Source organism: Callospermophilus lateralis, chromosome 8, assembly GCF_048772815.1.
Source record: "Callospermophilus lateralis isolate mCalLat2 chromosome 8, mCalLat2.hap1, whole genome shotgun sequence".
In the NCBI taxonomy this organism is placed as follows: domain Eukaryota; kingdom Metazoa; phylum Chordata; class Mammalia; order Rodentia; family Sciuridae; genus Callospermophilus; species Callospermophilus lateralis.
Window position 1 is genome coordinate 59,160,547 of NC_135312.1, and position 1,005,410 is coordinate 60,165,956.

A 1,005,410-nucleotide genomic window follows, 5' to 3' on the forward strand; every position below is an offset into this window, starting at 1 on the left:
GAAATTTCATTCCTCTCCCATATGACCCTTCTCAAATATTTGAAGGGCTGTTGTATTTCTAAGTTTTCTTTAATGAATTCAATTAATAAACATTTATTGAGAACATCATACAAAGAAGAAAGAAAAAAAAAATGTTCCACCCTCCAAAAATGAGGAGTTGCAAAAAGCATCAGGACTTTGGTATCCATTCACCCTCCTAACTCATCCTGTACATTTCCTAATGGCTTTATGCATGCCCCCCACTTTTTTATTATAAAAAAATGCCAGGGACTAGCCTGCATCAGGAAAACAATGTTCATGTTTTGTCTTCTTCATATTGAATCTAGCATTCAACATTACATGGTTTAAAGCGGTAAGTTTGTAAAGGCAGATGTTTATGGAGATTAACCAAAGCTATTCTCCCTGGTTTCTGATGGAAGGAATTACCATGTAAGATGGAAAAACTGATCATGTGGATAACATCCAATATGCTTTGGAAACAACTGCTCAGCCAGTTGTGTTGGGGAGAAACCCAATCTGGAGGGCTGAGAAGCAGCACATTCTTATGCTGTCAGTCCCTCCAGCAAATCTTTCTTCCTTCCACTGGGGAAAAAAGTACAGGACATTCCATGGATCATTAGATTAATGCCTGAATCTAATGTCCTGATCACAGGGTACAGAATTCACATATTCAGAACACAAAGTCCTTTCTTTAAAAAAAAAAAAAAGTTCAAGAAAGTATCTAAACCCAAAGTTTCTGAATTTATCTTTTCATAAATCATTATTTTACAAATGATTAAGGGCATAAGCAAAAAAAATGGCAAGACTATTTTTGGCTTAAAAAAGACTCTTAGAAAGAGGGTCCCTTTATCCCACACACAGAATATTTATAGATGTGAAAATGCTAAAAAATAAAGATTAAGGTTTTAACAAAGATAAACTTGAAGCAGGATTCACGATGCTGCTTCCTCCCTGCATTTAGAACCTGATTTTCACACATTTTTTTTTGTGTGTGTGTGTGTGTGTGTGTGTGTGTTCTACTAAATGTAGAGAAGACATCTTAGCTATGTAGTTGCAAATTAGTAAGTTTATAGTAGGAGAAATGTTCACTATCCTTTGGGTTTCAGAATAAGGAAGGTATTCAGATAGAATTTCACTTAAAAACTTATGGTTATAAGTAATTTCATGCCTCTTATAAAATAATATGTATAATGATTTCTTCCATGTATAAAATATGTATATGGGTAGGCTTATCAGAAATAATACTAAGATTAGGGGCTGGAGTTGTAACTCCACGGTAGAACATTTGCCTAGCATGTGTGAGATACTGGGTTAGATCCTCAGCACCATATTAAAAAAAATTATAGGTTAAAAAATAATAAAAATACTAGGATTACACAAGATCTAGCGTTCATGCTGTTATTACCAACATACATACATTTAATAAATATATATAATATTGCAACATATTTGCAAGCTTCTCTGAAGCAAGACTGTACCACATCCTGTACCACTAAAATATCTTTGGTCTGCAATCCTCAGATTTTTGTTTTTATCAATTGCACCTTCCTGCTACAGCTCTTGGTTACACTCAACATGAAACTCTAAGATTGTGTTGTTAGCTCTAAATGCGTTCATGACCTTCTTATAGTCAAGAAATAGGACAATAAAAATGCAATGCTATCATAAGTATTTAAACTATAAACTGTGGTTTATTGAGACAGTCCAAGTCAAAAACAAGGCTTTGGCCATGTAACTGCTACATTTGACTATTATGATAGTAATTTTGATTATAAAGATAAATGATTACACAGGATGGATACTTTTGCCTGCTGTGAAGAATATACACAAAGAGAAAGATGAGGCTAACACCTTGAATTTTTAATGCCAAATCAGGCCATGTAACCACCCACATTCCATAGCTCTGCAGCCAAGTCAGACAAGGTTAACAAGCAGGCTCAAGAATTGATAAGAGATTGCAAAATTGCAACTTCAGTTAAGTAAATAGTCCTATTGAGTATTTTATGCTGAGGTAAGCACTCTGGTTAGAAAGGAAAGTTATAAGAATTTTAATAGTAACATTAGGCAGACAGAGATGGGACTCTGAACTCCCAGCTCCCCAAACCTTCCTCACTAGCAAAGGCAGCTCTCCTTTTGTCAATTAACACACCACCTATAACAACTATCCTTCACTTGCATAAAAGCTTTTGCATGATTTCACCTGTAGCAGTTGCCTTAGAAGTTGTTTCTATCATTGATTCCAATGTAACCCAGATGGAAAGTGTATGACCTAATCCAGTATGAGATAGCAAACACCAAAGGAGTTGCTGAATTTTGTTCATTTGTATTGAAAGAAACTTTGGAAAGACATATGGGAATATATTCTAAGACTATTTGGAAGAATGACATGAATTGCATCAGGTTGAATTTATGGACATGGGTACACCTACCTGGAGTTTAATTTGTTGACTCAAACACCAGGAGTGGTATTAGTTACCTGATAAATTAGTAACATAAAGCTAGAAGGGTCTGAAGTAGAGTTGGCAGAATTTGCTTGGCACACTGTTCTGTCAAAAATATAACATGAGTTACATATGTAATTTCAGACTTCCTAGTACCAACATTTTTCCTTGATAAGGTATGTGAGGGTAATTTGATACATATATATAATGTGTAATAATCAAGTCAGAGTAATAAATATTTCCATCTCTTCAAGCAGCAATCATTTTGGATTGGGAATTTCATATTCATCTAATCATTTTGAAATATGTCAGATTGTTTTAACCAATAGTTGCCCTACTATGCTATGGAAAAAATTATAATAACTAATTCCTTCCTCTTCTATTTTAAACTTATTGAACTTTTTTCCTTTCCATCCTGTCCACCATTCTTCCCAGGCTCTAGTGACCACTATTCCATTTCATTCTTCTATGAGATTCACATATTAGCTTCTACAATAAATGAGAACACATTGTATTTTTCTTCTGTGTCTGGCTTATTTCATTTAACATAATGACCTCCAGTTACAGCTATGTTGCTACACATGACAAGATTTCATTCTTCTTTGTGGCTGAATAATATTCCATTATGTGTGTGCGTCACATTTTCTTTATCCATTCATCCACTGATGACATCTAAGTTAAATACATATTTCAACTATGTGAATAATGCTGCAATAAACATGGAAATGTATCTATCTTTTGAGTATAAATAGTTCATCTCCTTTGGATCTATACCCAGTAGTGGGATTTCTGGATCACATACATATATGGGAGTTCTACTTGCAGTTTTTTTTTAAAGAATCCTCATACTGGTTTTCATAATGCCTGTACTAATTTATGCTTCCCATCAATAGTGTATAGGAGTTCCACACCCTCATGAGCATCTATCTTTCGCTTTTAATGAGCCCTTCTATCTAGGGTAAGACGATAGATACCTTGTGGTTTTAATATGCATTTCCCTAATGATTACTTAGATTGTGCATTTGTTCATATATTTGGTCATTTGTATGTCTTTTAAGGAGTGCCAGTTCTTTAGCCCAGTATTCATTTTTTCTTTTTTTGGCTTCTTTAGGTTCTTATATATTCTGGATTTTAATCCCTTGTTGGATATACAGTCTGCTAATATCTTCTCCCAATCTATAGGTTGTATCTTAATTCTGTTATTTCCTTAGCTGTGCAGAAATTTCTTAATTTGATGTAATTCCATCATCTATTTTTACTTTTGTTGTCTGTACCTTTGGAGTCCTAACTAAAAAATCAATGCCTACACTAATGTCTTGGAACATTTCCCCTGTTAGAAATCATGCTGAGTAGCCATTTCCCATTTAAGTTAAAATTGATAGAAGTACGAGAACAGATGCTGAGTAATCGGGTTTATTATTCAGCACTCAATATGTTCTTATGAAACACACACACACACATGAACTAGAGATTGCTGTACTGAATTGCACAGCACAGGCAAAGGAGTCTAGAGACTCTTAGAAATGGGAATTTGGAATGGACTTATAACTGCTTAGCCACTCCCAGTCATACACTTCCCTCTAAGGAATGAAGAACATACGTTTCACCAAAGTTCAGTCACGCACCACATAATTATGTTTCATTCAACAATAGATTATATTGCCTAATAATCTCATAGCTGTTTTAGTTTGAGTAGATTCTATGATGTTCACACAACAAATTCGCCTAATGACACATTTCTCAGAACATGTCTCCATTGTTAAGCAACACATGACTGTATGAAGGAATGCATGAGAGGAGCATATTCATATAAAGGACAGTTGCATTCTGTTACATAGCAGAATTAAATTGTGGTTGTATTGAAGTTAAAATTGATAGAAGTATGAGAATGGATGCTGAGTAATTAAAAGTGTGTGCTAGTCATGTGCTTGCATGCTCTCACATGCATTGCCCATTGTTTCTCTATTCTGAATGGATCAAGAAAGCAACATTTCCCAGGCTTCTTTATCAACCACTTATGGTTAGGTTCAGTCATTGAGACACATAGTAGAACACTGGAGGAAGAGGAAAAGGTAAGGAGTTTCTCTTCTTATTGCTTTGGGTAACCATTCCCATCAGAGTCTGAATCTTTGTGATCCCAGCACCTATGGGCAGCCCCCGCCATGGTTCTGTCTCCTGATAGAGTTACCAGATCCAAGGAACTGAGTTTACCTATCTTCCCAACATCCATGGATTGTCTTAAAGTTGTAGTGGATTTTGGATGTTGCTAACCTCTGGTCTTATCATTTACTGTTTGGCTTCATCATTTCCTTACTCACTTAACTGATTCCTTGTGTTGTGTTTATGTTGATTGAAATAGAGTAGCTTCTGTTTTTCCAAAGAAGCGATTAATACAATCCCTTATAATAGCCACTTTTAAACCTAATACACATAGACCACAAATCCTCATAAATTGTTCTACATTTACCTTTTGAATAAGGTCAACATGTTTTTTCCTATGTTTTGCACAGTTTTAAGTTAAAATTGATAGAAGTACGAAAACAGATGCTGAGTAATTGGGTTTATTATTCAGCACTCAATATGTTCTTATGAAACACACACACACACACACACACACACACACACACACACACACATAATGTATCTTCCAAGTATTAGAGTTTTCTAGAGAGAGATTTTTCTATAATCCAGGAGCACTAGTATAATTACCTGCCATATGAAACCTTTTTCTCCTTGCCACAGGATAGTGTCCCAAAAAACAGATTTTGAGATGAAGAATGGTATTTGAGAAGTTTTTATTAGAGTGCTCAAGATCAAATCAGTGAAGGAAGTCATAATCAAGACCTTGGCCATTCATATAAGGAGCTTTGGAACTAGCATTCCCTTCAGAACTTCCTACATGTTGATAAAAAGGAGTTAAGCCTTAATACCACCCACCTTCACCAGTCTTTGGCTGCAAGTCACCCTCAACCCCCACCGAAAAGAGGCCATGACCTGAGGCAAGGAAACCCTCCTACTTCAGGGAGGGTTTTAGCAAAAAGCCCTCAGCTTCCTACACTCTTCAGAGATGAGAAAACGAATGAGTCTTGAAGAAGATAATCAAGGCAGTACACCCCAGGTCATCTCAGTCTATTCAGAGTCAATTGATTTATATGATATATTCTGGAAGTATTTCCTTCCCTCTTCCCTCCCCGTCCCAAGAACATGTACAAAGAAAAGGCCTACAGTCTCTTCTGTTGGGCCATTCTTAGGCTAAAATTGATACTCACCTTCTCTTTCCTCCAATACCCACAACTTGTTCTCTTCCTCAGCTAGGACCTCTGCTGGTCTTGGTAGCTGACATGGTGAGGTGACCCAGAACTTGGTTACTCTACCCTTTATGAGCCTATTATTACATTTGTCAATTTAACATCAGCACAGGGCCAGGGAATACCAAGTTGCCCCTGGACCTTCAAGTGCCAAATAACTGCCTGCATAGTATTAAAGCACTGTATAATAAGCAGCTGAACCGCTTAACAACAAGGTCTGCAAGGGTTCCATTGCCCAATGGGAAGGGTCACTTGCACTACAGTCTGGACATGCTGCACAGACCTTCCTGTTTCCTATACCAACCTAGGCCCAAGATCACACAACTGTTGAGTTACCAAAATATCTGGGCTTCAGTTATTTCTGGAAAAATATAGCATGTTTTTTACTGGTTTGTGAGGGTTAAATAAATTAAGGTATACAAGCATACATTGTTTAGTACTCAGCATGTAAAAAACCAACAATAAATTTTTATATAAATTTACATATCTGTCATGACCAACTTGTCATGATACAAGTTTATATAAAATGCTCATAAAAAACAGGACTGTTATTTAGAATTTTATCTTTGGCACCAGACATGGTGGTGCACCTCGGTACACCCAGCAACATGGGAAGCTGAAGCAGAAGGATCCCAACTTTGAGGCCAGCCTGGGCAACTTAATGAGACCCACAACAACTAAGTGAGACCCTGTCTCAAAATAAAATATAAAAAGGGTTGGGGATGAAGCTCAGTGGTAAAGCATCCCCTGGATCCAATACCCAGTACTAAAAAAAAGAACTACTGAGGACTTTTATCATTTGCTATTGTAATTAAGTAGATTTTCTTGATTTGCTGTAACAAAAATGTAAAATCCTTCACCATGCCATATTTAAAAAAAAAAAAAAAAAAGCTCGATCTGAGAGGAAGTTAAAACCCAGGTAAATGAACTTTATCCAATGGGATACAGGGGCCATTGAATCAATATTCTCTTCTACTCCTCAGGTGGACATTCTGGGGTGCATTTTACATGGTCCCTCAGAAAATTCCTGGTAGGATCAAGCCTCAGTTACCTGCAGAAGTGATTAGCTCATTAACCCACCATTGAACTGGCTTTTCATCCTTCCCTATATGATTCTTCCTAGTTCTCACCTTTTTTTTTAATTTTAAAAAAATATATTTTTAATTGTAGATGGACACAATACCTTTATTTTATTCATTCATCTTCATGTGGTGCCGAGAATCGAACCCAGTACCCTATGCATGCCAGGTGAGTGTTCTACCACTGAGCCCCAAGCCCAGCCCCCACTCTGTTTCTTAAGATCACAACCCAAAATATACTATCTGCAAGGAAGATCTCAGGCTGTATTATTTGTGGGAACTCAAGTTAACACAGTACCAGAAATGGCCCAAGAAAACAAAGGCTCAAGATGGACTTCTGGACTTTGATCACTCTTCAGTTACCCCATAACTGGATGATGACCCCTGGTATGCTTTCATTAGTGACAGATCTGAAGCAGAAGTGGAAGGGAAGCATTGGCTTATGTGTAAAGGAACAGCACTTAAACAGTATGGGGAATGGTAAATGTAAGGATTGTGAGGACATCTGCTTTCCGAAACCGACTTCAGGCACCTTAAAATAATAAAATGTTGGGCTCAAATTAGCCAACAATAATTGAAGGTATACTATGAAAGTCAGAATATATCCAAGACTATTTAAAGACCATTATTCCAGTGGCTATATTCCAGGGCAAAAAAGTATTAAAGACCAGGCTTAGGATTTTCACATCAGGAACAGAGCCCCTAAAAATATAGGCATGGTTTTCAACCCTGTGTATTCAAAGCAAAAGCCCAAGATCTAAGATGGGAAATTTTGGAAATGGAAATAGGAGAAGCTTGACTCCCCAGATATCCTTAACCCTCAGGGCCCTCGCCCTTGCTAAAAGAAACCTCTCCTCACCTAGATACGAGGCAAAGTTCTCACCTGGAGCAGATGCCCCACAAAATGCTTGTCTTCCTTTAGCTTCACCCCAACCCTCTTCCATTGACTTGAGACCCACTACAGTCACATCACAGCATAGCCTGAGCAAAGGACTACAATACCTACACCAAAAGAAAATAGTTTACTCACCCAAAGAATTCTAAGATCTGGGCCAACACTAACTAAAAATTGAAGAAACAAGTGAAAACGGATATTCAAAGTGTGGGCTAAGGGACTCAAATAAGATTGCGCTGATATGGTGGCACTCTATAGAGTCAAGATATAAAGTCTTAGCAAACAGGTGGCAGAGTACCCCTGAGCCCAATCCCCAGTACTGCAAAACAAAACATAAAACTTGGTTCCCTGGGAAGCAACCTCTAAGATGATTGGTGGGAAGGAAATGCTCAATGAATACTCTTGGAATCAAAACCTGTGAAAGAGAAGGAAAGGAATGGGGATTGGACTGAGAGAATTTGGGCAGGACAAGCAGTCTCAACAAAAGTAGCCTAGAAAATGTGAAAATGAGATGGCTTATCAGAGTTGCGAAGATGGGCTAAGCCTAGAACTTTCTAACCACACATGCCCAGGCATTGGACATAGGCTGCTCCAAGGAAGGGGTCATTCTGGCCTTATGATGCTATTGTACAAGCAAAGACTTACAATATTGGCATAGAAAGGCAGAATTGCTACTACCTGATGGAAGGGAGGAAGAAGCATGTCTGGAACCCAGGGGATTCACTGGGCATCTGTTGGTTCTTTCATGTTTGTGAAAGAAACCATAATCTAACAAGTGAAAAATATCTTGTGGGATGAAGGTATGGCATCCAATCTCAGGGAAGTAACAGAAAGCTATTGACAAGCTGGTACATAGCTGAGTAGATTCTGGAATGCATGATGTTAAAAGGAAGATGACACATTAAGCACAGCCAGAGAACTAGCAGTAGCAGTGGATTACTTTGGTTCCACCACTACTAGTCTATTTTTTGTTCAGATACAGCACATTGCAACCTAGAAGGCTGATAAAACAGGCCCAAACAGATCTCAAAGGTACAAAAGGTAGTGTATCAGACTCATGCTCTTCTACTCCCTCTCAGCTCATTCCCTGTTCTCACCATTGCCAACCAGATGTACACAGGTATAACTTACAGCACTTTGCCTTAGCCACATCAAATGTTTTTCACTTTCTATACCCCCAATACCATTTCTCCACTATCACTCTCTGGGACAACTGCAGACTCTAAATGAATTTGGTATATGCACAAATATGGGTGAGGGAAAGGAATTATCGCTTTAGAAAGTAACCCTTGTCTCATGGGAAAAGTCCACAAACCCATCCCTGATGACAACAATGTAAAGGAACATTCTATTCAGCTCCTGAGAGGGTCCTTGACAAGCTTATGTTCTTGTTAAATGCAGATCTGATTAGCTCAATATACACACTATTGGTTTTGCTTTCTCTCCTTCCTGATTTCATTCGTCCTAGTCTTCATTCTTTCTTGGATCACTTACCCAAATAAATTACCTCCGTGTAAGCCCTTGTCTTGGCCTCTGCTTTTTGAGAAGCATATCATAAGATTTAGGTTCTAATCTCCATTTTACTAATGAGCACGTTTTGCCCAGGTTCACAGTGAATGCAAGGACACTTGATGTCAATGCCCTCTCTCAGAAGTACCAAAATATGGAAGTTATCTTGAAACCTTGACTTTATAGTTCACTTTGCAGGTGTCTCTGCTTTGGAAACTTCTTGAAGGTTGGCAGCATAATGACTTCCATGAAGACAAAGTTTTAAGATCAGTGATAGGCTCTTATTGCATCCTTAGCTAAAAGGCCAAGTCAGTAAGCATGAAAGTTTCAGTCTCCAGATTTCTGATATGCCAAAATAATCCAAGCATTTACTAAGATGGTTAGCTCAGTTGTTTATAAGATTAATGTTCTGAATCACACTACTTATTTTTCACTTGAATATTCCCATAGCTGGATTTTAATTATTTCACTGTGACCTCACTCCTCACCACCCACTTTCCAAAATCCTAAGATTTAAAGATTATCTTTACTCTAAAACATCTCAGCATCTTGTGTGATATGAGTATTTAGAAAGTAATTTGTGGAGGTCAGAGAGCCTGTCTTTACATCACCTATAGCATTTTTTTTTCATAGAATATAACCTAAATGTTTGTTCAATGAATTTATTCTAGGTCTTGGAGAGCCTAAGCTGCTGAGTTTGGGCAATACTGGTAACTCAGATGATTTAATGGTTGTCTATCATTCAGGATAGGCCAAATTTATGCCCTCACATCACACTGAGACTGTTGTTTCTTACTCATACTACATGTCCAAAAGTCAGCAGGGAGTTCTGTTCAGTCACTGAAGGATCTAGAATGAGAAGTTCAATCTCAACATATGTTCTCATGATCAATAAGACACAAGAAAATGCATTACAACAAATTACACACTGCGTCTCCAAGTTCCACCCAAATGACACATCCCTTTGATTGGATTTTCTATGGCAAAGCAAGTCACACAACTTCAAAATCTATTCTAAACAAGTATGTATGTAATTTTCACCAGAAAAAAAAGTACCATGAATTTGTCATCATTTTGTCTAAATTCCTTTGGCTCCCTAATTTATAAGAGAAGAACCAAACTAAAAATAGAAACTTACACTGCACAAATAATCAAAAACCAAGACAAAAGTATGCAGTTGCAAAATGGCCATTTATTGCCTACAGGGGAAGGAAAGGGAGGGAGAGAAGGGGAAGTACACAGGTGCAAGGAAACAAGCATATATTTAGCCCTATACATCATGTGTGAGCAGTACCCAATCTCCAAAATGGAAAAAAGTATTTTGTCATCTGACATAGTAGTTAAGATTCTTAAGCACCTCCCTTCTGAGCTGCCACAAGATTTAAAAGGCAGGACTGCTTTGTTTAGTCAATGTTCACATTAATGAAAAAATACTACCACCAAACTGTGTTCTTTTGCACGCACATTTTGTACAGCATCTATTGTGAAAAAACATCTCAGCTGAGCAGTTAGGTCAGGATTCAGACCTCATCAACTGTTTAATAAATAGAAAAATAAAGCAGCTGGTGATTTGTCAGAGAGAATGTGTTCAATAAGAGTAGAACCACTTTCTCCAGGGATGACAGAGTGTAAAATGTTTAGAACACCACAGAACCAGTCTATTAAACATTAAACACTAGCAAGCTACAATTACATGGCACTTCATTAAATCCTCAAAAAAAAAAAAAAAAAAAAAAACCCTTAGGATTTTAAACTGATTATTGGAACACAATAACAAGTTGATTTAGTGCTTGGCTTTTTCTTAGGACAAAGCAAATACATAAGCTGAAACAATTTGTTTTAGAATATTATTAATAGAAACTAACAAGTATTCAGGGGAAAAAAATTACCCAAACACCTTGCTCAGTTTTAAAATCATGTGCTTTGCTTTCCGATCATTAGAGTCAGTTACAAAAACACTATAAGCCACAGAATGACTCAAATGTATGCAAAACAATGAATTATTTAGTTCCAGGTTATGAAAATAAATGAACCCCTCCCTACTCCAATGGTAAATAAAGTAGAAGAATATATAATCCCATGGACAATTAGTTGGCACTTACTATATAGCTGAAATAAATCACAATAGAAGATATAAATTAAGAAAAATACATGATATAAATTAATTCATGGTGGAATGGACCAAACACCCTGGCCCTTCCAAAGAGAAAAGGTACACATTCGCTTTAAAAAAAATAACAAAGAAAAAAACCCCATCCACCTCTATACTACCCTACTTCAGAGACAACAAAGTTGAAAAATTCATCTTCCTTGAAACATTCCAAGTACTCCTACTTAACTCTAGACCTCAGCTTCTCCTAGGTAAAAGCAGTGTTTGCTTTTGGACAACTGTACAAATGCCCATGGTGCACTTCTCAGTGCTGCTGGTGTTTAAGAAATTTGCCACTCACAACACTGATTCCAGATCCAGTGTGCAGTAACACAGCCATCCAAACCCCTCCCCTCAAAAGCTGGCAGAGCACCGCTCAGGAATTTCACAGGTAAGGGAATACATCTTTTAGTAAGTTGAGCACAGAGAAAGGACAGTACAGTTTCTAAATAAATAGAAACCCAGATACTGCATCACTTACTGCATCAAAATTGACACAAGTAGCAGGAGATACTATGTCTGTTCAGTACGAAGCAAAGCCATGGTTGGACACATCAACACGGAGCCAATTTTGTAAGTTCAGATAACTATAGGCAAATTAAATATGATTATATAAATATGATGGCTTAAAGAAAATGTATTGGTACTTTGAAATTAACAAAACTGAAATAAGCAAGGACCATTTCTGAGAGGGCTACCATGATTCTTATGCTTTCAAGTTAAAACTGACAAACAGTGAAATTATCTAAATTCAAGGAGACTGCTATAACCAAAATAGTGATAAGCGGCAAATTATGCCTTCTGAAAGATTCTGAAAGCTAAATGTACCATGCCAAAAGAGTCATATCACTTGGCATTTATTTGCATACCCTGTCATATTGTGATTTATTTCTGATGACACTTCTAATTTCAGTTTAATGTTATTGTTTGTACAATGTGCCATTAAAAAATTAATATTTAATAGACATGTCCTTAATTCATATGTTTTAACACTAAAAGTTATTTAACTTAGAAATGCTGTATTACTTCCATGTCATGTTTATTGAATGAAAACCTCAACATACTTGTTTTCCTTTGGTTCCAAGAATAATCCAAGTCTAACCAAACTTATGCCAAAAGAAATTACTTACTAAGTTAATAAAGCTTGCTTTTCCTTCTTTCTACAGGCCTTTTGATTTAAGATAAATTTTCATAAAGAAGCGATTTGGTAAAAATAAGAAACATGCATGCTTCTTAATACCTTCCTCAAAACTGCCAACCGTCTTTCAAGAGGTTCTTGTTCAGAACATCCTGCAGTACAGATATAAGGGCTTTTCTACCCTTAGCTGTTGGTGACAATTCTGAAAGATGCTCTGGGCATCCTATTGAACAGATTATAAACTTTGGTAAATGCACCAGGTTAAAGATGCACTAGTTAACTATATCTGAAATTCAATTTGATGATCATGATACTATTATAAAATTAAAATCCCAAAGTAATCATAAGCATAAAAGTTCCCATCTGTCTACAAATTCAAAACTTTAGTTGAAGTTCCTGGCTTAGAAAAATAATTCTAACTTCTTTAGTTAATTTGCTACCTATGATTCAGAGTTCTATAAACATGATACAATTCAAAAGGAAAGGGGGGGGGGGTAAACAAATCTTCAACACATTAGAAAGGTGTTTTCTTTTTTTAAAGGTGAGGGGAGGTGTGAGAAAATCTTACAAATGTGAGAATTCACATTTATGTCAAACATGAGTTATTTGAAAATGTGCCATAAAGCTTCTGCTAGCCATAAAATCATTCTGTAACAAAAACTGATCATGATTTCTGTGACTGAAGCTACTATCAGTCAACATATTTTGCAAAGCTATTAAAATATCTCAAATTCAGAATATAAAAGCTAAGAATCAAATAAGTATTGGGACACAGGCAGTTTTTAACAATAGAAAATCTAGCCTTGTATTAGGAATGACAAATTATATGCCTCCAGTTCCTTCAAAGAACATATACCTCCATGTGCTTTCTGTACTCGTTGCTATTTGATATTGAAAGAAAAGATCGCATCAGTGATTTTTAGAAATTCTTGGAAATGCAGACTTAAATTTTCAACCATTTAACAATATATACTTAGGAGACAGAATTTTTAAATAGATGTTTGCCCATGTTCTGGTTTTAATGTGTCACACCCTCAATTCTAATGTAATCTGCTATAGAATCAAGTGATATGAGTCTTAGATTTCTTTCAACCTTCTCCCTTGCTTCTGTGATTTAATATATAACTCTAAGACACAAAAATAGGAGCAAATAAGGAACAGAGTTTTTTATATTTCTGCAAACTACAACACTAAAACACAGTGGCTTTTTTAATACATTCACACAGGATGCTTATTAGTAAAATTAAATATCTGCCTATGAATATCAGAAAAGTAATTTGAAAAGAAAGAGCTTGGAACAAGGCAAATGGGAGGGGGAAAAAGCTGGTCTCAGAACCCATTGTGCCATACCTGACTTTAACATGTGATATTCAAACGAACGTTCACACGCCTCACATCAAAGAAATAAAACAAAAATATTCAGCTATGTTGTACAAAATTTTTTTTACATAAAACATCATAAATCTTGAACAGATTTACTATATCTGAATTCTAAAAAGTTGCCTATAGAATGGTGCTGGGATTCTGTTCTCTGCTTGCTTTTAGGCAGTGCTGTTGCTTAAAAGTTGACACCAGGCACAATATTTTAAAACAAAGTCAACAAGCAAGGAGCAGTAAGTGGATTTGAGCCTTTTCCAGATGTCAGTCCTGAGGATGCTGCAATATTCCCCATCAAAATATGTAAAGCTATGAGGCGGATATTGATGCCTGAGAGAGTGGGTGACTTGACATGCACTTGTATGACTGTTATAATGGCAAACAGTGCAGTTTTCCCTTCCTCAAACACTGTTTTAATAAATTTAAAGAACACTCCAGTTCCCAGATAAATATCAGGAATCATATTCAACAATTTAAAAGAAACATATCACAATTGAAAAATGACCAAAATTCCTCTTATCTTCAGATAAAATATGCAGCAGCTCAATGGTATAAAGCTTAACTTATTCTGAAAACTAGAAAGTATATGAGCATATATATTTTGTTTCATTGAACATAAACTACTGTATGTCATTCACCTCTTCCTTTTGGCTTCTCACTGCCAAAGTTCCAAATGGCATGCGTTTTAACAAGACAATGCTGAGGATAGCAGCATTTCTGATCACCTGAATTGGCAGCTCAAAACAGATACCACTCCTTTTACAAAGGGAACAAAGGGTGAAGGGTGTGTGAAATTTGGGCAATGGGCTTAAGAAAACCGTGCACATGAAATTTGGGTCACCATGCCCCAGGTGTGTGTGCCACCCAAAACAAAACACAATTACCTACTTCAACAGAGCTACTACCAACATTTACTCAAACCACATTAAAAATACACAGGATAATGAATGGTTTGAAAGAGTGCATTTGGAAGCAGAGAGAACCCAATTACACACCTTCCTGCAACAGAGTGCCTCAATCATACACAAAATAAACTTAAGCTGTTTACAATGTTTCCCAATTTTTTATTTTTCCCTCTACATTTAACTATTAAAAAAGGGGTTTTTTTATTAATAAATGGGCTCCTCTGTGGTTCATATACAATCATAAGTGAACTTTAAATTCCATTTTATACAAACATCTCAAAAAATATTGGGAGTGAAGTATGGTAGGAAATATTGCTCACATTGCTAATTAACATGCGTATAATGAAAGGAGGAAAATATTTTGTTAGTGCATATACCTCCAGAGCAGAAAATCCACCCAAAAAAAAAAGATCTAAAATAAAACATACAGTAGCCGATTACAAAAAAAGGTAATGTCCACAAAATTAAGTTTTTCATGCTATTCTACTTTCCAGTACTATGCTTCAGGTAATCAATTTGCATGGCTAGATGTTGGATGCTTGAGGTATATAAGAAGGGATACCTGTACATTGAGGAAAATCTGTCATCTTAAGAGTTGTTTCTTTTTGTTTATTCTGGTACTTTAACATTTTTAAAAGAATATTTTATTTACATCAAACTTCACTGAACTACAATGACATTCCAATTATAGCAGATGACAAACAACGCCTCTATCACTAGGCACTTTTAAAAGGGAGTTTAGGCTTTACAGAACCCTTCTGATGCAATCCCATATATGATATTACATCATCCCACCACCCTTGTCCCACTAAAATTACCCTTCGGGGGATATATTATCTTATATAGCCTGATTAATTTACTATGGAAGAAATTAGTATAAAATGACCAAAGGAAATGCATCATTTAATAATAAAACAGCCTAAGATGCCAGGTTTGAAAGAGGAGACAAATTGTATATATTTAAAACTAATTAAATAATTTAAATTTGACTTGTACTTTATATATTAGTGAGACACAAATATAGGCTATTTTCTTTTAAAATTTCATTCACATAATGGAAAATTTCTCATTTATTAAAAATATCACATTTTGAGACTAGAAACAGTAAAGTGCATGAAAAGTCTTAAAATATAAATTTCAGAAAACTCTTATAGCAGCAAAAAAGCAGAATAAAGAAAAACTTAAAAACACAGACACAACCTTTTCCTGTTACTGTGCCATAATTAACATCAAGTAGCCAACCAATTTTTCCCCCCAGAAAACGAGATATTACGTTCACTGCCTCTTGAGTCACAGATTTTCAACTGGCTCCTCCTGGGTATTTAAAAAAAAAAAAAAAAGGATTCCAACATATCTGAAGGCATCAACAGTTGGGAATAAACCAGTAGCTTTTTAATTCAACCCTGACAGACAATGGAAACAAAGATTAAAAGCATATGATGGCCATTTGGCAGCTAGAGTCAGGAAAAAAAATGATCCAAGGTTTTCAACTACTGCCCCAAATCTGTTCTTTCTCCCCCTCAAATCCTTTCTATTAGTAACCTCAATCAAAACCAACAACCATTTAACCTACATTGGGAAACACATGAAATATCTGTATGGCTTTCCCTTTCTGAAACTTTGATCAGGGTCTTTTTTCTCAGCAGTTTGTTTTGTAAATATTTGATTATAAAGGCAAAATGATGTTATCTCTTTTTCCAGTATAACCAGATAGAAAACAAGGATAAGTAGGTAATGAAAAATACTGGACACTAATTTTGTGGGCATCCTAAACACACCAAATTCTATTTTCAAGATATATGGCAGTATAAATTACCTGCTGTTGCCCTATAAATAAACTAGAGAGACAGGCTTAGAATACTTTTAAACAGGTTATAACTAATATTAGGGACAAAAATAACAGAATGATTTCTCAAAACAAACCAAAACAAAACAACCAGTGTTTAGCCAACAAACTGTCATGTGCTGTTAAATGCTTGATTCTGAAAGCATATTGTGCAATCATCTTTTAATTTCTCAATTTTCTTATTACAGCTAGAGGTTATATCATAGTTTATGTACAGATCAAGCAAATTTAAGTGCTTTGTTAATGTGCAAATGACTTGGGGAGCCAAAAATTGGTCTGACATAAAGGAAAACAGAAATTCAAAAAAGTTTTCCCTGGAAGGCATGCCATCATTCAATTTAAAATCTTATATTTATAGTTTAAAAAAATTGCCTTTTACAAAATCAACTGGCTCATTTGAAACCATTCAAAAGAATGTATTTGTTTTTTCAAAACAAATACATTGTTGCTTGGCCTCAAATAGGTGATTAATCAATTATGAATGCTGACTCCTAATATAATATGAAGAAAATCCAATTTAAAAACACGTTAAATTAAAATTTTGGAAAGACAATAATACTTTGGTTCCAGCCCTAGTGCCAAATGATATCAATATGCACAAAAATGTACAAAGTCTTATAGCAAACACATAATGAAAGGAACCTGAAGAAGCAGCTTAAGGATGGCCATACTTCACTCCTACATACTTTGATTTACAACTATACAGGTCCATAGCAACAGATCCCCGTCTTTGCGGGGCAGTACTCCACTACCTCCGATTAGGCAAGTGAACACCATTGACAAGAGGCAGGAGTGGAGGGTGGAGTTCAAGTTGTGTTAACAGTGAGAAGTGGTCTGAAGGGATGTGAGGGTGTGGACACCCAGTGATGTTGTTCTCAACCAGCCATTGAGGATCTAAAGGCCCCAGGACACCAAGCACGTTCATATGAGTCTTGGAATAGAAAATGTAGTCAATCACGCCCTAGAAAGAGATTGGGGGTTGAGAGTAGGGGGGAGAAAAAAGAAAAATATTTAGATAATAGAAAAACTCCATGTAAAGAAAACTTCATAATTTATAAAAGCAAAACAAATAATCTTTACTTCTGAGATCTATTTTACTGCAGGATCAAATAAGGTTCAAATCTTCAATGGGTATTACATGAAACAGAGCATCCTAGTGAATCATAAAAACTCCCATGTGTGAATAAGTGATAAACTAAGGAGCTACAATACACACCAAATTATGTCTAGGTATTTTTAGAATTGTCCTGCTTGGTTTTTTAGTGAAATCTAATACTTATCAGTATAAATGTGGAAACTGTACTGTTATAGTAAGTGGAAAAATAAGAACATGTATAACAACATATAGCTAGCACACAGTTAACTATTCTAATTTCCACAAACCCTGATACACAATCATTTCTAGATTTCCTTATTATATAAGGATATCTAAATAAAAAATATTTGGCAGGGACCCAAATATATTAGTTGTATCTCTCAGAGCTAGATGATTTGTCTGATCAGTAAATCTCAAAGAGTAGTGTGCTTGATTGTCCCAGGCTGTGAATGCAAGATAACAAATTCACATTTTTCCTATATGGTTCCTGTCTAAACCAAGAGAACATAAACCCAAATAGAAAAAAAATATATTTCTACAGTTGAAAGTACCTATTTACAAATACTATACATAATAATGGTATCTACTAAGAGATTCTAGAAACCATGACTTTAATTTGCCAATTTTCATATAACCAAGACCAAAATAATTCTTTTGAGAGAAAAGACCTTATCTAACCTTACTTTACCATAAATTAAGGAACCTAGGAGGACTTCTGTCATTAATGCTTCAAGTCCAAATCGTCTAGAAATTATATGATGACAAGGTATTATTCCCTCATTTTGCTTAATGTCTGGTTTTATAGATATATTTCAGAAAAAGAGTTAACAAGGGTCAGGGTGGCTATACTTCCCCTTTGAGACCACCCTTTGCTTCAAACAAGAAAATAAAATACTAAAATAAACTTTTTCTCCTCTAAGTTGCTCTTGTCAGGTATTCTGGTCACAATGATAAAAAAGCTGACTAAAAATGCTTTCAGATTGGGGGTATGAGGGACCAGTGAGGAACAGCAATAGGTTTGAATTAAACTGTTTATTAAACTTATTTGGTCTGTAAATAATGCTAAGAAAGAAGTAATTCTCCTAACAGCTATATTTCAATTAACTCCAAACCATTTCTAGATAAAGGGACTGGATTCTAAATACTTATTCAGTAACAAGAAAGTAAACAAATGCTCAGCCAAGTAAACAAAATTAAATAACATCTTAGTGAGGCAATGGCAGGACACTATTGTAGGATATGTATTTAAAGTTGATCACAGAAGACTTTATATTTGGTGTTAATCTTTTTTATTGACTTTCTTCAATATTGGGATAGAATGACATAAAATCCTTCATATAAATCTGCAATGTTTATTGTTCATTCTTTCTAGTCAGAAATGCCCTTATTTCATTCTCTAAGCATCCTTCCTTCTATCCCATTCTACACTCTCATCCCATCTATCTATTCAGCCAGTCTACTTATCTACCCATATATATGCCTCTTTTCCACTCATTTCTAACTCTGTTCTTCTATTTCATTACTCTCCAAGCCAAGCATTTCTGGTACTTTAATTGTACTCATTTAGCCAGTCTGAATGTTGATGTGATTATTAACATCCATAATAGATTCTGAAGAAATTTTAGCAAAGAATTTTAGACCAATTCAGATGATTGAGGAAGACAACTTAGATTAATAGCCAAATTTTGTTTCTCTGATTTTTGCTTTTGAACAAGAAAAAAGTAACTTTTAAAAAAACAAGGAAGAAATAATATCTGTTTTCTTTTATTTATATTCATACCAAAACATTAACAGTTGTAGAATTATTGAACACTTCTTTTGGAGAAATTTTATTACAGGATTTCTGGGTTATACTAGCAGATTTATCATTATAGTTAGAAGGATAGGATTTAACCTATAGTAAACTATCATTAAATATACAGGTATTTCTTTAAGCTTACACTGGTGTGCCTGAAGCCAGCTAGTACTGACTTTATTAGTACACCTTCACAACACTGCATTCAAAGGTAGCATTCTGGGAGCTTGGAATATGCTTTAGCAGAAGCATTTAAACCACAGAAATCAGCAAACTCTACAGATCAGGGCTTCTTTTTCCAAGAAATATTTACGAGCACATCATTGCATATGAGTGATTAAAACAAAATGAACTATCACTGGATAGAATTATCTAATAGCAAAAATATCAAATTAGACTCAACTTCTAAGCAGCTTTCCCCCCAACTTCCTGATTACAAAAGCTGATAAATAATTTGTTTTCAGGAGCAAACACTAAAAATGAAAAAAAGGCTACTGGAGTTGTGAAAAAGCCCACAAATTTCCTTTGGTATTGTATTAATCCTCTCATGGCTGCTTATACCAAACCACTTTCTAAAATCTTTATTTTTTCAGGATAGTATATTAGTATTCTGAAATGCCAGAAAATAAAATAGGAACAAAATAGGAGCTAAAGGGAGACAAAGTGATTAGAAAATAGGCAATAAAAAAGGGATTAACTATAGAAAGCCACCATGATCAATCTCTAAAGAACAGCTGGCCCTGTACAATAGTCCTTTAATTTCTTTTTTCTTATTTTGCAAAAACTGTCTTTTTCCTTTTTAAAGATGGAGTGTTCCAATGTATGGGAATATATTGGTATGACTAAATGGATGTAAGATGTTATGTGTAACCTATAACCCCTTCTTTAAAAGAAACCCAGAAATTTTAAAGATAAATATAAATGGAAAGTACTAAGAAATTTTGTTATTGAACATCATATAAATCCATTCAAAATAAGTTTAGGGGCTGGGATTGTGGCTCAGCAGTAGAGCACTCGCCTAGCACATGCAAGGCCCCAGGTTTGATCCTCAGCATCACATAAAAATAAATAAATAAAGATATTGTGTCCAATTGAAACTAAAAAATAAATATTAAAAAAAATAAGTTTATAGTCCAGTATGTTAAACATGTCTGGAACATTGTAAACATTTCAGAAGTGTTTGTTATCATCAGTATTATTTGAAATTTGAAAAAATAAAGATTAAAAAACAAATTGTTAAGACAATAACTACCACAAACCTATCAAAATTCCTCATATTTAGATGTACACTTAGACTTGACATTTTGAGAATCTAAAAAAGTGAAGATTATAAAATCAATTTTAAGTACATAAATTATACTTTTCTTGTCACAAGTTTATATTTGAAATACTTTCAACACCAGCACATAGGCGGCTACTCACTTTGAAATCAAAGGTGTAATTGGTATAAGGCATCAAGTTATTTTCATAGGCGCTCTTAAGTTGGAAGCCATGTGTAATTCTCCCTTCTGAGCTTCCATTTTTTCCATTGCAGCTGAAGTTCATAAGACACTCATTGTACCTTAGTTCCTTGAAATCTTTATGGTTGTCAGCTACTCCTCCATTGCTTAAATATTCCACAACACCTAGCAGAGTAAAGAAAGGAACAGTACCACTTAGCATTTAGTCCTTACACAAGTCTTTAACAGTTAAGACCTATAGCCAGGTAGCTATACCAGGTTCAGAGTCGTTTTAATGGTTTTGAGTCATATGAAACCATCTTCTTTATTATTAAAAATTTTTTAAGGATATTTGCTTATTTCAGAACAAAGTATCCAGATTACCTAGAACAGTGTTTCTTAATAGTTCATTCAGCTTTATATGATTTCAAGGATCTAAGCAACATTTACCAGAATGATCTTGACCTTAAGTGTTTTGGGAATATTATTCTAAACCTATCTATCTCTTGAATATTTTCCTATTCCACACAATCAACAACTTTGGAAACATAAAATATAGCATATGTAATAAAAAATAATTTAACAAAAACATTTTACATCTTCAACATTTCAATGTCTAGTGTCAGCTAGACAACATCATTATTTTGAGCTAGCATGAGTTTTCTCGGCCTGACACTACAAAGATTATTTATATGCCACAGACATATTATTTGACCAAATTATTAGGTGTATCTAAAAAGATGAAGAGAATTCAGAAAGTACAGTTTCCAGTACATTAGGAAACATGAAAAAATTATCACAACTCTTATGATGATAATTAGTAGACACTAATATTAGAGTCCTCTCTTCCTATTTGTGATCAGGATGATAGCAAGATACAATGAAGAAGTAATTAATGTAATATCAGTATCAAAAAATTACCATTTACCTACTATTTATTATATGCCTATCTTAAGTGCTTTACAAACTTAAACCTCACAAACAACAACTCTATATGGTATATGTAAAATGATTATTATCTTATTTAAATCTGAGAAACTTGATCACAGACCACACTGTTGGTTAGTGGCAGAAGTAGGATTCCAACCTGAAAGTCTCCATAGTCAGCTCACTATGCTTGGCTGACAAATGACAGTAACTGGCTTAATGAAATCAAATTAAATAGGAGAAAAACTTGTATATCAGAGCAATTCAACTCAGAGGATTAAAAAAAGGAGAGTGTGGTTAAGGTGCCAATTGGCCTATTGGTCATAAAACGTGTAAATAAAGATTTCAGCATTTATTTTCTAAAAGAGAAAGATATTTAGTGCCTTTTTTTAAACATTCCAATTATAGGCATTTGGGTTGTTTTAGGTTTATTGTTGGCTGCTTTTTAATAGCCTAATAATAATGATAATATACAAAATTTAGAATATGCTTTGGTAATAATAAAAAAGTAATACCTTAATGTTTTATGTTTGACATTTAGCATCTAAAATAGAAAACTGAAGCCTGGAACCATGGTGCGTGCCTGTAATCTCGGTAACTCAAGAGCTGAGGTAGGAGGAGCACAAGTTTAAGGTCAACCTCGCAACTTGGCAAGTTTGCGCCTCAAAATAAAAAAATAAAAAGGGGGCTGGGGCTGTAGCTCAGTGGTAAGGCACTTGCCTAATATATGTGAGGCACTGGATTCGATCCTCAGTACCACATAAAAATAAATAAAAAGATATTGGGTGTTCATCTACAACTAAAAATTAAAAACAGTCTAGGGATGTAGCTCAATGCTAAAGTGCCCATGAGTTCAATTCCCAGTACCAAAATAAAAACAGAAAACTGAGTTTTGCAGAGATCCAAAACGACAGAAGTCAAGACATAAATAGTTAATGGAGGTCAAGAAATAATATGAAATTCTAGGTGTTTTGATCATTCTTCTATACCTAGTATCAGTTATTCACTGAAAATCTTCCAACTATTAACCAATGAATATTTTCTGGTTGCCCATTTAGATCACCATTCTCTGTTATACTCCTTAGGAAGCTATCTTTATTGCATTAACTATAAAACCCTTCTCCCACTCTAGCTTTTAGTTGGATTTAGTCAATGGGCAAGCACTGGCAAGAGATCAGAGAGAGAGAAGCAAAGTCCCTTCTTACTGGTTTTTGCAGCATCATTCAGTTCAAAGTCATTGTTCCTATTATGTGGTTCTCTTCTATTATCTACTTTTTTTTTTTTACAAGTTCTGCTGACAGCTCCCAGACCAAAAGCCCCTGTGATTGAGTACTGCAACATTCATTCTTTTTTTTTCCCTTAAACCTCACCACACCTTTGGAAATAGTTTCTTTATTAAACTTTCCTCAATTACTTACTGCCCTATCCCTGCAATTCTCACTGAATTCTTCTTAATTTAAAAGAGAAATTTCAACTCCAAAAATTACAAGTTACAAGGAGTTACAAGGCTTTCATCTCAGAGTAAAAGCAAAACTGAAAACAAGAAGGAAATGATGTTATAAATACCTGAATCTGGCAATGAGTTAAGATCTGCACATAGCACCAGCGGGATGGAATTAGGATCTGCAGTTGGGCTGCCAGGCCTACTTGAGGCTTTCTCCAAAATGTTTTTAACCTCTGAGACAAACATCATGGTCTGGATAAGTTTCACATCAGAATACTCTGGGTCCCAATGCATGTGGGCATTTGCCACTATAAGCAGCTGTTTGTCTGCAGCATGAATAGGCTTCATACCTAAATTTAAATATTATAAAAAAAAGATAAAGTTATGCTTTATGTCTCAGGACAAGTGGTATCTTAAAGTTTTCACAAAAAGATTCATAGCAAGGCTGGGGTTGTAGCTCAGTCGTAGAGTGCTTGCCTAACATGTGTGAGGCACTGGGTTCGATTCCCGGCACCACATAAAAATAAAGTAAAGGTCTGTCAACAACTAGTATATTTTTTAAAAAAAAATTTTTTTAAATCCATAGCAATTTCTTTATTCTTTTCCAGGAATTTATACCTTCCCTTTTATTTCAATCTGGTTCTCAGAAGTCAAGAGCTAAGATTCTGGTAATCCTAATATGGAAATTCCTCTTCCAGATCGAGTTGACAAAGTAGCCCATAAGCTAAACATGGCCCCTCATATGTTTCTATGTAGCCCATGCGAGCTAAGGATGCTTATATGTTTTTAAAAGGAAGGAAAGAAGGGTGAGAGTTGGAGAATCTGTGATTAAGACTTAGGTAGCCTATAGAGCCTACAATATTTACTATCTATTCCTTTACAGTAAAACTTTGCTGATCCTAGGATTTATCTAAATACCCAAGTTAGGAATTATATCATGATATAATCAACATTTGATTACAATGCCTTGCATTTGCTGAGTTCTTAGTATAAATAAGCACTTTAAACTATCTGTTGATTAAATACAACAATAACAGTGAGGCAGGATTTCAGTTATTAAGTTACCTAGACTTTAATTGATCTTGCATTTCCTGATCAGTAATAAAAGACCACATGAAATTAAGCTCTACAAAATAAGTCAATTTTCTACCTAAACAAATTTACTAACATACACCAGGATAAATGAGAATTGTGTTTCAGACCAGGCTTTATTACTAATTATTTTGTGTGGTCTTGGACCGGTTAGTTACCATTTTGGTATTCAGGTTCATTTGGAAAGTGAGAATTCAACTAAGGTTCTTTTTCCCCCATATAAATCCTATTTTTTAATTCTGTCAAAATAAACACTAACATAGTTACTTTCCAAATGGTAGACAGGTTAATATATTAAAAATTGTAAAAGTTGCCAAGCGTGGTGGCACACATCTGTAATCCCAGCGATTGGGAGGCTGAGGCAGGAGGATCAAGAGTTCAAAACCAGCCTCAGCAAAAGCAAAGCGCTAAGCAACTCAGTGAGATCTTATCTCTACTGTTCACTACATAAAATATTAAAAATGTGCCCTTTGCTTTGGCAAAGGAGCTGTAAGCACTTTCTATATTATTAAATTCTTTTTCTAGGAATACAAAAGATACATATTTCAGGTACTTCAGTGAAAGTACCCACTGTATAGTCTGGAATTATTCTTCTCCAAGTTAAAAGAGGAGTAAAACTCCAAAATAAACTTGATTACTATCATATCAGAACAAAAGTACCAAAGGAGAAAAGTGATGGGAATGACATAAAAATAGATAAAATTTATAAAAATATATAACAATGAAGAGGCTCAAAAGAAAGAAAAGTCAAATCTCACAGTTTATCCTTCTCAATGAAGGGTACACTGAAGGATGATGGGAAAAGGAGGTTACAACACATACTCAGGGTCTGAATATTTCAAATCAAACTCAAACGTGAAAAAATCTTTTCTTCTGCAAAAAGTATAGGGAAAAAGAAAAGTACTGAGGTAGCCTCACTTCCTTCTTGTTCTTCCTTAAAACAAAGGAGTAAATAATATAACACTTGGAGGCAGGCAATAGAAAAGGCTAAAAAGAGGTCTAGATAACACAAAGTACATAATGAATTTTCTGATTCTGAAACCATCTATAAATAAGCTTAAAAGCTGAAGAACAGTTCTGCATAGATAAAAATCTGCTCTTACCCTAACAATGACTTGAGATAACAAAAAAAACAAAAGAAAGAAAGAAAGAAAGAAAGAAAGAAAGAAAGGAAGGAAGAAAGAAAGAAAGAATGAATATGTGCCAAGTATTTAACCTTAAAGAACAAAGGGCTCACAAACAAGAAACTAAAAATATGGCTCAAAAGAGGGCCAAATCATTATAATTTCTAAATTCAGGCTAACCAAAACATTCTCTATTTCAAGGAACCTTTTGGAATTAATGGTATATTAAGGACCTTACACAAATTACCTTATAGGTTAAAAAATAATAGTAATAGTAATAATAATAGTAACAACAACAACAACAGAGACCACAGAATCTCTCAAAAAAAATCCCAAGAAACAATGTTTCATAAATAAGTGGTGTTTTCCTGCCCATCTTCCTCAGCTTTCCTCAAAAGACAAGCAAATAACTTTGCAGTAAGTAACAATAAGATCTCTTCACCTGCTTTAAGAAGAGTTGGAAAGGTATTTATTAATAAGAATATTTTAAATCGCACTCACCTGCTCCAAATAGTTCTTTGTGGACCTCTAATACCACAGCAACACCAATGTTATCTTTTGTCATCACTCTGTTCAGCATAGCTTCGGATCCATCTGAATTAGCCATTGCCACTTGGTTAAATTCCACTGTATGCTTCTGCACCAATGTGAATCTAAAAGGCACAATGCAAATTTGTGATTTAGTTATTTAGACCATCCCACAAAAAGAAACTAAGTAAAGTTACCATTCGTCATCTCTGTCATTTACTAGTTTCAAGTCATCCTGTGATACAATTCTGACCAATGAGACATAAGAAGTCTGATTTCTATAGAAATTTTCTTAGAGGCCCCACCTAGCAAAGATGGCATATATTCCTTCACCCTTTTACATCTCTGCATTTTCCAGCTGGTGCCATGAACAATCAGCTGAACCAGTTCTGGTCTGCCTATTTCTAGACTATTTCTTATATGAAAAAATTATTCTTCCCTCATTTGCTTAACTTACTATTTAGATTTTCTCGTATTAAAAGGTACACATAATCTTAACTGTGTCAGTTAAGAATAAAATCTACCTATCTATTTGCAGTTTTATTTCCATCACATCAAGAGATTAGCCAAGAAATTCAAGGATACAACCTTTATCTCAGTTAACAATAACAGATTTTTCAATCCTGCTTTTACTAAAAAGTTGTAATTGGGTTTAAGTGTTCAGAGAAACAGATTCATTCATAATATGAAAAAATGGCTCTCCCTACAATCATAGCTTCTACACTTAGAGTATTTTCTTTCCTTAGTTATTAAGTATGATGGAGTTGTAGGATTTGACAGAATTAGTCTTGTACTTATATTTAATAGCAGTAAACTTGGTCAAGCCATTTAACCTTGTTTAGCCCTTTTTTTTTTTTGATGTGAAATACTTATAATGTCTCAAACTACTAAACATGCTACTTTTTCACTAGGTGCTAAGACATCTTTGCTCTCCTAACTAAGCTTACTCCCTAACTTCTTCTTCTTAGCTTGAAAACAGAGCCACACATATACCCCTTCAAAAATAGGGACTAAAACTTACTATGCCACAGGATGCTGTATTAGAGGAAACAATATTCCCCCTTCCTGCTCCAATACTGAGCTTCAAATGTGCTTAGAAGTGTAAAGGATACAGTCATGTGCCTTTTCTAACCCTGAGTTGAACTGAATTGTTAAAGGGAATACATTTTTCACCCTTCTAAAGAAGTGATCTATAAGCTCAAATATGAAGAATGAAGAGTTATCAAGGTGAAGAATGGAATTAAGAGCATTCTGAATAGAAGGAAGGAGTAAAAGGTTCTCAGATAGCATACAGCTTTGTAATTTAATGGGTTAGAAAAGAATAAAAGGGTAAGAAATGATGTTGAAGATGAGAAGAACAGAAACAACTAAAAACTCCAAGCAAAGACATTTTCAGATCGCAATGCTGCTTTGTGGAGAATAGATTATAGGAACCAAAATGGAAATTAGGAATTAGGAAACCAGCTACAAAAGTTTTGAGTTTATTTGGATGAAATATGATGCCTCAGACCAAGGCAAGAGAAATGAAGAACAGCGAGCAGATTCAAAAAACATTCGAGCAGAGTATGGAGGGGCACACCTGTAATCCCAGTGGCTCAGGAGGCTGAGGCAGGAGGATCACGAATTCAAATATAGCCTCAGCAACTTGGTAAGCCCCTGAGCAACTCAGCAAGACAATGTCTCTAGATAAAATCTAAAAAAGGCCTGGCACTGTGGTTCAGTGGCAAAGTGTCCCTGGATTCAATCCAAAGTTTAAAAAAAAAAAAAAAAAAAACAACCACAAAAACAACCCTTTGATAGACAGAATTAACCATTCTCCAAATCAGAGTGATTTACTTTTAAACAATTTATAGTGTGATTCCAAACAGACTAAAGCAATATTATGTTAGAGTAAATCAATCACTGAACACAATCAACCTGTTTTGAGGACTAGAAAAACTTGAAATTAAAGGTTATAGATGATAATCACAGTCTTATATGTCTCAGTATCCAACTGCTTTCTCCATTTTGTTTTGGTTACAAAGTAGTAATAAAAAACCTAATTGACATACACAGATACACAGAGTAAATAACTTGTCTTTCACATAGAAAAGCCAAGCCAAGAGGAAGGCAGAAACATGATCAACTTTTAAGACTGCATTACTGCTTGTACCAAAGCAACTCAATTAAGCAGCACATCAGGAACATGGCAGTGATTTCCAAAGTGTTAATATATAGTACCTGAAATATCTGAGTGAACATTTTAAAATTCAAGTGCAATTATTTAAATTTTGAAATATTTTCTAAATAGTCACAGAACTTGTAAGGCTTATTTTAAGAACCTAGAGTTTGACAAGATTGTCTTAAAATCCTGCTTAATAGTAATATTTTTATTATTAAAATAATTTTGCTTCTATTAAAGTCAGGTCAGTCTTTCAGGGGAAGAAAGAGGGTATCAGAAGTCTTGTTTTTAGAAAGGTCGTCATTAAAGTTTATTTCCCTGTATTTTCCTTTTTCTCCTTTAAACCTAGATTTAGATCTTCTCTTTAAAGAACTATAGAATATTTCATGTGACAGCACTTTAAATATATGACAAACATGTCAATGCTCACCTACCCTCAAATTCTTTCCAAAAAAGATTGGTTCTTTACATAATAAATGGTGTTTTTATTTAAACAAAAGTTTAAAGGCACATGCTATAATTTGGATGCAGTTTAAACCCCAAGGTTTCACATGTTGAAGGCTTATCTCCAGTGTAGTGACAGTGAGCTGTTGGAACCTTTAATAGATAGAACCTAGTAGGAGGTCAAAGGGACACAGCTCTCAAAAAGAGATTTAAGGTAGTTGTTCTGAAACCTTGGTTAGTTCTCTTGAAGAGCAATCCTAGCCACTCCCATCTCTAGATTTCAATCTCACCAGGTGATTTCTTCTTTCAGGCACTTTTGCCTTGAGGCTATCCTGCCAGAAGTCAGAACCAAGCTGATGGCAGTGCTATGCCCTTAAGCCTCCAAAACTGCAAGCTAAATAAGTATCTTGTGAGTACCCAGTCTTAGGAAGTAACAGAAAACAGACAAATACAGTGCAGTACCTAGAACAATGCACAAATGAGTCTTCTTCATTTTTTATTGTATTTTTATTAAAAACTAAAATTGCCTTTGGAGACAGCCATATACTCCCAAATCAATTTTTTAAAAAAATAATGTTACTGTATTTTTCTACCTTTATTGTATTTATACATTTATATGTGGTGCTGAGGATCAAACCCAGTGCCTCACACATGCTAGGAAAGCGCTCTACCACTGAGCTACAATCCCAGCCCTCCAAATCAATTTTTATGACTACATTAGAGTTCCCTACACAGATTTACCATAAACCAGACTGGGTGCAGTGGTGCACACCTGCTGTCCCAGCTACATAGGAGGCTGATTTGGGTCTAGGATTTCAAGGCCAGTCTAGGCAACATAGCAAGACGCTGTCTCTTAAACTAAATAAACAGATTCATTATAGATTATTTACCTACTCTATGTTGAACATTTAAGTTACTTTTGATATGAGCCAATGATGTAAGCTTTGCACATATTCTTCTGTATTCCCAGGTGATTTTTCAATCCCTCCTTTTCTTCTGTTGATAATGTAAGAGCAGCAAACTATCTCTATTAAGTATCATTTCATGAGTATCCACTGATTATAGATTACCCACATTCAGATTATATCAAGAGCACATTGAAACTTCATTCTTTTTTTCTAACAGATTAAATATACTCACCAGCTTTTGGGCATTTTTAAATGTGATGTATATGCATTCTATTTTTCTTCAAATAATTAAAGTTCTCAACAGAAAAAAATAACAATAAATAAAAGCTACCCATTATTGAAGGTCTACTCTATCAAAATCTGTGTTAAGTACTTTATGATGTTAAGTTAGTCCTAAAATTTTCACATGGAGATATACTGCTCAGATTCTTCATCTACCCTTCAGGGAATTTGTCAGTTGTGTGCCCTCAAAATCATGTACTCAGTGAAGGCAGGCATGGTGGTGCACCACCTATAATCTCAGCAGCTGGCTCAGAAGGCTGAGGCTGGAGAATTGCAAGTTCAAAGGCAGCCTCAGCAAAAGCGAGGCACTAAGCAACTCATTGAGACCGTGTCTATAAATAAAATATTAAATAGGGCTGGGGATATGGCAAAGTAGTTGAGTGCCTGAGTTCAATCCCTGGTACTCACCCACCTCCCCCCCAAAAAAAGCAAAAATATAGGTCAATTTTAGCCCATGTCCATGGTTTAATTCTCGTAGGACATATTAGCTTCAAAGCTCCTAGGGGATCATTTCCACTTCTCTAGATATGAAATTCTGCTTCCTCCCTTTCTTTTCCACAAATGTTGATTCCTAATATACTCCAGAATGACAAATTATCTCAGAGTCTTCTTTCTGGAAACCCAAATTGTAATATGAGAAATTACTATTACCATTACAAAGATGAAGAAAATTGAGGCTAGGCAAATCTTTTTGCAAAATAAGATGGTTTATCTATCTCTAAAATCTCAGAACTTTTCCTATATTCCAATATTCATAACAGATCACCCATGCCAGTTTTCTAGACACACTTTTACACGACCTTTAACATCATGGATATAATTATTTTCATTTAGAAACCTAACTAGTTAAAATAGTTTAATGACTCTCGGTTTACCAATCTTACCTTTTAGATTTTCCATTCTCCTCTTCACTGGTCTTAATCCTACTTTGAAGATAATGTTACTTCAATAAGATCATGAAAGCAAAATAGAAACTGTATAGCTCTGGTTTTTCTCCTTTTTTTTCCATCTTTTTTTCTTTTTTAAAAGGGGAGTAGCTTTGTATCTTTGACAATAGACAGCTAGTTCTCATACATATTAACTGACTGAAATTTTTTTAAATGGTGACAGGGACATGGGTTACCAAAGCACAGAGTGTGTTTGGTGAATCTTTATTCTCATTATGTTTTCTGGACAACCACACATGGATATGATCTATTCCTTTGGCTCAGACTTTATTGAGCCTGTTATCAACGTGTATATCTTAAACTCCCATCTCCTTCACGGCAAACTTCCTGATCTGAGTGTCCAAGTATCATGCTGCTTGAAGCCCACTCCATGGGTGTGCTTATGAATGCTGATGTTATATTCTTGAATCAAAACCTCAAGCGGCAGAAGGGCCGTTATTCTTCTTGCCACCATTTTTCTTTGCAGGTTCCACTCTGCTGGGCCCAGGTGGGAAAGGAAGAGCAGCTATTTTTCCTTATTCAATTAGTATTTACACAATCACAGTGGGTCTATCCCTTGTTATTTATACAGCATACTGAAACTTAAAATACCCTCCTTGTTGAGTGTTTTCCTCAGCACTTCTATCAAGTCTTTGGTTTTTCTTAATTTTCCTGGCAATGACTACAGTTTCTTAAAACTGTTTTTAAAAACATGCTTTTCTTCATTTAGAAAACAATTCTTTTAAAATGAATCCTGAATATAATTATTTGTTTTATTAGATATTTCCAACTTTCTTTGTTGGTATAATTTATGACAGTATTGCCATACTTCTAAAAGCTCCTAGTCTTCTTGAAGTATCTTCTTTTTATTGACTTTGGTTTCAAGAAGTTCAGAAAAATAAAACTAGCTTTCCCAAACACGTGATTATAATTAACACTCTCTTCTTTGACACTGAAAAACACTAAAGCAAAGTGTCTCTCAAATCTTTTCACTAGCTTCAGCATCTGTTCTCAGGTAGTTGAGAACTAAGGAACCAAAGACACTTCCCTTTTTCTACTGAAAGTTAAATAAGAATTGAAAATGCTACTTGAACCTTAAGAATTTTTAGCTACTCTGCATTTCAGAAGAATGATTTCCAGTATTAATGGTGATAGCTATGATCTTGCACCATTTACCTTTTTTCTGTTTATTTTATGAAGAAATCATTTTGAAATACATAGGTCTTCTTTCATTGCTTCTATTAGATGCTTCTTTTTAAATATACATATTAATTTATAGTTTTTTTTCTAATCACTAATCTAAATTCACCAAGCATTGGTAATATGAAAAATCTTAAACTTTTCTTTTAGTATTTAAATTCATTTATTATTTGTATTCTATGACTGGTATACAGATACTATAAGCATCATTACTGACACTTTTTTCCCTAAGAATTCTTCCACCTTTTAGAAAAATTTAAACAAAACTCACATGGGTATAAGAAAGGACACAAAAACCTTCTCCCATGAAAAAGATTATTCAGTTGTGTATTCATATGCAGGAAGAATGTCCAAAACAAGCCTTCAGATAAAGAAATAACTCAATTTCTTACCAACTTGTGGTTTAAAAGTAATTTGGCTATCATGTGACTAAAGGGCTGGAGATGTGGCTCAGTGTTTAAGAAACCCTGGGTTCAATTCTCAGTACAAAAAAAAAAAAAAAAAAAAAGACTTAAGTAATATTCCTTACCTATAAAAAGGAACGATGTTAAGAAGACAGTATAATTGCCCATGAGTTGCCTCATACCCTCCTTTTCTGGATCACATCTATGTACTCTTAAACTAAACATAGTATAAAATACTATGAAAAATATAACAAACGATAAATTTAAAGCAATTTTCCCAAATGAGGCAATCTTGAAAGAGATAAATAATAATAGATGCGCAAACAAAATGTCAAAAGAATTCTTTAGTATAGTGGTTAAAAGCATGGACTATAAAGTTAGACTGCGGTGTAACCATGGACAAGTTACTGAACCAGGGCATGCCCTGGTATCCTCATCTATAAAAAAAAAAAAAAAAAAAAAAACAGGGGGTTGGGGTTGGGGTTCAGTGGTAGAGTACCTACCTAGCATGGGCGAGGCCCTGGGTTCCACTGATCCTCAGTACCACATAAAAATAAATAAATAAAATATTGTGTCCAACTAAAAAATAAATATTAAAAAAAAAACAGGAAATAGTTCTTTGCCTACCTCTGAGGAGTGCTTGCTTTAAAAGTTAAATAAGACAATCTATATAGATAATTAGAAAAGACCTGGCCTATCGTAAACACTGTAGAAAAAACAGTAACTCTTACTCTTAAAATTCATAAAAAATTTGGAATTCAGTATACTCTAACCTCAGACATAGGGCCCAGTACTAAATATAAACCAAAATGAGATTATCTCCACTAAAAATTCATGGGAAAGAAGGAAATTGTGTACATATAAATGAAAAGGGGAAAAAATGAATAACAAGTGTACCAAATATATTTCAAATTCACTGAATTTATTTACCTAAAATAGTATGTCATACTGGTAAGATATTATGTCAACAAAAGTATTGACTGGCTTTGTTATAATAGGGACCAAAAAGGGAAATAATGGAAATAATCACAAGCATATATATGTTTATTCTATAAGTAGATAATTCCCCATCTAATGTATCAACTCCCAATCAACCATCAGATTCAACATTTATCAGACTTCATGCAATTTCCACTGCCCTGTCTCAATTTATTCTTTTTAACTCCCTACTTCTATAAGCTCTGTCCAGCCTTACTGATCTATTCTTATCTCTCTTATGCATATTATAATTGTCCACTGTGCCTATCTCTTCTTACTAGAGTTGAGCTTTCAATGTAATCAGAAACTATGACTTGTCTTTTTTGTCTATCATGCCTAGTATGGGACCTGGCACAAACAAATGCTCAGCAAACATTTAGTGAATAAATGAGTAAATAAACAATGATAATTCAAATGAGGAAAAGGTTGAAAAAAAAGAATCAATGATTCTGAAAAAGCCTACTATCAGAAAAGAAAAGAAACCCAGATGACTTATTGGTAATCTTAAAAGGCAACAATTTTCACTTATCACAAAAACTTTTACTTTATAAAAATATATCTTCAAAAAATTATGAAACCATATTCATTCAAGTCTACTTCTAAAATTTTTTATGCAATTTGACAATAAAAGCATAAAGAATAATACAATATACATCCCTGTTTCCAATATACAGTCTTTAAAAAAAAAAAAAAAAACACTACCAACAGTTTTTAACTTCTGTAACATTTGTTTTTAGCTTTGTTTTTTAGGGTCAAACCAAAGTCAATTTTAAATGTGTAACAATTAAATAAATTTACACTGTTTTGCTGTTTCCTTAACTTACTTTTCTGTTTTGAAGAATATTGCACAACCGTCCACATGCTTTCTCTCCTGCTCAGACATGATTTTGGCACGTGACTTTGGAGAAAAAAATCCATCATATCCACGCTCCTTCAATGCTGGCAGAAAGAGAGTGAAGTATTGCTCTGTTTCCACTTCCTGAGATGAAAGAAAACTTGTTATCTAAATGACACCGGGAAACACTGATTGGGACATAGGAATATTCAACATTATGAGTAAGGTCTGATTAAGTTCAAACAGTTCACATAATGAATATTATCTATCTTACCTTATTGTTAATAGCTGCCAAGCTGTCATTTAGCAAGGGTAAAACATGAAAAAATCAGAAAGGTGGCATGATTTTCATATGTTCACACAGCTAGTTAGTAACAGGAGTAGGATACATCCCAAGTCTCTAGACTTCCAATTTAGAGTTTATTCGAATATAATTGACTTTCTCAAGACCAAGTAAGCTGGACATATGATATAGATTAAGGTGGTAGGTAATAGAACATTTTATATAGGGAGGTAATTTTTAAAATTATTTATTTTAAAAATAAATAATGAACTATGGTGGGAAAGAATGATACCCAAGATTGAGAAACATAAAATCAAGAAAAAAAATCTACTTTTTATAAATGTTTAGGTACCTGAATATCAGTTATCCAGTCAATGGTCTCTCAAATAATTTCGATCACTCTTTCATCATATTTTTAACAAATCTTTCCAAATAATCAAATATGATGAGAATTTATGTTTGAAGATGCTCATAACAGCATGATTTTTATAATAGCAAAAACTTACAAACTAGTAAATGCCCAACAGAAGGAAAAAAGTTAAATCAATATATGTTCGTATAATTAACTGGTTTTGAAGAATGTTAGTTAACATGGAAAATGCATTAAATACAATTATCAAGAAACAAAATATGCCAATAACCAATTTTATTTTGAAAATATACAGGTAAATATAAGTTGGTAAGGGAATGTGTAGAAGAAAAATAGAAGTTTTAGCATAGCCACTATCTTTGGGGATATGGGAATAGGATCTTCTTGCAACATGTTTTATATTTTTTCAAAATTTTCAACTTTTCTAGAACAAACACTATCAGACAGTTATTATTTCTATAACAGAAAAAAAAGTCATCTTAAATTATGATGAATCATTCTTCAAACTATACATTATTTAGAAGGATGTGAGGCTGTTATTACTATAAATACTAAACCAAAAGGTAAACAGTTCAATAACTAAAATAGCCTAATTTTATTTGTTTCCTCCTGCCGCCCAATTCTGTGTCCCTCTCAGTGTTCATAAGGAAATTTAATTTTTATAGATTTTTAAACTTTATTTCTCAAGCAACATTAAAAAATCATTAACATACTCTATTACAAAAATATATATATATGTAAAAGTACCAGGGCATGGTGGTACAGGCCTGTAATCGCAGCTACACAGGAGATTCAAACATGAGGATCACAAATTCAAGATCAGCCTAGGCAACTCAACAACACCCTGCTCCAAATAAAATTTAAAAGGGGACAGCTCAGTACTTGAGTGCTTGCCTAGCATGCACAGGTCCTGGGTTCAATCCCCAATTTACCCTCTGCCCAACACATACATAGAAAAAAAAAAAAAAAAACATATATACACACATGCATATATTTATTTATAAGTAATCAATTTTTCTTAATTAGGATATGCCAAAACAGAATGTATTTTTTTGAAACACCTTTAAGAAATGGTATTTGAGGTAACAGACAAGTTACTTTGCCTGATTTGATCATTCCACAGTAGAAATACATGTATCAGGAGCTGGGATTGTGGCTCAGTGGTAGAGCGCTTGCCTAGCATGTGTGAGGCAATGGTTCAATTCTCAGCACCGCATATAAATAAATGAACAAAATAAAGGCCCATTAAAAAAATACATGTATCAAAATATCCCACTATATCCCATTAAAATACACAATTATTATCAATAAAAAATATTAAATACATTTTCAAGCACTTAAAGTGCTTTGGAAGTTATTAAGAAAAAAAATGAACGAAATCTACTCAAATGTTTTTGGCTAATCATTAGCTAAGTGTTGAGAAGAAGAACACAGAACATATTTCATTAAAAACACATTTCTTGGGGCTGGGGTTGTGGCTCGCCTAGAGCGCTCGCCTAGCACATGTAAGACACTGGGTTCGATCCTCAGCACCACATAAAAATAAATAAAATAAAGGTATTATGTCCAACTACAACTAAAAAAATTTTTTTAAAAACCACATTTCTTCTTCATTTAAATTCATTAATAATGAAGTGTTACTGAATAGAAGACTCTTAAGGTCTCCCTCTCCGATTCAAGGGTATGCAACTTCAACTACTGGGCCTTTTATGAGTCAGTCCTTTCATCAGTATTTTACTCCCTTGGAGACCTAAGGCCTTAAGAGGAAACAAGAAGAATTTTTAAAATTATGTTCAGTGTTTCAAAAAGTCCAGCAGACATTATACATTTCCTAAAATAAAACTGCATGAATTAAGGGGTGGGGGGAAGAATATCAATTTCAGTGGTGGTTTATAAAGTAAGGTAAAAAGTAGGATTTATAGTATAATATCTTTAAATGGTTATCTTTAAAGAAAAACTGTGGGCAAGCATTTTTTTTCTAGACTCTATTATACATTAAATTTATAGTTTTGAAAAACTGATAATCTTCTGTAGATTTTTCTTTCAGCAATACCAATGATTTCTTCATAAGGTGAATTGTTAAAATGGATAATGGGTAAGACTTCAGAAAATAGTAAATGAATACAAGTGCATAGCTGTACTGAACAAAATAGTTTCCCTGTGGAGATCTCTTAAATGCTTATTAAAATTAACCTTTTTGTTTTTTAAAGACAAGGAGATAAAATAATTCCTTTAGAGTTTTGCTTTGAACACAGAATCCCAGAAGAGGATCTTCTTTTGTTTTTAAGTTCACCTTTAAGTTAAAGACAACTTAATTTCTAGTGTTACCTGAAGACTAATGATATCTGCGTCACAGTTAACAATTTCTTCCATAATTCCCTTTTTCCTGTATTCCCAGTTTAATGCCCAGGAAGGGCAATAGCCATATAGCTGCCGGGTAGCGTATTTATCACATAACACATTGTAACACATAACTGTGAAAGATGCTAAGAAGTGGGAGAAAAAAACAGACAAAAGGGAGATGATTAAGCAACTTCTTCTAAAGCAATATTACATACACACCTGAACAATTACGTACACATATCCCAAATATCATCATTGTAAAATGCCCAGGGGAGGAGTAAGATTTTGTTAAACTATATCTCCTAAAACTTCATTGGAATTCATCACACCATAGTTCGTTTATTCATCTAGAATTAGATCATTGATGTTAACAATTGAGATTGAGAAACTTTAAATTAAAATATCAAATTTTAAGTCACTATTAATTTTTTGCATGTAATTTGCTTAGAAACTTTTTGTAAAACAAAGTTAAATTTTGGTTTCATTCTAATTAACAGTCTCTAATTTCATTACTTCATATTACCAAAATATCCATTCTTTTTCCTGGGCCTTTTAATGTTCTCTGAACCAGAAAAGTGTGGACCAATAAAATTTAGTAATCAGTAACCTTTTTACCCAATGTTCATTTTTGAAATAAAATTCTCATTTTTGAAAATGTCCTTAAACTATAAAAAGACTATAAGCAGCCAGACATATGGTGTATACCTAAAATCCCAGAGGTTCAGGAGGCTGAAGCAGGAGGACAGTGAATTCAAAGCTAGACTCCACAACTTAGTGAGACCCTAAGCAACTTAGTGAGATCCTATCTCTAAACAAAATATAAAAATGGTCAGAGAGGTGGCTCAGTGGTTAAGTGCCCCTGCGTTCAATCCCTGGTACAAAAAATTAAACAAAGAAAAGGACTGTAAAGAAACTAACAGCCTGTAGAAGATGGTTTGTATCCTTATTACTTAAATTGTTCTCTAAGGTCCAGCAGTATCAGGGATTACCTAGTACCTCAGAAATGCAAAATCTCTGACCCCACAAATAACCTGCTGAACAATCCAAGAGATCCATAAGCACACATATGTTAAAGTCTTAGCAGTCCTAAGTTTTATAATTTTCTATCCTAGATGCCCATTAGAATTACTTTGTAGAGCTTAAAAGAGGGGGTAAATGCTGATATCTAGAGTGTGACTCCAGACTAAGTCAGAATATTAGGTTCCTAGTATTTATATTTTTAAAAGTCATACCAGGTTTTTTAATGAGCAGACATGGTGGAGAATCCAAGATAAAGTAATACTTAATTGAGACTAGTTCCATTTCAGAGGATAGAAAAGGTATGAAGAAAAATTCAGATAAATGATCCCCCAGGTATCTAATAGTCATTTTGTATACTGAGAGCTAAATTTCAATTTGACTTATTTGTATTCTCTTATCATCTACCTTTGAAATGGCCTAGAACCATTTCCAAATCACTATATATTGTAAAGTGAGCACCCTGAGTTTACCTTACTCTGCTTCTCTGGGTTTGAAATGTCTTTTGGAAATAAGAAGAAGCAAGATAGAAACAAAATGAGTGAATAAAAGTCTAAGACTTTTGTGAAGTGAGATTTTTTATAGAAAAAGTCATAAATTTTAATACTATAAAATATCCAAAATTCTTTATATTAGTAGTATGCCTGTAGTTTTTAAACACAACTAAAAATTATTTAAGGTGCCCTTATCACTGCTCGTTCACACTTAATTACTGTCTGGTACCTTTCTACAATGTTAGCTTAGTTTATCATAATAAATCACTATTATTTGTCATCACTTATTATATACATCCCCTTATGCATCAGTAATTTTTTAAAAAAGGCTAGAATTGTTAGTATCTTTTGTAAGCACTTAAGAGTCTCAGGGAAACACCATGAACCTGAAACACCCCCCACACACACACACACACACAAAAAAAAAAAATCCATGCTAATTTTTCAAAAGAGAAAATCCCAAGACTACATTACTTTGAGAATTCAGCAACTATGAAAACTTATTTCTGCTGTTCTTTTTCTTCAAAGAAATATAGCTATGTGATATTAGGAAAGCATTTCTTCAAAATTACATCCACTCATATTCAAAGGGAAATTACTCTGAAGAACTAGAAAATGGTGTTTTTAGTATTAGAAAGCTTATGATTAATTACACACTAGGGAAGACCAAGTATAAAATAAAAGGCTTTGTAGAAAGCCTTGGTGTTCTTTTTACTTAGACCACCAATGTGCGTCATGATAAGGAGTAACTGTTATTCATGATAACAATGACACAGTGCCCTTTCTGACAGGTTGAAACTATGGTTCTAGTGTGTGGTGATTTTAGAAGTATTACCCCAGGCATACACAAAACTATATTGTATATTATATTTCTCAGAGTTATTAAAATGCAAATAGAAACATGAAGGTTACACTTCCCACATTTCCCAATACTAAATAAAATAAATACTAAATCAAATGTTTTGTTCTGAATCTTTAAAAAAAAGTCAAAAATTCATAAGCAGAAGAGCTTTTATATTGTTCAACATGTCAATAATACATTCTAACTGTGATTTACTCTTTAAAAATTATTAAAGTAGCAGTAGCAGTATTCAATGACTGGTTTATTTTTATATCGAAACAGTGGAAATCTTCATTTAATTTTAAGTTGAAATTAATATGAGAATTATTACTTGTGATGAAACAAGTCATTGGAAGAAACCATAATTTATAATTTTATTTCAAGTAGAACTCCCAATCCCAAAAATGTCTCATCTGTCATATAAGCATTTTATAAATGAAATTCTATAAATGAAGTTCTATAAACTGCTACTGGTCCCTACAGAGAAACAAAGGTTTATATTTTCTATATTATTACTATTCTAGACATGCTAAATTATACCCTTAAATTTCACAAATACTTACCCTGTACTATTTCTACAACCCTAGACCAGTATATTTTATTACCAGTTCCATTAAGTTAATTTATCATTAAGATATAGGTCTACCTTCCAGGAGTTGCATCTCTGTGAAAATACAAAATAACTTGTGCATAAGCCTATCTTAATATGGATTTTAAATATTCTTACATTCATCTAACCATGGAAGGTAAAATGAGGCCTGTTAACTAGAGACTGTGAAGCCTAAATGGAATTTCAAGTATCTCTGAAAAGAGTCAAATAAGAATGAGAAACTACCTGATGGCAGAATTTGGTCTCGTTCTTTTAATGTAATCCATGGCCTCGGAGGAAGCTGCTCTGGATGAACTAGGGGAAAAAAAAAATTGTAAGCATAAGTTAATGTCGTGTGTTTCTAAAATCAGTGTCACTTAATTTATAAGGAAAAATCAACCTGGTTTCTATTCAGCTGTAATGGTTCACAAACTGACTTAAAAATCCAATGCTGAAATTTAATGAGGATTTAGAAACCAAAGGAAATATAAGAAGAGCTATGAAGAGAACATAAAACATCAGAAAAGGACATTAGGAAACTCATTAATGGTATTTTCACTTGCACTTATGAAAGGTACCTATTTAAAACCTTAAGTAAAATCTTACTGTCTTAATTACATATGTAAATTGTGTTGAGTCAGCCTTGTTTCCTGCCAGGAAATCAAAGCCATATAAAATTGTAACAGGCTGACAAATTAAAATGTTCAAACATCTTTAAAACAGGGGAAGGTGGGGGGGAGGCTGCACTTGAATGTATAATAAAGTTGAATTTTCTAGTTCTTTTTTTTCTTCTTTTTTTTTACTTCCTGGTCTTACTTTATCTCTTTTATAATGTCAGTACAAAGCAAAAGGTTAGAACTGCAATGGTCAAAAAAAAAAAGGAAGGCAGTAGTTAAACATTAAATTGCTCAGATATGGTTATCAATACCATGAACTAAAACTAGGGAATTACTATGTGAAAGAAAATAACTAAGATTTAACGACCTCCTTCTCTTCTTCTTTTTGAAAATCTTTGCAATTACATAACAAATCATTCAAGTCTGCAGATTTGTCCAAGGTATTAGTAGCTGAGAAATGTACTCCTTTAAAACAAAATCACTCCATTTTCATTCAGCTCTGGAAATTCTGACAAAAGTATCCCAGACCTTTAAGAGTGTCACTTTACTCATCATTCTGGTACTCCAAATATCTATTTAAAGAATACTACTCTGTTTTAGCAACCACACTTTTTAGAATAGAATGAACATTATTTCACATATTCCACATCTTGGCAGAAAGAAAGAAAAGTTATCAGAACAAATCATCCAGCTAGTTCAATATATTCAATCCTAGAAAATAATCATGCCTACTGGAAGTACCATTCCAGAATCACAGCAACTTGTTTCAAAAAAGCATTCTACAAATAGAATAAGAGTAAACAAAGAACATTCTAGCACTTGAGATCCTTAATAGCAAAATCTACCTAAGCTGTTGTGGGTAAAAATCTAGAAATCAAGCTTCTCAAAATAAAACAAGTAATTAATGTCAACATTTTGGTGCTTTCCAAATCTTAACTAAAACTATATATCAGTCTAAGTAGTTCAGCAACAACATTGAAAGAGCCAACATTCAATCTCACTAGTAACCAGGAAAATTTAAAAGATAAGGCAGTATATGTCTACCCAATTGACAAAAAAATTTCAAATTTAATAATATCCAGGGTTTGTGATAATGTAATAGCTACTTGAATATTTAGCTGGTAAGAATATAAACTAGAACAATTATCTACGGAACAAATTGGTATCATCTTATTAAACTTAAAGCATTCAATTTTATTTCCTGGATTCAGTCCTATCTGCTTAAAGCAGCATTCAAAAAAATATGAATTACCCTATTGTTTTATAATAACAAAAGCAAAGGTAAACAGCTAACTAATATCCATTTTTAAGAAAGACTTTACCAGTTAGAAGAAAAACTGAGACACTTATATGTTAAAGTGTAAAGACATCCAAGGAATCCTACTAAGAAAAAAAGTAGCAAAATGTATAAGGATTGAATATGATAGTTTATTAGAAAATATAAAACCATACTCTAAAAAAAGTTACAGTACAAAATTTCTCCTGATATAATTTTTGCATGTAAATGGCTGCCCAAAAAGTACAAGGAAACAGACCCAACTTTTAAATGTGATAACCTACACAGAGGAACTGGAATTAAAGGTAGAAACCAAAGGAAATTTTATCTTTAACAGGAATTTTAACATATTTTACAAGAAGAATCGGATATTGGTGTCAGATGAAGTTAATTGTTTAAAGGTAAAACTGCATGGTCAATGATATGACAAAAGAAAGGAACAGAGAGAAGTGTGAGATAATATCACATAAAATAAATAAACAAACTGGTGACCATCCAGTCTGCCAAAGGCAACATCCCCAGCAAAACCTGACAACCACTTCATCCCACCCACACCTCACAGTGGCTGGCAGCAGTGAGCCTAAGTCTGTCTGTAGTGATGACGTTAACTGAGCCTGAAAAAGGACAAGAGAATTACATGCAAAACCTCAATAGGAAATTTGTCTGTTAAAACGGAAGATTCAGAAAGAATCAAGGGCCTCTCAACAATTTTTATAAGTAAAAACAAATTCCCTTGAAACAAATGAAAAAAACAGAAAAACCCAGGCAAAGAAGTTATTGGGGGTGGGGGGGAGGCGTTAAAATATAATTTATCAAACTGAAAAATAACCAAAATTTTAAAGATATTAGAAGAGCATAGTTACAGAGGTAACAAAAGATAAAACCAGTGACTGCAAATAAATTAATGGAACTCAATCAGAACAAAAAAGAAAAAAACTTTTAACAGAACCTGAAGGACTTATGAAACTGTATAACCAAAGATCTACATTCATATCATCAGAGTTCTAGAAGAAAAAGGATGTGGGGATGAAGAAAGTATTCTAACAGATAAAGGATAAAAGTTTCCAGATTTGTGTTAGAAACAAACCTACAAATCCAAAAAGGTGAATAACCTCAAAGAAATCCATACCAAAACAGACTAAACTTCTGTAAACCAAAGAAAATAACTGTCAACTGCAAATTCTGTATCCAGCAAAACTATCACTTAAAAGTCAAGGGAAATAAAGATTTTAACAGACAAAGGAAAATTAAGAGAGGGATCACTTACAGAACTACTCATAAATAATAACTAAAGAAAGCTCTCTAAACAGGAAGAAAAATACAATAGAAGAAACAAAACATCAAAAAGGAAAAAAAAGGAATGGGTAAAATTAAGGATAAATACTATAGACTTTCCCTATCAGCTTCTTATATCATATATAATAGCTAAAGCAAAAAATTATAACAATAACTATTCTGGTGCTCAGTGCAAGTATCTAGCATTTAATAAAAATGAAAATTAAAAGAGCAAATCTTAGTTGATTAAAAAACATGACAACTATATGCTGATTACAAAAAAAATCTCTCAAATACAACAAAGAAAAGGTGGAAATAAAAGAATAAAAAATTATATGCTATAATAACATTAATTGTTAAAAACCAGAAATGGCTACATGTTTCAAAGCAAATGCAAGAAACACAAAAAGTAATTCATTACATATTGAGAAAATAACCAATCCGCTAAGATATAGCAATCCTAAATATGTATATACTAATCAACAGAGCTTCAAAATACCTAAAACAAAAACTGACAAAGAAAAAAAATCCAGCTTTTTTTTAGTTGTGGTTAGACATACGTACATACATTTGTTATTTATTTGTTTATTTATGGTGCTGAGGCTCAAAATCACAGTGCCTCACACATGCTAGGTAAATGCTCTACCACTGAGTCACAATTGCAACCCCTATAATGGGCAACTTTAACATCCCCAAATTACCATTTGAAAGGACTACTAGATAGTAAAATTAAAAATGAGAAGAATTGACCACCATCACCAAGATAATCTAACTTTTATTTATAGACAATTCCACTCAACCATTGCAGAATATTTATATTTATACAGAGCCTGTGGAATATTCACCAAGATGGACAGTATCCTGGATCATAACACAAATTTCAACATATCAGAGAAATTTTTCAACTGGAATTAAAACAATAATCAACTGAAAGACAACAGGAATATTTTTTAAAACAAGTGTGATTTAAATAACACATTTCTAAACAATTCATCAAAGAGGCAGTCTCAAAGGAAATTGAATGAAAATGAAACTATATATATAGCATACCAAAATTTTGTGGGGTACAGATAAAGTAGTTTTTGATAGGGTAATTCACAGTGCTACATGCTTACATTAAAAAAGAGGGATGATTTCAAACCAATAGAAATTTCTACCTCAAACTAGAAAAATAGTAAAAAAAAAAAAAACCAAAGCAAAGATGAAAAAAAAGGTTAAGATACATAAGAGTCAAATAAACAAAAATATACAATGCCAATCTGAAGCAAAGGAGAACACATGTAGAAAGTTTTTCATGTAGTTATGTTAGTGTCAAAATAAATTTAAAAGAAAAGTACAGCACAATGACAAAAGATTTAAATAACTATGAATATGAAATACATTTTAAAAAACCCTTATTACATGTCATTTAAAAGTTAAAAGAATAGGAATAGCAAACAGTGGAATGAATCTGACAACTTTCATATGTGCATAATAAATACAGTCATTCTCACTATCATGTACAACCACAAGACTGTGATCCCAATTAGAATAAAATATACTCCATGTTTTTATAAATATGTCAAAATACACTGTAATGTATATATAAAAAGAATAAAAAAATTAAATGAATGATCTCTACAATGAAAAAGGAAGATTTTAACATAACATTAAAAGAGCAAGTCTTACTTGATTAAAAAAACATGACAATTTATATGCCAGTAATGAATAAGACCAAAGAAATCATTAAATATATGTAAAACATGTTCAAACCATACAATTAATGAATTTAAACCAGTATATATAAAATTTTGTAATAAACGACCACAAAAAAGTATGCTTTTCAAGTATAAATTTAATATTTATCTTTTTTTTTTGATACTGGGGATTAAACCAGGGATGCTTTACCACTAAATTACATACATCCCCAGCAATTTCTATTTTGAGATAGGTTTTCATGAACTTCCTGAGGCTGACTTCAAATTTGCAATCTTCCAGCCTCAGCTCCCAATTTAAAACAGAGTACATGTACCACAATGCCTGGCTTGACATTTAACATTTAGAAAAATTAAGAATGTGCTGGGTAATAAATTATACATTCTTTTAACTGTAAATCACTTGGAGTAAGTTCTCTGACCACAAAAGAACAAAGAAAACTAAAACTCCCTTGAAAACTCAGAAATAAGTTTCTAAATGACTCATAGGTCAAAGCAGATATGATTGAGGGATATTAGAAAATACACTGAACTGGATGAAAATAATGCATATTAAAACTTGTGGGATGCAGCTTCAAAAGCCATGTTCAGAGAGAGATTTATAAGTAGATATGCTGCAAGGCAGAGTACAAAAGTTATGACTTAGATTTTATGTTAAATAAGAAAAAGAACAGCAAATGAATCCCAAAGAAAGCAAAAGGAAGACAGTAATGACACTAAAACAAACATAATAAAGAGAACCAATATGGTCAGAAGTTGGATCTTTAAAAGAAAATATTCTATGAAGTAAACAAAGGCAACACAAACTAGCATCTCATTGGAAAAGATATCATATATCTTTTGGACCTTAAAACACTGTAAAACTATATTTTGAACCACTCTATGCCAATAAATTTAAAGATTTAGATAAAATGTGCAAATTTACAGAAAACATGACTTTTACAAACTGAAAGAAAAAAACAGAAACCCAAACAAGTCCACAGTTATTAAAATAAATCAATGATTTCAAACTTCCTACAAAGGAACCTCAGTCCCAGATATGCTTTGCTGAATATCTAGGATAGAATAAATACCAATCTCAAACTCAATAATATGAATTCCCCACAAAGTTTATAAAGTCAGTATATAAAAATCTGACAAAAACAATGAAGAAAGAAAATTAATGGTCATTCAGACTCAAACACAGACATAAACAATTCTAAGCAGAATAGTAACAAACTGAAAATCTGGGGATAATATATAAAAAGAATTATAATATAGCACAACCTATATGGATTTATTCCAGGAATACAAAGGTAGTATAACATATAAAAATAATCAATATAATTATTATACTAAGAGAATAAAAGCTAAAAAATATCTAATCCTCTCAAGAGAAAACTCCCTTGGCTGGTTACATTGGTACTTGCCTATATTCCCAGCAATTCCATTAGACAGAAAGATGGTAAATTCAAGGCCAGCCTGGGCAACATGACAAGGCCTCATCTCAAAAAAACCAAATGAACAAACAAACAAAAAAATCTCTGCTGGCAAACTAAGATTAGAAAAACTTCCTTAATCTGGTAAAGCTTATCTATATAAAAACTACTATGAATATCACATTTAATTGTAAAACTACTAGAAGTTAATAAATTGTGAAATTTGACAAGGATATTCACTATCACCACTTTTAATTAGCAGTTTTACTGATGGTCTTAGAAAGTGCAATAGGCAAGAAAATAAATAAATAAGGACTGTGGATGTAATTCTGTAATATAGCACTTGCCCAACATGAACAGGCCTTGGATTCAAACCCCAGTACCACAAAAGAAACAAAGAGAGAAAAAGAGAAAAAGAAAAAGGAAGGAAAAGAAAGAAAAAATATATGTATATGAGAAAGAAAATAATAAAACCATCATTATTTGCAGATGTTACAAAGGTACAAATTAAAATGAAAAAAATGTATCAGGATTAAGAAAAGTTTAGCAAAGTGGTTGAAAACATTTTAGCAAAGGCATTTAGCAAATGTTTAGCATGGTATCATAAATATACAAAATTCAAGGATATTCCATAAATTGTTACCTGTCCTTGTGTTCAAAATACTATAAGAGCATCAAAACAGTCTATACTTAGAATTTATATAAAATGGCAATACAGAAATGTATAACTCAATACCAAAATTATAGAAGCCATGAAAAATGAAATAAGATCCACTGATATAAATATATTAATTATTCCAAAGCAATCTATAGATTCAATATAATCCCAAATAATATCCTTATACCTTTTGAGAAGGGAGAGATGAAAAGCCTACTTCCAAAAATTTTCATAAAAATATAAAGTAAAAAAATCACATGGTCAAAGCTAGTCAAGATTCATCACAATCAGATAAAGAGGGAAGACTTACCCTACTAGATCTCAAGATTTTTTATAAAAGCTATCATAATCAAAGACACTGTTACACTGCCATAAAGACTAATGGAACACAAACTAAAATCAAAATCCATGCACATATGAGTTTGTCGGGATAAACTCAACTACAATGTATAATTATAAAGCTCTGAAAGAAAGACCGACCAATGGAAGAAAACAAAAAAATCCCAAAACACACACACACATACACTGACACTTGATTTATTACAAAGACAGCACATATACACATACAAAAAAAACCACAATAATGAAAAGTCAGTCTCATCAATAAATGGTTCAGGGTCAATACAATACACATACGGAAAAAATCATGAATTCCTACCTTATACAAACATCAATTTCAGGAAGGTTACATTTCTTAAGTATAGCAAATAAAAATATGAGTGTCTATATAACACAGAATATGCTCAAGATCAAGGTGGTAGGTAAAAATTGTTAAAGAGGAAACAGAAACATTACTATATCAGAAAATTCAGTAAGTTGGAGTATGTTAAAGTAGTTCTGTTCAACAAAAGATAAATTAAGCATAGGAAAAGGTATTTACAACATATATAACATCAAGCAGCTTTTATCTAAAACAGATGAAGAATACCTTAAAAATTATATACACACATCAATAACTGAATTAACTGGCTACATCTATACAGACAAGAAAGATATTTAACTGTAATGTAAGTTGGAAATAGTACATATGATATGTACAGCTTAATTTTCACATATTTCTAGTACTTAATGAAAAAATCTCTAATGCACATGCTAATTTATCTTCCATCAATCAACTTTAAGTCTTTTTAACCAAAATATTTTAAATGATACTAACTGGTTTTCCCCTATTATAAACCCTACTTTTTCTATATTGGAGGGAAGGTGTCTTTTTTGATAGAATTAAAAAAGAGTAAAGCCAAAATATTGTAATAAGGGCTACTATAATATAAATTTATGATTTATGAAACTGTTTCAGAATTCTGTATTTTAAGCAGATATTATTCCAAGGAAACTATCTGAATTCAGTAGTATCTCCAACTTTTACCTACACTTTGAGAACTTAAGCAAAGGAAAAAAAATTTTTAAATAAAACACTTAATAGCTGTCTAATGTAAGAAAACATTGTATATGGAATACAACCATTTTAGTCCCGTGACTCTAATGTTCTGAATTTAAAAACCTGCTTGTGTCAGGCACAGTGGTGATGGCTGAAATTCCAGTAACTCAGAAAACTGAGACAGGAGGATCACAAGTTGGAGACCAGCCTCAGCAATTTAGCAAAACCCTCAACAAGTTAGTGAGAGTCTGTTCCAAAACAAAAAATAAAAAAGGGCTGAGGATGGAACATAGTGGTAAAGTACTCCCAGGTTCAATCCCCAGTACAAAAGGAAAAAAAAAAAAGGCTGCCTGCAAAATTTCCACAAATGTACAGTAAATCAAACTACAAAAGCTCCTTGATTTACAATGGAGTTAAACCCCAATTAGTTTATTATGTTAAGTCAAAAATGCATTTAATAGAATTAACTTACCAAACATTATCACTTAGCCTAACCTATATTAAACATGCTCAGAACACTTAGACTACAGCTGAGCAAAATCATTCTAACATAAAGCTTACTTTATAATAAAGTGTTGAAAACTTCACATAATTTACTAAAAACAGAAAATTTAAAACAGAGTACATGCATGGGTATGCATTCACACACAAAGTTAAAATCTTAAATCGAACTATCATTTTATTCATTAAAAAAAATGTGGGGGCTGGGGATGTGGATCAAATGTTAGTGCACTCGCCTAGCACGCATGAGGCACTGGGCTCGATTCTCGGCACCACATAAAAATAAAATAAAGATATTTTGTCCACCTAAAACTAAAAAATAATTTTTTTAAAAAAATGTGTAACATGTATGGGTTCCAGGTAATGTATACCAAATTAAAACAACTAAGAATTATATATTATTGTTACAAAAAGCAAAGCACAATCTTGGGTTGATAGCTCAGGCATTAATCAGCTGTATGCAGATGATTAGTATCTGATTCAGTGAATATGTAACTGTAAAATGTGAATTAGAAAAATTCCTTCCACTTAGGTTCTTAGAAAAATTAAAATTATGTAAATAAATTTCCTAGAACATTGCTTAATAAACAGAAAGCACTCCATTTATGAAAAGAATAATGTTCTACCGTGATTTTATCTGGAGAGTATACTCCTTTTGTCATTAATAGTTACCTGCAAGATTGTCAAGCATGAAGTTCAGTAGCTTTCGTGTTCCATCTGGGTCCTGGTATAAGTTGAGAATATCCTGTGATAAAGGATTGCCTAAAGCAGAAAATAAAAATAAAACTTGTAAGACTCAGAATTGCAATACAAGACAAAAAATGTACATTATGAAACAAAACACTTTCTAAATTGAATTCTACTGTATTTAATGTCTGACACTTAAAGAAATTTAAAAAATATTCTTTTAAGATAATGAAACTTCAAAAGAATTCTTTCTTTTCAGATTTCACTGTTTATATTATGAACCTAAAATTTGGGCTTGTCAAAAACATATGTATGGACACATACATAAACACATCACTTCACCTTGGTCAATTCCTTTTTGGGGAGGGAGGGCGTTACCAGGCATTGAAGTCAGGGGCACTTGACCACTTATCCACATCCCCAGCCCTATTTTTGTATTTTATTTAGAGCAGGGTCTCACTGAGTTCCTAAGCACCTCGCCATTGCTGAGGCTGGCTTTGAACCCCCAATTCTCCTGCCTCAGTCTCCGTAGCCACTGGGATTAGAGGCGTGTGCCACTGCGCAAGGCTCATCTTCAATTCTTTAGTAACCCTATAGGTTCTATATTTATTTTTGGTGACAGATTTCAAACTGAAAGACAAACAGCCCCACATGAGACAGAATAAATGTTGTCATAAAAAAGACTTCATCTTATTTATATTACATTATAGAGAAAAGAAAAATATTTCAAAAGTGAAAAGAACTGTATGTTCATAAATCCAACATCATAGAACAGAAGGACAAATTTCTTGAAAGACAGAACAAAGCTCACTCAAAAAGAAACAGATTTCTTAAAAAATCAACCAAAGTTAGAACATGACCTCCAAAAATTTGCCACTCTATAAAATCAAACCAAAAAACAAAAAACAAAAAAAAAAAGTAAAAACTATCAAAATCATCCTATGATCGTTAAGCATGATACTGCATTAACAACAAATGCATATGTGATGATGGTTTCATAAGGGTATAATAGAATTGCAAAATTCCTATCACATACTGACATCAATGCCTTCATAATATCACAGTACACCACATGATTCAGGTGTTTGTGGTGATGCTGATGTAAACAAACTGTGCTGCCAGCTATATAAAAGTATAGCATATGCAATCATGTGCAGTACATAAAATTTCATAATAACAAATAACTGTTGCTGGTTTATGTATTTACTATCTAATATTTTTTGTTTCTGCCCTGTAAAGCCTTTTTTGAACTTTCATTCTACACCTTGGATTCTTGGTGACTGGAGGGATTTCTTGAGGCACCTGAAAGTCTCTGGCCAGAACAACCCTCCAGTAGGACCAAAAGGCCACAACTGAAATCCAGTCTTTCAGGATGAGAGGCTGGAAGTGTTTTTTTAGTCTTTTTGGAAGGTAGGTCTTACCAATTGACAAACTGGAAGGCTCCTGGCCAGGGCAACACCTTGGCAAAGACTGAAAATTGAAAGTCAGTTACAACAGGATTTCTGAAAGTCAGAGCCCATTATATTTAAAAAAAAAAAAAAAAAAAAAAAAAAAACGCCTCTTAACCTTCTTTCATCTCCATCTATATCAATAGAACCTCATGGGACCTCACTGAAGGCTCAAATTGGTGGGAGTTCTAATACATGTCTAAGCATGATCCCTACCATATGTATATCTAGTCCAAATGCTCAGCAACTGCCACTATGAAAACTTATATCAGGATCTCTTCTTCCTGACATTTACCATGGACTTTGATGCTGAATACCTTTAAACGTCCATACCCCACATGACAGAATGCAAGGACAGTGATCAGCTTCACACACAGCATTGACGTCTCTAAGCAGGGGCAGCCAGAATAGGTTGATGCCCAATTACCCTAAAATAAGTTAGGGGCCCAAGTCCTTGAGAGGGTAATATTAGGCAAAAAGGCAGCCATGAACATGTGAGTGAGGAAAGGACTACGAAGGGCAATTACTTAGACAGGACAGTGAACATATATCAAAAAAGAATCCATGGGTCACAGAACCAGGAAGCACAGGGAATGTTACTTACCAAAGCAGACAAGCTTCTGAAAATGGGAACTGATATGTCAAACCTCCCCCAGCCATAGATAATTATAGCCTGTTAATGGAATTATTATTCCAAGATCATGTAATACCCACCCCTTGTGACGAGATCTTTACAACCCTCAGGAAAAAAAAATTTTCTGAGCACTAAACAAAGGAGTAACAAACCACTTAAAGAGGTATAACAGAATGTGACAATAACAAAGAAAGCCAAGAACCTCAGTTTTTAGGAAACCCGTCTGTCCAGAGGCATCCTGTTACAGTGCCTACTATACATTCTTATCTCACATTCTAATAAACTCTTGCCAACTCTGAGGGAAAAAGAAAAAGCAATACATTACTGAAAAACCCCCAGGAAGTATTCACTTAAGAAAAAAAAATGTTGTAATCTGATTAAGAATAATGATTTATATAGTTTTTATTTATTCTGATTCCACAATGACAGGGCAACTTTGAAGCCACTAGAGCAACAAAAACAAATCAAAGCTGGAACTCTTTCAAAGCCTCATTTTCAAATAGTCATTATCAGACCTGTATAGTAATTATCTGATTCTTATCCAATGTTGAGAGACTTCTCCCTGGAGAAGAGGACTAGAACTGAGCAAGTGTTTAAAAAAAAAAAAAATTACAGGAAAGTATAAGTGATGGTAATAACTGGGAAAAATAACAGACTAACCAAAAAGCTTAATATGAAAAGCTTGGGAAAGAGATGTCCATAATGGCTTTGAAAAGTTCTTACGTACTCCTGGAAATTTAAGACCATGAACACGCAAAGGACAACGCACATGCCCAGAAAAGACCAAAAATACCTAAATCTCTCACCTCCGTATTTTTTTTAAACGATTATTTTTTAGAAGTAGTTGGACACAATACCTTTATTTTATTTATTTTTATGAGGTGCTGAGGATCAAAACCAGGGCCTCACGCGTGCTAGACAAGTGCTCTACCACTAAGACACAATCCCAGCCCCCAGGTTTTTTTTTTTTTTAATTTATTCTTTTTACATACAGGACAGTAGAGTATATTTTGACATAAATATATGGAGTATAACTTCCCGTTCTTGTGGTTATTACAAGATGTGAAGTTACACTGGTTGTGTATTCATATATGAACATAGGAAAATTATGTCTGATACATCTACTGTCTTTCCTGTTCCTATCCACCCTTCTTTCCCTTCATTCCCTTGTCGAATCAAATGATCTTCCATTATCCTAGAGATTGATGTTCTATCTGAGGTGCAGATAACAGAGATTTTCTCCCATTCTGTAAGCTATATCTTTGTGTTATTGATTGTTTTCTTTCTTGTGAAGAAGTTTTTAGTTTGATACAATCCCATTTATTGATTCTTGCTTTTACTTCTTGCAATTTAGGAGTCTTGACAAAGAATTCTGATCCTAAGCAAGTTGACAAAATGAAGATTTGGGCCTACTTTTTCTTCTATTAGGCGCAGGGTTTCTATTCTTTTTTTTTTTTTTAAGAGAGAGAATTTTTTAATATTTATTTATATATTTATTTATTTTTAGTTTTCGGTGGACACAACATCTTTATTTTACTTTTATGTGGTGCTGAGGATCGAATCCAGCGCCCCGCACATGCCAGGCGCGTACGCTATCGCTTAAGCCACATCCCCAGCCCGACAGGGTCTCTATTCTAATGCCTAAGTCTTTGATCCACTTTTTGAGTTTTCTGCATGGTGAGAGACAGAATAATCTCATTTTGTTAGATACAGATTTCCAATTTTCCCAGCACCATTTGTTGAAGAGGCTATATTTTCCACAATGTTATATTTATGACAACTTTGTTTAGTATGAGATAACTGTTATTTATGTGGGTTTGTCTTGTGTCCTATTCTATACCATTGGTCTTTGTGTCTGTTTTGATTTTTTTTACTTTATTTTTATTTATATATGACAGCAGAATGCATTACAATTCTTATTACACATATAGAGCACAATTTTTCTTATCTCTGTATACGCAGTACATTCACACCAATTCATGCCTTCATACCTGTACTTTGGATAATAATGATCACTACATTCCACCCTCATTAATAACCCCATGCCCCCCCTCCCCCTGCTACCCCTGTCCCCTATCTAGAGTTCATCTATTCTTCCCATGCCTCCCATCTCCCTATCTCACTATGAAACAGCCTCCTTTTATCAAAGAAAACATTTTTGGGATTGGCTAACTTCACTTAGCATTATCTTCTCTAACTCCATCCATTTACCTGCAAATTCCATGATTTTATTCTCTCTTATTGCTGAGTAGTATTCCATTGTGTATATATGCCACATTTTTTTTTATCAATTCATCTATTGAAGGGCATCTAGGTAGGTTCCACAGTTTAGCTATTGTGAATTGTGCTGCTATAAAGATGTGATGTGTCCCTGTAGTATGCCATTTTTAAGTCCTTTGGGTATAGACCAAGGAGAGGGATAGCTAGGTCAAATGGTGGTTCCATTCCCAGTTTTCCAAGAAATCTCCATACTGCTTTTCCATATTGGCTGCACCAATTTGCAGTTCCACCAGCAGTGGATGAGTATACCTTTTTCCCCACATCTTCACAAGACTTTTTGTTATTTGTATATATAATAGTTGCCATTCTAACTGGAGTGAGATGAAATCTTAAGAGTGGTTTTGATTTACATTTCTCTAATTGCTAACGATGAACATTTTTTCATGTATTTGTTGATTGATTGTACATCATCTTCTGAGAAGTCTCTCTTCAGGTCCTTGGCCCATTTATTGACTGGGTTATTTGTTTTTTTGGGTGCTTAGGTTTTTGAATTCTTTATATACCCTAGAGATTAGTGCTCTATCTGATGTGTGAGGGGTAAAGATCTGCTCCTAATATGCAGGTTCTCTATTCACCTCACAGATTGTTTCTTTTGATAAGAAGACACTTTTTAGTTTGAGTCCATCCCATTTATTGATTCTTGATTTTAATTCTTGCGCCACAGGAGTCTTATTAAGGAAGTTGGGGCCTAATCCCACATGATGGAGATTAGGGCCTACTTTCTCTTCTATTAGACACAGGATCTCTGGTTGTATTCCTAAGTCCTAGATTCATTTTGAGTTGAATTTTGTGCATGGTGAGAGACAGGGGTTTAATTTCATATTGTTGCATATGGATTTCAAGTTTTCCCAGCACCAACTATTGAAGATGCTATCTTTTCTCCAATGAATGTTCTTGGTAACTTTGTCTAATATAAGATAATTGTAGTTTTGTGGGTTAGTCTCTGTGTCCTCTATTCTGTGCCATTGGTCTATCAGTCTGTTTTGATGCCATTACCATGCTGTTTTTGTTACTATTGCTCTGTAGTATAGTTTAAGGTCTGTTATTGTGATGCTACGTGGTTCACTCTTCCTGCTAAGAATTGCAGGATGAATTTCCTGATTGCCTTTTCTATTTCTATGAGGAATGTCATCGGAATTTTTATCAGAATTGCATTAAATCTGTATAGAGCTTTTGCAAGTATGGTCATTTTGATAATATTAATTCTGCCTATCCAAGAGCAAGTTAGATCGTTCCATCTTCTAAGGTCTTCTTTGACTTCTTTCTTTAGGATTCTGTGATTTTCATTATATAAATCTTTCACCTCTTTTGCTAAGTTGATTCCATTTTTTTTTTTTTAAGCTATTTGAAAATGGGGTAGTTTTCCTCATTTCCCTTTCGGAGGATTTGTCACTAATATACAGAAATGCCTTTGATTTATGGGTGTTGATTTTATATCCTGCTACTTTGCTGAATTCATTTATTAGTTCTAGAAGTTTTCTGGTGGAACTTTTAGGGTCTTCCATGTATAGAATCATATCATCAGCAAATAGTGACAATTTGAGTTCTTTTCCTATGTGTATCCCTTTAATTTCTTTCATCTATTTGCTCTGGCCAGTGTTTCAAGACTATCTTAAAGTGGTGAAAGAGGGCATCCCTGTCTTGTTCCAGTTTTTAGAGGGAATGCCTTCAATTTTTCTCCATTCAGAATGATGTTGGCCTGGGGCTTAGCATAGAAAACCTTTATGATGTTCAGATATGCTCCTGTTATCCCTAGTTTTTCTAGTGTTTTGAACATAAAGGGGTGCTGTATTTTTTCAAATGCTTTCCCTGCCTCTATTTAGATGATCATATGACTCTTACTTTAAGTCTACTGATGTGATAAATTACATTTATTGATTTCCATATGTTGAACCAAGCTTGCATCCCTGGAATGAATCCCACTTGATCTTGGTGCATGATCTTTTTGATATGTTTTTGTATTTGATTTGCCAGAATTTTATTGAGAATTTTTGCATCTATGTTCATTAGAGATATTGGTCTGAAGTTGTTTTTTTGTTTTTTTGTTTTAACGTGTCTTTGCCTGGTTTTGAAGTCAGAATGATGTTGGCCTCATAGAATGAGTTTGGAAGTGCTGCCTCTTTTACTATTTCCTGAAATAAATTGCAGAGTATTGGTATTAGTTCTTCTTTAAAGGTCTTCTAGAACTCAGCTGTTTATCTGTCCGGTCCTGGGCTTTTCTTGGTTGGTAGATTTTGACGGCATCTGCTATTTCATCACTTGAAATTGATCTGTTTAAATTGTGTATATCATCCTGATTCAATTTGGGCAAATTATATGACTTTAGAAATCAGTCGATGTCTTCGATATCTTCTATTTTATTGGAGAATAAGTTTTCAAAAATAATTTCTAATTATCCTCCGTATTTCTCTAGTGTCTATCGTAATATTACCTTTTTCACTACATATGCTGGTAATGTGAGTTCTCTCTCTCCTTCTCTTTGTTAGCATAGCTAAGGGTCTATCAATTTTATTTTTCAAAGAAACAACTTTTTGTTCTATCATTTTTTTCAATTGTATCTTTTGTTTCAATTTCATTGATTTCAGCTCTGATTTTAATTATTTCCTGTCTTGTGCTGCTTTTGGTGTTGATCTGTTCTTCTTTTTCTAGGGCTTTGAGATATAATGTTAAGTCATTTATTTGTTGACTTTTTCTTCTTTTAAGGAATGAACTCCTTACAATGAACTTTCCTCTTAGAACTGTTTTCATAGTGTTCCAGAGATTTCAATATCTGTGTTCTCCTTCACCTCCAAAATTTTTTTAATCTCCTCCTTGATGTCTTCTGTAACCCACTGTCCATTCAGTAGCATATTATTTAGTCTCCACATGTTGGAATGGATTTTATTTCTTATTTTATCAATGATTTCTAATATCATTCCATTATGATCTGATAGAACGCAGGGTAGTAGTATCTCTCCTTTTTTATATTTGCTAAGAGTTGCTTTGTGGCATAGTATATGGTCTATTTTAGAGAAAGATCCATGTACTGCTGAGAAGAAAGTATATTCTCTCATTAAAAGATGGAATATTCTATATATGTCAATTAAGTCTAAGTAATTGATCGTATTATTGAGTTCTATAGTTTCTTTGCTCAGCTTTTGTTTGGAAGATCTATCTAGAGATGAAAGAGATGTGTTAAAGTCACCCAACATTATTGTGTTGTGGTCTACTTGACTCTTGAACTTGAGAAGAGTTTGTTTGATGAACATAGCTGTTCCATCGTTTATGGCATATATACTTATAATTGTTAAGTCTTGTTGGTGTATGGTTCCCCTGAGCATATGTAGTGTCCTTCTTTATCCTTTTTGATTGACTTTCATTTGAAGTCTACTTTATTTGATATGAGGATAGAAACCCCTGCTTGCTTCCGCAGTCCATGTAAGTGATATGATTTTTCCCAAACCTTCACCTTCAACCTGTGAATGTCTTTTTCTGTGAAATGAGTCTCTTGGAGGCAGTATATTATTGGGTCTTTTTCTTCTTCTTCTTTTTTTTTTTTTTTTCTTTTGAATCCAATCTGCTATTCTGTCTTTTGATTGGTGAGTTTAAGCCATTAACACTCAGGATTATTACTGAGACATGATTTGTATTCTCAGCCATTCTTGTTTATTTTTTGGTATTTAATGTGACTTGGTTTCTCCTCTGATTAGATTTCCCTTTAGTGTAATTCCTCCCTCTGCTAATTTTCATCATTTTTTTTTAAATTCCTCTTCTTGGAATATTTTGCTGAGGATGTTCTAGTGCAGACTTTCTCATTGTAAATTCTTTTATTATCATGGAAGGTTTTTATTTCATCATCAAATCTAAAGCTTAGTTTTGCTGTATGTAAGATTCTTGGTTGGCATCCATTTTCTTTCAGAGCTTGGTATATGTTGTTCCACGATCTCCTGGCTTTGAGGATCTAGATTGAAAAATCTGCTGAAATACGAAATGGTCTCCCCCTATATGTGATCTGATTCTTCCCTCTTGCAGCTTTTAAGATTCTATCCTTATTCTGTATGCTAGGCATTTTCATTATAATGTGCTTTGGTGCAGATCTGTTGTAATTTTGTACACATGGTGTCCTGTAAGCCTCTTGTATTTGATTTTCCAATTCATTCTTCACGCTTGGGAAATTTTCTGATATTATCTCATTGAAGAGATTGTGCATTCCTTTGCTTTGAAACTGTGCCACCCTCTATCCCAATAACTCTTATATTTGGTCTTTTGATGCTGTCCCATAATTATTGGATGTTCTGTTCATGGTTTTTAACTTTCTTCACTGTGTGATCAACTTTATTTTCCAGATTGTAAACTTTGTATTCATTATCTGAAGTTCTTTCTTCCAAGTGATCTAGTCTGTTGATTATGTTTCTATTGAGTTTTTTATTTGATTTATTGTATCCTTCATTTCAAGAATTTCTGACTGGTTTTTTTCAGTCTCTCGTGAAGTAATCTTTTGCTATTTGTATTTGCTCTCTTTTCTCATTGTTGGAGTAATCAGTTTTTGCTTGTATTTGATCATTTAGGTCATTCTTTAATTCACAGATCATTTTAATTATGAACCTTCTGAACTCCTTCTCTGATATTTCATCAACTTCACTGTCCATGCCTTCTGTTATTATAGTGACCTGATTTGTTTGGGACATTTTCTTCCCTTGTTTTTTCATGCTGTCTATGTGTCTTCCTTTCTTATAGTGTGGATCTGTTAGGGTCTGTAAACAAGTCAAGATGGCACCTGGCATTTTGCCAGAGGGAGTGGTTTGTAAACTAATGCCAGCGAGCCATTAAGTGTGGAGATTCCTTATTGGTTGACTGCTTTATCTAGTTGTTAATTAAGATAAGCTGTGTGTAATTATGTATATATGCCCCTCCTGTACTACAATAAACGGCTCCCACTCCTGCTGTATCAATATATACAAGTTGCTCGTCACCCCCCGGTTATTTTGCTGCAGCCAGACTGCAGCATGGATCTAAGATATTAACTTCTTCCCTATATTCTTGTAGTACCTGGTGTCTGTACTTCACCTTGATGTTGGGATTCCAGACCTTGTTGGTGTCCCTCAATGAATGCTACTTCATCCCGGATCTGGGTCCTGCTTAAGTTGGAGTGGGTGGATCTGGGGCACGAAAGGCTAGGCTCTGGTAGTGTCTGCCCCACTTGAGGAGGGGCGAACCAGGCTTACTGAGAGTCTGGATCCTGTGTGGGCTGGTGTGGGCAGTCTGGGCTGGATCTCAGCTCCTGCAGTAGTCCACTGATCAGAAGGGGTAATCCTGCACCAGAGGCTAGGCTCTGGGAGTGTCCGCCCTGACAGCAAAGGGGTGGACCAGGCCAGCTGTGCACCCGGGCCCCATAGAGGCATGTGTGGATGGATATGAGCAGCTGTGCTTGATCTCCCAGGGTAGTCTGCTGGTTAGAAGGGCCTGTTTTGATCTTAAGGACATATCAATCAGCAAATGGATGCTAAAGGGAAAGTTGTAACCTTCCTGGCTTAATACTGATGTTGTGCCCCAAAACATAGAGCCACTTCGGAAGAGTGGGAGATTTAATTTTTAATTTAATTTTCAGACATTTAAGGAAATCTTTGTCTCAACACTAGCTAACCACTAAACATAGTAGAGATTTTAATGACCACTTATGACAAAGAATACAGAATTAATTCAAAAGTCACTAAAGCAATGAACAAAAACTACAAGTAACAACAAGCAATTACTGGGGGTGAGATTCAAAATTGTCATGTTTACTTAAAATGTCCAATTCTCAACAAAATTATAAAACACACTAAAAAATAGGCAAGTTATATGCCATATAATAGGACATGGCGGTGGATGGCAATCAATAAAAACTGACCCTGAGAACAGATGCTGGACTTACCACGAAGACCTTAAATCAGCTATGGAAAACAGAAATAGTCCCTGACTTCAGATGATTTGACTTATAATTTTTCAATTCTATGATGGTTTAAAAGTAACGTATATTCAGTAAAACCATATGTCAAATGTTCATCTTTTACCAAGCTGACAATATGTTGAATGATACTTTTTTGTGTTACTAGACAGTGCAAGTTCCAAAAAGAAAATAAGACCATAAATGTGAACAACTGATACTCTACATGTACTGTACTGCTAAGCTCAAATGTGCAAAAGGTTAGGTGTCAAATACACTTTTAAATTAAAACAAATTTATCAGAATGTAACACCACTGTAAGTAGAGAAGCATGGTATGCTCAAAGAGCTTTATAAAAATTTAAAAATCATTGCCAGTTGTGGTCATGCATGTCTATAATCCCAGTAACTTGGGAGGCTTAGGCAAGAGAACCACAAGTTCAAAGCCTGCCTAAGCAACTTAGTGAGAGTCTGTCTCCCAAAAAAAAAAGTCTGGATACGTAGCTCAGTAGAAAGGTACTCCTGGGTTCAATCAGTACCCCTCACCACCGCCCCAAAAAAGTTACCTAAAGAATTAAAGTATGAAAATGACTCCTCACCAAAGGGAGAATATCAAAAAAAGAAAGTATAAAATGGAACTAAATAGAAACTGTGAAGTAGAAAACTACAATAAACAACAATATCTCTGGAAGACCTCAAAAGCAGTCTTAAGTAGGAAAGAAGAAGGGACTACTGACCTTGAAAATACTTCAGTTGAGCTTATACAGTCTGAAGAACAGAGAGAAAAAAATGAAAAAAGATGGATAGAGCCTCAATGATTACTGTCTACCACCAATGATACCAACATATGCATAATAGGAGTCTCAAAAGGAAGGACAAAAAAGAATAGGAAAAAATTTAAAAAATAATGGACAAAGATTCTGTGATTTGATGAAAATCATTTGTATACACATTCATGAAGCTTAACAAACTCTAAGTAAGTTTGAGATAAAAGAGATGCATACCTCAACAAATTCTAGTAAGACTGCAAGCAGTCAAGGACAAAGAATTTTAAATATGGCAGGAGAGGTAATGAATCATGTATAGATTTTCAGGTTAACACAGCTGAGATGTCTAAAAGAAACTCACCAGTAAAGACATGCATTGACTGAAAGTAAAGCAATTTTTAAAAAGATAGTTCATTGCAAATGTAAACCAAAAGTAAGCAGGAGTAGCTGTACTCATATAAAACCCACTTTTACATCAAAAACTGTAAAAGATAACATACAATATAAAGATTAAAGGATCAATTTAACAAGTGGGTAACAATTATAAATGTATACACACCCAGCACTGGACCCTGCAAATATTGTATATTCCTTTATAAGGAAATATTAGAACCAAAGGAAGAGACAAACTCCAAAAATAATAATAGTAGTGAACTTCAATACCACATATTCATTAATGGACAGATCATCCAGAAAAAAAAAATCAACAAAGAAACATCAAATTTAATCTATACCACTGGCCAATGGACATAATAGACATTTACAAAACACTTTATCCAATAGCTGCAAAATATATACTCCTTAGTACATGAAACATTCTCTAGCATAGATCATATGTTAGGTCACAAAACAAGTCTCAACAAATTCAAAAACTCAAAATTATGTGTTTTCTCTGACCACAATGGAGAGGGACTACAGAAATTGCACAAATGCATAGAAATTAAACATCACCCTCTGAACAACCTTTTAACAAATTAAGAAAACTAAACCTTTTTTTCAAACAAATGAAAATGAAAACAAAACATACCAAAACTTAGCAATACAGCAAAAGCAGTACTAAAAAGGAAGTATGTAGCAGTAAGAACCTATTTCTTTTTTTTTTTTAAGAGAGAGTGAGAGAGATAGAGAGAGAGAGAATTTTTTTTTTTTAATATTTATTTTTTAGTTCTCGGTGGACACAACATCTTTGTTTGTATGTGGTGCTGAGGATCGAACCCGGACTGCACGCATGCCAGGCGAGCATGCTACCACTTGAGCCACATCCCCAGCCCAGTAAGAACCTATTTCAAAAAATTAGAAAAACTTTAAATATTCTTTTGATGCAACTAAATAAACTAGGAAAGAAACCAAACCCCAAAAGAGCTACACAGAAAAAAATAATAAAGATCAGAGCAGAAATAAATGAAGACAGAAAGCAATACAAAAGATCAACAAAACCAAATGTTTTTAAAATAAAAACCAATAAATTTAGATAAGATTAAGAAAAGAAAAGCCCTAAATAACTAAAAACAAAACTTAAGGTGATACTGTAACTGTTACCACAAAAATATGAAAGATAATTAGGGCCTATTACAAACAAATTTATGGCAAAAGAAATTGAAAAACCTGAAAGAAATTAATAATTTCCTACATACACACAACATACCAATAACAGATTAACAGTGAGCAGTGAACTTGAAGTAGTAGTAAAATTAAGTCAACAACGAAAAGCCAGATCTGGAGGACTTTTCTGCTAAATTCTACTAAACTTAAGAACCAGTACCAATTCCTCTCAAACTATTCCAAAAAGTTTAAAGGGAGAAAATCCTTCCAAACTCATTTTATAAGACAAGCATTACCCTGATACCAAAATCAGACAAAGACACAACAAAAAACATAGGCTACAGACCAATATTTCTGTAAAGAAAAGACACAAAAATTCTCAACAATGACTGGCAAACTGAATTCAACAACACATTAAAAAGTTTTTCACTATATTCAAGTGGGTTTTATCCCAGGAATGTAAGGATGGCTCAATATATGCAAATCAACAAACATGGTATATCACATCAACAGAATGTAAGAAACCATATTATTATCTCATTGGAAGCAGAAAAAGCATTTAATAAAATTCAACATACTTTCATGGTAAAAACTCCCAATGACCTGGGTATGTGGCTCAAGCGGTAATGTGCTCACCTGGCATGTGTGGGGCGCTGGGTTTGATCCTCAGCACCACATAAAAATAAAGATGTTGTGCCCACCAAAAACTGAAAAATAAATATTAAAAAATTCTCTATCTTTAAAAAAAAGATGAACTGATAAAGAAAATGTAGGACATATACACATTAGTATATTACTTGGCAACAAAGAAAAATGAAATTATGGCATTTGCAGGTAAATGGATAGAACTAGAGAATGTCATGCTAAGTGAAATAAGCCAATCCCCCAAAAAAACATCTGATAAGCAGATGCTGATCTATAGTGTTGGGGAGCTGGTGGGGGTGGATGAAGGAACTTTGGACTGTGCTGAGGGGAGTTAAGGGAGGGGTGGGACTGTGGAGATGGGAAGGACAGTAAAATGAGACAGACATTATTACCCTATATATGATTACACTAGTGGTTTGACTCTGCACTGTGTACAGCCAGAGGAGGGAGAAGTTGTGCTCCAATTGTGAATGTGTCAAAATGCATTCTATTGTCATATGTAACTAATTGAAAAAAATAGAAGGCAGACCAGTAGAATAGAAGAAGGGATTGGGTGGAGGAAGGGGAGGAAAAGAGGAGGTACTGAGGAATTAAATTTATCAAATTTTACTGTATTGTTGTGTGCATGTATGAATATATTATAACAAATCCTACTGTTATATATAATTATAATGCACCAATAAAAAGGAGGAAAAAAAGAATGGCCATTATCAAAAAGACAAATGCTGACAAGGATGTAGAAAAAGGGGGAACTCATATAATATGGGTGGAAATGTAAATTAGTACAACATTATGGAAAACAATATGGAAGTTTCTAAAAAAAACAAAAACTACAAAAATAACTACCCATGTGATCAGCAACCTACTCTGGGTGTATTTCTAAAGGAAATGGTATTAGTATGCTAAGAGTCATCTGCATTTCCATGTTTATTGCAGCACTATTCACAACAGCCAAGATATAAAATCAACCTACATTTCCATCTACTGATGAATGTAAACAGATATTATTCTGCCATAAAAATGAATGAAATTCTGTCATTTGCAGCAAAATGGATAGAACTAGAAGATATTATATTAAGTGAAATAAGTCTCTCAGAAAGACAAGTATCACATGATCTCATTCATTCATGGAAACAAAAAAATTGATCTCAAAAGTAGAGTAGTGGTTACCAAAGGATAGGAAGTATAGGGGGAAAGATGGAGAGAGAAGAGGATGGTTGACAAGTACCAGAATACAGCGGAAAAGGAAGAACAACTCCTAATATTTTACAACACAGAAGGGTAGCTATACTTTACAACAATTATGTATTTCAGAAGAATCAGGTAAGAGAAGTTTTAATGTTTTTAACATACAGAAATAATAAATGTTTGAGGTGACAGACCAATTACCCTGATCTGATCATTATATATTATATACATGGACTAAAATATCACAATGTACTCACAATATGTAGAATTATATGTTAATTAAAATTTTTTAAAAAACAACATTTTTAAAATAAGTGACTTCTCACCACACACCATGGAATGACATATTCAAAATACTGAAAGGAAAAAACTGTCAACAAAGACTTTATATAGAAAATACACCTTTAAAAATGAGGAGAAATTAAAACACTGCTAGATAAACAAAAATTGAATGAGCCTATCACTAGCAGACCAATCCTACAAGAAACACTAAAGAAACTCCCATTCAGGCTAAAATGAAAGGACACTGGATAATTACTCAAATCCACATAAAAAAAATTAAAACTATCAGTAAAAGTAACTACATAGGTAAATATAAAAGTAAGTACAAATGTATTTTTAAACTTTTTCTCATACCAGGTATGAAATACAATTAGGTAAATCAATAACCATAAATCTCAGTTGATGGGCATACAATGTATAAAGATGATATTTGTTAATATGATTAAAATTAAGTTGATATTAAGCCAAATTAGATCACAATAAATTGAGTGTTAATTAGAATCCCACAATAACCACTCAGAGAATAACTCAAAACCACACAGCAAAAGAAATGAAAAAAATAATTAAATGGTACAATAAAAAATACACATTTAACATAAAAGACATTAACTGAAAAATAAAGACATAGAAAATCGACAGCAAAAGGGCAAACATAAATCATACTTCATCAACAGTTACATCAAATGTAATGGATTAAACTGCCTAATTAAAAAGCTAAGAGCTTTTGTTTGAATATGGTTTGTTCCCCAAAGGTCCATGTGCTACATATTGGTCCCCAATGTGGCAGTGTTGAGGTGGTAAAACCTATAAAAGGTAGAACCTAGAAGAAAGTAATTAGGTCCTAAGAAAACCACCCCTAGAAGAGATTAATGCAGCTCACACAGGACCAAGTTATAAAACAAGGCCACCTAACATGCTTGGTCCCTTCTGCACATGGCCAATTCCCCTTGCCAATTCTCTACCATGTTCATCCTGGCCCTTGCCAGGATAGCAGTACCTTGCTGTTTCAACTCTCCAGCCACCAGAACCATAAGCCAAATAAACCTCTTTACTTTTTAAGTTACTTGGCCTCAGATTTTTTTTCTACAGTAACACAAAATGGAATAAAACACAGGCAAGAAAAGAGAAAAATCTCAAGAGTGGAATCAAAAGATAGGATAGCAATAACAAAAATATTATCAATAATTCATCTAGGTATAAAGCAAGTGGTCTGAACACATATTAAAAACCATAAGGCAGACTGGATTAAAAGCAAAGTCCAGCTATATATTACTCCTAAGAGACAAACCTAACCATAAGTACATAAAAGTCTTAAAGTACGAAACAAACATTAAGCTGAAGAGAACTGAAATAGCTATGATATTAGACAAAACAGACTATAAGATAAAACCCTAAGAAGAAAGAAAAACACTCACTACCTAGTATCAAGGTCAACTCACCAGATACAGCAATATTAAGATGGTACCACCTTGTAAAATAATCTCTTATAAGAAAGAGTAAAAACCAAAGTACATGGGAAATGAACAAAACCATGATTTTAAAATAAATATCTTAAACAGAATATGACAACACAATTTACAAATCTGATATAACTGACAAATATATAGCCCTAGACCTGACAATAAGAGAAACAATATTTTTTTCAGATACAAGTAAAACCTAAGAACTGATCACATACTAGGCCAACAAAAAAATCAAAGAAACAGTTCATACTGGCTACCTCATCTGTCTATAACACAATTACATTTAAAGCTAACAATAAAAAACTATATTTTAAAGTCACACATTCATTGAAATTTTAAATATTTTAAATAACTGATGATACAAAGAAGATATGACAACCCACATTTTTTAAAACAGACCAAAACTGTGGGAAGCGGTCACACTGAATGACTAGCATTTTCGTTCCCATGATTCATAGAGGCTCTGTTGGTCACTTTCGTAGTGACCCTAGACACTGTCCCAATCCTTGAAGTAGGAGAATATGTCTTCATGCTTAGGCTTGCCTTCCTGCAGCCCCATGGATCAAGCTACGCTCACCCGTTCCTTTGTGATATTACCCCTTTACCCTGATTAGGATAGAATGTTCCATGGAAATGCCCTTTGTGTGTCCCCTTCTCTTGCTCTGCCTTTGGGTGTGGGCTTCCTAGATGTCAGTCAACCTACTGACAGCAGACATCACAAAGCCTGACCCCTTGCCTCATGGAAATGGCTTCTCCTCAATAAAAAGGTCAGCATGCACTTGCTCTCTCTTTTTCTGGGGACCCTTAAGGTCAGAGGAGCCATCAAAGGACCCGCGAAGAAAAAGGTATCTCTGTCTCGTGTGTGGTTATTTCGTGCAGACCAGTTTCCCTGGAGTGACCCTGAGTATTTCTGTCACGAGGAACACAACACAAAACCATGATGAAATACTTCCTAGCAGAACACAGTGGTACCTATCCTAGTTACTTCAAGGCTGAGGTAGGAAGAACACTTAAACTCATGAGTTGGAGGACAGCCTGGACAACACAGCCAGACCAGTTTCAAAATACTAAAAAATAAATAAATAAAAACATTTCATCTCAAATTGAGGATGCAGCAAATTGTAGTCAAACATGACCATCTATAGCTTTAAATGCTTATATTTGAAGATAACTAATTCTAAATACGAATAATCATATCCAATTTAAAATTAGATAAAAATTAAAGAAAAAAGGAACAAATAATCTTAAAAATGAAGAAATGTGGGCTGGGGATGTGGCTCAAGCGGTAGCGCGCTCGCCTGGCATGCATGCGGCCTGGGTTCAATCCTCAGCACCACATACAAACAAAGATGTTGTGTCCGCCGAAAGCTAAAAAATAAATATTAAAAAATTCTCTCTCTCTCTCTCCCCCCTCCTCTCTCTCTGTCTCTTTAAAAAAAAAAATGAAGAAATGTAAAGCTGAGGATGTAGCTCAGTAGTACAACACTTGCTTATTATGTATGAGGCTCTAGATTTAATTTCCAGTACCAAACCAAAAAAAAAAAAAAAAGTGGGGAGTAAAACAGAATAGAAAAAACATACCAGGAAAGTACTACAGAAACTTTCATGCAAGCAAATTAAAGTTTTTTAAAGCTGATAAATACCAATGGTACAGACACAATTCCTTCAAAATTGACTCATTAACCAGTCAAAATCCTCTTTAGTTCTCGTAACTACAAATATATTTAAAAAAATATTTTCCAAAAAGGATATTTTCAATAGAGAACAAACAATGTAATGATGGGGGTTTTTTAAATATTTTGTTTAGTTGTTGATGGACCTTTATTTATTTATATGTGGTGCTAAGAATCTAACCCAGTGCCTCACACGTACGCTCTACCACTTTACAGACAATATAAATTTTATACACAACTGAATAAAAATAATAAAAAAAATAGATCTATTTTATTCCTAAACATATACCTGAAAATCTTTAATGTCAGGAAAAGGAGTCCACCACAGGCCTTGTGTTTCCTTCTGCATTCTTGATGTATGACTGATTCAAAGGCTTATTTGTCTCCTGATACTGAGAAGGTTCTGTAGTTACTTATATAGACAACTAAATAGGTCAAAGCAAGCACAGCATACTACCATGTTAACTGTTCCCCTGGAGAAGCAGGGCTAGCTTTTTGCTGCTTTTTTCACTATTTGCTTCAAAAGTGCTGAACCCTTAAATCAAGATTCCTCGATTACAATGAAAACTCACTGTGTACATGGCATGCAGAGGGGCCACTTTGGTGAATTTAAAATGTTCTTTGTCTCTAACCCAGCCCCAGAGTCTCATGTTATTCCTGCCATTATTGATGAAATAGTAATTGGCTAATTAGCTTATTAGTAGAGTAAAATCCCACTGCCTTCACAATCCTTGATAGCTACATCAAATTAAATCCAGCAATATATAAAAACATATAATAACACAAACATTTTGGGTTTATCAAAAGAAATGTTTAAATTGAGGGGAAATGTATAATTTATCACATTAACCTCTGAAATGACAAAAACAATATAATCATCAACAGATGATGAAAAGCATTTGATAAACTATCTGAACAATGAATTGCAAAGTAGGAATAAAAAGAAAATTTTTGGAATCTAAACTTCTTATATTAACCAAAATTATAGGCAAATATCACTCTTAATGTGAAACTACTAGAAGTATCCCCTTTAATATTGGAATTAATAGAAGCATGCCTGGTATTAATGATTCTAGTCAACACTATATGATATATCATATATCCAAGGTTGTACTTTAAAACAACAATAAAAAATTAAATACAAAAAAATTTGAAAAAGGGGCTGGGGTTGTAGCTCAGTGTGAGGAACTGGGTTCCATCCTCAGCACCACATAAAAATAAATAAAATAAATAAAGATATCATGTTTACCTGCAATTAAAAATACTTTTAAAAAAAAGAATTTGAAAAGAAGAGCTATCACAGAAGTGATTATATACATATAAAATCCAAAATAATTTGCAAACAAATTTTTAGAAAAAATGAGAATTTGATCAAGAAGGCTCACAATAAAACCAAAGATCTAGGGGATAGGATTGTGGCTCAGTGGTAGAGCACTTGTCTTGCATGTATGAGGCACTGGGTTGGATCCACATAAAAATAAATAAATAAAGATGTTGTGTTCATCACTAAAAAAATATTTAAAAAAAAAAACAAAAAACAAAAAACCAAGGACCTGGTTCAATCCCAGGGAGGAGGGGAGAGGGCTTTATATCCATATCCAAACAGCAAATAACATTGAAAACAACTTTTTAAAACATAGAAAGTTATAGTTTACAAAGTTACAAAAAATATTTTAGAGTACCTAGATACAAATCTAATAAAAGATGCACTAGGAATTAATTTTTTTAATCATGTTATATGCACATATAAGCATACCACAGGAATTCTCACCTTATGCATAAAAAAAACATCAAAAACAAATAGATGAGCAAAATTGCAGTAGAAAAAGAAGAATAGGGGAGGGGAAACAGAGGGATCATGAATGAAGTCATATTCCACATGACTTTGCTGGCCTGAACCCAGCTACTATGAATAACTATAAAGCTCTAATTTTTTTAAAAAAAAGTGCTAGATCAGTATAGATACTAGATCAGTATACAGAAAGTGTGTAACATTTTATTTAAAGGCATTAAATACAATCTAATCTAAATAAATGGAAAAGGAGATGCCAATTTGTCCTTAAGTAATTCGGAGTGTCAATGCAATTCCAAAGTTGCATTAATGACTGGTATTAATGATTTTAGTCAACACTATATGAAATATCCTAGGCAATGCTCTAAAACAAGAAAAAAATTAAATACATAAAAATATGAAAAGAAAAACTATCAAAAAGGTAAAGTCATTGTCTATATATAAAACCCAAATTAATTCAGATTTTGCTGGCAAAACTTAACAAGTTCTTTTTTATGCCTAAGAGAGAGCTAAAACACCCAAACAATCAAGATGCTGCTACAGAAAAATGTGAGAGGGCTTCAAAAATGAGATATCAAGTCTTAATATAAAGCCATAATAATAATAATAATAATAATAGCAACAACAACAACCTAGTAACTGGTATAAGGTTAGACAAACTGACCACTGGACTAGAACACAGATAATAAAAGTAGGCTAAACATAGCAAATGTCTAGAAAAATAACTTTGCTGACTAGTGGGAAAAGGAAAAATTATTCAGTAAATAACATTGAGACAACTGGTTACTCATAGAACATAAACATGATTAGATCTTCCCCAAATAGACCCTCATACCATATTCAAAAATCAATTCCATATGAACTAAAGAAGAGCAAAATTTCACAACTTTTAGAATGTAAACAAGTATTTCTAACAGAGTGGAGGGAGGATTTCTTTTAACAAGATACAAAATATACTAATTGATTTTTAAAAAATTCAACTACTGTAATCATCTACTCATTAAATGATATCAGAAAGAAAAAAGAAAAGACCAAATAGTGGGAAAAGACGCACACAAAATAGACAAAGGTTAAGAACTCCTACAAACCAGTAAGAAACAATTCAATTGAAAATAGCTAATAGACATCAATAGTATATTTAAGGAAAAAATATTAATAGCCAATATAGGTGTTCAATCTTATTAGCAATTAGAAAGATCACAAGTATAATTAGAAACTATTTCATATTCAATAACTGCAAAACTTTTTTAAAACTTGACAATACAAAGAGAGAAGACTGAAAAATGGAAACTATATTATTTTAGAAGTGCAGTTTTATATAACTATTTTGTAAAACATTAGCATTACCTTATAGAGCTAAGGATGCACAGACTTCTAAAACCCAACAATACCATTCCATTTCTATGAACTGTATCAGGAGACTCATACTACCTAGAATATTCATAGCTGCATTGCTTATAGAAGCCAAAAAAAAAAAGAATCTAAATATGTACAGTATAACGAATAAATTACAGCATATTCACTATCAGAATACAACAAAGCAGTGAAACAAATGATGTATAATTACATGTATGCATCTACATGGCTGAATCATTAAAACAATGTTGATTCAGCAAGACACAGGAAATTATGTTCAGGATTTCATTTATATAACATTTAAGACAAAAATAACCTCTAGAAGACAGCAGGAAGATATAAACATGAAAGAACACACAGGAAACTTAAAATGTACAGGGGAGGCCAGGTGCGATAGTGGTGCATGCCTATAATCCCAACAACGTGGGAAGCTCAAGTAGGAGGATTATAAATTATAAGCTAGCCTCAGTAAATTTACGGAGACAATCTAAAAAAAAAAACAAAAAGGACAGGGATTATAGTTCAGTGCTAAAGTGTCCCTGGCTTCAATTCCCAGTGCCAAAAAAAAAAAAAAAAGTCTTTGGGATCTATGATTATGCCTATAAATCTATATATTTCCCTATAAATCTCACCAATAAAACTATTCTATCATCTTTTTAATTATCCCAATCAGAAAGGTAAAAAATGGAACTGAGTATAATTAGAATTTGCATTATACCCTCTCATATGAACTACAGGATATAATATCATACAACAATAAAACTTTTCTTTTTTAACTTCCAGAAGTTCACTTATAACACAGTAATAACACTTTACCTCCTAAATTAGTAATAATTACATTTTTCAAGTGTTTTATTGTTGTGCTTTCTTTTTTGGTACTGAGGATTAAGCCTAGGGGTACTTAACCACTAAACCACATCGTTAGCCCTTTAAATTTTATTTAGAGATAGGGGTCTGAATTATCTGAATTCCTCAAACAACCTACCCTCAAATACACACTCCCCAGATCTCAAAATAGAATTTTTAAAAATAAAAATAAAAATAATTTCTAAAAATTAGTTTGTTGAGCCAAGATGATCCAAATCATTATTAAAAGCTCAGTATCTGTGTTTCTAAGGAAGAAAAGAAAATAGAGAAAAGACATCCCTCTTTCAGTTTCAATACAAAAATAAAATCATTGACTTCCATTGTTTCTTTTAAGGATATCACAGCGCTATTTTAAATGATACATTCACTTTTCTTTTTCTTTCTTTCTTGACAAGAAGAACCATGATATGGCTACTAAGATTGATTTAGAAATTACTTCAAGTTTTACCTTCCTAAGTATATAAAGTTGTGATTTGTTACAAACATTTCTTCAATCACTTCATTAGGGCATTCTTGATTTTGTCAATTTCTTTTTTTTTTTTCTTTTTCTTTTTTTTGGTACTAAGGATTGAACCCAGGAGTGCTTTACTACTGAGCCACATTCCCAGCCCTATTTTTTGAGACAGGGTTTCCCTAAATCACTTAGGGTCTCACTAAGTTGCTACAGTTGGTCTCAAACTTGTAATCCTCCTGCCTCAGCCTCTCAGTTCACTTGGACGCATCACTGTACCTGGCTATTATCTTACAGTTTTTTAAAAGGCAGGAAGATTTTGTTTTTTCTTTTCTGAACATATATTTCTCTTTCATAGTGGATCATCTAAATACAAAGTGGCACTGACTGAAAATTACACAAATTCTCAAAGAAGAGAAAAGGGCTGAATATATTCAGGTTGAGCATTCCTAAAGGTCAGATTGAGCATTCCTAATATGAAAATCACAAAATGGAAATGCTCCAAAGTCAAAAACATTTTAACACTGACATGATGCCACAGGTGGAAAGTTCCATGCCTGACCTCATGTGATAGATCACAGTAAAAATGAAGGTGCACTAAAAATACCATATAAAGCCAGGCACAATGGCACAGGTCAATAATCCCAACCAGTCAAGAAACTGAGGCAGGAGGGTCACAAATTCCAGGCCAGCCATGGCAACTTAGCAAGAGCCTTCTCAAAAATAAAATTAAATAGGCTAGGATATGGCTCAGCAGTAGAGTACCCCTGGGTTCAATTCCCACTACTTCCACAAAAAGAAACACACACACACTATATAAAACTATCTTGGTCGTGCTATGTGTATAAAATGTACATGAAACATAATTGACTTATGGTAGACTTGGGTCTTATCTCCATGGTATCTCATTATATCCATTTACTTCAAACCCTGCCCTAAATCCAAAACCTAAAACACTACTCAACCTATGTATACCACAGAACAAATTGAAGTTTAATGAAAAGGCATGAACAAAGTTCAGTTACAGTTGGTGAAGCAGAGATGGTACATGACATATAAAGCAGACTTCTAAGAGACCTTAATGAATATGTATTAATAGAGTTTAAAAGGCCACTACAATGGAAGGCCAACCAAAGACAATCGTTTTAGGACTAACATCATGCTAGTAAAATCGAATGAAAAAGCTGGGCATGGTGGCACACACCTATAATGTCAGCAGCTCAGAAGGCTGAGATAGGAGGACTGTGAGTTCAAACCAGCCTCAGCAAAAGCAAGGCACTAAGCAACTCAGTGAGACCCTGTCTCTAAATATAATACAAAACAGGGCTGGGGATGTAGCTTTGTGATTGAGTGCCCCTGAGTTCAAGCCCCAGTACCTGCATCCCTCCACCACCAAAAATTGAATGAAAAATATTCAGACTATCCATTCAGTTGATACTTAGTGTAAATTTCCTAAGAACACAAGAACACATCTGTGTTAGTCAAGCTTCCATAACTGTGACCAAAAAAAAAAACTGACAAAAACAATGTAGAGGATGAAACATTTATTTTGGTCAGGGTTCCAGAGGTCTAGTCTATGGTTGGCTGAGTCCATTGCTCTGGGACCAAAGCATGGCAGCACATCATGGCGGAAGGACATGGTGGAAGAAGTTGTCCCCTCTTGGCAACCAAGAAATAGAGTCAGGGAGAGGAGTGAAGGGGCTGTACAGGCACAGAAGATGCCTTCAGGGACCCACCTCCTCCAGCCATGCCCAACCTGCCTAGTTACCATCTAGTCAGTCCACTCAAAGTAGGACAGACTGCTTAGGTTACTACTTTCATAATCTAATCATTTGAACTCCAAACATTCCTGCATTAACATAGAAGCTTTGGGGAACACTTCTTATCCAAATCATAATACATTTCTATGTAAGATAATATGGAATTGATTCATGAAAAATAAAAATCGGCCAGGCAAGGTGCTGCAGGCCAGCAATCCTAACAGCCCAGGAGGCTTGAGTAGGAGAATCACTACTCAGCAATTTAGTAAAGCCATAAGCAACATAGCAAGACCCTATCTCAAAATAAGAAATAAAAATAAAAGGGCTGGGGACATGTCTCAGTGATTAAGTGCCCCTTGGTTCAATTCCTGGTACCAGACAAGAAAAAGAAAAAATGTTAACATTACTTTTTAGGAAAACTGCCTGGTACAAAAGGTAAGTTTGCTAGGTTCAATTATAAATTATTTATTTATCACTGATGTACTATCAATATCAAAAGAAAAAATAGCTGTTCTGATTAATGTGTAAAGAAATAAGGGTTCTGGGCCTGGAGTTGTGGCTCAGTGGTAGAGCACCTGCCTAGCATGTGCAAGGCCCTGGGTTCAATCCTCAGCACCACATAAAAATAAATAAATAAAGGTATAAAAAAATAATAATGGTTCTAAAGACAAAGAACTATAATTATTATAATCAGTAGGAATCTGTGAATTTCATATTTTATGAATCCAACATTATTTAAAAAAAACCCATTTCATAATTTCTTTACAAAGAGGAATAGACTTGTTCCTACTCTACCTCTTGCTGCACCATACTCTTTTAACTATATAATAAGATTTAACATATAGGAAATAACAGAAAAATGTCTTAACCATTAAATCTCAAATGTCCTGAACTATTACCATTAAATCTCAAATGTCCTGTACTAATCCTCAGAAAATATTTTCAATAAAGTATTTTCCCTCTCCAACATTACAAAAAAATCCCAGTAAAATCCTATGGATCAACTATAAGCATGATATTCAGGCCATCCATTTAACTATCTAATTTATGAAAATACAACAGTAAGCCTAATATTTCTGCATTTTAGCCAATAATATCAGTATTCTTTCCATTCTCACTTAAACATCATTTGCAATGCTACATTATAGAATATAAAAAATACAAATAGATCATTTTCCTGGAGACTCATAATCTTTGAGAAAGGAAAACAAATCTAAAAGTATATACTTTATAAAACTTTGATGTTTATTCCTCACAAGCACAGAATAAAATGTTTAGTACAGTGCATTTTGTATTTAGTCCTCTGTTAAAAAATAAACTCTTCTTCATATGCAAATTTCATTATATATATATGATATGAGGATTACTTTTATCCCAAACTAAGCAAAATTCAAAGTCTCAGGAGCATAAATTTATCTGGGTTTGTTTTTTTTTAGTTGTTGACAGACTTTCATTTTATTTATTTGTATGTCGTGCTGAGTATCGAACCCAGTGCCTCACACATGCTAGGCAAGTGTGCTACCACTGAGCCACAGCCCCAGCCCAGGAGCATAAATTTTTGATTAATGTATTTACTTAAAATAATTACACTAATCAGATACAGCTAATTCTTACTATTATAATGTTTTCCCTCTTGTAATCATATAATGTGTCATTATTTTATCTAGTGCATTAAAAACTAAACACGGGGCATTTGGACTATGGTTTACGATAAAGTCATCCTAAAAGAGCAGGTGTGGGGAACTGCAGCATTAATTTAAAGTATCTCCACACAGTGAAACTCAATTTCTACAATTAATGTGCTATAGTTACCGTAATAATAAAAAGAAAAAATATCTTCTCTAAATAATTTTAGAGTTTTATACAAAATTAAAGTACATAAACAAAACAAAAAACGTTTCCCAACAAGTTTAAGATGATGACATGCTGAAATCTGGAAGCTAAATTCGATACCCAAAAAACTACTTTTCTTAAAATGACACTAAAATTTTTCGGTTATACGATAACCAAAATGGCCTTTAAGGGCTCAGAACACCTTAACACTCAGTGTTAAAACTCTCTTTAAAAAAAAAAAACTCACCTTTCAAACCTAGAGTTTGTAGCTGGAAGAGCCGACCAAGTTCATAAGGCAAAACCCGTAACAGATTGTTATTTAAAAGCAATTCCCTGTTTAAAGAAAAAAAACATTGTTTCAGTTTAATATACCAGGCTTTATTAATTTCCACATTTGCCATTTTTTTTAATGAAAACATTTTATTTTTATGTGGTGCCAAGGATTGAACCCATTGCCTCATGCATGCCAGGTGAGCGCACTACCACTTGAGCCACATCCCCAGCCCCACATTTGCCATTCTTAACTTTCTAACAGACCATGAGTGATATTTACATTCAAAGCATCTGTCTATACTAATCCAAAACTGCTGTGCAACATTAAAAGTACTACAAAATGTGCAACTGCCACAATTAACAGTGTTTCTATGATTTCCTCATTTCCCAGCACAAATTAAAGTCAGAAGTATAGGAACTGCACATCAGTCTCATGCTAAATCCATGCTCTCTTCTCTCACCCAAAATGCCTGTCATATGCAAATCAGAGTGACAAATACCATTAGTTTCCAACTGAAACCTAGTTTAATTTAGAGAAAAAAAAGTTTTTTACACAAACTTTAGGAATAAACCACAATAAATGGCCAATAACCTGCGTGATTTTTATAATTGATTACAATCTATGTCAAAGTACTATGAAAACAAAAAAAGAAAAAAGAAAGAACAAGTTAGTGTATCACAGAAGTAAAAGGTAACTAAATAGAAAACATGAAAAGACAAGTACTCTGATAAACAATCACTGACACAGAACATAAACATTAAAGCACAGGATGGAATATATAACAATAAGATATAATAGATAAGATCTAGGTTCATGATTATGAAATTTCGAGAGAACTATAGAAAAAATAAAGAGCACCTTCATTAGTAGATGACCAGAAAAACTAAGACAAAACCAATAAATCAGTAAGGGATGATAAACAACAAAAGTCTGTTTAATTTTTAACATATCACAGTAATTTTTTAAAATTATTACTCAACAGATAAGATACAAAAGCAATGTTTATTTTCACTGGCAACATTTATATAAGGTCTTAAGATTCCTGAAAATTTTTCTCCTATGAAGAAATTCTTACAGGATCCTGAAAGAACTAGAAATAAACCTATTTTGTCAGGCTTTCCAGTTCCCTTAAAGAGCTATAATATAAAATATAAATATGCTATCTTATATAATAGTTATGTCCCTAAAAATTTTATTTATAAGCAAACCAATTTTTCCAATTATTTCTGATTAGTTATATCAGACTTGATCCTAAGTGAGACTTACTAAATATTTTAATCTCACCCCACTTCAAGTCTGTATTTCATTGAAGTGATTTTGACAAAGGAAGAAAATTTCTTTTGACAAAGGAAGAAAAAGAAATGCACTGTACTTAAAATTCAATCTTCACAAAGATGTAGAAATCCCACTATAAAATGAGTAACATCCAGGGCTGGGGTTGTGGCTCAGCAGTAGAGCGCTCGCCTAGCACATGCATGGGCCTGGGTTGGATCCTCAGCACCACATTAAAAAATAAATAAATAAAGGTATTGTGTCCAACTACAAATAAAAAATATTTCAAAAAATGAGTAATATCCCATATTTTTATTTGGCAAATTTAGAATTTTATATAGTAAGTCACATCTGTAAGCATTTCCTCACCTGAGAGACACCATGTTTCCTAGTTCTGCTGGTAAACTTCTGAGTTTATTGGATGACAGATCCAGGTAAACCAGATTATGAAGCTTGGCAATATCAGGTGGAATGCGACTAAGGAAATTGTCATTTAGGTGCAATGCCGTCAAGTGTGTCAATGACCAAAGTGATGTACTTAAGCTCCGCACTCTACCTGAAAGGCAAAATATTGATGCATAAAACTCAAGGCCCAAGAAAAAGGTTAAGTCACAAGGACTAAAATATGACAGCAGGGGCTGGGGCTGTGGCTCTGTGGCAGAGCACTTGCTTAGCATGCGTGAGGCACTGGACTGATCCCTAGCACCACATCAAAATAAACAAATAAAATAAGCTAGGCACAGTGACACACACTGTAATACCAGCAGCTCCGGAGGATGAGGCAGGAGGATTGTGAGTTCAAAGCCAGCCACAGCAAGAGAGAGGCACTAAGCAACTCAGTGAGACCCTATCTCTAAGTAAGTTACAAAATAGGACTGGGGATGTGGATTAGTGGTTAAGTGCCCCTGAGCTCAATCCCTGGTACCAAAAATAAATAAATAAATGAAGGCATGCTGTCCATCTACAACTACAAAAAAAAAATTTTAATTTAAAAAAAAAGTGATAGCAGCAGCTGCACACAAATATTTTATCTTTGACATTCTAATTTTGTGTTTAAGGTTAAATAATTGCTTCTAAACACACCCAACCATACTTTAATTTCTCGTCACTTTCACCCAATAATCCCTCCTTCCTATAGACCTTCCATGTATTCAGTGAGTTATGGCAAGATGTAGAGACCCTTGGAGTAAGATCTCATGGATAAAACGAAGCTAACTGAGCAAGTGGTAGAAGAATCTTGACTTTTTTTTTTTTTTTAAGTCTGACTCCGTACTAAAGTTTTTCTCACATACTACATGATAATTTTTACTGCAAGGTTTGTCCATTTCAAAAATCTGGATTAGTCTACAAACTTTAAAACAAGAATAAACTACTATATAATTTAGAATGAACCTTAGATCAGCCATCAGAAAAACCACTGTATTCCCAAAGGAATCTTCTTCTGATCTTGCAATTAGAGATTAAGAACTCTGGTTTAAGATTTTTTGCATTAAGTGCAACATCCTCAAGAAAATAGTTGCACATCTAGCTTTATCAATCAGCAACTGATACCTAGAATAGAACATACACTAGATCATAAGACCTGGCTCAGAGTTCTGCTTTTTATCATTTATTAGCTACGTAAGTCCAGACAAATCATTTGGCCTCAGTTCATACAAGATGAGATGCTGTCTTACCTATCATGCCTACAGTAAGTATTATTTGTACAAAATAATTTATTTGAAGGCTCCTTTACAAAAGTAAAGTGATATTTTAATTATATATCATTTTTCATTATCATTCTCAAAGGGGAAATATTATTTCATATAGCTACTGAGGAGTAGATTCACTTTTAACTTCTGTCCAGGTTCTTTCTACCACAGGTTCTTTCCTGCTATCTATAATCAAACTTATAATGTCAACTAAAAATTTTGCATTTTAATTATTAAACAAAGTTTTCAAGTGAAGAGACTCTAGGTAAGAAAGAAACATATTACAATTCTACCCAGGGTTTAACCAAGTGTTTCTCCATACAGAAATTCTGCTCCTCGGGGGACTTTGACAATATCTAGAAACATTTGCGGTTTTCATAACTAAAAGAGTACTACTGGTTTCTACTAGGTAGACATCAGAGATGCTACTAAGCATCTTACAACGCATACAACGACCCTCTACCACAAGAAATTATCAGGTCCAAAAGGTCAATATGACAAGATTGACAAACCCTGGATTAACCTAATAGGATCTGAAGGATTTGCTCATGTATATTCTTTTGACTGCCAAACTGTCATCCACCCAGTTACCTTTTAGCTACATGTATGAGTTATTCTTGCCATGCTTGCCATTGATATTACGATGTGAGTTTAACTCTTCCAAACAAAAGCCTACTGGGAAAAATCACATCCCATATAATCTGCACTATAGCAGTTCAGAAAAGAAAAACATTTCTTACAATCTATTTTTTACTTTGTAATAATTTTAGAATTACACAAAAGTTACCAAAATAATACAGGGAGTCATATCTCTTACTCCTCATTTTAGAATCTTACATTACTATGGTGAACTTGGCAAAACCAGGAAACCAACATTGGTATATTACTGTTAACTAAAATCTAGACTTTATTTGGATTTCAACAGTTTTTACACCTTTTTGTTCCAGGATTCAACTCCAGCTACTATTTTGTATTTAGTCATTATATCTCCTTAATTTCCTCTGGTCTATGGCAGTTTTTCATTCTTTTCTCGTTTTTCACAACCTTGATAATTTTGAGGCTTAGTAGTGGGTATTTTGTAGAATGTACTTCAGTTTGAGTTAGTCTGATGTTATATTCTATTTTAACAAATCCCAAACATTTATTGAGGTCTTGTAACACAGTAATCATGTATTTGTTAGGATAGCTTCAATTCAAACCTTCAAAGAAGGTTTCCTTCTTTGCCAACATTTAAGTGACAGGAGGATGGCAAAGATTTTAATTTGCCAAAATTACTCTGAAAGAATGAAACAAAATCTATTATATCACAAAACCTGGTTTTACTTAGAATCTGAACGTCCAATAATCCTCAATTCCAAATGGTAACTCTTACTCAAGGTAATTAATCTCAAAGAAAGGGTGGGAACAAAGATACTTAGTAACAGATTTAAAAAAAAAAACAAAAACAAAAACTAGTACCTTGGCATTCTTGTATACTTTCTATTAGTCCACCTAATTAAAATCAAAATAGCAATACCCTTATTCATTTGTACTAGTATATCTCAAATAAAATGCTTCAGGTTCCACTCACCCGAGATTTCTAATTCTGCCCAGTGAGATTTTTTCCCATTGGCTACCTCCTCCGCTGACATGATGGTATAAATTCTGCGAGGATCTGGAGGATCATATTTTTCCTTTGGCATCCCTATTAGTCTGTGGGGAAAAAAAAGGTCATCAATAATTATTATAGTCTTCTAGAGAAAATGAGATGGAAAGTTTTCTTTTTCTCTCCCATTGCCAGGCTAAGTCTTTTTATACTAAAAGTTCTCATTTGAGGAAAACTTATCATCTAAGCATGCTAGACTCTTGTAGGAAAACATTAAAAGACACTTAAAGTAAAATGCAAATAAGCAATGACTCTAGACTTCAAAGAGGACATTATAGTTGGTTCTTAATTCCTTCACCTTCATTTAGATGCACTGCTTTCCTAGATAGCCTGACCTTACAAACAGTGTCCTAAATATATTACTCTAAAAGAATCAGGCAATTCTCTTATTTCTTTCAGTGATATTTCAGATATCAAATCAGTACATGACACCCCCCTTGACCAGAGAATAGTTCAAACGCATTCTATGCTTATGAGAAAAGCAGACTTTTCTGTCCTTCTGATCATAAATAAAAAAGAATATATAGTCCAGACTGCTGAGGGCAATCCTTCAACAAAGAGAAGGAACACCAGCTGGAGAAAACGGTTTTAGAAAACAGAGAAAGCTGCACACTTCAGTGAATCACACCTATGGTAATCCCAAAAAAGCCAGTATCTATTTCCCTTCTAAGGTAATTTGAGTTATGGTTTCTGATACTTTCTCTCAAAAGCACTGTAATTTGGATGATTACATTTCTTGGTTTGACAGTCTTAATTTTTATCTGTTCTTCTAAGGTAATTATTAATATCACTCTTTCTTTACTTTCAAAGGTTTCCAATTGGATAAGTTACACGGCCACCTTGATCAAAATTAATATTATGCAGTCTTTTTCATAATCACAACACAATCATCAATGATGACCAACTACTCCACTATTCAAATGTGACACATACAAAGTAAATGACAAACGGCCCTAAAGTAACCTATTCAAGAAGTCCAATATAAAAATTACTGCTTTGGCAAAAGGAAGAAAATAAATTCACTTCAGATCTAACAAAGTATAGCAAATGATACAAAGTTCTGTGCCTAATTAAACTTTTGCATATCATCTGCAATTACCATGTATTTGTAGTTGGTTCCTCTTTTATATTTTCACACACACAACACTAAACCAAGTGTTCAAACTGGGACTATTTCTAAGTAAAATTTAAATTTAATATTCTGAATGGAAGACTTTGTTGTCTAAAATTTGTTACATGTAGAGAATACAGAAAATACTATTCCATTATGAATTTTAGCAGTTTTTTTCCTAGTTTTCTGAAGAATGACAATGATATTTTGATGAGGATTTTTAGTGAATAAGTGTATCACTTTTGGTTATGATCATTTTAACAATATTAATTCTGCCTACCCATGAACGTGTGAAGTCATTTCATTTTCTAGAGTTGTTCTCAATGTCCTTCAGTGTTCTATGATTTTCACTGTAGAGGTCTTGTTACATTTATTCCTAGGTATTTTATTTTTGAGGTTCTTGTGAATCGGATTGTTTTCCTGATTTCTTTTTCAGTGAATCCGTTATTGGTATGTTGGAAAATTATTGGTTTTTGTATGTTGAGTTTGTATTTTGCTACTTTTCTGAATTTATTAGTTCTGGCAGTCTTAAGGTGGAGTTTTCTAGATTCCAAATGTAGGATCAAATCATCTGCCAAAAGTAATAATTTGACTTTTTCCTTTCCTGTTTATATCCCTTCCTTTTTGTATTTCCTTCCCTTGCCTAATTACCCTGGCTAGAATTTCTAGTACTATACTGAATAGGCACCATGAAAGGAGACATCCTCATCTTGCTTCTGATTTTAGAGGAAATGCTTTCGATTTTTCTCCATTCACCATGTTGGCTTTCAATTTGACATATATAGACTTTCTGATGTTGAGGCAAGTTCCTTCTATTCCTAGTTTCCTCCATAGTTTTATCATGCAGACTATTGTTGAAGGCTTTCTCTGCATCTATTGAAGTGGCAATGTGATGATTTTGTCCTTAATTCTATTCATATAGAGATTACATTTATTTATTATTTATTTTAATAACATTTATTGATGTGTATGTTGAACCATCCCTGCATTCCTGGAATGAAACTAATTTGGTCATGATATACAATCTTCTTAATATGTTCTTAAATATGTCTGACTAATGTTTTATTAATGGTTTTTACATGTAATGCTTCCAGGGATATTGGTGTGTAGTTTTACTCATTAATGTGTCCTTATCTGGTTTGGTATCAGGGTGAGACTGCCTTCACAAAACAAATTTGTAAGTGTTCCACCTCTTTCATGGAATAATCTGAAGAGCACTAACATTAGTTCTTCCTTACAGACCTGGGTAGAATTTAGCTGAGTATCCATCTGGTCCCAGGTTTTAGAAGGCTTTTTATTGCTGCTTCAATCTCATTGCTTATTATTGATCACTTTAGGTTTTCTAAATTCCTCTTGGTTCAACTTTGATAGGTTATGTGTCTAGGAATATATGCATTTCTTCTAGATTTTCCAATTTATTGGAGTATAAATTCTCAGAGTAATCCCTAATGATCCTCTAGATTTCTGTGATATCTGTGGTAATATCTCCTTTTTCATCTCTAATTTTATCAATTTGGGTCTGTTCTCTGTTTCTTTTGATTAGTTTGGCTAAGGATTTATTAAATTGTTTATTTTACCAAAGAACTAACTCTGTTTCACTGATCTTTTGTATTTTTTTTAATTCTCTATTTCATTTCAGATTGGTCTTAATTATTCCCCTCCTTCTACTGGTTTTGAAATTGGTTGTCTCTTGTTTGTCTAGGGCTTTAAGATCAATCAATAGATTGATTTGGGGTCCATCAGATTTTCTCATGTAGGCACTCAGAGCTATAAACTTTCCTCTTAGAACTGCTTTCATAGTGTCCCAAAGTTTCTGGTATGTTGTGTCACTATTCTGGTTTGATTCCAAAATCTTTTAAATGTCTCCCCTGACTACTTCTATGACTCATTCATCAATCAAAATGATATTGTTCAATCCCCATGTGTTTATATAGTTTCTGTAGTTTTTCTTGATGTTGACTGATAACTTCATTCCATTTTAATATGGTAAGATGCAAGGAATTATATCAGTTTTTTTAATATTTGCTAAGAGTTGCTTTGTAGCCTAATATGGTCTGTTTAGATAAGAAAAATATGATCTACTTTGAACAAGGTTTCATGAGCAGCTGAGACGAAAGTGAATTCAGTTATTGTTGGAGGAAATATTCAAAAGATGTCTATTAAATCCATTTAATTAATAATTTGGGGTTTTGAAGATTATTTACAGAGTTTAGAGTAGATGACCTATCTACTAGAGAGAAAGGTATACTGAAATACTCTATTATTATACTGGAGTCAAGTCTGCAAGTCAAGTAGGGTCTAAAAACCAAAATAATATTAATAAGGACATATTCAGAGTCAGAAATCTCTCTTGGATTTGATTAAAATGCCAATAGAAACACAAGCCTTAATCCTTTAAAACGAATTTATGTAAGTTAAAACATTTTTCATTTGGGTTAATTCAGTAATTTAGTAGCGACTATAGTTCTGATAATCACTATTGCCTCAAACATCAGGTTTTCAACTGTAGTATTAAAAATTAGAGGACTCAAATGCAGGGAATTAACATTATTTTTCCATCAGGTTCTCAGAATCAACATTTTACCTTGTAAGCATATTATAAAACCCTATTTTAAAATAACAAAATGTATCATTTAAATGATAAACAATCATTTCAAATGCACCTAGCAAATCACACTGCCTACTGTAGATTCATACTGACAAAATTAAAGATTTAGCTGGAATCACAGTAACTTGGGAGGCTGAGGGAGGAGGACTGCAAGTTTGAGGCCAACCTCAGCAACTTAGTGAGGCCCTAAGCAACTTAGCAAGACCGTGTCTCAAAATAAAAAATAAAAAGGGTTGGGGATGTAGCTCTTGGGTAAAACACCACTGAGTTCTATCACCAATACCCACAATTAAAAAGATTAAAAATTGATAGACTTCAAAAACTAGTTTACACTCCAAGATAAAGAAAAATTTAATTATCAATTTCATTCCACTTCCCTTCAATGGGCTCTGAATGAGACTGCTCTTTCATTACTTATTTAAAGTCTACAGATGATAAATAAGTACAAACATACAAAAAAGAACTTCATTCCTAGTTTTCCCAACATCTGCAGCTTCTGTGACTACTCTTAACAAAATAAAACCTATATTTTATGATAGTAAAGTCACTCAGTCATTAGGAGGAAAACAGCTCTTGGACTTTTGGAGTCTCATATTTCTGACCAGTTTAACATTTATTCAAGAAATATTTATTGCACAACTACCACCATCATATACTATATTGAGGAGTAGGGCTTCAAAGTGAACAAAATGGACAATTGTATAATCCTCAGGAAGCATATACCACTTTTGGTGAACAAGATGGACAATCGTGTAGTCCTCAGGAAACATATACCACGTTCACGGTATTACTTGAAAAAGAAAGTTATATAATATTTTACATTTAAATAATTGTATTCTTATAAAGAAGGGTAAGAGTGATGAAAAACAGATAACATGTAGAATACTCAATGACAGGTGGAAAGAGTAGAGTTCCCAGGACAATAACAAATTTTAAATGGTCTATATTGGGGAATGGGACTAAGATAACTAAATTAAACACATAACAGTATATTTAACTTAGATTAAGATGTTACTGGTTATTATATAACTTTACAAAAGTAATCCAGAAGTAATTTTATGTGAATGAGAGATAATTGCAGAAATCTTCAGGATCTGAAAAGGGGTGAAGGAGTGGTCTATTTGTCATGGAGGGGGAAAGGAGAAAGGTAATGGCTCAGTGGTTGAGTGCCCCTGAGTTCAATGCCTAGTAGCCAAAATAAAAGTTCTACAAGAAAACATAAGAAAAAAATGACCTTGCATTAGGCAAAGATTTCTTAAAAGTAAAACAAAAAGCATGATCTAAAAAACTAGATTTCATAAACATCTAAAACTTCTACTTGAACAATTAATGAGAGGTCATAATATTGAGAACACATCTGAGAAACACATAAGAATATATAAAGAACTTGCAAAAAAAAAAAAAATACCAAGGAGCTATAACTCAATATTAAGAGCGCTCAGCTAGTACGTGGAAGGCCCTGCATTTGATCCCCAGCATCCAGGTATAAAAATTCACACAAGATTTGAAAAGACTCTTCACCAAAGAAGATACATGGGCAGCAAATAAGCACATGGAATAACATTCAAACATTAGGCATCAGGGAAATGCATCTCAAAACCACAGTGAAATACCATCACACACCTATTAAAACTGACAAACCAGGGACAGTATTACATGCCTATAATCCCCAACATCCAATGCTGACAAAGATTTGGCACGTGCACATGTGTGCATGCACACACATACACACACACACAGCTGAGTCCTAAAGAATGAAAAGGAATCAGAATTTCCCTCATGGTTGGCGAATGAGGTAGACATAGACAAGGCAAAAACAAAAAAAGGCACCAAGATAATATACAACATGAAAAGAGGAACAAGTGTAGTATTTCAGGATTGCTTAAAGTATCACTGGAGCCAGCAGAGGGTATTGTATTGGTAAGCAAAGTACAGATAGAGAAAGCTTTAAAAATCTGTTTATTCCTGACTCTTTGCTATTGATCATTTTATTAATATGAAAAACTTTCACCCATAAAAGTTTAATAATAAACATGAAACTACCATTCCTAGATCACCTTCCTTCATTCCCTTTTACTTCTGCTCAACAGTGTTTCTTCTAGTAGAACATCAAAATGGGTCTATATCCTTTACTGCTTCAGTTGTCACATTCTTAAAGAAATTAAGCTGGACATTGTAGCACATACCTATAATTCCCAGGACTCCACAGGCTAAGACAGGAGGATCTCAAGTTCAAGGCCAGCCTGGGCAATTTAACAAGACTGTCTTAAAAACTTTTAATTAAAAAAAAAAAAAGTTGCAACATATTAAATTTTGATTTAATTTTTTATGATTTCCTCCCCTCTTTTTTTTTTTGGTGGGGGGGGGATTACTGTGGATTAAACCAAAGGCACTTTACCACTGAGCTACATCCCCAGCCCTCTTTATTTTGAGACAAGGTTTCACTAAGTTGCTTAGAGCCTCATTAAATTGCTAAGGCTGGTCTCAAACTTGCAATTCTCTTGCCTCAGCCTTCCTAACTGCTGGGATTACAAGCAACCACACCATGCCATGCCCAGCTTCTCTTATTACTTTTAAGTCTAGAAAACCAACATACTAAATATGTTTAAAGCATTCATCTATTTTTTTAGTTGTAAATGGACACAATACTTTACTTCATTTATTAATCTTTATATGGTGCTGAGACTCAAACCCAATGCCTCACACATGCTAGGCAAGCACTCTACCACTGAGCCATATCCCCAGTCCCACATTCATCTGTTTTTGTGGTGCAAATACTCCCACCTGCATTTGTGACTTGTGGACAAGGATAGACCAAGTTGTAGAATGCTTGTCTAAAATATTCAAGGCCTTAAATTTGATCCCCATTACAGAGGAGAAAGAAAGAATGAATGAGAGAAAAAACGGAGGGAGGGAGGAAAGGAGGGAGGGAAGGAAGACTGTCCCACACAATGGCATTTTCAGATTTGTATCTTTTTATGGCTTGATAGCTCATGGAAGATTTCAAGCTACCAAGGAAATATCCATGAATAAGGAGCTACAAGAAAACAGCGAGCAGCCTGACATTACATTGTATTTTAAATGTAAATAATCTGAAGAACACAGATAATAAATAATTAAGCAGTGAAACTTTGTTTCTAATATTTAATTTTGTTTATATCATTTTACTACTTTTAATTTTCAATAGATTGCTTAATAACTAGCTTGTAAAGTTCCTGAAAATGAACCAGTACAACTCAAGTATATGAGTTGTCCTATAAATCCTAAATCTCATGAAGTCAATTCTGCTTCACTGGAAAAAAAAAGAAAAACGCTGATTTTTTCTGTGCTATTGCTAAGTTTATTTACTCATTTACTATACTTCCAAGAATGTTCATTTATTAACAAGACCTAGAAGTTGTTTTATAAAAATGTATACATCTATCATAGGAGGACAGAATTAAAATTTTACAAATAGAAGGAAAGAGAAGATCATATGGTCCAATAGTTCCCAAACTCTTGATTACAGTCTTTACAGAAAAAAAAATACTAGCAATTCTACATAAACTCTTCCATGAAGCCGAAGTATTACCCTAATACGAAAAACAGATCAATGCTGTATAAGAAAATTACATACCTCACAGAAGCAGATGCAAAATTATTTTTAGAATTCTGGCAAATAAAATTTAGCAATACATTTTTTTAAAAAATGACAGATCCTACCAAATGATAATTATCCCAGGGATGCAAGATTGGTTTACCATTTTTTAAAAATCAATATAATTCACCTATCAGAGTTGTTTTATTTTTAAATATGATCTCAGTATATCATGAAAAGCACTTGGCAAATCTAACAATCAATTCCTATTTTAAAAGAAAAACTTTCTGAGAATCGTGGCACATACCTATAAGTCCAGCTACTCAGGAGGTTGAGGAAGGAGGATTCTGAGTTCAAAGCCAGAATGGGCAACTTGGTACGAGCTCCATTTCAAAAATGGAGGGGTGAGGGTGGTGATAATGGTACAGTGGTTATGATAATAGCTCAGTGGTTGAGCACTTGCCTAGCATGCTACAGGCCCTGGGTTTAATTCCAGGCATGGCAAAAAGAAAGAAAAATTGTCATTTAAAAAAATAAAGGGAATGTACTTATTCTCATAAATGGCACTAATGAAAAAACTTCACGATAGAATTTTGAATGTTTTCCTCCTAAAATAAAAAAAAAAAAAGCAAGCATGCCTCCTTTAAATTTTATTCGACCTTGTACCAGAAGTTCCAAATTATGAACAAAAAATTTATCAGGTATTTCATCAAAGAAGATATATGGATGGCAAAGAAGCACATGATAAAATATTCAATGTCACAGGACAAATAAAATTCAACTACAATAAAATACTACCACATTCCTATCTTAAAAAATTGACAATATGGAGCAAGTAGAACTCTCATATACTATCGAGTGCAAAATAGTACAACCTTGGAAAACCATTTAGCAGTTTATTAAAAACTTAAGCATATATCTACCATTTGACCCAGGTACCATCCCCACCCCAACAAAAGAAAAAAACATGAGCTTGGCACAGTGGTGCACTTGAATCACACAGCTAGGAAAGCTGAGGCAGGAGGATCACAAGTTCGAAACCAACCTCAGCAACTAAGAGACCTTAAGCAACTGAGAAAGACCCTATTCCAAAAAAAAAAAAAATTTAAAGGGGGAGTATGAGCAGGGGATGTGGCTCAATAGTTAAGCACCCATGGGTTCAATCACGGGTACCAAAAAAAAAAAAGTAAAAAAGAAAAAGAAAACATGTTCACCCCAATGATTTAATTAAACATACATGTTCTTAGCAATTTTATTCTAAAAGCCAAAAAAAACCAGAAACAACCCAAATATATAACAAGAGGCTAATACATAAATAGTGACAAGTCCATATAATGAATTCAGCAATAAAAAAAATGAACTATTGACACACAGGGCCACATGGATAAATTTCAAAATAATTGTGCTGAATGAAAGAAAACAGACATTTTTGGAAATTTCAGCAAACTGGTTTTTTAAAAACTGATGTAGAAGCCAGAAAGCCAAGGAGTAGAAGACCTACATATTAAATTGGCAATTCAATTGTTTTTATTTGTAAGTACAGCTCAGAAAACCCAAAGACACAGGAGGGAAATTAGCAGGATAGATGACAATATGTCTAGAGACCCAAATCCTATTATTATCACACCCTAAATCCATAACCTGGAGCATACAGTAATCAAAGAGTTCATTTTTCTGACATATGAACAACAAACATTATACACCAATTACAGTGAAGCTTACTATTCAACAGATTTAGTAATAACACAAAGGAAACCATGTTGCCATTACCCTATGAATTCTAACACTAACAGTTTTCTTCATTTCCTCCTTCAGTAACTAATATAGACACTGAAAAATATAAATCAGAAAAATAGTTTGATGTTTTTATTTTTTATTTGTACCTCGTCCTCCAAATTCTGTCAGCCAAACTCCAAAATAGCTCAAATTCCTCTCAGAAGAGCAGTTGTTACATAGGTAGTACAGAAAATTAAGGAGAACAGTCTCCACCCTACTATGTACTCAAGATGTTACTGTAGTCAAAACAGATATATTCAATACGTACTTGCATATGTTCAAGGATCAACATGCAAAGTTATATGTCTGTTCTCCAGCATTCTCCTTAATATATTGATAATCAAAGGTCACTTTAAACAACTACTGCAATTTCTCCTTTGAATCCCTCTTTTCCAACTAAAGTTAAAGGGCAGTGAAAACACAGAAGAGTAGTCTATTTACAAGGTTGTCCAGACTTTAAAAATAGAAAAGTTTACTACAAGTTCTCCCTTGAAACTGTTAATTAATAACAAGTATTGCTGGATGAGGTGGCGCACTCCAGTAATCCTAGCAGCTCAGAAGGCCAAAGCAGGATGATCACAAGTTCAAAGTGAGCCTCGCAACTTAGCGAAAATCTGCCCCTAAATAAAATACAAAAAAAGGCTGGGGATGTGGCTCAATGGCTAAGCAGCCCTGGGGTCAATCCCCAGTACACTCCCTCACAAAAAAAAAAAAAAAAAAAAAAAAAAAAAAAAAAAAAACCTACCACCCAAAGAAAAGTATTCTAAATCAACTGGCAATCCAATGAGTAACTCTCCTTCCCCTTTTTCAGTGCTAAAGATCAAACCCAGAGTCTCACTCAAATAGGTAAGTACTCTATCACTGAGCTACATCCCCTGCCCTGGCTGTATAAACTGAAAGATGAATAAACAACAATCCCATAGAACAGACTGTTTCTTCAAACCCATCAGAAATGAAAACATCTTTGCTGCTATAAACAAAGTCAAAAATAAATTATGTTCAGACATAAACTGAGACAAGCTGCAAAGACACCTATAAAAGTATCACACATCATCTAAAGAAGTCACATTATTTTTAAAAAAAAAAGCAAGAATATCATGAATATGAGAGTTCTTTCCTCAAAGCAACAATCCACTAGACAAATTAAATTCAGTCCACCATATTTAAATGGGGGGAAAAAAAACTTGAAGTAACCCTACAGCCAATATGTCATCTTTTTTCCTTTTCCCAGCTTCCAATCTCAGGCTTTGCTCTATAGTGGTATATAAAAATCAATGACTTAATATTCCACAAATATAATATTTGTTTATATAAGCAATCACCTGTATGACTGAACTATATCCAAAAAATAAACAATAATTTAAGATATTGTTTGGCTTTAATTACTAGAAACTAAACCTAGGGCTGGGGTTGTGGCTCAGTGGTAGAGCACTTGCCTAGGATGTGTGAGGCAATGGGTTCGATCCTCAACACCACATATAAATAAATGAATAAAAATAAAGACATTTTTAAAAGAAAACTAAAGCTGACAGTATCAAAAATACAGGTTTAATGAACTCTTTTCAAAACAAATAACTTTTTGAATTACTTTAGCTTCTCTTTGAAAAAAAATATATTTTAGGTTAAAATGTGAACACAAAATTTTGAAAATATGAATGTCTGAAAGTAACAATTATAACCATCCTATATTTTTGACCTGAACCAAATAATAAATGCTCCAGTGTCACATGAACACAATAAAATATACATATAAAGTGACGTTAAAAGTAATATTACTATTCTGAGAACCAAGGTTTAAGGATAAAAGCCCTATCTAAATCTACAAATCTCAGCTAGGCGTGGTGGCATACACCTGTAATTCCAGCAACTCAAGAGGCTGAGATAAGAAGATCACAAGTTCAGGCCACCCTCAGCAACTTTATAAGACCCTAGAAAACCTAGGAGACACTCTGTCTCAAAATAAAAAATAAAAAGAGTTGGGGTGGCTCCGAGGTTAAGTACCTCTGAGTTCAATCCCTAGTACCAAAACCAATTAATTAATCTACCAGCCTCCATTAAAAATGGTAAGAATAGGGCTGGGGTTGTGACTCAGTGACAGAGGGCTTGCCTGGCACATATGAGGCCTGGGTTCAGGCCTCAGCACCACATAAAAATAAATAAACATAATTTAAAATAAATATTTTTTAAAATGGTAAGAATAAAACAGGAAAAGCTTGTAGTAACCAACTGTCCAGGGTAAAATATAAGCACAAAGAAAAGCTCCATCAAGGAAAGGCTTCCAAAGAATGCCAACAATTTCTTCTTTTTTTTTAAGTTGTTGATGGACCTTTATTTTAATTTATTTATGTGTGGTGCTGAGAATTGAACCTAGTGCCTCACACATGCTAGGCAAGCACTTTACCACTAAGCTAACACCTTAGCCCTGTCAAATCTTAATTATGAAAAAATTCAAAAGAAAGGAAGTTCCAATGCTGACTCACATTGATCCCAAACAGACAGCATTAAACAAAGCACTAACCATTAATTTTTTGGCATGAACAAATGTCTACTGCAAAGTATCCACTCTATTCATATAAATAACTGCCAAGAAGGTAACGCTTTGTAACTAGCGGAAAAGGTTTGAAGGAAGGGGTGTCAACTTTAAAATAGTTCCTAAAATAGTTCTTTTAAAAAAGGATAAAGAACATGAGAAGTTACAAAGACTTTGAGTCAAGCTTGGTTCCAGGAAAAGGATACTTTGGCCCTTATGTGAAAGCAAAATCCTGCCACTGAAAAATACAGATACTCAGACTTTGTCAAAGAAGAGCATCACTTCCCAAAAAGGTAACAGTCCTTCACTTGGATTTTTTTTTTTTTTAATGGCAGGTAGATACTATGCAAAAGCAGCAAAGCATACTAAATACGTTTGTCTTTCAAATTTCAGTCCTACAGCTGAAATGACAAATTCATCAAAGATCAATGAGGACCAAAATTTCCTGTTTTGTTCCTCACTAACACAGAATTTCCTTCTTCGTGTTTTGAAGCTAACAAAATAATGATGGTGTATATACAACATACTAGGAGTAAAAAGCAGTTTCAGAGAGTCAAAGAATAGAATTTGATATCTGGTTTTGAAACCTCATTACGTATGGTCTATGTCCATTATTACTACAATTGGAAAAAAGTCTTAATTATTTTTAATTTAAAAAAATTTTATTTTGAAATTACTTTGTCAAAAGACAAAAGAGGGAAACATAATATTTTAAAGATCTTTATCCAAAACCTATGACAGAACTATTGTCCCTGCCCTAAAACTGTAGGAGAAAAATGTAAACAGTGATTTTCATAGATTTTCATAAATATTTATCTATTTCCCACCTCTTTCCAAAACGTATTTAAAATTACTTTCCACAAAGAAAATATAACACTGTTTACAAATCACTGTAATTTAATAAAGAATATATGTAAATTTCATAAAAGAACCACTAAAATTTGAATGAAGCAATTCTTAACCAAGTTGACAATTAACTGTGAAGTGTTACAAATACTATAATTTGTAACTTATAGTAAAAATAATCCAAATTTGTGTACAATTTTTATATACAATATAAATACATGTGTTAGTATTATTATTCTTATCCTCTAACATTCTAACAATGAGGAAAAGGTTACAGCTATTTCTGAAATATAATAAATAATGGTAGATACATGTAACATATGCACACATCCTTTATGTATGTTGTATGCATTTATTTAGTGTTCATCCGAGTAAAATATGACTCATGCTATTGAAAAATATTATTAAACATAAATGGCTTCATAATTACTAAGTGAAGTTTCAATCTCCTTTTCAGTCATAATTCATCCTATGGGTTTATCCAATTTTGAAAACTGAGGACCATACTCCCATTTCTTGAAACTTTCCACTCTCCTATCTTCTGGACCAGATTTTAAGTAAGGAAGACAGAGAGAGAGAGAAGAAAACATTCAGCATGTGCCCAGATAGTATGTTACACAATTTGCATATTTAATTTCACAAAAATGATGAAATAAATAAATATTAGCCGTCATTTTTCAAATGAGGAAGTTGCGATATGCAGAAATTTATGAAACATCCAACACCTGACAGGTAATAAGTGACTAGGCTGGAATTTGAACACAGGTCAATTCCAACTACAAAATGTACACTTTCACTAAGCCATGCCAAGTCTAATTTTAGACATTCCTAAAAGAAATGGCAGAATATAATTTTACAGTCTTGGGAGTACAGAAAACTCTTTTAAGCAAGGCAAAGACCACAAAAAGACAGGTTAAATATTAAAAAATTTAATATCTATAAGGCAAAAAGCAAAGTCAAAATGAAGTCAAAAGATAAACAGGAAATGGAAAAAATATCTGCAATATTCATAATATACAATAAGGTTAGGTCTTTAAAATTTAAATAGCTTCTTTTTATTGATTTGTAAGAACTATCAACACTCCTAATAGACAAATTTGGAGTAAAGGTAATGATCAGATAGATAATTCACAAAAGAATAAATCTGTGGGGGGAAAAAAATCCCACTATTAGCAAAACATACTACAAATTTTAAAATATATGATTTTTATTATCAGAATGGCAAAGATTAATCTGTGGTTTTGGAGAAACAGGCATCTATTACACAACTGGTGCCAATATAATTTTATATAACATTTCTAAAGGGCAGTCTGACAAGATGTATCAGAATTTTAAATGTGTACTTATTTTAATCTAACAAGTCCACTTCTAGAAATGTATTTTTTAAATGTGTGCAAAATGCCCATCACAATTGCACATATCTGTAATTTAGGAAGACCCCCATCTTGAAATTAAATTAAATTAAGTTGAACACAGAATTACTATACGATCAACAATTCCATACACACACACACACACACACACACACACACATACACACGAAAAATGGGAAACATGTCCACATAAAAACATGTATATAAATGTTCACAGCAAAATTATTTACAATAACCAAAAATAACCATATACATATGTATATACTGTATTTTATTCAGCCATAAAAGGGAATTAAGTAATATTACATGTTACAACATGGATTAATCTTGAAAATATTGTGCTAATTTAAAGAAGTCAGACATAAAATCACATATTGTATAATTCTTTTTTGGGTACTAGAGATTAAACCCAAGGGTACTTTACCACTGAGCTATATCCCAAACCCTCTTTATTTTGAGAGAAGGTCTTGCTAAGTTGCTGAGGGCCTCAGTAAACTGCTGAGGCTAGCCTGGAACTTGCATTCCTCCTGCCTCAGCCTCCTGAGTGACTGCAATTACAGACATGCACCACCATAATGGGTTTGTATAATTCTACTTATAATAAATGCCTCAAATAGGCGAACTCATAGAAACAAAAAACTCATAGTTGGTAGATGCCAGCAGACAGGGGAATTGGAACTGATATTAGATATGAGGTTTCTTTTGGGAACGGTGGAAATATTATGGAATTTGCTACTAGTGGTGTTCACAATAATGATCATGCTAAAATCACTGAAGTATATACTTTAAAATGGTTAATTTTAAGTTTTGTAATGTGTATCATAATTATTTTTCAGTGCTGGCAACTAAACCCAGGGCCTCATGCATAATACACAAGTACTCTACCAATGAGCCATATCCACACCCCTTTTCTATTTTATTTACCTTGGTAGGCCTCAAACTTGGGAACTTCCTGCCTCTGCCTGCATTTACCTAGGATTACATGTGTGTACCACCATTTTCAGTTTCAATTTTTTTTTAATTCTATACATCTTTTTTAAAATATGAAGTACATTAATTAATGGAAAAAATGATTGTGATAAGTTTTAATGAAAAAAGCAAGTAAAAAACATTACACATAGTATGATTCTATCTATACAATGCTTATGTGGCTATTTAAGTACAGCTCAGGAACAAGTCATATCACATTTCTAATAGTCTTGATCACCATGAGGTAAAATAACCAGGAAAGTATGCTCTTCAGTATCATTTTGGGGTTTTTTTGTTTTGTTTTGTTTTTTTAACTAAGAGCACATATTACTTCCAAAGCCAGACATGAAGCAATAAAAACACAAAATAGAGTAAAACAAGGAGACGACACAAGCAAAAATTATGATGCTAGTATGCATAAATATCTCAGAAAACCTGTGAATTTGTATAGAAAGAAAATTACATCACTGTTTTCACTAACTTCTACCTAAAATGTAGTACCTCTTTCACACAGATATGGACAACCTACCATAGTAGATTTAGCCATACCTGTGACACATTTTCATTTCACATTATAATTGTAACCGAAATTTCAAAATAGCATCTAAATGCATCATTCCTTCAAAATTAGGGTAAGTCATTAGACTCACTGCTAGATCTTGTTATTTAAATACTTTAATTTAAATAAAAAAGCACATATCACTGTATCAAAATTCATTTTTATGTATTTCAATATCTATTACAGGTTCCTTTTCAATCCCATTTATGTTTTCATTCATTTAAGATTATTATTCTAGAAAGGATCCACAGCCTTCTCCCAGACTGCCCATGGAATTCACAATAACAAAGATTTAGAACCCACGAATGAGAGGCAGGAAGGAAAGCCAATCATGAAGATATTCAAATTATCAAGCATAAAGTAAGAAGGACCTAAATTCAGGTAATAATAAAAATCACTCAAACAGAAATCACACCAATTTGTCTAACACAAACTTCATAATATTTTTTTAGCTAAACTATCTCTTCCTTGTTATCCCCATTATCATGTCTTCTTCATACAGAATCAATGTCACTTAAAAGTTTTCTTTCCATTCTAGCCAACATAAACGTATTTCTTATCACTTTTAACTTTTTAAAAATGTCTTTCCTCCTTGTATTCCCATCTCCAACTGATTCTGTTACCTCAACCAGATAAATCTTCTTTAAAAATTAAAAAAAAAAATCAATTACAGGCACTGGAGATACAACCCAGTGATAGCGTGACTGTCTAGAATGTGCAAAGCTCTGTTCAATCCTTACCACCACAATAAATAAATAAACACATTTCAAACAGCCACCAACTGGATCAAAATCATTCACTGGTTCCCAATGTCTTTAATAATACTGATAATTATGAGATTTCAGAGCCACAATACAAATAAAAATACTAATGAATAGGTTAATGAATAGCTTATAAATATATAAAGCAAAATATTTATGTTCTTTTAGTTGTAGATGGGCACAAAATCTTTATTTTTATGTGGTGCTAAAGATTGAACCCAGTGCCTCTCACATGCTAGGCAAATGCTTTACCACTGAGCTACAACCCCAGTCCTAAAGCAAAATATTACAACATAAAACTTGAATATAAATAAGAGACCCCAGTTTATGAATTTCAAGAACATATAGAAGATTTCATAGAGTTGTAATCTTTCAACCAATGATGGAAGGACAAAATTAAAATTCCTTATGTAAGAATTCAAACTCCTCCATAATCACGCTTTGATTTGCCTTAGATTAGCCTCACAATTCCACTCAAGCACTGGAAGTTAGCCAGAAATTTACTTTCCCACTCACCTTGAATCTGAATTCATCTTTCTGTAACTATATTTCTTGACCTAATTTTCAGTTTACAATGCCATTTGATTGTTCACTTAATAAATACTTATTAAGTCCCTATTTTATGTCAAATGTTATATTAAGCCCCTATTATATGTGTCAAACATTTGAGTTATAAAGGTCAGGGATACACAATCTTGTACCCTTAAAAATCTCAGTCTGGTCAGGCATAGTGGTATACGCCTGTAATCCCAACTACTTAGGAGGCTGAGGCAGGTGGATCACAAGTTAGAGGCAGCTCTGGAAAACTTGGTGAGGCCCTGTCTCAAAATACAATTAAAAAAAAAAAAAAAAGTGGGTACAGTCATACAGTTCATCAGTAACATGTTTGCCTAGCAAGCACACAACCCAGGGTTCAATTCCCAGTATTGAAAATCTTTAAAAATCTCACAGTCTAACAGAAAAAACAAGATATAAACCAGGTAAATACAAGACAATGTGGTAAATTTCATAAAAGAGGAATGCATAGGATGCTAAAGAAGCACAGAGAAAAATCATAAAGCAAAGACTAGAAATGTCAGGTAAGGTTTCCTGGAATAGGGAGCACCTGAGGTGAATTACTGAAGTAAGTCAGTGAGGTCATTAAGTACAAGGAATCACCAGATGTGGTAGCACACACCTGTAATCCTAGCAGCTCAGTAGTCTCAGCCAGGAGAATCACAAGTTCAAAGCCAACCTTAGAAACTTAGCAAAACCCCAAGCAACTTAGCAAGACCCCATCTCAAATAAAAGGGCAGGGGATATGGCACAGTGATTAAGCATCCCTGGGTTCAATCCCCCCCATACCAAAATAAATAAATAAAGTACAAGATATTGTAGCCATATATAAAGCATAAACCAAACAAAAAAGTGATTTGTTATGGCTAAGCTAAAGAATATGTGAGGAAAGAGTTTTAAAATGAATAAAGATTACTATTGTTATTTACAAATAATTATAAAGTTATTTATAATAATAAAACTGAAGAGATGTCGGGCTCAGTGGCACACACCTGTAATCCCAGCGGCTCAGGAGGCTGAGGCAGAAGAATCCAGAGTTCAAAACCAGCCTCAGCAAAAGCGAGGTGCTAAGCAAACTCAATGAGACTCTGTCTCTAAGTAAAATACCAAATAGGGCTGGGGATGTGATTCAGGGGTCAAGTGCCCCTGAGTTCAATCCCTGGTATCTCCAAAAATAAAACTTAAAAAACTGAAGAGGTAAGCAAAAAACAAGATCATTACAGGCCTTATTTAAAATGTTATAAAATCCGCATCATATTCTAAAAAAGTAGTAGGAAACAACAGGATACACTGGAATGTACACAGGTTTAAGAATTGCAGTGACCTAATTCTGAATCTTTCACTTACTATTTGACGTTCATAAACTTTCCTAAGCATCCTCAACTGTAAAACAGGGATTATTAATATCAATTTTAACAGGACTGTAACAAGAAGAAACCACTTATTTCATGTAAATCTCCTAGCACAGGGATTAGCAAACTGTTTATAATCTCATTTAACAGCAGTTTATGACTTTCATGTTTTTAAATGATTGTTTAAAAAGAAAAAAAAATCACAACAAAGATCTTTTTGTAGTGGAGGTAAACTGGAGATTTAACCCCGGGGTGCTTAACCACTGAGATATACCCCTGGTCCTTTTTATTTTTTGAGACAGGGTTTCACTAAGTTGCTGAGGCTGGTTTTGAACTTGTGACCCTCCTACCTAAACCTCTCAAGTCACTGGGAGAACAGGCATGTGCTTCCACACCTGGCTCAACGAAGATATGACCCCAAAAGCTAAAATACTTACATCTGTTTCTTTACAGAAAGTTTACTGACTCCTACCCTAGCACATAATATATAACTGAAAATAACTATCATTACTACTGAAGTATGTTAAGTAGGGAATTTAAGTAATATGCAACAAATTTTACAAGTATTTTTCTGGTGATGTGTATGTACAAAGTAACAATAATGGAAAGTGGTAGACCAGGAAGATGTTATGGTAATCTATTAACTTCTTCCCTTCCTTTCATTTTATCATAAAGGCATTCGAAACTTCTACCCTCTCTCTATTATAGATTAAAACCCACATGTATGCTGTATGTTACAGTACTTAATATTACTTTGTCACTTAGTATATTTTGCCTTCACTTGTTTGCTGTAACCAGACTTAAATGCCCAAAGTAAGTGTTCTGGAGTAAAAAAAAGATTCTATTGTAATGTTGGGCATTTTAACTTGTATGTTTCCTAATAATAAGAAACAGTAATGGCTAACATATATTGAGTTTGGAATTTTCTAAATTATTGACATTGCTAGGTTCTGTTCTAAGTGCTTTATAATTATGACATTATTTAATTACACAACTCCACAAAATAGAGGACTACTACTATTCTCCCATTACAGATGAAGAAACTGAGGTATGGAGAATGAGTTTCCCAAGAGCTAGAAAGTGGAGGATTTAAGGCTCACCTTCTTAAACCACTACAAACTGAGAATCATACCGCCTATCTCACAGGATTTTCATGATGACTAATTAAGGTTACATATTTAAAGGGAGGGGAAGTGGCTTTTCAAGGTCCTTGCTATTAAGTAGTCCAGTATTATTCCATTCCCTAGTGAAGACTATATCCTAGAGCCAGGGATATAGCTCAATGGTAGAATGTGTGCCCAAGGCCCAATATTTCATCCCCAGTGAGAATGTGTGTTGCAAGGTGGGAGATAGGGAGATAGACACACACACACACACACACAGACACACACTCGCGCGCGCGTGCGCATGCGCGCGCACACACACACACACACACACACAGAAACAGACAGACACACACACACACCTAAAATTTCTTTATATGCCCCAGAACAATGAATACAATAGCTTATAGCCAGTAGAAGCTTAATGAATGTGTACAAATAGGTTAGATATTCCTTTACTGATTCAAATTCTTTGTTTCAAGATCATCATTCTGGATATAATTCATATTACATTTTTCATAAATTTATATGTAGATATTACAGAAGCTTGAGCTAAATATGAACCTATAGTAGATATATCCTATAAGCAATTTGGGGGTTTTGTTTAAGTATAATAATTATTATCAGAAAGCAGTAGGTATATACATTCAGATCCCAAATGTCTTAAACAGAGTGCCATCGAGGTTGGTATAACCTAAACTTAGTTCTATTATTTTAGCAGAATTTGTAACTTGCATTATATAATTCTGATCTATGTTATTCATTTAGGAAACCTATTTAAGTAATACATGAAAAGAAATAAAAACTATTTAAACTTTAAATTACAGGGAGATCCTCTCAGTAAAAGATGAATAAGGAAGATTAAGTATTTTAATTTTTTTCATGTCACCAATTTCACTGTTAATAAAACAATCTGAAAGCCCAAAATTAGGCATCTCTTCAGTATGAACAATGAGTCGCTCACTCAGCAAAGAGAACTACTTACTTCAATAAAAAACCTTTATCATTAACAAAATTTTAAAGTAGACTGAAAAAATTAATAAAAACTAATAATCTTACTATGAAAAAGAACACTACAAAACAAAAATTGTATTACCACTTTCCAATTTTGCCTTGAGAACAAAGATTCTTAGCCAAACTCAAAGTTGTTTTAACTTCTAAGACCTACAGAAAGTACAAAAATATGTTTCTCCCCTGAAGGGGCATTGGAGATGAAACTACAGGCACTTTACCACTGAGCTACAACCTCAGCAGCCCCTCCCTCCCCTCCATCCCCGACCCCCCCCCCCTTGTTTTTTTGAGACAAGGTCTCCCTAAGTTGCTTAGGGCCTCACTAAATTGCTGAGGATAGCCTCAAACTTGCAATCCTCCTTCCTCAACCTCCAGAGTTGCTGGGATTACAAGCATGCATCACCACACTAGGCCAAAAACAAAATTCTTGAAAAATATTCTTGACAGGGGCTAGGATTGTAGCTCAGGGAAAGCGCTTGCCTAGCACACATGAGGCACTGGGTTCGATCCTCAGTACCACATAAGTAATGAAAGGTATTGTGTCCATGTACAACTAAAAAAAAAAAAAAAAAATGTTTTTAAAATATTCTTGACAAATATAAAAGTTGGAGGTCTTAATTCTCATTAAAAACAGTGCTGGCCTAAGGATAAACATATGGGTCAGTGGACACAGAAAATCCAAAAATAGACCCTCACATTTACAGTTAATTGATTTTTGACAAGAGTGACAAGACAAAAGATAAAGATAGTCTTTTCAACAAATGGTACCAAAAACAAATGGATATACATGTGCAAAGGAATATTAGACCCCTACATTATTAGCCCATTTACAGAAATAAGTTCAAAATGGAACACGGACCTAAATATAAGGGTTAAAAACCATAAAATTTAAGACAAAACAGAGATAATAAGTTTTTGTGACCTTAGATTAGGCAATGGTTTCTTAACTGCAACACTAAATCCCAAGCAACAAAAAAAGAAATTGACTTCATAGAGTCTGTAAATGTACCTCAGTAGAACACATGCTTACTATGCTTGAAGCCCTGGATTCAATTCCCAGCACAAAAACACATAATATATTCACACACACACACACACACGTGTACACACACAAATATACACAATTTCATCAAGCTAAAGACTTTTGTGCTTTAAAGGACATCACTGGGAGGGTAAAGAAAGACTCAGAATGGGAGAAAATAGCTGTAAATTACATATATGAAAAGGGACACACTATAATATTCAAAGAACATTTACAATTCAACAATAAAAATTAAACTCAATATAAAAATGGGCAAAGAATTTGAATCTTTTCACAGACATCTATCCAATGAATAAATATGAAAGGCCATTCTTAAGAAACGGTTAAGAACATAAAAGGATCATCTTCCATCAGGAAAATGCAAATAAAAATCAACAGGTAATCACCTCACATCCAATAAAAAAGATAATATTTGAAAAATAAATTATAATTGTTAGCAAGAATGTAGAGCAACAAGCACCATTAAACACCGCCAGCAGAAATGTCAAATAGTGCTGCTGCTATGGAAAACTATCTACAAGTTCCTCAAAGTTTAAGGACATACCACCTGATATAGCAATTCCATTCCTAGGTATGTGGTCAAAATAACCAAAAACATATATCTCAAATACTGTATACATTCAATGAAGCGTGATTAACAACAGACAAAAAGTGCAAACAACTCAGATGTCCATCAGCCATCAAAGAATAAACAAACTGTTACAGTCATAAAATGGCAAACTATTAAGCCATTAAAGAAAGAATGAAGTACTATTACATGCCACAACACGGGTGAACCTCGAAAATATGAAATATCAGTGAAAGAAGCCCACCCTAAAAGACCATGTATTATATTAACATTCCATTCATATCAAATGTCCAGAATAGACAAATCTGTAGAAAGTCCTCTTAACAGTGGTTGCAAAGAACTAGAGGTACGAGAGAATGAAGGGTAACAGAGGATATAGAATTATATCTCAGGAAACAAAAATGTTCTAAAATTGATTGTGATGATGGTTATACAACAGTGAATACACTAAACAACAGTGAATACACTATAGAGATAAACATGTTAAATGGATTTCTTATAAATTATGTGAATTATATCTCAAAACTGTTTTAAAAAATAAGCAAGGCTGGAGGTGTAGCTCAGTGATAGAGCACTTTTCTAGCATGCAGAAGATCCTAGGTTTGATTCCAGGCAGCTTTTTCACTAAGAGTTCTCTTACCCAATTAAATTTTGTCACTCCCTCTCAGGACATCAATATACAGTTGATATGCTATGCTGGCTTATGCAAATTCTTTTGTTTTGAAATAACTAAATTACATACTTTATCACCTTAACTCAAACCAAAAGTTTTCCAAGAGTCTCTTCTACATCTTTCATACTCTCTTCAGAACAAGATATAATGAATATAGAGCAGGTTCTCAAAAAAATGAATTGTGCCAGGCATGACGGCACACAACTGTAATCCCAGCAACTCAGGATGCTGAGGAAGGAGGATTTCAAGTTCAAGGCCACTCTCAGCAAATTTTAGTGAGACCCTGTCTCATAATAAAAAATAAAAAGGATTAGGGATGTAGCTCAGTGGTAGGGCATCCCTGAGTTCAATCCTCAAGCCCCCCACAAAAAAAAACTGATTAAACTGAAGTTGTCCATAATTAAAATCCACATAGTATATTAAATGTTTAATGTAAATGCAGTTAGTAAAAGTTGTAGTATTTTCATCACAAAGTATGAGCACAAGTTAATAATTAAACATTTGTGGTCTATTTGATGATTTTGTTATTTTTTAATTAAGGCTCGAAATTAATTTTAATGACTTTAGAATTACAAAAAGAGCCAACGGCACACAGATGATAAGATTCACCTAAATGATATCCAAAGTACAAAATAATAATAATACTCCTCTATCTCCCCAACAGAGAAAAATGTTTTTAAAAAATGTTTCCATTTACATTCTACCCTGTTTTGTCACTGGGTTTCATGCACAGTTTTAAAAGGTGTGTGTACTTCGAAATTATAAATAAACAAATCCATATTTTTTAAAGAGTATTTCCTATGACAATATACCCCAAAAACTGAAATTCACGAGTTTTGGCCTACTGATCTCAACTAATTTCAAAGTTACCAAGACAAGTAACTCAAACAGTCAGAACCCATTAAAACTCAGACAATCAGTAACTGATAGCAAAGAAGTGGCCCATCAAATGTTATAGAATTCAAAGGTAATGTTCTCCAAAAAATTATGTCTTTATTTATGTATTTTTAAATAAGGGGCACCCAGCCACTGAGCTTAAAACTGTATGTTTTTAAGTAGCTGCTGAAGTTAACTTGTCATCCAAGTCCCTCACCTATAAGAGCTCTCATTCCTCCTCCTCCTCCAGTAGCTCATATCCTTTTCTCCTTTTCTATTTACTCTGTTCCCTACATGCACAGTTTTACTTTTAGAAAATGGAAAGCAATCCTTAAGAATTTTAATTCACTTTTTAGCATAACTTTATAAATATGTTACCATCTAAAATAACACCATGAGCAGGGCATGTGGCGCTTGCCTGTAATCTCAGCCACTCTGGGGGGGCTGAAGCAAGAGGGTTGAGAGTTCAAAGCCAGACTCGGCAAAAGTGAGAAGCAACTCCAGTGAGACTCTGTCTCTAAATAAAATACAAAATAGGGCTGGGGGTATGGTTCAGTGGTTTAGTGCCCGAGTTCAATCCCTTGTCCCCCAAAAAATAAATAAAATAAAATAACATCATTAAATGCCCCTTGTAAGCAGAAACTGCTAAGAAGTCCACTATCTAGGAACTACAATTCTCATCCTCCTTGCATTCAAATAAGGCTCTATGACAAACCCCGTCAATGAGATTTAGGGAGATGTTTATCACTTTCAGTCTAGGGGTTCTTAAGAAATGGTCTGTGGGCAACAGGAAGAAGGACTCCAAGACTTAGGAATGGTTGAGTCACAGGATCTCTAAATTACCACATGGGTGAGTGAAAAGTCACAAGCCTGATAACCAAGTGCACCTGCACTGGACTGCCATGTAGAAAAAAAATAAACTTGTATTATTTGCAGTATATTTATTACCCTCATTGACATTACCCAAAGTAATAAATACAGAAATTCCTAAATATTACAATTCACTCTAATTAAAGACATCTATACTCTAGAATATTTTGGGAAGACTGTTTTAAAGTCACTTTGAATAACATTAAATTTTAAAATCTAAACAATTGAATTGCCCATCTCTCAGTTCAAGATCATTGCTTTCATGATTAGAGAAATGTTTTCCCCAATTATTCCAAATTAAAATTTAAAAAACTGAGGAGTTTTTAAATACTGCAATGCATAATGTCTAGTGGAAATTAACAGACTAAGGCAAAATTCATTTCTATTTTTTAAAATATTAAAAATGGTTACAATTTTTAAAAAGAATTATTCCCTTAAATATAACCACATGGCAGACAATTCTATCCACTATAAATATACACACATCCACAACACAACACTTGCTACCAGGGATTAAACCCAGAGGCTCTTAACTACTAAGCCACATCCCCAGCCCTTTTTTTTTTTTTTTTTTGAGGCAGGATCTCACCAAGTTGCTTAGGGCCTTGCTATGTTGCTTATGCTGGCTTTGAACATTTGAGCCTCCTGCCTCAGCCTCCAGAGCTGCTGGGATTATGGGCACACACCACCCAGCCACAATACACATTTTAAGAGAATTTGTCTATTAAAATTGTCCCTACCATCTGTCTCAGAAGTTCTTATATGTAAAAATTTTTCTAGAAGTGTTGAAATTTTAGTGTCAGAAAAGTCTAGTAAGGTTTATATTTACTATTGCTGATATAAATTATAACAACATATAATAGCTAATTGGGAAAACTGTCATTTGTAAAGAAGGACATTACAAACTTAAACCAATGTAACTCCTCCCACATTCTTTGCCCTACTTCCGCCAAAACCAAAAAAAGTAAAAAAAAAAAAAAAAAAAAAAAAAAAACCCTTTAATTAACCTTTCTGTTGGCTTTACCTGATTGTTCAGACCATGTTTCCTAAATAATACAGTTAAAATTTAATAAACACATTTATTACTTCACACAAAACAATAAATATGGGAAATTACTGGAAGTTGATAGAAAACTTGCTTCCACTCAGAAAAATCTTCCAATAGGTCTTGTTTACCAAAATTAGTCAATGTGAACTGAAAACTATATAGCATTTTTTGTGGCACTATTCTTTACAGATCTATATAGACAGACTGGTTCCTTAATCATTTTTTAATGCTTGATTATATTGAAGCATGTATGTAATAAACAGATCTTTAAGTTATTTTCCCCCCCAGGGCGACATAGCAAAATCTAATAAAAAGTAATGAAATGGAAAGACAGACTATTCAGAAATATGAAACTACTACTCTATAAAATAATATAATAGGCTATGACAATTTTATTCCTAGAAAAAGAATTTCTTGTATGTATTAAAAGATGTTCACATAAATTTTATATATATCAAAGAACTCTGAAATATTCCATTGTTTTCTTTTTCTTTTTTTTTTTTTTTTTTTTTTGTGCTGGGGATAGAATACAAGGCCTCACATGCTAGGCAAGTGCTCTACTACTAAACTACATCTCCAGCTCAGTGTCTTGATTTTTAATTCAACACATAATATTGCTGTAGGTAATTAATATTTGTACTAATGAATTCTTTCAATACTCACAGGACTACAGGAGGCAGAACTAAAATTAACTTAGCATCTACTATGTTCCAAATGTTTTCACGACCTTACTAAAAAGGCATTATCTCCCTATTAAGATAAAAAAAAACAGGTTTATAAATACTAGATAATTTGCTTAAGGCAAAACAGGGAAAAAATGGCATAGCTGGGATTCCCATTGAGCTCTATAGAAAACAAGTCCTGTTTCCACTAAGTATATATGCTAAACTGTTTTTCAAAGTAATGGTTACAGAAAACTTTCTCCTTCGCCTGCCCCCATTTCCCAATTAACAGCATACATTATTTCTTTATGAAACCAGGTAATCTCTGGTCATTATGCATCATGGCCTAAAAGTATCAAATTTGTATTAAGACTTTATCTATAGTAGGGTTCTAGCTAGATGAGCTAACTAGATACAAATGTAAAGAGAGGAAAGTAAACCTGCAAATAATTACCCAAGTGCCATTTATATTTGGTTTGAAATTTATCGTATGCCTATTGGCAGCAGGTTTATTTTTATTACCACGTTTTGCTTATACTACTCTCAGAATAGCTTTCCAGGAGCATATACTGAGTAGAACATAGAGGCGGCTTGATCTAGGTTTTGGAGACTGTGAGGAAAACACGTTTGTTGAACATGACAATCTTGACAATTAAGATAACTAGAAACCGTAAGACAGTATTTCCTACAATGTGGTACTGTGCTTCCAACGTATACAAACAGTTCAGCTAAACTCCCTGAATAAAATCCTTCTGATTAGCTCAAGCTAAAGAGCTGGCCCAGTTAAGGAAGATGACAGCTCCAGTAACTTCCTCTTCCTCACCGACCTCCACAGCCCAGCGTGTACTCGCCTTTCCCCCTAGGAGGCAGGATAAAACCACATCAAATGCACAAAATCCATCCAATCCCACCAACACCATGGCCAAGGGAAGCCAATTTCCCTTTCTTCCCCCGCCTCTCCAAAGAAACCTCTTATCTTACAAAAAAAAAAAAAAAAAGAAAATCTTACCAACGAGAAAGTATTTGCAACAAAAATTGAAAATATTTACTCAGTCCCTCCACAGACAGCCTTAAGGGAATGGTGAAAAGAAGGGATCTGAGCAACGCGTATTCCGAGATTTACAGCTTTGATTCACTTTCCCTCGGGTCCCACCGCCGGCAGAGGCAGGCTTGCAGTTGGAACACCAAAATAAGCCTTCCTCGCTCCTCAGGAGACGCGGAGGCGGCCAAGGCGACGGCGATCGGCGTCCCGCCCCCGACCCTCACCTGCCCAGGCCCGAGGCAGCGCCCTGGGCCCGCGCGAGCTCGGCGTCCCGGGAACGTCCCGGGAGGCCGGCTGGAGGCAGGCGGGCGCCGAGGCGGTTAGGCCGCGCTGCAGGCCGGCGCGCTTCCTGCCGCTGCCGCGGTCCCCGGCACAAGAACGGCTGCCCCAGGAACCGCGGCAGGCGTCGACCCACGGCTCTCGCAGCCCGGCCGCCGAGTGTCTACCGCCCTCACCACTGCTCCGCCGGCCCCCTCTGAGCAGCTCCCACCTGCGAGGCTCCCGAGCCCAGCCACAAAGGGGGAGGGACACGCCACTCGGAGGTCCCGAACACACGCAAGCCGCCCCCAGAGTGCCGACCCCAGCGCGGACCCCCTCCCAACGCACACACACCCCGGAACCCTAGCCCCCTCCGAGGAGACGCTGGGCGGCCCCGCCACCCCCTCCAGTCACCCGCCACACACCCACTCTCCGTGGGTCCTCAGGCCTCTCCCGCCAGCCCAAGTCCCAACTCGCACACCCACACGAACATTTGTCCCTCTCCCACCTCATTTCCCCGGGGACGCTCTCCTCTTCCCAACACTCTCGATCCTAACCGAAGGCACAAAAACACTCTACCTCATTCTTCTCCCCTAGCCCAGAAGGATCAACAGCAGCCATTTCCCCGCGGCAGGGGAAACACACACACAAACACGCGCGCGCGCGCACCAGGCCCCCACAGATGCTTCCCCTCCAGAGCGGCGGCCGCAGACGCAAACACAAACACCCACGCCCGCCCGCCCCGAGGGGAAGCCGCGGCGGCAGACAGGGCCGGACTCAGTGCTCGCGGGCAGGCGGGCGCGCCAAGCCCAGGGTCGCCGAGGGCCTGCGCCCCCTCCTCACCTGCATTCAGCGCGCCAGGGTCCGGGCGGCGGCGACGGCGGCGGCGGCGGGGCGGCTGCTGCTGGGGCTGCGGCGGCGGGGGAGGCGGCGGCGGCGGTGGCGGCGGGGCTGAGGGCAGCAAAGACATGCAGGCAGCCCGCCGGGGGGAGAGGCACCGGCCGGAGGGGACGCGGGGCGGGCGGGCCGGGCCGCCTGAGGAACGGCAGGGGCGGCGGCGCGGAGGGCGGCTGAAGGAAGAGAGGAGACGGATCGGGGGGCGGGGAGGGGGACGAAGGCCGCGCCGCCGGACTTCGAGGACGGTGACCCTGGGCTCGCAGGAGAGGCGCCGCGGCCGCTGACGTGAAGGCCCCAGCCAGAAGAAGCTGCGCCCCCGCAGCCGCGGCTATTGCTCCGAGGGCCTCACAGAGCCTGGCCTTGGCCTTGGCCTCCTGGCGCTGGGGCTGCCGCCGCTGCGGGGGTTGCTGCTGCGCCGAATGCTGCTGGGTCCGAGGCCGAGCAAAGACGCCAGCTTTCGGTGCCTTCGCTCTCGCTCACACACGTTCACACCCCCGAAGGCTGGGGGAGAGGCGTCCGGGCGATATCGGTATTGAGATTAATAACAAGGTGCGGAGAGTGCGAGAAGGAGGAGGGTTGATTGACGTGGAGGGGCTGGCGGGAGTCAGTCACTCCCCGGCGCTGAGAGGTGGGGTGAGGGGAAGGAGGCGGAGCGGCGACGGGGCGGAGCTCCAGCGCCGCGCCCTGGCCCCGCCCCTCGCGTCCCGCGCTTTGTCGTGATGCGCGTGCGCCGGCGGCGGCCAGGGAGTTCTTACTCATTTTCTCCTTTACCTTTGCTACTTTCTTACTATTTCCTTGAGCAAAGAGCAGAGCTTGGAAGACTTATAGGATATCAAAAATCCTAAATCTAGGGGCTGGGGTTGTGGCTCAGTAGTACAGCGCTTGTCTAGCATGTGCGAGGCACTGGGTTTGATCTTCCTCACGACGTAAAAATGGATAAATAAAGGTATAAGAAATGTGGTATCTGCTTTTAAATTTTTTTTTAAATCTTAAGTCAGCCAAGCCGTTGGATAAGAGACTAGCGACCCCCCTCACTTGTGTTCTTGTGTAGACTCGGTGCGGTTTATTGCAAGCTTGCCGGAGGCGAACCGAGCGAACCCCACGGCAGGTCTAGATGGTTAATTAGATGCCAGGTGAGGTGAAGTGACCCAAGGAAATGTTTCCTGTCATCTTCGGTGGATTTTTAAAGGATAACATCTGTAAATTGTATGGTGAAAGGTAAATAAAAGAACCTGTGACGCTCTGCTATAGCCCCGTCCTATTTTCTAATTCTCCCTTCTCGCGATAAAATTACATGTGGCAGTTTGTGCCAGCTACAGAATGAAAACATTTAAAGGTAAACTAAAACTGTTGTTTATTGTGCGGATGTGTCCTTAATATCTTAAGTTTCTGGAGGTTAATTTTGCTTTTGTGGACAAGCTTCAGATTTTACCGCCAGCAATCCAAAAAGCAAATTACATGGACTGTAGGGGCAGGGTACTGCTGTTGCAATTTTGCGCCATTTCATTCTCTTTCACAGTATATGCCCCCGGCTGTGTATTTACCAGAATTGGTTAAGGATATATTAGCACTGTTCAGTGTGTTTTTCCCACAAGAGTGTGTATTGTTTAGCACACGGAGCACGTTGTATTGGTTTCAATTCATCTTGGGCCCTATTGTTGAATGTAAAATGCCTTTATCTCTGGGTTAAAAGGTACGGCGAAAATGCAAATCATCATTTAGCCAGAACTGAACAGCTATTAGAAGAGTCCACCATTGCAGAAGAAGCACTGCACCACTTTTGTGACCAGGAAGTGTGAATGAGTGAAGAGGCTGCTCAAAACCAAAATGACTGTGGGTTACTTTGTTTTTCACCTTGGTTAAGTTTCCATTTTCCTTCCTAGCAACACCACCCCCACACCACTTTCTGTAAAAGATGTTAAAATGGCCTTGATCCTAGAAGTATCATTCATTCCCAACTGTTTAGATCTAGGCTGACCTATAATGAATAGTTATCTTTGACTTTGTCAATAACAAAGCCAACCAAGTCATTTCAGTATCCTAGAACAGTGTGTCTACCTTCATGGCATCTTACCACAGCATTTCTCGTTGACACACAAACATTACTACCAAATGTTGACGAGAGAGAGATAAATACTTTAAAAGATGTAAGTCAGATGTAAAAGATGTAAGTCACAGACTTAAAATTCTGCAGATACCTGTAGGTAGATAGATTTCTAGCTTTTCATTCATATACAATAAGCAAACAAATATGAAGGGTGTATTAAATTCCATACACTATCTAGCACTGGAGATACACTGTCAACCTTGTGGTCTCTGTGCTTATGTAGTTCACAGTTGTTGCAGGGGAAGCTGACACATAAACAGGAAATTCTCACAGAACAAACCAGAAATGAAAGTATGAAAGGTGACACAAAATACTCATAACAATGTATAGGACGATAGACTGACAGCACTGACATTTTTACTAAAGCTATTTGACATATGCTCATTCTCACAAACTGCATAACAGCAGAACTGGAATGGGAAGAAGGGAGAAAGTCACTGTGGATGTTGAAGAAACACTAATAAATGGTGAGGTTCCCAGTGCTGAATATCAAATTTATTATGGTATGTTCATTTTTGACCTCTAAATTTCAAATAGTAAATGCATCTCAACCCATTGAGGGAAAAGGTGATTGTGACATTTAGAATTAAGAATAGTGAATGTTACTGAATTTCACTTATATTGGGTATGTCTGTCATAAATAAAAGATTTCTGAGACTCAAAAATATTGTGAGTGTTATTATTAAAAGGTCAATTGAATTCAGGTTAAGTTTAAATAATCTCCACTACCAGAAATGTTTTATTTGTACCATATCAAATAGACTGACTCACTAAAAACAAGAAAACAATACTTTCATACAGTATAATTTAATTGTATCATACAAAAAATGGAATGGAATATAATACACCCTTCATATTTGTTTGCTTATTGTATATGAATGAAAAGCTAGAAATCTACCTACCTATAGGGTATTTGCAAACAGATTGACATTAAAGAAATTATCATTTTCAAATAGTTGACACTGAACAAATGCAGAAAAATTAAACTTTCAATTATATTAAAAAAACTTCCTCATAATATTCCAATTCAAAAGACACTCTAAAAACAAGAAAATAATAAGACAGCTAATTTGTTGATTTTTTTTCTTTTTTCTTTCTTTTTTCTTTTTTTTTTCAATGTTAGAGTTCAAACCCAGGACCTGGCATGTTCCACCATGCACTCTTTGGCTGAGGTTCATCCTAGCCATAGTCATTTTTAAAAAGCAACTTTATAGTAAAATCAAAGTTTGTGACAGAATAATAAACTGCTTTGATATCTCATTTCTGGAAAGTTTTCATGTTTGTCAAATAATGCAATCTTTTTATTTATGAACTAGAATGCAACAGAAAATCTTTTGGTTACTGTGAATAATTCTGCAATAAACATGGGAGTGCAGCTCTTTCTTTGATATACTGATTTTTAAAAAATTTTTTTTACTTGTAGATGGACACAATATCTGTATTTATTTTTATGTGGTGCTGAGGATTGAACCCAGGGGCTCACACCTTCGACGCAAGCACTCTACAACCAAGCTTCAGCCCCAGCCCCTGATATACTGACTTTATTTCTTTTGGATATATAACCAGTATTTGGATTGCTAGATCATGTAGTAATTCTAATCTTTTTTTTTTTAGGAACCTCCTTACTGGTTTCTATAATGGATATACTAATTTACATTTCCATCAACAGTGTGTGAAGGCTCCCTGTCTCCTCATCCTTACCAATGCTTATTATCATTTCTTTTTGATAATGGCTGTTTTGACTGGGATGAGATGGAATCTCCTGTGGATTTTTGTTTTTTTTGTTGTTGTTGTTGTTTTGGGAGGGAGAGTGCTGGGGATGCAAACAGGGTTTCATCCTCTAGGCAAGCTTTCTACGAAAAAGTATATCCCCCCAGCCTGCATTGTAGTTTTAATTTGCATTTTCCCTGAATTAGTGATGTTTATGGTGATAAATATGCTAATTACCCAGAATTGATCATTATATAATATATACAGAATATCAAAATATATTGTATCCTATAAATATGTACAATTATGTGTTAAAATAAAATTTTAAGAATTTTATTTTTTAATAAAATAAAATTTAAAAAGAAAAATCTCTTTTTAAAGAAGTGATTTGAAGGGCTGGGGTTGTGACTCAGTAGTAGAGTGCTTACCTAGCATGTGTGAGGCACTGGGTTAAATTCTCAGCTCTGCATATAAATAAATAAAACAAAGGTCCATTAACAACTAATTAAAAATAAAAAAAGAAGTGATTTGAAGTTTCTGGCTTAAGAAAGGCCTTTTTGACCAAATTGGTTTAATAGCAGTGTGTAGGTACAATTTGTCCTAAAACATGTTTGCTTATCTGTATTATTGCAGAATTGGTTCATTCTTTCTCAATTAAAAAGTACTTGATGTCCTAGAGACTACCTGTGTCTTTTCTGAATTAGCAATTCATATTTGATCTGAATAAATCTTATCTCTCCATATTTTTATTGGTAGCACAGGTGGCTGGTCTTATAAGATCCCTTGTAACTATGTTCCTTTGTCTCTTTTCTCAAATTCTATTGAGCAGCTCATTCAAAAGGCAAAGAATTCAGTTTTTTACTTAAGAAAACTATTACCATTTAATAAAGAATTGATTAAATTTTATTTTACTGATTTCAATACATCTGTACTAATAGCTACATAACTTTTCAAGAAAATGTCATATTTAAAGGTTTTCAGTAGGTATAATTAGTAAAATGCCTAAATGTATTTTACTTGATAATCATGAGTATAAAATAACCCTAATTTTAAAATAAATATTAAGATAATCTTTAATTTTTACCTTCTAGACCTCCTGACAGGGCCTCCAAACTATATTACAGTGACATAGTTTACCTTTACTGAATTATTCTCTTCTCTATCTTCCCGTCCTTTGCTCCTCTATCTCCCTCTCTCTGTCTCCATCTCTCCTTCCCTCCTTCCCTCCCTCCTTCATTTCCTCTCCCCCTTCTTCCCTCCCTCCCTCTCTTTGTTTCTTATATTTCTTTGAGGTACCATCTACCATTGGTATGCTCGTCAAAGAGAAATGGCTTTACTCATTGCTTCTACCTCTCTCCAGGCCTATGGACTCTCTTTCAATCTCCTTCCCTTTGTCCCTTACTCCAGAATGCTGTATATGATACCAAGGATCATAATACTGTCTCATCAAAGATGAACGTGTTTCACCATTAATAATTTACCATATGATGTATCAGTTCTCCATAAAATGATAAGTAAGCAAAATTCATCTTAGTGTCCTTCTGCCTCCCACCTCTTTTTAGATTCCCCATCTCAAGTCCTGAAAATTGAGGTTCTCTACCCAACCCCATTAACACTAGCACCACTCTTCCTAGTATTTCCCTATATTCCAGAAATTTTCTACTAAGCAAGCACCATTACCACTAACAAATATCTAGCTTTCTAGTGCCTCAGTTTGTCAAGAATTTTGGCAACACTGGCATACTATGCACTCAATAACATAATTTTAATGCTGTATTCTTAAGAATCCTCATGGGGTTTGTTTTCTATTGGTTGGTTTTTGTTTTGTTTGTTGTTTTGGTACTGGGGATTGAACCCAGGTGTGCTTTACTATTGAGCTACATCCCCAACTCTTTTTAATGTCTTAAAGCAGAGTTCTGCTAAATTACTGAGGCTAGCCTCAAACTTGCTACCCTTCTGCCCCAGCCTCTTGAGTGGCTAAGATTACAGGAATGCACCACCATACCTAGCTTCATGGGTTTTTTCAAGGTATGCTTCAGAAGCCACCTAGAACACACACATAAATAAGATCTAAACTAAAAAGTCTCTTTTATCTGTCTTGTATATTGACCATCTATTTGCCTAGTAATCTTCCTTTCTCTTCAAGCAGTGCTTCTTTGGGGAAACTATTCCTTCCTTTAATATTAACAGATGATTATACTGGCAGCTGATGGTCAAGAGAATCCACCTAATTCTTGTCTACAAGGGTGGGCATATAACTCAAGCCAAAGCAAGAATTCTTCTCCAGGATATTTTCAGGTGGAACTAGGAGAAGTCGCCATTCACCACAGTGGAATAACCACAAAGAAAGTGTGACAATGGCCAGAGGCCCCATATTGTATTGTATAGAAAGAAACCACCACACAGATGAGAAGTGTAGAGAGCAAGTCCTGGTTCCAGTCATGTTTGGGGTCCCAGCTGCATGTTTCACATAGTATAGCTAAATGAATTAGTATATTCTCTTCTGTATCTACACTAGGCCTCTACAACCAAACAGCCTAATACACTGTTTCCGCATGAGAGTTTTTTTAAAGGCTTACTGCTGCTCCATAAGTTTGAAATTTACTGAACTAAGCTACAACAAATCATTATTATTTGTTGGATCATAGTTTACCAAAACATTGAAGATCACCTGGCCCTTTTTCTTAATTTTTCACATCAGGAACCTGAAGCAAAATGACTTGCTAAGCATTAACCAAGAAGTCAGTGGCAGGCAGTGTTAGAAACTGGTCTCTAGATACCTAGTTTAGTTGTTCTTTTCATTACATTACTCTGTTTAATTCCTCCCAAAGGTATTTTTAAGAGGCAATTATTTAGAAATACAACCGTAACCTAAAAGAATACATCTCAACAACAGCAATTTCATATACTGTCTGCTTAGTAGGGAGATATTTGGTGATGTGAAAGCCACAATGAAAACCTTTTCCTCTTCGAGTTCCTCAAAGTTTTTCAGTGTTGGTCCCAAACACACTCTGAGTCTTAGTCACATCAACAAGTTTTAACTACATCTCTACACTTATGACCGTCAAATCTACATCTACAGAACTTGCCACACATTCAGATTTATATTGTCAATTTCCTCCTGGATATTTCCACCCAGACTGTCTGAACATATTTCAAGATCACTATGTCCAAAACTGAGTTCATTGTCTTTCCTCCAAAATCTATTCCTGATCTTTCATGACTGTCTCCCATTAAAAAAATGGTACTATCATGCTAAAGATCATATAATCATCAAGAATTGTTATCCAATGCAGAATCCTAGGAGTCATCCTTAACATTTCTCTCAGCCTCACCAAGAGCTACCAATTATACCTACAGTATAAATATTTAAATTATTATAAACACTTATATATTTGCTTATGTATTTGCATATTTATGTAAATATAATTATTTAAATAGATAAATACAAATGTATTATAAATTTGTATTATAAATATTCTTTTTATTCACTTCATCCTATTGCACTGGCAATATCATAAAATAGCCTGTGAACTTTTACATGAGCTTTTGCATTTTGTCTATTAATGTCACAACCAGGTATAATCCCAACATACTTCTAAAACATATTCTGTTCATGTTAATCTGCTCTTTAAATGACCCCCCACAATTTATAAAATAAACCCTCATTTGAAAGCAAAAAGTCCCTTAATGATCTGCTTCTATTTTACCACTACCACCTGCAATCACTTAACCACCAACCTCTCTCTCACCCTTGCTTTTAATGAACTGTTTGTCATTTCTGAAACAGGAATACTCTCTTAGATATCTTTGTATATACTATTTCCTCAGCATAGAATGCTCTTTCACATTTTGTTCTCTCTCTCTCTCTCTCTCTATATATATATATATATATGTGTGTGTGTGTGTGTGTGTGTGTGTGTGTGTATACAAGTTGCCAATGGACCTTTATTTTATTTATTTTTTAATATGTGATGATGAGAATCGAACCCAGTGCCTCACACATGCCAGCCAAATGCTCTCCCACTAAGCACAACCCAGCCCCCTTTGTTCTCTTCTTGAAATTGTTCTTCAAGTTTTATCTCAAGGATCACTTTCTTTGTGAAGCTTTCTTTAAAAATCCTACTAAGATCTCCCTTAGGACTCTCTGCCCACCACAATTACAGTAAGTGTGATTAAATTAATAAGTATACTCTTTTCTGTAATATAACTCAAGTTTTGACCTCTGCAACTAAAACATTCAGAATAGTTCTTTATGGCTACATATTCTTTTAAAGAAGGCTAACTGCTATTAAAATAATGTGGAAATCACTGAAGTAAATGACAATACAGCATTATTATTGGTTGAATCAGTCTTTTTAAAAGAGGCACCCCCAAAATAAATCAAAATTAAAAGAGTCACCCTATTTGTGGAGATGGATTCAGAAAGGTTCCCCCATTGGGTGGATATGCTCTGTCAAAGCACAGCCCCCACTCGCCTCTTGGCCAGCTGTCTCTGTGCAATATGCACACTGAACAACGTGACAATATAACTATAATTACTTGTGTATGTATACATCTGTCTTTTACATTCTAGATTTCAATACATCTATCTTTTACATAGAATGTCTGATACATAATTCTCATGGAATATTTATTTTTATTAATGTTAGCACATCTTAAATCACATACTTAGTCTTAACATACTGGCAATTAGTTGATAGTAAAATAAATCAGAAATAGCAATTACTTGAAATAAATTTTACTCTTCTCTCAAAAAAGTAGTCAATTCAGGGCTGATATGGTACCTTCATTGTCCACAGGGACCCAGTTCCTTCTCTCTTTGAATATGACTTCCTTTCCTGCTTCATAGTCCAATAGGGCTAACAGGGCTACCCCAAAATGGTTGCATACTTTGTTTAATGCAAAGGCACCTGATCAAGAAGTGAATGGGGACTATATACTCTGAGGGATTGCATGTGTTCAGTGGAGAAACTTTTCTATTACATCTTCAAGGATGGGTGCTTCTTTTCATTCTGGGAACCTAAGACAGTAACAGAGATATAGCCACTGGAATTCTACTTATCCAATCCATTTTCCTCTCAGAGTAAAAATTATCCCCACCCCTAAGCACTTTCCTAGAAGGCCCATCTAAAAAAATATTTGCTTAGATTTCACTAGCCAAAAACTTCTTGAAAGATCATAACTGAAAAGGAAGCTAGAAAACAGTGTTTTGGTTAAACATACTGCCACCATAAACAAACTACTGGCAGCCGCCCTGTAAGTGCAGCATGGATACAAACCATGGCTTTAACCTTGAATGGTTAGTGAGTCAAAAAAAACAGTTAAGGCATTATATTGAGTTTCATAACCAAAAGTTTCAACTCTAGTAAAGCAAACGTGCAATTGTGTTGATCTAAATTAAAGCACTTTCAACAAAGCTTTCAAGGTCTGTTTTTAGAAGCCTGTGACTAATTTCTCTCTCTCCTCTCTCTGTCTCTCTGTCTCTCTCTGTCTCTCTCTCTCTCTCCACCCCCCACCTTTGTCTCTCTCCCTCACCCCTCCTCCCTCCCTGCCCACCCAAAGGTCAGTAAAATTTTGGGGGGTACTCCAAAGAACATCTATATTTAAAATATAAAACAAAAAATCATCTATATTTAAATTCTGAGTTGTCAAGCAGAAGGATTCCCTTACTATATATATTTAAAAAGGAAAAAAAAAAGTTTTTTCATGAGCAGAAGGTCCTTTCCTTCTCCCAGGTACTATTGCAAGTTTAGGGCTATGTGTTTTTATATTCATACCTGTTTCTAAGCCAGGAGTGAGTAGTGAAGACTCCCCACTGCCTTTCATTCAAGAATCTTAATCTTTATTTTTTTAAATATTTTTTAGTTGTATAATACCTTTTTATTTTATTTATGTAGTGCTGAGGATCAAACCAGGGCCTCACACATGAGAGACAAGCATTCTACTGCTGAGCCACAGCCCCAGCCCCTCAAGAATCTTTTATAACTGGTAGTCAAACATTCATGAACTTGGCACATTTCTCCTTTACTAAACAAAACTTGTTCCTTATACCTGCCCTGACTCCTACTCTGTTCTTTTGTTCACATTATTCTCAACTGCCACTTTTAAACCATACATTTCTAAGCACATTTTACAAGCACCTGCTCCAGTGCTCCTTCACACAGCCTTTCTTGATGCCCAACAATCAGGTATACATTCCCCCAATTTGAACACTCACAGCACTTTGAGGAAAGGGACTCTGAGATGCAAATTTGGTATGCCAGAAACCATATGGGGTTTTTAAAAAAATATTTTTAGTTAGACATTGACACAATACCTTTATTTATTTATTTTTACTTGGTGCTGAGAATCAAACCCAGTGCCTCAGACGTGCTAGGTGAGTGCTCTGCTACTGAGCCACAACCCCAGACCCCAAATTGGCTTTGAAGTAAAAAATATCTGGGGAACTGAGATTGTAGCTCAGTGGTAGAGCACTTGCCTAGCACATGTGAGGCACTGGGTTCGATTCTCAGCACCACATATAAATAAATAAAATAAAGGTTCATCAACAACTAAAAAAAATTAAAAAAGAAAAGAAATATCTGGATATAAATTCTGGCTCTGCCATTTATAATCCCAGAAAAATTGATTAACTTCATCTGACACATAAGTATAATTATCTAATTGCAGGGTTGGCATGAGAACAAATGAAATAGTAAATGTTAAGTCTGACAATAATGGGTACTCAATATATCTTGACTAAGTTAATAGATGTAGTACATGGACTTGTGCTGAACTATATTTAATATTGTGAATTTTTTAAAATGTCTTCATGGACCAAGGATAGTGGTGCATACCTGTAATTCCAGCTACTTGGGAGACTGAAGTAGAAGGACTACAATTTCTAGGCCAGCCTCAGCCATTTAGTAAGACCTTGTCTCAAAATAAAATTTTAACAAGGCAGGGGTACAGCTCAGTGATAAAATAACCCCTGCATTCAATCCCTAATACTAAAAAAAAAAAAAAGGCTTCAAAGAGTAACTACTGTGCTTGCTTTCATATTACTAGCAGTTAAAAAAATCATGAAAACAAAACATGTTGACATAATTAGAAAGCATAACCATAAGTAGAAAATACTTAAGGCACATGTTTAATTAAAAAAAAAATCTCTTTACAAATAATATCCAGGTAACCATAACCTGAAGAATTGCAGAAATATTCAGATCTATCTGTTCCACTCTAATTTTCTCATTAAAAAATTTTGCGGGCTGGGGTTGTGGCTCAGTGGTAGAGCACTGGCCTAGCACATGCGAGGCCCTGGGTTTGATCCTCAGCACCACATATAAATAAATAAAATAAAGGTATTGTGTCCAACTACAGCTAAAAAATAAATATTTTTTAAAAAAGGTTTTGCTACTTTTGGCTATTTACCATGATTTTCACTCCTCAGCTTTCTCATCTATCAAAAATATAGAAAAAAATACTGCATACCCTAAACAACTTGAAGGTAAATATAAACAAGTAAAAATATTATGAGGAAGCATAAGTTATGAAAAATGCTATATATTTTATAAGTCTATAATGTTGTTATTAAAATAAGACAGGCTAAAGATCTGGGGGTGTAGCTCACTGGTAGAGCAGTTGTTTAGTTCCCAGAACTGGAAAAAATAATTATGTCTCTTTTTGGCTGTCTTCCTGCATTGAATGTCTTCATTATCAGCTTTAGTAGCTTGTTCTATGACAGCACATCCTCGTCAGTTCTGAGCCAACCTACCCTTACCTTTCTTTTTTCTTCCTTTCTTTAATAGCACAGCATTTACAGTTGTCTGACAAATTAATATTTTCACCTAAGATTAGATGCTAATGAATGGGTTGACCCACATAACTGCTTAACAAAAAATCCCAAAGGTCACTGTGCTCTCATGCTAAAAGCATCAAGGAAGGATGTGCTCTTCTGTTTTTTTGTTTTTTTTCAGGGCATCTGCAATTCTGTATAGCAAGCCTGATCTAGACCTTGAAATCACAGAAAGATTATATGACATCATTCTAGGTCTCACACTGATATGTGAATCTGTTAATAAAATTATAGTCAGTTGCTATAGAGATGATTTTTCAGATAAGAACTTTCCATTAAATTCCAAATTTCCACAAAAAAGGAAGAAAAAACTTACATGTTTAACCTTCAGGTTTGTTTTCATTTTATTGTATGGTTTTTAATTAAAGTATCATCACATTAAGCAGATAAGTGGAAGGATTATTTCAAGAAACAAAGAGATGGAAAAACATTGGACATTTTATCAAATTTCATTACTTGGAATTATTATTCTGAAAATATCATATACTACATAATTCTCCTAAAATATTATGAGAAATGAATAATTTGTATGCCTTAAATTTTTTATTTGAAGAATTTTATTTTTTTTAAACCAAGTTCATTTTCCTGTGAATTTTTGTATCAACAAAGGATATTTAGCATAGTCTCTAAATAATAATGTGCTGAAAAAAATGATCAACTAAATACACCACTGGGCTGAGGCCAAAGTAGGGGATTCCCTCCCCAGAGTAATGAAGAGAACTGGGTTGTCTGGCTTATTGTGTGTGAGAAGCTGGAAAAGCAAGAAAGAGATTTGTGGACAGGCAGCTAAGTAGGGATAGAGAGAATGGCAGTCCTTGTCCTGATGGTGGGAGAAGCTGAGGTTTTGTCCAGATGTGCTAATATGGTGGAACTGGAAACTCAGTCCAGCTGATGTACAAAAGAAAGTGAAGAGTTGCACGTTAAGCCTCACAACCTTATCCACAAAAATATGCTCTAGTGAATGGCAAGGTCTAGCCCATGTGTTTTCTGCTCCCCCTTTTTTGGGGTATTAGTGAATAAGAAACCCAGCAGAAAAAGCATTCCAACTAATGTTTCTTAGAGTCAGGAGTGAAGTCCTTTTCTCTGTGTGTCTTTAGGAGACAAGAAGAAGAGTTTATGCTTAACAACTTGTGAAAAATTCCCAGAAATATTTGACTCATAGAGGAACAGTGGGATAGGAGCAGAAGGGAATGGAAGCATTTTATAAACATTCACTTGAAGAATCAAGATCCAGCAGAACTTGGCTTTTGTCAGATTCCCTTACAAATACACAGCCTGATAAGTCAGGGGAAACTGTTATTTCCTTGAGGGTCATAAATAATTTTTTTGTTGTTAATAGCCCTTTATTAATGAATTTCCGTTATAAAACATTAGAAAATACAGACAAGAAAAATGAAAACTAGCCAAGCACAGTAATATGCACCTAGGGTCCTTCACAGCTATTCACATGGCTGAAGTGGGAGGATCACTTGAGTCCAGGTGAATAAGGCCAGCCTGACCAACATAATAAGAACCCATCTCAAAAAAAATTTTTGCATTTTAATTACACTTAAGACTTCAGTGATATATGTCTTTTCAGTGGTCTATTAATTTAATTAACTCATACATGTTTACTGCTGTGTAGCCTTTTATCATCAAATGATGTCCACCCATACATACTTATGTGACACAAATGTGCTACAAAAATGTCCCTTAGAGCTACTTTGTCCAAGCCAGTCTCCATCCCAGGATCACACATTGTATCCAGTTAAGATGGCTCATAAGTCTCCCTTCTCCTAACACTGTCCCTTTTTACAACCTTGACTTTTGAGGGAACCACAACAATGTTCTATAGAATGTCATACTAAAAAAAAAAATAAATAAAAAAAAAAGAAAGAAAGTCACACTTCATGATTTATCTAAATTTTTTAAAGTAATGCTTTCTTTTTTAATATTTATTTTTTAGTTGTTGTTAGATACAGTATCTTTAATTAATTAATTTATTTTTTGTGTGGTGCTGAGGATTGAACCCAGGGCCTCACCCATGCTAGGGGGGGTGCTCTACTGCTGAGCCACAACCCCAGCCCCTGATTATCTAATTACTTAGAAAAATGTTACCATTTGACTTGTTTCACTATCCTCGATGTTTTCTACTAACCAAATGTTATAGCTAAAGGTATAATAGATTCAAATTAAACATTTCAAACTAGAATTTATCATAGTACATCCTGTACTTCATGTTGTAGCCCATTAGAACTTAAGTAATAACTGGTTAACCCACAATAAATGAATTGGAATCATGGAATAAGGTAATGATAGTTTTCCCCCCAGAAATCAACCTCAATGACTTGTTTATGTACAGACTTCATAGTTTGGTAAAGTATAGAATTCAATTTTGTTTTTGTTCTGAAGGACTTTATCTGTTAGTTTTGCAAAAGCTTGGATTGAAGGAGTAGCTCAATGATAGAGCACAAGTTTTCTGTACACAAGGCCCTGGGTTCAATCCCAAGACCAATTTTTTAATAAGAAAAATGGAAAGAAAGAAAAGAAGGGAAAGAAACCTTTATTTGGTTTTACAATCCATTATCTCACCATTTGGTTTGTTTGTATTTTGATAGTAGAGTTAACTTCATGATTAAGTTTTCCTTGATATGTTCTTAGAACTAGTTTTCATTTATGCTAGAAATTATAGCTCAGAAGTACATTATATGACAGAATAAACTAGATTTTAAAATTTTGCAACAGATATTCCACCCATTAAGTAATTTATATTTTGAAATTTGATATACATAATTTGAAATAACTCTTTAAATACCAAGAATCAAGTTGCTTTGGTTGTTGTTTTAAAATAATGCTAAATGCTGATACACAACCTACACAAAACAAATTCAGTGAACTTCCACTATCTGACCTAAATCATTACCTAAAGTAATTATGCTCTTTTCTGCAATAGGGATTGTGTGTGTGTGTCTGTGTGTGTGTGTGTGTGTGTGTGTGTGTGTGTTTTATTGGGTTTGAATCCTGGGCCTTGCATATGCTAGGCACTCCACCACTGAGCTATACATCCCCTGACCCATTTTATTTGTTTGTTTGTTTATTATTTTGAGACAGGGTTTGGCTAAATTTCCCAGGCTATCCTTGAATTTATAATCCTCCTGCCTCAGTCACTACAATTATAAGTTTCTACTACCATACCCAACAATAGCGCTAATCTTGTTCTTGTGTTCTTTCTGAATTATACTCTACTTCTTTATTTAGCTTGTCTATGTTGGTAGCCCAATCACCAAAAATAGCCTAGAAAAAACAATAATTATAATATTTTAAATCTTCTTTTTCCTGTTTATTTTCCATATGTAATAGTATATTCTTTCAATATCTACATTGTGCTATTTTCTACAACAACAACAAAAAAAAAAACCCCTTTCCAATTTAACTATTTTAACTGAATAGGTCAACCAAGCCTATTGTTTTCCCACAGAATTTATGAAATAGAGCAATTCTTTTGATGTGAACATGCAGTCTTTATTTCATTCTTTAGTTCTAAAATGACTCATGCTTATCGCACATTTTAATTTGTGTTCTTGGGTTAACTTTTTCAGTTCCTCCTTTTTGTCAACTTGCAAGTTAGGATTTCATCATATTATGTTATTTAAGAAAATTACTACACAAAATTATTTTCCTTGTTGCATATCATGATGCCCAAAAATTCATCACAGGGATTTAGTCTTTTTTTTTTTTTTTTTTTTTTTGGTACCAGAGATTGAACTCAGGGACACTTAACCACTGAGCCACATCCTCAGCCCTTTATTATATATATATATATATTTTTTAAAGAAAGAGTGAGAGAGAGTGAGAAAGAGGGAGAGAGAATTTTTTAATATTTATTCTTTAGTATTTGGCGGACACAACATCTTTGTCTGTATGTGGTGCTGAGGATCGAACCCGGGCCGCACGCGTGCCAGGCGAGCGCGCTACCGCTTGAGCCACATCCCCAGCCCCCTTTATTATATCTTATTTAGAGACAGGGTGTCTCTGAGTTGCTTAGAGTCTTGCTAAATTGCTGAGGCTAGTTTTGAACTCACAATCTTCCTGCCTCAGTCTCCTGAGCTGATAGGATTACAGGCGTGCACCACCATGCCTGCCACACATTGCATTTTTTTTTTTTCCTCTTGAAAACTCAATACTCTTAAATTGAACCAGAAATTAAGAAGTCTTACTAAAGCACCATGTTTAACCCAGTGTTTTCACAAATATATGGATTATAGAAACCTATTAACTTCACACCCATAAATGTCCTATCATACTAGTATTCTGTAGAGCACACTTTCTTTTTTGGTACTGGGGATTGAACTCAGGGTTACTCTACCACTAAGCCACATCTCCAGCCCTATTTTGTATTTTATTTAGAAAGATAGTTGCTTAGGGCCTCACCACTGCCTCCCGAACCACTGGGATGACAGGCAAATGCCACCACACCCAGCCTGTACAGCATACTTCAGAAAACACTACCTCAACCTGTAATCGTGGAACTATAAAGCAAGAAATCTTATGTCATTGATAATATAGCTTAAGTCTCAGGTTTTTCAGATTAAAAAAAAACTATAAAATTAAATGACTTGACTTAAATAATACAGCCAGGATTAGAACCTCCATTTTGTTCCCCATTTGATTTCTAGGAACCCAAACAATGCATTACCATACTTTTCCAATTAAAATGAAGTACATGAATTAGTTGATAAAAATGCTACAGAACTGTTATATGTATAAAAACAGACCTCTGGAGTTACTAGCTCTCTTGTTTTTGTGATCCTATCTTACAGGTGAAGGAGTTTGGGTTTTGGGTTTCATTTGTAAAAAATGAAACCAAACCCATAGAAAGTACTTTTAAAAGTACTTAAAAATTCACTTTTTAAAAACTCAGTCTTAACGTATTTCTTTGCCATTAAACATAATCCTAGAGCATAACTCTTAATCCCAGTGGACCCAATATTCCCTTTTAATAGCAAATATTTTATAATGCCTTCTTTATTATCCTGACCTGATAGGTATAAATAATATATTTTATGTATATTAACAATTTATTTAAAAAGTAATATAATGCTTTATCTATAATATATAAGATAATTAAGAGCAAAGTTAGATACCTACATATAACTTTAATATGAATCCCATGACCATAAAGCAACAGATTTGTTGATATATCACAGAAGTGACACCAAGGGCTAGAGATATATCTTACCAGGAGAGTTCTTCCCTAGCACACATGAGCCCCTGGGTTCGATCTGCAGCAAAATGATAAAACTCAAAATAAAACAAAGTACATCTTCTGTTCATTTACATTATAGCCACATTTTTTTAGATGTAGGTATGTATGTACGTATGTATTTTTGGTACTGGGGATTAAACCCAGCAGCATTTTACCACTGAGTTACATCACTCATTTTTATTTTGAGACAGGGCCTCACTAAATTGTCCAGTTTGGTCTTGAGATCCTCCTGCCTCAGCCTCTTGAGAAGCTGGGATCACAAGTGTGTACCACCATGCATGGCTATAGCTACATTTTTAGAAAATTTATGTTAAAACCATGAAGAAGAAAAAAACACCCTAACTCTCTTTATAAGTAAAGTGGAGTTGGTTCTAGCTAGGTTCAGATCATTAAAAAAAAAGCGGGGGGTTTAACATTTGTCCAGAAAAACATTTTATTTTTCTCAGTGCTAGGATTGGAACCCAAGTCCTCAAACATGCTGGCAGTGCTCTACCCCTGAGCTACATCCTCAAGCCCCAAAGGGATATTTGAAAAACATGTAGGATACATCCTGTACAGGACTTTCCAGAAAATTCTAGATCCTCACTATCTCAAATATCACTTCCCTGTTTGTCTCCTCCCCCATGATTGTAATGTCTAAAAATTTTTTCTATCACCTCTCAAAATGCCCCACCCATAAGTGAGAACAAACCAGTTAAGAACCGGTATTGTAGAATATACTATAAAGTTTGCCTAACATTCCTTTAAATTATATGACACCAGTAGATTAACCAATTAATTATTCATTAAATTCAATGACAGTTTCTTTAACTCACTGAATAATCACAGTTGGAAGCACTTATTTAAGAATGTATAATACCCCAGACATTTTATTCATATTTGCCTATTTAACCTTTACAACCACCACATAAGGTACTATCATTTTCCTCCATTATACAGATGAGAAGCCTGACCCTCAAAGATGCCAAACAGCTTTCTTCAGGGAAGCCAGGATTCAAATCTGGGTCTTTTTGAGGTTTAAATTTATGTGCTAAGCCACTGGAATATATTGCCAAATACAGTTTTCATCCCCTCTCAGATTGCTGGACTCTTTCTGTTCATATTTGTTACCTTCTAATGCAGCTTCTCTTTGTAAATGCCTTTACTTTTTGATCTTTGTGGAACAATTCTTTTCTGGACTCATGTAAGGCTGTTCCTCATTCCCTCCTTCCCCCTTCCTTTAAAGCAGAGATCTGTGCTAGATCTGGATCTGCTACAATTGGTTCTAATTAATGTCCCTACCCTAAGGCTGTCTCTGAATGAATGACTCAATGTAACTAAGCAAATTCAATTTTTAAAAGAACTTGGGAATTTTCAACCTGAGTCAACATGTCTAGGGAGTATACTATTTCAAATGTACTGCTTCTTTTCCCTCACACTATGTATTCATTTTTAAGCAACTGGATGGTTGCTTCTACCCTCTCTATTATCATATGAAAGTATTATTTCCATGGTTATGAATGACCTCCTCATTAGTGGAGTGGGTTTTTTAATCTCCATTACTAGAGTGGAAGTAATTTGAAGATGGAAAATGTATAACACTTTGTGTCTTCTGTGATACATTTATAATGCTTACACATAATAATTTCATAGTAAACTGTCTATTGAGTGATTTACATTAAGCTGAATCCAATCTAATCTAGCACAACAATTATAAGCTAATGAACAGACCTTGCTATACTTTGAATCTGGAATGTCCCTCAAAGGCCTGTGTTAAAGTCTTGATTCCCAGCATGGCAATATTGAGAAAGGGTGCAAACTCTCAGAGCTGGGACCTAGTGGGAGATCTGCAGGCCATTGGGGTATGCTCTTGAAGGGGATTATGGGGGAACTAGAGGTGTAGTTCAGTGGTAGAGTGTGTGCTTAGCATGCATGAGGGCCTTGGTTCAATCCCCTGCACACAAATACAAACAAAAACAAAACAAAACAGTAAAGGGAACCATGAAACTCCAGTCTCTTCCTCTTTCTCTCTTTCACTTCCCAGCCATGACATGAGTTTTTTGCTCCGCCACATATTCATGCCATGATGTGTTACCACAGGCCCAAAACAAAGCAAAGGGGCCAACTAATCATGGGTTGAAACCTCTAAAATCAGCCCAAACAAATTTTTTCTCTTTCTAAGTTGATTATCTCAGGTATTTGTTAGAGTGATAGAAAGCGGATTTCACACAGATTTCTTCACTTAAGAGTCTTTGTCTTTTGTTTTTCACACCTATAAAATGGGCATGATAGCTCCTAATTTATGGTGTTGTTTGTGAAAATTCGAGATTGCCCTTGTGAGCACTGCTAGAATTACATCAGCACATAGTGCACATTTTAAAAAGCAGCTTCTCAGGCTGGGGTTGAGGCTCAGTAGTAGAGCACTTACCTAGCATGTTTGAGACACTGGGTTCAATTCTCAGCACCACATAAAAATAAAGGTTCATCCACAACTAAAAAAATATATATATATTTTTTTTTAAAAAGCAGCTTCTTCCTCTATCCTTTCCACACAACCCTCTTCCCTTCATGAGTGTTGCTGTGGTTTGAATATGGTTTCCCTCCTCTACCTGTGAACTCACGGAGAAATTTAATGCCCCAAATTTTATGTTCATGATATTAAGAGAGTGGAAACTTGATCCAACTATGGTGTTTGGAGGTCAGGCCTTTGGGAAGTGATGAGATCAAGTTAGGGTGGGGGCCCCCATGTTTGAATATGGATGGCTCTATAAGGAGACGGAAAGAGACCACACAGAGACAGTTCCTGCCATAATGTGACACAGCCAAAGGACACAACTTGCCACAGTCCAAACAATGCTGTTTGAACATCTAGTCTCCAAAGCCATGTGTTAAATTTTCTTTATAAAGTTGGCCTACCTCAGGTATTTTTTTTTTTTAAAGAGAGAGTGGAGAGAGAGAGAGAGAGAGAGAGAGAGAGAGAGAGAGAGAGAGAACTTCTTAATATTTATTTTTTTTTAGTTTTTCGGCAGGCACAACATCTTTGTTTGTATGTGGTGCTGAGGATCGAACCGGAGCCGCACGCATGCCAGGTGAGCGCGCTACCACTTGAGCCACATCCCCAGCCCCCTCAGGTATTTTTTAATAGCAATGAAAACCTGGCCAATACATGTGCTTTGACAAGAAGGGTGGGAACTCAGTTTTGAGAACTCAGTTTTGAGAATTTGTACATATCTTTTTTTTTTTTTTTGTCTTTCTGGATTATTTGGTGGGATAATTGGACATAAAATCTCAAAAATTTTTAAGTCTTTATATACCTATATTTTTAAAATAAATAGTGTCCATTTCTCTAATTAGAAAGCAGAAACTGGAGAATAGTACCTTCATGGTGAGGAACTAACTTTCCCATTCATACTATTTTTACTGTATGTGTCATGACGTGTCATGACGTAATATCCTGAAGAGTTCGTGACATAAAGCCTCAGGCCTGCAAGTACAATTTTGTCTGAAAGACTATATCTTTCTTGTTGACAATTGCCAAAGAGGCTAGTCCTCAGGAAAGTTGTACTCAGTGAGTGAAGCCAAAAGCCAAAATTGATGAGACATAAGATTTGCTCTCCAAAGATCAAGAAATAGAATGTTTGGAAATGTATTCTTTCCTCCTCCTCCCCTCCCTCCTCCTCCTCATTATCACTAGGAATTGAGTCCAAGGGTTCGTTACCACTGAGCTACATCCCTAGTCCTTTTGAAACAGGTCTTGCTAAGTTGCTGAGACTGGCCTCAAACTTATGGTCCTCCTACCTTTGCTTCCTGAGTTGCTGGGATTACAGGCATAAGCAATCACACCTAGCTGGAAGGGTATTCTTAAGAAACTGCTATGATCCTAATTAAAATAAGTTCTACTCCGTGTATATATAATATGTCAAAATGCACTCCACTATCATGTATGTCTTAAAAGAACAAGTGAAAAATACACAAAAAGAAAGAAACTGCTGCTAAAGATGACTCCCCTGATCTACCACATGATAGCAAACAGGGAGCCAAGAAGAAAAAATAAGGTAATATCTGTTTTTTATTTGTCTTTCTCCCCCATTCCAGGGTAGTACATGAGCTGTGGAGAATTACAGGACTTCAACCCAGATTATGGAAATTCATGGTTTTATTTAAGTTTATTACTTTTTTTGTTTTAGTCAGGGTCTCACTGTTGTCCAGTCTGGTCTTGAACTCCTAGACTCAAGCAATCCTCCTGCCTCAGCCTCCTGAGTATTCCAAGTAGCTGAGATTATAGCAGCAGACCTCTGCACCTGGCTATTTTCCTTAATTTTTTTTCTTTTTCTTTTTCTTTTCTTTTTTTTTTTTTTTTGAGGATTGAACCCAGGGCCTTGTGTATGCTAGCCAAGTGCTCTACCACAGAGATGTATCCCCAGCTCCATCAATCTTTCAAAAACTATTTGAGTTATATATAATTGGTCTAAAATGCTAAATGAGAGATCTGCATGCCCCAGTATGTTTATCTCAATGGCAATCAGTTTAAAGATCCCGATGGCAAGGGAAAGCCAAGGGAAATATATAGGACCCTGAGGTCCACTGTCTTCTGATCATCTGCAAATTCTCCTTCTAATACTTAACTTAGAAGATCTGGGTTGTATTTTCGTAAAGAAAAATAGAATCCTAACCACGTATGATTCATTGCTCTATCCTCAGATCCTTCCTAGCACTTAATGCTCACTCAGAATATGTAGAATGGATAGATGAGCCAGGATATTTATTAACTTTTGCCTTTCTTTGTCCTATTCACTGTGTTTCATAGCCAGCATATAAATTTCAGTACAGGTAACTTTTATTCATGTTCAACTCAAGACCTATGGAGCACCTTCTATCAGATAGAACTGAGCTAACTGCTCTGGATGCAAAAATGAATACAGTACAGTATCTTGCTTTAAGGAGCTAAAAATCTAGTGGCAGAGAGACATGGACATAAATAACCCTCTCTTTAAAATGTCACCTCAGGGATGTCTGAAGTTTCTTAGCTTATTACCTTTCTCTCTTTGTAAGCAGTTTTCAATTTCTCTCTCCCTTAAGAACACTTGTGCTTTTGTGTCTCATCTTCCTTGCCTGATTCACTCCCTTGACACCATTCTTACATTCTTTCATATCAACTATTCTTATTACTCTAATAGCTCTTTTTGCTCTCTTTTAAATAAGCTTTGAGTACATCCTTCTTGACTGGAGAAAAGACTTCCCTGGAGGCTGTTCTTTGATTACCTTTCAAGTTTTTTTTTTTTTTCATTTTCTTTCAAGTTTCTCTGTACTTCAAGTTCAAGTTGCTGTTCTTAACTCTTAATAAAATAACCGTTTCTCGATTTTTCTCAGAAGATATTTATCCTGCACATTTTTTCTTTTCTTTCTTTCTTTCTTCTTTTTTTTTTTTTTTTGTTACTGCGGATTGAACTAAGAGTCTAATACATGATAAGCATCAGCTCTATCACTGAGCTACACCCCCAGCCTCACCCCAAATATATTTAGTAAATACTTCATAAGTAAGGTGGAAAGTTTGTGCCAGACTCCAACTAACAAAAAAATTGTTTCCAAAAATTTATTTTTATGATAGTTGTCTAACAGCCCATTTTTATTCTGGGTGTTTTCAAATTGGGTATTTGTCATTCAGAAGACAGTGTCAAAATTAGGTTTAAAAAATCAGAAAGGTCACTTGAGATATGGATCACAGCCTCCATGGAATCCTATTTCTATCATAATTTATTTCTAAGACTTTACATTTACAGACTAAGATGTGCCATAAAGCAAGGAGCATCCAAACAGAGACACTAGCACCCTTCAACAAAATGAGGCCTAATCCAAGATATTTAATAAATGCAACAGACTCTTATACTCCTAGAATGCTGTACTGGGTTTGTTCTGGCTGTTGGAAAGTCTTTTGATCTAAAACCTCTTATGAGAGGTATACATAAGGAATGCAGAGTGGTTTACTCAGGAGATGAAATTGTGAATCTTGCCTTTGAAGTTTCTTGTATGTTGCTCTATTTTTCTGCTCTCGGTAGTAATTTCTTGGAAGTCATAAAGAATTGCTAAATATCCAATCATTCTGTATTTTATATTTACCTCAAAATGTCTTCTGTTTTCCAATTTTGTTTAATTTTCTTGGGGCAATTACATTTTTTTTTTCCAGGAATTTTTTCTACCTGCTGTACAGCCCTAACCTGGACACAGACCCGGGTTGTAAACTAACTCTGCTTAAACAATCAGGAAAAGTCTCTTTTCCTATCAAACCTCAATTTTATTTTTTGGGAAAATTTAAAATTCAAAAGTTTGGTAAGATTTAAAATTTAAAAGTCTAGCTTTGATGATCTCTCCATTTGTTCTTAATATTAATTGACATAAAACAATTGTTCAAAAATACAACATTGAAGGAATAAATATTAGCCTGTTGATTATGTACATATTAGGACAGAATTATAAGTTTCTCTTTGACAACCAAATGAAAGAACTAGCTGGGAATGGGGACATGTTAAAGGTCTTTCTGTTGGAAATATCTAACATGTGGTGTCATAAAGTCTGAGTCTGGGAATCATTAACAGGATATAAAACCCTATGAAGGGTGGTGATCAAACTTTGATTCTGAGACTGTTTTGAAGTTTTCAACTCTTATGGACAGCAACAAGACTAGGAAAGGATTGAAGAGATGTATTTTCTGTCCCTGTTACTCACACACTTGTGTGACAAGGAAGCACAACAGACCACTTTTCCCTGTCTGGGAAAGTCAGACATGGTTGTCAATCTTTGGGTAATTTAAGATTCTCTCAGGCTTTCATCAATTATAAAAGAGGTTTGAGTCAAATTTGCCAGTGCTTTGGAAATTTCTACTTTCTTGGATCATCTATTACAATTTAATGCATAGAGGGAAAAAAATCTGGACAAATAAACATGGTAACAGTAGTTATTCCTGCAGTGGGGTTACTGGGGACAGACATCCATTTTTACTTAACACTCTTCGGAATCATTTGTATCATATTTGTTATAAAAAGAATAATTTAAGTGTACTATATTAAATGCATCCAGACAATTAAAGTAATGGCTGTGATTTTCAGACTAAACAAAAAGAAGATTCTTGGCAGAATGAGGAACATAACTCAGTAGCAGAGTGCATGTTAACATGTATGAGGCCCTGGGTATTCGCAGCATACCACACGGTACACACACACACACACACACACACACACACAGAATTATTCTCTATTTTCTAAAGTAGATTTTTATCAACATGGCTTAAGTTTATAGGCATCTGGGAGAAAATTATTTTCATTCATATCTCTGCTTTCATGAGTATTTAGTAATTGTATCCAGAGAGGTTTTTTGTTTTGTTTTGTTTTGGTAATTGGATTTGAATCTAGGGGTGCTTTATCACTGAGCTATATCCTAAGACCATTTTTTTGAGGGGGGAGTGGAATACAGGGGATTGAATCCAGAGGTATTTAACCACTGTTTATTGAGTGCTTTCATATCCCCCAGCCTTTTATTTTTTATTTAGAGACAGGGTCTTGCAAAGTTGCTTAGAGCCTCACTAAGTTGTTGGGGCTGGTCTCTAACCTGTGATCCTCTTGCCTCAGCCTCCAGAGCTGGCCATGGGGATTACAGGCATGCACCATTGCACCTGGCTTCCCAGACCATTTTTATTTTATTTTATTTTATTTTATTTTTTGAGACAGGTTCTCACTAAGTTGCTGAGGGTTTCTCTAAATTGCTGAGACTGGCCTCAAACTTTTGATCCTTCAGACTTCTAAGTCTCTGAGATTACAGGCATGTTCCACCATGCCTGGCTGATCAAGAGATTTTTGTGTTCCCACTTTTGTCAAGGAATAACATGTATTCGTGATACTTGGCAGATGATCTGTAAATATTTGTTGAGTGAAAGCACTGAATAAACAGAAGTCTTCTCTCTGGAAACCACAATAACTTTTAAGAGAGAAGAATACCAATTTGGGCTCTGAGACAGTCTTTCCTCCTAGTAACCTAAAAGGTTTTATAATATCTCTAAGAGTTATCTTAACAAAATTCTCTACTTATTTGCAGAGATTAGTTTATATAATAAAAATCTGAGTAAACAAGTAATTGTGTATATTTCAGTCTCTAAAGGAATTATTTAAAAAAGCATTTTATGTTGACAAAGCTCTATCATATTGTTTAGCTATTCCTCACATCTGCTTCTCTGGTGCTATTATCTGCATTCAAAGGGAATGATTAAACAAATGAATAGATGAAGGAATAAATGCTTTGCTGGTAATCCCAAAGGCAAGGAAAGGCAGAGACAAGTTTAGTATTCACTGACTTCATCTCTCTAGACTGCTGTTTATGCCACCCTACTACTAACCCTGTTTTCTACCCAGAACAAAGAGGTAGCACTACAATGATTTTGTTTTGTTTTCCTTCCCATGGCAGTAAATATGTGGGTCATTTATTCTAGTAAATGCTTGTCAGGAGAAGATGAAAGACTAAGTTAGATAAGAAATGTCTGTTTACTGCAGGTATGAGTTAGTATCTTAGTTTATAACCTGTCTATAATATGCCCTGAGGACTCTAAATAAGTCATTTCAGTTTTTAAATGTACAGATTAACATTTATCCTCCATTTCCAAAAGATGATTTCCCCTGGTTCTGTGCTTGGAAAGAGACAGAGAAAAAGGAGACATCTAAAGACAGAGAGAGAGGGAGAGAGAGAGAGAGAGAGAGAGAGAGAGAGAGAGAGAGAGAGAGAGAATAAACAAAGTTTAAATGAATCTGAAATACTTAGATTCCTTGACTTTATTTTACTGAATTTCACATTTAAAATTGATAGAACTGACATTTTTTCTTACTAAAAAAATGTTAGCTATACTTTGAGTAAAGAAAGGGAAAACTAATACTAAACATGTCTTCCTATTCTCATTACATTTTTGTTGAGCTTCACCCCCTAGATTTTTTTTAAAAATATTTTTTTAGTTGTTGATGGACCATTATTTTATTTATTTATTTTTATGTGGCACTGAGAATCAAACCCAGTGACTCACACATGCTAGGCAAGGGCTCTATCACTGAGCCACAACCCCAGCCCTCACCCCCTAGTTTTTGCTTATTTGCTTGTTTTGTTTTGTTTTTATTTTTAGAATTAGCTACTTGATTTAGGGGGAACTTGTTTGAATGCAGAAATGAGTCTTCCCCCCACCCTCTACTCCACATATTTCATTTGATATTTACTTGAATTTTTATCAAATTTCTTTGGCTTTGAATATTTACCTCTCTTGTGTTCTGAACAGCATTTTTCCTTCTACCAATTGTTCAAGTGAACCAGTTCACAGCTGAATCTACAAACTGTTCTGGAAGCTACAAGTTTCCTTTGTGGCTCAAGATTCTTAGAACACAATCTACACTTAGTGAGTGTCAGTTATAACTGCTACCTCTCCCAGTCTAAGCACCTAGTACAGGCGGTTGGCTGATATCAGTGATGAAGTAAAGCTTTTGTCTCCAAAACACAAAGTCCCTCTTGCTTTATAGTTGTATTTAGAACATGTATATTCTCTAAACTCTTTCTGGTTTTTGTTTTTTGAATTTGTATTCTAAACTTATTTTCTTAGTTTTATCTGCTTCTTCGTACTGAAGTATTTGCTAGCATTATGTCACTATACCATTACTGATAAATGCACATTAATATTTTGGCTTTAATTCTCTACTCAACTTAATTATACATGAGGTATTATTAATAGTGTTCTTTTTTTTTTTTAATAGTGTTCCTTTGATTCTTAATACGAAACACAATCTGCTGGATAACATATAAACCAGTGGCTTGATTTACTGAAAGTAAACCTAAGGAATGAAAATTGCTACCCGTTGGGCTTATGCAACATAATAGTATAATAATTGAGAGCACAGTCTGAAGTCAATCCTTGTGTTTAAATAAAATAATAAAATAATGCTATTTTATTTCAAAAATTAATTATTATTAATTATTAATGAATTATTTTGGTACTGGGGATTGACCCAGAGGAGCTCTATTAAGCCTGGCTTATACATTATTTTAAAAGTCAGAATCTGCCTAGAAAAACCAACCATATTTCCTCTTCAGATAGTTACAACCAGAAATGGAGGAAAAAATTGAAATGTTTTTATTGTGACAACATTAAGCTGAGTGCAGGGATGCACACCTGTAATCCCAGCACCTTAGGGGGCTGATACAAGAAAGATCCAAATTTCCAGGCCCAGACAAAAGGGGCTGGGGATGTAGCTCAGTGGTAGAGCACCATTGGGTTCCCTCCTCAGTATGGGGAGAGGAATTGTGACAGCATTAAATAACTTTGTGCTGTATTTCTAATATAAAATTTCCTACTAAAAGATGGAGCCCATTTCTGAGCTTTTGTCTGGGAAAAGATCATTTAGAAAGATCTAAAAGAACTAAAAGTTCTTTTAGTTCTGTTGCACTATTAAGTTGTAGTTTTCTCATTGTTTAAAGAATGTAGCAGATATAACTAACTTTTATGGGTGTCGAGGAGCATTCTGGTTAAATTATTACTGTTTCTACCTGTTTTGATTAAAATCCTTCAATTCCCAAAGACCGCGGTGATATGTCAAGGTCCTTACCCTCACAGGAAAGGGCTATTTTTCCTGTGGGGACTCCCATGAGTCTTTTGTTTCCAAACATCCTAAACCACGTGCTTTCCTAGGACTGTTCTGACAGTCCTGCTTGTATAAATGCTAAACTCCACCCAGAATCCCTTCCCCGCTAGGCTTTCACAACAAACTCTGTTGTGAAGGCCTCCCAAATTCTAACCTCCTTCCCAGTTAGCTAGTGATTCCTCCAGGGCATTGTTTCTCTAAGTGTGGTCCCCTGCAGGCAACGTCAGCATTTGCAAACTTAAGAGAACTAGAAATTCTCTTGTGACACCTCAGCCCTAATGAATAAGAAAGTTTGGGGTGGAGCCTATTGCATGTGTTTAACAAGGCCTTTGGGCTATTCTACCTTTCACTGGCAACCCTCTTACCCACTTTTTGTACTCTAGGACAGAGAAACATATCCATATCAATAGCCTTGACTCCCTTGTTTCTGTAGTAGTCACTCAATACTGTTTTTTATCTGAAGCTAAAGTTTTTATACAAACAAAGCCAAAAATATTTGCCTAAAATAAATTAGTCTTAGTTCAGTTTGCCCAAATCTTTACTTAATGATCATTGCTCTGATTGTCCAATTTACCTAAAATTCCTTTGAGTGTTTCTTACATTTTTTAAAATCATTTTCACACCTACACATTCCTCAAGCCACTTCTGAAATCTCAGCTCTCATTGAACACTCAAAATACTCTCTATCATTACCTCTTATTTTTTTTTTATATAATGAATTAGCTGTAGGTTTTTCTCCTAATATTATGAAGGGGTTTTAATTTTTTTTTTCTTTTTTGTGGTGCTGGGGATTGAACCCAGGACCTTGTGCATGCAAGGCAATCATTCTAACAAATGAGCTATATCTCAGCCCCATATTATGAACTTTCTGTGAGCACAACTCTCCTAATTTTTCTTACATGATGCCCTCTGAGTAGCATGTACTTTACAAATGCTTGTTGATTTCAGTGGCAACATAATACTATAATAATTGAGAGCACAGCCTGAAGTCAATCCTGTGTTTAAATGCCACCTTCTCTACTTAACTAGCTGTGTAACTTTGAGGAATTGTTTTAAGCTGTCAATCTCCTTATCTGTAAAGATAAGCATAATATTATAGTACTCTTCTTACAATATTACCATAAAATAAAATGCATACATGTGTGAAGCACCCTGAACCATTCCAGGCATGTACTAAATACCATACATATAATTGTTAGTTATTACTATTTTTATTTTCCTAATGACATTTCTGCCATCAACTGTATATGTATCTTTATTTCTTTAAAAAAAATATATATATATATTAGTTGTTGATAGACCTTTATTTTATTCGCTTATTCATATACAGTGCTGAGAATCAAAACCAGTGTCTTACACATGTGAGGCAAGCAATGTATCACTGAGCCACAACCCCAGCCCTTCATTTCTTTTTCAATGTTCTTTCTTACTTTACTCTCTCTGCCTAATTTGGATTTAATTTTGCTTATTTAATTTAATTAATTAACAGATTATTATTGTTGTTGTTATTATTATTATTATTATTATTATTTTATTTATTTATTTTGGTACTAGGGATTTTAATCCAGGGTACTTTACCACTGAGCTATATTGCCAGTCCTTTTTATACTCTTTGAGACAGGATCTTGCTAAGTTGCCCAAGATGGCCTGCAACTTGAGATCCTCTTGCCTCAGCCTCCTGAGTCATTGTGACTACAGGCAGGCATGTGCTGCTGCACCAGCCTTCATTTGGATTTAACAGATGATAATTATTTTATGATAATTAATTTTATCATAAAATTAAAATATTGCTGCTTTATAAAAGTTAATATCCTTTAAACAGTTTACATTCTCTGGCTTAGTAAATGTCCTTCTGGAACTACAATTTATTTTTATAATGGCCAAAAATTAACAAAAAAACTATGTATAAAAATGTCAATTTTAGCATTGTTGACAGTAATGGAGTTTTTTACATATTCTGGATATAAGCATTTTATCAGATAAGTGACTTACAAATATTACTCTCAGGAGGTAACATGTCTTTCATTCTTTTAACAGAATGTTTTTCCATTTTTCAAAAACCAAATTTTTAAAATTTAAAAATTTTAATAAAGTTCAATTGGTCAATTTTTTTCTTTCACAGATTGTGCCTTTGATGTTACATCTAATATCTCAATGCTACCCCTAAAGTTACCTAGATTTTTTCCTAGAAATTCTATAGTTTTGTATTACACATTTAGGTCTGTGATACTTGTTTTCTCCTGGGGTGCAAGTACTCTACCATTGAGCTATATTCCCCACTCTTTCTATAATCCATCTTGAATTATTTTGTGTAAAGTATGAGGTGTGTGATAAGATACATTTTCTGCATATAGATGTTCAATTAATTATCCCAGCATAATTTGTTGGAAAGACTATTGTGTTGTTTTAATGTTAAATTCTATCCTTTCTACTATTATAAAACACTCAGTTTTTGCAAGATGACTCAATGTTGTACATCTTTTTAGGGAATAAAACTCCTTATTTAACTCAACTAGAATCAGTGTGGTTAGTTAGCTAATCACACACACACAAAAAAATGAAAACTGCATATCTTCAACATTTTATTTTCACTTAAATATATAAGACCTCATTTATTTGCTAAGCCCTTGATTGAATATGGGCCCGCTGGCTGGTGTTCTGAATTGTCACTTTATATATATATATATATATATATATATATATATATATATATATATATATATATATATATATATATAACATACCCATAACACATTGCCTATGATATTCAGTGTTTTCATCTAGAACTCAGACTTCAGGTTTAAAACGGGCCCAACCAAGTAATTATTTAGAGAATCTTATCTAATCTCTATAATCTTTAATTTCCTCGTTTGAATAATGAGAGTAAAAATAATACCTACCTCTTAGGATAATAAAACGAACTAACTTATGTTAAGCACTTAGAACATTAGTCTGACACATAGTAAGTGCAATAAGTATTTGTATTATACTGCAATAAGTTCTTGTGAAGCAATTTAAAGGATGAATCGTAGAAACGTTATTCTTTTTCCTTTTTGTGGGAAGGATGAAACCCCAGACTTTGTACATATTAGGCAAGTGCTCTACCACTGAGTTACATCCATAACCCTGTTCCATATTTTTATAATTGCCTTGTTTGAATATGGCCCACTTCCCAAATTTGGTATTAATAGCTTTTAGCTGCTCTTCTAGCAGCTTGTCTTCATCATATCTTTCCAAAGCACTTAACTTAGTTTTCATATTTAAAAAATACAAACTTTTTTTCTTGTACACATATTTCTTGAGCAATCATAAACAGATTTGAGAAAACAATGAATTCATAAGTATAAAACTCTACTATTGGGGGAAATGTTGGTTAGGCTACAGAAAGATTACCAGTCAAGTTTTTTTAAAGTGCTGAAGGAATCAGCCAATATATTTATAGAGACACCAGAAAGGGTCAATGAATATGGTTAATTGATTACACGGAAATTGGTTAGCAGGGTGTGTGCTATACTACAAGACAATATTTTCTGTATTTTATTTTTATTTTTGGTACCAGGATTGAACCCAGGGACACCTAGCCACTGAACCACACCCCCAGCCCTTTTTATTTTTTATTTTGAGACAGGGTCTCACTAAGTAGTTTAGGGCCTCTCTAACTTGCTGAGGTTGGTCTCGAATTTGTGATCCTCCTGAGTAGCTGGATTACTGGAGTGCACCAGCACACCTGGCTCTCTTTATCATTATTTTTAAATCAGCAGTGACTAGAACATGGCTGTTTAAATGGGCACTGACTTAAAAGTTTTCAAAATAAAGGATTTTTTTCCAGCAATGGAGTTTCCATTTAAAAATTAGAACCTCAGTACAGTACCAATTTAATAAATTAAGTGAAGTGTTGCATTACATTTCTGTATGTTATTTAAGAGGTCAAGTTTAAATAATTCATAGGGATGGTAGTAGGTAGGCTTTAAACAAGAATTCTAGAAAATAGACAAAAGTCTCAGCTAGAGCTACATTACATTCTGTAGCATATAAAACTAACTATAACTGGATTGAACACTTCAGGAATATTTCAAATGAAGAAATATTAATAATTCATTCAATCGAAAAGTGTGAATTGAGGGAGCTCAGACTAACTTACTGAAAGCTAGTTTACCTAAAGCAGTTTGACTAAGAGTTTCTCATGTGTTCAAAGTATATAAAACAGAAAAGTCACTATCAGGATTCCAAACATTCCTCCCCTTACAAAAAGAAGATTATATAAATAATTATTAAATATACAAGACAAGGTTCTGATAGAAAACCTGGTTGCAGTTAGGATATGGGATGTCTCCCCAAGACTTTTGAGTTAATACAGGAATATTTAGAGGTAAAATGATAAGAGTGTGAGAGCTATAAAATAATCAGTCCATCCTAGTTTCAATGGATTAACTGGATGGTAACTATAGGCAGGTGGGGTATGGCTGGAGGAGGTTAGATCACTGGGAGTGTGCCCTGGAAGGGAGCATCTTCTCTGTGGCCCCTTCTTCTCCCTTTCCATCTGCTTCCTGACCGCCATGAGCTGAGCAGCCCTGGCCTCTGACCATGATGTTTTACCCCACTTTGGGCTGAGAGTAATGGCCTACCATGGACTAAATCTCTGAAACTATGAGTCCAAAATAAACTTTTCCTCCTCTAAGTTATTCTGGTCAGATATTTTCATCAGGACCACACAAAGCTGACTAAAAGAGAACCCTTAGATGAATTGCTTAAAATACAAAGGGCAAATGGACCTTATCTAAGAATTCAGTTAGACCCTTACAGGTGGTAATTTCAAAGCTTTGGCCTGGCATTTTTTGCCAATGAAACAGCTATCATTCTTCAGCAATCACCTATTACTTCTTTTGATAGACTCACGTAATTTCAAAAAGAGTGGAATTAGAGGCTACAAACTCCAGTGTCTGCAGGGTCTAGGCAGATATTGTGAATGAGTGAAGTGCATAGAGAGGCAATTCAGTGTAATGAAGAATGTAGTAAGTGAGGAATTGATGCCCTATCTAAAAAGTGCAAAGCTCCAGTGGATCATGACCATGTAGAAATATGGGTCCAGTATGGCTTGGTCTTCTGATTATTTTCAAAAGAACTCATAAATCTAGATTTTTCAGGTTAATTAGCTGTCAGTTCCATTTAAAAAAACATTTGTGGGACAATACCGTATTAACAAAGTATACTTCCTCTGAGAATGCATATTTCTCTTTAGGAGGGAAATCAGGTATTTAAAAAAAATTTTTTTTAGTTATACATGGACACAATATCTTTATTTTGTTTATTTATTTTTATGTGGTGCTGAGGATTGAACCCAGGGTCTCACACATGTGAGGCGAGTGCTTTACTGCTGAGCCACAACCCAGCCCAGAAATCAGGTATTTTGAAGGACTGGAACCCTGAGAAGATGGAAAGACTATCATCCCATTGCTCCCCTGGGGGGGAAAAAAAAAAGGCCATTTTAGGGAACTTAGTTATATGAAAGGAACTTTTATAGGGAGGCAGAGGAGGCACGGGGCGATGATCTGGGTGGAGTCTTCATCATTCAGGGCATGTGTCTTTTTCTTAGAATTTAGAATTCAGGCCAAAGGGAGGGGAAGCAAAAGTAACTTTGCCAAGGACAACTCCCAAAAGGGCAGTCATTGTCACTGTTACATTTGAAGAAAGCTAATAGACATAAAGAACTGTCTTGTCAGGAGTGGTGGCACACGACTGTAATCCCATCTACTCAGGATGTTGAGGCAGGAGAATTGTAAACTTGAGGCCAGTCTGGGCAACTTGGTGAGACTTTGTCTCCAAATAATAAATAATAAATGTAAATAAATGTGATTAGGTAAGACACTGTCTTGTTGAAAGCTCTTAAGGCATTATTTTTGATCAACCAACTCCAAATATTGGATATGTACTGTGTTGCAAGGGATATAAATCATAGGGTAAGGCCAAAGGGAAACATTGTGTTATTGGAACAAGGTGAGAGCTCAAGCTATGGGAGAGACGTCACCTGGCAAAAGCAGTGATCATTGAGGAATGCACCCATTTCCAGGACGGCAGCCAGATAGGAGGGAACTGGGCAACTACGTTGGTTTCTCTTTCTTCCAGCTTTATCTCTTGCTGGTGCTTCATATGGACAAACCCAGTGAGAGACAAGAGGGCACTGGAACCTGGGTGGTACAGTTTAAAAGGCTCAGTGTCAGTAGGTACAAAGCAGGGTGGGCAGGGGTAAAGAATAGATGTGATTGGAGCATAATCAGTAGAGTGTCTTGTCTTCTCCTTCTCCTCCTCCTCTTCCTCCTTTTCCTTCTTCTTTTCTTCTTTTCCTTCTCCTTCTCTTCTTTCAATACTTGGGACTGAACCCAGGGGGTGCTCTACTGCTAAGCTACATCCCATTCCTTTTTATTTTTTCAAATTTTGAGACACGATTTCACTAAGTTGCCCAAGCTGGCCTTGAGCTTATGATTCTTCTCCCTACCTCCTTAGTACCTGGGATTATAGGCAAGCACCATCATGCCTGACTTATAGTGATTTTTAAAATAAGAAATTATCAGTAATTTATTAGCATATAGAAAGGAGGAAAAAATCTGTTAGGAACAAGGGAATAAGTTCATGAAGCCAATGAATTTATGGCAAAATGGTAAGGACAGAATAGTCTTGTAAAAATAAATATTTGCCTTCTAATACATTAAATTATGTAAAAAAGGCAGAATGATTGACAAAGGAGTGTTATTCAGTGGATATAATTCATTTGGATTTTACAACGAATCCTGATAATGCTTTCTTGTTGGCTCTGAAAGAAACTAGATTTTTAGCCAGGTTCAATGCTACATACCTGTAACTCCAGCTACTCAAGAAGCAGAAGCAGGAAGGTTGCAAGTTGGAGGCCAGCCTAGGTAGCTTAGGGAGATCCTTGTTAAAAAAAAAAAAAGACTTTAATGTAGCTCAGAGTTAAAGTGCAAAGTGCTCCTAAGTTCAATTCCCAGTACCAAAACAAAAAACAAAAAAACCCCAAAAAAGTAAGATACTTCAAGATACTTAATTTTGAGAATAAAATCATGGCATTTGTATGTAAATGGATGGAGTTGCAGAATATAATGCTAAGTAAAGTAAGGCAATTCCAAAAAACCAAATGGAGGTAGGGAGCATGGGAGAAATAGATGAACTTTAGATTAGGCAAAGGGGAAGGAGAGGAAGAGAGGGGAGATGGAGGAAGGAAAGATGGTAGAATGAGATGCACATCATTACCCTAAGTATATGTATAAAAACATAAACGGTGTGACTCTACTTTGTGTTCAACCAGAGATATGAAAAAATGTGCTCTATTTGTGTAATATGAATTGAATTGCATTTGCTCTCACATATAACTAATTATAATAAATAAAATAAAATAATTTCAAAAAGATACATAATTTTCACATAATAAAGAATGAGATAAACAGTTATGGATAACTAGATATGATTTAGCAAAGTATATCATAGTAATTCAATTAATACATTAAGATATGGGAGTATATAGTGTGTCAGACTTTAATTCATAACTAGGAAATAAATATTTTTTAAAAAGTGCAAAGAAATGAAACCCCACTAATCCTGGTCAAAAAAATATAAGAAAATTAAACATTGAATAAGTCCTATCACACTTCACAATTCTTATAACAATCATATTTGCTTGTGTTACTCTCAGATGGTTTTCCCCATGCTGTTGGTGATTCCCAAATCAAGAGGAATCTAAGGCTCTATATTTCTCTGTCTTTGGGACCCCACCAATAATTATTGGCTTCATCTTCAAAGTCTCCCTAGCTCTGGATGAATGTACCAAGGGAGTGTGTCATTAAGTGTTCCCAAACACATTTGCTTCTGCACAACATCAGCCCTTTTGTCCTCTGCTGCTTTTGTTACTTTCTTTCTGTAGGAAAGGTGCCAAAATCACGGAAGCTGTCACTGTGCCAAGTATATCCCAGGCTGTCCCATTTACACTCAAGAAATTCTCTCAAGTTTTCCTTGTTACCTCGGTTCCCACAAACAAGAAGTTCTGTGTTCACAAACCCTTCAGAGTTTTCAGGGAAATGGCTCTTTTACATATTCTTCTATTGCCTCCCCTGCTCAGGTTCTAACACTCATCCTTGGAAGGCATGAAGCAGAAGTATCATATTCAGTATTGCTTTCCCTCTCTTACTGGACCTGTGCCCTTCAAAATCTCTTACTTTCTTTAGGATGAACTGCTCCTCAGAGTCCTGCAAAGGCCCCTTGAGGATGTCAGGACACACTCTGTATAACATATATCTGAATCTCAGGGTGCCCATGGCTTGAATTTTGGAGCCCTCCTATTACATAGCCATTACTTCCCGAATCCATTCTGGGTGCTGTATATATGATGAGCTGTGGTAACCCTGCAGAAATCCCCACCTCCCTGTCAGTCATAGACATCTGGCCTCTTCCTATAGCAGAGCCAGAGCATTTGTCTTACTCTCGCTAGCCTTCTTTCACCCTCCTTCTAGGGTGGGTTCAGGAGCTCAATGAATTCTTATGTTTTCTGTATAAATTATATTTTATATACCTTTTAAGATGTTACAATCTGAGAAAAGATAAGAAGTTAGCCATACATATAGGATTATTACAGTTTAAAAGCATTTTATTTAATGACTCTTCTACTTATATACCTATCCTGATCCTTATTTTCCTTTGACCTTTGGAGAAATCTTTTTTTCTCTCTAAATACAATCTATTTACCCTGATGATTCAGAATATTGGAGAAATCTTTTCTTTTTTCCTTTCTAAATACAATCGATTTTCCCTCATGATTCAGGATGCTAATTATTTCCCCTCTTTGGACCCTGTTGTACCCCTTTGGTCTGTTTTTCTGCTAGGGTATAGAGCTCTATCATCTTTCCCAGAGGATCCAGAAAAGCATTTTTATTTGTTAAATATTAATCCTTAAAAATATCTACAGTTATTTAAAATAAATTCTCAAGGTGTCACTGAAGCTGAGGAACCACTATGGAGAATCATATGCTACAAAAATATCATCATCCCTATTTTCAGGTGGAAAAATTGAAGCATTGAGTAAGGGCATACCCTGCTGGGATTGATCATGCCAGAAAAGCTTGATTTGAACCTATAGCTTCCTGATCATTAAAGGCCCAACCATTCAAAATCTCTTTTCTCCCCGTTCCTCAATTTCCTCTATTATAACTCTACCTCTACTACTTAATAACTAACTACAGAAGAAGAAAAATGCTAACCAAACAGCATCAACAGAAAAAAAAATGGGTAAATGGAATAAAATAATTTTTACTTTTTATTTTACATGTATTTATTTATTCTAATTTGTTATACATGATAGCAGGATGTATTTCAATTCATAGTGCACATATAGAGCACAATTTTTCATGTCTCTGGTTGTTCACAAAGCAGTCACACCATTTGTGTCTTCATACATGTACTTAAGCTAATGATGTCTCATTTCCCTGTCTTTCCTACTCCCAAACCCTTCTCCTTCCCCTCCTTCCCCTTTGCCCTGTCTAAAGTTCCTCAGTGGAATAAAATAATTTTGACAAAGATACAATGCTACTGTTCACAGATGAATAATAGAATACTTGAGCTCAATATTTTTCAGATAAAAATAATAAAGAAATAATCTCCAAGTTTCCCTAAACCCAGAGCTCATTTCCTGAAGCAGTAAAAAGGAGATGCCTAAAGATAGAGAAAGAACTTATTAACCCCTAAGGCTGGAACTTGGCAAAGAACTCAGCCTAAGATCGACCTAATCTAAAAGAAAGAGAGACCTGAAAGGAGTGTAACAACAAAATGTCAAGTTCACTTCTAAGTCTACAAAACAACAAAGTCCCATGGTATAAAAGGGAGGAAGAGTGTCATATCCTTCCAATTACTTACAGCCTCCTCTTGAGAGTTGTGTACACTCTGCTATAAAAATAAGATGTCCTTCCGAGAATTGCTTTGTTGATACTGTTACTTTTCTCAGGTGTGTGAATTTTTAAAAGATGGATTTCCATATTCTAGATAAATATTTCAAACTAGTTTTACCTTCTCATATATGAGATTAAAAAACTAACTCTAATTAGTGTTTTGTTGGTGCTTGTGATTTATATGCTTAGCTTTGAAGATCAAAAAGTAGTGTACATGTGCTTACATGTTGCTTATTTTCTCCCACACACTCTGATGTTATCTGGTCATTCTTTAAAACATCAGCATCAAAAATATTGAGTCATGGGTGGAAAAATGTCTAAACACCAGAGTTTAGGGGTAGCAGCAAAGTAGGAGGAGGTGCAAAGTTCAGATATACTGGCTCTGTTGTGAGATGTAATACTAGCTTCTGGTCTTGGGCAAGAAATATATTTCTTGGGACCTCAGTTTCTTTGTCTATAAAATGGGAACTAAGCACAATACAATATATGAAGTGCTTAGCACAGTATCCAGCATGACATATGTATGTGACATATATAAAAAGTGATTCAGGACATAGACTCTGGAGAAAAGCATCCCAGGTTCAAATCCTAACTTAACTAGCTGGGCAAGTTACTTAACTTCTCCGTGACTCTATTCCTTAATCTGTAAAATGAGAATAATTATAATGCTTATTTCATAGGATTGTTGTTAAGATTTAAAGAGTTAACAATATAAATGCCTTAGAAAAGTGCTTGGTATGCAGTTAGAGTTCAATAAGCACTAACTGTTATTATTATCAGAAAAGTGTGCTCTCCATTAAGATAGTCACACTTGGATACTGAACATTTGAAATGTAGTTAGTTTTAATTGTGTTGTGCTCCATGTCAAGTTTCAAATACTTAATATAGAAAAGAATGTAAAATATCTCAATAATGTTTGTATTAATTACACTTTGAACTGATAGCATGGATATACTGAACTCAATAAGTTATTTAAATTAATTTTACTTGTTTCTTTTTACTTTTTAAAATGTAGGCACTAGAAATTAAAAAGTACATATGAGACTTGTTTTACAAAATGTGTGTTGATGGTACTATTCTAGATTATAGAAATATTAAAGCAAAAAGTCGATCAAAGAAAACTTATCTTTTAGTTTACTTCAAAACTTGGGATATTCATGGTATTTTTTTGTCATAAGTAACAAAGTACTGAGGAAAAGTAAAGAAATTACAAAGTACTAAGAGAAGCCATTATAACAGTCAAATAAGGTAATGCCATTTTAGGTTACATTCATTTTTCCTATAGAATGTTTTGTTCAGTTTATGACTACATTTTATAAGATAGACAAACTAGAGTATATACTTGTTAAGGCTCTGAGGAAGATGAGAATTTCTCATCTCCATGCCACAGAAGGGAAGAAGTGTGGGTGGTTAAGGATAGGAACATATTTATCCAAGTGAGGGGAAGATTTGAAGGAAGGCATAATAGCTATTCTCAAATTCCAGAAAATTTGCCATGTGGAAATGGAATGACCCAAAGGGCAAAATGAGGTCCATGTTACAGAGATTTCAGCTTTAATATATACAACAACCTTTTAAAAATTATAGTTCACCAAAAGTGAAATGAACTACCTTATAAAAATATTTGAGACTGTGTTGCCAGAAATTAATCAGAGAACCATAGAGAGGTAGGTAGATGGAAGATATCCAAAAACTTTTCCAAATCTTGGATTTATGGATTAAGACTTTGCAACTAATTCTGAACTAGAACTGCCAATTCATGCATTATAACCAGAATAACTAGAGTCCTACGGGTTTTTTTTTTTTTTTTTTTGGTGCTGGGGATCGAACCCAGGGCCTTGTGCTTGCAGGGCAAGTACTTACCGATTGAGCTATATCCCCAGCCCTTTAATTATTTTTTTTAAGAAGATATAGAAATATACTGGTGCTACTTCAAGAAAACAGAAGTTACTGTAGAGATAGATACATATGGTAGATAGGGATCTCAGAAGAAGGCAAGGGGAGGGACTGTGATACAGCAGGCTCAAACTGTAACAGGAACTGAGGCAGCATTTGCTATCTTCCTCTCAAAGACCACTCTCTTCTTTTCTCATGTTATTTCTGCTTTTCTCAGCACTTCATTCCATTCTTGTAACTGACTTATTCATGCAACTCTACTCATTCTTTTTGTTCCCTGTACTTTTGGCTTGTCTTTCAAGGCTTCTTTAGCTTGAAACCTACTCTGTGACTTTAAAAGCTTGAATCATCTCACCTACATTTTTCAGACTGTCATTTTTCCAATTCCAGTTTCATGAGAGGAATGACTGGTTCAGCTTTTCTTTCTAAGCCACCATTACTGGCCATAGTATGGATGGACAAATCCTTCCTTGGACAAATGGTGTCTTAGTTTATTTTCTGTTGCTATAACAGAATACCCGAGACAGGGTGATTTAGAAAGAGAAATTTATTTGGCTCACATTTCTAGACACTGGCAAGTCCAAGAACATGCCCTTGTCATCTGCTTGGCTTCTGGCAGAAGGGCATGTTTGAGCCTAAAAAAGAGAGAAAAGGGAAGAGAAGGCATGTATGAGAGAAAAAAGGGGGCTGAATTCCTGTAATAACTAACCCACCCTGGAAAGGAAAAGCATTAATCCATTCATGAGGGCTCTGCCCCCATGATCCAAATACCTCCCACTAGGCCCTACCTCCCAATCCTGTAGCATTGATGAATTAAGCCTCATTATGATTTTGGTGGGGACTAATGATAGAACTGTAGATTTTGCTCTTTGATGTATTCTAGGAACTTGCTCCTTAAAGTATAGTTCATTGACCAGTAACATTAATGTCACCTAGAAGCTTGTCGGAAATGAGAATCTTAGGCTCCATTCAAGATTTATTAAATCAGAATCTGCATTTAAATAAGATTTCCAGGTCATTTGTATTCACATTAAATCTTAAGAAGTACAAATCTAGTTTGGTTTATGGAAGGTTTTTAGTAGGAAAGTTCCAGCAATATGTTATAGCCATATGAGAAAAAAGGAATAAATTGTCAGGAATTGTGTGAACTGGATGATTTTATGTTTGGTGGCTTGAAGTCAATTATTGTGAGTGTTTACAGCATAGAATGCTACAATTTCATTTATTTTATACTGGAATACCCATAGTTAAGCTTTTATCAGCATACCACTGGAGAGTTCTCATTACTTATTTCAATCTGGAATTAAACTAGTCTCTTGGGGAGATTGAGAAGCTCCTAGATGTGTGGGACAAGTTGAAAATGAGTTTCAATCTATTATAGAATGTTCAACCTTAAGACTAAGAAACTATTACTTTAGACATTTATTTATGAAAAAAGAATCTGAAATAAGTACAAGGGGTAGGGGAGGGATTCTAAGAGTTGGTAATAGTTTAAATCCTGATAGGTAGGCAGATAGGCATTGGAACTCCTCATTGACAGTGGACATTTTTTGAAGCTGAAACCTTGACAGGAATAGCAATTTCTGTGTAAAGTTGGAGAAGATAAGAATGAGTAGATTCTGGTCCTAGATGTGTAACACATGGGAACTTTTCCCTATATTATATTGAGCATGAAATTATTAAATGAAACAATTCATCCTCAAGTTAATGTTAGATATGGATGCAAATGTTTTATAATATTGAGTAATGAGCAGTTTTCCAAGAATAGTCACTCAGCCAGTATGTTAGCATCACCTGAGAACCTATTATGAATGCAAATCCACAAGTTATCACTCCAGAGCAACTAGATCAGAAACCTTGGGGTGGAACTCATCAACTGAGTTTAATAAATTCCTGAGTGAATCTAATGGATGGTACCAAAATAAAAATGCTTTAAGAGTTTCTTATTTTTGTCCAATAAGAGAATCTATTTTCAACCTGAGCCCCAAATAGGAAGTGATTCTTCTTGCAAAGAATTAACTGGAAGATGTTTGAAGAAGGCAAAGAACAGATCAACATGATTACAGGGCTAAGCACATATTTAGAAGCTTTCCCCAGGGAAGTTAGCCAAGCAGGCTGGCAGCTGGCATTTTTCCAAGACTCTGGAAAAGTCTAAACCTTCTTGGAGATCAACTGAGAAAAGTTGAATTTTAAAGTAAACTTTGAGGAAGTGAATAAACACAGCCTGGAGACTTTCTGAAATCACTAATAAAAGTTCTAATATGAAAATGACATCCTACATGTATGGGATCATATTCATAAATAAGCAGATAGTTTATTTTGTTTTTCTGGTTAAGAAAGCTCACCAGTTCTTTACTCTGTGCCAGATACTGAAGTAAGTAACTTGGTAGTTATCTCATTATTAGCTCCATATCACAAATAAAGAAACTGAGGTCCACATACAACTAGTAAGTGATGATACTGAGATTCAAGCCTAGGTTGTTTGGCTTCAGAGCACAACCACTTAGACAAAATGCTCCACTGACTCTCTTCAGTGAGGAAAATTTCATTATGTATCAAATATTTAGAGGCTTAGAGTTCTCATTTCAGAGTATGAATTTTTGTAGTTTTTAAAAATTAAGTCCTTCTGTGGTTTTTTATAAAGTTTTAAGCTAAAGAACTTCCTTGTGAATTGTTTTATATAAGCAGCTGGACTCCATACCTCACTTGACTAATGCTGCCAGGTTTTAGTGTCCAAAGAAGGCAGTTAAACTGTACTCATCCAGGACATTGCTTTAATGATCAGACTACATACTACTGTGAGTTCCAGAACCAAAGGTTTAAATTCTCCTGTTAGGAGACATAAAGAGGTCTATAGATGGGGGCCAACTTACCTAAGTTGTAGAAAGAGAAGACGTGTATAGTCAAAGAACCAGCATCCCTAATCTGGGTGTTTATTTTGTCTGAAATGGTCTAGGTGAACTTGCATACATCCTCAAATTTAATTAAATTTTAAGAATCACAAGACAGACAACTGTCCGCTTTTTTCACCACATCAATGCATAGCCACTTATGCTGTTTGAAACATGGCAGATGATCACATTTGTGTAAAAAAAGACAGAACAGGAGGAAAGGACAGCAAGAAGGAAGAAAATTATAAGGGTAGATTCAAATTCTTTGAATGTATGTGTGTGTGTGTGTGTTTGTGTGTGTGTGTGTGTGTAACTGGGGATTGAACCCAGGCGCTCTTTATGATTGAGCCACATCATGAGTACTCTTTATTTTTTAAATTTTTTATTCTGAAGACTCTGTAGTAAGAAGGCTTGGGTTGCAGCTTGTTTCTCTCATTTATTAGTGATGTGACCCTGGGAAAGTTTGTCATCTTCTCTGATTCTCAATTTCCTCCTTCATAAAACACAGATAACCAATAGGCCTTAAGTATCTTGTGTGAAATGTTTAGAACAGAAGTTAGAACTTGGGAAACATTCATCAATATGTGGAATATAGTATTAATAGTTAATTAATAGTTAAAAGGAGTGACTTATTTAAATCTAACAATCAATGAAAACTGAAGAAAAACTATATTAGCCTAATAACATTTTTCTATACTTTCTGATATATTCCTCTCTGAAGAAATTGCTCCAGAATGTTAATCTAAAAGAGTACATATGCCCTACCAAAGAGAACTGTAAGGCCTGTCTTTGATCTTAAGACCAGATCAAGAAATTGGAGAATTCCAAGACTTTAAGGGACAGGTCCTGAAAACAGTATGAAATATTTTATTCATTTCTCTCACTGCCAGCAACATGCCATCTCCCATTGTCATCAGATCACTTTTCTGAAAAGGGATCTCACTGTCATCACATCATTCTCTGGGGAGTCCTGGAGTGGCTGGCATTTGTCAGGGTTAGTGCCCAAGAAGATGTCCAATGTATGATGCCCAGATTAAGCAAACAAAAAGGTGGGACTCAGTTAATTTAAATTTCATCCAAACAACAACTAACTTTTTAGTATGTCTCATTTAATATTTGGGACATATACTACAAAATTATTTGTTGTTTATCTGAAATTCAAATTTTTGTTTTGTTTTTTCTCTTTCCACATTTTTTATTGGTGCATTATGGTTGTGCATACTGATAGGATTTGTTGTTACATATTTATACATGCACATAAAAATATAATTTGGCAAATATCACTCCATAGCACTTATCTCCTCCCTCTTTGCCTCCCATCTTCTAGTTCCTTTCCTCTACTGTTCTCCCTTTGATTTTCATGAGATCCCCATCTTGCCCCCATGTTTCTTTTCCATTTCCCTCTCTAGCTACAACATATGAGAGAAAACATACAACTCTTGACCTTCTGAGTTTGGCTTATTTCGCTTAACATAATGGTCTCTAGTTTCATCCATTTTCCTGCAAATGACATAATTTCATTTTTCTTTATGGCTGAATAAAATTTCATTGTGTATATATAACACATTTTATTCATCAGTTTATCTGCTGATGGACATGTCGGCTGGTTCCACAGTTTAGGTATTGTGAAGTGTGATGCTCCTTTTTGTTTTTTGATAAATTGCCCAGGCTGGCTTCAAACTTGTGATCCTTCTGTCTCAGTCTCCCGAGTTACTGGGATTACAGGCACAGGCCAACATTCCCAGTTAAATTCTTTGAAAAATAACAATCAGAAATAGTTGTGAAATCTTTGAAGTAACTGCTTAGCTGTTCACAAAAAAAGGCAATAAATTAGAAACCGTATTCTTCATATTGCTGAGTAATCTATATAAACATAAAATAAAACACTTGGAAATTCTTACTTTGATTATAGCCCATCTTCAGAAACAACTTCATGGAAGCAAGTTAATTTTTCAGGCTTGTCCTTCTAATGGAGTCACTAATTCATGCATACAAACATTTACTTATTCAACAATCATTTATTGAGGGCCTCCTGTGTCTGGTATTATATGAAAGGTGCTAAGGTTACAAAAATGAATGACAAGATTTCTGCCACTAAGTGCTCAGTGGTATACATTGGGATGGTTGTGCAATTCTCTAATTTACTAAAAAAAAAAAAAAAAAAAAAAAAAAAATTGAAGGGTACAATTTAGATTGGTAAATTTTATGGTATATGAATCATATTTTGAAATTGCTTGAAACAAACAAAACTAGATGTAACTACATAAAACCAGGAAGAGGTGGCCATAATTCCCCCTCCGAAGTCAGGAGGGAGCCTTCCTCAATGAGGAAAGTCTGACCTGAAATCTTAAAAAGAAAAACAAAAACAAAAAAAACTGATACTGTTACCTGATAATGTGGAACAATATATTTCAAGCGAAAAGGACAGAATGAAAAAAGTCATGGAGGTGAGAAACCCTGTGTGTGTGTGTGTGTGTGTGTGTGTGTGTGTGTGTGTGTGTGTCCTAGGTTGGGGGTGAACAGGGGATACGCAGAGGCCTTTAGATAGCCAGTCACTGGAGGGTTTTATTTAAAACTGGGAAGTGATATAATCAGTGATTAGATTTGTTTTTGATAAACCGCACGGACAGCTGTGACGTAATGGAAATGACATTTAGTTTTCTTTTTTTTTTTTTTTTGGTTAGAATTAACCTGAGCGTAGGTCTCAGATCTGCCATTTTAAAACTGCACGCGCGTTACATAAATGTCAAATGCTGTATTATTATCAATTGATCCTGATGGCACAGCTCGCAGGGCAGGGAAGGGAGGGATGTAAAACCGAATGTTAGATCAACATAAAACTATTACGGCTGATTTTGCGCTGAGCTAAAAAGGAAGTTTGTTAGTGAGTGGGATCTCCCTCCCCTTGGGTGTTGGCGAAAAGCCGGGCGGAATCTGTTTTTTTATTTCTGCTGCTGGGGCCGGACCCAGGGCCTCGCGCTACCTCCTCCGCCCAGCCGGGCAGGTTAAGGACATTCTTAACAAGGCTGGAAATGTGGCTGAGGAAACTGGTGGGATCTTCGGCTTTAAAATATTTTAGGCTGGGTCCTAGGTTTCCTCACGATCTATTAAAATTATTGTACATAGGTAGGATAAAAAATTTTAAAAAACCGAACAAAATAAAGTAATTACAGCATCTCTAACAAGATCGTATTTTCCTGAAGGTGGTTAAGCCTTCGTACCGGAACCTCTAAACGGAGGGTCCTAGGCAGCACCGAGGAGTGACAGCAACACCGCCACGCCGGCAGAAAAGCCTGTTTCGGTCTCCGCCCTGTTCCTCCTGTTCCTTCTAACCGCTTCCCTCCTCGCCAATTCCGGAACGGAACTCTTTTTTCATTCTCCCCAGTTTAATTGTAGGACCAATTTCAACAACACAATCCGGAGTGGTCAACATGGCGGCGGCCGTAAGGTGCCTCAGGAGAGGTAAGGCGTGGGGTGTCTTAGGGAGAAAATAGTTAACTGAGTCTAGGGTTACAGCGGAATGCAAGCCAGAGTCCCCGAAGCACGGATCAGGTATAGGAACTCGACACGCCTCTTGCACTTTCTGGGCTCTAGGTTCTTTGAAGGATCATCACTACTTAAAAGCAACCTTATTGGAGGTTTCATTCCTTTCTGAAGCCAGCCACCTTGAGGGCGGATTGGCGGGGGAATGTATCATTGAAGTCCCTACAACCACCAGCGGGGAAGGCAGGGTTCTATCTCCAGTGTGTGGACTGGGGAGTGGGTAGGTGGAGTTTGTTTGTTTGTTTTTTGCTTAGTGATATTTCCATTTATTTCACTTTTAGAATAAAAATTTTTCTATCTCATACATGATTGGACACATATTTTGCTTTAAAATTAACAGTCACAATGGAAGAAACAATGGTTTATTTTTCTAATCAAGGGACCAAGCTGCAGAATCTTAAGGCCTCAACAAATGTATCTTATTATTTTCTCTGAACCATAAGATCTTCTATTTTGATTATTCTTGGTGAACAACGATATTGTTTCTTCATTGGTTTCCATTGCCAAAAAGGCACGACAGGTGGTTTAACATGGTGCCTACTGCTTTCAGGGGATTCCATCACATGAATCCTCATTTCCAGTGCAACAGCTGTTGGCAATCTTTCATTGAAAGTCCATCCATCAGGATTTCTCTTTATCGTGGTTGACCAAGGAGTCCTGCTTTGGCTGCCAGGGCTTCATTCTGCTGAATATGATATTCTTGAAATCTCATGGATATTCTTTGTGTCATTTTTAAATATTTCTGTAAGCAATGTTCTGAACAGGTGATCTCTTCAGGTTTTACTTCTCTTGTTGTAAAGTCTTTTACACAGTCCAAAAAGCAGGTTTCTGTAAGTTTATTGTAGGTTCCAGGGAATTCCCTAAACTGTTTTATCTGATCAGATTCTGATATTTGTGCAGCCATATTCTTTTGGTATGTTTATTAGTCACCTCTTATGAATGATGATAGTAATGCTTAGTTTTGTGCCAAACGATATATATTATAGAACCAGCGAACTTAATAGTAAAGGGAGATCTTATCAGTCATCGAGCTCAAACCTTTTCTGATGCATGAGTTTCCTTTCTGTTCTGGAAAAGTGGTTGTCCAGCCTTTGCTTGAACGTCTGTCTCCAGTGAGGCCTGATTTCTTACTTAATCACAGGCTCTCGCATCCGTCTGGTAAGAGGCTGGGGGGCTGCAATGCAGGTGGAGTCTGGGGGCTGAGGGTCGGGGTCAGGGTGCCGCCGCCGCTGGATGGCACAGAACCGGTTAGGTGGAGTTTGATAAGTGAAGAAGTGAGTTCTCCTTAGGCTGGTGGTACACTTAAGTGACCTCCGTCCTTAAGCCTTAACAGTTTTCAGAGTGCTCGTTGTTGCTTTCTAGATACATCATTTCAAGTGATTACAGTTTTTAAACATTATCTAATTTGGACCAACGTATATCATTTGGAAGGTATTTCAGCAACTCTTTTCAGCAGTGAATAAAGTCCAATTTGTTAGCTGGAATTACGGCTATATATTCAATTAAGGTGGGTCTTTAGGGGGAGGCAACAGCGAGCATACCCTATCCCTTAATTTTATAGAAAGGGGGAGATGATTTTGTTGGGTTGTTGGTATGTGGCCAAATTTATATAACCAATAAGTGGTAGGGAAGGAACTGAAGCTTGCACTCCTAAACCAGTGATTTTCTGCAGTGCTGGCGATTGAACCCAGGACCTCACCAGCGCTAGATAAGGGCAGTACCACTGAGCCACACCTCCCAGCCCTGCTCTCTGCTTTTTGAAACACAGCATTACAGATTTCTCTTTGAGCTTCTTACAAGAAAGCTGTGTCATCATGAGCATCCTTTACTTGGAATAGTTATTCAAAAGTTAGGGATAGCGTGGGTAGCAAGAGATCACAGTAGACTCAGACCACTACTAAATAAGCAAACCAAAATGTATATTATTACTGAAAGGAGATTGGTGGTGTTATCTTCCCTATATGACAGCAATCATATTACATTAACAAAACCAAAGAAATCAAAAGGAGAACCGAAGGTTATTATTCTCTTCTTGCCACATTTTCTTCTCTTAGCTTCCTGGATACCTTTCTCTTAATTTTTTTTTTTTTTCTATTTCACCTGTCATTCCTTCTTATATTAGTTGACTGATTCCTCTTTCTCTCCACAGTCTCATTTCTTGGAATAAATTCAAGTATAGTACAAAAAAAAGGACCAATAAAATTGTTTTTTTCTCAGTCAAGAGGTTTGAATTCTAGAAGAGTACTTATCAATAATTTAATACATGAAATAAACTGTGTATCTTAATTTCCTTTTAACTCTGTGTCTTGATTTCTTGTTTACTTAAAACAAAAATATCACTGCCTGATGCTATTAATCTTTTTAAAAATTTATTTTAATTAGGTATATATGACAGCAGAATGCATTTTGATTCATTGTACACAATTGCAGCACAACTTTTCATTTCTCTGATTGTACACAATGTAATGTTGAACTGTATGTGCAGCCATACATGAACCTAGGGTAATAATGTCCATCACATTCTACCATCTTTCCTGTCCCCATACCCGTTCTTTGCCCCTCCCTCCCCTTTGCCCAATCAGAGTTCCTCCATTTTTCCCATGCCCTCCCCCATCATGGATCAGCATCTGCTTATCAGAGGAACATTTGGCCTTTGTTTTTTTGGGATTGGCTTACTTCGCTTAGCATGACTTCATCCATTTACCTGCAAATGCCATAATTTTATTCTTCGAGTAATGTTCCATTGTGTATATATAACACAGTTTCTTTATTCATTCATCTATTGAAGGGCATCTAGGTTGTTCTCAGTTTAGCTATTTTGAATTGAGCTGCTATAAACATTGATGTTTAGTATGTTGACTTTAAGTCCTTTGGGTATAGACCCAGGAGTGGGATAGCTGGTTCAAATGGTGGTTCCATTCCAAGTTTTCTAAGAAATCTCCAATCAGAGTGGTTGCACCTATGCTTGTTATTTTGAGGTATACAGTTAATTGTTGCCAACTATAATTGCCCTGTTGTGCTATAGAATATTTGAAATGATTCCTTCTGTCCAACTATATCCTTGATCATATTTATCAACTTCTTTCCATTTCCCTCTCCTTCCCAGCCTCTGTTAACCCCTATTCTTCTCTCTACTTGTGTGAGATCAACTTTTTCTAGTTTCTGAATATAAGTGAGAACATGCAGAAATATTCATTAGATTTTGGAGGCTTAGTACAAAAAGTGTAAGATATCTTAATTTTTAAATACTGATAATGAAATGATAATATTATGGGAGGTTAACTATAGCAAAATATATTTGTTAATATCACTATTTTTATTCTTTTTTTATTGTGGTTATTAGAAAAAATTAAAATTACACGTGGCTCAAATTCTGTTAAACAGCACTAGCCTATAGTTTTCCACGTCATCTAGTGCCTGCCTCTTCCCCTAATCCCCAGCTTAACTTCTCTGACTTCTTCTCTAATTAACCTCTCCACATTTAACTCTTATGGTCACAGTTTCCTCCTGGTTCCATAAACACACCAAGAATTTCTGCCTTGGGATGGTTGACCTGGAACATATTTCTAGGTATAAGTGCTGTTCACTTTCTTCTTTCAAATCTTTGCTCAATGTCACCTTTTAAAATAAGGCCAATCTTAAGCACTTAAAGTCGCAAACCACTTTCCCTCTGACTTGATATCTTATCCTGCAGTCCCTCCATCCCCCATATTATGTTTATTGGTATTCCCTCCCAGTAGAACATAAGCACTTTGAGAATAGGATTTTTGTGTTTTGTTTATGAATGTATCCTAAATGCTTAAGGCAGTCTTAGCACATATTTTGTTGGTACATTTATTGTTGAGTGAGTGAATGAATGAATCCTGGATCATCAAGAAAAAATGTCCCCCCTTCAAGTGAGACATTTTGCCCTGTGGTTCATGTAGCAAACTTGTTTTTTCTTCTAAAAATCTGCTTTCTCTGCCTGCAGTGCCTGTTTGTTCATAGCCTTTAAAATACAAACAGTTGTATTTTAAAACACCCTCACCCAAACTGCCTGATGAACTGGAAAGTACTTAAGCAAATGCACAGAAATGCAACTGAGTGGGGTACAAAGACATGACCAAAGAATTATGCAGTTTTTACAAATACACATCTTTAAGGCTGAAAAACTCATTCCTAATACAAGTTATTTACCATAATAATGCTGCAGTTAATAGAGTCTGGATTTTCACACAGATAGGTTTGACATTCAATCATATGACATTTTGAAAAGCACAATTATGAGGGAATTGGGGTATACTGTAATTTCTGGTTGCTCTTTGGTCTATGGACAATATTCTAAAGCACAGCATTCTTTTTTTATGCCTTTAATAGTACATTATAGTTACATATAATAGTTGGGCTAATTTTGACTTAATCATACATGTATGAGATTTAATTGGCTCCATTTCTGTCCTTGTGCCTCCTCTTTCCTTCTCTTCCTCCTGCCTATTCCCCTTCCTTTACAGGTTTTCCTTTTGTTTATATTTAATTGGTGCTTTGTAGATATACATAAAGGCAGAATTCACTGTGGTATATGTATACTTGCTCATAGCATAATTTTGTTAAATTCATTTTACATTTCCTCTTCTTTCCCATCCCTTTTCCCTCCCCTTCAGTTTCCTTCTTATCCACTGGTTTTCTCTCTATGCTTATGATATATGATCCCTCCCACTCCCCCACACTTTGTTCTAACTCTTGCATATGAGAGAAAACATTGAATGCTTGATTTTTCTGAATCTGACTCATTTCACTTAGCATGATGCTTTCCATTTCTATCCACTTACTGGCCATAATTTCATTCTTCTTTATGGCTGAATAAAACTCCATTTTGTATGTATATACATCATATTCATCTATTGAAGAACACCTGGACAAAATAAAATATTCTAGGCTGGATTTCTGGCTGGATTTCCTTACCTTACTGACAGGTGTCTTGCTTAATGCCCTTCCCAAGCATTGTCTCTACCTACTTCGGGTACTAGAGAGTATTTTTTTTTTTTTTAATAATAGGGACCAGAAAACATTTTCTGTAAAGAGATGAATAGTAAATGCTTTAGGTTTACAAGCCAACTGTCTCTTGCAGGTACCCATCTCTGTCATTGTAGCACGAAAGAAGCCTCAGATAATAATGTTAATAAATGAACTAGTTGTGTTACAATAAAACTTAATTTTTATTTATTATTTTTTTTTTGCGATACTATAGATTGAATCCTGGGCCTTGTGCATGCTAGGCAGCTGTTCTACCTCCTAGCTACATCCCCAATCTTTTTTTCTTTTTCTTTTTTTTTTTTTACTTTTTAATTTTCACACAGGGTCTTCCTAAATTGCCCATGCTGGCACTGAACTTTTGATTTTCCTGCCTCAGTCTCCTGAGGAACTGGGATTATAGGTGTTTGCTATTGTTCCTGGCAAAACTTTCTGAACACATATGTGTGTGTACATACACACAAGGTGCTCTCTTTGTGTGGTGTAACAGGTAATATTTAAAATAGTTTGAATCCAGGTTTTGCTTATTGAGTCTCCACTTGTCTAACACTGAGCTAGGTGGTTAGGGGTACAGTGGTGAACAAGCTATACACATTTGCTTCCTACTGATAGTATTTACCATCTATTAAGGAGCAACTATTAATTGAACAACTATTAATTGAACAATTATTTCTTTAATTACAAATATCCTATGTGTTGAGAAAGAAAAGTACAAAATGCTATAGAAATGTAGGGCAGGAGTTGTAGCTCAGTGATAGAGCATTTGCCTAGCATGTACGAGGCACTGGGTTTGATTCTCAGCTCTGCGTATACATAAATAAAATAAAGGTCCATTGACAACTAAAAAAACATTTTAAAAAAAGTGTATATGAGAGACCTAATCTATTCTGAGTCTTCAGGGAGACTGTTCTGAAGAAGTAATGTTTAAGTGGAATATCTGAAACATGACTAGATTACTGTGAAATTCATCATGTGAAGGGAAAGTGGTAGGAAAGAATGTCACAGTGGGAAGAAAGATTTTATATGAAAATCCTAAGGTGGTAAAGAACAGAGTAGCTGTTCAGATAACTGAAAGGAGGTGAGTGATTTGAAGCATGGTAAGCATGAAGGAATGGTGTTTTTTTGTTTGTTTGTTTGTTTTTGTTTTTGTAACTTGGTTTCTTTTAGTCTGTAGCAGTTTGGTGTTTGATAGGTTAGAAGTAACTCATAGAGTATGTTGGTAAGAATTTACTCTGTTCAAAGAGCCAGGTTGAGCTATACAAGTGATTTAAGGACATGGAGACAGATGTCCTTTAAAAAATGATCCTTTTTACTAACAACAGGTGGAAAAGAAACAGAGAAGGCCAAAGGTAGAATAATGGAAGAGTTCAGAGTTTGTAGAAATCCAGGTGGCCTGGTTGAAATGGGGTTGTAAAGGAAAGCAAAGACTAGAAGGATGGATAAGATCTCCTAGAGAGTCAAGATGAGAGTTGTGTGAGAAGGCAGTTTACCACTCATTTCTGGGCAATGTAACCATTTAGTATCAATTAAAAGAGTAAGGTAACAAAGGAGGCAGATTAGTTTCCATTTTGTTACCAACATGGGTAGGAGTGGGCAAGACTTTGGAGAATGAGTACAGAGGCAGGTTAAGTTCTTATGTAGTTGAGGAAGCTCTGAGGTCTATGAGGTTATCTGGTAAGGGTAAGTGGATAATACAGAAAGACTCTTAAAATAATACAGACATCATGGTATAGTAGTCCTACTTAAATAGTGTTTTTTTTTTTTTTTTGTAACTTGGTTTCTTTTAGACTGTAGCAGTTTGGTAGATCTGTAGCAGTTTCTGTTGGAAATTTTAATTTTTGTTTTTCATGACTGGGGATTAAATTGTGCCTACTGAATAGTGGTTTTGTCACTTGCTTTTTTTGGCTCAACATTATGTTTGTGAAACTCAACTATGTAGCACGGTTCGTTTATTTTTACAGTTCTATGGCTATTATAGAAATATACCACAATGTATTTATCCATCCTATTGTAGTTGCTTGAGTTCTTTTCTGTAGTTTTGCTATTACAAATAATGATATGATCATCCTTGTGCATGTCTCTTGGTACACAGGTGCAAGGGACATGCTTAGAAGTGGAATTGTTGCATCATTGGGATGTGCATGCTCAGTGTCATTGGGTCGTGCTATATTGTTTTCCAAAGTGGTATTCCAATTACACATCTTCAGTGTCTAAAATTTATTCCTGCTTGATATTGTCAGTGACTTTTTGTTAAAGCTTTGTCAATCTGAGTATGTAAAATGGTGCTACTTATATTATCTATTATCTGATCATAAACTGTTTACCTGTCTACAATGAGATCAAAGCACTTCCTCCTTTGAGAAAATTTTGTGGAAAAAATATTGTCAAATACACTAAATAATTGTTTTATAAATAAATAAATGTTTTATATGTTGGTGTAATCTTAATTTAGTTGCAAACTATAACAGGCTTCCTGATCACCACTAAGTAACACTGATATAAGATATTTATTAGGTTTTAAATTTTTATTTACTTTGTTACTAATGTGGTTGTGCATTTTTAATGTATTTATGCATTATTTGTGTTTCCTTTTCAATTAGAAGTCTTAGTTTTGTTCATTTCTCAATTCAGTTGATCATATATTATTAAATTATCTTTTATTGTTAAAATATTAATCTTTTGTTAATTATGCATTTGCCAATATATCTGACTTATCTTTTCACTTTTTTTAAAATATAGTTTTAGTTGTAGTTGGATATAATACCTTTATTTTGTTTATTTAGTTTTTTTTTTTTCTTTTTTTAATGTGGGGCTGGGGATAGAACCTAGTGCCTCATGCATGCTAAGCAAGTGCTTTACCATTGAGCCACAACCCCAGCCCATCTTTTCACTTTTTTAAAAAGAATATTTAATAAACAAGCTCTTCACACTAATGCAGCCATATTTTAATGCTTTTTTTTTTGTGAAATAATTTCTTCCCCAAAGTTCATGAAGTTATTTTTCTATATTTTGAAAGTCTTTTTAAGTTTTGGCATTTATGTAAGTCTTTTATCCATCTAGATTTGATTTGTGTGTATGTGTGTTGGTGGTAGCAACTAAATATACTTGTTTCCTTATGGGTAATCATTATCTCTGCACAACTTATTAGATTCAATTCAATGTGCAGAGATTTGCAATAACATTGCTTTTATTTCAAGTATCCATATATGCATGTATCTATGGCTGAACTATTTGTTGCTTTATTAATTTGCTATTCTATACTAGTGCCACTACTAAAGTGTTTTAATTTCTATAACTTTACAAATATTGATCTCTGCTAGGGCACGTCACCCACTTTGTTCTGATCGTCAGAAGGACAACTCTGAATCCACTATCTATTAAGAAATGAATGAATGTAAATTATTTAAAAATTCAGGGATACTTAATACTTACTTCCTAAAAATAGAGCCTGCATACTTTGTTGAGCCTGAACCAGATTAAGTTAAAAATAAATAACAAAATTGTTTGAATAAAAAATGTGGTTAGCCAGGCACGGTGGTGAATGCCTGTAATCCCAGCAGCTGGGAGGCTGAGACAGGAAGATCATGAGTTCAAAGCCACCCTCAGCAAAAGCAAGGGACTAAGCAACTCAGTGAGACCCTGTCTCTAAATAAAATACAAAATAGGGCCGGGGATGCAGCTCAGTGGGCAAGTGCCCCTCAGTTGTTCAATCCCCAGTACCACCCCCCAAAATGTGTTCATCTAGTTTCTAGAAATGTGGTTTCTATTGTTAGACTTTTGTAGAATGGTTAAAGATCACAAAATATTGAATGATTTGGAAAAGCTGATCTTTATAATGTAAAGAATTTTAATATAATGATTAATATTAATATTTTTGTTTTTTCTTTTCAAGTCTTGATATGTCATCAGAGATGTCATCTATCCAAGATGGTATATCAGATGTCTCTTTATCCTTGTTCTTTAAACATTCAAGTGCCCAACAGACATTTTGCTGCTGCTGCTACAAAGTAAGTATTTTTTGTAATTACTGTTTCATTTACTATTATTTAAAAGTTTGATTAAAAAGAAAAAAAATTTTGCTTAGTTCCATAAAGATTCACAGGAACATCCGGTTGTAAAAGTTTATCATTTCTGCTTCTTTGACCTTATAGTAATGAATGAAAGATAAAACTTATTACAGTAATACTTAGCATTTATTGAACACTGACATTCAGTAACTAATTTAATCCCCACAGCAATCCTATGAGAAAACTAGTGTTATTATACTTTTTTTATGGAGAAGAAAATCAAAGCACTGATAGATTATGTAACTAGCTCAAGGTCAGAGTTAACTATGTGTGCTAATGACTTGAACCCAAGAAATTTAGTTCCAGAAAGCCTTTTCCATATGCTTTCATGGCTGTTTTAGAACACAACCCACTGTCCAGTTAATGAATTTTAATTAAGATATACTCTGTGTGTATATGTTTTTATTTCTGCTCTTTAAATTATTTCTTCTTAGGAACTTTTTATTAGCAGGTGTTATAGGATTACTGGTATTATTTTATAGTGGGATTTCAGATTTCCATAATGTATGTATTAAAATATAAATATACCCTTTTTATGTGGAATTTAAACATGTAGAAACCCAAAGAATGAATTCCCTCCCCCCCAACTTGTGATTTCCAAAAGCAAGAACTGGTTTTATATTGGAATTAGAATTTAGTCCTTTGCTCCATTCATACTGCCATTGACTGGTTAAATTGAATGATGGTATGATAGCCTGATGGCATTATTGCTTTGTTCCCTACTGAAGTAAGGGAGGGAAAGGCAGGTCTGGGTTAAACTTCCAGGCTTTAGTCTTGTACCATCTGGTTGATGGGCATGGCACTAATTGTTTTTCTCTCCAAGTAGCACTGATATTAATGAAATGTAGAAACAGATAGTAACAGATAATTGTAGTTAGCTTTTTTCTGAATGTCTCCCTGTATAATGTCACAATTTTTGAAGCTGAAGAAGTGGCTTATAGATAATTATAAGAAGATGTAGACTATCAATAATTAAAATTTACAGAATGCTTACTATGTTAGAACACTATACAATGCACACTATACCTATTCATTTACTCTTCATAATAGCTCTATGAAATGCATTTTATATAAGCATTTTACAAATGAAGGAATGGAAACCCAACAAAGATCAAATAATATGCCCAGGGTTTTCCGACTTGAATGTGCTAGAGGAAGGTTTTCAGCCCAAATTGTTTGACTCCAGAGCTATTGTTCTTCATAGCTAGTATGGAATAATGAAATCAGTGGTTTTTGGAGAGTATCCTCTGAAAAGCAAATAGAGTTCAATCTACAAAATTTTTGACAAAAAAAAAGCTTTTTGACAAACTTTTTGACAAAATTTGCTAGAATACAATCCTTAGATTATGGGATACCCAAAATGAAAACTAAAATTTGGAAAGTTTTGGTGACTTTCCTCTAGCACAATCAAGCCAGATAGCCCTGGACACATTACTTGATCTTTGTTGGGCTTCCATTTCTTCATTTGCAAAATGCTTATATAAAATCTGCACTTCATAGAGCTATAATGAAGATTAAATGAATAGGTATAGTGTGCATTGTATAGTGTTCTAACACATAGTAAACATTCTGTAATTCCCAGTTGTTTAATATGTTTTTTGTTTCTTTAAAATTAATTGAGTATCTGGTTATCTTTGCCACAGTAGTTTCTTTCTCTCTCTGTTTTTCACTCTCCTTCTCCCTCTCTTTTTCCCTAACCCTTTCCCTCTCCCTCTTTTATCCCTCTCCCTTTATCCTTTTTGTGGTATCAGGAATTGAACTGAGGGGTGTTTTATTACTAAGCTACCTCCCTGGTTCTTTTTACTTTTTATTTCTGAGACAGGGTACCTCTAAGTTGTCAGATCTGGTTTTGAACATGTGATCCTTCTTCCTCAGTCTCCCAAGTAGTGGGGATTATAGGCATGTGCTATGGCTCTAGTCACTTTAGCATACTTTGATAAGCATTTCTCATTTCTATGTTAGGCACTGTGCAAGATATCATGTTGGTGATATGAAGATGATGAGGCACATGTTCAGTTCTTTGCCCTTAAAGATTTCATAATGAATTGAGAGCAACATAAATAATTGCTTTTTGTTGTTTAAATTATTTAAAACAAAATAGTTAATTCTGTGAGTAGATAATGTATTCATGGTAAGCAGTTAAAAAAGTATGAAGGTTATGTAGTGAAAAGTAGGTCAGTCTTCCTACCTCTGTCCTTTAGCCATTCAGTTGTGATGATCCCCTTTTTTAATAAGTATATGACTATATTATTTTTTGTGTGTGATTATATTGCTTTTTGTATAAGTGGTAGTGTACTATACATTTATACAAATATTTAGTACATCTTAGTTTTGCGTCTTCCATTTAAAAATATAGCTTGGAAATAGTTTCATTTGGAGCTATCTAGTCATTTTAACTGTAAAATTTTTAATTATCCAAATGTACCATAATTTGTATAACTGTTCCCATAGTGATACATGTTTATCTTTTTAATCTTTTGCCACTGCAAAGAATCCTGAAGTGAATAATCATGTACAATCATATATCTTAACAAATATAATGAAAGTATTTATAGTATTAGCTTTAAAATATACAAAATAGAATTATTGGGTAAAAGGTATGTGCATTTATAGTTTTGATAGGTAATTGTCTTCATAGATATTTTGCTAGTTTATGTCCTTAGCAGTAAGTTTTATTAGAATGCCTATTTTCCCATGTTTAGTATAGTAAAATATTTTTGCTCATTGTCAGTTTGATAGATAATAAATGTTGTTATGGTTTTAATTGATATTTATTTTATTATTAATGAAGTTGTGCATCTCTTCATATGTTTAAGAGCATTTAATTTTTCTTTACTTTGAATTTCCTGTTCATGTCCCATTATTTTTGTTGTTGATAAGTGGAACTCTTTAGCACAGAGTTATTATAAATTAGCACAGATCTATGATCTAACTTCAGTTTAATGTTTTTAACTCTTGTATTAGAGGAATCCCAAGTGCTGTGAGATTACACATAAAAGGTTGATTAATTTTACCTGGGGAAGAGTAGGCAAGAAATGTTTGAGCTGGGTTTTGAAAGAGAGAATTTTGCAGGGGAATTGGGAAACAGGTATTTCAGTGGTGCAGAGGCAAGACAGTGGATATAAATACAGCCCAAAATGACTTGAATATAGAAAGAATAGGGAGCTAGCAGACATAGGAGACTTTCTTTGAGTGTGAATAGTGCCTAAATTCTATTGTTTTTGAGGAGTTGAAGGAGTACTTTTTGTACCAGTTTACATTCCCACACAGCAGTGAGTGAAGAGTGCCCAGTTTTCAACATTCCTAACAACCTTAGATATCATCAATTTTTATTTGTATTTCTTGAGGGTATTTCTAGTTTATGTCTTTTGCCCATTTTGCTTTTGGGCTGTTTATCATTCTGTGAGCATTTGGTTTTTAGGGATATTAATTATTTTGAGAGTATTTTATCTTTAAGTATTTGTCTTATAGAAATTTTTCATTTTCAGCCTTTCCCAAATTTTACTCCAGTACAATTGTAAAAGCACTTTTCACCAAACTAATAAACATAACACAAGAAATACGCATATTTTAAAAAGCTTCAAAAATTTATAATCAGATTAATTTTTTCTTATTTGCTAATGAGTTACTCATTACTCAGTAGCTAGATGAGAATCAGAGTGTTCATAAATTTTAGTTATAGTCTTTTATGTTTTAATGTACAGGCTTTAATAATATGCTAAAAATAGTTTTTTAATGCTGTTTTTTTTTTTTTGTCAGGATCTGAGACAGGGTAGAAATGCACATGCTTGCTTATTTTCTTCTTCTGTCATTTTTGATCTTCCCAATCTATCATGTATGTACAGCATCTATTCCCTACTTATCAGTTGCAGATTGTGATTTAAAAAAAAAAGATCACTGGGTCATCTGAGTCTGGTTCTTTTTTATTGCTTTGTGTATCTCAAAAATATTTTATTGAATTTCAAATATCTTATATAGAATAATAGAGACTGAATAAATAGTTTTTATGCCAAAAAATGGTCATGCCTTTGATTTGCCAAGCCTGTTGAGTCAATCTAGGTAGGGATTGACAAGATTTTTGTCTTGTAGTTGCTCTGGTTACCACCAACTATTACTTTGGGCTTTGGATGGGGGCTGCGTTGCTGGAGAGTTTTTCTCAGTGTTCTGTTTCATGCTCAGTTTTCTGCTTTCCCTGGGGAGGTGCATCTCTTACTCTCTATACTCTTGCTCCTCTCCTAGCAGTAGACTGTTGTTGCCTATTTCTCAGTGCTTGCTAGGCTGATAGTAGGCCGGAGGCATTCTCTGTGGTCCAAACCTAGCCTTAGTGTCCAGTATGCCTGTTGAGGCTGTATCTTGGAGGTTTTTCAGCCTTATTGTTCCTCTTCCCAATGCTTTCTATCTGTTGCAGCTCCCGAGGGACTGTTTCCTGGTCATTCCTGGCTATATTGATATAGATACTGGGCTCCGGATTCTTCCCTGTCCTGCCTCCAAGGGTGAAAATTCTTGTGTTTTTTCTTTCTCTCTTTAGACAATGGATATTTACTTAAACCTTTTCCTCCTGCCTGTATGCCCTGGGGAGTCTGTCTGTCTGGGAGCACTGGTGGAAGTGTGGAAAAGGGCCTGCAAATTGAGTGTGAACTCCCTTATGTGTCTGTATCTCCTAGGGGGTTTATACTGTCATGTTGGCCCTAAATTTTTTTCTTCCTTGCTTGCCTTTCCTCTCATGCCCTGCCACAGCAGAGACCAGAGTGAGGGTGGGGATGAGGGTGGGTTTGACTCTGTTGGATTTTAAGTCTGCAGTCCTGCTCTGTGATGAGATCAAGGAAAGTTTTGATTTTATGCACTTTTTTCCTCATTATTAATGCTCTTTCCAGCTTTTACATTTTAAGCAGAAACAGAATTTATGTGCTTGGTTTCAAAGGTAATGAATAAACTAGCATCTGAGAGTTTAGTGAATTTATTTTATTAATATGCCCTAGTCATTTTCCATTTGGTTCAGTTTCGTTGCATAGAGGTTGTATAATTCAACACCAACCCACCTGCCCCTAGATTTCCTCAATGCAAAGTATTCTATAGCATTGGAAGGACGTGGATTAGTCTCTTGGAGTCACAGATGTTCAAAGGTCTTGAAGTGAACTGGGTCTTTTTTTTTTTTTTTAATTTCCCCTTTTCTATGGGGTCTGACCATAGAATTATTTTTCTTTTCATGTTTTTGAAGTTAGGGGACAGATAAGGCAGGGAGAAAGTTATTAGCTGAGTACAATTTCTTATTACTCATTTAATCCATGTGGTTTAGTTACCCAGGTAACTGCAGCTAAATTCTATTCTCTTAGATTTAGACTGCCAGGTATTTTTCCCTACCTTCTCCCAAACCTTTCTAGTATGATTTATTTTATTATGAAAATCACAGTATTTAAATGCTTCTGATAGTGCCTCACCTAATTGCTTGAACAACAAAGTTCTTCTGAATGTAATGCAAAAATGCATTATTCAAATATTTTAAAAACTTCAATTGAACAAACTCCTTCAATAATGCATTTTTCTCTCCCTGCTTTCTTCCTGTGTTAGGGATCGAACCTAGGGCCTCATATATACAAAGTACATGCTCTACCACTGAGCAAATGTGTTTTTCTGAGTTTTATTTGATCTTTTATATTGATGTTATGCTATTTTTGTTTGATTTATACAATAACAATGTTCCATTTGAAACTTACAACTTTTTACTGAACCACCTCAAATGTTTTGTGAAACATTGCTATAATTATAAAATAAATTGCTCTGTAACTGTTTAGTCTCATTGCATATCAGATTTTTTTTTGTTTTTGTAAATATCTATCTATTTATTTTTTTGTGGTACTGGGGATTTGACTCAGGGATGCTTCCCACTAAGTTGCATCTCCAGCTCTTTTTATTTTTAATTTTGAGATAAGGTCTTGCTATGTTGCCTAGTCTGGTCTTGAACTTGTGATCCTCTTGCATCACTGGGATTACAGGTGTGCACCACTGTGCTTGGCTGTAAGTGTTTATTAATTTAGAAAGTCATATTTTAGCCACTGGAGATTTCATTGCAGATTAAATGCACTGGTTCAACTATGACTGAAAATTTAGTAGTGAAGTCAGCATTTATATAAAGTAAGTTTGGAGACTGTAGGTAGGACATTTTATTTATTTTTAAATAGGAGACTTTATTCCTAAAACAGGCTTTCCAGTCTCCTATCTTGTATTTGCTTCACTTCTTCCTTATTGAATGTAAGGTAAAAATGTGGTTTCTCTAGTTTGGAAGATTTCAGGATTTTATGGAGCACTTCTAAGGTGGCTATTGAGGCATGTTAAATCCATCCAGTTGGGCACTTGCTTAGACTTGTCATCAGTCCAAAAGTACACCTGCACCCCATTAAAATGAGGATTGTCATTATCTGCTATTCTGTTGAATTGCTCATTAGCTGGGAGGATACTCTTATTAGGTGGTAATAAGGATTTATTAAGTGCTAAAAGTGAGAATAAATTATGCTAGATTGGTTTTGAGACCTTTTTTAAAAAATATTTACTATCCATATCTTTCACATAAATGTTATAGGACCCATACTCATTTTATTATTGCCATACAAATTACCATAAGCTTTGAGACTTAAAATACATTTTTTAAAAATTTCATTTTATGGTTCTTTAGGTCAGAATTCTGACCTAAAATACTATAGGTTGCACTGGGCAAAAATCAAGGTGTTGATGGTTTTTTACTCAAGGGTGTGGGGGCCAATCCATTTCTTTGCCATTCTCAGCTTCAGGAAGCTGCCCACATTCCTTGGTTTGTGCCCTCTTCATCTTCAAACCAGTTTCAGGTTGAATTCCACTTATGTTTGATTTCTGCAGTGTCGTCATCTTCCCACCTCTGTCTTACATAGCTGGATATGGGGAAAGGTTCACATTTCTAAGGACCTATGCGATTAGATTGGGCCCACATAGATAGTGATAAATCTCTCCATCTTGAGATTCTTAACCATAGTCACATCTACAAAGTTCCTTTCACCATGTAAGATAATGTATTTACAAGTTTTCAGAATTAGAATCTTGGAAGTACTCCACAAAATCCTAATATCTTCAAACTGGAGAAACCACATTTTTACCTGATTTTAGAAAGGGAGAAGTGAAGCCAAGAGAAGGAGGGAGACTGGAAAGCTTGTTTTAGGAATGATGTCTCCCATTTAAAATAAACAAAATGTTTTAAGATGGCAAAATGTCAAAAATGTTTGGATATCTTTGGGAGGGCATTATTGTGCCTACCATAGAATGCACATATCTTTCTAGAATACTGTTTTACTAATTTAAAAATTTATGATTTGAATTAATGCTCAGTTTTGTTCTTACCTTCAAACTCTTACCTGCCATTACTTGTTGAATGTTCTTTCTTAGGTATTTGGTAAGTACCTTGATAGCTTTGGCCATGTAACAAACCTCCCCACAATTATTTATCAGTGCCCACTTGTGTATGGGTCAGCTGACCCAGGTTAGAGTCAGATGAATGTGTCTGAAATCAGGGCTTGCTGTGCATCTGTGAGTTTGTAGGTTAGCTGAGAATTGTCTACCCTAGCCTGGGGCTCTGTGGGGCAGCTCTGTTCTACCTGTCTCTCATCCTCCTACCTTTGGGCTAGTCTAGGCATGTTCTTCTTATTAAATTGGCAGAAAAGCAAACCTAGTCAAAACATGAAACCTTTTCTGGCCTAGGTTGAGAAAAGCTGAGAACAGAGAAACTGTCACTTCTACTTTACTCTGTCTGGCAAAACTAGTCACAGGGCTAAGTCAAGGTGCTGGGAAATATGTTTCTATCCCTTTAGTGAGAGGTACTGCAAAGTCACTTAGCAAAGAGGCTAGAATGGAGAGGGAGGTTTAAAAAAAATAGGGCAAATGATAAATCTAGCCTTTTCTCAAACTCTGTATATCCTAACTGCACTCATCTCTCTAGCTGTTTGCTTTATTAGAAACCTGTTTTGTTTCTTTGTTTCTGGTCTTAGTTAATGATAGTATTCTATGTGTCATCACTTAACCTAAGAAGTATTTTAATCTTGTCTTTCTCCTTTTCCTGTCTTCAATATTTTTTTAAAAATATATTTATTAGTTGTAGGTAGACACAATATCTTTATTTTATTTTATGTGGTGCTGAGGATTGAACCCAGGGCTTCACCCATGCTTGGCAAGTGCTCTACCACTGAGCCACAGGCTCAGCCCCCTATCTTCAATATTTACCTTGCAAATATTTTTCTGTTCTGCACTCTTTTTCAGCTTCCTTACCATCACCATTCTTGTTCAGGTTCTCATGTCTCCTTGAGAAGTTAGGGAGAGAGTAGCTTTCTAGTTGTCTCCAATTCTACTTCTTTTGGATCCATTTCTCTTATTTCAACCTTGAAATTCAGCCTCTTGTTCACTGACTTCTCTTTGCCTTTAGAGGAGGCCCTTGTGATGTAGATTTTCCAACGTCATTTTATAGTGTTTTCTGCCTTCTCTTTTGCCCTTTTAATTCAAACATGAGCAAACCAGTGGGTCTGATCTGATCTACCCACTTATTTTTGTTCAGCTTACAAGCTAAGAATGATTTTTACAGTTTTTAGTGGTTAAAATACAAAACAATGATGTTTGTGATACATGAAAACTATGAAATTCAAATTCATTGCCTATAAATAAAGTTTTATTGGACCATAGCTTTCTTCATTTGTGTATTGCCTACGGCTGCTTTTGCACAAGAGCAGAGTTGAGTCATTGGAACAGAAGACCACATGACTCACAAAACTGAAACATTGACTACCTGTTTCTTTATAGAAAATGTTTGACAACCATTGCTCTTGTCATATAGAACTTATAATAGCTCCTCTTGTATATTATTTTATTTCATGGCCCAGTGCTTTTTATTATGTTGTTTCTTTGCGTGGCTCTTATTTTTAAAATAACAGTTATATTAAGATATAATGTATATGTCAGTAGTTTTAGTATATTCAAGGAGTTGTACAACCTTCATTAGAATCACTTAATCACTTTTTTTTTTAAACTGTATTAGGTGTTGAATCTAGTGGCAATGGACCTCTGAGCTACATCTCCAGCCTTTTAAAAATTATATTTTGAGATAAGATCTTGCTAAGTTGCCCAGGCTGGCCTTGAATTTGTAATTCTCCTGCCTCAGCCTCCCAAGTTGCTGGGATTACAAGTATGCACCATGCACCCTGCTGTGATCACTTTTATTTGGAACATTTTCATTATTCTTCACACATACTCCATCCCCATTAAGAGTTACTCTCCATTTCCTCAACCTCTTTCAGGCCTGGATAATCATTAAATCTACTTTTAGTCTCTATTGATATGCCCATTTTTGATAAATGCATAATGTTTTTAAGATTAAGTCACATTGTAGGGGGTATTAATACTTCATTCCTTTTTTTGATTCCTTTTTGTTGCTGATTAACATTGCATTATATAGTTATACAACATTTTATGTATCTGTTCATCAGTTGATGGATGTTTGGGTTGTTTATTTCTTTTGGCTATTAATGAATAACATTGCTAGGGACATTTATGTACAAGTTTTGGGGTGGACATGTTTTCTTTTTAGGGGGTGTATATCCAGGCTAACTTCCTTATTTCTCAATAATTGACTCTGGGATCATCTCTTCTAGCACTCTTTTATACTCTCCTACAATGGGTTGTTTGTTTTCCTAAGACCTTGATAACACTTTCATAGTACTTTTCACATTAAATTGAAATTATCAATTTGCATGCCTGTCTTCTCTATTCCTCCTTAAATTTCTGGAGAACAATATCAATGCTTTATTTAAGTTTTACTGACTGTAAACAGTAGAAAAGTTCACTTAATATTTGTTCAATTTGAAAAACTATAAAGCAATCTATGCTTTTGAATTAAATAAACTTTCTTTTGTTAGTGTTCTCTGTCCTATGTAGATTGGTCTTTAAAAAATCTCCTAGGGCCAGGCATTGTGAAGCTCACCTGTAAACCTTGTGGTTCTGGAGGCAGAGGCAAGGAGGATCATGTGTTCAAGGCCAGGCTTAGTAATTTAGCAAGGTCCTCAGTAACTAAAATAAAAAATATAAAGAGCTAAGGCTATAACTCAATGGTAAAGTACCCCTGTGTTCAATTCCCTATACTAACGAAACAAAAAACCCTCCTAGAATATTAATATAACTGATCTTGATAATTTTTTTTAAGGCCTGCAAAGAAAACAAAAAAAGATACCAAAAAAAAAGCGACAGATGAAAAAAAGGATGAGATAGAAAAAATAAAATCATATTCCTACATGGAAGGTGAACCTGAAGATGATGTCTATTTAAAACGCTTATACCCAAGGCAGATATATGAGGTGGAGAAAGCTATTCAGTTACTTAAGAAATTTCAAATTTTGGACTTTACTCATCCAAAGCAAGGGGTTTATCTTGATTTGACACTGGATATGGCATTGGGGAAAAAGGTATGTAGACCCAATTAAAATATGTTTATTTGTGAACAGTGACTATATGAATTGATATTTCTTAGTTTTTAAAATTCTTGTACCCACAATGATTTTTAGAAAATCTCATGCTCTTTCTATAGTGTGTCATAAAAAATGTTAATTTAAAAATTTTACAGGTATGAAATATGAAATATTGAAAATATAAAATTAAAGACACTGTGGAGAGTTGATAAATATATATATCTCCTGTTCTCCTAAAGGATGACCAGTATAAATTTCAACAAAAGTAGTGTTAAAATTGAGATATCATTGTAACTTTGGAAAATAACTTAAGCTATCTGGGTATCATGTTTCTTCTTTGTAAATGAGGGTTTTGGATTAGCTCAAATGTGTTCCTTACAGTCTTAGATGAGACTAAGTTTGCATGGCTTAGGTACCAAGCTCCTTACTCATGTTTTAATCAGAGCCTCTCTGCTTTTTATGTTCATACTCTGGATTTCTTCAGAAGACTTATGTTTATAAAACTCTAAAAGAGAGAAAAACTTGAGGTTAGTATTGAGGTTGATTACAGCCCTAAATTTTATAAACGTCTCTTTAAAAAATCTAACATTTTAGAAATGATATTTTATTTTATTTTCTAAAATGTCTTTTTTGGGCCAAATTAGAAGATTTAAATTTTGTAATACAAATTAACAACCTGCACAGCAAAAGAAAGCAAGCACCTAGGAGGAAGCAGCATAGCATTATGTTTAAGAGTATAGGCAATGGAGTCAAATTACAGTATAAACCAACCCATATTATGCCGTCACCATATATTTTTTTTAAATTTTTATAATTGTAGATGGATATCGTGCCTTTATTTATTTTTTTATGCGGTGCTGAGGATTGAACCCTGTACCTCACACATGCTAGGCAAGTGCTCTGTCATTGAGCTACAGCCCCAGCCTGCCGTCACCATATTTTGACCCTGGACAAGAATCTTTGCTTTTTGGCTTTGGATTTATTGTTTAACCTCTTTAAGTCTCAGTTTTTCCATCTCTTTATGAAGAGAGATAAAATATTTAGTTTGGTTCTACTGAGGATTAAATGAGATAATACATGTAAAGGACTTAGTACTTATTAATTACATTTACTGAAAACTTTCTGTGTATCAGTCACAGTACTAAATGTTTTGCACTTATTTTCTCATTTAATCCTATAATGATGTCAGAAGAGGAAACAGAGAAAGTAAAGTATCTTGTTCAAGGTTATAGAGCACGGGTAGAGTTAAGATTTGAATGAAGGTTTATCTCATTTCTTAGTTTTCATTAGAAACAGTTTATACCAGTCATGTTACAATTTTTATTTTGTATGTTATGTTACTCTTAGTTCTTTTTTGGAGGGGGGGGTACCAGGGATTGAATTCAGGGGCCCTTGACCACTGAGCCACATCCCTAGCTCTATTTTATATTTTATTAGAGACAAGGTCTCACTAAGTTGCTTAGCATCTCACCTTTGCTGAGGTTGGCTTTGAGCTGAGATCCTCCTGCCTCCGCCTCCCTTCCCCAGCCACTAAGATTAGAGCATGCACCACCACACCCAGCCTTACTCTTAGTTCTTTATCTTAAAGGTTTTGTAGTACAGATGATACTTTTCTTAGTCAACCATTAAAGAAGTTCATAACAATGTTCTGTAGGACACAAGCTTCATTTTGTATATGGAAGTCATTTGTAAATGAATGACATTAAAAAGGTACTGTCATTATCCTAAAGCTTTTCTTTTTCTTATAGAGTGCACAACAAGCCAGTATTCCCCGGGGGATGCTGTTATGATTGCTTTACTACTGAAACCAGTGATGACATGATAATGGCAAAGGAATGCAAATCAATAATAAGTTAAATGAATGATGTAATATGTGCTTAAGAATTTATGCCTTCTTAGTCAGGTGCAGTGGCGCATGTCTGTAATCCCACCTATCCTGGAGGTTGAAGCAGGAGGATCCCAAGTTCAATACCAGCCTGGGCAACTTAGTGACACTTTGTTGCAAAACTAAATAATTAAATAGGGCTGGGGATGTAGCTTAGTGATAGAGTACTTGCTTAGCATGTGGAAGCCCTGGGTCTAATCCCCAATACACACACACACACCCATACATATAAATAAATTTTTTAAAAAAGGAAATTTTAAAAATCCTTTTTGTCAGAAAAGAAATCCCCCCCCCCAAGATGTCTCTTTTCAAAAGAATGTTATCTTTCACTCAGTTTTATTAGCAGAATAATGTCTTTTCTCTCTCCTTTTCCCCTCCAAACCTTAAGGCTTGAACAGAACTGTGAAGGGCCTAGAACTTGTTTCCATTTGTCTCCCTAAGAGACCTGAGCCTTAGATCTACAAATGCCCTTGGCCAAAAGGATGGAGTGGATTAATTCTGAGGCCCTGTAGAATCTCTGCCTATATTAGAGTACCTCAAATGCATGCTATTGTTTATTTTTGATTTCTGGTTAATCCCCCCTACTCCCTTCCAAAAAAAAAAAAAAAAAAATATGATGGTCCAGGTTATTTCAAAACAGGATCTAGGGGTTGGGGTTGTGGCTCAGCAGTAGAGGGCTTACCTAGCACATGTGAGGCCCTGGGTTCAATCCTCAGCACCACATAAACATAAATAAAAAATTATGTCCAACTACAACTAAAAAATAAATATTAAAAAAAATAGTATCTATTTTACCTAATTGTTTAGAGCAAGTATGACAATTAGGGGTATCCTACTAAGCAGATGAATTAGATATTTTCTCTTGTTCATTTTGTATAGCTGTGTTCATATTTTTCTTGACTGTGTCAGAAAATTAGATATTTTTTAACAATTTTAAGTCAATTTAGGAAACATCTGTTTATATCAATGAAATGGTAAACATCATACTAGGTGCTGGGGGCTTATAGATATACAAATATACCTCTTAATATTTGAGAGACTGTGGTAAGTGATAAAGAGATAGAAGCAGATGCTAAGGGAGTATGGAGCTGGGAAGAGAGATTTAGATTTTTATTATGTTTTCATAAAAAGGACATAGTTTCTTGAGCTTTAATTTATAATCAAAAGAATGGTTCTGGATTAATGACATGTGGTAGAATCAAAGAATGAAAAACATTTCAGTTCTGGTTTTTATAGAAAGTGAGAGAAAATAGAAAAAAAATGAACTTTTTATAATTGTTTTTCCTGTTGTATGTTTAGAAAAAAGTGGAGCCATTTGCCAGTGTTATTAGTTTTCCATACCCATTTGCATCAGAAATCAATAAAGTTGCTGTATTTACTGGGGTGAGTTACTTGTAATCTATTTGTATCATTTCGTTTATTTTAGAAATCGCATTAGTCAGTGGTTTGAATAACTGAATAAATAGAGAAAATTTAAGTATTCATCAGCATCTTGTTTTCCCATTTAGAGTTCAAAGCAGATGACTTATTTGGATTTATGGTACTAATTTGAGATACAGCCAAATAGAAAATTTCACTCATCATTACTAATCCATCACATTATATTTTTCACAAGAAACTGAAGAGTACCGTACAATTTATCTGCGTAACTCCTTCTTACTACTTAAATTTCTTCCTTTACACAAGAGGATTATTTTAAAGCAAGAGTACCACTTAGTGCTAGGTATCCTCAGAAACCACATCTTCTAAAAATATCTAGAAAGTTTGGAAATCAAGTTTATAGCAAATGTTTATAACAAAAGTTTATAACAAATGTAGTAATCCATCTACATCTCTTTGCTAATAATGGATTTGTTAATTTTTTATACTGTGTTTATGTATGTTTTATATTTTGATTCTTCTCTATACAAAGTTCAAAATTGAGGCATTTTTCATTTGCTCTGCCTTACTCTCAAGGAAGATACTTTACTTCTTCCCAGAAAAGTGGGGAATATAGTTCTTGGAATGTCACAGAACTTTGATACCTAAGAGATTGAAACATTTTCACAATAAAACCATTTTTTATAAAAAAAAAATAACTAATACTATTTATTTTTCTTTTGAAATTTTCAGACACCTGGTAAGTTTTTTTTTTTTTTTTTTTTTAGTTCTTAAGTTGGAAAAAATTACCCTCTTAATATTGGTTTTATAAAATGTTTCTATTTAAGTTAGCAGAACTAAATATATTTTAACCTTTTACTTTTGAAAGGTAATATATTGATAAAACTGATACCTACCATTTAGTTGGTTTCTAATATGTCATTTTGGTGTATTTCATCATATGTCTGTCAAGAAACACTTTACCTACAAATTAAACATGTAATGAATGTCGTAAACTGATACATTTAATTGAAAATTGATGTCAAAATAAAACCATGATTTTTATTTTGAATGCTGATTATTTCTGACAGAATATTAAAAAATATATTAAAGTTGTTCAAAAAGATTGATGTTCACATTATTGTGTTTTGGTAGAATGCATCAGAGATTAAAATAGCAGAAGAAAATGGAGCTGCGTTTGCGGGAGGAACTAATCTGATTCAGAAGGTATAGTGTTGTTTTCATGTTCATTAGTTATAGAGATTGTTCTGTTATCTGTGCCATCCACTGATTTATTACATGTTGAACATAATCACCAGGCTCATATCTTTTGATAAATTGTTAGTAGGGATTTTTATAGAGCAGGGAAAAACTTTCCTTTTTCAATCTCAAAATCAAGGTAAGAAAAAACAAACTGATGTTGATTATATTTGATTGATTTTGTGGTTTCTTGTCATGTCCAGGATGCACCCCTCTTCCTTTTCGTCCATCAGGGTTTCTTTTTTGGTGTTAGGGATTTAACCCAGGGGTGCTTTACCACTGAGCTACATCCCTAGTACCCTTTTTATTTTTTATTTTGAGACAGGGTCTCTCTAAGTTGCTTAGAACCTCATTTCACTGAGGTTGGCCTGGAAGTTGTATTCCTCCTGCCTCAGCCTCTCGAATTGCTAGGATTACATGAGTGTGCCACCACTCTTGGCTCACTTTTTTATTTCAAAACGGGGTCTTGCTAAGTTGACCAGACTGACCTGGAATTTGTGATCCTCCTGCATCAGCTTCCTGAGTAGCTGGGATTATGGGTATGCCACTGTGCCTGGCTCTATTCATCTTCTGAAGATCAAATATCTGTTTTGCTTTCTTGGAGTGATTCACTTGATAGATCAAAAAGCATAGTATCTGACCTCTATAATATAGTGCTTTTGGTTCCTCTTAACTTTTACTCCCTACTCAGTTCTGAGTGGCAGAGGCTCAGCATGGTAGCTGACAAATGACTGTGTAGCTGCCTGTAGAAAATAACAGAGCCTGTGGAGTGTTTTTTTGAAAAGAACAGCATTTTTTTTTTTTAAGGTGGAAATAGGCACATAGCTATTTCTGAAATACTAATGATACTTTAATGTTTCCTAAAAGCTCCTCTTCTAAAGATAATCATTTAGATTATGGATTTTTTTAGGGGGGAGAGGCAGAATAGGAAAAAGTGATTTAAAAATTTATCCTTTGTTCAGTATCCAGATTTTCATCTGGGGAACTTTTATCTGGGCTCATCCTTTGGAATGTATGGCAGTGCTGGTAATTTATTTTTTTTCCCACTCCAATAATATTCTAAATTTGTGGGAGATTATAAATTTTTATATGGAATCTTAAAAATGAGTTTTGGGAGAAGAACTAAAAAAAAATTAGGAAGATAATATACTTTAACAAAGATTCTAGACCAAGTTGGAGGTTAGTACCCAATTCTTTTTAGCTTATCAATTTTAATTTGTCTGTTTATTTAAAAAAATATTGTGAAGGCTTGGGGTTTGAGAGTGGAGCTTGGTTTCTTAAGTCAGAGAACTATTCATATTACATTTGTATATTGTCTTTCATCTGTTTTCTCCTGCAAGCACAAGGTATCTAATAGAGCTATCATAACCACTCTTTCAATTCTCAAACTTTAAGTAAGAAGTTAAGTTACTTATCAAAGAAGAAATGGTAATGGAACAGAAAGTATTTTATATAGTGTTAAGTTCAGCTGAGGAAGCATATTTGAAAAAGTAACCTAAATAAGGAAACCAAATACACTTTGAAGTTATTTGATACATAAAACTTACAGGTACCAGCATTTTTTTTTTAGGGACCTCAGTGGTGGATCTGTTATGAAAGGGACTGTGCCATTTGTATAAGTAATCTTAATCACTGTATTCTTGCAAGTTACCCCATAGTAAAAGAGTGTCCATGTTATTTTTAGAAGGTATTCAGATTATGAAGTAAATTCTACATAGTTGTGTAAATAGTATCATAGCTACAATTTAAAAAATGCATTCCTGTATTTTTATTTTAATTAACTAATTTATTTTTTGTGGTTCTAGGGATTGAATTTAGGGCCTTGTGCATGCTAGGCAAGTGTTCTTCCATTGAGCTACATCCCCAGTCCCATTCCTATATTTCTGAATTAGTGTACTGTAATTACTTAGCTCTTATAAAATGTAAACTATGATAAAATTACTAATTTTTCAGTTGTTTCTTAGATAAGAACTTTATTAAATTTTATTTTGTAATATCACAAATATGCTTGGTTCTGAGAACTTTGAAAGTAATTTCATGTTTTTACTTATCTCTAAGAGCATGATTTCCATCCACAGATTTGTATTGTTTCAAGGTTAAGGTTAATTATAGCATAACTTTCAAACATAACTTTAATTTAATTTAAAGGAACATGACACAGAATTAATTTTGGAAAGTCTTTAAGTAGAAAACTTATATACAATTCTTTTGACATTTTCAAAATTGCCTCTGCTTTCCTATTTCGAAAGCTGAGAGCCCTGATTCTAAAATCACATTATCTGTGTTTGAATTCTGGCTCTCACTCTGAGGAGTGCAGAGACTAACTTGTCCTCCCTGAGCCCTCAGTTTCTTTATCTGGAATGCGTGGTCAATAGTAGTACCTGCCTAGTAGAGTCGTTGTAAAGATCGGATGAACTAAATCATGTAATATATTTAGCAGAATTCATGGCACTTGAGAAGTACTCATTTATTATTGTAAAGGAGAACATGGTATATTATTTTAGGAGTAAAGAATTTGTAAAATGAAATATTGGTAACAGAAAGATAAAATTCAAGAATCAGTGCTCTTTTTATTATAAAGTTCAAATTTTTTGGATTCTATATAACCCTAAAAAGGCTTTGAGTAGCATACTTTGGTAGGATTTTATGCAAAAACAGAAAACAAACAAAAATTGCTGAAATACTTGTTGCCCAGGCAGTATTGTTCTAAAGAGTTGTTTCATTTTATAATCAATTAAATTTTTAAGTAGTGTAGTAGTATAATAGTTACTTTAGGTGCTTGCCTGAATCAATGAAAAAAACTTTAAAAAATTGAATATTAATCCTCTGCTCTGAAAATGGAAATAGAATATGGATAATAAACTGTGCATGAACTTGTCTTTGACTGCCCCCCACATCTTTTATTTTTAGGTATTGGTGACAAGGAGAATTTTAGTTCAGTTCTTTGCGAAAATAATTATAGATTCAGCTCTCTCCATGCTCTAAATTTATAAAGCTAGTGGTTGCTAGTTAGTTTGGCACCTAGTGATTATTAATTTTACATGTGATCTATTGCAAAAATATAAGCTTATTTCTTCAATTCTAACAGACATGAATTCTACTTTGTGAAGTTATATGAGTTGTATACATGTTAGTGCTATATTCTAGCTTATAATGCCTTTTTACCTAACACAACTTCATGGAAAAATTAAAACCATTAAATATTTTGTTAAAAATGAATGTGTCTGTATTTAAAAGAAAATGTTTTGCTTCTGATTGTTTTCTTAATTGGTAAGTACATTCATAAGGTCCTTGCATTTGAAGAAAAAAATTGTGCTTAATGTCTCTTCTGTATCAAATTGAAAATTACTTGTTTTCCAAAAGATAATCTAAGATTATTTTTTTCCCCTGATTTTTCAGATTTTGGATGATGAAGTTCAAGTAGACTTTTATGTAGCTGTTCCAGAAATAATGCCTGAGCTTAATCCATTAAGGAAGAAACTGAAAAAAAAGTTTCCTAAGCTTACTAGAAGTAAGGAAGAATTTTTTGTTATTTCAAAATGCTGTCAACAAGTTTCTTCTCAATTTAGTTCAGTCAGAAAACAAAGTTGCTAATAATATATGTAGAGCAAATAGCATGTCCTGATGTTTGAGTTTTGTGTAGATTTGATCCCCCCCAACATTAATATTGATAATCTAATAGGAGAACGTAGTTACTTTGCAGTACTGGTTCTTAAAATTTAGATCAGAGTTTAGCTCCAAATTAGTGGAATATATTACACTAGGTATGTTGTCATCATATTATTTTATTGACTATTATACCTCTTTATTAATATAATGTATATGCTCATTAATTTATGCATTTAGCTTATGTATGTGTGTGTATATATGACTGCATGACTTTACAGGTATTTTACCTTAAGGAATTTTCCCCTCATGGTTTTTCTCTCCCGTAAGAAATCTAGTAAGAGAGGTTTCTTTGTAAAGAGCCATGTTATAAAGTGGTATTACTTGATGAATTTACAAGGTTCTGTAGGTGTTCATTGAAGGAGTTTACATATAGGTGGGGAATAGGGAAGGCATCATGAAGGAGGTAACATTTAAACTGTACCCTGTATCCTAAATAATTGGATAAGTTTGGGATTATTACTTTAAGTAGAAGGAGTTCATTAATCAGGGAAGTAGAAATTATAGGCCAGGTCCAAGAAATAACAATTAATTTTCTTTGTCCATAGGGAAGAGTACCTCTACATTAAAATAGAAGAGAAGTGATATTGGAAAGGTAGATTGATGCTATATTGAGCAGGACTTTGATTGATAAACTAATGAGCCTGGACTTTTATTCTTTATTAAAGCAGGAATCTCTTAGAAGTTTTGAGGTGTAGAATGACATGATCTGTCCTTTAGAGCTTTAATCTGGCAAGAGTTGGTAAAATGTATTGGTAAGATGAATTGAAGCTGGAGACAGGGAGACCAGTTTGGGTCTGATTGTAGGAGACTAATAAAGGCGGTATTTAAACTAATGTTTTCATAGTGAGACTGGAGCTAAGAGGACAAACCTCAGAAGTATTAGGACTTTGTGAATAGTTAACAATGAATAGATTGCTGGGGGAAAAGATGCTGAAATTTTAAGTCTAGGAACTTCTAATAAGTGGTATCATTAATTGAAACGGAGAGAGAGAAAAAACAAGTTCACTTTTTTTAGGTGGTGTTGGGTATCTGTGTAGATCGGAATTATTTTTAATAAAATTTTGTAGTGTAAATAGAAGTGCGTTAAAATTGCTTTCATAAATTTCTCTTCAAATTTCAGTTCTAGTTAAGCTAAAAAAAAAAAAAAATCCAGCTAGAATTGTTTATACATGTTAGTCATTAACACATGTTAGTCACTAATCATGATCTGTAACTTAAGCAAATTCCAGTGGACTCTCCAGTTCTTTTGTTGTACTGTCGTTGTGTTTATGTTTCATAACTTACATTAAATCTCATTTCCATATTAGATATTGGACTGGGGCTTGGCATTTTCATTACTGATGTTCATCACAGTACTATTTGTTGTCATGGAATCAAGTAAGACCTGAAATTGAACATTATTTAAAAATTAAAACAGAACTGAAGTTGAATTTGATGAAAATTTTACTCATATTTTTGTTTCTAATTAAATTCAAGCTCCAGTCAGAGCAAAACAAACAGTACTAAATATAGCCAGTTAAAACTGAAAATGAATACCGAATATATCTATTCATCTAGCTCCTTGCTTTGCTCGGTGAACTGGTTTTTCAAACAAACATTAATTTTGTCACCTTTGCTACTTTATCCATTCTTTTGTAACCTGTTTGGATTCTATTTAGCTTTGAGATTTTAAAAAATTGCTGATGGTAGCACAATGTTTAGGGCTATTTTTTAATTTTTTTTGTCTGAAAGGTTTCCAGGATAACTTATTTCCTTATTCCAAATAGCAAATTTCCTGTTAAAATGTTTATTTTTGATCAGTGGGCTTTACTTATTTCTCCTTTCATAATGAACCACATCTTCCGAATATCACGGTCAAGTACATAAGTATGTATCCCCACATTTGCTTAAGAATACATCTTCAAAAAACAGATCTTCTTCTACCCCAGCACTTCTTTTTACCCCCATGATCTATTTATCAGCCTAGCAAAACACTTGTGTTCTTTAAACATGAAGACAAATGATTAACCTGTCAAAAATATTAAGACAGAATATAGTAGATGTGCATTAGAACTATGAAGCTTGTATTATGCATTTTCACAGTTTATTCAGATTCTTATTTTGGAACATTTGATTCCCCTTATGTCCTACAAAAGACATTAGGGTAAAATAGAAATTATGTGTTGAGCAAGTAAATGAAATTAAAAAACAAACAAATAAATCCCTTGCAGCTGAGCTCATTAGTTTTCCATTTTGTCTCAATTTTCTAATAGGAGTGGGTGTAAACCATCTTGTCTGCATTGAAAGTGCACATTTTACAGCATGTTTAATGCTGAGATTTTATTCATTTTATTTTAATTGCTTTATAACTGTAGGCACATTCTCTATTTTTCAAATGTACATTTTCCATGTTTTCTTAATATTTCTATTTCATAAAAAGAAATTTAAAACTTGTTTTTTAAAATTTCTTGGAAGAAATTTGGCTTCTTTTGCTAATTACCTGGCTTTCCCCAAACCATGTCCTCTGAAAATCTTTTATCTGTAGTATAGAGATTTTTTTGATACTAAAATATTTTATTTCTATTATTGTTTTTACTTAGTATTACTAATCAAAAAATAGTAGTATGAAAAATATCTTGACTTAATGGAATCTGCGCCCATTATGTATACTAACCTGTGGTAGGTACTACGACATATATGGAAACAGCTGAATTGGTCATGCTAAGCATGTGCTCTGTCAATGAGTTACACATTCCACTTAGGTGAATTATTTTAAACCATACTAAGTTATTGACAGATAAGAAAGAAAGGGATACAATTAGAAAACTAGAATTACACTAATGTGTATTTTTCTTAACATGCAGCTCTTAGAATTAGTCACCTGTGCCTGCTTGGAGTCTTGTCCACTGGCTATTCCAGTAGAATTGTTCAGAGATAATATTTACATCTATTGAGTAGAACACTGCTTTCTATAAGGAAGTTGTATCTTAATTGAGATTCATGAATGTTAATAATATCAAAAATTCAAAGTACTTTTAACTTATTGAATAACGTGTTGTATTTCAGATTATTGCTTACAGTATTGAAATAAGTAGAATTTTTTGCTTATATAAGGAAAAATACAAAACAAATTTTGCAGGGTAATCAATTTGAAATTTTTCTAATTTTCCCCCTTGCATTAATTTAAAAATTATTCATGTGTGAAAGAATTCATAAATGATTAAGTGCTATTAAAATTATAGGTGAACTATGGATATCTTGCATTTGGTTCTGTTACTCTTTTCTTTTACTTCAATCTGAAGCTTTACCTTGTTCTTCCTCACTACCCTCTAAGTGCTTTTTTTCCTCAGATCTTTGGGTTTATTATCTTATCTGTCCACAGTGTTCTTTGATTATTTGCCTGACTTATTTTCTTATACAGATAATATCTAAACAGAGAGGTCTTCCATGACCATTCTATATGCAATATTATTCGCTCCTTCCTATTAACAGTAAATATTATGCTTTTGTATTGCTTATAGGGCCTATTACTCTTTGCATCTTCTACTTTTAAGTTTATAGTATGTGTTCAGTTCTTCCATTAGAGGAAGGGCATTTTAAGTTTGTTTGCTGCTATGTTCACATGGCCTAGAATAGTACCTGGCACATAGAGATCGAATACAAATATTTGTATAATGAATGAACATTTTAGTGCAGCATTCAATTGGTAGAAGATATAGGATTAAATACTGCAACCGAAACCTGGGTTTATTATAAAAAAAATTTGGAATTTTTTTTGAATAAGTGTATTTATAATTATCATCTACTATGTGCCAAACCTTGGACATGATATCTATAAACATGACACATGAAGTTCTTAATATCATAGAACAATTTGACTTTTGACAGTAGACAACTGGTTTTACTTTAGTATTTAATCATGCCCAGATTTGTCTAGTTAAACAAACAAAAACCAAAATATAACTGCCCTTCCAACCTTTATTTGATCTAGCTGTCCTTTTTAGCTGTGATCTTAGTTCTTTCTGTTGTTTAATGCCAGTTTTTAAAATAAGTGGTCTACAGTGATTGCTTGTCTTCATTTCCTTAACAAATATTATTCTATCTCACAACCTTCTCTTCAACGGTTTGTTTAAAATATTTCTCTCAATTATAATCACACATCTTTTTTTTTTTCTTCTAGATTCAAAGGTCAGTCCTTTGTTTTCTCTTGTTTCTTGGAACTCTTTTGTATGTACAATCCTAACTCATCTTCTTTCTAACTATTTCTTCTTTGTCTTCCCTAGTAAAATACCAGGTGATCTAGGTTAGATTATGTTCATTGTGAAAATTGAATAGAGAAAGTTAGAGGAAGAGAAAAGAAAAGAAAAAAGAAAAACAATAAAAAAGCACATACAAGATAAAGTGGAGAAGGAGAGCTGTGATTGTGGCTAAGTGGTAGAGTGCTTCTCTATCATGCGTGAGGCACTGGGTTCGATCCCTGTCACCACATAAAAATAAACAAATAAAATAAAGATATTGTCTCCATCTGCAACTAAAAAAATTAAAAAAATAAAAAGAAAGTGGAAAAGGAGGAGAGCAATTACATAGCAACAAGGGAAAACAAAGCCCTAGAGCAGTGACAGATTGACATTTGGTTGTATTGAAAAACAGAATAAATAATTGCTAACAGACCACCCTTAGTCTTGGCTGTATCACTTATTGTGACTTTGATCAAACTTAAAATATTTTTGTGCCTCCAGTTAATCATCTACAAAATGGGTTTCATGATAACATCTGTTCCATAGTATTTTTAAGATAATGTATGCAGAGTTTAACACAAATTAGGCATATAAAAAGTACGTACTATATGTGAGCCACTGTTATTATTAACTCCCTACTATTTCTAAAGTTGCTATTCATTCTCCGCAATTACTTCAGGAAAATTTAATCTTTCTCATGTCTTCATATAACAGTTCTGCCTTTACAACTCATTTGTTGAATAAGAGAATAATTATTGAGTGCCTATTATGTGCCAGGCACTATACTTAATATGGAGAATTGAAAAATAAAAAGACCTTTCCTATTTTTAAGAACATAAACATTGAGAAAGAGGAGAGATGAGAACAAACCACCACACTAAAGGGTAGTAAATGTATTAGTAGAAATGTACAAAGTACTTAACGGACTGAGGAACTACTTTATAGATTCAAATCATATAAACAAGATGACAGTTTAATTGAAAAGTTAAGTATGAGTAGGTATTTGCTTTCCTAACATGCATAGGGAATACATTCCAGGCAGAAGAAATGGCTTTTATTAATGCACAAAATTATGAGAGAGCCAGTTGTGTTCAGGAAATTATAAGTAGCTTTCTATCATTTAGTACATAAAATGTTATCAGATAGTGGTGTTTAATGGGGTTAGGCAGTGATAGGCAGTGAGCCAGGTCATGGAGGGCTTTGTGTGCCATTCCATAGAGACTAGATTTCATCTTCTGTATAGGTAGGAGCCATTGAAAACCAGTGCTCAAAAGAATAGGATAAAATTTTCTTAGAATGAATATTTCAGGGAATGTGTAAGTGGCTGAATGGGAATGGTGAGACTTGAACAGAGACCAGTGAAGAGAGTATTACAGTAGTCTAGATACAAGATGATAAAAGAATCTGGAAGTGGCAATGAAGATGGAAAACAAAGGTTTTTGTGGCTTATTGAGGAGCTAGACTTAATAGGTGTAATTGACTAGATATAAGGTATAAGGGAGTGCAAGAAATCTAGTATAATTTACTAATTTTGGTCATGAGTAGCCCAGTGAATATTATCTTAAAGAGATATACAGGGAAAAGAAGAACTTAAATTAGCACTATTTGCTGATGATATGATTCTATACCTACAAGACTATACCTATAGATTCTGTACCCAAAAAGCTCCACCAGAAAACTTTTAGAACTAGTAAATGCATTCAGCAAAGTAGCAGGATATAAAGTCAACACCCATAAATCAAAGCCATTTCTGTATATCAGTGACAAATCCTCTGAGAAGGAAAAGAGGAAAACTACCCCATTTACAATAACCTCAAAAAAAAAAAAAAAAGATACTTGGGAATCAACGAAAGAGGTGAAAGATCTATATAATGAAAATTACAGAACCCTAAAGAAAGAAATCAAAGAAGACCTTACAAGATGGAAAGATCTACCTTGTTCTTGGATAGGGAGGATTAATATTATCAAAATGACTGTACTACCAAAAGCACTATATATATTTTAATGCAATTCCGATCAAAATCCCAATGGCATTCCTCATAGAAATAGAAAAAGCAATCATGAAATTCATCTGGAAAAATGAAAGACCTAGAATAGCTAAAACAATCCTTAGCAGGAAGAGTGAACCAGGTGGCATCACTATACCAGACCTTAAACTATACTACAGATCAATGTAATAAAAACAGCATGGTATTGGCACCAAAACAGAATGGTAGACCAATGGTACAGAATAGAGGATACAGAGACTAACCCACAAAATTACAGTTATATTAGACAAAGGTGCCAAGAACATGCATTGGAGAAAAGATGGCATCTTCTACAAATGGTGCTGGGAAAACTGGAAATCCATATGCAACAAAATGAAATTAAACCCCTATTTCTTACCATGCACAAAACTCAACTCAAAGTGGATCAAGGACCTAGGAATTAAACCAGAGACTCTGCGTCTAATAGAAGAAAAAGTAGGCCCTAATCTCTATCATGTGGGATTAGGCCCCTACTGCCTTAATAAGACTCCTGTGGCACAAGAATTAAAACCAAGAATCAATAAATGAGATGAACTCAAACTAAAAAGTTTCTTCTCAGCAGAAGAAACAATCTGTGAGGTGAACAGATCGCCTACATCCTGGGAGCAAATTTTTACCCCTCACATATCAGAGCACTAATCTCTAGGGTATATAAAGAACTCAAAAAGCTAAGCACACAAAAAAACAAAAACAAACAAACAAACAAAAAAACCCACCAAATAACCCAGTCAACAAATGGGCCAAGGACCTAAACAGACATTTCTCAGAACCTCAGTCAACAAATATGTGAAAAAATGTTCATCAAAAATGCAAATCAAAACTACTCTAAGATATCTCACTCCAGTCAGAATGGCAGCTATTACGAAGACAAACAATTAGCATTGGCGAGGATGTGGGGAAAAAGTCACACTCATACATTGCTGGTGGGACTGCAAATTGGTGCAGTCATTATGGAAAGCAGTATGGAGATTCCTTCAAAATCTGGGAATGGAACCACCTTTTGATCCAGCTATCCCTCTCTTCGGTCTATACCCAAAAGACTTAAGAACAGCATACTACAGGGACACAGCCACATCAATGTTTATAGCAGCACAATTCATAATAGCTAAACTGTGGAGCCAACCTAGATACCCTTCAATAGATGAATAGATAAAAAAATGTGGCATATATACACAATGGAATTTTACTCAGCAAAAAAAGAGAATAAAATCATGGCATTTGCTGGTAAATGGATGGCGCTGGAGAAGATAATGCTAAGTGAAGTTAGCCAATTTCAAAAAAACAAATGCCAAATGTTTTCTCTGATATAAGGAGGCTGACTCATAGTGGTGTAGGGAGGGGGAGCATGGGAGGAATAGAAGAATTCTAGATAGGGCAGAGGGGTGAGAGAGAAAGGGACGGGGCAGGGGATTAGCAAGGATGGTGGAATGTGATAGACATCATTATTCAAAGTACATGTATGAAGACACGAATTAGTGTCAACATACTTTATATACAACTAGAGAGATGAAGAATTGTGCTGTGTATATGTAATAAGAATTGTAATGCATTCTGCTGTTGTTTATTTTTTAAAAAATCAATAAAAAATGAGATATACAGGAGGTATAGCAGGTTTGGGTATGACAATAATATTGCAAAGTGAAGTGGGTAGGGGAGGATTAATTGGCAAGCACAAATTTACTATTTACAAATTTACTATTTACTAAATTTACTGTCTATTAACAGAATAATTTATAATAAATACATGTGCACATTGTGATCACTAGAGCAAAGAAAAACATCTGAAAGAGAAATAAAGATGATATATTAATTTTTTCATTTAAAACAAAAGGTTGCTTACTATAAAGAAGGAACAGAGGAACAAACAGGATGAGACAAATTGAAAATAAATACCAAAATAAAAAATCCCGTCATAACAATAATTATTAGGTCATTTGGAAATGGACTTTACATTCCATTCAAAAGGCAGAGATTATAAGATGATATAAAAGCAATCCAACTACATGCTTTTATAGGAAATATATTTTTAATCACACGAATAAGGGAAAGTAAAATGATGGGTAAAGATATACCATGAAAACAATAAGTATTAGGGAATTGGATTGGTTATATTACAAGGTTTACCTTTTAGATGATGAATGTTAACTGGAGAAAAAGATGGATATTCCAAATTATTAATAGGACCTACTCATCTAAAAAGAGCCCTAGAAGATATGAAACACAACTGGACAATATTGAAAGGAGAAATATAGTAATCAAGTCCAGTTGGAGATTTTAATATTTTTCTTTTTATTATTATTTTAAAAATTTTTGAGCAATTGGGCATAGAGGGAGGGAATAAGGGAGGGGAGGAGGAGAGAGGGAGGGAGGGAAGGAGGGAGCAAGCTCAGGGAAGGACCCCAAGTGGGCAGTGGGGGGGAATGGGATTGGGACAGGCATGTGCCAATGTAACCAGCTTACAACCCCTTTTAGAAAATAATGAAAAAAGACCATTTACCAACTTATTTTATGTGCTGAGCTCTACCCCGATATCAAAGCCAGACAAGGACATCATAAGAAAACTACTGACCATTATTTCTCATGAGCATAGAAGCAACAACAAAAATCCTTAACAAAGGATTAGCAAATTGAATCCAGCAATATAAACATAAGGGTTCATATAGCTCAACCAAGGAGATTTATTTTAGGAATAAATTGATTTTATATCCAAACATCAGTATAATATACTGTGTTAATAGAATGAAAGAGGATTAGATGCAGAGAAGTACCAGTAAATAAATAAACGTATGTATGTTGGATTGAACTATGGGATTGAACGTATGGAATTGAACTATGTCCCAGACCTTTTATTTTTTGAGATAGGGTCTTGCTGAGTTGCTTAGAGCCTTGCTAAGGTGCTGAGGCTGACTTGAATTTGTGATCCTCCTGTCTCAGCTTCCTGAGTTGCTGGGATTACAGGCATGTGCCACCATACCCAGCTCCAACATCTGTTTATGGTAAGAATGCTGAAAATACTAGAAATAGAAATGGATTTCCTCAACTTGACAAAACATAACTATGCAAAAACAACATTCTTAATGGTGAGACTCTTAAGATGGAAGGCTTTCTACCTGAAATAACTATCAAGACACAGATCTTTGCTCTCACCACCTGCATTTAACATTGTACTAGAGGTTAGTGAAGTAAAGGGCATATACTAGGAAAGGAAGAAATCTGTATTTCCAGATGATATCTTAAGGTATTCTTGTGATTTCTAATAAGTAAATTTCGAGATAAATTATGCCAAGATCCAGCAACAATAATCGACCTCATTTCTATAGACTACTAACAGACAAGATGAGATTTATAAAACAGTTTCACATGAGGATAAACAAAATATGTAGGACTAAGTTGAGCAAAAGTTGTGCAAGAGCTAGTCACAGAAAACTGCTAAAAGTTGTTGAAAGTTTGAAGAATACCTGAGTAAATGGAGACATACACTGTAGCTATAGATTTAAAGACATAATATTGTTAACATGGAATTATACCCAACTTTTTCTAGACTTGATGTAACCTCAGCCAGAAAGCCAACTGACAATTAAAAAAAATTTTTAACAAAAGACTTCACTGCGTAGCACTATTGTAATCAGAACAGTGTTGTATGGCATTAACGATAGATGAATGTGGATCAAACATTGGTCAACTTCTTTTCATCAAAGGTGCCAAAATTATATGGAAAAATAATAAAAATTTCAAGGAATGGTGCTTAAATGCCAGATGTCCCTTTCCTCTTATCAAACACAAAAAATAATCTAAAATGGAAAATAAACCAAATTTAAGGGAAAAGCCAAGAAATTCTAGAACTTCGTCTTTTTAAAATATTATTTTATTGGTACATTAGAAATGAAGGTACACTGTGAGAAGCTGTAAAGATATGCACCTTCAGGAAGGTGAAGAAGCAGTGGAAAACACCTCTTCTAAGTTAAAATTGGCTTGCCCTGTAGGGGGCGCAGGTACCACACATACAAAGGTCATCAGTGGTGAGATTATATGACAGCATCTACCATCTGGAATTTATGTACAAATAGGACGTTTAAAATATAGATTTAAGTGAACATTGACTACTCTTGACCTCTTAGCCAGGGAGTACAGACGAGAAGCCAAAATTTATACAAACTTACAGGTTTATAAAAATAAGCCAAGGCTCTCAGGCAATGTTGAAATTTACTCTTGGGAAGAAATCCCAATGTTTGGGAACATTCTTTCTCCTGCTGGATAGTTTTCTTTGAGAGAAGCATATATTTGTTTTCCCTTCAGTATTAATTTTATTCAGTTTTGATTTGTCAAACTTATTCACTTTGGACATGTCTTGTTTATCAACGATTTTAACTAGAAGAAAGACTGAAGGCTTAAAGCCTAGTTTAAGGTTGTCTTTGGGTTGATGTTGCACTCACTTTGAACCAGGTTCAAGAAATTCTAGAACATTTTCTAGGAGAATACAGAACACAGGATACAGAATGCTTCACAAATTTGCCTGTTACCCTTGATCAAGGGCCATGCTAATCTTTTTCTGTATCGTTCCAGTTTTAATATATGTGCCATGAAAGTAAACATTCTTTATTTCTTAAACCCTGTTCTTTCCTACTTAATTACCATACATTATCACTATAATATTAAGCTCAAAATTATGAAGTCATTTATTCATTTCTCTGGCAAATGTTTGTCACATTTATACCTCACTAATTAACTATCTGCATCTACATGGGGATATCAAATAGGTGGTTGGAAAACATGAGTGATGTTATAGCTGGAGATGTAAATTTGCAATTAGGAATGACTAACTGGTTTTTAAAGCCAGATGTCTGGATGAGATCACGTAGGTAGGGTGCAAGGATAAAATAATAGGTCAGGTGACTGAGCCCAGAGATAGTAATGTTGGAAGAAGTCAGCTAAATGAGGGTGGCTAAGTTGATAAAAAGCAATGGGCCAGCTAGTGAATATGTGTGTTTGAGGAGAAATCAAGGTGTTATAGAAAGAGGAAAGATATTCTGTGACTTGCTGTTGATAGATCAAGTCATATGAACACTGAGAAATGGCTAATGGATTTGCCCATTTGCAAGTCATTGGTGACTTTCACAATATTATTCTTGGTGGAATGCTGGGAAGGATAACCTGATAGAATACGTATAAAAGGAAATGGAGCAAAGGTCATGAACAATTTTTATGAGACCTTAATGCACTTAAGAAGAGTATTAGATAGTAACTGGAAAGCAATATAAAGTCATAGGAGGCTAGTTTATTTTGTATTGAAATGGTAAATTTTCTTTTTTTTCATATTTTTTAATTGGTGCTTTATAGTTATATAGATTGATGGGATTTGTTGTAAAATATTTGTATGTGTACACAATACAATATAATTTAAAACGTGTAGAAAATGTGAAATATTTGAAGGGTAAGAAATACAGTGAGCAATGTGCCACTAAAGACACACTATTTCCTAATGCTGGACATGGTAACTTGGGAGGCTGAGGCAAGAGCACAGCAAGTTCAAGGCCAACCTTAGCAACTCAGTAATACACTGTCTTAAAATAACATTTGAAAAGGGATGGGGATGTAGCTCAGTGGTAGAGTGCCGCTGGGTTCAATCCCCAGTACTGCAATTTTAAAAAGAGAGAAGGAGAGGGACAAAACTTCCATGGTGCCTCAAGCCAAATGTTCCCTTCGTGAGTAAATGTGAGGATCTGATTACATGAAGAGCAAATATACCTTCACCATACATTACTCCCAAGTATTATCTCAGAAGTTGTTCAGTACGGTTCAAGAGCACTTCAGCATGAAGAAAAGCAACTACCCACAAGGAGCTTACAATCTAATTGAGAGATAAGGGACATAGAGATGGAACAAATACTGAAAAGGTATTCATTACATTCTGATGTAACTGAGTACTAAACAGTATGACATAGTTTAACAATAAACAGTAGGATGTTAATAATGGTATAGAAAAGAGAAACACCTGGTTAAACTATGTCTGTTTAAACGTCTTCATATTTAACATACACCTATGCTTTTAAAGTTATTTTTTCATAGCAACCAGGCTTGTACTTAGTACAAGAACTCAAGAATCATTCAGTGATACTTGAATATACCCACAACACTGTCTTCCTTCCTGTCACTTCAAATGAATTCTCTATGCTTCTACTAACTGCCACCTCTGGTCATTTGTGCAAGGTATTCCACTTTTACTCACCTATAAGAGGACACTGTTTCTCCTTCTACACTGTTCATTTTTCCTGCTTTCCTGTATAATCCCTCTTAGTTTACAAACTTACCATAAAATTTCCTGCTTCAGGAGAAAATCTTTGCTGGCACTTTTGTGACCAAAGATTAATATCTAGAATGTATAAAGAGCTCAAAAAACTTTAAACCAAGAAGTCAAATAACCCAATTCATAAATGGGTAAATGAATTAAACAAATCCTTCTCAAGAAAAAAATATAAATGGCCAATAAATACATGAAAAAATGTTCAGCAACATTAGCAATTAGGGAAATTCAAATCAAAGCTACACTGAGATTTCATTTCACAACCGTCAAAATAGCAGTCATCAAGAACACAAATAATAATAAAGGCTGGAAAAGATGCAGAGAAAAAGAAACACTTTTATGCATATATTAGTATTTCAGTATACTGAAATACAAATGCATTTTGTGTCTTAACTCTGAGTTAAAATGATAATGACTAAATCATAGTGGTTATATAGTTTATTTTTTGAATCTTCTGTATAATTTGAACATTCTTAGTTTTTACCTTGATTTTGTTCTTTTCTTTAGTAAGTGACATTATAACCTGAGAAGGAAGTTGCAGGCTTCATCCACACACAGTGGAGGAAATCACTCAAGAGCATGAGCACAGGAAATTGTGACCACAAGGGCCACTCTAAAGTCTGTCTGCCACAATTTATTTTACTGTATCTTCACATGGAATATATGGTTATCACATTCAGTAATTTTTGCTATGTTTTTAGATGTAGTGATAATTTGGGATTTTTTTTTATTTTTCTAATCAGATTCCATTGGCCGTGACATCCCTAAAATGCTTGAATTATTTAAAACTGGACATGAAATTCATGTAGATGAAGAAAGGGAGAACTTTCTCAGTACCAAAATAGCCACAGTAAGTTATGGTGGAAATTCATTAAATAATCCTTTTTTATTTAATTTATTAATAATTTATAATATTGTAATATACCAGTCATTTGCATTTGCTTTTGAAACTAATATTAAGCATATATGTTGTATATAACCAGAGATATGAAAAATTGTGCTCTATATGTGTAATATGAATTGTAATACATTCTGCTGTCATATATAACAAATTAGAATAAAAAATTTAAAAAAGAATGGCATTAAATATACACATGGAATTTTTTTATTTGAGGACTTCTTCCATCCAGAGTTACTGGGTATTCACTAGAATTTGCTTATATTTTGCCTTATCTATTTATTCTAAGTATGTATTTTTGTTCCCTAGTAATTTAAGCATATTGAGAGTTGGGTTTAGATCTTGTGTGTATTCTATAGAACATTATATAATGCTGAGCACATAGTGGGTATTTAATACTACATAATGGAATTGAAAAATTTACCTTGTCTTAATAATTTATGTCTGGTTATTTATTTTCTTTTCTTTTGTACCAGTGATTGAACTCAGATATATTCAACCACTGAGCCACACCCCTAGTCATATTTTGTAGTTTATTTAGAGACAGGGTCTCACTGAGTTGGTTTAGCTCCTAGCTATTGCTGAGGCTGGCTTTGAACTTGTGAATCCTCCTGCTTTAGCCTCTCAAGCTGCTGGGATTACAGGCATGAGCCACTGTGCCCAGCTCTTCTGGTCATTTCTGTTTGTTTTCAAAGTTGTTTGTCTACTTACAGAAGATACTAGAAATCAATTTCCAATGTCATTTTTAGGACACTAATATTGACCTGTCAGAATTATAGAATGATGTTTTCAATATACAGGCATTAGAAACAAGTTATTTGCAAATACAAACAATCTCTAAATAACATGTAATTTTTTTCTGTCCATAATTATAGGAATAATATAATACTGATAGAATAATTTTAAAAAGTGCTTATCAAGTGTCAGGTGCTATTCTAAACACATTTTGTGTATTCTCTCTTTTAATTCTTAAGTATGTGAGAGGTAAAATTATCATCCCTATTTTATAGATTAAAACTTGGAAGCCCATAGAGTCTGAAACTTTTCCAAGGTTTCACTGCTAAAATGAGGAAGAATAGGTAGGATCTGGACCTTGAATATTCTTAAGCATTCAGTTTTTTTTTTTTTTTTTTTTTTGCCCCTATTCTACCTTGTTTTGTGACTAGAATAATTTGAATTGCTTCTATTTTTTCTCTTTTTCCTCCCATTTGACTCTTAAGAGGAATTCTGCATCATACACAATAGCTAGTGATCCAAGTGAATTGAGCTATGTCCACCTTTAGATATTCAGAAATAAAGAAAAAGCACTCAGCTAGTTTCATGGTAGGAAAACTTCCCTTTACAAAGGAAATAAAGTTGGCTTACTGCAGTCAAAGGTTGAGAAGTGTCTACTTGCCACATTATCATCAAAGCTCAGATCCAATTTACTTGGCCTGAGCTCTGCTGGAATCTGATGATGAAATTTCTTTGTTTCCAAAGGCCCTTGGCAGTGCTTCTTTTTTTTCTTAGAGTTGAAAATATTGGAATCTGACAAACAAACAAACAGACACGGTATTTAAGGAGCTTTTCTTGAGCTGTAGAGACCTGAGTTTGAATATCTGCCATGCTATTTAAGGGATATTAAGCAAGTTTCTTAATGTTGCTTTTCAAATTTTCTCATCTGCAGAATATCTATGATAATTCATATTTCACAATGTGGTTAAAGATCAGATAAAACTGTAAGAGGGTAGTACCTATTGTAATAGTTTGGGTTGATCTTTTGGGATTATAGAATATCCTTATAAGATCCTTTCTTAAGTAATAGTTGAGTATATTCAGTAGTATAGTTTATATAGATCCTGACTTAAATTGTAAGAAACCATGGCATTTTATACTTTTTTTTTTTTTTTAATAAATACTATAGAGAGTAAGACATGAGCTCCAGATCAGAGTACTTGGATCTTTTGGAGACTAAATGTTTTTTTCTCAATAAAAAGAAATTAATCTACGTGTTTAAAGAGAATCTTCTTGAGTATAAGTTTAATATTATAGTATAGTAGGAGATTAAGAGAGTAGATTTTAGATTCATGCTGTCATGATTAAAATCCTAGTTCCAGTTTAGAAAGAACTATGCCTCCTTGCTGTCAGTCTTGATTATTTTCCTCTTTTCTGCCATATGTAATGTGATAGTAATGACAAATACTACCTAGGCTAGGAATGATTAGATGAAGTAATAACATAATAACTATGTAGCACACTTACTTCTTCTGGCTAAGATGTGTTACAGGGACCTGATTTACCTATGCGACAAAACCAATGAGCATTATCTTGATACCAAAACCAAGGAAAACTGCAGTGCAACATCATTCATGAATATACATGTAAACATTTAAAACTGAGTTTAATAAATAAAATCCAGTGATATATAAAAAGTATAATTTATCATGACTGCCTTAGAATGTTTTCTATTGCTGTAGTAGAATACCTGAGACTGAGCCAGGATTACAGTCACAGACCTGTAATCCCAGTGGCTCATGGGGCTGTGGCAGAAGGATAGCAAGTTTAAGGCCAGCCGGACAGTTTAATGAGATTCTGTGTCAAAGATTAAAAGGGCTGGGGATGTAACCCAGTGATAAATTGCCCCTGGGTTCAATTCCCAGCACCCGACACACACATAAAAAAATACCTGAGACTAGATGATTTATATAAAATAGAGGTTTACGTTGGCTCATGATTCTGGAGGCTGGAGAGTTCAAGAACATGGTGCCAGCATCTGGTGAGGGCCTCACGCTACACCACAGGATGGCAGAAAAGTGAAAGGACAAGAGACATATGTTGAAGAGGCAAGAACACTAGGAGTTGACTTGCTCTCTGGAGAATGAATCCATTTCAATGAGAAAGGTATTAATCCCTCTTAATGACTTCATTACCCCTTACAGGCCCCACCTCCCAGCCCTGTCACAATGACAGTCAAATTCCAACTTGAGTTTTGGAGAGGACATACCATATTCAAATCATAGCAGTAATCAAGTACTGCTCACTGTAGGAATACAAGGTTGGTTTATGATTCGATAATCATTTTAATTCATTTTTTTAACAAATTATAAAACCAAAGCCATATGATCATTTCAGTAGAAACAGAGCTAGCATTTGACAGAATCCAAATGCTGATTAAGTAATCTCAGCAAACCAAGGAAAACCAAGTTAGTGTCCTTTGGGTTAGATCTACTGCTCGGTGGTAGAACATGTGTTTAACCTGTATGAAACCCTGTGTTTAGTCCCTAGCACAACACCCACCCCCGCACCACCACCAAAAGTCAAGTGTCCTTAACCTTATAAAAGGTATCTAAGAAAAACCAATAGCTGGCATTATATTTATTGGTGAAAGACTAAATGCTGTTATCTTCCTAAGTTTAGAAACAAGATTAGGATATGTGTTCTTAATGCTTCTGTTCAACCTTATATTGGATTTTAGGCAGAGTAAGAAACAGGCAGAGAGGCATCTAGAATAGAGGAAGAGGTAAAACTGCCATTATTTATAGAGTATATGATTTAGCTAAAAGAACAAAGACATGAGTTAAGTATTGTTGAAGTAGATAAGCTCCATGTATAAAAATCATTTGCATTTCTGTACAGCAGTAACAATTAGAAACAAAAAACAGTGACTGTCATTTATAATACTATAAAAATATGAAAACTTGAGGATAAATATGACAAAAGATGTGAAAGATGAATGCACTATAAAATTCAAATATAGTAGAAAGAAATTAAAGATACCATTACCAGCAGAGTAGAACACTTGGAAGATAGAACTTCAGACAACGAAGACAAAGTTTTTCAACTTGAAAAGAACATAGACAGCTCAGCGAGAATGTTAAGAAATCATGAGCAGAACATCCAAGAATTATGGGATAACATCAAGAAACCAAACCTAAGAGTTATTGGGATACAAGAGGGTACAGAGGTCCAAACCAAGGGAATGAGCAATCTATTCAATGAAATAATACTAGGAAACTTCCCAGACTTAAAGAATGAAAAAGAAATCCAAATACTAAAAGCCTACAGGACACCAAATATACAAAATCATAGGAGATCCACACCAAGACACATAATAATGAAGATGCCCAACATACAGAATAAGGAGAGAATCTTAAAAGCCACAAGAGAGAGGAAGCAGATTACATTTAGGGGTAAACCAATCAGGATAACTGCTGGTCTTTCAACACAGACTCTGAAAGCTAGAAGATCCTGGAACACCATATTTCAAACCTGAAAGAAAAAGGGTTCCAACCAAGAATCATGTATCCAGCGAAACTAAGCTTCAGGATTGAAGATGAAATAAAAATCTTCCACGATAAACAAAAGTTAAAAGAATTTGCAGCTAGAAAACCAGCTCTTCAAAACATCCTTGGCAAAACATTACAGGAAGAGGAAATGAAAAATAACAATGAAAACCAACAGCGGGAGGTAGTACAGTAAAGGAAAAAACAAGCATAGAGGAAAAACAAATCATGTTAAGTATCATACATAACCAAATATGGCTGGAAATACAAACCATATCTCAATAGTAACCCTAAATGTTAATGGCTTAAATGCACCAATCAAAAGACATAGGCTAGTAGAATGGATTGAAAAAAAAGATCCAAAATATGCTGCCTACAGGAGACTCATCTGATAGGAAAAGACATACACAGACTGAAGGTGAAAGGTTGGGAAAAATCATATCACTCATACGGACCCCGGAAGCAAGCAGGGGTGTCCATATTTGTATCAAATAAAATAGACTTCAAGCCAAAGTTAATCAAAAGGGATAAACAAGGACACTACATACTGCTCAAGGGAACCATACACCAAAAAGACTTGACGATCATTAATATATATGCCCCAAACAATGGTGCAGCTACGTTCATCAAACAAACTCTTCTCAAGTTCAAGAGTCTAATAGACCACAACACAATAATCATGGGAGATTTTAACACACCTCTCTCACCAATGGACAGATCTTCCAAACAAAAGTTGAATAAAGAAACCATAGAGCTCAATAATACAATTAATAACTTAGACTTAATTGATATATACAGAATATACCACCCAACATCAAGCGGATACACTTTCTTCTCAGCAGCACATGGATCCTTCTCAAAAATAGACCATATATTATGTCACAGGGCAAATCTTAGCAATTACAAAGGAGTTGAGATACTACCATGCATTTTATCTGATCATAATGGAATGAAATTGGAAATCAATAATAAAATGAGAAAGGAAAAACCCTACATCACATGGAGATTAAACAATATGCTACTGAATGAACAAAGGGTTACAGAAGACATCAAAGAGGAAATTAAAAAATTCTTAGAGGTAAACGAAAACTCAGACACAACATATCGAAATCTTTGGGACACTATGAAAGCAGTACTAAGAGGAAAATTCATTTCATGGAGTTCATTCCTTAAAAGAAGGAAAAGCCAACAAATATATGACCTCATACTACACCTCGAAGCCTTAGAAAAAGAACAGATCAGCAGCAAATACAGTAGAAGGCAAGAAATAATTAAAATTAGAGCTGAAATCAATGAAATTGAAACAAAAGAAACAATCAAAAAAATTGACAAAACTAAAAGTTGGTTTTTTTAAATAAGATTGATAGACCACTAGCCACGCTAACAAAGAGAAGAAGAGAGAGAACCCAAATTACTAGCTTACTGGATGAAAAAGGCAACATCACAACAGACAAATCAGAAATACAGAAGATAATTAGAAATTATTTTGAAACCCTATACTCTAATAAAATAGAAGATAGTGAAGGCATCGATAAATTCCTTGAGACATATGAACTACCCAGATTAAATCAGGAAGATATAAACAACCTAAACAGACCAGTATCAAGTGAGGAAATAGAAGAAGCCATCAAAAGACTACCAACCAAGAAAAGCCCAGGACCGGATGGATATACAGCAGAGTTTTACAAGAACTTTAAAGAAGAACTAATACCAATACTCCATAATCTATTTCAGGAGATAGAAAAAGAGGGAGAACTTCCAAATTCATTCTATGAGGCCAATATCACCCTGATTCCCAAACCAGAGAAGGACACCTCAAAGAAAGAAAACTATAGACCAATATCCCTAATGAATTTAGATGCAAAAATCCTCAATATAATTCTGGCAAATCATATACAAAAACATATGAAAAAGATCGTGTACCATGATCAAGTATGATTCATCCCTGGGATGCAAGGCTGGTTCAATATACGGAAATCAATAAACGTTATTCACCACATCAATAGACTTAAAGATAAGAACCATATGATCATCTCGATGGACGCAGAAAAAGCATTTGACAAAGTACAGCATCCCTTTATGTTCAAAACATTAGAAAAACTAGGGATAACAGGAACTTACCTCAAAATTGTAAAAGCTATATATGCTAAGCCTCAGGCTAGCATCATTCTAAATGGAAAAAAACTGAAGGCATTCCCTCTAAAATCTGGAACAAGACAGGGATGCCCTCTCTCACCACTTCTATTCAATATAGTTCTCGAAATACTGGCCAGAGCAATTAGACAGACAAAAGAAATTAAAGGCATTAAGATAGGAAAAGAAGAACTTAAATTATCACTATTTGCGGATGATATGATCCTATACCTAGAAGACACAAAAGGGTCTACAAAGAAACTACTAGAGCTAATAAATGAATTCAGCAAAGTGGCAGGATATAAAATCAACACGCATAAATCAAAGGCATTCCTGTATATCAGCGACAAATCTTCTGAACTGGAAATGAGGAAAACCACCCCATTCACAATATCCTGAAAAAAAATAAAATACTTGGGAATCAACCTAACAAAAGAGGTGAAAGATTTATACAATGAAAACTACAGAACCCTAAAGAGAGAAATAGAAGAATATCTTAGAAGATGGAAAAATATACCATGTTCATGGATAGGCAGAACTAACATCATCAAAATGGCGATATTACCAAAAGTTCTCTACAGGTTTAATGCGATGCCAATCAAAATCCCAATGGCATTTCTTGTAGAAATAGATAAAGCAATCATGAAATTCATGTGGAAAAACAAAAGACCCAGAATAGCAAAAGCAATTCTAAGCAAGAAGTGTGAATCAGGAGGTGTAGCGATACCAGATATCAAACTGTACTACAAAGCAATAGTAACAAAAACAGCATGGTACTGGTACCAAAACAGGTGGGTGGACCAATGGTATAGAATAGAGGACACAGAAACCAATCCACAAAGTTACAACTATCTTATATTTGATAAAGGGGCTAAAAGCATGCAATGGAGGAAGGATAGCATCTTCAACAAATGGTGCTGGGAAAACTGGAAATCCATATGCAACAAAATGAAACTGAATCCCCTCCTCTCGCCATGCACAAAAGTTAACTCAAAATGAATCAAGGAGCTTGATATCAAATCAGAGACTATGCGTCTGATAGAAGAAAAGGTTGGCTCCGATCTACATATTGTGGGGTCGGGCTCCAAATTCCTCAATAGGACACCCATAGCACAAGAGTTAATAACAAGAATAAACAAATGGGACTTACTTAAACTAAAAAGTTTTTTTCTCAGCAAGAGAAACAATAAGAGAGGTAAACAGGGAGCCTACATCCTGGGAACAAATCTTTACTCCTCACACTTCAGATAGAGCCCTAATATCCAGAGTATACAAAGAACTCAAAAAATTAAACAATAAGAAAACAAATAACCCAATCAATAAATGGGCCAAAGACCTGAACAGACACTTCTCAGAGGAGGACATACAATCAATCAACAAGTACATGAAAAAATGCTCACCATCTCTAGCAGTCAGAGAAATGCAAATCAAAACCACCCTAAGATACCATCTCACTCCAGTAAGATTGGCAGCCGTTATGAAGTCAAACAACAACAAGGGCTGGCGAGGATGTGGGGAAAAGGGTACTCTTGTACATTGCTGGTGGGACTGCAAATTGGTGCGGCCAATATGGAAAGCAGTATGGAGATTCCTGGGAAAGCTGGGAATGGAACCACCATTTGACCCAGCTATTGCCCTCCTCGGACTATTCCCTTAAGACCTTAAAAGAGCATACTACAGGGATACTGCCACATCGATATTCATAGCAGCACAATTCACAATAGCTAGACTGTGGAACCAACCTCGATGCCCCTCAATAGATGAATGGATAAAAAAAATGTGGCATTTATACACAATGGAGTACTACGCAGCACTAAGAAATGACAAAATCATGGAATTTGCAGGGAAATGGATGGCATTAGAGCAGATTATGCTAAGTGAAGCTAGCCAATCCCTAAAAAACAAATGCCAAGTGTCTTTTTTGATATAATGAGAGCAACTAAGAACAGAGCAGGGAGGAAGAGCAGGAGGAAAAGATTAACATTAAACAGAGTCATGAGGTGGGAGGGAAAGAGAGAGAAAAGGGAAATTGCATGGAAATGGAAGGAGACCCTCATTGTTATACAAAATTACATATAAGAGGTTGTGAGGGAAATGGGAAAAAAATAAGGAGAGAAATGAATTACAGTAGATGGAGTAGAGAGAGAAGATGGGAGGGGAGGGGAGGGGAGGGGGGGATAGTAGAGGATAGGAAAGGTAGCAGAATACAACAGTTACTAATATTGTATTATGTAAAAATGTGAATCTGTAACCGATGTGATTCTGCTATCTTTGTAATGTTTTGAATATCCAATAAAAAAAATAGTTTAAAAAAAAAGAAATTAAAGATACCAATAAAAGGTGAGATGTACTTTGTTTATGAATTAGTAGACTGAATGTTAGTAAAATATTCGTTATCCCCAAGGGAATCAATAGACTCATTAAATTCTCAAATTCCCATTCAAAACTTATTTTCAAAAAAATAGAAATTGATTCTAAAGCTTATATGGAAATGTGAAAGATCTAAGATAGTCAAAGCAACTTTGAAAAATAATGAAGTTGGAGATATATATGATTTATGAAGGTACAGCAGTTAAGACAATGTGGTATTGATGTTTAGAGAAAAAACAGTCAATTGAGTAGAAGACCCCTCCCCCCAAAAAGACAAAAAAAATATCAACAAGGTATAAAGACATTTTTAGTGGAAAAAACCACATAAAGCAGTCTTCAACAAAATGTACCAGAACAGTTGAATATCTACATATAATAGAATGAACTTTGAATCACATTTCAAATCCTTTATAATAATTAACTCAAAATATATCAAAAATCTAAATATAAAGCCTCAAATAACAATACTTCTAAAAGAAAAAATTGGGTTTGGGAATTATTTCTTAGATGTGACACCAAAAATATCCATAGAAGAAATTGATAAGTTGCCCTTTCATAAAAATTAAAAATCTGTTCTTGTAAAGATAGCATTATGAAAATGAGGACAAATTAAAGACTGGCAGAATATATCTGATGAATCCAGAATATATTTAAAAAACTTATCAAACCCATTAAAGAGACCCAATTTTTAAAAATTTGGCAAAAGATGTGAACACATTTCACCAAGGAGCTACGACACAAACATATGAAAAGATACTCAACATCTTTTTTTTTATTATTATTATTATTATTTAGTTGTAGATGGACACAGTACCTTTATTTTATTCATTTATTTTTATGTAGTGCTGAGGATTGAACCCAGTGCCTACACATGCTAGGCAGGTGCTCTACCACTGAGCCACAACCCCAGCACTGATGCTCAACATCTTTAGTCACTAGGAAAACATAGGTTAACACCATAAATAACTGTCAGTACACATATATTAGAATGAATACAATTTAAAAAACTGACCATGTTGTTTAGGATGTGGAGGGACTAGATCACTCATATACTATGGGAATGTTAAATGATGCAATCTCTTTGGTGAATAATTTGTCCTTCTCTTAAAAAGTTGATCCTACTATATGATCTTGCCTTTCCACTTTTAGATATTTACAAGAATTGAAAACATGTCCAAAGACTTAGAAACAAAAGTCCATATCAGGTTTGTTTGTAAAAATTCCAAACTGGAAACATTCTAAATAGCTATCATAGATGAATACATCAACAAAAATATTCTTTAGGAATAATAATAAGATCAATATGTACAATAAAATGGATGAATTTTAAAATAATTATGCTGAATAAAGGAAGTCAGAAAAAATATATACTGTATGATTATATTTATACGAAATTATGGCAAATGCAAATTTCTATATAGTGACAGAAAGCAGACTCATGGTTGCCTTGGGGACAGAGGTGGATAGAGAATGGCAGGTAGCAGGATTATTAAGGGGCACAGTAAGTTGTGGAAATGAATGATTATTATGTGGGTGATATCATGATTGTATATGTGTCAAAACTTAGTAAATTGTATCTTTTAAGAAAGTGCAGCACATCTAATGGAATACTACTTCATAATAGAAAAACAAACTATGGATCCATTCTACAATATGAATGAACCTTAATAATATTATACTCAGGGAAAGAAGCCAGATACAGAAACCATTTACGTGACAATATTTATATGATATATCCAGAGGAAGAAAAACATAGGAAAGATTAGTAGTTCCTTGGGAAGGGAGTGGGAAGAAATAGGCATTAACAGTAAATGTGCATGAGAGATGATATTGGGGTGATGAAGATGCATTAAACTGATTAATGGTGATGGTTGTACAACTTGATAAACTTACTAAAAATTATTGAATTGTACATTAGAAATTGATGAGTAATATGCAAATTATGCCTTAGTAAAGTTATTAAAAATGTGCAGTATGCCAAGAATAACTCAATAAGTTATTTAAAAAGTATTACACTATTTACTGTGGTATCTGATACAAAACCAAGTGTTCAATGAATTTATTATTATAATTATCAGAGATGCAGTAAAATTTTTAAAAAGAGTTTTAAGCAGAATAATGTGGTTTTCATGTGATATTATTTTCATTGTACAATTGGGAATATTGAAAATGTGAGGTTTTTGTTTGTCTTGTTTTGCAGCCTGTGTTTATGAAAATTTGATTAAGAATGAGTGTACAATAAGGGCACTGACAATATCACATGCTTATTAAAGGTCCTCTTCATTTTGGATAAAAGAACTATATCAATGAACAACAGCCTGTGGGCCAGATTTAGTCATGGCTATGGCCTGCTTTTGTACAGCCTGTCAGAATGGTCTTTATCATTTTAAAATGTTATACAAAACAAAACAAGAGGGCTAGGATATATATAGCTCAGTTGGTAGAGTGCTAGCCTTGCATGCACAAGGCCCCGAGTTCAATCTCCAGCACCACACAAAAACAAAGCAAAACAAAACAAGAATATACTACAGAGAATAGATGTGGTCTGCAAAACCTAAAATATTTACCATCTGTCTCATTACAGAAAAGGTTGATGAACCCTAATATAGAAAGATTTTTTGAGTTAACAAGAGATTAGTTTTGTGTTTCTGTTTGCCTATGTACTGTATCTAGCTAAATCATCTTGATGTCTCTTGTTATGATTGTCTAAAGGATCTTACTGCCACATTGCTTCAAGATCTAGTTCTAGTGTCAGGGTATTATGAAATTGATCTTGAGTACTTTAAGCTACATTTTTTTTTTCTGTATCAAAGTGATAAATACAATCAGTTGAATGATCTTTCTTGATTAGTATCTAATGGGTGTCTAATACCTGAGATTAGAACTCAGCTACTAATGTCTGGGGATTGAATCCAGAACCTTGTGCATGCTAGGCAAGTGCTGTACCACTGAGGTACATCCCCAGCTGCAAGTGCTCACAGAGGTGAGGCAAAGAACCTCACCCCCCCACTGGTGCATAGACCTATCCACAAGTATGGCTGTATGCTGGACTGGTAGTCAGTGACGGGTATGATCGAGTTGCAGTGGTATCAACCTAAGACAGGAGGCTGACACCTAAAGGTCAGTTTTCCAATGACGGGTAAGAACCATATGTTGAATTGGACACGGTCCTTAAGCCACATTACTTGTTTAATTAATCAGAAGGGGGGAGATGCTGGGAGCCATTAGCCAAGTAGGTATGACAATTTCCTTGCCAGCGTACCCCCATGTTGCTTATTGGAAGGTGACCTTGCTCAAGGACCAGGGCGGATCCGTGTTTAGGGTGTTCCCGGTTTAGGATAATCCGAGTTTAGGGCGTTCCCGGTTTAGAATAGGGCGTATCCTGCTGCCTGAGTTCCCCTTGAGTTCTCACGCGATTCAGAATATATTTGGGAGACAGAAGCCCAGTGGAGGTGGATTTGGGCAGAGAACGTGGATTTCCCCAGAACGTGTTTGTAGACGGCCGGTGTGAGATCAGGAATAAAGAATTGCTGTTTGAATCTACAAGCTGTGAGTGGCTCGTGATTTGTGCCCAGCCAGACTGTGGCAGTTAGTATGTAACATTTGTCAGCAGTACTTGTTAGATAAATTTGTTTCATTTAGTTTTTTAAATTTTTCCTACAATTTGTACCTGAAATGTACATAGTTCATGAAATTGGTTATTTCTGTGTGCTCTCAAATCAAATACTCTTTATCAGTGAAAATCATTTAAACACTATGTTGAACATGATGAAGAAAGAACAAGTTATTATTGGAATATTTTGTTTTTTACCAGTTATATTGGTATCATGTCAACATTGACTTTCTCTCTTGGCCATGGATCATAATTGGCTGGAAATAAAAGTAAGTTGCTAAGTGATCATATTTAAAGAAAAGATTTTAAAGTATAAAACTAAAAGGGCTACAAAGAAGAAAAATGTATTTCTCCTACATTTTTCCCCAATGGCTCTTTGCATGAAATGGAAATTAAACTAATATGGGTTCTCAGAAAGTGAAGTTGAGACACAGCTATCTGGTCAATGTTTATAATCTAAATAGTATAATTTCAGATAGTAAATAATTTTAAAAGTATCAATATGTTTATACTATAGAAAACAATATAATTATCAATTCAGTTATTCATATAACTTTTTAAAATTATTAGTTGTCAATGGACCTTTCTTTCTTTCTTTATACATATGTGGTATTGAGGATTGAACCCAGTGCTTCACATATGCCAGGCAAGTGCTCTACTACTGAGCTACAACCCCAGCCCTCAAATAACTCTCTTGATATTTAAAAAAATTTCAGATTAATATGTGTACATGGTTAAATTTAGACAGTTCATGAAAGTATATAAGGAAACACTGAAGTCTCTCCCTGCAGTTGTTTTCCTGTGGAACATCTATTAATACTTGGTTAGTCCTTATAGAAATATTAAGGCGTAAAACATAAATACCCTTAAAAATTAATTTATGTGCAAATTTTTATGCCACATATATAGTTCCTTAACATTCTTTTTTTTTTTTTTTTGTGTGTGTGTGTGTGTGTGTGTGGTTGTAGATGGACAGCATGCCTTTATTTTATTTGCTTATTTTGTATGTGGTACTAAGGATGGAACCCAGTACCTCACACATGCCAGGCAAGCGCTCTGCCACTGAGCTCCAGCCCCAGCCTCCGTAACCTTCTTTTCAGTGGACGAAAATATAGATATAGCATGAATATCTTTGAAGATGTAAAGAGATCTGCCTGCCATGTCCTTTTTTTTTTTTTTCCTCTCACCCTTTTTGGCAGGGTTAACTGAAGGAGGAGTTCAGGGAATCAACCCATACCATGTTCTTCTTTTTTCTCCTCAGGCTTCCTGGACTTTAATGTGGGCTGCCATGCCCACCTCCCCCAGCCCATAGTTGCAGATGGACAGCATGCCTTTATTTTATTTTTATGTGGTACTGAGGATTGAACCCAGTGCCTCACACATACAAGACAAGTGCTCTGCCACTGAGCTATGTTCTTTTTAATACCTGCATATTTTAGATAGCTATGTAATCTATTTTATTCTTCTGAACATCCTGAGTCTCATCTGTCCACCTGGTTTTTTTTTTTTTTGGTTCTGGGGATTGAACCCAGGGATGCTTAACCACTGAGCCATATTCCCAGCCCTTTAATTTTTTTTTTTTTTTTTTTTTTTTTTTAGAGACAGGGTCTTGCTAAGTTGCTTAGAGCCTCACTAAGTTTCTGAGGCTGGTCTCGAACCAGTGATCCTCCTGCCTCAGCCTCCAAAGCTGCTGGGATTACAGGCATGTGCTACTCAAATGGCTTGTCTGCTATTCTCATTCCTTTTCTGTTCTCATTCTTAGCCCTGCTCACTCTGATCCTCCACCACTCTTTTTTTGGGGGGTGGTCTCCTGTTGGTTCCCTTTATAACCTTGTATAACTTACCTGTATCATATGCGCTGTTTACTAGTACCTGCTGAATGAAATTGACAAGAACTGTTGTCACCGAAGGATGATTACATTGAAGTGTTGTAAACATTAAAGTGTTTATAATGCAGATTCCTTGCTAACTACTGAAAATAAAACCTTTCCTATCCTATATTTGGGACTGATTTTGTCTGACCCATGAAATATTAGAGACTTAGTGTATCCTATGTATTTAAAAAATTATTCTCATATAATGACTTCTCATGAACTTTTGTTTCTGAACAAGAAAAATTATTATTAGCTCATTTATAATCTAATAAGAAACAAAGAACAACTTGATGTATAAGTTCTGTTTAACAAATATTTATTGAGTATTGATTGTAGTAGGCACACTGCCGGTGACATGCCGTTTTTCTTTTTAAGAAGGACACACCTAGTGGAGGAGATAGATGCAAAAGTAAATTACATGTAATAAGTATAGCAGTATATAAATGTATATGTAAGATATAGAAGTTACAGAAAAGCAATGATTAATGTAATCATGGCATGAAGTAGGCCAAGGATGGCTTCTTGGAGGACTTTAAAAAATATACTCCAGGTAAATTAAGGGTCATTATTCTTATTTCAAAATAATATAGAAGACGAAGAATGGGCTACCACACAACTATATTGATTCAGCTATTTTAAAGGAACCAAACAACAGCGACTTAACCATGATAGTTAACTTTCTCCAGAGTCTGAAATGGCCAGCTCAGGACTGCTTTGATCTGCAGGGTTATTTAAGGATCAAGGTTCCTTCCCTTTGTTCTTTTGTTATCTCCAAGCCTTTCTATTCTTTGTGGTTAAAGCATGCCGACCACTATGTCTGACTGATTCAGGGGGCAGGAGGAAGTAGAGTATGCAGCTGTTTTTCAAGCATGTGAGATGTTGCTTTTACCACCTTTGTTCCCATCCTTATCCAGACCTTAGTCACATGGCTTAGCTGATGACCTGTGTTATATACTATGCAGCTGAATGACCATGTGCTGAGCTAAAATTTTGCTTAAAAGAGGGAAAGTTAAGGTTTTATTACAACTGAGGAGGAACCAGGAACCCAAAAAGAATAAGAAAATAAAAGGCCAAAATATTTGTTCATTTTGTTTATTGCTGTGTACCCAACTCCTAGAAGAGTACCTGGCAGATATGTACTCAATCAGTAACTGTTGAATGAATGGATATACATATGTATGAATAAACAATATGCCAACTGATATGAGTTAGAAATTACTAAAAGATGTATCAATTTAAATAATCAAAATTTGACCAATTTACACTGAACTTTTCAAATAATCCTTGTGAGATAATACAAGTGAAATATTAATTGCTGTAGTTTAACAAAATGAAATAATTAAAAATCTTGTTCACTGTTTATTATGGAAGTGCTTAGCTAGATTTATATTTTGACATTATGTAAGAAAATTAAACTCTGCAAATATTGAAGCATAAACTTGTCAAAATAGAAACTTTGGAGTAATTTTCAAAAAGTATCTGTTAGTATTTTATAACATACTGCAAATTCATTTTATATCTGTTATCAGGCTCTTAGAATATTCTTTGTTTTTTCTCAGTGATAGATTCCTTGTGTGATTTAAGATATTTGCCCTTCAGCCTGATCTTCTGGTACACTCCAAAGTTTAATTAAAGGCCACTTGCAATGTTGATTGGTTTTCTTGACTTGTTTCAGATAGTTCTAATTTTCTATTAATATTGACTCTCTCATTTCACAGTGGCACATTTAATACTTTTATATTTGTGAGAAACTGAAGGTTTTTTTCCTTACTCTCTTCTTCTCTTTTTTATTAATGTTGATTACCTCACATATTTCAAAAGCAAACAAATGTGATAGCATTGTTGTTGCAGTTTCTTTTGATGAGAGTGGCAGAGTTCCAGGAATAGCACTTTCCAGTAGAAAAAAAATTACTAGAGTATAAAATATAGGATTTGTGGTAGGAGACATTTGTTAGTAGGAAAGGGCATGAACTATGATTTTCAATCCAGGGGAAATTTAGAATGTGTTTATTTGGTATATTTAACCTTTCATAGGATTTAATACCATAATAGGTTTGTTTTTCTTTAAAAAATTTATTGTTTAATATTACTATTAAATATATACTATTTGTACATAATTAAGGGGCACAGTATTGTAATTGAATATGTGTGTGTATATATATATAGCATAATGATACAATCAGGGTAATTAACATTTTCTTTTTTTAATACCATAATAAATTATATGACTCTTGCTGCCTATTTATATATATTCAGACCCATGTAACAAGTAACTTTTATGTCTGAAATCAATTGAGTAGAAACTCACATGTAGAAATACTTAATGTAGTTTTCAAGTGTTTTAGATTTTGATTTTTAAATCAATTCTAACTGAAAATTCTTTGGGTTTGAAAAAGTGAAAGTCAGGTGAAAGTCAAAGATAAAAACATGTACATATTAATGCACACTAGACCTATTTTTAAAATTTTTGTTGTTGTTGTTGGACCTTTGTTTATTTTTATGTGGTGCTAAGGACTGAACCCAGTGCCTCACACATGCTAGGCAAGTGCTCTACCACTGAGCTACAACCCAGCCCTAAACCTTTTTTGATAGGTGCACTATACTATGAAATCTACTTAGTTTCAGATCATTTTTAAAAACAATTATGGCCCCTTTATAAGTATTTGGCCATCAGCATAAGAACTTGGTGGAATTTTATACACTTGATAAATATGGCCTTTAAAACGTGTTTATAAAGGGGCTGCTTTATTTCTAATCCCTTTTTTGGTTTTAATCTTTCATTTCAAGGAAAATTCTTTTTCTAATATACATTTACACACAAGTGAAGCTTGTAAAATGACTTCTGTTTTCTAAAAGTTAAAATCAGAAATCTTGATGTTTTATCTTCATTTCATCTTAGAACATTGAGGACTTCTTGTCTTCATAGCACTTTTCAGACGAGATTGGGTACATTCAGGGTAGTGTGACCATAGACAACATTAGTTTTCTGTTTTTTTAGTATGAAAATTGAACCCAGGCACTTTACCACTGAACCATATCTCCAGTCCTTTTTATTTTTTGAGGCAGAGTATTGCTGTGTTACTAAGGCTGGCCTTGAACTTGTGATCCTCCTGATTCAGCCTCCTGAGTCACTGAGATTATAGGCATGTTCTACTGGGCCTGCTGACAATACCTTTCAAAATAAAATCTAAAGAAAAGCTAACCTGTATTCAAACATTTCAGGACAGAAAGTTAAATGAAACATCACACACTTTCTTGAAGTCTGTTGCTTCATAAAGCCTGGTTAGGCTCTTATCTCTAAAATGGGAAAATTGCTAAGCAGAGAGTGAAGCTCCTGGCTGTGGGACACCCTGAGGTTTAGATTTTTGAGTTAGAAGTTCAAATACATACACAGAAAGTCTGACTTCTGCTAAATAGCTTATGCTTTTGTTATGTCCAAAACAAACTTTCTTTTTCCCCATTTATTTTGCCTGTACTTCCTTCCTCTGTAGTACCCTTTTCCTTTCATTCATCCTATTATTTAGTAATTTAGCTTGGCATTACACTAAAGCTAGTAAAGGCAAAAGAATAGTTTCAGTGGTCCTACATGAACTGATTCTTCCTTGAATACTCTGTTCCTTTCTTACTTTTCTGCCACAGGATACACTCAAAACATATCCTAGTGCATACTGAGTGCCAAAACTGTTTTTAACTGTGATGATATACTGTCTTGGAGAAAACCCAGAGTCCTAGTCCTCAAACGGCTTACTTTTCTAGTTTGGGAATATAGATAATATGCAAATATGATTTTATATATTTAGGTAAAGGGAGAGAATGATGGAGATGTGTGTATGGGGAGGTGCTATTTCAGATAGGTTTGGTAAGGAAAAACATCTCTGAGAGGTGACATTTTGAATAGAAGCTGAATGATGTCAGAGAATAAACTGTGGAGCTGCCTGGGAGAAAAGTATTCTTGGGAGAGATGGCAACAGGTATGAAAGCCCTGAGGAAGAATATTTTTCTCTGTTTTGAAAGGTTAAAATATCCTCAAAGAAGTACATGCTGAAAACATTCTGAGAACAGTATTAAACACACAGAGGAGAAATATTTTCATATAGAACGTGAGTCATGTATTTTATTGGCAATACATTCCTTGATAGCATTACCTAATAATGTTGAACCCCGATGCAAAGAAAAGACCAAATTCAATTTTAAGTCAAATTAAAGCAAGCTTGTATTTGTGTACACAAAGAGAGCTATCAGCAGCCGTCTTTCCTAACATGGGCTAGAGATCAGCACCCCAGCTCTCCAGGAACGAGGTTTTATAGCACAAAAAGTTGCAAAGGGGTTTTCTTGAGAACTTACAGATAACAGGATTTTGACAGCCATAATACAAAGGCAGATAGTAGGTTAATGATCTACATGGCATGATTTTTAAAGGTAGGGCGTAAATTTAGATTCCAATGTCAGAATTTATGAGGCGCCAATGAGGTTTCAGAGAGGGTTGTTGTCTGGTCGGGGGAGCCAGGATTTATGCAGTACTACTAAGGTTTTAAAGAGGGTTGTTATCTGGTCAGGGAAAGCCAGGCGTAGGTGAGTTCAAGGCACAGGCAGGAATTGCAAGCAAGTTTAGAAATTGCAGTAATTTATAGTAAAACAGAAATTAACTTTTCATGACTTTGTGATGAGATGGCTTCCCATCTTAAAATGGAATTAGGCTGGGTTCATCAATAATAGTTTTGACTTGCTGTTATTTTAATAAAAAGTCAGTTGTGCAGAAGTTCTTAACCCCAGAAAACTCCAGTGGAGCTAACAATGGACTTCAAGATTTTGTGATTTTCCTCAAATTGTATGCAGTATTTGTGTGTATGCATTCATACATTTTTCTTTGGTGTGAGATTTTTCATTAGGAATTCATGACTTATGCACGCATTCAGTGACTATTTATTGAGAGCCTAATAAGAACAGTCAGATGCTATTCTTTTTAGTGGATAAATAAACATTACCAAGATATACTGCAGTCCTGTCTTCATGGGATAAATATGTGGATAGTGTGTTCATGACATCAGATTCTGGGAGATTAAAACAGGATTTCTAGACTGAGGGAGATAAGGAGTTGAGGAATTGAGAATAGAGAGATTATATGAATATATGTATTCTAAAATGCTGAGAAACTCCTCTCATCTCCCACCATTATCCCTGTTCCTTGACTTAGCTCTCAGGACTCTGGTAGCCAGGCTTCATCCTCTAAGCAGGAGATGAGAAGAGGTTTATTTAGTAGAGTAATAATATAAGGCATTTGTGCCAGCTTTACTCTATCTCTGGTTAAAGTGATAGTTGTTCATTTCTTAGACTCTGAAATTATGTGACATGATTAAAAATTTTGTTTCTTTTTGATACTTGTTTTTAGGTTTCCTTTATTTCCTTCCCTGACTTTCTCCTTTTAGTTCTCTTTTAATAACTTTTTCAAATTTTTCTTTTTTGTTTTCTTCTTCCCTCTCTCTTTTTTCTCATTAATACTCTTCTTTTCCTCCTTTGTTTATCACCTCCATTTCAGAAGGACATGAAAAATATTTACCTCTCTTATTGTTTCTCTTGCTGAGAAAAAAACTTTTTAGTTTAAGTAAGTCCCATTTGTTGATTCTTGTTATTAACTCTTGTGCTATGGGTGTCCTATTAAGAAATTTGGAGCCCGACCCCACATTCTATAGATCGGAGCCAACTTTTTCTTCTATCAGACGCAGAGTCTCTGAATTGATATCAAGCTCCTTGATTCATTTTGAGTTAACTTTTAGGCATGGCGAGAGAAGGGGATTCAGTTTCATTTGTTGCATATGGATTTCCAGTTTTCCCAGCACCATTTGTTTTGGTACCAGTACCATGCTGTTTTTGTTACTATTGCTCTGTAGTATAGTTTGAAATCTGGTATTGCTCTGCTGCCTGATTCACACTTCCTGCTTAGAGTTGCTTTTGCTATTCTGGGTCTTTTATTTTTCCACATGAATTTCATGATTGCTTTATCTATTTCTACAAGAAATGCCATTGGGATTTTGATTGGCATCGCATTGAACGTATAGAGAACTTTTGGTAATATCGCCATTTTGATGATGTTAGTTCTGCCTATCCATGAACATGGTATATTTTTCCATCTTCTAAGATCTTCTATTTCTCTCTTTAGGGTTCTGTAGATTTCATTGTATAAATATTTCACCTCTTTTGTTAGGTTGATTCCCAAGTATTTTATTTTTTTTTTGAGGATATTGTGAATGGGGTGTTTTTCCTTATTTCCATTTCAGAAGTTTTGTCGCTGATATACAGGAATGCCTTTGATTTATGCGTGTTGATTTTATATCCTGCCACTTTGCTGAATCCATTTATTAATTCTAGTAGTTTCTTTGTAGACCCTTTTGGGTCTTCTAGGTATAGAATCATATCAACCGCAAATAGTGGTAATTTAAGTTCTTCTTTTCCTATTTTTATGCCTTTAATTTCTTTCGTCTAATTGCTCTGGCCAAGTTTCGAGAACTATATTGAATAGAAGTGGTGATAGATGGCATCCCTGTCTTGTTCCCGATTTTAGAGGGAATGCCTTCAATTTTTCTCCATTCAGAATGATGCTAGTCTGAGGCTTAGCATAGATAGCTTTTACAATGTTGAGGTACGTTCCTGTTATACCTAGTTTTTCTAGAGTTTTGAACATAAAGGGATGCTGCACTTTGTTGAATGCTTTTTCTGCGTCTATCGAGATGATCATATGGTTCTTATCTTTGAGTCTATTGATGTGGTGAATAACATTTATTGATTTCCATATATTGAACCATCCTTGCATCCCAGGGATGAATCCTACTTGATCATGGTGCACAATTTTTTTGATGTGTTTTTGTATCCGATTCGCCAGAATTTTATTGAGGATTTTTGCATCATCTAGGTTCATTAGAGATATTGGTCTGTAGTTTTCTTTCTTTGAGATGTCTTTGTCTGGTTTCGGAATCAGGGTGATGTTGGCCTCATAGAATGAATTTGGAAGAGCTCCCTCTTTTCCTATTTCCTGAAATAACTTGAAAAGTATTGGTATTAATTCTTCTTTAAAGGTTTTGTAAAACTCTGCTGTATACCCATCCGGTCCTGGGCTTTTCTTGGTTGGTAGTCTTTTGATTGCTTCTTCTATTTCATCCATTGATATTGTTCTGTTCAAATTGTGTGTATCCTCCTGACTCAGTCTGGGCAAATCATATGACTTAAGAAATTTATCGATGTCTTCACTATCTTCTATTTTATTGGAATATAGGTTTTCAAAATAATTTCTAATTGTCTTCTGTATTTCTGTAGGATCTGTTGTGATATTGCCTTTTTCATCCCATATGTTAGTAATTTGAGTTCTCTCTCTTCTTCTCTTCGTTAGCATGGCTAAGGGTCTGTCAATCTTATTTATTTTTTTCAAAGAACCAACTTTTAGTTTTGTCAATTTTTTCAATTTCGTTGATTTCCACTCTGATTTTAATTATTTCTTGCCTTCTGCTACATTTGCTGTTGTTCTACTCATCCTTTTCTAGGGCTTTGAGATGAAGTGTGAGCTCCTTTATTTGTTGTTTTTTTCTTTTTTTGAGGAATGACCTCCAGGCGATGAATTTCCCTCTTAAAACTGCTCTCATTGTGTCCCATAGATTCTGATATGTTGTGTCTGTATTTTCATTTGTCTCTAAGAATTTTTGATTTCCTCCTTTATGTCTTCTGTAACCCATTGATCATTCAGTAACATATTGTTCCTTTTCCATGTGATGTATGATTTTTCCTTCCTTCTTTTATTGTAGATTTCCAGTTTCATTCCATTATGATCAGATAAAATGCATGGTATTATCTCTACCCCTTTATATTTACTGAGGTTTGCCCTATGGCATAATATATGGTCTATTTTTGAGAAGGATCCATGTGCTACTGAGAAAAAAGTATATCTACTTGATGATGGTTGATATATTCTATATATGTCAGTTAAGTCTAGGTTATTGATTGTGATATTAAGTTCTATTGTTTCTTTATTCAACTTTTGTTTGGAAGATTTGTCCAATGTTGAGAGAGGAGTGTTGAAGTCACCCATAATTATTGTGTTGTGGTCTATTTGATTCTTGAACTTGAGGAGAGTTTGTTTTATGAATGTCGCAGCACCATTATTTGGTGCATAAATATTGATAATTGTTATGTCTTGTTGGTGAATGGTTCTTTTTAACAGTATATAATGTCCTTACTTATCCCTTTTGATTAACTTAATCTTGAAGTCGATTTTATTCGATATGAGGATGGCCACCCCTGCTTGCTTATGTGGACCGTGTGCGTGGTATGTTGTTTCCCAACCTTTCACCTTCAGCCTGTGTATGTCTTTTCCAATCAAATGTGTCTCCTGTAGGCAGCATATTGTTTTTATTTGTTTTTTTAATCCATGTTACCAGCCTATGTTGCTTTATTGGTGAGTTTAAGCCATTTACGTTTAGAGTTACTATTGATATATGATTTGTACTTCCAGCCATGTTTGATTATTTATTTATTTATTTTTAAATTTGGTTTGTTTCTCCATCATTAGCTTTCCCCCTGTTCTCTGGCTTACTGAGGTACTTCCCACTGTTGGTTTTGGTTATTGTTTTTCATTTTTTCCTCATGTAGTGTTTTGCTTGAGATGCTTTTCAATGCTGGTTTTCTGGCTGCAAATTCTTTTAACTTTTGTTTATCATGAAAGATTTTTATTTTGTTGTCATACCTGAAGCTTAATTTTGCTGGGTACAAAATTCTTGGTTGGCATCCATTGTCTTTCAGAGTTTGAAATATGTTTTTCCAGGATCTTCTCGCTTTCAGCGTCTGTGATGAAAAATCCGTTGTTAACCTTATTGGTTTACCCCTGAATGTAATCTGCCTCCTTTCTTTTGAAGCTTTTAATATTTTCTCTTTGTTCTGTATATTGGATATCTTCATAACAATGTGTCTTGGCGTTGGTCTACTGTGATTTTGTATGCTCGGTGTCCTGTATGCATCTACAATTTGTACATCCATTTCCTTTTTTATGTCTGGAAAGTTTTCTATAATTATTTAATTCAACAGGTTGTCCATTCCCTTGGTTTGAACCTCTATGCCTTCCTCTATCCCGATGACTCTTAAGTTTGTTTTTTTTATGTTATCCGATATCTCTTGGATGTTTTTCCTCGTGATTTTTTACCATCCTTCCTGAGTTGGCTAGACTCTTTTCAAGATGATATATTTTGTCTTCATTATCTGACGTTCTGGCTTCTACTTGCTCCACTCTGTTAGTGATACTCTCATTTGAGTTTTTAATTTGGTTTATAGTTTCCTGCATTTCTAGAATTATTGTTTGATTTTTTTAATAATCTCTTTCTCCTGATAAAGATGCTTAGTAGCTTCTTTTATCTGTTTATGTAATTCATTTTCAATGTGTTCTTTCACTGTTTGAATTTGCTGTCTCATATCCTCTTTCAGATTCCATTCCATCTGTCTAAGGTATTCTTTGAGTTCTTTATTTGGCCATTTTTCTGATGCCTCTAGGTCCTCCTGAATATTTAGGCTGTCCTGCATTGTTTGTACTCCTTTTCTTCCTTGCTTTTTCATGCTGTTCCTGTTACTTCTTGTTCTGTTTGACTGCTGAGTTACTGTTTACTCCTATAAATTTATTTTATGCTTGGGAAGAAAGGCATTAGAAGGGAAGGAAAGAAGTCACTAAAGAGAATGAGAGTAAGCAGGTAGAATTCAAGGATGGGGGAATAAGGAAATTGAAAAGAAATGAAAAGACAAAAGAAAAAATTAGAAAATAAAAAAGATAGAACAAATTTAAAAAAATAATAAAAAAAAATTAAAATTAAAAAAATAATAAAAAAATATTTAAAAAAATTTAAAAAATAAAAAAAAGAAAATGAAAAAAAAATTCAAATAAAAAAAATTTTAATAAATGCAGTCTTAGAATTTGATTAACTTTTCTTCCAGTAGGTTGAGCTGTGCCCACCGGGCCAAGCTTCTCCTCTTAATACGCCGGAACCAATCACTGTGCAGCAGCTCCTCTTCCCAGACTGGGCGGGTCTCCAATCCTGAGTGCCAAGGGCCTTCTCTTGTGTCTAGTCACTTCCCCACTTTTCCTCAAGCCAGGCCCCGCTCAGTGGTGACGCTCACCACAATACTGGTTACACGCCAGGTCTGCTGCTCCCAGGAGCCCTATTATCTTGAACAACTGGGCACACTCTCCCTGTTTGCCATTCCCTCAGACCCTAATTTTGTGGAGGTTGGGGCTGAGAACCCTCAGCGAATTTTGCTTGCCCTCCGGTAGCCACGCTCCCGGTAGCTGGTACAAGAGACCTGAGTTGTCAGCAGTGGTGGGAGCAGTAGCCGTGGGTTTGGCGCTGCGGGTCCCGCACCACTCCTGATTCCCTCGGTCTGACTATCACGCTCATGGGAGCGCTGGGAGGGGCCCTTACGGGAGAGCTGGGAGGGGCCCTTAAGATTTCCCCGCTGTGTGGAGAGGAAGGGCTAGGGGGTTACACACCTGTCTCCGCCAGTTTCATTGAAGTTATCTCCTCCGCCGCATTCTGGTGACGTTAGTTCTCTGCCATGGTGGTATTCCATGCTTATGGTGACAGTTCGTTCCCTTTGCCCGTTGACCAATGCATTGGGTGGTTCCTGACTGGCTCTCCCAAGCTCCGTCTCCATCCTGTGGCCACTGCCTATGAAGGCTTGGTTGGCATTAACCTCTGCAGGTTCAGAAGGGCCGACCAGTTGTTTCAGCAGGATCCTTTAGTGCTGAGTCACAGCGGTTTGCCTACGAGACACAGGCGAACAGGAGCTTGAATTCAGCCGATCCGGGCTCAGTGTGTGTTCTGAGAGGCCCAGACTATTCGCCTCAGATCCACGTCAGCTCAGCATTGACTAGTGATCCTGAGCAAACAGCATTTAGACGGTTTACGACTCCCTATGCTCGCGCAGCTGAAGAGGTCAGAGACATGATCTCTCCGTGCCCGCCACCATGTTGGATCTTTAAACAAATTTTTAAAAGTTGATTTCTAATGATGTTTAAACATTTAACTGTAATTTATTTATTTAATTTTTTTTTTCTGTGCCATAAAACTTTTAAAACCTATTTAGCACAGACTTTCAATTATTACTAATTCCAGTTAACAACATCAGTAAGTTTATTATGAAACATTGATTTCTCTTGTGAGCAAGTAAAATCTTACTTTTCTCATTTTCATACATCACAGAACATGTTCCTACTAGTATACTATAAAATTGTTAAGTCAATAACAGAGAAAAAGTATTATGAAGAAAAAACATACTTTAAAATTTTTTCCATATTTTTATTGGTGCATTTTAGTTGTACTTAATGGTGAGATTCCTTGTTACACACTTGTTTATACACACAATATGAGAATACAATTTGGCAAATATCATTCCCCAGTATTTCCCTTTTTCCTCTCCTCCTCCCTCCCTCTGGTCCCTTTACACTACTCTACTAATCTTCCTTTCATTTTCACCATATTCCTCATCCCACACTTTCCTTTTTTTCTCTCTAGCTTTCACATATAAAAGGAAAACATAGGACCCTTGATTTTCTAAGTTTGGCTTACTTCACTTAACATAATGTTCTCAAGTTCCATTCATTTTCCTGTAAATGACATAATTTCATTTTTCTTTATGGGTGAATAAAACTCCTTTGTGTATATATATACCACATTTTCTTTATCCATGAATACATTGACAGATACCTAATCTGGTTCCATAGTTTGGCTATTGTGGATTGTGCTGCTGTAAACATAGTATGCATGTATCATATAGTATGATGACTTTAATTGTTTAAGGTATATTCTAAGAAGTGTTATAGCTGGGTAATATGGTGGTTTCATTACTCATCTTTTGAGGAACCTCCATACTGATTTTCATAGAGGTTATACTAATTTACTGTCCTGCCAACAGTGCAAATGTTTCTTTTTGTCCACATCCTCTCTAACACTTATTATTGCTTGCATTCCCGATGGCTGCCATTCTAACTGGAGTGGGATGAAATCTCAGTGTAGTTTTGGTTTAAAAACAATAGACTTAAAATAGGAATGTCACTTGTTCTACTTGTTCTGTTTTATTTTTTTAAATGCTACCATATTATTTTTATTTTTAAATTAAAAAAAAAATTTCCCAAGTTTGGGGTAATTTATTGCAGCTGTCCTAGAAAAGTCATACACTGTTTTTTATTTAGTAGGCATTCTAATATTTGTAGAAGGAATCCAATCAGTTCAATACAGTGGTTCACTAAGGAAAATATTTAACAATAAATGTGTAAAGAGGAGAGGGATGCTTATAAATGAGTGTAATATTATTTTTTATTTTTTGGTGTTAATTATTTTTTATTTATTATATACATGACAATAGTGAAGTGCATTACATTCATAATTATCCATTCACAACACAATTTTTCCTAACTCTGTATATAGAGTATGTTCACGCCAAATTATGCCATTATACATGAGCCTCACTCTTTTTTTTTGTATTACAATTCTTAAAACACCTTTATACCACAATTTATCATATCTCTGTATATGAGGTATGTTGACACCAAATTCACCTCTTCATACATGTATTTTATATAATGATGACCATCTCCTTCCACTATCCTTATTATTCCCCTTCCTTCCCTTTCCTTCCCACCCCTATTTCCTATCTAGAGGTAATTTCCACCCATGCTCTCCCTCCCTACCCCACTTTGAGTCACCCCCCTTATATCAGAGAAAACATTTGGCATTTGTTTTTTGGGGATTGGCTAACTTAACTTAGCTTAATCTTCTCTAATTGTTCTACTTGTACTATTTTATTTTTTAAAATGCTACCATATTATTTTTAATTTTTTTTTAAAGTATTTTTTTTTTAGTTGTAGTTGGACACAATACCTTTATTTATTTATTTTTTACATGGTGCTGAGGATCAAACCCAGGGCCTTACACATACTAAGTGAGCACTCTACCACTGAGCCACAACCCCAGCCCTATTTTTAATTTATTAATGTGTAATTAGAACATAAAATCTTGAATCAATTGGAATAGGAATTACAGAAACATCATCTAATATGATTAAAATTGTGAATGCATTTATGTAACAGCCTAACCTTGACCTTAAGTTATCATAACATTGGGGGAAAAAAGCTCTTTTACAGTCATACAGATATTCAGATATTGAGGACTTGTAAACAATAATTTATTGGAATGTGAAACCTAAACTTGTTTTTCTAAAAAGGAAAAAATATTGTGTAGCACAACACAAATGTATGTTTATACCAAATCATGCCAAGACCTGATTTAACCAGCATTTCTTGTCTGTGTTTCAAATGAATTTGGAACTTTGAACTCTTCAAAATTAAAGCAATGTCTTTGATGGGTTTTGGTTTTTGTTTTTCCCTTTCTTCTTTTAAAGTTGTAGACCTGGTCTATTCTTAGGTGAGTATCACTATGTTTTGCTTGCCTAATAGTTGTTTTCAAGCAAGAATACTATCATCCTGGCAGCTGATAAAAGCTGAAGTATATTGTAACAAAAATAAACAAGTTCAGGGCAAGAGAATATAAACATAGTATAATCTTGTGTTGAAATCAGGGCCTTCAGTTTTAGTGAACATGTTAGAACAGGAAAAGTGAATGTATTAGAGTTCTAACAACAAGATGTGGATAGTAGAGGTCATAGAATTTGAAGGCTTATTTTGAAGCAACTAAGTCCATGATTTGAAATAGTAGCTTGCAAGAAGTATAATTTAAATCAATTAGATATAAACAATAGCTAAAGAAAGGCAGCAGCCCATTAACTCATGTGACTTCCTCCTCTTTTCCTTTATTCCTTTCAGTTAATCATTAACTCTGTTGCCTTACATTTGGTGTGCTGTGTTATAAATAAGGGAATTAGAGAGAGGAAAACATACTGTAGAATGTAAGATAAAGGCAGTAGGTTGGTAATAGATCTTAGATCTCCAGGGATATGGGGCCAAGAGGAGAAATTAATATTTATCCTGAATCAGTATGTTTCAGCACCATCTTTGATGCTTTATCATGATAGAGACTTACTTGCAATGACTCATCTTTATAGTATTTTAGGTTATATCCTTTGGATAGATTTTTGCCAGTGTTCTTACCAGAAGGAATATTAGAATAAAAAATAGTTATTTTCTTTTCCACTTTTCTTACCCATAGTGTCACAAAATCAAATGGTAATTTCCCCAGAGTTTGAGGGATTAATAGTATGACTCTCCCCCTTTTCATATATGAAAAATAGCCTAAGGAAAATCATACCATTGGAGAGAAACAGCTTTTCTTATTATTCCATGAAATAACTCAACAATGTGATAATCATTGATCAAAAGAATGATGAAAAATACAAATATAGCATAACATGTAAAAGAAGTGTCACTAATTTGTTTTCCAGTGGTTGCCAACTCCTTTGTTGTCAATACATTTGTTGATAAGTAGTTGTTAACATACTGGAAACATAGCTTTCTTTCAATAGCTTTATTTTAAAAAGAAAAAAAAACTAGTGATAAATGTGATAGCTTTTACTGAATTCTTTTTTTTTAATCTAGATGAAATTTAATGGATCTGAAAGATAACTCAGAGTGTCATTAGTATTATATTTAAACAAATTATAACATTCATTAATATGTATAGTAGACACTACTATGTTTGTAAGGCCCTATTAAAAATTATTAAATATAGACAAAAAGTTGAACATTTTCCAAACGACATTATCATAAGCAGTTATCAAAACTGCTTCTAAGGTCTGGAGAAGTAGCTCAGTGGTATGGCCCTTTCCCGGTATTAGTGAGATCCTTGGTTCAATCTCCAGCAGCAAAAGCGAAAAGAAAAAAATATTCTACCTAAAAGGATCCTTCTTCCTCCATTATAGATTTTGTTAAATGTATTAATTTCTCAGTTACATAAGGGATAACTCACTCATACCACTAGTTGTCTGTGTCAATAAGTTTCCAAATACTTGTAAGGAAACATTGTATTCTAAAAACATATAAGCAAATAATGGCTCCATGGCTTGTTTTTTATAGCCTGTGAGCTGGTCTATTAAAGGGTCTTACTTAAAAAAAAAAAAAAAAAAAAGAAGAAGAAGAAGAAGAAGAAGAAAAGAATCGTATTGGGGACCTTTAAAGCTTAATATATTTATTGTCCAACCCATCACAGAAAGAGTTTGCCAATCCTAAAATATAAATTCATAACACATAAGTCTGGCAAGTTCCTATATCAGGTAAGATGGCATAATCATAGTATACCCCTTTGTTAAACTAAATGGAGGTATTATAAAACATGGACAGAATGTATACAACAATTCATTGAGGACTCTGAAAATTAAATAGTATTAAATTGGAGACAAAACCCAGACCTTGAAGTACGACCAAACTGATAGTGAGTTTATCATTTTGTAGTGGCACCCCCCTCCTCCACAGAAAATCTTAATTAAGCTTTTCTAGAAATCTTCACCATAATTGATTTTAGTACTATCAGCAACAGAGTCTCTGCAAAAGAGTTCAATGTAGTAACTTCCTATTTTCTTGTTGCTCTATTTTACTTGGTCTGGAAGAGATCAGCAATCCAGGTGCTGGATGCCCCTTTTCCTATAGAATAGTAGTTTGTAAAAGTGTGTTTGCAAATGCAAAATATGATTATTTAAAAAAAATCCTTTAACAAGGCCTCTGACCTTGAGCTGGAGCTTCACAGATATATCTACATTTCTAAGATAAAAGAAGTTACCAATTGGGCTCCATGGTAACAGCTGGCAGGGGGAGGAAAGAAAGGGGAGAAGAAACTTAAAAATCATTTGTTTATATTAAACACATTTTTAGTAGATTTTTAAAAGTTGATTTCTAATGATGTTTAAACATTTAACTGTAATCCTATTTATTCTTTTACTATGCCATAAAACTTTTTAAACCTATTTAGCACAGACTCAATTATTACTAATACTTCTCAGGAGTTGTCCTTGAAGGGTTAACTTGCCCAGAACAGTGAAAGAAAAGCTGCTTTTATGTAAACTTCTGCAGACTGAACTTCTGAGCCTGTCCCCTTACACACTGGGTATAAAGTTCTGAAACAATCTGAACTCAGGGTTCAGGGGATTAATTGATTACTGCAAAAGCTGTACCCTCTGAACCTGGCTGCAGCCAAATAAAACTGTTTCCTGCTATCTTTGGTGCCCTGCCTCGTCTGTTCCCTACAACATTTTGTCCCCTTCTATTGTCACCTGGCCTAGTCTCAACATAGCTTGAAAACTGGTAGTGGGCATGGTTCCAGTAGAAGCCCTCTAGTCACAGACTTATCTCCTTGTAGTCACATCAACTGTGGAGGAGGATATAGGTATATGTCTTTGAGGGAGGAGAACCTTCCTATCTGATTTGAGGAGATATAAATCACCCAGTTTACCTCAGAAGGGAAGGGTGACACAGAGAGAAAGAGAATCATAGTAAACAAATTTAGCATAGGAGAGTCTGTGGAACAGAGAAGTAGTCTGGATTTTTTTTTTTTTTTTGCTTTTGGATAATTTTTATTTTCCTTTACATTTGTTAGCATTTTAAATATATTTTTTTACGGACAATATAAAAACATTATGAAATAGTATACAAACAGGAATTATAAATAAAGCAGTTTATAGTATCAGCAGAATGGAAGTAGTTTGAAAAGTTTGAAAAATCAATCACAACATCTTGAAACATGAAACATTGAGAACTCTCTAGATGTTCTCAGGTTTGTCACCAAGTGTTAAGAATTCTGCTTTGTCTATTTACTTATTTATTTTAATTAGGTATATATGACAGAATGTATTTTGATTCATTGTACACAATTGCAGTACAACTTTTCATTTCTCTGTACATGATTAGCATTATACCATATGTGCAGTCATACATATATCTAATGTAATAATGTCTATCACATTCCACCATCTTTCCTACCCCCCATCCTCCCTCTTCTCCCCTCCCTCCTCCTTGCCCAATCAAAAATTTTTCATTTTTCTCATGACACTCCCCTTATGAATCAGTATCACTTATCAGAGAGAACATTTGGCCTTTGATTTTTTGGGGATTGGCTTACTCTGCTTAGCATGATATTCTCCAACTCCATCCATTTACCTGCAAATGCTATAATTTTATTCTCTTTTAATGCTAAGTAATGTTCCATTATTTATATATACACCACAGTTTCTTTATCCATTCATCTATTGAAGAGCATCTAGGTTGCTTCCACAGTTTAGCTATTGTGAATTGAGCTAAAACATTGATGTGGCTGAGTTACTATAGTATGCTGATTTTAAGTCTTTTGGGTATAGATGAAGGAGTGGGATAGCTGGGTCAAATGGTGGTTCCATTCCAAGTTTTCTAAGGAATCTCCATACTTCTTTTGAGATTGGTTGCACCAATTTGCAGTCTCACCAGTAATGTATGAGTGTACCTTTCTCCCCACAGCTTTGCCAACACTTATTGTTGTTTTTATTCTTTTTTAAAAAATTTGTTCTACTTATTTGTAGATGATAGCAGAATGCATTTCAATTCATCGTACACAAATGTAGTGTGCAACATTTCAATTCTCTGGTTGTACATGGTATAGAGACACACCAATCGTGCAATCATACTTGTACCTAGGATAATGTCTGTCTCTTTCCACCATCTTTCCTATCCTCAGTACCTGTCTGCACCCTCCCCTTTGCCCAATCCAAAGTTCCTCCATTCTTCCCATGCCTCCTCCTCCTGCCATGTTAGATTAGTATCCATTAATCAGAGAAAACACTCAGGCTTTAGTTTTTTGGGATTGGCTTACTTTGCTTATTTAGCATGGTATTCTCCAACTCTATCCATTTACCTGCAAATGACATAATTTCATTCTCTTTTAATGCTGAGTAATATTCCATTGTGTATATATACCACAGTTTCTTTATCCATTCATCTGTTGATGGGCATCTAGGTTACTTTCACAGTTTAGCTATTATAAATTCAGCTGCTATAAATATTGGTGTAGCTATGTAGCTGATTTTAAGTCCTTTGGGTATAGACCTAGGACTGGGATAGCTGGGTCAAATGGTGGTTCCACTCCAAATTTTCTGAGGAATCTCCACACTGCTCTCCAAAGTGGTTGCACCAATTTGCAGTCCCAGCAGTAATGTATGAATGTACCTTTGCCCTGAATCGTCTCCAACACTTACTATTGCTTGAATTCTTGGTAACTGCCATTCTGACTGGGGTGAGATGAAATCTTAGTTTGATTTGCATTTCTCTATTTACTAAAGATGTTGAACATTTTTTTAAATATATTTGTTGATCGCTTGTGTATCTTCTTCTGTGAAGTGTCTGTTCAGTTCCTCAGCCCATTTACTGATTGGGTTATTTGGTTTTTTGGTGTTAAGTTTTTTGAGTTCTTTATATATCCTGGAGATTATATCTTTAAATATCCTGACATGCGTGTGGCAAAATTTGCTCCCCAAATGGAGACTCTCTCTTCAACTCATTGATTGTTTCGTTTGCTGAGGAAAAGCTTTTTAGTTTGAATGTGATCATTAGCAATCTGATCTTAACTGAGTCAGTGGAGTGTAGTGAGCTTATGTTTGAAAAGGGCTCTGTGTTTCTTGGCTGTTGGGTGGAGAGCTAAAGTAGGTAGCCATCTTGAAGTGGCAGTGCTGGGGCTTTCTGTTGTGGGAACACAGGAGATCATAGAAAATACCAGCAGGCTGTGCCAGCAAGTGCCTGCCATGGGGTCCAGATTGCTACTAGTGTGGTGCAGTTAAGGGCAGCCACTGAGAAGATTGCACTCCCAGGGATTCCGTGTAGGGATATGAGAGAAATGTTTCTTGCTTTCCCTTTTGGTCTAGTGGTTTACAGGATCATCCAGGGAAGGGTCCAGAAGCTGGACAGGTGGGCACATTTGCACTCAGAGTCTGATCCTGGAAGACCAGATTCATCTGCAGTGGAGTGTGTAATAACTATTCAGGGTTAATTACCCAATCCCACAAGCAGAGTTGTTTTGAAGGCACTTAAGATCTGCATGCTCATCAGAGATCAGCATCTACCTAGCTAGAAGTTGTGTTAATTTAATCTCTCTGGAGCAGATACCACCTGACAGCATTTCAAAAGATGATGGGAACTAAATACCAGCCACTAGAGCTTCTCATTTAGAACTCCGTATCATCCCTGCCCTGGGAGAGCATTGACTTTGTCTGGACAAAATCCAATTGTTAGTATTTCCCATTCTGTCCTACTGTATACAGGTGAGAAGGAAAACTGAGAGATATTATAACTAGCCAATTTGGTGAGCAACACAAGGAGGACAGGTTTCACAACCCTCTAGCCCTTGCTGTCTCTATAGTGTCACATAATCCAAGAGGCAACAGAGGGCAGTATGGCATGGACAGCGAACATCTATCCTTGTCATCAGGTTTGACCACCCCAGTGGAAACAATTCCTTTATTTTTCATTAAGAATCTTTTTTCTTTTACGTATGTATGTGTGTTAGAACTCTTGGAAATGAAAGACACAGTAAATCAAATAAAAAATTCGCTTGAAAGCATCACTAATGGATTTGATTACATAGAAAACAGAACTTCAATCTTAGAAGACAGGGTATGTGAACTTGAACACTCAGTATGCAGTTAAGAAAAAAAAAAAAAGACCATGATGAGAATATACAAGAACTCTGTTGACAGTATTTCAAAACCAAACTTAGAGTCATTGAGGTAGAAGAAGACATGGAGATACAGACTGATCACATTAAGAACCTTTTCAGTGAAATAATAGCAGAAAAATTCACAAGCCTTGGGAATCAGACGGACATCCACATACAGGACACATATAGATTCCCCATATAGACAAAGACAAAAAAAAAAAAAACAACAAACCTGTATCCAAGACACATTATAATCAAAATACCTAACAGAATAAGGATAGAATATTAAAAGGCTGCAAGAGAAAAATATTGGGTCCCATTTAGAGGTAACCTATAAGATTTACTTCTGACTTCTTAGCTCAGTCTTTTAAAATCCAGGAAGGCTTGGAATGAGGTAATCCAAGCTCTGAAAGGAAACAATTACCAACCAAGATTGCTATTTCCAACAAAGTTATCATTCAGAATCAGAGAGGATACAAAAACTTTCCACAATAAGGTTAAACTAAAGGAATTCTTGATCACTAAGCCAGCACTACAAAAAGTATTTACACATTGAGGAACTCAAAAACAAACCCCAAGCTCTCAATTGGATGAATCTCTCATGATGAGCAGTTAAATAAATGAAAACTAAGACTGGATTAAACATATGAAACAAACCAAAATGGCAGGAAATAATAAACATTTCTCCATAATAATGTTGAATGCAGACGGGTTCAGCTCTCCAATTAAAAGACAAACTGGGGCTGGGGTTGTGGCTCAGCAGCGCCACACCTGCGAGACCCTGGGTTGGATCCTCAGCACCACATAAAAATAAATAAGTGAAATAAAGGTATTGTGTCCAACTACAACTAAAAAATAAATATTAAAAAAAAGACAAACTGCCAGAGTGGGTTAAAAAACAAGACTCAACTATATGCAGTTTGCAAGAGACTCATCTTATAAATGACATCCACAAACTGAAAGTAGAAATATGGAAAAAGTTTCAGTGCAAATGCTGTCCAAAAACAAGCAGGAGTAACTACTGTGATGTCTGATGAAGCAGATTTCAAGCAACAATTAATCACAAGAGATAAGAAAATCACTACATACTGGTAAAAGGGAACAACCAATAAAAAGATATGATAGAAAAACTTTATGTCCCAAATGTTGTTGCATGTAATTATATAAAACAAATTCTTACTGATATCAAGTTCCAGAAGTGCAATAATACTGGGTACTTTTAACACACCCCTTTGATCATTAGACAGGTCATCCAAACAGACATTTCAGACCTAAATAATGCTATAAATCAAATGTACTTAACAAGACATCTATAGAATATTTCATCCATCAACAACTAAAGTCACTTTCTTCTCAGTAACTCATGGAACCTTTTCCAAAATAATTCATATTTCAGGTCATAAAACAAGTCTTAGTAAACACACAAAAAATTGATAGAATCCTGTACATTTTATCATTTCATAATAGAGTTAAATTAGAAATCAACAGCAAGAAAAAAATAGAAACCATATAAACATATGGAAATTTAGCAGTATTCTTTTAAATGAACAATGAATCATAGAGTAAATGAGATAAAATTTTTTTTTTAATTCCTAGAATCAAACAATAGTGATACAATGTACCAGGGTTTCTGGCACATCATGAAGATGGCTCTAAGAAAAGTTTATAGCATTAAATATCTACATTTTTAAAAAGGAAGAAGATCCCAAATAAACAATTAAATGTTATATCTCAAGATCCTAGAAAAGAAGGGAAAAAATTATAAAACCAGTAGAAGATAGAAAATAATTAAGAGCCAAAATTAGTAAAATAGAGAATAAAAGCAATACAAAGTATTGATGCAACAAGAGTTGGTTCTTTGAAAAGGTCAACAAGATTGATAAACTCTTAGCCAAACTAACCAAAAGAGAGAAAAGACACAAATCATCAAAATTAGAGATGAAAAAGGAGATATCAAGACAGACATTGCTGAAAAATAGAGGTCCATTTTAAAAACTTGTAATCTAATGAATTGGAGAATATAGGAAATATTGATAAATTTTTTAACACATATGACCTACTCAAATTGAACCAAGAAGAGAAAAAGCCTGAAGAAACCAATAATAAGCAATGAGATTGAAATAGTAATAAAAAGCCTTTGAACAAAGAAAAGCTCAGGACCAGTAGATTATCAGCCAAATTCTACTAGACCTTTAAAGAACAAATGTCAGTTCTCTTCAAATTATTCTATGAAATAGAAAGGAAGAGAACACTCCCAAATTCATTCCATGAAGCCAGTGTTGCCCTGATACCAAAACCAGATAAAGACACATCAGAAGAAAACTACAACCAATATCTGTGACAAACATTAGATGCAAAAATGCTTAATAAAATATTAGCAATCTGCATCTGAAGACATATTAAAATTATACACAGTCAAGTTGTATTCATCCCAAGGATGCAAAGGCTAGTTTAATATACATTAACTAGTAAACTTAATTTGTTATGGTTTGAATACATGGTGTCCCTCAAAGCACACATGTGAGACAATGCAAGGATGTTCAGGGCTGGGGTTGTAGATAAGTGGTAGAGTGCTTGCCTAGCATAAGTGAGGCATTGAGTTTGATTCTCAGCACTGCATACAAACAAACAAATAAATGGTTTATCAACAACCAAAAAAAAATTAAAAAAAAATGTTCAAAGATGAAATGAATAGATTATGAGAGTTATGACCTAATTAGCAGATGAATCTACTGACATGGATTAACTGGGCAGCAACTGTAGGCAGGTAGTGTGTGGCTAGAAGAAGTAGGTAACTGTGACCATGACTTTGAGGCTTATATTTTGTCCCTGGTAAGTGGAGCTCTCTCTCTGCTTCCTGGTTGTCATGTCTTGAGCTGCTTTCTTCTGTCATGCTCTTCCACCATGATGTTCTGCCTCACCTTGGTCCCAGAGCTCTGGAGTTGGCCATGAGCTTCTGAAACCATGAGCCAAAGGAAGTAGAGAGTGTAGAGAGTGGAGGTAGGGAGGAAATAAAAAGATCTCACAAAAATTAAAGGAAGACCAATAGAGTAGAAGAAGGGGATCAAGAGGGAAGGTAGCAGAAATGGCATTGAGAAGTACTAAGGAATGAAATCTACCAAATAATGCTATGTCCATATATAAATACACCACAATGAATTGTGTGTGTGGGGGGGGGTGTGTGTGTGTATATATATAATTATTACACTAACTAAGATAATAGAAGTTAGATCAGTGGAGTAGAGCAAGCAGAACTGGGGAGGGAAGAGGGAAGGGTAAGGAATATATTGGGGAATGAGATTGATTATTTGTATGTATGAATATGGCAAAATGAGTCCTACTATTATATATAATTATAATGTTCCAATAAACAAAAGGGAAAAATTATAATTTGAAAAGTATAAAAACAGTTGGGTGTGGTAACACATGCCTTTAATCTCAGTGATTTGGGAGATGAGGCAGGAGGTTTGCAAGTTCAAAGCCAGCCTCAGCAATTTAGCAAGGCTCTAAACAAACTAAAAGGGCTGGGGATGTGGCTAAGTGGTTAAGTGCCCTGGGTTCAATCCTTGGTATCAAAAAAAAAAAAAAAAGAGTATCAAAACATGTAATAATATAAAGCTTGTTGTGAGTTGTGGTGGTCAGGTAGGGGTTTGAGTCTATTCCCCAGTACCAACAGGGAGAGTAAGTCCTATTTGTTTCTTTTTCTTTTTTAAAAATTTTTTTTTTTTAGTTGTAGATGGATATAATGTCTTTATTTATTTTTTATGTGCTACTGAGGATCAAAACCCAGTGCCCCACATGTGAGAGGCAAACGCTCTGCCACTGAGCTGCAGTCCCAACCCTGATTTGTTTCTTTATGAAGAAATAAAGCATGCCTTGTAGTTTATAGTATCTTGGTTTTATACTTTTCCTTTAAAAATTTCTTTTGACAGTGCTGAGAATTGAATCTAAGGCTTTGTGTATGCTAGATAAATATGTTCTACCACTGAGCCACACCCTCAGCCCTCGTTTTATAAATTTGAATGCTAAACTGAAAGTAATGTTTTAATTGAGTAATAAATGTACATAAAAATATTTGGAAAATTCTGAATAGTATAATTAAGAATATAAAAGTCATTGAGAATTTCTGAAATTATGGTGAAGCTGCAGTACTTTTCATTGATGCTCTTTTTCTGTACATGCAATTTTTGTTTATGTAATTGCTATTATATATTGTTTTATATATTCTTTTTCCTTTAACACTGTATCTTAAATGTTTTCTCATGTTATTAGAATTCTTGTAAAAGTATCATTTTAATAGCTGTTTTATACTGGGTTGTATGGATAAATCATAATTATTCAACCTTATACCTTTTGGGCATTCTAATATCTCATTACTGTAAACATCACTTCTATGACTATAAATCCACATCTCTCTCCTATCAGAAAAAGCATTCTGTCTCTGGGTATAAATGTTTATTGAAAAGTCTGAATTTAGTGAAGTAAACCATGAAATAGATTTTTCCATTTTCTGCTTCCAACTATGTCTTGTACAATTTCCCTTCTTTGTTAGGCACAGGCCTGTTAGTTCATATAGTTCCAGTGATTGTTGGTAATTGGAAGTGCAGCTGATCCAGTTCAAAAATACTAATCTCATAACTAAAGTCTTCCCTTGTCCTCTTTGGAGCCAGGCTTTTATGGCTCATGTTACCCAGAATGGGGAGGACTTACTTGTTTTTCAACCTTCTTCTATTCTTGAGACCTTGGAATGCTCAGTTCTAAGGTACCTTGACTAAGGTGCTTTTTTTGAGGCTAATTCCTCTGGAGTAAAGGGAAAGAGAACAAGAGGAACAACACAAATGCATCTGCTTATCCCTCTGTATTTGTGGTCACTGTTATGATTATTTTTACTTTTCTGCCCATCTCTTATGGGTTAAATGTTCTTCATTTAGCACGTGTTCCACCAACCAGTCTCCCTTTCTCACATGTGCTCTCCCCCTCCCCCAGTTTCTACATATGAGCCCTTTGGATTCTTGCCACCTCTGTTGTTTGCTGCTTCTAATTGGAAAGGGGGTTAATTATAGTAGGACCTTTTTAATGGCCTTAATGTTGATATCTTCTTTTAGAATATAGGACATTAAATGTACTTTTTTTTTTTTTTTTTTTTTTTTGCTTTTGATTTATAGCCTGTCACCAATCCTAAAGAAATGTGTTTCAAATGCACACATTAAATTTACAACAGATGTTGAAATTGTAGCTAAGCATTTTTTCTACTGTTATTTTAAATGGCAACACAATTTTTAGCCTGATAAACATTTTGCCTCATCTGCATAGTAGATGCATAGTAATAAACTAAAAGTCTATTAGTATCCATCAAAACTTTCCTTTAAATGAAACAATACAAACCAAAAGTCTTTTTTGCCCTAGTAAAAAGTTATGGTTTTGCTCATTCACTTCCTTCAGCATCCTTTAGTTTATTTACTACCCTATAGATGAGCAAACTGGATGGACTGTGGGCCAAATCCAGCTATCCACCTGTTTTTTTTTTTTTTGTTTGTTTGTTTTAATAAAGTTTTGTTGGAACACAGCTATACTCATTTATTTATGTATTGTCTATAGCTTCTTTTGTGCTATAACAGCAGAGTTGAATAATTGTAACAGAGCTCATTCGGCCTGCAAAGTCTAAAATATTTACTCTCTGACCTACAAAAAAAAAAAAAAAAATCCTCCTGTTTTACACCCTTTCTCTAGAATTGTTTCAATAACAGACTGAATGTACTATTTACATGCTAGGAAACATTTAATATCTTTTCACTGCTGATGAGAAGTTTATATCCTACGACTTTTCATTTAGAACCCTTTGCAATCTAGTCTTAAGTCACTTTCTGAGGTTCAAATTCAGTATTTTCTGCTATTTTCAGTGGTGCAACCTGAAGACCAGAGTTACATATTGATAGCTTGCAGGCTGTATTTGGCCCCCCAGACTTATTTTGTTGGACCCACATAGTGATTTTGTTTTGTTTTATTGAAACCTGAACATTTAAAAACTGAACATCACATAGAAATCCAAATTTTGACATGTTTTTTGAAAAATCAGGAGCCATAATGACACCAGCCCCATAGCTTTCATCACAATTGTCTATTAGCCCTGAGTAGTCACTGCTTGTCTCACATAGGGTGGTTGCTCTCCAATTCTGCATGACCTGTATTATGTAAGTGGCATTTGTGCATGCACTTAAGTCCATAAGTCTTCAATAATGCTGTCCCTAAATACAATGAGTTACCTCATGGTTACCTCATGTCACCTTATACTGGTTTTTCTGCTTAGAAATTTTTCTTTGTTCTTTAATATTCTTCCTCTTTTAGAATTCAGCTTAAATATTCTTTGTAAAGCCCTCCTGGTCAAAGCCAATTACTTTTTCCTCTGTGCCCCTGTAAGTGTTTATTCATTTGGAATAGCACCTGTTGTGTTATATTTTAGTGACTAGATAGTAAGCTCCTGAGGGTAGGGTTTGAATCTTCCCTTCTTTTTGTTACTATTTTACAGCATTGTTGCTTGACAAAGAGTGGGAACTAATTAATGTGCTGAATTATGTGATGTAAACATCTAAAAATTAGGAAAGTGGTAAAGGATTCATTAGGCAGAAAGAAAAATCGTAGTTTTCATCTGAATGTTCTTCTCCTTCCAGTGTCTAAGATAGTTTCTTTTCCTCCCCTTAGCTTCCAACAAACTCATTTGTGTTTTTCAGACAGTCAAATAGTCATTTTTTGTAAGGATCAGAATACATTGTAGCTGTGTTCAGGGTTACAAGCTAGCAAGTGATGGAAATGAAATTTATCAATGTTTGCTTGCCTGAAGAGTTCACGAACATAGCTGATAGGCCAACTTCTTACCATACATGTGCTTTTAGATAAGATGAAACATTTAAGTGCCGTATGATAATAGCTACATCATAGAGTTCTTGGAAGAAATGAAAGAATATCTATGTAGATATGAAATTGTAGCTAAGCAGTTTCTGTAGAACAGAGTTTGACCCAGAGTAAGTACCCCAATAAGTAGAGTTGTATAATCAATTATAATTATTTCATATGTAATTATAATGATTATTTATCAATACTCAATTATTATTATTACTACTTAATTAATGTTCTGTAGGAAACATGGATTTTCTTCTCTTTCTTGATTTAGATTGTTGGAAGTCACAGAGGTTCAGTATTGGCCTTTCTGCAGAAACCATCTGCTAGGCCACACTTAATATAACTTAGAATATTGCATTTGGAAGGGATTTTGGAGGTCAGGTAGTTAAACAGGTATTTATCGAAAGCAGTAGTCTCTTCATTTTCCAGTTAGAGGTGATCAGTCATCTAAAGACTATCAGGATATTATAGTGACAGAAACTGTTCTTTTTAGAAAGAACATGTATTGTTTAAAAATCATTTATATTGCTTTTTTTTTTTTAAGTTCTGTCCTATGTAGAATTTAAATATCATTTTTATTTTTTACACTGTAGTTTATAGTCTTCCAAAATAGTTGAACAAACTTACCTCTTTATTGGTGGTTCTCAAAGTCTGGCCCAGGGATCCCTTTTAACTAAGACACTTTCCTGGTAAGTCTTTTTCTCTCTACTTTTCTTTTAAATCAGAGAATTCATAAAGATCAAAAGCATAGGCTAAATTTTTTATGTGCATTCTTCTGGAGCAAGGTTTGATGACCTAAAAGAGTTTAAAAATTACTGCTTTGGACATGTTCATGACTAAATTTTGCCCTGAGATGAAATATAACATATGCATCTCAAAGGGACAAAGAATGACCAATTTTTTAGTTAGAATGATAAGAATTATTTTGAAAGTAAAGGTTATGAATTGCATGGAAAGAGAAGAATGAGTTTAAAAGCAATGAGATAGAGGCAGAGTTCACTTATATCCAGAATCTCAACCCTTGCATTTTTGGTAAAAAATCTTTTCTAAGGAATGTTAAGAAGAATGTAGGATTCACTAAAAAAACAGTCTTTTGAAAAATTTGTGCTACAGAATGAGAAATAACGATTATGCCCTGCAGTGGATGATCACTTTAGCTAAACATAAATAGTATTACGACTATTTATGGGGGTGGGGAGTGGGTACTGGGGATTGAGCTTAGGTGCACTCGACCACTGAGTCACATCCCCAGCCCTATTTTGTATTTAGAGACAGGATCTCACTGAGTTGCTTAGTACTCATCATTGCTGAGAATTTTGCAGATGTCGTTTTCCTGAGTTATGGTCAGTTCAAATAAATTTCCCATGTAAATTTAAAAAAAATTTTTGTAGTTGTAGATGGACAGAATGCCTTTATTTTATTTGTATATAGTGCTAAGAGATGAACCCAGTGTCTTGCAAATGCTAGGCAAGTGCTCTGCCACTGAGCCCTAGCCCCAGCCCTTTCCATGTAAATTTTGATGAAACCGATATAGGGATATATATTATTTTTGTATGTAAGTTATCATTACTGATTTCCATCAGTAGCTAATTAAATAATCAATAGTAATACCCATAAAATATGTAACTTTTCCATAATTTTGCACAATATTTAAAACAAAAAGTGAAGTATTATGTTTATAAATATATCTTAAAATTCAGTAGAGGGCACAGTACTAAAGATCAGAGGTGCTAATAAAATTTGGAGAAAAGTGTAAACTATATTTTAAAACATTTTTATATTTTTTAAAACTTAAAATAAGGATCCAGTGGTATAGTTCAGAATCAAAGCTTATGGAGGCCTGAGTTCAGTCCCCAGTACAGCCCCCCAGAACCCCCCCAAAACCCTTAAAGTCACTGAGGGAATCTTAATAATGAAAGTTGCAGGAGAATTAATAGTTTTGTATTTCTATAGCATATGTTATTTTGGCTTTCTATGGGAATGGCAATATAAGACTGTAAAAGATATACTTAAAATATTTGAGAAGTTTAGTATATATAGTATATTTAGTATATATAGTATAGACCATAACTGTTAAAAAAGATATGTTGGACATAATTGCTTTTTCTGTCTGTTTCCAAATTTAAGGTAGGTGCTAAGGTCTTTAACAAAAAATAAAGGAACTTATTAAGCTATGATGGTCTCTTTAGTTGGTAATAGGAAGAATGACACTTTGAGGTATAGTGGAGAATCGAGAACACTGAAAGGAGGTGAGGACTCCTTTAGCTTTTTCTTTTCTTTCATGTAGAGTGTGGAAGATGTCTTCTCTGCTAGTGAATGATTGCTTCATTATGTTTAAAGTCTGCAAGGTCTGTGGACTTATAGGATAAACTAAATAGTGATTTGAGGTTTTTCCTCTCAGAACTCTCACTTATGGATTAGGATGAAGTGAGAATTCCTCCAGAAATGTTTAAACTTTCATTTAGGGTTTGGTACTGTGTCATTCCAAGTGTGTGTTGAATAAATGTTGCTTAATGATGATAAGAGAATAATTTTTTCCAGGAGGGGTTCTCCTTATATTTACATGGCACGTTTCTCATAATGGTTTCACAATCATGGGAAAATAGAAATCTTGTTTAAACTTTAACTCTTTCACTGTATGATTTTTGTTTGTTATGCTATTATAAGTTTTTGATGAAATATTAGAAAATAATTCATTTCACACAACCCAAATCCTCTTAACATTTGAATGTACTATAATTGAGTTTAACTGGTATATTTAAAACAAATAACATTCATTGAATTTGATTAATAAACATGGACTTTTTTCCACATTTTTATTGGTGCATTATAGTTGTACATATTGATGGGATTTGTTATTACATATTCATACATGCACACAATATAATAATATAATTTGCCCAGTAATACTTCCTACCACTTCCCCCTTCCCTCTTGCCTCCTACCCCTTGGTCCCTTTCCTTTACTAATCTCCTTTTGAGATTTTTCTTTTTGAGATTTTCCTTTCTAGAGAAAACATATCACCTGACCTTCTGAGTTTGACTTATTTCACTTAGCATGATGGTCTCTAGTTCCATCCATTTTCCTACAAAGGGCATAAATTTCATTTTTCTTTATGGTTGAATAAAATTCTGTTGAAGCATGGGCTTTTCAAGGATATAAGTTGGGTTTAGGAGTTTTATGAATAGGACTTATATATTATTGTAGTTTTGCTAAATGGTAAGATAATTGGTATTGTCTGGTTAGAGTGTTTAAAAATTAGAATGTTAGCTCAGCATCCTAAAAATATCTCTATATGTATTTCCTTAATGCATGTGGTAAAGTAGCTATATTTTGAACTCATGAATGCATTAATTTCTAAACATTTTTTTTTTTTTGTAAATAAATCAGCAGATGACCTTAAGAAAATAACACTAATTCCTTGAGGTGTGTATGGGGAATGGTATATGTATTTGTAGAAATTACTTGAAAATCAAGGAACCTCAAATGGAAAAATTTTAAAACACTTTGCTATAATACATTCTATAAGGTAATTAAATCTTTATATATAACGTATAAAATGTAGCTTTTCAAAAGAAGTATGGAAGTTTTTGCTTTCAAAATAGGGTTTCTTGATAGTTAATTGCAGCTGGGCACCATGCACCCTATAATTCCAGTGACTGGGAGGCTGGGGCAACAGGATTGCAAATATGAGGCCAGCCTCAGCAATTAAGTGAGACCTTGTCTCAAAATAAAAAAATAAAAAGGACTGGGGATGTAGCTCAGTAATAGAGTGTTCCTGAGGTGTATCCCCAGCATCACTTCGGGGGAGGGGGGCAGGGGTGAGGATAATTGCATTAGGTGAATACTTGAAATAAATACTAATCATACTAATCCAGAATAAATACTAATACAGTTACTCAAATGGTGTCATCTTCTCACATTCATATCATTAATGTTATATACATATTTTTCTTTCAGTTGGATATGTCAAGTGACCAGATAGCTACCAATCTGCAAGCAGTTATTAATGAAGTGTGTAAACATAGACCTCTGAATTTGGGTAAGTGATGTGCTGAGGGTGGACTTCTGTATAGCACTGTGATACTTTAAAAAATAGAAAATATTAGGAAAACAAGTAGATTAATATGCAAATACATGTTCTAGGAATTAAATAATTAAAATTTACTTCTTCAAAGTATTCCTAACTACCTTATTAATGAGTCATAGTTTTTAGAGAGGGACTTCTTTATCACTTATACAAATACATTTACACATTTCCATGTTATTTCTATCATTAAATGTAATAAAGTTTGAAAGAAAACAGATTGCCTTAAACTTATAATGGTATTAAATAGGAACAAAAGTAATTTAAGAAATGTTATTTTGAAGCTAGATCATTGACTTTGTCTCTGACACTAGTACATGGCTTTCTTATTTATTTTAGAAAAGAAAGATAATTTTTGTCATGTTATGAAAGTCACTTCTTATAAATAGGTGATTCATAGAGAATCATTGACTTGGTCAAGATGTGGAAACTAGAACACAGCTAGCCTGGCACCTTTATCATTGCATTGCTTCATTCAGATTCCTTCCTCAGACAAACTTCATTCGTGGATAGCTGAAGCTAAGCCAGGATCCATTATAGTTAATTGGCTAGTTAATTGACTATTCACTAATAGGTTAATCATGACAGAAATTTGTCAGGGTTGGTGTTATAACTACATTAATAATTAAAGCACAATCATAAGCTGTTTTGTTTTCTTTTTCTTTTTAATGTTCTCTGGGAGTTAAACACTTCATTTGTTCTATGGCCATAGTACCTAGTCATTGTATGTTTATGGATTTTTATCTTCCACAGAAACTTTGATTTCAGTATAGCATCCTCTGAGACTATAGCAGAAGTGGAATGGTAGACAGTAAATCGAAGAAGTGCTGTTATTTTATTTTTTATTTTGTGTCATTTAAAATGAAATCTCTTAACATTGTTCTTGTAAAAAGCTTTTTAATTTTTAGAGAATTTTACCAACTGTTTGGTAACAGAAAGGTAGCATCTGTGCAGACTGTTTTAAATATTTAGAGTATTTTCATCAAATGTAAATATCACCACCTGCTCCCTTCACTGTTGACTTTGCAATAAAATAAATTCTAGGTGATCATCTTCTGGAAGAAAGAAATAAATTATTAGTGAGTGTATGGTTTTAAGGATAAATCTCTAGTACAGCTAGTTTTGTCTTCTACTCTAGAAATGAATCTATCTTTCCTTTCTTAGAATTTAAAATATTACTCACCAACTTAGTACTTTTCAAGTGAAAATATGATGTGAGTCCTATAAGGTTTCCTGTTGTTTATTTGTATTCGCACCTTAGGAATCTATGGGATAAAAATCAAAATTGATTCTTGTCTTTGTTTCTAGGTCCCTTTGTGGTACGTGCCTTCCTTCGTAGCTCAACAAGTGAAGGTTTGCTACTAAAGATTGATCCATTGCTTCCCAAAGAAGTAGAAACTAAGGAAAGTAACCAAGAAGCTGCCTAAAAGTGTTGAATTGTGAAATTCTTTTCAACAGATTAAGAAACAACAAAGAAAATTATAAAACTGCATAATTTCTACATTTGATGTCTTATGATTTCTTGAACATTGCACTTAGAAGTAAATTTTAACACTGAAAGTTTATACAGTTTCAAAATTAAGGAAATATTTTCTCTGAACCTACTTTTTAAACTCTTATCACATTTACATATTGGTAGATATAACAGTAGTTTCTAGCTTACAACAACTTTCCTTTGGAGCCATAACCACCTGAGGGAATGGTAACATCCTTGGTTCTCACAAGGCAGAGAATGGCCAAGTCATGACCTACATTACAAACATAACCATTTTGTATAATTTTAATTCATTTATTTGTTCTAATCAGTTATACATGACAGCAGAATGTTCTTCGATTCATTATACACAAATTGAGTTCTCTGGTTGTACCTAAAGTAGCATCACACCATTGTGCAATCATACATGTACCTAGGGTAATGATGTCTGTCTCATTTCACTATCTTTTCTACCCCCATGTCCCCTTCCCACCTTTGCCCCATTCAGAGTTTCTTCACTCATCCTGTCGCCACCCCACCATTATGGATTAGCATCCACTTATCAAAGAAAACATTTGGTTTTGGGAGATTGGCTTACTTCACATGATATTCTCTAACAAACTTAACTGTTTTTTAAAGAAAAAAATGTGGAAAGTGTTCATTCTAAGGCATTTTTTCTTCTTTTAGCACCCCCCTCTCTATTTTTTGTCAGTACTAGGCATCGAACCCAGGGCCTTGTGCATGCTAGGCAAGCACTCTACCACTGAACTACATCCCCAGCTCTGGTTACCATCTTCTGAAAGCTTTGATTAATCATTACTTAAAGATCCTAAATCATAAAGTAGGAGCTGTGTTATTTTATTTATTTAGGGCTTTGTACATGATACATATAGTCAAGGACTGTACCACTGAGTTTATACCCCCAACCCAAGAATTCTGCTATTTTTTTTTTGTAGATTTTCTTCTGATTAATGGAGGATATTCATTATTAAAAAATTTAAAACACTGGTAAATGTAAAAAAAAAATTATTTATAATACTACTACCCAGGGATAACCAACATTAATATTTCAGTACTCTTGTTTCCAATTGAGAGAGAGTGTGCGTGCATGGGGTGGGTGCAGGGAGTGTATGCTTTCAGTCTCATGAGCTATTACAGTCATTTCTCTATATTATTTAAAATATCATATGAAAAGTATCATTTTGGTGATTGAGCAACATTTCATCCTGTTGATATTCTGATTCATGGAATCATTCCCTCAGTTGGTAAGCATTTAGCTGGTTTCAGAGTCCCCCATCCATTATTTGCCATGCATTAGAATATAATTTATTTTCCTCTTCATTTCTAGAAGTGGCGTTCCAGGGTGAAAAGATCTGATGTGGATAAAGGTCTCATGTCTTTAGAAAGGTGCCTTGTGAATCAAAATAAACCATAAAAATAAGCTTTCTTTAGACAGGAACATTCCCTACTCTTCTATTAGAGCATTTGTTGAAATTGTCTTAACTAGAAACTTGTTGAAAGTTTATAGTGGCATGCTTCTGGAAAAATAGTTGAATTCTACTATATTACTCTTGGGGTTTTTTTTTGCGGGGTGGGGGGGAACCAAGAATTGAACTCAGGGGCACTCAATCACTGAGGTACATCCTCAGCCCTATTTTTTGTATTTTACTTAGAGACAGGGTCTCACCGAGTTGTTTAGTGCCTCGCAGTTGTTGAGGCTGGCTTTGAATCCCCGATCCTGTCTCAGCCTCCAGAGCTGGGATTACAGGCATGCAAGCAAGCACAGTATTACTCTTAGAGGACAATAAATTAAATCCATTTTAAATATTTTCTTCTTAGTGCACAATGAGTTAAATCCTATATTTAAAAAAAAAAGACAAAAGTTTTTTATAGGAAATACTTTTTAATTCGCATCCAAATCACCTGAAGGGTTTATAAAACATAAATTGCTAGGCTTCAGCAATATGGGGAGGACCTTGAAATTTTTATTTTCTAACTGGCTGTTTCTGCTGCTGGTGGTTCAGGGACCATACTTTGAGGCTGGTATAAACTGATATTTCTTTTAACCATGGATTAAATAAAAACATCTTTTACTTTGGGGCCAATATCAGTGTATTTAAAAGTTCTGCAAGTGCTTCTGAACTAACAGTATTAAGAATTACTATTATATGCTAACAGCCAAATTATAAAATAATAATAAATAAAGGTTTTTAAAAACTGAGCTGAAAAAAAAAAAAAAGGATGATGCACTGAGCTTAAGAACTAGAATTAGTTTCTAACTTTCTGGTATATTATTTATGTAAAAATAGTTTAAATTCTTGAATTCTAACCTTGTGAACAAACAACTCAAGTTCTGTGACCTGAAGTAAGACAAAGATGTCATATAGTGGCACCAATGTGCTTTCTAACCAAAATTTTATGATACATCTTTTAGCAGGTGGCATTTTACATTGTTTGAAGTGATGTAATAAGATATTATTAAGTAGCATTACTAATATATGCACATAGTAGAACATGAATTTGATGGTATTATTTAATACCTTGTTAAAAACTAGATACTTTGAGTAGGGTATATTTATTTCAGTGATTTTTTTTTTTTTCAAATCTTAACTTTTATAGCAAGTAGTGTCCAGTAGATGGCGATAATTGCCTTTCATACAACTTTTAAATATTTGGGTACTTACTTCTTGATTTTTCACTTAACTCTACAAATAAAATAGCAAAAGTAATTTTTAAAGACCACTTGGGAGCTTTGTTTTGGAGTGAACTTTTTTCTTCATGTTTTACTATTTGGGGCATGTTACAGAGGTTGTTTTAGGTTTCTAATAATGTAAATTTAGAAGTTTTAAAAAGTTGTTTTTATTAAATAATTTTTCAAATACACAGAATATAATTAAATAATGAATACCAGTTTACATATCATCCACATTCTGCAATTAACAACATTCTGTTTTTGTTCTATTTTCATCAGTTCCTTCCAGTTACCTACCACCCCTCATTTCTGCTATAGTAATTAAAGCAAATGTCACATATTTCTTATTTCTTATAACTTATTTCTTAAGTTCTAAAAGTAGTCAAGCTGTAATTACCCAAAAAATCTATTGTTTTTTCTATTCTGCTTGGGCTATTGAGGGTTATGTTTTTTTAAATATATATATTTTTTAGTTGTTCATGGATCTTTATTTTATTTATTTATATGCAGTGCTGAGAATTGAACCCAGTGCCTCACACATGCTAGGCAAGCACTCTGCCACTGAGCCACAACCCCAGCCCTATTTTTGTTTTTATTTTTGAGATCGGGTCTTGTTATACTGCACAGGCAGTTCTCAACCTTTGGCTCAAATGGACCTCCAGCCCCAGCCTCCTAACTAGCTGGGACTACAGGTATATACCATCATGCCAAGCTAAGTCCTTAGTTTCTTTGGATTATTTTTTTTCACGTAATGACAATATACCCACTTCTAGCACTTTTAAACTTGGAGTGTGTATTAACATAATTAGCAACAAAAGATATAATCGATAAAAAATGAGAAATTTAAAAATTTTAAGTCAATATAAAATTAGATACTTATTTTATAAGGAATAGAAGATATGTTTGGGTATCTTCATCTAACAGTATTAAAAGAACAAAGATTTTACTATATTGTTTATTTTTAAAAATGGAAGCACATTATATAAAAATTGGTGAATAGAGACGTGAACATAATGAAAGATTTAAAGAAAGAACTCAATGATCCATGACCCCCTAAAACAACAATTTAGCATTTTTGTTGCATGTCTCTTTTTCTTTCTCCCTATGTGGAGGTCTCCTTTCCCTGTAAAGTTACATGTTTATGATCAGGTTAGATGCAGAGTAGAAAGGGAAACATCTTGGCTGTGGAGAATTCCCACATTTCTAGCTCCTCAGTCACTTTTGGTTGACAGAAGAAAAGAAAGCTATTTGCTCAGTGAAAAGTCTAACACTTTGTGTCTCATTTTGTGCTACATAAAGCTTTGTATAATTGTTTCCTGAGTTGATTGTTGCTTTGATGAAAATTAATTTATATAAAATCATAGATTAAATGCAACAACCTAGTGTTTCCTCAAAGAGCAATATGTATACCATTCGTGGTATAAAAAATGAATTTAGGTAAGAAGTGCCTCACATTTAAAATTAATAGTAAAGGGACTGGGGGAGGGTTTCAATCCCTAGTACCAAAATAAGTAAATAAATAAATAGTTAAATATGTCTTCAATGTATTGGTAGAAAAATGTTATGGTTTAGATATTAGATATCCCCCCCAAAACTTGTGTGAGACAATGCAAGGAAGTTAAGAGGTGAAATGATTCAGTTATAAAAGTCTTAACTTAATCAGTACATTAAGCCTGAAAAGGATTAACTGGATGGTAATTGTAGGCAGGTAGGGTACATCTGGAGAGAGCAGGCTCCTGTGGGCATGCCTTTGGATATGAATTTTGGTTTTGGTCAAGGGAGCTCTCTCTCTGCTTCTCTTGGTGCAATGCCCTGAGTTGCTTTCTTCTTCCACATCCTTCACCATGATGTTCTGCCTCACCTTGGACCCAGAACAATGGAGTTGGCTGTCTGTGGATTGAGGCCTCTGAAATGTGAGCCTCAAACTTTTCCTCCTCTAAAATTGTTCTTGTCAGGTCTTTTGGTCACAGTGGCAACAACTGACTAAGACAAAAAATAAAACCTGCACATAAAGATCATGATTTCAATTGGCATCTAATATGAGTTAGATATGAGGTGTTGCCCAAAAACTCATATGTGAGACAATGCAAGAATGTTCAGAGGTGAAATGATTAGATTATGAGAGCTATAATCTAATTAGTGAGTTAATCCACTGATGTGGATGTACTGGCAGTAACTAAGCAGGTATAGTGTGGTTGGAGGAAGTAGGTCATTTTTGAGTTTATTTTGTCCCTGGTGAGCAGGGCACTCTGTTTCCTGTCATGAACTGAGCAGCTTTCCTCTGCCATGGCCTTCCACCATAATTTTCTGCCTCACCTGGGGCCAAGAGCTCTGGAGTCAGCTGACCTTGGACTGAAACTCTGAAACCATGAACCAAAATATTCTTGTCAGGTCTTTTGGTCATGGTGATGAAAGCTAAAATAGTATCATTGCCTGGGATGACATTATAGTAAGTAATTATATTTATTTTTATAATTTATGAAAAAATTGTTAAATAAATGTATCAATTATATAAACTGCCACAGTTCAAAGGGGCTATATCGTTTTACATTCCCTCCCACAATGTGTGAGTATTCCAGTTTCTCCACATCTCTGTCAACACTTAAAATTGGCTTTTAGCCTTTCTAGTTATTTTACTGTGTGAAGAATGATAGTAGGTTTAAAATATGTGCCATTTAGAGAATAAAGTACATTTATACCATGAAGACTCAGAAGCAGATGTAAGCAGTACTAATATAGAACTTATAGGGAAGCAAATTCTGGCACAAACTAAAGCAAAACTTAAATGCTGTGAACTCTTGCAAAGTAGTAAGTGAAGTTTTTATTGAGTATTCATATACAACATAATCGGTTATTATTCATTAGCTGCAATCAACAGAAATTGACTGATTTAACTAGAGAAGGAATGTATTATAAGGATATGAAGTAAGTCACAGACTCCAAGGAAAGCCAAACAACTAACTGGTCCTTAGAAAGTGCAGGAAGCGCAGCAGCCCAAGAGATTTAACTTGCAGAAACCAGTGGAATGGCCTCTCAAAGAGTAACCGTTTTGGTGAATTTTTTCAGACCTGTGTCACTCCATTCAAGATTTAAATCTGCCTGGTATAGTGACATGCCTATAATCCTAGCTATTTGGGAGCCTGAGGCAGGAGAATTGCAAATGCAGGTCCAGCCTGGGCAACATAACATGAGAAAGCCTGTCTCAAAACCCAAACAAGCCCTAAGATATTTAAATTCTAAAAGATTAACATTAAACAGAGAAATGAGGTGGGAGGGAAAGGGAGAGAAAAGGGAAATTGCATGGAAATGGAAGGAGACCCTCATTGTTATACAAAATTACATATAAGAGGTTGTGAGGGGAATGGGAAAAAAAACAAGGAGAGAAATGAATTACAGTAGATAGGGTAGAGAGAGAAGATGGGAGGGGAGGGGAGGGGGGATAGTAGAGGATAGGAAAGGTAGCAAAATACAACAGTCACTAATATGGCATTATGTAAAAATGTGGATGTGTAACCGATGTGATTCTGCAATCTGTTTTGGGGGTAAAAATTGGAGTTCATAACCCACTTGAATCTAATGTATGAAATATGATATGTCAAGAGCTTTGTAATGTTTTGAACAACCAAAAAAAATAAAGGAAATAAAAATTTCCAGTTGCAATGCCCAGTCGTTGGCAGGAAAAGGCAGAAGAGATAATCTCAAGAAAAATTCATGTAGTAGAGTAGAAGATATTTCCCAGAGGAATACTGAGATGATTTTACCAAATGAAGTGGCTGTTAGAAACAACAATAGGAGACAACTGGTGATGTGGCTCAGTGGTAGAGCACATGTCTTAGATGTGTGAGGGCCTGAATTCAATCCCCAGCATTGCCAAAAAAGAAAAAAGAAAAGAAAAATATAAGAAAGAAAAAAGAAACAATGATAGGAGAGTCAACAAAACTCTGACCCACATATTCCTTGAATATTTATTAAATGACTTCTATGAGTCTATGAAGTCAATAGTATGTTGTATTGAACTCAAAGTATTTTAATGCCATCCTGCTTTATCAGTCCTCTGTTGACAGACAGTTAGGGTTTTTCCAATATTCATTTTGCTTAATGTAATTGTTATGTGTTTGTTTATGAGCATGAGCAGGTAGTTTTCTAAGGTAGATTATTAGAAATAGTATAATATGATTAAGAGCACAGAGCACACACTTGAGAGCCCAACTGTTGTGTAACTGTACTTTGTTTTTGTTTGTGTGTTTGTTTGTTTTAATATTGTTTTAGTTATAGATGGACATAATATCTTTATTTATTTCTTTATTTTTATGTGGTGCTGAGGATTGAACCCAGTGCCTCACATATGTGAGGCAAGTGCTCTACCACTGAGCTAGAGCCCCAGCCCAGCTATACATAATGTTAATATTGCCCAGTAAAGAAGTATTTTATTAACATACAAAATTTAAAATATGAGCTAACAGTAAGTATACAGATTAATGAATTTATATTCTGTATCCTAATTCTATATTCTATATCCTTACCAATTATTGGCTTGTAATTTTTTTATTTTCATGATTTTGCTGAATGTGACATTGTCTAGTAATGTTTGGAGAATTTCTAAATCCCTTTAGTCGGGGAGATAGCATTTAGTATATCACACCCCATTGATTAAAGTCATAATATGGTTATTGTTTTAGTCAGTCTTCTTATTGCTGTGACCAAAAGACCTGACATAAAGAATATTAAAGGAGGAAAAGTTTACTTGGGTCTCACAGTTTTAGAGGTCTCAGTCCACAGATGACTGACTCCATTCTTTGGGGCCCAAGGTGAAGTAGAACATCATGGTGAAAGGGTGTGGAAAGTGTGGCTCAGGACATGGCACCAGGAAGCCATGAGAGATAGTTCTCCTCATTATGGATAAAATACAAACTCCAAAACTACGCCCTCAATGAATCACCTACTCCAACCACACCCCACCTGTCTACAGTTACCACTCAGCTAATCCCTATCAGGGATTAATGCTCTGACTAGGTTAAGTCTCATAAACCAATTGTTTTATCTCCTGTCTTGTTTGGAGAACAAGTTTTGTTTTGTTTGGATTATCCTGGGAATAAAGGGCTGTTTGTCAAGTTGGTCAGGATGCCCAGACTACAGGTCTGGTTTTGAAAATTACCCTTTCTTTATATCTAAACTCCAATGTTTGGTGATATGAGATCCATACGTTTTTAAAATTATATTTCTAGTACATTATGCAATTGAAGTATTACTGCTATTAATGTAGAGTGGAAACTGCAAATTCATGGCTGATGCTCTATCATCCCCCATCTTCAACCAGGCACTTGACAGATGGTATGAGTCACAAACTCCTTCCTACAGGTTTCTATGTGGTCTCAAGGTTTTTTAAAAAAAATGTTCTTTAAAAATATGACCTATAATTATACATATTTATGAACTTCAAGGTTATATTTCAATACATATAATACAATCTACAATGTCAGATTTCCGCCCCCCCTCATTTCAATACTCCACAGTCACACTGTTGGTTAGAAGTGTGATGAAAGATTAAAACACTTTTTCACCTGGGCCCTGTGGTACACACCTGTAATCCCAGGGACTCAGGAGACTGAGGTTAGAGGACGTCAAGTTTGAGGCTAGCCTGAGCAGCTTAGCAAGACCCTCTTTCAAAATTAAAAACAAAAAGGGTTGGGGATGTAGCTCAGTGATAGAGTGACCCTGGGCTCAATCCTGGTATTGACAAGTCTTTTTCTAGATCAATCAATCACTCAATCTTTTTCATTCTGTACTTTAAGGTAGAAGGTAATTTGCTGAGTCTTATAATTTTCTCAAGTATTACTATTGTTGGTTGGCCCTAAATTAGAGTGACCAAAATGTGACTCATTACTAGAAAGCTATAATTTAAGTCTATTTTATTACTTAATTATTCAGATTGAGGAGTTGGCTTTGGTTTTGTTTCACGTTTTTTCCTTTGTTTTCATTTTCTCATCCTTTAAAAATATTGGACTAGGCAAAATTCTGAGATGATTGCTATGGCTTTATAGGTTACAGTATTTAGGGGAAGTGACTTGATGGGAAGGAAAGATGATACAGATACCAGATTAAGCATGATCTTAACAGGTTCAGGGCTGGGGGTAGGATCGATCTCAAAGTCTATAAGGTTGTAGAATGTATTGGTCATGATATATTATAGAATGATAATAGCTTGTCACTTGAAGTTCTAATTAAAATTATTAGTGGTAGTGAATTAGGAATTGTTTTTTGAATTGGAAAACTAAAAGATGGGTTACTTTAAAACTTTTGGCCATGCCACAATGAAAAGCTGATAATTAACACCTAAAATAAAAGCTGAGGGGAAAGAGAGAAGAAAGGAAGACCAGTTCCAACTCCAGCCTCACTAGGAGTGCTACCCGAGCATACACTGGCCTTTCTAAGCCTCCATCTTCTTGGCCAAAAAAATGGTCATATTAAAAGTCACCTTTTTAAACTCCCAGTATCGTGAGGATCATCAAATCAGGTAATATAAATGAAGAAACCTTATAAACTAATGTAATCAATTGTGTTATCATAAATACTAGGGTAATTTTTTACATTTGAGGTGAACCTCAACATGTAAAAAACCAAATTAGATGAAAAAAATTCTAGCTTCTATTTCTGTCCATAATGCAGTAACCTGGACTGGACTTGACCTCTACCTGTAAACAATTAGAAGACCAGACAGAATATATGAACTATACATATATGCACTATTTTCTGATATTAGAAAACATGCAGTGCAGGTGTGTGCTTTCTTTATAAATGGAAACCAATGAGAGGAGACGTACACATGCCCTGAGTTCTGTCTAGAGTCAGTTTGCAGATCAGCCCAGGAAAGCAGAAGACCAGCGAGAGCATGGAAGTCCCTGTAGAGAAGAGACTGACAACAGATTTGGGGAAAGCTGGAGCAGCTCACTTTGCAAAGCCTAGCACTAGAAATGCAGGAGCTAGAAATGCAGTGAAGCTCCAGGAACCTGCATAGGGTTGCACTGACTATCTTGCTATGTGCTAAGGTGCACGTGTATAGAGTGAAGGGTCATAAGATTAGACCCAAAGCAACCTACTGGAAGATTCAATACGGCAGATTAAAGGGAGTTCTAATTTCCCGATGCTCTATAGCTCATGATTCAAGCAGCAGAAGTACTGCTTCTCAGGTAGGTGGGTGAAATACTGAATTCACTGAAATTCAATACCAGATAGTTGGAGTCTATCTTAGAGACTCAGAAATTTGGGTGCATTGAACAAAGAATGAAAGAGTACCTTGGAGCCAAGGTGATTGCAGCAGTGGTAGCAGTGCTGGTTCACCATACAGAGGAGGGAAAACACAAAGGGAAACACAAAGGACAAATTCAGCACTAAAAACTCTGTAGATCAGAAAAGCAACCTAAACTCAGCTGACTCAGGCTGCACAGTAAACTAGCGTTTGAAAAGTGCTCTGTTTCTCAATTGGCAAGTGGAGAACTGAGACAGAGCTCTCTTGAAGAGTCCACACTGCGGTTTTGTATTTTTACCATCTTTTAGAATTATTTGGTTTAGATAACTCCTGTCCCAGTCATTCATGTTGTTGCAGTTATTCTGTGAATGACCTAGTTGACACCTGCTGTCTTCTTTAATGCCCTATCTAGTTCATGGCTATTGATCTTACTGTGGGCAACTGCTGATCCCCATCTTTCCTGTTTTTGCAGTAATTAGCATTGTGGCTGTCATACTGGACATGGGTATTTATTTTAATGTTGTATATTATTTGCTTCAGTTGTTGCTATGTTTGTCCCCCCCTTTTCTGTGAAGAGCTGGGAATAGACAGGGGCACTACAAGTTCACAGGGTAGGCTCTGCTGCTGAACTAAATCCAACCAAAAGACAGTTCACTTTGCTCCACACACAAATCAACTACACTCAAACTTCAGCTGTACTTTAATACAAAGAACAGAAGAGACAAAAAATCCCAAACTAATGTCTAAGACCCCAGAAGGAATGGCTAGAAGGTGGTGCTGTCAGTTACCACTCATGAGTATCCACTACTACAGCAAAAACAGAGAAAATTAACACAAAAGTTATTGATACCACACATATGAGGGTTCTCAATTTAGATCATGTATAGGACACTTTGCAAGAAAAGGCTGTTACTTAAAAAGGCCCTCACATAAGAGTGGAAGAGAAATTATCCCAAGAGATGCATAAAACCCAACATAGGAATACAAAAAATGTGAAAAAAAATAAGATAACACAATGCCTCCTAAAGACCCTAATTTGCCAGCAGCTGACTCCAAGGATATTAAAGTGAATGAAATATCAGATAAAGAATTCAAAAGATGAATATAAAAGTAATCAATAAATTCCAAGAGAACAAACAAACAAAAAAACCAACCAAATGAATTAATAAAGTCAGTAAAGGATATGAATGAAAAAGTCAATAAGGAGATAGAGATATTGAAAAAGGACCAGTCATCTTATCCTTGATAAAGGTGCCAAAAACATACTGTTAACAAATGGTGCAGGGAAAACTGGTTATCCTATGTAGAAAAATGAGACTAGATCTTTTATTTCTCACTCTGCACAAAAGTCAACTCAAAAGGGATAAAAGATCTAAGTAGTTGACCAGAAACTAATATGCAACTACTAGAAGAAAACAGGATCAGCACATCAACATATAGGCATAGCCAATGACTTTTTCAGTGGGACACTGAAAGTTCCAGAAATAATGCCTAGAATTAATAAATGGGATGGCATCAAATTAAAAAGTGTCTGCACAACAAAGGAAACAATGTGAAGAGAAATCTACAGAATTGGAGAAAATCTTTGCTAGATATTCTTCTGACAGGATTAATATATAGGATATATAAATAACTCAAGCATTTAATTCTAGAAAAACAAATATCTCAATGAATAAATGGGCAAATGTACTAAACAGACATTTCTCAAAAGAAATACAAATGGCCAACCAATATATGAAAACATGTTCAACTTTGTTAGCAATTAGGGAAATACAAATCAACATAACACTGATATTTCATCTCACTTCAGTCAGAATGGCAGCCATCAAGAAAAAAAAAAAACAACAATAAAATGCTGGAGAGGATGTGGAGAAAAAGGAACACTTTGACACTGTTCATGGGATTGTAAATTACTACAACCACTTTGGAAAACAGCATGAAGTTTCCTCAAAAGACTAAGAATGGAACCACCATATGACCCATCTATCCTATTCTATTTATTTAAAAGATCTAAAATCAGTGAACTATAGTGATATATGCATACCCATGTTTACAGCAGTTCAATTCACAATAGCCAACTATGGAACCAGCCTATGTGTCCATCAATGGTTGAGTGAATAAAGAAAATGTGGTATGTATACACAAAGCAGTTTTATTTAGCCATAAAGGAAAATGAAATGATGTCATTTGCAGGAAGATGAATGAAACTTGAGAACATTTGTCAAATGAAGTAAGCCAAACTCACAGTCATATACTTTCTCTCACATGTGTAAGCTAGAGAGGAAAGAGGAAAAAGAAAGGTGGTGGGAGCGGATCTCATGAAAATCAAAGGGAGATCAGAAGAGTAGAGGAAAGAGACCAAGGGGAGAGAAGAGGGGAAGGGACAGTGGTAGTATTGGGGAAATATATTTGCCAAATTATGTTATTTTATCTTGTGCATGTACAAATATGCAACAATGAATTCCATCATTATGTACAACTATAATGCACAATGACAATGCAAAAAGAAAAAAAAGCAATTACCAGGTAACTGTAAAATTGAACAATTGCCAAGCTTAAAAACAGCTGAGTGACATTTGAGTTTCCATATCAGTGTAGCAAGACCTCAATAAAAATGCTGGGCATTCAGTAGATACCCCACAGTCATGCCTTAGAAAGGACTAAAAGAGCTTTATAATAAAATTTTCTCTAGACCACCACCAAAAAAGTTTAAAAGCTACTTCAAAAGGATCAAATTTATTGGCAGGAACCTTAACTGCCTGCAAAATTCAACACTGTAAATAAGAAAGCAAAATCATACTATGTCATTCTTTCTTTTGTTTAATATTTTTGAAATTCATCCATGTTGCTATGTGTATCAACAGGATATTTTTCTTTGTCATTAAGAAATATTCCATTGTGGGGCTGGGATTGTGGTTCAGCAGTAGAGCACTCACCTAACACGTGTTAGGCCCTGGGTTCGATTCTCAGCATCACATAAAAAAGATAAATAAATAAAATAAAGGTATTGTGTCTACCTACAACTAAAAAAAAATCTTTAAAAAAAAGAAATATTCCATTGTATAGAATAACAAATGTATTTACCCATTCACTTGTTCACAGGTAACTTGCATTATATTCAATTTTGGGGTATTGTAAGTAAGACTTCTGTGAATATTCATGTAGAAGCTTTTTTTTTGGTGTATCTTTGTTTTATTTAATTAGACATTAAATTGTGTAGTAAGTATATGTTTAATTTTTCAGGGAAACAACCAAAGAGATCCCCAAAATGGTTGTACCATTTTACACTCCCACCAATAACATATAAAAGTTGAAATGATTTCATATCCTCAGAAATAATTAGAATTTTTAGCTTGATTTTAGCAGTTCCAGTGGGTATACAGTGGTACCTCATTGTGATTTTAATTGGCAATTCTCTGGTGGCTAATGATGTTGAACTTTATTTTGTGGGTGGTTGCTAATTAGCTATTCTTTTCTTTCCTTTAGTAAAGTGTCTATTTAAATCTTTAGCCCTCATAAAATTTTTTTTGGATTGTTTTCTTTTTAAATTGCAAGAGTACTTTATATATAATCTGATTTGAAGTCAGTTGTCAAAGATGTATGTTACAAATATTCTCTTCTCATTGTTACTTTTCATTTTTTATCTTTCAATAAGCAGAATTTTATAATTTCCATAAAGTCTGCTTGAATATTTCTTGCATACTTAGTGCTTTGTGTTATCTAGGATATCTTTTCCCTCTCCAAAAGTTACTAAATTTTTCTTCTATGTTTTCATCTATTATATTTTTTATAACTTTTAATGTTTTCTTTAGGTTTATGATGCATTTCATATAAAATTTTTCAATGGTTTAATGATCAAACTATATACAAATGGTCCCAGCATCATTTGTTGTAAAGACCATCTACTCCTCCATTTTTGGATTTTGGTTAAAAAAAAATCAATTGAACATATTTATCTAGGTTGATTTCTGAATTCACTAATTTGTTCCACTGTCCTATTTGCCTAAGCTCATACTAACACCACACGATCCTCATTACATAATTTATAGTAAGTCTTGAAATCAGATAATGAACACACTTCAACTTTCCTTTCATGATTTGTTCTGGCTATTTTAGGTTATTTGTACTCTTTAATACCATTTAGAATCAGCTTGCCAATTTTTACAAAAAAATGGTTTTAATTTCGATTTCTTTGAACCTATGTTTGAATTTAAAGAGAACTGATACTTTAACAACATTGATTTTTCTAACCCATGATAGTATATCTCTCAATTTATTTGGGTCTTCTTTAATGACTCTCAGAGAGACAAATGTTGAGGAAATTCCTTTGTATCTTAATATGATGAGAATTTTTTTTCCTGAATAGGTGTTAAATTTTATAAAATGCTTTTTCTAAATCTATTTATAGGAACAGTTGGTTTGGGATTTTTTTTCTATAGTTTTTAAACATGGAGAACTATATTATTTATTTTTCAAAGGTTAAACCAACATTTTGTTTCTGGGATAAATTCCATTTGATCATGATGCATTATTCTTTTTATATGATGCTAATTCTGATTTGATAATATTATTGGAAACTTTTAAAGTTAGGTTCAAAAGAGATATTGATCTTTAATTTTCTTTTCTTGTAATAGCTTTACTTGATATCAGTATAATACTAGCCTCAAAATAAGTTGGGAAATTTTTAACAAAATCTATTTTGTTAAACTTTTGTAAGATAACCATTGTATCTGACTCACATGTTGGATAAAACTCACCAGTGATACCTCTGGAAGCAGAATGTATTTTGTGGGAATATTTTAAAGTACTTATTCAATTTATTTAATTGACACAGAATCATTCAGATTTTAAAAATGTTTCTTCTTTTACCAGTTTTTATTTTATAGTTTTTGACTATCAAGAAATTGATCTGTTTTGTATGTTGTCAAACTGATTGGAATTAATATGTCTAAAATATTCCTTTATTATCCTTTTAATATCAATAATAGCTATGGTGATGCTCCTATTTTATTTCTATTTTGGTAACTCATGTCTTCCTTTTCTTGGCCAGTCCAACTAGAAATTTATTACTTTATCAATAATTTTTAAAAGCAGCTTTGATTTACTGATTTTTATTTATTATTTATTTTCTGTTTAGCCAAAACTTTATGGTAGTTAAAGATATAATTCAGCTATACAAGACAGAGATGCCAAATCCATCTGCAGGTCTGAAATGAAAAAAGTCAGTGTTTTCAGCAAAAATGGCCTTTAGATTCCTGAAGAATAACCTAGGCAACCATTATCATTATAACCCACACATCGGAGGTATTATCTACAGCAAAGCTAATAGGAGACTAACAATATATTGTCCAGCCATGAGACCTCAAAATCAACAACTGATAAATCAACCAAGAGCAAGTGAAGCTAGAGGGGGTATTTAGATTTCTCCCTGTAACTATAGTTATTTTAAAATAGCATTGTCATTTTCTTTTTCACACTCTCTGATATGAGAACTTTTTACTCTTTCCTGGATGTGTATTAATATCTGGAAGTGAATTGATATGAGTAATAAATGCACAGTAAAAGGCCAAAAAAATTCAGCTATACATCATAACTGTACAATCTGCCCATTTGAAGTTTGTAGTCAATGTTTTTAGTATAGTCAGAATTGTACAACTATCATCATAATCAATTTGAGAATAATCTCGTAACCCATTAAAAAAAACCAAACCCTATCCAGTCACTTTTCTTTTTTCTCAATATACCCATCCCCAACCCCTAGATAACCACTAAACCACTTCTTATTTCTGTAAATTTGCCTCTTCTGGACATTTTACACAAAAGAAATCAGGTAATATGTAGACTATTTCATGGAGTATAATCCTTACAAAGTTCATTCATGTTGTAACATGTATCAGAACTTCATTTATTTTCTTTGTTGAATAATATTCCATTGTATGGATACATCATCTTTTGTACATTCATCAGCTGATGGACATTTGGGTTGTTTTTATTTGACTATGTTGAATAATGTTGCAATTTATTTAGGTCTTCTTTAATGACTCTCAGAGAGAGAGTCAGTCATTAAACATTGATTGCTTCTTTTGCTGGGCAGCTTTTTTTTTTTTTTTAAGTTTAATGCAATCCTGTTTTGGCTATTTTTACTTTTATTGCCTATGCTTTGGGTCTTATCCAAAAAAACTATTGCCCAGAGCAATGTCAGGATACTTTTCCCCATTTGTTTTTTCTTCTAGAAGTTTTACAGTTTCAGGACCTACATTTAAGTCTTTAATCTATTTTTAGTTGATTCTTATGTATGGTGTGAAATAAAGATCCACTTTCACTCTTCTACATGTGTATATTAAGTTTTCCCAGTACCATTTATTGAAGAGACTGTCCTTTTTGCATTGTGTGTTCTTGGCACTTTTGTCAAAGATCAAGTGTCCTTAAGTGCAAGGATTTATTTCTGGGCTCTCTATTTCATTGACTTACATGTTTGTTTGTTTTTTTACCATACCATGCTGTTTTAATGACTATGCTTTTTAATATATTTTTAAATTAGGTAGTATGATGTCTTTTTTTAAATTTTTTTTTATTTTTTTATTGGTTATTCAAAACATTACAAAGATTGCAGTATGATGTCTTTAGTTTTGTTCTTTTGGCTCATTTTATCGTGGCTATTTGGTGTGTGTGTGTGTGTGTGTGTGTGTGTGTGAGATTGCATATTAATTTGAGGACATTTTCCCTCTTGCCATCTTTACAAATGGCAACAGCTCTGTGCCTCTAGCCGCAGCATGCAAGCCTGTTTGTAAACCCAGCAAGAGGTGGAGGAAATGCTGAAGACTCAAGGCCACAACTCTGGATCCCAGGAAGTAAGCTATGTTTGCCTGTGCTGTGGCCTAAGGAGAAAGTGTGCGCTGCAGCTTTGCTCACGCCAGGATTCTCCCTAGCCACTGAGGGAAAAGCATTAACTATTTACCTTCAGGTGACTTATTTATTCTGTAAAGAATATGTGTAAATATTTTGTACAGAGAGCCCTGTATGAAATAAACAGCCATATGTGTTTACTAAAACAAAACAAAAAAAATTTTGAGGACATTTTTTTTCTGTGAAAAATGCTATTTGGATTTTCATAGGGATCACACTGAATATATAGATCACATTGGGTAATATAGATATTTTTAATAGGGAAGTTTATAGTAATAAATGCCTACATGAAGAAAAAAAAGATGTAAAATAAATACCTTAACTACATAGCTCTAGAAATTAGGGGGGAAAAGACTGAACCCAAAGTTAGCAGAAGGAAGAAAACATTAAAGTTCGGAGGAGAGCAAACTTAAGTAGAAACTAGAAAACTAGAATATCAATGAAACTTAGAATTGGTTTTGATAGACAAAAATTGACAAGCCATTAAGTAGCCTAAGGGGGAAAAACAGAAGATTCAAATGAACAAAATTATAAATGAAAGAAGAAACATTACAATTGATGCCACAGACATACAAAGAATTATAAGAGATTACTATGAACAATTATATGCCAACAAATTGAATAATAAGAAATGGTGAAATTCCTAGAGATATATAACCTATCAAGATTGAATGAAGAAATAGAAATCTGAATAAACCAATAAGGAATAAATAGATTGAATTAGGGGGAAAAATCTCAAAATAGAAAAGACAAGAACTGCTATCTTTATCACTGAATTCTACAAAACATTTCAGGAATGTCAGTCTTTCTCAAATCCTTCCAAAAATATCAAAGATGAAGGAACAATTCAAAATTCACTTTATGAAATTAGCATTACTCTAATACCAAAGCCAGCAAAGACAATGTAAGAAAATTGCAAGATAATATCCCCCAAAACACAAAATGCAAAAATCCTCAACAAAATACTAGTGAACTGAATTGAAGAGTATATTAAAAGTATCATATACCTCAATAAAATACCAGCAAATCAAATTCAATAGCATGTTGAAATGATTCTATACAATTTGTGTGGAGTGTGTGTATATGTGGAATGTGTTGCTGAGAACTGAATCTAGCACCTGCCACATGCTAGATAACACTCAAACACTGAGCTATCCCCCCAAACTCCATATATCATTTTTTATGATCAAATAGGACTTATCCCTAGGATTCAAGATAAACAAATTAATTAATGTGATACCAAACATTAACAGAATGAAGGATAAAAATCGTATGATCATCTCAAAGAATGAAGGCTGAGGCAGGAAGATTACAACTCTAAGGCCAGACTCATCAATGTAGGAAGGCCCTAAACAACTTGGTGAGACCCTGTTTAAAAATAAAAACCAAAAATGACTGGGTATGTAACTTAGTAATATTGCATCTCTGCGTTTAATTCCCAGTACCCCCACAAAGTAACATAGTCTTTATTTATAGATGACATGATCTTAAATACAGGAAATTATATTAAAGACATCAACAAGAAATTACTATAAGTAAATGTAGAAAAATCAACATATAAAAATGAGTAGCATTTTTATAACATTGAACTTACAATGAACTATCTGTAAAAGAAATCAAAAAACAATCCCATTTATAATAGCATAAAAACAATACTAAAGAATGAATTTAACCAAGAAGACACAAGTGGGAAAATATCCCATGTCTATGGGTTGGAATAATTTAATATGTTCACTTTTTAAAAAAATGCTTCTGGGAATTAAGCCCATGGCATCAGACATGCTAGGCAAGCACTCTGCCTTTGAGATACCACCCTATGCTTTTTCACTCTTGATGGTGTTTTGAAGCATAAAAATTTTTAGTTTTTTACTTTTTCTTTTTTTAAAATTAAATTGCACTGCTAAGAATTAAACATAGGGCCTTGCATATGCTAGGCAAGTACTCTGCCACTGAGTATATCCCCAGTACTATGTTTTTACATTTGGTGATATCTGATTTTTCTTTTTTTGTGTGTTTTATCTAAGAAAACCTTGCTTAATCTAAAGTAGTGAAAACTAACACCTGTGTTTTTTTTCTAAGCATGCTTTAGTTTTAAGCTCCTACATTTAGGTCTTTGATCCATTTTTAGTTAATTATTTGCATGTGTGAGCTACAGGTCCAACTTCATCCTTTTCTTCATGACTATCTGGTTCAGCGCCATTCTTTGAAAAGACTATTTTTATTGTAGTTAATAACTGATCATATAATTTCTATTTATTGTGACAACTAACATTGTAGACAAGAATTTTTTATTTAATGCTTATATTGTTTGCACTGGTTTTTTTTGTTTTGTTATTATTTGTCTCCCCCTAAATGGTCGGGTACTGGAAACTTTCAGAATGTACATAGTTAAACTGATCTGCAAAGTAAAGAATGATGTAAGGAGTGTAATCAGAGCAAAAATACAGGAAGTGAAATATCACTTTAATAAAGAGAGATTATGAAGACAAATCAAGCAAAAATTCTTGAAATGAAGGAATCAATAAACCCAATTAAAAATCCAAAGGAAGGGCTGAAGTTGTAGTTCAGAGGTAGAGCACTTGCCTAACATTTATGAGAAACTTGGTTTGATGCTCAAAACCACATAAATATAAATAAATAAAATGAAGATATAAAAAAAAGTACAATGGAAAGCATCACCAACAGACTAGACCACTTGGAATACAGCATTTCAAGCAATGAAGACAGACTATATAATCCTGAAAATAAAGTTCATTATGTAGAAAAGCTGTTAAGAGACCACAAACAGAACTTGCAAGAAATATGGGATAACATGAAAAGACCAAATTTAAGATTTATTGGGATAGATGAAGGCTCAGAGATACAAACCAAAGGAATGCACAATCTTTTCAATGAAATAATATCAGAAAATTCCCCAAACCTAAAGAATAGAATGGAAAATCAAATACAGGAGGCTTACAGGACCCCAAATATACAAAATCACAACAGAATGCATAAAGTACATTATTATGAAAATGCCTAACATACAGAATAAAGATAGAATTTTAAAGGCTGCCAGAGAAAAATGATGAGGTTACTTTCAGAGGGAAACCAATCCAGATCTCAGTTGATTTCTCAAGCCAGACCATCAAAGCTAAAAGCTCTGAAAGAAAATGGATGTCAGCCAAGAATACTTTACCCATCAAAATTAAGCTTCAGAATTGATAATGAACTAAAAACTTTACATGAAAATCAAGCTAGTAGAATTCACAATTAGAAATCCTGCACTGTCTAAAACCTACTCAATAAATATTTCATGAAAAAGAAAATGAAAAATAAAAGTGAAAACCAGCAAAGGGAAGAACTACACTAGAAGAATAGTCAATCAAAGGAGAAATTAATTCAAACTAATTCGAAATACAAACCAGAAATAAATCAAATTTACTGGTAATAGAAATTATTTCTCAACAATAACATAAAAATACATGGCCTAAATTCATTATTTGAAAGACAGACTAGTAGATTAGATTAAAAAATAAGACACAACCATATGCTGTCTCCAAGAGATGCACCTCATAGGCAAAGACATCCACAGGCTAAACTTATAAGAATGCGGGAAAAATATTCACATGGAGCTTGTAAACAAGCAGGGATTTCTATTCTCATATCAGATAAAGTGGGCTTTAAGCCAAGTTAATTTGAGGGGACAAAGAAGGACATTTCATACTGCATAAGAGAATTACACATCAATAAGATATAACAATCCTAAAAATTTATGCCCTGAACAAAGGAGCATCTGTGTACATCCAACAAACCCTTCTCAGTTTTAAGAATCAAATAGACCACAACACAATAATACTGGGTGGCATTAACACACTTCTCTCATGATTGCAAAGGAAATATCACAACAGAAACCACTGAAATATAGATGATAATCAGAACCTATTTTGAAATTTTTTATTCTAATAAAATAGAAAATCTTGAGGACATCAACAAATTTCTAGAGACATATGACTTATTCAAAATGAATCAGGAAAACATTGAAAATTTAGACAGATCAATTTCTTGTAATGAAATTGAAGACTCTATCAAAAGCCTACCAACAAGAAAAGCCCAGGACCAGACAGAATTTTAGTCAAGTTCTATCAGACCTTCAAAGAATAACTAACAACAATCTTCCTCAAATTATTCCATGAAATAGACAAGAAGAGAACACTCCAGAACTCTATGAATCTAGTATCACTCAGATACCAAAACTAGACAAAGACACATCAAGGAAAGAAAATTTCAGACCAATATCCCTGATGGAACATCGATGCAACAATTCCCAATAAAATACTGGCAAATGGCATACAAAAACATACTAAAAAGATAGTGCACCATGATTAAGTAGGGTTCATCCCAGGGATTCCAGTTTGGTTCAACATTCAGAAATTGATAAACATGATTCATCACATGACTTAAAGAATCACATGATATGTCAATAGATGCAGAAAAAGCATTTGACAAAATACAGCATCACTTCATGTTCAAAACACAAAACTAGGAATAGTAGGAATATTCCTCAATATTGTAAAAGCTATATATGCCAAACCAAGGCTAACATCCTTCTAAATGGAGAAAAAATTGAAAGCATTCCCTTTAAAACCTAAAATAAGACAAGGATGCCCTCTCTCACCACTTGTTTTCAACATAGTCCTTGAGACTCTAGCCAGAGCAACTAGCAGAAGAAAGAAAATAAAGCGATATGAATAGAAAAAGAAGAACTCAAACTATCCCTATTTGCTGATGACATGATTCTATATCTAGAAGATCCAAAAAATGACCTGAAAGCTTCTAGAACTCATAAATGAATTCAGCAAAGTAGCAGGATATAAAATTAACACCCATAAATCAATTGTGTTCTTCCACATCAGTGATGAATCAACTGAAAGAGAAATTGGGAAATCTATCCCACTCTCTTTTACCATTTATTCTTGAAGTATGTATTGCACACCAGAGTAGTAGTTGGAGGCTGTCAATTCCTTTCTCCTTTTGTGGAACTAGTCAGTTTTGTCCCTTCCCGGCAGTATGAAGTGGCGTGGATTGGAGGGTGTTGCCTCCTCCTCTCATAGAGGGGTGGCTACAGAGTTCTATGAAAGAGGTTCCCAGATGTGGAGATCCTAGAGGCAGGGTTTTGGTCTAGTTAGACTCCTGGTGTTTTTGTGGCATGATGTTTGGTGAAGCTTTTAAATCAGCACACCTCCAGAATCCAGCTTCTGATTCGCACTGGGCATATGTATCCTTGGAATCTCCCCTAGATTCTGCTCAGGCAAGGAGGAACCAGTCCTTTGTGACACCCATCCCCCCTTAGTCCCCAATTGGTCCTGTGAACAGCAAGAGATCCTGGGAGAGGTACCCAGGATCTCTCAGGTCTGGGTGTCTTTAATTCCCTGGGTGTAACACTTTCCATGCCTGAATTTCACCTGGTTTTCTAGTCACACTTTGGGTCACATGAAGGACTTCTGCCAGGTCAAGTTTTCCAACCCAGCTGGAATTACACAGGTCTGGTGCCTGGATTTCTACACACACTCAAGGGCTGCTCAACCAGAAAAGATGGCAGCTGTCTCAGCTCTCTGTAAGCCACTAGGTGATGTGCAGTGTCCCTCTAACGTGAAAACAAAGTGCAACTCACCTTCTAGATTCACTTAACAAAGTTCCTGATCACCATTCTCTCTGCTTCAAGACATGCCATGGTGCCATCTGGAATGCAGGCTTTCTTAGACCCCTCTCCGACCTGTCCACAGGCTGTTCTGAGAGTCCACTGTTAAATCTCAGTAGTATTTCTTTTTCTCATTGACCTCAAAGAGAAGCTGTTTGTCCGCTTTCCTGGTCTCGTGCCACAAAGCAGCTTGGAAAGTACCCTCTACTCTGCCATCTTGCCTTCCATCATATATATTTTTAAAGGCATATTTTGAAACTTAAGGCACAGGTCATAATATAAAGGTCAATAATAATTAATAAAAAATATTTATATGTATAAATAATATAATTTATTCATAATCTAATTTATTTTTATAAAATATTAATATTAATATAAAGGTCAATAATCATTGAGCTTCTAGTTGTGAGCACTGTAATGGCAAGGATGAGTGACTAGTGCTGTTATTGTTTTTCCAAATTTTAATTATAATAGATGTGTCTTTGATGATTAAGTCTAGATAACTTTGTTGTTTTCATAGTTTGATGATGGAAATAATGATATATATATATAAAAACAAGGAATGAATGTTCTCTAAAAATACACATCACATCAAAAGAGTGAACTGGCTTTTTAAAGATTAATTTTAACTTAAACCTTTAGTCCAGGTGTAAACTAGGATACCCTCACCTGTTGTTTTCTCATCAGATACTCTTCTAATTTTATAGCACTTACTACAGTTTATTTGTGTGTATTCACTCCTGTGTTCATTTATTTAATGTCTAAGTCTCATGTCCAACTCCCATGTATATATTTTTACCCCTATGTATCCAGCACCTAGCACTACACCTGAAATATAGTATTTAACCTCAAAAATTTGTTGAATGATCAAATAAAATATCAAGAGACCTGCTTCCAAATTCAGTTTTAATCTCTTTCTGATTTACTAAATTACTTGAGCAATTTCAGCCTTGGCTGTCTTCCTTGGCTTAGAGAATAATAATGATGCTTAAATATAATATATTACCTCTTTATAATATTCAAAACATTTTGATAGCATTTGTCAAGAGATTAGTATGTTCTAGGCAGTCCTTTAGGTATTAAGGATACATCAGTGATCCATAAAAGATAAAAATCTTGACTTTCATGTAACTAATATTCTAGTGAAACTTGTTTGTTTTGGTCTTCACGACAACACTGTGACGTAGGCGGGACTGATGTTTTTATTAATTTGCTAATTAATAAGACTATGTGAAGATAAGTATTTACTGAAGGTCACCCAGCTAGCAAGCCTAAGAACCAGATAGTTCATGTCCAGTGCTTTTCCCATTATGCTTTCCTCCCTCCCCTCAATCCTCATCTATCATGCCAGAAGTTTTTGAGAAAAAAATAAGATCCAGTTTCAACAAAAAAAGATTCAACATCTTTTGTAAAATAGATGGCATAAATACAAAATGATGGCATAACTCGGGTTTTAAAAGTCATGGCATTTCAAAGTATCTTAAATTTAAAGAAAATTTAAAACTAAGTCTGAACTCTTTTTGTTTAAATATGGCCTATTTATGTAACACCTGACGCTTATACCCAGGCCCTTGACTGTAGGAGTTGGGACTTCCTATTGCTAAATGTTCTAATACTGTACATTAGTATGGAAATCTTGACAGTGCCCATGGTGGATAACATATTAGTTGCTAAGTAAAGGAAATTATTATGCCATCTGCTGCCTTTTACAGGTTGTGTTATTACCCAACTTATTTTTTGAGTCAACTCACCAAAGGAACTCTAGTTTGCATATTTTTTCAACTGAACAAGCAATTTATAAGGGGAAAAAACCCACCTAATTTGTGCCTTTTCTCAATTTTAATAAATGCCTTGAAAAATTATGTCTTTTAAACTTTGTTTCCAAGAAATGATCTTTTATTAGACCCTCAGTTACCTTGTATTTAAACTTTAGAATTTTTCTTTGTTATGAACTTCCAGGAGCTCTTTTCCATCATTAGTAAATTATTTACAGAAAATTAGTCCTCTAATCACCTCAAATTCTAGAAAGAATTGAAGTGGCCAAAAATATGCTTAGGCTTGCATTAGGGCATGCTGGGTATGAAAAATACAACTACTTGACAGAAATGACTAAGTAATCTCTTTTAAATCTGCCCAAGTAACAATATACATTTGATGCAATTCTACTTGACTTTTGTCCTACCAAACTATTGGATTAATACCACAAAAAAACACTTCTCAAAGTGTATCTGCTCAAGAGTTTAATTCTTGGGAGCGATCCCCCCCCATCCCCTGCCCCCCCCCCCCAAAAAAAAAAATTGTGTGTGGAAACAAACGTAGATTGCATATCTTCCTCTCTGGTCAAGGAATAATCCTGGAAAAAAAGTGGAGTCGCTGAAAAGCATTCCAGTCAGTCAAACCCAATTATCTGTGGTAGTTAGGAAATTTCTCACAGGACTAAGGTCTAGGGAGAAGACTTCTGAAGGGCTTTAGTCAACATATTAAGGATTATTTTAATTAACTATTTATCACATAGAAGATCCAAAAATAATCTAGTAAAATTTCAGTCTTCACATCTCACTCATTTATTTATTCATTCAAACAACATCAGGACCTATCATGTCAGACACTGCTAAGCAAAAGGTTATTAAGGCAAATTAAACAGTCTTTGCCTTCGAAGAACTTGGTTTTGTGTGGAAATAGTTACGTGTGGACAATGGGGAGAAATTGTAGTAAGCTGCATAGAAGAAATATGGGGTAGGATGAATATGGATTCACCTAGTGGAAACGAGTACTTGATTCCAGATAAAGGGAATAGCAGATGCAGAGTCACTAAAACAGAAACTACATACATGTAATTCAAAATTGTGAGAATGTAGTATGTCCAGAAAGAGTGGTGAGAATGTCTAGACATGCAAACAAGAGCCAGACTGGGACTGTGAATTAGGGGATTAAATATTATTTCGTGTACAATGGGGATGCATAAAGCATTCTAAGCAGAGGACTGAGGTTATTCAATTTTCATATTACAACAAGAATTCTTTTCTTTGCAGGTCTGGGATGGAACTCAGGGCCTCACACATGCTTTGCAAACGCTCTACCACTGAGCTACATCTTCAGTCCACAACTAGCATTCTAATGGCATTGTAATCAACATATTCAATAGAAAAGAAATTAAAGTCCAAGAAACTCACTAATTGCCATATGGTAAAATTAAGCAGAAGGCCAATAAAGCTTGACACAGGGAGAGAAGGAAGCAGAAAAAAATATGAGGTACGATAGACAAGATATTATAATGGAAGATTTTTGTTTATTAATTTATTTGATTTCCATTAACAGAAAACTGAATTCAATAAAAAGGAGTTCATTGGTTCACATAACTAGAAGATTCAGCAGACAGGTGTTACGCTGAACTGTGTTATTTAAAATGTTTGTTTTCATCTCATAATTCTGCCTTCCATAGTGTTGTTTCACTGGTTTCCTTTTCAGACTTCACCTCACAATACCACAAGATCCAGAAAGGGAGAGGGTGTGTGGGTGGCCTTTTGGAGATTTTTTTAAAAGAATGAAAAACAAAAGTTAGCTTGGTCCAATTTCTGAACTGTGGCCAGGGAAATTTCAATTGCAACTAAACTGGGTTATCTGAACCCATTACTTTAGCAAGGAGGATGAGCCTGCATTTGGGAATACATAGGATTGACTCCCTGCAAGCATTGAAATGGGCTGAACCCCAAACTGGAAAGCTTAGACAGGAGCAGAGGAATGCTGGGAAAGTCTAGTCAGGGAGAATGTCTACCATGGGATGTATTTCCCAGGAAACTGACGTTGGGAGGAAGAAGATGCATGTGGTGAGAGGTGGGGTGAAGCAAAGTGCTTTTCTTTCATCTTATATTCTCTTATTAAGATAATTAAGCATATTTATAGTCTGTCTAGAAGATTCAACAAAGAAGAAGAGATGGAAGATAGAGAGCAGCTGTGCTAAGGAAAGGCTGGGAGCCAGAACACACGCATCTAGGTAGCTCTGTCTAGCAGGGTCTCCTCATATAATGAATTGAACAAGAGGGGACCTCCCTCTGGAAAACCTTTGTTTTCTCTGTAAAATGTAAAGAGATGACGGGAGCTTGAGAATAATGAGGATTTGAAAGAGTAGATATAGAAAGCAGGAAAAAAAATGATCAAGAATAACTAGCAGAACTGCTGAGCAGTATTAAAAGGGCAGCTAGTGAGTGAGTTAGGATACCTCACACAGACGCTCTACATATTCAGTGGCTCCACTACACAGCTGGGTTATTTTTATCAGCATTTCTCAATAGCCCAGATGGAGCAGGGTTGAAGATGGGAGATTAGCTTGTTTCACAAGAGTCGCAGGGTGGAAGCTGCTTATGTTGAGATGGGGGTCAGGGAGTTGAGAACACTCATACACCATGGTTGCCAGCACTCATGGAATCAAGGTAGATGCTATTAACACAGTGCAAATGAAAGACTAAGAGACTGGTGTATTAGAATGCTCACTGATAGGAAAACTAAAGCACCCAAATAAACATACTAAAATTATTATTATTGACTCTGTAAATTTTTAGTGCTGGAGATTCAACCCAGGGCCTCACAGATGCTAGGCAAGCACTCTGCCACTGAGATACATCCCTTAGCCCCCTACCAGAATTATTACTATTAGGATTAGCTATAAGACTTTAATATGGACTTGTCTGATTTATTAGCAAGCCATTAATTTCAGCACTGTAGCAATTAGGTATGCTTTTGGATGCAGGTTTTAAAAAAAAACTCATAGTGATTTAAGCAAACTGGTTTATTTTTCTCTTTATAAACCAAAGAGAATCCATGGCTGGTGCAGGGACTCAAAGATGTCATCAACAAATCAAGGTATTTTCCACGCAATCATTATTTAATGTCAGCTTATGTGTACTCACAAGATACTTCTGTAGCTATAGGCATCACACTCAAGTGCAAGGCAAGAAGAAAAGAAAACTATGCCAGCCATGTCTGTTCCTTTAATGAGGAAATTGAAAGCTTTCCCCAAATCCCCTCTAAGTCTCACTGGCCAGTACTGAGCCTCACCGTGCTGCAAGGGAGGCTGGAAAAGGTAAGGGGTGAACATGAAGGTCTGCTATAAGGAATTCTCTGGAAGTCTCTTTTCTTCCCCAACCCCCAAGATTTTTGCAGTGGTTTTTCTATGTGTGTTTGAGACATTTGGAATTATATGACAACATGGTATGTTTACTATAAAGTCAGAGTTCGACAGTTTAGGGGAAAGGGAAATGCATTACCTTCCTTTTTACTAAGATTGCAAAATGAGTGAAGGGGGAAGTGGGAGCCCACACTCCAGGTTTTACTTTACAAGGCAATGCTGAGGCAGGGATTTTGTTTTCTTGGATGGCCAGTCAGCCAGCATGAAGTGAATGGCTCCATGGGATATGTGAATGGAGTCATGGTACATTAAGTTCTGGCAATCAGTGTGTGGACATAGTAACTCACTCTTTGATCAAGCACTGTAAGAACCAATCTCTTGAAGGAGTCAAGCATCTGCTTACATATGAAACTCTCATACCACCCCAGTGACAGCCAATTCAGATGGCTAGGGAATCCCAAATTGCTGAGCCTTGTTTCTTCCACCAGAGATAGCATCAGAGATGAAGATGAATAAAAACTGATCTCTAATGTAAGATATATAATCCAGCCAGAGCAGACTGCTTCTCAATGGCAGGAGTGCTACTCTGGCCTTGGTTCTGCTGTGTAAGCCAGCCTCTCTGACAATAGACATCAAGTAAAAGTACAGTGCAAAAGCGCCTATTGATCCTGCAGGCATCTATTGAACTAACATGATTCGTTCTTCAACACTCATTCCTGATAAATAGAAACAAAGTCAGAATGACCGAGGGCTTTAAAGGAGTCAGTGTTTCTAGCTCTGGAAATACCATACCGCTTTGTTTCCCCATTTATTTCTCATCAGTGGATTTGCTTCAGCTGTTTTCCAGTAGGGAGAATATTATTACATAAAAATATTTTGTTACAGTGACACTCATTCAGTTTCCTTTAAGCATGGGCCCTGAACTGTCTGGATTCCTCACAAAAATATAATACAAGTAGCTTACATTTAAGTAGTGATTAGACATTTTAAAAATATGGAAAACAACTTATGCATATTTAATGATAGCAACAGCTAAATTTCTATTCTCCAGGTCAGAAGGCCTGGAGCTATCATGACCATTAAAATTCTCTGATATTTTTCTAAAATTATACAATTATATATTCTTTAATATTGTCTCCTAACAAACTCTTTCATCAGAACCATTATAGAGTTGCAAAACTGATGTTGGACTTCTGCCTTTCTGCCTCTTTATAGGCCCAGATGAAAGTAGTAAATAGCCGTTGGGGAAGCCCCAAGCAGCATGGGGAATTAAAAGGAGAGGAGGAAAATTGTCTAAATAATCCACAAACTCTTTAGTCTATCACTACATTACCTAGGGTTGATTATTTCCCTAAGGCATTTATAATTGTAAACAGATCTGCTCATTTGAATCTTTCTTGGACCAGTATCATGTATGATGTGGCATTCATTCTCCTATTATGCAAACAAAGGCACTGATTTTAATTACATGGAAATTGGTGTTTACTGTGAGCTTTTATGAAGAGTAATTATTGCTTTGGAAGAGGATCTAAAGAGTACTCAACTTTACAAGCTTTGATTTGGGTGTAAATGCATCTGATCGCTAGAGTTCAGTAATAAGAGTGGATTTGTGCATTCAATCCACATTCATATCATTTTTTCAGATATCAGATTCCTCCTAGACTATCTGGTGTTTTTGTTTACACAAATGCTGATTTCAAGGCTTTGTTAAGTTTACTTCCTTCTTAACATATTGCTGCTTTTATTACTCTCTAAACACGTTTGGACACATTAGCAGAACTTTGCTTCCGTGAAAAGATTTTGCCTTCCTTAAGGTCAAGAGATCCTGTTTTTATCACCTTTGCAAATCAAGAAAACACAATGTCTAGCTTATAGGAGGCAATCAAATAAAAGTTGAAGGAAATGAACCTTGCACACATAGTTGATTTGAGACAAATGAAAAGAATCTGTTTGTGTGCTTTGCTCTATCTGGAAAAGAGCAAGTATTTTTGATTTACATCACAGGTGTATTATGAAGATCAATATATGGTAGTAAGAGAATAATTGCTCATAAGGTGATTGTCATATAAACTTCCAGGAAAAAAAAATCACCCTCTGCTTCTCTGCTCTGATATGTCTGCATAAAATCCTGCTCCCCTTGTTTTGCTGATGTTGCAAATACCTGAGCAATCTGCTACTCCCACCCATCCCTGGATCTATATAATATAAATGCTTTACAGATTTCTCATTTCCATTGAATAGCTGTTCTTTGGTGTAGTATAATCTTAAAATGTGATTAGGAATCAGAGCAAAGGTCAATTGGTGTCTCACAGTATGGACTGAGAGAACAAGAAGGATGGAAGACAATTACATTTTTGCCTGAAGCCCATTGCTCATTCTAAAGGAGAACTTGAAGCCAGCAACAGTGTGAGGCCAGGTGTGTTTATCCATCTGCTGCCCCTAATAGCTGAAGCCACTTCATCAATGCTGATTAATGTGCTCTGGCAGGTGCAGGTCTTTAGAAATCAGTTGAAATGATTAAAGGCCTTATTTACCCAGGGTCTTCTAGAACCTATCTCAACTTCACTTCCTGCCCCTGATCAGGGGATCATGAGGGGAACTGACCAATCCTCTCCTGACTCTTTTCTCTCCTCCTGGGATTTGAACTTTTATTTAGAGTCTCAACATGTCTTAAATATATTTTTACCCTTTGATCCAGTAATTCCACTTATGGGAATTTAATAGAATGAAATTATCAGAAATTTATTCAGATATATGTGTTTACACTTTGTTTTATAGGATTTGTTGTAACATGGTTACAAGATCAAAAACCTGTGAGCAGTCAAAATACTTAAGTAGAAGATTGATTAAATAATGATATAACCACATAGTGGAATCCTATGTTGCCACTAAAAATCACTTATTTAACAAGATGGGGAAATGCTCATTTTATAAAGGAAGTGAAAAAAACAGAATACATACGTGTGTGTAGATAGATAGATAGTATTTTGGAAAATGTGTTTCCATTTCATTGGTGGGTATACATGTTTACAAGTATTTTTTCCATTTAAGCCTACCTGCATTTTCTAGAATTTTATTAAAAGAGTAATTTTTAATAATTCATTATTTCAACTATTTTTCCCTAAGTGAAAATCAAAAGGTGGTTTTTACATACAGAGAGTTGTGGGTGCATCCTTATCTGTCAAGAGAGAATATAAATTTGAGAAGCAAGTTTGACAAGCTCAGCAGAGGTAAAGGTATACCAGTGTGAGAGAAATACTCACAGATTGGGGTCACCCTGGCCAGAGAATCTCTGAGAAAATTTTGAAAATTCCCTACCAAGTCAAACAAATACAGAGTCCAACTTTCATTTCAGATAATAAGGTATTAATGTACTGTTGAGGTTGATTAGGAATCAGCCACATGTGGCTATGTTTACTGCAGCATACAGGCCAAGAAGGGAGAGATGCTTATGTCAGCCGGTATAGCTGCCTTCCTGCCTAAGGTGGGATATGGAGACAAAGATGGAGGAGCAGAGCTTGTTGTGGGAGGTGAGGAGAGGAAGTGGACCCAGCAGGCAGAGCAAAAATAAATTTACTGCCAGACACTGGGAAATATAAGGGTGAGAAATATAGGGGTGAATAATACTCAGAGACCCAAACCCAGCAGCTAGAATGACTTTGGAAGTTAAGTCTAATTTGTCATTCTTCTTCCAAAACCCTCCAGTAGCAACTCATTCACACAGAGTGAAAGCCATAGTTATAAAATCTAAATTTAAAAAATGTGCCCTTGGAAACTGGCTATAAGAACCATTTTGTTCTTGACTCCTGTGTGAATTTTGGATTGCACAAGTATAACAGAATTTCCTTGTTGCTGTCAGCCACACTGACCTTTTCATTTTTAAGTTCCCTAGGACCCAAATGAGTCCCAATAACAAACCTGGAAACCTATAGTAGATTTTATCCAGAAAGAGGCCCAGGAGAGGAAACTTTCATAAGCAGATGCAACCTGGAGGGACTGTAGGGAATGCAGTGAAACTGAGGATTTGGGTCTGGCACATAAAGTATCATTGTGCCCTTGGGGCATTTGCAGTTGTGCAGGGATCATATCCTCTCCTTCAAACAAAGAGTGTCACCAGTGTGTTCAGCTGCTTCAAGCAGGTTCATGAATGAGACTGTGTATTTCAGACTTCCATGACTGCAGTTATTTGCACTCTCAAGATCTGAAATGATACCACAGTTACCCTGGTATTAAATCTGTCTGGTTAAATCTGTACATGATAAGCAATCATTATGGAAAAGTATGGGGAAAGCAAGGGAGGATGGGAGAGAAGAGAAATGATGTATCTCTTGGGAAGTAATATCAGAAAGTGGTCCCTGGGAAGCCTCAGGAGCTGGTCAAGATGATATATGGCTATACTCCAACCTGCTTCATGAACGCCAAGTCAGAAGTGCTGATATGAGAATTTCGAGAAGGAAAGCAAAGTCGGTAGCATGCACACAGTCTGATTGTACACTCAGGTGCCCTTGATTCTAAATCTACACCAATTTTCCTGAAGTCAGAGTCTGAATCAGTGAGATAGCTCAGAATAGAACCTTTGAGCACCTGATGCCTGCCTGTGACCTATCTGCTAAACCACACAGAGCAAGGTGTGTGCACACAAAGCATTTTTTATTATTAGTGATGGGAAGCAGGGGTCACCAAGTTTAGAAACTCCTTTGAAACCAGAGCTTCAGTCTTTGCAACCTGAAGGCTGAAAACCGCACAAGATGCATATTCCTTTTTTCTTCTTAGTAAAAAGGATTTTTTCAAATAATAAAGGACTTAAAGATGTTTTCCTGGACATGAATGGTTATTTTAAAGCAGCATTTTTTTCTTATTTAAATGTAAATGAATCTGAAAGGGCTGGATTTAAACTGTCACATGCATTTCTAATCACATCCTCTGTCTAAGCCAAGCCTGAGAAATTCAGTAGTGAAGCCTGCTCAGAGCTCATCATAAACAGACACCAATATAATCACACAAGGAACAAATGCTTGGTTCCACCTGCCTGTTTTAGGTATTGTCTAGGTGTTGTCTCTGAGTCAAAAGAAAATCCTTGTATGGCACCAGCATGGGGCTGCTCTAGGCCAATATGTGTTTCCCAGGTAGGCTGATAATTTTGTGCACCTGCAAACCATTACTAAATAAACACTTTTTTAGCTTAATGTGGCAAGGAGCAAGAGAACTTTTGTGGAAGCATTTGCCATTTCTTATCCTGTGCTGTCCACTATAGTAATTATCAGACACATCTGGCTCTTTAAAGTACAAATTAACTAAAATAAAATTTAAAAATCTAGCTGTTTACTTATATCAGTCATATTTCAAGTATCTAAGAGCTACATGTGTGCAGTGGCTATTGTACTGGACAGAACTGATAGAGAACTTTTTCATCATTGTGGAAAGTTCTACTGGGTAACACTGTTATATCCCAAGTAATTCAAGTTCCAAATATATATGCTTCTTAGTGCATAGCAAGAACCCTGTTGTTCATGTACTGACAAGGCTGTCGAATGGCAATTATACTCTAACATTCACTCATGCAACAAATATTTATTGTCTACTAAATTTCCTGACTTTTTTTGCCTTTAGGCCAATTAGGTACCTGTAGCTTCATATTTCAAAGAGGAATCTGAGACAGAAAATGGGAAGACAGGCTGCACTGTTTGAAGTGAAAAATATCATAGTTTTTCCTCTTACCTCTCAATGCCTCACTTCTGACACCAGACACATGTAGGGGGTTTTTCCCACTCCAAGCAATTCTCCCATGCTTTGCAGACACCACCTGGGTATTCTATAATTCAAGTCAGTTCTAACTCTAAACAAAGGTAGCATTAGATCCCTTAGGTTGAGGACTCAATCCCACAAGACTTTCTCCACTTTACATGTCAATCACAAGTCCAGATTGTCACCTATGTATCCGACCAACTGGTTGTAAATCGGAAATTCCACAATCTCCTCCTAGATCCATCATTTGTTCAACTGGCCCACAGAATTCAGAAAAACAGAGTACTTACTGGATTACTGGTTTCCTAAGAATAAATTAGAAATTTTACTGTCTAGGGATGTTGGGTTTTTTTTATCTCCATTCAACAAAGAATTGAAAAACAGGATATAGAGATAGCAAGCAAGTGGCAGGTTTACTGCGACAGAGTGACAAAGCCAGACTTCTCTGAAGAGATAGGGCCCCAGAACTGAGAGTCCGGTGGGGTTTTGGCCTTTTTTTTTTTTTTTAATGGTCTTTGGAATTTCCTCCTTTCCTATCTGCTCCCCTGTCCAAGCTCTCTTCACTATTATTGATTGGTGTCCCCATCTGTCCAGGCATCAGTTCTAGTTTTTCTATTGATCTCCTGCTTAGGATCATGAGCGTAGAAGTGTCTGCCTGATTGGGTCCCCCACTTGAGTCTATGAGTGCTTTTGTTAGTCAGGAAGTTGACCTCATCAGAAGACCCTCTCCAGGCTCCTTTGTTCTGGCCCTGACCCCAACCTCCTCATTTACCATCTTGTCCTGGCTGCCTCAGCCTTTCTATATCTCCCTCAGAAACAGCCAGATAGTTTGAAGAGATGTATAAAGCAAGGTACTAGAAAGGGGCACAGAGTTTCAATGCCCTGTCTGGGTGCACCACCTCCCAGTGCCACCACATGTTCACCAACCCTGAAGCTCTCCGGGCCCTATAGTTTAGGATTTTTGCGGAGGTTTATCATATTGGCATGATCAGCTATTAACTCAATCTCCAGCCCTTCTCCCCTTCCTAGGGGATGAGAGGTGAGGCTCAAAGTTCCAAGATTCTAAGTATGTTCTGGTGACTGCCCCTATCCATCAGCCCACCAAGAATTATCTTGCTCGAATAAAAGACATACCTGTCACCCAGGAAATTCCAAGGGATTAGAGTTTAGTGTCAGTAATTATGGTCAAAGACCAAACAGTGGAACAAAATATATAACTAGCACTCCTATTGTTTGGAAAATTACAAGGGTTTTAGGATCTTTGTGCCAGGAACTAGCAGCAGAGATTTTATATATATATAAACACTGTGACTATCACTGCAGATCAGAAATGGGCTAAGGGGATGTGATCCAAGACACCAAATATGTTGGCTATGAGAAGACATTTTTTTTGATCCTTGGGATCGAACTCAGGGGCACTAGACCACTGGGCCATATCCCTAGCCTTATTGTGTATTTTATTTAGAGACATTGTCTCACTGAGTTGCTTAGTGCCTTGCTTTTGATGAGGCAGGCTTTGAACTCACAATCCTTCTGCCTCAGCCTCCCAAGCTGTTGGGATTATAGAAATGCCAGATGTTTGTTTTTAATTTAACATTCATTGTCATTGTGACTTAAAATGTTTTTAGTATTCAATAGTAATACCATCTAATCATTCATTTGGTCCACTGATTGAGACAAGAAAATGGACCTGAAAATTAGTATCTTTGGAATAGAAGTCAGACATGCTAACACCTGAACACATTGAGCTATGAGTTTTGGAGGAAACTGTATATGTATAGTATTTCATGCTATGAAATGCTAAAAATAAACTTGAGAAACTATAAAGCAAACATTAAAGTAAAAATAGGCAATAATTACAGGTGATGCATGTGCTATGAGAATTTATCTCTAGTTTCCATTTATTCTTGTGGGAAAATTAGTATGGAATTATGCAAGACTTAAGGAACATGATTCTCACAAGGGATAGCTCTCTAAATATTCTTCTTCTAGTCCAGGGAAAACTCCCTATAGTTTGGCACCCTGCGCAAACTGCCCAGCTAGCCTACCTTGTCGTTCAGCTTGGGTCTGGTATTTGGTAATAGAATATATTGTGATTGGTTCTACAATATCCATTTTATTATCTTACTTTAGATAGAAGCTATGTGGCTGAATGGGATCAATTTTTTCCCTATCTCTTTTTTTATTAGTTGTTCAAAACATTACAAAGTTCTTGACATATCATATTTCATACATTTGATTCAAGCAGATTATGAACTCCCATTTTTACCCTATATACATAATGCAGATTCACATCAGTTACACATCCACTTTTTTACCTACTGCCATACTAGTGTATGTTGTATTCTGCTTCCTTTCCTAACCTCTACTATCCCCCCTCCCCTCCCCTTTCCTCCCCTCCCCTCCCATCCCTTCCCGTCTTCTCTCCCTACCCCATCTACTGTAATTCATTTCTCTCTCCCCCCTTTTCCCCTCACTTCCTCGTATATGTAATTTTGTATAACAATAAGGGTCTCCTTCCTTTACCATGCAATTTCCCTTCTCTCTCTCTTTCCTCCCCGCTCTTATCCCTGTTAAGTGGTGATCTTCTCATGCTCTTCCTCTCTATTCTGTTCTTAGTTGCTCTCCTTATATCAAAGAAGACATTTGGCATTTATTTTTAAGGGATTGGCTAGCTTCACTTAGCATAATCTGTTCTAGTGCCATCCATTTCCCTGCAAATTCCATGATTTTGTCATTTTTTAGTGTAGAGTAATACTCCATTGTGTATAAATGCCACATGTTTTTTATCCATTCATCTATTGAAGGGCATCTAGGTTGGTTCCACAGTCTAGCTATTGTAAATTGTGCTGCTATGAACATTGTTGTAGCTGTGTCCCTATAGCATGCTCTTTTAAGGTCTTTAGGGAGTAGTCCAAGAAGGGGAATAGCTGGGTCAAATGGTGGTTCCATTCCCAGCTTTCCAAGGAATCTCCATACTGCTTTCCAAATTGGCCGCACCAATTTGCATTCCCACCAGCAATGTACAAGTGTACCCTTTTCCCCACATCCTCACCAGCACTTGTTGTTGTTTGACTTCATAATGGCTGCCAATCTCACTGGAGTGAGATGGTATCTTAGGGTGGTTTTGATTTGCATTTCTCTGACTGCTAGAGGTGGTGAGCATTTTTTCATGTACTTGTTGATTGATTGTATGTCCTCCTCTGAGAAGTGTCTGTTCAGGTCCTTGGCCCATTTGTTGATTGGGTTATTTGTTTTCTTATTGTTTAATTTTTTGAGTTCTTTGTATACTCTGGATATTAGGGCTCTATCTGAAGTGTGAGGAGTAAAGATTTGTTCCCATGATGTAGGCTCCCTATTTACCTCTCTTATTGTTTCTCTTGCTGAGAAAAAACTTTTTAGTTTCAGTAAGTCCCATTTGTTGATTCTTGTTATTAACTCTTGTGCTATGGGTGTCCTATTAAGAAATTTGGAGCCGGACCCCACAGTCTGTAGATTGGAGCCAACTTTTTCTTCTATCAGACGCAGAATCTCTGATTTGATATCAAGCTCCTTGATCCATTTTGAGTTAACTTTTGTGCATGGCGAGAGAAAGGGATTCAGTTTCATTTTGTTGCATATGGATTTCCAGTTTTCCCAGCACCATTTGTTGAAGATGCTATCCTTCCTCCATTGCATGCTTGTAGCCCCTTTATCAAATATAAGATAGTTGTAACTTTGTGGATTAGTCTCTGTGTCCTCTATTCTGTACCATTGGTCCACCCACCTGTTTTGGTACCAGTACCATGCTGTTTTTGTTACTATTGCTCTGTAGTATAGTTTGAAATCTGGTATCGCTATACCACCTGATTCACACTTCCTGCTTAGAGTTGCTTTTGCTATTCTGGGTTTTTTATTTTTCCATATAAATTTCATGATTGCTTTATCTATTTCTATAAGAAATGTCATTGGGATTTTGATTGGCATTGCATTGAACGTATAGAAAACTTTTGGTAATATCGCCATTTTGATGATGTTAGTTCTACCTATCCATGAACAGGGTATATTTTTCCATCTTCTAAGATCTTCTTCTATTTCTCTCTTTAGGGTTTTGTAGTTTTCATTGTATAAGTCTTTCACCTCTTTTGTTAGGTTGATTCCCAAGTATTTCATTTTTTTTTTGAGGATATTGTGAATGGAGTGGTTGTCCTCATTTCCATTTCAGAAGTTTTGTCGCTGATATACAGGAATGCCTTTGATTTATGCGTGTTGATTTTATATCCTGCCACTTTGCTGAATTCATTTATTAATTCTAGTAGTTTCTTTGTAGACCCTTTTGGGTCTTCTAGGTACAGGATCATATCATCCGCAAATAGTGATAATTTTAGTTCTTCTTTTCCTATTTTTATGCCTTTAATTTCTTTCGTCTAATTGCTCTGGCCAGTGTTTCAAGGACTATATTGAATAGAAGTAGTGATAGAGGGCATCCCTGTCTTGTTCCAGATTTTAGAGGGAATGCCTTCAATTTTTCTCCATTCAGAATGATGCTAGCCTGAGGCTTAGCATAGATAGCTTTTACAATGCTGAGGTAAGTTCCTGTTATCCCTAGTTTTTCTAGTGTTTTGAACATAAAGGGATGCTGTACTTTGTCGAATGCTTTTTCTGCGTCTATCAAGATGATCATATGGTTCTTATCTTTAAGTCTATTGATGTGGTTAATAACATTTATTGATTTCCGTATATTGAATCAGCCTTGCATCCCAGGGATGAATCCTACTTGATCATGGTGCACATTTTTTTGATGTGTTTTTGTATCTGATTCACCAGAATTTTATTGAGGATTTTTGCATCTAGGTTCATTAGAGATATTGGTCTGTAGTTTTCTTTCTTTGAGGTGTCTTTGTCTGGTTTTGGAATCAGGGTGATGTTGGCCTCATAGAATGAATTTGGAAGAGCTCCCTCTTTTTCTATTTCCTGAAATAACTTGAAAAGTATTGGTATTAATTCTTCTTTAAAGGTTTTGTAAAACTCTGCTGTATACCCATCCGGTCCTGGGCTTCTCTTGGTTGGTAGTCCTTTGATTGCTTCTTCTATTTCATCCATTGATATTGGTCTGATCAAATTGTGTGTATCCTCCTGACTCAGTCTGGGCAAATCATATGACTTAAGAAATTTATCCATGTCTTCACTATCTTCTATTTTATTGGAATATAGGGTTTCAAGATAATTTCTAATTGTCTTCTGTATTTCTGTAGCATCTGTTATGATATTTCCTTTTTCATCTCGTATGTTAGTAATTTGAGTTCTCTCTCTTCTTCTCTTCATTAGCATGGCTAAGGGTCTGTCAATCTTATTTATTTTTTCAAAGAACCAACTTTTAGTTTTGTCAATTTTTTCAATAGTTTCTTTTGTTTCAATTTCGTTGATTTCTGCTCTGATTTTAATTATTTTTTGCCTTCTGCTACATTTGCTGTTGTTTTGCTCTTCCTTTTCTAGGGCTTTGAGATGAAGTCTGAGCTCCTTTATTTGTTAGTTTTTTCTTTTTTTGAGGAATGACCTCCAGGCGATGAATTTCCCTCTTAAAACTGCTCTCATTGTGTCCCATAGATTCTGATATGTTGTGTCTGTATTTTCATTTGTCTCTAAGAATTTTTGATTTCCTCCTTTATGTCTTCTGTAACCCATTGATCATTCAGTAACATATTGTTCCTTTTCCATGTGATGTATGATTTTTCCTTCCTTCTTTTATTGTTGATTTCCAGTTCATTCCATTATGATCAGATAAAATGCATGGTATTATCTCCACCCCTTTATATTTACTGAGGTTTGCCCTATGGCATAATATATGGTCTATTTTTGAGAAGGATCCATGTGCTACTGAGAAGAAAGTATATCCACTTGATGATGGTTGATATATTCTATATATGTCAGTTAAGTCTAGGTTATTGATTGTGATATTGAGTTCTATTGTTTCTTTACTCAAGTTTTGTTTGGAGGATTTGTCCAATGTTGAGAGAGGAGTGTTGAAGTCACCCATAATTATTGTGTTGTGGTCTATTTGATTCTTGAACTTGAGGAGAGTTTGTTTTATGAATGTCTCAGCACCATTATTTGGTGCATAAATATTGATAATTTTTATGTCTTGTTGGTGAATGGTTCTTTTTAACAGTATATAATGTCCTTCCTTATCCCTTTTGATTAGCTTAATCTTGAAGTCGATTTTATTCGATATGAGGATGGCCACCCCTGCTTGCTTATGTGGACCGTGTGCGTGGTATGTTTTTTCCCAACCTTTCACCTTCAGCCTGTGTATGTCTTTTCCAATCAAATGTGTCTCCTGTAGGCAGCATATTGTTTTTATTTGTTTTTTTAATCCATGTTACCAGTCTATGTTGCTTTATTGGTGAGTTTAAGCCATTTACGTTTAGAGTTACTATTGATATATGATTTGTACTTCCAGCCATGTTTGATTATTTATTTATTTATTTTTAAAATTTGGTTTGTTTCTCCATCATTAGTTTTCCCCCTGCTCTCTGGCTTACTGAGGTACTTCCCACTGTTGGTTTTGGTTATTGTTTTTCATTTCTTCCTCATGTAGTGTTTTGCTCAAGATGCTTTGCAATGCTGGTTTTCTGGCTGCAAATTCTTTTATCTTTTGTTTATCATGAAAGATTTTTATTTTGTTGTCATACCTGAAGCTTAATTTTGCTGGGTACAAAATTCTTGGTTGGCATCCATTGTCTTTCAGTGTTTGAAATATGTTTTTCCAGGATCTTCTTGCTTTCAGCATCTGTGATGAAAAATCCGTTGTTAACCTTATTGGTTTACCCCTGAATGTAATCTGCCTCCTTTCTTTTGAAGCTTTTAATATTTTCTCTTTGTTCTGTATATTGGATATCTTCATAAAAATGTGTCTTGGCGTTGGTTTACTGTGATTTTTATGCTCAGTGTCCTGTATGCATCTACAATTTGTACATCCATTTCCTTTTTTATGTCTGGAATGTTTTCTATAATTATTTAATTCAACAGGTTGTCCATTCCCTTGGTTTGAACCTCTATGCCTTCCTCTATCCCGATGACTCTTAAGTTTGTTTTTTTTATGTTATCTGATATCTCTTGGATGTTTTTCCTCGTGATTTTTTACCATCCTTCCTGAGTTGGCTAGACTCTTTTCAAGATGATATATTTTGTCTTCATTATCTGATGTTCTGGCTTCTACTTGCTCCACTCTGTATGTGATACTCTCATTTGAGTTTTTAATTTGGGTTATAGTTTCCTTCATTTCTAAAATTATTGTTTGATTTTTTTATAATCTCTATCTCCTGATAAAGATGCTTATTTGCTTCTTTTATTTGCTTGTGTATTTCATTTTCAATGAGTTCTTTCAATGTTTGAATTTGCTGTCTCATATCCTCTCTAAGATTCCATTCCATCTGTCTAAGTTATTCTCTGAGTTCTTTATTTGGCCATTTTTCTGATGTCTCTAGGTCCTCCTGTATATTTAGGCTGTCCTGCATTATTTGTACTCCTTTTCTTCCTTGCTTTTTCATGCTGCTTATATTACTTCTTGCTCTGTTTGACTGCTAAGTTACTGTTTACTCCTATAAATTTATTTGGTTTTGTGTGTCTCTGGGGTCTCTGTTTTGTGATGGGAGACTATGACTAGAGATGATGAGTTTTGTTGCACTTTAGTGTAGATTCATTCGTTTCCTAAACTGTGTACGGATTCTGATGGGATATAGCAGTCTGCAGTTTGGTCTTGGGACTTATGTTTAGGTTGAATGATGTGATGGTATTGAGGTTGGTATCTCTTGGAAACCTTGGAAGGTTGCTCTACTGATGAGGGATATTAACAGGAGAGTGGTCTGGAGTATTTGGGGAAAGTTAAGTTCTTGGTAGGACTATATAATGTCCCGGAACATTGACCTATACATATTTAGTAAATTACACATAAACATCATGGTATTGCTTGGGAGGAAAAGTATTAGAAGGGAAGGGAAAAAGTCACTAAAGAGAATGAGAGTAAACAGATAGAATTCAAGGAAAGGGGAATAAGGAAATTGAAAAGGAATGAAAAGACAAAAAGAAAAAAAATAGAGAATAAAAAAAGAAAAAATTTAAAAATAATAATAAAAAAAGGTGATAATAAAAAATAAAAAGTAATACAAATTTAATTTTAAAAAATTAAAAAAGAAAAAAATTAAAGTTAAAAATTAAAAAAAAAATTTAAAAATGCAGTCTTAGAGTTCGATTAACTTCTCTTCCAGTAGGTGTTGCTGTGCCCACCGGGCCAAGCTTCTCCTCTCAGTGCGCGGGAACCAATCACTGTGCAGCAGCTCCTCCTCCCCGACTGGGCGGGTCTCCACTCCTGAGTGCCTCCGGCCGTTTCTTGTGTCTAGTCACCTCGCCACTGGCCCCGTTCACAGGTGACGCTCACCAGAATACTGGCTACACGCCAGGTCTGCTGCTCACGGGAGCCCTATCTTCTTGTACAACTGGTCACACTCTCCCTGCTTGTCAATCCCTCAGCCCCTAAGGTTGTGGAGCTTGGGGCTGAGAGCCCTCCGTGTATTTTGCTTGCCCTCTGGTAGGGACACCCCCAGGAGCTGTTGCAAGAGACCTCAGTTGTCTGCGCTGGTGGGAGTGGTAGCCGCGGGTCCCGCGCCACTCCTGAATCCCTCGGTCTGACTATCTCTCTCATGGGAGAGATGGGAGGGGCCCTTGAGGTTTCCCCGCTATGTGTGTGTGGGGGGCTAGGGGATTACACACCTGTTGCCGCTGGTATCAATTAAGTTATCTCCTCCACCGATTTCTGATGACGTCAGTTCTCTGCCATGTTGGGATCCCATGCGAATGGCAGCATTTCGTTCCCTTTGCCGGGTGACCAAAGCAACGGGTGGGTCCTGACCAGCCCTCCCAAGCCCCGTCTCAATCCTGTTGCCACTGCCTATGAAGGCTCGGTTGGTATTTACCTCCACAGTATTCGGTGGGACCCGGACCGAGAAGCAGTTTCTGCAGGTTCTTTAGCACTGAGCCTGAGCAGTTTGTCTGCGACACGCAGGCGAATGGGAGCCTAGATTCGGCCGCTCCGGGCTCGGTGTGTGGTCTGATTGGAGCAGGCTATTCGCCCCAGATCCACGTTAGCTCAGCAATGCCTAGTGATCTTGAGCAAACGGCATTTAGACGATTTAAGACTCCCTATGCCCACGCAGCTGGAGAGGTCAGAGACTTGATACCTCCGTGCCGGCCGCCATGTTGGATCCCCTTTTTCCCTATCTCTACAGGTGATTTCTCATTAGTGTAGCCTTCAGTTTGTTATTGAGTCAGCCATGGGCTTATTTCCCAGGCCTAAAATTACTGTGGTATGTGACCTCCAAGACCACAGTAATTTTTCTTCAGAGAGGGAAAGTCCAGTCAGGGCAAAGCTTAATAATTTGGTTTTATGGTTGCAAGGGAAGCACTTTTTTCCCCCAATGTAAATGAGAAAGAATTTAGTTCTGCCACCTTGCTAACATGAGCAAAGTCAGCCTAAGTTAAAACTGATACAAGAAGGAGGGCATGGCCAAGGGAATTAGGGGTAGAAGAGAAAGGAGCAAAGGCCATAATGATATTACAGGCCTTTGCCTCAAACTGACTCAAAAGTTTAGTTACATGAGTCAATAAATCCCCTTATTCTCTAAGCCAAATTGTCTTTGTGTTACAGAAAGCTTCCTAACTGATAAATTAACAGATATTTTGAAACATCCTTTCCTTTTTCTCCACCAGTGATGTCTTCAAAGTGATCAAGACTTAAAATAGGGGACTGGGGATTTAGGTCAGTGGTAAATTGCCTGCCTAGCATGCATCAGACCCTATGTTTTACCCTCAGCAGAACAAAAGCCCCAAACCCATTACCACCACAATAACAAACAAACAAACAAAAAAGTTAAGATAGGAAGCCCATACAGGAAGCTAATAGAAGACTCTGTTTGTTTGTTTTTTTTTAAGACCTAAATCAAATGCTCTGGTGTTTTTCCATTCTGATTTTTTGTAACCTTATTATTTCATTATTAGTCCCTAATCACTGGCATTTTTCACTCCTAAATGGATTTACATTGCTTATAAAGTGAAACATCATCTACAGCTCGGCTTAATTACTACATTCTGATTGCCTACATAAATAAACAACTCTCTGCCTGTGACAGTCTGGGCACTGCTGACCTCAGATTGATTGAATTCACTTGTGGTCCCACTGTTGGCCAAGCATGTGCATGTGAAGGGGTTCTGATAGTAAAATGCTCTGGTGCAACAAGGTGATGCGTCACAGTTCCATCTTTCACAAAGTGAATAATTGCTTCCATTTGCCTGGATTTATATATCTCACAATGACTAGTTCAAAAGATTCAGCAAGTTATCTCCCAACAGAAGGGGCTGAAAGTATGAATAATTTACAGTTTACACAAAGGCATTGGTGTAAATGAAGTGTATACCAATTTGGACTCTTTCTGTTGCCTGTGATGTACAGCCTAACTTAATTGTTTTTATCAGAGAGGGGGAATTCATTGGTCCACAAACTGAAAAATTCAGAGGCTTCATTTGGGGTAGAGTTTGAGGCTGAAACAATGCTATCAGAATTCAGTTCCTCTCCATCTTCAGTCCTCAGCTCCTTCTAACATATTAGCTCCATTCTTAGGCTTCATGGGATGTCCTCATTAGCAGCTTTGGTTTCTACTTAGGAGTCCAAAGAAAGGGGTAGTCCTCTTCCCCTAAAAACTCAAAGAGAAATGACAGATCTTGGGGTTGTTGGTATTGATTGGCCTGGCCAGTTATTGTGTCCCAGGGATAGAATGCTCAGATGGGCTTAGATTAGGTCACAGCCTCCACCCTTGCATTTAGTGAAAATGTAATTCTTTAGAAACACATCCATACCTACTGGAGGTAAGGAGGAATCCTACATATGTATATGTTCTACATTCTTACCTCAAAATAGGAGGTCTGGGTCATAGAAAGTGAAATGACATTAACCCATTAGAAAGTGAGGCAATATTCCATGGTTTTATTGTTTTGTTTTGTTTTGGTACTGGGGACTGAACCTAGGGACACTTAACCACTGAGCCACATCCCCATTCCTTTTTATTTTTAAGACAGGGTCTTGCTAAGTTGCTGAGGCTAGCCTTGAACTTGTGATCTTCCTGCCTCAGGCTTCCCAGTTGCTGAGATTACAGTTGTGTGCCACATACCCATCCTATATTCCATTCTTGTCTGTGAATTCCAGGAATCTGTGACAGTGGAGTCAAAGTCTTTTCCACTTCCTCTGCCTTTTCACATTCAAGATTTCCCCTCCATAGTCACCAAATTTGCCTTTGGTGGGCATCTTTGCCCTTTCTTCTGACCCTATTCAGATTCCATCTGAGTGCTGATTTCTCTGTGAGCTCAAATCCTGCCTTGTCTGCCAAAGTTCATGGTTGTTTAATGTTTTGATAAAACCACCAGCTGTTTCCTTTTTTTAAAAACTCATTCTCATTAGACTTACAATATAATTTATGAACACCAACAATGAACTGGAAGAGAAAGAATATGAGGCAGCCAGTTGACTAATATTGTTTAGAAATAACTAACCCCGGAGTTGACTAACTTTGACATACAGAAGGAAAGTAAACTAGGAGAACAGAAAGAGCATATCAGAGCAGCTAATATGAAGCATAGACTTTGTTTTATTGTTTGCTTTTTCAGAATATGTTTGAATTGGTAACAATATATTTAGTGGTCTTAGGATGCTTCCAGATGATCTGTCTTGGAACCAGTGTCCTGAACTGGGGTAGATTTTATTTCTAAAGAGTGTGGTGGATATGCAAGGACATTTTTGGAAAGTTAAACTTGCCCACTAAGAAATTCGCTGAGCTTCTAATTTGGCTGTTAATCAAACAATCTAAAAATAAGGGCTGTTTAAATAAAAGATTAAAATAAATCACTCAAGAAAAAAAAATCCCATATCAGTTTCTGCCCAGCAGCCCAATTACACCATCTGGTCACTTATTTATTCCCTAAAAGCTAATGTGGTTGCATTTGCTCTTTTAGCTTAACTAATATGGGCCACCCTTTTTTAGGTATGTGAAAAAATAAACAAGTTCCTTTTTGCCTATTAAGATATCACTTTGGGGGAAAAAAGATATCAATTTGTTCAATTTTATTTACTTTTTGTGAAGAAAGATGTTTCTGAGGGTGAATTCAAGGAGTCCCCTAGAAGGAAACAGAAAGGGAGATGAAATAATGTGAGGCAATTGGGAGGCGTCTAGAAAAATACTGAAGTTGAAATAAAATTTTTTTAAAACTTGGAGTTTAAATTTAGTCTAGTCATTGCCCTATTATCTTGATCAATGTACCTAATCACTCTGAGCATCATTTTCTGAAGAAAACAGAGAAAGGGATCCAAGAAACATAGTAATTAGACACTTTGTACAGCTGGATGAGTATTGGTCTTTAAATTTGTTCTCTAAATACTTAAACCACTGTGGCTTTTTGTTTTTTCAGAATATATTTGAATTGGTTCCGATATATTTAGTGGTCTTAGGATGCTTCCTGATGATCTGTCTTGGAACCAGTGTCCTGAACTGGGGTAGATTTTATTTCTAAAGAGCGTGGTGGATATGGATGTTTATTTAAATTTGTAACAATGATACCTTTGATTTTACAAAATTTTCTCTCAGTGAAATTTCATAAAACAGGAATAATTTGTTCTAAAATATTTAGTATGACTAGAACAAATGACACTTCTTTATACCTGCCAGTGTTTCATTATCATAATGTTTCAGTGATTTGCTGTACGTTCTGAGAACTGGATATAAGCTAAGCACAACTCAGATTATAAGTTCTCCTAGGTAAAAATCCAAGTCTAATTTGGGAAATGTCCAAGAATTGATGAACCTTTCACCCAGCCTTAACATGAAGATAGAGGAAGGAATGTGATGAGTTCGGGTGGAGAAAACATTCCATGTGCCAAGTTGAGATGTTTAGCATTCCAGATCCCAAACTCAGCATTGTAAAATTAGCCTCTCTATTTTCAAGAAAGGCAGAGTTTTTCTGGCTTCATTCTATGGTTATTTCCCACTTCTATTTCTTGAGATTTTACATATCACACATAACAATTTATAAAAGATACTGTTTGACAAATATTAATTTTTCTGAATATTTTAGATCTCGGCAAATTTCACCCAAGCCAATCTAAACTTCAAACCTGAATCAAAGAAAAAGGAGAGGAACAAAGAAAAAAACTTTTAAGGTATCTTTTTTTTAAAATTAATTTTTTAATTTATATGTGACAGTGGAATGCATTACAATTCTTATTACACATATAGAGCACCAATTTTCATATCTCTGGTTGTATACAAAGTGTATTCAATTTGTGTCTTCATACATGTACTTTGGATAATAATGACACAACCAATTTGTGTCTTCATACATGTACTTTGGATAATAATGTCCATCACATTCTACCATCATTTTTAACCCATGTCCCCTCCCTTTCGCTCCACCCCTCTGGCCTATCCAGAGTTCATCTATTCCTCCCATGCTCCCTCTCTTAAGGTATCTTTCCTTTTATTAAAAAAGTAAGTTCTGGGCTGGGGCTGTGTCTCAGTGATATGCACTTGCCTGGCATGTGTGAGGCACTGTGTTTGATTCTCAGCACCACATATAAAAAAATAAAGGACTATCAACAACTAAAATAATATTTTTTAAAAAGTAAGTTCTAATTTGTTGGAAACCTTTCCATGACACTTTTTCAGATATAGTCCTACCTTTTTTTTTATTTGTTGATTTTAGATATACATGACAGTAGAGTGTATTTTGACATATTATTCATACATGGAGTGCAATCCATTTCAATTAGGATCCCAATCTTGTGGTTGTACATGATGTAGAGATGCACTGGTCTTGTATTCAGATATGAGCACAGGCAAGTTAAGTCTGATTCATTCTATTGTCTTTCCTATCTCTATCTTCTTTCCCTTCCCTTCATTCCCCTTTGTCTAATCCAATGAATTTCTATACTTCTCCTTCCCACCCTCCCTTGTTACGGGTTAGCATCCACATATCAGAGAGAACATTTGGCCTTTGGTTTTGTGGGACTGGCTTACTTCTTATAGCATGATATTCTCCAGTTCCATTCATTTACTGGTAAATCCCATAATTTCATTCTTCTTTAAGGCTGAGTAGTATTCCATCAGGTATATATACATTAGATTTTCTTTATTCACTCATTTGTTGAAGGGCACCTGGGTTGGTTCCATAGCTTGGTTATTGTGAATTGAGTTAGTATAAACATTGATGTGGCTGCGTCATTGTAAAAAAGTCATTGGTGCTTTTAAGTCCTTTGAGTATAAGCCAAGGAGTGGGATTACTGGGTCAAATGGTGATTTCATTTCAAGTTTTTCTGAGGAATCTCCATACTGCTTTACAGAGTGGTTGCACCAATTTGCAGTCTCACCAGCACTGTGAGTGAACATTTTCCTACACATCCTCACCAACATTTATTATGACTTATATTCTTGATAATTGACATTCTTACTATAGTAAGATGGAATCTCAGCATAGTTTTAATTTGCATTTTTCTAATTGCTAGAGACATTGAACATTTTTTTATATATTTGTTGATTAATTGTATTTCTTCTTCTGAGAAGTGTCTGTTCAGTTCCTTAGCCCATTTGTTTATTGGGTTTTTTTGTATTTTTTTTTTTTTTTTTGATGTTAAGTGTTTTGAGTTCTTTGTATATCCTGGAGACTAATGCTCCATCTGAGGTGCAGGTGGTAAATATTTCTCCCATTCTGTAGGCTCTCTGTTCATGTGTTCATTTGTTTCCTTTGCTGTGAAGCTTTTTAGTTTGATGCCATCCCGTTTATTGATTCTTGATTTTATTTCTTTTGCTTTAAGAGTCTTATTGAGGAAGTCTGTTCCTGAGCCAACATGATGGAGAGTTGGTCCTACTTTTTTTCTTGTAGGGTCAGAATCTCTGGTCTAATCTAGGTCCTTGATCTGCTTTAAGTTGAGTTTTGTGCAGGATGGGAAAAAGGGGTCTAGTTTCATTTTGTTTCACATGGATTTCCAGTTTTCCCAGCACCATTTGCTGAAGAGGCCATCTTTTCTTCAATGTAAGTTTATGGCGCCTTTGTCTAGTATGAGATAATTGCATTTATGTGGGTTTGTCTCTGTGTCTTCTATTCTGTTCTATTGTCCTTCAAGTCCAGTTTTTGATGATTAGAATTAAAACAATACTTTCTAGGCCTTTTGAAGTTATAATTCCAATTGTTGTTACTTTTTCAATTAATTATCTCTTCCTGTTGTTTCCTTTCTTACTCTATTCCTGCTTTTCATCACACCCCATAAATGGTATTATAGAACTTATTTTAAAGTTAAATGCATTTTATAACAGCTTTAGTGAGATAAAATTCACACATCCTACTGTTCACCCTTTAAAGTGTACAATTTAGTGTTCTTTTTAAACACATCCAGAGAGTCATGAAATCATCACCAGTATCTAATTCCAGAACATTTTTATCACTCCCCTCTGTGCCCATTAGTAGTCACTCCTCACTGTCTCTCTCTCACCGACCTCTTTACAGCCACTAATCTGCCTTCATTCTATGGATTTACCTGTACTAAAAATTTCATATAAACGGCCTTTTGGGTTTGGCTCTTTCATTTATTAGAAAGTTTTCAGAATTCATCCATATATGCACCAGTACTTTGTTTCTTTTCATTTGCCTAATATTCCATTGTGTGGGTCTGCCATGTTTTATTTGTCCTTTCACCAGTTTATGGACATTTGGGTTTTTTCCATTACTAGGCTATTATGAATCATGTTGCTGTGAGTATTCCTGTACACATTTTTGTGTGCATATAGTTATTTTTTTTTAACATCTCTTAGGTGCATACCTAGGGGTGGAATCACTGGGTTACATGATTAGCATTTTGAGGAATGCTGGCCTGTCTTCCAAAGTGGCTGAGCATTTTACATTCTCACCAGCAGTGTCTGAGGGTTCTAACTAATTTCTGCAGATCCTTGCCTAAACTTATCTGAATGGCTGTTCTTTAAAATCAGAAAATCTTGCTCTATGGTATGAATACATCTAATACCTTGTAGAAAAAAAGCCAGAGATTTCGTAACAACAGCTGCCCTTAAGACACTGTTTCTACGACTTCCTCTCTTTTCCCTTATATTGATACACTCACCTTATAGACTATATTGCCTATGCCCTTAAAAAAGAGTCCAGTCTGTTTGTATTCATGATTAAGAGTAATATTCCCTTGTCTTGTGCATTCCACCTTCACACCTTTCTCTGAAGTCTTCATGGTGGGGAGCGTGTGGTGGCCAGGAAGCATGAGAGAGGTGAGGCCAGAGACAAAATACAAACATCAAGGACAGTTACCCAGTGACCCATTCCTTCCAAGTAGACCCCTCCCAAAGTTCTGACCACCTCCCAGTGTCCCATTGTTATGGATATCAATAGATCAACCCATTGATGAGGTGACAGCCCTCATGATCCAGTCACATCCCGCTCTGAACACTGCTATATTGAAGATCAAGTGGCCAATGCTTGAGCTTTTGGAGGACATTTAAGATCCAAACCATAACACTCGGCTTCCTTCAGTGTCTGATTTTGTCCCTACTGAAAGGCGAGTGACTCACACAAGATGGAAATTCAACCAAGAGATTTTTATTGGGGGGCTGCCCAAAGGGGAAGAAAGGAGAGCAAGAGAGCAGCAGCCTGAGCCTGCAAGCCTCAGCGGGTGCTGATTGGCAGGGTGACTCAGGAACGGGTGAGCAGACACCTTGTCCCACGGGGATTGGTCGAGAAAACTTTTGACTTTGGCGCCTATAGGCTTGGTGTCCTTCAGAGAGGAGGGGCAGGGGTAAGGGATTATGTGATGTTCTTCCCAAGAGACAGAAACTTAACTTCAGCGGAGAGAAACCTGATGGGGGAAATAGAACCAAAAGGCAAGGTTTCCCACACACCCAACACCTACATAATCTATTGTCTTGAGTTGGTTGCTCACTTTGCCGTTATTCTTCTTGGTACAGGTCAATTCCTAGATAAGTTATAAATCAGATCTGGGAGTCACTATATAGTGTTTAGGATTAATGAATGTTCCTACTATAAACTATAATCCTATTATAATAAGTGTATTATTTCCTTTATTTTCTCTCAGAATGTTGATAGTGGTGGGGTAGTTAGCTCTAAGTTTGGGATGGAGAATAGGAGAATGAGAAAGGGAAAAGAGAACCAAGTGATCATTTTTTTGGTCAAGAACAGTATCTAGATCACGAAAGAGAGTGTTAACTGATTTCCACCCTTAGTAATGAGAGCCAAGAATAAATAAGCTAAAGTTGTAACTTGAGAGGTTTTTGGAAAAACTAAAAAACATTTCTGAATAAGAAAGAATTCCTGTAAAAAACAAAACAAAACAAAACAGGTATTTTCCTTTCCTTTAGTATCTTTAAAAATAAGAGGGATTCATTTTGTTTTCTATAAGTGTTTAATGTGATCCAAATTAGAAGCAGATGGATAGACTAGAAAACCTCTCTAGCTCCTCTGGTCTTTGGCTGATGACCATAATATCTATCATTGATTAAATACTTACAAAGGGCCTGCTTCTGGGCTAAGTGCTTCACAGGCCTATCTCATTTAATTTCAAAATTAGCCTGTGAGGTAAGAAAATTAGCATTTCCACTTCGAAGCTGAAGAAACTCATTGTCCAGAGCCCTAAGGTAACAGATTCTGGGTCTGTGCAATCACAAGATCTGTGCTGTGAATTACTATGCTAATTTGCCTCTTCTAGAATGCATGCCTTATGTTTTCAAACACATCACCTTTACCTAGGACTAACATCCCTTCCTGTTCTAAGCAATATTTGTAATAATTGTTTTTAGGTAATTTTTCCTTTGGCTTGAATTTATCATCTAATCAGAAAGTGAGGTGGTGCCTCATTGTTTCTAGGAGTTGAACTAGTTTTCCTATGTTATAAAAATATGCCACCTTCACGCAATCTTTCAAAGTCTAATTACTTTTCACTAAGCACATACAAAAAAATTCTTTATCTGGGCTGGAGCTTAGCTGTTTCCTGGGCTGTTTTCAGAAAGTGGCTTTGTGGCCCAACCCTACAGCAGCCTGCCAATCTTGATAGTCTTGGGGGATACTAGAAGATCCTTAATCAGAGTAGAGAGTTTCTCTTTTTCATAAGGACTACATTCACATTTGAGTTTTAAAACTGTGGCTGTGGTAGGGAAAAAATTGTTGGTTAAAAGGAAAAACTTCATCCATAGTGTGATGGTTTTATGTGTTGATTTGACTAAGAGATAACCAGAGAGCCAGTAAAACATCTCTGATGAGTCTGTGATGGTATTACTGGAAGAGGTTAGCATTTGAATCAGTGGGTTGAGTAAAGAAGATCACCTTCCCCAACATGGGTGGGAACCATCCAATCCATTGAAGGCCAGAACTGACCACAAAGGAAGAGATAGGGCAAATTCAATCTCTCTTCTGAGCTGGGACATTCATCTCCTGACCTCAGACTTTGGAGCTTCTGCTTCTAAGGTGTTGGACTGAGACTGGGAGTTGCCCTATTAGCTTCTCCAGTACTGAGGTCTTCAAATTGTTGGATTACACCAACAGTTTTTCTGGTTCTCCAGTTTGCAGATAGCAGATGGTAGGACCTATTGGACTCGATAATTTTGTGAGACGATTGTCTCCCCTCTAATATATCTATGATATTCTATTGTTTCTGTTTCTCTGGAGAACCCTGATTGATACAGAGCCTTAGGTTGTATTCTGTTTCACTTTATGAGCCTCAGCTACATATTTATTTCTGCTTTTATTAAGTTAATTATCCAAAGAATTATTTGCCCTTTTCTTATTTATCCATATGAGTGAATTGAAAGTTGCACACTTTTTTAAAAAACTTCATTTTAAAAGCACAAAAGCAACAGAAACCAAAAAAAAAAAAAAAAAAAAAAAAAAAAAAAAAAAAAAAAAAAAAAAAGCAGGGGTCAGGGGAGAAAGAAAACCATATTAAAAAAAAAAGAAAACAATCTTTTATCTTTTGCTATAGAAGTACAGAAAAATTCAGTTAGATGTGATTCCAGTTATAATACAAAGCATTAATTGTATCCCAAATTAAATTGCAGATTTCATTTGAATGAAAATATATTTGCACAATTGCAGTTGGCTAAGGTGATTTTTGTTACAATGGAATTTCAAAGTCCTTTCAAGCTCCTCCACCTTTTATTTTTCATTGGTAGTATTTTTCCTGGGGGTAAACATTTAGGATCCATGCCAAGCTGCTGGTTGGCATTGATGAACCCAGCCTAATTCCATTTTAAGATTGGGAGCCATCTCGTCACAAAGTCATGAAAAGTTCATTTCTGTTTTACTGTAAAATTCTAAGATTTCTATTTGGCCTGACCATACCTTTGATGTTTCAAAAATTTGCTTGGGATTCTTGCCCTTGCTTTGAACTTACCCGTGCCCAGTTCTCCTTGACCAGATAACAACCCTCCCTGAAATCCCAGCTGCTCCTCATTAACTCTGATGTTGAATCTGAGTTTCTCCCTACCTTGAGATGTTAAGCCATGTAGATCATTAACCTGCTATCTGCCCTTGTATTTCGCTTGCTTGAACCCTGTCAGATATAAGTTCCCAAGACACTCACCTTTGTAACTTTTGTTATAACACCCCACCTTGCCCTTAGACCAGACGCTGTCCTCTGGCCCTGTTTTTTCGGGTGAAGCAGTCACTGATCAGCTCTCTTGTGTACACAATATAAGCTTGCTTTAATTTGGTTTAAAATTGGAGTTGGTGGTCTTTTCTTTGCATCATGATTCAATAGCATCCCCCTGCCTACTGTTCACCTTGTCATTTCCCCTTTCTTCCTCTTTCCTCCTGAGCTCAATCTGGCCAGGATTAATGAATAAATAGTGGTGGAGGCAACACAAGTTACCAAACAAATCTTGTCCATAATCCTTTTTCCACTTACTTTCCGCCCCATGAATATTGATGGCATTCTTTGTCCAGAACAGGTGATGTTGTTGGCTACAGAGTTCGCCAAGAAGCTTTGCTTCATGTTATCATAACATGGTCCTGGAATCTTATTATTTTATTCTGGGCCATAGACTCATGGATTGCTCTTCATTAGAAAATAAGATGAAGCAGGCAGGCTCCTATACATGCAAAAGAGGCCATTCTAATCACATTTGTATCGTGTTTTAAACAGCTCTGCTCCACAAATTAGTTTTTCCTCCTTTATGGAGAGGCTTTATGAGATTCTCTATATTATTATCATCACCACTAGCCTCAGCAATAACAAATCTTCCAATCTTGGGACAGTAAGAAAAAGATGAAGTGATTTTGTATAGACACAATCTAAAGTGCCATAACTGCACTTTGGAAAAAAGTACAGAAGCCTAGGAAGTTTATTGATTGAGACTCAATGTAGCAAATATTAAAACAGATAATAAAACTACAGTCATTTTTAGCAAATATAGTGTTAGCAAAAAGATAAACTCATGTAACAGGAAATGAACCCAGCATATATAAAATTTTAATAAATGGTATTAGAAGATATGCCAAATCAATCAGAGAGGGTAAGATCGTCCACTAAATGGTCTGGAGAGATTTGGTAAGATAGAAAAAAATCAATTTAGATTTTCGTTTCACTGTGTGTGAAAATTTATTCTAGATGCCCTACATATAAACTCTTCATAAATAAGGAGAGATTATAAGTGACTCTGATCTTTGGAAGAGAACGTGCTTTCTTGGCTTTAGATTAAAGATAAAAAGTATAATTTATCATTTGACTATATAACAATGTAAAATTTCTGTACATCAAAACCAGTTATAGCATAAAAGGGCTAACACCTTTTCTATATAAAGAGCTTATACAGACAAGGAAAAATACCAAGATCCCAATAGCAAAAATGGGTAAAGAACACAGTCAATTCAAAATGAGGAACAGTTCAGCCAGGTATGGTGGTAATCTGTAATCCCAGCTATCAGGGAGAACTCTGCAGGGGGATCACAAGTTCAAGGCTAGCCTGAGCAATTTAGGGAGACTAGCTCAAAATAAAATTTTAAAAGGGATTTGGGTTGTAGTTTAGTGTCTAGTACATGTAAGGCCCTGGGTTCAATCTCTAGTATTGAAGGAAAAACAAAAATAAAAGAAGACATTTCAGAACATAATAAGGATAAGAAGTAAATGTTCAACTGCATCTCTAATCAAAGAAGTGCAATTAAAATAATGAAATATCTTTTTTCTCATATCAAATTAGCAAAGTTTCTGTATTGTTTGGTTCCTCTGGGAAGGAGATGCAGACATGGAGTTAGGAATACAACAGTTTTATTTGGGAGTATTGCCTCTGAAAGATAAAGGGAGAAAGCAGGTTCTAACAAAGACCTAGATATGTTATGAATATTCTATCACACTCCATGACAGTCTACCAAGAAAAACAGAGATAATTAGTGTTAATAACGTTCAAATATGAAACCATTTAATCTTCCAAACAACCCTATAAGGCATACTTTATTGGTTCCTATATTAGAGAGAAGGAAACTAAGACACAGGGAGGATAAGTAAAAGGTCCAAGGCAGAGTTGGATTTTGAACACAGCAATCTGGCTCTAGAGTCTATGGTCTTAAGTCATTAATTACATTAATAACATTACATTGATTCTAAACTATAATGTAGATTATTAAACAGTTTTAAAAAAAGATGTTAAAGAAACATTTTAATCATATGGGAAAATGCTTATGATATAAAATTAATTGGAAAGGACTGAATTCAAAATTGTCTATGCAATGAAATTTTTATGCAAAAAATAGTGGTTGAAAAATAAAATAAATTATTAATGATAACTATTGAGTGAGAGGTGAGCTGTACAGGAAAAAATTTGACCTGGCTTTCCCTGGACTTTAATGGTTTTAGCACATAAAGTCCCATATCCTCAAATATCCTCAAATCTTGGGCAAATAATTGGTTAATCTCATGATTGTAGTTGTTTTTAAGTGAACTTATACCTGGTACCCAAGTGATGGTGGAGAAATCCTCAAAAAACCAAAATATTCTTGAAAGAAGAGGGATTTGGAACAAAGGAGAGACATTCAATGTAGTGATCCAGGTCAAAAAGACTGAATGGGTAGAAGAAAATTTAAGTTTATTTTCTTATTCATTCAACCCAATAACATTCAAATATGAGCCTGTTTAACCCTCACAGAAATGGTCCTGGAGATACAGAAATGGAGAAGGTGACAAGTCACTTGATCTCAGAGGTTTACACTCCAGTAGGTTAAGACATTCAATAAATATAATAGTTTTACACTATGATGAATGCTATATGGAAAGAACCAGGGTAATGTAATAGAAAGTAATGGGATGGGGAATGCTCCAGAGAGGAGAGTTATGGAAGGCCTCCGTGGACTGGTGTCATTTGATGTGGGACCGAAGGAGATGTGGCATTATAAACATTATTAATGCAAGTGTAAAACTGTACCCCAGGTAAAAGAAAAAATTCCTAGCACCTCATTACTTCCCAAACCTAGGATCATATGCCCATCTCTGGAGATTGAATTCCTTGGCACTGAGTTCCCTACTCAAATGAATTATAACTAAAAGATTATGTTCACTTTATTCGATTCTGTGAAAAATTGGGCAATTTTGCAAAAGTGAACCTTTTTAAGTGGAAATTTCATAAGACATCAATTATTAGAGTTCTTTTCTAAACATGCTCTAGAGAAGTAATAAATCACCTTCAATCTATAATCATTCACCAACAAAAGGATGTTAAAAACCAGACTATGCTTGTTTTTGAAGGATCTTGTTTTAGCATGTTATTGCTTAGAAGCACAACTCTTGAATGAATACAGAATAATGTAAGGGGAGCCATAATCTCCTTGTCTTCATGTCTCCTGAAAATGAAGACTGATCATAGAGTTTACCAGAGAGAGAAACACAACTCCCTGGCCTTGCCAAAGTCAATAGAATTTTATTGGCATCCCCAAAGTAGCTGAAGTAATGTCTTCACCAAAACTTTTCTTACGCATTGACAGGCTGCTTGGTAAATTATGCTTACAAGTGCTATATGTTCATAGAGCCTTGTCTTCTCATCAAAGTTGAATGACAAATAGCAGAAGGAATTATTCAATGAAGACAATGAAGGGTCACAATGGACCTAGGAAGTAGATGCGAGAGCAAGAAGATTGTTTTGTTTTATTTTCTTTTCAAGTTAGAAGAGCTCAATGCATTCCTATGATCTGGGGAAGTAAAAAACCAGGACTAAAGTGTCAGGATAGTATGTTTTAGATCATAATGCTTGTCCTAAGACTGTGCATTTCGCCAACTGTATCTGTGGGTTCCACATCCATGGATCCAATCAACTGTGGTAGCATAATTTTTAAAATTATGTCTATATTGAACATGCATAGACTTTTTTTCTTGTGGTTATTCCCTAAATGATATAGTATGACAACTATTTGAATAGCATTTTTCAATGTATTATAAATAATCTAGAGACAATTTCAAAGATAAGGCTGGGAAGGGTATTGGGGAGGGATAAATAGAAAAAGAATGGTTAAGAGCAACAGGGACACAGTTGGTTAGGAAGAATAATAATAATTATTTTTTTGGTATCAGGGATTGAACCCAGGGGCACGTTCCCAATGAGCCCCATCCCCAGCCCATTTTTTATTTTGAGACAGAGTCTTGCTAAGTTGCTTTGCTGAGACTGGCTTTGAACTTGTAATTCTCCTGCCTCAGCCTCCTGAGCTGCTAAGATTACAGGTGTGCACCACTGTATCCAGCTAGAAAGAATAACTTCTAATATTCCATAGAACAGTAGAATAACTGTTGTTGTTAAGCATAAATTTAACATTTCAAAATAGCTAAAAGAGAGCATTTTAAATATTCCCAACACACACAAAAAATAATAAATATCTGTGGTAATAGATAGATCAATTATCCTGATCTATTTATTACATGTTGTATACATATATATTGAAATGTCACAATATATTTTATAAATAAGTATAATTACTATGTGTCAATTAAAAATAAAAAAAATTTTTATTTCAAAGTATCTCTTGAGTTTTACTAAAAATAATTTACATACTATAAAGTCACCCATTTTAAGTATGCAATTCTGATATTTTTTCATAATGTTTACCAATTTTATTTTTTATAAAAATATATTTTTAAAAGCATGTGAGATGATATATATAAATTATATGCATTTTTATTATGCCATTTTTATATCAGAGACTTGAGCATCCATGGATTTTGGGACCTGTGGGGTTCCTGGAAGCAATCCTCCATGGACAGAGAAGGATAGCTTGTTATTCCACATTCCTTCCTTATTCCTATGTTTTCCCTTCTAAGTACTCTTTAGGGGGAAAAAATGTTAAAATGCTTATTAAGCAATTTTTATGCTTTAAGCTGATTATAAGTTTGGACTTAAGAAAGGAAATAAGTAGTAGAAGAGATTTTTTTTAAATCCTCAGAAAAATTTCTATGGAATAGATGAATTTTGTGGGTGGCCGTTCAGGTTGGATAGCAGTGTCTGCTGGTAGGCTTATCGTAACTGAGAACACTAAGCTTTTCTTTAAAAAAAAAAATTCCTTAGCTGAAATGAATAATTGGAAACGCTGAGCCATTAGAACTTCAAAGATTAATTTCTCCATTAATGGCACAAGGTGATAGAGAGAAACAATCAGGCTAAAGAAGAATAATCGAGCTGACCCAACCAGGGCAATTCATCTGATATTCAGAGTTGCTGGGCCAAAACTTTGATCTCCTTTAGTTTTGTTTGAGGGAGTTTTAGGTCATTTAAAACTTTAGAAACCTTCTGTTTCTGAAACTCAGAACTGTGCTCTGATATATAGTTTTCTTTTAATCCCTTCAGGTAATAAGATACAAAGTGCTATTTCTGGGCTCTGTGAGCTGCAGGATGGTTATTTAATGACCAGTGTCAGATATTGTCAAAAGCCTTGGGTATATTTTTAACGTGCTTACTTGATAGCCCCAAGTTCATTCAGTTATATTAAACTTGGAGGCAGACCATCTTGCTTTGCTAAAGAAAGAACAAAGATGCAACAGGAAGTCATAAGATACCTACATTCCAAGAAATCAAACAAGTCAGTCACTACAATTCTAATTTAAATAATGGGGAAGGAATACATTTAACTAAAAGAATTTCTTTTTGGTAACCAATTTTTGCCAGTTGCAGATACATTCTCCAAGTGTATAGCTAAGAATTCATAGATTACTTAGAGTGTATTCTCTTTGTCAGTGAAATTTTCATGCTATATATGCTTAATTTATAAAATATGTTCATCAAGATTATTCTATGATTGTGAGAACTTTCTGTTTCAGAGGATGCAAATCAGTTTGTTACAACTATTGCTCCAACCAGTGCTATAATATTAAGAGTTATATTTCTTATAGAGTTTCTGCCAACATTTATTTAGTTCCTGTTATTTCAGAGGCCCTGTTTTAGATCTATTTATATTTGTATTCGTTATAATAGCCACTGTAAAATAACTATTATTAGTCACAATTAATACTGGGTGGAACAGTTTAAGTAATTTAGCCAAGGGTTATAAATGTTTAAGTGGTAGATTCAAAATTCTAGTAGGAGCTTCTTTGACTCCAAAACCCCAATTCAATCATAATCACTATTTTTTTTCACATTTTATACTACTTTTCTTTCTGCATAAATGTGTGATTTTTCTTGCCATTGTCACTTACCCAGAAGTAATTTTTCCCTCTTTGCATTAAGATTGTATTTACTGAATATTCTTTATTGCCATGGTTTTTAACCGGTGGTAAGGTGTAAAAAAAGAAGGGACAAATCATAATGGAGGAACCCAATCATCTTCACTATACCTTTACCCTAGCCTTGAAACTCTAGAGGAATTAGTTACATGCACAAGTCCCGTCTCAGTTTTTCACACGTCAACATGCAGACACCTGTCCATGTGGAGCAACTATGTATATATAAGTCACAATGTTAGCCAACTCTGTCTAGGTGCTTTCCAGGTAGGAGGCACTTGACACTGAGTACATTCTTTAAGTCAACATATCAATCACTATTGTTATTACCATCTTCATATTACAAATAAGTGACTTGCTCAAGGCCATTCATTTTTTTATTGGTAGAACAGAGATGAGAACTTATGATTCTGGACATCATAATACTGTAATTATTTATATGATACTTGGTAATTCTTTACATTAATTTTTAAATTTTTTTGTTCTTTTTAGTTATACATGAGAGTAGAATGTATTTTGACATATCATATATACATGGAGTATAACTTTCCATTTTTGTGGTTGCTCATGATGAGGAGTTACACTGGTCTTGTATTCATATATGACCATAAGAAAGTTATATTCTATGTATTCTACTGTATTTCCCATTCCCATCCCTTCACCCTTTCCTCTACTCCATCCTGTCCAATTTGGTGAACCTCCCCCTCCCCATTGTGAGTCAGCATCCACATATCAGAGAGAACATGTGGCCTTTTCAAGTGGCTTGACACTGTAATGTGTTGTAATTTTCAGGTGTCCTAAGTAAGTTCTAATTGAAATAGATAAAATATATAGAGAATACTCAATGATTTCTTTTAAATACCATCATTCTCTGCAGCTTGCATTCCCATATATCTTCTTTTGTATCAGAAAAGTGTTTAATAGCAACAAATATGTGGGAAACTAAACATAACTTTGCCTGATATCCATTGAGCTGCTTCAACCATTTTCTATAGAGAGCATCTAGGTAAGAGCCTGTCCATGGTGTTCATAAGCTGTCTAGAGATTTCCTAGCACATAAAGGGTCCAGCCCAAGTTTGCCTTTAGGAATAGCATTGTAAGTTCTTTCTCACAGCTCAGTTATGAGAAACAGAGTGGTTAAAGGCATAGGCTGGCAGGATCAAAGCCAGGCCTCCACCAAGCACCAGTGCTATAGTATTGGGCAGGTTATTTACCCTCCCCAAACTCTGGTTTCTTCATGAAAGAGTAGGGGCAATAATAGTACCTAATGCGTAGGGTTGTTGACAAGATTAAATAAGATAAAGTAGAGGTGTTTAGTACAGTGCCTAGATTACAATAAGTGATCAGCAATATTATTTGATATTATTTGATATTCTAAGAGTGCTCTTTCCCTACCCTAAATCATAAAGTCTAGTTAGATGGTACCTATACAAAATAAGGAGCTATATCTTTGCCTCCAAGGAGAGCTAAGTAAATCTGGGACATAGTACTATAAATGAATATGTAACATTTGATTTATTTTATTAGCAATGCCATGTAGTTATAGGGAAGGGAGGGAAAAGATAGTCAATAAGTAATTCTGGTAGGCTTAATAAAATATTTACTCCTTTCCAAATAACCTTGTAAGCTAGTGAGAACCATTTTTTTAAGTCTTGTTAACAGCAACATTGCATTCAAGATGATGAAGAATTTGTATGTAGAAAGAACTTTTAATAGTTCCCTCATAGTTTTTATCTTTAAAAGCTAATTATTAACAGAAATTTGGAATTATTATGGAATTAATTTTTCTTCTTATGTGTGACTTGAAAATAGCTTAAGCTATTGCACCGAGAATTAGGAAAACAGCACACAGAGATGTAGACTTTCTCATGTTAACACCCAGTAAAAGGAACTAAGTGGACTGCAGGTGCACCATAGGAAGCATCAGGACAAAGGTCAAGTTCCTGGCTCGGAAGGTATTGTTATATATCACTGCTGTGAGGAAGAAGTTAGCATCACGTATATCATGCATTTTCTTGATAGATTGTTCTGTAACGTTATAAAACATTACCCATATAGCTAGGTAAGTTCTATCTTCAACAAGGGACATATGGGGTTCTTACATTTGATATTATACAAGTTTTTTCTTTTTATGTTTTTCTTTTGGTCCTGGGAATTGAACCCTGGGCCTCATGCGTGCTTAGCAAGTGCTCTATCACTGAGCTACACCTCCAACCCCACCCCTCATGTATATTTTTTGTCACAACATCATATACTTTGAACATGTCACAGGAGAACAAGATTAATGGCCTCAGAGATGAATAGAATTCTATATTATGCCCAAAATGTTTTCTACATGCAGTCTTGTCTCCCTAATTTCTTATATACCTACCTCTTTACCACTTGAGCATCTAGCACAATTTATTTGGTGGATGAATTTGAGGGTTATTTATTATCTGTAGTTATCTTTCTTTCCAGCAGGAGGAGTATGATGATTTAGCTGATACCAGGCTTCCTTTGTTTTACTAAACAGAAAATGACATTTTAGTAACAATAAAAAGATGTGAAAAGTTTAGAAATGATGAAATATTGGGGAAAACAGTTTTATTCTTATTGATATTAATCTTGTTAAGCAAATTTCATTTGTGATGAGGAAATCAGTGTGAAGTGAAACAAACATGCAAACAGCAAACACAAAACAAAAACTGAACTTAGGCAAAGAAATTTAGATCCTAAACTTGCCAACCACCAGCAAGTTTAATCTGGGATGAGTTATTGAAATTTTTCAGAATACAATTTCCTTGTGAGTAAAATTAGCAGATTGTGATAAATGTTCTGAAAGGCCTCTTCTGACTCTACCTTGATGCTCTAAGATTAACAAAGTCAACATCCTCAGCAGGCAATTTACTAAGAGATGCTCATGAACTGATCACCATGATTCAATGCTTTAGTACTAAAAATGGTCAAATTCTACCAAGAGAATTTTAAGATGAATAGAAGTGAAATAAGTGGAGGCATTTTAGAGCACAAAAAAGGTAATAGTAAGTTCTAAATGGGTATAAAAATCTAGAAGACAGCAAGAAATGCAGGCAACCAAATAAAAATAAAAAATTTGAAATCTGAAGAACCAGTGTAAAAAATCTGAATCCTTCCAGGAGATTTTATTATTCCTATTGCTTAGTGACATCATAGCCATTATATAGAATACAATAGCATGTTTGACAATGTTGGTATGCCAGTCATATAAAAATATAGCACATATAATTACATAGCATATAATAACTGATAATGATAATAAATGACTATATTACTGGTTTAGGAATTTACTTTACTACATTTTTTATTATTATTTTAGAGTGTACCTCCTCTACTTACAAAAAATGTTTTACTGTAAAACATGATGCTGTGTTACACTGATAGCAGCCCATACATTTGTAGGGTAAAATCCCCAAAAGGCAGAAAAGTTCTTTTCCATGGTGAATCACACCCAAGGATTTACTTATTTCAAAGAGCTTCCACATATGTAAACTTTCTCAGTGGAGCGGGGCAGGTGGGGAAGAACTGGATTGAAGTTAATTTTCTTGATTCCCATTCCTTATATTGCTACTGACAAAATGGCTTAGATCCGAGATAATTCTCCAAACTGTATGTCCTCTCATTGGTGAAAAGAAGTTTAACAGTACAAGACCAAGTACGCACTTTGCCAATTGTTTTCTGCAAGATCTAGATAAGCAGTCCATAAAAAATATTAGTACTAGCAAATTTGTTTTCTCTAGTGTGTATTTAAGAAAACAGCAAAGAAGACTAGAGACTACACTTAAAAATAATTCTTTTATTATAAGATAATGTGTCATTTAGAAATGATGTTCCTCACAAGAGACCACAGTTAAGCTCACTAGAAGCTTGAATGATACTGACTTTCACATTTATGCAAAAGTAGCACTTACCAAATAACCATTGTGTGGATGTATGCCATTTACTAGTGACTGCTTATCTGGTTTGTACATATTTGCTTCAATAATTGCACAAATTCTTTTGTTATTTTCTTCATTTTTTGTCTTTTCTAAAATAAAGTTATTTTAATTTCTTAATTTAGTATTTTTACGTTTTGTGTTAGAATTCCTGTTTGTCCACTTCTAGCAGCAATTATTCTGAGATTTTTTTTCTCCTTTAATTTGAGTGTGCACCATGCTGTACAAGTTCCATTAATAGCTTACACTTGTAAAGAATGATCTGTGATCAAAGAAATGTGGAAGTTCTAAAATAGATCCACACTGTAGTTGGTTCCAGTTCTAAAAAGTTATTGGAACCAAGAGGCCATATGGAAATGCTTCTTTTCAACATACTTCCAGTTAAGTTTTTCTGATACTTTTTGAAAGCTGAGTGATGCATGGAATGGGAGGTATAATTCCTTTTAAATTTGCTTACTTCTTTTTTTCTAATATCTTTGTATGTCCAAATGGGGTTCTCGTTGGTACTGCTCTGTCATAAAGATGTTAGCTCAGCATATGTGGGAGGGAAATGATGTTCAGAAAAACAATGGGAATTTCTGAGTTAAAAATAATGGGAGTCACTGGGGTTGTAGCTCAGTGGTAGAGCGCTTGCCTAGCATGTGTGAGGTGCTGGGTACCACATATAAATAAAGAAAAGATCCACTGATGACTAATTAAAAAGAAAAAAAGAAAAAACACTGGGAGAATGGAGGATGGGATAGGAAGCTTGATTCTCCTATATTCCATTTTATCCTCTCAATAATTTAGCCAATGTACAATGTACAATACTTAATTTTTTTGACTTTTTATATTTTCTGCATGCTTTTAAAAAGGAAAATACCAAATAGTAAAACTAGATGATCTTCACTGTTGTGATTTCCTGTATTCTGCTTTCTCTCCTCATCTCTGCACTAAGAATTGCAGAATCAGATCTCTTATTTCCATTCTGCTATAATTATAAAAGAGTTGGACAAGTTTTGTTTTGTGTTGTTTTGGTTTTTGTTATTGGGGATTGAACCCAGGGGTGTTCAGTCAGTGAGCTACATCCCCATCCTTTTTATTTTTTATTTTGAGACAGCATCTCGGTAAGTTGCTGAAGACCTCGCTAAGTTGCTGAAGCTGGCTTTTTGATCCTTCTGACTCAGCCTCCAGAGTTGCTGGGATTACAGGCATGCACCACAACACCCAGCACAAGTTGGACAAAGTTTAAGGTCTTGGGTAAAAATATATTACCATGACTGCTGTTGTCTCCTCCACTTTATGGCATATTCTAGTACATATGTTTCTTATTCTTATCAAGGTTTCTAGACTCTATTTCACTGTCATAATTAATTAACCTTGAATTTCTATAAGAGTATCAAGTGTCAATTCAAAACATATTTTTGAATGCAGGCTGCAGTCATTACTAGAGTTTCATCATTATGTACTTTCCTACTTGAGATATTGTCCAACTCCCTCCTCGCTTCCTTTCTATGTACTTTCATTGCTTCTCACAGAATCTTATTTTTACGTGTCCTCAGGTTATGCTAGTCAGGATGTCACAGGTTAAGCACTGTGTCAAACTCTGTATCTGTAAAATAAGAACAAAGCTTGGTATTATGTTTATATGATGACTTTTTGAAGATAAGTTTTTGTTTTTGTATCATTTAGCATTTTGCTGGTAAGCAGTGGGTGACTTCAAGTCTATTATCACATGGAAGGAGAAACCCGTTGGGGGTCTGTTAAATTAACTTGATTTGACAGTCGCAAAAAAGCACTGAAGCATAATTCAATTCATCCTAATTTGGTCTAGAAGTTTATATTGCTCATGATGTAAATATTACATATGTGCTTTATGTTTAAAAATAACTTCTAGTTATTTCACTATTAAGAAGATTCTATATCATCATTGTGAGCTATGCTTTACATTCTATGAATGGTATCTTTTCTGTGTGGTATACTTAAATGTATATCAAGTTTCTGTAGCTCTTATTTGCTGTGTATAAACTATACACGATATTGTGAATCTGAGAGGACAATATGAATATTGATGGCATTAAAACTTTCCATGGTGATAGCCTGACTGCTTTTCTGATCAATTTTCTTCTATCATATTTTTGGTATAGTAAACCTTATCTACAGGGAATATGCTCCAAGACCCCAGTGAATACCTGGAACTGCAAATGGTACCCAACCCTATGTATACTATGATTTCTTCCCCCTGTACTTACATATCTATGATACAGTGTATTATAAATTAGAGCCAGGTGTGGTGGTGCACACCTGTAATCCGAGTGGCTCAGGAGGCTGAGACAAGAGGATCACAAAAGTGAGGAACTAAGCAACTCAGTGACACCCTGTCTCTAAGTAAAATACAAAAGAAAAAAAATAGAGCTGGGGATTTGGCTCAGTGGTTGTGTGCCCCTGAGTTCAATCCCCAATACCAAAAAGTTATAATAAATAAATAAATAAACAAGGCACAATAAGATATTAACAGCAGTAATAATAAAATAATGCAGTTATAGCAATATACTGTAATAAAAATGATGTTAATCTCTTTTTCAAAATATCTTATTTTACTGCATTGACCAAGGTTGACATCATGTAACTGAAACTGGGGAAAGTGAAAATACAAATGAGGTGTTACAATTATATTTAGTTATTTGTGTCAACCAAAAACTAACTCCTTAAGGCTCAGAGAAATACATTGGCTCATATTTCTTTATTTAAAGCATTATTTTTCATCCAGAGATTCAGTATTTTAAAGTAAATTTTGAGATATTTTTACTCAAAATACTTTTGTAAAGTTTTTATATTGGTGGCACTGGCTGATAAACCCTTTTTGAGAAAGTCTTGAAGGAATAGATATATAAGAATAAAACAATTATTTTAGGATTGATTCTTAAAGCTCTGTATAATCTATCAATCCATCCATCCATAATTTATCTATCATCTATCCATTCCCACTCACAAGTACTTGTTACAGTATTAACTAAAATCTGTCTGAAGGAAGATCAAGGAAGCATGATTAAAACTTTATGAGTTCCTTTTCTGTTTACACACCTGTTTTCAAATGTAATTTTACATTAATACAACTCAGAAATAGTTATTTTAGTCAAGGTCCTTATTTTTAAATAACTACATGAATTTTTATGTTTTGAATTTCATATAAAGGTTCTGGATTAACACACATTTTAGGTGCCCACATCATTATTAATAAATATACCTCATAACATTTTTCCTTTTCTTGATATAGTCATTTATAAAAAGTATGTTGAAGTCACTCAGAATGTCAGTCTTTTGATTACCCACATTTTTTGCTTTATATATTTAAAATTATGATGTTTGATTCCCAAAGTTGAATATATATCTTGTGGTGGATTTTAACTTTTATCAACAGAAATAATCCTTTTGTTTGGTTAACACATAATCCCTTTTAATTCTATTTTACATATTATTTATTACCATATGTTTTTTCTTGGTAGAATTCTCTTGATACATCCCTTTCTTTATTTTCAATCTTTTGATGTCATTTTATGTCAGGCATATCTCTTATAAATAAAATATAGATAAGTCTCATTCCTTAAAAGGAACCCTTATCTATTCATATTTATTGTGATTTTTTTTTCTTTTTGTGTTGTTGGGGACCTAACTCAGGGCCTCATGCATGCCAGGCAAGCACTATACCATAGAGTAACACCCCAAGCTCTTTATTTTGATTATTAATATTGTAATTTTATTCTGAAACCTTTTTTGTGTGCTTTTGATTTATTGTGCTCTTTGGTTTCTTCTTATTACCTTTTCTAGCTTTCCCTATTTGACTTTTTTGGTTTATCTTATTTTGTCTTTAGTGACTTAGAAAGCGTTTTTGTAGTAGTCTGGGATACTTATACATTTCTGGTTCCTGGTCCGCCTTCTTTTGGACCTTTAGAAAGCTTCTTCCCTTACTCATGTGAAATTTTCATTGTGTCCACACCTCCACCACTGCAGAAATGAGAAGGTAAGTGGAGCTGGCTAGTCAGAGCACTTTTTTGTCTGGCCATAGACATTGAATAAGAAGGAGCTCACCACTCATGAGAATCTTCCCTGGAATCAAAATGACTATCATTTCCTCCAGAATATGACACACTTTCAGTATGTATCTATTTCCTTGCCCTTTCCCACAGAAAAATCATGTTTTGTTACAATCATTTTGAATTTTATTTATTTATTTTAATTAACAGATAATAATTATGCATCTTTATGGGGTACAGTGATATATTTTGATACACTAATACATTGTATAATGATTAATTCAGGATATTTAGGTTATTATCTCAAACACTCATGATTTCTTTAATTTTAATTACATTTTGAAATTTTAAAATATAATGCTCATTTCATTTTCATGATATTTAAACAATTTTATTAGCTTTATTCATATTAACACTTCTTTGTACTTATCAATAAGCTTAATGGGATTTTTTTGCTCAATGCTTGTATTTTTGGTAATTCATCATAGGTCTGCATCTTGGAGCTTTTCAGAAAGATTGAATAAAATGTAGAGTTTCTGAATGTCTTGTTGAATAAAAATTTCTCCCTGTTTTTTACATTTTGTTGATTATTTGCCTTTGTAGGAAACTTTTTAATGAAGTTTTAGATTCAAAATACCTTTTCTTTATGACTGATAAATTATTTCATTCTGTTTCTGAATTTCATAATGAAGATAGAAAATATAAACTCAACTGAGTCTTAATAACTTAAGACTTCATTAAACCACATACTTCACCCTTTTTATTTTTTTTTTTTTTATTTTCAGACAGGCTCTCCCTAAATTGCTGAGAATGACCTTGCAATCCTCCTACTGGGATAACAGATGTGCACCACCATGCCCAGCTTACCTGAATATTCTTAAATGCATTCTTTTTCATTATACCTGCTTACAACTACACGTAAAGCTTCTATTATTCCTTGGTTCAAAATTTTCTTTATATTTATTATTTTTCTTTTATAATTTTAAATAGCTCAAACTATAGATGAATACACATTTTAAAAGTTCAAATACATAAAATAGAATAAAACTCTCTTAAGTCATTTACAACCAGATGGGGATGCTATTGAGAAGAAATGGTTATACTGGGTATTCTGTTGTGAGGAAGCAAATATATACATGAGACCAGAAGACCCTCTGGAAGATGATATTCCTCAGATCCACCTGGATGACCTCTGCCCACAGGCCCTAGAGAACATACTGATGTATGCGATCATGTTTGGTGATGCCTGTGCTCTGCAAGCCAGGATTGAATGGCAGAAAGACTTATAGAATGAGGCTGATAGGAGCTCAAAACAATGGAGGGCAGGTGGCAGCACTTAACTGCTAGAAGCCAGGTGGATGCAATTATTGTAATGAGCCACATTCCCCATTCCATGTTGAAATGACAGCCAAGAGAACTTGACCTAAAGAGGGTTATGTAGATGGTTAATTGAACTGGTGACCCTAAGGGTAAATTAGATGAGAGCCAACATGGATACTACTCAGTTTGTACAATCATAACAAATTGAAGATGAATGACCAGAAGGCCAAGAGCAATTGCTAAAATAAAAAGCCATTATACTTCATTCAAATTCAGACCTGAATTACTTTTTAGACCTGGGGCACACTGACTGAAGAAGAGGCCAGGTCCACAGGAAAAAGGCCCATGTAACACCATAATAATTACCATAGTAGTAATTTTCTCAGTCCTCCTCCACAAGCATGCAGCCATTTACTCAAGTATCTGTACTCTTGGGAAGAAGAGTTATGGTAGGCAGAATAATAGTCCTCCCAAATTAGAGTGTCCAGACTTAATCTAATGTCTGGAGCCTGTTACTATGTTCTGTTCCATATCAAGGAGAATAAAGTTTATAAATGGAATTAAGGTTATGTCTTAGTCTACTCTTGCTGTTATAACAAAACTGCTTCTCTACCACAAACTGGGTAATTTATAAATAATAGAAAGAAGGTCAAGTCAGCAAACCTTAAAATGATGAGATTAACAAGATTTATCTTTGATTATCCAGGTGGGTCCAATGTCATAAGAGTCCTTTGAGTGTATATGAGAGAGAAAAGACAGAGTGTCAGATTGATGCAATGTGAGGAGATTTGACAGATATTGCTGATTGGGACAATGGAAAGCGACTATGGCCCATGGGAATATGGGCATCCTCTAGAAGCTGGAACAGGCAAGGAGATGGATTCTCCCTTAGGGCCTCCAGAAGGAATGCTAACCTAATTTTTAGAGTGCAACTTCCAGCACTGTAATATAATAAGTTTGTGTTGTTTAAGCCTTCAAGTTTATGGTAATTTGTTACAGAAGCAATAGGAAATGAACACATACAGTAATACTCATCCATCTAATTTACATGTCTGGCTACCAAAGAAACCAGATGGATCCTAGTGAATTCCAGTAGACTACAGCAAACTTAAGCAGATAATAGCCCCTTTTGTAGCTGCTGTGCCAAATGTAAAATTGCTAGTACATTAACATGACCGCAGTACGTGGGATGTGTCACTGAGTTGGTAAAGTTATTCTCTTCTATTCTAACAGTAAAAAAAATATAAGAATCAGTTGGCAGTCACATGGAATGGGGAACAATATATATTTACATTTTACCCAGGGATATTTAAAATCTAATGTGTTCTCTCATAGTATAGTCTATCATAATATGTTCAGAAGAGATTTGGACCATGTGGCTATGCTCCAGAATAACATTCTGATCCACTATATCAAATATAATATGCTAATCGGGTCTGATGAGCAAATGAAGTTAGCATACTGGAGACCTTGGCATGATACCTCCATGTCTGATGGTGGAAGATAAGCCCTACAAGGGTAAATTACATTGGAAAACCAATTCAGAAAGCTAGTAATAAGGAGGTATGCCAAAATATCCCTTCAAAGTAAGAAACAACTCATTGTATCTTATACCTTCCATTATGAAGAAGGAAATACAATGCCTGGAAGGCTTCTTTGGGTTCAGGGGGCAGCATATTCTACCCGCAGAAATACTGCTCCAACCCCTGTGTTAGGAACACAGAAGGCGGCCATCACTGAATGTTTTCAGAGCCGGAAGAGCTCTGCAGTAGGTCCTAACTAGAATGGAAGCAGCTCTGTTGTTTAGCCCAAATGATCCAGCAGACTCTACAGTATTAGAGGTAAAAGTGATGCAAAAAGAGGTTGTGCAGAGTTTATGGTAAACCACTGTGCTGAAATAAAAATGCTGGCCCTGAGGGTTCTGGAGCTAGACTATGTCCTTGTGGCAGAAAATTATATGCCTTTTGAAAGACAACCCCAGCTGTGCAGTTGGATTCTGGTAGATATGGAGCATCTGATCATGAGACGCTAAGTAACCATGTCTTTTGAATTGGATTCTGTCAGGTCTACTGAATTGGAAGTAGGGCAGGCTCAATAGCAATCCATGGTAAGAGGAAAGTGGTAAATGTGGTTGGGTAATGAGCAGGACTATGGATATAAGCAAGCTAGGTAAGTAGGTGGCCCAGGCCCATATACCACCCATTACTGTTGAACCAGTTTCTCTCCCTCAGCTGATCCCTAGGGCCATCTGGGAGATCCTTTACAACCAGCTAACAGAAATTTACAGATTGGGTGCTTGGTATACAAAGGCTGAAAATGACCAACAGCAGCACTGTACTTCACTCAGGAGAGAAAGGCAGTAAGGACGGGTTTCAGGCAAAGTACCTGGTCGTCCACCTTGTGTGGGAAGAGAAGTGGCTTGAGGTTAGAATATATATTCAAACTTGTGAGTAGTGGCAACAAAAAGCTATGGATGGACACCAGTGTTAAGACATGGCATTACATGCAAACACCCATCAAAGAATAGACATGGAATAGACATTGAACCACTGAGTAGACAAATTCCCTTGTCCACTTGCCATCAGCTTACCTTGGTATTAGCCACACCAGTGCTTGCACATGGGCATATGTCTGGAGTGGTCATGATGGGAGAGATGCAGGCTGCCCATGAGTTCAATAGTATGGATGCCTACCTCCTAAAATGAGTTGGCTACTGCTGCCGCTGAATGTCTTAACTGCCAGTCAGAGAAACCAACACTGATCCCCTGGTATGTCACTATTCTTCAAGGACACACTATTCTTCAAGTCAGCCATTTGGTGGTAAGTTGAATACATTTCTCTCTTTCTGTCCTGAAAGAGCCAGAGATTTGTTCTAATAGGAAAGGCCAACTATTCTGGGCATTGGTTTGTATTTCCTTCCCACAAACTTTAATCAGCATGACTATATGAGAGCTTATGAAGTTTTCAGGCCATCATGATGGGATCCCACTAGGATATTATTTCATCAGACCAGGAGATGCGCTTTCAGGAAAGAAGCAGTCAGCCCAGCACTATGAGATTTACTGAATGCATGAGAGATGACACAAACTAGTAAAGTCTAGATTAATAGAGTTTTGGTACAGCAAACTGAAGGTGAGTTTAAGCATCAGTTTGGAGATGGTACTCTATAAGGGTGAAGTTTCAAACTCTATAATGCCAGTAAAAAGAATATGGGGGTCTAGAAATAAAGGGATGGAAATAACAGAGGTCGCAATTATCATCATTCCTTCTGATTCACTGGGGGACCAAAAGGCCTGGCCATTGTAGTTCAGCATGAGACACTTCTGAATAGTCATGTGTTCCAGAGCTCTCCATGGGGCTGGTGAGACTCTATTGCAACCACATTGCAATACAACTTCTTCCTCTCCTTCTTCCTCCTCTCTTGTACAAGTATAGATCCTTAATAAATATTCTGCTTGCTAAATTCTGTATCAGAGCCTTCTTTCAGAAAGCTCAAACTTTGAAATTCCTAATCTAAATTTCTTTTCAAAGATAATTTGATATATATTTTGCCAGATCTTTCTATATATGTTTACAAGTGTAAATGTGCAGGTATTTAAATTTTTTTCACCATGTAAATGGGATAATAGTATACATGTGTTTTTGTGGGACTAATATTTTAAAGGCATTTTTAATAAGGTATCATTTCAATACAGTAAAATCCATACCTTTAAAATGCCTGTGTATCCTGGTATTGTATATAATTAAACAGAATAAACTGTAAAAAATTTAATTGGAAAAAATTATCCATCTCAATGAATTTTGACAAATAAGATAGCTTTTCATATCTCTAGTAAATTCTTTCATGTTCCTTCACAATAAGTTCCCTTCTCCCAGCCCTAATTTCTAATCTGACTTTGTTTTCCTGTAGATTTGCTTGTCCATAATGTTTTATCAATGGAACCATTCAGTACATGTGTAATCTTTTGTGTCTGGACTCTTTCTTCTTTGCATAGTACTTTTGAGATTTATTCATGTTGTTGGATGCATTGTTAGTCCATTCTTTTTTATCATTGAGTAATATTCCATTGTATGGATACATCCCAGTTTGTTTATTCACTTACCAATTAAAGAACATATGGGTTGTTTATAACTTGGGGCGATCATTTACAAAGCTGCTCTAATATCTGTGTAAGTCTTTGTGAGGATATATGTTTCTAATTCTCTTGGAAAACTACTGGAAGTGGGATTGGTAGGTCATAGTTAAGTGCACATTTAACTTAAAACAAAACTGTGAAACATTTCCAAAGCAGCAGAGACATTTTTTATTTTCACAAGCAGTGAAGGTTCCAGGGACTCCACATTCTTCTTGGCACTTGGTATTTTCAGGCTTTAGATTTAGCAGTTTTGGAAGGTACATAGAGGTATTTCGTCAGGTTAAAAAAAAAAAAAAAAACATTTATTTTTTAGGTGTAGATGGACACAACACAATGCCTTTATTTGTATGTGGTACCTGAGGATCATACCGGGGTCCCGCCCCTGCTAGGCAAGTGCTCTACCGCTGAGCCACAATCCCAGCCCTCACCAGGGTTTAATTGGGGGTTTCCCAATGACAAATGAAGTGAGGCATATTTTTGTGTGCTTATCTATATCTTATTAGATATAGTCTATCATAAGCACACGAAAATATGCCTAATGTATTTGCCTAATATATCTAAAATATGCCTAATACATCGAACCCACGGCCTTGCACTTGCTAGGCAAGTGCTCTACTGCTGAGCCACAACTCCAGGCCCTCTTATATCATTTTTGATGAAGTGTCTGTTCAAATATTTGCTCATTTTAAAATTATGATATTTATTTCTTATTGTTGTTATAAGATTTCTTTAGGGGCTGGGATTGTGGCTCAGCAGTAGAGGGCTTGCCTGGCACGTGCGGGACCCGGGTTCTATCCTCAGCACCACATACAAATAAAGGCATTGTGTTGTGTCCATCTACACCTAAAAAAATAAATGTTAAAAAAAGATTTCTTTATATTCTGGATGTAATTTCTTAATCAAGCATATCTTGTGCAATCATTTTCTTCCAGTCTTTCTTTCATTTTATTTTAAAACACATATTCTATCAAAGAACACATTTTAATTATATGCTGCTCAATTTTAAAAATGTTTTTGTGTTTCTTGTGACCTATTTAGCAACCCTTTGCCCAACTCAATATCATGAAAATTTTCTCTTATGGCATCTAGAAATTTTATAATATTAACACTTAAGTTTGTCTCTATGATTTATTTCAAGTTATTTTCTGCACACAGTGTGAAGATAGGGTCAAGATTCATTGGTTTTTCATCTGGATGTCTAATTTTTCCAGCATCAGCTATTTAAAAGACTATTTCTTTTTCCTTATTTTGTTAAAAAAAGGGAAACGCCAAATGATCATAAATGTATGAGGTCTATTTCTGAACTCTTAATGTCATTCCAGTGATTTATGCATCTATCCTTACATAAATACCATATTATCTTGATTTCTGTGGCTTCATTGTAAAGCTTGAAATCAGATGATAGTGTGGGTCTTCAAAATATGTTCTTTTTCAAAAAAAAAAATTTTTTTTTTTTGCTTTTCTAGCTTTTTTGTATTATTACATAAATTTTATAAACTTTTGCTTCTGGCGAAGAGGGAATAAAAGGGACCTGATTTACCCTCAGATCTGAAACAACTAGAAAATTGGATAAAATATATGAAACTATAGTTTTCAGACATTGATGTCAGGCAATGCAGGGCAGTGATCAATGAGAGATGAGAAACAAATGAGATGAGCCTGGTAATTGCACATTTTACTGCCTGGAGAGTTTCCAGGCCACAGAGTACAGAGGGGGCACCCAGCAGTGGCTAACAGTCTCCCTGTGGTGAGAGAAAAAGTTGAGAGTCTTGGCAGAACAATCAGCTATAGTTCCAAGGGCAGAGTACAAAAGAGGAGAGAGTTGTCAAGAGAGTTCCTGAGATTTGCAGAGTCCTCAGCTGGGTACTAATAATCTTATGTGTCTGAGTGAAGTACCCTAGACTAGAGATAGAATCCCATCTGAAAGTAGCAGAGGGGAAAATACCTGGCACTCATACAGGACCAGAAAAAAATCATGTTCTCACAGTCCAGAGTAAGAAACCTCAGGGCTCATATGGCATTGGGTAGAGAATTCAGAATGGTTTTGGAACAAAATTGGCCATGACTAAAGAGTATTCTAATTCCCACCTAAAGAAGTTTAAAAGCAAGCCTCAAAAGAATCAACCTATTTCCAAGTAACTAAACTGCAAGAAGGAATAAAGCTCAAAAATATTTTTCAAAAACATAAAAGTATCTATGCTGAACAAGGTAAGATTCAGAATGTCTAGCATTGTCCCCTTACCCCCCATCAAAAAGCACCATGTAACCTAAATACTGTAGATATCTTTAGGGATCACTATTGGTCCCAAATAAGTGTCCCCCAAAGATTCATGTATTAAAAGGCTTGGTGCCAGTGCAACAATGTTCAGGGATGGGGCCTTGGGAAGTGATTGGATCAGGAGGGTCCTGACTTCATCTGTGGATTAATCCACTGGGAGCTAAGTGGACTATCAGAAGGTAGTGGGAATTGTGGGCAAGTGTGGAATGGCTGGAAGAAGTAGATCACTAGGATTGTGCGCTTGGGGTCTATATCTTGTCCCCCACCCTGTCTACTTACCAACTGCCATGAGCTGAGAAGCTTTCCTCTGCCATGTCCTTGCATCATGATATTTTTGCTTTGGAGCCAGCTAGCCATGGATTGAAACCTCTGAAACCATGAGCCAAAATAAATCCCTCTTCCTCAAGTTGTTTGTTTCAGATATTTTGGTCATAGAAACAACAACAACAATAACAACCACAACAATAACTGATTAACACACTTGGGAAACTGTATTACCTTATATTTGAAAAGGCCTGTTGCAGATGTTATTAAGCTAAATACCTTGAGAATGGGAAGATTATACTTGATTATTTGAGTGGGGTCTAAGTGGAATCACAAGTTTCTTTAAATTTGTGGGAGATTTGATTACATAGACAGATGGCAAAGTGATACTGAAGCAAGATGTGACACCGCCGGCTTTGAAGATCATTGAAGGAACCAAGAGCCAAGGAATGCAGCTTTGGAAGCTGGAAAAGAGATGGAAACAGATTCTCATCTTGAGCTTCCATAATGAGCGTGGCTCTGCAGATTTTGTAGTTTTGGTTCAGTGAAGCTGTTTTAAGACTTTTTGCCTTCAGAACCACAGGAGAATGAATATATATTGTTTAAGCCACCAAGTAGAGGTAATTGCTAAAATACTGCGTGCACGTGGTGGCACATGCCTGTAATCCCAGCAGCTCAGGAGGCTGAGGCAGGAGGATTGTGATTTCAAAGCCAGCCTCAGCAGCTTAACAAGGCACTAAGCAACTCAGTGAGACCCTGTCTCTAAATAAAAAGGGCTGGAGATGTGGATCAGTGGTTGAGTGCCCCTGGGTTTAACCCTGGTACAAATTAAATAAAATTAAAAAAACACAAGAGATCAATAAACATTTTGGTATCAGAAGTGGGATATTGCTCAAAATACCTAAAAATGTGGAAGTTGCTTTGGAATTAGGTAAAGGGAACAGAATTTTAAGAAGCATGATAGAAAATCAAAGGTTGCTTTGAACAAACTATGATAGAAATATGGAAGTTAAAGACCACCAGTGAGAGCTCAAAACCAAATGAGGAACATATTTTTAAAAACTATAAGAAGTAAAGATACTTTTTATGTAACAGCAAAAACACTTATCTGAATTGTTATCTGACAGTTGTGTGAAAAATAGTGCTTCTAAGCAATGAACTTATATATTTAAGGACATTTTCAAGGCAAAAATGAAGGCACAGCCTGGTTTCTTCTTGCTGATTATAGTAAAATGAGAGAAGAAAAAAGATAAATTAGGAGAAGGACTTTTAAGAAAAAAAGTCATTATCTGATAATTCTGGAAATTCAGACATAGAGATATGTCTGAATATGAGTTTTCAAAAAATATCTGTTGAGGAAACTTGTTTTGTTCTATGGCATAAACTCCTGTGACATGCAAAGGAGACACAAAAGGTTTTTGAGATTGTTTTATCAGCAGAAACAGTGCCCTCTTAGATTGTAAGCAACAGAGAAAGGATGAAATGAAAGAGGGCTGTTAATCTTCCAAAATATTACTGGCTGATATAACTACTCAGCAGCAAATGTGCTCTGGCCTTCAAGAAAAAGGAAGATGTCTCAAAGAGCCTCTTGAATGAGAAGGACAGGGGTGAGTCCAAAGGGAAGCTATGAGCCACAGAGGGTCATTCTTAAGCCTTTAAATCCAATGGAGCTTGCCCAGTTACATTTCAAAATTGTTTGTATTGTTTGTGACCAGTGGTTCTTTTCCTTCTTTCCGTATTATCTTTTTGGATATGTGTAGGGCTGTAATTATATGGCTGCTCCACCATCATATTTTATGAACAGATATTTTATTTTCTAGTTTCACAGGTCCACAGATGGAGGGAAATTTTACAAGATGGATCATACCCAAAGTCTCACCCATACTTAGATGATGAGATTTGGAACTTGGAAATTGATTATATTTAGATAAGATTTGGACCTGTAATGGGTTGAGGTGTTGGAGGATATTGGGAGAGGGTGGAGCAAAATTTCTCCTGACTGAAAGAGTCTTCCCTTGCCCAAAAACCTGAATGTACATACAATTTTTTACTTACTTTGCTGACAATGCTGATCTTCTCAGGATCCATCCCCAGTATTTCTCATTGTTTCTAGACCTATAACCAGACTTGAGATACACAATTCACCAGAGAGTAAGATACAGTAACCCATGAGAAGACACCATATAAGATACAGTGACCCATGAGAAGATACCATATACATCAAAATAATTACAACATAATCCTCAGAAATACTTTTAAAATTTTGGGGTGCTAGCCCAAGATTCCAGAAACCTTCAAATTCTGATTTTACTTCCCTTATATATAATCTCCTTCCACTAGGTTTCTTTAGGAATCTAGAAGGAGGATTGATCATCTGTATTTTTGGCAGGACAACCCTTTCTCAAGAGAACACCAACCTTCCCTTCATTCAATGGAATCTGTGTCTGGGGATTGGGTGAGGGCCACAATCTTCTGTTGTAGTGATTCAAGTCAGTCTTCTTACATGAAACTTTGAGATTTTCCATTTAAACATCAAGTTTTGATTTTAATAACTTCTTTTAGCTTTTAAAAACTAATGTTTTCTTTTTACAAATTTTTAAAAATTTTTTCTTTTTTAGTCGTTGATAGACCTTTATTTTATTTATTTATATGTGATGCTGAGAACCGAACCCAGTACCTCACACATGCCAGGCAAGTGTGCTACTGCTGAGCCCCAGCCCCAGCCCACCAATGTTTTTGTACATACAAGTTTTTACTAACTTGCAATATTTGACCTGAATTACTTTTCTCTTTGCTTTTATGTTTTCTCAGAAAGGACACAGAGATAATATATTTTGTGATCATATGAGATTTATTCTTTTGCCCCTTCACAGGGATGGTGTCTAGAATTCTTGCATCTTACTCTTTGTCTTTGGAAAGCAAGTAAATACATTTTTCACTGTCTTCCAGAGTTCCAAGTGAGAAATCCATTGTGATTTTCTTTCCTTTGTAAGTTAACCTATGTGTGTATGCATATGTGTGTGAGTGTGTGCATGTGTGTGTATTAATGCCTGGAAGTATGAGATTTTATTCATATATATTTTTTTAATTAATTTTTATTGTAGGTTATTCAAAACATTACATAGTTCTTGATATATCATATTTCATACAAGAGGAAGTGAGGGGAAAGGAGGAAAAATTATTCATATATTTTTATCCAATTTTGTCAAAATGTGTGTCATTTAAAAATTAACTATGCCTGGCATATTTCAATATAAAAAAGCAGACTCTTCATTCTGTTGTCTTTTTAAGCTTCTCCTTTGTATGTTTCCTTTTTGGTTCTTCCAGTGCCCAGTGGCACCCCCCACCCCAACTCTTCTGGATCTTTCTTTCACATCTTTTCACTTATGGCTTTCTACCTTTATGTTTTGGGGCATCTTTGTCATGTATCATTCCTCTATGGGACCTTTTACATTAAAATTTTGTTTCTAGAAGTATTCACTCTATTTTGGTGTTTCTCTACTTAACTTTAGAATTCAAATTCTATGGTTTAAATTTTTTTCAGATAAATATTTTTGGTTTTCTGACCCTTCATTTCCAATATTTTCTTATCCGCCACTAATTTCCATATATTGGTTTCTTATATTGTCCTCTCTTCATATGTTAATTGCCTCAATGGGATATGGCTGTCCTGGTTTTGGGCTCTGGTCTTTCTCTGTCAGGCTACTAAACTCATTTTTAAAAGTAACTTGGGATCCTTCTCTGTTCTTCCATAACAATATCTGGGTAAGTCAGGAAGTCAGGTTTTTGGGTCCCTTCAGTTGGTGGGAGATGGGCAAGAAGCAGAGTTAAAAAACAAACTTTTCTGGTGAGCAAGCGCTGAACAGGAACTTCATATGCTGGTCTAATCATCAGAGAGAGGGAGCGCTGATCCTTCTTTTGCAGCATCAACCCAATGGAACAGTTCCCCCTGAGAATGACCTGCAATGGTGGAACCAGAGGATCTTTTTGTGTTGGGGGCATCTGTTAAGCTCAAATAGCCAGGTCTTGTTCCAGTAGATGAAAAATCAATATACTTCACCTTCGTTTCTGCTAGAGTGAGATCAGCCTTTTCCTTGGATGTCTGGCCTTTGATCCTTTCATCTTTGTAAAGGATGCTGTATACAAAGAACCCAGACCAGGCCAACAAACTGTCTCCATAGAATACTAAATCCTAAGGAGGCCATACTTTGTTCACTTCCTTCTCCCTCCCAAGGACCTTTCTACATTAGCTGTTTAGACTGCTAATCAACTGAAAGATAGAATGGTATGTTCTCAGGCCCCCATCCTCCCAGTATGAATTACTATTATGTCTTTGACTTCTTTCCCTGTGTTTTCTGTTTCCTCCATTGGGAACACTCTGTAGGCAGATACTGGGTCTCCTGGAGTGGTCTTGTTTTTCATTGCTCTAAGTTATAAAAACATACTCAGTTTTATCTTCCAAGTCTTCAGCCATTTGTATTCTATTATTCAGAACTTCTACTAAATTTTTCTTATTTGGGGGATTATATCTTTATTTTTCAAAGTCTCTTTTATGTTTCAGCTGTTCTTTTTTATTTAGTAGCCAGTACTTGCTTTATAGAAATGTGGCCCTTTTCAAAAAAACCCTGAGAACTTAAATTCAACCCTTTCAAGAAATTTCTTTTGTTTCTTGAATAATGTTTTTTTTACTCTGAGGTCAGTTATGTTGTTTGTTTATCTTCACATTCTATTTTAAGCTGTAGTTCTTTTCTCAAATGTGTTTTGATTATGGGACTTCATTCCTATTTATGAAAGGGCTAGGTTGACTGATGAAGTGGCTGATGTACATTTCTTCAGCAACAGTGAACAGTAGTTGCATCTTCCCTGAATGGGTCTGTGTATTTGGGGATTCCAGAGGTGGGTTAAGTAAAGAGTTCTGTGGGTGAATGCACACAGACAGGTTCTTTTCCAATCATGGGGCACTGAGCAGACAGGTTAGCCTGGGACCCCTGCAACTGCTCAAGTTACAGAGGCATTACTCTCGGTGGAGTGCTTTTTAAAAAATGATTTTTAATTGGTACATCATAATTGTACTTATCTATGGGGTACCTTGTGATATTTCCATACATATATACAATGTGTAATGATCAAGTCAGGAGAATTATCATATCCATCACTGCAAACATTTCTTTGTGTTGGGAACATTCAAAGTCCTCTTTTCTACATATTTCAACCAATAAATTACTGTTAACTATAGTCACTTGCTACACTCCTTTTAATTGTAATTTTGTACATGCTGACCAACCTCTGTCTATCCCCCTCTTCCCACTATTCTTCATAAACTCTGGTAACCACTATTTTACTTCTAACATTTTAAAGATTATGTAGATTTGGATGGAGAGTTTGATGCCATAAATAATGTTAATTAATGTGTATGAAATCCCTACTTACACATAGGAAATGAAAACAACTGAGGTTATTTTGGTGATTATGCAAAGTAGCACCATCTAAACAACGTTCCAGTTCAATTCAAAGCTTATTTTAAGTCTTTTAATATCTTCAGACTATAAGAGGATTTATAAGTGCTGCTGTGGATGAAAACAATTGCCTCCCTCTTTTAAAAAGAAATAGAAAATCAGAGTATACATTTATTTATATTCTTTTTCAATGGAAGGGAAAACAGAAAAATCAAGACATTCTAACTATGCTAGATCATTATACATAGTGTGTTAGCTTTGTTATGTCTTTAGATAACTATGGAATTAATTGTATTTTTACAGTTCTTTTCCTTTACTTATTTGCTCATCTTCACTGCAAATCTTACTCTATTTTACACCATATTTAAATTAAGATGCTATGTAAACAGCTTTGGTCTTACTTCATTGCAAGTTAAAGTTTCTATGCTGGTTCCATGCATCATTGATTCAGACTCATGCTGGTATGCTTTGGTGAGGAGAAGCGCACTGGCAGATGCTGAGGGAGGATGCCGAACTCAGCAAGAGGGAGCCAATTCAAGAGACATAAACATTCCTCCCATCTCATCTGAGGTGTGCAGTTTTCAAACTCTGTATACTTTTTGGTACTAACTGAGATGTGAAGGGACACAGGGTCATGGTTCTTCACTGTCTGCCTTCCCACCTTCTTTTTGTCTTGTACCCACAAGGGAAATATTTCTCAACTCTATAACCTCCTAAAAATGACAGCAGGTTTAGGGCTGCCTGTCTGCCAGGTAAGTCCCAGGAGAACCCATGGCCAGTCTTTCCCTGTCATTTCAAAGTCCACAGTCAGTTTAAGATTGAATCACTCCAGAGGCTCCAAAGTCAGATTTACTGCAACTCGGCTGTTACTAGATGTTCACAGAATAAGAAAAAAGAAAAGAAAAAGAAACAATAAAAACAGAAAAATTAAAAGCTAATGAATTAGTGTGAGCAAACATACCAGTCACACCCAATTATAAGGGCTGCGGCTCCAATTATGTCATCACTGAAATCTTTAAAAAAATAAAGCAGCTAAGGGGAACTTAGTGTTCTTGCATGGATGGGTATGAGATCATCTATCTTTACTTTCTGTTTTTCATTTATGGTTAGAGAAATATCATCATTATCATTATCATCATCATCATCATCATCATCATCACCATCCATTTTGATTTATCTGAATAGCTGGCTGAGATAGACCTCTGGGAACATTTACATATCCAATTACAATGGGGTGATTATTCATACCCTTAAAACTGCCTTGCACATAAAAATGCCTGACCTAGCTGAAATTTCTTAATAATAATGTTTCACCCTTGTAAAGTGCTCTTAATGTTTCAAAAGTCTTTCATATCCATTTCTTAAATTGAGCCGCAGCACAATGCAATTTGATATGTAGATCTCGAATATTTTACAAATGAGAATTTAGAAGATCTAATAATGACTTATCTGAAGTCAGTCAACCACCTAGATTGTATCCTAAGTGTTCTTCCAGAACATGGTGAGGCAACACAGTCTCTTTTTCCTAAGATTGTGAAGGCCTATATCTTTGAATTGCAGTGAAAATAACCTCAAAGTCCTGAGTTTACTTCTGAGAAGATAGAGTGTATTACCCTGCTTCATTTATGCTCTCAGATATTTAAAAGCCTCAGTGAAGGAGGATAGGAAAGCCCAGGACACTTCAGGAGGGTTAAATTCACTAATATTGATTCCTACTTGTGTTACCCTGGAAAGGATACCTGGGAAATAAGCTGGCTTCAGGAGCAAGCTTTGTACTCCACTGAATTTTCCTTCATAGACAATTTATTTGATAATTAGTGCCTCAAGAGCCCTTTATTTTCTTGTAGGTATGTGATTAAAAACACTTTTTAGAATGATCATCATGATTGTGTCTCCAATATCCACATTACCTACCACATTTTCTTACTGCCTTCCACATTTTCATTCAGGTGGCTATATCTTCCCAGGAAGCCACATACTTTGAGAAGTCCTGATTTCTGTTTTTATTATTCTGGAATAATTATTAATAGCATTCTCTGTTGCTGTCAAAAGCATCTTGGTTTGGATAGCAAATTTATTATCCCAGTGTGTGGGATGTTAACTCTACCCCTCACTGTAAGTAGTCAGGCATGTTATGTAATTTCAATTTTTTATTTAATTTATTTACTTAATCATTTATTTTTTAATTGTAGTTGGACACAATGCCTTTATTTCACTTATTTATTTTTATGTGGTGCTGAGGATTGAACCCAGGGTCCTACATGTGCCAGGCGAGCGCTCTACCGCTGAGCCACAATCCCAGCCCCTGTAATTTCAATTTTAATAGTTTAGTGAAATCTCAAACTCTGTCACACAATTGATTCTGTGATGAGAATGGGTGTGAATGTGGTCCAAGGAAACAGAAGGAACGGTTTGCTGGAGGTTCATAATACAGTAGATTCGTTTCTTGTCTTAGATAGCTTTAATTTACCCTCAATGGACAGGACAAAACCAAACCAAACCAAACAAAAATAAAAGTAGGTATTGGCCGGCAGCTATTTTGAACGTAAAAGCAGGATCCAAGTAGAAGATGAAGCTGACACAGTGGAAGGCAGTATTGTCAGCATAGATTAGGTTATGCTAAAGTAACAAACAACCTAAAATGTCCATTGTTTAGCAAAACAGTTTATTTCTACACCAGCTTGCCAGTGAGGGCTGGCAGAGACTTTTATTCCATGTAGCCATCCAGGGACTTGGTTTTGTTGAGGTTCTACCTTCTTATGATGTTGCCATCAGAGGTTTCAGATTGAATTGAGGCAAAGGAAGGGAGCTTTGCTCAAGTGCTTTGGCCCTGAAGTGACATAGCTCAGCATCTAAAACAGTGCTGTCTACCAGAAATATAATGTGAGCCAGAAGTGTATTTTTTTTACTAACGTTATTATTGTCATTATTTCTGAATTTGAAAGGGTATGGTTTGCTAAGATTTCTTTGTTGTTTTTTTTTTCTTTCTATATTTTAAATTAAGTTATAAGTCTGGGTTTGGTGGCGCACACCTGTAAACTCAGCAACTCAGGCAGCAGAGGCAGAATGATTGCAAATTTGAGGCCAGCCTCAACAAATTAGAGAGCCCTAAGCAACTTAGTGAGATTCTGTCTTAAAATAAAAAATGAAAAAGGACTGAAGATGTTGCTTAGTGGTAAAGCACCTCTGGGTTCAATGTTCAGTACCAAAAAAAAAAAATATATATATATATATATATATATATATATATATATATATATATATATATATATATGATTTTTAATGTTTTAGTGCATTTATTTATATATAATAGTGGAGTTCATTTTGACATAATCATAAATTCATATAACATAGTTTGTTCATTCTTAGTTTCTAGAAATTTCTCTTTTCCTCCTCTTCTCCCTCCTTCTGACTCACTTCATCTGCTCTCCTGGTCTTCCTTCTAGTTATTTATTTCTTAAAATTTGTGCATTGGGCTGGGGTTGTGGCTCAGCGGTAGAGGTGCTAGATTCAATCCTCAGCATCACATAAAATAAACAAAATAAAGGTATCGTGCCCAACTATAACTAAAAAAATTGTTTAAGAAAAAATACGTTTGTGCATTATAATTATACATAAAAGTGGAATTCATTGTGATGTATTCATACATGCATATACCATAATTTAGTCTGTTTCATTCCACAGTTCTTCTCTTGTCCATCTCTCCTTGCTACCCCTCAATCCTCTTCCTCTACTCCGCTATATTTTTTATATTCATGGTATCCTCTTCCCTTGTCCTGATGTTACTCTAACTTCCAGAAATGAGAGAAAATATTTGGCCCTTGACTTTCTGAGTCTGTTTATTTCCCTTAGCATGATGTTCTCAAGTTCCTTCTATTTTCCTGCAAATGACATAATTTTATTCTTCTTTATGGATGAATAAAAACTTAGTGTTGTGTGTGTGTGTGTATGTGTATAGCACATTTTCTTATCCTTTCATCTGTTGATGGACATGTAGGCTGATTCTGTAACTTGGCTATTGTGAATTGTGCTGCTGTGTGTTTGACTATAACAAACTGATTTTAGTTTTTTTGGTTAAATGTCAAGGAATGGAATAGCGATGTCATGTGGTGGTTCCACTTCTAGCCTTTTGAGGAATCTTTATACTACTTTCCAAAGTGGCTGTACTAATTTGCAATTCTACCAACAATGTAAAAATGTAGCATTTCTCCTGCATTCTCATTTGCAATTATTGTTATTTGTATTCTTGGTGGTTGCCATTCTGATTGGAGTGAAATGAAACCTCAATGTAGTTTTTTGTTTTGTTTTGATACCAGGGATTGAACCCAGGAACCCTTAACTGAGCCACATCCCCAGTCCTTTTTAATATTTTATTTAGAGACAGGGTCTTGCTAAGTTGCTGAGGCTGGCTTTGAACTCACAAGCCTCCTGTCTCAGTCTCCCAAGCCTCTGGGATTACAGGCATGTGCCACTGTGCCTGGCTCAGTGTTGTTTTGATTTGCATTTCCCTAAATGCTAAAGATGCTGAACATTTTTTTTTCCACATATTTGTTGGTCACTTGTTTTTCCACTTTTGGGAAATTCTATTTAGATCATTTTTCCATGTATTCATGCAGGGTTCTTTTTGGGGGGTGGGGAGGCAGGTGTTAAGTTTTTTTTTTTTATTCTTTACATATTCTGGTTATTAATTCCATGTCAGAAAAGTAACTGGGAAAGATTTTCTCCCTATCTTTAGGCTCTCTCTTCATGCTCTTAATTGTTTCCTTTGCTGTGTAGAAGCTTTTTAACTTGATGTTATCCCCACTTATTGATTGATGGTTTTATTTCTTGAGTTTTCTGTGCTAATATGTTGGTGTATTGAGCCTACATTTTCTTCTAGCAGTTGTAGTGTTTCTGGTCTAATTCCTAGGTCTTTGAGGCTCTTTGAACAGATTTTTGCACAGGCTGAGAAACAGGGATCCAGTTTTCCCTTGACATATGGATGTCCAGTTTTCCCAGCACCATGTGTTACAAATACTACATTTTCTTCAACATATGTTTCTGGCACTTTTGTTAAGGATCAGATCACTGTATCTATGTGGATTTGTCTGTGTCTTCTATTCTGTTACTTTGGTCTTCATGCAGTTTTTGTTACTATTGATCTGTCGTATAATTTGAGGTCAGGTATTAGGATGTCTCCAGTTTCACTCTTCTTACTCACTATTGCTTTGGCTCTTCTGGGTCTTTTATTTTCCAATAGAATGTTAGGACTTCTTTCTAGTTCTGTGAAGAATGTCATTGTTATTTTGATGGGGACTGCATGAATCTGTAGATTGCTTTTGGTAATGGGGCCATTTTGAGAATGGTAATTCTGCTTATCCAAGAACATGGTAGGTCTTTCTCTCTTCTGAGTTCTCCCTTTCATTTCTTTCCTCAGTGTTCTGTAATTTTCATTGTAGAGGTCTTTCATCTACTTGGTTAAATTTATTCACAAGTAGTTAATTTATCCTTTTGATGCTATTGTGAATGGAATTGTTTTCCTAATTTTTTCTCAGAAGATTCATCATTGGACTATAGGGAAACTATTTATTTTTATATGTTGATCTTGTAATCTGCTACTTTGCTGAATTTGTCAGCTCTAGGAGTTGTCTGTTGGATTTTTTTGGGAGGCGGTTTTCTAAGTATAAAATCATGTTATTGGCAAACAGAAATAATCTGACATCTTTTTTTCCTATTTTCATCCCTTTAATTTCCTTCTTTTGCCTGATGGCTCTGGCTAGAGGTTTAAGACTATATTGAATAGGAGTGGTGAGAGTGGACATACTTGTCTCATTCCTGATTTTAGAATAAATGCTTTCAGTTTTTTTTTCCATTTAGTGTGTATACACAGTAAAATTTGTTCTTTTTTTTACGGAGGTGGGGGGTGGTTGGTCCTGGGTATTGAACCTAGGGCATCACCCATGCTAGGCAAGTGCTCTAACGCTGAGCTAAACCACTAGTCCTTTTTATTTTTTATTTTGAGATAGGGTCTCTCCAAGTTGCCCATGCTGACTTCAACCTTGAAATCCTCCTTTCTCAGATGACCAGTAGCTGGGATAATAGGTGTATGCCATTGCACTTGGCACTTTTTATCTTTTGATAAACACATATAGTTGTGCAACCGCCATTATAATCAAAGCTTAGAACAGTTGTATAGCTGTCAGAATTCCTTCTGTAATTAACCCCTCTCTTCTTACTCTCAGTCCCGGGAAACCACTGATGTATTTGTTGACCCAGTGCTTTTGCTTTTCTGGGATGTCCCATAAGTGGAATTGTAATTTTTGATTCTGGCTTCTTTCACTTAGCATAATGCATTTGAGATTTATTCATGCCATGGTGTGTTTCAATAGTTTGTTCTTTTTATTGCTAAATAGCTTTCTGTTGTATGGATGTACCACAGTTTGTTTATGCATTTCCTAATTGAAGGACATTTGGGTAGTTTTCAGTTTTTGATGACTAATAAAGCCAATAAAAATAGTCATGTACAGGCTTCACATGAATACAAGCTTTTGTTTCTCTTCAGTAATTATTTAGGATTGGGTAGAGAAGTCATATAGTAAGTTTGTGTTTATAAGAAACTGCTAAACTATTTTCCAAACTATCTTTTTGCACTAAAGCCAAGAGTATCTGTGAGAGTTCTAGTTACTCTACAACCTTGCCAGTGTTTGATGTTATCATGCTTTTTAAATTTGGAAAAGAACCTAGTGTCTAAAAGGGGTTTATTTTTTCATAGAACTGGTCATTTGTTATGAATAATAGATGTATCCAGTAAGTGTTTAAGGCTTAGTTATAGAATTCTTTACTGTTTTAAATTTAATTAGTTGGCAGCTTATCAAGGAATAAGATTTGCAGATATGTGACATCTCCCTTCAAACTATAACTCCAAATGATATTGTAATGCCCCTATCTCAGAGAAGCTGACAGCACATACAGACTTAATTTGCTAATCCTCCAAATACATCCTTCAGGAAAAAGTTTAAAAATAAGTGAGCTAACTCTATTCCACATCTTCTAAAACTGAAAGTAAAAGGGATTGGGTTAGATGTTAGGGAATAAAAACAAAGTCTTGGAGCTCATTTATTTCTTTTGTACTCTAGTATCTGCTCATTCCTATCTTTAGTTCTCTATCTAAAAATTAATAATGGTAACTTATTATTGATTCTTTTTAGCTATACATAACATTAGGATTCATTTTGACATAATTATCAAAGCATGGAATATAATTTGTTCTAATGCATTCCCCACTACTTCCCATTTCTTACCCCTCCTCTCTCTCCTGTTCCCTTCCCTCTACTCTTCTATCTGCTATTTTGCCGCTGTCTGGCTGGGCACAAGATCACGAGCCACTCAAACAGGAACAAACTTTATTTGAAAGAACCGCCAATAACACGTCCGCCCGGGAAGCTTCCCGATCCACCCACGCGGCGTTCTGCTGCTCCTTTCCGGAACTCCAGCGCAAGCGCCTCCCCGGAATTCCCTCCTACTGTACTTTCCCAACCAATGGGAACTCTCCAGGAGTCCCGCAGCAGGAGTCCGGTATCCATATGAATGTAATTTTTAACATAATCATATCATCTCAATGGCTAGCTGGCATCACCTTTCAATCAAAAATGCCATGCATCATATTAATTGGCTGTGGCTCCCAGCATCTCCCCCCTTCTGTTTAATTAAGAAGCAAGTAATGTGGCTAGGGACCGTGCCTGTTAGGTTTGTCCAATTGAACATATGGTTCTTACCCGTCATTGGAAAACTGACCTTTAGGCGTCAGCCTCCTGTCTTAGGTTGATACCATTGCAATTGGATCATACCCGTCACTGACTACCGGTCCAGCAAATAGCCATAATTGTGGATAGGCCTATGCACCAGTGGGGGGGTGAGGTTCTTTGCCTCACCTCTGTTGGCCCCCAGATTTGGCCTTGGTGCCAGTGGGGGGGTGAGGTTCTTTGCCTCACCTCTGTTGGCCCCCAAAATTAGACCATCACTAGTAGAAGGGAGGAGGATACAGAAATGCCACAACACCACATCAATTGACGACTCCTAGGGAAAATTGCATCACTGGTGACACATCAGCAAAGATACGCCAGCATTACCATAATTTGTTGTATCAACGGATAGATCACAGTGCATACAAGTGATACATAGTCCAGGCAAGTTTTGTAAGCAGTTCAAAGTGGAGGAATCTATCAATATGTCCATTTCCTCCCAAGATCATTGATATATCAGTTTATACAGTTTGTTGTGATAATTATCGAAGAAGTTGTAGTTTGGTTTCATCTTTGTCTTCACCGGCACTGGGATGAAAAATAAGAATTTTGACAATGATGTTAAAGAGAAAAAGAAAAAAAATGTAACATTTTAACAGGTACTAAGAAAACATTTTTTTTTTTTTTTTTTTTTTTTTTTTTTTTTTTTTTTTTTTTTTTTTAGAACAATTTACATTATCTTGAACAGAATTATTAAATATAATGAAAAGGAAAGATGAAAATAAACAAACAGATTTGTTAACCTGGTTATTTGTACACATATTAAAATAATTTTTAACAGCTGTTTACCCAATTTAAATTAAACCATTAAAATGACGTGAATAATAAAAAGTACTTGGATCCATTTTTTTTTTTTTTTTTTTTTTTTTTTTTTTTTTAGAGCACTCCTCATATATGATCTATGGACATACGCACATATAGACACATAACACAAAACAGAAGTGTGCACATATAACATACAACACATAAGACAATAGTAAAGGCCTTGTAGTTTCACCTAGGTGAAATCTCCATTGCAATGTTAAAAACTCCACAGTTAAAAAATAAAACTGATCAGAAAAACATCAACCTAGGTCTGTATGAGCTCAAAAATAAAATAGAACCTATGATATGGAAAAATGCAATAATAAAATAGATATTGAAAAAAGCATCCTGGTTAATCAGTCGCAGATGTAAGAATGGCCAAGCTGGAGTTCTGGATATCAGCTGTTATGGATTTGAGTCAAATTATCTTCTTTTTGATCTGTAGAAATCGTTTTAGTTAGTCTTTCTGGAATCCAAATCGGCTGCTGTTCTCCCTGTGGAAACACGCAAACAGAGCCCCGACTCCAGACAATTACTGGGTCAGGACCTTTCCATTGTCCTGTTAGAATATCTTTCCAAAGAACTTTAGGCTTATGCACATTTTTTGGATACATATGCCTTTCCGCAGCACTAAGTCCTGATGAATCCAAATTTAAAAAGTTTAGAGTAAAGAGGGTTATTTTAAGTTTATCTTTGGGGGATATATACCCCTTTCCAATTCCCTCCTTTTGTTTTAATAAGTACATTTTAATAGTTTGATGAGCTCTTTCAACTATGCCTTGTCCCTGTGGATTGTATGGAATTCCTGTTATGTGAGTAATGCCAAATGATGAGCAGAATTGTTTAAAAGAGGTAGAAGCATAACCGGGACCGTTATCTGTTTTTAACTGTTTTGGAACGCCCACAGTGGCAAAATTTTGTAAGCAATGAGCTATAACATCTTTAGTTTTTTCTCCGGCATGAAGGGAGCCCATCAAAAATCCAGAAGAAGTATCAACTGTAACATGCAAATATTTTAATTTTCCAAATTCTGGCAAGTGTGTGACGTCCATCTGCCAAATATGGTTAGGTATCAGTCCTCTAGGATTGACTCCAAGATTAACTTGTGGTAAAAATGTCACACAATTTTGACATTGTTTTATTATATGTCTGGCTTGTTCTTTAGTTATTTTAAAACGTTTTTGTAAAGTATTAGCATTGACATGAAACCTTTTATGAAAATTTATAGCTTCTTCTATTGTGGAGAAAATATGTATGTCATGTGTAGATTTATCTGCTAATTTATTGCCTAAACTAAGGGCTCCAGGCAATCCTGTATGTGCCCTGATATGTCCTATAAAGAATGGATCTTTTCTGTCCCAGATTAGACTTTGTATAGTGGAAAACAAAGAGAAAACAGTAGAAGAAGGGGAAATCCTACCTGTATCTTCAAGGGATACTATAGCATTAACTACATATTGACTATCAGAAAATAAATTAAATACAGAATCTTTAAACATCATAAAAGCTTGTAATACTGCATTAAGCTCTACCTTTTGAGCTGATTGTTTGGGTACTAAAAATGTAAAAGTTTGATCAGGGGTAACTACTGCTGCTGTACCATTATTTGACCCATCAGTGAATATATTTGGAGCATTCATGATAGGGGTCTTTCTTGTCATTTTTGGAAAAACTACAGGATGCTTAGACCAAAAAGACAACAAAGGATTAGATGGCAAGTGATTATCAAATGAAACATTAGATTTACACATGATTATTGCCCAAGTATTTAACTCATTGGCTAACTCATCAATTTGATCCATAGTATATGGAGTAATAATTTTATTGGGAGAAATCCCAAACACTCCCTTTGCTGCTTTTATTCCTTTGAGTATTAATTGTCCTACAGCCTCAGGATATCTAGTAAGAATAGTATTAGGAGAATAAGATAAATGTATCCACAATAATGGACCTTCTTGCCAAAATACTCCTGTAGGAATATTTTTTGTTGGTAGTACAATAAATAATAAAGGCAAACTTATATCAATTTTATCCAAGTGCATATTTTCCATATATGTTTCAATGATTTTTAATGCCTTTCTTGCTTCAGGCGTTAGCATGCGGGGTGAATTTGGATCTGATGGACCTTTTAGGATATCAAATAAAGGTCCTAGCTCTCCTGTTGGTATGCCTAGATAAGGCCTTATCCAATTTATGTCTCCCAATAACTTTTGAAAGTCATTAAGTGATTTGAGTTGATCTACTCGTATTTGAATTTTTGGTGGACGGACCATGGTTGAGGATAACAGGACTCCTAGATAATTAATTGGAAGATTTAATTGTACTTTATCTATTGTTATCTCTAGATTATAATTTTTTAATAAGTTTGTAAGTGTGGCATAACATTCCAGCAATATGTTTTTATCTTTATGTGCCAATAATACATCATCCATATAGTGAAATATTTGTAGTTCAGGATTTTGATTTCTAAGTGGTTGGATTGCTTTGTTAACATAAATTTGACACATAGTTGGACTATTAGCCATCCCCTGAGGGAGTACTTTCCATTCATATCTCTGATCAGGACCTTCATGATTTAGTGCAGGGATAGTAAATGCAAAATGTGGACTATCCTCAGGATGAATAGGAATTGAAAAAAAACAATCTTTAATATCTATAGCTAAAACATACCAGGTTTTTGGTAAAGCAGACAATTGGGGAATCCCTGATTGAGCAGGTCCCATAATAACCATCTCATTATTAATGGCTCTTAAATCTTGTAATAATCTCCATTTACCAGATTTCTTTTTAATAACAAAAATGGGAGTATTATGGGGAGATATGGAAGGTTGTATATGTCCTTTCGCTAATTGTTGTTTAACCAGATCATGGGCTACTTGTATCTTTTCTTTAGTCAGGGGCCACTGAGGAACCCACACTGGTCTTTCTGATTTCCAAGTAATTTTTATTGTCTCAGTGGCCCTTTCTGAAAATCCAACCCATGTCTGTCTGTTCCTTGATCTATTTGAATTGGTGCTGCTATATTTTGTCCTTGTTTTCCTAATCTTTTTTCTTTTTTAAAACCTTGTTTAGCCCTAGTAGTGGGCGCATTAGGATTGATGTTATTTGTTAACGTTAAACCTAATTGATCTAGGACATCTCGTCCCCATAAATTTATAGGAAGATGATCCAATACATATGGCTGTATAGTTCCCTCACATCCTTCAGGATCCTTCCAATCTAATACCATTGCACTTCTATGGGGATTAGTAGCCACTCCTAGGCCTCGAAGCGTTTGAGTGGCTTGTTGTAATGGCCAATGTTTTGGCCATTCCTGACTAGATATGATGCTAAGGTCTGCACCTGTGTCCAGTAGCCCATTAAAGTCGTATCCTTGAATATTTAGTTTTAGCATGGGGCGAGAATCTAAATTTAAAGACAGCATAGCCCAATCTACACCTGTGGAGCCCAATCCCCTGGTACCTCTTTCTACAGTACGACTAGAAAATTTATCATGTAGGCTGGGTATTATTAGTAACTGTGCTATTCTATCCCCTGGTGAGATAACTGATATGCCTCTTGGAGAACTAGCTATAATTTTTATTTCACCTTTATAATCGGGATCAATTACCCCGGGACTTATCATAAGTCCTTTTAGTGTGGAAGAACTGCGTCCCAATAATAAGCCTACCGTTCCTTGGGGAAGAGGTCCTTTTACTCCTGTGGGAATAATTTGAATTCCCATCTCTGGAGTTAGTACTGCTCTTGCGGAGGCGCAGATGTCCAGCCCTGCGCTCCCTCTAGTTTGTCTGATGAGGGATTTAATGGATAATGTGTCCTGGGCACTACCTTGATGGTGCTGTTGGGTTCCTCCATTGCCCCGTATATTTGTGGTTTTGGGCCCCGGAGCATTGGGCCCTCCAGTCCGTTTTTTGGCAATGGAGCCTGATGCCTTTCTCCACGATATCGTGGGTAAACACTTGATCCTTGTCCGTTTTTTGATAACGGAGTGCCCTCTATGGTAGTTTGAGAACGGCATTCATTAGCCCAATGTCTCCCTCTACGGCATCGTGGGCAAATACCTGGTATTTTATTTCTTTGATACCTAGCTTTGTTAAACCCTCCTCCTATGGGACAATTCCTTTTAAAATGTCCTGTCTGATCACAATTGTAGCATGTTTTTGGCCTGGCATCTAAAGCCTGTTGTACTGCTGCTAAGACTTGTCCTTGTTCATTAATGTCTCTACATAATTTAATATATGTGTTTAAATCTTCATGTTTCCATGGTCTAATGACCTCTCTGCAGCAACGATTTGCTTGGTCATAAGCCAGTTGTTTTATAAATGGCATTGCTTGTTCTACATCTCCAAATATCCTAGAAGCTGTCTGAATAAGCCTATCTACAAATTCAGCGTAAGGTTCGTTAGTTCCTTGTATTACCTTAGATAACTGTCCTTGTAAATCTCCATGCCCCTGTAAAGTTTTCCATGCCCTAACTGCATCTGCAGCAATTTGTGCGTATACACCAGGATCATATTCAATTTGTTGCCGTTGACCCTCATAAGGTCCCTTTCCTAACAACATCTCCAGATTTCTTTGAGGGTAACCGGCTGCTGTATTTCGCCTAGCTGTCTCCATGCAGAATTCCTCATTGGCAACCTTCCATAACAAATATTGTCCTCCATTTAGCACAGATCGACACATGTTAGCCCAATCTGCTGGTGTCATGTCTAAGTTGGTAATAGATTCAACCATGCTTATGGTGAAGGGTGCTTGCGGGCCATAGGTTGTTACAGCCTCTTTTAATTGCTTTACTGTTTTGAAATCTAGAGCGCGATGAATTCGTTGCCCTCCTGCCTGCTCAAGTACAGGGCATGCTAGTCTTTGGGATCTTGCCTTAGGATTTTGTGCATTAACTACAGGAATTGAGGGCCGCTCAGCTCTTACGCCCTCTGGTGATAGAACGGAGTTAGTAGCAGCCTCCTGTTGTAACTCCCCAACTGATGGTCGTTTTTCCTCTAAGCTTTCTTTCTTCAAATTTTCCTCTGTCTGACTAGCTGGAGAGACCTTCTCTTTTGCTTGACCTGACATGTTTTCTACCACAGTTTGGACCTCTAACAATTTACTTAACAGTTTTTCGGTTTGTTTTTTACTAGTTTCTAATCTACTATAAAGGTAACGCAACCCAGTAAGGTAGCATAAAACAAAGCCGAAACAGAATGAAACAAAAATGGAGCAAAGAATAGTTGTATCAATTTTCTCTTTCTCCGGGCCAAACAACTTCAAGCCTTGAGCCAACCATTTTTCCCAGTTTGCCTGAGAAAATTCTAGGGATAGGCAGCTTGAAACAAAAACAAAATAAATCAAAAGAAGAACACATTGTTTTTTGAAATGGTCACCCATTATGTCGCCTTCCCTCAGGGGCGAGCAATTTTACTCACCTCCAAGCTTCAGGCGCTCCCCGTACAGGGCCACCAGTTGCCGCTGTCTGGCTGGGCACAAGATCACGAGCCACTCAAACAGGAACAAACTTTATTTGAAAGAACCGCCAATAACACGTCCGCCCGGGAAGCTTCCCGATCCACCCACGCGGCGTTCTGCTGCTCCTTTCCGGAACTCCAGCGCAAGCGCCTCCCCGGAATTCCCTCCTACTGTACTTTCCCAACCAATGGGAACTCTCCAGGAGTCCCGCAGCAGGAGTCCGGTATCCATATGAATGTAATTTTTAACATAATCATATCATCTCAATGGCTAGCTGGCATCACCTTTCAATCAAAAATGCCATGCATCATATTAATTGGCTGTGGCTCCCAGCACTATTTACTTATAGTTTTTTTTTTTTTTTAATTAGTGTCTTCGGATACACATGATGGTGACATTCACTGCAGTATATTCCTGTATATACACAGGATGGTTAGGTCAGATTCATTCCACTGTCTTTCCTTATCCTATCCCTCTTTTCTTCCATTCATTCCCCTTTGCCTACTAGGCTGATCTTTCTTCTTTTTTTTTTTCGACCATCCCCCCTTATTTTGGATTAGCTTTTACATATCAGAGAAAACAATCGGCCTTTGAATTTTGGGGTTGGCTTATTTCACATAACATGATATTTTCCAGTTCCATGCATTTACCAGCAAATGCCACAATTTCATTCTTCTTTATGGCTGAGTAATACTCCATTGTGTATATATACTACATTTTCCTTATCTATTTATCTGTTGAAGGGCACCTAGGTTTGTTCCATACCTTGGCTATTTTGAATTGTGCTACTATAAACCTTGATGTGGCTGTATCACTCACTGTAGTATGATGATTTTAAATCTTTTGGATATATACCAAGGAGTGGAATAACTGAGTCATATGGTGATTCTATTTCTAAATTTTTGAGGACTCTCCATACTGCTTTTTCAGAGTGGTTGTATGAATTTTCAGGCCCACCAACCATGTGTGGGTATACCTTTTACCTCATATCCTCTCCAACATTTATTGTTACTTGTATTCTTGATAATGTCCATTCTTATTGGAGTGAGATGAAATCTCAGTGTAGTTTTAATTTGCATTTTTGTAATTGCTAGAGATATGTAACATTTTTTCATGTATTTGTTGACCATTTGTATTTCTTCTTTTGAGAAGTGTCTGTTTAGTTCTTTGACCAATTTATTGATTAGATTATTTGGGATTTTTTTTGTTTTAAGTTTTTTGGGTTCTTTGTATGTTCTGGATACTAATACCTTATTTGTGGAGCAGGTGGCAAAGATTGTCTCCCATTCTGTAGACTCTCTATTCCCAATTGTTTTCTTTGCTGTGCAGAGCCTTTTAATTCGATGTCATCCCACTTATTGATTTTTGGTTTTACTTCTTGCATGTTAGGCGTCTTGTTAAGGAAGTCAGTTCTTGTGCTGACATTGCTAGTATTGGGCCTGCATTTTCTTCTAGCAGGTACAGGGATTCTGGTCTAATTCCTAGATCTTTGATCTACTTTGAGTTGGCTTTAGTGCAGGGTAAGGGATAGGGGTTAAATTTCATCCTACTACAATGGATTTCCAGTTTTCCCAGTATCATTTGTTAAAAAGGCTATCTTTTCTCCATTGTATGTTTTTGGCATCTTTATCTAATATTTGATAATTGAATTTATGTGGGTTTATTTCTGTGTCTTCTATTCTGTTTCATTGGTCTTCATGTCTGTTTTGGTGTCAGCTGTTTTTGTTACTATATCTCTGTAGTATATATTATAATTTTTTAAAAACCATTCTCATAGGTGTGTAGGGAATATATATTAACCTAATTTTCTAGTAGCCATGTTTCAATTTAAAAAATAAAAAGAAAAAATAAAATTAGTTTTAATAATGTGTTTTATTTAATACAACACAAAATATATTATTTCAACATGCAATTAATATAAAAAATTAATGAGGTATTTTAATGAGATATTCTTTTTTTGTATCAAGGCTTTGGAATCTGGTATATATTTTATACTTGCAGCACATCTTAATTTGGACTAACCATCTTTCAAACATTCAATAGCCACATGTGGATTGAGGTTGCTGTATTGGACAATGTGGGTCTGGATTTAGTCACATTGCTCTACCAATTTGTGGGTGGATTGGCAAAATATGATATCCTGTGTATCCAGAAAATGTTAACGAGCACTAGTGATGTCTGTTCACACAGGCAGGTTGAAGAGAAAGAAAGAATTTAGATTCTCTATGATTAATATTAAACTACTAAATTGAAGTACATCTGTAAATCTTCTATTGTAGCAGTTTCTAGTTGTAAAGGACAGAAGTGTCACATATAGTTAAGCCAGGTTGAAATGACTTATTCTGTTATTTGAAAAATCCCTTCAATATAATTTTTCATTGCATAAGTAAATATGTATTCAATGTAGAAGATGAGAAAATATAGATAAGCTAAAAAGAGAAATGAAATGTGAACTGGAATGTCAGAGGCAATATTTTTGTGTATGTTCTTCTTAGATAGATGTATTTGAATATGTGTGTGTGAGAGAGTTTAAATGTGCATGTGTGTAAGCAATACATAGGAACTGCTATGTACTGAATTGTACCCATCTGCCTCATAAATACTTAAGGTATCATTTTCAATTGCTGTATAATACAGGTTGAACAATCCTTAGCTGAAATGGTTGGGACCTGAAATGTTTTGGATTTCAGATTTTGTCAGATGTGGAATGTTTGCATATGCATAATGTGACATCCTAGGGATGGACCACTAGTCTAAAAAAATTTATTTACATTTTATTTATGCCTTGTATGAAGGTAATTTCATACAATATTTTTTAGTGTGTTCACATTTTGTAGCCCACCACATGAGGTCAGCTGTAGAATTCTCCATATGTGATATTGTGTTATTAATAAATACTTTCAGATTTTAGAGCATTAAGATTTTGGATTTTTGGATTAGGGATACTCAACTGGTACTCCACTTTATGAAGGTCTCATAATTTATGTAACACATTTTATATTATAGGCTGTTCAGAATATATCATTGTATAAATTAGGAACAGAGGAGGTGTCTATGTTGGATTTATATTATACCTTCTTATCTAAAACAAAAACAAAGAGTATTTGGAAATCTTGTTATGTTTGTTTTCTGTTGCTGTGACAAAATACCTTAGAAAATCAACTTAAAAAGAGACTCATAATTTCAGATGTTTCAGTTCATGGTCACTTGGCTCTATTGTTTTGGGGCCTTTGTTGAGGTTAAACATCCTGGTGAGGAGTATGTGATGGAAAAAAGATGCTCACCTCATGACAGCCAAGAACAAAGAGAAAGTGAGAGAGGAAGGGGCCAGGTCCCATATTTTCTTCAAGAACATGCCCCCAATAACCTAACTTCCTACAACTAGTCCCACCTCTTACAGATTCTACCACCTCCCAACAGTGCCATCCACTGAGAACCAAGCCTTCAACATATGGCTTTTGGGAGACATTTAAGATCTAAGCCATAACATTCTGCCTCTGGACTTTAAAGGTTCATGTCCATTGTACAAATGCAGAATTCATTCAGTTCCTCTCCAGAGGTCTCCAAAGCTTTAACAGTGTTAGCATTACTCAAAAGTCCAAGTCTAACATCTCCTCTAGGAATGGTGAACTTTTAGCTGTGAGCCCCCTGTAAAAATAAAAGAACAAGTTACATACTTCTAGGATGGAATGAGAGTAAACATTCCCATCCCAGAGGGGAATAATGGGGGCATAAAAAGAAAGGCTTGGGCCAAAGCAAGACTGAAACAACTCAGCAGGGCAAACATTACATCCTGTAGTTCCAAATCTGACCTCTGGGGCACATGATGGTGTGGTGTGATATGGACCCCCAAGGACTTGGGTGGCCCACCCCTTTGTCAGTGTTCTCCCCGCCCTTCGTGTTTTTTCTTTGTTTTCACCTTTTCTCTTTTCACCTGGCCTCCTCTCCGTTTGAACAGATACAAATGGGAATATACATCATCACACTGACTGGGTAATTAGTAAAGTAAGAAAAAAATCATTTCCTATAAAGTTGTTAGTACTTCTTATTTTTTTTCACATGGCTATCTTGTATTTGTTACCAATAATACTTACATACATTATTCAAGGTATTCTAGGTGTAACTCGAAGATAATCGGTAATATAGAGAATGGCAGATAGAGTTTAAAAAGATCAGTAAGCAAGGATGTCATGGTAAAGTGCAGGCTTATAGGAGTTTTATTTAAAAACAAAAAGCCAGTGCAAGATTAAAATCTGCACAGGAAAGAAATTGATTAAATGTGCTGAGAGGATCTGTTTTTCTTTATTGGCTGCTGTGACCGTTTGGCATTGGCACTGACCTCTGATGCTTGGCTTTCTGTTGTGTGGCTATGGTAGGCACAGGGGTGATATTAAAAATATTTAACAACTGGTAAGGCAGGGGCACCAACTAATGAGAAGAATCTCAGCCTGAACCAGTGTGTTAGGGTTGGATAGCTGCCCTGAGTGAGGAAATAAAACAAAGAAACATATTAAAAAGAAAAAAGAACTTGAAGTTTTTGCTTATTTTACTCTAGAAAAAAGATTCAGGTATTAAGTGTTTATTTTTGATTTTAATCTTGTATGTGTTTCCAATGACACTGTGAGGAAATTTATCTTCCACATAAATAAACAGTAAATCACTATTCTCTTTCTGGAAAATATTATCTAAATTCATAGAAAAGGATTAATGTGTTGAATATTTGAATGATTCTTACAATTCTACATAGAAACAACAACAACAACAAAAGGAAATATAAGCAGGCCTTTCAGATACACACACAAAACACAATAAATATAAGAAAAGGTGTTTCAGATCATTAATGGGCAAAAAATGCATATTTATGAGACAGCTGCATTTTACTTAGCTAATATGTTAAGTGAATAACTTGATTCTGGTACTTTTATTTAATGTAAACAAGAGTCTTTAAGGTGGGCACTATTATAAGGTCCATTGAGTAGGCAGGGAACCTGAGGCTGGGGGTTTACATGCCTGAGGACATGGCTGATAAGTTGTGTGGAGTAAAAAGCTCTTTTTACCTTTTGAGATTTGCACAGATTAAATGATACATAACAAAATGAATTGGGTAAACACACAAAGGGCTTTCATAAAGACGTTTAGTGTGGCATTATTTGTAATGCAAACAAACAAACAAGTAAAAACCCAAATTGAAGTGTTCTTCCAAAGGGGATTGGCAAAATATGTGAGGATATCGCCATAAAATGTAAGCTCAAGCAGCTCTTAAAAAGACTGAGGTCCTTAAAATGATTTCAGCTTATAAACTTGTAGTTTTGTTATATTATTCAGTAGGAGAAAAATTCAGGTCACAAAATAGCATATAAATTATAATCCTAATTTTGTGAAAGGAATTCCCCTTAGTTAAGCAGAGAAAAATGTCTGATTATATATGCTATGCTTATCCTGGTGGAGGAATTATAGATTATACATATTTAGAGTCTATTGGTTTATATTTCTATATTATTTGAGTGTTCTTTTTATTTTTTGGTACCAGGGATTGAACCCAGGGGCACTCAACCACTGAGTCACATCCCCAGCCCCTTTTTTGTGTTTTATTTAGAGACAGGGTCTCACCCAGTTGCTTAGGGTCTTGATAATTTGCTGAGGTTGGCTTTGAACTCATGATCCTCCTGCCTCAGCCTCCTGAGCCACTGAGGTTGCAGGTGTGCGTCACCATACCCAGCTGAATATTCACTTTTAATGTAATTATTTGAAGCAGAAACAAAAAGCAAGAAATATTGTCAAATGCTAAAATGACAGATCACAACAAATGCACTAAACCTGCAAAACACTCCTAGGGCAGATGAGGTGAGTCAGAAAAGGCAGGCACAAGAGATCCAGATGATAAAAGAACTCACAGGATGGGGCTGTATAGAAGGAAGGCAGGAAAGATAGATGGGAGGGGTAAAGAGAAAGAAAAGCAAAGTGGAAGAGAAGGAAAGCAGAGTAAAGCTAGATTGAAGACACAGTAGAACATTGTTCAAGGGTCAGCAAGGCCCTGGTGGTAGCAGGGAAGATCCAATTGGAGTTTGGCTGATAATGTAGCTAAGGATGGGTAAGATGGTTAAGAGCATGGGCTCTGGATTGAAGCAGTACGATAGAGCTAATAGCCACATGTTTCTCTATGGATCCTATCTTCGCTAATAGTAGCTTTCAACCATGTGACTCCTTCTTGTCACTGGACTGTGAGAGGAAGTGCTGAGGCCCTTAGAGGTTGTAGTGCCTCCTTTTCTACTCTTATGCAGAAGAACTAGTGATGGTTCATGTTCCATGATGGTTTAACTACAAAAAGGAGTCACCAATGCCCAAGGGCAGGATATAATTGAGAAATAAACTTTTTGTTGTGTTAAGACTCTCAGATTTGGGGGTCTGCTCATTTCAGTAGTGGGGTGTTTGCTCTAATGTGCTGTCATGTATTAGCTGTCTGACTCTGGACAGATTATTAACTCTCTGAACATCAGCTATTTCACTTGTCAATGGAAATAATAATGGTATCTATCTCATTGAGTAATTGGAGGATTACATGGGAAAGTGTACAGTGTATTTAACATATGTTAGCTGTTATCATTTACAGAAGGAGTCAATAAATAAATCACCCCAAATGGGCAGCAACAGGTCAAGTAAATGTGAACAGATGATAGCAGAGATCATATAAGAAAATATTGTGGGACATAGTAACAAAAGTCAGGGAATATGGACTGTGAAGAAAGAGGATTGAGGATATAGACCCAAATACACCTGGGTAGTAAACTGTTGCTCCCAGTTGGAAGAAGTGTTTATTATTTGAATGAAACACTCATTTGTAGAGGTTGACTTATGGAGATAAGGTAGTTAAGATTAGTTGCATATCCATAAAAATGCTTACTAAATTTTTATCATAAAGAAATTATAATTCCTTTTCTAACATATCAGTTTAAGTGGCCATAGTAGGTGTTAGATATGCCTAATTTTATTGACTCATTGTTGACACTTTTTTTTTGAGAGAGAGAGACAGAATTTTTAATATTTATTTTTTAGTTTTTTGGCGGACAAAACATCTTTGTTTGTATGTGGTGCTGAGGATCAAACCCGGGCAGCACGCATGCCAGGCGAGCACGCTACCGCTTGAGCCACATCCCCAGCCCTGGTTGACACTTTTAACCATTTGGTTATCTAAGTGATCTTGGGGCAGGGACTCCAGGACCACCTGTTCTACATTATGTAATTAGGGTAGAGGGAAGCCATGAGCTGACCAGTGTGTGCTCCTGTGGTGGGTTGGTGGTAGGGTGGAGAATGTTGTATATAAATCCAATAAATATAGCATATGTTTTATTCAGAATAATTTGATAGACCTATTCTTTCCATCTCCTCTTTCTTCATCTCTTTTCCTTTTAAAAAGTAATATATTTACATTTAGTAAGTATAACAGATATCTTATTGAAACCCCATTGAGCTCCATGATTTCATATTTTTTAAAAAAATTAAATTTTGTTTATTCTATTTAGTTATATATGACATAAGAATGAAGTTCAATCCATATTACACAAATAGAGCATAATTTTTCATGTCTCTGGTTGAACACAAAGTAGAGTCACACCATTCAGGTTTTCACATTTGTACTTAGGGTAATAATGTTCATCTCATTTCACTGTCTTTCCTATCCTCATGCCCCACTCCTTTGCCCTATCTAAAGTTCATCTATTCCTCCCATGCTCCTCTGCCATCCCCATTATGAATCAGCATCCTAATATCAGAGAAGACATTCGGCCTTTGGTTTTTTGGGACTGGCTAACTTCACTTAGCATTATATTTTCCAATTCCATCCATTTACCTGAAAATGCCATGATTTTATTCTTTTATTGCTGAGTAATATTCCATTGTGTGTATATGCCACATTTCCTTTATCCATTCATCTACTGAAGGGGTGTGCAACCAATATGGAAAGCAGTATGAAGAATCCTTGGAAAATTGGAAATGGAACCACCATTTGAGCCAGTTATCCCACACCTCGGTTTATACCCAAAGGACTTAAAAACAGCATACTACAGGAACACAGCCTCATCAATGTTTATAGCAGCACAATTCACAATATCCAACCTAGATACCCTTCAGTAGATGCATAAATTTTAAAAAATAAAATAAAATTGTTGATTCTGGCAGGAACAAATTGTTATTCTTAGTAGTGGCTACAAAAGTCCTTTGTAGGAGGGGTTTTGTGTGGTAATCTGGTTTGTCAGTGTGTGTGTTTGAATTTGCAAAATGCTCTTCTTGAGATTGAAAAAAATGTCCACTTTCTTAAAAAAAAGGGGGTAATCCTTTTTGTTGGGAGGGGGTTAGGACCCCCCCCAGTCCAGCTTGATATGGCTGCTGCTTTCAGGAACTTACTGTTTTTTTTAGTCCATTCTTTCAAGAAATGTTTACAGAGCCCTATTATCTGCTTCAGATACAGAGGTTAAAAAAAAAAAAAAATCTGTCTCTAGGAAGTACAGCCCAGTGGAGAGACTAAGGGTGAGATGCAGGATTTCTGGGTCCTCCAGATACTCAAGAATCACAGCCAGGTTGTCAGAGGTTCCCTCTTTGCTCTGGCTAAATATTACAGTCACGAGGACCTGCCAATTTCAATTTATTCAGTTATCCCCCCAAAAGTGAATGGTTCCAAAAGGCATCAGTGTGCTTTAGAACAGTGGGCTTGCCTTATGATGGCGGTGAAAACTGGAAACAGCTGGCACCTCTGCCTATCATAGCTACCAGTTCAATGCTACTTCAAACTCTCTTGGACAGTCTCTCCATTTCAGTTCAGCAGAGTGAACCAGGACATCTTTTCTCTGGGCCCATCTTTCTGATGCAACTATTCCTGTCTTATAAAATGATTAAACCCGGACCAGCTATTTTTATTTGATTCTACAAAAATAGCTGTTATCTGTCAGTCCCGGCTGGGAATCAAAGCTTCCACTCTTCAAGTATGCGCCCCAGTTGGCTTTGCCTTAAAATTTACTTCCCAGGCATTGGCATTTGGGGGCGCAGCTGGACCCATCACGCCAAGACAGCGTGTTGTTTTATTTGACAGCGGCTCCCAGGGAGAGGTAAAGGTGCTTTCGCAGTGGGATTATTCCCCCTCTGGCTGGCATGACTAGATTCTCCCAGGTTGCGGGTAAAACCGCAGGAGGGTCCCAGGACGCACTTGGTGGTAGAAGGTAGCTCTAGGGCTTTGATGTGGACACTTTCCTCCATGAATCGGCCCCTCCTAAATAAGGGGTGTGGATCCAGTTCGGAGCCCTCAGCTGTGCCAGAGTAAGAACCACGCCACCTTTTTCCACCCCGCCCCTCCATCCCCGGTGTGACCACTTTTGATCCCGCTCCAGACAAAGCCGATCTGAACTCCAGCCGAATGAATAAGGGGATCAGGTTGCTCTCTCGGCCTCCCCTCACTCCCCTCCCCGCGTCTCCCCTTGCCCACGTGACTTTCTGGAATCTTTGCCAAAGCTCCCAGTCCCTGGGTCCATTTTCACACCAAGCAGAGGAGGGAGGAAGGAGGGGAGGGAGGCGGAGACAGGCGGAGTATGTGTCCTTTAAATGCGGGGATCCAGACGGGGATCTATTTTGTGCATTTCCGGGCTCTCTATCCCGGATAGCATTGAGTTCAAGGGGGCTTTTCCAGCCTTTCTCCTTCCTCAGTGAATCTAAAATTCTGGCTCCTCCTCGACTCCCGTAATCGCACCTCCACCCTGCAGAGCAGCTCGGGTTGTTCTGTTAGGAGGTGGGTGTCGGTGTGGAGCAAGCCGCGCCCCCGTAGCCCTTCTCGTTCAGGCAAGAGGCGGGAGCGAGAAAGTAGCAGCAGCGCCCCCCGCGCCCCCAGCGCCTTCCTTGCAAGCCACGGAACAGTCTGCTGCAGGGAGCGCAGCCCGGGGCCGCGCGGTGCAGCTGCAGCTCCGGCGAGTTCCGGACGTGCACGCATCGCGACACAAAGTTTCCAGTCAGCGGCGCTGGGCCGCTGAGGTCCGCTGAGCTGGAGGTGGCCCCGCCAAGAAGTGGGTGTGAGTGGGTTTTTCGGGATTCCGGGAGACCCTTTCTGCCTACGCAGCGCGGACGCGGAATATCAAGCGAACTTTAAAAAAGCTAGTCGAGGCGTGCCAGCGCCAAAATCTTCACTATTGGAGACCCCAAAGAGGACGGGTCTAGCCCCAGGGAAATGCTGCGAGAGCAGATCAGTCCGTGACCGGCAACTTTCGGGTAGACTTTGCAGTGGAGAACTACGCTTTGCCCCTTCTGGTTCTCCCAAGCCCAGCCATCGTCGGTGTCCTGCGGTCCGGGAGAGCTCCGCCAGCTCCCCGCCCCAGCAGTGAGTGAATTGAATCGCCCGCCGGATCCGGCGCCTCGGGGCTGATGTGAGTGTCGCTCTTGGCCTGTCCATCTTCTTTTTTTCCCCGGAGGAAACAGCCCACTGTTCCCCACCCTCTGGGCGTCCCCCGCTCCGGGCGCCGAAAGCAGCAGTTTGGCGGAGAGCCGGCTCTTGGATGCTGAAGGCTGCACTCCTCCACTGTGGGTGCCAAGGCGGCGATGGGTTTCCTCAAAGTGTGGCTCGGGGTGGCCGTAGCGTTGGCGGAATTTGCAGTATTGCTTCATCATTCCGAAGGTAAAAAGAGCAGTGGCGCGCGTGTGTGAGTGTGTGTGTGTGTGCAGTTTAAAATGCTCAGCAAGTTTTATGGTGTCGTGGGCTAGGTGGAACTTTTTGTTTTTTACTTTGGGGGGTGGGTGGGAGTGGAACTGGAGTGGGCTTTTTCTTTTTCTTTTTTTCCTGAGATTGGTTAGCGTTCGGATCACAGCCCGCTCCACGGTCTCCCTTTCCACCGTAAGTCCTTTGGGTGGTGGCAGGTTGAGGTGGATCTTCTTTCCTTTCCTCTCCTGCCCACGAAGGAAAAGCAACTACTTAAAGTCTAGTTGCTCTTACGTTTGCAGGAAAAAAATAAATAAATAAACACCAAAAAAACAAAAAACCAAAAAACAAACCCAACTTCTGCTCTTATGAAACATAAAAGCTCCATCACTCTTGCTCCTTCCTACCCCTATAAGTCTCCCCCTAAAGTCCAGTTAAGATTTTATAACTAGCTGATGAGAGCATGTTCTGGACGTAGGCAATTTAATTGTACTGAAATAAATCTCCCCGGTACCGATAGCTTTCCTCCTTCCCCAAGGGGGCGGGGGAAAGTGGTTAATAGGAGTTTAGATTACTTCCCTTATCCCTCCGCCTCCTGGTTTTCCTCCCGGGCTTCAACCTACATGTGAAACCCTGGAGCTGAGAGAGGGAAGGGAGACAGCGAAGAGTTGTCGCCATGATATCAAACGCAATCTAGGCTCAGCCGAATAAATAAATCAATAAGTAAATTAAGAGTTTTGGGGTTAAGGGGTGCAGGGCCAGGGACGCGAGGCGCTTTGAGCTCCCACCTGCTCGGAGGAGCCCGGGAAGTGGCCCAGTTAGTGTTTAAGGAGGGGGAGGGGAGCCGGCGGCTGGGAAGAAGAGGACTTAATCCACAGCACGGGGAGCTCGGCTTTCCTTCCCGGCTCCATTCATTATTCATCCAGCTGCGGGAAGAAGAGTTCACCTGCCCAGCCGCAAATTGGCTTCGCAACCGCGGCGGCCAGCGCTGGGCGGGCCGCTTTCTCTGCGCTGGTGCTGGAGGGAGACAGTCCCCGACTGCTGATCCCTTGCCTAGGATTGGGGGCGTTGGAGGTCGGGGTAGGACAAAGCCCTTTCTTGGATTGACTTCCAGTCAAAGGAGCGGTGCCTCTTCTTTATTAGCTTCCCAAGAGAAAATGGTCTAGTTTTGGAAATTCACACACTGCAATGGAGACTTTCCCTACTGGTTAAGGTGATACCTTCCCTCACCCTCCTGGGGAGCAGGTGGAATGTATCCCATCCCCGAGAGAAATACGTCTAAGACCTGTGCAGACTTCTTCAAACAGTGCAAAACCTGTAGAGAGAGAGATACTATGTATGCGAATGTGCATTAAAAAAAAAAAAAAAGTCTAATTGCCCCAGACGGGAGAGACTGCCCAGGCCACCTAAATCTCAACTTCGGACTTAGAAAAACTACAGTTTCACTTGGTGGCAGTTTCTTATTTACAATCATATCCCAGCAACGAAGAAAACATGCTCCAGTATTGCTCAGCAGGGGGCAGCTGGAATGATGTATTTTCTCAGACCAAATCTAAGACAAAAGCTGTTAATATTAAGGGTCTACAGGGGGCGCTCATTGGAGGATTGGTCCATACAATGTGCAATGTTTAAGAACTGCCAAGGTCTTTTGATGGGTATTGGGAAAGAGGTGATATTCCTTTAAAGATATACTTCGGATACTGCATTTAGTTGTATCACCCTACCTTCAGAGCATTCTATAGTCATTTCACAAATTGGATTGCAAGATTGGTAAATGTCAGTTTTCACCCAAATCATAATGATGCTTATCTGATAATGAATGAATACATTTACTGAGCACATGCCATTTGCCTGGTACTATGCTAAGTACTTTAAATACTTTATCTCATGAATTTAATTAAATGATATCAGTCCCACAGACAAGTTGTCTTTCCATGAGACCTTCCCATTTGGTTCTGTCAAGGTTTTATTTTAACATTAAAAGCACTGAGGTCATAGATGGAAATATAAGGATTTCAGAGATCTTCTCAAATTTTTAATGTTAATCTAGGGAATAATTTTTAAAAGTTGAAAAGAAACTCTATATGACATATTCTCTGTGCTCAGAGAATATGTCATATATGCTTCCAGTACCCCAGTTAATACCTTTCACAATTGTAGTTGATATAAATGTTACCTTGGTCCTTTGGCTATGTGCTTACTGAGGAGTTAGGATGGCTCTTAGTTATTCTTATATATCCAGTTCAACTCCTAGCACATAGTAAGTTCTCAAAATTTTTGGCCAAATGAACAAGTATTGCCAAATCACATTCTTTTGAAGCCTTTATGATTAGCTGACTTACCTTGAATGAACCATCTAACTCTGTGAGCTGTAATTCTGTCATTTACTAAATGAAGAAGTCAACTAGGTGATAGTGCTAAAATACTTTTGTTAATCATCACGAATAGAAGGAAAAATGACTGACATTTGCCAGCTTATTTGTGATCAGTTGCAATTTCCAGGTTCTAAATTTTATTCTAATTATCAGAAGAAAAAATAAATTTTTATAAGGAAATTATTGGCAGTGTTATTTTATATTGCCAAGTAGATAAAATTCTATGATTTGAGGTCTTAATAAAATCAAGAAGGCACAGGGAAACCTCTAATATGGTTGTTTTCTGAATCAGGGGAATTTTGTGATGGTGTTTTCTGGAGATGCTCACTTTGAGTTGTGTTGATATGTGTAAGTTCTGTGAGCTTACACTACATAGACAGCTGACTTGGGGTAGGAAAGGTCACTGGCTCTGAGGCTAAGAGCACTGAGCTCTAGTTGATGTCTCATCACTCCTCGTGTGGTTTCAGTCAATTCCACAATCTCCCAGGCTTTTCATATAAGTGCCATTGACAGATTATATTGGAGATGATCATTTGATAAACAGTGTGTTTTATTTATAGATAGATCAGCATTTTTGATTCTGCTCTTGGCTGAGGACTCCCTTTGGTGAGACACTGAATGCTTGAACCTCAATATCAGAGAAGACATTGAAAAATAGCCAAGAAAAATAGCCTCTCCCTTCATCTTTCATTTGACAAGCCTTTTTTTTTTTTTTTTTTTTTGAGAGCAAATGTGTCATGCTGTGTCTGGTGGGGAAATATAGGGATCAAAACAAATAGTAAAAGCCTATAGTACTTGCCCTTAAGGAGTTTGCATACCCCAAAATTGTTATTATCAGAATTATGGTTCACTAGAGATAGGAGAACATTTGGTCTTTGTTGGCTTGCCCAATATTGAAATTTTACTGATTCCAGTTGATTGATACTAATTGCAATTTTGCAGCTTTATGGCTTTTATAACTACCTGCTAGTAGAAATAATGTGATGTATTAGCATAGATTTTTTTATTTCCCCCAGTGCTAGGGATCAAACCCAGGGGCTTATGCATGCTAGGCAGGTGCTCTACCACTGAGCCACATCCTTATCCCCATGTTGTTGGCTCTTGTTTCTAATACATTGCCTTCTGGGGATCGACTCTGAGTATTGCTCTCCCCATAGACATCCTTCAGTGAGGACATACCCATCCATATTCACTATTATGGACTGGGGTGGCAATATCACTTAATTTTACTTAGACACAAGTAGTCATAAAATACTCTCCACCACATGGCTCAAAAGAGGGGAGGGGACTACCACATGGTGAAGTGGGAGCTGCATGCCAACTTTTATAACAGTTCAAAAACAGTTGGCCCATTTTCATTTTAACTACTCTATTAATTGATCTGAATCCTACTTGACAGTAATCAGGACATGAGCTGCCCTGTCAGTCCAGAAGCGATTCTATTTTAACTATTCCACAGTGTACACAGCCATATGCTGAATTATAATACAACATAAAGCTTGAACATTTAAATGCCAACTTGTGGCTGCTTGGTCCTAATGAGTCGTGTGTTTGTGAGGCCCTGCTCTCCAAATCTCTTCATGTCTTAATGAACACTATTTCTTTCAACTAATGGGTCTGACATTTTGTGCTTCTTGGATTTAACTTCTCTAATTCACTCAGTTTACCAGTCAGTTTCTCTAGTGAATAGTTTAAGGATGTCAGTACTGGTACTAATCATATCTCAAAATTTCCCTGAAAATATTAATTTTTTACAGATATGTCATAAAAGAGTTTATTATAATCTTTGAGAAGCCATCAAATAATAAAGCCATTATTTTACTTGTTTAAATTTTATATGTAACATTTTGCCTCTGTGACCTGTAGGGCAATGAGCCATCCATACTGGAAGAAGAGCAGCCAATTCTCCAAACATAGCAGCCTTCCTTTTTTTGCTCTATATAATTACTGTACTCTGTAGACTATCTGCACTTTCTCACAGACCGTGTGCTGTTGGAATTAAATTGCTGACACTTTAGCCATATTTCATGCCCTGAAACTGACAATGTTCTTGGTTTGGGAACTCTGGTTCCCATTGTTTTTTTTTAAAAAAATTTTTCCTCTATTTTCCTTTGAAGAAGGCATATTTCTCTTTCTAGATCTCTACCATTTCTCAGAATTCGTCTTGAGGGGCTGAGGTTGTAGAATGCTTACCTAACATGCATAGGCCCTCAGTTCAGGCACTAAAAAGAAAGAAAGAAAGAAAAATCCACCTTGAGCTGAGCTGGATTTTCCTTTCAAGTTCAAATAAAGCCATAATTTGAAAGCTTAGATAGATCTGTAATCTTTCTGGAACTCCTTAGGGGGAAAAATGATGAGTAGAAGGAGTAACTTTGTTGTCCATATTATGCGAATTGATGGATTGGTGAAAAGGCCTCTCTGCTCCAGTTCTGAATCAGAAGCTGCACCCAGCACCTAATGCCAACAAACCTCCCAACTTCATCTGCTAGTGGGTGTGCAGCGTGCCACAGTGTGGGAGAAATATGTTTACTCTGGATGACCGCATCTGGCTTTGGGTGGTGATAAATGTTTGATAGGACTGGGCATCATACTGGAATGCTTTGTTCTCTCAGGAGAGTAGAAATGAGGGTTTGGAAACAGTGTTAATGGACATTCGTTCATGTAGCTGCCTTCTGGTTAGAACTGTATGGTTTTAGGAAAGCCCTCAGAGGGCAAAGCTTATTTCTTTTGGAATTGTGCATCATAGACTGACCCAAATTGAGTTATTTTCTTTTCCTAATGACAGAATTTATCAGCAGGTACATACCACTTGACTGGAGTCTATAGCAGATGTTTCGCTTAACCACATCTGGCTCTAGTGCCACTCTTAAATGTAGCCTTATGTTTTCCTCTTATAGAACTTCCCCAAGCAGGTTTTTATGTGGATATTTGGTTACTTCTTAAAGTACTTGATTTTGGGGGGAACTTTGAAAGAGGTGATACTGTGGGAGAGAGAAATAAAATTATAGTTATGTGCCACAGAATGATGTTTTGGTCAATGTTGAACTGAATATAGTATGTTGATCTCATATTGCCTAATGATGTCATAGCCATCTTACTTGGTGTGAATAAATGTTTGCATCACAGAAATGTTTCCTAATGATGCATTTCTCAGAAGGTATCCCTAGTAACACATGACTATATCTGAGGATAGTCTTATTTTAAAGAACAAATTTTGTGTTTTTTTTTTCTGAAAGTTAAATTTTCTTTGCTTATCATAAAGGTTGAATGTACTTGAAAACATCATGTTGTACATGAGATATATATATATATATATATATATATATATATATATATATATATATACACACACACACACACATGATTTTATCTGTCAATTAAAAAACTATTTAATATGTGAAAGGTTTTTCATAGTTTAGCCATTAAAAATTAATGGTCTGGAAAAAATATTAAATTTTGTTAAATTGTACCTTAGTGATGAACTTTATTGTAATTTTTAAAACATTGGATGTAATTAAATATCCATTTAATCCATTTAAGCAGTTTAGAAAATGAATTGTGTATTTGAATTATATACGATAATTTTATATCTAAATATACATGTACTTACATCCTTTATATGCTTTCTTATGACACACTGTAGACTGAAATACAATCTTTGGAACAAATTTCTTAAGGGAAAAATAAGTCAATTAAGAAAAGTCCCTCCCTCCCCAAGGGCTTTGTCTCAAATTATTCTATCTGAATGTCAAGAACATAAAAGTCATTTAGTAAATTTGCCCCAGAGTCTTTGATCCAACTAAAATGTAAATAGTCATCTCACTTTCTTTGAAGATTGTTCTCAGTTCCATTGTTGGTGGAGAACATAGACCAGTCCTTTCTGGAGAAGGTCATATTTTGAGACTTCATGAATGATCTGTTAGAGACAAGCACTGTAGTAAAATGTGTCCTTCCCTCTTTGGAAACCAAATGTGGCACAATGTCAAGATGACCTACTTTGGTTTGTGTATACAGTTTTATTCTGTTTGTGGCCTTAGTTTCTGAGAGTAGCCAGTAGCACATTTTATACTTGTTTCTAGGTTAAACCAACACCTGTCGTGCTGCTCAAAAATTGGTTGAGAAATGTGTATTTTTTTTAAAAAATCAGGATTACAATTTTATAAAGATTTGTTTTATGATATGCTAGTTATTCGGAATACATAAGCTATCCAAATTCAGCCTTCTTCTCCATGTAGAAACAAATCATCTCTTTTTTTTTCACTTGGTGCCTAATGACTGGAAAATATAAAGATGTATCAGTTCATAAGCAGCCCATCAGAAAAAAAAATGGAGAGAAAAGAATCTTAGAGGTCAGGAACTCAATAGAAGGGATCTTTTCAAATAACCACCATTTATATTGCTCTTCTATAAAATGATTTAATCTCTCCAAAGAGGAGCATATTGTGTTAAAAGCATGAAATAGGTATTTTATGTTAACCAGATATCTAAATTAAAGCCTAGTATATGAAGAGAAGGGGAATACCAAAAAAGAGAAATAATTCCCATTTTCTCAGAAATGTATTTTGTGCAGGATAGCAGCATTTCCACATCTGTAGCAAGGATGCCAGAGGAAGTACACAAGGGTGATTCACAAATAAATGATTCACTCACAAAGTGCTATGAGCTCACAGGAGATGAACATAATCCTGTGGGCTGGAAAAGTTTCATGAAGGAGATGAAATCAAATTCAAGGGCTTTGAATAGACCAAATGCATCTCCTGTAGGAAATAAAAACAAACAAAAGCCATTGAGACATGAAATTTTATCATGGGATCCTAAGTTGGCTTCTTGGGTTGGACTGGAGAATTTATGTAAGCAAAGAGTGGAAGAGATGCTTGAAAAAGTAAATTGGGACTAGATTATGGAAGCTTTCCTGATTTATCATAAAGGAAAATATGCACGGTATTTAGAATATGCCATTATAAATACATTTATTTTAAAATTCAGATAATGAGTTCTAATGAAGCCTTTCCTTACGTGTGCCCAGGAAATGTTATTTTGGTGAATGGGGTTATTTCCCAAGGGGAAGAATGCTCAAGCTTTTAAGATTTTGGAAAAAGCGGTTTGCTGATTATGAGGCGTGTAGATGCAGTTTGAGCAGAGAGCCTGCTGGGGCAGTGCTTATTGGCATATTATGCATCACTTTTAATTCTTGTTTGTTTTTCCCCACAGGTGCTTGTGTCTATCAGGGTTCCTTGTTGGCGGTAGGTCATTCTTAATATATTTGGTTTTTTTCTTTTGAGTGTGAAATGCTTGATGGAGGTTACTGAGTGAGTGAGGTGATTCCTATCATTGTCAAATATGTTTACTTTTGTTCACAGTTTGAAGGTTATCCCTCATCCTGCACAATCAGACTTTATTACTCAATGCCTTTTCTAGAGTGAATTAGTTCCATTCAGATACTCAGGTGCTGGAAGAGAAGTTCAGATATGCAACACACAGTTTGCATTCTGTGGCTGTCCTTTGTGTTCTCTTCACAGAGAAAAATTAGATCCCATCCTCTTGTCAGATATAAACTAGGGCACAATTTGTTTATATTCCTGTTGCATTTGCTTCCTCCTTTGATCCCCTCTCCAAGAAAGTACTATTATTAAATTCAGTAGAATAAGGAAGGTTCCTGATTAGAAATGAACATTTTGGTAAACGACAAACAAATTAACATTTTATCTCTGACCCTTTGCCATAAAGGGTAGAATGGATTTTGAATTTAATGTCTGAATGACTTGGGGGAAAAGCAGATGCAAGTATCATGCATTTCTTTTCATTAATAATGGACTATGGTGCAGAACAGTGTGTTAAAGCCTTATTGAAAAGACTGTCTACACTCCATCAACTCTAATAAATGGTGTGACAAGTCGTTCTTCACCACTTTTTATTTTGGTGTAATAAATGCTATAATAAAACAGAACTGAGATGGTTGGAAAGAGTTTTCTCATTTACATCATAACCTGCTATTGACATCTGTGATATTAATAAGTCATCTTGGATTATCCTTGTAGTAGAAATAGATGAGGAACATCTAAAGTGTCCCAGAGTCCAGATAATCATAGATACAGTAATATTCTTAAATCTGATCGTTTTATATTATAGTTATTGCTCTGAAGATTTATGCATTTTTTTCCTTCTTGATATTTTTCTATTTAAGAGCCAGGAAAAGGCCTGATTTTCCTTCTTTTTCTCATTCCATGCCGTTAAAAACAGACTTTTCATTTTGTTTATTCTTTATATATTTTAGAATAATATCAAAATCAAAGTGCTCTAAAGTACATTATCAGTTTGGGGGAGTAATGGTAGATATTATAGACAAGTAAGTCATCTTTATTCATACAAAGATAATTGCTCATTGTTTGTTTATCTAGTTTTTTTTTTTTTTTTTTTTGATGTGCTGCTGGGGATTGAACTCAGTGGCTCAAACATGCTAGGCAAGTGCTCTACCACTGATCCACAACCCCAGGCCCAATAATTGCTTATTGTATAGCATGCTTTATAATTTTTTCATATATTTTCATAGTTAGTGATTCATCTGATACTTACCATAGACTGATAAAATAGTCAGGCCACATATTATTTTATACCCTCCTGCTTTTTAATGGAGAACTTAGGATAAGAAAGAGATGAAGAGATTTGCTAAAGGTCATTGACTGTGAAGGGGTACATCAGAATAAGACAATTTATCTACTGTTTTATCTCTATCTGAAGCAAAGTAGCCAGATTATTCTCTACACTTTGCTATGGGTTTTTGTGTATTTGAGTATGAAAACATCAAGTGATTGGAGACATCAGTTTGGTTGAGTTAAAAATAGAGACTGTTTAGACAACTTGCATTTATCAGGTGACCTTGCTGCCGTCTCTACCATGCCCTGGCTGATCCTAGGGCTCAGGGCTGCTCATGCCTTGCAGGGTAAGCTCTTCAGAACCAGTGTACTTCTGAGCCCTCCAGGCGACTTCTTTGCTTACCAGGAGTCTTTGTTCCTAACCCTCCTCAAGTCTGAGGTACCTAGTGTTGTACTTACGCAATTCAGTCAGATAATACATTGATTACAACAACATTTATTATTATTGAAGACTTATTTATGGAATGACAACTATGGCCCTGTTATTTTAGGACTGGAGTACATCTGCAAACAGGCAACATTCCCTGCCCTCCTGAGCTTGGAGGTGAATTCTAATTCTAATGGGTGAAATGTATAGAACGTCAGATACATACGTATGCTAGAAAAAAACAACATTGAGGTTGGAGGCCAGGGTGGCTACTTTAATTAGGATAATGGAGAAGGCTTCACTGAGAAGGTGACATATGAACAAAGAAATAGACAGAAGGAATTCTAAGAGCTCACCCTGTGGATATCCAGAGGAAGAAAATTTGGAGAGGGGGAACAGCAAGCCAGTGGGAAGCAAGAGCTCCCTTGGCCACGTGAGGAATCGAACTGGAGGTCACCTAGCTGGAGTGGATTGACTGAGGAGATGGGTGGCAGGAGGGGAGGCAGAGGGAACGGAACGGCAGGGGTCACAGAGTGTGGAGCCATGGATGGAATTTAGCATGTCCTTTCAGTAAGATGGCTGAGTCATTGGACACTCTAGAGAAGAGGGATGACAAAGTCTGACTTATTGTTTAATTAAACTGCTGAAATGGGAATATAAAAAGAAATAGCATTCTTGTTTCTAGGGAAACTGTGTTGAATACTTAAAAAAGACTCCATAGAGGTGAGTCACTAAAAATTGCTGTCAAATTAAGTGTGGGAGAAACAGCTATAAAAGATGAGGAAAAACTTGAAAATCGAAAGAGATTCTGCTTATGGGTTTATCTGTAATCATTTAAAATTCTTTCTATTTTAAGGACATTGAGATTGGAAATGGGGCTGGGGGATGTAGTTTAATGATAGAATATTTGTCTGGCATGCCTGAGGCTCTGAATCTCTAGCACTAGGTGGGTGGGGGGAGAGAAAGAAAGAAAGAGGGAAAGAAAGAGAGAAAGAAAGAAAGAAGAAATAGGACATTGTACATGATGGATTGTGAGCATAGTTAATTGTCTGCATAACCCATCCCTGCTCTCTCCCCGTGTCCTAGTGTTGAAAAGAGAGGCATTGAGCCTACATCAGTGAAATTGGATAATGAACGTACATTTATATATTTTGAATTAAAATAAAGAGCTTGAGAACATTACACCATTGCTATTTTAGGATTTCATGATTAAACATCCCTCTGGGTGAGAGGGCTTCTATTATAAATGGCATCACGCTCAAGAGATGGCTCTGAGCACAGTGTGAGGTTTGTGTCTCAAACCTTGTAATTCTACCCATGTGCTCATCATTTTAGAGCTGGAAGTAACTTCAGAAAGTATGTAGTCCCAGGTCCCCATTGAGAGGAAACTGGATGAGGAAACTGGGGGTAGGGATGGGAAGTTCTTGAGGTTCATTTCATTGATCTGCTTGGAAATGTCACTCCTCGGCTTTACCCACAATTCCATAAAATATATTGAGCAGATGAGAAATGGATTTAAGGGCTTATTGTTAGTTTTTTAACTCCGCATCTGTCCTATGAGAATTCCTCTCACTGATGCTTTTTAGTCTTACCACTTGTTGCTTAGGAAACTATCAGATACAGTGGAACATATCTGGTGGTCTGATGACTTGGTTTGAATTCTTCCTCTGATGGAAGCTAGCTCTGTGACCTGGGGCATACTAAGTGAAATGGGGTCCATTAGAGCCTCTCCTGAAGGATTTTCATAGAATAAATAGGATAATATGGGGAAGACACCCCTGTGCAATGCCTGGAATATTTTTTTTTTTTTTTGCTATAATGAAATTCCTTTCTACCAACCGTTAAGAACAAGTGACAGGGACAGTGATTAAGCCCCTACTAGCATTTCATACTCTCAACAATACCAGGAAGTAGGTATTGTCTTTACAGGTAAGAGAGGGAATGCTCAGAAAGTATAAGTCACATTGTCCAACATTACAGAACTAGTAAATGCTAGAGGAAGAGAGGGTTCAAACCTGGTTCTGACTCTAAAACCATTTCCTCAAGCATTCTGTTTCTCACCACCAAGCCAGTCTGCTTGTTGTCTTTGTACACAACTAGCTTATTTTACCTTCAAGTCTTGTATGCTCATCCCCTCCCCTGCAGCACCTGCCATGCAGTTGTCTCTGCCAGTCTCTGTCCCTGACCTCCTGCGAAAGCCAGCTGTCCCTGGCTAACCCCTTCCCACTGAACCAAGGCTTTCCAGCACTAGTGTGCAACTACTAAATTCACTACAGGATGCAAGAAGCATTTAGAGGATCATTGGATCTTAAATATGTAATGCTGTATGCAGTATATTATATACATGTGTATCTATATATGTTTATGAGTGTATGTGTGTGTGTGTCTTTCAACATGTTGTGTTTTCCAACTTTTGGCAGCTTTCTGGATTTGCAGTGACATTCTGGGACAATTTGGTCCTGAGCCACATGTAGCTATGTACTGACTTCAGCTGTTTCTCTTCTGCTTTCTTTAACACGTTCTTCTCTACCTTTCTCTTCTTTGTATTTGTCAGGTCAGAAATTTCCAGAAGGGACACTGAGTACCATGAGAAACACTGAATAATCTATTTTGAATATGTTTCTTACCCTACAATACTCATTCACTTTTTTGACTTACAGAGTTTCTCTAAAGTCAGTCCTGTGGAAGAAAGTGTGACCATCTTGGATTAGGAATCCATTAGAGGGAAACAGTTATGATGCCTAACTGTGTTAGGGATTTCCATTGTGAGGAGGAAAACAAATTTTTATTTCAAAATTTTCATATATTTTCTGTTCTTTGCCAATTATATCAAATACAAAGAATTTAGCAGTCCTTTTGCTTTGCCTCACCACAAATGAACACTTCTTTATTAAATTCTTCCTGAGGATGGGTGGGCTAACTCTTCACCCCAACTTTTTCCATCTGTAAAATGGAGATGAAACGTTTGTTCACAGAACTATTAGGAGGTTGAAGGACATCAACAAGAAGTATTTAGCCTGGTGCTTAATAAAGGTTAGAAGCTTTTGGTGTTATAAAGCAGTTACAATTGGCAAAGGGGAACAAAACTGCTCTCCTTCCCTAGATCAAAAGTGCTAAGTGTTGGGATTTTCCTACTTGAGATACTTCTGCCAACACAAGCTGACAAAGGAAATCAGGAAGCAATAACTTTTAACAAAATTGAAAAAAAGTTTTTCAAGGAAAATAAAAATGTGGAGTGTTTTCTATACATAATACAGTAGAAAGATCTAAGTGTTAGAGTTTGAATCTTGGTGCTGTGACATACTTGCTGTGTGGCCTCAGATAAGATATTTTATACAGTTGAAACTCAGTTTCATCATTTGAATAATGGGGGATCCTATTCCTAAGGGTTCCTGAAGACTGAGAGCATGTTTGTAGAAAAACCCAGAACTAAACCTGGCAGGAACTTGTACTCACTGCATCTAGGCAGCAACAAGATGTTGGAGTGGAAATGATTGAGTGTCAAAGGTCAGGGTGCCTGGGTTCTTGTCCTGGCTCTGTAATTACCACCTATGTAGCATGGAATAAGACACATGAATGAACTAGGCTTTCTGTTTCTATTTGTACATTAAGAAAGTTAGATTAGGGGCTGGGATTGTGGCTCAGTGGTAGAAAGTTCGCCTAACATGTGTGAAGCACTGAATTCAATCCTCAGCACCACATAAGAAAATAAATAAAGGTATGGTGTCCATCTACAACTAAAAAATAAATGTTAAATAAAAAAAAAGAAAGTTAGATTAGATCCTAGTGCAAGGTCCCTCAGCACAGTGTTGGCCAGAATGGAAAGGTTCCACAGCCAAGCTGCTCAGTATGGCAGCGGGGGAGTCACCTGTGGTTGTTGAGTATACCTGCAATGTGACACTGAGGAACTGAGATTTAAGCTTTGTTTAGTTTCAATTCTGGTTTATTTTTGAATAGCTGTCCATGGCTAGTGTCTACCTTATTGGAAAGTGCAGCTTTAGAGATTTCAGATTCTTACTGTACTCCAGTGTTTAAACTTGAATTACAACATTGCAAATTGTTGTCACTCTGAAAATCTACTGTAGTGTCTTCAGCGATTTCGAGAAAGTTAGCAAGAAATTTGTTGTAGTTTCTCCATGTTTGTTTGCATATGTAATTTTGAGATGATCTTAATTACAGCCTTACTCTGCCCATATTGTTCAGTGTGTATTTTTTTTAATAAAAGAAAAGATAAAATTAGAGGTAAGCCATTACCTACAGCCTAATCTTACATATTTCATTAAACTTTTTTTTTTCAATTTTGTTGTGTTTTGTTAAAATGTAGTGTATGTGCAGGAGTGTTGTCCATTGTTTATATTGTAGCAAAGAATTGAGCAGCTCTGATCTGATCTGTAGGCCTTGTTTATTAGGGCCAAGGAGAACTGGGGAAGACAATTCTTCAGTGCTGGAATCTTAAAAAATTGGTGTGCTATAGCTTTACTTTTTTATTTGAAACTGTTAACACAAACCATAGCCCTGTAAAAATGAAAATATCTTCAAATTTCATTTTTTTTTCTGGTATTCATCAGCGTGCTCAAAGGATTTTTATGGAAGAACAATGAAAAAAGTTTGGAAACTTTCCCTATAAAGTTCTCAAAGTCCTTCTAAACACTTAGTGAATCTTGCTCAGTGGCTGCTAGTGAAGCATTCCAGACTTTCAGCACTTGGGTTACTACTTGGCTACCTGTGGATGTACTCAGGTGGGAGTCAATACAGTCCTTAATTCCTTTATTTCCCTTAAGAGTATTGGGTAGTTTCCCAATACCTGTTGGTTGACTGTAGGTTGCCACTGGTTTTTTAAATGCCTTAAAAAATTGGCCTTTGGATCTTCCTCATTTATTTTTAATCTTTTTTTAAGTTAAAACTTTTTTTTGTTGTTGTTCAGTATTGGGAATTGAACCCAGGAGTGCTTTACAACTAAACTAAATCCCCAGTCCTTTATATTTTGAGACAGGGTCATGTTAAGTTGCTGAGGCTGACCTCAAACTTGCTATCATCTTGCCTCAGCCTCCTGATTCTTTGGGATTACAGGCATGAGCCACTGTGCTCTGCTCTTCATTTATTATTATTATTATTATTATTATTATTATTATTATTATTATTATTATTTTGATACCAGGGATTGAACCCAGGGATGCTTAACTACTGAGCCACATCCCTAATCCTTTTTTTAATATTTTATTAGAGACAGGATCTTGCTGAGTTGCTTAGGGCCTTGCTAAGTTGCTGAGGCTGAGTTTGAACTCATGATCCTCCTGCCTCAGCCTCCAGAGTTGCTGGGATTATAGGCATGTGCCTCTGCGCTCAGCTCTCTTCATTTATTTTTAAATACTGCATAATATACTTTTAAGTGGGAAGGCCATCCTTCATTAAACTGTATGTAGTTTAAGGTAAAAATTTATATATATATATATATATTTTTGTAACAAATAATTCCCACGCTAGATGATGAAATGAATTTAGAGAGGTAGTGAGCTAATTAGGAGTGTTCAAGTTGGGACTAGACTGACAAAATCAGGAATGAGATAATGGTGGCTTGGTCTAGATGATTTCCGAGGGTTGGTCTAATCTGGGTTAGATCTATGTGCTTCTGCCTAAGGAAGCCCTTCTAGGGTAACAAAAAATCTCCCCACTTGAGTGTGCATTTTATTTAAGGGAGCAGTTTTGTACCCTTGGGTGCCAGGTAGTGAGGAATTGTGATTCTTTTCCTTTTTGGGGTTTTAAAAGTTGTCCATCACAATTATATGTGTAGTTTACTATTTGGAAATTTATATCTTCTGGGAATAATTGTGTGAGGGGAATAATATAGGAGGCTTTATAATTTTATTGATGAATAATCCATATGCACTTTCATTCTTATTCATATTCTTGTGGTAGGAACAGATGTTTTAAGTTAACAAACACATTTCTTGTTCTTTGTTTTGAATTTAGAAGATGCAGCTGAGTTTGGCAGCCATATTTATTTGCTTAGATTATGCTATGTGTGATCATATATCTCAATTTTCTGGTAGGCCACTCATCCTCCCACATTTATTTTTTTTTCTTTTAAAGTTTGTGCCGTTTTTGCTCTCAATTGTCTTCTGACCTAGTACCTCATTTTGTGTTTTCCCATTTCTCTGTGTATAACTAAGAATAAATATGCACATGTTTATTTTATACATGGTATGTTTTATAGAAAATGTACATAAATGCATAATACATTTTCTATAAAATATATGCATATATATATATATCTCCCTTAAAATAGACCTGTCACTCATTTATGACAACTTACAGTATTATCTTATTAAAGTTTACTTACTTTTTCAAGTCCTTTGCTTGCTAAGGGAAAGATAGTGTATAAATATCAAATGACAATTGAGTTAACCCAGCATATGTTTTCTTGGAATTTGAATTATAAATGTCTAAGGAAAAGTTGGCTTTGAAAATTTCATATGGATGGCATTTTGTTTCTGTCACAGTAGGGGACATTTAAATATAAAATTGGCACAAAATAGCTTTAAAAAAATCACTGTGCAGTTTTGTGTAAAATAAGCACTTAGCTTCTGAGGTCCCAGCTAAGTTCTTTCAGCAATGATTTTTTAGGTTTCCAGCATTTATAAACTAAATAAAAGAAGGAGGAAAGGAAAAGCTCACATAGTAAGAAATGGCTTATTGTTAGTCACCAGGAGGCCCTTGAGTTTGGGCCATGACCTGTGAGTGCTTTCCTGACAGCTCCCGAGATTGGTTATTTATTAAATTTATGTCATTCCTTTCCTCCAAAGGGAAATTGGGTAGGCGGGGAGGGAGGGGACAGTGTCTGCATTGGAGAGCAGATTTCATTGTTCTTTGTACCTTACATTCTTGAAATAAATGGTTTTGTTATAGTGAGCAGGGGAGAATTATTAACAGAAATGGATACTCTTTGATACACTTCCTATATTGACTTTCCCTGGAGGGAACTTGGTGTAAGAATGAGAAATCAGGAGCAGAAGGTTCCTGAAATTAGTGGCTAAGACACCTCTCCATCTCCTATTTGCTATATAAGTGTAGGTTGCAGTAATAATCGAACTGGATTCCAAAGACATCAAGTAACTTTCAGGTTGTGGACCCTGTGATTGGAACTGTGGTGAATACCAAGATTAGTGAGATTTGAGCTGGATCCCTGGGATACTAGCAGCAGACTCCAGACTGCCTATCCAACAATCCCTTTCCCCTTTTCTCTGCTGGAAGAGCCCTGATTTTTTAATTCAGTGCTCTGCCCCTTCCTTACATGGCTTGTATAAATCCTAGTTTAAAACTCCATATGTGAATATGTGACTTAGTTGTGGCCAATGAGATGTGTGTGTTAAGTTTGAGAAGATTGTTGGATGTTTGAAAGGAGCCCCATAAGTAACACCTCCCTTTCACCAGTTATGAACAAGATGAGAAATAAAACAGGGAATAAGTATAGAAGTCAAAATATTACCCCTTTAATTTTTAACCAATGAAGCTAAGTTGGGGGATATAGATTTAGTTGTCTTTAGAGAATTGAGATGCTGATTCTCAGTCTCAGAATTGGGCAGACTTGGACATTCACAGACAGCTTTGATGAATTGGTTTTCCCAGATAGAAGGGCTGTGCAGATAAGAAATACCCTTAGGAGAAGCAGAGGAAAACTTACAGTTTTGGATGATAGCTATGCTTCATAGAAGAGGAAGGAAGACAAACTATGTTAGACTTATCTAAGTTAAACTTACCAGTTAGATAAATCATGCCACCTTCCTAGGGATAGGAAAGAGCCTGGAGTTATATGTTGATATCCCTTCACAAAAAAAGAAACATCATAGTGGGGGAAAAAGAATTATCCATTAACATGAGATTTTGAAGCTTAGTGTTTGAACATTGACCCAAGAAGAGGTGATCTCCTGGAGTTCCTGCAGCCATTTTGCAACCATTAGAATATCCAACCATCATACAGAAATTGCTGGAGGAGAAAGATGGAAGAGTTTGATTCCTTGAGGAATTGGGATTATCTACTGACAACTAGCACAGGAACTGACCTTCCAGGGAATTTTTGTATGAGCTTATAAATGCTCTCTGTTTAAACCAATATAAGTTGGATTTTGTTTCTCAGTCAAACCAATACCTCATAGTTAGTTAATGAAGTCTGCCCATAGCACTTTGGGATAAGTCAGTAAACAGAAGTATAACATCAGGGTAAAGGGTGGGAGCTGTCAGTTCTTGGGTTTAAGTTGAGCTCTTCACTATTGTTTGACCTCAGACAAATTACCTCATCTTTTGAATGCAGATACTAGTTGCACCTATGGTACAGAGCGGTCGCAGAGATAAATAAAATAATAAGTGAAAGTACCTGGGAGGTAGTAAGCACATGCTTCAGTCATTGAGAATTCGCTATTGAGAACACTATATTCAGGAGGAAACCACTTTTGATCTTGGCCTTGAAATATGAGCCACTTCAGATTTGGGAGAAATGAGGAGAAGGCTCTTAAGAAAGAGGATCATTACGAGTACAAACCTAAGTGACAAAGGGAGTCCAGTTTGATTGAAGTGTAAGAAGTGATGAGATAAAATACTGAGAAGAGATTTTTAAAACTCTAGCTCATTGAAGGCTTGGAATAAGGTGTTTGAATTACATACATCCAGTAGGCAGAGGGGCACCTTTGAAATGGAAATAATTTGCTCTTGAATTCTGACTCTGTCCTGTAGACTGATGAGTAGACTGTTGGAGATGTGACATCACAGCACTGCCCTCTGCTGTGCTCCTTCCTCTTCTCATTTCCGCCAGGTCCAGATGTAGTTACTCTGTAGAGCTTTGAGAGGGGTAGCTGGTTCAGTGTGACTGATGGGCACTTTGAAAAAGAGAGGTCATTTCACTCATGTACTCCAACAGTGAGTCAGTATTGCTGAATTTATGATCAGTTCAGCAAAAGCAGGTTCTTCTGGCACTATGTCAGGTGGAACTCCCTACTAAGCAGCTGTGCCCATGATGTCCATCGCAATGCCCCTCCCCCAGCTGATAGTATAATTGTATAATCATTTTGCTTCCTCTTTAATCTAGTTGAAATTTCTTATTCTCCTTCACAATCCGCAAAGACTAAATTATGTCCGGGCAGTATTAAGATAAACATCAAAACATAAATTGCAGAATACCATCTCAATTTTTGAGTTTGCTTTTTGTTTTTCGAAGTGAATATGGCCATATTGTCTTATTATATTAAAAGTATTAGCCTTGTGCAATGGTGCTCACCTGTAATCACAGCAACTTGGCAGCCTGAGGAAAGAGGATTGAAAGTTCAAAGCCAGCCTCAGCAACTTAGCAAGGCTCTAAGAAACTTAGGGAGACCCTGTCTCAAAATAAAAAGTAAAAAACTGGGGATGTGGCACAATGGTTATGTTCCCCTGGGTTCAATCCCTGATACAAAAAAAAAAAGGCTATGTAAAGGAAACCAGACAAAAATAAAATATAAAAAGAATTTTAATCCCATAATTCTGTAAACAAAATTATTATTAACTATTAAATGAATTTATTACAGAACTTTTTCTATGGATATGTGTGTTCTTGTTGTGTTGTGTGTGTATGTGTATACAGATGTGCTATGTATATTTAAGAAAAGCAGGCCTCATAATATGCATATTATTTGGCTGCCTGTTTTTAAACTCAATACTGTATAATGGGTGTCTTTCTGTGTCAGTACACATGGATCTATATCATTGCCCATCATGGATGGACTGTAAGTTATTTACCTAGTTCTGTCGATTGGTAGTCATTAATCCAATATTTGGGGAACACCACAGTGAATGTTCTTGTAATCTTGGAATGTTCTTTCCAATTATTTTTTTTTAATGTACATTCCTTAGAAGTACAACTTTTGAGACACATGGTATGTATTTTTAAAAAACATTTGTGTACACATTTAATACATAATCCTAAATTCCCCTTCAGGGAATTCATGACAATTCACATTTTCATTAGTTGGTTTGTTCTCTGATGAAAGGATAAAACCAATATTGGATTTTAGAATAATTGATTTTTAAATAGAAGATGGCATTAACAAGTTGAAATATATTTTGAAAGCTACCTAGTAGTTATAAAGCTAAAAAAAGACTAATAGAATACAGGTGTTCAAAGATTTAGTGTTATAGGGCTGGGATGTAGCTCAGTGGCATAGTGTTTGTTTTGCATTCTCAAAGCCCTGTGTTCGACTTCCAGTTCCAAAAAAGACCAAAAAAGACCAAAAAAAGAAAAAAAAAAGAAAAAAAAAAGGCCTATGTCTGTAAACTCAGCAACTTGGGAGAGGAGGCAAGAGGACTGAAAGTTCAAGGCCAACCTCAGCAATTTAGTGAGACCCTAAGCTGCTTAACAAAACCTTGTCTCAAAATAAAAATAAAAAGGGCTGGGGATGTGGTTCAGTTGTAAAGCACACCTGGATCCAATACCTGCTACACTGCCCTGACCCCCAAAGTCAGTACTTAAAAAAGATTTTATGCAAATATTTAAGAATACCACCAAACTTTAGGAACTAAATTGACTGACAACATAGACTTCACCAAAGGGAAAATATATGAAGCAAGTAAATATATCAAGAAGACTCATTGTTGTCAAATGACCAAGTAAAAAATAAACCTATACTGGGATGTGACCTTTCATCTATTAGAAAAAAACTCATTCTCCCTCTGCTTTCTGATCATCATGTGAGCCTCTTTCCTCTGCCACACTCTCCTTCTGTGATGTTCGGTTCAGCCTCACCTTGAGCCACAAGGAATGGAGCTGGCTGTCTATGGACTGAGACCTTTGAAACCACTGTAACACAATCTGATTGCGGTATTCAAGTGGTGAGGAGAAAGATGAGGTCTATCTTAATCTGGTGCTTGATTCTGTTCTGGGAACAGTGTACAGAGTTGCCAGACACTATAGTAGAGCCAAACAGATGATCCTTATGATCTACATCAAGTTGTATATGTATCAACTGTTCAGAAGTTTAGCCTACATCCATTCCTTTGGATTCTACCACTGGGATCTAAAATCACACAGCCTCTTGTTGGATCCTGATATAGCTATCTTAAAACTCTGTGACTTTGGAAGTGCAAAGCTGCTGGTACGAGGAGAACCCAGTGTTTCGTTCTTGGTACTGTTGGACACCAGAGTCGATCTTTGGAGCCACTGATTATACCTCTAGTATACAGTGCATGGTCTGCAGGCTGTGTGTTGGCTGAACTATTGCTAGGACAATCAATATTTCCAGGGCACAGTGTTATGGATCAGTTAGTAGAAATAATCAAAATCAAGTTAATGGAAATTTAATCTATTTAGAATAAAATGTAGTCATTTAAGGTATGTAACTTAACTAACACCCAGGTCATAACATTTTCAGACAAAATAATCCTAAAATTCATGTGGAATCACAGAAGATCCCCCTCCCCAATAGCCTAAGCAGTCTTGAACAAAAAAAAAAAAAGAAGAAGAAGCTGGAGGCATCACAGTACCTGATCCAAAACATACTACAAAGCTCTAATAATCAGAGTCGTATGGTACTAGCATAAAAATGGACACATAGACTATTGGAACAGAAGAAAGAACCCAGAAATAAATCCACACATCTATGACCAAATTATCTTTGACAAAGTCACCAAAAAACATATTGGCAAAGGACAATCTCTTTAATAAATGATATTGAGAAAAATAGATACCCATATGCAGAAGAAGGAACTATACCCCTGTCTCTCACCATGTAAAAAAAAAAAAAGCCAACTCAATAGAAATCAAAGACCTAAGTGTAAGACATGAAGCTACTGGAGGAAAACATAAGAGAAACACTTTAAGACATCCATATTGGCAATGTTTTTTTTTTTTTTTTTGTATCCCCCAAAGCTCAGGCAACAGAAACAAAAATAGATAAAAGGTACTATATCAAACTAAGAAGTTTCTGCACAGCAAAGGAAACAATAGAATGAAGACAAATTGCAGAATGGGAGAGAGTATTTGCAGGCTGTTTATCCAACAATAGATTAATGTCCAGAATACATAGGAAACAAACAATAGCCAAAAATGTCTGATTTTTAAAATTGGCAAATGAGCTGAATAAAAATTTCTCAAAAGAGGACATGCAAATGGCCAACATTTTATGAACATATGATCAACATCACTAATCATGTGGAAATGGTAATCAAAATCAAAATGAAATACCATGTCACAGCCAGTTAGAATGTGTGTATTCAAAACGACAAAAAAGAAAAAAAAACATGCTGGCAAAGGATGCAAAGAAAGAAGAATCCTTACACATTGTTAGTGGGAATGTAAATTAGTATATCCATTATGGAAAACAGTATGATTTCTCAAAAAACTAAACATAGAACTGCCATATGATCCAGCTATCCCACTGTTGGGTATTTATCCAAAGGAAATGGAATAAGTATATCAAAGAGATAACTTTACTTTCATGTTTATTGCAGTGCTACTGATAATAGCGATACCGAGATATAGAGTCAGCGGAGGTATCCATCAGTAGGTGAATGCACAAAGACAATATGGCATCTGTACACAATGGGATACTTTTGGTCATTAAAAAACATTTGAAATCCTGTCATTGCAGGAATGTAGGTAGAACTGGAGGACACTGTGCTAAGTGAAATGCCTCGTGTTTTAATTTAAAATTATGAAACCAGCACCCAGCTGATTTTGAACTTCATATAAGGCAGTTATATTGTATGTGTTCATTGTTGAGAGTAAAAACTCACCACTGTATTCCTGAGGTGGGGGGAAAGTCAGTGATCCAGCTCAGTTTTGATGTGACTTCTGGGAATTTGCCTTAAAGAATTAATTTATTTTTTAAATGTTTTTGTTAGTGTGTCATAGTTATACAATATTGGGGTTCATTTTTGACCTAATCAGACATGTATGGAATATAATTTATTCCTTTTTAGTCCCCAGTACTCTAAGGAACTAATTTAGAAGAAAGAAAAGTTATATGTAAAAGAAGTGTTCTTTCTGATGTTATTATATTATAAAATGAGAAGTTATCGAAATGTCTATATTAGAGGAAGGTTAAGTAAATCACCATAAATTAACTTGACACTGGACATTATATAGTCATTAAAATAATAGATGTGCAGAGTATCTAGCCATGTAGACACATTTATGAGTTAATGTTAAATGAAAGAGTGCTGAATTCAAACTTTATGATTAAAACTGTCTTTAACAATGTGTCTTTCTGTGACCAGAGTTTGATAAGATGGAAAAAACATTTTTTGATCAACAGGAGATATATATATATACACACACACACACACACACACACACACACACGGGGGGGCAGCGAGAGCTAGAGAGGGAGCACGCGTGCAAGCATGAGCACGCACACGTGAGTGTTTGCAAATAGAGGGAACAGAACCAGTGATGCGGGAGGATAGCAGTTATGAAGGTGGATAGACAATGGATAAGGAAAGTCAAGAAGGGACAAGACGGGGGGCAGGTAAAACCACATGTGGCCAGGACAGCATAGACAAAATTGTTTTTCAAAGATAAGAGCAAAGCAGAAGAAAGTATCTGAACATTAAATGATTTAAGACTCTTGGGGGAAGTGATGGAAACTACTCATACCAGCTTAAGCAAAGCCTGTTAATTTATTGTTTACTGGGGTCACATGATGTTAGCAGGACATTTTCATGCCATCTCTCTTGACTATGCATTGTTGTATTCTGGGTTGGCTCCATTGTCAGCCAGCCTCTTTGTGATGGCAGCATTGTTTTACACAATTCAGTTTATATTCTCAAATAAAAGAAAACCCTTTCTTGGGGTGGCATCTCCAGTAAAAGTTTGAGGACAAGGTTGATTGTTGTGGCTTGATTCAAGGATTGTACCCCCAGGTTTAATCATACCATCAAGGGGGAAGAGGAAACCTTATGATTTATCACATCACCCAGTGGAGGAGGGCAGTTCTAAAAATGAAAGCATGCTGGCCAAAGAGAAAGGAGCAGATGTTCTCTACCAGGATAAATAGACATTTGGAGGCAGCGTGGCTTGTTTACTGAGTCTTAAGTGAGAGCCACCATCTGCTTGATTGGCCTAATCAACACTGCTGGAGAAGGAATCATCAGAACCCGGTCTCCTGTTCTTGACTCCCCTGATTTGCCGCTGACTGAAACTTGCCCCTTAGATTTTAAATTCCAGATTCTTGAATGGAATGGCTCTGCCAGCCTCTGTGTGTGGATTCCTGTGTCTTTTGCCCACCTCATGTGTTCCTATTGGCAACCATTGGACCCTAAGACTAACATCCATGTTTACTTGCTTTTATCTGAAGTTGAGAAGAAAAGTTAGTTGGACACATTTCACTCTGTAATAAACCTTCACTTATTTGAAAATCATTGTCAGCAAAGCGTGGACACAGTTGATGAATGAGGGCCACGTTGGCTTCCTTTCTGGTAGTTTGGAGGGAGGGGCAGTGTGAGTAAATGGGTGTTAGGTTAGATGTTAATATGTTTTGAAATGGAATGTTTTATTGTTTTCTTGAAATGCTTGTTGGGAACATTTCTCAGGTACTTAGCCCTTTGTTTCATTTATTTTCCTTTGATAAATGACTAGCAGAAAGAGAAAGCCATCTGTAATAGAGACTGAAAATGTATTGACTCGAAAGATAGAGCTTGAAGTGTACAGGGCCAGACATTTTTCCAGTCCTTTGCAATGAGTGCATGATTCAATGCACAGCTTTCATGGCAAGATCATTGTCCACCAGCAGCCGCAAGAGCAAGTCAGTTAAACCTGGGCCCTTGAGGAGTTTAGGAACTTAGATTGTTATCTGAAAGAGCTCTTATCATTTCTCAGTTTTCTGGAGTTACAATGTACTTGTTTTCTCCTCTGACTCCTGAAAGTGTGAAGGAAGATACGAGTTTTGTGTTATTGGAAGTAACTTATAAAGTTACTTAATTAGTAACTGTCTCCTTAATTAGTAACTGTGGTGACGACTGTAAATGAAGCTGCCCTTTCCCAATGTAAAGAAAGTTTTTTTTTTTTTTTTAAGAATATTTAATTTACTTGCTTCTATTCAGTGAGATCCTCAAAGATTGCTTTTAGGGAAAGGAAATAAGACTCAGCTTATTTGTCTTTGGAAGAGAGAATGTTAGCAAGTCAGTTTTTAGATGTGAGTCAAGTTGCTTTTTCTATTTGTGCTGGGGTTTCTTCCCATGGGCTCCCTCCCTCGTGACCTCCCCCTCTTCCTTCCTTCCTTCTTTCCCTCCTCCCTCCCTATCTCCCTTCCTTCCTGCCTCTTTCCCACCCTCCCTCCATCTTTTGTTCCCTCCCTTTCTCCCCAGTGCTGGGGATCACACTCTGGGCTTCATGCATGCTAGGCAAGCACTCTACTGCTGAGCTATACCTCCAGTCCTCAATGTAGGTTTTCTAAGTTGAGATCAGTCCTTTTGTCTCAGGGATTATAGATGTCACTAAGATTCAAAGAAAATAGAATTAGACAGGTTTTGATGTTATACAAAGGAGTGTAGGTAGGCATTGGGCAAGAAAGAATAGCGTTTTGAGGATGTCCTGGGTGGGAGGACCTAAGTAGTTTTTGTCAGTATGAGTCTGAACTATGAGCATTTACTAAGAGAATGATATGGGAACTCTGGGGATGTGTTGGGGAGAGAAAACAAAACAAACAAACAACCCCCCCTCCCCACATCATTGTGAAAAGAACTTTGGCGTTGTGGTATGGTGATGCATACCTGTAATCCTACTGATTCAGAAGGCTGAGGCAGGAGGATCACAAGTTCACAGACAACCTCAGCAACTTAGTAAGATCCTATCTCAAAATAAAAAAATAATGGCCTGGATAGGGCTGAGGCTGTGGCTCAGTGCTAGAGCGCTTGCATAGCACACATGAGGCACAGGATTTGATCCTCAGCACCACATAAAAATAAACAAACAAGCAAATAAATAAATAAAGGTATTGTGTCCATCTACAACCAAAAAAAATGTTAATAAAAATTTATTTAAAAAAATAATGGACTGGAGATGTAGCTCAGTGGTAGAGTGTCCTTGGTTTCAATCCCCAGCAATGAATAAATTAAAAAAAAAAAAAAAGTAAAGACAATGTGGCTAGTGATATTTTTCATTTCTTACTGATGTTTTATCTCATCTTAAGGAGTTTGCATGTAGATGTTGGAAGTAGCTTGAGTGTTGGTGTAGTGGTTGTCATATTTCTCTTCCTTTTTTTTTTTTTGAGATGGAATCTCACTATCTTTCGAGGGGCTGGTCTTGAACTCATGGGATCAAGAAATCCGAAATCCTCACACCTCAGCCTCCAGGGGAGCTGGCGACAGTCCCCTGGATTTGCTTTTTAAATATGTTCTCTAAAGTCAGAATCCATCATTTTTTGTACATGCCTCAGTTTTCTTCTGCATATCTCTCTGTACTAACATGTCAGTTTTTACCCAAAAGTGGGAAAACCTGGACACAAACAAGGAGCAAGAACTTAGATCCTTCCTTTCCAATATTTACAATCATCTCCTAAATGTATTATGGTATTTACTTATTTATTTTGCATGTAGAACAATGAGAACGATTCTGTCATTCATTCTATCTTGAACACTGCTCTCTTCTGCATCTCTGAGTGGGGCCAAGTCTTAAAAGGTGGAATATTGTGTGTGATTCACACCATGCAAATGAAATGACATTTCACCTTTTGGAAACTCAGCTCTCTGGCCAACTCACCTGTTTGGGGCATAGTTAAGAAACAGGAACTAACAACAAAAGGCCTGTGAAGAGCCAAAACAGATCCCTCAGTGTCTCTGTCTCTGAGGGCCTGATTGATTTATTCCCTTGGGGCTACAGAGAGCAGCCTGGTCACTGTCTGCAGTATCTGGTGCTAAAGGAAGAGACATAATTGTGGTATTCACCAGTGTTTCCTGGAGAAGAGGTTGGTGCGCTCTGCCTTTTGGCAGAAAGGGTGCAGTGTGAAGGAGACCAGCTCAGCCACAGACTCTGAGTCTTGTTTCTTTGTAATTATATATATTTAAAAATCACTTTTTCCATCATAAGCAGGAAGTCAATTAAAAAAAATCAAATATTTTCTAAGTGGAATAGGTTTCTGTCTTAGTAAGATAGTTTCTATTGTCCAGGGTTTGTGAACCGCTGCTATGTATCTGCTTTGGGAAACAGTTATGCGAAATACTATTGTCTGTGCTCAGTTCTGCTTTCACATGAATACAGAATTTAGACTGCATACACGTGTAGTACAGGCAGATACATGTCAGCATTTTGCACAGGTGCATATTGGGATACATTAATTTTGGGCTCAGAAACACTTTACCACCAGAAATTCTTTTATAGTTATGGAACATTTACTGCCTCTTCTAATCTTCCCTTTGTGTGGCAAGACTCTTTTTTTTTTTTTTTTTTCCCTTTTAAATCCTTCATATTACATTACCATTTAAATCTGTCCCAGGATGGATCAGATCTGAAACTGGGCTGTGCAGGCTGATAGAGGTGGGACCTGCATCTCTATGATTTGTCCTTTTTCCTGGGCTGGAGAAGTGCAACTTCTAACTTACACTGGAAGTTTGGGCACATATTGAACTGGTGTTACGCTACATCCCCTGATTCATTTGGGACTTAGGATTCTCATAGGAAAGAGCTTCAACTCTGAAAACATTTAGAATTTGGACATCTGCTGTCATATCTTGACAATGGGGTTGGTGTGGGGATGCAGATGAGAAAGCTAGGCTGTGAAGTGGGACATCAGGTTCCCTGAGAGGAAAATTCCTGCAAGTGAGGATACTGGCATGGTGACAGTTGAGACCAGCATCCTCCAATAGGACTTTTTGCAGTAGTGCAGCTGTTCTGTATCTGCTGGTAGCCACTCACCTCATGTGGCTAATAAGCATTGAAAATGTGTCAAAGAGGAATGGAATGATAAAGTGTATTTTAAATTGAATGTAAATAGCCACATGTGGTTAGTAGCCACCAGGTGGACAGTGTAAAACTGTTATGCCCACAGCAAGCAACGGTTTCGGTTTCAGGTATTCTACATGTGAACACCCCTAAACTGATTTCTCATAGCAATTTTGCACCTGGTAAGGAGACAGGTGGGGGTAAAATGGAAAAAAAACATAATAATTTGGATTTAGATTGTCCTAGAAACCTGGGCAATTCATTGATGAGACCCTTCTTACCAGCTTTCCATACCCACTGCCCTGGGACTTCCCCTACCTGTTCTTGTCAGCCAGAGATAGCTGGGAGCCTCAGAGTCCTGAGGTGGACTCCAAGGAGCTCCAGGCTGTGGCAGCTGCCTCTGGGCATCATAGGAAGACTGGGTGGATAGGCACTCTGGCTGCCTAGAAAGTCTTTAGTCCCCTCTCTCTTTTCTCAAAGAAGCTTGAGTCTTAAAGGCATACTTTTTCCCATGGCCATAACCTTTAAAAGAGTTGGACCTCCTCCTCATACTCGGTAACACATTTTCTTTGGTTTAAGTCAGAGCTCTCCCCTACCACCTGTTTTTTTTTTTTTTAAGAAAATTTTTTATACTTTTATACTGAGCCACAACCCCAGCCTAGAGCTCTCCCCTTTTTAAAAATTCCTTTTTTCTCATTTTTACTCATACACACCCCAAATGTTTTCAAAAATCATGTACTTCATTACACATTAAAAATATTATATCTAAATTATTTTTTTCTATCAAAAATGCATATATTGCATGTATGTAATTTTTTTACATGTGTTTTTTTATATTTTAGGATAGAACAATTATATCTCTCTCAAATATATCCTGGAGAATCTGAATACTGCAGCATTTTGATTCCCACTAGCATCCATAACAATTATACAACCTCATCCCTAACAATAGAAAATATACATTCTTTTTGTTCTTCTGAAACTTTGATTTCAGATGCAGTTTTTCACAGGATTTATCCTAGGGTAATTTATTTTTGTATTCAAAATCTTTTATTGATCACCTTATGATACCTCCTTGCAATAAAACATGTATATAAATTTAAATTTAAAACATTTGTAATATTTCCTGTGAACATAAGGCTCCAAGTGTTAAGTAATTTCTTTTGGATTGAGTTATCATGGTTGAGCAAAGCAACATAAGTACATTAAAATTTTTGATAAATACTTGTTAGATGTTAGAAAGAACAGTTTCATCGGAAATGCATCTTTTAATAAGATGGATAGGGCTTTTTTCCTTCAATTAGTGCATGCAGGATGCATATTATTTATTGCTAGAGCAGACAGCATTCAGCATCAATTCTATTCCTCCTTTTTGCTTGTCTAGATGTAAACTTTGTGAAATCTGTTCATATAATAAGTAGCTGGGAAAGGAAGAATTTGTTAGTCTTTTTCAAACTCCTTCTGAGTTATAGGCGAAAAATCAATTTTGATGGATCATTAAAAATTATCTTTAATGATCAGCTAAAACCTTAAGTCCTTCTTCAAGTTTGTAAAAGCAACGAATTTTTAACAACCTTATTTGCAAGAAGAATTAGTTATGAATTATTAATTTACTTTCTTGATACCTACGTTATTTCAAAATGTCCTTTATTTTAGCATCCCAGGACATTATGTTGTGCCAAGATACAGGATGGACGAGAATTTTTTTTTTTTTTTAATAATGTGAGAAGGAAGCAGTAATTGGAAGAGTAAGCCTATTCTTAGGAAAGAATCAATATGGAAATAAGGATATGGAAGTTACTTTATATTATTTATTCCTTCTGTATCCTTGAGGAAGCTTCAAGAGCCTCAGAGGTATGGTATCCTCGTACCCTTAGTTTGAGTCCAGTTTTATGGTTCCTTTCCTCTGGCCTGTGATTGATCAGGTCATGGCATGTGAAGCAGTTCTGGACCATGAGAGAATGGGGGAAGTGTGCAGTGAGACTTCTGGGAAATCTTTCCTTGTTCTCAAAAAGAGATCCAGGAGATGTGTTTCTATCTGGTGTTTTGGAACAGCTCCAGAAATGTTTTGATCATCAGGTACCTGGCTTCAAGACAAAATGCTACCTTTGGCATGCCAGAATAGAAAAAAAAGATGGAATAAAGTTTTATTTTTCTGGTGCGGGGGAATTGAACATAGGGCCTTCACAGGCTAAGCAAGTGCTTTACCACTGAGCTATATCCCTTGCTGAAGAGTGAAGATTTTTTTGTTGTTGTTGACCTACTGAACTAACCAATCCAAGAAATACCCTCCTTTTAATTTCTTAGTTAAGAAAGAAGTATTTTCTTATATTTGGTCACTACTGTATCATCATTGTAGTTTTATTTTGATAGGATTTACATACCATATAATTTACCAATTCAGTGATTTTTAGTATAATCATAGAGTTGGACAACCATCCTCACAACCCATTTTAGAACCTTTTCATCCCCCATAAAGAAAACCTGTACCTGTTAGTGGTTACCATCCCACTTCCATTTTTCTCTACCTCCCACCTCCCAGTCCTGCAAATTCACTGCTCTGCTTTTTATCTCTATACACTTGCCTGTTCTGAACATTTGATGTAAATGAAATAATTTACTCTGTGGTGATTTATGGCTGGCTTCTTTAACTTAGCATAATCTTTTCAAGGTTCATCCATGTGGTATCCTATATCAGTACTTCATTTTATTGCTGAGTGATATTTCATTGAATATCACAATACCACATTTTATTTATCCATTCATTGGTTGATGCACATTCGGGATGTTTCAACTCCTCCACTCCCACTATTATGAATAATGCTGCTTTAAACATTGGTGTACCATTGTGAATGTGATCATATATTTCAGTTCTCTTGGGTATCGTCTAAAGGGGAATTACTAATCACGTGGATATGTTTAAGCTGCCAGATTGTTTTCCAAAGTGGTTATACCATTTTGCAGTACCATCTAATACGTACAAGTTTCTCCACATCTTAACCAACACTTTCTATGTTACAAGTTTTTGATTGTAGCCATCCTAGTGGGTGTGAAGTAGAATTTTATTGTGGTTTGATTTTCATTTCACTGATGCCTAATGATACTGAGCGTTGTTTCATGTGCTTAATTGGCCATTTGTATATTTTCTTTGGACATTGAATTATTTTTAAAAATCTTTATTTTTTTTAACTTTAGAAATTTTAAACATGTACAAAACAAAGAGCAGTATAATAAACCCCCATGCACTCATAACCCTTCTTTAATAATTAACCAATTCATGGCTAAGTTTGTCTTAATTTCCCCTCTGCTGTTCACTCAAACAATGGATCACTGTGTTCCTAAATATGTTGTTAGTATATATCACTAAATAACAAGGGCTGTTATCCTAATTAGAAATGTAACAGCATTTCTTTATACTATCAACTATGGCATAATTTAAATAGGAAAGGCAGCAAGACGTTGATCCCCCCTTCCTGTCAGTGTTCAAATTTTTCTGATTTCCTCACAGATGATGCTTATATTTGGATTAAACCACAATGTGTGTGTGTGTGTATATATATAATATATATAATCTCTTTTAATTTTTAAGTTTTCCCTCTTCTTTTCCTTTTCCTTACAACTTATTTGTTGATGATACTTGCTCGTCTTTTAGTCTTCCCCACATTCTGGATTTTCATGATTGCTTTCCCATGGTGCCACTGAACATGTTTTTCTGTCCTTGGTATTTTCTGGAAACTGGTAGTTTGATTGAAGTTCAATTTTTGGGGGGGCAAGAATCCAACATAGATCACAAAATGGTGATTCAAGTATATGTTTGTCTCTTTTTTTGTGATGTAAGTAGGGTCAGGTGTTATTAGTCTAAGAACTACATTACAAAGGGTGATGAATTATATTACATTACAAATCAACTTTTCACTTAGTAGTGTTGGCACCATCAGTGAGCATCACCTGGATTTCTAATTTCATTACAGGTCAGCAGCAGGTAGGCAAAATGTTGATATGACAATTCTGTCATTTCCTTCTTCATTTATGAGCTTGAATCCATCTAAAGATAAAACTTTCCCTCATTAGCTATTAGGTTAGCCTAAGGCATAATTTAAATAGGAAAGGTAGTAGGAGGTTGATCCCTCCTTCTTTTATTTACTATTCTTCAGAATAATAATTTGGTTTCTAGCATTCACCAGAAATGATCAATGATGTTTGCTCATTTTACTTTTAAAATGGTATTATTCTAGTTTCATGATTTTTTGGTATTCGAGATGTATCAATTCATTGCCATTAACATTCCTTTAGCTATACAGTATGTTCCATCTTTGAGCCATGAGAACCTCTTTAGACTCTGATAGATTGCCTGATTTCTAGAAGGAAAGATATTCCATCCTTGTCTTGTACTTTTCCTGCCGCAGTCAGCCAGTTTTTCCATGAGCTCTGGCTCCTTTCAGTGGGAAATGGGATTCAGATACCAAAATCTGGAGACTTAAAGCTGTTATTACTGGGTAGGTCATTGTTTCTTGGCTCTTTCAGTGCAGAGCTGGGAAATAAATACCTCCTTTTAGACAGAATGCATGAGGTTATACTTCTATTTTCATTTCAAATTTAGGGTTTTGTTCTTAATGTGTCATTTCTTTTATTCAGAAAAGTTTATTTCCTGATGATGCTAATATAATTATGTTTGTACGCTGTGCTTCTGCATATCCGTGATAATTTCATATGAACAAAACTGATGGTGAATTTATCAATCTGATTACTGAAAATAGTATATTGTTTAGGCAGAACTTTTTTTTTTTTTTTTTTTTTTTTTTTTTTGGTCTTTAGAAAGTCCTCTATCTAAGGATAATCAAATTTTTGTCTTTAAAGGTCACTTGAAATGATGATTTCATTTCTGTGATTAAGTATGTTATTAAAGTTTTGGACTTGATAGGCAAGTAATGATATCTTAACATTGTTGTAACTGGATTCTATGTTGGGGCTCAGAAAACAAGACCCCCAAGTATGGTACTTTGCCATACTGAGCATTTTGAATTGAAGAACATTGGAAAAGTCTCAGAATCGAAGAATCTTTCTGACCTTTTCTTGCCCTTTTTTTTTTTCCCCCTCTTATTCCTATTTCTTCCTCCAGGCAGACGATAAAAACTAAAAATTACTCTTTTCGAAGGTGGGTCCTAGAAACTAGGACCTGTTCTCCCCAAAGTGAGTGATAAAAAAAACCTAGAGATATTTCTCTCCTTCTGGCTTTCTGTGTAAAAACTGGCCATGAAGAAATCCTCTGACCTTTTTGCCTTATAGTAGATCAGGATACCCTCATTCCAGAAAAGGTCTTGCCCTGTCCTAGAGAGGAAGGAGTGGTCCTCAGAGAGACCAGAAAGAATCTGGACAGGCAGGTCCTGCTGGATTCCCCTCTTCAGCCTGCAGATCAGATCTGTTTTTGTCCAATCCCCTTCCTACTGGGCTGTCCATTCTTCTGTTAATCTAAACATACAAATGGATAGTTTTCCCTGGGTCTTTGGGTCTTCACTGTAAAGGCTCCCATGTCTTGTAAAACTTTGATTAAATACATGGGTTATGTGTTACGCTTCTCTCTTGCTAATTTGTGTTCTGTTGTGGATTGTTGGTTGTAAGGTTTATGATGGGTAAGGAAAGGAATCGCTGCTACTTGTGCTTCAGGGCCATTTACATTTCTGTTGTATACTCTTTTTTCCTACCTCCTGCCTGTTATTATTCATCTTCTTATTCTTTATTTTAAGGAAAGGTTCATTCACTGTTTCTTGATTGTCTTGATTGTTATTTATACCCCCAAACATCCTGATAAATAGTCAAAATCATCAACTAGGGAATCAGTAGTAGTATTAAAATCTGGATTGTGGCAGCCACAGAGGTGGCAGAGCTGTAGGTAGCAGTTTTGAGTATTTGGAAAATCTTTTCCCCTGTCTCCCCACCCTGCTTTTTGGGCACTTTTAGTTATGAGAAGGGGGAAGAGATTTACCTGGAAAAAAATCGGGTGGGAATGGTTGATAGCTGTGGTTTTGCTCAGTGACCATATATTAACAAAACTCACATATTGGGGGAGCCCAAGGGGCCTCTGCCTTATGCTTGGATTATATGCAAATCCTTTATTTTGACTTTCTTTAACTGTTTATTCCAAGTTTTAAATCTTTCTTTGTCTCTGAGATTTAAACTCCAGGTCACTTTGACTTTTCATGTTGTCTATCTGATGAGCATGTAATACAAAAGTAGCCAGTTGTCCAGACTCATCCTAAAATAACAGAAATAAATGGGAGGGAAGAGAAATCAAAAACAGCTCATTAAGCTTTAATTTTTTTTTTCAAAATTTTATTTGAAACCAGTCATATTGACAAATGAAATAAATATCAGTGAAGATCCTGGCAAGGTATCGTGAGTATACGTGGGCTGGGCAGAACTTATGTGTAAAAGAACAGTTTAATGCTCTGGCAAAACACAAAAATAGTGCATTTATGACCATGTAAGAGGCACGAGCCATTAAGTTCTAAATTGGAAGAAAGCTATTTTACTTGGAGCAAAGAAAATTTTAAACATATTGAACAGTTTCTTATGCTGCACTAAATGGTAATATAGACAATTTTGAACATCTCTGGACTTTGAGAGCCAATTGATTGCTGAAGACTACTAGGAAGGTGTAAAAGCATGGATTTGAAATTATGCCAAGTTGGGAGCTCATTTTTCTACAGAAATCCTGTCCCTCACTTTGTTTTTAGAACTTAACCAATTGTTATGGTAGATAGTCAGATCTGGTTAAATCTAAATTGGACGTTGTGGACCAGCCAGGCCTTTCTAAACTCTGTCATCTCTGAATTTGGCCTGTTTCTGTGGCTCCTTATGTTATCTCATCTTTGCTCAGAATCACTGGGAAAAAAAAATTCAGGCTATTTCTAAAGTGTAGCTGTGCATTTTGAAAATGATTGTCATTAAAAGAACAAATACCAAGAGAATTTTTTTTCTAGAACTCAACAACTGAAGAAAGGCATTTCCCCCTTCATTGATATAAAGGCTGTCATCATATAGAATGGTCTCTCTCATCCTTTTGTGCATTAACTGAGCATAATTTTCAAATGTAAAACTTCCAAGAGGAACATAATTCTAGAAATGGCAGGATTGTAATTATATTCAGCATAAAGGATAAATTTGTAGTTTATAAATCACAGATATTAATATTCATCAGGAGCCCAATTCACAGTATAACATGAAATAACTACATTGTTAGAAATAATTGAATTTGGGTTTTAGAAGAAATTTTAGCAGTTAAAGATGATTTTTGTGGGAAGGTCAGCTGGGGTTTAAATTTGCATTTAGGTGGGGTAATTTTTATTGCTCTTTGAAATTGTGGCACACATTTAAGTTAATTTAGATTGATTTTTTTTTTCCATTCCATTTACCTCATTTCCTCATCTAGCCCCCAGAAGCTTGGCTTACTTAACTTTTCATGTATTTCGGAATCTCTCTTTCCTGCTGTTTCTATTACCACAATTTGGTTCATGTTGCCACTGCTTTTAGCTGCATTTCTGCAATGCCCTCCAACATGTCCCCTCTCTCCAGTCTTGTGCCCCTCATGTCCATGCTACATAGCGTAAAGAGAAATCGAGCTAATAGGTGAATTGCACATTACGCCTCTGCTAAAACCTCTGTGCTGCTTCAGCATTTACAGAGGTAGGATTTATTGTGGTCTGAAGGGTTCTGGTTGCTCTGGGGTAAAATGGACCAGAATATATTTTATTTTATACTTGAGCTTTTCAGTGGACCTAGATAATTAAAAATTTAAAAAAAAAAAAAAAAAAAAAAAAGCTTTGGTTTTGGGATCCTGCAGGTTGGGTGGCTTAGAGGTAAGAACTTCTCTGGCTGCTATTTCTGGTGGTTTATACTCTTCACAGTCTCCGATGTTTTGGTAGGAAGACATACAGAGTGGTGGAAACAAGGGGATTTGGGGTAGAATTTAGTTCAAATCCCTCTCTACTGCTTTCTTAATGAAGAACTTTTTTTTTTTTCATCTTCCATACATTTGATTCAAATGAGTTATGCATTTCCATTTTTACCCCAAATACAGATTGCAGGATCACATCAGTTACACATTCACAATGTTTACATAATACCATATTAGTGACTGTTGTATTCTGCTGACTTTCCTATCCCCTACTATCCCCCCTCCCCTCCCCTCTTATCTTCCCTCTCTACCTCATCTGTTGTTGTTCCGTTCTCTCCCTTCCCCCCCTTTCCCCTCACAACCTTGTATATGTGATTTCGTATAAAAATGAGGGTTTCCTTCCGTTTCCATGCAATTTCCCTTCTCTCTCCCTTTCCCTCCCATCACTAGTCTCAGTTTAATGTTAATATTTTCCTCATGCTCTTTCCCTCTGTTCAGTTCTTAGTTGCTCTCCTTAAATCAAAGAAGACATTTGGCATTTGTTTTTTAAGGACTGGCTAGCTTCACTTAGCATAATCTGCTCTAATGCCATCCATTTCCCTGCAAATTCAATGATTTTGTCATTTTTTAGTGCTGCATAATACTCCATTGTGTATAGATGCCACATTTTTTTTTTTTATCCATTCATCTATTGAAGGGCATCTAGGTTGGTTCCACAGTCTGGCTATTGTGAATTGTGCTGCTATGAACATGGATGTGGCAGTATCCCTATAGCATGCTCTTTTAAGGTCCTCAGGGAATAGTCCGAGGAGGGCGATAGCTGGGTCAAATGGTGGTTCCATTTCCAGCTTTCCCAGGAATCTCCATACTGCTTTCCATATTGGCCGCACCATTTTGCAGTCCCACCAGCAATGTACAAGTGTACCCTTTTCCCCACATCCTCGCCAGCACTTATTGTTGTTTGACTTCCTAATGGCTGCCAATCTTACTGGAGTGAGATGGTATCTTAGGGTGGTTTTGATTTGCATTTCTCTGACTGCTAGAGAAGGTGAGCATTTTTTCATGTACTTATTAATTGACTGTATGTCTTCTTCTGAGAAGTGTCTGTTCAGGTCCTTGGCCCATTTGTTGATTGGGTTATTTGTTATCTTATTGTTTAATTTTTTGAGTTCTTTGTATATTCTGGAAATTAGGGCTCTATCTGAAGTGTGAGGAGTAAAGATTTGTTCCCAGGATGTAGGCTCCCTATTTACTTCTCTTATTGTTTCTCTTGCTGAGAAAAAACTTTTTAGTTTAAGTAAGTCCCATTTGTTTATTCTTGTTATTAACTCTTGGGCTATGGGCGTCCTATTAAGGAATTTGGAGCCTGACCCCACAATATGTAGATCGGAGCCAACTTTTTCTTCTATCAGGTGCAGGGTCTCTGCTTTGATATCAAGCTCCTTGATCCATTTTGAGTTAACTTTTGTGCATGGCGAGAGAAAGGGATTCAGTTTCATTTTGTTGCATATGGATTTCCAATTTTCCCAGCACCATTTGTTGAAGATGCTATCCTTCCTCCATTGCATGTTTTTAGCCCCTTTATCAAATATAAGAAATTTGTAATTTTGTGGATTGGTTTCTGTGTCCTCTATTCTGTACCATTGATCCACCTGCCTGTTTTGGTACCAGTACCACGCTGTTTTTGTTACTATTGCTTTGTAGTACAGTTTGAACTCTGGTATCGCTATACCTCCAGATTCACACTTCCTGCTTAGTATTGTTTTTGCTATTCTGGGTCTTTTGTTATTCCATATGAATTTCATGATTGCTTTATCTATTTCTACAAGAAATGCCTTAATGAAGAACTTTTATGCATGTTATTTAACTTGTGCAAACTGCAGCTGCCTGTTCTATAGGCTGTATTATCATGAGGACTGGCACTTGGGAGGCACTTCATGCATGGGGGATGCTATGCTTTGAGCTTTTTCCATTGGTCCTGGAGGAAGTGAGTTTCACAGTCCTCACAACAGTGATGCTCCATATGGAGTGTGTTATTTCTTGAAGTAAAATTTGACCTTTTGGCCACCCCCAGATGCTTGGATGGAGCACCATTAAAGGTATCTGAAGACCTCAGAATACCTCCTGCAGATCCACATAAAGCAAGCAAAAGGCTCTTCTTCTATATACAGCCCATGTGGTCTGGGCAGAGTAGAAGCTGCAGATTGAAGCTGGGTACTTTGAGTGATGGTTGAGCAGGAGAAAAGCTCAGCAGGCTTTACCCTTTTCTTTTTGTGTAGCTGGGTGTCCACAAAAGATCACAGTAAGTTGTGTATAATTTTCATTCATAGTCACCTTGTGTTTGACAACATGGGTTCAGTTCAGGAAATTCTGAAGCCAGACCCATGGTCACATTGTCTCTTAATTCAGGTGCAGTGAAAAAGAGGAAGCGTTTATCAAGCTAGAATAATTAGACATGCACTGAGATGTTTTCAAGATATGAAGAAAGTATCTCCAAATGGAAGGAGACCATAAGTTCCAGCCTAAAACTCAAATGCCTGTGCAGGAGCCATGAAAAAATAAACATTGCAGTTAGGAAGGGAGTAAACCAGGGTTTCTAGGAGCTAAGATAGAAATTGCTAAGCAGAAATGGAAGAGAAGCTCTATTTTTACAGCTGTTATGACTAAGGTATGTTGTTTATGTTGAAACAGAAAAACAGAATTCATACCACTATGACAACTGATTATATTTAATATCTATTTCTATAAAAACCTTATTAATATTTCAGAAGAGCAGAAGATTAAGTTGCTAGGATTAAAATTATTTTTATCTGAACAAGAATAACAGGTATTTAAAATCTGAACTACAGATCTGATATATCTGGCCAGATGCTCTCCAACTTTTTATTTTTATTTATTTATTTTTATAAAGAACCATCTGCTCTAAGTGGAGGTGCCTATTAACTTTTCTAGTAGAAAAAGAAATTAGCATCTGAAGACACAAAGCCAGTGAATTGTGAAATAACACTGTTATGAAGACAAAATTAAAAAATCCTCTGACACCCCACGGACCAATTTAAAAGTGTTCTATTTAGAGAAATTCTGTTTGCAAAGCATATATTTTCGGTTATTTCTGTTAAGGTTACTACTGGCAGCAATTTCCAAAGTATGTTTTAATAGAATCTGCATTATGTTGCACTTAATGAGAGTGAGCTCTGGATCACAACTCCTGGTTATGGAGCTCATCCCCTGCCCTTCTCACCTCCCCCAAGTCTTGATGACCAGTCTGGGGCATCACAACAGGCTACCTGGAAGTCATTGTGCAGTTAGGAGCACAACATCAGTGTGAGAGGGGTAGGTAAGATCATTTATGGAGAACCAAGTCATTTTCTTGCAGCTGTGAAACTGAAATTAGGAAAGCACAGTGTACTCCATCTTTATATTATCTGCATATTTCCAAAGACTTCAAGGTCACACAGCATCCCAGGTATTAGGAAAAGATGAAAGATGGGGTCAGTTGGGATAAATTTCTGAAAGTGAAAAAGCTGGCTCTAATTTAAATATCTGGGTTGTTTGAAACAGCATAGCTTTTTCTTGAGGCATTCTGAGTTGAAGCTATATGCAACATTCTTTTTTCCCCTCTACATTGTGTTAAATATATCTGCATCTTTAGTTTAAAAAGTTTAAAATTAGATTTTTTTTCTGGCTTTTATCTATAATAGAATCTCAATGATGTGCAGTGTTCTAAACTATGTCATAGAATTTTTTGTGAACATTTTGCTGAGTTTAGAATACCTTGCAGTAAGAAAATATGTGATTAATTATTGCACAGTTAATGCTTAACCTACTAAAATAGATCATTTTCAAGAACTTTAACAGAATCTGTTTATATACTGACAAATGATTACTTAATTCAATATGAAGTACAAATTAGTGGCAATAAACTGGAGCTATAGGATCTAAATTTGGATCCTGGTTCTTTTATCTAGTAGCTATTGTATCTTGAATAAGTTACAGAACTCCTATGCCTCGATTTCCTCCTCTATGAAATGGGGGTAATATTAATGCTAAAATGATGGTACAATTTGGGGGGATCAAGTCAGCTTTATTATTTACTATAATAGATAGTACAGAATTAAGTAGTCAATAATTATAATTTAGTAGCCTCCTGGGAGCTAATGCATGGAGTCAAAAGAAACAAAACTAACTTGAAAATATTCTATAATCTAGATTATTCACCTATTCTTTTTGAAGACCTCATTAATTATTTAAATGCTAATGTCTGTTTCTTACTCAGCAGTCAGTGTTAAATCGCAGGCTTAAAAGCCTGAGCAATAAAAAATAGTTCTTAATTTCTTCACATTTTCAAATTAAAAACTTTAATCATAATCAAATACTGTTTCTTGAAATCTTGTAATTTTAGAAAGAACACACCGAGCAACATCTTTGGGTAATATTTACCTTTATTTGAAATATTTGCCTCCCATTTGAAATTGGCAAGAGTTAAATATCACAATGAAGACACAATTGCTAGTTTTTTTTTTTTTTTTCCTACATATATCAGAGGTCCCTGTATTGCTTATTAAACTATCTTGGTTAGAGTCTACACTTGGTACAAGCCATGAATAATTTTACATATGTGTTCATATCAGCTGCAGAAAGCAAACATGGATGTGAAACCTAGTAACAATGGCAGGGGTGAGAGGCAAATATGGTAAATGCCAATTATTATTAAAGCATTTCATCAACACTTGTGATTCATCCTGGTTTAAAGAAAACTTAAGTGTATGGGGGTAAAGGGTACTCTTTTTTTTTTTTTTTTTTTCTTCCTTCTTTGCAGTGCTGGGGATCAGGAATTTGCATATGCTAAGCAAATACTCCACTACCTGCTTTCCCAGCCTGGGTGTTCTTTGTTTGTTGTTTGAGTTTGGGTGAGTGATAACTACTCTTAGCCTCAGTTTCCTCAGTTTTTTTAAATATTTATTTTTTAGTTTTAGTTGGACACAATACCTTTATTTTATTTATATGTGGTGCTGAGAATCGAACCCAGGGCCTTGCATGTGTTAGGCGAGTGCTCTATCGCTGAGCCACGACCGCAGCCCAGTTTCCTCATTTTTTAATGTGAAGATAAAGCCTACATAATACAACTAATAGTTGCATTCATGTGCTAGGTGTGTGTTAAGGGCTTTACATGTGTCATCACATTCGATCCTCTTCAAAGTCCAGTGAGGTAGCTGCAGCCACCATTTCTGTTTGTGGAAGGACAGGCTTGGGGAAGGGAAGGAACTTTTCCAAGGTTTCAATGGATGTAGCCGAGCTGAACCTCAGACCTGGGTCTGCCTGACACAAAGGTGCCATGCCTCTAAAATTTTCATAAACCTTAAGTGCCTGGGGGACGTTGAGTTGCTATAGTTTTGCATTTCATGCAATTGGTACAGGTAGTAAAAAGAAGGTATGAATTTTCATAATGGCTTTTATCATGTGGTTTTGTATTTTATTTGTAGCAAGTGTCTATGCTTCCTTTACTATTTCCCTAGAGTGATTTAGCAATTTGCTTATAATCAAGAACATTTTTAAAAAACAATAACAGAATTGTAAGGGAACTACAGTGAGATTTCTAGATAATAAATGTGAAATTACCGAGTCTGATTGTGGGTAATACTAGCTGTCCCATTGATGGAATTGTCTTCTTTAAGAGTAAAGTGTCTGTGATGGCTTACTAGAATGTTCCAGTTGTCATAGGAAACCAGTTTTGTTAAAGTTGTATTTTAGATTGCTTGGTTTTGTTTTTAGTTAAACATATGCCAACTTAATCTGTGAAACCAGAAAGAATGAATTTAACATTTCAGGCTGTGTTCAGCAGGAATACTTTAATACAAGATTATTGCATTCTTCCCATGACTGGTTCCTTCATCAGTAAACAATTTTGACTATCACAAGCCTAAAGCAATATAAAGCTATAAATAAACACTTAAAACCTGTCTCACTGATCAATAATATATTTATTTTGCATTTTAAAATATTGAATACTTTGCCAAGAGAAGAAATCCTATGCTCAAATAGTTAGAATCTGCTTGGTTAGGTTTCATTCAAAAGTGAAAGCCTCATTGTTGGAAAAAAAAATGATTATTCACAGGTGGTCTATTAATTTGTTTATTTGGAATTTGGAGCATATTTTCCTCACGTAATTGTTAATAAAAGCTGGTTTTATCTATTTAATGCTTGATGAAGTCTCACTATTCCATTGCCTTGGTTATGATCTTAGGATCAGAGATTGTTTTGGGCTGAATTATGTCCTCTTAAGATCCTATGTTGAAGTTCTAACTCTCCAGAACCTCAGAATGTGCTATATTTGGAGTGCATTTAAATGAATACCCTGTTTTAAGAGCTGGAGTTAGGAAGTGAGGGTAATCTGGCCATGACATCTGTCACCATTGATCACCAGGGTTGATCTGGTTGATCTGGCTGATCTGGCTCGATAGATGCATGTCCCCTTCCTCCCTCACCACCCCATGTGCGTCCCTCCCCGCCAAGCTGTGCCCTCGCTCAGTGGATGAGGACTACTTTCTCCAATAGAGGAGGACCATTTTTCCTTCAAGAGTAGCTGCACTCTCCTGTAAACTAACTGTCAGGAGCTAGAGTTAAGCCCAAGGTGAATGGCTTACTGCAGGGATTGTAGATAGAATAGACAAGTGGAGTGAGACACCTCCAGCACTTGGAAATGTGTCCCCTTTTTTGGTAGGTTGTGTGTGAGGGGGAATGATAGTAGATGCCCCAAGAGCCAGCTCCAAGTTCATCCAGTTCTCCTTTATGCAACTTTTTCTCTTTCTTGTTATGCACCTACAGATGTTAACAATGTCCCCAATCCTTTAGTTTACAAGGGTTCCCCAGCAATCCCATGCTAGGTCTCCTCTTTTGGGAAACAGAGGAGATTATGGAGTGATAGGGGAAGATCACCTGCGCCTTTGTACATTGGGCTCATTAGTAAATTGAGGGTGGCCTCTGTAACTTATTTTTAACCCATCACATGTTTATGTGGCACTTAAAGTGGATGATGTGAAATGTAGGACGGGGAACAACTAAATTTGGAATACTTCTATAACTGGCCCTTCCAGACAGAAATCATGGCTGTGCTGGGAGGGGTTACTAGAGAGCAGCTGCAGGCTTTCTTCTCCCTGCTGCTCATTCCAGTCAACCCTCCACTGAGGGAGTCCTTTTTGGTCAAACATTTAAAAGATGGGGGTGGAGGAGCATATGAGGTAGGAGGTAACTAAAATGTTTATTTAATTTATTTATTTGGTGAACCTCTTACATAGCACTTGCTATGTTCTAGGCACAGTTCCAAGTGCTTTATACATATTCATTCACTCATGACCTTCATCATAACTCCGTGAGAAAACTCTTGCTCCTGACAAGAGTTAAGTGACCTATCTCTAATACTCTGTATATTCTTTAACAAATGAAGTAGGCAGTACCTTTTCTACTTTCAAGATTGTTGTGAAGATAAACAGAGGAATTGAGCACAGAACTTAAAATTGGACTGCTACACGCTCAACAAGTCTAGTAGTTTCCACTTATTTTCATGTTTTCAAATGAGATTAAGAAAATCAGTTATTCCAAGTACGAGTGACCTGCTTGGCCCAGCCCCTCCTCTCCTGCTCTTTGAGGGCACTCCAAAGATTTACCAGGGCCATGTTTAGAAAGCCAGCTCTCTATCCTGAATATGAAGAAATTAGACCAAGAGACATTCAGTGGCTTTCCTGAATTTGCTTAATGGTGTTACCACTTTCTGAGGGTTATGCTCTATTGGGAAAACCATCTCTCCCCATGAAAACACTCTGAAAAGTTAAAAGTTCATATCAAAGTAAGTCCTTTTGCTTGAGTAGCACCTATCATTTATGGATACATATAGTGCTTCTGAGCAGGGACAGTTTCACTGGCATTTGACCCAGCAGGTACATAGGCCTGGCACTCAGAATGCCCTGCTCTTGGTTTTATGCTCTGCTCTTGCCACGTTGAAGTTCTTAGTTGCTTTTGAACAAGGTGCTCTGAGCTTTCATTTTGTAACAAGTCCCATAAATTATGTAGGCGATCCTAGCTTCTAATGGCATGTGCGTGTGTATGTCTGTTACCAGCTGACTGGTTTAAAGTCTCTCTCTCTCTCTCTCTCTCTCACACACACACACACACACACACACACACAGCTGATCCTGGCTTTTGGCATATGTATGTAAACACACACACACACATATACACACACACACTCACTTATTTAAAACTCATAACTATCTTCAAGGTTTGGATGCTATTTTTCCTGTTGTACAATCAAGAATAATGAGGCTAAGATAACTTCCTGTAGATCACATGTAAAGGAGCAGAATGGAGACTAGTTCTGAAGTATTGGTCTCAAAACCCACTGTCTCTGTTTCTCATGCTAGTCGGAAGTGAGAATGTGCTAGGGAAGGAAAAGGAAGCTAATGATAAGTCTTTGTTTTGGGGTAGGGAATGTTAGAGCTGTTGAAGTGTTTAGCCTGGCTATTGGCAGTCATTTAACATATATAAACACCCCTTAATTTTTAAACATGGCTAGTGTGATCTTTATAAAATGATAGACTCCAGGGCTGGGGTTGTGGTTCAGTGGTAGAGCACTTGCCTAGCACATATGAGGCCCTGGGTTCAATCCTCAGCACCACATAAAAATAAATAAGTAAAATAAAGGTATTGTGTCCAGCTACAACTAAAAAGTAAATACCTTAGAAAAAAAAGAGAGAGAGACTCCACAGACCTGGTGGCCAACACAACAAGTGTGATTTTGTTTAACTCTTCATAAGAAGTTAAGAAACTTTTGCAAAACAAGGTTTTAATTTGGGCTGTGAATTGGAGGCAAGTTTAGGATTAGTACTCAGTTGTGCTTGCTTTTGCTTCAACATTCAGTTCATGTTTGTTTGTTTCTTTTAATTTTTTCAAATATGGGTGAAGATAACACAGTGATTTTGGAATGAAAGTAGAAAACACAATTACTCGATATTCTTATGTCCACATCGGTAAGAACCCAAAATTTTATGTTTGGTTTCCTAGTCTTTACTCCCAACTTCTCCCATTTTTTCAAAATGAGAGTACAATTTCTAGCATTTTTTTCCATCCAAAATATTTGTTTGTGAATTTTTTCTATTACCTAGGGTAGAAAAATAACAGTTTCCCACACAGAGAAAATTTGTTTAGAACTGAGAATTTCTTGGCCTAATATTCTTGCATAATCTTATGGTACAATTTTTAATAACTTATAGAGCTTTTATTTTTTTTTCTTATAGAGCTTTTAACCTGTATATGATTTCATATTTTTATAGAAAGAAGGATAAAACAGCAGATTTGACTAAAGAAAGAATGCTGATCTGATATTCTGACAGAACATGAAATACCAAATGGAGGTTTTTAATAAGAAGCAAGCAGAACAGTGCACATAGGGGCAGGTGCTGCACAGGATTCAGAAGTTATTTATTTATTTTTGGTTCTGTGGATTGAACCCAGAGGCACCCTACTACTGAGCCACAACCCTATCTCTTTTTAAATTTTATTTTGAGACAGATCCTGCTACATTGTAGAGTCTGGCCTTGAACTTGTGATCCTCCTACTTCAGCCTCCTGAGTCACTGGGATTACAGATGTGTGCCACCACATCTGTGGTGACATTTTTCACCTGGCAAGAGTGACATTTTTTATCCTGTTAATGATTATTAGTTCATTTATCCATCCAGCAAGTATTCATTGAAGTTTTCAAAATCCAACTAAAACATTCCTTCTTTGGTCCCTAAATTGAAGTGATCCTACCAAGACCTAAAATTGCAGATTCATATCCATACCATTTCCTAATTTGAATGAAAATTTCTAAAATGCCTTGATCAATTGAACTACTTTGGTGAAAGTTGAATGTGGTGATTTTTCAAAAGGAAAAATAAAGAACAAGAAAAATTGGAACAATTTTCTTCTGCATCTAAACTGTTGAATATACATCTTAGGGACTTCTCAGCAAAAAGTCATTTCCTGAGGATATTCATATAAAGGAAGCAGCACAGAAAGCATCCCCATTACTAATCCTCACCTAAGTCCTTGAAAACTCAATTAGTGAAGTTCATGCCCAGAATCTGTCAGACAGGTTGTAACCAGAGAGTGCTAATGGCTCAATTCTTTAGTTATCAAAATGTCACTTCATATTAAACGAATGAACTCTAAGTACCCATATGCTAATTGGATTTATTCCTTACATGTTGGCTGTGGTCATTATCACACTGAATATGAACTTTACCTAACTATTCTACAAATTCCCCTTAACTCTCTGAGTTAGAATGGCATTGGAACTATGTTTCACAGGAATGTTTTAACTTTTAGCTAAGTAGCGTGGTTAAAGTAAAAACTGGAAGTCAAATAAAAGCTGAACAGTTGAAGAATTTGTGTAAGCCAAATATATAAAGTAATGAGGGCCCCTATAAAGATTTTATTACTTTGAGATTGAAGCTACCACATTACGAAAGGTCTCTCTGCGTCAGACATGCCTTAATTTATTGCAACATAAATGACTGTGCTGACCTCTGTTTCAGATCTGAGGGAGAAGAAAAAAGGGCAAAATAGCTTCTTCTAGAGAATAGAGCAGAAGAGAAATAAGAGCAAAAGTTGGTAGTGTTGAGAGTCAGCCCGGCTCCAAAGACTAACTTCCCCATCCCCCAAGAAGAGCCCTGCTGGTCACATGATCCTGCTGTCCAATGGTGAGCCCTGCTGGCTCTCATGATCCTTACCCACCAATCAGACTAGCCCTGCTGGCTCACCTGATCCTTACCCACTAATCAGAAAACACCCCCATGCCAACTGTCAAACCACCCTCGGCTCTATAAATATGCAGAGCTGTTCCTCAATAAATGGGCATTTTTCTCCTAGGGCAAGCCTTGATCGTTCTTTCAAGTAGCAGTCCTATTCTTTAAGCCAAATGAAAGCCTAGAGAGATTTGTGTCCCTTTCCTGGAATTCCAAGACACTTTTGGAAATGATGTGCTCTGTGTGTGTGGCTTCTGCCTCTGGGACACATCAGCATCCACCTCTGCTCATTTTGGAGCAGAAAGGGAAGCAGAGGAACAAGCTCTGATTCCTAAGAACAGCTTTCTCTGCCTCTCCCTTTAAGATGCAGAAAGCCACACACAAGTATGTGGGCCTGGGGACATGGCTTCAGGGGAACCCTGTCCCAGCCTTTAAACCACAAAGGGGCTATATTTAGACATCTGATATTATCTCCAGTGATCACTACCTAGTGGATGTACTGATGGTATTGGAAGCAGACATTTATCAGACAATTTTACTTTTTAAATAGAACATTTGAAATGATTAGTAATTAAAAAATATTTAAATGTACTTGAAACCTCAAGAAGTGGTTCTGTTTTCTCTTGCCCTCTTATCTTGTCACCATTGATGGATATCTTTCTAGGCCTTCCTGTTAGGTTTCACCTATTTTTTCATAGATTTTTTTTTTCCTTCTTCAGAGATGGGAGTCCGGTAGAGGTGGAGATTTGGGAACAGTATAGAGAGATGGGCCTGGTGAAGGATGGGAATTTATGAAGGGTAATGTATTACAGTTTACTATGGTCTGAATGTTTGTATCCCTCCAAATTTATGTTGAAATCCTAATCTCCAAGGTGATGGTATTAGGAGGTGGGGAGGTGAGTAGATGAGGAGAAAAGAATTCTCATGATTGGGTTCGGTGCTAGCTCCCTCTACGAGGTAAGGGCACTGGGAGAAGGGAACAGCCGTGTGAAAGTAGCTGTCACCAGACATCAAGTCAGCTTGCAGCTTGATCTGAGACTCCCAGCCTCTAGAACTGTGAGGAATAATTTCTGATGTTTATAAGCCACCCAGTCTTTTTGATAGTAATGCAAATGGATGAACACAGTTCTTTACCATGGCTTTGCTGGTCATTAGTGCTTGTGGAACTGAGCTCTGTCACTGGGCCAGACAGCAACATCTTCCTGTACCTGAAACGTAATGGGACCATCTAGGATGAATTACCCACTTGTATAAAGTAGCCTTTTACATGCTTAAAGTTTGATTCAGGTCATCTTAAAGCTTAGCTCATTGCTCTTAGCTGATACCTCTTGCCTTACTAAGGAGCTGTGACTATGTGTTTCATTCAATATTTTACTACAACTTCTTCCAGGAATGTTTGTGGCAGCCTTGACGTTATACACAAGACAAAATAGGATGTTTAGGAAATAAATCTACACCTTGATTTAAATCTCAAGGGGTGCTACTGCTAGTTCTCATGAGCCACATTACCACCAGACTCTCACAGTTCCTTAGGCCATTGTAGAGTTAACATAGTTGCTGTATAATGCACAAATAATTATAAGAATATTTAATATAAATAGATCAAAGGGCCTGAGATAGTGAGAAGTCTGGAAATAATTTTAGTAGACATGTAGGGAAGGAGATCTGATGCTGCCATTGAGGCTTGTCTTCCTTTGAACTCTTGGGGTATGTGCACAGCTGATATTATCTGTATCTGACTCCAACCATTGTCTTTATTAATTTGAAGAATTAGATCTAGCAAGATTAAATGATTCACCAAATGCAGTTTTTGGGCTTGCTTTCATGTTACTTGTTAATGCATTCTAGTGTACATTCTTTCAGAAAATGAGAAGAGAGGGTACACCTTGGTCATTTGTTCAGTCAGTTCATCAGAAACCCATTGCAGGGCAGGTATGTCTGCCATGCTGGGTGGTAGCCCGGGGGATAAAGTGATAAAAGCCCACTGCTTGTCTCCAAGGAATGAATAGTCATCTGAAGGAACTTCTTACCAAATGGGGAAAAGCAAATGCTTTATGCTACATAACAATGATAGTCTTGCTTTATTCTCTACATCTTCTATTAAGAAACAGAACATTTTCTATCAAGTCTGTCATAATTTTGTAGGAAAATTGAACTAATCCTGTCGTTCAGACAGGATGTATAGCCTAACCTTTCTTCATCTGACCTTTCTCCATTGATTGTATTTCTGACTTAAATCGATCATTTTCATTTGTTTTCTCAGCAGTGGGTTGGTTTCCTTTACCTAAATAATTCAAATTATTTAGGAAGCATGCTATTCTCTCAGTCTCTCCTCCTGGCAACAGGTGGCTTCCTGTGGGTCACTCCCATCAGTCAGAAAGAGTCTTAACAGTTCCAAAGCCCAAATTAAGCTTAGTTTGGCATAGTTCTCTGAGGAATAAATGTTTAATGGGAATACTTGGCTTTCTCATCTGCTCTGGACTGTTGGTTTTCCCTGACATGATATATTTTTACAAAGTTATATAATATTCATTCATAATCCTCATTTTGGAGGAGGTAAGAGGGATGGGGTGTTTGATAGGCATCATGAAATTCTAGTTGGTTATTCAAAATATCCTAGATGTGCTATTCTGTTCAATCCTGCAGTATATCCAAGGGTGCAATGGAAGGAGAGATACTGATGTCCTAAACCGTGAGCTCTTTGCTTGTTCCTTTCAGAGGACGAGAGGAAGAAATGAGAAAAGTTAATGAGAGCAAACACACTGTTCTGTGCTTGACTAGGTATGGTGCAGGAGACGTATTCTTCTCAACGTTGTTTGGAACATGTTGGTCTTAACATTACAGGGATAAAGTATAACTTACGGAAACAGGATAAAACAGGAAATGTGCTACAAGAAGACAGTGAACAAATTGTGAAAGAGAAGCAGTTCTGTCTCTTGCAATAACGTAGAAGTCACAAATAGTTCATCAAGATAGAAACTAAACACACTGAAAAACTAGAGAACCACAGGGAAAGGCAGGTTACCACTGCCATGTGGGATGGCCTTGCCCCCGAGGGATGGGCAAGGATCCAATCCTGAGTCAGAAAAACTTTTAAGAATATGCACTTAAAATTAAAAAAAAAGCAAACAATAAAAAGCAATTTTTGGAATGTTAGACATACTAATTTTGTACTATAAATGATCAGTCAATAAATACATATTAAAATTTAGCTTCTCATGATTTACACAGTCACTTAATACATGTATTTACATCTTAATCTTCTCTGTGATCCATAGATCTGGAGATCATTGGTCTACAATTATTATTATTATTATTTAAATATTTCATACCTTAAAAATGTGTGAGATTTCCTTTTGGGTGATTCTTCCTGATAACTGATTCTGAGATCTCTGGTTTGTGGATAGGCTTAGAAAACATTAATGTGTTTTATAAATAATTAAGATTCAAGTCATTAATATTTTGTGCTCCAGAAATGGCTTGTGGAACACTCTTTTACAAGAGTAATACTAATTGTCCTCCCAAAAAGATTTTGTGCATGGCTACTTATTTCTTACTTATGAAATAGCCAAACCAAAATGATCAATGGCATACTCAATAGATAATCCGTTTCATACTTTGATTATATTTCTAATAGTTATGTCATCAAGTTAAGGTCAGACTTTTTGTAATCGTGGTTCCAAACCTGGCCTTGCATTATAATGAGGAGATTTGTTAAAAACTGAGATATGTGACCCCATTCTGAGGATGCTAATTCAGTAAGGCAAGGGCGGAGTTCTGAGTCTCTACTTTTAACAAGTTCCCCAGGGGATTACCAAACCTGGTGCATGGATAAATGCACAGGAAACTCACTTTGAGAGCCTTACTAAACTAGCAGCGCCTCCTCACGGCTACTGGTGTAGCTGGGGTTCAGATGGTGCCCTGCACAAAGGACTGCGCTCAACACTTGAAGGAGAGCAGAGCATCTTGTCCTGTCTGTGCTCCCTGCTGTCTACCCAAGTGAAAAACAATTGTAAAATGTGTTCTTTCTGTTTGCTCCTTGTCCTTTTGTCTTACTCAGACTTACGAGGAAAATTTTTGAAAGTTACAAATAGTTGTGTCTTAGACTCAACCCATTTACTGCCCAGGACATTTCTGAACAAAATATAGATATATTGGTTAGTTTCTCATTGTTTTGGAACTAAGCAATGTTTGTTTTGGAATTGAGAGCACATTTGGTTTCTTTGAAATGTATGCTGATTTCTTCTGACCAACATAATGCCAAATATCTGAAATCTGAATGAGTAGTTTTCTCCATAAACAAAACAACAGTGACAAACTTGGTTTATATGATTTCAGATAACAGAATAACTCTTTGCTCTGAAATGAAGGTAACAAGATAAGAATCAGCCTCCTCTGTGTCATTTGTAGGATTGTTCATGTGTGGGTTCATCTGTGAGGTTTAACTTAGAGTTATCCAGGAAGCACTGTGTGTTCTAAACAGGACTTCTTTCTTTTTTTTTTTTTAATTTAATTTTTTTTTTTTAGTCGTTGATAGTCCTTTATTTATTTTATGTGGTGCTGAGAATCGAACCCAGTGCCTCACACATGCCAGGCAAGTGCGCTACCGCTGAGCCCCAGCCCCAGCCCTAAATAGGAGTTATTTCTGAGATTACCAAAGTATCTTTCATGTTTCTCTTGGGTTCTGCAGTCTTCCCATTGGCTCTCAGCACAGGCATAGCAGTCCTTAACAGTGTAACGGAAGAAGCCTTTGTTAGCTCAGTTGTTCTCCACTGAGGTCTAGGCCAGCCAGGTTCTGGTGCAAAGGCGTGTGTGCAGAACTGCAGTCTGAGCTAGTCTTTTTCAAGAGGCAGACATGGGCTATTCTCAAAAAAAAAAAAAAAAAAAAAAAAAAAAAATAGGGTTATTTCAATGAAGGATCAAACATTCTTTTGGGGATTGCAGACTTTAGGAGTTTATTCATGAATGATTCAACACTTTTAAGTCTTTGAAATTTAGTACACTTAAGCTCCATTCCTAGACATTCTCCATCTCAACTGAATTAAAATCTTGTTACAAGTGGGTTTGGACCTTAGGTTTAGACCAAATCTAGATCTGTGATGTAGGGATGGATGAGTGATGGCGATTCTCATGATGGCTTTATGGCCTTTGCTGGGTTGTGGGAAATTGAAACATGTCATCTTAACCTTGGTACAAATCAAGGAAGAGAGCCAGAGATCCTAATGTAGAGACCAGGTCGCTTTCAGAATGCATATTTCTGCAATCTCTCAGTCAGTCTTGCTGTCAATTGGCTCTTCTGGAACCTGAGTAATCTGGTGGTGAGCCTAATAGGACCTTTTACCTTGGAGCAATAGGCTATGTATGCAAATTTTCCTGTAATTTGAAGGGTGGGAAAAGGCCTGGTTAAGAACTTTGATCAGTAAATTAGGTTATTTGCAGGAAAATGGATGGTACTAGACACCATCATGTTAAGCAAAATAAGTCAAACTCAAGTCAAGAGACAGAGTTGTATGTTTTCATATGTTTGGAAGCTAGAGAAGAAATGGAAGAGAAAGGTGGGGAGGATCTTATGAAAATCAAAGGAGATCCATAGAAGAGAGCCACCAAAGGATGTGAGGTGGGGAGGGAGTGGGGAAGTGCTGGGCAGTGATATTAGCCAAATTATATTGTTTGTTATATTGTGTGCATGTACAAAAATGTAACAACAAATTCCATCATTATGTATAACTATAATAGACCATTAAAAAATGTGGGGGAAAATATCCTTGCTCAGTAGGCTAGGCTAAAGTACAAGTTCCTTTGAACAACTTGGTCCAGTGTCTGAGTAATTGTAGACATTTAATCCTGCCTGGGATTTAAACTTCTTAAACAATCCCCCACCCCACCATTGTGGGAGTGGCAGTTCAAGGGGCCTCTGTAACTGAGTGGGAACTATAATTTATCAGGGTAAGGGGCTTTGGCACAGCGCTGGCCTGCATTCCTTCCTTTGAGGAGCCCACGGGAGCATAGTCCACAAGTAATGTAACCAGGTAGCATACTCTGCCTCAGTACCTCTTGGTATGCCCTGGGAAATTACTTAATACAGTGTGTGAGAGTTAGCCAGCCAGGCCTGGAGATTTATCCAGTTGCTGGATAGAAGGCAAAGGGTGTTTTATCAGACGCTCTTTAGATTTGTTGTATAAACAAAGACTTCCTTGGTTCTGCTTGAGCTGTTATTGGATGAGACCATGTGTTTTACAGTGGAGCAGCTGTGTCTTGCCTCTTCGAAGCTGCACAGAAGCCTTGGCCATTTCTGTTTGAAACATTCAGTCATCTTTTAGCAGCTAGAATGTGAACAAGTCTTGGATGATGTATCTTGGAATATACCAGAAGTTAAAGATGCTGATATGGCCTGTCCTAGTGTTTGTGTTAGACTCTATACCCTAGATCCTTGAGGACAAGAGCTGTATCTGTTTGTATCAACTGCCTCATCAGTGCGCCAGGTGTGTGTATGATACAGGAAATCCTTGATATTCCTTGTATTGAAAATTCTTGGTTTTGTCTGCCTGTGCTACTCGAGCCCACCTTCCCTTCCTCAAATTGTATTCTGATCCATTGATTTGTTTTTGAATCCACCACTTTGTGCAAGTTCAGCATTAATTTCTATTTTTAATCATAGATCATGGAACACTGAAGAAGGAAGAGAGAACAGGGGAAAGCGTCATTGACCCTGGAAGGATGCCAGGATGACCTGACTGTGGGAAGTGAGGAGGGGAATAGTGAGAGATGGGGTTAAAGAGGATCCTGAGCTAGTAAGGAGGAGCTGGAGCCCCTTTAAGGACTTCATCTGAAGGCAACAGGAATTATTGTAGAATTTTGACCTGGAGAGGGATGGATCAGATTTGTAAAGAGGTCTTTGTTCTGGCCACAGCCCATACAGATTGGATAGGGTAGGAGCGAATGATGGTAGTTCATGATTTATGATGATAGTTTATGATTTAGATATGAGGTGTCCCTAAAAGCTCACATGTGAGATAATGCAAGAAAGTTTGGAGGAAAAATGATTGGGTTATAACCTTAACCCAATCAGTGAATTAATCACCTGATAGGGATTAACTGAATGGTAACTGGAGGCTGGTAGGGTGTGGCTGGAGGAGGTGGGACATTGAGGGGATGACTGTGGGGTATATATTTGTATGTGGTGAGTGGAGTCTCTCTCTCTTCTTGCTGATCACCATGTTGGCTGCTTCCCTCCACATCAGTCTTCCACCATGATGTCATGCCTGACCTTGAGCCTCAAGAAATGGAACCAACCTCCTATGGATTGAGACCTCTGAAACCTTGAGCCCTCAAATAAATCTTTCCTCCTCTACAGTTGTTCTGGTTGGGTCCTTTAGTCACAGCAGTGAAATAGCTGACTAAATAGTGCTAACCAAGATGATAGCCCTGGGGTGCAGAGGACTAGGATTTAGAGAGACATTTAGGAAGTAAGGTCACAAGACTTGGTAACTGAATAGGAATCAGAGATGACTTCCAGGAACACAGGGCCGATAAAGTGGATTTACGTGTATTTGTGGCTTTAATAGTACTGATTATGTACTCAGTGTTGCTTTCTTCTTACTAGTAGTGCTGGTATTATTGAATCTAGCCAAACTAGAATTTATATACTTTTTGTGTTCCACCATCTCCAGATGATTAAACCCTGGCCTCAGCAAGTGCTCACCACAGAGCTATTCTCCAGATTCTCCATTCTCCTTGATTCTGATTTTTTTCTTACTTCTTTCAAGTATTATTAACACATGAAGGAAAACTCGTGGTTTTCTAAAAATATGCAAAATCTTGAAAGATTTGCTACAGTCTTGTGTGCTTTGTTTGGGCCTTGGGTGAAAACAAAGTTTCTTCCATAGAGAAACAATTCTTTCTGACATTAAAGTTCTGATTCTGACATGTACATATACATACAGAGATCATAACAGGAGTTGATACAGAGGGCTAAGTTTGTAGGAAACTCCTCAACTCCATCTGCTTCATCAGGCTGGGACAGGGGTGTTAGATTTTCCTGTCAGCGCAGAGTTCCCTGAGAATCCTCTGCCCCAGCCACACTCTCTGGCTTTCTTTATTCCTACTGTCCTGCATCCATACCTATACCTATAGAGTTACATTATTTCTTTTGATAGAAGCAAAGAAGAACGTATTTGCAACTCGGTGACTGTAGAGGAATTCTGCTGTCTGCTGGAAGGAGTGACTATTGTGTTGAAAATGTCTGTGCTGTCTTCATAATAAAAGCAGTGTAGGCAGAAGCCACAACTGCTCAACATTCCGGAAACTTCCATTTGTGCCACTTGGAAGAGAAGATGATATGTTAGTGTTAGGAAGGCGTGTGTCTCCAAGCTGTTTTGCAGGAATGAAATCTACTGCAGAGCAAAGAACACTGGAGCCTATGAGCATCGTGCCAGGTAACCCAGAGGGGTTAAGTGACTAGAAGCATAGACTCAGTGGGAACAAAGTTGCTAATTACTTATTCAGGTATACCTCCTACCCGAATAGGAAAATCTGAAATTATTTTTTCAGTATTAAGTAGAGTTTTAAATCAAAGACTATAAAATAACTTCTGCATAGATTTAAATAGTTGCCGATAAATAGATGCCTGGGACCATCTCTATGGGGATAGTTTGTTTTATTAAATGACCCCTCTCAATGGGCTATTAAAGCTCTGCATTATTAAATGTGATGCCAAACTTAGCCTGTAAATGTGAAGATGTGTTCACTTTCTCTTATTGGTTGTGATTCAGGCCTGTAGGGCTGATGTCCTGTCAGGTCTGGTTTGTGTTTCTGGGTGTTTCCCCAGGTCTCTTACCTACTATTAGGTCTTCTTGGCACCCCTGAAGGAGGAGGTAGCAGCCAAGGTGGCCATCCAGTAAGTATTGACTTCTACTTGCGGTTTGGCTAGGAAAAAACCCCATTCCAATTTCAATTGACAATCAGTGTTTATAGAAGAAATCAGGTCTTTGTTTGCTGGTGCATTATATGCCCTTCATGAAAACCAAAAACAAAATAAAATCTCTCTTGTGATCTTACCACTAGCACTGAGGACTCTCCAGCCTTTAGTCCAGCAACGTAGCACTCACCGCAGGCTCCTGGCTCTTGGTTGTGGAGCCAGCCCACAGATGATGATCACAGCCTGAATGTTACACAGTTGTAAGCATTTGCTGGGTGGGAGGTGCCAAGGCAAGGACACAAATAAGGAAAAGGAGTCAGGGGATGTGGGAGAGATGGCAGTTTCAGGACCACTGTGGTTTTTCAGGATAAGGGAGGGGGTGGGTGGAGAATAGATGCAGATTCGCCTGAGACAGATGGAGGAATACCCTTTCCACTGAGAAAGAAAAAAGATAGGATGTTCTTAGTTTTGGATTTGTTTGGGTGTTCTTCACACAGTGACAAAGGGTTTGTAGAAAGAGCCATTGGATAAGGTGAAGGGTTTCTGGTTTGGTTGTCTCACCTGGGAGAAGTGCTGGGTGCTTAGGTACCTATTTATAAGAATATTGCTGGGTGTCATGAAAGCAGAAGGAAGACTATTAGGATAGAAGAGGCTCGGTGGGAGGGGACCCACTGAATGGTCACAAGTTTAGATTTCGAGGAGTCTGTTGGTCCTGCACTTCACTTTGTCTCCCAAGTTTCTCCATTTCTGACTTCCCAGCCCTCCCTTCATGTAAAAGTCAGCCTGACTCCCTCTTGTCAGGTGTATGACCAGCTTGTCTATCTCTGGAACCTCAGTTCTACCTCCTGACGACAGCACTTGTCTTTTCACACTCAGCAATTTTGCAAATGGGTTTCTTGGTGGAAAATCTGGCAGGACCGAGTCTTCACAACTTTCTTTTATTTCTTCATGTTGCACTGGCAGACCCCATCATTTCATGTTGTGGCTTAAACTCAGGCAGAGGGAGTGGAACAAGGAGAAATAAAGGAAATGAGTGACCTGGTCAGGAGTCCAGCTGTGATGTGAAGTAAAAGGTCCGGAGTCCACAGGCAGAGATAAGGCTTATCTCACTGTGGGCAGCAGCCGTCAGAGACCAGAATGGGGACTGGTCTAGAGTTAGTGGCTTGGGAGGAGCTGTGCACCTTACCCAAATTAGGAAGATAATGGTGTCAGTTGCAATGTCATTGAAGGAACCTTCCACAGGGCCACAGTGGGTATAGAGAGAGGCTAGCAATAGATAGACAGGAGATGTTAGATGACCCACATACCAGTGAGGCCCAGGATAGTGAGAGGAAGTGGAATTGGGGTTTTTAGTCCCATTTTACGTTTTTTGTAGGTTACCCTTCTACCCCACTTCAACTCTCTTAGCTTTCTTAAACCAGAGGTGTGTATCTAGGACTCAGAGTCATGCCAGATGTTTAGATTAAATGACACAAAAGATCCTTTCAAGGTCCATGACTCCCTTTTGTTCTAAAAGCAGAAAGAGTAAAATCAAGTGACTCATTTGAGTAATAATAACAGACACAAAGTAATAGTCTTCAGACCTTTAGCTCTAGGTGGCTTCTCATCTTTTTTTCTTTCTTTCTTTCTTTTTTAAACCTTGCTTACGTTACATATGCATTTTCAATATTTGGCCTGGAGGATTCCTGCACTGTGCCTCTGGGAGGGTATGGTTTTAATCAATATGCTGACGGCAGGTATTTAAGTTTTTTTCTTTGTTTTTAAATGAAGTCTTTTATGATTCTTTTCTCAGAAATAATTAACTTAAAGTCAAGATGGTATTATAGATATTCATTATAGGTCATTTGACAGGTTCCCATTGATGTAACTAGCAAAACTGTCTTATAGTTGTGATGTTAGGCGTGTGCTGTGATGTGTGTCCTCAGTTCTTAAGGGCATTGGAAGCTTTGCAAGTAATGAACCTTATTTCTCCTGTTCGCTGTGCTCCTGGTGGAGACATGACCCTGGAGCTTTCCCCTTCATCTGCTACCTATCCACTCAAGTCTGTTTTCCAGTCACTTGTCCCTTCTTCCCACGTCAGTGGGATATCACTGTGGCTTATAAGTGCTGGACCTGTAATCACATCATTTTTACTTGTAGGATTAGTTTTGGTCTCTGGGAAGTTGTTGATCCATTACTTGGCAATGAGAGAAGAAAAGCGGAAAGCTTGAGAAACTCCAAAGAAAATTGCTGTTCTTCCTCTTGCCTGAATCACTCCCTTCACGAAAGATAACTTCAGAGGTGCTTCTGTGAAATCCATTCAGTGCTCTAGCTTCAGCTTCAGATTTAAAGGCCCCAAATGACCTAGATCCATGTGTAATTTATAAATTATAATAACACTTATAACACTTTAAACATTCTAGGCACGATAGTATTTTACTCGTATTATCCCATTTAAATTTTTTTTTGGGGGGGTGCTGAAGATTAAACCCAGGGCTTTGTGCATGCTAAGCACATGCTCTTCCACTGACTTTCACCCCTAGACCCTCATTTTATTTTTAAAACAGCCCTATGCAGTAGGTGCTGTTATTATCTCCACTTTACAAATGAGGAATCTGAGGTTTAGAAGTTAAACCACTGACTGGCAGTGATTTAGCTAAGTGGTATGGGTGAGATTTGAATCCGCATGTTTGCATTCAGAGTTTAGGAATAATGCCCTTTTTAAATCCTAATCTTGACAGCCTCAAAGGAAAATTGTATGCTGGCAGGGTTCACTGAATGAAAGTGTTATACCTGTGGTGTGTTTGGGCTGACTGCCTTTGACATATATAGTAACACACCATATCATAATGGAAAAACAAAAGCCAAAAAATTCATCCCACTTGCAAATTTAAATAAATCTCCATCCGCCTTGCTGATGTCTTTCCTTTCTTTTCTGTACCAGGGATTGAACCCAGGGGTGCTTAACCACTGAGTCACATCCCCAGCCCTTTTAGTTTTTTATTTAGAGACAGAGTCTTACTAAATTGCTTAGGGGCTCGCTAAGTTGCTGAGGCTGGTTTTGAACTTGCAATCCTCCTGTGTGGGCCTCCTGAGCCGAGCCGCTAGGATTACAAGTGTGCACCCAGCTTCCTCTTGCCTTCCTGAAATGCCATTTATTTCTAGCATTCTTGCTGTTAAAGTCAGTCTTTCTCTTTCATACTTGTCTCTTCCCTTTTCTTCCCTCCCCCCCTCTCTCTTATGGTTTTCCTTTTTTCCTGCTCACATATTCTCTCTCCTTTAAAAAATGTTCCAGTATATCTTCTTGGTAGGAGTTTCAGGTGTATACTTGAATTATTGATTGTTACTGGCCTGTGTTTTGTGGAGTGAATTTGTGGAGGATTTTCTCAGGGGGGCACCATCTGCAATTATTAATGACCATGACCAACTGATCTGAGGAGGAAGCTTAGAAACACTTGGGCTGTTTCTTACCAAATTCAGGTTGTATGCATAAGAGAATTAGAGGAAAGGCATTCTAGGAGATACTCATGGTACATCAATGTCAGGAGTCTAGGTCATGTGCAATAATTTTGTCATGGGCCCTAGAAAAGTATTTTTAAAAAAATTTTGGGTATGCTAAAGATAGAAATTTCTATTCTGTTTTTCTTACTATTGTTCATTCCAACTGGATTGTATCTCAAGGGCGGCACTCCGCATAGGGTTGGGCTGGTTGTGCACTGTGCAACTATAGAGGAGGTCATTTGCCTTAATTTCTAATTAAATGTGGAAGTCCAGACTGAGGTATACAGTTGATGCTCATTATTTTCTGTAGTGAATAATTAGCAACTGCTGAACTGTTGCTCTTAGAAGAAATATAGGCTTGAGATCTTGTGAACTTCTCATCTCAACATTTTCATCAGCTGAACAATATGTAACCTTGTTTTATGTGTGCTTTTGTTTAAAGACATCTTATTTAATATATATTGTTAATTCGTTAACATTGAATTAGCCACACTCTAGCTGTGCCTGAATGAGGTGTGCCTGATCCATGTACTTTCTCTGCAAGACACTTCACACCCTTCTGTACTTAGGGACACTAGACGGCACTTCAGCACTATGTGTGGGGGCCATGTTAAACAGTCAGGTCCCCCAAAAGAGCACAGAAATGAGAAGAATGTGGCACTGAACAGACTGCATAAGGACACTTATCTACAATGTGAGAGCTGAAACAAGGGGACTGTTGCCTTGCGGGAGCTCAGCTGGGCAAGTGTGTACGCGGTGACAGTTCCCCTCCTCTGTGCCTGCGTGGCAATGCCTGTGAACGTGCTGTATTGATTTGAGGGCTACAAATACGTTTTAGCCAGGAGACGGATCCCCAGATATGGGATCCAAAAATAGTTAGGTCAACTGAATGTCTCATAAATGAAGAGCTGTGGGTACCCAAAGGAGGTTGATTGACCTTAAGGGAAGTAGGGTGATAGCACATTAGAGCAGGAAGCACCCTTAGACAGCACCCAGTCTAATCTCTTCAGTGCTTGGGTGAGGAGGGGGCTTAGAGATGATACAGCTTGTTGGAGGCCACAGTCAGCGAAGCACAGAGCAGACTTTTGACCTGGAATAGCAGTTCAGGAGAACTCGAGTCTGGACATCCCAGACAGTGCCCAGCCCCCTCTAGGTGCCCCGGAAGGCTCACCACAGGACTTCCTGGAGCTGTTGGGCAAGGAATGATGGCATTAGCTCCTCCAAGAACAGGCTCCCTGCCCTTCTGTTCAACTCCTTCTCCAGGAACTGCTCTTAGCCTCTGTTTGCCAGCCTGTGCGAGGCACTGCCCTATGGGGTGAGGGAGACCCCTCAAGAGGCCTTCCCAAAGGAGTGGGTACCAGCACATACAGGGCTGAGAGCACTGGCACTGGGCCATCTGGCGGAAGTCCCTTCTCTGCAAGGACAGCTCTCCTGAGGAGCCACTGTCACTTCTCAAATCCTGCCCTAAGAAGCCACTCAAGTCAACCATCTGGCTGTTCTTTTTTTTTTTTTTTTTTTAAAAAAGAGAAAAAAAAGAGAGAGAGAGAGAGAGAGAGAGAGAGAGAGAGAGAGAGAGAGAGAGAATTTTAATATTTATTTTTTGGTTTTCGGTGGACACAACATCTTTGTTTGTATGTGGTGCTGAGGATCGAACCCGGGCCCCGCGATGCCAGGTGAGCGTGCTACGACGGCTTGAGCCACATCCCCAGCCCAAATCTGGCTGTTCTTCTGAACCTAAACAAGACCAGACTATATTTAAGTGGTTTCTATAGCCCGTTGATTCATATTTTCCCCCAAAGAAAAGATGTGAAACTTATGGCAGTCTAATGCTACCTTTCTACATGATCAGAGTAAAATGTCCAAAGGCCCTGATGGTTCTGCGGAATTATTTAAATCAATAATTCTTCCTAGTTAAATGTTACTTATGTTCATCTCTGTGTTTGTGTCTGCATATAAATATATAGACATATATATTCTTTCCAGCTTCAAGAATGTGCAGCTTTTCATGTTGAAGATTACAGATTTATTTTATAATTTTTTGTAATTAATATTTGAATTACTAATTCTGCCTTTCCTCCAAAGAGATGTAAGATTTCTATTCAAGATTACTCTTCTAAAGTGATAACAGTGTCTTCTCTTGGAAGTAGAGGGGGTGATTGACAAGGGGAACATCAGGTACTGTCTGGGGAGGCTAGATTGGTGCTTCAAGGGGAAGTGCCCCCCTGTCTGGCGTGTGTCCTCTTGGCATTGATGGTTTCATGTTCACTCATTCTGTGAAGGAGAGATGAATTTGAGCATCTGGATTTGGGGGCATGTGTGTGACAATGTATGCAGTGGTTAAGAGCATATGCTTTGTAGTTAGGGTGACTGGGTTCAAAGCCTGTGCCTGTGTCACCTTGGGCATATTACTAAGGCTCTCTGTGTGTCTGAAGTTTTATTGTTAAGCAGGAATTGTAGCATGGAACTCACCAGATTGGATTATTAGCATAGGAAATAAAACAAAGTACTCGGCTCCATGCTTGGTACTTATGGAAGGCCTGGCAAAGGTATTTATTGGTAGTAGCAAGAGGTTCAGTTCGTTACTGGGGACTGTGTGTGCGTGGTGTGTACTGGTTTAATCGAAGGGGGGAGATTCCTTCCCTAGAATCCCCCACCAGGAACTTGTTGTCCTTTCTCGGTGGTCTTAAGCTGAGTGATTCTGCTGCCAGTCCTTTGCAGACAACTTGACTTCTAGTTTTACGGAAGCCTTTGGTGTCAAACTGCCTCTCACTTAGCCACATAACTGCTTTCATTTTAAGTAGTGATAGTGATCATCTCATCCAGTGAACACCCCTCTTATCCATATTGTAATTTTACCAGAATAAGGGGCTTAGCCAAGAAAAGGAATGATGACCACAGCTAGCAGCTTAGGTCCAGGGTAAGAACTGAGTTGTTTATGAAGGGCCTCATGCCAATCTCTGGTAAGGATGTGGTCAGAGGATGAGGGAAAAGTAACCCAGGGATCAGCAATATTATAGATAAGCTTGGATTTTCATCCAGGAAGTGTATAGAGGAATATATCCGGAGCGTGATGCAATTTTTTTAAAGTGAATAGTGTCGCAGCCTGTTTTCATAATCAGGATTGATTTTTCAACCCTGATTAAAAAGAATCACAACTGTTATATAATAATTCCCTGTGACCTCTCACTGCATGCCCCTGAACATGTGACTTAATCTCTCTGAGCCTCAGTTTCTCTCCCTATAAGTGGGGAATATTTTTAGTACCTATCCCCTAGGGTTGTTCTGAAAATTAAATGAGATAAATTTGTATACTGAAGATGAACATAAATGTGAAAATATGGAGCCATGAGTTAGCTTGGTGCTTGCCTTGGATCAGAGTCAGCATTGATAAATGTGAGCAGATACTTTTTCCATTGTATTGTGGTTTTAATAATTAAAAAGCTCCATCTTCCTTAGTCTTAAATAAATAAATACTGAATACTGATTATGTCTCTAATTTCTGGAACCTGGGATTCATAAGCAACTATTGTGTATCTGTGTGTGAGCGGGCATGTGTGCGATTAGGTCTGCACATCTGTGCATTTAAGTTAGAATGCTCTAGCTCACGGCAGCTCACAGTTTGGCTCACAGACTTGCCTAGTTCTGGAAAGTCCTGCCATGTTTTTTGGAGGTGAGTGCCCACCCCGCCTTGGAAAGAATATGCTGCTTTCTGCAGACAGTCACAGGCAGGCTGGCCTCAGGTAGGCTACTAGACAGGCTGTATTGGCCCCAAGGCCCAAGAAGCAGGGCCTTGGAATATGACTGCATAACAAGTAAGGATACAGAGGAATAAAGAAAGAACTTGGAACATACTAAAAATGAAAACTGAGCAGACTATTGATTGAGCAGAGAAATTTCAATGAGATGTATGATAAAATCAGTTTCAGACATTTTTTCCCTATTTTATATTTGGGCTCCCCCTTAATCCTTAGTGCAGCAAAAGAACAAACTAAGAGAGAAAGGAGAGAGAAGACTGAGAATTGCAGAAAATAACTGGAAACTAAAGAAAAGAATTAAATAAATTGTTGAATTTAAAAATTCAATTAAAGTTAAAAATTCAGCGAATGATTTCACTGTAGATTTGGCATCGTTGAAGAGAATGAACTGAATGAACAGAAGAAGACAGTCAGAAGAAAGAGAGCAAGAAGAAAGAAGAATGCGGAGAACAGCAAAGATACAAGTGTAGGATCTAGCACAAGGGTTCACATTGTGTAATCAGCATCCCTGAGAGAGGAGAGATGGGGTGGGAAAGCAACATCAGAAAAGAAACTGAGATACATGGAATGTACACTCTGAACCCTCCGTAGAATTATCACCTAGCAAAAATTATCCTTTTCACATAAAGGTGAATAAGGACATACTCAGACAAACAAAACTGTTAGGATTTGTCAGTAGTCCAAGAGGAAATGACATACCATAGGGTGTTCTTTAGGCAATGGGAAAATTAAGCCAGATGAAAACTCAGAGGAACCAGAAGAGATAAGGAGGGATAAAAAGGGTACCATGTAGGTAAATTCAAATGATCATTGACTATCAAAATAGTAATTAAAATTGCACATGAAGTTAAAATATGCAACAAAAGTAGAACATAATTTAGGAGTGGGACAAATAGAAAAGAAATGTTCTATGGTCCTTGCGTTGTACAGGAAGTAAAAAATATATTAATTTAGATTGAACTTCAGTATATCAAAGATGCCTGTTGTAATCCCTAGAGTAACAACTAGAAGAATAGTTAAGGGATGTTTTACCAACAAGCAAATAAGTGAGGGGAAGAATAAAATATTCTTGATATATCCAAAATAAGGGGAAAAGAAGATTAAAGGAAAATATATAAAGCAAACAGTAAAATGGAAAATTTAAACAAATATATTTTTGATTCCATTAGATATATATTAGTAAAGACTCCTCTCAAAAAATGAAGATTATCAGATTGTAAAAACAAGACTTAACTATATAATGTTTTAAAGAAGCACATATTGAACATAGGATTTAAAAACATTGAAAGTAAAGAATTGGCAAATGAGATGCCATGCAAACACTAACTAAAAAAGAAGCTAATTAATAAATATCTTAAAGCAAGAAGAAATCACTAACATGGGCATTACATAATGAGGGTCAATTCTATAGGAAAATGCATTACTTTTAAATGGGTAAATACCTAATAACAAAAAAAAATCAGAGGATTTAGAACATTTGAAATTTAACAATTTAATTGACATTTAGTATATAGTATAGTATACTCAACAACTGCAAAACACATTTCTTTTAAGGGCATATTGTACAATGACCAAAAATAAGCCTATGGCAGACATAAAGCAAGTTTTAATTTCCAAATAATTAAAATCTAAAGAGTATACCTCTGAGCACTCAGAAATTAATCAATGAATCAATACCAAAAAGTACTTAAAAATCCCTAAATATTTTGGAAAAAGTCAATATATTTTTTTTAACAATTGGTCAAAGAAGAGAAGTTAGAAAACATTTTGAGCACAGTGCTAAAATACTATATCACAACTAAAGTATTGACTACAGGGAAGCTTATAACCTTAAAGCATACATCTAAGTATGAAAATAACACATAAATAAAATAAAATGACTAAATAATCTCAAGAAGTAGGAAAAGAATAAATGAAACCCAAAGAAAGTAGAAGAAGGAAATAATTAGTGTAGGACAGATATTAATCAAACAGAGACAAATCTGTAATGATAATCTATTTTGATAAGACTAGATAAGTAGATAAACCTCTAATGAGACTGTATTCTCTGACTTTGGAAAATTATTCTTTGGGTCAAAAATATGTTCCAGAATTAACATTCCTGATTCAACATCTTCTTTTCATCTTTTTCTTGTTATTTTTAAAAGTTAGTGTATGTGTATGAGTATGAGTGTGCATACCCCCTCCCCACTCCCGCCACACACATACTGTTTGTAAAATGATGCCAGTACTTTTGTGGCACCTTTATTTTTTCCTGATCAGCTCTAAAAAGAAATAGCTTTTTACTTGTTTCACTGTGAAGTGATTTATTTTCCTTGAAGAAAATATAGATATGTAAAATGAAGAAATGAAAATTAACTGGATAAATTTAATTGCCAGATAGCAATTGCTATTAATATATAGTTGATCTTCTATATCCATGGATTCTGCATCTGAGGATTCAAGCAATTGTGGATCAAAAATATTTTAAAAAATTGAATCTGTATTGAACATGTATAGACTTTCCCCTTGTGATTATTCCCTGCACAGTACAGTATAATGACTAGATTTCATTATAATTATAATTATTTCAGTATAATTATAGTATTAAAATTAATCTAGAGATTAAAGTATACAGGAGGATATGCACGTGTTATAAGCAAAGAAAACACTATTTTGTATGAAGCACTTGAGCATCCTTGGGTTTTGATGCCTTCAGGTGTTCCTTAAAATCAATCCTTTGTGCAATACTAAAGTATGATCACATATTTTTTTCAGCCTTTCTCTTTCTTTACAGGTTGACATAATGGTCACAGGAATATAATCAATGTGTAGTCTGTTTTATAAATTTTCTCACTTAATATCCTATAATGAGTATTTTCCCACATCATAAATTTCCTTTTTCAGAATTATTCTAGTGACTGCATAACATTTCATTGTATGCCTGTCCTATAATTTGTTTGAATGTATCCATAACCTGTGTTCGAACATTTAGGCTGCTTGCAACCATTTTGTGATTATGAACAGGGCAATTGGTACATATTCTTTGTAACTAAATCTTTATGCAAATCACTGATTATTTTCTTAGGATAAATACCTGGAAATGAAATTGCTGAAAGGAAAAAACATTCATTTTTCATTTAACAATTTTATTGTCTCTAGAAATAGTGTACCATATTATAATCTTGTCATAAATAACAGTGTTTAAGAATGTCCATTTCTGATACTATCTTCAACATTAGGGCACAAAATTTTAAAACATGTTAGCTTTCCATTATTATAACAAATACCTGAGATAATCAACTTCTTCACACACACACACACACACACACACACACACACATACACATATATATATATATATATATATTATTTTTTTTTTTTTTTGTACTGGAGATTAGAACCCCGGGGCCTTGTGCATGTGGGGCAAGCCCTCTACCAACTGAATTACATCCCTAGCTTCTGAGATAACAACTTCTAAAGAGAAAAGGTTTATTCTAGCTCATGGATTCCAGCTCATAGATTCAGAGGTTCCAGTGGATGATTTGTTGGCTCTGTTACTTTGGGCCTATGACAAGGTAGTGCATCATGGCAGGACCATGGGCAGAGCAAAATTGCTCAACTCATGGCCCAGGAATAAAAGAAAGAGGAAGAGGAAGAGGTAGGGTGCTACTGTCTCCTTTGAGGGCATGCCCCCAGTAACATGAAGACTTCCCACCAGGCCCAGCCTCTTAAGATTCTGCCATCTTTCAGTTAGTGCCATAGGCTGAGGAGCAAGCATGTAGCACATGGACCTTTGGGGGACACTTATCAAAACCATATGAGTAGGCTTCATGTTAACCTTTTCTGAAATGTTGTCCAAGTCTCTGAAAGGATGCTAGTTGGGGGGGGCATTAAAGTGAAAGAACTTTTCTGTATGCCCCACTGTGGGTGGGTAGCTCACGGAAAGGCAGTGATTGGAGTAAGGCCATTTGTGTTTAGTGATTTTCACAGTTAACTTTTTTTTTTTTTTTTTTTTAGGTGCTAGGGGCACTTTACCTTTGAGCTACATCCTTAATGCCTCCCTACCCTTTTTGAGACAGGGTCTCACTAAGTTGGTGAGGCTGTCCTTGAGCTTGCGAACCTCCTATCTCAGCCTCCCCACAGTTAACTTCTAAGAGACCTTGAGGGGATGGAAGTCTCATATAAGCCAAGAGAGGTGAAAATGTGATTTTTTTGGTCAATTTTCTTTATTATTTAATCATCATTTCTGTTTTCATTTTAATTTAACTTATGGTCACATAGATGCCCAAGAGTAATCCACCTGAGAGAACAACTATTAAGTAGGTGCACTGTGGTAAAGGAAGGTTAGAGAACCCAGTGGAGCTGTTAGAAGCTCAGAATTTACATTGTGATCACATGCGGGTCTGTTTGGGAAGTCAGAAGTCTTAGTGAGCTCAACAGCTACAATTTATAAAGAACTTCAAAATTTACAAAGTTTTTCATATTGAAAAAGATGTGTAAGAACTACACTAAAAGAGATGTTTAAAAATCACCCCAAACCCAAAGCCTGTAGCACAACTATTATTTAGCTGCTATGTTCATTTTTTTAAATCAAAAGAATAATGTTCATAATCCTAAAATTCAAATAGTAAAGCAAGACATAGAGTGAAAACTACTTAATCCCTTGGACAATTCTTTCCAGTTTTCATAAACAGCTGCTTTGAATACTGTCAGCTATTTCTTTGGGCTTTTTTGTCCATGTTGCAAAATGACATATTTATTCTGCTATTTCTTGATCTTTTTAGTAACAGTTAACATCATGGGTTGCTATAGATGATTAGAATGTAGTTTTTTTTATATACACACACACTCCATGCATACTTTTCTTCCTCTCCCTTCATATTCTATGAAACTTTCCTTCTTCCCCTTTATCTTCTTCCAAGATAATTTTAGGAGGTTTTATTATGGAAAATTATATACAAAGAAGTTGTGAGAGCCCTGTCAGGAACCATGATGTGCCCGTGATCAAGCTTCAACAGCTAGTAAGTCACACACTAACTTATTTTAGCCCTATCTACTATCTTGCTGGCTCTTTGCATTCCCCTAAACTGAATATTTTGAAGCAATTCCTACAATTTATCATTTCATCCATAAATAGTTCAATACATGTGCTCCCAACATAGTTTTATCATCATTTTTTATTAAATCAATTTTTAGTGTTGACTTTATTATGTCCACATGAATATTGATCATGGGTTCATTGATTTCTTGTCTAACCTTGGGGTTTTGGGGAATTGATAATTGTATGTATCTATTTGTTGGATTTCTAAGAGTCTATTGTAATTTATTCCTAAATACTCTGACCGAACTCTAACCGTTGATCTTAATATGCTCAAATGCACCAGGTAATCTGTCAGTTCTATTTCCAATGGGAGACCTCTATCCAGCAGTTATTTAGAATCCTACTCCAATCTTTCTGGGTTGTTTTCTAGGCTTATGACTCAGCTGTTATTTGAAGCATATAGTAAAGATTTTGTGTGTGTGTGTGTGTGGTGGGGTACTGAGGATTGAACTAAGGGGTACTCAACCACTGAGCCACATCCCCAGCCCTATTTTGTATTTTAGTTAGAGACAGGGTCTCACTGAGTTGCATAGTGCCTCACTTTTGCTGAGGCTTTGAACCTGCAATCCTCCTGTCTCAGCCTCCTGAGCCGTTAGGATTATAGGTGTGCAACATGGCACCTGACTTGTAACGGCTTTTAATATCAGATCTCATACCCTATAATTTTGGAAAGTGTATGTGAATTGTTGTGTTGACTCCTTTTTTTACCTTCTGTTTTCTCCGGCCCCTCTTTCAGGACCACACATCTACATTTTCTTTTTCTTTCTGCTTCTCTTCTTACTTCATTTTTCCCTCTCTGTTCTTTTTCCTCAACCCCAATAGATTTAGGATGCACTGAAGGAACCATCTCATTCTAAAGTCTCCCTCCCCCAATTTTGAGGTCTTTAATTTTTAAAAAAAATTTTCTGTAATGTTCCCCTAACTTTATCTTCCATCTTTTTTTAAAAAGATTTAAAGATGTTTTCTTTCTACCATCAATTTAAAGAAAATTCCTGACAGTTCTTTCTCATTTCTTCATTGTTTATTCCTTTTTTTGATTTCATGATTGCCGTATCTTCTCTGATCTTTTTGAAAATCTCAGTTACAATTGTTTTTCAATAACAATTTGAAAAAAATATTTTCTTTTAAAGTTTTCTTCTATTCCTTGCATTGATCTGCTTCTTTCCAGTTTCTTTTATCTGTTCTCTATTTTTTTTTGTTAGATGTCAGTCATCTTTGGTTTATCCACTCACACTTATTAGTGAAATATTAAAAAGGTGACTGGTGGTTTCATATAAATGGGGATTTTTGTCAACTGTTTGAAGGGTGATCTGGTCAGATGGGAACTCAACCATATCCTTGTAAGAACCCCCACATGTCAATCTTTAATATAGTCATCAGTTTTATCAGAGTGGAAAATAGCTGCATTTCTGCAAAGGGAGCCCAAAAGCCAGTATTTCTGGAGATGGGTTGGAATGGGGTTGGTGATCTCATTGAGTAGCCAGATTTTCACTTATTCCTCTTTTTTCAGGAAGATGCTTCGTTCCTCTTTGACGTGTGCTTGATTCTTCCCAGTTCAGTGCACCCTAGTTCAGTGTCTTAAGAGGGTGAATTTTCAGTCTTCTTTCAGGGTTGAGGTGGAGGGTCATAGACATCTAATTGCTCTAATTTTTCAGCATCTCCAGGGTTCTGCAGTGTTGGCCACCTTCTGTAGGCATTTACAAAACTGAGAAACCTGAAACATTTGTCCCTCCTTGTCTGTTTGGTCTGTCTTTAAAAGTTTTGTTATCATGTGCTATTGGTGCTGGCTCTTCTCTACACATGTGTATACTTTATTCCTTTTCTTTCATTTTACTAAAGCTTTAGGGAAAGATAGAGATAAGCACTTGTTACATCCACCATATTTCATAAAATTCTTATTTAGCAATTTTATTTTTGTAGCCAGCTTTCTAAAGCACCTGATATACAAGGAGGCAAAGTTAGAAAGGGGCAGAAGAGAACATAAGGAAAGTTCTAGAAGATATGGTTTCTGTTGAGGGAGTGCTGCTAACTGTTGTGCCATAGGTTTCCCATGGGGAATAAACTCAGAAATTGAGTAAAGGCTTTAATTTTATTGCTAGTGGAAATGTATGGTCATAGGTGGGTCTGGAAAATAAGAATAGTGATAGGTGCTGGAAAAAACATTGGTGATCTTCGACTCAGTATGGCAAATATTTACTACAAAATGAATCCCAAAAGTCATTTTTCATCTTTAACCAGAATTATTCCCACTTTCTGTCTTGGCTTTATCAAATAAGGGATTAGATTTCTTTTGAATTGAATGGAGAGGAGAATGAAAGATTTTTTTATTTCCATTATGGTTTATTCTGTCCTTCCAGTAAGTTTCCAATCACCAACCAAAATTTGGGTCCTGCAAAATATATCATTCATTCACTTATTTATTTATCCATTGTTATTTTTCTTTTAATTTCCAGATGAGGATTACTTTCTTAGAAGATGATTATGACTAGTGAGTTAAGGTGGTTCAGGTTTGTTTTCATTATTATTTATTTCTATACAGATTCATGGACCACTTATATGTGGTGTCTTGGTTTCTTAGAATCAAAGTTGAACAAGGGATGATTTTTATCAGCTTAAAGAGCTTATAGTCTTGTAAAAAGCTGGGCCCATTTAGAGAAAGAAGGGCATTGTGAATTGACAAAGCAATTTTGCATGGGCAGAGGACGAACAGTTTTGGAGCTGAACTCGAGTTCAAATAACTGTGTTAATACAAAATGGTAAATCAGTGGGCTTCAGAATAAGTTAATCCTGGCTTTGAGTCTAGCTTTGCCATTTTTAGTCCATGAGGGGAATACATGTATCCTTCTGTGAGTCTCATTTTCTTCAACTATCAAATGGACATGATGACACTCATCACATGTTGGTTTAAACTTAGCAACACATTTGGAATACCTGGTTCTGAGGAAGAGGACCTATTAAGGAGTAGCTTTAAGGACAGTAGCGAATGTCAGACCAGGGTCTTGAGCTCGTATTCTATCTCTTTCTAAGTGTTGTTGGATTAAATATTGTCTCTCTGCTTTGGTTTCCTCTTATTTAAGACTGAGATACTATGTCTGTCTTAGGAGTTGCTTTGAGGATTGTGTGAAATGGGTTAATGTGAGCAGCTCTTGTTGTCTATAAGTGCTTTGGATAGCTGTTATTAAGATGTTAGGGAAATCCTGGGTACTGTAGTGCATGCTGAGAGTGTCCCAAGAAAGCTGAGAATTGTAGTTTTTGTACTTAGTAACCTAATCTTTGTGGTACTTTCCTGGGCTGGGGTTTTCTTGAAAACTTCAATCTAATTGCTCGTAGTGAGAAGTTTCCTGATGTGTTCAGGTAGTCCAAAATGATGATGACCTTGGAAATAAATTAAAAGTTAAAAGTAGCTACCTTGGAGTGGGGTTGTGGCTCAATGGTAGAGTGCTTGTCTAGCGTGTGTGAGGCACTGTGTTCAATTCTCAGCACCACACAAAAAATAAATAAAGATACTGTGTCCATCTACTATATATATAAAGCAGCTACCTTTCCTGGAATAGTATGTGATAAAAATGTCATTTCTTCACTTTAAATACCGAAACCTTCTCTTATGCAAAACATGAGAGTAGCTTTAGAAATTAAGTTATTTGGGATTTTGGTTTTTTTCTTTAGAAGGGTGGAGAAATTATTTCTTTTTTCCCCCCTGTAGTGAGTAATATGCTAATGGAGACTGAAGAATCATATACTTTTGGAACTGAAAAGTAGCTTAGGGACCATCTGATTAAAATTTTTAATTTTATTGATGAAGAAATTAAGCTCAAGAAAAGCTGTTACTTGTCCAAGACATAAAGCTATTAACTAGTGTAGCCTGAGAACATAGCCAAATCTCTGCTTAAATTTCAGCTGAAAAACATTATGTAATAAAAGAACTCGATATTATAATTGAATACTTTGAATGCTCTTTAGTCAGTGGCAATCCAGAATAGATGAGTTAGAATCCGCAGAGTTTTTTAAACAAGTTTGTTGAAATTATGCAAGAAAATTTGAAAAAATTAAATTCATCAGTGAATTGGGAGTTAGTGAGCATTCTTGAGTTCTAAATTAACACTCTAATTTTCATATGCTACAGAGCTATTAATTATGTATCTGTTCTTAATTATTTATCTCAAAATGTATCTAAAGGATCACATTCCCCTGTTTTAAGAATTCTGGTGATCACAGCTGCTTATTTGTGGACTACAGTCACAAATGCTTGATAATTTGACCAGACAGACAGTCAGTGTCTTTTGGTAGGTGCTATCTTTACTGGGATCTATCATTCTTTTCTCAGTGGCATTTATGGTTATAAATGTTAATACACAAGGTTTTGCAAAGTATCATAAAAGTGTAGGAAGGCATGCAGCAGTAAAACCTCTGTGACATTTGTTTTATCTAGAAAAAATGAGCCATTTTCCTGACTGGCAGTAGAAGGGCCCCAACTCTCCTATGTATGAAAGTTTCTTAGTTTGAATATGGGCTGTGACAAATAGTTTTTTAAAAAAACTCTCAGACAAAGAAGGTAATTCATACACTTTTTTGGGGGTGGGGAGGGCTATTTCAATATTGCTGTTTCTTTACATGATGAATAAAGCTCCAGATTTGGAATCCTATTGCCCTTTTCTACTTTAGCTTTCCTCACAATCCTGGTAATAGCCTGAGCCTGGAAATGGCAGAATTGGGGCAGTGCCCACAGAGCGACAGGCCCACAATGAGTGCCATGCTTTGGTGAATTGACCCAAGGTCCTCAGCTTCCTTGGCAGCAAATGTAGAATTAGCTTTTGAACATCTGATTTTGTATTTGTGTATTTCACTGCCTCCTTCTCCATCTTAAGTTCTGTTTCTGAGCAGTTCGTGTTTCTCAGTTTTCTATAGCCTTTGGTTATCTTAAAAAAACTGTTGTAGGGCTAATGCATTCTTCCAGTAAGAAATTCTGAAAGAAAAAAAAAATGTTCTAGGTATCCGTGGACTATTTTGTTCTCTCTTCAAGCTCACCATTCACAGGAAACAGCATTTATTGATTCTTGGGTCTCCCTCTCAACATTTTCCATGTGAACACACCCATGTTTGTATACATACCTACACATTATTCCTTGAATGTGAGCGTAGTACACGTGTGTAGTATCCATGCAGTTCTGTATCTTACCTTGTCACTTACTAATATGTAAGTGAGATCTGTTTGCATCACTGCATACAGCTAACTCATTCTTTCGGAGGCTGGGTGGTGTTCCATCTTAGGGATGGCCTATTATTCATTGATATTCTCACACACTCTCCCATCTTCCCCAGACAGCATATCTCCTGACAGGTGTTTAGTCAGTTTCTCACTTAAGTTCCAGTTGCCTGGAGTACTGAGTTTTCCAACCCTGAGAAAGCAAGCTGGTGAGAGCCTGGAAGTAGTTAACTGTCACCATCTGCACCTCCTGTAACCTCTTGGCATATGAGGGATGCTGTGTATTTGTGTGTTTGCCAAAGTCAGAGCTGCAGTGATGGCTCCAGGAGGCAGTGAAGCATGGACAAGTGAGTGGGAGGTTGGGTGCATCAGTGGTGAATCCTTAGATTGGACATAATGAAGCAGAAAATCAAGGTACTGTGCTGTCAGAATTTTCAAGGTCAATGATGCTGCTTGCTCTCTTTTCAAGTCAGGTTAGCACAGGGGCTGATTCCAGCAGCTTTGCGTGTTTTCCTAGACAGGAAGAAGGTCTCAGAGCTTGTAAAGCCCATCTCAGGAAGAGTGCGCATATTCCCAAAGGAAATTGAAATGTCAGTTTTACCCTGACTTCAAGCAAGAGTGCTAAACTTTGGACAAGATAAGTAGTTTTCAAACTTTTTTTAGAAGTGGAACCTATTTTTCAGACAGACTTTCCTTTCTATTTCCAGTATATAAAACGGATAAAAATGGAGCTGCAGGGTTTGGGTTGAGTTGGGGATGAGGTTGGTCTTCCCCAAACAATTCCAATGACTTGGCATCTTCACAGAACGGAGATTGAAAGACAGTGAGCTAGACAGCATTTCTTTTCAACCAAGGTGTTATGATTTTTATCTTTCTTTGTCTTCAAAGAGAATTTAGATACTCTGAAAGGTTTCTGCTTTGCTTGTAATTTCAAAGAGGAAATATCTTTCTCCCTTTTTTTAAAAGGACCTGATTTTAATCACAGAGCAATCTGTTGGTTGAAGATAGGATATATCCCTTTGGTTAACTTTTAGCTACTAAAGGAAAAGTTAAAAGTATCTGAACTGGAGAAACTGGCTTGTAAGGGCAGCAAGTCTTCCTACAAATTCCAAAGCCTGTGAGATTGATTGCTTTACTGTTTGCTCCAGCCAAATGATTAACTAGAACCCTGAAACTAGGACCCCTGGGAAATGATTTATGCTCCGAGTGCAGAGAGGATGTTTGCATATACCATTGGATTTCTTATTGAGGCCTTTTAAACATTGTTTATCTTGGGGACACCCATTGCTTAGAGCATTTTAAAATCCTTTTGTTTTTATTGTCTTATGCTAGAGACCAAGGCCAGCCTTTAAGTATCTATTGAGTTTCATTGATCAGGGCTTTTCTAGGGGGCCACTGAACATGGGAAATATGCTTCAAACTTTCTGAAAATTTTTACCACTGCCAATGATGGACGTAGTGGGTTTACAATTAATTCATTTTTCTTACTAAAGAAAGAAATACTCACAAACATTGAATCATACTACAATTATTTGGGATTTCAAACATGAAATGTGTCTTGAAACAGCTTTTATGGAATTTTCTTGCTGAAACGTCTCCTACCTTACAATTTTATTGTGGATGGAAAGCTCTCATTTTCCTACACTCAAACAGGAGACTTCATTTAAAAATGTTTACTGAGCACCTGATGCCACTCAGCATCATGGGGATATAAAACTGAAGACAGCAGGCACAGTTCTGCCCTCAGTAGACTCTCATTCTTGTTCTTGGGAGCTGTTGTTAAAAAATCCAGTGAAGAGTCATCTGTCCTAACCTCCTCAAAAGGTGTCTGAGGGAGTCAGGGTGATTCAGGGAGTGAACCTGCCATTTTAGTAGGGAAATTCCTCTGTGCTTTCAGGATAAGGCTAATGGAACATGAAGATGATAGCCTTGTTCTGGGAGTGACCACAAGTTAACACACAGGTTCCCAAAACATGCTGCTATTACTTACCTGCAGGTGGAAGAGTAAGACATTGTATTAAAAATACCTGTTCCCCTAGATGCCATGCTGATTAAAAGCATTCTGTGGTAATTCTCTCCTCATAGGAAGCGGGCACCAGGGGATTGAAGATTTTAGAATCCTACCTGGAGCTGTGGGATTCGAAAGCCTTCACCTTATTTATTCTTCCTTATAACCAGCTAGAGTGTGAAGGCCTAACAGCTGACCAGAGCCTTCAGGAATTCTTAATTCTTTTGGGGAAGATATTTTAATTTTTTTGTTTTCTTTTGAAATAATCATGGATGACTGGAATCGTACTTGGTCAACAACTCTTCTGAAAAGGTCTGATTCTAAATGACAGCTCAGATGCTGAACCAGTGTGTGCATTATTTCTTGCACCTATTCTGTGTACATCACCTATAGTTTGTTATACTATTATGTGGCATTTTAGAGAAAGAACAGCAACGTTGCCATTAAGAGAGGTTGAAATCTCTGTATAAATTTGAACTGGTGTCTTTTCTGGTGAATTCCTGTGTGTTTGGAACACTGTCTTTTATGTGGATTCTGGAAAAGCCCATTGTATCTGAAGGCAGTTTTTCTGCCCCATTCATAGGAAAGACAGGTGCAGTAGGAGAATTGGCTGGCTTAGGCCAGAATGCATGGGGGTCAGATTCAGTTTCTCTCCTATGTGCCTCTGTGGAGGGCTCTGGGTTGCTTATTCTAGGATCTAGGAAGAATGAAGTACTTACCAGTTTTAAATTGGGTATACCTTTTAATTTAGAAGTAATTGCTCTTTCAAATTATGCATGTGTATCTCCTCCCAAGCTAGAGGCAGATGTTTTCAATTCAAGACCCTTGCACTCTTTTTTGCTACGTTCCTCATATCATGTAGACTAATTGTTTTGTATGTAACAAACCATTCATAAATGTTTGTTTGATTGAAAGTGGCCAGTAACTTACAGATAATGACAGAGCCTGTTTTGGAGAATTCAGGGATTCCTTCTATAGACATCCCTGGAGGTCTAACTGTATACTGAAGAACCAGTGGGAATAATTTGCTCCTTTGGTTGGATTTAAATCCCATGTGCACATATGAATATGACGCTTTGAATTTCACCTTTGTGTGCATCTATAATGCACTCATTAAAAAAAAAACAAAACTATAAATAAATAGAAGAAAGACCAGTGGCGTAGAGGAAGGGGTACGGGGGAGGGAGGGGGAGAATAAAGGGGGAAGTACTGGGGACTAAAGTGGAGCAAATTATATTCCATGCTTGTATAATGTGGAAACGAACTCCCCATATTATGAATAACTATAATGTACTAATAAAAATTAAAAAATTAAAAGGTAAATCTGGTTCTTAGTGGTAATGCATTGTATATGATATGATTATAAATGGATAAACATTTCTCTGGGAAATCGGTCTCATGACTTATAGGGGTGTTCTATCAGCTTTCCAGTCTTGCTCATTTTACTGACTAAATATAGCACAGAGCTCTCCCTCCCTTTCTGTCCTCAACCACCTGGTGTAAGCTTCAGCTTCCACTGTTGTTCACTTGGATTGCCACTACAACTTAACAGTGGTGCCTATTTCCATTGTGCTTCTGCCTACCCATGGCAACCCTCTGGGCTCTTCTACACTGAGGCTACAGTGGTCTTTCCAACCTGAAGACTGGCTGTAGCCTTAGAGGGGTTTTTCTGTGGCATGTAAGACCTGCTGATAGCTTTGTATCCTTAATTCCAGCCCCACTTTGTTCTGGAGGTGTCCAGTGACAGTATCGATTAGACTGTGAGTTCTATAAGGACCTGTATGCATGTATCTCTTTGACTCTCTGGGATCCAGAATAGTACCCATATTACATTTGGTTTTTGTAAGTTTTGTAGAATTTAACTGAGTTATATTTACCCTCTGAAACTAACCTGATTTCAGCTTGTTAGTAAACCAGATTAATTTGCCTTCTGTCTAATCCCTTAAGTTTTTATTTGATGGATTCAGCATTGTTTGTCAAAGTGCTTTGTGCAATGGGAATTAGATGTCTTTTCCCTCTTACTGCTAAACCAAATTCCAAAAATGTATCTAGAACGTTTGGAAGTTGAAGGGTGATAAGATTGTCCATGTGCTTCATCAGGTTGTCCTCCTTATCTGATATGGTGGGGTGTTATTAATTTCCAAAATAACAGAAAGGGGGAGCGGAGTAGCCAGAGAATCTCCCACATACTCTGTTCTTCAACATATCTTTTACCTTTTAGTTATCAAGAGAATACAATGTGTAAGCCAACTTTAAAAACAAAACATTGATTCTAGAATTTACCCAGTGATATTTAACCAAAGTTTATGGACCTAGTGTTATTTCAAGATCTTTCTTGCTCGATTAGATCAAATACTTTAGAAATCTTTGAAAATTCTTCATTCTTTTGTTGAGTAAAAGTTCTTTCCTCCTAACAAAATTGTGGATTTCAGATCATTCACTGATTTGCCTTCTTCACAGACACTCCTAATTTATAGGATGTTTTTACTTTTTCTTATTTCATGAGGCAAAGATACTGCATAGATATGTGTGTAGCTGATAAATGTGTGTCCTTTCTATTTAGAAGTGATGCTGCTCACTACCGGGTTTTGTATATTGAGTTGTGTTTCATGGAAACACACAGACAACATGTCGCCCATAGTCTGTGGATCTCATTCTCCTCCATGGTGTGCACTTTAGAGGTACACAGAGATAATCTCTGCAAAGAAGAAGAAATAGAGGCTTAGTGGATTTAAGTAATTTGCTCAAGATAACTCTCATCTCTGCTGAAAACCCATGGGATTTTATAAAGGTCTTACATGGAAAAATAACATTATGAGGAACTAACATGTACCATTATTCAGCTTTAAATGCTATCAACATTTGTTTATTAAGGCCCATTCTTCAGTATTATATTTGCTATACACCTAAAAATTTCCACAGACATTCACTTGACACTGAGAAACAGAAAACATTAAATTTCTTTTTAGCCCATTTTAATTGCATTCATGTAATTATAAGCATGATCATTTTAACTCATTTTTCTTGTTATTCTTTAAAAAAAAAGAAAGCTAAGAAAATCTATTTTTAATCCCTAGAGGGAGATAAAAAGCAAAATGAAGCAAATTGGAAATTTTAGCAGATGGGTAATTAAAAAGCAAAAGAAATAGAGTTATCTGAGAGTTAGTACACATGTTTCCATGTACTGAGAATGCATATTTTATTTGGGAGATTAAGTATGCTCACTCCTGGAATATCTAGCAGTGGATGATTGACTTTGTCTCTGCGTCTTCACCCTGTGAGCTGAGACTTCCTTCTACTGTTTTCCTGGTGCAATAAGGAACAGCAGTAGTGGAGTAGCAGCCTGTGAGAGTTTCCTTCAATAATTTGCATTGGTTTTGGATGAAGCATTAGATCGTTTTGATTATTCACACTGCTTCTTTGTTATCTTCACACAGATACTAAAACATTGATTTGGGTAGTTGCTTTAAACTATAAAGTCCTTGAGATCACTGCTTGTCATTTTTGGTGTCCCCAGCACATAGAACAGAGCCTGAATCCCTGTAGGTTCTCAGTGAGCCGTGGCTGGAGCAGAACCACACTAAGCCAATATGCCCTGGATTAAGCACGTCCACATGATGCTTAATTTTAAACTGGGTTAATATTACCTGAACAAAACCTTTTTTTTTTTTTTTTGGTATATGTTTAGTGTAAGAAAAATATTATTATCATTAAATTATTACAATATTATTACTTTGAAAACAAAATGAAAACTGAGAAAATTAAACCGATCTAATTTTACACTAGACACATTGCCAAGAATGATTTTTAATGAAATGGGGAGGAGAGCAAACAAAAATCTAAGGGAGAGAGAGATTCTAGCTAGAAAGAAAAGTTATTTTTCAGAGTGATTATTTCTGTTGTGACCTTTTCTTCACGTTAGCTGGTGACGTAGACACTTGCTTTCTCTAATATAGAAACACATGGAGCTTTTCTAGGAGCTTATTTATAATGCCCTGCATCTTAAACACAGCGCATCGTGTGGTCGGAATGAAGTGTCATTCTGCTTGTACCATGCTATCTTTTACATCTGAGCAAATGTATCTGGCTTACTTTCCCAACTTCCCCCTCTCTTTTCTCTGTACAGGAAATCAATTTGGTTGAGTTTCTTGTGTAGGGTGAAACCCATGGACTTGTACAGAGTTGGTGAGTGGGCCATCAATGGGATCTCTGTTAGCTCATTTTTCATCAGGGAGATACATTTCTTTCCCAAAGCAGTGATCTTGAAGAGTTGCCAAGCAGCTAGAGTTAAAAAAAAAAAAATACACAAAACCCAAGCAAACAACGTAATTCTTTCATGTGGCGATCTGCCTTTGTGCTCATTATGCTTGTTGCTGGCTGACCAGTTCTGAAATAGAGTCCATGGGTTCCTTTGCCTTTGGCTATTTCTGGGCTCTTGGAATCTTATTCAAAGCTTGGTTCCAAATAATCATCCACTGACAGCATTCAAAGGGTATAGATTGGGAGTAAATTGAAAAACTACAGAAGTTCATGAAAGATTTCTTACGTCTGCTTTTGTGAGCTTAGCACATATAAGACATTTACAAAGCTTTTGTGTCCACATCTGAACTTGCATATTCTTTTTAAAGAATACACAAATTCCTCATCTGTTTTGATGATGGCGCTATCTCTTTGATATGATGTATAGTGATAACTTCAAACTCTTAACATATTTTCCTCAGATCTTCACCAGGACTAACATGGAACATGTCAATTAACACAATTTGGTTTCCATCTGCTTAGTTTTGTGAATATTTCTTTTGTAGTCAAAGTCAGCTCCCGTGACCAGAGGAAACAATGTTGCCCACCAACTCAGTGAGGGTTTTTCTTTTTTAAAAAAATTGTTGTGAGTACTTGAATTTGGCTTGTGTGTAAGAGTCCCTAAAGAAGCAGTAGTTTTTTCCATTACCTGAACAAGACACCGTCCCCAGGCAGCTAAGAGTCTAAAAAAAAAAAAAAAAATGTCTTCTGTTTCATGCAAGCCTTTCAGATGATTGAATTGAATCTACCCATTCTTAATGTTACCCACTTGTGAAAAATGTCTTACAATCACTTTTGGGAGCTGGGATGAATGTGTTTTCAGCTCAACTGTTTTCCCATCAGAGTGCCAGTCTGGTGATTGTCCCATAATATCTGTTGCAGGAGGAAGGAGTGGGAGACTTCCTGCCAGGGGCGGTGCTATGTATCCATTTCCTTCTTAGTGCATTGTCCTTTCTGGTGCTAGAGCCCAAGGTCAAGGTGGGAGGTAGCCACATACTTCCCTGCCTGACCTATGAGTCCCAGCAGCTGCAGTTACTCTGCAGAAGTCTTTCTTTTAAGTACTGTTGACTGAAAAGAATGATCACCAGTGCCCAAGATGAAGCTCATGAATTAAATTCCCACGACTACATAGTAATCAATAAGCAAAATATTTCTTTTTCACCTTGAAGTTATATTGTACATATGTTTTTAGGCCTGCTATAACATGTGTCCAAGACAAATAGTCCTTGGGTTCTTTTGAATTCAGCTCTTAGTAGCAAAACTAAGTTTTTCTTTTCTTTATTGAACCTCACATGGCTTCCTTTCCCAGAGCAGGCTGGTCATTGGAATCTCCTGTCCATTTAATTATGTCACCACTGTTCTAGTCTTTAAATCTCTTACTGGAAAATGGCTGTTGTGTTGATCTGGTGTTAAAATTAGTATGACTTGTGTTTTGGTCTTGGGCATCCAATAGTAATGAAGAGCAGGCACAACAGGGGTTGGAGTCCTTAGACATTGTCTGTGACAGTTTAACTGTAACCTTTAATGCGACACCAGCAGGAGTTGTGTGGCATCTAGGGCAGCCCTTCTCAATCACGTATCGTGTCAGAGCTGTGTGTTACCCACATTCGATGCTGGTGTGATGGGGCAAAGTTGGTCAGGATGGGGCTGTTCACAGATACCTCTCCCTGCTCCCCCCTTCTCTGAAAAAAACCAAAAAGTCAGTGGCTGAATTCTTGGGAGAAAAGTTGTCAAGTTGTAATACAAACTAACTCCCTTTGGTGCTTCACTGGAGGGGAACTTGGTGTGTGGGAGTATGTAGGATGGGCATGGGAGGCACAGGCAGAGGGCCATGGCCAAGGAGAGCAGAGCAGATGGGGAAAGGAGGATGGAATGGTGAGTTTTTGAGTAGGACATGGTGGGCTCCTAAGAGCAGTGTGCTGTTGGAGAACAATGTAAGAGAGGACTTCATGTTACTGGGCACCCTCTTCTGGAACTCCTTTAAATGATGGTGGATGGTGCTAGAGAAAACAGGATTTCTGGTTTGGGTCACAAGTTTTACTTGTGACTTTGTTCTGGACGATGTTATATCACAACTTTTTAACTTGGGTATGATTTACCTTTAAAAATAACTTGGAACGAATTTCACAATTATTCCTACAATATTATTACTTTCATTCTTAATCATTTAAAGTGTTTTCCCTCATGGGAGAGAAAGGGTGCTCTAGGTATTGTACATAATCTCCAACCTATCTCATCTGTTCTACATCTCAGAATAGGGATCTATGACTACTAATGTGGCAATTATCACTTATTTATACTGCTTTTGATTTTTTATTTTATAGTTTTTAATTTGCCCCTTACTGAATTTTTAATAAGGGGGAAAGCAAGGATAGATGAAGAAAGTAATGTGTCTGCATTTCCATTGACTGTAAAGAAGAAATGCTTTAAGTGTTTTTCTTAGCAAGAATACAACAGTTCCATGGGTCACAAGCTAGAGAGATTGCAGGTCAAATATGTCAAATACAGCCTATAGACATATTTAATTTGGCCTTCATAGTGCTTAGAAAATTTTCAGTCTGTTGCCAACATAGCCAATAGCTAGATTTCATAGGAAAAGCTAACATTCTTGCTTCTCTTGAATAGGTGGAAGGTGTGGGAACATTAGGCCTATATTCTTATGACAGCCATCATCTGAATGTGTTGAGTAGTTTTGCTCATTAGGTGGGGCATGTTTGCTGTCACCTCTACAATGCTGTTTTCTTAGGTGTTGGCTGTTTGTTCATGTATGTGTTTCTAACTAATTACTAACTTAAAGGCAGACAAAGCAATGAATCCCAGTATTATTAATAACATTATATACCTAGACATTGTATATATTATAAAATGAAACTATAAAGTAGAAAATATTTTCTTTAATTAGAACACTTTATTTTCTTATTAAAGCTCCTTATCTGAGATATTTCAATGTCTACTTTTGTTACCCAGATGCAAGCATAAGTCATTTAAAGATGTAAAAACATGTTTGGGAGGCTGGGAGTGTTGCAGTGGTTGCTAGACTCTGGTTCAATCCCTAGAACCACTAGTATTTTTTTTTTTCTTTTCAGTGAGCATTTATCTTTCCAGATCACTAACTCATGGGCTTTATTAGTAAGATGAATTGGTTTGCATACATAAACTCTGTTGTTTTACCTTATAATACACAGAATGTGGGCTTTAGATGAAGACTGCTTAGGTTTGAATACTGACCCTTCTACATATAAGCTGTGTGACCTGGTCAGAGCTTCTCTGTACTTAGATGCTAGAATGATTACTATATCATAGGTGAGAAAATCAATCTTGGAGGATTGTCTTGATGATTAAATGAAATAATCTAGACAAAAAAGTTGGATCAGAATAAAAATTCAAAGAATATTAGCTATTTATCATTTCTAGATAAAGAGTCTAATGTGTTATATACTTTTATTACAACTTGAAAAAATTTTTTCTTCTTTTTCTTATGCTGGGGGATAGAACCTAAGGTTGCATGTATGTTAAACAAATGCTTTACCACTGGAATACATCCCCAGCCCCCCATTTTTTTTTTAATTGACTAAAATCCTAGTGTAATTTTGAGAGTATATTGGCCTGGTCTGCAGCAAGTGTCAGCAGCAAGTTTGTGATACTCTGCTCCAGAACGTGCTCACGTTTTAAGTCCTATCACCTAAAAATACTTAGGACTTCTGCTGTAAAAAGAGGAAACTTCTCCTTGCCATCCAGCTAGTAGCATAAAGCAAGGTAGAAATTTTATAGTGATAGTTGGGACTATTGGCAGAATGCTTCCATAAAGACTTTGTCTTCCATAAATTTACTTGATGACGATAATTAGTCATCCATTCTCTAATTCCCAATTCCATGCATTTATTAAGCCTTGGTAATCAAATATGGAAAAGCATAAATATAAAGTTGTAGCCAAAAGATATGCAAAGCACTGATTTATTCACATAGGAACATCTTTTGTCCTTGATGTACATCTTGTTTTGGGATTTTAATATTCTTTTCCTTTTTTTCGCATTATTTTTCTTGATGTTCACTTTGACTTCTTGCTGGAAGGAGAAAAAGCAGATTCTACTCCTTTGTCTGAAAGGAATCCACAAGAAAAATGTTTTTAATCAGCATACATGGGGTATAGCACTAACTTGGGGAAGGTGCTTTTCAACAGAAATTTATGGTTATGTCCTTCCATCATCTTGTTTGTTTCCCAGAAAAATTTGGTTATAAGTGGGAAGAGATAGAAATGATAGCACAAGAACTCTTTCTTGGACTGGACTGGCAATTGTTTTCTTGCACCGCAGGAATTCCACATTACTGAGCGACCACTGTCCTCTGTGAGGAAACAGAAAGCGCTATTTCACTGTTATAAATGAAGATTGAGTGTGATCGGATACATTTGACGAAAACATTCTTTTAAATGATTGCAAAAACACAAATCTATCTCAGCTGTAGGGTTTGCAGTGTGGAAAATCTTGCAAATCGTGTCTGGCTGCTGTTGTCATTGTTGTTACATTTATTCCGTTGCTGTCACTGTCTGTTAGGTGAATGGTTTGCTTTTATCTGATAACTTGGGAAATTCAAGTTATTTCTCCTGAGGCTAGAAAGCAGAAGACTTTCAGGAGCTGGTTCTTCCTGAAGTATGAAGCTGTTGTTCCTGAAGAGAAGATGTGTCAGGGAAAACCATCCTGAACTGGGGAAGACAGTAAACAGGAGTTATCTAAAACAGGGACGCGGGAGCAGCATTCCAGTTGTTTTATTGCTAACTGGTAGCGATTTGTGGGGTGGGCTCTTTTCTTCCTCTCTAACCTGCTCTGGGACTGAACATGCTGGTCCAGAGAGGAGCTGGCGCCTGAACTAGTATCCAAACAAGCAGCAGCAGGCAGATGACCCATAGTTGTCACTGTGTCTTGCTGTCTCTGGGAGGACACATCGGCTTCAGATGATAGAAAAGACAGAAAACACTCTGCTCTTTTCATGGAGACTGTTGGAATACTGTTACACCCTTATATGAGTGTTTTATTTTGTGTTTTCTCATACCATTTTTATTTACCTTTTTATGAATAAATTTATGTGCACAGGTCTCAGAATACACCTTCACTTAATTTATTTATTATTCTCTAAAAATTTTGTCTCTTCTTTCCTGTTATTAGAGAACTCAAAACAATAGTTCTCCTTATTTTAAAAAAACTATTTTAGAGTCAAAGATTTTGCATATTTCTAGGACCAGTTTATTGAGTTACTAATTATTCCAAGAGTGGGTCATGTTTATAATGGTTTTATGAGTGTATCGTAACTTAGGGATTGGTTTCTTTCTAACATGAGGACACTTTTTAAAGTTGTTTGGTACTCAGAATGTAGCCCTCCCTGTCCTACCCCACAATGGAACAATATTTTAAAGTAGTTAAATGAGAGTTAGATTTCTGTTCTAACCTACAAATCTTTGTAACCCATACTAGGGCTGATCTATACTGCTGTAGTTTCTAACTCCTTCCTTGGATATATCACAATATGATATATAACTTATATATATGTAGCTCCAATATTGACAAAAATATCTGTTGTTCTTCCTTTGTGCTTGGACTGGAAGAGGTTTTCCTCTTCTTCCCCCTAACCTGAGTAGTGTGAGGAGTTCTAATTCATTTTCCTCTTTCTGATGTAGGGTCGTCATGTAAGGTGTCTTGCAGGGTTAAATCCAACAAAAATGGCCACAGGGAGAGGTTTTTGCTCTGTTTATCCAACTTTCTAATTCCCATACTCAGATGGTAGGGGTTACATTGGCCACCTGATTGGAACATGAGTTGGGTTCCAAGAGTCTGGAGACAAATCTAGGTTACTTCACTGGACATAGAGAGCTAGAGGGGCATGTCAAGTCTTGGGGCAAGTGCCTGAGGACAGACATTAAGTCAAATGATCTGAGATAGGATGGTGCAGAACACAAAGCTTGGTATGAGGCAGAAATGGGGTCCATGATGGAGGAGCATTTATGTAAATCCAATTTCCATTGGAGAGGGTGGGGTATTATATAATGCTTAAACAAGAACTATTGCTGTTTGTGTTTTATTTTAAATGTTTTTAAAAGTTTATTTTAAATTGATGCATAAATTTATACATATTTGTGGGGTACCATGTCATCCTTTCAATACATGCATATTGTAATATTTCAAACCAGGGTAAGCATATTTGCTTTCTCAAAAGTTTCGTTGAGGTGAAAACATTCAAACTCCTTTTTTCTGGTTTTTTTGAAATAGTACATGATCATTATCTATTGTCATTCTACTGTGCAATAGAACAGCAAACTTCTCTTATCTAACTAAAATATAGAACTCATTGACTGACCTTTCTCCACTCCTCCCTCTTCTCTACCTTTCCCACCTCTGATAATTACGACCCTGCTCTCAACTTCTATGAGATCAACTGTTTTATCTTCTACATATGAGTGAGATCATGTGGCATTTGTCTTTCTTTGTGTAGCTTATTTCACTTAATTGCCTCCAGTTTCATCCATGTTGTTGTGAATGACGAGATTTTTTTCTTTCTAATAGCTGAATTGTATTCCAGTTGTATGTGTATGTGTGTGTGTATGTGTTGTATAATATCACATTTTCCTAATCACTCATCAGTTGATGAATATTTTTTTGTTTCTTGGTTATTGTGAATAGTGTTTCAATATACATGGGAATGTGGATGTCTCTTTGACATACTTATTTCATTTTCTTTAGATATATATTAGGTAGTAGAATTTCTAGGTCATATGGTAGTTCTATTTTTAAGTTTTAGGGAATCTACATACTATTTCCCATAATGATTCTAATAATTTACATAAGTGGATAATTATTACATAATGACTATACTAATTTACATTCCCACCAAGTATAGAAAAGCGCTTTTTTCCACATCCTTACCAGCATTTATTATCTTTTGTTTTTTGATAATATTCATTCTTCCTGGAGTGAGTTGATATCTCATTGTGGCTTTGATCTACAGATTAGTGATGTTGAATGTTTTTTCATTTTCATACACCTGTTGACCATTCATATATCTTCTTTTGAGGAGTGTCTATTCAAGTCTATTGCTCATTTTAAAAATCAGATTACTTGGCTTTTATTTTGTGTTGTTCTGCAATTTAGTTATTAAAGTTACATAATATTGTGCATTTTAAACCTTTATCAATGTATACTTTGCAATTTTTCTCCCATTCTGTAGACTGTCTCTTCACTGTTGATTGTTTCTTTTGCTGTGCAGATGCTTGTTAGTTTGATATAATCTCCTTTGTCTATTTTTGCTTTTGTTCCCTGTGCTTTTAGAGTCCTGTTTAATTTTTTTTTTTTTGCCCATTTCAATGCCCTAAAGAATTTTCCATATTGTTTTCCTAGTTAATTTCATAGTTTCAGGTCCTACATTTCAGTCTTTCCTTAAACCACTTTGAGGTGATTTTTGTATGAGGTATGAGATAGGGCTCCAGTTTTATTCTGCATATAAATATCCAATTTTTCCAGGATTGTATTGAAGAAATTGCCCTTTGTGCATTATGTGTTCTTAGAACCTTTGTCAAATCTCAATTGGCTGTGGATACATGAATTTACTTCTAGTCTCTTTCTTACTTCTAGAGTCTTGTGGATGGTTCCATTGGTCTGTGTGTCTGTTTTTATGCCAATACCATGTTGTTTTGATTACTATAGCTTTGTAATGTATTTTAAAGTTAGACCCTGTAGTGTCACTTAGTTCTTTTTGCTTAAGATTGCTTTGCCTTTTTCACAGTGTATGTGTGTGCTTCTGTACAAATTTTGGATTGTTTTTCTATTTCTGTTAAGAATATTATTGGTATTTTGATAAGAATTGCATTAGATCTGTAGATTGCTTTGGGTAGTATGAACATTTTAACAATATTGATTCTTCCTATTTATGAATAAGAGATGAAAGGATAGATGCCTTTTCTTTTTTTGTGTGTCCTTTTCAACGTCTTTCATTAATGTTTTATACTTTTCATTGTAGAGAACTTTTACCTTTTTGGTTAAAATTTCTCCTAGTTATTTTATTTTAATTTTTGTAGCTATTGTAGATTGTAAATAATATTGCGTTCCTGATTTCTTTTTCAAATGATTGACATTTGGTGTCAAATAGAAACACTACTAATTTTGTATTCTGCCACTTTGCTGAGTTTGTTTATTAGTTATGATAGTTTTCTGTGGAGTCTTTGGGGTTTTTAGTATATAGATCATGTCCCTATAAGCAGTGATAATTTGACTTTCTTCTTTCCAATTTGTATGCACTTTACTTATTTGCCTTGCCTGATGGCTCTGGTTACAATTATAGTACCAAGCTGAATAAAGTAGGTAGCCTTGTCCTGGTCCTCATCTTAAGAGAGAAAGACTTCAGCTTTTCCCCATCTGTATGGTATCAGCTGTGGGCTTGTTGTAAATGGCCTGTAGCATATTGAGGTATGTTCCTTCTGTGCCTAATTTGTTCAGAGTTTTTATCCCTAAGGGTTTGATTGCAAAGATAAGAACAGAAACAAATGGGGAGGGGGCGGAACTAATTAAAAACTGCACTTGTAATGCATTTCCCCCCATGTTTGCAATTTTTGATGTCCCAATTTATATCTTTTTGTGTTTTCTCTCAGCATATTAATGTTTTTTTAAATTGTTTTGTTTTTAGTCTTTATACAAAAATAAAAATGGTGTATACACCTTATTTCCAACATGAGAGGATTCTGAATTTGTCCATATAGTTGCTCTTACCAGTTAATTTTATATCTTCATTTTTTTGTTGTTGTTGTGTTTCATTATTCTGGTTTGAGGAACTCCCTAAAAGAGATGTTTTAAAGTGGTGTGTTTGTAACTCCAGAGCCACCTATAATACTTTGGAGTAATAAACATTTTGAATTAGTATAGATTAAGGAATATAACGTAAGGAATGGACTGCCTTTATGGTCAATTAATAAAATTAATCCTTTCAAAATTTCATAAAATGTTACAAAAAATGGAAGAAGACATTTGGAAAGTTTATGATTTTATAAAATGCTGCTATAAGTTTAGTACTTATATAAAACACTAAAATTGTCCTAAAAGGAAAAAAAAATATTACCTGGGATAATGCCTTATGTAAATGTAAGTTATTATCATATAACAATTTTTCTACAGAAGCAATATAAAAGTTAAAAGCCTATTTAAAGAGACTATTTTCAATATGAGTAAGTTGAGTTTTTAAGTGGTTGTTTTCATTAGCTTTTTCATTACTATGACCAAGACCTCATAAGAATAACATAGAGGAGGAGAAGTTCATTTTGGCCCATGGTTTCAGAGGTTCAGTCTTTGACTGGCCTACTCCATAGCTCTTGGCCCCAGGTGAGGCTGAACAGCAGGACATGGCAACCAGGAAGCAGAGAGAGCTCTGCTCACCAAGTACAAAATATAAACCCCAAAGACCCACCTGCATTGACCAACTTTCCACAGCCATACCCTACCAGCCTATAGTTATCGACCAGTTAATCTGTATCTGGATTAATTCAGCAATTAGGAAAAGCTCTCTAATTTAATCATTTCACCTCTTAATATTCTTGCATTGCTTCACATTTGAACATTGGGGACTCTTCATATCTAAACCGTAACAATGATGTTTTATTTCAATATAGGTTCAATATAGTTAATATCTTTTCCCTTTTAAAAATGCTTTAGAATATTTGCCTCACTCCTTTCATCTTCTTTTTTATGTAGTTTTTTAAAAAGTAATATTACATTTTCTGCCTTCTTCTTTATAAAACCAGTCTAAAAGTTCTTTCTCAAAACTCCCACCTTCTTGAATTTTTCATAAAGTTTTCCTGAAGATTAGGATTTAGTCAGTTACTCATTCATTCAGTTCTAGGCTGTGGGAATAGAGTGATTGAAAAAATGTCATGGTTTCTGCCCTTTTACCCTTCAGTCCTTTAAGTCAGAATACAAATTAAAAAGACAAATTCTAGAGTCATTCTCTTGATGCTTTAAAATAATGAGAATTAATCATGTTGGAATCCAATCCTCTCCTCTTTTTTATTTGAAGACTTATAAATATCCAGGTAGAAATCAGGACTTTCTGAGCTAAAGGTACAATAAAACTGATCAGTGATTTTTCTTTGCACAATGTAAAAGTTTATAACTTTCATCATTGTCTCTGGCATGCAGTAGAACATCTTGCCTTTTATAGTACTTAACAGTTTACAGTATGTTCAAACAGTCTCATTTTATGGAGAGGTCTAACAATCGTACATATGGCATTCTTCAGTGGCCAGCTTTTATGGGACTCTTGTGTTTATGTTGAGCTGAGTAGCCCTAAAGACCTTGCAAATGAAACAAAATGATCTAGTGAATAGTACATGAAACTGCTAAATTAGAAAAATCTGAGTTCTGAACCTATTTTTATTAGTATCTGGTTTCACCACTGTGCTACATAAGCCTTCTCTTTCCTCATCTGCAAAACGAAAGGTTGGGGTAAATAAGAGTAACTGTCTAAAAACAATGAGCAATTATTATTATACAGATTGGAATCTATGGGTCATCTGGGAAGTTCTGCTAAGATGGATAAGGTCAGCCTGATCTTGATCGGGGTTTCTCATTATCTATCAGACTTACCTGGGCTTTTTTTGTGACCAAAGTATGTGTCCACAAAGTGAGCAGAGTGAAACCTGTCAATTCCACCACATTCTGTTGGCTGAAGCAAATCTGAAAGCTGGCTCAGCTTCACAAGATGCAGAAATAGACTCTGAAGTCTCATAGCAAGGTCATGGAAACAGGGAAGGGTGAAGAATCACAGCCCACTTTGCATTTAATTTACTATAGGCTCCTTTGAGCTTTAACTTTTTCTTCAACTTGTGGTGATCTAGTTGGTTATTTGAATACCTATTGCTGTATTTTGGCACAGAAAGAAATGTAAAAGAGAAAAATAACCCTTGACTATATCAAAGGCACTTAGAATTTTATAAAACCATTTTCACTTTCCAGAAAAAACATAGATAACAGATATCTTTGAGGAACTTGCAATGTGGTTAAGCAAATAAGGTCCATCTCTTAAAAAATAGCAAACATTTCATGACCATCTTTTCTTGGGGGTTGGAGATTTGTAAGTGCTTCAGGATACAGAGTAGTTCTTCTTCTTCTTCTTTTTTAAATTAGGTATATGTGACAGCAGAATGCATTTTGATTTATTGTATACAATTGCAGCACAACTTTACATTCCCTTGGTTGTACACAATGTAGTGTTGCACTGTATGTGCGATCATAATGTACCTAGGGTAATAATGACCATCTCATTCCACCGTCTTTCCTACCCCATTCCCCCTCCCTACCTCCTGCTCCCCTTTGCCCCATCAAAATTCCTCCATTTTTACCATGTCCCCCCAATAAGGATCAGCATCCACTTATCAGAGAGAACATTCAGCCTTTGGTTTTTTGAAATTGGCTTATTTCCCTTAGCATGATATTCTCCAGCTCCATCCATTTACCTGCAAATGCCATAATTTTATTCTCTTTTGATGCTCATTAATATTCCATTGTGTATATATAATACAGTTTCTTTATTCATTCATCTATAGAAGGGCATCAAGGTTGCTTCCACAGCTTAGCTGATGTGAATTGTGCTGCTATAAACATTGATGTGGCTGCGTCACTGTAGTATGCTGTTTTTAAGTCCTTTGGGTGTAGATCAGGAGTGGGATACTTGGGTCAAATGGTGGTTCCATTCCAAGTTTTCTAAGAAATCTCCATAGTACTTTCCAGATTGGTAGCACCAATTTGCAGTCCCACCAGCAATGAATGATTGTGCCTTTTCCCCCACATCCTCACCTGCCGCAGTCTGGCTGGGCACAAGATCACAAGCCACTCAAACAGGAACAAACTTTATTTTTGAAATAACCGCCAATACCACGTAGGTGCCTGGGAAGATTCCCGATCCACCCACGCGGCGTTCAGCTGGTCTCCTCCCGGAACCCCAGCACAAGTTCCTCCCCCGGAATTCCCTCCTACTGCACTTTCCCAACCAATGGGAACTCTCCAGGCGTCCTGCAGCAGGCCGAGGTAAACAGCAGGTATCCATATGAATGTAATTTTTAACATAATCATATCATCTCAATGGCTAGCTGGCATCACCTTTCAATCAAAAATGCCATGCATCATATTAATTGGCTGTGGCTCTTAGCACTCACCAATCTTTATTGTTGTCTGTATTCTTTAGAATGTTAGATAACTAACATTCTGACTGGCATGAGATGCAATCTTAGAGTAGTTTTAATTTGAATTTCTCTAATTACTAGAGATGTTGAACATGTTTTTATATATTTGTTGATCAAATGTATATCTTCTTCTGAGAAATGTCTGTTCAGTTCCTTAGCTTTTTTATTGATTGTTTATTTTTTTGGTGTTTTTGAGTTCTTTATATATCCTGCAGATTAATGCTTTGACATGTATGTGGCAAAAGCTTTCTCTGAAAATGTTGGCTCTCTCTTTACCTCATTGTTTCTTTTACTAATAAGAAGCTTTTCAGTTTGATATACATACTTTGAGTCCATCCCATTTATTAATCCTTGATTTTATTTCTTGCACTTTAGGAGTCTTGTTAAGGAAGTCAGGACTTAATCTGAAGTGATGAAGATTTGGGCCTTCTTTTTCCTTATTAAGTGCAGGGTCTCTGGTCTAATCCTAGGTCTGTGATCCACTTGGTAAGAGATAGGGGTTTATTTTCATTTTGCTGAATATGGATTTCCAGTTCTTCCAGCACCATTTGTTGAAGAGGCTATCTTTTTTCCAGTGTATGTTTTCTCCATTTAAAATGATGTTGGCCTTGAGTTTAACATAGATAGCTTTTGCAGTGTTGAGATATATTCCTATTATCCCCAGTTTTTTTAGTGTTTTGACTATAAAGCGGTGCTGTATTTTGTCAAATGCTTTTTCTGCAACTATTAAAATGATCATATGATTCTTATCTTTAAGTCTATTGATGTGATGAATTACATTTATTGAATTCCATATATTGAACCAAGCTTGTGTCCCTGGAATGAACCCCACTTGATCATAGTGTACTATTTTTTTAAAATATATTTTTGTATGAAATTTGCCCAGAATTTTATTGGGAATTGTTGCATCAATGTTCCATCAGGGATATTGATCTGAAATTTTCTTTCCTTGATGTCTCTGCCTTGTTTTGGTATTAGGATGATACTAGCTTTGTAGAATGTATTTGGAAGGGTTCTTTCATTGTATATTTCATGGAATAATTTGAGGAGTATTGGTATTAATTATTCTTTGTAGGTCTTGTAGAACTCAGTCGTGAATCCGTCTGGTCCTAGGACTTTTCTTGGTTGGTAGGTTTTGATGGCGTCTTCTGTTTCCTTCCTTGAATTTGATATGTTTAAATTGTGTATGTCCTCTTGACTCAGTTTGGGTTGATCATATGCCTCTAGAAATTTGTCGGTATCTTCAAGGTTTTCTACTTTACTGGAGTATAAATTTTCAAAATAGTTTCTAATTTTCTTCTGTATTTCAATAATGTATGTCATGATATTTCCTTTTCACAAATTTTAGTAATTTGAGTTTTCTACCTCCTTTTCGTTAGGTGGCTAAGGGTTTGTCAACTTTATTTTTTCAAAGAACTGGCTTTTTTGTTTTCAGTTTTTTTGAATTGTTTGTTTCAATTGTATTGATGTCCACCCCGATTTTAATTGTTTCATGTCTTCTACTACTTTTGGGGTTGGTTTGTTCTTCTTTTTCTAGGACTTTAAGAGGTAATGTCAGGTCACAGCTTAATTTTACTGGATATAAGATTCTTGGTTTGCATCCATTTTTTTTTTTTCAGAGCTGTTGTTCCAGGATCCTCCTGGCTTTGAGGGTCTGGGTTGAAAAATCTTCTGATATTAATTGGTCTCCCCCTATATGTGATCTGATTCCTCTCTTACAGCCTTTAAGACTCTATCCTTATTCTGTATGCTAGGTGGTTTCATTATAATGTGCCTTGGTATAGATCTGTTGTTATTTTGTACATTTTGTGTCTTGTAAGCCTCTTATATTTGATTTTCCAATTCATTCTTCAAGTTTGGGAAATTTTCTGATATTATTTCATTGAAGGGATTGTGCTTTCCTTTCGTTTGAATCTCTGTGCCTTCCTCTATCCCAATAATTCTTATATTTGGTCTTTTGATGCTATTTCATAATTCTTGGATATTCTGCTCATGGTTTCTTATCATCTTCACTGTGAGGCCAACTTTGTTTTCCAGATTGTGTACTTTGTCTTCATTATCTGACATTCTGTCCTCCAAGTGATCTAGCTTTTTGGTGATGCTTTTTACTGAGTTTTTTATATGGCTTATTGTTCCCTTCATTTTAAGGATTTCTGATTGGTTTTTCTTCAGAATCTCTCTCTCTTTCTTGAAGTAATCTTTTACTACCTGTATTTGCTCCTTTATCTCTTTGTTGTTGTGATCAATTTTTGCCTTGTATTTGCTCATTTAGGTCTTTCTTTAATTCACAGATCATTTTAATTATGTATATTCTGAACTCCTTCTTTGACACTTCATCAATTGCGCCATCCATGGATTCTATTATTGTAGTATCCTGGTTTGTTTGGAGCACTTTCTTCCCTTCTTTATTCAAGTTGCCTATGTGTCTTCCTTTCTTGCAGTGCATATCTGAGGTATTAGAGTTTCTACTCTATAATCTTGTAATATCTGTGCAGATTATCTCTACCTCACCTTGGTGTTGGGCTTCCAGACCCTGCTGGTGGCCCATCATGGATGCTACTGCAACTATAGGTGGTGGCAGCAATAGTGGAGGTAATTTGAGATAGCAGTAGGGGTGTCCAAGATGGATGCAACCACTTTCAGAGATAAAAGGGTGGGCCTTACAATGACTTTGGGCTGTCTGTTCTGAGATGCAGCTGTCTATGCCACAAGGTGGGGGCTACTGCGTGAAAAGGGCTATGGTGATAGCTGCAGTGTCCTCAGATGGAGGTAGGCTAGGCCTGGGCTCCCAGGTGGGCCCAGGAGGTGGACCTGGGCCTAACCTGGGCCTGGGCTCCCATGGGGAAGTGGGTGGTGGAGGTGGTCCTGTGCCGGGACCTGAGCTTTGGCATGGATCTGCTGGACAGTGGGCACAGAACAGTTTTTAAGAGACAACTATGGGCTGTACCTAGACTCAGAAGGTGAGGAGTCAGTGGCTAAATTTGGACTGATCACTGTTTTCTTTTTAATCACCTCTAACAGTTATACACAGAATGAGGACAAATGTTATTTTTAATTAAGCAAGGGAAATAAATGGTTGCTGGTGAATAATTAATTTCCAAACTTACATTTTGTCCGTTTAAAGAAGAAGCCATATCTTGAATGTTGATTTTCATAAACAAAAAATATTATCAGAAGAATATTTTATTTTTTTCAGGAGTCACAAAATATTTTTACGTTGGGATTCCTTGAAGGAAGCTAATGGGATTATTTCAAAGACTGCTGGCTGTTCACCAAATTACACTTTCCCTTGCAAAGCTCCCAGCTTCCTTAGCTGTTAGTGTGTCATCTGAGTTCCATCTAATGGGATGTGCATGGGAAAATGTGTGCCGCTTCCCAGCTTGTTCCATAAAACCTCCACCACGGGCTCTTCCCTGCTGGTTCCCTTTTCTGGCTGACTGGGTTGGCCACACACAGGGTGACTTTGGAAGCCATAGGTTGATGTTGGAAGGCTTGTTGTCAACCTGTGTTCCTAAATGACTGCCTGGAGCAAAACCCCTCTTTCATAGGGAATACCTGCCCTGGGTTATTACCTGAATGAGACCATGAACTCTATTACCCCTTCCCTGATGGTTGTTTCATCCGTATAGCCCTAACTAGTACAGTAAATAATACATTTGCTTGAAAAATCAAGGCAGGAAAGTGTAATTAAAGAATTTTCTCTCTGTTCACAGCTATACAAAGTTGAGTTCATTAAACATTATCGACTCTTTTGCATGTGCGACTGCTGAATGCATTGCTGGTATTTCTGTTTCAGGAAGATCAGTTTGATAAGATAAACATATGTATAAACAGATGATTATTATACAATGTAGTAAACCTACTTTGGAGTATGAGCTAAAATAATGTATCATAGAGACCCCAATATTCAGTGGGTCAGACAAGATGGAAAATTCTTTTTCTGAAATAGTTCAGAGGCGGGTGAGCCATCTAGGGTAGGCAGGTAATTCTGCCCTAGAGAGTTATAGTAATAACTGATAAGAGGGATTATTGTTGGTAGTAACAATTATTATAGGTAGCATTAATTGGCACTTATCACTTGGTAAGTTCAGTTTCCAGTCTTTAGGTGTAATAACTCCTTTAAATGTTACAAAACCCACATGTATTATATGCTGGTTCCCCATTTGATAGGTAAGGAAACTGAGGCATAGGTTGTAAGTATTTACCCAGGTTCACATAGCCAGGAAGTGATTCAGCTGGGCTTTGAAAACGAATGATCTGAGTCTAGGCTGTTAACTACCATGCTATACGTAGATGAGCAAGTTAAAACCATGAGTAGTCTTTGTTGGTGTGGGGATATCCACTCATTTGCAGATATGGTGGACATTTGATGCCTTCAAACCACGTTCCTTTAGCTTATGCACTCAGGCTATAATGGTTTACTTGTTCCTTCTGGGAATGCTGCATTGCATTTTTGTGCCATTTGATGTTCTAGATGTATCAGGATTCATTGAATCAACTGTCCCAATTTTTGTGGATCTCTGGTGTTTATCTAATCCATATAGGGAGTACCAGTTCAAAAATCAGTGATAACTATTTGCATGTGTTGTCTTCCCAAGTTGACTTTTTATGGGTCTCTAACTTATTTAGAATGTATGAAACTGACCCTTGTCCACACCAAGTGTCTTCCTGCTGAGCAAACACAGAATAATCCTCTATGCAGAATTCATGTCCCTTGAACTTCTTGCATCAGAAATATACTTACCCTGCAGGTCTTGCCCTCTGCGTCTGCCTTGCAGTGCTTACTGAGACACATGACAGTATCTTAAAGTTCCTTACTTTCGGTCACTACTTAAAGAAGGCTGAATTTAACAGAGAGGACAAAAAATGTCTTTACATAGTATTTTTGCTTATTTCCTTCAGTGATATTTGTATTTGCACAGAATGGTTTTGGCAAATATAAATCTCATCTAAAATTTCAAATTCTATTTTTCTTCTGTAGCCTCAAAGTGTGGGAAATGTCTTTTTTTTTTTGTTACTCTACTCTTCACTACATTTTTTCCCCCATTTTATCATGTTGGATCCTTTTGTCTGAGGCTTACACCATATTGGTTTCCTAGTGGAGGTAATTTTAGTTTTCCTTGAAATACTGTGACTGCTGTCCTATTTTTTTTTCTGTCTTTCTCCTATAATAGTTTTTCTCCTATAGGGGATTAGATGCTGGGAGTAGATGCTGAACATCCCATTGGTTGTGTTCTGAATGCCCCTGGCTTGTGAGCCAGCCCTTTGATAAGGAGTCTAGGCAGGTGCTAATATATTCTTGGAAATTCTCTCTCCCTGGGGCCATTGAGTCTGGCTAATTCTGAACATTGTTAGACTCTGTGAGGGTGCTTTGTGTTCAAGACATCTGGCCACAACGGAATAAAGGAAGAAATTGGGCAGGGTCAGTTTACTAAGGTTGGCAGCTCTTCACTGGGAAATTTAGATGTAAATTATGATCCAGGTTGGGACTGATGCATGTGCTAACAAGAAGGGTATTGAGAGTCCAACAGGCCTGACAAGGGGAAATTGTAAACTGCAGGCTGCCTTTTTGTTCCTTCAGTACAATTGACTTGAGCCTTTGAGAATGAGTTAAGTAATTTTTCTCAATCATCATGTATTCATCACATTTGCCCAAATGGTGTTCCAGATTAGGTTAGTGAATGGGGAGTCAGGAATTCTAATTTCCATGACTGGGTCTACTTTTCATTGGTCGTCTTACCTTTGCCAAGTTGTGTTACCTGTATTCTCTCTCCCTACAACAAAGCTAGCCATAGCTCAGGGAATTCATGGGTTGGTACAGGGGATGGCACTATTAGTAGGTTGCATTGGAGTTTGGATTTCCACTCTGCCACTTACCTAATGTAATCTTCATCTGGTTGCTTAGTCTCCTGCCTTTTCAGATGCCACCTCTCAAGTGGGAGAGTAATGTGCACGTTATAGGATTGCTGCAAGGATTCAATAAGGCAATATATGAACCTCATCAAGGACAGTCAGTGTCTAGAATACAGTTGTCACCCATTAAATTCTAGTTATAATTATGTTTAATAATTATTATTAGCTGTAATCAAGCCCTTCGACTGGATGGGATGCTGGCAAAATATCAACAGAGGTATAGGAAGGTTATTTTATGAAAAGATCAATCCTATTGCTATTTAACTGAACTATTGCTCAATCCAATAGTAATTATGATAGTAGTGTTAAAAATTTTTGTTCAGAGAATTATTTTCATGAACAAAAGAGAGTAACTTCGGACACCATCTGAGTTGAAAGTCAGTGTGGCATCCTGGAAAGAGTGTGCGATCTAGCTTTGTATTCTGCAGCTGTCGTTTATGAGCTGTGACCTTGGAAAAGTTAATCAATCAACTTTTCCAAGTGTTAAGTTTACTTGTCCCTAAAATGGAGATGAGATGACAATGTTGATTTAAGCAAAATTCATTTTGAGGATCAAAGCTGATATATAGAGTTGGTCAAGTCTTGACATAATATGTGATTCATTAATAGAACATGACAAAATATTGCCATATGCTTTCTTAAGGTGTTTTAAAATTTCATCCTGATAACAGAGATAAAAGGGAAGATCAGTAGTGCAGAAGAAGGAGATTGAGAGGTAGAATAGAGAGATGAATAAGGAGAGGCAATGCAGAATGAACTCCTAAAAAATCAGGTTAAGTGCATATATAAATATATCACAGGGAATTTCACCTTTACTCATAGGTAGAAAGAACCAATCAAATATAAATAATGATATTTATGAGCAAAAGGAAGTCTAGTAGAGGAAGAAATATGGGAGATGGAGGGAGGGTGGGAAGAAAAAGGGGGAGGATCATGAATTGAAATCGAATTCCATGCATATATGAGTTTGTCAGGATGAACCCAGTTACTCTGCATAACTAAAGCTCTAATAAGCAAGGAAAAAAAAAGTCATGCTGAGCTTCCTAGTTCCCCCAGTTGGGTCCCATGTCATTCTGTTTTTAAAGCATTCCATCCTTTTCTTTAATAGCACCTGGCATGGTTTTCATTCATACACTACCTGTATGCTTGTCTACCATCTAGGTCGAGGACTAGGTCTGTGTCTGTTTTATTCGCCATTCCACTGGCATATAGTTGGTGCTTAATAAATCTTTGCTAAATGGCCAGATGAAAGGATAGCAGTATAGCAGAAAGGGATAACAACCAGTGGTGATATTTCTCCTCTGTAAGCACATATCATTTATTTGTCACTTCATTTCACACTGCCTTTTAACACCACCTGTTGTCTTGTTAATTAGCTCTTGTAAAATGGCTAATTATTTTCATATCCCCTCTGATAGGTTGTAAGCCCCTTAAGTGCCTGTGCCATAGATAAGATCTCTAGTGCTCTCACAGGTTGTACAGTGCTTTGCATAGTAATTATTTGTTGAATAAATGAACCAGAAAAGGAAAGAAAAAAAAATTCATTCTGGGAATTTCACTAAAGATTAAACTTTGGGGGAAATGTCATGAGTCAGAATGCATTTACCATTCTCTCACTGATGTCTCCATCTATTGCACTGGCATAGTGATAACTGATGTTCAGAGAGACAAGATGACAGTTCAGAAAGATTATCTCCCTGTCCTTGTCATTCTGTATATGTTCCCCTAGGTGGTTCCAGCCTTGCCCCAATGGTGGCCCCATTCCATGGCCACACTGCCTCTTTGGGTGAAATTGCTGTGCGTTCAAATTCCTCTCCCAGGTCACCTCTGCCCCTCTGTGTGAGCAACTGCTCTTTGTCTTCCTTTTGGCCTCCAGTTTCCTGGTCCACTTTCTCTCTGTCAGTTCTCTTTTCATTTCTCACCTCTGTCTTATTTTCCGGGATACCAACCTTTGCCACATTCGAGTTCACAGTGAACTGGTTACTGTAGGGATCAGGGATCTCCTTGTAAGTGGCTTGAATCTGTTTGGCGTTCTTTTGGCTCCATCTTGGTGTTTTGAAATCCATGAACTCTAGTCTCAGCTGGACCCTCATGACTGCCAAACAATCTTTTATTAATTAAAAAAAAAAATCCATGTACAAAACAATTCCACATCTTCTCTGCTTTCCTCAAACTCTCCTGTCTACCCCTCCCAGGGAAGTTAAGTAATTTGTCCAAGGTTGCAGAGCTGGCAGTTAACCCAATGGGGATTTGAACCTGGGCATTGGCTGCCTCTTGATATGTTTTATATATGTGTTTTATATATGCCCACACAACACCCACAAAATAGGTGGTATGATGTTTCAATGATTTTGCTTTTACATAAACATAATTACTATGCTTAGAATTTTTCCACTTGCTTTTTTTTTTTAACTTAACAAAATATTTTGGAGTTGAAATTATTCTTAAACCTCCTTCCCTTCTTACCACATTTCAATACTTATCAAATATACCAGGGACTCTTTGTAGTTTCTCTTATCACTCTTTTCATATAGAAGACACCACCAACTGTGCTTGGGTCACTTTGCCTACCATTTCAATGTTGTGTCCTGGCCAGCAAAGAAAAAAATCAGCATATGGCTGTGAAACTGCCACCTCCTGCCTGATGCCAGCCATGCTCCCCAGCACATCCCCACAGCCTTCCATGTGTTTCCAAAGTTCAACTTCGATCACATTCCTTCCTGCCTCAGTTATTTCTGTGGCTCCCTGTTTCCCACCAAGTGAAGCCTAAATTCCTCTTCCTGGCTCTTGAGACCTTTATAATGCAACCACATATGATCTTTCTAGTATCTGCACCACCCTGCAAAATTCTCTGTGCTTTCTCATGGACATTCCTTGTCTCTTATTAGTTCCTAAATCAAAGATAGCCTCCTTCTATCTTCACCTGCAACAGCCTCGTTCCCCCTTCACCCCACCTTACACACTGCCTTCCCTGGCATTAAGATGGGCCTTGACTCACTGACCTCTTATGTAAGTCTCCTCTTACCTCCTTCCTGCTTCCCTCAAGGTCTTCCCATTTCATTTCCTCTCTCACTCACCCACGTGCTTGCACAACCCTTGGAACATTCCTTGCCCTTCTTGTTACAGTTTTTATCCCCTGGCATAGTGCTTGGACATCAGTTCAAGTGCTAAATGTTGTTTCGTTTTAATTAAATAGAATCATCCAGGAAAAACTGTTGAAGTGTGCACATATTAATATACAAATACATTTTAGAACATTTTTGGTAAGATGTGAAATCAACAGTATTCTTGTTTAACCAAAAATTTAGATTTATTGAAACAAGATAGCCTTTGTGATTTCTGTTTAATTAATTAAGGTTGAGTGTTGTCAGCTTTGTGTCACGGTGACCAATATACCTGAGAACAGCAACCTAGAGAAAGAAAAGTTTATTTTGGCTCATGGTTTCAGAGTTCAGACCATTGCTTGGCTGATTCCTTATCTCTGGGCCTGAATGAGGCGGAACAACATGGTGTGAGAGTGCGGCAGAGGAAAGCAGCTCAGGATATGGTGATCAGGGAACAGAAAGAGCTTGAGTACAAGGACCCAGGGATAATACAATTCCTAAAAGCATGCCCCTGGTGACCTGCTTCCTCTAGGGACACCCTACCTGCCTGCTGTTTATCACCCTTTAATTCATTCAGATTATTAATCCATCAAATGGATTAATCCACTGATTAGATTACAGCTCTCATAGTTTAATCACTTCATTCTGACCAGACAACATTGTTTTACACATGAGGTTTCAGGGGACACCTCATATCCAAACTATCACACATGCTTTTTCTGACCTAGACATAACTGCTAATTGGAAAACAAATATAAAATACCTTGGAAATTTGTATTTAGTTTTCAGTCTTGGTAGATAAGCTGAATTTTGAGAACCCAAAATTGTTAAAATATCAGTGTTAGGACACAAAGAAGATGGAGTATGTTATTTCATTCTGACATTGAACAGCCATTTAAAAAATATGGGGTTTTTTTTTGGATAAAGGGATGAATTTAGTTTTCTTTCAGTAAGTCTAAGAAAAATCACCATTAAAAATCTTTTTCCATTCATTTTATTAGCCTGAAGAACATTAGTCTATTGAGATTCTTTTATGAAGTTCTCAATTGAAGAGCTCTTTGGAGGCCCCTTTAGATTTTAAAACTGTACTTTCTCTGAAAGTGTCATTATTTGGGGATGAATTTAAAATACAAAAAAACAACGTCCTTATGGTCTCTGTGTTGGCACTAGTATTTTACCTATGAGACCCAACAAAGAGAAGCACATTGAGAAATGTTAACTTGGAAGATGGGAAGCAATCTTGGTTCACAACTCAGGTAATCTAGAAATATTGATCTGCATTCCATTATCTCAACACTATTTCTGACTTTTAATCTCTATACTGTCAGGTGGGCAGAAATACAATACCCTCAGTTCTTTTGAAGTGCTCCTCTCTCTTCCTGGGATTTTGTCACAGTCTGAGGTCTTACTGTAGTGCTAGATCTCCAGGTCTTCAAGGAGGTAGCTCGTGTCTGTCTTGAGTCCAGACCAGTTGCCAGGTGATGTCTTCTCCCACACCCTTGGTTATCTGCTTCTGTTCCACCCCTCAAGTGTGGTTATCTAACCTGAGACTGTCTAGGGAGCCCTCTGTAGAGCGCCCAGAACACAGCAACATTCCTTTCTGGAGGAGTCTTGTGTGGTGGTGGTGGGGGGGGGGAAGCAGGGTCCAGACTCTGCTCTTGAAAAAGCTTTCTCTTGCAGTCTCCTTGCTTTTTCTAATTTCTAGAACTAACCCTACTCATTCCTACTCCCATCCCTAAGAAATATCATGTCTTTGGAATGCAAGAAGCATCTCAGAATTGAAACTGAAAAGCAACATATCTCTTGTAATTATTAGAAGGATTATTTTGATTCTAGAATACTTCATCACTACTCGTTCTTACTCAATCCATGTCTTTGTATAAGGTACGTAAAGTTGAGATGGTTTACTGGTTAGTGATGAAAACTGACATCTCCTAATGGGAAGAGCTATTAGTCTTTCAAAGCCACTCTCATTTCTTAGTGAGAAGCTATGGCATGGGTGTTCATATTTAAAACATTGTTTTGGAGAGCCATCATGGGCAAAAGTGACAGGCTGGCTGAAATAATAAAAACATTTTTATTTGCACTACACTATTATTCTCAATGTGCTTAATAATTCTTACTAATGCTCATTACCAGTTACTGTGCACATTCAGCTTCATTGTACAGATGGTGTCGCTGGGTGCTACGTGACTAACTTTTGATTACCATGTCCCTCGGTGTCTCTGGTGTCTCCCGTGTTTTAGCTGAACACACAGCAGCATCTGTGAGATCAGAATAGCAGCTTCTTTTATTTTTAGGACCAATCTCTGATGCTTAGCCTCTCTGAACCAGCCTTGTGTTTCCCGAGAGCTGTCTGCAAATTGAATTTTGCTGTGTTTACTGCTTTGGCTTGGAAACGTGTTGCCTAATGTTCTTGATTCTAATGAGTCATTGTCCACTTAGGTCACTAAAATACCTTATTGTTAATTTATGGTGTGACAAACATTCCTATGTCAATCTCTTCCATATTTGACATGATTATGAAAACTGCTTAAAGAAGACTTGAATATCACTTGAATATACAAGACTATCATGTGTCTGACCAGAGGATAATGAGGAGACAGCTTGATGAATAGTAATGTTTCCTGCCAGGGATGGCAGCTTAAGCACCACCCCATGCCCACTCCCACTCCACAAGACCCTTTGTTTTTCTATAACTGGGAATTGTTAGCTACTGATATAACCAATATAAAAGGAAGGAGAAAGATGGACGGGGTATATTCACCCAGCTGTCTCAAAAATGCTGAGCACACCAGTTGCCTAACAATTAAGATAAGCCAAGTATTTGGCTGACTAGTACTGGTCGTCTTTATGCATTAAATAAAGTAACCTGGAATATAATCTGTCTTGAGATATAATGACAGGATTATAAATCTTTAACCAGGCTCTTTTAAAATCCACTAAGATGGAAAACTGAATTAGGTCAGAAGTCTCAGGCAAGAGAACACAGTCTAAATCTTGAGCCATATGCTTGAAACGAGAATACCTGTGTAGGAATGGTTGTTGGGATGGATGTTTTCAATTGGAAACAAAACATAAACCCTAAATGTAAATCACTGAATTTTCTCCTAGCAGCATCAGAATAATGCATTACATTCACAGGCTTCGGTATTATTGAGGCAGAAAGGCATTGCTGTATTCAGTAATGTGCTGTGAAGATTTTCATTATTGCATCTCAGCAGGCTTGGTTTTAGGCAGAAAGATGAAGTAGGTGAAGGCAGCCTTTGCTACCCACTTTTTCTTGCAAATGCAGGCGGCTTGTCTCTGTTGGCCCATCTTGACACTGCCCAGTAGGCTCCTGGCTCCTTTTCCCATTGCCTAGCGACTATTTTTTTTTTTTTTTATTTTTTTGGTTGGAGGAGAGCAGGATCTCCCTTTGGGCTCTTTTAGTATTAAATACTGACTCTTATTAAGATCCTACCGTGTCCCTGCCAGGAGGTAAGGTGTTCTGCATACATTCTCTCTCTCACATTTGCACCCCTAGGGCAGGGGGGGTGGGTACTTCTCTCACATTGTCCTGTGCTGGGTTCTTCTTCCCCATGTTCCCCATGATCCCTCCATGGGATCACATCATTGTTCTTCTCCCTCCTTTGAAGTCCACACATAGATAAATCTACGACTCCTATACCAGAATTCCATAATTTAATACTCTTAAATCTTCTTAGAGACAACTAAGTTAATAAATTTGTCCATGATAATATTTAGCATTCATCACATACCGTGGGCTGGATTTCTGCTGAACATTTTATCACATTTAATCTTTACAACCTCTCAAGGTAGAAATAATCGTCTCTGTTTTACAGTTGAAGAAAGTGAAGCTAGAAAGGCTAAGTAAACATCTCCAAGGTCATTGGCTAGTAAATATTAGAACTAGGATTTGAGCTTGAGGTTGATTGTAGTCCTACCCACTCTCTGGTTCCAACAGAGCAAACAATAAGGGAAGAGGAAGAGGGAGGAGGAGGGAGGGGGAAAGGATGATGGAGAAGGGGAGGATGGATCCTTTTCCTTTATTGTTTCCTTTTAGCTGACTTCTGCATTGTAGTAACAACCCTCTGAAGGCCCTATTAGTCTTAAGCTGCTTATCACTAAGGAATTTTAGACTAAAAGAAGAAATGGCAGGTTGGATATTGGACATATCAAACTAGGAAGGCAAAGCAAAGTGGTCCAATCTTGAAGTTTAAAAAGAAGCTTTTCTAAAAGTAATCAGAAAGTAGTAACTTTATCACATTCTTCGTGTCATACCACATGTCTTCTTGTCCAAATCTCATCAGATGGAATGGAGACTAGTTTTAAAAAAAAAAATTTTTAAAAAGAAAGATAAAAAGCTTTTTTCTCTCAGTTCAGTTCAAAGAAATTCATTTTCTAAATTGACTGAATTGTGTGATGTGCATGTATGAATATGTCACATTGAATCCCACTATCTATACTCCACCTCAAATTAATTTAAAAATAAAAATAAAAAAGTTAAGATTAAAAATTTATTTTCTTATGGATTGATGTGATTTCCCCTACTGTCTGGTTGCTTCTGATGTTCGTTCCATGATTAGACAAACACTGCTGGAGAGACTCCCCGCAAAATTCCCAGAGTGACAGCATCTCCCACTTGGGTGCCTTGGCAAGGAGGGACCCACTTCCTCTGCCAATGGATGCACATTTTAGCATGTTGGTCCTGACAGGTATCTGGTGCATCAGGGCTCTGGCAGGAAAGACTACCTATCTACATTGGGCAATTTGAAGGGTTTAATAAAGGGACACTTTTCAAAGGTGAAGGCAGGTCACTGTGTACGGAAAACATAGGAACAGGGCAGTACCCCAGGGTAGTTGCCACAGAGAGCCAAAGGGCAAAGGGAGGGAGCACTTACTGAGACCTGGAGGCAAAGTCAGCTTGTGGAGAGGGCTGCCTACAGGAGCTAAGGCCTCAGAGGAGAGATCTGGCCAGACCAGGATTAGTAGGGAGGGAAGCAAAGGAATAAACAGCTTCACTGATCTTCTGCCAGTCTTCCCCTTTGGCCAAATCCCACTGCATGCCTGCTGATGTGGTCCATAGAGGCCAGCCTGCTTTGGCAGGGAGTAGGGGTAAATGGAGGACATCTAATACAAGGGCTTTCAAGCATGTGACATAACTACACCCCTAAGAAATGCTAGATTGCTGTCTCTTCATGGGTTTCATTTTCCAAATCAATAGGATTAAGACCTTAGCGGCTCAGACATTAGTGAATTGAATGTCAAAGCTGCATTAGCTCTCAGGGGAATTTTTATGTGGAGACCAACCAAGTTAAAAGTAACAGCTGTAGTTTGGTTGTACCTTATTTTTTAAAAAGCAAAGCATTTGGGGGGCTAGGGACATAGCTCAGATGATAAAATGCTTGCCTCTCATGTACAAAGCCCTGGGTTCAATCCCCAGCACCACAAAAACAAACAAATAAACAAAAAACATTTTTCCTCCAGGGATTCAAACTATTATATGTGAGATGTCATTACATCATATATCCGTATTTATCAAAATTGGTAGTAAGCAAAAGGACTGAAAAATATGACATCTAGAATGTCAGAGTCGTGCACTTGGAAAAGCAGCCCATTTAGTCTTCCTAAGACAGGAATCTCTCCTGATGTACCCTCAGGAATCAGTGGTGAGAGGACTTGCTATCCAAGCCATTCCCGTCGCCATCAGGTATAACTGTTAGAAAGAGCTTCCTTATCCTGGATAAAAACTGACTCACTATTCATTTTTCCAGTTGTTTGGATTTTTCTGCCAAGAGTCACACAGCTTCAATTTCACGTTCTTTCAATATGTGAAGACATTAATCATTTCCCCCTGATACCATCTCATTTTTAGGCCAAACATTCCCAGTATTGGCAACCTGTCCTCAAACGGTACAAACTCAACAACCATTTATGTAGACCTCAGCTACAGGCAAGGCACTTGATCTAGATTCCAAGAAGGCATACCTATCTTATGAAGCTTACAGTATGTGGGGGAGAGGAAGGTAACACTTAACACAGTACAAGATAGAATGGAATGTGCTGAGTAGAAGTTTAACTCACGCATTTCATTTAACTCATGGGTAAAAATGTTTAACAGGAAGGGAACAAAGAAAAGGTCATATAGCATGTTAATAAAGGTCCTTATTCAGATGGGGACGCATTAATCAGTTAGCTCATATTAGCGAGTATTGACTTTCAACCTGCTCTTAGCCCTGGTCATCTTATTGCACCATCAGGACATCACAGAGGACCTTTGTCATGCTTTGCTGAAACCAGTGTTCATTGTGTCTGCTGCAACAATTCTCAATCATGGGCTACACCCTTCCATGGTGAATATATGTTAGAACCCCAAAGGTGAGTGGAGAAAGAGAGTGATGTGAAATTTTTATATGCATCAGAACAGGGGACATGGTTTAAAACAAAGTTGAGAAACAGAAATGTTAAAAAAATTATTGAAGCTAAATGGTAGAACATTGGAAATTCTTTATCTTATTCTATATAGTATGTTTGAAATACTATAACGTTTGTAATGCCCTGGCTCACAGTGAGAGCCATGTCATACACAAGTCATGAGACATGCGATAAGAGGTTGGGGATATTGGTCTATGGGTGGCATTCTCTTGTATCTGTTTAGTTTCATTGTTAAGGTGGCTCTTTGATTGAACTAAAGCAAAATGAGCAAGCTTCCCTAGGTGAGGCCACTTGGTAGCATCTCGTTCCTGAATCACCACTCCTGGGCTGTGTGCTTCAGGAGTGGCCTTTGGCAAAGGAGGATTTGCCTGCTATACTTGAGTGTGCTTGCAGAAACTGAAGCTCCTGGTTCGAAGTTCCTAGACGTGTAACACCTGGTCATCCTCACCACATCAGAGGATGTAGCCTTCTCCATCCTTGACACCTCCTCCTTTGAAAAGCCTCCTCCTCCTTTTTCAGACCATACAGATGGGTTTTGGATTGCTCATAGCATGCCACCTCCTGTGTGAAAACTACACAACATCATGGATCTCCAGTTTCTGCATCAGTAAAATGACAATAATGACACCTGCCTTAGGATTTGTATTATTTTTCTAGCATGGATGTAAAATTTCCACAAACTGAGTGGCTTAAAACAGCAACCACAGTTCAGGAGGCCAGAAGTCTGAAGCCGAGTGTTGGCAGTGCTATGGTTCCGTGGGAGAATCCTTCCTCCTTCCTCCAGCTGTTGGTGGATCCTGGCATTCTTTGGCTCATAGTAGCATGATTTTTTCTCTGCCTTTGTTTTTACATGACTGTCTTCTTTTGGTGTGTCCTCTCCTTTTCTTCTAAGAATACCAGTCTTGGATTGAATTTAGGGTCCATCCTAATCCAATGTGACCTCCTTTAGACGTGACTAATTATATTTATAAAAGCCCTATTTCCAAATGGGTTCACATTTTGAGTTTCCAGATATACATGAATTGGAGAGGCACTATTAACACACACACACACACACACACACACACACACACACACACACATCTGTGGATTATTTTAAAGCTTAAATAAGATACTTTATGTGGAGTATATACATACATACATAGGTATGGTTACACAGGAGATATTCAACACAGTTTTCTCATCCTCTAACTACCGTTGATGCACAAATCTTTGAGGAGGCAGGAGAAGGTCTTTACTATATAGTCCCCTTGGAATAGCCCATGGGTTGACCTTCAGAATACTTTTCAGTACCTTACTATTCCTATCTTCCAAATAGGGCCAATCACTTATCTATAAAGCATAAAGCATTCCTTTTTTTTTTTCTTGTTTTTTTTTTTTTTTCGAGTGTTTGAATTTGAAACACAGCAAAAGAAAACTTGAAAATATATCTTAGAATAAAATTAGGAAAATGTAGTTGTTCTCACTGTCTGGAAGCGTACCATTCGTTCAGGCCCCTTAGGATCATTTGAATTCTTCTCATTCTTTCGGCCTTGGGGCCTTTTCTTGACGTCTGGCTCTCCACAGAGAAAGCACCTGTGGTGGCCTCTCCTTTTTAATATCAAGTGCCAGCAGGTAGGGAGGCAAGTTATGCTGAGACATTGCTCACAATCTCCTCAGGCTTTGGATGAAAGAAAGTGGAATTCCCCTGAATGAGCAGGAAGCATTTCATTAAAAATCTCTGTTGCATAAAACTCTCTAATGTGAAGCTTTGAAAAGCCATTCTTTCCTTGCTCTAGGAATATATTTAAAATGACATCTCTATAAACTTTGAATGTGTTGTATGTACAAAAATTGAAAAGAAGTAAATAAAGGAAAGATTCCAGAAACTCATTTAGTCCAAATAACGTATCTCAGGGAAGTTACTTTCATCTGAAGGTGGAATAAAGCTTGATTCTATTCAGAGACACCTGTTGTATGTCTCTAAGCATTTAAGGTACCACACTAGCAGCCACTGTGAGACAAATGGACATAACTGTCATCACTGACAGGCCTTGTAAATAGTGGCTACCCCTGGGAAGCACAGGGAGTTAGGCAGCTGGTGTAAAGATGCTGTGACAATTGGTGGGATTTGTGGGTAGAAGTGGCTGGGAAGATTTGAATAATTAACACTCTTGCATAAATGAAGCTCATTCTTTGACTACTGGTGGTACCACTCTATCTATATTATCTTATTCAACCAACCATTATTTATCAAGCTCTTACTATGTGCCAGACATTAGGGCTACAGAAATAATGGTCAGTTCTTTCTTGTAAGGGGCTCCTAGTGGAAGAGACACACGGTGGACATTCACACACTGAACAATTCATGGGCACTTACAGTGTCTCATGTATGGGTGTGTTGGGTGTGTTGAACAAAAGATAGATGCTCCCTGATGTTATGAGACCTTCAGGCTAGTGGGGAAACACATTTAAAATTATATAAATAATCGTGCAATTATATTTGTAAGAAATGCACAGGGTATAATGAGAACATGTGACAGGGTAACTTTGTTATTGTGGTTATTGGTTTCTCAACTATGATATGATGGGATAATTGCTGCAAGGGAAATGTACATAGGGAGCACATAGGGGCATGGGAGGGGAGCTTTACCTGGGCTGAGGTGCGTTAAGTTAGGGTTCCTGAGAGAGGCAGTGTCCAGATGGTGGAAGATGAATAGGAGGTAACCATGTGAGAAGAAGGGTGGGCTTCCGGGTTTTCAAGTTTTCCCTCTGGGTAACTGATCATGCTATTCAGCAAAACAAAATTTAGGAGGAAAGTATGTTTAGGGGGAGTGACAGTGAGTTTGACTTGGGTCACTTTGAGTCTGAGATACTTGGGGACATCTAGGTTAAGATGTTCCAAACGCTAAGAACCATATGGGTCTGAAGCCCAGCCTGAAGGCCACTTAGGAATCACCCGCAGCCCTTAACAGCTTGGGAACAGATGGAGAGGGAGAAAAACAAGAACTTGGATTGAGAAGACGTACACAGTGGAAGAGCCGGAAAATGAGACTTGAAAGGAGCAGCTGGGGATACAGGAGGAAAACCAGGAGAGGTGATGTCACTGAAGTCTCTGAGGTTGAGATGGGTTGGTAGTGTCCAGAGCTTAGAGGGGTCAAGTCAGCTATGGACTCACATGATTGCTAGGCTTGGCACATGGAGGTCATCTGCATCTTCAGTAGGTCCATTTTCATGGACTGATGAGAGCCGTAAATTGAATGATGGGTGTGGACATGAGAACAAACATCCCAGTTTCTGAAAATGTTGTCTCTCGAGAAGGTATTTTTATTCCCAAGAAATAAAGCCTTAAACCACAAGAATGGTGTTGTTATCATAGAATGTGGACAGTCACCAGCTGAGGGAGAGTTGGGAGTGTTAGTCTTTGCACAGGTTTTGTCTTTGCTTCTCTAGAAATCACACCACCTGTGCACATAGCAGGTCCATCATCCTGCGGTCTTGGTCAGGAAGGTACTCACTGTGCCCAGGAAGTGTAGTACATGGTTTCCTCTGTTGGCATTTGACTATGTTCTGTATTAGACCCAATATATAATAATCTTGTCTTTCTCTGTTGTCAAATGATCTCTTAGTCTTTGGTGTTACAGTGTGTCTTCTACCAATTGAATTATAAGTGATTCAGGTGTCTGTAAGTAGACCTTAGTTCTGGATATGGGATATGGGAAGGCATTATTTAATATTTGTTTTTTGATATGTTTTCTGTTTTTATTCTCTTTGTGTTTTCTTATATTACAGCCACCCAGAGCTCTAGAAGGTGGTTAATGCATTATATATTTCAAATGCATTAATGGAAAAGCAAAACAACAACAGAAACCTGAAGATTGCAAGTAAAGAGGTGGTACAGAGAAAGAAATTAACATTGGTTCAGTGTGTTTTATGTTCGAGGATGACTCTTGCTAGTCAGACTGTGTCCATTGACCAGTGGTGTTAGCAGCAACTGGGAGCGTGTTAGAGATGCAGACCCGAGGTCATGCTCCACACCTCCCTTCTCAATTGCATCCCCTGTCATTTGTGCTCACAATAGAGTTTGAGAAGCACTCACTGCTCTGGGCACTTAATAACCTACCACATTTATCCTCATAGCAAATCTATAAAGTACAGATAGTTAACCCATGGATCAGTTGGCTTTACCAGAGAAGCAGAAACAGTAGGAAGTAATATTAAGATATTTATTTCTAGACATTGGCTTTCATGCATGTAGGGTTCAGTGAGCAAACTGATGGATGGGCAGTCAAGAAGGGAAGATGGTGTGTTGATCAGGACCCTTTGGCATGAGTTGAAGTTGTTTTCCTTAGTCAGTGAGGAACCATTCGTCAAAGGTCGAGCAACTGTGGACCCAGGTGCTATGTAGAGTCTCATTGCCCAGGAAGAGCCTGTCTCCTTTTAAGAGCTCGCTTGATTAGGTTAGGCCCACTGACGATGATGTTTGCATAAATGAAGCTCATTCTTTGACCACTGGTGGTACCACTCTATCTATATTATCTTATTCAACCAACCATTAGTTATCAAGCTCTTACTATGTGCAGGCACTAGGGCTATAGAAATAAAGGTCAGTTCTTTCTTGTAAGGGGTTTCTAGTGGAGGGGACAAGTCAACTGTTTAGGGACTTTAAGTACATGTGCAAAATCCCTTTATAGCAGCACCTAGAATAGTATTTGATTAAATAACAGGGGTAAAAGTCTATGTATACTACAAGTGACTCTGGCCTCCTTTCTATCCTTGTGGTCTAGCCTAGCCAAGTTGACATTAAAAAAAAATAACATCTTAATTTTTCAGCAAACAGAGGTCATGCAATTTATTTTGGTTCATAGAACTGGTTAATGGTGCCCTGACATTCAATCCCAGGATAGTCTATCATGCTGCCTCTAAGATTATCACTTTTCAGAATGTGTTGATGGGACCATGGGAGTAACACTGCCTGTCGCTTGCATGCAGAGCTCTCCTCATATCTTGTGTAGGAGCCTGTGGCCCGTGCTGAGCCAGGAGGTGTCACTTAGTAGAGTGCAAGTGAAGTGAAGCACAATTCAATGGACCATAGTGGTTTAGAGCAGGTAGCTGTTTTATTGGCTTGAGCTTTGTTAAAGTTAACTTGATTTATCAAGATTATTGCCTTGCAGAATCTAAATGGAATGTCCTTGTGCCAGAGTTTATAGATTGAGAATTAGTTGTTAGCTTTTTCAAATCAAATTGCAAATGGTGTTTGAATCCCTATGTTTGTGAGCACCCCTGCATCCCCTTTAGATGTCTTTTTTAACCTCAGGCTATAAGCTTTAAAAGGGACTTGTGTTTTTTTAGTCTTATAAAGTTATTTGCTTTTCTTGATTGTTAGAAAACGTGCTCCAATAAGTTGTGACACTTTGTATTGCTGACTGGGTAACTATCATCCAGTTCATGTTAACACATACATCATTTTGACTAGCATGAAAATTACCTAAACTTGATGCAGATCAGGACAAGCAAAACCTTTGAACCACAAACCACTAAGTAAGTGTAATTTGCCACTTCTTGAAGATCATCTTTGCTTTGACTCTTGTCTATTCCAAGATTTTCTTGTCTTCATTGTCAGACTCTCTTGCTTTTTCCTGATGACCCACATTTCAATCAAGGCTTAATTTGGCACTTTTTATTAAAAATGTTTCTGTATTTCCTTTTGAGGTTCTCTTCTTTACTGACCCCCTGCCATAAACCTACTGATCCTCATTACTTTCTTGGTTCTTATGGCTCTAAAAAGGACTTAGCCCTGAAGTTGAACCCTCTGTGTCTGTCAGGGAAAAAGGTGAAAGGTGATGTGTGTTAGAAGTGTCAATCTTTGGTAATATCAGAAAGTTGGGGTTTTCAAGATAAATAGATGGGAAATTGAACTATAGTTCAACTTGCAGAAGATTCATATTTGATTTTTCCTTTCTACAAAACAGCTTTGATGAATGGCTGATTTTTTTTGGGGGGGGGGTGGGCAGAAGGTGAGAAACAGCTGTTAGGCTGCTTGGGAAATTAAGATCTTGCTCATATTCCACCCCCACCCTCCTTGAAATGGGGGACTTTGATAGGATCCTGGACCAGAGAATACTAAATGGTGATCAGTTATCAGGGATATCTATTATAAATGCCATCTGTTCCAGGCTTTGCATATATTTAATGACATTTTTACTGGAGTACTCTGTTTATCATAAAACCTGTCACTTGTGAACTATGTGAAAGTCTATATTAATTTGGAGCCAGAATACTAAGTTTGAATCACATGAGGCTTATTAGCATTTACCAGGTCAGGACTTGTTTGGGCTCTTGCCCTGTGTCTTTCTATAGTTATAGTTTTTTTTTTTTTTAAACAACAAACTTATGGTTATTTGTTCACCTGCAACTTGTCAGCCAGACCACAGCAACAGTATGCAAAGTGACACAAATCACTGTACAAATTGTGTTGCAGCCCTGATGTTTGGTGATTTCCCTATAGACAATATCAAAATTGTGTTCTGATTAATTACTTTTCTAGTGCCAACTAAATATATAAATAGCAAGAAGACCTTCGTTTGATGGCGGTTTCCCCGGGGTAAAGGCTCTCAATATATCATGCCATTACTATTCTGTTTTTCCTCTTCTTTTCATTCTATCTCTGCACTATGTCAAACTCTGTCTAAACTCCTGTAGAATTTGTATTTGTGTATTTTATGCCAACTTGTATTATGGTAATATATGTACTTAGCTTCTCTCCAAATCAGTGAGTCTAAAATCTGGTCTGATTTATTTTAGTTTCTTCCAGAGCACTCAATAAATATTTTTGAGTGAATAAGTGCACAAATGAAAATGTTGGTGCATTTAAGGAGAAGCTATTGTTAACTCTATGGGAAAGGTGAGTGGGAGCTGGAAGGAACCCTTTCTCAGTCCAGCATCCATTCTTGCTGGTTGGAAGTCCAAGCAGAGCTTCAAGGACCTTTGTATTGTTCCTCACTATTCCTCTACTAGAAGAGAAATGCTTTAACTGATATGTTTCAGAAGGGACATACATGGAATAGAGAGAGGGAAAGGGCCCCCACTATATTGTCCTGATCACCTGGGCAACCAGAAAAATGAGTCCCTCATGCCTGCCCTTCCCATTTCGAAGGATGAAGTTTCATAGAGCTTACTTACAAAGGTGAGGAGAGGCAAGGGCAGAAAACTAAGGCAGTGGACTTTTAGTCAAAGGGATTATTACTCAAGTTTGTCTCCATAATTTGCAGCCCCAGATGTCCCATGTTCTGTCCCAAATGTTTCTGGGGAACAATTCAAAGCACTAAACTTGTTGCACTAAAACTTTTGTCTATATAGTTAAATAAGACCTAAAAGCATCTCAAAGTATGTGCCCTATAGATATGGTATTATTTTCCAGCCATTAACTAATTAATTTTGTTCAGGTGAAGAGGTCTTGTGGTATTGCTGCTGAATTGCAGGTAATGCATAAAGAGGGGTAAAAGGCTTGCCCATGTTAGAGGATGCTTAAAGACTTAAAGTCAACATCAGAATTATTATTTTAAGCTTCTGTTTCTGTACATCAGATTTAACAGAGAGGCGCTGTTGTCTATATAATTAAATAAGACCTAAAAAACCTGGAACTAAAATTTGGATTTGCCAGCTGTATGGAGCATGTGATTAACAAGAGGTAGAATTTGTCCGACTGAGGTCTTACTGACTTGTCAACATTTATCTGCCCTTTGCTTCCCAGGTGAGAAGGAAGTAACTTTTTCCATTTCCCCTCTATGGAAACACACTGTTTAGCTGTAGTAGTATGCATTTACATAAATTTTGATTTTTTTCCTCTATGGAGAAAAGAAATGTGTATCAGCCTGCATTCTACCAGAGAAACAGAACCAATAGGGAGATCTAGATGTAGATACACATATACATGAATATAGTTTTTATGGGGGGCAAGAAATTGGCTTATCTGATTGTAGGGCCTAGTCAGGTCACTGGACCCTGTAGCCCACAGGAAGTATTTCTTCATCCTTAGGGAACCTTCACTTCTACTCTTAAGGCCTTTCAGCTGATTGGATTAAGCACACCCAGATTATTACCTTTACTTAAAGTCAGTGGATTGTAGGTGTTGATTGCATCTATAAAATACCATCACAGTAATGCCCAGAGTAGCATTTAGTTGAATAACTGAGCACTGTAGCCTAGCCAAGTAGACCATCATAGGAAAGATTTTGTGTTTCTAGAGTGCATGTGGACTCATGACATGGAACTTTTTGCATTATTGCAATGAAGGGTCACCAATTCCAAAGTCACTGGTTTAGTCCTTGTATTGGTTGACATTACTCTGTCTCCTGTCCTCATGTTGCAAAAGGCCATAAAATGGCAGCAGCCTGGATGAACAGTCATAAAAGCACTAAGATAGGGCAAAAATAGCTCAAAGTATGTGCCCTACTGCTAAGAGCCACAGCCAAGTAATATGATACGTGGCATTTTTGGTTGAAAGGTGACGCCAACAAGCCATTGAGATGATATGATTATGTTAATTTTTGCATTCATATGGATATTGGACTCCTGCTGTCCACCTGGGCCTGCTATGGGACTCCTGGAGAGTTCCCATTGGTTGGGGAAGTGCAATAGGAGGGAATTCCAGAGGAGGAACCACCGGTGCAGGTCGTTCAGGAATCTTCCCGGACGCGTACGGAGCATTGGCGGCAGTTTCAAAAAAAAAAGTTTGTTCCTGCTTGAGTGGCTCGTGATTTTTGTGCCCAGCCAGACTGCGGCACCCTACAGATATGGTTTTATTTCCCATCCATTAACTAATTAATTTTGTTTAGGTGAAGAGGTATTGTGGCATTATTGCTGAATTACAGGTGATGCACAAAGAAGGGTAAAAGGCTTGCTCATGTTAGAGAATGCTATAAGTCTTTGTGGGGCTTGTCTTGGGATATCCATCATCCACTTCCAATTCTGACCTATTTACCTGTAAACATTGCTTCTTTTGACTAATCTGACCATATGCATAATTATATTACATCTTGTTAAAAGACACAGTTGTAGACATTATTTTCATTTAATTTGGTTTTGACCTTTAAAGTATAGGAGGTACCCTTCTGGCCTATTTGTGTCAGAAATTAGTGGACAAGTCAGTGCATCTGTCTTAGATTCCTTTGGTTCAGATTAGACTGCCTTATTCCTTTCCTTTAATATTCCCATAATAGGCTTTCACCCTTTTGATCATTTTTGTTGAATTTCTCTGAGTTGTTCCTGGAGTACAGAGGTTTTAAATATGTGCACAGTTCTCTAGGTTCAGAATATGCTATAAGAAGAAGGCAAGAATGTGATTTTCATCATCTTTAGAGTATTTTTTCGGACTGCTTCTTTATTAGTTGGTGTGCCTGGGTGCTAACTGAGGCCTTCTTGCCTAGCGATAGGGTCTGCCTAGGTGCTCTCATTCAGCTTTGTGATTCAGACAGGTCATCTGTACTAACTTGCAAATTCTTCTCTCTAATCTCAACCCTTCTGCAGCAGATATGATGGCAAATCTCCATTTTACTTCTCCATTAGCATGTCTATTGGATCTTCAGACCTCACATATTCAAAAGAGAGCTCTTCATTCTGTACCCTTTTGCAACCAATTTCTATCAATTTATTTTTTAGCTTAATAAAAATATCTCAGTTATTCATAATTCTTCCAGCCCCTATGACAATGTCCTGTGAATTCTGCCTCCTAAAACAGACCCTAAGCCTTTTTCTCTAATTCCATTGCCTCAAATCTCTTCCCAAAATCCACCAACTTTTCCCTACAGTGATGTATTGCCTGCTAACCTAGTTTTGCTGCTTCTGGGTTACTGGCTACATCCTTGCCTGGCCTTAGACAACCCCAAGTCATGACAGTGTGTTTGGATGAGTCCCTTCCCTGCTTGATTCCCTTTGATGCCTTCCTGTTGCAGTTCTTTTAAAGTGCAAACTCTTCATCATGGTCTCTAGCTCCCTGCCTCCTTCTCAGACCTCAGCTCATGTCTACCCTCTCACTTACTGCAGACCAAGCATCCCAACTTTGTTCCTAACATTTGTCAAACTTATGACCAGCCCAAGCTTTTGTGTTGTCCACTCTTTTTCCCTGAACTCCTCTCCTCAGAAAGCTCATATGAGTGGATATGTCTCTCCAATCCCAATGTAAAATTACTTCCTTAGAGAGGTCCTGTGCAGGCTGTCTACTCTGGTCAGTTCTCCCCAGTCCTTCCTCATCCACCCACTCACTGCTGGTTTTTCTTTATTTGCACACTTGGTAATTTGCTATTGACCATCATTTACTAGGACATACTGTTGGTAAGCCAGGGTCTTTAACATCTCCTGCCTCTCCCTCCTTCCTTGTCTTTTTTTTTCCCTTTCCTCTCTCCTTCCTTCCTTTCCATAGCATAAGATAGTGCCTGACAAAGTATTTACTTAATAAATGTGATTTGAATGATCGAATAAATAGTTACTCTTTTATTGGGCTTTTAGTCTATAGCAGTGAGTGAGGCTGATAGCTTTAGGAGGTACTATGAACTAAATTTTGTTGTCCCCAAATTCATATTTTCAAGACCTGACTAATGCCCAGTGTGTCCATACTTGGGGATAGGGCCTTTGCAGAAGTAATTAAGGTTAAATGAGGTCACTAAAGTAGGGTCCCTATCCAATAGGAGTAGTGTTCTTATAAGAAGAAGAAAAGACCAGGACTCCTGCTCTCTATCCATGCACACACACTGAGAAAAGGCCATGGAGCCCCCGTGATAAAGTTCATCTTCAAGCCAGAAAGAGAGGCCTTACCAAACCCCAAATAGTCAGCACAGCGGTTTTGAACTTCACAGACTCCAGAGAACCATGAGAAATCAATTCTTCTTGCTTAAGCCATCCTGTCTGTGGTATATTGTATGGCAGAGCCAACAGATTCAGAGGGTGACCCAGAGTGGCTATCAGGTTGCTTTTATAGGTCTTAACACATTTAGATCTTATAATTTGGATTGGATTTTCCAAAATGTACTGATCATGTCTCTTATTATTTTTTATTTACTAACTGTCTGTCTTATCATCTAACTCTTGGGATCTCATGTTAGTCTGGCATTTATTTCTCAGGGGAGTTAGTTTTATATGCTGAATTAGAAAATGTATAAATACATTAAAATATTTTTAAAGTAATATAATATTGAAAGAAGGCTGCTTCCACTGTCAGATTCTGGGAGTCTCTTTGCATATCTAGCAAAAGCCTCATTATTCTTATTCTTAGTAGTTGTTAATTTGAAGGCCAGTTCTTTATTTATAACAAGGTCATGTCTTATTGATTGTAGCATCTCTTGAGTCTAGGGTGGTAAACCATCTCCTTTGGAAAACAGTATTTACTCAAAAAGTTTATTGAATAGCTAAATAAAGTTTTCTGTACTATTGTAATTTTGGTCTGCTTTTGGTATAAAACCTTAGAAAGATTACATATTTTAGAATAATCAGTATTTATTCTTAGTATATCTTTAAGTTTCATCTTTTTTTCTTATTCAAATTAAAGCCTAGAACTAAATAAAGAGGATTTCTTTTTCTTCCTGAGTTGGTTTCTCTATCTTTACCTTAGTGGTGTCTGTGGGCATCCTTCTACAATATTGTTGATGGTGACTGCATATTGCTTTCACTTCAAAATTTCATATTTTCTCTATTCCCTAGAAGTGTTGCAGGAGATGAAAAAAAGTATGTGAAGAATTTGGAATAATGGCCTCTTTAACATATAAGAGACTTGGAAGACTTTAACATCCACTCTTCGGGCTTAAATGAGATTTCCCCCTACTCTGTAAACTCCATAAAGTTTAAGTAAAAATTGTGATTCCATAAGCATTGTTTTGCACTTTTGAAACTGAAGTTGAGAATGATTTTAAAAAATGGTTGCAATGAAGAGAGGTCTGAAAAACAAAAGAGTTGAGTACAGAAATAATTGGGACTAAGTAGAGCAGAAATGTGGGTGAGATTCCCAGGATAGCATGTGCTGGATACTTTAGATGAAATTTTGCCAGTGTTTGCAAAAAATCTTCTCATCTTTTTGCTTCTGGAAGCGACTCATTGTTTTTTACCATATAACCATAATTATCACTTAACTATGGTTATTATTTATTATTAGTATTATTGTCTATGCTCACCCTACCCTTTCTGCATAATTAGTCTGGTCTCTGAGGTTAGTCTGCCAGGATTCATTTAAACTTGGGTTCCTCAATATAATATGTTTGTGACCTTGGTTGGGGAAGTTACTTAATTTCTCTATGCCTCAATGAAGTGAAGACACATTTATAAAGTGGAGCAAACGGTTCAGAGAAATCGTCATGGGCATTATATGAGTTAAAATATGTAAAGGATTGGCATATACCATGACCTCCATAATTAGTTATTTTTGTCATCCTCTCATGGTTATCATTTTCATTTCTAGGGAGTCTAGCATGGTATAGTTTTATTAATTGAACAGTTTCTTTCAAGCGATACATGGCATTGTAAAAGAATTTTAAAGCGGAAAACCTCAGAAGTCAAGCACTTTGTTGGGTAGAAAAAAATAGCTTGTTTCAGATGCATAAAAAGTGGGTAAGAAAGGAGGATGGAGAAAGGGGAAAAGCTGGGAGTACAGAGTGGGCTAAATACAAGACTTTTAGGGAGGACTGTATAAATAGGTGCTTTTGATGCTTCACATTGTATCTCCTCTGCTCACCTCTGGTTTCAGCAGCTTTCCTGGGGAATTCCAAGGGAGGGGCGGTGATAGGTCCATGGGAGCTCAGACTGACTCTGACAAAGCCCCACCTTAACCACCAGGGAGAGTTTCTCACATTTTTATCTCAGAACCTTCTGGAGTCAGCTTGGCCAGCAGGCAGATGTAGCTTACAAGTGGAGTGGATTTAGAGGAGTGAATGTATTCCCGTAGCCTTCAACCAGGAGCTCCAGCCTCCAGCCCTGTGGATGAACATCCTGGGAGATGCTCTCCTTTCCTTGTACTTAGATCCCATTGGCAAGCAGCCCCAGTTGACTGTGACCTTTATGACACCTTCTCATAATGATATGTCCTAGTCTCTGTCTCATTTTTCCTTCCCACTCGCTCATACTTTCTGACACATCCCCCGGGTGAATTACCTGTGCAGGGGTCGTTGGCTTTGACTTAGGCTGTGCTTTGGAAGGAACCAAACAAAAATGAAAATGAAAAGAAATATAGAAACTTGACAGTCACCTTTCATTTGAAATGCTTTTTTTCTGTTCTCTCCAGCACATTGCTTGCTAGTAGAACACCTTAGAAATATTGTCTTATTGTAACTTGTTACAACTACATTAAAATTTTCTTGAGGACAGGGACAATTTTTTAACATGTGTTTTGTATCCCCCAATTTCTGTCACCCAACAGCACGCATATTTATTGATGGGTTGGTTTTCTAGTTGAACTTCACAGTTTCTCTTGGGACAATTCAGAGTGATTTGGTTTTCCTAGAGGGGAGTCCATGCAAATGACAAATGAGTTCTATTAGTAAGGGAACTTAGTTTTTAAGAACAGGAGTTTTTTTTTTTTTTTTTTTTTTTTGTAGCTGAAGAACCACTGTGGCTTCTGCAAATAATTATCTCTCTAGAGACTGTCACCTCTCTGAACTGTCCCTTATCTTCATGTCCCTTCATGTAATAGTGAAGTTTCTTGGCTCTCTGTTTTTAATCTGTTCTTATGAGAAAGAAATTAATTCTTTGGGGATAATACTACTGGAAAGCGCTTGTATACAGAGCATGAAAGCAATTTTTTCCAAATTACTGACTGAACAAATCAGTAAAAATGGTCAAAATAAAGTTAACCTAATCAGTATTTCAAAACATTTAGTAATTCTAAAACGTCAATTTTACCGTTTTTAGTCTCATCTCATATTCCCTCATAAGATTCATGAGAAGATCTGTGGACTGGCGTGGTGTTCAGACTTCTGCCTCCTAAAGAATTATCCTGACATTGATATGAGAAAATAAATCTCTCTCAGGATCAATGACGGAGCCAGGTGTAACCAGGCCTGTGGGGTTGTAACGGCAGGTACCGTTCCAATGATTTCATCCATTGCTTAGAATTGTGCTTGACACATGGTAAGTACTGTGAACGTTGACCCTGACAATGATGATGGATGGATAACAACTACAGAAACACAGGGGGAAGAGCCCTAATGCCTTCAGCTTGTATTTTTCCTGTTTTGGGGATTATAGGTAGAGGATACCTGAAGGATAGGCAGAGGGAATTCCCTGCATTTGACAAATGCGGCTTCTATATGGAAATACAGTAAGAACCACCAGAACCCGAGCTGCCTGCCCATTCAATAAGAGGAAATTGAAAGCAGGTCCTGTCCTATGGCTGGAGTAATGTGAATTTGATTTGGGACAATGAAATGGGACTGTCAACTGCAGGTTTCGAGCCCTTGTCAGAACCATATATTTGCCTTGGTTGTTATTACTGTAAATAGATGCCAACTTAACCAAAAATGAACAGAACCCTTTTCCTGAATATAGCAAGTGTTCAGCCGCAAATAGTTCACTCTAGGCTTCTGGGAGACATGAGTCTGTACCTTATATTTTAACACAAACAATATATGGAGCCACTGACAGATATGACCTCTGTCATATGTTATTGCTGACATATTTCTCCCAGTGCAGCGCTGCTGATTATTATGAAAGCAGGGCCAGTTGAAGTGCAGAAAGGATATGCTTCAGCTGAAAGAAAATAAAGAGCAACTTCTAATGCATCTTTGCAGGCTGTCTTTCAACTTTTCCCCTGTGTTATTTTGAAGCAAGTACAGGCATTGCTGCAATAGTGGTGTGATCAATCTATTCAAGAAAGTAACATATCCAAGTTTGTTCTAGCCCCTGAATTACATTTTTTTCAGACAAGCAGCTGCCAAAGAAGTCAGCAAGCCATCAGTTTGATGAAATGTCTTCTAGCATATTGCCATTTCTAATTATTCAATATATTTACCTGCACAGTTACGTCTTTCATCACTCAACATAGCTGTACTTCAAGGGGAGATGTCTGTGGATGAGACTGTTGTAACTTGAAGTTTCCAGCATGCTTTGAATTTATCTTTGTTTCATTTGTCCCCCAATCTGGAAGGCCAAGGGAAAATACATATTTTTTTTTCTGTCCTCCACCACTGTTCTCTTTTCAGCCATTTCTTTCTCTCAAATGTAATGAGTTCTCAGTAACTATTTGAACTTTTGTTCTTCTTTTCCTGACCCTAGATTTTTCTCATTACATTTTCACAGAGCACATATTTCAAGGTTTTTGTTATTTGCCTATGTTCTTTGCCTCTCCACCTTGGGATCAGGGACCATGTCTTATCCTTTTTGGTGGAAAGCCTGGTGCTTTATAAAAATTAGACACTCAAGAATCATTACTTTGATGAATGTTTATTGAACAAATATTAAAATATTGAATTATTTTTATTGATCATCCGTCCCCAAAGTATGATGTTCTTGATGAAGAAGCTAAATAAATCAATAGGAGCTAGATAAATAAATAAGATATTAGAAATTAATTGAAATCATGAGATTTTTTAAAATAGCATATGGAATTTTAGAGGAACTTGAGACTTTAGCCCAACTTCTTTGTTTCATAGAAAGGGAATCCTGACCTGCTTTGGGTAAGAAGCCCATGGGGTCAGGCACTACAATCTTTTGGTGCTTTGACTAGAAAGCTCAAGAACTGACGTATGAAAGCCCTGTTGTGAAATTAATTCTAGGAATGTAATAAGGTCTTTGAACTCTCACCCGGTAGCCAACTCTCTGTGTATAATGTGCATGAATTCTAAAGACAAGACTCAGATCAATTGCTTCTGAAAATTGCTAATATTAAGAACAAACTCATGTGAACTTCATAGACCAAAGTCTGCTCATTTTAACTGCTACAAAGCAAGGTTTTAAGGTGTCAGATAAGAAACAAAGGAGGTGTCAAAAATGACAGAGCATTGAGGATGTTGCTGAAAAACGGCTGGAGCATTTCTTCTCTGAGGATCCCATGTGCTTGGGAGAGAAGATGAAGAAGGAAAAATAACTATTTTTGATAGCCTACCTCATGTCATGCCCTATAATTTTTATTAAGCCCAACAACCCATTGAACCAGTGCGTCTCAAAAAGGTGATTTTGCTCTTCCTAATCCCCTTCCCCCTGCTCCCATATCTCTGAGACTGTTGGCAATGTCTGGAAACACTTTTGATTGTCACGACAAGGGTGTCATGGGTAGAGGCTAGGGTTGCTGTCAAATCTAATACTATGCATAGGACAGCCACCATAACAGTTGTCCAGCCCAAAATGTCAGTAGTGTCTCTGCCAAGAAACCCTGTAAGCTAAGTGTTGTGTTGTCCTCATATTTACAGATGAGGAAATGGAAGCTCTTGGCTAATGAGTGGATCGGGCCCTTAAACCCAAATCTTTTAAAACGAGTGCCTGCCGTCATGCCCACTTCCTCGATGGAGTAGGGAATACCAAACACGGGTTCACATAGGCATTGACAGGGAATTGTTAAAAATTCAGCTCTTTGGGACCCTTCTGGGATTCTGTCTTATTCGGTCTGGAATAGACTTGAGATCCTCATATTTTATCCAGTACTCAAGGCTTCAGACCCTCAGGGTGAGAAACACTGCCCCAGGCAGTGGTGTCTGTCGGTATCCAGAGCTGCTTCTGTCATTCCTGGGGCTGGAGTCCAGTCATTTGGTTCCTCCTGCTTTGCTGTGGTTTCTTACCTCTTTGACTGTGCTTTGGGTAATGATAGGTAAAAAAAAGTGTGGCTGTGAATGTTCCAGAAGATACTGAGTAAAGCGAGGGGGTAGAGGTGGCCGTTTTGTTTCGTGGGGTGGTACACATTTTCTTCATTCTAGGCTGCCATTATTTTTAAGATTAATAGTGCTGTTCTTCTTTGGGTATTGAAAATAACAGAACCATTTTATAATGCTGATTTGGGGTAGGAGTTACTAAAGTTACCTTTAGAGTCAGGCTGGTTTTATTTATTTCTATGAAATCTAGGAATTTTACTACACTATTCCCAGAGAATAACATGCAGTAAAACAGAGTAAGATTGGGTGGACATTAGGAATCAAGAGACCTCACAATGGAACAGGAAGTCACTTAGAGATAGGTAACATCTCTATTTGTAATATCCTTCAAATATGGGGGAAGGAGCCACAAACCAAGGAATATAGGTGGCCTCTAGAACCTGAATAAAGCAAGGAAATGGGTTCTCACCTCAGAACTTAAGAAAGAACTATACCCGGAGAAACCGATCTGAGACTTGTGACCTCCAGAGCTACGAAACAATAAATTTTTGTGGTTTAAAGTTACTAAATTTGTTATAGCAGTCTTAGGAAGCTAACATACTACGTGTGTTTGTCAGCTTTCTGTTACTATAACAAATACTACCTGAGGTAATTAGTTCATAAAGAGAAAAAGTTTATTTTGCTCATAAGTTTGGAGATTTCAGTTTATGGCTGGTTGACCCTGTTGCATTTTGGCATGTGGTAAGGCAGTGTGCCTTGGCAGGAATGTGTGGAGGAGCAAGCAGCTCATCTCATGGCATTCAGGAAGCAAAGTGAGAGAGACAAAATGGAGCCAGGGTCCCAATATGCCCTTCAACAGCATACCCCAATAATTGAAAAACCTCCTATGAGGCTCTTCTTCTTAAAGATTCTACCACCTCCCAATTGTGCCACGGACTGGGAACTAACCCTTCAACACATGGGCCTTAGGGACACTTATGCAAACCATAGCAATATCCAAAGGGCATGTTTATGGTACTGCTGTTATGCTATTTCCTTTGTATATTGGTTCACATCACAAATCTTTTGTGCAGCTGTTTCCTCACATTTCATCTTTTCTCTATCAGGGTAGTTTAATGAATTTATTTAAGCATTTTAACTAGGAATGGCTGGGAGAAATCATAAAATTGTGACATTTAAAGGGGTCTAAGGAAAATTTACTCTAACAGATTAGTTAGCAGGGTATAAAGACTTGGTCTCCTGATTTCCAGCCTAATGGGGATAGAATATGAATCACGTTTCCACTTATGGCCTCTTGGGAATTTCCTGTCTCCTTTGTGAAAACGGTTCAACTCTCACAGTTGCTGCCATATGTGATTGTAACAGTTCTGAAAACTTTTGGTTGGTAGCAATAAGGCCTGGTTATTCTGAGCTGCAGCTGGGGGTAGCTCTGATTTTATTAAGGACAAGAAGGTTGGCATGAAGAAATAGATACCAGCTGGAATAAAGCTATTTATAAAAATTATACCAAATATATAGTTATCACTAAAGGACTGCAACATGTATTATACCCTGATGTTTTAAGCCTTCATTAAGAAATGAAAGGACTTTTGCCTGAACTCTGTAAGCCTTGTAATCCAATCCTTATTCATCAAATGCAAAGTCTTGAAATAAAATGGAATGTTATAAATTACCTCAATTAAAACTTTTTTCTTTTGTTGTGTTCTTTTGGAGACTAATCCGAGGAGAATAAGAATGTACCAGAAATCAAGCTTGATTATAATACTCTCAAATCTGAGACTAATTCAAAATTCTGCTTACTTTTAAACTTCTGTCTCAGATAAAATAGGGTTCAAGGGAATATTTAGGGCTTCAGAGAAAAGGAAGCTTTTAGAGCACAGTCTCCCCCCCCCCCATTCAAGTGGGGAAAATTGTAATCCTGATACATCTCCATATTTCAAAAATAGTGTAGAAATGCTGATTTTTAAGTTCCTTGTTTTTAAACAGAAGGAGGAAGATGTAGTAATATGAAACCTTTGCTTCTGGTAGGTTCTATAATCCTCCCAACAGTCTATGAGGCAAATATTGTTATTTGATTTTTGCTTGTCAAGAAACTGTATGTCACTGAGCTAATTAGCAAAGTTACAGTAAGCAATTTGAAAAGAATTCAGTTCTCAGAACTCCAGAGTGAAATCAGGCTCTTATCATTTCTTCTAACTTGGCATTCTCTTCTCTTATATTCATGGGTCTGTGCAGGATATGTGAATACCTGGGGCAAAGGCAGAGTCAGCCTTCCTAATTCATGACTTTCATAGTAAACACATATCTTCATTGATGGTATTTTTTATTTGTGGAACTATCTATTTCAAAAATGTGTGTGTGTGTGTGTGTGTGTGTGTGTGTGTGTGTGTGTGTGATATATATATATGTAACCAGAGATTAAATTCAGGGGCATCGGACCACTGAGACACATCCCCAGACCTATTTTGTATTTTATTTAGAGACAGGGTCTTCCTGAGTTGCTTAGCACTTCGATGTTGCTGAGGCTGGCTTTGAACTCCAAATCCTCCTGTCTCATTCTCTGGAGCTGCTGGGATTACAGCAGTGCACCATGGCAAAAATGAATTGTTTACATACGTATATTAAACTTTTCTCCATTGTGATTTATTTTATAATAATACATGCTAATTGTAACAAATCTTCAAGGCAAGCAATGTTAAAAGTATGGATAATCCATAACTTTCTCTAGATTCATACAATGTAGAACTTTTTTTTTTTTTTTTTTAAAGAGAGAGTGAGAGAGAGAGCGAGAGAGGATTTTTAATATTTATTTTTTAGTTTTCGGCGGACACAACATCTTTGTTTGTATGTGGTGCTGAGGATGGAACCCGGGCCACACATATGCCAGGCGAGCACGCTACCACTTGAGCCACATCCCCAGCCCAGAACTCTTTTTTTTTTTAAAGAAAAAGAGAGAGAGAGAACGAGAGAGAGAGAATTTTTTAATATTTATTTCTTTTAGTTTTCGGCGGACACAAGATCTTTATTTGTATGTAGTGCTGAGGATCGAACCTGGGCCACATGCATGCCAGGCGAGCACGCTACCGTGAGCCACATCCCCAGCCCACAATGTAGAACTTTTAAGGAAAAGTGATACTTTGTTTAGGTCCTACTGAAGAGGGAAGAGTGAATTGTAGTTTTTTTTTTTTTTTTTAAGAGAGAGAGAGAATTTTTTTTAAATATTTATTTTTTAGTTTTCGGTGGACATAACATCTTTATTTGTATGTGGTGCTGAGGATCGAACCTGGGCCACACGCATGCCAGGTGAGCTCGCTACCGCATGAGCCACATCCCCAGCCCTGAATTGTAGTTTGTATACCATTATAAGTCATTGCCCTTCAAATACTGTATCCAGTTTGGTCTATTCAGTAGTTCTTGAGATTCTCTGCAGTTTTGCTTATTTGCAGCCTAGTCTGAGATACCTCATATTTCTAATGTAGTTGCTCATGAATGAATGAGATTTTGCTGTATTAACCATTCTCTTCACTGCACAGCCACTCACCTGGGTATTTACACCAATCAGATCAGAGTCCCTGAGGAAGAAGCTCCTTAGGCTCTTGGGAAAATGTCTCTGGGTGATATTAGGACTCCTCTGTGTGAAATGGGAGTTGCTGACCTGTGGACAGCTGGCCTTCAAAAACCCATTGTAACTTGCTTATCAGAGTTCACCTCATGTAATATCCAACTTCTCAGGTGGTTCATGGTTTGTGTCTTTGAACTTTGGTCTTCAGAAAACTCCTTAGAATTGCTTCAGCCTTCTGAGAGTTCCGAATCCTTTTCCTATTTCCCCTATTTATTCTTTCTGTGTAACTATTGGAAATAAGCCCATTCTTACTCCAACATTCCAACCTTATCACAGCATTGCTCACCTCCAGAGAAGGTGGCAGTGGCCTGCTAATCATCATCAGACTTCACCTTTGCCTATTTTGAGACTGAGGCTATAGAGACCAAACAGTAGAGCAGACTAAGTATTTTGGCTGGGTATTTTTCATATGTCTCTCTAAACCTACCACTTACGCTGTTCTGCAACCCTGGAGGCTGCATGCATTCACAGGCCCCTTCCCTTCTTGCTTCCAGTTGTGTGTAAGTGATGGGAGACACTGGTCAGAGATCCAAGGGCTTCAGGGTAGTGAGGTAAGGATATTTATCCTTCCAGTTCCCACCCGTGAGTTTCCTCTTGCTTGGGTTCCTCTGTCAGCAAAGGTCACACAGCTCTTCTGGGTTCTGAGAACCATTCTCTGCCATTTCCATTCAGGCCTGGTGATGGTAAGGGCTGTTTCTGTTTGCCTGAGGCTCCCTTTGCCTGGCCTCCTCCTTCATTAACAGTGTCTGCCTTGTATTTTCCTCAGTTCCTTACTGTAGGGAGCCATCTGTTTTATGCCTAAATCTCTGGCCTCTCTTAAGAATTTTCTTACTCTGTTCCCCCATGTTTATGTGGCTCCTTTTTTTTTCCTTATGTACTAATACTTACATGCCTCTTTCCCCAGTCCCCATGGTTTATGCAACTATCTGTAATTAGTAATTTCTACCTTAGTAAGAAATGATCTCAGAAAGAAGTATTAGAATGGAAAGCATTCAAGAAGTCATGGGGCCTAATGAGTTTTTTTTTCCTCTTTAACTCTTACATGAAGAAAATGAGACCACAGAAGATTGGTGTCTTGCTGAAATTCTACTATATGTATCTAGTAGTTAATCCTTTGTTTTTCCTCCTTACAAATGGAGACAGGGAGAAATGTCCCAAAAAAGAGACCTTTCAGAAATTAAGGCCAAAAGGGCTGCCTCCTGAAATTGAAGACAGTAAGATCCGATATTAAATAGTGGGAAATTGCCCTTTGTAGAAATGATGCATTCTAAGAGGAGAAACTGGTTTTGGAAATGGATTGCTGATAAGTCAAGCATGTTTTACCATCTTTAACTAGTTGGAAGTTTTCCAAAAAGTTAAGATAGTCTTCAATCCAGTGGATTTAACATGCACAAAGGAATGCATCATCATAGAAAAAGGATTATTTTCTGGAGAAGAGAGAATTGTGTAAGACTTTATTTATGTGTCTCTGGTGTTGATTAGTTAACTCAAATATCATCCTAATTGACCAACTCAAGTATTCTGAGTCATTTCTCAGGCAGAGATATGAAGTCTGTTAACTTTAAGACAGACCCTTCTTAGTGAGTTTCTGGGTCTTTCCAGGAATTGGATATATAGAGACCGTCTAGATGTAGATTCTTCCTTGAGGCAAACCATAACAGGGAGAGCACAAAAACAATCCATTTTGATGTAGACTACATTAGGCTCTCTTGTCATGATCTCTTATAGGCTTTTCTCTTTTTCAGAATACCTTTCGGCTAGGAAACTCCTGGGAAATTGCTCCTTGTGGTCTTTATTCTCATGCTCTATTAATGATATCAGCTGCTCTGTAGCTGAAATCAGACCAAAGTGGGTTGGGGAGCACCAGTTTTCCCTGGGGTTTCTTTCTAGGTTGTTCGAGAGAATATGCAGGGCTACCTGTTGGATCCAGCTATTGCTACATGGGAGGAGATGTTACCTCCTCTGGCTGGCACATAGTATGGACTCAGCAAATTATTGTGTTCCACAGTTATTTAAAGCATACCTGTTAAGTGCATTGGAGATGTAGGAGTCAGTAAGACCCAAGTTCTAACCTTCCTGGTATCTAGGGCAAAGGTTTTTGAAGAAGGATTCCTGGAGAAAGTGGTGAGTCTTAAAATCAGAGAATCCTGGGGGCAGAGGGGGGAGGAGCAGTCAGATACCTGGCTGGCCAGTGGAACTGGAGAAAGAGGAGATGGAAAAACCTGATAGAAGTTCAGATTCATGATCAATGTTGGGTTACTTTCCCCTGAGGTTTGTGCATTTCTGTGGATCTGAGCACAGAACCGTAAACTGCCAGGGTGCCCTGGATACTTATTTGTTATTACAAGGGTTGTAACAGCAGGATCATATCTCAACTGACCTTTGAAAATAACTGCTTTTAATTAAGAAGAGTTTTCGATTCTAGGTGAGTCGTCAAGGAGGCTAATTTCATTTACCTTCTTTACTGCTGGCCTGCCTCCCAACTGAGTTGGCAAAAGCCTGTATTTTCCAGAACAGTTCATCAACTCTGTGCCCTTTAGTTTCCTGTGGCACAGTTCCCTGTGGTTCTTAGGTCGTGTTCTCCTTGGGGTCCACATGGCTGTCACCTGAGTTCTCTGTGCTCCTTGATCAGGCCTCACCTGTCTTGCTCATCCTCATCTCTGTCGGTTAAGCCATGGTGCTGCGCGCCACACTGCCCCTTCTCTCTCCCTGTGTGGCTGCTTCCCCAGCCCCGTAGTACCCCTTTAGTTAATCTGTCTAACTGCTCTCAAGACTCAATCACCTCCCAGAAATCTTTTCTGCTTTCCCCAAACAGGGCCACAAGGGCCCTGTTCCCTCTGTTCCCATTCTAAGCCACACATGCCTCTGTGGCAGCACTCATCACCTGCATATAAACTAGCCATGTGATCAACTTTGTATTTAAAATTACTGTTTATTCTCACCATGCTTCTCTAGGCCTAAGTCCAGAGCTTTGAAGCCTCAGCACAAAATAGAGTGCCTGGTGCATTTTAAGTAGACCTAATGCATCCTGGGAGAAAGTGTTCTGATTTGTAAGAAACAGCATTTATGTTTTGGGGCTCTCCTGACTTCCGCGGAGTCTGTCAGCTTTTTGCTTTGCCTTCCTCTGCCACCAGCTCTTCATATTTCAGGGACGCTTGTGTGCGTCCCTGAGAAATTGGAGCCATTGAGGTGGCTCATGTGCCACTGTCCTGTCCTTGCCTATCAGGAAGATGACACAATTATGGGAAATAGGTTTCCTTTCTATGGGAGCATCTGAGAGAGAGGAGAAGTGAATTACTGTGTCGGTGCAGTCATCACAGGAAGGGGAATCATAGGTGTCAGGGCTCTTGGTGGGAATCAGAGGATGTTAACTGATAGAATCACAGGGTCTGTTAGGTGACAGTGCCTCAAGAGAAATGGTAAGCTGCTTTCTTCCTAGGTGTGAAATGTGGAGCGTCTGTTGGCATCCCACGTCCATACCCACTGGGGCTTCACATGCATGGCAACTTTCTCTCACTGAGATGGAAGCGTTCTCCTTCTGCTGTGCATATGGTGATGGGCATTATCACCACTCTGAGAGTAAGGTGGCAATTGTTGGCAAAGAAAGGCATCAGTGATGCTCAGGTGTTTATAGTAAGGAGTTTAATCTTGAAAATAATTATGATGCAACTAGTGGATGTTTATGAAGTTGGAACGGAAATTGTTTTGGGAAGGGGTGGATTATAGACTGGGAAGAGGTGTGAAGGAAACTTCTGGGGTGCTGGACAAGTTTTGTATGGATACTTGCATGATGGTTACAAAGCTGTCTATGTATGTGAAATTATCACCAAACCCTGTGCTGAATCCTGCATGTATTCCGTGTGCCAATGTCATCCTTCAGCAAAGAGAAGTTGCCTGTGAAAATGTGTATACTGTCATCGAAAACTCAGGAAGGCAGGAGGGAATTCTGACACTTCATCAAAATGTCCTGTGACTAAAATGCCACCTCCAGACTTTCTGATTGTCAGGCTGACACAGGGTTGGGGAAAACAGATGTGCAGTGCCTGTTTGGTTGAGCCCCTTTCCCTTAGAGTACTCTCCATTCACACCATGCACCGCGGCGCCCTGGGGCTGGGCAGTTGTTTGACTTTTCTTGGACTCAGACTGAATGAAGTGAAGCTTTGACATTAAGTACAGTCAGTGCTCCATACCCATGAAATCAATCAATAGCAGAATGAAAGTATTTTAAAAATTGCACCTATACTGAATATGTACAGACTTTTTTTTCCCTTGTCATCATTCCCTGAACAATATAACAACTATTTGAATAACATTTATATTATATTACGCATTATAAGCAATCTAGAGATTATTTATAGTATATAGGAGGATCTGGATAGGTTAAATGCAAATATTATGCTATTTTTATATAAAGAACCTGATCATTCACAGATTTTGATGTGTTGGAGGTTTCCTGAAACCAATTCCGCATGGATACCAAGGAATGACTAATTCTTTTTTTTTTCCTTAACTTTAGCAAAACCAGATATAGCATAGAATATGCCATTTTAATATTTTAAAGTATACAATCCAATGCCATATAATTATGTTCACAATAGTTCAACTTTAAAATTTTTCATCACTCCAAAGAGAATCATAAAGATTACAGCCATTAAGTTGTAACTCCCCACTCTCCTGTCAGCCCTGGTGATTTCTTATCTCCATTGTCTCTCTAAATTGGTGTATTCTAGATATTTAATGTAATGTTTTTCATCTGTGTCCAGCTTATCTTACTTAAGATGATGTCTTCAAGGTTCATCCATGCTGTAACAAGTATCAGAAATTCATTTTTCTTTATGGCTGCATACCATAAAGAAACATACACATTGTATATGTGTATGTTTCATTGTGTATCTGTATACACACTTACCACATTTTGTTCATTCATCTGTTGAAGATAATGGGTTGATTGTGCATTCTGGCTATTTTGAATAATTTTTCAATGAATATCGGCTAAATTATACTTTTTTAAATTATGTAAAGCTTGAAGATTGTCATCTTTGCAAATGATCTGTCCTTCAAATCTCAACTAAACCATTACCTTCTTTGTAGAACTTACTGTGATCTCCTTCCTCTTGCAATTGCCACATATTTTGCATCACCTCTTCCCTTCCTATAGACTTGGGGTAGTGCCTTTTGTCTGGAGCTGAAGACCCTGCATCCCCCAAACCAGGAGAGAGAGTAGCTTAAGTCAGAGGATCTTGAGAAAAGATGAGCCTGATAAATAAAGCAAGTAAGTCTGAATAGATCATCTGAATAAAGGAATTTAAGGTTCATCTTAAGGAAGCCAGGGAATTAGTGTATGAGAATGTTGAGACTTGGATAAAGACTGATTTTGTTCTTTTCTCAATGTGGTGTGAGGCAGACCTGAGAGCTTTTATGAGACCAGGTATAGTCAAATCTCTATAACTACCCTATTCCTTATTTGCATGGCTTTTACTATACATTTTACACATGTGCAAAGTCTAGGGTGTGATAACTTAGAATTTCTACCACTGAGCTCAGCACATAATAGGTACTTGAATTGGTTGAAATATAGATCCTGCCTGCTCTTACAGAGCAAATAATAGTGGCTTATTGGCTAAGGTTGGGTTCCTTGAGAAACAGACTCTGGGGCTGAAAATTGATGTGTAGTTGAGTGTTTTATTGGGAGGTTCTCTTGGGGTAAATACTGAGTGTGAGAGGAGAGAAGTTAAGCAGAGGGAAAAGTTGCATTATGACAGTTATAGCAGAGCCAGCAGGTGATTCCACTGGAGCTCTAGAGTGGGGATGGTCCTTCAGAGTTAACTGCGCATTTAGGGAAGGACACCAGGGCTTTGCACCTCCTTATGCAATCAGTCACTGAATGCAGAATATTTCCTTTCTGAAGGGAGGCATCCAAGGGACCTACCACAGCTAGAGTGTGGCTCCATAGTTTTGTAGGGCCAAGCTCCTTCTATCTTGTGTCTCTTATAAAACACAATGAAAGAAGACAAATGATAATAGTGGTTACTTTGAGTCTTTATTTTTTCATGTCTTCTCAAGTTTTTTGGAATAGGCATATAGAGCTTTCATTGTCAGGATAAATTAAAAACGTAATAAATGATTAAATGTTATATAACATTTTAATGTTATAAATGATTACTGGAAGACTGAAATTTTAAAGGGTGAATATTTAACTGGCTTCTGAATCAAATATGGAGCCCACATAAGAAGTTGGCAGACAGTTGACTCAAATGACTTTGAGTAATTATTTATTTATTTAATTTTTTTTTTTTAACGGACTTTGAGCATTCTTCTTGGATGGAGGAAAATTTACTTCTACTTCTGTTAGTTGTCATTGGTCAGCACCTCTGTGACTTCCTAAGGTCAAAAGTTGGTCCACACAGTGGATTGCTTTTCGTTTTGGTTCTTCTTTTATTGTTTTTTTCTTGTACTGGGTGTGAATCCAGGGGAACTCTAGCACTGAACTTCATCCCCAGCCCTTTTTATTTTATTTTGATACAGGGTCTCAATAAGTTGCCCAGATTGACCTGAAATTTGCTGAGATTACAGATGTGCACCACCATGCCTGGCTATGGATTGCTTTTACAAGTTAGGAGCATTCTTGGGAGTCAAATGGGCAGACAACTTTAATAGTTGTTGGGTTTATTAATTATAGTTGCTATCAGATTTACCATGGAGTTGGAGTCTGGCCAATAAGAATCATCAGTACTTTCCTCACTCTGGGGAATTTGGGGGCGCTGACTTTCTGCTGTGGCTCCCTTTCAGACTGAATTAATGTAGCTGAAAGAGGCAGGGGAATAAAAATGTCTCCTTTCCTACGTCTTGTTCTCTTTCCTCACCTGTACACTTGCGTTCTATTACTTGTTTGTTCAAAGACACTGTCACGTTCTATTGTTAATAAATCATCTTGCTTAATTTTATAGTAACTTAATGGGTCAGGAGTAATCTAAATTCTGTACCTGTCTTGAAGTCATCCACAAGTCTGTCATAAATTGTTTTGTTACATGTACATTTTATAAAGTAAATTTTTACTATGGAAAATTTCAAGTAAACACGAAAGTAGAGAGGATAGTACAATGAACCTCAACTTCATGTAACCTTTATCTAGCTTCAAGAATTATTAACATTTTCCAATCTTGTCTCATCTACCTTTCCTTTTTATTTTTTTTTTTCTTTGCAGTGCTGGGGATTGAAACTAGGGCATTAGTGCATGTGAGGCAAAAACTTTGCTACTGAGCTACATCTCCAACTCTACTTTCCCATTTTAAATTTTGTGCTAGAAAATTTTGAAGCAAATTCTTCTTTGTTTCTGAACATCCCACACACATGAAAATAGAAGTAACACCTTTCATGAATACCTTTCAGATTTTTTTGGAGGGCTGCCTGTGAAAAACTGCCTGTGTTTTAAATTTTACAGCAGAAATTTCCTGGAGCCAATGGGTTACTTGTGCCAAGATCAATTAATTTCCTCATTCATAACCCAGAGTAAAAGTCCTGTTCCATGTGCAAGTGAGTTGCACAGCCTTTACCTAACTTTGCTGGCTGTTTATTTTAATTCATCTGCCCTTATACTTCATTACTAGCCAGTCACCTCTTGACAGCCTTGAATGAACAGGAGACATAGAATCAACCTTCATTGCACAAAGGTGTCCTCCCACCTGGTATGACCTAGGAGTATAGTCTGTATTCTTTGAGATTAATGACAATTCAGAGGTGTTCCCTCCCCCAGCCTTTCTCCAAAGTAGTCAATCAGTAGCCAGTTTGTAAACCTGTCTTTCTGGATGTTGGGCATCTAGGTGCATCAAGAACAGAGCTTGAGGGTGCTACCCCAACCTTGCCCAGCTTCACCCTAGTCTATCTGCTTATAACATATTTTTAAAAAGTTTAATTGTGGTAGAATAGCCATAACATAAAATTTGCCATCTTAACCATTTTTTTTTACAAAAAAGTTTTAGTTGTTGATAGATCTTTTTTTTTTAATTTAAATTTTAATTTTTTATTTATATGTGGTGCTGAGAATTGAACCCAGTACTTCACACATACCAGGCAAGTGCTCTACTGCTGAGTCCCAGCCCCGGTCCCTTAACTATTTTTTAACTGTACAATTCAGTTGTGGTAATTATATTCACATTGTTGTACATCCAATTCAGTGCTTTTTATCTCACTGAATGGAAACTCTATACCCATCCAGCAAATCCTTCTTCCCCCAACCTTTGGAAACTACCATTCTATTTTCAGCTCTATGAATTTGACTACTGGAGGCATCTCACAAAGTGGAATCACACTATTTGTTCTTTTGTGACTGATTTATTTTACTCAGCTCAATATCCTCTAGGTTTGTCATGTTAATACCCTGTATCAGGATTTCCTTCCTTTTTAAGGTTGAATGATAATCCATTGTATGCATAAACCACAGTTTGTCTGTTCACTCATCTATCAGTGAGCACTAGGGGTTGCTTCCATTTTTTGGCTATTGTGAATAATGGTACTAATGAACATAGGTATACAGAATTTCTTTTTGTAGGTGAAGCCTTTTTCTGGTCTGAAATTTGGTGCTTCCTCTTACTTTTCACATACACCACTGGTTGAGTACTCTCCTAGCCTGAAGTTATTGCAGGGCCTGTAATACCAAGCCATCATTTCTTTCAAATCTAGGACTTTATCTGACCTGCTGTGTAGCTTTCCACTGACATGCCCCCTACTTTACATGGTGCCTAAGACACAGTGTGCTCAGTAGATATTTATTCAGTAAGTGAAGAATAAATGAATAAATGAGTACAGTAAAATTAAATAGAAGGAAAAGTTGTTCTTTTCCATGAAATGGTTGGAACTCCAGACCTCTCTAGATATGTTCCCTAATATTTCTCTTTGAAATATTTGGTCCATATTTCAATGTAAATGAACTCAATATTGATTAAAATAGTTTTTTTGTATTTATAATTTTCAACATGCACAAACCCAAAGCATACCTCTTTTCCTGCATTTCTTCTCATGGTTTGAACATAGTATGGGGCTCAATATGAATTCACTGTAAATTAGTAATCAGTGAATGAATGCATGCATAAGGGAATGATTTCATGAATAAGCCAACTAAGAACGTATTATTTGGTGAGTGGAATATTTCTTGGGCCCACCATTATTTTGGCCCCGCTCTTGAACTTTAACTGTGAGAGGAGAGAGGCATGGGAGGACAGGGCAATGGGCCACCATTTATTCTCTCATCCTACAATGTCTGCAGTTATGGGCACCCTGGGTTCATCAGTAAACCAGACAGGCCTAATTTCTGCTCTTGGGACCTTATCTTCCAGGGAGTGAATCAAACATAAATGGAATGGATTTCAGTAGTTTTTAATGCCATGAAGAAAAACAGGAAGCCATGATGGAGAGTAACAGAGGCCTGCATTGTGTAGGGGAATCAGGGAGGACATGGATGAGGACATAAAATCTCAGGAATGAGAGGAGCTGAGAAAGGAGAAGGGGAAAAACTGTCAGAAAAAGGAAAAACCTAGCTCCAGAGGAAAGCATTTCAGGGATCTGGTGGAAGGCCAAAATGTTGAGACCATAAGGCAAAAAGTACAGAGGGAAGGCTGGAGCAGTCAGGGTCTTGGTAGGCCATAGTAAGGAATTTGAATTTTTAGTGAAGAGTAGTGAGAAATCCATTGACATATTTTAACATGTTGTATTCAGGTTCTCCAGAGAAACAAAACCAAGAAATTATATATATGATAACTGAGAGTTGTGGAGGGATTGAAAATTCATCTGGAGACAATATACACCTTCCTCATCTCCCATGTTCAGTCTGCTTGTGCCTGCATTTATTTCGTTGCTCTAAAGGCAATTCCTCAACATCTGCAGAATCTATTGCTGCTTTCTTCCTGCCATTTTTATGAGTGATTTAAGCTGGAATTGTGTCAGATGTTTAGCACTAGTTTGATGGACAAGAACTATTGCAAGCTCCTATCTGCTCTCACTCATGAACTTCAAAGGTCTTTCTCCCCCATCATTTTCTTCTTACACTGCCCCCTACCAGACAAAAAATTCCATATTTTGCTGAGTGAAATTTGATAATTCTGTCCATCCTGGACATCTCCCTTTGACTCCTAAGAAGCTTCATTTTGGAGAACATACACACAGAGGGGAACAATTACAGAAAGATCTGTGTTTAAAATGTAGACCAATATTCTTCCCTAGGCCTCCCTTTTTGTTCATAGAGGGTGGTGAGAGTTGGGTATATCTGGAAACATGCCTACATGTTCTCTGATTTATTTGGCCTATTTTAAACTGGAGAAGAATGAGAAGACTATTACTTTTTCTGAGTGTCACGTAGTTTATTTTGTGAGTATTCCAGCAACAGGCCAGAGGTGGACAGTGACCAGAGTGACATCAAGAAGAGTGTATAAGAACTGATGGCCAAAGTATATTCTTTCCCTTATGATACCTGGTTGAAACTGGGTTCTGATCTAGCTCTTGATTCTTATCTGAGGGCATATCTTCTTAGAGTTACTTTGTAGAATCTGTGGACCCACCATCATTTTGGCCCTGCTCTTGAAATTAAAGTGGATTAGCCCAGAATCAATCGAACCAGTCTTCCTGGAGATTTGAAAATAAATGATGATCTAGCACCTCTCCAAACCCAGAGTCACCCACTTTCCACCTGTGTGGGAAGTATGGAAAATCAGATAGCCTTGGGGATCTCTGAGAAGGTGATAGATGTAGGTTTCTTGCCTCAAAATATTCTGAACCCTGCCTACCCTCATCTCTGTGTTATTTCCAAATACACATGTGAAATTTCATAGGAAATGATTATTAAAATTGATTCTGTATCTATCCTTTGGATTAAAAAAAAAACTTGTGAACTACAAAGAGCATATTATTTCCCATCAGGGCTCAATTTCCCTAATATGGAATTTCAGCCCACAGAATTCAAGCTCTACTTCCATGGTAATCACATGCATTTGTTGATTTTTAAATTTTCTCATACTGAAGGTGATTTTGTTTTTTCATTCTATAAACAAAATGCTACTTAATGTTCTTATTATGGATGATCAATTAATATAGCTATAAACTGTAGCCCTATTTATATATCTGTTATCAGGGCGAATTGTTTATTTGCTTAAGAATGAAGTTCTACCTCATTTAAGGCCATTTTTTTTTGTCTATTAGTAAATGAGTTCTATTTGAATTTTCATGAGTATGCTTTACTTCACACCAAAGACCCATTATTTTAGAAAATCATTACAACATTTAAAAACAAACAAAAATATATTATCTGCTTTTAAATAGTGGAAGTAGAATCACAAATAATATATTTCAGGATTGCTTTTTCATTTAGACGTAGCAACAATTGATCATGTATAGTGTTGATATTAGCCAGTTTCTAGGACAAATTATATATATATATAATTATATATATATAATTTGTGTGTGTATATATATATATATACATATATATATATATATATATATATATATATATATATATATATATATATATATGTATATATATATATAAAACTAAGCAAGAGTATATTTTAAAGAAAGCTTTTTTTAAGAGCCACCTGCCAGGTCAGATTGATCAAGCATCTAAATAACATGTTGAATTTGCAATATATTTGTGTGAGATACTTGCTTCATCCTCAAAGAACAATAACAGACTTTGTTGAGAAGGTGGCGCTTTCTTGAGTTTACTTGAGATGTCAGGATAAGTAATTGCCTTGCTGCTACAAATTTGGAACTTAACATTTTCTTGGACCTGTTTTTGCTGCCACTCCACAGATAATAAATTTCATGAAAGATCTTGCCATGGCAGAAGTTAGTTCCTTTTGTTTTCTCTGCAGAAAATGAGTTGCTTTTCTCTGTTGATAGACAGGTATCCAGGCACTAATACTTTCCTTTTCAGTCTAGAATCAGGTAATGACAGCCCATCATCCTCATTGACAGCAGAGATGACAATTCAGCTTGTCCCATATCTTCTAGTACAGCTCAAGGACAGGGACAGTGGCTGGAATTTTATCAGCAGTCTCAAGAGCCTGGGGGCAGGAGTTATATGGATTGGAATAGATGATTAACTCCTGGACAGCTGCTCTCATGTTATCTCCAAATCAACCAGAGCCCTTAATGTCTGCCTTCTTTTATCCCTTAATGATTCCTTCCTTCCTTCCTCCCTCCCTCCCTCCCTCCCTTCCTTCCTTCCTTCCTTCCTTCCTTCCTTTTTGATGCAGGGGGTCATATATTAGCAAACTCCGGCTTATGGGTCTAATCCAGTCTATGGCTGATGAGCTAAGAACAGATTTTGCATTTTCAAATGGTTGAAAAAAAATAAGATCACTTTGTGACAAAGGGAAAAACCATATGTCAATGCCCGAGTAAAGGCTGATTGGAACACAGCCACACAGGTTTATTTACATATATATATGGCTTTTTCTCAGCAACGTTGACAAAGTTGAGTTGACATAGTTGAGTAGTTACAACACATACCAAATGGCCCAAAGTCTGGTTGAGGCAAGTCTAAGCAGTTTTTTAAAAATATGTTATCTTTTATGTGTATAGCTACAATCTTGTTCTTACCTGTAGTGGTAATTTTTCTGTATTATGGAGCCAAATAGAAAAAGTTTTTTTAGCACATTTCTCACGTTCAATATAGTTGAATTGTATTAAGGGAACAATCAGAGCAATAGGATTCTAGAGCCAGTTCAGAAAGTAAATCACCTAATCCAAAGGTACAAGATTAGTGCGGGAATTGATTTTTACCTGTTCTTTCTCTAGCCATTTTATTTAGGAGCTCATATTAACTCATCACTATAGATATTTCATGAACAGTATTAACATTTTTTTCTTTTTTAAAAGAAATTAAAACATTTACTATAACAATAATACACAACTGATTATCTTTTTAAATTAAAAAAATAGGAATATAGAATTTATTATAAAGATTAACTCCCTCCTTTTTTTTTTAAAAAAAATTAACTTTTAGTTGTACACAATACCTTTATTTTATTTGTTTATTTTTTTATGTGGTGCTAAAGATCGAACCCAGGGCCTTGCATGTGCTATGCAAGCGCTCTACCGCTGAGTCACAACCCCAGCTCCCCTCTCCCTCTCCTTTTAATGCTAGGAATTGAACCCAGATCCTTGGTAAGCATATGCTTTACCACTGAGCTACACTCCCAGCCCTGCACATTTCTTTAATGGTCTCCATTAGTATTCTAAAGTTTTTATTTTCCTCTGTAAAAAAATCTTTGCCTATTATAAGTATGTACACAAAGCTAACTTGATGGTAAACAACTTCTGAGCTGATTAATTGATAGTTGGATTTTTTTTGCATATGTATTAGAAACTTTAAAAACTTTGCTTATGTTCTGTATTTATGCAGAGTGGCTAAATACAATGCCATTTACTGCATTTATAGAAGTCATCTGTTAGTTCTCTGGTAGACATTTTAGAATGCCTTGCAAAGGACCTTGATCCTCAAAATACTATCATTTTCTACAAATACACATTGACCCTTGCCAAGCCTCATTTCATTCATTTCTTTGCATGATGTATCATCCTCTCACCTTTAGGATGGGGTTGAATAATGTGGTTCCTGGGCATATTGCTCTCAGAGTTGGGAGACCTCATGGAGGGTTGGCAAGCCCTGCTTTGCAATTGTGCACGCCCTCTTTTCCTACATCTGACATTCAGCTTCAGGACAATGTCTCAATACCCCTTTAGTACATATTGAATGTCAATCATGGGGCCAAAAATATATAAAGGAAATAAATTATTATGTATGCTCTGCCTTTAATGGAATTGTTCCTCAAGGGGGCTGGAAATTTCAGGCTCGTGCGCAGTGTGGCCAGGTAGAACTTTCCCAGGCCATTTACAATGTCCTATAAGCGCTGAAAGAGTATCGATGATCAGGGCAGAGGTGGGAAGGCTGGCACTGAGGCACTGGTTGATTCTGCTCAGCTCTGGAAGAGTTAGATATTAAAAGGAACAAGCCAGAACTTGTGAGACTCCAGTGGAATGTATTAGACAGCCCCTACCCCTTGAGGATTTAGCTAGGATTCTGACACTAGCCAGTAGCTTGTAATGATTCAGTTATTCCAAGTTACTGGGGTCCCCTCTGTCCACCATATGGTCTTGTGCTTATTTCGTGTGTGTGCGTTTAATTTCACTGAGGACACTGTGGGCTCCCCCTGGAAATTCATTGTCTAGTCCTTTAACAGCTCCTGAGCACTAGTGGGACTTTGTACACAGTAACTCCTCTGTAAGTGTTGACTGCAGGGCAGGACTGGAGAGGATGAAGTTCCCAGGAGAATGTTGTCTTTTGCATGTATATGCTGTGTGATGTTAATAAGTCCCAGCTAGACCTTGCAGTAAGCAAGTTCAGGGGCAACAATTTAATTCTCTTTTCATTAGTACAATAAGCAGTAGGTGGGATGGGTGTTAAGCTTAAATGTCTCTGGTGCACCATTTAAACCATACATGCCACCTGTGGGTGTTCCACTGCCTGCCCTTTTGTTGCCGTGGGTCCCCTAATTTGTTTTTCAGTCCCTTTCATCTCATCATTGTTCTGGAAGGCACAGCTCTGCAAACCACATAGAGACCTTTCAACTTCCCCTGCATTTTGTTTTATTCAGCCAATTGACTAGTACTGTCAGCTAATTGAAGTGGAAATGTAAAATGAAAGCTGTATTATTCAGCTGCCAAGGCCCCTCACTTGGCAGGGAGTGGGGTGATGCTGGTAATTGTACCAGAAGTGTAATTGCTCGGGGTTTTGCCTCTGGATTTAACAATGAACCCTGGGAGGGTCTTCCTCTGAGATACTGGATACCTGCTTGTCTCCAGTGGCTTCCTGGTGAACAGTGAAGCTAGAGGCAAATCCAATCAAGCATTCCTGTGTTGTTAGAGAATAACCACTATGTATTCTGCTGACTGTGGGAGTGGATTGCTTGGTCTGAGTACTTAGTCAATATGTCATTCCCATTAGAACTGGCAGTTAATTTCCTCTTGGTGCAGAAGTGGGGTGGGACCCACATTCTCAGAGGCAAAGATGGTAAACTCACATGCCAGTTGTAGCCCGTGCCAGGGTGTTCTTGGGAACAGTTGCTGATGCAGAACAAAAGCCCATTTTCTAAACTAGTTATGACTGAGGAAAGGTTTACGTGTCTGGAAAGAGTTGAGCAGCTTAGTGGAAAAATAAGCAGAGTAAAATGTTCATCATTAAAGTTGAGCATCTCTGTGGATTTGCCCAACAAACTTACTTACTTACTTTTTTTTTTCTTTTACACTTTAATTCATTAATAAAATAACAGTAGTGAACAGTACTTTAGGATAGATTATGTTGGGCTAAGCTCTGAAGAACGTATGAGGCAGGTACCTTCATTTCTCCCCACAGATTATCCCTCACTCCATGGTGGACGAGACAGTAATACTTCCCACCACCTACCTGGTCAGAGCTTCAGAATACTTCTCAACACAACATCTTGGATAATTATTCCCTAAGAAAATATATCTGATTAGGCCTGTTTTACCATCTCTAACTTGAAAATTAGGATATTTTTTCTACTGTGAATTCAAGAAATGGAAATAAAGTAGCTAAGTAATTATTACACTACTTAAGTGCCAAGTTAAAGGAGGTTGATTTGAGCTTAGTTGTTACTGTAACATTTTGTTACTATATCATTATTATTTTATTGCATCATGTGTCTTTATGAAAAGCTTCCTCAAACATTTCCAGAGGAGAGGAGAAACTGCTTTTGTTTTCCTAAACAGGAAGATCTTGAGAAAGATATTGAGAGTAAGGTTGCTGAGGCAAGGCAGGTTGCCAAGGTTGATCCCTAACTCTCACCTTCCCAGAAATCCTTGCCAGCTGCAGAAAGGGTATAGGTGGAAGCAGTAGCCAAAGTCAATTAGGTCTATTGATCAGAGAGACTCAAGCCTGTTGAGAACTGTTCTCTCCGGAACCAATGTCATTTTCCAGTTGAAAAAATATGAACCTTAAAAACAAATAGTCATGGGTTCTAATCCTGACTTCACCAGTTATATGATAACTAACCAAACACTTTCTATAATTTTCAATTTCTTGTTTTAATAAGTAAAAATTAATTGCTTCATAGAATTTTTGTGAGCATTTTGTGTCAAATATAAATACATACTATATACATATGCATGTAATGTGTATATATATGTAATATGTATATTATAGCTATTTGTATAGACATAATATATGCATATCCTACATGTATATACACATATGCATATATATGTAACATATATGCAGTGGTTGCTGAGTAGTATAGTACCTTACATATGATCTAGAACTTATATAATAGCTATAAAAATATATTAAGAGCACATCGCTTGTGTAGTGACATTTTAAAATGGGACTTGAGAGGTTTTGTGTTTTTTTTTTTAAGTCAACAGTATCTCTGTGGATGTGATATTTTGAAAAGTAAGCTTTCTAACTTATTTATACATTAGGAGTGGTCGTATGTTGATGGATGTGTTTGTGGAATTCACACAAAAGAAAAAATCCAGTGCATGATGAACTCCTTTATAAATTCCGTGCAGGGGTGTACTTTGATAATTCCTCTGAGAAACAGTTCATACAGAGATTTGTCCGGAGTGGACAGAAATGTCTGAGGACAGCTTGCTGAGAGGAAAGTGATTTATCTTTTATTTTCCAAGAAGTGATTTATCTGTTGTACCCAGGCTGGTACCAGTAGAGCCTGGTCTAGAATCCAGTGTGTCTTTCTCTATGCTATGTTCTTTCTCAAGTTATTTTCTTTTGCTTTGTTCTTTGTTTCAAAAGTCCTGCCTCTCCAACCATGTTTCACATTTAAGAGCCAATGTAAGGGACTGGGTTGTAGTCTTTCCTATCTGGATTGGATTGTATTTGTCTGTTTCTTCCACTTTGCTTAACACAATGGTTGGTTCTTAGTAATTCCTGGTGCCTTGAATTTCTAACATCCTATTTTGAATGAGGCAGGTGTGTAAATATATTCTAATATAGATATGTGTGCATTGGGATTTTTCTTTGCGAAATTCAGTTCACACTATATAATCATGGCTCTGAATGTTATTGGATTCACTGCTTTGTTTGTAGTCCAGTCTGACAGTATTTATCTTTTAATGTTTCATTCATTGTAGTTACTGGTATTTTTAGGTTTATATCTTCTATCTTACATTTTGTTTTCTATTTGTCATTCTGGTTCTATGGTCTTTTCTTTTAATTTGTAAGTTTTAATTTATTCAATTATTTATTGAATAATTGAATTTGTTTTATTCAGTTATTTTATGTGGTGCTGGGAATCAAACCCAGGGTCTTACACATGTTAGGCAAGTGCTGTACCACTGAGCCACAACCCAGTCCTCTCTCTCTCCTTGTGTTCTTTGGATTAATACATTTCCCCCCACAATTTAAGTTACCAATAAGTTAATCTGTTAGTTATACACATTTTTATTATTCCTCTAGTGATTATCATAGATAATACATCATGCATTAATCATTTTAATTATAATCTAGTGTTAGTACCTTATGGTTCCAATTTTATTCACTCCTCTTATATCTTGTGTCTTATTGTTGATATGTCATTTATATTTACATATTTTTATGTATACAAATAATACATAAATCCCACAAGGTGGTGTTATTTTTGTTTTGTATGGTTATTATTCATTTAGATCTATGCAGATATTTACCTTCCGATTACTCTGAATTCCTTCCTAATTCCTGTGTTCCTACCTAAAGTAATTGTCTTTTTGCCTGAAGAACTTCCTTTAGTATTTAGTCTGAGTCTGCAGGTGATAAAGTCTCACAGGCTTTATTAAAAAACATCTTTATTTCACTTTTATTTTTTGAAGGATATTTTTGCTGGGTATAGAATTCTATGTGGTGATTTTATTTTGCTTATTACTTTAAAGATTTATCTTCTAACTTTCATCACTCTTCTTGGTGAAGAAGTTGTCAGTTTTACTGTTCTTTTTTGAAGATAATTCCATATTTCTCTATGACTTTAAGATTTTTCTTTTTGCTTTTATACTGATGCTGGTGTACTTAAATTGTTATTTTCTTTAACATTTATTCTGCTTGATAGTTACAGAACTTTTTAAATCTATGACTTGACATTTTTCTTTGGTTTTAGAAAAGTATTGCCCATATTTCTTCAAGATATTTCATTCTTCCCATATTCTGCATCTTGTCTTCAGAACTAAATTACCTTGTATGTTAAACCTTATAACATGTTCCATGTGTCTCCAATATTCTTTTCTGTATTCTCTATCCTTTCATTTTTTGTGTTTCAGTTAGGATATTTTCTATTGATCTATATTCTTGCTTACCATTATTCTCTTTAGCTGTAGGCAGTCTTCCATTAAACAAGCGTAGTATTATTTGATTGGATTTTTATGTTTTATAAATTCTGTTTAATTATGTTTATAAATATTTGTTTTCTGAAAAAAATTTCTAGTTATTGAAATATTTAAAATATATGCATCTGATATTTCTAATATATGTATTGTTTTGTTATTATCTTCATAAATTTATGAACCACATATAATACAGTCTTTCCTTAAGTTACATGGTAGCTAAATTTTGGGTAATTCAATGTGTGATCATGGCGTATATAAATAGTATATAATAATCAGATAATTATAGGTAGATTTTTTACTACATGAAAATTTGGTGGGAATTTTAAAAGTCATGTGGAAGGGGGATAATTTTTATTTGTGCAAGAATGCACACAACATGACATCTAGAATTCATGATCCTAGTTCATTGAATACTAGTAGCACCCCAAATCTTCTGTATTTAAAGCAAATGTTTAATGTCTCTTTGAGTAGTATGGTCCCTGTTCTGGAGTCCTCACATTAAATGGTGAGAATCAGCTACTGGAAAGGAAGCCTTTGATTCAGGATGTCTTCCAGTCCTGAAAATAGACTGAGTATGTCAGTCTTTGTCTGGTCAAGAAGTGCAAGTATCAGTACAAATCCAAACCATTTGCTTTCACTGGATCGTCTATTTAACTAGGACTACTGCCAAGGGGCTGGCTTGAGGAAAAGTTAGGGATTAAAGACACACCAAAAGAGCTTCAGATGATATGACACAGTTGTGGCATGCTGGAACATAATAGTATCAGCTTGACATGTAATCAGAAATAGAGGGGCTCTTTTAGAATAAAGGTCTTAACTGAGATGTAAGTCTAGAAGGCAAGCTCTCAAATATTATAGATTGAAAATGGCTATTGCAGCTGCAAGACTTTTAAGGGCAGCATATTGAATGAAGTGCTGTTGTTTGTGCATTGATTTTTTTTTAGCAATTACATCATAAAACAGCTAGCAATTCTTTAAGTTTGGGAATATTCCTCCTGCCATCCATTTATTATTTCATTCAAAAACATGTGTCTGCTATGTTTTAGTCCCTACATAGCTACATGAATATAAAGAAATTGTCCTTACTCTTTAAAGACAGACAAGTAGAAAACTAATTATAAAAGAAATGATAATGATCTAGTAGAGAAGACAAGAAAATAAGTAATTTTAATATGGGCGATAATGGTATAGCTATAATTTAACTTTATGTGAAAACATTTTGAATGTTTAATTTTTCCCCCTACATTTGCTTTAGGAATATGAAATGAAATCTTTGGGAGCTGAATTGATAGAAGAAAAAAGTAATTACAAGCTTAGCTACAGTAGAATCTCCCTAGTATCTGGATTACTTAAAGTGGAAATATGTGACTGAATTAATCAGTAATGAAAATTTTTCTGTGGTTATTGTCTCCAGGAATTTATGAGAGTTGTCATTTGGGGTGTTCTTAGGTCAGACTCTCACTATAACAAGATTGTGTCAGAACAAATGGAAAGTTGGGTGTTAAGTAATAATAGAAGAGCTATAATTAAGCTTGTATTTCAAATGTTTCAGAATTTGGAATGGGGAGTACATCATATGGATGTTTATTTTATTTTATATTTTAAAGATATCTTAATTATTTTTGGCTTGCTGTATTGCTCTAGGAATACAGTTTATACATAACTTGATAGAATATTGTGTAAACATGTAAGCCCTAGGAAAGTGAACTACCCAATGTCTTGGATACTGGAGATTCCAGGGGAGACTTTCTATAGGTCTAAACACTAACTCTTTCCTCCATCATAAAAAATATCATGATCAACAGGTGAAGCTTGTGACATGTGACTAAATTCATAGGTAGCATCGACTGTGTACATCTCATGGGAGGGTCCCTGGACCAAGAATATTAGTGTAGTTCATTCTTACTGTCACTTGATTAGGTCCTCTCTTTTATTAAATTTACATACTAGGAAATGGAGACTCAGAAAAATTAATAGATTTGTTCAGCATTCTAAAGCTAGGAAGTAGTTGAATTGGTATTGAACCCAAGGTTACCCACTCTACCATGTCAGCACTGCTATTTGAACCAGTGCTGTGTAACCTTGTGTTCCTAGACCAGGCTGTGGCTATAAAGGTGATAATGTATGAAAACAAACTTTAGAATCAAATGGGTACACCAGTTCAAATACAGGTACCAAGGCTCATGAGCTTTGGTACTATTGCTTAACCTCTCTGAACCTTAGTTTCTTCATCTATAAAATGGAAATCATGATGAAAATCTGTGTAAAGAGGTTTTAAAAAGAAAAATAAAATGGTGTAACTGCCAAACAATCTAGAACCCAGAAGGTGCCCTCTTCTTCCTTGTTTGGTCTCTATGTAAAACAAAACTGGGAGGAGTACATACGTCTCTCTGGAATTGGGAGGAGCTTTGAGAACATGAAGTAGAGGAATGTTGCCTTGGTTGAGGAGGCAGAGCAGGCCTTCTTGGGGACGTGATATTTAAACTGAGACCTGGGGGCTCTGTGGAAGCTAGATTAAGAGGGGTGGGAGTATTTGGTAGGTAGGTCACTTAAACCTCACGTACTCTTCCTCTGTAAACGGAGGCAGCACTGCCCTAGGTGTTTCTCTGTTTTAATCAGTTAAAGTCAGAAAGTAGAACTAAGAGTGATTTAAAATGGTAAAGTTGTTATACATTATAGAACATGATTATTGATATTATATAACAGCAAAACAGGAAAAAAAAGAAAGAAAAGAAAGAATGGGTTTGAATCCCAGATGTCTCAATTACCAGCTGAGCTCTACGCAGTTCACTCAACCTTCTATGTTTTATTCCCTCAGTAATAAAATCAGGGTCATGATACCTTGTCTACAGGATGCTGTGAGGAGTAGTAGGATCACTAATGTGTGGAGAATCTGGGACACTGGTGCTTGGAAGCAACTTGTTCCCTTTTCCTCCGTCTCCCTGCCTCCACTTGTGGTATCACGCTATTGTAAGACACCTGTACAAAAACGTGATGTTCAGGGTCTTTTGAACAAAGGCACTTTCAGTTATATATAGCAGCTATCTTTTCATCTGTGATGCTTGCTGTTGTTTCTGTATCCAAGCTGATATTCTTACAGTGGATGCCTTTAGGTTTATCATTTTTAAGACAGGTGAAGGAGATCGGGTACAAGCTAATCATCCCAGGATGCTGAAATGGTCCTTGATATGTAAAACAAGAAGTTCCATAAGTGGGTATTATATGGAGCAAATCTGTGAAATAGTCTCAGACAGAAAGTGGTTTGTCATTTTCTCTTTTGTGGCATTAACTTGTACTTACTCTTCCTGAGAGGAGATAATTTATTGTAAATACAAGATCCCATATCTTTTCCTGACAATATATGCCCTATCTTCCTTCTTATTTGGGACTGAATGAGGAGCTTTCCATGAACTTTAAAATGAGACCAAATGAAAAAGGTATTGTTTATCTAAGTTGTCTGAAGAAGGGCACTTGGGAAAAGCACTGAGCTCTAAAATAACCTTATGAAAGTTATTGATTCGTTTCTTTATGGTTCCTTGACAAACAAGGACCATTATTTCTGTGCCTGAACTGAAGCTGGGTCAAAGAACCGTCTTTTTATGGATTATCTTTCTTGAAAACCAGACTTGTCAGGAAAATGAACCTCCAGAAATGAAGACATGGGCCCCGGTTGAATGTTGTCTTTCTTTCATTGCTTTGAAGGACAAGTAGGGAGTACAGTTAATTTTTGAAATTTGACTGAGTTTGGGGATAGCTCAGGAAGTTTAGATAGATCACCTACTGTTATATATTTGGTAAATGGTTTTATTTACCCTCTCTCCCCAAGCTAGTTTAACACCAAAGCCCAGTTTTGTCTGGGTCTATGTTTGTTGGAGGTAAAAAAAAAAAAAAACCCTTTTTTGTTTTGTTTTGTTTTCCTACCTTATATTTTTAAAATGACTTTACAATATCACATAAGTTAAATATGAAATAAAAATAGAAAATACAGATAAGGATAAAGGACAAAGCAAAAACTCACCTACCACCCACCAGTAATGACCACCCTTTGCTTCCTGGGTGTTATGATTTGATATCAGGTGTTCCCCCAACTCCTTTGTCAATGCAGGAACACTCAGAGGTAAAATGCAAGTGGGGTATGGCTGGAGGTCATGGGTCACTGGGGTCATCCCTGGAAGAGTTTATCATCTCTGGGCCCCTTCCCTACTCTATTTCCTGGCCACTGTGAATGGAGCAGCTTCCCTCCATCACATCCTTCTTCCATGAAGTTCTGCTTCACTTTGAGCCCAGAGCCATGGAGTGTACCAATCATGGATGGAACCTCTGAATTCATGAACCAAAATAAACTTTTCCTCCTTTAAGTTGTTCTTGTAGGTATTTTGATCACACCATTGAAAAGTTAACCAACACCCTGGTTATGTGAAATCACATAATTTCACACTTTGTTTCTATGCATTTAAATATATTTTTATTCCAAAAAAGCATTATAGTCCACATACTATTTTGTAACTTGAAAGCACAGTTTTGGGGAACATTATTCCTTCTTTCTCATTTTTGCTCTAAAAAGCCAAGGGCATTTAAAAATGAGATGCATTAATCAATAATTAAAGTATGGTTATTATAACATTTAGATGAAAGAAATTTTATGTTGACAGTTGATATTCTGCTCTTTAGAGTACTATAAATAATTTCCCCCAGAAATTTGAGTCCTGATGAAGGGTATATATTCATTGTTCATTTTTAGCACTAATCAAATGTTCAATAAATATTTGACAAGTAAATAAGTTTCTTTTTAAAGTACCCTTCTACTTTAAAGTATTTGTGTTTGGAATAATGATATTATCTGAAAATTTTATTCATATTTTATTAAAAATATAAAAACTGTTTAAATAGACCATATTTTCATTGCTTTTTAGTTTTGTTATAATCTAATCCTTTCATCTATATTCTAGTGAAAGACTCTCTTAAGAATATACTTTTGCAGAGTGTGTTAAACTGAAAGAGAAGATTATACAGTGATAGAATTGCAGTAGTAACATGAAAATCTGTAAAACTTACTTTACAGTGTTATTTCTTTGGATTTTATGGCTTTATCCAAAGTTTTAGCTATTGAGGAACTCCTGCGTCCCTACTTTCATAAAGCAATTTTATGGCCTCATAGAAATTGATTTGTAAAGTTTTATAACTAAAAAGTAAATGACCATCTATCCAGGCTTGGGAAAGCATTTATTTTACTTAAAATTAACCATAAATTATTTAACTCTCTGAGGATATATTAATTAAGGGCATAAAATTAAGAACTTTTTTCTTTGGGTTCAATGCTTAGATGAAGAAAAGTTTTCTTTAAATATAGTTAGACCCCAGGAATGTCATAACATCCAACATTATAGGGATTTTGTGGTGATATCAGTTAAACACTGTTTCCTCAAGCTCTCACAAGCCTAACTAGAATATATGAATTTATACAGGTAGATTTTTTTTTCATGAGGGTAAACAAGTACCTGAGTTGTTTATTAATTAGTTCAGACAACATTTAGGAACTGGGTAAAGTTCAGGGGATCTACAAAGAGGAGTAAAATGAAATTTCCTTTCTTGAAGACTCATCATCTGCTGGGAAGACAGATATGGAAACAGATCAAGAAGGCTTCCCAGATCCAGAAAAATTGAAACATTGAATTGACATGAAGAAAGATTATGGTTTTTGTGAATGAAAGTGGGAAACTTACTCTCTGTTCTCAGAAGGTCCTATTTAGAATTCAGTAAGCTAAGTGCAATAATTGAAGGCTGCTAAAATGTGTAATGGGCTTTTAGGAACTTGGAGGTCATTGTGAACATGATTGAGTGTAGAGAAGAACTTGAAGTCTGGTGTTTTGAACGTTGCATCTGGAGAGAATGAAGTTGGTCGGCCCAAACTAAGATGAAGAAAGCTCATGTGACCCAGTGTGGCTATTCATGGTCTAAGTTAAAGAAAGATGTGGAATCATGCTGACTGCTTTGTGAGACAGAGACCTTTCTAATTACCTAATTGTCTTCAAACTCAGTCTACAGATTTATTCCTACAGATCCCTCCCATGGCAATGTTCTAGATCCTTTGAGTGTAAGAATCCCAATTAAGAAATAATCTTATTCCCCTAAGTTTTACTTGTATAGAGTAAGAACATGGGAAAATCATGATACATATGGGACTGTATTCACTTTAAGAAAAGGAAATGTTGAGCCGGGGTTGTGGCTCAGTGGTACAGTGCTTGCCTAGCATGCATAAGGCACTGGGTTCGATCCCTCGCAACACGTAAAAAATAAACAAATTAAATGAAGGTATTGTGTCCATCTACATCTAAAAAAAAAAGAAAAAAGAAAATTAAATGTTTAGAAGATATTTGTTGAATGCCTATAACATAGAAGAAAGCCTTTGGAGCAAAACCAGATTACATTTAATGATCTCTTAGTAAGTCCCAGACAATGTTTATAAATCTTTAAATACAGCATCTCACGTGATGCTTCTAAGAAAACTATGGAGTAAGTACCTTTAGCCTCTACCTTACTTTAGTATCCCAGTTTCACAGATGAGGAACCTGGGACACAGGCACTTTAACCAGAGATGCACAGTTAGTAAATGATGACATTAGGATTTGAACCCAGGCAGTCTGACCCCAGAGCCTGTGTACTGAGATCTTCTAAGGACTTTTTGAACTTGAGGAAATTTTTCCATCTCTCACATCCTGTTTCATCATCTGTAAATTGCATTGGAGACCTTTACATAGGGCTGTCCTACAGGTAAGAGCTTTGCATGGTACCAACACATGGCTATGTTCCCTGGTCTTCCAGGACGATGGCAGAGTTTGAGAAAGCCTTCTTCCTCTTGTACAATAATTGCTCTTCCTGCTCCAAGATTGGTCAACATAAACTAAATTATCAATAAATGGTAGTAACTGGCTTTGGAAATTGTCATTTTAATTTAATCTGTATACTAAAACTGGAACTATTTTCTTGAAATCATCAGGAAACGTATATTGCATTGTGCTTGGAAATGAACTTCATTTTTCCTCACTTTCATGTCAGTGTTCTTTGGGTTAAGACCATCCTGTAGTTGACACATTATTGTCAAGTTTGAAGAATGTTCTATAATGATAAGAAGAAATTCAGAAGTAATCCAAGGCAAGTTCTGGTATTCATTTGCTTTGACTTAGAATTTGTGAGTCAGCCACTGGGAATGTCATCTCACCTCAGATACATATTATGTGTCTAAAATAACTTTGGAAAATTACCTGTATTTGAAGCACATTCTCTGAGTGATTATGAGCGTAGCGTTTCTTGACCTGAGAAGTGACTCTGTGTAGAGTGTCATGCATATCCATGTAAATCTATACAAGTGTTGGTACATTAGTCATGGTTATGCAGATAAATAGAACCGATAGGAGGTGAGGGTATTTAAGGAATTTGTTCATTGGCTCATGCACTGGCAAGTTCAAAATCTACAAAACAGATGAGCAAGCTGGAAATGCAGGAAAAATTTCCATGTTGTAGCTTTCTTTTCTTTTTTGGTACCAGGGATTGAACCCAGGATGCTTAAGCACTTATCCATGTCCCCAGCCCCCATTTTCATATTTTATTTAGATATAGGGTCTCACTAAGTTGTTTAGAGCTTTGTTAAGTTGCTGAGGCTGGTTTTGAACATGCAATCCTCCTGCCTAAACTTCCTGAGCCATATTATAGATTTAAGGTTGAATTCCCTTTTCTCTAGAAAGCCTCAGATTTTTCAATTAAGGACATTAACTAATTGTATGAGACTCATCATGTTATGGAAAGTAAACTCCTTTATTTAAAAGTCAACTAATGGTACATGTCAATCTCATCCACAAAATGCAGATGTTCCCCAATTCTCAATGGGTTATATCCTCATTGATTGTAAGAAAATTAGTCAAAAATGCATTTCATGCAATTAACATACCTATTACCTGTACATAATAGCAACACAGGACGCTGTAGAGTATTTGTTGTTTACCCTAGTGATCTTGTGGCTGATTGGGAGCTCTGGTTTGCTCTGCTGTTCAGCATCTCAAGAGAGTATCACACTGCATATTGCTAGCCTGGGAAAAGATTCAAACCCCAAATTCAAAGTATAGTTTCTATTAAATGTGTATTTTTTTGTACCATCGTAAAGTCAAAAAGTCAAAAGTTGGGGACCACCTGTTTCTTCACTGCAACATCTAGACTAATGTCTGACCAAACAAATGGGCTCCATAGCCTAGCTGTATTGGCATATAACATTAACCATCACATTTGGTTTCTGCCATTGCATGTAAAAGTGTCTGTTGTGTCCACCCATTTCCCAGCCCATTCCCAGCTCAAGTCAAATGCTTGTGTTCTGATGATGCTGTCAGGAGCTTAGAAACTTCTCTTTCTCTCCCTGAAGTATTGAGTAGCACTTGGATTTTGGTTTATTGAGGGAAAAAAGGATGAGAAAGTTTTAAAGGGGGAAAAAGCCTTCACTAAGCAACTTACGAACTATTAACTCCTCTTTTTAAGGATCTGCAGTGTAGCAGGCCAAGTTCATGCTTCAAAGGATTTACAGTCTGCTCTGGCAAGGCTAACAGGCATTTAAACAAGTGCAATAAAGTGTAACAGGGTGTGCAGGACACAGTGGGGTTGCAGGGGAGTGTCAAAGAGCTGCATGGAATAGGGGTAAGAACGATTCAACTCTGAGGTTGGCGTGTAAAGAGGGTGTGGGTTTGCGAACTCCTCCAGGAGAAGTCGGGAGGAGTAGGGATCCCAGCAGGAGAGTGAGATGGGAGACCAGGTGAGAGGAGGCAGGGCTGTCCAGTAACTTGACCCAGTTGTTGTGAATGGATGAAAGCCTCAGGACTGTGAGGTTCAACAAGCCCAGAAAGCGAGGTGAAGGCCTGATTGTAGGGTCTGTGTTTTATCCCATCTGAAGCAAAGATGAGCCTTGGAGTAGTTTTAAACCAGAGAATAGTACAGACAGCATTCTCAGGTTTAGTGTTTAAAATTCAGTCAAATAGTTTGGCTATTTTCAACTCATGTAGAATACGAATAGGAATGTCTGGGAAAATGGATTTCAGTACATCCTCTAGTGTCTTTTTGCTTAAATTCAAAGTCATCATAGCAACATTTCAATGGATAGAAAAGGTCTCTGTGGAATCTCTGAGAGAGTTGGGCTAAAAGTTACTTTAAAATAGTAGGATTGAAATAAGGATTCAACATGATAGAGGGTGAGAAATAGGAAAGAAATTCCTGAGACCTTTATTAGAGCCTGGATTCTCTTTTCTGTTCACTATTTTTCTTCCCAATTTGTTGGGTAATGACATTTTTGTTTATTTAATGTTCATGATCCAAAATAATGTGTGAGATCTTCATAGACGGTCCCATACTTAGATTTCATTAAGATCCCAATTAAGATCACAAAACAGCTACTCAATGCATATGTGTTTGGTGAATGTATCTTGAAAAACAGAACCACTTACATACATCTGTCTCTGATGAGCATTGAAGTATGCAGTAAGCAGAGTGAGGTCTGAGGTGCTTATATGATCTGGTGGCAAATACTGCTTTTTGAATACTGATTAGAGTTAGACAAAATGTCATTTTCCACAGGACGTGGTGGTACATGCTTGTAATCCTAGTGATTTGGGAGGCTGAGGCAGAAGGATCGTAAGTTCAAAGCCAGCCTCAGCAAAAGTGAGGTGCTAAGCAACTCAGTGAGACCCAGTCTCTAAATTAAAAAAAAAAAATACAAAATAGGGCTGGGGATGTGGCTCAGTGGTCCCCTGAGTTCAATCCCTGGAACCTTAAAAAATAAGTCATTTTCCTTTAAACCTTCTCAGATAATTTGTGCTAGTTAACAGCAGAAAGAAACTTCAAGTCAGGGAGCAGCATGTCCTCAGAGGTTTGTGGCTAATCGATACTTTCTACTCTGGGTATTGACAGCTGTGTGCTGAATGCCCTTGTCTTTGGCTATGTAGGTTGACTATTGTGAAATGGATCATACTGCTTTTATTGCCATTCAGGGTTAATCAGTGCCCAGAGAGTACTGTGTGTGGCATGCCTGTGACACTCCTCTGCCTTTTAATTGTTCAGGATGTGGGGCTTTTGATGGTGTTGCTTTTGTGTGCTGAGACCTTGACTGATCAGTTTTTAACTCAGAGCTTATGCTTCTTTGCAGGATGCCACAGTTTGGAAGCCTGATTCATGCCAAAACTGCCGTTGCCATGGCAACATCGTTATCTGCAAACCTGTTGTTTGCAGAAACCCTCAGTGTGCCTTTGAGAAGGTATGATATCCTAATGGTACCCTAAATATATTGGATTAGTCTGTGAAGGGTCAGGTTTTTGCATCTTATTGATCATCTGTTTTCAACATTCAGCTCAATCTCTAATTGCGAGCTTTAGGAAATGCATGAGAGAATTTTAACATATCACATGTAAGAATATATTAATTTTCATTTATTGAGGACAAGGTGCTCAGTTAAAGGTTTACCAGTTGTTATCCCAGTTAGTATTATGGAGAGTTGGTGCCTTTACCCCCACATTACAGATAAGAAAGGTGAAGCCTGGAGATTTTAAGCAATTAAACAAGATGGTACAATTAGTAAACTGCTGCCCAGAGATTTTTCCCTGATTTTGACACAAGCCAAAGATGTTGACACTAATCTCAACAACTCGTCACACCATTGCATGAGTCAAACATCAAAATTGACTTCTCAAATACTATTTTCTAAAAACTCCACTTGTGTCTGCCCCTGATGGTATCACTGTGCTGCCAGCAGGTTCCTGAAGAAGCAAGAGAGTCCTTGATACAAGATTGTCCTCAAATTTGAACAAGCATATGCGTGATATGTCCTAAACTCTGTTAAAACTTTTCAGTTTTTTTTTGACTACAAATGTTTTGTTAGAATAATTTATTTTCTAGCTGTTCACTCTTTTTAAAGTCAAATATTTTTTTAAAAAGGTGTAAGTTTGAAATTTAAATGTTTGAAGCTCCCTAGAGAAGACGGATTATTTTCTTAAGAAAGCATTCTGTCAATTTCACAAGCACAGTTTATTTTTCTGGTTTCCGCCTTCCCCCTCCCCCCCAGTAATTAATCTTGAGACTTTCTACATCTAATGCTAATAATAAGGTTCTGTTTTTCCCTAACATTGGAATGAAGGTATGCCTTTAGACTATTTCTCATTTTCTGTGTGGGTGGATTTCTGAGAATCAGGGAGTACACAAATGTTAATATTTTGCTGCATATTATGAATCCTTCTATTATATGGAGTCAGTACTCCTAAGAAATCACCAATTGGTTGATGGCAGAGTCTGTGTGGTGATGTAGGGACCATGCTGTGATATCACAGAAGAAGCCCTAAATTAGTTGTTAGAAGACATTGGTGAAACTGAAGTGTTTTATACCAGGAGTCAGCAGAATAAATGTGGCCTGATGCTTATATTTTTATGACCTATAAACTAAGAATATTTTCTTTATTTTTAAATAGTTGAAAATAGCCATGACCAATAACTTATGAAAGTTATATGAACTCAGAATTTAGAATCAAAAACTAAAAACTATTGAGACACAGGCATACTCATTTGTTCATGCATTATCTTTGGCTGCTTTTATACTTCAGTGACAAGCGTTGTGATATAGACCCAATTGTGAATCCCAAAGGCTAAAATATTTACTGAAAAAGTTTCTGGTCCTTGTCCTCTACTGAGCTCACAACTTCATCCTTTTTGTTTATTCTCTTCCTAATTCTTCTCATCTCAGTAAATCCATTCTCCAGGTACACAGGTCAGAAATCTTACACCATCTTTGACCCCTTACTTTCTTCCCATCCCACATCCAGGACATTTGCAGATCTCCCAGCTCTTCCTTCATACAATAGTACATTGCAAATGAGAGTTCTCTGCTCTCACTCTGGTTTTACCTGTTACCATCTTTCGCTTGGATTCTCATAGTAGCCTCTCATCTGGTCTCACTGCTCTTGTGCTTGCCTTCTTCATTGTAATGTTGGTGTACAGCCAGGATGATCCTATTAAAACTGACATCAGATCGTGTTGCTTCTCTCCTTAAATCCTCCAGTGACTTACAACGGCTTCTCTTCTCAGTTGGAGTAACTCCTCACAGTGTCTTTTAAGGTATTACTTCACCACTCTAATCAATCTTCCCCTAGCATCTTCTGCTCATTTTGCTTCAGCCATCAAGCCTCTTTGCTGGTCGCTGGATACACACAGATATCACACGCCACATATCTTAGAACAATTTTGTGTGAAAGGCCCTATGGCAAAAGTGTTTATCTGTCTGTCTGTTTATCTATCTATCTATCTATCTATCTATCTATCATCTAAATCTTTTAGTTTAAGTCTTGCTGGCATGATCTTCTGTTTAAAATTGCTACCCTTTACCACCTACCTCACATTTTTTATCCACTTTCCATGTTTTTCTTGTGGTATTAACTACTGCCTGGTGTACTATATGCTTTTGCTGATATCTCGTTCACTGTCTCTTTTATTCACTATATATCTTCAACACCAGCAATCATACTTGATATGTGGTAGGTTCGCAATAAATATTTTTGACTGATTGAATGAGGGATGAGGCTAGAAATTGGTAAATTCACAGTTATAGAGAAGTTTGTAGGCTGCACTATGGAGCTTAGAATTCTTTTCATGGTGATGGAATGCTAATGAAGGTTTTAGGCATAAATGCAGAATGGCCAGATTTTCTTTTAGAAGGATATCACTGGTGTTTCAAAGATAAGCATAATATTAGAAACAAGGATTACAATTTAGAGGCTATGAGAATGATACAGATGAAAGGATGAGTATTGTTTGCAAGAATCAGGGGAAAAGGTACACTCATACATTGCTGGTGGGACTGCAAGTTGGTGCGATGACTCTAGAAAGTAGTTGGAGATTTCTCAGAAAACTTGGAATGGAACCATCATTTGACCCAGTTATCCCACTTCTTGGCATATACCCAAAGGACTTAAAATCAGCATACTATAGTGACACAGACGCAGCAACATTTATAGCAGTTCATTTTACAATAACCAAGCTATGGAATCAACCTAGGTGCCCTTCAACAGAAGAATGGATAAAGAAAATGCGACATATATACACAATGAATATTCCTCAAACATAAAGAAGAATTAGATTATGGTATTTGCTGGTAAATTTATAGAATTGGAGACTATTATGCTAAGTAAAATAAGCCCATCTCAAAAAAAAAAAAAAAAAAAACAAAGGCTGAATATTCTCTCTGATATGTGGATGCTAACATATAATCAGGGGGTGGGGAAGGAAGAATAGGAGTTCATTGGATTAGACAAAGGGGAATGAAGGGAAGGGAAGGTAAGGGAAGGAGGATGAGAATAGGAAAGATAATAGAATGAATTGGACATAACTTTCCTATATTCACATATGACTACACGACCAGTGTAACTCTACATCATGTACAACCTCAAGAATGGGAGGTTATACTCCATGAATGTATAGTATGTCAAAAATACACTTTACTGTCATGTATATCTAAAAAGAACAAATAAACATTTTTTTAAAAGAAAGGATGAGTATCTGAATTAGAGCATGGTAGTGTAGGGATCAAGAGGAAAGGTTAGGTCCTATACATACCTAGGGGATACGTCAGTAGAACTGATTGAAGGTAGGAAGATGAGGGAAAGAAGGAGAAATTACTTCCATGTTTATGGCTTGATGAGCCACCAACTGATCCCTCTATATCTTAACTATGTATCTGTGTATCTATCTATCTGTCAGTATATGTATATTTTAGTAGTCCAACTGGGAAAAGTGATGATTTTAGTTTGAGGCAAGTTGAGTTTAAAGTGTTCAGGGAGAAGCCAGTCAGCGGGATATATGAGAACAAACCTCAGAGGGGAAGACAGAGCTGAAGTTATAATGTGGATGTCTGGGGCCTTTAGAATTAATGAACTTATCCAAAGAGATTGTGTGAGAAAAGGATACAAGGCCAAGGATGGAGTTTGGGCCAGAGGAACATGAGAAAGAAAACTTAAAGTTTAAGAAGACCGGGTGAGAGAGGCAAGAGCTAAGGAATGGTCAAAGAGGAAAGCAAGATATGGTTGCAGGGGAGTAGAGGCTTTTCAGGAGGACTTTGTGTTAACTATAGTTGAGGGACTAAGTGGAAGAAGAATGCAATGTGATCCACTGCATTTGGCAATATGTGAATTAATGTGAGTGGAGCGGAGGGAGCTGGTGCTGAGTTTTGAGGACTGAATGGAAAAATGAGGAAAAGAAGGCTAACTCAAGGCTACTTTTTCAAAGCTTGACTGAGTGGAGAAGGGGCATGTTTGGCAGACAACAGCACATCTGTGAAGTTTCTTGAACTCCTCTTCCAAAGCCATCTACCCTCCTGTGCACCGCCATGGTGTTTTGTGCTTACCCTTCTTACACTTCGTGGCTAGAATGCATACGCCCCTTTGTCTGCTCTTCCTCCAGACTATAAGCTCCTTGAGAGCAGCAATCTTGTTTTCTTCATTATTGCAGATGAGCACAGAAGGCTTCTGCTAGCATTTGTAGAATAATCCCTTGGATGGGGGTAGGATTTTACTTTGTTTTGTTTTTTAGTGGTTTGTTTTTTTTTTTTTTTTTATTAGCATGAGAGAAACAAGATCACCTTAGGAGAGAAAGGGGAATGATCCAGAATGGAGAGAGAAGGTGAAGACATGAAGGTTGGGAGGGAGGAGAATGAAAGAGAAGAAATGAATTAGAGTAGTTTGTAGAGAATTCCAGAGTATAGAATGGGATAGGGGTGGGAAAGCAACCTCATTCTCTAGGAATGGAAAGAAAAACCCATGGATGAATACAGATACAGGTAAATCTGAGGGCGAGAAAAGGAAGAGGATACTGATGCAGTTCATACCTAGTGAGGTTTCTTTGTGAAGATTTTGAGATTCTTGTAGGAGTTATGAGAGTAGTGAATGTTAGAGGTCAGTGAGGGGAGAAAGGGACTGATCAAGGTCAGATAAAGAGTGGTGTTATGGGAGCAGGAGGCCATGAACTTGTGGGTACCAAGCTGCATGGTGGAATACTTTTCTCAGCAATGCACACCAGTCAAGTATAAAAGAGGATAAGACAAAGTGTGGGATAGATACGGGACAGGGATTTTGCCATTCTCATGAAGAGACAGAGTAGAGATATGGGAAGTGGTGGGTGTTGAGACTGACATCAGTAGGAAAACAATGCCAACTGGGGGCTGAATGGCTACCAGGAAAAGAGGTGCATGCTTATATATGCTTAGTGCCTTCTTATCTGTTGTTTTGCATTGTCAACCATGGTTTGAAAATATTATCTGGAAAATTCCAGAAATGAATACTTCATTAGTTTTAAATCATATGATATTCTGAGTAGTGTCATGAAATATTGCACAGTTCTGCTCCATCCTGCCCAGGACTTGAATCATCCTTTGTTCAGTATATCCACAGTGTATATGCTGTCTGCCCATTAGTTGCTTAGTAGCCATCTCAATTATCAGATCCACTGGGTTGATATGGCAGTGCTGTGATCTAGTAACCTTTATTTCACTTCATAATTGCCCCAAAGCTCAAGAATTGTGATGTTGGAAAGAAAAACATTAATGTTCTGAAATTCACATACTGAAAAGATATACAGTACAATAAGATATTTTGAAAGAGACATCACATTTATGTGACTTTTATCACAGCATTTAAAAATAATTATTCTCTTTTATGATTAGCTATTATTTTTAATCTCTTACTGAGCCTAATTCATAAATTAAATTTTATCATGTAAGAAAGACATAGAATATATAGGGTCCTATACTATATATAGTTTCAGGCATCTACTGGGAGCTTTGAAATGTATCCTACATGGGAAGGAGACTACTGTACCTAGCTCTTATGAGCACTCAATAAATGTTAGCTAAAATTATGAAATTATCCCTTATTGTTAGTTGTGCTTCTAGAACCTAATCAAGTCCTCTTGCTCAGTTCCCCCCTACAGTCTTCCTTGATGTCTCTTGCCCATGCAGTCACTTTCATTGCTCTTCAGGGCAAAGTCCAGAGGAAGAGTGGGCTTGTGTGATTTGTGCAGTCCACAGCTCACCAAGCTGTATAGGGTTACATGGTCAGGTGCCAAGAATTCCTTGCTTCCCATTTTCCAGGCATACACTTGCAACATTTTTTGATCCTCCTTCACCTCATCTCTGTCATGCCCCACCGGAAGTTCAACAGATGGAACCTTGCTGGGAACCTCCCTTTCTTCTTGCCCTCTGCCACTCACACATAAAGAATACTATGTTTTTGAAATGAGGTTTTTGAGGACCATATCTGAAAATTAGCTGTTATATAATAAAATAAAACTAATTTGGAGGCATAAGACATTCTTTGAAGTTTTCCATTCTCTCTGCCTTTCTCCCTTGCTCCTTGCTGCCAAGTTAGAATATAAACAACTGGATTATCTCATTTCCTATCTGTATGAAATTCTTAGGAGAAATTATGCTAATGTAATTTCCATTGCCATCTTAGTGGAAATTGAAGTGTACTTTTCTATTTGGGTTCAGAGGCGACTTTTCGGAGAAGTCATTAATGTTGCACAGTATGGGCAATTTTATAAAATCCCATATCATATAAGTTTTGTTCTTTATCAAGCAAATAAGAATTTGGAGATTACTGTTATTGATGTATTTATCTATGTAGAGGATTAACTGTTGTAAAATCTCAGCCCTATTTCCCATACAAGCTTGTGGATGTAGTTGTGTGAATGAGAATTCTCTTGTAGATATATATTTTTTTTAAAAAATGGAAGCAACAAAAAATAACAAAGAAAATATTACCACACACAAACACACACACACAATTTTATATTTTCATTCTACTGACTGAATTCTTGGTTGACTTTTATCTTGTGGATGTGTCATGACTTCTTGGCTAATGAAGAATCTTCTACCATTCTTGGTCAGAATCATTCATTGCCTGTTCTGCCACATCTAGAATTGGGGAAATCCTAAGATACAGAGCAGAGGAGTAGTGTGAGTAAGAGGATGGAATAGGAGAATCATAGGGCCCCAAATACCAACCTTCTCCTGTTTGTGCTATCTGTATGTGTGTATGTATGTGTGTGTGTATACACACACACACACACACACACACACACACATATACATACATATATATATATATATATATATATATATATATATATATATATGTTTTTTTTTAATTATTTCTGGGATAGATCCCAGGCCTTGCACATGCTATGTGCTATACCCCCAATCCCTAAATTTTTAGTAACTCTTAATAGATTCTTCATAGTGGCAAATTCATTGCTAGTTAATATGTGATAACTTCCAAAAAAAAATCTTGAGATATCAAGTGGTAATCCATTGTTTTGATACTATCCAGAAGCACAATTGCAATAAAAAAAAACAAAAAACAAAAAACAAAACCTTGAAAAACAGGGCAGATTTTTATTGGAGCCCAGGAATTCTACCCAGCTCCCCGCAGTACTTACATATGATACCTCCACAACAATGCTACTTCCTAGACAGACTTTGTCCTTCAACCTCCTGCCCCCAAGTGCCTGGTTACTCTGATTCTCAGATAAAAATGAACTGTCAGCCCCTCAGCTCCCCTCAGGTTAGGCCTCACCAAGATGGCTGGAAGATTTGCCAGCTTGGTGACCATCCCCCACACACCAGAATCTTCTTCCTCTCTCCAATAGAGGAAAATACTACCCTTAAGGAAATACGCTTCTTCTCTCACCCTGCCTTTCTTGTGTGGAGCATTTCTAGTGTAAATAATTCTTCACTTCATTACATGTGAAAAGATGCAGACTCCCCCCCCCCCCAAGGAAATTACTTTCATAGAAGCTCCTCTTAACAGACGATCATTTTGTTAGTTTATTTACTTATCCTGTCTGTTGTCACTGGTGGACACTCGTGAGATTTAGAGACTCTAAGATACTTGGGGACGATGAACCATGTGATTCTGTTTGCTGTTGCTGTTTTACACTGAGCTGTTTTTAAATGCTTAGGGAGAAGTGCTTCAAATAGCTGCCAATCAGTGCTGCCCAGAGTGTGTATCGAGGACTCCTGGATCTTGCCACCATGAAGAGAGAATCCATGAGGTAAGTATTTTCTGATCCCAGGTTGATTCTGTGTCTGTAGATTGTTGACAAGAGAAATCCGAATGTTAAACTTGGGTTGACGGGAGGTTTTTTTCCCACCTGGCCTGCAGAGGATCTGAAACTCATTTGACTCTCTATGGGTAATTAGGTTTCTTGAATAAGATGAAACCGTCCTGTTTATCCCATTCGCCCTACATAACTATCTATAGATTAAATCTGATTGAATAATGAGTAGTATGAGAATGTTAATACTGAGAAGTTGTGAAAAGTATCACCTTTCTTTTGTATACTATATACATTTTATTTGATAGTTATAAACAACCCTGAGTTGTTGAATAAAGCAGATGATATTACTCTTTACTCAAAGATATAAAAAAATTGAATTTCAAATAGCCAATGCATGTTAATAATAATAAGTGGGATAACCTTGGTCTTTAAAATCAATATTTATAATTCTACCCCATGCAGGTAGTTTCTCAATTTCAGTACTATCAACATTTCAGGCCTTACTTTGGGGGCTGTCCTATGAATCATAGGGTGTTTAATATCATCTCTAGCTTCTAATCAGTAGATGTTAGTAACAAACTTTAATCAAGACAATGAGAAATGTCTGCAGACATGACCAAATTTTCCTTAGTAGGCAAAATGCTCACACACACTTCTCTCCATCCTGTAAAGAATCACAGTAGGAGAAAAATATCCTAAAGATTTTAAAATTATATCTTCTCATTCTAGATCCTTTAGGATTAATTTAGAGATATTAAATACTGATTAAAAGCACCATTGCAAGGTTTATATTAGAAATGATGAAAATAGTTAATCTCCACTCATACTTAAATGTTACCCTGAGGCACCAGGTTGAATGTGATGGAGAGAGGCGCTTTGATTTAATCTTCATCTTCTACCTGATACAAAACTTTACCTAAGTTAGTGCCTCCACCTATTCAGGGGAGAGCACAGGTTAGCAGGGTTTGCTATATCCACTCTCGGCTAGTATTCAGTGTGTGTTCCTAAATCTCAGTGAGTACAGTGCTCATTTCCCCTGGGTCTGGATCATCTTACTCCAGCCACTGTCTCCTAATTACATGAGGAAGTTACTCTTTCTCTTTTGCACAATGTGCTGTTGAAAGACACCCAAGCAGGATTTACACTGGGAATGTCTTCATACTACCCATCACCATGTGCTGCTCAAGCTGTTGGGAGACAAAATAAGGTCAGAATCTGTGGGGAAAAGATCTCTCAATTAAGATTTGACACCAGACAGACACATGTGCCACCCGAGTTCAATAATTCTGCTTGGACTACTCTAATGACACTTGGCCAATGGCTTTCTAATGCTTCATTTGTGCACATGTACAATCTTCTTAATTTAAGATGCTTGAAAGTCTTGATGATATTTTCAATATCTTTATAATTATCTTCTCTGCCTCGTATCCAAAAGTAACCTGGCATTTGGCCCGGAACTTTTCCCAAAGTGGATGCTTAATATACATTGATGAGTGAAAGACTCAGTTAGCAGATCCTTTCTCCACCTCTCCTGTCCTCGTCCCAAGAGCACGTTGGTCATTGACCTGTGTCAATGGGCGATTCTGAGGCCACAGAGTTGGGTTGGTTAGAAATCCCCTTGGCCGCCTACGTTTGCCACGCGCTTTCAGAAAGTCCTCTTTTTGGCTATCCTCGCCCCATCTCCCTTGCATTTCACACCTTCTCCAATAATCCATCATGCAGAAATCTCTCAACTGGATAAGAACATGGCCATGTGTTGTTTTTCCATGTGCACTTTCAAAATTTATTCCCTCAGAAAATGTTATTATATTTTTGGTACTTGATGTAACTGAGGAAAAGGCCAAATTTTGAGAACTATAGCTTTGAGGGGAGGGAAACACTAGTGGTCTGCTTCTTCAAAAAGTGCCAGAGATTCATTTTGATTTTTTTTTTTTTTCAAGTTGAGACAAAATCTAATTTTAGTCAGATTAAGTTGTTTAGGGCCTTGCTAAATTGCTGAGGCTGGCTTTGAACTTGTGATCCTCCTGCCTCAGTCTCCTGAGTTGCTGGGATTAGAGGTGTGCACCTGTGTGCCTGGCCTATTCATTTTCTTGAGCAGGTTTAACACTGTGTGATTTGGGTCTGAGTCTTGCCATGTCATTTGCTCTACCAGGCAATTTTCTAAGTCTTGCCGCCTTTCTTTTTTCCCCCCTTTTAGCTTGTTTGGTAAGCAGTTTCTGGAGTACTTTCCTCTCCTGCTGAACAGCAGTAATCCTTTCTTTGGCCTCTGGCTTGCTTCCCACAGGGCAGGTTATGGAGACTCTCCCAGCTGCTGTAAAACAGCCTGGTGTGTTAAGAACTCTGTGGTGATGTGAGGAGGAAGCCTGGCTCTAAGGGATTTAGCAGAAGCTAGGAGAGATGGGGTGCGGCCACAGGGGAATCAGCTGAAGCAATCCTGTCCCTAGAAAACATGCTACAAGCCAGGGAAATCAGAGATGGACTGAGTTTAAGGCCTCATGAGAGGGGCTGCCCCCAGTGAAAAGCTGGGCCTCCTGGGAGGACGCCTCTGCTCACAGGGCAGGCAGCAAGCAGCACTTACAACTGGCATCCCAGCAGGTCTAGACAAGTCCCGAGATCTTTCCTGGAGTGAGGAAAACGCAAGGCTTTGGGCTGACTCCAGGTTATTTGGGAGCCTTGTGTTGGGTTTGTTACAGCCAGGATTTGGAGAGTCTGATTCATCTGTGACCTCCCGGTACTCTCCCCTCAAATGTGTTTTCTAAAGACTTGTTGGTCTTTCCCTTGTTCTTTCCCCACAAATCACCTCATGAAAGGTAGGAGAAAGGACCATTAATCCCCTTTTCCTTCTTTTTTTTACTAATTTAATCCAAACACCTATCATGTCAAGTGTGAGAAGAGGGAAGATTCACTGAAAAAAAAAAAAAATGGCAAGTGGTAATGCCCTAGTGTTGAGGCCCATTGAGGGGAGGAGCAAGGAGAGGGCTGCTCACGCTGCCCGTCCATGAGGTTAAGAGAAGTAATTTATGTTTGTGAGGAAAGAAATGAATGTTGAATTCTGTGGCCTGTTCCCTTCAAAGTAGAGGATATAATTATAATATGCTGTGAGCATTCCCAGATATTTAGCATGCTGGATTTATAACTTCATAACAGGAACAAATTATATGAAAAAAAATATTTTTGTTATGCCAGAAAGCCAAAGTAAAAGCTTTATGACCTTATCTTTCTTTTGGACTTATGCAAACAGCTAAGCTAACTTATTAGTTGGCTATGCAGAAGAATATATTTAAGATGTTGTCTGTGGAATTTGCTTTTGCCCATATCAAAGTCTGATATTTTCAAATGGATATTAGTGAGGTTAAGATGGCACAGCTAAATCTGGGTCTTGGGGGAGCCTTGCTTTGTGCATCTATTATTCCTTGATTTTACAAAGCTCTTTGCTACCAAAGTGTTTGTTAAAAATAATGCTCTTGTATGGGCTGGGGTTGTAGCTCAGTGGAAGAGCACTTGCCTAGCATGTGTGAGGCATTGGGTTTGATTCTCAACACCACATACAAATAAATAAAATAAAGGTTCACCAATAACTAAAAAATATTTTAAAAATGGTGCTCTTGTAAATGGATATGGAGAACACTATAAAATTATTTATATGTGTATAAGTAAAATTCAACATGTGTGGAACTCCTTGATCTTTAGGTTGGCTGCTTTGCATGCATTATCAATCCTTGGAACACTCTGGGAAGGTGTTGCTCTTCCAGGGATAGGTGTAGGAGACAAACTTGGAAGGAACATATGTGACCTATTTTCTCAAGAGATAAGAGAGTCATTTCATCACTCTGCAGACTTCGCATCACCAACTGAACCTGTTTTTGTAGCTGTGACATCAAGGAGTTTCCCTATTACATGTTCTTTGTTATTCCCATAATTCTTAAGCTTATTGTGAAGGGAGAATCCATTGCTTAGTTTTGTGTCTCCTGAGTTAAATAATAGATTCACATGATCATAGAGCTCAAAAGTACTGAAGGGATTCACTAACATAGCCCTCTCATTTTACAGATGAAAAGGCTTGATGATTGACAGGTTGTTATTATAGTTAATTTTTTGGTCTCCATCTGAACGGTGGTGTGATTACAAGTGTTTAAAAACAACAGTGCTTTTCAGTATTAACAGAAACAAGCTCTGTTTTAATGAACTGAAATGTCTAGATGTTTAGAATTAGCCTCCTAACTTTTAATAAAATAGAGTAGTTCACTTCAAGTGGTTTTAAACAGCCTTTAAATTTGACTTTATTTAAGCTATCTAAATGAATAATTAGATATTTTAAACAATAATTTGCTTTGTGGTGACAAAAATAAGAATATTTTATTGGTGAAAATTTAGAAAATAGAAGTATAAGCAGAAAAAAGGTCACAAATACTCTGTCACAAATACCCTAATGCTCTGAAAAAACACCATTAATATTTTCTCAGGGTTTTTTTTGGCAGGAGCTGACAGTGGACATAGATAGATAATACATATAGATCTATTTGTTTGTTTTGGGGTACTGAGTATTGAACCCAAGAGCGCTCTATCAGTGAACTATTTCCGCAGCTTCCCCACCATTTATTTGTTTATTTATTTATTAAGACAGGGTCTTGCTAAGTAGTTTAGGGCCATGCTAAGTTGCTGAGTTGGGCTTTGAACTTGAGATCCTCCTGCCTCAGTCTCCCAATTTGCTAGGGTAATACCTGTGTGCCACTGGGCTCAGTTTAGATATATGGTTTAACATAATTGGATTTATGCTGTGTATATGGTTTATGTTCTTTTTACATTGTATTGTAAATAATTCCCTAGGATACCCTTGGAGAACATTATTCCCTATTATTAAGCATTTGGGTAGCTTTTCAGTTTTCACTAAAATATTTCCAATTTCACTATGAAAAATGAGATGGAATTCCTTGTATGTAAGCCTTTCTTTGTGTATTGTTGATCATTTTGTTCAGATAACTTAAAAAGCAAAATTTGTAGGTTGAAGCACTAAAGACTTTGGGTGTTGAAGCTGTGATGCCTGTCATCATTAACATTCCATTTTAAATGTCTGCATCTAGCCACGGGCCCAGTGGGCATCACACAGACCATGCAGCCTCCCGTTGAGAGCCACAGCCAAAGGGGCCCCAGCAAACTTCCAGCTGCCAGCAAACTTCCAGCTGCCAGCTGATGATTGGCTCACAGTGGCCCCAGCAAACTTCTAGCTGCTAACTGATTGGCTCCTCTGCGGTGATGCTCATTGGACTGTTTCCCTGCCCTTTCAGACCACAGAGCTGCTCATTGGGGGACTTTTTTTGGCTCCGCCCACTCGACCCAGCCAATCGGCCTCAAGAGCAGGAGGAGTCGGGGAGGTTGAGAGGCTTGTGGGAAGCCAGTGATGGCAGTTGGGCTCTGAGGGTTTTCCTGAAGAGCTGTGTGGTTTGGTGTGTGCTAAAAATAAAGTTTGTTTCTTTTGACAAGTGGCTTCTGAATTGTGCCCAGCCAGATTGCGGCAGCCTCCTTTCTAGTGTAACCACCTGGCTGAGGCCTACCTGCATACATATTCCAGGTGCTATAGTAAGACAGGTCTCTTCAGGCAAATCCCATTTCACTGCAGCTTCACCTGCACTAGATACTATGAATTTAAAGCTCCTCCCATATCTGATTTTATAAAATATCATCCAGTTTTTATTTTAATTACTATTTATGTGTAATTCATAAAGTTGAACATTCATAAGCTTTTTGGCATTATTGGGAATATTCTTATTGCTTGTAAGTGCTTTTATATATTATGGTTAATTTTTTTAAATCAGCTTATCATTGGCTTTTCATTTGTTTATGTTTTTTGACAGATTTAAAAATTTTAATTTATTAGAGCCTATTAAGTTTTATTTTACAAGTTTTTCCTTTGTTTTATACTTAGGATTTTCTATGTATAAATGTCAAAGGTCAGTGGCACTTTGTTTTTTATTAGCCTATAATTTGTGAACTTGAGTATTTATATGCTGTGCTAAATTTGAAGTTTTATATATAATCATAGCAGAAGTAAAAATTGATGGGAGATGACTTGGCCTTTGTATCCATGTCTATCCCCACTACTCATAATCAGCACAAAAGAATAAAAACAAGAGGAAGACCCTGAACTCATGCAGTAGAAAGAGGGGAGATGATTGAGCAACTTCTTTTTTATTTTTGAATATTTAATTGACAAATAAAAATGGATCACACATCCTGTGTGATGATTCGATACACATACACATTGTTTAATGATACTACAAATTAATGTATCTGTTATTACGTATGCCAAAACTCATTCATCTTGTAACTGCATATTTGTGCTCTTTGGCCAACGACTCCCCTGGCAGCCTTGACTGTATTTTGAGTGAGTGCCTGTGCTTGCCCATCCCTTGCAGCTCTCTGACAGTCTTCCTCATTGAAACTTTGTAGGAAACAAAGGAAGGGGAAATCCTACCATTTCATTTTTATAGTCAAGGAAGCTGAGATTAATGAAAATTAAGCCACTTACCCCTGTTCCCAAGGCAGAAAGGGTTGAATTAACCTGAAAATTTGCAGGTGGTCAAGGAAATCCTTGGTTTCTGAGAGAGTTCACATGCATTATTTTCCTTTTGCACTCCCAGTAAGTCTCTCGAGAGGAGAATAATTATGATAGTAAGATGAGGGCTGGGTTCCCAAATCATTGGATGATCACAACTACCTGTTACTATTATTGTTACAATAATACCCAGGTTTCTAATAATTTTATAACATTAGATTTGGCATTGCTTGCAACCTGGCAACAATTTGCAGAATAAAAGAATACTGACTTGTTCAGGTAAGATGGCTGCTTTGCGTTTGAGAAAAATGAAAAACTATTCTGGATGCTAGATTGAAGGGACGCAAGAGGATAATTATTTTCATGTTTCTCAATGACACTTGTAGTTGTAAATCCCAGATTGTATTTAGGTGATGGAATGTCTAGAATGTGTGATATTTTAATAAAAGTCCATATATGATTTGTGCTGAATTGGATATTAGTCAGATGCTACCTGTGAGACAAAGGAGAGTGGTTTCAGAAAACATTGCAGGTGGAAAAGTTCATTAAACTACTTTTTTCCTCTATCTCGGGAAAGGCCACCAGTATTCCATTCTGCAGACAAGAATATATACTTTGGCAGCTATTTCCCTAATTAGTGGCATGGGTGTAGCTTTTTACATGCTGGTTTATTCTGCATCACATCGACAGTGACTCCTCTAGATACTTTAGGCACTTAGTAGTATCACAGGACAGCTCAAAACCTGGATCTCTTAGATCCCGGACAAAATGCTTTGAGAGCATGGTATTCCAGCATTAAGTGACTTAGGAGCATTCTGCATGTGTGGATAGACACATTCACTGGGAGTGTCTCTTCTGTATGGTTTGTGGGAGAACTGGATGGAGCAGGAACCTCTTCTTGACTATCACACCTTCCCCAAGATTATAAGGTCATTGGAATAGGAGGGGGAGATAAATATGGATGAAAAATAAAGTTAAAGAAATGAAAAAGAGCAAGAGCTATTGAAAATTACTGTGGATATAGCTCACTGGTAAAGCATGTGCTTAGCATTTGTGAGGTTGTGGGTTCAATCTCCAATACCATCAAAAAAACCATAAACAAGATAGGCAGGGTGTGGTGGAGTATGCATGTAGTTCCAGATACTTGAGAGGCTGAGGCAGGAGGATTGATTGAACCCAAGAATTTGAGACCAGAGTGGAAAACATAGTGAGATCCCATCTTTAAAAAAAAAAAAAAAAAGTGACAGAACCATCACACACACACACACACACACACACACACACAAAAGTGTGTATATTTTACTTGGGGTTTTATAGAATTTTTTAATGATGAGATTCAGGTCATTTTTATTTTCTTTTTATGTTTTTCTGAAACTTTCAAATATAAAATCTTAGTGATAATAGAACAAAAGTCTATATTTAAACTGGTCTCCAACTTGAAAAATTGCAAACCTTGGTCTCAATTTTTCAAGCCTTCTTCCACCTTTCCTGAGCTTCATCCTCAGTTTGTATAAGGGAAGGTTTGTTTCTGTTTGGCTAATGAGGCTTATATTCTGGAACTAACCTTCTGATTCTTCTTTTCTCCCTTGATTCACAGCATGGAACAGAGTGGGCCTCTTCCCCATGTAGTGTGTGCTCTTGCACTCATGGGGAAGTAAGGTGCACCCCCCAGCCATGCCCACGCTTGTCATGTGGACCCCAGGAGCTGGAATTCATCCCTGAAGGGAGCTGCTGCCCAGTCTGCGTGGGCCCTGGGAGTGAGTATGGGCTTGTGGAAAGGAACCTTTGCCTTTGAGGTTATATGGTGGCACCCAGACTCTTGTCTCCTTGTCCTGTGTGGCTCAAAAATCTCTAACTCATGCCTTATTGGAACCCAGTTGTAACCTTACACTTGATAGGGAGAGAGGTGTCAGAGAGTGAGATGGGAACAAAAAATCCTTAAATTCCATTCCCAGTTTAGGATTCTGCTAGTCTCTGATTGATTGATTGATTGATTGATTTTGCCTTGGCCAGATGCATCACCCTGCTTTTACAGCCCCCAAGAGGAAAAGGGAGGAGGGAGACAACTTTTGATATGAGTCCACAAGGCCAACATAGTTCCTCCTGCCCCTTGGTGGAGAGAACAACCAAATCTCTTCTCCATATCGTATTGCTAGCACTAATTCTGTCAACTGGCCTTTGAGATGACAATATCTTTCTCTCAGGCATTCTCAACAAAAAGAAGTTTTTTGTTACCCTTTGTTGCATCCTCACTGAAGGGATTAATCCTGTTACAAACTGAGGCATCCAACTTTTGTTCAGCAAGCCAAGGTCAGACTCCAGGCCCTCTCCTTAGAATCTGTGCTTGGTCCATGTACCTCTTTTATTGTACTAAAGTAACATGTCCCTTCCATTTATACGACTAAATAGAATAGGCTTTATGATAAACATAAATTATTGTCGTTGCTGCATGATGCCTTCTTGTGACTTATAATAGCTGGAATACCTCTTTTATTCAATAGCATCTGCAGCCTATACTCTGTTCTTGCCCTTTCACTTTAAAAAGATCCCTGATTTCTTTCCCATACCACTTGTTCTATACTTGGCAACCCATTTCTCTGGAGAACTGTTCCAAGTATTAAAAAGTGTGCTCAGGAAATGATGAGTAGAATGCTTGCCTGAGCATTTCAGTCATTACCCGCCAGAAAAGGATCAGCAGTGGTTTTGGGGCCAAGTGACCCAGCAAGTGAAAATGCATGAACAACAAAGTCCAGTGGTAGGGGAAGGTGCTGTCTGAATTTGTGGGATTCTCTCTTAGGTCTTAAGAGGCTTTCTCATGGGCCCTCCATGAGAAAGACATTGGAAGCATTTTTTTCCTTGAGAAATTGGAGGATCACCCAGCCCCCACTATCTAATTTATAAAATTCCAGACTCCTTTATTTAAAAAGCAGAGAGAAATGCTTTTTCTTTGCCTCTGTGGTCTCCAGGTCTCTCTCTCTCTTTCCATCTGCCATGTTTTTTATTTGCTATTTAATGTTGTACTCCTTGGGGCCTGGGGATACTTGATTGGTGAGTGAAGACTCTCCTAGGCACCCTGGGCCCCATCCTATGACTTGGTGCATAGGGCACATGCAGCTTCCTGGAACCCACACCACAGTCCCCACTGGAGGGGGGAAGTCTTCATTGGGCTGGGGTTGGGGTCCAGGCAGCTGAGAGCCCAACCCAGGAAGCCAGTAGGAGGTGGGACCATGCATGGGCTGAGGCATCATGTCCCCTCCTTCCCTTACAAAACACAGACTAAGAGATTTCAAGGTAGCAGTGACTGCAGAGCTTTAAGTCCCAAGAGCCTCCTGCTGTTCACCCTGAACCAGACCATAGTGCTCACCTGTGCAGTTAGCCCTGAGATTAGCACACACAGTTCTTCCACTAATGCTGACTCCTTCGACCTTCCAGAACCCTGTTCCTTTGAAGGCCGTGTGTTTGAGGATGGGGAGGACTGGAGGCTGAGCCAGTGTGCCAAGTGTGTGTGCAGAAATGGAGTCGTGCAGTGCTTCGCGGCTCAGTGCCAGCCTCTGTTTTGTAACCAGGTAAAGGAGATACTTCTGGGTGGATTTGTCCAGGCTGTTAACTTCCTGTTTAAAACCTTGGAGTCTCTTCTGAGATTATGTCAGGCAGCCTCCAGAGCACTAGAGACAAGAAGCAAGAATTGCTTTGTTTTCCTTATACTTTTGGAGACTCCCTCCAAGACATTTCTTTTCCCCTTAGAAGCTACAGATAGGTCTAATTACCAGTCATTTAGGCTAATTGTTACATAATGAAATTGAGCCTTGAGGGTACACACAAGGAAGCCTCCAGCTTGAATTACAGATGTTCCAACAATGTCAAGCTAAACATCTGGAAAATTTGGTAACACAATCAGGTTTGTTATTGTTTTTCAGTGTATAGGTGTAGTCTGCTTTTTAAAGACACATACATGTCTTTGAGCATGATTATCCAGATGTACATGATTTAATTCTTACAGGATAATGATTCAGATTATCGAAGGATTTTCTCTGGAGGTATTTAAGAGAGTGGGATACTGTTCTTCATTTAAAGCTGGTCTGATTTTCAAAACGTTAGGCACTTCACACAAATTTGGAAGAGAAAAATCAATTGAAAACAAATGTGATATACATGGTATTTTATAGGATTTTTTTTTTTTTTTTTTGCTCTTCCAGAGGCTTCTATGGATGTTCTGTGGCAGTTGACAGATAACCATGAAAAGAGTTTTGCCTCCAGTCGAAAATTGTTCATTTTTGATCTAAGAAAAAGCTGGAAGCCAACATTCAGTTGATACAGAGCAGTACTTTGTGTCAAATAAAACAAAATCAATAACATGGCATCTTGTGACAATTGGGCAATATTTTTAAAGGCAGACAAAAGGCAATTAGATATGAAATGCTAAATGTCAAGTGGAGGGAAAAACGTATCTAATTGCAGGACTAGATTGTATTGCCCACACTATACCAGCTCCCTGATCACTCTCATCTCCCAATTCATCACCAGGTCTTGTCCCAGCTTTAAGATTACAAATGAGCCACTGGTCGAGTTGCATAGTATCTCCCTCTTCTGCTCTTATATATGGAGGATACTGTCACATCATGGCTCTTTGATAGCATATTTGGGGTGTAGTGCTCTTGTGTAAGAAGGGTCATGAAGCAATTTGCCACCATTTCAATAAGTGAGGTGGGAAGAGTAATGGAGGAAACACCCCATGGAGGACTTTCTGCCTTAATTCTTCAAAATCTCAACCACATACTGCCTATTTGGTGGGGGCAGATATATTACTATTTCTCATTTTAAGAAACATTAAACATAAGCTCTTGCTTCATGCATAGTATTCACTTACAGTTCGCATCAATATGATAATGTGAGATGACAAAATTTGGTATCATACTTTAGAGCTAATTGATATACAGGCCCTCTGAAGAATTGGGGATAGATTGATTTCAATCACTCTTGCATGAAGTCTGTGTTTTTACCATGACATTTAAAAAAATTCAACTGTCAGATCACTTAGAACCACTTTTCTTGATTTAATGTTGCTATTAAATGTTGAATGTTCCGATGATATAAAGGGATACTATAGAATTGGTGTTACTGATGTAGCACATCACCCCACCACTACTATCACAACCACCATTAGCACCACCAGCACACTTTGGGTAATTTATATATACCAGCCATTGATATTTAAGAGCTGTGTAATTTTCATTATAGCTCATAAGGCAGGAGCTTTTATTATCATCCTCATTTTATATTTGATAAAACTAAGATTTGGGAGGGAGCAAGTGACTTGCTCAAGGTCCCGCATTTAGGAAGTGACAGCACTTCTCTCCTTTGCACTTGTACATTACAACCTCAGAAAACCATGTTGACTCCTATTTCTAACCATTATGCTATCTTGCCTTCCTAAATGAGGAGTTACCAGCACTTACATATAATAATCATCACAATATTTGCTAACATCAATGAGCATGATTGCAAGTATTTTGTATGCATGAGTTCATTAAATATAAGGAAAACACTAGTTTTCCAGTAGAAATGTTATTTCTCAGGGCTTATGCTCTGGAAAAATACTCTACCTGTCTTCAGGGATTGCCATGATTTTTACTATAATGGTTTTGGCGTTTTATAATTATAAAAGGGATGTATATTCATTAAGGAAAGTTGGGAAACCAGAAAGAAAATGATCACCCATATTTCCTCCATTCAAAAAGACTAGGACAGATTTATTTTTGTGGTAATTCATTTTAGTCTTTTTAAAGGAAAATGCGGATGTTTATTTGCACGGTTATAATTACATTCTAAAAGTTGGTGATAATCCCTAACAAAAGAAGAAATTCCTTATGTTCACATAAGGGTTATTCCCTTAATGAGGGATTAAATTCATACTGATATTGCAGGCTTTCAACTTTTGTCCAGATGCCTTGTGAACTGAGCCATAAATCTTCACATTTTTGTAGTCTCACTAAAATGATCTGTTCAAACTACTGAGAGCTGTTTCTAATGATATTTCTACTAGTCTTATTAATACCACATTTTCCCTATTCCTAATATTGATTATCTGAGTAGTTCGAACTTCATCTTTGGATATGTTTTTAAGAAAGAGATGATTGGTGAATCTTTTGATTCTCTAAGTATTTAACAATTATTTCTCATTGCCTGTATGCATGAAGGACAGCTGTAGGGGCTATAGTCTACAGCTGTCCTTTATAGACTTTATAGACTCCTTTACATTCAATTTCAGAATTTAGCTTCAGAGAGAAGTCTGAGATCTGTCTCCTTCCTATTCCATTATAAGAAGCTAGTTTTACTCTGTTGTATCCTTATAGGATGTTTCTTTATAATTAAAACATATTTCAAGATAGTTCTAGATGAAGTACTATTTCAGAAAAACCCAATCCCATATGTGAGAACTAACAGCCAAAGATAGAAGGTGCCATGTCACTGGGGTGGGGGTGGGGTAGAAGGATGTGGACAAATCCAGGGTTTCACAAGGTAAAATGTATTGCTGACTTACAGATAGAAGTGTATCTAGGGCAGTTACAAGACGGGGGAATCCCCACACCCAGAACAGGAAGTGGAAAGGTGTTCATATGCTAAGCTAGACAAGTGTGGGCCACAGTCAACCAGAATGCACCTGGCCTTTCTCCAAACCTCTTCACAGTCCAGTGTCAGTTAAGAAGCCCAGCCATCAGTGGCCGGCACACCATGGATGTTCTGTGGCAGTTGACAGATAACCATGAAAAGAGTTTTGCCTCCAGTTGATATTGACAAATATCTTAAGGACTATGGGGATTGGGATGTGTGCCAGGGTCACCTGGTGGTCAAAATGGCAGTGAGGACCAAGATAGCTACCGCAGGGTCAAGCAAGATCCCTAGGAATGTCTTTTCACATACTTTGCCTACAGAACCTGTCAGACTGTGTTCCAGTTTTTGAAATGTGTTTTTTCAGTTTGATATGGATGAATGACATCTGTTCTAATTACTCTCATTTTTTTTTCCAGAAACATCTATGACTCTTAGTTGTTTTACCACCTCCTCCTCTTTATCAATCATGTTCTCTCATCATTTTTTACTTTGTGTCTTTCCTTAGCATATGGGGAGAATTTCTCAAGTTTATATTTATTATCTCCAGTATTGATTTTTAACTTGACACATTTGCTTTACACATTTTTCTTTTAATTCTTCCTCAATGTGGTCTTTCTTTTATTGCTTCCTGCTTCTGTTTGCTAACAGACTGTATATTTCTACATCTTACTCCACTTACAAAATGGCTCTGAAGTGTTTCCTTTTAGATCCTGTAGTAGTGTTCAGAAGTCTGTTCTTTATCTGCATCTTCAGAGTTACTCCTTTCTCTTGATGGGGTTTAGGTCATGGTATCCACAAATATGGCAGCTTGGCATCCTGAATATTTTAAGATGAAGGAATTTGAGAAAATGGCAGAAACTTAAAGGTTACTTTGACCTTTTCCCTATTCTTCTCCCCTAAAGCAGGCCATAAAACCTGGAAAGGATTTTCTGACCTTCCCCTGAAGCAGGTTGTAAGGCCCTCAGGTGAGAGGTACCCGCCCTGCTCATGGAGAAAGGATCATCTTTGTCGCTACAGACAGAATAATCTCAACAGGCCTTGTTGCATTTTCTTGGTTATTACTATTTAGTCATACTCTTTGCCCTGTTATATTTCTCCATGACTGTCTATTCTTCATCAAACCTACTGTTGAAAAAAAAGAGGTTATTTTCTTATGAAGGTTATTTCCTTATGAAGTTTCCTATATCAGGTAAACCTTATGTTAAATAAAGTGGGATGATTTTCCCTTGTTAATCGGTTTTTTTGTTATAGGAGCCTTAATCATGAATCCAAAATGAGTAGAGGGAAGATATTTCCCCTTCGCTACAGCTCATTCATCCCTTCCTCCTAGTGACTTAGAAAATATAGAAAGAAATGAAAAGTCCTGTCTACACAGTTTTGATCAAGAGGAATCTGTCCATTGCTTAAAAGTACAAGGCAAAGTAGACTGTCCTTAGCTCATTCCCTTTCTTGGATCCATAGCCAGAAACTAGAAAATATGCATCGCTCAGTCCAAGGGTCTGACAGGTTTTCCCTCTCAATCCTCCTGCCTCAGCCCCCCCGCCCTTTATTTCTCTGTGATTGTACTTCTTTACATTTGGGGCACCCTCCGCCCCCTACTTCCCCAACATACATGCTTCCCACTCGTTTTATTGTTCTTGGGCTTGGACTAGATGTGAAAAGATATTGAGGGAAGTGAAAAGCCAGAGTTGGCACTGACTGCCTCAAATAGCACACAGTGGAGGAATGAAGGCCTAGAAAGGCAAAAAGTTGAGAAGAGATGATGCTATTTATTTATTTATTGCAGGGATTGAACTCAGGGGCACTTGACCACTGAGCCACATCCCCAGCCCTATTTTGTGTTTTATGTAGAGACAGGATCTCACTAAGTTGCTTACTGCTTTGCTTTTGCTGAGGCTGGCTTTGATCCTCCTGCCTCAGTCTCCTGAGCTTCTGGAATTCCAGGCATGTGCTGCCATGCCCAGCTGATGTTTCTTATTTGTACTCTGAATTGCTCAGTCAAAAAAAAAAAAAAATGCCATACAACACCTACAGGTTTTTCTTGGCAAGGGCAGGAGGATGACTATGAGTTCTTGGTGATGGAGTTTTCATTTCTTTCTATATTTTCTTAATCACTATAGTAAGATATTTGGTCAAGAACTATCATTCTGAGCACACTATAAATTTCTCTATCATAATTATTTTTAAGGAGTATTAAAAACCATAATTGAATATATCCTCGATGGTAGTCCCATCTCAAATTTTAATGGCATTAGTTATATTTTTTTGTATTGAGCCCTTGTGAGAATTCATATTAGTATGATATTAGATTTGGAGCAAACATTTTCGGTGAAGAATCAGATATTGAATATTTTCAGTTTTGAGTACTATCAAGTTGGAATAACTACTTAGTTCCACAATTGTAACACAAAACCATAGAACTTATATAAATGGATGGATGTTAAAACTTAAAAGAAAACATCATTTGCAAAAACAGGTGATGAGCTAGATTTGACCCAGAGTCCATAGTTTGCTGCATTCGACTATACATTTGGAAGGGCACATGTAGGTAGGCTAAAAAAAGTATTAAAGTGTATGATAGCTACAAAAGTGTACTGTTAGAAAATCGTGACTGTAATTGTGTCTATTCCAAGTTGATAAAGATGGATCAATACTAACTGTAAGCCTATTCAAAATTTATAATCATGACATTTGTTTCCTGTTTGTCTAACATTGTAGAAGGCTTTGTTCATTTTTTTTACTGCAATAAAATTACTAAATAAAGTATGACATCAAAATACTTTTATTTTACTTCCTTACCAAAATCCCATCAAGTTGAAAAAAATGTTATCTGAAGTCAAGAAATGCTCAATTATTTCAGTGCCTGTTCAGCTTTCACATCCTCTATTAAACATCAGTGGTCAAATTGCTTTTTGTATAGAATAATACAAAAATAAACTACCTTAAAACAACAAAAAATAGTTGTTGGTTTAAATCTAGTGGTTGAGGCATTTGAAATAAATCCCTATTAGGTAGTAATGCATGAGTCCATCTGATTATATATAACTGGGTTAAAGGACTACTGAGGTATGACTGGAATTTTCCTTGAAAAATTAAGGTTTTGTGACCTCTCCTCCATCCCAAGTGTACTGGCTTTCCTGTTCTGGCAAAATGTGTACACAAGTAACTGATAGTATATGAGTCTCAGCTTCTGCTTCTCATAAGAGAAAGTGAAGTCAGCTGTTCTGGATGTATCTTCTGTCTAAGACCTACTACTTCTGGTTTGTCCTCCCTCCTCTTCTCCTACTTTTAGCAAGTCTACCTTCCTGCAAGAGAAGAAGGCTATAGTGATAATTCAGAGCAAGTAAATGACTCTTTTGTATTAATGAGAAAATGCTTACTATGAAAATTCTTTTAGGGCAGAAGAGACAAATGGTCTGATGTTCTGGGGCAGGGTAATCCAGGTGAGAATATAGGGATAGTGTACTGTGGGGTGGGTTCTTTGGGGGTTGAAACTCTCTTCCCCACATTGCTCTGCACTCATCTATTCTCAGATTTCTAGAAGTAGGACCAATTCTTGCTCATGTTAAGGACCTTCCTAATGCACATATATATTAATATGTGGATTTATATACAGATGCCAAAGAATGGTGAAGTAGCTGATCAAGGAATGGATACCTCTACTTTTGAGTTTAGAGGTCACTTAGGAAAACTATGAGTTCCCTTAAATGTTGGCAAGGTTGAGCTCTAAATTCTGTTCCAACTATATGCCATTACTAGGTCAGCTGTATAACTTTGGGCAAGTCACACAACCTTTCTGTTCCTTACTATTCTCATTTGTGAAGAAGGAATAAGAACATCTACTTCATAGGGTCATGTAAAGCACTTACAACAGTGCCTAGAAGAAAACCAAGTGCCATTGTTATTTTTGTTCTTATTTGTTCTTAGAAGGGAACAGGACTTGAGGCATATATAAACTTTTTAAAGATCACACTGACCTTGGAAGTGCTAATTCCTATCAGAGCCCCAGGTGACTAATAAGTGCTAAATGAGAGGAAAATGCTATAATGGATGCTGAGGCACATGGTTGAATTGGCTGTGAGTGAAATCTTCCTATCATTGTGGATTTTATTAGTATCTCCTTTTGATGGATTTTTCTTTCTTTTGGTGTTAAGGATGAAATTATAGTCCGAGAACCTGGAAATTGCTGTCCCCAGTGCTCTGCACAGTCCTGCTCTGTAGCTGGCCAAGTACACAAGGTAAGCTTTGATACCCATGTATGTAGGTGTTTTGACACGCATTCTCACACATCTACCCTGCACCCGCCAACCACCATGCCTCCCGCCCTCACATCTGACTCTTTGCCAGGATTAGTAACTCAGTACATAAACGGCTTTCTTCTTCTCTTCATGGAAAGCCTTTATGAAAAAAATTAAGTTGAAGGGGATTAGAAATATAAAGGAATGTGCTGGCAAGCAGTACCTGGTTTGTGAACCTTGGTGAACTTACTGTTCATACATCTTGAAGGGGAAAAAAGAACTATCGTTGGTCACCATCAGGTTACACCGAGATTTCAGGCTCTGGGAATGTCTGTCTGCAGACTTTGGCTGGATTTTATACATTGATATTCAGAGACATCCTCCCCACCACCTACCCTGGGAGGAAACATGGGAGCAGCAGAAGCAGGCAAGAGACTGGGAGTAGTGGAAACCGCAACTATGAAGATACTTTTGGAATAATCTAGACACCTGTGTCTGACCTACAGTGGGTACTACATAAAGATGAGTTCAACAGATTGAATGATGGTGTGAATGTTCTGTCTTAAAAGTGCCTAACTGAGTCAAAAGAATGTTACATTGTTCTAAAGCAAGGAACAGCTAAACAGAAACAGGAATTATGGCTGTCAGTAGAGAATCTGGAACTAAGTATTTGGGAATAAAAGTTTCACAAATTCTAGAAGTGTCTCTTGAAATATGAATGCAAGAAGCTAACTGGGATAACTTCTGTATGTGCTGAATATGCACTGTCAGACACAGTAGGCATGCATATACGCGGCTTTTGTGATATTCTTATCTACTGTAAACAGGTATCTGTCACAGTATTTGTATTTGTTATGACATTTTTGGCTGCAAGTAACAGAAATGCCCCTCTAACTGTGGCTAAAATTTTAACCTTTGTTATCTCATTTAACAAGAAGTCCAGAGGGGGTTGGGGCTGTAGATCAGTGGTAGAGCGCTTGCCTCACAAGTGAGGCACTGGGTTTGATCCTCAGCACCACAGAAAAATAAATAAATAAAGGTATTGTGTCCATCTACAACTAAAAACAATATTAAAAAAAAAAGAAGTCCAGAGTAGGCCAACTGCAGGGTTGAATGATTCAGGTCTCAGCGATATCTTCACATTGCCATTTACCTTCATCTTGTCCCCTCAAGTCCCCAAGGTGGCTTCTTTGCAGGCAGCTCATCCTTACATGATCTTTGCACAAATTGGTGGAGAAAGGAGTAGGAGGGTAGCCTCTCCCTTGACCTCTACCACTTAGCAAACTTAATTATAAGGTCTTCTTGGGTAGAAATGTCTGGCTTTAGCTGCAAGGGAAGCTGAGAAAATGGGTGTATGACAGTGAGAGGTGGATCTCCTGGAAAAGAAGACCTAAAGAATGTCCACAGGGGAGCCAACCAACAGGGCCTTCCTACTCTTCTGTGTTGCTGAGGTCTCTATGTGCCTGACCTGGAGTGGGCCCTCAACATATCTGGAAATCAGTATAGTTAAATGAAAATTCATCTAAAGTTCCCTTTGGATAATTACTGACGTTTTCTTAAAAGCCATTCCTACCTATGTCACTTCTCAGGAACACAGTCAATTAGCTCCATTAAAAAAATAATGAAAGATTTTGGCATCTTATGTGTCTGTTTCTGTTTGGTGTATGTGACATTTGGTGTTCCACTTTCTTTTCTTCTTTATTCCTCAGCATGGTGAGCAGTGGACTGAAGATGCCTGTACAATGTGTACCTGTGACCAGGGTGAGGTCAGATGTCACACACAGGCCTGCCCACCCCTGAGATGTGAGAAGGTATTTGAGAGTGTGTAGCTTGATTTTTTTAAAGTTTGATTCTGGGTCATTTAAGAAATGCATTTCTTAGTGCAGTGTGTCCTTTGAGGGAAGCAAGTTTTATAATATGCAGAATGTTATATAAAGATACGAAAGGTCTTTTTCCTAGGAAGGAAGATTGAGATGGAAGGGAGCTTGTATCCCCTGGGTCAAGTAGAGAGTTGTATTGTACACATCTGTGTCTGATGTCCTTCTGCCCTTCGGCTGGGGTTTTTTACTGCCTCCAAGGACTGCTCTTCCCATGCCATTCTCTGTTTCCTCAGGGTCAGAGCAGGGCTCGGCGTCATGGGCAATGCTGTGAGGAATGTGTGTCTCCCTCCGGAAGCTGCACATCTAATGGGATTGTGCGGTACCAGGATGAAATGTGGAAAGGTTCAGCCTGTGAGTTCTGCGTCTGTGACCATGGGCAGGTATCCTGCCAGACTGGAGAGTGTGCCAAGGTGGAGTGTGCCCAGGTAAGAAGCAGAGGCATTCCTCTCTGGACTGTAGCAGCTCCTTCCAGCGGGATGGGTGGACCTGCGCCAGTTCCTTACTGTTTGGCAAAAGAAGGGACCGTCAGGTTGATTCTCAAGTTTCAAGGGGCCTTTTAACACAAAGATGCTGTGGTGTAGAGTGAATGTCACTATTTGTTGAGACTAGCTTGGAACGGCCCCCTGGAGCTTTCCGCTCTCTGTGCATCTGGTCAGATTGGAAGCCCTGAGCCAGAGACATGAAAGGCAAGGACATGAGATGGGACATCAGCCTATCGGTCAGCAGAGCTGGACCTCATTGGTGGTGGCCTGCCTGGCTCATCATGCCTGTAAAACAAGGGTCTACAGGTGTGCCAGGGCTGGGCTTCTGCTGCAGACCTCACTGGCTGCATTTAGCAGAAAGGAGAACTGGCACCTGGGGACTGCTCATGTGGATGAGGAAAGTAAAGAAAACAGTTTTGTTTTGTTTTCAAGAGAGAGCAAAGGGGACCTCATAAACAATTAACTCTGCTGACCTCCATTGACTTCTGCTGTCTGCAGAATTTCTAGAAGCTTCTAACAAAGCTGCCCCTGTTTGGACTGTAGATATGTATTTTAAGGAAATTACTTTTTTTTTTTCCTTTGAACTCAATTTTGACCCATGGCAATACAAATTGCTTTGAAAGTCGGCTTCTTCTCCCTGACCGCTCCCATCCGGCCCGCCAGTTTCCCTCAGGGCTGTGAACTTGTGTAGATGAGGGGAAATTGGAAAGATCTGAAGCAGGGGGTGTCAGTGAAGACATTTTTCTTTCTAGTTCCTCTCCCCCATTTCTCAGCTCTTCACAGCACTGAACCTTAGGAGGAACAACCTTTCAAACAAGGCTGTCATTGACAGGGTAATTTTTTACTCTGCCTCCTACTTCTTGGTCTTGGCAGAGTGGAAACATTTAGGTAAAGAGAGTCTTGCTAGTTTGCGGATTTATTTTCCGCCCCCCACACCTTTTCATTTCTTTTTCTTTATGTTAGGGAGTCAGAATGGTTGGATGAAAATGAGAAGAAACCTAATAAGGGCCCTTTTCTTTCTCTCTCAGGCTGAGGCAAGGTTTCCTTCCCTTGGCAGCCCTCCTGGGGGATGTTGGATTGTTTTCTGAGTTAAATTGTCTAAGATCCCAAGATTTATGGAAAATAGGAAGAGATGACCCTAGTAGGGAGCATCCTTTAGCCATCTACTTTCAGTGAGCTCTGAACAGAGACAGAGTCTTACTCTTACCTTCTGGTTAGTATGTATCAATGGTAATAAAAAGATGAATAAGATACATTCTAACTTCAAAGAGTTCCCAGGCTTTGGGGGAAGTCAGATGTATAAACAGAAATATCGGGCCACCAAGGATAATGAAAATGAAAATATGAATTAAATGCGTTAGGAGCTCCTTGGGGAAATGACTGTCTATCAAGGGAGTAGTGAAAATGCATTACTGTTATTTTTTATTGAATTCTACTCCACTTTCTGCTTCCTTCTCTGAAATATCAAGGTCATTTGATTTCTAATCTTGGATACCAAAGATGGGTTAAATGTTAGTGTCAGCACATCTGGGAAAAGATGCAGAAGCTTCTAGGAGAGGCCAAATTGTGCAACTTTGCCATTATTATCATTATCACATTTGCTATCAACAGTAATATTTCTGAATAGCATTGAAACCAGCATATGATTTTTATTTGTTAAAATAGGGAAAAAATGATATGATCCTTGTTTTGTTATCCAATCAAATCCCTCGGCATTGAAACATAAATAAATCAGTGGTAGAAAAATACCATATGATGGATTTATTTTTCTGTATTTTATAAAGTCTTTGAACATAAATTCAGATAAAGTCAAATTACCCTTTTTTTTTTTAAAGGACCTATATTCATATCTGAGGCATGATGTAGTGGGGGAAATGAAGCTTGTAGAGAAATGCAAGGAAGAGTGTAGGCATGCCTACATGTCAGGAAAATTCCCTCGAAAGAATGTTTACTTTTCCAATGGAAAAGTAAATGAATGGAATCAGATTTGACTTTGATCTGATGGATGAAGGTGGGGAAGGAGTAGCAGATTCAATCTGACCTATGTAGAAGAATCCTCTTGAAAAAGGAAAGAAAAAGTTTTGTTTCACAAAACAATTTTGTTCACAGCAAAAGTCAAATGCTAATTGGAGCCAGCTCTCGCCTCCCCCCTGCAGTGAACTGATGTGGTTTGGGGCCACTGGGCTTCTTCTATAAATAGCAAATCTATTTAGAATGACTACCTCACCAAAACCGAATCCTTGCTCTCCAGGAGCAGGGCCCTTTGGTATTTACCTTAGAGTTGAAAGCTCTGTGTAGCCACCTTCTTGTCTGTGTGTTATGGTGGGCACCCCAGAACTCCTCCTGTGTTTTGCTTTTAATAGGGGTACACTAATGCTCCCTTGTTTCAAAGTATTGTTTTAAGCAACTTAGATTACATGCATATAAACCCCTCTATATACTTTGAAAGCAAATTTCAATCTGTTTCTGAGTGATGCCTTCACTACCAGCTGATTCTTCGCGTTTCTGCAAAACAATTTATATGTAAATATGTCTGATCCCTTTAGCACCCACTGCTCTCTGCTGGCCTCTGATAGGCATGAAATTTTGATGGACAGTCATCTACATAACTCCCTTCTTTTTGAAATAACTTTTTAGGCACTATAAAAAGAAATAATCATTCTTGTCTTTTTATATTTTTTTGGAAGTTCACATTTTCTTTCGCTGAAATAATATATATTCATGCTGGAAATTTTGAAGACAGACTCAAGAAAAGAAGAAAAGAGACTTAAAAATCCATGCAATGACCCAAAGACAACCAATGTTATTTCTTTATATTTATCTTTAGTTCAGTGTTCACAAATATAAAATGTCATTATGATTATTTTGTTTATGTAGTTTTTATTTAATATGGCTTCTGTACTTTTAAATATAATATAGACCCCAATTTAAATATTAAATATTTAAAGAAATATCATTCTTTCAAAAATAAATGTATCTTTAGAAGGTAGAACATTCTTTAAAGTATACTCTCTACCCTATAAGTATTTGATATTAGGGTATGCATATGGCAAATTACACTTTGTATTATTAATAGCTGATTCCCTGAAAGATAGGACTACAGTGAAATTATACTTTCTAAAGCCATAGAATTCCGAATTACTTAATTTTTAAACAGCAAGCATTTATTATTTTGTCATTAAAATCACAGTTTGAAATTATTGATATTGGGGCATTAAAGTGACAAGATTTTATTAGTCAAACATCTACCTTTTAAGTGTGGCATTTCTTTTCTTCATAATTTTTAAAAGTTAGATGTGAGTTGGCTAACAATACAAGTTTCACAATGCTAAATAAAAATTAGTTTATGCCTGAGACTACATCTCTGTGTAAAGAGATCTGTATCTGATTTTTGTATTCAAGGAAAACATGTTGCTGTGATTTGCCCACTGTTGATGAAACCAGAGTCCCAAGTTCTAATCTTGTGTCTTTAAGGCAACATGATCCTTTCCTGAAACTCACCTTTCCAAGACTGCAACAGGAACCTTGGCCATTCTTTGTATTCATGTGAGCTTCTGCTCATACATTGGCAGTTGTGGGGGACAGTGAGGGGGGGCGCGGGGATCACAGCATAGGCATCAGAGAAGCAGCACTTGGTGCCACAATACTGGACCTTCCACAGGAAGACAGCACAAGGAGACCAAATAAAGGGTGTATCAAGGTTTCTCACTGCAGTCAGGGCATCCAGCTTCTCACAATTTAGCACTGCTACCTGAACATGCTAATTTGATGTGTGCCACTACAAATCCTATTTCTACAGGGAGAAGAATTAATTCACTTAGATGGAAAATGCTGTCCTGAATGCATTTCTAGGAATGGCCATTGTGTGTATGAAGAAAAGGCAGAATTTGTGAGTATCAGGCTAATAACTCAATATTATTAAAAATTAACCATTTGAAATTAACTTTAGAAGGGGACCTCCATTACCTTCTAGTTTCCTTTATCCCTTCATTTGTTCAGGAGATATTTTTGTGTGTGCACCTAGTATGTGCCAGGCACTGGGATATAGAAGTGAATGCAACAGGCAGAGTCCCTGTTTTCCTGGTGGAACATACTATCTAGGGTGGGGACACAGACCCCACCTACCATTATAGGTGCTGATGAGTACTACCTAAAACTATAAAGCAGCATAAGTAACTGGGCTTGGTTGGGGGACAGTTTTCTTTTACATAAGATGAGTGGGCAAGTCCTCTCACACAGAGAAATTGAGGAAAACCTGAAGGAAGTAAGGGAGTGAGCCACCTACATGTGTGGGGTCACACCAGGGATAGGGACCAGCAAGTTCAAAGACCTGGAGGCAAAAACATACTTGACATATGTAAGAAGTAGCAAGATGGAATGTACCAAGAAGAGAGCGAAGGAGGGTAAAGGAGTTGGAGATGAGGTTTAGAAGGTGGCCTGGAATCTAGGGTCTTTTATCCTGAAGCAGATGAGAGCAGCCGGCTGGGGTTCCGTTCAGGGGGAGGGGTTGTTTGAAGTCCAGCAGAGCAGTGATCTGACTTAGAAAGGATCAGTTTGGCTGCCATATAGACAACAAGGCTGCAAGTAGGTGGTCCAGTTCGGAGATGTTTGTAGTAGCTCAGATTAGGAGTAACATTGGCTTAGACTTAGAAAGTGGTCAAAATGGATCAGGCCCTAGATTTATTTTGCAGATAGAAATGACAGGATTTTGATGGAATTGAATGTGGGATGAAACTTCACTTGCTAAAGTTTTATTTCACATCATGTCTGTAAATTGTTAATTATATAACACCAAGGAAAAAATATCTAAAGTGCTTTAAATTTGCCCTATTTTGCTGGGGTGGGGTTATGGCTCAGCAGCATGGCATTAGTCTTGCATGTGGGAGGTGCTGGGTTCGATCCTCAGCACCACATAAAAATAAATAAATAAAAATAAAGGTATTGTGCTCAACTATGAATATATATAAATATTTGCCATATATATAAATTTGCCTTTATAGCTCAAATTTTCCACATGGGGTTTTAGAATGTTGACAAATTCATCATGTTCTTAAAAACATGTCAATTGATCAAAAGTACAACTCTTTCATTGACCAATCAGAATAGGATAATAAGAATTAGGACAAAGTGCTTTGACTGGTGAGTGATTGGCAGGTGGATTGCAGCCTGCCAGCCTGCCAGTGTTTCTGTGTATTCTGGGGAGGCAATGTGGTGTATGAAAACAGGGCAGGCTCTAGGTTCCAATCCCTGCTCTGTTGGGTAAGTTACCAGGTCCTCACTGTAAGGTAGGGATAACATCAGTACTTACCTGGTGTAGTTATTGAGTGTCGAGTGCTTAAGACAGCACCTGGCATATTAAAAAGAAAAACTGAAAACAATGGCATTATCATTATGCTGTTGTTCTTGCACCTCTTATAGTTGTATTTCATAGTTTAGATGTCCTAATTTTTAAAGAATTTAGGAAATTTAAAGGTTCCTCCAAGTGTTGAATTTGTATTTTCTCATTTTATCCATTTTCCCACTCATTTTTGGAAGTGAATTAAACCCACTGGATTTAAAGAAAACCAAATTTTTGAAAATAAGTACAAATCTCCACAATGCTCTGGTAACACACAAAATTCAAGGATTCACCTTTAGAAATTTAGAATACTTGACCATGAAGCCCTTTATAGTAAGGGGCATTGGAGCCAAATGCTCGACCACAAAGCAAGAATGAGAACTCCAAACTCTTTCTGCTGCCTGTTATCATCACCTTATTCTTTTCTTGTTTTTAACATAGATGGATTTTATTTCTATTCATAACAAGTCAATGAAATCACACATTATTTGGGAGAAAATGGATAACTCCTAATGAAAAAATAAATAGATCAGCAAAATGATGTTTGTAGTAGGATAATGAATACATTTCTCTTTGTTCCTAGATATCCTCAAATGCAGGTGAAATTAAACATATTCCAGTAAGTATAGATTTTTTAACTTGTATATGGATCATTATAAAATTGTTTTAAATAATCATCTGTATGAACTACGATGGGGAAATAGTAGCTTAGTATTTTTGACAGCCTCATTTGGTGGCACCAAGGTCCGAATTAATGATCTTGATGATAACTAAGACTTTCACCATTACATTTTTTGCTCCTTTCCTTACCTTATTGCTTTTTGTAACTAACATTAACATTTCTCTAATTACCAATACCTACTTATATTCTTTCCCTTTCTTGTGATGATTTTCTCCTCATGATTTTCCACTGTCAGTGTGTTTTGAGGCATTGAAGAACCATCACTGCACAGCTCCAAGAAGACTTTTTACATGGCATTATCCATGTGGGATCATTAGCAACGCAGTGGGTACATTGCAGCCATCATATTCTAGAGGGGACCCTGAGCCACTCAAACAGTTAATACAGCTTTAGTTTTGATTTATTTTTAACAAAGGAATGTTTTATAAAACAGTAGAATATGATCAGCTCATTATCTAAAATAAGTTTTACATATCCAAAGCTTCTTCTGGAATGGTATTTAACAGTTTTCTTGTCTCAAGTTATCTATTCAATTTAAAACTCATTAGTTTTTTTTTTTTTTTAATATGCTTAGCTTTATTGTATTTTCCAGTTTGTCATTGTGTATTTTCAGCTACCGGAATATAAAGTCTTTATTTTTCCTTGTCTCTGACATGACACTGAGGCCTACCTACAACACATTGTTAAAGATGGTATCATTAAGCATTTTGTCATTGAAGAACAAACTTCTTGGAACCAATGCTGAGCACTGGTTCCCTCTAAGTTGTTTACAAGACAGTGTTGTGTGGCATCTCTTAAAGGGAAAGTGCAAGCATGTGGATTCACACAAACAAGCTTTTAATTTTGGATGTTAGGAATAAGGGGAAGGAATCCAGGCTGCCTTAAAATGGAAGAACATCACTTCTGCCTTTTCAAAATGATATTCCTCAGCATTCTAACGTTCCCATTTTGTTGAGTACTATCACATTAACTGAGATACAAAACATCAGTTAGCTTAGTGAACATCTGTCGACCTTTGTTTGGAAATCCACTCTCCTCTACTGTCCTATTTTCCTTTCCTCATTATCTCAGTACATTCTGGTAAGGACCTTTGCCTCTTTTCAGTCTCCAGGCTGAGTGGGATAGTGAGCAACAGGGGATTGTTTTTAGAATCACTTTGGATTTTCTTTCAAACAGTTCATGTTTATTGCCATAACTTCCTTGTCCAAGAGAGATATTTCATTGTGGGAAAGCTCATGGCACATCCACAACCCACAAAAAACAGTCCTCAATTTTAAGAATACAGTGACCTGCCTGCTGCTCTTTCAACAGCGTTGAAATCAAGGTTCCCACTGTTATTTAATGATTGTATTTAAGGTACCTGTTTATCACTAGGTGCATTGTAATCCCCCTGCTGTCACAGGTGTGTGTGTGTGTGTGTATGTGTGTGTGTGTGTGTGTAAAATAGGTTGAGAAGCAAGCTTTGGAAGCTGTGTATATATTATGGTAGCACTTAGAGTACTTTCTTAGTTTATCTCAGAGTCTGCCTAAAAATCATTCAACTGATGCTCTTTGTCAAAAGAAACCAACAATAAACAAAGAAGGAGAAATTTTGCCGTTTTAGTGTGGGACACCACTGCTGTGTCCTGTTCCAGAGCTGGTGTGGGTAGAGTGGTGAGTGCCGTCTCTCTGTCCTTATGGAAATGGGAAGTTCCTTACAAACAGACTCTGCATCCATGCAACCTGATGCCATTGTCATCCTTTCTGTTCCATGCAGGAGGGACACAAGTGGGAAGATGGTCCCTGCAGGGTGTGTGAGTGCCAGGGCGCTCAGGTCACTTGCTACGAGCCCTCTTGCCCGCCATGTCCAGTGGCCACCCTAGCCCTGCAGGTGAAGGGACAGTGTTGCCCAGATTGTACTTCAGGTGGGTCCATGTGCTGTGTATTTCTGATAAAACGGCTTTTCTGGCAAAAATTTCAGGGAAATTCTTTTTCTTCCCTTATGTCTTTCTCTTTAGTCACTTGATTTGAGAGGATTTCCCCCCTTAATTTTTCTTTTTTTTAATATTTATTTTTTAGTTGTAGTTAGACACAATATCTCTATTTAGTTTATTTATTTTTATGTGGTGCTGAGGATCTAACCCAGTGCCCTGCACATACGAGGCGAGCGCTCTACCACTGAGCCACAACCCCAGCGTCCCCGTCCCCCCGCCTTAATTTTTCTAACAAAAAATTCTAGTGAATCTTCACGCTGTAATTGACAAACTCAACTGATTACAGTTGTGTGACCTTAGGCATTGACCTCATCTTAATTTTCTTGTTGACAAAACATGCCTTATCTATGTTGTAAAAGTTTGGTGAAAATCAAATAACATGTTTGAAAACTTGTAAAGGCCAATCTGTCTCCCACTATTGGAAATACAAGAATAATTACACAAATTTTGTTATGTACGTTTATTCTTTCTTATTTTAAGGTGAGCTATTAAGCAGATGGTTCCTTTTGGAGTTCTCAAATGGGGTTTTAAAGTTTAAAGACTCATTAATTTCTTCCAAAAGAAAATTTTATCTACTTGTTCTGCAATTCTGCTTTCAAATCACCTGGGGTTGAATTAGTTCCAGTTAATAATTGTTGGCAAGCTCTCGACTTGCTGTGGCTGAGCAGTAATTCACATATAAGCTTAGTCTCTCTTAGAGAAATGGCACTTTCTTCCATTCATATTTCATAATTAATTGTTTTCATCCATGGGCCACAGTTTTTCACGTTGGCAGTTGCTCTTGTTACACACATCTTATTTTGGCTAATCACGGTGTTTCGCTGGAGAGTTTATCAAGGGAAAAGCAAAGCAGCTTTATAGTTTAATTATGTTACCTCCACCACAGTGGCTCTTTGGGCTTTCCAAAACAAATATTTTAACATATTATTATGCATTATACGTCGAAAATCAGGTCCTTGATGACTTCAGAACCTGAACATAGTCTTTTGCTGACAATTAACACTAAGGTCAGTGATGCCCCCAATTACTGATAATGAGATTTAAGATTCTGGAGAAAAAGAAGAAAATGGGCTGTTTTTGAAAAGATAATAATCATTGTTTTTAAACCTTGTAGGTTTTTCATGTCTGTCCTTTTTGTGTTTGCCAAGCTTAAGAGAAACATCTCAGACATTGTAAATTATTGATTCTGTTTAAATCACATACTGTGGAGATAGTTGCTCCTGTTTCTCGAATCCTCTCAGCAGGTAGAGACACTAACGAGGCTATTCTTTTAGCATCTTTAATTTGGGCTATGAAGGCAGTTGGTGGTATTTCAGACAAGGAGGGGTTCCTTGGAATCTTGTATTGAAATGCATTTTTCACTATTTGGGGGGCCTTTTTGCACCTCCATTCTACAGTTTTCTGTCCTTCATCTTGTCTGTAAGATGTATGTATAAAGCCTGTGGATTCTTTTTCTGAAGGGTATGAAAATATCCTAAGGTCTTTACCGAGCTCTTCTCTTCTTTGTCCTTAATTTCAGTCCGTTGTCATCCAGACTGCTTGACCTGTTCTCACTCTCCGGATCACTGTGACCTCTGCCAGGATCCCACACAGTTGCTGCAGAATGGACGGTGTGTGCACAGCTGCGGTCTGGGATTTTACCAAGCTGGCAGTCTCTGCTTAGGTATGGCCCTGGTGGGCAAGCTGGAGGTGGCACTGTGTAGTGGGTAGAGAGATTCCTCGGAGATTGGTCTTCTCAAACGGAGGCTCAGTACTGTCAAGGAGGGGGTTGTATACAGGAAATGCACAATATCTAAAAACCACTAGAAGGTGCTAATGCCATCCATTGGTTACTTGGCCTCTCCACCTTCAGATCTCTTTCTTCTCACATTTAAAAGTATTTCAGTACTAACTGGGAAAAAGGTGGTCTGGAAGTCAAATGGTTGCTAGGGAGTCATAGCTGGATTTGTTTCATTTTTGAAGACTTTCAAGGATAGTGATATCATTGGGATGTTTGGTGTCTTTTATTAAAACACTCATTTAATCCATGATAGAAATTTACAATTGACATAGTCCTTCAAAACTACTTACTAAAACTTTCCAGTTTTGCACATGAGGAACCTAAAGCAGGGAAGTTAATGCCAATTAATTGACTTGCTCTGTATCACACAGGTCATTGTTAAGAGAGCTTATCTCTTTTGAGCTACCTGAGGATTCAGGAAGGGTTCAGGTTCATTTCATAATTTTTGTACATCTGAGAAGGAGCTCTTACTTGGGAGACTTTAGCTTGGTTGACATTGGATCTAGTTACTTTCTCCCTTATCTCTGATTTGGGAGGTTAATTATTCATTTAAGAGCACATAGGGTCATAGCCCGGCAGTGACTACATAGCCTCTCTTTTGCTCAATATTCTTATCTGTAAAGTGGAGGTAATCCTAGTACCTTCTTCAGAGTTTTTGTGAAGATTAAGAATGTCTATACCTGCTGAGCACCTAGAATAGTGTCTAGAATATAGACAGGGCTCAGTAAGCGTTAGCCACTTTTATAATCATTTTTGTAATTATTCACTTCTCCCCACTTTCTCTTTTGATTTATGATCTTCAACCTTTTGGAAAGTTATTTATTTTATCTGCCATAAGATGTGGAGGAAAAGAGGAAAGGAATATATTTGCAAAAAGGTTGAGTGACAAAGATATTGGGAGCTATTAGATGAGAAGTAAAGATCATAGACTCCTGAGCCAAATTGCCTGTCTTCAAATGCCAACTCTGTGTAGACTTGGGCAGGTTACTTAACCTCTCAGAGCTTGTTCTTTATTCATAAAGTTGGGATTAATGGTATCTACCTCATAGGGTTGTTGTGAACATTAAAGGCATTGGTATATACATAAAGTGCTTGAACGATGGCTGACACAACCACAGGCTATGGAAATATTATTGGCTTCTGTCTTTTTCTCTGGAACTCCAGAGGCTCAGGATTGAGCTGAGTCAGCTCTGGGGTGATGTTTTTGAACTAATCAATTGTTTCTTTTCCTTCCTTGATTCTTGTCTGGAGCCAGCCTGCCAGCCTCAGTGTTCCACGTGCTCCAGTGGGCTAGAGTGCTCCTCCTGCCAGCCTCCCCTGCTGATGCGGCGTGGGCAGTGCGTGTCCACCTGTGGGGAAGGCTTCTACCAAGATCGCCACTCCTGTGAAGGTAAGCACTGCTGGGCTCCAGCCAGGTGGGCCACAGAGGAAGCTCGTTACCCTCACTCATCAGAGACTTGGGGCTACCAGGAGATGAAAGCTATTTTTCAAATAGAAATGCAATGTTTAGATGGATTTGCCCCCTTGAGGACATGAGCTGGAGCTGGGTTCCCCCATGGCAGTGTTTAGGTGGTAAGAAATTTAAGAGGTAGAGCCTCATGGAAAATAATTAGGTCATGGGGGCCCCACGTCTCATGAATGAATTAATGGCACCTCTTGGAGATTTGGCTCTTATGGGACCGGATCAGTACCACAAGAGTGAGAAGTTATAAAGCAAACTCACTCATATGTGTGACTTCTTCTGCATGTGGCCTATTGCATTTCTTCTTCTTTACCATGTTGTGACGCAGGTGGAGGCTCCTTCCCAGGATGCAGGTGCCCTACTCTTTTGATCTTCCAGCCAATAAAATCAAGGGCCAAATAAACCTTTACACATAATAAGTCACTTGGCCTCAGTTATTTTGTTATGGCAACTAATTATTCTAAGACAGGAAGAAACTCTGAATAAGGCTTCTGATGGAATGAAAAGAATGATGAATGGAAGAGATGACACATTTGTTTTTCATAACATTATTAGATTATTCTAGTATCTATATACTTTAGTAGATTTATATGCCTAATTTTATTTTACATTTTTAATTTTGTTTTAAATTAAGATCTAGTTGAAATTCTTTTTTAAAAAAATTCTGAATATTATTATAATCTCCAGAGGTAGAAGTGGCCATAATATAATATAATTTACTTATACCTGAGCAATTTTTCAATAGTGATTATAACCTTTAGTATAAGTAAAACAAGTAAATGTGTAAAGAATCTTTTAAATGAAGAATGAGAGAGAAGGGTAGTGGTAAAAGCCTAAAGGCAAAGAAGGGAGATGAAAGTTTGTCTTTAGAAGGATAATAAGATCTGCTCCATTTGTGTACAATGAAACAAAATGCATCCTGCTGTCATGTATAACTAATTAGAACAACAACAACAAAAAGATGTGCCCAGACCCTAAGGCCAGGCTTGTGGTAGCGGGTAAATCTGAAAACGAGGATGGACCAGCAGAGGGTCTCTGCCATCATGCCTGGGAGCTGCAATATCTGTGCCCTGCAGCTGAGAACAGTGGATCTGTGAGGAGAATTGGAAAGTGGGCCAATCTGAGGGCCATCTGATAATGGTCCTCTTTCATGCCTTAGATGAGATTTTTCAGGAAAAGCATTTGGAGGGAAAGGAGTTAAAGAGAACAAGTGCCCTGAGCTCGGCAGATGTGCAGGCTGCAGGTACTCCATGTGTGGGTCCTAAGTGGAGGGGCTGCTGGTTCCCTCCATCCCAGGTCATGGGTCACAGTCAGAGTCCATTGGATTATAGGAACAGTCTTGAAAGGAAACACTCGTGCTGTTTAGGCCCATAGAAATATGAGGAAGAAGGGACTGTTTTGTGACAGTCTTGTGATGGAATGTGGAAGGAGCTGGGCGGCTCTTTGAGATCTCCAAGTGTGACTTCTGAATCTCTGCATCCCCAGCATTCAGGGTTGCACAAAGTACTCTTTTATTGATCCAGGTAGGATAAGTGAATGAGTGGTTCCTTCATTCCCTTGAAGGACCCAATGTCTCCATAAATAAGTCTAAGCCATAAAGGAGAAGACAAATCTTAGTGTTTATGGTTTATCTTATTCTATTTACCTGTGATTTTAGAAGGGGCTTGGAATGAGCACATAGAAACGGCTTTGTGAATGTGTAATGGTGGGACAATTTAAGTAAACTGCTGAAATTTCAATTTGATGAAATTATTGAATGTATTCCTTACTCTTTTCTTCAATCCCATCAAAGAGACCTCCTGCTAACATTCCTGTGACAGATTTGCCTTTAGAGAAGAATTCATTCCCTCTAGATTGTTCACCTCCCTGTGTATCACCTCCACCTTCTGGGATACACACATGCCACATACACATTTCCTTTTTGTTCCTTTTGCCATTTTCCTTTCTCCCATGCCTAGTGTTTTAATTGGTGATGCTAATGCTGTTTTAGGGCATTTTGAAATGGGTAATGTTTCATTTGATTACTGGTTTATGTAGCTGCCTGCTTCACATTCCATCCACATACCCACACACAAATGCCTCTAGTAGAAAGTTGCTGGGAAAATTTGTTCATGCTCCCTCCAGGGAATTAAACCAATTTGCTTTAGTTCAGGCTGGTTGCATTTTTATGCATAAAATAGGAGAAAAAAAAAACAGCAAGAGGAGAGTGGGAGAGAGACGAGAAGTGAGAGGAGAGAGAGAGAGAGAGAGAATGATCTTAAAAATTAAAGCTAGATTTGTGATCAATTTCCAGATACATTCTTGGCACCAAGGCTGCCCAAATTATCTTTGCAAATAATCTTTCTCAGCATTGGAACTTTTTGTAACATTTGTGCTTGTGCATTTTTGTTGACTCTTCACCATTGACCTTGGAAGTGGGTCAGCCAGCCAGTATTCTTTCAATACGTGCTAAACTTTTCAAAAAGAAGCCTGCCATTTTTGATACTAACACATTCTTCTGGATTGTTTTGCTTGGGCAGGGTCATTTATGCTATGACTGGGATAATTCTCTACTTTATTGACACATCAAAACCAAAAGAAAGTGAACACTGTGCTGAGAAAACTAATGAACAGAAATTACCTGATTAATATTCATGCTCACTATATTGAATATAGGGCAGAGGGAAAAATATGGGACAGAGCCAAGTAGCACACATCCATGAGTCTAAACAAAAAAATATGAGCAAGTCAACCAGAGGGGGGACAGGAAAGTATTAGGCCTGCCCAAGGATCCCATCTTAAGGGGCTCTTATTATTTTTCCCTTTATGCTTGATTTTGGTGGTATAAACACGCAGTCATGCATGTGCATACATGCATACACCTATGCATTTAAACATGTGTGCATTTATCAGTATTACTGTTGCATCTTGGGTTAGATAAAACCAAATCATGTTGTAATTATAGGCTACATTATGCATCCCATACCAATCCCTGCTTCATCTCCCCTGCCTTCCCCAATTTTGGAGTTTGATGATTTGATCACTTTACATTATAACTCAACATTTCCTAGTTTTTTATAACAATCTAAGTCAGGGACAAAGCCATATGTAAGTTGCCTCTTCTCCATGGCAGGTAGGACCATAGAGTAATCACCCTGTCAGGGCCCAAACTGTGCATTTCAGTCCTGGCACTCATGTTCCTGCTTTAACCTCTGTGCTTCCTATGCCACCAGCTGGATCTTGTTTAGCATCCTTTTTTGCCCACTCTGTTGCACTTTTGTTGACCCTGTGTAACTTAGATACTAGGATTGGGCTTCTGCTTTTATTCCTGCTTGCTGTCCTGTTCTGACCCATTTCCAGGAATTAAAAGCCCATCTCTTGGTTGAGCATGGTGGCACATGCCTAAAATCCCAGCAGCTCAGGAGGCTGAGATGGGAGGATTGTGAGTTCAAAGCCAGAGTTGGCAATTTAGTGAGGCCCTAAGCAATTCAGTGAGAACCTGTTTCTAAATGAAATGTAATAAAAGGGCCGGGGATGTGGTGCAGTGGTTAAGTGCCCCTGGGTTCAATCCCGGGTGCCAAAAAAATAACAGAAAATAAATTAATTAATAAAAAGAAATTTAAATATCAAAGCCCATCTCTTAATCACCTGCAGCTTGATGGTCAGGCTTCAACTGAGTATGGCCGTTCCTTGACCCTCCCTCCCCCACCATGCCAAATGACTTTGCACCTTTCCTTCGTGGCTCTTTGGTACCACTTGTTCTGGTTCTATTCTTTCTCATTTTATCATCTTAGAAACTCTAGTGTTAAATCTAAATTTAGATCCAGACTGTACTTTCCAGGTCTTGAGAACATTTGTCCTTGCTCATCTTGCCCCATCTTTTAAAATCAACTTGTGTTCTACTTTGGTGGGACCATTGTCTTGTGCACATAAAGCCTAGTCATAAAAGCCTTTAAGAAGAGCTAAAACAGCCAACAACACATGTCATGCAAAATTAAAAGAAGGAGCTCATAAGACTAAACTTTGAATGGAGAAAGAATAGAATTTATCTCATTTTTTCATGTGTATTGATATTTAGTTTTTCTGTTTAAAACTCAAATTATTCATAAAGGCCTGAGGATGGAGCTGTGTGTTCCCATAGCAAATGTTGCCTTAATTCTGCAGATCTAGGGTTGGGAGGGAGCAGGGCACAATGGTCAAAAGCTTAGGCTCTGGAGCCAAACCAGCTGGATTCTAATCTTGGCTCCATCTCCTAGATAGTCTTTTTTATTTTTCTTAATTTTTTTGTAGTTTTTTACATAGTCTTTAACCTCATGTTTCAGTTGTCTATGGGTAAAACTGAGAGTCAATAATATCTGCCACGTGGCAATGCCATGAAGACTAAGTGAATGCATTCACATATATTGTAGGAGATGGTGCGCCATACCTGGCAAGTCCTCTGTTACACATTGAGAGATCTGAATTTCTGTTTCCCACTGAACTTATTCTATGTTCCTTTCTCCAATTCCCCAATTCAGTCTCTGTTGACCACTGTACCTGGTTCTGAGGATATGAAGAGAAGTAAGATTCAGTCTTTGACTTTATAGTGAATGGTTAGCCATTGCTTGCAGAGATAGAAAACAACAATGAACCAACCCAGTAAACACCTTTGAAGTTTTTTCTATATTTGAGTATTTTATGGCCATAGATATTGAAACCTAAAGAATCAAGACATTTAGACATTTTATGAGATCATAAAGTAAAGGATTATTTTGAATCTCCATTCTACCACTTATTTCTATATGATTCTGGGCAATTTGGTTAACTTCAATTCCCTCAACTCTAAAATGGGGATAATATTATCTACTTTACACTGTTATTATGAGGAACAGGGAAGATGTTTGAAAAGCATAAATATGCTTGGTTCATAGTATGTAGACAATAAAAGGAAGCTATGGACACTAGTGAAACTATTTGTTTTTTAACCTATGGTGATAAAAACCAAATGTCTTGCATCAGTAAACAAGGAGTTTTGTGCCATTAATGTCTGATTTAAAAGAAAATATACTTTTAAATGTTATTGAGAAGGAACTATAATAAAACAGTTAACTATATTCCTTATAACTTTTTTTAAAATGTTCAGATTGGATAATGACATTTTGTAATTATTTGGTTTTTAGCTAAATTAGGATATATTGAGAGGGAAAGTGTGAAAGAAAACCTGTGGATTTTGCATATAGGATGCTGACCTGGTTGAGATTTTAAAGCTGTGGTTTGAGCAAAGGAACTTATAAAGTTAATTATTTGTTGGAACTATGGTTGACTGGAGTAGCCAATCATTTCAGGAAATGAAGTGCTGACCTCCTAGAGCCAGGTCCAAAGCACAGAATACTTAATGGGTTTTGGCAATCAGTTTCAGCATGTGACTTATCATGGCCTAACTGTGCCCTGGGTGGGCCTCTTGGCAAAGGCACTTGTGCAACTACTGTTCTGAAATCCTCAGCAAGACGGAAGCCATCCTTACACAGCTAGTCATTGTCCAGCTGGTATCCTCCGTGGCTTGAGCAATGTGCCCCCAAATCAAAGCATCAGTCCCAATTTCATTGCCAGAGCATGTGTTCAGTTTGGGGCCCAGCACATTCCCACCAGTCTGTCTTTATTAGTTTTGTTCTGTTCTTTACATCCTGTGCACTGTTCAGTCCTTCTTTGGCATTCTACAGCAGCCACGGTCTTTGCTGCTTAGTTGCTGACTGTTTTGTATAAGGGGATTTATTGCTTTGAGTGATACTACTGCTCATCTCTTCTGTGCAGGCAACAAGTATGTATCAAGCCTCTTCTATGTTTCAGGCCCTTTTCCGGGTGCTGGGGATACAGAGTGAACCAGACAAATTCCCTGTGGTTAAGGATCTTGCTTCCTCAGTGGGAAAAGAGTGTCCTTAAATGAGTGAACAAGATACCTTCAGATAGTTACTGTCATGTGGATTTATTACCACCAGCGCTATAATGACAGTTTTAAAAAGGAATAGAGTAGGAGGAGACCAGTTATTGGGACATGGACATGTTTTATATGTCTGAATTTCACACAGTGCTAAGCCCATACAAGGCATTCTGGAAGACTTTTTAATGGAGAAAAATATGACGTGTCATTGCATGGAGAAGAGAAGACAGGAATATATGGGCATGCCTAGACTTTGCTTACAGGTGACCTGTCTTCTATATGGCTTCTGATAGTTACTCCTTGTCAGCAATTCCGGGCTAGGTGTGGCAGCATCAGGAAAATTGCAGAATCTCAATTTTTTTTTCCTTCCTTTTATCTTTTCTTCTCTTCTTGTCCCTTATCTTTAAAATAGTAGGGTGCTGAAAGGGTGACTTTTGAACTAAATTATCACTGGAACCTGGGTAGTGTTCAGGGAATGTTTTAAGCCATGTGGAAGGGAGGACAACAGGATGCCTTTGGGGAATATGTTTCTTGAGTAAACCAGACCCAGTGAAGTGGGGATTCCAAGTCCCCCCTCTCTTTGGGTATTCATGTACAGGATAAATAGAAGAAGGAAAAAGCAGCTGGTGATGTTTTGCCTGGGACCGTTGCTTTAGCAGGAGACTGGCTGTGTTTGGCATTTGTCTGCTTATAGCCCTTTGCTTTGTATGCCAAAGACATACATTGATAGAACAAAAGCATCACATACCACCAGAAAAAGCCTGCCACAAATACAAGGGAGTTTATCTTCCAGACAGATCTCATTCTTTATTATAAATATGAACCCCCAAATATTTCAGCTGTGGGTTGCAAACTTATGACAAGTCTTCTGGCTTTCTGCCCAGTTTCTGGGTCTCTCAATTATTTTAGCTAGGCCACGTGGCATCCTTTCTTTCTTCTCTTCCCCACTCTCTTCCTCCAACACTATCCCTACTCCGCCTTCCCGTCCCCTTCCATGCTGCTCGAAGAGTGAGGGAGGGGCACCTTCCTGTCATCACATCTGAGATCTGGGCAGGAAGTCTGAGAATACTCCCCATCAAAGGCTTTGCTTTGGTTGGTGGTCCCTCCTTTGGCTTTCAGTTTGCATAGACGAACAGAAGTCCCTGGAGAAGCCAATAGCCATTTAATGAACAGGGGCTAAGGGAACTGTGGGGATGAGGGGGCACCCCAGGAAGCTCTGCAGCTGTGTTTGCCAATGGTCACCAGATATTGAATGGAAGACCCAGTGAATCTAAGCCTGGTGGGCATGGCATTTGCAAACCCTTGGGGTACATTTGGGTTGTAGATCTAAGAGTGCAGGCAGAGGGGTAGGAGATATAAGGGATAACTTTGAGAATGGTCCTGGTGAGCTGATTGGCTCCCTTTATCCTCTGACTTATGAACCAATGAAGGCCCACCTACTTGTAAAATCTCTCACCATGTGAACCTGCCAAAGACTCCCTCAGCATTGGTTCAAGTTGAGTCTCTATAGAAGACACTGATAGAAATTCAAATCATTCAGTTGTATCCCAAGCATGGTTAGTAAATTAACTAGCTACTTACCTAGCATGTGCCTTAGGGAAGAGGTCTATAAACCCCCTTCCCTTTCATAATATTTTCTCCTAAGTACCAAATAAATTCATATTATTCCAAAAAATAATTTGGAAAAGCAATAAAATATAAAGTAAAAAAAAATCAGCTAAAATTCCTATCTTAAACTTGCCCAAATCACTTCTGTTAGTATTTTGGTTTCTGTATTTGTAATTTATGAATGTGTCTCTGTACGTGTGTCTATACCCATGCACACATTTATTTTTCCAAAGAAAAATCAAATTATGGCTTCATTTCCTGCTCTCACCATGTTATTACGTATCCTTGAACAACATCTGATTGTAAAGCTGTTGTATAACTTTCTGTTTGTAGTAATGCAATCCTCTATGTTCGATATTTGTTCCTAATTAATCACTATTATAAATAACCATGATAAAATTGTGGTAAATATTTTTATTAAATTTTTAGACATTCAGATGCTAGGTCCAAGTGTGTGTGTGTGTGTGTGTGTGTGTGTACGTTTTAAGCTTTCTTTCTTTATTTTTTGGTACTGGGGATTGAATTCAGGGGCACTCGACCACTGAGCCACATCCCCAGCCCTATCTTGTATTTTATTTAGAGACAGGGTCTCACTGAGTTGCTTAGCACCTTTCCTTTGCTGAGGCTGGCTTGCAATACTCCTACCTCAGTCTCCCGAGTTACTGGGATTACAGGCGTGTGCCACCACGCCTGGTGCCATTTTAAGCTTTTTGATACATATTCACATATTACTGTCTTTCTTAAAAGTGATATTAATTTGCACTTTTGCCAGGAATGTACAAGAGTGCCTACTTGCCACCACCCTGTCAACACCAGGTATGACAGTGCTTCTTAAATCTGTCAATGTAATTCATGTAAAATGGAACCTGCTTAACTTTTTCATTCACTTATTTTGGGGATTTCTATAAAACAGGTTGAGTTAATCAGACTTGTCAGTTCGTGGCTCATTTTCATCACTGACCTGTTCCAGGCTATTCTCTTTCTTAACAATCTGTCTGCCCCTCTGCTGATCTATTCTTGTTCTTTTCATTCCTTATTCTTACCCCTTATCTTCCCAGATCCCAGCTTACATAAGTGTTCTGGTGCCATTCAGCCTATATTTTTGTATGTGCGTGATTTTGTTGTTGTGTATACCTATAAATGCTCATGGATATTACAGGGTGGACACTTCATTCTTTCCTTTTAGTCCTCACTAAGCACTGGGTCTGAGGTACATACATGTTGCTTCATATGTTTTGAATCTGTTGTTTAGTTGCTGCTCATCACTCAGGGTGTGCATCTCTATTTGTGAGGCTGAATATTTTTTCATGTGTTTGTATTTTTTTTTCTTTTAAACCCTGTCAAGTACTTAAGGGTTTTCAGAACACATGGAGACAAGATGTCATCATTTTAGGGTGTAAAGCCTTCTGTTGACAGAGGGAGACAGGTGGAAAGCAGAAGCACAGCCTTGTAGGGGATGGAAGATTGTAGTAAACGGATCAAAAATGGTGATCACTCAGATATCCTCTGAACTTCTTTGAAAATATGTGTGAGATCTGAGCTTCTCAGGCAACCAGTCTTGGCCTCCTGTGAGTCTCTGGATTGCAGAGGAGCAGGATGAGGGGATAGGAGAGGGGCCAGTAGTCTTCCATGCATCTGAGCCTCACCAAACTATTTTCAGTCACTTTCCAATGGGTCTTTTGTGTTTGGTAGAGATTTCAGGGAAAGAACTTCAAGTATGAGGCTTCTGATAAAAGGCCAGATCCCCTTTACATAGCTGCTGGAGTAATCCTCAGGGGCTCCAGGGCTTTCCTTTGTACGTGAACCCACCTTCCACACAGTCTCTTCCACCTTCTATTTCGTGCTGCACTTTAACTTCTCCCTCTAAAAGCACATTGCTTTGACACCAGTTGAGGCAAGTTCACCAGGTCTCCCTTAAACCACTCACAGGATGGCATACAACATTCTCTTCTTTTTCAAACACCTTTTCAGCTCATCATGTCCTCATGAATTAGGTACAGCAAATATTATCCCCACTTCACAGGTCAGAAAACCAGGGAACAATGAAATTGACTTTTAGAAAAAATTTTCATCTGATAAGTTTCTTATTGAAAATTTGCCCACTGTCACCAGATAATACTTTGAGCATCGGCTCAAAGTGCTTCCTAGTCATTCGTGAGATGAGAGTGAAAACCTTGCTCCAGGATGGACAAGAACCAGAAGCAAAGAACTTTGACCTCACTGATGAAATCTGCTAATGGCTAATGCAGATTCCCTGACATCTTGCTGAACAGCTCCTAGAAGATACACCTAAGATACACCTTCTCTTTCCTGAGGGGAAGGTTTGATCCAAAGGCTGAGCCTGTGGCTATCCGATCTTTTGTCTGGCCTGGAAAGGCTTCTGAAAAAAATAGATTGTTTTTAAAAGGAATTCCTTTTCACACTTCCCGGAAAAGGGGCTACATTTTATTCTTAGGGAAGCACAGGTTTAAAAAGTCTTAAAAACTCAAGTACAAAAGGGTTTTTTTTATTTTCAGAGTAAGGTTTCTATATAGAGCTGATGAAAGGAAAATAATCCATTGCTTTTCATTTTTGAAATGAATTGCTTGACAAGCCAACACATGTCTTGTTTTGCTCCAGCAAAGTCAGGGCCTTCCCAAATAAATTATCTACTGCATGTGAGATAAGATGACTTTCCCTTATTCGCCCTTTAAAAAATTTATTGGTGCAATTTTCACAATATACAATTCAAGACTTGAATGATCTGAAATGTATCACTACGAGAAATTATGATGAAAAGTCAGGGAGTGAACTTTTACATTTCATAAGAACCCAAAATGGAATAAAAGCCACATGAAAAAAATAAGCTTGCAAGAAGAGATAATCTGCAATAGCATATGTTCAGTATTAGAAATTAGAAATCAATTGCAAAACACAGTGGGAGTATGTCATCCTGCAGAACGATAGCTCAGCATGCTCTGTGTTGAAATAAAATCCCTCTGCCATTGTACTTGGCATGGAACATGCATTTTACCCAATATGGAAGAAAGAGAAAGGTAGCAAGGACCAGTATTGCATTTGGTACTCTATATAGATACAGCATGAATATTTATCTTCCTAAACAGACCTGGACTTCAGCATTTTTTAAGTGCATTTTATAGTCTGGAGTTGATCTTACATATCTTAGGACTACAACATTGTGGTTAGTTGTTTCCAGGTAGAAGGATACTGAAAGGATGGATTTCCTGTAACGGATTAAAAAATCCACTGTGCATTCATTTGGCTTATATTTAATGAGTCCTGACTGTGTACTAGGTATCAGTCTGGACACTAAGGGCTTAAGATGACTAAAACATGGTCTCCATTTGGGAAGTTACTATGTTCCAGTGCATGGGATTGATTTGCAAAGAAATAGTACAAAATGGAAAATACCATAAGAGAGGCATGGATAAAATGCTGCAGGAACATAGAGAAAGGAGTAACTAACTTTGTTTAGAAACTTTCAACAAAGCTTCACAGAGGCAGTAACAACTTAGGAGGCCTCTGGAGTGTAAAAGGATTACAAAAGCTAAGGAAGGAGGCAGAGAGAATGAGTTAGGTGAGTGAATCCTGGTAGTGGATCCAGAACCCAAGAACAGGCATGTGGCATGTTTATGAGCCCCTGTCCCCTGGAATCAGCGTGGGGAGGGTAGCAGAAGAAGGGCTAGAAAGTATAGTAATGATCAGTTTGTGAGGGGCCTGAATGCCTTCCCCAACTCTGTATTTACACAGAGGCAGTCCTGCTCATCTTTTGGTTCCTGATTTGATATTTAACACCAAGGGTGATATTAAAATATTTAACAGGAAGCATAGCAGATTCAGATTAGTCAGAAGGTCAGGCTTCTCAGACTCTCTTCTGCATAGGACCTTTTGCTTGCTGGACGTGGTATGGATAGGTCAAGGATCCCAGGAAGAAGTCAGAGTATCAGAGTAAGGGTGAGACATTTACCAACCAGTTTGGAGGTATTTCACTATTTTAGCAGCCAGTATAGCTGAGTGTACAGCCATCAAGCCAGTCACTGAAGAGCCAGGGAACTGGGCTTTCATTTCTTGTCTCTTCTGCAATCCCTGGACAAAGATGACTTCATCCTCTAAAGATGCCTTGAGCTAACCATGTCCTCTCCCTACTGCCTGAATGAACTCTCTAAAAAAGCAGAACTTATTAAAGCTCTTCTGTGATATGAGGTTCAAGGCCCTTACTTGGACCTCTTGACCTTGGTGATCTGGCCTCTGCTGTCTTTTAAGTCTCACTGTCCAAAGGATCATCATTCCTTTGGACAGTTACTCCCCACTGCCATTTGCACAATGCCCCAGAGTGCCTAGGTGATGGAGTGTGGCAGGTGTTCCTGCAGTGGGCCTCAGGTAAATGGCTTACCTGTAGCTGGGTGGGAAGCCCCCTGCAGGCCAGCATAGAGCCTGGTATGTGGTAGCTGCTTCTGTCACAGGTTGATAGATCTGCCTGACAGACCTTCTTGGAAATGAGATCGGGCTTTATGTCTGTTTGGTTGGTTAGGTAACTTTGAGTGAGGCCAAGGCATGAACAGTGACAGATTCCTCAGATGATGACGACAGTCAGTAATCAAGGGTAGCTGAATAAATGAGTGGCATATTTTATGTATGCTAAAGGTGCAGTTTGTTACTGAGATCCTTGCATCCACATTTTTAATTGTAATGCAATCCCAGCTGCTTATCCCAAATATGAACAGAATTCCAGTGCAACCTTTATAAGATATAAAGGAGTTGAATATAAATGAAGTCACTCAAGAGATGTTTAAAGCACCAAGCACTGAGCTCGACACAGAGTTAACAAACTAGAAATGGGCTCTGCCTTCTTCAAGCTTGCAGTCTCTCGATGGAACCAGATAATAAGTAAGGAAACTTTCTTCCATCTCTCTATCCCACCCAATTAGTCCAGGCTATCCTCATGACTCACCTAGACCACAGGTAGTTCTTCCTGCTTACCTGCACATCCTGACCCTCTCTCCATGACAGCCAGAGGGATCTTTGAAAATCTAAGTGAGTAGTGTGGCTCTTGAATGAACCCATTAGTGACTTCAAGTTAGGATTAAATGCCTAATTCCCTGTGGTTTTCAATGTTAAGTTTGATCATCCCTCTGCATGTGGCTTCAACCCTTAATGGTACCACTGTGCCCCACAGTGCCCCAGCAGCTCCAGCCACCAGGGCAGACTTCATTTCCCTGAACACCTGAACTCCTTCCATTCTCAAGAATGTTACTGTGCTGTTCTCTGATTCTCCCCATAGCTGCTCACTTCCCATCCTTCAGATCTATGAAGTGGGCCCCACCACCCACACGACTGTTACTCTTTATGGCAGAGTGTTCCTAGCATTTAACAAAATTAGTAATTATCTTTAAATTTGTTGAGGAGAAAAATTGTCTGAAATTAAGACTTTCTTGTGCAATTTAGAACTGAGAGAAGAGGATTGGATCTTGAAGTTTGCAATGTAGGTACCCTATCATCTGCCTGGAAAAGGGATTCCTAATTAAATTGCTAAGGTATGATTACCAAGTCACTTACCAGCAGCAAACACATTCATTCCCTCTACCAATTTTGATCAGAATCAATGCCTCTGCAAAATAGGTTGTGCTCCATTGTGAAGCAAGCATTTAAGAAATTAGGATGTATTAACCAAAGTATAGGTGGATTTAGCTATACAGCCAGCTTGCCAATTCTGAAAATATTCAATTAGTTAGTTTAGGCTTTGCTTTGTAGAAGTAATAAGGTAAAGAGCAAGTATGAATGGTAATAATAATAATAATAAAGCCCAAATGTTGGAAGAGAAGAAAATTGTAGAATGTTAACCCATTGAGTCCCAATTTTTCTGTTCTGTGAATATTTCTACAAAAGCAAGACAGGTACATTAAGATAGGTCAGAAATCATAATCTATAGTGTAGATATATACACCCATATAATTATTTCAATTAGTATATTGTAATATAATTATGTTCTTACCATATAATTACATATTTTTATCCATGTTTTATACCAGGTATGTGGGACAAAATTGGTGAAGGGAACTACTGTAGTCTTGGAGCAACCTATGGTTGGAACCAAAGGCATAAGAAAAAAGCAGACCTCATGAATCCTTCAGATTCATGTACAGGGTAGACATTATGGCAGGAAAAATGCGGATGAAAGTTGTGAGGAAGGACAGAAGCTAGTGGGGGTCAAGGGGTTGGGGAGGGAGAGAGAGAGGACCCAGATACCAAGTAGTTCTCCATCCTTGAAAGGTCTAATGGTGGAGGTGTTGGAGGGTTATACTGTTGACACTCTGCTGTGTGATTGTAAAAGTCGAAGATGCACGGCCATCTGATTTCATTAAACAGTCCCATTTGTGCCTAGAAAATGATGATTTCCTGCCCTGTGACTCCCAGTACTCCAAACCCCGACTTTCCTGTTCCACATCTCTTAGCGATCATTTCCTGAAGTCATCCTCCTGGCCATAGTTTGCTTTTTTATCAACCTCCCCCCGCCCCACGTGCTGAGTGGGGAGGTTCATTTCTCCTGAGGTGTACCTAGGTGCATTACAGTCCAGGAACCAAGGAGCCAATCAACAGCCTCCTTGTAAATCCAAACCTCTAAAAGAAAAGTGACCTGCAGTCATTGTTCACTGATTTTGCTCTTTACCTGCAGGCTGTCATGAGTCTTGTGCACGCTGCTGGGGCCCCACAGAGAAGCACTGTGTGGCCTGCAAAGATCCCCTGCAAGTGCTGCGAGATGGCAGCTGTGAGAACAGCTGTGGTGACGGTTTCTACAACAGGAAGGGAACCTGTGTTGGTAAGTGCCGGACGGAGATGCCAAAGCATCTTTTCCTTTTCCAGCATCCCTTGTATTCAAGTCATAGCACGGATAACCAATGTTTCTTTGGCTCATTGAGTACGTGAATGGTTGCTGACACTGACTTTGCTTTGGTACTTTGAAACTGCTAAGTGGGATCTCCTTTCACTGCCCTGACACCTTTTTAGGATGAGGTTTTCATTTCAGCCTCATTCAGCAGATGAAGACATTGAGGCCCAGGCTGCCTGCTCATAAGCCACAGCTGTAGGAGAGGAGCAGGATTCCCACTCATGCCTTGCTTCCCCCCAAACCTAAATTCTGTCAATGCAAGACCACCCTCTGTATAGCCAAGGGCAGACCCACCTGTGGTGTTGGTGCCACTGACTTGAAGCTATAGCATCATTGTCATTCCACCTTTAACACCTGTAGCATAACAAGAGTTAACCCAGCACAGTGCTTCCTCATGCCATGTATAGGAACCTCTGAAAGGGAGGAAGTATGGGGGAAGGCATGGCTTTGGAAAGTTACTTCATATTTCTGCATTATCAATTTCTCACTTATGGAGTGGGGATAATAGTAGCACCTGTGGTAGACAAAAAGACCCCAAAGATCTCCATGTTCTAATCACCAGATTAGTGCTACCTTAGATGGCAAAAAGGACTTTGCAGGTATAATTGAGTTTAAGGATCTTGTGATGGGAATATTAATTTGGATTATGGGGGTGAGCAGTATATAATTGCAATGGTTCTGTAAGAGGAAGGCAGCACAGATGAGAGGGAAAAAAAAGTCAGAATAGAACCAGAGGTCAAGCTTGAGAGATGCAAGGAAGGAGCCATGAACCCACAGTCTGGCTTTAGAATCCCAAAGGGGAAGGGAATTGATTCTGCTCTGGAGCTTCCATAAGGTATTACATCCCTGTTGACTCTGGATTTTAGGACTTTCTAACCCTAGAACTCTAAGATAATATATTTGTGTTGTTTTAAGCCAAAAAGTTTGTGGTAATTTGTTACAGCAGCAATTGGAAACTGATACACACCCAGCTCAGAAAGCTGTTGAGAGGATTGAGTTAATGTATGCAAAGCACTTAGAATGTTTCTGGCAGAGTGTTCTGTCAGTATTTGGTGTTTAATCTTCACAACTTCATGCAATAAACATTATCATTCTCATTTTCCTGATGAGGTCATGGAAGGTAAGAAACTTGCCTCAGGTCATCGGACTTATAATGGGCAGAATGGAATTTAAACTTAGATTTTCTGGCTTTAGGTCATAAATGTCCTTGAACTGCTACTGCTAGCTGTAATGTGGCATTGCCTTATGTACCTCTGCTCATTTCCCCCCTTTTCCTTTTCATTCTTTTTTCTTCTTCCTTTCCTCCTCTTTCTTCCTTGTCTGCCCTGGCAGTCTAGGTGAATCAGCTGCCCCTGTGGACGTTGCTAGGTCCACAGGTAGCATTCTGACAATAAATGAAAGGTTGGAGTTGCGCTTACTGTGATGCCCATACTTACAGAAAGACCATGATGACTTTCTTTTCATAACTAAGTCCACTAAATCAATTAAAATGTGCAGACCATAAAACTTGCTTGACTTATTGTCCTCATTTGTTCACTGAGCTGGGCAACAGCAAAAATGAGATGATCTTTGGGACTTGACAGATCCACTTGTCTTAGGGAAGAGAGAGAGCCCTTGCAGCTGCTTGCTTAATGCTGTGGAGAGATCTATCAGCTTTGCTGGTGTGAAAAATCTCACTTGGTATGGATGAGTCACAGGTGCTTTAGTGTGGATTTGAGAGAGAAGAGGAAAGAAAGGCCAGGCTGCCATTAGCTTGAGCAAGCTAATCTTTTTCTGCCACCATCACTTTCCTGCTCAATTAAGCCAGATGTATTCTCTAAAGGTCGACAGATGTCAAATTTGCAGCTAATCTAAGGGCCTAAAGGCATTTACCCTTTAAGTCCCCAAGGAGGCTGGTTACTGTCACTAACAGAGGAGCAGGTGACACTGACCTGCCATTATCAGGACTGAGAAAGCAACTCTTGCTGGTGAAGTGTTGTATTCTAAAGAAGAAATAGTTAGTGTGAGCCTTGGGGCAGTGAGGGATGGGAATCTGCTTGGGTTAAGAGGTTGAGTGAAGAAAGCCAGGGCTCCTTGTAGCCTGGAAGAATTTAAAAAGACTAATGAACAGTGGCTTAGAGAAAGAGAGTACACATCTGAAATGCTATCTGTATATATTTTGGAAAGTGTCAGAAAACTTGTAGACAGGAGGACAGAACTGATATTAATCAGGCAACTCATCATTCTCAACAAGTAATTACTGGACACATACCATGAGCTTAGCACCTTGCAAGAGTTTGTGATGCCATTGGTAATGCCCCGTGCACCTGTTAATAAAGAAAACTGGAGCTTACTTACACTCCGCAGAAATTGTTAGACTTCTCTAAGTTGATATCAAATGACCTCAGAAATGTTCCCCATAAATGTTTTCTGAAACAACACTAAGGGTGGATATGATAAAAGTGTGTTATTTGCATGTATGAATAAGCCACAAAGAAACCTAATTCTATAAATCTAAAATACACTAATAAAAAAAATAGAAAACAAAACAATGGTGAACCAAGTTGCTGATTGCTATCAGAATGTTAATTAGGACATTGGATGCTGATAATGGTGACTTATTTCCAATTCAGATTAGCCATATTCAAGATAAAGACTGGCTGGGATTGGTTTAATCATTTATAGCCAACCAGCCAATATCAGCTGAAATCTCAAAGTTGAGTGCTGAGAAAAATCCAGCATAGTCTGTTAGAAATGGCAATGTGCCCTGGCCGGAAGAACTTGCAGTACCCACATTCCTCTATGATACCTGTCTTGGATTTTAGAAACATTAGACATAAAGTGTGGGATAATACAAAGGATAAACCTCCTCATTCTTTCTTTCTTTCAAGTACTTGTGCTTTTTTTTTTTTTGGTACCAGGAATTGAACTCAGGGGCACTCGACCACTGAGCCACATCCCCAGCCTTAGTTTGTATTTTATTTAGAGACAGGGTCTCACTGAGTTGCTTAGTGCCTTGCTTTTGCTGAGGCTGGCTTTGAACTCGAGATCCTCCTGCTTCAGCCTCCCGAGCCACTATATTAAATAGAAGTGGTGAGAATTGACATCCTTGTCTTTTTCCAGTTTTTAAAGGAAATGCTTTCAGTTCTTTATCATTCACTGATGTCTGTTTTGGGATTTTTTGTAGATAACCTTTATGATTTTAGGGTAAGTTCCCTATCTTTATGTGGTTTTGAATGTGATACTGACTTCATAGAATGAATTTGGAAATGTTTTGTCCCTTTCTATTTCATGGAATAATATGAGGAACATTGGTCTTAATTCTTCTTTAAAGGTCTTGTAGAATTCATTTGAGAGTCCATCTGGTCCTGGGCTTTGTTAGAAAGTTTTTTATTTTGTTTGTTTTGTTTTGTTGAAAGATTTTTTAAAATTACTGCTTCTATCTCATTGCCAGTTATTGGTCTGTTTAGGCCCCCTTGATCCAATTTTGGCAGGTCATATGTGTCTAGAAATGTTTCCATTTCTTCTAGATTTTCCAATTTATTAATTTTATTAATTTGGTCTTCTCTCTCTCTCTCTCTCTCTCTCTCTCTCTCTCTTTCTCTCTCTGTTAGTTTGGCTAATGGCTTATTGATCTTGTTTATCTTTTTAAAAATCTATTCCTTTTATTGATTCTTTGTATTTTTACTGGCTTCCTTAATTAATTCTGCTGTTTTCCTTTACTCTCTTGGAATTCATTGATAATATTTATAATTGTTCCTTTTGATTCTTTATCTGATAGTTCATCCACTTCAATATCTTGGAGTCAGTTGCTGGTGAATTAGAAACTTTAGGAGGTGTTGTGTTAACTTTTTTTTTAATAAAAAAAATTTTTTTTGCATATATTGTGATGAATTTCTCTTTCACTCCTGTGTGGGCATTTTTAGGTCATGGTCTGCTTTTGTTAGTTTCCTCAAGTGATGTAGATTAAGACCCCTTATAGGTGTGGTACCCACAGCCTTTGTGTTAATTCTCTTTGTTTTTGCTGTTGAAGTAAATGTCCATGAGAGAGACCTGCAGCCTCCCTCTAGCCATTCCTATTTGGGACCTGTTGTTAGTTTGGAGTTTTTCTCTCCTATTCTTGTATTAAATTATAACTGAAATTTGAGTGTGGTTAATTTATGTGTGACACATGATGTGCTGTATTTTGGTTATGTTTAGTTCAGATGCTGAGTCTCTACCCTATGAACTTGTAGTATCCCTGTAGATTCCCAGCACTTCACAGAAAAGGGAGAAACAAACAATAGCATCAAAGAATATACCACAGTAAAATAAAAACCTGGTGCCTACTATGGCATTAGAACACTAATGCCACATAGATTGGAATGGAGGGGTCAGAAATTGCCAAGAGAAAAACTATAAATAACTGTGAACTTGATCTGGTAGTAGAGTAAACAGCAGGTATAAACTTTGTCATCCATAGCACTAATAACTGCAACAATATTAACAGTGTGCGCAGGAGTTATATAAAACAAGTAGTTCTAAAAAGTGGTAAAAATACAGTTCATTAAGAAAAAAATTTGATAGAAAAATAGAAGAAAGTTTACAATGTTGAAAATGTGAACAGAGAAAATGCAGAACAGATGTAGCAAATGATGGTTATAAAGAAGGATGAGAAAAAATTAGAAAAAACCTAAAGAGAGAGAGAGAAAGAAAGAAAGAAAGAAAGAAAATAATTTGGCTCTTAGTAGAAGAAATGAGAGAAAGAAAAACAAATGAACAACAAAAAAGAATGAATGAATGAATGATCAAACAAGCCAAAACCCTAACCCTCCAAAGACACGATAAGGAAACGTAACTATTGTAAGAATATGCTAAATATGAGAGGGGGGAAGAAAAAAATATGTATGTGTGTACATGTCCATGTCCCAATTAGCACAGCAAAAACACTGTCCTCCCTTGCAGAAAGGAAAAAAAAAAGAAAGATTTTTAATGAAAAAATTAAAGAATTGTCTTAATTGAGGTAGTCAAAACAGTCAGTGAGTATAGATGGTCATTTCTTATGCCCAACTGTCCTTCTCTTTGTTTCTTCTTTGGCTATGTACTGAGAGAGAGTGTGTGAGAGCAAAACGGGGATTGTGAACCCCTCCTCTTTTTTTTTTTTTTTTTTTTTTTTTTTTTAGAGAGAGAGAGAGAGAGAGAGAGAGAGAGAGAGAGAGAATTTTATTGTTTATTTTTTAGTTATTGGCGGACACAACACCTTTGTTTGTATGTGGTGCTGAGGATTGAACCTGGGCCGCACGCATGCCAGGCGAGCGTGCTACCACTTGAGCCACATCCCCAGCCCCCCTCCTCTCTTTTGTTACTCACCAAGCTATCAGCTGAAATGGCCTAAAATCGAAGCCAGTTGAAATAACTCTTAGCTTTCCTTCTCACCAATATAAGATATTCTGGAATGGGAAGTGTTGTCAATTGGAGCTTTGTCTGGACAGACCAGATGGATGTACACCCAGGGTTGCTGCAGAGTTCTAAGGGGGGAGTTCCAGTGTCTGAGGTTTAGGTCTATTCAGGCCTTACAGTCTTTGTTGGGTGGCATCTATTTTGGAGAGATTAGATCAACACCCCCTGGAGCCATGCAGCTGCTGATCTCTCTTGGGCATATAGATCTCTGGAGTCTCCCAAGGAGTTCTCCTTGAGGGGATGGGATACCAACCCTCCACACACTGCACTGTGCATGAATATGATCTTCCCAGGCTTAGTCCCTGAGAGTATTCACATCACCTGTTCAGTTTCCTGACCCTAGTCACCTGGTCATCTGACTTGAATTCCCCTGGGTACAATCTTCTCTGTGCCTGTTGTATTCACTTTATGCTAGGTAAACCATAGAGCACACACCAGGTGCTTGCTGGGACAGTAAGGCAATGTTGGCTGTGATCTCTCAGCTCCCGCAACAGCAAGCTGCAGTGTGACCTCCTCAAGATGACTCCCACCCCAATTCTCTGCTTCCCAGTTGAGAAATATAGAACATTTTTAAAACACCAGTTTATTGTTCAGCCTCTGGATCAGCTAAGTTCAGGCTTCTCTTCTGATCATCAGGTTTTTCCATGCCCAATTTGTCCAGTGTGTTCCTCTTTCTGTTATCCCTTCCCTTTGCAGTTAAGCAGTTCTACTGCCATTGCTGCTGCAGCGGCCAGCTTGGCTCAGATTGCTCTTTCTAGCTTTTTGTTCAATGCACCTGAATTTCTGAGTCTTTATGAGATGGTGACTGTCCAACATTGAATTTCAGTGAATTCCTTCTTTCACCAACCTAGCTGAGAAGCAGTACTCTTGTTGCTTGAATCTGTAGCCATAGAACAACAGACAGTGAAGCCTTCCTCCAACCTGCCATCTTGAATCTACCCAAAGTTATCTCTTATCCACAAATATGGCCATATTTCTACTATGCTTGAAACCACAGAGGCCCTCAGTGCCTTCCACAGGATGAGAAACTAGACAATGCCCAGTTGAATTTGAATTTCAGATAAAGTTTGAATGGTAATGCTTTCCACAGGAGAGATCCTAGACCTTACAGTATGGCTGCAGGTTTCCATAGTCTGGCTCTTCCCATTTTTCTACCTGAGTAGACTTTGTGGCTTCATCTGTGGTACATTCCCATCAGCCTGGCCAAAAGCAATTTGCTTTCTAAGAAAATGCTCAAGGGTAACTTCTCTGAGTTTTCTCTTGACCTTTACTACTTCTTATCCCACACACTTTAAAAAACTATGTTTGTGCCTATATAGACTGTTTTCAACAGTGTATTCAGTTTTATAATATTATCTATTATTTCCCTTTCTTAGACTTGTAAGCCACTTAACCTAGAGACCAAGGTGATTTGCTTTTTGTGTCTTGATCATGTAGCATGACACCTGATACAGATCTTAATGAAGTTTCTGGGGGTAAATGAATGAGTGGATCCTGAAGATTATTTGAAATCCAACAACTTCAATGCAATGTTGGTAGCACAATTGCTTAGTAAAACTGAATTTCTGAATTCGCTCTTTCAGTAGAGTGAAGTAAAGGATATTTGATATATTTTTACACTTAAAAAATATTCATTATTTATCTATAATACATCTGGTATTTTTGGTTTATAAATCTGGCAACCCTGCCTCCAAGGCTATTTTAATTTTAAATTAAATTAAATTTTAAATTAAATTAAAATCCCATATTAAATTTGATATACTTGTGGGTATACTTCAGAGTATCTATAATGCTTGGTTCAATGAATAATTCTTCAATTCTCCTTCAGCTGTGAGAAGAGAAAGCATTTGGGATTAAGGAAACAGAGCTCAGATGAGCAGCCAGAGAATGAGATTGCTTTATTGATACCAGTTGTGAACATTGTGAAGAATGGAGTTCATTGCTTCTTTTCTCACAATTGCTTTTTTTCTGATGGGTTTTTCTCTTCCTTAGCTTGCGACCAATCCTGTAAGAGTTGTGGCCCCAATAGTCCCAGATGCCTTTCCTGTACTGAAAAGACAGTGTTGCATGATGGGAAATGCATTGCTGAATGCCCGCATGGGTACTACACAGATGCCACTGGCAGATGCAAAGGTAAGAGGTGGGGTGTCATCACCACCATCATCACCATCATCAAAAGTCTTTAATACATATAATCATACTTAGTGCTATATGCTAGTCATTTGAGATTTTGTGTGTATGATGGGAAAATGTTACTTTCAAAAGGATAGCCTTTTCTTTTGTAGAACCTATGTGTATTTGATATGAGAGTGGAAGATATGGGTGGATTCTCAGGGCATATGGTGAATTAAATGAAGGACTAATGCCTGTCAATCATCCTAAGAGAGTATTTGGTCTATTGAAAATGTCAAGAACGTCTTTAACACACAGTCCTTGTGTACTTGTAAACAGTCACTAACCTATGTTAGTGATGACAAAATTGTTCCTTCCATGGCATTTATAAACTCCTACATTGGCAGCTACGATACACCACAAAAATAAAATGAAAAAGAAAACCAAGTTTGATAGCTAGTAAAGCTGAGGTCTGTTTTCACTGAAATTTTGTTTGTATGTGCTATTTATATATTGTTTCTTTCAGACTGGTACAACCTAAACTATGACACATTGCCATTCGAGACTTTATACATTTCCAACTTATATATGCCTGACTTATGTCTTTACTTACAGATACCTAAGAGTGTATTGCTACCTGGAAAACCTTAATTTCCCCTCCTTTGTGAAATACACATTCTCATTTCTGCTTAGTGTCTGTTAGGATATTTAGAACTGTCTACTCCTCTCTCCTTATCAACCTGTTTTTGTCTGCCAACCCCTTCATGCACCCACAGTTCATCCCTTTTCCTCAGCATCCTGCCCCTACGGTTCTCATCCTGTCTCCCCACTTCCACCACCCAGCTTCTAACCTCTGTCCCCCAGAGCCTTCTTCCTGGACATCACTCCTGTCCCAAGTCCTATTAAAGGCTCAGGTCAGGCCACGCTCCCACCACCTGCCTCTGGAAATCAGAGATGTTCCACCATAACATGAGGGCCAAGGCAGGAAGATGTGTCCCTCATGTTGGCCTATGGAGTGGTCAGAATTCTTTTCTGCATTAAAGTAATTCTTAGAATCCTAGAATGTCAGAGCTAGAAGTATCGTAAATTATCATTTCGTCCAACCTTTCACTATGAATGTGCCAAGGAAAGTAGACCTGGAGAGCACCAGACGTGGCCGAAGGCATCAATGAGTTAGTGGACAAGTCGGTTGGAATTTCAGCATTCCCAACACTCCATAATTTTCCACTCTTCCTTTAGTTCGGGCAATGTGGGCTTCAGATTGGGGCAGACTAAGTCCCAACCTTGTTCTGAGTGAGCTTTGTGGTCCTGGGTAAATTTTTTAACATTTCGAGATTTCAATTTCCTCAACTGTAAAATTTAATTAATAATATGTCATAGTGTTATGAGGATTAAAAATCAATGTGTAAAAATCATTTAATGCAAACACTAAAAGTAGTTGATAAGTAGTAGATAGAATATGGAAAAAGAAAAAGGGTGGGTGGGGAGCAGTAAGGGCAGTTCTAGCAGTGTCACCTCCTCCTAACATATCTCTACCCTTGGTCTGGTGTGACAGGTGAGGGGACTGAAAGTGAAGAGGGCTTCCCAGCACACACCAGCCCAGTCAGGGAGTTTGCTGTGCAGTCACCTCAGCCCACGGTGCAGCTCATTGTGTCCCCTCTCTCTTTCCTCCTCAGTTTGTCATGACTCATGTGCCAGCTGCTCTGGACCCTCAGCCTCTCACTGTACAGCCTGCATCCAACCCCAGGCTCTACTTCAAGGCCACTGTCTATCCAGCTGTGGAGAGGGCTTCTACCCTGACCGTGGGGACTGCAAAGGTATCATTGGTATATTTGTCATTCTTGGGATAGTGTCCTATCACAAGGATGTAGACTGACTTTTTCTCAATACTATCACTTTGCAGTGCAACTTTTCCTCTAGTGTATCTTATGTGGCTATGTGCACAGGAAGACCCTCTGAATCTGTATTTACATGTTGCACATCCTGGAGTCAATAAACCCCAGATAGGAATTTTTTTTTAATTCCAGAAATTTCCAAAAAGGATATTTTGAATTTACTTCATGAATTCTGTGCAGGGTTTGTGCAAATGACAGCTCTATAGGCATTGTATTAAATATTGTGATTAATCTAAAGATGATTTAAAGCATACAGGAGAATGTGTATAGGCCACATGCAAATTCTACACCATTTTATAGGAGGGACTTGATTATCTACAGATTTTGGTATCCGCAGGGGTCATGGAACAGATACTAAGGGACAACTGTGTTGCCTTATTTCATTAGAATAGTTTTGTGAAAGGATAATCTGGGGCGGGGGGGGCATGCAAAAATTTTTATGATTTTCCAGGCTATCCTAAAGGAGAATGGGATTTTCTTTACGATATATTAAAACAAAATAAAATCCTTATTTTCTTCTTTCTCTTTTCTCCTAGTATTGCTAATGTTTTTCTAGACTGCATTTTGCTTTTCCCTGCGGAACTTCTCTTTGTTAATGATACTCTGAGCAAACTGAGAGTCACTAGCAATGCCTCTGGGCTGAATAAAACGAGAAGTCTTAATTTGCCATTTGCCAAAAGGCTCTGAGCTCATTGAGACAGCAGTGGCATTTGAGCTTTTTGAAACTAGAACACTGGGGGCAAACACTTTAATTAAATGAAATGACATTATATTTATTTGTATATAGGATATCTTAGAAAAGAATTTGAGAACAGTTACAGGAAAATGTACTTAAAACTGAAAAGCTGCAATAAATACTTTGAAAAAGTAAATTTAGAGAATCTTTAAGAGAAACAGAAAAGTTAATCGTATCAAAATGTGGGCACAAGAAGGTTTAAGTACAGTGTTTTGGCTTTGATTTTCCCCAGTCACCAGGGAAAACAACACACTGTGATTGATGGTGAAATTTTCATTGCTACTTGAAGGAAGCCTCTTCCTTGTTTAGAAAGGCAGCTTTTCCTCAGATAAATTCTAAGAGGAATTTGTTGTCTGGACCTCTCTATAATGGATGATAGAAGACATAATAGACAGTTACACAACAACCATTTTTAGAAAGATATAGTAATGGCCTTCCTATGAACGCTTCTAAAAATCTTCAATAAAAACTGAGGGCATAATGTTAAATCGTCATTCAGTGAATGTGCCAAGCCAATAATGTCCACTTTGCTGGGTTTTGTGATCCAGCCTGACAGCCCTTACAGCACCTGAGAGAAGTAACCAGTCACATGACCCCTCACTTTCCTTCTACAAGCTTTATTATCACCCCTGTGCTTTGTATAGAACTCTATAAAAATCACCTTCTGAAAGGATGTATCTGGTGAACTTTCCTAAGTGGTTTTCATGTAAGGAGGGACTCCAGTCGGTTGCATCATATATTTGATCTTTGGATTATTTTCTGCATTTTATTCCTATTTGTAGCCTGTCATGCTTCCTGCCAGACGTGTGTGGGTCCAGAGCCCTCTCATTGCACTCAGTGTCGGAATCCGGAGGCAGGACTGCAAGCAGAGCAGCTCTCTGGGGCACACATCCCCTCTGGCGAGTGTCTGTCCCAGTGTAGAGCCCAGTTTTACTTGGACAGCTCTGGGCTGTGTGAAGGTGAGTAGGTGTGATTTGAGGAAATGCAAGTTGCTTCTGGGTTTACCTCTCCAGAGATCCTGTGAGGTGAGACTCCAGCCAGGAAGACCTTCGTTTTTATATGAGCAGCGTTCCAGGCTGCTTGTGGATGAATCAGGAGATGGACATACAGAAGAGAGGCCCCCCTGATGTCTTCCCTCCCTTTGGGAACAACAGATGATCTTCAAGAGCCTCTAACACTCCCCAAGTTAAATTTTCAGAAGATGCAGACAGAAAATCCTCCAAAGACTAAACGTAGCTAAGGAAGACCCAGATCTCATTATGGAATTCCATTTATTTTTTTCTTATATTTTGCTACCATGCATAGGAATTGGCCCCTTCAGGGCAAAATCAGAACTAATGTCAAAATATCTCATGACTTTGGTATATCATCTACAAGAATTGATAATACCTGGAATGATTTGACTCAATAGCCAGGTCATTCAGGATCTGAAGGGAATGATGTATTTTCCTAGGAGACAGGGGAGAAAGGCCCTCGTATGCGCCTATAAGGAGCCACCTTGCTGTGGCATGAATAGTTCAATTCTCAGGCTACCTGAAAAAAAAAATCATTAATCTTGTATTTTGCATTGTAAATACAATATTTAGTCACAAAAGAAAATTTTGACCAAGATAAAAGTAGAAATAACCTGCCCACCACCTAAGCCAGTTGCTTTTGCCATTTTTTTTCCCTGTAACATCCAAGTCTTTTTTCCTATTCATAGCTTCAAGTGTTTATTTTTGTGACACAACTGTAAGCATGCTGCAGATTCAAATTTGTATCCTATAATCCCACTTATTAAAGTAGCTTCAATTCCACCCTAGAGTATATTCTCTCATAGAAAGGCTGGATTTCAAAGTTAGGTTAAAAGATTTCAGACAAGTGAGTAATTTGGCATATCAGGAAGTGTGCAGAATTGGAATATAGACACTCGGACTAGATACTTAACCTTTCTGAGCACTTGCACTCATGGCACTAGAATACAGAATTATCTTTCACATGGCTTTTTGCTTAGGATTGCAAAAGTGGCTGGTAAATTAAAAGTCCCCATGCTCAATCAGTATGATTTTCAGTCTACCTACTGAGGTGTTCAGGAACATAACAGAGGTAATCCCCTGCTCCCTGGGAGGCATCAGACTCCAGGAGTTTTACAAGGTTTCTCCAGACACTCTGACTTCTACCCATATATGTAGGCATTGCCCAAACTCTCCAAGGTGCCCTAAACTCCCCTAACTGTGCTCCATAAGCACTTGTGGAATATATGACTCTTTGTCAATATTGAGAGTCCCAACTGTTTCCCAAGGCACTCACCACATAGCCTTCCCCTTCCTTGGATTGACTACTTCTAGGTGCTATAATTAGGGGTGATGCTGTTCTTTCATTAGGAACCCACAGACCCCTGTGGGTGGGGAAGCAGGCGTTCTTTTGTTTCATTGCCTCTCAGCTGTCTTCAGTGGGTTTGGGTTTACCGGACAAGATTCCTAAAGTCTTTCTGCTTTCTGGCAAGCCCCAAGATCCCCAGAGGAAAGTAAATACAGTGCCTAGCCCTGCTCAGCATGGGGAAAGTACTTGGAGTAAATAGAAGAAAAAAACATTACTATTTCTTGTTTGTTTGTTTGTTTTTGCTAGGGATTAACTTAGGCTAAGCAAGAGCTCTTCCCCTGAGCAAACTAGCCTTTTAAATTCTTCATATTCTGCTTCTCCCTCTGCATTCTCTGCCTCCTCTACCTCTTCCTCCTCTTCTTATCTCTCTGTCTCTGTTTCTTTCTCTCTTTCTTTTTCTCAGTCTTGGCCCACATTGTTATAGAAGTGGTTTTTGATTTATTGGAATCTGTGAAGCTACTCTGCATGGTTTCACCCAGCCCTGGACTGTGTGCTCTGGGGTTTGAGTGGAAGCCCAGAGATATCAGACTTGTGTCAACGCTGGTCTTCCCAATAATTCAGAGAGATGCTGTGGGAAACTCTTGGCTTTTGTGGCACATAGATTGAAACTAGCGAAGCTAGAGGAACCGTAGGAGAGTCCTTTCTGTGGCCCAGTGACTCTGGTGTTCTCCTGGGCATAATGATCTTAAGAGAAATTCAGGAGGAAATATTCCCACACTACTCAGCACAGATAGTGTCTTCCTACAATTTTGAGCACTATATTAAAAACTAAAAATGGAGAATGTGGAGTGAATTCAGAAGACAGAAATAAAAATGATGAACACCTTAAAAGTTAGAATAATAAATAAATAATGATGAAAGTGACCAAGGTGATTCAGCCCAGAAAATAATGTAACCATTTGTTTGGTACCTACCATGAGCCAGGCCCTGTGAAAAGTGCCTTACTTGTTTGGATCATTTATTCCTAATACCAACCTTGTGGGGTCAGTGGGATAAATATTTTCTAGAAGAAATGGGCAATGCCTACATATATGGGTAGAAGTCAGAGTGTCTGGAGAAACCTTGTAAATCTCTTGGAGTCTGATGCCTCCCAGGGAGCAGAGGATTACCTCTGTTATGTTCCTGAACACCTCAGTAGATAGACTGAAAATCATACCGATTGAGGATGGGGACTTTTAATTTACCAGCCACTTTTGCAAGCCTAAGCAAAAAGCCATGTGAAAGATAATTCTGTATTCTAGTGCTATGAGTGCAAGTGCTCACAGAAGTTAAGTCTGTAAGTTGCTTAAAGTCAGGTAGCAAACATGGAGTAGAGATGGATGGGAACCTAAGTCAGTCTGACTCCGATATCTGTGCTCATAACCATCAGGCTTCTTTACTCTCTGAAGGTGCAGCCACCTATTACAGGTAGCACAGCTGCTAGTCTCCTTCCCACACTGGGGGAGGAGAAGCAAGGCATACTTATTCTGCAGGATGGGAGCATATTAAATTTAAGAAATTATCCTTGGCAAGGGGGAGTTTTCTGGAATCCCTTTATATATGTACCTTTTTAAAAGGATTAGAATCTAATCCCTTTGGAAGGGCTTAATTGTGGTCAGATGCAAAAGGACTGGATTGACCTCTTGAGTCTCTTGTAGCCCCAAGATTTTATGCTCGTTAACATAATATCATTAGGTCTCACACATATAGCTGTCTACTCACATTTATTAGCAAATCCCTGTGCAATCTCCACTAGGTAGGTTGTTGTACTCAATTTGCATGTGATGAGAATGTGGCAGAAAGAGGTTAATTGAGTTGCCCAAGATTCCATTGGGAAACTAAGCGTGACTACCCATTGTTTCCAGGCTTACTTAAGTATGAAGTGTAATGATTGATGTATTTTCTGTCACTCATCCTGTATCTCTGGAAACCTTCTCCTTCCCACAATCTGTTCAATTTTCAATTCTGCTGAAGTGTTGTCTATGAAATCATGCCTGGGAGTCCTGGGAGATTGCATGGGGCTTTTCTTCTTCTCACAGCTTCCCAGAAGTATCCTTGCCTCTCTGCAAAACAGTTTAAAATGTTGGGGGTGGGGTGTGTGTGTGTGCACACTCACACCTGGGATGTGCTATTGAGAATTTCTTTTATAGCACCTTTGATCTCAAGAGATTTTCTATAAAGAATAGGAAAAACAACTGTTTTCTGAAGCTCTCAGTATCCCATTCTTGGATACTGCAGCATAGAGTGATTAGAATATTATTGCACTAATGAAAGCAAGAGGCAGATGCAGTATAGGAAGAAGCACTTTACTCAGAGGCTGACACAGTGTCGGAAATTGTCATAAAAGTTTTTACTTTGAGCTGTATTATATACTCTGGAATGACCTTGTGCAAGAAGTATTAGTACTTCAGATATTTAACTAAAATTTAAGTCTGATTGACGGGACCAAAATAAATAAATATTTATATATATATAAATTATCAAACAGTGACCATGAAGAGCACTGCTTGTTGGAAGCTACCTGTATTTATTCATTCCTTACACAAACATTGATTGAGTTTATGTGTACCAGGCATTTCTGGGCACCAGAGATGCACTAGTGGATGAGTTGGATGAAAATTCCTGTCCTCATGGAATATGTATTTTAGTGAGAGAAACAGGGAATGAATAAGTGAATGAATGAATGAATGAATGACAACAGCAACAAGTCCCGTGGTATGCTCTTGGATGGTGGACTGCATTATGAAGCTCATGGCAAGACAGTGGAGAAGAGTAATGCGCTGGGGTGGCTCAAAAGCAGAAGAGTTCTGGAGAGATGGAGCCATTTACCTGCATGTGTTTATCTTGTGGTTTGGGCTCATTCTTAAGAAAGGAGCTGGGCACTTCAGGAGATGGAGCTTGATTTTTTTTTCCCCAGAGCCTCTATTTTTCTAAAGAGAGGCTAGTATTGCTGAGGGTCTATAAAAGATAATTTGGAGGCATTTTAAGTAAAAATGTGTGTGTTTATTAAATATCAACCTTTAGGATTCACTAAAAGAAAAATTTTAGTAATTTCATACACAGTTGATCTCACTTGTATAACCAAGTATTCACCAACACTGAGGAAAGATTAAAAGTTCCTTTTTTTTTTCCTTTCTTTTTCTTTTTCTTTTTTTGGTATCAGGGTTTGAACCCAGGGGCACACTATCTCTGAACTGCATCCCAAACTCTTTTCATTCATTTTTATTTTATTTTGAGACAGGGTCTTGCTAAGTTGCACAGTCTGGCTTTGAACTTTGTATTCTTCCTGCCTCAGCCTTCAGTTGTTAGGATTATAGGTATGTGTCATGGCTCCCGGTACTAGTTTCTGAAGGAAGGGAGGGGATGGAGGGAGGGAGGGAGGCAGGCAGGACCCCTAGCACCTCCCTCAATAAAACTAAACAAATTAGTAAAAACCCAAACCCTCCAAGACATCACTAAAGCATCCTTTATCTTGTGATCAGCCTCCACCCACTGTTTTGTTTTTTTTTTTTTTTTTTCAGGCTTCTGTGAGTTAACCAGGATGGAGTCTCCTGGGGAGCCAATAGAAGCTTCTTTGCCATTTCCTTGCAAGTGTGTGCCGACTCCTCCTGGAGTCATTTAGTGACAGTATGTGTGACTATCTATGGCAGAATGGACGGAGCACAGGGCTGAAACTCTGTCTCTTGTTCTTAGTATCAGGTCAAATTTCTCAACTCAGTCTGTGATGCTCCTTGTACTCTTGCTAAATGAATATTTTTCTTCTAAATTATTCAGTTATTTCAAACACTTATCTTTTAGTTGAAGTCTCTAGAACATAGAAATTTCTTGGGAACCACGTTGAAATGCAGATTCAGAAGGAGTAGGGATCTTGAGTATTGTATTTATAACATAGTCCCAGGTGAGGCCGATGCTGCTGGTCCTTGGACTGTATTTGGATAAGTAAATCTTCTATTCAAAGAAGGATAACCACATCATATTAGCCTTAGTATACTTTTTCTCTCTAAAAGCAATTTTTTAAAACAAAAATCCCAAGTTTTGTTTCTTCTCACTGCAAGAATTATACATGTAACAGAAACTTTTGAAAATACAAATGGCAGAAAGCATCTATTTCTAAGGTTTCCAGATTTAGCAAGTAAAAATAGAGGATTCAGAAGATTCAAAAATGAATAATTTTTAGTATGAGCCTATGCCCAATATTGCATTAAACATACTAAAATAATATGTTTATCTGAAATTTAAATTCAGCTTGATGTTCTATATTTTATCTGGCAACACTACTAGATCGATCAATGGGTCCCTCCCTCCCTCCCTCCCTTCCTTCCTTCCTTCCCCTCCCTTCCTTCCTTCCTTCCTTCCTTCCTTCCTTCCTTCCTTCCTTCCTTCCTTCCTTCCTTCCTTCTTCCTTCTCCTTAGAAATTCCTTACAACCAAGAATTCTGTTGAAAATCCTGAGTTTGCACACATGTATTTCCATTTTATAGATGAAAAAAGTTAGGCTTAGAAAGAGCCAACAGAAGCATTTAGCAATGGAGGATCATGGGTTGATACAGATATAGTTGCTTAGTAATTATTTCCTTTTTCCCAGCACTAATGCCTTTTCTTTGTGCCATACTAGAGCCTTATAATTTAACTTCAGATCAGGCCATGCAATTAATGATGTGGCTCAGTCACCATTAAGCAATTTGGCAGTGGTGACCAGGACTGGCTACGATTTGATTAGCCATGTAATTGCCCCAATTCCACGGCAGATTAATGTTGAATTCTTTCAGTTGCCACAAAGTGCAGCGAGAGGACTTAAAATTATGTCTTGAAGAAATCACAGATTTTATTTTAAAAGTGAACTTGGTACTACAATGATGAATTTTATTTATATATTGTCTAGTTTATTTTATCAGAAGAATCACTTTTTTAAAAAGATCGCATAGGCAATACATCCTAGCAGAACCCTTCCTGGTTTGGCTACTTTTTCATGGTGGCAGAGTTTTGGTCAGGTAGACATCAGGGAAATTTCAGTAACTAAATTTTTCTAAGCCTTTGTTTTCATTTTGGAAGATAATTTGCCTTCTTGGACTGGGTCTTAATACGTAGAGCAAAATTGCACAAAATTGGTATAGGTCAATTTTTAAAAAATAAGAAGTTCAGCAGTTATTTTGGCCTATTAAGTAACTTGTTAGGTGAACAGGGAGAAGTAAAGTATACTGTGTGTATTTTGGTCTATTTAGTTGTTGCTAAGACTTACAAAGGCCTCAAGGCAAAGAGTTTTAATTAAAGAAATAAATGGGCAGGAATCTGCCTGCACAATTTAAGATTATATGACTATCTATGAAGTTAGGATTCCGTTACATCAATTAAATAAAGCATACGGAATCTATATTAAACAACGTTCTTATGTGTTCCCAAGAGTGCTGACATAAGCTATATGAACACAGCCTTCTGGTAATGTTCAGTCCTCTTCATTTTCCCCTTCTTTTTAGAGTATGGGTGTGTTAGGCTTTGGGGATAGAAGGATGAAAAAGATACAGAGTATGGCTTAAGAAAAGCCTGATGAATAGGGGAGAAGTAGTTAAAAACACATAGTACATACTGGATTGGCAGGAGGCACTAGGTACAGAAACAGCAGAAAGGAAGGGAAGGAGGAAGGGAGGGGGAGGCAGGACCCCTAGCACCTCCCTCATGGCTCTCCAGGATGGAAGGTAGTGATGGTGGATTTGTAGAGGAAATCTTTACATGATTAGGCTTCTGAAGGGTCAGTGGGCATCCATCCACCAGGTGAAGAAGGCAGGAAGGGTGTTCAAGGCCAAGGAGATAACAAGTGCCAATCATGGGTGTTTAGAGAAGTACAGCACATTTGGTATTCCAGCACTAAGAAATCTAAAGAGAAAAATTGTGACAAACGATACTGGAGACACGAGGCAAGGCTCACATCGTGAAGTGTTTTACGTGCTGTGATTAGGAATTGGAGCTCCTTGTTACTGGTGAACCATTAAAAGGTTTGAAGTAGGGGACTCATTTGGTTCACTTGCATTTTACAAAGATCTACCTGGATGTTATGTGGCAGATAGATATATGGAAAGAAATGAGGTGGAGCTGGTTAGGAAGGTGTGGCATTAGTGATCATGAGTAATCTTGAAGGTCTGGACCCCGGGGTGGGAGGATGGAGAAGCTGGGGTAGATTTGACAGAGATTAAGGACATAAAATCAACAGAACCCAAAAGTTTATGGTGATTGAAAAAGTGAAAGTCTAGGGCAACTCAAGTTTTAGCATGAGTGACTTGGTGAATGGTGGGACCGGTGAGATAAAGGACACCAGGTGGGGAGTTGGGTGTGGGGTTGTGGGTGAATCTGGAGTACAGTTTTGAACAGATGTCATGATTCACATTAAGAGATATGGCCGAGCTTAGAAGCAGATAAGAAGTTGTATTTTAGAAATGGGGAGGATGGGATATCTATGAATCACTGAATAGAGATCTTCACCAGGCAGGAGATTTATATGATTGGAGTTTAGAACAATGGGACAGAGCTGTATTCATAAATTTTAGGACTCACAGGTGTCTAGAGGTCATCACGAGAGCTACAGGTAAGTTTATTGGAGAGTTGGAAGAAGAAGGGGTGGAGGGCAGAATTTTGAGAACTCATATTATTTATGGGGTGGACAGAGAAAGAAGTGACGGGAATGACCAAAGAGAGAAGAGCTAGATCATATGATGCCAGTGTGTTCATTCATCTGCCCCTCCATCACACACCCACCCACCCACCTGTTTGGATAGCAGAGGTTCATCAGTGAGAACTTAAGACATGCCTGGGAAAGGGACTAGGACAGGTATTGATGAATCACAGAGATGAAAAGGGTATGATTTTTATTCTTACAAAGCTCCCAATCTAGTCAGGGTACAGGAGCAGGGAAGAAATGAGAGTTGTTAAATCATATTCATTTGGAAGCGTGAGGGAGGATAAGAAGAAGGAAAAGTAAGAGGGAAAGAAGATCAATTTTGTTCAGCTTCACTCATTTTAACTTTCATCCCTGATCACAGTGCTCATACTGTATGTCCTAGACGATTTTGATATCTACATCATATTTCAAGAGAAGCCTACCTCAAAAATTGCTTTTGACATGAAAACCCAGGAAATGTTATCTGATATGAAAGTAGAGGTGCTCTACCACTTTTTTGTATCGTTACATAGAAAAGGGAAATAGTAGTATCAGTCGTTTGAAATTTTAATGAAAAGTAGAATAAACAAAACTGGACATGTTTTAATTGTTTTAAGTGTAATTTCTGCCGGAGTCAAGATGACTGGACTTTATAGCCATCTAAGGACACTTTTAGTGCTGACACTTCCAGTGCTTATGCAGCTCAGTTATGCCTTTTCAGAAATATACTTCACCATCAACTGGAAAGCCAGTCTCTAAAAATGTTGTAATACGTGGTGGAGGAATTATTCATAGAACTTCTTTCAAATACCTTCCATATATGCCCTATAATGGAGTTAGTCTTCCTTGAAGGATCTTAAACTTCAGACAGAACTCCTGCTATGAAATCAGCTTCCATAGAATGATCAATCCTAATAAAACTCACTGAAATGGTGTAGACATTTCCCAAACCAGCACAGAATTAAGTTTCATGAGATTGTTTTAGAGATGCAAATGCCTGTACTTACAGAAACAGAGCATTGCAGACAAAAAGACACTGAGAAGGGCTTAGACCAGCATACCAGTACCATTTTTCCCTCTGTGCCCCCAGCCAATAATCAGCTCATTATCCATTTGGTTCTCAGACATTTCCAGTGGAGGCAATTCTGAATCAGCTGTGTTGTTCAGTGGGACTTATTTCTAAAATCCTGTGGGTAGCAAATGGACTTCCCTCTGAACTGTTTGGCCCACTTGCATGTCCTCTCTGCTTTCCTGTTTTATATACAGTAATAACTTTTATTCACTGTGCTAGGCTATCACATTGACTTTGTAACCAATTGGAATGAAATAAAATATGTTTGTACTCATAATGCATTAATTCATCTTTCCCCAGTTTTCAATTCCACAGTGATACGCTTTGATTTCCTATTTATTAAGGAAGTATATCAGGAAGAGCTAGGGATTTTAGCAATCTTGTAAAGACTAATATAACCATATTGGTATTATCATAAGTATATTTATTTAGGTATGTAGAAAATATTGTGTTGCTTCAGGTTGCTTCCCTTAGTCATCCTGGAACAGCTTTGCATTGACAGTATAATTTAGCTGTTTTTTGAAATATTGCCATTTGACGTTCCATTACATGCTATTTCATTTTGTGTTAAATATGTCTTAAATAGGGAGCTAATGTGTACCCTTCTCTTATTTGCTTAAATTTTGGTCTACCAATTGCATTTTGTTTCTTAAAGAAATACTTAGGAAAAAAATTCCTGCAACCTGTGCTAATAGAGCTATTTACAAGAATAAATTCTTATAAACAAATAAAATAAATTCTTAAGGCAGAGCAAAGCCCAGTGGGCATAGGCATTGGCTTTAGCTTAGGAGCAGGGTCAATAGCAGGGGTAGGGATGGGGGGCATTGCTGGTACAGGTTTGGGACCTTTAGGTGTTGTTTGATGGGTGGGGCAAGATTCAAAGTGTGGCACTAGAAGGCTTGTATACTAGCCAAAGAATGTAGTTTAATACTTGAACAGCCAGTGCTGATGGACGAGGATATCCTAGCTGAATATCAGCTCTGTGTATGACAAATATTGTGTTACATTTTATTAGGGGTTGGTAGAAATGGAGATATCTGTGGTGTCAAACTACATCTGTTTTTTTTTTTTTTTTTTTTGCCTCCAAGACTGCTATAGTATAAGTAGGGGTCTTTGATAGAGGAGGCAAGAGGAGACTCAGCGGGATATTCCTGCAGTCTGGAGTTCTTGTCCATTGGACAGAAGATGGTTTAAAATTCATGGGGTCATCTGCTAGAACAGGATCCAGTAATAGGATCTTAATTAGAATAGTGACCCAGAGTGAGAGCAGGAGAAGGAGGGCTCTGGTGGGGTTCTGGGGTGGGACTCTGGGGTGGGACTCTGTGGTGGTTGGTTGCATAGGAAGGCCTCCTCCTAAGAGAATTCTTTTCTGTCTCTAGGAATCTAGCCTTGAGAGGGGTGGTCTCTCCAGAATCAGCATCGTTCCAGAAGACATAGAATCAGAAATACAGAGAACCTGGAGGCACGATTAATACAAAGGCCACTCTTGGGAAATGATACAAATGTCCGCCTTATCCTTAGAGGTCCTATGAAGGCAGGCAGAAATGTTTTCTTTTTCTTTACTCTTTTTATAGTTGTGGATACTTCTAACACAGCACTCACTAATTATACTGAGATTTATTAGGCCCTTACTATGTGTCTGGCACTATCCTAAAAATTTTACATGCATCAGCCCCATTAGTGTCCACAACACCCTGTGCAGTATGTAGTGTTTGTGTCCTTGATTTGTAGAAGAGGAAGCAGGAGCCTTGAGAAATGAAACAACCAAGTCAAGGTCAAGTAGAGCTATGATGTAACACTCATTCTCTGTGTTGTACTCTCTCTCTCCCTTTCATTATATTTGGGTTACTTGTCTGTTGATGTAGCTAGCTTGAGCAGCTCAGATGTTGAATGGTTCTCCTTGCCTGTGTATGTCTGCTCTCCATCACAGAGAAGGCACTGTGGAAACATTTGTGGAATCAGTGAGCATAGTTTCTCTTTAACTTGGACAGCCTGATGAGCAGCCAGGTATCTAGTGACAGTGAGAGCTGGCCCAAGGGAGAGGGAACTGTTTTATATTGCATTTTCTGAGAATGGCAACTGGGTAGAAAGACAGGTATGATTCTGCAAATGCTTATATGTGTTTTGTGGCATTTGTACTTTACCTAATCTGGTTCCACAAGTGCTTGCTTTGCAAGAGATCTCCTTGAAGAAAGAAGTACGAGATGTGTGCCATGTTGGGAAAACCAGTGAATGTGCAAAACGTATTCCAACCCAGACATGTTCATGTGAGGGTGAGCTAGACCTCCTGTTCGTGTCCTGTGGAGCTTCCCTAATCATCTCCTCTGCTTTGTCTTTCTCCCAGCTTGCCACCAGTCCTGTTTCAAGTGTTTGGGGAAAAGCCCTCATAACTGCACAGCCTGCAGGCCTTCCCACGTGCTGCTGGATGGGCGGTGCCTCTCCCAGTGCCCTGAGGGCTACTTTAACCAGGAAGGTAGTTGTACAGGTGAGTATGTAACGTGCTGGGGCAGAGTACCTATACCTAGGCTTTCTCTTCATACCGCAGCCAGACAGTGTAATTAGAAACCTTGTCAAACCAGGGACTAGGGTTGGGCTGTAGCCTTGTCTTCAGTTTACAGGTGTAGGGGTACAGAGGGAGGAAAAATGTGAGATTCTGTGCTGCCAATAAGGAAGCATGGATGAAGTGAAAAATTAGAGTCAGCTTTACCCTAGAGACTACAGTTATTTGAATGTACTTGGAACTAGGTGTTTTCTTGCCTGGGAGACCATGATCTGAATAAATAACTCCCTCATAAATTAAATAATGATGCTAATGACCTATAAGAATCAGAACTCAGTTCAGCATAACTCTTTGTTCCTATAGCTCATTAAAAATTTTAAAGATTTTTTTCTGATTATTAAAGGAGAATATGTTTGTGGTAAAAGTTTTTAAAATTCAGAATAGGAAAAATAAAAGGGTTTGGAGGGTGGGGATCACTTATAATTCCACATACCAAAAGCAACAACTCTTAACTTGGTAATATATTTCTTTTCAGTCTACCTTTTATGCATGCTATTATTTAGCTGAAACAACATTAGAACTATACTTTTTTGATATTTACTTTTCCCCAAACATTAAGTCAAAAACAATTCCCCATATTAGGAAAAACTATATATATATACATACACACACACACACACACACACACACACACACACACACTTTTCTTGGATGCCTACTATTCCATTTTCTCTCTCCCATTCCTTGTCACATAAGAAATGGAGGAAGGATTTGAAATTTAAAGATTCAGTACTCAAGGAGGCTAACTTTTTTTACTTTATCTCTTACAATGTGGTTTTTCTCTGGTTATCTATTGCCACCCCAAATTAGTGGCTTAAAACAATAGATTATTTCATCTTTTCCAGTTCTGGGAGTTGATGGACTCAGCTGGTCAGCTTTCTCTTAGGATTCTGTAGGTGGGTTCTTCATTGACATATCATCCTCCTGCTTAGTCTCTTACCTGATGAGGCCTCTTGTGGTTAAGTGAACTTCTTCACAGCCTGGTAGACTTCTTTAGTCAGCCTTCTTAGACACCAGTTCTCTTCCCCTGAAGTGAGTTTTCTAAGAGACCTACCAAATAGAATGTCCACGCTTCTTATAATCTAACCTCAGAAGTCTTGCTGTCACTTCTACTACATTCTCTTGGTCAAAGCAGGACAGCCCAGGTTTGAGGGTATGAAGGAATAGATGCCATCCCTCAGTAGGTGAATGGCTTATGTGTACAGTGAGGGATGGGTTTAATGGAGGTCATCGTGGAGACAAACTACTGCAAGTGCAAATGCATGTTTATAGGATCAGGCATTTGGCACAGGTAACTGTGGTTTTCATCTTCCGTTCTTGTGGCTACCACAGGATAGAGCAAGAGGGGAGAGAGGTATTTATTTCCTTTGTTGATGTGTTAGTCCAACATGTTTTTAGGAGTACCTTTGTAATGCAATGACAGAGATTCTGGAAATTGCTAGTTCAGATTAGTGCAGGATTTTATTGGAATTGACGAAATACTAAAATTTAAGCACCTTATTGTAGGACTGTATTTTCTTGTATCTACAGGACAGAAAGAAGACAAAACACATTCTATTGTGATTTTTAAATTTTATTTCCAAAACTAGATGGCTGAAGCCAGCTAATAGGAAAAAGCTCATTGTGATAAAATCGTATTATATGTGTTTCTGGAGTCAGAACACACGTAACAAATTTATAAAATATTTTTAAAATAAATTAACATTTGGTAGATTCAGGTAGCCTTAAAGCTCAGAAGAGAAAATTTAGATTGAACACAAATTTAGACAATTGAAGATCAATATTATTTTTATTCTGGATTTTTCTTCCTTTTCGCAGATACCTTTTTAATTTCTCTAGATCCTTGGTGAGCTGCTTTACTTTAAACACTCTATCAAGCCCAGTGGGAGGATGTTCCTGGTTTCTTTGTCATTAGAGTTGTCCTTGAAAGCCATTTCTATCCCTAGGTGCTTTCTTCCTAACTCAGTTGGTTTCTGTGTGTGTAAAATTGTTTCGAGGAGGAAACTCTGTGCAGCTCTAACTCTCCTCTGTCTGCCTGAAGTCAGCAGATGGATGGTACCACCAGCAGCAGGGCACCCAGGTCACTGGAAGTATTCTGGTAGGGAGGAAGAACTGGGTGGGGGAATCATCCTGAGAATGCTAGCAGCTCTCAGGCATTTTCAAAGTCCAGAGCCCTAGGAATGTAAAAGGGGGTTAGTGCTTTCCTTCTAATCAGCAGTTCATTTTCTTGCTTGCTTTTTTTTTTTTTTTTTTTTAATATAACTCCTTATCTTCTTCTGGCCTCTTGCCAGAAGCAAGAGGCAGTTGACTTGACTTGAAATCTGCACCATTGCTTTCCACCAGTCGTGTGCCAGGAAGGAATTCATCAGTTCCAGCAAGCTCTACCCAGCTCCAGTCCCTTGCCTCCCCACCTCTTGGAATCAGACCCGCTTAGACCTCTTCGTCCTTGGCAGAGAATCTTTAAATCTCCTCGCATGCGCCTGCTCCTGCAGCTGCCTGCTGCCTGCCTTGGCTGCGTCAACGCAGCTGCTGCAGCAACATCCTTTGATTCCTTGCCACCCTTATCTTTATTGCCTACCCCTTCCCGAGGCTCACCTGGTCTTTTGCAGTGTAGTACCTCTTGTTAACGTGGTGGTTTTTCTGGGGAAGACAGAGCTTTGACATAATTTTGCTTTAGGAGTTGAACTTCAGATGCAGCTCATGATAACCTCCAGAAAGGATTTTTTTTTCTTGTTCTTCATATTTTCACTAAGTATTGCTGATAAAACAGACTTTCAAGTTGTGTGGAGAAGGGAAAGCTTGGCTGATGACACAGGCTAATGAGAAGTCTCAATATCACTTGCTGTGTGTGGATCCCTCCATCTGCCAGGAATTTCTGAGAAGTAAAATATCTCCCTCTTCTCCCTATCTGGTTGTCCCTTTGAAGCATGGTATTTTGGAGTGGGGGATGTTTACCATTTATCTTTGTGCTTTGTGACTCTGATTTGAACTTCCTATTTAATACAGATGGGGATGGTCATTCTGGTTCCCCTGGAAGGTATGACACATTACACAAAATTTTATAGTTCTAAATTCCATATTATGTTTGTGGACAGTATTCTTATTTTTTAGAAGTATTTATTTTTTAGTTGTAGTTGGACACAATACCTTTATTTTATTCATTTATTTTTATGTGGTGTCGAGGATCGAACCCAGAGTGTTGTTCTACCACTGAGCCACAACCCCAGCCCAACAGTATTCTTATTAATACCAGAAATGCAGTCTCTTGGTCAGGTCTAAGGGAGTGCCTGCCTTGCTCTGCAATCTTCAAAAGATGATTAGAGTTTGAGATTTGTAGAGTGCATTAAATACTTCATGAACTTGCATGTTGAGCTGCTAATTCTATTTCTCCTCTTAGAATGCCACCCGACCTGCAGGCGGTGCCATGGGCCCTTGGAATCTGACTGCACCTCTTGTCACCCTCATGTCACTGTTACCAATGGGAAGTGTAAGACCAGTTGCAAGGAAGAGCAGTTCCTCAATCTCGTGGGGTACTGTGCTGGTGAGTGGAACTTTCTTCAAAGTCCTTGGAAATTTCCAGGCTGCTGCTGGGGCTCTTCACAGGAGGCATAAAGGGCTCTTGTAGTTATCCTTTGGGCTCAGATGCTGAACTCTTCTATAGATGATATTTGTCGCATGTCTGGGAATTCTCTGCACTGCTCGCCCGCAGGCATTTACTAAATATTTGTGGATTCAAATGGAACATCTAATAATACTCCTGTAGGACCTGAAAAACCTTAGAATCTCATACTAAAGAAGAGTGAAAGGATGACTTTAATATCTTTGTACGCAGTTGGCAATATCATTTTAAGACAGCAAAGTGGATTGTCAAAACACTCCAAAGATGGTGTCCCTCTGTCTATTCTGTCTCCCCTTGCTGGGTAGAATCTTTGCCATAACCAGGCATGAAATTTTAAGGAGATTAACCCAAAAGTAGACCAGTTGCCTCAGGAGATGAGATTTTTTTTTTCATTCTCATTTTAGAACTCAGATATCAAACAAACAGCAAATTAGGAAAGCAAAGAGAAATTTCAGTAACGTTGCAGACATCTGCCATTTATATCCATCTATTCATTCACACAACATCAGGAAATCTTGAGTCTCTACTAATGGTCAGATGTTTGGAATACTTCGGAGAAAGTGAAGAAGTCAATGAGCCTGTCACCGAAGACTTTACACAGACGAATATAATGTTAATGGGTCTGTGTACACGTTTTTACCCTCTTCTTTAAATTATAGGTGAAGTTTGAAGAGTTCTGCCTTTAGCAGCTGCGGTGCTACTGGGCAGATGGTAAAGGCGAGGAAGCTGGGACTGGTAGAATGGGTGCTGGAGGGCTTGTCCTTGGGCAGGATGGACTCATGGCCAGTTGTCTAGGTCACAGTGTTCAGCAGGCACATTCATTCTGGATACCACAGTCTGGTGGTGGGCAGAGGGAAGCGAGTCAGCGGCAGCATAGCTGGTGGCACCATGGTCCTGGGTGATCCATTCCTTTCTGTGCAAGATCTTCACACTAGACTTGGGGATTAAGTTTTCTGATCTCTAAGAAGACTCAAAACTGTCAAGTTGTAGGAGTGTAGCTGAAAAATGCTAGGATTCAGAGGAAAAGCCTAGTCACAGAGACTGGGAACAATTTAGAGGCAATGAAAAGTAGAATCTCCAAGTCCAGGCTTAAGACTAATCAGAAACCCTACCAGCTTCAGGATCTGAGTCTCCTTGCTCATGCTGCTCATTGTAGTCAGGTCTGTCTTAGGAGGTTGACAAAGGGAAGACATTGGTGTCTGCCTCCCAAAGGAGAATCTGATGATAGCAGGGGTTGACTGTTATCATCATTTGTAAGCTTGAATTTAGCTACTGAGTCTTACTTTACGATATACCGGAGGAGCTGTTATGAGAACTAAGAAGTTCCTGACATGGTGTTTCAGTCAGCTTTGTGTTACTACAATGAAATACCCAATGCAGCCAACTTATAAATAGAAAAGGTTTATTTATTTTCAAGTTTTGAAGGTTGGAGGTCATGGCATTAGCTTCACTTCCATTTTGGTGAAGGCCCTTCTCTAAGCTGCATCACATCATGGTGAAGTCATGCGTGTACATTAGAGCTTATATTACTATATAGGAAGTCAGAGGGAACAAACTTCTACTACTTCCCAGTAGCACCACCCTGGGGACCAAGGCTTCCATCACAAAGGGTCTTTGGGGGATCCAACCCATATTAAAATCATAGCACATGGTTAAAACACATTAGTAGTTAAATATTGAGGACCCACCAAGCACAAGTTACTGAGTTGCTATGTGAGGGAGTACAGAGACCTTTCAGCCTTCTTAAGGAGATGAACTAAAGACTCAGAAAACGAATTGTATAAAGAAATGTATGTTCAGTATGTTCATTTATAGGCAGTAAAGGCTGTAGGAGTTCAATAGAAAGATATGCAATAAGACATGGAAGGCATCACACAAGAGATGAAGAGCAAGGATTCAGTTAGAGGGAGGTCAGGTGGGCTTTTTGATTCCTCCAGGAGAGAGGCCTAGAAGCTAAAGCCTAGAAGGTTGTTCATGGCCAGTGAGTCATCCAACCAGAGTGAAGAACATGGTTGGCATTAAAGCATATTAAATGAAAGTGTTGGAAAATTTAAATTGGAACCAGAATATTAAAAAATCCAAAGTTTCGGGCAAAATAGTGTGGACTGATCTTATAGGTGATAGGGTTATAAGAGTTTTGCAGAAAACTGTTCCTTGACTAAAGGAGTGTTATGGGCAAAAAATCTGCAAGCTGTGTGAAAGATGGACAAGGAAAGATCTGCATCAGGGAGAAGAATGAGAAGGTAGTACCAAAGCTACATCCTTAATGATGGCTTATTCTATTTCCAATCTATTTTCATGTGGACCCTAAAAATTTTATACTGGGACATATTTTATAAATAAATGTTTATATAAGGATATTGGAAAATTTTAATTTTTAATGAGCTCTGTTCCTGCCAATGTCCAGAACACTCTTTGATAGTAAATTAGGTGATTAGGAAATGCATTAATTTTTTAAGGCTAATAGGGGACCTTTAGAATCATGGGACTGAGTTAAATGATTCTGAGAGTCCCTAGTCTTAGAAGATCAGATCCCATTAATGTGAGCTGGAAAGGCAAAGACTGGCTGTCAAGGGAATTAAGTGTACTAAATAATGTTTTAAAATAAGATAGCCATTTTCTGGTGCTTGGGAATCATTTATTCGGTGAAGACTGGTGGAATAATATTTGTTATAGAGAAGTTTGAGTAGTAATTTCACTTGTTACTTTTAGAGAAATTCATTGAGCCCAAGGCTTGTTCTTTCACTAAATATATGCCTTTTCTAAACACTTCTCACTCATCTGTAGCATTGTAACACATTCATTCTTTTACCAATTCATTGAGCATTTATTAAACATAAGTGCCATGGCAGGCTGAGCTCTGTGCTAGGCTCTGGGGGTACAGAGATGGAACTTGAATTCAAGAAACTTAGTTTAGTGACAGAAGGAATATTAGTCTTCTAGGGTTGATATAACAAAACACCAGAGGCCAGGTGTCTTAAGAGAAAGATCTGTGGAAGATGGTTTGGAAGATGAGACGAGGGTGGAAAGACCTTAGGAGGTAGTTGCAGGAATCCACATGAGAGATGAAGACGTTTATTGAGAAAATTGATGAGGGGATGGAAAAAAGAAATCCTGGCTTTTCTAGACCAGACGTCCAAGATCAACAGCCAGCAGGGTTGTCTTCTCCTGAGGCCTCTCTCCTTAGTTTGCAAATGGTTGTTTTCTTGTTGCCTCCTCACATTGTCTCCCCCCGGCTTCTTTTCTTATAAGATAGAATTAGGATCAGACTCTGAGGCTTATTTTAACTTAATTATCTCTTTGGTGGTCCTATATCCAGCCATGATGACATTCAAAGGTTCTGAGGTTTAGGACTTCAACACACAGTTGTGGAGGACACAGTGCCCATAACAGGGGAGGAAATTGATTAGTATGATGTTGCTGTGGTATTCTGTCATGGTACAGGATCCTCGATAAACCTGCAAGATAGGACCCCAGTCCAGACTAGAATGTCTGTATAAGGGGGTGTGAAGGCTTTCTGGAGCATGTCACAACTGATAGGATTTTGAAAGGTAAGAATTAGAGAAGCATGAAGTTTTGAAGAATAGAGCAATCCAGCAATTCCAAAGAAGATATCTACTTAGTCACCCATGAAGACTTACGTAGAATGTCAGTCCTGGGTGTGGGAAGTGTGAGACTTGAAGTGGAGGGAAGCAGAGCAGAGCAGAAAGGCTCTACTCAGTTTAAGAACATGCTCTGTCATCCAGGCAGTGGTGAGATTATCTCTCAAAGGCTTTAAGCAGGGAGCGTCATGGTGAAAGTGAAAGATCTGTGGAAGACGGCTTGAGAGATGAGACTAGAACAGAACCACCATTGGGAAGTAGTTGTGGAATCCACATGAGAGATGAAGGTCTTCGTTGAGTGAGCCGCTGAGGAAATGAAGGGAGGGAGTCCTGCCTTCGTTGGCTGTGACTTTAGGTTAATCTGTACATGTTTGCTGTTTTGTGGGCAGAAATAACCAAGAGTGGCAATTTCTTTTAGTCCTGATGATAATGGAAGAGGGTTCTTTATAGATGGTTCCCAGGTTTCAGGTAATAGAAATTCAAGGGATGGGAGTAGATAGATGTACCACAGGAAGGAATAGGTGTAACACAGAGTGAGGAAGACTGTGTTTGAATTTAGACAAGTTGAACTTGGGGTGACAGTTGGACTTCCTGGGGCAGCTGTTCAGGAGCAGACTGAAGGGACAAGTGAAGCGGTTTCTTCTTGCAGCCACCAGGAACTTGTCTCCTATCTTAAGTTGACGCTGAACCTTTCTCCTGGAATTCTGTTTTTTAAACTGAAGTGTTGCCTTATTTGGGTTGTAGTTAACCTCGTAGAATGTTTAGATGAGTTTTATCTAAACTCAGGAAGGTGTCAGGAGGAGCTATGTGATGACAGAATGGAGGGTCATCCACCCTGGGCTGTGTCATCAGTGGAGCGTCCTTCAACGTCCTTGAGAAGTCCTAGCTCATTGGAGGCCCTCTCTGCTCTATGGTGAGCCTTACAGGGTGGTGGGATTTACCTGCAGGACTTATTCACTCTCTGAGCTGTACCCCAGATCATCATTGGAGACCTCTTAATCACACTTAGCTGTTTAAAAAAGAAAATTACATCTAATCTATCACACAGACAAGAGTAAACACATCCTGGGAACAGGTCCAATAACCTCAATGTGTTCTCACATATGGAGATGTCATATGTTTGGGATTTTTTTCCTCTAAGTCTATCAAAGAAAATATATAGTTAGTGAGATTTAGGCCTGGGCTGAGGGTTTTCAACAAAGATAAATGAACTGGGGTGAGAGGCAGGCGTGCATAACATTGAGATAGACATGGTTAAGTGCTATGGAGAGCCAGGGTTTTTCTTCATAGATTTTTTTTTCTCCCACATCTCAACATTATCAAAAATTTCCAAAGCCTGGGGTGCTTTATCCATTTATCATTTGCAGCTAAAAGCTTTCTCCTGTTCATAGAAGTGGGTGAAATTAAAAAGAAAACACAAATAAAAACCTGAGGGGGAAATGTCAAATGCAGATGCATTTTAAAAAAAAATAATATCTTGGGCTCTCTGGATGCCTAATGGGATGGCTATACATTTTAGTTCTTGTGGGAAAAGGTAATAATTCTGAGAGAACAATATTGCAGAGGGGAAGACTGGAAAAATTAAAATCCCTGATTTGTTAGAATGGGGGAATTCTGAGGGATTAAAAGTGATTTTGTTTCAGCGGGAATTTTTTCATGTTTCACCATCCATATGGGAATGTAAGCAAAAGAAAACAAGTTTCAGTAAAGAAATATGACTTTGATCGTATTTCATCTTGTGTTCCGTGGAATTCAGGGTCTAAGCAACAGTTATAGGTGTTACATACAAGAAAGACTCTTGGGAAAAAAATAAGTTCTCATATTTATTTGATCAGGCATTTTGGTTAATTAAAGTTAATAGACTTTCATTATTCAAGTATTTCTTAGAACTTTATAATTGCATGTGTTCATTATGAATTGATAAAATATGCTGCCTGGACATCATTTCCCCAATATTCCATTAAAAACCCTCTCCTACTTTTTTTGTAGCCTTTCACAGGGCTAACCAATGGCTTACAGAATGATCTTTGGAAAAACCCCTGGACTAACTGGTGTTAGTGTTTTGAATTATATTTGGTACTAAAGATAAAATGAGATTATTATCCTGTATGCCATAGGCTCCCTTTCCCCTCCTTCCCTCTCTCCTCTTTTTCCCCTCACTGCCTCCTTCCTTTCTGTGTGGGCTGGCAGAGGGGTCACCCAAAAAGATGCACATTTTCTACCCTTTTGCTTCCTGAGGAACACAACTGTCAACATTTTTCTTCCAAACCAATTATTTTAAAAAACACTTTTGAGTTTTTTTCCATGATTTTCTCCATTTATTGTCATAATTTCTAAAAGAAGGGTCCTAAAATTTTTTGGTGAAGAAGTAGAAGTTCACAGATTAAAAGAGTAACAGATATTCATTTTGAATAAGCTGATAACAACTGCCACACTGAGTAATGTGGCAGGGTGGGGGCAGGGTGCAGTTCAAGTTGAACACAGTTGAGAATCTGGGAAGGAGCCCTGGGCGAGCCAAGGAGAGCCAGATCTGTTCTGTAGCAGCTTCTACCATGTGGGGAGATGGGTTGGCCCTGCAGTTGCAAATGAAAAGGAAGGAAAGAGGCACAAACCTTAAACATATAGTGAATTGCTTTCTTCTGATTATCAAAATCCATCCCTCAGTGCCTAGCTGAGATTTCTTCCCTTCTAGACCAGCCTTTCTTGGCATCTCCCACGTCTAATTCCTGGTATGCTACTGGTTTCTACCAGTTACCTGGCACTTGGTATTGGATCTAATAATAGGTGATGGTTGTGGGGACTTAGTATGTAAAGTGTTGTGCTGATTGCTCCAAATGTATTGTGCCAATGAACAGTCATAATGATCCTCTGAGGTAGCTACTAATCCTTTTACAGCTTTACATTAAAGAAACTGAAATGCAGAGAGTTAAATAATTGGCTCAAAATTACTGAAGTTGCAATTGATATAACCAAGAGTTAAACCTAGAGAGTGAATCTAGAATACACATACTTAATCACTTGTGGTACTCCATGATGTTATAGAACAACTGAGAATGCACAATAGGAGCTCAGGAATGATTTTTTGGTTAGTGGATTGACAGGGTAAGACGAATAAGGGAGCTTGGAGAAGTGCTATCAAGAAAAGTTGCAAGAACTTGCTAGTCTCTTGAATGAGGTTTACACTGTCATGTTCCTGTATTATTATCCTTATTAAATGATAAACTTTAAAGAAAAATTTTAACACATACTCAAGTTTGATAATTTATATCATTCCACATTTATTTTAATGTTTTAAAGGAGTATATAACTGCAGTTTTATAGTTGTAGTCAACAACTATGTAATTCTTTGTTCTTTTTCTCTTAACTATCACATTAATTTGCATGTTAATATGTGCAACATAATATGTGTTGACAATACTGGAAGTATCCACATAATTCTCATTTTTATGGCTAAATACTGTTCAGTTATGTTTATGTAACTTAATTTAATTGACCATTTTATCTGGCTGATAATGAGTAAGAGATGATTTTTTTGCTTGGTCCAGGAATAGGTTAAACATGACTTTCAATACTATAGCTTAGTTTTCCATGTTATTGTTAATAGTAAAAATGGTGTGTGGATTTATACTTTTCAAAGCATTTGCTTAACTTCTTACTCATTTGATCATCCCAAGAAAGCTTCTTGCAGAATTGGGAATACTAGATAATTCCCATTTTTGTTGACTGGAGAATTAAAAGCTCAGTGCAGTGCCTAACTAGCACATAGGTGGTATTTGAGAAATGTCAGGTAGAACAAATGACTCAAATCAGGTGTCCTAATGTCTCATCTAGTCCCTTTCTAATGCGTACTAATTGGATCCAGGACCTCCTTCTTCTCAGTGCAAATCATATTTTGGTTCTTATCTCCTCTTTTTCCTCTTCATTCCATTCCTATTCTTCTATCTCTATATTTTTTCAATTTTCTTGTGCTTTCTATTTTTTTTAAAACACTTGCATCGTTATTTTCCTTATCTTCTTTTTGGTAATGCACTTTCTTTTCTTATTTCTCATCATGTCACAGTATTTCCTATTGCTTGAACTATGAATTGCATACCCAATCTCTCTCCAAAATTTTCAATGATTGTCTCTTCCTGTCTCTATTTGTGTTTTATTTAAGAGATCACACTGTCTACTGAGGGATGATTGAAGATTTCAAGGCATTTCTTTTCTTTTGAGTTTTTCCTTTCAGAAAACAAAAACAAAAACAAAAACATGATCCATGCTTAAATTGAGGCCTTTCTATATTTAAAAAAGGGGAAAAAAAAAGAATCACAACAACAACAGGTATTTTCTCCTTCATGTGACTTTTGCTAAACATACCTTATCCAGCTGTAGTAATCACAGAAAGCTTACTTACAAGCTCTGCATCCACAAGGCTCCCAGTGAAGTCAGGGTCGCTGATGTCTTTGTGGGAACTGTGAGCCAGACCCAGATTTCAGGGAATGTTTTTGCAGGTCTGTGTTAATGGAACACAGATGGATTTAAACACAGCTTATCCTCTTCAGTACCAAAGGCAATAAAACTCTAAGGCTACACTAACTTTCTTTCCTTACACTCATGCAAATCTCCGTGGTTTACTTGTAGTAGACAAAAACAGTGACTTAGTTGCAAGCATGATTGTTATGGTGTGGATATGAGGCGCACCCCCCCCCCCAACTCCTGTGTTAATACAGGAATATTCAGAGGTGAAATGATTGGATTGTGAGCACTGTAACCTTATCAGTTCATCCTAGTTTGAATGGGCTCACTGGGCAATAACTGTAGGCAGATAAAGTGTAGCTGGAGTAGGTGGGTCACTAGTGGGGCAGTTCCCTGGAAGGGCTCATTTATCCTGCAGCTCCTTCCCCTGTCTCTCTGCTTCCTGGTTGCCATGAGATTCCCTCTTTCATGACCTTCCACCATGATGTTCTGCCTCCCTGTGGTCCAGAGCAATGAAGTGGATTTAGACCTTAGACTAAATCTCTCTGAAACTGTGAGCTCAAAGTAGACTTTTCCTCCTCTAAATTATTTTTGTCAGGTATTTTGGTCACACTGTTGAAAAGCTGACCCACACAATGATCATCAGTATTAATGTTGGTTCTGATGGGGCCCAGTACAAATAGAGAATAATAAATGTTTATTGAACACTTACAGTGTGCCATCTGTATACATACATTATCTCATATACTCCTTGTTGCAACCCTAGGAGATCAGTCCTATAGCATCTCCATTTTACAAGACAAGAGACTGAGGTTAATGATATTAACCCATCTGCCCCAGCTTGTAACCAGTAAGCAGTAGAGCTGGGCTTTATACCCAAGCAGTGCCTCTTTAAAGGTACCCATGTGACTCCTGTGTCCTTGGCCTCAGTTTCCATCAGGCACTCTCTGCTTCTTGGTCAATTTTATTTACCTCTTTTTGATGCTCTGTGGTCTTGCCCACCATGGCCTTCCCACGTACTCTCCACACTCCCTTTATGTTTAGTCCACAAGTCTGATTTCTTGTTTTGTTTTGCTTAGAGGAGTAACATCCTATGATAAAGCAAACAAACCTCACCTTTCTTCTCAAAGTCTCCACCCACTTTTCTTAAATCAGCACAATTCAAAACTGTTGAGCTACAGCTGCTTCCTAGCTACCCCTTTTCCATATTTGAATCACTGCCATATTTTGCAGATGCTACCTATGCAATAGCTGTTGGACATATTACCTTTTCTCTGTTTCCACTGCAAAACTCCAAGCTCATGTTTCCCAGAAAGTATCCTCAATTTTTTTTTCCCAAAAGGCTCCTCCCTATTAAAAGTCTCTGACTTCTTCCCAAGATGAGGGGTAACTCTTCTTGAATATTAGCTTTGATTTATAAAACATCTTTTAATGCTCAAAACTTTTTAATGGCTTCCCATTGCCTACCGAATGAATTGTAAATTCCTCACCCTGCTTTCCAAGGTCTCTGGTCTCCCTTAGCCCCTAAGTGAGTGTCCAGAGCTCCAGGCATGCTAATTCTCTTCCTTACTTCACACTACCCGCCTCCTCTGTACCCTGTGCTAAGAATGTCCTTAGTTAGCATCATTTACATTTATCCACCGAGCATCAAAGTTTAAGACCCTCTTCTTCCCTTTGGATAAATGCTCTTTGTACCTTCTTTGACACAGCATTTTGTGTGTGGTTTTCTTGTCATTCCTCCATGAACCTGTCAAGGGAAGGTTCTGAGTCTCACTCAATGTACCGTCTCCCATAGTATCATCTGTAGTGCCTTCTACCCATCTGACTTGCCATAAGTGTTAATAAAGTGAACCATTTTCTATTTTGAAGCTAAGTCAAGTAAAACAGAGATGGGATACAAGGTGTCAAGATCCACAAGCAGGAATGTGCTCATGTCCCCTTGTTGGTGGTGTGATCTGGCACCAAAACTGAGAGCTTTGCGTTTATATTTGACACCGCTGCTTGCCACCTTCTTCAGATGGTCTGTGTTCTCGGCTCCTACTGCAGCCTTCCCAACACATTGGTGAGTTTGTGCATACTGGGTAGAAATTGATGTCCTTTCACATGAAGGTCAGTCTATTGTGGTGCTTTTTGTTTGGTTGGTTTGCTAAAAGTAAAGCAATGGCCGTAGGCACTGAAAGAAGGAAGTTTTGTTTGCTTATGTGGCTGGTTGGTTTTGTTTTGTTTGTTTTATGGTTTTTGCACTAATTCAGAGTCTCTAAGAAAAAGAACACATGCTTTCTAAGAGCTTACGGGTGAGCTGAGCCTAGAGTAATGATGAAAAGGAAAGAGATTCCTCTTTCTCGTCTGCCATCCACTTGTTATTTTTGGATCCTTTCTGTACTTATCTCACAAGTTGAATCCCATCGATTTTAAAGGAGGCATCAGAATCCAAATTCTACATCTTATAAAGGGCCTGAGTTTCAGTATGAAATTGTTTCCTTTTTACCTCATGAAGAACAGCTACAAGTGCTGATTATTTTAACCACTTCCAAATGCACTGAATGTAGTTGCATCAGGAACCTAATCGACTGACAGGACATTACTAAAAATCTCACTGTGTGTCTAAATTTATCTTTATAGGTCATTATTTATCAGCTAAGGAGTCACTGCCCCATAAAACCCAAATCCAAAGCTATTGCTTCAACAGTACACATTTACTTTAATATCTTCAAGCTTTTTTGACTTTGCTCCAAAGACCTGAAATAAGTCATTTCACTGCTGTGTGCTTCCATCCATCATGATTGTGGGTAATCCTCACTGATCCTTGAAGCAGAGCCTTTGTGATTTGAAGAAAGCATCACACAGCGATGACCACATGCAATTTCCTCACAGCTGCAGGGTGACATATTAGGGGATGTTGCAGCTGCTGAGTCAAAATATTAATTTTTTATCTGTTGAAATTTTTAGCATGTCTGCATGCTGTGCAGATTTACAAAACAAATAGAACCTTCTGATGCTTAAAACAAGAACTGTATTTATTTTATCTGGAGCTAGTAAATTCATTTCCAGGCTCCCTTGCAATGTGTTCATTAATTTGCTTGTTTAGAGTATGAATTCACTGCATTTATTAACAAGGAAGCACATACTCAAACAATTGGAATTCCACCCCCCCACACACACACTCATACAACACAAATGCTTATTGACATCAGTAACTTGAAACAGGCTAAACAGAAAGGTACCCTTTGTCTCTCTTCTTTTCTTGTCACCCTTAATGAGTCATATGTAAAGACTCATCATTGTAATTGCAATAGTGACAAGAAAGAATTTACTTACTGAGTGGCACTGGGAGGAAATCTGAGACGACCTCCAGAATTGGCACTTTCTTCAGCAATTAATGGATGCACACTCACCATGTGGACATAGTAGAGGCCAACCTCCTATTTTTTTTTTTATTTTTTATTACAGACAGGAAGATCAGATGTAAATGCCTCACTGCACAGATGGGGATTTTAGGATGGGACACTAATCCTTGCAGAGGCTGCTAGATTGGTGGGTTGGAAACTCACTTCCCCTATTTTAGTAACTGCAATCCTGGTAAAGATTAAGCAGCAATGGTATAAACTTTCTGTAGTGTGTCCTGGGAAATTGTTTCAAATAATCACCTTTGGGCAGGAACAGGAGTGGAGTAGACAGGGGATTCATTCTGGGGTTTGTTGACCTCTCTGAAGATACTGCCCTTTTAAGGACACAATTTCTGATGGGTGTGTTACTACAGCATAGTCCAACAAGGATCTGAATTAAGTTACCAACTACCAAGAATAATTCAGGGGTTTCCTCAAATCAGCTTAGTTCTGAGAAAGTGTGTCCACAGTGTAAAGTGACTGGTGTCAAACATCACTGGCACCACGTCACCTCCTGCAGTGCCTTGAGTCAGGACTCCTACCATCTCTTAATTGCATTTAGACTGTATAATTAATACATTTGGCTGGCCACTGGGATATTTCTCTCTTCATCATCTCAAATTGTAACTGACAACGCACTTGAAAATTGTCACACACACAATCAGGTAGCACCTTTTTCTCCTGGCTGGAAGTGGATAGAAACCATTCAGTATCACCCACATTGACCTTTTGAGTATGTGCCTCCTTGTTAGTAAATTCTCCCCAGTTCCTTAGTATTTATTCCGATATTGTTTTCCTTTTATTTGACAATTATGTAAGTGCTACCTACTACTGATTTGGCCACATTCTACTTTGTTTTCCTTTTTAAAAGAGTTTTGGGAACTGACATGAAGATAACCTGAGGTGTTCTTTTCTTCCTTCCCAAGGTTCTCCTTGAGACCCGCACTCCCCTCCACAGTGGTGTTCATGTACTTGTGTTACGTTAGTATTCTTCACCTGCCTAGTCAAGCATAAGCCCTTAAGAACAGTTCAGCTGTGGGATGTTAATTGCCAAGAAGGGGCTTCTGCAGATGTAACAGAGGGGAAGAGGGGAGTAAACAGTACAGACCTTAATCCTGTCTCCCTGCAAACGTTTCATGTTGACAGCAGCTGAATGTCAGAGTTTTTTTGGATTGTTGGTTTTCTGCTGTGGTTTTATGTCTTCTCTCATTTATACAATTTCTCATTTAAATCTGTAAGAAAAACACAGAAACCTCGGCAGATAGATACAAAACACAAATTCCTAACTGCCTTTAGGATGTATTCCAGACTTCTTTTCTTGACTTATGAAGGCCTTCCAAACCTGACCCAGCCAGGACCTCAGCGGTTCCTTTTATGTTCTTTAAGATCCTGCCATATATGAATTTTTCTCCCTTCCTTGAAGACTTCCCATTCTTTGGGATTTTCCCAGGTCTTGAAGGCATCCCATGTCACTGGATTTTCATGGAAGATTTCCCTCTTTTTGGAACCCTTTCCAAAACCTCTCACCCTTACCTGGTTGCTCTTGCAGAGAATGCACACTCCTGGCTTCCCCTGGGAGGTCTTCCCTGTTTCCTGGACTGAGTTGGTTCCTCTCTTATATACTTCCATGTCATCCGGTCCTTACCCTATAGCATTCCATAGTAATAGCCATGCTACTCCTACGCCTCCATGTTTACCCTGTGTTCTCTTATTGCTGAACCTGCTGTGCCACATCTCCATCCCTGGTGGCACAGACATAATTTGATTTTTTTTTTTTTTTGGCATTGCCAGGGATTGAACCCAGGGCTTTACGCATGCTAGGGAATTATTCTACCACTGAGCTATACTCAAGCCCATGAACATAATTTGGAGAGAGCTCTCTTTAAAGAAAGAAGCGCAGCCCAAGTCCCATCTGAACACTGGATAAATATTCCACTGGGCTGTCTCTAAACCTATTCTGTGGGAGAGGAGACAGGGCAAAATTGAATGGTCTTTCTGCTCCTTTTCTCTCTCCATCTGGAAAAGCTTTTGTGGGCTGGGATAGGGAGATGAATAATATAGGGCTGATTTGATAGGAGACCTGGCTCTGTTAGTTCTCCAATGCACATTTGGGTTTCCTTTCTTCTTTCCTTCCTTCCACCCCTCCCACCCTTTTCTTCCTTTCTTCCTTCTTTCTTTTCTTTCTTTCTCCCCTTCTTACTTTACCTGTGTCCTGGGCTCTACAAATTTTTTGTTTTGTCTTTTTGTTTGTTTTTAGATGGTGCAGGGGATTGGACCCAGGCCTCACACAGGCCAGGCAAGTGTCTTACCATTGAGTGATGGCCCTTGCCAAAAATCTGGTATCTCTGTAGGTCTGATTTTGATGACTTTCTCTAGGAGCACATGATGATACCACACTCCTGGTTTAATGCAGGAAAGTCACAGTGGGTGAGGAAGAAATCACTGATATTGATATTTCAGATTATTATTGGACATACCTATTAACTACTCAATTACAATGATGTATGCAGGGTCATTTCTCCCCGTCCCACCATCCTGAATACCCTGTAAGTATTTTGAATATATCGTAGTTTGTAAGAAATAGACTTTTTTAAGTACTCATCCTCACGTTAAAAAAAAACACAAATAAAAACAACATAACACTAATTATCACCAACCAAATTAGTCAAGATTAGTTTTACTATTTTAAATTTTTTGGTTCTGTTGAAGGTATGATGAAATAGTCTCATGAATGGTTCTGGGAAATATAAATTGATTCAAACTTTCTGGAAAGAATTTTTTGACACATATTAAGAATTTTGTCTTGTTTTTCATTCCCATGGTGGTTAAAGGTATATACACCAGAGTTGGTCTGGATTGACATATGAGCAAGGGACTTTTAAACTCTCAGAGCCTCAGTTTCTCATTTGTAAAGTGGGGATAATGAGATTGTCTACTTCATCTCTTCAGATGAGATTATTCTCTTATAGTAATTAGTAGAGTGCTTAATATGTATTCAGAACTCAGTAAATGTAAATAGACTATAATGATACTGTGAATTATACTATTTCAACATTGTCCTTTAGGAAATAATCTGGAGTGCAGACAAAGATTTATGCACAAAGATTTTATCATAGACTTAATTAGAAATTGAAGACAAATTGGAAGTAAATGTTCAAACTATAAGAAAAAAAAAGCATTTTTGGTTGTTTCCTCGATGCTGGAATATCAAGTAGGTCCTGTTTACAAAGAGTCTCTAATGATAGGTAGAAATGTTGGTGAGTATATTGAGTATATAAAAAAGGGTATTGAGTATATAAAAAAGAGCTACATGCTCACATTTAATATAATCTCACCAGTGTGAAAATCTGTATATGTAAAATATGTAGAGAAAAAACTAAAAGAAAAAATGCCAATGTTAGTAGTCAGTTACTGGCTCTGAAAGGCATTCCTAGGGTGATTTTCATGCTTATTTATAATGTGTAAAGATTTTTTTCTATTTTTCTTCCATGAACTACTTTACAGTCATAAAAATACTACCCCAAGATCCCTGTTTGAACTCTGCTCAGTTTTCCTCTGTAGATCACAGTGGCCCAGGCTGGAGCCAGAATCCTGCTCCAAGGTGGTACCCAAGGGACTGGCCCCTTGTAGCCTGTCATGCCTGAGTTCTGGAGTTGCCCCAGGGAATGGTACTTTTCTGGTTGTAAGTCAGAGCACTGGTATTAATCCTCGAGCTCTTGTTGCTCTGATTTCTGGCTTCTTTCCCTGTGAGTCATTACTCATTTTGAGATCTCCCAAGGAATTCTTTCCTACAAAGAGATTTTGACTTCAAGTCTCTGAAGACAAAGGTGTTTTCTAGGTTTTAGGAATTTATTGTTCCTTTTGGCTTGGTTTAATAAAAATCAGTCAACCAGCCTTTGGAACAGGATTCCAAAGCATATTTATTTAAGTGGTCTTCTGTGGAGGGCTTGTGTATGACAGGATTAGGAAGGGAGGTTTGTGTGAGTGGATGAATGCAGTACCCACTCACGTTGTTGCTTCGAAGTGAATTTATTTAGAGAATCTGGTGTTCAGTATGACTTTTTAAATCACAGAATGCCTACAGATAGTGAACAAAAAGAGAGGGTTCAACTTTCCAAACTCAAGTAGTTATAATCTCCCATGTAAGCTGGAACTATAAACTAACTTGGATTAATGTGACGCTTTGGGCAGCTGCAGTTCATAGTTTTATATTTTCAGACATCATTTATTGATTTCTCCTTTGCCTCTGGGTACTCACTCTATCATGCAATGTGATATGTCAGGGGATTGATGGATGTCTTCTTATGACTCTTGAAACATGGAGCCATAGAAGGAGGTGGAGGCCCCAAGTCGTTTCAGTCTCCACAGTTCTTGAGCTGTTTCTACTAGCTTCTGGAAGCTCTACACCTAAATCCAGGCATTTTTGGTTGAATACATCTGGAGACTCAGTTAGCATAGAAGTTGAGGGTTGTGAGAAATCCCTACATTCATCAGGCAGTCAGAGGCAGAGAAAGAGGACTCAGCACAAGATGATCACCAGGGTAAAATGTGCTAGGAGAGGATACAGGGATTTTGCTGAGGAGGGCTGGAACTCTGGAGGCCAAAGGCAGGTAACAGTGAAGTGGGAGTTAGGAAGGCAGGAGACAGGGTATGCAGAGCAAAAAGTTCTGGGGCAGAAAGAAGTACAGAGCACGTTTGTATGTTGAGGAAAAAGCAAGTTAAGGGGGAGGAAAAGTGGAATAAAGTTGAAAAATTGGATCAAGAATGCAGATGCAGGGCTGGGTGTGGTGGCGCATGGCTGTAATCCCAATGGCTTGGGAGCCTGAAGCAGGAGGTTCACAAGTTCAAAGCCAGCCTCAGCAACTTAACAAGATCCTGTCTCAAAATAAAATGTTAAAAAGGGCTGACATTGTGGCTCAGTGGTTAAGTGCCTCTGGGTTCACACAAAAAAGGTAGATGGAGGAATCCTGAGACATGGAAGAAAATGAAATAAAAAATGGGTAAAGATAGCTGTTAAGGTTGGAAGGAATGAATTGAAGGTGCTAATTGAGTGAAGTAGCTGGGAGAGTGGGGAGGAGGACCTACGCGACTCTTGCTTCCTTCAGAAGTAATTAATACACATCACACTCCTCATTTCAGCAGCTTCTAGAGAACCCCAGGATCAGGCAGACCCATAAATACCTATTTATTATACCCACAAAACACTACAGAGATTTGCTTACTTTCTCTTCGAAATGTCCCCTTGGTGATTATTCTTTTTTTAATTTCTCTAATTGCACACTAGAGAGTGCTTCAGTTAGATGCAGCTAGTTGTTAGGCAGCGGAACACCTGCAGATCTTGTTGCTGCATGCCTGAGCCCAGAAAGCTCTGTTCATGCTTGTTTGAAGAGGACGAGGCCAAGGCTTTTCATAAAAAAGCCTTGACTCTGGTAGTGTTTCGGAGATTTCCATCCTAGCACTTCTCCACTCGCCCAGGTAATCATGAAACACTCTCACCTTCACTTCCCCCAGCAACTTTCCAGAGCTTTTGAACTTCCCCTTGCACACCTAGGATTGTGCTGCTGCTCTGGGAGGAAGACACAGAAGAACAGACGACTTGGCATGTGTAGAAACCACGCACCAGACGGGGGAAGAGCCCCCTTCTCACATGTCCCTGGATCCGGTCATTATTTCCTTTATAATTTCCTGAAGAGCTATAATGAGGATTAATTTGGTTCTTACGATATCATGAATTGTTTCTGATATGGGCAAAAAAGCTGCTCGTAATTTGAAACTCCCAAGGTTCAGCGAAAGGTCAGGGGCTGTTGGTTTGTGTGCTATTGAGAGTCTTTGTTTTTCAGGGGAACACTTGGCTCAACTTCTGGGCTGGCTTTAAGGGTTTGTGGGGAAAGGGTTCTTCTGTGGACAAGTGGGCACTGGGATGGGGGCAAGAGCTGGTACTTGTACAGAAAATGTGTCTAGATGGTCAGTAGTTGAGAAAGTGTCACCAAGAGTACAGGTAGAAAGACTGGTTTTCAGCAGGCCTCAGGGCAGGTGATCCATTTTACTGACATGGATTTTTTTTTAGTGAAAATATAGCTGAAAATCACAGTGTCTCTTTCCAAAGCCTTGAGGTGAAACAGGACCCTCTGGTATTGCCAGCTGGCCATGCTATCAATAGGAACTGGATTCAAAGGAGCTGTATCAATAACTAAGAAAACAGTGAAGAAACCACACAGCACAGGAACGTAAGTTTCTCAGGTAGGATGGCTCGGTGACCTAAGGGTCAGCTCTAGCACTGGAAGGAGCAAGAGAGAGAGCAGGCACACCCGAAAACTTCTATTTATTGGGAAAAATACATTCAAGAAAGTTCCACCCAAATAAGGCAAGGGATTGGGTTTCGAAGGGTGGAGGGTGGAGTCTTGCTTGGTGATGTCTTGTGGTCAGCAGTTTGACTGACATCTTGGAAAGCCACACCCATCTCAGGTGCTGTGTGGAATCATAGGCAGAGTGAGAGGAAAGGCACACATATGTCGCACAGCCCCATCAGGCAGTAATGTCAGGCCAGTCCCCTCATACGCTCAAATGCACACAGCTCACACACACACAGCCCATGGCTGGCTCGTGACACTGTAGGTCCTGGGTGGGCATTAGCAAGTGCAAGCTCTTTGCATCCTGCACGGGAAGGTGGGAAGGCTCTGTATCCTGAACTCTGACTTTTCTTTTCCTAAATCTTTATTCCTTTTTCATTTGGGTGCATAATTCAGGATTTGTGGGTTTTCTTCTGCCTTTGGGATGAAGGATGGTAAACGAGACTCAGAGGGTAATCACCACTTGAAAGCAGAGCAGAGGACATTTTCACCCACACTGAAAGCTGAGCACAATCGAGTTCTTTATTAGAGGATGACTATTATATGAGCGAGAACAAGAGAGTGCTGGCTACACAAGATAATTTGTTTTATAGTTTTAATCACAGCTGGTCCGACAGAGCAGCTATGAATCATGTATCAGGTCATAAAAGTGATTTTTTTTTCAACTCCCAACCCTTCTTTATAACTTTAGCTAAAGACTAAAAATTTCCAGTGACTCATTCCATTATATACTACCTGCCTTGCCCCCATCCCAAAAGCTGAGACTGGTGTGCTCTCTCTGGAAGACCAAATTTGTGAGAAGGAGCCAAGTGCAGGGCTCAGGAGCCCACTATGACCAGGAGCACAGACTGGAGACACACTGCCCTCAAGTGCATGGAGCCCTTAGGGGAGATGTTGAGCATACGGAGCCTGCTGTGTCTGTTGGTCTGACAGTTCTGTCTACACCCCCAGCAAGTATCTATCACATGTGCCCTGGTACTTGAAGGTCATTCAATTGGAAAGAGATGAAAACTCAATTGCTGTGCTGGGCCTAGCCATTTGCTAAAAGCCTCAAACACACAATTTGTACAGGTCCCAAGCTTCTGCTTTACTGACATACGCTGCCTTTGGGCTACTCTCCGGCTGTCTGTGCTGCAGTGCTGGTAATTGAAATCCCTCTGCCCTCCGGTGTAGTGATTAGGCTGTACTCATGAGTACCGCTGCCTTCTCTCTGTTCTCTGCCCTCTCCAGACTGCCATCCCCTGTGCCAGCACTGTGTAGCTGATCTCCAGGACACTGGGAGCATCTGCCTGAGGTGCCAGAATGCCCGCTACCTGCTGCTAGGGGACCACTGTGTTCCTGACTGCCCTTCTGGATACTACGCAGAGAGGGGAGCTTGTAAAAGTAAGTGCTGACTCAGGAGGTTCTCCTGGGGGCAGTTGCTGAGAGGGCTTGAGCTTCCTGAAGAAGAGAGGAGCATATGTGCATGGACCGTGAGCCAGACCAGCGAATGTGCTGGAAGTGGGGGCCTTGTTATAACCAGCACTTGCAATGCAGCCTTGGAAGTCAGCCTGGCTTCATGGTTTCTGTTTGTTTCTCTGCAGAATGCCACTCCTCCTGCAGAACCTGCCAGGACGGAGGACCTTTCTCCTGCTCCTCGTGTGATGCCAACCTCGTTCTGACCCACATTGGCACCTGCAGCACCACTTGCTTCCCTGGGCACCATCTCGATGACAACCATGCTTGCCAGCGTAGGTATTTTAAATGAACCCTCTCCCTTCTTCTGCCCTTCTGTGCCCATGAGAAGAAATTGTGAGGTTCATACTGCCATCTTCTCTCCTGGCAGCCTTCATTTTTCTAAAAGGAAGAAAGCTCATCTAAAAGGCAACATGGATACTCTTAGAAGACTACAACTCAGATTTCAGATCACTGAAAGCACTGTCCTCTCTGAGTATCAGCTACATGATTTTAGGCAGGTTACTTAACTTCTCTTTTCCGGTTATCTCATTAACAAAATAAAAATGTTAGTCTATCTCATCTTTATGGTTTCTCTCATAAATCCAGTTGTTTGATCCTGGGCAGAGAATGGAGCTCACTCTAATTCACAGTCAGTGGATTGAGCACGCGTCTGGATTTAATTTGTCTTCTACGTGTATTTATTGAATATTGACAATGTGCCAGGCTTTATATGTTTCAAAACATTCCATTTCTGCCCAAATAATAGTTATTTTATCTTGTATAAGAGCTACTCATATACATGTCTTATATCTTAAATAAGCTAGACTATGATTAATTACTTTGATTCAAAGAGGACAAAGGACAAACCAAGAGTTAGAATAAATTAGGAAAAGGGCAAATCTGGATGGGAAAAAAATTAGGAAATCCTTCACAGATGAAGGAACATTTGTGATAGGCCAGGGCAGCTTACTTTATTTCAATCACTAAAGTGTCATTTTAAAAAATTGTTAGACTTTTGAAAATGACAGTGAACAAATACAGTGGTGATATTTCAATTTCATGTTCTGGGAAGAACCATATTAAAGGCAGTGTAGACTAGTGTCTAGGAGAGTGGGCTCTGGAATCAGGAGACTAAAGTTCAAATCCTAAATGGCACTCGCCCACTCTGTGACAAGTCAGTTAATTGTAGTTCCTTAGTTTCTTTTTCTGTGAAAAGGGGATTTGAACAGTATCTACACTCCAGTGTTGTTGCAGTTAACACAGACCCCAGCAGGGAACCAGGTCTATACAGACTAACTATTGTTGTTACCATTTGTCATGGTCATCATCGCCATTATCAACACCATCTGGAATGAGGCAAATAATTTAATAAAGTTTATTTATATGGATAGAGATAGAACGATAAATACCGATAAATACCGCTGTTAGTTTATTGAGATGTTTGCGTGCATTTGCATTTGATATGAAGTTATATGAAACTCACACTTTTGCATCATCTGTTGAGATACCAGAGATAGAACTCTTTTTCAAACAATGAGAAGATTTCTTTACTTTTGAAACAAAAACTTTGCTTGTTATATATCAACCATCCGCTGGAATCTGTAGATTCTATAATACAGGAGACAGGAATAAAATACTTGTGCTTTCTATCCAAGAGCAAGAGCGTGTTGGTGGAGAAATGGTGACTTAGATTTATGAGGATCTTCCCAGCAGCAGACTCACAGAAACAGAAGTTCGAAAGAAAAAATAGAATCCCTTGTATGAAGTATAGGTGACAAAAATGCATTGCATTAAAATATTTCTCTTTTGGGAAGTGTTTTCTTGCTGCAGGGTGGCCGCTGCATAAACACATTTGCTATGCTACCATGTAAATAGGATTTCATAGACTATTTCAGTTGAATTAAGAACCTCCTAACTTTAGTCCTTAAGTTTCACCCTTTCTAAGATCGGATCAAGTAAGCCCCAAATTGAGATATTTGAGTTTCTATTATGTAAAAAAATTAAAAGTCAACAATGCCCCTTTGTAATTCTCCCCATTATAGACAATTATAGGCCCTGACAATTTTAGAAATTGTGTAGTAAAGGGCTTTTGAGGAAATGTGATCAGAATTGTGTGAGGCAGTGATAACTATATTATTAAAGAAAGTAAGGACTGGAGAGCTTTCTAGATTTCAGTTGCAGAAATCTTTAGAAAGTGTGCATTATTAACTGAGCTCTAAAGTTTTAAGGGTGACTAGGTTGAGATAGAAACTAGAAAAAAGTGATAATAAGGGGCTGGGGTTGTGGCTCAGAGGTAGAGCACTTGCCCCACACGTGTGAGGCACTGGGTTTGATTCTCAGCATCACATATAAATAAGTGAATAAAATAAAGGTCCATGAACAACTAAAAATATATATACATTTTAAAAGCAATAATAAAAAAAAAAGATTCTCAGTCCTTAAAACTGTAGTGCTTTGGAGCCCAAGGACTCTAGAGTTACTCCATCAAACATTGCACCCCATGCAAAGATAAAGATGGCTTTTCATAGCCCTCCACAGAGCAACAGAGAACAATCCCTCATTTACACAGTTACCTTCAGAGGTTTAATTAACTGTCATTTCCCACTTGGATATTGCTCCAGGCAGAACTGGAGCCAGCAGAGTGTTCAAGCAGAAGTGGGTGGCCATCTCTAATTTAGGGACATTTCTTTTACCAATTATAAAGATTGACTTTTGGAGTATGCGTTTCAACCATCTTCAAATGCACCGACAACTACTCGGTACCACTTCATTTTTGTATTCACAAGTTTATCTTTAGGATCTTCATCAAATACTTTGCCCAATCAAACAATGAGGGCAAAGTAGACATGAAGAACAGTGGAATAGTGTAGACGACACTGTGATAAACCCACATACTGACAACCATTTGATCCTTGACAAGAGAGCCATAAACATGTTGGAGAGAAGACAGCCTTTTTGAAAAATGATGTTGGGAAAACTGGATATTCATATGAAGATTGAAACTAGATCCTTATCTCTCACCCTGCACAAAAGTCAAATTAAACTGAATTAAGGACCAGAAACTTTGCAAATGCTAGAAGAAAACAGAGTTAACACTCTACCATATTGGTACAGGCACTGGCTTCCTTAATAAGTTCCCTAAAACTCAAGAAATAAAACCAGGAATCAATAGTGGAATGTCTTCAAATTAAAAAAGCTTCTGCACAGCAAAGGAAATGATTAAGAATGGGGGTAAGTCTTTGCCAGCTGCTTCTCTGACAGGAGATTAATATCTAGACTATATAAAGAACTCAAAAAACTTAGCACCAAAAAACAAACAAACAAACAAAAACTCAATCAATAAATGAGCAAAACAACCAGACACTTCTCAAAAGAAAAAACACAGATGGTCAAATGATATATGAAAAATGTTCAATATCCCTAGCAATCAAGGAAATACAAATCAAAACTACACTGAGATTTTCTCTCATTCAGTCATAATGGCAATGATCAAGAATACAAATAATAACAAATGCTGGCAAGGATGTGGAAGGAAAGATACACTTATACATTGTTATAAGAGACTGCAAATTATACATACACTCTGGAAAACTATGAAGATTCCTCAAAATACTAGGAATGGAACCACCATTTGGCCCACCCATCCCATCACTCCCTGATATTTATCCAAAAGAAATAAAATCAGCATAATAGAGCCATACAGCTACTTCAATATTGATAGTAGCACAAGTCAAAATTGCTAAGTTATGGAATCAGTCTGGATGACTGTCAATAGACAAATGGACTAAGAAAATATGATATATATATATATATATACACACACACACACACACACAACGAAGTATTATGCAGCCATAAAAAGAATGAAACTATGTCATTGACTGATAAATGGTTGGAAATGGAGAACATCACATTGAGTAAACTAAGCCAGTCAGAAAATCAAGGATCAAATGTTTGCTTTCATATTTGGAAGCTAGAACAAAATAAGGGAAAGAAGGAGGAGGAATCATATATCATAAAGTTATAGGAAAGATCAGTGCAGTAGAAGGAGATCAAGAGGAAGGAAGGAGGAACTATAAAGGGGAGGAAATGTGGAATGAATTTAACAAATCACACTGTGTACTATAGGGAATTTCACCTTTATGTACATGTAGAAAGCACCAATCAAAAATAAATAAATGGGGACTCAGTACCACATATAAATAAGTGAACAAAATAAAGGTCCATTAACAACCAAAAAATTTTTTTAAAGAAAGAGTGAAGCAGGAGGCATCACTGTACTACAGAGCCATAGTAACAAAAATGGCATGGTATTGGCACATAGACCAATGGTACAGAATAAGAGACACAGAGACAAACCCACATAAACACAGTTATCTCGTACTAGACAAAGGCGCCAGAAACATTCACTGGGGAAAAGATAGGCTCTTCACCAAACAGTGCTGGGAAAACTGGAAATCCATATGTAACAAGATGAAATTAAACCCCTATCTCTCACCATGCATGAAACTCAATTCAGTGTGGATCAAAGACTTCAGCACTAGAACAGAGACCCTGTGCCTAATAGGAGAAAAGTAGGCTCAAATCCTCACCATGTCAGCTTAGGATCTGATTTCATTGACAAGACTCCTAAAGCTCAAGAAGTAAAATCAAGAATCAATAAATGTGATTGATTAAAACTAAAAATCTTCTTCTCATCAAAGGAAACAATCAATAATGTGAATAGAGAGCCTACAGAATGGGAGAAAATCTTTACCTAAGGCACCTCAGATAGAGCATTAATCTCCAGGATGTATAAAGAACTCAAAAAACTTAATGCCAAAAAAACCCAAATAACCCAAATCAATAAATGGACCAAGGAACTGAACAGACACTTCTCAGAAGGTGATATATACAATCAATCAGCAAATATATGAAAAAATGTTCGACATCTCTAGCAATTAGAGAAATGCAAATCAAAAAGACTCTAAGATTTCATCTCACTCCAGCCAGAATGGCAATTATCAAGAATACAAACAACAATAAATGTTGGTGAGGATGTGGGGAAAAGGTATGCCTGACATTGTTGGTGGGGCTGCAAATTGATGCAACCATTATGGAAAGCAGTATGGTGATTCCTTAGAAAACTTGAAATGGAACCACCATTTGACCCAGCTCTTTCTTCGCTTTATACGCAAAGGACTTACAATCAGCGTATGACACAGCCATATCAATGTTTACAGCAGCTTAACTTACAATAGCTAAACCGTGAAACCAACTTAGGTGCCGTTCAACAGATGAATGGATAAAGAAAATGTGGTATATATACACAATGGTGTATTATTCAGCCTTAAAGAGAAATGAAATTATGGTGTTTGCAGGTAAATGCATGGAGCCCGAGAATACCATGCTAAGCAAAGTAAACCAATCCCCCAGAAAAAACATTCACAAAAGCTGAATGTTTTCTCTGATATGCAGATGCTAATTCACAATAGGGGAGGGGGTAGGGAAGAATAGAAGTACTTTGGAATAGGCAGAGAGGAATGAAGGTAAGGGAAGGGGTATGGGGGTAGGAAAGATAATAGAATGAATCAGACATTATTACCCTATGTGCATATATGACTACATTACTGGTGTCATTCTACATCATGTACAACCAGAAGAACACTTTAATGTCTTTTAAACCTACATCTCACTCACCAGGTTCCTCTGTACTCTTTTCCTCTGACATGTATTCAGAGTCAATTTCAGAATGAGGCAGAGATGGTGGTGTTTGTGCATGTGTTAGTGTGGTGGGTGTACCTACATATTACAACACTTGGATTTTTTTCATTTCTGTAGTAAGTGTTTATTGAACACCTACAATATGACAGATCACCAGCTAGATGCTGGGGAATACTGTAAGGAACATAACACACCTGGTCTTTGCATTCCAAGTCTGCGGCCTAAAGGGTACACATGTTAAACAAATAATCACCTCAGTGAAAATTGTTACCTAAAGCAGTAAAGAAATGTCTGGGTGCTGTCAGAGCATGTGCCTGGGAGACCTGTTCTAGAATGGAGATTCCACAAAGGATTTCTGGGAGGAGAGAGAAAGAGGATGGGTAAAGAGTTAAAGAGAAGAGACTTGGAGATTATAGTAAGAGGATTCAAATGTGTGTGTTAAGCTTTCCAGGAGGAGAGAATGAAGGGAGGGTGGAGGAACAATATTCATACAGATGATAGTTAGAAATTTTCCAGGATTGAGGAAAGACTGGGTTTTAGGGGAAAGTGTACTTTAAAAAGTCACTCTGGTAAATGCTTGGAAATGAGATTGCAAGAGTAAAAAAGTTAGGAGGCTGTGATAGTAATTAAGCAAGGGATGATGATGGCTTGGCTATATTGGCATTTGTGGATATAGAGGAAAGCAGAAAGTCCTCAGAGTTATATTGGAGAGTTTGAATAAATAGGATCCAGTGAGTGACTGGATTAGGAGTGAAGGAAGGAAGATATCAAGATAGACTCTTAAGTTTTCCAGCAAGAAAAACTGAGTAGATAAATGAGAGAATGCAAAAGCATAACCAGATTGGGAATCATCCCTGAATGCCTGAATCGCCTGACTGGCTGCTGAGAATTACCTTTCAGCAAACCAATAAGCCAAGCAACCTTTAAATCCTAAAAATATGGGATTTTACAAGCTTCACAATTAAGTTGGTGCCAAATTTTAATCTTGGCCTACCTACACCCCGCCCCCACACACACAATCTACATCATGAGCTACAGGGGACTCGATTCCTTAAGAAGTTAAGTTCAAATAAAACTCTGGACTATAATTCTAGAGATCTTAGGGCAAATATAAATTTTGTGGCTGAATCACAGTACAATTTGGATGTGGGATTTCCATCTTTGAGTTTATAATTTATCTTTGGGGAAAACAAGAGTACCTTCTGTATTTTGGAAAATAAAACTAATATTTTCTGTGTCTGTTGATCACAGTGGAGGGTTCTGAGCCATAATTAAAGAACAGGTTGGGGCAGGGCTTTGTCCCTCTGCAGCATGTGTCTAGTTTTGATCAATGTGTCCCTATTTGCAATTGTAATCATCCGGTCATTTTCTTTTCCTGTCTGCTCAGCATGCGACACACATTGCTGGAGCTGTGATTCACAGGCCAGCTGTACCTCCTGCCGAGATCCAAGCAAGGTCCTGCTCTATGGGGACTGCCAGTATGAGAGCTGTGCCCCACAGTACTATCTTGACATCTCCACCAAGACATGCAGAGGTAAAGTTCTTCCTGAATTGTGTTAAGGAGTCTTTTACTCCATGATACCTCTTTACTATAAACGCCCCATGCCCCACATTGGGAAAATGCCTTCATCAATCATTTTGACTTTCTCTGATTATAGCAAGAATTATGTACGAGTGAATTCACGTACATATTGGTAACTAGAGCAGAGGTAGCAAAATAAAAATGCTCAGGTTATATTTGACCCAAAGACATGTTTTGTGTGGCCCACCTAATGTTCTGAAATTTAAGTCTTTGGTTATTTGCTTCTTAACAAGCTAGAAGTCTTCACATACAAAAAGAATTTGAGATTTTCAGTTTCTTTTGGAGAAAAGAATAGAAAGATCTGGCAATACTTGATTTGCTTTACTACACAGTGCAACAAGAGGTTGACTGTGTTGCTGTCATCCCCACTGGATGGAGCATCAACTCCTCAATTTACCACAGTCCCCACCATCCCATAGTCTATCATGCCAGGCCTATTTCAAAGGGCCTTGTAGGTATTTTTGTTTACAGTTCCAGATTGCTAGACTCTAAGCTTAATGAGATCAGGAGTTGTATCTGATTTGTCCACCTTCACTTAACACAGTCAAATGAGTGAAGACAGAGTTGTTGTCCTTGAGGAATTTTTAACATGACAATGTCAAATGCCAGGTGCCTGCTTTCCTTGTTTTTCAGTAGTTGGAATTCGTGGGCCTTGTGGTTTTTGAACAGCAGTGCACAATAAGGGGAAAGATAGAGTTAAGAGCAGATTTTACTTGATTCTGTTCCATTTCATCTCTTCATTCCAGCCTCTTTCCATGTTTCCCTCTATCCCTTTGGCTCTGGCAGAGAAACTAGAGCTCAGATATGGAGGTCAAACATCTGTCAAGTAAACTTGGAATGCTTTAAGGCTCTGCAAAATTGCACACTTTCCAGTCCAAGAAATTCTACTTGGTTGTCAATTCTACTTAGGTGGTCTGCTGGGCTCAAGACCACAGAAGCTTTCCTTTTATTTATTTATTTTTCTTCTAACCAGGGGCTGTCAGTATGTGGTGAAAAATAAGATTATCACAAAGCCTCCCTGCTGTAGATGATTTCATAACTATACTGGCAGTTGTGAGTCTCTTGTTTTAGTCTTTTTCCCTCAGGATCCATTCAGCTAAATAAATGAGTGAGATTAACTTTATAAATCTTCTTGGTAGCATGTGTACTGTCTTGCACATTTACCTGTTTCTTGGAGACTTTGAAATAGTGCATCAAGATAGAGAAAAGGTGACTAATGAGAGGTTTCCCTAGCTTCTTAGCAGGGTGGGGAAAGTAGGATTAAGACAGTCTTGAATAGAGATAAGTTCTCTAAGAAAAATATTTTAACAGCAAACACTCACTGAGCTGTTGCTATATGCCAGACACTGTGTTATGTTATGATTATTGATTGATTGATTGATTTTGTTGGGATTGAACCCAGAGCTGTGCATACTAAGCACTCACTTCACCATTGAGTTACACTCCCATCTACATTCTTTACCTTCATTAATTTGCTAATCTTCATGATAAACTTATGTAATGGGCACTACATTTTTCCCTATTTTAGTAAGGCTCAACAAGTTTAAAGATGATATACAGGATTGTACAGATTAAAAGTAGCAAAGTCATGACTTGAATAACAACTTATTTCAAAATCCAGGTATTTAACCTCACTTCTCTCATTCTGTCTTCCACACATGAAGGTCTGGCTTCCTTACCAGAGAGAACACTGGCTGTCAAACATGAGTTTTCTAAATGTGTCAGAATTTCAAGGGTCATTAAAAAGAACAACAGCAACAACTATAATAATTGTTATAATAATAATAATAGTAGCAGCAATATATTTTCCTGTGCCCCACCCCTGATCCACATCAGTATGTCTCACATTAAGACTGATCATCTGTATTTCTAACAATCTCCCTGGATCATCCAAGGTTGGCCCCACTAGGGTGCAAGCTTCTTGAAGGCAGGGTCTGTACTTCCCACTGTTACATTCTCCTTGTGCAGTGATATCCATTATTGCATATTAAATGCTTGTTGAGCAAATGAACATGTGAACAAGTCCATTCTGCTGACCCCAATGAGGTCTTTTCCAGTAAGGCATTTCTTTCTGGACACTTTCTTTATCTCCATTTAAGTTTAACATCACTGTTTCTTTCTGTCGTGTTGGTCAATGCCTGATTTTTGAGAGTGAGAGTCACGTGGCTGGTGTCAGTGGCAATATCAGATACATTCTGAGTGGGATCTCTGATATCTCTTTACCTATGGAGCACTGAGCATTTGGAGAAAGTCTAGATTAGGCTTGTGGGCAATTTGGCCCACTCCTCATGGCAGACTTTGTGTGAAGAGTTGGCATACAAATCCAGGTAGACCTGGCTCTCTGGCAGCCCAGCTGATAAGCAGGTTCTGCACAAAGTGTGGCGTGCTCTTTGTACATGCTCATGTCTAACATATTGAGGAACACGAAACCTCAGAGAAGCATCAGGGCTACTGCAAGCACAGGCCTTGTTACAACTGCCTTATCTGATATCTCATATTTGTCCCCACTTTACCTCTTGCAGCTGCAGACAGCCTCCTCATAAATTAGTCTGTGGGACTCGGGGGTGGACAGAAGGGAAGCTAATCTAACATAGGATTTCTTTCTAGAGTGTGATTGGAGTTGCAATGCATGCAGTGGTCCTCTGAGAACTGACTGCCTGCAGTGCATGGATGGCTACGTTCTCCAGGAGGGTGCCTGCGTGGAGCAGTGCTCACCATCTTTCTACCGGGACATGGGCCTCTGCAAGAGTGAGTGTCTGGAGACCCCCCCACTCTGTGATCATTGAAGTTTTGGTTGCTGATTTCTGAGAAGCCTGTGACAAGAGTCCCTTCTGGCTTTTTATCCCATTCTGGGTTTCTTTGCTAACAGTTGTCTTTGTTATGAAAATTTCCCTTTCCTTCTCCCATGCTCTTATGTGACATATGCTAAAATTTGATGCCAGTATGGGAATCTTAGGGTTGTATGGTAGGCCATTATGTTTGGATTTTGTCAGAGATTTGAAATCCTGTCCTCCAGATGGGAAGATTTGTGTACCTGGGCATTCAAGCACACGGAAAGACCATGTTGTTCTACCATCTGCCTCCCTCGAATCTCTGTATGCCACATACCTCACCATTAACTCTCTCTGCCCAGTACCTTCTTCAGCCTCAATTTAACACCACAAAATCCTCAGACCCTGAAATTCCTACCAGAAGTGTATAGAAACCATTTCTGAGAGCATTCCTGAATAATTGACTGGATGAATCAGGAAAAGACCAACACTTAAGTAACACAGTACTGAAAGCTAAGGACTAGTTAATACTAACAATAGTTGATAATATCCATCAGTCACTTTAGAGTTCATCTATAATTTTCCATCAATTTGATCTTTACCTGGTAAGGTATGTGGGACAATATTTTACTCCCATTTTAAAGGGGAGAACACGGAGGCACATAGAGGTGAAGTAACTTTTCCTCTAACTGCTAAGTATGGTGATCACAAGAACTGTGGCTCCGTGACTTCTCATGGGGTGCTTTGCTCAGTACACTGGATGGTGTTGCTGCCTGATACCTAGTGCTGCCTTGAATAGGGGCCCAGATCCTTTTGCAAAGCTACACACTTTCCTATTGACTTGACTTTTGTCTTTCAGGCTGTGATAGTCACTGTCTCCAGTGCCAGGGGCCCCATGAGTGTACCCGCTGTGAAGGGCCATTTCTCCTCTTGGAAGCCCAGTGTGTCCAGGAATGTGGGAAGGGGTACTTTGCAGACCATGGAAAGCACAAATGCTCAGGTAACTTGAGTCTAAGCTAAGTTCTCTGGTAAGAAGTAAGAACATCAAGTCATGTGTGCTGGTTCTCAGGCAACCAGGAGCATCCGAATTAGAGGCAGAAAGAAAACCCAGGGAACTTGGCCTAAGTAATTGATGGCTTCCTATGCACATCTGCCGAATGCTGGTTAAATAGGATTTAGGAGTGTAGCCCAATAATTCTCTTGCACAAATCAATATGTCCCTAAAGGTCTTTATGGAAACAAAGCCAATTTTTTTAATGGAATGTAAAGTTTATATTGAACTGCAGTGAGGTATCCATTAAGAGTGGATCAGCCATATTGATACCGACAAAGAATTTTCAGTGTGTAGACTAAATCACCTGTAACCCTGATATTGGTATTATATCCTTGAAGACTAGGATTCCGAGGAATAATTTGGTGACATATACTGGAGCTTTTATTGTTAAACTCAAAGTCTTAATCTCCTTGTTCACTGGATCATCCAAGAAAATTTTCTGTTCATTCTCATCATTTCTACCAAACCTTCGTACCATGTGCCCCACTTGAAAGAATAACTGATGTTTAACAATAATGCCATTATTAACCAGGCACAACAGTTTATGTTTCAACAAATTTTCTTCATCTGCCTTGTCTTATTTAACATTCACAACGACTTGATAAAATATGACAGATACTATGAATCTTATTTTACAGGGGAACAGAAAACAGACTAAAAAGTGTTGTTAATCAAGGCAATGTAAATCAGACATTAAACCCAGGTTTTCTGATTCCAGTCAAGGTCCTTTATACTGTGTAACCAGTCTATAACAAAATCCCAGCAAAGGAAGCCAGAAAATAAGGCAGTTATCACTCAATCCATAGAAGATTATCAACAACCCAAAGAAATAATCCGGTGGTTCTTTAATAGCTGACTTTCCTCATGCATTTAAAATACTTCTACTGCTGCTGCTGCTGCTGCTGCTGCTACTACTACTACTACTACTACTACTACTACTACTTCTTCTTCTTCTACTGCTTTAATAATAATAATAATAATAATAATAATAATAATAATAATAATAACAGTGAGCAGTGGCAGCAGTAGAACACTCAGGCCTTTCTGTGAGTGCACTATTCTAGTCATTTCACATTATAACATGTCATCCTACAACTATTACTTGCATTAGGTGATATTATTATTCTCTTTTTAAAAACAAAGCAAAACAAAATTGCAGCACTGTTGAAGGAACTTGTCCAAGGTCATAGCTGGTGACAGAGAAGGAATGGTACCTAAAGACAGTCTATGCTCTTAATCACTATGAATGTCCTCTCATACAAGTCTACATGATTAACAGCATCCATGAGCAGTCTTTCTAAATGGCATTGTGTGAGGTGGGGAGTGTGTCTCTCCGTTCAGTTTCCTTCTGAGTGTATCAGCTCCCATGAGACTCTACAGGAGACAGGAGGCTCTTTTGTCACAGTCTGTTATGGGTGGGGGGCCATTTGTTGCTTGTGCTCCAACTCTTGTGGTTACAATCCCTTTATTTCCCTAATGGTCCTACTTGGGTGTCTGTGCCTTGGTTGTATCTCATTTATTGTGTCTTCTCTTTGATAGCCTGCCCCCAGGGGTGCTTGCAGTGTAGCCACAGAGACCGATGTCACCTCTGTGGCCAAGGGTTCTTTCTGAAGAGTGGCCTCTGTGTTTCCAACTGCATTCCTGGCTTCTCTGCCCACTCTTCTAATGAAACATGTTCTGGTAAGAGCTCTTCTGGCTGTCTGGTGAATGCACCAGTAATTTTTCTTTGCAAAGTCTGGGTTTATTGAAATAATTGATTCAGAATTACTGTTGTGGGGGGAAACCAAAACTTGATGCTGCTAAGGAATAAGGAACTGTTTATACAACATGGAAAAATTAGGAAAACTCAACTTCTATGATCTTTGAAGAAAAAAAAAAGAAGCAATCTGTGCTCTAAAAGTCACAAGTATAAGATAAGAAATTTGGCATAAATTTAGCTGTGTTCTTGAACTGCAGCCACATTATAGAAAATTACATACATGTTTATACATGCAATGCACTTATTTGTATTCATATAAACTTGTACAGTAAACCATGCCAAGAGTTCAGTGGTGCATCTCTTGCGCAAACAGTGGAGATAAGCTATAAATAAACAATGAACAGGATGAGGAGACTCCAAGAGGTTCATCTGTTGAAACTGTATGAATTTGTTTCTGTTATGAATAACAGGTTAAAGGAAAGGCGCTCATTTCTCCCTGCATACCTCACCTTAAATAACAGAGAGAAGCAAATTTAAATTCAGTCTTCATTTTGAACTTCAAAAGATTTATAGGTGGATAAACCTTAGAAGTGTTCCTTAGCTTTATTGTTTACCAAAAGCATGAGGCATTTTGTAGTATCCAAAGTCACACATTCTGTCTCTATATTTCTGGACTCTAAAGAGATTAAGATTTTCCAAAGAAAAAAATATCGTTGACTCTTTTGTTAGGATTTTTCTGGAAACCCCATTTACTTGAAAGTCACCTTACTACTCTTGGGACATAATACAAGTCAACCTGTGGAAATGAATTCTACTTTTATTAGAATAATCTTATGGTAGCTGTTGAACTGCACTGTCTGGCCTAATTGTAGAAGGGAACATTGCCCGTTAAAGACCTTGGCAAAACACCTTGCAGGAGAAAGGATGAATTCTACATTATGGAAGGAAATCCTCATTTATCTGTCAGATGTTTCATACGCACAGAGATTGCAAAATTTCACATGAATATATATATTTCACATGAATTCTGAGTGTGAGCCACCAACAATCCTACTTCATTGTAGATTAACTGGTACCCTCTAGAGAATGGTATCATACACCTGTCTCTTTTCTTGCCCTCAGTGGATCTTATGTGACAGGTGTAATCAGGATAAGACTGTGGTCCTCAAATCTGCCAGCCAATTAGTGTAAGCAGGGGGGCTTATGAAATTAATGAGGTCCATCCCAGAACATCTAAGTCAGAATATCTAGTAGAAGAGCCCAAGTGTCAGTATTGTTTTAAAAGATCTCTATATGGTTCTTTGTTATTGTTATTGAGATATAATTCAGACATAAAATCCAAAAATTAAAGTGTATAGCCCAGTGGTTTTTAGTATAGTCACAAAGCTGTATAACTATCACCAAAATCTAATTCCAGAACATTTTTATCCTCATAAGAGAAACCCATAACCATAGTAATCTCTGTGCATTTTTATGTCATTCTAGACCCTGACAACCACTAATCTAGTTTCTGTCTCTATGCATTTGCCTGTTCTAGACATAAATGGGATCACACAATGTTTCCTCTTTTATGTGGATTCTTAGCATAATATTTTTAAGGTTCATCCACATTGTATAGTACATCATTTTATTTCCTTCTTATGGATAAATAATATGAAATAGCATGGATATACCACATTTTTTTTCAAGCACCCCCCTCCGGAACTACTTACCTCCCCCCTCCAGTCCTAGGAATCAAACCTGGAGCTTCATGCATTTAGGGAAGCACTCTACCATTGAGTCACATCCCCATATCCCAAACCCTTGATTATCTATTATTCATCAATGGATATATATTTTTTGCAATATTTTCTTTTTGGATATTATGAAATGCTGCTCTGAACACTCATGTATAAGTCTTTGTGTGGGCATACATTTTTAATTCTCCTGGGTGTAAACCTGGGAGTGGAATTCCTGGGTCATATGGTACTATATTTAATTGAGGAGCTGTGCAACTGTATTTCCAAATGACTGCACTATCTTATACTTCCAGTAACAATGTGCAAGGGTTCCCATTTATCCACATCCTCACCTGCACTTTTTTTTTTTTTTTTTAAGAGAGAGAGAGAATTTTTAATATTTATTTTTTAGTTATCGGTGGACACAACATCTTTGTTTGTATGTGGTGCTGAGGATCAAACCCGGGCCGCATGCATGCCAGGCGAGCGCGCTACCACTTGAGCCACATCCCCAGCCCTCACCTGCACTTTTTATCGTCTCTCCTAGTGAAAGTGAAGTGCTGCGTAGTTGTAGTTTAGATTTACATTTCCTTGATGATGAAGGTTGTGCACTGTTCATGTGCATATTGGCCTTCTGTATATCTTCTTTGTGGAAATACCTACTAAAATTTTTACCCTTTTTTAAAATTGGTTTTCTTTTTCTTCTGTTGGTGAGTTAAAGGAGTCCTTTATAGATTCTGGATACAAGTCATTTTTCAGATGTGTGATTTGCAAACGTGTTCTCCCCTTCTATGAGTTGTCTTTTTACTTTGGTGAAGCACAAAAGTTTTTAACTTGGTGATGTCCAACTTACCTATTTTTTTTCTATTGTCACTTGTGCTTTTTGTGCCATAAGAAAGCATTGCTTAATTCAGAACCACAAAAGTTCTACTCCAGTCTTGTCTTAGTTTTTTCCCCCCCAAAGACAGGGTATCACTGTGTTGCCCAGGCTGGCCCCCAGCTCATGATCTGCTTGCTTCAGCCTCCCTTGTAGCCGAAATTACAGGTGTATGCCCCTGCAGCCAGCTTGTCTTCTAACAATTTTATGGTTTAACTCTTCCATTGAAGTCCTGTGTCATTCTCATGTGCATCTAGGGGAACAATCACTGAGTTAGAAAGATGCTTATGTTCTATAATATAGCCTAGAGTCTCCTCTGTACAGTTCTGAATTAACATTACAAGTCTATTTCTTTAAAGCAAATAAATAAGACCTACTTAGTGAATGTGACAAGCCTGAGCTTTGGATTTGTATGTTTTTCAGGCAAGATGCACACTCCCAGCCTTCATGTGAATGGCTCCTTGATCCTTGCAATTGGTTCAATGAGGCCACTGGACTTTTCCCTCCTGAACATCCAACACCGGGATGGTAGGGTGGAAGACCTCCTGTTCCATGTTGTGAGCACTCCCACCAATGGTCAGCTGGTGCTCTCAAGAAATGGAAAAGAGTCTCAGCTGGACAAGGCTGGCCATTTTAGCTGGAAAGATGTGAATGAGAAGAAAGTGCGCTTTATACACAGCAAAGAAAAGCTCAGGTGAGTCAATGTTGCTGATTTCCCCCCCACCTCTTTTCCATCATTGCTCTGGCCCCCACCTCCTCTTTTTTAATAGCTAACCCTTCCCATCTGGGGAAAATCAATACTCCTCAAATGTGTTCAGCTGCCTGTCATCATGTCCCTGTAATTGTTCAGAGAGTGTACTTCTGTTTGAGACATTTTCATTTTATCACATAATTATGGGTAATTCTCTGATGTGACAGGAAAATTCTGAGTATAATTACCCACTTTTTTGGCCCAGTAGAAACAAAACTGGTTATATAGCCAGATGCTAGAGTTGCTTCTTCCCCATGAGCATAACATACAGGGAATAGCGGGCAGATAAAGAATGGAGCACGTGGTTTTCAAGGTGTGATGTGGTCCCTGGAATTTCAGAGTTGGAAGGAAACTTAGAGTCATAGTTAACTTTTTATTATCCACATTATAAGATTAATTGTGGCTAATTTCTAAGCCCCATCCAGTTTTCTCCTGATGCTTTACACATATCTGGCTATCTTCCCCACCCAGCTGACATATCTTCAGGAATTCAATTGAATGTTAAAACTAACTCAAGTAAATATAGCCCCATAATTAGCAGAGTAAATCTACTAAACAGAAATCAGAGAATGTATCCCAAAGATTAGCCTCTTGGATTCTCCTTCACCCTGCTCTGCTTCATTAGTGCAGATAATTCACCATAGACTATTTGTGTAAATAATGATTTGAAGACCACGAAACCATAAGAACACAGTGAATATTCTCACTGTCAATACTAAATTTGAGGATTTTCTTTTATTATTTTTGTTACTTATTTATTTTGAGATTTAGGCAAAGCCTTAAGTAGGGAGAAAAGTAGATGGCACTTTCTCTTTGGTAGTTCAGAGCTGATGATGCCAGTAACCTCAGAAGGTCATATTCTAGGAATAAGAGCAACATTTACTGAGTGCTAGCTTTGAGCCGGGCATTATGTTAAATTTTTTACATGAATTATGTACATGGATTATATGTGTTCTCAGTCTACAGATAAGAAAACCGAGACCTGGGAAATTTTGCCTAAGACCTCATAACCTGAGAGTCTAGAGCTGAGACTCCAACCTGACATTCTCTGAGTCCACAACCCATGCCTCTAGCCACAATGATATCTGCCTCCCCAATATTATAGGGACAATAGGCCTGCTTTCATCCTCAAGGGGCTAAGATCACTACACAGAGAAAAATATTGTGCTATGGAGATGGAATATTTGAAGCCACAGAGTCACTCATCAAATCCCTGCTCCATTTCTCCATTTATTTTTGCTACAAGTATAGTTCTTAAGTATCCACATTTCTCTCTCTCTCTCTCTCTCTCTCTCTCTCTCTCTCTCTCTCTCTCTCTTTCTCATGCACACAGACACAGACACACAGAGCTTCACAGCAGAATCCCTTGTGAAAAGCGTAAAGCTTCACAGACAACCAACATTAACCCTCTTCTCTATTTAACATCTTTAACCTCACATAACCTGCAGAATCTTAAGCTTTGTACCCCTAAATAGGACAAAGAATGACAGTTTAGGGAATTCCTACACATCTCTTTTTCTAGGTACCTATTTTAAAACTGGATTTTCTTTACCTAAAAATTAAAACCAAAGAAATAACAGAAGAGTAATAAAATGAGGTTGTTAAAAACTTGTGAAAATTAAAATTGTCTTTGAATGACAGAGAAGAAAAAGAAAAACTTGCTTGCTGCATAAGTTTGTGGTTTTTGTTCTTTGCTGTGAAAATACTGACCATGATTCGTTGATGAAAATTCCTTAGGATTGGATTGCCCCGGGATTAGAATGCTGCTGTGGAGTAAAAGACAACTTGTAAATGTAGTCAGAGTGACTGTGATAAGCTGGTAGTGCTCAGATGCAGAGTGCCACCAAAAATCATTTCTCCTTCTTGGTTCTTTCCATTGTTTCTGTCAGTTGCATTCTTTTGAAGCTTGGAGGTGGGAGCAAAGAGGGGCAGGATTTAGATGGGGCAGAAAAGGAAAGAGTGGTTGGAATAGGAGGGAAGGCAAGAATACATTTTTTAAAAAGTCAGGTTTATTGGGCTATAATTTGCATTCAATAAAATTCCCTATTTTAAAGCATGCTGTTCCATGAGTATTAACAAATCTATATGATCTTGTCACCACAGTCAAGACATAAAACAGTTCCATCACCCCTCACCCCCAAAATACCCTTTTTATAGTTACTCCTTTCCTTCCAGCACCTGATCTGGTTTTTTAGCCCTGTAGTTTTACCCTTTCTAAAATACCCAGTGAATGCAATCAGACAGTATGTGGTCTTTTGCTTCTGGCATTTTCTACAATGCTTTTGAGATCCACCCACATTCTTTCAAGTATAAATAGTTAGTTCCAAGAATACCTTTTAAAGAACATTTGAAACAATAGTCCCTGCAGTAGTCAAGAATTCCAAAGCTCCCATGGTGCATTAACCACATATATCACCAGCCAGCGGTGAGTTCTGTGCTTGGATCAGCTTTAAAGGTGGGCAACTCATCCCTGCCCTTCCAACAGTCTCTGAAGCTGCTGGAACAAAACTCCTTTAGAGGGATTCAACCCACAGCAAAGAGTGATCTTTCTTTTATTGTTAATTGGGACTGTTTGGTTGCAAGTAATGAAAATCAACTTGAACTAGATTAAACAAAAGAGTGAGGTAATTATAATGTTGCAGAGGTGGCTCAGATCTCAAAGACTTGAAGAGCACTGGTGCTCCAGGGCAAGTCCAGAAGCTAGAACTAGAAATGTGAAGCAGGACTCAAACCTTCTCTCATCCCTGTGTCTCCTTGCTCATAGGCTTCATTGACCTGTCTCCCACAGGCAGGCTTGTTCCATATTCTCATTCACATGGTAGGTTCTGGTTATCCCATAGTAAAATGGTGAGACTGACTCAGGCCAAGACCAAATTTCCATGGAAGAACAAGCCATTCTTCCTTAGTCTTGTCCACAATGAATGTTGGAGTGGTAGGGAGATAGATACTGCAAACATTGTTATTGGGTGTCCACTCCTATGAATTGAGAAGGGGATGGAAGGAAGGTTTGTTGAAAGAAGGAATCACTATACAAGATTCCTTTCCATTCTATAATGTATAATAATTTTATCACTAACCTGTCTTGGCCTGACAATTAATTTTTTAGCTGTTTGTATATTCAGTTTAGAAAAACAGAGAACAAAATAGTCATATTATTATTATGTTATAACAAGGTCTAAGAACACAAAGCATTTTTACCTGCATCTTACTATGTCATCTTTGGTAATTTCTGTTTACATTTCAGGTATTATATTACTGTGGTGGTTTGATCCAAATTTTTACATACATATAACCTGAAAATATTTTTGATCCTTATCTTTCTACAGAATAATTTAATGATGTATTTTCTCATTCTTTTTGGGGGTACTTTTTAGGAAAGGTTACTTTTCCTTGAAAATTAGTGACCAGCAGTTCTTTTCTGAACCACAACTGATCAACATACAAGCGTTTTCAACACAGGTAATAAAAATACTGAGCAGTTAAAAATTTTACATGCTTACTAATTCTCAAGAACAAATTAAGCCTTCTTTCAGTTTTAGCAAAATGATTGAGCTATATTAATCTTAGTTTTATCATGAAATGCCTCTTGAGTAATTTTTAGTACTTTCGATAATAACATCAACAATAGCAATTACTAATGCATGTATAGTTCTTAGTGTTTCACATAAGTTATCAGTTGATATATACACCAATCTCATGACATACTGTTATCCCCAGTTTATAGATGAGGAAACTAAGGCATAAGGGGGTTAAATAACGTGTCTGTAGTGTTGTAGCTAATAGTCAAGATCTGTGCCCAGCAGACTTGGTTTCCGAGTCTGTGGTCCAAACCGTTATCTTGTGGTGACTTACTTTACTACACTGAACCTGACTCTAGTCCTGCAGAATAAAGCTGTTCCAGTTGTGAAGACTTCCCTTATTCTTAGGTAAAAAAGATTATTTTACTTAAGTATTTCTCTCTCAAGGGTTTAGAATCGTCAGTAGTTGGAGGATCTTACATCAGCTCCTACATGAGGTGTCAGTGTGGTCGTCAACCAAACACAGATCTGAGGAAATCTTGGTAGAAGCTGTAAGACACAGTGTAATGGCCCTTCACACTCATCTCTTATCACTCACTCTGTCAAGTTGTACTTATGTGTCCAGAATACACACGGCGGTAGAAGCTCTGAGAACTGGGCTTGAGGGACTGAACAGCTAAAATGTGCTAAAACAATAGGAAGATGGTGTGTGTGTGTGTGTGTGTGTGTGTACACATCATTAACAGCAAGGACATGATGTTGAGAACTAAGACAACCTAAATATCCAGACCTTACTATTGCATTAATAGTGATTCCAGGAAGGACACTAGATTATTGTTTTTAACTCATATTTTTATCTTTTTGATCAAAAATGAAAAAAAAAACATGAAGAAGTGACTGCCACATGGTGTTAATAACCCAACTCAGTTCTTCTTAATGATATTATCACGTCAGGGATAACTTGAAGTTTAGGAGTGATTAGAAATTAATCCTACTTAAGTGTGTAAATTTTGTTTTAATTAATGCTAATACATGTCATCTCTGTAAATATAGGTCAAAGGGCCAAATTCAGTCTTAGGAAGTACTGGCTTAGGTGTTCCTTAATTCTTAAACATTTTGCTTTGACCTCTTCATTTGGGCTAATATAGTTACTCCAATGAATTAGCAGGTAACTTTCTAATCTGAGATGATGAATTCCCACAGTTTTTTGAGTTTTGTCTGTTTTCCACTTTCCCTAAGCGAGTAGATAATGAGGGCACATTTTATTTATGTATTATATGATAAACTCTTCATTTTAACTTTTTAAAGTGGAATTTTAAAAAGAAATTTTAACTTATTTTTGTTCCTTTAAATTTTGTATTATTTCAATATAGTCTTGAGCCTCCCTGAAATTTTCTCATGTAACTGAATTTAGTCTATTTATGGACTTTGACATCACCTCTGACCTTTCCTCTTTCAGAATATGAGGAGCCATTCATTCCCACATATAGACTCACAGCTTTAGAATTCTCAGGAATGTTGAGGAGTAGCTACCATCTAATTTTCCACTATGTGATTATCATAATGATGCATTAGTTAGACATTACTTTAATGGAAATTTTAATTTCTGGGAGGCCAGAAAGGTGCTTGAGTCATTTTTTTTTTTTTTTTTTTTTAAAAAGCCATTTGGAATAAAGAAGACAGTATGTTGAGAAAAGTCTTAGATGGTTCAACTTCAAATGGTATTAAAAAAACTAAGAAAATGTTTTCTTTGGCTTCTGGCCTCGTTGAGTATATGTGTATGAGTTTTTTTCTGTTGTGACTCACTAACTTTTTTCTTCATGAAAGAACATTTTATCTGCTTACTCAATTAGTGGGGGGAACCAAACAATCTCAAGGAAAACATTAAAGTTTGCTATATTAGCAGTGTTGTACGAATTAACCAGGTGGTTGCCTGACTCATCCAGATCATAATCTCGTGGGCTTTCTAGGCTGAACTGGGATGGGACTCTGTCAAGATTTGAATGGGAGAACTTGAAAAAACTTGCTGGGAGGGACCAGAAATAGCATGACTTCAGAAAGCAAAAGTGCCTTACTCTGACTCAGCATATTGCATAGTGGCCTAGAGTGAAGCACTTAACTCCCAAAGGCGAGTTCAAAAATTCTATAGCTCCTGTTAGTCTTTATTGAATGCAGATAACTGACTGGCCTTCCTGGTACTGAGCTGATTTCATTAACAATGTAGAGGATATAATGCAAATCAAGAGAGCAGATGAAATAGAAATTTAGAAGCTGGAAGCCCTTTTTGATTGCCTCTTATCAAGACTATGGTCTTAAATTGACTTGAGAAACCTCCAGAGTCCAGAGATGTAAAGTATCTGCAACCACTGTTCTTACTATGACCAGCTGCACCTCTGACAAATGCTTTTGCCATGGTATAGGGTTATTACTTTGCCATAGCACCTACAGTTTCTTAAAAGGCATAGAAATATCAATCAGGTTGCCACTCTGATCCACTGAGTTGCCCTTTCTTTCCCTAGTAAATGACTATTCTTCCCTGCTTCCCTTCAACTCCACAGGCCCCATATGTGCTGAGAAACGAGGTTCTCCACATTAGCAGAGGAGAGCGGGGAACCATCACCACCCAGCTCCTTGACATTCGAGATGATGACAATCCCCAGGATGTGGTCATCGAAGTACTTGATCCTCCACTTCATGGCCAATTGCTCCAAACTCTTCAGTCCCCCACAACCCCTATCTATCATTTCCGGCTGGATGAACTCTCCAGGGGCCTTCTCCTCTATGCCCACGATGGCTCAGAGAGCACATCTGATGTTATGGTCTTGCAGGCCAGTGATGGACACTCCTTCCAAAATATACTGTTTCATGTGAAGACTGTGCCCAAGGTGAGTGTCATTCTAGTTTCATTCCTTGCACCTAAATATGAAGTTCGCTGATAATATTTTGCAATGCTTATAAAGTTAGGATATGGGTAGTTATTCATTTATTCAAGCATAAACTATTACATGGGTGCTCATTAAGTACCTATTATGTAAGTAATATATTTTGGCAGTAATATATAGTAATATATCTTGTTAGGAACACACTTGATCTCTATAAATGGGATGATTTGCAACTCTTTTTGTTGACCTACTCCTGTAAAACTGTATTATTATTCACTGATCCTTTTGTCTCCTGTCTGAGAATCAAGGCATCTTGGTATTTGTCTGCCCTTCTAAAACAGCTCATGGAATGAGAAACCCTTGGTCAGTAATCTTAATGAATTAAAGGGGAGAGTTTGGCCATCCTGTTAGCCTGTGAGCCCAACTGAAATGGGATAAAGGAACCCTCCTTTTTGGTAATCATAAGGGTCTTTGGCCTAGGGGCTAAAAGTGTGTTTATCATTCTGAGTCACTGATGTGTCACCTTATTTTTTTCCTATTTCCATGAGTGCTGGTATTATTATTTACTTATTATTTTTCTTTGAAACAATTTGGTTTGTGTGTGTGAGAGACCCCATTCTAACAAATTATATTGATACAATCATGATATTATCCATGTACTACATTTTTGGATATTACAAATGAGATGGTTATCACACTTTACGAAACACTGAGCTAACCTATGCTAGATCACATAGTCTGTTGAAAAATATTTTCAAGTCTGGGCATGGTGGTGCACACCTATGATCCCAGTAGCTGAGGCGGCTGAGGAAGGAGGTTCACAAGTTTGAGGTCAGCCTCAGCAATTTAGTGAGACTCACAGCAACTTAGTGAAACCCTGTTTCAAAATTAAAAAAAAAAAAAAAAAAAAAAGGCTTAGAATGTAGTAGAATATAGCTCAGTGGTTCAATCCCCAGTACTCCTCCAAAATCTTCTTTTCAAAATTTCAAAATTTAGTGATATTTCACTGGAAGACCTTTTCTCAATAGCATCCTGAGTGCCTCTTTTCCATGGCAGTAGTTTAGAAAACACATTTTTTTTTTAAACTTTTCATTCCAAATATCACCACCTACAGAGTTGTCACTAGTGATTAGCTTGAGAGATTGACTTGCTGAGGACAGTTTAAAATCACTTGTCACTTTCTCACCAATGATCACTCTAAATTTGCAGCGGAGCCTCCTGAAGGGAAGCAGTTGAATCTAATATGGTCTGCTAACTAGTTTCTCGGTCTCTTGTCTCATCATTTTCAGCTGCTGAACACAGTGATGGTGGGGAGCGAGAGAGATGGGAGGACGTGAACGTGGCTGATTAGGAGATGGAGTTGGCAGATGGCCACCTCGTAGCTAATCCTAATTATCACTCTCCTGCAGTCACCCTGGGAGATGAGGTTTAGTTATGAAGAGATGAAGTCTAGACAGATGCAGAAAGTTTCTCCCTTCCTGGTTTTTTTCCAGAGGCAGTCCTAGATTTCAGTGCAATCCTCGTGGCCACCTTTCCTATGGTGGTTCCAGTCTCCATGTTGGGAGTTCAGTTCATTGTATTACACAATCATTTTGTGTGGAAAGGCTCACAGCTGAGGGGCATTTCTAGGATTTTAGCTGCATTGACTAACAAAACTAATAAAAATAGAATTGTCATCCTTAAATGAGATAGAAGGCACAGAGGTTTGGAGTCCTTGAAGTCCTTGTAACTTGCAAGTCATGTGTTTTTAATGTGTCTGCTTGTGATTCCTAAATGGAGTGTGGGTTGGCCCTCTCCCTTCCCCCTTTCCATCTCACCATCTCATATACTGCTGTGGTTATGGATCCATGACGTCACTCTTAAAAATGAAGAGGAACAGTGAAACCAGTGGCCAGAGCCCTCACATGCAACAGGATATGCTAATAAACTTGAATATAATTTGATAATATTATACAAATATTATCAAATTATTATCCCTTTAGAAACTCAGAATCTTTTTCCTTCTACCACTTCTACTGATGCTTATGCTATCTTGCTGAAGAAGATTAAGATAGCAACTATTATGACCTTATTTCTTCTAGAGGAAATTCTATCATGAGTGGAAGGTTTTTTTGTTGTTGTTGTTCATCTGTTTGTTTTGTTTTTAACATTTATTGGACACTAAAGTGTGATGTGAATTGTTCCTTTTGAATCACAGATTTATTCTGTGATATTTATACAATTATTGTTAATTTTCCAAAAGAGGAAACTAAAGTATAAAGAAGTTTGACAACATTCATTTGTATAAAGGTGCTTAGTGCTGGGGCTGTGATTTCATTTCAAGTGCATCTGCCTCCTGTGTTTAACTATCAGACTCTTTTCTTTCTGGCCTTTGTTTTTCCATGTTTGGGTCATACATATTCTTATTTCCTACATGGATAAAATGAAGACGATTATTTAGTCATTTTCTTAATGTCCTGTCCAACCAGACTGGGCCTCAAGCCTCCTGGACTCTTCCCTTTGGACTTAACCACAGCTTATTACAAGCCAGGCTATTTATTATCAGAAATCTACTGGGCACAAGAAGAAAAAAATGACCTTAGTTGCTACTGCTTCCAGTAGTTATGCAGTCAGACATGATTGGTTTCATTCTGATAGCCATTTTGGAAGACGGGCATGAGAGATCTTAGCCTGAGGATACTTGTATGTTAAGTTTGGAGAGGGACCAGTTATTGGCTGATGTCTAGCTGGCAGCTTAAATGAAATGGCCAAAGGATTTCAGTTTAGTGAATGGATGTAGTTATTAACCCTAATATTGTTCTACAGAAGCTTAGCCTGTTTCTCTATTCCTTCTGAGAGGAAGGAATTGAAAAAGGAATCTTTGTGAGAAGAGGGACTATTTCAGTTTTAGTGTCTTGAGCCCAGCATATTATAGGGGTTTGGTGCATTTCTGTGGGCTGGGTAGATGAATGACGGATGCAAGGGCCTGAGGGGGCAGGTGCCTGTGTCCCTGTCTTGCCATAGGTTTCTGTGTTAGATGAGAAGCACCCCAGCACTCTGCTGCCTGAGGGGAGACTCACCGGGCACTGAGTGGAGGAGCTGTTTGTTCACCCTGGTTTTTCAAGTTATATACCAGTTCCCCCAAACTTGGCCTGGCAGTGAATAAACTTGACTGCCACCTCCAGGCTTGTACTGAGCTGCTGAGGAAATGGAACCAGGATTGATGCTGAAACATGTCCAGTTAGAGGAAGGAGGCAAAAAGAAAGAAAGAAAAAGTAATAGAGAAAAAGCCCTGCTGAAAAGGCTTTCATTAATTGGGTGGATTACCAACCCCAAGTCTGCTAGAAAGATGATTCCAAAGTAATTCAACATCCAATAAGGGCTAAACTGGCCTGGGGAAAGAAGTCTGGTGGGCTTCTTTCTACTGCTGGACTTTCAAGGAATTATCTGCTTTCTCATTAATTAAGGTGCCTGTGGAAATCATGCCTTTTTTCTATTCTGATAATAAATCTGATGATCTTTCTGACTTGTTTATTGTTGTTTGAATGGTTGTTTTCTGCAGCCGGGTAATGCTTTAATGTTAAAAGCCCCCACTGTCATACTATGCACTGGATTGAAAATTCTATCCTGGTGGGCCATTTCTAGCTGTGGTAATGCCTATGGGCAGCTACAAAGCACTATTGTGTTTCCCCTCAGTTTCGTCAATGACTGCCTTTCATTGGTGGTCTTGCAGGGATACAGTTAGTTTTGATAATAATGACGTTTGTAAGAATTACAGTTATCAATGGTAAAAAAATGTTTATTTGTATGAATAAGAGCCTGTTTCCCAAATAAATAAATCCTTGCCACATGTCAGGGTTTTACCTTTTGGAGGGAATTACCTTAGCCTGTTTAATTCAGTGTCTGAAAAAGTGCATGCTCAGAAACATTTTGTTGATATAAATATTTACATCAGTAGAAATCTACCTGAAGCAAAGGTCCTATATTTCTGACCTGAAGCAGCAAGCCTCTGAGGCTCATGCCCACCTTAACACAGAAACTTTCAAATTAGCTTCCCCTCTTTCTTCCTGCTGATAAATTTGACCTTATATCTGTCACACCACATGCTCCTTCCCTAAAGTTCACAAAATCCTACTAGATTAAATCTTAAAAGTGATGGTATAAATGAAATCTTACAAATCAAAGCATATTTTTACAGAGTAAGTAAAATGATAGAGTCACTTTATATCCAACTTTAGTCATTTTCCAAAGAGTGAGGTTTTTAAAACTTTGTCTTGCATATTTTAGCTAGGAGTTGGAGTACACTATCATTTGAGCTGAAGTTACATCATTGATGTAATTTTAATTTTTAATTTATGGGATTGGGAGCTTTCATTTTGTTTGTGAGATTTTTTCCCCCAAAGGATGGAGGCTTATGCTTTTACTTCTGGTTTGAAACATTAATATTTTTACTCAAATATAATAAATATGTAATGGCTAAATTTTATTACCAACATTTGCTTGCCTATTGTTCTATGAAATGAATTAGAAGAACTATTTAATATAAAGCACTGTTTTAATCACGCCCTCAATTTTACTTGTTGAACTTTCATCGCCTGCTAATGTACTCTGGAGGATTTATCAAACCTCATTGGGCAGGAGATTATTCAACTAGTAATATAGCTAATTTCTTGAGCTGACAGGGATATATGAGCCAATGTGCAAGAAAAAAAAAAAACCTACAAGGAGACAAATTCCAAAATGTCAGAGCCACTGGAAAAATTAGGTTAAAATTTGGCTTTGGGGACACTTTACCTATAGAAAAGAACTTATAGCCATCTGTTCTCAAATATTTCCTCACCCTCTCCCAGAAGAAAACAAAACAACAACAAAAAACATCATCATGATGAGTGGGAAGATTTGTATTTCTTTGTCTTAAACTACTTTATTGAGAATGATTGGTAAGTAAAAACCTCTCTGTATTTAATATGCACAACTCAGTGAGTTTGGAGATAGGTACACATCCATAAAACCATCATCACTTCAGAGTCATAGACACCATCACCAACCAAAGTTCCCTCCTGACCCTTTAATGTTATTACTTCTCTTTATGGTAAGAACATTGTACCTAAGATAGCTCCTCTTAGTAATTTTGAAGTCTACCACACAGCATTATTAGCTTTAGGCATTATGCTATATAGATCTCAGAATTTATGTCTTGTAGAACTGAAACTTTATGTCCTTTTTACTATTATCTCCCTATTTCCTGTCTTGTAGCTTCCATCAACTGCCATTCTACTCTCTGCTTCTATAAGTTTGACTGTTTTAGATTCCATATATAAGCAAGATCATACAGTTTTTTCTTTCTGTGTCTGGCTTATTTCACTTAGCTAAATGTCCCCCCAAGTCCATCCAGGTTACAAATACAGGATTTCCTTCTTCTTTGAAGCTGAATAATATTCTGTTTTCCCTTGTGATTTGATGACTTTTTTTTTGTAGTGGTATACATTGATTCCTTTCTCTCCATCTTTTGTGTATCTACTGCAGACTCTTTTGTGACTACCATGAGGCTTATAAAACATCTTATAGCTGTAATAGTTCATTATAAGCTGATAACAATGTCTCTTCAATCACATACAAAACTCTTTGTATGTGATTTCACGTATCCCTGTCTCTCACCATTTTGTTATTGGTATTATAATTTATATCCCTGTAAGTCATAAATCCATTAGTAAGTTTTATAGCTATCATTATTTTTAATAATTTTTTCTTTTAACTTTTATACTAGAGTCATTAATTACCATGACTGTATAAATAGTAGTTATGTTGTATGTAGGGAATAATGACTAGAAAAGTTTCTACATGTTCATTATACACATGATTTTTTTTCCCCGGGATTTTTTGTCTGTAGTTGGGTGAATCCATATTTTTGGAACCCATGGATACAGAAGGCCAACTGTACTTTGCTTTAGCCATGTTTTCTACTTTCATGTATTTTCATGTTGCTAATTAACTTTTTTTTCATTTCAACTTGAAGAACTTTGGCATTTCTTGTGAGACAGGCCCAGTCATGATAAATTCTGTTGGCTTTTGTTTGGGAAAGTCTTTATCTCGTCTTAATTTCTGAATGACAGCTTTGCCGGTAAATTATTCTTGGTTGGCAGTTTTCATCTTTTAAACATTTTGATTATCATTCCACTCACCTGGCCTACAAGATTTCTGCTGAGTGATCCACTGCTAGTCTTCCAGGGTTCCTTGCATGTGATAGGTGATTTTTCTCTTGAGAATGTGCTTTGATGAAGAGTTTATGTTCAATCTATTTACAGTTCTTTGGGCTTCGTTAATCTGTATGTTCATTTCCCTCCCCAGATTTGGAAATTTTTCTGTCATTGCTTCTGTTTTGTTTTGTTAATTTATTGAGATGAAGTTCACATGAAATGCAATGAACTATTTTAAGGTGAATAATTCAGTAACATTTAATGCATTTATAAGGTTGTACAACCACTACCTAGAGCTAATTCCAAAACACACCCTTCCCTCCAAAATGAAACCTTACACCTGTTAGAGTAGTTATTCCTAGTTCCCTTGCCCCCTCACGCCTCCACCCACAAACCCTTGCTAAACAACAATCTGCTTTTTGTTGCTATGTTTTTACCCACTCTGGATGTTTAAGTGGAATCATAGAGTTTGTGAATTTTTGTACCTGACATCACTTAACAACTTTTTAAATTTTTTTTATTTGTTCTAAATAGTTACACATGACAGTAGAATGCATTTTGACACATTAATTATAAATGGAATTCAACTTCTCATCCTGGTTGTACATGATGTAGAATCATACTGGTCATGTAGTCATAGGGTAATACGTAGGGTAACAATGTCCGATTCATTCTACTATCCTTCATGCCCCCTCCCCTCCCTTCACTCCCCTCTGTCTAATCCTTTGCTTCTGAAGGGTGTGTTTGTGGTATACAGAATTCCAGATTTTGGGGGGGTTTCTCTCTCTTCTTCTGAGGGGTGGAGGGTACTGGGGATTGAACTCAGGGGCACTCGACCACTGAGCCACATCCCTAGCTCTATTTTGTATTTTATTTAGAGACAGGGTCTCACTGAGTTACTTAGCACCTCGCTTTTGCTGAGGTTGACTTTGAACTCTAAATCCTCCTGCCTCAGCCTCCCAAGCCACTGGGATTACAGGTGTGTGCCACTGCACCTGGCTCATTATTTCTTTAAATAAGCTTTTTGCCCTTTTCTCTTGGAACTGAACTGTACCATCTTGAAGAGGGTGATATGGATTAAATGAAAGATTTTTTCTTATCCTTTTCAGTGTTCCACCAAGGTGCTGAAACCTTTTAGCTGGACTCATGGGCTTTGATGAAGATAGTTATCTGTGGATGGTAGTTAAAATTAGGTTTCTAGGGCTAGGTGTGTAGCTTAGTGGTAAAGTGCTTACTTAGCATACACAAGGCCATGGGTTTGATCCTCGGCACTACAAAACATTTTATAGGGTTTCTTGGGCGTGGGGGATAAAACCTCCTATTCTAACATCTTGTTGACATCCAAGAATTGTACTTCTTATCCTTAGTGTCATTTCCATTTCTTTTTAAGTACCAAAAGCAATAATTCAGAATCGGAGGCATATATACTATTCATTTTAAGCTTAAATATTCTCAAAGATCTACTGTGAGCCACTCTAAAGATTATAGTCTCTAATCTGAAAATAGTTCTTGGTACTTGAGCATGACTGCACATCTCTTGGATACTTTTTCAAATGTGGATTCCTATTCAGAAGGTCTGATTCAGAAGATCTGGGGTAAGGGCCAAGATTCTATGTATCTTAAGTTTCTAGGTGCTACTGTTATCTAAGCTCTGAGTTACAAGTTGTACTATTTCCTAAATAGTTACACAGGAATAATAAAGACTTGTATTGATAAAGTACAGTCAAGACAGAGATGTAGTAAAGAGCCATCTGGGAAATGTGTGCTCTGGTTCCAGTACTTACCTGCTTAGAATAAAATAAACAAACAAACAAAAAAACTGCATTGCCTATTTAGTCCAGTAATGTAATATTATTGACATATAATTGATCTCTATTACCAAAATTAATATTGACTAGGCTGCTTCTATTAGAAATATTCCTTGCAGTTATGAAACCTGTGTCCCAGTGTGTCAGGGCATTTTAAATTCTCTTGGAGTTAGAGCCTTTTCTCCCAGAATTCTGGTAGACTATATGCAAAATTACTGACATACTTTTGATGTTTCCGTAAATAGCATGCTAGATCCATTGCGAAAGAGAAAATTCTCTGGGATTTTGCCCCTGAGCACAAATCAGCATAGAAAGTGCCTTCATGACTGTTCTCTTGGGCACCATTTGACTCAGTTTCTTGATACATGTGGTGAAAATGGGCATGACTGACTTCTTAGAGGTGAAATGCTCAAGTGCCTAATAATTGCAAAAGAATAGCTGTTGCTTTCTCTTCTGAGTGTTCTGCTGAGTGTGCTGTTTGCTGTGTTGTTTATTGGCATATCCAGAAACAACAACAATAATTTAGAAAACCATTCTTTCTGAAATGTCCTGTTTTACAATATCAGATTCACTGATTTTTGAAGTACAAAAACAAATGGAAAACTGGACCTTGGCAGCCACTAATCGCATTCTGTGGAAAATGTCAATTATGAGGTTTGGGAAGAGGGTGTACACCTTGTAAATCAGGAATGGCAGCACTTTTTAATGACATTAGTTTAGCAATTAAAGTGGTGGCTTTCTTGAGAGTGCTCAATAGGTGATTTCTTCCAGCCAGCTACTCTCCACTTTTGGTCGCTCACTTTCAATCAACCATCAGGCTTGTCCATTTCACTCTGTGTGTGTTTCTCGAATCTGTTTCGAACTATTCGTTCCCATTGCAATTACCCTCTTACAGGCCTTGATCTCCTCTCCCCTGAGCCATTGCAAGAACTTGTTAAATGATTTCTCCAGCTCCAGATTCATCCCAATGCTAGTCACCTCCATCTCTTGCCCTTGGAGGCTATCTTTCTAAAGACAGGCTGATCATTCCATCAGTGTGATCATTCCATTTCCTTCCCTGAAGACACCTGTTTTCTTTCCAGTGCTGATAAGATGAATTGAGACTTTTAGAATAGCTTCTACTTTTTAGTAGCCTTCCAGAAGACACTCTCACTTTTTATCCACCCTTCCTCTGACTTCCTCAGCTCTACTGGAGCCAAACAGTTGGACATTGATCAAACACAGTATGTTGTCTCGCATTTTTGCCTTTGCTTAAACTGGGCCCTCTGCCTAAAATCTGTTTCACTACTTCACTACTTAGAAAGCCCATTCTTTTTGTTATTCAGAAATGAATGATTCTTCTTTAGGAAATTCATCCGGAGAGTTCCTTCTTCTATGGCCTCATGGCTCCCTGCTGAAGCTTCTTAAAGAGCATCACTGTGAAGCGTCCTAATTATTTGATAATTGTGTGTCGCTCCTTCTGAAGTTGAGATCTTGCTTTCAAACATTGTTGCATATTTCAGTTCTGTAGCAAAGGAGCTGGCATAAATAAGTACTCAATAAATAACTCTTTTGAATATAGTGGATGGTGAGAACAGAAGGGCAGATAGATGAAAAAAAGAAGGAAAGAAATAGAGAGAAATAAAGAAATGGAGAATGATGTAAATTATTGGCTCATGAAAAATTGAAAAGCAGAATATAGACACTTATAAATGTATACATGCCTATATCACACATAATGTATACCCATGGTTCATACTATGACTCTAAACTATAAATCTCTCTTTCTTATCAGATGATCTTTTGCAACAAAACGACCTGATAACTAGTGCTTTTCAGTATTAATGTGTTCTTATTATGCTTGGTTCCAATTCTGCCCTTTTCCCTTATTCTAGAATGATGGAGCACTTCGGCTTGTAGCTAATTCGATGGTATGGGTTCCAGAAGGGGGGATGCTGCAGATTACCAACAGAATTTTACAGGCTGAAGCTCCAGGTGCCAGTGCTGAAGATATTGTCTACAAGATTACACAAGACCACCCCCAGTTTGGTAAATTTTTTTTCTTTGCATGGTTTCATCTCTGTATTCAGCAGTCTAGGACTTGCTTTTGTACAATGCCATGAGCAAGGTTGCAGTTCCAGTGAACTCTCTAATTTTATACACCTCTCTTAAAAGCAGAGCAATTTCCACACCTACCACACTGCACACATTTGCTAGGTAGTGAGTAAATTTTTTAAATACATTATATATAACAGCTAAAGCTTAATTTAAATTTCTAATAACTTAATTTTGCACACTAGAAATCTGAGATGAACCAGCCTGTTAATAGTCAATGACTAATTAATGGATGTCAGTTAAATTTCAAAGGTCAGGCTCTCAAAGTCTACCTTATTTCGTTCTCAGACCATCACTAGACTTCTTGATGTGAATTTTAAAAAGTATATTTCACAGAAACATTCTTCAGCATTCACTACTGTTACTTCTTCCAGCAAGATAGAAAAATACAATAACCAGAGAAATTGCCCATTGTCATTGCCTAAAAACGTTGGATAAAATGTAGCAAGAATGGTAAGGTGTTCATAGCTGAGCAACTAAGATTGTAAAGCATTCATAGCCGAGCACCCAAGAATAAAGAGAAACTCCAGGTGCCAGCAGCGAGGAAGGCACTGGAGTCAGTGTGCGAGAGCTCAGGGTACAGCTTCCCTGAGAGGGGCACTCTGTCTCAGGAACCTGGGAACTTAGGAGTTAAAATTCATGCACAAACAGGGAGCTGAAATTAAGACCCCGCCTAAAACCAGGGCTCTGGAAGGATGGTCCTTCACTTAGAGAGACAGAATAGGAAAGAAGAGGCTCATCAGCACAGAGACCTGCCTTTCTCAGAATAGAGCAAAATGTCTGCTGAGAATTTAGAATTTCGAGCCTATTTCTCCTACAGATCCAGGATTAAATTAAAATATATGCCTTGTGCACAACACCAAAAATGAAGACTTTATATGAAAATTAATCTAAGGCCAATGACACTTCTTGAGTTCCTTGCAGGAAGTATAAACCACTGTAACAAGGCCTACTCTCCACTAGGACTCTCAGATCAATCTACTGAGGATTAGTGCAGAACCCAAAACCAAAAGACACAGGAGGACACAAAACCAAAACAAACAAGGTGATTAAAACCCCAAGAATTTCAAAGAAAGGAACAATCATTAAAAACTATGAAATAGGTATATTTAAAATGGTTTAAAGACCTAAAAGAAGGAGTCACAACTGAAAGAAAATTTCAAAATGCAGTATAAATAAAGGAACAGATAGTGGATTTGTTTTGTTTGAGGTGGGGTCTGGTGTTGTTTAGGCTGGCCTTGAACTCCTGGGCTCCAGGTATCCTTATGAGTCATCTTCCCACATGCTAGGACTACAGGCGTGTGCCACTACACCCAGCTTAGGCAGATTTTTTTTTTAAGTACCTAAATTGATCATCTAAAAATGAAAATTATATTCATAAAAACTAAAAATCCACTTGGCACATTAAAAAGCAGAGAAAGAATAATTTTTTCCCCCTCTGGGTTATCACATTTTAAAAATTATGCATTTTCTGTAGTGAGGAAAAAAATTAACTCTAGACAATTTGAAAATAATTCCAGTGTCCACAGACATTAGAAAGCATAATCTTATCAAGAATTGATATTATAATTATAAAACAGTCTAGTTGAGATATAATAGAACTTTATGATTGTGAAGAAGGTAACTGTACTCCCTTGGGCCATAGGTTTCTTTGAGAAATTAGGTCAGATCATTTTTTTACTTCCTATTTAAATAATTTTAGACTTAATTGAAAAGTTGGAAAAATAATTCACAGTTCTTGAATACTTTACCCATCTTCTCCTAATGTTAATATCACACATGACCATAGAGCAGTTATTGAAACCAACAAATTTACATTAACTATCTATAGATCTTATTCAAATTTTGCCAGTCTTCTCACTAATACTATTTTTCTCAACCAATCCAGAACTCCAGCTTGCATTTAATTGTCATGTCTCCTTGGCCTCCTCCAATGTGTGACAGTTCTCTGCTTCTTTTCTTTAATGACCTTAATACTTTTGCAGAGTACTTGTTAGATATTTATAGAGTGCTGCTCAGTTTGGGTCTGTCAGGTGGTTTTTCTTTATTAGATTAAGATTATGCTTTTCCCCCTTTTTCAGTGTACTTTCAGAAGGTGCATAATGGTCCTGTCTTATTGCTGGTTAACTTGGCTAAAGTGATATCTGCCAAATTTCTCCAATGTTGTTACTGTTTTCCCATTTGGAATTAATAAATATCCTGTTCTCATCATACTTCCAACTACTAATTTTAAGCTAGATAACATTTAAGTCCTTTTCATCTCTAAAAATCTAAGACTCTTGTATTAAATTCTCTACCTTTATCTTGATTATTAAAAGCCAAGAGCTAAGCCCCCAACTTTCACAGAAACAGCCCAATGTTTCATCAAATATTAAACAGAACAATGCTGAATTAAATTGCTTTAAGCAGAAAAAGTTTGCCATTTCTGCTTAATAAATGCCATGTAGACTTTATTGTGATCCCTTTCTTACTGTAACTCTCTTAATTAACTTCTTCCTGTGAACATAATCTTTCTTTGTGTCCAGATCTCACTACTAATAGTAATCAAATCACATTACCCTTGGGAACTATTTAAGAGTGAAAAGAGTGGTGGGAACTAGACACCTGTCTACCTTCCTCCATCTGTTCAGTGAGGTGCATCTGTGTAGCCTTTACCTCCTTGGCCCCTGGCTACTATGAACTCCCTTATCACTTCAGAAGGTTCAGGTTGGACTCCAGGCATTTTGTGAAGAGTTGACCTTGGAATGCAAATAAATGTAAATTTTTTTTTCTATAGTATGTGCATAAAGGGCCTGAATTCAACTGCTCCCAGATTCACCACTATTTTAAAATAAAGATTTAGATGAGTTGATTAATACTTGTACTACTTGCTACTTCATAGATTTGAAAATAAATTTAATGGGATAGTTTTAACAAAGTACCTTGAACATCATTTGAGGGAGAATCTGACTTAATCATACTGCCAACTCTAAATTATTCATCATAGTATAAGAAAATTATTAATAGAAATTATCTCAATCCCAACATAATTCATGGAGTTCCAAATGAGATTCTAATCCGTAATAGCTATTAAATTTTCTCTTCAAAATTCTTAGTTAAAATATAAAATTTGATATACAGGGAATCCCAAATGGAGATGATTTTCAGTATTTTAAACCTGTGTCATATCCTTGTAAGATATAATCATAGAGGCAGAGGTGAGGTACTACAGAAAAGGTTGTTTCTCTGGGGAGTGATATTGGACAAATTATATCATTATATTATATGCATGTATGAATATATAACAAATCATATTATTATATAATATGATCAACTATAATGCACTAATAAAAAAATGTGGAAAGAGGTAGGGGAAAAGGGTGCCTCTTACCACTGTGTGGTGACTCTCACACAATACCAGTATTTCTCCTTGTCCACTCATGAGTTTGTCACCAAGGTTTCTGTATTAAACACATCCAGTACTGAACTCTTTGTCCTCCCTCCAACCTGCCATCCTCCTGTTATTATATTTTCACACATATTATTCCATAATATTATTACACTACTATTACTTGAGTGATTTTTATAGAATGAATTCCAGCCTCTCTACCAGGACTACCAAGCTTTATAGACTTTCTATATTCTGATCACACACATTATGTGTTCTAAATCAGCTCATGCCATCAGTGGTAACCAGTCACCCAACCTAATAGGTGGTTCTCTTAGACTCCTTCTTCTTTCTCCACAGCCACCTTTGTCAAGTTGAATTGCTTCTGTTTCTCCAGTGACTTTTGTATCTGCATATTTCTTTCCAGGCTTACCTCTGTTGCCTTAATTCAAGCCCCATCTCTGCTTTGGGTTTTGCTGAAAGCAGCCTCATAATCACTCAAACTGTCCATATAAATGTTAGTTACTGTTGTTATTTTTCTGTTTGTTTCTAGAAGCATTATTTGTTGCTACAAGAAATTTGAAACAACATAAAGACACATAATAGAAAAAAACAATCTTAAAAACAGTTATATAGTATACAATATGGGAAAAGTGAACCAACTAAAACTTCTTGCAGCTCATAAAGATTATTCAGAGCAAAGTCACAGAAGAATGCATACAGTATGCTTCCACTATGTAAAGCATAAAAACATGCAAAACTGAATGATGGATTGTATAAAGATATATTCATACCCATTTAAAATAAAAAATGAAAAGCAAATAAATAACAAACCAAAATTTCAGGATGATGGTTACCTCTAGGGATCACAGAGGGCTGTGGATTCAGGGAAAAACACACAGGGGTCTTAAAGGATTACTAACATTCTATCAATTAGAACTCTTACAAATATTTTAAATGGACTTAAATAAGCCAATGGACAATAAACTGATTATAGGTGAACAGATAAAAGACACTGACTAAATTTTATGTATTCATCATTATATTAATCTTCTAGTATTTTAATTTTTTCACACATATTATTCCATGATATTATTACATTACTATTACTTGAGTGCTTTTTATAGAATAAACCCCAGCCTCTCTAAGAGGACTACCAAGCTTTATAGACTTTCTATATTCTGATCACACACATTATGTGTTCTAAATCAGTTCATGCCATTCACCTACTGAGAATCTCCCAGTGGTTCCACTTGGTTGGGGGCTGATCTTTAGGGATAGGAACTGCATCTTGCTTATGTTTGAATCCCCCTAGTTTCTAAGGGCCTCGTTTAGTAAACAGACCCATTGGGTTCTACTTATTGCGTTGAATCTAATGAAATTGGCCAATATCCTGTGATTCCTGTCTATCTGTATAGCATGGTAGAAACTTTTATATGAAAAAGAATTTATTAGGCCTCATTAGGAAAATTCTGCATTACTTTTCTATTAGAAGGTCAAGTAGCTAAGAAATCAGCAATTGAGTGTTTTCTGTCCCTTCTACTCGTCACATTTGCATTGTGGTGATTTCCTTTCAGAATATTTTCTGGCTGTATTTGCACTCATAAAAAGTCCACATCCTGGGAATTCATATTAACAGCACCTTATGAACAAAATTTGAGTTGGGAGAGTGGTAATGGAATTTTTGACTTAGGTACAAATGAAAAATAATATAAGAAAGAAAACTAGAGTGAGTTGATTCCACACCTGATTCTGTAAAGAAGAGTAGTGATCTTCTTCTTATATTTCAGTATTTCATTACCATCCAGGACATTATGCTCATTTTAAACTTGAATTTAGAGCATCTAAATATTAGAATGAGTGTTTTCTTTGACTAAGAAAATAAATTTCTCTAGGGTAATTAAAATGTGCTACCAATTTTTGGAGAAAAAAAATGTGCTGTCAATTGCCCAATATGTCTGTTTTAAGAACTCGGTGTTCTCCTACTGAATGTTTTAAAAATAGACAAATAAACACAAAGACGTTATTTTTCTTCTCCACCTCACACTCTTCCATGCCTTTCACTATCAAAGATGAAAGGATGGCTTCTTTCAGATTTATTGTTAGATGCCTTTTCGTGTGAATATCACTTATTTTCAGCAGTTCTTCTATTTCGGTTTCACCTTCATTTGAAGGTATATTCTTCTTGTGAAATTTTAATTGTTTCTATAACACCTCTGTATTTGTGATCTCACTTTAAGACAACAGTAGCTTCAGGTGAATAATAAGCAGTAAAAACAGATTTGGTGGTGTTTAGAGTTATATTTTCTTGCTTCAGTCCAAATAAAGTTTAAAGAATGAAGGAGGAGAAAACGTGATCAGTTATTTATCAAGATTAATACTAATACATATAAACAAAATACTTTTGATTGATAACAGAGGTTCATGACCAAGAATATGAACTTCAGATATAAATCCTCACTCATTACCTTATCAAATGTGTGATGTCCACTGAACTTCTCTGAACCGAAAGAACTTCATCTGATGAATTAATTCATGGAGATTCATGGAGATGATAATAACATCATTTAGAAGTATTAAATAGAAATTACAGTAAGGATGAGCATTTGTGAAGTGTTTACTGAAAGTTGAGCATCCCTTATCCAACAGGCCGAGGCCACAAGTATTTCCGAATTCAGATTTTTTTTTTTCAAATTTTGGAATATTTGCATATCTATAATGACATGTCTTTGGCATGGGATCCATGTCTAAACATGGAAATTCATCTATGTTTCATATACACCTTATGGACATATCTCAAAAGTAATTTTATACAGTATTTTTAAAATGTGACTGCATTTTGACCATGATCCATCACATGAGATCCAAAGTGGAATTTTCCACTGTACCATCATGGAGATGCTCTAAAAGTTTTGGATCTTGGAGCATTTCAGATTTGGATTATTATTTTACAGATTTTCACATTACAAATGCTTAACCTGTGTTATCCTTATTTTACCGATGAAGAACAGTGACTTACAGAGCATAAGTAACCTCATGCAGTTGGAAGTGGTGGAGCTGGGTTTGAACCATCACATAGAGTCTGGTGCCTGCCATATTTTTTCTAGTATTAGCTATTTATTTTCATTGAACAGAATTCTCCCAAGAGCATCTTTCACTGAATGTTTTCTAATTTTCTATGGTGTTTTTATACCAACTTCTTGGTTAGAAAATTGTTGCACAGAAAATTGTATATAGAAATGAATCCATCCCATGCCTGATGTTTGAGTGTTTACAGCCTACACTAACTACTATTTGGGCCTCCTTTAAACAACTTTATATGTAAATTTTCCTTGGTTCTTTTAGCTGAAAGGCTGGGAATTCTATATCTAAAGATGAATTTAGTAATATCTGTTGAGTTCTGTATTAACATCCTTTCCTTCATCTTAAATAAAAACAATCATTTATTTTTAGTTAAAAAAAAAAATAAAAGAGAAGGATGGGGAAGGAGGATAAGAACTCTTAACTTACTCTCCCCAGATCTCCTCATTGTGTGTCCTCTGGTATCCTAGGGGAAGTGGTCCTTCTGGTGAATATGCCTGCGGACAGTCCTGCAGACCAAGGGCAGCACCTGCCTGATGGGAGGACAGCAACCCCCACCAGCACCTTCACCCAACAGGACATCAATGAAGGCATTGTGTGGTACAGGCACTCGGGAGCCCCAACCCAGAGTGACTCCTTCCACTTCCAGGTATCCTCTGTTTCTGAACTCTGCAGAAAGCCTTCACCCTCATTTATAAACTTGACCAATTTTCTACAATGGCCTGAAAATCATGTTGTGAAGAAGAAAAAATGCAACTCATAGCATTAAGGGATTTTTTAAACTGTCTATTTAGATATATAGGTGCCTTCACAAGCAATCATCCACTCCAAAAAAAAGATTTATGTTAAATAATGGCCCAAGTGTTCAGGAAAAAAAAAAATCCTTCAAAATAGAAAAATCCTTTATGGGGAAAAATCTTATTTTTTAAAATGTTCTTGAAGCATTCAACATCTTATTAAAATCCTGGACTTAAAGCCAAACTCAGTAGGTTTGAGTGTGAGTTTTGCCACTTTACTTGCCATTTTACAATTACTTGAACAACATCCTTGCGCCTCAGGTTCCTCATTTGTGAAATAGAATTACTGAGAAAACTGAGTTAATACATACAAAGCATTTTGAAAACTGCCTATCAAATAGTAAGCACTATGTAAGGATTTGTTACTGCCCTTAAAAAAATTGATAAAATACTTGATTGTAAGGAGACCTGGAGTAAGTTAATGAATGGATAATTATACTGGCTATATTCTACTATGAATATATTAGAAATTAATAATGAAAAGATAATAAAAAAAAATTTAAACCCCTTGGAATATTTTAAATAATCTCCTAAATAATTACTAGGTCTTAAAGGAAATCAAAGCAGTAAACTATTAAGAAATATTGATGAGGAAGAAATCAGTTATCAAAACTTAAATGATGTAGGCAAAATTATACTCAAAAGAAAATTGATGGCAGCTCTTATTATTGAGCAGTAAAGCACAAAAACAAATGGACTAAATATTTAACTCAAGAAGCTAGAGAACCACAATAGAAACCTAAGGAAAGTAAAAAGAAGGAATTGATAGAGACAAGTAGAGGGGTCGATTAATTATGAAATGCTAGAAATTATAATAGTACAAAACCTGATGTTTAAAAAAAAAGCAATAAAAATCAGACAAAATTCTGCTAGCACGGTTTGGAAATGAAAAAAATTAAGCAAATACAAAGGAAAAAAGAATAAAAACAAGAATGTTTAAGCAGGATACAGATAAGAATGTGGCAGTGTCAGAGAAAATACATATGTTAATGATAATCAGCCAAAGCAGTGTCACCTGGAGTCTGAGGTTTTCTTTTGTTAGGATCCAGTTGGGAATAAACCAACCACAATCGCTCACCTTGTTAAAATTACCTCTGTTCTGCTTCTGACACCTGGTGTGTACATCTTCATTGCCTGACTAATTTATATTGTGTAAAATATGTGCTTTTCCAAAGAGTAGGTTGAGATAAACCTGGAAACCCTTAAAATGAGATTCTACTGAACACATTAAATGTCCATTGAGCAAGCAAATGCTGTGGGTCCTTTGTCCTAGTTAACTTTTCATTGTTAGCACCTGGGGACTACTGCAGTCATCAGAGAATGAGCCAGAATGGAGGCAAAGACCTCAATCAAAAGAAGTCACCTCAGCAAACTAGAATCTGGGGACCTGCCTTTACCTCCTTGAGGGTCAGGAGAGAGAATATTATCAATGTGGCAGGTTTCCCTGGAAGGGGACTCTAAGCACCTGCTCAAAATGATATCTGATTGCTCTCACAAGTTGGTTGCTAAGTACAAAAACAAAATAAAGAAAAATATGAAATAAAAATTAAAAATAAAGCAAAACGAAATAAAATTTTAGAATGAGAGTAAAAATTATTCAATTTTTTTAAAAAACTCAACGAGAATTTAAAACATCCATCTGAACATTATCACTTAGAAAGTTCTTCCCTTCATACTTCTTGTGCAAAATTTGTTTAGAATTCCCATTTCAAATTACTTTCAAAGTGTGTTGGATAATGTACTCAATAATTACAATATACATTTTTGGAAGTAGATTTGAAAATATAGGAAAAAAAAAATAGCCAAAAGTCAATCAGAATCAGGTCTGGCAAGAAAAAGAGTGGTAATTATTTTTTTTTTATTAAAGTGGATAGTAATTATGAAGTAATGCTCTCAGCTTTTTTAATGATTTGTGAACTTCCTCTGAAGGCAGTCCAAAAAGTGCATTTTAAACACTGACACTACCTTTATTACAAGTATGAAACAACTCTGAGATTGTGTTCTCTTAGACATACAAGTTTTGGTTTGTTTTTAAAGTCTCAATGTTTTATAGGCTTACCTCATATTTTGATTTGAAATACACAGACACTATAGCTATGTGCTAAAATAAATGGTTAGCAATTTTTCCCATTTATCATCTTAGTGTCCCTAAAGGATTTTAGACTAAAAAAGATGCTGTTCTGATGATTCTTTTTTTCTTCCCTTGTTTTTCTTTCTTTAAGGCAGGAAATGCAATATAATGAGTTGCATAGATTTAATTCCATTTTAATGTTGATGTGCTGTCATGAGCCATCAATGCATCCCATCTGTTACTTTGCATGAAAGACGGGATTTATGTAATACAAGTGGCATTTTAAAATAGAGACGGTCTAAGGGAGAGGAAAGCATGCACAATTAGTCATTTTTTGGTGTGGGAAATAGCCCTAGTTTTGGTGTATTTGGATCACATTGACACCTCCACGGAGGATTTGGTTTTTGAAAAAAAAATATTAGTGTATTTCACTATCAGTGACTTCACTGGGAAGCCAGACTGACTTACTTGCCAATAATATGCCCACATTTCACTACCTGCACATGTTGTTCCTTTTTCTTCAAGAGATAGAACATGTTTTCCCTTTTCTTCATTTCCGAAAGCTTCCAAAGTAAGTCATCTTGGTCAGTGGAACTGATATAAAACCAACTGACCTGATTAAATATTGGTTAATTGGCTTTGCAAATTTGACACATTGCATTTATTTATTTTTTATTTTTGTGCAGTGCTGGGGATTGAACCCAGGGCCTTGTGCATGTGAGGCAAGCATGCTACCACTGAGCTACAACCTCAACCCAGAAGACAACCTTTAAAAAGCAACTAACACAATGCTAAGCTCACACTAGATGATCAGTGAATTATATATATATATTAGTATTATTTTATAACAACTATATAAGGTTCTCCTTGAAGACACATAGATATTCTGAAACTTGATCCCAGGCATGTGATGTAATCCAGATAAAGACTAAGAGTTTTCTTCTGTGAGCTGTAGCTGCTGTGTTGCCTTCTGGCTCGGAATTTGCACAACACTGACTCCTGTCATATGGAATTAATATAACTACACGTGGCCACACAGGGCTTAGCAGTTCTTGTGATAAACGAAGATGGAATAAACAGTGGAGACAAGGGAGAGTTTAAGGGGGCAAGAAGCAGCCTAAGAAAAGCATCATTCTTCAGTGGTTTTGAAACAAGGAAAAGTTGATTCTGTGACTACTACTCTAACTGTAAATGTTAACAATTTTGTTCTGCAAAAATGAGGCTGAGATTTGACATTGCTAGTCTAGATATAGGAATCTATGATGAATAAAGATGAAAGGAATGGAATAAAAATCACATGTCACATAATCATAATAATGCATTACATAGCCATCCAGATCATGTTTTCAAGAATGTTTAAGGATATAGCAAAATATCACAGTATTATATTAAGTAAAAAATTAGAAAATAAAATTGCATACAAATTGAGATTTTTCTGCACAGTAAAAAAAAAAAAAAAAAAAAAAAAACCTGAAATACCTCAATGTATTAATAATCACTCTTACTAGGTAGTAAAATTCTAGATGAGTTTTTATTTCTTATTCATACTTTCTTGCAATTTCCAGAATTGCCTAAAATTGTTATGTGTCTTTTTTATAATCAGTAAATGATTAACAATAAAATATAAAGAACAGAATGAAAAGTGTAATGCAGGAATGTATAGGGTGCAAAGACAGATGGTTTAAAGGGGGAGAAGTGAAACCCATACAAGCATACTCTGACCAGCAGAAGATGAAAGGCTCACCAGGATGACTTTGCTTTTCAGGTGTCCAGGGCCACAGATGCCCAGGCCCACCTGGAGAGCCGAGTGTTCAACATTGCAATCTTACCGCACACGCCTGAGGCACCTAAGCTTTCTCTGGGAACATCTCTCCATATGACTGTGAGTCGGGTGGGAGAACTCATGGTGTACACTTGGAAGAGGCATGTGGTATGCTGCTGGGATTTGATACAGTGTCCTGGTTTTAAATGTGGTAGATTCTTGGCCCAGAACGCAGAACCCAGAGCCAACAATAGCAGCCCTGGAAACACATTTCTCACTGACTTGAAAAAGAAACTTAAAATTCCCAGGATGAAAGGAAGATTATGTGGAGTGCATCTTGACCTCCCATCCATTGCCAATGTCCTTTCTCTAGCATCCCAGTTAGAGTCTCTCCTGGCGTGCTTAGAAGAAATTTCAGGCTTATCTCCATGTCATTAACACATTTGAGTATAATTATTCAGCCAGTTATAGCACCACCTAGCTGGAGAAACTGTTATTTTTCAAAAGCTCTATGAAAAGTTATCCTTGTATTGTAAAACATCCTAGAGAAGGTGGTGTCAGTGCTGCATCCAGAGAGATAAGTAGCAATTCGTTACCCAAGAGAAAACTTAGGGACAGGTTGCAGAATGGAGAGGTGATGTCAAAGGGCACTATCACAGATATCAAGAGGACATGAAAGACACAGTGAGAAAGGATATGACTGTGGAAAAATTGTGAATAGTCCCATGAGGCTGAAGAAATGAGGAAGGCAGAAAAGAATAGTGGAAATGTGGAGGTGACTGCACCAGATCACAGACGGCCCGTGTGCTGTGTGAGAGGAACGTGGTGCATAGAAAGATCTGAAGGAAGCTACATTGTCCCTTGAAGCTCAGTTCAGACGATTAGCAACTCCACTGTAACCCTGTGTCTAGGGTAAGTGGGATGCCAGAACCACTCTTCCAGACAGCCACAAGCATGCAAACCCTTGTAAATCAACGACTATGAATCCATGTTTTAGTTAGCGCCCACATAATTACACTCCAAAGTAGTGTATCAGCCTTGAGCCACAACAAAGAGAGTAGTGATAGTTTCAGAAATTATGGGTCTAGGGCATGACAGAGACATAAAGGGGAAAATAGAAAGTTTTTAATGAGTAGCTGGTATCGGCATTTCCACCATAAACCGTAATTTAAAGAAATCATAATTCAGCAGCACTATCAAGTCTATAATTCATCATTCTGACTGGAGGAACTTGGATCAGAATTTTCTTCAAACTGTAAAGAAAACTGTGCATACACATTTCTTGCCAAATGCTAATGCAGTGTTATTTTGAGCATAGACAGGAAAAACAGGCCAGGAGCCATGAAGATGGTGCCGTTCCGCTCTGCTGCTGAGCACCTCTGAAGAGACTTGTCAAGTTGATTTAACCTTTAGGGTCTCAGGTTTCATGTTTGCAAATTAGGTCCGTCCATCTGAAACAGAGGATATGTCAAAAGTTAGTTTACCATAAAATTTGATTAGCTTGCTATTTTGTTACTTACAATATACAGAGTGTATATTTATTTGATATTAATTAGGGCTATTGCTGTAGGACATGCTTGTAATCTGTAACAAAAAACACATTCTCAGTTCAGTAGTTTAGACTCATCTAAACACATAGGTACTGCACATATTTTCTAACTACATTATGAATTTATGTGGTAGATACATAGTATAAGCATGCATGTGCACACACACGTGTGCGTGCGCACACACCCACACACACACACACACATAAAGATAGGAGTCTACCTCCACATGGATTCATCCAGGCATTCATTCATAAACACGTTTGATCTCCTGGTTTATGCCAAGAGATGTGGAAGACATAGAGATTCGATGACCTTAAAACGGAGCCTCTATTTTTCGGGAACTTTGAGTCAATAAGGAGACAACTAAATAAGCAGTGATACTACAGTGATAAATGCAATGATATGAAAGCCAATGGGAGGGCACCTAGTGCATGAGAGCACGGGAGAGCATCACAGAAGCTTCCTCTAGGAGAGGACTGAGCTGGCTAAGTGGAAATGAGATCTCAAGATCAGGGTTCTCGAGATCTCAAACTTATGCCTGTAATGTCAGCAGTGTGGGAGGCGGAAGCAGGAGGATCACGAGTTCAAAGCCAGCTTCAGCAAAAGCAATGTCCTAAGCAACTCAGTGAGACCCAGTCTCTTAATAAAATACAAAACAAGGACTGGGGATGTGGCTCAGTGATGGAGTACCACTGAGTTCAGTCCCCCGTATCCCCCTCCCCTAAAAAAGAACCCACCCTAGGATTTCTAACTCAGCAGGTCTGACATAGAGTGAAGAATCTGCATTTCTTTACAGGTCCCCAGGGGATGCTGTTTGCTGCTCAAATCTCCACCTGTAAATAACCTCAGATGGAGAGAAAAAAATGGGAAATTCACCCAGGCAATAGGAGCAGCGGATGAAAAAAACTGGAGACACAGGAGAACATAACATATTTGAGGAATGATAGGTGGTTCAGTGGGCTGGCACATAAATCCCTAAGTGTAAAAGCAGCATGAAATAACAGTCAGATCATGGAGAACCTTATGATGAAATTTCCATTTTGTCCCCAAAGACTGTTGGTGTTGAAGGATTTATAGCAGAAAAGTGCCATGACCAGATTTTTAATGATTAGTTCTGGAAGCTCATTCTGGCTACAGAGTAGAGAACATTCTGGATGGGGGATATACAGACAACAAGTAGACTATTGCATTCACCTAGAACCAGAGAGGTTAGTGGTTTGAATCCCATACAGTGGCAATATGAGTTCAAGGTTAGGGAAATCTAATCCCATGTTCATGGTAGCATTATTCACAATATCCAAGAGGTGGAAGCTAGATAAATGGACAAAGAAAATATGATATATAAATGTTGTCTATACATGACATATAAAGGTGATACATATGTGTGTATATCTTTATTATACACATATGCTCATACCCGGAATATTATTCAACCTTAAAAAGGAGGAAATCCTGTTATATGCTACAACATGAATGAAACTTGACATTAGGCCAATGCAATAAACCAGTTCCAAAAACACAAATAACATCTGGTTATACTCAAATGAGGTCTATAGAAGTAGTCAGTCTCTTAGAGAAAGAAAGTAGAATGGTGGTTGCCAGGGGTGAGAGGGGAGTGGGATAGGGAGAAAAGGAAAGTTTCTCAGTGGCTATATTTTTAGTGTTACAAGAAGAATAATTTCTAGTGATCTATTATACAATATGCACATAGTTAGCACTGCTGTACTGAACACTTAAAAATGGTTACAGTGGAGCTGGGCGCTGTGGTGCATGCCTGTAATCCCAGTGGCTTGGGAGGCTAAGGCTGGAGGATTGTGAGTTCAAAGCCAGTCTCAGCAATTTAGCAAGGCACTTAGCAACTTGGTGAGACCCTGTCTCTAAATAAAATATGAAAAAAATACGGGGATGTGGCTCAGTGGTTAAACGCCCTTGGGTTCAATCCCCAGTACCCCCCCCAAAAAAATTGTTACAATGGTAGAAAAAATTAAGAGAGAGATAAAGAAAGGTTTAGAGGCACAGTAGCAAATTATATACTGGAAGACCCTTGTTTCTGCTACTCTTATGGAATCCTCACGAATCAACCCCAACTCATCTCCATCAAACATTATCACCAAAGTGCCATTTATTAAGATTGGAGATATGGGTAGGCATGACAACTTCAGTTTGGGGTCTCCTTATTGAGGGTGTTCTGAAGCATAGTGAGTGAAAGTGAAAATAATTGATGTGAATTCACAGATGTGGAGGGGACACAGATTACAGGGCCTCACCAGACCACTGTAAGAAATTGACTTTTGTTCTGATTGCAAAGCCCCTGCAGGATGTTGGACACAGATCCAGTGTCCTTTGTAAAGGGATCACACTGGCTGATGTGCTGAAATAGACTGTTGGGGAGGTGAAAGGACAGTCAGGAGGCCATATGATCCAGGAGAGAAGCTGGCTCTGAGGAGGGTGGTGGCAGTGAAGGTAGAGAGAAAGATTTGGATTCTGGATATAGTCAGAGATATATGGGTATTATGAAAACCATTATTCTGCAATTTTCTTTAGTTGACAGATATGTCATAAAAAATGTCTTCCATAACGATTTCCGTGAAATTTAATCTCTCATTTCTTACTATGTTTAATTGATAAATATTGAACATTTTAAATAGCCAGTATTAAAATTGATCATATTTTTATATGTCTCAACCTCAATATTGCTTTCTTCACAGAATCAAGTCCTCACTCTTTCTACCCAATGTCTATTTCCATTAGTAGAGAAAAATCCATAAATTCTAAAATAGAATATCTGTTGTCTTGGCTGGAACTTATTTCCCTTTTCCATAGACCTATATCCCTGATAATTCTCTCTTCTTACCACTTTATTGTTTTAGGGATATCTAGATTTTCAAAAGTATCCCATGGTACTCTGAGAATTTTAGGTTATTACAATGGTTTTGAGACTGCAATTTTGCAAACAGAACTGAACAGTGTGCCAAGCCTTTATTTTTTTCCTTGTATTCATGCCCACATGTGTCTGCACACATGAATGGGCTGTAAACACCTTATATAGGGCATATATTTTTAAATTTGTTGTCCTTACTTGTTTTATTTTAGGGTGAGAGACCAGCTGCTGTTTGCAATTCTAATTTTCCTTGCTCATTACATTCCAGACCTGAGCAAGGATCTGAAATATGACTCTTTACTTTTGGGGGGATTGTCTTAACCTGCAGACGCTGCCTCTCCCTGCGACAAGTATGCCTTGGGGACAATTACAAAGCAACTGCAACCTTCAATCTTTTTATGGTTAAAAGAAGAGCACCACACCCTCCTCTAGGAGCATTACTGAGCCCCACTTAATCTTTTTTCTAAATGGGGAAATTCCTTCTGGAAGAAGCAGAACTTCAAAGAGCAGAAGAGCATGTCATACCCCAGCCTACTTCTAGGGTCAGTTAGGAAGAGCCTGCAACAAGCAGGATATTATGTTCTAAGACAGCATGCATGACTCGGTTAAAGGTCCATGCTCAGACTAGTTTTCCCTTTTATTCTCTCTATACTGATTTTGCTGCCACTGTCCCCAGTCATTGCCTACTTGTGGGAGTCTGAATCTTTCCTTCTTTTTTTGAGTGTTGCCTCCTGTTGGTGGGTCATGGATGTGCACAGGATAGTGAAAGTAACACACATACATGGGGCCCTCTGATTTATATTACTTGACCCGCTCATTGAGTCCTGAAAGCTAGAAGAGAAAAGCAATATCTAGTTCTTTTGCATAGTAGAATGAACACAAAGAGAAATGTTGGCTATTATTATAAGCTTTAATAAACAAATAGCTCTGAATGCAAATAGTGAGCCTCTTTTGGTGTTTGAGGCCCGATTCATCTTTAGCCCTTTGAAAACAGAAAGCATCACAAATTCACAAAACTGAGGTTTGGGGTAATGCTCTGAAGAACCTCCTGGGGCCAAAACTTAAACCTCCCAGTTGGGTCATCAGAACTTCTTGCCAGATTCAACCTTAGCCCATTAAGTTAAAAGAGCAAAGATGTGGAGGCCAGATGGAAACAATAGAATAGCCATCTGTGGAGCCTCTTTTAGACCCAATGCGTTCCCAATGCAAGCTCCGCCTGGGGAAAAATAACCATATTGGGACCCCCCACAGCATATACTGACATAAACCTGAGGTCAGGGGCAGAGGAGAGAAGAGCCAGGGGGCTAGATAATCTACAAAGGTCTCTGTGACCCTGAGAGCTTCCTGAGGTTGGGACAAATCCATAGTGCAAGACACCAGATCCTTTTGGAGTTCTGGAGAAAACTCTACTCAGTGTGACTGATTTAAAAGCCCAGAGAGAATTTGCTTTTATTTTCTTAATAAGGTTTTGGGGGTTTGATTTTGTTTTCATCACACCATTTTTCCTTCTCCCTTTCTGAACGTTTTTTCAGGCTCGGGAAGATGGCCTGACTGTCATTCAGCCTCACGCCCTGTCCTTTGTGAACTCGGGGAGGCTCAGTGGAAAGATTATATACAATATCACTCGACCTCTGCATCCAAATCATGGTAAGATGTGCAGTAAATGATCTTTGGGGAGATGCTATTGCCTACCATTTGTGGACAAATCTTAAAAATTCTGTAGCTTTTGCTGCTTGGGTACATGGAGATACTGATGGGGGTTTTAGGAATAAGAGTTATTTATATCCCATGCACCTGTCCTCTAGTGTAGAACTAAGAGAGAAAGATAAAGAATAATGTGTTGGCTTTGGCTCGGACAGAGCTGATTGGAGTACGTGGTGCCTCCGGATTGAGCACTCTCTGCCATGACCTGATAGAACCCGGTGCTCGTAGGCATTGTCTGTAGGGACCAAGCCTGCCCTGAGGGGGCAAGCAGACCAAAATGAGCAGGTGCTAAGGGCAAAGAAGTCTGCCAGGGCCCAAAGGCTCCTCCTTTCATAGGGAACACAGGAACTGGAGTCAGAGGAGAGGTGGGCCCCTTCCATCAGTCCCCAGCACTCAGATTTCTTAACATTGAGCTCACATAAGGAGCTTGTGTCCATCAGAGGTGTGCTGTCCCTCCCAGGAAGGAGACCAGCTTCTATGACAGTTCTGCTCCTTCTCTGACACTGTTCTTCCGACACCAACCACGGTCCCTGAAGGAAGCCTCTCCCATTACCAAATTCCCAACGAAAAGTAAAAGTCTGAAAATTAAACTCCATTACCTTTTGATAAAGTCCAAAGCCATTTAAAGTCTAAAAGTCGCCCTGCCCCCCCCCCTTTTTTTTAATCTGCTAAGTTATAATAGAAATTCTCCCTACAGTGTCAGACCAGAAGCTGGGCCATCTTCTTCAGAATGGCCATTGGTCTCAGCCCCACAGAAAGTTCAACCCCCAGCCTCACATGTGCCTTCCTTTTAAAGAATAAGATATGAAATATGATGAAAGCATTAACTCTGTACCTGCAAAATTTATGAACAGTCAAACCTGCAGCCCCTAAAGCACTGAGCATAGGCCAAATGAATGCTGCAAATCCAGTTCTTCGAATAATCAAGATTCATGTTACTGTTGCCAAAGATCATCACAGAGACTAAAGCATTTTCTAAAGAGAGGAGGGAAGACTAAGGAAAATCTCTTTACAGCCTTATCAGAAAATCATTCTAGGTTGGCCTCTCAGCAACCTTGACCTTTGAATGAAACTCAGCAGGGAGGGTCTCATAGTTATGGTACCCTTTCTGTGACTTAAGGAAAATTACGTGGTCCAAGCTCATGAGGGGCAGTAGTTTGCCTCTTACTATGTTTTATGTTCCATGAGTCCTACTTTGGGTTTCAGATTTGTCCTTTTCTTGAATTACAAGAGAACAGTACACCAAGAACAACCAGAGAGAGTAATTGGACCTGAAGGATAAAAGACTCCTACGAATGAGCAAAGCTGGCTTTGTGGCTCTGGCCATCTTGTCAGCCTTGAGAGTTACTGGTGGTGCTCATGCCCATTTCTTCCTCCCCAGGTATCATCGAGCACAGAGACCAGCCTCACTCACCCATCCGGTATTTCACACAGGAAGATGTTAACCAGGGGAAAGTCATGTACCGCCCTCCCTCTGCAGCTCCCCACCTCCAGGAGATCATGGCCTTCTCCTTTGCTGGTAATGCTCTCTCTCTCTCTCTCCTCTGCCTTGAGGCACCTACACTGTTCTCTGTGGATCTTTATGACTGACTCGCTCCAACTCTTCCCACAGTCCTCTGGACAGTTTGGTGTGACACTACTTTATTGCTGTTGAAGATAATTTGTGACCTGTCAGCCACTATGTGCCTTTGTCTCCTCCATTCCACCTTTTCTTTTTCCCATTAATTCTCGCATGTAGGCTTACTTTCAGTAAGTTTTATTTTGTGGCTCTTGTGTGCTGATCACTAAGTGAGGCCTTGGAGATACAGTGGTGAGCAAAGAGAGGTATGATCTGTTCTGGGACTGCTTGGAGATTTAGGTATGCAGACAATTGGATAAATAATCCCAGTAATGAATGATTAATTGCAGACTGAGAAAAGAGCTCAGAAAAGGAGGAATAATGTTCCATAGTAGAATTAAACATTGCAAGACTTGACCTAGTTAGCGGGCTCCATGGAGGCTGTTCGAGGAAGATACTGACAGTGGGAGGATGGATAGATGCTACCAAGGCTGTGTGTGCATAGAGGTGATGGGGGAAGCATTCCTAAAAGAAGGTCATGTGCCCTGTGTGTAGAAAGGAGAGAACATGATAGGATTTAAGAGTCAATGATCCTGTAATGTGGTGAGTGACTGTGCAGAGACGAGCTTGGTGGAGGAAATGGGCCAGACCTTATAGGTCCTGGAAGCCTATAAGGACTTGAATCTTAATTCCAAGACTTAGAGGATGCAGTGGAGGTTTGATGATACAGGGGATGGCTTTTATAAGGAACTTTTTGTCTATAGTGATGTAAATGCACTTGACAAAGGAAGCCAAAATAAATAGGGATGTGAGTTAAGGGAAATCCAGGTAGGAGGGTCCTGCAGTACCTCAGTGAAGGCTTCACAAGCAGGCTGGAGAATGCAGGTGACCATCTGCGATTAATACCAGGAATTGATAGAAGACACATTTTTAAACATTGAGTGGAAAAACAATTGAACTTTTCATTAAAGATAGCACATGCCTTTCCGCTAAATCATGACAGCCTTTAGTCTTATCACGGTGTCTCTTCCCTTGACCCAGTAATCAAAGCTGCTGACTGCAAAGTTGCAAGTCCCTACCCCTAAATATTGCTATGGCTTGGAATGATTTGAAAAATTTGGGAGCTTGTTTCTTTATTTCTAAAATATATGCACCACATAAAATGCTGAATATAGGCTATTACTTTTATATAGTAGATTTATTCAAATAGAACAGCTGGTGATTTCTACGGTAAGTTGAACATGGATTAAATAATCCTAGAGTTTCTTTTTTGATTATGGTAAACATATGAAGTGATATTTACCACTATTTAATATAAGTTCAATTGTCTAGAAAATGTTAACTCCTTAATTAGACTGAAAATCTCCAAGGGCATAGAGAGGCCCTTTCTCTGAGGAGGAACCCTGATGTTTAGTAACTGGGTAACTAATAGCCCATGAAAATGTTCATGGTTCTCTAGCCCCTGCTTTACAAGAACTACTTTATAAGAAACTCAAGATATCCTGGGATTAGAGGAAAAGAAAACATGCCAGCCATGGTTGAAGTAATTTCCGAATCTGTTATACTTGCCTTAGTAGCTAGAGTCTCTTTGGGAGAGCAGAGTCCTGTCTTGTATAATCTATGGGATAAATGCCACAAGATAAATCTCTCTCACAGTTACAGTGTGTAAATCAATGTCCCAAGCATCACTCAATTCTACAATGGAATTGACCCACCTGAGAGCACTGTCAGTGATATACGACATCACCCACATTTGCCAATTTGTAGGATTTTATGTACTGATAAAATTGGATCTGAATGAATGTATTATAAATCACTCTAACTGCTGTAATATAGAATTATTCCACTATGTGGTTCTTTTTGCTACTTAACATTAATGTTGGCATCATTAAATTTGACATAACATTAGCGAATGACCTATTGATGGTTCCTCAAGTCAGAATCATCTAGGTTAAAACAATTTTTACCTTCCTAATCTCTGCCACATATTTTGTGCCTTTTCCATGTATCCATGATTCCAAAATATATTATATAAGGATTTTCCTCTCACTCTTTTCAGGTCTCCCAGAATCAGTGAAATTCCACTTCACAGGTAAAGATTTTAATCTCAATTTTATTAGACAATAAGACTTTTCCTTCTCTTATTATTCCTTTCTTTTTGCTCTTTTCCTCAGTACTTTTACCTATTTTCTAAGAGCTACTTAAAAGTTGTGTGACTTTCCTTCTACAACAAGTTTCTTTTAAAATAATCACATGGTTAGTTACTTAGTAATTGCTTAATTTTGTATTCATAGAAAATGTCAACCAAGGATGCTAAAGATTAATGTTATTTAGGCCCTAATTCAACTTATCCTAACATTTGTTAAAAAAGAGCTGATAGTGGTTAAGATCTTAGACTCTGAACCAGATGGCCGGAAGTTCAACCTGCTCTGGGAAAGTTTCTTAACCTCTCTGTGCCTGAATGCCTCATCCATAAATCGAGGTAATAATAATAATAGTAATAATAATAATAACATAGATAAGGACCCCAGAAAAACTATTGGTCACAAATCATCCCTGTACACTCAGTTGATAAGTCAGGGTTGTATGTAGTCTTGAATAAAGCCTCTCGTTGAGTGCCTTGACACTGCAGGGAAGAGTCTTATGACTTAGAGCATGCGCTGGGAAGTCTGTGCAGAAGACCTTAGCATCCTCTTATAGTTCATACTGCATTAGAAACTGAACTTCATCAGAGAGTCTGACTTCTATGCTGGGGCAACATCGGGCAAGTTTTCTTGTTTAAGTTTGACTGAGGGTGGTTGGCTATAAATAGTGTCTTAAATAACCATTTAGATGGGATTGACTATTCCATTACAATCGCCCATCCATGTGTCCTGTTGTATTTCATGGAGGGAGAAATCTTGGTGGGACAGAAAATCACTTATGTCAAACTCCCAGACCTTTCTTTCTTCTTTGACAGTTAAAAATCGCACTTGAATCAACAGTTTCAGTGTGTGCCACTGTTGATGTGACCCTAAAATCAGCTCATTTCTAATGGCAGGCCTCTATGTAATCCATGCAATCAGAAATAATATATGATACTTTTTTTTTACCTTTTTTGAAACAACTTACAATAAATATAGTCTTATTTAATCATTTTACAAGAATAAGTACTATTTTTAGCATTTTAAATGAGGGGAAACTGAAGGTCATAAGGAGTAAATAATCTGCCCAGGTTTCTACCACTGGTAGATTAGAACTGGGATTTAGTACAAGTTTCTGACTCACAGTATGGGGTAATTAGTTTCACCTGATGTGTATGTGTTGCTAATGGAAACTAAGTGTCATGGTAGGTGAAGGGTTAACAATTAATTTCTCTAGGACTTTAAGTTAAATGATCCTTGAACCCTTAATACAGATTTAATGGGATGGACTTTGGGCTGACCTTAAATTATCATGTTTTCTTCCTAAGATTCTTTATTTATCTATTTTTTTTTTTTTTTTTTTTGAGAAAAACTTGGATTCTAGTAGGAAGGAAGCCATCTCCTTCAGGAGAATTTTGTGAGAGAAAATTGAAAATTGGACAGATAATGAACTACAGCTGTAGCCAGTCCAAACCTGACATTAGCCCATGGAATGAGAGAGAGGAGCTATTTCAGTTAATCAGCCATGATGAGAAGGAACACTGATGTCCCTGAGCTGACTGGCTTCACGACACATGCAGACACTGTGGAATAGTGTGTGTTCTCAGCAAGGAACACACAGGAGGTAGATGGTGCCCACAGGAGGCATTTAACCCCAACAGGCAGTTTGACTAATTCTTAGGGAAATGAGAAACATTTCTTAAAGAGAGGGTTAGACATGGAATTGCTAATATTTTCATTTTAAGTCCTTATGTTTGCTTGTGAAACACTGCACCAGCATGATATATTTTCTAGTTATATAACATGAACTGGAAAACAGCTTTCTTCCACTTATACAGGCAAGGATATGCCTCAGTCACACTATGTGATATGGCCAAGTTTTAGGGCCTTTCCTTTCCTTCTCTATAAAATAAAGATGTTGATGTCACTGTGCTTCTTCCCACTTAGAAGTAAAACCAATTTAAATCATAGCAAATAAAATATAATTATATTTTACAATTATTTATTTTTACTTTAACTTAGATTCCAGAGATCTCAGAGTCCTGAAACCACTGAAATTTATAGAAATAAGTTTGTGTGTTTCCCTCCAAATCGTCAAAAGTTAAGAATCATCTGTCCCTATCTTTGATCATCCAGAGAGAAGGAGATTTAATGTAAAAAAGAAGCAGTGGCAATAATTTTGACGCTCAACTGAATGTCCAGAACCTGCATTTCTGTGCGGATGATGTCCTGACTCCTTCCACAGGGCTATTTCTGGACTTTTCTAGGACATGGAGTATACCTTATAAAATCTAACTGTATTTTCAGATCTGCCTCACTAAAGAGAAAAATCTAAAACTTGAATGACATCATTACTAGGAGTTAGTGAGCATTGCTTAAGAATGCTTAAAGGAATCACTCTGCTTCAGAAGGAATTGGATTCCTACTGACTTGCTACTAAGTCCAAAAGAAAGTGAGGAAGGAAACCAGTTTCTCATAACCAGGTCATCTGCAAGCATATCACACATTTTAAAGCATGAACAGTTCTCTCAACAGCCACCATAGATAAACACTCTGTTGGGCTGATGATGCTGACTTCTCTCCAGACCAAGCTTTGAGAGAGGGGAGGGCAATACTGAAATAGAGGAAGAAGAAATAAGAGTCAGTTCTGCCTTGTTTCTCTTAGGAGATCAGTGTTCACTTGGATGGAGGGAACACAGGGAAATAAAATTTAAGGTCACTGTTTTGCTCACAAAGATGTCTTCTATTTATGGCATTGTGCATAATGACCAGGTAAAAATGGATCTGCTTACTTTCAAACAATTGCCATACCTTCAAACAGTTGCCAAAATCGTTCATATGACGATTTTCTGTCCTTTCAAAAAATTCTTTTCTAATGAAACAAAAATGTGTTTTTTCTAAAAAGAAAATATTTTTTTGGAATATTAGGGGAATGAATTTAATAAAAAAAATTTCCACAAATAAAAGCCTTTACCAGCATCATCTAAGAGTGCATATTTTGTGTTACTTTCCACTAACATTTGTCAAAATCAATTTGCTATGAAAATATTCTCTTAAAATGGCTTTGCACTTAAAGTCCTTTATCCTTTTTCTTATCCATAGAAAAGGCTTTGTTAGAATAGCTCACAATATCTTGCCTATTTACTTTTCCATCTATAAGGATCTCTTCATTGTTAAGGTAATCTTAAAATGCTTCTAGCTTTGTATTTGTGGAAACAGCCTGAAGATGACTAGACTACAAGTTGATTAACACTTGTGTGCACACGTGTGTGTACACTTACCAGTTTCAGATGGAGAGCACACTAGTCCAGAGATGGCCCTCACCATTCATCTCCTTCCCATGGATGGACAACCACCAGCGTTCCAGGTCACAGCTCCCCTGCTCCAGGTCAGCCCAGGAGGCCGCACTTCTCTAGGTAAGAACTGGGAGCTTGAGAGAAACATGTCTGTGGAGATAGGATTGTGTTTCAGCAGCAGTTCCTCTTGAAGCTTCTTGATGGTCGCCAAAAAGCAGTGGCCTCCTCTTCCTGAAGTTCTGAGCATTTACACCTATGTCCTCTGATACCACCAGTGATGAGAATCAGTCAGCCATTACAGCAGAGTTGCATTACAGCAGATGTGAAGATTAAACACCCAGGAAATGCCAAAGCAATTGTAGAAAGCAAGTTTTATTTAAAGAATAGAACAGAGACTTCTTTATACATTTTTAGAATTCTTTTGTTCTCATGCCCTCCTTCTCCCCTTATCTTGCCTCTCTCCTCTCCTATCCTGATATGTGACCAAATGGTGGGGCAAATAGTGGTGGGGCAAATAATTTAATGGGCTACTGGATACATAAATTCGCTGCCCTCCTACCTCAAATACAGGGCATGTTAATACTTGAGATCCTGTCTCAGGATCCCAACTTAGTGGAGTGATCCAAGGGCTGAAAGAAGCCACCCAAGGGTATGGGCAAGAAGGGACCAGCCCTGGAGGCATTAATTAACAGCTCCTACAACTCCCTGAAGGGGGAAACAATTCCTGGGGCAGGTTACCTTTGCAACAGGTTGGAGGAGGAAGGGGAAGGGCTTTGGAGATGAGAGCATGTGTTTCTTTTTCTTTCCAACCATCCCCCATCTTCCAGATGGGACCCAACTATTTATTATCTGCACTGACTGTCCTCCCTGCCCTGCCAGACTCACTTCCTCCTGACCATTCTTATGCAAATAGAAGCAGCATAGAGAGAAAGAAGCACACCCTTGGAAGGCCAGCACTTGTGATGGAATGCAACCCTGAATTTATTCCCCAGTCACCAGGAGTTTGATTTGTTTCCTTCACTAAAATATAAAGTAACAGAGCAGAGAGGAGAATGGAGGGGAGTGGGTTTCAATAACTACTCTTGGTTTTTTTTATTGGAAAGTGAGGAGGAGGAGAAATGACAGATCACAATAACCTTCAGAAGATGTGAGAAGTTAGAGTCAGCCCAGTTATTTTGTACATATTTTATTTAGTTTGTAGTATACTTACTCTTTAGGGGTTTATGTGTTCCTCTGCCAAGGACAAACAGTAGACAGTGATTTTTGTTAGGTATGCTCTGTAGATCCTTATGCAGTTTCTCTGTATGGCTTCTGTCCCAAAATTAATTTTCCTGGTTTCTCCATGTGTGTTTTTAGCCAAAAGTTGTCATCGAATTCATAAACAAGCCATTAAACTAAGATAAATGTCACTTTTACTCTTATCTTCACTTTCATGATGGGCATAGCAGCTATCATTAAACTTGGCTTTTCTGGTAGAATCAGAAAAATAACAAAAGAAGAAACCATGAATAAGCAAAAATAGTTTATGGAGTATTTCCTGAAAGAAAACCTACCTCAGCTGGTCAGGATCAACCTTCTCATGGCCTTCCTCTGTGCATGCCCTCATTTGTATGGAAGAAAAAAAGTATTCTGAATTCAGAACTGCCTACTTGTAAGTGAATTTTGGAAGAACCTACATGATACAGTTTGTGAATAGACTGTGCTATCAGTTTTCATTCTTGTGCTGGATTGGAATTAAACAGCACTTTTTTCACATTTTTTTATTTATATATGACAGCAGAATACATTATAATTCTTATTACATATATAGAATACAATTTTTCATATCTCTGGTTGTATACATATTATATTCACACCAATTTGTGTCTTTATACCTGTACTTTGGATAATAATGATCATTACATCATTAATACCCCATGCCCCCTCCCTTCCCCTCCCTTCCCCTCCCACCCCTCTGCCCTATCTAGAGTTCATCTATTCCTCCCATGCTCCCTCTCCCTATCCCACTATGAATTAGCCTCCTTATATCAAAGAAAACATTCGGCATTTGGTTTTGGGGGATTGTAACTTCACTTAGCATTATCTTCTCTAATTCCATCCATTTACCTGTAGATGCTATGATTTTATTCCATTGTGTATATATTGCCACATTTTTTTAAATCCATTCATCTATTGAAAGGCATCTAGGTTGTTTCCACAGTTTAGCTATTGTGAATTGTGCTGCTATAAACATTGATGTGGCTGTGTCCCTGTAGTATGCTGTTTTTAAGTCCTTTGGGTATAGACCGAGGAGAGGGACAGCTAGGTCAAATGGTGGTCCCATTCCCAATTTTCCAAGAAATCTCCATACTGCTTTCCACATTGGCTGCACCAATTTGCAGTTCTACCAGCAAGTGTATGAGTGAACCTTTTTCCCCACATCCTCACCTACACTTATTGTTGTTTATATGCATAATAGCTGCCATTCTGACTGGAGTGAGATGAAATCTTAGAGTGGTTTGATTTGCATTTCTCTAATTGCTAGTAATGATGAACATTTTTTCGTGTATTTGTTGATTGATTGTATATCATTTTCTGCGAAGTGTCACTTCAGGTCCTTGGCCGATCTATTGACTGGGTTATTTGTTTTTTTAGTGTCTAACTTCTTCAGTTCTTTATATACCCTAGAGATTAGTGCTCTATCTGATGTGTGAGGAGTAAAGATTTGCTGCCAAGATGTAGGCTCTCTGTTCACCTCACAGATTGTTTCTTTTTGATTACAGATTAGCTGCAGCCTGGCCTGTGGCATTCATGTATAGAGTATGCAGTTGTCACTGTACCCACTCTGCCTCACATGCTTTGTTCTCCTTGCTGCAGGCCTCCAGTTGGTAGTGAGAGATGCTGAGACAGACCCTGAAGGACTCTCCTTCGACCTCCGGAAACCTCCAAAGCATGGTGTTCTGCTTAAGCTTATGGCTGGGTTCCAAGAACCCATGGCCACAGGTAGCTACACAGTCCTTGACCCCCCTGGGAGGTTTTTTGCTCTACACTTGGTTTTATGTGAAAAGAAGTGAAGTGGCTCTGTGGGATACACTGTGAGGAGAGGCTTCCTTTCATGTTTCATTCACTGGCCTGGTATTAGACTTCTTCCCCTTCCATTCCCACTCCTCATCTGCCCCAGCCCACCCTGGAAACTGTGAACCTGCTTCCTCAGGTTGTAGGTGAAATGGGCAGACTTCTAAACTTGTAAATGCATTTCAACACCACCATAGGAACGTCAGCTGCAAGCGGGCACGGCTTGCTGTGCCTCAATAGTTCCAGTAGCTTCTCCATGAAGATGAATTTGTCATACTGTGGTATGCGCATCCTCACTATGTGTTTAGCACTGTGACTTTGATAGTGTTAGCAACACGTGTCTTCATAAAAAAAGGGGAACACATTTTTGAAGTATTACCTAAACAATGTAATAGACCAGCTTTTAAGAAACACATGAAAATACAAAGAACACAATTGAAATCTACTTTTTAATAGTTAATATCAAGTCTAGTGTTATTCCTTCCAAAGTGGTCTCCTTGAAATGTCATTTTATTCCAACCATCTGTACTTTCTCAAACCTTGATATGGTTCCTTTTAGAGATATAGTAATGCTTGCTTCTGAATATCCCCCGTAAGAGACATTATTAATATCTCTTGCCCTTGAAGGTATATTGAGTTTTAAGAACTACCACCAGCATGTGGGCATCACAGAGGTAAACTTTAAAATTTTACTAAACAAATGTAGTGCCATTAGAACAGATATGAACCACCCAAAGGGAGTACGTTAGGGGTATTTTGGTCACTGTCTTGTTTTTTAACATCACATGTCACCTATTCTGTGTAATTAATTTATAAGGTCTAAAAACACTTGTAAAAAGTTTTATTTCCTTTCTCAGGCACCACACCACTAGTACTAGTAAAACACAGTAACACACTGTTGAAGAGAAGGCTTCTTAGAAGATGAACACAGAATGAGTTGATTTTTCCATCTCATTATATAATACTAATTATTAGAGCCGAAAATAACTTCCAGGAAGACTGATTCCTTGGCTGTGTTCTGTGGACTCATTAGAGCCATGGCACTTAGAGGCACTTGTCATGAAAAGCGTTCCATGACCAAACAGGTTTGGGAACCTTTAATATTTGTATATTAATGTTTTAAAACATTATTTTAAAACTCAAAGTCCTGCAGCTTAAAACATAAATTCTAAATTGTATTCAATTCCATTGTATATGTGAACTTGAAGCTTTCTTCCCACATCTGTCTAATCTGTTATGAATTCGTACTCTAGACTATGCAGTTTGAGTTTCCAACTTCAAGTATATTTTTTTAATTTTTAATTTAAGAAATTTTTATACCCTCAATTAAATAAAGATCTCTTATAGGCCCATCAAGCTTAATCTGTTAGTTTTTCTTTTTTAATTTCAGTATCAGGATTAGATTCCAGAAGGGCTGTCATAAAAAATACAGGTTTGTTCTTTTTCTTTCCTTTCTTATTTATTTATCAGTATTGGGTATTAAACCTAGAGATGCTCTACTTTTGAGCTACATACCCAGTCCTTTTTTCATTTTTACTTTTTCTTTTGAGAAAGGGTCTCACTAAGTTGCCCAGACTGGCCTCAAATTTGTGATCCTCCTGCCTCAGCCTCCCAAGTAGCTGGGATTACAGGTGTGCATCACTGTGCCCAGCCTGTCATTTGTTTTTCTGTAACTAGGAGACATCAGGGAATCTTCTAGAGGTAGATTTCAGTTCGATATAATTAAGGACCTTTAAAAAAAAATAGGGTTATTGCCAGAGGAATTAGCTACCTTGATCACTTGCTGCTCACCTTGAGACATGAGGAAGGACAGACTGACCCACCCTTTTCCAAGGGTGGTGTAAAGGGAATCCTAAATTGGGTGGGCGATTAGAATAATAAGCTTGTAACTCCTAGGGTTTATGATTCTGTATGTACTTTGAAATCCTGAGAACAAAGGTGCTATATAAATGAGAAGCACTGTTCCCAGAAGTAATTGGTTTTACAATTTGTTTTATTCTTAAAGGTGACACTTTCACATATGATGATATTAAGAAAAACGCTCTGCAGTATATCCATGATGGTTCCTCTGTCTGGGAAGACAGCATGGAGATCTCAGTAACAGATGGCCTCACAGTGACCACGTCAGAAGTGAGAGTGGAGGTGTCCCTATCAGAGGGCCAAGGGCCGCGGCTGGCTGCTGGCTCCTCCTTGAGCATCTCTGTTGCTAGCCAAAGCACAGCCATGGTCACCAGGTCGCACCTTGCCTATGAGGTAAGTCCTTCCCTTTGCTCTCCTTGTTCTGCGCTGCACCTTCTGACCAGGTTGACTAGAAAGGCTGAATATTTGAGGCAGCTGGTATATGGCCATGTGAAGAATCTTTTTTTTTTTCAACTTCCCTACAGTTCTGTTCTTAGAAGGGATCACATTGTGTACCCCGGCTTCTGCTAATGTCTCAGGAGCAGATCAGTGAATGGGTAAAACTTTGATGAAAAAGCAATGAGTATGTGGAGGGCTGGGTGCTTGTGGACGGGAAAAAGAGCCAAAGTCAGAAAAGCCTGAGTGCTGTTGTTTAAGAGCCATGAATAATATTTCTAATGTGAATTTTGAGAAAAGAGCACCTTAGAAGACTTTATCTGGTCAGTGACTGAATGGGAATGGTGTTCCTGGTTCCCTGAGAGAAAACTTGCTTGTTACCAGCTTTTTTTTGAGGAGGGTGGGTGTCAGGGATCGAACTCAAGGGCACCCAACCACTGAGCCACATCCCCAGGCCTTTTTCGTATTTTATTTAGAGACAGGGTCTCACTGAGTTGCTTAGTGCCTTGCTGTTGCTGAGGATGACTTTGAACTCTCAATCCTCCTGCCTCAGCCTCCCAAGCCACGGGTCCACCTGCTTTTGTTTTGAGTCCATTCTAGACAGAACAAGAAGCGCCAGTTTGCCAGTGCCTCTGCAGTTTCCCTAGGCCAGATCACTCATTCACCCTCCATCTCCTGCCCCAGGAGTATAGTTAGGGGACCCTGGGGAATCAAGGACTCTGGGGGGCTTTCCCCTGTCTGCCCCTAACTTGGTGAGTTAATTAAATTCATCTTATTTCTTTGATTCTATTTCTGGGGCTAAGGACTATAAGGATAATTAATTTTATATTACAGTTATGTATTCTGTAAACAGAGAGGTACTCTGTGTAAACATAATAATGAATAGTCTTTATAGTGCATTGAAAGGAAGAATAATTATCTGGTAATCATTGTTAGCATTGAATTTTTCCTTTAATTATCTTAAAATTCCAGTGAATAGCCTGAACTTTTTTCCTCCTCTTTTTAAACACTCTATAGTTTTAAGTAATCTTTTTCTGGGCTGAAGAATCTCACCATAAAAATCCAGCCCTGTCCAGGTGCTGTGGCACATGCCTATAATCCCAGAAATAGGGAGGCTGAGGCAGGATTCCAAGTTTGAGGCCAGCCTCAGCAACTCAGTAAGATCCTGTCTCAAAACAAAAACTTAAAAACAACAAAAAAAACAGCATGTTAGATAAACCATTGACCTGGGAACAATTGGTTTTGCAGATTTTCCCTTTAAATTGTCATTTTTTTTAAATGATGAGAAACTGCATTCTACTCTAATCCTTCTTGTGGGTCTACTACAGTTTCAGAACTGCTTTTTTTTTTTTTTTAACTGACAGGTGATTTTTATCATTGGTTATGGTCTTTTGAATCCTGTGAAACTCATGAATTCATAAAAATGTATGAATTTGGATTTAATCAATAGATCATGAAGGCTTGAAAAATGTTTGACAGACAAAAAATAGGACTTCGGGAATAGTTCCTGCCCATTAGCTGCATATTATTAGCTGCATATCAAAATGCAAGCCCATTGGCAACTGAACACATATTTTCAAAAATTGATTGAATTTGAATTTACCCACCAGAGCAGAAACACTCTAAAAGATCTATTCTAGCCTGCTGAAGGCATAGCATACATTTTTAAAGACTTAGCTAGGTTATATATGAACTTTTCTATGAGGGCTGTAGAAGAAGTTTGCAGTTAGTGTTATGGAAAAAAAAATTCCAGAAATGTTAGTTAGTAAGCTTTCAGGGAACATCCAGAAGGTTTAAGAAGCCATCTAAAATGCTTGTCTAGTCATGAACTGGGCAGAGTATAAAGAGCCCAGAGCAAGTGAGACTTCTTAATTAGAGTATCAGCAACTACAACAGAGTGATGTGATGTTAGAGGAGATAAGAGGCAAAAATAGGGTCCTCTGTGATGTGTTTAACCGTTGCTTAATAGACACAATTTACGGTGTACCTCAAGTGAACAATAGAGGAGGGATAGCATGGGTTCTGGAGTCATGGTTGATAGGTTTTAATTCAAGCTCCCACTTACTGATGCAGTGACCCTTGGCAAGGTGTTTAAGCAACTTTAAAAACTCAGTTTTCTCATCTATAGTGTGAGGTGCAAGATCAATCTTGAAAATCTAATAGCATTTCTATGTACCAACCAAAAATAAAACATTATATCATTTATAATAGGATATCAAGTATCTAGGAATAAATGTTAACAAAAGGTGTGTAATTTCTGGAGAAGGTTGGTACTATGACTGGCTTTATGAAAAAATCCTGAAGACTCTTCTGACAAAGAATTAAAAATAAAAGGAAAATTTACCAAGAGGCCAGATAGGAGATCAATGAACAGCAATAGCATTGCTATATATAAGCCAAAAAAAAAAAAAAAAAAAAAAAGTTCCACTAAATGTAACTAAAAAGACAAAACTACTTAAAATAGCATTTAAAAAGTCATGTTCCTTGGATTAAATCTTAACAAAAACTAAGTAGTACTTTACAAGGAAACACAAAGCACTTAATTGAAACATAGTTACGAAGCATTAAATAAATGAAGATATATGCCATGTTCATGAATAAGAATATTTAATATAAAAAAGATACCAATTATCTCACAAAGGGACCTCTCAATTCATTTTATTTACAACCAGAAACCCAAAGGATAAGCTAGTTTTGATATATTTAAGAAAGAACAAAGGGCCAAAATTCTGATAAAGAATGTTAGGTGGGAAGAATGACTTATCCTACCTATATACCAAGATTTATTATAAACCTACAGTCTTTAAAGCAGTGTAGCACATAAATATATTAGAAAGTCAGGAAACAGACCCACACATGATATAAAATAAATAATAAATCTAATATAAAACAGATAGTCAGCCAGATTGGTGGAAGCAGAAGAACCACTTGTCTCATAGAGCTGTACAAAATCATGACTCAGATGGCAACAGAGGAATTTCCACCACACCTTACACATACACAGATATTGACTTCAGACAGATCAAAATTTAAATGTCATAAGTAAACTTTTTACAATTCTTTGTGGAATATAGGTAGATATTTTTATGATATTGGGAAGGGAAAGAATCTCTCAAAGTAGAAACAAAAAAGAGCTAACTCAGGAAAGTTTGATAAATATGATTATATTAAAATTAAATTTATATTCACTGAAACAGACCAGAAAACAGGAAAGTCACAAATTGGAAAAAGATATCTGCAATACATATAACCAAAAATAATAAAGAATATATAAAGAACTCTTACAGATCCAGAAGAAAGACAGATCCCAACCAAAAAAAAAAAAAAAAATGAGAAAGAGACATGAATAGGAATTTCACAGACATAGAAACTATATGGTCAACACACATGTGAAGAAATATTCATTTCTATTAGTGACCAGGGAAAGCATGTTAAGACCAAACCACTTTATATCAAGTATTGGAGGGTAAATGGATCTAGAAGAGGTTCCTTACTAGTGGGAGTATAAACTGAACACCAGAATTTGGCATTGCCTTGGTGGATGACTAATTATTTGCCTAACCATTTAACTCCTGGATTCTTACCCAAGAGAAACTTTCATATATACACCAAAGGACTTGTGCAATAATGTTCATAGCCAGTGAACAATGTTCAACAGCAAAACTATGGAAACAAGTCAAATGCCCATCCACAGGATAGCATAACTTATGATATACTTACTTGATGAATACTAGTGAGCCTCAAATCAGATGAATTACAGTTACATTACACATAAAGTATGGATGGATCTTAGCAGTCTACTAGTGAATAAAAAGAAAAATAAATCCCATCAGAGTTGAAGCCAACTCTATTTTTGCAAGTTAAAAAAACTAAAAATACATTTTATAGTCATATATTAAACTATATTAAGAAATTCAAGAAAATGAGAAACAAGTTTCAGGGTGATGGAAGGCCCCAAAACAGGATAGATAAAGAGCACATAAGCAAATGTTATCAAGTTTTAATCCTCTTGTTGAATGGTGGGTTCATGGATGTGGAAATAATAAAAAGAAAATGAGAACAAGAGGAAGGTCTTTGAGAACAAGATTTATATTCTTAAGCATTTTGGTGCACCCATGGTATCTTGGATATCCTACAACAGTGAAAAAAAATCTAGCAGATTTCTAATTCTTTCAAACCCAGCAATCATTTGAGAATTGAAACATAATAAGATAGCCTGATGTGAAATAAGCATTTCTTTGCCAATTTGCCAAAGTGGGATTTAGAAGCTATTCATTCTAATCAAGAGCCAGGAGCTCTGCCCTTATAGTAGTTCATCACCATCTCAGAAGACAATACCTTAAAACTCTCAGGTGGCTTTTAAAAATTGTCTCTCAGAATGAATTCACAGTAATATTAGGAAGTAGTCCTTTGGAAACCAACATATTCTATTTGATAACTCATGTGGGGAAATAAAGATACTTTGAAAAAGTATAAATTTAGAGGAGATTTTCTGAAGTTTTTCAGCTTTGATAAATTTTAGTTTCCTTTCTTGCTAGTGTCAATGGATAAGGAAAATCTGTGATGTTGCATTGAGGCTCTGAGCCACTAGGGATAAAAATGAGACTGAACTCAAATACCCTGTCTCTGGACCACCAGGTGTCTGTGCTCACAATCCTGATCCCATCCCTCACCTAATGGGCAACATAAATGTGAGAATTTGTATTTGAAAGTAAAACTGACTATGCAATGTTTGTTTTTATTACTGCTCTGATAAAGTGTAAATTTCCCCCATTTTCACAATCAACTGCTCTAAAAGACAAATGACTCAGGGAAACTTTCCAAGAAGATGTTGCCTACCACCTAGATACTTCCAAAAATATTCTTTAAGAAAGAGGAAGCTGTTCATTAAGATATACAGTTATTAAATTTGGAATAGAACCATCTTTTGACCCAGTTATCCCATTCCTCGGTATATACCCAAAGGATTTTAAATCAGCATACTACAGTGACACAGCCACATAAATGTTTATAGCAGCTCAATTCTTAATGGTAAAGCTATGGAACCAACCTAGGTGCCCTTCAATGATGAATAGATAAAGAAAATGTGGTGTATACATACAATGAAATATGTATGTGTATTCCATTGTATGTATACACCAATGTATACATACAATTGTATGCATACAATTGTGTGTTTTATTTCTCAATAAAAAGACAGTTTTATTTCTCAATAAACAATGTACCCCTTGGGGGGGGGTGAGCACCCACAGATTCACTTCTAATAGAATGAAATCTGCAAGACTAAAATGCTTTCCTTAATCCAGCATCTTACCATGTTAAATATTAAAGTGAGTCATTAACTAAGCTAAAGAATTTCTGTTCTTCCTGTACCACAGACTTTTGTCATTGTACACTGTATTCTATGTTACAATAGAATGTTACTCCAGGCATGGAGGTACACACCTATAATTCTAGCAACTCACAGGCTGAGGCAGGAGGATTCCAAGTTTGAGGCCTGCCTGTTCAATGTGGCAGACCTGAGCAACTTACTGAGAACCTATGTCAATAAAAATAAAAATCTATAAGGGTTTAGGGACATAGCTCAGTGGTAAAGCACACCTCTCTTTACTCTCCAGTGAGAAAAAAAAGTTTAAAAAAGAAAAATATTATTGGAATTTTACCTGTTTCCAAAATACAAACTGTCCTAAAAAACTCGAGAAGCAGTACCTGTGTTTACAGATAATGACTTATAGCTGATCATGTTTCGTTCTTCACTAGATACTTATAATACAACAAAAACTTTACGTGGCCCTTGTGTTAATGGTAGAGTGGGTCCATACCTAAAGTGCACTTCCCCCACCGTTATTTTGAGAGACTCTTGGAAGAAGGCATTGTCAGAGAGGCAGTTTAGGAGCAGTAAATGCTAAGGTTGGAAATGGTGTTGCTTTATGACAAAGGGAAAGAGACTTTTACCATTAGCAGAGAAGGAAGTGCCTACAGATCTTTAACTGCTGGAAGTATTGGTTCCTACAAATGTGCCTTCATGTCCTGACTCATATCTGCCTGATTAGGATGATTCTTCCCCCGACTCAGAGATCTGGATTCAGCTAAGTTCTCTGCCCATGTATGGTGCTCTCTTAAGGACCTCAGGATCTGAGGTGGAGGAGCTCTCAGAGGTTTCCAATTTCACCATGGAGGATATTAACAACAAGAACATTAGGTAACCACTTTGTTTATTTGTATTTTTAAAGATTGCATTAAACTAGCTGGGGATGTCACTCAGTGGTAGAGTTCTTGCCTAGCATCTGGAGATAGTGGGTTTGATCCACAGAACTGCAGGGAAAAAAGAAGAGTATTTATTAATTGTATTAAAATATTTAAGCTACTGTCTATAACTTCTTCAAACAATACATTGTTTCTGGCCCCGTTTTAATAACAAAATTCAACTTCCCCAGCTTGTCATTATGGCTTATTCTTTGGAGTCTTCTTTTGGCCTTTATAGATACTCGGCTATATTTGAGACAGATGGTCATGTGGTTACTGACAGCTTCCACTTCTCTGTCTCTGACATGGACCACAACCGTCTGGACAATCAGATATTTACCGTCACAATCACTCCTGCCAAGAGTCCACCTCCAGTCATCGCTTTCGCCGACCTCATCACGGTAAACAGTTCTCAGATCAATGAACAGTGAATGCTGTGGGGAGCTGGAGTCCTGGGTGATGTAAATAGAGGGTTTCTGCCTGAGTAGGTTGCCATGTTTTTCCCCCAAATAAAATAGGCAGCAATGTCAAGAAATGCATGGTTTTCAATCATGAGTTTTTCAAAAAGTATGAAAATAATTATATCCAAAAGTTCAAATCATTCTATTCACAAGTCAGTCAACAAATGTTTATGTGCTCAATATTGTTATAATTGGGAGTAAAACTGAAGTAGAATGCATCTTAGAGGAGTTCACAATCTAATGTTGGTAGTAACTAAAACACAGGCAGTACCTCCAGTCACTCCTTAGATCTAGCGAATATTTATCACTGTAAACAATATTAACAGATCCTTGGAGGAAGAGGGGCAATACAATGAGCCTTCATCACTGACATTATCCAATTATCCAAACATAAGTTCAAATACCAGCTCTGTTACTTACTAGCGGAGTGATGTTGGACCTAGTACTTAATGGTTCTTAGCCTCAGTTTCTTCATCTTTAAAATATTACTCTTCTGGCTGGGCACCATGGGGAACACCTGTAATTCCAGCAACTTGGGAGACTGAGGCAAAAAGATCACAGTTTGAGGTTAGCCTGGCAACTTAGCGAGACTCTGACTCAAAAATAAAGATAAAAAAGGCTGGGGGTGTAGCTCAATAGTAGAGCACCCCTGGGTTCAATCTCCAGTATTATGCACATATACACAAAAATATTACCATTCCTACACATAAAGGATTTCTCTGATAATTAGTAAGATAGTATGGATCACCCTTAGCACAGACCTGGTTGGTACATGGTAGGGCTTTTATGAAAGTAAATTTGTTTTCCTCCTTCCACTTTAAGTACATATCATAATGTTAAAAGCTCGGGAGTTTTTCTAGTTTTGTCCAGCAACTGAAAATTCACAAGACTCTGAATGGTTTCTAGATGGTTTTCCCATTTTTCCATTTCCACACCTTGGGGAAATCGCTTGGACCCTCCCTCTTCCCTGAGTCCCATATTTTAATTTATAGATCTTCCTACAGTTAGCCAAGAGTTGTTCAAAGTGGAATGGCTTGACCGTTTCCAGTAGGTCAGCAAAAAGCACCAGGCTTATGTTGCAGAGTTAGCATATAAAATAGAGCCCTAAAGGAAAAAGGTAGTTTGAGCAACTGCTTATACTTATACTGATTTATTTTCTTTCTTGACATTAAGATAAGCATTAGCTTTCAGATATGATGAACCCTTTCTTCCCACACACCTATAAATATATACAATGTAAGGAAATAAATGGCACTTTTATTCTGGATGGTAACACCTATAGGACAGTCACCCTCATGGAGCCCCAGGGAGGACTGGATCTATCATTCTCTGGCTGTGGACTTTTGAATGTTGATGCTGTAAGAAGGCAGCCATCCTGTTGTGCAGCTGCACTGAGGAGGGTGATTGGAATGGGCCAGAGCTGCTTTATAACCAGATCCATCATTGAATGAAGTGCAACTTTGAAGGGAGACGTGGAAGTCATCGTGTCTGAGTGTATCTTTGAAAGGCGCTGAAAGATTGCCTGGCTTCAGCAGCATGCACATTCCTCATCTCGTCTGTAGAGGATCTGCCTCCTCTCAGAAGTGGAATTGGTGCTGGAAGGTCACCCCAGGCAGCACTTTTCAATTCAGTTCTTTTTTTATTGCAGTTATGTGCAACTGTCCAAGGACTCTGCATTCTCTCTTCCTTAGGTTGATGAGGGAGGGAGAGCCCCACTCTCCTTTCACCATTTCTTTGCAACTGATGATCATGAGAACCTCCAGGGAGATGCCATCATTAAGCTAAGCGCGTTGCCCAAATATGGCTGCATTGAGAACAGAGGAACAGGTAATAGTAGTAGCTTTGCTGTAGATCTTTGTTGAAGATCTGGAAAGAAAGGTGTGTGGAGGGAGAACTTGTAATCCCATTCAACCTGATGATGGAGAACTAATGAGAAATGGAAACATTTCAATGAGATAAAAGGATGGAAGGTTTCATTCATTCAACAAAAATTTACCAAGCATTTTCTGTGGACAGGGCATTTAAAAGCATTAGGGAAACACCAGTAAACAAAACAAAAGAAAACCCTTACCTTCAAAGTGCTTTAGATTCTAGTGGAGGAAGACAAAATAATAATAATTATGAGAAAATTGAGTAAGATGTTAGAAGGTGAAAATGCTGTGGATAATATAGGTCAGGCAGAGGAATTTGGAATGCTAGCCATGAGGGCAGAGGGTGTTTTGGATAACTTTCAGAACTAAGTGTCAAAGAGAAAAAAATTTCTCTCTTTATTATGAGGCAGCTGCAGTTTAGCTGACCATAGTGTATGTAGCATCTCTTCCTATGGTTATGACATGAATTGAAATGCGTGCTCTCTATCTCTGACCCTCTTCAACATCCCTCCCACTCCACCATCTGCCCTTGGACCCACTGGTGTTAATCACAGAGAAGGAGAAGCAAAAAGACATGTACTGTCCACAAGCCCCCTGAGACCTACCATGACTGGCAGTTGAGACAGCTCATGGCAGGTTGCTGTATGGCTGCCTCAGCAATGAGATTCCTGAGCACTGGTGCTTGGCTTTAATTGACGTGTAGCTAGTAGCTCCCACAGAGAGACCACTGACTGCAGGTGTCTGTGGTCAGCATGGTGCCTGGGATTTGAGCCTGGCGACTGGAAACTCATTTAAACTAGTCATGTTTTCCTATCCGAACTCTTGGAACTCTTTCCTATCTTGCCTTTCAGTGTGTGCACTCAGATTTGCTTATCACTGAATTAGGTTTGTTTTAACAAATGTTTGTGTTAGATACGATGGATGTACAGCTGAATAACATAGACCCTGCCTTGAGAGGAAGACAGGTACGAAGATCAATCAATTATGATAAATGACAAATGCCTGCTAGGGAAAGGAGCAAAGCTCTAAGAGAATATGTAAAACAAAGCCGTTGCTTTTGCCTTGGAAGCTAGTAAAGCCAGAGGAAGTAGCATTTGAGCTGGAACTTGAAGGATTCATGGGAGTCACTATGGGCAGAAGGACAATGGCATTTCTTGCAATGGAAAGATCATGCACATAGTGGGAAATCATGAAGGGATGTTGCCCCCGCCCCAATCATGTGTTGTTTTTTTTTTCTTATGAAGCCTTTGTAACACTGTTTTATATTTATCTGAAATACATGATGGAGCATAAGCATGCTATGTAGGGGGGGTAAGTAGCTCACTGGCCCAAAAGTTAAAATTCTAACAAAACTCAGCGCCTTTAGAAAGTAGTTCTCAAACCTCCCTCACCTGGAGGGCAACAACCTTAAAGGTCCTATTGTAGGGTGTTGGTGTAGCCTGTGAATTTGCATTTTTCTCTAGCTAAGAGGTGATGTCATGGCTGCTGGCCCAGGGGACATACTTAGAGGAGAAGCACTTCTCTGCAGTTTCATGGGTATGAACCTGAAATTAAGGAAAAAGGCATTCAGAGGAACAAAATCATCATCCCAGGTTATATCAGCTAAGGACCCTTCTCTCTGTTTTATGGGGGCAGGGGGACTTTTGCCTCTGTTTGGAATTGAGAGTCTCTCTCTCTCTCTCTCTCTCTCTCTCTCTCTCTCTCTCACACACACACACACACACACACACACACATTTATATCTATCTATCTATATATATAAAACTAGCTACCTAAATTCAGAACCCAGCTGATCAGAAGAACATATTTTAAAAAACTGTTAGAAGAAGGAGCTTTGACTTCTTACCAAAAAGAAGGGGAGAGACAGAATGACTGTCGTGTTAGGTATGAAATTTAACAGCATGTTCCCTTAGTACTGCCACAAACAGGACAGGACTCACCTCAGTACCTCTGCATTAGTAGGTGTCCGTCATGATAGCCTGAATGCATCAATAACTATTTAATTTGCACATAGTAGATTCTGTTTGAGAAGGCAGGGAAGCACATTGATAAGAATTATTTATGTCAAAAAAAGTGCAGTTTTAAAAAGTGTAAGGATTGGTGCTTAAAACTTCAGCAACCTATTCACCTGTTACATAGTTAGTTCTCCAATTATTAAAAATATGGCTTTATTAGATTGTGTATATTTATGGAGCATCATTTGCTTTACTTAAGCTATTTTTTTTTGTTGGTTGTTCAAAACATTACATAGTTCTTGATATATCATATTTCACACTTTGATTCAAGTGGGTTATGAACTCCCATTTTTACCCCGTATACAAATTGCAGAATCACATCAGTTACACTTCTATTGATTTATATATTGCCATACTAGGGTCTGTTGTATTCTGTTGCCTTTCCTATCCTTTACTATCCCCCTCCCCTCCCCTCCCCTCCCCTCTTCTCTCTCTACCCCCTCTACTGCAGTTCATATCTCCCCCTTGTATTATTTTTCCCTTTCCCCTCGCTATCTCTTGTATGTAATTTTGTATAACCCTGAGGGTCTCCTTCCATTTCCATGCAATTTCCCTTCTCCCTCCCTTTCCCTCCCACCTCTCGTCCCTGTTTAATGTTAATCTTCTTCTCATGCTCTTCGTCCCTACTCAGTTCTTAGTTACTCTCCTTATATCAAAGAAGACATTTGGCATTTGTTTTTTTAGGGATTGGCTGGCTTCACTTAGCATAATCTGCTCTAATGCCATCCATTTCCCTCCAAATTCTATGATTTTGTCATTTCTTAATGCAGAGTAATACTCCATTGTGTATAAATGCCACATTTTTTTTATCCATTCGTCTATTGAAGGGCATCTAGGTTGGTTCCACAGTCTTGCTATTGTGAATTGTGCTGCTATGAACATCGATGTAGCAGTGTCCCTGTAGCATGCTCTATTTAGGTCTTTAGGGAATAGACCGAGAAGGGGAATAGCTGGGTCAAATGGTGGTTCCATTCCCAGCTTTCCAAGAAATCTCCATACTGCTTTCCAGATTGGCTGCACCAATTTGCAGTCCCACCAACAATGAACAAGTGTACCCTTTTCCCCACATCCTCGCCAGCACTTGTTGTTGTTTGACTTCATAATGGCTGCCAATCTTACTGGAGTGAGATGGTATCTTAGGGTGGTTTTGATTTGCATTTCTCTGACTGCTAGGGATGGTGAGCATTTTTTCATGTACTTGTTGATTGATTGTATGTCCTCCTCCGAGAAGTGTTTGTTCATGTCTTTGGCCCATTTGTTGATTGGGTTATTTGTTATCTTGTTGTCTAATTTTTTGAGTTCTTTGTATACTCTGGATATTAGGGCTCTATCTGAAGTGTGAGGAGTAAAGATTTGTTCCCAGGATGTAGGCTCCCTATTTACCTCTCTTATTGTTTCTTTTGCTGAGAAAAAACTTTTTAGTTTGAGTAAGTCCCATTTGTTGATTCTAGTTATTAACTGTTGTGCTATGGGTGTCCTATTGAGGAATTTGGAGCCCGACCCCACAGTATATAGATCGTAGCCGACTTTTTCTTCTATCAGATGCCGTGTCTCTGATTTGATATCAAGCTCCTTGATCCATTTTGAGTTAACTTTTGTGCATGGCGAGAGAAAGGAATTCAGTTTCATTTTGTTGCATATGGATTTCCAGTTTTCCCAGCACCATTTGTTGAAGATGCTATCCTTCCTCCATTGCATGCTTTTAGCCCCTTTATCAAATATAAGATAGTTGTAGTTTGTGGATTGGTTTCTGTGTCCTCTATTGTGTACCATTGGTCCACCCGCCTGTTTTGGTACCAGTACCATGCTGTTTTTGTTACTATTGCTCTGTAGTATAGTTTGAAGTCTGGTATCGCTATACCGCCTGATTCACCCTTCCTGCTTAGCATTGTTTTTGCTATTCTGGGTCTTTTATTTTTCCATATGAATTTCATGATTGCTTTCTCTATTTCTCTAAGAAATGCCATTGGGATTTTGATTGGCATTGCATTAAACCTATAGAGAACTTTTGGTAATATCGTCATTTTGATGATGTTAGTTCTGCCTATCCATGAACAGGGTATATTTTTCCATCTTCTAAGATCTTCTTCTATTTCTCTCTTTAGGGTTCTGTAGTTTTCATTGTATAAGTCTTTCACCTCTTTTGTTAGGTTGATTCCTAAGTATTTTATTTTTTGGGGGGATATTGTGAATGGAGTGGTTGTCCTCATTTCCATTTCAGAGGATTTGTCGCTGATATACAGGAATGCCTTTGATTTATACGTGTTGATTTTATATCCTGCCACTTTGCTGAATTCATTTATTAGCTCTAATAGTTTCTTTGTAGACCCTTTTGGGTCTGCTAGGTATAGAATCATGTCATCTGCAAATAGTGATAATTTAAGTTCTTCTTTTCCTATTTTTATGCCTTTAATTTCTTTCGTCTGTCTAATTGCTCTGGCCAGTGTTTCGAGAACTATGTTGAACAGAAGTGGTGAGAGAGGGCATCCCTGTCTTGTTCCAGATTTTAGAGGGAATGCCTTCAATTTTTCTCCATTCAGAATGATGCTAGCCTGAGACTTAGCATAGATTGCTTTTACAATGTTGAGGTAAGTTCCTGTTATCCCTAGTTTTTCTAGCGTTTTGAACATAAAGGGATGCTGTACTTTGTCGAATGCTTTTTCTGCATCTATCGAGATGATCATATGGTTCTTATTTTTAAGTCTATTGATGTGGTGAATAACATTAATTGATTTCCGTATATTGAACCAGCCTTGCATCCCAGGGATGAATCCTACTTGATCATGGTGCACAATTTTTTTGATATGTTTTTGAATCCGATTTGCCAGAATTTTATTGAGGATTTTTGCATCTAGGTTCATTAGAGATATTGGTCTGTAGTTTTCTTTCTTTGAAGTGTCTTTGTCTGGTTTAGGAATCAGGGTGATGTTGGCCTCGTAGAGTGAATTTGGAAGTTCTCCCTCTTTTTCTATTTCCTGAAATAGCTTGAAAAGTATTGGTATTAGTTCCTCTTTAAAGGTTTTGTAAAACTCTGCTGTATACCCATCCGGTCCTGGGCTTTTCTTAGTTGGTAGTCTTTTGATGGTTTCTTCTATTTCCTCAATTGATATTGGTCTGTTTAGGTTGTCTATATCCTCCTGCCTTAATCTGGGCAGGTCATATGACTTAAGAAATTTATCGATGCCTTCACTATCTTCTATTTTATTGGAGTATAAGGATTCAAAATAGTTTCTGATTATCTTCTGTATTTCTGAAGTGTCTGTTGTGATATTGCCTTTTTCATCCCGTATGCTAGTAATTTGACTTCTCTCTCCTCTTCGTTAGCATGGCTAAGGGTCTGTCGATTTTATTTATTTTTTCAAAGAACCAACTTTTAGTTTTGTCAATCTTTTCAATTGTTTCTTTTGTTTCGATTTCATTAATTTCAGCTCTGATTTTAATAATTTCTTGCCTTCTACTTCTTTTGCTGTTGTTTTGCTCTTCTTTTTCTAGGATTTTGAGATGGAGTATGAGATCATTTATTTGTTGGTTTTTTCTTTTTTTAAGGAATGAACTCCAAGCAATGAATTTTCCTCTTAGAACTGCTTTTAATGTGTCCCATAGATTCCGATATGTTGTGTCTGTGCTTTCATTTATCTCTAAGAATTTTTTAATTTCCTCCTTGATGTCTTCTATAACCCATTGATCATTTAGTAACCAATTGTACATTCTCCAAGTGATGCATGTTTTTTCCTTCCTTCTTTTATCGTTGATTTTCAGTTTCATTCCATTATGATCAGATAAGATGCATGGTATTATCTCCACTCCTTTATATTGTCTAAGAGTTGCCCTGTGACATAATATATGATCTATTTTTGAGAAGGATCCATGTGCTGCTGAGAAAAAAGTGTGACTGCTTGATGTTGGGTGGTATATTCTATATATATCAATTAAGTCTAGGTTATTAATTGGGTTATTGAGTTCTATAGTTTCCTTATTCAACTTTTGTTTGGAAGATCTGTCTAGTGGTGAGAGAGGTGTGTTGAAGTCTCCCATGATTATTGTATGTTGGTCTATTAGACTCTTAAACTTGAGAAGAGTCTGTTTGATGAACATAGCTGCACCATTGTTTGGGGCATATATATTTATGATAGTTATGTCTTGTTGGTGTATGGTTCCCTTGAGCAGTATGTAGTGTCCCTCTTTATCCCTTTTGATTAACTTTGGCTTGAAATCTATTTTATTTGATATGAGTATGGACACTCCTGCTTGTTTCCGAAGTCCATATGAGTGATATGATTTTTCCCAACCTTTCACCTTCAGTCTATGTATGTCTTTTCCTATCAAATGCGTCTCCTGTAGGCAGCATATTGTTGGGTCTTGTTTTGTGATCCATTCTACTAGCCTGTGTCTCTTGATTGGTGAGTTTAAGCCATTAACATTTAGGGTTATTATTGAGATATGGGTTGTTCTTCCAGCCATATTTGTTTATTTATGTTACTAAACATGGTTTGTTTTCCTTTTTGATTATTTTTCCCCCCTTTACTGTCCTACCTCCCACTGTTGGTTTTCATTGTTATTTTCCATTTCCTCTTCCTGTAATGTTTTGCCGAGGATGTTTTGAAGACTTGGTTTTCTAGCTGCAAATTCTTTTAACTTTTGTTTATCGTGGAAGGTTTTAATTTCATCTTCCATCCTGAAGCTTAATTTCGCTGGATACATGATTCTTGGTTGGAACCCATTTTCTTTCAGTTTTTGAAATATGTTATTCCAGGATCTTCTAGCTTTCAGAGTCTGTGTTGAAAGATCAGCTGTTATCCTGATTGGTTTACCCCTAAATGTAATCTGCTTCCTTTCTCTTGTAGCTTTTAAAATTCTCTCCTTATTCTGTATGTTGGGCATCTTCATTATAATGTGTCTAGGTGTGGATCTCTTATGATTTTGCACATTCGGCGTCCTGTATGCTTCTAGGATTTGGGATTCTGCTTCATTCTTCAAGTCTGGGAAGTTTTCTCGTATTATTTCATTGAATAGGTGGCTCATTCCTTTGGTTTGGACCTCTATACCTTCCTGTATCCCAATGACTCTTAAGTTTGGTCTCTTTATATTATCCCATATTTCTTGGATATTCTGCTCATGGTTTCTTAACAGTTTTGCTGAGCTGTCTATGTTCTTTTCAAGTTGAAATACTTTGTCTTCATTGTCTGATGTTCTATCTTCTAAGTGTTCTACTCTGCTGGTAGTATTCTCAATTGAGTTTTTAAGTTGGTTTATTGCTTCCTGCATTTCTAGGATTTCTGTTTGTTTGTTTTTTATTACCTCTATCTCCCTGTATAGTTGATCTTTTGCTTCTTGGATTTGTTTATGTAATACATTGTCCAAGTGGTCGAAGTGATCTTTCATTGTCTGATTTTGCTGTCTAATGTCTTCCTTGAGACTCCAGATCATCTGCAGCATGTATATCCTGAATTCTTTATCTGACATTCCATCTGCTGCAGCTATTACCTCTTCTAAAGTTGAGTTGACCTGCATTGCTTGTGGTCCTTTCTTTCCTTGTCTTTTCATATTGCTCGTGTTTCTTTCTGCTTGGTGAAACTGTTGTGTTTTTGAAAATTTCCTCCTATATATTTATATTGCTCTTGTATAGTTGAAAAGTCTCCCTTGCAGGGGCGGGCGGCAGCTCTGCTCCTCCTCCAATTGGGGTGATCTGTCTACCACGCTGGCGGGCCGCTGGGACTGTTCTGCCGGTCGGTCGCAGGTCTGCCTACCTTGGAGGCGCAGGCAGCGGCTCTGCTCTGCCCTTCCTCCAATTGGTGTGACGTGTCTACCACGTCCGTGAACCCCTGGGCCTGTTCTGCCAGTTACTCGCGGATCTGACTACCTTGCAGGCGCGGGCGGCGGCTCTGTTCTGCCCCTACTCCAATTGGGGTGTCATGACTACCATGCCTGCGGGTCGCTGGGCCTGTTCCAGGCGCGGGAGGCGGCTCTGCTCTGCCCCTTCTCCAATTGGGGTGACGTGATACCACGCCGGCGGGTCGCTGGGCCTGTTCCGGGCGTGGGCGGCAGCTCTGCTCTACCCCTACTCCAATTGGGGTGACGTAACTACCATGCCGGCGGGCCTCTGGGCCTGTTCCAGGCGCAGGCAGCGGCTCTGCTCTGCCCCTACTTCAGTTAGGGTGACGTGTCTGCCACGTCCGCAAACCCCTGGGCCTGTTCTGCCGGTCAGTCGCATATCTGACTACCTTGCAGGCGCGGGCGGCGGCTCTGCTCTGCCCCTTCTCCAATTGGGTTGTCGTGACTACCACGCCGGCAGGTCGCTGGGCCTGTTCTGGGCGCGGGCTGCGGCTCTGCTCTGCCCCTCCCCCAAGTGGTGTGACGTGTCTACCACGCCGGTAGGCCGCTGGGCCTGTTCCGCCAGTCTGTCACAGGCCTGCCTATCATGCGGGCTCGGGTGGAGGATCTGCTCTGCCCCTACTCCAATTGGGGTGTCGTGACTACTACGCCGGCAGGTCGCTGGACCTGTTCTGGGCGCGGGTGGCGGCTCTGCTCTGTCCCTGCTCCAATTGGGTTGAAGTGACTACGACGCTGTCGGGCCGCTGGGCCTGCTCTGACCGCGAGCGAAGGCTCTGCTCTGCCCCTACTCCAATTGGGGTGACGGGTGGCGTATCTACCACACCAGCAGGCCGCTGGGCCTGATCCGCCGGTAGGTCGTAGGTCTGCCTACCTTGCGGGCTCAGGAGGTGGCTCTGCTCTGCCCCTCCTCCAATTGGTGTGACATGTCTACCACACCAGTAGACCGCTGGGCCTGTTCCGCCGGTCGGTCGCAAGTCTGTCTACCTTGCAGGCTCGGGTGGCGGCTCTGCTCTGCCCCTACTCCAAATGGGGTGATGTGGCTGCCACGCCGGCGGGCCGCTGGGCCTGATGCGGGCTCGGGGAGCGGCTCTGCTCTGCTCTGCCCCTCCCCCAAGTGGTGTGATGTGTCTACCACGCCGGCAGGCCGCTGGGGCTGTTCTGCCAGTCTGTCACAGGCCTGCCTACCTTGCGGGCGCGGGTGGAGGATCTGCTTTGCCCCTACTCCAATTGGGGTGTCTTGACTACTACGCCGGCAGGTCGCTGGACCTGTTCTGGGCGCAGGTGGCGGCTCTGCTCTGTCCCTGCTCCAATTGGGTTGACGTGACTACGACGCTGTCGGGCCGCTGGGCCTGCTCCGACCGTGGGCGAAGGCTCTGCTCTGCCCCTACTCCAATTGGGATGATGGGTGACGTGTCTACCACACCAGCAGGCCGCTGGGCCTGATCCGCCGGTCGGACACGGGTCTGCCTACCTTGCGGACTCGGGAGGCAGCTCTGCTCTGCCCCTCCTCCAATTTGTGTGACGTGTCTACCACACTAGTAGCCCGCTGGGCCTGTTCCGCCGGTCGGTCGCAAGTCTGTCTACCTTGCAGGCTCGGGCGGCGGCTCTGCTCTGCCCCTACTCCAAATGGAGTGATGTGACTGCCACGCTGGCGGGCCGCTGGGCCTGATCCGGGCTCGGGGAGCGGCTCTGCTCTGCCCCTCCCCCAAGTGGTGTGACGTGTCTACCACGCCGGCAGGCCGCTGGGGCTGTTCTGCCAGTCTGTCACAGGCCTGCCTACCTTGCGGACACGGGTGGAGGATCTGCTTTCCCCTTACTCCAATTGGGGTTTCTTGACAACCACGCCGGCAGGTCACTGGACCTGTTCCGGGCACGGGCGGCGGCTCTGTTCGGCCCCTGCTCTAGCCGGGGCGACGCGACACCACGCCAGCAGGTCGCTGGGCCTGTTCCTTACTTAGCTATTTTTGACCTGAATAAAGAAGATACATTTTCTTGATTTACAGTGATCAATGGAAAGAGAAAGTAAAAATTGGAAGCTATTTTAGCAGTTCTCTCTGGAAATCCTGAATTGTATGTCCTAGTCACTGGTCACTTAGATCTCTCTATTTTTCTGATGAATCAGTTGGAAGGGTAAATAAAATTCACATATTGAAGGGAAAAATGTCTCAAATTCTTCTTTCAAATCATTTTTTAAAAAACTTTTCATTCTAGTCTTTTTGTCCAGATGCCAATGAAGATGGCACTGCCTATAATTCAGAAAGTTAATGGCCTTTTAATTTGTGATCTGATATTTGCAAAGAATCATGGAGAAGGGAAGGAAAAGCTTTCCTGCTTTCACATCTGCCAACTACACTTTTCTTTGTTGATATATATCCAGGAAATTGTTTGAAGTCACAAGGGTTTCTTTTTTCTCCTTTCTCCAGAAGAAAATTGTGGTAACAATTTAAAATCAATCAATTAGATGGGCTCAGGTTATGGTCAAGTAAAAGACAAGATATTCATCATTTAGACATTTCTTATTCTTCCGTTTGGCCTTTTAACATGTTTGGGTTGGGATGAGAAGAAGAGGAAACTGGAGCTAGCACTTTCTGTGGAGTTCTGAATGGTAACCGGGCATCTCAACACCTGAATAGCATCTATGTCAGTCAGCTTTCCATTGCTGTAAGAACATCTGAGATAAATCAAGAAAGACAAGGTTTATTTTGATTCATGGTCACTTAGTCCCTTTGTTCTGAGGTCTGTGGTGAAGCATTGCATCATGGCTGGGAGCATGTGTCGGAGCAAAGCTGCTCATCTCATGGCTGGGATGCAAAAGAGAGAGAGGATGGGGCTGGGATGCCAATTCCCCTTCTAGAGTACTCTCCCAGTGATGGGAAGACCACTCACTAGGCTCCACCTCTTAAAGCCTCCACCACCTCCAGTAGCACAGTCTGGGAACCAAGTCTTTAATACATGAGCCTTTTGTAAATGTTTACCCAAACCATAGTAGCCTCTGAGCTCTGAATGGGACCAAGCATCTCGGTGCCTGAATTGTACCTGAATGTCATGATACATAACCTGAGCATCTCAATAGTACTGGTATATTCTCCCACAGGTTGGGATCTGGCATGCAAAGGTTTCATTAAGAAACGGAGGGGTCAAACATACTGGAGCAGAGGTGCCTTGAATAAAAAAGTTAAATATAGTTAACTGTTATATATCCAGAGAGAGAGAGAGAGAGAGAGAATGTTCTTCTTGCAGGATAAACCAGATCAAGTGGTTTTGAAATGGGCTAGGGTTTAAGGTAGAACCTTGGCTATTGTATTGTTACATAACACAAGACGCATGAAAGATTCCTAACAAAATGACCACTGATTCTGTGCTATATAAAATGAAAACACTCTTGAGTGCTTTCACATATATCATCTCATTTGGTTACCTGTGGAGTCAGCAGGGCAGGTATATCCATTTATAGATGAGAAATAGAGAAACTGGAATCATCCCAAGCCTCCTAATTCCTGGTCTTGTGTTTGCCCACTCTCCTAGCTTTGTCCTCAAGCATGTTTTCATCTTGTGTTGAAAAGAACGTCTCATTTTCTAGTTGAGTCTAGTAAGCAGCAATCAATGAATCAAGGTGAAAGTCTTCTCTTGATGTTGATGCAGGTGATCGTTTTGGCCCTGGAGCTACCAGTGACCTAGAGGCATCATTCCCTATTCAAGATGTCCTAGAAAACTACATTTACTACTTTCAGAGTGTTCATGAAAGCATCGAGCCAACACATGACATTTTTAGTTTTTATGTGAGTGATGGAGCCAGTCGCTCGGAAATTCACAGCATCAACATCACCATTGAGGTAACGACTTCGGAATTTGGAAAAGTCGAGGCTTTGTCCACCCAGTATCTTACCACTAGATTTCTTTTGATGGACTCAAAAGCAAAAGATTGGATTTGACTTTGAATTTTAAAACATAACCCTGACCTTCAGCAAGCTTATGGAATTAAGGTTGGCATTTAGGGAAGGTCTGAGTTGGAAATCTGAATTTCTATTTCAGGATAAAATTTATTCGTCCTGTATGAAAACAGTTTGTGAGAGTTAGAGAAGCCTTGTCAGTCCCACTTTAGATGAAAACCAACATATGCCTCATTTTCTGTGAAATATAGGCCTTCATATGTGTTTGATTCTGCATGCACACTTGCCTTTTCTTATATTTTAATGCATTTATTCATTCCATTGCAACATCAAAGAAACATGATCCTGGATTCTGTATTCATGTTTTCATTTGAGCAACTACAGTCTTGTCCTACCACCCCAGGAACAGAGAGAAAAGATAAATCTGAATGGATTACCCTGTGCCTTGGGAATATAAACCAAATGACACCTTTAGAATCTTAAGGGACAGTAGTGGATGGGGGTTGAGAAATAGCATGAGAAAGTCACAGTCAAATATGGTGTCTTTCTATGGCTACTGTGATGTGCTTAGAGTTTTTAAACATGATTCTGAGTTCAAATAGTAATGATTTGAATAGTAAATCTCTTGATCCCCCAAATATATTTGCGCTTCTCAAAACATATGACCATAGTTTTGATCTAGAAGAAATGCTTATTATAACTATGGGAAATATTTTGGAAGTTTTTTTGTAGAATGCTTCTTTTCGAAGGGTCATGTTGTTTATGTGGCTTTCTCTTTTGTCTCTTCAAACTAATCATTTTGATTAGGAGGTGAAGATGGTAACACTTTAAATGCTATTTTAATAGTGAAAGTTTCTGCAACAGTGATACTTTCTCTGAATAATGTGCTTTTTCTTTCTTCTGAAACCAATGTCTGTGTGAGACTGAATATTTTATGCTTTAATCAGAGGAAGAACGATGAGCCTCCCAGGATGACCTTGCGGCCCCTTGGAGTACGGCTGAGCTCTGGAGTGGTGATAAGTAATTCTTCTCTGAGCCTGCAAGACCTGGACACCCCAGATAATGAGCTGATTTTTGTATTGACAAAAAAGCCTGACCATGGTAGGACACAAACTGCTGTAGAAAGCTTCTTAATTGAGGTGCCTGATGGGTTATTAAAATAAGCACATAGATTTCAGGTGGTTATTCCTTTGCCTTTCCTATATATAGCCCATTATTTGCATAAAGTATAATCAGATTCACAGCTAACTAATATTCTTTGGAGTCAGGATAGATATTGATTGTTTAAAAAGCCTGAATCCTAGGTAATTGGTATCTATAACATTTAATTTCAGCTATTTTCTTGCTTTCGTGTGTAACTTCAAGCAGAACAGCTTTCAACATTTGCATCTCGTCTTTCAGAGCAGGCATGGATAGATAATCTCAAGCCATCTCTGGTAGCTTCTTAGCATGCTAGATTTCTCTATGAGCTTCTTCCCTTTCCAGAGAGAGCACTTTTCCTGATTTAAACTAGGTGGAGAAAGTACTGTGGGGATTTTCTACTCACCTATTTCTGAGCTCCATCACCCAGGTGTTAGCTAAAGATCTGGAGCCGGAGTGGTGTGTCTCAATCTATGTAACACCTACTGGCCTTTCAAAGATGAAATTGTTGCTGTTGATGGGAGGTTGACAGAAGAGGCTGTTGGCCTTAGCATTTTAGCTTGCTTTCATTCACTGTCACTTTCACTAATGAAGCACTTTAACTGTCCCATTGGGGTACATGACCCTTGAAAACAGAAAAATAAGCCTCAATATAAAGATGCTTAGTGTCTTTCTGAATTTAAGAGGAATTTAAAACATATTCCCATCTCCCATTCCACATGCCCTAATAGAAAGAGAGTGAAGACTGCTATTTTCTCTTTGCAGAAGTGAAAAATAAAGTTTAGATAATGAAGTGAGTTTGAATTCAGGAGGGAGATGTGATTCCTAAGCTGCTATATTGCACCATCCATTTGTGTCTCTTTAGGAGATTTTTTTAAACCAGGAAAAGAGCAACTTTGTCTTTGTAGATGAGGCCAGAGGTCAGCCCATGCTTACTTGTAAAATGTGAAATTGTTGCCACCAAGAGTGTCTGAGGGGCCTGGTATTCTATCCAGGCTCATACTGGTTGGCATAAGTGGAAAATGTTTTGGTGCCATATATATCCATTTATCCCTTCCTTCCTTCCTTCCTTCCTTCCTTCCTTCCTTCCTTCCCTCCCTTCCCTCCCTCCCTCCCTTCCTTCCTTGCTTCCCTCCCTTCCCTCCCTCCCTCCCTTCCTTCCTTCCCTCCCTTCCCTCCCTCCCTCCCTCCCTTCCTTCCTTCCTTCCTTCCTACCTTCCTTCCTTCGTATTGGGAATTGAACTTTGGGCCCCTGAACCACTGAGTCACATCCCGGGCCCTATTTTTTGTATTTTATTTAGAGACAGGATCTCACTGAGTTGTTTAGTGCCTCGATTTTGCTGGCTTTGAACTCGCAATCCTCCTGCCTCAGCCTCCTGAGCTGCTGGGATTAGAGGCATGCACCACCATGCACAGCTTGGTACCATATATATTCAACCATTGCTTCTTTGTCTTTTTTTTAAATTTCCTTCCTCAGGTCATCTACTCCGGAGACTTATTGCTTCTGAGCCTCTAGAGAATGGGACAGTTTTAGCCCATGGTTCCTCCTTCACCTACCAGGATGTCCTGGCTGGGCTGATTGGGTACATGCCTAGTAACTCTGGTATAGCAGTGGATGAGTTCCGTTTCTCGCTCACTGATGGCCTCCATGTGGACACAGGGAGGATGGAGGTCTACATAGAACTGCCCACAAGTGATACTCCCCGATTGGCTGTGAACCGAGGCCTACAGCTCTCAGCAGGTACCACAGAAGAAGAGGAGAGATGGCCTTGCTTCTTCTATCCTCATTTCTTTTTTGGCCAGTGTCCAGTACCTCTTTTCATGTTGGTGCTGTGGGTGGATCTGAAACTAGCTATTCAATACTTGGGGAGACTAGGATTTTGGAGAACTGTTGTTTTTAGGGATTCTGAGAATTATGTATGATAGATGTGAGCCTCTGAAATTCCTTGGACCAGATGTCTCTGTAAATTTAAGGAAAATTTGCAGAGAATTTATAGTATTTTCAGTGTCCTCAAAAAATCTTAATTTATCCAACTACTCCCAGGCCCAGGTTTCCTGTAGTATTACTTCTGTTCAGCCAACCTCATGGAAAGCAATAGCAAAAGATATCTAGCAAATTTCAAAATACTTATTTTTTAAAAAAGTCATGGAGGGATAGTTTGGGGAAGGAGGGATCATGTATTAAAATGGACTATGCAAATAATAGAGAATCATTCAATATGATTTCCAGTATCTAACTTTCACAGTTTTGCCCTGTGTTAGCAACACTGAAGGACCTGCAACTATTATTAGTCTTAGACTCTGCAGTAGGAAATTAAGAAACGAGGGAGTGAGCCTTTTGCTAGCCTTTCTGCATCATGCTAGGAGTGTGTTGTCTATTCTTAGTTTCACATGTAGTTTATATTGAAAAACATATGGTATGATAGTATTTAAAACTTTGAGCATTCCCAGAAGCCCTGCATATCAAGTCTAGGATTCAACTTAACCCTTATTATAAGCTAGCCTATTACTGTTTCATGGATGCTGATAGAAGACACGAGATTCCTCCATCAGAAACAAAGTACTTTGTCCCTCACAGTACCACAGGCAGCATGGATGTCAGCAGGTTTGCACTGGATTCCTCTACCCTTCAAGTCCCATGGGGGTGATGCAGATGGCCCACATGGATGCCTTCACTTGCAGTGTGGTATATTACTGGAGAGGAACTTTGAGCTTGGAGAACTTTCCACATCATAGCAAGAAAGTCTGACCTTTGCTCCAGAGGAAGATAGTACCTCATCCCTCAAGGTTCCTTGCTGAGAGATGGTCTGAGTAAAGTGGTCAGGGCTGGGCATTGAAGGTGTCATCCAGTAAGATCATTAGCAATATTCAGGGTTTATGGTGCACTGCAGCTTCAAACTCTAGGAATCGTGACACATGATAACAAGTATCTACTTTTCTAGAATTTACTATTTTAAACATAAGAAAATGGCAGAACAGGGAAGCAAAAGGGCAAGACCTTGAGAAGAAGCGTTTTCCAGTAGGGAGTGCTTTGCCTCCAGCCCTAATACCTGTACAGCAGGTCTCCTGGCTCCTGATACTCAGTTTATCCTCTTATTCAGAAGCACTGATTTTGACAATTCCATCTGAGACAACAACATCTCAGATATTTTTTTTCCCTCAAAACAGTAACTCAATTAAATCCAAGCAGATTTCATCATAGATCTAAAGGTTATTTGCATCACAGAACTAGGAGTTATTACATAAATCCAGGTACTAACTGATTGGCCACTGGGTAGAATGAGTCTCGGGAAAGTAAAAATAGATAAGAAGAGCAAAGGAGCTCAGATCTAAGTTCAAGAGACTATTTCATTTAGGGTGATTAAATTATTCATTTGGAAACTGAGAAGGGGAAGTACCTGGTGCAGAGGCCTCCAAAAATGTATGATAATTTAGCCTCTAGTCTCCTGAAATCATTTTTGACATGCCATTTGAAAGAAACGATAGAGAATGACCTCCTTTTTTCCATTCATTTTCAGGATCTGTGGTCCGCATCACAGAACAGCACCTGAAAGTGACAGACACTGACTCAGATGAGCGTCAGGTTATGTACATCATGAAGGAAGATCCCGGTGCAGGGCGCCTGCAGAAGGTTAAGCATGACAGCCTGGAGCAAGTCTCTGTGAAAGGTCCCATCCGAAGTTTCACCCAGGCAGATATTAACCAAGGTCAGCCAGTTCTCTTTGCCTACCCAGGCTTCCCTGACTCTGCTCACAGTAGGAAAGTTGAGAGTTAAAGCCTGGTAGCCTGTGGCAGTAAACCATGCCTGCATTGTTTTGAATAAAAGCTGAGTTACAGCTTCTTTTTTTCTCTTGGTCTCCATTTTTTGTTGTTGTTGCTGTTGTCAAAAGGAAAAAAAGAGAGACAGAAGAGGAAGAAGAAGAGTTATCTTTCTTGGCAAAAAAATGTGCATGCTTTGACATAACATTAATTAAACTGAAAGCAATTATGGAGGAGAAAAAGTCATTTTGACTTGTTATGATGCTAAAAAGTGTGTGTGAGAGAGGAAAAGAAAAAAGAAGTGAGTTGGGATGAATTAAGGTGAAAATTATGCCTGCCTTAGGTGAGCAATTTATATCTCTTTTCAGCTCCCCAAAGAGCACAAGTTAATGAACTAAGCAAAATAGAAGGGCATAAATCGGAACTGCCTGGAGGAAATTACACGGCTCATCCCTCCTTCAGGAAATGCTGATGTAATGTGAAGGCATAAATGTTAAATGCTACGTAGTTACTGTACAGTGCTTTCAGGGGATGTAAAAGGGAAAAAAGTTAGTCTTGGGGAGGGAAATTGTCCAAAGTCATGTGATGATGTGCAATTCCTTTTAGAGGTAGAAATGTGCCCCGGAAGAGCAGAAACCAGGGTCCCACCCAGGCACAAATACCTGAAATTGATAGTACCTGAATTCTCACAGATTCTCATCACTGAAGGGGAAGGAATAGACAAAGGATAGGAATTCCCTAATTATCCCATGCTTCTGTGTCTCCTGGTAAAAAATGAGACAGGACACCTCTTCTCAAAGGTTTAGTTACATTGATGGGTACATATAAATGATGCTGTGGGTTAACAAAAATGCAGTGCCTTATAGTTCTCCCTTCGGATCCTTTTGAGCTCTGTGTGGAGTTTATTTGTGTGCTTCTCTATTTTCTGCTGGTTAGATTCCACATCACTGCATGTATGGGGCAGCGAAGAGTAAAGAATGCTGAGAAATGGGCTGCAGCATCCTTTTGCCTTGGGATTGGGATAAATAGCGGGGCCACTCCAAGTGATGTGGGTGTGTTGGTGCACATTTTGCACACAGGCAGTTCTGTCGTGAGACCTCCTTAGAGGCTAGGCCTTAACCATAGAAATGTCATTTTAATAAGCCAAGCTTCAGCCATAAGAAATGTCACTTGAAGTGAATTTGTTATGAGGATGTCTTTGGGTGTGAGCAAATCCATGGTGGGAGGGCAAAGGGAGGAAATGAAAACTTGAGATTAAAATGTCAAAGGTGGTATCAAAGTGATTCATTGGTGTGAATACCAAATGTCAAAGGTAATATCAAAGTGACTCATTGGTGTGAATACCAATTGAAGTCCCCTCTTACTCCAGAAATAAGGGCAGAAAACATTAATAACAAATCTTGATTTTTTTTTCCTTTTTATAGGGCAGATAGAATTCAGTCATGGAACGGGAGAACCTGGTGGGAGCTTTGCTTTTAGGTTTGATGTGGTGGATGGAGAAGGCAACAGATTGACTGACCAGTCATTTTCCATCAGTATTTTAGGTAAGGGGGTGTGAGGTTTTCTAATGTAAAAATACTTTAACAGTTCTGAAGTTACGTAGTTTACACCATGGTCACCTTGAATCTTGAATTCTTCCCTTCACCTAGCCAACATAAAAGTTGAAAATCATACCACCTGTATGGTTGCCTAGCTTTGGCCCTCTGGTGAGGTCCCTGAGGGACTAGCTTGAGGATCTCTTTGATCCTAACCCTGGCTAGCAGGCCTAGAACTGAAGAAAGGGGGCTGAAAAGATCTCACTCTGAATCATTGTCTCTGATACTTTCAGAGGACAAATCCCCACCAGTGATCACAAACAATAAAGGACTGGTCCTGGATGAAAACTCAGTGAAGAAAATCACCACTCTCCAGCTCTCAGCCACTGACCAGGACAGTGAGCCTGCAGAATTGATCTACAGAATCACCAGGCAGCCCCAGCTGGGCCACTTGGAACATGCAGCATCCCCGGGTATGTCTATCATCTCTTGCTTCATCCAACCAAAAGTTAGATTTTTAAGAAGTGTCGGAGATAGCTAAATCAGGTGCACATGTACACCTAGAATCTTCCTTAATTTGTTTTTGGTTTCTGCCTCACTAATTTTGACCATTCCATATTTGTATTGTATTATATGTAATATACAGTAGGTACTCAATAATTACTTGGTGAAAGTGAATAAAAAATTTTAATTTGGGGTCAAGGGTATGAACACGTGCTTAACATACATGAAGACCTGGGTTTGATCCTTGGCATCACACACATAAAATTTCAATTTTATGTTGGCAATCTTATCTCCATAATTAGTCAATTCCTATAAATTAAACACTGTATGCTATTCATCTACATTCCCCTGAGCACCTGGCATGGTGCAACATTCTGTAGTTCAGATTTCAATTCAGGGGCCTGGGGTTGTAGCTCAGTGGTTGAGTGCCTGCCTCGCATGCGTGAAGCACTGGGTTTCATCCTCAGCACCATATAAAAATAAATAAATAATAAAACAAAGATATTGTCTACAACTAAAACAAAAATAAAAATAAATATTTCAATTCAGAGGCTGGAGTGGTAGAGTGCACGTTTAGTGTGCTCAAGACCTGGATAATCCCCAGCACCAAAAAGTAAATAAATAAAATTAAAAATTAAAAAAATTTTAAAAAATAAATTCAGTTCAGCAAATAGTGACTGAGCATGTATACTAAGCAAGATTCTAGTTTAGCTGGGACTCAGGAAAGTAAGATGAATGAGCTACAATCCTTGCTCTCCAGAGTTCTCTATTGGGTAAGATAAGGAACTTCTGCAGATAAGTACAACTCAGGGAAGGCTACAGATCTTTAGAGAAAGGTATAAACATAGAGTCGTAGAAGTTCACAAATGAGAGTGTCTACATTGGGTAAGAAAGTGCACTGGGGTGGCATTTAAGAATGCATTAGAAGATAGAGTTTGGGCAGAGAGGATTTGTGTTGTTTTCAGTGTTGGGAGCTAATTCAAAAAAGAATGAGTGGGCCAGTTTGGCTGAAGCATATATTCTGAAATAGTAGAAGACAGGGCTCATGGGTAGATTGAGATTTTATGGCAGGCCATCAGAATTGGGAGGAGTAGTCTCTCCTTGAGGCAATAGGAAATAGTGAGCTACTGTAGAATTTTGAGCAGGGAAGGGAGTGAAGTTCATCAGGCAGCATCCAGCAGGATGAACTGAAGGAGAGGGCACAGAGGCAGTGAGAGTGTTAGGGGCCAGGGAGAAAGTCTTGAGGCTTCACCTGGAGGGGCAGTAGTGAGAAGAGCAAAGAGAAACAACCTGGGACTTGGTAAGTGAGTAGTCAGTAGGCATTCACTGATTGAAGGAGGGAAGAAGGAAGGAAGGAGAACCTGTATGGCTTGGCAGCTGAATAAATGTGAGGGACAAGAGATATTTGCTGAGTAAACAATCTGAAGATAGAATTGTCTTTATTTCTTAGAATATAGAAACCATGACAACTTGCTAGAAATTTAGATTTTCATTATTTTTCTTTGGCCTTTGAGTTAACAGATTCTTCATACAACCAGGAAAATATCAAAACAGGGCAAATACTTGCCCTTATAGTACTCATTTCAATGTGGAGACTCAGACAGTAAACAAACAAGCAAACAAATATATTGTATAACAGGTGTCGATGAGTGTTAGGGACAAGGGTGTTCCCAGGATGCACAGGAAGAAGGGGATGAGGCAAGTCCTCCCTCATAACCAGAGGACACTTGAGTGGAGATCTGAAGAGAGGGAGGGAGCCAGGCACTCTGAGGAATATAAAAGAGCATACCAGTCAGAGGGAATCAGCAAGTGTAAATATCTGGAGTAAAAATCATCCAGGCAGAGATAGTAAGAAGATCAGTATGGCTGCAGCAGGGAGTGGTGAGGAATGAGCTGGGAAAGGTAGAGGGTGATCTGGAGAGGAGGTGAGGGTAGAGACTTCTCTGGGTCCAGGGTGATGGTGGAGGAGGAGGTGTTGTATGTATAGGGTAGGAATGGACAGATTGGCAAAAGTCCCTAATGCAAATTAAAGCAGGTGGCCTTCCCTTTTGTCCCCAAGTTCCTGGGAAAGTATGCAGATCAGCACCCTCAAGACCTTGGCTGCATGAGATATTTGATAACTAATTCATGAGTTAATTGCTTCTGCCAGAATTCTGTCAGGTTGCTGATTGTATCTCTCCAAAGATGAAAGGGCAGACTCTTGGCTGTTGTGCTAAGCCACTGCATGCATGCTGCATAGCACTTTAAAAAGCTCAAGGCTTTGCAAGGCACTGCCCGATGCCCACCTGCTGGTAAGTTGCAGCCCTTACTGTCCTCTGACCCTGGGCTGGTGAAGAGGACTGGGAGCTGTGGGACTCCAAATTCCCCTTTTCTTTTTCACAGCTCTCAGACTTCACTAGGCTTTAAAATCTGGTTATCAAGATCAAGGCAGCTCTACTTCAGGAGACATCAGTAGGTAATCATGCTGCTCCCTCCTCCTGGGACAGTACCCTCCAAGAATGGGAGGATGTCCCATTTACCTGGGACAGTCCTTCACCTGCTCTTTCCCAACAGGCTTAACTTCCTAATCCAAGTCTTTTCCTGTCCTGACCAGGTTTTCTTAATCTGCCTCTTTCTAGTAACTCTAAGCAGGTACAAGGATCCAGCCCCCTCCTCTATTTCTGGGGCCCCTCCCCATTGCCAATAGGGCATGGCATCCCTGCCCCTCCCTCATCCTAATCCCACATTGATCCTTCCCTGTCTCCCCCAGGTGAGAATGTTTCCATGCAAATGATTCTTTTAAATGTCAACTATCTTCCTTTAGAGGAAGTACATGTGGATTACTTGTCAGCCTCTCTGAAGGCTAGAGCTTAGAGTAAAGCATGGGTCTTATTAGGTAAGGAGGGGTCTAGCAGGAGTTGAGGTTGGGAGGGGCCTGTTCTTTCTAAGATGATCAGAGCAACCTCTAGGGCAGTGTCCTTAGAGCAGGTGCTGAGCCATTTGGGAGCCATATGCCTGCTGGAATAGCATTAGGCACCAGTGTGAGCAGACTCCATCTTGATGCCTCACTATGAAATGGACTTATCCTCATGCTGTCAAGCCGATTGTAATTGATCATCCACCTTAAACAGAAAAGGTACAGAAATCCTCTTTTCTTCCCTGAGCCTCTGCAGGGAGCCCTATGTGCATCTGAACTGTGGCAAAGACAGTCTGGACCTACTACCACTGAGAGGCTAACCTGGCAATCAAGTCCCCACTCTTGCTGTCCTTCAAGGATGAGGAATGGCACCCTCACAACAGGGTTTCCCCTCTTCCCTCAACCCAAAGACTTTGTTTTTCTTGGGAAATTAGAATAAGGATTAGAATTAACTAAGATAGAAGCTAAACTGATGGAAGGAAGAGACCTCAAAATGCAGTGGCTTAGCCAGGAAATGTATTTTTTTCTCAGAGAATAAACCAAAGGCCCACCGAGGTGGCTTAGTGATCCTCAACACCAGGCTTCCATCTCTGACTCAAGGAGACCACTGTAGTTATCACCCTCCTGCCAGCAGGAAAGGAGAAAAGGCCCGGAGAGCTCATATCCATTTCTCTTTTAGGAGCATTGCTGGAAGAACACACATCACTTTTGTGTGACCACAGCTGTGCAAAGCTGAGAGGTGGCTGACAAATGTAGCCTCTAACTGGGCAGCTGATTGCTTACCTTGAATTCAGTAGCCATATGTTTTAGGAAGAAGAGAAAGACTATTGGAATATAGGAATCTCCTGCACAGCACTGGTCCTCAAGGGATAGGTCATGTGGTCATCACCTCTGTGATACAAGTTGTCATGCATCATAGATGTGACTTAGATGGGTGAGGGGGTGGGGGTAGCAGTGGCTGACTGAGCATTTAGAGGACAGAGAGGGGATGCTAAATGTCCTGCAATGAATAGGTTACATCCTGAACCAAATAACTGTTCTGCCTAGATGGCTAATAGGGATATTAGTGAAAAACAGTAGACTGAGGCATATAATACAAAATCTGAATCTTTGTCTTAATTTTAATTTCATCCCCACTAGAGAATGTTGATATTAGCACAGTTGCGTTAAAGGTTGACCCCACAACTCTCAATACCTCACTGATTTCAATTCAATCCCAAGTGCTGCAGGAAAAGTTAAGTAGTTGCTTCTCTGAAATACTTCAAAGAGGTCTACCTTCTGCTGGCATTCCCTTGCCAGTACAATAAACCCTCTTCCAAGGCTGAAGTGACATAATGGTTTCTTGGCCAGACCAAGAAAAGTCCTGTATGATCTGTCAAAATTCCGAAAGGCCCTTAAGCACCAAGGAACAAAATCATCTGCTGCTGGGTAGCCAGGTGGCCCCATAGTGCATCAATAAGTCAGGTAGTCTCAGATGGTTTCCTCTCCCGGGAACCTGCCCTCTGTCATGGCACTGGTAGCCAAATCTGAGCCTCAGATGAGGGCATCTTAGCTGGGGAGACAGTTTGACTCCTGAACCACAGGAACATGGCAACAGAGGACACTAAAGATAGGTCTTCATGATTCTCCTTGAGACGCTGACAGAAGAAAAGTGCTGTTCATGAGGCTGAGCTTCCTCAGCCTGTTTCACACCTGAATCAGGTTTCAGAGATGAAATTTCCCCGCCCTTCTGGGAACTTTGAATGAAGACCTGTGTATTTTTCCTCCAGTCTGAGAGTTATATGTTCACCTTAGGAGATAATCTTCCTCTTCGATCTTAAAATCACTCAAATGAGTGATTCTACCCCCATTGAATGGAAAGTCCTTTTGTCACTTGTTTTCTAATCACCAGAAGACTTTCCCATAAAAGTGAGCACCCAAGGAGGAGTCCTTCAGTCCTAAATCCTTGGGGCCTCTGGCTGTCGTGAAACCTCATAGGGGAAGTTTTTCTCTAACAGTGAGCGTGTGAGGGAGCTTCCCATAATGTTTTCACTTTCTGCTTTGTACTTGCTGCCAAATCTTCACTTCTTGAAGGAGGTAAATTAAGCTCCTAAAAAAAGTGAATTACCTTTCAAACGTGCATCTCTTCCCTTTCCCTACCTCAATTCATTAATGTGACTCCTGGCCTTTTAAATTCCCTTCTGAAAGTCCTCAGAGAAGTGGGCATTTTGCCCAGAAACCATCTCACATAAACTAGATTTCAGAATGGAGTGACAGCATCACGAGAGGCCACGTGACCACAGAGAACGCTCTACTCGGTGAATGCACAGTTAGAGAGAGGTCAAAGTGGGGGTCTCAGGGCAGTGTCATAGGCTTGACTCGGCCACCCCAGTGAATCAGACTGTCTTGCTGTTCAGGTTGCCTCCTGGGATGTATGAGCTGCAGTTGATTTAGCTTCTTCTGTTGTGCATGCAGGGTTAGATCTTTCCACTTCCTCACCTCTTGCTAGTTTTATGTTTTTGAGGAGGTTCTTTTGTGCCTGATATCCTCATATATGGTGAAATTGCATAGAGAGCTCCTCTCAACTAGTAGCTAACTAGGGGTGTGAAGCATTATTTTTATTCACTAGATATAAATAGTTCTTTCATTAGTATGTTCACTCAGTTTCCCTCATTAAAAATATGGTAGAATTTACGTGGCTTCAGACATCACTGCACAGATCAAATAAGCTCCAATACATGGTCTTGTTATCATCTACCATTTTATCTACTATCTCCAAAGTGGCTATACTGTTATAGTTTTAGAGATGTCAAAGAATAAAATATGATAAAATAAGGCTCTGTGTTATATGACTTGCTTTAGCTGTGTGACTCATGTAGAGCAGAAAAGAAAGAGAGAAACCAAAGCAAAAGAAACCAAACCAAAGATTGTTCTTTCAACTTTTCTCTTATATTAGTGGTTCTCTGCCTTTTCTGAACATTAGAGTCACAGAGGATGTGTTTAAAAATAATGATACTCAGGCTCCACCCAGACCCATAAATAAAAGTTCCTGAGGGTTGTACATGAATGTCTTTTTTAAACACCATTGATTAGTCCATGTTCTGCTGATGTGACAAAATATTTGAGACAATTATCTTTTATTTTATAAAGAAAAGAGGTTTATTTAACTCACAGTTTTGAAAACTCAAAGCCCAAGATCAGACATCCCCATCTGCTCAGCTTCTGGTGAGGTTTCTCATAGCTGTGACAACATGGTGGTCAGCAAAATGTTAACAGCTTGTGTGAGGGGGAGAGATTATATGATGAGACAGGAAACCAGAACTGGGGAATGGCCAGTCTTGATATTTTTACAGGAACCTCTCATACAGTACCCTCTCATTCACTCCAGATAGTACCCCCAAAGACCTAGTGACCTCCCAGTTGGTCCCACCTCTCAAAGTTTCCACCACTTGTTAATACCACCACATTGGGACCAAGTTTCCATCACACAAAACATTTGGGGGACACACTCACACTGTATGCAAACCATAGCACATCCCCAGGAGATTCTGATTCCAGGCTGAGATGTAATTATATGCATGATACTCTATCATATTAGAAGAGGCTTCTTTCATGGTTTGGATCTGAAGTGTCCCCCAAAGCCTCATGTGTTAAAGGCTTAGTCCCCAGTACAGCAATGGTCAGAGGTGGAGCTTTTGGATCATAAAGACTCTGACCTCATCAATGGATTAACCCATCGATAGCTGAATGGACTACTGGGAAGTGATGGAAACTAGGTGGTGAGACATGGTTGGAGGAAGTAGGGCATTGGAAACATGCCCTAAAAGGACATTTCTTATCCTCAGCTTCTCCTTCCACCCTTGCCCTGTCCCCAGTTTCTCTGTTTCCTGGCTGCCATGAGCAGAGCAGCTTTCCTCCACCATGCCCTTCCACCATTATGTAATGCCTCACTTTAGGACCAAAGCAATACAGCCAGTGCTGGCCATGTGCTGAAACTCTGAAACCCTGAGCCAAAACAAGTCTTTCTTCCTTTATGTTGTTTATGTCTAGTGTTTTAGTCATAGTGACAAAAAGCTGATTAATACAGTTTATTCCCTCTCTTCCTCCCTTCAACAAGCATTCATCGAGTAGCTACTAGAAGAAAAAACAAACTATGTTTTGGAAGTAAGAGACATGTAAACAAATATGTGCAAATGTGTCTCAGTAGCTGTGACAACAACATGGCAGAGGACCATGGAAGTCTCCCACCTTGGAGAGGATGGGAGTTGTCAGGAAAGACTTCTCAGAGGTGATGCTTTACCTAAGGTGTGCTCTTTTTCCACCTTCTTTAGGTGTTGTGACACCAACCAAAATAGGATGCACCTGTTGTTAGTTTGGGCTTTCCCTGAGAGGAGAGGTGCATTGGTGGCTAGGGATGCTGTTTAAAAAATGTACTAAACTGCACAGTTTAAACCACAAAAGTTATTTTCCTCACAGTTTTGGAGGCCAGAAGTTGGAGATCAAGGTGTGGGTGGGGTTGGTTGGTTGTGAGGGGTATGAAGGAAGTGTGTGTTCCAGGTATCTCTCCTTGTCACGTAGGTGGACATCTTCATGCTCACTTGGTATGCTCCCCATAAGGATCTGTGTCCATATTTCCCTTTCTAATGGTGCCATCCATATTGAATCAGGACCACCCTCATGACTTGATTTTATCTGATTACATCTACAATGACCCTGTTTTTAAACAACGTCACATTCTGAGGCACTGGGGGTTGGGACTTCAGCATATGAATTTGGGATAAGAAGAAGGTGCAGTTGCAATTCAACCCATAACAAGAGGCTTCAGAGAAAATCTGAAGCAGGAAAGAAGAGGGTCTCCCACAACATGAACAAAGACACGATACAGGCAGCAAATGCAGAGCCACTCACGGCTGTGCTGAATGCAGGCGACTGGGGCATCACGCGACATCGTGTTAAGAAGGCAGTTTCTCTGGAGATGCTTTATTCCCGCACCACTTCCCTGACCTGGACTGAGCCTTCTCTAACGTGTAGGCCTTCCAGGGGAATTGGAAAAACTGACAGGGTTAATGTGGGTCTCAGTAATACTGCCAGATATATAGTTTAGCCAGCAGGTTGGTGACCGAAAACACCTTCAGTGGGATTAAAAGCCTTCAAGTATTTCAAACAACTACTTGCTGTGACAGCCAGGAGGGATATATGTTATTCAAAACACCATCTTGCTGGCAAGTGAGTAGCTGACATCTTCCAATGCCCAATTAGCAAAGGCTAAAATTTAAAAAATAAAAGTGTATAGGGATTGAAAATCTGTGCTCAGTAGAACCTCCTAGAGACAGAGTATAGCAGAGGTACTAAATATATTCACCAGACATGGTTTGAGCACCTGACATATGGCGGGCACTGCTCTAGGAGAACATCAGTGAAGAAGCAAGAAGAATCCTTGCCCCCTTGAAGCCTGAGTGCGGCATCAGCTTGTTTCCCTCTGGCATGTAAATATGATCATCATTTAAATAATTTTAAACTCCGTCCAAATCAGCATTTCAGACAAGAAAGAGGCTGAAGTCAATAAAGTATTTTAGAAGGAATGATTCATATATATAATGGTGATGTTTCAGTGATAGGTGTAAGACTGATTTTTATTTCTTTCCTACTTTTTTGTGTTTTTCACATTTTCTTTAATAGGCATGTATTACTTCTATATTGAAAGAGAGCTAAAGAAAAAGGGAAAACCCAAGAAGCTCCTGTCTGGATGGTTCTTACAGAGAGCACTCCCAGCAGACATAGGCTTTGGCATTAGACTGCCTGTGTTTCAACCCTAGGGTTGCTCTCTTATTAGCCATGTGACCTTGAGTAGGGCACATAACTCTTTAATTATATTTACTGTTATAATCTATAAAAATGGGAGTAATATGCCTACCTCAGCCTCCCAGAGTTGTTAACAGATAAAATTCAACGTATATAAGCAAGTCTGAAGTAGTGTTCTGTCTGTGGTGGGTGCTTTACTAAATTGGGAAAATCCCACTAAAAATGCCTTTGAACTGGGAAATTCTCACTAAGCCCAAGCCTAGGGCTCTCACAAACTACTAGTGAAAATGTAAAATGGCTCTACCACTTTGGAAGAAGAACTTACCAATTTCCTAAAAAATTAAGCATGTACTTAATTAAGTTAAATAAATTAAATGAAGCATATATTCCAGCCAGTCCACTTCTAGAGATTTACCCAAGAGCAAAACCTTGGGTCCATACACAGACTTGTACACAAATAACCATAGCAGCTTTATATACAATATCCCCAAACTGGAAAAAAACAAAAAAACAAAATAAAAAAACAAATACCCATCAACAGATGAATGAATAAACAAATTATGATACATCCTCACAGTGGAATACTACTCAACAATAGCAAAGAATAAACTATTAATACCTGTTGGATCTCAAAATAATAATGCTAAGAGAGAGAAAGCAGATCCAAAATAGAACATACTATATGATTCTATTTATTAAAATGTTGAGAAAATGCCAATGAATCTGTCATGACAGAAACAATTCATTGAGTGCTTTTGGATGGGATTGGGGATGGAGAATGGAAGGATAGAAGGATTACAAAGTGTCACTTGGAAACTTGGGGAGCGGTGAATACGTTCACTCTTTTGATTGAGGTAGTGGTTTCATGGAAATGCCAAAGTTTATGAAATTGTGCACTCTAAATGTGTGTAATTTACTGCAGTCAATTTTACTTCAATAAAAAAAAGTTTTTAAAATAAATAAATAAAAGAATTGATCGCAGAGCTTTCTTCCCAAGAGAAAAGCAAAAACTTAGCATTGTAATTGGTCTTGGACTCTCATAAAGGGAAGAGTGAATAGGTGACCAGTTGATTGTGAGAATCCAGATAAGTATTTTCTCATGAACTGTGAGGATGGTTTCACAGCAGAGGGAAGAGATTTAAATTTCTCAGTGCAGTCACTCTGAAGTTATTAAATTTTTAAAAAATGGTATGGATTTCTGTCCAGAGTCACAAAACAAAGCTATAAGACAGTGGGCTGCATTTCTTGCCTGTCAAGAACTGATATAGCAAGCACAGAAATATAAAATGCCTCATCAGAAAATTAATGCCCCAATATTCAGAAGGCTATTGTATCTGGGTGACAAATTTCAGATGATAAAGAGAGATGCAAATGTAAGCCGTGTGGTTTGAGTTTTTTTTTTTTTTTTTTTAAGGTAAAGCAGAGATACTGCTTGTCACTTAACTTTATAAGAGTCAAATAGAGTCTCTGTTTTTTCATAGAAAAGCCAGACTGGTTTTGCAAGGCTTAATAATGAAAAATAATAAATCTCAGGGAGCAGCAAATGAATTTCAGGGCTAAACTAAAGACTTGATTAAATGGATTAATTTTCCAATACCCAGGATCAGAAAGAGAGAAATTATGCTAAGAGACTAAAAAATACATGCTTTGTTTCTATCAGAACTGGTACAGAGTATGTGTCATGTCTCCCAAGAAGGAAGCAAGGATTCTGTGCTCATTTACTAAATGTTGTTAGGCATTCAAAAACAGATGGTGTATGTTAGTGAAATACCTTTTCATTATTTCAAGTTGTTGTTTTTTTTTTTAAATGATGCCACCAAAAAAATTACATGATGTTTTCTATATCATGTTAATAAAGGATACTATTTTTTCTAGGCTATTTTCACTTTGATATAGAATGATTATTCAAGGCCCAGAGTCATGCAGAAAGTTTTGTTACTGCCTGACTGGCTAAAATTGTCGATGAGAAGCTAGGATCATAGTCCTGGGAGTTGAAAGGGACCTTGAAAGATATCTAGTGAAATTATGGAGACCAGGAATGGCTCACCAATCACAGAAGCAAGGCTAAGTGTAGCCAAGCCTTATAGCTGCAGTGTTCAAAAGCTAACCCCTCGCACAATATTAAAAATTAGGTCAGATTTCCAGAAAGGACTGTGAGGTCATAGGGGACTGTAAAACTGAAGAGAGAGGCATTTGGAAAATAAGGAAATGGCTCTGCCTTTCACAGACTTTACCTGCGTACTTAAACCCCAGGAGAAAGGAGAGTAACATTTACGGCACACCTGCTGTTGGCTTGGCACACGATAGAAGCTGTGATAATAAAGTTAACATGTCTCCCACAGAACATATGCTGCTGTAGGGGAAAAAAAAATTCACAAACCACTTCATGCAAGGTCTTCAAGGGCAGAACATAAATGCTAAAGGAAAAATACAAAGGACTTCTCTCATTCTCTCCCTGTGAGAGCCTGACCTTTCCTTAGCCTTAGAAGCATTTTGACATTCTTTCTGTTTCTCTCTTCTCCTTTCACCAGGTATCCAGATTAGTTCCTTTACTCAGGCTGACCTGACTTCACGAAATGTTCAATATGTCCATTCTAGTGAGACGGAGAAGCATTCTGATGCCTTCAGCTTTGTGCTGTCTGATGGAACCAGTGAGGTAAGCCAGGCTCTGGATTCCATCCTTGAGTGGGTATTGATTCCTTGCTGTCTTTGAATGGAGTGGGCAGAGACTAGTAATATGAGGACATCCATTTCCTCTGCTCTCAGCCAACAAATAGAGGCACCCTCGGACAGCCACCTGGCCTCTTTCCAAGAGTACTCACTTGTGGGATCCTGGCTGGTCAGGCATGCCAGGAATGGTGTGAAAGGGAACTCAGGGAGCACCTGCCTTCTTATTGGGTAGTGCTGGAGATAGGTATCCCACCTGCACTTTTCTACCATCCTAGGTGTCCCAGACTTTCCATATCACTATTCACCCTGTGGACGATTCGCTGCCTGTGGTACAGAACAGGGGGATGCGGGTGCAAGAGGGCGTGAGGAAGACCATCACGGAGTTTGAGCTCAAGGCGGTGGATGCAGACACAGAGGTAAGAGTGCTCCCCTAGGCTCTGGCTGAATGAGGTGATCTGGTGGCCACCTTTGGTCTGTAGCTGTTGCATCCTGAAGGTGGTGCTCAGTGGTGAGGTGAAAGCACCTCAGGAACGGGGACCTGAGGACGCCATGCCTTCTGGAAAAGGGGAACTCATACATTTAGGATCAAACCATTTTTAAACCCTTCCTGAAATCCTAAGTACATTCATCCTCTCCCCTGATTACATGAGGCAATCCTCTTAACATGCTGGCTTTTTATTATGATTCATTGAAAATCAGGTGGATGGCATTTTACCTGGTATTTTTATTGTTCCCTATTAAAATGAACAGGGACTTTCTGCACCTGTGCACCTTTGCCTCCATGTCAGCCCCTTGATCCAGACCTTTCTGATGGCAGTGAATATCACAATCTGAACATCCTCAAAGACTAGGCTTCATACACCCAACAGGGCATATGGAGACTAAGCCCTTGTTCTCATAATGCTTCCAGTTTATATTTATAATATATATTTATAATTTATAATATAATTATAAATTATAATATAATTTGTAATGTATTTATAATTAAAACCTTCGGACATAATTCAGTTTGTGTGAAAGCACACATTACACTTACTATAATACCATAAGAGTATAATACAGAATCATGTGTATCCTTCTCTGTGCACTCATTCATTCATTTATTCATTCTTGATCAAATATTTATTAAATCTTGGCTCTAGGGTCTGCTCTAGATGGTAACAGCAGAGCTGTGAGCAAAACAGATAAAGTTCTAGGCTTCGGGAGTTTGCAACCTTTGGTTGAGGGGAAAGATAGTAAAAAAAGAATAGATCCTGTCCGATATGATAAGTGTTATGAAGAAAAACATAAAAGGTGAGGTAAAGGAGATAGAGATTAATGGCTGTGCCATTAGAGTGGTCAGGGAAGGCCTCTCCGAGGAGGTCATATTTGAGCAGGGATATCATTAAGAGAAAGAGCAAGCTATGCAGTTACCTGGGGAAATTCACTCTCCAGGAAGAGGAGCCCAAAATGCAAAAGTGCTGCAGTCAAATGCCCTTATATCCTGAGAATTGCAGCAAAGGTTACAAGAGACCAAGAGGCTGAAACCCAGGAACAGACAGGAGGCAAGACTAAGGCCCGGGAGGGACTCTGAACCAGGTCACAGAGGGCCTTTTGGCTCAGGTCAAGCCTCTGCATTTTACTGTAAGTTGCTAAAAACTCCTGAGCAAGGTTTTAGGCATCTCTTGTTCCTTCTATAGGTCCCTTTAGAATCAGCAATTAGAGATGAGAGATTCACTTCTGTTATGATGCATATGGGATTCTATAGATAAAAGTCTGGGAAAAGTGAGGAAAATAGGTGGGAAGCAACTGGATGGTTTAAAAGGTCTGTTTCTTGTCATCCTGGTAGCAGTTAAAAATTTAGGCTTCTCCCCATGACCTGAAGAGAAAAAATTAAATATTTTAGTTTTATAACTGAAGGCACCAGAATATAAGTCCAATTGTGTAAAACAGATGATTTCTCTTTTTAACTTTGTTTTTGGTATCTATTATAAAATGCAACCCTATTTGATAAACGCCTTTAGGTTCTATTACCTCTGGTCATCTGTTGGCCACCAATCACTCATCAGCTTTCTCTTGTCAATTTCCCTTCCATCCTGGGCAGGCTGACTCTGTCACCTTCACCATTGTGCAGCCACCACGCCACGGCATCATCGAGAGGACCACCAGGGGGCAGCATTTCCACCTCAGCTCCACCTTCACCATGGAAGACATCTACCAGAACCGGATCAGCTACAGCCACCATGGCAGCAACTCCCTCAAAGACCGCTTCTCCTTCACTGTTTCTGATGGGAAGAACCCCTTCTTTATCATTGAGGAAGGAGGAAAAGAGGTGAGGGGTAAAGGTAATGAGGGAGAGGCCTGGCAACACATGCCCGAGGTGGGGCAGCACGTGGGTTTGTCTATCTGGCATAACATGCAGTTGTGACTGTGAGCTCAGAAATATACTGGCCTTGGGCAAATTACTTAACTTCTTTCTCCAAGCCTCAGTTTTTCATCTGTAAAACAGGCACAGTAATAATTGCCAGCTTCAAATAGTTTGAGGATCAAAGGAGGTAATCCTCATAAAGTGCACATTCAATAAAAGATGATAATTGCTGTTAATGCTATTATTTCTCCTTTTTTGCCCACTCTTTACTCCTTGAGTTTTCCTTTCATCTGGTTTTTCAATAATATCTTGTGGTTCTAGATTCTCTCTGTTTTTGGACTAAGACCCTCAACTTTGAAAAATAACAGCGAATAAGAGCATGGGTTTTAATCATGCTCTTAAGATACTGACTTAAGTGCTCTGTCATTTACAAGCTGTGTGAGTCTGTAAATCATTGAACCTTTCTAAGCCTAAGCTTCCCTGTCTGTAAAGGGGAGGGGGGTGATACCTACCCTCCTGGTGTACATAAAGCACTTAGTTCCATGCCTGGCACACGGGAACCATCAGATAATCCTTGGCCATAATCATCATTGTCACCATTGTTTTAGGGCCAGCTTATGTAATCAGTAAGAGGTTTTTTTCTCTTTTGGTTATGCAGTTGCCAAATTCTCCTTCCTGAAAGAATGAATCCTTCCCGACCCATAGGTATCCAAAAGAAACTTCAAGATTCCCCTCTCTCCCTTCCCTGCCATTTCCTCATTCCTTCATTCCTTAACAGTTCTCCTGCAGTACCGTAAATGCCCCTCTGGGCTGGGGGTATTCCTCCTCCCCATGCCTCTAAATCTGACTCAGCAGAAACGGTTTTAATGAGCAACTTGCTTGTTCCCTACTGGACCTCCAGGATAGTGGGAGGATCTACACTCAGTCCTGCAGAGTTTCTCTCCCTTGCTGATGATCATTGTTTTTCTGAAAGATCCTGCTGTGTCCTTCACAGACAAACAGAAGTTCATTCTCAGCTGACCGGTGCAGTGGGTGGCTCTTGGGGTTTCCCTGCACTGCAGCTCCACCTGGCAGCTGTCATTGTGTTTCTTCTCTCCCACTGTTCCCTGCTCTCCAGTTAGTTTGACTTTCAAAAGAGAACAAAGATTTCAGATGTCTCAGTAAGAGGGCTGCCCCTCTTATAAACAGAAAAGGCTAAGGGACTGTGTTATTTTAAAAAGGAAAATTATTTAGGAAATGATTATTATAGGAAATTGAAAAGCCAGCATCCCGCTATTCAGGTTCCAGGTGGCCACTCAGGGACAGCGAGGTGCTGTGTCAGCCGTGTGTGTGTGTGTGTGTGTGTGTGTGTGTGTGTGCACGTACTTGTAAACTAAACTTCTGTTTACTCTTTCCATAAGTGCTTTTATTCTTGATTTTTTTCCCTGTCCCTTACCCTCAGAATTACTTTCCTTCAAAATAAAGAAGCAAACAAGAACAAAAACAAAAACCTAGAAGAGGAAAGGGAAAAAAAAGAAAATGTTTTCCCATGGAATCCTCTTTTCATGTCTGACAATCCCACCTGGAGATGTCGACATTAACATTTTAAAGATCATTTTTGTCAGGCCTGATGAAAGTGTTAAGAAGGTCATTAGAAGGAAAATACTCTAAATTATTTTATCTTGGGACAATGTTGATTTCAAATAAAGATGGTGCAGGGGCTGGGGTGTGGCCCAGAGGTGGAGTGCATGGCTAGTGTGTAGGAGGCCCTGTCCACCCCTAGCACCACGAACAGCTGTGGATGTTGAGTTTCCTTTCTGCCCCTGCAGATCATGACAGCAGCACCTCAGCAGTTCCGAGTGGACATCCTCCCAGTGGATGATGGCACCCCTAGGATAGTCACCAACCTGGGACTCCAGTGGCTGGAGTATATGGATGGCAAGGTAAGGCCTGTCCCATCTACTCCAGTTCAACTCATGATTTTTACTCCCTCAGCGAGCTGATTTTCCTAAGATTGGCAAGCTCTGTGAACTTGGTTAGGATTCCTTATGAGCTAAGATTGTGCAGGATTGGTTGAGATTGAATATAGTTTAACAATGGAGTATTATTCAGCTATAAAGAAGAATAAATATTTGCAGAAAAATGGATGGAACTGGAGATATGATATTAGGCAAAATAAGTCTTGCTCAGAAAGACAAGTATCACAGGTTTTACTTCAAATGTGGAATCTAGGGAAAAAAAGATGACATGAAAGTAACAGGGACACTATTAGATAGGAGGAGGGGATCAGGAGGAGGTGGGAAGGGATGGAATGGAGGGTGATGGGGGATGGGTATGATTGAAGTATGTTATGTGCCTGGGTGATTATGTCATGATGAACCCCATTATTCTGTATAAGTAAAATATGTTAATACAAATAAATAAATAATATATATTATGGTGGACAGAATATGAAAAAAAAAAGGGTTATGTATAGTTTAATATAAAAACACCCCCGAAATGTACTAGGTCAACAAGGTGGAAACTTTTGCTTGTTTTCACATAGAGGGTGGAAATATGAGTTTAGTCTGGAGTTCTGCCTGACCAGTTAGAGATGTAGACTCCTTCCATCTTATTATTCCGCCATTACTGGGGTGTCGCTGTTGACTCCATAGCCACATTTGTTTTTCAGAAATTCATCCACGTTCCAGTGTGAGGAAAAGAAAAAGAGGGAGAAGTTCAGGAAAAGGCACTTCATTTTAAGTGTCATCCTTTAGGTATCCTTTTCTGTATCATTCTGCAAGTGATACAGAAATTGAACACATCACTTGTGCTCATTTTCTAGTGTCAAGAAATTGGCCATAAGGCCCAGCGCGTTTCATGGCGGGCTGGGAAGAATGTCTCTAGCCTAGCAGGCGGGTGCTCAGTTCTAACTTTCTTAACTGCAGAGAAGGAGAGTGGACTTTGGAAAACTTAATACCTGCCAAAAATGAGAAAGAAGTCGGTGTTTTTTTGTAACAGAGGAATTCTATTTTATAAATTTCTTGCACATTTTAAGGTATATGCCACAACCTGCCCCTGGTAACATGTTACACACTAAATCCACATCTGCACCCAAACACATATGCGTTTCTTCATCTTAGTTCAGAACTGATTTCTTACTTGGGTGGGTGGTATTCCTCTCCATGGAGCTAATAAGTTGTCCTGTGTGTAACTGTTATGCAGGAGCTTCCTATTGAACTGGTTCAGTTTCTAAAAATGAACAGCATTAGTGCAGATTCCTCTTATGCCCTGACTTTTCCCCTCTCAATATTCAGAATGTTTCTGTTCCTTTCATTCACCAGTCTGGTTTCCACTGTCCACTCATACCCTACACCAGTGACCTCTATTTTGCTAAATTCAAAAGTCAATTATCTGCCCTTATCTTACTGAACCTGCCGACATTTTATACTGTTGATCACCCTCTTTCTTTCCTCAGACATTTGCTCTCACTAAATATTTGTTGAATAAATGAGTCAAGTTTAGCCAGTATATTTGGGTAATGTTGCGGGGGTAGGGGGAGGGCCTGGTACATTTATCCTATTCAATTTCAAACAATGCATTTGGTTCCTGTAAGATTTAAAATAGCCATCTTCTCTGCATTGTGTGGTTCTTTTAAAGTTCCAACTTCTTTTCAAAGCCAAACTCAAATCTCACTGCCTCAAGTCCCTCTTTGCTCACTTTCAGTGGAATTAATCTCTCACTCTCCCAAAAAGTCTATAGCATTCTTTTTATATCTCCATTATAGCTCTTGCCATATTGACCTTGCTCCTGAGCCTCTCTTTCCCAATAAACTGAATACCTCCAGGACAGAGGCTGGGATGGATTCTATCCTCATAGCATCCTCTGTCCTGACAGAATTTTCCAGGTGGTAAATGCGCTCAGTAAATCACTGTTGAACTGAATTAAATCTGAGTCAGAGGGTCTCGTTCCTGCTTTAATTCCCACTTCAGGAATTAAATTTAATGGGTTTCTATTCCAGGCAACCAACCTGATCACTAAGAAAGAACTGCTGACCATGGACCCAGACACGGAGGACTCCCAGCTTGTCTATGAGATAACAATGGGCCCCAAGCATGGCCATGTGGAGAACAAGCTGCAACCCGGCAGGGCTGCTTCCACCTTTACCCAGGGTGGGGACTCCGGGAACTGAGAAATGGGAAATCTCTAAATGCCACTCTCTGTATCTGCCTGTTCTTTCTCATAGCCACTTGCAGCTACTAATGCCCAAGAAACCTGTTTGCAAACAAGTAGATCTTTCAGTGTCTAGCATCCACCTTGTCAACTTTACTGCTCCTTTTTTCCCCCTATTAAACTATGGCAAACAATCAGTCATCTTTACCATGTCCTCCCTTTAGGTTTTGGCCAGGTTTCCCGGAAAGGATATGGTGTCACTGTTGGTTTATTTTAAAAACAAACAATAACCAGAGTTTATGAGAGATTTATGGTCCTGTGTGAGTTATTTTTTATTCTCTAAGAACTATAGTGGTTGCTTTTGTTTGTTTTGTTTTTATTTTTTGTTTTGAGATGGTGGTTCACTATGCTGCCTAGGCTGGTTTCAGACCTCTGTGTCCAAGCATTTGTCCCTCCTTGGCCTCCTGAGTAACTGGACTAGAGGCACACACCATTGCCACCAGCTTCTGTTGTTATTTTTTTTAAATTAAATTTTTAGTTAAGAAATTAAAGTCCATGTGTATAGATTGCTGAACAGAAAGTTTCCTGTTTGGATTTCATAAAGCAGATTGTTTTACATTTTTCTTTCTTCTAGTCCTCTTTTGAGGATGGGACTAATTGGGAACAGTCATTGCCACACTACATCTTAAATATTATGCTCCATATTTCTTTTTACCTCCTAGTCCTCAATCATGTATTCTCTCCTAGCACTTTTTTTTTTTGGTACCAAGGGATTGAATTCAGGGACACTCGATCATTGAGCCATATCTCCAGCCCTATTTTGAATTTAAAAAAAAATATTTTTCTTTAGTTGTAGAAGGGCACAAGGACATTATTTTATTTATTTATTTTTATGTAGTGCTAAGGATCGAACCCAGTGCTAGGCGAGTGCTCTACCACTGAGCCACAACCCCAGCCCCCTATTTTGTATTTTATTTAGAGATAAGATCTCACTGAGTTGCTCTGCTTTTGCTGAGGCTGACTTTGAACTTGAGATCCTCCTGCCTCAGCCCCCAAGCCTCTAGGATTACAGGCGGGAGCCACTGTGCCCAGCTCTCCTAGCACATTTTTACTTGTGCATTGTGTGTGGGTTGTTTTAATCCACTTCCAGTTTTTCTCATTATCATGTACCTTCCAAAGAACCTTCTTGAAGGAATTAGGACTGAGTGTGAGGCTACACACAGCCAAAGACTTCTCTGCCAACTCTTGAATTTGCCCTTCAACATTCTACAGTTATTTATGAAGTATTTTCAGTCAAGACCCTAAGATTCTTGTTTTACAACAGCATAAGAGTACTTTCTGTACATAAAGACAAGGCTTTTGTTTTTATTTAAACTTTATTTAAAATCTGAGGGAAAAATTATGTTAAATTAAGACTATTTCATCTTTTGTCCTTGGAAAAATAAGGTCTGCCCATGACCCATGAGAAGAAGAACCTAGATGTGTTGGTTTGGGGATCTATGAGGCTGTCTCTGTATCTCCATGTTAATTCCCAGTGCATTCATATTGAGTCTCTTTTCTCACAGAGGATGTGAACTTGGGGTTGATTCATTATGTGTTGCATGAGGAGAAGATCCACGCACTGATGGACAGTTTTCAGTTTTTGGTGAAAGACAGTAAGCCCAATGTGGTCAATGATAATGTCTTCCATATCCAGTGGTCCCTCATCAGCTTTAAATACACCAGGTACAAGTTACTATGCTTGCTGAGAAACAAATGAGGAAATTAGAAGAAATCAGGGTGACTTGGGACGGGGGCACAGTTCTATTACCTGTGAAGAATGGTAGTGGTGGTGGTAACAATGATGATGATGGCAGTGATAATAATAATATTTATTGAATACTGTACATACCAGGCACTGTAATAGGTACTTGACACACATCACCTTATTTACTTGCAATTTTGAGATTAATCCTCTTCTTATCCCCACAGCAGCAAAACAATAAAAACAGAAAAAGGTTAAGTAATTTGCTCACAAAGTAACTAGGATTTAAGCTCAAACCATTGTGTTTTCCTGCCGCCTTTACAAGTATTTTTTACTTCTGTCTTCAAGTTTTTTAAAACAATCCAGTAGAACTGATAGGAAATTTTAAAAAGACAATCAAGTTTGGAGAATAATCCTGGCCAACATCAACAAGATCCTCACCTTCTGTCTGTATTCTCTGTGTTCTCACACTTGTATTCACCCCTAGCTCCTTTGATTTCTACAGAACTGTATATCAAAATCACAGCGTAATGTGGTCCACTCCTGAAGGTGTTTTCCTCACCTGCAGGAGATCTGGAGAGGCAAACAGAGAGACACTGATAGGTGAAGGTGGAAGACACACATGGAGCTGTCTTCATAGGTTAAATTATAACTAGTGTTATTATTTTTTCTGGGCCAAATAATTCTTTAAACTTACATACAGAAACTCGCTACCCTAAGAAGTCAATTTCGTGACAAGTCATGTTCAAATTGGAACTCAGGTATAAACTTGCTTTCCTGGTACCAGACAAAGGCTCTTCTACTTTTAGACACACTTGGAGAATTATGAAACAGTTAGAATCAACTTTAAAATGTAATGTTTTGCTATTATTTGCCTTTTGGTTGTATCTCCTTCAAAGTTACATAAATTCAGTCGGACTCATCCCTTTTTGTCTAACCCTCTAAGGTTTGATGGACTGAGTAATAGAGAGGGTCTTGGAGTTGACAATGGCAGAGGCATTTTGCCTAAAACCCTCACAGCAGCAAGACTCAAACCAAGATCCAGTGGCTATCCTGGGTGATTTAAAACAATGCCCAACTCACTCCCGACTCTCCTGTGGCCTTTACACACCTAGACTCTTATGAGTTAATGGCAAATGACCTTCGTTAGCCTCCAACTTGGGAAAGCAATTCCGATCCCTAGGAGTATACTAAATTCATGCCATCTCTTCCTCATTGACATAAAACTTCATTTGTCTCAACGCCTTTGTCCCCTAGGCTCGGGTCTCAGGCTTTCACCTTTGGTACTGTCCTGGCTTCCTTATGCATTTCTCTGATCTGGTTGAGTCTGTTTCCACCTTGGCTAAGCCTTTACTAGCCTTCTGCACACCTTCCCTAAAAACCCACTGGCCTATTCTGATTACTCTCCTCCAGGAGGAAAAGATGTAATTTCTCCATATCCTGATGTCTGAAGTTCATGGCTCCTATGTATTGTCCATCCTGTAAATATCTGACTCAGCTCTTTTTCAAAATCGGCAAAGGTCTACATCCTTAGAGTCCTGGTTCATTTGGCACCGTGTATGTTCCAAGTAAACAAAGGTTCCTCAGTTCCCATGGGGCTTCTTGAAGGCACAAAACTGCCTCTTTGCCTAACACCAATAACCAGATGAGCCAGGCATTGAGCAAGTGATCTCTTCACAGCAACGGGGCTGATTTTCAGAGACTGCCTTTTTGTGTGTTCCTAGCTACAATGTCAGTGAGAAGGCAGGGTCTGTCAGCGTCACTGTGCAGAGGACGGGGAACCTGAACCAGTATGCCATTGTCCTGTGTCGCACTGAGCAAGGCACAGCCAGCTCCAGCTCCAGGGTCAGCTCCCAGCCTGGACAGCAGGACTACGTGGAGTATGCTGGCCAGGTAGGTGGGCTGCAGACCTGATCCCTGAATTTACCTGATCCATCAAGGTCCAAGATGATGGGATCTTGGGCTTCAGTTCGAAAGTTGGAGAGAAGTGAATGGATTTGAAAAATTAGTAAGAATTGATAGGATTTAGCAGTGGATTAGATAGTGGGGCAGAAGGGAGAGATGGATAGTGATGCCTCTTACATAAAAGAGGAGCCAGTTTGACAGGTGTGGTGCTGTGACTTTGCCTTGGACATGTTAAGTACGAGTTGCCTTAGAAACAACAGGTAGATGGATGAATAGAAGGGTGGGGACTGAGGGAAGGAGTCTGAGGTAGAGAGAGAAATTTGCAAGTCATCTATGTGCCTGTGGTCCTTAGCACCAAGGTGGCAATGAGCGAGAAGAGGGAGCAGTGAGGAGACTGGGGATGTAACTCAGGATACAGTGTGTGCTTAGCATGAGCGAAGCCTTGGGAATGAGAGAGAGAGAGAGAGAGAGAGAGAGAGAGAGAGAGGAAGAGGAGGAGGAGGAGGAGGAGGAGGAGGAGGAGGAAGAGAAAGGAAAATAGTCCATTCCTTTAGGGCAAAGGGCCCTGTATTTGTCTTCCTTTATGCTTGGCATTTAATGCTTATTCAATGTATTTTGAAAGTAATTTCAGTATTCTATGGCAACACAAATCTCTGTAAGAGAAAGTGGACTGGAACCTTTAATTGAGATCGGAAATCAGCTGGACTAAGCTGAGCCCTCTTATGTTCAATTTAAATGAAGAATTAGAAAAGAACAGATAAGCTAAAGGATTTTTTAGAAAAAGGCTAAGACAGCATGTTCTCGTAGTTTTTATTTTCCCCCCAAGAAAAGACAAAGGACTGTGAATGGTTTCTAGATCTTAAATAGAGATCTATTGAGTGTTTCATTTTCATTTTCTTGGGGGTGATTTGAAATATGGAGCTTAGTAAAAACTTAATTTGATTAATCAAGTAGATAGATGCTAATAATTCTGTGTTTGACTAAAATTCTGTTTTTCAGATATTCATGGCCCTAGATGTTTATGAATATTTAACTATTTTTTAATACTTGTAGTTTGCACAAAGTATAGCTCCCGCCCTTTCACTTCTGGGCAAGTTCATATGTCAGGTTTCATTTGAAGGATTTATCTTTCCTCCTTTCCTTTCCCTTACCTTCTCTTCCCCTCCCTCCCTCCCTCCCTTCTTTCTTTCCTTCTTTCCTTCCTTCCTCTTTCTCTTTTTCAACAAGGTAAAACCAGAAAAATTCCCATAAGTTTACAATTGTATGCATATAAAATAATTTCTCTGTTTCATATCAGGCTTAATTTATTCATGATATAGTTCTAGCCCATTTTAATGGCAAAAAATTTAGTTAAATATAAAGTTGAAATTAGTTGGGCTCGTTTAAATAACTTTCTATGAATTAAACTCTATTATTAGTGCAGTGAGATTCTATGTCAAATTTAATTATCTGAGTAATATGGTCACAGTAATGATAATATATTTGTTCAGTGCTTTAAATTATTCTTGATCCTCCAATAAATATGTAAAATGGGAAAATTATTATTGTTATTTACCTGATGAAGAATCTGATGTTCATAAAGTCTTATAACTTTACCCAGCTTGGAAATAACAGAATCAGAAGCTGAGCCTAGAACCTCATACTCCAAGGTCAGAGGTCTTTATTGTTAAACTTGCCTCAAAAGAAGAGGAGAACTAAGTAATCAAATAATGGCTATTGCTATCCCAAGTGAGTTAAGAAAACAGGATATGAGTAATTATTAACTGGGTTTCTTCAGTCACCAAATGGTAGGAGGCGGCTCTGCCCTTCAGGCCTCCTACAATTAATCAGCCCAAAGGTCCAGGAGAAGAATGGGACCAGGTGGCTGAGTGCCCCAGGTGTGCTGCAAGGAGAGGGGTTAGAGATCCTGCTGTTCAAGTCAGTTCTTGACCTACTGGACTTGAGAGCTCTTTGCTAAGGATACTCCTGGGGACCAGAGCAAGGGATGCTGAGGCTAGGCTCCTGTTGTTTTCTTTGTGACAGGTACAGTTTGATGAGCGAGAAGATACCAAGTCCTGCACCATTGTCATCAATGATGATGACGTGTTCGAGGGTGTTGAGAGTTTCCACGTGGAGCTCAGCCTGCCGGCATATGCCCTCTTAGGGGAGTTCACCCAGGCGAAGGTCACCATCAGTGACACTGAGGACGAACCCACGTTGGAGTTTGATAAGAAGACCTACCGGGTCAACGAAAGTGCTGGGTTTTTATTTGCACCTATTGAAAGAAAAGGTCTGTTGTGCCAAAGGTGACGAGGAGCTACAATAATGGCTAGCGATCCCCGAGTGCCTCTTATGTGCCAAGTACTTGGGTGTCATATTAACTCACGTGTGTGTATTTTGCATGTATTGACCCACTGCATCCCCAGACAGCACTAATAATGATTCCACCCTTACTGAGTTCTATCAGAAGGCCTCTCTTCTTAATTCAAGTACTTAGAGCTCCATTTATTCTTAAATCAGACTAGAAGACTGGTTATATTTAACCTTGCAAATTATTTATGAACACAGGATTCTTAATCAATCACCCAATCTGTAAAATATTTAGTAACCTTGGTTAAGGAAGGAAGTTAAGAACCTTAGTTCTTACAAGACAGAAAATGTACTTAAAGATTTCCCTACATGAGTATCATATATAGAGCTCAGATGAGAAATAAACTATGTGTGAGAAGCAAAAGACAAATCTCGAGGTCAAAAAAATCAAAACAAAGATGTATGGATTTGTGATTGAGACTTTAAATCACAAATGGAATGGAATCCCCGTGACTGTAAATGATGATGTCAGATTTCATTATTGAATCTGCTGACTGGGTATTAGTGTAACAAATACTGTAGATGGCACAGAACCTTGCTAATACCTCTTGGAAAACCGGCAAGCCCCATTGATTGCTCTAGGCCACCAAGTCAGGCCGAGAACAGGCTATCACCAAGGGATAATGCAACACTAATAAGTAAAGCCATTGAGAGGCAAGTTTTATTTGGCTTTGTCTTTCTTTTTTTAAAACAAGCTTCTTTCTCTGAGGGAATTAAAGTGCAGAAGTTTATTCAGAAAGGCAGTGAACTGTGCTCACAGCACTACCTTCAGGACACAATTACTTTGCTACTTAAAGTACCAAATATGTCTCTTATCTTTTCACCCGCTGTGGTCTTAGATGGTGGGCAATCAGACTTGTGAATTAACAGAGCACAAAATTCACAGAATAGGAAATCCATTTTGAGTTATTTGGGCAAGTATCTGGGGTATATTAAATCCTCAAGCGGTTTATACTACAGGCTTAAGAGAAACTGTAACTCTGGAAGGTTTCTTGATAGAGGCTGAATGTGTCAGAGGGAACCAAGCTCATTAATGGACCAGAGATTCTAAAATTTGAGAAGTGCTTTTTCAATTGTGTTCGTTTTCTTGCCATTTGAATTGCAGGTGATTCAAGCAGCATCGTATCTGCAATTTGCTACACGGTCCCTAAGTCTGCTATGGGAAGTAGTCTCTATGCTCTAGAATCAGGCTCTGATTTTAAGTCTAGAGGGATGTCTGCTGAGAGTCGAGTGATATTCGGGCCTGGTGTCACCATGTCCACCTGTGACGTCATGCTTATTGATGACAGCGAGTATGAAGAGGAAGAGGAGTTTGAGATTGCCCTGGCTGATGCTTCTCACAATGCCCGCATCGGAAGGGTGGCAACAGCCAGGGTGCTCATTAGTGGTCCCAATGATGCCTCCACGGTCTCCCTGGGCAACACAGCTTTCACTGTCAGTGAGGATGCAGGTAATGGAGACCCTCTCTGAGGTCCCCTCACCCAAACTAACTACAAAGTTTCAGTGTCTTCACACAAAGGAACTTTTGCACTTATGTATCTGCCCAAAGCAATGGGTGGGCAAATTTCTCCCATGTGGTGTTTCAGAGCGCAGGCTCCTTCCTTCTTATGGGTTCCCAATGGTCTTGAAGTCCCCTGCATGCTGCTGACAGAGGGGATGGTGGATGTGCTGAGTATCAATTGATCTGAGCCACATTAAGGCCATTCACCTCTTTTAAGGGATTCTGAGGAGTATTAGAAACTACTATTTTTGAGCATGGACTGAATGTCAGGTAGCATGCCATGGGTATTTCATGCATTCTCACTGGAAGAGAAAACATTACATAGAAGAGCAAATGGAGGCCCAGAGAGGTTAAATAAATGACCAAGGATTAAACAGCTAATACAGTGGCAGAGCTGGAGTAGAACCCTGTTCTTTTGACTGCACTATCTCCCTTCCGTATATGCTTATTATAACAGCGAGTATGAAGAGGAGGAGGAGTTTGAGATTGCCCTGGCTGATGCTTCTCGCAATGCCATGACTACATGTCACCTCACAGAAAATTGACTATAAAAATATGGCAATTGATAGGGTTTTCATGTCAGCCTTTCTCTGACTTTGGTTGTGAAAGTAACCAAACAACTTTAAGTTACTACAAATTATGATGTCACAGTGGCCAGAAGATAAGATTCACTCCTGAAATAAGCAATAAGCACATATGGTTTGAGTAATGATGTGTGCACCACTTGGATAAAATAGGAAAGTCAACCCAGTTAAAACATTCAGTTAGGAATATCCAGCTCTGGGCCCCATGCTGGTTGTTGACTATTTTCTAGCTGAGGACCCAGTCTCTGAGTTTCTTCTCCCTAAATAGCCTTGAGATGGTTTACAATGGGCACTTCTCTCCAGTACATTGTTAAGAATACTCCCCAGAGAGCTGTCTCTCCAGCACCACCTCCATGTGGTCCTCCTCTAGAACTCCCCTTGATCATGATGTCAGGGGAAAAGGGGGCAATGTCACCTCTCGGCCCTCCTCCAAGGGGGCATAGGACCACCACCAAAGTTGATGTAGATAAGCTGAGTTGGATAAAGTTGTCACTGTTGCAGTGAAAGAGAACAGTGTTCTAGAAACTCCACTGATTTTTTTGGCTCAAGGTTGACCATTGAAATCTCTGTTAATCAGGCACGGTGAAGATTCCAGTTATCCGCCACGGTACTGACCTTTCTACTCTCACATCTGTCTGGTGTGCAACACGGCCCTCTGACCCAGCTTCTGCCACTCCGGGAGTTGACTACGTCCCCAGCTCTAGGAAGGTGGAATTTGGGCCAGGTGTCACTGAACAGGTGAGTCTGCAACACTGAAGACTCCACAGACTCATAAGTCTGAATGACACTGTTGGTGTGGTCTGTCTACTTTCCAAGCCCTCTGGAGGACCCTCAGTTCCCCTTGCAATGTTATGACCTTCACTTTCTATAAAACCATAGCATACAAACAAGAGAACAAATTATGAGAGGATCTTCTAAAACCTCTCAAAGTGGCCTGTTGAGCAACAAATATCCTACAGTATAGATTTAGGATAGAAATTGCACCTGTTTGATGTAAGTATCTAGAAACAAATTCCAAAGACTGTAATAAAGAGATTATCATTCTGTGGATTTAAAAAAAAGAAAAAAACACCTTGCTTTAAGACCACAAGAAAAAAATGAGTTGCCACCTCTTCCCTAGTGTCCCAAAGGCAGAGAGTCGAGTGTTGAGCCTGTTGTAAAGTCTACTTTGATTTCTCCTCCAGTTCTGCACCTTGACTATCTTGGATGATACCCAGTATCCGGTAATTGAAGGACTGGAGACATTTGTGATTTTTCTGAGCTCAGCACAAGGGGCTGAACTGACCAAACCCTTCCAGGCTGTCATTGCAATTAATGACACATTCCAAGACGGTAAGAGATTGGGGATGCCAGCTGGTGGTTTCAAAATATATTTCTATTTTTTTCCTTAACTTCCATGTATATGACATTGTATCTCATTCATATTTTCATTCAAAAAATACATGGTGTGCTGATACTCTGGCAGGCATAAAGATATGTATAAGCATTGGGCTGTGTACTCAAGAAGTTCAATGTCAGACCCTAAACCAGAAAAATTAGAATATATTATGATAAATGACTCAGTGTTGCTGTAAATTCATTACTGCAGGAGCAGAGGGAACCAAACAGTAATTAAGCTTGGGGTGATTGTAGGAGATTTCACAGAGAGGTGATAGTAAGCCAAGTCGTCAAGTGTGATAGGAATCATGATAAAAGAAATCCTATCACAAATGTAGAGTCATAGTATATACAACATATAAAACATAGATGCATATTTGGGAAACAGTGGAATACTCCCTTTTGCTTTGAGCATGGCAGCAGATGAATAGAGAGATGAAATGGGGAGACAGGTTGTAGTCAAACCTTAAAAGGTGTTCTCTTCCAGCCAAACAGACCAGCAGATGCTTGTCATCAGTCATTGATGTGATTTTTTGTTTTAGGAAACTTATACTGGCAGTATTGAAGATGATATGCAGGAATAAAGAGAGGCAGGTATATGAACGAAGCCATCAGTTACTGCTGAAGATGTAACCCAAGTAACTGAGGATGAGGAGGAAAGGGAAGTGGCTTCTCAGGAGAAATGATGGAGATTAGAATAGTTAGACCTTTAGAATACATTGTGTGGATTCTAGACGTAAATAGAGAAGATTTGAGTCAGACTTTCCACCTAAAGCAAGAGGACTCTCATCAGCAGCCCCCATGGTGGACCGTAAAGTCCATGATTAAACTCTTAGTGACTGAAAAATCTCCCCAAAAGGAACAGGCAACCCAGCAGGGTATCTCTAATGTTTTTATTCATTTTTAAATAATTTATATCGTGTGTCTAGTAGTAAATATGTAAATGCTAAAAAGATATACTATTAAAATTAAATCTTTCTTCTACTTTGCCATCTCCCAATCCCTGAGGTTCCTTCACTGGAAACAACCACTTTACTCAGTTTTCTGTATGTTTATCCTTTGGGGAAGAACATACATTTATGTATATATGCATATATGTGTATGTGTTGTGTACTATCCACACAGACACACATATGTGTGTGTATGCATACACACCCTATGCATCCAAAATGATGCTGTCTTATTTTATATCCTGGTTTATTGAAGTATTGAAGTGTTTATTCACATAAATGAACTTTTCCCTTTTTATTATACAGTTCTATTTTGAAAAATGCATACAGTGATGTGCTCACCACCATAACAAAGATGTTGAACAGTTCCAATACCCTGGAAAATTCTCCCATGCCCCATTGTGGTCAATTTCTGCCCAAACCCAAGATCTGACAACCACTCATTTGTTTTCTGCTCCTAAGTCTTGCCTTTTCTAGAATGTCATGTAAATGGAATCATGTAATATGTACCATTTTTTTGTCTGATTTCTTCCAACTAGAGAAACCCATTTGAGGGTTATCCATATTGTTGCATATACAAATAATTCCATTTATCATTGAGTAGTTTTCCATTGTATGGATATACCACAGTTTGTTTATCCATTGACCTATTGAGTAACATTTGGATTGTCTTAAGGTTTTGGCAATTATAACTAGAGTGGCTATAAACATTTGCATATAGATTTTTGTATGAATATAGTTATTCATCTATCTGAGGTTGCTGGATCATACAGTAAGTGCATGTTTGGGATTGTCAGAGTTTTGTGTTTTTTAAAAATTATTCTAGTAGGTATGCAATGATATTCTGAGGCTTGAAGTGTTTTCCCTAATGACTAATGATACAGATTCTTCATGTACTTTTGCCATCCATATATCTTTTTTGTGAAATATTTTTCAAATATTTTGCCCATTTTTTTGCCATTCCCTTCTATTATTGTATTGTGGTACATTCTGGACAAAGATTTGTGTCTTGTAAATATTTTATCCCAGTCTGCTTCTTATCTCTTTCTTCTTTTTAACAATGTCCTTCAGAGAACAAAAGTGTGTCATTTTGAAGTGGCCGCCCTTGATTGATTTTTCTTTCAGAGATCATACTTTTAGTCTTGTATCTGAGAAATCTTTGCCCAGCCCAAGGTTAAAAAGATTTTCTCTGGTGTTTTCTTTCAGAAGTTTTATTACTTTAAACTTTACATTTATGTTTGTGACTCACAAAATGGTAACTTTTCACCATGGACGAGATTATACCAGCTCTACAATTCAAATGTTATTCATAGTTTATAGAGTGAGCTGTTAAATGTATCCCATTTGTTTGAAATCATGGCTTTCCTTTTGTTTCTAGTTGGTAGTTAAGGAAACTGAGAATAAGGGCAGTAAACAGTCACCCATTGCCTAGTAGGAACCAGCGCGTGTTCTGACGTCTTTGACTCCAAGTTCATTTTCTATGCATTATGCAGCATGGTTCTAGTTGGTGTAGTGGTAGAAGCAAGCCATGGGATATTTCTTTCCTTAGGGAAAGAAAAAATAAGAAAGAAAGAAAATCAGTTCTTCTTCTTATTGTTGAAATGACTTCTTAGGGTTTTTTTGTATAAAAGATTAGTTAATTTTCCTCTGATGAAGTGGAAAATGAATGCCAAGTTAGAAGCTCTAAAATAAATCTCAGCCCTAGTACATCCTTAGCCTTAGGCCAGAGGCTTAAGGTTACTAATCCACATTTTGTTCATCTATAAATAATAAAGATACTTACCTTATAAGATTGATGTAAGGATTAAATTAGACCAAATATGCAAAAATTTTTCCTATAGCCCATGGCACATCATAGATGTTATTTTACGTATTTATTCCTGGCACATCTATAATTTATGCCACTAACCAGTGAAATTCCAGTAATACATGCAATCCTCACTCTACTCTGATCAACACAGAAGATTCTAGTTATTTTTTCTCATTATTTTATTGATAGGTGTTGAGGTTGTAGACTTAGGGAATACATATGTGAAACAAAATATTTCCCATCTTTCAGAAAGGCTACAACCATCTATTTCCAGTCAACGACTTATCCTGAGGAAAGAAATCCCCAAACCTATTTCAGTAACCTATTGTAATATTCAGTGCTTACTTCTATTGGTTACTTTTCTTCCTAGTAATAACTGACTTTCATTGAGTCCATTTTCTGGGCCAATCTAGGGTGGAAAGATCTTACATCTCTGCCCCTCAGCTGGTTACACTGAGGCTGAATTATTTGTGCATGATCGTATGGAGAGGAAGTGATGAGAGCCAGAGTTAGAACTCTGGTTCATGCCATCCATGCCTCTCTTCTGGTTTCCTATCCCCCCTCCTTTGCTAGCTTTTTATATTGCAACTTTAGCTGGCCACTGCCATCTAGACAGCAATGCTTGACATCGCTCAAGAGTCTTACAAGCCATCTTTCAGCCTTCTGATGTAATCTTAGCGCCTTTTATCATTTCCCACTAGGCTGCTTTCAGAACCTAAATCATCGAAGTAGCTCATCTCAGAATGTTTTCCTGTTTCTCACCTACCTCTTCTGCTCTGCTACCTAGAATTAGGCATGAGTAACACTGACTGAGCCAGACAAAAAAGGCCATATAGCCACTACGGCAGTATTCTCCTGCCTATGCAACTGAGTCATACCTTCTCATTAACTTCAAGGAACCAGAGGCCAGATTTCCCCTAAATCTCCAGCTTAACCATTGCCTGTAAAGAGGCCATCACATTCCAGGCATTGGTGTTTATATTCACTTTGTCAGTTACTAAGAAGATTAGCAGGGTAAGATGTTCATAGAACATTCTCTATGCCTAAGACTGGTGCTCAACATTGTATGGGCTACAGAGTAATAGAGGGCAGAGTTTCACAATCTCTTTCTGGATAGCAGACTTACACAAATAAAAAGATAACTACGATGGCCAGGTACAATTACTATATGGAGAGAAGTGCTGATAATACGTGCCTTATTCCCAATGTAAGCCCATGAAACTTCAGGGGGAAAAATCTCTGTTTTATATTTATGTACCCCATTAGTGTGGAAAGAGAGGGGTTCTGCAATCTGGGGAACTAACTCCCAGGGCCAATGCTACTCCTTCCTGGGGACTATATTGCTTTATGGGGTTGTTGAGATGACATTCACATATATGTGAAAGCCCTTAACACACACATTTATCATGCAGAAATCTGTTCCTACAATCACCTTGTTTCTGTATATTGTCTCTTGTCAGTCTCCTGCTGAGAAGTGTCCATTCCCAGTCTCTGTCTCTCTCTCTCTCTCTCTCTCTCTCTCTCTCTCTCTCTCTCTCCACACACACAGGGAGAGAAATGAGAGTGAGTATCTTGTTAAAGAGGAGTCTTCTAAAGCTCAGGATGAATTGGGGGTTGATAAATACCTGACAAACCCTAAACATTACCACATTACCACTTTAGCACTTAACTTTCTCATCTGACTTGAGGCGTGCCAGGCAAGCAGGAAAAACCAATCTAGAGCTGGAGATGTCTGCCAGGAACAAAAAAGCTTCCCTGATTGTTTTGCTTTTTCCCTGGCAACAAGCCTCCTTTAGGTCCTCCAAAGCTAGTGATGTCATTGCTACCTACCTTTTAACAGTACAGGCCTTCGTCTGGATGACACAGTCCTCACTGGTTAATGTATAGGGCTTAATGCCAAAGCTATTAATTCTCTTTAGGTGTCTTTTCATCTGTCTTTTGTTAAGTAATATTTGATAGCTAGTAGGCTTGGTTCAGATGATGGGATGGTTTTGTTTTTGCCAAAGCCCATAGTTCTGAGCAAGGGAAGGTCGGAGGCAAACAGTGTTCTGCCCCTGGACTCTCAGAGCTGGGAGCTGCCTACAGCAACCCTTCCTGCTTCTTCCTTTCTGGTTTGGCAAGACACATCCAGAAAGCAGCCAGGAAATAGGTGGTAACAGCTTTAGGTTGGCTTTCCTACAGCCTTGAAGATTAATTCACCTTAGGAGACTTTGACATAGGACCCTCTGGATTGTTAGTAAAGAAATTAATAACCAGTAGTCAACAAAATATTGAGCTTGGGGAAATGTCTTAATGCAGAGCCTCACACTAGGAAGTAAAGAGGAAAAAAAATGATTCTTCATGTTGAAAAGCCTGAAGTTAGGGGACAAATCTAAATCATAATATATCAATTTCTACCCAAATTTGAGTGCTTCCATGAGCTAGATAATGTATTGACTCTCATGCATATATTTTCTAATTGAGAGAGTTTTTTCAATACTCAATACTGTATTGACTATCATGCACATATTTTCTAATTGAGGGAGTATTTTCAATACCTTCTCAATTCTATAAGATAGATATCAATATTTTTCAATTAAAAAAAAAGCTCCGAGGCTCAGAAAGTCTAAATAATTTGTCCTATGCCCTGTACAGTTAATAAGTAGTAGGTCTGGAATGGATAATCAGGCCTAATTACCCCCAAATCCTTGTTTTTAACTATAGTTTGGCTATGGTGCCTCCCTAAAAGCCAATGAGACATGACTTATTAAAGATAAAACTATAGTACCTGTCACAGACTAGGAGCCAAATTCAGACTGTGTATATGTTTTGTTTGCTCCCAATAGTTTTGGCTTATATGGAAATTAATTTTTACCATTTTATTTGTTGTTATTTTTAGGTTAGGTAAAAAAAAAAAAAAAATTCAGAAGAACACCCAGATCTCTGGCTTCATTTGAAACTAAGATCTGGCAACTGGAGGCCTTTAAACAGAACCTGCCTTTCTCTCTTTGTCAGTGTCCACTCTTCCCTTTTGTCACCTGGCCTCAGTATGAGAATGTAAGTGGCCATTTGCCCATCAGACTAGCCCTGCTGTTTTACTTATTGTAGCTCTAAAGTGAAGTGTTGAGTACCCAAGTCACTGTCACAGGTTTGTTTTGTTTTGTTTTTTGCACCTGTTTCATTTTTTCACCTGCCTGCATTTGAGATGGTGACCACCATCTCAAAAGCTGAAGCTGAGCAAAGACAGGTGAAAAGTTGATTTCTTCTGTTTCATAGGAATCATATTCAAAGTTGAAGTAGTTTCCTTGCCTGAGAGCACAGCCATGCGTGAAATCCACTTAGCACCTATGACTTGTCGGCCTGTGTTGGCCGTTTGCAAGCTGTGTCATGGCCACTGCATCACTGTGCCTCCCACTAACAATGCCTCTGTCTCTCCACCTGCTCACCCAGTGCCAAGCATGCAGTTTGCTAAGGATTTGCTCCTAGTGAAGGAGAAAGATGGTGTCCTGCATGTTCCTATCATTCGGAGCGGAGACCTGAGCTATGAATCATCAGTGAGATGCTACACTCAGGGCCATTCAGCTCAGGTCATGGAGGACTTTGGGGAGAGAAGAAATGCAGACTCTTCACGGATTACATTTCTGAAAGGGGAGAAGGTAAGTGGAACTGTGGTGGCTTAAAGACAGCACTCTCTTCTTATCACCTTTGTTTGTCCAAAGGTAGTTAAATTAAATGAACTTGGAGCATTTTTTTAGAATTTCCTTACAAATTAATAATATTTTAAATAATGTCATGTATTCCATTTGACTATCTTCTTTGTCTCCCACTTGCAAACAAATACATATATCACTGTTTGAATTGGGAAATTTCAATAATGTGCAATGTTTTGGAAACTTAGTTCCATCAAATGTAACACTTTCCACTGATGTTACTTAAGGACTAAGAAATAGTTCTCTGATATCTGGGTCTTTCTCCCAAAATAATATGCATCCTAACACGGACTGAGTAGAGAAATGTTGAGCAGATTTGAGTCAGTGCAGTATTCTCTTGATAATGTACCCAAAGAGTCATGCATGTGGTCATGGGAACTCTGGAAAATCTCGTCGCTAAACGCAGCTGCATCAGAATAAAAGGATTCGACCACAGTGTATGTCAAAGGTTTATATTGAATGAGAATCCATTTTCCCCCTTTTGAATCTCAGTTTCAGATGACTGGGTCAGCTGTACCTCTTGGGTCAAGGCACACTATCCTCATTAGTCGGCACCTTTTTTATTTTTAGTTTGTTTATTCATTTCATTTTACTTCCATTTCCAGCCACATTCTCTTCTCCACCCATCAAACTTTTATGTTTAATCTGTATCTCTGATTTTATTTGTTCTATTAAAAATGCTTCTTATTTAGCATGCATGAGTTTTATTTATTTTTTTTTTTAATTTTTTTTAATTGGTTGTTCAAAACCCTACAAAGCTCTTGACATATCATATTTCATACATTAGCATACATTAGCTTCAAGTGAGTTATGAACTCCCTTTTTTACCCCAAGTACAGATTGCAGAATCACATGGGTTACACATCCACATTTTTACATAATACCATAATAGTAACTGTTGTATTCTGCTACCTTTCCTATCCTCTACTATCCCCCCTCCCCTCCCCTCCCATCTTCTCTCTCTACCCCTTCTACTGTAATTCATTTCTCACCTTGTTTATTTTCCCATTCCACTTACAACCTCTTATATGTAATTTAGTATAACAATGAGGGTCTCCCTCCGTTTCCATGCAATTCTCCTTTTATCTCCCTTTCCCTCCCACCTCATGTCTCTGTTTAATGTTAATCTTTTCTTCCTGCTCTTCCTCCCTGCTTTATTCTTAGTTGCTCTCATTATATCAAAGATGACATTTGGTATTTGTTTTTTAGGGATTGGCTAGCTTCACTAAGCATAATCTGCTCTAGTGCCATCCATTTCCCTGCAAATTCCAAGATTTTGTCATTTTTTAGTGCTGCGTAATACTCCATGGTGTATAGATGCCACATTTTTTTAATCCATTCATCCATTGAAGGGTATCTGGGTTGGTTCCACAATCTAGCTATTGTAAATTGTGCTGCTATGAACATCGATGTGGCAGTATCCCTGTAATACGCTCTTTTAAGGTCTTCAGGGAATAGTCCCAGAAGGGCAATAGCTGGGTCAAATGGTGGTTCCATTCCCAGCTTTCCCAGGAATCTCCATACTGCTTTCCAAATTGGCCACACCAATTTGCAGCCCCACCAGCAATGTACAAGAGAACCCTTTTCCCCACATCCTCGCCAGCACTTGTTGTTGTTTGATTTCATAATGGCTGCCAATCTTACTGGAGTGAGATGGTATCTTAGGGTGGTTTTGATTTGCATTTCTCTGACTGCTAGAGATGGTGAGCATTTTTTCATGTACTTGTTGATTGATTGTATGTCCTCCTCTGAGAAGTTTCTGTTCAGGTCCTTGGCCCATTTGTTGATTGGGTTATTTGTTATCTTATTGTCTAATTTTTTGAGTTCTTTGTATATTCTGGATATTAGGGCTCTATCTGATGTGTGAGGAGTAAATATTTGTTCCCATGATGTAGGCTCCCTATTTACTTCTCTTATTGTTTCTCTTGCTGTGAAAAAACTTTTTAGTTTAAGTAAGTCCCATTTGTTGATTCTTGCTATTAACTCTTGTGCTATGGGTGTCCTATTAAGGAATTTGGAGCCCGATCCCACTATATGTAGATCGTAGCCAACTTTTTCTTCTATCAGACACAGAGTCTCTGATTTGATATCAAGATCTTTGATCCATTTTGAGTTAACTTTTGTGCATGGTGAGAGGAGGGGATTCAGTTTCATTTTGTTGCATATGGATTTCCAGTTTTCCCAACACCATTTGTTGAAGATGCTATCCTTCCTCCATTGCATGTTTTTAGCCCCTTTATCAAATATAAGATAGTTGTAACTTTGTGGATTGGTCTCTGTGTCCTCTATTCTGTACCATTGGTCCACCCGCCTGTTTTGGTACCAGTACCATGCTGTCTTTGTTACTATTGCTCTGTAATATAGTTTGAAATCTGGTATCGCTATACCGCCTGATTCGCACTTCCTGCTTAGAATTGCTTTTGCTATTCTGGGTCTTTTATTTTTCCATATGAATTTCATGATTGCTTTATCGATTTCTACAAGCAATGCCTTTGGGATTTTGATTGGCATTGCATTAAACCTATATAGAACTTTTGGTAATATTGCCATTTTGATGATGTTAGTTCTGCCTATCCATGAACAGGGTATATTTTTCCATCTTCTAAGATCTTCTTCTACTTCTCTCTTTAGGGTTCTGTAGTTTTCATTGTATAAATCTTTCACCTCTTTTGTTAGGTTGATTCCCAAGTATTTTATTTTTTTTGAGGATATTGTGAATGGAGTGGTTTTCCTCATTTCCATTTCAGAAGTTTTGTTGCTGATATACAGGAATGCCTTTGATTTATGCATGTTGATTTTATATCCTGCTACTTTGCTGAATTCATTTATTAGTTCTAGTAGTTTTTTTGTAGACCCTTTTGGGTCTTCTAGGTATAGAATCATATCATCGGCAAATAGTGATAATTTAAGTTCTTCTTTTCCAATTTTTATGCCTTTAATTTCTTTCGTTGTCTAATTGCTCTGGCCAGTGTTTCGAGAACTATATTGAATAGAAGTGGTGATAGAGGGCATCCCTGTCTTGTTCCAGATTTTAGAGGGAATGTCTTCAATTTTTCTCCATTCAGAATGATGCTAGCCTGAGGCTTAGCATAGATAGCTTTTACAATGTCAAGGTAATTTCCTGTTATCCCTAGTTTTTCTAATGTTTTGAACATAAAGGGATGCTGTATTTTGTCGAATGCTTTTTCTGCGTCTATCGAGATGATCATATGGTTCTTATCTTTAAGTCTATTGATGTGGTGAATAACATTTATTGATTTCCGTATATTGAACCATCCTTGCATCCCAGGGATGAATCCTACATGATCATGGTGCACAATTTTTTTGATGTGCCTTTGTATTCGATTCGCCAGAATTTTATTGAGGATTTTTGCATCTAGGTTCATCAGGGATATTGGTCTGTAGTTTTCTTTCTTTGAGGTGTCTTTGTCTGGTTTCGGAATCAACGTGATGTTGGCCTCATAGAATGAATTTGGAAGAGCTCCCTCTTTTTCTATTTCCTGAAATAACTTGAAAAGTATTGGTATTAATTCTTCTTTAAAAGTTTTGTAAAACTCCGCTGTATACCCATCCGGTCCTGGGCTTTTCTTGGTGGGTAGTCTCTTGATTGCTTCTTCAATTTCCTCCATTGATATTGGTCTGTTCAAATTGTGTGTATCCTCCTGACTCAGTCTGGGCAAATCATATGTCTTAAGAAATTTATCGATGTCTTCACTATCTTCTATTTTATTGGAATATAGGTTTTCAAAATAATTTCTAATTGTCTTCTGTATTTCTGTAGCATCTGTTGTGATATTGCCTTTTTCATCCCGTATGTTAGTAATTTGAGTTCTCTCTCTTCTTCTCTTTGTTAGCATGGCTAAGGGTCTGTCAATCTTGTTTATTTTTTCGAAGAACCAACTTTTAGTTTTGTTGATTTTTTCAATAGTTTCTTTTGTTTCAATTTCGTTGATTTCCGCTCTGATTTTAATTATTTCTTGCCTTCTGCTGCATTTGCTGTTGTTTTGTTCTTCCTTTTCTAGGGCTTTGAGATGAAGTGTGAGCTCATTTATTTGTTGGTTTTTCTTTTTTTTGAGGAATGACCTCCAGGCGATGAATTTCCCTCTTAAAACTGCTTTCATTGTGTCCCATAGATTCCGATAAGTTGTGTCTGTATTTTCATTTATCTCTAAGAATTTTTTTATTTCCTCCTTTATGTCTTCTGTGACCCCTTGATCATTCAGTAACATATTGTTCATTTTCCATGAGATATAGGATTTTCCCATCCTTCTTTTATCATTGATTTCCAGTTTCATTCCATTATGATCAGATAAAATGCATGGTATTATCTCCACCCCTTTATATTTACTGAGGTTTGCCCTATGGCATAATATATGGTCTATTTTTGAGAAGGATCCATGTGCTGCTGAGAAAAAAGTATATCCACTTGATGATGGTTGATATATTCTATATACGTCTGTTAAGTCTAGGTTGTTGATTGTGTTATTTAGATCTATAGTTTCTTTATTCAACTTTTGTTTGGAGGATCTGTCCAATGGTGAGAGAGGTGTGTTGAAGTCACCCATAATTATTGTATTGTGGTCTATTTGATTCTTGAACTTGAGGAGAATTTGTTTTATGAACGTCGCAGCACCATTATTTGGTGCATAAATATTGATAATTGTTATGTCTTGTTGGTGAATGGTTCCTTTTAACAGTATATAATGCCCTTCCTTATCTCTTTGGATTAACTTAGTCTTGAAGTCGATTTTGTTCGATATGAGGATGGCCACACCTGCTTGTTTGCGAGGACCGTGTGCGTGGTATATTTTTTCCCAACCTTTCACCTTCAGCCTGTGTATGTCTTTTCCTGTCAGATGTGTCTCCTGGAGGCAGCATATTGTTGGATTTGTTTTTTTAATCCATGTTACCAGTCTATGTCGCTTTATTGGAGAGTTTAAACCATTAATGTTTAGAGTTACTATTGCTATATGGTTTGTACTTCCATCCATGTTTGATTATTTGTCTCTCTCACTCTTTTTTTTTTTTTTTTAAATTTAGTTTATTTCTCCATGATTAGCTTTCCCCCCTCCGTCAGTCTTTACTGGGGCACTTCCCACTGTTGGCTTTGGTTATTGTTTCTCATTTCTTCCTCGTGTAGTGTTTTGCCCAAGATGTTTTGCAATGCTGGTTTTCTGGCTGCAAATTCTTTTAGCTTTTGTTTATCATGAAAGATTTTTATTTCGTTGTCGTACCTGAAGCTTAATTTTGCTGGATACAGAATTCTTGGTTGGCATCCATTGTCTTTCAGTGTTTGAAATACGTTGTTCCAGGATCTTCTCGCTTTCAGTGTCTGTGATGAAAAATCCGCTGTTAACCTTATTGTTTTACCCCTGAATGTAATCTGCCTCCTTTCTCTTGTAGCTTTTAATATTTTCTCTTTGTTCTGTATATTGGATATCTTCATAACAATGTGTCTTGGCGTTGGTCTACTTTGATTTTGTATGCTCGGTGTTCTGTATGCATCTACAATTTGTATATCTGTTTCCTTTTTTATTTCTGGAAAGTTTTCTGTAATTATTTCATGTAGTAGATTACACATTCCCTTGGTTTGAATCTCTGTGCCTTCCTCTATCCCAATGACTCTTAAATTTGGTTTTTTAATGTTATCACATATCTCTTGGATGCTTCTCTCGTGATTTTTAACCAGCCTATCAGAGTTGGCTAGACTCTTTTCAAGATGATATATTTTGTCTTCATTATCTGACGTTCTGGCTTCTACTTGCTCCACTCTGTTAGTGATACTCTCATTTGAGTTTTTAATTTGGTTTATAAGTTCCTTCATTTCTAAGATTATTGTCTGATTCTTTTTTATAATCTCTATCTCCTGATAAAGATGCTTAACTTCTTCTTTTATCTGTTTTTGTAATTCGTTCTCAATGTGTTCTTTTGCTGCTTGAATTTGCTGTCTCGTATCCTCTTTAAGGTTCCATTCCATCTGTCTAAGGTATTCCTTGAGGTCTTTATATGACCATTTTTCTGATGAATCTATATTCTCCTGGATATTTAGGCCTTCCTGCATTGTTTGTACTCCTTTCCTTCCTTGCTTTTTCATATTGCTTCTTGTTCTGTTTGACTACTGAGGTGCTGATTACTCCTATAAATTTATTTGCTGCTTGGGAGGAAAGGTATTATAGGGGGAGGGAATAAGTCACCAAAGAGAATGAGAGTAAGCAGGCAGAATTCAAGGAAGGGGGAATATGAGAATTGAAAATAAATGCAAAGACAGAAGAAAAGAAGAGAGAGAGAAAGGAAACAGAAAATTAAAAAGAATTAAAAAGAAATCATAATTGCAATAATAAAAATGAAAATTAGTATTAAAAAATAAAATAAAATGAATTAAAAAAAATTTGGGGAAAACAACAACAACAAAAACAAAACAAAACCAATAAAAAAAAAAAAAAAGAAAAAAATTTTTAATACATGCAGTCTTAGAGTTCGATTCACTATTCTTCCAGTAGGTGGAGCTGTGCCCACCGGGCCACGCTTCTCCTCTCAGTAGGCGGGAGCCAGTCACTGTGCAGCAGCTCTTCCTCCTGGACTGGGCGGGTCTCTAATCCTGAGTGCACCGGTGATGCTCACCACAATATTGGCTACACACCAAGTCTGCTGTTCCTGTGAGCCCTGTTTTCAAGAACGCCTGGGCTCATTCTCCCTGTTTGCCATTCCCTTGGACCCTAAGTTTGTAGAGCTTGGGGCTGAGAACCCCCAGCAAATTTGCTTGCCCTCTGGTAGCCACGCCCCTGGAAGCTGGTGCAAGAGACCTCAGTTGTCAGCACTGGTGATAGCGGTAGCCGGGAATTCCGCCCCGCGGGTTCCGCGCCACTCCTGATCCCCCCCCCCTGCAAGAGCCGGGCGGGCGGGGCTTTTAGCAGCGCCCGGCAGGCGGGGACTGTCCACACGAGCACGGGGTTGGGGGTTGGGGTGGTTGTTTCCAGTGCCAAACCGCCAAAGGCGGCTCACAGAGCTGGGAAGGCAGGGCCCAGCCTTCCGTATGCTCGCTGCAATGTGTGAGCAGCGGTTTTTCGGCTGGGCCGGCGGGACTGCGCCCCCGCGGGAGCTGTTCACACGAGCGCGGGGGGGTGGGGGTGGGGGGGGGCGGGGGGGTGGGGGGGCGGGGGGGGCGGGGGGGTGGGGGTCGTTGTTCACAGCGCCGAGCCGGCGGGGGGGAGGGGGTGGTCGTTTGCAGCGCCGAACCGCCTCTGTGCTAGGCCGGCTGGGGCCCAAGCAGGCTGTGGCCGTTTGTAAGTACGCTGCAAAGTGTGGGCAGCAGCGGGAGTTTGGCGTTGGCCGTGAGTTCCTGCTGAGGTTCACTCTCTGAGATTCACTCGTCTGGGACAAAGTGACCCCTCTAATAGACTTACTAATTCCCGGCAGGTCTCCTTTCAGCGGAATTTTGCTAGAAGTCCCTCAGCAGGCCGCATGCAGGTGAATTAATGGGCCTCTCTGCTCCCGTTACTGCGGAGGCATTGAAAGTGCTGCCTCCTTGCCGGCAGCCATGTTGGGTCCCTCGCATGCATGAGTTTTAATTGATTAAAATTTTATTATGTTATGTCTTTTTCAATTTTTTACTGTTGTTATTCACCAGTATGTTTTAAGATCTGTCTGTGGACCTCTAATCTGTTGCTTCTGGCTGTTACATATATTTCATGGTGTGTATTTGCTATATTATGCACACTCAGCCATAGATGATAAGGAGTCTCAGGGGTTGCATCAAGAAAGCTCCTAACACTCCATCACCTCAAACAATGTTTCAGTGCACATATCCTCATACATAGTCTTGAGATAATTTCTTTGGATATGTATACTCAGGGGCAAAATTTCTAGACCAAAAGACATGCATGTGCTTAATTTGGGGGAAAAAAGTGTAAGAATACTTTCCAGAATGTCACTAGAAATGCAGGAGGGTTGCTACAAGCCTATATCCTCTTCAACACTTAACATTACTCATCTCTTTTTTTTTGCAGAGATAATTATAAGCATAAAGGTATATCATGTTTTAACTTGTATTCTCTAATTACTACTATTTTATATTCTTGTTAGCTTATTGGACTTTCAAATAGCTTATGAGCAGATTTTTCTTCTTTGTTCCTTATTTTATCATTTTATTATCTTTTTCTTACTGACTTTTACTACTTTTTTAAATATCCTAAATGTTAATTCTTTGCCAGTTTTACATAGTGTAATATCTGTCTATCTATATGTCTCTATATATATATCTATATATCTTTCTCTTTCTGTCACTTTCCTATGGTCTTCATAGTTCAATGAAGTTCTTCAATCTTGATGTAATCAAATGAATCAAAATTTTGTCTTTTTGAAATTTAGCCCAAGACCTTACCCATTGTAACTCACTCCAAATTTGTCCTCTATTCATCTCTACTACCAAAAAAAGATAGGTTAGTTCTCTGGGACTTTTAAGAGTTTTATACACCCATGACTCATAAAGGCCTGTCCTAGTTATATATTTTATTGGAATTTTACTCATTGAAGGTTGAAACATGCTTGTGAACACATGCAAACACTACAGATATAATCTTCAGCTTTGAGTCTACATGTCTGTATTTGCTTTAAGTTCAAACGAGGATGCTCTGTCTATTTAAGAGAGAATTTTAATTTAATGAAAGTATAAAGAAAATACAGCTTAATAGTCTGTATGTTACTCACATGACAGTCTATCATCATTCCTAAGCATGCTTTAGAATCTCCATTTCTTTGACTTGCAAAACAAAAAACTTTGAGTCTTGGCATATACTGTAATATCTTTTAAAAAGAATCCCATGAATCACCATTAATTTCATGCTTTCTATAAGGAATTTTTATTCTAGGAAAGATGTAAGAAAAGGAAAACAATCTTCAGGACTTAAAACAGGTTAACAAGTAACATATAAATGCTCACAGGGATTCCTTCCTACCATGTATTATGACTTAGGAAGTATCAGAGTGAACTCTTTGCCTACATATCCTTTGCAATGTAATAAGATAGTAGATTTAAAATGATCCAAATAAAAATATCTCACTTCATATCACATGGATCTACTACCGAGGCTGGTATGTTATCTAAAATTTTGTGATTTTGTTTTACATTTTTTCAAAAATGCAATCCTCGCTGGAGAATATTCAGTTTGAGAAACACTTGACTTTTCTCCACCAAACAGGTATTGGGTTGTATTCTCATTTTCAATTCTCAACAGTTTTCAAATAAGGTTCTATTTGGCAGCAGATTTGAGAGTTCTTTGAAATTTAAAGATTTTAGCCTAACATGAAGACGCTTTGAGTTTCTTTTAAAAACCATTCAGTTTTCAAAAGGAAAAAGTATGTTATGCAGACATCCAGGAAGTCCAATGATATGTCAAATACCCATTGTTGGAGGTCTGTTGTAACACATGCAAACATACTGAGTAGCCGAGGCAACATGTGGGAAAGCATACGAATGTTCTACAGGTGCTTTTTAGTGGGTGATTTGTTTTATTAATTTTGGTTTTCACAACTCATCACCAATAATTCAAAAGGGTTTGAAATGTTCTAATACCAGTCCCATTAGTTAGGTGGGTTCCCCTCAGGCATGAGTTGTTAGATGTAAACATTCTATTTTAGGGCTGCAATTGGATCCTTTTGAATTCATGTTGACTCTTTGATGCTGAAAAGAAGAAAAATAGTTTCCTAGGAAAACCAAGCCAGTTACTGATACCTTGCTATAGATTTTAATTTATCTTGTGCCATTGCCTCTAGGTAAAGAACTGCACTGTCTATATCCATGATGACTCCATGTTTGAGCCCGAGGAGCAGTTCAGGGTCTACCTTGGCCATCCTCTTGGAAACCACTGGAGTGGAGCCAGAGTTGGAAAAAATAACATGGCCACCATCACCATATCCAATGATGAAGATGGTAACAAAAGAAATTGCCTTTAGTTATTCTTAGGTTGATGGGACATGAAATGATATTTGAAAAACAAAAATGCTGTGGAAGTGCCTAATAACAGTCTCTGAATGTATATATCAAATGTTTGCAGCAAGTGATCACCCTCTATGGCACTCTGATAAGTTCAGGGTATTTCTAATCTCACTATTCCCTACATATTGCCAAAAGATAAGGAATAAGTATGATTAAAAGCTAGGACAGAAATGCTGACACAGAGAATAGAAACCATTTAAGTCATTGCAGATCAGGAGCAGATTCAGAAATACAGTCAGAATCAGTTGACTCCAAGGAACTGATTTAAAACACTGCTACCTTCCTGGAAAAGTTCAATTTTTCAGTCTCTTCTAACTGATTTGCCCTAAAACAACAACAACAACAAAAACCCAACTTATATTCTATAGTCAGGTGTTAGCAAAGAGTGGCCCAGGAAGAAGAAGAAACAAATCCTGTTTTGAATTAGGACTTCACTGTTTTTAAAGTAGATATTTTAATGAGTAACTATATAAAATATTGCAAACAGCAATATCTGATTTTTATTGAATATTTATGGTACATGCTAACCATGTTATAGTATTTCACTCAGTCCTGGCAGTAATCCTTTGAAATAGTTTTTCTTACCTAGGAGAAGAAACTATACTTCAGCAAAGTTATATAATTTGAACTGTTAATTGCAAAACTGTTAGCAGCAAAACTGGATGAGAACCAATATATATAATGAGAACCAATATATATATATATATATATATATATATATATTATATATATATATATATATATTAGAATTGGTTCTCATTCAGGTTTTTAGCCAGGCATGAGGGCATATGCATATATTCTCTCTCTCTCTCTCTCTCTCTCTCTCTCTCTCTCTCTCCCCCTCTCCCTCTCCCTCTCCCTCTCCCTCTCCCTCTCCCTCTCCCTCTCTCTCTATATATATATTGAACCCAGGGGCACTTAACTACTGAGCCACATCTTTAGCCCTTCTATTTTTATGTTTTATTTTGAGACAGGTTCTCACTAAGTTGCTTAGGGCCTTGCTACGTTATTGAGGCTGACTTTGAACTTGCAATCTTCCTGCCTCAGCTCCTGAGCCACTGAGATTACAGGCATGTGCCCTCATGCCTGGCTAAAATCTACACTCTTAACTACTGAGAGAGTTAGTGAGACTTGTAGGGTTCCTAATGAGAAATCAGGAACTGTTTTGGAATCATGTAAAATAAGAACAGCCAGCCTTGATGTTGAAGTAGTCCTTCACCCAAATAGATTTAGGTTCAAATCCTGAAGTGAGCCTCTCCCAGCACACAGATAACCTAATGATGGAGCTCAGCGAGGTAACAGTCCCACTGTTCCAGCAGCCTTCCTCATTTTAGCAACCATTCTTACTAAAGTCTCAAGTAGGGTTCATCTTCTACAATTAGAAAGACTAAGAGCAAGGAAGAGCGGGAAACAGACAAGAAACGTCTACAATATACTAATAATATCCTAAAATGGTATAAAACTTGTAATTGCTCCCAATTTTCCCATCTCTTCAATCTCACTCTCTATTATTACTATGACCACCACCCTACCCTTCCCCATGAGAATGTAATAGAAAAGAAGACATGATTTAAATATTTTTTGGAAAAAAAACCAAATTGTTAATCATTTCCTAATAATGACAGGAATGCCTCAGATCAGATAGTATTCGAAAGTTTTGAGTTCCTGAATTATCATTGTAGCCAGTTGCTAAAACTAACCATGGTTACCTAAATAACCAGTGAGGAGTTAGGAATAGCTGATTGTGGGGAGGTACTAGTACTGGGAGGGTGTATCCAGAAAACCAGAGATGAAGGATAGAATTAGTAAATTCAAGTAATTCAAGTAATATATAAATGATATAAATTATAAATCTTAGAAATTCATAGCTTATAAATAAAAAGTCGATTCATGGCATCAGTCAATAGCTATTTATCAAGGGTCCACTATGTCTCAGTCTCTTGATAAATTGTGCAAATTTAAAAACATTCTAGGAACAAAAAACAGAAACTTGGACATCATACACTTCAAAGTCTCTAAAAACTATTTCCCCGTTATATTGTTTTTAATATACATGTGAGAAATAACTCCTACAGGATCACAAATAAATTCCTTTTTCCAAAGCGTTGCTTAAGGGTAAATGCTGATTGATTTTTATGAATACAAGCCATTTTGCCTTGGTATTGTTAACTAATGTGAATTGTTCCCTCTTGTCATTATAAGGTATTTCTTGCCATTATAAGGTATTTGCATGGGAGTCTGGATTTTTTATGCTATTCTGACTTGCTCTTGTTTTCCTAACCGTGTTTCCTTAGCGCCCACCATTGAGTTTGAAGAAGCTGCATACCAAGTCCGGGAACCTGCAGGACCAGATGCCATTGCAATTCTGAACATCAAGGTGATCCGAAGAGGGGATCAGAACAGGACCTCCAAGATTCGCTGTAGCACTCGGGATGGATCTGCCCAGTCTGGTGTGGATTATTACCCAAAGAGCCGAGTCTTGAAATTCAATCCTGGTAATTGAATGTCAATTCCAAACTGTGGGTTTCCTTAATGGAGAGATGACTATCTTGTATGTGAAGAAAGGAATGAGCAGAGAAACAAAGTTGTGGCAATAACATAATGCATTTGTTGAGCATATATTTGAGGTTGCAAGTAAAACTTAATTCATAATCATGGCATGGATTTAAAAATCTCTAACATTAGAACATGCTGGGCATTTTGGTTTATTTAAAAGGGCATTTTTTTTATCCTTTGGTTTGGTTGAATGGTAGGAACACTTGGTTTTAAAATATATATCCATCCTTCAACAATCATTGGTGCAAAGCTATGCACTGGATCCTTCAGAGCTTGCTAAAATCTGGAAGGCATAATCCCTATGCTCAAGTTGATTTCACTTCTACTAGGAAATACACATGCCCTTTTATAGGCTTTCCAAAATAAGTGTACCCCAGAGAGAAACATGGAGATAAGCCAGAAAAGAGTGAAAGACAAAACAGATCACAACCAGGTGTCTGAAGTTTCAATGAGGAGAATGGACCAACTAAAGGGTTGAATTGTATGCTAGGTTTTTTCTTAGAACTTTCTGGAGCAGTGTAAAGTGGGTATAGATCCTGGCATCATTTTTAGTGTAGCCAGAGGGGAATAGCACTATTAGGTCTTTTCAAAGATGTCCTAGCTAGTGGATGGAAGGGGTGACTCAGAAATGGTGGAGGCTGGTGGTCATGGGTCCCTGTGTATCTCTTCTGCTCATTGGAGCCTTAATGGACTTCCAGCTCCATCCCATGTGTGTCTAGTTGATGCTCGCTGGAGAAGAAGAGCTCTTCTTCCACTTTTGCAGAAGGACCCCTCTTTTCTCCATAGGGATCTGGAGGAAAGATAGATCTGGAAGCAAGCTGGTCCTGATGTCTCTAAGAGAGGAAGAAAGGTCCTTATGATCAGGGATGTTTGTATACTCAAAGAATCATTTTACAGCAAAGGAAGGGTTTAAGCACTCTTCCAGGTGCTAAACCTCCACGGTGTGATCTTTTTGTGGAGACGGACCTGGCTCCTACTGCTTCTTAGGAGGCAATTTGGAAGAGTATGCAAGTACTCACAGCCACACAGGAACTCATGCTTAAGTGTAAATGGGAAAAGAAAATTAAGCAAAAAAAAAAAAAAAAAAAACTTGTAACCAGGATGAAGCATATTTTGGATCATAGATTTTTATTACTGCCAGCCAGTGTGTCAGGCAGGGGCCATTAATCCTCATATGGTGCTGAATAGTAATCTCTAGGACAGAGCCTCTACCACAGGTGGAATTTGGTCTGTCAAACAGATTCCTCACTTAGGATGGGGCTAAAGTGATTAGAAGTCACTGCATATATAGAAAACTTCTGTAAGGAAAGGTTATATTTTAACTTGACATCTCAGCAGTGCCAGCCCATGCTCTCTTAGGTATGTCTACTAATAAGGTTTTTGCTCTCTTTTTGTTCTGTCCTTGCTGAAGGTGTGGATCACATCTTTTTTAAAGTGGAGATTCTGTCCAATGAAGACCGGGAATGGCATGAATCCTTCTCTCTAGTCCTTGGCCCCGATGACCCAGTGGAAGCAGTTCTTGGGGATGTGACTACTGCCACAGTGACAATTTTAGATCAGGAGGCAGCAGGAAGTCTCATATTGCCAGCGCCACCTATTGTGAGTTGCTTGACACCTAGGATTGCTGCTTTTATGTCTTAGTGAATAGCAGATGAGAACTTGAGAGAAGTGGGACTTCTGGTGAGCTACTTCTTTGTTCTTCTAACAATGGTTCTCAACCAGGAGAATCTAGCCGACCATTCTCTCCCTCCAGAGGACATTTGGCAATGTCCAGAGACATTTTTGGTTGTCACAGCTAGCATCCAGTGAGTAGAAGCCAGGGATGCTGCTAAATACCTACAATGCACAGAACAACAAAAAGAATTATTTGGCACAAATGTTAATAGGGCCAAGGGTAAGAAGCCTTGTTCTGACGTAAGAGTAAGACCAAACCATGTAGGTAGCTTAGCTTGATAAAGACATTTTGCTCTGGTAGGACCTGGAAGATAAGAAAGTAGAACTTCCAATCTATTATCCAACATATTCACCCCACAAAGAGAGTTAAGTATATGCAGAAATGTGGTACTGTGCTTCCCAATTCAGGATGAACAGAATGAATGTACAGACTTTACATGTAAGAGGAATGTGCCTAAGATCACCAGGGGGTATTTAACACCTAATAGTGCAGTCAGAACAAGCCTTCTAACCTCCCTTAAATACTCTTTTACATTTTAAAACAGGAGATTATTTCAAATTGTGTTTCTTGTTTGACCATGGAAGAAATGCATTACCTTTGTTTACTCTTATTATACCGGGTGTGCTACTATGTACGGATAACATTTTAATACAACTTTAAGCTAGCAACTGCCAATCACAATATAGCTTTGGTTCCATGTGCAGGAAAATGAAAGTATTTTTTACATGTGTGATAAGAATCGACTTGGAATGCAGTTAACAGGACAATAAAGCTCTTAGCTCAGGCAGTAGGAGGATTTCCTGCACCACTAAAGATATGCAGTGCCCTTAAGGGTACCCGGCAAAGGATTATAAAACCTTCTGTTACATTTTAAAGAATCCCTAGAAATTAAGTGATCAGGAGTGTCTCTGGGCAAGGGATCTCCGATCTTCCCAAGAACCAACCTAACCTGAAGCTTTGCTGCCTTTCTCAGGTTGTCACCCTGGCTGACTATGACCACGTGGAAGAGGTTACCAAGGAAGGAGTCAAGAAGGCCCCCTCTCCAGGCTACCCACTGGTCTGTGTCACACCCTGTGACCCTCACTTCCCCAGGTATGCCGTCATGAAGGAGCGCTGCAGTGAGGCAGGCATCAACCAGACGTCCGTGCAGTTCAGCTGGGAAGTGGCTGCCCCCACTGATGGCAATGGGGCCCGGTCTCCCTTTGAGACCATCACTGACAACACCCCCTTCACCAGCGTCAGCCACATGGTAAGTCTGGTGGCCGGGCCGGGTTGGGGAGGAAGAGAATTGCTGAATCCCTTTGTTACTCCGATTCTGTCAAATTCCTTCAGATTCATGCATGGCATTTGGAATAACACAAATAAACAGATGCATATATAGTTTGTTCACTCTTATATATAAGAAAAGGCATTATAGTATGATAGAAAGAAAACTAAGCTGCTAGTCAGAAAACCTGTTCACAAACCCTAATTCTGCCTATTTTAATATGTGATGTTAAGAAGTTACTTGCCCTCTTGGTCTTAATCTCCTGATCTGCAAAACAATATTTCTTCTACTTAACAAGGTCGCTGACCAGTGTTACTATAAATGATAAAATAAGTCCAAATTTCTAGGTCAGTACCATTTAGAGATTACTATTCTTTTCACATATTTTTAATCATTCAAAGTATTCATATATAAACTCCTTCAGGACATGGATTAAGGTTTCTGTCATATTTGTATATCCCAAAGTAGCCAGCACTTTAGTAGCAACCTGTTTTACAAAAGAATAGAATGGCTGTGGAGTGATCGGCATTTTGCAAAGCCCTGTGGATGGACATGAAAAGAAATTCCTAAGGCAGTTACCGCCCTCAAAAACCTTTGAGTCCAGACCATCACAGAGCAGTGAACACTGCTATTTTCCACCCTTTGAAGCCAGTCCACTACAGTGGTTCCACACATTGCACCAGTGAAGCTGGTTCTCTTCCAAAAGAAACAAAAGCAGTGGAGGTTCAGGCTTAGCACAGAATCCAGCACACAGTCCTTGATTTTTTTATTGGAAGGGTTACTCATATCCATTGTCTTTAGCACAGCTTACTCAGAAAGCCCAGAGTTCTATTCTTTTGCACTATAACCTGGTTCAAATTTAAGTCATCTTCCTTATTATTAAAAATTGAAATGGCAAGACTTAACTTATTGTTTTATAAATATCTAATTCTGTGTCCAACAAAGCCATATTTGTATATTTGAGCTAATTTTATATATATATATATATATATATATATATATATATATATATATATATTATTTTTTTTTTAAGAAAGAGTGAGAGAGAGAGAGAGGGAGAGAGAGAGAATTTTTTAATATTTATTTTTTAGTACTTGGCAGACACAACATCTTTGTTTGTACGTAGTGCTGAGGATCGAACCCAGGCCGCACGCATGCCAGGCGGGCGCGCTACCACTTGAGCCACATCCCCAGCCCCCCAACTATATATTTTTTACAAATACAAAATTGATGACTCTTGAGTTTTTTGTCTTACAATGAATTGGTAAATAATACCCTTTTTCTCCAATTTCCTTTGCTTTATCTTTATTTCTTCATTTGATTTAATACCATCATACTGTATGCATTTTTATTATATGCCTCAAATCCCTACTGGAATAAGTCCATATATAAATAAATAAAGAGTTGGCAGCTAATTAAAAAAAAAGTCTAATGGAAAAATCTTCTTTAATTTTTAATGGACTTCAGTAAAAATTGTTTTCATGGGAAGAATTTATACATTCGTATGATTGCTTTGTGGGAGTTCTGAGGCATACAGAACTACTAATTAATTTTTCTCATTATGTACTTCCTTTTGAGTGTGGACACATACTCCTCGCGACCTACATTGCCTCTGCACAGATTGTTAAGCCCTCTTATTGTTCCTATATATCTGAAAATGTGAAGGGATCTATATGAAGACCCTCAAAGGCTGGGAGGAGTCAGAGGTCAAGTTCTCAGCGTCTAGCCTGCATGTTATTGTGACCCTTGTGGGTCTAAGAGTGGAGCAGTAGAAAAGAAAGAAAGAAATACTCCTGAGGAGGAAGCATCTCTCTTCAGTATCCAAACACCATTGTCATCAAGCAAGGGCTAGAGCCCAACATGTATAGGAGCCAATACCACAGCACTGGGTTCTTGCAGAAAGAAGCTTTATTACAGGGATGACTGATAAGGGAATCAGAAGCTAAAAGCTCAGATCTGCCTCCCAACTGGTTGATAGTGGAAGAGGATGGGAGAGGGGAGAGCTGTTTGTTGATTGGATGTATTTTTTCCCCCAGGGGAGTTAATGTTCTGTGTGAAGGCCTTTGAGCCTGTGATATCATTGACCAAGAATCCTAGAATAAATTGAGGAATTGATGTCTAGGTGTAAAGCCCTGCAAGGACCTTAGCCAGTTTCTCTATGCTCCCAGCAACAGTGGCTTGGAGGCCAATCAGGCTTGCTGAAAGGTCTGAAATATAGTTGGGTAGTCCTTTTGCTAAACTAGTACACAAGGAGAACAATACTGTTCATTGGTAACCAGGCATGTTAGGACTCTTGCCCCCACATCTGTCTTTTCCATCTTATCTCCTTAGACTGTAAGTACTCACTGCTCTGTCCCTAGTGCCTGGTTCATGGTGATAAGTCAGTGGTTATGTGACAAATGAATGAATGAATCAGAGGATGGACAGATTAGTGGGTGGGTGGATGGATGGCTTTCCCAAGTTACTTTGTGCCAATAGTTTATTGTGTCATCTAACCCAGAAGACACCGTGTAAGGACCTGCTCAGATTGTATGTACATGTCTGAGGTGTTTTATTCTTCTTCTAGGTCTTAGATAGCATTTACTTCAGCCGGAGGTTCCATGTGCGCTGTGTGGCAAAGGCTGTGGATAAGGTGGGCCACGTGGGGACCCCCTTAAGGAGCAACATTGTTACCATTGGAACAGACAGTGCTATCTGCCACACTCCAGTGGTGGCTGGGACAGCTAGAGGCTTCCAGGCACAGTCCTTCATCGCAACCTTGAAATACCTGGATGTCAAACACAAGGAACATCCAAACAGGTCAGGCAGGTGGTCCCTTCCACCACAAGTGACTTTTCCGGTATCCTTTATGTGCTTTCCAGGTGGCACAGATCAGTGAAAAATGCTTCTGCAAAATAAATGTAGTGGTGATTTTTGCTTCAAAGTTTTTTTTTTATTATTATTCAAAGATCCCTCAAGGTCTGTCCCTTGTCTATTTTCCTAGCCTCTTAGCCCTCACCTTAACATTTTTGCTTGCCAGTCCACCCACAAAGAATCACAGATAAATTCCCAAGGGCTTCCACCTCTTTTAGATTACATGCCTTTACCATCAGCTCCAACTCTCCCACCCCCTTCTACTTCCTACAGTTAAATCCTGCTGTCCTATGATACCTAGCTCATAGCTTCTCTTCTAGGAAAATCTTCATCATTTCCTCCAATTTAATTTAGAGGCTCCTCCGGCACCTGCCAATGCCTCTTTCAGAGAATTGTCATCATTTTTCCTCTCTATCCACATGGTAGATGGTAAAACCTTAAGGGCAGAGACCATGATTATTAATTTTGCATCTCCTGTATACCTAGTTCAGTGCTATTTGGCCTAAGAGGCATTTGCAGCATATCTGATGAACAAATGAGTGATAGCACTGTCTAAACTCCATGCCACTAGACTATTTTTCCTGTGCCACCATGATTTTAATGGGAGAGGGATAATTTCAATTTTTTTATAGCAAAAGGGAATTTACATACACCATAGGTATTCATTAAACCTTGCAAAGTTTAAGTGTGTACTTTAATGAACAACTGAGTTCAGAGAAATGGGGTTTGACTGTGAACCCCCAAATACACAAATTCCTCTCTTTTTTCCCCAAATAGAATAAAACTTGTTTTTGTAAAAGATCAATAAGAGAAGTACTCAAAGTACAACTGACTCCTTCTTAGGAAAAGGGTCATCCTCTTTACATCTGAGGCTCAAATTCCTCTTTAAAATGTGGTTCTTTGCTTGCAGAGGCAACCTATGTATACTCAAAACACACCTTCAATAAAACATGCTGAAAATGTAAACTCATACAATGAAAACAAATGCAGCCTATAAGTACAGTTCTGTTGTGTCGCAGTCTTAACCAATATTTATTAAGCTCATATTTTCTTTAGAATTGTATACTGCATGCAGTGAAAAAACAAAAGGAAAGAAAGAAATGGTTCTTATCCTCCTAGTGGGGAGGCAAGATAAGCAGAGCCTCCAAACACACAAGAAAAAGCAGCCCATATGTATAAGTCATTGATTTCCTTGTCCAAAGGTCACCTAGAGTAGAGGAATGTAGGTGAAGGGAGAACATGCTGCAGTTTGAGGCTACTGAGGGCCAGGTGTAAGATGTTGGTGAAACTTACAGACAAAGAAGGGAGGGGGCAGTGTTTATTTGAGGAGAGATCATGTGAGTAATGAGACATTATATTTCTAAGATTTTGGCTGGGTGGGGAAACTGGCCTTAGAATTTAAGAATTCAATGATTTTTTTGCTTTCATTGCTGGAGATGGAACTCAGCACCATCATACATGCTAGGTCTGTACTCCACCCTATTTGCAGCCCCAATGATACTTTTTGACTCAAATAAGTACTATAAAATACATGAGTGTGGTACCCTCCCAGCTTCCACAGATTTTCATTGAAACAGAACAGGGGCAGCTCCCGTATCGGTCATTCAGCTTTAGCTCCTGAGGATACAAACCTTCCATTTAAAGCAAAAGAAATCTTTAAAGTAATTTGTGGTTGTGATGTTATCGTATATAGGAAAAAACATCTCTGATTCCTGATTGCTATCAGTCTTGAGTCTGGAGGATCTCTTGGGGGGAGAAAGCAACCCCACATGTATATCCACACCCTCATGTTCAGATAGAAATCGTACATGGCAAGCTGCAGGGGAAGGAAGATTGCTAAATTCATTGGTGAAAACAGATTTGTGATGAAAAAGAAATGCATCCTACCGACTATTCAGAGCATGCAGATAAACACTTGTTTCTGCCCTTTCTCCCCTAGAATCCACATTTCAGTGCAGATCCCACACCAGGATGGAATGCTGCCTCTTATCTCCACCATGCCATTGCACAACTTGCATTTTCTATTATCTGAGTCCATCTACAGACACCAGCATGTCTGCTCCAATTTAGTCACCACCCACGACCTGAAAGGCATCTCAGGTGAGGGTTGAGCTGGGTACCGGTTTCCCCATACATCCTGTGCAGTGACTTTGGGGGGTGTGGCTAAATGGGGAAAATCTCTGCTTTTCATGCTTTCCTGACATCAAAATATGCAGATAATTTTTCCTTCTTAGCTAGCATCCAACATAGGGACAATAAAGTGAATACAAAAGAATAAGGACTCTGAAGTCAGATTGACTTAGATTCCAATCCTTATCCCACTACCTATGCAACTGAACAGCGAAAGCTTGACCTCTCTGAGCTGCTGTTTTCTTGTTTATGGCATGAGGGTAAATATTGCTACTAATCTAGGTGAGGATTAAATGTGTTGACATATTTAAAGTGCCTACTGTGGAAAATTTTAGTCCCTTCCCTCCCCTCTAGAGAGCATTTTTGGGTCTCTGCTCTAAAATTCCAGGATAGCAGCCTCTTTGGAAAGCTGAAGTGCAAGTGTTAGATGTTTAAGGATGAATTCTCCAGAAGCAGGAGCTGAGAAGTTTGGGGTGTGAGGCATTTTTTTAGGGCTCAGCACCTATCTAAAGGAAAGAGAGGAAACAGGCCTGGGTAGAGGGAGAAGTCAAACTCCACTGCAGGCCCACAAAGCAAGAAACTCTGGAGAGATTTGTCCTACTTCCAGCCCCAAAGGCCAGACTTCATAGCCCACCTCATTTGGTCACTGGATGTGGGCTTCCCAGAAAGTCATGACCTTGGACTGAGCTATTCTGCAGCTGTCACCATCGTGAAGGAGCTGAGAGCAAGGCAGTGGGCACATCTCTGTGTTCACCACAGCAGACATTTGACTTTACAAAGAGTCCCGTCTGTTTCCATTTACCTTAGCAAGTGCACGTTAAAAGCACGTTTCTTCCCTCACAACTAGTAAATCATTTAACAGTGTTTTTGAAGACAGAAATGCATTCATATGCTCTTTCATATTCATTTAACATCATTTTGGGTAGTGATGGTCTTTATTCAATAGAATTAGTTGAGGGCAGAATATTCTTAAATCATGGAGCTACACATCAAAGTTTAATTGGTACCCATAAGCTGCTAGTGGGAGAAACATACCATGTTTAAACACTGAAACTTTGCACCTCTTCCTGTTTGAAAACCATTGGATTCAACACAGGCCAATTGAGTCCCTTGTCTTTGTGGGACAAAGGCTGATTGCTGGTGTCAGGCATTCTAAGAGATGCATTAACTCTTTTAAAATTCTATCATCACTTTAGTACTATACAAATTTTAAATTCAATGTGCTAAAAATTGTATCTGTATTCAGCTCTGTGCTGCATAAAGGTCTGTTTTAATTCAGAATAGTTCGCTTGCTTGGCAGCTTTTGATCCAATAATTTTTGCCTGTAGCAGGTGAGGTTTAGTCAAGCATCATTAGCCAGCTATTTACTCATTAAGACATTTTTCCCCAAAGTTCAGAAACCATAGAGGGAGGGAGAAGAGAGAGTCTGATGTTGGTTTGCTGGCTTTCCACAAAAGCTGTTCTTTAAATTGGTCTTCAGAAATAGTAATTGTTCAGTGACTGAACCATGTAGTAAATCCATTTCTTTTTTCTTTTTTGATACTGGGAATTGAACCCAGGGGTGCTTAACTACTGAGCCACATTCCTAGCCCTTTTTTGTATTTTATTTTGAGACAAGGTCTCACTGAGTTGCTTAGGGCCTCACTAAGTTACTGATTCTGGCTTTGAACTCACAATCCTCCTGCCTCAGCCTCCCAAGCCACTGGGATTAGGTGTGCACCACCACACCCAGCTAATAAATGATTGTAAAGTAAGTAAAACAGAACCACACTGGCCAGGTCTACAGGTGAAGCTACAGTGTGTTTCTTTTCTGAGATCTATCTTCTTCATTTGTGGTATCATTTGTCCACCTTTTCCTCCCTGGTACCTGGAGTTCTCTGTGTAACACCTGACAATGGGCAGTGATGCTCTTTACAAGCTCTTCTCACATACTCTGCATTGGGAGCTCTGGGTTGCTCTATTGATAGTCAAATGAGAAGAAAGCTCTCTCAGTGTCAAAAATGAGTCTCTTCTCCCTATCCAGCTTCTAGGCATCCTCAAGCTGAGTTACCATTCTTTGTCCCTTCCCTCTCTGGCAGAGGCAGGTTTCCTGGATGATGTGGTCTATGACAGCACTGCCCTGGGTCCTGGATATGACCGTCCCTTCCAATTTGACCCCAATGTGCGGGAGCCAAAGACCATCCAGCTATACAAACACCTGAATCTGAAGAGCTGTGTGTGGACCTTTGATGCATATTATGACATGACGGAGCTCATTGACGTCTGCGGGGGCTCTGTAACTGCTGACTTCCAGGTGGGTGTTCTGGGAGCTCCCGTTCAAGGGCTACATGCACGTAGGTGCTGGTACCAACCCTGTTCATTCCTGGAGGACTTCAGGTGGCACTTTGCTTCCAGAACTGGGCCAACCCACTGAGGGATGCTTCTTTATAAGTCTCTCAAGCAAGATCTTGGCAGCATTGTGGCTAAATCCCAATGTCCTGTAAATTAAGTTAATAGGCGGGTGGATTATTGTTTGGCACAGTTATTTACATAAAAATTTAATATTTACTTCTCTGGGCATTTTTGTTTTTCCCTCTGTATATTTTGTAAAGTTGAAAAGATCTACATTTGATAGCAAGGTTGTCACCACAGTGAGTCAGAAAGGCAGGTATACACCCCGACTTTCAGAAGACAAGAAGAACACTCTTGGCCTAAGCACTGAGGAGAGATAACACCCATTCCATACCTATTCCAAACTAACAACCCCTGTGGGAGGAAGAGGGAGAGAGAACACAATTAAATATTAGTGGCAACTGGAGATTTTATAGCAAGAAGCCAGGGTCATAGAAGAGCAGGGCAGTTGTATCAAAGGACAGAGAAACTAGGCTCATCCATCCTCATGGGAAAATAAATTCTGAAACAGTTTTCATCCCACTTTGAGAACTTATCTCAAAGAGACAAAAATTAACTAGGTGTTTGTTTTTCATTTCAAATCAGATTTAACTTCACTGAAGGAAGGAACTTGGGGAGGACGTAATCATTTAGGGAAAGTATCTTTGATTAAATTTTGTTGTGTTCTTTGCAGTATCTCTGTCCCCATTCCTCTTGTTTTGTATACACTACTGCCCTCTACTGAATAGAATTTTAAGACTGTCTTGGGTTTTGTTTCTATTTTTGCAGTTGCGTAACCTACAGTTGCTGGAAATTGCGGAAATGATTGTTCCTCTCCTGGAACAATGAAAAAATAGTACTCTCTGTTCTCCGTTATTTTGTTTCGATTATACATTTAGATTTTTTCAGAATATGTTTCAAAACTCCAAAGACAAGGATTTTGTATTAATTTTGTCCCACTTTTTAAATCGACACAGAAAAAATATGTACACAGAAGTATTTCGTTGTTTTGGGTTTCTTTAAAAATAATTGGAATTGCTGAAATGTCATAGAAAAATATAGAACCCAGAACCATTCCTAGTTTATATCTTTCTCTATCAAATATTAGCAGAATTGGATGAAATAAAACTTCTTGGAGCCTCCTCTGAAATTCTGACTCTAACTCAACATGCGAAAGTACCTAGCACAGTGTCTGGAATAAAATCGGTCTGCAGCAAACAGTTGTCAGGGGATTTTTACTTTTTAAGATTGAAGTCTAAAAGAGAATGAGAGAGAAACAAAGAGGGGAAAATAAATTTTGCCATCCACCTAAAGGATTGTTAAGGTTCTAATATCAACAATTATGGGGTTGGGGCAGGAGTATTTAGCAAAAGCTGTGTTTTAATGGATAGATGTGGCATAAAATCCAGTTAAATCTGGAAATTTTCTAAAGAAAACAGAATATGTCATGTCCAAAAGGGACATTTAAGTGAATATGAAATTATCAAGTCTTTTGAAAAAGCTGACATCAAATTTTCAATCCCTGGCAACTTCGAAAAACACTTTTTAGAAAAATTGTTTTTAATGTCTTAAATATTGATAAAGCATTTGGTTCTTTTCCTTAATTATCCATAAAATTCCTTTACATTATATTTTTAAAGCTATCAAAGCCTATTTTATGCATTTTGATTCATTATACACAATTGCAGCACAACTTTTCATTTCTCTGGTTGTACATGATGTAGCATCCCACCATATGTGCAGTCATACATGTACCTAGGGTAATGAGGTCCATCTTTCCTGCCTCAACCAAAGGAAATATAAGTCCCTTAATGTGTTATAGTATTTGTCCAATGATAAAATAAAATTATTTCCAACCAACTAACTTAGCTTTTTGTTAAAAAAGAAATTCATATTTTGGGGGAGAAATATATAAAACATTTTTAAAAATGAATAAAACAACTCCCCCACTTACACACATAAACCCAGTTAGCTTTACCATGAAAGCTTTTACTATTTTTCTTGTGATCTTTCCATCCAGTTTTGTTCATTTCATAGTAAAACAAATATCGCTGGGCCAAATTAATAGCAGTAACAGGAACCCTTTTAGAAAGAAGTGTTCCCGCTGCCTTTTCAAAATTCTTTCCAACACATTTTACAGGATAGGAAATTATCAAAGCCATATACAGCTTTGAGCTGTGTGTTGTTAGCTGCCCAGATATGATCTCCAGGTCTTTGTTTCTGGAACAAGAAGCAGGAGTCCTCACTAAAACTTCCTGAGCCTGGCACTGTTCCTCCCAGGGGACGGACTTGGGCCTCTTCCCGGTCATGGTTGATTCCGGCTGTCCTGCAGGTCACCTGCAAGCCATCAGCAGAGAGAGAATGCAGTGAATGGTAGAGCCAGCAGGTCCATCTCTCAGGAATAACTGTGATACTTTAAATTTTCAGCTAAGACTTCTAGCAACTAGAGAGTAGAAGTAAAGCTAATTCTCACTCTTCAGAGGTGTTTTGTTTAAAAAAAAAAAACAAAAAAACTTTTGTTCAAAAAAGCATTGCAGATCATTCCATCTAAAGAAGCATCCTGACCATTTTCTACCCTCTTTATTTCTTTTTTGTGGTGCTGGGGATTGAACCAGGGCCTTAGTGCATGCAAGGCAAGCACTCTACCAATTGAGCTATATCCCCAGCCCTTACTTAATTTTTTTAAAAATTAAGTTCAGCTGTGGGCTCTTGATTATTATTGGATGAGTGCATGACTGAGTGAGTGGAAATTGAACTAGCTGATGACCACATGCCCTTTCACCTGGAGAAGCAATAAGCCTCTATGCATGCATACTGTTTCCTTGTCAGGTGAGGGACTCCGCTCAGTCCTTCCTGACGGTGCACGTGCCTCTCTACGTGTCTTACATCTATGTGACCGCCCCCAGGGGCTGGGCCTCTTTGGAGCACCACACGGAGATGGAGTTCTCCTTCTTCTATGACACAGTCCTCTGGAGAACAGGTATGCCTATGGACAGCTTCACTGTTCCTACCTCACACTCAGTAATCAAGATTAAATATGCAGTGACTGTTGATGGCAGCTCTATTCCTGACTTCCTTTAGAAAGTCACAGGACGGCTGCCTGAAGTCTGGAAAGCGCATATCTATGGTTCCTTAGAAAAAGCCATGTCCATATCTGCTGACCCCAGAAGGGGCCCAGAATAGAGGATGGCAAGTGACAGTGGGTCCTAGGCTGCCCATCAGGGATTCAGGGAGTACCTGTTCTAATGGAGTGTGATCATGCTTGGCTTCACCTGGTTAAAAACAGTGTAGCTCATCTTGTTTAAGAAGCAAAGGATCTTCAAATTAGATGCAAGGAAATGGGAATATGTCAGAACCACTTGATGTGATAGGTTAAGCTACTTACTTGATTCATTTGACATCATTGGCTCCTTTGTTGATTCTCAAAAACAAAGATTTTAACAATGCTGAATTTTTAAAATGATATTCACCTCAGGCTTGTCCCTATTCTTTCCCCTTTCCAAAGAGCCCCCCTGGGCTGGATCTGAGATGGCCCCTCTGCCAGCAGCATGCACCTCAGTCCCACTGAGTGTCCCCACTGAGGATCCGCACTGGGGACACACACCCCTTCTCCCATGGCTATTACAAAAATGTCTCCTAAAACTGCCAGGTTCTCTCCTCCACTCATTCCAATGGGGCATCTTTGGTATTGTTGTTCTATTCTTTTTCTCTTTTCGAGTGTCCTATACTTCAACAGGACCCCAAACCCACTTCCCCTTACTTCTACTTCTCCCATTACTCCCTCCCCGACCCCAGATAAAGCTGATGCACTTTATCTGCACACATGGGACTTCAGGAGTTTTCTTTAGGGAGGGCTTCATCTCAGTAACTCACTTAAGTGGCTTAAGCTCAGATCATTTATTGACTTTATATTCTTTATGGGAAGGTAATTTGGTTTTCCCAATAACTTGGTCCAGATTATTCTTTGAATTTTGGCTTTGGTTTTATTGAACTTTGTTTTTCTCCTTCAGTTATTCTTTTTGGGGGTCCTTATGAACCTGCTGGGCATCATGACTGCGGTTGTCTTCTAAAGCCACAGCTTGCTCATGCTGTGTCTATACAGCTGGCCTTCTCCACGCTTCCCTCTACTTCTCCATTGGTTTGAGTCCTAGCTAGCCATCAGGACTAATGACTTTATTAATACTGAAAGGAAAATACAATATGAAGCAGATACACTGTAATCACTTCTTGATTTATAAAGTTTGATGCTAAGAAATTTTAGATTCATTATTTTTAGAACTATTGGATGAACTCTATCTAGATGTATGAAGAGTCTATGTCAAGGACAGAGGAACTGTTAAAAAAAAGCCAAGTGGAATGAGCTGTCATACTATTTAATGGCAAATATTTCTCTAGAGTCTATAATTTTCTCTTGTGTCACAGTCAAATAAATACACAGTCAAATAAATACATCTTTACTTAAAGATGACCATGAGATAACTTCAAAGTAGGCTGTCATTCTGAAGGTCTTCTCCAGATCATAATTTGGACATTTTATGTATGCCTGCCTAGGAATCCAGACAGACAGTGTGCTCTCTGCAAGGCTTCAGATAATAAGAATCTATATTCGAGAGGATGGCCGCCTCGTCATTGAATTCAAGACCCATGCCAAATTCAGAGGTAATATCAGTGTGGGTTTTTTAACCAGCATTTTATTAAGAAGCAATTTGAATCTGCATAAAAGTTGAAAAAAATAGAACAACAAAAAGCAGAGTCAACAGTTGTGATCATTTTACTCTACATGTATGAACATACATAAACATACCTTATTTTGTCACTTCATTTGAAAACAGCTGCTTTCTTCATGTCAGGTTACTGTAAATACTTTAGTAGCTATCTCCAAAGAACAAGGATGTTTTTCTTATGCAATGCCATTTTCACCTCCAACATATTTAACATTGATTCAATAATATTCAGTTCCTATACGTATTTCCTCTATTATCCCCCAAAAGTCCTTTTTAATTGTTTGTATGTTTCTTTACATTTATTTTAAACCTGTTTGTATAAAAGGTAGGTGAATTCCATCATGCTTCACTTGTTACATTTTGGTTGTTTTCTCTCTTTAGTTTTTTCCTCTTTAATCTAGAATAATCCACCTACTTCTGTTTATTCACAACAGTTACTGGTGTTTTAGAGAACAGAGGTGTCTTGCTAAGTAACCTTCACCTAATAGCATTTACAATTTTACAATCGTCCCCTTCCATCAAGGACTTTAGTGACCCTAAATGTGATTTTTATCCAATATTGATATTTCTGTTTATAAACTTCTAACCCTTTTTATGTCCAATCAACGTGTTGGCTTGAATTCACAGCTAGGCATATTCAACATCCATAATCATATAATGACCACCTTGTTGTATGTAAACTCCACCCCATTTTCACGAGACATATTAATATTGTTTACACATGTACCATATTCCACGACAGCCACCATGAGTGGGGTGATCGGCTGGGGTCAGATGCTGTGCTGTCTCAACCAATGTGGGATATACTTGAAGGGGCAAAAGGGTAAAACCTTAGTTGTTTGATAGAACAGCATGAATTCAGTTCTTAGGCTTTTAGAATGGTTTTACCTTGAGTACAATAAAACTCACGAATAAGCATGTGTGTTTTTCCCCTTGAAATAGGACAGTTTGTGATGGAGCACCACACTCTCCCAGATGTGAAATCCTTTATATTAACTCCAGACCACCTAGGAGGAATTGAATTTGACCTGCAGCTCTTGTGGAGTGCTCAGACTTTTGATTCTCCTTATCAACTCTGGAGAGCCACAAGCTCCTATAACAGGTAAGTAGACAGACGCTTACAGAATTGATCTGAAAAGTTTTCAGTTGCTTTCAGAAGCTTGGGACATAAGGTTTTCCTTTGAAGGTTGAATTTCTATTTTAAAAGGGACATAGAAACAACCCTCTATCAAATAAAGAAAGAAAGAAAGCAAATCTAGTGCAAATCAACTTCTGATGCTTAAAACAGGAAGTAATCAGGCTTATTCCAAGGGAAAGACCAGAAGAGGCCCAGATCACTTCTACTCACATCCCACTGCCTGGAACTTAGTCTCTTGGCACTTCAAAGAGAAGCCAGAAAATGTATCCAACTAAAACATTATATCCTAAAGAAACTTTGTTTCAATTACCATAACCCGTGCAAAATCTAGAATTTCTGGTTGTTAGGTCCAGATCCGCCTTTATGGTCCAATGTCTAGAAAATAAATAACAAGAGTTACACCTGACTCCACACAACATACAGAAGAATAGGAAGTAGTAGAATATCTCATTTTTAAAAGAAGAATGGGAAAAGCAAAATTAAAACTACTGTGGAAAGGAAAAGGGGGCAAACAAGAGTCTGTCATAAATATTATCATTGTTCTTTTATAGGCCATGAAATTAAGAGGTATATCTAACATGAAAATCTTGTCCCAGTTTTATAGTTAAGAAGTGTAGATTGTCTTAATCATTTTTCTAAGGATTTCCTTAATTGTAATTCTTTATTTTATATCAGGTATTTTTATTACATCATGATTCCTTTGGAATCAACATATAGTAATCTTCAGAGTTGGTGCTCCTCAGGACCTCATGAGATTATCCATGTACTCTGTCCCAATTTAGAAGCAGAAAACTGTCCTGCTCAGCAGACTCCTTATTGTCCTCTGGATGGAGTCCACACCCCTGAAGCACATAAGGCCCAGCCCTCCCTGAGCCTAGTCTCAAACTCAGTCTTCTAACCACATTCAGTATCTCACCAGCCCCTGAGCCCACCAGAGCACCCATACCCTGTGCCTTGGCAATCTCCTCTACCCTCCCTACTCTTACACTGCTGCAAAAGTCCAACTCCTCTGAGACCCAGCTCAAACGTTAATCCCTCTGGGACAGTTCCCTGTCTGTTCGGTGCTAATAGCTTCATCCTCATGGTCCCAGTTTGTTCCAGTTTCCACTGTATCACAGCTGATTATCATATGATGGTCCCATTGGCTGGTTCCATTTGTTCACCTGATTGCAAGCTTCCCCAGGTGAAAGGCTTGTCTCATTCATCTTAAATCCCACTGCGGGTTTTAGACATAGTAGTTCCTAAATAAGCAGCCATTAGGAACTTACCTTTGAGGTAAGGAGATAAAATACATAGATAAATAAATAGCAAAATGAAGAGTACCACCAAGCCTTCTATACTGAATGCACTGAGAGGTACAGAACATCACAACCAGGGCCCAGTGGGGGCTGGGAATTGTACAAGCCTTCCTGGGGGAGGTGGGGCAAATTTGTGGTATGGGAAATGTTTCCATTTTAGAAAGGAGGTGGGACCAACAGGATTGAAGACCTGCATCTAGGCTGCGTTTGACATATTTGCAGGGTTAATGAAGAAATTGACCTAAATTCAACATCATGTACAACTACAGAATGGGAAGTTATACTTCATGTATGTATGATATGTCAGAATACATTCTACTGTCATGTATAACTAGAAATTTTTTTTTTAAATTAAAACATTAAAAAAAAAGAAATTGACCTAAATTGTATAGGGAAAAAGAAGACTGAGGACATGGGAAACTATGCAATTTGTTTTGCATTCATTTGTTTGTCCAAACATTTATCGAACTTTTACTGTGTGACAGAAAGTGTTTTGGGAACTTTGAATATAACAGTAAACAAAATAAAGATCCCTGAATCCAGGATTTACAAAAAGTAAGAAGACACAAAAACCATAGATATAGTCCATAATCAAAGTATGGTCACTTGTCACATAACAACATAGGGACAACAATGGTCCCAGAAGATGATGCCACCTGGTGACATCATAGCCATTTAGTTTGTGTAAGTGCACTCTATGATGCTCATGCAATGTTAAATAGCCTAACGACACGTTTTTCAGAACATATGCTTATCACTAAGTGACCTTGGACAGTATAATATATGTCAGAAGCTGATAAGTATTATGGAAAAATAAAGCACGGAGCCAGGTAAGGGGAACCTGGGATGGGAAAAATTATAATTTTAATTAGGACATTCCCAGTGGATCTCACAAAGAAGATAAGTTTGAACAGAGACTTGAGAGAGTTGGGTAGGCAGATATCTGGAAACAGGGTTGCTCTCATAGGTCCTGAGATGTCAGCATTTACAGGAAGCGTAGGGAATAGTAGGGAGACCAGTGTGGCTGCAGGGAAGAGGGCAAGGAAAGGCTAAGAATCTATAAGGTCGAAGAGTGAGAAGTTGGGTAGGGCACTGTGTAGAGCCCCATAAGCCAGTGTGTTGATTGAGCTGTAATGAAAGCACCCCCACCCTGGGGTTTGAGCAGAGGATCAGCATGACCTGGCCTGACTTTTTTTTTTTTTTTTTTTTTAGTAGTTGCTTTGAATTTGTATATTTATTAATTTTCTAACACAAAGGCAGTAAAATATTTTCAGGGAGGAACTTATATGTCATACATCTATCTATTCAGACATACATACATATGCATCCACTGCTACACACGTTTCCTCCCCCTTCACATAGATACTTACATTTTCTTTTCTTTTTTTTAATTAATTTATTGCATTTTGATTCACTGTACACATTGCATGTGATAGTAACCTATAATCAACAGAAATATTCAATTAGGCAGAAAAATCCATGCCTGGACCTTGCTTTTAAAAAGTCAGGCCAGCACCACCAGCAGGAAAGTTGTATTTGACATCTATCACATTATAGGTGCCAATTTTCATGTAATTCAAATACAGTATATTAGGTCTCATTTTCTGCTAGTCTAAGCTTTGGAGGAAGGTAGGCACCCTATAGGGAAACTGCAGGTACACAGACATTAGAGTGGGAAGAAGCTTAGAAATGAAGGCTGCAAACATCTCAAGCCGTGTCACAAAACTTTCACTATTTTTAAATACCACATCTTTACTATCACTTTACTAATAAACAGATAATAACAGAATGTAGCTCAGTGGTAGAGTACTTGCCTTGTGTTCATGAGGCACTGGGTTCAATCACCAGCACCAGAGAAAAGAGAACTAATAAATAGATAAATATTAAAATGTCATCAAAATGAACACAGCAAATGTTAGAACTATTCAAAGATCACTCATTACAATTAAAATAAGAATTTGCAGCAGTTCTTCATTCAATGGATGACAGCCTCCCAAGCCCCTTGAAGAATCTTCCAGAAGTTCTGGATGTGTGACTGCTTTCTAGATGACACACCAGGGATAGGGCTGCTACCCAAGGAGGATTGTGGGAAATTAAGTAAGTGAGGGGTACAAAGGCCCCATGCCTTCAAGGTCATGGACCTAGAGAATTCCTGTATTTTCTATAAACAAGGAGATTCCTCCTCCGGTGAGGAGGGATCATGTTCCTCAGTTTCACAAAGGGATGAGGCTGTAGAGTCTGGGATAGGAATCTAATGAAATGGGGTGGGGGTGTTCCACAGGACACTGCTTCTGTTAGGCCCTGGAGTGGTGTCCTGTAATTCTGAGGCATTTGCCACCTCTTCTGTAAGAACAGCGCTTGACACAGTCACATCTTAAGAGCTTTTGCATTTGAGAATGTATTGAACAGGCATCTGTGGACAGGAAACACTGAACACTTTGTCTAACAAGTTTAGTGAAATCCAAAGGCCAATTCTTTTTTGTCATCACCTGAATCTTGTTAGGTTTTTATAAGCATTGTGACTTCTCATCTTTCTTTCCTCACAAAAAGAACTTGAATAAGTGAAAGTAGCTCTATTTAACACCTCTGGATAATACTTGAAAGGTTAGAATAATCCGAGATGAGTTCCTGAAAATGGTGTTTGTAGACTTGTAAAGTGCTTAGATGCTACACACAAATACCATCTGAACCCTGGTGGATATAGTCTGGGTCTTTCTTTCTGGAACAATTAATAGTCTCTAGGTTGTTTCCCATGACCACAGTCTGCTCTGTCTGTTTCCAGGAAGGACTACTCCGGGGAGTACACCATCTACTTGATCCCTTGCACCGTGCAGCCCACCCAGCCATGGGCCGACCCAGGAGAGAAGCCCTTGGCCTGCACTGCACATGCCCCAGAAAGGTAGGAAAACGTGGATGTGGTCAGTCCTCATAAGTGGTTTCCTTATTTGCAAATTCTCCTACCATTCATGTTTATATATACCCCAAATCCATACCCACTTTGCTTTTATAATCATTCGCTGACATGCAAAGAATGGAAAGAGTCCAAGTCACCTAGCCCGCACATCCCCAGCTGAGGCTGGGCAAGGCCTCACTGTGTCTTCTGCTTTCAGCTATCCTGTGACAAGCAAGTGTCCTTTCACAGTCTAGTTAGTGCCATGTTTTTCACATTTATGTGCTTTTTTTTATGATTTCCATATTTAAAATGGCTCCCAAGCATGGTGCTGAAGGCCATGCTGTACCCTGTGGAGTGCTAGGTAAGTTTTGTTCAGGTGTGAGTTACAATGCCATTGACTGTGAGCTCAATGTTAATGAATCAACAGTAGATATTGAGTAAAGGGTCTATAAACAGGAACACACATAAAACAAGCTTAGTATTGATCAGGTGATGAAGTTTTGTGACCAGAAAGCTTATAGAGAAACCTCGCCTTGCAGTTCTCCTGTGAGCACTGTTTCAATGTCCACAAATTCAGTGTTTGTGGGAGACTTTCTAGAGCCTAACTACAAAAATCAACTGTCCATCTTCTCATACCCTCCTCAGCCCAGGAACTGTCTGTGTTGCACATATATTCATTCATTCATCCAGTGTCCATTCAGCCTTTCTCCTGTGCTTTGCTCCAGCCTAGGCATTGAGATTATAGCAGTACGTTCTAACAGTTGATTGAAAGCAACCTGAGCTCTCAGACTGTTTTTGGTTCAGTACCTCCTTTCTCAGAGCAAGGGATAGAAAACATTTCTCCCATCCAATACTAACCAGGTCTGACCCTGCTTAACTTCCAAGGATGGGTGAAATCAGGCATGCTCAGGGTGTTATGGCCATAGACTAAGAAACATTTTGGAGAGAAGATGTGCAAACGGAACCTGACATTAACATGAAGAGAAGACCATTTGGATTGTGGCTTTAAGTTAAGACTGACAATAAGCCAGTGGATTTGGCAATTCTGAGTTCATTGATGAGCTGAGCCAAGAACAGTTTGTTGGACTGAGGGAGACACTGGCCTGGTTGGAGTAAATTCAAGAGAGAGAAGTAAGAAAGCAGAAACAAGCAGGAATTCCGCTAAAACGACATTAGAAAAATGGAGCAGTAACTGCTGAGATGAGAAGTCAAATAAGAAGGAGGTTTTATTTGGCTGCATTTTATGGGGGAAAGTATTTCAGGATGTTCGTTTGCTGGTAGGAGTAATCCAGTAGAGGGGAATGTTGGATGGTGCAGGGGGAGATAGAACATTGCTGAGCAAAGTCCCTGAGCAAGGGGAAGAGAGAGCCAAGACTAGAGGGGAAAGGCCCCTTTAGCTAGGAGCTCAGAGCATTCCTCCACAGAAGGAAGAAGGCAGAGCCTGTGGATTCAGGCCAAGGGGATTAGTGATGGAGGAATGAGGATGACAAAATAGACATCTAGCATCAGTTTTGGTGAAATGAAAAGCCAGGTATTAGCTGGAAGAGAATAACCCTAAGGTTCCAGAAAAGAGAAGGAAGTGAACCATCCCCGAGAAGTGAGTATTGCAAGTGGCAATGGTGGCGGCAGTAAGCAGGTAGGCCAAGGGCAACAGAACTGATCTTAAATCGTCTGCTGTTGACATTGAGTAGACTGCACATCTTCATTTGAAAAAATAGTAAACACAGCCATTTCCTCCAAAAGTGTTCTTTATACTGCTTCGTGTGTCCTCCCACCCCAACCCCTTCCCTGGGTAACTTTTCTGGTCTGCTTTCTGTCACTATGGGTGACTCTCCATTTTCTAGAACTTTAAATAAGTTATGTCATACAATATGAATTTTTTCTCTGGTTTATTTCACTCAGCCTGATTATTTTGATTGATCCGTGTTACTCTATATATCAGTAGTTTTTTCTCATTGTCGTCATGTGTTGTATTGGCATGGTGTGGATTTAGCACAATTTATCAGTTCATCAGTGGATGGATATGTGGGTTGTTTCCAGTTTGGGACTATGATAAATAAAGCTGCTATGAACATACAGTGCAAGCCTTATATGGACATGAGTTTTCTGTTTTCTTGTGTAAGTACCTCCGAATGCAATGGCTGAATTGAATGGTAGGTTGTTTTTAACTTTTCAAGAAGCTGTCAGACTGTTTCCCCAAGCATTTGTCAATAGTTAATTATGTTTGTACCTTCCCACGATGAATGTGTAAGGGTTCCAGTTCCTTTGCATCTTGATAAAGGGGGTCAGGGAAGTCCTGCTGTGGTTGAAGAATTAATGAGTGGGAGTAAAAGAAGACAGAAACTGGGCATATACAGGTGGTGGAGAGTGAGGTATCTGAAAATGAGATTGGGATGCTGGTGCACAGGAGGAATATGAAGAGTGGGTGGTGCAGTCAGAACAAGCTCTGTGGAGGTGAGGAAGTCAGGAAACTGAGAGGTGAGGTTTGGATGAGGTTTGGTATTAGCTGGAAACTGAGAGGTGAGATTTCTCCATGGATCTTTTTTCCATATGGATATTAAAATGAGGATGATGGGTGGATGGCAGGAACAAGGCTAGAGAACATCATAGTCATCTACATTAAGGGAGGCAAGGTGACCAGAAATTGGTAATTGGCTGCAATAAGGAAGAACAGAGGCAAATAACTCAACAGGATATGCTAAGGAATTTTTAACCATATATTACATTTTAAAATTATAAAATGTTTCAGATATTCAGAGGACCATAAATTATGGATATGTAAAATAAACATGTGTTTACTACCCACCTCAAGAAACACAGCATTACCAGTCCTATTTAATTAATTATTTATGTATACTGGGGATTGGACCCAGGAGTGCTTTATCGGTGAGCTACATCCTCAGTCCTTTTTTTTACTTTTTATTCTGAGACAGGATCTTGCTGAGTTGCTGAGCCTGACCTTGAACTTGAGATCCTTCTGTCTTAGCCTCCCCAGTGGCTGTGATTACAGGCATGTGCCACTGTGCCTGGCTACCAGTCCTTCATAAATGTCCTATCCAGTCAAACTCCCTGCCTCCTCCCACTAAGATGACCACTAACCTGATATTTGTATTTGCAATCCCTAGTTTTGCTTTATGGCTTTACTTCATGGTCACCTGTCATGGTTTTGTATGTTTTTGAACTCTATGTAAAAGTTTCATATTGTGTGAATTCTCTCTGCTGCTAGTTTTTTCTTTTCTCCATGGATCATTGTTGATTCATGTAGCTGCAGTTTATGGCTCACTGCATTAATGTATTCATCGTAGGAATATTCTACAATTTATTTGACCATTCTATTTAGTTTATTGTAGCAGATTCTATTACAGAAAATATTTATATATATGTGAACATTTTCTGGTATAAATCATATAAAAAACAGTTTCTCCAGGGTAGGTACTTGGGTTTTTTAAAAGTACAGAGAAGCAATGATTTGAAAATGACAAAATGGAGCAAGAAAGGTACCAGCCCCATCTCCAGGCCCAGAGGTGTAGGTGAGGAGACAGCAGGGGGAGAGTGTTGTGAGGATACTGATGTCCTTGCCTTACTTCAGGGAGATCATTACTTATAGATTCTCCATTCTTTCTTCCAGGCCTAACCTTGCTTTCAATTCTTTACACGACTCTATATGTGTACCCTAGAATTATAACACACAATAAAATCAGGACTGGCATAGAGAATTCAGATTTAATTGAAAAAAATGTGTTTCATATTGTAACTCTTTTGTGAGGTCTATAATCCATTATAAAATTATTATTTATTATAATAATCTCAGGTTTGTTATATATCCCATGTAATCAACATTAACGTCATATGCACCAGGCATTGTGGTGGATTCCAGCAGTGTAAGTATCAATGAGAAAAAATCATTTTCCCCAAGTCAGGCAAATGAGCTCTTGATATGACCAATGGTGATATCAGAGCTGTTGAAGCAGAGTTAGCTCTGGCTTGTGTGGGCTTCAAGTTCTTCCTGCATCCTCTCCAGTCTACCCAATGGGACACCTTCAAAATACAAAACAGAGTAAAACACTGAAGTGATCACTCATTCACTGTTCTTTGACAAAAACATGCATCAGGAACTTAGCATTGAGCATACATGCTGAGCCAGTAGAGACCATGGAATCTGGAGTGCTGACGTATATGTCAATCATAGTCACACACTGAAATAAAGTTTTAAACCATGAGAAGTTCTGCGATTGAAACATGCAAAGTATATGAGAATGGATGCCAAGGGATCTAAACTAGCCTGAAGGTAAGAGCAAGAAGGAAAACCTCCTAGAGAAGAATTCAAGTTGCCACCTAAAGGATAAGTAAGAGTAAGAGGAGAGTGTGCTCTGGCAGAATATTTAGCAAGATCAAAGCCAGAAAACTTTAAATTCATTATCACTAATCTCAAATTGATCTCTAGGGCCACTAAGCAAAATACATTAGTTCCCTAATCCATCCACTCTTCCACTTTTTAAACTGTTTTATTCCTTCTCTGAACTTGCTTGCTCTCTCACCTGTCCTTGACCTCAGCCAATAACCTTGTGCCCTGCCATGTGGTGGAAACAGAAGAGAACTTACACAGGCTCCCATCATTATATCTACCCACCTGCATGCGTCTATGCCTGTACACCTGTTGGTACCAACAAAGTCTCTGAGTTCCTCTCCAAAGGCAGCCTCCCTTCCTCTGCACTAGTACCTGAAGTCTCTAGTCCACTTTATAAAGAACATCTCAAGCAATTCTCTCTTCTCCATGAATCCCTCTAGTCAGCTGAAAAGCAAGTTGCAACTTCTCCCATCTTTCAAAAACAACAACAACAGTGTCTTGACATTCCATTTCTCTCTCCATGTACATTTTTCTCATTTCTTTTCCTGCAGTATGCCTCTGGAGAGTTGTCTATATTCATGATTTCCAATTAATCTCTGCCCATCATCTTTTAAACCACTCAGCCAAGCTTCTCCTGATAGCCCTCAATGCAGCTAGTTCTTATCAAGGTCAGTGATGACTGTTCCTGATCCTGGGATGATGGAGCCTCGCTCTTCCTTTTCAGTACCCTCAGCAGCACTTAGCCATTGAGCAACGTCTCCCCTTGAACCTCTTTCTTCTCTCAACTGAGATATCACACTGTAGGTTCTCTCAACCTTGCTGGCTCTTCCTCTGTTGCTTTGCTGGTCCTCCATCTTTTCATAGTCTGTGAACTTGGAACGCCCTCAGGATCAGGCTGGAACAGTCTCTTCTAATTGCTTTTCACTTCCTTACAGATTTTCTTTATCCTCCACTCTCGAGCTTTTCAGTACAAGCAAACATTTCCAGGGCTCACCTCTGGAGTTGACACTTGTCCATCAAACTGATTACTCAGCACCTCCACTTGGCTCTGACTGGCCTCTCAAACTTAACATGTCCAAAACATGTCTTTATCTTTCTCCACCAGATATATTCCTTTCTACCGTTTTCCATCTTGGTGAAGGGTAGCTCCAACCTTCCAGGTCAGGGATCAGTAAACTGCAGCCAGAGTACAATTCACTCTCTGCCTGCTTTGGCAAATGCAGTTTTACTTTGGAATAAGCCACACCCCATGGTTCAGCTACAACAGAGTTGAGAAATTCTTTCCTTCCTTTCTTTATTTTATTGCACATATTTAAGATGTACAATAAGATGGTTTGATATTCATGTATGTGGTGAAATGGTTACTACAGTCAGGCAAATAAATGTATCTATGTCCTCACATAGTCACCTTTCTTTGGTAATCTAAGTAAATTTCCAGTATGCAACCATATTATGACCTATAGCCATCATGCTTTACCCTAGACACTCTCATTCTCTAACTGCAACTTTGCCTCCTTTGGCCAACATTTCACCATGTCCCACTCCTCCTCGTCCCTGGTAATTACTGTTCTCTTTTTTCCTGTGTATTTGGCTTTTTGAGATTACACATATAAATGAGATCATGAAGTATTTTTCCTTCTGTGTCTTATTTCACATAACATAATATTCTTCAGGTTCATCCATGTGGTCACAAATTGTGGATTCTCCTTTTTCAGGACTGAGTAGTATTTTATTGTGTATATCTTTCATACCACATTTTCTTTATCCAAGTGTTAAGGAACACTTTATCTATTTTTGTATCCTGGCTATTATGAATAATGCTGTAACAAACACAGGAGTGCAACTATTCTGTAGTGTACTGATTTCATCTCATTTGGATATATATTCAATAGTGGGATAACTAGTTGTTTTTAATTTTTTGAGAACCATACTGTTTTCCGTAGTGGCTGTGCTAATTTATATCCATGACAATATTATTTAGGATTTTCATCTCAACCTTCTCCTAGCATTCCTTGTCTCTCCTAATTTTTCTCCTTATCACCTGTTACCTTCTAGCATGTTATATTATGTTTAAGCTTATTTGCGGACTACATCCTCAGTACAGTATAACTTCCCTGGGACCATATTTTCTGGTTTGTCCACAGACAAATCTCCATTATTAGATTAGTGTCTGTCATATAGTAACTAATGCCTGGTGATTATCTGAATGCATGACTCCTGAGGCAGTAGAGATCATAGAGAAGAGAACCAGTCACAAGCCCAAAAGAAGGCTATTCTGGCTAAATCCCCCAGAAAGGAGGGGAAGAAGGAGAGGAGCAGGAGATGAAGCTGGAGAAATAAGCAAAGGCCAGGGCTTTATGAGTCTTGTTAAAATGTTGTTCTTCACCCTAGAAATGGAAAGGTCATAAGCAAATATGAGTGTTTTTTTTTTAAATTATAGAGTTCATTGATTGCATTATATAAAATAGATTAGAAGGAAGTAAGAGTGACTCCATGAAGACCATTTTCAGAAGGACTCGGACTTCACTGTGATAGGAACACCAGAAGGAAGATCAAGTTTGTGAGAGATGAGTAGGTCGAGTTTGAGGTATCTTTGAGATAAGCCAAAGGTATCAGAGGAGCAGTCAGTGGAAGGCAGATAGGTATTTCCAGAGCTCAGAAGAGAAATCAGGATTAGGGAATTAAGCATGACATTCCTACTTTTGGGATGGAAAATGGACTCAATGGCAAGGCTGGAGTGAGATTATTGACAGAGAACATCAGGGCTCCCAGGCCCCTGGTCCTGGAGGAGTTTTTACCTACCAGAAGGGGCAGAGAAGGGACCAAGGAAGAAGGCCAGGGAGGTGTAAGAGAGTGTCTCCTAGCAATGCCCTAAAAAGTGGCACATGGAGTGAATATTGACCTGGGTGGAAGAGTAATAGAGTCTCAGAGCATGCAAACTGGGAAGAATTCTGGCGCACACACCATGGAAGGGAGCCATCTAGCAATCAGAGAGCAACTTGAAGGGCCCTCAGAATGAAAGAGGGGAGAAAAGCAAAGGATACCAAAGAGTTTCAAAGACTAATTAAATTTTTCCTGTTCAAAAGAACAGATCAACCTCATAAAGATCAAATAAAGTCGTTCTCCCACATATGTCTCTGTATTCGTAAATATTCAGTGCCCACAGCAAAGCTCTGTGCCCAGTCCTGAGATGGGCAGGGAAGAGAGGGCAGCTCAAATGACACGTGCAAAATTAACCCTGCTCTCAAGTGGCTCTTATTTCTCCCACATTTAGATTCCTGATACCCATTGCGTTCCAGCAGACCAACCGTCCTGTGCCCGTGGTGTATTCACTCAATACCGAATTTCAGCTCTGCAATAACGAGAAGGTGTTCCTAATGGATCCCAACACATCCGACATGTCACTGGCAGAAATGGATTACAAAGGAGCCTTTTCAAAAGGTGAGTTGCTTCCTCTACCTGCAGAAAGAGGCTCGGCCTAAGCATGAGAAAGTTCCTGGAGTAGAATCCCTACCCTTCAGCTCTCAGTTACCTCCCTAGTGAAGATTCTCCAGGGATGATTTCAGGCCAGCCAAGGTCAAATCAAGGACCAGACTCATATTCTTCCTTCATGTTATGAAATAATATCACACTCATAGTTCTTAAATGGTTGATAGTGTACTACCATGGAAAAGCATTTGTCTGGGTGGTAAGAAGACTGGTATTTCCAATCGCATTCTAACACACTAACTCTGGGTAAGTTGCTTTATCTGCCAGTTTCTTAGGTTATAATATTGCCTCCACTGCTCCCAGCCTCAAAGGAATGCCACATATACTCTCTGTCATGCTTTCTCTGCTAGAAATGATCCCTCAGTCCCTCACCTGCCCCCCAAACATGTTCCCTTGGCTTTTCAAAAGGCTAGCTTCTCCTTGTCCTTCAGGGCTCTACTTAATTGTGAATTTCCACAAAGAAGCTTTTCCCTGACACCCAGACAATCTAACATGGGCTCTACATATTTCACTTTTGCAGAGTGCTATTCATTGTATGTAGTTCTTATCACATTTTTAATATTATGCATATTGTATATTTATTTATTTTAGTGTCTCTCTTTACCACTTGTGTGTAAATTCCATGAGATTGTGACTAGATATCAAATTTGTACATCATAGCACCATCCCCAGGAGCTCAACAAATAATCATTGGAAGAATAAATGAATTATTCAGCTGTCTGCCCTTCCTCTCTCAGTTGTTTCTTGACTGTCTTTGTTTCTTTAAATTTTCTCATATCCGAGTCTTTTATTTTTTCATTTTAAAATCATACACAAGGGGCAAGATCTGTAACTAGGTGGTAGAGCACATCATTGGCATGCATGAGGCCCTGGATTTTATCCCTAGCATCACACACACACACACACACACACACACACACACACACACACAGCTATAAAGGAAAAAAAAAAATTCAAGCCCAGCACATCACACAAACAAACCTTCCCTCAACACTACCTTCATCTCAGCTTCAAACTTTTCCTTTCTCTAACAAACCTCCTAAAGAAGTGGTAAGCACACTTTGTCTCCATGGCCCTTCATTGCCTCTTCTCTCCCGTTTGCTACAGACTGGATTCTGTTCTGTTTCTCTCCTGCCCTGGGCCTCTGCTTTTGCCCCTTCCATTTTGCTATTCCCAGGTCCCATTCTTGGCTCCTTCTGTTCTTTTTGAGTGCTGCCTCTGGTCATCCCCATGGCTTGGACCACTCCTTTACTCTCAACATTCGTACCCCTTCTACTCCATGCCATAACCTCGACCTTATCTCTGATCTCTCCTTATTCATTTCTGCACTTCCACATGCAGATCTGGAACTGCTGAGCCCAAGTGAGCTCTCCTTCAGACTGGACTGGACTTCTCTCTCCCATCTGTTGCTCCATGAATGGCATCCCCTGTGCTAGGTGTTCCTGGTGAACATCTCATTTGCCCTCAACTTCCTCTTCCCATTCTACATTCCATCTGTTATTGAGATGAATGGACTCTGACCCCTAGACATTTCTTGAATTCATTGCTTCAAAGCTGTATTCTAGATGCCTATTCCTCACTAGAACCTTAAAATAGTCTCCTGTCTTCTGTACTCAAGTCTCTTTGTCTTTGCTCCTTGCTCTGTGCTTCTAAAGCCAGGTTGTATTGCTATTCCTCCCCTGCATAAAGGCTTCCATGTTTCTTATTAGTCATGTATTCATGTCCAGCATCCTCAGCACGATTGTTCTCTGCCCAGGAGTCTGTACTGCCAGAGCCTCTGCACCTGCATCTTCCCCTTTGGTTAGGATTTCTGAATTTTGACACACAATTAATGCTTTGGAGAAGCATTTAGAGTCTGATGTATTTTTTTGCTCAAATTCTTCTCCCACCTCATCATTGATGTGAGCCATGGATGAGTTAAAGTGGCAACAATGATTGAGCCTCTCTTGAACTCTTAGGAAGATTAAATAAGAGAATGCAGGTAAAGAACTTGGTGCTGTAGCAGGCACAAAGGAAACAGTGCCCATACCATGATTTACACCTGCCCAGCATTCAGTATTTTGCTCATGGACTTTCTTTTGCCTAGAATTCTCTCTCTTGCCTTCCCCCCGCCCACCCCAAATGCACTGACAAATTCCTGCTTATTTTTCAGTATACTGTTCTAATAGCCTCTTCTTAAACCCTTCCCTGCCTCTCCCCAGCTAGATTTCTATGCTTAACTCTGCTCATTTAGTGTGACTAACCTTTTTCTGTTGTGGCATGTGACAGTATAGCATTGTAGGGGTTAATAGGGTGGGCTGTGGATTCATCAGGTTGTGCCTTGACTTTGAATCTCACTTTCACCATTGCTAGATCTTGAACAAGTTGCTTAGACACTCAGTGCCTTGGTTTCCTCCTCTCTGAAACTGTGAGCACCCCATGAGTTATTAGGACATTAATACAGCACCTAGCAGGTAGTGAGCTTAATAAATGTTAACTATTTCTGTCAAACACTTTGCTTTTATTTCTGTCTTCTCACCTGCCTCTCCGTCATTTTTGTGTCCCCTGTTTGGCTTAATTTAAATGCTTAAATAATGTTTTAGGTGTTTATAGATTTAAAGCAGCGATAAATGATGAATGAACAGAGAAAGGTACTTTTGACTCTAAGGGAGCATGTTAAATCCTTTCTACCCTTGACATTTCTTGTTCTTTAAAAGTCTGACCTAATTAATGTCTTTCAATCTTTTCAGGTCAAATCCTTTATGGCCGAGTACTTTGGAATCCAGAACAAAATCTTAATTCTGCTTACAAACTGCAGCTGGAGAAAGTCTATCTTTGTACTGGCAAGGATGGCTATGTGCCATTCTTTGATCCTACAGGAACAATCTACAATGAAGGACCACAGTACGGATGTATTCAGCCCAACAAACACCTGAAACACAGATTTCTGCTATTGGTAAGCTGTCAGTGCTGAGAGGCAGATAACTAGGGGACTTCCCCAGCTGTGAATTCTGTCTGAAGCAGATAAAACCCCACTCTTCATGACAGACAGACATATATATATATATATATATATATATATATATATATATATGTTATTGTTTCTCTCTGATCAGCTAAACACTCCCACACATTACCAAATATGATATTGACAGCGGGTAACAACACCGTGCTGTACTGATGGCCCAGGAAGAGGAAACTCTAAGTCACTGTTTCTCAAAGGATGGTGCCAAGACCTCCAGAGTCCCTGAGACTTTTTCAGGGAGCCCACAAGCTCAAAACTGCTGTCACAGTACAGTGATAAGACCAATTTTTCACACTTGTTCCCTCATCCATGAAGAAAACTTGAGAAATTTATTGATATGATTTGAGACTCCACATTGTAACTAATCTTTTTTAAAAAATCATTTGCCAGGTTTTGATTTCGTATTTTAAAATATCCACAGAAATCATCTGAAAAGGCTATGAACACATTCCTCCCCTTTCCAACCACACAGCTGTGTGAGGCCAGATTTTGTTCATAGACTTCAACTAAACAGCATATCACAACTGATTGAGTCCAGAAGCAGTTAGGAAAATCCAGTCTGTTCTTAAGAGTTGCAAAAATGCAAAACAATGCCAGCCATCTTTTTGGGAGGGAGGGGAGAAGAGGAATAAAGGTATTTAAAGATATTTTCACTGAAAAATATCTCACTTAAGGGGCTGGGGTTGTAGCTCAGTAGTTGAGCACTTGCCTAGCATGTGTGAGGCACTGGGTTCTATTCTCAGCAGCACATAGAAATAAATCAATACAGCAAAGGCCATGGAGTCCATCTACAAATAAAAAAATGTAAGTATTTTTAATTTTTCAGGTTTTATTTTTAACACAATAAATGTGGATGGATAGAAATTACATAAACAAAAATTTTGGGGGGCTCCTTGCTTTTTAAGTGTATAAAGGGCTTTGAGACCAAATAACTTGAAACCAAATAGCTTTTGGTCTAGGCTTGTTCACTCTGCTTTGAGATCACAGAACCCAGCAAATTGCTCCTTTAAAGAAGACAATGGGTACCCAGAGACAGCTGTTGACTTAAGGAGAAGCCATCTGCAATATATTCTCTGACCCAAAGCAGCAGTGGAGACTGCCTTTCTCCTCCCCGTGATTGTACCTACCTGTACAGCTGTTCCATCATTCTAAAGCCTATATTCCTTCTGTCGGAAATTCTAGGATCGCAGTCAGCCAGAGGTCACTGATAAGTACTTCCATGATGTACCTTTTGAGGCCCACTTTGCTTCTGAGTTGCCTGATTTCCATGTGGTCAGCAGTATGCCAGGTGTGGATGGATTCACTCTGAAAGTAGATGCCCTCTACAAGGTGAGTTTGGTGAGAAGGCTAGAAGATAAGCTTAGAACCAAGTCCACCTTAAAGCTGGAAGGAAGGGGTACTCTGGACTGGCAGTTTCTTTTTACAGTGTTCTGGTTGGCAGATCTTTTTATTCATTATTTTTAAGCTTATTGTTCACCCCAGAATTTCACCATCTATCCTCAGTAGACCAAAGCAATGATAAAGTTATTTAATTTGCATACAGTCACCTGTCATGTATGTGCCTGGTCTACATATGATGCTCTAGTCCTTCCTAAATTCTTTTGAATTGCTTACCTCTGTGACTCTCTGCTGAACCTGCTCATTTTCACAGCCACATGGCAAACATTGAAAAAAATCATAAACACAATACCGCTACTTAGAATGGCTAGAGTGACTAGTATCAGTTAAATGGAACTACCCTAAGTTCCAGCGATAAACATGAATTTCCAAGATCAAGTTTCACTGTTTTGCTGTTTCCAAATAGTAATGCATGACCTTGGATTTTGGCACTATTAATAATCACTCTTCAGAAGTTATTTCAAAACCATGGAGGGTTTCAGTGGGGGTAGATGAAAGGGAATAAAATACTTGACGATCTAACTTCTCAGGAGACGATCCAGGAAGTATTCAGATGTAGCCTGTTTTGTCAAGAATCTGTCAGAAATGGGTGTCAAGTATTTGTTGAATGCTCCATTTTAGCTAAAGTTCATCATAAATACTAAATTAGCATAGTGAACAATTAAAGATCACTCTGATTGAATGTGATTATTAATAGAATTATGTCACTACCATCAATAAAGACCAATAACTCATAAGCATTCACTTAGCTAAAGAAACCATGAAAAATAAGTTTTTAGGCTATTCCATGTACTGGTAGAGAAACCGAGAAGAATATGATTAGCTGAACCAAAATCATCTTAATTTGGAAATAAGAGAAAACCCATAATGGTTGGTTTAGTCCTCTGTGTTTTAGAAGATGCTTAACCATAGCTAATGCTTTTCTTGAAACCATTTTTCTATCTAATCATATGGTGGCAACTGTCTTTCCATTTCCTTTCTTCAGACATGGTCCGTGGGCAACAGTGACATATGTGGTTTGTCTCCTGTGTCCCTCCTCCTGCAGGTGGAAGCAGGACACCAGTGGTATCTCCAGGTGATCTACATCATTGGCCCAGACACCGTCTCTGGACCCCGGGTCCAGCGTTCTCTCACAGCCCCCCTGAGGCGCCACCGAAGGGACTTGGTGGACCCCAGTGGCTGGCTGACCCTTGATGATTCCCTCATCTATGACAATGAAGGGGACCAAATCAAGAATGGCACCAATATGAAGTCCCTAAATCTGGAGATGCAAGAGCCAATTGTGGCTGCTTCTCTGTCCCAAACTGGGGCGTCCATTGGCAGCGCCCTGGCTGCAATCATGCTTCTACTTCTGCTGTTTTTGGTGGCTTGCTTCATCACCAGAAAATGCCAGAAGCAGAGGAAGAAACAGCCCACGGAGGACATTTTGGAAGAATACCCTCTGAACACCAAGGTGGATGTGCCCAAGAGGAACCAGGACAGGGTGGAGAAGAACGTGAACAGACAGTACTGCACTGTGCGGAATGTCAACATACTGAGTGACACGGAGGGGGCCTATCCGTTCAAAGGTGCTAAAGTAAAAAAATTGAATCTGGAAGTCAGAGTTCACAACAATTTACAAGATGGAACAGAAGTTTAATGGAGGAGACCCATGTGTATTTTTATCTAAAATCATTTTTATAAAGCGGGGAAATACTGGTATTTTTATAATCTTGCAGATTTAAAAAAAAAAGGGAAAATTATAGCTTTGAGTGGCGGACGGCACACATCACACACATCGACTCAACTGAGCTACCTCGTGAAACAAAGAACCACTGAGACCCCCAGAGTACCAGAGTAGAGGTAGTCTGTGGACCCCATTCAGTCTCAGGAGCTACTAAGAGTACCTGTGAAAGGCTGAGTTTAGAAACAAGTGTTTTAGCGTTAGGACGGGTGTTGGACAATTAGGGTAGCAGATAGAGTTCAGAGGATGTGGCAGATCTCTCCGAGAGTGAGTGGGATATAGGACCTTTGGCTTCCTCCCCCTCCTCCAGTATTCTCCTTCTTGGGCTTTTCATGGACTCTGGACAATAGAGTACCAATTGCTGACACCCAGATTCCATTCAAAAATCTACTGATCAGCACAACAGCTCTATTTGAACATTGTTTCCTCCTGATGGCCTAGAGTTGCCATGACCTCTGAGTACATTTTGCTTTTTCCAACGCCTTTTACACAACTAGGGGTATACGTGTGCTTCATACTAGAGGGCTTCTCTGCAAGTATTTACAAAGGGGAGAGGATTGACCTGGGGAATGTAGGGACCTGGTCTTGAAGCAGGATCCTGCACAACAGATCCAGTGCACCCTGGCCTCTGTATGCCATGGATGCCTAAAAATCATGAACAACACTTTCCTGCTACCCCAGGCTTTGCCTAGTCCAGTAATAGACAAGCACACATGCTTTGCTACCAGTGGGTATTTAATTTTGTTAGCATTTTAGGGGAGTAAGTGATTTATTTGAATAAAACAAGAGGAAGCCCAGGTTGGAGTGAAATCAGAATAAACAGATGTACATTGGTCCTCTTGCTGTCTGTCAGGAGATGTAGGCACTGTCCCTGATGCAGGATTTCAGGGATTTCTCTTTGGGGGTTCTTTTCTGGTAGCTCAGGCACTTATTTTTACCATATCAGCACATGACAAGGCCATAAACATGTGGCTTTAAAATAATTTAGCATTCACATATCAGCTTACCTATTCTGTGTGTGGTGTGCTCACGGCTTGCCTTTGCTTCTCTTTTATTTCTGCCTTATTGGCAAAAACATAAGCATGCATGTCATGTTGTTTTGAACTGGAGGCACAGTTTCATTATTCAGGAGTAAAACACCTGCTCTCTTCCTGATGCATGGCACGCCATCGTCACTGAGCAAATGACAGACCGTTCACATTGTGTAATGTTTGTGTTAGAATTTCTGAGTCAAGCTCTTTGAGAACATTCCAGACTGGAAACACCATAGTACTCAAACCTAAACAGAATGAACCATGAAAAGTTTTAGGCAGCTCTATCAGACTCCAAGCTCCTTGAGAGCAGGACCTGCATGAGCCACACCTTTTCATTCTTCCGCAGTTCCTGTCACAGGCATGCATGCCAGAAGAGTTTGTCGAGTGAGTAAGTGAACAGTGCAATGGGTGAGAGATAGAGGAAGAAATTTAGAAGGAGAAGATGAGAGAGTATGGTTGGCAAAATGACAAGGGTGAGTAGAGAATTTACTTGGATTATGAAATGACATTCTTAACTGGGTCAAAGAAACACTGCTTTACCTAGGCATGACTGGCAGTGATCCTTAGGAGGCATGAAGAGAAAGTTTGAATAATGTACCCAGAACAGGAGATTAAAGGGAAAGTCTGACTTCATGTTCTGAGGTGAGTGTAAGGTTCTCAAGATGAATTGGGGTGAGCCCAGAAATTCCCGATTGGAGAGGTGCTACTTCAGACCAGCTTGGGCCATTCAAGCAGAACTTCTGTCTCAGCCTCAGAACATCCAGACTTGGTGTCTCACGGCTGAAGAGCTGATTAGCCTGGCACGAAGTCTTCTCCAGAACAGCCTAGAGGGTGAATGCTAATTCTGCAAGGACAGGGAGCCAGTCATCTGGAGAGCAAGGAGCATTCCATTTGGCCCGTCACTAGTCACTGCTCTGAGTGCCAAGATGCTCACACATTAAAGCAGCACATTTCCTTTGCTCAGATGTTCTCGCACACCCCTTCCATTACTACTGAATAGGACATGTGTTTGGGGAGATTGCAGACAGTTGGCAGAATGAAACTAGTGTGGGGAGGGAGATGGAAGCCTAAGAATGCTCCTGGCAGCCTCCGCACACAGGGTGTAAATTGACAAGGGCAACATCCTGTGAGGAACTGGAGGGGTGAGCCTTGCAATATTCCTGCCTCCCTTTCTTTTTGCCCTTCACCCCGTTATATACACATTTTGGAATGTCAGTACTTCTCTAGTGAATGCGTACTTGTTAAATAAAAATTGTTAAGAGATGGGGAGTTGAGATTCACCCCTTTGATGTAGAAGTGTTCAGTTCATTTACATTTTATGCTTCATCTTAGGGATCAGATAATTTGATGACTAATGTGGATTATACTTCCAGGAAAGCTTTGCTTTCCATTTCTCTGACTTGCTCACTAATGCCTTGTGTGTGTGTGTGTGTGTTACTAACCTTTTATATCATGCCTTCAGGTGAGAAGGAACAAAAAAACCCTCAGGGGTTGCTACTCACTATCATATGCCGGCTGTGAAGGTTAAAAGAAATAATGGTCTGAACCATTTTTCTGCCTTGCTGCCCTTTTATAGTACCCCAGGCCTCCTGGAGGACTCCTGCAGATCCCTATTGTTGGATGGGAAATAGTGTGGAATGTGTTTTCACAGTTTTATGATATTCAGTCTCAGACTCCTATAGGTATTTGTTATTCTCGGATCCTACACACCTGCTCAAACTGAGTAAAACATTCGTGGTGCTGTCAACCTGATTTCTTGATCCTCAAATGATTTTTTTGTATTTCTAATATGAATTTGTGTGTTATGAATTCCTGATTTCTCCAATACCATATGCCACTATATAAATTTGTATTAATAAATAACAGTCTGGTTGGTTTTTGTTTGTTTTGCTATATTCTTTTTAAATTATTCATCTCATTAACATAAACATTGCCACCAAGATGGCAAAATCATTCTGAAATTTTGAGTTGGGTTTTTTTTTTTTGAAGAAAGACCCCTCTAATGTTGTTAAATATGAAACCAGTTAACTCTGCTAAGAACAAGATGCTGAATAAATTACATGTTCTTACTATCATTATAGCTTTTCTTTTGCAATCAGGACATAAACATTAGAAGAAAGAGGAAAAATTTAGATTTCCATATGTAATATGATAGGATAATTATTTACACTATATTAACCATCAAGCCTTCTCAAGACCCTTGATATAATGTGAGGATGACTATGTCCTTTTATGCACATGCAAAGATTTGTTAAGTGTCCATAACTCACCCTGGAGATGATCAGGGCTCTAAAAAAAAGTTTGAAAATGTTTGTTGGCTTGAGAAGAGAAAAATAGCAGTGACAGAATGGAACTGCGCCCAGACCGTCTTGGCATTCTGCAAGCCTGTGCACTTGTGTCCCTTTACCCTCTGATAAAACAAAAACAAAAAGTGACAGTGACCAGCAGGGCTCTTTTGGCACATTTGCAAACTCAGTAAGATGAGAAAGTGTGCTTTCATAAAATCTGGGCAAGGGATGCCAAACCAAGCCCAGAAGTTCCTGGGAACCATGGGCTCAATGTAAGCTTCAGATCCTCACTGGCCCTTGCTAAGAGCAGACGCTACTCCTGGAGTGCATTTCTCTAGGGTGCATAGGGAAGCTATCCCAGGAGCCAATCTATGTAATGTTAGGATTGTCTATAAAAATGCATCTGAGACCAGGAATTTCATGGCCTTAAAACTTAGAATCTTGGAAGATAACTGACAGAAAATACACCTTCATTTAAAATTTAAAATATCTCATAGACTAGGGTTTTGAAGAAACTTAATGGGAGCTGATGAAGGAAAACTATATTAATAACTTTTTAACTATTACTATGTTATTAAGTTATGCTACATGAAATTGAGAATTTTGAAGGTTATATGTAGTCCAATATCCATATTTAGATACCAATATTTAGATACCACGGCATGTAATACAGATTTTGTCCCCAAACAAGCCAGAGATAACTCCTAACAAGATCCCTTTAGATTGTTCCATTGTGAATAGTTAAGAGCCCTGGTAAAATTCTATATCGGGGACCTCTAGCAATGCTAAAATCAAGTGCAATAACTCCTTCACATTCTGTTCCTCATTGTCCTCATAACAACTCTGAGGTAATTGTCCTAGATAATTTTCTTTGGAAGTTCCATATGAACACCAGAATTTCAAATCCTTGAGGGCTTCCACAAGCACAACTTGGCATTGCTTAAAAATGGCTGCAAGCCCCTATAACCTAAAGTTAATGCTTGTCATGAAAAACTCCATTACTTGGTTGATAGAATATCATAGACCCACACTGCATCCCTCTCTTTGAAAGCTAATAGAATTTTACCCTTAGGCTCATTTTGGCTCTAAGATTAGTCCACAAGTGATAAAAATCTATTAGGATCCCAGTCTCTAAGAGAACTTCCATAAATAATCAAAACCCAGTTTCAAGATGCCCCCCTTATATACCCCACTAAGGAATGTTTCAGAAATGACTCTCTTGCCTTGGCTTCCAGTATGATTGGCCAAGTGCAGCCCAGATACGAGAGAAAAGCTGGGGAGTGTCGGTGGTGCTGTCCCTGCCCCACCTGCTTTGCTGTGGTTCTGGCCAGGGATGCATTCCATCTGGGCCACAGGTCCTATTGTTGCAGGTTCCACAGTTTCAGTTCTTGCAGTTTCTGGATAAATCCTTTGCCTCCCTTGCCCAAGCAAGCATGGAGGTACCAATGACTTCATGTTGTTCATAGTCTCGGGGACATCAGCATCCCTGTGACTGTCTTAACCCTGCCCACACTTCCGTAAATAGTACCTTTCTTAAACTGTTTATTCAAATACTTTGAGTATATTTTCTTTCTTCTACCCTAATGTATACTGTTATTAAACTCACTATCATTTGGATTTGGTTTTTTAATAAAAACAAACACAAACACTTGAACTCAAATCTTTATTTTAAATTTGCCCTTTTTTATATTATAAAAAGTGGTGTGCTGATAAATGATTAACAAACCACTTTTGGAATCAAGGGAAGCCTGATTTGTAGCATTTGCTCACATTTGTGTTGTATTTACTCCTACCGTGGCTGAATTAAACTCACCAGTATAATTTTACTGAATACAGAGTTGAGAAGAAGTGCACAGTAGTACTAATTTTTATAGTATTTCCACCACAGCCATACAATAGACAAAAATAACCTCAAGAGCATCAACAATAATGAAATGTAGTAAAAATAATTAGGAAGTGATTAATTTGAGCACCTATTACCTTTGTCTTAAACTTAATTCAATCAATTGTGTATAGTAATTTAATTTTGTTTTTTCAGATGGGATTTTGATTCCTGGGCTCAAGCAATCCTCCTGCCTCAGCCTCCCAAGCAGCTAAGACTGTAGGCATGTGCCACCATGCCAGACTCCAATTTAATAATTTAAAGTAATGGCTTTGTTTAACAACTGACTTGTGAAATTCTTGAACATTTAGCAGTTGGCTTGCATGGGTTGGTATGAGCCAGCTCCCAGCTCACCGTATAAGAGCAAACAAATATTCAATATCTATAACCACTTGGTCATTTGGTTTTACCCTCAAATTTTGCCATACATTTTAAATATGCCTTAATAACTTTGCTGTAAAGTTTTAAGTTTGACTCTTAAATAGTTCTGTCAAGCAGAGAGAAAATGTGATAGGAAAATTAATTTCTTACAAAGCTAGGGAACAGTTCCAAGTATTCAGAATCACGAAAATTTCATCAAAACAATTTTTTCTAATTTTTTTAAACAAATTTAAAATAACTATTAACCTGGTTTCTAGAATCCTAACATCATCATCTAACATTACCTTTTGAGAAAAGTCATCCTTTGGGGAAACAATACTAGTTTTATAGTGTATGAAGAAATGATTCTAGTCTAAATGGTCATAAGTGGACAGTCGTTACATCTAGAAAAACTCACAAAACTCAGAGTGTATTTTATTTTAAAGTTGACATCCTGAAACCAAAGAGGTTAAATCCTAAACCTGAACAATTACAATAAATCCTCCGTGTAAACACCACCTGTTACTCATTTCCTTCCAGATATGAATTCAGCCCTATTGCTTCCTAGTTGTGAGGATTGCAATCTGCAAATTTACTGAATCATTATGAGTCTCTCTGTATTTGCAACATAGAAGCAACCACACCTAATTTACAGTTGGCTCAACAGGATACAAGATCCTGTAAGTAAAGTGAGTTACTCAAAAGTCTGGCATAAATATTAAGTTCTCGATAAATATGTGCCACCTACCTCTTATGCTAGTCTTAGAATTCCTAGTGATCTGGGATTTAACAGTCTATCTCTGAAGGGAGTTACAATGCAGAATAGAGTACAGAATGAAGTCATATCTTCTCTTTTGACAGAAAGCTCATCACTTCAGATTTGCAAATCTAGCAGGTTCCCAATGCACTTGGGTGTTAAGCAAGTTCATCTCTCTACTTTTACCATTGAATCTCCTCTTAAACCAGAGGTTCTCAAACTTCAAAGTACATTAGAATAGCCTGATGGGCTTGATAAAACATAGACCTGGAATGGGGTCTGAGAGAATGTGTATTTCTAACAAGTTTCCAGGTCTCAGGGCCCAGCTTTGAGGACTGCTCCTGTCTTTCCAGCTCACACACAAGAAGGCCAAAGTACTTATACTGAGTCAAAGCAAAAAAAAAAAAAATGCATGAAGTAGCAGGGCAGGGTGGCACACACCTGTAATCCCCGCAGCTCGTGTCACTGAGGCAGGAGGATCACAAATTCAAAGCCAGCCTCAGCAACTTAGCAAGATACTGAGCAACTCGGTGAGACCCTGTCTCTAGATAAAATATATATTAAAAGGCTGAGGATGTGGCTCAGTGGTTAAGTGTACCTAGGTTCAATCCCTGGTGAAAAAAAAAAATGAAGTACTACCTGCTGAAAGATGAGAAAAAATGTATCCTGGCAAAGTTATTGTCAGTAAACCAAACCAGAAGTTACAAACTACATGGTCATTCATTAGTCGTACTCCTTTAAATTTACTAAACTTTTCTTAGAAAAACAGTAATAGGAGTAAGGCAGCCTATTATCACTGATCGAGAAATATAGAGCACACTAATTTAAAATTTAAAAGAAAGTAGGAATCTATCCAAATCATGTTTATGGATGTTCACTACCTGTTCAATTGGGTCTCATTCCCCAACTGTTATGGCCTTCCTGATGTTCCTCTTCTCCTAAAATCCACAATATTTCAAGCCCTTTCCCCAGATCTAAGCATTATATATAAAAATTCATATATATATATATATATATATATATATATATATATATATATGGAAAAACTAAAAGGAAAATGTATTTTTTAACATCTTCATTTTTAGAAGAGTTATAGAATCTCAGTAAATTTGAATGGAAAGTACAGAGAGATCTCTTTCCCCTACATATACCATCTCCCCCATTACTGACACTCCCCACCAGACTGGTACATTTCTTACAACCAATGAGCCTATATTAAACACCATTATCACGCAGAATTCATAGTTTATATGACATATTCTTGATGTATATTCTATCAGCTTTAACTAATTTATAATGGCATGTACCCACTATTAGCATATTATACAGGGTAGTCTTTAAAGATCCTCTGTGCTCACCTACTTATACTTCCCTCCCTTCAACCCTTGGCAACCACTGATCCTTTTACTGTCTCCATAGTTTTGCCTTTTCAAGAAGGTCTTATAGTTGGAAGTACACCTTTTGCGGCCCTTTTGGATTTCTTTCTCTCATAATATACATTTAAATTTCCTCCTTGTCTTTTCATGGCTTGATTGCTCATTTAATTTTAGTATTGAATAATATTCCAATGTTTGGATGTACCACAGTTTATCCATCTGCCTACTGAAGGACATCTGGGTTGCTTCCAAGTTTTGACAATTATGAATAAATCTGCTATAAACATCATGTGCAGTTTTTGGTATAAGGACATGTGTTTCACATCAGTTGGGTAAACACCAAAAAGTGCAATTGTTTTATTGAATAGTAAGAGTATATTTACATTAGTAAGAAACAGCCAAATTATCTTTCAAAGTAGCTGTACCATTTTGTATTTTCACCAGCAATGAAAGAAAGTTTCCATTGGCCCACATCCTCAACAGCATCTAGTATTCTCAGTGTTCTAGATTTTGGCCATTCTAATAGGTGTATAGTGATATCTCATTATGATTTCAATTTTCATTCTCCTAATGGCATATGATGTGGAGGATCTTTTTTAAATGCTTATTTGTCATCAATGAGTCTTCTTTGATGAGGTATCTGTCAAGGTGTTTGGCCTATTTTCTTGCTGTTGAGTTTTAAGAATTATGTGTATATTTTTAGATAAGAGTCCTTTACCTTAGATGTGTTTTCAAATATTTTTTCCCATCTGAGAGTTGTCATTTTATTCTCTTGACAGTGTCTTTTGCTGAATTTTTAAATTTTAATGACATCTAGATTATCATCCTTTCTTTCAGAGTTTGTGCCTTTGGAGTCTCATCTAAAAAGTCATTTCCAGATTTTCAGAATACAGAGTGATCTAGATTTTCTCCTATGCTATCTTCTAATAGTTTTGCTGCTTTGTGTTTTACATTTAATCTGTGTTCCACTTTGATTTAGTATTTGTGAAAAGTATAAAGTCTATGTCTGGGTTCACTTTCTGCATAGGGATGTCCAGAAACTCTTTTCTCTGCTGTATTGCCCTTGCTCCTTTGTGATGGGTCAGTTTACCATCTGTCTGTGGGTCTATTTCTGGAATCTCTTGTCTGTTTTCTGGATTTATTTTTCTATTTTTTTCACCAATACTACACTGTTTGATTTCTTATAGCTTTATGGAATGTTTTAATGCCAGGTAATATCACTCCTCCAACTTGCTTCTTTACCTTCAAAATCATTTTGGTTATTCTGACTCTGTGTCTGTCCATATAAATTTTAAAATCAGTCAATATCCACAAAATAACTTGCTGTGATTTTGATTGGGATTGCATCGAATCTATAGATCAAGTTAGGAAGAACCAACATCTTAATAATATTGAATCTTCCATCCATAAATATGAATTATCTCTCCATTTGTTTAGATCTTGTTCAGTTTACTTCATCAAAGATTTGAAGGTTTCCTCATAGAGATCTACATGTTTCCTTATATTTACACCTAAGTGTTTCATTTTGGAGGGCCCTAATATAAGTGATACTATGTTTTTAATTTTGGATTTCACCTGTTCATTGCTGATATAAGGAGAGTAGTAGACTTTTGAATATTAACCTTATATCTTATAACTCTTCTATAATTATTTATTAATTCCATGAGTTTTTGGTTGTCATTGTTATTTGTTTGCCTCTTTTTAAATTATTCTTTTGTATTTTCTACAAAAACACATTGTGAACATAGTTTTATTTCTTTTCTTCTTTCCCACTCTAAATACCTTTTTATTTTCTTTTTCATTTTATTGTATTAACTAAGATTCCCAGAACAATGTTGAAAGCAGAGGTGAGAGGGGACATCCAAGCCTTCTCCTTGATCTTAATGGGAAAGCTTCAAATTTCTCACCATTAAAGTTGATGTTAGCTGAAAATTGATTGGTAGACACTCTTTATCAAGTTGAGGAAGTTTATTCTGTTTCTAGTTTATTGAGTGTGTATATAATGGACCTTTATTTTATTTGCTTATTTATATGTGGCGCTGGGAATCAAACCCAGTGCCTCACATGTACAAGGCAAGCACTCTACCGCTGAGCTACAACTTCAACCCCTAGTTTATTGAGTTTTTATCATGAACAAGTGTTGGATTTTGTCAAATGCTCTTTCTGCATCTCTTGCTATGACATGTTTTTTTTTTTTTTTCTTCTTCTTCTTCTTTAGTCTGCTGATACAATGGATTACATTAGCTGATCTCTGAATGCTGAACCTGCTTTGCACACCTAGGATACACTCTACTTGTTTGTTGGGTATAATTCTTTTTATACATTATTGTATTTGATTAGTAAATACTTTGTATTTACTTGTATTTATTTATTAGTAAATGCTTTGTATTTATTTGATTAGTAAATACAAAGTATTAGTAAATACTTTGCATCTATGTTCATAAGAGATAGAGCTCTGTAATTTTCTTAACTCTCGTAATGTCTGGTTTGGGTATGAGCCTCCTGGAATGAGTTAGAAAGTATTCCCTCTGCTTCTGTCTTATGAAAGAGAATGTAGAGAACTGGCATAAATCATTTTATAATGTTCTGTAGAATTGCCCAATAAACCCATCTGTGCCCGGTGCTTCCTGTTTTAGGAAGGTTGTTAATTATTAATTCAATTTCCTTAATAAGTAAGGGCCTATTCAGATTGTCCTATTTCTTCTCATGTGACATATGTCACATTGTTTCTCTCAAGTCTACTTTATCTAGATTGGCAAATTTATGGGTATGGAGTTGCTTATAGAGTTCTTTTATTTATTTATTTATTTTTTAGTTTTCGGCGGACACAACTTCTTTGTTTGTATGTGGTGCTGAGGATCGAACCCGGGCTGCACGCATGCCAGGCGAGCGCGCTACCTACCGCTTGAGACACATCCCCAGCCCTAGTTCTTTATTATCTTTTTAATGTATTTAAAGTAACCAAAAAACTATGAAGTCTTTCCTCTAGTTGCTTGCAGGATTGCTGTCATTCATTTCACTTATACATAAGCATATATGTACTAGAATGCATTGTTGCTGTTGTTATTTTAAACTGGTATCTGTTAGATCAATCGAGAATAAGAAAAATGAAAGTTTTTTATTATTTTGCCTTAATTTGTTCCTCCTTTTATGATTAGAGACTGGAGCTTCTGATCTTTGTCATTTTCATTCTTTCTGAAAATTTTCTTTTTAGTATTTCTTACAAGGCAGGTTTCTACTTGCAACAAGCTCCCTGTTTTTTGTTTGTCTGAGAAAATATTTATCTTTTGTTTCTGAAGGCTGTGTTTGTGATATACAGAATTCTAGGTTGCTGGGGTTATCTGTCTTCCTTGACGAGGCAGTGGGGGCGGGGGGCAGTTACTGGGGATTGAACTCAGGGGCACTCGACCACTAAGCCATATCCCCAGCCCTATTTTGTATTTTATTTAGAGACAGGGTCTCACTGAGTTGCTTAGGGCCTCACCATTGCTGAGGCTGGCTTTGAACCCGGGATCCTCCTGTCACAACCTCCTGAGTGGCTGGGATTGAATTTTTCTCTCAACATTTCATTTCATTTTACTCTCTTCTTGCTTGCACGGATTTTGAGGAGAAGCCAGGTGTAATTCTTACCATTGCTCCTCTGTAGATGTTTTTGTCCTCTGCCTTTTTTCAGGATTTTTGGTGGTGGTTGTTATCTGCTGTATTGGGAACCATGCTTTCGATACATGAGCTTTGGGGAGTATTCTAGGTCCAAACCATAACAATATTTGTTCGCTTAATGTTTTGTTCTTGTGGGATGCTCTAACTGATCAGCTTTGAGGGTAGAAGAAAACAATACCTAGTATAGGGTATGTGCAGAAGTGTTGCTATTCATTTTGTATTGCTGTTGTAACAAATTTCTACAAACTCAGACTTAGAGTGAATATTATTATCTTATAGTTTTGAAGGCAGAGGTCGGAAACAGGCCTTATAGGGCTAGAATCAAGGTGTCATCAGATTTGTGTTCTTCTAGACGTTTTTGAAGAGAATCCACTTCTTTTCCTTCTCTAATTTCTAGATGCCATTTGCCTTTTGTTCCTCTCCAACTTCCATCTTCAAAGCTAGCCATGACCCGTTGATTCTTTCACACCTTTCCGTTTCTATGATTCTCACTTTTCTGTCTCCTTCTTCCCCATTTAAAGACCCTTGTAATTACATTGGGCCCATCTGGATAATCCAGGATGATCTCGTGATGTTAATGTAGGCCGATTAGCAACCTTAATTCCAATAGCAACCTTAATTCCATGATTCTCCCTGGAAAGGTGACACATATTCACAGGCTCCAGGGATCATTCTGGACAGCTTTGGATGCCATTATTCTGCCCACACATGTGCTATCATAATATCACACAGAGATCTGAAGGGCAGAATACAGAAAACCCAAATCACCTGCCCTTTCTCCTGCTGCTGCACATAAACTTGAAGGTTGCAGATGAGAATCTTTTGTTGAATAATTGTATTTTCATAAATGGAACAGACCAACTTAATGCATGATTCCTCTTAGCCTATATTTATTTCCTGTCAATTGAGCTGACAGGGGTAATGACTAGTACCTCTTGCTAGAGAATGGGACTATAACTCTAACACTTTTGAACTCAAAAGAAGAATGGTTTCACCTACATTACTGGCTAGTGCTTTCTCCTCTCCTTCATCCTCAAGGGGGATCCTCTGGTCATCCCCTTGGCATTATATATAGATTTATTGGTAGTTCGTTCTAGTGATTAAGGTAAGCTTTGGAACCTGGCTGCCTGTATTTGAAACTGTGAAAGTTATCTGACTAAAATTGGAATCACTCATGTCAACTCTAACTATAATAACAACAAAAATACAAAAAGCTATAGGCAGTGTTCTCACCCATGACTGACTGATAGTAACTATCACCAAAAAATCTGCAAGAATTTAAATAAAGACTATCACAACCTTATAAAAAAATCTGCATGGATACATGTCCAGCAACAGTGTGATCAGCCTCAGCCTGGCACCACCCTTGTTATTAATCCTGTGATTAAGGATTATTGTTTCAATATATTTTGCATAATCTTTTTAATGTTTGCCTTTAGAAACTTCCCCTTGCCTTAGCTGCCTTAAATATTCTCATCATTTCATATATATATATATATATATATATATATATATATATATATATATTCCCATTGCAATACTTTTCTATTCTCAAATAATTAACATTATTATTTGGAGAATTTATCTTTGTTATTTAGGTGGACAAATCTCAACCACCCAACTTACTGGCTATGTGGACTTGGGTCAGAATCATATTCTGTAGTTTACTCATCTTAAAAATAATACATGGTAGAACCTACCTCAACTGATTGTGGTGAAAATTAAAGATGATGTATGCAAAGCATTTAGAATAGTGCCTGGCATTCAGTAGATGCTTTTAAAATATTAGTTAATATTATGAATTATAGTTCTAAATACTAAAATAATATTTCATGGCTTTTTGGTTGATAAGAGCTAGAAAGCTATTCTTTTCATGCTCAATAGTCTTCTGAGATCTTGAGAGCTTACATATTGCTATCTTCCCTAGGCCTAAACATTGGATAAAGGGGCTTCCCTAGTTGTTCTTATATTGACAAAGTTTAGCCATGTTGCTAGTACCCACCCCCTGGGTGCTGCTGAGATAGAGTAATTATTGCTCAAAGATTTCTCTGCTCCCACACTCCACAGAGCAAAGTGTACTTCTCCATCCTTTGACTTTGGCCTCTTTTGACATGTTGCCTTCTTTTGTCAACAAAATGTTCACAGCCAGAATGCAAGCCAGGGCTTAAAAAGTGCTGTGCAGTTGTGAGTGCCCTCTTGTCCTCTGACATCACCAAGAGAAGAACTTCCTCCAGGTAGCTGCTGGGTACCTGGGCCCCAGAATGAACACACAGAGAACAGCCACCCTGTCATCCTACCTATCTGACAGAATAAATGATTTGTTTTAAGCCCCTGTACCAAAAGTAAAACAAGTTGTAAGAGAGTAAAATAATTGTCAAGTCTATTCCTACCTCCTGATATTAACAAATCATTTCTTATTCCAAGCATTCAATGTTCATTTTGTACCCTTTTCTATTTTATATCAAATGGTTAAGTCAGCAACTCACACATTTGCAAACAGGAAGATATGTACAATAATGTTCACTGCAGCATTATTAATAGTAGCAAAATACTGAACTATGTAGTATATATCAGCAGGGGAAGGATAAGTAAACCGTGATATGGCCATAAAATGGAATACATAGAGCAGTTAAAATTAATGAATGACAGTAGCTCCTACAATAGCTAGAGTTGGACAGAAAGAGTAAGTAGCAGAATATACATCACAATGCCATGTATTTAAAAAGTTTTAAAGCATACTAAACAGTATTACATAATATTTATGGATACACCAGTAGTTTGAAACTATATAATATCATATGTAATAATAATAATAACACTGAGTTTATTGCTGAGCTATGTCTGGGGAGAGAGAGAGAGAGAGAGAGAGAGAGAGAGAGAGAGAGAGAGAGAGAAGAGAAAGAAATGGATCAGAAAAAAGGATACCCAAGGAAGACAAATTATATCTGTATGTCTTAAAAACATCTTGAGAAATATTCCAATTAAATACAGCATAATTTTTAAGATTAAATACAACTAGATCATTGGTATATAGGTAATCTATATTATTATAATAGTATGTATTCTCATAGTATCTTTAAAATGTTTTACAACTTAAAAATTTTAATATCAGTGTTTTCAACCATAGACTGTGGGAACTTTGTAAATTGTTTTTCTAGATCAATTTTGTCATTCCATTCCTCTTAGTTGTCATTCTGTATTTGGCTTAAATTAAACAAATCCTAGAATTTCTTCCACCTTCGAAGAAGGAAAAACGCATGCATTCTCTCCTGACCTGCTTTTGTACTCAGGAATGCCATTTCCAATTATTTCTCATTTTTACAGCTTCCAACAGCTTTCTACAATCTCCCAGTGGGATTTTAATTTTCCCTCTTTGGATTCATTTTTTAAATAAAACTTGCAGAATTCTCTTTTTATTTTTTATTTGTTTTAATTAGTTACACATGACAGTACAATAATCTTGACATATCATACATTTGAATCAAATGGAGTATAATTTCTCATTATTCTGAGTGTACAGGTTGCAGAATCACATTGGTCATATAATCACATATATACATACAGCAATACTAGTGTCTACTTTATTCTGCTGTCCTTTCTATCCCCCCTTACCCTCCCCTCCCCTCCCATCACTTCTCTCTACCCAATCTAATGTGACACACTTCTTTTTTTTCCCCCTCACATCATCATACATGTATTCTGTATAACAATGATGGTCTCCTTCCTTCTTCCGTGCAATTCCCCTTCTCCTTCCCTTTCCTTCCCACCTCTCTTCCCTATTTAGTGGTAATCTTCTCATGCTCTTCCTCCCTATCCCATTTTGAGTCACCCCCCTTATATCAGAAAAGAAATTTGGCCTCTGTTTTTTAGGGATTGGCTAACTTCACTTAGCATAATCTGCTCTAATGCTATCCATTTCCCTGCAAATGCCATGATCTTGTTATTTTTTAGTGCTGAATAATATTCCATTGTGTATAAACTCTAATCTCTAGAGTATAAAAAGAACTCAAAAAGTTAAACAAATAAATAAATAACCCAATCAACAAATGGGCCAAGGACTTGAACAGACATTTCTCAGAAGAAGATATACAATCAGTCAACAATTACACGAAAAAATGCTCACCATCTCTAGCAATCAGAGAAATGCAAATTAAAACTATTCTAAGATACCATCTCACTCCAGTAAGAATGAAAGCCATTATGAAGTCAAACAACAACAAGTGCTGTCGAGGATGTGGGGAAAAAGGTACACTCATACATTGCTGGTGGGACTGCAAATTGGTGCAGCCAATTTGGAAAGCAGTAAGGAGATTCCTTGGAAAGCTGGGAATGGAACCACCATTTGACCCAGAATTCTCTTTTTAAAAGGTGTATTTCATACCGGACTCTCTCAAAAATTTTCAATAATTTCCATTTAGCTGCTAAATTGTTCCCAAATACAGGAAACATATCATTCTTTATTTAGCTCTTCCTGGAGGTTGAGTAACTTCAGGACAGAGCCGAAAGCTGACCAATCCCAGCTATAATATTTTTCACTTACATAGCCCCTGGGTAAATCATTGACTTTTCTAAGCTGTGTTTCCTTTTCTACAAATTCTAATAAACCAACAGTGCTTAGAATTTCCTTGGAGATTAAAAAGAAAAAAAGACAGTGTAATCAATCACTTTAATGCCTGCTACCCAATAAATAGTAATTTTTATTATTTTTACTCTATTCTTCAACATACAACTGCTCACAATTCCCTCGATACAAATAGGACTTTGATTTTTATCCTTCTTGATTCGTTTTGTTGTTCCAAATGCCTAAAATGCCATTCATCATATTATCTCCCCAAGCCTTTGGTTCTAAGTCTCATATCAGAGAATGAATAAATTTATCAGAAGGACTACTAAAATATCTGGATTCAAAAATCTAGCTCTAAAGCCAGTACAAACTTAATTATGACACATCAAGCAAAGAAAATTACAGATTAATATCCTTGATGAACATAGATGCAAAAATCCATAAAATATTTGCTAATTGCATTCAACAACACACTAAGGAGATTGTACATCATGATCAAGTTGGTTTTACTCCAGGGATGCAAGGATGGTTCAACTTATACAAAGCAATAAATGTAATTCATCACATAAATCATTGCACAATGATTTTCTCAATAGGACTCCTGAAACTCAGGAAATAATACCAAGAATTAGTAAACTGATGATGTCAAATTTAAAAAGCTTCTGCAAAGCAAAGGAAACAATTAAAAATGAGAAGAGAGAACTTACAGAATGGAAGACAATCTAAACAGAGGATTTATGTCCAGAATATACAAAGAACCAACAAACTTAACACCAAAATAATAATAATAATAATAATAATAATCCAGTTAATAAATGGGTAAATGAACTTAACAGATGCTTCTTAAATGAAGAAATACAAATATATGAAAAATGTTCAAGATCTTTAGCCATTAGGGAAATGTGAATAAAAACTACATTGAGATTTCATCTCATCCAGTTAGAATAGCAACCATCAGAAATACAAATAATAACAGCTTAGAAGTTGTGAGGCAGGAGGATTGCAAGTTCAAAACCAGCCTTAGCAACTTAGCCAGATCCTGTCTCAATTTAAAAAGGGGAGGGGGAGTGTTGCTGGAGATAATGCTCAGTGGTTAAGTGCCACTGGTTCAGTCCTTGGTATAAAAAAAATACAAATAATAGTAAGTGCTGGTGAGGATGTGGTAGAAAAGGAATACTTTTACACTGTTGGTGGGATTGTAAATTAGTATAATCACTATGAAGATCAATATGGAATTTTCTCTAAAGACTAGGAATGGAACCACCATAAGACCTAGCTATACCATTCCGGGATATTTATTCAAAAGAATTACATAGCAATACATGCATACTCATGTTTATAACAGCACAATTTACAATAACCAAATTATAAACCAGCCTAGGTGTCCATCAACAGATGAACGGATAAAGAGAATGTGACATACATACACAATGTAGTTTTATTCAGTTATAAAGAACAAAATCATATCATATGGAAAAAAAATTGGTGGAACTGAAGATCATCATGTCGAGAGCAATAAACCAAACTCAGAAAGTCATATGTTTTTTTTCTCATATATGGAAGCCAGAAAGAAAAAAAAGGGGGGGAAAGGTATATTTGTGGAGTGAATCTAATGAAATTAGAAGAGAGACCAGTAGAGTACAGAGCCGTAGAGAAGACAGAAAAGGGAAGTACTGGAAAATGAAATTGACCAAATTGTTATATGCATGTACAAATACGTCACAATGAATCTCACTATCCTGTATAACTATAATGCATCAATAAGAATTAATTTAAAAATTCGACTCTACCATTTACTTTCTGCTCGATTTTGCTTAATTTACAGCAATCTCTGTGTCGCGATTTCCTCATAAAGAGAATAATAATAGTATCTATCTTATGGAGTTGCTGTAATACAGATTTAAATCAATTCAGGTGTAGAGCATTGAGATGGTGCCTGACACCATGTAAATACTAGGCACTTGTTGCTGTTGTCGGTGTTAGATATCTGTCACCTTTTATCAGGAGATCAGGGGACTGCCCGATCTCTGCATCCACAGTGCCTAGATCAAAATAAGCACTGCAATAAACTTGAAGACCCTAATGTACGAAAACCGGGGAAATGGGTTTCCACACGAGAATGGCGGGAGAGGCCACGGGCTGGAGTTCTGTGTGCAACGCGGAAGCCCCGGCGGCAGAGGGGTGCGGCTTCCTTTTCCCGGGCCTGGGGCCGCGGTCAGGTGGAGTCCACAGGCGGAGGAGTGGCCCGAGGAAGGGGTGCGGCCGCTGCCGGGAGCGCACAGAGCACCAGCGCGCGGGGCGCACACCTTCGCGGGCCAGGATCTGGGGGCACTGGCGTCTCCTTCTGCTGCGCTTTTGGGGTAAGTTAAGCCGCGAGCCTCTCCTGCCGACCCTCTCTCGCCACTTGGGGCGGTAGATGCGCCTGGCCCACTCACCCCCGGGAGCGCGGTCGGTGCGGGGCAGCGCTGTGCTGGAGTGAGCGCGGGGTACCAACCCCCTCACTGGCGCGGGCCTGGAGCGGCATTAGTGGACGCAAAGTTCATTTCCTGCATTTCAGAATCTAGGAAACTGAAGCCCCTGGGAACAAAAGTGTGATTCCCTGGGAGGATCACCCAGCTAGGGTCCTGGCAGGGCTCCAGCTGACACCTAGATGTCTTGGCTCCCTGGATAATTCACTTTTCATCGCATCTAGCAGCGTAAGGGGATCCAGTTAGACGTCTCTGCCTCCCGGTTCCTGAAGGTCTTGGGAACCGCCGGGGAGGGGGGGCGGCGGGGTCGCTGGGAGTTAGAGTGGTCCTCAGTGTCCAGGTGGGCTGACTCAGAGGAACCTGCCCATCCTGTGAGCATGTTCTTCTCTTCACGTAGTCAATTTATTTTATTTTACTTAATTTTATTTTCTGAGGTGAGAGAGGTCGATTAGGACATTGGGCGTTGGAAGTTGGAGAAGTTTGCTTTCTCTTGAAAAGACTCACCGTTTTCTTTGATTGCAACAGAATCCCGATTCATTAAACATGAATCATTCCCTTTGGCATGTGGGCACTTGATTGCAGATGACCAAATATAGGAAATTGTAGTTTCCACTGGGGCTGCGAGTTCTGGGGAGCTGGAGGCCCCTCTGGCTGCTGATAAGAAATCACACAGATCAGGCTAACTTCTTTCCAAGGATTTATGTTCAACCCAGATAACAGGTTTCGCCCTTCCAAAGAACTACAGTTACTACTTTTTTCATTGACATCTTAAATGTAGCTAATGAAAACGTTATTCCATGAAGATATTGCCACTGGTTTCACGAAGGCAGAATCTTCAGACAGAAAAGAGAATTTAAACTGTAAAGAAAACCAAATCCTTGTTTTCAGAGTTGTTTGGTTATGTGGAGAAATCTATTTAGAAATAAGGATCAAGGAAGAAGTAAAAGGAAATTATGTAACCACTGTAATGCTCTTCAGGAAGGACATGTTTTAAAATTCTATTGCTTAGGTCATTTGGCCTCCACAGTGGAGTAATTCATCTTAAAAGGTAAATGATAGATCAGTAATACTTCTTAATTATTTATACATTACACTAGATCAACAAATACTGAGTGTCAGTTTGGGCCAGGTGCGGTCAGGCACCTTAGTAAGTCAAGATGTGGGTCATCAAGTTCATACCTTTGAGTCTCTCTCCAGTTAGTAGAGTCTACTCACAAACTGTGACTGTGGAACATTTTCATAACTCTCTGTGCCTCTTGCTTCTTCACATACAAAATGGAAGTGTTATTACTGATATCTAATATACTGCATTGTTATGAGGCTTGTATTAAGTCATTCATTCATTCAGTAAGTATTTTTTCAGTGCCTACTATGCTTTAGTGAACAGACATCCCCAGCCTTGCGGAATTGACCTCATAGTACTTTTTGTATGACCTGCCACATAATGAGAACACAAGACCCCATTCAACATTATCATACATATCATCTCATTCAATGCTAGCAATAGCCCTCTCCTCTTCTTACAGATGAGGAAACTGAGGCTCAAAGAAATTGTATCAAAACTACAACTAATAGCATCTTGTATCCATTATATACTACATAGGGAGAAATGCGGGTTAGACTCTAACTAGAGCCCCAACTGCTAGGCTACTGAGAGCCTGAGAAACCCAGGCCTAAATATTTCCAGGGATTCTTGTTGTGATTTCCTGTTGAACTTTGCTTTGGGGCTATAGTTGAATGTTTAGATTATTTTGTTCCCAGGATGGGCGGGAGCAACTTGTGTTTCTAAATCAATCCTGGACACTTGCCAATGAATAAAATCTACTTATAGAAAGTGTGCTCTGGTTCCCAATGAAAGAACTGCCCCTTTCACCTCTGCACCTACCAGGGACTGGCCTGGTCTCCTCAAAGAGCAGATGTGTCTGTTTATAACAGGCATTAGGCTTGGAGCCTTGCAAAGGATGCATGAGGTTCTATAATGAAGCACAAGGAAGCTAACTGAAGCCATCTGGAATTTGTGTTGGTTTAGTGGGGAAGAGCAGTTTCCTGTGTTTTCTTTTTTCCTCCCTCCTTTTTTTCTTCCCTGTGATGGCAGTCTGTCCTGGTTAAAAGAGAACAGTAGACATAGTTCTAGTTGATTTCTTTGAGAAGGGATTTGCTGTGTTATGCTGGTTGGTCTCAAGCACCTGGGTCCAAGCCTTTCTTCTGCCTCAGTCTCCAGAGTAATTGGGACTGCAGGTGCATTCCATGCACCCAGCTCACACCCGCTACTAGAATTTAAATAAGTAAAAAATAAGCTTTCTAGGAAGCGTGTCTGTAACCTCTCAAGTGTGGAGATTTCTTTCTCCTTTGTAGAGTCTTCAAAGATCTAGCACAGTGCCTCGGATATGGAAGGTATCCAGTAATTATTTGTTTAGCAAATGGGATTCCTCAGTCAGAGACACATCCTCTTCCTGAGAAGGCTTTTTCTTTGAATGTTGACTTCTATTTTCTAGATTAAAGATTAAGAGTTGGACTGAGATAATTGCATTCTGAATCACAGATTTATACAATTTAGTGATCTTTTTCTTTTAATAGATTAGTGTGATCTCAGCTCAAGGAAAAGGAGAGATACCATGGCATCTATCTGGGTAAGTAAAACTCAAGCCTTCACAACACAGTAACTTATCCAAGTGAAATCAAAATACATAAAATCAAAATATTGAGAAAAAATTTTGAAAGTTGATAAAAATTCCACCTGAAAAAAAATAAGGCAAAAAAGCTAAAGGATATCTAAACTAAAATATTATAATATTTTATAGTTACATGGTTAAAATAATTTATGATGACACCAAAACAGAGAGATAAAAAACAGAATAAATTCACTATATATTTATTATATAAATTTATTTAATGTTACTTCTATTCATGTCAGTGAGAAAAATATGGCTTTTTCATTAAATAAAGTTAGCAAAACTTCTGTTTGGTGATAAAGTAAGTCTGTATTTCTTCTCCCTTCTTACAGTAAAATAAATATCAGATGAATAAAATATATAAATGAAGAAAATAAAATATGGTTAGATTTAAAAAATAATCTTGGAGTGGGGAAGGCATTTACAACCATGACCCTGAACTAAAAGCCTAAAAGAAAAATATTGATCTATTTACATATAAATTTATAATGGCGACAGTAAACAACATTGTTAGTAGAGTCAGAACACAGCCTACAGGGAAAATATATTTTCAGCATATCAAACATAAGACTTATATCTTTGACACACAAGTAACTTGAATAAATCAATTTAAAAAATGAACTTGATAGAAAAATTTCTAAGGGACATAACTAGGAAATGGAAAGTTTTATAAATATCCAACAAACACATTAAAAGATGTTGCACCTCACCGAGAAAGAAACGTAGATAACATAAGGAGAAAACGTTTTCTATTTAAGGAATTATTAAGGGTGAAAAAAAGCCAGTACAACCTATATTGTAGACTGTGGGCAAGACAGATTTTCTCACACTCTGGTCAGGGGAGAATGAATTTGGTACAGGTTTAGGTGGTATTTTGTCAATCAATAGCTATCCATGTTTAAATGCACTTGTTCTTTTTTTAAGTTTTTTTTTTTTTTTTTTTTAGTTGTAGATGGATACAATATCTTTATTTGTTTTTATTTTTATGTGGTGCCAGGGATCAAACCCAGTGCCTCAAGCGGGCTAGGCAAGCATTCTACCACTGAGCCACAACCTGGGCCCTTAAATGCACATGTTCTTTAACTCAGTAATTCCACTTCTGAGTTACAGATACACTTCTGAAGAAAGTGATACATTCTGAGAGGTATCATATAGATAAACTTACGTAAGCTTGAAAAATGTATGAGCTTGAAGACATTCACTTGTATTAGTGAAAATATTCAGGGACTGGAGTTGTGGCTCAGCGGTAGAACTCTCGCCTAGCACATGCAGTGCCTTGGGTTCAGTCTTCAGCACCACATAAAAATAAATGAATGGAATTAAGGTATTGTGTCCAACTACAACTAAAAAAAAAATTTTTAAAAATTGGCATAAATCCAATCACATTAGATTGGATAGAGAGAAATGATGGGAGGGGAGGGGAGGCGTAGGGGGGATAGGAAGGCAGCAGAATAGAATAGACATTATAATTGCTGTATGTATATAGGTGACTCTATGACCAGTGTGATTCTGCAATCTGTACAATCAGAAAAATGAGAAATTATACCCCAATGATTCAAATATATGAATTGCCAAGATCATTGTAATGTCATGTGTAGCTAATAAAAAAATTGGCATAAATGGCCATTTGTTTGTATAAATTAGTAAATTATAAGGTATGGCTTATAGCCTTTTATATATATGATCATTAAAAAGAAGGAGGAAAAGGGAGTCAGTTCTATGTGTATTATTTTACAAAATTGGAAAAGAATATATTAATTAAAAATAAGTCAAATTATAGAATGGTGTGTATAGAGCAATTTTGTTTGAAAGAAAGGAAAAAGATCTAGATATAGACTATTACATGAACACTTTCTAGAAATGTGGGATTTTGAGCAAGGATGCTTTTACTTTTCATAGTATCAACTTCTGTCCTCTTCAATATGTTTCTTTAAACTATGAACATATATTTTATCAGTAAGGGGTGGAAGAAGTTTAAAGTAAAGGATGAAAGCTATAACCAGCCCTTAGCCTGGCATGGAGAGGAGGATGTGCTGATGCAAGGCTTCACTTGGCCCCACATTATTCTCATACCACTGAACAGGAAGCTAATCCTGCCTCTTTCCAGATCTGATATCTGCTGTTTTTATTGACTGCTAGCAAAATCAGATGAAATAAAGTATCTCTCCAAAATGCTAGCCCTTGTGCATTAGTTAGTAGATACAGAATTGGTTGGTCAGGCTCTCCAGCTGACACCTTTGAAGGGCTGGGAGAGACTCAGGTGAGTATGAATGTATTAGTTTCCGGTTGCAGCCATATCAAGTTACCACAAATTTAGCAGTTAAAGCAATATCTCTTAGTTTTATATGTCAAAAGCTTGAAATGGGTCTCATGGCACTAAAATCAAGATACTGGCAAGGTGCATTCCACTCTGGATATTTTGAGAAGAATCCTCCTCTCAGATCACTTAAATTCTTGCAGAGTTTGGTTCCTTACAGTTGTAGGACTAAGGTCTCTGCTGACCCCAGCAGGGTCTGCCTGCAGCTCCTAGAGGCCTCTGCTCACTCTTTGCATTTGGCCTCTGTAGCTCAGCACCAGCTTTGGTACATTGAATCCTTCTGGCACCTGGAACCTCTTTGGCTTTATTTTCTGGGGCATCTTTCATGTCTTCCTCTTCTTCCTTCAGCTCAAGTCAGTTCTCTGCTTTTAAGGGTGCATCTGCTCTTAAGGGTGCAGATAATCCAGGATAATCTCCCTATTTAAAGATATGGAGGGCTGGGGACGTGGCTCAAGCGGTAGCGTGCTCGCCTGGCATGCGTGCGGCCCGGGTTGGATCCTCAGCACCACATACAAATAAAGATGTTGTGTCCGCCGATAACTAAAAAATAAATATTAAAATTCTCTCTCTCTCTCACTCTCTCTTTAAAAATAAATAAATAAATAAAGATATGGAACCTTAATTACATCTGCAAAGTCCCTTTTGTCATGTGTCTGAACCCATTCACCATGTCCAGTGATTCCTGTGTGTATGTTTTAAGAGAGGGACATTGTTGTGATTATCATAGGGGTTTGGAGTCTGGCTGCATTAGGAAATGGGATATTTGGTTTCAAGCAGAGAGCAGGTCAGTAAGGGGAAGCTATGTGGAGACAAGAGGGAAGTGAAGAAAGAGACCCTAGCAAGAGGGACTTATACTGCTTCCTTTTTTCTTTTTTTACTTTTCTTCTTTTTCGAAATTAAAGAATTAATATTTGAGTGAGATCTCAGAGAACAGAGATTAAGAACCCAACTGCTCCGGAAAACAACATGGAAACTCCTCAAAAAATTAAATATAAAACTGTACAAATATAATTGAACAATTCCACTTCTGGGTATATATCCAAAAGGATGAGAGCAGGGTCTTGAGATATTTGTATACCATGCTCATTACAGTGCTTCACCATAGCCAAAGTCAATTGACAGATGAATAGTGCTATGTACATAGAATGGAGTATCATGTAACCTTCATAAGGAAGGAAATTTTGTCACATGGTAAGATGGATGAGCCTCAAGCACAATATGTTAAGTGAAATAAATCAGTAATAAAAACACAAATATTGTGTGATTCCATTTATATAAGATATCTAAAGTTCACAAATTCTTAGAATCAGAAAGCAGGATGGTGGTTGTCAGGGGCAAAGAGGAAAAGAGGGAATTGTGTTTTAGTCTGTATAGAGTTTCAGTTCTGCAAGATAAAAACATTTTGGTAATCTTTTGAAAACTGTGAATATTCTGATCACTCTTCAATTACGCACTTGAACATGGTAAATTCAGATTTACAACTGTAACTACTCTTATCACAAAGTTCTGTTCTGGAGCAAGGGCTCACTGCCTGATGCACACAGAAGTCACTGCTATGGCTCAGGATTTGGCAAAACAAAAAAAGTTTATGTTGCAGTCAACTAGCAAGGAGGTCAGGAGCTAAACAGGGGTTCAAATTTGCTGCTGGGTGGGGGAGTTTACAGGAAGAAGAGGGGAGAAGCTGCTTGTTGATTGGGTGGCGAGAAAGGGAAGTTGTGAGGATCATTCACACACACATGTGCCTCTTCGTAGATCTGGTGTTTCTTTTCCTGGGGGAACTATGTTCTGTGCAGGAGATTTTAGGCTTGTGACATCAAAAGGTCACTGACTAGAGGAGCTGGCTTCTTCTGCGCATGTCCATCCTTGAAAAGTCAGTTCCAAACCCTCCTTAAGTGGATTCTAGAGGCTTTTCCTGAAAGACAACTTAAGCACTTTGTTATGCAAAGAATTTATGTCCAAGTGTGTCCAGGCTCAGTTGATTTCAGCGGATCTAGGAGTACTGTAATGCTACCATTGTTTTACATACACAAACAATCTCTGTGACATCAGTATTTCCTTTGTTTTGAAGTTTTAAATATCTCTGTTTAGTCATGTGTTCTACTCCTTCACCCTTGATGAAAGGGTCTGATATTTTATTGGTCCCTACTCCTTGAACTCAGGGTTCTTTGTCATTAGGGCCCTAGCAAGCACTCAGAAAGCTCACAAATTAGAATATCTCAGGACAAGACTTTTTATTAAGATACAAAAGCAATATTTTTTTTTTCCTATGCGTGCTCCCTATAATGCTTTCTCTGAGCTCTTTTCTCGTTGGTCAATTCCTAACTTGCTTTTAAAAATGTAGTTCCTATTTTGTTTAAACTCTCAATTTAGAATTTTTATATGCTATGAGAATTTTTCCAGATGAACTCATAATCATTTTCAACAACATAAATTGTTATTAACATTCTAACTTGTTATACATCCTTTTTTCCCTGTTCTAAACTCCAATTTACAAAAGGAGGAAAGGGAACATAGAGCTGCTCTGGAACCAAGGGATAAAAATATAATTTTACATAAGTACAGTGCTTATGAACTTTGTCTTGAAGTTCATTCAAAGCATAGATAAACAATTAAAGCAGCAAGTACCTAGCGCAATAGGCTCTAGTGGGAGCAAAATAAAGATAGTTCACCACAACCTCAATTTTACCTTTCACAGAGCCATACTTGATTAAAAAGCAAATAACCTAGTCTTTGCCTCAGTTTTCTCATCTATAAATGGGCATAATAGTCGTACCTACATCATCCAGTGCTTATAAGCATTAAACCATTTCCTATAAAATACATTAATAGTGCCTGCAATGGAGTAGACATTCAACAAATTTTAGTTGTTTTCATTATCATTTTAATATATCAATTTTATTCTAAAAATCATATTCTCTAATTAATAATAATAATTATTATTTATTATTTACTTAATAATTCTCTAAACTGTCTTAATAAAAAAGCCTCTGCCTATTTTCCAATTTGATTTTATTTCAAATTAATATCATTTCTTCCTCATTGGAATGGTTCTCTGAAAGAGATGGCTTGTTCTCAAATAGATTCTTTCTGACTACTTCTATTTTTAGTATTTTATGGTATCTTTAACCTATGTGTCTTTAAAGACATATAGTGCTCTGTTTCCAGTCCAATTCTATTACTTCCTGAAGTTAGCATCTGATTCCTTAGGTTTAGGAGCTCTGTCCTCCATGAGGTTGCTCTCACTCACTTTAGATGTCAATCACACCTTGGGTAACACCCAAACTTCTGACTGACTGGCTAGCCATAAATTTGGGTGTTTCCATGATCCCCTGAAATTCATAATTCACTAGTCTGACTCAGAGTTCTCATTGAAAACATGTGCTCATGATGGTAGAGTTCTGATAAGGGATACACACAGGGCAAGATCTGGAACAGTCCTGGCCATAGAGCTTCCATGCTCTTCCCCCTGAAGTCAGGGCACGTCGCCTTCCGGCACAACAGCGTTTTCACCAGTCAGGAAGCTCCCCTGGGCCTCAGTGTCCAGGATCTTAATCAGGGCTCCACTATGTAAGCATGTTTGATTAAGCTATCTATCACTTTACCGAGCTCAGCCCTCCTTTCTTCTCCAAGGTTGGTCTGATCCCAAACTCCAACCTTATAATCACGTTTGGTCTCTCAGGTGACCAGCTCTCATCCTGGGTCTATCTAAGGGCCTGCTGGGTGTCATCTCAGTAGCGTAGAAAAACCACTCACATTACTAGAAAATTACAAAGGTTTTTGAACCTCTTTGCCACAAACCAGGCAAATATAATATTATATAAATTAATTATTATTGTTATATATCATTATGTATTATAAGTTATCATAATTAGCTTTAAGTATTCTATTTTATTAATTACTATAAACATAATATTTCTTATTATACTGTACATATGTGACTCACATTAAAGCACAGAGTTTCCAAAATATCATATTTTTTTATTAAAATTATATCGAGACTAAAGACACTGGTTATCTTAATACTGATCAGAAGCTTTATTTGTTAGTTACATCTGTAATGATGAGGATAAATGGGAAGTGAACTTATGTTTTATAATAAATAAAGACAGAATCATTCAAAAACATGGCATTCATGTAGACAAAACAAATAAGGATCTTCATGGTATAAAAGTTGAGGAAGGCTGATGGACAGTAGAAAGTTGCAAACAGGAAAAGCGAGCCCAGAAGATGTGTTCATGGTGAGAGAGTCCAGCCTCCCTCCCCTCCTCTCCCTTCCTTTCTTTTCTGGGAAGAACATTGATGTGGTTGAACACATGAGAACACAGTGGTCTCACTTCCAGGGTTAACTCAATGGTGGGGCTCTCAGGAAGGGTGTAGTGTACTAAGATGAAAGAATTTGGGAAGGTAATGCCTTTCAAATTCTGTCCCATGGATGCCACCAGCTTTGGACATTTGCATGCTATTGCTCGTGGGTTCAAGTTTTGAGAGCCCAGTTCAAATGCGTATTTCTGGACCTCTCACTGCACCTTTCTTTCCTGGTGGGCTTGCTCTTCATGACCATGCAGATTTAAAACAAATGTGAGGAGAACACTTATGTGCCCCCGTGGGGCCAGCTGGATTCCCCCTCTGGCCCAGCTCCCATCTACCACCTGGAAGAGCTGGCTTTGATGCTGTTTTCTTTGAAATGGACTTTTCTTATCTGGGGCAGAACAGGTCTTTTTCCTGGTTAGGTACTTTTCAACATGATTGCAATTTCCTCTCTGCGTTTTAAACCACATTCCCTGAGGCTTCTTTAGGTAAATATTGGCACAGTGACTGATGGCCCTCTGGAAGAAGTCAATGAAAAACAGGTTAGACCTGGGTTCCACATCAAAACAGTAAAGCTTTGTTTCAGGATGAAGCCTGGAAAGAGGGAGGAGAGTGAGGCTCCCTAGGAATGAATGGAATGAACAGGAAGGAGCTGTTCTTTGCCACTCCCTGATCTGAGTCCTGCTATGAAGAAGGGAGGGTCCCTCTTCCATATTTAATCATGATGAAAGTGTAAATTCTGAATCTAATGAGTACCCAGAAATAAATCTGGTAAATCAGAGGCTAAGAGGAAAAGAAAAAGTTTTAAATTGGAGAGGAAGGAATGTGAAAAGGAGAAGGTATGATTTGATTCTCTTGAAAGTATATTGTTTGGTGGATACAAAGCTGTCAGTATTTTAGAGTACTGCATCATACCATTAATACACAGACCTTACATGAGTTGAAAGAGAATAAGTCAAAAGGGCAGAAAATTCTCAAGTCTGTCTGGTCCTCCCTTATCAGATCTTGGCTCCTTTTGTTTCTACTCTGTGTTTGATTAAATTTGTTGCACAGGTTCTTCTAGAGGCGTGTTTTGAAAGACCTAAGCAATTTCGTTCTGCTTGGGATCTTATTTTGCTCTGAAACTTAACCTCTGACTTATTGTAATCCTAAAGTCAAGAAAAAATCTACAGAAAAGCTCTGTGGAAACAGTTCAGTTCTCGGAAAAGCCGGAAAAGCCGCAGATAGGCCAAGATAACCACATATCTGAAATTCCAGATGGCTTCCACCTAGGTGTGGTGACCAATATCTAAACTAGAAGCCCTGCAGTTTGGCACATACTCCCCTTGCGACATCCTCAGGGTTTAAACCAATCAGTTTAAATGAATCCCCCTCTTGTAGTGGCCAATCCCTCCTACCCAACTTGTTCCCGCCAGTGAATGTGCTAATCATGTTTTAGAATTGTTATTTGATTTTCCCGCGGTGTGTGATGATTTGCTAGGAGATGCTATGATGTATGTGGGGGTCCCTGCCTTCTCCAAAGAATGTATAAAACTGCTGCAAAACCTGGGCTCGGGGCCTCTCAGCGTCACCAGTTGCTGTGTGTGTGCGCGCGTGGAGGACGGAGCTAGCTCGCAATAAACACCTCTTTGCTGCTTACATCGATCTTGGGTCTCTGGTGGTCTTTTGGGCGTCCCGAATTCGAGCATAACAGTTTAAATAGGAGTAGTGACAGCTCCATGTGAACAGGGATTAGAAAAGTTGAAACCAGGCACAGTGGCACATATCTGTAATCCCAGAAACTCCGGAGGCTGAGGTTCACAAGTTTAAGGCCAGTGTCAAGAACTCAGTAAAACCTTAAGCAGCTTAGTGAGATCTTGACTCAAAAACTTAATTTTTTTTTTAAAAAGGACTAAATATATATAGTTATAGTCAGTGGTAAAACTCCTTTGGGTTAAATCCCTGGTATGTATAAAAATAAATAAATAAAAATGCATCTGTAAGATTTTGACATGTGACATGAAGCTCTGAAAATCTGGTTGTGTTGAAAGACCTAAGTAATCTCATTCTGCTTGGAACCTCATTTTGCTCTGAAACTTAACCTTTGACCTACTGTAGTCCTAAAGTCAGGAAAATACTACAGAAAAGCTCTGTGGAAACAGTTCTCGGAAAAGCTGCAGATGGTGATCACCTAAGATAGGCCAAGATAACCACATATCTGAAATTCCAGATGGCCCCCACCTAGGTGTGGTGACCAGTATCTAAACTAGAAGCTCTGCAGTTTGGCATATACCCCCCTTGCAACATCCTCATGATTTAAACCAATCAATTTTAAATGTGTCAACCCCTTGAACTAACCAATAATTCTTTCCAGATTCTTTCCTGCCACTTGATACACTAATCATGTTTTAGAGTTGTTATTTGATTTTCCCGCGGTGTGTGATGATTTGCTAAGAGATGCTATGATATATGTGGGGGTCCCTGCCTTCTCCAAAGAATGTATAAAACTGCTGCAAACCCTGAACTGGGGCCTCTTAGCGTCACCTGTTGCTGTGTGTGCGCGCGGAGGACCGAGCTAGCTCGCAATAAACACCTCTTTGCTGCTTACATCGATCTTGGTCTCTGGTGGTCTTTTGGGGGTCCCGAATTCGAGCATAACAGTGTCATTTGAGAATTGTCAAAAGAAGCAAGATCTAGACAAGAAAATATGTTTTATTCACTTATTCATTCAACCGATTTGTACTAAACATCTCCTATGTGCTAGACTAGGCCCTGGTGATACAGTGGAGAAAGAAATTTAAAAACCATGGAACTTACATTTTATTATCGAAAGCAGAAATAACCAAAGAAATGTATGATACAGCAAATCAGTTTTAAGTGTTTGGGGGGAAAACAAAGATGGGCACGGAGAATGACAGTCGTGTTATTCTCAGCTCAGGTAGATGAGCAGGAGCAAAGGAGTGAGCTTAGGAAGAGCACCCCTGCAGGTGCTGGTGTAAACAGCGGGTGTCAAGCTCTGAGGCAGACTGGTGAGGTATATTTGAGAGTTGCCAGAAAATCCTCAAGGAGTGAGCGAAGGGGACAAGATTAGCGTGAGATTTGGGGAGATGTCACCATTCTCTTTTATGATGCTTTAGGATCCTCCAAGGGCCAGAAAGAACTCCAGTAGTCTTCTTATGAACTGTTCAAGGAATTTCCTTGTCTGGATTTACTTTATATTAGGAAGAACTTTTAAATCTGGGGCAATATGTTAGGATGCTCATTTCCAAAACAAATTTATAAATAACCCATAAAATAATGCATTTTTTGCCATCATGCTGTGTAAACAGCAGTGACTCTAGCTGTTTATGCAAAAAAAGTATTTCTTTCCAGAACATTACAAACAGTAGCTGTCCCTGATCTTGTCCCCTGGGGGGAGGGGGTAGACTCCTTTCCCTGTAGGAGTGAGGTGGGTAGAGAGTGGATTTTATCACTGCAGTCCCCAAATCCTGTAATGCAATGCTATGGTCTGAATGTTGAAATCCTGACTTCCAGGGTGATGGTATTGGGATATGGGAGGTAAGTAGGTCATGAGAGTGTTATGCTCGAATTCGAGACCCCCAAAAGACCACCAGAGACCAAGATCGATGTAAGCAGCAAAGAGGTGTTTATTGCAAGCTAGCTCAGTCCTCTGTGCCCGCACGCGCACGCACACACAGCATGGTGACCACACAGCATGGTGACAAGCCCCAAGCCCAGGGTTTGCAGCAGTTTTATACACTCTTTGGGGAAGGCAGGGACTTCACATACATCACAGCATCTCAGCAAATCATCACACACCATGGGGAAATCATAAAACAACTTTAAAACTTGATTAGCACATTCACTGGCGGGAACAAGTTGGGTAAGGGTGATTGGTTACTACAAGAGGGGGATTCATTTGAACTGATTGGCTTAAGCCATGAGGGGAGTACGTGCTGAACTACAGGGTTTCCCAACATGTTATCAACCACCATAAACTGCTGGGAGGGTCATCTGGCATCCCAGGTATTTCCCTGTCTCATGCTGATTGGTGGCTGCTAGGGGGTTGCTATGAGTCCATACCTAGCCTGACCAAGTCAGAAACACCTGGCACAGCAGATCTCTCCTGTTATTTGTAGATAAACAACTCAGCAGGGTGGATATGGGCCTAGGAGTGCTCTGTAGGTCTTTCGAAGGACAAAGGTCAGCCCACTTCCTTGGACAGGCTTTGCTCTGAGGTAGAGGCTGGCTTTTCAAGAGCAGAGCCCTCGTGAATGGGATTATAAAGGACACCCAGAAAAGCTGGTTAGTTCCTTCTACCATGTGAGGACACAGCAAGCAGGCACCATCCATGAATTAGAAACTGGGTCCTGACCAGACACCAAATCTGCTGGTACCTTGATTTTGAATTTTCTAGCCTCTAGAATTATGAGGAATACATATCTGTTGTTTACAAGTCATTCCGTCTATGGTATTTTATTTTAGCAGCCTGGATTAAGACAGCCAGCCTCTGTCCTTCAGCCAAGGACCATTTAGGATATGGATGATGCCAGGTTGCCGCTTCTGTGAGCCAAAATCCCTGTGTCTTCCACAGTTAGGTTGTAGGTCTCCTGGGCAGAGGCGTCTTCTCCAGAAAATGCAGTTAGATCTATACAGAACTGAGGATATGACCAGAATAGCCACATTAGTCTCAGCTCTCTGTGGCCTTTGGCTACAAGGAGAATTTGGTCAAGAATTCTTAATTAAAGTTAGATATGAAATTTTAATTTTGAAACAAAAGTTCAATCCTTAGACGCTGGTGCTGGATGACTCAAAAGAATATAACTATAAAACATAAGCTGCTTCAAACAAATAATGAAAATTATTCTGAGAAAGACTTTTGTATTGATGAAGTCCTTCTGGGGCACCTGATGTTTTAAGCTCGATCCAGAAAGTTGGGATTGCTGCATTTGCCACACCACCCTGAGTGCTTGGAGAGACAGGGAGGGGAATGAAGTAGAATCACTGAACACCTTGGTACACTAGGCACCACCAGCTTCTAGAACATCTCCCAAGTCTCCCAAGACTTGGTTTGATTTCTGTATCATTGATGTTATTGAAAGAAACCACTTCATCAGGCAGCCAATTATCTAGTGTAGACCTTGGAGAAATTCCACACTTAGGGATGTCATTATCTTGAATCTATTCTCTCAACAGTTGTTTTTAAGCCTCTGTCTGGAGACTAAGGACCGGGCTGGAATCTGTTTTATGTGGTGGTGAGTGAAACCAAATGTCTATGCCCTCTGGAACTTTGTTTTAGAGGAGGTAGAGACAGAAATGAACATAGAGAAATGACTGAATTAAATTAAAGGGGAAATGGCTGCCAAGATGAAGAACAGGAGAGGACCATTTGGATCAGGTGCCCAGGAAAGTATGTCAGAGAGGATGACCCTTACAGAGAGGACTGGGGAGAGAAAGACCTTCCATATAGAGTGGGAGGCATGAACAAAGGCCCTGAGGTAGGAAAGAGCTCACTGTGTACCTGCCGAAGTTTCAGAGAACTCAAGTGTGAAGGATGAAGGAGAGAGAGGCTCCAGATGAGGGCAACCAAAGAGTTTGGACCAACCATTCATGGCTGTGTGGACTGGAGCAAGGAGTTTGGACTTGATTCAGGACCAGAGAAGGTTGTTAAGTAAGGGAATGACTAATCTGCACTCTTGTCTTTAACAGATCTTCAGCTGCTGTGTGGGGACAGTTGGAGGTGAGCAATAGAGAGAAGTGAGAGGGAGACTACTGCGGATGGCCAGGAGTACAGAGACACCAGGGACAAAGAGGCCGGGGAGGAGTGCAGGCGAGATTACCTTTTGAGATTGTCTCTACAGGACTTGCTGATGGGCTGGACTTGGGAGGAAAGGGAGATGACGGAACCGAAGGAGAAGCCAGGTCTCTGATGGTACCGTTTACAGGAATGAGGTTGGTTGAGGAAGCAGAGCAAATTGCAAATGAGCAATAAGACTGGAGTCAGATTGCCTGGATTCAAATCCTGCTGTGCCACAAACTAGCTGAGTGACTTTGGGCAAGTTTCTTCACCCCTCTGTGTCTCTGTGTCCTCCCCGGCAAAATAGGGAAATCAATGGTACCTACCTCACAAAGTGACTTTGAGGATTAAATGAACAGGTAGATGCAAAGTACAGTGAGTACGATCAGTGTCCCCTGTGGGAAGAAGGAGATTGGGAGGAAGTAATGATAAGTAAGATTCAAAACTGACACATGGAGCTGACAGTGAATATGTAAAACCAGAGCCCAGATTTGAAGTCTGGGCTGGAGCTATTACAAATGGAGTTGTCAGCATACAGAGGAGAGAATGGAAGAAATAACCACCAGCAGAATTTAAAAGAGACTTTGTACTTTAGAAAAGCCTGCTTGACAGTGCACACTGGCGTGATAGGAAGAAACACAGGAGGTGAGACCCAGGAGCCTAAAGAAGGCAACGGTCAGGCAGCTGAATGGAGGGACACGGGCTTCTGAGGGGTCACAACTTCTTCCTCTCATAATCCATGCTTCATGGGAAATGCATCCCAAACTGCTTGTTTGTCCCTGTCTTCTGCTTTCTGAGCCACATTCCGCTCCAGCCCACACCCTCCCCTGTTATCACATTCCAATGCTCTTGCTCCAGAGACGCTCCTGATGAAATCACTATTTTTGTAAAAGAAAAGCTGAAGTGTATGAGTATTTCTTGCTTGAGTGAGCAAACATCTCCTTCAGACCTCTAGTCACAGGGCAAACAAGCCATGAGGTCAGCCTTGCTTCTATCAGGCCTCCCTGATGGCTGCCCCTCCCTCCTGCTGACCGAAGCACACTGGGCACCTGCTGCTGCTCTTTACTGCCCTCTGGGTGGCAGGGGTGGTAGGAGCAGTTTGCCCCTCACACTCCCTTGGTCCAGTGAGTGGTGCTGGTATGTGGGAGAAGGAGATGCCCCTGGTGTGTGTCCTGGTGGAACAGAATTGTTACCAGTCCTTTTCTCTGGTATTTTACATGCTCTAATAATTTTCTAGGGTTTCTGTGATGAAGTACCTCAGACTGGTGGCTTCAAACAATAGAAATATATTGTCTCATACTTCTGGAAGCTGGAAGTCCAAAATCAAGGTGTCAGCAGGGCCATCTTCCTTCCTAAACTTGCAGGAAGGGCCTTCTCACCTCTTCCTAGCTTCCAATGGTTTGCTGGGGCAGGGGAGTAATAATAACCCCCATATATTCATAGCTGGAACTGACCCCTGTTCCAAAACCCAGATTAACAAGAGAAAAGCAAATGAGCTTATTAACATGCATGTTTTGTCTATACATGAGAGACTCCGGGAGAGTGAATAGTTCCCAAAGACGTGCCTTTGATTTTCAGCTTCTATAGCATCTTCAAAGCATATGTAGCATTTACAAAGAGTAAATTTTTAGGGAAATGATAAGACGAAGGAAAAGGAAGGACTGTGAGTTTCTATAAGCAGCAATTTGAGGAGAAGGCAAATAATTGGCTGGTAATAGTTAGTTCAGAAAACTTGTTAATATAAATCCTCTGGTACCTCCAGGCTCCAGGCTGACCAGGGTCTCAAGCTGTTCTTTAACTTTTGTTCTCTGTGGTAAGAGCTTTTGTCTGCGTTAATCCATGTCCTGGTTTAGGCAACAGAGGGAGGGCAGAAGGCTGTCCTGTGCTCTTTTCTTCTGAATTGTCCTCAGCTCATAACCCTTCATGTTCTGGGGAAGCATATTCTGATCTTCCTCATGGGCAAACTTTGGGCTCCTTGGAGCTGCAGAAGGCTAGCCTCTACCTTCATTGTCTTATCACATTCTCCCTGCATATTGGTCTGTACAGGGCTGTCTTCTTATAAGGTCATCAGTCATATTGGATTAGAGGCCCACCCTACTGCAAAAAGATCTCATCTCAACAAATTACATCGGCAGTAACCTTGTAGCCACATGAGGTCCCATTCTGTGGTGCTGTTGGTTAGGACTTCAACATATCTCTTTTAGGAGGAAGCAGTTCAGCTCATACCACCTTCCTCACTTGACTGTATTTCATTTTGAGGTCTCTTACAGTAAATTTTCTTTGGTTTTGAAGACAACTTCTTGCTTGAAGAATTGAACAAGAACTCTTATATTTTCCAAGTTTTGATTGCTTTATTTTTGTCATCTATTCCACCTTGTATCATAAAACTTCACGACCCAACAGTACCCTGACATTGAGCAGAGAGTGGTCATTTCTCCGTGGCTCTTTGAGAACTCTGGAGTCCTGGAGTTTTATCAGAGACTTTGATTTGAAGCCTTAAATTTTGAATCTGGCCTTTATAGAGTTTTATGAAGTGGGGGTAATATGGTTTTTGCCTCACCTTCAAAATGTACCTTGCAGTTGCTGCTATTCTTGCTCTGGAGCATTTGGTTGTAAATATATTTTATGTCAACAGAGTTGGCACCTTCCATTTTTCTCTTTTATTCATTCTTCTGAATATAAATGTTTAACTTCTTGCAAACCCAGTACACTTGGCATGAAGAAATAGATACAACAATGTTTTGTAAGTCAAGGACAGATTGACCTCTTAGCAGCAGACAGCTCCCCAGGGCCAGTTTGAACACATCGATGGATTTATGCCATCATGTCCTGTGGCTGACCTCCAACAGATAATTTTAGAAGATCAGGGAAAGTTATATGGGTAAGAAGAAGGTGGTTCATATGAGATGCAGTCTGGTCTAGTAACTAGAAGCAAAAGCTATTGGGACAGACCACTTACTGACTGTGAACTTGGACAAGTTTCTTAAGCATCAGTTTCATCATCTGTGAATAGGATTTATTGTATCTACTTTATGTTTATTGTGGGGATTGTATGAGCTAATACCAAAAATGTGCTTAGCCCAGTTTTTGGCACATAGTGAGTATCAGCAATTGTTCTTACTATAAAGACATCCTACTGGGTGTGGTAGTGAAAACCTGTAATCCCTGCTACTGAAAAGGCTAAGGCAGGAGGATCAGAAGTTTAAGGCCAAGCCTCAGCATTTTAATGAGAGAGACTCTGTCTCAAAATAAAAAATAAAAGGGCTGGGGATATCTCTCAGTGGTAGAGCACCCCTGGATTTCAATCCCAAGTGCAAAAACAAAACCCAAAACCCCTCCTATTTTTTCTCCCACTTTTCAAAGCTGCTCCTTCCTTTAATTTATTTTTCATCTGGCTTCAGGTCATTTTCCTTTTACGGACATCTGAAGACCAAGTTTGAGAAAAGGAAAGCAACAAAATGTGTTGAAGAGATATGGATGGAAATCTGATCAAACCTAATTTTTTAAAATTGCTTTTTCTAAGTATTCCCATGATGTCCTACACTAGTACTGACACTGTTAGAGTACTAAGGTTACTTTAAAGAATCTCAGCTTCCTATTGAGTAGGAATTTAAATGGCAAGGCATTAACTTACAAAGAAGCAGGAAATGCAACCAGCTCTGTTTGGCTGTAAAAATGCCAACATTCCTGAAACAATGAGCTCATCATCAAATTCCTCCTCTTCCACACCCATAAAAGAGTCCCCCTTGTTTGCTCAGTTAGTTTTGCTTTGACTCTCTGGGCAGCTGACAATGGAATCAAGCAGTGGTTCTTAAAGGGCATTAGAATCATCTGGAGGGAGTGTGAAAACAGACTCAGTCCTACTCGGTGGCTGATTCAGTAACAGTGAGATAGTGCCTGAGAGTTTGTGCTTCTTATAAATTCCAGGTGGTTCTGATGGAGATGACCAGGAACCCTACTTTGAGAACCACTAAGATGGCCCTCCACTGCCTCCTCCCCTCCCAGGCAAGGTGATGTGGTGTAGAGCACAGGGCATTTTAGTTATAAGGAGGTGGGTTTAAATTCTGGGGCTATCCTTATTAGCAGAATTCTGTTCAGCACATCATTGCTTCAAGATGATTTCTTCTATTTTAATAAAATCTACCTCATTAAGGTCACTGTAAAAGTTAAATCAGATGTTGTAAAGCACTTCATTCATTGTCTGGCAGGTATTAGAATAAAAATTTCCATTCGTTTCTTCTATGGTAACTTTTTTTTGCAAGTCATAAACATTTCTGGATCATATGGGCAACCAAGTCTACCAAATGAACACTGTGGTACTGTTTATTGAGAGAACTGAAACAGTTTTAAATAATTCATTAGAATTCTACTTCCCAGTTCCCCTGGCCTGCACTGGGTGGGTGCAGCTCAGTGGTCGAGCATCTGCCTATTATAGATGAGGCTCTTGGTTTGATTCCTCACACCAAAAAGTAAATAAGTAATAAAATCCCAATTCTCCCTTTCAAGTTGGGGTATGTGTGTCTAGAGTTTTTTTTTTTTTCTTTTAACCAGACAAGTTTCTTTTCCCATTTAATTCTCACTATATAGAAAGTTGCATAATAGATTAGGAATTTCATCCTCCTCTAAATTTGCACATTGTAATTTTAACATATTTTGATGCGTTGGTGGTAGAGGGCAGTGAAAAGGTCATGGCTAGAATGCCAACCCTGAGTTTTCAGAATTCATAAACAATAGGATCTAAACACAATTTTGTCTTCTTGTAAGCAACCATGTAAATATCCATGAGGCACAGAATCAGGGGAACTTCTTAAACATTTAGTCCTTGTCACCCTATCTCTAAAACTATGATTCACTATCTCTAGGGACTGGGTCACATGCATTTTAAAGTATCACGCCAGTGTAGAGACTGTATTTCAAAAAACACCAGGAATAGATAGAATAGTCTAGAAGGCATTCAGATTCAGATTCTATTTCTTAACTGGCTGTGTGGACTTGAGCAAATTCTCCCATCTTCTTAACATGTTGGTGCCATATATATGAAATGGCTCACCCTTATGTACCAACGCCTCCTGTATGATAGGCAGATGCTCTACCACTGAGCTACACCCACCCAGTGCAGGCCATGGGAACTGGGAAGTAGAATTCTAGTGAATTATTTAAAACTGTTTCAGTTATCTCAATAAACAGTACTACAGTGTTCACTTGGTAGATTTGGTTGCCCAGATGATCCAGAAATGTTTATATGACTCGCAAAAAATCTTACCATAGAAGAAATAAATGGGGTTTTTAAATTTAATACATGCCAGGCAGTTAACGTATAAAAGACCTAGGACCATGCTGGGCATGACACATGCCAATGCTCATATGGTGGTTCTTCTAAAATGCCAGACGTGTAAGGGGAACGGATAGGAGAAACACAGACGTTTATAGGTGGATAGAAATGAAATGAAGCCAGTGGATGATGCAAATCTATAAGCTATTCATTAAACCTTGGGGAAAGAATTCTCCGAAGAGAATCCATTAAAGTGACTGATTTCTTACAAGTGCCTTCAGATCTGGCACAATCACAACTGGCTGCTCACTTGTTATAATTATTATTTTTTTAGATTCAAACTCTTTATTTTGGGGTGCCTTAAGATTAAACAGTGTTTGACTGTGATGAAGCAAATTATTCAGTCTGTTCTTTTGAATCAATAGACTATCAGTTTTTTTACGATGCCAGAACATTAATTTTCCATTCACTTTAATGTGACAAGATAATGTCCTTTCATGAAAATATTAAACACTTCAGAAGAGTGTAAATGAAGCTATATTAATACAAGACATCAGAGCCAATATTAGGTAACAGGATAGGAAAATGCTCTTTAAAAAGAAAATGTAATTACTATAAAGATAGGTTTTATAAAGATAGGTTTTTATTTTAAGAGTTAGTATATACCATGTTAGAAGTACAAGTTCTCTTTGATTTTTTTTTCTCAATGTCTTTGTGGCTGTCCTTCTTTTGTCTTTTAAGCAGTTTTAGAATATTTTATTCTTTCAGTAGTACGTCTTTCCCGGCTTACTGACATGTTTCTAATTTATGTGCTTAAAATTGTTCGTGTGGTATTTTTTATTTCTATGCTATTCCTGAAGATCTATGATGTCAATGGAGCTTTTAGAAGGGAATTTATCAGCCACAGTTGCACATCCATTAAACAAAGCTTAAGAACAGACAATCCTAATAGGGTTTTCATTTATGGATCCTTTAGTGTAGGGTTCCCCAAGGACAGTGGTCAACATTAATTAAAACGTCTTGAAGTCTGTAAACCACAATTACTTCTGGGTGAGATGCAATGAAGAGCTTTGAATTATCACTTGAAAACAAAGAGGATGTAAGAAATTTCAGCTTTCTTGTTGTTTTTATGCAAATGCCACTTTAAAGCAAATATTCTTCAGAGTCACCAAGACTGACACAACATTGCTCTAGAGAAGCAATTTTTATATTTTTAATTTGTTACACAAGAGAAAAAGAGAGACCTCCTGTTGCATGTGCTTGGAATCATATTGCCTATATGTTTAGGGAGGGGAGACTTTCTTATGCCACTCCTGAAAATAGTAGGAAGGTGTGCAAGTTTTGGGTCTGTTACATGTGTCCCATATGCATATGAGAGTAATAAAAATAAAATGTTATTTTGAACTAGTGAGACTTTCAAATATTTACCTCCTAGGTTGGCTCCCGAGGAACAATAAGAGATTATCCAGGCTTCAGCCCATCGGTGGATGCTGAAGCTATTCATAAGGCCATCAGAGGACTTGGTAAGTGATGCTTTACAATTCCTTCCTTAATGCTGAAGATAATCAGGAAAGTTACATTCTCAAAGTTCCCTAGTTCAGTTTGCCCATGTTGGTTTACTCAATTAGAGACATTTTCAAGGATTTTTAAAAGTAAAAAACAATGAGGATGCTGAGTGTGGTGGTGCATGTCTGTAATCCCAACCTCTCTGGAGGCTGAGGCAGGAGGATCACAAGTTCAAAGCCAGTCTCGGCAACAGCAAGGTGCTAAGCAACTCAGTGAGACCCTCTCTCTAAATAAAATACAAAATAGGGCTGGGATGTGGCTCAGTGGTCAAGTGCCCCTGAGTTTAATCCCTGGTAACCCCTGCACCAAAAAAAAAGAGGAAAAGCATAGAGAACCTAGTTTTATTAACTATAACATCTGCCATGTTTATTTAATATTAAAAACTACTACCACTACTGCTGCTGCCCATAACAATCATCATCATCATCATAAAGCATTATAGATAAAATCTCTGTCAATTTTTCCTAGATTTCATCCCCACCCCATTGCGTAAAGATAATCACCATCCAAAATTACAGTTTATTTCCATGAAACTTTCAATGCCATAGTATGTATGTATGTACATACTATTTTATATGGAGTTAAGCAGTAAAAAAATGAAATTATAATATATATTTTTCTGCAATTTGTTTTTATCCCTTTAAAACAATGTTTTTGAGATTTATCCTCGTCGATATGTTTAGCTCTAGTTCATTAATTTTAACTGCATAGTAGTCTATTCTGTGTTGCATCATAAAATGGGAATATTGATGAAACATTTGAATTGCCTATAATTCTTTTCTATTACAGTATAAAAATACTGTGCAATGACTATTCCTGCTTATGTTTCATCACAACATTTGCTAGCATTTCTCTAGACTATGACAAGGATTGGAATTTCCAGGTGGAAGGGGATGCTTATTTTCAGATTAACCAGAAATTTTGCCAAACTGCTCTCCTAACTGAATATAGAAATTAGCATCAATTCCAGAACTGTATGAGACTTTCTTTTACTCCATATTATCACAAATACTGTAGTACTATGCAGTTTCTCTGATTGACTGGATCTAAAATTGTATGTTATTCTATGTGTGTTTGTTTCCTCTCATCTCTATGTAGATATAACATTACTGATGCACTTAAGCTTCCTTTCTTATTTATTTGCATCCTCTATCATGCAATACTTATTCATCTTCTTCAGATATTTTATCCTTTTTTTTCAGTGGGAATGTCTTCTTCATGAATGGAAAGAGATTTTTAAATTATAATTTCTGGATACAAAGCCTATTTCAAATTTAAAAACATGGAAATATCTTCTCATCTATAGCTTTCTGTTAATGTGGGTTATAGTAATTTATATTGCATTAAGCTTTACATTTTTGTAAAATCAAGTCTGTCGATATTTTTCCTCTCAGATTTATGCTTGCTTTATCTTTTGTATAATTAGGTCATAAATATATTCCCCTGAATTTTACCCAAAGCTTTAAAATTGTTTTTATACTGTGATCTTATAATCTATATGGAGCTAATATCTGCGGTTAATGATAAAAGAATCTAATGTTGTTTTATCTCATGTGGATGTTTGTCTCAGCACAAGTTACTGGAAAGCTTATCCTTTCCACTCTGATTTGTGTTGCCACCTCTATTTTATGTTTACTTGTTTTTTTTGTTCTTAAGCAGTAAATCCATTTGTCTATTTACCTCTCCTGGATCCAATACCACCTTGTCACAATTATAATTTTATAATGATGCTTGGTGTTTAGCAGGGCAAGGGGTTTATTTATTTATTTACTTGTCTCTTTGAATGTTGGGATCATCTGTATAATTTTTTTTAGTTGTTGATGGACTTTTATTTTATTTACTTGTTTATATGTGGTGCTGAGAATCGAATCCAGTGCCTCATACATGCGAGGCTAGTGCCCTACCGCTGAGCTACAACTCCAGCCCCTGGGCTGTATCATTTCATGAAATATATGATTAGGACTTTATATTAGTATAATTTTATTTTATTTCTGACTAGATTCTTGTTTTTTCCCATTTTTAAATGAGAGCATTTCTTCACATATCTCTTTGATTGCCCTACTCATCATACCCAGTGTTACATAGACTGCTCCGTGATGTAGTGTCAAACTAAATGTATTCATGCATGATCTTTAAAATCTATTACTTGTCTTTCTTAACATTGTTTCTTTATGAGTTTTTGCATTTTGGCCTGAAGGCCCAGATGGAGGTTTTGTTTGTAAGCATCATCTCTGATATGTTCTGTATCCAGAACCCAGCATCACAATGTCATTTGCGTTAGAAATATGTCAAATGCAGTCTGTGGACTGGGATGGAGCTTGATATTGTTACTGGTCTTGAGCATGCACAGACATAAAGAGATAAGAAACTCTCAGACATACAAATTACATGGGGTCAAATGAGGAGGCTATTTAAGTTATCTAGTTAAATTAGGATAAAGACACATAGCAGAGAGCATGTGGAGGAAAGGACAAATTACAGAGATGCAAATACTTGCTAAAAGAAAGGAACCTAGGATGATTGCCAGGATTTTTTGTCGGATGCTGATATCCACAGTTGTATTATTGATGAGGAACACAGAATAAAAGAAGAGTTAGAGAGGAAATACAAAGACTTCCACCTGGAGCATGCTGAATTTGAGATAATGTGCAGTGGGAAGTATCTAGTTGTATAATGACACAGATGCTGTAAAAGGTCAAGTTGATAATCAAAGAGTGTAGCAGGCTTTAATCCAGTTCTCTGTACTTAACAATATAGAAAAATACAATATCAAAGGTACAGAAAGGTAGTGTCTTCCTTTGGGAGACCCACCAGATCATCAAATGCACACATCCTTTTGCTCCCTCATTGAGGAAGGTGTGTACCACTGTCATGGACATGTGTAGACAAGGTGTGTATTAGTCACCTCAACACAGAGAATTTGAGTCTGCAGTTACAGTTGGTCTTTATTGCATTCTAGTCATGCATACCCAAGGCCTTCAAGCCAATTTACCAACTCACAGCTTCTCAACCTAGCTGTAGCTCACGTAATGATCTTAATTCTACATTATCAGGAAGACCAGCCTTAGCCCTGGTCTCATGTTATCCTTGACTTACAAACAGTTGGTTAAGTATATGGGAATGGCATGAGTGAGAGAGGTGTAAACCAGAGATAGAAATACGTGTTTGGGGTCTTGCTGCATCACGTAGGAACTATGTACTTTGGCAAGTGAATTAAGCTCTGGAAGTGTTAATGTCTTTATCATTAGGACAGCTTAGTCCTACCTACTGTACAGGACCCGTGTGACTGTCATCTGAGACAGGGAATAAAAAGGTGCCTGGTACATGGTAGGTTCTCAGTAAATGTCAGTTTCTGTTGTCTAGGGGAGGAAGACCTTGGTGTCAAGTATGGGGATGAGAGTGGTAAGACAATTATTGAACCTCATAAGGGTGAAGCTGAAGGTTCTTTGTGCTCTTCCCTCTGTCTCATCCAAGGAAGGGAGAAGACAATAACTGACAATATTTGCTTTCTTCCCCCAAACTATCCAAATAAAGTTTACCTTCTTTTCCAAAAGCCAGGCAAACAAGCAGAGAAACAAAGATTTGGACCTCATAGGCAGCTGGAAACTAAAATGCCTTACTCTCTGCATTTGTTTCAGCCTATTGATCATTTTCTTTTGCTCAGGACAGATATTGAGCATCTTTGGGTTGATGGTGAGTAAAATACTTTTGTTTCCTTTAGGTACGGATGAGAAGACACTCATCAGCATTCTGACTGAGAGGTCAAAGGCACAGCGGCAGCTGATTGCTAAGGAATATCAAGCAGCATATGGAAAGGTACAATTAGATTCCCACACTGGCAGTGGAGAGGGATGACCACTGCTCCACCACGGTTGCTCCCTCATGACCGTGCCCTCAGATCTTTTGTTCCAGGCCGATTGTAGTAGGCGTGCCCTGGGCATCCAGCCAATAACCTGGGATCTGTGTCCTGGTTTTGCTTTTAACTGGTTGAATCTAGTGTCCAAGTTCCCAGTTTTGGATTAGGCCTCAATTTCTTCACCTATAGAATAAAGAGGGTCGCCTTGGATCAGACATTCTAAGCCAGGAGTGATTTTGTTTCCCATAGGACACTTAATGGGAATGGAAGCTTTTGATTACCACATATGGGATGGGAGAGGTGGTTTTAGTTTTTAGTGGACAGAAGTCAGGAGTGCTGCTAAATATCCTCCAGTTCACAAGACAGCTCCCCACAACAACTGACCAACTAGCTGACAAATCCTGGCTTAGATTCTTTAAGTTCTCTTCTTATTCTAAAATATCTATGTAACTGTAGGTTTAATTCCTTCAGCAAATGACAACTTACCAAATTCTAGAAACCACATAAGGAGAAGTGACCTTGGTATTTGCTACACGGTTTATTTTTTCATCACCTGTTGAATATTGCTCTGTGTCAGGAGATACCTTAGACATTGGGTGCTGAGAGCCACAGCTCAGTCGGAATGGCCCCTGGCATTTTGCCAATAGTATTGGTTGAGAGGCGAGCCATTAAGATGATGCTGGATTGATTCAATTGTATTTTAGACCTTTACTGTCCGCCCTGGCTGCTACTTTGGAGTTCTCGCGCTACTTTGGAGTTCTCCCGGGGGGGATTCCTGGAGAGTTCGCATTTTTGGGGGAAGTGCTGAAGGAGGGATTTCCGGTTGGTGGTTCCTGGAGGAGCCACGTGGGTGGTTCGGGAGAGTTCCCAGGGAGCGTGTGTGGAGTGTGCTGGTGGAGTTCAGAAATAAAGTTTGTTCCTGCTTGAGTGGCTCGTGATTTGTGCCCAGCCAGACTGTGGCATTTGGGGATACACTGGCACAGACAGAAGATGCTTCCTTCTCCCATGGAGCTACAATTCTATTAGAAAAGTAATAAATGATTAACTAAAGTAAGTTCAGACATTGGTGCTATGAAAAAAATAAAGATGAGGTGATATGATGGAGGGTGACTGGTGACAGTAGGATGGTGAGGAAATGTCAGTGAGGGGTTGCCAACTTGCTCTCAACTAAGACTAAGCAATACTAAGATTCTGCCCTGCTTGTGGAAAAGCATCTCAGGGAGAGGGTATAGTAAATGCAAAATCCCTGAAGCAGAAACAAACTGGGAAAACTGTAGAAACAAAGAGTTCCAGTATGGCAGGAATACAGAATTGAAGAGGGTAGAAGAAAGAGATGAGCTGGAAAGAGGCTGAAACTGCTGGGCTTTGGGTTTTCTTTCTTTCTTTCTTGTCTTTTTTAAAAAAATTTTAATTGGTTTTTAAAAATAAATGACAGCAGAATGCAATACAACTCTTATTATACATATCTGTATATTTTCCATATCTCTGTTTCCAATTTTCCATATCTCTGTTTCTAAATAAAGTATGTTCACACCAATTTGTGTCTTCATGCATGTACTTTGGATAATGATGTCCATCACATTCCACCATCTTTGCTAATCCCTGCCCCCTCCCTTCCCCTGCCACCCCTCTGCGTTATTCCTCCCGCGCTCCCCCTCTCAACCCCACTATGAATCATCCTCCTTATATCAGAGAAAACATTTGGCATTTTTTGGGGGGTGGGGGATTGGCTAACTTCACTTAGCGTTATTTTCTCTAACTCCATCCATTTACCTGCAAATGCCATGATTTTATTCTCTTTTATTGCTGAGTAATATTCCATTGTGTATATATGCCACATTTTTTTAATCCATTCATCTACTGAAGGGCATCTAGGTTGGTTCCACAGTTTAGCTATTGTGAATTGTGCTGCTATAAACACTGATGTGGCTGTGTTTTCTTATTTTGTTGGTTTATTTGTTTGTTTATGAGAAGGGGCCTGACTGTGTTACCCAAGCTGGTTCAAGTGATCCTGCTACCTTGACCTCCCAATAGCTAGGACTGCAGGTGCCTGTCAACTAAACCTTTTTGTTTTCCTATGTTGTCCAGGCTTGGGCCTTGGGTCTTGGTACAGAGTTTACATTTTATTCTAAGGACAAAAGGAAACAATTGGAAGTTCATAAGCAAAGTTCATAAGAAGCTGGACTTCTGCAGTAATGAACTGTGAAAAGGAAAGTGTGGAAATAGAGAAAGTCAGGGTAAGGAGAAAGTCTAGTGATCATCCAAAACTAGCTCAGGCATCATCTCCTGAGATAGTCTACAGGCTCCCAGACATTAAAACTCCTTCTCAGAGGTTCCTTTATCAGACACTTAAGGCATTATAATGAAATTTTATCTTTTAAGAGCATAATATCTTAAGGATAAGGATTTTATCTCACCTTTAAATGCACAGCACAGAGCAAGTGCCTGTGAACATGCATTGAATTGAATAGATTGCAAGCATCTGGGAAAGACAGTACTTTCATATATAGGAAACATGAATGATCCATTGATCTTTCATTATTTCCAAATATGGAGGGAGATTGGAGGCAAGGGTAACAGCTATTTCTCACAGTGGAATAGAATGCAAGCATGTGAGAAAAGTTTCAGTTCCAAAGTCCTGAGTTGAGGCAAATGGTAGCAGAACTTAGCATTTAATGAAGAAAAACCCTGTTGCAATTAAAGCAGAGCAGATGACCTTTGGCTCCATTTGTTCCAGCAGGAGCATGGTCCTGCTTTGTGCCCCTGGTGGTGTGGTTGTGTGGTTCTGCATCATCATAATAGTCTGGGAGGCTGCCAGCCTCTGTGTCAGACCTAAAAACAATCAGGAGCAGAAAAAATTTTTTTCTGTATCACTCCTTTGAATCATGGAAATAGAAATCATGTTACTTTCCTTTAGGCAAGGGAAATGTACTGTACTTATGTAATGTGTGAAAACAGGGCCAAAGGATGATATCAATAAGTAATGTCCCTGCATTGCCATACAGGACTTCCCTTGCTGTCATTACCAGGAAAGGGCTTCTGCTGTCTCCCAGTCCACACCTTCACCAGAGGCAAATGACCAACCACTGTCCTCCCTTCCCCTTTGTCTTTGGAGCTTGTTGGAGTCACAGAGAAGAAAGGCACCCAGGAATAGAGCACCTAGCAGTGAAGCTGGGTGTGAATTTTAAGGCTCTTCCTCCTCCTCTTCTCCTGTCCCATCCCAAGTATTGAGAGCCTCAGGGACCCAGAAATACATTTTTAAAGTATTTTAATTGTGCATTTGTGCATATTTGTAGGGAAGAGTATGATAATTCAATACATATATGCAACACATAATGATCAAATTCCAAGTAGTTACAGGAAATGCATTTTAATATATGATTTCTAACTGTGGTTCACACAGAAATCCTCTATAAAACAAAACACTTTGGAAGCAATCATAAAATGCAGATTAATATCCATAGAAACATTTCCAGCATTTCTGTTTGTTCCCTATGTTTTCATCTGATTTTGATACTTACGTTCATCTTTTACTAGATGACTTTAGAGAAAAAAATGTTTCCTTCCTTGGTTTTTTTTTCTTTTTTCTTTTTTAGGAGCTGAAAGATGACTTGAAGGGTGATCTCTCTGGCCACTTCAAGCATCTCATGGTGGCTCTTGTGACTCCACCAGCAGTGTTTGATGCAAAGCAGCTAAAGAAATCCATGAAGGTATGAGCCCCACACAAGCAGATTCTGTGCAGGATTTGACTATGTTATCAAAAATACTGCCAGGTGCAGTGGTACACACCTATATTCCCAGCAGCTTGGGAGTCTGAGGCAGGAAAATCGTGAGTTCAAAGCCATCCTCAACAAAAGTGAGGCACTAAGCAACTCAGTGAGACCCTGTCTCTAAATAAAATACAAAATAGGGCTGGGGATGTGACTCAATGATGGAGTGCTCCTGAGTTCAATCCCTGGTACTGCCATCCACCCCCCAAATAGTGAGCTGTCTTCATTGCACAATTGAGTCTTGGGGTGGACTTGATTGCTGTTCTGGTTGTGCTCCTTAAGTGGTGGGATGACTCTAAAATAAGGGGCAGTTGTGAAACCCAAGTGTTCCTGGGCTGAAAGAATATTGTCACATTCTTACTTTATTTGTTTTTGGACATGACCAAATTCTCTGGTTTGTTGGCTTTGAAAGTAAATAACACTATCATCAGCTCCATTGCTTAGGCCAAAATCCTTATACTGTGTTTGGACCCTTATTTTCCCGTATACTTAAAAGGTCCTGAATCTATCAGGAAGTCCATTAACTCTACTCCAAAGTCCACTGAAAATATCTGCATTTCTCTCAAAATCCACCACTGCCATTCTGTTGTAAGGACAGCATCTCTTGACTGTACCATCAGTATCCCAACTCGTCTTTTTGTCTCCATGTCCTCCCACTTTGAGTCCATTCTGCATAGAACAGCCAAAATTATTTTATAAAGTTATTTTTAAATGAGATTATGCTACTCATCTGCATAAATCTCTAGTGATTGCAAATACTTAAAATCCAATCTCTGAATGACCTTCATCATCCAACTTATTTTGCTCCTGTCTGTTTCTGTGACTTTAAAAATTCTTTGTCAACTAGGGTTCCCCAGAGAAGCAGAATGACTAGGCAGGACAGCTATATTAAGATATTTATTGTAAGGAATTGGCTACACAATTGTGGGACTGAATAGAAATGTCAGTGCACGCTGACACAGCAGAACCTCTTCAGAGAAGTCTCAGCTGGGCTCTTAAGGCCTCTCAACAGATTCTATCAGACCCGCCTAGAAAGTCAAATATCTATCTAGTATCTCCTCTGGTTAACATCAATTGATAACAGATTTTATACTTCCAAAATGCCTTCACAGCAACACTTCGATTAGTGTTCAATTGAATAATGGGGACCATAGCTTGGTCAATTTGACACCTAAAACTGACCATCACACCTCCTCTTCTCTCCTCATTCAATAATGTAGCCCCAATGGCCTTTTCTCTGCTTCTTCTTTTTTTAAAAATATTTTTAGTTGTAGATGGACACAATAAATTTGTTTTATTTATTTATCTTTATGTGGTGCTAAGGTTAGAACTTGGTTCCTCACACATGCAAGGCAAGTGCTCTACCACTGAGCCACAACCTCAGCCCTTTTCTCTGTTTCTTGAACATTATAAGCTAATTTCTATTCTGCAATTCATTTACATCATGCTCCTTCCATCTGCAATGCTTCTTCTTCAGACATTTTCTACTCTCAACTCAGTTTTCTTTTTATTATTATTTTAAAATTTTTATTTGCATTTATTTTATGCCAAATTTATTTCTGGTCTGTAAGGTTTGGTTTCTTCAGTTTCTTCTGGGATATCTTTTTCTTCTGTGTCCCCTCCCCTTCTGATTTATGAATAATTTATTTCTTTTGAGTAAGGACCATCTCAGCTTGGCAAGGGGAGCAGATGTATGGGCTAATCCCACCATGAGCTTGATAAGTGTGGTGCCCATCCTGGGTGCTTTGTTCACCTGGATGTATTCAATGACCAGAGAAACTACACGAAAATGCCTAACCTTAGCAGCACTCTGAATTTTAAAGCATACACAGCGAAAAATTTAGCACCCTTTTTGGATCCCTGACTGAATAGCCCTACTATTAGACCTGGCACCCCTACAAACTCCATCATTATAATGTCAGCATACCACACATTGCAGTTTTTGTTGCTCCTCCTTTTAAAAAAGTATATTATGGGACTGGGGATGTGGCTCAAGCGGTAGCGCGCTCGCCTGGCATGCGTGCGGCCCGGGTTCGATCCTCAGCACCACATACAAACAAAGATGTTGTGTCCGCCAATAACTAAAAAAATAAATATTAAAAAATTAAAAAAAAATATATATATATTATTATTTTAATGGTACTAGGGATTGAACCCAGGATGGCACAGCCTTTAAAATAAAACCTTTTATTTATTTATCTATTTATTTATTTATTTGTTTGTTTGTTTGTTTATTTTTGGTGAGACAAAGTCTTGCTAAGTTTCCAGGATGGCCTCAAACTTTCAATTGTCCTGTCTTAAGACTCCTGAGTCACTGTTTAATTATAGGCATGTGCCATCAGGCCTGGTACATATTGCTTCTTCAAAGTGACATCTTTCAGATCCTGGTTGCTTTTCAGGTATATGCATACCCTTGGCCTGGACAGTTTCACAGATGGTCTTAAAGTAGACATGAAGTCTTGAACCTGTTGATTTGCAGGTTTCTGTGAGGTTTTCTGGGTCAAGTGAATAGCAAATATTTCATCTACCACCTCAAGTCATATACAGGAAAAGCCAGGGTTTGTTTGTTTGTTTGTTTGTTTTGTTTTATTTTGGTATCAGAGATTGAACCCAGAGGGGCTTTACCACTGAGTCACATCCCCAGCCCTTTTTTAATTTTTTATTTTGAGACAGGGTCTCGCTAAATTGTTGAGGTTGGCTTTGAACTTGTGATCCTCCTGCCTCAGCCTCCCTATTCTTTGGGATTACAGGCAGGCAGGCACCATCAGCCTGGCCAGTGTTCTTTCTTTAATTGCATCTTTTGTTATTTAAAAGGCAAACCTGGAGCTGTGGTATAGCACAGTGGTAGAGCGCTTGCTTAGCATGTATGAGGCACTGGGTTCCATCCTTAGCACCATACAAAAACAAATAAATAATATAAAATTAGTGTGCCCATCTACAACTAAAAATATTTAAAATATCAATATTTAAAAATAATTAAAGATATTTAAAAAATATTTACAATTAAAAATATTATGCCCATATACAACCAAAAAATTTAAGAAAAAGGAAAATATTTTTTAAAAAGACAAACCTCCCTCATGACAAGGAACCTCATCAGTCTTAGCCTGTATCTTCTGATACTAGAATAGTCTAAAATGAAGTAGGTGCTTAACATGTTTATTGATAGGAAGGAAAGAAAAAGAAAAAAGGTGTCCAGGTGTGAGACCATATTCTGCCCTTTCATCAAGGATAGGAGTTATTTTCTTTTCTGTGGAATAGGTGTGCTCATCTGAGAAGCAGATGGCAAATTGGAATTAGATGTAAAGAGATTTGTTGTGAGAAGATCTCTGGAGGACAAAGAGGAGACAGAGCAGGGGAAGTGGGTGAACCTTCAGACTGCAATGCAGGTCTGCCACCTGTGAAAAAAGAGATGGAAGAAAATAGGTTCAAATTAGAAGAACTTCAGTGAATAATGCAGCTCTGAGAAAGCTTGACAGGCTGATGGGGAGCACTTGAGCAAAGACTGCCCTTTACAAGAGTCCAAGGTTGGAGAGAAATGGCCCAGCTCCAGAACCTCTGTTCTGATCAGTCCTTGGCCAACTGCAGCATGGAACGAGCACAACATATTTTTGTGCGGGGGGATGGAGGAGTTACTGATGATTGAACTCAGGGGCACTCAACCACTGAGCCACAGCCCCATTTTGTATTTTTATTTAGAGACAGGCTCTCACTGAGTTGCTTAGTGCCTCACCATTGCTGAGGCTGGCTTTGAACTTGCGATCCTCCTGCCTTAGCCTCCCAAGCTCCTGAGATTACAGGCGTGCACTACCATGCCTACATTTTTGAACTAGCAGATCCAAAGTTGTGGCAGTTGCAGGCTATTAGCCTACTACATTCTTTGCAGCAAATACTCTGTTAAGTGAAATGAAGCCATGTGTCTCTATGACTACCACATGAAGAGAGGTTAGCAGGCATAATAGTAAGGATTAGATATACCAGGAAGTATTAGAAAAAGTTTATGTGAAAAATTCCAAAGTAAGCAGTTCAGAACTGAGTATTGTGGCACCACCATTATCAAATAGGACCCTGCCATCTCAAGGCCTTGCCATCTTTAGCTCATGATTTCTACTTATTGCTTAAAGATTGCAACTCAAGATCCATCCCTTGTATCTTCATCCCCATCAACTAAATAAGAAAGGAAAAAGAAGATTTCATTCCCTCCGAGGACATTCCCAATACATGGACATGATACTTGTATATACATCTGATTGGCCAGCATTTAGTTATATAGATAAACTTTGCTGCAAAGGCAACTGAGAAATATAGCTTTTATTTGGATAGTTAGGGGCCAAATTAAATATTGGAGGATCTATTTCCAAGCAACAAAGACAAAAGAAGTTGGGGGCAACTAGGAATCCCTGCTTCAGAAGGACAGAGCTCAGTCTCTGCTCACATGTCTCATTGGCCCTATTTGCTCAAGTATGATTGTAAATGGCTTCCCTTGGAATCACAGTGGGATTCAGTGACCTTGGTATAAATAAGGCTAAGGGGGCAACTAGTTTCTAAGCTGGTCAGACCCATGATACAGATTATTGAGGATGTGAAAACCTCCATGTGTGAAAAGAGTGATACATGCTAATCCACCCAGCACAGGGGTGCAGGAATAAGCTCATTTAAAAGGCTTGGAGAGGCCTTTCAAAACATAGTGGCATGATTGAACGCCCAGTGGGGTTAATCCTATTAGACTATCACTTCTGATCTTTAATGACACAGGCTTTTTCCTTTATATGCTTTCTTCCTAGAATTATTCAATTGATTTTTGCACTAGCCTAGGAAATTTTCTTGAAAAATTTGGTCAGTTTACTCCAGATGCCTCATATCATTTTAACACCAAAATGTAAGGAAAATTAGAAAACTACTTTAGAGTCATATGAGATCTCATATTGATTTACTCAAAAGTATTCTTTCGTCTGTATAAAATAAGATATTTAGACTGAAAAGCATGAAATTGAGTTTTTTAAGTGTTCTAAAAATTAGATTCCCGTTGGCTTTTTAGGGTGCTGGAACAAATGAAGATGCCTTGATTGAAATTCTAACTACTAGGACAAGCAGGCAAATGAAAGAGATCTCTCAAGCCTATTATACAGGTAATCCTCTTTCTACTTACCTATACCACTGTTCATATATAGGAGCCAAGGTGCTTTTACCATAATTCCACCAATCTCTTCACAAGGCATTTTGAGAAAGCAGGAGTTATAGAAAGGAGGGTACATCCAAAAATGGGTTGTGGATTTTTAGAAAACATTAGAATATGATATGAGCTAGAAACTGCTGCATAACAATGACATTAACATTTTACATTTATAATATTCCAGCTGCAGTGGAATTTACTTTCAGCGATCACTTAATTGAATGAACCATTTTCATCAATGTAAGAGACTCAAATCATTGTATATTACTATTATATGTTAAAATCCACTCAGATTAGACTCATGATTTTCTGTAGGGGAAATGAGATGGGCTATTTAGAGGATATGTTAACATGTGGACTCAATATAGTTAACTTAAGTCCTAAGTTCTATTAAAGTCTTTACAGTGCAATTCTGACTCCACACACATAGTGTGACTTCACATGTTAAGTGGCAGTACTTATAAGACTGACCTTGCTTTAGACACCATCCTACAAACTCAGGGATTCCTCAGGCTGCTCAGGGTTCTACAAATCCAGGGTTCTCATTGCCCCTTCATGTTCAATATCTTGATAGAATGACTAACAGAACTCAAGAAAGTGTTCTACTTACAATTATAGTTTTATTACAAAGGATACAAATCAGAGCCATTCCAATGAAGACACATAGGGAATCGTCTGGAAGAATCCAATGTGAAGCTTCCCCCCTTCCAGGCCATAGATATGTAATTACCAACCAGAAAACTCAGTTGATCATTGGTATCCATAGTTTTTATAGAGGTTTTATTTCATAGGCATGCATGGTTGATTGAATCATTATTCAAGCGATCTAACTCCATCTGCAGCCCCTCCATTTCCCAGATGGGGCTGATGTCATGGGGCTCAAAGCCTCAACCCTCTAAGCACATGGTTGATTTTTCTGGTGTGACTGCCCTCTATTATGAGTCATCTAGTTAGCATAAACTGAGGGGACCACCATGAATAAATAACAAAGACACTCTAATCACTTGGAAAATTCTAAGGATTTAGAGGTTATCCCCTCTGGACAAGAGACAAAGACTGGCTCAATTCTTTATTATACCAGAGCCTCCTATAACCTTCTCCAGGTACTTTAAGGGAGCCATGTTTTCTAAATTTGTGTCACTGGAAGGTCAGCTGTGTATCAAAGGAGTTTTTGCTATGTGAGAAGCTCAAAGAACAGGTATCCTGGACCTCAGATGGGAATTAGAGAGATTACTTTGGGAAATTCTCATATAAGGTAAATACCTTAATGACAGGTGACTATTTTATTATTGATGTACTAGTTAGAAAAATATATACAGCATGGATATTGTAATAGAGAGAGTTTAATATTGAGAATTGCTTCTCTAATATGGAGAAATGAAAACTCAAGATGGAAACACAGTGGGTAATACAGTATATAACCCTCAGCACTGGGACAACAAAGGGAGGAGGTTGAAGTCATCTGAAACTAAGAGGGACATCACCTACCTAGTGTTAGTACCTCCATGGCTCAGAGGACAGGCATAAGGAGGAGTCCAGACCTCTGGGAACAGGAGTCCATCTGGCTGTAACTTAACCGTGCAAATGTCATTTCTAGGAGATAATTGCTTCTTCCAGGGTGAAAGGTTTTTGCTGGGTCAACACTGACATGAATAGCAGGCAAATATGCCTCTACTTCCCCTACTCGACCCTAACAGGAATGGGTGAATTTGAAGTAGATAGAAGAATTGCTTGTTAATAGGCATGATAAGTATTTAAAATATTTGATTTAAAATATTTCAGCTCAACAAGTTTAAATATTTAAAAAATATCAGCAGAGCCAAATGCTCTATCCAAGTGGCTTGTTACTGCCTGGTGCCTCTGAGAAGCTCACTGTTCTATGAGCAGATCTGTCTTTGATAGCTCCCTGTAACCTAGCATTTGTGTACCAAATATCCCAGGATGTAAGTTCTACGAGTAGGGATTCTGTTTTGTTCTCTGCTCTATCCCCAGTGATTAAAATAGTGGAAAGTTAAGTTCAAATATTTATTGAATGAATGTCTTCAATGGATGTTGAATTGGAGATCTTAAGAGCCAAGTGAAAGTTGAAGCATTTAGGACTATGTTTTGCAAATAAATATAACAAATGATAGTAGCTCAAAGTTACCACGTCTCTTTTTCTATGTGAATTAAGCGAAGGCTATAAGAAGTAAAACTGCAGCTAGGTTGCTTTGATGACTGAAAACCAAGGAGGAAATAGTCTCAATCCTGTAGAGTCAAGCTTTATAGAGATTCAGGACACAGCACAGCCTGAGGGACCCAGCTGTTTTGTCACTGCCTCTGTCCCTGTCATTGTTGTTTCTGAGGGTCTTGACACTACCAAGAAGCTTCTTTTTCCTTACCAAATAATGTTTGGCTACCCAAGGCTTATATTTGTACATGGTGTTGGGTTATTCCTATCTTATTTTCTGCCTTTTTTTCTGGGGATCTTTCATTTCTTTGTTATTCTAATGTCTTTGCCTCTTTTTCTGTGTAGCTCACTCCATACAAGATTAGATTCAATGGGTTCAGGAAGACTGTGATAGGGAGCTTTCTTTTCGGCAAAGTTCTCTCATCAGGTCACCTCTTAGCTGTTGGCCATCTGTAATGCTGGTGCCAATCCTGTTGCAATCAGCTGGAGTGAGTATCATGTAATGTGAAGTGGTGATCCATGCGTAAAAAATTCATCAAAGCAGACTATCCATAAAGAGACCAGGCATCTCGAATAGCTTATCTGGTACAGTGACATAATAGTCTAATAAAGAGAGAGCAGAATACTGGACTTTCCCCAGAATTCTAAAGTTAACATATCTGAGAAAAACTGAATCAGGGATCAAGAACTCATCTGTGTTCAGGTGCCTACAGTGTTAAAATCTCATGTTCATTTTTCTAAAATGCCTCAAAATGGATAAAGTAGTTGTCAACTTGGGTTGAAATCATTTTCATTTTAATAGTCTAATTTTCTGTAAAATATCTGGGATAAAGGTAGGCAAGGGGAGGCTACATGAAATAACTAGAAAGCCTCATCTAGAGCATTCTAAAATTACAAAATATTTCCTCAAATTCTATAAAATAAAATCTTCATTCTTTAACTTGACGTTTTTAAGTTTAAAAAAATTCTAACTAAACTGATGTTTAACTCCAACAACATAATGGCTTAGATATAATGGTGGCTGCTAAATGTTATTATCATTCAGATAAATAATTTACATTTATAATGGATTTAGCTTATATGAATTGCTTTGAAAAATTATAGATTTCATTTAAAAGATACTGAAATTACACTAAGGAAGTTTCCATTTCAGCACAGTTTTTCTATTAGATAATGTCATATTACTTTCTATAATTGTCTTTCATTGCTTTAAAATGATGAGCATGCATATGGCTAATTTATATAGAGTTCTTGAGAATGATGCAGACAGTTCAGATTGCCACCTGGTGTCACCTATGTCCAGACGTGTGTATTGACTAAAAGAAGCTGACTGTTTCCTGGATGGATCAGAACAGAGAGTTAAGATTCATGGGCAGAGGCTGGGTGTAACTCAGTGACAGGGTATTTGCCTAGCATGCAGAAGGCCCTGAGTTTGATCCTCAGCACTGCCAAATGAGATGGAGTGATACAGTTACTGTATATCATAGGCCGTGCAAAGGGTGATATAACTAGTTCATACTAAAATACATGAACATCCAGTTGTCATTTGTTAAGGGAAAATAATGTTTTAGCACAGCTTTCTTATTTTTGAGCAATATTAGATATAACTTAGATATATTGGTTAAGATTGAGATTGGGTTCAACAAAAGAGAAACATTACAGGGGCTTACATAAGATAGAAGATTATTTCTATTATATGTAGAAGTCTGGAGATGGGCAATTCTAAGACTGGTATGATAGTTCCCAGAACTTTCAGGATCACAGGCCCTTCCTGATTAGTGTTTTTTTTTTTTTTTTTTTTTTTTTGCCATGGCTTAGATGCAGTCCTTATCTTTATAGTCCAAGCTTCAGGTATTAATCCACATAGAATTTTTTAAAAAATGACCTGCAGCTTCATCCTTTCACCTTGGAAAAGCTGCTAAACTATTAATCACCGTGTGACCCAACAGGGCCACTCCTGGCTTTCTTTATTTAGAAGGTTCATAACCAACTTCAGTGATAAAGTTGGTAAGGCCAAGTATGAGATGTATTCACAGGCGTGTTAGAGAGGAAGTGATTCAAGTCATATCTCAAGGAGGGACTAAGCCAAGCATGGCCTATCACTTTAAGGAAATTTCCCAGAGAAGTCACATATGTCTGCACACATTTCACTGTGAAGAACTTAGTTATGGAGCTGTCCCTAGATACGAGGGAAGCTGAGAATGGAATTTGGGGGTTACGCACATTGTATCTTGCTAAAAATTAGGTTTCTGATAATATGAGGGAAGGAGCTAATAGAAATTGGAAGGGGAACTAGCAGGTTTCCACCCTCTATGTTCCTTGGTTCCAGGTCAAATGAAAAGGACCAGATTTGTTCCTAAGTGGCTTTTATTCTTGTTCTTTTGCATCTATCGCAACACAGAGTTGTCTCCATCTCACACAATTAGGGCACCCAGAAGTTAAATAAAAATGCAAGGTTTATTTGATCAGATACTCATTTCTTGCTAATGTGGGCATTTATACTCTTATTTGCTTGAAAGTAATATTTTTCAAATATTAATTTCATTCTTATTTGATTTCAGTATATAAGAAGAGTCTGGGAGATGACATTAGCTCTGAAACATCTGGTGACTTCAGGAAAGCTCTGTTGACTTTGGCAGATGTAAGGTTTTATTTTTTGCTGTTAAACTGTTTAATAAGCTGCATGCTCAATAATAATTCTTAGGCAGTTAAAAAAAACAACAACCCTGAGACAATGAGACTGCAATTTTCCTTATGAAATGATTCAGTCATGTTTACATTTGCATTGTCAACAAAATGTTTAACCAAGAACATAAAAACACCCATGGTAGTGTAGCAAAATAAAATCTTGTCTGGTTCTTTATGGATTAGAAGCATTTTGACTAGATTTCAGAATACATTAGAAAATGTCCTAATAAATCACCTGACATAAAGTAATTGTTTTTCATTTCTGTTATAAGTGTCTCCATTTTTAGAATATGCTTATTTCCTTCTGAACTCCAAAGATATTTATTTCTTAGAAGTTAAGTGAGAAGTATGATACATGAGATATTTTCAGATACGGGTATTAAATTCAGAAATGAGTATCAGTTTCAGAATTTAAAAAAAAATGACCTGCAGCTTCATCCTTGTCACCTTAGAAAAGCTGCTAAACCATTAATCATTGTGTGACCCAACGGGGCCACTCCTTTTTTATTTAGAAAGCTCATAACTTCAGTGATAAAGTTGGTAAGGCCAAGGATGAGATATATTCACAGGCATGTTAGAAAGGAAGTAGTTCAAGCCATATCTCACCAACTTCTTTCAACTGATTTTCACCGCTCCTAATGTGTGAGAAAATCCCAATCATAGCCTCATCCTGACGGCTAAACAGCACTTGTTCAAGTGAGCTATTTAGTCACTGGGAAATATTTATCCTAATTATGGCTTCAATTAAAATGCTGAAAACCTTATTAATATTGAACCCAGCACCCCAAGTTTATGAAGCATTGCTGCAAACATCTGCTCTCAGAGGCATATGAATATGAGATGATGTACCCACAGAGGGTGGTAGAGGAGGGCTCCAGGGCAGGGCTTTAAACTCAGAGCTGAGCTCTCCTCATGCCTACTCACTCTCTGTCTCTGAACAAGTTACTTCAAAAGCTTTTGAGCATTAGTTTTCACTTCTGTGAAATTGAAGTATTGATAATACCAACCCCTGAGGTGCTATAAGGAAAAAGAGTATGTGCAATACTTAAAACATAGAAAGTGATTAATACATGGTGATAATAGTTCCTCTTATTAAGGCTAATAAAAATTAGACTTTTATTATTGGAGCAGAGTGCTCAATTGAAAGAGAACAAGAAGAAGGCAAACTAACAACTGCAGAGGTCAGCCCCTGCATACCAAAGAGATCAGGCAAAAAATCAGACAGGTGTACAAGAACCTAATGTTTGAAAATGGAAACAAAGTCTTAGAGCCAAAAGTTTTGTTCACCTATAATTTTCAAAATAATTCAGGCAATCTGTTTTCCCTTTCTGTTTTTCATTTTTCTATAATGTGCTAAAGTACTTGTTCATAACCGGACATGCACACCTCACTACCGAGAATTCAGTATTAGAGTTGGTAACTCCGAAGTCCAGAGTCATATTTGCTCTCATTTGTGGAAATTAGAGATGAAAAACAAAAAGGGCAGGGGGGTATCATGAAATAAGTGGGAGACCAGGAGAGTAGAAGAAAGGGACCAGGGGAGAGAGGGGGAAAGGAAAATGTAAATATTCCCATACACCCTTCTTCCCCGCTCAGTTTCTAGCAATCTTGTGTTAATGTGGTCCAACTGTTACAGTTGCTGAGTGGATACTGACGTCATTATTAACTGAAGTCTACGGTTTGCTCTTGCTCTTTTACAGTTCTAAATTTTTTCTTTTTTCTTTTTTTTTTTTTTTTTGGTACCAGGGATTAAACCCAGGGGCACTTAACCACTAAGTTTGCTCTTGCTCTTTTACAGTTCTAATTTTTTTTTTTTTTTTGGTACCAGGGATTAAACCCAGGGGCACTTAACCACTAAGTCACATTCCCCAGCCCTTTTTATTATATTTTTGAGACAAAGTCTTCCTAAGTTGCTCAGAGCCTCGATAAATTGCTGAAGCAGGCTTTGAACCTTTGATCCTCCTGCCTCAACCTCCCAAGCCGCTGGTATCACAGGTGTGCAGCACCATGCCCAGCAATTTCTATGGTTTTTGACAAATGGGCAATGTCATACATCTGCTATTACAGTATCATACAGAATAGTTTCACTGCTCTAAAAGTCCTCTGTGGTCTGCCTGTTTATACCTGCCTCCCCCTTATCCCTGGAAATCACTGATATTTTGCTATCTATGTAGTTTTGCCTTTTTTTCAAATGCCCTATAGTTGGAATCATATACTGCATAGTCTTTTCTGACTGGCTTCCTTCACTTAGTTATATGCATTTAAGTTCCCTCCACATCTGTTCATTTCCATATGGGTCATGTCTTTTTATCACTGAATGATATTCTATTGTATGGAATATTTGTTTCACTGAGTGGAGGACATATTGGTTGATTCCAAATTTGAGGAATTAAAAATAAAACTTCTATTAAACATTTATGTGAAAGTTTTTATGTGGACTTGTTTTCCACTCATTTCAGTAAATATCAAGGTGTGCTATTGTGGTATCATACAGTAAGAACTTATTTAGTAATGTAAGAAATTACCAAACTGTCTTCTAAAGTGGCTATACTATTTTACATTCCCACTGGCAATAAGAATCCAAGTTCCCATTGTTCCACATCCTCACCAGTATGTGGTGTTGTCAATGCTTAGGATTTTAGCCATTCTAATAGATATATGGGGGCATATTACTGTTTTAATTTGCAATTTCCTGATGGAATGTGATGGTGAACATTTCTTCCTGTGCTTTCTTGCCGTCTGTACCTTTTTTTAAAATTGGTTGTTCAAACCATTACAAAGCTCTTGACATATCATATTGCATACTTTAGATTCAAGTGGGTTATGAACTCCCATTTATACAGATTGCAGAATCACATCGGTTACACATCCACATTTTTACATAATGCCATATTAGTAACTGTTGTATTCTGCTACCTTTCCTATCCTCTACTATTCCCTCTCCCCTCCTCTCCCATCTTCTCCCGTCTGTACCTTTTTGACAAAGTTTCTGCTCAGATCTTTTTCTCATTTTTTGATTAGGTTGTTTGTTATCTTACTGAGGTTTAAGAGTCCTTTATATATTTGGGACATAAATCCTTTATCAGATATGTTTTGTAAATATTTTCTTGGTGGCTTATCTTTTTATCTTCTTAACACTTCTGAATATTCAGAGGAGGTTGAAGCCCCCAAATTTAGGTGATTTGCTATAGATATTATGACAAGTCAATGGCACAGCCAGAACTGGAGCTTGGAATCCCCAATTCCTCTCTGTTTCTTGGCCTCTGCCAGAGGAAAACCACCAAGATGTCCTGCTGGTTGGGGTAATGAGTGTTAGAATCTTCTGTCCTCAAAGGATTGACCTTATTTTTATCATCCCTATTTAGGGTAGAAGAGATGAAAGCCTGAAAGTGGATGAACATCTGGCCAAAAAAGATGCCCAGGTCTGTAACAGAGCAAAGAAAATGTCTCCTTTAACTGTTCTCCCCCTTCCTGTAGACAGGATGGTACCATCCAGAGCTGTTCACTCCTCTGCTGTCAGGGCAGCAGCCTGGAGACAGGGGCTCACCCCACCCCAGCCTCTGCCTCTCCCACAGAGATGATCATTCCCTTGGCTCCTGCTACCCCAACCTCCAGATTTCTAGTCTGCTAAAAGTGAGAGTCTTAGATAACAGATGATCTCACTGACCTCTAAAAGAAACTAAAGCCCCCACTCCTCTCATCCCACCCCCTGAAAAAGAGAGAGAAAGAATTTTGTCTGTTACGACACATAAGTCTTCTTCTCCTTGTCGATAGATTCTCTATGATGCTGGCGAGAACAAATGGGGCACAGATGAAGATAAATTCACTGAGATCCTGTGTTTAAGGAGCTTTCCTCAACTGAAACTAAGTATGGACTCACAATCCTTTTTTTTTTTATATTGTTCTTGCAAAGTTTTTAGGTTCAATATACAGGTTTTGGGAAATGCCGTTAAAAATTATAAACTCTGTTCCGGTTTATGTATCAACATTTCAGGAAACAAACCAGGCAAGCTGTATTCTAACTCAAGGCAGTGCTCACTGACGCTCCTCTTTGTTTTTCCCTAAAGACCAAGTAGATTACTTAGTGAGTCATGGGAAATAGCTGGTAGAAGGAGATGGCAGAGAAGAAAAGAGAACAGAAAGGGGTGGAGGAGCCTGGCTCCTTGCTGCCACCCCACCTCTCTGTAGTTTGCCACTTTCCAGAAAAACCAGGCATTGCACATGAATTTTTGTTGGTTGATTAATGCTGAGTCATGTCCAGCTCTCTCTGATATGAAAGCAAATAGGAGAATGAGGAGGACCAGCTCTTTTTGTCAGAGCGACAGTTATGTAGAGCTGCTGAGCACCTACCCTCTCCACATGCATCTCCCCCAAATGGCAGCAGCCAGAAGCCTGAACTGCCTTGATTGTGAACATCTTTGACTGTGGCTTCGAGGTGTCAGGTTAGAGAGCATCCATGGTGCCTGACTAACCTTATGTTGAGCTGTTGGAAAAATGAGGAAACATAAGGTTATTACTATGACTTTTCAATTCTAAAATGAGTCCTTCCTTAATTTTGGCATGAGCTGATTTTGAAATTATAAACTCTGTTCCAGTTTATATTATAAACTGTTCCAGTAATGGTGGATATATATTAATATATTTGTTTGAAAAATAAAAATTAAATGAATCCAGATATCTCCCTGAAAGTTTTTTTTTTTCCTCAAAATTTACTTGGTTTATAAAATATGCTTGTATACTTGGTGACATATGTACAAGTTTTGCTTGGGGCAAATACTGATCAAGAAATTCAAATGCCTTCTGGTGGATGTAAAAATAGGCCATGCTGCCTTAGGAAATGGTTCTCTCAGCACAAAGAAGTTTTTATGATTAAGACTTAAATTATTGAAATCTTAATCATTAAGATTTTTTTTATCAGATAAAACATTGGACTAATGACCACAGAATTATTTCCCAGGGGCTGCTATGATTTTAAAAAGACCATAATTAAATTAGTTATCATTTAAACTTTCAGGTAATTTTAAATGCTTCAGCCTAGGAGGAGGGAAGAGAGATCACTGAAGTTCATATTTTATTGTATTCAAAGGAGTTTTTGAGCTTGCTACTTGGTCTGCTGCATAACAAATTTGAAAACTGAAATATATTCAAGTGTGGTCAGTTGGGATACTTTAAATATTTTTGTGGTACTACTTTTTAGCATTTGATGAATACAGAAATATTAGCCAGAAGGACATTGAGGACAGCATTAAAGGAGAATTATCTGGGCATTTTGAAGACTTACTGCTGGCCATAGGTAAGCCCCAGAGTGCTAATAAACAGAATTACTTTGCACTTCTTTTAACTCAGTCAAGGTGAGCTCCTTTCATGTAAGAATCCTGACTGATCATCTTTATGCTCCCCACAGCCTCCAGCATAGTCTATGGTAGAAACAATTGACTCAACAAATATTGTTAAATGATGCATGAAGAAGTAATCTTTTTACCTCTTACTTTGCCTTTTAAATTTATATTTGGCTTGTCGCTATGTTTAGATTGTAGTCTCCTTAAGAGCTAAAATATTACGTTTCTACTGACATTTTTATTAAGGCTTGTTGAAAACTAAGACTTAAGCCAATTTGGTATTTCACTGTATTTGGTTATTTTTGAAAGATGTCAGTAGTCTCCCAGAGTAGAACCAAGGTCAACTTGAGGTCTCTTCTTCTGTGGTTGAGTTAGCAGGGGATATGTCAAAAAGAAAGTAAATTTCAGGCTGGACCTGTTACTGTTTAGACACATGCATTAACAGGCAGTCAAAAACACAGTTATATAAGCATGAAGTCTCAGCAGTATGTCCTTTCAGGCACCAGGAAAGAACCTTGCAAGAAAGGTACATTCAAAGGGATGAGATACTGCTCAAAGAGAGGATTCTTGCATATGTTGAAAGCAGGATTCCTAATTCAACAAGCTTCAGATGTGGGGCTTTCAGGATTTGCTGGATTAACCCATAGATAGCTAAATGGTGCTAGGAGATAAGATCTACTTGGAGGAAGGAGGTCAATAGGGGGATGCCCTGGAAGCATTTACATGTTCCCTGGCACTTTTTCTATGTCTCTGCTTCCCAGTGCCATAAGCTGAGCAGCTTTCCTCTGCGCTGTCCTTCTACCATGACATTCTACGTCACCTTGGGCCCAGAGCAATGGAGTCAGCTGACCACAGACTGGAACTTCTAAGATTTGTGAACCCAAAGGAAACTTTTCCTTATTGGGTCTGTTGGTCTCAGTGCCAAAAAGCTGACAATACAAGACAGTTATGTTTATGGTGGCCACTGGGCTTACCCCATACTCCTCCATGGTGCCAACACCTGGAACACACATCTTGTTATTTCAGCAGAGAGAAGCAGTTTCTAATGTCCATCACAGTAATTCACAGCACCTCTGGTGACTATGTTCCTATGTTACTAAGTTATTCCAGGGTATTCGACAAGTTATTTCCCTCTGAAGTAGAGCCTAGGATTCATTATTTAGATGTTAATGTTTACCCCTGGAGGGTGAACTCCTAATTAGACTAACTTAAATTTTATTTTTAAATAACTTATCATATTCTGGGCACTGTGCCAAACTCTTTATAAATATTAACAAATTTAAGCCTCATAATAATCCTGTGAAATAGGTACTATTATTATCCCCTTTGTGGAGATGGTAAATCTAAGGCACAAAGAGATTAGGTGACTTCCCCAGGTTACCTGGGAGAGCTGGGATTCTACCTCAGGCCGTTAGGATCCATAGTTTGTGATGTGAACCAACCATCTGAGGTGCTGCAGTGGAGACACAGACTTAAACACAGTCTGTGCTATAGTATTTTAAAGTAAATGACAGAAAATGTACTAGAGAACAAGCATCCTCGAAGTTCCAGGCTCCATTCTAAGGGCTTCCTCCACATATGATATTTCACTTCTGTCTTTTCAGTGCCAAGAATAGAGCTCTTTACCCAAATGCTAACTCAAAACAACAACAACAACTTTTAACTCAGACCTGTTAAAAGATAATCCAAGAAAGGGAAAAACTTTTAATTAAAAAAACTTAAAATTAGTTTTCATAATTAGTTCAGAAAAGGTTCCAGTGACAACAAGGTAGCCAGTTACTTTTTTTCCCCCGTTTCATATTGTGAATCTTTACATTAATTTTGCTGTTTTGCCTGCTCTTGCTAAACTGTAATATTGGAAAAACTTTCTTGAGATGAACAAACCCTCACTCACTGAGTGTTAATTAGCCTTCTGCCACTGCAACAGAATATCTGAGATAATCAATTTAGAAAAAGGAGAGGTTTATTTTGAGTTTTAGAAGTTTAGTCCATGGTCACTTGGGCCTGTGGCATTACTATATATCATGGTGAGAGTCATGGTGGCAAAGGAGGCCTAATCACCTTATGGCAGCTAGAAAGCAAAGAAAGAGAAGGAAGGGGCTGGGGTCCAATAATCCTTCAAGAACACTTAACTTCCTCCCACTAAGATTCCACCACCTCCCAAAACTACCATAGCTAGAAACTAGGTCTAACATGTGGGATTTCAGGGGACATTTCAGATATGAGCTGAAAGGCATTCTTGGAAGTATATATTGAATGGGAGCATTAAATTTAGGCCATAATGTACATTATTTTATCAATTAAAATTTTAAAAAGACTTAGAATTCAACAATTCAACTTTTTTTTTTTTTTTTTTGTACTATGGATTGAACCCAGGGCACTTTACCACTAAGCTACATCCTAAGTCTTCTTTTCCTTTTTTTTTGGAGAGCAGGTTGCCCAGGCTGGCCTGAACATGCCATCCTCCTGCCTCAGTCTCCCGAGTCACTAGGACACTAAGATTACAGGCATGCTGCATCATGCTCAACTTCAACTAGTTTAAATTTTGAAATATGTCACATTTTAATTCACTATATCAGAATACAACTGGAATGAAACATTTTTAGAATTTTTTCATTGAAATAATAAATAAATTTTTTGAGATATAATTTACATACCATAAAATTCACCCGAAGTGTGCAATTCAGTAATTTTTAATATATTTACAGAGTTTTGCAATCATCACCACAACCTAAGTTTAAGACATTTTCGTCATCCCTCAAAGAAGCCCTGTACTATTGGCAGTACCCATTGGCAGTCACTCCCCATTCTGCTTACCTTCCAGATTCTGGAAATCATTAATCTGCTTTCTGTCTTCATAAATTTACCTATTCTGGATATTTCGTATTCAAGAAATCTAATACAGTATGTCAGCATATGGTTTTTGGCATGAAACCATCTGAGCATTTCATCTTAGAATTGTATAATAAATAGGAGCCTACTAGTTGTCACATAAAACCAAATCCAGGCTTAAATAGAGATTTATTCAAAAAGACTCTTACAATAGGGAGAATCCTTTGATCTCAGAAATGTGCAAGAATCTCAAAATCAAGCAGAAATTTCTTCCCTTTTATAAAGAGGATAAGCAGACTGAAGCAGGAATTATTAAGGGCGAATTGGATGAGCAGAGGGTCATGATCATTAAGGTTTGAATGGATGTGTGTCCTGCTTGCTGGATTCTTGGGATAAGCTGATGAGGGGCATGGTCTTCACGTTAGTGCATGCCCAGGATTGGGGGCAAGTCAGAGTTGAGGGGCCTATGGGAAGAGAGGCCTGACTGAAGTTTGGTCAAGACAATGAACAGGGTAGGGAAAGGGCAATTGTGAACTTTTGGTTTCAGTAATTAACTCTATTATCCTCCCCAAGTTTCCCTATCTATGCTGTTGGGTGCTAAAGAATACTTCCTTACCACTAAAATGTACTGCCACCTCCCCACACTTTCAGACAGGAAGAATAGATCTGGTACTCAAGAACGTAAAGCAGAGGGCAAGCTAAAAGGAGAGAAAGAATTCTGAAAAGAAAGGATTGTACAAATCTAGTTAGGGTCTGGGTTGAAAGACTCAATAAGATAAAAGAGGCTATAATGATTTTTGATCAAATTATTAAGATTTACTTAATAGGAGTTTGAGAGAATTTACTTAGCACCAATTCAAATGGCTGGTTTCTTGTCAGACAGCTTCACACACTGAATAGTTTTCAGAGTTGTATTTCCCTTAAATCACTTACCCGAGGTGATTAGAAGACACCAAGGCTTTCCACTCTCTTTAAGAGATTCTGTTAGCCCCTATGAGACTGTCAAGATTTATTCTTGTCCTGAGACCCAAAATCCTTTATAAAAGCCATTCACTTTCTGTGAGATTACTACCCACAGATCAGATTCAAGATTATAAAAATAATTGTGCTGCAGTAAATAGGTTTGTTCCCTGTAGACTTCTATTTCTATTTTCACTTTATTTCAAGGATAATTAATTTACTCATGTTTTTGGCAGTTTCCTATTTCCGGTTTTGTTGCTGCTTTACTTGTTATTTCGAAATAAAGATGTTGAGAGATGATAGTATTTTTTAGATGACAAAATTTAAATTACAGGCACTACCTCTAATGTAGTTACTCCAACCAGCTTAAAAATTGTAACTCAATCATTTTAAAAGAAAATACTTCCATGAGAGAAAAAAAAATGGTTTTAAATTGAACTCTAGTGCCCCTTTTTTACCTAATGAGTTATTTGGAGCCACATCTCTGCAGTCGTTAGGCCCAAGTTATTCATCAGTGGCCAAAGATGTTGGGAACTGAATGATGTACACCCTAGGGAATTATCAGTGTAAGCGTAGGTGTTCAGTGTGTCTGGAATATAGAGATGAGTCAGACACTGTGGGAGTTTCTTTGGCAGGTAATTTTATTTTCCCCATGGCTGAAGATAATTACCGTGCTAAAGTTCTGTGCAAATATGACATTATAAAGCTTTGAAATTCGGGTTAAGCAGACTTTCTTTTATTCTAAATAAAAGCCAGTTGTGGGGAGAGGGTAGAGTGGTGTAACAATCCCAAGAACCTTCTTTTAAAAACATATTACCATAGATTAACCCAGTTTCTATTAAATGAAGCCAACCATCGCTTTGCTTTTTATAACAGTTCATTGTGCGAGGAACACACCTGCGTTTTTAGCTGAAAGACTGCATCGAGCTTTGAAGGTAGGTCTGGAAATTTCATACACATTCTTAGCATTTCTCATGGAGAATATAAAAAAAATTGCTTGATATTGATGGAATGTCATATCCCTTTTCCACTTCACTGAGTTCCCTTTTGTAGCTAATCTGTCTACTAATTTGTCTGATTGTTCAATACAGAGGATTCTGGTTAATATAGAGACAGCTACAGCGAATTGTTGGCTAAATGTCTATTTCCCTCATTACACAATGAGCACAGGCAGTGAGACTCATTTTAGAATGCCAGACCTCAAACTTAACCCCTGAGATCTGGTGGCTTCTCAAGCAGCCCCACTTAAAATAAACTAGGCTGAGTCAGCAACCTTTACAGGATATGGAAGCCCTGTGTTTTCACGTCTGTCTTTGCTGCTAGATGATGAGCTTTCATGAGTCATGTTCTTATGTATCTTCAGGCCCTAGGACAGGGCCTGACACATAAAAGATGCTGACCTTGATTTCTTGACATTTCCTGCGCTTTCACATGTACCTTCAAAGTAATGTCCAAATAAGCACCTGATTTCTCTCCCCTCACTCTCCCCACTCCCCAAACCTCCCCCCTCTGTGTCCAGTCATCTCAGTGGATAACCCCAAGAGGAGCTGCCCTTGCCCAGCTCACTAAAAATGGTACCATTCACCCCCAGCCTTGTTCAATCCCCTCAGCCTTCTTTCCATTCCCTGACTATGCCAAAGCTACTCCTTTATCCAAGGCTTTGCATGTGTTGTCCTCTGCCTGGAATGGCCTTCCTCCAGATCTCTCTGTGGCTCCTTCTCATCTTTTTAGATCTCAGCTCAGATGTCTCCTCCTGGAAGAGGTCTTCCCTGATTATGCTATGTCAGGCGGCTCCCTGTCAGTCCCTCTCCATTCCATTTGTCTGCTTTATTTTCTTCACAATTCTTGTTAACATTTACTTATTCAATTAGGTGATTTGCTTTACTGAATCCACCTATTAGAAATAAGCTCCATGAGGACAGGTATAATCTGTGTTATTGACTGCCATATCCAGAGTATGTGGAACAATGCCTGGGATACAGCAGATGCTCATAGGCATTTGCCAGATGCAGAAATAAATGGAGTCAACACCCACTGAACTGCTCAGCTTAAAATTTTACCCTCTCCTTCTCCATTATCCTTAAGCAATGTATCATTATTTGGTCAATTCCCTTATTCTTTTTTTTTTTTAAAGATAGAGAGGAGAGAGAGAGAGAGAGAATTTTAATATTCTATTTTCTAGTTATCGGCGGACACAACATCTTCGTTTGTATGTGGTGCTGAGGATCGAACCCCGGCCGCACGCATGCCAGGCGAGCATGCTACCACTTGAGCCACATCTCCAGCCCCTGGTCAATTCCCTTATTAAGCATCTCTCAAACCTTTCCATTTTTCCATCCTTACTGCCACTATTCTAGTTCAGTTCATCATTGTCTGTATTACTGCAGTTTTCCCATGGGGGGGTCCTAGAGTCTCTAGTTTTATTTTCCCTTGTCTTCATTTTACTCCTGCCTTGCAATCTGTTCCACATATTGCAGTCAAAGCAATCTTTGAATCCACAAATGTGTTCTGATCTCAACATTCTTATGCTTAGAATAATGTAATAGTTCTCCACATTTGGGATCCAATTAGCTGCATTTCACGGTTAACAAGGACTGGCCTTTCCAGACATATCTCTTGCTATCCTTCCTTGTTGTTGGTATACCCTGGAATGTGGCATTCTTTCTTGACCTAAATGTTTACTCACAATACAGCTTTCATTCTTCTATTAGAACATCCTTTCCTCTATATGAACCCACTCCTATTTCCCCTGGTTGATTATCTAGGCTTCATTATAAATGGCACTTCCTTGGACAGACCTTTTCTAATCTTTAATCTTTCTTATCACTAATGTATACTTCCATGGCACCCAATATTTCCCATGTCAGACCATTTTACAGTGGCCTGCTTTCTTGCCTGTATCCTTTACGAAATTGGAAGTTTACCAGGGATGGCTCCTCTGTTCTTCAGGATTTAGCATGGTGCTGGCACAGAGCATGGGCTCCATAAATATTTGTTGAATAAATGAATAGTGGAGTTTGGTGGTAAATAAATGAAGAAGAATCACTTTGTGCACATATAGTTTATAGATATAAACACAGATCTACATAACATTTTGTGACCCAGGGGATATGCACTGTCAACACCTGCCTTTCTTAACAGGGTGCTGGAACTGATGAGTTTACCCTGAACCGAATAATGGTTTCCAGATCTGAAACTTACCTTTTGGACATTCGAGCAGAGTTCAAGAAGCATTATGGCTATTCCTTATACTCCGCAATTAAAGTAAGTTTCTGTTAAAAATATCCAATGTCTTTTGCCCTTCTTGATTCATCCTCTTTCTCTAATATCACTTAAAACACAGAGATATATGACTTAAATTTATTTCTTCTTGTCAACGTGTAAATGTGTTTTGTGAATTTAAAATAATTATAGCAAAATGTCCTTAAACATAGTGTCTGATTTTTCAGCTGTAAAATTCCAGGTGTCTGATAGACAACACTTCCTTTTTTCCTTTCGCTTTTCTTGTGTGTGTGTGTGTGTGTGTGTGTGTGTGTGTGTGTTTTTACTGGATTTTGAACAAAAGGCCTCCCCCATGCATGCTAAGCAAGCACTCTACCACTGAGGTACATCCCCAGCCCCTCTCATCAAATTTTTAGGTGTACTGGCCATCATTTTTTCTTCCTTAGTGAAACACATGTGCAAGTTGTTTGCCTATTACTTATACTGCAATGTTTTTACTTAGTTCAGTGTTTAGGACAATGTAAGGGAAAATTACATATTTTAAATTTCCTCTTTGTGGGCTCGGGTGTATCTCCGTGGTACAGTGCTTGCCTAGCACATGCAAGGTCCCAGCACCACAAACAACAATGACAACAACAACAATACATTTCTTCTTTGTTGTATACTAAAGACGACATGGTTCTGCAGCGTCAGTTCTTTTCATTGCAGAGGTGAGACACTTTCTCATTTTTAACAGTTGTATATCATTCCATTGTTTGAGTATTTGTACCAATGACATCAACTGATGTTTCCGATTCCATGCTGTTATAAACAGTGTTGCAGTGTGCACACATGATTTCATAAGGCACAAGTGTGTCTGAGGTGTAAATTCTCAGAAGCAGGATTGCTTAGACAAATGTAAGTGCATTTTTAAATTTTGGTAAATGCTACCACTTGACCTCCATTTTCCACTTCTAAGAAGAAATTGTTTCACTACAGCCTTGGAACAGAAGGTTATTTTTGACCCACAACCAAACTTTTTTTTGTTGTAACAATCTGAGAGGTTAGGAATTTATATCTTCAGTGTAGTTTCAAAGTACTTTTTTTTTTTTTCTGGGTGTAAGACTGAACATGTTTTCATGTTTAAAATGCCATTGGTATTTCTTTTTCTATGCTGTATCTCTCTATATTCTTTGTCCCTCTTCTTTTGGATTTTGTTATTTTGGGTCCATTTCTGAGACCTTTTTTTTTTTGGTACCAAGAATTGAACTCAGGAGCACTTGACCACTGAGCCACATCCCCAGCCCTATTTGTATTTTATTTAGAGACAGGGTCTCACTGAGTTGCTTAGTACCTCACTATTGCTGAGGCTGGCTTTGAATTCGTGATCCTCCTGCCTCAGTCTCCTGAGCCACTGGGATTACAAGCCACTGAGACTTCTTTTTATGGAAGGTAGATTAGCCTTTTTTTTTTTTATTGCAGAATCACATCAGTTACACTTCCATTGATTTATATATTGCCATACTAGGGTTTGTTGTATTCTGCTGCCTTTCCTATCCGTTACTACCCCCCTCCCCTCCCCTCCCCTCCCCTCTTCTCTCTCTACCCACTCTACTGCAGTTCATATCTCCCCCTTGTATTATTTTTCCCTTTCCCCTCGCGCTACCTCTTGTATGTAATTTTGTATAACCCTGAGGGTCTCCTTCCGTTTCCATGCAATTTCCCTTCTCCCTCCCTTTCCCTCCCACCTCTCGTCCCTGTTTAATGTTAATCTTCTTCTCATGCTCTTCGTCCCTACTCTGTTCTTAGTTACTCTCCTTATATCAAAGAAGACATTTGGCATTTGTTTTTTAGGGATTGGCTGGCTTCACTCAGCATAATCTGCTCTAATGCCATCCATTTCTCTCCAAATTCTATGATTTTGTCATTTCTTAATGCAGAGTAATACTCCATTGTGTATAAATGCCACATTTTTTTTATCCATTCGTCTATTGAAGGGCATCTAGGTTGGTTCCACAGTCTTGCTATTGTGAATTGTGCTGCTATGAACATCGATGTAGCAGTGTCCCTGTAGCATGCTCTATTTAGGTCTTTAGGGAATAGACCGAGAAGGGGGATAGCTGGGTCAAATGGTGGCTCCATTCCCAACTTTCCAAGAAATCTCCATACTGCTTTCCATATTGGCTGCACCAATTTGCAGTCCCACCAACAATGAACAAGTGTACCCTTTTCCCCACATCCTCGCCAGCACTTGTTGTTGTTTGACTTCATAATGGCTGCCAATCTTACTGGAGTGAGATGGTATCTTAGGGTGGTTTTGATTTGCATTTCTCTGACTGCTAGGGATGGTGAGCATTTTTTCATGTACTTGTTGATTGATTGTATGTCCTCCTCTGAGAAGTGTCTGTTCATGTCTTTGGCCCATTTGTTGATTGGGTTATTTGTTATCTTGTTATCTAATTTTTTGAGTTCTTTGTATACTCTGGATATTAGGGCTCTATCTGAAGTGTGAGGAGTAAAGATTTGTTCCCAGGATGTAGGCTCCCTACCTCTCTTGTTGTTTCTTTTGCTGAGAAAAAACTTTTTAGTTTGAGTAAGTCCCATTTGTTGATTCTAGTAATTAACTGTTGTGCTATGGGTGTCCTATTGAGGAATTTGGAGCCCGACCCCACAGTATGTAGATCATAGCCGACTTTTTCTTCTATCAGACGCCGTGTCTCTGACTTGATATCAAGCTCCTTGATCCATTTTGAGTTAACTTTAGTGCATGGCGAGAGAAAGGGATTCAGTTTCATTTTGTTGCATATGGATTTCCAGTTTTCCCAGCACCATTTGTTGAAAATGCTATCCTTCCTCCATTGCATGCTTTTAGCCCCTTTATCAAATATAAGATAGTTGTAGTTTTGTGGGTTGGTTTCTGTGTCCTCTATTCTGTACCATTGGTCCACCCGCCTGTTTTGGTACCAGTACCATGCTGTTTTTGTTACTATTGCTCTGTAGTATAGTTTGAAGTCTGGTATCGCTATACCGCCTGATTCACCCTTCCTGCTTAGCATTGTTTTTGCTATTCTGGGTCTTTTATTTTTCCATATGAATTTCATGATTGCTTTCTCTATTTCTATAAGAAATGCCATTGGGATTTTGATTGGTATTGCATTAAACCTATAGAGAACTTTTGGTAATATCGTCATTTTGATGATGTTAGTTCTGCCTATCCATGAACAGGGTATATTTTTCCATCTTCTAAGATCCTCTTCTATTTCTCTCTTTAGGGTTCTGTAGTTTTCATTGTATAAGTCTTTCACCTCTTTTGTTAGGTTGATTCCTAAGTATTTTATTTTTTGGGGGGATATTGTGAATGGAGTGGTTGTCCTCATTTCCATTTCAGAGGATTTGTCGCTGATATACAGGAATGCCTTTGATTTATACGTGTTGATTTTATATCCTGCCACTTTGCTGAATTCATTTATTAGCTCTAATAGTTTCTTTGTAGACCCTTTTGGGTCTGCTAGGTATAGAATCATGTCATCTGCAAATAGTGATAATTTGAGTTCTTCTTTTCCTATTTTTATGCCTTTAATTTCTTTCGTCTGTCTAATTGCTCTGGCCAGTGATTCGAGAACTATGTTGAACAGAAGTGGTGAGAGAGGGCATCCCTGTCTTGTTCCAGATTTTAGAGGGAATGCCTTCAGTTTTTCTCCATTCAGAATGATGCTAGCCTGAGGCTTAGCATAGATTGCTTTTACAATATTGAGGTATGTTCCTGTTATCCCTATTTTTTCTAGAGTTTTGAACATAAAGGGATGCTGTACTTTGTCGAATGCTTTTTCCGCATCTATCGAGACGATCATATGGTTCTTATTTTTAAGCCTATTGATGTGGTGAATAACATTTATTGATTTCCATATATTGAACCAGCCTTGCATCCCAGGGATAAATCCTACCTGATCATGGTGCACAATTTTTTTGATATGTTTTTGTATCCGGTTCGCCAGAAGTTTATTGAGGATTTTTGCATCTAGGTTCATTAGAGATATTGGTGTGTAGTTTTCTTTCTTTGAAGTGTCTTTGTCTGGTTTAGGAATCAGGGTGATGTTGGCCTCGTAGAAAGAATTTGGAAGTTCTCCCTCTTTTTCTATTTCCTGAAATAGCTTGAAAAGTATTGGTGTTAGTTCCTCTTTAAAGGTTTTGTAAAACTCTGCTGTATACCCATCCGGTCCTGGGCTTTTCTTAGTTGGTAGTCTTTTGATGGTTTCTTCTATTTCCTCAATTGATATTGGTCTGTTTAGGTTGTCTATATCCTCCTGACTCAATCTGGGCAGGTCATATGACTTAAGAAATTTATCGATGCCTTCACTATCTTCTATTTTATTGGAGTATAAGGATTCAAAATAGTTTCTGATTATCTCCTGTATTTCTGAAGTGTCTGTTGTGATATTGCCTTTTTCATCCCGTATGCTAGTAATTTGATTTCTCTCTCTTCTTCTCTTCATTAGCATGGCTAAGGGTCTGTCGATTTTATTTATTTTTTCAAAGAACCAACTTTTAGTTTTGTCAATCTTTTCAATTGTTTCTTTTGTTTCGATTTCATTAATTTCAGCTCTGATTTTAATAATTTCTTGCCTTCTACTTCTTTTGCTGTTGTTTTGCTCTTCTTTTTCTAGGATTTTGAGATGGAGTATGAGATCATTTATTTGTTGGTTTTTTCTTTTTTTAAGGAATGAACTCCAAGCAATGAATTTTCCTCTTAGAACTGCTTTTAATGTGTCCCATAGATTCCGATATGTTGTGTCTGTGCTTTCATTTATCTCTAAGAATTTTTTAATTTCCTCCTTGATGTCTTCTATAACCCATTGATCATTTAGTAACCAATTGTTCATTCTCCAAGTGATGCATGTTTTTTCCTTCCTTCTTTTATCATTGATTTTCAGTTTCATTCCATTATGATCACATAAGATGCATGGAATTATCTCCACTCCTTTATATTGTCTAAGAGTTGCCCTGTGACATAATATATGATCTATTTTTGAGAAGGATCCATGTGCTGCTGAGAAAAAAGTGTAACTGCTTGATGTTGGGTGGTATATTCTATATATATCAATTAAGTCTAGGTTATTAATTGTGTTATTGAGTTCTATAGTTTCCTTATTCAACTTTTGTTTGGAAGATCTGTCTAGTGGTGAGAGAGGTGTGTTGAAGTCTCCCATGATTATTGTATGTTGGTCTATTAGACTCTTAAACTTAAGAAGAGTTTGTTTGATGAACATAGCTGCACCATTGTTTGGGGCATATATATTTATGATAGTTATGTCTTGTTGGTGTATGGTTCCCTTGAGCAGTATGTAGTGTCCCTCTTTATCCCTTTTGATTAACTTTGGCTTGAAATCTATTTTATTTGATATGAGTATGGACACTCCTGCTTGTTTCCGAAGTCCATATGAGTGATATGATTTTTCCCAACCTTTCACCTTCAGTCTATGTATGTCTTTTCCTATCAAATGCGTCTCCTGTAGGCAGCATATTGTTGGGTCTTGTTTTGTGATCCATTCTACTAGCCTGTGTCTCTTGATTGGTGAGTTTAAGCCATTAACATTTAGGGTTATTATTGAGATATGGGTTGTTCTTCCAGCCATAATTGTTTATTTATGTTACTAAACATGGTTTGTTTTCCTTTTTGATGATTTTCCCCCCCTTTACTGTCCTACCTCCCACTGTTGGTTTTCATTGTTATTTTCCATTTCCTCTTCCTGCAATGTTTTGCCGAGGATGTTTTGAAGACATGGTTTTCTAGCTGCAAATTCTTTTAACTTTTGTTTATCGTGGAAGGTTTTAATTTCATCTTCCATCCTGAAGCTTAATTTTGCTGGGTACATGATTCTTGGTTGGAACCCATTTTCTTTCAGTTTTTGAAATATGTTATTCCAGGATCTTCTAGCTTTCAGAGTCTGTGTTGAAAGATCAGCTGTTATCCTGATTGGTTTACCCCTAAATGTAATCTGCTTCCTTTCTCTTGTAGCTTTTAAAATTCTCTCCTTATTCTGTATGTTGGGCATCTTCATTATAATGTGTCTAGGTGTGGATCTCTTATGATTTTGCACATTCGGCGTCCTGTATGCTTCTAGGATTTGGGGTTCTGTCTCATTCTTCAAGTCTGGGAAGTTTTCTCGTATTATTTCATTGAATAGGTGGTTCATTCCTTTGGTTTGGACCTCTATACCTTCCTGTATCCCAATGACTCTTAAGTTTGGTCTCTTTATATTATCCCATATTTCTTGGATGTTCTGCTCATGGTTTCTTAACAGTTTTGCTGAGCTATCTATGTTCTTTTCAAGTTGAAATACTTTGTCTTCATTGTCTGATGTTCTATCTTCTAAGTGTTCTACTCTGCTGGTAGTATTCTCAATTGAGTTTTTAAGTTGGTTTATTGCTTCCTGCATTTCTAGGATTTCTGTTTGTTTGTTTTTTATTACCTCTATCTCCCTGTATAGTTGATCTTTTGCTTCTTGGATTTGTTTATGTAATACATTGTCGAAGTGGTCGAAATGATCTTTCATTGTCTGATTTTGCTGTCTAATGTCTTCCTTGAGACTCCAGATCATTTGCAGCATGTATATCCTGAATTCTTTATCTGACATTCCATCTGCTGCAGCTATAACCTCTTCTAAAGTTGAGTTGACCTGCATTGCTTGTGGTCCTTTCTTTCCTTGTCTTTTCATATTGCTCGTGTTTCTTTCTGCTTAGTGAAACTGTTGTGTTTTTGAAATTTTTCCCCCTATATATTTATATTGCTCTTGTATAATTGAAAAGTCTCCCTTGCAGGGGCGGGCAGCAGCTCTGCTCCTCCTCCAATTGGGGTGATCTGTCTACCACGCTGGCGGGCCGCTGGGACTGTTCTGCCGGTCGGTTGCAGGTCTGCCTACCTTGGAGGCGCGGGCAGCGGCTCTGCTCTGCCCTTCCTCCTATTGGTGTGACGTGTCTACCGCGTCACCACGTCCGTGAACCCCTGGGCCTGTTCCACCAGTTAGTCGCGGATCTGACTACCTTGCAGGTGTGGGTGGCGGCTCTGCTCTGCCCCTCCCCCAAGTGGTGTGACGTGTCTACCACGCCGGCAGGCCGCTGGGGCTGTTCTGCCAGACTGTCACAGGCCTGCCTACCTTGCGGATGCAGGTGGAGGATCTGCTTTCCCCCTACCCCAATTGGGGATTCTTGACAACCACGCCGGCAGGTCGCTGGACCTGTTCCGGGCGCAGGCGGCGGCTCTGTTCGGCCCCTGCACTAGCCGGAGCGACGCGACACCACGCCGGCGGGTCGCTGGGCCTGTTCCAGGCTCTGGCAGCGCCTCTGTTCGGCCCCTGCTCTAGCCTGAGCGACGCGACACCACGCCGGCGGGTCGCTGGATCTGTTCCGGGCGCAGGCGGCGGCTCTGATCGGCCCCTGCTCTAGCCTGAGTGACACGACACCACGCCGGCGGGTCGCTGGGCCTGTTCCGGGCTCTGGCGGCGGCTCTGTTCGGCCCCTGCTCTAGCCGGAGCGACGCGACACCACGCCGGCGGGTCGCTGGACCTGTTCCGGGCGCAGGCAGCGGCTCTGATCGGCCCCTGCTCTAGCCTGAGCGACGCGACACCACGCCGGCGGGTAGCTGGGCCTGTTCCGGGCTCTGGCGGCGGCTCTGTTCGGCCCCTGCTCTAGCCTGAGCGACGCGACACCACGCCGGCGGGTTGCTGGACCTATTCCGGGCGCAGGCAGCGGCTCTGTTCGGCCCCTGCTCTAGCCGGGGCAACGCGACACCACGTCGGCGGGTCGCTGGACCTGATCCGGGCACAGGCGGCGGCTCTGTTCGGCCCCTGCTCTAGCCGGGGCGACGCTACACCACGCCGGCGGGTCGCTGGGCCTGTTCCGGGCTCTGGCGGCAGCTCTGCTCCGCCCCTCTGGCCTTCACTGTATTCAGCAGGACCCGGACCGAGAGACAGTTTCCGCGGGTTCTTTATCCCTGGGCCAGAGCAGTTCCGGGAGCCAGAATTCGGCCTCTCCGGACTTGGTGCATGCTCCGACAGGAGCAGGCTCCAAGAAGCAGTTTCCGCGGGTTCTATAGCCCTGGGCCAGAGCAGCTCCGGTAGCCGGAGCTCCGCCGCTCCGGGCTCGGTGCGTGTTCTGATAGGAGCAGGCTCCAAGAAGCAGTTTCCGCGTGTTATTTAGCACTAAGTCTGAGCAATTTGTCTGCGAGACGCAGACAATTGTCAGCCTGAAATTACCTGTTCTATAGCTGAAAGAGCTGCAATCAGTCAAAAACAAGGATGGTGACGTCAGCTCTCCAAGATGGTGGCCGCTGGCTTCCTCCGTGGTCTGACCGGTGTGGAGAACCGAACTGGACTGTTTCCTTCCCCGTCTCCAACCCAGAATTCAGCTCCGAGCTCAGCAAATGCCTAGCTGGCAGGAGCCCGCAGAATCAGCATCGCTGTATCTCTGCGCCACCAGCCCGTCGTTTCCCAGTGCGCGCCGCAGACTCCAGCCGCAGGGCGATCTGCCGAACAATCAGCGCTCCGTACGGACAAATCGCTCGCTTTTGAGCCCCTGAAGCTGATCCTCGTGCGATGAAAATCCTTCCACTAGGTTTTGGAGCACCCCAATTTTGCTGGAAATTCCTAACAAGATAGCTTTTAGCCGTTCTAACTCATCATTTTCCCTCACAGTGACGCATTACTCGGAGTTACTGCACTCCCTTCGCGGCCATCTTCCCCCTCCCCCAGATTAGCCTTTTATCTTATAAATATTTTCCCCAATTTGTTATTTGATCTTTTACTTGACTGGAGGTATTTTTTCCAAGCAGAAGTCTTAAATTTTATTTCATTGAATTTTTCAAATTTTTATAGTTTCTTGGTTTTTTAAAGCAGATTGGTCTATTGTATTTCTACTGTTTTGGAGAACAACCTTTCTAAAATGTGTTATACTGCTTCCTGTTTTAAAGAATGAATCTGATTTTCATTGTTCTCAGATCTCAGCTTATATAATTATATACATAGGAAGATCAAATAAATTGCAAATTAATTATAATTTAATAAGGAAGTAAGACTGGCAAAATATGTGCAAGAAGCTTTCATACCTTGAGGCCATGGTTGAAAGTTATAGGAACATGGCAACTGGTAAATAAATGGCAAACTAAGGGATTAGCCACAGACTTGCTGACAATCTTTTTTGATTCATTTTTCTACCTTGGCCCCCACATGACGTATGAAAGACTTCAGAGTCTTAGTCCTTGCTGGTTTGCTGGAAGAAAGTGAAGCTGAAATTGAGCCAGGCTGCTCAACCATCCCAATCATCAGGGCCTAACTGACTAGATAGGATAGAATCCAGGGCTGGCTTCCTGCAGGCTGCATGGCTTCCTTGCGTCTGCTTCCCCATCCTCCCTCTAAAAATCCTCATTGGAGAGCTGGACCCAGGTGGATTCCCCAAGGACCAAGCTGGGGATTGGGGCCCACAGGGGAAGCTAGGACAAAGAAGGAAGCAGCAGCCCAGCAGCCAGAGCCCAGAGGAGTGCATTCACTCTTGAGCATTGAAAGTCCAAAGCTGGGAGTGGAATCACGCTCTCCAGACACCCAGTCTCAGATGACGATCGTTTGTACCCTTTGTGCGGATTCTGACCCTGGTTAGCCCCTCTGCAGCTATCTCTCCTTAATTCCCTAGGAGGGTGGAGTCCCCTTCCTTGTGGGAGATGATGCCTAGACGTGGGCACCAGTGATGCCTGGCTTAAAGCATGTTCCAGTGTCACTATGAGCACCTGTGACCTTACCCAAGATAGCCTCCCTTGAACAGATGCAAACATTGGCCTGGCCAGGCCTCTCCGCAGCCATCTTCAGAGCATTCCTGCTTCGAAGTCCACAAATGGCTTTTTAATGAAGAATGAATTAACATAATCAGTTCTTTTTCAACAAGATTTTTTTCAACATTTTTTTTATTATTATTTTAAGCCCTAGCCTTTGTGTTTACACTAAACGAAAAGTTTAGTTAACATGAAAGGCAGACTTGAGTCCTACTGCTCTAAGAAATGCTGTTGACCTGAAAGCTGAAATCAGGAACTTTAAAAAGCAACTGACTCTGCCTGAGGCTTAGCACAGATTTCATCAACTATTCACTCTCAATTCTATTTGAATCGATCCTGACACAATACAATAGTTTCAATCATCAGAGGAAGATTCAATAATGTTAACCATATTGTACTTACTAAGGCAGAAAAGTAGACTCATACATTTTATAACAATTGTCAGTAACAAGGTTGACACACAAAGAGGGCTTTCAGTTCACCATCAGCAAACCAGAAAATTCAATTAAGCAACGGCTCTCAGTCCCCCAGTGGTCTGCGTAATTGAGACTTATTGTATTAGAAAACATTTAAACTGTTTGTAGTTTGATAAAAAGAAAAATCCATCACTGAAAAGTTCAGTTTGTGATTTGAAATAATATAAATCCTTTCATTTCTACCACCTAATGTACATTATTGGCTAATCTTATTATGTTTTTCCTACTGACAAGCAGGATCTTTTAAGATGGTTAAGTTTCTGAAATCCAGGAGGCAGAGTTCCACTTCATTTCTTGTCCAATCCTTTAATTCAGTTTTCTCCCTTCCTCAATACTCTAAATATTTTTCTACTTACTAACACCTTTCTCATGTGATGGTTGATGGAAAAGAAAGGAAGAACAGAAGTTAAAAAAAAAAAAAAAGGCAAATTTGTATCTTCTTTTACTTAACAAGAAGATGTTAGTGGAAAATTTGATTGAATTATATTTGGTCAGTAAATTATGTACCTATCTAATAAATATGGCTCCTTAATGGAAAATACAGTAGCTACCCTCAGTAAACTCATAACCTATGTGGACGCTTGTAGTAGGCATAAAAAATTACATGACAATTGAAACAACATGCAACTAAGTATCAGTAAAGACCGAAATATAGGAATTGAGAGAAGTTTGGGGCTAGACAGGGAATATTTCTTGGAGCAGACAGTGTCTGCTGCCTCTCTGTTCGACAGCATGCACTGAGTATCTCCTATGGGCCAGCTGCTCTGCTGGTCAACATGGTTCCAAGATGAACATTCTGGAAACACAACTACAGTGAGAGGCAGGAGGAAAAGAAGTGATAAGGCATTTACTTGATTAGAGTCTACGTCAGGCAATATTAAGAAATAAAATCCAAGTGCCAAGATGAGTTCAGATTAAAAGAGCTTTGAAATCAGGGAATTTGTATTACATTCATTCAGTTTAAAATATCTGTTAGATACATGTAATATGCCAGGTTTAGGGTTATAATTCTAGGGAAGGAACTGTATTTCCTGTTATAATTATAAATAAATGTAAAATCACGACTATGGTACTATGAGGGAAAGAGATATTGTGGTATAAGATCACATAACACAAGAGCTTGACTGACAGGAAAGGTTTCTCTGAGGAAATTCTTTTTTTTTTTAATTTTTTAATTTATTTTATTTATTTATTTTTTAATTTTTATTGTTGGTTGTTCAAAACATTACATAGTTCTTGATATATCATATTTCACACTTTGATTCAAGTGGGATATGAACTCCCATTTTTACCCCATATACAGATTGCAGAATCACATCAGTTACACATCCATTTGAGGAAATTCTTATTCTGATCTGATAAATGATAATAACAAGGCTGAAGGCTATGGAGGTAGGGCATTCTAATAAAAGGAATTGCAAATGAAAAGATCTCATGGGTAAAACATTTTGATCATAATGAAAAATGAGGGTAAAAGAACCAGATCATGCAGGACCTTTTTGATAATGTTTAAGGATGTGTGTCTTCAGCTTAAGAGTAATGAGAAGCTAGCTAGCGAAGAGTTTTATGGAAGCCAGGGTCATGAGCATTGAAAAGACCCCTGTGACTATGGAGAATGAATTGAACATGAGCTAGAAGAGATGGAGAATTGAGTTAGGAGAGTCATATTCTAGTAGCTGTGGGTTGGTTGCAAAGAAAGGAAAGGCAAGGATTCAAAAGATTTTTAGTAGATACAACTTGAGGGACTCAGTTTGATATCTTGGTGTGAGGAGTGAGGAACAGGTACCAAGGATGACACCCAGGATTCTAAGTCAGGAAGCAGAATGTGGTGCCATTTCCCAGAAGAGGGTCAGGTCTTATGGCTTCCTCTTTCTGGGGAATGGGAGGAAGTTCATGAGTCTGAGATGCCTTTGGAACATGTAAGTCAAAATGTCCACAAGACTGATAGTGGACTTTGATGAGATAGACTTTGAAAATGAAATATGTCCCTTAGGAAGAAAATATAGAATGAGAGGAGAAGAAAGCTTAGAATTGAGCTTTAACCATCACTAACATCTAATGGCTGGCTAGAAGAGGAGGAGCCTGTGAAGGAGAGGAAGGTAGGCCAGGCCTGCGTGTAGAAAGAACAGCACTCAAGGGAAGAAAATGTTTCCAAGACAAAATGAACAAGATCCTATGTCCTGCTGACAGAAAAGTAAGATGAGGGCTAGGAAAATGTTTTTACTCTTGAAGGGTATGCTGGCCATTGCACTTGATTTACAAATATAGTAATTAACACCTTGGGTAGAGCTTAATGAATCTGTAGTCACACTAGTGACAAGAAATGAAAACCTAGATTAGATTTGCCGTGGTCAGTTTTGGGAAAGGAATAAACTCTAAAATACCACAATGAAAGAATTGGCAGGATTGATGAAGTGTGAAGAGTGAAAGATGGGCTCAAAGTTGGGAGAAGAGAGAACCATGGTACACAGGCCCACAGAAGCATTTAGTTAGTTTCTTAAGATAAATTAATATGGCCTAAACCAGGCATGGTGGTGCATGCCTATAATTCCAGTGACTCAAGAAGCTGAGGCAGGAGGATCACAAGTTCAAGGTCAACCTAGGAAACTCAGACCCTGTCTCAAAATGAAAAATACAAAGAGCTGGGGATGTTAGCTCAGAGATAAAGTGCCCCCGGGTTCAATCCCCAAAACAAAAAAAATAAATAACTAAAAAATAAAAAGAAAGAAAGAAAGAAAAAGAACAATTAATATTACCTAATTAGAAAGGTATAATTAGGTTACTCTCATAATTTATGCATATATTTGTTTTTCTCTATTGGTTCTGTTCTTTGCAGTCAGATACTTCTGGGGACTATGAAATCACACTCATAAAGATCTGTGGAGGAGATGACTGAGTCAAGAAGATAATCTCTGAAAGTCACCTGCTCCCGAGGTGAATTTCTCCAATAGCTCTGCTTGCTTCTTTCTCATAGTATTTAAAAGTACAAACAAGTGTAAAATAGCAACTTATTTGCCTAACAGAAATTTTCATTGTTTCATAGCAACAATAACAGTTTATTATTTTAGAGCATCTCATTTATAATGTAATTTTTAAAAATGAATAAATGAAATCTATCAAGTGGTATTAAGGATCTGCTAATATTATCCGAACTATATTTCTGCTTAGGAAGTCAGAATCAGATTTAAACCACTGCATATAAAGCAGGGTAATAAAAATCACTGCCTTTGTTAAATGTATGTAATTTGTCTATTTCTTTTTAAAGTCTATCAATATGTATGGTACCTAGGCTATCGACTAATGGTATTTTAAAACATTTGTTATAAAATCTGTTGATGCTTTAGTTTATCTATTACTTTATTAATCACAGTCTTTAAAAAACTAAAAATAAAGATGTATGTGACTCTGTCCTAACTTTTCAAGCTCTAGGAGTTTCAATGCCTAAGTTCTTTCAGGCCACAGAACACATCTGCTGAACAATTCATCCTACCACTTCCAGTCGAAATGGCAAGCATGAATTATGGTTGCATATGCTAAATGCTACTTTCCCAGAAATGGGTATTTACAATCAAGCCTCTTAGGTGTCTTTTCCCCCCAAGACAGCAAAACTATACTTTGGAAAAAATATAACCTTCATGTTCTTTTTGAATGGGACGTAATAAGACATACCTTGGCTGATATGAAATACATGAAGTAAAAACTTGCAGTTGGGATTATCAGTCTAGAATAAAATGAGCATACTGCAGCAGCTATGTCTGAGTCCAGGGCTTTTGAGTCATAGGATGGTAAAGAGTACTTAAGCTAATATCTTTGAAATGCTTATCCCTGTGCCAAACCATATCTAAACTGTAGCAGGTGGGTAGGAAGAATATACAGGAGAAGAAAGCTAGATGCAGGGAACCCACTTAGCAAGTTAGTTCTATAATTAATACCTAAAATGTGACTTGAACTAAGATGATGGTAAGGGAGAATTAAAAAAAAAACACTCAAATATTTAGGAGAAAAAAAATGGAGTAAACATGGTAATTGAAGTCATCAGGTATCAAGTATGCCCCTACAATTTTGGCTTAAGTGATTTAGTAATTGTGTGTATCCCCAAGGAATAAAGTAATGCTTATACTCACTGACATTGTCGGAATTCAGGTGCTGTTAGCTGTCATTAATACGTCCAAGCACACCAAAATGATCATGACAGCACTGCAGGCATTTCTGAGTAGACTTCAGCTCACCTACCACACACCAAGCCTGTGTTGAGTAAGTGTTAGATGCAAAAAAGACACTGAGACACATTTTCTTTTTCCAGGGAATTTTAAGTCTGTTTAGGAGGACCTGCAAGCCAATAAATGTAGCAAGCACAGGGAAATGACATTGTGGGCAGGAAGCAGAAATTCAGCCTTTTGAAGGTTACAAACTCAACCAATAGAAAAGGAGGTAGGAACTCCACACAGATGAAAACACTTGCAGGTATAGAGCTATGAACTTTCATGGTGTGTGCACAGCTTCACCAAAACCTTGGTGTGGTTGAGGCTTAGAGTACAGGTAAGGTGAATAAGCAAGGGTCAGATTATTAAGCAAGGAGGAGTCATGGGAGGAACATTCTAGGAGGATTGCAATTAGGGAAATGACAAGGCGTTGTCAAAATTTAATTGATTAGAGGACACATTAACCCATTTTACATTATTGTAACAAAATACCTAAGGCTAGATGATTTTATAAAGAGAAGAGGTTTATTTAACTCACAGTTCTGAAGATTTATATGTCCATATCTGGTGATGGCCTCTTTGCCCAAGGAAGCTCAGGGCATCACATAGCAAGAGACAGGGAGCTCTCTCTTCTTCCTCACATAAAGCCACAGTATTTAATTATAAGGGGCTCCACCCTGATGACCTCATCTAATCCTTGTCACCTCCTAAAGGTTCCACCTCTAAACACTTACTAAATTTCTGCTTTTCTTAATACCTCAGAACAGGAATTTCATTTCAACACATGGAGGTGAGCTGTAGCTCAGTGGTTGAAGTATGTGCTTAGAATGCACAAAGCCCTGAGTTCGATCCCCAGCACCACACAAACACACACTATAAAGTTCAGCACATGAACCTTGGGAACGTACTTAATCATATACAAACCATGGCAGGTTGGAATGAAGAAGGTATTGGAGAAGAAAGCTAGAGGCAGGGAACCCACTTAGCAACCCACTTAACTAACTTAGCAAGTTAGTTCTATAATCAGTATTAGAAATGTCACTGAAGTAAGATGATGATAAGGAAGAACAACAACAACAAAAATCCTCAATATTTCAGAGACAAAATTGAGCAGACACTGATCCAAAGTCATCAGGTATCGAGAATGCTCCTACAATTTTGTCTTAAGTAACATGGTAAATGTATCTGTCACCAAGGAATAAATCAATAAATATTCACTGAGTGCTTACTCTGTGTCAGGTACAATGTTCAACAGTGTAGCTGATTTGATTTTATTTAGAAGGATTCTTGCTCCTTTGCCCCATCTGATCTCAAACTTCTAGCTTCAAAAGATCCTCCTGCCTTCGTCTCCTGAGTAGCTGGTACTATAGGCATGCACCACCACACCTGACCAGTGTAGTCTGTTTTAAATTGCTAAACCTCAAGCAACCTTACAATATAAGTACTAACTCACAGTACAGAAATGGAGCTTAGAGAAAGGAAATGGTTTTGCCTTCAGAAGAGTCAGGATCTAATCACAAGTAGCCTCACTCCTTTGTCCCAGCTCTGAACCACTATTTGGCCTTAGGATTTTTCCATTCCAGGGTCACTGTTCTTTTCAATCCCAGAATGTGAGCTGCTTGACAGCAGGGATTTTTGTCTGTTTCGTCACTGCTGTGTCCCTGGTGCTTGAAATAGTGCTCAGCATGTAAAAGCCACATGAGAAATCTTTGTCGAATGAATGAGATTCTTTTTATTCTAAGCATTTGAACTATGCAAGTGAATTTGAGTGGCTATTTAAATATGTAATTATACCTCACCTTCCTAGGTGGAGAGCCTTGGTGAAAATTTTATCCATGTACAAAGTACTCTTTCCAAGCTGCCCATCACTAACAAGAGAAATATTGTAAGCTGGCCAGGATATTGGAACTTTTTGGAGAAGCAACAAGTTTAAATGCATATGGGATTCCCTTTATGTAACATTAAGTCAAACTCCTAAAAGGGCATTGCAAAGTACTAACTTAACTTTGGCCACATTGTTCAGAGTTGTGGAGAAGGACTCTCTATCCCTGTAGATTTTAACATTAATTGTTCTCTTTTCTCCTGGGAAAAAAATGTTTTGTACCAGTAGAGCTTCCCCACATTTCTTCCTTCCTTCCCCCGTGACCCACCCTGGCTCCCTCCCTCATTCGCCTCCTCTCTCTTCCCTCTGGCTGTCTACCCCTTATGCATTCTTGACAATAGGGTGCCCCATGATGGCCACAGAAGTAGCCTTTATCTCCATAGAAAGGGATGAGCCACTAAGCTGTTCTAAATGTCGATGTATACATTGATATCTCTAAATTCCATCATAGTAGGTGCCCAGTAAATATTCACGGTAATGATTTATAAGGCAAGGTAGAAGAACTTTCCTGCCAGCCAGACCAGAGTGTTTTAAGGAGCACAGGAAATACTGATAGGAATAAACTTGAAAAGTATCAAATGCTATTAAAATGTAATACACAATTACAGTATTGTATTAGAATATTTTAGCTTTTATTTTAAATTTGAATTGAGGCCTGGGCATGTTGGTACATGCCTGTAATCCCAGTGGCTCCAGAGACTGAGGCAAGAGGATTAAGAGTTCAAAGTCAGCCTCAGCAAAAGTGAGGCACTAAGCAACTCAGTGAGACCTTGTCTCCAAATAAAATACAAAATAGGGCTCGGGATGTGGCTTAGTGATCAAGTGCCCCTGAGTTCAATCTCCGGTACCCTCCAACCCCCCAAAAAGGGCTGAACATGTGACTCAGTTTTTAAGCACCCCTTGATTCAATCCCTGGTACCCCCCCAAAAAAATTGAATTGAGAACTTTCTATATATTCCAAATACTGTGCTAGATATCTTAGATTTCATATATCACTTATTGTAAACATGTTCTGAAACAAAGCATAGTTATGTGTCAAAATATCCCCATTTTATGAATAGGGAAAGTGAGAGTTGGAAACCTTAGATAACTAGTCCAACATTGCAAAGTAGGGAAGCCCAGGTTTAGGATTCGGTTCAGCTGAACTTTACACTTACCTGTGCATGAGTGAGAATGTGAAGGGAGTCGTGATCATGTGAGAGAACAACAGAAAGAAAAACAACAGAGATAATCAGAGGAAACCCAGGAAGCTCTCCTCCTCCAACCCTTCTATTCATCTTTCCTCAGATACTCTGGACCAGCTGGAGCTGCGGAAAGCCTATTTCTGATTATTCTGATAGGATGAAGCTATTTAAAGACAGCTGTTAATGATCCTTTTGAAGAACTACTTTTTAAAATACTTAAACACCTGACTGATAAGAGGGACAGTATATAGCACAGGAGCAGTTCCAAGGTTGACTTCATGGGCCTTGGGGTCAGGATGCCCAGATCTGTTGACCTCAGACAAATTATCCTTTGAAGCCACATATTCCTCACCTTTAAAATGGGGACAGTAATAGTACCTACTTTGAAGGTATGAATATATATATTTAAATGAGAAAACATTTAAAAGGTTTGCAGCTCAGTTAATAACCTCAGTAAATGTTCTCCTAAGCCAAACATAGGACTCTAGGTATATGCCACCTCGAGTCCCAGCTACTTATTTGTAAAATTTTAATTCTAAAATTTTTATTTTAATTATAAGACAAACTTACAAGGTAGGTACTACTGTTACTGAGGAGGCTGAGATGGGAGGGTCACTTGAACCCAGGAGTTTGAGACCAGCCTGAGATATATAGTGAGATCCTGTCTCATAAACAAAGAAAGAAAATAAATATTAGCCTATATGATATTATTATTATAGTGTATCATTCAAGGGCCATGTTTTTAGTGCCTCCAATTTCCACAAGGTGGCAGGTCAACTTCAAAGTGCACCCCATGGCTTTGTGTCCAAATGGCAAAGTCTACTTTACTTGCTTCAGAATAACTGGTCTAAATATGCACTGCTTGAATCATCTTCTTTAGGATATTTGTCACGATCCAGGCATCTAATTGTCACTGTAAACTCTTTCTTAACGGAACCTGCAGATCATTTAATTTAATCCTCTGGCTTCTCAGGATTCCCAGGACCATTTGCATTTGCATGAGGTATATGTTAACTGCCACAGATAACTGCATAAGCGAGTGCACTCAGATCAGCTTGATAAAAACTAAGTTTAGTCCCTGAAGACAATGAAGGAGAAAAATTATGAGCTGGGAAGAATCCTGGGCTCTGTGATTGGCAAACTGCAGAAGATAAGAGATTTGTGCCTCTTATTGTAGAGTAATAGAATGTTTGGTCTATAAATCAGGAGTTGCAAAAAATGACAAATGAAGACACTGAATAGAAGATTCTCTAGCCTACTTGTGAGGGAAATTGAAGAAAATGTTTAAATCATATAATTTATATTTTTATTCTGTGTGTACTCTCCTTTCTATATTTCCATAAAAATTGTGTATCACATCAATAACCCCCAATTTGTACATTGCTTTTTTGGGTCAGATCAAAGTGCATTCAAATTCTGCCTTCCCTACTTATACACCAGTCTGAATAGCAATTAAGTACTTGACAAATACTTTTCCTCCCTACAACTGGATTATTTATAATAACAGTACCTACCTCACAGAATTGTGAGGATTAAATGAGATGAAGCATATAGATAATTTAACTCAATAAAAATGAGTTACTAGTAATTGCACTTACATAGACTTACCTAGTGAATAGCATATAATAAATGTTCAATAAAAGAATAAATTATACTTATTTTAGGACTGCACAGCAATAACATCTCTAAGACTGCCTTGAAGGTCTCAGGGAATTTCTCAATGACATCAGTGTTACATTGCCAAATGTGTCCTTTGACAAAGGGAGTTAAATGAGTCTACCTTGGTGATTGCAGGATTGGAAGGAAGACAAGTTCTCTGGGCTTATTTTCTGCCCATCCGTTGTTAATTGTGTGACATATGAGTAAGCAAGTTGTCTAACTTTCTGTGCCTTTTCCTCATTGGAAAAGCCAGGATGGCAAAAGCATTTATTGTTGAGGATGGTGTGACATTTCCGTCAGTTAGTTTAGGTAAAACACTTAGCACAGCGCCTGCACCCTTTCAAGTGCTCAATAAATGTAAGCCATTGTTCTTTGACTCAGTTTGGAAGACTCACAATAGCTTATACTCATTCACTTGGGGGATTTTAGGATGTTGTAAAGTTCTCTTCTAGTTTGTAAGTAGGAAAGAAGACAAAGCGGACCTCTTGGTAATTTCCTGCCTATGAAACCTTGTTTTATGAAGCATGGAAAGTACCCCAGATTTCTTTTCAACCTACCCCAGCAAACTGACAAGCTCAGATCTTTCCCACCCACTCTCTGTACATCTCCCATGGGACTGTGAGAACTGAGTAAGTATTAGTTGCTTTGTGCTTAAGCCATTTTATGGGTGCTGTATTTCTTCTAGTTAAAAGAAACCAGAGGTGTTTTTTTTTTTTTTCCTTTCTATAGATTTTACAAAGTCAAAGTGAAAGAGAGAGGGTGAAGAGGAGGGTGACTGAGTAGGAGTAACATTGAAAGGCTGCAGCAGCAAACTGTAAAAAGAAATCCCAACCCCCAAATCCAAGACACCAAAAACAGTCCATTCAATCATATGTTTTAAAACACAACTGTGCATTAGAGAAAACTGGCTGTCAAGATATGCATGTGTCCTCTTTTGGCACAAGTTCTATGAAACTGGAGTAGCAATTAAAAAAAAAAATGGTCCAAGGTGACTTGCAGAGCCCTGACATTGCTCTGAAGCAACAGATGTTATTTGTCAATTGATACAATATTCACCACCAGGCAAAGGAGAATTTTGAGAAAGGATATTGAGACAAAGTCAGCTCCTACGCAAAGAGCATGCCACGGTGTGGAGGAGGGGGGAGGAGGAGAACCAAGGTCCCAGGGAGAGGAAGTTGGCAAGAACAAGGGCGAATTTGCTCTCCCTGGAGGGAACTGCCCTAATCCAGAGCACAACTGGCCTACATTGATGCTCCTGGCCACATACCTCAGATGGAGCTCAGAGATTTCAGTGTGAAAATCTTTAACTTCTTGTTTTGCTCTGTGTTGTGTTGGAGAGCCAAGTCCTTAACAAAAAACTTGGGTCACACACTGCAAATTCTATTAAAACAGGTGTTATCTGATCATTTCATCCATCCTTCAGTCCTTTATTCCTTCAACATTTATTGCACAGTCACCATAGTCCAGGAACTGTGCCATGCACTGGGACTACAGAGAAGAGTAAGGCTATCCATTTCCTAACCTCTCGGAGTTGACCATCCAGGGAGTGAAGAAGGGGAGTAAAGAAAGATGCTTAGCTAGTTTGCAAGGGCAGTGTGGTGGTGATGGAGGAGGATGGGCTCAGGATCTGGCAGACAGGGTTGCCCCTACCAAGCAGCTGATGGATCTCAGACAAGATTTTCACATTGTTGCTTATAACTTGCAGAATAAGGGATGAGATATTTGAAGGAACTGCTGATTACTAGGTGCTCAATTCAAGCACAGTTGTTAAGTCTAGAGTCAACCAACTTTGTTCAAATTCCAGCTCTTAAGTTACTAGCTGTGTGATTGTGGACAAATTATTTGAACCCTTTATATATCACTGTCCTGATTCGTGAAATTTGAATTACAATAATTAAACAAACCACCTGGGAATACAAAGATTAAATGGTTCAATGCATGTAAGTACTCAGAATGGCCCAGTACTGCAGAAAAATGTGATGTCATTACAAGGCTATTAAAAATGCTATGGACTACTGTGTACCCTAAAGTTGACAAGTAAAGGTGAGGGTTGAGAGAGACAGAGATAGACACATATAATAGAGACATGATATTTTGTTAAATGGAAAAAAGTGAGTTGACCAAATAGTGAGAAACAGAAGACCAGACCGACTGAAAAAAAATGTACATGACGATGGTTACCTGTTTACTTCTGGGTCATAAATATGTAGCTGACCCATTTTTTTCTCTTTTCTAAGCTACATTTTCAACAACCTGTTGGCTTAAGGACTTCAAGCTCACAGGTTTGGTTTGGTGTGCTTGTATTTGTTTTTGGTTTTGTTTTGTTTGGTTTGGTTTGGTGTGCTTGTATTTGTTTTTGTTTTTGTTTTGTTTTCTACCACTGAGCTACATCCCTAGCTCTTTTTGTTTCAAATTTTGAGACAGGATCTCACAAAGTTGCCCAGGTAGCCTTAACTTTTGTGATTCTCCTGCCTTAGCCTCCTGAGTAGCTGGAATTACCATCTCACACCATTACACCCAGCCAAATTGGCTTAATAATTTTAAAATATTTTACTTGAGGGCTGGGGTTGTGGCTCAGTGGTAGAATGCTCACCTGGCACTTGTGAGGCACTGGGTTCGATCCTCAGCACCACATAAAAATAAATAAATTAAATTATTGTGTCCACCTATAATCAAAAAAGTATTTAAAAAATATTTTACTTGAATTATAAGAAAGTTTTGTTATTAAAAGGTACCTGGAGGGGCTGGGAGTGTGGCTCAGCAGTAGAGTGCTTGCCTAACATTTGTAAGGCCCTGGGTTCGATCCTCAGCACCACATAAAAATAAAATAAAGATATTGTGTCCAACTACAACTAAAAATTAAATATATTTTTTTAAAAAGGTACCTGGAGCTCAAATGAATGATTAATTAGATATGTCAGGGAACGAGTTACTGGGAATTGTAACCTTTGAGCTGGGTATTAAAGGAATTGATTGGCATATATGATATCATATATCATATGATATATGATACACATAAAGAAATGTGTATCATATATCATACATCAATGAGATAAGAATGAGCTCCCCCAAACTGTCTCCATCAGTAATTCTTTGGTTATATTGGAAAATCATGCTTCAAATAGTACATGAGTTAAGTGCACTGTTAGTCTTCAATGAAAGGGACTTACTTGGGCACTGAATATCACACAGAGTCACTTGTTCTGACCTCCCTGTCTCTGTCTCTCTCTCTCTCTCTCTCTCTCTCTCTCTCTCTCTCTCTCTCTCTCTCTATCTCTCTGCTTTTTCTTTCCAACTTCAACTTCAGATATCTCTTAATGGAGTCCTAACTGTTGAAGTCAGCTAGAAGTCAATTTGTCTTCATTGTTCTGGAGCTAAGGAATAGATGCCAATTCAATTGCCTATTGTCCAGACACTGGAGCCATACAGACTACCCTTTCAAGGATTAGAGCCAGGCTCAGGTCCATCTTGTGAACACTCAAAGCTGATACCTTCCTAGGAAGTGGGTGATCCAGATCAACCATCATCTGGTAACAGTCTATTTTTCTGGTTCACGTGCCTCACCCCAAACCTCAGGACTCCAAGGAAGCAACAGAATATGCTCTCTCTCTATGTAACCAAAAGGTGAGACCAACAAGCCTAGAGTCCCTAATAATTATTTCAGATCCTCTGTGTAACCAGCCTACACTTTAGCCTGACATCACTGGAGTCTAAATTACAGAGCAATGACTAGAGTATGTCCACAATTTATCCAGACATATTTCTGGAAAGAAGATTTGGTGACAGGGAGAAAAGCACTTCCTTTCTCTCTTCCTCAGCCCTCTGCTTTAATTCCTGGCTAATTTCAGCAACATTGACAAAACAAAGAAAAGTTTTTGCACTGTTTAGTCTACTTCTAATTAGTTCATTGTGGAGACCTTCCCTGGCCACCAGGCAACAATCAGCCTTTCTTGATTTTCTCCTCATTCTTTCTTTTGGGTGTTGGGTATAGGGTTTGGTGGGACCAGGTGCTGCCTTAAAGTTCTTGGGAGGTCCAGAATTTCCCAGAATTCAGAATCCACATAGCAAACCCCTGTAGGGAAACTCTACAGCTCTTTCTGATTATGTCTCTAGGGACACCCTAGTTGTCCTATTCCCTTGGGCTGCTCTTGGCTTCTTCAATGTGACAGTCCTGTTATTCTTCAAGAAAAACAATATCCTTGAACTTCCCCTTCCTAGATGTAAAGAAAAGAATCTAGGCTCTGGAGTTCTGGGTTCAAATACCACTGGCTCTCTGTGTAAATTGGGATAAATACTTGGCCTTCTTGATTCACCACTTCCTCCTATTTCTGAAATGAGTATAAAAATTTATCTAATTCTTAATGCCAGGAATATCCAGGTGCCAGGAAGGAGGGTGTGCTTAGATGAATTTTAGAAGCTATAAAGAAGTAAATAAGATAACAAAAGTAAAGCACTCGCCAGGCACAGTGGCACATGCTTGTAATTCTAGATTCTTGAGAGGCTGAGGCAGCAGATTCCAAGCTCAAAGCCAGCCTAAGTAACTTGGTGAGACCCTATCTCAAAAATAAAAAATAAAAATAAAAGGATGGGGATGTAGCTTAGTGGTAGAGTGCCCCTGTGTGCCCTTAGTGGTAGAGTGCTCCCAGTACTGTGCAAAAGAAAGAAAGAAAAAAAAGTAAGCCCCTAACTCAATACCTGAAATATAGTAATCATTGGTTATTATTTTCATCTTTCCTCAAGTCCCCATTCTCTTTCTCTATATTAAGAACATGCATAAGATTAAGTACATGCATAAGGATTTTACTCCCAAAGGATTTATTATTAATAATTAATGGAAGCAAAGAAAGGATTATAAATTCTGTATAATCATCATTGTGATACATTATACATTATAATCAACATTGTTATGTTGAAACTTCTACAACATAACAAGCTATGCCACATCCTTGACTCCCTTGCAGAGAAAAAATTCAGTCTCCCCTTGGGCTTAGGCTTTATGACTTTTCAGTGTCCTCTCAGCAAACAGAACTAAAAGCACTGACTTGTATCCTTTGGGGTATCTTCTTGATTCAAGAACCAAAGGCGCTTTTTTTTTTTTTTTTTTTTTTTTTTTTTTGTACCAGGGCTTGAACCCAAGGGCACTCTACCAATGAGCTATATCCACAGCCTTTTCTATTTTGTATTTTCAGGCAGGGTCATGCTAAGTTGCTCACTAAGTTGCTAAGGCTTGCCTCTATCTAATTGTGATCCTCCTGACTCAGCCTCCTGAGTTGCTGGGATCAAGGCACCATTTTCTTAACACTCGCTATGAGTAGTCTATATATGTCATCTCATTTTAATCTTACCACTCCATTAGACAGATAACATCATCCCATTTTCTAGTTAAGAAACTGAGGTTCAGAAAAGTTAAGACCACTCTGAATCCAACTAACTAGTTCTGGAACCACAATACAACCCAAAAGTTCTCAAGTTCTGTCTCTCTCTCTCTCTCTCTCTCTCTCTCTCTCTCTCTCTCTCTACCAGGGATTGAACTCAGGGGTTCTTAACTGCTGAGCATTTTTTAATTTTAAAATTTGAGACAGGGACTAGCTAAATTGCTTAAGGACTTGCTAAGTTGCTGAGGCTGGCTTTGAACTTGCAATCCTCCTGCCTCAGCTTCCTGAGCCACTGGGGTTACAGGCATGAACCATTGCACCGGGGGCCTCTTTCTTTCTTTCTTTCTTTTTTTTTTTTTTTTGCCTTTTTCTGATTGGTACATTGTGATCATACATGATAGTAGGATTCATTGTCACATGTACCTAGCATGATTTGCTTAATTTCATTTTCCAGTACCTCCTCTTCTCCCTTTTCCTGATCCCCTTCCTCAACTCTGCTGATCATCCTTCTATTTTATTTATTTACTTATTTAAAAAAATTTTTTTTAATTGTAGTTGGACACAATACCTTTATTTTATTTATTTATTTTACATGGTGCTGAGGATCGAACCCAGGGCCTCACACATGCTAGGCAAGTGCTCTACCATTAAGCCACGACCCCAGCCTCATCCTTCTATTTTTTTTAATTTTTTTTTTTTAGTTGTAGATGGACACATTACCTTTATTTTATTAGGTTTTTTTTTTTTTTTTAAAGAGAGAGTGAGAGAGGGAGAGAGAGAGAATTTTTTAATATTTATTTATTTATTTTTTTAGTTATCAGCTGACACAACATCTTTGTTTGTATGTGGTGCTGAGGATCGAACCCGGGCCGCACGCATGCCCGGCGAGCGCGCTACCGCTTGAGCCACATCCCCAGCCCCTATTTTATTAGTTTTTATTTGTATGTGGTGTCTGGAATTGAACCCAGTGCCTCACACATGCTAGGAAAGTGCTCTACCACTGAACCACAACCCTGGCCCCCCCATCCTTCTATTTTAATGAAGTTCCTTTTTAAATGTATTTTCTCTCTAGCTTCGCATATGAGAGAGAATATACAACCCTTGACTTTCTGAGTTTAGCTTATTTTGCTTAACATGATACTTTCAGTTCTATACATTTTCCTGCAAAAGACATAATTTCTTCTTTATAGCTGGGTAAATCTCAATTGTGTGTGTGTGTGTGTGTGTGTGTGTGTGTGTATGTATCACATTTTCTTTACCCAATATTCTGTTGATGGACACCCAGGCTGGTTTCATAACTTGGTTACTGTGACTTGCACTGCTATAAACAGGGGAATGCAAGTATCAGTATAGTATGCTGACTTTAATTATTCAGGATAAATACTAATGGAGTAGTATAGACGGGTCATATGGCAGTTCTATTCCTAGTTTTTTAAAGAATCTCCATACTAATTGAAGCCAAGATTTCTAAAACTCCAAAATCTATAAACATTGAGAAACACTTTTGAGTGTTTATTCCAACTCAAAAATTTGAGTAATGATATCCATATTCATTCACCACATCATATTAATTGAAGACTCACTGTGTGCTAAGCATTATTCTAAAAGCTGCATTTACATGAGCAAAAATTCAAATCTGTTTTCATGGAACTGACAGACTGTGTACAGACATATGTAATAAATTATATAAAATGCTTGGGATTTGGCAGTTATTATTTTCTTAAATCCTCCTAGTGATCCTGTGTTGAGTGTGCTCTTTTTATAGCAATATTACCCACTGTTGGTAAGCATCAAAAATAAGTCTAGGCAGATCCAGACTGAGAAAAAAAATGATCACTAGGTTTATCTTAATTGCAAAAATTAAATGACCACAATTAGTAGATGGTTCCATATAATTAAAGCCAATTTGAGATTGTGGTATTTGTCAACCTTTCATCACTATGACAAAATACCAGAGGAAAAACAACTTAAAGGAGGAAAGATTTTATTTTGGCTCATGGTTTCAGAGGTTTTAGTCCATGGTTGGATGGTTCCATTGTTTCTGGGCCTGTGGTGAAGCGGAAGCATCATGGAAGAAGGGTTTGGTAGAGTAAAGCCACTCACTTTATGGTAGTGCAGAAGCAGAGGGAAGGATTGGAGGGGTATGCCAGAGATACCATATATCCTTCAAGGACATGCTGCCAATGGCCTACCTTCTCCAACTAGACCCCACCTCTTGCAATTCCCACCACTTCCCAACAATGACATCAAATTATGAACCCATCAATGAATTAATCCACTGATGAGGTTAGATCCTTCATTATTCAATCACTTCCCCAAAGCCCCATCTGTAAAAATTGGTGCACTGGGGACCAAGACTGCAACATAAGAGATTTGGGGACATTCCAGATCCAAACCATAACATGGTGTGTGTGTGTGTGTGTGTGTGTGTGTGTGTGTGTGTGTGTATATATATATATATATATATATATCATATTCAAAAACTAATTCATATCTTACATTAGTGTATATTTTATTCTTAGCACCTGTCCCAGTACTTACTATACATTAGGTGATTGGTATATAGTTGTTGAATAAAATTGAGTATAAATTACTGTCCATTCCAGTCATTACTTATGCTGAAAATTGCATTTTAGCACATCTTTGTTCTTAGAAATTACATAAGGGCTTCTGTATGAGAACAGTAAAATCCCAGCCTAGTAAACTTTAGAAAGCAGTGTCAAAAGAAATGCAGTCAGGGAACAGTGGTATAAACTAGTCTTAGATGAGGAGTTTCTCTCTTTCCAAGATAACTCCCTTCTACTCTGTTATTAGACATTGCTAACCACAACAGGTATCCCAAGTTTCTGCCCTTGGATTTCTGCTGTTTTATGATTTTTTAAGTCTAAAAAATCACAGTCAATAAATAAATAAATAAAATCATAGTCACAAAACTTACTAGCTGAGTAATTTTTGTGAAGTTTCTTCATTGAATATCTTAGTTTCTTCTTATGGAAAATTGAGACAATGCCAATATCCATGGTAAACAGAATTAAATAAAAATGATATTTTCAAGAATACCCAGCACACTGAATAAGAGGATTAGAATCTGGAAACAGGAATAGTTACATGCTATAGCATTGCTAGGTGTGTAGGAAGTATAAAATGTTATTGGTGCCCCACCCCTGTCCCTTTGACACTCAGCATTCTGTATATGCTGACTGCTTCTTACTGCTAGTCCTGTGACTCTGCTGTGGCCTTTATCTGGCTGTAGGATCTGCATTGGTGCAGATCCTTCCTAGGATAGAGAAGAAATGTCAGGGAGTTGATGCCCCTGAGGCAGGCTTCAATCAAGAAGGATGGGAGGCCACCAGTACCTGTAGGCTCCTGCATTTCAAGTGGGACAACTTTGAGACAGGATCTACATTGCCTCCCAGAGACCCCCAGGAAGACTGAGTCCCAGCTGCCTAGTGCTCATGCGCAGCCCTATTGGCTTCCTTACTCTCTGTCTCACTTCTGCACCTGCTTCCCAGAGCTTCCTGGGATCCCTGGATCCTTTTCTCAGCATCTGCTTCTGTGGAGGCACACAGGAAGGACAAGTTTCAGCAGTCATTTCAAAGTAGAAAGTGTAACTAAAGGAGTTGGGGGAAGAAAATGATGGTTTATGAGGGAAGAAATAATTTAGAAAGATAAATCCTCTGAGTTGGTGTGCTGGGGAGTCACTAATAGATGTAGGAGGTAAATGGAGAGGTAGGAGCCATGATGTAGCTAAAGTTATGTAACACTGAGTAGGAAATGATCTGTATATTCAGAGTTCTGCCTTTTCCTCCAAAAATCACAAAGTAACTTGGAAAGGAGAAAAGGAAATAGAGAGGAAGATGCAGAATAGGAGCAATAAAAAGAAAAGGAGAGAGGCCTAGAAGTGCAATGCTTGCCTATCATGGGCAAGGCCCTGCCTATAATCCCCAGCAACACACAAATAAATAAGTCTTTTAAAAATAAAAATAGAAGAGGAAGAGAGGATCTCATCCAATTATTATCTAAAATGTTACTCCCTCCCTGTGACATTACATTTATTTCCATATGTTCTTTGAAAGTCAAGTCTAGGATGTGGAGGCACAAAGAGTCTGTGATCCTAGCAAACAAGACAGGAGGCAGCAGAGGTGAACAGAATCAGTGAACAAAGTGGGATAGACGTGGGAAGTAGGAGAGATGGCAGGGAAGCTGGACATGGGTTCACTGGGTGGGATGAAGGAGATGACAGGCTGTGGCTGCACAGGGGATGATGTCTCAGAAACAGATGAGCCTGAGAGTCCACGGGGTCCAGCAACTTGAAAGGTCAATGTGGAGATTGTAGTCCATAAATTTAATGGCAATGGGCAGGAAAGAGGTGAAGGGATGACTGTCAGCTGCTGCAGGAGCATTCGAAAGTGGAATGGAGTCACAGCGCTGAGCTTGGCACAGACTTCAGAAGGACGAAGATGAGAGCAGGGGAGGGTAGCAAGAGGAAGCATGCTGCTGAAGGAAGGAAGCTGGCCGCCCCCGCTGACCCTCTGACTGGAGGCACTGCAAGGAGCAGCCTCATGCTGAAGACAACTGGGAGAACTACGCCTTCCCAGGAAAGCTCTGAAACAAGCAAGGAGGCACGAGTGAAAAGTGGGTTTAGGTGAACAGGGACTGGATGGTTAATTTTGCATATCAACTTGGCTAGATCACAGTATCCACATAGTTGCTCAAACACCATTCTAGATATTTCTTGAAAGCATTTTTAGATGAGATTAATATTTAAATCAGGAGACTCTGAGTAAAGCAAATTATCTCCCATCATGTGGGTGGGCTTCATCTGATCAACTGAAGGACTTAACAGACTCTCTACCAACGAAGAGGAAGGAATGATGCTGGCAGATGGATTTTGGATTTGAACAGCAACTTTGACTCTTCTTTAGGTCACCAGTAATTTCTAAAATAAGCTCTCTTCCTACCCACCCCACCCCCCATCCCCCAACCTCAACTCTCTCTCTCTGACTGCTTCTCTGAAAACCCAGATCAATATAGGGACTTTATTCACAGTGTAGTGGGAACTCCAAAGATTACAATTAAAGGCAAAAAAAAAAAAAAAAGATAAAAGAAGGAGAAAGAACAGTGTCCAGGCAAGACTGACTGAATAAGGAACTTGAAAATAAGGAATAGATTTTAAAGATTCATGAGGATAATGGCAAAAATTTTTGTTCCAACAATTAGATTTAATTGCAGGAAACAGAAATCATTTTAATTATTTTAATGTTTTGGATTTGACTTAGGGAATCATGCACTTACAAAACCTTAGGAAAAACTGGGTTCCCAGAAATGATTCCTCGAGTAGCACTTCCATGTAGCTGTTCCCATGTCACAGCCAAGAAGACAGGCACTTGGAGGCTGCCTCCAGACACGCAGACTTCAAAAACACATTGCTTGAGCTATAATCCAGGCCTGATTTAACCATTAGATCTGGGAGGCACAGTATCTAGGGCCTACAGACAGTACTTTTAGCGGCCCACAAAAACATATTAATTTCCTCTAAAATCAGAAGAAAAAAATGAACTTTTAGATTGAGTAAATTGTTTTGCTGTATTATAATAATGTGTGTGGTTCCAAACACAGTGTAGACTTGATTTATTATTTATAGGAAAGGGCCCATTAAAACTGGGTGTTGGGGGCCAGTGAATGTCATAAAGCTGCCCCCAAAGCCGCTACTACTGCCACCTTAGTAACTGTTCTTTGACACTCATGGAACTCATAATGGGACAGTGGACTAGACTGCATAAAAAGTACAATGGGCAACACAGTCAGCAAAAAAGACAAAAAGGTGTCACCTGCCTCACTGTGCTTTCCTAACTAATGAAACTGCATCTCATTTGTGGAAATGAATTCCTAGCCAAAGCCCTAACACAGGGAGTATGGATCAAGTAGGTTTAGGTTTCTAGTCTCAGAGGGCAGAGCAAGATGGAAGCTAAGAACCTCCAGTGATGGTCTCTCTACAGACACACCAGGCACAAAAACTAGCACAGGGCTTTACCTTGGAGCCTAGTACCAATAGCTACACACACACCAAACAATCTTCACAAAAGGTAAGAAAATAAGGCAAGGGACCATCATGCTCACTTTTAGTATAGAAAAATGAATAGTGGACTTGAAGGTAGGAAGGAAGGAGTTGCTGTATTATTACCTCTTCCCCAATGCCAAGCAGCTAGGCAGGTTGGAGAGAGGAGCCTCCTGCTCAGTGGGGTGGAGGGGGAGAAGGAATAAAGTCCAGGCATTAGACTTAAAACACAGTACCAGGCCCACCATGGTGAAACCCAGCACTGGGCAAAGTCCTATGACCTCTACTGCCAGGCCACTTCTCACTGACTGAGCTGTTGGAACTGGTTTCGGCCAGGCAGCTGCCTGCCCCCATCGCCCCTCCTTCCCTCAGGTAACAGAGCAGGGAGTCAGGAACAAAAACTAGCAAAGGGTTTTGCCTTAGAGCCTAGTACCAGACCTGCATGGTGAGACCCAGCAACCATTCAGCTGAAGGTCTGGTGCATAGGTCAGAGCTCATAGGTTGAATATCTACACCAGCCCTGGCATCAGGCAGAGAGATCCAAGGGCCAAATAGGTCACTTCAACTTTCATCCTGTATAGGTTCCAGTCTTGGAGTGGGCTTGGAGCATACCCACACTCCTCCAAAGAGCACAGGCCCTTGAGACTCAAGAGTAATTCAGCTAAATATCAGCCTTGGTGGCCACAGGACTGTCTCCCCACATGGTCCCCCAACCTCAGGCAGCATGGCTATCACCAGCCAGTGCTCACAGGTGGTGGAGGGGCACCATTAGAACTTCCCTGGCACCAGGCATATGCCTGTGCCCCAAAGGGACAGAATTGTATTTTGGCCTGCATCACTATTATCTATGGTGTGGGCCCAGTGCACCCCTGAGACTACAGGTCTTTGTAGCTATGAGACTCAGGTGCAACCCAGTTTATCACTGGCACATGTGGCTAACAAACTACCTTCACTGACACTACCCCAACCTTAGGCATAGTGTGGTACAAGACCCCATTCACTGTGGGTAGGACAGGGCAGTAAGAATAAGATTTTTTCCTGGAACTAATTGCTAAGCTAGTGAAACCTAATCAACACTGTGCAGATCCTAACAGTTCCCATCTCCAGACCTATCTGAAGAAGAAGCCACTGGAGCAGCTCCAGTGCCAGTGTTAGATGCACAGCCCCTCCTCTCCCCAGTCTTTTGGATTCCTAGTCCAGCTGACAACACCTGTGGGTGATTGCAGTGGTCTTGGGCCACAAGTCTATTCCAGCAATAGGCAGCCCATAGCAGTGTGGGTCTTGGTCCAACTTCAGTATTATGCTGGTCTTGGTGAGTTGTGGGCTCAGTTTGTGACATAGCTTGGTGGCATTGGTGTCCATTGGGGTGACATAGAAGCCTGGAGCTAATTCATCTTTAGTGATTCTACCCAGAGCCAGGCAGAAGCCTGTAGTGCCTGGCCACAGACCAGTAACTGGGGATGAAGCATCTGGGCTTGCCCTGGCCCCAGGGAAAGGTTTGTGAGGACAGACTTACTCTTTCTGGTACTCTCCTGTCTTTTTCTGAATAATACCCAAGTGTATTTGGAACAAACCTGGGATTGAATAGTGACACACCAAAAGCAATTCCTGGCATTTCTGGAGGTGGGAGTCATCCAGTGCTGAAATGGTGGAAGTGACTATGGGTACAGAGAAAATAAGCAGCCTGCCTAGAATTTCTGGAAAGATAGGCACAAATAGAACCAGATTAGGGAAATTGGAATGAACACATGATCCTTCAATGTGCAACTGATGCTGCATGTCAACAAGCATCAAAAGATTTCAAGAACCATGACCTCAGCTGATATTCAAAATAAAGTCAACTGATCAGGTAGTCATCAGCATGGAAGATCACTCAGAAAGAGAATTTAAAACAGCTGTTTCAAGGAAACCAAATAAGCTTGAAGAAATGTAGAGAAACTTTTCAATACTCTAACAGAGAAACTTGACAAAGATATGGAAGCAATTAAAAAATGAGCTGAAAAATATACTAAGCAAAATTAAATACATGATAGAAGGCATCAATCGCTGGATAGACCAAGCAGAAGAAAGAATTAGTTCAAAGACAGGCTATCTGAAAATAATAGTTGGAGAAGAAAAAAGAATGGGGAGGAATGAAAAAAGGTTATAGAAACTTTGGGACAGTATTAAAAGAGAAAATATTCAGGTTATCAGGATTTAAAGAATTGAGAATATCAAAAAGGTAGAAAACTTACTTTTTAAAAAATGCCCTAAGCCTGGAGAAGGATTCAAATATCCAGATATGGGAAGGTTGAATGTCACCAAATTTAGCTCAACCAAGTTTGTCCCAAGGTATCTTATAAATCAAGCATTCAAAGGTGAAAGAGAAAGAGGAGGTTCTCAAGATTGCAAGAGAGAAAAAAAAATAACACATAGGAGTGTCTCAATTTGCCTGACAACAGATTCATCAATATAAACCTTATGGGCCAGGAGAGAGTGGCATGAGATTCTTAAGTATTGAAGGAAAAAAACATCAACTAAAAATACCATACCCCACAAAGATATGAAGATAGAGTCTGATTTTTTAACTATTGCATCCTTAGCACCTGTAGTAGTGCCTGGTGCTCATTTTTAAGTGATCCAATGTATCTATGAACAAATGAATGATAAATATTAATACCAAGTCTCTCTCTTTCTCTAGTTCAATTCATTTTGTCTGCTGTGTTCACCTTAAAAGTTCTTTGAGATAGACGTTTTGTGTTTAGATCAAGTCAATTAGGTCATGAGCGCTGAGATGAAAACAGGAATTACATCAGCAAGTGCCGTGTTTCAGTAATCAAGATTTATAGTTAGACACTTCCATACCTCATTCTATACATGAAGAGAGCCTGAAAGAGAAGTGACTTGTTTAGGGCCACATAAAGTTTAGGTTTCCTAACTGGAAATCCATATGTAGCAGGATGAAATTTCACCCCATCTCTCACCTTACACAAAACACAACTTAAAGTGGATCAAGGACTTCAGCATTAGACCAGATACATTGAGCCTAATAGAAGAAAAGATAGGCTGAACACTCCATTATGTTGGTTTAGGATCTGAATTCCTCAACAAGACTCCTAAAACACAAGAAGTAAAATCAAGAATCAATAAATGGGATGGTATCAAACTTAAAAGCTTCTTCATAGAAAAGGAAACAATCAAGAACATGAAGAGAGAGCCCACAGAATGGGAGAAAATCTTTATCACATGCACCTCAGATAGAGTATTTATTTCCTGGATATGTAAAGAACTCAAAAACCTTAACATTGAAAACCCCCTAAATAATCCAATCAATAAATGGGCAAAGCAACTGAACAGGCAGTTCAGAGAAGAAGAAATGCAAACGGTCAACAAATATATGAAAAAAAAGTTGAACATCTCTAGCAGCTAGAGAAATGCAAATTAAAACTACTCTGAAATTCCATCTCAGTCCAGTCAGAGTGGCAAATATCAAGAAAACAAGTAAAAATAAGTGTTGGCAAGGATGTGGGAAGAAGGTATACTCATACATCACTGGTGGGACTGCAAATTGGAAAGCAGTATGAAGATTCCTCAGAAAACTTGGAATGGAACCAACATTTGACCCAGCTATCTCACTCCTTGATCTATACCCAAAGGACTTAAAATGAGCATACTGTAGTGATGCAGCCACATCAGTGTTTATAGTAGCACAATTCACAATAGCTAAGCTATGGAACCAACCTAAGTGCCCTTCAGCAGATGAATGAATAAAGAAAATGTGGTACCATCAAAGAAAGAAAACTACAGACCAATATCTCTAATGAACCTAGATGCAAAAATCCTCAATAAACTGCTGGCGAACCGGATACAAAAACATATCAAAAAAATTGTGCACCATGATCAGGTAGGATTTATCCCTGGGATGCAAGGTTGGTTCAATATACGGAAATCAATAAATGTTATTCACCACATCAATAGGCTTAAAAATAAGAACCATATGATCATCTCGATAGATGCGGAAAAAGCATTCGACAAAGTACAGCATCCCTTTATGTTCAAAACTCTAGAAAAACTAGGGATAACAGGAACATACCTCAATATTGTAAAAGCAATCTATGCTAAGCCTCAGGCTAGCATCATTCTGAATGGAGAAAAACTGAAGGCATTCCCTCTAAAATCTGGAACAAGACAGGGATGCCCTCTCTCACCACTTCTGTTCAACATAGTTCTCGAATCACTGGCCAGAGCAATTAGACAGACAAAAGAAATTAAAGGCATAAAAATAGGAAAAGAAGAACTCAAATTATCACTATTTGCAGATGACATGATTCTATACCTAGCAGACCCAAAAGGGTCTACAAAGAAACTATTAGAGCTAATAAATGAATTCAGCAAAGTGGCAGGATATAAAATCAACACGCATAAATCAAAGGCATTCCTGTATATCAGCAACAAATCCTCTGAAATGGAAATGAGGACAACCACCCCATTCACAATATCCTCAAAAAAAATAAAATACTTGGGAATCAACCTAACAAAAGAGGTGAAAGACTTATACAATGAAAACTACAGAACCCTAAAGAGAGAAATAGAAGAAGATCTTAGAAGATGGAAAAATATACCCTGTTCATGGATAGGTAGAACTAACATCATCAAAATGGCGATATTACCAAAAGTTCTCTATAGGTTTAATGCAATGCCAATCAAAATCCCAATGGCATTTCTTGTAGAAATAGAGAAAGCAATCATGAAATTCATATGGAAAAATAAAAGACCCAGAATAGCAAAAACAATGCTAAGCAGGAAGTGTGAATCAGGCGGTATAGCTATACCAGACTTCAAACTATACTACAGAGCAATTGTAACAAAAACAGCATGGTACTGGTACCAAAACAGGTGGGTGGACCAATGGTACAGAATAGAGGACACAGAAACCAATCCACAAAACTACAACTATCTTATATTCTATAAAGGGGCTAAAAGCATGCAATGGAGGAAGGATAGCATCTTCAACAAATGGTGTTGGGAAAACTGGAAATCCATATGCAACAAAATGAAACTGAATCCCTTTCTCTCTCCATGCACAAAAGTTAACTCAAAGTGGATCAAGGAACTTGATATCAAATCAGAGACATGGCGTCTGATAGAAGAAAAAGTTGGCTATGATCTACATACTGTGGGGTCGGGCTCCAAATTCCTCAATAGGACACCCATAGCACAACAGTTAATAACTAGAATCAAAAAATGGGACTTACTCAAACTAAAAAGTTTTTTCTCAGCAAAAGAAACAATAAGAGAGATAAATAGGGAGCCTACGTCCTGGGAACAAATCTTTACTCCTCACACTTCAGACAGAGCCCTAATATCCAGAATATACAAAGAACTAAAAAAATTAGACAATGAGATAACGAATAACCCAATCAACAAATGGGCCAAGGACCTGAACAGAAATTTCTCAGAAGAGGACATACAATCAATCAACAAGTATATGAAAAAATGCTCACCATCTCTAGCAGTCAGAGAAATGCAAATCAAAACCACCCTAAGATACCATCTCACTCCAGTAAGATTGGCAGCCATTAGGAAGTCAAACAACAACAAGTGCTGGCGAGGATGTGGGGAAAAGGGTACTCTTGTACATTGCTGGTGGGACTGCAAATTGGTGCAGCCAATTTGGAAAGCAGTATGGAGATTTCTTGGAAAGCTCGGAATGGAACCACCATTTGATCCAGATATTCCCCTACTCGGTCTATTCCCTAAAGACCTAAAAAGAGCACACTATAGGGACACTGCTACATCCATGTTCATAGCAGCACAATTCACAATAGCAAGATTGTGGAACCAACCTAGATGCCCTTCAATAGACGAATGGATAAAAAAAATGTGGCATTTAAACACAATGGAGTATTACTCTGCATTAAGAAATGACAAAATCATAGAATTTGGAGGGAAATGGATGGCATTAGAGCAGATTATGCTAAGTGAAGCTAGCCAATCCCTTAAAAACAAATGCCAAATGTCTGCTTTGATATAAGGAGAGTAATTAAGAACAGAGTAGGGACGAAGAGCATGAGAAGAAGATTAACATTAAACAGGGATGAGAGGTGGGAGGGAAAGGGATAGAGAAGGGAAATTGCATGTAAATGGAAGGAGACCCTCAGGAGTATACAAAATTACATACAAGAGGAAGTGAGGGGAAAGGAGGAAAAATATAAGGGGGAGAAATGAATTACAGTAGAGGGGATAGAGAGAGAAGAGGGGAAGGGAGCGGGGAGGGGGGATAGTAGAGGATAGGAAAGGCAGCAGAATACAACAGTCACCAGAATGGCAATATGTAAATCAATGGTTGTGCAACTGATGTGATTCTGCAATCTGTATATGGGGTAAAAATGGGAGTTCATATCCCACTTGAATCAAAGTGTGAAATATGACATATCAAGAACTATGTAATGTTTTGAACAACCTACAATAAAAATTAATTAAAAAAAAAAAAAGAAAAGAAAAAAGAAAATGTGGTACCATATACACAATGGAATAAATAAGCCATAAAAAAGGATGACTTTTAAACTTTTACTGGCATATGGATGGATCTAGAGACTATCATGCTAAGTGAAATAAACCAATCCCAAAAAAACAAAGGTGAATGTTCTCTTTCATATGCAGATGCTAATACACAGTATGTAGGGAAATAAGAATAGAAGTTCAGTGGATTAGACAAAAGGGAATGAAGGGAAAGGAAGGGGGATAGGAATAGGAAAGACAGTAGAATAAATCTGACATAACTTTCTTATGTTCATATATGAATACACCACAGTGAATCTCTGTATCATGTACAACCACTAGAATGGAATTCTAATTACAATAAATTATACTCCATGTATGTAAAATATGTCAAAATATACTCTACTGTCATGTGTATCTAAAAAGAATGAATTAAAAAATCAAGTTTAGGTTTCCTAATTCAGAGCCCAGAGTACTTTGTGTTACATAAATAGAAACTTCTTGTTTTGCCGGAATATTTGAGAAAAAATGACTAACTCAATTCTTTCTTTTATTTTTATTAGAAATGACATGGTCCTTCACCTTTATTCATGTTTGGTCTGAGAAACGGGGTTATGACACATGCAACTTCACACATGAAAGGAATTAGTTGATATCCAAACACCTTCCTCTTTTAAAAGATAAGAGCTGTTGAGAAGAACCAGCACAATCTAACAACTTATTTAAATTCTTGTAAGAACCAGTTGCAAGATTTTTTTTTTTTTTTTTTTTTTTTTTTTTTTTTTTTTTTTTTTTTACCAATTTACAAACATTATGTTCTTATCATCTGTCAGAGATGTGGAATCTAATTAGGCAATGTTAGTTCCTGGAAAGCTGAGGTGTTCATCATTTTGGCAAATGAAAAGTAATTGCTGGATTCACTACCTCGGATACAGACTAAATTCGTTTTTTCCTGAGGGATATCAAATGCTTCAAAATTTTAAATGAAGGTCTAAAAATACCTTATGCTGAAACCACTACTAATTAAATGATCCTGTGTAAGAAATTCTTCTGGCCTATAACCTAACATATTCTCCCTGTCTCTCACAGTTTCTGTGAGACTGGCAATCAGAAAAATGAGTCATTATTTAGGCTTAACTTTTGGACAGTTATTATTTCATATAGATGATACCTGGACTTTCTACACATAGATTCTACTCTGAAAGTTGAAAGAATTGGAGTAGGTTGTTCCTAGGATTGGTTTACAATGACATTTGGCAGAGAAGAGACAGCAATGAGCTTAGAAAGCTAGAGGGAATTGAAGCTGTGTTAAGGCCATGTGGAGGATCATACTTCCTATTGTTTGGTTATGGTTTGAGAGTTCCTGTATTGAAGGCATGGTACTCAGTGCACTTATGCTGGAAGGTAGTGTGGACCTTTAAGAGGTGGGGGGTCTAGTGGGAGGACCTTAGGTTACTGGGAAGCCCCACCCTAGGAAGAGATTAAGATAGTTCTTGTAGAAGCCTGAGTTCTCAAGAGAACTATTTATAAGGAGCCCAAACCTCTGTCTTCCTATGTGGTCATGTAATCAGCTTGTGCCACCCACATACCTGCCACGATGCTAGAGATCCTAACTAGAGCCAAACTGATATTGGCACCATGCTTTTGAACTCCCAGAATTGTGAACTAAATGAACCTCTTTTCTTTGTAGAGTAGCTTGGCTCAGGTGTTTGCTATAATAATGAAAAACAGGCTAATACAAAATTTCATTAAGGAAAATTTTGGAAGGCCTGCCAGATGGCAAGGTATAAAACAATCAGTCTAATCTAGAGGTGAAAGGAAGTATCCTCTCACCACTAACTTGAAAAAGAATGAAACCAAACAAAGCATTTCAAGAAGAATGGAAGTAAATCCTAGTGAGCTGACTCCCAGTTTTTTTTTGTTGTAGGCCATCTCATTGTTATAAGGAGTTAATTCTCCAGGAAGTAGCTATAACTTTGCTTGTTTCTTCCCCTCTTAAGAAAGAGTATGGGAATGTCATTGAGTAAGAGCACATTATTATAGAATATTTTAGTTAAGATCCTTCTGGATGTTAAAGACAGAAAATCCTACTCACCCAAGAGAGGGAATTGATTGAATTACATAACTGAAACTCCAGGGATAGAGTGGGCTTCAGGCACAAGTGGACTCAGGGTTCAAACTCAGTTATGATTTTTCTTCATTTCTGAGCTCTGCCTTTCACTGATTGGTTTCAGCCTCAGATTCCATGTGAGAGCAAATTAACTGCAGAAGTTCCAGCTTCAGATTATCCCAGGGTGAAGTCCATTGAGAATGTCACCTGTGTCACAGAAGCCTTAGCAAAGATTTTTTTTTTTGCATGTTAATGTTTTTTATTATTATTATTATCATTCTCATTATTATGAATGGGCCATGTGTCATCCCTAAATCTACATTCTGAAGAATGCTAGGCTCTCATTGGCCAGAAAGCCTCTAGGGAAAATTAGAAACACTGACAGCATTGAAAATGAAGATGGAGAAAGTCACTAACTAAAAATTAGGGATATAATATAAAAATTCAAATAACCAGAATGTCCATGTAAAAGAAAAAAAACTGAATTCTGATTATATTCATATTTACTACATTAAATATTGTGGCCCATACACCCCAGAACTGAATGAGACAGCAGTGTGAATTGAGAGTGAAGTTGAGAGGTCAGGCCACACAGGGTTGGCAGAATAAGTACAGAACAACACCTAAGGGTTGCTGAGTAATAATCGTGTTTGACCACTGAGTTTTCCAGATGATTCTGTGTAATTCAAATTCATCTTGTCTTTCTGGTTCTCAGGTCTTTCCCCTGCCTTTTTCTCATCTCTTGTGTAGACTTGCCCATATTACTTGTGTTGCTGGGTTCCTTTGTAGCTAAAATCACATAGAAGCTCTATGTAATGTGAGGCCCATGGTTTTACTACTTTATCATGAGAGATATTTTCATGCAGATATTACATATTTTGTTTCAATAAAGGATATCAAGGATAATCCAGTCAATTCTATGATTTTTTTTTTTTTTACTTTTAAGGGTTTTTGCAGTTCTTCAATTTCTGACTGTAAAATTGAGGCAAGTGGACTGAGAACATAACTCAATGGTATAGCATTTGCCTAACATGGATGAGGCCATGGGTTCAATTCCTAGTACTGAAAAAAAAAAAGGAAAGAAAAAGAAAAGAAAAGGAAAGGGAAGGAGAAGAAACAAAAGAAATGAAGCAAATAACTTACACTGGTTCTAATAACTGAGTCTGAAGTTTAACCAGAGATTCATTTACTGACCTTTTACTAAAAAGGAGTTAGCCTACAACCTGAGACCAAGGGAATCCTCTGACAGGTTTTCTTTCATTCTTATTCATTCATCCTGGAGATACTTTTGAATACCTACGATGTGATGAACAATATAGATACTATCCCGAATTCATAGAGTTAGAGCCAAAGTGATGTTTAGATACTAAACTATCAAACAAATGAACAAGAGCTATAAGATGCTTGAATGAGGACTTGTACTTTGAGAGAAGCCTTTCTGGTCAAATGACATGCAACCTGAAAGCCAAGTGATGAGCAGAATTAGTCATTAGAACAGTGTGGCAATGGTGAGGGCAGTGAACCGAAACACTTGATCAATGTTCCACACTAGATGCCTATTGATTTTTTCCTCCTAGTATCTGCATCCCCTTTCTCCATACTTCTGTGGATGAGGCCGATAAGTGACCAAGACCTGAGCATAGCACTCTTCTCCAGGATATGGGCTTGGTTCAGGGACAAGTACTTGTTTCAAGCTAACCGGCAAGGCATTTTTTGGAAACTTTCTTTCCGTGTATCAGAAAACAATGAGTTGTTTAGCTAAAGATATTAAGCTAAGAATGTGCAATAATGTGAGAGTTGGCCATCTGTACAGTTAGAGGAATAAGGACTGATGCTTACCCACTTTAGCAAAAACTTTAAGTATAGGATTGAATCAAAGTAAGACACAGCCAGGATCAGTCATGCCTAAAGAAAGTTAGTTTTATTCTTGGGGGCTAATCCCCACTATTTCTGGCCTCTGTGATGATAACCTTTAAAAAAAAAAGGCTCAGAGAATAAGGTTTTGTCTCAAAATGAAATCTTCAAGCAGTGCCAAAAGCCTTGCCTTCTCTTGAATATAATAGCATAAAAAAACAAACTGAAAACCTTGCTAAAAGTAACCTGGGGGAAGAGGCCAAAAGATAAATAGTCACTTGCTCTTGACTTGTAGCCACCCTGGAAAAGCTGACCCTGTGCTAGGTCAGTTTTGATACCACCACACTGAAGGTGGAGTCAGCAGCACAAAAGTTCAAAAAGGCTTGCTGTGCTATGTCTTGGCTCTCAGACAGGAAAGGGAACTTGTGACCGAAAGGGACACTCCAAAAAGAATTTCAATGAAGTACAATTTGAGCAAAAACAATAAGTTGCCCAGATTTCTTGGATCAGAGACAGAGGGCCTGGCATGTGGAATGAATGTCATCAGTGGAGAACACAGCCTTGATTGGTAGCTATGGAGTCCACTGTCCACGTGGTCCTCTCCGGCTGGCTTCCTGGTGAACTCTATTTGGTGAGTGCCAATCCACTCCCCTCTTTGGCTGTTTTTTTTTCCCTCCCTTCAAATAATTCCCATAGCAATCTTCCCCTCCCTGGACACCATGATAACTATTCTTTATTAAGATTTTTCCTTTAGGAAGGCAGAGCAACATTGATGGCAGCAATATAAAATGGTTCAACTCTTTGGAGAATTGTTTGGCAGCTTCTGTTAACAATGAATATACTTCTATCCTGCAGCCCAACAGTTTCACTCCTAAATATTTACCCAAGAGCAATGAAAATATATCTCCACACAAAGACTCTTATAAAAAATGCTCATAATAGCTTTATTCATAATAACAAAAAACTAGAAGCACCTTAAACATCTGTGGACAGGGAATGGTTAATTGTCATGTATCAATACAATAGAATACTGCTTGGTAATAAAACAAAACAAGCTATTGGTAAAGTCAATGACAAGGATAAATCTCCAAAATACCATGTTGAGTGAGAAAAGCCAGATACACATACAAAACATCAGGTTCTATGATTCCGTGGTGGTCAAAATGGCCTTTATCTTGCTCTGGCTGGTGGTTGCAGGGATGTATAAAGTTGTTAAAACCCATCTAACTGAACACCTAAGGTCAATCCTTTCTCTTGAATAAAAATTATGACCTTAATAAAAATAAATAATTCTCCTTTATGAGACCCTGTTAACATGCCCTTTGCAAATTCTCATACTTCAAGTGCTTGAAAATATGCTCCCCATCCATTTTCATACCTTAGAATGTATTTTGGGGTAAAAGTTCAGAAGAATTCAAAGGAAACAGCAGCAGAAGTAAATGTCTAACTGGAGCTACAACCATGGAGAAACTGGCTAAGTGCTGGGACCCAAGCAAGTGGCATGAGGTTAAACGCTGTTTAATTGTAACTGTTTTGCCAACAACAGGTACCTCTTCCTCTTATAGTAAAGCCTAGAAAGACACAAGTAATCATTTTAGCCTCTCTGGCTCCTGGGGTTTACCCAGAGAACTTAGCAGGAATTGATTTTTGTCACGTGGGAATATAGAAATCTTGGTAGTCATCCTTGTCTGGTCCTGGTATGAATCACCCCCTTCCCTGTATCCCTATTGTATCCTTATCTTTGCCATAGCTTATTATTTTTTATATAGTCCATTACTTATCAGACCAGAAATATCATGGGATAGTTAAAGACATGGTCTATGTAATTGCAGAGACCTGAGTTCAAATTCTATCTCTGTCATCTATCCATCTAAATTTGGGGCATGCACTCAACATCTGTAAGGTTCCATAACTTTCATTCTAGACAGGTTGACTTCTAAAAGGGAAAAGTCAAAAAAGTATATACTATTTGCCAAATTTACCCATCATTTTTGCCCTCTTGGGGCAGTATAAGCAGTGGGTAGGGGCAGGTTCTGGCTGTTGTGACAATAGAAAGAAAACTTTAGGAGTTGCAATAAAGCCCCTTTCTCAGCACTTCTATGGAATTTCATGATTTTCAGAACTCTTTCACCTACATGATCTAGTACTATGAAACAGGTACTGTTATCTATACTTTGCATGGAAACAGCTTCAAAATTGTTGTCTAAAGGTTCACATTTTGGGATGTGGCTCAAGCGGTAGTGCGCTCGCCTGGCATGCGTGCAGCCCGGGTTCGATCCTCAGCACCACATACAAACAAAGATGTTGTGTCCGCCGAAAACTAAAAAATAAATATTAAAATTCTCTCTCTCTCTCTCTCTCTCTCTCTCTCTCTCTCTCTCTCTCAAAAAAAAAAAAAATAAATAAAATTATTAAAAAAAAAAAAAAGGTTCACATTTGTTGATGGTCCTAAGTAATGTGGTCTTGCCACCAGAGTCTAGACTTCTTCAGCTTACCTCTTTTGGTATGTCACCTATGAGTTTCTGAGAATGGGATTGCTCTCATGTCACTAATACCTAAATTTCTGGTTAATTGTCCCTTACATCAGGTCATAGGACTTGCAGGCAACCAGTTATAGAAAAAATGTACAGGCACCTTTTGTGGTTAGCTTTATAAAAGAAGTTGCTAATGAAACAAATGCTTTAAGAAAAGATTAACATTAAACAGAGACATGAGGTGGGAGGGAAAGGGAGAGAAAAGGGAAATTGCATGGAAATGGAGGGAGACCCTCATTGTTATACAAAATTACATATAAGAGGAAGTGAGGGGAAAGGGAAAATAAACAAGGTGAGAAATGAACTACAGTAGATGGGATAGAGAGAGAAGATGGGAGGGGAGGGGAGGGGGGATAGTAGAGGATAGGAAAGGTAGCAGAATACAACAGTTACTAATAGGGTATTATGTAAAAATATGGTTGTGTAACTGATGTGATTCTGCAACCTGTATTTGGGATAAAAATGGGAGTGCATAACCCACTTGAGTCTAATGTATGAAATATGATATGTCTAGAGCTTTTTAATGTTTTGAACAACCAATAAAAAAAATTTAAAAAAAAAACAATTAAGTAAATAGAAGGAAGTTTAATAAAGAAAGAAGAACAGGGGTGGATAAGGAGAGGGAAAGGGTTAGTACTGGGGATTGAAGTGGAGAAAATTATGTTATATGCATTTATGGATATGTCAAAATGAATCCCATTGTTATTTATAATTGTAATGAACTAAAAAATAAAAAATTTCAGCATAAAACTGAAAATAAACAGTTCTACCTTCTGTGAGTCAATACAAGAATTTTTAGTGGCTTTTATCAATTTCTAATGTGGATCAATATTTTTTTTTCATTTTCACTGAGCAATTAAATACATAAAGAAAAATGCACAAGTAATAATGTATACTTAGAAGAATTTTTACAATATGAACATACACATGTAGTTACCACCTAAATTAAGAAGTAGACCATAGGCTGAGAGTGTAGCTCAGTGGTAAAGCCGTGGCCTAGGATGCATGAGGCCCCGGGTTCAGTCTTCAGCTCTACAAAAAAAAAAAAAAAAAAAAAAAAAAGAAAGAAAAAGAAAAAACAATATAGCCCCTTCAAACCTACCTCTAGCCCCTTCAAACCTACCTTTCCCCACCCCACCTGCATAATTGTGCCTTCTTTGGTGAATGATAGCCCCCAATAGTAACCAAATCTTGACTTCTAACACCAAAATAAGTTTTGCCTGTTTTTGAACTATATATAATATAAATGGATTGCATGCAATTGTATACCAGACTCTTTTGTGTTCATTGCTTTTGCCCAGTTTTATGAGGCTCATCCACATTGTTGTGATTCCCCATGTGGCCTTTTTTCCATTGAGAAAGTATAGCACAGCATATCTGTCCATCCTCTAGTGGTTGGGCATCTGCATAGTTTTTAGTAGGGGTTTTTATGATTAGTGCTGCTTTTAACACGAATTTCTTTTAGTGAGAAAATTTATAATTTCTGTTCCATAAAGATTTAGCAGTAGAGGATGGGCATGGTGGCACATGCCTGTAATCCCAGCAGCTCAGGAGACTGAGGCAGGAGGATTGTAAGTTCAAAGGCAGCCTCAGCAACTTAGTAAGTCCTGAGCAACTTAGTGAGACCCCATCTCAAAATAAAAAAATAAAAAGGGCTGGGGATGTGGATCAGTGGTTAAGTGTTCCTGGCTTCCATCCCCAGTACCAAGAAACACAATTTAAAAGATCTAGCAGTATCATTGCTGGGTCCTAGGAGGGCACAAAGTTCAACTTGAGTAGATACTATCAAACAGAAGGGTTTGTACTAACTTGTAAAATAGCTCCTTTTGCTCTCCATCCTTTTCAATACTTCTTATTATGAGTCTTTTATACTTTAGCCATTCTGGTGAGGTAGGTTTTATCTTCACAAAATATCTTTTATTTTAATGTCAACTGTTGACAGTTTTTTTTCTTTCTTTTCACTTTCATTTCCTTTCACTTTACTTCCACTTTCTTCTTTTTTACTTAAAATTGTTCATCTTACAAGAAATTCTAGTGAGCTCTGTCTTATCTTTCACCGCTTATCTCTTCTTTGTTTCTACCCTCAACAACTGCTTTGAGTCACTCTCGCTTATATGGCACAACCACCCCTCAGAGTAACTCCCTCAGGTGACTTCTGCATCCCTGGTCAGAGCTCTCAGCCATGCATGCATCACCTCCTGGGCATTCTCCTAATCCCTGGTTTTAATTTTCTCTCTTCTCTAGTCCATCCTAGAACTAATTCTGCTTTCATTTCTTCACGTGGTCTTAAAAACTGGTAGAAAATAAGGATAGATAATATTTATTAAGCGTTTACAAACCACTAGAACATCACAACAATCCAACATCCTACACAAAAATCTTGTATTTTATAGGTAAGGAAACTGAGGTAGAACAGGTTAAGCCAATTTCCAAAGTCCAAACTGTTAGTGACTGACAGAGCAAGGAAGAGACATAGCAAGTCTTAATCTCAGAATGCACACTCGGGACTCTTATGAATTTGATGAATTTACAAACAGTGGTCTGTTCCATTCATCTTCCAGTTATATTTAGGGTTTTTTGGGTTTGATCATCCTTTTATTTCCATCTTCATCGCCATGATTTTGAATCTTTTGGGTCTCCTGTCTGACTTTCGTAGGGCACTAAAGTGTGAACATAATGACTGAAAAGAAAAAAATCTAAAAATTTAAGATGTTCCTGTGAGAAAGAACATCTCAAAGTGGAAAAGCAAATAATAAATCAGAAGAAGAATTGAATATCTGACAAACATTCAATATCCTTACTATATAAAATTCTTCCACAGATGCATAAGAAAGAAAACAAGGAAACTATCAGTTAAAAAAAAAAAAGAAAGAAAGAAAGAAAGAAAAAGTTAACAGCTGACCGCAATAGCTTACATTTGTAATACCAATGGCTCAGAGGCTAAGGCAGGAAGATGTGGGTGAATCAAAGCCAGCCTCAGCAACTTAGTGAGGCCCTAGGCAACTCAGCAAGACCCTGCTTCAAAATAAAGATGAAAAACAGGCTGGGAATGTGGCTTAGTAGCTAAGTGCCCCTGGATTCAATCCCTGGGATTAAAAAAAAAAAAAATGAAAAGAAAAAGTAACATAAGAGTAACAAAAATGGGGCTGGGGATGTGGCTCAAGCGGTAGTGCGCTCACCTGGCATGCGCGGGGCGATGGGTTCGATCCTCAGCTCCACATAAAAATAAAAGATGTTGTGTCCACTGAAAACTAAAAAATAAATATTAAAAAATTCTCTCTCTCTCTCTCTCTCTCTCTCTCTCTCTCTCTCTTTTAAAAAAAAAAGAGTAACAAAAATAATCCACGTTAGTGAAAATAACTAATAACTCATAAAAAGTTTTGCTTCACTGGTAGTCAAATGAACAAAAATGCAAATTTTTAACTTTCTTTATACTTCCCATATTGTCCTTTGTTTCTTTCTTTTACAAGGAATATTATTAGTTTCATCCTTTTTTAAAAAAAATGTATTTCTTTAATTGTCAAACAAAATAGTGCATATCACACATTCTCTGAGGTAGTATTTGGGTATGAAAGTCTCTGGAGTCTAATGGTAGGTATTGAAAGTTTAGGGCCAAACAATTGTATTTCTAAGAAACAATTGATCATTCACTCAAAATTTTTTAAATTCCCAATTTTCTGACAATATTTCAGTGCAAATTAATCCTGTCTGGACCTTGTCATCAAGACCTGACAAATCTTGCTTCCCTTTCTCCTCTTTTTGTTAAAAGGATATAGCAGACCCCTGCAAATTAAGACTTTCATGACTTATCCACAGTATTTCCTTTTCCACCTGGACTTGAGCCAGACCAATCTCATTTTTGGGGTCCAGATGCCACAGCCCCTGATATGATCTATTAAAAATTGACTTTATCTGTCAATTCAATATAATGCCTTAAGAAATCTCAACACTTACCTCAAATCCCAGACCAGCTTCTCTTTCATTCTTCCTGCGACCACTTCACCTTCAACCAAAAGTTTACCTGTCGGTGATTGAATCAGTGCAAGCATTCTACCTCCCTCCAAGCTACATTCTCAGCCCTTCATGTAAGAGTCTTAATAATATATAATATTGTCAATATTATGTAATCAATATTTATTTTGATATTATAACAGTAGTATATACCATGTTATATTAATATATAATTATATATAGTATTATTTATATGATTAATAAATAAATATGATTTATTATAGAGCATAGTATATAAAATAATAATATTATCTGTAATTTATTGGGTATTTATTTCATGCTGGAAAATAACATATATCCTCTCATTTTAATTCTCTTCACCATGCTTTTAGTTCCATACAATCACTATTCCACAGATTAAAACAAAAAAAAATAAAAAAACAGGAATCATATAAACAGAGCAGAGCCAAGTTTCTTCCAACCTGTGAGGAGGAATCCCTGACTTTGTTCTCCATGAGGTCTAGATTCTTGCCACCATCAAGTGACCTGCTCTGTCCACCTTTTCCTTGGATTTCTCCTGATAGAGCCTTAGAGCCCAAACAAATCCTTAAGAGTTTCCTCTTCACAGACATCTGTATGATCAGATATGTGCACCAGTTCTTTCCTGAATCTCTGCTCTAAGCACTTGTCAAACTAATGCAACCCAATAAAAAAGCTCCTCTATCTGTCATAGCCTCAGACCTGTTTCCAACTTAAGTAGGAAGATCCTTGTGTTTCTTTTGATCTAAAGATTTGACACTAATCAGGCATGTATATAGTCTCAAGTGCGAGGTAGGCTGAGGCAGGAGGATCACTTGAGCCCAGAGGTTAGAGACCAGCCTGGGCAATATGACAAGACATCATCTCAAATAAACAGAAAAACAGAAAACACTTGACACTACCAGGATGTATTTGTGTTTTCAAAGAACGTATCATGCTGGAGAAAGAAATATATAAAAAGGAAGATTTAAACTAGAATATCTAATTATGTTTTCCTTTATTTTAATGGAATAAAAAATATAGAAATATCGCCGGGTAGGGTAGTACATGCCTATAATCTCAGCAGCTTGGGAGGTGAGACAGGAGAATCTCGAGTTTAAAGCAGGCCTCAGCAACAGTGAGGTGCTAAGTAACTCAGTGAGACCTTGTTTCTAAATAAAATTTAAAAAAAGAGCTGGTTATGTGGATCTCTGGTTGAGTGCCCTTGAGTTCAATCCCTGGTACAAAAATACACACACACACACACACTGTATTTAGGAAGAGAATCTCTGCTGAAACCATAAATTTCATAAATAGTTTATGAAAGACATTTTATTATCCACCTCCCTAGACCCCTTCATAAACATAAATGATGACAAAAACTTAGGGGAAAATAAAAGGTGAATTATGCAATTCCTATTAAATTATCACTTTCCTGAATAAGAGAAGAAAAAAGAATGTTTCAATCTAAGCAAATCTCTAAAGCAAGTAAGTTCTGTAATCGAAAGCAGCTCACAACAGCAGGTAGGAGGTACTATTACACAGAGGAGGAAGCTGAGTCTCAGAAAGTGTTTGACTTTGTCAAAAGTGAGCCACACACACACTGTGAAAGTGAAGCTTCACTGACTCCAAACCCAGTCCTCATTCTGCCCCACCCACTGTCTTTTTTCTTCAGCCACTTGGCTGGCAGTAAAGCTCCCCTCCCCTAGGTCTGTCTCCTGCTTGTAAGACAAGTCACTTTCTCAGAGTAGAGAGGGGGCTGGAACAGGACTAGTCTCCACCTCTCTTCTGCTTTCCTCCCTCAGGCTTCCCAGTGAGCCTCTCTGTAAGCAAAAGTATGCATAAGACCATTCACGCCATTACATCATTTTATATGTCCTTATATCATGAAATAAAAACTCAGCTCTTGGTTACCAATCTCTCCCAATTTTCCACCAAGGAAATACTCCCACCATATTTTCAATTTCCAAAAGCTGCTCTCCATTAGAGCTTTGCCATTCTTGCTTTTGTTCAATAAGTATTATGGCACTAAAACTGCTAGGTCCTGGGGAGAGAAAGAAGAGCCCCCTATCCAAAAGACTAGGCATTTACCTTTATGAAATGATTTGCTTCCAATTCATCAATTTATCCTTGACTTCCAAACTTACTACCTCTATAACTAAAGTGCAAAGCAAGCCTGCATTCTTGTGACTCTTTCAGACAGGTGATTGCTTATAATAAAATCATTTGATGTAAGTGAACTGGCTTCACTGACTACAGCAGCATCAGAACATTGCATTGCTCAAGGACCTGGAGCCAAATTGCTACTGCACGATTACCATCTTTTCCTCCCAGTCACCATCTAACAGAACCTTGTACCACTTCTACATGTCATGCTTCCCTCCCTTGCACAGAGGAGCCCAGTAGATGCCTGTATGTGACACACTGCTTCACTGTCCAGATAGCAGATGGGGAGTGCCACAGACTTGTGCCCACTCACTGTTTCAGCCTCTATTTTGATATTTGTTTTATTTTGTTTTGTTTTTCCAATGACAATCGAGGGTCCAGAGGCACAGACCCAAAGTGCAAAGGTCATATCTTAATTCATCTCTGCAACCTAGAACAGTCTCCAGCACAGGGTAGGAGCTCAACAAATATTTGTGGACAGAATGCAGGAGGGAGGGATGGAAGAAATGATATGCCTAATTTAGTTGAGAACTAGATAAGACTCCTGGTCCCTAAGTCTTTTATCAGTGTTTATCCAACTCTCTCACTCTAGCTTTACATTAACCTATTGCAAAAGAGAAAAATAAAATGATTGATAATAAGGGAAGGAGGAGAGTTTTTAACAGAAGGAACAAGAAGTAAAACTGGGGGTTTAATATATAGGTATTCTTATGGTTTGGATATGAAATGTTCCTAAAAACCTCCTGCATCAATGCAAGAATTGTCAGAGGTAAAATAATTATATTTGAAGAGCTTTAACCTAATCAGTCCATCCTAGTTTGAATGGACAATTAGAAGGTAACTATAGGCAGATAAGGCATGGTTAAAAGAGGGAGGTTATTGTAGGTGTGTCCAGAAGTGGTTCATCTTCCTTGCAACACCTGCCCCACTCTCTCTGCTTCCTGGCCTTCTGCCATGATGTTCTGCCTTGATGTTGAGCTCAGAGCAATGGAGTCAGCCAGTCATGAACAGAGGCTCTGAAAACTAGGAGCCCAAATAATTATTTTCCTCCTTTAAGTTGTTCTTGTCAGGTATATTGATAACAGCAACAAAAACCTGACTAACACCAGCAAGGTAAGGACTGGTGCTTTCCTGGTCTGAGGTATTCTCCTCCACTGCTGATTGATACATTGGACTTGCCAATAAATTGTGCTATTTTCCTACAGGTGTGAAAAAATACTTGACTCTCTCCATAGTGAAAGTAGTGCAAAAAGCCTATTTTTTAAATTTAAATGCGGTCACTTACCACACATAATACCTCCAGTTTTCAAGGTTGTTTTTCACTCATATAAAAAATAAAATAAATACAATCCTTTTCTGCCCTTCCTAGTAAGAGAAATGTCTCCTGTCAATTTGCTATTACTTTAAATATCCTAAAGTGAACCAAATATAGTAGATTTTGTCATTAATTTTTTTGTAATTAGTATGGATCAAATGAAACTCAGAAACCCCAGTGGAAATTCCAGGAAGAAATCTTTCAGAATACCATTTCAATGTGTGTGTGTGTGTGTGTGTGTGTGTGTGTGCGCACACACACAAGCTTGCATTTTCGTGAGCTATGGCATGAGGAAGATAGGGAAGAAAAAGCTTGCTAAGAGGATATTTCTTTGCATCAGCTATACAATTAACCAAGACTAAAGACCAGAAGCAGAGAAAAAGAGGAAATAAAAAGTGATAATAATGTAAGATTTAGGCATGCTGTCAAGAGTTCAACAGAATGGTTTTGAAAATTATCTCTGATTCTTTTACCTTTGGGGAAAAATCAATCTAAAAAGCTATAAAGAGATAGATATATCCTATTATCCTATCAATTGAAAATTAACTACATTTAATATTTTAGCCTATAGCCCATTCTATTTTAGAAAAATAAGTGCATTCCTAAGAAATTTGACATTATCAAGAAATATAAAAAGATGTGTAACTCTGGTTGAAACTGGAGGGATGGTTGGGATCTAGTAATGAACCAAACTGTCTTTTAGATTTGGTCCTTTGTTAATGTATCTCCTTTTGAAACTAAATCAAATTTAAATTTAAAACCAAGATTTTAAAAAATATTTTGATGTGAAAACAGAGAAATTCCCATTAGACTCACAGTAGAACATGTCTTTCACCCCTCCAATAATTTTATTTTTAAAGATATGTCTTTGTAACCATAAACATATTTGGCTATCACCAATGTAAAAAAAAAAAGTTTAAAAGGTTGATTTTACAGAAATAACAGGGTATGGTGGCTCACACCTGTCATCACAGCAACTCCAGAGGCTGAGGCAGGAGAATTGCAAGTTTGAAACCAGCCTCATCAATTTATTGATGAGATCCCTGTCTCAAAATAAAAAATAAAGAGAGCTGGGCATGCAGTTTGGTGGTAGCATGACCCTGGATTTAGTCCCTGAGAGGGTTAAGGGGAACCTACAAAAACAGGGCTGGGGATATAGCTCTCATAACTCAGTGGTACAGTGCTTGCCCAGGCCCTGGGTTCAATAAAAATAAAATGGTGGGGGTGGGCTCCACCTTCCTTGAGTTTCTTATGTTTCCCTCCAAGTACCCAGTAGTACCCTCATATTCCCTACCACCTGTGCAGGTCTGGCTATAGCACAGACCATAACAGCCTGGGAAACAGTAGCTTGTTTTCTACTAATTCTCAATCTCTCAAACAGTTCTAATTTTACAAAGAGTAGTTCATATAAATTATATATACTAATTAACTAATTGTGCTATGTTTAATTCTTGTTACAGATACTTAAACTATATGAGAATAAATGCCTATGTTATTTTTCAAATGTTTTTCTAGGTATATGGACATATATTTTACATAAAGATTATCCTTTGTTTTGTTTTTACAAAAAAAAAAATGGAAGCATAATAAACATGCTACTGAAGAACATTTTTGTTTTCACCCAACAATGAATCGTGAAACTCTTACATGATAATAAGCATAGGTCTACATTACCACTTTAATATGTCAAGTTCCACTTTATCTATGATAAAAATGCAATCCCCTATACATGGCTATTTATTTTCTCTTCTTCAAGAAGTTAGCCCTTCAAGAATTTGCTTTTTTCCCCATTAAAACCACAAATGTTTTCAATATCTTTACAATGGTAGTATATGAACCATTAAAATGATTGTGATTCCATAATATTTAAAGACAGACTCCCAGGCCGATGAAGGCTGAGATCCTATAAGCCATAGCAACCCTGGGAAATGTCACCTTTGCTGAATCTATTACAAACCTGGCAGTGATCGACGTCTACCCAAGGTTTCAGGTCCACCCAAGGAAGGCGGGAGTTGTACATTACTCAGCATTCTCAGATCTATTCTAAATCTAATTATTGTCTTCAATAAAGATTCAATTCCATTTAATTAAAGCACTTTGATTTGAAGAACACTGGTATTGTGCTAAAGGAGAGGGGTGCAAGCTAAACTGGATCACTAACTTTCCAGGACACTTACAACCTGGTAGGGAGACATACATACAAATTACATATATAAGTCTGATACAAGGGAAGTGTGTAAGATAAAGTAGACAAAATTATTATTAAAAAAAAAACACAGACAAGGAAAAGGTTAAATTAGGCTGGTAAAGGTGGCATTTGAGTTGCTCTAGAAGAGTAGATGGGACTGCAACCAGAAGAGAGAGAAAGGCTCTAAAAGGCACAGCACCAAGAGCCGGGGTTGTTGACAATGGATGGATTCCAGCTGATCAGAGTTCTAAAGCCCTTCTCCGGTTTTGTCTTCCTGAGGCTGCTGTGTTCCTGGACACACCCAGAGGATCTTCAGACTCTACAAACCGGTTGTGCAGAGCCAGGCATTTCAATGAGAAGCAAAATGCTGAGTAACAACATGAAATCAGTCTGTTGCTTGCCAAGAGCTGGGAGGCCTGGGTGGTTTCCCAATCTTAAAGAAGCAGAAGGATATTAAAGCTAGCGTCCCTTAGAAAAACTTGGAAAGACTTACCAATACAGGAAATGCCATATCCTGATTCAGTTGGGATAGGTGCACCATTTGTGATGATTATTGGTCAACTCTCAAATCAGATGGAAGAACTGTAAATCCCAATTATTTTGCCTTTTTGCATGACAGACTAACACATTACTGATACTTACCTTTGTGAAGAATAACTCATGCACTGCAGAACAGAGATAATGCTCAGTCTTGGGCTAAAGAGGAAAAGTTGAGGAAATTTAAATGGGAAATGATTCAGCTACAAAGAATTCAGGAGTTTGAGTGAATAAACAATCAAAAGGCAAACAATGAGATCTAGGTGTCCTGGGAGCAACAGGGCCCAGGGCCAGCTCAGATGAGTGAAATCTCAGTCTGATAAACAGCTCCAGGGCTCCAAGAGACCACTCCTGCTCTGTCATACCAGTGTCACACGTTTCCCACTAGCTCAGTCTTATTCAACGTCCTGGCACGTTTTGCCCATTCAGGTTTGACCACTTGTCCTAAGAACCAGATGCCAAATACTTGAGAGATCTGAAATAAACAGAAGAATCAGCAGCCATGGAGAGCAATTCAAGGAAGACTGGGAATAATTGAGAAATTCTTGATTGTAGTCTTTGCTAAAATCAAGAATTTTAAAATATGATTATAAAAATAATATCTGCTCCTGATGAGAAATCTGGAAAACACACAAGTACCTAAGAAATACGAAAAAACTCAAGTCTACAACTGACAGATAATTATTGGGTTGATTTTTCATTCTGTGTTCTCTATACTCATGAAAGCATAAAATTAATCTTAACACTATACAACAGTTATCTTCCATGTTACTAAGCATTGTTGTAAATATTGTTTTAAGAGCTATAAGTATATGACAACTTCCCTTCTCAGGGTGCTTAGATTGTTTCCATTTTTTTTTTATTCTAAATAACACTGATGAACATCCATACATATGAATATTTGGCCATAACTAAAATTGTTTCCCTCGGATTCATGTCAAGAAACAGCAATATGAGTCTAAGAACACTCTAGAATCGTTTTAAAGTTATGAACAGATAAACCGCATGTGTAAGCAGCGTATTATGAAGACTGAACACCCAATAAGTCTCTGAATCACTTTGTGGGTGTGAGTCAGGGAGTCCACATCACTCCGTAGCTTTGCTCTGCACGTTTTGCCTGTGTTCCCTGGAGCTTTCCCATACTGTACCCCAGGCCCCATTCAGCCAAGTGTTCTTCTGGAGCAGATCATCTTTTTCACTTAAGGGGTTTTGAAGCTGTTGAATTCAAAAGTTCCCTCTTCTTCTCAGGCACCCTGCCTCCAGATGGTTTCAAGGAGCAGATTCTATGAGTCATGAGGCTGTATTCTCCGTTTAGGCAAGAGCCAAGTTGCATGGTTTTATGGTCTATTCATACCACAAAGATAGAGGATGGAGAAGGTAACACCTGGGGGGTGGGGTAGTCAAACACAAAGAGAGAGCACTGAGACAATGGGCTCTGGACTTGCAGAGTTTGGGGACCTCAGAAGATGGGGCTTATCCTGCAGTGGCTGGGAATCTTAACTCTCTACAACCAGGCATATGCCACTCCTGAACCTTCAGTAGAAACTCTCACTAGATAACATCACTTCTTGTTCCACTGGAAAACTGAAACCACTCAGAAGAGACTTTCAACAAGCTCCCTCCACCACGTTCCACCTGCTGGTCTGCCTCCCTGCAGACATTAGTATCTGCTTTCCTTCTTTCAATATCATGTTTTGGCTGACACCAACATATCTAACTTATATCTCTAGCCCAGATTTCTGCCTTTTATTCCAACTCAATAACCAATTACCTACCGAATCTCCTTACTGGGATGTCCAACAATCATCTCAAACCTCATCTGATATCAAACTGTTGATTCATCCTAAACCCTGTTCTTCCTGTAGTCTTCCTGTAGTTCATAGTACAACCATCCTTTTACTCTCTCATGCCAAAAAAAAAAAAAAAAAAAAATTGGAGTCCTTTTTGACTCATCTCTTTCACATCCAAGCCATCAGCAAATATTTACATTTTGTCTCATTGGATTATTATAATAATCTCCTTGCAATTTCTAAATTGCTTTTCAGCCTGTCTTAGAGCACATCAGAACGTTCCTGTTAAAGCATAAGTCAGATCATGTCACTTCTTCGCTCCAACCCAGGAAGGCTTCCACTTCATTCACAGTAAGACAAAGTCCTTCACAATCTGCCGCTCCACATCTCTTTACTTTCTGCTGTTGTCCCTGCTGTGGTCAGACTCCTTCTTGCTCTTCTGTGACTTGAGGCACTTTCTTGCCTCAAGTTCGACATACTTCTCCTAAGTCATGTTCTTTTTCCAAATTTCTTCCAAACTCCTTCCCAGTCTCCTTCAGGTCTTTACTGATTTATCTTCCTGTGAGACTTTCCTGACCACCATATTTAATTGCTTCTGTCCAACCACTCTGTATCTCTCTTTTCACCCTATTTTTCTCCATTATGCTTAACAGATTTATTTATTTAGTTTATTGTCTGTTTGTCCTTCTTAACAAATAGGGCTTTTTTGTGTTTTCCTAATTGCTACATCCTCAGCACCTAGATATGTCTGATACATCATCGGTGCTTCAAAAAACTTGCTGAACAAAAGATAACAAGTGATATCGAGAAAAGGGAATCCTTGCACACTGTTGGTAGGAATATAAATTAGCATAACCATTATGGAAAACAGTAAAGAGGTTTCTCGAAAATTAAAAGTAGAACTTCCATATGATCCAGCAATCTCACTCCCAAGTATATATTCAAACGAAACCAAGATGTCCAAAAGACACCTGCACTTCCATTGTAATTGCAGTATTATTCACAATAGGCAAGAAAGGAAACAACACAAATGCCATCAGTTGACAAATGGATAATGAATATGTGGTACATACACACAATGGAATACTATTCAGCCATAAAAAAGAATGAATGGCATTTACTACAATACAAATGGAACTGAAGGTAATTATGTTAGGAGAAATAAGCTTGGCACAGAAAGACAAATACTGAATGCTCTCACTCATATCCAGAATCTAAGAAAGTTGGTCTCATAGATGTTGAGAGTAGAATGGTAGCAACCAGATGCACAGAGAGCAGGGCAGGGGAGAGATGGGAAAAGGTAGATCAACGGATGCTAAGTTACAGAAAGAAGTTCTGATGTTCCATCACTAGCCTGACTATAGATAATGATAATATACCATATATTAAAAAAAAAAAACTAGAAGGACTTTGAATGTTTTCACTATTCCAAAGAAATGATATGCAGAAATGGTTCTGTGTAACTTGATTTGAACATTATATAATATATACAGGTATTGAAACATCAGTACAAATTTATGTATCAGTTTAAATAAATTAGTTAAATTCTTGCTGAATAAAGTATAGGAAAACTCGGAAAATAAATAAATAAATAAGATCTTTGGCTCAGAATCCTGAGAAAGTGATGGGCACTCAAATGTTTCCACTCAATATTCTAATTCCTGTCATAGGTATAACCTGGGACAAAAGTATACCAAAGAATCAGAATTATTGCAGGTGAAGCAAACCAGGCCAAATGTCTTCTAGGTCTTCTTAGGTTTTTGCAAATTTTACACATTATAGGAAATTATTAACATCTTTAAAATAAGTAGAATGTTTTGATAAAGATTATATTGGGGGCTGAGAATATGGCTCCGTGGTAAAGTGTCTGCCTAGATGTTTGAGGACCTGGGTTCACTACCCAGCACCACAATCTAAATAAATAGATAAATAAACAAAATTTAAAATGTCTTTAAAAATTTATATTGGATTTCTCAGTGCTTCTACTTTTAAAATGTGGTGACACTTCCTGAAAATAGAGCTGATATCATAGGAGGAAGGAATAAAACTAATATGAAATTGAGTGACTTCTAAATTGGGTTTACAATATCCCATTTAACATTTGACAACTCTGAGAGTCAAGGAGTATTACTCTAATTATAAATATATTAAAATTGAGGATCAGAGGGAATAATTAATTTCTCCAAAGTCACACAGCTAATAAGCAGCAGGCTTAGAATTTCACCCACTAGTGTTCTGACTATTATTGGACTTAAGAGTTTCTACCTCATGTCTTGACAAATTAGATTACTTTGGAGAAATCTTTAATGAGTCTCATAGTCCGCAAAAAAAAAAAAAAAAAAAAATGTTCATTCACATTAGATACATTCCTTAGAATGAATCGGGGAGATAATTTCAGGTTTTTCCAATGTTTGCTTATTTCTTAGCTCTTTCAGAGGAAAGAAAAATGTTCTAAATGTCAGAGCCCAGAGTAGTCTCTGTGCTTCTCCGTTCAAGCCTTTTGGTTGTCCTGAAGCCACATTACCACAGCACAACTCCTGAAGCATTTTCCCAAGTGAAACAAACGCTCTATGTGAGGGTGTCAGGCAAAGCTAGAAGTGGGATCCTTGCTGGCTCTCTGTGTGAAGGACTTTGTGTAAGGGAATCCTATGTTGCCAGCACAGTCACTTGCCCAAGACAATAGCTGTTGGCACAGCATTAATCTGTGAGGACTGGGAGAGCTGCCAGCAAAAGCAGACTCTTTGGTGGTCTGTGCAGTGTTGTGCTGGGGCATCTGCTGAAGTTCACCACGGATGACCGTCTAAACACTGCCTTTCACCGACAGCACACCCAACTGGACAGCTCAGCAGACTGGAGAATGGATTTCTAGGGAGAAGCAACATGGTGTAGTGGAAAAAGAATTAAAATAGGAGTGAGGAAACCCTAATTTTCATTCCATTGCTGTGACTCTGGTACTTCCTTTAACTTCTAATTTCCTTATTCACTCACTCACCCTCACCCATCCAGGAAGCCAACAAGCATTTACTGAATGCCAACTTGTGTTTGAGGCATTGGATCAGATAACTGGGCATTCCATGATTCTGCTTTATGTGTACCTCAAAATGACATAATGAGGATGAAAACCCAGTTTCCACTTGGGTAGAAATGAAAACAATTATGTGTTTCTTCCATACTTCATGAACTTATTATAAGAATCATATGAGATAATTATATGGGTACACATTATGAACTCGAAGTATTATACAAACATGTAGGAAAATACTTTGACCAAGATGAAACATACCCTATACCCTTGCTGGTTATTATTTGAGGAAAAAGCAAAGAGAGAATATACCCAGGAACTAAAAAAAGAAAGAAAGAAAGAAAAAAAAGAAAATTTGGGTCACTTCTCCCTCTTTCTCCTCCTCCACCTCCTCTTCCTCCTCCTCCTTCATCTTATTATTATTTAGTAAAAGCAAGATTTCCAAAGCCAAAAATAGAAGTTAGCTTAATAGTTATCTTTATTATTTTTGAAAAATCAATAGATAATAGTTAAACTACACTCTTGTATTATACTGATTAATAGTAGTTTTAGGTGTTCCAGCCTTGAAATCCAATAATAGAACTGGGGGTGGAGGGGTTTATTGCTAATAAAACGTTTTTCTGCACAGAAGAGAAAAACGTAAGCTACTGGTCCCTAAAGCAAGTTAGAAGTTGAGAGGTCATTTTTCAGAGCAATAGAGACAATATAGCTAGGGCCATTCCATGATGTCATCTGGGGCCCAGGCTATCTTTTCTTTCCCATTATCATAACAAGTGACTTTTATTATTATGGTTATCTGAGGCTGCTAGCTCCAGGTATCACATCTGTTTCACAGACCAAAAGGGGGAAGAGCAGAAAGAATCACTCCCAGCTGAGTAGACTCCCTTCAAATAGCTTTCTAGGCATTCCAACAAGGAGCTACATTTTCATATCTTTGAAAGAAACTAGTTACATGGCCACACTTAGCCACAAGGAAGACTGGGAAATGGAGCTTTTGTCTTGAGAGGCACTATGTCCAGCTAAAAATCAGGGTCTGTTAAAGAGAAGAGAATGGATGTGAGGGTAGAAGTTTCTTGCAAACAAAAAATTTAAGAAAAAAAAGACAAGTTAATGGATAGAATGTCCTCAAGCATACGTTTTTTTTTTTTCCCCAGAAATTTTTACAAATTCTTTTTGTTGTAAGAATAGTACAGGACTTTAATATAGTTCAGCTGTAGAGTACTTGCCTGGCATATGTGAGGCCTTGGGTTCAATCCCCAGCACCACAGAAGATAAAAAGAGAGAGAAAGAATATTACCGTTCTCATATAATAGTACACAATAGTATCTCTAATTCAATTAAAAAATAACTCCTTTTTTTCAATTCAAGTATTTCTATTTCATTATATTCTTTAAAAAGCAACATGATCTACTGGTGTTTTGCCACACGAATATATTTGAACCTGATTAATACAAATCAAATTAAATTACAGACATCTAGTCTAGACACACATGTACTCTGTATGGAACTAAACTATTAGCTTCCCAGCTGTCCAACAGCCTTAGCCCAGAGGGTTTCTTAGAAAGTAGATTGATTTGAATATCATCAGAGTAGCACCCTGAATTTTCTCAACAAAGAACGTTCTCACATTGTAGTTGTACTATGTGCATCTTTCTTCATTTTTCCTCATATCCCTCACACGTGATTGTGCAATAATGGAAGTCCTCTTTGTGTTTCGTGTTGACCTTATCCATGAGTATCTGTGGCCCTTTCCATGCATTGATAATTTGCTTCCTTAAGACCTTAAGTAACGCTGGGGGTGTGGCTCAAGCGGTAGCGCACTTGCCTGGCATGCGTGCGGCCCGGGTTCGATCCTCAGCACCACATACAGACGAAGATGTTGTGCCCGCCGAAAACTAAGACCTTAAGTAACTTTAAACTGGGTGCAGTATTGTACCTATAATCCCAGCAACTCAGGAGACTGAGACAGGAGGATGGTAAGTTTGAAGCCAGCCTCAGCAATTTAGTGAGGCCCTAAGCAATTTAGCAAGACCCTGTCTCAAAATTTAAAAAATTAAAAAGGCTGGGGATGTAGCTCAGTGGTAAAGCATTCCTGGGTTCAATCCCCAGTACCCCCCTGCCCCCCGCCCCTGCCAAAAAAAAAAAAAAAAAAAAAAACTAACCTTAAGTAACTTTGAGTAACTATGCCTGAGGGGTTCATTCCTTAATTCAAGGAACATGGCAAACCAACTGAGTTATGAAAGAGCAGTGAAACATCCAAAGTGGTGCTGGCGTTTTAGGAAGTGTCCTCTGCATGCCACAATACTGGGATGGCAGCCAAATAAAAAACAGAAGCTCCAGACTCTGAAGCAAAGTTTGCAGTTCTTTAAAAAACAACTACATCTGGTGGGTGGTGTAGCTCAGCGGTCAAGTGGTGGCCCAGCATGCATGAAGACCTGGGTCCTGTGCCCAGCACTGCAAAAACAAAACAAAAACTACATCTAAGTGGCATAAGCTTATATTCAATCCAAAATGGGCCTCACTGGCATATAGTATAATTCCTGGATGAGCTAAGATTTGGAGAAATTTGAAATGTCATTCATTATATGACCTTAGGAAAATCATTTACCCACACCAAATTGTTATTTTATGGAAATTAATAGTAATAATTATATTCGATTATTGACACAGTACCCCTCCCAATATTTCTAAACTATTAAATAAACATAAGAAAAATAACTTACTGGTCATCCCTTAATCTGGTCAAAGAATTTTTATCACTAAACTTGCTAAGATAACTTTTTGCAAGACTCTTATTTGGGGATCAACAGTTTACTCACTCTGATGAGGGAGTTAAACTCTATAATCTATAATAACCACCTGGATTTGGTGTTCTACCATTCTAGGCCTTATTAATTCTAGATTCCCTTTTCCTTCCTTGGACATTCCTTAATTCTGAGCATTTTACTGCTCACTCTGTCTCCCTTTAAATTTTGGCAAAGAAAATAACAATATTGGTAAAATAGAACAAATGGTGTGTTCAGAAGAATATTACATATTCCTCAAATGGCACCATAAATGTAAGAGACAAGGTATGGCACGGCATGGTAGTCTTAGAATGTAGACTCTGGCGTGAAGTGTGGTAGACTTTCAAAGACTATTCCACCTTAGCCTCTTGACTCTCTAATCTCAAGATTAACTATATTACCCATAAAGTATTATGGACAATGTACTAAATGTTACCTATGACTATTAACCAATACCATTATCAGATAATCTTTATATATTGACAAGAAAATTCTCCTAAATTTGAAGGTACATTTATTTCAAGCAATAGTTGATCCATTGTAATTTTAGATCAATAGAATACCCCTGGGGTAAACCTATTTTCGGGTCATCTTAATAGGGAAACTGAGACTGTCGTATCTATTCAGGGTTTTTATTGGGGGGGGGCAGTATTTTCATTTATTTATTTTTTGCAGTACAGGGTATTGAATCCAGGGACAGTGTACCTACCCCTTGTCTACATTCTTAGCCTTTTTTATTTTTATTATAATTTTTTTTTAAATTTTGAGACAGGGCCTTGCTGAATTGCTGAAGCTGCTTTGAACTGTTAATTTTCCTGCCTGAGCCTCTCGAGCTGCTGGGATTGCAGGCATGCACCGCCTAACCCAGCCATTATCTGTTGGTAAATGCTTATTTAATCCACAGTCAGTGCTAGAACCCTTTCTGCTTTTACTCTCCTTGGTGTCTTTACCAGTGCTGTGGCTTTGATGCTTCACTGTCTTCCCAATTTTCAGTTCAGTTTCACCCTCACTCCTGTTTCCTGTTTTGTCACTATAGAGGCTGCTTGTTTGGCACCTTCCCCTTCCTCTTCAGAGCATGTCATCAACATTTCCAGTAGGGATGGGCAATACCACCAGCTTCTCTGGCTGCAGCTTTTCCTTTTCTTTTTTTTAACCTCCTTTGAACCTTCATAAGCTTCCTGTAATGACTATGTCTCTGTTTCAGCTATTTCAGTATTTCTGTGGCTTTTGATTTTGATCTGGATTCACATCTAGCCCAAACCATCTCAAACAAGTAGTTTGAGGTTTTTGCTGGAAGGTAATTTGAATTTGTTTACATGGCCACCAACTCCCAATTTAGATGTCCTGAGATTTCTGAAGTGGGGTGCGGCCTTCCCAGATTACCTTTCTCTTATTATTGCTAAACTGTGCCATTAAGCAGGGATGGGCTACTTTGTTTATGAGCTAATACTGCTTCTTATAATTCTAAATAATCACTGCTGAATCAGGAGAATGAGGAAAGTCATTTCAGCAGAGCTGATGCAGAGTTAAAGTCAACCAAAGACACATATATAGCTACATTATGTGATACAACTTCATCAATAAGAAAACACACACATGCACATAACAAACATAAAAACACAAGATTCTTTCATTGCAGTCTTCTGCCATCTTCTACAAGGAAGCCATAAATATAAACTGGATATGAACAAAATAACTCAGTTGCTATAGCAGATGGGGAATAACCTCTCCTTCCCCTCACCATCTTCTGTCATCTTTGTTTAGGTGAAAAGCAAAAGAATCAAATATTTCTCAAGCTGTTCTCAAATTATTGGGCTCTCTGGTGTGCATTCATTCATGCAACAAATATTCATGAACACCTACTATGTTCCAGGTGCTCACAATACAGCTGTGTACAAAACACATCAGACCCCTGCCATCTGGAACGTTGTCTTTAGGTGGGCGGTCACTTTTCAGAATCCGATAATCTACTTTGAAAACACCCAGTATGATTTAAGATTCCAAGAGAACATGAGACAGGAGCAGACTGAGTTTATCACAAGCCCCAGACCAAATGCAATGCAGACCAGGGTATTGCTCATACTTCCTTCCTGTTTCTGTTGCTCAGAACTCACAGTAACACTTGAGGAGCTAGATCTTTCATTTCCCACCAAGCTAAGACTTTCACTTTTTTTTTTTTTCTTCTTCTCATCAAGTGAGAGGGCTCTTCTTACAATATTTCTTTCCGGCACTGGCAACAAAAAGCTACTTCCATCTCTTATTTCTTCTTGATTTTCTCCATGAGGTAGGATAGCTCCTCCGAGGGACCTTCATTTGCTTGGTGGTAGTGATTATTAGTCTGATATATTTACTGGAAAATGCCACCTGTTAAAACCATCACCAAGTACTTAACTACTAGAGCCATCACCAAGTACTTAACTTTAGTCTTTTTTTTTATTCTTTTTATTTATATATAAAGAACAAAGATTAGTCATGTACCTGCTACTCAAAGCTCTCATTCATTTGCATGTGATTAGATTTCCGTAAGCTACATATAGAAATAAAGCACTTTCCAAGTGTTTTTAATATTATTATTGGAGTAAGGTTGTAAGAGTTGAGTGTGCTTGGTTTTTGTTTATAGATAGTTATAGATCTAAACATCCAGAATTTTCCAAGATCTCTTACTGTTCTTGTTTTCAACTAAGAGAAATTGGAAAATAAAGATCGTGTGGGTATAAAATGAATACTTGGAATGTTCGTCATTTTTGAACTCTGTTTCTGTGGGCTTTTAACTTTTCCTAAGATGACTTCACCTAAAAGTAGTAGCTAAGACCAAAGACCAAGCCAGAAACCTTTATTCCTGTCTTTTTTTTTTTTTTTTTGCAGTGCCAGATATTGAACCCGGAGCCTCATGTTAAGCAAATGTTCTACCACAAAGCAACATCTCAAGCCCAGCCCAGATCCCTTCTTGTAAAACAGAGACAAGAGGCACAACAACCCATAATGAATGCAATCTGGACTGTCTTTAGCATCTTGTGTGGATAAAAAATAAAAAAGCTAATTTTGAGCACAAAGGAAATGAATAAAGCCACTTGTTGCTAAGAGAATAAATAGAAAACTACTGGAAGGCAGCGTCATTTTCATGGCTGGACCCGCACCCTGCCTCATACTGGGAACAATACCCACCATATGGTTAGAGAGCCTGGCTCTTACCCAAGTGGCTCATACTCAGGTCTCCATTTGAGCAGAGTTGGAAGGAGGTGTAGAAAAGCAGTTGCATGACTGCCTGAGTTCAAGTACTATTTTCTACCATATATTTGCTATGCACTTCCTTTTGTTCATTCTTTTTTTTTCTTTTTTAGCAATATAGCCAATTGAACCCAGGACTTCACATGATCTAGGCAAGCACTCTACCACTAATCTACATCCCACACCCTTTTTAAAAATTTTTATTTTGAGATAGGGTCTCATTACAATGCTGAGACTGGCCTCAAACTTGCCATGCTCCTGCCTCAGCCCCTGAGTAGTGGGATTACAGAAGTGTTCCACCACGCCCTACTCAATGTGCATTCTTAATAACATGCTGAAGTACTGAATAACAGCACTTGCCTTATAAAGTTGTTATGGGCTTTTAAGGAGATAAACCATATAAAACATGCTGTTTAACTGGCACATAGTAAAAAATATCAGATACTACTATTGTGGTGGTGGTGGTGTTGGTGATGATGATGGTGATGATGATGATAGGTGTCTGGGGAAAGACAAGGCAGAGTGTACTTGAGTGGTTCAGTAGGTTTCTAGAAGTCAGGAGTCAGAAATGGGGAGCAGGCAGCAGGCTTCAAAAGGTGGTCGAAAAACTGCCAAGGCAAGCTGCCAGGGATTGTTAAGAAGGATACAGAGCAATGCCTATAAAACCAGAAGTGAGGCTAAACCTTTCCTTCTGTTGGACCAAAGAAGATATCGCTGGATAGGTTCCAACTATACAAGGGGATAGACGTCAGCAGAGAAGATGTTGAACCTAACTAGCATTATTAAGGTCAAATGGGGCAAAGCTTTTTTTTTATGGTTTTCTATTTGTTTATCTGGTTTGAAATATTTCCGGGAAGGAATGTTATGGTTTTTGCTCTCTTACTGTCTGTCTTCTGTATAATGGAAGGAAAAATAGCACTCTAGTAACCCTCCAAAAAGCTATCCACATATATAATTAAACAAGGAGACCCTGTGAAGACTGATAGAAATGACAGAACTCATCCTACTATAACATGAAAGTAACAAAGTCTCTTCCAAATATATTATGGTTATATAAGCTATGAAATGTTTTATATGAAATGACCTTTTTGAAAATTCTATTACCTAAAATTTATATAATTACCAAACCGATAATTAGAAAATTATAAGTTGCCAAAAATAAAAAAAATAGCTTAGTGTCTATTATATACAAGGTATTATTACATAATGACAAAACCATGCTAGTTTGTTGCTTTATGCGTATACTCGCACTACTTACTTAATGTCTGATAATCTTAATGTCATGATAATCTCCTGCTGGGACTATGGTAGCATTTATGAATAAATAAATAAATTCATAGCTTTTAAAAGCTGGAAGGAGTCTTCAAAAATAATGAAAATCAGTGTCCTAGGTTTTCCTTAAAATGTTAATGTCCTAAAGAAATTTTGAGGTTTTAAATTATCTTAAAATTATCTTATAAGAAGGATCACTTAGAGGTTGGGGCTGTGGCTATGGCTCAGTGGTAGAGTGCTTGCCTCGCACAAACGAGGCACTGGGTTCAATCCTCAGCACCACATAAAATATTTTAATGCCCATGGAATCCCTCCATATTATAAGACTTTACTCATTCTAGCAATATTTAGGAAGTATAAAATAGACATTGAGATAACACAGCAACTAATTCAAATGAATGGCATGAGTCAGTTATTAGTGAGATAATATCAACAAGGCATCTAAAGAAATAAAGTGCAGCAATTGACTGATTGATTATTTGTTTCCAAATGAAAAATATTTTCTGAATTCTGTGAAGCTCTTCTTGGGGTGGACAAATGGTAAAACTGAAAGAAGTGGCAATGTGCTTTTTTGTTGTTATTGTTCTGTGCGGGCTCATGGGGAAAGTCCTACAAGATTTTCAGTTGGTTGCTATGGAGGTGGCCAGCAGTGAGCTCAGATAAATTTGGACTGACATTGTCATGGGATGATACGACAGCAGCAATTAGTAGACAGCCGAGTGTCAGAATTGTACAGCACAGGAACAGTAACACAGGAGGACCACAACAAAATGTGACAAATTGAACATCACAAGGTCCACATAGGAAAAGGATGTTTTGAAACTCCAGAAGGTGTTTACAATCACCAGTGAATGAGCTCTGAGCAGTGTTTTTCCATATAGCTAACCATCAGCAAAGATCTCAAGGGGAGCAATTTACCTAAGCGTTGTAGTCAGGGCCCAAAGGGAGGGGAACTATAGCTAAACTATTTTGGGATTAAGCTGAGCTTGGAAATAACTTTGAAAACTTGTATTTGTGCTCGTGAGGTTTCTAGAGCTGTCAGTCAGGTCTTCACTGTAGAACTTTTGAAAGGGACCAGATCAATTGGAAAGGGTTAAAGAGCTAGTTGTCTTAAATTTTGTTCAAATAGACAATGAAGGAACGATGACGGTTGTGTTCGCTATTCTCTTCTGTGGCTCTGGATAGAATTTTTTTTTTTCCTGTTCAGAGCTTCCTGCTTCGTGTTTGTCTAAGCAGGGAGGAGAGCCATCATTCAAACTCTGCAACAACAGACTGCAAGCTAAGGCTTTTCTGCACTTTGTTTAATTTTCCTGAAATGTCCCCTTTTCCAGAAATGATTTATTGGTGACCTAGCATGTTTTTCATCTTACTCAACACTCCCCTAGGGACATAGTTAAAACACCACTTAGCTATAATTCTCCTGGGTGGGGAAGTGGCGGGTGGTGGCGATGAAACCAAAGCACAGATTTGAGCAACTGTGGGCTGTTGACTTTATGCTAGCCTTTCATAAAGGGAGCCCTCAGAACACCACGGCCGCTCAGCAAACAGTGTGCATTTCATCCAAGCCTGGCTGGCCTTGCACTTGCCTTTCTTCAGACTAGAATGATCCTAACCAGCAATGTCTTTGTGTCATGATGCAGAAAGTTGGCAAGTGCACACGAGCATAATGCTGAAGTATAACTTCTGGGTGGGGGAGGGAATCAGAAGTAAAGCTCTGCACAATGGCTGGTAGTTCTCTCTTACGGTGTTTGTTCCAGCAGAGGTCAATCATTGTGCATTGTCTCTGAGGGAGTGAATGCAGCATATTATTTTTGGGGAAAAAATTGAGAGTTCTTTTTGATGTTAAAGTATACAGAAAATAGAAGCTCTCCATACTTGATTTCTTTGCTTTTATTTAAATCTCTCCAAAAGCATTATTCTATGACAAGGAAAATGGCATTACTAGGTCTCCAAATATGAAACTGTTTTCATGATGGAAATAGTCAATATCAAATCCACTAGAATGAGTAGGATATATTACCAAAGTTTAGAAAATTTCTTGTATGCAGTGAAACTTGTTGATTGTCCATTTAGCAAAATATCTTCTCCCTTGTTCCTAAAAGAATCTCAGTTTTGTTTTCCTCCCACCTAGCCATGTATCTGGGAAAGACTCATTACAGTTCCAGAGAAGAATCAAATTGGTCTGGATAACACCAGCCATCTGTCAACAATAGACTCAGGAATGGACATAGATTTTATTTCTGGCCAATAAGATGTAAGCAGAAATTTACTGGAAGATGATAGATGTTATCCCTTGCCACTCAGAAAACCACAGGGATCCAATCTTTATCCCCTTAGATGGGAGTAAGGAACCACATAAACCCAGTTGCCCTTATAGTCATCCCATATCTACAAGCCACCCCATATCCACAAGAGGTACAAAATTGAGGCTAACACTGTGGATCCTTGTGATGTAACTGAGTCAGTGAATTAACCAATACATTTCTTTATTATTTAAGTCATTTAAGTCCAGTTTATGTTACTGAAAGTTAAAGGAATGTTAAAGGCCTTCTTCTTTTTTGGTTCTGGGGATTGAATCCAGGGGCACTTGACCGCTGAGCCACATCCCTGGCACATTTTTATTTTCTATTTTGAGACATGGTCTTACTACATTGCTCAGAAGTTCACTAAATTGCTGAGGCTGGCTTTGAACTCATGACCCTCCTGCCTCAGCCTTCGTGAGTCCCTAGGCTTACCAGCAGGCACCACCACCCCCAGTTTAAAGGCATCCTTTCAACGAAGAGTCATTCTGTCAGCTAATCCTCATCCTGTACATCTCTTAGTTTTGCTCTATTCTCTTCTTCTTTTTCACATCCGAACTCCAACCTTTGCTCTGACTTACACTGTCCACACTCTGTTCCCCCCTTGCTCTCCAAACTCTTCTCTCTATTCCATTCTTTTGACATCAGTGGAGCCATAGGTATGCCTTGGCCAGGATTAAAGAGAAGAATCTGGCTCCCGGTGTAGCTCAGTGGTCGAGCATATGCTTAGCATGAGTGAGGCCCTCGGTTCAATGCTAGAACTACCACCACTAAGTATAACTGGACAAGGTAGTGTTTTGCCCCTTTGCCCTCCTTTGTATTTTGGATGTCAACACGATTCACCTCCTAGCAACTCCTTTTACTGAACCACCACATATAATGAGAACTCTTGTGTGCCCTGAGACATTCACCCAAAAACTATATTTTCAAGCTGGGCATAGTGGCATCTCCATCTATAATCCCAGCTACACAGGAGGCTGAGGCAAAAGGATTGCTGGGTTCCAAGAGTTTGAAGTAAGCCTGTTAGGTTAAAGAAACCCTGTCTCTTAAAAATAAAACAAAAAATACCTTGTGTTTTCAATGAAGTGCTGTAACCCAGTGACTTTCAAAGCTTTTTTTAAAATAACAATCCATATTAAGTATCAACACTCAGCATACACATAAGAGACACATTAACACTACAACAAAAAATGTCAGAAAAAGTGCCATTAACTACCCGTGAAGGCTTCTGACACTTTCAATTCTCTTGTATTTCATTTTTAAAAAGGGTTTGTCTCTATTTACTAAGTTGATTTCGTGGATGGTTGGGGCTATCAAAAAAAGTTCCTTAACCCACAGAAGATATTCTATTGGTGATGTGATGAATTTGCAAGGAAGTCTTTGAGGAAAATTAAAGTCTTACTTAAACCTGAATAAAACAGCAGCTAGCACAGACCGGAAATGGTTCTGTCTACGTTAGCTTATACATATATATATATATATATTTTTTTTTTTTTCCTGAGAAAATAAAGAGTGAATGAGAGCAAATGAATTCTGACACCTGCAATGGTCATGGTAGTTTCAGGAGATCTTTCTGAAGTGACAAATATGTTTAAGAAACACCATCATAGTTACTTTTGAAAGGTAGAGATGTTTGCAGAGGCAATTTATTGATTCTATTTTTATATTTATATTTTATTTTTAGAGCCTACTAGATATATTTGCTTGATAATTAATTTGGTAGCTATGCTGCTTTTTTAAGAGCCAGAAATGACATTATCTGTAAGTACCATTTTTATACTTTTGGACTGTGGTCAAAATGTGTTGGCTTTCTTGTTGATAAAGAGTCATTATCAGCTATAACCACTCTTACAGCCCATACCAGGCAGAGGCCACACATATAAATTCCATAGAATGTTTGAAAATCACCATATCTTGAAAGCTCTGTACAAACTGTAAAGAACTATACAAAGTATCACTACTTTGCATCTTTAAAATATGAAACTATCTCTCACCGAAGAAGTCACTCATGAATTGTGAATCTTGGATGAAATTTTATGTTTCCATTAATGGTGCTGAGTCCTGTGAACTTTTTTCTTGCATATAATTGATACACACACACACACACACACACACACACACATATATATTCATATACATACATGTATATATGCACATATACATTTGATTGTTTTTAAAACATTTTTTAGTTATTGATGGACCTTTAATTAATTAATTAATTAATTAATTAATATGTGGTGTTGAGGATTGAACCCAGTGCCTCCTCACACATGCTAGGTGAGTGCTCTATCACTGAGCCATAACCCCAGCCCTATATATTTGATTTTTAAGCCTGTACTTAATACACATATAATCTATATTTATAGTGTAAAATATTCAAAATTGTTGGGAGCCAAGTTCAATGATATGGTATAGACTTTGTAGTTAAGACAGGTTTTGGAGATGAAAAGAAAAATGTAGTTATGCCTCTTATTAGCTCTATGAATTTGGTCTTCTAAAGTGTGACCTTCCTCATCTGTAAAATGGGGATAATATGATTTGCCTCACAGGGATATTATAGCATTGAGTTTATCTCTATATATCAAATTAATGTGATTCACTAATAGAAAAATAGACTTTATTCCACAGCTGAAACCCTGATATTAGTAATTATGACCATGTAGCAAATTTGCAATGTGTGTGTGTGTGTGTATAAAATAGTTAGCTCAGCTGGGTGCAATGGTACATGCCTATAATCCCAGCAGCTTGGGAGGCTGAGACAGGAGGATTGCAGGTTCAAAGCCAGCCTCAGCAACTCAGTGAGACTCTTGTCTCTAATAAAATATTAAAAAGGGCTGGGGAGGTGGCTCAGTGGTTGAGTGTCCCTGAGTTAAATCCCTGGTACCAAAACAAAATAACAACAAGAAAAACACTTAGCTCATTATCAAAAACTAATGATGATACTGATATCTTTATATCATAGCTCCTTCATTGTGAATAAATGCAGAGAGATCTAAGACTTGACACTTCCTGCTTTCTCTTTAGTATAGGAACGTTTCTCCACTGCTTCCCAGATCCATGTATCCACCTAGAGATGTATGTCATAAGCCATTGTGCATAAAATATAAATAATGCTGCAAAACAAGTTTATAAATCTCTGGTGTGTGTGTGTGTGTGTGTGTGTGTGTGTGTGTGTGTGTGTCCGTGGGTTCAGAGTGCTTGTCTCTTTTCTTGCTGAAGAAACTTCTTTAAAAATAAATACACTGAAAAATAATGACAGGAAACTTCACAAAATCAAAAGAGGATGTCAGGAAGTACAGGATGTGAGACTGTTTTCATTTCCTTCAGTGTTTTTCTTACTAATCATATATATTTATAACTTGAAGAAACAGAAAATTTCACTCTTCCTTCTCCTTAAGTTCCAGTTTATAAAATTAAAAAACTGCCTCCCCCATGTTTGGGTCTATTTTTTATTTTTTTGTTGTTTGTTTGCTTGTTTGTTTGGGTTTGGATTTAGATTTTTGTTGTTTGTTTTTTGCAGAGCTGAGGTTCAACCCAGGGCTAGGCAAATACTCTACCACTGAGCCACAGCCCCTGCTTAATACTTTCTGTGTTGTTTTCCTGAAGCAGGTAAGTCTCCTTATCCTTATCCTAGGATATCTCCAATATCCTACAGTATTGATCATCTGAATAAAACATTTGTTACATTCATCTTCACTCATCAGTTTATACTAACTGATTCTCAGGCATTTCATGTCAATATGAAAAAGATATAAAAGTAAAGTAACTTGAGGTAGCAATAGATAAGGAAAGAGATTTTTTTGTTTGGTTTTAAATTCTGATTGTCACTTCATTTCCATATAGCTTTCAAACTCTGGGAATTGGGAAAATTAAAACATGCTCAAAACTGAAAATCCATTTTCCCCTGTAAGAACTGAGGCTACAAAAACATCACTACTTCCAATGCCTTTGCGGTCATGTGAATGACGGACAGTCTATATTTTTCCATATGCACAGGAAAATGAGCATATTGCCTACAGCTTTTTCTCCATGAAATGGGGATCTACATCCTGTGGTAGTTACTGAGCAGCACATTTCCTCTCCAACATCGAAACAGTTCATCTGCAAACAGATTTCCAGAGCTCCTATTTGGCTGGAAGCCAAAATAAACAATAAATTGCTTTGCAGTCATTTGCTTTGTTGAATAGATCAATGCGTCAGGTTGTGGGTGGGCTTCTCTTTTATTACTGTACTTGACTTACTAATACCTTTGACTCAAAGAATAAAGTGCAGTCCATCTTTTAAAAGTTTATGATCTAAGTCACACAGTTCAAAAGGTCATAATGTAGCTCCATCCAAGGAGCTTCCATTCAAGAGGCAGGAAGTTACTTCCTATTAAAAGCAGGTTCTCCATTACTTCTTAATAAAATTCTCTTGGAAAATATTTATGGAAGACATATGTTGTTTGAATCTGCCCAACATTTCTTCCTTTGGGAAACCACTATTCCCACTTCCACATGGTCTTAGAGGAGACTGCCAATCAAGATACCTTCTCCAATCATACTGGTAACATAGGACATAGATCTGGCCAATTCTAAAATTCTCCCTTCCTGAAACTGAAATACTGAAGTGGAGCTAGATAATCTTTCTTTCTCCTGAGATGCTAAACTAAAATAGGAGATCCCAGAGCTACCAGCTGCCATCTTTGTCATGCATGGAGGAAGAGGAGGAGGCCCAGCTGCAGGAGAGAATGACAGAAAGGAGGAGGGGGAGGAAGAGGAGGAGGAAGAGAAGATGACAATAGAAAGGAAGGGGTCAGGGGAAAGGGGAAGAAGAGTAGAAGGGGGAGGAAGGAAAGCAGCTTAATCTAACCTTAGTGGAGCCATGATTGAAGGCAGCTGATTCCTGAACTTCCTAGACACTTATGTCAAAAGACAAAATTACAACAATTTCATTTAATGAGCTTAATTGGCTTTATTTTCAATTCTAGAATTGGGCAACACTTCATTCCACAAAATAGAATAAATATTCCCATGGGCTGAGAAGAAGAGGTCAGCTTTAAAGACAGAGAAATACTGAAAAAAAAGCAGAAACAAAAGAAGAAAAAATGAAAAGAAATTAGTTATTTCAATGTTACTTTCCTTGTAAGTCAGGAACACACAGACAGAATAATGGGAAAACAACTCATTAGTCACCATCAGGTTACTTCAGGTTACCCTTTTTGTGAAAAAAGTAAGGCAGAGGGAACTTCATTATCATGCCAGTTGAAACTGGCTGTTTGGAAAATTTGGTTGTTATCTCCCTAATCCCAGCTTCTTGGAAGTTCAGATAAACAGTTTAGCTTCAACTTGGTGACAAAAAACTTTAGCAGAGTGACTCCATTTTGACTTGTAACCTGGTCTGTTGAGACCTAGCTCAGAAGCTTAGACTAAAATAATGAACTTCTATAATTTTTATGTAACATTTGAGTCAATCAAATTCCTTCTCTGTTTAAGCTAGTTTTAAGAGAGATCTGCAAGCCAGAGAAGTCTAACCAATAAAGTAATTGTTCATTCATTTAGTCATTCAACAAATATTTATTGCATAGCTATGATATGGCAAGCATTTAGTGAACATAGAGGGGACAGTGGAGACCTAGTCCTTGTCCTTGATAAAAGAAAAAGTTCTGGGCTGGGGCTGGGGCTGGGGTTCAGCAGTAGAGGGCTCGGCTAGCACGTGCGAGGAACTGAGTTCAATCCTCAGCACTACATAAAAATAAATAAATAAAGGTATTGTGTGCAACTACAACTAAAAAAAAAAAAAAAGTTTAATAGCAAAGACCAGAGGGTGGAGGGTGCAAAGGATCAGAGACAAGAATAACAGCTATGGGGAAACCAACATGAAGACCTGTTTTTCTTGAAACCTTGACTCAAATCCCATCCCATCATGCCACAGAGCCACCCCACCCAGTGTGTATGTAAACTTTCAGGACAATTAATTCCTATGAATCCTTCTGGAGGAAGGGGGGGCTTACTACTGTTTATAGACTGCCCTTTTCTCCCCCAGCTTTCTCCACTCCACATTATCCTGTCTCCTTATTTATAGACAATGTAGGTTACAGTGCTTTCCTTCCCCAAAGTTTAGAAAAAGTGCTCTTAGCTCTGGTTCTGCTTTCCAACTGCTGCCCACCTTGGCTGCTGGAAGTTATAGAAACTTGTTTCAGGACCTGGTCCTTTATTTTTCTGGGTAGCATCTGTATGATTCAATAAACCCTTTAATTTCATCCCTTACTGTCTAGCATCCCTTGATTTAGCAACTTCATCGTTCTGGTTAAGGAACTGAACACACACCCACACACACATACACACACACAAATTGAATAGAGTTACCAGAATCAAACTCTTGGGTTCCTGCTACTCATGTACCAATATTCAGATATCCAGGAGACAAGAACTGGTGGGAATATATCAGGTTTATTCAAGACAGGCTCTGAAGAAGATAGAGGGGCTAGTTCCTCAAAGCTCTATCTTCTTGGGCTCAGGACTATGGAGGGCTTTTATGGGGGAGGGAAAGAAGGCCGTGAGCTGCTAGGTTGGTGGATCCTTGCCTAGTTGGCAATGTGTCTTCTCCAGGACATTGCAATTACCTTCACCTCCTGGTGATAACTCCCGTATTTTAGACACACATGCTTTTCTTCTGCAAGTTAACTTACATGTTTTGTGTTAGTTGACAAAAAAAAAATTTTTTTAAATAAAATAAGAAAAAAAGAAAAGAAATTCTACCTATTATAGAATCATCTAGGTGAGAATTCTCTTCAGACAAAGGATTAGAGAGGGATAGAAGTGAAAAAAGAGGGGCAAAAAACAATTTCAAGGGAGCCCCTAATATATGTACTCCATTTTTCATCCTATGGAAGAAGAGTAAAGTATTGAGAAATAATATTAGTGAAGAACCAGATAGTAATATCATTAGAATAGTACAGAAAATGGAGTGCATGGATTGTGAGTTAGGAATATTGCCTAAACTCAATCTTCGTCCCCAATACCAATCCAATAATGAGGACACAGTTTTGAGCAAAAGGAAAAAAGAAGGTTTATTGCTTTGCTAACAAAGGAGAAACACAGGAGACTCTGTCCCAGAGGCTGTGATTCTGCCCATTAGCAGGAACAGAAGGCTTTTAAAGAGGTTATTTGAAGGGTACCTTCCACACGGTCTCTGTCTGGAGTTGTAATTCACTTGTTAATTTGGGAGATAGTCATTTCTGTGACCTTCTGGTGTCATCCTCAAAGTCTGGATTACTTCATTCCTATGGTGTGTGTGTACTCAAGGACAGATAACTCTGCCTAGGATGGGGAAGAAAGGCTATCTGGTTTCCCTTGAGATTAGTGATGGGGGAGAGATTAGAGAGGGCCAGGGAGAGAGAAAGAGAAAGAAACACGACCATTTTAAAAATAAGTTGCAATGGCAGAGCAGCAGTAGACCACTGTTATAGGAGTATAGGTTTAATGTGTTAAAATAAAATTCTAGAGACCATGGGATCTCTGAAATAAGAGTTTACTGAGTCATTACAATATTAGCCAGAAAAAAAAATGGTCTCTAGAATTTTGATTAACACATTAAACCTATACTCCTAGCAGCAAGGATAGGCAGCAGTTGGGGAAATGTCTGCTGGAGTTAAAAGGCCATTAGACTGAAAATTCAGGAAAGGAAGCCATAAATTGTTTACATTGAACTTGCATTGCCTATAGGTAAAAGAGGTAGGATTACACAAAGCAGGGAAAGCTCCTAGATAGGAGGACAGCCCAGAAGGGAAGTAATTCTTTCCTCTGAGTTTGTTGGGGCTATAAGCAGGTCATGGTGGCACATAGAGAGTAATGAAAGGATTTGAGGTAAGGTTTGATTATGTTGCTGAGAGCTCAGACCTTGTCCCCAATGCCAATCCAATAATGAAGACATGGAAAATTATTGCTTTGGGCTGGGGATGTGGCTCAAGCGGTAGCGCGCTCAACTGGCATGCGTGCGGCCCGGGTTCGATCCTCAGCACCACATACAAAGATGTTGTGTCCGCCGAAAACTAAAGAAAACAAATATTAAAAAATTTTCTCTCTCTCTCTCTCTCTCTCTCTCTCTCTCTCTCTCTCTCTCTCTCTCCCTCTCTCCCAAAAAAAAGAAAAGAAAATTATTGCTTTGCTAGCAAAGGAGAAACACAGGAGACTCCTGTCCCAAAGGCTGTGATTCTGCCTATCTGCAGGATCAGGGAGCTTTTATAGAGGGGATTCAGAGAAAATGAGATTAGAGGAGAGATCTGGAAGGAAAAGCTCAGGGAAAAGAAAATTAGGGAGAAGTTTAGGGAAAAGAAGATCAGGGAGGAGAAGTTTAGAAAGAAGATTGGGACAAAGAAAAAAAAAACTTGTAAGTTTCAAAGCCACAAAGGATATAATCAAAGCATCAAGTGAACCCCAGTTACAATCACACATACAAGAATGTAAAACAAATTTGGGGGTTTTGTTTGTTTGTTTTTAGGTCTATAACTTGCCACTGAGTAACCTCATCTCTCTTGACCTTGTACAATCAAATTTAGGACATCTTAGAATTTTTCTCCTATCAGATACGACATCCCCAGTCCTATCTATCAGTCAATACAACTGAGGAGATAGGACTGGGGATGTAGCTCAGTGGTAGATCTGGAATCCTCCAAAAGCTCACGTACTGAAAGTATGGTTCCCAATACAGCAAAGTTGAGAAGTAAAGCTTTTAGGAAATGACTGGATCACGAAGTCTCTGACCTCTGATGGATTAATCCATTGATAGCTGAATTGGAGGTGGAACCTCATTAGTTAGTAATCACTGTGAGTGTTCCCTGGAAGAATTTATCTTCTCTCTGGCCAGGAGCTGAGCAGCTTTCTTCCACAATGTCCTTTCCCCATGATGTTCTACATAACCTCAGGCCCAGAGTAAGAGAGTCAGCCAACCAAGAACCCATGAGCCAAAATAAAACTTTCCTCTTCCAAGTTGTTTGTGTCAGGTATTTTGGTGACAGCAACAAAAAATTGATTAATGACCCAGCCCATGTGAGTCGCTGGGTTTGATCCCCAGCACTGCAACAACAACAGGCCAAAAGGCAGCACAGTGGAAACAGAGAAAGTTGTGTTCATGATCAGAACCCCAGGATCAAATTCTGCTCACTAAAGAGGTAATAAATGCCTTGCTCCTGGAGGAGTATAACAGAAATCAAATGATAAAGTATGCTTGATGTGCATTTGAAAAGGAGAGTATGGTATAAAATCTAGTGAAGAGAAAGGGTGGCAGGACACCTGACATACCCAGTTAGGAAGCCTGGGAACTGCCCCATCTTCAGGAAACATGGAAGAGGCCAAAGCAGGAAAACTAGTGTAGGTTAACGACACAATTGCGATGGATAAGAGCATTTTTTGCATACCTAAGAACATACAATACTCTTTTATATGTATCTTATCTTTCAATATATGTTTAAGCACTTTTTTTTTTTAGTACTAGGGATTGAACTTGGAGCACTCAACCACTGAACCACATTCCCAGCCCTATTTTGTATTTTATTTAGAGACAGGGTCTCACTGATTTGCTAAGCACCTCACTGTTGCTGAGACTGGCTTTGAACTCATGATCCTCCTGATTTAGCCTCTTGAGCTGCTAGGATTACAGGCCTGCACCACCACGCCCGACTGGGTAAGTACATTTTAACTGAAATAATAGCTATCAATGATGTTTAAGATTATAACAGTTTTTTAAACCTGCTTAAGGTATTTTTTCATTTCCCACAAGGTTTTTATGCCCTCCTTATAAGACATTTTAGATCATTTTTAAAGGAAAATTGCAAAGAAGGAGATACTATCATTTCCCTAACCTTTGAAAATCCAATTATAAAAATTATGCACTAGTATTGAGAAAAAATCAAATTAGTTGAGAAAGGTGGAATGTAAAAAGAAGTCCTCCATATCCACCCCAACCCTCCTTGTCCAAATATAACGAATCTTAGTTTACTCTGAATGTTTCTTACTTCAGTTTTCTTTATCTGCATATGGAAGCCAGTCTCGAAAGCTAAGCAGTAGTCATTTGGCAGTAACCAAAGGGAAGGGTTGTTTCTACAAGTGGAGAAAGAACATTGTATGTACTGCCGTGGGTGTGATTGATTTTGAATCCACATGCATACAGTTCTCTCTAAATTAAGTGTGATTTGGCCTGAGATCACATTGGTCATCAAGAAAAATATTCCATTGCATTTGTCTAAGGAGCTTTCTCTTCCCCTCCATGGGTCAAACAAACATCCTCGAATTATGTTAGTGCAGGAAAAGGGAATAAAAGTATGAGTTTGCTTCTTTGGCTATATGCTGCTCTCTGCCACCCTGGGAAGGCTCAGTGGTCCACTTCACTGACCACAGACTGGCCATGCCCCCATCCACATCAGCATGCCACTGAGTTCCTCTTTCTTCTCTCTCATAGTCTCAGCCTTAACCCAGGAAGGGTCCTTCCTTGTTTTTTTTTTTTTTTTTCATCCTTGTCTGGAAGATCCCATGATGTTGGCCTTTTCTGAAGAAAGAAAAGTATGCTAATCTTTTGTTCAGTTCTTTCATAGTTCCCCTTTTTATAAGAAGGGACTAAAAAGCATGACCCACTTGGAAAAATAGTATTTCAACCAGGCAGAAGTGTTCAGTGGAGGGTAGTGTGAGCTGAAGTTTCTCAAAGAAGTTGCATCTATATTAAAGATCCTGCAGATTCTGAAGACAGATTGACCTTGCCTGACTAGAATATCCTGATTGTGGAGAGATGAACTGTTGTAGGTGGAAAGCCAAAATTAACTCAGACTAGCTTAGGCCCTTTAAATAGTCAATGACTTTAACTTTTATATCTGACCTAACATTCTTATAATTAATAGATAAGCCTCCCAGAATGTATCACTTCGCTTGGCAAACTTCTAGGCTCCACCAACCTAAAGCTAAGAATGCGTAACATCTGAAACCTATAGAAGGCAGGTCCCTGCCTTGCTGTAGCCCCCCTACCTGATCCTCCCACCAATATCATAGGTGAACGTATTGATTTGTGACTTTGTTCCATGCTATGACTATGAAAGTTCATGTAACCTATGGTGGAACCTATGGTTCCATGATGGAACATGTTCTTCAGGGTTCCCAGGCTGAAATCACTTATATTTGACTCAGAATAAACTATTTTCTTACTTCCTGTAAAGTCCACCATGGGAAGTAAGTGCATAGAGTATGGCTGGAAGGGATGGGCTTTTCTAATGAGTTTGCATTTATCTAGGCAGTGAAGGGAGGGAATCATTTCAGGCTTTAAAGAGAGCTGTGACAGAACTGGCTTTCCTTTGATGCCAGCAGGTAGAGTGAGTTGGAAGGGATCAGAGCTGGAGACAGTGGTACCTATTAGGAGGCTGTGGCAAGAGCTCAAGAAGAGTCCCCGTGGGCCCAGCTTCTTAATTCCCTTTTGTATCTGAGGGAATGACCCCTTTGGGGAATCATCGGCCAATCTACTACTGTAAGAGACCAAAAGGTCCAATATGTACATTTCTAGCCTTCCTTGTCGCTGGAGCTAAGACTTAGATGAGAATTCATTTTGGCATTGCTGATGGCAACAACAATGATCCGGGGCCAGCAATGATGGCAGACAGCCCATGGTAAGACACCCAGGGCTGTGGTGGCAGCAGCGATGTCTTTGATGCAGTGGTTCAATATGATGCATTTGTCTGTGGTTCTGGCTGTCTGAACTCCCTTTTCCTGCGCATTTCCCAAGATTAACTCTCCATGTCTCTGAGCAATTTTCATTCGATCTGAGAGTAAGGCAGAGTTATTATTCTCATTAAAAAAGTAAAATAAAACTCTGAAATTAAGTGACTTGCTTAAGATCAAAAGCTAGTAATCGGCATACCCAGGGTGGGATCCAAGTCTTTGCAATGGAGCTCAGTACTCTTTATAGTCTTTATACCATCCTTGCTTATCAAATGTGGTAACTCATAATCCCTGGCACATATGGCAAAATGAAGGGAAATGCTAGAAGCTATAATTTATTCCTGGCACAGGTTTCTAGACTATATAGAAATATTATTTAAAATTAAGTTATTTGAAACAGAGGGTGTAGCTCAGTGGTAGGTTGTTTGCCTAGCACATGCAAGGCCCTGAGTTTGATTCCAAGCACCCCCCCCACCCCCCCCACACACCCTCCCCCCCCAAAAAATTAAAAATATATGCAATGGAGTAAAATGCAAAATCTAGGTATAATTAGTAAATCAAATAAACTTTATCTTTTTAGGAGGTGAGCATCTAGATTCCCCAGGGATACAATCATTCTTCTCTGCAGTGTTTACTTTGGTACAAATGAATGAGAAGTCCTGAAATGAAACATTGGCCAGTTCCTAGGCTAGTTTTACAATTTGCTAAATGTCCCCTTTTAATTTAGTAAACATCAGTTTTAACCCTGCATATCTGATCTATGAGTACATATGTAATAGCCTCATCCATTTATGTTATTAAAACCCAGAAGTCCAGAACATCTTAATAAATGTACAATAAAATTTGTCTGACTAAAGATTGGTAGAGATATAGCTGCTAGCCAATGCTGCTAAAGATATATGAAACACTCCATTAAATACCAACTGAAAAAGAGATAAAATGTATGCTGTTTCCCTGATCTGCATGTTGTACTGAAATGAATTTTTTGTCATCTGGTGAGAATTATGAACAGTGATTTCATAGTGAGGAAACAAACTCATGATTCAATGAAAGGGTAAGGTAATGAATCATAATCATTCTAAATTATAGTTATTAAAATTCTATAAATTCAAAACACTTTAATTCTATAGCTTGGGCAATGAGTCCATTCTGAGCAACATTGACCAAACAGTATTATTTTCAGGATGTTGTAAGTATACCAGGTTCCATCTGATCATAAAATAAATGTTTCTCTATATTATTATATGTGGCCATTTATTTGTTCCACTATTCATTCAGGTACTTTGCCAGGCAAAGACAAATACTGCAGTGTCAAGTAAATGACATAATTTGATGTGATATATTAACAACATAAATACTTACAAGGCATATTGTAGGGATCAAAAACTAAATTCAACCTATAAACTTCACTGAGGGATTGATACTTCTATGAATTTTTCTTTTTCTTCTTCTCCTTATTCTTCTTTTGGTGCTGGGGATTGAACCACCCTTTGTGCATGGTAAGCAAGCACTCCTCCACTGAGCTGCACTCCCCTCGGCCTCTTTATACTGGACCTTGCAGGATGAATCTGAAAATAACAGTGGATAACATGTGGGGAAAGTAAGCAGAGGACAGTATTTTAGATGAAGGGAGTGGCACGTGTGAAAACACAGGGAAGAAGCTAGCTTAATAAATTCAAAGAACTATAAGTACTTTTGTGTTCATGGAACCTAACACTGAAAAGCTATGGTTTTAGATGAAGTTAGGCTACCAGGAGACAGATCATGAAAGACACTAAGTAGTTGTGCTATATGGGCTTGATGTAAGGGATGTGAAGAAGACAGCAAAATATCTCAGAAAAGGGCATTGCAAAACTGGGCATGGTGACGCACACTTGTAATCTCAGTGGCTCAAGAGGCTGAGGCAGGAGGATCGCAAGTTCAAAGCCAGCCTTAGCAACAGTGAGGAGCTAAGCAACTCAGTGAGACCCTGTCTCTAAATAAAATACAAAATAGGGCTGGGGTGAGGTTCAGTTGTTGGGTGATCCTGAGTTCAATCCCTGCTACCCACCCCGTCCCCACAAAAAAAAGAAAGAAAAAGAGCATTGCAAGGCAATATTTATCCTTTAGAAAAAAGATAGTGTGGAAAACAGCTTGAAGAGGAAAAAGACAAATACAGAGTCCTTGTGAGAAAAAAACCATGAAATGTGTAAATAGAGACAAAGAGCATCTTAATAAATGTACAATAAAATTTGTCTGACTATGGGCTGAGGATGTGGCTCAAGTGGTAGCGCGCTCGCCTGGCATGCATGAGGCCCAGGTTCGATCTTCAGCACCACGTACAAACAAAGATGTTGTGTCCGCCAAGTACTAAAAAAAATAAATGTTAAAAAATTCTCTCTCTCTCTCTCACTCTTTCTTTAAAAAAAAAAAAAAAATTTGTCTGACTAAAGATTTGTCTGAGAGATATATTGGTGAGAAAATACATGAGAAATACCTAGGGAATGAAGCCAGAGAAATTGATAATGAATTGGATATGAAGGGTAAGATGAGGACTCAGACAACTAAGCGATTTCTGAGCCAAGAAACAAAATAAGAAATACAGAAAGAACAGATGTGGTGCAAATTAAAAATAAACTCTCTCCACAAGATTGTGTTAGAGTGGTTGTGAATTAAGTGGGTAGAGCTTTAGTTCAGGCCGGGGTGTACAAAGGAGTTAGGGCTTGCTATACTAATTTAAATCATTGATTCAACAGGTAGTGATGACAGCCAAGGGATTGAACAAGATTTCCCAAAGGAGAAAGAATACTCTGGAAAATATTACATATATTGTCTGAAATTTTACTTTAGTCATCACTGTCAATAATACTTATTGGTGTGTGTTTTTTCATGCAGGCCTGAGAACATGCATCATGGTGTGGCAGAAAGAATGATGAACTGGAAAGCTGAACAATAATCCTCTAGTCCTGGCTGTCTTGGGAATCATTGCATGATATTGGGCAAGTCATCATTTTCTTTAACAATTTTCTTCCTTGGTTTCTTGGATTCATTTGTTTTCTTTTTTTTTTTTTTTTTTTATGTGTGTGTGTGTGGTGGTGGTGGAAATAAAACATAAAGGGCTTTACCTCTGAGCTACATCCCCAGCCCTTTTTATGACAGGGTCTCACTAAGTTGTCCAGGCTGGCCTCAAATTTGTGATCCTCCTGCCTTAGCCTCCAGAGTAGCTAGAATTACAGGTGTGTGCCACAATGCTAGGCGCTTCCTTGGTTTCTCAACCGGTGAAATGAAGAGGTTGGTTTAGATGAGCTCCAACACTGTAATTCTTTAACCAATTCTCCAAAACTCATGATTTCCATTTCTCCCTGATGGGCTCTGATGAAACTGCCAATAAAACCTGAAATAACTGGAAAATAGGCATCAAGAGAGAAGTTTGGTCTAGGAAGAGCCACAAACCTTATAATTTCCCCCTGTATAATGGAAACCTGACTTTGAAAAATGTTTTTTGCTGTAATCTGGGAGCAGTGATTGTAGACTATTATGAAAATGTAAGGCTTTTATTGAAAAGAAATGATACTTGGTCACTAGTATTTGGATTTTGATTGAATGACCTTATGAGTCCAAATCTTTTGGAAAATAACTATATAATGTTGTCCCGTGTAAAAGCCACCTACTTACTGCTCCATGCAGTAGCAATTATATAATAGATCTGATAATATTTGTCCCTTTTGACCAATTATGACTCCTACAAGTAAAACAGAAAGGGAAAACATTTATTATAATTGTATTGCATTAAGATTGTATTTCTATATGAGAGCAAGCAGTTCAGATGGCTGTGCAGGAGGACCTTACTGATAGATGGGCTCATAGGTGCTAAACTAGCCCTGCAAAATGTGAGGTTTAGTGAGTTGCCAGCACAGAAGAAACCTATAGTTCAGCTGACAAATTAAACATCTGTAAAAGATATATACTAGCAGTGTTGCAGTAATGAATGGGATGGTTTCTGTGAAATGATCTTGTAGTTTTGATTGAGCTATAGTCAGGCAATGCCCTTATTATAAATCCCTGAATTATAATTATTTCCTGAACACTTGGAAACATATCTTATTGTAAGAATCCCTGAATGTACTGCAGCTTATAGCAATCATGGCACCAAAACCCTCAGAACAAAGAGCTGTGCATCATAAAGAGAAATATAGGCCAACGGAGCTGGGGTTGTGGCTCAGTAGCAGAGCACTTGCCTTGCACATGTGAGGCACTGGGTTTGATCCTCAGCACCACATAAAAATAAACAAAATAAAGATATTGTGTTCATCTATAACTAAAAAAAAATTTTTTAAAGAGAAATATAGGCCAAGAGAGTAAGGTTTGTTAAATGTACTTGGAGCTGGACATTGGGAAAATGTTTAAAAATCAAGAGAAAAGCAAAAGGGTAAAAAAATTATAAACAGAAATTAAAATGTATAAGTAGACAACAATCAGTTAAAATATAAATGGAAGACAACACAAAAGCAACCTAAAATAATATAATATTTGGAATTAACATAACAAGAAACATGCAGGTATTATATGAATAAAACTTTTTTTTTTTTTGGTACTAGAAATATAACCCAGGGTGCTCTAGTACTGAGATATTTTCCCAGCACTTTTTATTTTTTATTTTGAGACAGGGTCTTCCTAAATTTCCCAAGCTGGCCTTACACTTGTGATCCTCCTGCCTCAGCCTCGTGAGTCTCTGCAATTATGCCAAAGTGCTCAATTATAATTTATTTTAATTAGACTGCTCTTGATGATATTTAGGATGTTTCCAGTCATCTGCTAAACAATCAATTCTGCAATTAACCATGTAAATGATTACTGCTATGGTTAATCTTGGTTGGAAACTTGACTGAATTGAGAGAAACCTAGAAAATTGGTAAAGCACACTTCTAGTTGTGTCTGTGAGAGTGTTTCCAGAGATTATGAACATGTGGTTCAGTAAGCTGAGTGGAAAAGGCTTCCCTGAATGTGGGCAGCACCACCCAATAGGCTGAGGACCTGGATGGAAAAAAAGGAAGAAGGGGGAATCTTGCAACACACCCATACTTGAACTCTTGTTGATCAAGTGCATTTTTTTTGCAGCTGCCATTGCCTATGGACCTTAGACCCTAGACTCTTCAGCCTTTGAATGCAGACTTGTACAGCAGTTCTCAAGATGTCTTCCAGGCCTTCAGTCTTGGACTGGGACTGTACCTTGTTCTGAGGCTTTCAGCTTGTTAGATTAAGCAGTTCCTAGTTTTCCTGGTTCTCCAACCTGCAGATGGCCATCATGGGACCATCCAGCCTCTTATAATTCTATAATAAATCCCCTCTGATAGTTATATAACAAATGCCCTCTTATAATTATATAATTTCTATTGGTTCTATTCCTGGTTCTGGTCCTTCATCCTGATACACTAACTTTTTCAAAAAACTGAATGTTAAAACAAAATTTTTAACCCAAATACATATATTTGGAGAAATATATATCTCTTATTATAAAATTAAAATTATATAAATATATATGATTTTCAAATAAAAGCGCCAACTTTCTTAAGCATAAAGACTGGTGGTCAAAACATAAGTAGCAAAGGTCTTAGAAGAGATCCAGTTCAGGATTAGAAGTTAGTCATCCTCACTCTCCTTTCCTTCCTCAGAACCTTCCCATTTCCACACCTTCATCCAAACACACGCTTCTTGGCTTATATGTGGGGAAGCCTCCCTATGTCATACATGCATTGGAAAACTTGCCTGGTGGAGGCAGACCACACCAAATGAGTTCATTTATGCAGGTTGGCACAGGACTCAGAAGTCATCCTAGTTAATCAGCTGTCATCCCCACAATGTCTCACTACAGTCCTTACTTTGTTAGTCTGATAGGTGTGGCAAAGTAATTGATTAAGATACTAATTTGTATTGGTTCTTTCTATAAGTTTTGATCTTATCTTAAGCAGATAGCTTAATTTTGTTTCTTGTCTCAGAGATGGTTTGTAAAGGAGCAGAAAGCAAGAACTTCTTAAAAAGTATTCTATTAATTTTTAAGAACCTTGAATTATAGGAGAGATTGTGACCTCCATTGATTCCTATGTGATCACAGGGAGAGAAAACCCCAATAATGACAAATTGAATTTCCACCACCTACTGAGACACAATGGGATTAGAATGACTTTTAAGAAACCAATAATACTATTAATATCCTATACACATTTATTTAAATAACAAAATCAGAAAGGACAAAAAGTAATATTTCTTACATGTCAGGTTATGGTTGTAAATTGATGATGTTGTATTTTGACATCAATGACCTTCACCTCCTAACCTGCTGAGTCATCCTTAAACTACCTAAAAGGAAAAAGAAAGAGCAATAGCAATGCTTCCTAGCAAGAAGTTCCCAAATCTGTTCACCATGAACTTGAGATCTCAACCATGGACATTTGGACACTGATCATGAGTGTAAAATTTAGTTTATGGGGCAAATTTAACTGAAAATCAACATGACTTAAACCAAGTCCTAGATCCTCTAAAATTTATGATGCAGGTGGCTAGATATGGACTCCTTCAAAATCTCACTTAATTGAATGATGCCTGTGTTTAAATGTCAGCTGTGAGTCTTTCCTGTTAAATGTAGTCACTTCCACTAAAACTCTAATCTTGTTTGGCAGGTACCCCATATTTCTGAAGTTCTGTTCCATGTTCCATTTTCTTTGGACTTTACATCCTCTTTGTTTTTAACTGACATTACACCAGAACATTGTGTTGTCTCTTAAGCCCAGTTCTGAATTCCTCTCTGTTCTGCTTATGTTTTCTCTTCTATTGCTATTTTCAACTATACTTGTCTCCTCATCAGCTGGCTTCTTCTCTCCCCAGAGGTATCATAATGGTGACAGCCTTCAGGGTGGCAGCAGAATCTGGGAATAGGCAAACAAGCTGCTGCTGTCTATGACAGAGAGAGATCATTAACTTCAAGTCATTGCACACAATTTGTCAGCTTATCTCTTTCAAACTTAGTATAAGGAAGTCATTTCTCAGTAGTAACTGCTTGCCAGCTGGAACTTTTATGTGTATTATCAAAATAGATGAGTTTGATGGATGCCCTTTGAACTCTTCCCAGGGAATTATCTTTAGAGTGTTCCAGTTCCCTCTAAATCTTGATCATATTGCTAATGCTAACAAGAAGTATCTGTAAGGTGTTTGAAGTTTCTAAGATGAAAGATGTTACACAAGTAGAATAAATCCATTTGGGGAGATATAGGGAATAGTATGTACATCATGGTCCTGCAAGCTCTAAGGCTGTGGATGTGGCTCACTGATGTGTAGCTAATGGAAACAGTCCACATTTTTTCAACATGATTTCTCTTGAAGGAAAAGGACAGGTAATTTCCTCTCCTCCACATGTATGCATGTATGTCCTACACAGAGAAGATTTGCCACAAAGGTAATGAAGCTTATACTTTAGGATCCCTTTTTTTTTTTTTTTTTTTTTTGTATGAGTCCCTTCCAACATACTGTAATACTGATTTTGTATTTGGTAATTTTGTGTTTTTTGTTTTCCTTAAAGAAGGCCTCCTAAATTTGGATCTGAATCTGATCTAACATACAACACAGCTTTCCATTTCTAACTTCTAGTTGTATCCAGTATTTTATTGGAAAATGAGCAAGTACATTAGTAGTGTCATTAAAAACATAATTCATTTTATTTGCTTCTCTGGGTTTATGGTTAGTTTTGTAGTTAAAGCTAACCACTTGGAAGCATTTTCATATAACCCCATTGAGGGTAATTTGGCAACAGCTTTTAAAACTATAAATATATTTGCACAGTTATAAGAGGCCGTATCTACAAAAGTATTTGATAGTCAAAGCCTGGAAACATCCCAAAAGCTCATCAATAAAAGACTGGTTAAATAAATTATGATACATTCACATGAGCACTGGGCAGTTGTTAAAAATAAGGAAGGATTTTATGTGCTGATATGGAAAGATTTCAAAGATGATTTGTTAAGTAAAGTTTACAATGTTGTATGCAATATCCAAAAAAGTACAGTAAAAGGCTGGGGGAATATTTGATTATATTCATATAAAGTAATTCTGAATGGACATACATAAAATTAATAAAAGATTATATATGGTGGTGTGATACCCAAGGAAGATGGATGAGAAACAGGAGTGTAGGGGAGATATTTTATAGTTTATGTATTCATATATATATATATATATATATATATATATATATATATATATATATAAACCATAGGAAATGCATTGCCTACTCAATGAAGAAAATAAGAAAGAAACAAGCTATTTGCTTATCTCAATGTATTTGTATTCTTTTAGCCCTCCAAGTATAAGTGGCATTATGATGATTTCATGAAACTTTCTGTATGTGGGAATCTGACCTCCCATAGCCTGTAATCGACCTGTTAGGGCACATCATTTTTCACCATGTGTGATCATTAGTTGCATATATCATCCTCGAGACCATTCTGTATTCACCCCCTGCTATTATTGTTCTCACCTCTACATGACCTTTACATTGTACTTCTCTGTTTCTTAAACAGATTACATTCCCTTCCCACAGAGAAGCTTTCCTTGACCCCTTCGATTTGGTCAGGTTACCTTGCCATTCTTTTCTATCCCAGTACATTCCTTTCAAAATGTATCTCATGTCTTTTATTATCTATAATGTCTGTCCTCTCTACTTGAGTCCAGACCAAAAACTCCACAAAGGCCTGGGCTCTGCTTGTATTGCTTACATCTGTGTCCCTAGTGCCTAATACAGGGCCTAGCAGGGATTAGCTTTTGTTCATCCACTAGAAGTGAATGTATTCTCTTACCGAAGAGTGATTTTCTTACAGGCAAGAGTTATCATTCTGTAGCACACATAATGTGATGGACAGTATTGTATAGTGGATAAGAGATTCAAATATGACTTATGCCACTTCCCAACTTCGAGATAACCATTAGCAGCTCTGGTTTCAGAGGTCTCATTACAGAAAGTTTTTCATTTATTCTATCATTCAACAAATATTTACTAAGTGCTTGCCATGTGCTACTTTTCTAGGAACTGTAGAATGCAAGACAGAAAAGTACTTGTTCTCTGAAATTCACAATCTACTTGTGGAGGGGTTAGGAGGCACAATAAACACATAAGGCAAATAAATAAAATGTTCAGATGGTGATAAAAGCCACAATAGAGCAACTGAGGTTGGCCAGTTAAGAAAGGTAAGTCCTCTCTAAGTATTTACACTGAGTATTTAGTAGATTAGGTGAAATGATAGTATTTGTGAATGTCTAAGAATCATGCCTGGCATATGATAAATGTCAAAAATGATAAGTATGGGGCTGGGGATGTAGCTCAAGCGGTAGCGCGCTCGCCTGGCACGCGTGCGGCCCGGGTTCGATCCTCAGCACCACATACAAACAAAGTTGTTGTGTCCGCTGTCAACTAAAAAAAAAAAAAAAAAAAAAAAAAAAAGAATAGGTGGAAGTATATTTCAAAAATCTAGAAGAAAGTATATTAAAAGTTTCCACCAAAAAGAAATAATGAATGATGTTTTAGGGTTTTGTTTTGTTTTGTTTTTGTTTTTGTTTTTGAAAGATGTTTTATTTATTAGGATGGCCTCAAACTTGCAATCCTCCCACCTCAGTCTCCTGAGTTGCTGGGATTACAGGAATGCACCATCACATCCAGATAAGGAAATGATAAATGTCAGAGGAAATTAGATATGTTTAGTCTGATATAAGTATCATACAATGTATATATGTATTAAAACATCACATTACCCTATTAACAATGTACAATTTTATGTTCTTATGCATCAGTTTTAAAAATGCAATATAAATAGAAATGAATGAAGTGAAGGTATATGAAAATATAAACAGATGTCTTTCATATATAAGATGCTACAATTGCAACATTTGTAAGTGTTTATTTAGTGAAAAGGCACATATATCTGTTTTGTTCCTATTTGAGTCATTAATCTATTTTTCAAGAAAAAGTTCTGAAATTGTTTATGATTTTCTTAAGTGTAGCATTTATACTCTGAGAGGGATTTAATTTTTTTCAGCATCTGACTACTCAAAAAGCATAGAAACATACAGCATTGGTTGTTCATAAGTGGATTCGATATTCTCTAAGGTCCCATGAACCTATGAGTTCTTCCATGTTCTTTACATATAAACTGATGAAGAAATGGGAGTAAAGAACTGAGAGAGAGAGAGAGAGAGAGAGAATGAATATTCTCAACACAAACCCATCCCAAGACTAAAATATCATTGATAATTCACATCTTCTTGATGTGGTAGTAAAATCACTGGATTATATTGGATGATACATATTGAAGGGTGGGGTTTTGAACTGCCTCTGTTCCAGGCACTTCTCATTTGGTCCCTAGAATATGTGTGAGTAGGTAACTGTTTTAGGTTGAATTCCCAGAAACTTATCTTTAGAAAGAGAAAAAAGAAGAAAAGGGGTGCTAAGGGTATGATTTCCTGGTGAAGTCTCTGCTTCAGTTGGTTGCTACAGGGGAGTTTTACACATTGAAGTTTTTCCCCATTTGAATTAAGGAGCTGGGCTTTTATACTCCTGCACCAGTCACTCTGTGGCTGTGGTCTTAAGTAGCTCCAGTAGCCCAAGGGCAGTCTCCCAGACAAAGCCATAGGTATGGGCTGGTCAAGCAAAAGGCAGGTGGTTCAGTGCACAATAAATGAGACCCAGGGAATCTGGGTGAAGCACTCTCCAGAATTTATATCGCCAATTTACATAAGTGGAGATCTGACTCAGCTTAAATACTTTGCTGAAGGTCCCTATTTAAGGGGCAGGGTTTAGACACACACCCAGACAGGTTTGACTCCACAATTCATGCTCATTCTTCTTTACCAAATGTACCCCTTTTCCTGACCATATGGAAACATATTGTGTAAATAAACATTCTTACCTTGCTTTCTGGGCAACAGACTCTATCTAAATGTAGTGAAACATTGCATTTGGGATCTCTAGAAGAGTATTATCCAAAAGAAATATAATGTCCTACCTCAACCTCCCGAGTTGCTGGGTGCATTCTTTTTTTTTTTTTTTTTTTTTTACATATATACAGTCTTTCTGTGTCTTTTATACTTATAGCACATCTCAATATGGTTGTGAAATATTTATCAGAAATCCTTTATGTAATGTTTTGAACAACCTACAATAAAAATTAATTAAAAAAAAAAACAAATCCTTGATGTGAATTTAGATTTCAGAAAATTTATAGCTGAAAAAGTAGATTCACAGAGCTCAGTTGGTCCAAGAATGCTTAATGGCTTAAATTACAAATATTAAATATGTAATTTAAAATCTACTAGTGGCCACAATAAAAAAGTAAGAAAAAAGAAATTAAATTTAATAATATATTTTATTTCACCTAATAAACCCAAGATATTATTTTGACATGTATTAATACATAAAATTAATGGAATAATTTTGCATTCCTTTTTTGTTTGTTTATTTATTCAGTACTTGGGATTTGTTACCAGTAATGAAATATCCACTATTCGGCTTCACTAAAATTTGAAAGACAAAGGTTGGTGAAGAAAACAGGCTTATTCCAGACACAGGACCAATGGTACAGAATAGAAAAACACATAGAGAAAAACCCACACATATACAGTCTTTGACAAAGGAGCCAAAAACATACTGAAGAAAAGAGCCTTTTTTAATAATTGGTGCTAAGAAAATTGATTAACTACATGTCAAAGAATGAGACTGCACCCTTATCTATACTCTGCACAAAAGTCAACTCAAAATGGATCAAAGACTTAGGAATTAGATCAGGAATAATGCAGTTCCTAGGAAAAAATGTAGGGGCAACACTCTAGCATATAGGCACAGGCAATCAATTTCTCAGTAGGACCTCTAAAGCTCAGAAAATAATGCCAAGAGTTAATAAATGGGATGGCATCAATTTAAAAAGCTTCTGCACAATAAAGGAAATAAGAATGTGAAGTGAGAACCTACAGAATGGGAGAAAAATCTTTGGTAGCTACTCTTCTGACAGAGGATTAGTATCCAGAATACATAAAGAACTCAAAAAATTTAACACCCCCCAAAACAAAACAAAATAACAACAAAATAAAAAAACCCCAATTAATGAACTAAAGAGACACTTTTCAAAAGAAGAAATACAAATGGTCAACAGTTATATGAAAACATTCAACATCATCAGCAATTAGGGAAATTCAAATCAAAACTACACTATCTCACATCATTAAGAATATGAACCTTAATAAATGCTAGAGAGGATGTGGAGAAAAGGGAACACTTCACAGTGTAGGTGGGATTGTAAATTGTATGACCAGGATGAAAATCAATATGTTTCTCAAAAGACTAAGCATAAAATCACCTTATGACCCAGCTATACCATTCCCAGATATTTATCCTAAAGAATTAAAGTCAAGATACTCTAATGATACTTGCATATCCATGATTGTAGCAGCACAATTCACAATATCCAAACTATGAAACCAGCCTAGGCAACCACAGTGGAGTTATATTTAGTCATAAAGGAAAATGAATTTATGTCATTTGCAGAAAATGGATGAAACGTGAGAATATTGTGTTAAGGTCCCTATTTAAGTCAAACTCAAAGGGTCAAAGTCATATATTGTCTTTCATGTGTGGAAGCTAGAGAGGACAAAGGAAAAGAAAGGGGGGATCTTATAAAAATCAAAGGGAGATCAATAAAATAAAAGAAAGGGACGAGGGAGTGGGAAGATCCCAAATAGGAGGATCCCAAGTAGTGAGACCCTGTCTCAAAACAGAAAATCAGAAAGAGTGGGAATGTAGCTCAGTGGTGAAGCTTGCCCTTGGGTTCAATCCCTGGTAAGAAAGAAAGAGAAAGAGCAAGAGAGATAGAGAGAAAGAGAGGAAGAGAGGAAGGGAGGAAGGGAGGGAGGGAGGGAGGAATGAAGAGAAAGGAAAGAAAATTTGTGCTATAAAAAGTGATAAGGATATAATTTAGTATGCCATTAGGAATCAAATCGGTCAGTCTGTCATCAAATTAATATTGAGTATCCATATGTGTTACACAGCAGTAAATAACACCCTTGGCCCTGACTATTTAACTACCAGGACTTCACAATTGGAATTGCTTAGGAATAAGAGAATTGGCTGTGTTTAATGCTTTGATTGGAAGAAGTTAGAGCTGGCTTTTGCTTGATTTTGGCTAAAAGGCATTCATGCAATACTTGTTTTTCATCTTAGTAGTACACACTGAAGACGTAGTTAATGGAACATTTGGAGCTCTAGTGAGAAGCTCCACAGCAAACCCAAGAGCATTGAGACGTGCCCGTTTTGACCCTTCAACCTCACCTGTACATACCAGATGATGCTAGAAGCCCATCAAGGCACCAAGATATGAAAGCACTAGAAAAAAAAAATCTGGCACATCTTTAAATATATGTGGAGGGTTTTTTTCCTATTATTTCCATTTCAAGTTTCTTATTATTTGCTGTATTTGGAGATTATGCTCAAAAATAATGAGCACCTTTTTAAAGGGATGTGCAACAATGTTCATGTAACACTATTACTAACTGCCCAAAATTGTAATATACTAAAAATACACATCAATGATAAAATAGGCTGGGGAGGTAGCTCAGTGAAAAAGTGCTTGCCTAGCATGTATGAGGCCCTAGCTTCAATCCCCAGCATCATCACCAAACAAAACAAAACAGAAACCAAAACTAGTAAAGTGACTTGATAAAAATATAATTTTCTGAAATATTCATGCATTGAAATGTCAAGCATCAGTGAGATGGAAAACATACAGCTATATCCAACAATATGAATGCATTTCACAAACATTATACTGAAAGAAAGAGGCCAGAATCAAAAATGAATACAACTTAGTATTCTGCTTTGAAGTTCAAAAATAGGCAAAGCTAAACTTATTTTAGAAGTCAGGATAGTCATTAACTTGGCAAGGGATGGGGGTTATTGATTGAAAAGCAGCATGAAAGAGGCTACTGAGGTGCTGGTAAAGTCCTGTTTCTTAATCTGGAAACTGGTTGTATAAATATGTTCACTTAACTAAAATATTTATTGTTTAGACATTTTTCTGTATGCATATCATACCTTAAAACACATATTTAAGTAATAAATTTTTTCATTTGTTCATTCCTTTGAAGACCAACCAGACATCCTAAAACTCTAAGAGACAAGCTGAGCATATGAGAAAGACAAAGTCATCTTTCCGCTCTGTGATTCACCTTCTTGAAATCCCAAATATCTTTCCTGGAGTCTGCTGTGGTTGTATATGATCCGGTTGTGTTTCCCAGGGGTTCGGGTTGGAGGCTGGGTCCTACTATGGACATGTAAGAGGTGATGGGAATTTTACGAGAAGCCTAGCACAAGCTGACTAGATCACTAGGGGCATCATCCTCAATAGAAATTAAGTGGTCCCACGATACCACAGCTAGTTACCACAAGACGGGTTGTCATAAAAGATCAAGATGGCCTTTCCCCAGTCTCTCTGGCTTTCTGTCTCACCATCTGATCTCTTCTTCTTACACACGCTCCTGCCATGATGCCTTCTGCCATAAGGACCTCATTGGAGGTAGAACTCCTGGGGCCACCTGATCTTGAACTTTCAGTCTCTAAAACTGTGAGCTAAATAAACCTCTTTCTTTACAAGTTACCCAAATTCAAGTATTTCATTAGAACAGTGAAAAGTTGATTGATGCAGATGCAGAGGAAGGAAAACCAACCTGGTCATAAAACCCTGGATAGTAGGTAACAAAAAAGAACAGTGCTTATTGAAATTCCTATGCCTGGCATGTCCTACTCTCATCTCTGCCTAATGAAATCCTAACCTCCTTCAAGTTTCATTTAAGATCATTTTCTTGTGGAAACTTCTTTGATTACCTCAAACAAAACTTATCTCTTTTTCTTCTAAATCTGTAGACCACTTGTTTGTGTTACTCATCGTTTATTCCCATGCATTATAGTAATTTCTGGAAGGTAATGTAATTCAGTGCTGAAAGATTGGGTTGTGAAATCAACCCAACTTCAAAGACCCTCCTCTGCCACTTTCATATGACCTGGAGCAAATTGCTTAATCATCATGCCTTTGTTTCCTCAGTTTTACAATGGAGATGTTAATAGGAGTACCTACCCGATATGTAGTTGTTTTAAGATGAGATAATGGATGTACAGCTGCAGAAAATCAGTAAATCTCAGGAAATGTTTCCTATTATTTTTATTGAATGTTATTTACTCTAGTTAATAGCATGTTCCTGAAAAGTACAGAACATGTCTTAGATGACATACAATGAATACTCGTGACATACATCTCATGTTGGCTTACCTTGTGTGTGTTGTTGTGTTCATTTATCTCTTCCACTAGACTAAACTCCTCCTAAATAAGAACTACAACTTGCTTGGGTTTGGGGTTTGTTCTATTTTGTGGAGGTTTGTGGTTATGGTGCTGGGAACCTAAGGCCTCACATATGCTAAGCAAAGTGCTCTACCAGTGAGCTACCTCCCCAGCCCAAGAACTACAACTTACTTGTTAAATATCCCTCACTTTGCATCATGGTGGGTTTTGGGCTACATACATGTTTAGTAATGGGTTGACACCACTCAGGAATTTTTACTCTTTCTTATTTGGCAATGTTCAAAGAGCAATCAAAAGATAATTTTCTTAAGCTTCCATTACAAATTTTTGCACCTCTAGGGTATCCAACCATTCCAGTTTGCTCAGGGCTATCCCAATTTTGGCACTGAATGTCTTATGATCCAGAATGACTCTGAGTCCCAGACAAAGCAGGATGGTTGATCATACTACCTGCATCCTTGCCTGTGTACTTGGCTGGCCTGATGTTTTGATGGATGAGCCAACCATGCTCCTACCTCAAGTCAAGCCTTCATTCTGGTTGGCATGTCCTCTATGTACTCAAAATGGGCTTGTGAAATTCTCTTTCTTTCCTGCATCATCAATGATTTTCTCTCTCCTTCAGCATTCAAACATTCTATAATTTTTCTTATTAAAAGATAAACAAAATCAACAAGTATAGAATGTAATGTGTAGCTTAGTGGTGGAGCACTTACACAGCATGCATGGGGCCTGGGTTTGATTCTTAGCACCACAATAGAAAAAAAACAAACAAACAATATAAACAACAAAAATATCTTGAACTAACATCTCCCTCAAGCAACTATCCAATTTCTTGGCTCCCCTTTGTAACAAAACACCTAGAATGAATTATCTATATGGTCTCCAATTCTAATTCCCCCTTTACCCATTCTTCGTTGAATCATTTTAATCAGGTTTCTGTCCCCAACTCTCCATAGATATATGTCCTGTCACAATTTGCCAAAGATCTAGAACTTTTTTAGACTGCTGAACTTTGAGAAGTAAACTTCTATTTTTGTTATTTTTGTAATCATAGAAGGTTTTTCTTAGCTTAAGTAACAGAGCTAATAACTTCTACATTCATATCTTCAGTTTATATCCTTCCCTATAACTTATTCTTATATAGCCAACTGTCTATTCAGCAACTTATTGAATATACAATAAGGATCCCAAACATCAATACTAAACTTTTGATTTCCATCCTCAAATAGTATCCTTCTGTCAAAAGATGTCTCTCTCTCTCTTCTTCTTGCTCAGGTCCCAAACCTGGGAGTCATCCCTAATATTTCTCCTTCTCTCATATCCCACATCCAACCCACCAGGGAAGACTGTCATCATCTTCTGTCAGATTATTGCAATAGCTTCCTTTCTTGCTACCTCTTCCTAGGCCCTGCCACAGTCTATTCTCAACACAAGAACCACAATAATCCTAGGAACATTAGCCAGTGTAAGTCATTCTGCACAAAACCTCCCTCAGAGACTTCTCATCTCCTTCAGAATGAAACCAGGGCTGACATGAAACCCACGGTTGAAATGAAACTCATCTCCTTCAGAATGAAACCCAGGGCCTTACCTTGACCTACAAAACCAAATCGTTTTTTTTGTGTTACTTGTTCAAATCCATCCACCAAAATCTTTCTCCTTCTTCCCTTTCCCAGCCATTTGAGCCTCCTTGCTCTTCCTCAACACACTACAGTCATTTCAGCCTCAGTGAACCTCAGCCTCCAACCTGTGAACTACCTGTTCCTCCTGCTCAGAAGGCTCTTCCCCCAGAGAAGCACAAAACTCACCCCCATGCTCATCCAGCTTCTCCTCAAAAAAAAAAAAAAAAAAAAAAAAATATATATATATATATACACACACACACACACACACACACACACACATACTTGTTTATTTTTCCAGTGCTGGGGATTGGACCCAGGATCTTGGGTTTGCTAGGCAAGGATTCTTCTATCACTAAGCTATACCCCCAGCATCATTCTCCTCAAGTTTTATTTATTTAATTCTTGATGGGGGAAGATACTGGGGATTGAACCCAAGAGCACTTTACCACTAAGCTACATCCTCAGCTCATTTTTATTTTTATTTTAGACAGGGTCTCATTAAGTTGCTGAGGCCAGGATCAGCCAGCCTCAGCCTCCTGAGCCACCAGGATTTTAGGCATGCATCAACACATCTGGCTTCTCCTCGAAGTTTAAACTCTTAACTTTGTTTTTAAATCATTAATTTATTGATCTAAGAAACACGTTCCATTCAACAGACACTGTAATGGGAACATTAAGGTATGAAAATGACCGCTGCCCTCTAGAAATTGCTGTATTGGACTGGAGAACAGGGCTTACCTGAAGATTTCCTAGAAAAGAGGCCCCTGAGCTGATCTTGAAGAAAAAATAGGAGTTAGAGGAGAAAGAGGGGATGATAAAGTAAGTGCCTTTTAGGGGGGAAGCATTTTCATGTGGATGTGAAAGATTATGATATAATCAGAGGTTGCAGAATTGGCCTTATCTATCCCCAGAGCCTTATCATGTGTACAATAAGCACTAAAGACAGTTCAGGGAACCTCAGGGCTTGGGGAAAGGAGAGAACCACATGAGACTGCCCACTAGGGTGGTGCAGAAGAGGAAGCCAAGAGCAGGGACAAAGAGACATGAAAACTGCAGATCACAGTTTGTCCCCTAAAGACAAAAGGGGACATTCAGATAAACAGTTAGAATGAGGCCCTATTAGGAAGAGAAAGATGGGTAAACATATAAGAACTCAGGAACAGGGATTGATTCCTGGGCAAACAAGGTTCAAGGGAAATAATAGCCATGGGGGTCTTTTACACTGTTTTTATACATGTCTTTTACATGTTTCCTGGTATTCGTGCTCTCGCAAAGCCTCCCCTTTGAATCTGGCCTGTATCTGTGACTTTCTTTAACTGGGGGAGTGTTTGCTCCCCAAGGAACATTGGAGACTTTTTTTTTGTCAAAACTTGGGGGTATAGGGACAGGGTGCTACTGTCATTTCTATTCTTCTAGTGGGCAGGGAGCTGGGATGTTGCTAAACATCCTACAATGCACAATACTGTTCCCATGACAAAGAATTATCTGGCTCAAAATATTCATGGTGGTGAGGCTGAACTGCTGGTAGGATGCAGCCTAGGCCTTAAGACTTATGCCTTAAGAAGAACTAAACCTTAAGAACACCTGGAAGTTTCCTCTGTTGGAAGGAGGGTAATGGCATATGGTATATGGCAGCTCAGAGATACATAGGAGATTTTAGAAGACACCACATGAAAAGGGAGCAGTTCAAAGGCTATATGAGAAGTGAGAACCAGCTCAGAGAAAAAAACAGGGTTCCAGATGTACAACTCCAGGCAATCTCTTCCAGCTGACTCCTAACCATATGAGCCATCTTTACTAAGGTGTCAGACGTGGGAGCCAAGAAACTATCATGGACATCCCAACTTAAGCAGACATCACAGAGAACAGTTGTCCTCATTGAGAACTTCCTAAACTGCAGAATCATGAGCAAACAAGATGTCAATGTAAGTCACTAAGTTTTGAGTTGTTACATAGTAATAGATGAAACAATAACCAACAGAACAGGCAGTGTTCCAAGCACATCTTAATTACATTTCTTTCTTTCCAATGACACTTCAGCTATAAGGAAACTGAAGTGTAGAAGTATAGAGAAATTAAGTACCAATCCAAGGTTAACATGACTCAGAAGTAATAGAGTTGAGTTTTGACTCCAAAGGCTACATCTAAACCATCATACCATACAGCCTCTCTAGTCATTCTTCATTCAAAAAATATTAATGGAGAATCTACCAGGTACTGTTCCATGTACATGGGACATAGCAGGGACCAAAATGAACAACAACAACAAAAAAAGATCTTATGAAACTGACTTCTAAAGAAATCTAAGAAGCCACAGAAATGTACTGCTAAATAGCAAGACTCCACCCACCCAAGAGGTGTTATGGACTTTGATTGCTTTGTTTCACCTCAGTACTGGAGTTGAACCCAGGGCCTTGTGCATGCCAGGTAAGTTCTCTTCCATTGAGTTACAATGTGAGCCCTTTTATATTTTATTTAGAGATAGTAGTGTCTCACTAACTTTCCCAGGCCTCTAACTTGTGGTCCTCCTGCCTCAGTTTCCTGAATTGCTGGGATTACAGGCCTGCACCCTCTTATTGACTGCTTTTTAGGTTCCTAGGCATCTATTCCAGCATGACCATTTCCATAGGAAATTATCTACTCCATTAGATAGAATCTGTGAAGACTGTTACTCAAGGGTGAACAGCTTTCTGCCAGCAAGTCAGGCCAAATGTTCCTAGGATTTGTATCTTCAGAAGAATAGCAAAAGATATCACTGGACTTCCTTAATTCCAGGGGTGGCACTGAGATAAAACTATTGAGAAATTCCTGCTACCCAGACTTCTACCTCTGCCCTACTTTCTAACCATTTGTGCACCTTGCTCTGTAAGTTTCTTGTTGATTCTGTGAGCCACCTGGTATTTTCCTAGTAAATTCCTGTACTGAGTTAGGCAGAGACTGGTTCTGATGCTTGTGATGGAAGGACTCTAATTGCAAATCTTTTAGGAGAAGGGCCCAGGAAGAGCCTGGAAAGAATAAAGTAGATAGTAATTGTGTCCCCAATAGTCATCATTAACTTCATCTCCAGTTTCTTCCTTCCTTTCTTTCTTTTCTTTTTTATAAAGTTGTAGATGGACACAATACCTTTATTTTATTTATTTATTTTTATGTGGTGCTGAGGATTGAACCCAGTGCCTCACAGGTGTTGGGTAAGTGCTCTACCATTGGCTGCAACCCCAGCCCTCCAGTTTCTTGATATGCACAACTCATGTTTCTTCAATCTTATAAAGTATTAAACAAAAATAATTTTAACACTCCTTCTTCAAACTAGGCTGCTGTCCCTTTCTGCATAGAAATTCTGAAATCCAACACTAAAATAGGCTTTAAAGCAGGAGAAGAAACACAATGATATGGGTTAATAAACCTGGGATAAAGACACAAATTTATGTAGAAACCCAATTGTCCAAATTGAGCCATAGCTCAGAACCAGACCAGCGCTACATATCCAAGAAAAGGGAGCATCCAAAAATGCCCTGGATCAAAAACTCTGTAGTGGGACTGAAAGGATATGAAAGAGAATACAAAAAAAAAAAAAAACAGAAAATGGAGACAGACCTCAACAGACCAGCGATGCTTTATTAAACGACAGAGGGGCACATTTTAGAGGGAATATGGCAACTGGCTACAATAAAGGCCTGAGTTTTATAGGGTCTGGAGGGCCTGAGTCCTAGCAGGAAATGTGTTGGTTACAGTTGGAGGGAGACCTTGGGCAGTCAGCGGAATGGATGTAGATAAGGAAAATTGCAACAAGTTCCAAGCCCATTATTCTCCCTTTCTCCATGGGGGTTGTTATTTTCCATGTCCTTCAAAGACTGTGGATAAAGATCATGGGGGCTCAGTACTGGGAACGAACGTCCAGTTCAGCTATAGGTGCAGGCCAGGTGCGTGTCCCTTCTGTGCTCTCCCCATTTCCCTTCTGCTTTCCCTCCAACTGAGGCCTGGGCTTCTATTTTATACTGCAGCAATGACAAAAGCTCCAATTTACCACAGACATCTCCCTCACATGTGACAGGAGGGCGGATAGGGAAAGAGTTGTAGATAAGGGAAGTTCCCTGGGGCCTATTTTCCATATCCTTCAGGGACTAGGAATTTTCATTTTTATACACTAGCCAATGATTCGGGGCTCACTGAAGTTTGATAACCATGCTCTTCCTCGCTGGACTAGAGCCCCTTAAAATGTGCTTGTCTGTAGAACATTCACCTAGTATGTAGAAGGCCTGGGGTTCAATCTCCAGCAATGCAAAAGAAAAACAAAATTGTGCTGGTCTATGTTTAATATATAGACATGTGATTTTATTAAAATGTGGGTTCTGATTTAGAAGGTTTGGGATAGGATTGTGCATTTCTAACAAGTTTCCAAATGATGACTCTGGATGGGCCTGGAGTCTGGGTGGGGCTAAACCTGAACTGCAGTCAGAAGTCAGGGACCAGGAGAGAAGCTGTGAAGTAGACAGAGCCTGATACGTGGCAAATGGACAGCATGAAATCTCAGAGCCTGCAAAACTGACAGCTAAGCTCCTTAACCACCGCAACATTACCATCCTTCTGGCTTAACCTGCACAACCTTAAAAAGCAGTTACAAGACACAATCCATTAATTATATCCTTGAGTAGCTCCTTTGCCTGACCCAGTCCCTCTGATGCCTTGTTCAGCATTACAGGATGAAACAAAAACAAAGAGGTGATTCTGAAATTCAATCTGATGTAATTGGGTGCTTTGTTCTTAATTAGAGTGTGAATACTCTTTTTGTAGGCCATTGAATTGGTGTAGATAATGCAGTTCCATGTTTACTGTTCTAATAAAAACTACTTCATATTATGAAAAGCTGACATAGGAGCTGGGAACTAGCTCTGTGGTTGGGTGTTTGTCTAGCATGTGCAAGGCACTGGTTTCAATCCCAGCACTGGAGGAAAAAAAAAAAAAAAAAAAAAAAAAGCTGACATAGACAGTTTCCAAATTACATATGCGACAGGATTGAATTTTCGGAAGAGTCCATGAGTATTTTATTAGTAGAAATGGCCCTTCCCTTCCTATTCATTCATGCATTCAATAGTAATTAGCCTCCAGGTACTGTACTAGGTGAACACTGGCACATGTTATATATGATACATGGTCCTAAGGGCCTGGTCTTGGAAATTGAGCCTCTGTGTATAGTTTAATGAAAGTCACAGGATGCACTCCATGGTTGGATTTAGTTATTTAATGGAAGACTATGTGCAAATCCCTGTTCTGTGTCCTCTGGAAGAAACCCAGAAATGAAGGTAGAGTTCCAAATGGTAGGGAATAAACAACAGGTGGTCTGGGCTTCATTCAAAATGTGAGTCACACCAAAAATGCATGTGGGTTTTTTTTTTTTTTTTTTTTTTTGGATGTGGTTTTTTTTAAAGTCATTTCCACTCCAGATTTCAACATATGCTACTCAGCAAAGAGTGGGTACTGAATGGCCACCACAATGGTTACATGTTAAGGAAAAACTCTACTGAATTGATATTTTTATCATATAAGCAACCTTCCGAGGGCTAAAGAAAGGGAAGCACTGGGAGAGGCACCTGCCTCAGAACCTTTTATCCCCCACATACAGTAGTATATCAAACCAAAAGTTTTTAAAAAATGATTTATACTAGAAGTATTTCAAAAATAGCAATTTCCAAAGCGTATGAATACTGTATGTGTTAAGTACTCTTATGCAAATTCTTTATCATGAGGTTAAGCCATTTAAAGAAATTCCTGGAAACGATTAGGGAGAGAATATGTGACCACCAGGAGGAAGTGCAGAGTGAGGGCAAGCAGAGGAAAGAGAGACAGTGGGGAAATGAAGAATGTGTTGAGATAAGGTACAGGTCAGAAGGGTGGTACGCAATGAGAGCTACAGAGAGGGGACACCCCTGCCTTGAAAGACTTGAGAAGAAAGTCTAAGCATGGGAGGCAATGTGACCTCCTTAGAAAGGCCTCACCAGACCAAAGTATCTAAAATAACTGTGGACATATCTTTCTCCATGTATTTGCCCTGGTGACTTCTTCATATTTATTACTACACCACCCAATTTTATATATATATATATGTTTACATATTTGCTTATCTTCTGTTTTCAATTAGAATATAAGAACATGAGGCAAGGAACCTGGTCTTGTGCGCTAATATATGCCCCAAACTAAAGTAGTGCCTGGTAATAGTAAATGCACAGCAAAATATTTGTTAAATGAATTAATGAATTAAATCAATAAGGATATTTGAGCTGGGCACAGTGGTGCATGCTTGTAATCCCAGCAACCCAGGAGGCTGAGGCAAAAGGATTAAAAGTTCAAGAACAGGCTCAACAACTTGGTGGGAACTTCTCTCAAAATAAAAATATAAAAAAGGGCTGGGAATGTAGCTCAGTGGTTTAGTGCCCCTGGGTTCAATCCCCAGTACCCCCCCAAAAAAAATTGAGTAGGGGAAAAGACAGTAATAATATGAATATCTTGAAAAGAGCAAAAATGAAAATGAACAAAGGTAGGGAGAAAATACAGTAAATAAGAGTCAAAAAATTCTATTGCACATTTTAAAATTTAAGAATACATGTGCTATGGTTTGAATATGATTTGTCCCCCAGCAAAGCTCACATTGAGGCTTGGTTCCCAATATGGCAGTATCCAGAGGTGTGGGGTCTTTAAGGGGTAATAGGTTGTTAAGAGGATCAATGTCATTCTCTCAGGACTGGATCAATGCTCTTAGGAATAGGTTAGTAATGCAAGAGCTAAGAATACAACCTGGGGTTGGGGGTTTAGCTGTCAGAGAGCGCTTGCCTAACATATGCAAGGCTCTGGGTTTGATCCTAGCTTGGCCAAAAAAAGTCAAATAATTCTCACCAGCTGAGGTGGTACACACCTGTAATCCTTGCTACTCTGCATGTGGAGAAGTCAGGAAGAAGACAAGTTTAAGCCCATCCTGAGCAAGTTAGCCAGACCCTGTCTCAAGATAAAATGTGTTTTAAAAAGGATCTGGGCAAGGATCAAATTTTTTCTCTCATATGTGAAAATTAGAGAGAGAAGGAAAAAAAAAACAAAGAATTAAAAAAGGGGAATGTCACAAAAATAGATGGGAAACCAACAGAGTAAAGAAAGGGGTCCAGAGGGAGGAAATAGGGGAGGGCATGGAGAAGTACCAGGGAACAAAACCTACCATACAATGCTGTGTCCATGTATGAATACACCACAATAAATCCCGTTTACATATAATTGCAATGCCCTAATTAAAATATAATCATATTTATAGAAGAAGGTAGATCAGTGGAGCTCAAGGAAGGGAAGAGGAGGAGAGACAAAGGAACAGTATTGGGGATTGAGATGATAAAATTATGTGCATGTATAAAAATGGCATAATGAATCCAACTCTCAGGTAAAACTATAATGCACATAATAAAAACCAAATAAATAAAAATAAAAAGCCGGCCAGGGAGGTAGCTCAGTGGTAGAGTAGTAGGGTATTTGTCACTGAGAAAGCCCGAGGCCTGGAGTTCAACCCTCAGAACTGCAAATAATAATTCTTAAAGAATAAAACTGCACCCTTGATTTAAGGTAAAAGGGCCTTGCAGGCTCCAGAAAGCCTCCAACTCTACCCAATCCCAGCAGCAGAATAAGGCATTGGGCAAGTTTCCTCACCCTTGGGGCTCATTGCACCCTCTGTGTAAAGTCATGCTGGAGGGAGCATCAAAAGTCACTGGGGTTCAAGAAAAGAAGAAGAAGAAGGCAAGGAGGAGGGGGAAGCTTTATAAATCTAGTAACCAGCCAGAAAAGAGAATGTAACTAACCACCCCTCCCACTACTCCCTGTCCCCTCACACAGTGTCTCATTGTTCAGACTATGTTTATTTGAGAAAAGAAAGCCTCAGCTGTGAGTCTGTGGTTGTGCACCTCCTAGTACTTATTTTACCAAGTGTCTTGGTGTTGGCAGGAGTGATGGAGAGAGGCCGGTTTAGGCAAGGGACAAAGAAGCAACTTGTGACTCTGTCAGGAAGAGAAGACTCCAGGGCATCTTCTCCATCAGAGAACTGTTCTCGGTTTGCTCTTGGCTTGTGTGTACTGATTGCCTGCTGCCAATCATCTTCAGACCAACAATACATACACAGAGTAGAATGTTTCTTTCCCGAAAATTAAATTCAGGCACAGGTTGATTTCTTGTTGGTAGTTACCTCTGAATATTAAAGGAAAAAGTGAGGGACACTAATTATTTTATGAAGTGTATACAAGTGCTAAAATTTGTTTATTTTGTTGCATTTGATATTTTTGAAAATATTATTAAATAAGAAATTAATGGACTGTAGGTAATATTTATTTTTTTCCATTTGATCCCTATCCCCAGCACTGCAGTGCTGAGGATCAAACCCAGGTTCGCATGCATGCAAAACAAGTGTAATACTATTGAGTTACATCCCCATACCTTTTTAGTTTTGTTTTGAGACAGAATCTTGTAAATTGCTTAGGTTGGCCTTGAACTTTCGATCCTCTTGCCTCAGCCTCCTGAGTAGCTGGGATTTCAGGTGTGCATCCCTCTACTCAGCTCTGATATTTTTAATATACACATTTTTAAAGAAAAAGACAAGTTATGCAGAAAAATCATGTTTTTAAAAAGTTGGCCATAAGGGTAAAACTTGGCTATTGTAGTTTGCAAACATACTATCATCGAGCCAGATTTTACATTACTGTGTAAATTTTATTATGAGTGGGTCATAATAATAACTAATAGTTGCATATCACTTACTATGTCCCAGGAACTATTCTAAGTTCTTTGTTCCATGTTCACTTATTTAATCTTTACAACAACCCAATGAGGAAAGCATTATTATAATCCCTGTTCACAGATGAACAGTCCCTGGGAAAGAGTGGAAATTTCAAGCAATTAACCAAGTCCTGGGGCTATGGCATCCATAACCTGAAAATGGCAAAACAGAGATGTGATCTAAGTTTGCCCTGGATTTTTTTCTTAACTTTTTCATTGAAAATTAATATATTTTTAATAAAGTACATGGTATACCAGTAGGAGTATAGCTTAATGAGTTTTTACATATGCATCCACTGAGAAATCATCACTAAGATAAAAATATATTTCCAACATCCCCAAAGGTTCCTTTTAGTCCCTTCCTAGTCAAAACTTTCCAAAAGATAACTGTTATCCTGAATCCTACCATCAGATCAGTTTTACCTGTGCTTGAATCTCATATAAATGGTATGTTCCTTTTACTCAATATTATGTCTGTGAGATTATCCCATATTGTTGAATACATTAGAAATGCATCTTTTTTATTGTGGTATAGTATTCCTTTGAATGAATATTCTAAAATTATTTATTCATTCTTCTGTTGATAGACTTTAAGATTGTCCAGCTTTTGGTTATTATGAATTATTCTGCTATTACTATTCTTTTTCACATCTTTTAAAGAAAATGCTCTCATTTCTTCCTCATATAAACCTAAGAATGAGATTTCTAGGCCAGAGAGTAGGTGTGCATTTAGAATTCATAGACCTTGCCAAACACTTTTCTAAAATGGTTCTGCCAATTCACACTCCCACTTCCAATGTGTTCCAGTTGCTTCTCATCCTTGCCAATTCTGTCATTCTGGAAGTGTAGTGGTATCTCATTGTGGTTTTAATTTGCATTTCCCTGATGACTAAGGATGTTGCGTACCTTTTAATATCCTTGTTGGCCATTTAGATCTTTGGTGAAGATCCTGTTTAAATCTTTTGTTTGTGGTTTCAATGAGGTGGGTTTGTCTTCTTCTTATTGAATGGTAGGAGTTCTTAACAGATTCCTGTAATGAATCCTTTGTCAGATGTATGTAATTGAGAATAAATTCTCAATCTATGGCACCCCTTTTTACTCTCTTTTTTTTTTTAAGAGAGAGAGAGAGAGAGAGTAAGAGAGAGAGAATTTTAATATTTATTTATTTTTTAGTTTTCAGTGGACACAACATCTTTGTTTGTATGTGGTGCTGAGGATCTAACCTGGGCCGCACGCATGCCAGGCGAGTGCCCTACCGCTTGAGCCACATCCCCAGCCCCCTTTTTACTATCTTAATGGTGTCTTTTAACCCCAAATCCTTTTCAGGAATAAATACATTGTATATAACAAATGTAAAGGAGAAAGCATCTAATTAAAATAGCAACGTGTATAATACAATAACATTTACATGAATTGTTTTAAATAAAATATATTTAAAATAAATCAAATAATGATTTTATTTATTCAAGAGTACATTTTAACATTCATCCCAAGTTAATTATGTACAAGTTACTATGCCTTGGGTGCAAAGACAGCTGGGACCCTTCTTGACCTCAAGGAATTCATTAAACTCCATGGTGCTGGCAGGCAATAAACTGCAATAATGTAATGGTATAGATGATAATAACTTTGTACACATTTCTATTAGATCAAGCTAAAGTGAATGTCTTATGAGTGAGTGTGAGGCAAAAGCCTAGAGGAAACGCATTAAAACAGTATCACCAAGTGACATTTGTTCAGACCCCTGAATGAAGAAGAAGGAGGAGTTCAAGCTTATAGAAATGAGCAGGGAAGACATGCAGAGGTTAAAGGCAAAAACTTGTGAAACTTGCAAATTACTGCAACTCCACCCAGACATCCCCCCGCCCCCCAGTACTGCTTACTGACTTCACACATGGACTTCACACATGCTCAGCAAGTGCTCTACCACTGAGCTGCATCTCTCACCTTTTTTTAAAAACAGGGTCTTGAAAAGATGCTCAGCCTAGCCTTGAATTTATGCTTCTCCTGCCTTTGTCCATTGAGTACCTAGGATTATATGCTGAGCACCCCAGATTTACTTAATTCAAGTCTCTGGGGACAGGGTTTGACAATCTGCATTTTAAATATTCCCCTTGAGTTTTTGTTGTGTTTGGGTTTAGATTCTTTTGGACCATTAAACTAGAATTCAGGGGAACAAATATCATAGGACACAGGAAATTGGGCCTAGCGTCAGGTTATGAGGGAGTCTTCCCTTGAATTTTGTACCAAAGAGCTTGCGTTAAATCCAAGCGGGCAAGGGAAGGCCATTAAATAAGTTGTTAAAGGGAAAAAATTGATCTTGATAAATGTAGTTCTCCCTACTTTCCAACTATTAAAATCATCAAGAGGAGCTATATGATTTATTTGATAGTATTTGAACTATGCCTTGATAGTCAAAGGAGAAAGTAATTTTTATCTTTTGCTCTGGATCATGGATCAGCAAACATTCTATAAAAGGCTTTAAATAAAATTATAGCAGCTTGTTGGTTTGGACTAAGCTTCTGCACTCAGCCCAACAAATCAAACCAAAATGGAGTCACTCATGTTGAAGTTCCATGCCACCAAGCATAAACTAAGGTTTATCTGACCTTCTGAGAAAGGAGGAGAAAATAGGTGGTAGTCAAATTCCCCATTAGGCCCTTTTTAGCCAGGATGATAAGGCAGTCCCTATGCTTTAACCTTTATGAGGACAGAAACTTGGAAATGACCTATTCACTTTTTGTAGTCTTTCTGCTTTCTTTCTTCAATTCTTTTCAGTCTGTAAAGCCAAACTCCTCTGCTCCTTTTGTTGGAACATTCATTCTAATTTGTAGAATGTGATATTGCCAGATTCTAGAATTGCAAATAAAAACCAATTAGGTCTTTAAATAAAACTTGTTGTAATCTTGCCTTTTTACAGGCCACATAGTAAATATTTTAGGTTTTGCAAACCACACAGTTTCTGTCACATCTACTCAAAAATCTGTCTTCATGGCAAGATACAAAAAGCTGCCATAGAAAATATGTAAATGAATGGACTGGCTGAGTTCCAATAAACATCATTTACAAAATTAGGTGGGTCAGATTTGGCCCATGCAAAGAGTCATTTGCCCACCTTAGTTCTAAATGATTTCACTTAGTCTAGTGAAAAGCTCATAATGCAAGATTTAACTCCAAAAAGTTTTGTTTGTGGTAGTAACTCTTCTTTAAAATTATGTTTAATGACTTCAGTTTTAACTACATATGAATCTGAAACAGAGCTGGGGATGTGGCTCAAGTGGTAGCGCGCTTGCCTGGCATGCGTGCGGCCCGGGTTCGATCCTCAGCACCACATGCAAAGATGTTGTGTCTGCCAAACACTAAAAAATAAATATTAAAATTCTCTCTCCCTCTCTCTCCTCTCTCTCACTCTTTCTTTTAAAAAAAAAAGAATCTGAAACAAATTATGAAGGAAAAAAAATCAGCAAAATCTAGACTGATATATTCTACAAGATAACTGCCCTAAGCCCTTAAAAGAAAATGTGGGAAGAAATAAAGAGGGAAAAGCAAGGGAAAATGTCCAGATTAAAAGAAATTTAAGAGATTTACAATCAAACCAAATTCATGAAGCTTATTTAGGTCCTAGATCAAAAAACATTACCCCCCCCCCCCAACCCTGCATATGATACACAGAGAGAGAGAGAGAGAGAGAGAGAGCGCTAAGGACAATATATATGGAACAATTAGGAAATTTTGAATATGATCTCTATATTAAATGATAGATCAATGTTTTCTTTTTTAGACATGATAATGATATTGTTACAGATAGAATGAGTATTCTTAGAAATGTGTGTTTATATATGCCACATTTTCTATATCCACTTATCTGTTGAAGAATGAGATTGTGGCGTTTGCCAGTAAATGGATGGAGCTGTAGAATATCTTGCTAAGCAAAATAAGCCACCTCAAGGAACCAAAGGCCAATATGCAGATACCAATTCACAATAAGTGTGTGTGTGGGGGGGGGGTTGGGGAGAATAGAGGCGCTTTGGATTAGACAGAGGGTAACAAAGGCAGGAGCATGGGGGTAGGAAGGATAATAGAATGATTCTACATTATGACCCTATGTGCATATATAATTACACCACCAGTGTAATTCCACATCATATACAACCAGAAGAATTAGAAGTTATACTCCATTTATGTCTGATGTGTCAAAATGCATTTTACTATCATGTAAAACTAATTAGGACAAATTTTTAAAATGTATGTTTATATTTATGAGTAAGATGGTGTGAAAATAGTTCAAAAAGAAACAAAACAGGAGAGAGAGAAAAGCAAAACTGAATTAATTGTTCAGGTTTTCATTGTAATATTGCTGCAATTTTCTGTGGCTTTTAATTTATAAAAAAAGAAAATTGGGAGGAAATAAATACTGTAGAGCTCAAACTAACAGCAGACTTTATTTTTCTTTTGAAATATAAAAGAAGGTTGATCTACTGCAAAAGTTAGTTCAGGATTAGAACTCTATTACAAAATAATAATAGAAATCTCCGTAGGCTCTTTGGTTTAGGTTTGGGTTTGCCGTTTGTAACTTTTGGCTCCTGTTTGCCCCATCCTTACCATCTCCTCTGCCCACCCCCACACTTCTCTCTTTCCCCCAACTTGCTGCAAGAAGGGAAAAATCCACATTCCACAGCAGTACAGTATATGGCCAGTCATAAATTTGCAGCTTGTGGCCATGTTCAGAGCACTGCCTCACATCCTTTCACGCAGTGGCATTGACATTGTCGCTGTCCACACTTTGAGTCTCCTCCCTTCTGTGTGGAGTGTGGGAAGTCCATGAGAATGAGGTGACAGAGGCAGAACTGCCAAAGGTGAAAGAACTGTCTGTTTACACAGTTCTCTTTCTCTGGGTTTGAGTCCTCTTTTATCTTCCTCCTCTTTCTGGCACAGCCCAGACTCCCCTCAGGGTTATTTCCGGAGTGGAACTCAACTTGTCACTCCTTCACTCCGCCTTTCTATTTCCTTCCCTTTCCCCATGGCAGTTACAGAACCTAGCATTGAAAATTGCTCAAAGGGGGATGGGGTGGTTGGCAGTTGCCAATAACTAAACTTAAACCTTATGAAACAGCACTAATGTGGGCTGTTGTATAAATGTATCCTGAAAAAAAATATTTATATATATATGAAGAGAAAGATTGGTAGAGTGCAATTTAAAACCGCTAACAAGTATCAGTCACAAAAGCATCATGCACAGGAGAAAGCACAAGCTTTGGATTTACGCAGACTCAGGCTTGAATCTCTGCTATGTCATTGACTGGCAAGGTGACCTTAGACACTATTTGACTTCATTGAACCCCACTTTCCTTATCTATCCAATAGAAAAAACAATATCTATTTTTTGGATGAAATGTTACAGTATAATTCTTCCTTTCTAGCTGGGAAGCTTCTAGACACCTGAACATTGATCTGAGATTATTGCTGAGCTCAACCTAAAACAATCCTTTATATTCCACAGGAATGACTGAAAACAGGGCCAAAAAGAGAGAGTGGGGCAGCTGGATGTTTCCTCAAGTCCCACACCCTTCTTCGGAATCTTTTGTGATTAAAATCTTCCCTTCCCTCTTTATTTTTTCTTCCCTTCCCTCTTTATTCAACTTCTTCCTCAAACTTTATTGTGAAGAAGAATCACCTGGACCTCTTCCTAAACTGCAGACTGGTTTCTTAGGTCTGGAGGGGCCTTGAGTTCCTCAGGCACCTAACTCCCTGGGGATGTGATGCTGCTCTTTCTGGAGCCACAGTAAATCAAAGCCCCAGGGTATGTGCTAGGGAACCAGAGGTCATTCTAGATGGGGAATCTGTGGGATTTCCAGGCTCTTTCTTTCTTTTTCTTTCCTTCTTTCCTTCCTTCTTTCTTTCTTTCTTCTTTTTTTTTTTTTTGTACTTAGGATTGAACTCAGGAGCATACGACCACTGAACCACATCCCCAGCCCTATTCTGTATTTTATTTAGAGACAGGGTCTCATTGAGTCACTTAGTGCCTCCCTTTTGCCATGCCCAGCTTCAGGATCTTTCTAATCCATCTTTGTTCTCACTCACATGCTGGGAAGCAAACTATTGAATGCCCCCATTTTTAGTTTTCTTCTATTAAAATGTAATGTTTCTATCACCATGTTTTAATGAAGTAAAGCTCCTTTTCAAATGGAACTGACAACATTGTGAGCAGTCAGTTGAAACCTCACTCAAGAGTACATTAAGAATAAATAATGCTTGGGGCTGTGGCTCATAGGTAGAGTACTCGCCTACCATGCGTGAGGCACTGGGTTTGATTCCCAGCACCACATACAAATAAAATAAAGATATTATGTCCACCTATAACTAAAAAATAAATATTTTTAAAAAAAAGAATAAATAAACTGGGCAGAGCAGTTCGGGAGGCTGAGGCAGGAGGATCATGAGTTCAAGGCCAGACTCAGCAAAAGTGAGGCTCTAAGCAACTTAGTGAAACCCTGTCTCTAAATAAAATACAAAATAGGGCTGGGGAATGTGGATCGGTGGTCAAGTCCCCTTGAGTTCAGTCCCTGGTACCTAAATAAATAAAAACCCTGGATTTCTCCGTAAGCACACAGGGATGAGTATTGCTATATAAAGTTGGGCATGAGAGAAGCAGCTTGGCAAAGAAGTGTTCTCTCCTCCTGCCCCTAAGGGAGGTCAGGAGACCTATACTCCCTCTTAGCAGTAAAAATGAAACAGGGGAAAGCAAAGATTTAAAGGGGTGAACCCTGAGCAAGAGCAATTTGGATATCAACTGTAGCTTTTTTCTTCCCTTCCCTCTTCAGCCTACAAGTCAGCACTCGCATAGTCCTCCCACGAGAGGCCAATGCTGGCTCTTGGAAGGCACTAGAGACCTAGGACTTGCCCAGCAGGTTCTGTCCTATTCAGAATGTCCTTAGGGAGCCCAGTAGCCAGTACTGCCTAGAGATTTTGAACTGCTTGATTTAGTGTATGTTTAATGTCTGTAGGCACTACATGAAAGAATTGGCTTTTTTTTTTTTTTTAACTTAAAACAACACAAACTTATTATCTTACAGTCTGGACTTCAGAAAAACAAAATGGGTCAATAGATTGTATTCCTTGAAGAGTCTTTAGAGGAGAATCTCTCCTTGATTTTTTCTTTTTCTTTTTTGGAGTACTAGGGACTGAACTCAGGGACACTTTACCACTGAGCTACATCCCCTTTGTATTTTGACATAGGGTCTCTCACTAAGTTGCTGAGTGCTGGCCTTGAACTTGAATCCTCCTGCCTCCGCCTCCCAAATTGCTGGGATTAACGGCCTGCACCACCAAATCCAGCTTTCCTGCTCCTCTCCTTGTTTTTTTTGTAGAGCTCCTAGAGGCCTCCTACATTCCTTGGCTCATGCTCCTTCTTCCACCTTCAAACCCTGCAGTGTAGCATTCCCAAATTTCTGTCTCACCTATTCTAACTCTCTTGCCTCCATTTTATAAGGATCCTTGTGATTGCATTGGGTCTACCCAAGTAACGTAGGAAATATCCTCATCTCAAAACCTTTAACTTAACCATATATCTACAAAGCTTTTGCCATGTAAAGACACATATTATTTACAGGTTTGGGGGATTATGGCATCTTAAGAGGCTGTTTTTCTTTTTCTTTTTTTAATATATCTTCAATTTTTTATTTGATAAAGGGAAATATTACAATTTTTTGCAAAATAAAATTATAAGGGAAAAAATCTCTCACTAATTTGTCTCAGAGATGAAATGTGCTTTGTACTACTGAAAGGCCATAAAATATGCATATTTGATAACATCATCTAATGACAAATCAAGAAATCAGAGAACCTTGAATTTGCTTTACATTTAAACTATTCCTCTGGAGATATTATTTGGAAGAGTATTACCTGAATGTTCAGACTTTTTAAATTTTATTTAATTAATTAATTTTTATATAAATATCTCTTTTTTTAATTGATTTTATTTTTTTAAATACACAATAGCAGAATGTATTATAATTATTATTACATACATAGAGCATAATTTTTCATATCTTTGTATAGAGTATGTTCACACCAATTCATGTCTTTATACATGTACTTGTTTTAGGAGGCTGTTTTTCTTTGTAAGAATTGGCTAAATTTTTCACCCTCAATTGCCTAGTTTTAAAATTAAAAAAAAATCACCCAAAGCAATAAATACATATAATAATAATAATAATAATAAATACAATAAATACATAGATCATTTAAAAACCAAGAGTTAGATTAGGGACTGTGAAAAATCAAATTTGATGTGTCTTCAAGGACAGTAAAGAAAAAAGAGAACTTTTAAAAGGAACAAGGCACAAATAAATGCTGAATAGTGAAACAAGAAGGCAAGAGTAAACTGGGTGCCATGGTGTACACCTATAATCCCAGCTACTCAGGAAGCTGAGTCAGGAGGATTACAATTTCAAGAAGAGTATGGTCAACTTTACAAGACCTTGCTTCAAAATAAAATGAAAGAAGGGCTGGGATGTAGCTCAGAGGTAGAGAGTCCCTGAGTTCAATCTTTCATTTGGGATCAGGCTGGGAGGAAGTGCAAATAAACAGAGATTGGAATGATGGAGTCCATTAAACTATATGATCTGTGTGTGCCCAGAGAGTACCATGAGGACTATTGTATAAATGCTTAAATATTGCTGAATAAATGAACTAATGAATAAGAATGAATAAGTGAATGCAGAACAAGATCTTAATGTTAGGATTGGCAGTGTAGCTCAGTGGTTGAACATAGGCTTAAGCACACATGTAGGCCCTGGGATTAATCCCTAGCACTAAAACCATTAAAAACAAACAAACAAAAAAAAAAAAAAACTTAGTTTTTTAAAAAAAGTATTTTATTAGTTATTGATAGACCTTTATTTATTTATATGTGATACTGTACCTCATACATGCTAGGCCAGCACTCTACCTACTGAGCCACAAACCCAGCCCCAAGATCTTAGTTTCTTAAATCAAATAAATCCATTTTTCCTCTGAGATGTGTGTGTATGTTTCTGTGGGTTGAACCCAGGGCCTCATTTGTGCGAGGCAATTTCTTTTCCAATGAAATACGTTCACAGAGCTTTTTCTTTTATTTTGTTTTGTTTTGATTCAGGCTTTCACTAACTTGCCTGGGCTGACCTCAAATTTGTGATCCTCCTGCCTCTGATACCTGAGGTTTTTTTTTTTCTCCTTAACTGATAATCATCTGCTAGGATTTCATACTTCACACCTTGAACTTACTATATTCCATCCCATGGATTGATAGCTGTTAGACCCTGAGAATATAAACTGCCTCTTACTCTACTCTTAATGGATATTTTCAGGGTACAATTTGTATATTAGTGTCTGTATTTGGGGAGGATTTCCCTCAACTATTATCTGATATCCTGCAAGGAGTCCTATAAGTTCAGAAACAACTGCTGTCCATTTTCTAATTGAAGAAAAAGGTATTATGGATAGAACATTTGTGTCCCTCCCCCAACTTTTCATAATATGTTGAAATCTAATCCTCAATATGATGGTACTAGGAGGTGAAGTCTTTGGGAAGTAATTAGATCATAAGGATGGAGCCTTCATGAATGGGATCATTGTCCTTAGAAAAAAAGACCCCCAAAGAGGTTTCTCACCCTTCCTACCATGTGAGAAAACAAAAAGGAGTTGGCAAGAACCAGACATGGTAGCAGACTCCTGTAGCCCAGCTACTCAAGAGGCTGAGGTGGGAGGATCACTTGAGCCCAGGGGTTCTAGCAATCTGGGCAACATAGTAAGAGTCTGTCTAAAAAAGAAAGACAAAAGAAAAAGAAAAAGCATCTTGCAAACAAGAAGAGGGCCTTCACCAGATCCTGACCATATTGATATTCTTAACTTGTACTACTATCCTTGATAGGTGAGAAATAAATTCTATTGTTAAACCACCCAGTTTCTGGTATTTGCTATAGCAGCTCAAACAGACTAAAACAAGGGGGAGGAAGAATTACAAATGAGATGCCGGTAAAGGTGCAATGGCAGCAAACAACTTTCTAGTCCTTTCTGGAATAATACTTACTGTTGGTCAGCCATGCCTCAGAGCAATGAAGACTACATGAGGGCAAAGGCCTGTGCCCATTTCAACTGGGAGGGTGCTTGACTGAAGCACATAATCAGTTTTGCTTCTTCTTTGGATAAATTATTCAATTGAAAGGAAAAAAAAAGAAGGTAATAAAATCTTAGTAACAACACTTACATGGAACTTAAGAGTTCTCAAACACTTTAGTTACAATTCAAGTTTTAGTTAACTACATTTTAAGGTGTTTGGTGGTTTAACATGCCTTTTGTCTGCATTGGAACTGCATGATCAAATCGATTATTTGTTACACCAAGTTACAATAAAAACATTACAAAAAAGATTTCTACTACCTCACACAGGGCTGAGTTAGCATTTTAAAAAGCATTAAGCATTAAAGGTTCTAATGAATCTAGGGCCATTCCTAACACCATTTTTTTTTTCTTTATGTGATGCTTTCAAATCCAGGGCCTCTTGCATGATAGGCAAGTGCTCTACCACAGAGCTATTTTAATCCAAATAAAAGCAACACTGAAAGAGAAAATAAATATCAGAAGGCCTAGCAAAATTTTTATTTTATCAGATAACTACTTTAAAGTCATGTTAAAAACACAAAATGCATCAAAAATTGGTGGTGGTGGTTGTTGTTGTTGTTGTTCTTCTTCTTCTTCCTCTTCTTCTTCTTCTTCCTCTTCCTCCTCCTCCTCCTCCTCCTCCTCTTCTTCTTCTTCTTCTTCTTTCTTCTCTTCTTCTTTTGGTAGGGTTAAACATTCAGCCTGCTAAGTAAGCACTCTACCAACTGAGCTATATCCCCACCCCTAGAGCACTAATTTCTAAGATATACAAAGAACTAAAAAATCTTAACACACACACACACACACACACACACACACATACACACACAAAAAAAAAACAACAAAAAATAACCCAATCAATAAATGGGCCAAGGAACTGAACAGACACTTCTCAGAAGATGATATATAATCAATTAACAAATATATGAAAAAATGTTCAACATCTCTACCAATTAAAGAAATGCAAATCAAAACTAAGATTTCATCTCACTCCAGTCAGAATGGCAGGTATTGAGAATACATAACAACAATAAGTGTTGGCGAGGATGTGGGGGAAAAGGAACACTCATACACTGCTGGTGGGACTGCAAATTGGTACAACCAATAAGGAAAGCAATATGGAGATTCCTTGGAAAACTTGGAATAGAACCACCATTTGACCCAGCTATCCCACTCCTCAGTTTATACCCAAAGGACTCTTAAAAACAGCATGCTACAGTGACACAGCCACACCAATGTTTATAGCAGCACAATTCACAATAGCTAAATTGTGGAACCAACCTAGATACCTTTCAGTAGATAAAGAAAATATGAAATATTACTCAGCATTAAAAGAGAATAAAATCATGGTATTTGCAGGTAAATTAATGGAGTTGGAGAATATTATGCTAATGTGAAGTAAGCTAATCCCCAAACAACAAAATGCCAAATGTTTTCTCTGATATGTGAATGCTGATTCATAATGGGGGTGGGGGGAGCATGGGAGAAATGGAGAAACTTTAGATAAGGCAAAGGGGAGGAAGTGGGGAGGGGTATGGGGGTAGGAAAGATGGTGGAATGAGATGGGCATCATTATCCTAAGTGTATGTAGGAAGACACAAATGGTGTGACTCTACTTTTTGTACAACCAGAGACCTGAAAACTTGTGCACTATGTGTGTACTATGAATTGAAATATATTCTTCTGTCACATATAACAAATTAGAATAAATAAATAAAAATTTTTTAAAAAGCTAAATAAAAAATAAAGGTATTATGTCCATCTACAACTAAAAATATTTTTTTTTAAAAAACTTAGGAGTTAGATACTCATGTCAAAAGTGAAATTGCTGAGGGAAAGGAAACTTGAATAACTTCCCTAAAGTCACATGGCTAGTTAACTGTCTAAACCAGGATTTAGACATAGGCAGTCTGGTTTTAGAATTCACTTCATGGAATACTGGTAATGCTTATGAAGTAAAATATTACTTTTTGTGGAGTTTAGATGTCCTAAAAGAAATTAAAATATTAGTGAGTCACACAGAATAGATTGTTTCTCACCCAACATTCTGTGTGTAAGCTCTCAAGTCAAGGACTCAGATTCCTGGGTTATTTTTGTTCTATCTCCATGGCTTGTTTTCCTCCCCCTGATATTCCTCCCCCCTTATCCTTATATCTAAATTACAGCTTAAAAGAAGGGTGAATGGGACAGGTGGGTATGTGTCTCCCCTTTAAGACCACCACTGAGAAGTCACACATGCCATACATCTCATCAACTGGCATCTATAGTCATATAGACACATCAATGGCAAAAACAAATAGGCTACAAAATACAAGTTTTATACTGGGGCGGGGAGAGAGAGAGAGAGAGAGAGAGAGAGAGAGAGAGAGAGAGAGAGAGAATAAAGCACAGCAATATCTATTATTTAGTAAGACCACAAAGGTCAGGCCCTAGGCTAAATGCTCATGGCAAAACTTGGATTTTCTCGTATCTTTTCTTTTCTTCTGAAAGTCTTAGAACACTGATCTGGGGGAAGAGGACAAATCCTCCCATCTGTTTTTAGTATTGTTTGTTTGGTGGGTTAGTTAAGTTTCTTGGCGCACAGCCATTCATTAATATTTGTGTTTTGTTTTGTTTTGTTGTAGTGTTAGGGATCAAACCCAGGCCCTTGCACGTGCCTATTCGGCATGCACTTTATACTTTCAGCTACATCCCCAGTCCCTGTGTATTTTTTAAGTCTGCTTTTGCGCTGTAACAACAGAGTTAAGTAACTGTGACAGAGACCAACTGGTCCACAAAGCAGAAAATATTTACTGAGAAAGTATGTCAATCCCTCTCTAAACCATTAGACCTCAAACTTTCATGAGCATAAGACACATGCACGCACACACACACACACACACACACACACACACACACACACCCCTACGATCTTCTCTGAGCCATTTACATCTTGCCCCTTAATACTTTCTTATGAACAAGGATATTTCTTATATAACTAACTGCAGTACAGTTATCAAATTCAGAAAATTTAAACACAATATTTTTATCCAACATACTGTCTACATTCTAATTTTGTCAGTTGTACCAGTTATGTCTTATAGCATCTTTCTACCTCTAATATAAAATTCAGTCCAGGATAACATGCTTTCTTTTTATGCCTTTTTGGAAAGATGTTTCTCATGTAGTTTTTCAATTTTCAATAGGATTTTAAATTTTTTTCAAATTTAAAAAATCTGCCTATACTAACAAAATTAGTCCTTTATCTTTCGTGTATAAAGCACATCATTTCTAATAATTTCTTATCTCCATATTGTTTATATTTTTGCCCATGCAAAAGTATTTTTAGTGTAGTCAGAATTATTAAGAGTTTTTCATCTGGATTTAAAATAATACAAAGAAGTTTTCCCCTACACTGAAATTAAAGTGGAATTCATCTGTTTTCTTCTAGTACTTATATAGTTTCATTTTTTACATTTTTATCTCTGATGCATTTGGAATTTATTCTTTTTTTCCCCTCCCCTGGGGATTGAAAACCTCCAACCCCTGGAGTTTATTCTTGTGCGCAGTATAAGGAATGAATATGTGAATATGTAAGTTCATCTTTTTTCCAAATGCCTACCTAGTTGTCTTAACCCTATTTATTAAAAAGTCCATCTTTGCCATAGGGATTTGAAATCCCATAGTTATCATATATGAAATATCTATGTGTAGTTGGGTCTATTTCTGTTTGAGAATTTGCACAAGATTTCCATATGTAGTTGGGGCTTTTTTCTGTTTTGACTGTGCATGCAGTATCATATGGTTCTAATCACAGAGGCCTTCTTGCAGTGTATTTTAGAAGCTGGTATGACTGTGCCCTTCTTGAGGCTCTTCCTTTGCTTTGTTTTCCTAGATATTCTAGAATGTTTATTTTTCCCTATGAATTAAATTTCTTTCTTTTTTTCCTTCTTTCCTTCTCTCTTTCTCTCTCTCTCCCTCCTCCCCCGCCCCTCTCTTTTCCAGGGCTGGGGATAGAACCCACAGCCTTGCCATGCTGAGCATGCATTCTACCAAAGAGCTACATCCCCAGCCCTGCATGTTATTTTTGTATCCTACTATCTTACCAAATTCTTTTATTATTGTCTAAGTTTTATAATTGATTATTTAGAGCAGCACTGACTAATGGAAATATAGTCTTATACACGGGTTTTAGAGCAGCCAAATGAAAAATAGTTAAAAGAAATAGGTGAAATAAATGTTAATATAAGTTGAGTATCCCTTATCTGAAATGCTTGGGACCAGAGGTGTTTTGAATTTCAGATCCTTTTCAGATTTTGGGCTACTTGCATATACATAATGAGCTATCTTGAAAATGGGACCAAGTCTAGGCACAAAATTCATTTGTTTCATATATACTTGATGCACATGACCTGGAGGTAATTTTATACAATGTTTTTAATAATTTTGTGCACAAAACAAAGTTTGTATATGATGAAACATCAGACTTGTGGTATCATGTCAGTGCTCAAAAAATTTTGAATTTTGAAGTTACTTCAGATTTTTGGATTAGGAATGTTCAACCTGATATATATTTCATTTTACTCAATATATCAATCATATTATTTAAGCAATATGAGCAATATTAATATAATTGATTTTTTAAAGATTTCTTTTAGTAATAGATGGACACAATACCTTTATTTTATTTATTTACTTATTCTTATGTGGTTCTGAGTCTTGAACCCAGTGCCTCACACATGCTAAGCAAATGCTCTACCACTGACCCACAATTCCAGGCCCAATATAATTGATTTTTAGTATAATAAATATAGTTAATTTTATAATCAATACAAGAATTATTAATGAAACACTTTGCATTCTCTTTTTTCATACAAGGTCTTCAAAATCCAGCATATATTTTACATTTAGAGAACATTTCAATTTGGATCTTACATTGTAATCAGAAACATTTTATGTAAATTTAAGTTTCACAAAATTGACAATTGTAAAACATATATTCACATATTCAAATTGATCTGCACACACTTAAAAGTTCTCTTACCACTAAAGCAAAACCAAAAGAATCATTTTTCTTTAATATTTGTACACACAAATATTAACAAAACTGATTTCTCTCTTTTAGAAGAATTGGTTACACTTTGTGGCAGAAGGGTCCATTTGTCCACATTAAGTAATTAATTAATACCTGTGTCAACTTGGTATTATTAACACTAAATTATAAAGGGTATTTCAGGCTTTGTTTGTAGTTCAGTGGTAAAGCATCTACCTAGCATATGCAAGACCCTGGATCCAATCCCTTGTATTGGGGGGGGGGGGAAGATATTTCACAAACTGAAATATCTTTGATATGAGGCTTTGAGATGAGGATTAAAGCCTCTGTAGTGCAACCCCTTGCCTGATGGGGTTAAGGACCTGGAGAGATGCTCTTGCATCCCATCATTCAGTTGGGAAACGCCAAAAGGGGCATGCTTCTTGTGTATTACAAAAACCTATCCTCAATGGTGACCTTGATCATGCACCCTTATTCCAGCTTTCTCTCCTCTGTCTCATTTCCTCTTGTGCTTCCCTCAAGCTCCCTGTGGTCATCTCCCCACAACACTGCCTGCACCCAAGTCTTTATCTCAGTCTTTTTCAAAAGAAATTTAAGCAAAGACAGAGATCTGCCAAGTTTGGGAAACTGGGGCATGCATAAAAGTTGGAGTGCTCATAGGAAAATAAACTGAAAATATCTAGTTAGAGTTCTTAAAATATTCTTCTGGAGTTTGAATGAAAGGTGAAAACTTTGAAGTATAGGTTTAAATTTATTCCTTATTAGATTAACTAAGGAGAAAAGTGTGAATTAAACTGTAGCCTGTATTTTTGTTATGTAAAATAATATTATTAACCTTAGGCATATGCAACTTACTTTTTTTGGCAGGGGAGGAGTGGGGACTGGGGATTAAACTCAGGGGCACTTGACCACTGAGCCATATCCCCTGCTGTATTGTCTCACTGAGTTGCTTAGCGCCTCGCCTTTGCTGAGGATGGCTTTGAACTCGTGATCCTCCTGGCTCAGACTCCTGAGCTGCTGGGGATTACAGGCATGTGCCACCATGCCTGGCTGCAACTTACTTTTAAAAGTTCAGAAAAAGTGTTGGACATGCTGCCATTTGCCTGTAGTCCCAGCTACTGGTAAGGCTGAGTCAGGAGGATCATTTGAGCCCAGGAGTTTGAGATCATTTTGGGAAACATAGCAAGATCCTGTATCCCCCAAAAAATAAATAAATAAAGTTTAACAAAATACATGCAATATTTTATATACTTATTTATGTATGTGTATGTGTATATTTATGTATACATACACACTCAGAATAAATGGGAAAAACAGATAAAGAAAATGGGGCAAAATGTTAACAATAGACAAATCTAAGTAAAGATATAGGAATGTTTTTTTGTACTATTCATGCAGCTTTTCTGTAAGTATAAAATTATCTCTAATTTAAAAGTTTTTTTTAATTATTGTAGAGTTTCTTTGAAAATTAACAAACTTCGGTTGCTTAACTTCAGGATCAGCAATCTTTATCTTTTTATCAACTATATGTAAAAAAATTCCTTAAAGTTTGATAAGTTAATGTTTTCAAAGTCTTCACTTTGGGCTCACTAAGAAAACAAAGAAAAATTTCACTCTGAAGGGATTATAAACAGTCATGCTGTTGCCTCTTGAAAACAAAAGATAATGCTCCCTATTACCTTTAAAAGTTGTCTAGACGTTTTCTTATGTTAGTAGCCTGGACAGCAGAAGCACAGTGAAAATTCATTAGAAATGGTAAAACATTTGAGATGTCAGGTTCAAAGGTTATACACTGATGTAATGTCTGCCCTGGGTTTCTTGAAAACTTTGGTCAGGAAATATCCTGCTGAGTTAGTAAGGACAACACAGATATGATGGAGAGAAGGTCTGTTAATGAGCAAAGTGTGCACTTGCTGACAACTCGAACAAATGCATGTGACACAGTCTTACCTTGTCGAGGCTGAAGGAAATTTGCTACTTACAGTATACAATTCCTTCTCTTGCCAGAGTTCTCCTATTGGTATAGATCACAATGGTTATTCAGACTAGCTACTCATCTGCAGCTTTGGTTACCTCTAATGACTCCTGCTATGTATATCATCAGCTATGTTTAAATATGTTCAGCAACAAGCAGGTCACTGTGTCTGAAATAGCACTATTAGTCTATATCTCCTTTCTGAACATTTTCACGATGTTCACTGAGATTTTTGTTTGCTTCTGCAGTATTGGAGGTTTAACTCAGGGCCTTTCTCATGCTAGTTACAACCCTACCTTGTTTTCAAATTTTATTTTGAGACAAGGACTAAATTTCCCAGGCTGGCCTGGAACTTTCAATTTTCCTGCCTCAGTCTCTTAAACCCCTAGGATTATAGGTGTATGCCATTCTGCCCTAAGAGTTATTAATTTTAACAATTAAAAAAAATCAAGAACTTAAGTGTCAATCAATAGAGAAATGGTTAATTCTTTGAAATTTTAAGTATCATTAACAATAGTAAGCTGGATCTGTATATACATATTTGGAAAAAATTCTACAACATGTTAAGTAAAAAAAAAGGAGGGGTGGTTAAAAATAGTTTACATAGGTTATTCTGACTTTTATACTTAAAAAGTAAAAATTTTATAACCATGTTAAAAAAAAAGTCAAAGATGATAAATTCCAAACTATTAACAGTGGTTTCCCATGGGGAAAATCATAAGAACAACAATTCCCATGCCTTTTGTTTTCAATTAGGAAGTGTTTCCCTTACATTCTGTGTGTGTGTGTGTGTGTGTGTGTGTGTGTGTGTGTGGTGTGATTAATGCTGGGGAATGAATCCAGGGCCTCTTGGGCCTGATGCATACTAGAGAAACATTTTACCACTGAGCTACATCCTCAGGCCCCTTCCATTTTAGTTTAAGACAAGAGTCTCACAAAGTTGCTGAAGCTAACCTCAAATTTGTGATGCTCCTGCTTCAGTCTCTGAGTAGCTGGATTACAGGCCTGTGGCATTGTACCCAGCATTGCCGCAGTCTGGCTGGGCACAAATAACCGAGCCGCCACAAAGCACTTGTATGTTCAAACAGGAAACTTCATTGCCCGAACTCTACCAGCACTCCACGCACACCTCCTGGGAACTCTCTCTCCTCTCCACAGGCTCCGCGCCAATTCTCTCAGAACCCGAGAGAACTCCACGGGAACTCCAAAGTAGCAGGCACCTGAGGCAGCAAGAGCCACCCTATTGCTGCCATCAAAGGTCTATATACAACTGAACACACAGCTTAACATAACCATCATCATCTAAATGTCACCTCTCAACCACTCTGTTCTGGCAAAATGCCATGCGTCATTCCAACTCGGCTGTGGCCCTCAACACAGTATTCTGACCTCTTGATCCTTATTCCTTACTCCAGTCCTCAGAGGTTGTCTGGACAATGTGAAGAGAAATACTTACTCTCTAACTCTTATTTTCAGGTAAAGAGCGGGCACTAGAGGAGCACCATTATTAGGGTTTGTAGACATGAACAAATATAACTCAATCACATTTTCTCTCCTTCTGGTTGGAATCAGACTCCACCAGAAACCATGCTGGTTTTCCACTCCATATGTAAGTTAATAAGGGCAGGTTTTGATTGTACAGTGTTCCCAGTTAGTGGGGCAGGTAAGTGCTACCCTGACCCACTGCTGCCTCCCATCTGGGCCACATTTCACAGTATTTCCAGCAGTAACAAAACCACCATTTTGATCTCTATCTGCCTGACTCTGTATTTCTCTCATTGGTTCTGAACTTGGATGAAAAACAAGAATATCATTCATTGGAAACCCTTGAATGTGAATAAAACAATATTCTCTTAATTCTTTTTGTTTCTGTATTGACTTTTATAGTAATATATAATAGAATGATTTTCTCTATATCCCTATTATACTACATAAAGGGATATTGATAGATATTTCTAGATATAGAGGTATGAAGCCATAAAATCTATATCCTCACAGTTTTCACCTAATACTGGGATTCCTGTGTTCTCTTTAGTTTTTATTTTCCTTAATGCTTCAATTTTTTAAAGCAATCACTTAGTCTTCCAAGGTTAGAAAGGGACTTTGCCTTGACCTATTCTCTATTCTCTTGGCTAGCGTACACTAATTCTGTTGTTCCTTATATACTTTTTCCCTTCTGATTTAAGTCATTTGATTTGGCTTCTTTCAAGGAGGCCACAGCATGTTTGTTCCAGTAGGTCATTCTTATTCTGTCTTGGGAAAAAAATCTTCCTATTTTTCTATCCCCGCCTCCCAGGCTGCTTTTGTTTTGGTAACAGCCTAAGAATGGTCTTCCAGGCATTTATAGAATGTCTTGTTCATTTTCCACAGCATAGCCTGCAAATATATAAAGAAAGCATTATGTCCTCTAAAATCTGTTTTTCTCCAGGCAAAATATTCCATTTTTTAACTATGCATCATATGGCATGGTTTTGATTCTGTCCAATCTTTTGGACACTCACCTCTGAATGGGCCCCATCTGTCTATAAACCTAGAATGACACGCTTTAGGGGAATACAATTCTCTGTGTGTGATCTGATCAGAGCTAAACAATAAAAGATAACTAATGTCCACTTGTTATAAGGAGTGGCATACTTGCACCAGATATGTAGATTGGTGGTGGTTGGTCTGTTTAAGCTGATATAATAAAACATCACAAACTGGATGACTTAAAACCAACATTATTTATTTATTTATTACAGTTCTAAGACTGGGAAGTGAAGATCAAGGTGTTGGTTCAGAGTCTGGTGAGTGCCCACTTTTTCATAAATAGTGCCTTCTCATGAGCTCACATGGTAATAGCACATTGCACTTCTTTCTAAGTGTACTAATCCCACTCATGAAAACTCTCCCTTCATGACCCACATACTTCCCAAAGGCTGCACTTCCTATACCATCATTCAAAAGTTGAGATTTCAACACATGAATTTTGGGGGAGACATACATTCAGACCATAGCAATGATCATCTTATAGGGTCTACTGATCTACTTGTATTAGACTTACTATGATATGAAACACATATATCATTTTCAGCCATGGTATCAGTAAAATAAATTTATTCCTCTCAACATATGAACATTTCAAGTCACTTCTATGCTAAATTATAAAAATCCAGTTCCTAGTATTCTCTCTCTTCGTCTTTACTCCTCAACCCAGGTGACTCAGTTTTTCTAATGTTAAGTCATTCTTGCCAATAATGCTATTAAGAAATATCCAGTTCTCCCTTTTCAGACCCAGATTTGACCTCTGTAATGAATCTGAAATTGATGGCCTTTCACTCTTTCTTGGTTTCCAGACACTAATGTTTTTATCTCTCAATATATTCTCCAGGCCTTTGCCTTCCCATTCTAAGCAATGTGCCTTTGGACTACCTTATTCAAATCTGACTCTGTTATCATTCTGCTTGAAATGCTTCAGTGTTTCTTTAGAGCAGAGATTCTCAACAAAATTGGAAATTAGAATTATCTGAGGAGCTTCTAAAAATATCTAAGTACAGTCTAAGCAAATCAGCATTAATATAGTAGACCCATATTTTTAAAACATTAGAGGACTGAGGATGTAGCTTAGTGGTAGAGTACATTCTTAGCATGCACAGGTCCTTATCATCAAAAACAAAATAAAATGAAACACACTAAAGATGGTCTTACTTTTTTGTTCAGTCTCATTTCTCTTTTTCTCTTTACCCAGTCATCTAGCCATATTAAACGGAGTCCCTCAGCACTTGCTGTTTACTTTGTCTAGATTGTACAATATCAGTTTAAGTGTCATATCCTCTGTGAAGCTCTAGGTTTGTGTCTCCAACCTCACCCTATTTGTCTATTTGTCCCCCTTCGCTTTCTGTTTAATTCCTGATAGGGTTTAGGTTGGCACAGGGTGGCAAAGCTGCCAATATGCCCAAACAAAAGTGCAAAGCAGAGTAGTGTGGTAGGGTGTAGAATGTATTCAGAGACACGTGAGCATTTTAAACTTTTTTAAAAACTTCACATATTCTCTCTCTCTCTCTCTCTCTCTCTCTCTCTCTCTCTCTCTCACACACACACACACACACACACACACACACACACACAAAATGTACAAAAGCTGGCTTCTCTTCAAACACCTCAGATTGCAAATAAGGGAAGCAGAGTGTTTGGGAAAGAGATAAAGGCTGTAGAAGGATTGCTTTATAATTAAAGAATCGAGAAGGAAGAATGGAGTAATGGAGAAGAAATTTCTTCTTGGCAGGGGCTCTAGGAAGAAAGGGATAAAAGGGCTGGCACAGAAGTGGGGCAAAGTCCAGGATTTACATTGTGAGATTCGGGGTCTGATTAGCTGTCTACAGCTTCTCAAAACCAATTCCTGATTTTGACTAGCATTAATGTCAAAGTCTTTAGATTGTTGTTTGAGGTTACATTTTCCTGTCTTGAATATTTCTTGGTCTTCTGATTGTCTCAAAGGTTGATGTTTTGTGATCCCATTTGTAATTTGTCTTGGCATCTTGAAATAGAAAATGATATGGGTTACCTACCCAAAACCCATTTCCCCTTTCCTCCACAAATAAGTTCTCGCCTACACAGCCACATGATTTAAAGAAACTTGGTGGGTGTGGGGGGATAAAGAAAAAGAAAAAAATAAACATTTAAAATCCTGATTCCATCCCTATCTCTAGATCATGATGAGTCTAAAGTTTAGCATAATCTGTGAATCTGTCTTTTGGTTTTTAAAAAGATATTTAACACTTGTCTATTGATTTATTGTCTTTGTCTTGTATTTGGCATCAGAAGTTACTTTTAAGGTAGCTTTCAAAGCTATCCATAAAAACATTAAGGCAACTATAAAAACTACAGACTGACCACATGAATTAAAGTTTCAGAAAGAGAAAGTTTAAATGATTCTTCTAATTAGGGAACATGGCCTAAAGTAGAACATTTCATATGGTCAGATTTAGTATCCAACAATCAAAGAAATAAGTGAAATTTTTAAATAAATTTCTGAATTAAAAGATCAAAATATTTAAAAATCTTTAAGTTGAAATAGAAATACATCCAGAAACCTTGGCTTGTGGAATCACAGTCTTTTCTTCTTTAGGCAAGAGGTTCTTGCAGTTAGTCCGTTCCTTACTTCTCCATGTGAATTACATTATCTAATTAACACATTTTCTTTAGCTCACTCATCACTGTCTCTTATCTTTTCCTTGCCTAATTCCACTAGAATAAACTCCACAGAGTTGCAATCTCACCTGACTGATTATCACCTGTACTCCCAGCAAGGTGTCTAGAATACCTGGCACTCTTTAAGGTGTCTGTGAGTATTTGTTACATACATACATTAATGAATAAATAAATAAATTTCAGTTAAATATATTTTAATTTACAGAGGAAGATAATAGATTCTGTTTGATTTTATTCTGTTTAAATTTGAACTAATTCAACTGATTAGGAGATTTCTCACTGTTAGCAGAAAGCACACATATTTAGGAGCTGGTTATAAAAATAAAAAAGAATACCAAATAGGTATAGATTTCTTATTAATATAAAAATAGTCATGGTATGGTTTGGATTACTTTAAATTTTTCTGAATTTAAACTTAAATCTTCCCAGAGTTGAAAAGTGTTTACCTGCTGGTTGTAGTGGTGTGTGCCTTTAATCCCAACAACTCATGGTAAGGGAGAAGAATTTCAAGTTTAAATCCAATCTGAGCAACTTAATGAGACCCTGTCTCAATATATAAGATAAAAAAGGGCTGGGATGTAGCTCAGTGATAGACCACCCCTGGGTACAATTCTTAGTACCACAAGGGGAAGGGGAATGTGAAGAAAGAAGGAAAGAAGAAAAGAAAGAAAGAAAAAAAAGAAAGAGAGAGAAAGAATATGTTTACCCATAAAGAAATACATATGCTGTTTCAAAAATATTTAGGATTAGAGACTTTTGATCTAGCTTGATACCTGGAATAGCTATCACTAAAAGAAATTTTTCTTTTTTCTTTTTAGATATACATGACAATAGAATGTATTTTGACATACCATACATACCTGGAGTATAATTTCCCGTTCTTGTACATGTTGTGGAGTTATACTGGTCCAGTATTCATATATGAACATAGGAAAGTTATATCCGATTCATTCTACTGTCTTTCCCACTTCCATCCTCCCTCTCTTCCCCTATTCCCCCATGTCTAATCTTCACTCCTCCCTCCCCCAATCCCCTGCCTATTGTGAATTAGCATCCACATATCAGAGAGAACATTTGGCCTTCAGTGTTTTGGAATTGGCTTATTTCACTTACCATGATAGTCTCCAGTGCCATCCATTTACTGTCAAATGCCATAATTTCATTCTTCTTTATGGCTGATGAAGAATAACATTGTATGCATATATGTACCATAGTTTCTTTATCCATTCATCTGTTGAAGGGCACCTAGGTTGGTTCCATAGCTTACCTATTGTGAGTTGAGCTTCTATAAACATTAATGAGGCTGTGTCACTATAGTATGCTGATTTTATGTCCTTTGAGTATATGCCGAGGAGTGGGATAACTAGGTCAAATGATGGTTCTGTTCCAAGTTTTCTAAAGAATCTCCATACTGCTCTCCCGACTGGTTGCTCCAATTTGCAGTCCTGCCAGCAAAGTATGAGAGTACCTTTCATCCTCACCAACATTTATTGTTGTTTGTATTCTTGATAATTGTCATTCTGACTAAAATGAGATGAAATTTCAGTGTAGTTTTAATTTGTATTTCTCTAATTGCTATGATGTTCAACATTTTTTCATATATTTGTTGACCATTAGTATAGTATTTCTTCTTCTGTGAAGTGTCTGTTTAGTTCCTTTGCCCATATATTGATTGGGTTATGTGTGTGTGTGTGTGTGTGTGTGTGTGTGTGTGTGTGGTTTTTTTAGTTCTTTATATATCCTGGAGATTAGTATTTGTATGTGGCAAATATTTTCTCCTATTCTGTATGTTCTTTCTTCCTCTTCTTGATTATTTCTTTTGCTGTAAAGAAGCCTTTTAGCTTGATTCCATTCCATTTTTTTGATTCTTGATTTTACTTCTTGTGTTTTAGGAGTCTTGTTGAGGAATTCAGTTCCTAAGGTAACATGATGGAGATTTGGACCTACTTTTTCTTCTATTAGGCATGGGGACCTAATGCCTAGGTCCTTGATCTACTTTGAGTTGAGTTTTGTTCAGGATAAGAAATAGGGATCTAGGGGGCTGGGGATGTGGCTCAAGCGGTAGCACGCTCACCTGGCATGCGTGCGGCCCAGGTTCGATCCTCAGCACCACATACAGACAAAGATGTTGTGTCCGCCAAATACTAAAAAATAAATATTGAAATTCTCTCTCTCTCTCCCAATCTCTCACTCTCTCTTACTCTTTCTTAAAAAAAAAAAAAGAAAGAAAGAAATAGGGATCTAGGGCTGGGGCTATAGCCCAGTGGCAGAGCGCTTGCCTTGCACTTGTGAGGTGCAAGCATCACATAAAAAATAAACAAATAAGGGGCTGGGGATGTGGCTCAAGCGGTAGTGCACTTGCCTGGCATGCGTGGGGCGCTGGGTTCGATCCTCAGCACCACATACAAATAAAGATGTTGTGTCCGTTGAAAACGAACAAATAAATATTTAAATAAATAAATAAATAAACAAATAAAATAAAGGTATGTATGCTGTCAATCTACAACTACAAAAATTTTAAAAAAATAAAAGAAATAGGGATTTAATTTCATTTTATTACATATGGATTTACAGTTTTGCCAGAAAAACATTTGTTGAAGAGGCTATTTTTTCTGCAATGTATATTTATGGTTCTTTTGTCTAGTATGAGATAACTGTAGTTATGTGGGTTTGTCTCTGTGTCTTCTATTCTGTTCATTTGTCTTCATGTCTGTTTTGATGCCAAAACCATGCCATTTTTTGTTACTATTGCTCTGTACCATATTTAAGGTTTGGTATTGTGATGCCTCCTGCTTTACTTTCCTTGCTGAGGATTGTTTTGGCTGTTCTTGGCCTCTTATTTTCCAAATGAATTTTTTGACTGCAAAAGCAATTTTTATTACTGCACTAATTACCAACTACTCTTTTACATGAAGTCACTGAAAATTCTCTCACGGTTGTAAAAATCTTCCAATGTCAGATGGACAAAAATGGCAGAGCTAAGAATTGAAACTTCAGATATCTAACTTCAAAGCCTGTTTTTTGTTTGTTTGTTTGTTTGTTTGTTTGAAATGAGGATCTTGATATGTTACCCAGGCTGGTCTCAAAGTCCTGGCCTCAAGTGATCCCCCCTAGTAGCTGGGACGACAGGTGTATGCCACAGCTTCTAGCACAATCCTATATTTTTGTTCATGTAAGGTGCTTTCTACTAGGTTACAGTTTCGTGACTTGTGAGGCAAGAAAACTAAGATGTAGAGAGGGAGAAATTTAGAATTTTTTGGAAAGAAGATGTACTTGACATTTATAAAATCTCTTGCTTCTCATGGTCACCTTAAAGATTTTGTGATGACAAGAGTTAAGGCTAGGCATAATGATGTAACTCAGTGGTAGAGTTCTTGCTTAGCATGCGGGAGGTCCTAGATGCCATCCCTAGCACTGCCAAAAAAAGAAAAGAAAAAAAAAGGTGGTCATATTATTAAGGAGCGGGATTCTGTTGGACAATAGATGTCAAGTTTTGATCACCATGAAACAACTTTTATTGGAGAATCAAATGTATCAAATGTGTTATACTAAGGAATCAACGCAAGGATTTGAAATGATAAATATTTAAAAAAACATATATCTTAGCCAGATGTGATAATGCACACCTATAATTTTAGATATTCGGAGGATAAGGCAGGAGAAACTCAAATTCAACACTAGCATGGGCAACTTATCAAGACCCTTTCTTAATACTAAAAAAAAAAAAAAAAAAAAGTGGGGGCAGGGGGTCTGGGGATGTATTTTAGTGGTTAAGTGTCCATGGTTCAATCTCCAGTACCCACCCCCAAAAATCACATCTCTTGAGTTCAACAAAATTAATGGAAAGTTAAATTGTGTTTGTAGCAAATATTAACATGCAACAATCAAGATATGGATATCTGTCAAGGAAATTTCTCTATCCTCATTTCCATGTATTGGAAACCAAGTGCATGACATTTGGTTTGTGCAAGGTGCAAGAAATGGTAAGAATATCAAATTTGTAACCATATATATTGAAATTAAATGCCAACTTCTTTCTCTTTTGCTTTGAATAGTTACAATAAATTTTTTTCCCTCTGTGAGATTCTTACTGCAAATAATATAAATGAAACTAAAAATGTCTTGAATATGAAAGAATCTTCCAATGTCAATTAACCCTTAGGAAAAGCTTTGAAATGTGGTGTTTAAAACATAAACGTTTTTAAGAAATTCAGTCCCGTCAGCATACATTTTAAATCTTTTCCAGCATAGATCAACACTTGTTAACAGTTACTGATTTATTTTTCTCAATGAACATGAAAAAAAATAAAATAAAATGCTCAGCTACAACCACACAGATTGAATTTTGAAATTTTCATATGATAAAGCCTGAAAGTTTTGTTTGGATAGTAGAACTGGGAGTATAGACAACTTTGCATTGATACACAATATTCTTGGTTACCTTTCAGGCCAAATCTAAAATTATCCAGTTCTTAATGAATATTAATACTTCCTGTAATGCAATCTGCTTCACCACCTGTTGTTGAAAGTATTTTTCTTTCACAGTTGCTAGAAGATTACTCTGTTTACATTTTGATTTCACACAACTTCTGTGAACCTTTCACTGGAAGAAAATAAATTCTGAAGCTAGCTTGTAAAAATTTTTGTTAAAATTTGAGACAGTCTGATCAGTAATGATTGAAGGGAGGGCTAAGTGACTCAAAAGAAGGAAATGGAAGTTAAAGTGTCTGTCCCTTCACTTGTTAAAAGCTGTCTTTAGGATTCCACCTCTTGAGTCCCCTTCTTCCTCCAGGAGAAGTCTTTTCTGCTGTCCTTTAATAAAGCTTCTACTTTCTACTCAAAAAAAAAAAAAAAAAAAAAAAAGCTATCTTTATCTCAAAGCTGCTTAGTGGCTTTCAAGATCGTTCTGGCCTTAGAGGGCAAGCAGGTGTTTTTAGACTCAAATATTGTCATTTTTCTTCTGTTAGTGCAATTTTAGCAAAAAAGACAGGAGCCATTGGTTTGATAATCTGTAGGACTAACAATCTTTAGGGAAAAAAAGACTTTACTGAAACTCAACTTTACTGACTCAACTCTAGTAAGGGAAAGTGGTCCTATTCAGAATTTCATACACAATTGTTGTGGCATCATCTTTTATAAGGACAATACTCAAGAGAAGTGTCCTTGTTGTTGTTTGTAGTATTAGAGATTAAGCTTAGAACCTCACACATGCTAGGCAAGCACAATAACTCTGAGATACATCTGTATGTCTGACTAATTTTTTAGTTACACAAAAATATTTTCTGTTAGTTAAAAAATATGTATATATTTAGGGAAAAGATAGAGAATAGACCCCATCTTAGAATTGAGGAGGAATAGAAAAACTCATGGCTACAGCTGGGGTATATCTCAGTGGTACAGTACATGCTTAAATTGCATGAAACCCTGGGTTCAAACCCCAGTGTGCACATGCGCACACACATACACATGCCATGGCTATGACTACATTATTACAAATAGCTGTTTATTTCTATGAATTCAGCTAATAATGCAAATTCCATGAAAAATCAGTTAAAGTCTCTTTATCTTTTTAATCACATGAGGTGAACATTTGGTTAGTTGAAGACTGATCAGTCAAATCAAATAATATTTGTTGTTGTTTTATTCCAATCACAGGAATAATACCTAGTTATTATGGAAAATTTGCAAAATATGAAAAGAAAACAAAGAACAATATAAAATTATCTACAAATATACCTTTCAAATATAATCATCATTGCTTTCTTCTTATATGTCTTTTGTACTTTGATATGCATATGTTATATAAAAATATATAAATATATGTACATATTACATAAATAAAAAATTGGGCTAAGATTATATGTATTATTTGTAGTTTGTTTTTCCCCCTACATATTATGTATGATTAGTTTTCCTTTATTTTACATCTAATCACTTATAATTGATATATATATGTTTTTGAAAATGTTTTGTTATAAAACTGTAATAACTATATTAACAAATAAGTTTGCACATTCACTCTAGTTTATTTTTCATTAGGAAAATATTTGCATTGGAATTATAATTATGAAGGCTTTTGAAGCATTCAGCCTTTTAGAAACTTTGAAATAAATTATACTCTTACAGACAATGATAAGAGGACTAATTCATTAATATCCCAGCTAATGCTGGCCATTATCAACCGCCTGGTTTCATATGTAAGCCCAGTATAATCTAACAAGGGCAGAAAGTAGAAAACTAAATGCATTCCCTTCTAAATGGTCCAGAGATTTCCCAGGGGTTTTCTTTAAGCTCTCATATTATGTGAGTCAAAACTTGAAAGTAGGGAAAAAAATGGACTAAATTGACATCATAATTTTGGCCACCATGGTCTATAACTTTCCTTGTCTGACTCATTTGTTCCTTGTACTTTCATGTGTCGTAGCTCTGAGGCTGTCTTTGTTTCAAATTGCTCTGTAAATTTCAAAGTCAGACCAGCAGCAAAAGAAGTGAATTGGAACGTAATACATGAGAGTATCCCTTTACCCATACAAATCCAATGTTTTATTATAGTATATTTGTCTATCCATGATGCTAAAAAGCTATGATTTGCTCAGTCTTTTATTACCCATGACAAAATAAATGTCTTTAAAACAAACAAAACCAAATTACTTTTCTTAGAAAATTCCAAAAGAATTATACTCCATCATAGCCATCAACGAATGTTTTCTATAAAGGGCCAGATAGTAAATACTTTAGGCTTTGCAGGTCACTTGCTCTCCAGAAGAATTATTCAACTCTTCCTTTGTTGCATGAAAACAACAGAAAATATTTGAGCAAATAATTGTGGCTGTGTTCCAATAAAGCTTTATTAACAAAACCAGGCCCTGATTGGATTTATTTATTTATTTATTTATTATTATTATTTTTTTAAAGAGAAAGTGGGAGAGAGAGAGAGTGGGGGAGGGAGAAAGAGAGAGAGAGAGAATTTTTTTAATATTTATTTTTTAGTTCTCTGCAGACACAACATCTTTGTTTGTATGTGGTGCTGAGGATCGAACCCCGGCCACGCGCATGCTAGTCGAGCGCGATACCATGCTAGTCGAGCGCGATACCGCTTGAGCCACATCCCCAGCCCCCCCCACCCATTGGATTTAATATGCAATCTGTAGTTAGTATACTGTCACTCTGTCATACAACTTGACTATACAGAAGAAATATGCTAAGAAATGTTTGTATAATTATCATTCTGAAATGAAACTACAGTTTACATAAAATGAAACCATTCTTTATATTAAGATATGATTTCTATTAAAGAACTCTTAAGAGTGACCACTTATGTAGCCTCTGGCCTCTGGCCTTTTGCAGAAAATGCATAGGAGGAAAAGACTCTGCACATCCCAAGTCAAGAGGAAAACAGTTTAAACATTGACGCAGTGATGGGCTGGAGATGTAGCTCAGTGGTAGAATGCTTGCTTCACACGCACAAGGCCCTATGTTCAATCTCAGAATTAGAAAAGAAAAAAGTGAACATTACAAAAAGTTGAGGCACTGAATTTGGAGAGGAGAGAATTAAAGAGATCACCTAAAGTTGAAAGGTCTTCCTTTGTTTCACCCAAATAAAATTTAGTGCTGAGACTTTCCTATTTATGTACTTTAAAACTCACAAATCTTTACAGATAAGAACAAGAGCTGCCCCAAAGCAAAGATAAAGCTGACCTCAGCACAATGAAGAGCAGCTATGTTCATGTTAGTCATTGTGTTACTTGTATTGGCATGTTTGTTGTACCTTTATGCTTATTGTAATGCTTATTTTGGAGATTCTTTTTCAAACACTAACTAACATGGCTAGGAATGCAAACTAGCAAAGGTGGGATGAGAGTGCTTGCAAGAGGCATAAGATTACAAGAGTAATGGAACTCAGAATCAACATGGAGTTCTTTTATAAAGCAACTTTATATAGATTTCGTACTGTATGCATTTCTGCATTATCACCTTAGCTTTATGAATAAAAGGATTCATGGTGAATCTGTCCAAGTTCAGAAGAATTTTTGTATTCTTTTCCTTTATGACACAAATCTTTCTGCCAGGAGTTTTGGTCTATGTATTAGATTAGTGATGGCCACAGATTCTTTGATAATCTCACTGAGAGTTGATCTCTGAACTTCTCAGATTCTCTGACTAATAGAGGCTCAGGCCTTGAGACAACAACCATTTTCACTTTCTATTTTTGGTAAAACTCCTTGTTGGAGCCCTCAATTGGGTCCAACTACCTTGCTAGAAACAGAGATAGCTACATAATGGGGAGGAAACCAGTTCAGCCTGGCCTTCCAGCCCTCCCATGGAGGCACCATGTATGTTGTTGAAATCATCTTGAACCCTAAGACCACCAGCTCAATTATCAATACATTGAGCAAAAGTATCACCCAGGGAAACCCTTCCCAACTTCCTCAGAACTGTGAGAGGTAATGAAACGTTCATTTGATCTACTAAATATTAGTGCCATTTATAGTACAGCAATAGGTAACTTGAATAGCACACATGAGTGAAGGAGAGCGAGAAATATTTGACATGTATTCTATAATAAGTAATTACTTTGTTTTTCTTCCTTTCATTTTTTTGTTTATTTTCAATCAAATACAAATCCCCAGTTTGCCATTCTGTAGGTATAGTCATATGAAAGTCATAAATTTCACTTCCTAAACAGTGAACTTCACCAAGAAATTTTTAGATTCCTGTTGACCCATAATTGACAATTGAAGGCACACCATAACCTGTTGTGAATTGGCAGGCAGATGAAAAAAAAATTAAAAGCAATGAAAACTAAGGACAGAAAAGGATTTTTTTTTTAAAGTAAATAATGGTCCAAACATCTAAATTAAGTAATGAATCTTCATGACCAAATCCAACTAAATTTGCCTTGTTCAATGATTTCCACTAATAGTTTTCAACATCCCAGTTATTACAAATGGATTCAAGTAATCACAGAATTCTTTATGCTATATTGAAAACCATTTTCTATCATTCATATTAGAAAAAAAGAACTAAGCATGGTAGCACATACCTGTAATCCCTGAGGCTCAGGAGGCGTAGGCAGGAGGATTTCAAGTTCAAAGCCAGCCTCAGCAACTTAGTGAGGCCCTAAGCAACTCAGCAAAACCCTGTCTCTAAATAAAATATAAAAAGTTCTGGGGATGTGGCTTGGTGGTTAAATGCCCCTGGGTTAAATTCCTGATATCAAAAAGAAAAAGAAAAAAAAAAGGTAGAGCAAGTCAAATAGCAGGATTTGGGGGGAGGGGTCAATTGTGCCTTCCATACATATACAAATCCTTTTACAAGGTAAAATACATGCCATCACAATAGCTAATACTTGCTTATGTAGTTTTTTTGGTATTCCCATCTTGCATTCTCATGCACATAATTCCATGGCAACATCCTATTCTCTTAGGTCAGAGTCAAGTTTATTGGCTCTCTATAAACATCTGATTTAGAATTTCATAAGTCAACTTATGATGGAAAAAAAGTTTTTTAATATAAAGAAAAAGAACAGTTTATGGTGACAATCTCATTCTATAAAAATTACTTCATAATGTATCCTGGTGTGGTGTACTATTTCTCAGAAAGAGTTCTGCAGGAGTAGAGACCTAGGGTATTACTATGTGTCGATTGGATTAAAAGGTGTATGTGCAAATAAATTAGGAAAATTAAAGAAGAAAATTGCTGAACATGTTTCCTTTTCAGAATTTTCTGGGAAGCTTGAATGTACTAAACTCTGGGAATGTCCAAGGGATTCCACATTGTGCAGATTCAAACATGGTTGACTATGCTATTGTTATTGTTGTTGTTTGATTGGTTGGTTGGTTTTTGACAAGCATTTTTGGGGTGAATGTGAATTGAAACACACTTTGGAAAGTACTGTCATGGAGAACGAGTCTGAAACTTGGAGCTCAAAGTGCTTGGTTATAATCCTGATCTGCCACTTACTGGCTGGGCAGGTCAATCTATTAATGTTAATGTCTTCTCACATAAAAAGAGGATAATAATTCATGCACAAACTGTTATCCCCCAGAATTTTCATAGGAAATAAATGAGAGAGTTTAGGTAAAATTGACTGTTCAATGTCTGGCATATGACAGGTCCTAGTGACTGAAAGCCAAAGAAATTATTATCTTTGTATAACAATGTCTTTAAATTTTTAAAGTACAAGGCTCACATGCTTATACATTCAGGGACTGTTTTTAAAATCAACTTCTAAACTTCTTTCCTGCTTGGATGAGTCTATGGCAGTTCTCCAAAAATGGGCCCCTGTAGCCCTATGACATCTTGAAACAAAGACCACAGAACATGCCATATTGTATGCTGAATAAAAGGTGAATTTGGTTTTGTTTTTTTTTTTTTTTTTGGTTTTGTTTTTAAACCCATTTTACAGTTGGACAACTAAGCTCAGGGATTTTAAAGTTAATTTCTTAATAGAAAATATTAAAGCAAATGGCTAAAATCGGAAACTTAAAACAAGGCATTCTCAATCTCTTTGACTCTTTGTTTCCTTGATTGTGAACATAAATAACAATTGACCTATAGGTATATTTTAAGGATATAATTTGACATTAGTATGTAAAGTACCTTGTCTAGTATAAGATATATTATTGGATAGTATAAGAATATAGTGTATAGTTTATAAACTATTTTTTGACTATCATCAATAGATTTTTCATTCAGTTACATAATATTAAAATGAAAGTATTTCTATTTCTTATAGATATTCTAATCTAGTCCCCTAATTTTCTAGAATAAAAAAAAATAAGCTTAAAGAGATGAAGGAATTTATCTAAGGGATGAAGAAATTTAAGCTATTCCATTCAGTGGCAATGCCAGGTAGAATCAAATAGCTTCCTCCAAACATTCAAAGGATACATTTGTTCTATCTTAGCCCAAGGGATAAACAAGTGGAGAAAGTGAGAGGGAACTATGTGAAAAAGACATACTCTAGGGTTGAGTATATAGTGGTAGAGTGCTTGCCTTCCATGACAAGGTCCTGGGTTTAATGCCCAGCACTTAAAAAAAAAAAAAAAGACACGCCCTAACAATCTCAGTGTGTCCCTTTTGAATGGGTTCCTTCCAGGCTGCCACTTTTCCCTATTCACATTCTAAAGATGACCTTGGGGAGATAAGTAGGCCACATGTGCAGCTAACACTCTCTGAGTTATACACATTGGAAACTAATCACATGCATCATGGCCTTACCATGTGGCTGACACATTGCCTGAGAGTGTCCCAGAACCAATTGTGAAATTGTTAGTTTTTAGGAATGCAAAAGTCACATTCTCAATGAAAAACAAACAAACAAAAAAAAGACTTGGAGTTGTAATTTCTTAGTACCTTTCATAATACTGAGAAAATGTCAAGCATTCATATAAAAGAATAGGATTTAAAGGAGATTATAGGAAGGCTAAATTCTTTTAACCCAGTTGGTATTGTCCTTGGGTATAGATAGAAGCTGGCTCAACTCTCCTTGTGTGGTTAGCGGCAGTTTTATAATCTGTAATTTTCTGTTATCTGTATTGATGACCTTTTAATTTATGTGGATAATTGAAAATTGACTGTAATTATGAAATCTGGCAACCTCAAGACAAACTCATTGAGCATCACTCTTCATAAACAATGTGAATTGAGATGTTTCCCCCAGTAAACAACTCAAGTAATGTTTGCTCATGGCTAAAGAATGTGCTATTAATCACAGTACCCCACACCAAAAAACAACAACAACAACAATAGTTTCTCTTAGAAACAATCTCAATAAGATGGGAGTGACATCAGCAACAAAAGAGAAGTGAGAGAGGTGATTTGAGGAAGTAAAATAAAGTTCAGTAAAGGATGGGATATTTCTGTGGAACCTACTAAAAGGGGAATTCCAAGATATGCCTTGCATTTGAACAGATCTGGACCTGAGTTTGCATATTTTGTGATTTCAGAATATGTTCTGACTAAAATAGCAAATATACTTAGTATAAGTGGTTAATGAAGCTAGTGGAAAAATGGGCACATTCTGTTACAGAGCATACAATAATAACAAAGCTAATATTAACAGAGAGGTAGCCATGGGCAGACACTGTACTAAAATGTTTTACATGAGTTAACTTGTTAATCCTCATTAAAAAAAACCTATGATGTATGAACTGTTCTTAACCCTGTTTCGGGAAACTGAAGTTTAGAGAGAGTGACTACTTTCCACAGCTGATAAGTATCTAACCACAATTTGAGTCAAGGTCTTCTGACCCCAGACCCGTGCTCATCCCTGTTGTACTACTGGGCACTATGGGATGTCTCATTCACCTGTCCTTGACCATTGTTGTTGTTTTAATATTGCTGTCATTGTCCCTAGAGAAGCCCAGCAATCTACACAGGCCAACCTTTGGGGCAAGTTGTGCCTCTTTCATGTTAATTCTTGGGAGAACCTATTTTAAAATAATTTTCTTTTTTTTTCATAAGGCTTATGACAGTTCAAAGATCTACTGAGCATAGGATGTGTCTTTACTTGATACAATAGGCCTGACTTAGGACAAGTGGCATAAATGTAAAAACAATCTAGAAAACCTTCAGACCCTGATTTTGTTTATAATGATAAGTGTGGGTTATAGGTGCTACTGATAAAAAACACTCAAAATGACAGCTTTTCTGGGGAAAACCTTCCCTCTCCACAGGGCCCAGCATGTGCTAGGCAAGCTATCCACCACAGAGCTCTATTCCCAGTTCTTTTTATTTTATTTTAAGACAGGGCCTCACTAAATGTCCAGGCTGGTCTCAAACTTGAAATCCCCCTGCCTTCTGAGTCACCAGGATTACAGTCTGTGGCAGTTCTTAGTATTTTTTTTTAAATTGATTTTATTATTTTATTTTAAATATAGTTCTTAGTATCTTAAACTAAGGTAGGTGGGGTGCAAGGACAGCCAGACACATGGATAAAACAGGTGGACATTCAAGATATTGAGAAGGGCACTTACACCTAAGTTGTTCTCCCCTAGAGATGTCAACCAGTCTGAAACTCTCACCATTACTTTTGCTTATTTGGTTAAAGTCTCCTATATCCGAATATAACCATGTTCTTGATGAGGTGAATATATTAAGCCATCCGCATCACTGTAGGCCAGTGAGCTATAATGTTAGATAAGAGAGCTGGGCTTTGAGGGAATGAGAGTATGGTAGATGAATTTTGATGGGAAACAAAAATTGAAGAGATCTGCAGTGGGTCTGCAGATCACAGTCCAAGATGAAGTACCCATAAATTTGTGGTAAAATGTGAACAACAAGGACAATGTAGTAAATTCTTAATTAAAATGATAAATTCTCAGACAGGCTCCCAAGGGAAAAAAAACACTATAAATTCTGAGATAACACCTTCCTTCTTGGATGGTATTAGGTCGTTTCTTTTATTAAATGATTGTGATAATAGATGGAGATGGTGCTTTTTTCTTTAATATCTTTACTTGGCAAAATAAAAAGTAAACTTTTCATCTCAATGTGTCCATGCACATGTGCTAAGTGCTTTATGTTCAAAATTATATTTATTCTTCATAATAACTGTTAGTTGTGGAGCAGGCTGAACAAATGTTAGCTGCAGGGTGGGCTGAACACTCGACCCTCACCCGTCTGGTGCAACGGAAACCCACATCTGATCCCTGCCCTGTCTGCCTGAAGGCAGAAGATGACACCCTTAGCAACTACTGTATGATCCAATCATTGTACACCAACAAGGCAGCTTGCAGACTCAAAGACCCCATTAGATTTTGGCTATAAAAACTCTCTCCTGCTGGAACTCTCTCTCTCTCTCTCATTCTTCTCTCTCTCTCTCTCCTTCTTTCTCTCTCACTTTGCTCTCTCCCTCTGTTTTTCTTCTCTCTTTCCCTACTCTCTTTTTTCTCTCTCTTACTCTCTCTCTTTTGAGCTTTGCTCTCCTCCCTCTCTCTCTGTCTTTGCTCTCCTCTCTCTCTTCTCCCTTTCCCCGCTCTCTTTCTTCTCTCTCTCTTTCTCTCTGTCTCTCTCTTTCTCTTCCTTCCCTGTTATCAGACACCACCGCAATAAAGATATCTTGGTCACTCTGAGTGTCGTGGTCACTTTCCTTTCAATAACAGCATAAAGAACATACTATGATAATCCCTATTTTATAGATGAGGAATCTCAAGCCTATAGGATAAATTACTTATCCAAAGTTATATAGTTTTGCAAAACTGATTTGTATTCCTTACTCCTTTCTTATGGGACAGGAATATGGAGACTTTGTGGTAGAAAGTCATACTAAAACCAGAGAGAGAACTGGTTATCAGAGGGACAGATGTACGGAAGATAAATGTCACCTTCTTAAATTTTATCAGACTTCCTAGAATTTTGCTTGCAAAATTATTTTCCCCTATAGTCAGCACTTAAAAACTAACATCATAAAATCCTGGAAGGCTAAGGATAAAAAAATATATTAAGAGTTCATTCTTCTTTTTTCTTAGGTGGTGGATGGGAGCAGTGGTAGGCGATCAATCCAAAGACCTTGCATATGCTAGGCAAGGGCTCTCCTACTAAGTTATTTCCCCCAACCCTCACTCTTCCTTTTTTAAATATATAGAGAAATTTAAAGGTAGTGTTCAACTTAAAATTCTACAGAGTTGCATATCAGAAATGTTTACTTAAAGCAAAAGACATTAACATAGCTGTTACTGGAAATGTAGAGAAAGAAAATAGCAACGGGAAATGCAGCCTAATCAGACCAGCTAAAAATCTGCGGGTGATAAACTCCAATTCAGTCAACTCATTTATGACAAATGAGTAACAGTAAATAGGACCTCTCAAAATAAAGTTAATCAACTCAGTGCTTTGTACACAATAAGCATTCAACAAAAGGTTAGTTACTAAAAGAATGAATGGAAACTTGGTTTTATAATATTCATCATTATATGGGCACATACAACCTTTGTTGTTTTAAAAATTAACAGTTGAAGACCTGTGAAAGTGCTTAACCATGAAATAATTCTTACAAGGCTACACTTTGATTTCGTGCCATTAATAGAGATGTGTAGTGAAAATATGCTAATTTTGACATAATACATACAGTGATGAAGACATAAGAATTAGTATCCTTCATGCCATATTTCCAAACTCTCAACATTTGAAAACATTTTCCATTAATGAACCTCTTTGCTACCAGAGAGTCCATCTAAGTCCAGAATTACACTTTCTTCAGGGACTGGGAGAATTCTCAGCCACACCACCTTGGCAGAAGTCCTCTTGTGCTTACTCTGGAACACATATCCAATCAAGAATCAGAATAAAACTGAAGGATATGTCCAGCTTTTCCAAGTCCTCATACTCCCCTAATTGGCATCTCCTGTTGACTACAAGGACAATGGGTGAATACTCAAATAAATCACTTTTTAGAGAATTTGGGAGACAGAAGTAGAATGGAATTGTGTGGCCTTAGCCCTAAGCTTCAGGAAATTCCTCCATAACTTGTAATTCTAAGCTTTAAAAGTCCATTTAATGCTTCTGAAAGTAGGGATTGAGGTGGCTGTGGGCATCTCTGAGGGCCCCTTCCCTCCCCTGAAGACCAAAAAATAACCTATTACAGTTGGGTACCAGGAGCCCACATGGAGGAGTCTCCCACCCTGGGTTGAGTTTGCATGAAAAACATCATGAAATCAAATTTGGTTCCTGAAAATGGATGGAGGGACAGGTAACTTTCAAAATGAATCTTCATTATTTAGGGATCCAGATCCACTTCCCTCACTCTTGAAGGGAAGTTGATAGTTCTAAGGACACTACTGCTGACTTTCAGAACACATTTCCCTCACAAATTTGAGTTCTCAAAGCCTAAAAAAGATGACAGTGGGGTTGAAGCTTTCCCTTTATTTTCCTTTCCATTTGGGTACTAGGGATTAAACCCAGGGCCTTGCCCTTGCTACACAGGGCTCTACCACTAAGCTACATTTCAGCCCCCGTTTTGTCCCTCTTTGCAGACCTGCCTGTTTATTTGACCATGGCTAGATCTCTGCCAAAAGACTATAATACTTCCAGAAGTTCTAGCTCTTCTCCAGCTCTAATTCCTATTTTCAGTCTCACATTCTGGAAGGAGTGATAAGCCACCAAAATGGAGATTTTCCTGGAGCTCCACAGAAAAGTGGCAATCATGGAGGGACACACACCTCTACTCCCACTGCAATCGGGACAGATTAGCAGCTGTCAGGAGGCTATGGAGGTGTTTTAGGCAGATTTTGAATTTGGGTTTCAGGATCCTGAAGGATTACCCTTCAGCTGGGAAGCTGGATTCATCTTGTTTCTTTTTCTAGCAAAAATGTATTAGGCCCTTATTTTGTGACACTAGACAGGACAGGATCTATAATAGTTTGAGGATCACTTCACGTAAGACTTGGGATTGTCGGAGATAACGAGCACTTTGTATAGCTTTAAGGAATTCCTCATTGAGGCCTCTATCCCATACTTTGCTCATGGAAAAGATCTATCTGGTATCAACATTTATTTAATCAAATTTTTTTTTTCTCCTGAGAATTTCCAGACCAAGATCTTGATTCGATAATTTCATGACAGATGTACTCTATTGGAAATATTAAAGCCAACATTATTGGGCTGTTGATTATGTCATAAGACTAATCTATTTCCAATCAAGAAAAAAAAATTAAATATTTTGCCTTAATTTTCTTCTTGGTCTCCAGTGTATAGCACAGTGCTTAACCTATAGTTGGCATTTCATACATGTTTATTATACTGAAAAATATTCCTTTGATGAGGAGTATTTTACCTTGTATTTTACCTTATTTTGTTTGACTGGATACAATTATTTTATTTTCTCTTTTGAAACATTTTGAACCAGTGAATATTAATACTGAACAAGGATAGAATAACAATTGATGTATTTTACTTTACAGCTGAGAAAATTTGTCCATTCAGATAGCAAATTTCAGTCATCCAGTCCACTGGGTATTCACTTACTTTAATGGTAAAATTTCAGCTCTTGTTGAAGTATACATCAAGAGTGCTAATTTGAAGCTATTCTAAAACTTCATCTATAATTTTTATCCTGTGTCTCAACTTCCCTGTATATAGAGTTCATATTATAATTGCCTGTTCTCTAGGAATATCTGTGAAAAGATACATAAGCTACCAATTATATTTTTCTATACACATACAAACTGTTATTACTTTTAATGCCAAAGACTCAATATGAAGACGTGTTGAAATCAGTTGTATACTGTAAGCAATAAAATATTGATTTCTCTCTCTCTCTCTCTCTCTCTCTCTCTCTCTCTCTCTCTCTCTGTTTGCACCAGGGGCTGAATCCAGGGGCACTAAACCATTGAGCTATGTCCCAGCTCAATTTTTATGTTTTAATTTGAGACAGGGTCTGATTAAATTGCTGAGGCTGGCTTTTAACTTGTGATCTTCCTGCCTCAGTCTCCTGAGCCACTGGGATTACAGGCATGCACCACTACATCCAGCCTGCATTTTTACAATGATATGTTTAAACATATTTAGATTTAAGACTGTCACAACAAAATACATTATTACCCAATGATTTTTTAGCTGATTTTTCTAAGAGAATGAGGAATATTATAGCCAGGTACCAGGAATTACACATGGTCTCATTTGTTCACCTCTGGGAGTGTGTGACATGTGAATATTTTAGTCACACGTGCACCACAGTAGAGAAAAAGCTTAAAATTCCGTAGTCATTTTTTTAAACTGTAAGTTATAATTCTCTTTGGAAAATTTACATTTGAATATGCAACAGTGTGATTATTCACCATTAGATGTAAGACAATAGTTTTACTGATCACCCTATTTAGTAATGCATCTCACTATCCATAGTCCCTATCCACTCCCATTGCAGGGGAGGGTATTTTTTTTTCTCTATAGCTCTTATCTCCACCTTATATTCTATATAATATTTAAGGAATTAAATATTCAGGAAGATAGGAATATCAGGAAGATAGGAATATTTGTCTTGTTTTCTCAACCTCTAAAACAGTGCATGTAGCACTGTAATTTTGTCATTTCAAAAAAGTTATATAAATGAAATTATACAATAGGTTAATTTTGCCAAAGATTCATATAGTGTTGAGGGTATCAATAGTTCTTTCCTTTTATTAAACATCATTCCATAGTACAGATACACTAGTTTGTTTAATCATTAAAGGACATCTGGTTATTTTTACTTTTTGGCTATTATAAATAAAGTTGCCATAAATATTCATATACAGTTTCATTTGTATGAACACAAGCCCTCATTTCTCTGAGATAAATGTTCAATATTGCAATTGCCAGGTTGTAAGGTTGTTACATGTGTAGCTTTTGAAGAAACTGTCAAACTGTTTTTGAGAGTGGCTTTATCATTTTACATTTTCCTCCAACAATGTGTGAGTGAACCCCTTCCTCTGTAATCTTACTTTTGATGCTGTCACTTTTTAAATTTTTGCTGTTCTGATAGGTGTGTACTGATAATTGACTTATGGTTTAAATGTTGGACATGTTTTCATGTTCATTTTTATATCTTTCCAGTGAAATGTATTCATTTGGTCATTTTCCAATTGAACTGTTAGGGTTTTTTTTTTTTTCCTATTGAATTGTACTCCTTATTTATTCTAGATAATAATTCTTTGTCCTATTTATGGTCTATAGATATTTCCTCTTTTAATCCAGACCTGGTCTTTTCTTATAGGTGTTTGTTATTTGTTTGTTTGTTTTTTGTGCTAGGGATTGAAGCCAGGGGCACTATACTACTGAGCTACATTCCCAGAGCTCTTTTATTTTGAAACAGGGACTCACTGATTAGCCCAGGTGGCCTCAAATTTGTGATCTTCTTACCTCAGCCTCTCAAGTAGCTGAGATTGCAGATGTATACCACCATGTTCAGCTCTTTACAGAATTTTAAAATTTTGATGACATACAGCTCATTAATTTTCTTGGACTTAATTTTCCTATTCCAAGACATTTTTAAACAAATCTTACACTTCAAATATTTTTTCTATATGTCTAAAAGTTTTGCAGTTTTAAGTTTTACACTTGAATTTATGATCCATTTTGGGTTAATTTTTGCATATGGTGTGAGATTTATTTCCTGAATGTTTCTTTACTCTCTCTTGTTTACAATATATGTCTTAAGTAATTCCTACATTGAACCATATCAGAAATTTGTTATAATTTTTGCTTCAACCATCAATCTGTATTTCAAAAAACTCTAGAGGAGAAACATAATTTACTGTATTAACCTACATTTTTACTTACTATGTTGTTCTGATATTCTAATATTCCTTTCTTCTTTTATCATTTCTATTCCATTTAGAAACTTTTGTTAGTCTTCTATTAAAGTAGGTTTTTGGTAACAAAGTCTCTTAGTTTTTCCTCATCTGAGAATTTTTAATTTCCCTTTAATTAATACAAAGAGATTTTTTTCTAGGTGCAAGTATGTTTTGTCCTGGAACTCCTTATTTCAATTGATGTATGATCTTATGAAACTTTCTCTGTTTTCCATGGTTTTTGACAAGAAATCTACTATCATTTGAATCGTTTTCTTTTCTTTATGTAGGTAACTCTGGTTGTATTCAAAAGTTCTTGTCTTTTATTGTCAGATCTTAATGTTTACTTTTAATTTTAATACTTTTGATGTGTATTTCTTGCATTTCTTTGGATTCTTCTCAGCATCTTGAATCTGTAAGCTTTTGTCTCTTTTAAGTCTGGGAAGTTTTCTGCCATTATTTCTACAAGTCCCTCTTGATGAAGGACTTGAAAACTTCCCACAGGTTTTTATAGTCTCTGTGTTAGCTTCTCTCTGCAACAAAATACCTGAGAAAATGACTTAAAGGAGGAAAGATTTGTTTGACTCACAGTTTTTTCAGTACACAGTCAGGTGGCTCTGCTGCTTTGTTTGGGGCCTGAGGTAAGGCACAACATCATGGTGGAAAGGCATGATGGAAGAAAGTTGTTCAGCTGGTAGCAGCTGGGAAGCAAAAAAGAAAGAGGAAGGAAGGAGAAAGAGGAGGCAGACATATGAAGAGTTCCAGGACAAAACATACTTTTCCAGGTCAAACTGCCAGAAACCAACTTCTTTCAACTAGGCCCCACCTCCTCTAGTTTCTACCATGTCCCAGTAATGCCATCAAATTATGAAGCTAGACAATGAATTCATCCATTGATGGGGTCAGAGGCTTCATGATCCAATCCTTCCAATCCAATCCAATCCTTCCCACTAGCCCACCTCTGAACATTGGGAATGAGGCCTTCAACACATGAGCCTTTGGGGGAAAGTCTAGATTCAAACCTTAATAGTCCTACAGGTCCTTAAGACTCTTAAAAAATTATTTTTTTTCCATTTTTGTTCAGATGGAGTAATTTCTATCATTCTATCTTCCAGTTCACTGATTCTTTTCTCTGCCCCTGGCATTCTGATGTTGGGCCAATTCACTGAGAGGGTTTTTTTTTTTATATTGAATTTTACCACATTTTCTAAATTAAACAATTCATTCTTCTTCATATTTTCTATTTCATTTCTGAGGTTTTCTATTTTCTTATTTATTGCAAATGTGCTTATAATTGTTCATTGAGGCTTTTTAAAAATGTTTAATCATGTCTGCTTTAAAAAACTTTTTTTTTTTAGTTGTCAATGGACTTTATTTATTTATATGTAGCGCTGAGAATTGAACCCAGTGCCTCACACATGTTAGGCAAGAGCACTACTACTGAGCCACAACCCCAGCCCCCCTGCAACATAAATATTTTTGGTTTATAAGATTCTGCATCTTATTTAAATCTTCTGATTTTATTGGTTTTCTCTAACACCACCCTGATAAAAGTGTGGGCAGTACCTCCTCATAGTCAGGTGGAGGTAGAAAGCAACATTCCTTGCTTGGTTTTCATTACTCTCCAATTAGGGCAGACTCCTGACTAGTTCTTACTACTCCTTCCTACATAATCTCCATTGGCATCACAAGTGAGTGGCCTCATTACTGTGAGATGCAGTAAAAGTCTTAACTCCCCAACTAGACTTCCACTGATACTGCCTCATTGGGAAGGGGGAAGGTGAGTCTTATTTGCCAGAAGGGAATGGCAATCCAGACTCCCCTTGTGGTACCTACTGATACTATAGGGGAATGGGGACACTCATTACTGTTCAACAGGGATAAAAGGACTTGATACCACCCTGGGGATGAGAGTATGTCATAGTTATAGACAATGCAGGATTCCATGCTCCCCATTCAGCTTTTGTTGGCATGGTTAGGTATAGGACCATAGATTTTTCTATAGGGTTTGACTGAAGTAAAGCACTTGCTATTGATTTTTTTTCCTTGTTAGGATGCCTTTTTTTCCTGGCCCTTTAATTAGAGTAAACATTTTCTGGGAAAATTTTTTGTCTTCTTCATTGGCATCCTGCTTTTTTTTTTTTTTTTTTAGTATATTTGAGGCAAAGAGAAAACTCACCACCATATTCCTTGAATCCCCAAATCTCTAGTTGGTCTGCCTTCTCTCCACTTTTTTCTTTTCTTTTTTAAAGAAAGAGTGGGAGAGAGAGAGAGAATTTTTTTAACATTTACTTTTTTTTTTAGTACTTGGAGGACACAATATCTTTGTTTGTACGTGGTGCTGAGGATCGAACCCGGGCCGCACGCATGCCAGGCGAGCACGCTACCACTTGAGCCACAACCCCAGCCCGTTCTCTCCACTTTTTATAGTCTTCTTATGCTTGTTATATATAATTTCCAGGAAGAAACAGAAATAGGAATACAGAAAAGCATCTCTACTTTGTCTTCCTGGATGTAGAAGTTCATGCAATATCTTTTTATTCCACAAAATGTCAAATAAACATGTATATATGTAGTCATTACTGAACTCTCTGAAAGAACAATATCTAGACCTGTGTTGTCCAATATAGTGGAGCCAATAGCTACATAAGAGTTTTAATTTAAATTAATTAAAACTGAAAAAAAATTAAAAATTTACTTCCTCAGTTGCACTAGCAACATTTTAAATGCTTAATAATAGCTGCTGTGCTAGTGACTAATGTATGAAACTGCAGATACTGAACATTCGAAACGTCTCAGAAAGTCTTTGGGACAAAGTTGATCTGGACACTCAACAAATAGGTTCATAATATCTCTAAAATATTGTTTTTTTTTAAAAAAAACAATGGAAATAAAAATATGAAAGATATGTAAATAAATAACCGTATTTAATGATAGGAATAGTAAAGATGTGGATTTGCAAAATGGACAACAAACTTACTAACATACCATGAATTAGATTTCTAGTGATTCGCCACCTGGATTTCTCCCCGAAACTGTACCTTTTCCAATGGGTTGGTGCAATTTGTAACAGTAAAACCTAACAGATGTGCTAGATGAGAGTGTGTAATTAACCTGACATTGCATGTTATGTTACATTCTGATATCATCTGACTTTAGCAGATTTTGAACATATTCATTCAACATCATTTTATCCAATAGAGGGAATTCATCTACTTTATAGAATTCAATTTTCTTTAAAAAATAAACTGAGTGAAATAGAGGCAACCTTAGCAAGTGTACAATTTCAGAACAGCAAGCCCAAATATATATAAAATATATACAAATAAAATGGGAGATGGCTCAAAAATCATAGATTTCAGAGCTAGAGTTTGTTGTCATTTAATTTATTCAATAACTATTCAAGAACTTTATATTATTATAGTTGAACCATCTATTTCTCAGATAAGAAATTGAGCTAATTGAGCTCCAGAGAAATTGACTTCATTACTTGGAGGAAGAAAGTTAGGCTGCTTCCTTCTAAATTTAATTTTCTTCCCATTTATAACATACAGCATCAAAAGGTATTTTCTAGCTAGACCAGCCACCTGGGACACCTTACTATTTGAAAAAAAAAGAAAATCACACATTCTCTACCTCCATGGTTAACTTGTGTTTTCCCCAACATTAATTAATTACACATATATCTGTCAAGTCCCTTCAATGGGCAGGAACTTCAAGACTCCAAAGTACATTCATCAGTGAGAATGCTTACATTTTAGCAGGATTACAAAGACAAAAAAGTATGACAAATGTAAAATAGGTTAGATGAATGCTCTGGACAACAGATGAAAGCTGAACAGGTTACAGTGCAATCAGATGGGAAGTATGAGTCAGATTAAGTCAATCTTATAGGACCCATCATCAGAATCTATTGAAATCTCAGCTCTTGTCCAAATGTGACCTCATCTGTAAAACCATACTCAATACTTTAAAATTAATCTCTCTCACTCTGCTCCTATAGTACTTCCTTTTTCTATCATAGCACTTAGAATTCTTCCTTATGTTAGATATGAATGCATCTGTTTTTTCAGTAGGGTGTAACTCTTTAATAACAAAAATGTGTGCTATTAATCATTTTATCTGTTGCAGAGTCACATTTCACTATATGTGACTGAGTACATGTTCAGTCACAATGAACACTGGCTGATTACATGTTCATTGGATAACAAATCCTAAACCGAACATGAGTTGAAAGTGTGTTGAATTGTTTATAAAAGATAATCCTAATATTAAGATTCAAAGATATAAAATCAGGATGTAGATGCTGGTGCAAATGTTTGTTGGTGAGAAATTTTCTGCTCTTACTGCATTTCTAGTCTTTTTTTTTAAAAAAAAAAACACATATTAACATGCCAACATATCAAGCAAAATAATGGCATCATCAAGAACTTAAATTTCTCTTCAGAACCAAACTACACCATTCATGCATCCTACAAAATTAATCATTATCCATTAGAATTTAGAAAACTCAACCAGCACCATTGCCTTTATATCGTATTGTGCTTTTATCTGAGAAAATGTGATTTATGTGAAATTATTATTATTGTTCTTTTTGCCAATGAACAAAAAGTACAGAAGTCATTAAGCTATAGTCTTCTCAATTTCTTTCACAAAATATATTGCTTTACATGCCCCTAAGCCAGTAAAATTTGTTGGTTAAGAAATTATTTTGTATAACATAATATTATCTTAAAAGTGCTATTATGAATAATATTTACTACCCTTATGACTATTAAATAATGCATAAATATGAAACTGATTGTGATTACACATTCTGTAGGTATCTTAATGAGTAGATATGATAACAGGCTTCTCCTAAACAAGGACAACACAATTTTGCATTTTACTTCTAAGGAAGTCAGTTTTAGAATTTAAAAATTAGAATGTGTTTATAATTCTGAGTAGATTGAATTGATTGAATTAGTAATTAGTGTTACTTTTATGAAGAGAAATGTGACAACATGAAATATTAAGGAATGTTCTACTTAAATTACTAATGATGCATTCTTCTGTTGAAGATTCTGTTTTTGTTTTTGTTTTTAAAATATGTCTTGCTATATTGCCCAGGCTGTCCTCCAACTTCTAGGTTCAAGTGATCCCCCTGCCTCAGCCTCCAGAGTACCTGGGACTTCAGGTATATGCCACTGCACTCATCTCCTAGTGAAGAAGAATTTAAACGAACTTTTAAAATAAGAAAATGTATTTGTATTCTTGATAATTTCATTAAACAGACACAATCATGTATGTCTTAGAGGTATTTATTTTTATCCAAAATGTACATACAGTATATATCTCAACTAATTTTATTAATTTAATTAAGTTTATTTAATAATTTAATTAAGTTTATTTTTATATGTGTAAAATTTGAAGTTGATGTCCATGAATAAAGAAAAGTACATAGCTATCTAAGCATGCATTTATATACACATGTTAAAGTTTAGAGATCATAAAAAAATATACTTGGCTGGGCTTGGTGGTGCACGCCTGGAATACCAGAGACTTGGGAGGCTGAGACAGAAGAATCATTAAGTTCCAACCTAGCCTCAGCAACCTAATGAGGCCCTAAGCAACTTAATGAGACCCTGTCTCACAAAGGGCTAGGGATGTGATTCAGTATAAAGCACCCCTGGGTAAAATCACCAGCACAAATTTTTTTTAAAAAGTGCTTGTCTATAATGTGGATCCAACCTGAGAAATCAACAGAGAATATTCATTCCAATAAAAATGATAAGAATTTTAATAAATGTTACAATATATGAATTCCTTTTAGCTCTTTAATTTTTTTATTCCCAAATTGAAGTTACTCATGAAGGTAAATTTCCCTTGCATGTTGTAGATGCTTTGACTCGCTGCTAGTTTATCAGTAAACATTGGGTGGGTGTGGTCATGGTAAATGGAAAATGTTGCCATCTGTCCCTATAAGCAGGACTACTGCTGACAAGAGATAAGAGAGAACGGAAACAAGGTGTAGTGTTGAAGTATGAAAAATGGGAAGGTTTTTTTAAAAGTATACTTATCCTTTGAAGAGCAATTATCTTGAATGTTATTTTTAGAGCAACATGCAAATAATATAATTGAAGAAGTACAGTAAAAAGCAATTTTCAAATAGTATACTTTAAGCAGTGGGTACATTAATATAATTTCCAGTTTAGTCTGGACTGTGCATTAAGATGATATCTAATCTTCATCAGGATGAAAACAAATGACAAAAATTGCTTTTAAATAATTTTCAGTTACATTTCATAAAGATTTTTTCTGAGAAAAGATCTACAATGGGATCCTCTTTTGTATCATTAAACAGCACTACAGGTCACATTTATCTTTAAGTTATCTAGATTCTGATCAATTTTAACTGTCTCCTCAAAGCTTATATTTAATTCCTTTCTATTTTCTGTGAATCATGTATGTATAATCATACATATATATATATATATATATATATATATATATATATATATATCTCATAGATATAATCATATATATAATTGAAATGCTAATTCAGGGGTTGGGGTTGGTAGCCTAGCAGTTGAGAGCTTACTTAGCATACATAAGACTCTTGGAATGGAGCCCCTCCTTTGAAAAAAAAAATTAATTCAAAGAGACATTTCTCAAAATTGAGGCTCTTTGTTTGGTTTAATAAGTATTTAACATCTATAATGTGTCAGCCTTGAGCTTTGTAGGTGATGGAATTACTTAAAAATGTAAACCATACATCATGTATTTTATTTGACAGTTAAGAATTATTTTTTAAAAATATTTTTAGTTGTCAATGAAGTTTTTACTCTCTCTCTCCCTCTCTCTCTCTCTCTCTCTCTCTCTATTTATTTATATGTGGTCCTGAGGATCAAACCCAGGGCCTCACATATGCCAGGCAAACACTCTACCACTAAGCCATAACCCTGGCCCAGTTAAGACTTCTATATAGTGATCAACTAAAGAATATTGTATGATAGGCTTTGTAAGTAGACAAAAAATTCTATGGATACATCTGAGAAATTGTGTATTATTATGAAGTGCAGAAGTTGGGAAAATCTTCTTGGAGGAGGTGAGTCAAGTCTGAATGCAGTATATTATCAAGAAGATGATGAGAAAGGAAAGATGGTGTTCATGATCAGGGAAAAGAAAGAACAAAAAGGGTGAAAACAGTGAGATATTTCAGGCAATAGAAAGTTATTCAGTTTCCTAGAGCAGATTTGTGGGTTTTGAACTGTAGAGACCAGGCTTTATTTTCAGATTTGCTTCAAGTTTCAATCACTTTTTCTTTAAGAAATGGAGTCCTGCTGTATTGCACAGCTGACCTCAAACTCCTGGTTCTCAAGAAATCCTCCTGCCTCACTCAGCCTCTGGAGGCACATATATATATATTATCACATATATATCATCATGTCCAGCTTTCAAGTTTCAGAGTTTCTTGCCTAGCTTTATCTTTTTGTCACACTGTCTTGAGTTTACCCCTTTTGCTTGAGTTTCTTACTCAAGAATCAGATTATCCTTACTTGTAGTTCCATATACTTGCCAGTTTCCCATTTCCTGGTCCTCTCTCACCCCAGCATTTCTTCTTCAGACTATCCTCAGAGATCAGGAAATCACCCAGGTTTAAGTTGGGTAGTGCTTTTCAGATCCATAAATGTTTATTAAGCACATACTAGAGTCAGGTCTGTAGAGATGGAGAAGCTGTGGTTTTTATATTCCAGAAGGTTTCGGCCAGGGTAAAAACTCCCTCCTATCCCAAATCTGCCTCAATTTTATTGTCCTCAATCACAATTGTTATTTAAAGTTTACCAAAATAGGAAGAAGAAAAAAAAAATAGCAAAAAACAAAAGAGAAGTACTAATGTGTGAGTCAGCTTTCTGTCACTGTGCAAAATACCTGAGACAAAGCAACTTAAAGTAGGAAAGGTTTATTTTGGCTCATGGATGTATTGTCCCTTGGGCCTGCTGTTTTGGGGCCCATAGCAGCATAGTACATCATTACTAGAAGTATATAAAAGGAGAGGCTGCTCACCTCATTGTGGCCAGGAAGCACAGAGAGCAAGGACAAGGGGTCCTGATATCCCCTTTGGGAATACACCCACAATGACCTTACTTCCTTTCACTGAGTCCCACTTTCTAATAGTTGTACCACCTCTCAATAGTGCCACAGGCTGATGACCAACCTCTTAATATCTGGAGGCCACTTAAAATCATTAACAACTAAAAAGTTGTTAACTTTAACAACTAAAAAACTAAAAAACCATTAACAACTAAAAAGACTAAAATTCATCAAAAATGAGAATAAGTAGATTACATTTGTGAGGCACCTGTGATGAGAGGGGGAGCATGGTAAAGTTGTTAAGAGTCAAAGCTCTGTTACTTCAACTATACCTTTGAACAAAATGTTACAAGAAAAGAGAAAGGAAACTGACATTTCTTGATCACCTACTATGTGTCCAGCACAGTGATTATTTGTTTATTTGTTAAATTTATTTTATTGCAGTATTAGGAATTGAACCCAGGTGTGTTCCACCACTGAGTTATATACCCAGCCCTTTTAATATTATTTTTTCTTTTGAGCCTGGCCTTGAACTCATGATACTCTTGCTATAGCATCCTGAGTTGCTTGGATTATAAGTGTGTGCCACTGTGCTAGTTAACATTTGTTATATGTTCTTGAATACTTATAGTTCATTCCACCTCCAGCCTCCATTTCAAAAAACAGAATACGAAATAACAGCAACACTACTGAAAATAAAAAGTAGAATGATTCTTCCTATTTTAAAGATGTCCAAAACTCAGGTATACATAGGCTAAGCTTGAAGTTTCAGTTAGATCTGAGACTTGAATGTGGCTCAGCTACTCCCACTCTACAACTTACTAGATTTTTGGCTAAGTCAGTCATTCATTTATTCAATATCCACTATATATCAAGCCTATTGCTAGACACTGAGTTTTAAGGAAACAATGTGACATGCTCCCTTTCTTTAGTAAAACTCTTATACTACAGTAGAGGAAGAAAGGCATGTAAGGAAACACTTGTCACTGATAGGTGTAGTTCTGGAGGTCTGTAAAGTGTGGTGTAAAGTACAAATAGAATCTAGTTTATTTTAATGTGGGACTGGCAGATGGCAGAGGTCAGGAAAACTCTTACAGGGGAGCTGGCCCTGGAGTTATACATAGTCTGATAGACCCAACATGATCTTTTCTTAAAATTGGGAGCCATCTTGCCACAAAGCCATGAACAGATAATTTCGGCTTTACTATAAATTACTGCAAATTCTGAACCTGCTTGGAATGCCTGCCCATGCCTTGAACTCACCCATGCCTGGCTCTCTGACCAGATAGCAGCCCTCTCTGAAACTTTAGTGACGCCTCACAAATCTTGGCCTTCCCTGGCCAGATAACGACCTTCTCTGAGGCTCTAATGACCTTCATAAATTCTGATGTCGGGGCCAGCAAAAATGTAAACTACCATTAGTATTATGCTCGTCAGAGTTCTGTTATCTGTAACCCGCCTTTGTGTAACTTTCTGGGCTATAAAGCTGGGCTGCAGGAAAGCCGCTGCTGCTGTCTTGTTCCCGCAGTTTTGGGTGGGAGAGGCAGCCCGGCCGGTCAAAATAATAAGCGTGCTTTAATTTGATTTTGATTGGAGTCAGTGGTCTTTTCTTGTGTCCTGGTCTAGCAGTCTCCCACTGAGTCAGGTGACAGAAAAGACAAGCACTGGGGGCTGAAGCAGCTTGGTCAGAAATGAAAGTGGCTCAGGGCTGACAGGAATGATAGAGCTGAAAGTTGGGGGTGATTTCACTTCCTTTGTAAGAGGATTAAAAAAGTGTCATATATAGAATGCTAAGCATATGCATGAGACATTCTAGATGTTTCATAAATACATCTTTCTCCCTTTCCTCTTTATTTTCTCCATTTGGTTATAACCACATGTTATACCACTGAGCCCACCCTGCCTTTTGTACTGTGGATTGAACCCAGGGTCCCACACATGCTAGGCAAGTATCTTACTTCTGAGCTACCTCCCTCTGTGATTTGTATCTTTATGGATTCTTATTGTGAATTGATTTACACACAGACAAGCATTTCGTACATGTTCAATAAATAGTCTCTCACAGTTGGCAGAAGTCTGGGTAAAACAAGATGTAGATTTTGATCAACGATTAAAACAAAAACTGAATTTAGATTCAATCCTTTCTTCCTCTCTGTCTCCTACAATAACTTGAATAGAATTTTCGCATATGTACATGTAAATATCATTGGTATGTAGAGATTCAGCACACTGGGTAGAATTCAAGATATTTCCATAGGAGCTGCTCACTTGCTTCCAAATTCAGAAGAGCTGTTTTTCTGTCTCCAGAACTTTCTATGATCAGAACATAAATTATACTGCCAGAGATTTAAAGTCATAATAATGCAACTTTAGGGCTCTTCATTTCTGTGCAGAGTTTATAGTCCTCTTTCTCCCTCCCAATCTCCTTCTCTCTGTATTATATAGTTGTGCACACTACTTGTATCCCTTCCAAAACAGTGGAAACTCAGAGGCCTTGATTTGAGGTTTCACCTTATTCAGTTCTCCTAGCTTCCCCCAATCCACAATGCTTTGCCCGTCATGGATATGCAACAAATATTTGTTAAACAAATACCTGTCTGTTTTAGTCATCTTTTTCACTGCCATGAACAATAGAGGAGGACAAGTTTATTTGGGGATTCATAGTTTCAGACAATAGATGATAGGCTCCATTCCTTGGGGCTCAGGTGAGATGCAACATCATGGTTGAAGAGTGTGGCAGAGGGAAGTGGCTCAAGAAGAAGAGAGAGAGAGCTCCTCTTAACAAAGATAAAATATGCACCCCAAAACCAGGGACCCACCTACTCAATCCACACCCTACCAGCCTATAGTTACCACCCAGTTAATTCCTGTTAGGAGATTAACTCAGTGACCGGGTTAAGGCTCTCATAATCCAATCATTTCACCACTAAACCTTCTAGTATTGTATCACATATGAGCTTTTGGGGGACACCACATATCTGAAGTATAACCTGGCTAATTCAGAATTTAAATATAATCTCACTTCTATAGTAAACAAGATTATATTTAATTCCCTGAGCTATATAGCAGTACTCATATTGGATGAGTGGTTAGGGGGCTTTATCACCTCAGACTGTAATCATCTTGTTATTTGTTGCAAGGAGTTTGTATGATGTTGTGGTTAAGAGAATGAACCATAAAGCCATACTACCTGATTTTGAGCACTGTTACAAATCATAAGACATCAGGAATGTGACCTAATCTCTCTGTATATCAATATTCTCATCCATAAAGTAGGAGTAATGATAGAATCAATCTCATAGTGTTGTCATGAAGATTTATTGATTCAATATTTGTAAAGCACTTTAGAATAACATTGGCACATTGCAAGTGCCCAACAGGAATTAGTGCTAATTTTTATATAAGGCACTAGCTCAACCATAGGAAGGAACCTCAATGCAAGGCTATTAAGAAAAATGAGGGCAGAAACATCCAGGAATATGATTTCAATCCCACACTAGCACAAATACTTCTCTAGGTAAGAAGTTATTGCCTGTGATGAAGTGTGAGGAATGCTATAGACCTGGTGGCAGGACCTTCCTGCCCTGACCCCATTCAGCTGAGTGGGATCAAAGTGCTTTTCTTGATGGTGAAGTTGCCTACTTCCTGCAGTGTTCTGAAAAACATGGTCAAAGTTGGGGGAAAAACTCTTTCTCAGAAACATTTAATGTCAAATGAGTTACTTTTTCTATTAAGAATATTTGTGGAACTGGGCATGGAGGTGCACACCTGTAATCCAAGTGGCTCAAGAGGCTGAGACAGGAGGATTTCAAGTTCAAAGTCAGCCTCAGCAACTTAGTAAGGCCCTGAACAACTTAACGAGACCCTGTCTCAAAATAAAAAATAAAAAGGGCTAGGTATGTAGCTTATGGTAAAAAGCCCCTGGGTTCACTCCCTAGTTTAGAAAAAAAGAATATTTGTGAATTTTAAACTGTACTACTAGATTGATTTTTTTTAGGTATATATATAAATTTTTACAAGATGTAGTGATTATGTCAATTTTAACAGAAGATTTAAATATTGGTGATTTTTGAAAAAACATTTCATTATGGAGATGTATATATTACTTAACTGGACTTTAGAACTTTATTATGATTTGCAGCATTAGGGACTGAAGTGAAGACCTGAAACAAGCACTTTACCACTGAGCTACAGCCCCAGCCCTTTTTATTTTGAGACAGGGTATTGCTAAATTGCCCAGGCTGCCCCTGCCCTTGCAATCCTCCTGCTTCAGCCTTTGAAGGCACTGGGATTACAGGTGTGCACTATCATGCCAGGCAGAATTTTCTTTATTTTTGAAAAATGAAGATACAGATATTAAGTCTGTAGTAAATTATTCTCTTTTTTTTGGGTAAATTATTCTTAATAAAATATAAGCTAAGAGTAATAGAAGATGTATCACCAAAGGAAAATGTTAAGTTCAGTAAAAATAATTAAGCATTGGAAGAGATGACTTATAAAGGCAATTATGGCAATGAAATCAGCCTAGTGGGATAAGCATATTTTATTTGATCTGTGTCAGTCTTTCTTACTTTACATATTGTCTTTGAGAAGCATTCTAATGCAAAATAGATGAGGGTTAAAGTGACAGGAAGGGTTATAATTTTCCCATAGAAGACATAAATAACAATTCTCCCTTCCTTCATGGTCAAAATTCTTCCTGTGTAAGGATCTCAGAATAGTTTAGTTAGTTACAATGTTCTCTTGACTTTATCAGAATAGTGTAATGTGAAACCTTGCAATGTGAAACAATCTATTTTTAAAAGAGTCTTTGTTAGGTGGCTACTTCCCAACTATTTGAAAGCATTTGAAAGATTGAGATAGCTATAAAAAATTGAAATATAATTTCTTTTACCTTTGTGAAACAATTCTCTTTGTTTTGACTGTAAGTCGTCACCTCAATGCCAATGTTTGAGATGAACAGAATCTATATTATCTTCACATTTTTCTCTGGAGATTTCATTTTTAAACAGCAAGTCAAGTCAGGTATTTTTCTTTTTCTTTTAAAAAAATATTTAGTTTTTTTAGTTGTAGTTGGACACAATACCTTTATTTTATCTATTCATATGTGGTGCTGAGGATTGAACCTTGGGCCCTGCACGTGCTAGGTAAGCGCTCAACTGCTGAGCCACGACTCCAGCCCCAAGTCGGGTATTTCAAAGCCATAGTCTAATACAAATAAAAGATGGGGCTCCTGGGTTGGTAAGCATGTAGAGGTGCTGGGAAGGTGGTGTGCCCCAGGAAGGAAGGGGGCCTCTAGGTATCCCCTCCTCCATGCTTTGCCTCTTCCATGTGGTTGTTCCTGAGTTGTATCCATTATAATAAACTAGTAAATTGAATATGACCTTGGATGTTGATGTAGCTAATAACCTCCACATCATTTTTGATGGATGAATAATCTCCTAATGTGGAAGTATCAAATCAAACCTGAAAGAGCACATTGATTCAGCTACACAGTTCTTGATGGTGTCATCTTGGTTCAACCACTGGGAGATGGGTGTAGGAACATGGAAAGAATGGGATCTGGGCTTTTGCAAAAAAGCTCTTAACAACAACAACAAAGATAAAATTGTTGAAGAATAGGCAATCTGAGCTGTAAGTAAGAGAAATATAAAATACTTCTCTACCACCACAATGCCTGAAACTGCTTTCTACATGAGTCCCACACACATATAGTGGGGATTTTCTTGAATATGGGCATTGGAAATATTTCCTTTTCAACATTAGTGGTGAACCCATGTCTTCATAGTCACCAAAATTTCTGCTTCAGAACTACTATATCCATTCTTTTTTTTTTAGAGTGTGAGTCTTGCTATATTGCCCAGGTTAATCTTGAATTCCTGGGTTCAAACAATCCTCCTGACTTGTTTTCTTGAGTAGCTGGGATAATAGCTGTGCAGCACTACTTCCAGAACAAGAACAGTAGTTTATTACATATAAGAACTGCATGATTCGGTACAATGAAAGTCATTTTTTTTTTTTTTTTTTGAGATAGGGTTTTGTTTTGTTGCCTGGGCAGCCTTCAAACTTGAAATCCTCCTGCCTCAGCCTCCCCAAAGCTGAGATAACAGGCAGGTACTACTACACAGTAATAAACCAGTAATTTTAAACCAGTAATTTTTCAGCATAGGATTGAGAAATCAATATATGCCTAAAACACTTTTTGAAACTATCTAAAAGACTAGAATTCTTAGAGCATGATTTTTCCTACTGACACTAGCCTGCCCTCAGTATTTCAATTTCTACAAATTGGTTTAAGAATACTCTTCTTAAATCACACATTTACTAGGAGGATACAATCTGCCTGACAACAGCTATCAAGATCTTTTGGTAGTGCTTGTAAATGTTTTGCACTTTGGTTAGAAATATGGTAGTTTTGCTCTCTTATTGTATCTCTTTCTCTTTCACCAGACTGGCCTCAAGTGTAGCTGGGATTACAGGCTTGTGCAATTGCACTTGACAGCATTTTTGTGTTTTTAAGTAATATAATGTTACTGTTATAGAATATGTGTAGTTAAAATATTCCGTGAAGATCAGAGTATATTCAAGTTTCATCATGTTTGGTGACAAATCAAAGACCATATTGCTTGTTGTTGCTCATAGTTTTCAGAGGGTGCCTATAGCTTAAGCTTCAAAATCAAAAAACATTACATGGGCTCAAGGAAGTGATTTTCTTTACCATGACAATTGTGGTAAGTTGACACCCAAAATGATAATAAACTTTATTCTTGTGTTGCAATTAGGTGAATTTGCATTAGGCTCAAACTTTGCGGGGTGGGGGGGTGGGGGGGCGGCGCAAAATTGGAGGCTGACTCCGGTTTTGAATTGCAAGAAGTAAATTTCTCCATTATTCTGCCTGAAAAACATACTTCAAATGTTGTAGGAATGAGACTCTACAGTGAATCCCCCTAGTAGGGAAAATGGTCAGTTTATTTCCAAGTGGAAATCCCCAATTGCCACATCATATCAATCATCTGACACATAATCTGACTTCCATTGAGCTGGAATGTATTTTAAAGGTCAGGTCTCTGGATGAAGAATTTTAGTTTAGTGGGTTATGGAGCAGAAATGCCTAAATCTGGAGCATTGCTTTACTGCTGGCAGAAATAGCTTCTCTTCAAATAGCAGAGAGGAAGAAAGAATGATTTTTAAGCTCCAAGTCTTTTTTGCGTGAGTACATTCTCCTACGTTTTTGCCTGCAGTTCATTACGAAGTTGGACTAAGAAATGGGAAAATAACCATTTTAATCTACTTTCATAAAAGATGCACACCCGAGTCCAACAGACATAATTTATTTGTCCTATATTTTAAAATTTGGGAAATGCCACATTAGAATAAAAATTCCAGATTTTTGGCTTCTGTGAAGAAATTACAAACCCTGGGTATGGTGGCCGTTTCCTATGTGGAAAAGTAGGCTGGAGTTGAGAATCTGCTGCACTCTTTACACGTGCTCTACAATTTGCCATTCCTTACCACTGCCCAAAGTCTTCCTTTCGCCCATTTTCATTTTGCCTGCTCTACTCTACAGGGAAGAGACTCTTCAGTTTAATCAGGTTATTAAATTGATGAAACAGGTTTTTTTTTTTTTTTTAAAGTAAATCTTTTTAAGGGGTGGGGGGGGCACCAATAGCTGCTTTTGCTTCGAAAGTCTTAAATCTGCGGATCTTAAAAGATGTGATGACCCTTAACTACTTTTTCAGAATGACCAGAAGCGTGGAACTGGGAGTCAACGGATGGTCCCCCGCTACCAACTAGGCAGCTGGGTGACCTTGGGCGACTCTGTTAAGCTCTCTCAGTCAAAGGTGATGAATGGGTCTGCCTAAATATTTGTTTTGAATACCCCACAAGGTTGTTGCATCGCACAAAACGAGATTTTAAAAGTAGTTCTAAGTAATTTATAAGTTACAAAATGCTTCCTAGCGCAAGCGTCCGCTACAGTGCGACAACACCGCGGCTTCATAAGTTGCGTTACTAGAATTCACTCCAGTTTCCCGTTTCCCAATGATCCCACCTCCCACGCTCAGGTGGACGAGCGGAAGAAGCTTCCCAGGGTATTAGGTTTGGAAAACTGTCTTAACAAATAAAGCAAGAAGTTCCTTGGAGAGGGTAAAGTTGTGGGCTGCATTTTTAGGACCCCCATAGTGACATATCGACGCCGGGCTGAATTTACAGCCCCATCGCAGAGCCAGCGCGGGAACCAGTCCCTGGGCCATCTCTCTGCTTGGAGTATGGCCTCACAGACCAGGCCCAAACCCTCCCGGCGCGACCCAAAACCGGGACCCCGGACTTCGCTCTCACCCCCA

General features: G+C 37.5%; 4 protein-coding genes, 1 non-coding gene and 1 pseudogene across 11 annotated transcripts; 3 read left to right on the plus strand and 3 right to left on the minus strand.

Annotated features, from left to right (window-relative positions):
* Positions 1 to 10,425: 10,425 nt before the first annotated feature.
* Positions 10,426 to 108,964, minus strand: Cnot6l (CCR4-NOT transcription complex subunit 6 like). Of its 5 annotated transcripts, none has more exons than XM_076863935.2 (12): positions 108,452 to 108,964; positions 80,364 to 80,485; positions 77,472 to 77,658; positions 75,804 to 75,889; positions 49,657 to 49,746; positions 40,414 to 40,482; positions 37,212 to 37,369; positions 34,220 to 34,374; positions 26,066 to 26,217; positions 23,471 to 23,698; positions 20,961 to 21,163; positions 10,426 to 17,608 (listed from the first exon to the last, which is right to left on the minus strand). In XM_076863935.2, the coding sequence occupies exons 2-12, from the start codon at positions 80,473 to 80,475 to the stop codon at positions 17,396 to 17,398; spliced, it is 1,653 nt and encodes a 550-aa protein (XP_076720050.1). In that variant the 5' UTR covers positions 80,476 to 80,485; positions 108,452 to 108,964; the 3' UTR covers positions 10,426 to 17,395. The 5 variants fall into 5 exon arrangements, with proteins under 5 accessions (XP_076720050.1, XP_076720048.1, XP_076720047.1 ...); XM_076863933.2 differs by lacking the exon at positions 108,452 to 108,964 and adding an exon at positions 108,188 to 108,222; XM_076863932.2 differs by lacking the exon at positions 108,452 to 108,964 and adding an exon at positions 108,117 to 108,185.
* A 45,042-nt stretch (positions 108,965 to 154,006) lies between these two features.
* Mrpl1 (mitochondrial ribosomal protein L1) lies at positions 154,007 to 241,859 on the plus strand. The gene is made up of 9 exons (XM_076864745.2): positions 154,007 to 154,234; positions 163,218 to 163,332; positions 173,600 to 173,858; positions 177,046 to 177,129; positions 178,261 to 178,332; positions 181,765 to 181,876; positions 195,323 to 195,429; positions 240,230 to 240,311; positions 241,665 to 241,859. The coding sequence occupies exons 1-9, from the start codon at positions 154,204 to 154,206 to the stop codon at positions 241,781 to 241,783; spliced, it is 981 nt and encodes a 326-aa protein (XP_076720860.2). The 5' UTR covers positions 154,007 to 154,203; the 3' UTR covers positions 241,784 to 241,859.
* On the minus strand, positions 154,794 to 155,539 carry LOC143406166 (mitochondrial import inner membrane translocase subunit Tim9 pseudogene; annotated as a pseudogene). Its single transcript, XR_013092176.2, has 2 exons — positions 155,354 to 155,539; positions 154,794 to 155,245 (listed from the first exon to the last, which is right to left on the minus strand). The product of XR_013092176.2 is annotated as a mitochondrial import inner membrane translocase subunit Tim9 pseudogene (transcript).
* On the minus strand, positions 192,764 to 192,869 carry LOC143406658 (U6 spliceosomal RNA). Its single transcript, XR_013092288.1, has one exon. It is a non-coding gene; the product is annotated as a U6 spliceosomal RNA (small nuclear RNA).
* A 105,167-nt stretch (positions 241,860 to 347,026) lies between the features above and the next one.
* Fras1 (Fraser extracellular matrix complex subunit 1) lies at positions 347,027 to 771,926 on the plus strand. Its single transcript, XM_076864881.2, has 74 exons — positions 347,027 to 347,102; positions 354,710 to 354,741; positions 502,446 to 502,553; positions 510,293 to 510,385; positions 518,542 to 518,701; positions 520,377 to 520,510; positions 527,711 to 527,794; positions 529,504 to 529,605; positions 529,908 to 530,099; positions 533,956 to 534,045; positions 536,078 to 536,113; positions 537,933 to 538,080; positions 539,669 to 539,812; positions 541,185 to 541,319; positions 555,569 to 555,712; positions 563,192 to 563,332; positions 564,988 to 565,128; positions 566,725 to 566,901; positions 578,347 to 578,487; positions 581,960 to 582,103; positions 601,208 to 601,360; positions 601,561 to 601,707; positions 608,505 to 608,651; positions 611,307 to 611,447; positions 612,330 to 612,470; positions 614,064 to 614,204; positions 617,242 to 617,512; positions 620,944 to 621,028; positions 623,646 to 623,972; positions 633,828 to 633,981; positions 640,966 to 641,144; positions 645,129 to 645,245; positions 651,089 to 651,203; positions 652,642 to 652,779; positions 654,878 to 654,910; positions 658,226 to 658,357; positions 661,094 to 661,219; positions 663,297 to 663,544; positions 669,640 to 669,788; positions 670,071 to 670,233; positions 671,985 to 672,120; positions 683,654 to 683,844; positions 684,849 to 685,002; positions 686,519 to 686,782; positions 688,560 to 688,748; positions 690,225 to 690,344; positions 690,629 to 690,808; positions 702,048 to 702,172; positions 702,462 to 702,602; positions 704,270 to 704,497; positions 706,342 to 706,455; positions 708,513 to 708,663; positions 710,230 to 710,389; positions 712,133 to 712,301; positions 714,336 to 714,582; positions 715,768 to 716,112; positions 717,325 to 717,485; positions 717,932 to 718,079; positions 724,314 to 724,519; positions 734,345 to 734,501; positions 736,862 to 737,062; positions 738,535 to 738,722; positions 739,772 to 740,047; positions 742,632 to 742,864; positions 744,858 to 745,018; positions 747,127 to 747,341; positions 750,248 to 750,398; positions 751,970 to 752,077; positions 753,085 to 753,244; positions 757,361 to 757,477; positions 765,094 to 765,260; positions 768,038 to 768,243; positions 769,495 to 769,641; positions 770,756 to 771,926. The coding sequence occupies exons 1-74, from the start codon at positions 347,027 to 347,029 to the stop codon at positions 771,347 to 771,349; spliced, it is 12,039 nt and encodes a 4,012-aa protein (XP_076720996.2). The 3' UTR covers positions 771,350 to 771,926.
* Positions 771,927 to 789,591: 17,665 nt separating this feature from the next.
* Anxa3 (annexin A3) lies at positions 789,592 to 855,556 on the plus strand. Of its 2 annotated transcripts, XM_076864466.2 has the most exons (13): positions 789,592 to 789,714; positions 792,400 to 792,452; positions 811,603 to 811,690; positions 815,455 to 815,549; positions 819,186 to 819,299; positions 824,398 to 824,488; positions 829,264 to 829,343; positions 832,756 to 832,812; positions 833,165 to 833,258; positions 834,588 to 834,683; positions 839,398 to 839,456; positions 841,663 to 841,785; positions 854,852 to 855,518. In XM_076864466.2, the coding sequence occupies exons 2-13, from the start codon at positions 792,438 to 792,440 to the stop codon at positions 854,909 to 854,911; spliced, it is 972 nt and encodes a 323-aa protein (XP_076720581.2). In that variant the 5' UTR covers positions 789,592 to 789,714; positions 792,400 to 792,437; the 3' UTR covers positions 854,912 to 855,518. The 2 variants fall into 2 exon arrangements, with proteins under 2 accessions (XP_076720581.2, XP_076720582.2); XM_076864467.2 differs by lacking the exon at positions 834,588 to 834,683 and having other exon boundaries at positions 854,852 to 855,556.
* Positions 855,557 to 1,005,410: the final 149,854 nt, after the last annotated feature.

Bases quoted from the DNA above. Each gene is read 5' to 3' on its own strand.
- Cnot6l (XM_076863933.2), bottom strand. The intron at 34,375-37,211 runs GTAACACTAGAA...CTTTCATCTCAG, and splicing joins CAGATATCATTAGTCTTCAG to GAAGTGGAAACAGAGCAATA. The intron at 17,609-20,960 runs GTGAGTAGCCGC...ATCTCTTTCTAG, and splicing joins ATTACACCTTTGATTTCAAA to GGCGTGATTGACTACATTTT.
- Mrpl1 (XM_076864745.2), top strand. From the start codon at position 154,204: ATGGCGGCGGCCGTAAGGTGCCTCAGGAGAG. The intron at 154,235-163,217 runs GTAAGGCGTGGG...TTTCTTTTCAAG, and splicing joins CGTAAGGTGCCTCAGGAGAG to TCTTGATATGTCATCAGAGA. The intron at 163,333-173,599 runs GTAAGTATTTTT...ATTTTTTTTAAG, and splicing joins TTTGCTGCTGCTGCTACAAA to GCCTGCAAAGAAAACAAAAA.
- Fras1 (XM_076864881.2), top strand. From the start codon at position 347,027: ATGGGTTTCCTCAAAGTGTGGCTCGGGGTGGCCGTAGCGTTGGCGGAA. The intron at 633,982-640,965 runs GTAAATTTTTTT...CTGGTATCCTAG, and splicing joins ACAAGACCACCCCCAGTTTG to GGGAAGTGGTCCTTCTGGTG. The intron at 702,603-704,269 runs GTAAGAGTGCTC...CATCCTGGGCAG, and splicing joins CGGTGGATGCAGACACAGAG to GCTGACTCTGTCACCTTCAC.
- Anxa3 (XM_076864466.2), top strand. The intron at 815,550-819,185 runs GTACAATTAGAT...TTTCTTTTTTAG, and splicing joins ATCAAGCAGCATATGGAAAG to GAGCTGAAAGATGACTTGAA. The intron at 832,813-833,164 runs GTCTGTAACAGA...CCTTGTCGATAG, and splicing joins TGGCCAAAAAAGATGCCCAG to ATTCTCTATGATGCTGGCGA.